General features: G+C 40.2%; 10 protein-coding genes, 2 long non-coding RNA genes, 3 other non-coding genes and 3 pseudogenes across 37 annotated transcripts; 11 read left to right on the top strand and 7 right to left on the bottom strand.

Annotated features, from left to right (window-relative positions):
- Positions 1-2,051: 2,051 nt before the first annotated feature.
- TMEM41B (transmembrane protein 41B) lies at positions 2,052-28,256 on the bottom strand. 3 transcript variants are annotated; one of them, XM_045894175.3, is made up of 8 exons: positions 28,141-28,256; positions 27,586-27,711; positions 15,232-15,349; positions 12,820-12,948; positions 7,950-8,043; positions 7,198-7,302; positions 5,885-6,023; positions 2,052-3,946 (listed from the first exon to the last, which is right to left on the bottom strand). In XM_045894175.3, exons 2-8 carry the CDS (start codon positions 27,704-27,706, stop codon positions 3,777-3,779), a joined length of 876 nt encoding a protein of 291 aa, XP_045750131.1. In that variant the 5' UTR covers positions 27,707-27,711; positions 28,141-28,256; the 3' UTR covers positions 2,052-3,776. The 3 variants fall into 3 exon arrangements, with proteins under 3 accessions (XP_045750131.1, XP_045750126.1, XP_045750129.1); XM_045894170.3 differs by lacking the exon at positions 28,141-28,256 and adding an exon at positions 27,830-27,962; XM_045894173.3 differs by lacking the exon at positions 28,141-28,256 and adding an exon at positions 27,830-27,946 and having other exon boundaries at positions 27,586-27,708.
- On the bottom strand, positions 26,030-26,111 carry LOC123858172 (U4 spliceosomal RNA; annotated as a pseudogene).
- Positions 28,257-82,093: 53,837 nt separating the features above from the next.
- Positions 82,094-139,594, top strand: IPO7 (importin 7). The gene is made up of 25 exons (XM_045894169.3): positions 82,094-82,350; positions 99,953-100,034; positions 103,681-103,834; positions 104,563-104,721; positions 108,865-109,021; positions 110,589-110,678; positions 114,503-114,597; positions 114,711-114,795; positions 117,808-117,942; positions 118,572-118,671; positions 119,620-119,696; positions 119,857-119,973; positions 123,618-123,707; positions 124,122-124,287; positions 124,469-124,629; positions 126,593-126,721; positions 128,656-128,722; positions 128,806-128,931; positions 129,371-129,468; positions 131,431-131,526; positions 132,231-132,451; positions 132,544-132,749; positions 134,124-134,330; positions 136,505-136,621; positions 137,474-139,594. The coding sequence occupies exons 1-25, from the start codon at positions 82,267-82,269 to the stop codon at positions 137,569-137,571; spliced, it is 3,117 nt and encodes a 1,038-aa protein (XP_045750125.1). The 5' UTR covers positions 82,094-82,266; the 3' UTR covers positions 137,572-139,594.
- On the top strand, positions 123,856-124,039 carry LOC123858114 (small nucleolar RNA SNORA23). Its single transcript, XR_006794071.1, has one exon. It is a non-coding gene; the product is annotated as a small nucleolar RNA SNORA23 (small nucleolar RNA).
- Positions 139,595-148,236: 8,642 nt separating the features above from the next.
- On the top strand, positions 148,237-214,097 carry ZNF143 (zinc finger protein 143). Of its 5 annotated transcripts, none has more exons than XM_045894167.3 (16): positions 148,237-148,555; positions 171,856-171,974; positions 172,189-172,281; positions 173,120-173,203; positions 173,724-173,807; positions 175,258-175,454; positions 176,242-176,316; positions 186,948-187,067; positions 189,086-189,161; positions 189,856-189,981; positions 193,799-193,978; positions 199,271-199,498; positions 203,650-203,798; positions 206,435-206,596; positions 212,288-212,434; positions 213,694-214,097. In XM_045894167.3, exons 2-16 carry the CDS (start codon positions 171,863-171,865, stop codon positions 213,775-213,777), a joined length of 1,917 nt encoding a protein of 638 aa, XP_045750123.1. In that variant the 5' UTR covers positions 148,237-148,555; positions 171,856-171,862; the 3' UTR covers positions 213,778-214,097. The 5 variants fall into 5 exon arrangements, 4 of the variants coding, with proteins under 4 accessions (XP_045750123.1, XP_045750124.1, XP_064433160.1 ...); XM_045894168.3 differs by having other exon boundaries at positions 173,727-173,807; XR_008507500.2 differs by lacking the exon at positions 213,694-214,097 and adding an exon at positions 208,605-208,809 and having other exon boundaries at positions 148,401-148,555; positions 212,288-212,424.
- A 581-nt stretch (positions 214,098-214,678) lies between these two features.
- LOC135362386 (uncharacterized) lies at positions 214,679-229,582 on the bottom strand. The gene is made up of 3 exons (XR_010407007.1): positions 228,326-229,582; positions 222,652-222,819; positions 214,679-216,142 (listed from the first exon to the last, which is right to left on the bottom strand). It is a non-coding gene; the product is annotated as an uncharacterized LOC135362386 (long non-coding RNA).
- On the top strand, positions 228,318-228,481 carry LOC123858090 (U1 spliceosomal RNA). The gene has a single exon (XR_006794048.1). It is a non-coding gene; the product is annotated as a U1 spliceosomal RNA (small nuclear RNA).
- A 7,269-nt stretch (positions 229,583-236,851) lies between the features above and the next one.
- On the top strand, positions 236,852-254,639 carry WEE1 (WEE1 G2 checkpoint kinase). The gene is made up of 11 exons (XM_045894165.3): positions 236,852-237,775; positions 239,214-239,419; positions 240,121-240,184; positions 240,386-240,558; positions 241,046-241,167; positions 245,424-245,570; positions 248,272-248,367; positions 248,455-248,540; positions 249,372-249,542; positions 249,638-249,783; positions 250,708-254,639. Exons 1-11 carry the CDS (start codon positions 237,200-237,202, stop codon positions 250,859-250,861), a joined length of 1,941 nt encoding a protein of 646 aa, XP_045750121.1. The 5' UTR covers positions 236,852-237,199; the 3' UTR covers positions 250,862-254,639.
- A 49,984-nt stretch (positions 254,640-304,623) lies between these two features.
- Positions 304,624-385,766, top strand: SWAP70 (switching B cell complex subunit SWAP70). 4 transcript variants are annotated; one of them, XM_045894164.3, is made up of 13 exons: positions 304,694-304,821; positions 331,902-331,949; positions 332,212-332,352; positions 346,641-346,814; positions 361,435-361,662; positions 364,166-364,312; positions 365,460-365,568; positions 367,898-368,079; positions 377,384-377,491; positions 379,034-379,200; positions 382,868-383,066; positions 384,046-384,142; positions 384,478-385,764. In XM_045894164.3, the coding sequence occupies exons 3-13, from the start codon at positions 332,320-332,322 to the stop codon at positions 384,582-384,584; spliced, it is 1,551 nt and encodes a 516-aa protein (XP_045750120.2). In that variant the 5' UTR covers positions 304,694-304,821; positions 331,902-331,949; positions 332,212-332,319; the 3' UTR covers positions 384,585-385,764. The 4 variants fall into 4 exon arrangements, with proteins under 4 accessions (XP_045750118.2, XP_064433162.1, XP_045750119.2 ...); XM_045894162.3 differs by lacking the exon at positions 331,902-331,949 and having other exon boundaries at positions 304,624-304,821; XM_064577092.1 differs by lacking the exons at positions 331,902-331,949; positions 346,641-346,814 and having other exon boundaries at positions 304,628-304,821; positions 384,478-385,766.
- On the top strand, positions 331,979-332,170 carry LOC123858146 (U2 spliceosomal RNA). Its single transcript, XR_006794102.1, has one exon. It is a non-coding gene; the product is annotated as a U2 spliceosomal RNA (small nuclear RNA).
- Positions 385,767-394,545: 8,779 nt separating the features above from the next.
- On the top strand, positions 394,546-399,292 carry LOC135362388 (uncharacterized). The gene is made up of 2 exons (XR_010407008.1): positions 394,546-394,905; positions 398,999-399,292. It is a non-coding gene; the product is annotated as an uncharacterized LOC135362388 (long non-coding RNA).
- Positions 399,293-405,162: 5,870 nt separating this feature from the next.
- SBF2 (SET binding factor 2) lies at positions 405,163-877,890 on the bottom strand. 3 transcript variants are annotated; one of them, XM_045894158.3, is made up of 41 exons: positions 877,698-877,890; positions 777,948-778,033; positions 670,216-670,353; positions 647,459-647,581; positions 645,939-646,049; positions 643,904-644,009; positions 620,266-620,398; positions 618,908-619,016; positions 616,257-616,370; positions 612,633-612,710; positions 611,216-611,329; positions 610,321-610,449; positions 606,658-606,756; positions 595,457-595,661; positions 582,338-582,447; positions 580,427-580,576; positions 518,405-518,473; positions 473,347-473,517; positions 468,738-469,000; positions 466,406-466,578; positions 465,293-465,366; positions 463,591-463,786; positions 460,353-460,471; positions 458,976-459,151; positions 456,698-456,843; positions 454,082-454,280; positions 451,218-451,414; positions 448,962-449,102; positions 447,980-448,075; positions 438,864-439,048; positions 435,423-435,599; positions 432,793-432,894; positions 431,902-432,087; positions 418,356-418,482; positions 415,105-415,232; positions 413,656-413,889; positions 412,483-412,587; positions 410,642-410,835; positions 409,907-409,994; positions 407,567-407,698; positions 405,163-406,550 (listed from the first exon to the last, which is right to left on the bottom strand). In XM_045894158.3, exons 1-41 carry the CDS (start codon positions 877,750-877,752, stop codon positions 406,452-406,454), a joined length of 5,637 nt encoding a protein of 1,878 aa, XP_045750114.1. In that variant the 5' UTR covers positions 877,753-877,890; the 3' UTR covers positions 405,163-406,451. The 3 variants fall into 3 exon arrangements, with proteins under 3 accessions (XP_045750114.1, XP_045750116.1, XP_045750115.1); XM_045894160.3 differs by lacking the exon at positions 473,347-473,517; XM_045894159.3 differs by lacking the exon at positions 447,980-448,075.
- On the bottom strand, positions 544,345-544,484 carry LOC123858155 (U2 spliceosomal RNA; annotated as a pseudogene).
- Positions 840,197-841,062, top strand: LOC135362313 (cell division cycle protein 16 homolog; annotated as a pseudogene).
- Positions 877,891-888,198: 10,308 nt separating the features above from the next.
- Positions 888,199-890,496, top strand: ADM (adrenomedullin). 2 transcript variants are annotated; one of them, XM_045894156.3, is made up of 4 exons: positions 888,199-888,359; positions 888,814-888,932; positions 889,061-889,210; positions 889,417-890,496. In XM_045894156.3, exons 2-4 carry the CDS (start codon positions 888,835-888,837, stop codon positions 889,733-889,735), a joined length of 567 nt encoding a protein of 188 aa, XP_045750112.1. In that variant the 5' UTR covers positions 888,199-888,359; positions 888,814-888,834; the 3' UTR covers positions 889,736-890,496. The 2 variants fall into 2 exon arrangements, with proteins under 2 accessions (XP_045750112.1, XP_045750113.1); XM_045894157.3 differs by having other exon boundaries at positions 889,420-890,496.
- Positions 890,497-1,011,865: 121,369 nt separating this feature from the next.
- AMPD3 (adenosine monophosphate deaminase 3) lies at positions 1,011,866-1,059,165 on the top strand. 8 transcript variants are annotated; one of them, XM_045894153.2, is made up of 16 exons: positions 1,011,866-1,012,050; positions 1,022,556-1,022,781; positions 1,033,084-1,033,288; positions 1,036,932-1,037,094; positions 1,039,446-1,039,665; positions 1,041,606-1,041,735; positions 1,045,913-1,046,107; positions 1,047,455-1,047,586; positions 1,048,091-1,048,254; positions 1,048,991-1,049,117; positions 1,050,280-1,050,387; positions 1,051,728-1,051,891; positions 1,053,008-1,053,128; positions 1,054,272-1,054,445; positions 1,056,033-1,056,143; positions 1,057,218-1,059,165. In XM_045894153.2, the coding sequence occupies exons 2-16, from the start codon at positions 1,022,561-1,022,563 to the stop codon at positions 1,057,392-1,057,394; spliced, it is 2,412 nt and encodes an 803-aa protein (XP_045750109.1). In that variant the 5' UTR covers positions 1,011,866-1,012,050; positions 1,022,556-1,022,560; the 3' UTR covers positions 1,057,395-1,059,165. The 8 variants fall into 8 exon arrangements, with proteins under 8 accessions (XP_045750109.1, XP_064433165.1, XP_045750108.1 ...); XM_064577095.1 differs by lacking the exon at positions 1,011,866-1,012,050 and adding an exon at positions 1,012,150-1,012,240; XM_045894152.3 differs by lacking the exon at positions 1,011,866-1,012,050 and adding an exon at positions 1,012,366-1,012,504.
- A 986-nt stretch (positions 1,059,166-1,060,151) lies between these two features.
- Positions 1,060,152-1,097,878, bottom strand: RNF141 (ring finger protein 141). Of its 4 annotated transcripts, none has more exons than XM_045894147.3 (6): positions 1,097,608-1,097,763; positions 1,085,924-1,086,116; positions 1,082,508-1,082,616; positions 1,074,850-1,075,031; positions 1,070,055-1,070,162; positions 1,060,152-1,060,352 (listed from the first exon to the last, which is right to left on the bottom strand). In XM_045894147.3, the coding sequence occupies exons 2-6, from the start codon at positions 1,086,064-1,086,066 to the stop codon at positions 1,060,316-1,060,318; spliced, it is 579 nt and encodes a 192-aa protein (XP_045750103.1). In that variant the 5' UTR covers positions 1,086,067-1,086,116; positions 1,097,608-1,097,763; the 3' UTR covers positions 1,060,152-1,060,315. The 4 variants fall into 4 exon arrangements, with proteins under 4 accessions (XP_045750103.1, XP_054368031.1, XP_045750102.1 ...); XM_054512056.2 differs by lacking the exons at positions 1,060,152-1,060,352; positions 1,097,608-1,097,763 and adding exons at positions 1,061,769-1,064,653; positions 1,097,775-1,097,878; XM_045894146.3 differs by lacking the exon at positions 1,060,152-1,060,352 and adding an exon at positions 1,061,769-1,064,653.
- A 22,579-nt stretch (positions 1,097,879-1,120,457) lies between these two features.
- Positions 1,120,458-1,133,994, bottom strand: LYVE1 (lymphatic vessel endothelial hyaluronan receptor 1). Its single transcript, XM_045894144.1, has 6 exons — positions 1,133,556-1,133,994; positions 1,129,799-1,129,970; positions 1,129,553-1,129,692; positions 1,123,130-1,123,447; positions 1,122,429-1,122,507; positions 1,120,458-1,121,859 (listed from the first exon to the last, which is right to left on the bottom strand). Exons 1-6 carry the CDS (start codon positions 1,133,635-1,133,637, stop codon positions 1,121,673-1,121,675), a joined length of 978 nt encoding a protein of 325 aa, XP_045750100.1. The 5' UTR covers positions 1,133,638-1,133,994; the 3' UTR covers positions 1,120,458-1,121,672.
- Positions 1,133,995-1,141,715: the final 7,721 nt, after the last annotated feature.

Raw genomic sequence — 1,141,715 nt, forward strand, 5'->3', positions numbered from 1 at the left:
AAATACATTTTATGAGTCACACATACCACTAGTGACATGAGCACTTGCACGTTTGACACATCGTAATTCTTGATAACAAATTCTGTTTTGTATCCATCACTATTCCTTCATCACTTCCAAAGCCTCTACTTCTATAACATTTTGGCATGTTCTAACCAGAAGTTCCAATTTTCCTCTACAATATCTATTGCTCTTTCGCGTCTCCAGTTAACAGTTGCCTATAACCTTAAATTAGTCCGGGTTCTCCAGAGAAACAGACCCAAGGTGTGTGTGTGTGTGTGTGTGTGTGTGTGTGTAAGAGATTTGTTGTTAGACAGTAGTGGTTCATGATCATGGAGGCTGGGAGGGCCCACCATCTGCCGTGTGCAAGCTGGAGATCCAGGAAAGCCAGTGGCATAGTTGGAAAGCCTGAGACAACAACGTCAATTCTAATCCAGATCTAATGGCCTGAGAAACAGAAGTGCCAGGGGCAGATGATCAGTGTCTCCGCTCACCAATCAGGCAGAGTGAATTCAACCATTTTGTTCTATTCTGGCAGTCAGTGGATTGGGGAAGGCTATCTGCTTTACTCGGACCACCAATTCAAGTGCTAATCTCTTCTAAAAACACCATCACAAACGCACCTAAAAATAATGTTAAGCCAGCTATTTGGGTATCCCATAGCCTAGTCGAGGTTGACACACAATTAGAAGGGCTTATTAATTGGGGCACCTGGGTGGCTCACTCGGTTAAGCGTCTGCCTTCAGCTCAGACCATGATCCCAGGGTCCTGGGATCAAGCCCCACAATGAGCCCCACAATGAGCCCTACGACGAGCCCCAGGAGGAGAACCAAGTCAGGCTCCCGGCTCAGTGAGGAGTCTGCTTTTCCCTCTCCCTCCTCCCAACTTGTGCATGTTCTCTCTCTCAAATAAATAAATCACAAAAAAAGAAGGGCTTATTAAATCTTTTTTATTAATTTCAGAGAATTCTATCATATCTGAGCTATAAGGAACCTAGACCTTAGAACTTACTTGTACCAGATGAGAAAAATGAAGCCTAGAGCTTAAACAATATCCTCCTAAAGCCATGCAGCCTAGAAAGTTTTCCTAGGTAAGGAAGAAAAAAGAAAGAAAATAATGAAAATGCACTACTACCCACTTTCTAAACATCTAAACTACAAGCCGTGAATGATCATTTACGCACCAGGAAAGCTTCAGCCCTTTTGATTTATTCTACCCATTTTCAAAAAGACCGAAGAGGGGCGCCTGGGTGGCTCAGTTGGTTAAGCATCTGCCTGCGGCTCAGGTCATGATCCCAGGGTCCTGGGATGGAGCCCCACATCAGGCTCCCTACTCCACTGGGAGCCTGCTTCTCCCTCTCCCTCTGCCACTCCCCCTGCTTCTGCCCACTTAGTCTCTCTCCATCAAATATATAAATAAAATCTCTTAAAAATTTTTTTCTTTGTTCTTAGAGGGGAAAATGTGCATCAGAATTTTAGGAGAATATATTTTTATTCAATGAATAAAATGGGTTTTTTTAAACATAAATACTTCCATGAAATAAATCCCAAGTACTACATTAAAGTTTTTTCAGTACAATTTATTCTTATTACACTTTAATTAGCATTTATTAAGTATCTTAGAAATATTATACTCAAAGTAATAGAACTCCAGAGAAAGGCCATTAACTAAGGCGAACAGTCTCAGTGTGTCAGCTTCTTAGTTAGCATGTTCGCCTCTCCACTACACATACTTGCTCTCTGGTGGTTTTTACTGTGTAATGGTCTTCAAGATGCGGCTGAAGCTTGAATCTACATCTGGTATCAGGCCAAGTCTGTAAATCCATGAATATAGGTCACTGACTGCGTTTAGGATACAGTTAATAATGATGAATCTGAAAAAGACTGGCTATTCTCTTGGGAGAAGAAAATACACCCCACCTAAGTGGCAGCTCAGTTTTCTAAGAAACTCAGAAAAGAATCATCAGCAAAGGGAAAGAATCAATGATAAGGAGAGGAATAATACTCTGAGAATAGAGTAAATACAATATATACACACTGGAGTAAATAGGCTTCTCCTGAGTCCAAGTTCTTACTTTTATTTTTAAAAGTCTGATAAAAATGTACTCAATTACATTTTATACAGTAATATTTAGTGAACTTTGTCCAAAAAGACTTATGTTTTAAGTTCATTTGTAAAAATAACAAAAGCTGTATCACTCAATCTCTGGTCAATAAGGAAGGAAGAAAAACCTTGCTAGAAATGACAATTTCACACAAAAGGCCAGGTGACATAAGAATAGTATATTAATATATTTTCTTTGTATTTACAATAAAGCCATTTGTTAATACTGTGATAGAAAAAATATTATGTAGTATGTAGTATTATGTAGTAGAGACAGGCTTTGAGAATGACCACTCCTCTCACAATAAAAACATACAAGGATTTCTCCCACAGCTAAGGTACTTCTCAACATGACAGTCTTGGGTGAAGGTAAAACTGACAAAGTACTTTACCTTATAGATCAGCTATATCCCAGAATCAAGAAATCAAGGGTATTACCATTAAGCAAGCAGCAAAAAGCTGTTTAGTTTTTCTAGGACCATCTAAATATAGTAGTTACCATGTGAGAATTTAATTTTACTTTGAATTATAAAAAGTAAAAACACTAAATTGGGTAACTGTATTAATCAAAAGCAGTCCCAAACAAAAAAGCCATCAATAAAAATGAAATAAGGCATTCTTATAAGTGTATCATGCATAAAAAGGATAATTACATAATACACACTTTAATGACCAGACTAATAAATAAATGAGGTAAATTTTTCAGTTATTGAAACAAATCAACTATATTTAACGACTTAAGTGTTGCGCTGCCACTGTTTCAGTTTCCAAATATAAAGTAATATAATTAATCATCTAAAAACTGCATACTCTGAATGTTCGCTTTTTTTTTTGATCCCCTTTTGAGATAGTAAAGGGAACTGTGTAACAAAATATTATCTGAATATAAATTATCAACACCAATATAATACAATTATCATATAATCGCCATTTTTATATGCACAGTGCAAATACTGTGAAAGCTAGAAAAAAAGATGACAATAGACTGGCCAGAATTTTAAATTTCAGACTAACCCATGATAATCTAGAACAGGAAAAACAAAAATAAAATTTAAAAATAGACAGAACTTGATCTCCTTTCCAAATTCGATAATCCACCAACATGCAGCTTCTAAACAAATTACCTCAAAGTTAAAAAAAGAAAATGTAAATCTCTTTTTGAGCTTTAGTCTTCAAGTTTACGCTCTTAAGGAAGACTAACATTAGCAAGAACTGTAATACTGTTTTTAAAAATCTAGAATCTTTGCTAATTTTGTAACTGCTTTCCCTATTTTAGTTATTATTAAGGGATAAGAGAGAAAAACATTAAATGATCAAGTAAAGGGTATGTATAGCCAGTTCATGAAATATATTAAGTTGAATCAGTTGGATCAAGAATTTCCTACTATGCTGCTACTAATTATCTATAGCTACCCTGGAGTAGTAATTTAGAAGGCGTCTATCATAACTACTGACAGTACTTTTCATAGTATATCAATTTCCATTTTTACTTTCTTCTCTCCCTTGCCAATTACATGCATTATTTTAACTGTGTGATAGGAAATTTTATTTTACAAACTCATTTCAAATTACTGAAGAGGTGATTTTAACACATAAACCTGCCAATCCTGAGATGACAATGATGATGATGATGATGATGATGATGATAGGAAAACTAAAACCCAGATGACTTCTCACTCAAATTTCTGCTTTAGTTTCTTTTGGAAGATGGCTGGCAGAATAGAAAGAAGAGCCAAAATCATTAGAACAAATACTGAGTTCCAGGAAACAGCTTCCCCTGCTGTTGTAAGCTGGTACAGTGTTGTTCCTGCTTTAATCGCTACAAAAGAGGGAGGTGCGACACCTAAAATAAAAAAATAAAAACATAAACAATCATTTTTAAAAATAAGATTTTGTAATATACTTTATCTTCACAAAATTATCCAGAACTCATAACAGCACTGATATTATTATATCATATCATATATATTATTATTATTATTATGTAATATTTTAAACTGATTCAAACAAATCCATATTTAAATTTTTTAAGACTTTATTTATTTATTTGACAGAGAGAGACACAGCAAGAGAGGGAACAGAAGCAGGGGAAGTGGGAGAGGGAGAAGCCACCTTCCCGCAGAGCAGGGAGCCCGATGCAGGGCTCGATCCCAGGACTCTGGGAGCATGACCTGAGCCGAAGGCAGACACTTAACGACTGAGCCACCCAGGTGCCCCCATATTTAAATTTTTAAAAATTAAAATGTTCTCTGTGTGTAAAAATGTCTTGTAAGAATATACTGATCTCCATTTTGGAAAAACGTAATTTAGTTTAAAGCCCCTTACATTTATTTCCATATAAAGAATTAAATCTTTCATAACTACCTCTGAAGGATAATGAATTTAAAAACTCAAGAAGAATTTCCAGAAAATAATTTACAACATTTATCAACAGCTTTGACCCAGCAATTTCAACTTTAGGAAATACTAATGCAGGGGTGCCTGGGTGGCTCAGTCGTTAAGCGTCTGCCTTCGGCTCAGGTCATGATCCCAGGGTCCTGGGATCGAGCCCCGCATCGGGCTCCCTGCTCCACGGGAAGCCTGCTTCTCCCTCTCCCACTCCCCCTGCTTGTGTTCCCTCTCTCGCTGTGTCTCTCTCTGTCAAATAAATAAATAAAATCTTTAAAAAAAAAAAGGAAATACTAATGCATATAAGCAAAGATCTAGTCTCAAGGATGTTCATTAATGCATTATAAATAACAAAACTCTGGAAATAATCTAAATGTTCAAAAATAAGATTGAGTAGATTGTCCTTCATCCTTGACAGAATATATTTAAAAATGAAGTGGTAGGAGATACTCAGAAATAGAAAGATACTCAAAATATAAGAGCAGTTTATACAACAGCATAAGTGGAACTACATTTTGTTAAAAACCAGAACAAACTGGAAAAATTACTTTAGACCAAGTTGAAGTTAACTAAATCTCTAGGTATTCCACCTGTAAAATAAGGGGATAGGGATAAAAATCCTCTCTTCTGATTCCATGAATGCAACACTATTATACAAAATCCAAAATTATCCCTGCTAAGATTTTTAAGTTTGTCAACGAATTTTTTTAAAGTAGCAACAAAATACTGATTTTGATTATTCTTTTCAAGATCTATAAATACTAACTTAAACTTTGACAGTACAAGAGAATCTGTTCATTTCATTGGTATCTAAACAATTCAAATTAAATTAGAAAAGCAGAATACTCTTACTAAAGAACCATCAGAATTCACAAAATGTATAAATGAATCTTTATGTCCACTAATTAATTTTAAAATTAAGTGCCAGCTACTTGAAAGCAAGAACATTTTATTAATCCTTGCTTCTCCCATACTTTGGTAATGCCCATAATAAATACTGATGTCAATAAAAGTAGGATCAACTTTCTACTGAACATTAAAGTTCAATATTTCAGTATGTGATTAAAAGACAAGGGAGTAAATTATTCAAAAAGGGCACCTTGATTTTCTTTTCTCCCCACCAAGGGAGAGAATGGAGTTAAATAAAGTCTTGCTCAAATCTGTATGATTACAAATATATCCAATAGAAAGTACACTTCTTTAACAGAAGTAACACAAAAATACTTAAGTCAACACAATCCAACAAACATTTCTGAGTATCTATTTACGTATGCCAGGCTCTGTGCCCAAGAGTTATATATGGTGCTGGCACGTGTGCAAAGAACACGAAACCCAGGCCAGCCGGACACTGTTAGGTATGTACACAACAAGTTCTAACACAGAGTAAACTTACCTAGAAAAGTGCCAATAAAAAAAACTTTCAATGGCACGTTTATCACAGGGGATGTAATATTAATAAACCAATTAGGCAGAAATGGTGTTATTCTCAAAAATATAATGTAGTTAATGAGATGTTCTCTATGACGCTCAACCTGTCATAAGAAAGAAACCAGTTAGGATCAAGATAAGGCCAATACTGAAAATAAGTTGCTTAATATAAAATATTTATTTCAAATTCTCATTCCCTGATAGTTCAGAATGTATCCAACAGAAATGATCAAAAAAGGAGCTTGAAAATGACAATGAACTACTTATCACATGCTCTTTACCAGAGCTAAATGAGATGAGTTTTTGTTTTAATTGTACTTACAGCTTAATGTTACACTACTGAAGATGGTTCTACATCTGCCTAGCTAATATGGCTCAACAATGACACTTTACACCGCAAAGAGCAAAATGAAACTTAAAACTATATACAAGATACACATCAGGTGACTAATATTTTAATGCCTTTAACTTCCTACAATGTAAAGGGCTAGTATAGCACATCACTAAACCTAGCCTCCAATTTAATCTTTATTTTTCTGTTGTTATGATACACACTACACGAGTGACTCATTCATTAGATAAATGAGATTGAACAAGTATATGGAGATATTTAGCCAGTTAAATAAAAGCACTGATTATAGGTTATACTTCTAGATTTTGCTTTACAAATAATGATGGTGATTTGCAGTGAAATGCTTAATTTCTCATTTCCTAGTCTGTAAAGCAAAAGGGTAAGTGTAAGGCAGAATGATTTCTACAATTCCTCTGGGATTTAACTAACAGGTTGTTTCTTCTAATTCTTTATAAAAATAAGATTTTCTTAGCAACACCGTATTAGACCTTTCTGTGTAGTGGTGCTTATATTTATCATCGCTTGTCTTTGTAGAGATCCTGACTGAAGGGAACAGTCATTTCTACTGATGAAATGCATTCAAGGAGTTGGCTGATGTAAGTTTTTCAGGGACCCACTAGACTGGGCTGCATCAGCACAAAACAGGGAGCGTGTCCACATATGTGAATGCTTTCACAGACACGTTGACTTCTCCGCTCTGAACTTACTAGGAATGAAGAACTAAAACTACTGTTACAGTACAGAAACTTAATATTTGAAATGATTAACATTCATTATTTGCCCACCACTTTAATTTACTTAGGTCGAAAGATCATTTTTATTAAAGCCCTGAGTCTGGGTTAACTCATATAGGGACTATACATTGACACACTGACCTCCCAATTAGCCAAAGAATTATGTTAAATAACTTAAAAATACATGTTTACCTGTTGTGACCATTTTACTGCTTTCTCTGTTAGGTATTTGTATACAACTGGCCTCCCAACTAAATAGGAGAGCATATAGCAGAATGAGGCCCCGAGTCCAGAACACTAGGAAACAACAAGAAGCCGTAAGCATTGTGTACTTTTCCATCTTAGTCACATGGATATATTCACTTAAGGAAAAGCTCAACTAGTATATTTCTTTTGGGGTTAAGGGACGATACTCTGCATGACCTCTCTTGTGCAGAGAACAAGAACCCATTTGATCTAGTCCTTTCTCAGACCAAATTAGGACTAAAATGAGACCGTCTGAAACTAATTGGCACTTGTGATTAAACTTAGTGACTATATCCAAATAGTTAAGGATACCATCTAGCCTAAGAATAAAACTTAAAGAGCCAATTCTTTTTTCAATTGCTATGCTTGAAAATACCACTTCCAGCCCTGGACTTAACTCATTGTGCCCACCAACACTCCTGGACTATTTGAATTACAAAACACAATAGGAAGGAAAGGCTAAAACAGAGCGTATAAATGCAATTAAGTCTGTGATGCCCCTGTTCTAGGAAAAAAAACAAACTATAACATCTGCTTATGGGAGGACTTAAAAGATACTACTTTAACATTAATCACCTCTTAAAACTAATGAGTTTGTGCTTACATAGACTGGTGGGACTAGATGCCATCCTTCTCCCTCATCATTCTATCAAAAGCTACTTTTTTTCTAGTCTCCCAAATTCATTTTATATACTTACCAAACAAACAAGAAATAAGGCTAGCGGAAAGGGATAAAGAAACCCTGAGAGTATACTGAGAAATATAGAGCCCGGGATAGCAAATGTTTGCAAGCTGTTAACTTCTAAGTTAAGGATTAAAACATAATAAAATGGAATTTTTAAAAGACAAATCAAACATTTCAGAGAAAAAAGCATCAATATAGAAGTTATATTAATAAGATTATATCCATATCTCAGTATTAATAAAGTAAAATTATATCTAATTTTTTAATTTAATTTTAGTTTAATTTAAGTTTAAAAAACCTACAACTCAGTTATAATGCCTTTAACTCTAAACTGACCATTTGCTAGCACTATCATATATACAATGCTAATAAGAGTGTGTTACTAAAAGAAAAACCAAAACAAATACCCGACATGTACCAGATAAAGAACTGGGCAGTTTGGCAAAAGAAAAGAACAAAAGAAAAAAAAAAAAAAAGAACAAAGAAGGTCTCCAGTAATCTTATAAATATGCTTCTCTAATGCATTCCATTTACTCCTAAATGTGTTCAGGAAACACGATTTCCATGGAAATCTAGGTACATATAGGGTTTAATAATTACTTGTTCTAATTTAACTTATAAACATCTACCTCAATTCACTACTGATTTAAAAAAGGACAGGGGTTACAAAATATAGTAAAAATCACAAATCTTATTTTTAAAACAGAATTATGTTGTTTACTACTTCCCTCTTGTTCCCAGTTTTGGTGTGGAGCCCCGCCCACCCCCAGCACCTTTTTAAAACCCCTAACACGATTAACTTACAAGTCAGTCAGACTAAGCGAATTCCCTCAACATCTACCCTTCTTTAAAATTTCTATCTTCACTCATTCTCCCACTCTTCTTTTCATCTAGTTCCCACTTTATTCATGTTTTCATCTCAATCTCCTCTGTCTTCTTCCTGGCTTCTTTTATCTTCAGCTTCTTGCTCTTCTACAGGATCCCTTCTGTAGGAAACTGCTCAGATGCCTATGATCTCAAGAAAACCTAGGCTCTCCTTGACCAAGGTATTATATCCAGCTACTGCATCTCATCTTCACTTCCTCACAGATTTTTTCCTTGTCCCCTTGCAACCTGACTTACCTATGCACCACTCTACGGACACTTCCTCCTAGCCAAAAATAATGATTTTTTTCCTGTTTCTTTCTTCATTCTGATTTAATTGGTTTCAAAATTATGTAGAATATTTACCTGGTTCTAAAGTCAAATCTACGCAATGAAGTACATCTAGAGAAATTTCACCTCCATCCCTGTATCACATTCTCTCCCCATAAGTAAACACTGTTATTGGCTTTTTTTTTTTTAATGCTATGAAGCTGTGTCTATTTTTTTTTTAAAGATTTTATTTATTCATTTGAGACACAGATAGGGAGAGAGAGAGAGCATGAGCAGGGAGAGAGGCAGAGGGAGAGGGAGAAGCAGGCTCCCCGTTGAGCAAGGAGCCCGATGTGGGGCTCTATTCCCGGACCCTGGGATCATGACCTGAGCCGAAGGCAGACGCTTAACCATCTGAGCCACCCAGGTGCCCCCTGTTATTGGCTTTTAAAGATACTCTTTCTCGGGGCGCCTGGGTGGCTCAGTCGGTTAAGCGTCTGCCTTCGGCTCAGGTCATGATCCCAGGGTCCTGGAATAGAGCCCCACATCGGGCTCCTTGCTCAACGGGGAGCCTGCTTCTCCCTCTCCCTCTGCCTGCAGGTCCCCCTGCTTGTACTCTCTTTCTCGCTATCTCTCTGTCAATAAATAAATAAAATCTTTTTAAAAAAAAAAAAACCCTTTCTTTAAAAAAAAAAAAATATCTGCATGTGTATGTGTGTACTCATATAGATAAAACACAGCATACAAACTTACTATTCTGCTCTTTGCTCTTTTCATTTAAGGATATAGCCTGGGGGTAATAATGCCTTAATGGCATAGAGAGACCTTTCTCATTCTTTTAATAGCTACAGAGTCCACTCTAGTGTTTAGATTTACCATGGTTTATTCAACCAGTCCCCTATGGACTACATTGGGTATGGATCCTTCTAACTGAATATTTAAAATTCTGCATGTCCTAAATAAAAGCAAATATTTTCTTCCTTTCCCAACCTAAATATGGTCCTCTACCTATTCTCTTTTTTTCAAAAGGCCAAAAATACAAAGCCAAAGAAAGGTAACCAACAAGAACAAAACTGGCATAATATTGATAACTGTTGAAGCTGGATGATGGGTACATAGGAGTTCATTATGATTTTCTCTACTTTTGTGTACATTTAAAATTTTCCATAATAAAAGAAACTTTTTAAATTACTTAAAGTCCTCAATGACTACCCAATACCAAATGAATATTCTAAATTCCTTAGTCTGGTACTCAAAGTCCTCTACAGAGTGCAGTGTCTAGCCTACCCTCCTAAACTTATTTCTCTATCCTCCCCTTCTCATACCCTAAACTCCAACTAAACTGGATACCCGATCACTTCTTAACCATGCCCTGTGCTTAAAAGCTCTGCTCTAGACTTACTCCAACTAGAATGAAACTGTGCCACGTCTCTACCCATAATTCCCCATTGCTCTAGTAGTTGTTCTCCTTTTGAACGCTCAAAAACACTAGATTTCTACTTAGCATATAATTAATAACCCAAAAGCTGAGAGGCAAAATAGGGCAAAACAAAATGACTTTCCAAAGTAAAGAGAAACTATATGCCTTGTTCCCAAAAACCTTATAAAAGTCAAATGAAAAAAATGAACAAAGTTTTTATCTTACCTGGGGAAAATATTTTAATTCATGGTTACAGTGTACAAAGGCAAAATAACTTTAAGTCTAACACTACGGTTTTCCCAGATAGGTTCTAAAATAGAATTAGTAGGAAAAGGCAGCAGTTATGGATTTCTTAAAAGTTTATATATTATTAAATTACTTTACAAATAGCTGCCAAGGGCGCCTGGGTGGCTCAGTCGTTGAGCGTCTGCCTTCGGCTCAGGTCATGATCCCAGGGTCCTGGGATCAAGTCCCACATCGGGCTCCCTCCTCGGGGGGAGGCCTGCTTCTCCCTCTCCCACTCCCGCTGCTTGTGTTCCTGCTCTCGCTATCTCTGTCTCTGTCAAATAAATAAATAAAATCTTTAAAAAAAAAAAAAATAGCTGCCAAATAACTTGTTGAAAGATAAGTGCATAATAATGATTCATTCTCTAAATTTTCCCTAATTGGATTTTTTCTCACAATAAATAAATGACAAAGTTCCTACATACAGCACACTACCTAAATAAAAATGTATTCTCATTAGATGGATAAAGGAGTAATGTTTATATTGTCAGCAAAAGATTTTGTAAATGTACCCGTAACAAATTGTTTATGCTGGGAATAACTGGTCCAGCATGTTTAAGTATATACTCAAAACATTTGTATAAGGAGGCAAATATAGAAACATATATATATGTTAAGTATATAGCATCTAATCTAATATAAATCCAAGAAAAGAAAATGCTACTGAATTTTAGGAGAAAAAGTTTTAATTGAGAAGTCCAATAACCAAAAGCAATTCAGGAAATAAAAGAGGAAGCCAAAATAGAAATAGTTTGAGAGAAAAAAGAAAAAAAAATAGTTTGAGAGAATTCACAAAGTAACTAATTTAACTTTTAAAAATAAATGCTGGTTGGGGGGATGCTTGGGTAGCTCAGTTAAGCCTTTGATTGGATTTCAGCTCAGGTCATGATCTCAGGGTCATGAGATCAAGCCCTGCGCCTGGCTCCGCACTCAGCAGGGAGTCTGCTTAAGAGATTCTCTACCTTTCTCCCTCTGCTCCCCCACCATGAGTGCTCTCTCAAATAAATAATCTTTAATAAAAATAAAAATGGTGGTTTAAAAGGGATAATGATTACCTTTACAAAATCAAGAGATAATTTTTTTTTTTAAAGATTTTATTTATTTGACCGGGGCGGGGGGGGGGGGGGGGGGGGAGGAAAGCACCAGCAGGGGGAGTGGCAGAGGGAGAGGAAGAAGCAGGCTCTCAGCTGAGCCAGGAACCCAACATGGGGCTCGATCCCAGAACCCTGGGATCATGACCTGAGCTGAAGGCAGACACTTTACCGACTGAGCCACCCAGTCACCCCGATAATGTCTTTCATTAACTGAGAAGATTTGAAAATAAGCTGGATTAAAATAAAAAATACAAAAAATCGGATTAAAGTTAAAGCCCATAAATTAGAAGATTAATCACCAGTAGCATAAGCCGTTTGAAAATATGCAGGAAGAATAAAGCTAAAGCTATTTTCCTGACTAGTTAATACAACATATATTTCTATAAAACGAATACATACCAATAATTATTTTAAAAATTCATATCCTTTTAATTGACTAATTATCCTCTTAAGATCTTTTTACAAAGAAATCATTAAATGGAAGAAAAAAATCATGAACAAGAAGATTCATAACATGACAAGTAGAAAAGTAAAAAATTAAATACAAATTATATCTTCAAACCTAAGGGAACATTTTTTTAAATTATGCTGTGGTGACTATTAATTCAAAATAACTAAACTAAATTAATCAACTAACTAATACAATAATAAATTAAAGAGATAAATAAAATAATTATCTTGAATAATACAGAGGAAAGGAAAATGTTTATAAGTGAAATAAGCAGAATACAGAAGAACTGGTAATAAATATTCAGAAATAATAACTGAGTTGAGATAGGTTTAAGGTGAGAATGTTTCCCATTTTAAGTTTTCTATATTTTACTAAATATTACACTGCATTAACAATTTTTAAAAGAAAAAAGTTATGCATAACTAAACAGTACTTTTAAAACTTCTTTCTTGAATAAAACTAGAAAACTTTTTTTTTTTTTTTTCAGTTAAAAGGATACAAAATATATGTAGCAAAATAAGCTACAAGTACTTGTACATAAAAGGTGTCCTTATATTTGGATAAAACTTTTCCTAGGGCCTTGGCATCATCCATATCTCTGGGAACCTTCATATTCACTCTTTCTTCTCTAAAGAAATAAAATTAAAGTGAAAAATTTTAAAGCAGAAATTTGCCAAGATAATTAATATCAAAATCAAAGTTCAAAACATGAAGTTTTATCCAAAATGATTTGATGCTTGAATATTAACCATAAATTTGTAAGTTTTAAGTTCAAAAGTCTATAAATTATTTGTTTTTAATGCTTTATTATGATTTCATGAGACCTGCAATCTATATATGAAAGTTCAGGATGACCCAAACTAAATTAGGTTAAAAGCATTTGCTCCAACACTGGTATAAATTTTGAATTAAGAAGTGAACTACTGATATTAGCATATTTAAAACATATTTAACATCATTTTGGGTAATCCTCATGATAACCTAAGGTCAATAATTAATTAAAACTAAAATTAAGTAAAATTTTTGGTGATTTACAGTTCACATCTTTTCTGGAATATCCCAGCTCAAAGTTAAGATAAAAACAGAAACATTTTTCCTTTTCTATTAATTTTACTTTATATTTGGAACTGAATGATTTCTTGCTTATAAAAGCCTGATAATTTACCTCTCTGTTTAATGTATATCGTGCCCATTTGTTTACATGATAAAATTCAACTGATCTTGCAGAACAATGACAGACTGCTGCCTATGTTCTATAAAGATAGCAAGTAAACTAAAATGTGTTTTCTCATTTTTAAATTTAAAAACTAAAAAACTCATTATAGGGGTGTGCACGTATGTATGCACCCACACACACACACAGAAATAAGCAGAACATAACAGGTTTATAATAGCATACTTATATACAAGTCATGTTATCATTCTTAGAGCAGACTGAGAGCAAAGGCCATCTCAATCTATACTCTATATTCTTGCCCTCTTTCAGTCAGCTCTTTACTTCCTCCTCCTTGATCAAAACCAGAAAGGATCTAAAATTCAATCATACTAATATTAACCTATCAATAGAACAGGTTAGCCTCCCAAAGGCATTTACACTGATGTAAGAAATCAAAGTACTAAAATAAAAATAAGTTTAACTATAAAATTTCAAGCATAAGGAATTGTTAATAAAAGGAAGTTAAGAGGAAAACAGGAACTTCCGAACACCTTGAAATCACATTTCACAGTTACCCATTACCACACCAGTCTGGTCCTGTGTTGAAAATCTAACTACATTTTAGTAGTCCTTCGGAAATCTATGATTACACAAGGGTGGTATTACTGTTTAAACAGCCCTGGGAAAAAAATAAAAATAATTTAAAAAAATAAACAGCCCTGGGATATTTTGCCTTCTTAAAGTATGTTTCAGGTCCATAATCTCTTCCCTAAAATTCAAAAACCTCTGAAAACCAAAAGTTCTTCATACTCTGTCAGCAAAAGTTGACCCACACTTACATAATTATTCATATAGTCTTTTATTATGCCCATTTCTATGCAAAAATATTAATGTATTTGATTACAGGATGCTGCCCCAGATCTTGCTGGAGGTACTACATAACATTTATTCCATGTAGTCTTTCCAAAATGGAAAAATTCTAAATTCTGAAACACATTTCACCCCAAGGTTTGGGCTAAGAAATTCTGGACATACAGTAGATAAGATATACAAGGTTTATACAAAGTCCATTTCACTGTGAAAACTACCTATTCAGACCATATCATTTTCATAACACGGGGAAAAGAAAAAGAGCTAGGAAAGACAGATGTGATGGGGATGGAAATGGATGAGTAGAAGCAGACAGAAACTGACCACAAGAAGGAAGGGAGAAAACATGGACGGAAAAGGGGAGGAAGGCAGAGAAGAGCATCAATGGTTTTCAAACCGCAGATCAGTATCTTTCATGAATTTTAAAAGAAGTTTGCTTCGTCACTACTGGCATTAAAAAATAAATTAAATAGAATAATTTAGAAAATATCAGAGAACAAGACCTGTTGCATGAAACTTTAACTTAATTTTATATGTATAGATGTATGCAAGTGAGCAGGGGAGAGGGGACAGGCACATGCATGCACGATCATGATATAAAAACGTATTTCTTAATGTGGTTCTATTTTTTTTTAAAAATTTGAAAGCCATTTGAAAAATGAGGCTTTAACTAGAGGAGCAGTGCTAGGAAACCCCTGCAGATAAAATCAGAGGCAAATTTGGAAAGGAGTGTTTAAATAGCAGTGTCAATATGGACTTGCTACAAACCATGAGAGCTGATATACAATCACCATGACAGTTCTGTTGCTTAAGATTAGTTTAACTTTTAACCCATTTTTATTGATAAATGTCTAGGCATTTTTCAGTTTCTTTCTGTATACTTACTCACTAAGCTGAGGAAAATTTTTATATACCAAAAACATAACAAAAGCTGCAGATAAGAAAATGGACACCAATATAAGAAGTGACATTCTTGCTGACCCAGCTTCTGCACAGGCTTTTTCTGAAAGGGGAAAAAAAAAAAGGCTATAATTAAGATAAATATTTTAAAAAGACAGTATTCCAAGTCAGCAAATAATTTCCTTAAAGGCTTTCCTCCCCCAAAAACTTTTCACACTTTTGTCCAAAACACTGTTTTAACAGAAAATTTTAACTACTATTGTATTTGACATTTATTAACCAGGCCTATTACTTTTGGGGGGATATATCCATTTCAGAAGCATGAAAAAACAGAACACCATAATTTGAAGCATTGATTTGTTGATATGCCAAAGGGGAATAAATATTATCACTGACTTTCAAAATTGTTTACCTATACTGGGAGCTGACAGCATAGACAGAATGGCCTCTTAGGAAAAATGAGGTAATATGGCAATTACTTCAACTGTCATAAGGACCCAGAGATTGACTAATACAACCGGTGAATGTTACGCTTTTTTTTTTTTTACACTGAGGGCTTCAGAATATAGTTGAGTCTCAAACGTTTTCGGTGGCTCTCTGAGACCCCAAGAATGGCAGAATTTGTTTACATTCCCTCACAAGATAATCTTAGTGTTATCTAAAAAATTACATGCAAGATAAAAGTATGGAATGAGATCCAGGAGACAGCAAGCAGAAGAATGAGCAAGGCTGTTTTTACCAGGAAGCGTTAAATAGTGGGGAGGCTAAGATACCTTAGTAGTGCTCACTGGGGAAAAGGCAGAAGTGGGTGGCTCAAGTTTTATTGCCTACATTTGCCATTATCCCGTTACTGATAACACTCAGGGGATTAAAAAAAATATATGAATGCTATAGTAAGAATTATTTTTAGTTCTCTGAAAACTAAATGGATGGATCTACCACTATGCCTGTCCCCTAACTACTGTCTATGTAACTTTTATACACACTTTTATGAAGTATCCTAATCAAATGCCTGTACTTATTCATTAATTTCACAAATCCTTCTTCACATTTATAAAGGTGTATTAGACAGGTGTCACTGACTGTTCTACTAACACCCTCTTTCTCTGGGAAACTTTCCCATGTTCCCCTTCCCCCCGAAGGAGCTAATCTCTTTGGCCCTATTACAGTATGATTCCAACCCTTTACCCTCCCAAACACAGAAGGCTAACTTGCCCAAGGTTGGAGACCTAAGTCAAGTAGAAACACTTCATTATTGGCTGACCAAATTTTCTCTTGAAAATTTGAACTAAAACAAAGAGATGCTGTTGTCAAGAGGTAGTAGGTCTTGAGGCTGAAAGGTCAAGCAGTGAAAGCCACAGATAACAACATGGAAAGCCAAAGACATGTACCAGAAAATATAAGAGGGGAGAGTGAAACATAAACCCAGGGAAACTGGTTCATTTCTAACTTTCTCACTTTCCTTGAAGCCTGGCTATATTTCATTTCTTGCTCATGAATGCCGGTGAGATTGTCTCTTATATTCTTTATTCTATATTCTCTTTTTTACTGGAGCTGGTTTAAACTTATTTCTGCTCCTTTCAACCAAAAAGTCTTAACTAATTAAAAAATAAACTTCATTTCATCCCTTGTCTTATTATGGTAGTTTTATATATTTTACAACTGAATTTGTAAGATTTTGCTCAATTCTATGTTGAACATGGAGCAAGAGAAACCAACTAGCTCCATGCTACTCAAGGTGTACTGTGTGAGTTACATCATTCAGCATCACCAGGGAGCTTGTAAGAAATGCAGATTCTCAGGCCAACATCCCAGAACTACTAAATCAGAATCTGCATTTTAATAAGATCCCCAGGTAATCTGCATGTACATTAAAGCTTAAGAGGAAACAATATGGCCCACTTTACCTATCTCATAGGTAAGTAAACAGAAGCCCTAAGGAGGCTGCACTATCTATTAAAAAAAATTAAATCCTAAGCAACCGAATAGCATAAAGTATATCTCTAAAGCCCTTTAATATCCATTTATAATCAACTCATAATTTCTAGGGAAATACAAGTTGCTTAGGTTAGTGCTTGATATACTAGATATAAATTATTCTTACCTGGTCATTAAAGCAGACTTTCTGAAAGACAATATTAGGTTTATTAAGTTCTAGTATTTTGTGAACACTAAATTTAAAAAATTTTATCTTTTCCAATTTTCTGTAATCTAAACATTACTTTACTTTGTTATCATCTGAATCTAAAAGAGGACTTTTCTTCAAAAACCAGGTCACAAATAGAAACTTACTTGCTCATTTCATACTTCTGAAATTTACTGCAGGAAGGAAGGAATAGGATCATAAAGTAATATAAAAGATACCTTCAATGGAGTAATAAACCAGGCATGCCTGCCACTGAATATTCCAGTTCATTAATCCACTAATATATTTATATATATGCTTTTTTGCAGCACAGAAAATTAAACAGAGACTTTAAACATCTGAGGTGGTTTTCAAATATGAAAAGGTCTCTGCAGAATCTTATGATAACAAATGCCTAATTGTTCATATCTTTGCCCTGGTTATGATACCTAATTCAATGCATGTCTTGAGAATTTAAGAAATCATATCTACTTACCCTAAAAAGAAAAGAGTAATCAGCTAAAAGTCACAAAAATATCAGTGTGCACTAAAACTAATTCAACCAAAAATGTAGTTTTAAATAGCAAAATCTATGGAAACACAAACTTCTCACAAGGCTAAAATGTTATGTTCCTACTTTATTAAATAAAGAAGTAATCTACCAGAAAAGGAGTAAGAGTAATATATAAACATTAAGGTTTTGGGCATAGTTTTTTTTTTTTTTAAGATGTTATTTATTTATTCGATAAGAGAACGGGAGAGAGAGTGAGAGAAAGCACAAGCAGGGGGAGCAGCAGAGGGAGAGGGAGAAGCGAAGCGGAACTGGATCCCAGGACTCTGGGATCATGACCTGAGCCAAAGGCAGACGCTTAACACTTAATGATTGAGCCACCCAGGCGCCCCTGGGCATAGTTTTCTATGGGCTGATATCAAAGCAAAGACATGTTAACACATATATAGCCTGTACAATTTTTCCAGCAGCCTGCTACTTCTTAAAGGCATGTTCATTTTTTTTTTTAAAGAATTTATTTACTTATCTGAGAGAGAGAATGGGAGAGAGAGAGCATGAGAGGGGGGAGGGTCAGAGGGAGAAGCAGACTCCCCGCCGAGCAGGGAGCCCGATGCGGAACTCGATCCCAGGACTCCAGAATCATGACCTGAGCCGAAGGCAGTTGCCCAACCAACCGAGCCACCCAGGAGCCCAAGGCATGTTCATTTTATTTTTTTTAAAGATTTTATTTATTTATTTGAGACAGAGAGAATGACAGAGACAGAGAGCACATGAGAGGGGGGAGGGTCAGAGGGAGAAGCAGGCTCCCTGCCGAGCAGGGAGCCCGATGCGGGACTCGATCCAGGGACTCCAGGATCATGACCTGAGCCGAAGGCAGTCGCTTAACCAACTGAGCCACCCAGGCGCCCAAGGCATGTTCATTTTAAATCTACCTGGAATTACTTGCTCAGCCTTCACTTTTCACTTACTTCCTTGCTTGAATCAAGTCCAGAGTACAAAACGGACTGATACAAATAATTTAATATTATGAGCATCTTTTAAACTCTTCAAAACCAGTGCTTTTTCGTTTTTCATCCGGAAGATATTTGTAGACACAAGAATTACTGCTAAGAATAAAGGGCTGATTCCCCACCACCACGACCCCACCCCTTCCTTGGTACTTTTCTTTAGGATTTCTCCTCTGCAAGGTATGCACTCAAATGTAGAGTTGCTTAGGACCACCTGCTGAGCATCTATTATGTACAAAATGTTCTGCTCAGCCTCTGCTTTTAAGAAGCTGATACCAACATTAGCTACATTCCCAAAGAATGGCACAAAGGGGTTTTGAGTATATAGAAAAGCAAGATTACTAGGCTGGAGTAATGGAGACAAGATTCACAGAGCAGGTAGAAATTTGGTTGAAGACTGAAAGATGAGAAGAGTTTACAGCCTTCTAACCCATACTGTAGCTAAATACATTTTTAAAGATTTCAATAGGTTATATCATTCTCTTAAATTAAAAATCAGGGGCGCCTGGCTGGCTCAGTTGGTAGAACGTGCAACTCTTGATCTCAGGGTTGTGAGTTTGAGCCCCACATTGAGCACAGAGATTACTTAAAAATAAAATCTTTTAAAAAATTAAATAAGACATTTAACGTGTTAGCTCTAAAATTAAACTATAATATTTTTCTTCCCATTATTAACTTACCAGTCCTAAGTAAAGGGTCACAGGGAAGAAAGGTATCAGGCAACATTTAACTGGACTACAGAAACCACCCTGAGTGTTCCCTGAGTACACATTTTTCTGACTGCTACTTGTTGTCTTACAGTTGGATGATGAAATATATAGACATTTGAATAAAATTAACTGCCAGGTTTAACCTGATACCTATTTCCTGCATGTTTTCAAATTAGGCAAACTTTTTCAAGCATTGTGTTCAATAGTAACATAGAAAACAACTGATAAGAATGCAAAAAACACAGTGACATTCAATACTGAAGCTCTCCTTTCTTTCACACTAACTGGTGACTGCTAACTAGGGGGTATTAGCTATTATGAGTCAACAATTTTCCTTGAGTATAATTCTATTAAGTCCAGAGACTAGCATGTAATTGATTTAGAGTTCTAAACAGATAAAAATTGAAAATATTGTTTGATGATAATTCTACATCTAATTGTATAGCATGCATATTTATAATGTGCCTCCTCCCGGTTGCATTAGATGTATGTCATTTAGCATTTAGAGCTACCCACAACAGTACTTTATATATTCATTAACCTTCAAATCTTCCATCATAGTAATTCCCAATTTGAATCATCCCATTATCTGCTTTCCAACCTCCTCCAGGCTAAAGGTACTGTTAGAGAAAGTCAACATAACGTTCTCTTCGCCAACAAGTTCACATGCTTTTCTATGTTCAATTACTGGTTACCACTGGCAAACAATAATCCTTTCACAGCACTCTCTAAAAAGGCTATTTCAAGTCTCTTCAAGCCTTTAATTCTATCTTCATCTATTCTCAAACAATGACACTGCTTCAACACTTTAGTGAGCTCCCCAATCTCTACCTCAAGATCTGTTCCCCAAATTATCTTCCCTTGTCCCTTATCTTTGCATTAAATGCTAACATATTTCCTTTCAGATTTTGCTCCAAGAACTGTCTCTTCTCCATTCACCCTGTATCTTCAATTCTTCCTCTTAAGAGCACCTTTTCTCTAACTCCTAATATGCATTATCCTTTCTGAAAAATCATAACCTTAATGGCCCTATAGTAGCTCCCTATTTCTCTTATTATTTTCATATCAAAACCTTTTGAGGGGCGCCTGGGTGGCTCAGCCGTTAAGCGTCTGCCTTCGGCTCAGATCATGATCTCAGGGTCCTGGGATCGAGCCCCGCATCGGGCTCCCTGCTCCGCGGGAAGCCTGTTTCTCCCTCTCCCACTCCCCTTGTGTTCCCTCTTTCTCTGTGTCTCTCTGTCAAATAAATAAAATCTTTTACAAAAAAAAACCCTTTTGAAAAGCAAAATCTGGTGGGCCTGGGTGGCTCAGTCGGTTAAGCGTCTGCCTTTGGTTCAGGTCATGATCCTGGGATCAAGTCCTGCATCAGGCTCCTCGCTAAGTGAGGAGACACCTTCTCCCTCTGCCCGCCACTCCCCCTGCTTGTGCTCGCTCTCTCTCTCTGACAAATAAAATCTTAAAAAAAAAAAAACCATGAAAAGCAAAATCTTCCTAAATCTGCAAGATCTTAGGATCTTACTGCTGATCAGGTCTACTAGTTCTCAACACTGTGTTTTCTCAACCTACTTGATCCTACCATGAAGAAGCAAAAGACCCATCTCATTACAGGGACTCTAATAAGTTTCCATGGTCACAAGAATCTACTACAATATTTTTGGAAGTAAATTTTATTTCAAAGGCTAAAGAATTTTTTTATTATTAAAAATAAAAAATGGTAGTATCATCAAGTATAAATTCAAATAACTAAGATAACTATAAAATACAAATAACTATTAAGACCACACAGAGAGAGAATGCATGTTTGTAGGTAGAAGAAACACCACTGCCAATTTTGTATAAAGGCTCATTCTCTAAGGCTTATGCCCTATAACTGTGCTGCCATTCAATCCACACACCCTCACTCTCACCTAACCACTTTCACATGCTTCCCCCCCTCCATTCACTAAAGGCTGAGATCAAGCTTATAGTAAACTTCTTCCTAATCCTAAAAGAGTCATCATCCATTTAGATGATCCACCCAGCCTCAAAATTCTTAGACCTTCATTTCTACTCAACTTTAGCCACCTACTTCCAATGATAAACTAAGTTCTCACATCCCCTGAGACTGCTCTACCTTGGACTTTTAAATCCCAATGTGCCATTCCTCGATCACCTTTATTCTCTTCCTGAGCTTACTCCCTCCATTTTCTCCCTTCTGTGGGCCCCTCACTTTTCTTCCTTCCACGCCCAGCCCGGATTCCACAGTGTATCATCTGAAGCAGCACCTTTGAGTGGAATCCTTACCCTTTTCTTAAATCTAATCAAACCCAAAATCAGTGCTACAAGTTCACCTTCTTCACTAAGATGGCTGAGCACAAAGAGAAAAACCATGAGTTATCCATCATAGAGATCTATGTCTTTGGGAAAACTAACTTAGCCTCATTCCTACTCCCATTTTTTTTAGGTGTCTAACATGAATCAGGTTGAGCCAATTTGATTACAGTGATAGGTTCAAGGACAAGCATTATCTGAGACAGTCTAATCAGAATGAATATCTAGACTTCTATTGGTAGTGCTAGGAAAAAGATTCTCAAAGTTATCAAGGAAGGATTTAATTTACCTGGACCTTCAAGAGAAATCAACCTTAAGGTAAAGCTGACATTAAAGATGTGAAAGAAATCAGATCCTGGTATCACTGGGCCACTGTTCCAGACTGAAGCCAGTGAATCCCACTTAATCTCTCAATTTTTTAGTTATATAAATCAATCAACTTCCTTTCAGCAAGGGTTTCAATTGTATTTTCTATTGATGATAAACACAAGAATCCTGATACATAATATTTGGGTTGAGACTGGCATCAATAAATTGCACTAATACCTTGGTTGATGTCTAGTTGTCAGTTTTAGTCTTAGTTCCCAGTTATCAGTTAAGAGCTTCCTCCTTCCTCTAAGTCAGTACCTTGCTCATACCAGATGCTCAGAGAATATGTATTGAACCAAATGAGCAAGGCAGGATCAAGAACAGACGTCTGAGAGGGGTTTACTATCCAAGTTTGAACAATATTGTCTTCTAAAAGCAGTAAAACCAACTTTGAGATAATGTTTCTCAAACATTTTTGGCTGCAACCACAATAAGCAACTTTATATCATGAACTGGTACACACAAAATCAATAGAACTAAAAAATAAAATTCAAAGAACACTTATGCCTTACTACATGCAAAGCACTCTATTTTCTCTTCCATTTTTAAAAATATCTCATCATTACCCATCAAATTGATTTCACACTGCTAACAAGGACGATGACCTCTATATATTGAAAAGCACAGGGGCGCCTGGGTGGCTCAGTCACTAAGCGTCCGCCTTCGGCTCAGGTCATGGTCCCAGGGTCCTGGGATGGAGCCCCGCATCGGGCTCCCTGCTCTGCGGGAAGCCTGCTTCTCCCTCTCCCACTCCCCCTGCTTGTGTTCCCTCTCTCGCTGTGTCTCTCTCTGTCAAATAAATAAAATCTTTTAAAAAAAAAAAAGAAAAGAAAAGCACAGCCCTACGAGTTCTCTCTTTTTTTTAAAGTTTTTCTTTTTTAGTAATCTCTATGCCCAATGTAGGGTTCAAACTCACGACCCCAAGATCATCAAGAGTCGCATGCTCTCCTGACTGAGCCAGCAAGGCATCCCAGAGTTCTCTTAAATCAAAATGGGAAACTTCTATGACTTGCTAATACATAGATCAGCCAGGACAAATAACAGAGAAGAAAATAAATACCCCGGTCCAGGCACCCTTGCAGATAGATTAGATCAAAAGCCTCTTAAGTGCTTCTACCTCTTGTCTTGTTTCTTGTCATTCCTCAACAATCAAGAATTAGACTTTCAGTGTTATTGCCTTGCTCAAGTCTTCACAGTGGTCCTCAGTCTATAAGGCTAAGATGTGAGACGAGAGACTACAGTCATAGCAAGGGACCCACTAAATGTACAAAACACTGCATGTAGCATGTAAAATACTTGAAACATACACACAATGACAACTATTTGTCAAAGTTAGGAAGGTGTGTCAGTTATAAAAATACAAATTCATTTAAAGTGTCATGGAATTGGGCGGCTGGGTGGCTCAGTCGTTAAGCGTCTGCCTTCGGCTCAGGTCGTGATCCCAGGGTCCCGGGATCGAGTCCCACATCGGGCTCCCTGCTCTGCGGAAAGCCCGCTTCTCCCTCTCCCACTCCCCATTTGTGTTCCCTCTCTCTCTGTATCTCTCTCTGTCAAATAAATAAATAAAATCTTAAAAAAAAAGTGTCATGGAATTTATAGGAACATTCTATTACTATGTATTTCTCAATCAAGAGTTACTAAATTTTTTTTTTAAGATTTTATTTATTTGTCAGAGAGAGAGAGAGCACACATGTGCATAAGCGGGGGGGTAGCAGGCAGAAGAAGCAGGCTCTCCGCTGAGCAAGGAGCCCGATGCAGGACTCGATCCCAGGACCCTGGGATCATGACCTGAGCAGAAGGCAGACGCTTAACCAATTGAGCCACCCAGGCATCCCATTACTAAATTTTTATCTCTTCTCCAAAACCTGTAATCTTTTTGAATGCCAAGCTAAATACCACCTGCAATTAACAAAAATTGTTTATTGTAATCCAGAATATTGGCTGCTAAGTAGTTACTAACGACATCACATCACCAGCTGATTAACACCAGTATCCAAACTCTTACCACATAAGGGATCTACAAAATCTTTTGCCCAGAAAATAAATTCCTAACACTAATTAAAGAGAGACAGAGGGGCGCCTGGGTGGCTCAGCCATTAAGCGTCTGCCTTCGGCTCAGGTCATGATCCCAGGGTTCTGGGATCAAGCCCCGCATCAGGCTCCCTGCTCAGCGGGAAGCCTGCTTCTCCCTCTCCCACTCCCCCTGCTTGTGTTCCCTCTCTCGCTGTGTCTCTCTCTGTCAAATAAATAAAATCTTAAAAAAAAAAAAAAAAGAGAGAGAGAGACAGAGACAAAACAGAGAGGCAGAGAAGAAAAAGAAAACACTGGGAATCACTAATTAACAAGATGGATCAAAAAAGTTCCTCTGCATTGCACTTAAATCCCTGTGTACCAACACCATTTTGACCATGGCCAACCTTATCTCCTACAAAAACAGAAATCCTCCACTCCCAACAAATTAATCTCTTTATTGACATTAAACTTCCAGCTTAATGTTTCCCCCCCGCCAGAATCCCCTTACCTTCTAACAATCCAAACCCTACTGCTCCATGAAGGCATGCCTTCACATCTCCTATCTTCCTATAGATTTGTAGTCTACAGAAGTCATTTGACAGGGGCAACTGGGTGGCTCAGTCGGTTGAGCATCCGACTCTTGGTTTCAGCTTGGGTCATGGTCTCAGGGTGCTGGGATTGAGCCTCATGTGGGGCTCCACACTCAGCAAGGAGTCTGTTTGGGATTCTCTCTCTCCCTCTGCCCTCCCACCTCCGCTCCCACATGCTCTATTTCTCTCTCTCATAAATAAATAATTTTCTTTTAAAAAAAAAAATGGCACAGTCGGTTAAGCATCAGACTCTTGGTTTCGGCTCAGGTCGTGATCTCAGGTCATGAGATCAAGCCCCATGTCAGGCTCTCCGTGGAGTTCACTTGAGACCATCTCTCCCTCTGCCCCTCTCTGCCACTCTCTTTCTCTCTCAAGTAAATAAATCTTTAAAAAAAAATTGGGGCACCTGGGTGGCTCAGTTGGTTAAGCGACTGCCTTCGGCTCAGGTCATGATCCTGGAGTCCCAGGATGGAGTCCCATATCGGGCTCCTTGCCTAGCAGGGGGTCTGCTTCTCCCTCTGATCCTCCCCCCTCTCATGTGCTCTCTCTCTCATTCTCTCTCTCAAATAAATAAATAAAATCTTAAAAAAAAAAAATTGTCCTGAATGTGTCATCCTAATGATAAAATAAACAATTATAAAAGCACTTTGGAAGTGTCAAGGTTTTATTTTCTAAATAGCTTTAGGTTATAAAACAACAACAAAAATCAGTAATAAACAATTGATGCTACCACAAACCAAATGACAATCTTTAGGGATGCCCTATCTGGAAAATACTTTTTTCCCCAAAAGATTTTACTTTTTTATTTATTTATTTATTTATTAAGTTTTTTTTTTTTAATTTATTTATTTGACAGAGACACACAGCAAGAGAGGGAACACAAGCAGGGGAAGTTGGGGAGGGAGAAGCACACTTCCCACTGAGCAGGGAGCCCGATGCGGGGCTCGGTCCCAGGACCCTGGGATCATGACTGAGCTGAAGGCAGACACTTAACAGCTGAGCCACCCAGGCTCCCCTGGAAAATACTTTTTCTGAAAACCCTTGGATTATTGTCACTCTCCATAGCAGCATCTTCAAAACAATGTTCCTTTAATTTAGAGTGGATTTATACTTAGACAATTCATTTCTGAGTTTTTGAGTTATTTGACCCTACTGGGAAAAGTTTTCAATTAGCAATAATCGCACCTCAGATAAACCTCATTGGCTAGGATACCGCCACTGCGCAAAGCTATTTGGCCCTACCGTCTATAAGATGGAGAAATACCCAAATACTATAAAGCTTAAAAAGCCAAATTAGACTGGAGACATTTTAAATTATTTGAAAATAAAATACCATTTTCTGCAGGACACTCTTTAAAAAATTTATTCTATTTTAAATTTCAGCTGAATTTTAAACATACGATCTTCATGTATATAAAGACATGCTTTTAAGTGTGTAATACTTTATTGTTGACTATACTTATAATGTTGCTAGACAATCTTAAAAGACCCTCTCCTTACCCATCACTAGTGGTGGAACACATCAGTGTAAGCTGAAGACAACTTAATGGACATTTGTTAAGATCTCTTCAAGTTTATGGGCTTTTTAAAAAGCATTTTAAAAGTTTAATCATTTCCACTGTTGAAAAGCAATGAAAAACTCTATGCTAAGATGTAATAAAAGTATTTAGTTTCCAGGTATACTTTCATTTATTTATTTATTTATTTATTTATTTATTTATTTTTAAAAAGATTTTATTTATTTATTTGACAGAGAGAGAAAGCACAAGTAGGCAGAGAGGCAGGCAGGGGGAGAAGGAGAAGCAGGCTCCCGGCTGAGCAAGGAGCCCGACGTGGGGCTCAATCCCAGGACCCTGGGATCATGACCTGAGCTGAAGGCAGACGCTTAACCGACTGAGCCACCCAGGTGCCCTCTTTTTTTTTTTTTTTTTTTACTTTCTTTTAAAATAATATTTAAAGTCCTGAAAAATGGCAGAATGGTGTAATGCAAAAAAGCTTGAGAAGGAGAGATCTCAGTTCAATAGTAATGGCTAATATTTATTTAGCCTCCACTTCATATAAGCCATTACAATAAATGCTTTACATTAATTATTTTGTATAATGCACATGTTAAGCTAAGCAGACACTATTATTACTAGCATCTTTGTCATCCCCACCATACAGTTCAGACGCTGAGTTTTGAAAGATAACAAGTCCAAAGTCATAAATGGTACAGCACGGACTCACACCCAAGTGTTCCTGCCACTTGGAAGTGGCACCGGTACATAGTTAAATCCTTGCTCTTAACTACTACTTGACTAATCTGGCTTTGTGACTTTATGCAAGTTCCATATCCACCCTGGGCCTCAGTTTCCTCAGCGGTAAAAATAAAGCAGGAGTGCTGAAGTTCCTTCCAGTTCTGTCTAGCTTCAATATTGTCAACCTTACATCCACTCTGAGCTTCAAACAAGCCAGTGTCATTAGTTCTTTTATTGAATTCAACTACAACAGCATTTACGATGCACCTCCTAGGTGTCCGGCCTTGTGATGGGCAGCAGCTCAAGCCCAGGTCCCCCACCCTCTCTGCTCCCGCGCCCCTGGGTGCCAGCAGGGCCCCTTCCCCTCGCAAATCCCCGGGGCCAACTGAGGTCTTTTCCACCCCGAAGCCCCTCCAGCACACTCCCGCCTCTGGGCCAGCCCCAGCTCTGGTTCCGGTTCTACTCACCCTTCAGGTGGTCTCCGCTGCTCTGCGCCGTGACACCCCGCGTCCCCGCTGCCCTGTCCCCCACAGGGGTCGTGTGGAGTGCCCCCGTCTGCGATCGTTCAGAGACTCTGCCTTTCGCCATGGCTGCTGCAGGGAAGGTGGAGGAAGAGGGGTGATGCCGCCCCCCTTAACAACAACTCTGCCGCAGGCTCCTTACAACACCCAGGAGCCACAGCCACAGCCACTTCCGGGGCGACCACCTCACCTGAGACGACCTCAGCCCCGCGAGCACAGTGACGCTCCGCAGAAACCTACAGCGCCCACTCAGACTAGGCTCCGCCCCGCACCGCCCCCAAGCCTCGCGCGCTCACGCTCGCCCAGTAACCGCGAGACAAGTCAGGGTCCCGGCCCTCCCCATTCACTGTCCCGCCCCTCCTCGCGACTGCAGGGAGCATGCGCAGTCGCGGCCCCGGAGTCCCTTGGTGTGGCGCAGGACGCAGGCGTCTAATGCGCAGCACGCAGGCGTCTAAAGCGCAGCTTTAATTATCCGGAAGTGCGGTCCCTGAGACTTCAAACCCTTTGTCCCGGCCGCCGGAAGTGCCCGCGAGTGATTAGTTGGAGTTTCGCGGCGAATGCTGATTCAACTTCAACAGTTACTCAAGCTGCTATCTTCGCTCTGGTGGGTCTAGGTGATGTCTGATCTGAAGATGTTGGAAAATATACAGCCTGAGTCGAACGTACCGAGTTTAAGGAAAGTTAAGGCTCAGAGAGGAGCTATAACCTGTGAAGGTCACAGGGTGGCAGAAATGGGTTTAGAAACTTTGCCTGTTCATTACCCTGCCGCCCCTCACTAGTAAACCCAGGTCAGCTCATTTAGCTTTTCCTTTTGCTCAGCCCAAATGTGCCGTTTTTGACTGTTAACTTTTTCCACTCTGAAATCTCGGAGCAGTATTTAACTTACTCATTGGTGAGTGTATTGGAATTCCCTCTTGAAAGCAACTTGGCAGTCTATAAAAATACTGTGTTCCTATCCAGTAATTACATTTCTAGGAAACTGTTCCATGGAAATGAGAATACAGAGGGAGTTATTCCTAACAGCATTATTTATTAGTGTAATGGTAAATTATAAAACCCAACACCTAAAGAATGGTTGAGTAAATTATGAGAGATTATTCAAGGGAACTGTTTTATGTACACAACCTCTGCCTACTTATATTAAGACCTTCAGGGATCACTCGAAGAGGTAGCTCCCCATTTTATTAACTTCATGGTCGTCATTAAAAGCAGTAATTATTTGGATTCTTTGTTTACTTGTTCATTGTCTGCCATCTCTACAATGTGAGCTCTACTAAGGTAGGATCTTTTTGTTCACCATTGTATCCCCCAGCAGCTGACAGAGTGCCAACACCTTAAGTAGGCATTCAGTAAATTCACTACTAAATTTTCAACCATAGGAAGTGATATTTATGAAAAGACTAATAATGTGGGCAATACTTATTCAAAAATAAAATCAAAGAAGTATAAAAAACAAATATTACATAAGCATGTAAATTTATATTTTTAGGATAAAGTCTTTTGTTTTTATTTTTTTAATGTAAACTCTGTGCCCAACTTGGGGCTCAAACTCAGGACCCCATGAAAAGTCACATGCTCCACCAACTGAGCCAGCCAGACACCCCACCAGGATAGAGAAAGTCTTCAGTAAAACAAAAGTACATTTAAACATTTGATATATTTTACTACATTAAAAAAAAAAAAGTAAGTATAACAACAACAACAACAAAAAAAAACCTTCCAAACCTAGGAATAGACAGTAAAGATATTGCCACATATATAAGAATTACTACAAACTGGGCTTCTGGCTGACTCAGTTGGTAGAGTATGTATATGACTCTTGATTTTGGGATCATGAGTTCCAGCCCCACGTTGGGTCCAGAGATTAATTAGTTTTAAAAAATTTTTTAAAGAATTACTACAAATCAATAAGAAAAGCACAACTCAACAGAAAAACAAATAAAGGATATGAATAGTCAGTTCACAGAAGAAAAAATTAAATAGCCAACAAATTAGGAAAAGATGAACAACCTCATTAATACAATATGATAACACTGACTGAGAGGTACATAGAATGCAATAGCAATAGAGAGGGGTATCTAAATTAGAGTGGGTTGCGTGAAGGTCTCCTAGGTAGAATGATTATTAAGCTGATTTAAAGGATGAGTAGGAATTAACAAAGGGGAAGGAAACCTTTGCAAAGCCTAGAAGCTACTGCTAATCTTTGAAAAATAAGTGGAGGGGGGCGCCTGGGTGGCTCAGTTGGTTAAGCGACTGCCTTCGGCTCAGGTCATGATCCTGGAGTCCCGGGATCAAGTCCCGCATCGGGCTACTCCCTGCTCAGCGGGGAGTCTGCTTCTCCCTCTGACCCTCCTCCCTCTCATGCTCTCTGTCTCTCATTCTCTCTCTCTCAAATAAATAAATAAAAAATCTTTAAAAAAAAAAGAAAAAGAAGTGGAGGGGCGCCTGGGTGGCTCAGTCGTTAAGCGTCTGTCTTCGGCTCAGGTCATGATCCCAGGGTCCTGGGATTGAGCCCTGCATCAGGCTCCCTGCTCCGCAGGAAGCCTGCTTCTGCCTCTCCCACTGCTTGTGTTCCCTCTCTCACTCTGTCTCTCTCTGTCAAATAAATAAATAAAATCTTAAAAAAAAAAAAATGGAAACAAAGAGTATGAGAATGGAAAGAAATGAGATGAGGGAGATAAGACAAAGGACTTGTCACAAAATGCTAGAAGTTTGAACTTAATCCTCAAAGATATCTGGTCATTGACTGGAGAGGGACATACTAGGATTTGTATTTACAAAATTTATTCTGACTTCTCAGTGATAGAATTGAGGAGTGCCCCTGTAGCAGAAGGAAGGTAAGAAATTATTATAAACCTGGCCTGACCCAGGGTAATGGACAGGAAACAAAGATCTGACATCAGATATAAGATGATGTATGAGAAAAACTACTTTTAAACTTTTATTATGATTACATTAGTAAATACATAGTCATTCCAGAAAAATCAAAAAGCAAGCTATCAGAAAAACAAAAATCATATACTGTCATCCATAGATAATCATGATATTTGGGATTTATCCTTCTGGAATATTAGAAATGTTAAGGAAGTAGAACCTAGGGTCATGCCCTAATTAGACAAGGATACTAAGTAAGAGGGAAGAGACTAGTGTTTAGAGAGTTTCTGATTTAGGAGGCTGAGGGGAATATTTGTGCCTAAGAGACTAGAGGAGGAGGAGTCAGATTGGAAGGAAAGGTGCTGAATTTTGTTTTGGATACCCTCTATCTAAATTTTCTCACTTCCTGACTTCTTCCACCTTTTCTCAGCTAAAACTGCTCTCATTAATGGTCACCAGTGGGTTTCTTTTCACTGGATTCAGTGGTTAGTTTTTAGTCATTTGCCACCTCTCTGCATTGCTTAATACATTAACTGTTTCCTCCTTCACGGTTTCCATGACAACTCTATTTAGTAGACTCTGGGAGGTAATTCTTTTTCCCACCTCTTAAATGCTGGTTATTTCCCCCAAGATAGTCACTCTCTTCTCAGTCTACAAACTTTTTCTAGGCAGTCTTGGCCATGACTTCAGCAACCACTAATGCATGCATAGAAGACAAATAAATGTTTATCTCTAACACCAGAATGATATATATAAAGCTTATTTATACCAGGGCGTAGCACACACAAACACTTCAAACTCAGAACATCCAAATCTGAAATCAATATCTCACCTCCCAAACTTTATCCACTCTCTATATTCACAATCTTGGGAGATGATACCATCAGCTCCCCTTTTGCTCAAGCCAGAAACCCAAGAATTCTCAGTTTACATTCATTAAATTCAACTTGTTTTTTGTTTTTGTTTTGTTTTGTTTTGTTTTTGAGAGAGGGAGGGAGGGGTGGGGGAGGGGCAGAGGGAGAAGAAGAAAGAATCTTCAACAGGCTCCAAATCCAGCCTGACATGGGGTGCAGTCTCACAACCCTGAGGTTGTGACCTGAGCCGAAATCAAGAGTCAGACACTTAACTGATTGAGCCACCCAGACACCCCTCCACTTGTTGAATGAATGAATGAATGAATGAATGAATGAATTCCTCCTTGTCTTTCACACTCACATCCAGTCAGACTCTTGGTCTAGTCAGATCTCCATCTCCTTACCCACTTCTTTGAGATCTCATGATACCTCTTCTCATTTGCCTCTAAGCTATTTTCCATATTACTGCTAGAGTAGTCTCTAAGAGGTAATCTTGAAGCCATTCATGATCTGAAACAAGCTCAAATGGTCTAGCTGACTCGGAATCCAACATGAATAAACACATCAGTGAATAAAAAACCATTCTGAACTACATGTATCCTGAACATACCATATTCATTTGTGCTACTGTGCCCTTGCATAAGTTATCCCTCTGCCTTAAATGTCTTCTCCCCAGTGTTTCCCTATGATCAATTACTGCTTATCTTTGAAGAGTTTCTCTAAGGATACCAGTCCTGATAGGTACTTCCTCTCCTGGACTTCCTCTATTTTAGCAATTATCTAATTATTTTCTTTTTTTTTTTTTTAGATTTTATTTATTTATTCGTGACAGAGAGAGAGAGAGAGGCAGAGGGAGAAGCAGACTCCCCGCAGAGCAGGGAGCCCGATGCGGGACTCGATCCCGGGACCCTGGGATCATGACCTGAGCCGAAGGCAGACGCTTAACCATCTGAGCCACCCAGGCGCCCCATATTTTCTAATTGTTTACTTATCTGCCACCGGACTATGACCACCCTTTGGTGATCCAGCACAGTGCCTTTTTCAATATGTTTTTACACAATGAATGCTTTTGAGATACATGAAAACTCTCCAATTATCACTAGATAATTAAATGTACAAGTCTGTTGCTCAGGAGAGATTAAACAAAGTCTGATGGTGAAAATATTGATACTTTTTTGAAAAAAGAAAGACTGAAGATGGTAGACCTGCACCAGCAGATATAAAAAATATTATAAAGCTATAGTAATTAAAACAAGGGTATACGGGGGCAGGAAAAAAGTAAATAAATGAGATCAAATAAACATAATTACAAGGATTAGTATATGCTAAAGGAAGCATTTTAAGTCAGAAAAAAAAAAAGATTACTCAGGGGCACATGGCTGGCTCACTCAGGGGACCCTGAGACTCTTGATCTTAGGGTTGTAAGTTTGACCCCTGCATTGGGTGTGGAGATTACTTAAAAAATCTTAAAAGAGAGAGAGATTATTCAACAAATGGTACTGGGATATTTAACCAATTTTTTAAAAGTCAGATACCTGTCATACTATATACAAAATTAATTATCAAATAATTTTATTTTTTTTAAGATTTATTTATTTACTTTAGAGAGAAAGAGTGTGTGCATAAGCAGGGTTGGGGAGCAGCAGAGGGAGAGAATCCCAAGCAGACTCCTCGGTGAGTGCAGAGTCCGACACAGAGCTAGAGCTCACAACCCTGAGCTCATGACCTGAGCCAAAACCAAGAGTTGGACACAACTGACTGAGCCACCCAGGTGCCCCTATCAAACGATTTTAAAGCTTTGAATTTAATGAACAAAACTATGAAAATACTGGAAGATAAAATAGAAAAAATGTTTTTGTTACCTTGAGCAAAAAGACCTTGCTTAGTATAACCAACAGGGAAGCCTCTGATTTTACCCTCGTGCAACCCTTAGAATATAGCACTTTGTCACACACCCAAAAGAAAATCTGTACAAAACAATAATAAACAACATAGAGTTTACTGAGTTGTTTGTTTTTGTTTTTTTAAGTAGGCTTCTTGCCCAAAGTGGGGCTTGAACTCATGACCCTGAGGTCAAGAGTCACATGCTCTGGGACACCTGGGTGGCTCAGTTGGTTTAGCATCTGCCTTTGATTCAGGTCATGATCCCAGGTCCTTGGATCAAGTCCCGCATCAGGCTCCTTGTTCGTCGGGGAGCCTGCTTCTCCCTCTGCCTGCCGCTCCCCTTGCTTGTGCTCGCTCTCTGTCTCTTTATGACAAACAAATAAATTATATTAAATTAATTTAAAAAGAAGATAGGAGCGCCTGGCTGGCTCAATCCTTTAAGCCACTGACTTTCAATTTCGTTTCAGGTCATGATTTCAGGGTCCTGGGATAGAACCCCGAGTCTGGCTCCACACTCAGCACAGAGTCTGCTTGAAGATTCTCTCTTTCTCCCTCTGCCCCTTCCTCCAATCTCTCTCTCCCTCTCTCTAAGATAAATAAATCTTGAAAAAATATATTTACTAAATAAATAAAATCAAATTCTATAGCATGGAATCCACCATGTTCAGCCTATAATCTAAAATTACTAAACATTCAGGTGCCTGGGTGGCTCAGTCTGTTAAGCTTCTAACTCTTGATTTCGGCTCAGGTCATGATCTCAGAGTTATGAGATGGAGCCCCACAGCAGGTCCCACACTTAATGGGGAGTCTGCTTGAGATTCTCTCTCCCTCTCCTCTGCCCCTTCCCCTGTTCATACTCTCTCTCAAATAAATAAATATATATACATATATATATTTTTAAAAGATTTTATTTATTTGACAGAGACACAGCGAGAGAGGGAACACAGGCAGGGGGAGTGGGAGAGGGAGAAGCAGGCTTCCCGCCCAGCAGGGAGCCCAATGCAGGGCTCGATCCCAGGACCCCGGGATCATGACGTGAGCTGAAGGCAGACGCTCAACGACTGAGCCACCCAGGTGCTGCCTAAATATATATTTTTAAAAAAATTTTTTAGATAGGGGCGCCTGGGTGGCTCAGTCGTTAAGCGTCTGCCTTCGGCTCAGGTCACAATCCCAGGGTCCTGGGATCGAGCCCCACATCAGGCTCTCTGCTCGGCGGGAAGACTGCTTCTCCCTCTCCCACTCCCCCTGCTTGTGTTCCCTCTCTCGCTGTGTCTCTCTCTGTCAAATGGATAAATAAAATCTTTTAAAAATAATAAAAAATAAAATAAAAATTTCAAATAAATAAATAAAATTACTAGATAGTCAAAACAGGAAAAGGTGACCCATAATCAGAAGAAAATTAATCAATAGAGACCCCCAAAAAAATACAGACCCAGAAATGACTCCTTTTAAAAGCTATCATTAAATGTTCAAGGACTTAAAGGAAACCATGAGCATAATAAGGGAACAAATGAGAAATATCAATTAAGAAATGTAACCCATAAAACAGAGCAAAATAAAAATTCTGGAACTAAAAAATGCAATATCTGATATGAAAAAAATCATTAGATTGATTTAACATCAGCTCAGACACCATACAAGAAAAAAACAGTGACCTTAAAGACAGGGCAAAAGAATCTCTTCAAACTATAGCACAGAAAGAAAAAGGCTGAGTCTAACATAAGCCTAATTAGAACTTTTGAAAGAAAGAAGAAAAAAATAAGATCTGAAGTACTTTAAGAAATAATGGCCAAAATTTGTATAGATTTGTTGAAAAAAATAACCCCAAAGATCAAAAAGTTCATTGAACTCCAATGGGATAAACACAAAGAAAAACACAGGTGTATCATATTGATACAGCCAAAGATAAACAAAAAATCTGCCAGAGGGGGGCTGGGGGAAAAGACACATTTCATTCAGGGGAACAGCATAAAAATTAACATGGGCTTCTTATAAAACATAAAACATAATGCAAGTAAGAAGAAAATGGAACAAATTTCTTTAAAGTGCTTAAAGAAGAGCGACTGGGTGGCTCAGTTGTTAAGCGTCTGCCTTCGGCTCGGGTCATGATCCCAGGCTCCTGAGATCAAGTCCCACATCAGGCTCCCTGCTAGGTGGGAAGCCGGCTTCTCCTTCTCCCACTCCTCCTGCTTGTGTTCCCTCTCTCGTTGTCTCTCTCTCTGTCAAATAAATAAAATCTTTAAAAAATAATAAAAAAATAAAATGCTTAAAGAAAATAAAAACAAAACTGTGGACTGAAATTTTAAATCCAGTGGAAATATCTTAAAATATAAAGGTAAAATGAGGATATTTCAGATAAACGAAAACTATTAAGATTTGTCATCAGCTGACTTGGAACATAAATGTTGAAGGAAAATGATGGCAGAAGGGAACGCAGATCTACAGAGGAGTGGAGAGTGCCCCTAATGGTAAACACAGGTAACTAGAAAAGAACTTTTTCCCCATTATATAATTTTTAGAAGGTAATTGGCAATCATACATTATTGGTGGGAGTGTTCAATGGTACAACCACTTTAGAAAAAGTTTAGGCAATTCTTATAAAACTAAATAAATACCTACCTTATGACCCCTCAATGACACTCTTAGGTATTCACCCATCAGAACTGAAAATAAATGTCCATAAAAATACTTTAACACAAATATTCACAGCAGCTATAATCACAATAGCTGAAATCACTAGAAACAAGTGGTATGAGGACAGTGTCCTTGAAGTGGGGTGGACTGGCAGAGGGTGTCAGAGCCCAGACAGAATGAGGAAGCTGGTTTGGCATAGAGGTTTAAAACCCAGGCAAGTGAAGAGAGTGTCTTTACAGAAAGGCAGCCCACTGTGGTGTTTCAGAGCCCAAGCCAGGTGTGTCAGAGGTCCCAAAGACCACCCCCATTTTCAATGATTAACTAGAAGGACTCAGCACAGTCATACTCATGGCTAGGATTTATTACAGCAAAATGATATGAACCAAAATCAGCAAAGGGACAGGCACATGGGGCCAAGCCCAAAGGAAACTAGGCACAAGCTTCTGAGAGTTCTCTCTCCCAGTGGAATCATAGAGAACATGCTTAATTCTTACAGCAACAAATTGTGACAACGTGTATGAAATGTCTACCAGGGAAGCTTATTAGAGACTCAGTGCCCAAAGTTTTTGCGGAAGTTGGTCACATAGGCACTCTATGCCTACCCAGGATTCCAGATAAGCACAAGGAAAGCAGTTGTTCAGTATAAACCATGCCATTTATACAAACGGTTTGTACATAGTGAACCACCCTTATCAGTATGGGAATGGTGAAACCCTCCTGAAATCCAGCTTACCAGACACTAGCCATGGGCCAACCTTGCAAGCAGGCTCTTTTAAGGATAGCAGTCTCAGGCCTGCTATATTAACTCTGCTCATCAGGTAACAAGTGTATCCCCCAGAAGGGGCAGCTCAAAGCAGGTTTTCAAAGCCAAAGGAGGATGAGGAGAGTTTCCCCACAGGAGGCAATGATGGCACTAGCCTGGTACCAGGCAGGAGTCAGAGGCAAAACTGAGTGAAAGTGCATCCATGCAGGATGACCTAGTACAAGGTGTTGGTTGGAGTTCAAGTGAGATAAGGAGGGCATCCACACAGGAGAGAGAGGGGTACAGAATAAGAGATTGGTTACAAACTAGTAGATGGGTAGAAAAAGAAAAAAAAGTGACAATATTAGGGATCATAGAAGCCTGGATTTTCTTTCTTTTTTAAAAGATTTTATTTATTTATTTGAAAGTGAGAGAGAGCAAGAGAAAGCATGAACAGGGTGAAGGGCAGAGGGAGAAGCAGACTCCCGCTGAGCAGGGAGCCCAACGTGGGACTTGATTCTGGGACTCTGGGATCATGACCTGAGCCAAAGGCAGATGCTTAACCGACTGAGCCACCCAGGCACCCGAAGCCTGGATTTTCTTACCACCAGTAGAGTTAGAAACATGGAAAGGAAGAAAAGTGGAATGAAACCCATAATGTTGGATTGAAATTGGAAGTATCAGTGTGAAATCATGGTTTTCAAAACAAAAATAGATTATAGATGGATAGATCAATAGATGATGGATCAATGTAGGAATGAATATAAATGTAAATGAGTATGACCACTAAAAAGGTCTGGTTGCAAGAGTGCCTGACTGGCTCAGTTGGTAGAGCATACGATTTTTGATCTTGGGGTCGTGAGTTTAAGCCCCATGCTGGAATAGAGTTTACTTTAAAAAAAGATAAAATAAAAAATAAAAGAGCCAGGGGGCAATGACACCCCAAAAACAAATTTACTTAGTGTCAAGATCTTGGTTCTAAGTAATATTCTTGGAGAAATGGCTGATTACAAGGTTGGGGCATGGAAAAATACAAGAGAAAACTGTAACATCTTGTGCAAGAAGCAAGGAAGTGCTCAAAGAATGACAGGGACATAGTAAAAGGATTTAAGAGCAAGCTTGAAGGAGCTCCAATGATGAATTCGGGTATAATGTGAGCTGCAAAATAAATAATGATATTAACAGACCATATTGCTCATTGGATAAAATATGAAATTATGAAATTATATCAATAAAAATGAATAAATTAAAATTTTGATGAAAATAGAATATATAGTCTCAAGATATAATAAAATATGATTAACTACAAAAGGAAAAAGTAACTTTACCTATCATATCAACAACTGCTGGTAACAATTCTGAAAGAAATAAATACAAATCACAATTATAGTTGAAGATTTCATCACTCATCTGTCAGTAATTAACAAAACAAGTAGATCCTGATTGTGACGTTGGTTATGTGAATCTGTATCTTTGTTAAAATTCATAGAACAACACTGCAAAAACTCAATTATACTGTAGGATAATTTTTTTTTTTTTTTTAGTTTTAAGTAGGCTCCATGCCCAATGTGGGGGCTCAAACTCACAACCCTGAGTGAGATAAAGAGTCGCACGCTCTACCAACTGAGCCAGCCAGGCGCCGCACTATAGGATAATTATTTTAATAAAGTAAAAATAATATATACATATATATATTAGAAAGAGTGGCAGAAAGGGGTGCCTGGCTGGCTCAGTCATTAAGTGTCTGCCTTTGGCTCAGGTCATAATCCCAGGGTCCTGGGATCGAGCCCTGCATCAGGCTCCCTGCTCAGCGGAAGCCTGCTTCTCCCTCTCCCACTCCCCCTGCTTATGTTCCCTCTCTCGCTGTGTCTCTCTCTGTCAAATAAATAAATAAAATCTTTAAAAAAAAAAGTGGCAGAGTAAATTAATAACCTAATTCTACACCTTAACTTAAGGAACTAGAAAAAGAAGAGCAAACTGAACCCACAGCTAGTAGTAGGAAGAGAATAATGGAGTGGGGACAGAAACAATAGATAACAGGAAAACAATATAAGGAAAATCAACAAAAACAAAAGCTGGTTCTTTTTTTGTTTTTTTAAGATTTTATTTATTTATTTGACAGAGCGAGAGCGCGAGAGCAGGAACACAAGCAGAGGGAGTGGGAGAGGGAGAAGCAGGCTTCCCGCCGAGCAGGGAGACTGATGTGGGGCTCGATCCCAGGATCCGGGGATCATGACCTGAGCCGAAGGCAGACGCTTAACCAACTGAGCCACCCAGGTGCCCCCAAAAGCTGGTTCTTTAAAAAGATCAACAAAATTGACCAACTTTACCTAGGTCGACTGAAGTATAGAGTGAGTATAAAATTTATATATATACTAAAAAATTTTTAGTATAAAATTACTAAAATAAGGGAAGAAAGTAGAACATTACTACAGATTTTACAGAAATAAAAGGATTATAAAAGAATATAATGGGGGCACCTGGGTGGCTCAGTTGTTAAGCGTCTGCCTTCGGATCAGGTCATGATTCCAGGTCCTGGGATCGAGCCCCGCATCGGGGCTCCCTGCTAGGCGGGAAGCCTGCTTCTCCCTCTTCTACTCCCCCTGCTTGTATTCCCTCTCTTGCTGTGTCTCTCTCCGTCAAATAAATAAATAAAATCTTTAAAAAAAAAAAAAAAAGAATATTATGAACAGTTCCCTTCAGGGAAAAGAACCGGATGGCAGGGAACAGTGAAATTTAATATTTCAGTTTTGTCCTGTGTGCATGAATAATATATTTAACTAATAACAACAAACTTCTGAGCATGAGAACAGATCAAAAAAAAAAATCTATTAAAGCATAAATTATTTGTCTGTATTTTTCCAAAGCTTTTGCAATAAGCTTGTTTTACTTTCACGCTGGAAATAAAAATGATTTTTAAATGTTTGTAATGTCAGTGTGCATACAATTTTGGCTGTGTTTCTTTAACTTACTATTATATCGGGGCGCCTGGGTGGCTCAGTGGTTAAGCATCTGGCCTTCGGCTCACGTCATGATCCCAGGCTCCTGGGATCGAGCCCCACTTTGGGCTCCCTGCTCAGTGGGAAGCTTGCTTCTCCCTCTCCCACTCCCCCTGCTTGTGTTCCATCTCTCTCTGTCAAATAAATAAATAAAATCTTTAAAAATTAATTAATTAATTTAATTTAATTTTAAAAAAACTTGCTATCATATCAAGTCTTACCTCTTCTTTGGCTAGAGGAATTTAGTGAAAACAGCATCTTCTCCTTGGCTGTGAGCAGGAACTCGAACCCCTCAAGCTTTGCATTACCAGGTGAGGAGACCTCAGTCTGAACTGGGAATGGAAGCAGTTTAGAAACAAAAAGAAGAGTGGTTTCTCAGGGAGCCCAAAGAAGGAGTCCTAAAAATAGATTGGAATGTGGTGACTAGACTCAGGCATTTAGAACTAATTTTTAAGTCCCAGTGTTCAGGCAGCTGTCAGATAGGGCAAGCCAGAAGCCAGTGGGATCAGCTCCCTGGAAACCAGCTGGTGAAGCTGGAAAGAAGAAGCAGACAATGAATGTGAGGTAGGCAGGGTCAGCACCTTCGAATACTGGCACAGCAGTGAGTTCTGTCCCCAAACTGGGTGGGGAAAGGCCTGGGCTCCCGTCAAGAGCAACCAGACAGGTCAAACTCTCTGAACTGACATCACTATTCTGCCCAAAGAATGCAGGCAGCTCAGACTGCCTTTTCATTTGTGCTGGGTGGAGAGAGTGCAGAATGAGTCCAAATGGTTCTAGGCTTCGAGGCTTGGCCCTCTGGCCCATTTCCCTCAGTGCCATTTGCCTAAGCCAGTAAAGAATCCAGGCCTCTAAAGAGTCAAGAGTATCTGAACATATCAGAATAAATTTTTATTTCTAAAAAGTATTTTTTTTCCATAAGACGTCATCAATCATCACTATATTGTGTGGCATGTTTGTGTGGATTTTGTTTTGTTTTGTTTTGTGTTGTGTTGCTTTCCCGGTTGGAATGAAGTTTCGCAAGGACAGGGGACTTATTCTGCTTCATTCATTGCTGTGTTCTCAGAGCTCAGAAGAGTGGCACAAATAGAGGCTCAGAAGATTTTTGTTGAGATACAGAAAAGTATCATGGCCAAAAGCTTGTCACAAAAAGTTCAAATGATACAGTTCAAAAGGAAAAATTAAGGGTCCTTGTCCATATCTCAATCTAATTCTAGTCCCTGAAGATAACCTTTATAACACTTCTGTGTGTATGATACTAATCCTAGAAAAATCTGTCTTGTTCATTTCTGCACCTCTTAGGCAGACCACAGTGCCTGGCACTGAAATACTTGATAAAAACTAGTTGAAAATCCACTGAATGAGTTATAAGCAGTCTTAGGGTTGGGGTGGGGTGACAAAAAAGGTTTGGCAGCTACAGGCTATTTCCCCAACCAAGTTAGGGTGAGTTTCTTGAATTAGGTATTCATCCATACATCACAAGCATCAAGGAGAGTGCTGAGCACTCTCTACCAATTATTTATTAAGCACTGACTCAATGAGTCAGTGCTTATACTGTGGGTGCATATGCCATTTGATTTAGTTTTGCATACAATGGGTGCATATACTGTGGAGAGAAATTTGATTCTCTAGCCTGCAACATTACTTTGGGCTTCCTTGCATAAGACTCTTTGCCCTATTAAACTGGTCTAGTGCCTTCATACCAGAGCATGTTGGCCCCAAGGCAGAACTCCCATCCCAAGGGGCTCTCTATGTCTTTTGACTGTTGGCGAGACAAAATGAGAAGCCCCTCCCATAGGCCAGCAGACACAGACACCCATGCTCATGCCCAGCCTGTCTGGATGGAACGCTGCCCAGTTAGATCCTCTGAGCGACAGAGATCTGTCAGCACCTCTTTGTGAGGATGTCTCAGGGGATTTGTCTGAGTGCCAGCTTCTCTGTGGAAAATGCAGTCAAAGCCAGAAAAAACCAGCAACTCAGCCACACTGAAAATACAATATTGAAGCATTATGCTGGAATGTGGCAATTTACAGCTGCCACACCAGACTCACTAAGTGAAATCACATTTTGTGCCAGATTTCCAAAGACATAATCACATGAAAACTATTTTTATTGCCTTGGTGCATGGTTAAAAGGAGTTTACCACAAATATAAGAAAGTCATATACTATAAGATCTCTGTTGAGCATAAATACAGAGAGCAAAGTGGCTGTTTTTTTTTTTTTAAGATTTTATTTATTTATTTATTTGAGAGAGAGAGAGAGAACACAAGCAGGTGGAGCAGCAGAGGGAGAGAGAGAAGCAGGATCCCTGCTGAGCAGAGAGCCCGACGACGTGGGGCTTGATCCCAGGACCCTTGGATCATGACCTGAGCTGAAGGCAGATGCTTAACCAAATGAGCCACTCAGGCGTCCCAAAGTGGCTGTTTTCTACTTCAAGAAACATTTAGTTATAAATAAAGGGATGCATTAAGCAAGGAAGAGTGACTTAGGGTGGATTCCTTGCTAGTTAATAATGTCACTGAATCAACAAAACTAAATCAAATCCTAGAATTCACCTTCGTTACAGAAAAGCTTCTCAGTAGGCATGGGCTACAATTTGGGCTTCAATTCACGTTTACTTTCTTCCTGACTCCTGCTTATTTCCTACCAATTCTTTTAACTTCCAGAAGTTAAACAAAATCTTCCCATCTTACACTGTACTTGCTGTTGGGTTCTCGTCAGTGAGGGTGGGGGGGATGGAGAGAAGACTCATATTCTCAGTATCTAAAACATTAAAATTGCCAAATAATTCCCAGGCCCTTGCACCTGCTAGTTCCTTGGTTTGAGGGGCTCTTTTCTCAAATCTTTGAGTGGCCACCTCCTCATCATTCAGGTTTCAATCAAATGTCGGTCCTCCATGACTGTCCTATTTAATAACAAATGCCCTCTTCCATTCACTCTGTTTCACGGCACTTAGTCTTATTGTCCTCATATCACATCATCTGAAATTATATTATTGATCTGATTATTGTCTGTTTCCCTAGGTAAGACCTAAGCATCATGAAAGAAAACACTTTGTCTGCCTTGGTGACCACAGTATTCTAGCACTGCTTGATACAGACGCTTTTTATACGTATTTATTTATAATTGAATACGTGGTGGCTGATAGATGGCAGGCAAGTGACCAAGTGCAAGAGCTTTGGAAAGGTGATTTATTTAAGGATTTAAAAAGAAAAAAAATTTTTTTAAAGATTTTATTTATTTATTTGAGAGAGAGAGAGAGAGCACATGAGGGGGGGGAGGGTCAGAGGGAGAAGCAGACCCCCTGCCGAGCAGGGAGCCTTATGCGGGACTCGATCCAGGGACTCCAGGATCATGACCTGAGCCGAAGGCAGTCGCTTAACCAACTGAGCCACCCAGGCGCCCTAAAGGGAAATTTTTAATTTTCAGTGAATTATCTTCTTGCCAAAAAGAAAAAGAAAGATGAATTGGGATTATTGTGTCCATTGCAAACTTCTAATTGTGCCCTTGGCCCCAGTTTCTATACATGAGATGAGTGTATAAAACACACAGTGCTAGTTTCACCACTTGGATCTGAGATCAAAGGAAATAAAAAAAACCATTAGCAAATCTTAGAGAAACCATTAACACATGCTTCCCTCAGTAGCTCTTGCAAGAGTTGCCCTAAAACTTACTGTTATTCAATGGAATATGCAAATCAGTAATGAAAAAGCTTGCTCAATTAACCTCAATTAATGCATGTGTATGGAGAAGACACATTTTAAAAGGATAGAAAAAGTGCCTACTGAACTTACTATCAATAAGATGATCCTTTTCTTTAGTTCTCTGTAGCGAAAAGACTATAAGGATAGATAAGAAACAACAAGTGTTGATGAGGATGTGGAGAAAAAGGAACCCTTGGGCACTGTTGGTGGGAATGCAAACTGGTGCAGCCACTCTGGAAAACAGTATGGAGGTTCCTCAAAAAATTAAAAATAGAATTACCCTATTTTCCAGTAATTCCACTACTGGGTATTTATCCAATAAATGTTATTTTGGATCGTCTCTCTCTTTATTATTATTATTTTTAAGATTTTATTTATTTATTTGACAGAGAGAGACACAGCGAGAGAGGGAACACAAGCAGGGGGAGTGGGAGAGTGAGAAGCAGGCTTCCCGCCGAGCAGGGAGCCCGATGTGGGGCTCGATCCCAGGACCCTGGGACCATGACCCGAGCCGAAGGCAGACGCTTAACAACTGAGCCACCCAGGCGCCCCTGGATTGTCTCTCTCTTTAAAGTACTTGAGATCCAGAAGCCCTTTGAGTAGCATCTGGCCTTCTGGTCTGTGATCTGCTTCAGCCACACTGAGCTCTATTACACATCCTCCCTGGAAGTTTGTTCAGCAGGCACTGTGGGGAAAAAGAGTGTTCTGATTATAAGCTGTCCTTGCTTCTCAGAACAATAACAACAACAACAAAACCAAGCATCATTTCCAGTCTCCCCTCCAGTATCAACTGTGCTGATGCTAAAGAGGTATCCGGGGTACAACTGAACAATGTGCATTAGGAGCCTATGCACCCTTCTGGACTTCATCAGAGGCCACACCAGGAGCAGAACAAAACTGAACCACAGCAGTGGATTTCAGGGATGCCTCCCTAATGAGTGGCAGCTAGCTATGTGAGGAGAGCTTTGACTGTCTCATCCCTCTTCCCAACCCCTTCCCAAGAACTGGCCCAAGCACACGACCCAGATCCACCTGCCCTCCAGGGCACCAGAGTGGGAACATGATTGAGAAAGACAACCAGTCTCCTCCTGGGTAAGTCTAGCTTATATTGGGCAAGGAAGAGAGTTTTGAACCAAACATGAGATTGATGTTTTAAGCCAGATTGAACGGCACTGTAGTAGTCAAGTCATAGAATCTGCCAGGGGTGTCATTAAGGTACAGGAGAGGGGAATTTGACATCCCAGGTAAAGTGGTGATTGAGGGGCACCTGGGTGGCTCAGTTGGTTAAGCGTCTGCCTTCAGCTCAGGTCATGATCCCAGAGTCCTGGGATCGAGCCCTGCATGGGGATCCCTATTCAGCGAAGAGTCTGCTTCTCCCTCTCCCGCTACCCTTCTCCCCCCTCATGCTCACTCTCTCTCTCTCTCTCTCTCTCTTTCTTAAATAAATAAATAAAATAAAATAAAAAAGTGGTGATTGAAAATAATAATAACACCTAATAATTACTGAATGCTTACCAAGGGCCTAGCCTGTTCAAGAACTTTATATATATTAACCTGTTTAATCTTCCTAATAACCTTGTGAGGTAGGTCCATGACAATCTCCACTGGACACAAGAGGGAATTGAGACACAGAGAAGTTAGTTTGCCTACTTCGGGCCCCAGCAGTGCTGCTCCAGAGCCAAGCTTCCACCTAATATGCTCTACTGCTTCTTATGCCCTGATAGATTTAGATTCCCTCATAAGCCAATTACTCATGTATGTGGGGTCCACCACGTAGCCAAACCATATAATGTGTGAGTTCAGAGTTCTCTCTTCTGCTTCCTTAAAGAATAAAATCTGTCAAGATATGAATTTCAAGAAATCTTGGCTTATTCAAAGCAGAGATTTTAAAGGTAAGGCCCACCTGGGTTGCAGGATCAAGGCCAAATGCAGTCACCTACCAAGAAGTGTTAAGAGAGCATCTGTCCTGTCTGCTATTGTCTCTCAATCCATTTTTTTTTAAGTTCTACACCAAATGTGGGGCTTGAACTCACCACCCAGAGATCAAGAGTTGCATGCTTTATCTACCGACTGAGCCAGCCAGGTGCCCCTCTCACTCCATTTTTTAACAGCAAAGGATTTATATAAGAGAACGTCCCCCCAAAGCCCCACCTCCAAATACCATCATCTTGGGGGATAAAGTCTTCAACATATGAAATTTGAGGAGACACAGAAGTTCAGTCCACAGCAGTCACAATTCTTTGGGTTGCAAATAAAAGAAATTCACTCCAAACTAGTGCAAAGAGAAAGTATTTCAGCAAAGCTCCCATGTAGCCAGGATACAAACACGAAAGAAACAGGATCTGGAAACCCATCAGGAACCATGATCCTGATAGTCCCCTCCATCTCTAGTTCTCTCTGCACGGCTGTTTAGGTATCCTCTGTCATCGAAGACTAGCTCTCAATGTTTTGATATGCTTATGGCCAAATTATTCCACAACTTCTGAAAATGCACGTCCTCTACTCAAGCATCATGCGGATACGGAAGTAGAATTTCTCGAATCTCATTATAATTCCTGATGTGGGTTTTATACCTGAAGCCAGCTCCTCCTTTGACAGACTTTAGAGGAATGAAACAAGAACCTTTTCTTGACCAAAGGTTTTTTGTTTGGTTGTTGTTTGTTTTAAAGATTTCATTTATTTATTTGAGAGAGAGAGAGAGCGCTTGCAGAGAGAGGGAGAAGCAGGCTTCCCGCAGAGCAGGGAGCCCAATGTGGGGCTCGATCCCAGGACCCTGGGATCATGACCCGAGCCGAAGGCAGACGCTTAACTGACTGAGCCACCCAGGCGCCCCTGTTTGTTTTTTAAGTGGGCTCCACTCTGGGCTTGAACTCACCACCCTGAGATCAAGACCTGAGCTGAGATCAAGAGTCAGAAGCTTAACCAAATGAGCCACCCAGGCGCCCCTCACTAAAAATTTTTTAAGTTGAGTTTCTGTTATATGCAACGGAAAGAGTTCAGAATTTCTGGTGGTAAAAGTTGTTAAACCCCAAGATGGTTTCCAAGAAAAGGTTTCTTTCTAAAGAAACTCTCCAAGTGGGGCACCTGGGTGGCTCAGTCATTAGGCGTCTGCCTTCAGCTCAGGTCATGATCCCAGGGTCCTGGGATTGAGCCCCACATTGGACTCCCTGCTCCGTGGGAAGCCTGCTCCTCCCTCTCCCACTCCCCCTGCTTGTGCTCCCTCTCTCACTATGTCTCTCTCTGTCAAATAAATAAATAAAATCTTTAAAAAAAAAAAAAAAGAGACTCTCCAAGAATTGCTAGAATGGACAATTCTTTTTTTTTTTTTTTTAAGACTTATTTGACACAGAGAGAGAGAAACAGCGAGAGAGGGAGTACAAGCAAGGGGAGTGGGAGGAGAAGCAGGCTTCCCGCTGAGCAGGGAGCCCCATGCAGGGCTTGATCCCAGGACCCTGGGATCACGACCTGAGCCAAAGGCAGACGCTTAACGACTGAGCCACCCAGGCGCCCCGGACAATTCTTTTCTTAAAAAGGCCTTAAGTCCAGATTTTTTCCTATCATTTCAAAAGCAAGTGACCAAGAAGAAATCACTCAATTGCTTCATCATCTCCCTGGGGAGGCAAGAGATATTAATATCACAACCTGAGACATACAAACGGGCACAAAGATAATGAATTATTTTCTGTTGTTATACACCCTGTCCATGGGCCTGCTAGGAATGGAAAACCCTTTTCAGCCTCAGGACTACATTTTTTTCTTTTCAAAGTAAACTGCAACATATCAACAGTTATCAAGAAGGAAGGTAAACTTCTAGAGCTCATTTATTCCACCTAAGTAAACCCTAGGCCCTCCCTTAGTCAAATACCGTAGGTAGCTTCAGGCAAATGAACCCTTGAGCAGAAGCTATGATTGGGAATTCGCTCCTTTAGCATTTAATCTTTTTCACCCAGTTATTTCTGTACAGCTTTCCTCCTCTGAATAATCTTTCATCATTTCCTCTTTAGGGAATCTGAGCATTGCATTGCCTTTTGAGATCTGGTTGTGAGGCATTTCAAGTCCTTTGGTAACAGCAGATTTCCCACTGTGAGAAAGGTATTTTACTAGCAACAGACGTTACCTTGAAGGCGGAGAGGGGGTTGTGCAGGACTTTTACATCCTGAATTAAATAGTTCTGAATTGTTTGAAATTTTTGCAATGAGTATGGATTGCTTTTGTAATCAGAAAATAGTGTGAACATATATTTCTTTAACATGTTCAATGCCAAATAAAAAGGCCACCCACAGAAAAGATCTTTTAGCTATGGAGCTTTCCAAAGGGAATAGTATTTTGTCTAGTATCTTGCATATGTTGTCCTTTTTCTCTTCTAATGATGATATCCTGTGCTTTTCTAGAAATGTTAATGGCTTAACAGAATTATCATAACCTCAGGTCTCTGCCTCCAGCCTTGCCCTTTTCAAATCATTCCCCACACTGTTACCAGAGTGATCTTTTTAAAACACAGATCTGAGCATGTCCCATCCCTGCTTCAAATTATCTGAGACTCTTCCCCTACAAGCCCCAGGGACTCCACGAGCCAGTCCTTACCCACCTGCTTCTCTAGCCACATTGCCCTTTACCTCTCACCTTGCTCTCTAAGTTTCCACAGTACCAGACTAAGATATAAGACATAGCATCTCAAGGTCCAAACTGAACAATCGCCTTCTCTGCACAGGTGAGGAAGTACAGAGACTTCTCCAAAAGCTTGACATTGCTGGGGCTGGACTCAGGTGTGCGCCTGTGAGTAGGACTGAAGTCATAGGGATGGACACAAAAGCGTTGGCACTGAAGTGTGCGGAGTGTCATCACGTCGATGACGAGCTACAAACATCTCCTCATTCCTACCTTAATTAACAACAGCAGAATCACCAGTGCATCTCTACATCCCCTTAATAATTGTGTTCTCTGTGATTTTAGGGGCTTGACATAACTCTCTGGGGGCTGTTGGCAATGTCTACCAAGGGGATCACCTGGTATTTCTTTCTTTCTTTCTTTCTTTCTTTCTTTCTTTTTTTTCCCACCTGGTATTTCTAACCCAGGAACAACCTCAAAGTGAATGTCATGTAAATCACAAGCTGCTGTGGCTTAGCTCTGCTGGGCCTCTTGAGTTCCTGTTGTTGCTAATGGATCAGGAAGTGGGGAGGGGGGAAGGGGACTTAAGGAGGAATAAAGGCCACACCAGAGTAGTCCTGTGCCCCAAAAGACTGTATTATCAAAGGCCAGCTTGTTCCTTGCCTGCTCTTACTGTGCAGTAATTGGAAGCACCCCAAGCTTTCCTCTCGGTCATGCACAATTTATTATTGAACTGGGTGTGCTATAAGAACACAAGAAGTAGGTGCTAGTGATTGCAGGGCAAATACACATATAAGTGGTCAAGATCTGGAAAGGAATATGCCAAAATATAATTAGTAATGTGTCCGGTTAGTGGTATAATGGGTGACTTTTTCTTTTAAAGTGTTTAAATTAGTTCATCTTTTTATTTATTTATTTTTTTAAGATTTTATTTGTTTATTTGACAGAGAGCGAGAGCGAGAGCGAGAGCGAGAGAGCACAAGCAGGGGGGAGCGGCAGGCAGAGGAAGAGGGAGAAGCAGGCTCCCCGCCGAGCAGGCAGCCCAAAGTGGGGCCTGATCCCAGGATTCTGGGATCATGACCTGAGCCAAAGGCAGGCGCTTAACCGACTGAGCCACCCAGGCACCCCCCGTTCATCTTTTAAATACTTGCTAAGAGAAGAGGGGGTGGGGAAGGGAATAACACTGCACCCTTGAGACCTGAATTTCTAGCATCTAGAGTAACGGAATGTATGTATAATATAATAACCCATTCTACTCCAGGAGTCACCATAGAGTTCAGCCAAATACACCCATGGAATTAAAAAGTCATAGAAGGTGCCTTAAAAACAGTCTAGTCCAATTCTTCCTTTTATAGAAAAGAAATCTGAGACACAGAAAGATCAAGTGGCTTCTTTCCACACCAGCCCAGCTACTATGTGGAAGAGCTGAAAAGAAAACTCAGGCTTCTCTTTTATCCAAAGGAAAGAACTATTTTATAATTTCTCACTACTGCCTTTCAAACTCAGTCTGTAACTCTCTCTTCCTATAGCCTTAACTTAACCGTCTTTGGTCCTCCAGCCTCTGACCTGCCCTCGGGTGGGATAAGACATCGGTCTCTACACCCCACAACTCTGGGGACTCAGGTCAGATTGTCCCAAGCACTCTCTCCCCATACTCCGCTCTAGTCCCCAGTTACCTCAGGGCATTTCTTCCATTCAGCACACATGGTCATGAGATGTCAGTCAGTCTCCCCTCATGGCAGATCCACACTCACTGGAGAGTGAGAAAAACACAGCACTCTGATGGTTCTCTTCAAAGAAATCCTCACTTTTTAAGCCTCTTCTCTTTGTCTTTTCTCAAGCCCAAAGTGGGTGACAGGTGACAGGTTTCAGAACCAATTAGGGGGCTACCTCCTGAGCAAGTCATGCATAAATGATCTGACACATCTCCTTATAATATGGGGGCACTTGTCACCTATTATTCTAAGCTCTGAAAGTAAGGAAATAGGGAAATCACATTTAACATCCTGTTACAGGGACATCTAGTTCTTTCCCAGGTCTGTTCTTAACACATTGCAGCTGAAATGTTTCAATTTAATTTTTTATTACATTATGCATTCCAATGAGAGAACACATGCCTCTTACATTTTGTAATTCGTTAGCCCCTGTGGTGGGACCAACCTCTGTCTCCCTTTTTCCCCTTAGCTGAGGCCTTCAATAGCACCTGCAGGCTCAGTCTCGATCAGTCACTGTATCCTACATGGAGGCAGGAGGAATTTATTGCACTCACTCTAGGGTTTCCTACCAAGGTTGTTGCTAGTCTGAACTTATGCCCAAGTTCTATCAGATAGCTGACCTTCAGTCTCAATCTTAAGACTCAGCCCTGCCTTGGACTCCAGACCCAGGCCATGGATTCCAGCCTCGTGCCTCACATCCTATCCTGATAGCCCTGCCAGTGGGTCATGCCTGCTCCTTTCAATCCCCCACTCCTTGGGATTGGAATGTCCCTGAGCTTTAGCTCAGTGATTGGGGTCCTACTACCTGCTGACCAGACTTACCTGTTTGTCTGAAATCCGGAGTATCATCTACTATCTCAGAATTCTCTGTCTCTCAGTAAGACAACATGTCATTTTCTGCTTGGCTTCAGATACCAAGTGCTTGCCTATGGCACTGCTTGCTATTTGTCAGGGTGCCCTCCCAAAGGCAGATTTGGCCTGCCCAGTGCTTTTGCAGCTGACACTGTGTCCCCTCTCCGCTGGCCCTAGGCCACCACAGAACTCAAGCCAGGCATGAACCATTTCCCTTGAGCAGGATGTTCTATTATAAACTGGTCTGAAGAGCAGTGCAACCCTTGGGACCAAACCAGGAAAAGCACAGCTCCGTGTTGTGAGCCCTTTGAGGACAGATCATGGAATCTCCCATCGTCTTTATTCAGGCATAGTCAACCTGGATCAGAGACTGTTGAGTCCTAGTTCAGTGAATGTGTGTGTGATGGACATCCATTTTGCCTGCCCATCACCCCTTCTGGGCTGATACCATGATTTCCCCTTTCCCATTGTCAATCCACGAAGTTCTGGTAGGGCTGACCCGAACTCCAGCATTAGCCCTCGTCAACCAGAGCAACGCAACGCACCTCGGACACCTCAGATTTTTTCAGGGGTGTGCGCACGACCCAAGCTGGACTGATGACAGTCTTACCTGAGGATGATAGAGATGCTTCCTGTGAGGGTTACTAAATTGGTAGAATGGAACCTGGAGCTGCTGGTGGCCATCACTGTTACCACGTAGGGAAAGCCTGCCTGAGAATGAAGTCAGCTCAAAGGAAAGCAAAACTGAAAGAGAGAAGCAAGTTTCTTACAGCATTGGTCCAATCCTAAATCCAGCAATCCACCAATGGACTCCTTAGTTTATCAACCAACATACTTACTTCTATTGTGTAAGTCAGTAGGAGTTGTATTTCTATTACTTTAAAATTAATACAGCTGGGGCCCCTGGCTGGCTCAGTCGGTTAGAGCATGCAACTCTTGATCTCAGGTCATGAGTTCAAGCCCCATGTTGGGTGTGGTGCCTACTTAAAAAAAAAAAAAATTGTAAAAAAAAGCAAAAAACTTGGTCACTACCACCAGAGATTCAAAATCTAAGTAAGAGGGAGGGGGGCACCTGAGTGGCTCAGTCCATGATCCCAGGGTCCTGGGATGAGCCCTCTCTCAGGCTCCCTGCTCAGTGGGAAGCCTGCTTCTCCCTCCCCCCTGCTCGTGGTCTCTCTCTTTTGCTCACTGTCTGTCTCTCGAGTAAATAAAATGTTTTTAAAAATAAAAATAAATAAATAAGAAAAAATCTAAGGGAAGAAACACAATGTTAAAGAGACGCAGTATAAGCTATCTTGTGACTGGCAGAAGCCTTGAAAACTCAAAGGAAGATAATTCCCTCTGGCGTGATCAAAAAAAGGCTTCATGGAAGAAGTCAAATCTGGGCCCTAGAATGAACAGAATTTTTTTAAAAGGTATTTTATTTATTTATAAGAGAGAGAGAAAGCATGAACAGGGGGAAGGGGCAGGGATTGGGCGTGGGGAGGGAGAGGAACAGGGTAATAAGCAGACTCCCCATTGAGCACAGAGCCCAACTGGGGGCTTGATCCCAGGGTGCCGGGATCATGACCTGAGCCAAAGTCAGACACTTAATTGACTGAGCTACCTAGGCGCCCCTAGAATGAACAGAATATTTGATAAGCAGAGATTGGGAGAAAGAGAATTCCAGTTAAATAAAATGCAGAAGTGAGAAAATGGCCCTTTCTGCAGGATTACAGGACATATCAACATGGTTGGATTGTAGAATCTGTATAGGAGAGGGAGCTGAAGCTGGAGAAATAAGCTACTGCCAATCCAGGGGTGGGGTGTGCTGAGGAATGCAGTTTCTGTCCTGTTCTCAGGGACTAGAATCTTTGAATAGAACCAGGTGATGGGAACCTTTAAACAATTTTGGACAGCGTTTGTACAGGGTGAAAGTTCTGACTGATCAGAAAATCACTTGGATCCTCTTTCAAACTGCACATTTCTACCAGTTGTCCCTAGAAACCCTGCCTCAGTGAACCACCGTAACTAAGGAGAGCATATTATAACCCTCAGCCACATGCAGGAACATGAAAAATGGCTGGAAACATCCACCCAGAGGCAGACACACTATTTCAGAGACTATTGTGTGGGCTCAAAAGGGATCAGTAGACCTGTATTCATCCCTTCCTTGGACTCCTGCAAGCATTTCCTCCTAGCTGCTCTTTCTGCCTCTGGTCCTTCTCTATTTCTAACTATTTTATATTTCACTATCAGATTAATCTTCCTGTTCTGATCGTGTCATCCCAATTCCAAATCCTTAATGATCTACAGAACAGACTGAAATTCTTTGGTTTCCCATAGAAGGGTCCTTTTGGATGAGGCAGACCACCCCTTTTTACGCCTCACTTCCTGCTATTTGTTTGTTTTAAAGATTTATTTATTTATCTGATGGAGAACGAGAGAGAGCACGAACAGGGGGAGGGGCAGAGGGAGAGAGAGAGAGAGAGAAACAGACTCCTTGCTGAGCACGGAGCCTGCCACCAAGGGGCTCCATGAGGGGCTCTATGCAGGGCTCCATCTCACGACCCTGAGACCAGGAGACTAAATCAAGAGCGGGCGTTTAACTGACTGAGCCATCCAGGCACCCCAACGTCCTGCTATTTGTTGTCAGGTATCTTCTGGTTCAGCCAACCTGACTACTCAAGAGTCTCTTGCTTTCCTGTCTCCATACCTCTTTCGTACCACCCTTCCTGCCTGGAATACCACTCCACAGTCCTCTTCTCATCTATCTTCATCTTCTCCATCCCTGAAGGCTCAATTCACATGCCTTTTCTGACTTCCTCTCTCTCCCACCCGGCCTTTTTAAATTCCCACAGAACTTTACCTGTCTCTCTGTTTATGTGTGAACCGTTTGCTTTAAAACCAAACCAAAACAAACAAACAAAAAACAAAACCCCAAAAACAAAAAAACTTGAAGTCATTTATTTATTTTTTAAATAGATTTTATTTAGTTATTTATTTATTTTTGTTTTGTTTTTTAAAGATTTTATTTATTTATTTGAGAGAGACAGAGATAGCGAGAGCAGGAACACAAGCAGTGGGAGTGGGAGAGGGAGAAGCAGGCTTCCGCAGAGCAGGGAGCCCGATGCGGGGCTCAATCCCAGGACCCTGGGATCATGACCTGAGCTGAAGGCAGCCGCCCAACGACCAAGCCACCCAGGTGCCCGATTTTATTTATTTATTTGACAGAGAGATACACAGTGAGAGAGGGAACACAAGCAGGGGGAGTGGGAGAGGGAGAAGCAGGCTTCCCGCCGAGCAGGGAGCCCAATGCGGGGCTCAATCCCAGGACCCTGGGACCATGACCTGAGCCGAAGACAGATGCTTAACGGACTGAGCCACCCAGGCACCCCAGTCATTTATTTTTAAAAAATCAAAATTTAAAATACAAAGCAGTGTAATAAAATAAAAATTGTACATACTCTCACCACCCAGAACCACCAATTTCTCAGTAGTTTCATATCTGCTTTCATATTTCTAAAAGAAGTGAAATATTATAGATAAAATTAGGTCTCCTTTAACCACATATTCTCCCACCCAGTCCCATTTCCCCTCTCAATGTCCAGTGGTAACTGCCCCATGAGTATGGTGTGAATCCTTCCATTCCATTCTCTGTAATTTTATCTGCATGCATAGATGTATCCATCACCAAGGGATTATGATGTTGTGTCCTCAAATTTACATTGATGGTATCATGATATATGTATCATTTTGCATCTTGCTTTTACCCCCCAAAGTTATTTTTGAGACTAATTCAGGTTGATATATGAATAAGATATGCGCTGGGCATGGAGCCTGTTCGAGATTTTCTTTCTCTCTCTCTGTCCTTCCTCTCTCTTTCTTTCTGCTAAAAAAAAAAAAAAAATTAATTGTGGCTAAATATTCATAACATAAAATTTACCATCTTAACCATTTTTAAGTATACAGTTCAGTAGTGTTACGTGCATTCACATTGCTGTGCAACTAATCTCCAGAACTCTTTTCATCCTGCAAAACTGAAACTCTAAGGGTATGTACATTTTTTTTAAGATTTTATTTATTTATTCAACACACAGAGAGAGAGAGAGAGAGAGCACAAGCAGGGGGAGTGGCAGGTAGAGGGAGAGGGAGAAGCAGGCTCCCTGCTGAGCAGGAAGGCCGATGCGGGGCTCCATCCCAGGACCCTGGGATCATGACCTGAGCTGAAGGCAGACGCTTAACGACTGAGCCACCCAGGCGTCCCGGGTATGTACATTTTTAACACATTAAGTGCATGACTTATGACTTATTTCATCTACTAAACTGCACACTTTTTAAGTGTGTGATCAACATCTTATTAATTTTACATCAAAGAGCCTAGTACAGTAGTTTAATAGGTAGACACATAACAAATATTTGTTGAGTGAGTGAAAGAACTAATATTATTTTCATGATTTTAGTGAGATAAGATTTCCTCATTACACAGATGAGATACTGGAACTCAGCACTCAGCTCTGGCAATCTTATGTACTTGGAGCATACCCTATAAGCCAGAAAGGGACAGCAATGACCTCTGACCAAAAAAAAAAAAAAAAAATCAAGGCTCTAAAAGCACATGTACTTTACCATAGGAAACCCCTCCTGAACATTTATTTGGAGTCTACTTACTTATTTAAAATTTGTATTATAACAATATGGCACATTTGGTGCCAAAATTAGGAGATCACAAAAAAATGTATAAAAATAGCTTTAAAAAAATCACACTTTGGGGGCGCCTGGGTGGCTCAGTCGTTAAGCGTCTGCCTTCGGCTCAGGTCATGATCTCAGAGTCCTGGGATCGAGCCCCGCATTGGGCTCCTCGCTCTGCGGGAGGCCTGCTTCTCCCTCTCCCACTCCCCCTGCTTGTGTTCCCTCTCTCGCTGTGTCTATCTCTGTCAAATGAATAAATAAAATCTTTAAAAAAAAATAAATCACACTTTGTTGCAGATAGAGAGATGCACTGGTCAGAGTTCCCCTCCAGAAAGGACTTACTGCCCAGCTCCAGGGAGTGACAGCATTCAGCTGTTAACCTCTTGGTCATCCTCAGCTGTCCAGCCAAGGTCAGTCTGTTCTCAGAGTGGCCCCAACCAATGACTGTGGAAGGTGGTGGTACAAAGGCCTGTTTATTTCTACCCATCAGAGGACACCTCCAATAGGCAATCTCTCCTCCAAAGTTCCCTGCTGTGCTGGGAAAGATTTTTGTATCACATTTGCCCAGTTCTACTTCCTCCCCTTTCTTTTTATTGGTTGAACTCCCGACAAACTTTTTCACTAATTCCAACTCAGCATTTGCTTCCTATAGAACCCAACTGACACGATCTTAATTCCATAATCCTAATTCCCAGAGATACACAGCGTAAGTATTCTAAAGGATTACCACCCAGTCTGTTTACTAAGAATATATGTACTTTTGCATTGCTTTTTTTCGCTCATTTTTAAATCAGCGATTTACTATGAAATTAATTCTCTCTTTTTTTTAAAGATTTTATTTATTTATTCATTAGAGACAGAGAGAGAGAGAGGCAGAGGGAGAAGCAGGCTCCCAAGGAGCAGGGAGCCCGATGGGGGACTTGATCCCAGGACCCTGAGATCATGACCTGAGCCGAAGGCAGACGCTTAACTATCTGAGCCACCCAGGCGCCCGAAATTAATTCTCAAGAAGTATTGTGATTTTTTTAGATTATTGCACTATGTTAGACATTTACATTGCTGCCTTTTTTTTTTTTTTTTTGCTTCTAACTAAATTATCCTACAATGGCTATTGTATATAAATCTTTGCCCTTATCGTAATTATCACCTTGGTATATATATACATAGAAATGAAAGTATGGGGGTAAGCCTGTGTGTTTCAGTGGGTTGAGTGACTGACTCTTGGTTTCAGCTTAAGTCATGATCTCCGGGTGGTGGTATCAAGCCCCTCCTCGGGCTCTATGCTCCCCACGGAGCCTGCTTGAGGATTCTCTCTCTCCCTCTCCCTCTGCCCTCCCCCTGCTCGTTCTCTCTCTCTCCAAAATAAATAAATATCTTTTAAAGAAATGAAATTATGGGAGGATGAGTTTGTATGCTTTTATTTTTACCCATATAAAAATAAATGAATTTTAAAACTTTTTCATTGAGGGCGCCTGGGTGGCTCAGTCGGTTAAGCGACTGCCTTCGGCTCAGGTCATGATCCCAGGATCCTGGGATCGAGTCCCACATCAGGCTCCCTGCTCTGCGGGGAGCCTGCTTCTCCCTCTCCCACTCCCCCTGCCTGTGTTCCCTCTCTCGCTGTGTCTCTCTCTGTCAAATAAATGAATAAAATCTTTAAAAAAAAAAAACTTTTTCATTGAAAATGTTCACTGAAATATTGAAAAATATTTCAACTTCAATACCACTAAAAAATGTATAGTGAGGGGTGCCTGGGTGGCTCAGTTGGTTAAGCATCTGTCTTCACTCAGGTCATGATCTGCGGTCCTGGGAGCCCCTCCTTGAGCTCTCTGCTCAGCTAGGAGTCTCCTCTCTCTGCCCCTCCCCCTGCTTGTGCACACCCTCTCTCTCTCTCAAATAATAAATAAAGTCTTTTTAAAAAATGTATAGTGAAAAACAGTTGTCTTCTGTCTGATCCTCTTCATAGCCCAAGGACAACCATATTCCACTTTCCCTGTTGCTTCAGGTATTTACCTCCATATTTAAAATAATGTGTTTAGGGCGCCTGGGTGGCTCAGTTGGTTAAGCGACTGCCTTCGGCTCAGGTCATGGTCCTGGAGTCCCAGGATCGAGTCCCGCATCGGGCTCCCTGCTCCGCGGGGAGTCTGCTTCTCCCTCTGACCCTCCTCCCTCTCATGCTCTCCGTATCTCATTCTCTCTGTCTCATATAAATAAATAAAATCTTTAAAAAAAATAAAATAATGTGTTTATGTTGTTATTTCCTGATATATCTGTGTTAAACATGATTTATGGACTTGCTGTTGTGGGAGATAAAGGTGTAGCACCCTCACAAATACACCAAATACACAACCCCACTCGTTCCCCATCCTCTCAAAGTACTTAAATCTTAATTTTGGACTTTTTTTTTTTTTTTAAGATTTATTTATTTATTTTAGAGAGACAGAAAGCGCGAGCGCACATGCCTTTCCAAACTTTCCCCTTTCCCTTCTATTCACTTGGTCGTTCCATGTCCTGCTCATACTTACATCAGAGCACTTATACACGGTTGTGTTGATGTGTTTATCTCCCCAAGCCCCAGCTCCTGCAGGGGTGCCACAATGCAGGTGGAAGAGTAAGCATAAAATATTTATGGGAGGGATGGGGGTGTGGAGCAGCCAGGCTTTAGTGCTTTAAATACTAGGAAAAGGACTTTCTACTCAAACCAAAAGACAACAGGGAAGTGTTACATTTTCTTGAAGAGGGCAATGTCTTAAAGAACATAGTGTGCCTTAAGAATGTACCAGGTTGGGGCGCCTGGGTGGCTCAGTCGTTAAGGCTCAGTCGTTAAGCGTCTGCCTTCAGCTCAGGTCATGATCCAGGCGTCCTGGGATCGAGCCCCGCATCCGGCTCCCTGCTCGGTGGGAAGCCTGCTTTTCCCTCTCCCACTCCCCCTGCTTGTGTTCCCTCTCTCGCTATGTCTCTATCTGTCAAACAAATAAATAAAATCTTTAAAAAAAAAAAAAAAAAAAGGACCAGGTCATTGGGTGAGAGCTGGATGGGAATGCGGCAAAACCAGTTAGGAAGTCACTGCAGTGACCCTGCCCTGAGATGTAAGAAGTGCGAGATGGTTGCGGAGGCATGGGGAGAGGAACTACATCTACGAGGACTTTCAAAGGAAATCATAACAAAAACTGAGATTTGCTGAGTTCCCACGATTTGCTAGGCTGTGTCAACACCACCAAGGTGGGTATGGCCTCACCCCCATTTTGCCCACGTGCAAAGTGAGATTTGGCTAGATTAAGTAACTCTCTGGGGGGTTCCACGCCTGCAAGTGGCGGAGCTGAGCTGCCGAGGTAGGTCGTCGGGCTCTAAAGCCCCAAGGCTGCCCCCGACCTCAATTGCCCAGATCAAGATTAGCCACTCTCTGCACTGCGGGCCGAGGGTGTTTTCCTGAGCTGAGACCTCAACATCTCTACCCAGAAGGGCCTTGCAGGGCCCAAGCTCTGCAGTTCACGGACGCCTGAACGAGCTGTCAGTCCCTCTCAGGACCTCCGAGGCCCGCGAAGAAGGCGCGTCGCGGCGGCGGCGGGTTAGCGCGCCCGGGGCGAAAGCGGCTGAGTCACGGCGGAGCAGGATCGACCCGCGCGAGGCGAGGGCCTGGTGCCCCGCGGCTCCCGCACCGGGGAGCCGTGACGCCCGGCGTCGGCACCCTCAGGGCAGCGGCCGCCACAGACGGCGGCCGGAAGAGCTGAGTCAGCGCAGGCACGCCCCGGGGCGCCGCGCGCCGAGGCTCCCGAGTGCCGGGGCTGCGCGCGGAGCCGGGCGGTCGGTCCGCACCGCCCCGCGTAGACGCGCTTAGGCGCGGGGCCTGGGCGGCCGTGCACTGAGGTGGAAACGGAGACCGAAGTCGGAAATCTTGAGGTAGCCCGAAGCAGCAGATCCTGTACGCAGGTTTCAGTGGAAGCTACCCCCCTGGGGAAAAGAGACAAGCTTTGTGTCAAAGGCAGGGTAGATTTTGAAGAAGGGACTTGCCCAGGACCAAAAATGATTTGTCTGACTCCGTTCCAAAATGCAGTAAATAATTAAAACAAAACACTCACACACAATTATTATTTTTTAAAGATTTTATTTATTTATTTGACAGAGAGACACAGCGAGAGAGGGAACACAAGCAGGGGGAGTGGGAGAGGGAGAAGCAGGCTTCCCGCTGAGCAGGGAGCCGGATGCGGGGCTCCATCCCAGGACCCCGGCATCATGACCCGAGCCGAAGGCAGACGCTTAACCGACTGAGCCACCCAGGCGCCCCCACAATTTTTTTTTAATGCAGAAGCAAAACTTCCAGAATTCCAAGAGAAAATAAACCTTGGAATAAAAGTTTACCTAAAATAAAGTTCTACTTGGATGAGAAACTTTCTAGAGGTCCCTGATAATCTTAATCCGTAGCTCTTTCTCTAGTTTTTCCCCACTACTATACTACTGAGGCCAGAAACCCATTTTTGTATATTTTATTGTTTTTATTCAAGTTTCTTTTTTTAGTCAAAATGGTACTATAGAAGTTTCTGGGGGGAAAAATCATACCTAATTACAGTCCCTAAAACTGGAAACCACAATTACTTTTGCTTCTCCCCTTACATTTTTGTTCACAATAAGAGGTTTTTCCAAAGCTGCATCAGAGCTATCATTTTCTATTTTACTGTCTTCAGGTAATGTTATATAAACATTTGCCCATGTCTCACAGATGTTCAAGATCATTATTTTAAATAACTGCATTATGCTCACCACATAAACTACTAAATTATCCTCTTGTAGTGTGCTTGTAGATTATTGACTGGAATTGCTCTTTTCTTGTTTCTGATTGTCCATGTTTGTCTTTCATGGGGAAACCTCACTGGGCAAAATGGTGGAAACTAATATGGAAAAGTGGCTGCCAACCATTGCACTATAGGAAAGGTTATTTTCTTTTTAAGAGCTGGCATAATTTCTCCAATTATTCTTTTGATATTTAATCCCACTTGGATATTCATAGCCTTTCCTTAATGCTATAAGGTATACATTTATTTATTTATTTTAAAGATTTTTATTTATTTGATAAAGAGACACACAGCGAGAGAGGGAACACAAGCAGGGGGAGTGGGAGAGGGAGAAGCAGGCTCTCTCCCAAGCAGGGAGCCCTACACAGGGCTCGATCCCAGGACCCTGGGATCATGACCTGAGCCGAAGGCAGATGCTTAACAACTGAGACACCCAGGCGCCCCTATTTATTTTTAAAGATTTTATTTATTTATTTATTTGGGAGAGCACAAGTGGCAGAGGGAGAGGGTCAGACTCCCCACTGAGCTCAGGGGTGTGGGGGTGTGTCACTAGATGCTCAATGAGGAGCTCCATCCCAGGACCCTGAAAATATGATCTGAGCTGAAGTGAGATGCTTAACAGACTGAGCCACCCAGGCACCCCTATGAGGTATACATCTAAAAAGACTAGACCTTTCCAGGAGTCTGACACGAATGGAATTCAGAGTTGTATCTGAGACATTTTCAGATTTTCATCAAGCAGTTTATGTTCAGTTGCCACTGTTTACAGTCTTCTGTGTAACTTGGAACAAATTATTTAACCTATGTCAGTCTCCATTTCCTCATCTGAAAAATTGAGTTAATAATAGTACATACCTCATAAACTGTTGCGAGAGCTAGAAGAGATCATATTTGTACAGCGCTTAGAATGATGCCTGCGCATAGTGCTCCATAGATGTTTTCTTATAAATATTGTCTTTTTGCTACTAAAGACAACAATAGCTATGTATTGAGCAGTGACAGGCACATCTACCATGGCTACCAAGGCTGAAATTGTAGTAGTTCCTTGAAAACTTTCCCACCGTTCGAAAATCCACTCAACATGTAAGCCTTCTGGATCAGATCAGTAATTTCATAGTTAGAGAAAATAGATAAAGCTGAAAAGAGGTATAATGTCACAAGATCTTTGGAACAAAGTTTATATATAGAAACTTGTACCTATTTGGAGGCAGTGGGACTGAAGGCGGGAGGAGAAGGAGATCAAGAAGCTGTTACTTTTTATCTCAAACTCTCCAGTACTACATTGTAACTATGCAAATATATTACTTACTTATTTCTTTTTTTTTTTTTTAAGATTATTTATCTGAGAGAGAGAGATTAAGAGAACTAGTGGGAGGAGGGGCAGAGGGAGAAGCAGATTCCCTGTAGAGCAGGGAGCCAGACTCGGGACTCAGTCCCAGGACCCTGGGATCATGACCTGAGCTGAAGGCAGATGCTTGACTGAGCCACCCAGGCACCCATTACTTACTTATTTCTTGTTGTTTTGTTTTGAGCTTGTGGCCTGATTGCTTGCTTTTGAGTCAGAAAGCTTAATAGTTCTTCAAACAAAACTAATCTGAGTCCTAGATCTGGTTCTGTTGTAACACACACTAGAATTTTCCCTTTTCATTTTTCTGTCTTAGGTATTTTTTTCAACTGCTGTTATTCATTCATCCATTCAACACATATTTGGTAAATAAGTGGCTATTATGGGCTAGGCACTATGCTATGTGCTGAAGATGTTTCTCTAAATAATCAACCAAAATTTGGAACATGTGTGCCAGATGGATTTTTGTTCAAGACTTCTGTTATTGTGGTTCCTTGGGTTAGTTGCTAGAAAATTTTGAGATGATCTAATAGAATGTAGCTTTTTCTTTTCTTTTACTTTCTTTTCTTTTTTTTTTTTTCCAAAAGCACTGGACCTAGAAATTCTGCTTCAGACTCCAGGGTACTGCACATGAGAAATGGAGATACGACTGACTTTGGATCCTGTGGTGAGAGAGTCGCTTCCGTTAATACTGCCTTTCTGGAGCTCTGCCCTAAGATAATGTTATACCAAAGGGCCCTGTGGGTACTTTGCTGGAGATATTATTTGATTCAAATCAATTCAATTCAAAATCATATATTGAGGGCCTACTACTTATAAGCACTGGGGTAGCAGTGGGAGATCAGCCAAAGATGAAAACAACCCAGACCTTGAAGCTCATCATCATTTAAGAGTCTTAAATCTTCCTGAAGTTTGTTCTGATCCAGACACTTGTCTTTTTAAAATCTTTAATGGGTATCTTTTGCTCTCAGATTTTTTTTTTTTCATCTCAAAAAATACTAAATTTAACTAGACACTATGCTGGGGGTTGATGATACCATTTCAAAAAGTTACATTGCTGATTGCAGTGTTGTTGATGGCATCTGAGTCACCGACACAACAAGCTTGTATCAGTCCAAGTTGCAACTGTCACATTTATAGTTTTGCTATGTATAGTCACTAGCATCTGACTACTGCTTTATGACTTCTGGTATAGCTATGCGTGAGCAATTACATACTGAAGTACATATTATTTTATTAAAAATAACTTTCCTTTGGGTTGGGGTTTTTTTTTGGTAATACAGTTAGAGCACTTTGTTGATTTTTTAAAAAAATATATGCGTGTGTAGTTAGATTATAGTATCTATGTACCCCATTTAAGAAGAGTAGAGAGTTTGAGGGGCACCTGGGTGGCTCAGTCGTTAAGCGTCTGCCTTCGGCTCAGGTCGTGATCCCAGGGTCCTGGGATCGAGCCCCACATCGGGCTCCCTGCTCCGTGGGAAGCCTGCTTCTCCCTCTCCCTCTGCCCCTGCTTGTGTTCCCTCTCTCATTCTGTCTCTCTCTATCAAATAAATAAATAAAATCTTAAAAAATATATCTAAAAAAAAAAAAGAAGAGTAGAGAGTTTGAAACAAAAACAAAAAAAGGAAAAAAAAAGAATAATAGAGAGAACATTACAAAAAGGGGTCTGATAGGGTGGAGAACTCTGGCCTAGTCAATTAAATCTAAATGACTTATCCTGGCACTTATGGTCATCATTATCTTGTCCCAGGTTTATTCCTCTTTGTTATACCTGAGATCAGGCCAAGTTACTCTACTTAGTATGCCTAGCATTGGAGCAGTGCCTTCACCTCCCGCAGCGGTGAGGTCACCTTATTGTATACCAGAGGACTCTGTCACCTTTGACACATCTAATTGACCACTCTATTCATAGGCTGTCCAATTGCCCAAGGGAGTTGCTCAATGAGAATGATAATAATTAACCAGATCAATCAAATTTTCTCTTGCAAAGATTGAATTTGAGACCCAGACAGTAAAATGGTTACTAGCAGGGTCACAAGATGAAAGACATACAGAGAAAAAGGTGTAACTGGAAGTTATGACACAGCAGAAGGCGGGAGTAGACAGAATCTTGAGTGTGCAGAAACAAAACAAGAAGTTAAGTGGTAGTAGATGCAGGGAGAGCATCCTTACGTAGTGATAGACCACAGAAAGGGATCCAGACAAAACACCTGATCCTTTGAGTTGCCTTGGATCCAGTATAACCTCCTAGTTCCCAGATGTAATTTAATCCCCAATGAGGCCTCAGTCCCGCGTGATTGAGATTCCTGTCTTCTTCTTTTTTTTTTTTTTAAGATTTTTATTTATTTATTTGACAGAGAGAGATAGCGAGAGCAGGAACACAGCAGGGGGAGTGGGAGAGGGAGAAGCAGGCTTCCTGCAGAGCAGGGAGCCCGATGTGGGACTCGATCCCAGGACCCTGGGATCATGACCTGAGCCGAAGGCAGACGCTTAACGACTGAGCCACCCAGGCGCCCAAGAGATTCCTGTCTTCTTTATTTTCCCACATAGCCTTGAAAGTAATCTTTATCACTTAAAGTAATGTGATCTTTGCAACCAAAAATCCTAACTAGCACATTCTCACAAACCATGCTCTCCCATTGCTGGGCCCTTTTTTTTTTTTTTTTTAAGATTTTATTTATTTATTTGACAGAGAGAGACACAGCGAGAGAGGGAACACAAGCAGGGGGAGTGGGAGAGGGAGAAGCAGGCTTCTGCAGAGCAGGGAGCCCGATGCGGGGCTGCATCCCAGGACCCTGGGATCATGACCTGAGCCGAAGGCAGACGCTTAATGACTGAGCCACCCAGGCGCCCCTCCCATTGCTGGGTCTTTGTCATCTCCTCTGCTTGCATTGTTCTGCCCTCAGTCTTGTTATTGTGCCTTTCAGTGCTACGCATCCAGAATCCAGCTCAGATGCCCCCTCCTTCATCTACCCATCCCTATTATCTCAGCTGCAAGTGATGACTCCCTCTCTCCTAGGAGCTCCCATTTCTACTGCTTTTAAGAATATTTTTCACTCACAACTCTGTATTATACAAAAACATCATCTCTATTAGATTTTATGAGTCCCTTGAAGTAAATACAAAGACTATTATATATGTTTCCTTCCTAGGAGAACTACACATGCACAGAATGGGTGCTTAATTATTTACTCTTCCTTCTCCTGATATGTTGCTTATCTTCTCCCCATTTCTCAGATCTTAATCCTTTCATGGTGTCAACTATCCTTAAGAACATGACATTGAGCCAAAACTTGTTGGCACATAGTAGATTTTCAATATGTGTTAGCTGAATGGAAGATCTGTCTTTTACTTGAGACTAGGTCAGCATCACATCTGTGAATTGGGCATTGAAAGGATATACCCAATATTTCAAATTAATGTTTTCAGGAACAAACATGTTCCTCTTACTGCATTGCATGTTTATTCTATTTTTAAAAAGGATTTTATTTATTTATTTACTTGACAGAGAGAGCACAAGCAGGGGGAGCAGCAGAGGGAGTGGGAGAAGCAGGCTCCCTGGGAGACCAACATGGGGCTCGATCCCAGGACCCCAGGATCATGACCTGAGCTGAAGTCAGGCACTTAACCAACTGAGCCACTGAGGCACCCCTGCACATTTATTCTAATGGTGTTACCACCCTCCAATCACTAAAGCTTAGAAACTTTACGTTGTCTTGCCGCCACATCTAAAGTTGCATCGCTATAGTCTGGGTTTCCCCCAAAGTAGAGCCCGGGCCATAATGCCAGTAGTTTATTTGGAAGTATAATTCCAGAGAGCAGGAGTGAGGAGTAAAACTAGGAAGGAGAAAGAGCCAACAAGGAAAGGTTTTAGTTGTCTCCTACTAAGGGAGACTGGCCTGTGGGACTATGAGATTTATGAAATGTATCTTGGGACCATCTGACCCAGAGAAAATAAGAGAGAAGAATCAGCTCTTATAGGATTTGCCTCCCAGACTGTTAACCTTCCTGCACTTCTAGGTTGTGCATGCAGAAGAGCCAAGCATGTTTCTGTGGGCATACCGTAAGATGGCATCACAGAAGCCCTGGGGTAGGAAGTGAGAGGCCTGTGGTGGTTCAGGCGTGAGGTGAGGCCCAGTCACACACACAGGTTGTATAGGTATATGTCAAAAACTGTATTTGTGGGCACCTGGGTGGCTCAGTGGTTAAGCATCTGCCTTCGGCTCAGGTCATGATCCCAGGGTCCTGGGATGAAGTTCCCATCGGGCACCCCGCTTGGCAGAGAGTCTGCTTCTCCTTCTGCCCCTCCCCCTGCTTGTGCACGCGCTCTCTCTCTCCCTCTCTCTCTCTCTCTCTCAAAAATAAATAAATAAAAAACCTTAAAAAAAAAAAAAAAAGAACTGTATTTGCAAGCCACAGTTATAGGGATGCTGACAGAAGATGAGACTCCTAGGTCAGAGACAAAGGACTTTATTACTCACCACCCAGCAGGCACAGCAGTTTTATGTCCATATCAGTGCTCTGTTTCTGCAGTCCTCGTCAATCTCAGTGAGAACCAATTGTTGTCCCTCCGGGGAGGAAGGGATCTGATGTAATCAATCTGCTACCAAGTGTCCGACTGGTTTCCTCAAGGAATGGAGTGATATTGAGGGCTCAGCATTCATCTCTTCTGCTGGCAGGTTGGGCATACATTAGGTAAAAATAGCCAGATCAACTTTGATTAGAAGGAACCCATAATGTTGGACCCATGCATAACCTCCATCCCTGCTATCATGGCCACTCCATTAGTAAGCCCATTGTTTAAGCACTGGAATGGCCAAGGAGAGAGTCTGACTGGCAACCACTGGACAAGTCATCCTGCCTGCCTGGTTTCTGAGAGCGTTTTTTTGTGATGTTTAGTCTCTGGTGGACATTATAATGAGGCACAAAGATCTACACACTTTTGCCTATTTCTTTAAGTCCACTTGTTTACCTTCCCCAGTTCTCTTTGTCCCCATCTTCCAATGTTTCTTTTTCCAGCACCCTGATTAACCAGATAAAACATTCACCCCTAGAGTCCATATATAACCTTATCTCAAGCCACTTATCCCGCCATATAAAGTGATGAGCAAATGTACTGTTACCAACTCCACCTGGTGGGAGAATTTTCCTTCACCACCAACGGGTTCTTTAAGGTCACCCTTGAGTAGAGGTATGGTTAAGCATAGTCCATTTTTTATTAGGACCAACATATTAGCTGATCTTTCTGTGAACCAGGCCTACCTTTCCTGCCCCCATCATTGAAGTGAATTGAAAGAGAGGCTTCAGTGCTACAGAGGTAAGACACGAGTTTGGGTCACTTGTTATCATAATTCACTTATGCCTTCTCATCCTGCTTAGACCCAATCCCAAATCTATCATTTCTATTGGACAATGGAATGCTTGACCTTTCTTTTTTTTTTAAGATTTTATTTTAAAGTAATCTCCATACCTAATTAGGGCTCAAACTCACAACCCTGAGATCAAGAGTCACACGTTCTACCGGCTGAGCCAGCCAGGCACCCCTGGAATGCTTGACCTTATGACATGGTAGATCTTGTAACACCCGTTCATTTCACTGGGACCTCTGATTGCATGGTCACTAGTGTCCCATGGAAAAGCACTTGGGCTCCACTGGGTCCCAGTTACACACTAGAAACTGTTTCTCAAGCAATTATTTAAAGGATCAGATAGTAAATATTTTATACTTTGTAGACAACATATAATTTCTGTTGCATATTCTTTTTTATAATATCCCTTTAAAAAATGTAAAACCACTGTTAGCTTGTGAGGTGTAAAAAACAAAACCCAAACAAACTGAAATCAAAACCAAACAACAAAACAAGTTGAAGTGACTGACCCCCAAGCCAGTTTTCCAACCTCTGGTCTAAAACCCTAGCAACATATGGCAACTCTCCTTTAGAGCTTGCAAGAGTGGTTTTACCTACCATGGATCCCTCTGACATATCACATCTACTGAGTCATATGACCCATAGGACAGCTTTCTCTGTTGCTTGGACATTCTCTGCAGCAGGGTCTCTCTTTTGCTCTTGGTCTGACTCAAAATTGGGAGCTGTCCTAGATATCTGATAAATGGATAAAGCAATATCCCCGAATGTGGGATAGGCTGCTTTCATAATGGAAATAAGTCCATCAAGCACAAAAGAATGTTGTCTTTCTTCATGAGAGGTGAAGTGCCTTGTCCTTTAACTTTTAAGGGATGCCACAGACCATTGGATCCCTAAACACTTCACCAATGTGGTAGTCCCTTAAGTCTTCATGAGTTTTATCTCTCACTCTCTGGTCTGCATATGTAATACTAGGGTATTTGGGGTTATTTATCACTTCTGCTCACCAAGTCCAATTAGTATGACCTATATTGGACCCGTGTGATGTTCTGTAGAATATTCTTTTTTTTTTTTTAAGATTTTATTCATTTATTTGACAGAGAGAGACACAAGCAGGGGGAGGGGAGAGGGAGAAGCAGGCTTCCCGCGGAGCAGGGAGCCCGATGTGGGGCTCGATCCCAGGACCCTGGGATCATGACCTGAGCTAAAGGCAGATGCTTAACGACTGAGCCACCCAGGCGCCCTTCTGTAGAATATTCTTAAGAGATCAAGTTCACTGCAGACTATATGAGGACAGAGCAGGAGACTTAAATAAAACAGTCATGGGGCAAAGCAATAAATGGGTATTAATGTCTTTTCCACTAAAGTCAAACTGGTTTTGGTCCTTACTTTCTACAGAGCCATAGCCACTTATTAATTACTAGAAGCTGTGTTCATGTGTTGATATACATTCCTTATGTTCAAGCTTCAAAAGAGCCATCCCTGGCAGGGTGTTAGGACCAGCTCCAGGTGTTGCTTTTGCCAGAACACTGAATCTGAATTTTGGGCGAGTGCCTCCATGCTAATAAATTCTTACCTATTTAGTTTTATATCTTAGTCAGCAGAGTAAGCTTTAACACACTCCAGATATACTCCTTTGGTTTCTGTTGGGACATATTAGCCATTTTCTATGATTCTTAGTGTATGATTGATTTTCTCTTGCAGCAGGAATGATATTTCCCTTTCAGGGCTGTACCGAGATCTAACCCTAATTACCAGTATTAGCCTGGAGCAATGAAGGGTGGCGGGGGTAGATCTTAAGAAGGACAAGAGTCATCTTATGAGACATTTGCCTCAGATTCGATCTTGCAGGATCCTCAAGTGAAGGGAAGAACCACGTCTAGCTTGGCTTCTTCCTTCTGGATTCTGCGAGCTTGGCGGATTTAGGAGAATCCAGGGGTTCAAAATTCTCATGCTTATCCATCTAATTATCTTTATCCTAGATCTCAGAGTTCTACTTTTTATCAGGTACTGACTTTGACATAAGAGATCTGTTGAGTCTTTGAAGCAATACTATCCTTATGATTAGGACCTAGGCCTGATTTTCAACACAGGCTACAATTTTTTACAGGCTTGGGGTTATATCGTAGAGGCCCTCTCTTTCATAGCTTAGAGTGGTTAATTAGCTTACAGGAATTTGTCCTTTTCCTTTTTAATTCCAGTCTACCAATGCTAACAAAAGTGAACTCCAACCACAATCTCATAGTTATCATTGCCCTATGCTGTTCAAGTGCCACAGTCACTGTATACATACCAATACTTCCCTTCACCTACACCTCATCCCAATCAAACACAGGTGAGATTCTTAGTAAATGGGATTCCAGGGCAGGTCAGAGGTCATCTCACCCATCTAACTAAACCTGTTACCAGTAACGATGAAGTCCTCATTAGGTGATACAATTCCTTCCCGAGGGTCTGCTTTCTAAGACCATTTTCTGTATCAATGCTCTTAGCCTGGGTTGCCCCAGTAGCAGACCCTGAGACAAAAGCTTACGTGTTCATTTTAGAGTGTGATTCCGGAGGGCAGAAGTGAGGGACAACTTGAGTTAGAACAAGGAAAGAGGCAGAAGTCAAGACAGAGACCGGCTATAGAGTTAGCCACTGTTCTGGACAACAGGTTGCTAGATCCTGGGAGGCCATCTGAGGAATTATTTGAAATGTATTTCAGGACTGTCCACCTAAGGGAAGAGAGGGGGAGCATTTGTCCATTCCTGTACTCATTGGTTAAGTGTTGCCCCACAATGCTGAAACCTGCCTGGGCACTTCAGGGTTACACATGTGCAAATACCCAAGCAGGTGCCCTCAGATCCCACGACGGGATTAGAGAAGTCCTAGGGCAGGAAGTGAGAGGTAAATTACAGGCTTGAAATGAAGGGCTGACAGGGAGCCTGGGTGGCGCAATTGGTTAAGGTTAAGTGTCCGACTGTTGGTTTCAGTTCAGGTCATGATCGCAGGGTCGTGGGATTGAGCCCCAAGCTGGGCTCCACGCTCAGCGGGGAGTCTGCTTAAGACTCTCTCTCTCTTCCCACCCCCACATTCTCTCTCTCTAAAGTAAATAAATAAATCTTAAAAAAAGTGAAGTGCTGCCCATTTGCACCTTGACATGAAGGTAGATGAAACCTGCACAGAATTGGTCACTACCGCTGTAGCTACGAGGATTTGAAGTGGTGCATAAGGGGTATATAAAAGACCCGTGAACTTTACTTCCTGAAATATTACTCTCTAGCAACACTTAGATCCTTATTATCCCTTACCTAGACTACGGCAGCTCACTTTTACGTGTTATCTGTTCTTACTCTCAGCCCTTCCTAATCAACCTTCATATTATTAACAGAGTAATCTTTCTAAAATACAGGTAATTCTCTGGTTCAAATAATAAGCATGATGAGGACAGTGATGATGATGATGACAAAGATAATAGTAATAATAATAATAATAATAATAATAATAATAGTAATACAAGTAATAGTAATAATTCAAGTCCTGAATATTTACTCTGTGCCAGGTTCATTTTTTTTTTTTTACGATTTTATTTATTTGTGGAGCACCTGGGTGGCTCAGTCAGTTAGGCGTCTGCCTTTGGCTCACGTCATGATCTCAGGGTCCTGGAATTGAGACCTACATCAGGCTCCCTGCTCAGCGGGGAGTCTGCTTCTCCCTCTCCCTCTGCCACTTCCCCTGTTTGTGCTCTCTAGCCCTCTCTCTGTCAAATAAATAAAAAAGAAATCAGCTTAGATTAAATATATTTTATTTATTTGTCAGAGAGAGAGAGCACACAAGCAGGGGGAGCAGCAGGCAGACGGAGAAGTAGGCTCCCCACTGAGCAAGGAGACCAATGTGGGACTCAATCCCAGGACCCTGGGATCATGACCTGAGCCAAAGGCAAATGTGTAACTGACTGAGCCACCCAAGCATCCCCATGTACAGTGTTTAGAGCTTTATGTGCATTTATTCATTTCTCACAACTCACCAAGACAAATATCATTATTACTTAAATGTTCATGAGAACTGAGTCTCACTGAGATTATATAACTTGCTCAAGGTCATATACCTGCCATGTGGGACAGTTCAAATTCAAATCCAAGTCTTTTTAATTTAAGTCTGAGCTTTTAAACCACTCCACACTACTGTCTTAAATATTTTTACCTATAGCACAAAGTTTAACATAACACTTGAACATTTCAGCGCTAACTGACCTTTCTGGACTCATCTCTCATTATTGTCCTCCCCTTTCCTCTCCAACAGACTTTGTGCTCTCATTACCCTACGTCTGTACACCTCTTGTGTCTTCTTTCCTAAATGCTCTTCATCTTAACTCCATGTGCAGAAGTGTCTCTTTCTCATCCTCTAAGTTCAAAATAGTCATCTGAAAATCCTCCTGGACACCTTAAAAATTAATAATTTTGAACTATAGTCTGTTCTTCCATCTTTCTAGCCTTACATTTTTCCTTCTATCCTTCCTACCTCACTGTCTTCCTCTCTTTCATACTTTACTTTCTGGGTGGCAGATGTGAAAAGTTGCGTTAATTATATATAATCTCAGTTCTTAGCACATTATCGTCATCAGCCTGTGTGAGACTCCTCTACTTTTCCTCCTTTCATCTGTGACTCTCATTAGCATCTCCTTCCCTTCCATGGGCAACCACTTTAATATATTTGATGTGTATCCCTGATTAATTATAATCTTTGTAGAATATATAATATTATTCTGTGTGAGGATGCATTTTAAATTTTTTTTTAAGATTTATTTATTTATTTATTTATTTATTTAAGAGAGAGCAAGAGTGAGCACGAGCTGGGTGAAAGGCAAAGGGAGGAGCAAAGTCCCTGCAGAGCAAGGAGCCTGATGCGAGGCTCAATCCCAGGATCCTGGGATCATGACCTGAGCCGAGGGCAGACATTTAACCGACTGAGCCACCCAGGTGCCCCCCATTTTTAAATGTTAAGTAAAATAGACTTTAATGAAAAAGATTATTGAGATAAACAGAAATATTTCATATGATAAAAGTTTCAGTTCACCAGGGGCACCTGGGTGGCTCAGTTGTTAAGCGTCTGCCTTCGGCTCAGGTCCTGATTCCAGGGTCCTGGGATCGAGCCCTGCATCGGGCTCCCTGTTCAGCGGGAAGCCTGCTTCTCCCTCTCCCACTCCCCCTGCTTGTGTTCCCTCTCTCGCTGTGTCTCTCTCTGTCAAATAAATAAATAAAATCTTTTAAAAAGAAAAAAAAAGTTTCAGTTCACCAGGAAATAACATAGCCCCAAATATGGAATGTAAAAAACGTATTGACAGAATTATAAGACTAAATTTAGAAATCCACAATCATAGTTGATTTTTATTTTTAAAAATTTTTCAAGAAACAAAGAGGACTTTGGGGCGCCTGGGTGGCTCAGTCAGTTAAGCGTCTGCCTTCGGCTTAGGTCATGATCCCAGGGTCCTGGGATCGAGCCCCACATCAGGGTCCTTGCTCAGCAGGGAGCCTGCTTCTCCCCTGCCTGCCGTTCCCCCTGCTTGTGCTTGCTCTCTGTCTCTCTCTTGCGCTCTCTCGTTGTCAAATAAATAAATAAAATCTTTAAAAAAAAAAAAAGAAACAAAGAGGACTTAGAAAAAGGAGAGGGATTAGGGATGTTATATTGTGTCCCCCCAATATTCCTATGTTGAAGCTCTATAGGTACCTCAGAATGTGACTATATTTGCAGATAGGGCCTTAAAAGAGGAAAAGTTAAAATGCAACCATTAGGGTGGGCCCTCATCCAGGCTGACTGGTGTCCTTATTAGAAGAGGAGATTAGGACTACAAAAAGAGACACAAGGGAAGCATATACACAGAGGAAACACTATATGGGGATAGTGTGAGAAGGCAGCCATCTGCAAGCCAAGGAGAGAATCCTTGGAACAAACTAACCCTGCTGACATCTTTTTTTTTTCTTTAAATAATCTCTACACTCAACCAGAGATCAAAAGTTGCATGCTCCTCCTGACTCAGCCAGCCAGGAGGAGCCCACCCTGCTGACATCTTGATCTTGGACTTCTAGACTCCAGAACTGTGAGAGAATACATTTCTATTATAAAAAAAAATAACAAGGAGGGGGGTGCCTGGGTGGCTCAGTCATTAAACGTCTACCTTCAGCTCAGGTCATGATCCCAGGGTCCTGGGATCTAGCCCTGCATCGGGCTCCCTGCTCGGCAGGAAGCCTGCTTCTCCTTTTCCCACTCCTCCTGCTTGTGTTCCCGCTCTCGCTGTCTCTCTGTCAAATAAATAAATAAAATCTTTAAAAAAATTTTTTTAATTAAAAAAAAGTGACAATGTGGTATATTTTTTCATTATTTTTTATTTTATATATATATATATATATATTTATTTTAAGTAGGCTCCACAGGTATGGAGCCCAATACAGAGCTTGAACCCAGGACCCTGAGATCAAGACCTGAGCTGAGATCAAGAGTCAGACACTCAACCAACTGAGCCACCCAGTCGCCCCTCATTAGTATTATTATTTTTAACTTTTTACTTTGAAAGAATTGCAAACTTTATGGGAAGGATCCAAGAATTCTCATATACCCTTTTACCTTGATTTTCCAAATGTTAAAATTTTACCACATTTGCTTTATCATTCTCTTTGCATATATTTTTCAAAAAGTTTGAGATTAAGTTGCAGACATGATACCCCTTTACTGCTAAATTCTTCCATGTATATTTCCTGAAAACACATTAGACATCTTTGAGGGTTTGTTTTTAAATTTTAAGATGAATCTAGCGTCAGTTTTTCTTTAAGACATGATTCTTGGGACACGTGGGTGGCTCAGTTGGTTAAGTGCATGCCTTCAGCTCAGGTCATGATTCCAGGGTCCTGGGAACAGGTTCGGCATCGGTCTCCTTGCTCAGGGGGAGCCTGCTTTTCCTTCTGCCTGCTTCTCTCTCGGCCTGCCTCCCCCCCCCGCTTGTGCTCTCTCTCTCTCTGTCTGACAAATAAATAAATAAAATCTTTTTAAAAAATGACACTCTTTGCACTGCTCATGAGAGTATAAACTGGTTTAACTATTTTGGAAAATAATGTTAGTACTTCACAAAGTTAAATAATGCTTACACACTATAAGGCTATACTCCTAGTACGAAGGTTTATATTTCAGAGTTTATTCTTCATGGCTTTTTGTTGTTGTAGGGGGAAGTAAGAGGTAACCCAGATATCTATCACTAGAGCACTGGAAAAGATAAAAGTAGTAAATTTACACCGTGGAACACCATGCTGCAGTTAAAAGCAACAATCTCTATGTACTTATCCATAGCGATAGGAACAGATCTTTGAAAACACACTGTTGTGTGAAAAAGGAAACAACTCAATGAAATTTATTGCATAATGACATTGATATAAATTACAAGCCCATACACATGCCACTTCTGATCATAATGGTGTAACTACAGGAATAGACCTCTCACTGTAAGCAACTATAAAATTGGACAGAATATATGAGGTATTGATTTTTGGGTAAAGGAAAAGAAAAAGACAGTGTAAGACTGTGATCCCTGAGAGAAAAGGAACTTACAAAGTGAGCCCCATGATTGTCCATTTACCTGTCTGAGAATAAAAATGGTATCTCATTGTTTCATGATTCACTAATTACTAGTGATCTTGATCATTTCTTTATGTCCCATTTTGTAACTCAAGCCTCCCCTTCTATGAATTGCTTTTTAATGACATTTTCCCATTTTTCTTTGGGTCTTATTTCTATGGATTTTTAGAAATTCCACACATATATTCAATAACAATCCTCTGTGGGTTTTAAATGTGGTAAATATCGTTACAGAGTCTGCCATCTGTCTATTGACCTTGTCTATGTTATCTTTTATTGGACAGAAATCCTTAGTTTCATTTCGACACATTTTTCGTTTTGAGTTTCAAAAACCTTTCCTTTTCTCTAAGTAAAAAAAAAATCTGTTACACTCTTTCTATTAGTTAGAATTGTGCTTTTCAAAATGATGTCTTTGATCTTTCTGGGATCCACTTATATATATGGTGTGAGGTAGGGAGCCAGTTTTATTTCTTTCCTTATAAAGGGCCAGTTTTCCCAAAACTACCCACTACCCAACCTGTACTCTCCCCATTACTTTGGAGTGTCCACTTTGTCATATATGAAATCCCCATTTATATAAGGATTCAATTTATAGCTTTTGGTTCTGTTCTGTTCCTATTTGCCTGGTTCTGAGCAAGTGACATTGTTGTATGTTTTTAATTACTATGATTTTATGGTATATCAATATGGTGTTATAGTGAATAATATCTTATTTCCTATTATCTTTTCTAGTTGGTTGTGGCTGACGTAGGCAAATGCTACTGATTGTTTCTCTTAAAAATTTTTATTGAGGTATAACATATATAATGGAGTACACAAATCTTAAGAGCTAGGTAATTTTTGCATGTGTGTGTATATAACAGTTGTAACCACTATCCAGACAAATAGAAAACATTTCCATTATCCCAGAAGTTTCCTTGTGTCCTATCTCTGTTAGTGTCTCCTCCAGGGATAGATGCTATTCTGACACCATTGATTAAATTTGCATGTTTTTGAATTTAATATAATTGGAGTCATATAATATATACTGTTTTGTGTGTGACTTCTTTCATTCAACATTGTCAGGGAGACTCATCCATGTTGTGTGCATATCAATGGTCTGTCCTTTTTCATTGCAGTGTAGCATTCCATTGTATGAATTTATTTATTCATTCTATTAATGGATATTTGGGTCATTTCCAGTTCTGAGCAATTACAAGGAAAACTGCCATAACCATTGTCATGACTGTCTTTTGATGGGCATAAACACTAATTTTTTATGGTATATATCTAGGGTCACATGTATGCTTAGTTTTAGTAGGCACTGCCAAACATTTTTCTGAAGTGATTGTACCAAATTACACTCCACCTACAAAGCATGAGAGTTCTAGTTGTTCCACATCTTAATCAACCCTTTGTATTGTCAATCATTTAATTTTAGATGTTCTTTGGTGAGTAATGCTACTAATGGTGGTTTTAATTTGCATTTCTTTGATGGTTAATGATGCTGAGCACCTTTTTATATGTTTATTGTCCATTTTGTTTTTCTCTTTAGTGAGATGTCTATTTAAGTTTTTTGTACATTTTTAAAGATGTTTTTTATTTTTATTTATTTTATTTTTTTAATTTATTTGAGAGAGAGAGAGCACATGAGAGAGGGGAGGGTCAGAGGGAGAAGCAGACTCCCTGCCGAGCAGGGAGCCCGATGCGGGACTCGATCCAGGGACTCCAGGATCATGACCTGAGCCGAAGGCAGTCGCTTAACCAACTGAGCCACCCAGGCGCCCAAGATGTTATTTTTTAAAGGCTTTATCCATCCATCTGAGAGGGAGAGAGATGGAAATAGCGAGATGGAGCATGAGTAGGGGGCAGGGAGAGGGAGAAGCAGGCTCCCCGCTGAGCAGGGAGCCCTATGTGAGGCTTGATCCCAGGACCCTGGGATCATGACCTGAGCCAAAGGCAGATGCTCAACTGACTGAGTCACCCAGGTGCCCCTAAGATTTTATTTTTAAGTAATCTCTACACCCAACATGGGGCTTGAACTTGCAACCCTAAGATCAAGAGTCAAAAGCTCCACTGACTAAGCCAGCCAGGCACCACAATCTTTTGTACATTTTTAAATTGAGTTTCCTGTCTTTAAAAAAAAAAAAACAAAAACTGATTTGTAGGAATTCTTTATATGTTCTGGATATAAGTCCTTACTTAGATTTATGTATCTTATTAGCTTGCCACTATTTATTTATTTATTTGTGTTTAAAAAAAATTTTTTTTAAGTAATCTCTACACCCAACATGGGGCTTGAACTCACAACCTGGAGATCAAGAGTCACATGCTCCACCAACTGAGCTAGCCAGGTGCCCCAATTTATTTGTTATTTGTTATTTTTATTTTTTAAAAAGATTTTATTTATTTATTTGTCAGAGATAGAGAGAGACAGAGAGACAGAGAGAGAGCACAAGCAGGGGAAGCGGCAGGCAGAGGGAGAAGCAGGCTCCCCACAGAGCAGGGAGCCCAGGGCGGGACTCGATCCCAGGACCCTGGGATCATGACCTGAGCTGAAGGCAGAGGCTTTAATCAACTGAGCCACCCAGGCACCCCTATGACATCTATTTTTTTAAACCTTTTTATTATTATTATTTTTTAAGCCTTTTTATTATTATGCAATATAGATTCACAGGAGATTGCAAAGATAGTACAGAGAAACTGTGGAAAACAGTATGGAGAGTCTTTAAAAAATTGAAAATAGAATTACCATATGATCTAGTGATTCTACTACCGGGTATTTACCCAAAGAATATGAGGCACTAATTTTAAAGATCTTTATTTATTTACTTGTCAGAGAGAGAGAGAGAGCACAAGCAGGGGGAGTGGCAGGCGGAGGGAGAAGCAGGCTCCCCATTGATCAGGGAGCCCGATGCGGGACTTGATTCCAGGACCCTGCGATCACGACCTGAGATGAAGGCAGACACTTAACGACTGAGCCACCCAGGCGCCCCCCGAGAACACTAATTTTAAAAGATATATGCACCCTTATGTTTTTTGTTTTTTGTTTTGTTTTTTAAATATTTACTTAGTTATTTGTCAGAGTGAGAGAGAGAGAGAGAGCACAAGCAGAAGGCACCCTTGGCAGTTTCTTATGAAGTTACATATACACTTAACAATACAAATCAACCATTCCATTCTTAGCTATTTACCAGAGAAATGAAAACATATGTCCAGGGGCGCCTGGGTGGCTCAGTTGTTAGGTGTCTGCCTTCAGCTCGGGTCATGGTCCCGGGGTCCTGGGATCGAGCCCTGCACAGGCTCCCTGCTCCGCGGGAAGCCTGCTTCTCCCTCTCCCACTCCTCCTGCTTGTGTTCCCTCTCTTGCTGTGTCTCTCTCTGTCAAATAAATTAATTAATTAAAAAAAAGAAAACATATATCCACACTCAGATTTGTACACGAATGTACATATCAGCTTAATACACAATAGTGAAAAACTATAAATGACCCGCATGTCCACCAACAGATGAATGGATAATTGTTGTATATCAGGTAACAGACTGCCATTTAGCAACAAGGAGGGAACTACTGATACCCTCAACATCATGGAATAAAAACCAGACACAAAACGTACTTACTGCATGATTCCATTTATATGAAACAGTAGGAAAGGCAAATCTAATTGATAGTGATAGAAAGTACATCAGTGGGCGTATGTGGCACAGAGCTGAACACATAAGGATTAACTGGGAAGGGCTGATGGAGATAATCTATATGTTGATTGTGTTAGTGTGACGTGAGTGTATAACTTTGTGAACCCTCATTGAACTTTACGTAAATTATACTTTGATGAAGCTGATCTTTAAAATTGTTTATATGGTTTAGGGCATGAACTCCAATTTTGTGTAAGTCAGTATATTTAAAAAAAATGCAATAAGGAATGGTCTTCATTTGACAGTTTCAGTATGAGATTGTCTTTTACCTTTTCTTACACATACTAAGCTTTACACACATACATACCAAGCTGCTGAACGTGCAGAATTATAGCTGCTACGAAGGATGCTCTGCAGAAAGTCCTCATTTCGTCACCTTCTATTAACTCTCCTTCCTTGCCCTCTTACTTTCCTTTCTCCTCAGCCTTTCCCTTAAAATACCAATAACAATTTACTTTTGTTCTGAGCTTTATAATTACAAAGCACTTCCCAACCTCATTTTTTTTTAAAGATTTTATCCAAGATTTGACAGAGAGAGAGAGATAGTGAGAGAAGGAACACCAGCAGGGGAGTGGGAGAGGGAGAAGCAGGCTTTCCGCTGAGCAAGGAGCCTGATGCTGGGATCATGACCGGAGCCTAAGGCAGACGCTTAACGACTGAGCCACCCAGGTGCCCCTCCCAACCTCATTTGATTCTCAGAATAATTTTGGGAGCCTGGGTAGGGTTATTTACTCATTTCACAGGTGGAAACAAAAAATGAGGGCCAGTGAGATAAAAGCTTTACTAGTGGCAGCACAGTTTGTACATGCCTCAGAACATAATCAATCCCTCTTTTTTTAGCTTCCTTGTCGTTTTTTTTTTAAGCCCCACTTTATTTTTTCCCCCCATTGTGGTCCCAGGAGTGAGCAGACACCTAGGAAAGGATATTGCACAGGAAAGCTTGTTTTATTTATTAATTTTAAAGTAAACTCTACCCCCAATGTCGGGCTTGAACTCACCACCCCAAGATCAAGAGTATCATGCTCTACTGACTGAGCCAGCCAGGCACCCTAACCCCTCCATTTTGAATTGTTTAGAGTAAAAATCTTACCAAGGTGTAAAAATGAATTTCACTTAGTTACAAGTATAATGATTACCATTATTGAAAAAAACTAAATTTCATGAGAAATTTTGTCTAAAATGTTGGGATATCTGAAATAGACCTAACATAGGCTATATAGGATGCGGGGCTTCAGTAATTATGGAATGTCTTGACAAAAATCCAATCACCTCAGACAGATCAGTCTAGGTTTTAAGATACCTTTGGGTGCTAAATATTTATCATCAAGGCCTTATCACTGATGTTCACCCACAAAAGCCTCCAGTGGAGGTTTGTAAAGGGAGAATTGATTCTTTTTGTTCCCTTATATTATAGCTGTATGGTCACTCCCTGAAACCTCCTTTCCTTTCATACCTGCAGAGGACATATTTTTTTTGTTGTTGTTTGTTTGAACAACAGAACCATCATTTATAAGATTAGGTAACTGAGTCACCCCTGCATTGTTCCTTATCTCTATTTTGTCCAATTCCATTCCAGCTCAAAATCAGCTCTGAAACTTGTATTTTATAGTTTTCTGAATTCCTTAGACTAATCTTGCCCAAGAAGGCATTATATCTATATTGGCTATAGGGGTACTAGGAATTGGGATTGAGTGAGGAGATACAAAGTTTATCTATTTATGTTTATACTGGCCTAATGTAGCACGTTTTTCTTTAATCTTCACACATTTATTTATTGACCATATGTTCATTTCTGTGTTTGCCACAAAGAGATAGACAATGGTCCCTGCCCTGGAGGAGCTCACATCTAAATTTCCAGTCATATAAGTCACATTCTCTGTGTCACTGGCTTGACAAAAAGTCAACCTACAAATAAGTCGGGTGTACTACTCACCCTGCAGCTAAGCTTCTGACAGGTCCTGGAGCCAAGTTCCGTGTGTGGATAAAGGAAGGAACTCTGGCTCCCCAGATGGTGTCTAGCATCCTATGAGCTCTATTCTCTCTAAAGCATGAGATGCAGGCCCCACTCCAGCTTTAGCTCTGCAAAACTTGCTGGTTCCCAGTTCCCAGTCCTGAAGGGTAAATACCGTATTTCCTGCCACCACTTCTCCCTTTCCGTTTCAGGGAAAGGGAATTAACATTTTTGGAGCACCTTTTATGTGTCAGGTCGTCTACATATATTGTACGATGCTGTAATTGTCACAATTTCATAGTGTACAAGTCAATTCTGGAATCTAAAATAGATATGTAGTAGTGCAAAGAGGACTGGCGTAGGAATCATGAAGATTGAGGTTTCAATTCTGACTCAGCCACCAAGTCATCACTAGTTCATTCATTCCTTTCTTCATTTATTCACTAAAATATTTATTGAACTCTTAGCAGACATTTAAGCTTCATGGTAGGAGATAAGGATACAAAAGTGAATAAAACATAATCCTTATTTTTAAGGCTCTCACAATTGAGGGGTGGAAGGAGAGAGGAAATTTTTTTTTAAGTTTATTTTTATTTTTATTTCTTTTAAAGGTTTTATTTATTTATTTGACAGAGAGAGACACAGTGAGAAAAGGAACACAAGGAGGGGGAGTGGGAGAGGGAGAAGCAGGCTTCCCACTGGGCAGGGAGCCTGATGTGAGACTTGATCCCAGGATCCTGGGATCATGACCCGAGCCAAAGGCAGACGCTTAATGACTGAGCCACCCAGGTGCCCCAAAAGTTTATTTTTAAGGAATCTCTAGGTGTAGACCCAATGTGGGGCTCAAACTCAGGACCCCAAGATCAATAGTTCATGACCCCAAGATCAAGAGTCGCATGCTCTTCCTACTGAGCCAGTTAGAAGCCCCAAGGAGAGGAAATTCTTAAACAGATTGTATCAGTACACTGATAGAGCTAACAACAGGTTATATTATGGAAATTTTATGATCTTTCACAATTTAAGTAGCTTATGTGAGCCTTGGGTTCTTTATTTGTAAATTGGGAATAATTATATAAACCTCACTTCCAGACACAGTGATTGGCATATAAAAGATATTAATATTGCAAAGTCCACTATTCCAGGGAAAGACGTTCATGCCTCCTTTCTCCTTTCTGCAAACTGAAAACAGTAAGTGATCTTTTAAGAAGTTGCATTTGAAGATTTGTGATTCATTTTAAGTAAATATGTTTACATAACTATTACAACGATGACAAATATAAAAGGAAATTACTCAAAATCTCACCATCCTAGAAAATCAATTGATTCCTTTTGCCAGCTTTGTTTCCCAGGTTTTGTCCATGTTACAAAGCCATAACCTCACATAACTGTTTTTGTGTTGTGTCAATGTATATAATATTTGTAATTTTTAATGGCTGTGAAATATTTAATTGATTGAATTCTTTCACTTTGCTTAAAAATCCTCATATTGACATTTCTCTTGAAAGGCAGAGTGATTCAGTGAAGAGAATGAAAACTTTCAAAACAGAAACCTCCTAGGATTTGAAATCGTAGGTCAGCTTCTCACTAAGTGAACTTGGGCAAGTTATTTAACCTTTCTGAAACTGTTTCTGTAGCTGTTTTAAAGAAGGTGGGATTCTAATAGGGATTATGTCTTATTCTGCATTTACGAGTGATTTATATAAAGTTCCTACCAAAATTTGGATACTCAATAAAAGCCCTATTTTTAGTATTTGGTCATCATAAATATGTAATGTTATAATACCTGTTACACATAAAGCTCATTTAATCTTTTGTGTCATTTCCTTAGGATAAAGTCTCATGAATGGGAATTCTTGGGGCAAAGATTATGAACATTTTTATGGCATTTAGAAACACATCTCAAACTGCTTTTCAAAAGATTACCCTCAATTACAAAGCTACTAGCAATGGATCGCATCACACATTGCATCAGATTCGCCTCTCGGTCACCATGGGTATATGGGTATATAATTACGGGAAATGTTTTGCGTTTGATTTAATTTTTTCCTGTGCAGTTTGAACATTTTTCCTTTCTTGAAAAGCAAGACTTGTCAGTAGGAGCGACAGTTCAGGGACACGTGGGCGGCGGAAAGCTCTCGCGGACTACATCTCCCAAGGTGCCCCGCGCGCGCGCCGACAGGAAGTGGCTGGAGCATCTCCCGCCTCCACGCCGAGGCGAAGAGGTTCTATCCGGGGCCTTGGCGCTTCTCTTTCCTTTCGCGCCGGTTGCCGCTGCGGAGCGCGGTGGGTCCATGTGCGCAGTGAGCGGCGCTATTCCTGGCCCAGTAGCACCCGAGCCCCGGGTTTGACCGAGTCCGCGCTACGATGGACCCCAACACCATTATCGAGGCCCTGCGGGGCACCATGGACCCAGCCCTGCGTGAGGCCGCGGAGCGCCAGCTCAATGAAGTAAGGACGCCGGGCGGGCGGCTGACTGTGGCAGGCCGAGCCCTCTGGGCCTGGCCAGAGGCGCGGACGGCGTCGCTGAGGGGCCCAACTGGAGGGGTGGGGCGGGGACCTGACTGCGAGTGCCACGCCAGGGTGCCTCAGGCTGCTGCGGTGGTGGTGCCGGCCAAGGCAGCCTTTGCGTCGGATCCTGAGCTGGGCCTCTGGCTGCGGTCAAGGCATGAGGAGCCGGCTGAGGCGAGGCGGGCGTGACGGGCTGGACACATGGCTGGCTCGGGTGGCCGGCCGCCCTCTGGCTCATTCCCAGCTCGTTCCTCGCGCCCAGGAGGGGGCGAAACTCACTGGGAGGTTTTTCAGACGTTTCCGGGAGCAGTCTCGCTGGCGCCGGGTTCGGAGGGGCTCCTGGGAATGCAGAGCTGGTCCTTTGGGGGCTGCGCCTGTCAGGTTGTCACTTCACTGGGCTGATCGGTGATCTGCACAACTTTATTCTCTGCGACTGAGCGGCTAGGGAAAGCTTTCAGAGGCAAGCCCCCGCCTCTTTGGCAGGGCGAGGGTAGATTCACTGTTCTACTCGCTGATGCCTCAGTCGGGGAGGCAGGGCGATGTGTAGTAGAAAGTGTCAGGTGAAGTGCACCCTTCTAGGTAGAGCTGAACCACTAATTTTCTTGACTGACCTTGGGCAAGTCGCTTAATCTTTTGATGCTGAGTTTCTCCCATTCATAAAATTAGGCCACAGGGTTGCTGTGACAGTCAAGTGAGACAGTGTAAGGCAGGGTGCCTTGAAACGTGCCAAGTTCCCTATCAGCTCGCGGAGGATTGGTTCCCTTTTCCCCCTTTATTTTCGGGGGACCACCCTTTGGAAAACAGCCTTAATATGTGGGTATATTATTGTACTATCTTCAGTTTCATTGTTTGTTTCTAAATTTCTGTAACTTTTTATATTTTAGTGAGTATTTTAAAGGCTTCTGAAAAGGACCCCTGTAATTTCCTATGCCAGTTAATAATTGTCTTTTGGTATCCCACTGAGTCTGCAAGCTTTAGGGAAGTTCAGTGTACATTTATTTTTAAGCGGAAAAAGAAGTCCCTCTTTAAAGTAGAAATTCAGTTATTTTATGCTCCTCTTAGCTGATAGGAAACTCATTTAGAAACATTATCTATATTGACTTTACAGAAGCCACAGGAGTATTCCTAATTGGACATCTTCAATGTACAATGCTCTTTTTAGAGATCTCTGCCCTCAAGGAACTTATATTTTAAGAAGACTACCCACAAAGTTTAAACAAATTAAGTGTAAAATTATTTTAAAATAAAAAAGTTAAATCTTACATATATAAATGCAACTGTTATTAGATCATACAAGAGTGATGTTCAAAAATTTTTTTTAAAGATTTTATGTTTAAGTAACCTCTGCACCCAAGGTGGGGCTCCAACCTACCACCCCAAGATCATAAGTCCCATGCTCCACCCACTGAGCCAGCCAGACCCCAACCCCTCACCACCCATGCTCAAATTTTTAGGCTCAAAGTCACCTTGGGAGGAGTTTAGATTTCTTTTAGATATAAAATAATGCGCTGAAACAAATTCCCATTTTGAACCATTATGAAACTATGGAGGGAGTTACGGATCACTTTTTATTTTGATTTGTTTTGTGATAGACAAAGGTTAAGATGAACATTATTTTGTTTATGAAGTATTAATACATGTGTAAGTTTAGGCACCCTAAAAGTTTAGTTACGGTGATTTCTACCATGATTTTATTTTTTATTTTTTTAAAGATTTTATTTATTTGACAGAGAGACACAGTGAGAGAGGGAACACAAGCAGGGGGAGTGGGAGAGGGAGAAGCAGGCTTCCTGCGGAGCAGGGAGTCCAATGAGGGGCTCAATCCCAGGACCCTGGGATCATGACCTGAGCCGAAGGCGGACACTTAACGACTGAGCCACCCAGGCGCCCCTCTACCATGATTTTATTATTCTGACTAAACGTGCTGTGTGTAATTATTAATTTTAAAAATTATTTGAAAAAAAGAGTTGCTTCCCTTGTAGAAAAATTTGAAATTCATTCATTCCTCAAGCGGGTATTGAATGTCTAGTTATATACACTGACATCTTGTAATTGAGGCCTGGGGTAAATATTTCACAAGCTGATTTTTAGAAGATGAATAATCAAAATATTCATAGCATTTTTTACTTAACTCTTAAGCTTCTGTTAGGGTTTTGGAATACTGTAGAATAGTGAACACTGCTTTTCTGTCAAAGAAAATTTGTGGTCTAGCCTGTATTTCTGTGATTGTTAGCTATTTACATTTTGCAAATTTCTTAAAATTTTTCCACCTTAATTTTTTTGTAATTTTCCTAATGTAACTTTTTTTAGAATATTTTCAGCTCTAGTCTTCATTCCATTTTAATGAAGTGCTTCTATTTGAATACTTAACTTGCTTTGACTTTTTTGTGGCAAAACCTTGATTTAGGAAATAGATCCTAGGTAAGTCTTGATGAAGAAGCTTGACTGTAGTAAGAATGAGGAAGTAACATTTTATTTCTGTCAGGCTCATCTTGCTTTGGGTAAGACAGGATGAAGCAGTCATTCCATACTGTTTTTATTCAGCTGAAATTATATTTTGGTTCATTTAGTTAAAAGAAAAAGATGATTGACATTTGAGTGAATCTCTTCAGTAAGTGAAGTGATCACTAACTGTAAAAATTGTAAATGTTACCAAAGTATTATAGTGCAGCTAGTTAAAAAACAAAGTGCTCTTGCCTCACAGTGATTGCACTTAACTGTCCATCTGCTTGGATCCGCTTTTACTCAGTGGTCTCCCAGACTTGATCTCTCACTTCTGTCATCGTTCAACCATCTCCGTATCACTGAGGAGTTCCCCTGACTGTAACACTCCAGACACTCTACATCTCCCTTCATTTATTTTTCTCTGTAGCACTGGTTTATCATACATATTTTATTTATTCTCAGTAGTATAATTTTTGAGTTTCACGAGGTGAGGAATTTTTGTCTTTTGTTACTGCAATTCTTTGTCAGTATTAAGCTTTACTTAATTGTAGCAGATAATAATACAGGCTTTAGCTCTGTTATACCACCCTCAAATCAAGGATTTTTAGAGTATTTATATATTTTTAATATTACATGTAGATAAAATTAAGAAAGTTCCATTAGACTGCTAGAGACCACAGTAAGGACTCTCTTTTTGGCAGATATTTTTGACAAATTAGGGCGCCTGGGTGGCTCAGTCAGTTAAGTGTCTGCCTTCAGTTCCAGTCATGGCCCCAGGGTTCTGGGATCAAGCCCTGCATTGGACTCCCTGCTCAGTGGGGAGTCTGCTTCTCCCTCTGCCTGCTGCTCCCCCTTCTTGTGCCCCCCTCAAGTAAATAAAATCTTTAAAAAAAAAAAAGATAAATTTTAGTATTCCCAATTGACTTACTCAGTAGCATAGCACGGATTTTGATCCTTTTTTTTTCCTAATTTCTGTTAACATTTTTTGATCATGTTGTCATTTCCCAATTTGGAATATCTTCATGTAACAAGCTTTGCCTCAAAGACTGGAGAAAACCAATAAAAAGTACAAGCTTTCTTGGAAACATAATTGAAAACCCCCATAGTTACTTGATTTTTTTTTTTTTTTTTTAAACCTTGAAGCGTTCTGTACTAGCTGGGGGATGTTATGAAAGTTACTTAACTTCTAAGCATCATTTTCCTTACGTACAAAATAAAAGTAGTAATAGTATGTATGTCATAGTGTCATGTGGGTTGAGCGAGATGATGCATGTAAAAAATTCAGGGAAGTATTTGGCATCTACTAAGTTCTCTCCAGGTTATTTGAATTACTGCATAAGTCCCAATTGATTAACCCATCTACCATGCCATACATTTTATTTTCTGTCTCAGTCTAACTATAGTGTTGTATATTTCAGTGGAAAATGATCAGCACTAATGGAGAAGGAACACAAGTGCCTATTTGAACACTGAGATCATTAGTAGATAGCTTATTGTAACATGAAAATTGGCACAATTATAAGCACAGTGCCTGGCACACTGTGGACTCTCAGTAAATATTTGTTGTATGCAAAGAGAAATAAGAACTTGTGTAATAAAAATGTCTTTCAGTCTTTAAAGTAGATTTGTGTACAGGAATCTCATTTGTCATTTAAATTATATGCTTTGAGATTAATTGACTTCTGTATATCTAGAAATAAGGTTTTAAAAAATTTGGTTTAGGGGCACCTGGGTGGCTCAGTCAGTTAAGCGACTGCCTTCCAGCTCAGGTCATGATCCCAGGGTCCTGGGATCAAACCCCATGTTGGGCTCTCTGCTCAGCAGGAGAATCTGCTTCTCCCTTTCCCTCTGCTCCTGACCCCAGTTGTGCTTTCTCGCTCTCACTCACTCTCAAATAAAGTCTTTAAAACAAAACAAAACAAAAATTTTTTTTTGGAACTGTAAAATATATGACATTTGGTATTCATTCATTCAACATTAATTATGTTTCCAGAGACTGTTTGCTACTTCCTACTCTCATTCACTCAGAAATACTTGTTTGTTCATTTATAAGATAAAGTTAAGACATCTCTGAAGGTTTTTGGCAGATTACAATAGACATTAGTCTTTCTGCATTCTTCTGCTTTCACTGTCAGTGTTCTTCAGTGGAAACCTTTCATGCTGCCCACCTCTCCTGCTAAGCTCTTATCACCTAAAACTAAAAGTTTTCCTATTCACAAATCTCATTAATCCCATCTTAAATGCCATCTTTTCCTACTCTGACCTTCTGTGATACTTTGTAAACTGAAAGCTCACCTTTTTAACACCTAGTTTTATGTATTCTTCCTTAAATTTTAACTATTTTTATTTGAACTAGATGATTGCTGTCTCTTCTACTCTAAAAGTTCATGGACTTTGAACTTACCTCCATTGGGAATAGAATCTGTAGATGAAGACTTTTTTAATCTTGGAGTATTAGCTGAGAATGGACACTCAAACAACTAATTGTTTCTAATTGTTTTCAAATATTTTAAGAATATTTGCCTATCATATGGCAAATTCTATCTTTATGCTGGGGATCCGATACTGTAGACAAGATAGAATCCTCTCTCTCATGAAGCTTACATTTGAACTGAAGTTTTAAATGTAATGTCAGGAGGGGCGCCTGGGTGGCTTAGTCAGTTAAGCATCTGCCTTAGGCTCGGGTCATGATCCCAGGGTCCTGGGATCGAGTCCCGCATCGCATCAGGCTCCCTGCTCAGCGGGGAGTCTGCTTCTCCCTCTTCCTCTCTTACCCCTCCACCCCCACTTGTGTGCTCTCTCTCACACTCTCAAATAAATAAATTAAAATGTAATGTCAGGAAAAATTTTTTTGAAATGTTTATTCCAAAGAACCGTTCCCAATCTGTTTCTTTTTCTTTTTTTTTTTAATTTGAGAGAGAGAGACAGAGCAGGGGAGGGGCAGAGGGAGAGAGAATCTTAAGCCGACTCGAGCCTGACGCCAGGTTCAATCTAATGACCCTGAGATCATGACTTGATCCGAAACCAAGAGTCAGGCACTTCAGCGACTGCACCACCCAGGCCCCCTTGGTTCATTTAATAGTAAATGTCTTTATGATAGGCACTGAGCTGAGTGGTTGGTAGAAGAAATTCATGATTTCCTGCTTTTCTGGAGTTTCATAGTCACACAGCCCTCACAAATGCATGTGGTTGGGACTTTTATTTTATTTTTTATTTTTTTTAAAGATAGTTTTTTTAATGATTTTTATTTATTTATTTGTCAGAGAGAGAGAGAGAGAGCACAAGCAGGGGGAGCAGCAGAGGGAGAGAGGGAAGGAGGCTCCTCACTGAGCAAGGAACCTGATGCGGGACTCAATCCCAGGACCCTGGGATCATGACCTGAGCCGAAGGCAAACGCTTAACGACTGAGCCACCCAGGCGTCCCTGGTTGGGACTTTTAATAGAGCTATGTGTAAGTTTTGGATAAGGAGACTATTAAATCTGACTTTGCTTAAGGCAGATAGGATCTTAGCATCAGTATTCTTTCCCCTGTTATACTTGCAGCAAGAAAAATGCTCTAAGTAGAATTAGAAGGCTTACCTAGGAGCCTTTTAAACCTTCAGTTCCTAAGCTTAATGTGCTTTAAAATGGTTATGTAGATAGAAAAGCTGCTCACATGCTTTATGTGAAAGCGTAAGTGGACTTAGCTTTGCTAAGTTTCTTGATACTTTGTGTTTACCTTTTAAATTGATAAACTACCTAACTCACTTCTAGGATTTTCACAGATGATTATGATTACTACTGTAAGTGATATATTTTATTTGTAAGTAGTGAATTTGATTTTGTTTTATTAAAGGACTTATGAAATGTTCAATTAATAAAAATGTTAGGTCTGGAAAGGTGCAAAATCATGGCATGTTTATAGTACAATTTGGCATGTCTAGAAATTCAGCAAAATATTTATGAGAATATAATGTATATTTTTGGAAGACAGACTAGTCTGTGGTCTGAGCAGGTAACATTCCTTAATTAGGAATATCTCTAAGTAGATACTGTTTTGAATTTGGGAGAGGGAAAATCACTGGATACTTTGGTTCTTACACAGGAAGTTATTCAGTGACATAGCATGTGAAAGATCTGAAAGAAAGATATCACCATATTAATATTTATAAGAAAATTTCTTTTTCAGATATAGTAGATGTATATATTATTTTACTTACTGTTCGCTTCTGTCAGTGGCACATTAATGATGAGTTTGATTTAAAGTGGGTTTTTTCTTTTGGTTACCTAAAGTAATTTGTAATTAAGAAGTTATTTTAAACTCCTTGGTTGAAAATCATTTAAGTATTAACCACTATTTAATGAAAAGCTGGAAGACATAATGAAGAGCCTCAAGCCTGGTCCTGATTCTATCACTATGATAATTTAACCTCACTATGCCTAATATTTCATGTAGATGAAACCGGGGTAGTATTTGTCAAATTCTTCTTCTTTTTTTTTTTTTAAGATTTATTTGTTTGAGAGAGAGAGCGCGCGGGAGGTGAGGAGGGGAGAAAGGGAGAAGGAGAGAGAATCTTAAGCAGACTGTCAGCTCTGTATCACACTGAGATCACCACCTGAGCTGAAACCAAGAGTCAGATGCTTAACCGACTGCCCTACCAAGGCACCTGTCTTTGTCAAATTCTTTAGTAAAACAGAAAAGTTAGAAATCCCTTTGCTCTTGAAATTATCCGGTTGTATTCATTAATGTACTTTGATGTCACAGTGCCCTTATGCCTGTCTTTTTCCTTATAAATAGTGTAAAGTACAGTAGCTAATTGAAGCTCTCTTTGGTTGCATTCCAATGGAGAGAAATAATAAAAAGTTACTTCTTAAAGAGTTAGCTGTGAAAGATACTGACATTAGGTAATTACATTGAAAATTGTGGGTCCGGAGGGGAAACATATTGGAGAAAACATGACCTAAGTTTTAAGTCGGGTTTGAGGAGCTGGTAAACATCAGATAGAAAATGTATAGCAGGCAATAGGGAATGTGGAATTGAAGGTTAGGAGAGAAAGCAACAATGGCAAAGTTATTTTTCTTGGTAAATTGAGAGGAAGGGAGTATGATCAAGAGATGTAATGATCCCAGGGTGCTGGGATCATGACCTGAGCTGATGGCAGACGCTTAGCGACTGAGCCACTTAGGTGCTGGAGTGCTTCACTGTTGGCCATGCCCATTTTTGGAACTTTGAGAAACAGGAAAAAGGAGACTGGAAAATTGTGCATAAAAGTAGGAGGGAGCCAAGAAAAGGAATTTTAAGTAAGAAGGTTGGTTGTGGGTAGTTTCCTTTTCACTTAAATGAATTTCATAGATTTTCTACTAGTGAACGTGAATTACTTCTATAATAAGTAAAAAGCTATTAGAAAAAGAAAGGGTGGTTGACATTTCTAAATGAGGGAGGTTAAAGCAGAATGAAGACTTTTTGGGGGGGAAAGCTTTTAAAATATTGGTAACCTTGGAGAAAGCAATTTTCTGAATACAGTGTTAGTGAGTAGAATGCTGGTAAGGGAATGGGAATAAGACTGGAGGTTAAAGGGTTGGTAGGGTCAAGGGAAATTTGTTTATGTGGGTATATATATTTTTCATTTTTTTCTTTTGTAAAGTTAGACTTATTTTGGGGAGTGGGGGAAGGCTGCCCATGGTGTAGAAGTTTTTCAGGCCTGTTACTACCTGTGATGCTTTATAGTCATCTATCTTAGAATTACATCCTTGATACTGCTTTAAAACCTTACCTTCCTTATCTGATTGTGTAAAAAAATTTTTTTAAAGATTATTTATTTGAGAAAGAGAGCAAGCGAGAGAGAGCAGAAGCAGTGGGGAGCAGCAGAGGGAGAGAGAAAGAGGCACGTTTCCCACCAAGCAGGGGGCTTAATGCGGGACTCGATCCCAGCACCCTGGGATCATGACGTGAGCTGAAGGCAGACGCTTAGTGACTGAGCCACTTAGGTGCTGTTGGGTAAAAATTTCGAAAAAAAAAGTTCCACTTACTAGATCTTGATGTGGTCACAATTTACCTATTCGTTTTTTGTCTTTCATTGTTGTCTTTCATTCTCTTAATAATCTCTTTAATATAACCCATACTTTGGGACGCCTGGGTGGCTCAGTCCGTTAAGCATCTGCCTTCCACTCAGGTCATGTTCTCAGGGTTCTGGCATCAAGTCCCACATGGGCTCCTTGCTCAGCAGGGAGCCTGCTTCTCCCTCTGCCTGCCACTCCTCCTTATGCTCTCTCTGACAAATCAAATCAAATAAACCTTAAAAATATATATAACCCATACTTCTTTTCCTTTTAAAAATCTTTTCTCCCCATCTCGATGTGTTTAAATCCTTTAGGATCTAATTGAAAATTTTACCTGTTAGTCCAGTTAGAATTAGTAATACTCCAACCTGTCTTTTTTTTTAAGATTTTATTTATTTGAGAGTGAGAGAGTACAAGGAGAGGAGGGGCAGAGGCAGAGGGAGAAGCAGACTCCCCGCTGAGCAGGGAGCTGGATGCAGGACTAGATCCCAGGACCCTTAGATCATGACCTGAGCCAAAGGCAGACGCTTAACCGACTGAGCCACCCAGGCACCCCTACTCCAACCTATCAGTGATCTTTTATCTCTGTAGTGTCTGACACATTTTAAGTACCAGTAGGTGGAGTGGAGGTAAAGGAAAGGGAGATGGAGTTGTGGCTGTTGAAGAATTTGATGAAATTGATTAAGGGTGAATGTTGAATTATCTGGGTTAATGACAAATAATGAGAATGTAAGAAGTTGTCTAGAAAGGTAGTTTTGTGTTATGGTTAGCAGCTTTTAAACTTGAGTCTTAGCAGTTTTAGCTCTACTTAATGATGTATAATGACCCATTTGTTGCTTCAGTTCTCCTGGTTCTCTGATTGCTGGAAACTAGGAGCTTGAAGAAGGGCCTATAATTAGTGCCAACATCTAATAGAGTTTACATTTATACTCTAACTCCTACTCTAAAGATTTATTATAGCATCTTGAGGTCTATGTCAGTGTTTCCCAAACTGTTGAGAATAATACCATAATTACTCAGATTTTTAGGAGTTTTTGTGATAAAGATTGATCCTAGAGATATTTTACTTACATTTATCTTTTAAATTACTATAAAATGTGAAGGTCTTTTCAACATATAATAAATTTAGTAGTTACTATGTGATAGAAATTCTTTTAAATGTGTTATAGTTTGCTATACCCAAGAATACCAGAAAGTTATTAGAGATAACCTAGTGCTTAAAACTGAGCCACCCAGGCACCCTAATCCCTCCTTCCAGTTTAATCTCATATTCCAGGCCTAGGTGATGGCTAATCTACTTTCCTTCAGAATTTTCTTGAGAATCTCATGTCTGATATTTAGTATTACTTTATGTCCATTTGTTACTTTGGGAGAATAGAAGGCATTAGGGATTTCAACTAGATGGAAATTTGTATGGGGCAAGTTGATAGATATCCCGGGTTGAATTTGCTTGTGTGATTTCTGCTGTCAGAAACATCTTTTCCTAGGATGCCTGGGTGGCTCAGTCGTTAAGCGTCTGCCTTCGGCTTAGGTCATGATCCCAGGGTCCTGGAATCAAGCCCTGCGTTGGGTTCCCTGTTCAGTGGGGAGCCTGCTTCTCCCTCTCCCACTCCCCCTGCTTGTGTTCCTGCTCTGGTGCACTCTCTCTCCCTCACTCTCTGTCTGTCAAATAAATAAGTAAAATCTTTGGGGAAAAAAAGAAACCTCCTTTCTTTCTTACCCCTTGGTCTAGCTCAGCTGGCTGAAAGTAACACTCTTTCCTCAGTTGCACTTTTTAGATTTGTACTTGTTTATTTTTAAGGCAAAGTGACTTAGAAGAGTAGTAAAATAAGTACTTATTTTCATAGTTTAGTTTTGTTGATTTTTTAATAACTTTATTGAATTCAGCCACTTAAAGTATCCAGTTCAGTGGTGGTGGTTGTTGTTTTAAGATTTTATTGGGGCGCCTGGGTGGCTCAGTCACTTAAGCGTCTGCCTTCGGCTCTGGTCATGATCCCAGCATCCTGCGATCAAGCCCTGGGTCCAGACCCGGGTCCTTGCTCAGCAGGGAGCCTGCTTCTCCCTCTCCCTCTGCCCGCCTCTCCCTGCTTATGCTCTCTCTCTCAAATAAATAAATAAAATCTTTTTTATTTTAAGAGCCTGGGCGCGTGAGCTGGGGTAGGGTGAGAGGGAGAAGCAGAGTCCCTGCTGAGCAGGGAGCCTGACGTGGTTCTCCATCCTAGGACCCTGAGTTTATGACCTTGAGCCAAAGGCAGACGTTTAACTGACTGAGCCACCCAGGTGCCCCCTCCAGTTCAGTGATTTTTAGTATATTCAGTTATGCAACCATCACCACAAACTTTAGAACATTTTCATCACCCCAAAAAGAAACTCCATACCTGTTAGCATTCCCCTCTCTGCCTTCTGCACACCCTCAGTCCTTGGGTACTGGCTGCTTTCACACAGTGTATTTTTAAGGTTCACACACACTGTAGCATATATCAGTACTTCATTCTTTTTACTACAAGATAATATTTCATCATGTGTATGGATATGCCACATTTTGCTTATCCGTTCATCATTTGGTGCACTTGGTGGGTTGTTTCCACTTTTAGGCTATTATGAATAATGCTGCTGTAAATATTCAGGTAAAAGTAGCCTTGTTGATTTTTTTTTTTTAATTGAGGGATAATTTACATATGATACCAAGCTCAAATACGTGTACAGCTCAGTCCATTTTTACCTAGGTACCATTATCCAGATCAAAAAAAATTGTTTTAATATTTTTATTTATTTGAGATAGAGAGATTGAGAGAACAAGTGGGAGGAGGGGCAGAGGGAGAAGCAGACCCCCCACCGAGCAGGGACACTCCCTTCCCCCTCACGACGTGGGACTTGATCCCAGCACCCCGGGACCATGACTCGAGCCGAAGGCAGACGCTTAACTACTGAGCCACCCAGGCACCCCAGATCAAAATTTATATAACATCTCTATTGGCTTAGAACTTTCCCTTGAGACTCTTCCCAATTAATACCTTTCCTCCTTCAGGTTACCATTATTCTGACTTCTGTTAACTATAGATTAGGTTTGCCTGTCTTTGAACTTCATATAAATAGGATCACATGGTATGTACCAAGTAGTCTAGCTTCTTAACATGTTTTTTGAGATCCATATTATTGCTTGATTCCGTAGTGAGGCTTTATTTTTTTAAGTTACTGTATAGTATTTCATTGTATGAATTGTACCACAGTTTGCTTATACATTCACTTGTCAGTGGACAGGTATTATTGTGGACACAAGCACTTTTCTTGGATATATAAAGGTGAAATTGCAAGGTTGTAAGGTAGGTGCATGTTTGAAAATGCGAGTTTTCCAATATGGTTGTACCATTTTATGCATCTACCAGCACTGTGTATGAATTCCATATTTTTCACATCCTCACTAGCACTTTGATGTATTGCATACATTGTTTTCAGGTAGGACTGTCGGCTTGTACTGATTCTTCTGTAATTTGCCTGCATATATTTGCTGATTTTTGTTTTGGAGTGATTTTAACTCTTCCTCAGATGTTGCAGTTATTTTCCTTTTTTTTAACATTGTTTATACTGATGTGGGGTGGAGTATATAAAATTTTTAGTTTTTTATCTATTTGAGCAAAAATTATTTTACGGCTTTCAGTCTTTGGTGTCATGCTTAGGTTTTTTCCCACCAAGATGATAAAAATATTTACAGTGGTTTCCTTCAAGTACTCTTGGGATTTTATTTTATTTATTTGTTTTTTTAAAGATTTTATTTATTATTATTTGGGGGGGGAGGGGGAGGGAGAAGCAGACTCCTATGGAGCAGGGTGCCTGATACGGGGCTCAACCCAAGGAGCCCGAGATCCTGACTTGGGCCGAAGGCAGACACTTAATTGACTGAGCCACCCAGGTGCCCCTGGGGTTTTATTTTTTATATTTAAACCTTCAGTTAGAAATTGATAAAGGTCGGGGCGCCTGGGTGGCTCAGTCGTTAAGCGTCTGCCTTCAGCTCAGGTCATGATCCCAGGGTCCTGGGATCGAGTCCCACATCAGGCTCTCTGCTCAGCGGGGAGCCTGCTTCTCCCTCTCCCACTCCCCCTGCTTGTGTTCCCTCTCTCGCTGTGTTTCTCTCTGTCAAATAAATAAATAAAATCTTTAAAAAAAAAAAAAAGAAATTGATAAAGGTCTTTTGTTAATGTAACATTCATGGAGTATTTGTTAGGCTTGATATAGTTAGTGGCACATGCTCATTTTTTTTTTTTAAGATTTTATTTATTTATTTGACAGAGAGAGACACAGCGGGAGAGGGAGAAGCAGGCTTCCCGTGGAGCAGGGAGCCCGATGTGGGGCTTGATCCCAGGACCCTGAGATCATGACCTGAGCCGAAGGCAGACACTTAATGACTGAGCCACCCAGGCGCCCGCACATGCTCATTTTTAACTCACATGTGGCTATATATGTGGCTAGCCAACAAAAACAGTGGTGGTTGTGGTGGTTTTCTTATTTTAATATGACCTCTAAACATAATCCAACAACTTCATTTGGGGTTCCAATCATAGAAAGCAGTTCTTTTCAATTCAGAAGGAAAAACTTCGGTATTGGGACTTTGAGAGAACCCTGTATATACAAAACCACAAATGTTGTATTTTATAGGTGATTTAAAGACCTAAAGAACCATTTGGCAATATTCAGTTTATGCCCTGCTGGCTTTAGAATATACTCTGAGACAGATGAGATTCTACTATGTATGGAGGTAAAAACAACATAACATTTGTTATGTCTTGACATTTACTATAATATTTTACATATTTCACTTACTTTTTTTTTTTTAATTTTGTTTGTTTATTTGAGAGAGAATGAGTGAGAGCTAGAGAGCACAAGCTAGGGGGAGGGGCAGAAAGAGAGGGAGAAGCAGACTCCCCGCTGAGCAGGGAGCCCAACATTGGGGTCCATCCGAGGACCTCCGGATCATGACCTGAGCCGAAAGCAGACACTCGACCGACTGTGCCACCCAGGCATTTCTTTCATCTACTCCTTGTAGCCATCCTGTGAAGCAGATTTAGTTACACTAATTTTGTAATTAAGTCTTAGATTTACTGAAGCAACTTGCTCAAGAGTTAAAAATGTCAGAAGTAGCATCACTTGTATTTATAATCAGACTGATTCTAGCTGTCCATTCCAGGGATTCATAATTTGATGCAGGAGATTAGATGTATACTATAATATAAATGGCCTAAAAAGTGCCATAGTAGTAGTGTGGATAGTACTGTCCTTTCTGGGCTCATCTGTCTATCCCTTTAATATAAATACTCTTTTATACTGCACTGCCCCTAGGTGATCACTGCTGCTTCCAAGGTATTTTTTTGTTGATTCATTTCAGTACTTCGTTTAATAAATTTGTTGAACATCTTAAATGCCAAACGTCATGAGGAACTGGGTATATAAATAGTATAGTTCCTATCAGTGAAGCTTAAAATCTAATTAACAGAAGAGAAGGCCATAAACCAGTCTATAAATATAATAATTACAAATATATAATAAATGTAATGGGGGAAAAAAAACCCTGGAGATTATGAGAGTAATAGGGAGTCCTTCTTTAGCTTGAATGATCAGTCAGGAAAGCCTTCTCTACATGTTTAAATGGAAACTCAAAGAATGTGAACTGTGAATCAGTTAACTATGGTGGAGCACTGGAGAGAAGAGTGTTACAGGTAGAAAGTCACAGCATGGACTGTGGAGTAATTATGTTTGTTGTCAAAAGAACCTAAAGGTGGCTGGTAAGGTGGGACAGTAGGAGGTGAGAAAGTTTCTTTAAATGAGACTGACGATGGAATATTTTGCAGCCATCAAAAAAGGGGGGGGAGAAATCTTGCCATTTGCAACGATGTGGATGGAACTAGAGGGTATTATGCTAAGCGAAATAAGTCAGTCAGAGAAAGACATGTATCATATGATCTCACTGATATGAGGAATTCTTAATCTCAGGAAACAAACTGAGGGTTGCTGGAGTGGTGGGGGGTGGGAGGGATGGGGTGGCTGGGTGATAGACATTGGGGAGGGTATGTGCTATGGTGAGCACTGTGAATTGTGTAAGACTGATGAATCACAGACCTGTACCTCTGAAACAAATAATACATTATATGTTAAAAAAAAAAAAAAAAAGGAAGATAGTAGGAAGGGAAAAATGAAGGGGGGAAAATCGGAAGGGGAGATGAACCATGAGAGACTGTGGACTCCGAGAAATAAACTGAGGGTTCTAGAGGGGAGGGGGTGGGGGGATGGGTTAGCCTGGTGATGGGTATTAAAGAGGGCATGTATTGAATAGAGCACTGGGTGTTATACACAAACAATGAATCATGGAACACGACATCAAAAACTAATGATGTATGATGATTAACATAACATAATAAAATAAAATAAAAAAAAAATGAGACTGACGAAATGGCAGAGGCAAGATAATACAGGCCCTTATATAGCCTTTGGGAAGTAGAGTAGAAATCTATTGGGACACCTGGGTGGCTTAGTCAGTTACCCATTTGCCTTCAGCTCAGGTCATGATCCCAGGGTCCTGGGCTCAGTGGGGAGCCTATTTCTCTCTCTGCCTATTGCCCCCCCTCTTTGTCGCTCCCCCTGCTTTGTGCTCTCTCTCTCTCTCTCTGTGACAAGTAAAATCTTAAAAAAAAGAGCTGTTAAAATTTTTTTTTTTTTAAGGGGATCGGTTTACAGTTTTAAAGACCTTTGGCTGCTAAATGGAGAATGGTGGGGGGTTTCTTACATTAAGTAAGATGATAGTCATTTGGACTAGGTTGATGTTAGTGGGAATGGAGAAAGTGGGTATATTAATTATATAAGTATTTTGGATATAGAATTGACAGGTCCTGACACAATGAAGTGGGATAAAAAAGGGAAGTATTAAAGATATCATTCAGGTATTAGACGTAAGTAACTGAGGATAGTGATGAAAAAGGTGGGGAGAATTGGTACAAGAAAGTAGCAACATAGCTTTTAGGGGAGAAGATGCTTTGAACATGATAAATTTGAGAAGCCTGTGAAGGTAGGCATGTTAAAAATAGGTCTCTGGAAATAATGTATTTGACAAATAGTATTTAAAGACCATGGTTGGATGAAATCAGCTGGGGAGTGTAAAAGATGGCCTATGACTGAGCAGTTATAGTTTAAATAGTTTAAGAAACCAGCAAAGGAATCTCAGAAGGAAAAGTGGTCTGTGAATTGCATAGTTGGAAGGATGTTTCAAGAAAGTTATGGTGGTTAATGGTGTTTAGAGTACCAGAAAGGGGAAATACCTGTCTTTCATCCACTTAACTACTCCCATTCAGGTCTTTTTTTTTTTTTAAAGATTTTACTTATTTATTTGACAGAGAGAGACAGTGAGAGAAGGAACACAAGCAGGGGGAGTGGGAGAGGGAGAAGCAGGCTTCCCGCAGAGCAGGACCCTGGGTTTCATGATCTGAGCCGAAGGCAGACGCTTAACGACTGAGCCACCCAGGCGCTCCTCCCATTCAGGTCTTAAATTTAAGCGTTACTTCTAGGTTAGAAGATTCTCCTTTTGATTCTCCCATAGTGTTTCTACGTTTTCTGCTGTACTTTATTGTAATTACTTGTTTGATTATCTTCGCTATCCTTCACATTAAACTCTTAAGTTTCCGTGAGGTCATGGAACCTTAATGTTTTGTTTCAACCTTGTATTCTCAACTCCTGGCATGGTGTCATGTACCAGGAACATTTATTTTATTTATTTATTTATTTATTTTTTAAAAGATTTTATTTATTTATTTATTTGAGACAGAGAGAATGAGAGACAGAGAGCATGAGAGGGAGGAGGGTCAGAGGGAGAAGCAGACTCCCCGCCGAGCAGGGAGCCCGACGCGGGACTCGATCCCAGGACTCCAGGATCATGACCTGAGCCGAAGGCAGTCGCCCAACCAACTGAGCCACCCAGGCACCCCCAGGAACATTTAAATAAACAATTTTTGGAGTGACAGAATTCCAGGTTCTAATGTAGAAACAATTTTTTATATCCAAAGGGAAATTTTTCTGTTTCTAAGAATATATGGAATATTTGGGGTGGGGGAGTGAAGAGGAAACTAAAATAAAAATTACTATTATTCATGTGAACATGTGCAGAAAAAATACTAAAACTTGGGCTGAAAGGAAGAGATGACATAGGTGGTAGTTACATTGGGGGAGAGGGAATGCAACTGTGAAAACATTAAAGAAGGAATATAACTTGAATGTAAGTTCTTTTTTTAAAACCAGAAGCAAATATGACAAATTAGGAATCATTAAGGAATCATTAACTTTTTTATACTGTTAATGAAAGTGTCCAGGGTTTGTAGTATAAACTGGAAAAAAAGAAAATGTGTGAAGAATAGCTCCTTTATAATGCCATCGCCCGAGAGATAACTGTATTAACATTTTGGGTATATTTCATTATTTTCTGTATATGCTGCATTGGAATTTCATATAAATATATTTATTAAATTATCATATGGTTTTTATCCAACTTTTATTGTATGTTCAAAGCTATTAATTTTCTATTTAAATGTAATGTGCATACAGAATAGTCATTGTAAGGGTACAGTTGATTAATTTTCACAAACTGAACACACTTTGGTAAAATAGCCATATTCAGAAATAAAACATTTATTAGCACCTTGGAAAACACTTCCCAGGCTATTAATTTTTACTGATTTAGTTTGTCTAGTCACTCAGTAGAACATCTCTATGGAGAAATTATTACTGAATTGGGGAAATAGGTATTAAAGAGGATATTGTTCTTGAGCTGTCGGTGTAGGTTAAGAAAGCCAGTTAGGATAAATGGGAAGTGGAGCAGTATGAAGGCAAATGCAAACATCCAGGATATTTTAGGAGTTAGGTTATTATATATATATATATTTTTTGTTCATTTTTGGTGAGTGATGGGCAATAAGGCTGGGACCAACTTGCGGGTGGGTAGCCTTTTGTGCCAGTCCAGTACTGGATTAAAGTACTGAGAATATTTGCAGAAATTTAAAACCTTTTTTTTGTTTGTTTGTAGGCACACAAGTCTCTGAATTTTGTTTCAACACTGCTTCAGATTACTATGTCGGAACAACTGGATTTACCTGTGAGACAGGCAGGCAAGTTACTGAATTATTTTCTTGGGTTTATGTAAATCAGTTATTTAAAAGGTTCATAGTTGAATAGCAGAGGTATGTTGGGGTGGCCCTTCAGTGATTTTCTTCCCTGAAAATCCGTTTGCCCTCATGTGTTTACTACAAACAGGTAGTGCCTTGGAATTGGTGGCAGAGTTAAAGGAATGTGGTATTTCATTGAGTTAAAAGAGAAGCTGAAAAAAGAAATTGATAGGGTTTATTAAAAGATTCTGTGTATTCCCTGTTTCCCTGCCCAGTGGATGGTTCTAAGATACAAACCCCTTTGTTTATGCAGTTGCTCCTTACAGCTTGTGCATTTACTGTTTTTAGCCATTAAAAAGTACTGCAGTAGCCCCCCCATCCATGACTGATACATTTTAAGACCCCAGACCCTCAGTGGATGCCTGAAACTGTGCATAGTACCAATGCTATATATACTACATTTTTTCCTATACATACATACTTATGATAAAATTTAATTTGTAAATTAGGCAAGTAAGAGTTTAGCCACAATAATTAATAATAAATTAGAGCAGTTATAACAATATACTGTAATAAGAGGTATGTGAGTGTGGTCTCTCTCTTAAAATATTTCACTGTACTCACCCTTGTGATGATATGTAAAGATCAAATGCCTGTGTAATGAGATGAGGTGAGGTAAATGATATAGGCATTTTGACATGGTGCTAGACTACTATTGACCTTCTGATAATATGTCAGAAAAAAATCGTCTGCTTCCTGACGGTGGGTGACCACACGGGTAACTGAAATCACAGAAAGTGAAACTGTGCATAAGGGGGGGACTACTGTATTTCTTAGTTCCAGTTTCAACAAGATATTGAGCAATTCTCAGTACCAAATGGTCTGTGAAAATGTGGTGGGTTACTTCTGATACTATCTGTTGGTCTGCAAAATAATGGAATTCACATCTTTAGTGTCCTGTAACTTAATTTATTTGCAGGTGTATTAATTTTGTTATAGGAAATACAGAGTACTAATAATTTCACCATTCTAGAAAAACCAGTTATGTTCTGGTATTATTTCTTGCTGTTCTTTTTCCCTACATCAATTTTGTTAAAATTTTTTTTGCTTCATTTAATGTATAGTAAGCTCATCCCTTTCTTTACATAGTGTTAGTCTTAAAATTTATTTCAGTGACTAAATAATTTACCATAATGTGCCATTCATATGAAGTGAACCATTTCTCAATTGTTAGCATTTAATCTTAGATTTGTTTCATTAACAGTTGTATTCACAGTACCTAAAATATTGCCTGACATACCAAACGTACTCAGTAAATAAATGAATGTGTGGAAGTTTATTATTTTTTAAAATATTGGTATATAAGTAGCACAATAGTGGAACATTTTTGGGCCCTATAAAATACAGTAATTTCACTGGACCCTGGTCAGCAGTAAATCTTTTTTTTTTATTTCTAATTAAATAGGAAAAAGTTGTTTTTATTATTTAACTGTCATTTCTCTTTTACTAATGAAGTTGGCATTTTCCCATTTGGTTATTTTGTAGATAAGAATCTTTGCCTCAGAGAGACAAATACCCCATATGATTCCATATGTGGAATTTAAAAAACAAGACAGATGAACATTGAGGAAGGGAAGGAAAAATGAGATGAAAATTGAGAGGGAGGCAAACCATAAGAGACACTGAACTCTAGGAACAAACTCAGGGTTGCTGGAGGGAGGAGCGTGGGGGGAAGGGATAATTGGGGGATGGGCATTAAGGAGAACACTTGATGTAATGAGCACTGGGTGTTACAACTGAGGAGCCACTAGATTCTACCTCTGAAGCTAATAAAAGAATCTTTGCCTTTAAATCTCAAATTTTTACTAAGATGTTGAAAGTGACATTTAGAAGAGACCTTAACATTTTGAGACTTGATTATGTGCATTAGCAAAATTAAATTGTACTAGAAAGTTTTATAGTTAGTATGTGCAAAACCAGAAGCAGCTAAACTGTGGAATTAGTCAAAAATTTTAAAATCTAATTATTACTTTAATAATTACATTCTTTTAATAATTGAATGATACTGTTTCGTGTAGGGCATATGGTGATTTCATCTGCTAGATTTGAGAGATGCATTCGGTCTTTGTAGCAGACTCCAATATCCTGGATGGAATAGGCTATGAATCATGATATACTTACAGTGCAGTTCTCACTTAGTGTTTTGTAGACCAAACAGCTTAAAATACCGAATCATAATGATACAAATAAATATATATGCCCATTCTTTTATGCATTACGATAGAAAGAAATACTCAGAGGCTCTATGCAGAATATAGGGCCATATCAAGTCTTAATTTTAATGTGTTCTGTTTTGGAGCTAAAGAATCAAAATTCTGGAAATGGTACTAATCTAAAATATGTTACATATACTGAGTCAGTGTTTTTTACTGTAGAGGTGGTTTGTCTTAAAACTTTTGTTCAAAGGTATTTTAATGTGTAGTCAATCTTTTTTGAAATACTATAAGGTGGAGTATTATTTTAATTCCCAAGATAGAGCAAAGTAGAATATAAAAATCATAGATATATCAGTTATCCTTATTCAAATAGGTGTAATACTCCAGGTAAGAGTTTTAATTACTAGTCAGAGAAGGGCTGGTGTTTTGTAGAATTTAGTAATTGATTAATTTTGAATAATTTCCATTTCCTATACATCATACACATTTTTGATTGAGGGTTCTCTTTCTCATTGGGAAGTAGAGGACTGGATAAAAAGCATTGTTAGCAATCTAGTTCATACTGTGTTAAATAGCAGTGTTTAAGATAGCAGTGTGATAGCTAACAGAAAATAGTAATCTGTAATTTTTTAACACAGCACATTCTCCCATAAAATAACATGAATTTGAAGTGGTGTGATTGTGGTATATTAATGAAATGCTTACATTTATAGACTAAAAATTTTTATGCTGTAATTTTTCTATGATAAAAATAACAGCTTTGTGTGTCTTAGTCAGTTGGGGCTCCTATAACAGAATATCATAGACTGAATGATAGAAATATATTCCTTACAATTCTGGAGGCTGAAAAGTCCAAAATCAAGGAGCAGCAGATTTGGTGTCTGATGAGGACCCACTTTCTGGTTCTTAGAACCCAACATGTTCGGAGGGGAGGAACCTCTCCAGGGTCTCTCCTATAAAGGCATTAATTACCTACGAAAGACCTCACCCCTAATACCATCAAACTGGGGGGTTTGGATTTCAATATGAATTTGAGGGGGCTACAAATACTCAGTCTATAGTAGTGTTATTAATTATGAGAGCAGTATGGTACGTGTATGTGGTTTTGTCTTTAGAGGCTTCATTTGGAAAATTGATATGGTAAAATTAATCCAGATAGCTTTCCAACAGAAAGCAGGATAAAAAGTATAAATGTGATGTAAAAAGTCTTAATAGTTTGTTGTATAGTGTGTTTATTTGTAGAGCTTCTTAGGCTATATGTTTAATAATAACTTCAGGGGTGATTATTGTCGCTAAGAATTAGACTGTGTTTTGATTATCAACTTTGAAAATACAAGAATGTGCAGTATTTTAAATGGAGGTGTGGACACTTATAAGGGGGATTCACAGTACTTTCACAGTAAATACTCTTGTCAAATTGATCTACATTTTAGGTGTTATCTATTTGAAAAATATGATAACACAGTATTGGCCTGATCGGGAAACAGCACCAGGGGACATATCCCCTTATACTATTCCAGAAGAAGATCGACATTGTATTCGAGAGAATATTGTAGAAGCTATTATCCACTCTCCTGAGCTCATCAGGTATATGTATATTTTAAAACTTACCCATTGTTTCAGGTACATAATTTGTGGAGTTTGGGAGGAGACAGCCCAGTGGGTCTTTTCAGAACATAAAAACCTGTCATTTTTTATTTTCTTACTGTAGTTTTTATATTTATAAAAACTAAAAACTTCTAAACTTCATGTAAAATTTATGAAACAGTGTGATCAGGTGAAAGGGGGTAAAGAAAACTGTAGAATGCTGTCATATACTTTATATTATATGGTTTTGATATTTAAAAGTTCTTATTTTTATATGGTTTTGTAGAATTTTTTTTTTTTTTAAGATTGTATTTATTTTAGATAGCAGAGAGGCAGAGGGGGAGAGAGGGACAAGCAGACTCTGCACTGAACGTGAGCCTGATGTAGGGCTTGAACTCACAACCCCGAGATTACGACCTGACCCAAAATCAATCAAGAGTCAGATGCGTAACCGACTGAGCCACCCAGGCGCCCCTGATTTTGCAGAATTTTTAATGAAAATAGCTGGGTTTTAAATGAAACTCATCAGTTGATGATAGGGATGAAAAATAAGGAAAAACAAAATCACCTACATTTGTAACATTTGTTGGGTTTCTTTTAAATCAGTAGGAATGGGTAGTTTTTTCTCAGTTAAATTTATTTTTGTCTAAGCAGCCATTTTCTTTGTATGAGCAGAATTTTATCTAGGTAGCATTTCTTCCTCCTTATTGTTTATTTTTGACTTTCAGGGTACAGCTTACTACATGCATTCACCATATCATCAAACATGATTATCCAAGCCGCTGGACTGCCATTGTGGACAAAATTGGCTTTTATCTTCAGTCTGATAACAGTGCTTGTTGGCTAGGAATTCTTCTTTGCCTTTATCAGCTTGTGAAAAATTATGAGTAAGTGTCTCTCAATTCCTACAGAGATTTGAGAAGTAGGAAAAGTTTGGAAATTATAAGGTATTTTGTTTGAACATCTAAAATTACATTTGGCATATAAAAATTACTGAATTATATGTTGATTTTAATTTAGTATTTTCTTTTTAAAAATAGCATTCTTATTTTAATTCTTCAATCACTTCTGTTGATTCAACTGAGAAACTCGTTGTGCCCTTTTTTCGTATTACCTGTTTCCCTATTCAAAAACTGGGTTATCTCTAATTCCTCTATATGGGCTCCTCAATATGTGCTGATAAAAGGCCTAAACATAAGCTTTTTTTAAATGTGAAGGGTATTAGAGTACTTTGAGCATTAGAGCTCTTTAACTTCTGGCTTTCTGTGAATTTTTTATCTTTTTTTTAAATGAGAATTTATTTATTTATTTGAGAGAGAGAGAGAGAAATAGCATGAGAGGGGAGAGGGTCAGAGGGAGAAGCAGGCTCCCCGCCAAGCCGGGAGCCCGATGTGGGACTCGATCCCAGGACTCCAGGATCATGACCTGAGCCAAAGGCAGTCGCTTAACCAACTGAGCCACCCAAGTGCCCCTGAATTTTTTATCTTAATTTGGTGTCTTGATAAGTTTCGAGAACCTACCTGTAATTCTTTAAGAAGGGTATGTTGGAATTTCATATGATCATTTTTAATCATTGTGTTTTGAGGGATTCACAGTTACCTGTTTCAGTGTTTGCATATTTGAGCAAATTATAGTTCATGTAAGTAATCAGTATCATTAAGAAAGATTTTAGGACAAGGAATCATTTTAGATCTGGGTTTAGGGATGAGAAAAAAGATCTAACCTTGGAAGTTGAGGTAAAGCATTTCAGGAGTGGTAAGCCATACATTGAAAGGATTATCTCAAGTGTGTAGTGAAAGTAATGAAATTTGTAGGCACTTGAAAGTTTGGTAACAGAAAATTTTGAGGAAGGCATGAGGAACACTTACACCATGATGGTGGCTTTATTTCCAGTCCTGACAGCTGCACAGATGCCATTGTGAGCCCTCTAATTCTGGGGCCTGTAGTTAGCCTCCGATACCCTTTTTGGGTCCCAACTCAAAGTAGCTGATGAACTGCTGCTTTTCTTCTGAGCAGGAGAGAAATATACCATTTACAGCATTGGTACTGGTGTTTTCTTGTGTTCCCACCAGCTACCCATCTTCCTGCTAAGGAATGTTCCAGCTGTTGCTCCAACTTCTATCAGAGTGCCAGTTGTTGTAGTTCTGGTAAGTGAGTGACTAAAATGAGAGAGAATAACAATAATAAGCTGTTATTGTCATTGAGGAGGTTAAGTCTCTCCTGTCCTATAATGTTAGCAGGAGAGAGTGTGACAGAGATTTTTTAAATGCAAGACATAGGAGGCTGCTACGGTATTGGAATTCCAGTTCATTTTCAGCCAGTGTTCGATTGTGGAGCACAAGGTGTTCACAAGGGATCTGTGTGGACTAAAGCAGTTCTAAGAATATTCATGGAGAAATTGGAAGTTGTGGTGGTCTTCAGGAGCATAGATCCTCAGGAAATGCTTGTCAGTTGAAGGAGCACAGAAGGAGCATTTGAAGAGGAAGGCATGTCACAGCATACGGAGTAGTATGAACAAAGAAAGGTACAGAGGTGGAAATGAGATCCTGTCTTTAGTGGGTAGTGAGGAGACCACTAAATGGTATGGATAATTTCTGTTTAGAGGTCGGGGATAAATTTGGACTGGTAAATTGGGACCATGTTAAAGAGGGTTTTGATGCCATGATGGAGAATTTGGATGTAACCTTTTAGATGCTAATATACCATTGAAGATTTGTTTTGTTTTGTTTTAACAGTAAAGTGATGGGCTAGTACTTAGGATTTCCTATGAGCATGGCTTACTAGATTGGCACATCGTAGCCTTGTGGTAGTCCGCTTTTTTTAGTGTCACATTTTCATGCTTTCAGGAACTTTCAGGTCTTACTGGTTAATAATTTGTTTCCTACCATAATTACTTTCATATACCAATTAGCATAGATTAGCAGCTAGTACCACCTTATTTCTAGTCCTCTCCTGAATGTAGAGAGGGAAGGAGGAAAGAAGAATGTATAATATGGAATGGGTACTCAAACCCTCTTAATGTGGGTGTTCATCTGGGTTGGGTAATTGGAGAGAAGCGCATAATATAGTTCTACCTTTATTATTTTTTTTTCTTGTTTTTTCTACCTTTATTATTAAAAGGAAATATTGTCTATAATCACTGTAGTTTGTATTATCAGATTGGACACTGCAAATGACTTCCTTTCATAAATTGTTAATTGTTTTTACTGAGTGAAAGAACTGTACATATGTTTTAAAATGTATGCTAGGTATAATTTCTCAGCACATTAAAACTGTTTAAAATAATCTATCAGTTAATTGTTTAATAGTCTCAGTCATTATTAGAACATCTGTCTTGGTGTTTTTTATTCTTGGTAATTTACTTCGGTTCTAATTTCATCTAGTAGGGAAAAAGAATCTAGGCTTTTTACCTTTACTTTTTTTTTTTAAGATTTTATTTATTTCTTTCAGAGAGTGTGTGTGTGAGCGGGGGGAGGGGTAGAGGAAGAGGGAGAGAATCTCAAGCGGACTCCTGCTGAGTGCAGAGCCCCACTTGGGGGCTTGAGGGCTTGATCTCGGGACTCTGAGACCATGACCCAAGCTGAAATCAAGAGTCAGACACTTAACTGACTGAGCCATCCAGGCGCCCCTTACCTTTACCTTTTAAAAAATGTGCTCAGATATTCAGTTCTTAAATATATTTTCTTCCTCCAAGGAGGCTACCAGTAGATAAAACTGGAATCTGGTAGGAAAAACCAATTAAAAAAGCAGTTTAATCTAAAAAGATAAATTATGTTTTTTAGAATAATGACTTAACCACTAGTCTGTATTTTGTAAAGCTATTCTGCCTATTGACTCCTTAATAATGGAAGGTAGGATGTCATTCCTGTAGTTCTTTTTATTTTTTTAAAGATTTTATTTATTTATTTGGGAGAGAGAATGATTATGCAGATGGGGGGAGAGTGAGAAGCAGAGCAAGAAGTGAGGCCCAGGCTCTATCCCAGGACCTGGAGATCCTGATCTGAGCCAAAGGCACACGCAACTGAGCCACCAAGGCGTCCCCCTATAGTTCTAATCTGCTAATTCAGTGTTTAAAGTTTTTTTTCATTGAAGCATAGATGACCTAGTGTTTTTTAAATTGAAGTACAGTTTAATTAAAGTAAATCAACAGACCTCTTTAAATAATATTGTTAAAATGCTAAGAAATCTGTATGCAGAATTCTCACTTCGGTCAGCAATTCTTTACCCACATCCTTGGAGCAAATGTGATTCAGAATTCAGGATTTTTTGTATTTTAGAAAGATAACGAGGTTCACATAATACATGTTAAACACTCCTGTTGAAATTGAACTAGCATCCAGTAATCAGACACGTATTATCATATCTACTATAAAATATGTGAATATCCACTCCAGATGGGATAAGTGAAGACCATAGGTAGCCCGTTGAAGTCAGGTTTTGTTGCCAAATAGGTTACAAAAAAACTTTGTTTATAAAGTGCCTATTTTCTGCTTTCTTGATGCCACTTCTGCCTTAATGCTTTTGGTATGTAAATAAGGGTGGTAATATATAATCAATTTTATATCAGTCAGCTGCTAATATTTAAAAGCCAAGTCATTGTAGCTCTTAAGTTGTATAAGTATTCACAATTAGAGACTGTTGTGAAGTGGTTAAGAGGGCAGACCTTGGATCTTGACTGATGAAGTTCGTACCTAGATGAGTATGCTGGGAAAGATTCTTCTCTGTGCCTCAATTTCCTCAAACTATTGAAGTGAAGATACTAATGGAGCCTTGGGGATTATTGACTTCGTAATGAATGCTCAGAAAATTTTAGATATTTTATTATTTTGGGGGGTTTTTCTTAAGTTGCTTTTGTTTGTGATTTGGTTCCATTGTTGGTTTTTCTTTTTTTTTTTCGAGGAATCTAAAGTTGCTTAGGAAGTATTTGCTTATATTTGTGTGAACAAACAAGCAGTTTAATTTTGTATCTCATACATATAATTAATTATGAAGTAAATTCTTACGGAATTAGTTTGTATTCCTACCCAAAGGTACAAGAAACCAGAGGAACGGAGTCCACTGGTAGCAGCAATGCAGCATTTCCTGCCAGTTCTAAAGGACCGTTTTATCCAGCTTCTTTCTGATCAATCTGATCAATCTGTCCTCATCCAGAAACAGATTTTCAAGATCTTCTATGCTCTTGTTCAGGTAATTTTATAAAGCAGTTTTATAAAGCAGTTTTTATATATAAAAGTCTATCATTTGCTACATTAAAAGATAACAGAATTTCTGTGTCTTGATAATAATTTCATTTGAAAATCTGGATTAAATGGATGATTTGCTAGTCAAATATTAATTGCCAAAATTATATGTGCATTAAAAGTCTGACCAAGCACACTTCCCTAAATACACAAACAATTCCAATAAATCTTAAATTATAACTGGTCAATCTTAAGTTCTCTTAACCCATCTGACACTATTTACAAAATTAGTAAAAATTTTTTACGCCTTTCACCTTAAGAATTCACAAGTCTGAAAATCAGTTACTGAAATTACAGTTTATATTTAGCATGAAGAGCATGAACCCGATGTTCCAAATACACCCAGATTGTCCCAGTAATAAACAAAACCTATTCCTAAGTTTAACACAAAAGTACTAATACTGTGGCTTGACTGGCACACATGGGCTTCATCCTTTTTACATATTCTGAATCTTCCTGGGATAAAAGATACCCACTAAGGAAATGATTGTATTTTCTTAGTGGGATGTAATTACTTATATGAAACAGTTTTTGATCAGGATTAAAATTCTAGTTCTTTTTGTGCCATGTAGCCATAGAAGGATTCATCTTGTGTACTGGAACCTTTGGTTCAATTCATACCCTTACTTAACTTTAAAATCTCATTTAAATAGACCTGTAACTTCCAGTGCAACTGACTCACCATGTTGTTTGGTTGGATTTTGCGTGTCTTTCCTAGATCAGTAAAGACAATCTGTTATCTCCCAGTCTTAACCAAAGGGCACTTCAATGCCATTCCATTGTCGTCTTCTTAAAGAATTTTTAAAAGTGATTTGGGTATACAATTTCTATACTGTTCTTGTTTTCTAATTGGTAAGATTATAACTTAGATTAAGAGTAAGTTATTTTTGTAAACTGTTCTAGGGCATAGGACAAAATATTTAATTTCCCAACTAATTTTTTGACGCTAGCATACCCTGATATCAAATATAACCCTGTCTCACTTGTGAAAATAGATATCCTAAAATCCTGAATAGGATATTGATTTTATGAGGCTATTGAGAGGATTTATCCAAGGAATGCAAGAGTTGGATCAATGGTAAGAGATCAGTTTCTGTGATTAACTCTTATATGAAAAAAAGGACCTGTAACCATCTCTAAGGATGCCAGATAAAGTATTTGATAAAATTTAATAACCATTCCCACTTTAAAAAACAAAAAACAAACTAAGAGTCCTGGGATAGAAATTTTCTTCACTTGATAAAAGATGTTCACTAGAAATCCACAGTATCACTCTTACGGTAAAAATAAGATATATTCCCAGTAATTTGGGAATAAGACAAGGATGTTCACTGTCAGTGCCACAATTCTCTGTTGTAGATAACTGACCAAATCAGCCAGATAAGAAATTTGCTTGTGTACTAAAAACTGGAAATCTGGGTTGAATGAAATACTTTTTGTAGGTTTTGTGAAGAGTTGAAGTGGGATTTTGTTTTGTAAGGATTTTAAAGTATTGATTCTTGATTTTTGTTTAGTATACACTACCACTGGAGCTGATAAACCAACAGAACCTGACAGAATGGATAGAAATTTTAAAGACTGTTGTGAACAGAGATGTACCTAATGTAAGTCTCTGTATGTTCTTGTATTACTAAAATATCTAATTATCTTTTGAGAATTTTAACTGATATTTCTGTAACATTTTTATGAGTTTATATAATTCATGATGCAAATTATTCTAGATAAAGAGACCATTTTGTTTGTTTACATAAGTGCAATATTAATAAAAAACTGCAGGGTTATTTCATAAACTATTGTTTAGGTACTTCTCTTTATCTAATGCTTCTGTTTCTTCTCAGTTTTTTATTAATCTATAAATATTTTTTTTTAAAGATTTTATTCATTTGTCACAAAGAGAGAGCACAAGCAGGGGGGAGTGACAGGTAGAGGGAGAAGCAGGTTCCCTGCTGAGCAATGAGCCTGATGCAGAACTCGATCCCATGACTACTGGGGTCATGACGAGCCAAAGGCAGATGCTTAACCGACTGAGCCACCCAGGTGTCCCTATAAAGATTTTTTTTATTTGAGAGAGAGAGCACATGAGCGGGGTAGTGGGAGAAGCAGACTCCCCAGTGAGCAAGGAGCCCTACGCAGGGCCTGAGATCATGACCTGAGCCAAAGGCAGACACTCAACCAACTGAGCCACCCAGGAGCCCCTTTATTTAAAAAAAATTTTTTTTAAGATTTTATTTATTTTTTGACAGAGAGACAGCGAGAGAGGGAACACAAGCAGGGGAGTGGGAGAGGGAGAAGCAGGCTTCCCATGGATCAGGGAGCCCGATGTGGGGCTCGATCCCAGGACCCTGAGATCATGACCTGAGCCAAAGACAGACACAACCCAGTGAGCCACCCAGGCTCCCCATGATGAAAATTTTTGAGATCTACTCTCTTAGCACCCTTCAAATATACAGTACAGTACTGTTAACTATAGTCACTATGCTGAACGTTATATCTCCAGAACTTACTTATCTTATAACTGAAAGTTTTGACCACCTTCCTAAATTCACTATGGTAATCATTTCACAATGTATACATATATCTCACCATTGTGTTATACACCTTAAACTAATACAATTTTATATATTATATATATTTTTAAAAAGCGCTTGCAGCTAGATTTTAGCCTAATAATTTGTCAGACACTCATGAACCAGAAGACTTTGTAGTTAGTTACATTACTTGTTCTTTTAATTTTATAGATATAACCCATATGCCATAAAATTCACCTTTTCAAAGTATACAATTCAGTGGGTTTTAGTACATACAGAATTGTACATACAGAATGTAGTACATACAGAATTTTTTTTAAGTCACTTCTTAAGATTTATTTTTGAGAGAGAGAGCACAAATGGGGGTGAGAGGCAGAGGGAGAAGCAGACCCCCCACTGAGCAGGGACCCTGTGATCATGACCCTAGCCGCATGCAGACGCCCAACTGAGCTGCCCAAGTGCCCAGTTTAGTCACAATTTTTATTTTATTTATTTATTTTTTATAATTATGGTTACTTTTTTTTTTTTTTTTAAGATTTTATTTATTTGACAGAGACACAGTGAAAGAGGGAATGCAAGCAGAGGGAGTGGGAGAGGGAGAAGCAGGCTTTCCACAGACAGGAAGCCCAATGCGGGGCTCGATCCCAGGACCTTGGGATTATGACCTGAGCCGAAGGCAGACACTTAATGACTGAGCCACCCAGGCGCCCCAGTCACAATTTTTAAAGTAACTGCAATTTTTCTTTATAATCTAGTTTTCTAAAGAGGTAGGGGGATTTATAAGTCCTGAATACATGATGTGTTTTAAGTGTTTTAACATTCCTTATTTAATCCTCAAATAAAATCCCTCTGAATTTATTTTTTATTTATTTCCCCATCCCCTCTGAATTTATTTTATTTTATTATTATTTTTTAAAGATTTTATTTTATTTGAGAGAGAATGCACAGGTGTGCATGCGCATGAGCGAGAGAGAGCAGGAGCAGGGGTAGGGGGAGGAGCAGAGGGAGAAGCAGACTCCCCGCGGAGCAGGGTGTCCGATGCTGGACTTGATCCTAGGACCCTGGGATCATGACCAGAACTGAAGGCAGGCGCTTAACCGACTGAGCCACCACCCAGGCACCCCACTCTGAATTTATTTTAAGTGGAGACATAGAAGGGTTATATAATTTATCCAAAACAATTTTATTAGTGGCATAACTGAGACCAACCTCCTGTTTTGTGGTTTATTGCTTACATTTCTATTTAAAAGGAAAAACAGTGTAGAGGTGCCTGGGTGGCTCAGTTGGTTGAGTGTCTGACCCTTGATCTTGGCTCAGTTCTTGATCTCACAGGGTTGTGAATTCGAGCCTAATGGTGGGCTCTGCACTGGGTGTGGAGCCTGCTGTAAAAAAAACAAAACAAAAACAGTGTAGAAGAAAGGAATAGAACATTTCTTCCACTCTGTAGGAAACTAGTTTGGTGTATGTTTTTCTGGACACATTTAATAGGTACAGAATAAAATTTTAAAAGTTTTCATTTATACACTCTGTACTTTTTGGGTATAATTTATAAACACTCACATATTATAAACAAACAGTCAGTGAGTTATCAGTTATATGTATCCATGTAATCATCACCTAGAATATTTGCTGGTGGCTAGTTTTAGTCATTCCTATCATCACCATTCTCATTTCTAGGACCATAGATTAGTTTTGCCTGTTCTAGAACTTAATATAAAATAATTTTTTGTATGTACCTTCTTTTGCATGATATATTTATGAGATATATTCATGTTGTGTTATAGTAGTCTGTTCCTTACGTATTCATGTTGTGTTGTAGTAGTTTGTTCCTTTTTATTACCAAGTAATATTTTATTGTGTGGATATACTACAGTTTATCCATTCACAAGTTGATGGACAGCTGGGTGGTTTCAGGATTTTAGTAGTACAAATAAAGCTGCTATGAATATTCCTACACAAATCTTTTTGGGATCATATATTTTCATTTTGAGTATACCAAAGAGTGGAATTGGATCATAGGGTAGGTATATCTTTAACTTTATTAGTAACTTCTAAAGTGATTTTCAAAGTGGTTGTACCATTGCTCTCACTTTTTGTTTTAATTTGGGGTTGCTCCAAAGTCTCACTTTCCCATTATAAATTAAAAATACGTTGGTATGTTATAGGTCAGTATGTAAGGATCCAATCCATTCTTTTAGTGGATTGTATAGTAGTCTTATAGATGTTCCATAATTAAGCATTCATTTATCAGTGAATGTTTAGGGTCTTGGTAGTTTTCCACTATTGTTTTTAAATGAAGGTCTTCATCTGTCTATCCTTTTGTGTTTATACTAATATTTCTGAAACTAGATTTCTGAAATGGTGTTTTTCATGCCCTTTTGATTTGAACTATACTGGTTTTGATTAAACTACTTTCCATGGCCTTGACTTTATATTATTTGGATTTTGACTAAAATGTTTGTGTTTGAGCTTGCTCTATAAGAATTTTAAAAAGTAGGGGCACCTGGGTGGCTCAGTCGTTAAGCGTCTGCCTTCAACTCAGGTCATGATCCCAGGGTCCTGGGAACGAGCCCCGCATCGGGCTCCCTGCTCCATGGGAAGCCTGCTTCTCCCTCTCCCACTCCCCCTGCTTGCGGTCCCTCTCTCGCTGTGTCTCTCTCTGTCAAATAAATAAATAAAATTTAAAAAAAAAAAAAAAAGGATTTTAAAAAGTATATCCTTTGTAGCTAAGTAGTGAAGCAGATGAAAGTGCCTCTTATATTTAATAAATAAGACTACTTTTCCAAATCTAGCCTTTTATTACAAAAGGCTAACATTCATTGTGAGTCTCTTCTCACCTCATGCTGTTCCTCTTAGAGTGTATCATGTCTTACTATCATTAAATAAATCTCTCTTTAAAGGAAACACTTCAAGTTGAAGAAGATGACAGACCAGAGTTACCATGGTGGAAATGTAAGAAGTGGGCTTTACATATCTTAGCAAGGCTTTTTGAAAGGTAAGCTCTCAATATATGATGATTTAGGTTTATTTTTTCATGCTCTTAGTTTTTATAAGTATCAGTATATAAAGCATTATAAAGAAACAGTGGGCATTTTAATGTTCTTTTAGATATGGAAGCCCTGGCAATGTTTCCAAGGAGTATAATGAATTTGCTGAAGTATTTCTGAAGGCATTTGCTGTTGGTGTCCAGCAAGTAAGTCTAAGAATTTTTCTAAATTGAAACATGACATTATTATTAGGTTAATTTCTGTCTTGCTTTTTTTCTGATTTATTGGTACCCAAAGATTGCATGTAGCAATCTTTAACATTTTTTTTTTAAGATTTTATTTATTTATTTGACAGAGAGAGATAGCGAGAGCAGGAACACAAGCAGGGGGAATGGGAGAGGGAGAAGCAGGCTTCCCGCTGAGCAGGGAGCTTGATGCGGGGCTCGATCCCAGGACCCTGGGATCATGACCTGAGCCAAAGGCGGTCGTTAACACTGAGCCACCCAGGCGCCCCAACCTTTACCATTTTGAACTCTGTAGCAGTTCTCATTTTTTGGTCTTAGGTCTTCCTTATTCCCTTAAATTGTTGAGAACCTCAGCAAGCTTCCATTTATGTGAGTTACACCTATGATATTTATCATATTAGAAATTAAAATTTAAGAGTATTAATTCATTTAAAAATAACAAACCTAATATATTAACACAGAATACATGTTTTTTTTTTTAATAACTGCTTCCCAAAATGAAACATTTTTAACAAAAGGAAATGGCATTGTTAAACATTTTTACTAAATTTTTAATGTATGGCTTAATAAAAGTTATATACTCATCTTCCTGTGTATTTAGTCTTTTTTAATTTTGCTGGACATAAATACAGACAGTGTGGCCTCAGATAAGTTGGAAAAGGAAAGACTTTTAATAGACTTTTCACAAAATTGTGGAAATTCTTTGATACCACATCAAAATATGATAATGATAGTTTTTTTTGTTTTTGTTTTTAGTAAACTCTATACTCAATGTGGGGCTCAAACTCATGACCCCAATATCAAGTCACATGCAGTACCAACTGAGTCACTCAGTACTGGTAGTTTCTTAAAGGTTAATTGCAGTGTAGAGTTTTTTAATAGCAAGCATCTTAGATTCTTTTACATTAACACCTGTTGATTTATATTATACTTTGAATGGATCATTTATCCATACATGATTTTGTAACGGCTGGTCATTTGGAAAATTGAGTTAATGAAGATTTTCCAAATGTTAATACATTTCATTATGCAATTTTATCTTTTTAGAGGTTTATTTATTTTAGAGAGAGAGCATGCATGAGCAGGGGGAGGAGCAGAGGAAGAGGGAGGAGAGAAGCAGACTACCTGCTGAGCGCTGAGCTTACCACGGGGCTCAGTCTCACGACCCTGAGATCATGACCTGAGTGGAAATCAAGATTTGGAGGGTTAGGGGCGCCTGGGTGGCTCAGTTGGTTAAGCAACTGCCTTCGGCTCAGGTCGTGATCCTGGGGTCCCGGGATTGAGTCCCGCATCGGGCTCCCTGCTCGGCGGGGAGTCTGCTTCTCCCTCTGACTCTCCTTCCTCTTATGCTCTCTGTCTCTCATTCTCTCTCTCTCAAATAAATGAATAAAATCTTAAAAAAAAAAAAAAAAAGATTTGGAGGGTTAACCGACTGAGCCACCCAGGTGCTCCTCATGCAATTTTTAAAAAAGAAATCACATTTGCTAATACTACCACTGATGTCATCAGAAATATCGTTAAATATTGGAAAGCTAATTAGGTGGATCAAAGTCTTTTGCATCTAAGAGTTTGAGAATTCTAATTTTTGTTTCGAAGCTCAGATTTTAACACCAGTAACATACTGTCGGTTATTTTCCTTGAAGTGACAGGCTCATTTTATTCATTTTTGAGGGGAAATATGCCATACACACAAGTCTAAATAACCATAATTTGTCAGTTCTTCTTTCAAGAATATGATAGCATTTGATGGGAAAAGCTACTATTTCAACTTTTCTTCCAACCATTGTACTTTGGTATTAGAAGAAGTGCTACATGTGTACTCCCCATTTAATAATAATTATATTTTGATTCATTAAGAGTGTTCTTAAGGAAATAATGCAATATATGTTAAGAAAAAGAAGATAGGAGGGGAAGAATGAAGGAGGGGAAATCGGAGGGGGAAACGAACCATGAGAGACGATGGACTCTGAAAAACAAACTGAGGGTTCTAGAGGGGAGGGGGGTGGGAGGATGGGTTAGCCTGGTGGTGGGTATTGAGGAGGGCACGTTCTGCATGGAGCACTGGGTGTTACGCACAAACAATGAATCATGGAACACTACATCAAAAACTAATGATGTAATGTATGGGGATTAACATAACAATAAAAATTAAAAAATTTTAAAAAAGTTCATAAGGAAAGGTGTTTTGAATTTAATGTGGCTGTAAAGAATATGATGACTGCTGGTACACTTGGGTGCCACTTTTTTTTTTTTTTTTTTTTTAAGATTTTTATTTATTTATTTGTCAGAGAGAGAGAGAGCACAAGCAGGGGGAGCAGCAGAGGGAGAGGGAGAAGCAGGCTCCTCACTGAGCAAGGAGCCCGATGCGGGACTCGATCCCAGGACCCTGGGATCATGACCTGAGCCAAAGGCAGACGCTTAACGACTGAGCCACCCAGGCGTCCCTGGGTGCCACTTTTTGATTCATGTTAGGCAACAGAAGTTTTGCCACCACTGCATTTGTACCATCGATACAGATGTTAACATAGTAAAAAAGTCAGATAACATCTTAGCCTTATTATGAAAATAGTTTTGACCTCACAGACCCTTCAGGAGGTCTGTGGGGCAAATCTTGACAATTGCTGTTCTGAAATACCATGTAGAATTAGAGCTCCTGGCAGACATTAAATTGGTGAGTGGTTTGGTAAGGTTTTTCTGGGAGGTAAGTAACCTGTGGTTTTCTTTTTATACTTAATCAGAAACTATTCCTTTGACATAGTAGTAATTCAGTTTATTTATTTGAAGTATCTTGAGAATAAATATGGTTCTCTAATACAAAATTTTAAAAAATTACTTTCTTTTTAAGAGAGTATGGTTGTTATTTGAGGATGATGATCTGGGTATTAAGATACATGTCAGATGTTTTTACTGACTTATAAAACGGTTAAAATTTCTATTTAACTTTTGGTTTTTGATCAAATATTTTTTTCCAAGGTTTTATTGAAGGTATTATATCAGTACAAGGAGAAACAATATATGGCTCCTCGAGTTTTGCAACAGACATTAAATTACATTAATCAAGGAGTTTCTCATGCCCTCACCTGGAAGAATCTGAAGCCTCATATACAAGTAATAATTTTCTATCTGAAATGTTTTTCCGGAAAATATAATGGAAATAACATTAATTGTCATAAAGGTTGAAAAGTGCATATTTTGTTGACTTGTGTTACTTAGTCTAGTTAATTGTTTTGATAATACAGTAGGAAAATGAGAAAATACCTTGACACAAACTTATAAAAGGTATTTTGTGATTACCTTTTAATCTAAAACTATTATCTTAAAATTTGCATTTAAATTCTTAGTACTGGCTTATGGTTGTAACATTTTAGTCACGTAATTTGGAATAAACCAAGGACTATTTCACCAGATTAGTTTTGAGGGTAATTAGCTTATGTACCATTTCTATGAGTAATTTATTTGCTTTATTTAGAACTACAGGATTTGATGGACTAAAATTTCATAATGTATTTTCTCAGAATACTTAATTGCTACCTATATACACATGTCTTATTTTATAATTGTTGCACAAACTCTAATAGTATATACCTTAATAATTGATCTGAGAATCATTACTAAAGTTTGATATTAAGCTTTGAAATACATATTATTGGGTTGCTTTTGTTTTAGCACTTAACCAAAATTGAAGGTTTAAATTTGAAGACTGACTTAAGGTTACTTTCTTAACTTTTAAATTGCAGGGCATTATCCAAGATGTTATTTTTCCATTGATGTGCTATACAGATGCTGATGAAGAACTTTGGCAAGAAGACCCTTATGAATATATACGCATGAAGTTTGGTAAATTTTCACTTTCTTAGAAACAAAATATGTCAGTAGCTAAGTTTGTATATAGTATATATAAGGGTGTCGTAAGGCCTCACCTTTGGTTCTGAAAAATCTTTGTTGTTTTAATGTAATTTATCCATTTTTTAGACTTTTTGGGGTCTATTCATTAGTTATGGCATTTGATAATGATCTTCATTTTTAGCAGACACAGATAGTAGTGTTACTAAGTTACAATTATTGGATGTGCTTTTTGGCACATGCTAAAACTAAGAAATTCAAGATTACACCTTAACACTGTCAAAACTATACTTTTGGACCCCACGTCAGTCATCATATGTGTGGGAAATGAGAAGACTATATTGGAAGCTGGAGTCACATTGAGTCTGCATGGAACTAAAGGATTGTAATTTGACTAATGTTGAGTATTAGTCCTTCTTCCTACCAAAATCTTTTGTATTTGTAGTAGATTGTACTTTTGTGACCATATTGTGAAAACTTTCACAGTAGTTGTGTTTTATATGAAAGAAAATGATCATTAAGATAAATTAATGGGGGCGCCTGGGTGGCTCAGTTGGTTAAGCAACTGCCTTCGGCTCAGGTCATGATCCTGGAGTCCCGCATCGGGCTCCCTGCTCAGCGAGGAGCCTGCTTCTCCCTCTGACCCTCCCCCCTCTCATGTACTCTCTCTCATTCTTGCTCTCTCAAATAAATAAATAAATAAAATCTTTAAAAAAAAAAAGATAAATTAATGGATTAAAATTTAATTTGTACTGAAAAGACATGAAATTAGAAGCTGTTGCAAAATTATATAGGAATCTGGGTTCCTTTTTATACCTTGCATGAACATTTAGCAAAATTTTAAGGTCTTTTTACAGAGCATCATTTGTAAATTACGTGAAAATGTTTCTTGAAGAAATTGAAATTGCTGATTTTTGTATTAATTTTAAATTTATTCTCTAGATGTGTTTGAAGATTTTATTTCTCCTACCACTGCTGCCCAGACACTTTTGTTTACAGCTTGTAGCAAGAGGAAAGAGGTAGGTTATTTAACGTAGAAAACTTTTGCTTTAATATTTAAAATTTGTTCAGATATACACTCAGCTTTTAATGTTAGCCATGTAAGTCATTTTGTCTTTGTTGTTGTTAAGGATTGTTAGGAAATCAAATAAAATGTTAACTTCCCTTTTTTAAATCTAGGTACTGCAAAAGACAATGGGATTTTGCTACCAGATTCTTACAGAACCAAATGCTGATCCTCGAAAAAAAGATGGAGCCCTGCATATGATTGGCTCTTTAGCTGAAATACTTCTGAAGGTATTTCTTCTTTTCTGTGCAAGTAGTTTCATAACAGTTTTATTTTTTTTATTTTATTTTTATTTATTTATTTATTTATTTTAAGATTTTATTTATTTATTTGAGACAGAGAGAATGAGAGACAGAGAGCATGAGAGGGAGGAGGGTCAGAGGGAGAAGCAGACTCCCTGTCGAGCAGGGGGAGCCCGATGCGGGACTCGATCCCGGGACTCCAGGATCATGACCTGAGCCGAAGGCAGTCGCCCAACCAACTGAGCCACCCAGGCGCCCATTCATAACAGTTTTATTGAGATAGAGTTCACGGGGGCACCTAGGGGCTCAGTCAGTTGGGCATCTGCCTTTAGCTCAAGTCCTGATTTCAGGGTCCTGGGATCAAGCTGAGTCGGGCTTCCTTCTCAGCAGGGAGTCTGCTTCTCCCTCTCACTCTCTGTGTGCTCTCTCTCTCAAATGAATGGATAAAATCTTAAAAAAAGAGAGAGAGATACAGTTCACATACCATACTGTTTGCTCATTAAAGTGAATAATTTACTGGTTTTTTATTATAGTCACAGAGTTGTACAGCCGTCAACCCCAAAAGAAACTATTAGTTTCTTTACATTTCTTCCAAAATTCTCAGCCCTAGGCTACCCCTAATCTCCTTTTTTGTCATTATAGATTTATCCATTTTGGACATTTCATGTAAAGGGAATGCTATATAACATGTGCTCCTTGAGGAGTGGCTTTTTCACTTAGCACAATATTTTCAAAGTTCATCCCTGGTGTGGCACTTGACAGTAACATTCCTTTTTGTTGCCAAATGTTCCACTGTATTGATATACCACATTTTATTTATGCATTCCTCAGTTGGTGTACACTTGCATTGTTTCCATTTTTTGGCTATTACGAATACTGAAGCTGTGAGCATTTATGTACACACCTTTGTGTGGACATAATTTTTTTTTTTTTTTAAGATTTTATGTATTTATTTGACAGAGACACAGCGAGAGAAGGAACACAAGCGGGGGGAGTGGGAGAGGGAGAAGCAGGCTCCCCACCGAGCAGGGAGCCCGATGTAGGGCTCGATCCCAGGGCCCTGGGATCATGACCTGAGCTGAAGGCAGATGCTCAATGACTGAGCCACCCAGGTGCCCCTGGACATAATATTTTCACTTCCCTTGGGTCACATACCTAGGAGTCAAATTGCTGTCCTATTTTGAGAAACTGCCAGATTGTTTTCCAAAGTGGCTGTATCATTTTATATTTTTACCAACAGTGTATGAGGGTTCCAGTTTCTATGTCCTCACCAACAATTATTACCTTTTTATTGTAGCCATCCTAGTTGGTGTCAAACAATACATCATTGTGGTTTTGATTTACATTTCCCTGATGACTAATGATACAGAGAATCTTTTTTAATGTGTATATTGGCTATTGTATATCTTCTTTGGAGAAATGTATATTCAAATCCTTTGTCTATTTTTTTAGCTGGGTTATTTGTCCTTTCATTGTTGAATTGTTAAGAGTTCTTTGCATATTCTAGGGGCACCTGGGTGGCTCAGTCGTTAAGCGGCTGCCTTCAGCTCAGGTCATGATCCCAGGGTGCTGGGATCGAGCCCCACATCGGGCTCCCTGCTCAGCGGGAAGCCTGCTTCTCCCTCTCCCACTCCCCCCTGCTTGTGTTCCCTCTCTCGCTATGTGTCTCTGTCAAATAAATAAATAAATCTTAAAAAAAAAAGTTCTTTGTATATTCTAACTATCAGACCTTTTTCATATATATGATTTGCAAGTATTTTGTGGGTTATCGTTTCACTTTCTTGATGTCCTATGAAATACAAGTTCTGATAAGATTCTGAAATTATGTCCAGTTTATATTTTCTTTTGCTGCTTGTGCTTAAGGTACTTCTTTTGCATGACTTATTTTATTTTCATGTTGCAAGATAATTGTAAAATAGTGTTTTTTCCTTTAAAAAATTTGTCTTTAAGGAAATTTATAAACATGAATGAATCCATTCATAGCCTAGGAACATCATGCTTTTGTGACATAAATTTCTAATAAAGAATGACCCTAGATTAGATTTATTTTTAGGAACCTCAGCTTAATTGTACACATTGTGTCTGACTTCATAAATAAGATCTGAAATTTATTTTGCTTAAAAGTTAATAATTAAATATTAAGTCAGAATCCTCTAACTCCCCAGGAACCTTCTTACATATCACCATTAATTTGTAGGGTTATTTTGTTTATATTTTAGTTTTTTATACCTGTCCACATAATCTTCTGTTTATAAAGACAGTGGTTATTTGTTATATGGCAGGCTGGGAATCTTTAGTGAGTTCTTTTGGCAAGTTCAGATTTTTCTTTTTTAACTTTTTATTTTTAAGTAATTTTAGACTTACAGAAAAATTGCAAAAATAGTTTCCATTCTTCATCCACCTTCTCCTAATGTTAGCATCTTAGATAGCCATACTGCAATTCTCAAAACCAGGAAATTAATATTGATAGCATACTAGTCACTAATCTTACAGACCCCTTTCACATTGTGCAAGATTTCCCATTAATGTCCTTTTTTATGGTCCATGATCCAGTCCAGGATCCCACATTGCATTTAGTTCCCATGTCTGTCTTCAGTTTTTCAAGCATTTATTTTTAATGTTGATGTAATATGCAATTCCAGGAACTCTTCTTAAAAGCTTGCTACCACTTAGAAAAGACCCTACTTTAAGATTCATGGGAATATCTTTTTTTTCCTTGACCATGGCATTTTTAAATTATTTTGTTTTATGTTTTTTTTAGATTTTATTTATTTGACAGTGAGAGACACAGCGAGAGAGGGAACACAAGCAGGGGGAGTGGGAGAGGGAGAAGCAGGTTTCCCGCTGAGCAGGGAGCCCCATGCGGGGCTCGATCCCGGGACCCTGGGATCATGACCTGAGCCGAAGGCAGCCGCTTAACGACTGAGCCACCCAGGCGCCCCAACCATGGCAGTTTTTTAATTAAAAAAATTTTTCTTTTTTTAAGATTTTATTTATTTATTTAAGAGAGAGCCAGAGCTCAAGAGCACAGGTTGGGGGCGAGGGACAGAGGGAGGGAGAGAGGGAGAAGCAAACTCCCCGCTGAGCAGGGATCCTAACACGGGCGGGGCACTATCCCCAGACCCTGAGATCATGGACCCTGAGATCATGACCTGAACCGAAGGCAGACGCTTAACCGACTAAGCCACCCAGGTGCCCCAAGAATATCTTTTTAGATAACCAGATTATTACCTTGTAAGCAGGGTCTTTTCTCAGTCTGTGTTGTATTCATTTAGAACCTTTCCAGTGAGGCTTTATTTCATTATAATAGTTTTTTTTCTCATTATAATAGTTTTATAAGGTAAGGAATAAAATTAACCACACTCCCATTACTCAAACATGATTGCTCTTAAGATTTGGTGTAAATGCTTTCTAAGCAAATGAAGTAAAAAGATTAAGGAAAAGAAGTTCAGTGTTTTTTGATGGTGAAGTTTGAGAATGAGAAAATTAGATATGGATCCTGAGGTACAAAGAATCAGAATAAATACGTGTTTTGACATAAATAGTCATTTTTAACATTCGTGTATTTATTTGGCATTTGAGATGATTATATTTGGAATTCTTTCAAAAATAATTTTTGTTTATATTTACAGAAAAAGATCTACAAAGATCAGATGGAATACATGTTGCAGAATCATGTATTTCCTCTCTTCAGCAGTGAACTAGGCTATATGAGAGCAAGGGTATGTTTTAAACCTGTATTCACTGATACATTTATGTTTTGTAATGAATGACTGCTTATGTAGACTTTTATGTGGAACCTTTTTCATGCTCATCTTAATAAAAGACTTACTTCATTTTAGACTTTTTCATGTAAATATTTAAATGGCTGTTGTAATGTGTGCATAGTTTTCATCTGTGTCTGATAGCAGTGTCTGTTTGTGTTTTGCATTCAGATCTCGCTATCCACACAAACGTCATGCAGCCAAAGAATATGTTGGGATCATAGTACTGGTCTAGTGTTGTCTCTTTGGACATACCTACCACTGGCCAGCCTCCAAATTCCCATACACAGAACTTTTGGAATAGATATACTGTAGCTTGGGGCAGTTTAATGTAGGATATCTGTAGTAACTCACTGCATTTTTTAATAAAAGGCTTGCTGGGTCCTTCACTATTTTTGTGAAGTAAAGTTCAAAAGTGACCAGAACCTGCAAACGGCCTTAGAGCTGACACGAAGATGTCTGATTGATGATAGGGAAATGCCTGTGAAAGTGGAAGCTGCCATTGCACTTCAAGTGTTGATCAGCAATCAAGAAAAAGGTAAAGGATTTATATCTCATAAATAGTGTAGTGTTTTTACAAATAATTGTACAAGGCATAATCCTAGAAACTTGATACATTGTCTTCCCCTTTATGGGAAAGTATTTTTTATTTTTTGATGTATGTTATATCAGGTTTTAGGAGGTTTGGGCCAAATTTTTTTTCTCTCTTTTTCTTGCAGCTAAAGAATATATTACACCATTCATCAGACCTGTAATGCAGGCTCTTCTTCATATAATAAGAGAAACAGAAAATGATGATCTTACCAATGTAATTCAGAAAATGATCTGCGAGTATAGTGAAGAAGTTACTCCTATTGCAGTAGAAATGACACAGCATTTGGTATGTTATTTGAACCAATCATTCATTCACTACTTTACCTTATAACAAGTATTTTCATAGAGCTTACTGTATATTGGGTACTGTTCTAAGCCCTATATATATATATATATATATATTTTCATATATATACACACACACACACACACAGACATATATATATATATATATTTAGCTCATTTAATTCTCACACAGTCCTATATGAAGAATATTCATACACTGAGAGAAAATGTGAGCTATAAAAAGGTTAAGTAACTTGCCCAAGCTAGAATGGATGGAGCTGGGATTCACACCTGAAGTATATGCCTCCACAACACACATTCTTAACTACTATCTATATTGATCATGACTGCTTTGTTTGTGTGGTTTTCTGGACTACTTTGGATGACCAACTTAAAGATGAAGTAGGGAAAAAAAGATGAAGTAGAATTAATAGTTATAAATAGGTATTTTCAAAAAAATTTGAAATTTCTTTTTTTTAAAGATATTTTTTTAAAGATTTTATTTATTTATTTGACACACAGCAAGGGAGCGAGAGGGCACAGGCAGGGGAGCAGCAGGCAGAGGGAGAGAGAGAAGCAGGCTCCCCACTGAGTGGAGAGCCTGATGCGGGGCTCAATCCCAGGACCCTGAGATCATGACCTGAGCCGAAGGCAGATACTTAACTGACTGAGCCACCCAGGCACCACAAAGATTTTATTTTTTTAAGTAATCTGTACACCCAATGTGGGACTCGAACTTACAACCCTGAGATCAAGAGTCACATGATTTGCTGACTGAGCCAGCCACGTGCCCTAAATAGTTTTTTTAAGAGAGAGAGTAGAGCACAAATGGGGCAGAGGGAGAGGAGAGAGAATCTTTTTTTTTTTTTTTTTTAAGATTGATTGATTTAAGAGAGAGAACACAAGTGGGGGGTGGGGGCAGAGGGAGCGGGAGCGGGAGAAGCAGACCCTCCCCATCCCCCGCTGAGCAGGGAGCTGGATGCGGGGCTCCGTCCCAGGACCCTGGGATCATGACCTGAGCCAAAGGCAGAGGCTTAACAACTGAGCCACCCAGGTGCCCAGGGAGAGATTATCTTAAGCAGGCTCCATACCCAGCGTGGAGCCCCGATGCCAGGCTCCAGCTCACAACCCTGAGATCATAACCTGAGCTGAAATCAAGAGTGATATGCTTAACCAACTGAGCCATTTAGGTGCCCCTAGATAGTTTGTTTTTTTTTTTTAATGAAATTTATAAACAGTAGTTATTCAGTAGTTGGCCTTTGTTTGCTGTACATAGCCCCAAACTTCTGAGAATTAATAATGTAAATTATTTAAGGGTAATAGAAAATATGAACATGTCCACAATTACCATTCATAATCCCTATACAGTGATTTATTTGATGCAGTTTATATTCCTCCTGAGTATTGAGGTTTCAGGAATCTAGCTCTTGGTATTTGCTTTGGATTTAAGCAAAAGCAAAGAGTTTTGTGAAAAACTGATTTTGAAATGGGGAAGGATATTTGAATAACTGTAACAGCATTCTTTAAATATGTATATTGCATTTATAATAAGCTGATTATTAGTTAGGACTCCATCCTTTACTTTTCACAAGTTTGAAAACAATTGAATTTTGTAACAAAAAACTGATTAATATACCTGTGTTTGGGCATTGTCAAATATTAGCCAGTAATATTAATAAGAATATTGATAATATTAAACACTTTGTATGCCTTTCCTCATTTAATCCTCAAAGTATCTCTATGATAAAATTCTCAAATGAAATGTCAGGAAACAGATCAAATAACTTAAGGTCACCTAGTAAGTGGCAGTACCATTTGATTATAGAGCCCAGAGACTCTTAATTATTATTAATCAGTGGTGACATTGATTGGTTTTGCTGTCCCTGTGGGAACATTTTTAAAAATTAAGTTAATGTGTTTATACTGCTATAACGGCAAGTTTAAATTTATTCTCTTGAATCTAGGCAATGACATTTAATCAGGTAATCCAGACTGGGCCAGATGAAGAAGGAAGTGATGACAAAGCAGTTACTGCTATGGGAATCCTGAATACCATCGACACACTTCTTAGTGTAGTTGAAGATCATAAAGAGGTAAAATGATTCAGTGTTAGAAGGTTTTGATCCAGGTAATGATCCAAGTTTTAGGGAATATAAAGCCATTTTTCAGCAACTGTTCTAATGCTTTTTTGGAAGGCTCTGGCTTATCTAATTCTCTGATTATCTTCGACATTCACCTTGATTATGCCAGCTTTTAACTAGTTCCCTTTTGTAAGGAAAGATTGGTATCTTATAAATATTTTAGGTTCTTTAGTACTAGAAGGAATGGAAGGAGGTAAGAAGGAATAGGAAGGAGGTATTTGTATTATACCCGTATCTTACCTCAAGGCTCTGGATTTTGGCTGCCTCTTAGGTTACCTTTCTCAGATCCAGATCCAATAGTGTGGTGGTTCCTAGGAAAACCTTCCTAGTTTTCCTTTTTTTAAATGGAAGGTCAGAGGGAGAGAGAGAATCTTATGCAGGCTCCATGCCCAGCGCAGAGCACGATGCAGGGCTTGATCTCACAACCCTGAGATCTTTTTTTTTTAAGATTTTATTTATTTATTTGAGAGAAAGCATGAATGGAGGGAAGGGGCAGAGGGAGAAGCACACGGGGTTTGGTCTTGGGACTCCAGGGTCATGACCTGAGCCAAAGGCAGACACTTAACTGACTGAGCCACCTAGGTGCCTTTCTAGTTTTTCTTTTTAATTAAAAAAAATGTTTCTTAATGATAGTAAACTACACATAACATAAAGTTTACCATCTTAACCATTTTCAAGTGTACAGTTCAGTGGTGTTAGGTATACATTGTTGTGCTATCATTACTATCATCTTTCTAGTTTTCTCACAGTTGTCTTTCAGAAAGAGAATTGTAATCATGAATTTTTAAAAATGAAGTAATTTAAGACATACAAAAAAGGGTAAAGAACAGAAAACTATAACCAATACCCTTTAACTACCACCTAAATTTATTGGGGTTTTAGCATTTTATAGTATATCCTTTAGACTTTATTTCCAGTAAGAAAACAATTTCAGATAGATGTAATTGAAGCCCTTGGAGGACCACTTCCTGATCTCATTTCCCTCCTTCTTTCCCTTAGAAGTGACCAGGGTCCTGAATTTGGTGTTTATAATTCCATGCAGATATTTATATCCATAAATCATATTTTCAGATTATCTGCAAATTGCCTTTGCCACAGGAGATTTTTGGTAAACTATTTGTATTCTGCATTATAATTGGAAATAGGTAGACACCATGAAGAATTCTGTAGCTATCTGTGGTTAACAAATCAGTTGTTACTATATTTGAAGAGTTGAAAATGTTTTAAGTATATATAATTGAAGTGGATGTCCTGGTTCTATATCCAGTTAGTAAACTTTATCTTGTCTCTCCTCCCCACTCTTTAAACATTCTGATGGCTTCCAGGGATTTGGGATCTGATTGAGGATCATACTGACAATTAAAGAGGAATTTGTATTTTTGGTCTTGGGGTGTGGTTCACTATATCTAGTAATTATATAAATAGAGGTGACTTAAGAATTAGTGGGAGTGGTAGGAATAATGCCTTCTTTCAAATAATTTTTCTGTAAGCCATTGACAGTGACTTTTCAATTACATCTGGGCTGAGTTGATCTATATTTAAACACAAAAAGGTCTGTAATCTGCAGAATGATGTGGCTCCTTTATTTTCATAATTATTTTCATTTTTCCAAGATACTATTTTTTCCTTTACTTTTTAGGTAAACTGTGCAAGTGATTTCTTGTGTGTGTTTCATTGTAATAGTATTTCATTAAATTATAATGGTATTTCATTAAATTTCAATTCCACATTGACCCACAATTTTATAATGAGTCACTTCAAAACAAAGACTTAAAATGATTTAAGATATTGACTTTATATTTCAATAAGCAGTGAATTGCATTATACATTATTAATTAATTCACTGGTGTACTATAGTAACATACAACGTTTTTCTTCTCTTTTAGATAACCCAGCAGCTTGAGGGAATCTGCTTACAGGTCATTGGAACTGTTTTACAACAGCATGTCTTAGGTATATACCTCTAATTGTGCTTAGAATTTCCTGCTATTTCATATCAGCAAGCATTGTCCTAATGACTCCATACTCTCCTTTAGAATTCTATGAGGAGATCTTCTCTTTAGCACATAGTTTGACGTGTCAACAAGTGTCTCCGCAAATGTGGCAGTTGCTACCTCTAGTATTTGAGGTTTTTCAGCAAGATGGCTTTGATTACTTTACAGGTAAGTCAAGTCAACATATAAATACTGAAGATTTCCCCCCGTTTTGATTTATTTTTAGTATACAGTTGAACATAATATTCTAAATGCTTCTTTATTTAGATGTTTTCACTTGTAGTTGATGCTCAAGGATGATACCATTGATTTCCATTATATATTTTGATTTAGTTACCCTTTTAGATTTGTTTCCTTTAACACATATTCTCACCCTCCTGCTCCTGTCAGTCTTTTTTGTACAATATATAATAATACCCTTTGCATTACACACACACACACTCTCTCTCTCTCTCTCTCTGTTACAGACCAAACAATCTCACATTTGCTTTCGTTTTCTAAGGAAATTTTTCAGAAACAGCATTTATATTAGTAAAGATATTTAACTTTTATTACTTTTTTATGTTTAATTCATTTTTTAATGTTTTTATGTTTTTTATTAATACAGATATGATGCCTCTGCTCCATAATTACGTAACAGTTGATACAGATACACTTCTGTCTGATACCAAGTATCTTGAAATGATATATAGTATGTGTAAGAAGGTAGGTCATTTTTAGTTAATACAAGGATATATGTCATGAGGCTGGTGCTGTGATAAGTATGAAATTGTGAAGAGTGAAGATACATGACACATTATAGTGAACGTATTATATGGCTCTGACAGAATAAGGGCTTTAAAAGCTATAAACTAAAAGACTGATTCCTATATGCCACAGTAATGCCTTTGACAAATATTTGTCTTCTGTCTGCCCTGACTTTTTTTTTTTTTAAGATTTTATTTATTTACTTCAGAGAGAGAGAGAGGGTGGGCATGAGAGGGGAGAGGGGCAGAGGGAGAAGCATACTTCCAGCTGAGCAGGGAGCCTGACATGGAATTTGATCCCAGGACCCTGAGATCATGACCTGAGCAGAAGGCAGACACTTAACCGACTGAGCCACCTAGGTGCCCCTGTCTGCCCTGACATTTTATTATAGTTATAAATGTTTTTGATGTTTAGAGTGCCTGGAGCTTACCTTAGCCTACTAGTTCTTTGCTAGCCTTTGAATCAAAACAAGGAAAGAACTTATTTGAGAGAGATTTGAAAGGCTCAAAAATAAAGATGTTTTATAAAGAAAATTTTTGTAGGTTACAGGTTTATGGAGGCTTTACAGAAATTATTTAGTAAATAGCAAGATTGTAAAAACCAAGGGTTTACTTAAAATGAAAGTCAAAAGTACTGTGCCATTTCTTGGAAAATCACAAGTAAATGTATGCTGAATTTTTTTTTTTAAATGATTTTCTTACACAAGAGATAGGGGATACAGTTGTTGAATTGGGGTCCTTCAATATCAAAGTCAGTATAATTGGGTAATATTTGCATTTCTAACAGTGCTGAGAGACAGCTAGCTGTTTAACACCAGGCATTTTAGGGGGCGCCTGGGTGGCTCAGTTGGTTAAGTGGCTGCCTTCAGCTCAGGTCATGATCCCAGGGTCCTGGGATCGAGCCCCACATTGGGCTCCCTGCTTTTCCTTCTCCTCCCCACTCATGTTCTCTTTCTTTCTCATGCGCACGCTTACTTGTGCTCTATCTCAAATAAAATCTTTAAAAAAAAACATGGAATTTTTAGAAAGGCTTGTCTTCATTAATATCTTTTCTTTCTGAACACTTAGTCACAAAATAATCATCTGGTATACTATTCATTATTTATTGTCAATTATATAGTTTATGTTAATACTCTGGGAACGGTGATATCTGTCTATAAGATCTACTTTCTTTTCCAGAAGTTACCTGTAACACTTAAGAGTACTCTAAGTAGCAGGGCGAGTCCATGTTTTTTATTTCTTGTTTGGGAATAGCATTTGCCATCAACAAGCTGCCTCTTCTTCCAGGGACACTATTTTTTATTTTATGAGACTTGTGTAGAGAAAGGGCTTTCCTAGCAATGTCAGCTTATTATTATTATTTATTTTTTCTTGTACTTCTTTACATAAGAGCCTTCCCTAAGAAAGGTAGGGTGCTTTAGCTATGATGGTCATATGAGAAGATAGTGATTTTCAACATGGCTGTAGTTCAGAATGGCACTGCAGGGGAGGTGATTTGCTTATACTGTAGACCAAGATGCGCGATTGAGGAGATACAGCTAACCAGCGACTCCAGATCCTCATAGTTGCTTTATAGTCTGTACAATGAATATTGTAATCATTTATATTAATTAACTATAATATTTTAAAAACTTCAAAGACTGGGAGGGGGGTGGGAGGATGGGTTGGCCTGGTGCTGGGTATTGAGGAGGGCACGTTCTGCATGGAGCACTGGGTGTTATGCACAAACAATGAATCATGGAACACTTCATCTAAAACTAATGATGTAATGTATGGGGATTAACATAAGAATAAAAAAAAATTATTTAAAGCAAAAAAAATAAAAATAAAAACTCCAGAGACTATAGACGGAGGACAGATATTCTCTCATTTAAAGGTTTCATGATGCCTCATTGCAGTTTTATATTTCCGTGTTGATCAGGTTCTTACAGGAGTTGCAGGAGAAGATGCAGAGTGTCATGCAGCAAAATTGTTAGAGGTCATCATTCTACAATGCAAAGGGCGTGGCATTGACCAGGTCAGTGAGGCTAACTATTAGTAATTCCCGTTTGAGGTTTCATAGAGAGAATCTTTCCCTCCACCTTTTTTTCTTTGGGGACAGCTGTGTATTTTGTATATTATTGTTTATTATGATACTACATAACATTTTTAAATTATTGGTTTAAAATTTAACCAATATATAATGATCATTTGTTTAATGTGTATGAAAATATGACTGGCAAGTTTTATGGCTGTTATCATGCAAGGTAAGATTTTTTTATAGTAGGCTGTGAGAGTATTGTTTGTCACATAATCACTTTGCAGTAAGATAGATTTAGTTGTTAAATTTCCGTGGTCAGTTTCCAGCTTTATTGATATAATTGAAATACAACATTATAAGCTTAAGGTGTATAATATGAATTGATACAGATGTATATATTGTGAAGTGATTACTACAGTAAGGTTAGTCAATAAGAATATTGTGAATCCAGCTGGCTATTGTGAGGCTCTAATAGCCCCGTGAAGAAGAAGACTTCCTCTGCCTCTGGCGGGGCAGAGGAAGGGGCAGAAAGAATGTCTTCTCTAAAGTTAGATTTCTCAGTGAATGCCTCAACAGTAAAAACTATTAGGTCATCTGATGGAGAGAAAAAGAGGTTAGTTGAGGCAACAAGTTAATATGGGTAGGATGGTTAGACTGCTGTTACTTAAGGTTTTGGAATACTTTGCTGTCTTTCTTTCTAGTGCATTCCCTTATTTGTGGAAGCCGCTTTAGAGAGACTGACAAGAGAGGTGAAGACAAGTGAACTTCGGACAATGTGCCTGCAAGTTGCCATTGCAGCTTTGTATTATAACCCACACCTACTTCTCAACACCTTAGAAAATCTTCGCTTCCCTAATAATGTTGAACCAGTTACAAATCATTTTATTACGCAGTGGCTTAATGATGTTGATTGTTTCTTGGGGTAAGTGACATATACTGGATCTTTGTTTATTTAACTTTGTGAGAAACTCTGCTTATTAAAAACAAGAAGAAAATCTTTATTTTATTTTTTAGGCTTCATGACAGAAAGATGTGTGTTCTGGGCCTTTGTGCTCTTATTGATATGGAACAAATACCACAAGTTTTAAATCAGGTTTCTGGACAGATTTTGCCAGCTTTTATCCTTTTATTTAATGGATTAAAAAGAGCATATGCCTGCCATGCAGAACACGAGAATGACAGTGATGATGATGATGAAGCTGAAGATGATGATGAAACAGGTAAGGGATTTGTGGTGGAGAAAGCCAAACTTACCTAGTTAGAAATCGGTGGACTTTTTTTTTTTTTTTTTAAGATTTTATTTATTTATTTGACAGACAGTGAGAGAGGGAACACAAGCAGGGGCAGTGGGAGAGGGAGAAGCAGGTTTCCCGCGGAGCAGGGAGTCCGATGCGGGGCTCGATCCTAGGACCGTGGGATCATGACCTGAGCCGAAGGCAGATGCTTAATGACTGAGCCACCCAGGTGCCCCTGGACTTGTTTTTTTAACCCTTCTGAAGAAATGTGGAATCATACCCAAATGCTTTTGTGTTAATTCATTCATAGAAAGATTGCCTTACTTCCTGCTAGAGTGTAAGGTCTGCGAAGGCAGGAACTTTGGCTAGATCTCCCAACATGTAAAGCAGTTCTAGGCATTTATGGTTTTTGCTGTTGGCAAACATCTATCATCTGTTAGTGCTAAAACCTAAGTATACCTGCACTATAAAAATAATTTGATCAGCTATTGGCTAATACATTTCACCTGTAGGACACTATAGATTACAAGAGTATAAATTGATAGAATGTTGGTTAAGAGAAATTATTGTAATGGTTTCAGAATAAGATAGGTATTGCCATTTTTTTTATGATTCACCAACTTAGCCTTAAAAAAAAAAACTCCCAGGGGCGCCTGGGTGGCTCAGTCAGTTAAGCGTCTGCCTTCAGCTCAGGTCATGATCTCAGGGTCCTGGGATCGAGCCCCGCATCGGGCTCCCTGCTCAGTGGGAAGCCTGCTTCTCCCTCTCCCACTCCCCCTGCTTGTGCTCTCTCTCTTTCAAATAAATAAATAAAATCTTTAAAAAAAAAAAAAAAAACTCCCAGAAAATGATATAACATAAACTATATTATTTTACTGTTGGTGTTTGGTTTGGTATATCCCGTAAGGCCCAGAGCACAAGTGCTGAATCTCATATTATGTTCAAACCTCTGGTATTAGGAATTGTGGTTGGGTTTCTTGGATTTCTATGAGAATTTTTTACTCTATTTATTGCTTAATATTGTATTTATTTATTTAAATATTTATTAGAGAGAGAGCAGGAGTGGGACGGGCAGAGTAAGGGCAGAAAGAATCTCAAGCAAACTCTGCGCTGAGCACAGAGCCCAGCTTAGATCTTGATCTCATGATCCCGAGATCACGACCTGAGCCAAAACCAAGAGTCAGACGCTTAGCTAACTGCACCAACCAAGTGGCCCTCTGAATATTGTATTTAAACACCAGTTCCTGGAACTTGAATTTATTCAGTTGTGATTTGTAATTTACTGACTGTGATCACTGTCAGTTTGTTGAGTAAGAGAATACTTCGGTGTTAACAAATGCACCTATTTATGGCTTGCAGAGGAACTGGGGAGTGATGAAGATGATATTGATGAAGATGGGCAAGAATATTTGGAGATTTTGGCTAAGCAAGCAGGTGAGGATGGAGATGATGAAGATTGGGAAGAGGATGATGCTGAGGAGACTGCTCTGGAAGGCTATTCCACAATCATTGATGATGAAGATAACCCTGTTGACGAGTATCAGATATTTAAAGCTATATTTCAAAGTAAGTCAACTTGTTATATATAATTCATATAGCTCTATATGATCCATTTCCCTGAACCTTTCTGTTCTTATTTGTGTCTATCACTTAAAGAAGGCTTTTTAGGGATATCAAACCCAAGCTCGACTGTGATTGAAGGGTTGGTAGCTAAAGTATCCAAAGTTACTACTGTTGCCATAGAGTCATAGAGTATTTCCTCATTTTATTATTTTATTTAGATTGTCATATTGAAATATGCACATTATAGGAAAATAGTATAGTTCAAAATTTATACAATGACAATTCCTCTTTCTCACTTCTTTTTTTTTTTTTTTAAAGATTTTATTTATTTATTTGAGAGAGAGAATGAGATAGAGAGCATGAGAGGGGGGAGGGTCAGAGAGAGAGGCAGACTCCCTGCTGAGCAGGGAGCCCAATGTGGGACTCGATCCCGGGACTCCAGGATCATGACCTGAGCCGAAGGCAGTCGCTTAACCAACTGAGCCACCCAGGCGCCCTCCTCTTTCCCACTTCTGATTTCTAACCTTTCAGCATTCTCCAGAAGTATCCACTCTTAAATCTGTTTGTTGCATGTTTATGTATTTGTGTATCTTTTTTTTCCCTCCGGCTAAAACCACAGTTAACTTCTGAGAATTTGACCATTTTGAACATTAATGGTCTTGGAATCCCTTTTGTTTTTTTCCTGTAACACATTGTATGTGGCTTTACCATCCTTTACTTGGACTTCAACAAAATAGAACATCTCTGTTCTATCCAACTTAAGAAATTAAAATTGGCACTATATTTGAAACACCCTTTTCTCCAGAGTTACAACTGTGCTGTCATTTCTATGTATTATGAGAACTTTGTTGTAGAATAAATTCTCTGATAACCAAGGCATTAGTCTTCCAAACCCATGACAAAGCAATTATGATGCAAGGTTACAGAAACACAAAGAAGTGGTTTCTGAGCTACATGGCAGGCAGCAAGAATTGATGGAGGTGCCAAGAATTACTGACTTGTTTTTGTCTGTGACTTTGTATTTTATAGACTTAAATACATGTTAATCCCAAAGGATGGTTTATAGTAGAGGGCCTGTGCATAGTAAATGCAATAAAATAGAAATAGAAAAGCATGTGATGGGTTGTCAGATCCCCGCCCCCCAATACCTCAAAATTACTGTGTTAAAAACTTCTTTTGTGGAAAGTCTTTATAGAGAACTTTTTTCTCTAACTCAGCACACACCTACCCCTTTGTATAGGTACTTAATTGAAATAGGGAAATACATGGTCGGACTCGATACCCTTATACGTCAATTTATCTAGTGCATGTTTTTATGAAACACTGAGATTTTTTTTTTATTATTTTTTAAGATTTTATTTATTTGTTTGACAGAGACATAGCGAGAGAGGGAACACAAGCAGGGGGAGTGGGAGAGGGAGAAGCAGGCTTTCCGCCGAGCAGGGAGCCTGATGCGGGGCTTGATCCCAGGACCCTGGGATCATGACCTGAGCCGAAGGCAGACACTTAATGACTGAGCCACCTAGGCGCCCCAACACTGATATTTTAATACCTGGTCTTGTCACATGCTGGGAAAATTTGTTATCCACTTATTACAGATGGGGTTTGACCATTATTTTAGGCTGTAATACAAAACATGAGCATTATAAGTACTGCAGAGCTACCATTGGAAAAAGACATGTTTTTAAGAAAGGTTTTTGACGGGGCAGTACAGAACAAAATAAGGCATTTATTTTGCACCATTCACTTCTTTCTTGGTCTACTTAATGTTTCTGATTTTTGTTTTTTAATTTCGGGATTTGAGAATTCTAACCAAAGTAGCCTTGATCAATTGCTTTTAACTGTGAATCTTTTATACAGGTTGGGTTACTTTTTAAAGTTTCCCTACTTTGTTACTTAATTATATAAGTACTGGTTTCAGCTCTTGATTTCTTGAAAGCTAGAGATATGAAGTATGAGAATGATTAGATTTTTTCAGCATAAAGCCAAACCAGAACTTTTTTCTCCCTATATCTTTTGTTTTCACAAATAACTTAAAGTAACTTAAATTATTTTTGGGAAAATATAAAGTTGATTAGAATTTCAGTACTGGAGGTGAAGTAGAAGGAACATATTAGAAAGGAACTACCAGGCCTCTCATATTATTGCCCTTTTCCCCCTTGTTTTCTTTTTGATAGCTATACAAAATCGTAATCCTGTGTGGTATCAGGCTTTGACTCATGGTCTTAATGAAGAACAAAGAAAACAGTTACAGGATATAGCAACTCTGGCTGATCAAAGAAGAGCAGCCCATGGTATGTCAGTTGACCACAACCCCTCTTTAATGCAATTGATGACTTGATACAGCTTTAACATTTTATATTAAATGATTCAAAATTATATAAAAGGTACAGTTGTTGCAGGTGACAGGAATTACGAAGGAATAAAGGAATGAAATGAAGAAATGAGTTCTGTTTTTGGCCATAGTTGACTGATTTTAAGTGTAGTCAAAGACTGCTTTCAGTGTGCAATAGCTTTGATAAAGTTGCTCAAGCTCATGGTGATGGCTTGTTAGTGGAAAATTCTATTAAAAGTATAAAAAAATTTTTAGGTTAGAAAAACTATGCTTTTTCTTAGAAATATTAAAGGAAATCCCAGACATCATCATATCTTACCATCTTTAAACATTTCAGTATGCATTTCAGGAAAGGACATTTTAGATAATACACAGCCTAACAATTTTCTATAGGTCTTAGTACCATTAGTCAGATTAGTTTAATATTCAAAAAAGTATCCTCCTTACAGAAGGCACAACTTTCTATTATATTTGGATTTCCCTGCACTAGATTCATTAGCTGTTACTCCCTTTGTTGAAGACTTGAGTTCTGATTCAGTATTTGACTCAGAAAGGTGTATTTAAAGACTTTTTTTGTAACATCAGAAAGTGAAAGTTGGCCAAGAAGTCTACAGCATACAACATGAGGGTTTATCGTCTCTCTATAATGTACCCCTTCCCCTCTCTTACTCCTGTACAAGAGAAGGAGGGAGAGGACAACTTTGGAACTAGTGGGTTTAAGCTTTTGTTAATGTCTGTCAATTCCTTCTCTTCTCCAAAGTAGTAAAATGATCAAATACTCTATTAAACTTTCACTTACTTGTTTTTTTAGAATCCAAAATGATTGAGAAGCATGGAGGATACAAATTCAGTGCTCCAGTTGTGCCAAGTTCTTTCAATTTTGGAGGCCCGGCACCAGGGATGAATTGAGTTATCACTTTCTTTCCTGCTGTGTGATTGTAGTGAAGAGCTTGTGTTCCTCCTAGTAGTGGTTCCAGAACTGGTTCATGTTATCTACTCTAAACTAATTGATCAATAGATGGACAAAAAAAACCCAGGAGGTTGGACCTGATCATGCAACTTGGCACTGAAAAAGAAACCAGAGGGATTTCGGGGGGGGAGGGTGGTAATTTGGGGGTGGTATTTTCTTTATTTTTTGAAGAAAGTAAGATTCTGACTGAAAGTTCAAGTGACACTGTGGAAATCTGAAACGAGGGGATGTCATGAAGGCAGCTTTTCTTTTTCTGAGGAAAAAATAGGCATGGGCTACAGGACTATTTAAAATGTCTCATTTACAGTATAAGCTCAAAGGTAGATGTAATTTTTACACCTATGAGTATTTGTCCGATTTCTGTCTCTTCCTCACCATTGGGTATCTATTCTTTATATGTAAATAAGATAAGGTAATCGATAGCCTTATTCAGTCTTCATCATTTTCATTCATCAAAGATTGTTCCTATGTAGATTATTGGACATTTATTGTAGCACTACATAACTAAAAAAAAATCTGTAAATGAATTAGCACTTTCATATTGAAACAAGCCTGCTAGCCTATGTATAAAATAGCAAAATGTTTGCTGTTTATAAAAAGAAGGGATGTAATGGGGTGGGGGGCAGGGTAATTTCAGGTTATTAATTTAAAAATGAACTAGCAATTTTGTACCTGGTGACTTTGTGGTGCACTCACCTCTGATAGTGACTTGAATTCGGTATGTTAAAAGGGGTTAGTGATATTTCATTGCTGCTAAAAAATGGCAACTCCCTCTGTGTCCTGTTTTTCTTAAAGCTCTCAGTGTACAAGTGGAGACTTGGATACAAGACCTTACTGTATCAAATAAGAAAGGTGATATTTGAAGCATGTAAATTGGATATAAAGTTCTACTCTTAAAGAGTTGATCAAAGAGTATGGCTAAACATCTATATATGCAATCTATTAAAAGAACTTAATTCGGCTATTATGTCTTGATTTGATTGCAGTTTTTTCCTAATTATAAAACTTTTCCCTCATTGGCCTGTTTTTATCCTGTACCTAGAAAGAGTGCAAAATGCACACTTTTAAAATTTAACACCTGCCCATATTCCCCTCCCCCCATATCCCCTACCCCTCTTGTTGGTGGTATCTGATCTTAAATAGCTAGGCTGAAGGCACACGGTTCCCTCCAAAACCACTATTGATACCACTGCAAAAAACAAGCCAGCAACAAAGACAATGTGGAGAGGTTGCCTTGCTTCTCTCCTAACTGCATGTTGAAAAATAAGCCTTTATTGATCTTAAACATCTGTCAGATGAGTCATACATTGGGTTATTTTTTTATATACATGTATACACACAATATTTCAAATTGAAAGCAACATCTCAATGGATTCAAAACTATTAAATGCTGTTGTCTATAACAGACTAGGAAATTTATAACTGTAAAAATGAAACATGCACATATTGATATTTAAAATGCATAATGAAGAAAACCCATTGGTGTTGTGTTTTTCTTGTATGCCAATAATTAAGCCACTACTGTTGGCACTGTTTGGTTTTCTATTTTAACACTGAAGGAGTGAAAGTATTTCCTATATTTATGAATTTACTATGAAAATCTTGGCAAAAAAAAAAAAAGTTGTCTGTCTAAAATGTGTGGGTGAAAACTGTTAATCAAGTGTGTTTCTACTTTTTTTTCCCCCAAGTTGGACACCATCTGTATACCCTAGGTTGCTTAAGGGGATTTCACTATTATATAAAATCAATAAAATTAAAATGGAGTAGTTGTATATATGCAACATTGTGTACAGAGGGGATATATTGAATAGTATTAAACATTTTCGTCTTCCTTTACCTTTTATCCCTTAATATCTAGTCTACTTTTTTAAATTTCAGACTTCAATGCTCTTTGAATTGATAATTCCAATTTTCACATTGTTATTGGAAAACCATATCTAATAAAGGTTTTAGTTATTCCCATGCACAGTATGAAAATTCTCATTTGCTTAGCTTTTATTCTAAGAAAATGTATTGGTATGTCTTTGAGAATAAGTTTTATTGTCTCCTCTGTCATACAATCCAAACTAATCTCCATTTATAGATTTTAATTGAAATTAAAGACCTTAAAATTAGTTTTCAAGTGTTAGTTTTTAATGTATCATATATATATATATATATCAGTGATTTACAGTATTCCCTTAAATTTAACATCAAATTATAGTTTCATACAGATTGTGCACCTTGATATTTGTCAGTGCTTCTGGATAAGGTTGTAGGACTTTGGATAAAAGTATTTACAGACTTGTAATTGGTTGCATGTAGATATTATTTAATATACAGCCTTTCCCACAGTTTCACTAACCTGTAACTTATTTAATTTATAGAAGTTAATTTTGATTTTGTTTGGGTTTCAGTTTTTGTTTTGTCAAAGTGTAGAATCTTAACTTTTTGTTAAACTTAAGCCATCTTTTTTTTTTTCCAAAACATACTCATTTATCACCATTAAAGGAAGTTAATCTGTTTCTCTCCAGGTAATAAAATGGTGATTGCTAAGCTAACACACCTTATCAAGATAGTGACTGCTGTCCTCTCCTCTGGAAGAGACCAGAGTGTAGAGCAGGGGTGGCCAAACCACAGCCCTACGTGTAGGCCCTGAAGCAAGAATGAAGAAAAAGTCATTAAGAACTGTATTAATATGACTAAACCATGTCTTTGGGAAGATCTAACACAATGCCTTAAGCATAGTAGTGTTTGTAAAATGAATGGCCTAAAATTACATTAAAACATCCATCACAAAAATGTCATTTCTGTTTTATATAATTTAAAATTTGGTGAAGATTGTGACTTTTTTTTTTTTAAGCATTCCTGAATTCTACGTTTTACCCTTGATGAGGTTGGCCACTCTTGCAGTAGCACTTTGGTGAATGTGGTTCTTAGAAAGGGAAACTAGGTGTCCAGCTAGAAATCCAGGATTTTACTAATATGTAGGGAGAAACTGTCTTTTAAGTAACTTTTTTAGAAGTAACACACACACACCTCCCTTCCAGGTTTTTTAAAGCATAGGTGACCACTTCTTTATATATGTCTAGATTCTGCTTTCATGTATAGATTGACATTTGTCAGTACTCATATTGTTATACTCAATATTTGGATCCTGTATTTAAATGCTTCCTATCTGAGTCTTAAGATTTCTTTTAAAATCCTTTAATAAACTCAAACTAGAAATACAGGGGAACTCCTCAAACTGAAAAAAAGCATTACCGAAAACCTAAAGCTAATTAATGGCCATGATGATGAGAAACTAAAAACTTAACCCCTGCAATCAAGAACCAGACAAGCAAGTTCCCTGTTGCCACTTCTATTCAGCATTGTACATATAAGGCTCTAGCCAGGGCATTTAGGCAATAAGAAATAAAAGGCTTCCTTCTAGATTAGAAAGGAAGAAGTGAAACTATTTGCAGATGATGTGATCTTGTAAGAAAGCTTACAGGAATCCCCACACAAAAAAGCTGCTGACTTCATCATGATTGCAAGACACAAGGTTAATATTCAGTTGTATTCTATACAACAGCAGTGAAATTAAGGAAATTCCATTTATAACCCATCAAAAAGTTTAGCAAAACTGAAAACCTACTGTGAAAATTATAAACACTATTGAGAGAAGACCTAAATAGATGGAAAGACATCCCATATTCATGAATTGGAAGACAGTATCATGAAGATGGCCATCCTCCCCAAATTGATCTATGGTTCTGTGCAATCCCTATAAAAACAGCTACTTTTTTTTTTTTTGCAGGAAATGACAAACATAATTTGTATGGATATGCAAGGGACTCAAACTAGTCAAAACAATCTTGAAAGCTGACATGATTTTGTAGTCATGACAGGGTCTTGGTGTAAGGATAGACATCTTACGCTGACTGATGGAATAAAATTGAGAGTCCAGAAATAAACCCTTAAGTTTATTTTTGACGAGGGTGCCAAGACCATTCAGTATAAGAAAGAATATTTTCAACAAGTGGTTCTGAGACAGATATCTGAGGTATCTACCTTTACACCATACACACAAATTAACTCAAAGTGGTTCAAAGATTTAAACATTCAAACTCCAAAATTCTCAAAAAATATTGGCATAAATCTTTGTGACTGAATTAGGCAACAGTTTCTTGGATCTAACACCAAAACAAGCAACAAAGGTTAAATGGGTAACGAACTTCATCAAAATTTTAAACTGCTTCAAAGACCAGAAAGTGAAAGTTTAAAAACCCAGAGAATGTGAGAAAATATTTGCAAATCCTGAATATATAGAGGACTCTTTTAACACTCAACAACAAACCCCAATTTAAAAAGGAATCAAGGGGTACCTGGCGGGCTCAGTCAGTGGGTTCTGGCCCCATGTTGGGCGTAGAGCCTACTGAAAAAAAGAATTTCTCCAAAGATAAATGGCCAGTATCCTACGAAAAGATGTTGAACATCACTAGTCACTAGGGAAATCACAAGGAGATATATCACACCTACTAACATGTCTGAAATAAAGGTGATCATTACAAGTTTGGTAAGGATGTGGAGAAATTGGAACCCTCATACGTTACTGATAAGATGAAAATGCTTATCTGTCGTAGAAAAGTTTGGCAGTTCCTCAGATTGAAAATAGTGTAACCCAGAAATTCTCCTAGATATACAAAATGAAGAGAAATGAAACACATGTCTGCACAAAAACATGGACACAATTGTTCATAGTTGCATTATAGTCAAAAGGTAGAAACAACCCAAATAACCATTAACTGATGGATGGATAAATAAAATGTATGGCCATACAATCAGTTGGATATTAGGCAATAAAAAGTAATGAAGTATTGTTTGTTACATGCTACAATGTGGATGAGCCTTGAAACAGTGGAAGAAGTCAGACAAAACATTCCATTTATATGAAATGTCTAGAATTGTCAAGTCCAGAGACAGAGTGGTGGCTGTGGGGGTGGAGAAGGAATGAAGAATTACTGCTAATGGGTGGCACAGGGTTTCTTCTGGGGATGATATTTTGGATTAGACAGTGGTGATGGTTTGTACAGCCTTGTGAATATACTAAAAACTACTAAAGCGAACACTTTAAAATGGTGAATTTTATAGACTCAATTTTCAGTTTTTTCTTAAAAGTCAAATTTGGTTAAAATTCTCTAAAAAGTAACCTGAAATGTTTCTAAATTAAAAAGTTTTACTCATGGTTATTCACTTGTAAATGGTCTATAGAGTTTGGGAGTAAATAATTACAGAGATTGTATCTCCCCATATTTTGTTTTGCTACTAGTTCCTGTTTTTTTATTTTTATTATTAAGTAACTCTGAGCCCATTGTGGGGCTCAAACCCATGACCCCAAGATCAAGAGTCGCAAGCTCCACCAACTGAGTCAGCCAGGTGCCCCATTCATATTTTAAATCCCATCACCCTGTCAAACAGCCCTCTTACTGTAATTGGTGCCAAAGTTTTGGAGGTGGATCCTTAAAATTTTTTTTTCCTGTAAATGTTGCATCACTGTTGTATCTTTTTTTTTAAGATTTTTATTTGTCAGAGAAAGAGCACAAGCAGGGGGAGTGGCAGGCAGAGGGAGAAGCAGGCTCCCCTCTGAGCAAGGAGCTGGCTTGGGACTCCATCCCAGGACTCTGGGATCATGACTTAAGCTGAAGGTAGACACTTAACCAACTGAGCCACCCAGGTGTCCCACTATCTTTTGATATAATACATAGTATTAGGAATTTAAGACTGAGCCAAACTTTTTTTCTCAAAAAAATTACAGCACTTAGTGTTTTTCTATAAAATAGTACCAATCTTACTGCTTATTTGGAGACATGAGCTTCACTTTAAAAAAAATTCTTGGGGCACCTGGATGGCTCAGTTAAGCATCTGACTCTTGATTTTGGCTCAGGTCCTGATCTCAGGGTCATGAGATTGAGCCCCCTGTCAGACTCCACACTTATTGGGGAGTCGGCTTGTGATTCTCTCCCTCTCCCTTTGCCCCTCCCCCAGGCCCATGTGTGCATGATCACTCACACTCTAAAAAGTAAAAAAAAAAAATTTAATTTATTTATTTGACAGAGAGAGACACAGTGAGAGAGGGAGCACAAGCAGGGGGAGAGGGAAAGGGAGAAGCAGGCTTCCCGCTGAGCAGGTAGCCCAATGCAGGGCTCGATTCCAGGACCCTGGGATCATGACCTGAGCCGAAGGCAGACGCTTAACAACTGAGCCACCCAGGCGCCCCTAAAGTGAAAATTTTTTAAAAATTTTATTTTTTAGGGGCGCCTGGGTGGCTCAGTCGTTAAGCATCTGCCTTCGGCTCAGATCATGATCCCAGGGTCCTGGGATTGAGTCCGCATCAGGTTCCCCGCCTTGCAGGAAGCCTGCTTCTCCCTCTCCCACTCCCCCTGCTTGTGTTCCCTCTCTCTCCGTGTCGCTGTCAAATAAATAAAATCTTAAAAAAAAAAAAATCGTCACTTTGTCCCAAGATTATGTTTTCCCAGGAGCGCCCGGGGGGCTCAGTCCGTTGAGCATCTGACTTGTTTTGGCTCAGGTCATGATCTCAGGGTCCTGAGATCAAGCCCCATATCAGGCTCTCTATGGAATTCTGCTTCTCTCTCTCCCTCCCCCTACTTGCGTACTCTCTCTAAAACAAAATCTTTTTTTTTTAAGATTATTTTCCCAGAAAAATAAAATCATGTTAAAACCAGTGGTTTCATTCCTGGACTAACTACTTATTCTGCTGAAATCCTGCAGATTTATTATGCGTATTAAACTGGTTTTCCTTCTGTCTATAATGCTCTACTTTAAATTTAAGTAAATGTTAATTAGAAGCCAAAATGATAGCTAGAACGTCATTGAGGTAGCCAGTTTCAAAGGAACACTTGAAATCTTAAGAAGCTTTAGAAGATTTATAATATTTTGTGAATGAAAAGTGTATTTTCTTTTTAGTTTGCCACTAAACAACACACACTAACCACAACTGGTAAGCCCTGAAGCTATTTGGGTGATTTTTTTTCAAATAGGGTTAATAAATTGGTCCAAGAATAGAGTTGGTAAAAAGAAAAAATTGCATTCATATTGGCATTATTATTGATCAGCTTGAAGTAAGGGAAATCATGCAATTAGTCATAACATTACCAGTTTTATGATACCTATGCTTACGTCAGCATATATACTGAGAACTGAGATTGGAATGTTTTTAAATAACCTAATCATACACTTCCTAAAATATGTTCTAATTAAACCTTGATTAATGTGGAAGCTGAATGAGGTTAATTCAATGAGTTTATTACAGACCAAGGATTCAGCTCTGGGTCCATGAGCCCTATGGAATTTCAAACCTTTTTTTTTTTTTAGAGATTTATTTATTTATTTTAGAGAGTGTGAGCACGAAGGGGGGAGGGGCAGAGGGAGAGAGAATCTTGAGTGGACTCCCCACCGAGCAGAGCCCAAGGCTGGACTAGATACCAGGACCCTGAGATCATGACCTGAGCCAAAACCAAGAGTCGGACGCTTAACCAACTAAGCCACCCAAGTGCTCCAGAACTTCATTTTTAAAAAATTTTTATTTTCTTTTTAAGATTTTCTTTGTCAGAGAGAACACAAGCAGGGGGAGCTGGAGGCAGATGGAGAAGCAGGCTCCCCTGCTGAGCAAGAAGCCCAATGCAAGACTCGGTCCCAGGACTCTGGGATCATGACCTGAGCCGAAGGCAGACACTTAACCGACTGAGCCACCCAGGCGTCTCAGAACTTCAAACTTTTTAGTACATCTTTCATAGCTTTCATCTGAATCTCATAGGCGTTATCAAGATGCTTAAGAACCGGGGTGCCTGGGTGGCTCAGTTGGTTAAGTGTCTGCCTTCAGCTCGGGTCATGATCCCAGGGTCGTGGGATCAAGCCCTGCACCGGGCTCCCTGCTCGGCAGGCCTGCTTCTCCCTCTCCTGCTCCCCCTGCTTGTGTTCCCTCTCTCGCTGTCTCTATTAGATAAATAAATAAAATCTTAAAAAAAAAAAAAAAGATGCTTAAGAACCACTGCTGTAGGGGTCCCTGGGTGGCTCAGTCATTAAGCGTCTGCCTTCGGCTCAGGTCATGGTCCCAGGGTCCTGGGATCCAGCCCCACATCAGGCTCCCTGCTCTGTGGGAGGCCTGCTTCTCCCTCTCCCACTCCCCCCGCTTGTGTTCCCTCTCTCGCTGTCTCTCTGTCGAATAAATAAATAAAATCTTAAAAAAAAAAAAAGAACCACTGCTGTATACCATTAAGGTGAGAATTAGAGACAGGCTAACATTAAGTATGTGAGAAGCATCTCTGATAAGCAGTGTGCTACATTTATCTACATTGTCATAAACCTCCCAATTACACTGTGAAATTAAGTGGTTTTACCTTACAGATGAGTTAACAGGTTCTGAGACAAGTGACTCATCCATAACTACAACTCCTAATGGAGAGCAAGCTACTAGTTTGGTTTTAAATTCTTTAGTATTGAAAAAAAAAAGATCTACAAATTCATGATGAAAAAATCAAATTTATTACAGAAATAATTTAATAAAGTGACCTATAACATCTTCTCCCAGACATACTTTTAAGAGTTTAAGGCATCCTTTCTCTGTATCTTTTTTCTGTTCATGTAATACTTTAATGGTCATGTCATTATACAAATATGCCAAAACCGACCATTCCCTAGAAAGTTTTGAGGTACTGAATGTTTTTAAAAACATGATGTAACAGTTTTTAAAGGGTGCTAGAAATGTTAGCCTATTTATAAAATTGAGGAAATGGTTCAGCCTTTATCTAAAAGCCTAGACCAGCACTGACTGGAAGTATTCAACAAGCCATTAATTTGACAAAATGTATTAAGATATGAGACAGGAAGTGATCTGGGGAAAATCTGAGGTTTATGAATGGCCCTGAATACTATGTACACTTCACTGTTCTATAGTCACTGGTAAATACTGTTTAACACAAAGTTCCATTACCTGTGACAAAATCAGAATTAAGGTTTCTCTGAATCATTAGAATTATAGCACCCTATCCACCACCTTTCAATTTTTACAACCACTCAGAAGGTTCTGGGGACACAAAGATGTTCTGTAATTGCAATCTATAACTACAGGATAATTTTAAATTCTTTTTGAGATTTTATATTTATAGTGTTTTAATAAGTAGACTAAAGGCATGGAACTCAGTAATAACTGGCTAAACTACATAAAAGTATTTTGATTAATGACATTTGTTTATAAAATGCAGATGGAAGGGACTGAAAGTAATAAATTAAAACACCTTGTTTTTCATCTGAACTTTACTTCTGACAGAAAACGTATCCATTGGGTACGTATCTGTTTTGTAAGCCAATTACTCCAGCTTCAAGTAACCCTAATCCAGTTTTGTGTCACATTTTTCATCTTTATAAGGCGTAAAAAATAGAAACTACTTTAAACTCCTAAAGAATATGTATTCAAAAGAAATTCAAAGTCCTATTTGCCTTCCAATGGAGTTTGGGCACCAATTATGCAACTATGTTTTGGTTAGGGTTAGTCGACCCCCACTCCCCACCAAAAAGAAGGTAACGTTAAAATCTCAAACCAGACTGTTAGTAGGCTGGCCATTTTTAACATCCTTTTGCTTTAATCTTTTGGCAGTTCCATAATCACCTAAAATGCAAGTCACTAAATCAAACGCCATCCAGCTCTCCGGTTTTTCTAAGCAGGTCACAAATGTGTTGAAGCGATCAACCTCATTCTCTTACTGGAATGGTCCTACTGAATCAATCTTGTCTCCACACTATCTCACCTTTACTCAGCCCGATGTCAAAGCAAATGAACAATGAATATTCCTGAAAAGACTAGTATTTCCAATAGTTTAGAAGAAGTCTGGGTGAGAGTTACAAGAAACTATTACCTAAACTTCACAACTAATTTGTAGCCATTCTTAATAGTTTTGGGGAGCCCAAGTCAATGCTTTTCCCGCCCTCTTCACTTTCCTTTAATTCGCAACACAAAGAATAGGGAAAGTAAAAAACGAAAGCAGCGACACCATTACAGCCCACTTCAAATTTAGAACCTAAGCAACATGAAAGCACAAAAATATCCGCAGTGTCTCCCAGCAGAGACTAAGACAGACGACCGCCCTGCTGCCAAGCTCCGTCGTTGTTTCGTTAGGGGCAGGAGGCCCACTCCCCCACCAAATGATGCCCCGGCGACTTGAAAAGCGCGGGCAGGCTTGGTAGCCAGTGACCGGCATACAGCAGCTCTTGGGAAAGCAGAGCCCTCTCCCCAAACCAAAGGCCTCGGCTGGCACCGAGAGCCCCCAAGGAGCGGTCAGACGTCTTTTTCTGTCCTAGCCCTCCCTACCACTTTCCTCCCAACGGGGCGACACTCGGCAATCCCTAGGCAAAGCCCAACCAATCTCCAGAACACGCTCCAGGAAGCCAACCGGGAGACCCAAGGCCACCTCCTAGCCCCTGTGGGGAAAATGGCGCCTGTCACTCCATCTCCCTCCCGGCTAGTCACAAGGACCAGCCTCCCTCCCTCACTACAAAATGGCGCCTCCCGCTGGGGCCCCAGAATCGGCATAAATCACTTGTCAGCGAGGCGGTATCTCTCTAGGGTGAGCGGTTCTGCCAACCAGTCAGACAGAGGAACTTTGATTCCGCCCTTTGCACAAACCATTCAGGCGCTGGCTGCAAGGCCAGACGAGGCTAACGTCACGGAAAGGGGGCGTGAATGAGGCGGTCTCCTTTCGCGTCGCCTAAATTTGAGCCAATCGCAAGCAGGAAGCGTCTCGTGAGTGACGTAATGACCGCCCAATGGAGGCTGGGGGCGGGCCTCAGACTCGCTATGCGGGTTGCGGGGCCTGGGGGCCGGGCGGCTGTTTCCTGTCCTGGTGCATGGTGGTCGGACGAAGGAATTGTTGGAAAATTTTCTCGGAGGTTCGTATATAAATGTGTTTTTACCCAGTGTGCATTATTCTCCGCCCGGCCGCCGCCCTCAGCGCGGCGGCGCGGGCCCGCTCGGGCCGGGGCTCTGACTCCGGCTCCTCAGCCTTCGCCGCAGGCCCTGCCGATCCTACGGCCGGCCTCGGTAGCGGCGCCTGGGCAGAAGCGGAGTTTATTAATAACCCGCGGCCGCCACTCTGGGGCGGCGGAGCTTTTCTCGCTGAGGACGCACCCTCCCCCCCTTGTCTCTGCGCGTTGCGCCCCGCCTGTTCCCCTCAGGGGACCGCCGAGGGGAGGGAGTGAAAGAGGGGAGGGTGGAGCCCTCGGGATCCTGGCGGCGCTTCTCGGCTTGACCTCCGCGCGGGGCGAGTCCCCAGACGCCGCCGAGGCAAAGCTCCTCCGGCCGGGACGCCGACGCCGGGCCACGGTCCGCACCAGGCCCCATCCCGACGTCGGCGGCAGGACTGGCCCAGGGCCCGCTCAGGATCCCGTCTGCAGATCGCACCCAGAATTTCCTCCCACCCATATCGTGCACAAATTTCTTGTTTCTCTCACGTTTTTTTTTTTTTTTTTTTTTTAATTTTTAGGTTACTGGGGCCTAACATCGAATATTAGAAGTTGTCAGTTTTATCATTGCCCCTTTTTCTCGGTTTTGGCCAGAGTTAACGAATCTTTCAGTTGCTTTGTACTATATTACTGTGGAACGTGAACCGATTTTTATTCCCTCCCCTGTTGCGTCTTTTAAAGCATTTTTTCCCCATTAACGAAGCTAAGCAAAAAATAGGAAGAATACCATTGCTAAACCCATTATTTGTTTAAAATACGCTTCAGCCTTTGAGGTGTTTAATCAGCTGGTATGATCAAGTAGGGGTGTGATGAAAAATTGTAGGTTCAAGGTTGTGGTCGTCTTTTTCCTGAGTGTTACTAGAAGATACACGTTTTGCTGAGTTAAAAATCTGTGCAGTATTTAATGTTTGCTCTTACTGGATGCCTCGTTTAAGTTCATTATTAAAGTGTTAAGTAAGAGAACAGGTGATGAGATCATTAAGATAAGATGCATAACTAATTTTATCCAGGCGTATCTTGACTACTTTGGAAATTATTGGCGGTTTACAAATACTTGAGTGGCTATTTTTTCTATGGCACCCTTTTATTTTTTAAAAATAATATCTTTATTGATATAATTTACATACCTTACAGTTCACCCATTTGAAGTATATAATTAGGTAGGTTTAATAAATTTTGCTGTGCCCCCATCACCACAGTCCGTTTTAAAACATGTTCATCACCCCTAAAAGAAACTACCAGTTAAATTACTCCCCATTTACCCTTAAATCTGCCCCCTTCCCCAACCACTAATCTACAGATTTGCCTATTCTGAACATTTCATGTAAATGGAATCACACAGCATGTGGGCTTTGTGACTGGCTTTTTTCATAGCATATTTGCAAAGTTCATTAATGTTATAGCTTGTGTTAGTACCTCATTTCTTTTTATTGCCAAATAATAGTTCATTGTATGGACCTAAGTTTTATTTAAACATTCATCTATTGATGGACATTTGAGTTTTCACTTTTTGTTTGTTACGCTGCTGTGAACATTTGTGTACAAGCTTTTGTGTGGACATACGTTTTCTTCTCTCTGAGATATTTTTATATACCTAGGAGTAGAATTTCTTGGTCATACAATAACACTATGCTCAACCTTTTGAGGAACTGTCAAATTTTTCCAAAGTGGCCGCACCATTTTGCATTCCTCTCAGCAATGTGAGTTCTCATTTCTCCATATCCTTGCCAACACTTGTTATTATCAGTCTTTCTGATGGTAGTCCTCCTAGTGGCTATGAAGAGGTATCTCTTGTGATTTTGACTTGCATTTCCCAATGTTGTTAAGCATGTTTTTCATGTGTTTGTTGGCCATTTGTATGTCCTTCTTTGGAGAAATGTCTATTTGGATCTTTTCCCCATTTTGAAATTGGATTGTTTGTCTATTATTGAGTTGTAAGCCTTCTTTGTGTAAAAGTCTTTATCAAATAGATGATTTGTAAAATGTCCATAGCCCTTTGCTGCAAGCTGGGATATTACAGTGGAATATGCATTCATCATGTTCTTCATGGAATGATGACCTAGCTAGATTGGGGAATTATGCCTCCACCATTACTTTAGCCATTATTACTTATGATGCATATGCAGTTTATGATCATGTTAGGAGAACTTTCTTTCTTGGTTGATTGATTGATTTTAAGGGGCACCTGGGTGGCTCAGATAGTTAAGCGTCTGCCTTCGGCTTGGGTCATGATCTCCAGGTCGTGGGATCGAGCCCTGTGTCGGGCTCGCAGCTCAGCAGGGAGTCTGCTTTTCCCTTTCCCTCTGACTCTCCCCATTTGTGCTCTCTCTGTATCTCTCTCTGTCTCTTAAATGAATAAATAAAACCTTTTAAAAAAATAAAGATTTATTTATTTGAGAGAGAGCATGAGAGAGCGCAAGCAAGGGGGAGAGGGAGAAACAGACTCCCCCCTGAGCAGGGAGCCCCATGCTGGGCTCAGTCCCAGGACCCTGAGATCATGACCAGAGCCAAAGGCAGATGCTTAACAGACTGAGCCGCCCAGGTGCCTCAGGAGAACTTTCTGAGTCCTGAGGTTTTTGTGATTACTTAATTTTGAAGTTTTTATCTAGTTCTTGTTTTTGTTTAAATCTGAGGTTTTACTTAGTTCTGAGTCTTTTTGCCCCTGGCTTGATTTCAGGACGTAATGATTTCTTAAAGAGTTGTGTTGTGTCGCTGCTCCTTTCTGTGCTTAGTTTGCATTCATTTTATTTTTATTTATTTATTCATTTATTTTTAAAGATTTTATTTATTTGACAGAGAGAGATACAGTGAGAGAGGGAACACAAGCAGCGGGAGTGGGAGAGGGAGAAGCAGGCTTCCCGCAGAGCAGGGAGCCCGATGCGGGGCTCGATCCCAGGACCCCGGGATCATGACCTGAGCCGAAGGCAGACGCTTAACGGCTGAGCCACCCAGGCGCCCTGTTTGCATTCATTTTAAAGGATGGCCTTTATAGGACAGTGTTTTAAACTTTATTGTACTGTCAATCAAAATGATTTTGTTTTTAAGATGGATTTAGACTGAGAAATCTCCCTCTCCCTCATAGAAAAAAAATTGAAAGCAGTGATACACTTTTGTCCACACTTTCCCATAAATTTAATCCCAGTTTAAAACTGTGCTGCAGGGGCACCTGCCTGGCTGTCAGTAGAGTATGCGACTCTTTTTTTTTTTAATAAAGATTTTATTTATTTATTTGAGAGAGAGAGCACAAGAGGGGGGAGCGGGAGAGGGAGAAGCAGACTCTCTGCCGAGCAGGGAGCCCGATGCGGGACTCGATCCCGGGACTCCAGGATCATGACCTGAGCCGAAGGCAGTCGCTTAACCAACTGAGCCACCCAGGCGCCCGAGTATGCGACTCTTGATCTCCAGGTCGTGAGTTCCAGCCCCACATTAGGGGTAGAGATTATAAATAAATAAACTTTAAAATCCCATTATCAACTATTTCATGAAATAAATTATATTAAAACTATGCAGCAGTGGGAACTCTACACTCTGGGGAAATAACTTGTCCATTAATGTGTAGACACAGGCATTTAATGCCACAAACTACTTTTTTTTTTTTGTACTTAAAATACCACTTTACTTAGCACTTAATTTCCACTGTTGAGTGGTTTACATATATACATAAAACTATTATCTTTGTTATGAACCTAAGTCAAGTACTAGCGTTATCCCTGTTTTACAGTAAGTCAACTGAAGTTTGGAGTAACTTGTCCATTTATTATACAGCAAAGGTATGACTTGAACCAATGATTGGCTCAAGCCTAGTCTCTTAGCTGAGTTATTCAGTAACATACCACATACCTAACTTCTTTAACTTCTTTACCTTTTAAAATATAAGAGTCTGTAGTTCCTAGAAAGATACAGTATTTTGAATCTGTACATAATATGGGATAGCAGGGAAGTTTTTGTGTTATTTATGCACATCTTTAAATAACAATGAATGCGTTTGGGCTTGTATTGCAAAATAGAGATTTTTTTTTATATAGTGCAGATGTAATGGTCACAAGAAGTTGGAATCATTTAAATGAATGGCAGTTTATATATGCTATATACGCACAGTACAATAGCATATTATAAAAGGTGAGGCATGATGAAAAGAGCTTTGGAATAAAAGAAGACCTAGTCTTAGACCTGTCTCAAGCAGTTAATTAGCCATGTCCTCTTTTTCTTTTTAAAGATTTTATTTATTTATTTGAGAGAGAGAGAGACAGCGAGAGAGGGAACACAAGCAGGGGGAGTGGGAGAGGGAGAAGCAGGCTTCCCGGGGAGCAGGGAGCCTGATGCGGGGCTTGATCCCAGGACCCTGGGATCATGACCTGAGCAAAAGGCAGACACTTAATGACTGAGCCACCCAGGCGCCCCAATTAGCCATGTCTTTATACGAATTGTATTCATTTGTTCAACAAATATTTAGTAAGTATATACCATGCGTCAGGCATTCTTGTAGGCACTGAGAATTCAGGGGTGAACAATAATAGATGGGGGCCCAGCCATGATGGAACTTAGAGTTCACTTAGAAATTCTGATAAGTACTATGAAGGAGATAGAGTTCTGTGGTAAAGAATAAGGGAATGGTGGTAGAATGGATATTTTAGATAAGTGACACAGAACAGTATGTGCTAAAGCAGGAAGGTCAGCATGACTGGATGTATACAATGGAGGACATTTGTAAAGCACTCTGCAACATGAGTTATGTTAAACTCATTAGATATTCATTGAGTATATAATCTTAGGTGTCAAAATTTTAAAGACCCATAGAACACAGTACCTACCTTAGAACGCTTATAGTCTAATTGGGCAGACTGGACGTGGGATTTTAAGGACTGCTAAGAGGAGAGAGGAGCAGTAGATATCAGGAATCAAGCCATTCAGCCACAAACGAAGTTTGTAAACCTCACTTTCCTCACCTGCAGAAAGAAAACTGGCAGGTTTTGAGTACATCTTGAGTGCTAAGGTCTTTATGTATTTATTTCCTTTCTTACGATAGCCCTATCAGGTGGATATTCTCCCATTTTTTCAAAAGAGAAAACGGAAGCTCAGCAGCAGGTTAATTGCCCGGGAACTGAGCAAGATTCAAATGTGGAGCATACCAGCAAATTATTAAGCCATATACAGATGAAACCTATGATAATAAAAATGTGATTCGTAATTCCCGGTGACCTGGGCTACAAGCCAAATAGCAGCAAATACTATAGGATTCAAATGATGACTGAGATCCAGCTAGTGAGGGCCAGAGGCACCATGGAAGAGCCAGTGAGAATTACAAGCTGTTCCCTGAGCCTAGACTGCCCTTTCTACTTCTCCTACCCCTAGGAATTGTTTACTTGTGTTTTTATGCCCAAATTTACATATCGTCATCTTTGCATCCCTGAGGCAAAGTTAGGTGCTCCTTACTCTGTTAATGCTTTTCTTTATAGTAACTTTTTAAAGTAGTTTTATTTTTTTTTATTTTTAGGATTTTATTTATTTGACAGAGACACAGCAAGAGAGGGAATACAAGCAGGGGGAGTGGGAGAGGGAGAAGCAGGGTTCCCGCTGAGCAGGGAGCCAGATGCGGGACTCGATTCCAGGACCCTGAGATCATAACCTGAGCCCAAGGCAGAAGCTTAACCGACTGAGCCACCCAGGCCTCCCACCACTTGAGTTTTTAAATGTAAATACTAGCATATACATATATTTATGTACATTTTTAAAAACAGTACAGTCATACCATAAATACTCTTCTGCAATTTGCTTTTCCCCCACTTGCAATATATCTTGTATGTATTTCCTACCATTTCATATTTATCCCATTCTTTTTCATGTCTGCATGTTTCATTTATGGATGTCCTATAATTCTTTTGGGTGCACTTTTATTTTTATTATTTTAAAGATTTTATTTATTTATTTGACAGAGAGAGACACAGCAAGAGAGGGAACACAAGCAGGGGAAGTGGGAGAGGGAGAAGCAGGCTTCTTGCTGAGCAGGGAGCCCGATGTGGGGCTCGATCCCAGGACCCTGGGATCATGACCTGAGCCAAAGGCAGACGCTTAACGACTGAGTCACCCAGGTGCCCCTGGGTGCACTTTTAGATTGTTGACTATTTTTTACTATTGTAAATAATACTACAATGAACTTTGCACACTTGAGAATGTCTAATAAGTCCCAAGAAGAATTACTTGGTTGAAGATTTGCATTTAAAATATTGATAGTTGTTCTAATTGTTGTGGGGTTCCCCCCACATTGTGTTTTAATGACCTTTTTTTTTTTAATTTTATTTTTATTATTTATTTGAGAGAGAGCGCGAGGGAGAGAGCATGAGCAAGGGGAGGGGCAGAGGGAGAAGCACACTCCCTGCTGAGCAAGGAGCCTGACATAGGGCTTGATCCCAGGACTCTGGGATCATGACCTGAGCCGAAGGCAGACTTAGCAAAGCTTAACTGTCAGCCACCGAGGCGCCTCTAATGACCTGTTTTCACTTGTGTCCCACCATGGAATGAGTTTCTTAAAGTTAAACACCCCTTCTTTTTTACCTCTCTGTATCTCTAAAAGCTTGTGTGTGCACGCACACATACTTAATACATATACATGTGTGTATACACATAGTCACATGTATGTATACCACATACACGTGTACATGTATACATATACTACTCAAAATATCAGTCCTAGATATTTATCTAACATATTTTTTTTTAGTACTTGATCATGGTAAATGTAAAGACCTAAGGGGAAATAATAGGAGATGAAATTCAAAAAGTACATGGGAGCCAGATTGGAAAGTAGCCTGAATGTCAGACCAAGGAACTGGACTTAGACCTATAAGTAGTACAACTATAAGCGATCATAGGGGAAAATGTTCAGATCTGGAAGATTCTGTCTCAGGATTCATTTGAAAGAATCTTAAGTTCTTGCTCTTCTTTAAAGTAACCCAGACTTGGGGCACCTGGATGGCTCAGTCGGTTAGGCGTCTGCCTTCGGCTCAGGTCCTGATCCCAGAGTCCTGGGATCGAGTCCCACAAAGGGCTCCTTGCTCCTCAGGGAGTCTCCTTCTCCCTCTCCCTCTGCCCCTCCTCTTGCTGCTTCTCTCTCTCTCTCAAATAAATAAAATCTAAAAATGAAACAAAACCCTTTAAAAAAAAAAAAAGTAACCCAAACTAGAATGCATCATGCTAGTGATTTTTGTAAAAAAGTTGATACTGAATAGATCTACACACCCAATTCTCAGAGAAAGGGCCTTGGCCTTCTATCAAAAATTGGTGAATGAATATGTTTATTTAAAATATTTAAAGTATACATCATTTTATGCTTCCCTTTAGTCTTTTTGACTAATTATCCATCTGTTCTTGGAGCATCCAGTGTAATAGCCAGGGCCAATAAGATGTGGTAAAATGAGCATAGTCTTTATGTTACTGGTGGCAGGGCAGTCAGTGCAACACTTATAAAAAGTAATGGCAGCAAATTTTAATAGTCATAAAAAGGCTCACAGTTTTTGATCCAGTAATCTTAAACCTAGAATTCAAGGATGTAATCTACTTCATACCCCTAGCCCAAAAAACTATATTTATTTATAAACACGTTAATTAAAAGAGTGCTTTTTAAAATATTATTTATTATCTTTTTTTTTTTTTTAAAGATTTTATTTATTTATTTGAGACAGAATGAGAGAGACAGAGAGCACATGAGAGGGGGGAGGGTCAGAGGGAGAAGCAGGAGCCCGATGCGGGACTCGATCCCAGGACGCCGGGATCATGACCTGAGCCGAAGGCAGTCGCTTAACCAACTGAACCACCCAGGCGCCCTATTTATTATCTTTTTAAAAGAGATTTTATTTATTTATTTGACAGAAACACAGCGAGAGAGGGAACACAAGCAGGGGGAGTGGGAGAGGGAGAAGCAGGCTTCCTGCTGAGCAGGGAGCCCGTCACAGGGCTTGATCCCAGGACCCTGGATCATGACCTCAGCCGAAGGCAGACGCCCTACGACTGAGCCACCCAGGCGCCCTAAGAATGCTTTTTATGACAAAATGATATGTGCCTAGCATGTAATGAGAAAAATGCTAAATGTCTTGAGAGGAAAATTAATTTGTTAAATGTGAATTAAAAGTAATCACTGTGAGGATTATTTGGCAACTTGGAATACTTTACAGAAATGAAAAGAACTGAATACAAAACGTTATCTATACTATAATTACAGTGCTATAAAAATTATGTATGCATATGGATAGCAAGAGTTAGAGTAGAAAACCAGTAAAAATGAAAAGATTTGATTTGTTAAGCTATTGGAAATAATTCTTTTTAACTTTTAAATTTATATTACAGTGTTGTATGCAATGAAAATTTTAATGGTACAAAAACAATATAAGACAGTTGGCAGTGTTATTAGACTGGAAGGATGAGATTGGAGCAAAGAGAGTGGTAAAGAGCTTATTGCAATAGTTAATGTGTGAGGAGATGGAAAAGAAAGGTTTGAAGTATAAAAGTCATGGAGTTAGCAATTGCCCTGTTGCGAATTTAAGAATGGGTTTAGGGGCACCTGGGTGGCTCAGTCAGTGAAGTGTCTGACTCTTGATTTCAGCTCAGGTCATGATCTTAGGGTCATGATCTTAGGGTCTTGAGATCGAGCCCAACATGGGCTTCATGCTCAGCGCAGAGCCTGTTGGTCCCTCTCCCTCTCCCTGCTTGTGTGCACACACACTGTCTCTCCTGGTCTCTCGGTCTCTCTCTCTCTCTCTGTAAAACAAATAAAATCTTAAAAAAAAGAGCAATCCCTTCTTACAAAATGAACTTAAATTTCTTTTTTTTTAACATAAGGTTGTGGTGGTGGTGGTGGTTGCTGTTTTGCTTTAAACTACTTTTAAACAAAAGAGATTGAAATAGGTACATAATTATTTTGTGAGAACAAATGTGTAGTTTCTTTAAGTTGGCATTTTTTTCTAGAGAAAGCACACACGCAGGGGGAGCTGCAGGCAGAGGGAGAAGCAGGCTTCCTGCTGAGCAGGGAGCCCGATGCGGGACTCGATCCCAGGACCCTGGGATCGTGACCTGAGCCAAAGGCAGACGCTTAACCGACTGAACCACCCAGGCGTCCATGGCATTTTATTTTTTACAGAAATTAATGAAAGAGTCCTAAAATACATTTCTAGTATATCTAATCACTCCAGTAGGCTACAACTGGTAGGCTGTTTTTCCTCAGCCCTAGTACCCTGAGGTTGTGTTCAGTTTTCCACTCTCAGGTTTGAATAGATAATATGAGACTAAGAAAATCTAAATGTATGTAGAAACGTCATGCCTTTTCTACTTATATGTTCAGTGAAAGTAGAGTTGTTTTCCACAAAAAGGATATACCTAAGGCCTCTATACTATATGTTCCCTCTATCTTTTACAACTAGTGATTCAACTTGAAACATTAACTGATACTGTTCTTTAATGCTGATAGATCAGTTAAATAACTGAAGCATAGTATGAGAATTTTAAAAACCTGGTTATCCTCTGAACTAATCTTGTGTGAATCATGATTGTCTTTCTGTTTCTTTTGGTTATTCAGTATGTTGGGTGCATAAACCTGCTATTGGCATCTATTACTTTGATTTGAAATTTTGAATTTAAGCAGTCTTATTCTCATTGAGTGAATAAAGTCAAAGGGTTGCACTTAAAAATGCATTTATAGGGACACCTGGGTGGCTCAGTCGGTTAAGCGTCTGCCTTTGGCTCAGGTCATGATCCCAGGACTGGGATAGAGTCCTGCATCGGGCTCCTTGCTCAACAGGGAGCCTGCTTCTCCCCCTGCTTGCCACTCCCTCTGCTTATACTCTCTCTTACTCTCTCTCTAGCAAACAAATAAAATCTTAAAAAACAAACAAACAAAACATTTATAGGGGCGCCTGGGTGGCTCAATCTGTTAAGAGTCTGCCTTTGGCTCTAGTCGTGATTGCGGGGTTCTTGGATCCAGCTCCCTGTCAGGCTCTCTGCTCAGTGGGAGTCAGCTTCTCCTCTGCCTCTCCCCGTGGCTCGTGCTCTCTCCCTTTCTGTCAAATAAATAAATAAATAAAATCTTTTAAAAAAATGCATCTATAATAAAATGCCACTTTTAGCTGTTTCTTATATTTGGGTTCAAGATAATATTTAGTTTGAAAAAAAGACACTAACTGCTAATAAAAATTTAAAAGCTTCCATAATATGCACTGAATTTGAAAATGGAGTCTGTTTCCAGACTGAAATGGTGGTTTGGAAAATGAAGTATACCAAGAGTAGAAGTATATCCCTCAAAACTAAAAATCTAAAGATTCTTCAAGGTGAGCATCTCTTATTTTATCTCTTGTTGAAAGTGCATTTCTCGAGGCTAAATAGGAGGACAACCCACAGGATGGGAGAAAATATTTGCAAATCCTCTATCTGATAAAGGATTAATATACAGAATATATAAAGAACTCTTACAATTCAACAATAAAAAGACAACCCATTTTAAAAAATAGAGGAGAGGCGCCTGGCTGGCTCAATTGGTAGAGCATGCACTCTTCATCTCGAGGTCTTGAGTTGAAGCTCCACATTGGGCATGGAGCCTACTTAAAATTTTTAAAAATTTTTTTAAATTTTAAAAAACAGGCAAAAATAGACAAAGATCTGAGTAGATATTTCTCCAAAGAAGATATACGAAATGTCAATAAGCACATGAAAATATGGTCAACATTATTAGCCATAAGGGAAATGCAAATCAAACCACAGTGAGATACCACTTCATACACACAAGAATGGTTATAATCAAAGACTGATAAACTGTTAGTTAAGACGAGAAATTGAGAAATTGGAACCTGATACGTTGCTAGTTGGGAATGTAATATAATGCAACTGCTTTGGAAAAGTTTGACAGTTCCTCACAATTTAAGCGTAGAGTTACCATATGACCCAGCAATTATATACATACATGCATACATATCCCCAAGAGAACTGAAACCTATGTCCACGCAAAAACTTCTACACCAGTATTTGTGGCATTATTCATGATGGCCAAAAATTGGAAAATGTCTCAAATATCTAGATACAAACAACTCAGATGATTGGATAAATAAAATGTGGTACATTCATACAATGAACCATTATTCAGCAATAAAAAGGAATGAAATACTGATCTATGCTACAACATGGATGAACCTTGAAAACATTTTAAGTGAAACAAGCCAGTCACAAGAGACCACATACTGTGTAATTCCATTTATATGAAATATCCTGAAGAAGATCTATGGAGATAGAAAGTAGCTTAGTGATTGCTTGCCTAGGGCTTTGGGGCGGGGGAGATGAGGTTTTCTTTTTGGAAGTGATAAAAATATCCTGAATGTATGTTGTGGCAATGTTTGTACAACTTTGAAATACTAAAGCCATTGAATTGTGTATACCTTAAATGGGTAAATATTGTGGTATGTGGATTATGTCTCAGTAAAGACATTTTTATTTTATTTTATTTTTTTTAAAGTTTTTATTTATTGATTGATTTGACAGAGAGAGTGAGAGAGGGAACACAAGCAGGGGGAGCTGGAGAGAGAAAAGCAGGGTCCCCACTGAGGAGAGAGCTGGATCCCAGGACGCTGGGATCATGACCTGAGCCGAAGGCAGACGCTTAACGACTGAGCCACCCAGGCGCCCCTCAGTAAAGACATTTTTAAAGATTTCTTTATTAGAGAGAGAGAGTGAGTGCAGGGGGGGGCGGTGGGTGCGGGGGCAGGGGCAGAGGGAGAGAGAAAGGGCTTGATTTCACAACACTGAGATCATGACCTTAGCCGAAACCAAGAGACAGATGCCCGACTGACTGCACCACCCAGGCACCCCTCAGTAAAGATATTTTTAAAGTGAAAAGAGTAAGTAAGAGGAAAGTTCCTCTTGCATACTGCATCTCCAAAGCCTGTTTTTGCTTGCTTGCTTCTGCAGTACCCTTTTACAGTAGTAGGAGAAAAGAGTGAATAGACAGAGACATAGAGCTGTGTGATCTCTTCTCATTTAGCCTAAAACTACTGATAAGTAGTAGTAATGCCGGGTGCTGTTCTAAGCAATTTATATTTATCCTTATAACAGCTCTGTTGAGTACCCTCCTTTTATAGATAGGAAAACTGTGGCACAGAGCTGTTAAGTACTTGCCCTTGGTCACATAGATAATATGTGGTACAATGAGATTTTGAAGCAGGTTGTCTGGCTCCAGAGTCCTCATTCTTAAGTATGTTATACTACCTCTCATAAGCATTCCTTCTCAAGTACAACCCACACTTTCTTATCTACCTGTAGGGGTATCCTCCTTAGACATTTTGTTCTAGTAGCTCGTTACTGTAGATACACTGCTTCTGCTCTAGAGAAGAACAGGTAATTAAAGTATACTGTAATAAGTGTTATGTATAGACAGAGTATCATGGGAAATACATCTAAAGCATTCTGACCCAATTTGGGAAGTTCAGATAAAATTTTCTGGTGGAATCAGACTGGAAGAATTTAGCAAGGTAAAGAGAGGAGGAAGAGTTCTAGATGGTGGGAATAGCAATATATAGAGACCTAGATGCAAGAGATATGTTAGGCTTTTCTGGGCGTGGCAAATAATCCACTAGCTCATGTAAGAGTTGTTGAGTCAAATGGTTAGAAGTTAGACTTTGCCACTTTGTGAAGTTAAGGATACCAGTTAACCTTTCTGAGCTTCATTTTCTTTATCTGCAAAATTGGGATAAAATGGTACTTTATTCATGGGACTACTAGAAGGATTAAATGAATTAGTAGTGATGCCTGGCATATAGTAAGTATTATGAAAGGGTTAGTTATTATCTTTATCATTTGCTGTTTAATATATATTTGTATTATTAATTTTTTTTTAAAGATTTTATTTATTTATTTGAGAGAGAGAGAATGAGAGACAGAGAGCATGAGAAGGAGGAAGGTCAGAGGGAGAAGCAGACTCCCTGCCGAGCAGGGAGCCCGATGCGGGACTCGATCCAGGGACTCCAGGATCATGACCTGAGCCGAAGGCAGTCGCTTAAACAACTGAGCCACCCAGGCGCCCTGTATTATTAATTTTTTTAAAGATTTTATTTATTTGAGAGAGAGAGGAAGAGCACAGGCAGGGGGGAAGGGGAGAGGGAGAAGCAGACTCCCCATTGAGCAGGGAGCCCGACTCGGGGTTCCATCCCAGGACCCTGGATCATGACTTGAGCCAAAGGCAGAAGCTTGATCGACTGAGCCACCCAGGTGCCTCTGTATTATTATTTTTATTAATATTATTAAATGATAGTATCATTAACTACTAGAATTTTATTTTATCTTTTTTTAAAGATTTTATTTATTTCTTGACAGAGACAGCGTAGAAGGAACACAAGCGGGGGGAGTGGGAGAGGGAGAGAAGCAGGCTTCCTGCTGAGCAGGGAGCCCCATGCGGGGCTCGATCCCAGGACCGTGGGATCATGACCTGAGCCAAAGGCAGATGCTTAACCGACTAAGCCACCCAGGCGCCCCTAACTACTAGAATTTTAATCAAGATTGGGTGGATATAGAATGTGAGGAGGTTGTGACTAGAACAAGACTAGAGGATAGAGTGACTGACTTGTCTTCATTTGCCCAGGACTATCCCAGTTTTAAAACCAAGTCCATACCCCCCACCTCCTGCCCCTTAAAACAAAATGGAAAGCCCCGTATTCCGGGAACCTCCTCAGTCTTGGGCAAATTGGAATGGTTGTCCAACCTATTAGAGAAGTTTACTAGAGTCCAGATCATAATATCTGGACTCTGGGGAAATGGGAGAGTACTAAAGGTTTTGAGACAGAGAACTGCTATGATTGGGTTTGAAATCACTTGGACTGCACTATGGAGATTACATTGGAGGAACGTAGGAGTAGACTTTAAGGAGGCTGATATAACAATCCAAGTGCATGATGGTAGCCTCAATTAAGACAGTCTAACAGAAGTGAATTAATTTGATAGGTATTAGGAGGTAGAGTGATAGTTATTAGTGATTGGCTGGAGAATAAGGGAGATTTCAGTTACTGGGTTGGTGATTGCATTTGTCACTGAGGTAGAAAATGCGGAAGGAGAATTTCATGGGAATCCGTTGAGATGGAGGTGACTGTGGACCATGGAGGTCATTGAGGCCGGTAAGCAACTAGATAGATCAGTAACTCTTACAGGACTAGATAGATTTTAGAGAGCTTATAAATTCCAGAGATCTTTGAAGCCATGGGAATGGATGTGATTGCTCAAGAGGAAAAGGGTATAAAATGAAAGAACAAACTAGGACAGAAACTTGAGGATCCTCAGTCTTTAGGAACCCACAGGAGAAACTGAAAAGGATTAGCTAGGAAGTTGGAGATAACCAGGAGCATGTGAATGCCGCAGAGCCAAGGCAAGAGAGTGTTCCAAATAGATAAAAGGTCAGTGGTATTAAATCAAGTATGATACAACTGAAAAATCTCCATTACATTTTTTTTTTAATGTTTAACTATTGCCACATTAGGTCCTTTTTTAAACTTCTTAAAAATCTAAGGTATAGTCTTCAATGTTCCATTTGATGAATTTTGGCAGTTGTATCCACCCAAAATGATCATCACTCAAAAGAAGATCCCCCAGCCTTGTAACCACAGTTTAATTTCTATCACTGTAGATTAATTTTGCCTGTTCTTGGAAGTTATATTGATGGAATAATACAATATGTATTATTTTGTATATGGCTTATTTCTCTCAACACGATATTTTTGAGATTCGTCACTGTTATTGTATGTATAGTAGTAACTTGTTCCTCTTTATTGTTAATACTGCATTATATAAATTTATCACAGCATCTTTATCCATTCTTTAATTGATGGATACTTAGGTTCTTTTCAGTTTGGAATATTATGAATGAAACTGCTATGGACAATTCTTGTACAAGTTTTTTGTGGACATATATTTTCATTGGGTAAATAAATACCTAGGAATGGCCGTTGAACTTTATGTTAAATTGGAGATTAGTGACCAGCCAGGGCAGTTTCCATAGAGTTAGGGGCAGAAACCAGATAGATGGCAGTGGGAAATCAGGAAGTATTGTTAGTAACAACTGTTAAGGAAATCTAGCTAAGGGGCGCCTGGGTGGTTCAGCCTTTAGCTCAGGTCATGATCCGTGGGTCCTGGGATCAAGCCCTGTCGAATTCTCTGTTCAGCGGGGAGTCTTCTCTCCCTCTCCCTCTGCTGCTCCCCTTGCTTGTGCTCTTGCTCATGCTCTCTCTCTCAAATAAATAAAATCTTTTAAAAAAAACAAAAGAAATCTAGCTAAAATTATCTAGTCTAGATAAGGAGGAAAGACAGAGACTAGTAGTTAAATCAGAGGTGAGATTTTGTTTATTTAATTTTATTTTTGTATTTTTAAAATTCTTGATGGGAGTGAACTAGTAGAGAAAGAGAGGGATTGTTTGCAGAAGAGGTCCCTGAGATCCCCAAGGAAGAAAGACAAATGAAATGCAGGTTGGAGGAATTAGTTTTACCTTGTAGGAAGGTAATCTGGTAGGAGAGAAGGAGGAAGTGTGTGTAAATGCAGTCAAGTGATAGGTTTATTGGCAAAGAATTCCCCTCTAATGACTTCTATACTTTCTTTGAAGTTCGGAGCTCATTAATTTGCTGAAAATGAGGTGGCAGGGACAAGGGGTAGGGAGAGCAGGAAAGGGAGTAGAGAGGTTTGAGGCAAATGGAAAATATTTTAGGGGGGCCTGGCTGGCTCAGTCAGTAGAGTGTGTGACTCTTGATCTTGGAATTGTGAGCTCGAGCCCCACATTGAGGTACAGAATACTTAAAAATAAAAAAATCTTAAAAAAAAATTTTTTTAAGTAGTTACCATGAAGAAACAAACGTAAGTGTGCTGGACAGCTTTGGGGGTTCAGAGGAGGTTGGAAGAGCTCAAAGAACTTTTATGGCCCTGAAGAACTGTTCCATTTATTTATTTATTAAGATTTTATTTATTTGACACGGAGAGAGAGAGACAGCTGAGAGAGGGAACACAAGCAGGGGGAGTGGGAGAGGGAGAAGCAGGCTACCCACTGAGCAGGGAGCCTGATGTGGGACTCGATCCCAGGACCCTGAGATCATGACCTGAGCCAAAGGCAGATAATTAACGACTGAGCCACCCAGGTGCCCCTGTTCCATTTATTTTTATTTTATTTTTTTAAGATTTTATTTTTTTTAAGTAATTTCTATACCCAACATGGGGCTCAAACCTACAACCCTGAGATCAAGAGTCACACACTGTACCAACTGAGCCAGCCAGGTGCCCCAGGACTGTTCCATTTAACTGTCAAATAAGTTATTAGATCTGAAAAGTGCTTTGTAAATATGAGGCGTACATAAATAGTTATTTCTACCTAGAGGTGTATGTTTAAACTATCCGCGTTTAGTGTCCTATTCAATGCCTTTTTGGACAGAGGATCTGTTTTGTTTAGGAGTTGTGTATCAGGAATGCCCTGATACAGGATATACAGTGCTTATCTTGGGAAGTAAAGTACAACTTAGCATACATAATAGTCTTGAAATGACTGTATGCTTTTTTCCTTTTTTTTTTTTTTTAGTTTTTTTTTTTATTCTTATGTTAATCCCCATACATTACAACATTAGTTTTAGATGAAGTGTTCCATGATTCATTGTTTGTGCACAACACCCAGTGCTCCATGCAGAATGTGCCCTCCTCAATACCCACCACCAGGCTAACCCATCCTCCCACCCCCCTCCCCTCTAGAACCCTATTTGTTTTTCAGAGTCCATCGTCTCTCATGGTTCGTCTACCCCTCCGATTTCCCCCGCTTCATTCTTCCCCTCCCGCTACCTTCTTCTTCTTCTTCTTCTTGCTTTTTTCTTTTTAAGTAGGCTCTACACCCAGCACGGAGCCCAGTGAAGGGCTTGAACTCACGATCCTGAGATCAAGATCTTAGCTGAAATCAGGAGTCGGATGCTTAACCGACTGAGGCAACCAGGCGCCCCCGACTTTGTGCCTTTTTAATAGAGCAATGTCAGAAATGGCTTTTGAATATGCCAGACGCTCTCTTTCTCCTGCTGCTTCTATTCCTGAAACTCCCTAGTCTCAGTGAAAGCAAACCAGGGCATGCTTCGCAACCTGCTGTGTGCAGGCATGCCCTTATCAAGCCATGTTGTTAGTGGCTAATCTGTTGAGGTTTGAGAGAAAGAGTTTTTGAAGTTCTTTTTTATATCAATGATTCAGTTAATATTAAGCCATCACCAAAACTGACATTCCTGATGACTAGACCTAGATGTTCATTTCTAAATTCTTGTCTCTGCACTCACCTCTTTTTCTCGTAAGTATTTTTAGCGTTAAGCCTGGTAGACCTTATTGCAACCACCTTCCAGTCAGTGTCAAATATTCAGTTACTGAATGGTCCTAGAATTTGGCAAAGCCTTCAAATACCACCATTTCACCCATCCAGTAGAATATTCTACTGCCCAGATAAAATCGGTAGTATAAATTCTATCCCTGTATTTTACCCTTTAGCATCCTAGGGAGCGTGCAAAAACTCTACCTCATTTGCCAGTACATTCCAGCTGCTCTGTATTTAATTGAATTACATTTCATCAGTGGAACATACTAAGTCCCTGAGTGTATTTAAATAAAACTGAAGAGACTTGAAAGACCATTTTCTACAAATGCTAACCAAGGCAGTGTAAACTGAAAGTGCAGGCATCCACTGTACAGGATAGCCCACTGTTTTCATGTTGCTCTATGTACCAAGGAACTTCCTCATTCCAGGTTAGGAGATGTCCTAAAATGTTGCATGAATGACCGTTAAATGGAAAAGCACCTTTTATAGTAGTGAATTTACAAGGCAAATTTGGAATTGAAAACAGGTAATAGGAAGACCTAGCTTCTCTGTTGCGTTTAGGTGAAACTGACCTGAGGTTAGGATGTGAGTTTGACAGTTTCTGAAGGCCTGCCTTATGTGGCTCCATGCAAAGAGACATCTAAAATGTGTTAATCTAGATCTCTTCTCTTTTCTTTTCCTTTCTTTCCTTCCTTTCTTCCTTCTTTCTTTCTTTCTTCCTTTCCTTCTTCCTTTCTTCCCTTCCTTCCTTCCTTCCTTCCAGTAGGCTCCAGGCCAGTGTGGAGCCCAACGTGCGGCTTGAACTCACGACCTGAGCTTGAGATCAGGAGTTGGGCACTTAACCAACCGAGCCACCCAAGCACTCCAGATTTCTTTTTATATCTTTTTTTTTTTTTTAAGATTTTATTTATCAGAGAGAGAGAGAGAGAGAGAGAGAGCGTGCACACAAGCAGGGGGGAGCGGCAGGCAGAGGGAGAAGCAGACTCCTTGCTGAGCAAGGAGCCCGATGTGGGACTCGATCCCAGGACCCTTGGATCATGACCTGAGCCGAAGGCAGATGCTTAACCAACTGAGCCACCCAGGCATCCCTTTTTATATCATTTCTTATCATGATAAAGTTTACTTGCTTTTGGAGTTCTTGCTTTTATACCTGGTCGGTTAGACTTATGTTTTCATAATAACTTGTGGTAATAATGGTCTCTAACAAATTTGGAATATCTGAGGTCTTTATATTTTATTTTATCATTTCTAAAGATTTTAAAGTAATCTCTCTACCCAACATGGGGCTCAAACTTACAACCCCAAGATCAAGAGTCACATGCTCCACCAACTGAGCCAGCAGGGTGCCCCAGGTCTTCACATTTTAAAATATTGGTATGATATAGATTCAAATCAGTGAGGAAATACTGATTTTTTTTTTAAGAGTTGAAACCTAGTATTCAGTTACTAATTTTAACCAATTTTCAGACATTCTTTTTCTTCTTGCCGATATAGATGTTTTTCACTTTTTTTAAAAGCTTATTATTATTTTTTTAGTAATCTCTACACCAATGTGGGGCTTGAACTCACGACCCCAAGATCAAGGGTCTCATGCTTTTCCAACTAAGATAGCCAGGTGCCCCGGATATTTTTCATTTCATTTCATTTCATTTCATTTCATTTATTTATTTAAATTATGAAATCTGTCAAACATAAGGAGGAGAATAAGTAATTGAATGAACACCCATGTACCCACCCAGCTTTTAACAGATCCTAACATTCTGCCATATGTGTTCAGCTCTTTTTTTTTTTAAAGATTTTATTTATTTGAGAAAGAGAGCACGTGTGAGCATGTGCAGGGGGAGGGGCAAAGAGAGGGAGACGCAGACTCCCCACTGAACAGGGAGCCTGACTCAGGGCTCCATCCCAGGACACTTAACTGACTGAGCCACCCAGTTCTTTTTTAAAAAATTATGGTAAAAAAGCACAACATAAAATTTACATTTTAATCATTTTTGAGTACAATACAGTAGTGTTAACTGTATACACAGGGTTGTGCTGCAGACCTCTAGAAAGTTTTCATCTTGCAAAAATGCGTCTCTAGGGAACAAGTCCCCTTTTCCACTGTCCCCTAGTCCCTGGCAACCACGATGCTACTTTCTAAGAGTTTGACTACTTTAGATACCTCCTATTAGTGGAATCATGCAGTATGTGTCCTTTTTCTTAAGATTTTATTTGAGAGAGAGAGCACAAGAGCACAAGCAGGGGGAAGGGCAGAGGGAGAGGGAGAAGCAGACTCCCTGTTGAGCAGGGAGCCTGATTCAGGTCTTGATCCCAGGACCCTGGGATCATGACCCAAGCTGAAGGCAGATGCTTAACCGACTGAGCCACCCAGGTGCCCCATGGTATGTTTTTCGTAGGCTGACATGCATCATCATCTTCCAGAAAGGCAGGGACTTTATTACACACTGTGTCTTCTTGGAGTTTCCTGGAGTGTTCTAGCATAGCCTCCTCTTTGTCTGATTTTGGCCCATGATTCATTATTAAAGCACATGAAATTGACTACCTTTCAGAAGGTGGCCCTTTCTAAAGATATCATATATATCTTACATGTTCATTTCCACACATCCCGAAAATGTCAGTGACAGAAATGATCAAGAAGACACGATGATGGATATGATGTGAGCAGCTGCAGAGTTTGGTCTGTGGCTCATTCATGCCTTTTCTTCACTGTCATATTTTCCCCCATGTGATCATTTTCTAACAAAGACCTTTGTATCCCACAGTCTTTTTTGAGAACTTTAAAAAGAAAATGTGCTGTATACCTGCCATCACTTACTATCTTTGGTAATTGTAGTACCATTTGAACTCCTCTAAGCCCTTTCTCCCATCACTGCTTCATGTATTTGCCAGCAGTTTATGTCCAAGAAACAGTTGTCTCTTCATCGTTCAGTTAATGTAGCTTCCCCCCCGCAATTAGGATCAAAACTATAGGTGCTGAAGCCTTCCTAAAGAAATTTAACAGTTGACCAGCTTTCATGCAAGGGAGAGCTTTTATTTATTGCAGATATGTCAGTTACCTGTTGATGCTATATACTGTAGTTATTTGGAGATTTTAAGTAATTAAATGAAAATGACAAAACTTGGGGCACCTGGATGGCTCAGCGGTTGAGCGTCTGCCTTCGGCTTGGGTCATGATCCCAGGGGTCTGGGGATCAGGCCCCGCGTCATGCTCCCTGCTCAGCGGAGAGTCTGCTTCTTCCTTTCTCTCTCCCTTTGCCTCTCCCCCTGCTCGTGCTCTCTCTCTCTCAAATAAATAAATAAATCTTAAAAAAAAAAAAAAATGACAAACCTTAGGGGCGCCTGGGTGGCTCAGGCGGTTAAGCATCTGCCTTCAACTCAGGTCATGTTCCCAGGGTTCTGGGATCGAGCCCCGCATAGGGCTCCTTGCTTAGCAGTGAGTCTGTTTCTCCCTCTCCCTCTCCCTCTCCCCCTCCGCCTGCTTGTTGTCTCTTTCTCTCTCTCAAATAAATAAAATCTTTTTTTAATAAGATTTTATTTATTTATTTGACAGAGACACAGCGAGAGAGGGAACACAAGCGGGGGGAGTGGGAGAGGGAGAAGCAGGCTTCCCTCTGAGCAGGGAGCCCGATGCAGGGCTCGATCCCAGGACCCCAGGATCATGACCTGAGCCAAAGCCAGACGCCTAACGACTGAGCCACCCAGGCGCCCCTATTTATTTATTTTTAAGATTTTATTTATTTTTTTTGGCAGAGAGAAACACAGTGAGAGAGGGAACACAAGCAGGGGGAGTGGGAGAGGGAGAACAGGCTTCCCACGGAGCAGGGAGCCTGATGCGGGGCTCGATCCCAGGACCCTGCCACCATGACCTGAGCTGAAGGCAGACACTTAACGACTGAGCCACCCAGGCGCCCCAATAAATAAAATCTAAAAAAAAAAAAAAAAAAAAAAGACAAACCTTAAGACATTTTTTTTAAGACATTTCTTAACACCATGACCCAAATTACCTTGTAATCTGCCTTTTAAAAAATTCATCTCCTAGAATACCGCAGAAATTACAATGCTTACTACATCTTTATAGGTGTTTCCCTTCCATTTCCTTATCTTAATTTGTTTCCGTTACAGAGTGATAGAACTTGTTCTGAAAATTAACCTCTCCCAATCCTATTCTCATCAGGCGTCTTAACAGCAGAATACTAGTGTTACTTTGAGGCTTCTCTGTTAACCCTTAGAGGTAGCAAGGAAGTGTTGAAGTTTCAGTGTGCTCTATGAACAGTTGTGGATGTGACTCTTTCAGGACTCCCTGAAAAGTCAGCCCTTGATTGACTTTTATCACCGTGGTGATACTTTCCTGGCTTTACCAAAGGGTACAGTTTAGTGTTTCTAAAATAAAAATCTTCAAGTAGTCATAAATACAATTGCAAATTATTACTATCTGCACATTGTTGTTTTAAATATTGACACTAAAATCAGATCTTTAGACCTGGAAAGTCCTCAAGAGATCCTCTGGTCCAATTCCTTGGCTCAAGGCAGCTAAGTTATCCCAACTCCTGTGTAAAGCAACTCAAGGCCTCCAGAGATAATGGGACCTGGAAGTAGGAAAAGAGAGGAAGGCGGTTGTGGTGGTGACTGGCAAAAGAGCCATTCATACATTTATTTAGCACCTGTTGTGTGTCTGTTATGTGTCTAGTACCTTTTAGACATGTGAGTCAGCAGTGAGCAAGCAGATAAAAATCCCAGTGCATTCTAGTGGAGGGAAAAATAGATAAGAAACAAACTAAATAGGGGCGCCTGGGTGTCTTAGTCAGTTAAGGATCGACTCTTGATTTTGGCTCAGGTCATGATCTCAGGGTCATGAGATTGAGCCCCGTATTGGCCTCTGCACTGGGTGTGGAGCCTGCTTAAGGTGCTCTCCTCCCTCTGCCCCTCGCCGCCCCTCCCCTTCTCCCTCTAAAACAAACAAACAGAAACAAACTAAGTAAATACACATAATATGTCAAATCATAAGTGCTATGTAGAAATATAATAAAGGAGGGAAAAGGGATAGGGTATATCATGGTTGGGAGGTGGGAGGTGCAGTTTGAAATGAAGTGAACAAAGAAGCTCTCATTGGGGTAACAACATTAAGACTTGAAGAAAATGAGGGAATAACAGTGAAGAGACTGCAAAGCATGTTTCAGGCAGAAGGAACATCAACTGTAAAGGTCCTGAGGCTACATCACCCAGTGTGTTTGAGCAAAGGAGGGACACCAATGTGGCTGAAACAAAATGAATGAGATAGCAGTAGGAAGTGAGGGGCAAGATCATCGGCCTCAGAGGCCAGGGTAAAGACTTTTGGCTTTACTCTGATAAGTTATCAGAAGGTTTTGAGCAGAAGAGGGACATGATCTAACTTTTCCCTTCTCAAGGGCACAGTGCCTGTTGTGTTGAGAGGAGACTGTGGGGCGGTCACAGGGGCAGCAGGGAGACCCGTTAGGATGCTATATGGCAGTCATGTGGGCAAGAGGTGGCAGTGGCTTGAATCAGGGCAGGGCTGGCAGAGTGAGAAGTGAGACTCAAGACGGCCCTCTGCAGATCGAGGCAACAGGATTGTGGAAGTAAGTGGGAATCCACCGTGTTAAACCCAAAGAACTCTAATGAAGTGGAAGCTTTAGGACATGGGACAAAACTGATAGGCAAGAGTTGTCAGTGTGCTCAATAGTTTACTGATGAATTATGGAAAGCGTGCTTTGGACTTTGGGTTAATACTCCTACCCCGCATATTGAGTGAAATTTCAGCTTATTTCAAACACTGTTTATTTTTGTAGCAAATTTCTGTGGTTCATGAATATTCTTTGTAGCTTTTATTTTATTTGCATTGTTCCTTGTTCTCAAGTGCCTATATTTTTCTTCAAGGTAGAAAATGTTGTTAGCCCAAATAAATCGAGATTCTCAGGGAATGACAGAGTTTCCTGGAGGAGGAATGGAGGCTCAACACGTTACCCTGTGCCTGACAGAGGCAGTAACAGTGGCAGGTGAGCAGTATTTATTTGAGGGGATCATGTGGGTTCCCTTGCTGTGGACACTGGGTGCAGGAGGACAGGGAGATATTTTTTGTAAATGCTAGAACTCCCATTTGAGTCTTAAGTTAAGCAGTCTGCCTTATGCCTAATTTTCATTTAAAAAACTTAATTTAGACAGCATGTGTGTGTGATAGTTATCTAAAGAAAATAACTTTTTTTATGATAGATGGTGACAATTTAGAAAATATGGAAGGTGTAAGCTTGCAAGCAGTAACACTTGCAGATGGTTCTACCGCTTATATACAACACAATTCTAAAGGTACGTGCCACTTACACAGCCCATGGGTTAATACCGGCAATTCATAACCTCAGAGTTGGAGCACCTAGCACCTCCAGCCCTTCCCAGCCCATTCTAAAGATGCTGTATTGCATATGGTAATTTTCAATAGTTTCAGGTTAATTTAAATTTGTTTTGATAATTTAGGGACACCCTTTGAGATATTTGGAATATACTCTGGGGTGTCAAAATTAGTGGGGAAATGGGGGGAGTGTTGCCAACCTCTTTCTAGTAAGACCCTTCTTGCTTTTTTAGTTCAAGTTATTATTTAATGTTTTTACAAAACATGCATGGAGGTATAGACATTTGGTTTTGCTTATATAACATTATCTGTAAATCAGTGTTTACTTTGCTCAGAGAAACAGCTCAGTTCTTGTTTTTATGGGAACCTACTGAGCACATGTATACATAGTCAGTGGACTTCTAGCACCTAGAAATGACAATGACATCTGGCCTCATATACACTGACGTATCTGTCAGTCTTCCCAGTTTCAGCTTCCCTGTAGTCAGGGTCACTGTACCTAAGTGGCTCTGAAAGGTAAATAGATTTAGCGCACATAGCTTGCTGTGATGAGCCACTCTTCCTCTTAAACTTATTTAATTGAAAATTAGAGGGGAGGAAGAATGGCTGAGGGAGGATTTTCTGCTTTCTGTAGGATCACTGGATGTGTTTTTGAATTGCCTCAGAACATTGAGGGAAGAATCAAGATGAACATGATCTTAAGTAGTGTATGTTTTTATAGTTGATACTATTTTGAAATTGTATAAAGTTTAAAATGTTTGCTTGTGCTTATTTATTGGCTTAAATCTTTTGTTCCAGATGGAAAACTCATAGATGGCCAGGTCATTCAATTGGAGGATGGTTCTGCTGCCTATGTTCAACATGTACCCATACCTAAAAGTAGTAAGTATTTGACACTTACTTACCCTCCCGATTCTCAGACTTCAGTATTTGCTGCCTCCAGCTTACCTCTTACTGTGTAAACTTGTTTGGGGTCTCTAGTCTTCCTTTTGAAAGGGGAGATCAGTAGGTGTCAAAGAGAGGATCTAAAGACCATTGGGACTTCACTGAGACTTCGTCTCAAAGATAATGAAAAAGAAGTTACTGGACTACACTCTAGAGATATCCTACGTGAATATTTCTATCACTTGAGCTAACTCCTACATGTCTCTCATTTTCTTCCTTTTTTATCCCCCTTCTTTCAACTCTCCTTATTCCCTAGTATATATTCCTAAAACAAGTATTCTACTATGTTTTTGCTAAGCACTTGCTTAAAGCAGCTTTACTGAAAATACTTTAATGTTCAAGGACTCATAAAACACGTGTAGGTTTTTATAGTGTGTTTAATGGTTTATTGACTCTTATTGCTAAGTTATCAGATTGTTCGAAAACATGGGATCTAAATGTAAGCATTGTTCTTGAGCAGGGGACAGTTTGCGTTTAGAGGATGGCCAAGCAGTGCAGCTAGAAGATGGAACTACAGCGTTTATTCACCATACCTCCAAAGGTAAACTAACTTTGGAAATAGGAATAAGGGAGAAGTGGGGGTGTGGGAAAAATAAGACCTGCCTATGTTTGCTGAAATGCTGTCACGTAAAAGAAGATTTGTACTTGTTCTCTGAAATACAAGATGGCAGATTTGGGCACAGTCTAAGAGAAAACATTCTAATCATTTGAGCTGTCCAGTAACAGGTTGGAATAGCAAACAGCTGGTCCCTGGAAGACTTCAAATAGAGGCTACTATTCGAATATGGAAATTAAACATTTGAAAGTTAAATTGTTGATTTTTTTCCTCTTAAATATAATTTTTAAAAAGATTTTATTTATCTATTTGAGTGAGAGAGATGGCGAGAGAGAGTACAAGCAGTGGGGAGAGGGAGAAGCAGGCTCTGAGCTGAGCAGGGAGCCTGACATGGGGCTCGATCCCAGGACCCTGGGATCATGACCCGAGCTGAAGGCAGATGCTCAACTGACTGAGCCACCCAGGCGCCCCCTGAATATCATTTTTAAGCAAGATCCTTTGCCTATTGTGTTGGTCTTTAAAACGAAATAAAAATTTTAAATTTATTTGAAGCAAATGTGGCAAAAATGTTAATGCTTATTAACTTCGTGTAGGGAGGCCCAGGGACTTGAGGTGGAATGCATAGGAGTAATGAGCATAGCTCTGCAGCCAGACTATCTGGATTCAAATCCAGGCCTGCTGTCTTTTAGCTATGTGACCTTGTTCAAATTATTTAACCTCCCTGTGCTTCAGTTTCATCCTATGTAAAGTGAGTATTACAATAAGTATCCACATCATAGGGTAGTTATGAGGACAGAATGTGCAAACATGTAAAGCACAATATTTGTCACATAGGAAAGGCTCAATAAATGTTTGCTATTATTACCTTATAGAATATTTTATGGAATGACATAACATGTTTTAGAAAGATTTTAGTTGTGAAACCAAAGGGAAATCTTTTAAAATTTAGAATACTTAAATTTGTAAGTAAATTTGTTTAATTAAAGTTGAGAAAAAGTAAACTCTGAATATTCTTCTTTAGCAGTGGGACTTAATCACAGGTTCATTGTGATTGGCTAGATTTATTATTTCACAATGCTGTCTATATCTTGGTATGCTTATTTAGAAGGAAAAAAAGCCCATGGACTTTGGAGTCACCCTGACGTGAGTTTAGATCCTGGTTCCTCCACATACTGATTTTGACTGTTAATTGTTAGTTTTCTCAATTTTCTGGTTCCTAAGGAAAGTGACTTTACTTCCCCCAAACCTCAGTTTCCCTTCTGTAGAGTGAGGGTGGTAAATATACCTACCTCACAGAATCGTTGTGAGGATTGAAAGAAATCATACCTGCAAGGCCCATGGACCCACTCAGCCGAAGTTCCTTCCCTTCTTCCTTTTAACGTGTAACTCTGTCAGACTGCCTTTAATTTCATACCCTTCTCTTCCCCTCCCCCAGACAGTTATGACCAGAGCGCATTGCAGGCGGTGCAGCTGGAAGACGGCACCACCGCGTACATCCATCATGCGGTGCAGGTCCCGCAGTCTGACACCATCTTGGCAATTCAGGCTGATGGGACGGTGGCAGGTCTGCACACTGGGGATGCCACGATTGACCCCGACACCATCAGTGCTTTGGAACAGTATGCAGCAAAGGTACAGCATTTTACCATGTCAAGAACGTCCCAGACGCAGCTTCTTTACTTTTCATGAAAATAAAACAACAAAAAAGTGTACTTTATCGAATAAGAAACTAGCAATTCAAAGTCAAAATCAGACAGCCTTAAGGAGAAGATCAGTATTTATCTCGAAAGAAGTGAAGTGTAGGAAGAAATAGTTGAATACAGATGGAATGGAATAAGAGCTTATAGAAAAGAAAATGGTGACAGATAAGTCACAGAAAGATATATTCAAGGATGAGTGCTGTAAAAGAAATTATAATAAAGTATAGATGGAACAGCTAATGAATTAAGAAGTAGAAATCAGAGATTGGAAAAAGTGAAGGAAAGTCTCAGTTAAGTTTTACATCAAAAGGGCTGGGTTTTCTCCTTGCACAGAACATATATCTTTCATAAAATTTAGTTATTTGTTTATTTATTTATTATTTATTTTAAAGATTTTATTTATTCATTAGAGATAGAGCATGAGCAGGGGGAGAGGCAGAAGGAGAGGGAGAAGCAGGCTCCCCGCTGAGCCAAGAGCCCGACGTGGGGCTTGATCCCAGGACCTTGGGATCATGACCTGAGCCAAAGACAGTTGCTTAAACATCTGAGCCACCCAGGCTCCCCTCTTTCATATAATTTAAAAGGTTTCTTTTTGCTGGTTTTTATAGCAGAAAATTTCAAACAAACACAAAAATGAATGATAATGAATCCCTATATACTTATCGCCTAAAGAAATGTCAAAAGGGAAAACTTTTTTAAGCTTTATTTTATTCCTCTAGGTGTCCATTGATGGAAGTGAAAGTGTAACAGGTACTGGAATGATTGGAGAAAATGAGCAAGAGAAAAAAATGCAGGTATGTAAAGCTACTTTTTTTATAGAAGAATCTCTTTATCTTAGCATTTCAAGGCCCTTCTGTGAATGAAAGCAAGAATAGCCAACTCACTACCTCTGTAGGAAAATCTTTTCAGAGAAAGAGTGTACGTATTAGGCAGTAGCTTTCTCGAACTACCTCCGGGCTCAGGATTCACTATGGATGCAGAGTGGCACTAAAGAAACAGAAGTATCCCAGAAATCCGAATAAAGTCTGTGTTCTGGAATCTGAGGCAGTTGTGGAGACCAGAGGATCTTCTGACTGCCTCCACCGAATGCAGTTTGTGGATCCTTCCTCTGGGGCCCCGCCGTTACTTTGACTAACTCACCCTCCCTACTTTGCTCTTTATGTCTCTATTTCTTCTGCTTCCACCTGATTCCCTACATACTTCCCTTTTCAACCTCGTAGAGAAGGTCCAGCCTTGCTGATCATCATGGTTCCTACTGGGCAAAGCTGTTTGTGCTTTTTATACCAGACTGCTTCCCAGCCTGCACATGAGTATCTGAATAGATACTCACCCTGGGTCCAGTCATTGGGCATCCATTACCCAAACAACAGCCCAAAGCAGTGGTGCCTCTAAAAGTTGTAGAGTAAATGCAAAATAATCACAGATGCTTTCTGGGAGATATATAAGTCAGAAATCCCAAACTCGCATAATTCAAGATTCTGTTTTGAATTACGTGTTTGTGTGGGGAGTGGGTGTTTGGGTGGGTGTTTGGGAGTTATATAATCATTATAGCATATTCTTGCTTTAATGCTGCTCCTTATTTTCTCAGCAGTTACCTCTAATAGTTTGTTGATTGTTCCCTCATGTCAGTTGTTTGCATTCTTTGAGAGTTTTATCGTACTTAACTCTGGTTCTAAAATTATTCCTTCAGGGCCACAATTTTAACTTGAGCATTATCATCACCACTTAATAACATGGAGTGATACTATTAGAAGTTATCGAGAAGATTTTACATTTATAATAGTAAATGATAAAATAACAGGAATCACTGAAATCACTGGTAGAAATGTGATACTTCTAAACATTGCTGAAGAGTCAGCATTTCTGTTTCCTCTCTGAAGTGGTATCATGAAGGGGCAGTAGTATAAACACAGTTTGCAATTCACCAAGCCATCAGCTTTGATGCTGTGTGATTCTTGGTGAAATTTTCAAGTCTTTGAAGTCATAAAATGCGAAATATTTTTTGTACTGCAGTATGTCAAATCCACCGAGTCAAGCTCTACTAAAATGCAAATGTGGTATAAATATATTCAAGAGATGTAGGTCAGTGCCTTGGAGTCTATCTCTTATTAGTGACTAACAATTAAGTTTTTAAATAATGGAATATTTTTAAAAAGAGACAGTTGTAGCTACACTTGCAATAAACTAATATAGAATGGGTCTTACAAAAATGAGTAAATTTATCACTGGGCTGTATAATGTTATACTGTTATCATAAAAGTCTATCTATTACTGGGGCACCTGGATGGATCAGTTGGTTAAGTGTCTGCCTTCTGCTCAGGTCATGATCCCAAGGTTCTGGGATGGAGCCCTGTGTTGGGCTCCCTGCTCAGCGGGAAGTCTGCTTTTCCCTCTACCCCTCACCCTGCTCGTGCTCTCTCTCACTCATTCTTTCTCTCTCTTGCTTCGCTCTCAAAAACATAAATAAAATCTTAAAAAAAAAGGTCTGTCTATTACCATCAATAATTATTTCTGAATCCAGAAATATAACTAGGAATTCAGTACTGCTGAAGGAAAATGTCATAAAAAGCCCTATTACTACAAACATATAACCATTTGGTGTTGGTGCCAATAGACAGAGAAACAGAAGGAAGTTGAATAGGATTTTTTTTGTAACTGTAGCTTTTTCTCCTTTGCCTTTTGTACCTCTCCTTTACAGGCTAGATCTACGCTATCCAATATGGTAGCCACATGTGGCTACTGAGCCCTTGAAGTGTGGCCACTCAGAATCAAGATGTGCTGTGAGTGTAAAATACATATAGGATTTTGAAGACTTATTATGAGAAAAAGAATGTAAAATATCTCAATAATTTCTCATATTCATTACATGTTGAAATGATAATATTTTAGACATATTGGGTTAAATAAAAGAATTACTAAAATTAGTTTTACCTGTTTCTTTTTACTTTTTAAATGTGGCTACTAGAACATATATATATATATATACATATATTATGTTCAGTTAGCCAACATATAGTACATCATTGTAGAACATATTTTTTTTTAAAGTAGGCTCCAGGCCCAATGTGGAGCGCAACACGGGGCTTGAACTCACAACCCTGAGATCAAGGCCTGAGCTGAGATCGAGAGTTGGATGCTTAACTGACTTAGCCATGCAGGTGCCCCAGAACTTTTTAAATTATGTACGTGGCTTGCACTTGTGACTTCTATTTCTCTTCATTAGTGTTGGACCGGAAGTTCATGAATCCTCCATCCTTTCATACAATTTCATACCATACTTGAGGTTGAGAGCCCAGTACATAGTATTAAAAGGTCAAAATATCCCAAAAGAACCACTGCAAGTAAGCAGCACCTTCTCTTGGTACTCCTATTTCTGCCAGAATGCTTAAGAAGTTAGAACTCTGTGCCTGGCTAAACTTTAAATAAAGAGATCTGTAGCTAATGCAGTAGATTTTTTGTAAATAGTCTTGTCTCAGAGCTCTAGATTTTTTTTCATCTGAGGCTTACAGTTTAGAACTCTTTCTTTCATCTGTAACATAAACATACTAATTGTGCTGCTGAGTTGATCTCTTAACATGAAACCAGGTTTCATAAGACAAGACAGACCTAGAGTATCTAAAGCAGCTGTCCTTATGGGGGGACAGTTTTGCCGCCCCCACCAGGAGACATTTAGCAATGTCTGGAGACAGTTTTGGTTGTCAAAATTGGGGGAATATTACAGGCATGTAGTGGGTAGATGTCCTGCAAGCATATGACAGCCCCCACAACAAAGAATTATCCTGTTCAGAATGTCAGTAGAGCAAATTTGAAAACCCTGATCTAAAGTACTCTATTTAAGGACGTCTGAGTGTTCATTTGTGAGAACCGTAAGGCTGATGGGGTGGGTATTTGGGGGAGGCTCTGACTGCTGTCGTGGCCCTCATGCTGTACCACCCTTAGTTAAGTAGAAAACAGCGTGGTATTAAAGTAGCACACATGTATAATCAAAAATCCACGTAGTTTCTACTCTGCCATGTAGTAGCTGTGTGAATGAGCAAATTACGTGACTTCTCTGGATCTGGGCTTTCTCATCTGCTAAATGAGAATAACAGTAATCTTGCCTTACCCATCTCATGAGGTTATGAAAACCAAGTGAGATTTTCATTTGATGAATATTTTAAGGAACACATGAGAACATAATTTGCAACTGTGTAAGTATTATACAACGTTGTTCCTGCTTTACATGTTCTCGCTTTTTTTCATGGTAGCCATTGGTTTATTTTAACTTCATTTGAAACTAATTGTATTTACATTGGAGATCAAAGTTCTTTGGCTTGGTACTTTTATTTATTTATTTTTATTTTTTATTTTTTTTTAAGATTTTATTTATTTGAGAGAGAATGAGAGAGAGCACATGAGAGGAGTTAGGGTCAGAGGGAGAAGCAGACTCCCTGCCGAGCAGGGAGCCCAATGCGGGACTCGATCCAGTGACTCCAGGATCATGACCTGAGCCGAAGGCAGTCGCTTAACCAACTGAGCCACCCAGGCGCCCCAGGCTTGGTACTTTTAATCAGTACTCTAATAGAAAGTACAGAAAGCCAGTCAAATCAGCTTAGGGAAAACGAGATATTGTAAGGATATAGCAGAGCTTATAAAAAGCCAAGAACAGGAACTGCTGGACAGCCAGGCTTCACAGGAACCAGAATTGCAAAGAAGTCAGGATTGGAGGTTGATCTCATTCCTTTTTTTTTTTTTAAGAGTTTTTTTTTTTTTTAAGGTTTTATTTATTTATTTGAGAGAGAGAATGAGATAGAGAGCATGAGAGGGGGGAGGGTCAGAGGGAGAAGCAGACTCCCTATTGAGCAGGGAGCCTGGTGCGGGACTCGATCCCGGGACTCCAGGATCATGACCTGAGCCGAAGGCAGTCGCTTAACCAAATGAGCCACCCAGGCGCCCCAGTCTCACTCCTTTTTCTTCCTCCTCCCCTCTTCCATGGCATCTCTGCTTTCTTCTCTGTAGACAGGTGTCCTCTTTGTCTTCATTGAATTTGCATATAGCTCATCACAGCCGTGCTTGCTCAGGTTTACCACCCACAACCAACTCAAGATTTTCCTTTATTTCTTAGGTCAAATTCCAGGGAAGGAAATTTTGTGGACTTAGCTTGATTTTTTTTTTTTTTAAGATTTTATTTATTTATTTGAGAGCGAGAGAGAGAGAGAGCATGAGAGGGGGAGGGTCAGAGGGAGAAGCAGACTCCCTGCCGAGCAGGGAGCCCGATGCGGGACTCGATCCTGGGACTCCAGGATCATGACCTGAGCCGAAGGCAGTCGCTTAACCAACTGAGCCATCCAGGCGCCCCTTAGCTTGATTTTTAAGTTGAGCCCAATGAGGTATAGGTTACTGGCCAGCCTATACACACCATCTGTTCTGGTTATCAGGCTCTGTGGCTGGCGTGGCAGATTCACCCAGAACATGGGTTAGGTGATTACCCCCAAACCTGCCTGTATATATAGGCAGTTTGAATGTGGATCATACTTCATGCATATTTTCTGTACTTTTATCTAGCTATGTGATCTCGGGCAAACGAACCTTGCTTTTCTAAGCCTCTTCATCTCTAAAAGGCAGGTATTTGATCAGTGATTATTAATCAGGGGCAAACATGAGATTGAGCTACAGAGCTTTTTTTATTTATTAATTTTTTTAAAGATTTTATTTATTTATTTGACAGAGAGAGACACAGCCAGAGAGGGAACACAAGTAGGGGGAGTGGGAGAGGGAGAAGCAGGCTTCCTGCAGAGCAGGGAGCCTGACGCGGGGCTCAATCCCAGGACCCTGGGACCATGACCTGAGCCAAAGGCAGACACTTAACCAACTGAACCACCCAGGTGCCCCTGAGCTACAGAACTTTTAAAAAATAGCCCATGACGGGGCGCCTGGGTGGCTCAGTCGTTAAGCGTCTGCCTTCAGCTCAGGTCATGATCCCAGCGTCCTGGGATCGAGCCCCGCGTCAGGCTCTCTGCTCGGCGGGAAGCCTGCTTCTCCCTCTCCCACTCCCCCTGCTTGTGTTCCCTCTTTCGCTGTGTTTCTGTCAAATAAATAAAATCTTTAAAAAAAAATAAAAATAAAAATAACCTATGACTGGGGCGCCTGGGTGGCTCAGTCCGTTAAGCCTCCAACCCTTGGTTTTGGCTCAGGTCAAGATCTGAGGGTCAGCAGAGAGCCTGCCTCTCGTCTCCTTCTTTGCCACTCCCCCTACTCACACTTTCTCTCTCTCTAAACTAAATAAATATTAAAAAACAAAAAAAACAGGGGCGCCTGGGTGGCTCAGTTGGTTAAGCATCTGCCTTCAGCTCAGGTCATGATCCTGGAGTCCTGGGATCGAGCCCCATGTCCAGTTCCCTGCTGGGCAGGGAGCCTGCTTCTCTCCCTCTCCTCCCAGTTCCTGCTGTCTCTTGCGATCTCTGTCTCTCTCTCTCTCTCAAATAAATAAAATCTTTAAAAAAACAAAAACAAAAACTTATGACTAAGATCAGTTTTCCGAGATTTGATCAGTAGGTCTGAGATGGAACCCAGGATTTTTTCAAAAAATATTTTTAGTAGGGTTTTTTTCTTTTAAATCATTTCAAAGAAATACATTGAAAAAACCCAAAATGACTAATTATCTTACTATATAGATCGCTACTGTATACTTTCTTTTTTAAGATAATCATGTTTACTTTTAGAAAATCCATGTGTTGTCTAATCATCAAATTCTTTCATTACTGTTTTATAGTTTTCAGAGTACAGGTCTTCACCTCCTTGGTTAAGTTTATTCCTAGGTATTTTATTCTTCCTGGTACAATGGTAACGTACCTGTTTTCTTAATTTCTCTTTCTGCTATTTCATTGTTAGTGTATAGGAATACAACCAATTTCTGTGTATTAATTTTCTGTCTTCCTACTTTACTGAATTCATTTATTCTAATAGTTTTTTGGTGGAATCTTTAGGGTTTTCTTTCTTTCTTTTTTTTTTTTTTTTTTTAAGATTTTTATTTATTTGACAGAGAGAGAAACAGCGAGAGCAGGAACACAAGCAGGGGGAGTGGGAGAGGGAGAAGCAGGCTTCCTGCCGAACAGGGAGCCTGATGCGGGGCTCGATCCCAGGACCCTGAGATCATGACCTGAGCCGAAGGCAGATGCTTAACGACTGAGCCACCCAGGCGCCCCTCTTTAGGGTTTTCTATGTATAGTATCATGTCATCTGCAAATAGTAACAGTTTAACTTCTTTTTTCCTGATATAGATGTCTTTTATTTCTTTGCTTCTCTGACTGCTGTGGCTGGACCACTTTCTTACACCATACACAAAAATAAACTCAAAATGGATTAAAGACCTAAATGTGAGACCTGAAACCATAAAACCCTTAGAGGAGAACAAAGGCAGTAATTTCTCTGACATTGGCTATAGCAACATTTTTTTGTAGACATGTCTACAAAACAGAAACAAAAAAAAATTGGGACTACGTTAACATAAAAAGCTTTTGCACAGCAAAGGAAACCATCAATAAAACAAAACAACCTACTGAATGGGAGAAGATATTTGCAAATGATATATCTAATAAGGGGTTAATATCCAAAATATATACATTAAAAAAACCCACAACACCAGAAAAACAAATAATTGGATTAAAATGGGTAGAGGACCTGAAAATACTAATTCAAAAAGATATATGCACTCCTATCTTTATTACAGCATTACATACAATAGTGAAGATATTGAAGCAGCCCAAGTGTCCGTTGATTGTGGAATAGATAAAGAAATTATGGTATATATAAAATGGAATATTTTGCAGCCATAAAAAAAAAATGAGATCTTGCCATTGGTGACAACTTGGATGGATCTAGAGGGTATGCCAAGTGAAACAAGTCAGAGAAAGACAAATACCATATGGTTTCATTTATATGTGGAATCTAAAAAATAAAACAAATAAATTAACAAACAAAAAGCAGAATCAGTCCTATAAATGCAGAGAACAAAACAGTGGTTACCAGAGAAGAAGGGGTGTGGGGGGATGGGCAAAATGGGCGAAGGGGAGGGGGAGATACAGGCTTCCAGTTAGGGAACGAATACATTGAGGGGATAAAAGGCACAGCCCAGGAATCTCGTCAGTGGTCTTGTAATAGTGTTGGATGGTGACAGGCGCTAGCCACACTGTGGTGAGGGTGGCATATCACACAGAGACGCTGAACCACTATGCTGTAGACCCAAAACTAATACAACATTGTGTGTCAACTATACTCAAGTAAAAAAAATTAGATTAAGGGGCGCCTGGGTGGCTCAGTCATTAAGCGTCTGCCTTCAGCTCAGGTCGTGGTCCCAGGGTCCTGGGATCAAGCCCGGCATCAGGCTCCCTGCTCAGCGGGGAGCCTGCTTCTCCCTCTCCCACTCCCCCTGCTTGTGTTCCTTCTCTCACTGTGTCTCTCTCTGTCAAATAAATAAATAAAAATCTTTAAAAAAAAAATTAGATTAAAAAAGAACTTACCTAATTGTACCCTTAAAAAAAATCCAAATGGTATAGAGAGGTAAAAATAAAAAGTGAAGGACCACTCGCTACCCAATGATAATCATTGTTAGAATATCTCTGGAGGATTTTTGTTTGTTTGTTTGTTTGTTTAAGTAGGCTCCACGCCCAGTGTGGGGTTCGAACTCATGACCCTGCGATCAAGAGTCACATGCTCTACCAACTGAATCAGCCAGGCGCCCCTTTGTTTTTTAAATCTCCCTGGCAATTCTGATGTGTCCCATGTTCCCTCAAGGTCCCTCTGTTGCCACACTTCTTTGATTAATTCCTTTCTTGAAAGAGAACATACTTTTAAAAATTCTTTTTTTTTTTTTTTAAAGATTTTATTTATTTATTTGAGAGAGAGAGAAAATGAGAGAGAGCACATGAGAGGGGGGAGGGTCAGAGGGAGAGGCAGACTCCCCGCCGAGCAGGGAGCCCGATGCGGGATTCGATCCCGGGACTCCAGGATCATGACCTGAGCCGAAGGCAGTCGCTTAACCAACTGAGCCACCCAGGTGCCCTACTTTTAAAAATTCTTCAGGTAGCTTGCATTTTATCCTTTCCCAAGAGTATAAATTACATCCTAATATACAGGTTTACGCACATCAGATAACAAAAGTTCTATATGCTGTGTGCATCAGACCTTTACAGTAAATGGAATTTCAAGTACTGAACTAGGCAGTAAAATCACCGGTTTTCCTCAACCCTGTCAGCTCTCACTCGGCAGCTACAGAAACTCTGCCGGGTAGTTACTGCTCTGCCGCACCCTAAAGCCTGGTGGGTGACTAGCGTGAGCTCTAGAGCTAATCTGCTTCAAGTCCTACTTCCCAGCCTTTGACCTTGGGCAAGTGACATTACTTAACTACCTTGAGCCTCATTTTTCCTATTTGTAAATCATAGGAAATATTTAATTCACTGGATAGTCATGGAGGACCAACAAGATAGCACAGGCAAAGCACCCACCACGATGCATCACGTAAACGCACCTCCTCAGTAAATGATAGTGAACCTCTTTATTATTGAAGTCACTTTGGAATTCAGTCCTAGGCTCAGCGCTTTATTTACCAGTGGGATTTGCACCTCCTCAGAACCCTAGAATGTTAAAGCTAGAGGGGACTTAGCATTATCTTCTTGTACGGTGGTTTTCAAACTCTGATTTTTCAGTCGGGGGAGATCCTAGGGTTTCTTTGCGGTCCCTCAGGGACTAGCAGAGCTCTGAGCCACCCACACCTGCCTGGGCCAGCAGAGGCAGGAATGCTTTTATCTGTTTTGCACAATAGAATGCTATGTAAGATTTCATCTGGCAAAGGAATTTAACTCCTTGAAAAAAGTTTAAAAAAGAAAAAAAATCACTGATTTAGTACAGTATGTTCTTTATACAGACAAACAAGCCCTACTGACTTGCACAAGGTCACACAGTGAATTTATGGCAGGGCTAAGGTTCTCTCTTAATTCCCAGAACATACATTAAGCAAAATAGTAATGAAGTCATTTTCTGTACATGGTTTTAGAAGATGATTAGTATTTCACTGGTATTAGCTTCTCTAACATTCCCTTATGATAATATATCAGGTTTTTCTTTTGACAAAGACTGAGTATGTCCTATACTGAAATAACCGATACAGCCCTGAAATACCTATTACAGCTTTAGGCTATTCATTTAGCTTTTGAAACTTGGACTCTGTCCACCTTCACCCTTAAAATATCTGCAGAATCATGTATTGCTTTCTATTCCGTGGTCATTGTCCTAGGCTAGTTTTCACCACTCCTTCCCTGCATATTCATGATTACACAGACTTTAGGTTCCTTGCCTCTTTTGTCTTTCACTGTTTCATACCATTACCAGAGTTGCCTTTCTAAAACACAGAGCTGATCTTGGTCAATCCCTTACTTTAAAAATGTTGGGGCATCTGGAAGAGCATGTGACTCTTGATCTCGGAGTTGTGAGTTCAAGCCCCACATTGGGTGTAGGGTTTACTCAAATAAATAAACTTAAAGAAGAATGTTAAGGCCTGTCTTTGCTTTCATTGTCTGGGTTAACTCTTCAGAATGGCTTCTAAAGCTCTTCCTGAATGTGGTCTTCAGCTTCCCTTTCTTTTTCATGTTACTCTGTCATATAGATAATAATCCTCTCGTACTAAGTTTCCAGTTCTTCCAGGCACACTTCCATACTTTTGGTCATACTCTTCCTTCTGTCTGGACTGCTCGCCTCATTCCTCATTTCCAGCCTTCAAATTTCACTTCGAAACAAGTCACCCTAACCTACAGCTCTGTCACCACAGGGCCCATAGAGTAGAAAGTCGTTCTTCCTTCCATTTTTATGGTATCTTAATTTCTAAAATAGGTGGTCATCTTTAAAAGCTTCTAAAATCAGGACAATTGTTTGAAGTCTTGTGGTGTTGAGTCCCAGAAAAATGATCTACTGAATATAAGAACAGACTAGGATCATATGCATTGTACTATCTCCCACAGGTGACCACAGGGACATAAACCCCTCTTTTTTGTTGCTTTGAAATGCTTTTGAAATTGAAAATGCTCTTTACATTGTTTAGGACAAATGTCCTATATATACATACATATATATATATATATCCCTTGAGCATGTCATGGAATACCTGCATACAATGGTGATGCTACCTGGGTTGATTTTTCTAGAATGGGAATAGATCTGTGAGCTCTAGCTATGCCCCCTCGTGGATCTCATCTTTTGACTTCTTCCACAGCTGCTGACTTCAGCTATGGAACAGAAATAACCTAACTGGTTCAACACGATAGAATCTTTGTAAAGTGATCATTTGAGTCTGGAAACCCACATTACAGTTTTATCTTTTTTATTCTGAAAACAGTAATTTCATCTACTTTATTTCTATATAAATAATTTAAATCCTACTTTTTGTTTCATCTAGATTGTCTTACAAGGACATGCGACAAGAGTAACTGCTAAATCCCAGCAGAGTGGAGAGAAGGCATTTCGATGTGAATATGATGGATGTGGAAAATTATATACGACAGCTCATCATCTTAAGGTATATTTAAAGGAAATGCTGTATCTAATTACGACAATACCTAGGACATTAAATGCCAACACAATATATTTATAGCATTCAAACACCATTATTTTCCCTCACTTACCAAGATAAAGACACACACTCACACTTACACACAGGCCATGTAAAACCCTGTGCAGATTTTAGAAGCTATCACCTCTTCGAGAGCTTGGACTGTTCTTCATCTCTGTCTCCCTAATATCTGGCATACTACCTGGCACATGATAGATACTCTATTTGAATATATTTTTGTCGGATGTGAAATTTATGTAAGTTTAGGAGAAATGTGTGTGCAATTATTCTGTTAAGAGTGATTTGCTGAAATCTAGCAGAAGTTTCTGTTAATGTGCCCTGTCTTCCAAGTATATGGACCAAATATTTTTATGGCAGCTACATACAACATACCATGACTCAGCAGCTAACAGTGAATAACTTACGGTGGGTCAGGAGGCAGGCATGTAACCTATTTAGAATAGCAGTCCCCATTACCCATCGGTGTGTGACCTTGACATGTTACATGGCATCTTAGGGCCTCATTTTCCTTGTTGTACAAGCACCCCCCTCATAGAGTGGTTGTGAGAAATAAACAAGCAGATACTGTATATGGAAAGTACCGAAAAGAATGGCCTGGTAGAGATTCAGTAAATGTTGGCCACTGTCGTGATAATGCGTTTGCCACGGCAGCCCTCTACGGTAGATGCGGTTACGTCTCGGCTTTACGGAGAGGATCTGAGGCTCAGAGAAGGCACATGCCATGGCCATCCCGCTAGTCCACGTTAAAGCCTTGCCTCGGGGCAGGGCCCCTCTCGCAGCAGCCTCCACACTCTTTTTTTTTTTTTTTTTTAATTTTTTAAAGATTTTATTTATTTGACCAGCCTCCAAACTCTTAACCTTACGTTGTGTAGCCTCTCCCTATGCTCTGCTCCTAGCTCTCACTGTGTCTATGTTCTGTACAGACACCTTTGACCACTGTAGAGGAATGCACACCTCCAGTACTCCTGTTCTGTATTTAAAATGAGTACTTCTTGGGGCGCCTGCATGGCTCAGTCGTTAAGTGTCTGCCTTCGGCTCAGGTCATGATCCCAGGGTCCTGGGATCGAGCCCCGCATCGGGCTCCCTGCTCCTCAGGAAGCCTGCTTCTCCCTCTCCCTCTCCCCCTGCTTGTGTGCACTCTCTCTCTCTGTCAAATAAATACATAAAATCTTTAAAAAAATAATAATATAGGGCGCCTGGGTGGCTCAGTTGGTTAAGCGACTGCCTTCGGCTCAGGTCATGATCCTGGAGTCCCTGGATCAAGTCCCGCATCGGGCTCCCTGCTCGGCAGGGAGTCTGCTTCTCCCTCTGACCCTCCCCCTCTCATGTACTCGCTCTCTCTCATTCTCTCTCTCTCAAATAAATAAATAAAATCTTAAAAAAATAATAATAATAATATAAATAAATAAATAAAATGAGTACTTCTTACCATACAGCATTTAGGTCTATATTGAGAATTGTTGGGCCATAGTTTTTGAGGAAAGTTGTCTTTTGTTTTTCAAAAAAAACCATACAAACAACAAAATACAGTTCACCCTTGAAAGCACAGGTTTGAGCTGCATGGTCTGCTTCTATGTGAATTTTTTCAATAAATACGTTATAATACTGTAATTGTATTTTCTCTTATCTTCTTAATAACATTTTCTTTTCTGTGGCTTACTGTATTGTAAGAATACAGTATGTAAAGCATATAACATGAAATAATGTGATAATCAGCTTTATGCTATTGGTAAGGCTACTGCTCAACAGTAGGCTGTTAGTAGTTTACATTTTTGGGGGGTTGAGAAGTTATACGCTGGTTTTCGACTGCACGAGAGGCGGGGGTCAGCACCCCTAACCCCTGCGTTGTTCAAAGGTCAACTGTAATTCAACAGAGGGGAAAAAAGAAAAATAGGTCTTTGTTGAGACCATCTACCTGAGAGATGCCTAAAGGAAATAGAATCATGCCTGCATTTTAATGACAGGTCCATGAGAGATCACACACGGGAGACCGGCCTTATCAGTGTGAGCATCTAGGCTGTGGGAAAGCATTTGCAACAGGTAAAAACATGAATTTTTTTTTGTTTCATTGTTCCACTTAGGGGGCAAGCAGAGACTGGCCAGGGGCAGGAACTGACCCCTTGCCTTTGTCTGAATTAGTGGATGCATGATGACCAGTGTTTCAGTCTCTCCCTTACCTTTCTCTTGTGCTGCTTGCTCTATTCTCTCTCTCTCTGTTTCCATTTTTCTCCTCAGGCCTATTTCTGCCTACTGTGTTTGGTGTTTCACTCCACACTCTGCTTTCTTTTAGCAGAAAAGTAAAAGCTGAGCATTAGAAGTGGACACAGAATTTAACGTTAGGACAGACCTGAGGGAACCATGGGCAACTGGGACTTAGCAGGGGTTGGGTCCTGCCTGGGGACACATCCAGCAGGGCAAGCACTGTTCCCTATTCCTCATTTAATGTCTCGATTCCACCTGAAGCTTTTGGGGTATGAGTTGTGAACATCTAATAAGATTGGGGCACTTTAAAAAAAGAAACACATACAACCTCTTCTAGACAGAGATGAAACTATGGAATTTCCAGCATGACAGCCCTTAGCTGTCTTACTCTTGTCCATTGTTAATAGCTGCTCTGTTGTGTTTGCCTAATATTATATCCTTGCTGTTTACTGTATTTTTCAATTGTTTAATCTCAGTGGGCATGCTTAGAGGGGTCTCATATAATTAAATTCCTTTTAAATTTTTTTTAAAGGTTATGGATTAAAAAGTCATGTCAGAACTCATACAGGAGAAAAGCCATATCGGTGTTCAGAAGATAATTGTACTAAGTCTTTCAAAACTTCAGGAGATCTACAGAAACATATCAGAACTCATACAGGTACTGGAATGAACAAATACCATATGTAGGCCAGGATCTGATTGATTGATTGATTGATTTAAGGCCAGGAATTTTTTTTTAATTTTATTCATTTATTTGAGAGAGACAGCATGTGTGCCCATGAGCTGGGGGGGAGGGGCAGAGGGAGAGGGCGAGGGACAAGCAGACTAAGCACAGAGCCCGACGTGGGGCTTGATCCCAGGACCCCAAGATCATGACCCGAACCAAAGTCAGAAGCTTAACTGATTGAGCCACCCAGGCGCCCTGAGGCCAGGAATTCTTAATTTGTAGGGAAGGGACTTAGGGAAGGAGTCTCTGGAAGTTTCAGAGTTAGCTTCAAGGGTTTCTCTTAAACTCCTGAAATTCCATGCACCTTGCCATTTACTTCTTTCCAGGATAAAGGCCCATAATTTTGTTAGATTCTCAAAGGGGTCCATGTCCCAAAAAAGATGAACAGTGGTCATAGATCACCAACCCTCTCAGTTTACAGGTATTATTTGAGCAACAGGCTTATTTACCTAGGATTGCACATCTATTTAGTAGCCCAGCTGAGACCAGAACCTAAGGCACCCAGTTCCTTCTCAGTTCAGCACTGCTTCTCCTGTGTTTAGCTGCTGCTAAAGAAAATGAACCCTAACAGCCCCACAGAAAGGAAGACTTGTCACTTCCTTGTGATCATCTCTCGCCCCCTTTAAATTTCCTCCTCTCCTTTTCCTAAAGGGTACTTTGTTTTTATCTCCCCTCCCCTCCCTTTCTTGTACTTAATTATTTGTAGAATTGGAATACCAATTATAAAAGTAATTATTTGCTTTGGATGAGAGCTGGAAGAATTTCAGAAACTGTTGATAAGAGATGCTGTTATAGCTATTGACTAAGCTTATTTATAGCTTAATAATTTAGTTTGAAATTTTACCACAGATGTTTTAAACATAGTGTGATAACTTTGTCCCCAGATACTTCTAAGTATTCTGAAATAGTTTAGCAAATTTCCATCGAGGACTTGTCTAGTCATTAAAGTTTAGCTTTTAATTCAAATATGATCCCAGATAGGCTTTGCTTTACAGTGTTCAGGAACAAAGCAGCAGATCTCTGCTTCTATTTTATTCAGGTACTTATTTTTATCCATTGTTATGAGACGAAAGTGTTTCCAAATTCCTGCAAATTCTATTAGGATTTGCTATATAATACCAACCTGTTATATAAAAGTTACATAAAAACATAATCTAGTTCCATTAATATTTGGTCAAAACATTGGAATTGTGATTCCTTTGTTAGTACTCATTTAGCAAACCACATATTCATGCATCAGATTTTAAATGGTGAGTATTTTAATTGGTAAAATGTTGGATTGAGTAAGGGGGCTTCGGGGATGTCTATTACAAACACAAGTTGTTTTAGTGAAAAAACAAAATAAGGTGCTACAGAGTCGGAGGAGTAATATATTAGCACCATGGGAATTGTTGGAACGCTGGATTCCTTATCACAGCATGTCAGAGCTGGGAAAATGTTAAGGTCATCTAGATCCAGAGAGAAGGGACTTACCCGAGACAACCTATTTTCCTTAGGTTAACATATTGAAAAAAACAAAACAAAACACCTTTCTCTGAAGAAAGGATCAGAGGTTCCTGCTCCTTTTAAAATGATTTCATACTTGAGGGCAGAAATCTTTTGGAATGGTTTTTAAGCAGGTAAATCGTAATTTCACTTGGCCAAAAGAAAAATAACAAACTGGGCGCCTGGGTGGCTCAGTCGTTAAGCGTCTGCCTTCGGCTCAGGGCATGATCCCAGGGTCCTGGGATCGAGTCCCACATCGGGCTCCCTGTTCAGCAGGAGGCCTGCTTCTCCCTCTCCCACTCACCCTGCTTGTGTTCCTGCTCTCGCTGTCTCTCTCTCTGTCAAATAAATAAATAAAATCTTAAAAAAAAAGAAAAAGAAAAGAAAAATAACAAACTTTTATATATATAGGTAAATATCTATTTATTTATCTACACATATAGAGATTTTTTTTTTTAACCACAGAAGTTGTTTGCCTAATTTGAACTCATTCTAAAGAAGGGCACACGGGAATCAAAACCAAAGACTACTTCCTGCCTAACAGTTTAAAGGCCCTTTGGGTTCTGAGGTTATATAAAGCAAGTATGAAGAAAAGGAATATAATTGGCAGAATAAACTTTTTCATAAGTTTAGATTATGAGCATAGTAATATATTCAGCAAGTATATGTAATGTGTATTATATACTAGACACCAGATTTTTTTTTTTTTTTAAAGATTTTATTTATTTATTTGACAGAGAGAGACACAGCGAGAGAGGGAACACAAGCAGGGGGAGTGGGAGAGGGAGAAGCAGGCTTCCCGCAGAGCAGGGAACCCGATGTGGGACTCGATCCCAGGACCCTGGGATCATGACCTGAGCTGAAGGCAGTCGCTTAACCAACTGAGCCACCCAGGTGCCCTAGACACCAGATTTTTTAAAAATTTTTTTCAAGGTATTATAGAATAAATAAAGTTAGGAGATAAGCTTTTGGGGGATTCTGGGGTTGTTCAGATATAATTAATTTTTTTCCCATTTATCAATTTTTGTTTTGTTTTGTTTTAAAGATTTATTTATTTGAGAGAGAAAGCACACAAGAGAGGGGGAGGGGCAGAGAGAGAGGGAGAAGCAGACTCCCCACCGAGCAGGGAGCCTGAAGAGGGGCTCAATCCCAGGGCCCTGGGACCATGACCTGAGCTGAAGGCAGACACTTAACAACTGAGCCACCCAGGCGCCCCAGCCATTTATCAATTTTTAATTTAATTTTTATTTTTTATTGTTCAAATATAATTCTTATTCTTTTAAAAAAATTTTTTAAAGATTTTATTTATTTGTCAGAGAAAGAGAGAGCGAGAGAGAGAACAAGTACGCATACATAAGCAGGGGGAGTGGCAGGCAGAGGGAGAAGCAGGCTCCCCACTGAGCAAGGAGCCCATGTGGGACTCCATCCCAGGACCCTGGGATCATGACCCGAGCCGAAGGCAGATGCTTAACCAACTGAGCCACCCAGGCATCCCTATAATTATTATTCTTGACTCATTTTTCTTTTGTATTTCTTTATATTTTTTTCTCTGCTTTTCTCAGCTCTTTTTTTTTTTTTTTTTAAGATTTTATTTATTTATTTGACAGAGACACAGCAGGAGAGGGAACACAAGCAGGGGGAGTGGGAAAGGGAGAAGCAAGCTTCCCGGCTGAGCAGGGAGCCCAAAGCAGGGCTCGATCCCAGGACCCTGGGATCACGACCTGAGCCGAAGGCAGAGGCTTAACAACTGAGCCACCCAGGCGTCCTTCTTAGCTCATTTTTTAATATGCCCATCTGGATAACTCCATCTTGGAAAGTCATGCAGTCAGTGATAAGTTTTGAACAATATTCAGATTTCCTATAGAAATTTAAATTTGGAGTAGAAGACGCTATTTACAGGGCAGAAAACCACAGAAAGCCAAAACCCTGAAAGGGAAGCCCCATACGGGAAGGCTAGAGTCTTGAGCATGATCCTAGACAGAATTGAAGGATAAGACATTTCAGTTTTCAGGGTGCCTGGGTGGCTCAGTTGGTTAAGCATCTGCCTTCAGCTCAGGTCATGATCCCAGGGTCCTGGGATCTAGTCTCGTATCGGGCTCCCTACTCAGTGGGGAGCCTGCTTCTCCTTCTCCCTCAACCCCTCCCCCTGCTCATGCTCTCTCTCTCTCTCTCTCTCTCTCAAATAAATAAAATCTTTAAAAAATTTTTTTCCATTTTCTAAGTATTTTTGCACCATTTAATTTATTCCTTTTTGTATTTTCAGGAGAAAGGCCTTTTAAATGTCCCTTTGAAGGCTGCGGTCGGTCTTTCACAACATCAAATATCAGAAAAGTACATATTAGGACACATACAGGAGAAAGACCGTATTACTGCACAGAACCAGGATGTGGGAGGGCATTTGCCAGTGCAACCAATTATAAAAATCACGTGAGGATACACACAGGTAACAGTCTCTGATTTCTTTGTCTTCTGTTTTTCTTCCATAAACCTTTTTCCAGTCATTCCCATCCTCCTTCTACCACTTAGCATGGTGGAGGGGGATTAAGCAACTTAAAAAACCCTTCACATTAGCATTTATACATTCATTTATTCAACAGTTACTGAACATCTGTTGTGTGTTCCCCTGCCAGGCATCAGACATACAGAGACAGATATGACATGGTCAAGGGCAGTTGAACTGAGGAGAGTTGACAGACCTCTAATTGCTACGGAGTGCAAAGTGTCTCCCATTCCTTGAACGAGATGCTGTGGGAGTAGAGAGGGGAGCAACCACCTCTGTGGAAAGGGAGAAGCATTCAGGGAAGGCTGTCCAGAGGAAGTTGACTTTTAGACTGAGTCCTAAAGTTTGCTAGCTAGAAGGCGGGGGGCAGGTTATTCCTGACTGGGGAAACGGCACGGTTAAAGGCACAAAGGTATGAAAAACACGATTTATTTGGAGAATATGGCAGGCATAGGGCACATGTGGAAGACTAGTACGAAGTGAAGTTGGAGGGGTAGGCAGGGGCCTTGTGTCTGCACTATCATGGTAAGGGTGTTTCTTAAACTGGGCTTTTGTGCTGTTTGTGGGGCAGAGGGGGAGGGGCGGTCTGTGGCTATATTCTTTTTTAAAAAACAGCTTTATTGAGATATAATTCACATACTGTATAATTCATCCATTTAAAATATATGATTCATTGTGTGCCAACTATACTTCAGTAAAAATGAATAAATTCATTAAAGTATATGATTCACTGTTATTTAATATATTCACACAGTTGTACGACCATGAGCATGATCCAATTTTAGAGCATTTTCATTCCACCTAAAAGAAACTCCATACTTATTAGCAGTCTCCTCCCACCCCCACCCCTCAGCCCTACGCAATCATCATTCTGTCCTTATGGATTTGCCCATTCTGGACATTTCATACACATGGAATCATGTAACATAGGGTGTTTTTCATCTGGCTTCTTTCACTTCGCGTAGTGTTTTGAGGCTCGAGTTCTTTCCTTTTAATTACTGAATAGTATTCCATTATATGCATATACCACATTTTATTTATCCATTCACCAGTGGCTTTCACTTTGGCTGTTATGAATCATGCTGCTCTGAGCATTCATGTGCAAGTTTTTGTGTGGAATTATGTTTTCATTTCTCTTGGGTGTATACTTAGGAGTGGAATTGCTGGTTCATATGGTAACTCTGTGTTTGACATTCTGAGGAACTGCCAAACTGTTTTTTTCACAGTGGCTGCACCATTTTACAGTCTCTCCAGCAATGTATGAGGGTTCCAGTTCTCCACAATGCAGCTAACAATTATTATCTTTTTGATGATAGCCATCCTAGCAGGTGTGAAATGGTATCTATCTCATTGTGCTTTTGATTTGCATTTTCCTGCATCCTAAAGATGTTGAGCATCTTTTTCTGTGCTTATTGACCATATGTAGGTCTTCTTTGGGGAAATGTCTACTCAGATCCTTTGCCCATTTTTCAGATTTGGTTCTTTTTATTGTTGAGTTGTAAAAATACTTTATTATATTCTGGATACAAGTCCCTTATCAGATATATGATCTACAGATATTTTCTCCCACTTTGTGGGCTGTCTTTTCACTTCCTTGGTGGTACCATTTGCAGTGCAAAGGTTTTTAATTTTGATGCCGCACTTTGTGAATGTATTTTTAGTCGTCGGGAGGGGAAAGGCAAATGGGAGGCAAAGGCAGAATGTGCATTCGTTTTTTAAGACGTTGTTTAATACATTGTCTTGATTACTGGTATTAAGAGTAACTTTGCAATAATTTAAAATTAAAAGACAATTTGGGGCGCCTGGGTGGCTCAGATGGTTAAGCGTCTGCCTTCGGCTCAGGTCATGATCCCAGGGTCCTGGGATCCAGTCCCACATCGGGCTCCCTGCTCGGCAGGAAGCCTGCTTCTCCCTCTGCCTCTGCCTCTCTCTCTCTCTCTGACTCTCATGAATAAATAAATAAAACATTTAAAAAAATAAATAAAATTAAATTAAAAGACATTTTTAGAGAATGGAACTTTCTGCAGTGTTTCTCTGGCTGCATTGTTTCTCTGGCTGCATTCCTCGGATCCCTGAGTATCTCTGGAAATCTTTTCAGGGATCCACAACAATCCCTTCCCTTTGAAGAGAGTACATTAACGAATCTGAATATCACTATGGGCAGAGAGGAAACCTTAAGAGGATTTAAAGAATGTTTGCTTTTTTTTTTTTTTTTTAAGATTTTATTTATTTGAGAGAGTGAGAGAGAGAGCACAAGCTGGGGTAGGGGATGGGAGGGAGAAGCAGGCTCCCTGCTGAGCAGGGATCCCTATGCAGGTTTCAATCCCAGGACCCCGGGATTATGACCTGAGCCGAAGGCAGACACTTAACTGACTGAGCCACCCAGACATCCAAACGTTTGCTTTTTTTTTTTTTAAGAAAAAAATCAGTCCATATTATAGAAAGATGTTAAAGGGAAATGAGACTAATGGTGAGGAAACTGAGAGGGCTGTTAGAATATTCAAAGTGAATGAGATAGAGGATACAAATGAAAAGACATTGAAGAGGTGAGGTATTGGCACAGGACTTGGTGACTGACTAAGTTAGTCACGAGGTGTAAAGAAAAACCTATCAGTCTAGTTTGTGTGATGGGTTAGATGATAATCGTTAAATGGGGGAGAGCAGGTTGGAAAGGGAAGATAACGCTGTCAGTTTGGAATCTTTAGGTCTCTGGGTATCCTTCCCCACTTGAACTCTTACCATCTGTATATTTGCTGTAATGATTTGCAAAATTTTTACCCAAAATTTATGATCCAAACTGAAAACCCACTATAATGAATCTACTTGTGATGCATTTTTTAAAAAAGATTTTATTTATTTATTTGACAGAAAGAGACACAGCGAGAGAGGGGACACAAGCAGGGGGAGTGGGAGAGGGAGAAGCAGGCTTCCCGCGGAGCAGGGAGCCCGATGCGGGGCTCGATCCCAGGACCCTGGGATCATGACCTGACCTGAAGGCAGACGCTTAACGCCTGAGCCACCCAGGCGCCCCATGTGATGCATTTTTCTATAAAAGAAAAAATTTTTAAGTTGCATGTGAGTCTGAGTGAGAGAACATAGGACACACTGAAGTCATATTTCTGATACAGTCGTATCTTATGCTTACATTGTGTAATATGCATTATTGCCATCATGTTCCCTACTATTAAAGTGTTCTCTAAGAAAATGGAAATGCCTGTGAAAACCTAGAAGGCCTAGAAAAGAAAACCATAGATTAGAAGAAAAATTATATTTTCCTAATATAATTTGCACTTCTTTTATATCTTTAAGATACTTGATTTTTAGATTGTAGTACGTTTGTGGTGTAGAAGGAAAACAGAATTCCTGTCTGATATTATACTGTATCATTGTGTATTACACACCAATGTATACCCACTACTGAATGTTAAATAATTAGATAATTGGTGTTTGAAGTGCTTCATATTATGTAGACAGTCTTGGTGGATTATAACACAGTGCTTAAGAGCCTTTGTGTGATATTTGGGGAAATTGGCTGGGTTTTTTATTTTTTTATTTTTAAAAGATTTTATTTATTTCAGAGAGAGAGAGAGTGCACAAGCGGGGGGCGACAGGCCTAGGGAGAGGGAGAGGCAGGCTCCCTGCCCACTGAGCAGGGACCCTGGGATCATGACCTGAGCCGAAGGCAGACGCTTAACCAACTGAGCCACCCAGGCACCCATTGGCTGGGATTTTTAGATGGGCTGGGAAAACATTATTTTTCCCATTTAAAGCAAGTGGAATATAGACTCATTACCTAAAAGTTTACTGTTCCACATGTTTAATGGGCAAATTAGATTCCAGTAAGAGGGATGCCTACATTAAATTTAGCCATACTGATCTTTGGAACATTTAAATAAAGCAGTGCTCTTAAATGTGATGCACATTGGATTCACTTTTTAAAAATAGGCTTATTCCCCATATTCTGTCTGCACAATTCTGACATAATTTTATGGAATGAGGCCCAGGCATCGGTTATCTTTAAAAAGCTCCGTGTGTGTGTGTAAAAATATATAAAGAAATAACCCACCCACCCCGGTCTTTTACATGATTGAGAATCATTGAAGTAGAGAGATGCAGTACATAGTTACAATTTTTGGTCTGACCCAAGAGGTAGGTCTGGACTGGAAGAAAAGATTGGCTAATGATCATCAAGTAGATGATACAGTAAATGCCCACATTATGCTATGAGTGGAGTGCAAATATTCAGCCATGTAAAATGCAATCCATTCTTGCAAGTTTGATTAGAGGACCCAGTTGAGGCTGTGCAGATATATCGCCGGTAGGGAGCTCCAAAGCTCAATTCAAATCCACTTCTGTCTTGACTGTGGTTTGGTGCCACCTAGTGGCTGTTTCTGCTTCAGCCTAAATATCAATGGGGCAGGTTTTCTGTTGGAATTGCCTGCCATTTCCCTGCCTGGCCTTGCCCTCCCCAGGTCTGTCCCACAATCATTTACCAAAATAAGAACATTAACCTGCCCTGCTTTGAGAACGTAGACTGGGCAGAGGAAGGAAGCAATTTCCAATTACTTTATGCTCAAGACTTATGTTACAGATTACATTAGGGTGAGATTTTACTATTTATGGGTGGTTTTACAGTGTTTAGAACCATGCAAGAAAATGTGATTACTCAAGGAAGGGTGCAAAATGAGAATAAAGTAAGACATGCACATGTATGCACACATGCATATGCACATTTTAGAAATTATATGGGTATGTCCTTTTAGATTTGTAAGTGTGCAGACCATGTCTAGTAGACTTTTTAGACAATCCTTTTTTATTGTCCTTATAAAACCCTTAGGGAAAGCTGTATTTGTTATAGTAATAATTGCATTTATTATTTTTAGTATACTGTTATTAATATCTAGCTTGTCTAGTTGTAGTTAACAATAAATGAGTTTTATCAAAGCTTAGAGTTAAACTGGGCAACATCTTCATCCTTTTCTCGTCCCTTGAAATTAAGGGAAAAGGGTATTCAGGCACAAGATAAGACTCAGAATGCAGACTACCTTCTGAGCCAAGACAAAACCATAGTTAGGGGAGTCTTTTCTTGTGTTCTGCCTCATGGCGATATAGAAGGAGATCTGACAACTATCTATTTTTGCTATTAGAGGCTTTTTTCCCCCATGGGAGGAATGGAATGATTATGCCTTCATATGTAAAAGCTGATTTGTGTGTGTGTGTGTGTTCTTTACTTAGGTGAAAAGCCATATGTTTGTACAGTCCCTGGGTGTGACAAAAGGTTTACAGAATATTCCAGTTTGTACAAACATCATGTTGTTCACACTCATTCCAAACCATATAACTGTAACCACTGTGGGAAGACCTACAAGCAGATCTCCACACTGGCCATGCACAAACGGACAGCCCACAATGACACTGAGCCCATTGAGGAGGAGCAGGAAGCCTTCTTTGAGCCTCCCCCAGGTGAGTGTTCTTTCTAGTAAACCTCTCTCTGTGTTGGGGAATCAACAGCTGTCATAATTTGTGATTCATAGCATTTTCTCAGATAACAAAGTTTCATTCACGTAATCACACAGATACAGAATTTACAACTGTAATAAGTGCTATCAAAGAAAGGGACTTGGTGCTCTGGGATGTCTAAGAAGGGAAGTTAGTCTAGTCTGGGAGGTGTTTTTTTGTTTTTTTCCCTGTTTAGTTCTCCACTTGTTAAACAGAAGGATGGCAATAAAGTGGATTTAGGACACGCAGCTCGAATTGCAGTTTTTCTTCTGTCAGACCTGGTTGCACTTACCTATATGCTGGAGGGTTTTCGCTCTTGACTGTGGCTTCTGTTCGGCAAGGAAAGCTGTAATTGTCACTAAAGAAGCCCTGGAACCTGCCAACTTTGAGATCAAGCTTATTTTAAGTGCCAGCGGTCCGAGTGGTAGGAGCAGAGGAGTCTGACATGCTGGGAAGCAGAGGAGGGACCCGTAGTCTCCGCCTTGCTTTGAGCTGAGTTTGAGTGATGTGAATTCTTGTGCTGCTTAATAAAGTGATCTCTAGGTATAATAGAATGCAAAGGCAAAGAGTTGCAGTAAATCTTTTGCACAAGCCATGTGAGCTTTCTGGTTTTATAAAGTTCATTACAGGTTAACGAGACACACTTCTTAAATAAGTTAAAGTAACAGCTACTAGGAGAGATGGTAGAGGGTGGATAGGGGTTAATTTGGTGGAGAGGCAGCGATTCGGCAGGAAGGGGAAATAAGGAGCAAAGTCAAGAGGACATTCAAGTGGAGGGAAGGGCACATACAGAAAGCCCTGAGGTTGGAGAGAGCAAAGTAAATTGGAGAGGCTAAAAGAAATCTGGCCAGTGGGGCACTTCTGCCTGGGATGGCGGTGTGAAATGGGGCCAGAGAGCAAGGGAGGAGCAGCTGGGCTATTTGGGTGCACTAAGGATGTTGACTGTAAGCATTAGAGCGGTTTGGCACTCCTAAATAACTCTTCGCTGATTCATGTGCTGTTCAGTAGTGTAGGAGACAAAAACATTCATTTCGATAAGAATAAACTCTTGGGAAAAAATGTTAGAGGATTACATTCTGTGATTTCAGTTAAATAACATAGGTAAGTCGGTAAAGTAGGTGAAGGTTTTCTAAAAAAACAAAACAAAACCCAGGTTGTCCTGCTGTTGCACCGAGGACCTCCTAAACGGAAGTAGATTTGAAAATGAAAAGAAATCCTATTTTCCCGTTCTTACGTTGAAGTGTTGAAAAACTTTTCGGTGAAAAAAGTTGGTTGGAAAATAAGGGAAAGAGTACATCATTCACTACCTGCTACAGTTCTCATTTGTCTTTTCAGTCGTCTGTCATGTGATAGAAGTAACAGCTCCTTCCGTCCTGGATGCTGTGTTTTTTGGCGAAGCACCCTGAGTGCGGACAGTCAGATATTCCTGCAACTGCTGGGTCCTTGCAGTTAGAAAGCAGGCTTTGTTTTGTTTTTGTTTTGTTTTGTTTTTTCTAAACCGGCTTTAATGATGACAAGCTCAGGTTTTAAAATTCTTTTTTTAAGCTTCTTCAGTCTCTTCCTTCAAAGTCGATCTTTCAGATTGTCTGAATTTCTTGTATTCTAGAAAATAGTCCGTAATATGATAATGCACATTTTGTTAAAAAAAAATAATAAACTATGATTGTTTTTCTAAGAATAGGGATGGGTTTGCGATCCTTTCCTCTCCTATGATTCTCGAGGTTCTGTAGCCCTTTGGGATAATAGTATCTAAATGGCTGTGACACAGAACAGACCGACGTGAAGTAATGGCCGCCGTGGAGATTACACCACCATGGCCAGAGCCGTATGCGTGCGTGCGTCAGCCACTAACTTGGAGAAGTACTCCTAAATTAGCATAAGTCCTTCCTTGAAGGAAAAAACCCCCCATATTTACCCTCTTTCTGGCTTTGTGGGAGGTGGAAAGCAATAGAAGAGAGGGAACAGCAGGCTTCCTGGTTGCCAAGTATAGCAGTAATGGACTGTTGAAAGTGCTGTTTACTTGCTGGTTCTTTATGAAATAAGTGGATGGTGGTTCCTGTTCTGTCCCTTATTAAATGATTAACCTTACCCCAGATAATATGCCATTACAATGTCTTTACACAATGTGGTCATTGTGTACTGATGACTTGCAATCAATCACTTGTGTTAAAGAGTAAGTAATTTAGTATTAGAAGTAGGTTCTGTTTACACACCATTCTGGTTTTGTGGTTAATGTTTATGAAGATTGTCTTATCATTTTTAACAGCTTCTTAAGTGACTGCAAGAACTTCATGCATACTTGCCATGTTGGAAGGGTTATTTGCCAGGCAGTCTTCCTGTCCAGTACCTCCCCACCATGCCCCAGCACACATGCACAGTATCACATAATGACTCCAATTAAGAATAAAAGGGGTCGCCTAAAATTAGAACTTTTTTTTTAAGATTTCATTTATTTATTTGAGAGGGAGAAAGAGAGAGCATGAGCAGGGGGAGGGATAGAGGGAGAGGGAGAAGCAGACTCCCCGCTGAGCAGGGAGCCCACCGCGGGGCGGATCCCAGGACCAATCATGACTCGAGCGGAAGTCTGACGTTTTACCCACTGAGCCACCCGGGAGCCCTCAAAATTAGAACATTTAAATTTGATGTGGAAAGGTTTAGTTTGGTTTGGCTTTATAAAAGTGGAGGTGGAAGAATCGGAAGGAGGTGTTGGAAGCCATTTTTATGATTTGGAATATAATACATATACACTTTAATCTATACAAGTATTTTGGTCATACTTAAAATATTCTCTTTTCGAAATGCAAATCAGAACTACACTGTGACATCACCTCACACCTGTCGGAATGGCTAAAATCACACAGGTGTTGGTGAGGACATGGAGAGAAAAGAACCCGTGTTCACTGTTGGTGGGAATGCAAACTGGTGTAGATACTGTGGAAAACAGTATGGAGGTTCCTCAAAAAAGTTAAAAATAGAACTACCCTATGATCCAGTAATCGAATTACTGGGTATTTACCTAAAGAATACAAAAACACAAGGGGCGCCTGGGCGGCTCTGTTGGTTGAGTGTCTGACTCTTGGTTTCAGCTCAGGTCATGATCTCAGGGTTGTAAGATTGAGCCCCGCATCGGGCTCCATGCTCAGTGCAGAGTCTGCTTGAGATTCTTTCTGTCTCCTTCCCTCTGCCCCTCCCGCTTATGCTCTCTCTCTCTCTCTCTCCCTCTCTTAAATAAATAAATAAAATCTTTTAAAAAAAGAATACAAAAATACTAATTCAAAAGGATACATTCACCCTTATGTTTATAGCAGCATTATTTACAATAACCAAGGTATGGAAGCAGCCCAAGTGTCCACTGATAGATGAATGGATAAAGAAAATGTACACACACACACACACACGATGGAATGTTATTCAGCTATAAAAAGGAATGAAATCTTGCCATTTGCAACGACATGGATGGAGGCAGAAAGTATTATGCTAAGTGAAATAAGTCAGAAAAAGACAAATACCATATGATTTCACTCATGTGGAATTTAAGAAACAAAACAAAGGAGCAAAGGGAAAAAAAGAGAGACAAACCAAAAAACAGACTCTTAACTATGCCTAGCAAACTGATGGTTACAAGAAGGGAGGTAGGCAGGAGGGGATGGGTGAAATAGGTGATCGGGGGCGCCTGGGTGGCTCGGTTGGGCGACTGCCTTCCGCTCAGGTCATGATCCTGGAGTCCCGGGATCGGGTCCCGCATTGGGCTCCCTGCTCGGCGGGGAGTCTGCTTCTCCCTCTGACCCTCCTCCCTCTCATGCTCTCTGTCTCTCATTCTCTCTCTCTCAAATAAATAAATAAAATCTTAAAAAAAAAAAAAAAGAAAAAGAAATAGGTGATCGGGATTAAAGAGTATTGTGATGAGCACCAGGTGATGTATGGAAGTGATGAATCTCTGTATTGTACACCTGAAATTAATATTACACTGTATGTTAACTATCCTGGAATTAAAATAAATATTGGGGAAAAAAATAAATAAATATTCAAAGTGATTAAAAAAAAGAAAATATATCCTCTGTTTTCTAAACAGCTTGATTGGTTGGTCAAATAAATGATTCATTTGTTTTAAATAGGTCAAAGTGAAGATGTTCTTAAAGGGTCCCAGATCACGTATGTTACAGGTGTGGAAGGGGACGATGTTGTGTCTACACAAGTAGCCACGGTGACCCAGGCTGGGCTGAGTCAGCAAGTTACACTCATATCCCAGGATGGGACTCAGCATGTGAGTATCCACCAAAAGCCAAACAAGTTAAATAATATTTCTCTGACTATGGACATGGAAGGCAGGTTGGGCCCCAGCTGAGGAAAGCCTTGAATACCAGCTCACAGGCAGTGCTAGAGCTGAAGGTCTTCCCGTAGGCTGCTGAAAGAGACTGCATACAGGGCCATTAGGAGAGAGGATGCTTGTGACTCCAGCATTTGCCTGGTGTTATTGGTGTAGTTCAAAGGTGAGGTGATAAAGGTCAGTACCACCGTGAAATTGAGGGCTTGAAAAGTAAAGGATCCATGAGAAAACATAGAGAAGCTAGGATTTAGTAGCTGATTAGATCCAGGAGGTGAGAGTGAGAAACCGGCAGAGCCTTGCCTGAGGGGATGAGGATATGATGACATCATTAAAGGATCGTGGGAGGGGCGCCTGGCTGGCTCAGTCAGTGGAGCGTAGCACTCTTGATCTTGGGGTTGTGAGTTCAAGCCCCACGTTGAGTGTAGAGAGGACTTAAAAATAAAATCTTTAAAAAAATAAAAAGATCCTGGGAAGTCAGCAATGGGCAAAACTGTAAAATGTCCAGAGTGCAGCTCTCTCCCTACCTGGAGTTAATGGGAGTTCACTTAACTTACCTCCCAGAATTAATAGACCAAGTCTCTTGATTTCCCCAGGAAAAGCAAGTAATGGTTATTCTCCAAACCATTGTTTTGTAGATGCCACTAGCCTAAAGTAATCCAGACTTGATTTCATTTTTAAGCTCCAAGTAAGGTTGTCTCTACCTGGTAGAAATAGGCATATGGGGCTCTTTATCCTCCTATAACTATCTCTTCCACGGAGAACTCTCTCCTTCCCTGTTTCTCTCAGAGCTTCCCTCTCATGATGAATCCGCCCTTTGTGTTGATAACTGTTACTGTGCTGGTGTTAATTAGGAGACACAACACATTTGGGATTGGCAATTTCAAGGTGCTTGTAGTATCCAGTTCATTCCCTTCCCCCTCACAGCACTACTTCCTCACAGTATTCTTTGTCCACTGATTGCCATGCAAGATTAAACATATTTACTAAGGCAGTTTTAATTTAGCATCAAGCCTAAGACGTTTTTTTGAATTAGATCAACACAGACACAGACCCTCTTGAAGTCATGCGATGTAACCTCCCTCCCTCCTGATACAGGAGGATTTCCCGCCACAGCAGCCCCCAGACAGATAAGGCAGTTTCTTTCGTAAGAGGCAGCCTGTTCCATTGTTGGATAATTCTGTTGTTTATCAGACTGGAACCTACTGCTATGTCAACCACTCCTGGCTCTTCTCTGACCAGATAAAATGAGCCTCATCCCCCTTCATGTGTTCCAGAACAGCTATTTCCCTTATCCTGATGTATTTTCTCCAGATGTAACATTCCTTTTTCCTTCAGGGATTAGATTTCTCTTCCATTCCTTTAGTCAATTAAATAGTAAAGAGTTACTGAATTCTACCCAATGCCAGATATTTTGGTAGACTTAGTGTGGGGAGTACAGAAAGTGGGGGTGGGTATCATAGTCTAGTAGGAGGGAGATATTCCTAAATGAACAATAACTTCTTATAATGATGGGTATATAATTGAGGGATGTGTAAAGTGCGGTGTCAGCCTGGAGGAAGGAGTAAATGATTCTTCCTGAAGGAATCTTAGAAACCCTTATAGAGAGTGGCCATTTATTTATTTGAGAGAGAGCATGAGTGGGGGAGGGGCAGAGGGAGAGGGTGAAGCAGACTCCCTGCGGAACAGGGAGCCCAATGTGGGGCTGATCCCAGGACCCAGAGATCATAACCTGAGCTGAAGTCAGACACTTAACCGACTGAGCCACGGAGAGTGGCCATTTAGTTGGATCTTGAAGAATTTTCATGAGTTTGGTAGGCAGAGTGAAGGGAAGGGAAAAGTCACGAAGATATAACAGAATATGACATTCTGGAACTGCGAACGATTAGTTGTGGCTGGGAGTGCCAGATGCTGGTTTAGAAGTGGTAGAAGATGAGTCTGGAGAAGCTGTTAAAGCCAGATTGCGAAAGGTCACAAATGCCATGTAAAAAGTCTGAACTCTAGTGATGGGGGGGTCACTGGTGATGTAAGCAGGGAGCATAATGAAATTTGTTTTCTTAAAAAGGTGTCAAGGTAGGGTGCTGGGTGGTTCAGTCAGTTAGGCATCTGCCGTCGGCTCAGGTCGTGGTCCTGGAGTCTTGGGATTAAGTCCGACATCAGGCTCCCTGCTCTGCGGGGAATCTGCTTCTCCCTCTGCCCTTCACCCTGCTTGTGCTCTCTCTCGCTCACTCTCTCTCTCTCAATAAATAAAGTCTTAAAAAAAAAAGTGTCAAGGTAGAGGATGGTTTAGGTAAGGGTTAGATTGGATACCTAGAAAGAAGTTGTATTGCAGGAAGTCAGACGAGAGGAAAATAAGGGTCTAAATTGGCAGTAGAGATGGAGAGGAAGAAATGCGTTTAAGAAACAGTCAGTTTTGGGGTGCCTGTTGGGCTCAGTCAGTGGAACATGTGACTCTTGATCTCGGGGTTGTGAGTTCAGCCACACGTTGAGTGTAGAGATTACTTAAAAAAAATTTTTTTTTAAATTGCCAAATACAACAAGAAACAGACTGATTGGTAAAATGCGTTGTATTGCAGGTCAACATATCTCAGGCTGACATGCAAGCCATTGGCAATACCATCACAATGGTAACGCAGGATGGCACGCCCATCACAGTCCCGGCTCATGATGCGGTCATCTCCTCAGGAGGGACCCACTCTGTTGCTATGGTTACGGCAGAGGGCACAGAAGGACAGCAGGTAATTGCTATTTTCTTTTTATATGAATCCGCACACATACCAGTATCATAACCGTTACATAGATACGCAGGGTGATATGGTGGTGGTAAGCACACAAACTTTGGACTGAATCCCAGCTTTATAGCATTAGCCACACAACCCTCTGAGTCTGTTTCTCCTCCTCTGTAAAATAGCAGTGATGGTTGCATCCACACCATAAGGTTGACAAAAGGATTGAATGAGATAATGCATATAAAGTACTTAATATAAAGCCCATTAATGGTAGCCCCTCCTATGATCATCATCAGATAGTTAGGAATAGTTCATTTGCGAAATTTTCTTTATTTAATATTTTGAATATGTAATATATTCACGTAGTTCAGAAATCAAAACGTATATACAGGTATGCAGTGAAAAGTCTTCCTCCTACCCCTGCCTCCATCAACCTAGGTCTTGCCCCCCGCAGAGAATCCACTGTTACTAGTTTCTTGCGTAATCTTCCAGCAATTCATGAAGCATATACAAACAAATACAAAGAGTCATCTTCCCCCCTTCCTTTTTTTCTTATGGTAGTAAACAATACTGTTCTTCACCTTGTTGTTTTTTTTTAACTTAATTATACATCTAAAAAATATTTCTGTTTCGTTATATAGAGAGCAACTATATGATATTTCACTGTATGAACACCGTAATTAAAGACTTTTGCTATTTCAAACAGCATGTAACCTTGTGGTCATGTGCTTTTGCACGGGTGAGCGTCAGTCTGCTAGGCAGATCCTAGAGTGCACTTGTAATTGTGATAGGTAGCACCAAGCTTCCCTTCTAGGGCCGTGCCCACCCACGTGACCATCAGCAGCATTCGAGACCTCCTCTTTCCCTTCTGTAGAGTCAACATAGTGGTATCAGACTTTTAAATTTTTGCCAATCCGATGTATCTCTTTGTAGTTTTAATTTTCCATTTCCCTTAAAATACATGATATTAATACATTTTAACAGTTGTTCTTGTGCTATGCTGAAAGCAATGTTAGATTCACTACAGCTACTTTACCATGTTCAATGAAAGAGTCTGTCAAAATTAGTAGCTCACATTCTTCATAAATTCATTTATAAATTCCATACCATCACAATCAAAATTCCAGCAGGTTCTTTTGAAGATATTACATAATCTCATTTTAAAATTTACATGAAAATGAAAGGACCTATGATAAATAAAACAACCTTGAAAAAAGAACAAAGTTGGAAGTCTTTACACCTTGAAATACAAAATTCAGAATCATAAAGCTTCTGGAAGAAAAGTGAATATTTTTGTAACCTTAGGGTAAAGATTTCTTAGGATAAAAAATGCACTACCAGTAAAAGAAAAAAAATGATAAATTGGACTTCATGAAAATTAATTCTGCTCACCAAAAGATACCATTAAGAAAAAGATTAGATAAGCCTCAGACTGGGAAAAATATATTCACACTATATATATCTGACACTGGATTTGTATTGAAAATATATAACAAACTTCTACAAATCAACAGTAAAAAGACAAATAGCCCATTAAAAATGAGTAAAATAAATACAATTTTTTTTAAATGTGCAAATCATTTGACTGCTCATTTGAACAGACCTCTCACAAAAGAAGATACAAGAATGGCCAATAACATAAAAAAGTGCTCAAATCTGTAGTTATTAAAGAAAGGCAAGTTAAAATCACAATGAGATACCACCATTTCAGACACAGGAAAATTACTAAAACAGAAAAGACTAACAACATTTGGTAAAGATATGAAGCAACTAGAACATTCGTACACACTAGTGGGAGTGTAAAATGATATAACCACTTTGAAGAACTGTTTGGTGGTTTCTTATATCCCATGACCAAGCAGTTCCACTAGAATACGTATTGTATGATTTCACTTACACGGAATCCAAGAACAGACAAAACAAGTCCATGGTGATAGAAATCAGAAAATGCTGCTTGACTGGGGGAAGGAAACTGATGGGATGGAACATGAAGGAACTGTTCTCTATTTTGTTTTAGGTGGTGGTTCCACAGATGTATCTAACTGTCAGAACTCAAGAGAACACCTGAAGATTTGTGCATTTTTATTGTTTGTTAATTATACTCTATGCAAAAACAGAAACAAAAGCAAAACCCAACCACTAGCTTTCAGGCTGTCTTACAGGGTGGTCCCGGTCATTTCCGTGGCTGTAGGATCCCTGGATGGGTGCATGGCACAGCTTGGGTAAATACACCTTATGCCAGTTACAGTTGCAGGTCTGGAAGGATAGTGACCCTAAGGCAAACATTCTTTTTTAGTTTAGTTTATCTGTAGCCTGAGGTATAGGAAAATTTTCAGGAGAGACAGTTTTGAGGGCTGGAATGAAGCCAGGCAGCTTCCAGCAACCAGGGATATTACAACAGGAGTGGGGGTTTCATTTGAGGACCAGATGCTGCCATTGCTCCTTCTTCTGCAACTGTAGGCCATCGGGCAAATGTTGGCTATCCACTTGGGGTATCCAGACACCACCTGTGAATTATCTGTAATGCTTAAATTGCCTAGTTCTTTACATGCACGAGAAGAAAGCAATTGGTCCTTCACTGGCCTTTTTTTTGTTGTTAAGGTAATTGGATTTCGTAGACTCGGTTTTCCAGGTGCCTCTGGAAGCCTAGTTAGCAGGTATATAAAGAAGAGTCTGTGCTCTCCATCTATTTTAATTTGAGATTACAAAAGTAATGTATATTCCCAGTGTAATAGAATAGAAAGTCTAGAAACAAACCCTCACATATATAGTCAGTTAAATTTCAACAATTAAAATTTGACCATTCAGTGGGAAAGGATGGTCCTTTAAACAAATGGTGCTGGGAAAACTATATCCACATGAGAAGGAATGAAGTTGGATCTTTACCTTATACCATATATAAAAATTAACTCAAAATGTATTAAAGACCTAAATTTAAGAGCTAAATCTATAAAATGCTTAGAAGAAAATATAGATGAAAATCTTCATGACCCAGATTAGGGAATTATTTCTTATGTATGATACCAAAAGCAGAGGCAATGAAAGAAAGAAAGAAATTAAACTTGTTCAAGATTAAAAACTTTGTTCACTAACTAGAATTTAAAAATTTGGAAAGAAAAAAAAAAAAACAAAATAAAATAAAAAATTAAATTAAAAACTTTGTGCCTCAAAGGCCAGGACCAGGAGAGTGAAAAGACAATCTACATAATGAGAGGAAATATTTGCAAATTATATATGTGATAAGGGATGAATGCTTAGAATAGATAAAAACTTCCTATAACTCAGCAACAAAAAAAAACAAGCAACCCAATTTGAGCAAGAACAAAGGAGTTGAATAGACATTTCTCCAACAAGATTTAGAGATGGCCAGATAGCACGTGAAAAGATGTTCAACATCATTAGTCATCAGGGAGATACAAATCAAAACCACACTGACATACCACTTCACCCCCATGAGGTTAGGCTATTATCCAAAGACAGACAGTAACAAGTGTTGCCGAGGATGCAGAAAAATTGGAACTCTGGTGCATTGCTCATTGGAATGGAAAATGGTGCAAGTACTGTGGAAAACAGTATAGCAGTTCCTCAAAAAGTTGAACATAGGGGCACCTGAATGGCTCAGTTGGTTAAGTGTCTGACTCTTGGTTTTGGTTCAGGTTGTGATCTCAGGGTTGTGAGATCGAGCCCCATGTCGGGCTCTGTGCTGGGCGTAGAGTCTGCTTGGAATTCTCCCTCTCCCTCTGCCCCTCCCCCTGCTCGCACTTTCTATCTCTCTCTAAAATAAATAAATAAAATCTTTAACAAAAATGTTGAACATAGCGGGGCGCCTGGCTGGCTCAGTTGGTAGAGTGTGTGACTCTTGATCTTGGGGTCATGAGTTCAAGCCCCATGTTGGGCATAGAGCCTACTTAAAAGAAGTTGAACATAGAATTACATATGATCCTATAATTCCGCTTGTAGCAATATATCCAAAAGAATTAAAAATAGAGACTCAAACTAAAAATCTGCTATAATCGGGGCACCTGACAGGTTCAGTCAGTGACTCTTAATCTCAAGGTTGTGATTTCGAGCCCCACATTGGGTTTAGAGATTACTTAAAAATAACATCTTTTTAAAAACCTGCTATACTCTTTTGATGTTAAAATAACTAGTCTCAACATTTAGGACTACTTACTTTGTGTGTGTGTATGTATGTGTGGTGTGTAGAGTTAGGATTATAATTTTGTGCTTATCATCTAACACTATATTCTGAGCACTTTCTCATACCAATTAAGTGTTCTTATAAAAGGATTTTTATCATCTGTAAAGTAATCCATCAAATGGAACTTACTCATTCCACATACATAAATTGTTGTACAAGCTTCTGATTATATTCATAGGAACAAATTCTAGACATGGAATTATCGAATTAACGGTATAAAGTATTTTTTTAAAGATTTTATTTATTTATTTGAGAGAGAGAGAGAAACAGCATGAGAGGGGATAGGGTCAGAGGGAGAAGCAGGCTTCCCGCTGAGCCGGGAGCCCGATGCGGGACTCGATCCCAGGACTCCGGGATCATGACCCGAGCCGAAGGCAGTCGCTTAACCAACTGAGCCACCCAGGCGCCCCGGTATAAAGTATTTTAAGCTGTTTGCTACATACTGCCAAATTGTTATCCAAAAAGTTTTAACAATTATGCCGTGGATCTAAAAGCTTCCTTGTTTTTCTGTACTCTTCTTGCTAGTATTGAGGATTTTTTTTATATTTGCATAATTGACAAGCAAAAGTTTAATTCTGTTTTTATTATCATTTGTCTGACCACTAACACAGTTTTTCATATCAGCTCACAATCTGTTTTTTCTTAATTGAGGTAAAATTTACATACAATGAAACGTACAGATCTTAAACTTACAATTCAGTGAGTTGTTAAATATGTACACCCATATAACCACCATCCCAAACAAGATATAGAACATTTCTGTCACCCTGGAAAGTTCCTTTGTGACCCCCTCCAGTCAATCCCCAGCCCTTTCAGTTTTCCTCCTGAAATGGAAATCTAATTTTAAATGCAACAGGTAAATAGGAGAAAATAGTATATTACCTACCATTTATCCCCACTGAGGAGTAAATAGGCCGTTGAGATATGAATTAGTCCACATGTGTAACCTTCCAAGCAGCCACTTAGAGTAATAGAACCTATAGGCACAGTCACGTCTCCCCTGGTTAGTGGAGCCTGGTGTAGCAGATCCCCTTGTCCGGTGTCCTCTAACCTGTTATGTCATTGGTTCACTAAGCTTGGATAAGTCCCTTCTTTCTGAGCCTCAGCTTCTTCAAGTAAAAAAGAAGAGTCCAGGGCCGCCTGCATGGCTCAGTCTGGTTGAACATCCGACTCTTGATTTCGGCTCATGTCATGATCCCAGGGTCGTGGGATCGAGCCTTGTGTGGGGCTCCATGCTCAGCGGGGAGTCTGCTGGAGATTCTCTGCCTCTCCCTCTGCTCCTACCCCTGCTCACACTCTCTATATAAAATAAATAAATAAATCTTAAGAAGAAGAAGAGTCTAGAATAGACAATATATAAGTTCTCCTCCAGCTCTAGACTTCTACAAGTCTGTGGTCAAAAGGGAGTTTCTCCTTTCAGATCCGAAGACAGTCCCTCGCATTAAATGGAGTTTGATGTACTTAATCATAGCTTTCCTTGTGTGTACTTTTGGTTGAAGGTTGCAATTGTGGCTCAGGACCTGGCAGCATTCCATGCTGCCTCATCAGAGATGGGGCACCAGCAGCACAGCCATCACTTAGTAACCACAGAAACCAGGCCTCTGACCCTAGTGGCCACATCCAACGGCACCCAGATCGCAGTTCAGGTGAGTGCGGTGATAGCCGGACTCCTTCACGGCTCTCGGCCTCGGGCGCTGTCCTTTATTCACAACCTTCACAGGAGGCCAGGCACAGAACAATCTATGGCACTTAGCTCCTTGAAGACAACTGCTGTTTGCGGGGGACTCAAAGAGACTGGCACTTTGTTCTGTATTAGCTTTGCTTGTTTTAGGGGTATTTATTTATTTATTTATTTATAGATTTTATTTATTCATTTGACAGAGACACGGGGTGGGGGACACAAGCAGGGGGAGTGGGAGAGGGAGAAGCAGGCTACCCGCCAAGCAGGGAGCCCGACGCAGGGCTCGATCCCAGGACCCCGGGATCATGACCTGAGCCGAAGGCAGACCCTTGAGGACCCGAGTCACCCACATCCCCCTAGGGGAATTTATAGCAAGAAAAAGAAAAGCTTCTGGTAAACATCCCAGCATGCCCCCAGCCAGCCATCTTTACTTTCAAAATAAGTCTCATTAGGTAGGATTCTAGAAAGCACTTAAGAGCTATTCCTTGCAAATGAACCTAGTGTAAACAGAGACCCTAAGTTAGTCCCCCTGAGAATCCCTGCACAGCTGTGTTTTATGTTGGGGGAACATCAGAAGACAGAAAAGACTATTCTCAGGGAAGTCACTGGATTGAAGCAGAGAGTCTAGAATGCTAGGTGCAGATTATTTTTCCTTGGGAAGAGTTGTTTTTCATGTATTTACTTGGAAAAGAGAACACATTTAGGAAAATGCCAACCATTGGTTTTAATTTAGTTTATGGGCATGGAAGCTGATGGCTCAGGATGCTCTCTCAGTGCCTCCATTGGAAAAGATGAGCATCTTTTGTCTGTTGCCCGAGTGAAGGTTTATCAAAATCCTAAAGAAAGAAAATATATTATACTCCTGCAAGGATTTTTTTTATGCATTTATGATTGGATCAGCGGTAGTATCTTAAGTCCAGCTGTCAGAATTACAGAGAGAAATTTTACTTCTGGGGGGCACCTGGGTGGCTCAGTCAGTTAAGCCTCTGCCTTCAGCTCAGGCCATGATTCCAGGGTCCTGGGATCGAGCCCCACATCCGGCTCTCTGCCCAGCGGGGAGCCTGCTTCTCCCTCTCTGTCTGCCTGCAGCTCCCCCTGCTTGTGCTCTCTCTCTCTCTCTCTCTCAAATAAATAAATAAAACTCTTAAAAAAAATTTTACTTCTGGCATATACTATTTCTTTGGTATTCTCTTTGGTATGCCTTTGTGTTTATTCCTGTTTCAGCTTGGAGAACAGCCATCTCTGGAAGAAGCCATCAGAATAGCATCTAGGATCCAACAAGGAGAAACGCCAGGGTTGGATGATTAATCCTCAAAACAGTGGGGCACTACATCAGAAGGAGCCTTTCAAATCTTCAGGCAGCAGACATCCATGAGCCCGGGCCCAGGAAAATTAGAATGTTTCCATTCCTGAAATACTGTACACATTTTTATGCAAGAGTGGAGAACAGTTTATTCTTGACACTTTTGTGTGTATAACCCTTGGAATAGATTCCCAAACGGATTCATTGTGTACAAGGATGTATGAAATTAGGGCAATACAGTTAATTTTCACGTTACTCTTTTATCAGTTTGCAAACTCCTAGCGTCTACATGCAAGATCAGTGGAGTCTTATGATGGATTTTTAACTTACTGTGAAAAGATAAAATAAAGGCTGTATCTAAAACGGCAAAGGTTCTATACTTCAAACAATCAATTCCAAAAGCCATCATGGATAATAAAGGATGTAAAGCCTTCGAATATTTCCCCAAGTTAATAGAGTGTCTGCAGTTTTTGTTCTACTGTATACTTGTATGTTTTTATTTGTACCTCACGGTTTGAAGACTATTCATTATAGTTTTCCATCCCTGTTAAAATACCACCTCTTCAAGCTGAGATGCTAATTATATTGAATTGGATCCATGACATTGGATTATGTATAAAATGACAAAGTTTGGTTATTTAAAATTAAAAAGTTAAATCCAGTGCTTTGGTTTTGTTAAAGATTTTACTTAGCGTTCAATTTTTTGTTACTGTTTTTTAAAAATAATGAACTATCAAAGTTTGACCACAGGCTGGAGCCCGGGATAACAGTGCTGTAATTGAAAATGGCTTTACTCTGAAAATTAGGTTAGTGGGTCGGTGTAAATTATTTATTTTTGCTTATGTACTTTTGTTTTAAAGCTTATTTACCCTAAAGTTTATTATTAATTTTGAATACAGCAATTTTTAAAATGTTACCTTTACCTTTGTTTTATTAAATTGGTATGGGGGGTGGGGAGTGTTGCAGAAAACACCACCAATGATTACAACCCAGCACACGTATATCGAGAGTATATTGTTTATCAAGCACAGAGTAAGTATTTTTTCATACATTTTTACGTACTTAAAACAGTTTTGTGAAATATAGGGGATTTATTATCCCCATTCATACAAGGGGAAACAGCTTCCTAAGAAGTTAAATGTCTCACCTGAGGCCTCTGGCTGTGCAGAGGCAGGGCAAACACAGGGCAAAACCCAGACTTTGTGAGCCCCACGTCCCGCGAGCTATTCCACCACACGGCGACTGTGCCTTCTCAGATGACAATTTGTGGCAGAGATGATCGAGATGAGCTCTGGTGTTTTCTGATTGCCTAATGACCTGAGCCCTTGAAAAACCATGCCTAATGTCAGAAATTCAGCTTAGGGTCCACCAAGTTTGTCTTGCAATAACCACTGCTTCGCTGTGGTTCACTATGCTTTGTTTGCCAGAGAGCTGAAATGAGGCGCTCGTGTTTCATTTCAAGCTTTACAGTCAAAAGGGGAAAACTGTTGTACTGTTTTATTCAATATAAATGTTATCTTTGATGAGGTTTCTTTGAAGTCTTGTTAAAAAGGGTCATGACTTAGTCATCTGAAAAGGGGGTTGGGCAGGGGACTGGTTGCTTTCCCTTCAAAGCTCCTCACAGATACTTAACATCAGAAAAGGTCTTAGTCACACACAGATCCAGTCTTCACTCTTGACTGAGACATTTAAACACACATAGAAGAACTCCCAGCTGAGGCCTGCTAAGGCTCAGAAAGGGCTGGCATGGGAAGAGAGAGGAAGAAGAGGATCTGCAAAATCACAGGGTGGTGCTCTGGCCTCCCAGTGAAGGTCGTGGCCACTGCCCGGGGGCTCCTCTGCGGGGCCCACCCAGGCCTGCTGTGCTTCCCAGGACCAAGCCCAGGCTGTCAGCCTCCCTGCTCCCCTGACAGCTGCCTTTGCTCAGATCACAGGCCTTCTCCCTCAGCCCAGCCCCTTTGCCAGGTAGACTGGATGGGGCTGAGCTGGACTCCGCTCGGAGGCCGGCCCGATTGTCCCTCGGCTCAAGAGAAAATGCCTTCTTACCAGCACCAGAGAAAAGGGCAGAGGGATGCTGCTGGTGTGTCCCCTGCCTGCCTGCCTTCCCGGGAACAGGACCTCCGGGGCCCAAGGGAAGACCAGCTGATGGGCAGAGAGTTGCTAGGAAAGCGGGTGCGCGGTTTCTTCCCAGTGTGGGATGCAGAGAGGGGCCCTCCAGAGTTGAAAATTCCCCAAAGACACTTGATGAAACAAGAGTACGCTTTACAAACGGAGCCGGAAGGAGCGTAACTGCAACGTGATCCAGACGAGGCTCAGGGCAACACTTAGTCCGAGAAAAGCCCCCACTCTCCCAGACACAACTTGAGGCCGCTACAAAGAGAAAGGATATTGCCCACAGTCTGCAGTCGCAAGAATTTAGGGAACAGAGTCAGAGGAGGGCTTGGCTTCCTCAACCCTCCAAAGGTGGCAGTTGCCCAGAGGGCCAGACAGCGGCCTGTGCCCCAGCCCCCACGCCCCCAGGCCAGCAGGGGCCAACCAGCTTTGGCTTTGGAGGGTCTCCCGTGCTGCCCGTCCTGCATGGCAGCCCTGGGCCTACGGAAGTAACTTGGGAAACCACGCACTCAGCACTGAAATGGATGGATTCTAGGAACTTCGGTCCAGTATTTCCTAGCTCGGTTAAGACTGTAGACCAGTCAACAGTTGGCAGATCCCAACAGTGAGCAGGGAGGGAGAGGGCGAAAAGGACAGGGCCCAGCTGAAGTCTGTTGGCAAGCGAGGAAAGGGAGCCCAGGGAAGTGGAGAAAGGCTGCCTCAGCCCCCTCTGCCGTAAGCACTTTCTAGATTTAGGCTTTCTTAAGGATGAGGCGATCTTACAAAGAAGACTCCAGCCAAATCCCGCCTTCTCTTTTGCTTGAGGAACATGGCTGGCTCATGGACATGTGACCAGTGCAGTTGAACAAGACCCTGCACTTGCGATTTAATGCATTGTGGTTGCATTAAATCTTGGTCTGGGAATTCTTAATAGTTTTGGGTTTGTGTCCTGTGAGGTCTCATGGAGCAATGGGACACAGTGCCAACCTCTGCGGCCTCCCTGGATGGGTTCTCTGTCACTCCCCTACCTGACCTCCCGTTCTCTCCCCAACCCCGCCCCTGCCACCATGCCCTCTGCTTTTGGCAGGTCGGTGTCGGGCGCGTGCACCCCGTGGAGTCCGGCGAGGCGGTGGCCATGCCCACCCCCGGCTGGCAGCACCACAGTGCTTGCGGTGGGCCGCTGACCGCAGCCAAGAAGCTCACCCCTGTACTGAGTGCTTCCCAGTTCTGAATTTGACGATACCTGGGAGCAGCCTGTTTGTTGTGGGCTGGAGGGGTAGGCCTGTGGGAAGGGGGACCCGGCAGCTGTCAGGCCCAAGATGTACCCTCCTCAGGCATCTGTGAAGTCCCAGGCCCTGGCGGACTCTTTCCACGGGCTCTGAGCCCGGGCCATCCTTGCTTCCTCCTTCCACCTTTCCTGAGCCTGGCTTGTCTTTGTCTCTTCTAGCCAGCGCGAGGTACATACACTCTGGGAGCCACAAAATTCGAATTGTGTAATTTCAGTGATTTCAAATACAAGTTAAATACTATGATATTTTAATTTAAAACTAGCATTGCACTTGGGGCACCTGTGTGGCTCGCAGTCGGTTGAGCATTCGCCTTCAGCTCAGGTCATGATCCCAGGGTCCTGGGATCGAGTTCCGCATCGGGCTCCCTGCTCTGCGGGGAGCCTGCTTCTCTCTCTCCTTCTGCCTGGCGCTCCCCCTGCTTGTGCTCTCTCCCTCCCGCCCCTCGCTCTCTCTGTCAAATACATAAATAAAATCCTAAAAAAAAACTAGCATTGCACAATATAAAGGGCAAAATTCATGCTAAAAATTTGAGATTAATTTTTCTTTGCTTAGAACAATATTAGATAGCAAATAAAATAACACCAAGACAAGTCGAGAGAGAGACCTCGAAAGAAGGAAAAAACTCATGTATTCCTGTCTGTGTATGTGGGGGGGGGGTTTGTAAAATATATATAACATAAAATTTACCATTTTAACCATTTTTGAGTGTAAAGTTCAGTGTCATTAAGTACCTTCAAATCCTTGTGCGAACATTCCCACTATCCATCTCCAGAATTTTTCCATCTTCCCAAACTGAAACTCTACCCATTAAATGATACCTCCCATCCCCCAACCTCCCAGCCCCTGGCAACCACCCTTCTACTTTCGCTTTCTATGATTTTGACTATTTTCAGGACCCCATTTAAGTGGAATCACTGTTTGTCCTTTTTTTTTTTTTTTAAGATTTTATTTATTTTTGCGAGCAAGAGAGAGCACGTGAGCCCGATGCGGGGCTCGATCCCAGGACCCGGAGATCATGACCTGAGCCGAAGGCAGACGCTTAACCGACTGAGCCACCCAGCTGCCTGCTATTTGTCCTTTTGTGTCTGGCTTTATATGTACCTTTAACAGAATTTTTTTCCTGTGTTTTGACCAAGGGGCTCGCACTTTCTTTTTGCCCTGAGTCCCACAGATTCTGTAGGCTGCCTGGCTGAGGGAAGCTCTTCTCTCAGCCCCTCTCTTTTCACTGTCACACAGAGGTATGACTTGTGTTTTGGAAATACATTATCTGCTTCTCCTTTTAGAGCACAGGCTCTCTTGGCATAACTGGGAACTTCAGCTGCCGCCTCCCTCTCTAAACTCACCTGGCTCCAGAGGTACAGAGAATCCTCCGGTCCCCATGCAGGGGTTTCATTTTGCTTCCTAAGCACGTCTAAAATTGAAGGGCAGAAGGTCACACTGAGAGCAAAGAATGCTCAAGATCCGGGAAAATTGTGTGAATAGTTAAAATGAAAATTATCCAGCAAAAGCTTTTTCTTGTTACTTTTCTGCATTGAAGTGAAGGACGGTGGGACTCCAGCTCTAATGTCAGTCGCAAATGTCTCCCTGGTTTGCCTCACCTCCACAGGGTTCCCGTGGGCCCACAGGAGGCAGCCACAAGCTCTCCACAACACCTTCGCTAATCTGTCCCAAAGCCCCACCTGCCTAAGAAAGGGCTGTGGAAAACAGCTCTAATCTCAGTTACTGACTCAGTCCCAGTGGCCTCCAGACAAATTCTGCAATTTCTATGGAAAAAGCAAAGGGGTAAAATCTCTGCTGCTGTGAGGGGGTTGTCTTATCTTTTTCAGTGGGAAACTTTCTCCAAGCCAGTGGCGGGCTTTTGAGGCGATGAGGGCCCTGGGAGCAACTCTTAACACTCACCAGATCTTTTACTCAGATAAAGTTGTGTTTGGTTTTTCTTTTAAGATTTTATTTATTTATTTTGACAGAGAGAGAGCACACAAGCAGGGGGAGTGGGAGAGGGAGAAGCAGGCTTCCTGCGGAGCAGGGAGCCCGATGCGGGGCTGCATCCCAGGACCCTGGGATCACGACCCCAGCCAAAGGCAGACGCTTAAGGACTGAGCCACCCAGGTGCCCCTACCCAGGATAAAGTTGATCAGGCAAGCCGCCTCTCCATGATCTTAGGGCTTTCCTAACATCCTGAAATTGCTTAATGTTCCTTTCAAAAGAAAATCAGGAAAAGTAGAAAACTGGACCATTTTTTTTCCTGCAAAAGTGATCTTCCCTATAGCGAAGCTCCTGAAACTTCGAAGTCAAAAAGAAAGGAACTAGTTAATGAATGAAAGCCTCCACGGTAAGCCTTGGGGTCAGTCACCAGCAGGAGGTGCTATGTGGGTTCAGGGAGCAATCCCCAACCATACGCTGCTTGCTTCACCACCTCCTTCTGGAACAAATCAACCAGCTGTGCCTGGGCCAGAGTGGGGTCAGGGGAGGTGGTCTCTTCTCTACCGGGAAGGAAGTTATTTCATGCTGGGAGAAAACAGTTTGAGTGATGGAAAGAGAAGGACCCTGAACGCCTCCTCAGGTTGCTGGGGTGATACTAAGGAGGACATGCCCACATCAGACCTGGGAGACTAGCTTTGTCTCCTTGCCCAATCTGACAGCCACTTTTGGCTTTATAATCATATTGACTAAGGAAATATTTCCGAGGGCATCTCAGATTCAGTCCTGAGATGCCCATGGCGATCTTTGTGACTTGGACGTGCTGAGGACTGAATATCACTCTCACACGCTCACTGACAGGGCAAATCTCTGCCAGAGCTGAGGAGTCCCAACCCCAGTCATTTCTTCCTAGCAACCTTCAACACTGCTAAGGCCAGTCCTAATGGATGGGCAGGTTGCTGGCAGTATTTGGCATTCCGTATTACCTTACAGTGTCAGGGGAAGGTCTATAGGGCAGCTGTCCTCCATCTCCAGAGTCACTTGCTCACCCAAAGACAGAGCTCAGCCCAGGGCCCCAGTGTCTACCATGACTGGAGGCAACAGGATGCCAACAGCTCCTATTCCATGTTCTTGGACAGCAACTATTGGGATAAATGCCCTTTGCTGCCCTGAGCTTGGATCCAAGTCTAATAAGTGGGCTCTGGCCTTGTTCCTGAGGATTAACTCTGTCTTGGTCACCTCTCCTGGTCCCTAGACTTGCTAAACTGTGACTATGGTTATCCAGCAGAATTGCAAGGGACCCTCTTGCTATTGAACGAAACCTGGTGTTAAAAATATGCCTAGGGCGCCTGGGTGGCTCAGTTGGTTAAGCGACTGCCTTCAGCTCAGGTCATGATCCTGGAGTCCCTGGATAGAGTCCCGCATCAGGCTCCCTGCTCAGCAGGGAGTCTGCTTCTCCCTCTGACCCTCCTCCCTCTCATGCTCTCTCTATCTCATTCTCTCTCTCAAATAAATAAAATCTTTAAAAAAAAAATGCCTAAATTATTTCAGGGGCACCTGGGGGCTCAGTTGTTAGGCATCTGCCTTCGGCTCAGGTCATGATCCCAGGGTCCTGGGATCGAGCCCCGCATCGGGCTCCCTGCTTGGCGGGAAGCCTGCTTCTCCCTCACCCACTCCCCCTGCTTGTGTTCCTTCTCTTGCTGTGTCTCTCTCTGTCAAATAAATAAAATCTTTTTTTAAAAATAAATTATTTTAGGGGCGCCTGGGTGGCTCAGTTGGTTGAGTGACTGCCTTCGGCTCAGGTCATGATCCTGGAGTCCCTGGATCGAGTCCCACATCAGGCTCCCTGCTCAGCGGGGAGTCTGCTTCTCCCTCTGACCCTCCCCCCCTCATGTGCTCTCTCTCATTCTCTCTCAAATAAATAAATAAAATCTTTAAAAAAAAAAAAAAAAATAAAAATAAATTATTTTAAAATAAAGAAAAAGCTATACTGAGACCCCACTTTTCACCTATCAAGTTGGTAAATATATATATTAAAAAGTTGATCTGGGCACCTGGGTGGCTCAGATGGTTAAGCGTCTGCCTTCGGCTCAGGTCATGATCCCAGGGTCCTGGGATCGAGTCCCGCGTCGGGCTCTCTGCTCCTTGGGAGCCTGCTTCTCCCTCTGCCTCTCTCTCTCTCTGTCTCTCATGAATAAATAAATAAAATCTTTAAAAAAAAAAAAGTTGATCTGTTGTCAGCAAGAACATAGGGAAATAGGTTAAAGTGCCCATATTCTTTGACCCAGCAATTCTACTCCTAATAATGTATCCTAAGGATATACTCACATATGGAGAAGTGATGTCAAGAATACTCAAAGCAACATTGCTCATAAAGGAAAAATTTGAAAACAGCTTAATGGAGAGCTACTTAGATAAATTATGGGAGAGTCTTGCTCTATTAGGCTCCTCCAAGCCTCAGCATTGAGTGGGATGCTTCTGAGCAGGAGGTCCTGGGGTGGACTGGTCACAGGTATTGGTAGGCTAACCAATGGCCCCAAATATATCCATGTCTTAATCCTCAGAATCTGTGTTATTTTTTTTATGGTGAAAGGGATTTTTCAGATGTGATTAAATTAAGGATCTTTTTTTTTTTAAGGTTTTATTTATTTGACAGAGAGAGACACAGTGAGAGAGGGAACACAAGCAGGGTGAGTGGGAAAGGGAGAAGCAGGCTTCCCGCAGAGCAGGGAGCCTGATGTGGGGCTCAATCCCAGGACCCTGGGATCCTGACCCGAGCCAAAGGCAGACGCTTAACGACTGAGTCACCCAGGTGCCCCATGCTCCTCTCTTTTAAAGAGTAGCAATTCTCCTTTTCATTCAAGGCCGCTGTGAATTTGGAGAGTGAGATGTAGGAGATCCTGAACGCTTTGCCAGTGAGCTGCTTGCTTTCACTCTTTCTTCACCAAAAATGAGTAATCTTTTTTTTTAAGTGTATTTATTTTTAAGTAATCTCTACACCCAACATGGGGCTCGAACTCACAACTGTGAGATCAAGAGTCATAAGCTCTTCCAACTGAGCCAGCCAAGTGCACCCAAAATGAGTAGTCTCAAGAACAATAGATGGGTTGGCGGTGCCTGGGTGCCTCAGTCGGTTAAGCATCTGCCTTCGGCTCCGGTCATGATCCCAGAGTCCTGGGGTTGAGTCCCGCGTCCGTCGGGCTCCCTGCTCAGCGGGGAGCCTGCTTCTCCCTCTGCCCCTCCCCCTGCTCGTGCTCTCTCTCTCTCTGATAAAATAAATAAATAAAGTCTTTAAAAAAAAAAAAGAACAATAGATGGGTTGGAGACAACGGGCAAGCATCACTCCCTCCAGAAGGTGGCCGGTCATGATAACCAGTAGCTAAGTTATAGTGGCTACAGACCGCCCTGAGAGAAGTGCACAGAGGTCAGGTGTTTACTAACACACTGTCTTGGGCGGGTCCCCTGCATCTAGCTGATTGTCACCAGGGCAGATCAGAGCATGTGTGTGTCTTGTTCCACTCATAGCCCACAGTCAGCATACATACATGCAATGGAAGATGGCGGCAGGAGGATACTTACCTGCAGGAGAACAGGCCGTAGCACTGTCATCACGTGGTCCAGAGTGTGAAAATATCACCAGATGGTCCGTGGCTGTGGTTCTGCATCTTTCCTCCATTCTACTTGGTACTCTCTTGCTTCAGATGTAAGGCTGTCCATAGCTCATGCCCCAGAATGGAAAATATCACACTAGAATATACAGCACAAACAAAACTTCTATTTCCTGGGGTGCCCTCTCCCACTCCCCCTGCTTGTATTCCCTCTCTCACTGTGTCTCTCTCTGTCAAATAAATAAAATCTAAAAAAATTAAAAATTAAAAAAAATAAAAGAGGAGCAATACTATATAAGGTTTGAAATGCTCTCCTAACACATCGTCACCATTCCAAATCCTCTCCAGTGTTGTAAAACAAAAGATCATGACCCCAGTAAATGTTAAAATGAATTACTGAGAAGGAAAAACGAAGTTTAATTAAATGATTAAAAGATAAATTATAGGCATAAGGAAACTTTTTGGGGTGATAGAAATGTTCTAAAACTGGATTGTGATGAGGGTCACATAACTATAAATTCACTAAAAATCATTGAATTGTATACTTTCTTTTTTTTTTTTTTGAATTGTATACTTTCAATAGATGAATGTTATGGTATGTAAATTTACTTCAATAAAGTTGTTAAAAGAAACTTTTTTAAAAAAAATTATGCTTCATCTAGACAATGGAATACTATGCAGGCTTTAAAAAGAATGTGGGGGCACCTGGCTAGCTCAGTGGAACGAATGACTCTTGATCTCAGAGTCATGAGTTCGAGCCCCATGTGGGGTGTAGAGATTACTAAAAAAATAATAATAAACTTAAAAAACAAAAAGAATGAGCGGACTAGTCCTATATGTATTAACATGAAACAACATCCAAGAAACAGTAAGTGAAAAAGCAAGGTGCAGAACAGTATGCATAATATGCTACAAGTTCTTATACAAATATTTAAAAGATTACGTATATTTGCATAGGCCACTTCTGAAAGGAGATACAAGAAAACAATAATGTTGGTTGCCCCTGAGGAACAGGCTAGAAGCTGGGGGTGAAAGGGAGGCTCACCTTTGACCATACCTTTCTGTGCCTTTTGAATTTTGTATTACGAGCTTTTTATTATCTAAAAATAAATAAAATTGTTCACTTTCAAGAAAGAATCTCAACGATAGGCCTTCCACCTATAGCACTTTGTTAAAAAGATTGTCTATGTTTGGTCACCAAATTTGAGCTATAGGCCTTCGTTAAATATAAGGTTGGTGGTGCAAGTTGATTATAGTAAAATAGTTTGAACTTAGCCTTCAACATTAGGTTTGAAATGTAAAAGTGTGACTGGCTTTTAGCAATACATTTTTATTTATTTATTTGAGAGAGAGAGAGAGCGGGAAGGGGGAGAGGCAGAGGAGGAATGAGAGAGTCTTAAGCAGACTCCCTGCTCAGTGCAGAGCCTGACCCAGGGCTCCATCTCACGACCCTGAGATCACGACCTGAGCTGAAACCAAGAGCTGGATGTTTAGCTGCCTGCGCCCCCCAAGTGCCCCTAGTGATACATCTTTTAAGGACCAGTGGACTACTTATCTGGTCTCATCCCTGAATATCCAGCCATTCTCAATGTCAGAACTGTAGCCAGTTGCCCCCATATACAGAAAGGGCCCAGTGGTCACTGCTCCAGGATAGCCTGAGGTAATGGCCATGCACACGGCCTTACTGTTTGGATCCGTGAGAGAAGCACGGTGCTTTCCCTGACCTGACAAAGAAGGACCAAATTTCTTTCCAGTTTCCTTGGCAACTCACAGGCTGACAACACGAGCTCAGTCCCTTTGTCTACAATCCGTTGTGCTACTACTCTGGCGAAATTAAAAAAAAAACACCTCTGCCTGGACAGGTTAAAAAAGCTGTTGCCTTGAACTTTGGTTAACTTCTTCTTTCTTCTTCATTGTGTATCAGAAGAACATGAGGAAGGAATAAAGCTCACTGTTTCTTATTCACACTATATGTTTTTTTAATTAATTAATTTTGAGAGAGCAAGAGTATGAGCAGGGAGAGGAATATAGGGAGAGGGAGAGAATCTCAAGCAGACTGAGCGTGAAGTCTGATAAGGGGCTCGATCCTAGGACCCTGAGATCATGACCTGAGCCGAAATCAAGAGTCGGATGTTTAACTGACTGAGCCACCCAGGTGCCCCTCTTACTCATACAGTATGTTCTGTGAGTCAGGACCCACTCATTTAGAAGAAAAAGAGCCTGAAACTAGGCAGTTGGTCCTTAGTCAGCCTGATGTACTCAAACTAGGAAAAGTTTTCAAGTTCTCCTAAACAATTCTTCAATCACTGATAGATCAAAACTGAGTTACAGACTCGTTTTAACCATATAGCAGTGAAAATGTATGGACTTCAACTACATGTGAAAATATGGATGATCCTCACAAAGATAATGCTGAGCAGTAGGAGCTGGACGCAGAAGAGTACAGGCAAAGCTATTCTTGCTGCCTGAAGTCAGGAGAGTGGACAGCCTTGGCAGGGAGGTGGGTCAGGGATGGGTAGAGAGCCCAGACGCATGCTGGCAGGGCCAGCTTCGTGAGTGTGAGCACAGGACCCTGCATTTAGAAAGATCCCAAGGTGAGGGACGCCTGGGTGGCTCAGTCAGTTAAGGTGCTGCCTTTGGCTCGGGTCATGATCGCAGGGTCCTGGGATCTAGTCCCGCATTGGGCTCCTTGCTCAGCGGGAAGCCTGCTTCTCCCTCTCCCAGTCCCCCTGCTTGTGCTCTCTCTCTCTCTGACGAATAAATAAAATCTTTAAAAAAAAAAAAAAAAAGAAAGAAAGAAAGATCCCACAGTGGCTTTAATGTTCTGCTGTCACACATCTTACAGTTCTTAATAAATGTGAACATTACATTCCCATTTCTCACAGGGCCCTGTAAATTATGTAGTGGTCCTGGGTACTGTTAATATTCTGTTTCTTAATCTGGGTGTTGAATTTGTGAATATTCACTAAACTTTACATATGTTGGTATGTTTGCCTTTCTGTAAGTATATGATACTTCAACACAAAATGTTAAAAACTGAATTATAGACTATTTTAAAAATAACTCAGTGAAACTATTTACTAAATGCCGCCAGAGTTGTATTCACAAGAAAATGGATGGCCGTAAACCTTAACCTTATCACCTTAAACACTTCTGTTACTAAATAAGAAAAAAGAAAAGTTCATTAAGAAAGCAGACAACACAGGAAATTAGAAGGGGAAAAAAAAAAGCCACAGCACAAAGCGAAATGCAAAGAAAGTGAAAGGAGTTAACAAAGACACAAGCAGAGTGAACGATTTCAAAATCAGAAAAATGACATAACTGATGAATAAATCTAAGATCTAGAGTTCTTTGGGTTGGGAGGAAGCAAACAACAAAACTGATAAGCCACCAGCTAACATAATAAAAAAGACAGACAAAACAGAAATGCACAAATTAGGAATGAGAACGGGTTTACAGATGGGTACAGAAGAAATGATGAGAAATAAAAGGGAGAGGAGGATTCAGTCAGCATTTGTCCGATCTTATGCTAATGTAATTTAAAATCTAAGTGAGGGGTGTCTGGGTGGCTCAGATGGTTGAGTGTCTGCCTATGGCTCAGGTCATGATCTCCAGGTCCTGGGATGAAGCCCCGGGCTCCCAGCTCAGTGGGGAGTCTGCTTCTCCCTCCCCCTCTCCCCCTGCTCATATGCACTCTCTCTCTTTGTATCTCTCTGTCTCAAATGAATAAATAAAATCTTTAAAGAATAAAAATAAAAAATAAAATATAAAATCTGAATGAAATGGGTAATAGTCAGGAAATATAAATTACCAATATGGACTCAAAGAAAGGAGAAAATCTAAACATAAATAATCACGGGCAAAAGCTGTCAAAAGCTATACACCTCCAAAAAAAAAAGAAGAAAAAAAAAGCAGAACCTAGATACGTTCATTAACAACTTCTTTCAAACTTTCAGGAAATCAATCGTTCTTACTATTAAAGCTATTCCAAAACATAGAGAAAGAAGTAAACAGCCCAGTGTTTCGTGAAGCCAAAATCTTATAAAGATTGTACAATAGAAAAACTAGGGACCAGTTCTATTTATAAATACAGATGTAAAATGCCTAAAGAAATAAATGAACATAACTTTGCAGGATATTTTGAAAATGACTAAACACATTTATTTATTTCAGGAAGGATAGAGTGGTATAAGGAAATCCATTAATCCAATTCACAATATAGATATATCAAAAGTGGAAAAAGCAGAATAATTAAGAGATGCTAAAAATTTGATATCATTTAATATTCATTCCTCACAAATATTCTGATAAAAGGAAAAGTATACTTCTTTAACATAACACAGGTAGAAATCCGTGCATGTGTACTCACACACATGTATACATTAATCAACCAGTATTACTTTTTTTGATATGTATGTATGTATTTATTTATTTATTTAAGGTAAGCTCTACACCCAGCATGGTACTTGAACTCACAGCTCTGGATCAAGGGTTGCATGCTCTACTGACTGAGACAGCCAGACGCCCCCAGCAGTATTACTCTTAATATTCCCATTAAAGTCAGGAGCAAGACAAGGCTACTCACCACCTCTCCGATTATTAGCACCGTGCTCTAACCAACTGAGCTAACTGTCCACTGAGCACTTCTCCTATGATTTAATGTTGTTCTGGAAGTGCTACTTAATACAATTAGACAATACAACAAAATAAGTCATAAATACTAGAAGCATTATTAATTATATGATTATTTACCTAGAAATCCAAAATAATCAACAGAAAAATTGTTAGAAACTGTGTAAGGCCATAGAACATTTTTTTGAGTATTTATTTTATCCTGGCCATTTTTCTGTGCTCTATTGTTTCTAACAATTGGTTGACAAGCATACGGAGGGCCCGGGGAAGTCAGCGGAGTTTGGTAGTGGTAGGTGGGAGTAAGGGTGGGCACCAAACACTTAAGGCTTAACTACTTCAGAAACCTTGATGGTGGGGCGCCTGGGTGGCTTAGTCGTTAAGTGTCTGCCTTCGGCTCAGGTCATGATCCTGGAGTCCCAGGATTGAGTCCCAGGATCGAGTCCCAGGATCGAATCCCACATCATCAGGCTCCCTGCTCAGCAGGAAGCCTGCTTCTCCCTCTCCCACTGCCCCTGCTTTTGTTTCCTCTCTTGCTGTCTGTCAAATAAATAAATAAAATAAACAAAACAAAACAACAACGACAGAAACCCTGATGGCCACGCAGGTGGTTTGGTCAACACTGGCAGGAGTGTGTGTGAGCAACCCCATCCCCCAAACTGAGCTCCTGGCTCAGTTAGATTCTGAAGCTGGTAACCATGGATGAAGCCTTTTTATTCTGCCCTTAGAAATGACGCTATACTAAATCAGAGGGATCCTGGAAGCCCTCTTCCTTATCGGCACCTCAGCACAGACTGCAGCCCGAGCACAAGGTTGCTTGTCTGAGAGGAGAAGGAAGACCAGTCCAGACGGAGTAACTGGGCTAAGAAAACAGAAGCACAGGCTCCATTCTCAAGAGCAAAATGAGAGGAGGGGGATAGGGATGTGGGGAAGCAAGGAGAGGGAAGAAGGGCTCAGACATCAGCGACCTGAGAGGAGAGTTCCCAGTACATCAGAAAAGGCAAAGGTGTACTTACCTGGCAGGGGAGGTACCATGATCACGAAGGTGGTTGTCCCAGGGCAAGGCTTATCTATTGCACTCCGGTTGTGCCGACCCCTGTGATTTCCCCAGATGTGGGAAACTCCACTGCATAATTTGTGGTAGCGGGGGACTGCAGTCACGCTCTCCCCGGATTAAAAAAAAAAAAAAAAGCAAAGGTATGGGTCTTCAGGACTTGTGTGCTCCATCCTGTTTTAGAGATAGTACTAAGACCTTCCTTAGTCTCTGGTTAGGCTCTCTTTAGTTGGCACCTCGGCACTTCGACCTGTTCTCTCATTCAATCCATACAACAACTCTTAACAGGTTTTGGGGATTTGGTTTTTTTTTTGACACTTTTGTGTATTTCCCTAGATGTCTTCCCTGTGATAAATATATTTGCTCAGGATACTTTTTTAAAGTGTTTGTAACATTTTTTTCATTTTATCTTATCTTTTCATTCTGTACATATAGCTCTCTCATTATTTTGCAGACTGTGGTTACTCAGTATTTGACAGACATTTGGGTGGCCTCCAATCTGTGGTATTATAAACAATGCCTAGAATATACGTCCTTCAGATGTCATTTGGCTGATTCCCTCACTTCATGCAGGTTCCTGCTCAAATACCGCCTCCTCAGAAAGCCTTTCCCAGATCACACGATATAAAATAGCATTTCCCTCCAACCCTCTACCACTTCTTAATCCCTTAATACTTTTTTTTTTTAAGACCTGAGTTGTTTTTTTTTAAAGATTTTATTTATCTGACAGAGAGAGACACAGCGAGAGAGGGAACACGAGCAGGGGGAGTGGGAGAGGGAGAAGCAGGCTTCCCGCGGAGCAGGGAGCCCGATGCGGGGCTCGATCCCAGTACCCCGGGATCATGACCTGAGCCGAAGGCAGACGCCCAACCGGCTGAGCCACCCAGGCGCCCCCCTTGATATTTTTTTGTATGTTTGTTTACTTATGCATTGTGTATCTCCACCAAAGGCCTCAAAAGTTTCATGAAAGTAAGGACTTTGTTTTGTTTCACTGCTGTGTGCCCAGAGATGTGCCAAGTTCATAGGAGAATCTCCCCAGGTATTCACTGAATGAACTAATACAGCGATAAACATTCTTTTACATATTTTTTGCAAATCTATGTGAACATTTCAGTAGAATTGCTAGGTCAAAGAGTACAAATACTTAAATTATAACAGAAATCATCCAAACAATCTTTTTTTAAAGATTGATTGATTGATTGATTATTTGAGAGAGAGGGTGGGGAGAGGCAGAGAGAGAGAGAAAACCTCAGACGGACTCTCCACTGAGTGTGGAGCCCGAGGCAGGGCTCCATCTCACGACCCTGAGCAGAAATCAAGAGTTGGATGCTTAGGGGCAGCTGCGTGGTTCAGTCATTAAGCGTCTGCCTTCAGCTCAGGTCATGATCCCAGGGTCCTGGGATGGAGCCCCACATCAGGCTTCCTGTTCAGCGGAGAGCCTGCTTCCTCCTCCCCAACCCCCTCCCCGTCCTCTTTCCCTTGCTCACCCCCTCCCCACCCCCTTCCCCATCCCCTCCTCTGTCCCCCACCTTGCTCATGCATGTGCTCTCTCATTCTCTCATAAATAAAATCTTAAAAAAAAAAAAAAGAGTTGGATGCTTAACTGAACCACCCAGGCACCCCCAATACAATCTTCCAAAAATGGTGCCAATTTGGGGCGCCTACGCGGCTGGCTCAGTCGTTAAGTATCTACCTTCGTCTCAAGTCATGATCCCCGGGGTCCTGGGATCAAGAGCCCCATGTTGGGCTCCCTGCTCAGCGGGAAGCCTGCTTCTCCCTCTCCCACTCCCCCTGCTTGTGTTCCTCCTCTCACTATCTCTCTGTGTCAAATGAATAAATAAAATCTTAAAAAATAAATAAATAAAAATGGTGCCAATTTACACCCACCCTCCATAGTAGACAAGAATGCATTTCCCTGCACCCTCCACAACATAAGATAATATTAATCTTTGTAATGTTTCCTCTTGATTTTAGAATTTAAAACACATGTGGGTTTTACGGTAAAACAAAAAATTAAAAGGTGCAAGTCAGATCCCACTTCCTTCATTCACACCAGACGAGGTGCATGCCCTGCTGTCCGGATTCTAGCATCACACTGCATAACTGTCTGGCACACCAGCTGGGTCCAGCGACCTTGCCTTCATCAAGTCTTCCAATTAGTTCTCACCCTCACCTTACCCCACACTTGCTGGGGTAGAAAGAGCTAGTCCTTAAGCCAGTAGTAATACAGTCTCAGGAATATAGTCTCAGTAGTCCTAGCCCTATGGCTGTATATGTAGGCATTGAACCTATCTGGCTTTCATTTTCTTCTGTAAAATGTGAATAAAATACCTCTTTCAAAGGTTTCCTTTAAAGATTAAATAAGATAAACATGTAAAGCATCTGGCTCAGTGCCTACCATGTAGCTGGCAACATACCTACCTTTCCCAGCTCCTTCAGGCATCCCAGATCTTTGTAGCACTTAACACACTTCTATATTCTAACATTTATAAAGGTAATGGGGTATGGGTAGGACATGGATGGTGCTTGAACACAGTAGGCACTCAACAGATGCCAAGGACAGTTGATTTCTGCATTCAGGAACTAGTTTCATCCTTGCTAATATGTTTTTTCCACGTACATATTTACACCACCCATCAGCTGATTGGATCACACACCACCCAGTCGTCACCCAATGAGCTACCAAATGAGCTCATCTTAATCCTGTCTGAGCTGAACAAGGCCTTTTACAGAACTTTAAAACTGACTCACTACTGAGTCATCAGAACAGCAATACCCAAACACACTCCTGTTGCTACACAAAAGAGCAGCATGGGATGTCTGCCTTATCTCCTTTCCCTCTCCTAATGGGACTGAACCCCTTGACTCCCTGAAGAAGAGTCATCACATCTTTTGTGCTGCAGTAATAAGAACAAAGCTGGCTTAAAATAATCACAGTGTGGTCAGCAAACAACAGCAGTCCTTGTGGTCATCCAGGTCATTTCCTGAGAATGTCACTAACCCAAGAGGAGAGGCAATTAATCAATTACTCAAATGTGTATTGAGTGCCAGCATTCTGTTGTGTACCCATGATTCCTCCTGTTTATAAAATTTCTGTGAAGTGACCTTTTCAGTTATTGAAACTCACTGAGAATGTAGGGGAAGAACAGCCCTTTGTACTTCTGTAAAGGGAAAAAAAGTATTATTGGAGAAAACGTGACTACTCGGTTCCATCACAGTAGAAAGGATTTTTAAAATATCAAAGAGGAAGCGTGATGTTTTGGCTAACTGCTTTACAGAACTATAGTTTTAAATATGTTAACAGAACTCCTTTCTCATCTAGGAATGATATAGTCAGTGGTCAGTATTTTCTCTTGGGAAAAGTCTTGAAGTTAGTATCATTGCCACAGGCCTGGCTGATTGCCGTGGACTATCAAGTCTTTCAAGATTCTGAGGCCTGGGTAAGGGCTAAGATAACTGGTAGCCCTTTAATAGGGCTGGTTACAGCCAAGATTTTGTACATGTGCAGATACAACTTTGAGTACCCCAGCATGGTCTCTCGTAGCTGAAGACCCTAAGCAAAAACTGAATGAGAATCTTAGGTCCTCAGACTTTTTGTATGCAGCCCATATAACTGATACAATCCGTACCTAAAGGATATAATGATATGTGCCCTTGATCTACCTGATATAAACGTTAAAAGGATAAACAGAAATAGTATGCTAGTAGTCTTTAAAGATTAATTAGGCATGACAAGAAATAATGTTTATTTAATTAAAATACAAGCTTTCAACTGGCCACTTTTCCTGAACTATACTTCTCAAGTTCTTATTATATCAATACAGTTGACCCTTGAACCACATGGGTTTGAATTGGGCAGGTCCACTAATACATGGATTTTTTCTATTAATACAGGACACTACTGGAAATGTATTTCCCCTTATAATTATTTTTCTCTTTTTTTAAAGGTTTTATTTATTTATTTGATAGAAAGAGCACAAGCAGCGGGGAGTGGCAGGCAGAGGGAGAGGGAGAAGCAGGTTCCCTGAAGAGCAGGGAGCCCGATGTGGGGCTCGATCCCCGGACTCCAGGATCATGACCTGAGCCGAAGGCAGTCGCTTAACCAACTGAGCCACCCAGGCTCCCCCTTACACTTTTCTTATAACATTTTCTTTACTCCAGCTTACTTTATTGTAAGAAGATGATATACAATACATATAGCATACAAAATATGAGTTAATTGTTTATGTTATCAGTAAGGCTTCTAGTCAACAGTAGGTTATTAGTATTAAGTTTTGGGGGAGTCAAAAGTTACCTGATTCTTAACTGCGAGGGTCAGCGCCTCTCACCCCCATGTTGTTCAAGGGTCAACTGTACTATTTCTGTCCTGATTTGATTATCCTCACCGGTTGTACACAATCTCAACTGTCTATCCATATTAAGCAAACTTATTTTGGGGACATCAGGAGTTACATGTTGCATTTACTGACTATAAAGCCATTGACAAGTATGGATTATTCTCAAAACAACATTGCTATAATTAAAAGCAACACATAACATTTATTGAGCACTATTTGTAAGGGACAACATTAGTCTCACATTTAAGATTTTATTTTTTATTTATTTGAGACAGAGAGAGTGAGAGAGAGAGAGCACAAGTTGGGGGCAGGGGGAGAGGGAGAAGCAGACTCCCCGCTGAGCAGGGAGCCCGACACAGGGCTCCATCTCAGGACCCTGAGATCATGACCTGAGCCGAAGGCAGACACCTAACCAACTGAGCCACCCGGTAGCCCCTGGCTTCTTTAAAAAAAAAAAAAAAAAATAGAAATCTAGGGATCCCTGGATGGCTCAGTTAGTTGAGTGTCTGATTCTTGGTTTTGGCTCAGGTCATGATCTCAGGGTTGTGAGATCGAGCCCCAGGTCGGGATCCACGCTCAGCACTCGGAGCCTACTTGAGATTCTCTCTCCCCCCATGTGCCCCTTCTCCCAGCTCCCACATACTCCCTCTTTCTCTCTAGAATAAATAAATACAATCTTAAAAAAAATTAGAAATCTATCAGAGCAGGCTCTTGTTTAGAGAGAGTTATTATTCCTCCAGAATCAAAAGCATAAACTAGAAAAAATTCAGCTTTGGGTAAAGCCTAGCTATTCTTATGAAATACTCCTCCAGACTGACAAATTAGTTACTAGTTCTGAAGTATCTTTCATTCAAAAGTACAGGCTTATGTTAATAAGAATATGCATATGTATTTATGTGCTTGTATGTATGAAAAGTATTTGAGAGGGTGATTTAGGAATCTCAATTATAAATCTTCAGTGCAGGAATCTTATTTTGCTGCTAAGGAAGGTGAATGAGCCAACAATAGTGGTATTAAAGCCTTATACTTGCTAAGTCATCGGTCTAAAGGGATAAACTGGTTAAGTTTGTTCTCCCAACACCTAGAGGCAAGATTTTTACTCAGTTATTACAACATTACCACAAACTGTGGATTCTGCAGAAGTTGCCTAGCAACATTACAGTTAGGAACAACACTGGGTAGAGAAAGAACAGGAAATTTGAATTAGATATGCCCTGGGGCAGGTGGGCGTAACCCCATCCCTCCAGTACCGTGAGTCCTGTACTTGGAGGAGCATAAAATTTAAAAAATCAGAACAATCATTTAGAATTTCAGTTAGGACACTGCTGCAGTTAAACCATAACACTGTGCCATGTTGTCAGCTGGAGGAGGTAGGGCCTGGGTTTCTTACTCATTTTGGTACCTTTTTTTTAAAGAACACGGAGATTTTTATTCCAGAAACATTTATTTAAGTACCTTCTCAGGGGCCAAGGCACACTGCTGGTTGCTGGAGCTCTAAAGACAAATAAAACTTGATCTCAGCCCTGGGTGGAAAGGAAGCCAGACAAGTAAAGAAAGAGTGTTTACATAGTCCATTACAGGTGTGGTGGAAAACCTGGTGCACAGAGTGTCTCTTTTACCTAGAAGTGGAGAAAGTTAAGGAAAGGCTTTACAGAAGAAATGGTTCTCCCACTAAGTCTTGTTTCCAACTTTCAAAGAAATTGCTTCTTTCCTCCAGTCATTCTATACATTCAGTGGAAATTTACCTCTCCCATTCTGGGGGTGGACCTGGGTGCCAAGAATTCGAAGTACTGGGGCTGTGTACTAAGAACTCTTCCCTTCCCGTTCAGAAGCCAAGCCCTTCTGCTCCAGCCTAGCCTACTTCAAGGACCTCCCAGTTCAGGGAAGCAGACAGGTGGCATAGTTAAGAGTTGAAAAAAAAAAACAACGTTAAAAGACTGTTTACCTCCAAGAACAGACTATACAGGGGTGGCTAGGAGGCTTCTGTACCACTTGAATTTATACTGAGAGAGAAAAATAAACCAACAAATATTTAAATAAGAGCTCTATTATCATTCAGAAGATATTGAGGGCCTAAGCCACGTTAGAACACTGCAATAAATGAAATAGAAAAGGTCCCTACACTCAGGGAACTCATTTTCTAGAAGGGGATAGTAGTGAACAAACAATCAACATACTTTGAGATAGATATAAGCCTGTTAGGGGAATAAAGCAGGGTATTATGAAAGAGTGAAGGGGGAGAGGATGTGAGCTTGCATGGATAGCAACAGAGGATACAGAATTCCTATATAGGAGGGGCTTAGGAACAACATTCTAGTTGGGGAGAGGTTATCTACAGGACTTTAAAGTTTACTTAGGAAACACTATTTTTACATACAACTCATGTTAAAGATCAATAATAAGTCCTTTTCTCAAGTTATTTTTATTTACACTCACATGAAATTGAGAAAATCAACTCAATGTGGCCAACTATGCATATCAAAGAATTATATTTGCCATCAGGAGCGGAGAGGTGGTGTTGGAGGAAGAGTGCTAAAAACCATTCCTTGGCTTTGGCCACCAGGAACTAGAGAATGCCTCTCCTTGAAACATACAAAAGGGTAGAATTCCTGTCTTGCAAGAGCTTAACACTGGATTTGGATTAACATGCAAGAAAGACACATATATCAGCAAATGTCTGGAGAAGACAGCTGTTTACCCTTCACTGCATCTTCAGTTATATGATCTCAGGGAATTTCCCATGTGGTAAGTGTTAAAATGTGGTTCCATTATTAAAAATCCAGCTTGAGTTTAGCCTTTGAAAAGTGTTAGAACAACATATATGGCAAAGTGTTAATATTCATAGAGCGCTACAATAAGAAAAATACAATAGAAAAATATAAGTGGCCACTGGCACATGAAAATTGTCCGACGATATGTATCAAAACAACAAAATTACATTAACAAACATTAAATATCCACTTACGTCCAGAATTCATGAGCGGTGTACTCTAACCCAATGCTAATGAGAATGTAAATTGTTTTTTTTCTGGAGGTCAGTTTGGCAGTTTATATTCTTTGACCCAGTAATTCTCACTTCTAGGAATCTCTTTAAAAAAAAAAAACACCCCAAACCCTCAAACAACACAGGGAAAAAACACGAGAAGTTAGAATATTCATCACGGGGTTATTTACAACTGAAAAATTACAAGAAACTTGTCTGTGCGACGATAAAGGGCAGATAAAATCGCTATTTGACGGAGCACTGGAGGAATTTTTTTCTCAATTTGCGTTTAAAGTTTGCAGTGAGCTATGCCAATCTCTTTTGCCAACGCTTGCCCACGTGCTGGCAAACAAATATAAACACCGCGGCTGCGTGGTGGGCACTTGGGTTTCGTGCTGGGGCCGATTGTGGTGCTGCTGCTGTTTACTCTGGACAAGTCGGGGGCGGGGGGAGGGGACTGCAAAGGGGCCACGGCCTAGGCGAAGCTCACCTCGCAGGGGGCACACCCGACCCTAACAGCCACCCTGGGGGGAAACTGAGGCTCCAGAGGCCTTCCCCAAGGCCGGTGTCCCCGCCGCGAGTTCTCGTGTGTTGGCCTTGCTGATTTCGGGGTCCACCCTAAGCAACCCGCTCACATCGCAAAGCTCCTGAGGCCCGAGTCACCATTTCCGGCTCAAACCTCTACGGGAGAACGTGACTGCCCACAGCCACGCCCACAACGCCCCAGTGGCCCGCACCAAAGGGACGCGGGACCGGAGGCCGCACTCCCGGGGCTGAGCCCGAGGGCCACGGTGGTTCCCCGCTCGCTCCGACCGGGAGAGGACCAGAAGTGTTCCCCAGCCCCCACCTCAGACCCCAGGGCGCCTGAGGGACCGCGAGCAAGTCGCTTCCAGGCTGGCGTTCGGCTGGGCGCAGCCGAGCCCGGCCCCCCTCGCCCCTCCCAGAAGGCCGCCTCGGCTCTCCCGCCCGGCCCCGACCGGGCGGCGCCCGGCTCGGCTCCCAGAAGTCCGGCTCCCTCATAGGCCCGCGGCGCCGCGCCCGCCCAAGCCTGGCTGCGGAGGGCGGGGGGGTGGGGGGCGGAGCCAGCGGGTTCGCGCCAAAATCGCGTAGTTGATCCCTCCCCCGCGGGCTACGTCGCGCCCTCCTTTTTTTTCAAACCCGGGGCTGGGCGGGGATTGGTGGGTCGGGCACTCACGTGGTTAACGGTCGCGGGAAGCCGCGGAGCCCGAACCTGCGGGTGGACCTGCGGAGACCCCAGCCTCGGTGCCTACGCCGCCCCGCCTCTGCTGGACAGTCCACGCCGCCGCCGCCGCCGCCACCGCCGCCCGCAGCCCCGAGCGCTCCAGAGCCGCAGCCCGCCACCGCGCAGGTCCGCCGCCGCGGCGACCAGGCGCGCCCAGTCGCACGTGGCGGACCCGCCCCCTGGGCCGTCCGCGTCCTGGACTCCGCGGGCTCCGGCTCTCCGGTCCTCGGCCTCGGCCCCGGCCCCGGCCCCGGCCCCGGCCCCAGGGGCGCGATGAGCTTCCTGAGCCGGCAGCAGCCGCCGCCGCCCCGCCGTCCTGGGGCTTCCTGCACTTTGAGGCAGAAGCTGATCTTCTCGCCCTGCAGCGACTGTGAGGAGGAGGAGGAGGAGGAAGAGGAGGAGGGCAGTGGCCACAGCACGGGAGAGGACTCGGCCTTTCAAGAGCCCGACTCGCCGCTGCCGCCTGCGCGTAGCCCCACAGAGCCCGGGCCCGAGCGCCGCCGCTCGCCCGGCCCGGCCCCCGGCAGCCCCGGGGAGCTGGAGGAGGACATGTTGCTGCGGGGCGCCTGTCCCAGCGCCGACGTGCAGGGCGGCGGGGCCGAGGGCGACTCGTGGGAGGAGGAGGGTTTCGGCTCCTCGTCGCCGGTGAAGTCGCCGGCAGCCGCCTACTTCCTGGGCAGCTCGTTCTCGCCGGTGCGCTGCGGCGGCGCGGGGGACGCGTCCCCGCGCCGCTGCGGGGCGCGCCGGGCTAGCGAGGGCCCCTGCTCGCCGCTGCCGGATCACCCCGGCACCCCGCCGCACAAGACCTTCCGCAAGCTGCGGCTCTTCGACACGCCGCACACGCCCAAGGTGAGAGGACGCGGGGCCCGGGCGCCCCGAGCCCGCGCCCGCCCAGCCTTTTAAAAAGGCCGCGGCGCCGGGAGCCGAGCGCGGCGCTGCCCGGGTTCGGTTACATAACCGCCCGGCCGCACCCCCACTCGTTCCCCGGAGCCGCAACAAAAAGTTGGCAGCCCCTCTTTTTGGCCCTGCCCAGAAGTTGTCCGTTAAGATTATGTAACTGAACAATGGGCCTCTTCTGGAACTTCTTCATCTTTCAAAGGGGCTGATCGGCGCCGTCCAGGTGGCTGGTGATTTCACGCCCGTCGAGTCGGGACCTTCCCGACCGTGTCAGCCCGGAGTGTGGCACTGATAACGTGGTTTGGAAGGATGCTTGGAGTGGGCTGGCCCGGCCACCTGACACTCCTGAGCCCTGCAGCCATATGGTGCCTTTTAAACGCAGTGATGGGCCCTGTAATTTGGGCGGCGCACGCAGGAGTTCGGTTAAAAAAAAAAACTTCATGTGCTTATCGTTTCGTGTCATATGGCCTTAAGGGGTTAAGTTTGAGGTATGGAGGGGGACTGCGCTTCGACTTGGGAGAAAAGGCTGGCCTTCCAAGCGTTTCCAGTCTTAAACACTCCTTAACTCAGCTACTGTCCGTACATGCTATTTATTGGGTAAGCGTTTGTTTACACCCTTGGGTTTGCAGTGCCCATGTGTGGTCAGCCTAAGTGTAACGATTAGGGACATCCAACGGTTAAAAGCCAGCATTGGTGGGGTTTCTTGGACCCTTGTGCTTTCATATTGCTGATAACAGATCACAGTGAAGGAGGTGTTCAGCACCTGTTTGTTGAGAAGCAAGTGAGTACGCAGATTACTACTTCTGGAACGTTAGATGTAGCCAGATTTTAAAAACAGACCCGTCACGAAATTGAGACAAGTATCGCGTTTATAAAACTAATACAGAAAATGCACCTTTTTGGGTCCCTTTCAGTGCCATTGGTCGTAAACCTCACGAAGAAGTGTTTTTTGAGCGTTACTGTTTATTAGGGACTTGCCCAAGGCATGATCCCTCTGGAAGTGAGGGGAGGAGTCCGCCGGAGGTGGTTTTCAAAGCCCTATTTGGATGGGGGGAAGGGAGCTTTTATGGGGCTCCCTGACTGCTTTCTATTTTTAGATGGAATGAAAGGTTTTTGTTAACTTCTGGACTCCAGAATAAACTTAATTTTAGTCTGCATTCCTACTCTTTTTAGGGTCAGAGACCTATTTTATGTGGCTTTTTCAGAAAAGGTGGTTGGTATCCACTTTTCAGACTGCTATAGTTAACCACTGTTTTTGCTGGAGATGTGACAGAGGCTTGTGTGTTGCTTTGATCTACACTATCAGACCTGTGAAAGGCTTGTTGAAGGTTGGGTTGATAAGGCTGTCTATAGGACCTGGATACTAAAAATTTTATTTTTCCTGTCCTAGAGTTTGCTCTCCAAAGCTCGAGGAATTGATTCCAGCTCTGTTAAACTCCGAGGTGGTTCTCTATTCATGGATACAGAAAAATCAGGAAAAAGGGAATTTGACATGCGACAGACTCCTCAAGTGAATATTAATCCTTTTACCCCAGATTCTGTGTTACTTCATTCCTCAGGACAATGTCGTAGAAGAAAGCGAACACATTGGAATGAGTAAGTTATTTAGTACTCCACAGTTTGGTCCCCAACCACTCAAGATTGGTTTGTGGTACTTATCAAAATTTAATTTCATCTGAATGACATAGAAGTTTATGCTCTGAAATTTTTCTGTTGCTAGCACCCACTTCCCAGGAGAGGTAGGTGGAAAGTAATCAGCTGTAGAAAAGTAGTGGTGTGAAAAAGGAAGGAATAAAAAGCCTAGATAGCTTGTAGGAAATCTGCTGGTGTCAAAAATGAGGCAGGCAGAGAGAGTTGATTTAGAAAGACTTTAATTTTGATATGTGTGGTGGTGTTGGCTTGTAGTTAATAAGCATATTTCAGCAGGGACAGCATTTTCATCAGCTGAGCTGTATCTCGTGATTATATAATTGCTTTCTTACCTGTTTTTTTTTAAGATTTTATTTATTTTTGTGTGGCACGAGAGAGATCACACAAGCACAAGCGGGGAGAGGGGCAGAAGGAGAATCAGACTCCCTCCCCACTGAGCAGGGAGCTGGACACGGGACTGAATCCCAGGACCTTGGGATCATGACTCAAGCTGAAGGCAGATGTTTAACTGAGCCACCCAGGCGCCCTTTCTTGTCTGTTTATTCATTAAAATGCAATTTCACTGTACACCTATCAGATAAAGTTTTGGATCTCTAGTTGATGTGTCTGTCAGATCTGTTGATGGAAAAATACATAATATTTTTCAGTTCTTGTGGTGAAGACATGGAAGCCAGTGATTATGAGTTCGAAGATGAAACAAGACCTGCTAAAGTAAATAGCTTTTCATTTTCTTTTTATTGTTTCTGAAATTTCATTTTCTACTTCTTAACAAGTTACCATATATACATGTTAAATATCCATTAAAACATAAGATAAAATGATTTTTAAATTTCACACATAGTGCTAGCATCATAGCAAAAAATCATTTTCATATCTTTGTATTATGTATATGGATACACTTTTTTATTACAGAGAATTACAATTACTGAAAGCAATATGAAGTCACGGTATACAACAGAATTTCATGAGCTAGAGAAAATTGGCTCTGGAGAATTTGGTTCTGTGTTTAAGTGTGTGAAGAGGCTGGATGGATGCATTTATGCCATTAAGCGATCAAAAAAGCCATTGGCTGGCTCTGTCGATGAGTATGTATTAAAAATTTTGTCTTTTGCTCTTTTATTCCCTATGGTGTTGCAAGCATTAAGGTTTTACATAATCAAGCACTGAAATTCTCTCACTTTTGAGAAGCTATAATAATTTAATCAGATCCTTTTCATTTTGTGCCATTAATTCTTACTGGATTTGGTAAAGTTATGAGTAGTCTGATTTTGGGACCTAACTTAAATTTCTTTTTTTGGTAGCATCCATGAATTCACAGTAAAATGGAGTTTCATTTTTCCCAAGTCCTAGGGCCAGCAAGGTTCCTTCTTTGTAACTAACATTCTTCTTTAATGGAAGCCTTTAGAAAAATCTGGTACAGAGTCTTAACTCCCTTTTTCTTAAGCAAGTTATCCTTCAGCATAATGATAGATAAAGAAGTCAAGTTTCTCTTATGAAGTTTCACATAAATTAGTTCAAGTTAGGCTTGGATAAAAATGATTTACCATTCTGTCAATGTCAAATCTCTCCTAGGCAGAACGCTTTGAGGGAAGTATATGCTCATGCAGTGCTTGGACAGCATTCTCATGTAGTTCGATATTTCTCTGCATGGGCAGAAGATGATCATATGCTTATACAGAATGAATATTGTAATGGTGAGTAATATGTTGGTTCTCTTACAAACTTTTGAGCTCAAAAAAATGAACACTGAGGAAATAGTTTTTATCTGAAATCCTGCTGTAATTCTATGTCTCTTTTATCTCTTACATAAATACAAAGAGAGTATATCTCTTATAAATTCAAGAAGCTTAACATGAGTTTTAAGTTCATTGCTTACCTGGATATTAAGTAAAGATTGAAAACCTTGTCCCTTTTACTTCAATAGTAGAATTGTGCATGGTAGTGTGCCTATTAGTCAAACTGATCATGCAAGGACAGTGGTCTTGCCATATATATATTTTGGTATCCCTAGCACGCAGCATAGTGTATGTGGGGTATGGTAGTTCATAATGTAGGTTCAATGCATCTAGCCTTCCCTTTCCATTTCATTTTTTATGCTGTTAAAACTGATACTGGTTACTCATAAAGTGACAGTGACTCTCCATTGTTCTAACTTCAGCTGTTTGTTCAAAGTATTCTATAATCTTGCCCCCATTCCCATTTTTCCAACCTAGTTTACCACTGGAATCCACTCACACTTTTCTATTAAGTTATGCTTTTAGTTCTCTAGCTGTGCCTCTCTCCCTCCTTTCTCCCCAAAACCAACAAAACAAGCATGTGTAGAGGTTCAACTTCGGACCTCTGGAGAGCTTTCAATTTCAAAAAGTCCCTCAAGGACCAACTTGGTTCCCCCCTTCTTCATTAAACCTTTATCAAAACCCTGGTCTCAATTCTGATTCTTATAAATACCTGTTATTAAATAGGTAAATCTTTATATATGCTGGGTTTCCATTTCTGTATATCTTCGGTGAATATTAGAGAATTTAGAATTTAGTGAGCAGTTGGGAGGTGATAGCAAGGATTTGTTTGTTACTTGTTTTTTTTGATTCTCATTTTTTCTTTCAACAAGACCAGCCTTCTCATAGCTTGTGAATAAATAAGTGGTGTAGGTAGTGGGTTCAGGTTTTCAGTATTTAAAAACTGAACAAAAAAGAAGTAAAAGATCCATTTCTCACACCTACTTTTTTTTGAGTTGTCATTATATTAATCTCTATACTTGAAAGAACTAAGTGCTCAGTATACAGCATTGCTGCTAATTTGTTTCACACGTCTCTTGAAATGTTTCTATTCATATCAGAATATTTATGTAGCTATCTCTCCTGACCTTGTGGACTAATCTGTTTCTTCTGTTTCTTAACCTTCATTTTTCAGTTACTGCACTTAATACAGGACAATATATATATATATTTTTTAGATTTTATTTATTTATTTGACACAGAGAGAGACAGCAAGAGAGGAAACACTAGCCGGGGGAGTGGGAGAGGGAGAAGCAGGCTTCCCACGGAGCAGGGAGCCTGATGCAGGGCTCGATCCCAGGACCCTGGGACCATGACCTGAGCCAAAGGCAGACGCCCAACGACTGAGGCACCCCAATATAGGACAGTTTGACCATGTCTTTTCCACTCAATGTTTGCTAAATGCCATCTTCCAGTTTCTTTCTCCCTTTCACCTTGTTGATGTGGTTGGTCCTCTTAACAGGTATTTCAGTAGCACTTCAGGGATCACACATTTGTAACGATCAACCAAATAAATATGTGGTTGTATAATTCAGATGATTTTGAGAAAACTTTGGGCCTGGGGGGATAGGGAGGAGTGAGTTGACTTGCTACCCTCTCATTATAAAGACCTTGTCCTAAAAAACAAAACAAAACCCTGTCTTGTAATACAGTTAGATTATAAAATAATATTTTGAAACAGTTTATTATCTTGGAACAGTATAAAACACTTAAAGAATATAGAGATTTTTTTTTTGTTTAAAGATTTTATTTATTTGATAGAGAGAGACACAGGGAGAGAGGGAACACAAGCAGGGGGAGTGGGAGAAGGAGAAGCAGGCTTCCCGCTGAGCAGGGAGCCCGATGCAGGGCTCAATCCCAGGACCCTGGGACTAATGACGTGAGCCGAAGGCAGACGCTTAACGACTGAGCCACCCAGGCGCCCCAAGAATATACAGATCTTTAAAGAATAAATAGACCTGTGTGAAACAGGGTTGCCTCTTAGAATAGTTGTCTGTTCTGTTAGATGAAATGAGGCTATCTAGATACATTCGTGAGCTCTTCTATTTCCTTTTCCACCATTCTTCTCTCCAGATGAAGCTTTGAATGTCCTAATAATAGGCCTGATCTTCACATCCTTTTCCACAGTTTCACAGGGAAATGATTCTGTTATTTCATTTATACATGGTGATTAACTGATGTCCTTTATCGTGACTAAGTTTCCTTATTATCTCAAACCAGTCATTTGCATTTTAAGCCTTTTGTCTTGGTTTGGTGATAGATTGAAATTTTTACTCCTGGTAAACAAGTGTGGGAAAATGTTGATGCATAGGGGAAGAGAACATGAAATATCAGATGAGTGTCTTGCTCTTCTCACTTCTGTTTGCCTTTCAGCAGTGAAATAGAAGGAACTGGCCTAGCTATAGTTGATAGATCCACTAAAATGCTTATTAAACTTGGACTAGGCCTTCAAGCCCATTTATTGACCTCCCTTCTAGAGCCCTCTTTTTCTTGCAGTTCAAGATTTGTACAAGTATGGAGAACATACTTAAGTCTAAAATATTGAGATGTGTGATTTATATTTATTTTTAAAACACATTGGACATTTTGCTACCTAGTCTTATTCAAATTGTAGGACTTCCTTTCCTGACTAATATATATCAATATACCTTCCTGATTTTATTACTCTGGCTCTGATTTCATTATTCCTAACTAAGCTTTAAACAGAAGTGGTTTGTTTTGGTTTTTGATTTTTGTTTTGTTTTACATAACTCCTCTTTTCCTGAGATAATAAGTTATAAACTTTTACAGTGTTTTAAATAAAACTTATGAAGTATAAACTTACAAAGTTTTTTAAAGTATAAACAAATGAGCTGGTTGCTTTGACTGCTCCTATAAAAGCAGGTTTTATTCTCATTCAGAACAAAAGTAGTATAAGTTAAAACTACTAAAACACTGGTTTTTACCTATAAAATTTATAGACTGCTGTCGAGGGTGTGGGAAAAGTTATTCTCAGACATTAATGATGGGAGTATAAATTGGTACAGCCTTCTCTATGGGGAACTCTGTGTGTGTGTGTGTGTGTGTGTGTATGTAAGTGTAAGTAAAATGGCCCCAGATTTGTCTTGTGTGTGTGTGTGTGTGTAAGTGTAAGTAAAATGGCCCCAGATTCACATAAGGCACATGCTAGCAGAGTTTAAGTACCAGCCATTTTGAAATCAGAAAGCAAATACACTGTTACTTCTTTTATGTGAATTTTCACAGGCAATGAAGGTTTGGCACTGATGGTGTGAATACCAACCCTAAGCTGTTTTGTAGAAGGATAAATAGAGAAATGTCCCTCTCAGCTATAAAAATATATTCTATATATAAGTTAGTATTTCACACACGTACTAGAGTCACATATTAGTACTGTTCTATGACTGAACATATTCTTTATTTTTTAAAAAACGATTTTATTTATTTGAGTGTGTGCATGAGCATGAGGGCAGGGTGCCGAGAGGAACAGAGTGAGAGGGACAAGCAGACCCCGCACTGAGTGCTAGCCCAAGGGAGGGCTCGATTCCGCGACCCCAAGATCATGAGCTGAGCCAAAACCAAGAGTCAGACTCTGAATCAAGTGTCACCCAGGCGCCCCTGTATAACCCTTTAAACCAGCAATTTGTTTCTATGAGATATGTTAAATGCATGTGAAATGACCAATGTACAAAGTTATCCTTAGACTATAGTATATAGTAGCAAAGGCTTGGAAATTAAAATGTTCATCAATTAGGAGATTGGTTAATGCATCACCATTCAATTATACAATGGAATTCTGTAGAGACACGAGAGAACAAGGTAGTCTTTGTATGTTAGTAAAGACTAATCTTCAAGATAATGAAAAATATGTTATCGTTTGTATGAAAAGGAGTTGAAAAAATATATAAGAAACCAGTAACATTGGTTTATTCTGGGGAAAAAGAACCAGGTGGGATGCTGGGGTATATGGATGAACCAGACTTTATATTTTGTACCCATGTGAGTATATTATTTATTGAAAGAGTAAATAAACTTTAGATTTCACAAGCAGGAAAAAGAGAATAGGTCGTACAAAATGCTACTTTCTTTGTTGAGTTTGTGGCCACAAACTCAAGATGGAGGGAAAAGAAATAAGATCTCACGAAGAGGAAATTGCTAATTTTTCCCATGCTTGTTAGGTGGAAGTTTAGCTGATGCCATAAGTGAAAACTATAGAAGCATGAGTTACTTCACAGAAGCAGAGTTGAAGGATCTCCTTTTGCAAGTTGGCCGGGGCTTGAGGTATATTCATTCAATGTCTTTGGTTCATATGGATATAAAGCCTAGTAAGTATTACAAATTCTCTGACCTGTGTTCTTTAGTGTTATAGAGAATAAATGATTTCATTAAAACATCTTACTCTGTTTTTTCATTGTTAATTTTAAAAGACCTTTGAGCCACATATTTATATTGTCTTATGATTTCCATTTACCTCTTGTTATTCCAAAATATTTGAGACAATTCATTTTTATTAAAAGTTGGAAAAATTTGCTGCATCTTATGGAAACCACATAGTCATGAAGTAGGACTCTGATGGGGAGACTAAGAACCTGTTGTTTAAAGCCCCTCTCTTCTACTAGGTTATAGAATCATAATTACAAAATAATGCTGGTCCTGCTAACAGGGTGGTTAGAATAAAATGAGATATGTGAACACGTTTTTGGAAACATAAGTGCCATGTAACATGTGGTATTTCTAGCCTATATACCATGAAGGTGTTACCGCATTATTCAGAAAACAAATGGCACATGCAGTATGACTACCTTTTTTTTTTTTTAATATATATTTTTAAGATTTTTATTTGTCAGAGAGAACACAAGCAGGGGGAGCAGCAGAGGGAGAAGCAGGCTCCCTGCTGAGCAAGGAGCCCGATGTGGGGCTCAATCCCAGGACTCTGGGGTCATGATCTGAGCTGAAGGCAGATGCTTAACCCACTGAGCCACCGAGGTGCCCCGCAGTATGATTATCTTGCATTAAAAAAGGGTGCCAGTGAATGCTGCAGTAACATCTTAGTGCACATCCCTCTCATTTTATTAAAATAACCTCATAATGTACACACTATTTTAAAACTTTTTGTAAGTCAACTCTACCTTTTTTTTTTTTTGGTAGATTTTATTTATTTATTTATTTATTTATTTGAGAGAGAGAAACAGCATGAGAGGGGAGAGGGTCAAAGGGAGAAGCGGGCTCCCCGTTGAGCTGGGAGCCCAATGTGGGATTCAATCCCAGCACTCTGGGATCATGACTTGAGCTGAAGGCAGTCGCATGACCAACTGAGCCACCCAGGAGCCCCCTACCTTTTTGTTTTAGTACATTTTCATCTATTCTAATAGCTAGATCATTTTAAAATTTTTCCCAGGTAACCAAGTTCTTTTGGTTTACTTGTCCAAACTAGTATCCATTTTCAGGACCATGCATCCCATTTACTTCTATTCTTTTTTTTTTTCCCTTCAGGTTTTACCCTTCCTCTACCTTAAAAAAAATAATACTAATATGGACTTTGTCTTGTCCTTTCTTCTGGATTTGACTGGTTGCTCCCTTGCATCATTTATCTTACTCCTTTTTCCCCTGTGTTTCCTATAAATTGGAAGTTAAAACTAACAGGTTGATGAATTCAAGTGTGAATTTTAGGCTAGGTGTTTCTAAGTTGAATTTAATGAAGGTTTGTTTTTTTGTCTATGGAAATGTGTGATTCATGAGAATTTAAATCATTTTACACAACTTACTTGAATCTTATAAGTTATGTGAAGAATTTATCTGTATGTTAATAACTCACTAAAATTTTTATTTTCCAAAAGGGGAAAAATAATATTTGGGCTGATGGCAGTAAATAGGAATTAGTAAGGTTTGCCTGTACTCATTCATATCTTGTTTTAAGTGTCAGACAAACATAGTAGACCCTTATAAGTACAAAAGTTGAAAATATTAAGGCATATGAAGTTTTAAAATTTCAATTTTTTTTTTAAAGATTTTTATTTATTTATTTGACAGAGACACAGCGAGAGAGGGAACACAGCAGGGGGAGTGGGAGAGGGAGAAGCAGGCCTCCCGTGGAGCAGGGAGCCCGATGCGGGGCTCGATCCCAGGACCCTGGGATCACGACCCGAGCCGAAGGCAGACGCTTAACGAGTGAGCCTCCCAGGGGCCCTAAAATTTCAAATTTATAAATAACATAGAAAAATAAATTATCCTGGGGCGCCTGGGTGGCTCAGTCGTTAAGCGTCTGCCTTCGGCTCGGGTCGTGATCCCAGGGTCCTGGGATCGAGCCCCGCATCGGGCTCCCTGCTCCACGGGAGGCCTGCTTCTCCCTCTCCCACTCCCCCTGCTGTGTTCCCTCTCTCGCTGTGTCTCTCTCTGTCGAATAAATAAAATCTTTTAAAAAAAAAAATTATCCTATAAATAAAGTGAAATTGGAAAGATGACTTAATTGAATGTAACATTTATAAACTCAGTATTACATTGGTAAAACTATTAAAATGAAATCTCTCACTGAAACTTAACATTAATCAGGAACTTACCTGAATTTGAAGAAGAAAAGTATGTGTACAGCAGAGATGAACCACAAAGCCACATTGGGATGTAGATACAGCCAAACTCAAAAGTTACATTACTTGTACTTTTCATACCAGCCCATAGTATTAGCTTAAAATTTATGATTTAGAAGCACCACAGATTACTACATTATTGCCTTTTTTGTATTGTTTCTATATAGTTAAAACCAGAGATCACTGTGTAGATGACAAGGGTCTAATGAAGTGGTTTCCAAGTGTTCAAAGATCAGTATTAGTCCAGAAAATACGTTCCTTAGAAAATACAACCCCATTTCCTGTCCCCTGAGATTCTTACTCTCATTTGGTTTGGGGGTAGAACATATGAAAATCTATACATTTGAAAGCTTTTGGGATGATTCTGATGTACGGCCTTGTTTATGAATTTTTGTTACACCATTAATTGTTAGTGCAGCTGACAAAAATAACTGTTTGACAGGTAATATTTTCATATCTCGAACCTCAATCCCAAATGCTGCCTCTGAAGAAGGAGATGAAGATGACTGGGCATCCAACAAAGTTATGTTTAAAATAGGTAAGAAAGAAAGATAACCAGCTTATTGCCTTAAAATAAAGTAGGAGGCTGTTTAACTCTTGACTCTATTTTTTTCAATACTTACAGGTGATCTTGGACATGTAACAAGAATCTCTAGTCCACAAGTTGAAGAGGGTGATAGCCGTTTTCTTGCAAATGAAGTTTTGCAGGAGGTAGTTTTTTTCCTTTAATAATGCAATTTGCTTTATAACAATGCAAACATATTAAAATTTTAAGCTAATAACTAGTAAAATAAAGAAAGCCTAAACCATCAGCTGGGGATATTTAATCTAGGAAAGTTGAGTAAAGGTAAAGATTTACAGTATTACAATGATGGAGCTATAAAAGAAATTCTCATAAACTACTGATGGAACTGTAAAATGGCATAGCCTTTTAGGAGATCAACGTTTGTATCTATCAACGTTTTAAAATCCTGTACCCTTTGACCCAGAATTTCCATTTCTAGGAAATTCTTGCCTACAGAAATGTTCATATACAAATAAATTGAGAATAATATAAATGTTTAGCAATAGAGGAACGATTAAATAAATTACAGCATATAGTTAATAGTACTGTTTGAAAAAATGTGTCCCAAAAAAAGTGTGACAAAATATTTTTTTGATAAGAGTTTAGAATGAAAGTAGAACAAATAAATTGCGCGATCCCATTGTTCTTTTTATATGTGTACATGTATTTGTAACTTGTCAATGTATGCATGTTTCCTGTATGCATATGAATGCCCCAGGATGGGAGTTATTCTGAGAGTTGAAATGGACTAGTGAAAAAGAGAAGGCATTTACTTTTAGAAATGTATTTACCACTCCCCTCCCAGAGTATATATGTATTTGTGATTTTAAAAAGCTCCTCAAATTTAACTTCGTCTCTGAATAGGTTTTAAAGGTTAAATGTAGCATTGGATATTTTAATCTAGTCTTATTTCTCACCTGTCATCACTTATTTTGGCCATTTTTATAGTCCCTTAAAATTTTTTTTAAATTTTACAGAACTATACCCATCTACCAAAAGCGGATATTTTTGCCCTTGCCCTCACGGTGGTATGTGCTGCTGGTGCTGAACCTCTTCCCAGAAATGGAGACCAATGGCATGAAATCAGACAGGGTAGATTACCCCGGATTCCCCAAGTGCTTTCCCAAGAGTTTACAGAGTTGCTAAAAGTGAGCATTTTTTGTATATAAGCACTTTTTATTGACATGGTTTTATATTTTATTAAATTGCATGTCTTTATCTTAATTTCATTTCTCCTTCTAAGGTTATGATTCATCCAGATCCAGAGAGAAGACCTTCAGCAATGGCACTGGTAAAGCATTCAGTATTGCTGTCTGCTTCTAGAAAAAGTGCAGAACAATTACGGATAGAATTGAATGCTGAAAAATTCAAAAATTCACTTTTGCAGAAGTAAGTGAGAGTTTTTTGGAATGTTTTGTTTTAACTTTCTTATTTTCATTCTTAAATTTTAATGAGCGATGATTTAGGTTTTTTGTCAGTGAAGGCTGTAGTGGTTTGGTATGTTATACAGTTAAAATTTGGGGATTTCTGCCTTTAATTAGTTATTTGTGACCTATTACTTGGTATTGTTCCCTAAACTTTTAAATTATGGACTTAAAAATGTTTAAGACCAGCATATATTTGCAAGTGGTGATAATCCCCAATCCCTAAATTGTAGCAAAAGCTAAGTGAGCCTGTACAGGCTTTTCTTTCCCCTTAAACTCTCACCATAAATTAACAGTTTCCTTCATTCTGTTTATTTTTTATGGAAGGATTAAATTAACATCAATTACGTTGGTAAATGTGTCTCCTATTTTGTCTGAATGACCTTTGACATTTCAGAAAATTGATTGGAATGATAATTCTAATTTATTTGCTTTATTGCTGATTTTAATCTAATAAAACTGACTTGAAATACAAAAGGTTTATTTGCCACTAGTTTGATAGCCATCGTAGTTCAGACAAGTAGGAAGTAGAAGTTTCCTTTTGTCTTTATTATGTAAAGATATTTTCACAATACGAATTAGAGTTCTGTTTGAAATTATTTTGTATTACAACTCAAAGTCATTACTAGCATCTTTATTATTTGGGTCCAAGTGTATATGATGTTTTAATTGTGAGAGCACAAAATAAAATCATTTCATAAATTGAAGTTGTTTGAGCACAAGCTAAAGTTTCATACTGTAATTTTTTTTCCTCAGTTGTATTTTAGAAAAATGATGGCATGCTAAGATCTCCCAGCTGATAACATAGTTTGTGTTTGGCCTCTTAGGATCCCTTCCTAGGATTAATACAATAGGTGAAAAGTCTTGTTTCCTATTTTTATGTTCTTAGAGAACTCAAGAAAGCTCAGATGGCAAAAGCTGCAGCTGAGGAAAGAGCACTCTTCACTGATCGGATGACCACTAGGTCCACCACCCAGAGTAATAGAACATCTCGACTTATTGGAAAGAAAATGAACCGCTCTGTCAGCCTTACCATATACTGAACTACTCATTTCCCACCTCCCCCAAAAAACTGTGACAAGAGGAAGCTAGGTTGAAATCACTGCTAGAATCCAGCTTGCAATTACTTTCTCAATCGGTGTCAGTAGTTTTACTGAAAGACCTTTTAGGACTTCTGTTTGTGAATTACAGTTGAAAGCTGTATTTTGACCAGTGCTATATCAGGCTTGCATCTAGTGTTACTAGTCTGTCTCCTGTAGGCCGTCAGTCACTGCTGAGGGTACACCGGACTTTCTAGGGTTAACCACTGTGGTGGTGTGCTGCTTATAGTTTGCTGTTGCATCGTAATAAAAGGTGTCTTTCCTTGTAGTGACCTGTAAAAGGGACTCAAGGGCTTTGTTGCAAACATATTCTCCCTTTGAAAAGGGAAATGCTAAGAGACTCAGTACTACTCAGCCTTCAATGTACCTGTGTGTCAATCTTACATTTCTTTTTTTTAAATTGTGAATTATACTTGTATATCCAACTGGGAGCACTTTGTAGGCATTGCATGAACCATGGAATGATAATTCTGTGGAAGTATTGCCTTGTGAATTTGCTGCTATTCTAGTTTTGTCTTTGCTGTAAAATTGTAGCATTAAACAATCATTGTTGTTAATAGGCTTTTTTGGAAAACAATTATGTGAAATATATAGCTGCTCTTGATGACAAGCAGCTATTTGCCTTTTTTCTTTGAACTTTGAAGCTAGTGCATTGGAGTAATGCACCTTTTTTTTCCCCCTTTTGGATTGCTGTATTAATGTAGTATAATTGTTACTGGTTTTGTAATTTTTCCTGGTAATGCCCTTCCCTGACTCTTTTTTAAAATGTTCCCTCCCTCTACCCAAGTTTTGTACTTGATTGTATTGTTAGTCTGTTTTTAAATGTTTTGCCCGGTTTCTCTTCAATATTTGTGTATATAAACTAATCTTGGTGATAGTGTACATAGCTGTTTGAAATGCCAGAATGACTTCTGACTATTCCAAGCTTTTCACAAAATATATTTTATCAATGATAAGCCATTTGACTAATAATACTGGCTAACCAGACATTGCAAAAAACAAAAACACAGAATTTGTCTATTGTTTGCTTTCCTATTAATTTTGGTTTACAGCATGTTTGCACTTGTCTGTTTGACTTGTGTTTTATTAACATTGATTGGCATATTAAAAGTCACTCTGAGCTTACCTTAATTGTCTAAATCTTTGTGATGCCTGTTTTCTACCATTTTATCTCTAGTATCACTACATTTTAACATTTAGAGTATAATGTATATAAAGTACTAAAAGGGCACATTTTTCAATAGAATATGAAACAGTATTTAATGATGAGCTTTAGGCTACAGCAGTTACATTTTGTAATTGGAGAAAAATTTGTCCATCAACCATAAATGTTTTTTGTCACTATAAGTATTTAATATTTGTACATCACATTGCATATTATGCATTTAATCTGCTAGAAATGTAAGATAATGTAGTTTAAAATGGCTTTAGATTATTAAGTGGATATAATGACTCAACTTTCTAACTTAAGCTGAGTCACACAAGAGCTTTAAAGTGAGGTTGTAACAACTAGGCTGGATTTCTTAAGAGTCGAGAGTGCAAATTTAAGTGATTAAACAATGCTAATTCTATGTGACATCTTTTTCTGATATAGATTAGAACCAGAGTAAGCAGCAAAGGCCTTAGAGCTTAAAAATGAACGTTCCCCACCCCCCAATCTCCCAAAAAACCAAAAAGGATTTTGCAAGATCCTTGTGCTTTTTGATCATGGGTACATAATTCCTGTTGATTAGGGTCTGTATCTTCCCACTATAAACATTTCTAATAAGCTTAATTACTTTAGCTTTTAAACCTATGGCATGTTAAAAAGCACATTCTAGAGGAGTGAGAGGAATTAGTGCAGACAGGTAAATTAGATAAAAAAGCTGATGCGGGGGGCTGAGAGAAAACAAGCTGCAGAGACTGGAGTAGGTAACATTTCAGTAGTCACTGGAGACAAAACTATAAAAAGTATAATTGGTGTACATTAGGGTCACTCAAAGTCATTGAGGTGCATTTTTCTAGTGCACTAGCTTCAAAGAAAAAAATCAGGCATTTTTCAAGTTGATAATTGCAGTAAATTTTTCACATATTGTTTAAGAATATTAGATTAAGTAGGAAAAAAATCTGGTTTTTTAGAAGGAATTCTTAAGCCCATCTAAAAGCTGACAGAGTTGGGCTCATATTCACCACAGGATAATTAGGTTGAATGCCTTCTATGTACTAACCGGTAGACCAAAGACCTGTAAGAAATAGTCTTTGCCCCTCAGTACTCAGGATAAAATAGAGGAGACCCATGTAAACATAAAATGACAATAAAATGTGATTAAGTGCTATGTTGGGGGGATTCTGCAGGTAGAGTGATAGCTCAAAGGACAATTACATAGCTTGCGAAGATGCTGGAGGTAGAGCAGTGAGTAGATCCAGGGAATTACATTTAGACTGATTTCAAAGCCATTGTACTGACTCAGGGTAAGAGTAAAGAGGGCCTGAACTAGGACCCCTGTGGATAGACACAGGAGAATAGGGATTTCATTGGGAGCACTGTACACGGAACAGTTTTTGTTTTTATATAATAGAATGAGAACTTGTTAGCATAACATCAGGAGGATGCTACAAGTGCTAATATGGAAGCATTGAAGGATTTTCCAGAAAAGTTAACTAAAATGCAAGGGCCTGTTACTGTTTGAGACAGAGACCTAAGATTGATAAAACTGCTTTGAAAAGCTGACTTTAGTAAGGAAGAAAAATTTTAAGTATTGACTATGCAGGCAGATAGGAGGAATCATACGTTGCAGTTGACTGCAAAATGAAATTGTTGCCTTACCTTTAACTTGCCATGAATCCAAGGCATCCCACTTTAACTAGGGAGCTAATGTCTTTTGAAGAGCCAGTTCTGAAGCTTTGGTTTTCACTCTGTTCCACAGGTCAAGAAATAATGGCATTTAAAATATTGCTAACAGCTGGATTTGGGTACTGCTTTCAGCTGTCTCCTAATTCTTAAAACAGCAGCATCCTGACATTAGCCTTCTTTCTCCCCAATTCATCTCCACAAAGCATCTCCCTGACTTTAGCCAACAGATCAAATAAGTGATTGCATCCCTAAGGTATTTTTATGTGTGAAATTTTTGAAGGCCAATTAAAGCAATCAACAAGGAGGATGGATCAAAAAAGAATTTTGGATGTGTTTTGGATATTGTGAAAATCGTAAATGAAGCCTGGAACTAGGAATTGGAGGAAACTGCCTCATTCAGTTTTTTGAGGCATTTGTATAACTATGAAAAGCATCACTGAAACTGATTTGACATTGCAGATTGAGTGGATCTAGAAGTGTCTCCTGCAAACCCGGTTGTATTGTTAGAAATTTCTCAGAAGCTCAGCAAGGTAGATTTTTATAAAAATGGAGGAGTAAGACATCATTGAAACTGCCCCTTTCCCAGCACTTAGCTTTTAAAAACTTTGAGAAGCATTCATCTGAACATCATTGAACTTTTTCTTTCTTTGTGGCAGATGACCCTAATTTTCAATGCAGTTCAAAGGTCTCTGGAATAAGGAAAACTATCTATGTATGCTCTAGGAAGATTTACCAGGAAAAGATGGCATGTTCTGTCCAAACTTCATTAAACTAAGAGTCTAAGAAACCTCGGCCAGTCCAGCCCGTGAAGAAAAATACCTCAAGGAACGTTTATATCATAGTTCATATTGTTTAGTTTTATATGGTTAATAAATATTTTGAAGATCATCTTACTTGTTTTGAGTTTTGACATTCTTATGGCATTTAAAATATTGCTAACAGGGGCGCCTGGGTGGCTCAGTTGGTTAAGCGACTGCCTTCGGCTCAGGTCATGATCCTGGAGTCCCGGGATCGAGTCCCGCAGCATCGGGCTCCCTGCTCAGCGGGGAGTCTGCTTCTCCCTCTGATGCTCCCCCCTCTCATGCTCTCTCTGTCTCTATCTCATTCTCTCTCTCAAATAAATAAATAAAATCTTAAAAAAAAAAAAAAAAGACATAGTAGTTTATCTTCTACTTCAGAAGGGACATCTCAACATATCCCAAAACATAATCTCAGAAACTTCATGAAGGTGTCAGATCCTAAGAATTTCTGTGTTTCGGGGCGCCTGGGTGGCTCAGTTGGTTAAGCGACTGCCTTCGGCTCGGGTCATGATCCTGGAGTCCCGGGGTCAAGTCCCACATCGGGCTCCCTGCTCGGCAGGGAGCCTGCTTCTCCCTCTGACCCTCCTCCCTCTCATGCTCTCTGTCTCTCATTCTCTCTCTCAAATAAATAAATAAAATCTTTAAAATAAAAATAAAAATAAAAATAAAATATTGCTAACAATACTTTATATGAAATATGAAATGGGTTTCCAGGCCTGGAATTCCAATTTATGCCTGCCAATGCGTAATGCCAATGGGAAGCACAGGTTTAGTGTACAATGGCTCCATTTTGGATGATTATCCAGAGAGAGGTCCCCTTTTCGCCGATGAGACTATAGAGGCTGAGGTAAGTTAAATAACTTAGGAGCTCAGTTTGGTGAGTAGGAAAGCCAGAATTCCAACTCAGATGTTATGGCAAAGAATCTTGCTTTTTCCAGACACGTTGAAGCTGAGGACAAATACTAGTTAATGGAAAGAGTGCAGGCAACCAAGGAGAGTTAAGAAGGGGCAGTCTGAATATTAGGAAAATTGGGAAGACTAGTGTCGCAGAAATCAAGAGAGAAGTCTGAAAGAGAAATTAAGTGTGACTATATACAGAAAAGTTGAAGAAGTGACTCAAAGCTCCATGAAGGCATCTAGAGTGGAGCTCTTTGGTGAGCAGTCTTAGTGGGGGGAACAAAGGCCAGATTACAGTGAGTTGGGGTAAAAATGGGAGATGAGTGAATAGAGACAGCATGTAAAAATCATTTTCAAGAAACATGGCTGAGGGGCGCCTGGGTGGCTCAGTCGGTTGAGTGTCTGCCTTCAGCTCAGGTCATGATCTCAGGGTCCTGGGATCGAGTCCCGTGTCGGGCTCTCTGCTTGGCTGGGAGTCTGCTTCTCCCTCTCCTGCACCCCTGCTGGTGAGCGCGCGCTCTCTCTCTCTCAAATAAATAAATAATCTTTAAAAAAAAAAAAAAAAGAAACATGGCTGGAAGAGAAGGGCAAGGGAGAAGAGGGCTATAGCTAGAGGGGAATCTGGGTTTTTCTGTTTTCACTACCACTTATTGATCACCTAGTATGTGCTAAGTGTTTTACATACAGAATATAATTTAATCTTCAGAAGGGCTCTGTGAAAAAAATCCCCATTTTACATATGGTATTTGGAGAAGTAAAAGGAATTTCCCACATCATATCACTACAAAGTATCGGGATTCAAACCTGAACTGTTTGCACCACTAGCCGAACTCATAGCAAATCCTCTGAGCCTGGAGCAGAGAAAGGATGAGCGAGGAGGAGAAAAGTTTGTAAGTGTTTAGAGGAATGCAGGAAGTGGGGGAGGGGAACTCCAGTATGATGGCCCCTTTCTGTAGCTGGAATTGAGTCCCGTGACCTGCTGTGCCTGAGGACTGAGCACATGTATGGGAAGAATGCTGACTCACTCCACTGCCTTCTTTCCTTCTGAACGAGGTTTTAGTTAAAAAGTTTTCAGAGTATACTATATAGCTATTTAAAGCAATGTTTTAAGGAGTTATATGACATGGGGAAATGCATGTTATATTAAAGAATCAGGAAGCAAAATTACATATGTGGGATTTTTTTTTTTAATATTTATTTGACACAGAGAGAGACCCAGTGAGAAAGGGAACACAGCAGGGGGTGTGGGAGAGGGAGAAGTAGGCTTCCCGCTGAGCAGGGAGCCTGATGCGGGCCTCAATCCCAGGACCCTGGGATCATGACCCGAGCCAAAAGCAGACATTTAACAATTGAGCCACCCAGATGCCCCTATGAGATTTTTTTTTTAAGCATTAAACAAAACAGAAGGCTAACAATGGCTGTCGTTTGAGTGGTGGAATTATGGGGTATTTCCCACTCCTTTTTCCTTTCCAAACTTTCTATATTTTATTTTATTTTATATTTTTTAAGATTTTGTTTATTTTTACGTAATCTCTACACCCAACGTGGGGCTTGAACTCACAACCCTGAGATCAAGAGTCACATGCTCTTCCTACTGAGCCAGCCTGGTATCCCTGAACTTTCTGTATTTTGAACAATGAGAGGCACCTGGCTGGCTCAGTCGGTTAAGCGACTGCCTTTGGCTCAGGTCATGATCTCGGGGTCCTGGGATGGAGCTGCATGTGGGGCTCTGGGCTCAGCTCAGGGTCTGTTTCCCTCTCCTTACGCTTCTGCTGCTCCCCTCCCCACCAGCACACCCACAAGCCCCCCGTGTTTGCGCGCGCTCTCTCTCCCAAATAAAATCTTTAAAAAAAGAAAAGATATCTGCCATTATTAACGTGCAGTCAACAAAACTGTCAAGTCACCTAACTGGCAAAGATTTATCCAGTGATCATGCTTGTACTCCCCCAAATTCCTGGTAATGGAGACCACTCCCTTGAATACAGGGGCACTCATATGATCTGGCCTGGGCCAAATGGAGTTTTTCCTGGAACCTTGTAGATGCTCCAATTGCTACGTTGGCCAAGCTTTCCACTGCTTGCCTATCTGTAGGAGAAGAGAGTGAACCAACACAGAAGCAGAACAGAGAAAGGAGGAAAGCACGATCTGACAGTGTATCAGTCCCGAAGCTAATCTTGGTTTGATTCCATAACTTTGTATATTCCTCTTTTTGGCCTAAGTTATTTTGAGGTGAGTTTGCAATTTTGCAAAATAGTAAGCTGTTTTGAGGTGAGTCTGAGGTGTTGCTTGCAATTAACAGCTTGACTGGTGCAACCTATTTCTCTAAACTGGCAGCCATAAATATTCTAGATGTTGTATGACTGAGAAATGTATGCCAAAGATCCTAAGTTTCCTCGATTAATCCCTTTGTTGAGGCTTCTGCTGTGTCAAGACTAGAGTGTGACAGGGGCGGACTCCCCAGCATCTCCTCCTGGCCTGCCTCATTTTCCTGGTAATATATGGTGAGAACACACATTTTCTTTTTCTTTTTTTAATGTATTTATTTGAGAGAGAGAGAGAGTGAGAGAGAGCACGAGAGTGGAGTGAGGGGCAGAAGGAGAAGCAGACCCCCCACTGAGCAGGGAGCCCGATGCAGGGCTCGATCCGGGACTCCAGGACCACGGAAGCCGAAGGCAGACGCCCAACCAGCTGAGCCACCCAGGCACCCCGAAAACATAAATTTTCTAATGACTACTTTGTGCAAAGCACCACCACTGCAGTTCCAGAAAGAGCTCTGCTGGTAGAACTTGACCTCTGCTGAACAGGATGAGACATCACACGGTTCCATTAACAGCTAAAGGGACTTACGCAGCCCCGTGATTTGGACAATGAGGATAACGTGGTTTGTTAGCCTGTCTACCACACACTCCTGCTCTGTCAAAGAGGCTGTTCTTAAAGAAAGAAGCTGGAGATAGAAGCCAATGAAGAGTCTTGAATTCGTATTTGTATTTGACATATGAAGTTGAAGAAAGGTGCTATTTTAAGCCTCTTCATTCTGAGGAGTGGTAGGAGTAGTGGAAAGGCAGAGGACTTAGTGCTTCCCAAACAGATTCCTGGCTCCAGCATTGAATGGATTGAAAAGTAGAGCGGAATCGCACCCATGTTCGCTGTGTTGATTTTATTCTTTGGTTCATTTTTTTCAATCAAATATGTTTTAAGGGGGCGCCTGGGTGGCTCAGTCGTTAAGCGTCTGCCTTCGGCTCAGGTCATGGTCTCAGGGTCCTGGGATCGAGCCCCACATCAGGCTCCCTGCTCCGCGCGAAGTGTGCTTCTCTCTCTCCCACTCCCCCTGCTTGTGTTCCTGCTCTCTCTCTCTCTCTCTCTGTGTCAAATAAATAAATAAAAATCTATAAAAAATATATATTAAAAAAAAAACCAAAACAAAAAGCCAAGTATGTTTTAAGAACCTACCCTGGACTGGGTATTAGCAGCTGGTGCTGGGCACTAAGATACAAATGCAAACAAGATAATCCCCCACCTTCTCCATTACATGGAGGTAGTAGACAGAAACAACTAACTACATAAAGTAAGTGCTTTTTTTTTTTTTTTAAGATTTTTATTTATTTATTTGAGACAGACAGAATGAGAGACAGAGAGCATGAGAGGGAGGAGGGTCAGAGGGAGAAGCAGACTCCCTATTGAGCAGGGAGCCCGACGCGGAACTCGATCCCAGGACTCCAGGATCATGACCTGAGCCGAAGGCAGTCGCTTAACCAACTGAGCCACCCAGGCGCCCCAAGTAAGTGCTTTTTGAGGCTTCGCCTAGGTCCCTTTGGGAACCAAATGATAAGCAATTAATCCAGTGGACAAAGGGGTGGATATTGCTGTTCCCAGGAGAGGCGACACTTCATCTAGTCTAGGTCTTAAAATGGTCTTAAAAGACTAGTAGGAGTTTGCAAAGTGGATAAAGTAAAAGGATTTCCTAGGTTGAGGGATTAGCATGAAAAAGGCACAAAGAGTGAAACTGCATGGGGTACAAGGATGCTGAGGGCACATTGTGTCTGTTAGAGGAGAGGTAAGCTGGTTTTGCACAGTGATACTAGGAACCCAACTTCATTTTGCCAGGTTCATGCTTCCATTTCTAGATGTCAGTTCTGTGATAAACTGCTGAGAAATATGGATTTCTGTCCATTCTTGTTCAGAGAAGAGTTGAAAATAATGATGATGATGAATGGAGCAAATGAAAGAAAAGTATGTAAGAGGTCCTAGGCCTTGCAACCAAGGAACATGAGTCCTAACAGTTCTAAGAGGAAAAGGAGAGAAGAGCTTCCATCACCATGGCAACTTTGGCCTCTTCCAAGCCCCATCCTCTCCTGCACTGGGCCCAGAATCTGGTCCTACCACAATATCGGCCCTGCTGTCTGCTCCTTCAGCAGGCCAACTCTGGGCACTGTCCCTCCTTTCCCCCGTGTTCCTGGTGCTGTCTGCCCTGTGTCTGGGCCCTTGTGCCTGAGCCTTGGGTGTTGCCACCCCCGTGCCCCTTCCTATCTGCTGGTCTCTGAATGCTGAGCAGCCCTAGCAGAGATAGGACTGGCGGCTGGTGGTGGCAGGCAGGGCTGTACTTCGGAGCTGAGCATCTCTTCCTGGTTGGCGGGGGCAGCTACCTCTCCTTTCTTCTTCCTCAGTGCCCAGAAAGAACCAAGAATCTAGCTGCCTCCCCCATCTAAAGACAGCATATCCGCTTATGCGCCTCCATGCTGTTGCTTCTGTGAGCTTGGCTGGAGTGCTTGCCAAGTCGGCTGGGTTGGGGGTTTCTGTGTAAAGGCTGAAATGAGAGACAGATCCTAACCAAAGTGGCCAGAGCGTGAAGGAGAGCTAAAATCTTCGGGGGCAACAAGAGCCAGTGCAGAAAACCAAATTCAGTGGCAAGCGCACCAGCACAAGGCTCGGGTCCTGGCAGCGATCAGAGTAAGTGAGGGGGGTTGGCACAATCCCCATCTGCTCTTTCTCAGGTTGTCAGCGTGTACAGCTAATGAAGCATCCTGGCTCACCCACTGGCTCGCACACATTGACTCACATCTGGGGGGCCAGGGAATACCTTGGTTTCGCCCAGCGAGAGACGCAGACCCATTTGGGGAGTCTTCAACACTAGTGCTCCTTCCTTTACTCTTTCTTCTGCACCCGGCCTTGGGAGGAAATCCTTCTGTTACAGAACCTAGGCTGGATCGCCCGATGGAAGAACCAAGCGCATCCGGAGATCTTGGATGATAAGCGGTTTATCGAAGGCCAGATGGTTGCGAAGAAAGTGGTCTCCGGAAGTCTGAGCCCTGAGCACGAAGGGGGCAATTTATACACTTCTACTTCCGCCTACTTGGCACTTACGGCGCGTGCGCGAAGCGGGGCAGGGAGAAGAACCCGGAAGAGCCCGGGGCGAGGACTGGGACTCTCTCGCTGGCTCGGTGGGCCATCTTAGGACACAGGGTTTCCTTATCACTTCCTCAACCACCAGGCTCCATATGTGAAATCGGAGCACGTGCAGATTTATATCTATATGCATTTTTCCTTCTCAGGAGGATGTCAAGGCTCTCCCTTTGGGCATAACAAAGAGAGCAACTCAGAGACAGCCGGTGAGAGGGAGGGAAACACAGAGGGCAGCCTGAGCGTGGCCGCTCAGGCAGCTTGGGAGAGAGGCCATGGGCTGAAGCCTTAAAAGTACAGCAGAGGGAGGGCGGGCCAAGGGGCCTACGAGGGAGGAGGACAGAGCAAGGAGACCTTAACCCTGTCCCCTTGTGCTTTGACAGGCAAACTTAGTATGGGCAACACCCGTCAGGCTGTTTGACTGTTTGCGGGGAGGATTAAGAAACACTTCTTTGGCAATGATGTAGTAATCCCTACTAGGGGTGGCTGCCTGCATTCCAATTCCAACATTCTAACACTTCTTTCTGCCCTGGAAAGTGTCTTCTTAGGGGCCTAACAGCCAGGTTTGTACTGTGTGACCCTATCCCCTTGGCATAGCTGATTGGTCTGGTGGCAGACCCTCGACTCTAGACCACTAATAAGATCTCTCCACAGCCCAACCACTGATGGTATGGGAGTCAACCCCCAACCCAAGCCAGGCCAGAATCCCTCCTCAGAGCAAAGGGAGCAAAGGCCAGTCCCTCTTTGCTGGGGGCAGGTGGGTTGTGAGAGAGGCCAGGGAGCTACTGGCACTCAGCCACACCAAGGAGTCCTGTCTGTCGCAAGGGAAACTGACCCAGAATATGAAGAGAACCAGACGTTAAATCTTCAGGTCCAGTTGGACCTGACTAAAGTCAAACTTGGGGTTTCCTCCCCATTCTCTAGTTTAGTTGATACTTGAAACACTCAATTATCCTTCCAATAAGCCCCACTCTCTGTTTTTCTTTCTTAAAGCAGTTGGTTCCCTCTTAGTTCTTGCATCACACACCAAGAGTTTTCACACAGATGACAAAATAGGTAGATTAAATTAATGCTAGGGGCGCCTGGGTGGCTCAGTTGGTTAAGCGACTGCCTTCGGCTCAGGTCATGATCCTGGAGTCCCGGGATCAAGTCCCGCATCGGGCTCCCTGCTCGGCGGGGAGTCTGCTTCGCCCTCTGACCCTCCCCCTCTCAAGCTCTCTCTCTCTCTCATTCTCTTTCTCAAATAAATAAATAAAATCTTTTTAAAAAAAATTAATGCTATCTAAAACTTGGCTCGGGGAGCCTGGGTGGCTCAGTCAGTTAAGTGCCTGCCTTTGGCTCAGGTCCTGATCTCAGAGTCCTGGGATCAAGCCCCACATCGGGGCTCCCTGCTCAGCAGAGAGTCTACTTCTCTCTCTCCCTCTGCTCCTCCCCCACCCCCAGCTCATTCTCTCTCTCTCTTCTCTCAAATAAATAAATAAAAATCTTAAAAAAAATAAAACTTAGCTCATCCTCAGACCTCAGATTACTCTGCATCTGTCAGAGGAACTGTGTCAATTGGGATTGTTTTGCCCCTAGCCATTTTTGGAATGCTCCGTTACCACAGCTAGCGTTTGCCTTTCTAGGAAACGTCACTTATGTAAGAGCTGGTTTACCTGCTCCCTGACTCTGAGAGCTCACAGTTCAGGAGAGGATATGAAACCCAGAAACCTAGGCACCTTCCTGGCGTGTCCATCTGTTTTTAGCGTTATGTGTGACCCAGTCTCTTCTCATAGAAAGCTTAATATCTGCTATAAAGCAAAACTCACTTCTGAACATGCAGACAAATGCACTGCACCTGCTTACCTAGACCCTGTTCTGTACTCCATGACTTGGGTCAACTTCTACGTTTGGAGAACGGGATTTTGTCAGAGAGTGTAGCCCTTCTAAATGATGACAAGGCTCGGCGTGTGGCCAAGGGAGCTAAGTGGCCCAAGTGGAAAGAAGGGCCATTGAAGATGAGGGAGTCCGAGACTTTAGAATTAAGATGTAGAATGTATCACCCACAGAAACACTAAGTCATCTAAGATGATGGCAGTATTTCCCCTGGGAACCCTGAGAACCAGGGGCCCAAGTCCTGGTGAATGTTGGGAGGTGGGTAAATGGTAGTGCCAGGGGTGAAGGTCCAAGGGAGGCAGTGAGGGACGGAAGGATGCCGACCACCCTCCTCCTCGTCCCATGGTAGGTGGGCTGTGGGAATGAGTTAGCATCTCTCAAGATGGCAGCGAGGGAAGCCGTGTCCTCAGCGAGATTTCAGTTAAGGCAGAAAATGGAAGAAGCTTCTTTCTATAGGTGAACAAAAGTTCCAGGTGATAGGCTCAGGAGTCTGGGTGTAGTGTCTGGCAGGGCGGAAAACAGCATCCGCCCAAGAGTGCAGAAGAAGTCAGGTTACTGGACTCACTTGCATTTGGGGAGTTAGCCTGGGATGACAGGGAGGGAGGGAGCCCAGTGGGACTGACTGACCAGGAGCCAAAAGAGACCATGATTGAAATGGCCTCCATGCTGTGCTGTTTAGGGAGCTGTGACAGATTCCCAACAGAAACTTGGTGACATTATTTGGAGGCCTCTGCCGGGCCTGGCCCTGGTGAAGGGATGGGTAATTAGACCTGAGTAAGAACAGGAATAGACAGAGGTCCTCCAGCATCTCCAGCCCTGGGCAGATATGCCTTTGTTGTGGATCCTGTGGCAGGTCCCTCATCCATGCTACCCTTTCCTCTCTATGGACGGGCCATGCTCTTTAGGTAGGATTGACTTCACCTCCAGCCCCAGTGGTGTGTCCTTAACCACTTAGCGAAACCCCACCCTCCTGGCCCAGTGACTGGTTCAGGGAGGGACCTAAGCCAGCTCTGCCCTCCTCGGCATGTTGGCTTTTCCCTGGCCATGGGGCTTGCTCTGGGGTGGTCACGTGACAGACATTGGCCCAAACAGATTGAAGCCCACTAGTCTGCACGGATGGTACAGCATAAGGATGTACAACCTGAAAAAAAACTACAGCCATTTCTGCACCAATAAGGAGAAACAGAGTAAGACCAAGGCCAATACACAGAGGAGGGCAGAGCTGAGGGAGTCCCGAGAGAGTCCAAGATCCTGAAGATGTTGGGAATTTCTGGATCGAACCGTTACTCAAGTTCTTATTGCTTCTGAGACAATAAAGGCCTTTTAGTATTTAAACTAATTTGAGTCGAGCTTTCTGTGTCATATCTTAGGCATCCTTTTCTCCCATCAGGTCTGCCACATCACATTTCAGGGCCAACGTGTGTCTGTGGGGCAGGGCATGGTGTGGATTCTAGTGTTCTTACCCCTCAGAGGACTGTGATTCTGAAGATGGAGCTGGATGTAAATAAACTATGAGCTAGGGAGGGAGCCAGTCTTTGTCAGAGAAGACCTGGCCTCCAGCCTCTATCTTGGTGACCCGGACGCTTATTTCTATTTTATAGAATCTTCTGCACTGTTAACCTGTATTCTTAGCAATCTCCCTAAGTTACTCTTCTGTTAATGTTTCTCCTTGTCTCTTATCTTTACCACATTGTTGTTATCTGCTTTCCCTTCCCCCTCTCATTCAATCAATGAATATTTATTAAGTGCCTATCACGTGGCAGGCACTGTTCGGGGCACTGGGGGTACGTCAGTAAACAAAACAGATATATACCTGTACACTTAGATTTAGATAAAGTGGAAAATCCAACGCAGGGATTTTTTTTTTTTAAGATTTTGTATATTTATTTATTTATTTGAGAGAGAGAGAGCAAGGGGGGAGGAGCAGAGGTGGAGGGAGAAAGGGAGAAGGAAAGAATCTCAAGCAGACTCTGCACACTGAACGCTGAGCCCAACTCAAGGCTTGATCTCACATCCCTGAGATCATGACCTGAGCCGAAACCAGGAGTCCAACACTTAAGTGACTGAGCCACCCAGGCGCCCCAAAGCAGGGAGTTTTTTGGATGCTTGCCTCACTGAAAAAGTTGCTTTGTTGCTTTGGCTTCTGAGTAAAGATCTGAAGGAAGGGAGGCATCCATCACATGAGATTCTGGAGGGAAAAAGCATTCCTGGTAGAGGGAACAAGTGCAAAGGCCTTGAGGTGGGCATGTGCCTAGTGTGTCTGAGGAGCAGCAAGGAGGCTGGTCTGACAGGAGTGATGGAAAGGCCAAAGGAGTAAGTGAAGAGGTCAGAAAGTTTGGGCCATTAGGGCATAGTGAGCTCTTCAGCTTTTACATCTGATAGGTGGTGAGACAAGAACAGGTTTAAATAGAAGACTGATACGGCTTCACTTAATTTTAAAGGAAAGAGAAGTCAAGGATGACTCCATGCTTTTGGTCTGGGCAAATGAAAGAATTGACTTGCTATTAGCTGAGATGAAGACTGTTAGAGTCTTCTTTGTGGTGTGTGTTGAGGGGGTATGCGTGATGGAGGGATGGAGAACAGGTGGTCACTTTTGGACATTTAACTCTGGCAGCCATTTGGAGAGGTCAAGTGGACAGATGGATGCTTGAGTCTGGATGGAGTTCAAGGCTGAGGATCAGGTTAGGGATCTGTTTGAGAATGGTTAGGCTAGTTGATCCACAAAACTGGATAAACCTACTAAAAAACAACCACTTGTTTTGCCTTTACTTTGAATACCCTTTCTCTAAACAGTGGCAATACTTTAACTCATACTTCTGGATACTTTCATTTAGAGAACGGCTGAGTTTACCGGAAACGAATAAGTAGCATTTTGTGGAAGACGATGGGGTGGAGCAATCTTTTTGTAATGTCACCTACCATAGGGACTAAGGTTTTTTAGTTTAGTGAAGATAAAATAACAGATATTTGACAATACTATATCATTTCAGCTTAATGAATTCATCATTGTTGTAATATGTATATAAAGTAAACCAATTTTTAAAATATTCCAAGTATTTTATTTTATTTTTTAGTTTCAGAGGTAGAGTTTAGAGTTTAGTGATTCATCAGTTGCATATAACACCCAGTGCTCATTACACCAAATGCCCTCCTTAATGCTCTTCACCCAGTTACCCCATCCCCCCACCCACCTTCTAAAATATTCCAAGTACTACTGCATGATTAAAAAGGAATCAAATGGTGCTCTACTAGTCACATGCTCTTGCCTCAGGGTCATTGTACTTTCTGTTCCTTATAACCTGGAGCACTCTTCCCACAAATATGAACAAGATTTGTTCCCTTGCTTTGTTCATGTCTCCATTCAGACGTTATCTTATCAGAGAAGCCTACCCTACCCAGATTCAAATAGCACATCCCATCACTAGCTGTTCTATTTTTCTCCTTTAAGTGATCACCACCTCCTACAGTGTTTATCTATTTCTTGTCTGTTCTCCTCCATGATGATGGACCCCTCAATAGCTATTTGCTGAATGAATGTAGATCAGCATATTGCTGTTCAAAAGAACTGTATGAAGCTATGGTGACTTTATTATTTTACCACTTTGCTAACATTATGCATTACAGTCTTACAACATTTTTGCTACCCTAGTAGATGTAAGGTACTGGGTCAAGTTTGTTTTAAGTTAAAAAAAATTTTTTTTAAAGATTTTATTTATTTATTTTGTCAGAGAGAGAGAGCACGAGCAGGGGGAGCACTAGAGGCAAAAAGAGAAGCAGGCTCCCTGAGGAACAGGGAGCCCAACATGAGACTCCATCCCAGGACCCTGAGATCATGACCTGGGCCAAAGGCAGACGCTTCACCGACTGCACCAGCCAGGCATCCCTTAAGTTTAAAATTTTTGATTGTCAAGGACAACAAACATTTCCCCATGCATTTGTGTCCTAATTTTATGTCTCTTTGTGAATTACATTATTTATTACCTTCTTTGTCTATTTGGTTATTGTTATCTGGATTATTTTTACATATTTAAATAAGCTTTTATACATTTTTGGCATTTTCTGATTATTATTTGGTGCAAACATGTTTTTTTCCTCAAGCTTTTATCTTTTTAAAATCCAGTTAAAAAAATATTTTTAAAGATTTTTATTTATTTATTTGACAGAGAGAGACACACACAGAGAGAGGGAACACAAGCAGGGGGAGTGGGAGAGGGAGAAGCAGGCTTCCTGCTGAGCAGGGGAACCTATGCGGGTTCGATCCCAGGACACTGGGATCATGACCTGATCCGAAGGCGGACGATTAACGACTGAGCCACCCAGGCGCCCCTAAAAAAATTTTTTTTGAGAGCGGGGTGGAGGAGGGGCAGAGGGATAGAGCATTTTAAGCAGGCTCCAAGCCCAGCACAGAGCCCCTGCTCCATTTCAGGACCCTGAGATCATGACCAGAGGTGAAATCAAGGGTCCCGCGCTTAACCAACTGAGTCACCCAGGCGTCCCTAAATCTTTAAATATTAATCTTCTATTCCAGTTTCTTCTAAGAACTGGAATATTAATCTTCTTTTCCAGTTTCTTCTAAGCTTTGTTTCAAAGCTTCCAGAATGTTGACATTTAGCCACAAACATAACTGTTTTATCCTACTTAATATAGTGTCTCTAATTATGAAGCATTTCAATCCTCTTGGAGTTTATTTTGCTGTATAATGTGGAACTTAGATATTTTTCCCTCCAAATTTTCATTCCTTACTAAGTAACCCTTCCTTATTGCCGTGTTTGGAAATACTACTTTACTATGTATACACACGTTATGTTTATTCACTCTCATTCCTTTGCATTGAGCTCAGGTTCTATTTTTAGCTCAGATCTCAGCCCCAGCGTAGAAGAACCAAAGGAACATTCCGCCCCCTGCAGGCCGCCGTGGTCCCCCAGGACCAGGGAAGCCTGAGACCCGGCAGCAAGGGCGCTCACCGCTCTGGAATCTGCCCTCCGAGCCCGGGAGGTGCCCCCTGCAGGAAGATTTGGGCGTCCTCTGTCCAGGACTCCTGGGGCCTTGAGCTTCCCTGCTCCCGTGTCTCTAGTACCCAGTGGAGCCGGATCTATACCCTGCCGTCGAGGGAGGACTGTCGCCCCTGGGCTCTGTCTCTGTATCTTTCCGCCCCGCCCCGGGGGCACGCGGCCTGCTGTTCCGACCGTGGGCGCGGATTCCGCGGCCCCGAGGCACAGCGCTCGGGCAGGTTCTGGACGCTGCCTTTCCTGCGCACTAAGAAGCTGCTCTCTGGGCGCGTACATTTCCCTCCACATCCCCAGCGGTTCCCCCACTCTTCTCACATTACTGACTGTACCCACTCTTAACGGGGGCTTGCTGTTGGAAGTGTTGAAGCAGACACAGTTCAAACAAGAAAGTTACTTGATTTATTCAACAGATGCACACATACCTACTGTGTACCAGATACTGTTGTCCGATGAGTCCCTGAGTACTGAGTACTGAGTACTGAGTACTGAGCCAGCCCCGGGAGCCTAGAGCCAATCCGGTTTGGGGGCCAGAGTTGAAATAGGGTCTTTGAGCATCTCCGGAAATGAGTGGAGAGCCGAGTGGGGCGATGGTCCTGGAGCTGGGAGCAGTGGGGCTTGGGCTCTGCACCCTTCTCCTCGCTCTCTTCCCATCAATCCGCCAGCCGCCGAGATGGGGGATGTCCAGGGACCGCATAGCCCCGGCCCGGTGCCGTCCAGCGGGAGGCCACCGCGTGTCGGGGGACCCCCGCAGCGTCCCCGCCTCCGCCGCCCTCCTCCAGCAGGAAGGCGGTGCGCCCCCTGGGTCAGGGCCGGGCGCCAGGGGAGGGAGCTCGCGGGCAGGACATGCCGCCCACGCCCGGGCCTCTCTCGGCTCCGCCCAGGGGCGCTCACCCGCCGCGACCTCAGCGGCTGCCCCTCGCGCTCGCGCTCGGGCTCCGCCCGTAACTCTGGACACGGGCTGACAGTCCGCGTCCGGAAAACCCGGTCATAATTGGAGAGTAAAACGTAAATACATGCGAACCGACCAACCGCTGCAGCATTTCCGTGAAAAAACCCCGAAAAGCCGGGGTCGGCTTCAGCAGATTCTCCAAGGTCGCGATCTGGAGCCTTGCATCCTCCGGTGCCTGGGTGCTGGGGCAGGGGAGCGACCAGCAGGAGACAGCCTTGCTGCAGGGATGAGGGACACCGGGGCTGGGAGGCCGCTTTCTTCCTGCTCCTGGACCTGCACAGGCACTTACTGTCTCTCTGGAGAGCATACACGAGTCTCTGAACCTAGTATTTCCTTTACATGAATTTGTATTTATTCATCACAGACCTATCAACAGGCTTGGAAAATAGCGTTCACGTTGTATACCTCTATGTAAGACTTTGTATTTATTCTGGCCCAGCGGGGGTTCTTAATCTGGGGGACAAGTAGGGTTGTCTAGGATTTTGCGGGGGGGGGACATCCATGAAAACCCTGCAATTGTTTCACATTTTTGGGCTCATGTGCATTTTTCTGGAAGGAGTTCTGTAGCTTTTATGATTACCAAAGAGTTCACAACCTTAGTTTGGTTAAGCAAGGCCCGTCTAAAGTTAAGGCTCAGTGGGTTTAGGGATTCAGAACCGTTTGCACTAACACTGAGGACCGGGGGGCCACGAATCTGGACCCCTGTGGAAGAGTTTGGTTCTCTGCTGAGGGTCGCTGGAGCCTGAACTTACAGAAGGCCCCCCCCCCAAAAAAAACTTCAGGGGCAAGTTTGGTTTCCTTTTAAAGTCAAGTTAGGTTCAAGTAGATTTACTTCTGCATTTCTCTGAGCTTAAATAGAAATAACCCTCTGGTGGGTTTTTTCCCTGGGTTAGTCATGCAAATTCCCTATGCTTCATTTATACTTGGTTTCAGCCTCTGGGGCAGCCCTCTGCACATGCCTAGCCCAGGACCCCTCCCTCCAGGCATGGGAGTCTCTGGGGGAACTTAGGTGCTGACTTAACTGGGCTGCGTTTTCCTCAGCCAATGTGACCAGGGAGTTAAAACTTGTTCCTTTTAAGGGCAAAAGAATGCAAGATTTGTGTGTGTGTGTGTGTGAAGAAAAAAAATTACAAAACCACCCATAAACCCACTAATAGGCCTAACAACAATAACTAATTTTGTTTTTCATATCAGCTCTCCTATGGGTCCACATAGGATTATGTGATTATAGCAGTATCATAATTATATATTAAGAACTGTGCTTGGGGCAGCTGGCTGGCTCAGTCACTGGTGTGGCTCTCGCTCTCTGGGTTGTGAGTTTTGAGCCCCACCTTGGGTATAGAAATCACTTAAAAATAAAATCTTTTTTTTTTTTTAATTTTATCTATTTATTTGAGACAGAGAGAGAGAGAGAGAACAAACAAGAGGGAGCGGCAGGCAGAGGGAGAGGGAGAAGCAGGCTCCCCGCCCAGCAGGGAACCCGATGAGGGGCTCGATCCCTAGGACCCTGAGATCATGACCTGAGCCGAAGGCAGATGCCCAACCGACTGAGCCACCCAGGTGCCCCTTAAAAATAAAATCTTAAAAAAAAAATAATAGCTCTTCTTACAATTTACTACTCTTCCTTAGCATACCATAAATATTTTACTGTCTTCATAATTAGTGTTTTTAATGGCTGCATCCGTTTCCACTCTTTGGGCACACTTCATTATCTCCCTTTTTTTTTTTTTTAAAGATTTTATTTATTTGAGAGAGAGAATGAGAGAGAGCATGAGAAGGGGGAGGGTCAGAGGGAGAAGCAGGCTCCCTGCCGAGCAGGGAGCCCGATGCGGGACTCGACCCCGGGACTCCAGGATCATGACCTGAGCCGAAGGCAGTCGCTTAACCAACTGAGCCACCCAGGTGCCCTCATTATCTCCCTTTGTTGTATGAGCTGCCAACATCTCAGAAGTGGGAAAGGTGAGAGAAGAGTGAAGGGAATTGATTGGTGCTCCTCTGGCCTATACAGCTCGCTATTTTGCTGCCCAGGAGGGCAGCCAATCTGGAATCAGAGATTCAAAGCTTCGCAAACAGCTCTGTAGGGCAGCTGTGTAGGCTGAGCGCCTTCCCTTCTCTCCCTCACCTCCTGCGAACGGTCTGAGGCCAGTCATGTCCTGGGGCAGGACGCGTTGGCCCGTGGAGGGGGTGCTGGGAAGACCTACCAATTAGACCAATTAGAGACTCAGCTGGGCTAACCAGCAGGGGTTTCAAACGTGCAGGTTTCTGAAAGGAGTGAGATGATTTGGAACTAGAGTTAGCAGTGCCCCAGGAAAGGAACCTGCCTGCAGGGTTACACACAGACAAAGTTCCCTGGGCCCCGGCGTCTAGAAGCCGCTGAACACACGAAGGGCGTAGCAGTTTTATCCTTAACCACCCCGAGTGTGTGCATGTGTGCATCACTTGGGCGGTGGTATCGTAAAAAGCATCCCATTTTGTAACTGTGGTTGCAGAAATAAGACGGCATGGGACAAGGCGAACCTTTCACTTCTTATACTTTGGTGTTACTTGAATTCTTAAAATGAGCAGGAGTTATTTTTGTTATCTAAAAATATTTTTTTTAATTTTTTTAAAGACTTTATTTATTTATTTGAGAGAGAGAGTGAGAGAGAGAGAGCACAAGAGGGGGGGAGCGGGAGAGGGAGAAGCAGACTCCCTGCTGAGCAGGGAGCCCGATGCGGGGACTCGATCCCGGGACTCCAGGATCATGACCTGAGCCGAAGGCAGTCGCTTAACCAACTGAGCCACCCAGGCACCCCTGTTATTTAAAAATATTGATGGTGGATGGGGCCCGTGTAACAACATCACTTGGTTTCAAGGAGACCCTGCACTCGAGTCCTCAGTAGTTTGACTAAACTTTCAGCAAGTTAGTCTGATTTTTTAAAAAGGAAAATGGGTGGCTCAGTTGGTTAGATGTCTGCCTTGGGCTCGGGTCATGATCCCGGAGTCCCGGGATCGAGCCCCGCATCAGACTCCCTGCTCAGCAGGAAGTCTGCTTCTCCCTCTGCCTCTCACCCCCACTCATGCTCTCTCTTGCTCTCTCTCTCTGTCTCTCAAATAAAGAAATAAATAAATCTTTAAAAAAAAGGAAAATAGGGATAAAAACACAGACACGCAGATAAGCCAGCGAGTGTCCGTATTGCTGACCTCTGTCCCCTCACCTCTAACCCTCGATGGTCCTGCCTTGATTTAGCCCTCATTCTCTTTCTCCAGGCCCATGAACTCCAGGAGGGCAAGGCCGTGGTTCCTATCTGGTCTCTGGAGCACAGTACAGCTCCCAGCAGAGTGGCCAGTCAGTCCATCAATAAATATTAACAGTGAATGGACTATGGCAATGGTCTCCTATTGGTCTCCCTGCCTCTCGTCTTACATGTGCTGCTAATTAAATTCAGCAGCGATACCCCTGATGCACCCACAGGCCACGTGTTCCCTGCTATTGTCCTCAGCCAGCAGTCTTTGAACTTTCCAGTGTCTGTGTTCTCTGAAATCAGTTTTAGAATTTGTATTATAAGTTTGTATAATTTCAAGGGACAATAATTTCTGGCTTATTGTATACATTGACATTTAAAACTGTTATAACACCTTTTAGAAAATGCATCTAATAGAATCTACATACCAGAGTAGAGGCGCCTGCCTGGCTTAGTTGGTAGAATATGGGAAGCTTGATTGATCTCAGGGTCATGAGTTGGAGCCCCATGCTGGGCGTGGAGCCTACTTAAAAACAGGAGAGAGTGAGGTCACCCGCGTGGCTCAGTCAGTTAAGCGTCTGCCTTGATCTCAGGTCATAATCCCAGGGTCCTGGGATCGAGCCCCACAACGGGCTCCCCACTCAGCAGGGAGTCTGCTTCTCCCTCTGCCCCTGCCCCTTGCTCATGCTCTCTCTCTCTCAAATAAATAAATAAAATCTTAAAAAAAAAAGAATCTAAATACCATGGCAGCTCAATCCCATCATTATCTTTTTTTTTTGAAAATAGACGTCTTCTTTAAAGTTGGAATTTTATCTTGTGCCATTTTCTTCTTGAACTTGTAAAATCCATTGCCCTTCTGCCCACAATATTTTATCCTGATGTAACATATTCTTATCCTTGGAAGTCTTTTATTGATTACCTCATTATTCTTTTCTGTAATAACAAAATATATAGGAATTGAAATAAAAAAAAATTTCCTGTGATCATTAGGTTTATAGGTACTACATTTCTTATGGACTGAATAGCATTACAATGATTATTAATACACATTTGGTCAAAACAATACAAATATAAGTTATAAATAATTATTAAACATCAAAACAAAATTTTAGTGAAAATGTCTCTCTTGGGCCTGTGTTTTTATTAGTCCATATATAGGTGGTTAAATATTACCTTGTTTACATAAATAAGTAAATGAAAATGGAAGGAGTTTTGTTATTGCGATCTTTCTTATTTGAGCCCCTTCTGAGTTATGTGCTAAAAATCACATAGTAATCTATTATCAAAAATTACTTTTGGGTCACCTGGGTCCTGGGTGGTTCAGTCGGTTAAGTGTCTGTCTGCCTTCGGCTCAGTTCATGATCCCAGGGTCCTGGGATCGAGCTCCATGTTGGGCTCTCTGCTCAGCGGGGAGCCTGCTTCTCCCTCTCCTGTCTGCCGCTCCCCCTGCTTATATTCTCTCTCTCTCAAACAAATAAAATATTTTTAAAAATTACTTTTAATAATCGATCGGCGTGGTAACTCAATTTTCAGTTTTGTTGAAAGCAAAGACATTGGAAACCACCTGACTTTCAAAAGGAATTGTTACCCAGTTAGACTCATTCACTTTTCAATTTCTGGGAAACCTACCAAGAAAGGCTTTACCAGGAGTTAACAAATTAATGTTACTTGTATCTTTTACTCTTTCATTTAGAGACACTTTCTTTAACCTCATATATTCAGAAAGAATTGGGAACATAAAAATATTAATTTTAATATGCCTTGCCAACATACTTTTAAAAATAAAATGCTTTTATCTTATGATAGGTTTTATGTATAATTTGTCAAAACCTTGGAGCTGCATATGGGACTCATTCGATTTAAGAGAAATGTCTAATGGGGCGCCTGGGTGGCTCAGTTGGTTAAGCGACTGCCTTCGGCTCAGGTCATGATCCTGGAGTCCCGGGATCGAGTCCCGCATCGGGCTCCCTGCTCGGCGGGGAGTCTGCTTCTCCCTCTGAGCCTCCTCCCCCTTATGCTCTCTGTCTCTCATTCTCTCTCTCGCAAATAAATAAAATCTTAAAAAAAAAAAAAAGAAAGAAAAGAAAAGAAAAATTGGCAAAACCAGTGTATTATCAAATCAATGAGCCAACCAGGCTTTATTTTTCGATTTCAATAAACATGTTGTGTTTCCGTCAGACACATCTCACCTGAATTCTAGTTCTAAATTGACTGGCTGGAGAAGGCAAGAGAGCCTGGCCCCGAGTTTGTGTCTGCATGATAAAAGGTGTTGCCACTCCCAGTATTTCCTACCCGACTTCCCCTTGCTTTGCTCTCACAGGACTCTGTCTCTGAAGCAACACCTTCTGTCACAGCAGTGTGAGGCCGAAGAAGTAATAAAGTTTGGGGACGCCTGGGTGGCTCAGTCGGTTAAGCGTCTGCCTTCGGCTCAGGTCATGATCCCAGGGTCCTGGGATGGAGCCCCGCATCCGACTCCCTGCTCCGTGGGAAGCCTGCTTCTCCCTCTCCCGCTCCCCCTGCTTGTGTTCCCTCTCTCGCTGTGTCTCTCTGTCAAATAAATAAATAAAATCTTTTTTTTAAAAGATTTTATTTATTTATTTGAGACAGAGAGAATGAGAGACAGAGAGCGTGAGAGGGAGGAGGGTCAGAGGGAGAAGCAGACTCCCTGCCGAGCAGGGAGCCCGATGCGGGACTTGATCCCGGGACTCCAGGATCATGACCTGAGCCGAAGGCAGTCGCTTAACCAACTGAGCCACCCAGGCGCCCAAATAAATAAAATCTTTAAAAAAAAAAAAATAAAGACCACTATGTTCAAGTGCTGTTCTGATTACCAGCTTGCCAGCTGGAAGATGGAGGGGGCAATGTGACAGGGATGCAGGCAGTTTGGAGAAGCTGATAAAGGCTCCTGGTTCACAACCAGCCAGGAAGTGGGCACCTGAGCCCTACAACTATAAGGAACTGAATTCTTTTTTTTTTTTTTTTAGATTTTATTTATTTATTTGACAGAGAGAGAGAGAGAGCAAGAGAGAGAGCACAAGCAGGGGGAGTGGCAGGCAGAGGGAGAGGGAGAAGCAGGCTCCCCGCTGAGCAGGGAGCCCGATGCGGGGCTTGGTGTACGACTCGATCCCAGGACCCCAAGATCTTGACCTGAGCTGAAGGCAAATGCCTAATCGACTGAGCCACCCAGGCACCCCAAGGAACTGAATTCTGTCAACAACCTGAGTGAACTTGGAAGAAATTTTATCCCCAGAATCTCCAGAGACTAACACAATCCCTCATTTTATTTCATCGCCTTTCTGAGACTGACCAGAGGACCCAGTTAAGCCATGCTGAATCTGGGCTTCTGACCTACAGAACAAGGAGATAATCCATGGGTGTTGTTCTCAACCACCTCATTTGTGGTAATTTGCTATGGCAGCAATAGACCTGAATCACCATACTATAATTATTTGACCTTATTATATTCTAAGACACTGACGCCACCCACCACACTATCATTACTGATCAGCCGCCTCATGCCTTTACTTCCTTTCTTTTCCAATTTAGACTCTCCAGCCTGCCATTATAATTATTCCTTTATAAGGATCCTTAGCTCTGGGGCACCTGGGTGGCTCAGTCGTTAAGCATCTGCCTTCGGCTCAGGTCATGATCCCAGAGTCCTGGGATTGAGTCCCACATCGGGCTCCCAGCTCAGCGGGGAGCCTGCTTCTCCCTCTGCCACTCCCCCTGCCTGTGTTCCCTCTCTTGCTGTGTCTCTCTCTGTCAAATAAATAAATAAAATCTTAATTTAAAAAAAAGGATCCTTAGCTCTCTCATTCTTCTTTCCTTTTATTGCAGTGCTCATCAACCTTGACTGGGCACAGCAACAGAATCATCTGAAGGGCTTGTTAAAGCACAGATTGCTGGGTCCTCTTGCAGAGTTTCTGATTCAAGAGGTCTGGGGTGAGGCCTGAGAATTTGCATTTTTCTTACCAGCTTTCGATGAGTCTGATGTTGCTGGTCTGGAGACCATGCACCGAGAATCACTGCTTTGCTACACACCCCCTGACTGAACTCAACTCTGTCTTCTCTGTACCTGCAGCCAATAGCTGGATGCTGCTCAAGAGAAATTACTGAATGGGGTGACTGCTTTTGTTGAAATTCATGATTATTGATCTCAAATGAGCCCTTGGTAACTGCCTGGCTGTCCCTTCACAGTTCCCTAGGATGGTCTCTGTCTCCACACTCTTCTGTCTCCTCTTCTCAAACCTCCAATCCCCTGCCCACCCCTTAAGTTCAGCAGGTAACCTCACCTCCCACACTTCAGTGAGGGACTAGAAGTCAGAAGGGAACCTCCTCATCTTGCCATCACGAGGCTTTAACTGCTGGAGGTTGCTCTTCCCTCCTGTTCAAGGGAAGGGTAGATCTCCCCCCATCACAGTCAACCTCTCCTCCTAGGCTCTGCACCCTGTTGTTTTCGCCTCTCCAAGAACTCTGCTTCTTCAATTTCTCCTTTTTCCTATGTTGTTAATGTATGTGTCGATCTGGATTATTCCTTGTATCCCCATTTGTAACCTTCCCTTGACCATGTAGCCTTTTCTGGCCACCATTCCATTTCTCTGCTCCCATTCGCAGCCCAATTCTTGAAAAAGTTGTCGACGGTGTTTCTACCTCCACACTTCCCATTCCCTCTTTTAAAAGACGTGTGGGATGTGGATTTATTTCTGGGATAAATATTACATTGGATATTTGATATTTGTTGAGCACGGCTCTACTCCCGCTTTCGTGGAGTTCACGGACAGACCACTAAATATGGCATTTGCAACTGGTGACGAGTGCTATGCAGAAAACAGAGGGATATGATGGTTTTCATGACCCAGAAGGACATGCAAGAAATACATATGGAGTGCCCAAAATGCACCAGGAGTTCTAGGCGCTGAGAATGCGTCAGTGAAGAAAGCAAAGAATCCGTTCCACACATTTACATTCTGGTGGGAGAATATAGAAGATAAGCAATGACAACAAAAAGTAAAAAATATATGTTAGTGACTTGAGATATAAAGAAAAATAAAGCAGAGAGAGTTAGAGATGCAGGGGGATAGTTATTTTCAATAAGGTGACGGTCAGATAAGCTCACTGAGAAGGTGCATTTGGGTAAAGACCTGAGGGAAAAGGACTCTGGAGGGCTAACTCTGGGAAGAACACTGCACCAGAGAAAACAGCAGGAGCAAAGACTTCAGGGCAAGGGCATGTGTGGCTGGTTGGAGTAACTGTAAGAAAATGCGAGGAACGAGCAGGCGGCCAGTCTACCTGGAGCTAGGCGAGCAGAGGGCGAGGTGAGCAAGGGGAGGAGATGAATGCAGGCACCAAGGGGCCAGCTGTGCAGAACAGAGATTGGCACATTTTTTTCTGTAAAATGCCAGATAGTAAGTATTTTAAGCTTTGCAGGCCATGTATGGTCTCTATCATGTATTCTTCCTCTCATTTTTTTTTTTTTTTTAACATCCTGTTTTAAAAAAAAAACAAACCAAAAGCCCTGGCAGTACAAAGATTTGGCAAACTGGTCATAGTTCGCCAGCTCTTGGGATCTTCTAGGTTGTTGTAAAGATACTGGTTTTACTCTGAGTGAGATGAGAAGCATTGGAGTATTCTGAGCAGACAAGTGATATGACCTCTTATATTTTAAAAGAATTGATCCAGCTGTTGTATGGAGAATAGACTGAAGGTGGGGGGGGGTGTGAAGGAGGAAGCAGGGACACTAGAGTTGAGGTTATATTTTGTGACAAAATAAACTCCCCTATAACTTAGAGGCTTAAACAAACAAACTCTTGTTATTCTCATAGTTCTGTGGGTTAGGAATTTGGACAAGGCACAGCCCGGCTAGCAATTTCTGCTGGGCCTGGAATGTCCACCGTGGCTTCTTCATTCATGTGTGTTCACAAATACTTGGGGGCTGGCTGCAACAGTAACATGGAGATCAAATGTCTGGCTGTTTTGCTGTTGATTGGACTCCTTGGTTCACCTCTAGGTGGTCTCATATGCTCTCCCTCTTCACATGGCCTCTCCAACAGGGTAGCCAGACTATTTACATGGCAACTCAGGGCTACGGGGCCTTCTTGGGTTTTTGTTTTGTTTTGTTTAAAGATTTTATTTATTTGAGAGAGAGCAAGTGAGAGAGCATGAGCAAGGGGGAGAGGCAGAGGGAGACACAGAGAGAATCTCAAGCAGACTGCGCTGAGCACGGGGCTCAGTGCGGGGCTCGATCTCACGACCCTGAGATCATGACCTGAGCTGAAACCAAGAGTAGGATGCTTACCTGACTGAGACACCCAGGCGCCCCCGGGCTATGGGGCCTTCTTAAGGCTTTGACTCATCACTGGCAAGCATCAATTCTGCCACATTTTCTTATTTAAAACAGGGTACAGGGCCAGGGTGGATTTGAGGGAATGGGCGCCTCAAGAACATGAATACAGGACCTACTTAAAAAAAAGAAAGAAAAAAGAAAAAAGGGCGTGCATGGCTTGCTCAGTCTTGTGACTCTTTTTTTTTTTAAAGATTTTATTTATTTATTTGAGAGAGAGAGAATGAGAGAGAGCACATGAGAGGGGGGAGGGTCAGAGGGAGAAGCAGACTCCCTGCCGAGCAGGGAGCCCGATGCGGGACTCCAGGATCATGACCTGAGCCGAAGGCAGTCGCTTAACCAACTGAGCCACCCAGGCGCCCCTCAGTCTTGTGACTCTTGATCTCAGGGTCATGAGTTCAAGTCCTACATTGGGCACGGAGCCTACTTTAAAAAAGGAAGAAAAAAAAGAAAAAAGACTATGAATACAGGAGCTGTAGTTTATTGGGGGCAGCCAATGACAAGGGGCAACAGTGACAGTTCAACAACATTGAGTTGAAGGCTAATAATTGAGGCCAAACTTGATGTGGTGTGGATCAAGTTGTTAGCAATGGAGATGGTGAGAATTCACTGGTTTCTGGGTATGTTTTGAAGGCAGGTTGAGGGGATTTCCTGATAGCATTGAATGTGGGTGTGGCATAGGGAAGAGTCAAGGGTAACTCTGCGGTTTTCAGATTGAGCACATGGAAGAATGCCATTACTGAGAAGTGGAAGACTGAGGGAGAGGCAGGTTTAGGGGGAATATCAGGAGTTTGGATTTGAAATTTTAAGTTTGAAATTTCTATTGGACATACATATGGAGTTATCAAGGAGCAGCTGACTATGCAGGTTTGGAGAGGTCTGGTGTGGATAAATAATTTGCTAGTTGTCATTATAGATGGTATTTAAAGCCATGAGATGGGACAATATCACCAAGGCAGCTTGGGAGTGAGAAAGGGAAATCCCCAGGTGCCAGAAATCAAAGAAGAGCTCAAAGCTAGTATGGTGAGCAGAATCCGAAGTTGGAACACTATAGGTCTGAGGCACTGAGGATGGGATTTTAATGTTGACATGGCAACAGATGAGGCCTTCATCCTAAAAAAAAAAAAACTTGGAGCTGAAATGAAGGCCTCATCATAAAGTATGAAAGAGTCCATTAAAAGTCTAGCAGAATGAATGAAAATTGGTACTCCATGGAGAAATTCCAGAACGTGTGGGCAAGGAGACATTCCTAAAACCTTTTGGAAAGGAAGAACAGTTTTCCACCAAGGCTCAAGGATCAGGATGCATCTGAATTCTCAGTTTTCTCATGGAAAACTAGGAGACAATGGGAAAATGCCTTCAAAATACTGAGGAAAAAATAATTTCCAACTTAGAATTCTAACCCTAACAAGCTATCAAGTGAAGGTAGGAAAAAAATATTTTCAGATGTGCAAAGTCTCAAAAAATGTTCCTTCCAGTGCACTGTTGGGACACAACAGGAGAATTTGCTTCACTCAAACAAGGGGGACAAACCAAGAGGAAAGAATAATGGGAACCAGGAGGCTAGGACTTCATCACAAGACAGAGGTGAAGAAAATCGCCAAAATGATGCTGAATAGAAAATCTAAGTTAGCGATGCCACAGGCTTTGAGAACAGCCAGTTCATTCTGGAGCAAGTCAGAAGGCTCCAGGGAGATCTCTTCAAGTAGATGGAACAGACTGCCTAATGGGAATAAATATTCTGGAGAGCAGATTTGCACAGCTGATGGAACGTTCGATGGCACATTAGGATAAGTACATAGAAAACTAAACAGAAGTCTAGACTTTTTTTTTTTAAAGATTTTATATATTTATTTGAGAGAGAGAGAACAAGAGAGAGCACATGAGAGGGGGGAGGGTCAGAGGGAGAAGCAGACTCCCCGCCAAGCAGGGAGCCCGATGCGGGACTCGATCCAGAGACTCCAGGATCATGACCTGAGCCGAAGGCAGTGGCTTAACCAACTGAGCCACTCAGGCGCCCTAGACTTTTTTTTTTTTTTTTAAAGATTTTATTTATTTATTTGAGAGAGAGAGAATGAGAGACAGAGAGCATGAGAGGGAGGAGGGTCAGAGGGAGAAGCAGACTCCCTGCCAAGCAGGGAGCCCGATGCGGGACTTGATCCCGGGACTCCAGGATCATGACCTGAGCCGAAGGCAGTCGCTTAACCAACTGAGCCACCCAGGCGCCCTAGACTTTTTTTTTTTAAAGAGAAAACAAAACTAAGAATAAAAGTTGCTGATTGACTGTAATACACATTGTGATTTTGGAGATGTGAACATATGAACAGATGTATGTATTAGAATCAAAATCTGGTAGTACGTTCAGTAAGGGCCTGCGAGTAGCAAACATTTCCTAGTTTTTATATGCTGAGATTCCCCCTCTCCCAACATTCATGAATAATAATTTGGCTGAGTGTAAATTTCTTTCATTCCTAGGAATTTTTCTTCAATTCTGGGAAAAAACTCAGTAATTTTCTCTTCAAATATTGCTTTTTCTATCATTCCTCTCAATTATCTTTTTCCGGAACTCCTATTATATATATTTAAACCTCCTCATGTATTCTTCATATTTTTAATGGCTGTTTCTTTTTTTAATCTCATGCTGTGTTCTGAGTGAATTCCTCTATTCCCTCTTCCAATTTTCTAATATACTCTTTGAGAGTAATTTACTCTAGAACTTCTCCCATTTATGGCCCCTGAGATTTCAACTAGGGTATTTTTCTTTTCTTTTTTTAAATAATCTCCACCCCCAACGTGGGGCTTGAACTCAAGACCCTGAGATCAAGAATTGCACGCTCTACTGACTGAGCCAGCCAGGTGCCCCTAGGGTATTTTTCATTTCAAGGATTTCTAACTGGTTATGGTTCATGTTGTTTCATTTCAGCTTATTTTTGCTTCACACTTTCCTTTTGAAATGGAAGGTGTACATTCATCTCTGAACATGTTCAACATACTATTTTAAAGTCTTTTTATACTCTTTTACAAATTTCCGGAGGAAATTTGAGAAAATTTCTGATCTGATCGTTAATTTTAAAGGCTATCTTTCCCACCAGGAGGTCCTTTCATATGTTTTGGAATTATGGTTCATAGGCTTTTGAGTGAGGAAGTATTTGTTTTTGTTTGATTTCTCTCTCTCTCTCTCTCTCTCTCTCTAACTTTCCCCTCATCCCTTCCCAGGATGCCTCCGTGGGGCCCTCTGGGTGTCAACCTAGAGCCAGGGCCTATGCCCATGGTTCTCCACCCACAGATATTAGGGATATGGCGGATCTAGTCATGGGACCAGCAGATGACTTGACAATTTCTCTTCGTTCCTCACCTCCCTGGGCTCTAATAAAGACAGAGCCCACAGATTGACAGCTATTTTCTTCAGCCTTTTTTTTTTTTTTTTTTTTTTCAAATAAGCTGTGGAGCCTGCATTAGCCTCTGGTATGGAGCTGTGAGCATCAGTCTCCCACACTGAGGGGAGCCCTTTATTCCCACAGGAGTTGAACTCGACCAGCTGCCGCTATCCAACTTCTAGACTTAGAGCCCCTAAACCTGAGACTTCACTCCACTCATAGTACTGTGTTTCTATTCCATTTTTGGGTCATGGGGATAGGTATGTCTTTTTAAAAAATCATTTTTATTTTTAATTTTTTTTTTCATTTTTACATTTTAAATGCCATGGCCATGGGTTTGAAGCAAAGGGGTTTTTGGAGGTATAAATTTACTTCCTTGTGTTGACTTCAGCCTCCTCACACCAGCTTTCTGTCCTCCACCCCCCTACTGAAACCATGAAGTCAGATTCACTTGTGATTTCTAAGTTATCAAATCCAATGGGCATTTCTCTGTCCTAATCGTTCTTGTTTATTTGGCAGCTTTTGACATAACTAACCCCGTGTTTAGGTTTTTTTAATTGTGATTTAATTGACATATAACATCTTACTTTTTAGGTGTACAACATAATAATTTGATATATGTATATATTGCAAAATGATTACCACAATAGGTCTAGTTAAGATCCATTACCATACATATTTACAATATTTTTCTTGTGATGAGAATTTTTTTTTTAAAGATTTTATTTATTTATTTGTCAGAGAGAGCAAGCACAAGCAGGGAGAGCAGCAGGCAGGGGGAAAAGCAGGCTCTCCACTGAGCAGGGAGCCCGATACGGGACTCGCTCCCAGGACCCTGGGATCATGACCCGAGCCAAAGGCAGACGTTTAACCGACTGAGCCACCCAAGCATCCCATGTGGTGAGAACTTTTAAAATCTATTCTCTTAGCAACTTTCAAATATACGATGCAGTATTGATAACTAGTCACAGTGTGGTATGTTATATCCCCATGACTTATTTATCTTATAACTGAAAGGTTGTGCATTGACTACCTTCACCCACTTTGCCCACTCTTCCAACCCCCAGCTCTGGTAGCCACCAATCTGTTCTCTGTATCTGTGAGTTTCAGTAATTTTTTTTTTAGACACCATATATAAATAAGTGAGATCACACAGTATTTGTCTTTCTCTGACTTATCTCACTTAGCATAATATCCTTAAGACCCATCCATGTTGTCACAAAAGGCAGGATTTCCTTTTTATGGCTGAATAATATTCCACTGTATGTATGTGTGTGTGTGTGTGTGTGTATCACATTTCCTTATCTATTTATTCATTGATAGACACTTAGGTTGTTTCCATGTTTTGGCTATTGTAAATCATACCCGCATTGTTGCCTGGTTCTTAAAACATCACTCTCTGCATGATTACTTGGCACTCTCCTGATTCTCATTTTTGTTTTCCTTTGCAGCTCAATAGATTAGCAGTTTTAAGATATCTCTTTGTCTTCTGGCATTTATTGTTGCTGATGAGTAGCTCGCTACAGTTTGTTAGTCTTTTGTAGGTACTCTGTCTTTTTTCATAGATTGCTTTTAAGATTTTTGTTCCTTGTAATTGATGTTCTCCAAGTTTATTATGCTATCTAGGTATGAATTTGCTTGTATTTTGCTCAATATCTTGTGACCTACACCTGATGGATAAAGCACAGGACCTGATGTACCTGTGAGTTCAGGTCCCATGCTGGTGCAAAAACAGGCTTGCGGTTCCAGTTTATCACAGATGATTGTTTTTCTCCCTGTGATCCAGGCTAATGGCAAGCTCTCTTGCTCCTTCCCCTGGGTGGTTAACAGGGTTTTTCTATCCTCCTATGTGGAGCAGGTAGGACCTTTTGTAAGTCCAGGTCTCATCAGGGCACAAGGCTTCATTTTCTGTCTCCACATCAATGTCAAAATCTCATCCTTAATCTCTAAGGCCATCCTGTCCCAGCTTCAGATTCTGCTCACTATGCTAGCTTTGGCTTTGATTTCTGGCTCCTGAGAACTTCCCTTTCTTGCTTTCAATCTCAAAGAGGTGAGTCCTGCTTCAGTTCCATCATCTTGTCCTGGTTTCAAGATACTTTTTTGGAACTCAAAGCCAAGAATTTGACTCTTTCTCCTCACTGGGTTCTTTTGAATCTTCTTTCCTGGACCTCATCCCCAAGATGCTGTACAACCAAGCTAGCCAAAATTGAGTTCCGGTCACCTGAAGCCAATTCTTTCATACAGTGGGGTTTGGAAATTTCTGACCTTCAGGATAAATTTCAAGTTCCCCAAACATTCGGATCATAAATAAGCTTTCTGTTATCTTCTTTTATATACCCAGTGCTTTGGACAAACTGAAGTACTTGCTATTGTCCAGCTGCCCCTGAGTTTCTCATAACCGTGACCTTGTATATGACGCTTCCTTTACCCATAGTACTTTTGCCGTCATCTTAGGCGGAATCCAACCTGTTTTTCACAGTCCAGCTCAACTGGTGCTCCTATGAAGCCTGGCTAATCTTTCCAGCCTAGTTATCTGGGCTTCCTCAGGATTTCTGTGACTGAGGGAAGCAGCTGTGGTGTGAAGGACTGAACCGACAAACTCGTATCAGGCTTTGTGGGTTCGGGAGGGGGCTCTGCCACGTCTTAGCTGTTTTTGGTTTTGTTTTGTTTTTTTACCTATGTGACCTTCAATGTTTCTTTTATAACAGATGGAAATATTTATCTCATAGAGTTAGAGCCTTTTTCATGACTCTTTTTGTTTCAAGTGACAGAAACCCAAATCGGCCTCTGACAAAAGGGTACTTACTGGTTTACCTTGGTGAAAAGTCTAGGGGCAGAGATGGCTTCAGGCATCGGTGAATTCAGAGCCCAAGTGGTACCATCAGCACTCTCAGCTCTGCGTTTTACTGCCGCCTTCAGGCTCAGGTTTAAAGAGTGACAAGATGGCTGGCAGCAGGCCCAGAACCCTAGTCCTTCTGCTTCACCTCCAGCAGACAAGCCTGAGAACTTTTGCAGAAGTCCCAACTAAATTCTCGTTGCTCTAACTGGGTCATGTTCCCATCCCTGAGGTGGTCCCTATGGCCAGGAGAATTGGCTGCTTGGATTGCCTGGGGCCCAGGAGATTTGTCCTACCTCAGACAGTTGGGCGTAGTCTTGGCAATAGCACATGGGACGAAAATGGGTGGGTGGAGGTTCTCCAGTGAGAAGCTGGGGTACATTGATCAGAATGGTGAGAGGATGCTGGACAAGAATCACTGCAGATGTCCACCACAGGTGTGCTGAGGAGCAAATGAGATAGTATAAGGAAACTGACTTTAGAAAGTCCCATTCAAATATAAATGATGAGTATTATGTGGTTTTCTCTCTCTTGTGGCACTTAGCATTTTCTTCCTTCTATCTGCAGTCACCTAATTCGTGCTTTGTTTCCCCGCTACCCCTGGAGCAGCTGGAGAGCGGGATCTGTGCTCTGGTCATTTCCGGAGCACTCCCCCGCTCCTAACTCAGCACCTAGAAAATCGGTGGAACCCAATAAATGATTGTGGGATAAATGAATGAGCCTAAAATCCAAAGCATTCTCCAGAATTCTGTTAATCCCTAGGCCAAACTCTCAGAAGGCTTTGGAAAGCTTTAACCTTCCACTGGAGTCATAGATAAGTCAGCTCTGTTTTTTTTCACAGTGAGTGGTGGGTGGGGTGAGATAAATAATTTCAGGCGGATGTATCCTTGCATTTATTTATTGACCTGGCCAAGCTATGACCAGTCAGAAAAAAGAAAAGACCTGACTTCTTTTTTAAATTTCTGCTTTAGTTTTCTCTCTCCGCCCTTATTATAAGAGGAATGTGCGTCAGGAAAGCACAGACTGAATGAAAAAACTTCCCAAAGGCACTGACCAACAGGACAGATTTGGGTGTGCCTTCTGATCCTCGAAACCTGAGCTTCCAGAAAGTTTTGAGTTTAACGGAAAGAACTGTGTGTCAGTTCTAGTTGGACAGCTGGGAACTGAACCTAGTGAGTCTGTTCTCCTGTGTCTCTGTGGTTGCACTCATTTCTTTAGATTTCCTATTTGAGCACAGAGTCTGGAGCTCCTAAGGCCAACTGGAGTTTGGGAAAACAAGCTCTTAAGAGGTACGAACTTCCAGTTATAAAATAAATAAGTCACGGAGATGAAAGGTACAGCATAGGGAAATACGGTCAGTCAGATGGTAATAACATTTGGTGACAGATGGTGACTGTGCATGTGGTGAGCCCTGAGTAATGTATAGAACTGTCAAATCTTTTTTTTTTTTTAAGATTTTATTTATTTATTTGAGACAGAGAGAATGAGAGAGAGCACATGAGAGGGGTTAGGGTCAGAGGGAGAAGCAGACTCCCTGCCGAGCAGGGAGCCCGATGCGGGACTCGATCCAGGGACTCCAGGATCATGACCTGAGCCGAAGGCAGTCGCTTAACCAACTGAGCCACCCAGGTGCCCAGAACTGTCAAATCTTTATACTGTGCACCTGAAACTACGATAACACTGTATGTTAATTATACTCCAATAAAACAAAAGAGGCACCCAGATTACCTCTTGAAATAATGTAGAGGTGCCCCCCACCTTCCTCCAGAGTTGTCTTGGAGCTACTCTTTTGTTATGTCACAATACAGACACTAACTCTTTTTGGCCACAAGTGTTAAGTAGGAAAGTCAGTGCAGCTTAACATATCATATATTGGTGCTGTAGGCACCCACTAGTTTTCAACCTGCCCTCTCTTAGGTTGTAGCAATGATGCTATTCCAGGAGCCCGGGCCCTTGCGGGGCAGAAACAACAGGGACAATATTTTAGAGAAGGGAAGTTACACTGTTATAGGTATTCTGAACAGCTGACTACATTGCAGAATCATTGTTGGACAGTGTTTCAGCTCCTGTTCATCAAAGACAATTGCTTGGTGGGTGGGACAGTGGGAACGGGAATTGTCCAAGGGCACTGTTAGCAAGTCAGGAGTCACCAAAGGAAAAGCTGAGCTGGGCGGGTCAGCAGCATCCAGCCTGGTGCTTGACAGGCTCGGCAGCACAAGGGGAGTGTTGCTTAAAAGGAACTTCCTGGTCACTATCTTCACTTCCTGGACTGTCCAAGTCAGTGCAGACTCATTTCTAGAAGGATATTCCTTGACTTCCAGGTTCTGACCTTGCCTCCCCTTTGTGTCTCTGTCTCCGCCCCGGTTGGCATCTTATCTCTCTTCCTGACACTGGTTTCCTTTTTGGGTCTCAGCCTTGCTCTCACAACTGTTTTGGATAATATTTTCCTTGCCTGAACCTGCCCTTCGGTCTCTCCTCCCCCAGGTAGCCATGGGTGTTCTGCCACGGGACCTGCAGCAACATGGCCTTATAGAAAGGGCCTAGACTTGGAAGCCGCACAGAGGTAGGTTCTAATTCTAGCCCTGCCAGGGTGAACTTCAGCGAGTTATTTCATCTCTCTGAGGTTCAGCTTCCTCATCTGTAAAATGGGGATAATTTGTCTTACTGGGTTTCCAGGAGGACTTGATAAGGACCTACAACAGTGAGCATGTTATAAATGGCAGCTCTTACTAAGATTGAAGAGCAGGCTGGAAGAGACATCTCACACAAACCCCACTGACTCCAGCGATAGCATCTGACCGACAGAATCAGGCGTTTACCCTAGCGGAAAAGTCCTGCAGAGACGGAGCTCTACTTCCTCATTTGTAACCTGCTCTAATGTTTCACAATCTGTTAGTCAGGAAATTGTTCTTAATATCTAACCTAAGTTCCTCCTGTTACAATGTGTCAGATCACATATATTTTAAAATAACACACAAATAGGGCACCTGGGTGGCTCAGTCGTTAAGCGTCTGCCTTCAGCTCAGGTCATGACCCCAGGGTCCTGGGATCGAGTCCCGCATCAGGCTCCCTGCTCAGCGGGAAGCCTGCTTCTCCCTCTCCCACTCCCCCTGCTTGTGTTCCTGCTCTCACTGTCTCTCTCTCTGTCAAATAAATAAATAAAATCTTTAAAAAAAAATGAAATAAAATAAAATAAAATAAAATAACACACAAATAGACCCATGAAAATGAGCAGATTTTTCTATGAGTCAGAGGCATTCACAGGCCTTGGGTTTACTCTTATCTTCAAGAAACCAGGGAATTTTTGTCATGTGACCCCTGCAGACTGCGGATTGTGCTGGGCTAAACTGGGAAGCTCCAGAGATGTATGATGAGACTCCAGTGACTAGCAGTCTCAGTCTCTCTCTCTCTCTCTGTGTGTCTCTAGTTTTTTCTTTTTTCTTTTTTTTAAAGATTTTGTTTATTTATTTGACACAGAGAGAGAGCACGAGCAGGGGGAGCAGCAGGCAGAGGGAGAAGCAGGCCTCCAGAGAAGCAGGGAGCCCGATGCAGGGCTCGATCCCAGGACCCTGGGATCATGACCTGAGCTGAAGGCAGACGCTTAACGACTGAGCCACCCAGGTGCCACCTCTAGTTTTTTCATCTGAGTGAATGGTTGATTCTAATTTAGAAAGCCTAGCAACACAGCAAAGGAGTTCAGCAGGACTGATCACATTTGTGGCTAATCAATGTTACGCAACTTGGGTCTGGCAAGGATTGAAATGCAAATTATGTGTCAGTCTTCAGCATTGAAGCAGAGGACAACTTTTTTTTTAAGATTTTATTTATTTATTTGAGAGAGAGAGTGAAAGAGAGAGAGCAAAAGAGAGAGAGAGCACGAGCCAGGGGAGAGGCAGAGGGAGAGGGAGAAAGAGAGGGAGAGGGAGAAGCAGGGAGCCCACTGCGGGGCTTGGTGTAGGACTCTATCCCAGGACCCCGGGATCATGACCTGAGCCAAAGGCAGACGCTTAACCGACTGAGCCACCCAGGCGCCCCAGAGGACAACACTTAAACAACCCCATGTGACAAATCATTCATTCAACTCATTCAAATCATTTTGCAGCCAATCCTTCTGGCTGGGCTATTGGTATGAATCACCTCTTTTCGGCTAGGGGACCCTGAATCGAAGTGTCTCAGAAGCTCCTGTGGGAGGGAAATGGTGGCCCGGGCTGGCAGCACGAGGCAGGTGTCTCAGCTTTCACACATGTCTACTGTACGGGCATGCTGCAAAACTATGGGGTGAGCTTGCAAACTGGCAGCCTGTGGACAGCCTCTAGATGTGTTTTGTTTGGCCACACAATGCTTTGTTTTTATTTTTGAAGTTGAATCGGTTGGCTTGATCTAAAAATTCATATGATCCAGGTTTCTGGCTTTTCTTGAAAAGGGGAAGATCTGGCAACACTGAAGCTGTAGCTTTTCCTCGTAGTAACATCATCTGGGTGTGGGTGGGGGCACTCCCTCTAGGGGGACCACCATTTCCTAGGGCCTCACTTCCGCTCAATTTCAGTCACAGAAATTGCCTGAACCCTAAAGGCATTTGAGCTGGGGACCCTTGGCCTATGAAGTCCCCTTTGGTCATTGACCGAGAGCATGACTACTTGCGTTTTATTCCTTTGGGTTCTCTCACTTCTCTTTCTCCACCAGAAATGAGAGCAGGAGGAGTCAGTATTTGTGATTCCTGCAGATAAGTCTTGCCTGAGTCTATATGAGTCTGCCACAGTTGAAGACGTGTGTCATGTTACCAGTAGGTTTTCATATGAGGATCAAGGGAATGAATCCCTCTTTGAAATGTGTCTGTTGGCACTGCTTCTAGGTTCTTCAAAGTCCCAGGGGCTTCTGTGTGGGCAGAGGAATACTCCCTGCAACTCCCAGTATCAAGACAACTGATGCTCAATTTATCAAATTTACATGCCTAATAAAACTTAGAAAATAGAAGTTTCTTTTTTTCTTAAAGATTTTATTTATTTATTTGAGAGAGAGAATGAGATAGAGAGAGAGAGCATGAGACAGGGGAGGGTCAGAGGGAGAAGCAGACTCCCCGCCGAGCAGGGAGCCCGATGCGGGACTCGATCCCGGGACTCCAGGATCATGACCTGAGCCGAAGGCAGTCGCTCAACCAACTGAGCCACCCAGGCGCCCCCTCTTTTTTTTTTTTTTTAAAGATTTTATTTATTTATGAGAGAGAGAGAAAGAGAGCATGAGTGCCGAGCAGGGAGCCCGATGCGGGACTCGATCCCGGGACTCCAGGATCATGACCTGAGCCGAAGGCAGTCGCTTAACCAACTGAGCCACCCAGGCGCCCAGAAAATAAAAGTTTCTTAAACTACGTTTTTACATTTAAATCCTGATTACAACGTCTATTTATTTGGGGTGACAATAACAGAAAACCCTAACTCATAGTGGTTTAAATAATAAGGAAATGTCTGATCTCACATAAGGTGAAGCCCCGAGGTGGGGTGGGCTGTGGACGCAGTACATCTGGGCTCCAGCTCCACTTTGTTGGGATTCTCTTGGTTCTGCCCTTCTCCGTGTATTGGCAACGCCCTCAGGCTTGTCACGACGGGGTTGCTGCAATGACATTATTTTACTCAGACACAACATTTCAGAGAAGGAAGCGGGACTTTTATTTCCTTTCTTGCGGGGTTGGGGGGGGGGCGACCATGGAAACCTTTCCCAGAAGCCCTGTGGTAGACTTTTACTTACATCCCATTGGTCAGAGTTGTGTCACGTGCCTATTCCTAGACCAATCACTGGCAAGGACGGTGGGACTGCCAGTTGGCTTTGACTAATTATCCGAGAGTGAACGAGTGTAGGGGAATCCGTCTTAATGATCACTGCATACACTTAATTAAATTCCCTTAAACAATCCAAATTATATGCACAAACCCAATGAGATCAATTCTTTGAACATTTCAAACATCCTAACACACCAAATGGCAGACAGAAACACGAAAGTAAAATAATCACAGAGCTTAGAACTACGTTTAAATCTAATTTTAAAATATTAAAACCATAGATTTAATTTTTTCGTTATCTCTATATTTATAAGTAATATTTATTTTGATACTTTTCTAGGGTTACAGTAATTTTAGTAGATCCCAAATTAAAATAATACCACTTCATACTGGCCAAGGTTGTAGGTTACTTATGTTTGGTTATTTATGTCGGTTGGAGTTATTTATAATTGATTCCTGGCTGGAGCAGGGGGGTGGTGGCACCTTCTAAGCCTGAGCTGCCAGATATCAGGCTACCTTCACTTTCATAACAGCTTTATTGAGATAAAATTGATATACCATGCAACTGACCATGTAAAGTATACAATTCAGTGGTTTTTAGTATCTTCAGAGTTGTGCCACCATTACCACAATCAATGTTAGAACATTTTCATCAAGGGGTGCCTGGTTGGCTCAGTCAGTAGAGCATGTGACTCTTGATCTCAGGATCATGAGTTCAAGCTCCACATTGGGCATGGAGCCTACTTAAAAAAAAAGAAAGAGGGGCGCCTGGGTGGCTCAGTTGGTTAAGCGACTGCCTTCGGCTCGGGTCATGATCCTGGAGTCCTGGGATCGAGTCCCGCGTCGGGCTCCCTGCTCGGCGGGGAGTCTGCTTCTCCCTCTGCTTCTCCCCCTCTCATGCTCTCTCTCTCTATCTCATTCTCTCTCTCAAATAAATAAATAAAATCTTTAAAAAAAATAAAAAATAAATAAAAAAAAAAGAAAGAAAGAAAAAGAATATTTTCACTGCTCCAATAAGAAACTGGTTAGCATTCACCCTCCATTTCCTCCCTCCTCCAAGCCCTGGGCAACCACCAAACTACTTTCTGTCTGTATGGCTTTGTTTACTCTCGACATTTCATACAAATGGAATCATACACTATATAGAAGCTTGACTCCTTTAAATCATTAAACTTTACTCACTCCATAAGTGTTATTTGTCATGCCTAAACCTTTCATAGAGGGTTTCCTGAAATTATGCATTTTTAAAGTTTTACTTAGTATTGTGTAATTGGTTGTATTGCCTTTTGTTATGTATTGACCCAGTTGTTTGGAATAACTGGAAATATAAACATGCCATATATATTAGTCACTCACTCCCTTCTTTTCTTTCTCCATGCTTTCCTTCCTTCTCTCCTACCATCTAACCTTGACATACCATCTTTCTGTGTAATTATCATCATTTATATAAACTTTTCCAGGGGCGCCTGGGTGGCTCATTTGGGTCTGCCTTCAGCTTAGGTCATGATCCCAGGGTCCTGGGATCCAGTCCCACATTGGCTCCCTGCTCAGCGGGGAGCCTACTTCTCCCTCTGCTTGTGTGCTCTCTCTCTCTCTCTGTCAAATAAATAAATAAATAAAATCTTAAAAAAAATATATATAAACTTTTCCATACATGCCAAATTATCTTATTACAATAACAGATCATGAAATATATATGAGTTGCTTTGTTATCAAGTTTGACTTGATTACAACACTAAACTATTCATTTATTTTATATTTATACCAAGGTTCTTACAAAAAAAGGATTAAAATTGAAGCAGAACACAGGTCATTTATAAATAACCATGGTATAGATAATAACAGTTAACTGGAAAATCTTTCTTACAGTTGAGTACTAAATTTATTTTGGACCAAAAAAGAATGCAAACAAATTTGCATCAATCAAGAGAGTTCTGAATGGTGATAGGTGGTTCAAATAAAGATTATAAAAGAGAAGAGGTTATAATTATAGATTTGGTGAGAGGTTAAAAAAGGAAGTATATGGTATATTAAGGAAGTATATTTTTATGTTAGAACAAAACGAATTTCCAGTTGGATAAAAATGGAAAGTTTTTTTTTCTTTTAAAGATTTATTTATTTGAGAGAGAGAGAGAGCGCGCGAGAGCAAGTGCCCGCAAGAGAGCGCACGTGTGAGTGGGGAGGAGGGGCAGAGGGAATGGGAGAGAATCCCCAAGCAGACTCCCCACTGAGCGTGGAGCCCGCCATGGGCCTCCACTTAGGGCTCAATCCCATGACCCTGAGATCATGAGATCATGACCTGAGATGAAATCAGGAGTTGGACTCTTAACCAACTGAGCCACCCAGGTGCCCCCAAAATGGAAAGTTTTAATGCAAACTGATAGATTTTTAAAAAAGATTGTATTTATTTATTTGAGAGAGAGAGCACATCCCCGGTGGCATGGGGGGTGGGTGGGGGGCGCCGTGGGGAGGAAGGAGCAGAGGGAAAGGGAGAAGCAGACTCCCTGCTGAGCAGGCTGGCTCCATCCCAGGACCCCAGGATCATGACCTGAGCAGAAGGCAGCAGTTTAAGCGATTGAGCCACCCAGGCACCCCCAAACCGATGGATTTAAAAAGAATAATCTTCAGGTCTGTCACCTGGAAATAACTTTACTCACTACCAAATTGATTTGCACGCCCAACATCCGCATTTTGGATTCTGTTATGTTCCTTAAACAGAAACCAAAGCTTTTTTGAAGCATAGCCAATTCCCTGTCTTGGAGCAGGGGGAAATCAGGAGGGGGTTGTAATGTCCAGGAAAAGGATGCTTCCAAAAATATTTGAAATCATGCTAATTGGGCAGTGAAGCCAATATAAGAGGATTCCTACTGGCCACGTTGTGATTCTTTTGAGCATCAAAAAGAACAATAATTATAGCAAGTGATTGTATTTGTAAAAGTCCATGAGTCAAAGTGAAAAGTTTAAAACAAGTATTTAAAAAGTAACTAGGGGAGCCTGGGTGGGTCAGTCAATTAAGCATCTGCCTTCAGCTCAGATCATGATCCCAGAGTCCCGGGAATGAGTCCCAGGATCGAGTCCTGGGATTGAGCCCCGCATCAGCCTCCCTGCTGAGTGGGGAGTCTGCTTCTCCCTCTGCCCCTCACCTTGCTCATGCTCTCTCTCTTGTACTCTCTCTCTCAAATAAATAAAATTAAAAAAATAAATCTTTAAAAAAAGTAACTCTAATATGAAAGGATACATATAATAAAATGTATTAACATTTTTATTTTTAAAGTAGATGTCAATATTTTTAGCTGTTTTGTTTCTTCCATTATGTATATTCTGTGTAAAATATAAATATGTATTTCTCTCTGTGTAACGAGGGAAGAGTGTATGCAGTAAACTGTGGGCAAGCCACAAATTAGCAGGAATTGTACTAAGAACAGGAAAAAAAATGATCAACCTCATGGTCACATAATTACCAGGTTAAAAAAAAAGGGTCCAATAATGTGTTACAAGATGGTGCTTTAATCAAATGTTGTAAAGAAAGAAAGCTGACTCTGCAAACAATCCTTTGCTTCCCAGGAGGTAAAACCTTTGGATGACTCTACTAATATATTGAAAGTTAGATCATGGAGAGATGGGAAAGATTGGAAATGTGGGAAGGAGCAGGAGGGTCTCCTGAGCAGTTCTGGAATGGTAACTAAGTAGCATCCACATGGGGCCCTTTAAGTGACCAGCAGAAGGGACAGAGCTTCCTCGCAACAGTGAGTCTATGAGAGGAATGGCTACCTGCATGCTCACTGGTGGATTCCCAGCGCCTGGTATCATCCCTGGTACAGAGAAGATGTTCAATGCTTATTCGTGGAAGGAAGAAAATAAGAAGGAAAGGAAGGAAGGCATGGAGGAAGAAAGAAAAGGAGTGAAGAGTGGACAAAAAGATGTGGTTTGTTTGTTTTCTTTTTTGGGATATTGCTGGTTTTCTCCCTATCTTTACTGAGGTATAATTGACAAATAAAAATTGTATATATTTAAGGTATATGACTTGATATTCTGATATACAAATAACTTAAAAAATAATTCAGGGGCACCTGGCTGACTCAGTTGGAAGAGCATCCAATTGTTGATCTTGGGGTCATGGGTTCGAGCCCCATGTTGGGTATAGAGATTACTTAAATAAATTAATTTAAAAAATACACTTAAAAATAATTGCCACAATCAAGCTAATTAACATACATCATTTCACCATGCTACCTATTTTTTTTTTTTTTTGGTGTTGAGAATATTTAAGATCTACCCTTTCATCAAATTTCAAGTGTACAATACTATATTATAAACTATATTCACATTGCTATACATTTGATCTTCAGAACTTATTCATCTTGTAAAACTTTGTACCCTTGATCAATGTCTCCCTATTTCCCCCTTCCCCAATCCCTGGTAACCACCATTCTACTCTCTGCTTCTATGAGTTTGACTATATTAGATTCACACATAAGTGAGATCATGCAGTATTTGTCCTTTTTGTCCGACTTAATTCAGTTAGTATAATGTCTTCCAGTTTCACCCATGTTGTCACAAATGTCAAGATTTCCTTCTTTGCAAAGTCTGAATAATAGTCCATTATATATATATATATACACACACATATATATTTATTTATTATATATCACATTTTCTTTTTTTTTTTAATATTTATTTATTTGACAGTGAGAGACATAATGAGAGCAGGAACACAAGCAGGGGGAGTGGGAGAGGGAGAAGCAGGCTTCCCGCCAAGCAGGGAACCCAATGTGGGGTTCAATCCCAGGACCCTGGGATCATGACCTTAGCCGAAGGCAGACGCTTAACGATTGAGCCACCCAGGCACTCCTATATCACATTTTCTTTATCCATTCACCTGTCAATGGACTTATGGACTTTTGGGTTGTTTCCATATCGTGGTTTCTGTCAACAATGCTGCCATGAACGTGGAACTGCAGATATCTCTCCAAGATACTGATTTCATTTTCTTTGGATGTATACTCAGAGTGAGATTGCTGGATTATAAGATCATTCTATTTTTAATTTTTTAAGGAAACTCCAAACTGTTTTTCATAATGGTTATGCCATTTGATGCCTCTCCCAGAAGGAGAATGGATGGACATAGATGCCCTCTTCTCTACTACTCTCTCCATCAGTTTCCTGTGTGGAGTCTGAGGGCCTTAATTGTTCTGTCCTTGCTGAGAGTCAATAAAGGGGAAGAAGAAAGAAGGATATTCAGCCTGACACTGAACTACACCCAGGACACCACTGTTTGGCTTATCCTAGTTCCCAGAATTTCTAGGTATATATGACTGTCAGTTAGACGTTTCCAGCAGATTCAAACCATGAATGCCCCCCATTAAAAATGGAGGGTAGGGGCTTGTGGGTGGCTCAGTCAGTTAAGCGTCTGACTCTTGATCTCAGCTCAGGTCTTGATCTCAGGGTCGTGAGTTCAAGCCCTGCGTTGGGCTCCACATCCAGCGTGGATACTACTTAAAAAATAAATTATATGAAATGAAATGAAAAATGAAAAATAAAAATGGGGGATGGGAAGGAGGGAAACACATGAGTGTCACTAAATTAGGACTTCAGAGCGACTTTATAGATGCTTTCAACTCTCTCCTCTGCTTCTCTCCCCCAAGCTGAAGTAAATAGCCAGGTGGCCACAACTGAAGTTTTTTTCACCATTCCCAAGTAGGCTGAAAGTTTATCCACTGGATATTAATTTACACTTAGAGATTAACACTCAAGGATGAAAGTAGAGAAGCATTGGTCATTCAAACCTAAATGTGGATCGCTTTAACTCAGATTGCTTTCTCACTCTCAGAAGAGGAGTTTTGATGGAGAGAGTGGAGGGGAAGGATCAAGAATTAACTCAAGAATGAGGGGCACTGTGAAGGGAGAGTGGAGCTGAGAAAGTACTAGAGGCTAGGGAGACGGTGGACCTCTCTGGCTGCATTTTCTTTTTTTTCCTTTTTTTTTTTTTAAAGATTTTATTTATTTATTTGAGAGAGAGAGAATGAGAGAGAGCACATGAGAGGGGGGAGGGTCAGAGGGAGAAGCAGACTCCCTGCCGAGCAGGGAGCCCGATGTGGGACTCGATCCAGGGACTCCAGGATCATGACCTGAGCCGAAGGCAGACGCTTAACGACTGAGCCACCCAGGCGCCCATCTGGCTGCATTTTCTTAGCCGTTTTCAAGGACTCCTCTTCAAAGCACCCCTTAAATTTTGGTGTCCCCTGGGCCCTAGACCCTTGTTTCATCTTCTACTTTTTCTTTTTAAAAAAAATTTTTTTTTTTTTTAAGATTTTATTTATTTGCGAGAGAGAATGAGAGAGAGCATGAGAGGGAGGAGGGTCAGAGGGAGAAGCAGACTCCCTGCTCAGCAGGGAGCCCGATGTGGGACTCGATCCCGGGACTCCAGGATCATGACCTGAGCCGAAGGCAGTCGCTTAACCAACTGAGCCACCCAGGCGCCCCATCTTCTACTTTTTCTAACTGGTCTCCTCCACTCATCTACTTGTATGTCACATCTGGGCTGGATATTAACCCGTAAGCCCTCAAGTCACCTTCTTGCCTTTGACCACAGGAACCATGTACAAATCAAGCACTTCTTCAGGCTCTGCCTCCTGCCCTTGGGTTTGGAGCTTTGGTTTGGTTGCTCTCCCTGATTTCTGCACCACTGCTTTTCTATTCCCCTCCTTTCTGTCTAGTCCTTTTCCCAAAAGTGAAATCTAGTAAATTTTACTACTCATTTGGAGGCTCTGTCTGGCTTTTGTATTCAGTTTCACCTAAAAAAAACCAGAACTCTCTCGGGTCATCTTTCTGACTGCAAAGACCAAGGTGTCTTAGCCTATGATTCTGAAACCAACTCTGATGTGTGGGTTTCTTCCCTACACCAAACAATTCTCCAACACCAGCTAGTGTCAATTCTGACATGATCTACCTAGAGATAGCATCGGATGCCACAGGTTAAGGGCTCAGTCCCATAAGTCAGATGCTAACCACCAGTCCAAGCATGGGTTATTACCAGTGCTTCTGACAGACTAGCTGGAAATCAGAGGTTCCTATACCTCTCTTCCTTGGGTCCAATTGATTTGCCAGAGTGGCTCACAGAACTCAGGAAACCAGTTCACTTACTAGATTACTGGCATATTACAAAAGATTTTAAAGAATGTGAATGAACAGCCATATGAAGAGATACATAGAGTGAGGTCCTGCACACAGAAGCTTCTGTTTCTGCAGAGTTTGAGGCCTCGCACATGGGTGTGTTCTGGTTCACCAACCCAGAAACTCTTCAAACCTTGTCTTTTTGGGCTTCAATGGAGGCTTCATTACATAGACATGAATGATTAAATCACTGGCCATTGGTGACTGATTAAACCTCTAGCCCCTCTCCCCTCCCTTGGAGGTCAGAGTGGGACTGAAAGTTCCAACCTTCTAATGATATGGTTGGCTCCACTGGCAAACAGCCCTCATCCTTAGGTGCTTTCCAAAAGTTCATGAACATAACAAAAGACAACTTAATCATTTTCATCACTTAGGAAATTCATGGGTTTCAGGAGTTCTGTGCCAGGGATTGGAAGAAGGCCAAATACAGTTGACCCTTGAACAACACAGGTTTGAACTGCATGGGTCCACTTATATGTGGATTTTTTCGGAACAGTAGGTACTATAAATGTGTTTTCTCTTCCTTATGATTTTCTTAATAACATTTTCTTTTCTCTAGCTTACTTTATTGTAAGAATTCAGTAAATAATACATATGCAAACTGTATGTTGACTGTTTATGTTATCCGTAAGGCTTCCAGTCAACAGTAGGCCATCAGCAGTTAAGTTTTGAGGAAGTCAAAAATTATACTTGGATTTCCAGCTGTGAGGTGGTCGGTGCCCCTAATCCCCACATTGTTCAAGGGTCAACTATATATATATTTCTTATTATAAATCACAATATCATGTAGCGAAAAATACAATTTTTAAAAAAATTTTATTTGTTTATTTGAGAGAGAACATGAGCAGGGGGAGGAGGAAGGGCAGAGGGAGAGGGAGAAGCAGGCTCCCCACTGAGCAGGGAACCCTACTCAGCTTGATCCTGGGACTCCGGGATCATGACCTGAGCCTAAGGCAGATGCTTAACTGACTGAACCACCCAGGTGCCCCTAGCCAAAATACCATTCTACATTCTTCTTTCTCCTTCATCTCCCACAAGCTTTTTTTTTTTTTGGCTTTCATACTTCTGCACATTCAGCTACCTCTTTCTGGAATGCCCTTCCTTCTCCTCTCCAGCTGTCTGTAACATTTTATTAATTTTCAAGACTCAGTCTCCACCTTTGAGATGCCTACCCTTATCCTTATCCTCAGTGGGTAATTGGGTAATGTTGACATTGATATTCTTTTTTTTTTTTTTTTTGGTGCAAAATGGTGATTTATTAAAGCATGGGGACAGGACCTGTGGGCAGAAAGAGCTGCTGCACAGGGGTTTTGAGGGGTGGTTGATTATATACTATGGGGTTGGGGGAGGTAAGGAACAAGGGAGGTTTTCAAAAGAACTTTCACATGAAGAGGACTTACAAGATACCGGAAGCCTTGTCATTGTCAACTCAAGATTTTCATGCATTCATTGGGTCAGTAGATCTGGCTTTGGTCTCAGTAGAAGATCATTAAATCAGGATATTCCACAGAACACTGGGCTCAGCCTAAACTCCAGCTACTTTTGTCTGAGAAGGCTTTAAGAATTAGCCCTGTCACACGGTTCTTATCATTAAAAGATCAAATTTTGCTGCTTTTGCACCTTGAGCAAACCACCTCAGAGGATTTTGTCCTTGTTGGCATCAGAACTCTATTATTATTCTCCTTCTTGTTCGTCACTATTGCCCCTCCCATTTGGATGGGCTTTAGTGATTATGGGTGCTTTCACAGATGGTATCTTACTTGTTCCTCACAATAACCCACCCCTGTGAGGCAGAGAGGGCTACTGTTTTTCCCAGCTGGGGGAACTGCAATTTCACCTGGCTCTGAGGATGTGGAGCGGGCCTGACTCCCTGGAGTGCTACTTAAATTCTGGGACCGATTTATGAAATTTCCCATGGAACCAGAAGCCTCCCCTTATCCCCAGGAAAGCTGTGGTATGGCAGTAATGGAGATGCTATCGGCTGCTGAGAGGCCAGGGGCTGGACACCACTCCCACATCTGCACCTTCAGGCACAGTTGTTCAGCATTTTCGCTTCTTGTGGCCAGATTGTGCCACTGATTATGGGGTATTTCAGACCATGGGGAAGATAAGAGCTCTACAGACCTCACCGACAGGCCTGGCGCTCCTCGCTTATTTGGCCTCAGATGCCAACCTCTCTAATTTCTTCCTTCCCTTTTTTTTTTTTTAAAGAGTTTATTTATTTATTTGAGAGAGAGAGAGAGAGACAGTGAGAGAGGGAACAGAAGCAGGGGGAGTGGGAGAGGGAGAAGCAGGCTTCCCGCTGAGCAGGGAGCCTGATGCAGGGCTCCATCCCAGGGCCCCGGGATCCTCACCTGAGCCAAAAGCAGACGCTTAACGACTGAGCCACCCAGGCGCCCCAACCTCTCTAATTTCTTCTCACATCTCTGCTCTTGCCGTTCTTCATACTCCACACTGGCCTTCGCTTGAGTTTCTTGACTAAACCATACTTTGTCTAGGCTGTTTTTTGTCTGGAAGTTTCTTCTCTCACTTTTGCCCAGTTAGCTACAACTCATCCTTCAGAACTGAGCCTCACTGTCACTCCTCATTTGCAGCTTTCCCTGTTCCTGAGAGAGCAGCATATTCACCTGTACACACTCATATCAACCCATACTTTTCCTTTGTAGCACTTAGCAGAAAAACACAGGGTGGTCTGGAATGCCATCCAAGGGGACAGAATACCATTTGTTTGTAACACTTAGAAGCCACAAGTATTAGCCATAATTAAGCTAGTCCTGAATAAACGAGCAAAGTCTATCCAGCCAAAACTACTTGAAAAGTTTTCAAATCTTTTATCTATACCTTTCAAACCCTATGGAGCTCTGTAGTCAGTTTTCCATGACACCTGTTAGAATCCCCCTTTTCCCACCCAATGCCTTCACATACTAAAGCTGCTTTTCCTTTCTTCTCAACAACTATCCCCCCCACCCCCACCTCAACTTTTGCACTGTGGTCTTCTTTTCCTCTTCCTTTCTTCCTAATTCTCCATGACAAAAAACAGCTTAAGAACTAGTCTGGGAAGGTAGGACTCTTCTGGAAGGTAGGGGAGAGGAAGAATGAGTAGGCCAGACCAGAATCTTCTTTGGTGGGCAGGGGAAGGAAACATTATCTTGGGAACATTATCTTTTCACTGTTGTTCAGTTACCTAATGCTACATAACAAACCACTCAAAACTTAGTGGCATGAAACAACTACCATTTCATTATGCTCATGATTCAGTGGGTCAGAAGTTTGGCAAGGACACAGAAGGGATGGTTCTTCTTTGCTTCCCAATGTCTGGGGCCTCAGCTGAGTTGGCTCAAAAATGGCTGGAGAGGGCGCCTGGGTGGCTCAGTTGGCTAAGCAACTGCCTTCGGCTCAGGTCATGATCCTGGAGTCCCTGGATCAAGTCCCGCATCGGGCTCCCTGCTGAGCAGGGAGTCTGCTTCGCCCTCTGACCCTCCCCCCTCTCATGTGCTCTCTCTCTCTCTCAAATAAATAAATAAAATCTTTAAAAAAAAAAAGGCTGAGTGAATTTTAAGTCATAGAGACAAGAAGTAGAATGGTAGTTGCCAGGGGCTAGGGAGGGGGAAATGGGGAGTTAGCATTTAATGGGTATAGAGTTTTAGTTATGCAAGATGAAAGAGTTCTAGAGACAATGGTGGTGATGATTGCTCAAGATTCACTGAACTATATACTTAAAAATGGCTATGGTGGTAAATTTTATGTTACATGTATTTTAATAATCTTTATTTATTTATGGGAGAGAGAGAGAGAGAGAAAGCAAGCACAAGCCGGGGGTGGGGCATAGGGAGAAGCAGGCTCCCCACTGAGTAGGGATCCCGATGCAAGGCTACATCCCAGGACCATGGGATCATGACCTGAGCCGAAGTCAGACACCTAACTGACTGAGCCACCCAGGCACCCCTGTTATGTATATTTTATTACAATAAAAAAAACTGGGGGGGGGGTGAGCCAGTGAATAGGAAGCTTGAATTTGATTGCATTTTTTTCTTTCTTTCTTTTTTTTTGACAGAGAGAGACACAGAGAGAGAGGGAACACAAGCAGGGGGAGTGGGAGAGGGAGAAGCAGGCTTCCCGTGGAGCAGGGAGCCCGATGCGGGGCTCGATCCCAGGACCCTGGGATCATGACCTGAGCTGAAGGCAGGCGCTTGACGACTGAGCCACCCAGGCACCCCTGTTTTGTTTTGTTTCTAAAGATTTATTTATTTATTTTAGAGAGAGAGAGAAGAGCAAGGAGGGGGAGAGGGAGAGAGAGAAAGCGAGAGAATCTCCAGCAGACTCCCTGCTGAGTGCAGAGCCCATGACCCTGAGATCATGACCTGTGCCAAAATCAAGAGTCAGACACTTAACCAACTGAGCCACCCAGGCGCCCTAATTTCATTTCTGTCCACCTTCTTTCTACTCAGAGCAATTATTATTTCCGTGTTATAGATCAGGGGACTAAGGTCTAGAAGGACTGAAGTGACTTAAGTCACATAACTATCAAATGTCAGAGTTGGAATTCAATCCAATGGAAATGATTTTACAACTAGAGGCCAAGCACAGGAAGTCAAAATAAAAACCAAGGGCTCATCTAACCACTCAGGGTTGGGCAATCTTGAGTTAATCATTTTACCTGTCTGGGCAGCAGTTTACTCAGTTGTAAAATAAAAGTACTTACATAGATCAGAAAAAAAAAAAAAAAGGCTGGAGATGGTAGGGACAGCTTGACTGGGGTCATATGTCTGGGATTTGAGTTCTTTTCCATGCAGTGTCTGCTGGGACTAGAATGTCTAAGATGGTTCCTTCATTTGTATATCTAATGTCTAGGCTGTAGGTTTGAAACTGGGATGTGGCCAGCATTGTTTTCTCTCTTCATGTGGCTTTTCCCTGTGACCTCAGCTTCTCACAGCATGGCATTAAGTTTCCAAGAGGGAGCATTCCAAGAGTAAGAATTCCAAGAAATCCAGGTGAAAGCTGAAAGGCTTTTTGTGATCTGGTTCAGAAGTCCCAAGCTGTTACTTCTGCCACATTCTGTTGGTCAAACAAGCCACTCAGTTCAGCTCATATCCTAGGGGAGGGGAATTAGATTTACCTCTTAATATTTAGATCAGTATGGATCCACAGAGAGGAACAGAGTTAATTTCTGCCATCTTGGAGACCATCCACCATAGTCCTTACCTCATCCCAGCCACTACAGTTCATGTCCCCTTTCATGGAATTGCCTTGAAGTCCAGGATTTCATCAAAGTCAGGTCCAGGTATATGAGGCTCCCTGATTGGAGCTCCTCTTCATCTGAGGAACTGTGAATTAAAGAGACAAGTTATGTGTCCCATCCCTGCCACTGAAAAATATGAGATGACATCATTCTGCTTTAAAATTTGTTTGGATTATGAGAATTGGTATTGTGGGAGAAATGGGAATTTGGAAGTTCAGAATGTCCTAGTCATGTGATTATATATATATATATAAAAGCTTTGAAATACCTGTTTGGTGCTAACAGAGACTGAGAGAACCATCTAGTGGTTAAGCTGAACCCTGAGAATTAGGAGGGTTTCTTTTTTGTCACTGCCCAGGGAAAGCTGAGTTGGCATTCAGAAATTAAAGGCTGAATCATATGTTTTTCCTGACTGGCCGATTTGGACTGGAGTTGGGGAAGGTAAATGAGAGAAATGATACTGGCATGTCAAGATAAGTCCTGACAAATGGTGATAAAGTAGGGTAGGGCCTCAAGGGCCCTCACAGTGAGGGACGAGCAGTCCCTCTGCTTCTGCCCCTTCCCTTCGCCTAGGCTATTCTTTCCTCTGGCCCACCAAGTTCCCTTTGGTCTACAGCTCATTGAGCAGTTCCTTCCTTTTCTGCTTTTTCCCAATCCCCCTTCCTTATGATGATCTTTTCCTTTTTTTTTTTTTTAAAGATTTTATTTATTTATTCATGAGAGACAGAGAGAGAGAGAGAGAGAGAGAGAGGCAGAGGGAGAAGCAGGCTCCCAAGGAGCAGGGAGCCTGGTGTGGGACTCGGATCCCAGGACCCTGGGATCATGACCTGAGCTGAAGGCAGACGCTTAACCATCTGAGCCACCCAGGCGCCCAATCTTTTCCTTTTTTATAAGGTACATATGTGTGTATTTAGGAACGTAAAAGAAGAAAGCAAAACCAAACTTGATCTGAGAATGATCTCCTTTTCAAAACTCTTGGTATTTGTTCTTCTCTCCATATCGTCCAGATTTAGTCTTGGATTGGAGAGGCAGGGCACTAACTGTGCCTGGTGACTTCATCAGATTGGAGTCAGCCAGCAGTCCTTATTATCCTATGATGTGAACACTAGAAGAACCCCTCCAGAACATCTGGTGCAACATGTTCATTTGTATGTGGAGAATTTGAAGCCCAAAGAGCTCAGGTGACCACTGTTAACAGATATTAATTAAACATCTACGATGAAGAGGACGCTCTTATAGGCTTGGATGTGTTCTTTTAAATGGTCCACCCATTCTGACTAGTAAAATAGGTGGAGTGATTTGCTGTGCTTCTCTCAGAACTCCTATTGTGTAAGCACAGAAATACCAGGAACGGCACAATAACCGGAGTCAAACCGTTCCTAAGTTGTGAGCTGACCCTCAACAGCTGAAGGTTGGGAAGAAAACGTTGCCTGACTCTGTGGCTTCTAAACCAACCTTAAACCTCGTCTCTGTGCGCCCACACCCACGACATAGTAGGCATCAAGAAACGTTTGAAAAATTAATATAAACCTTCCCTCAGAAGCCCTTCCCTGCCTCCCCTCCCCCTCCACATCCTCTCCGGCTAGAACTGCGCTAGCATTGGGGGCCCGGCTCGGGGACTTGTCGGGCTCGTTAGTTCTCCTCCAGACAGTGGTGCGTCCTCGGGACAGATGCGGGGCTCCTTTTTTTTCACTGCGGGGCGCGGGCTGGAGGCTGCTCACCCCGACTCTCATATTTTTCCCCGGAATTGGGGTCTTGTTTGGTGAGCACGTAAGCACTAAAGGTGGCCCCACGCGGTCTGGGGAACACGAGGGACCTGCGGGGCAGTTCTCAGCGTCCAAGCCGAGAGGGAAGGCCCGTGGGGGTGGCTAAGCCCGTCCACTCCCGAGTCCACCCCGCGCTCCCACGCCAGCGCGCCCGGCTCGGGGCCGGCGCCCCGGGGGCGGGGCCTGGGGGGGGCGGGGCCTGCCACGGTCAGGTGACTGAAGGGCGGGCGGCTGTGGCGGCGGTGGCGGAGGGGAGTCAGACTCGCCTTAGGGTCGGCGAGGCGGGCTGGCAGTGTGGGTGGCCACGCCGCGGCCATGGGGGGCTTGAAGGACGAGCTGCTCAAGGCCATCTGGCACGCCTTCACCGCGCTCGACCTGGACCACAGCGGCAAGGTCTCTAAATCCCAGCTCAAGGTGGGCGCCCCCGCCCCGTCCCCAACCCAGGCCCTCCCGGGCGCGCGCACCACCACCCCCGGGTGGTGGAAGCCGGCCCCGGCGGGCGGTGACCCCAGGGAGGGGTGAATAGGAATGCGGCGGGACGGCCTGCTCTGCGCAGAGGGGCCAGTGACCGGGATTTGGCGGTTCTGCCTCCTCCTTGCCTTCGGGCCGTGCCCTCGGGCGGGTAGTTAGCCGCCTCAGGGCTCCCTGAGCGGTGGGGGGGTTAGGTGGGGATGGGGTCTGAGGGGCGAGGCGGGCTCCTGTCGGCGAGGTGGGGGGGGCGCCCAGAAAGTCTCAGACTCGGAGAGAGCGATGGGAAGCTCCCTTAGGCAGAATGCCCAGATTACCGCTCTACTCTGGAAGAGGAAGGGACTTACCCAAGATCACTGGGCAGAACCTTCTGTAGAGGGCACGCTCCACATCCAGGCAGCCCTCAAAACGGCCAGCTGCACCCGAGGCAGTCTGGCTGTTCAGAGGAGCGAGAAGTGCCCAGAGCCCGGTCTCCAGCGGCTTCCTCCTTTGGGGGCTTTGGTGGTGGGGGACGCTTTCTGACTTGTGAGAAAGACCTCCCCGCCTAGGGGCTTTAGGTCAGTCATGGGTGTGCTGCGTCCCGCAGGGACCTTAGTTCCGGGTTAGGAGCCCTGATCTTTCTGGCAGAGTCTTTATTGTGACTGCCAAAGACCCCATCTTTGAGAGTATAGGGTATAAATAAAGGAATGCTTGTAAATTGAGTAACCCCAAGCAGGGAAAGTGGCATTTAGCCAGTAGAAATTGGCAGCTTCTTCAAAGTGTAAAATATAGAAATAGACAAGAAGAGCCATTCATAGGCCTTTCTAATATCCACATTTTGGATCTGAATGTCTGGTTTTCTCAGCCTCTTTCTGGGAATGAATTTCTGAAGATTGGATTTGCTTTGTTTATTTTGTGCAGTAATCAGGAGGTTTTTATGAGTAGTGGTTTTTATGCCAGTAGGATTTAGCATTTGTTCTCCTTTCATCTTACTTTCACACTCCTCTCTTCTCATTCATAAAATCATAGTCTGGAAGGGTTCACAGAGATCATTCTCTTAATCTTTATTTTACTTTTAAATTACAGAAAAATTGACTTTTTTGGTGTACAGTTCCATGAGTTTTAACAAATATACAAATTTATATAACTACCAAAATCAGGTTTCCATCCGTTCTGTCATCCCAGGAAGCTTCATATTGCCCTTGCACCTCCAGCTGGGGTCAACCAGTGGTCTGCTCTGTTCTTAATTGCTATAGTTTTGTCTTTTCCACAGTGTCATGTAAATGAAGTCATTTGGTATGTAACCTTTTGACACTGGCTTCTTTTACTCAGGGTAATGCCCTACAGACCCATCCATGTTATTGTGAGTATGTATTAATAATTCTTTTTTATTAAGTAATCCATTGTATGGTTTGTATGTATCCCATGTAATGGGATAACTGAAGTTAATCTATTCACCCTTGAACATTTGTGTTATTTCCCCTTTTTGGTGATTATGAATAGAGCTGTGTTTTACTTTTTTTTTTTTTAAAGATTTTATTTGAGAGTGAGAGAGAGTGTGCGCAAGCAGGGCGGAGCGGCAGGTAGAGGGAGAAGCAGGCTCCCTGCTGAGCAAGGAGCCCAATGTGAGACTTGATCCCAGGACCCCAGGATCATGACCTGAGCTGAAGGCAGATGCTTAACCGACAGGGCCACCCAGGCACCCGCACTATTTTTACTTTTAATTTACCTACACCACTATATTTAAAGTGGATTTCTTGTAAATAGCATGTCGTTGGGTCTTGTTCTTTAATCCATTCTGACAATCTCTATTTTTAATTGTGTTTAGGTCATTTACATTTAATGTAATTATTGACATGGTTAGATTTAAGGTTACTAATTTTACTGTCTGGTTTCTGTTTTCCAATTTTTTGTTCCACGGTTTCTCCTTTCCTTCCTTCTTTTAGATTATTTGAATATACTTTAGTATTTCATTTTAATACTGAGTTCTTTTTTTTTTTAAGATTTTATTCGTTTATTTGACACAGAGAGGGAGAGAGAGATTGAGCACAAGCAGGGGGAGCTGCAGGGAGAGGGAGAAGCAGGCTCCCCCCTGAGCAGGGATCCTGATGTGGGGCTTGATCCTAGGACCCCGGGACCATGACCTGAGTAGAAGGCAGGTGCTTAACCGACTGAGCCACCCAGGCACCTCAATAATGAGTTTTTTGACTATATTTCTTTGTATAGTTTTCTTAATGGCTGCTCTAGAGATTATAATACATACCTGACTTTTCAGTTTACTTAGAATTAATATTTTACCACTTTAAGAGGAATGTGGAAACCTTATCACCATTTAAGTCCTTTTGACCTCCCTGCTTTATAATTGTCATATTTATTAATTTACACACATTGAAAACCTTATCAGACAGTGTTAAAATTTTTTTGCTTTCAACCACCATTTTTATTTTAAAGATCTCTTAATAGTTTTTTCTCCCCAGATAACTCTTTAACTTTTTTAAAAAAGATTTTATTTATTTATTTGAGAGAGAGAGAGAGTGCGCACAAGTGGGCGGAGCTGCAGGCAGAGGGAAAAGGAAAAGCAGACTCCCCACTGAGCAGGGAGCCCAAAGTGGGGCTCAGTCCCAGGACCTTGGGATCATGACCTGAGCCTGAGCCACCCAGGTGCCCCGATAACTCTTTAATTTTATAGATAAGGTGGATTAAGCTTATGAGGTGTTTGGTGGCTTGCCCAGACTCCCAGCTGTAAGTAGTAGCTAAATCTAGTACCAGGATTTTCCAACTTTTGAGCCAGTGTTTCTTAATTTTTTCTCATTTAGCTGATGACATAAATGAGATGTTTCTTTTTTTTCTTAAAGATTTTATTTATTTATTTATTTATTTATTTATTTGAGAGAGAGAGAGAGAGCATGATAGGGGAGAGGGTCAGAGGGAGAAGCAGGCTTCCTGCTGAGCAGGGAGCTGGATGTGGGGCTCCATCCCAGGACTCCAGGATCATGACCTGAGCCAAAGGCAGTTGCTTAACCAACTGAGCCACCCAGGCGCCCGACATAAATGAGATGTTTCTGTTACTTTTGTTGCACTCCATTCAAAATTGTCCTTGTGGCTGCTTATAGAAAAAGAGGATTCTTGACTGAAAGGCTTGGCAAGAAATATTAAATCCCAGTACATACCTTCACCCACAAGATGTTGATAATGCAACTATGCAATTGTATTTTGTCTGTCCCTTGTCTGCTTAACCGAGAGACTTTGGGATTGATTTCGTTCTGTTCATTTTACCAGTCTTCCTGGAATGGAAAATATTAAGAAAAAATTTCTGTTTAGATCTTTCCTTTTTGTTTTGACTCTGAAGTTTGATGTCCACTGATTTATTGTCTAGGAGTAGAGTTTTTGCCTTAATTTGTTCATTCATTCATTTGTTCGTACAATAACCTTTTGTGTGTCTATCCTGTGTAAGGTACCATGTTAATTTCATAACAAGATTAGTATTTTTAGGCTCTTTTTTCTTCTCTTTTGAAAATTTATTTTTTTATTAACATATAATATGTTATTTGTTTCAGGGGTACAGGTCTGTGATTCATCAGTCTTACACAATTCACAGTGCTCACCATAGCATACCCTCCCCAGTGTCCATCACCCTCCCACCCCCCTCTACTCCAGCAAACCTCAGTTTGTTGCCTAAGATTAAGAATCTCTTATGGTTTGTCTCCCTCTCTGGTTTTGTCTTGTTTCATTTTTTCCTTTCTTCCCCTATGATCCTCTGCCTTGTTTGTCAAATTCCACATATCAGTGAGATCATATGATGATTTTCTTTCTCTGATTGACGTATTTTGCTTAGCATAATACCCTCTAGTTCCATCCATGTTGGTGCAAATGGCAAGATTTGATTTTTTGATGGCTGCATAATATTCCATATATATATATATATATATATATATATATATATATATATATATATATATACCACATCTTCTTTATCCATTCATCTGGACATTTAGTCTCTTTCCATAGTTTGGCTATTGTGGACATTGCCGCTATAAACATTGGGGTGCACGTGCCTCTTCGGATTACTACATTTGTATCTTTGGGGTAAATACCCAGTAGTGCAATTGCTGGGTCGTAGGGTAGCTCTATTTTCAACTTTTTGAGGAACCTCCATACTGTTTCCCAGAGTGGCTGCACCAGCTTGTATTCCCAACAGTGTAGGAGGGTTCCCCTTTCTCCGCATCCCTGCCAACATCTGTCATTTCCTGATTAATTTTAGCCATTCTGACTGGTGTGAGATGGTGTCTCATTGTGGTTTAGATTTGGATTTCCCTGATGCCAAGTAATGTTGAGCACTGTTTCATGTGTCTGTTGGCCATTTGTACGTCTTCTTTGGAGAAATGTCTGTTCATGTCTTCTGCCCATTTCTTGATTGGATCATTTGTTCTTTGGGTGTTGAGTTTGATAAGTTCTTTATGGATTTCGGATACTAGCTCTTTATCTGATATGTCATTTGTAAATATCTTCTCCCATTCTGTGGTTGTCTTTTGGTTTTGTTGATATTTCCTTTGGTGTTGTCCCAATAGCTTGATGAAGCCTCAGTAGTTCATTTTTGCTATTTTTAGATTCTTAAGAGTTAATACCATAATTGGTTTATTAAATACCAGACTAAATATCCAAAACAAGTGTTAAAGTTTATCACTTTGTAAAAACTATATGGGCATTCTAAAATATTTTTGAATTTGCCTTTTTGAATTACCTTCACAATATTTGACAACGAATGGATAATCACTAACTATGTAATGACACATCATGTGTTAGATACTGTGCCCAATGCTAGGGGTGGTAGTAGAGATGGGGGGAAAAGGAAACAAATACAAATTTTTGCCTTCAAAGAGTTTAAATTTTGGTAGGCAAGTTAAGAAAATAATTAACCATTAGAGATGGTTGGTTCTCTCTCTCTCTCAATTATATTACTCAGTTACCTTATCCTTAAGAAATGTAGTCTGCTTCTCCCTCTGCCCCTCCCCCACCACTCGTGCGCTCACTCTCTCTCTTTCTCTCTCAATCTCTCTCTCCCTCTCTCAGTTGCTCTCTATCTCAAATAAATAAATAAGATCTTTAAGAAGAAAAAGAAAAGTAAGATCTGGTGGTTGAGATAAGAAATAAATATTGGATAGAGGATGTTGAGTGGGTTAGAAGATTAGGGGCCGGGCGCCTGGGTGGCTCAGTTGGTTAAGCGACTGCCTTCGGCTCAGGTCATGATCCCAGGGTCCTGGGATCAAGTCCCACATCAGGCTCCCGGGTCAGCGGGGAGTCTGCTTCTCCCTCTGACCCTCTCCTCTCTCATGCTGTTTCTCTCTCACTCGCTCTCCAATAAATAAATAAATAAAATCTTAAAAAAAAGAAAAAAGAAGATTAGGGGCTATGAGATTTTAGAGGAAGAGGTGATTACTTTTTTTTTTTTTAAAGATTTTATTTATTTATTTGACAGAGACACAGCAAGAGAGGGAACACAAGCAGGGGGAGTGGGAGAGGGAGAAGCAGGCTTCCCACAGAGCAGGGAGCCCAATGTGGGGCTCGATCCCAGCACCCTGGGATCATGACCTGAGCCAAAGGCAGTCGCTTAACAACTGAGCCACCCAGGTGCCCCGAGGTGATTACTTTTTACTGGTGAGATTATTTCATGAAAAAAGCTTTGAAATGAACTCTGAAGACAGGATGTGATTATATAGAAATGCGGGAGAGAGAGGTAAGCCCGTTCTATTCATTCATTCATTGGATATTCGTTGGATGTTTGTTGACTGCTGTTAGCTCCAAGGCATCCCTGTGAACTCTTTGTGACAGACAGGAATTATCAGGCATTTATGGGGACTTCTCTGTAATTTATTTTGATTGCAGTATAGAATATAAGTGTGTGTGTGTGTGTGTGTGTGAATGTATATTTAAGAGAGAGTTATTGCTGGTGATAAAGCAATAGAAATAGATTGTGGTTAATGCATGGAAGACTTTGAGAACCAGGTTAATGAGGTAGGTGCCACAGAGCCTCCAAGTTTTCTGAGAAGTGATGGGCCATGATAAGAAGTGCACTTTAGGAAGTCACTTGGGCTGTAGCATGTGACCTGGGTTAGAGTGGATTTGGCATATTGGAATTAGGGAACAATTGTAGTAGCCCTAATGAGAGGTAATAGGGGCTGGAGGTGGTGAGGATGGGCAAGTGGGGGATGGTGGGTGAAGGAATTTTGCTGTCTAGTAGCCTCGGCTCATGACTGGGTGTGAGGAGAAATGAAAAGGACAGAGTCAGAATTTCAACTGTGGATGACCAATGGATAGTAGTGGTTTTTAATAGAAACAGGAAAGTTACGAAAAGGAACTGTTAGAGAAGAAAGTAAAGTTAGCTTTGAACATGTATAGGGTTTTGTTTACTTTATTTTGTTTTTGACGTCCTTGCTGGAGATGATGTCCTTGGCAAGGGTGGGGCTGTCAGTACAGGATCTGATTAGTTGAAACGTGGAAAAAAGAGAGGAATTAATTGATGGCCTTGGGGAATGACTAGAGTATGTGGTGAGAGGAAGAATAGAAGCTGAGGGACTGGAAACAAGAGTAAGAACCACTTTGGAGCAACACTGGAACTGAGGAAGAAGAGATTTCAAGGAAGACATAGTCCCTTATCTTTGAGAGTTATTATTATTATTGTTCTATACATATATTTTGGAGATTGTAAAGTAATGAGAGTGACTCTTCCCAGCTATAGCTTATAAACTACATATTTCTTCTCTAAAGAGAAGTTGTGAAAAGTTTGGAGTATTGGCATATCTTGGGAATAAATTCATTTTTTTACTTTTAGGAGATTACTTTGTAGTACAGTACTCATTTAGATAGATGTGTTTGAGTCACTGCTATAAGTAGTAAATACTGGGGCACCCGGGTGGCTTAGTCGGTTAAATGTCTGCCTTTGGCTCAGGTCATGATCTCAGGGTCCTGGGATCCAGCCTTGCATTGGACTCCCTGCTCAGCGGGGAGTCTACTTCTCCCTTTCTCTCTGCCCCCCCAACCCCCACTCTCTCTCAAATAAATAAATAAAATCTTTAAAAAAATTAGTAAATATTTTCTTCCAGGGTCTCCAATTTAGTACAAAAAAAGCTTATGTTTTATACCTAATTTTTATTAACTAATAAGCGTATTTTTGAGTAAAACAAAAATTACTACCTCAGTAAATTCTGTAACTTGAAATCCAAAGAATAAATTAACAACATAAGTTAAGATATTATTTTGTTGTTGCAAACATAGACTTTCATTAAATTTATCAATAAGATAAAAATATAGAACACAGAATTGGAAAACCACTTGTGACTTGCATAAGCTACTATAGAGGCAAAATGTTGAGGTTGTTTAGTCACAGTGATGCTTCCTTGTTAAGACAACTGGGCATGAGGTCAGCGTAGGTCAATATCTTCCTGACCCTCATTAATGTACCCTTCTCCTCCCCCCCAAGCCCCTGCTCCCGGTACCCCCCAAAAAAGGGGAACCATCTCTGCCTCACTTTTCTTAACCTTGATTCTTTCTCCCTCTTCCTTCCGCATTCCCTGTGATCTCCCAGGCTTCTTCCTTGCATTTTGTGCACCCTCTGCAGGAGACCTTTCTTTGGCTCCACTTGTGTTTCTGGCTCCCCACCTGAGCTGCGGTTGTACAAGTCTTTACCCGCCACCACACTCAGCCTTTGTACAGCCCTATGAGTCATCAGCTGTATTAGTTTAACAAGGGGATTGTTAGAAGGCAACTCTATTGATTTGGTGTTACTCTGTTTTTCAGGCTGGATACAGAGGAACATTAAACTGAATTATTATTTTATTTTATTTTTAAATTTTGTTTATTTATTTATTTATTTTTAAAGATCTTATTTATTTGACAGAGAGAGACACAATGAGAGAGGGAACACAAGCAGGGGGAGTGGGAGAGGGAGAAGCACGCTTCCCCCAGAGCAGGAAGCCTGATGCGGGGCTTGATCCTAGGACCCTGGGATCATGACCTGAGCTGAGGGCAGACGCTTAATGACTAAGCCACCGAGGCGCCACAAATTTTATTTATTTTTTTAGAGATTTTTATTTGAGAAAGAGAGAGAGCACAGAGTGAGCAAGAGAGAGCACAAGTGGTGGGGGAGGTGAAGAGCTAATGGGAGAAACAGGCTCCCCGCTGAGCAGGGAGCCAGATGCGGGCTCGATCCCAGGACCCTGGGATCATGACCTGAGCTGAAGGCAGACATTTAAATGACTGAGCCACCCAGGTGCCCCTGAATTATTATTTTAAATTAAGCTTTTCCTAATTATGTAGTGATTACTTGTCAGCTGCTGAAGTAGATATGGTGGGGAAGGAAATCTTCAGAAACACATTCTCTACTTGCTTTTAGACTTGTGTTTATGAATAGTCTTTCCTTAGAACAAACTATAAGACTATTTGTTTTGAATGCAATTTTACTTTTTTTAAAGGTTTTTTTTTTTAAGATTTTATTTATTTATTTGACAGAGAGAGACACAGCGAGAGAGGGAACACGAGCAGAGGGAGTGGGAGAGGGAGAAGCAGGCTTCTCACGGAGCAGGGAGCCTGATGTGGGACTCCATCCCAGGACCCTGGGATCATGATCTGAGCCAAAGGCAGACGCTTAACGACTGATCCACCCAGGCATCCCTTGAATGCAATTTCAATATACACTCTAACTGATGTGAGATTAAAAACTACTGAGTGATTGATGGAAACATACGTATAGGAAGATGCTAGGTACATATATATAGCTTGATAAGTATCATTGAGTTGAATGTTACAATTTTTTTCCACCCATTTTTTTTTTCGTTTGGTTTTAGTTTTTATGCCCTTCTTTTGTCTGTGTGTGTATTTTTTTTTTAATTTTATTTTTAATTAATCTTTACACCCAATGTGGGCTTGAACTCACAATCCCAAGATCAAGAGTCATACACTCCCCTGACTGAGCCAACCAGGTGCCCCTGGATATATATATTTTTTTAATGAGGAACATTTGTGTGTGGATTCTATATGTTATGAAACCTTATTAATATGCCATCTAAAGCAGACTTTGTTATTTTTAGGTTTTGATTTAAATTTGCAGAAGTCAATGGAAATAGGTATAGGGGATATTATTTGAAGTAGAGGCAATAGTTATTTTCTTCTCTACTTACGTTTTATTTTATTTTTTTATTTTTAAAGATTTTTATTTATTTATTTGACACAGAGAGAGCGAGAGAGGAATACAAGCAGGGGGAGTGAGAGAGGGAGAAGCAGGCTTCCCGCAGAGCAGGGAGCCCGATGTGGGGCTTGATCCCAGGACCCTGGGATCATGACCTGAGCCGAAGGCAGACGCTTAATGACTGAGCCACCCAGGCGCCCCTCTACTTATGTTTTAAAATGATCTTCAGATGATTTAGAATTTCAGTGGTCTTGCTGAAAGGTAATAAATCTCCATTGTTACTTAGAAGTACATGCAATTCCAGCCTGAAATCATAAAAGTCATAGAAGAGAGCATAGGCAATAATTTCTCTGACATTGGCCTTAGCATTTTTCTAAATATGTCTCTTAAGGCAAGGGGAATAAAAGCAAAAATAAACAGTTGGGACTGCATCAAAATAAAAAGCTTCTGCACAGCAAAGGAAACAATCAACAAAACTAAAACACAGCCTACTGAATGGGAGAAGATAGTTGCAAATGCTGCATTTGATAGTGTTAGTATCCAAAATATGTAAAGAACTTATACAGCTCAACACCAAAAACCCCAAATAATTCAGTTAAAAAATGGGCAGAAGATATGAACAGACTTTGTTTTTAATAAAGATTTTATTTATTGAGATGCCTGGGTGGCTCAGTCATTAAGCGTCTGCCTTTGGCTCACGTCATGATTCCAGGGATCAAGTCCCACATGGGGCTTCTTCCTCAGCAGAGAACTTGCTTCTCCCTCTGCCTGCTGTTCCCCCTGCTTGTGCTCTATCTCTCCCTCTGACAAATAAATAAATAAAATCTTTAAGAAAATAAATAAAAAATATTTTATTTATGTATTTGAGAGAGAAAGTGAGAGAGAGATCATGAACAGGTTGGTGGGGTAGAGGGAGAAGCCGACTCCCCGCTGAGCAGGGAGCCCAAAGTGGGGCTTGATCCCAGGACTCTGGGATCCTGACCTGAGCCGAAGGCAGATGCTTAACCGACTGAGCCACCCAGGCACCTGTGAACAGACATTTCCCCTAAGAAGACATCCAGGTGGCCAACAGACACATGAAAAGATGCTCAACGTTGCTTACCATTAGGGAAGTGCAAATTAAAACCACAAGGAGATAACACCTCATAGCTGTCAGAATGACTAACATAAAAAACACAAGAAACACCGAGTGTTGGTGAGGATGTGGAAAAAAAGGAACCCTCATGCACTGTTGGTGGAAATGCAAACTGGTGCAGCCACTCTGGAAAATGGTATGGAGGTTTCTCAAAAAATTCAATATAGAATTACCATATGATCCAGTAACTCCATGACTGGGTATTTATGAAATATGAAAACACTAATTTGAAAGATATGTTCACCCCTCTGTTTATTACAACATTATTTATAACAACGAGATATGGAGGCAAGGAGGCAACTCAAGTGTCCATTGATAGATGAACGGATAAAGATGTGTTGTATACATACAATGGCATATTTTTTTTAAGATTTTTTATTTATTCATTTGAGGGAGAGAGCAAGCAAGAGCATGAGCATGGGGGAAGGGCAGAGGGAGAAGCAGGTCTCTGCTGAACAGGGAGCCCCATGCGGGACTCGATCCCAGGACCCTGGGATCATGACCCAAGCTGAAGGCAGACACTCAACCACCTGAGCCACCCAGGTGCCCGTACATACAATGGAATATTACTCAGCCATGAAAAAGAGTGAAATCTTGTCATTTGCAACAGCATGGATAGATCTAGAGGGCGTGATGCTAGGTGAAATAAGTCAGAGAAGGACAAATACCATATGATTTCACTCATGTGGAATTTAAGAAACAAAACAAATGAACAAAGAAAAAAAGAAAAAAAAAAGACTTACATATAGAGAACAAACTGGTAGTCACCAGAAGGGAAGTTAGTGGTGGTGGGGGATGGGTGAAATAGGTAAAGGGGATTAAGAGTACATATATTGTGATGAGCACTGAGTAATGTATTCTTTTTTTAAATTTTTATTATTATTATTTTTTAAAGATATTATTTATTTGAGAGAGAGAATGAGATAGAGAGAGAACCTGAGAGGGGGGAGGGTCAGAGAGAGAAGCAGACTCCCTGTTGAGCAGGGAGCCCGATGTGGGACTCGATCCAGGGACTCCAGGATCATGACCTGAGCCGAAGGCAGTTGCCCAACCAACTGAGTCACCCAGGCGCCCCTAATATTTTATTTATTTGATAGAGAACACAAGCAGGGGGAGCTGCAGAGAGAGAGAGGGAGAAGCAGGCTCCCCACTAGGCAGGGAGCCCGATGTGGGGCTCGATCCCAGGACCCTGGGATCATGACCTGAGCCAAAGGCAGATGCCCAACTGACTGAGCCACCCAGGCACCCTTCTTTTTTCTTTTTTTAAAAAGAATTTATTTGAGAGAGAGAATGAACGGGGGGGAGGGGTGGGAGGGACAGAGGGAGAGACAGAAGCAGACTCCCCAGTGAGCAGAGAGCCCAACACAAGGCTCGATCTCAAGACTCTGGGATCATGACCTAACTGAGCCACCCAGGCGCCCCAGAGTAATGTATTCTTTTTTTTTTTTTTTATATTTTTATTTTTATTTTTTTTTTTTAAGATTTTATTTATTTATTTGAGAGAGAGAATGAGATAGAGAGATCACGAGGGTCAGAGGGAGAAGCAGACTCCCTGCCGAGCAGGGAGCCCGATGCGGGACTCGATCCCGGGACTCCAGGACCATGACCTGAGCCGAAGGCAGTCGCTTAACCAACTGAGCCACCCAGGCGCCCCCAGAGTAATGTATTCTTGAATCACTGTATGGTACACCTGAAACTAATATAACACTTTCTATTAATTATAGTGGAATTAAAATAACATAAAAATTTAAAAAAAGAAAAAAATACATGTAATTCCAAGAAGATAAGGTGATGAAGGCTATTATTTAAACACTTGTACATCAAAGAGAAATTTTGGAATAGTTCATATAAACGCATGGTATAGAATTCGTAAAGTTCGGTGTGCTTGGATGGCTCAGTTGGTTGGGCGTCTGCCTTCGGCTCAGGTCATGATCCCAGGGTCCTGGGCTCAAGCCCCGTGTCAGGCTCCCTGTTCAGTGGGGAGTCTGCTCTCTCTCTCCCTCTGCCCCTCACCCCCGCCTCATGTTCTCTTGCTCTCTCTTGCTCAAATAAATTAAAAAAAAAATTCGTAAAGTTCAAAAGGGCATTTACAGAAGTGAAAAGTTTTCTTCAAGCCCTGTGCCATACTATTTTCCTGCCCTGGAGGTAACCATTATTACTAGTTTGTTATGTTCCCTTCCAGAGATCAAAATGTGCCTTAAAATTAATACTCTTATTGTTTTAGTAAGTGTTGTCCTTTTAAATATAGCAAAATCTAGTGATATTTTTTGCAATCTTTATTATAACTTTGCAATTATGGTTGCAGTGCGAATTACATGTCACTCCTGGAAATGTCTTGAAATAAGCTTTTTGGCTGTGCACTTTTATCCTGTTGTTTTTAGAAACACAGGGTTTTGTTTTGTTTTAAATTGGGCCCTTCTGAAGTAAAAGAGAATCTAAGTGGAAAAAAATTTTGGGGAACAACATGGGTAGTTTGAATCTTTTTTCATTCTTCAATGATAGATTTTCAGCTAAATATCTTTTATTCTTTGCTTTGCAGTTTGGTTTGTGTATCTTATGAATATTATATGTTCTATTCCCATATATACAGTTAGCCTCAAAAATTTTTAACCTTACTGGTTACAAAAGTAATTGAGCCTGGCCAGTGTGTCAGTTAAAAATACAGTAGTCCCCATTTATCTGCGTTTTTGAATTTCACAGTTTCAGTTACCTGCAGTCATCTGTGGTCTGGAAGCAGATGATCCTCCTTCTGACATATCGTCAGAAGTTCACTAATAGGGGCGCCTGGGTGGCTCAGTCGTTAAGTGTCTGCCTTCGGCTCAGGTCAATGATCCCAGGGTCCTGGGATCGAGCCCCGCATCGGGCTCCCTGCTCCGCGGGAGGCCTGCTTCTCCCTCTCCCACTCCCCTTGCTTGTGTTTCCTCTCTTGCTGTGTGTGTCTCTCTCAAATAAATAAATAAAATCTTTAAAAAAAAAAAAAGTAGTAGCTTAACAATATGTCACAGTGCCTACATCATTCACTTCACTTCATCTCATCACGTAGACCTTTTATTGTCTCTTATAATTACAGGAGGGGTGAATATAGTACAGTATTTTGAGAGAGAGATACTATATTCACATAACTTTTCTTACAGTGTGTTATAATTATTCTATTTTAGTACTAGTTAATCTTTTTACTGTGCCTAATTTATAAATTAAACTTGATCATAGATATGTATGTATCGGAAAAAAAAAACTATCTAGGGTTCAGTACTATCCAGTAGGGTTTCAGGCATCCACTTGGAATATGTCCCTTGCATAAGCAGGACAACTGTATAAAGGAAGCAAGTTGCAGTAAAGGGCTTTTATCGTGTTAAACACAGCGTAAAAATATGATTAATTTTTGTGAACTTGGCATGTATAGTATTTTTCCCTAGTCTTTTTTTTTAAGGTTTTGAACTTCATTTTTTTTAAAGATTTTATTTATTTGACAGACAGAGAGAGAGCACAAGTAGGCAGAGTGGCAGGCAGAGGGAGAGGGAGAAGCAGGCTCTCCACCAAGCAGGGAGCCCTATGCACGGCTCGATCCCAGGACCCTGGGATCATGACTTGAGCCGAAGGCAGATGCTTAACCAACTGAGCCACCCAGGTGCCCCTTTTCCCCTAATCTTTAGTGTTGTTTCTATTAACTCTGTGGTAAAAGTTGTTTCTTTTGAGGAACTAAAAAATCTAATTAAAAAATGGGATTAGGGGATTGGAATCACGAATGAGCCTGTAAATGTCTTTGTAAATATTTTTTATATTTCGCCAAAACAAAATAGTAAAGACAGCTCTCCAAATAAAGAATTTGTAGGAGACATTTAAAAATCTTAAAATGGTAATAATGGATTCTGGGTTATTTCCTTTCTTCATTCCTTATTTGCTAACAGCTTTTCAGTGAAATGAGTTGGAAGTTTTGGCGTTTTTTTGAAATAACACATAAACTTCTGCGTTATTGAAGGTAATATACAAACTGTGAGGCACTGTATGTGTGTGTGTCCCTCCATCTTAAGAGCCAGTGTGCATTTCTAATCTTATGACTCAGAGTTCTTAACCTTCTTGGTCTCCATTTTGTATTTCCTTTTGGGTCTCACTGTAGTCCTGAGGTATGTAGTACCTGGAAGCTAGAGACAGAAGAGGCTTTGTGTGACCTTTTCTCACTTACTCCATTTGCCATCACAGACAGGACCAGTTCTGAATTACTGGCTATGTTCTCATTCCCTCCCAACACGAGGGTTATTATGTAGTTCCCTCAGTGGATAATTAGTACATTGGAACTCAAGGTATTCCAACTTGCCTCTGTAGTCTTTCTTATGTGTGTCCCTGGTCCTGTCCTACAGCATAAGTCTCAGGTAGCCCTTTGTCTCAGCTTCCTTTATCTTCCCCAGGGATTCATTTCATGAATCTATTTTTCTGCTTTGCTTTCTGCTTTATTTCCTTCTTCTCATGATACCTTCAGGTTCCTTTTTTTTTTTTTAATTCAAAATCTGTGTTTACTTGAAACTGCAATTCTCAGCAATTAATTAACTGTGGAAAGGTATTTAGGAGTAAATCTGCATATAGTTGAATTTCATAAATGAAGAAATACTGTGATTAGGGAGAGATTTCTGTAGTATTGGAAAAACTAATTTTTTCATCTTAGGATTCTTCTGTGCCTTCTATACCTTTTGCTTCCTTAGGAATACCTTTGTTTGGTAATCACGTATATTTGCTCTGGACCAGGAGGGTGGTATATGTGAGCATGGTGTACCAGCCATGCTCCAACACGTGCTGAACAGTGTTGGAGGTACGATATTTCATTGCATAAGCAGCTCTGGGAGGATGGAGCATTATCTGCCTTGCCAGGCGGCACATCCCCATCAATTCTTTCAGCTCCTAGGGTGATGGATGTGGGGTTACATTTTCTTTTCTTTTTTTTTAAAAGATTAAAAAAATTTTTTTTTTTATTTGAGACAGAGAGAGAGAGAGAACACAAGAGGGGGTAGGGTGAGAGGGAGAAGCAGACTCCCTGCTGAGCAGGGAGCCCGATGCGGGACTCGATCCCAGGACTCCAGGATCATGAACTGAGCCGAAGGCAGTCGCTTAACCAACTGAGCCACCCAGGCGCCCGGGGGTTACATTTTTGATGCTTCTGTTCCTGTACAGAATAGATGGTTAACATATATTTGTTGATTGACTACATTAGAGCCAGTAATTCAGAACTGGTCCTATAAAGAGCGGACGTTACTAAAACTTTTTGGGAATTTATGACAAAGGTAGAGTTTTGAGATTATTCTGAGGATGTGGGTGTGGTAATTAGAGGTGAGAGGCTGGAGATGGGGAGACCAATTGGGGAGCATCTGTGAAAGTTGATGAGTCAGTTGATCGGTGCTGGACTGGGATGGTGGCAGTGGGAATCAAACAGTTATGTTCCCTACCCTTATAGAGCTTTAGTCTTCTTTTTTTTTTTTTTTAAAGATTTCACTTATTTATTTGACAGACACAGCGAGAGGGAACACAAGCAGGGGGAGTGGGAGAGGGAGAAGCGGGCCTCCTGCCGAGCAGGGAGCCTGATGCGGTGCTCAATCCGGGACACTGGGATCATGACCTGAGCCGAAGGCAGACACTCAACGACTGAGCCACCCAGGCACCCTGAGCTTTAGTCTTGTGAATGAGACAGACCCAGCAAGCTATCAATTCAAATATAGGGAGATAAAGAAAGTATACATTTCACCTAAGGCTTGTGGGATCTATTCATAATACTTGCCTGTAATGAATTATTTTATTGTTGGCTGCAATATAGTGATTTTTAAGATAATTTCTATCATTTTTGTCCATTTATTAATTGTCATTCTTGTGTAAAGACGAGTGTTCATTTTCTAACTCTTTAAACTTTCACCAAAAAAAAAAAAAGTGCTGGGCACACAGAGGAGGGGAACCTGTCTAGCCTATGGGGAGGATTGGAGGAGTTAGGTCAGAGAATACTTCTAGAGGAAGAGACATTTGTCACTGACCTTAAGGGATGTGTCAAACTCGTCTATAAGAACGTCTATGATGAAAGATACAGAAAATAAATCCCTTGGGAAAACAGGAAAAAGTGTCACTAGTTGGGGAGTCAGGAGACCTGTCTGTGCTCTGATACTTATGTAGCCATGGGAAGTCATTTCTTGCTGGGCTTCAGTTTCCTCATTTGTAAAATGTGGAGTACCAGATGAGGTCTTTGAGGGTTAGCCTTCTAATTTAACTATATTGGCTTGCTGTGTTTACCACAGTCATATCCTGTTGAGTGTTTGCTCTGCAGCAGCTCTTTGTTGGAGTCTCAGAAGGGAGAATGGGACCTGCTACTGAGGACAGGGAGCCCCTGTTTCCCCAGCATTACATTCTCTGGTTAGCCATAAGCTGAAAGAGCAGCTCGTTCAGTGGAAAGAGGAGTTGACATTGGGGGTGCTGAATTAGACTTAGCTATAGGACAAACTATAAGTAAAAGAGGTACAAGAAGAGGAGAGTTCACGATTTTGTTGTTAAAGGAATGATGGTACCAAAGTTAGCATCAGGGTGGGAAGCCTGTTTTGAGGAAAAAGGTAATGAATTCTTCTTTGGGTTTTTTGGGATGTGAGGCAAATTGAGTGTAGAAATCTCTAGAATTAGGGATATAAATCAGAGTTCAGTTGAGAGGAAAAGACCAGAGGAGGATCTGAAAGTTATTAGAATAGAGGTAACTTAACATTGTCAGAATAAAAGCACTTTTGAAGAAGAGAATAAGGAGAAAGAAGAACTCAGGGCTGAAAATTGAGCTTTGGTAGAAGTGCCTTTGTGGGATCACCTTCCTCACCCCTCATTCTCCTAAGGAGAAGAACAAAAATAAGTCTAAGAGGAGGGGGATGATCCAGACTGCCAAATGCCAGCAACTTGGGAGAATGACTTGTTCAGAAGGTATCTGTCCCACATTGGGTTCTCTGGGAAGCAGATGGTGAGACAGAGTTGGGAGTGCAAAAGGGCTATTGAGAAGAAACACCTATTAAAAAAAAAAAAATTGGAAGCAGGATTGGGAAAAGGAGCTGTTAGATTGTGATACCGACTTGACAAAACTAGGAGCAAATGATACCACCATCTTGCTCAGTCATTGGCTGAGGACCCTGAATCAGCTAACTACAGTCCTTGTAGCTGGGCAACATTTCCTTTCTTGAGGGATCTGAGTGGTACATCTCTGTGTCTGCTACAGAATCCTTTTGAAAAAGCAATTTCATGAGATTGATAGGGATGGGAGCCATATTATGGAGACCATAAGGAGACAGAGTGGTCAGAAGAGGGGGCAGCAAAGATAAACCTCAGATTTGTGATCTTTATCATCACTTTGGGTGTATACTGTGGCTTCAGATTTTCTTTTGGAGTAGAGTGTACTAAATTGAACTACCTAATTTTTCTCTCTTCTGTTACAGAGTTCTTTCTCACACTTGTTAATTCTTACTGAGTCCCTTCCTCAAAAATCTCTACTCGAATTTTGAGGAACTGGATTGCTTTTCTAGACCTCAGTTCAGATGAGTTACGTCTGCTAGTTCTGGTGGTGTGAATAACTAATGGAGGCATTGGTTTTTACTCTAAAAGTGATCTGAATTAGAGATTCCAGTTAAACAAAAAATCTCTCCAGTGGAATATAGTGGTAATACAGTGAAGTAAATTCAAGACCTAGATCTAGATAAAGATGATGGAGAAGCAAACTAAATTAAAGAGAGAGATAAGAAAATTCTTAAATAGGGCTCATTTAGCAAACATTTGTTGAACATCAGGCACTTTATTAGGTTTTGGTATGACACAGTTGGATAAAATGTAGACCTTCCCTTTATGGAACTTACAAAGTAGTGGGAGAGATAGGTGCAGACACTTATTAGAGTTAAATCTTTTTTTTTTTTTTTTTTAAAGATTTTATTTATTTGACAGAGAGAGACACAGTGAGAGAGGGAACACAAGCAGGGGGAGTGGGAGAGGGAGAAGCAGTCTTCCCACCAAGCAGGGAGCCCGATGCGGGGCTCGATCCCAGGACCCTGGGATCATGACCTGAGCCGAAGGCAGACGCTTAACGACTGAGCCACCCAGGCGCCCCTAGAGTTAAATCTTTTTATACATGATTTATCTTCTTAAAGACATTTGTTTATGCTATAGTCCAGTGGGAGACTGGAACATAAGGAAGTTGTCCCAGATTGGGAGACTTTGTTGCCCATTGTGTGGCTTCTTCAGGAGGCATGGCAAAGCACAGTTCTTTGTGGATGACTGAACTGAGTTAGTTTCATCCACTCTATATTCTTACAGTGATCTCTTCATATTTTGTAATTTCATTGGTGTTCTCCAGCTGGAACCCCCAGACATATTTAATTTTAAAATTTTCCATAAATATAAACCTTCACTTTTTCTGATTATAAAGATAATACATAGAATATTTAAACAACGCATTGAAGTATAGAGGCAAAGGTAAAAGTACCCAAAATTCCACCACCAAGGGCGGATGCAGTTAACTTTTCAGTGAATGTCTTTCTAACATCTTTTCTCTCTTCCACCCCTTTTCCTCCCTCTCCTTGCTCTGTACACATACACATATGCATGCACACAGTTAGTTGCTTATACACAAACATATATATCCTTTTATATAAATGGGACTGTATTTCATATGCTTTTATAATCTTTTTTTTTTTTAAGATTTTATTTACTTGACAGAAAGAGAGAGAGATAAGAAGCAGGGGAGGCAGGAGAGGGAGAAGCAGACTCCCAACTGAGCAGGGAGCCTGATGTGGGGCTCGATCCCAGGACTGTGGGATCATGACCTGAGTCCTGATCCCAGGACTGTGGGATCATGACCTGAGTCAAAGGCAGACGCTTAACCGACTGAGCCACCCAGGTGCCTCTGTAACCTATTTTCTTAAAGAGGTATTAGGGTCATCTTTCCATATCACTGCTCATAGATACAGACAACATTCTTAATAATGGCTATGAACTATTTCACTGTGTTGATGCACCATGTTTTATTTAACCATTTTCCTATTCTTAGATATTTGAGACGTTTAGATGTTTTCAGCCAGGGATGCTGCTAAACATCCTGTAATGCATAGGACGCACCTCCCCCTGCTTGCTAAACAAAGAATTATCTGGTCTAGGGGCACCTGGGCTGCTCAGTCGGTTAAGTGTCTGACTCTTGGTCTCAGTTCAGGTCTTGATCTCAGGGTCATGAGTTCAAGCCTGTGTTGGGCTCTATGCTGGGCATGGAGTCTATTTAAAAAAAAAAAAGAATTATCTGGTCCAAAATGTCAGTAGTGATGGAGAAAACCTTCTCTATTCCTTCTCCAGTGTTGGGTGGTGGCTATGTTCACTCCCCTATATCTGTTCAAACATCAGGTATTGTTACTCAAGGAAAAAGAAACCGCTCTTTTAGTTTGCATTATTTTGATTACTGGTGAGGTTAAGCATCTTTTTCTATATTTATTAGCCATCAGTTTCTTTTACAAATTTCCCATTTATGTCCATTGTCCATTTTTTAAATTAGGTTCTCATCTTTAATTTAGAAGAGTAATTTGAATATTGGAGCTATCAGCCTTTTTTTGTTTCTTTGTGGTATCTCTTTTTAAAGGGAAATTTAAAAAAATTTTGTCGTCAAATTTATTGATATTTTCTGTTTGATTTCTGAAGAGGGCTAAGTTGATTAATTGCCTGAAATAACTTATTAAAGGTGGTTCATTTAGAATGAAATCCAGTGGCATTTACTGTAGGTAGTTTAATGGCATATAGTCTGTAGACAACATCACAACAGGTGGTTTTGAGTTAGATATCCTGCCTTAATCTGTCTGTAAGTGTTACACTCCTACTAGAGTCTCTGTGAAACATATGGAATACAACTATTAGGCAGGGTTCCCTCCCTTGCTGAGCTGCAGCTAGGTATTTGAGATACTGGCATATGAAACAATTCATTTAAATGCTGAGTAGGAGTTCAGTGGACAGGAGGGCCAGTAAAGGTTTCCTAGAGTTTATGGAGAATGACCCAGTCTTGAAGGATATAACTAGGCAGAAGGGAATGTTTCTGGCACCCCATTGTTGTGGGACAGGCAAATAGGAGACTTGGGTTCTCATCCCTGTTTTGTTACTAATCAGTGTGTGACTTAGGCCAAGTCTCAGGCCCCAGTCTTTTTATCTGTGAAATAGGAGACAGGAGTAGGATATTTCCTAAGATTGTTGTCGTTAAAATATTATAGTTTTACTGTTAAAAGAGAATTTTTAGAAAGAATTCATTCAGCATTTATTGAAAGCCTTCTGCCTTCTGGATAGCATGTGAGGTACTGTGGGAATGCAAGGATAGATAAGACAATGGGCCTTTCAGAAATTTACGATCTTGGGAGAGAAAAATCATTTGTGGTAGTGCAAAATAAAAAGTACAGAGTGCTTGGGAAATGCAGAGTGAGGAAAGGCCATCTTGATTTTGGGTGGTGGAGGCTTCTGAAAGGGATAGCATTTATGTTAGGTAGAAATGGAGGTGTAGGGGTGGTTGGAGCAAAGGCCTGGAGGGAAGGGGTGTGGTACGGGGTTTGTGTGTGGTGCAGTGAGTAAACTTGTTTGGTGGGATTTGTATGGTTGGTACAGAGGGGTAGGAAGAAATGCTAGAAAGCTAAAGAGGGCCTGACCTGTTGAGTGATTTAAATACAGGGCTGAGATACTTACTCGGTTTTTACTTCTGTAGGCTTTTGATGAATTTTAGATGAGGGAATAATGTGTTATAAGCGGCACTTTAAGATTAATTTGGTAAGGGGTGCCTGGGTGGCTCAGTTGGTTAAATATCTGCCTTTGGCTTGGGTCATGACCTCAGGGTCCTGGGATCAAGCCCCACATTGGGCTCTCTGGCTCAGCCGGGAGCCTGCTTCTCCCTCTCCCTCTGCCTGCTGCTCTGCCTACTTGTGTTCTCTCTCTGTCAAATGAATAAATAAATAAAATCTTAAAAAAAAAAGATTAATTTAGTAAAAGTTTCTAGGATGGTGATTGCATTTAGGGACTAAGTCAACATTGACTTGGAGATTTCTGAGGCTGAATACAATGAAGATAATTTAAGAGAAAGCAAGTGAGACTTAAACAGTGATAAGCAGGATGAAAGGATATTGCCAGGAAAGGGAAAATGACTCTATGTGGTAAGGGGCAGGACTTCTATTAAGACAATGCTCTTAAGGCAGGGCATAATACTGGTAGGAAATTGGTCATTCTGGTTCATTGTTAGGAAGAGTTTTCTGGTAATTCGCCATTAGCTTGAAATTTTATAAATCAGGCAGGAATTTTCATGTTTTTTTTTTTTTTTTAAAGATTGCTTATTATGAATTATAATTCTATAATTGTGTTGGTTCAGATAAACTTGTTGGAATAGAGATCCCCACCCCCCTTTTCTTCAGTGTTGAAGTTGCCCATTACGCACATCCTGTAAAGGGAAACTGTGTGACTTGTTGGTGGGGGGGGTGGGGCACATTTCAGAGAACCTTTATAATCGCTAAATCTTTGGGAGGGAGGAGGGTAAACATTATGCACTCGTGTGTTAAAACACTGATTAGTCGTTTATCATCCTTGATTTTGTTTTCATGATAGTTGGAGTAAAGTGCTTAAAAAGGGTAAATGGCAAACCACTGAACAGGAACAGACCAACGAACAGGGCTCATGCAGCTAATTAGTCATCTCTTGTCAGCAAAGACCCTGCAGAGGCAATAGTAGATAGTTATGAAAGAACTGGAGACATGGGTTGTTGGCATGGGTATGGATCTTTTATTGTAGTAACAATAGTTTATTCTTCAAATCAGGGGAATGAGAGCAAAGTTGCTTAGGCAATCATGTGGGCGCTAAAAGAATGGCCTTTGGAGGAGCAGACATTTGAAGTGGGATAAATTCAACTTTTTTGAGAAACTTGCAAACATTCTGATTAGAGTGATTCAGGGGCAGTCCTTATACAAATCAAGCACTTGCAGGCCTCTTTCCTCCTGATTGCTTTTGTCCTGATCTGCTTTCCAGCTTCCTCATCTGGAGAGGCTAGCGCCTCTTGGAACTGGTTCCCCCAAAGGTGGGTGCTAGGAGATGGGGGCTCCCTGAGAGAGAGAATGGTCCCAGAGTTCTAGGCATATGTAGTTCTTTGCCCCTGGATTTAACTTGGCTCCACAAAATAGTGCCAGCTATCTTACTGGGTCCTGGAGTACTGTCTAGGTAGGGCTAGGGAAGCACCAAGCCATCACTGCACCTTATCTACAACATGCATGCATCGCCATAGGGTCATAGGGCTCTCTGTTCTTCCAGAAAGAGAGGGAAAGTGGCAAATGTGGAAAGGGCATCAGAGCAGGAGGCTTGGGTTCTAGTCCCAGTTTCACTACACATAAAATTCTGTGATTTGGGGCACATCTCCTAATCTCTGACTCAGCCTCTTCATCTGTAAAATAGCAATAATACCTACTTTTCCCAGGGGTGAGACTAAAACCAACTAATGGATGATGCAAGTCTATTCTAAAAAGCATAAACTACTGTACAAGCATATAGAGTGTTTACTTCTTGTTAATAGTTTATATTCTGTCCCTCAAGATTTTGGTTTCTTTATACATTTTATTTTTTATTAAAAAAATTGAGATAATGTTTAGGCTTTTAAAAATTGCTGATAAATTTTTTTTTTTAAGATTTTATTTATTTCTTTGAGAGAGAAAGAGGGAGCACAAGAGCAGGGGCAGGAGAAGCAGACTCCACTGAGCAGGGAGCCCAATGCAGGGCTCGATCCCAGGTACCCTGAGATCATGACCTGAGCCGAAGGCAGATGCTTAACAGACTGAGCCACCCAGGTGCACCCCCCCACCTTTTAAAAAGATTTTATTTATTTATGCTGATAAAAATTTTTGAGAAGTTTTAAAGATAGCACACTTTTTTTTTTTTAAAGATTTTATTTATTTATTTGAGAGAGAGAATGAGAGACAGAGAGCACGAGAGGGAAGAGGGTCAGAGGGAGAAGCAGACCCCCTGCTGAGCAGGGAGCCCGATGTGGGACTCGATCCCGGGACTCCAGGATCATGACCTGAGCTGAAGGCAGTCGCTTAATCAACTGAGCCACCCAGGCGCCCCAATAGCACACTTTTTTAAAATTTCTTTTAGTAACAAAATCTTTTCAGTTATCTATTATTCAGTTTTTTTGTTTGATGAAGACTTTCCTATTCTAGGCCATATTAACAATGAAAAAAGCTGAATTTATGATCGAATTAGAGCTCTTGCTGAATTCATAAAATGAGTTTGGGTTGACAGTTAAGGATTGGGCTTTAAAAAAATTTTTTTTAGAAGGAGTTTTTAACACCTTATTCTGCAGTGAGGATGCTGAGACTGAGCAAATAGGTAGCAAAACATTAAACCATTATAAAATGGTAAGTGGCAAACCACTGAACAGGAACAGACTGCATGAGCAGGGCTGGCACTCAGATCTCCTCTAGGGTCCTTATTATTATTAAGTGTTGTCTCCCTCACAGTTTGTTTAAATAAATAAAGATAAAGGAGGTTAAGAAAATTGTCATTGAGTTCAGCTATTCCTCTCTTTAACACAAATGCTGTTTAATTGTCCAACTCTAGAGTTCAAATCTAAATCTTCTTGGATCAATGAATTGAACTAAGCACCTACACATACAAAGAGCATTGTTGACTTTAGAGAACTAAAACCATGATGTTCCTTATTACTAGAGAGTGTTGGACCAGGGATTACAAAACCTGAATTCTAGTCTCAGTTCTGCTAAGTAAATTAGTTAAAAAAATGAAACAAATTTTATCTCTTTGAGCCAGTACTCACCATCTATGAGTATGACAATATGGCATCCAAAGCCCCTTCCAGGACTTTAGTTGGCAGATCTATGAAACCTGAAGGTAGAGAAAGAGGGGTGTGGGAGAGATTGGTGTCTCCTTTTTGTACCCTGAGGAGTTTGCATTAATCAGCTACATTTCTCATGTTATTCCCCTATCTGAAAGCCTGCCAATTGCCCTTTCCTGTCCCAAAAGCCCTCCTTATTTTAAGGCCTAGGTTACATTTCACTTCCTCTATGAAGTCACTTTAACACACATTGTTTCTCTTTTCTGAACTCATTGATTGTCCTTACATCTCACTCATCTGTTAATCATGGTACATTCCTTTGGAATATGCCTTCCTCTTATACCTATCTCTAGAGAGTAGATTAATGTAAAACAAAAAATAGAGACTTTGAAGATAAATTGATTTAGCTGTGTGATCTTAGGTTAGCCCCTTTTTAAAAATACATGTTTAATTTTTTAAATAGGTAGAACATTTTTGAATAGGTAAAATTTTTTTCAAACTTAAGAAAAAGGGGAGGTGCAGCGAAAAGTGTACCTCAGGTCTACCACCAAGGTAATCTTTCCCCTACTGTTATTAGTTTCTTATATAATCTGCTAGAGTTTTTAAGAAATAAAACCTTTATTTATTTATTTATTTTTAAGATTTATTTATTTGTCAGAGAGAGAGAGAGCATGCACAAGCAGGGGGAGTGGCAGGCGGAGGGAGAAGCAGACTCCCTGCTGATCAAGGAGCCCAGTGTGGGGTTTGATCCCAGGACCCTGGGATCATGATCTGAGCTGAAGGCAGAGGCTTAACGACTGAGCCACCCAGATGCGCCTCTGCTAGAGTTTCTTATTTTTTCTTTCTTTCTTTCTTTTTTTTTTTTTTTAAAGATTTTATTTATTTGACAGAGAGAGACATAGCGAGAGAGGGAACACAAGCAGGGGGAGTGGGAGAGGGAGAAGCACGCTTCCTGCGGAGAAGGGAGCCTGATGTGGTGCTCAATCCCAGGACCCTGGGATTATTACCTGAGCCGAAGGCAGACGCATAATGACTGAGCCACCCAGGTGTCCTCTTTCTTTTTCTTTTATATAAAAGATGGCACACTAAACAATCTTAAGCGTATTGCTTTTTTCACTTAACTTATCTTGGAGATCTTTTCATACCACCACACAGTGAGCTTCCTTATTGTTCTTAATGTTTTATGAATGCATCATAATTTAACCAGTGGTTAGGAATTTTTAGTTGATTAAAGTCCTAAATGATTTCAGATTTGAGTGACCTTTGAGCCTTAGCTGAGAAAATTGCTCCTTATTTCTCCAAACTCATATTTCTATAGTACATTACAGGTTTTAAGCACTTTACGTTCTTGCAGTTGATCCTCACAAAACCTCTTTGGAAGAAGATAATTACTCCATAAGTTGTACTAGGTAAATAGAGAAAGGAAATATCTATTTAGGTTTTTGCCGACTGTGGTGCAGGATTCTTCAGCAAGAGCTCTACCGCACTCTTTTCATGTGCTCTGCTATTGGCAAATAGAGATTTTGCTTGAGAAACACAGCCTGCTTTGTAGGGGTTGATAAAAGTCTTCATTACTTCATTTATAACCATTTGTGAATTTACTTCCTTTACTTTACTTACTTCCTTAAAACCAGTAGAGCATGTAGAAAAGGATCTCCACATAAATGAAGCTTTGAGAAACAAAACAAATATAAAGAGAAGATATGCAAATATTCTTTTTATAGGTTACTTTTTTTAATCTTAAAAAATCCTAACTGAAGTATGTATATGCAGGAAAAAGTGGCATTGAAAGTTTCATTGAGATGAATGTGGTTCTAAAAGTGATTAAATGTGTAGGGCTGAGAAAAGTAGGGAGTATTTTAACCTGGGATTTAACGTCTGGTAAGATTCTCTTAAAGCAAGTACAGCCTGAGCTATGTAATTGACCTGTTTAGAATGCACAAATGAAATGGGAGGGGTTTAAGTTTTACTCTAAAATTTTCATTTAATATAAAATGAGATTAGTACTCACAGATCCCCCAGACTGCTAATTGAACTGCCTGAGTGTTAAAGTATGCACTCAGGTTATGCCAAAACCAGTAATGCTTTATATACGGAATGCAAATCTGAGATATTTTTGCAATTAATTTTTCTCCTATTTCTAAACCAGGCCCTTGATTTCTTTTCTGCTTTTATGTTTATGTTCTTTTAGATTCATGCTGAAAACTTAGCCCAGTATCCTAGAATTTTAGAGATATTTGGACACTTAGAGATTGCTAATTAATATTTAGTACCTTTGTATATTAACTTGGCCCTTTGTATTGAACCAAGTGAGAACACCGGAGCCCAGAGAGGTGTGATTGGCCCTGGTCAGTCACTTTGTCCAGAACCTTCGGCTGCAGCTGCCCAGTTCCATGTTCTTTCCCTTACAGCTCTAACTGACTGACACTGCCCTACTTGGGGAGAAGTTTAATTTTGAAAACATCCTCTTGGTCCTTCCCCACTTTTTTCTTTCTAACGTGGGCCAAGTAATAAAAAATTGTAAGGAATATTATAGTCACAGATACTTAAGCATTTTTTTTAAGTATAGTTGACACACGGTGTACATTAGTTTCAGGTGGACAACATAGTGATTCAACTTCTCTATACGTTATGCTGTGCTCACCACAAGGATAGCTACCGTCTGTCACCATAGAGTGTTATTACAGTCTCATGGACTGAGTTCCCTATGTCGTTCCCTTTATTCCTGTGTAGAGTCACAGATCTTGCATGGAGCCAGCTCATTGTAGGCATGTAAAAGAGACTTGTTTGAAGTGAACCAGAACTGGGGAGGGACTGAGGTAACAACCAAGTGAAGAGCAGGCAGCCAAGCAGTACTCACCCCATATTTGTTAGCTTATTCTCCATCTTTCTCTCCCTAGGGCAGGGAGCAGCCAGTTGTGTTCAGACAGTGAAGCTGCCATGTGTTGGTGAGCGGATGCCTTTAAACTACTTTCTTATTGCTTCTCGGCCTTTTGGCTAAGATCAAGTGTAGTATCTGTTCTTATCAGTTTAATATCTGATACGTCCTCTATCTGAGGACAATATAGTAAATGGATTTTTGGAGCTGGGAGATGGAATAGGAGCTTGCTCTGTCCACTCCGCACATCGACCTGGTTATTGCAGTACTTCCAGGAATGGTGCACCCCCAATTTAAAAAAGCTAAAATAAACTACTTTCTTTCCCCCTTAGGTCCTTTCCCATAACCTGTGCACGGTGCTGAAGGTTCCACATGACCCTGTTGCCCTTGAAGAGCACTTCAGGGATGATGATGAGGGGCCCGTCTCCAATCAGGGCTACATGCCATATTTAAACAAGTTCATTTTGGAAAAGGTATGCTTCTAATGTCTTCTTGCTTACAGCGTTGTTTGATTTGCACATTTCAAGTGGGCCCCAGAGCCCCTTGCTGGTGAGTTCACTAAGGAGTTCAGGTGTGAGGCATCAGGAGGATAAATCAGAAAGGAAAGAAAGAAATGGGAGACTGACATTTCCTATTTCTTCCTCTTCTCCACGGTCTTCTAAAACTTGGTTTGATATTTTACAACTTGGCTCATTTTTTGAAATTAAGAGCTGTATTTTGTATTAGTCTATAATGTCTTCTCAGAGTGCTTTTTTTTTTCTTTTTAAATTCTGTTCCACATGTACTGGCAATGATTGTTAAAGCATGGGTATGTTAGGGTAAGATGTGAATACCAAAGGTGATGTTAATTATCTTTACTAAATAGCTGTTGTACAGCAAAGTTTTCATCATGGACTTTTAGGGTACCACTCAGATGCTTCCTCTGGGGTATATTATGAGTAAAGATGCTGCAAAAACCTATTTTGTGTTTGGAAGCCAAATATAACCTATTGGCATTGCTGCCATGTTCAGTTTCTCTTTTGGTTTGGATAACTAAAAATTGACACAAGAAGGTGTTGAATTTAATGTACTTCTATTTCTTTTTAGAAGAAAATAATCTAAACTGATGGCGCCTTCAAATAATTTAAAAAATTGGTCATTAAAAATTATGAAAGTGGGGCGCCTGGGTGGCTCAGTTGGTTAAGCGACTGCCTTCAGCTCAGGTCATGATCCTGGAGTCCTGGGATCGAGTCCCACATCAGGCTCCCTGCTCAGCAGGGAGTCTGCTTCTCCCTCTGACCCTCCTCCCTCTCATGCTCTCTGTCTCTCTCTCATTGTCTCTCTCGCAAATAAATAAAATCTTAAAAAAAAAAAAGTTATGAAAGTTTGCATATGCTTATTAAATAGGCAATTAATACAAAAATAGATGAAATAGAAAGTGAATGTCTCTTTACTCTTCTAGTCTCACTCTCTAGGAGTAACCGCTCTTGACAGTTTGGTGAATATCTTTGCAGATCTTTTTAAATGTGTACATGCAGACACACCTCTACATAATACATAGTGTTTTGTTTCCATATTAAGATCATGCTATATATAAAGTTCTTCAAATTGTTTTTTTAACCGAATGATATATTGGTGTCATTTTTCCATTTTGTGTACACTTAGTTTAGATATGAAAGTAATCATATATTCACATGAATGGCTGAGAAATTCCTGCTTTTGCCTATTTCTAACACCAAGCATGAAACTTTTGGATATATTTTAAAAATGCCTTTCAAAAGTGACAATGATAATACTTTAAAATTAAAAGTAAAATACATTTAGGGGCACCTGGCTGGCTAAGTCAGAGAAGCATGTGACTCTTGATCTTGGGGTTGTGGGTTTGAGCCCCACGTTGGGTGTAGAGATGACTTATATAAATAAGCTTAAAAAAACATTTAAAAACTATATTATTCCATCACCTAAATACCACCACAACTATTTACATACTTTTTTCTATGGATTCTTTGGATTTTTATTGCTGTATATGTATACATTTTTTTTATAGTTTAGTGTCTTTGTAATAGGTATGGTAATTAAAATTTATGATAATAAGTTAGTGGTTTGGAAAATGTCAAAGTGTTGATGAGGATTCTTTAAAAAAATCTCATGTTTTAGGGGTGCCTGGGTGGCTCAGTCATTAAGCGTCTGCCTTCGGTTCAGGTCATGGTCCCAGGGGCCTGGGATCGAGCCCTGCAGAGGGCTCCCTGTTCAGTGGGGAGCCCGCTTCTCCCTCTCCCTCTGACTGCCGCTCCCCCTGTTTGTGCTCTCTCTCTGTCAAATAAATAAATAAAATCTTAAAAAAAAAATCGCATGTTTTTCAGAAATTTTATTGCAAAGGTTGTCAAGATTACAGTGTGTTCATTTTTGTAGTATTCTTTGTACCTATTGTCTATTATTCCACATTAGCCTCACAATACAATTTTCTGCTCTTTGTGTTTGTTTTCTGTGTATATGTGTTATATGTTTAAGTATTCCCTGCAGAGATGATAACATTGCTTTGATCATGCCTAATAATTAGGAAAAAAAGAGAAATCATACCATAATGAAATGCAAGACTTAGTAAGACTCACAGAAACCACAAATTGTGTGATTCCATTTATATGAAATGCCCCCAATAGGCAAACACATAGAGATAAAAAGTAGATTAGTGGTTGACAGAGGTTGAGGGGAGGTGGGAATGGTGAGTAACTACCAATGGGCTTGTGGTTTCTTTTTGGGATGATGAAAATATTCTAGAATTAGATAGTGACGGTGGTTGCAAAACTTTGTGAATATATTAAAAACTATTGAGTTGTACACTTTAAAGTGCAAATTTTATGGTATGTGAATTATATTTCAATAAAAAATGTTTAGGGGTGCCTGGGTGGCTCAGTTGGTTAAGCGTCTGCCTTCGGCTTGGGTCATGATCTCAGGATTGAGCCCCGTATCAGGCTCCCTGCTCAGCAGGGAGTCTGCTTCTCCCTCTCCCTCGGCTCCTCCCCCTGTTTGTGCTGTCTCTCTCTTTCTCTCTCTCGCTCGCTCATTGTCTCTTCTCATATAAATAAAATCATTAAAAAATGTTTTAATCAAATTATACAGAAACTGATTTGTGAGGTCTCAAAACTTCATAGTATGATGCTGTACTATTTTCTGGAGTTTTTCCTGGGTGCTGTTCTGTTCATTGATGAGGTAGCTCATTTGTGTTCTGTGGTTGTATTATAAGTAAATATATCTTAAATTCCACAAATATTTGATGACCTGCTGTGTGAGTGTGTTTAATCTTAAAAATTAAAGACAATCAGGGGTGCCTGTTGCTCAGTTAAGCGTCCCAACTCTTGATTTTGGCTCAGGTCATGATCTCAGGGTTCTGAGATGGAGCCCTGCCTTGGGGTCTGCACTGGGTGTGGAGCCTGCCTAAGATTCTCTCCCTCCCCTTCTGCCCTCCACCCCCCACCCCTAAATTAAAAGACAATGAGCAGAATTATGTCTGTTATTAAAATATAGAACATACTGGGAGATATTCAGAAATCTGAAAATTGCCTTTTCAGTGCTAAAATTTGTGTGGGGTGGGCCAGTGGATAGGGAAACATGGTTTCATATCTCAAAGTGCTGTACTCTAATACTGTATTTTGTTCTCCTTGGTGTAACTTTTGTTAAATATCTTGAACTTTAAGTTTTAAAATGGTTTTTTTTGGCTTTAGTATTTAGGCATTTTAAAGTTTTATAATTGGGGGAGAAAATATAGCAGTATTTAAAAAGTTCAAAATAAGCCACTAAGTTTGGAGAAAAACTTATTCACAAAATGAGTGAGGATATGATGAAACAGTAAGTTCTTGTTTACATTATTGCTTAGCCACCTGGAGTGGAATTTTGCCAGTCCTTCAATCCAAATAAAGCAGCCAAGGTTTCCATGGTGTGGGTTTAAACTGAGCAAAGATTAGTGCCTTGTTTTGAAACGTGTTTGAAAAAGTGCCAATAGTGACTGGAGAATGTTAACATAAAGTTTAGAGATTGTAATCGGTTATGCAAAAGAAATAGAAAATAATGACTAAATTTGCAAGATGTGATATACATATCTGTGTGTCATATACATATGTATATCTATATATCACACACACACTCTCATTTGATCCTTATGTTAATCCTGCAATGCATAACTGGAATTCTTCCCATTTAACTCAGGAGGAAACAGAGCATAAGGTTGCCTAACAAATAAGGGTTAGATTTTAAACCTAAGCCGTTTAATTTCTAGATCAGTGTTCTTTTAACTGTACTGTTGAGGGATTAATTACTTCCTTTTAGAATTATTTTTTTTCTAGCTATTGGGTATATAGGGGAAGGGGAAAGTGGCTTAAAAGCTATTCTGACAAATCTCAAACTCTGTCAGCCTCTAGTTCTCTTAGGTTTTTTCTCAAAAGTTTTAAGATGAGTCTTTTCTTGGGGGCGCCTGGGTGGCTCAGTCGTTAAGCGTCTGCCTTCGGCTCAGGTCGTGATCTCAGCGTCCTGGGATCGAGCCCTGCATCGGGCTCCCTGCTCGGCGGGAAGCCTGCTTCTCCCTCTCCCACTCCCCCTGCTTGTGTTCCCTCTCTCACTGGGTCTCTCTCTGTCAAATAAATAAATAAAATCTTTAAAAAAAAAAAGATGAGTCTTTTCTCTTAATTGGTATCTGGTGTTTTTTTTTTTTTTTAAGATTTTATTTATTTATTGAGAGAGAGAGAATGAGAGACAGAGAGCACGAGAGGGAAGAGGGTCAGAGGGAGAAGCAGACCCCCCGCTGAGCAGGGAGCCCAATGTGGGACTCGATCCCGGGACTCCAGGATCATGTTGTCATGAAGGCAGTCGCTTAACCAACTGAGCCACCCAGGTGCCCCTGGTGTGTTTTTTTTTAATAAAGATTTTTATTTATTTATTTGACAGAGAGAGACACAGCAATAAAGGGAACACAAGCAGGGGGAGTGGGAGAGGGAGAAGCAGGCTTCCCACTGAGTAGGGAGCCTGATGCGGGGATGGATCCCAGGACCCCGAGATCATGACCTGAGCTGAAGGCAGACGCTTAATGACTGAGCCACCCAGGTGCCCCAGTATCTGGTGTTCTTTAGTGTTCATTCTTATCACTTTTTCCCCAGGTGGTTTTAGAGGTTTTTTGGCTTTGCCTAGGAGAATTATTCTGAAGGGGTTTTGGGACTAAGAGATAAATCATGTTGAAATTCACTTTCTAAAAAGTAATTTTTCCATTTGATTTCTGTATTTGCTTCTTCAGAGATAGTCATATTCCTGTTGTTCTTCACATTGATAGAATTTATTTTCAGCTTTCCTGAGACATCAAATGATTAATATGCCTGTGTTCTTGTATCAAATATTTTGCCTTCCCCGAGTGTTAACTTTTTTTATTTTTTTGCTTGTTTGTTAAAGTCCTTCTTTGGTAAAGAATGGAATTCTGTAAACATTTAGGAAGAATGTTTTTGTGAGCCTCCCCTCTCTTGTTTTGCAAAGAGACCTTATACCTGGATTATCTGACAGTGAATACTTGAAGAAAGCAGTATATTGTTACCTTTTTACTACTGAGCCCCAATACACTACATCAAAAGCTAGTTCTGCTTTAGAATATTTATGTGGCAATCTAATTCTTTCATTGAGATTTAATAGCCTGTTAGGCTTTTGGGTCTGAATCATTGTCAGTTCTTTTTTCCTGATTCCACATGTTAAGGGTTAGTCTGTGCTATTATGACTAAAACCAATAATCCATTGGCAAGATGCCAAGTCCTCATTGGGACATCTGCCACTTTTCTAGCACAATCCTTTTCTTTTTGGCTTTTTGGAAACATACATACACATGGAAGAAGAACAAAAAGAAACCTTTCAGTTCAATATAATGTCCTTTCTCTAGAGGTTAGTAGCCTCTGCATTCTGTTTTCCTAGGCTGACATACCAAATGCTTGCTGGTCACATCAGTTCTAGTTCTTCCATAATGAGGTTTCAAATTCTGTTATTCGAATCCTTATACCATCAGCAATCAAAATGTCTTCAAATGGGTGCCTAACAACTGTCATTTATAGGAAGTCATAATGCTCTTAACTACCCAAAACCATGTTTTTGTACAGTTCTTTTTATTGTCCTTTAGCCTATGTTATTTTTTCTTTCATTGTTGCTTAAGAGTTATATAGTATTATTTTGGCACAATGGCTCAGTTGGGCTCTACATTTTCATCATCTTTGTGAAGTTATGCAGCACTAAAAACTTTTTTTTTTAATTTTAATTTTTTGAGAGAGGGAGAGCATGCGTTTGAGGTGGGGGGTGGTTGGAGAGGGACAGAGAGAGAGAGGGAGAGAATCTTAAACAGGTGCCATGCCCAGTGCAGAGCCCGACATGAGGCTCTATCTCACGACACTGAGATCATGACCTGAGCGGAAATCAGGAGTTGGACATTTAATCGACTGAGCCACCCAGGTGCCCAGCACTAAAAACTTCTGGTGAAAAAAGAGGTTAAATGCTGAAAACTGGTTGCCTTCATGCCCATTGAGTACTGTGGCCAGCAATATAAATCTAAGAGTGATGTAGTTTAAAGAAATACTGTTTTTTAAAATAAAAGCCTTATTGAGATTTTCACATGTCATGCAATTTAATTATTTGAAGTGTATAATTCAGCAGTTCTTGCTATAACCACTTTTTTTTTTAAAGATTTTATTTATTTATTTGTCAGAGAGAGGTGTGCACAAACGGGGAGCGGCAGGCAGAGGGAGAAGCAGACTCGCCGCTGAGCAGGGAGCCTGATGTGGGACTCGATCCCAGGACCTTGGGATCATGACCTGAACGTTTAAATGACTGAGCCACCCAGGCATCCTAGTCACTTAAAAAAAAAAAAAAGGGGGGCGTCTGGGTGGCTCAGTCGTTAAGCGTCTGCCTTCAGCTCAGGTCATGATCCCAGGGTCCTGGGATCGAGCCCCGCATCGGGCTCCCTGCTCGGCGGGAAGCCTGCTTCTCCCTCTCCCACTCCCCCTGCTTGTGCTCTCTCTCTCGCTGTCTCTCTTTGTCAAATAAATAAATAAAATCTTTAAAAAAAAAAAAGATTTATTTGTGTATTTTAGAGAGAGAGTGAGCGTGAGTGGGGGGAGGGGCAGAGAGAGAGGGAGACAGGTAGACTCCCTGCTGAGTGGGGAGCCTGACACAGGGCTCAGTCCCAGGATCCTGAGATCATGGCCTGAGCTGAAACCAAGAGTCCAGCGCTTAACCCACTGAGCCACCCAATGTAGCGTAGTGTAGTCACTTTTTTGTGCAGCCATCACCATAGTCAATTTTAGAATATTTTCCTCACCTTCCTTCAAAAAAAACTGTATCTGTTAGCACTCACAGTCTCCTCCACACTCCTAAGAAACCACTAATCTACTTTCTGTCTGGATTTGCCTATTCTGGACTCATAGATATGAGTGAGGCCTTTTGTGTCTGCCTTCTTTCATTTAGCATGTCTCCGGGGCGCCTGGGTGGCTCAGTTGGTTGAGCGACTGCCTTCGGCTCAGGTCATGATCCTGGAGTCCCGGGATCGAGTCCCGCATGGGGCTCCCTGCTCGGCGGGGAGTCTGCTTCTCCCTCTGACCCTCCTCCCTCTCATGCTCTCTATCTCTCATTCTCTCTCTCTCTCAATAAATAAATAAAATCTTAAAAAAAAAAAAAGATACATTTAGCATGTCTTCAAAATTCATCTACATTGTTGCATGTAATGGTACCTCATTCCTTTTGATCGCTGAATATTTCATTAATTTTTTAAAAAGATTTATTTATTTTAGAGACCATGCACGAGGGGCAGGGAGGGGCAGGAGAAGTATGAGAGAGTCTCAAGGTGACTCCCTGTAGGTGGAGCTCGATCTTACAACCCTGATACCATGACCTGAGCTGAAATCAAGAGTCAGATGCTTGAGCCACCCAGGTGCCCCTCTGCTAAATATTTTAAACACATGTTCTAATTAATTCTTTATATCAACTCCATGGGTTAAGTACCATCATCACTACCATTTTAAAGACAAAGAGACTGGGCCTTGGGTTACATTACTTGCCTAAGGTCACCCAGCTGCTAAGTGGTATTCAGTGATTGTACGGTAATTTTGTCCTGTGGCTTTATAGCTATTCCCTTTTTGGTCGGCTTATATTTTATTTTTATTTTTTTCCCCACTCTTATAAATAATAGTGACTATCCTAGGTAAATCTTTATCTGACTCTAGTTCTCTTTTTAGGATAGATTATTTGAAGTAGAATTATTGATGGAAGAGTATGAATACTGTCTGAGAAAACAAATTCTACAATCAATTTCCAAAGCATCAAATTGGCCAATTTCCATGTCTTCTGAGAACTGTCTCTGTTTCACAGGAACTTTAGTCTTGAGCTGGTTTGGATGAAAATTCTAGTTTAGAAAACATGTGAGTTTGGTTTTGTAAATACTTTTACTACTTTGAATTGGAATTGAGGTCTATAAATAGCATTGCTATCTTGTATGGATTTTAGTGAAAAGGAAATATATGTTGAAAATGAGAACAACTCTACACATTTCTTTTTAGGATATTGTCTTCCATTTGGATACCTTGAAACCACTGGCAGCCATTAGTAGTTTTCCAAAAGATGTGAGACTTTTGATTTATTATGTGTGATATAAACTGGGATTTTGAGCAGTGTATAATCTTAGATAAGATGGAGTATGGAATCATAGATTTCTAGACCTTTTATCGTTACAACAGACCTTGAGATCTTCTCGATATATAGATTTATTTTAATTAAGCAAGAATTAAATATTGAGCCCATACCCTTCAATGGCTTGCTGTTGTTTTAGGTGAAGCCGAACATCCTTATCATGGCATACAGGGCCATGTTCAATTTGGCCTCTGCCACCCTCTCCAGCCTCCTTTTCTTTCTCTCCCCTTCTTGTTCACTTCAGTGCAGTTATGTTGGCCTTCTCTCTGTTCCTCATATTATCAAGACCCTTCCTGCCACAGAGCCTTCAGACATGTCACTTCCTCTGTGGTAAGTCTTCCTCCACCCGTAACATGCATCTAATTCCTACTCATCCTGTAGGTCTCAGCTTGATTGTCACTTCCTCAGGAAGATTTCTCCAGGTAGCACCCCACCCTTACCAGAGCTAACCTGCTGTCCTATAAAGTGTTCTTACACTATCCTCTGTTTTCCCTTTGTAGCATTTACCACAGTTTTCATCATGTAGATGGTTATGTTATTGTTGTATTGTTTGGTACCTGAAAACCCTCCTGGAGTGTAACTTCTGTGACAGGCAAGGACTGGTTCACCATTGTCCAACTCTATTGATTGCTTTCATTTTGTGCAGAAGTTTTAAAGTTTGAAATAGTCTGAGTTGTCCATTTTTGCTTTTGTTGCCTGTGCTGTAAGTATCATATCCAAGAAATCATTGCCTATTCCAATGTCATGAAGCTCTTCCCCTGTGTTTTCTTGTAGGATTTTTATAGTTTCAGGCCTTACATTTAAATTTTTACTCCATTTTGCATTAATTTTTGTATATGGTATAAGATAAGAGCCCATTTTATTCTGCTGCATATGGATATTCAGTCTTCCTAGCACCAGTTGTTGAAGAGACTATCTTTTCCTCATTGTATAGTCTTGGCATCCTTGTTAAAGATCATTTGGCTGCATACATGAGGGTTTATTTCTAGGCTCTGTTTTACTGGTCTGTATGTCTCTCCTTATGCTAGCTAGTACCATACTGTTTTGATTACTGTAGCTTTGTGATATATTTTGAAATTAGGAAGTATAAGGCCTCAACTTTTGTTCTTCTTAAGATTATTTTGGCTATTCATGGTCCTTTGAGATTCTGTGTGAATTTCAGCATGATGTTTTCTGTTGCTGGAAAAAAAATGCCATTGGGATTTTCTTGGGATTGCATTGAATCTGTAAATTCCTTTGGTAGTGGGGACATTTTAGCAATAGTAAGTCTTCCAATCCATGAACATGGGAGGTCTTTCCATTTATTCATATCATCTTTAATTTCTTTCAGTAACATTTTGTAGTTTTCAACGTACAAGTCTTTTGCCTCCTTGGCTAAGTTTATTCCTAAGTATTTTATTCTTTTTGATGCTATGCTAAATGGGATTTTTAAAATTTCTTTTTTAGAGTGTTTGTTGTTAGTGTTTGGAAACATGACTGATTTTTAAGTGTTAATTTGTATCCTGCATCTTTGCCAAATTTTTTTATTAGTTCTAACAGGTTTTCTTTGCGGAATCTTTAGAGTTTTCTACATATAAGAAAGAACATGTTGGGGCGCCTGGGTGGCTCAGATGGTTAAGCGTCTGCTTTTGGCTCAGGTCGTGATCCCAGGGTCCTGGGATCGAGCCCTGCACTGGGCTCCCTGCTCCGCGGGAAGCCTGCTTCTCCCTCTCCCGCTCCCCCTGCTTGTGTTCCCTCTCTCGCTGTGTCTCTCTCTGTCAAATAAATAAATAAAATCTTAAAACAAAACAAACAAAAAAAGAAAGAGCATGTTATCTGCAAACAGGTAATTTTACTTCTTCCTTTCTTTTTTTTTTTTTTAAAGATTTTATTTACTTATTTGACAGAGAGAGACACAGCGAGAGAAGGAACACAAGCAGGGGGAGCGGGAGAGGGAGAAGCAGGCCTTCCGCCGAACAGGGAGCCCGATGCGTGGCTGGATCCCAGGACCCTGGAATCATGACCTGAGCCGAAGGCAGACGCTTAACGACTGAGCCACCCAGGCGCCCCTACTTCTTCCTTTCTAATTTGGATCCCCTTCCTTCCTCCTTTCCTCCCTCCCTCCTTCCTTCTTTTCTTTTCTTTTCTCTTTTCTTTTCCTTTCCTTTTCCTCTTTCTTTTCCTTTTCCTTTTGCTTCTTGCCTGCTTGCCTGCCTGCCTAATTGCTCTGGCTAGGACTTTCAGTATTGTGTTGAATACAAGTAGTGAGAGTGGGCATTCTTACCTTGTTCCTGATCCTAGAGGAACAACTCAGTTTTCCACTGTTGTGTACGATGCTAGCTGTGGGCTTTTCATATCATTTTGTACTTTTAAAAAAATATGTAAATGCCTTCATTTAGTATGTTTTTTTTTTTTTAAGATTTTATTTATTTATTTGAGAGAGAATGAGAGAGAGCACATGAGAGGGGGGAGGGTCAGAGGGAGAAGCAGACTCCCCGCCGAGCAGGGAGGCCGATGCGGAACTCGATCCCAGGACTCCAGAATCATGACCTGAGCCGAAGGCAGTTGCCCAACCAACTGAGCCACCCAGGAGCCCAAGGCATGTTCATTTTATTTTATTTTATTTTTTTTAAAGATTTTATTTATTTATTTGAGACAGAGAGAATGACAGAGACAGAGAGCACATGAGAGGGGGGAGGGTCAGAGGGAGAAGCAGGCTCCCCGCCGAGCAGGGAGCCCGATGCGGGACTCGATCCCAGGACCCTGGGATCATGACCTGAGCTGAAGACAGTCGCTCAACCAACTGAGCCACCCAGGCGCCCCATTTAGTATGTTTTTATCCTTGAGCATGATTAAACTAAAGAACAGTGCATTAAATTTTAGAGAAAGGAATGAGCCAAACAGACAATTTCTTAAAATTAAGTTATACAGTGGACATGGATCAAAAAGCCACTATTTATTTCCTGGGCAAATTTATGGAGAATTTGCCTGGTTTCTGATGCCATTGCAATCTGATTTTTACCCAAATTTCTTGCCTATCTTGAAGGTAACTAGTAAGCACTCAATTGCAAAACCAGTGGTCTTTTCTTTTCTTTTTTTTTTTTTTTAAGATTTTATTTATTCATTTGACAGAAAGAGACACAGTGAGAGAGGGAACACAAGCAGGGGGAGTGGGAGAGGGAGAAGCAGGCTTCCTGCTGAGCAGGGAGCCTGATGCGGGGCTCAATCCCAGGACCCTGGGATCATGACCTGAGCTGAAGGCAGTCGCTTAACCAACTGAGCCACCCAGGCGCCCATACAGTGGTCTTTTCTTAAACAACTCCTTTTTAATCTCTGTAGCATTTGACACTATTGATCAAACTTAACGGTTTCCTCACTCAATTTTCATATCTTTGTGGTTCTCCTACCACTTTGACTGTTCCTTCGGTCATCATAATTCCTCTTCCCCCCGTATGGCAGGGTTGTTTTGTAAATGTCTATCTCCCCTGAGGTTCTGTTTTTTGATCCCATCTCTTTTCTCGATTTATGTTTCCTGTCAGTGATCTCATTGACCACCATGGCTTCATTCGTCATCAGCATACAGTTGATTCACAGATCTGCCTCTCCTCTTAGGCTACAGTTGCACTTTGTTTGTCTTTGGACACCTCCATCTAAATATCTTACCAGACCTTCAGGTTGAAGATGTTCATAACTGAAAACTTTATCTTTCCTTCTCCCTTGTTTTTGTCTCCATCCTGTGACTATTCCCTAAACCTGGCTGGTGTGATGTTTCTGCCATACCTTTGCTCATGCCATTTCCTTTCCTGTCTTTTGTAATACTTTTCCTTGCATTCTTCATATACTTCAAGGTCTGCCTCAAATACCATCTTTCTGCAAAGTACTAATCTGGGCAACCGATGACCTGTTCTCCTTCTCTGCTCTAAAACCCTTCAGTTGGGGGTTTCTTATAGTCTATTTCTTAAAATTACGAAGCTCTTTGTGATTTGGTCTATGTTTGCTTTTCTAGCTATAAGTCTAGCCACTCCCCCTCAGGAACCCTATAATTCATCACATAATCCACACAGAATCACTTCTTGTTCTTCAGGGTAAGGCTACATGCTTTTGTGTACATGTCATTTCCCCAAAGTGTTTTTTAGGGGTGCAGGTGGATAGAGTTGATGGTGGTGGCCTATGAAACTAGTCCTGTAGAGATGTCTTCCATCACATAGATGTCCTCCATCTACTGAGTTCTGTAAGCATTTTAGCAGAGTGGAAAGAGACAGCATTTGAGCTTTGATTTAAACTCTAGTTTTGATATTTACCAGCCGTGTGAGCTTGGTATTCAGTTTTTCTGAACTTCTGTTTCCTGATATTTACAAGCCGTGTAAACTTGGTAAAAGTACACAGTTTTTCTCTATTTCCTGATCTGTAAAATAGGGGAAATATCTGGCCTTACAAGGCTAATATGAGGTTTAAGTGAGAAACTGCATATAAAATGCCAAGCATACATTAAAAGTCTTCATAAATGGTGTTAAAGGAAAAAAAAAAAGAAAAGAAAAAAGAAGCTGCTGTGGCAGCTACTGCTTTCCCTTTGTGGGATCAATTGTGTATGATTGGGGTGTGGGAAATGGTGCCAGACTGAGACAGGATGCTGAAGGCAGAGCACAAAGGATATCTTCGTATTCCGGGGGAACTGGTGTACCAACCACAAATTCTAGGGAGAGGTCAAGAGAAATTTCTCCCTGCCGTCAGCTGGTGACTTCTTCCTTACTGTACACATAACACTTTGTTTCTCTCTTTCCAAAATGAAATGCTTTGTTCATATGGTCCTGCCACCTACTCTGCCTTCTCCTGTACATCTTCCTTATTGTCCTAGAATATGGCTTTTAACATGGAGGTTGTAAGGGGCGCCTGCATGGCTCAGTCGGTTAAGTGTCTGACTCTTGATTTCGGTTCAGGTCCTGATCGGGTCCTGGGATTGAGATATAGCACAACTTCTTTATCCGTTCATCTATCAATGGACACTTACGTTGTTTTCATATCTTAGCTATGGTAAATAATGCTGCTAGGAACATGGGGGTGCAGATATTTTTTTTGAGTTAACATTTTTGTTACCTTTGGATATATTCCCAGAAGTGGAATTGCTGGATCATATGGCATTTTTTAAAACAAATTTTTGAGGATCCTCCATACAGTTTTCCATAGTGACTATAAACTCTTTGATATTTAATGATCCTTTAGGACTCTACTCTGTTGTCATGTCACTTTTTCTGCAAATCCCCCAATTCTTAAGATTGGATTAGTTCCTCAGTGTTCCCACGGAACCCTCTGCTTACCTCTTTTATAGTACTTACCACACTATATTGTAATTGTCTTGGCTTTCCTTGGAGACATGGGCTAGTATTATATTCAGTATCTTTGCATTATCCCTGACATAATAATTACTATCTAAATTTTATCTGTTGAATGAGTGAAAAACTATTGAATTATATATGGTATTATATTAGAATTTGTCTATTGCATTTCTGTTTTCCCTAATAAACTGAATATTCTATGAGCAGAGACCAAGTTCTTCATCTTTATATCCTTAATTTGTAGCATAGTACTTGGCTCATAATAGATGCTGAGGGAATATTGAATGCATGATTGAATGACCGTATGGCAGGGCTGTCTTTTTAGAATTTCAGTTAAAGTTTGTTTTTTGTTTTTTGTTTTTATTTTTTCAAAAGAAAATGTCTTCTTTGACTATATAGGTAAAGATGAGATATCTGCATGTGGCTCATACTGAGTAATTGATATTCTCCACTCCTCTGTACCAGGGTTGGTAGTTATATTTAGAAGAGAACGTGTACATGTGAAAAAATAACTATTCGACAAGCTAGTATTTTATGTGCCAAGTGAGTGATTTGGACAGATAGATGTTGCTTTAGTGTCGGGCTAAATATAACATCTTAGGGCTTTTGAAAGTGTGGTACACAAGCAAGTACTTAGAAAATGGTTATTAGTTAATTGGATTGGTGAAAATGGAAACTTGTATCTGTTTTACTTGGCTTATCCTGCTTATTTTGGAATATTTCCTCATTCGTTAGAATTTTTTCACTGAAATTTTAACTCAATTCTTTTTTAGGTCCAAGACAACTTTGACAAGATTGAATTCAATAGGATGTGTTGGACCCTCTGTGTCAAAAAAAACCTCACCAAGAGTCCCCTGCTAATTACAGAAGAAGATGCCTTTAAAGTATGGGTTATTTTCAACTTTTTATCTGAGGACAAGTATCCATTAATTATTGTGCCAGAAGAGGTAAGGTGTGGCTCTGGGAAGTTCTTACATGGTCATCATAGCATTTAATAGATCTAGCTTGGTAGTACTGTGTTAATTCAGTGTAGATAATAGGAGATCTGGGACTAGTGTTTTTGGATCAGAGGCAAAACAGCCTGAATCCAAAATAGCCCAAAACTCAGTGATTTGGGGTCATGTAATACCCCTGGAGATTTGCAGACAGGGTGGGACTTTTCATCTCTAAATTGCTATAATTATAGATGAATCTGTCCTCATATCCAGAGTCTTTATTCAGTACAAGTCACAACATAATTTTCTGTCTACTTACATATTGGCAAAACCAGTATGGCGTTTTAGGAAAGCAGGGCAAAATTGGCTGAGTGATGCTATATGGGAAACATAGAATCCACAGTGCTATTTCTCAAGACTGTTTCATGTGAGGAAATACTATCCTTGTTTCAAAGTCCAGAATGGTGACTTTTTATTGTACTTTACAAAGTAAATGAAAAAGGGCATTTGCTTATTCTGTTCTGACTTCTTTTCCCTGAGCTTCCAAAGGAAAAAAAAAGACAGGTGTAGGGTTTCTGTGCTTACTGCCTTAAAAAATTATATATGTAATACATGCTTATTATAGTAGTAAATATAGAAAAGACTAATTTGCAGAATTACAATCAGGTATAGTGCTCCTCTTAAAAGAAATCTGTCATTCCTTAACTTTTGACAAATTATTTCACCTCTTGAGTTTTAATTTCCTCACCTACAAAATAGGGCTCATCACAGTGTTAAAGGGTAGGAGGTTCTGCATTTAAAGGACTTAGTTTAGTACCTGGCATGTAAGATGTACTCAGTAAATAGTGTCAGCTCTTGTGACTACTGTTACCGCATTTTTGCACACTAGTCTGCTTATTTCCTTAGGACAGATTTCCAGCAGTGGAGTTCTGAGTCCTAAAAAACACACTTTCGAGGTATTTGATGAACAAGGCAGAATTGCCTGTCAGAAAGGCCATACCAATTTATATACCTGATTGAGGGGGCCTGTTATTACTTATCCTGCCAATACAGAGCCTCGTCTGTGATTTCTGTGATTCATATTCATGTTAGGAAAATCTCTTTAAAAGTTCAAACTGCAATATTTTATTTAAAGTCAGCAAGCATTTATTGACTGCCAACAATAAGCAAGGCGCCAAGAGGAATGCAGAGGGAAAGAGATTGCTTCCTGCCTTCAAGGAATTTGTAGTCTGCTCACGGAAAAAAAATAAGTCAAGTGTAATTCGAAGCAAAATAGAGTACCTGTTATAAGAGAGGTGCAAAGGCCATGCAAATACAGAGAAGGGAAAGATTTATTCCAGCTTGGGGGAAATAAGTAAGGAAGGCTTTGTAAGAGGCAATGTAATATAATGGGCAAAAGAAGGGTCTTAAACTTTTTCGTAAAGGGCCAGACAATAAATATTTGAGGCTTTGTGGCCCTCTTGGGCCATACTGTCTCTGTTGTAGCTACTACTTACATCTGCCGTTATGGCAAGAAAGCAGCCATAGACAGTATGTTGCTGTGCTTTAATAACATGGACTTTGAAATGTGAATTTGTGAATTTTATATAATATTCATGGATCGTGAAATATTCTTTTTTTTTTTTCCCCCCCTCCCAACCACTTAAAACTGCAGAAACTGTTCTTAGGTCATGGGTGTATACAGACATGCCATGAGCCAGATTTGGCTGAGGGGACTGGAGTGGATTCGTGGTCTGTCATTTGCTGTTCCCTGGTTAAGGGCAGGGTCTGCAGTCAGATTTCCTGGATTTGAATTCTAGCCCTATCACTGTTCACTAGCCGTGTGACTTTGGGCGATATACATCGTTTGTTTTTGCTGCAGTTTCTTCAACTATAAAATAGGGTTAACGCTAATATCTACCTCCTCCTGTTCTTGTGAAGACTGGACAAGGAGAATGCCTGACGCTTGGAAAGTGCTCATTAAATGTTTACTTTTATCTTTATGGGGAAATTAGCACTTGTGCTGGGCCTTAAAAGATGGAAGAATTTTGACTAATGGAGAAGAATTCTGGATGGAAGACACAGTGGGCAAGGTTATATGAGTCAGGAAAGCAAAGGGCATGTTTTGAGGTGAGTGAGGTATTCCGCTTGTCTGAATAGCTACTTAGGACACTTACTTAGAAACAGCTGGACGGACTGATCGAAGCCAAAAAGATATTTGGTAGCTCACAGAATTGTCGTGATGGCTGAGAAACCAGGTTTGAATGGTATCCGTCTGGAACTATACTTGTCACCCCAGTGAGGAACCACAAGGAAAATGCTGCTCCCACCAGAGGGGAGGGATTGTACTTGTGCTGTGGAACACCTCTGGCCGTGCACATAGTGTAGCCCGGGGCTCCAGTCTTCCTGCAGCTGTTCTTTCTGCCAGAGAGAGTTCTCTGTGCCCACTTTCCAGTTCAGTCAGGGGATAACACATCTAATTGGTATGGCCTATGTCAGGTACCATGAAGTAGCTGCAAAGGAGGCCTGTAAAGGATCCATTTGCATTTTTAGCTTCTATATTGGGAGGTAGGGAATTGTCTAGACATAAGAAGGGGATTAGATGCTAGGCAGTCAAAAAGAATGACACATGCCCTTTCTACCTGGAACATGATGGCTCTGAAGAGGAGTGGTAGTAGATGAGGCTAGAAAGAGTTGTTTTTTTTTTTTTTAGAGAGACAGTGAGAGGGAACACAAGCAGGGGGAGTGGGAGAGGGAGAAGCAGGCTTCCTGCCGAGCAGGGAGCCCGATGTGGGACTCGATCCCAGGACCCTGGGATCATGAACCGAGCCGAAGGCAGACGCCTAACGACTGAGCCACACAGGCGCCCTGAGGCTAGAAAGAGTTTTGACTTTATCCTGTAGGCAGTGGGGAACTATGAGCCACTGATGATTTTTAAGCAAGAGAGTGACAAGTAAATAGATGAAATATGAAGAGATGGGAGATGGGAAGTTGAGAGAAGATAAGTGGTATTTGAGGACTGAAGTATAGTAATTTCAGTGAGAATGGAAAAGAAGTTCAGATGGGAGAGATCCAGAGGTGACAGGACTAAGTTCATAATGCCTGACTATGGACAAGTTTCAGGCCTTCGGCTGATCAGGAGGTAATATAGCGTGGTTGTTTAAAGCATGATCTTTGATGGGGCACCTGGGTGTCTCAGTTGTTAAGCATCTGTCTTCGGCTCAGGTCTTGATCCCAGGGTCCTGGGATTGAGCCCCGTGTCGGGCTCCCCACTTAGCAGGGAGTCTGCTTCTCCCTCTCCCACTCCCTCGTTTGTGTTCCCTCTCTCGCTCTTTCTCTGTCAAATAAATAAATAAAATCTTAAAAAAAAAAAAAATAAAGCATGATCTTTGAAATCAGACTGCCTGGCTTAAATCCCGACTCTACCACTTTTTAACTATGTGATCTTCCTCATCTGTAAAGTGGGGATAACTATTTCATTTATTGGACTCTTGTGAGGACTAAAATAGTTGATGATGTGAAACATTTAATATAGTGTCTCGCCCCATAAGTGCTCACTGACAGTGTGTATATGTGTGTGTGTGTGTGTGTGCATGCATGTATGAATGAATGATTAGATGATGAATAAGATGCGGATATGGTGCCTGATGAAGGGCTGGGTATATTGGTATTTTAGGTGGAACATATTTGTGGAGCTGTCCTGTATTCAACTGGAAGTGCACATCTAGGGCTTGTGAGAGGCCGGGACTGGAGACAGAGGTGGGGAAGCCATGGAAGTAGATTAGATCAGGGAGGAAGAAACTGTTGTGGGAGAAGTGAGGGCTGAGGACAGAACTTTGGGGACTGTTCCTGTAGCAGGAAGAGGAAGTAGATTTGGTACAGGAAGCTGAATTGAATAGTCTATAAGGTAGGAAGAGAACTGGGAGAGTGTTGAGTCATGGGTGCCAAAGAAAGAAAAAGTTCTAAGAAGCAGGAAAGTAGTTACTGGCATTAGATGTTGCAGAAAAATTAGAGGGTGATTAAGTGAGAAGTTGCCCTTGGATTTACCAATTAGGTGGTCGTTGGTAATCAAGTAGAACACAGTTTAACTGTAGTGGTGGGAACAGTTTCTTAGTGCTTAGTAACAATAATGATGTAATAGTGCATGTATGTTAAAGGAGACATAAAGAATAAAATGTGCTATAGAGTCTTGCACACCAAAGTTGTCTAGCTTAATACAGAGAAATATAGAAGGGAATGGAATATTGATAGGTGTTGAAAAAGATGTACTGATGGCATTTTAAAAACCTAGCTGTTGCTTGGAAGAATTATGCTAATAAAACTTCCAGTATTGTCTTTTAAGACATTTTGTAGTTACTCTGTGTTCTAAATTTATTTGTGTTTTCTTTGGAACTGGAGGTGGGGTGGGTCTCTTAACTGTGAACTTGTGATGTTTGGGTTGTTTCCATCACTAAAATATTCCTGGTGGACTTGAAAGTGATCTTGTCCTGATTTCAGTATTAGAAATTAGTAAGTAGGGGTGCCTGGGTGGCTCAGTCGTTAGGCGTCTGCCTTTGGCTCAGGTCATGATCCCAGGGTCCTGGGATTGAGCCCCACATCGGGCTCCCTGCTCGGCGGGAAGCCTGCTTCTCTCTCTCCCACTTACCCTGCTTGTGTTCTCTCTCTTGCTGCGTCTCTCTGTCAAATAAATAAAATCTTAAAAAAAAAAAAGAAATTAGTAAGGAAACTTACCTTATTCCTCAAGGCAGCACTTGCGTGATGTGGAGGATTTGTCATTGGTTTTAAATCATTGTTGAGCCACAGGCTGTGAAGGGAGCCGGCCAGCACCAACTTCCTGACTGCTTTGCCTAAGAAACTCAAAAGATTTATGCCCCAGGTGGCCCGAAGAACTGGGACCCATGTGAGCCTTGTGGTGTGCCATGATCCCAACCTTTCCTGTACCCTAGGGCCCCACCAAGACTCCACAGTATGCCTACCTTCATCTTTGTGGGCTGATCGGAACGTCTTTGGTCCCCTGTTCTTTTCTTTTATTTATTTTTACCAGATGCTATCTAGTATTTATTTATATAAAATATAATTCTTTATTTGTCTAAATTAAATTTATATATTATTTTATTCATTTAGGGAAAAAAACAAGCTGTTAGAATGTTTAATTTTTTTTTTTTTTGGTCCTCTTTCTAAACAAATTAATCTCATTTGAGAAGGGAATAGCCTCTTTGACTTGTTTAGAATAGGCAGGCAGCATACCTTGTCATGTTCTTGTTTGGACCTACTCTGTTTTGACATCCCTAAATCCTTCAGCATTTCTTCTGCTTACATGTAGAATTTCTCTGTGGCCTGGAGTACTTGTGTGGGGAAAGAAGGAATCACTGGGACAGATTTATGTGGAATTGCTTTGTCCGGTTGCTGAATCAGCCTCCTGAGGTTTAAAATATACGGCTTTGAAAAAAAATAAATAAATAAAATAAAATATACAGCTTTGTATTTATTAAGCTCTTAGCACATCTTCTGTCCTTGGGCCAACCACTGTAAACTCAAGGTCACACTATTTTATGGAAAATACTAGAGTCATAATATTTCTTAAGGTGGCCATTGTTTGTTACATTTTGCTTCCTTCCTAAATACTTTAATAACATTAAAAAAACCCCCATATTTTGAAGTAGTTTTAAACTTAGAGATTTTAATAAAGTTTAATGTAAAGGCAGGTACATTTTAAAAATAAAATTTGAAATGTAATGTCTCAATTTGTCACGAGTGTATCTATGAATTTAATTTGTAATCTTACCAACAGTTTTTAGGCTTTATACATTTAAGGTGATTCTTATGTTTCTAATCATTCATCTACCATAGTGATTATTTGTATTTTAAGTCCAGAATGTTTTTAACTAAGATTTTATTCTCTAGCTTCAATTAATACTATAAAAGATACAAGAAACAGTGGGAGTTAAATGAATGATGTAAGTTGTATAAATGTTTGCTTTTTTTTTTTTTTTTTAAGATTTTATTTATTGAGAGAGAGAATGAGAGAGAGAGAGCATGAGCGGGGGAGGGTCAGAGGGAGAAGCAGACTCCCTGCCGAGCAGGGAGCCCGATGCGGGACTCGATCCCGGGACTCCAGGATCATGACCTGAGCCGAAGGCAGCTGCCCAACCAACTGAGCCACCCAGGCGCCCTATAAATGTTTGCTTTTGACTCAGTTTCCCATCACCTAGAAAATAGTGTCAAAATATTAAATATTTAAGTGAGTTAACACGCAGAAGTCAAGGTACAGTATGTTCCCGTTTAAGATGGTTCTATAATTTTTGTCAAATGATATTCCTGGAAATGTGTGTCAGTATAGTTTTTTCATTAGCATTCATTTTCCACAGAGCCAAGAACAAAACAGGATGTGTCTGTTGTGGGCTTATTTGGAGGAATGGCTTTGATGCAATTAAATATCAAACCTGAAATAGTTTTAAGAGACCCTTAGTGAAATAAAACCTGAATTGTTGTTAAGCCAATAAAGGCCCTTTTTAATGATGACAGGGAAAGAACTTTTAACAAAATAATTTTTGGAGCCAAAGGCCTCGAAAATCACATGCAGCCTGAAAGTTTATTCTTTGTTATTTTTGGTGAAACTTGCTTGGAAGGAGGAAGTAAGCTGCTTCCTGAAACTGAATGAGCTCTTAGAATTGATGCAGGCCACTTGAGACTAACACGGCAGCACGTGATTTATTATTTAGTATGATTGAATAGTTGAGAATGGGAATGTTTGTCTCTCCCTCGCCCAGTATAATGAATTAAGAGGCCCTTCAGTTATTTGCTAATGATAAGTGTATGATTGTGTTGAAAGTCAGCAGGAAATGAATCTAGGTAATTTGTCTGGGACAGTCCCTGGGAATGCTGAGCGGATGCTCGGTGCTGATGACAAACTCAGAAGGCTTTGGGAGTACACCTTCAGAAAGGTTCAGGATGAGCCTGGGAAGCTGCCTCTAGGGCTGAGTTTGGTGCTAAGAGGCTCTCTGGGTTACTAACATTATAAAAGACCATTCCAGATACCAGAGGAACTGAAGCTTGGAGTGGGAGGGACTTGGGTGTATTCACAGGGGTAGGTGAGGAAAAGCTGAGGCTGTTTCCTGACTAGTCGTATGAATGGTCATTCAGTCGCACCATTGTTTGTCTCGCTTGTGCACGTGACCATATGCATATACGTGTCTTCTGCTGGCCTTACTACTAAAACTTCTAGTTGTGCTTGCACTACCTTTATCCCGAGCTGTGATCAGATGGCATGGGCCCTTCTTTTTGCTGCATTAGGGAGACTGAACTTCTGTACATGTTAATGCCTCTAAGATATTTTACTTTGGGCATTTATTTATCTTAATGTCCTTTTTGACTTTCTTTTTCTCTCTTGTCTCTCTTTAATCTCTTCTTGTATTTAGTCTTTCTTCCTTTTCTTTTCTGCCCCATTCTTTCCTCTTCTCGACCATTTTCTTTCTTTCTCCCCCACTGACTATCCCTGTTACTTCTTCTTCTTTTTTAAAAGATTTTATTTTTAGGAAATCACTACACCCAACATGGGGCTTGAACTCAAAACCCCAAGATCAAGAGTTGCATGCTCCACCAACTGCGCCAGCGAGGCGCAATGAAATTGTTCTTCTTTTTTTTTTTTTTTTTTAAAGTAAGCTCTACCCAACGTGGGGCTTGAACTCATGACCTGAGATCAGGAGTCACATGCTCTACAGACTGAGCCAGCCAGCACTCTCCACCCCAATCCCTGCTACTTCTGTTTAAAAGCCAAGAAGATAATATCTGTTAAGCTTAACAGTACATGATCTGTCTCCAACAAGAGAAAGGAAAGTCCTAAGTGTGTTTTTCTCCAGCAAGTAAATATTTGTTGACTACCGACCATATGCTAGATTTAGGAGAGAAGATCATTTCCATACTAGAGGACTTTATAGTATTACATCAAATTAAATCCGTAGAACTCTTGACATTTTTGACTTTATGATATTTTGTGGATGTACATTTCTTTGCAAGCATATTTTTGCTATTGCTGGCATTCTTTCTCTGCTAAAATATGTTATTTCACAGACATCATTATAACCAAATTATTGGAAGTGCAAAGGAGAGAAAGAAAAATTAACTCACAGTCTTATCTGTAACAAATTAGACTTACTGTTTCTGTGTTTTCCTCTAGTATTTGTCAAAATATTTGTGTAATCTTTATGCAGTGGAAATTACAGGTAAATTTAATTTTGCATTCTTCTTTGTTATTTCATAAATGCTTTCTAAAATGTAATTTTAGGGCGCCTGGGTGGCTCAGTTGGTTAAGCGACTGCCTTCGGCTCAGGTCATGATCCCAGGGTCCTGGGATCGAGTCCCGCATCGGGCTCCCTGCTCTGCAGGGAGCCTGCTTCTCCCTCTCCCACTCCCCCTGCTTGTGTTCCCTCTCTCGCTGTGTCTCTCTCTGTCAAATAAATAAATAAAAATCTTTAAAAAAAAAAAAATGTAATTTTATTTTTATTTTTTTTAGAAAGGTATTTATTATTTTTTTAAGTTTTATTTTATTATGTTATGTTAATCACCATACATTACATCATTAGTTTTTGATGTAGTGTTCCATGATTCATTGTTTGTGTATAACACCCAGTGCTCCATTCAATATGTGCCCTCTTTAATACCCATCACCAGGCTAACCCATCCCCCCACGCCCCTCCTCTCTAGAACCCTCAGTTTGTTTCTCAGAGTCCATAGTCTTTCATGGTTCGTCTCCCCCTCCGATTTCCCCCCCTTCATTTTTCCCTTCTTACTATCTTCTTTTTTTAACATATAATGTATTATTTGTTTCAGAGGTACAGGTCTGTGATTCCATTAGTCTCACACAATTCACAGCGATCACCATAGCACATACCCTCCCCAGTGTCCATCACCCAGCCACCCCATCCCTCCCACCCCCACTACTCCAGCAACCCTCAGTTTGTTTCCTGAGATGAAGAATTCCTCATATCAGTGAGATCATGTGATACATATCTTTCTCTGATTGACTTATTTAGCTCAGCATAATACCCTCTAGTTCCATCCACGTCATTGCAAATGGCAAGATTTCATTTTTTTGATGGCTGCATAATATTCTATAAACTATTTTAGTGTCGAAGATGAGTTGACCATAGAGTTGAGGGTCCATTTCTGGGCCCTATATATACACACTTTGGTGTGTATATATAAATATATATATATTTGGTCTTTATCTTTGAGGTGATAGAGAGCCAGGACAGGATTTAAATTGGATACCAGTTCCTCTGGTATCTGGAATGGTGTATATATATTTATATATACACACCACATCTTTATCCATTCATCTGTTGTTGGACATCTTGGCTCTTTCCATAGTTTGGCTATTGTGGACATTGCTGCTATAAACATTGGGGTGCATGTACCCCTTTGGATCACTGCATTTCTTTGGGGTAAATACCCAGTAGTGCAATTGCTGGATCATAGGGTAGCTCTATTTTCAATTTTTTGAGGAACCTCCATACTGTTTTCCAGAGTGGCTGCACCAGCTTGCATTCCCACCAACAGTGTAGCAGGGTTCCCCTTTCTCCACATCCTCACCAACATCTGCCGTTTCCTGACTTGTTAATTTTAGCCATTCTGACTGGTGTGAGGTGTGAGGTGGTATCTCATTGAGGTTTTGATTTGGATTTCCCTGATGCCGAGCAATGTTGAGCGCTTTTTCATGTGTCTGTTGGCCATCTGGATGTCTTCTTTGGAAAAATGTCTGTTCATGTCTTCTGCCCATTTCTTGATTGGATTATTTGTTTTTTGGGTGTTGAGTTTTATAAGTTCTTTATAGATTTTGGATACCAGCCCTTTATCTGATATGTCATTTGCAAATATCTTCTCCCATTCTGTCTGTTGTCTTTTGGTTTTGTTGACTGTTTCCTTTGCTGTGCAAAAGCTTTTTATCTTGATGAAGTCCCAATAGTTCATTTTTGCCCTTGCTTCCCTTGCCTTTGGCGATGTTTCTAGGAAGTAGTTGCTGCGGCTGGGGTCGAAGAGGTTGCTGTCTGTGTTCTCCTCTAGGATTTTGATGGACTCCTGTCTCACATTGAGGTCTTTCAACCATTTTGAGTCTATTTTTGTGTGTGGTGTAAGGAAATGGTCCAGTTTCATTCTTCTGCATGTGGCTGTCCAATTTTCCCAGCACCATTTGTTGAAGAGACCGTCTTTTTTCCATTGGACATCCTTTCCTGCTTTGTCGAAGATGAGTTGACCATAGAGTTGAGGGTCCATTTCTGGGCTCTCTGTTCTGTTCCATTATCTATGTGTCTGTTTTTGTGCCAGTACCATACTGTCTTGATGATGACAGCTTTGTAATAGAGCTGGAAGTCCGGAATTGTGATGCCACCGGCTTTGCTTTTCTTTTTCAACATTCCTCTGACTATGCGGGGTCTTTTCTGGTTCCATACAAATTTTAGGATTATTTGTTCCATTTCTTTGAAAAAAGTGGATGGTATTTTGATAGGGATTGCATCGAATGTGTAGATTGCTCTAGGTAGCATTGACATCTTCACAATATTTGTTCTTCCAATCCATGAGCATGGAATGTTTTTCCATTTCTTTGTGTCTTCCTCAATTTCTTTCATGAGTATTTTATAGTTTTCGGAGTACAGATCCTTTGCCTCTTTGGTTAGATTTAGTCCTAGGTATCTTATGGTTTTGGGTGCAGTTGTAAATGGGATCAACTCCTTAATTTCTCTTTCTTCTGTCTTGGTGGTGGTGTATATAAATGCAACTGATTTCTGTGCATTGATTTTATGTCCTGCCACTTTACTGAATTCCTGTATGAGTTCTAGCAGTTTTGGGGTGGAGTCTTTTGGGTTTTCCACATAAAGTGTCATATCATCTGCAGAGAGTGAGAGTTTGACTTCTTCTTTGCTGATTCAGATGCCTTTTATTTCTTTCTGTTGTCTGATTGCTGTGGCTAGGACTTCTAGTACTATGTTGAATAGCAGTGGTGATAGTGGACATCCCTGCTGTGTTCCTGACCTTAGGGGGAAAGCTCTCATTTTTTCCCCATTGAGACTGATATTCGCTGTGGGTTTTTCATAGATGGCTTTTATGATATTGAGGTATGTACCCTCTATCCCTACATTCTGAAGAGTTTTAATCAAGAAAGGATGCTGTTCTTTGTCAAATGCTTTTACTGCATCTACTGAGAGGATCATATGGTTCTTGTTCTTTCTTTTATTAATGTATTGTATCACATTGATTGATTTGCGGATGTTGAACCAACCTTGCAGCCCAGGAATAAATCCCACTTGGTCGTGGTGAATAATCCTTTTAATGTACTGTTGGATCCTATTGGCTAGTATTTTGGTGAGAATTTTTGCATCCATGTTCATCAGGGATATTGGTCTGTAATTCTCCTTTTTTTTTTTTTTTTTTAAAGATTTTATTCATTTATTTGACAGAGAGAGAGAACAAGTAGGCAGAGAGGCAGGCAGAGGGAGAGGGAGAAGCAGGCTTCCCGCTGAGCGGGGAGCCTGATGCGGGGCTCGATCCCAGGACCCCGGGATCATGACCTGAGCCGAAGGCAGCGGCTTAACCGACTGAGCCACCCAGGCGCTCCTGTAATTCTCCTTTTTGATGGGGTCTTTGTCTGATATTGGGATCAAGGTAATGGTGGCCTCATAAAATGAGTTTGGAAGTTTTCCTTCCATTTCTATTTTTTGGAACAGTTTCAGAAGAGTAGGTATTAATTGTTCTTGAAATGTTTGGTAGAATTCCCCTGGGAAGCCATCTGGCCCCGGGCTCTTGTTTGTTGGGAGATTTTTGATGACTGCTTCAATTTCCTTAGTGGTTATGGGTCTGTTCATAAAATGTAATTTTATTATTTATTTATTTATTTATTTATTTATTTTTTAAAGATTTTATTTATTTATTTGAGACAGAGAGAATGAGAGACAGAGAGCATGAGAGGGAGGAGGGTCAGAGGGAGAAGCAGACTCCCTGCCAAACAGGGAGCCCGATGCGGGACTCGATCCTGGGACTCCAGGATCATGACCCGAGCCGAAGGCAGTCGCCCAACTGACTGAGCCACCCAGGCGCCCCATAAAATGTAATTTTAAATGTTTGTATAATACCCCACTCACTCAGTACAAAAGGAAGTAACGTTGATGGAGTACATACTGTGTCAGACACTATGCAAAATAATCAACTTGTCTCGTTTTATCCCCGTAGTAGTTCTATATGATAAGTGTTACTATGTCCATTTCATAGATGAAAAAATTGAGGCTTAGCTTAGTTTATTTCAGTTTGGTAAATGTTAATGGAGCTCTACCACATTCTAGGTATGGTGCTGATTTCTGGAGATTCAAAGATGGGTGGGACATGGTCCCTTGTATAAAGAATTCAGAAAATGGTAGGGAAGAAAATGAGTAAAGAGGTGATTTCAGTACTGTATGCTAAGTTCAGTGACAGAGAAGACCACCTGACCTGAATTAGGTTTGGTCAGAGCAGTTTTCCTAGAGCAGTGCTTCTCAGACTTTCATGTGCATGTGGAAGTACCTAGGGTTCTTACTGTAATGCAGATTTTGATTTTGGGGTCTTTGGTAGGGTCCAAGATTCTTCATTTCTAACAGGCTTCTAAGTGATGCCACTGCTGCTGGTTCCACACACCTCACCTGAAGTAGGAATAGCCTAGACAATACAGATTTTGAACGAATACCAGTTAGCCAGGTAGAGAAATGAGGAGAGGTATTCAAAACAGAGAGGACAGCGTGGGGAAAGGCACAGAAGCATAAAAAAGTGTGTTAAATTGGTATACTCTTTATAATCTGTGGCGGGTGTTGGCAAACTATGGCTCATTGCTGAATCTAGCCCATAGCCTATTTTTGTATAGCCCATGTGCTAAGAAGAGTTCTTACATTTTTTTAAAAGATTTTATTTATTTGACACAGAGAGACACAGCGAGAGAGGGAACACAAGCAGGGGGAGTGGGAGAGGGAGAGGGAGAAACAGGCTTCCCTTGGAGCAGGGAGCCCAACGAGGGGCTCGATCCTAGGAGTCTGGGATAATGACCTGAGCTAACGCTTAAGAACTGAGCCACCCAGCTGCCCTAGTTTTTACATTTTTAAAGCATAAAACAAACAAACAAACAAACAAAAACCCAATCCAAACAAAGAGTAACTTTAATAGAGATGCACAAAGCCTACAACATTTACTACCTAATCCTTTGCAGAATAAGCTTAAGACCTCTAATCTGGTATGGTGAAGTGTAAAATCTGCAGTGGGCATAAGTGGAAAACGTTGTTAGAGATAGATAGTAAGCTGGGGTGGGGCTGGGAGGGTGGTGCTCACCAAGGGCCACAGAAGAGCTTGGTCTTTATCTTTGAGGTGATAGAGAGCCAGGACAGGATTTAAAGAGGGAGGTGACAGGCTCAGCTTGTCTTTTAGAAAAATCTCTCTAGCAGAATATAGATGCAAGGGAGCAATGCTGGAGTCAAGGATACCAATTGGGAGGCCTGAACAAAGGAAGATGGAGTAGGAGGGGATGGATTTGAGAACTGCTGGGACAAAGTTTTTCATTCTCTTTTGACTGTAATCCATAGGAAGATAAGTGTTTTATTTCATGACCCAGCACACATAGACACACCCACAATGCCAAACTTATCACAAAACATTTGTTTTTATTGTAGGTGAACTCAAATATTTTCATTCCATTAAGGAAAATGGTGTTTACTACCTAATACATTGGTTTTATATTGGGTCATAACCTACAGTTTGAAAAACACTGATCTAGGGAAGTGAAAACAGTAGGTTTTTATCACTGACTTTGTATAAAGGAGTGGGGAACAAGGGTTGGCATGGGTGAATGGTGGTGTTCGCAGCTGAAATCTATAATAGAAGGGGGAGCCATTTGGAAGGGTGAGGTGATTCATTCATTTTTGGACATGGTGAATTCAAGAGTGCTGTAGGAAATCTAGGTTTTCCAGAAGGTAAGATACCGATTTTTCATTCAGTGAGTATTACTGCCTCACTGTTTTGTTCACCTGCTGCTATTTCAATAGCAACATTTTCTACTGTTTTTCTACACAAAGGTGTGTGTTTCAGGATTTAATAAACTTTTCTAGCCCGGACTAGGAATTCAGCCATTGTTGCCAACATTGTCAATGTTATAATGGGAGGAAGCATCATAACTTTCAAATAATTGGCTTATGTGGAAAATTTGTAAATTGAGGACTAACTTGTACATACTACTTTGAGATGCTTATTTCACTTAGTACTTGCATATTAGTTCAGTATGATCAGTGTTCTGGTATATTGAAATATTTACCCAACAGAGAGTAATCAAATCACATCAGTTAGTTTGTGTATGATACTGTATGTGTGCAGTTTGCTTTAGTTCTGCATACAGATATACTATACTATTAGTGGGTTATCAGTTTTTGATTCCTTTACTTGTTCTATAAAGTTAATATAGGACCAATGGCATTTTATCCATACCTTTCTCTCTGATAATATCATGATTATTTAAAGATATGCTTTTGTAACTAGAAAAGAAAATTTCCTAAGTTGACCATATCAGTGCAAATAACATAGATACATACCTAAGTTTAAAAGTTATTTTTTTTGACTAGGAATTAATACTTTTACATTTTTCTTTTTACAGATTGAATACTTGCTTAAGAAACTTACAGAAGTTATGGGAGGAGGTTGGCAGCAAGAACAGTTTGAACATTATAAAATCAACTTTGATGACAGTAAAGATGGCCTTTCTGTGTGGGAACTGATTGAGCTTATTGGAAATGGACAGTTCAGCAAAGGCATGGATCGGCAGACAGTGTCCATGGCGATTAATGAAGTCTTTAATGAGCTTATATTAGATGTGTTGAAACAGGTAAGAGTGCTGTCTCCTCACCTTCAGAATTTGACATGTTTGAAATAAGATATTTTCATCGGGTCTAAGTCATTTATACTTTTACACTGATTTAGAACAGGAATGAAGTTTCTTATTTTCCCAGTCTTGTATTAGGCTTTAATTTAAAAAAAAAACACTGGTACAATTTTGAAGTACACTTAAGCATTGGGAAATTACTATTTTGAAAGAACTGTTTAAATGACCACATTTTTAACTATTTTTAAAGTACTTTCATGTTGTATACAGCCATATTTATTGATCTGAAAGATCCTCATGGCATATCGTTCAGAGAAAAAAAACAGGTTGTTGAAGAGGAAGTATCTTGCAACCCCTTTCATGAAATGTGATACACATTTGTAGGGCTATCTGGAAGGATGGTCACCAAAGTGTTAAAAGTGATTGCCTCTGGATTGTGGGATTTCTGTAAATTTTATTTTCTTCTTTATTCCTTTCTTGTTATTGGACTTACTACTTTATAGGATTCTATACATGAATGTATGCATATGATTATATATTTTTATAAAATCAGAAAAATACCCTTACTTTTGGGAGAAAATACCTTTATTTAGCAAAATTGCATTTATTAGATTATGACCTCCGTAGCATATGATATACATATGGGAAGCTTAATGCTTGTTAAATAGAATTTATTTATTTTTTAGTGGATCTTTCAGATTTCTTAATTATTATACTGAATAATAACTCCAAGTTGGGGTTTCCTTACCTTGGTCCTTTATTACTAAGCAGGTGATGTTGTTGTCTTTGCTCTTTTTCCCTAATTGAGCCCATCAATAAACATTAATTGAGGTTCATTTGTGTAGGTTTTTAGTGCTAAAAAGAAGTGTGAGACATGGTCTCTGTCTAAAGACTTCTAGGCCCACCAGGATGGCAGGATAATTGGACTACAGATGAATTTCAGTATGAGATAGCTTTTATTTAAATGTCCAAGGATTAGGAAACTGAACAAGTATATGATTAGAACCTGACATAATAATCAAATGATACAGCAAGGTAATAAATATTTAATGATAATATGTAGTCTACTCTAGGCTATCAGCACTTATACATTTAATATTTAAAATGTTAGCTCTTCTTGGGGCTCCTGGGTGGCTCAGTCGGTTAAGCGTCTGGCTCTTGGTTTCAGCTCAGGTCATGATCTTGGGGTGGTGAGATTGGGGTGGTGAGATTGAGCCCCACGTTGGGCTCTGTGCTCCGTTGGGATTCTCTCTCCCTCTTCCCACCCTCTGCCCACCCCCTCGCACGTGTGAGCAGTCTCTCTCTCAAATAAATAAATCTTAAAAGAAAATGTCAGCTATTCTCAAACAACCCTGAAAGGCTTGGCCTATAATAATGTGTCATTTTGCTTAAGTAAAGATATGAATTATACACTTTGTGACTGATGTGTGGGAAGGAAGTATAGGCCTAGAAGTGTGAGTGTAGAAGCTACATTTAGAAGCCAGAATCCTAGCTGCTAGTTCCTTTTCTGTTCATCTGGAGTAGAATTCTTCCTCCAGAATAGTGAGTGAGAGGTCAGGTAGAAGGGTAGGTTGGTGCCAGAAGGTGATTGGTTAAAAGATATATTTGACCAAGTTTAGCATTTTCATTGATTGAGGTTTTAAATTACTGAGAATCACTATCAGGGTTTTGTGTGTGTATGTGTTTTAATCAGAATAGACAGGATAGTATAGTGAACTCTCATATACCATTCATCCAGCCCCAGTAACCACCAACACATGGTTGATCCTACCCTTCCTACTTTTTCCTCTCCTGTATCTTGAAACAATCCCAGACATTTCTTTCTTTCTTTTTTTTTTTTAAGATTTTATTTATTTGTCAGAGAGGGAGAGTGAGAGAGAGCAACCACAAGAGGGGGAGCAGCAGGCAGAGGGAGAAACAGGCTCCCTGCTGAGCAGGGAGCCCGATGCGGGACTTGACTGAGCCACCTTGGCATCCTCCAGACATTTCATTTTATCTATAAATATTTCCATAGGTATCCCTAAAAGATAAGGAATTTTAGGGGCACCTGGATGGCTCTCTCTGTTAAGTGTCCAACTCTTGATTTTGGCTCAGGTCATGATCTCAGGGTCATGAGATTGAGCCCCATGTCAGGCTCCGTGCTGGGTGTGGAGCCTGCTTAAGACTCTCTCTCCCTCTCTTTAAGAAAAAAAAAAAAAAAAAAAAAAGGAATTAAAAAAGATCACAATGATTTTAGCACCAGGAGTTCTAAGACTACGTATATAGCATTGGGGGATGGAGGGTGGGGTGGACTGTTGTCTCTGCAGGTCCAGAATTATGTGTAAACTTTTGTATGCATGTATTTGCATGTATTTGACTGGGTTTAGTACCCCTGGCCTTCATAGGTCCTCAGTGGGTTCATGATCCACAAAGGTCAAGAACCACTTATACTCATGTATTCAAGGAAGAGATATTAGCTCTAATAAGTAAAAGGCCAGGCATTTATATCAGATTTAATCTTTCATAGGGTTACATGATGAAAAAAGGCCATAGACGGAAAAACTGGACTGAACGCTGGTTTGTACTAAAACCCAACATAATTTCTTATTATGTGAGTGAGGATCTGAAGGATAAGAAAGGAGACATTCTCTTGGATGAAAACTGCTGTGTGGAGGTAAGCCTCTTGTTACGTCTTTCTGATGCTGCCCCCTGCTGCTCAAGTTTTTTTATCTTGCTTCTAGGCTTTAGAACCTTAAAATAATCTTAAAATTAACATTTCTAAAATAGTATAGGCATACAGTTACCAGACTTTCTGAACCAAAAACTGAAGATACCTGACAAAAGTTTTTTGTAATGTGAATTTATTTTCTGTCTCATGAACAAAATATAGGGATTAAGTCAGATTTATTTGAACATTTAAGGAAACATTTATTGAATAAAATGGAGTTATAAAAAAGAAAGCCAAAAAATATTCAGGAAGACAGTGTTTTAAATCATGAATATATGGGGAAATCTGGGCCATTTTGAGTACAGTAAATAAAACTAAAGAAAATACGAGCATTATCTTTGAATATTTTAGGTGACTTTCAGGACACCTTATTCATTGCTATTAATTCTGTAAAGAAGTGAAGTCTTCAAGAAACATAAATTTTGAGTTTTTAATTTATGTCGGAACTATCATCACATCTGTATTTGATGAAGAACATGTAAAATACCTAAAATCTTGCTCATAAATGACAGTGTATTTTGATGGCTGAAATAGTGTACGTATATTGATGTCTCAGGGTGTGCACTGCCTACTAAGGGGTCTTCTTAGATTCAGCTAAACATGGAGACTCACGAGATTACCATAGACCATACCAGTCTACTTAAGGATATAGGACAGGAGCCACAGCTTGCTAGCAATACCAGCCCAAGTGCAAAGAGAGTGGATTTGCATCAGGTGAATGTGGGAATCACCCTGGCTTAGTAGCCTCATAGCGCACTGGAGTCAATACCTGTTGTAACAACGTGGATATACCTTCCAGGGTTCCTGTAAGGGGTGTGCTCACATTCAAGAGTCACTGTGCTCAGGAAGCCAAAGCATGGTGTCCCCATCAGGTGTTGGTGGTTCTCACAGTCCAGATGAAATATACTAATCAGGGGTCATTGTTACCATAGGTAATGTTGCCTAGAGAATAGCATTTTGTAAATCAGAAATATGCTCTTATAGATATTTTTCATTGACATTGAATTTCAGCCAGGTTTGTATAAATAATTCAGATTAAATTTAAATGCTTAAAAATAAAAATTTTAAAAACCAATTTTGCTTTCTGTGTTAGTCCTTGCCTGACAAAGATGGGAAGAAATGCCTTTTTCTCATAAAATGTTTTGATAAGACCTTTGAAATCAGTGCCTCAGATAAGAAGAAGAAACAGGAGTGGATTCAGGGTAAGGCAGTTTTTATTATTTGTCATGATATAACTTGAGAGCTCTGACTTTGTATTTTTAATCTCATTAAAGATACTAAAGCATTGTTCCCTCATTGTAGTTATTTCTGCATGCAGCATAATAACTAAAAGAAAAACAAATTGAGAGGAGTTCCCAAATTTTTCATCAGTTTCATTTGCATAATGAACTTGTGGGAAAATTATAAACTGGACATTTTAAGTTTTATTTACTTTTACTATTTAAAGAGAATGGAATTTCCCCTTTTAAGGACTATGAAGAATTTTGAAGTGACCATCTGGAATTTTTAGTAATACAGAAAACAAAAGAGGAATAATGCAATCACTTTTGAATATTTCCAGTAATTTTTAAGATCTGTTATTTTCACAAGAAATCACTAGTTTCAAATAATTATTTCAAGAACATAAACTTTTGATTTAATAACTTTTAAACTGATTATTCTAAAATTAGTAAAGAATGAAACACTACGTATGAGATTTTTTTTTTAAATCATGAAAGTTCAGGGCTTCTGAATATGATATTCTTAGATATAAGTAAAATTATGTTATACTGAAAATTGTGGTCATTTTGATGTGGCTTAAGATTTTGAAGCAAGTGCACTTAGGTTTGAATCCTCTTTCCTGGGTCACTTGAATTGAATTATGAATTTTGTAGCTGTTTTTCCTCTTCTGTAGAATGGGGATAATAATAGTACCTACCTCTCAGGGCACCTGGGTGGCTCATTTGGTTAAGCATCTGTCTTCGGCTCAGGTCATGATCTCAGGGTCCTGGAATCAAGCCCCGCATCGGGCTCCTTGCTCAGCGGGGAGCCTGCTTCTCCCTCTCCTCCCTGCTCATGCTCTGTCTCACTACCTCTCTCTCGAATAAATAAAAAAAAATTTTTTTTAAAGACTTTATTTATTTATTTGACAGAGACACAGCAAGAGAGGGAACACAAGCAGGGGGAGTGGGAGAGGGAGAAGCAGACTTCCCGCTGAGCAGGGAGCCCGACGCGGGGCTCGATCCCAGGACCCTGGGATCATGACCTGAACCGAAGGCAGATGCTTAACAACTGAGCCACCCAGCCACCCCTCAAATAAATAAAATCTTAAAAAAAGATAGTACCTACCTCTCAAGGTTTTTGTGATTAGATAATGAAGATATACTTGCACATTTTAAAAATGGCACATCATTGCAAAAATATGATAGATTGTAGACAACCTCAATGTCCATTAATTGCAAAATGGTTGAATAAATGATAGAAGAAACACAATGGGGTTCTGTACAGTACTTATGTATAATGCTTTATTTATTCATTTATTTATTTTAAAAGATTTTATTTATTTATTTGAGAGAGAGAGTGTGTGAGCCAGAGCATGAGCAGGGGGGAGGGAGAAGCAGATTCCCCGCTGAACAGGGAGCCCAGTTAGGGCTCGATCCCAGGACCGTGGGATCATGACCTGAGCTGAAGGCAAATGCTTAACTGACTGAGCCATCCAGGTGCCCTGTATTATGCTTTATATACTGACATGGAAAGCTCTCCAAGATATAGTAAGTGAAAAAAACGAAGGCTCAGAAGAGTGTATTATGTCAAAAGAAGGTGGAGGATGTATATACATACTTATTTGTATATGCTTAAAATATCTCTGGAAAAGACAAGAAACTGTTAGCATTAGTTGGTAGTGGAGAGGGGAAGCCAGTACTTGGGCATAGGAGCAGGAGGGAGACTTTTCCCGTATGTCTTTTCATGCTTTTGAATTTGAACAATGTGAAAGTAATAGCTGTCAAAAAATTAAAATTAATTCAAATAATCAGGAAGATACATAAAAATTAGATAATGCATGTAAAGGTATACATATAGCAAGTATTCAATAAATGGTAGCTACTCTTACCATCTCAGGAAGGAAGTGTATAAGGATATGGTTTCAGAAGGCATAGATAAAGGCAGACTAAACCCAGCATGTAGCAAATCAGATATTAAGAAGTTTGAATCTCAACTCTTACTATGTCTTATTCTTATTTGGCCTTTTGAGAAATATAGAGAAGGGAATTGGAAGTGTTGTAAGTTCTTCAAATGTGTGTGATATTCCCGAATCAAGTATCTATTTAAGCACAGATATGCAGTTATGGAATTTTGGAGCTGGAAGGGACTCCAGAGATCACATTTAGAGATGAGGAGACTGATGCTGCAGGTTATGACTTATGCAAGGTCACACCACTACTTAATGGCAGAATCAGAATCTACACTGGGTCTCTGGTTTTCTTCCCAGTATGCCATCTGCATACGAAGAATAAACAGTCTGTCCCTTTTTCTGTCCTGTGCCTTTTATAGCCATTCATTCTACTATCCATCTGTTGAAGTTGGGCAGCCCCCCACCACATAAAGAAGCCCGCCAGCGTCGGAAAGAACTCCGGAAGAAGCTGCTGGCTGAACAAGAGGAGCTGGAGCGACAGATGAAGGAGCTCCAGGCTGCCAATGAAAACAAGCAGCAGGAGCTGGAGACCGTGAGGAAGGTGAGAATGGACACTGGGCTGGGGGAGGGCTCTCTCTTTCACTGTAGGAGCCCAGCTACCTTACTTAAAAGCTCTGGGCCTACCAAGACCAGCTGCATGCAGTTTTAGAGAGATGTTGGTAAATTGTTTTCTCAGGAAGTGGATCTAGATTACTGAGTGAGACATCCTGGTTTTCCCAGCCTTGGAAGTATGAGGGTCTCAGGTCAGCAAGGCATTTCACTGACCGGAAAAGAACATTTATAAGAATGGTGAGCACAGTTGAATTTTGTCAGATAAAGATGAGAAATTTTATTCCCCTAAGGATGTCAAGGTCATTTTTGGTGACCTGGGCAGGGTGTGTTGCTTTTTTAGTTTTTCCCTTCTTAGCTCCCATCTTTACTCCTGAATACCCTTAGTATAGAGCTGGGGGTCTCACTGTTCAGAGTGTAAGATACAGTCTGGGTCAGTTTCTCCTTCCATCTCTGGGCTAGGAGGTCAAGTACCGTAGATTGTACAGGATAATTGACATTCATTGGGAAACCTTGTTGCTCAGTTGTATCATGGTTCTGGGGGTGGTAGTCGGTCTTCGGTGTCTGGGCACCATCCTTATTTGGGATTGATTGAGCCTGTCTGCCTTGAGTCAGTGAGCACCTGCTAACTACAAGATCTAAGACCCTTTTGTGTCTGCTCTGTAGCACCTTTGCCCTGGAGTATGGGAGATGCTCACAGTATCAGCCCCCACATTCCTGGTGGGGTTCTCTCTTTGCAGTCCATGGAAATGGCACACTTTGTGCTGACATCCTCTGAGTAGACTCAAAGAATTTTCTAATACTTTTATAACCTTAGGAATTATGTGGGCATACGATATTAGAAACAGTTTTTCCTATCCAGCATACCTACTTTCTTTTCTTTTTTTAAAAATTTTTTATTTAAATTCAATTTAGTTAACAGTGTATATTATTAGTTTCAGTATATTATTAGTTAACATACAGTATATTATTAGTTTCTATATGTTATTAACATACAGTATATTATTAGTTTCAGTATATTATTAGTTTCAGTTATTATTAGTATATTATTAGTGATTCCTCAGTTGCATATAATACCCAGTGCTCATTATATCATATGCCCTCCTTAATGCCCATCACCCAATAACCACATCCCCCCACTCACCTCCTTTCCAGCAACCCTGTTTGTTTCCTGTGGTTAAGAGTCTCATGATTTGCCTCCCTCTCTGTTTTCATCTTATTTTATTTTTCCTTCCCTTCCTCTATGTTTATCTGTTTTCTTTCTTAAATTCCACCTATGAGTGAAATCATATGGTGTTTGTCTTTCTCTGACTTATTTTGCTTAGCATATAATACCCTCCAGTTCCATCCATGTTGTTGCAGATGTCAAGATTTCATTCTTTTTAATGGCTGAGTATATATATATATATACCACATCTTTATCCATTCATCTGTCAGTGGGCTCTTTCCATATTTTGGCTATTGTGGACATTGCTGCTATAAACATTGGGGTGCGTGTGCCCCTTCAAATCACTGTTTGTATCCTTTGGATAAATACCTAGGAGTGCAATTGCCGGAGGGTAGTTCTACTTTTAACTTTTTGAGGAACCTCCATACTGTTTTCCAGAGTGTATACCTACTTTCCAAAAGCAGCTCCTCAGGTCTTGTTGCTCTTCCTCCTGAATCACTCTTGCATCTTGCCTTTCTGCTGTAATACATTTTCTTTAAAAACTCCCTTAATAGGCTAGGATGAGCACCTGTGGTATGTGCTCACTGCTTCCTTCATCCACTGTACACATGGCAGTAGTAGGTGTTTTAAGAATGGGGTGGGGGGTGCCTGGGTGGCTCAGTTGGTTAGGCGACTGCCTTCGACTCAGGTCATGATCCTGGAGTCCCGGGATCGAGTCCCACATCGGGCTCCCTGCTCGGCGGGGAGCCTGCTTCTCCCTCTGACCCTCCCCCCCTCATGTGCTCTCTCTCTCTCATTCTCTCTCTCTCTCTCAAAAAAAAAAAATCTTAAAAAAAAAGAATGGGGTGGGAATCTGGGCTTGTTGTTCTTCTTTCATAATTTTTAAAAATTATGCAAGAGTCCTACAGAAGAGAGTATGAAAGAATGTATACAAAGCATCATAAAGTGAATACTCCTGAAACTACTACCCAAGTTAGGATAGAGTATTGCCAATACTTGAAAGTTCTGGTGTCCTTTTTTCTTTTGTTTTAATTTTTTAGTAGTTTACAAACAGTAAGATGCATGGTTTATGTATGGTTGTATGAGTTTTAACATGTGTCTAGATTCTTGTAATTAGCACAGACAGAATGCAGAACAATTCTAATGCTCCAAAGAATTTCCTCACACTGCCCTCTGTACTCAGATTGTCCACGAATCCCTAACTTACCCCAGCAACCACTGATCTGTTCTCTGTTCCTATATTTTTGCCTTTTCCAAATTGTCATATAAATGGAATTGCACAGTATATAAGTTTTCAAGACTGGGTTCTTTGACTTAGCATCATGCATTTGCGATTCATCTATCTGGCATCATTTTGAACCTTCAGACTCTTTTAAACTCTGCCTCCCATGAGCATGTAGATGGCCTGTTCTGCTTTGTGTGAATGTATGCCCAGAGCCGACAAGGCCTAGGCCAAACTAGACAGCTTTCCTCCTACCTAGTTTTACAGAATTATTTAAGCAACTGATTTGGGATTTGACAAGTGTTGAGAAATTATTATAGATCCCTTAAAAATCTTTATTTTTCTTTTTCTTGTTAAGAAATAAAATTCATCCCAATTTTTCATTAAAGCATATTTAGAAAAAACCTGCTTAGATGAAGCTTTTAATCACCTGGAATTCTATAACATTTGTGGGTTTTGTAAGACTTGATTGGCCTCATTTAATTTGGAAGAAGGAACAAGAAATCATGTGGTTTTTGTAAATTAATACATATCTTTAAAGGGATTACCCACATATTATTTTTTGAAAAAAGACTTTATTTTTGTAGAGCACTTTTAGGTTCACAATAAAATTGAAAGGAAGATACGGAGATTTCCCATATAACTCAGTGTCAACACACGCAGTCTCTCTTGGTATCAGCATCCCCTTCCAGAGTGGTACACTTGTTAAAATTGAAGAATCTATACTGACACTCATAGCACCCAAAGTCCATAGTTTACCTTAAGGTTCATGCTTGGTGTTTTGCATTCTATGGGTTTGGACAAATGTATAATGACATGTATTTACCATTATAGTATCATTCAAGCTTATTTTCACTTCCTTAAAAATCCTCTGTACTCTACCTATTCATCCCCCTCCTCTCCCAAATAACTTTTATTTCTACTTTGGTTTCTTTAAAAAAAAATCTAATCTTTTGTATAGGTAATATAATCATATGGTTCAAAAATTTAAATTATATAAAAATAAATCCCACTTGATCATGGTGTATGATCCTTTTAATGTATTGTTGAATTTGGTTTGCTAATATTTTATTGAGGATTTTTGCATCTGTGTTCATCAGGGATCCTAGCCCCTAATTTTTCTTTTCTTGTGTCTGGTTTTGGTGTAAGGGTAACACTGGCCTCATGAGTTTGGAGGAATTCCCTCCTCTTCTGTTTTTGTTTTTGTTTTTTTGGAAAAGTTTGAGAAGAACAGATATTCTTCTTTGAATGTGTGGTAGAATTCACTAGTGAAGCTGTCTGGTCCTGGACTTTTGTTTGTTGGGAGGTTTTTGATTACTGATTGAATCTCCTAGTAATCAAATTGGTTTTATGTTTTTAGGAATCTATAAATTTCTTCTAGGTTGTCTGATTTGTTGGTGTGTAATTGTTCATAATAGTCTCTTATGATCCTTTGTATTTTTGTGGTATCCTTTGTAACATCTCTTTCATTTATTATTTGAGTCCTCTTTTTTCTTTGGTGAGTCTAACTAAAGGCTTGTCAATTTATCTTTTCTAAGAATGAGTTTAGTTTCATTGATCTTCTCTTGTCTTTTGGTCTCTTTTATTTACTTCTCTATTCTTTGTTACTTCCTTCCTTCTACTAACTTTGGGCTTCATTTTTTTTCTTTTTCTGGTTCCTTGAGTGTAAAGTTAGGTCATTTGAGACTTTTGTTTCTTTCTTAATTTCTTTCTTTCCTTTTTTTTTTTTTTTTTTTTAAAGATTTACTTATTTATTTGAGAGAGAGTGAGTCTGAGCGGGGGGGAGGGAGAGCGGAACGAGAATCCCAAGCAGACTCTGTGCTGAGCACAGAGCCTGATGCAGGGCTTGATGCCATGACCCTGAGATCGTGACCTGAGCCAAAAACAAGAGTTGGATGCTTAACCGACTGTGCCACCCAGGTGCCCCTGAGACTTTTGTTTCTTGAGGTAGGCATTTATAGCTAAGAACTTCAGTCTTAGAACTGCTTTTGCTGCATCCTGCAAATTTTGGTACGTTATATTTCCACTTTTGTTTGTCTCAAAGTATTTTCTATTTCTCTTTTGACCCATTGGTTGTTCAGCAGTATGTTGTTTAATCTCCACAAATTGTGAATTTTCTGGTTTTCTTTGTGGAGTTGCTAGTTTCATATGATTGTGGTTGAAAAGATGCTTGATACGATTTCAGTCCTCAAATTTATTAAGACTTGTTTTGTGGCCCAACATGTGATCTTCCTGGAAAATGTTCCATGTGTACTTGAGAAGAATATGTATTCTGTTGCTTTTGTATGGAACGTTTTATATATATCATTAAGCCCATCTGGTCTAATGGGTTGTTTAAGGACCATGTTTCCTTATTGATTTTCTGTCTGGATGATATATCCATTGATGTAAGTGGGCTATTAAAGTCCCCTACTATTATTGTATTGCTGAATATTTCTCCTTGTAGGTCTGTTAATTGCTTTATATATTTAGATGCTCCTGTGCTGGATGTTTAAATGTTATAAATGCTATATCTTCTTGTTGGATTGACCCCTTTATCATTATAAAACACCCATCTTTGCCTCTTATTACAGGCTTTGTTTTAAAGTCTGTTTGATATAAGTATAGGATTCTAGCTTTCTTTGATTTCCATTTGCATTGAATATCTTTTTCTATTCCTTCACTTTCAGTCTGTGTGTGTCCTTACATTTAACTGAGTCTCTTGTAGGCAGCATATAGATAGGTCTTTTTTTTTTTTTTTAATAATGAGAAACTTTAAGTAAAATTTTATTGAGATGTAATTCATATAGCATAAAATTACCATTTTAAAGTATACAATTCAGTGGATTGGGGCCTTTTTTTAAAAAAAAAATGTATTCAGCTACTCTGTCTTTTGATTGGAGAGTTTAGTCCATTTACATTTAAAGTTAATATTGGTATGTACTTGTTATCATTTTGTTAATTGTTTTCTGGTTGTTGTTGTATTTCTTCTGTTCCTTTCTTCTTCTCTTTCCTCCTTTATGGTTTGATGACTTTCTTTAGTGCTATGCTTATATTTCTTTCTCTTTCTCTTTTGCATATTTAAAATAGGTTTTTGCTTTGTGATTACCATGAAGCTTACACAACTTATACATGTAACACAATTTTAAGTTGATAACTTAAGTTTGATCCCATTTTAAAGCTCAACATTTGTATTTTCCCCTCCCCAACATTTTATGCTTTTGATATCATATTTCACATTTTTAAATTGTGTTTATCTACAAATCAGTATGATACAACCACATTATAAAAATGAAGGATAAGAATTAAATGATCATCTCAATAGTTGCAGAAAAACGTTTGACAAAATTTGACTTTGATTTAAAAACTCTCAACAAAGCAGGTATGGAGAGACTGGATCTCACCATAATAAGTACCATGCAAAGCCCCTAGCTAACATACTCAGTGGTGGAAAATTGAAAGCTTTTTCTCTAAGATCAGGAATAAGACAAAGATGCCTAGTCTCACCACTTTTATTCAACATAGTGTTTGAAGTCCTAGCCAGAGCAATTAGACAAGAAAAAGGAAGAAAAGACATCCAAATTAGAAGGTAAGAAGTAAAATTGTCACTATTTGCAGATGACATGATATTATAGTGAGGGAAAACTCTTAGAACTAATAAATTCAGTAAAATTACAGGATAAAAGAACAATACACAAAAATCTGTTGTTTCTATACACTAATAATGGACTATCAGAAAGAGAAATTAAGAGAACAATTCCAGGGGCACCTGGGAGGCTTACTCAGTTAAGCGTCTGCCTTCAGCTCAGGTCATGATCCCAGGGTCCTGGGATTGAGACCTGCATCAGGCTCCCTGTTCAGTGGGGAGCCTGCTTCTCCCTCTGCCCCTGCTTGTGTTGTCTCTCTGGCTGGCTCTCTCTCTCTCTCTCTCAAATAAATAAATAAATAAATAAATAAATAAATAAATAAATATCTTAAAAAAAAAAAAGAAAAAGAAACAATGCCAATCCCCTCTTGATGAACATTTGGTTTGTTTTAAATCTTTTGATTAAATAGGCAATACTGCAGGGAACTATTTTGGACCTGTGTCATTTTATACACATTCTAATTTAGCTATAGAATTAATTCTCAGAAGTGGGATTGCTGGAGCAGAGTATATACACCTGTAATTATGAAATCCAGGCTGATGCAACAGCTGCTATTTCAAATCTTGCTATTCACTGTACCAGAGGACTAAGTGTTCAGTGATTTGGCAATTAAGTATTCCAGCTTGAAGTGTCACACTTCCCTTCTATTTTCAATACTTTGCCCAGAACTAGTCATGTTTCTGTCGAGAACTCAGCTGTCAGTCTTACTGGTGTTTTCTTGTGTGTGATCAATCATTTTTCTTCTGTTGCTTTCAGGATTTTCGTTTTGTCTTTGTCTTTCTACAGTTTTATTATGATGTGTGTGGGTGTGTATCTCTTTGTGTCTATCCTAGAGTTTGTTGAATTCTTGGATGTATAGATTAATGTTTTCCATCAGATTGGGAAAGTTTTCGGCCATTATTTCTTTAAACACTTTTTCTATTCCTTTCTCTCTTTCCTCTTCTGAAATTCTGAGATCAAGCTGAGATTGAGTCGGACACTTAACCGACTGAGCCACCCAGGCATCCCCTTCTGCCCATTTTTTAATTGATTATTATTTTTTTTAGTGTTGAGTTGTATCAGTTCTTTATATATTTTAGATACTAACCCCTTATCAGATTTATCATTTGCAAATATTTTATCCCATTCAGTAGTCTGCCTTTTGGTTTTGTGGATTGTTTCCTTTGCTGTGCAGAAGCTTTTTATTTTGATGTAGTCCAATAGTTTATTTTTGCTTTTGTCTTCCTTGCTTCAGGAGACATATCTAGAAAAATGCTGCTACAGCCGATGTCAGAGAAATTACTATCTGTGCTCTCTTCTAGGATTTTTATGGTTTCGGGTCTCACATTTAGGTCTTTCATCCATTTTGAATTTATTTTTGTGTATGGTGTAAGAAAGTGGTCTAGTTTCATTCTTTTGCATGTAGCTGTCCAGTTTTCCCAACACCATTTGTTGAAGAGATTCTCTTTTTCCCATTACATATTCCTGCCTCCTTTGTCGTAGACTACTTGACCATATAATTGTGGGTTTGTGTGTTTATTTCTGGGTTTTCTATTCTGTTCCATTGATCTATGTGTCTGTTTTTGTGCCAGTACCATACTGATTTGATTACTACAGCTTTGGATGGTATATCTTGAAATCTGGAATTGTAATACCTCCAGTTTTGTTCTTCCTTTTCAAAATTGCTTTGGCTATTTGGGGTCTTTTGTGGTTCCATACAAATGTTAGGATTATTTGTTCTAGCTCTGTGAAAAATGCTGTTGATATTTTGATAGAGATTACATTAAATCTGTAGATTGCTTTGGGTGGTATGGACATTTTAACAATGTTTGTTCTTCCAACCCATGGGCATGAAATATCTTTCCATTTGGAAAACTGGACATTTTAGACAATATATTGTAGTAACTCTGGATATGGATTTCTTCCCTCCCCTGAGGGCTTGTTGTTGTTTGCTTGTTCATTTGTTCAGTGACTTGGCTGGGCTATTTCAGTGAAGTCTGTTTTCTTCACACTGTAAAGCTCTGACTGTCTTCTCCAGAGGCACAGCCTTGGACATGCACACAGTACCCTGGGGTGACCATGATGTTAGCAGGGTTCTCTTTGTGTGTCTCTGTTTCTGATCTCTCTGTTAAGCTGTCTACTTCTGTTGGTATCCTACCCAGCTGTTAGAGTTCTATGGTTTTCAACAATGGCATGGGGCCTAAATTGCTCCTCAGTCTGATATTATTTAAATTCAAGCCCACATGTAGTCTTTGAGACTTGTTCCTAGTACATGAGGGCTTTGCTGTCTGTGTTTCTCTCTGTCAAATTTCTAACTGGTCTGTGGTTTAGTTTGTTGGTCTCATGGAACAATGAGCTTAATTCCTTAAAATCTCCATTGTTTTCAAGAGCATCCTTAAGTTTGAACTTCCTCACCCTGTGTTTTAAATGACATCATTTCTTTTGGGGAGAACTTCAGATCTTGCCTGTCTGCCTGGGCAAACCTCTGTGCCAGGGCTCTGGAGCTGGTGGCAGAAACAAGTGGTCTACTTCCCTTGGTGGGATGCTCCTGCTCTGTGGGCCTATCACGAGGTGGAGGTGGTAGCCTCTGGTCTTATAGTCTTGCCTCTCTGTGGGCCTATCATGAGGTGGAGGTGGTAGCCTCTGGTCTTACGGTCTTGCCTCTCCTGGTGTGGAACCTCTGCTGTACAGGTAATGGGGGCAAGGGTGGTCGTGTCTACTAATTGCAGCCTGTCATCCCTGAGGCAGAACTTCCACTCTGAGTGGGTGCAGGGTGGAGGAAAGAGTCTCAGACCCCTCAGTCACTCTTGCTTGGAATAGAGCTTCTGCAGCAAGGAGCTGGGAAGAATGAGAATGCTAGCGGCTGTCCTTCCTGGGGGCGTACCGTGGCTAGACTATGAGCTGAGGAAAGAGGGAGCCCTGTGTTCTTGGTTTCATTACCAGGAGTAGAACTTTGTTCTTACTGACATTGGGGGGCGGGGGGCAGGAGGGCACACTATGGCTCAGATGCCATAGACTCACTGTTCTTACGAAGATTGGGTAGATTTTTCTTGGATAAATGTTCTCCATTTGCTGTATGCTCTTAGGATGATTTCCAGAGACTTTAAATGGTTGTTTTGGGGGTTTTTTGGAAATTATTTTCACCAGTTGTGGGTGTTTTGCTGGGGGAATGGGTCCATGGAGTTCCTCATTGCCACCTGTGATAAGTCAAGCTCTGGTAAAAGTTTTAAGGAATAATGTGTGAGATGATATCCACTCTAATATTTACTGCTTTTCTATGGGTGGGGTTTTGATTGGGTAGAAACTGGAAGAAGCAGCGTCTCGTGCAGCAGAAGAAGAAAAGAAACGTCTTCAGACTCAAGTGGAACTACAGGCCAGGTTCAGCACAGAGTTGGAGCGAGAGAAGCTTGTGAGTGCTACACAGTTGGGAACCTGGGAGCGCTGCTGCATTCGCTCACAGAGCCAGGCTGGCTGAAGGGGAAGGGGCCAAGGCCTGGGAGGCTGGAGTGAGGCCATCTTGTCAGCTGGGCTCTGCTTCTGACTTGCAGTGGGCTCAGGGAAGTTCTGTGTTTCTTCATTCAGTATGGGTTTATTGAGTACCTTCTCTGTGCGAGGTACTATGCCAAGGATATAAAGGTAAAAGACATAAACCTTGCTTTCAGGACCCCAGAATAGAAATTCATGGAATGGGGTGATAAGTACTGTGGTTAGGGTGACTGTATGTCTTGGTTTGCTGGGATAGTCCTTGCCATTCTGTTATAATTATTAACAGCACTCCTTTTCCTTCTCAAAGAGTCCTGGCTTGGAAAATAAATAGCTATGGAAAAAGTAAGCATGGGTTCCATGACATTTCTCTTCTGTAATGAGCAAAGTGGGAGGTTCTGAAGTCATGAGAACAGATGAATTCTGGTCTGCTCCTCTTAGCAGCTCTAATTCATCTTAGAGGTTCCCATCCCCCAAGACCCCCAAGAGCCAGATTGCTGTAGGTGGTTAGCTAGTTCATTGGAACACAGGTCTTACGTGGAGTTGTAATGTGAGGCAGACTACTGAGCCCAGTGCCTATTAAATAGATGCTCGTGACATTTTTTAGTAACTTTTGGTTGCTGGGGTCAAAACAGACAAGTTCATGTTAGGAGAGAAAAGAACACAGGCAGGCAGATGTGGGGGGAAGGAGTGCTGCACTCACAGCCAGGAGATCCTGGGTTCTTTCCTCTCTGGTCCTGCTTTTGAGCATGAGTTTTCTCTTTACATTGGAGGCGTTGTCATGTGATCTCTCATGACTCTTATGAGGATGAAGTGAGCAGTGAGAATATTTTGTAAACCGCAGACACATATGCTAATGTGTGTGCTATTACATTTAGATGTCCTTGTCTTTCAGTTTTTAAGGCAGAGATTCAAAACTGTTTAATACAGAAAGGAGAACCCATATACTTGTTAGGGTGCTAACTTGGGTGCTTGAGGCCCCCCAGGGCTGGATATGCCCCAGGAAGGGAGAAGAGGGGCGAGGAGGCAGCCAGGTAAGAGGAGTCGTCGCTGGCTGCCGGTCCGTCATCCCTTTCCCCTTTGTTTTAGCCCCCTGGCTGTTCTGACTGGACAGAGGTTCATTCCTTTTAGAGAAGACTGTGGGTAAAGAGGTTGTGGCTTTATAATAGAAAGGAATTTAAAGAGAAATGATTCAGGGAAACAGTATTTTCTTGACTTGAATCTTAAAGTGTGGAGTGGAAGGGATGGAGCACTCCCAGGGCAGGAATACAGCATGAGGGTTGTAGTCTGTGTCCGTGGACTCTGGGTGTGGTGCTCTCCTTCCTCCAACCTCAGTTCTGGGAGCGCGGGATGGGGCCCTGCCCACCCTGCTGGGCTGCGGTCATCGTTCAGGATGGAGGAGCAGTGGGAGACTTTCCCTGAGGGTGAACGTCAGCCGGAGTTTAACGTGACCCTTTTACACCATCAGATCAGACAGCAGATGGAAGAACAGGTTGCCCAGAAGTCCTCTGAACTGGAGCAGTATTTGCAGCGAGTCCGGGAGCTGGAAGACATGTACCTAAAACTGCAGGAGGCCCTTGAGGATGAGAGACAGGCCCGGCAAGATGAGGAGACCGTGCGGAAGCTTCAGGCCAGGTGCCAAATGCGTTTGTGTCCCTTGCCTTTATGTGCTTAGCTTGGGCAAATGTCGTTTCTAGGAATGACTAACGTTCTGGTGAAGAGGGACGAGTGTCTGCCAGATTGGAGAGACCCTGGAGGCTTGGCTGGCCAACTTGTTTATTCTCAATCTAGGGCCCTGGAGGACCCTGGCTTCTGGGGCTCTAGACAGGCCTTCCATCTCTGTTAGAGCAGGCAGGTGGCCAGGTGTGAACACAGGCGTGAACCAAGGCTGAGTGGCCCAGCCACAGCACAGACCAGGCCGTGGGGCGAGTCCCCTGAGGATGCCGCGAAGGTCAGCATTGGCACCATGTGTTGGTAGTCACCATGGCTTCTGCTGTCACTCAGCACTGGATGTTGCCACCCCCAGCAAGATAAATTCTCCACTGTTTCTGCTCCTTTGTGTTGGTTGCCTCAGAGTCAGAGTTTCAGAGCTAGTTGCTTCCTTGTGCATCTGCTTAGCCAAGCCCAGTTCAGGCTTGCTCTGTGCCCTGGCCGCCAAAGGGCAGGAGGGCAGGGGTCCGGCCTGTGGCTTATGTAGTGGGAGATGGGCCCTGCTTTCCATCCAGACACCTCCTGTGGCAGATTCCTTGGACACATGAAGGGGGTTCAGACCGGGCAGCCTGGACGCCGCAAATGTCCATTCCCTTCCATACTCTTACCACTAGGATGAGGAAACAGACCTTTCCAGTCTCGTTCAGTGTTGTATCACCAGTGCCTAGAAAAGCACACGGAGAGTGCATCACATATACTCATGGAGCGAGTGGATAAACACTGGTCACAGCACATTTGCAGTGTTGTGTTCAGCTGTGGTTCTCATACTCCAGGAGACATCTAAGGAGGGAGTGGATGGTCCTGTGTAGAACGAGGGGTAGTGGGTGGCAGAGCTCTTCCTAGTTGAGGAAGAACTTTCTACAGATGAGGCTGCCCATAAATAAACTCACCTGATTTGTGAAGCAGTGGGCGGCCCATCCCCCAGAGGGTTTGAGAACAGTCGGATAACCACCCTGCAGGGTGTCGTAGAGGGAGTTCTTGTAGTGGGGGTGGCTGCGGGTGGTGACATGAGGCCGTCTGGTCCGTTGCTTGCTTTGGTCCTTCTGTCGTTGGCTTTGGAAGAGCGTGCTGGTGGTCGGGCCTGGGGGTGTGTCGGGCCCCGGGCCGGCATCTAACTGCATTGCCTGTATTTTGGATACAGGTTTGGGCTGTACGTGAGTTTATTTAAATGCCTCCGTACCTGGATATTCTTAGATAGGTAGCCTGTTACTCAAAGATGACTTTTTGGAGTCACACAAACCTTGGTGAAAATCCACTACTGCCTGTGCAACATACTTATAAACACCCTGGTTTTTATTGCTTCATCTGGAGGGATAATACCTTGCAGAATTGATGGGGGCTTAGCAGTCATGAAATCAAGGATCTAACATGTAGTAATTGTTCAGTAAGTGGTATCTGGTTTATTCTGCCTTCTGTTGGCTCCTTCTTCCCTCACCTTTATTTATTTATTTATTTATTTTTAATTTTATTATGTTATGTTAGTCACCATACAGTACATCATTGGTTTTTGATGTGGTGATCCACGATGCATTGTTTTTGTATAACACCCAGTGCTCCATGCAGTACGTGCCCTCCTTAATACCCATCACCGGGCTAACCAATCCCCCCTCCCCCTTCCCCTCTAGAACCCTGTTTGTTTCTCAGAGTCCATAGTCTCTCATGGTTCATCTCTCCCTCCTATTTCCCGCTCTTCATTTTTCCCTTCCTTCTCCTCATGTCCTCCACGCTATTCCTTATGTTCCACAAATAAGTGAAACCATATGATAATTGACTTTCTCTGCTTGATTTATTTCACTTAGCACAATCTCCTCCAGTCCCATCCATGTTGATGTAAAAGTTGGGTATTCATCCTTCCTGATGGCTGAGTAATATTCCATTGTATATATGGACCACATCTTCTTTATCCATTCATCTGTTGAAGGGCATCTCGGCTCTTTCCACAGTTTGGCTATTGTGGACATTGCTGCTAGGAACATTGGGGTGCATCTGGCCCTTCTTTTCACTACCTCTGTGTCTTTGGGGTAAATACCCAGGAGTGCAATTGCTGGGTCATAGGATAACTCTATTTTTAAATTTTTGAGGAACCTCCACAGTGTTTTCCAAAGTGGCTGTACCAACTTGCATTCCCACCAACAGTGTAAGAGGGTTCCCCTTTCTCCACAACCTCTCCAACATTTGTTATTTCTTTCCCTGTCCATTTTTGACATTCTAACTGGTGTAAGGTGGTATCTCAATGTGGTTTTGATTTGGATTTCCCTGATGGCTAATGATGATGAACATTTTTTCAGGTGTCTGTTAGCCATTTGTATGTCTTCTTCAGAGAAATGTCTTTTCATATCTTCTGCCCGCTTTTTGACTTGATTATTTGTTTTTTGGGTGTTGAGTTCGAGAAGTTCTTTATAGATCTTGGATACCAGCCCTTTATCTGTAGTGTCATTTGCAAATATCTTCTCCCATTCTGTGGGTTGCCTCTTTGTTTTGTTGACTGTTTCCTTTGCTGTGCAGAAGCCTTTTATCTTGATGAAGTCCCAAAAGTTCATTTTTGCTTTTGTTTCACTAGCTTTTGGAGATGTATCTTGAAAGAAGTTGCTGTGGCCGATGTCAAAGAGGTTACTGCCTATGTTCTCCTCTAGGATTTTGATGGATTCCTGTCTCACACTGAGGTCTTTCATCCACTTTGAGTTTATCTTTGTGAGTGGTGTTAGAGAATGGTCGAGTTTCATTCTTCTGCATGTGGCTGTCCAATTTTCCCAGCACCATTTATTGAAGAGACTGTCTTTTTTCCATTGCATGTTTTTTCCTGCTTTGTCAAAGATTCTTTGACCATAGAGTTAAGGGGCCATATCTGGGTTCCATTGGTCGTATGTCTGTTTTTGTGCCAGTGCCATGCTGTCTTCCCTCACCTTCATTAGTTTGTTAGCTTTGTCCTTGGTAATAGGTTTGTACTAGATGAAAAATGTTTTAATGTCCTAGCAACCAGGCAAATTTCCAAACTTGGCCCTCTCACCTGCCAGGTGAATGACCTGGTACTTAGCTTTTGTGCATCACTTTCTTCATTGTTGAACTATGAATGTTGATGGCACTTAAGTTTATTGTGAGGATTGACTGGGGAAATACAATTAGCTCTTGGCTAAATACAGTTTGTGTGCATGTTAAACCTCTCATAAATGTTTTATTTTATTTTATTTTATTTTATTTTATTTTATTGAGAGAGACAGAGAGAGCACATGAGAGGGGGGAGGGTCAGAGGGAGAAGCGGACCCCCCGCCGAGCAGGGAGCCCGATGCGGGACTCGATCCCGGGACTCCGGGATCATGACCTGAGCCGGAGGCAGTCGCTCAACCAACTGAGCCACCCAGGCGCCCCTGTAAATGTTGTTTTTATTTTAATTTGTTTTCAACAAAGGGTGCAACAGAGAGGAGCAGGGCCGGACACGTGGGTCGCCTTACCAGCTTTGTGAATATGGGCCTCTGTGGCTCCTCGTTTCTTCCTTGCGAAATGAGGGGGGGGGTGAGATGAGCTCAGGGGCCCCCGCCTCTGCCGCGGTGGGGAGCCTGTGTCGCAGGTTGATCCTGGGCTGCCTGTGTCGCAGGTTGCTAGAGGAAGAGTCTTCCAAGAGGGCCGACCTGGAGAAGTGGCACCTGGAGCAGCAGCAGGCCATTCAGGCGACGGAGGCGGAGAAGCAGGGGCTGGAGAGCGAGCGCAGCGCGAAGGAACGGGCACTTCAGGAGGCCATGGCGCAGCTGGAGCAGCTGGGGCGCGAGCGGGAACAGGCGCTGGAGCAGTACGAGGTGACCCCACGGCGCCTGCACGCGCGGCGGGCCAGCTGCGGGGACAGGCCCCTCATATAACACCCTCTGTTAACTGACTGGACTTGAAGTAAAAACTTAAACAGGTAGAACTAACGGTATTTGCTTAGCTGTAAGAAGCGCTGGTAAGAAGGTGGCGTCGCTGTAAGAAGTAGTAGTTTGTACAGGTGCTGAGGTGTAACCAGGTCGAGTCCAGTCCAGAGGCACAGCAACTGGAACCGGGCCAGTTTGATATATAGGCAGTTATGAGCCATAACGAGGGGATTGCCTGCTACGCGGTTAAGAAGACTCTTAGGCTGCAGCAACGGCCGGGGCAGGAAGCAGCCCGTGCCTCGGAGACTGAGGCAGGGCTCGCAGAGAGGGAACACAGCTGGGAGAGGGCCCCCCTTGCCCCTTGCCCCTTCTGCCCATGGCTGTGATCCCGACCTCCTTGGAGAGGGCACGGCCTTGGCCCCCTGGACGGCAGAAGAGCTGTGACTGGGAGGCTGTCCTCTGGGCACTGGGGTGAGCACCTGCGCCCCCCGCCGCAGGAGCTGCTGAGAAGAGCGGCAGGTTCTCAGCCACTGAGCAGGGTCCAGTGGGACCTGGAAGCAAAGCCCCTTCCTCCAGTGTCCCTTCAGTGCCCTTTACTGACGAGGCTTAAGTGGTGCCAGCTGGCGAGGAGAGTTACCCGCAGTCACACGCCGGGTGGGTGGGGGGGGCGCACTTGGAGCCAAGGGATGATGCGCCGTGGTGCGCACAAGGATCTCACACATTCGTGCGGAGCAGTGCGAGTCAGTCCTCTGGCTGACCTCGGGCAGGTTACTCAAGCTCTCTGCATCTGGTTTCCACATCTGTAAAACGGGGGTGGCTGGGAGGATTTCTTGGGATAACCCACAAGCATAGAGTAAGCGCCCAATCATTTCTGTTTGGCTCTTAAACTCCCATTGTGTTTGCATAGTATAATCTGCTTTTGTTCCAGGGAGTTAAGAAGAAGCTGGAGATGGCAACTAGTAAGACCAAGAGCTGGAAGGACAAAGTGGCCCAGCATGAAGGATTAATTCGATTGATAGAGCCAGGTAACACGCTCCTTGAAGTAATCAGATATTTTTCCAACTTATTTTTCTGTTTTATTTGTGTGTTTGAATTGTGCTAAAAATCTTCGTTAGCCCAAATATATAGAAACCAAGCTGTTTAGGGTCAGTTTCTCTTGAATAACGCGCTCTGTCATAGGTAAGAAGGCGCCCTTAATTCCCTTTGCATAAGCCTTCCGGTTGTTTTGGCTGGTGTGACATTGACGGATATTCCTCAGAGGAGAAATAAAGGAGAAAGTTACTGTTTTATCTGTGGGGAAAAGCTTATGTTAACCGAAGGATATGGTACTTCTTGTATTTAATGTGTGTTTGTCCCTTAGGTTCCAAAAACCCTCACCTGATCACGAACTGGGGCCCCGCGGCTTTCACCCAAGCAGAACTGGAAGAGAGAGAGAAGAGCTGGAAGGGGAAGAAGAGCACTGAGTGAGGGAGTGAAGGGAGTGACGGGTGGCAGGGGCCTGTTGGTGCGCGGCGGCGGCGTGCGTCTGGAAAGCTCGATGCTAAAGACACAGGAACTGGCTTTGCTACTTCTAACCTTCCTCCTTCCGTGCCTCCTAGCAGGTCAACGTACTGAGGAAGCCTTCTTTCTCTGCCTGAAAATAAGGGCTTACCTGAAAAGAAAAAAAAGTCGACACTATCAAGCTCTTTATTTACTCTTTCTTTGAAAACTTCAGCTTCTGAAAATTCCCTTTAGCTCCCTCAGGGCCTTGTGGGAAGCAGGCCGCGCACACGCCGTGCGGGCGGTGTCGTCAGCTGCCGCGTGTGGGGGGCGCGGGAGGGACGGGTCAGTGGCCCGGGGACAGCGCTCCTTCCTTGCCTGACGCAGGCAGTATGTGCCCTTCTCTGAGCGCAAGCTTCTGAACTAGACCGCCGGTCTGCTGGCCTGGGCGTGCCGGTGGCCAGGGAGGGACGCTTGCGACGCCTTCCCCCGCACAGCTGTCCCTGGCGGCGTGTGGCCCTTGCCCCCGCTCGTGGCTTGCGGGCGGCGGTCCGTGGGTGCGATCGTGCAGAGCTTTCTGCCCATTGTGCTACCGCTGACCCAAGTCCTGGCTCCGGGGCCACCTGCGCAAGGAAGCAAACACCTTCGCCCACGGTGCTCTGGCTAAGATGGATCCTTAGGAATCAAACACAGCACAGAGATGAACTAAGTAAATCCCGTTTGGAATGATAATTTGATACTAACGGAATTCTTTCTAATATTTAAAATGGTTGCGACGGTCAACGTGCTGCCCAACCCCCTTGCTTTTACTTTTGTAGTTACTGTACAGAAAATTTCAGGAGTGTGTGAATGCTTGTCATAATCAGGCCTTTTCCTAAATATTAATAGGGATATGATCATTTATAGGAATTATACATGAAGAAAGTTTTAAAAATGTATTTTTATGATGTCCTGTGTTGAGAAGGAACAAATATTTATAATTTTCAAACATTCTTACCTAAATATTGTACAATGTAATATCCTGAACTTTCTTAATTTTTTGCTAATTTTCTAAGATATATTAAAAATGTTTTGTATGTTTGGTTTTTTTGTTTTTGTTTTTGTTTGGTTTTTAGTGAAATGGACTCAGTAAGAAAATAAAAATACCAGAATGGCATGCATTTTAAACTGTCTGATTTAATAGAACAGTAGGGTAAGGTTTTGTGTATGTGTGTGTGTATTTTCATATAATGAGATGGACTTGAGTTTAGGGATACTTCCTGAAAACACTGAATTTGGAGGTTGGACCCCCAAACGAGTGCTGTCACGAGGTTAGCTACGGCTTCATGTTTGGTGTTTGAGTCACTCATGTGGGAAACCACGGCAGATGTGTGTGCTCACAGACGGGAACTTACAAAGATGATTTCTCCCTCATTGGTTGCTCTTACCTCCCAATCCTCTTAACCTCTGCTTTCCCGAATTTTCTTTTTATGCTTTTTAGTTTTTCTTTCAGTTTTACCAGAGTAAACAGTGTGGTTTTTTGTTTTGGTCTCACATGGTTGCCAAGATTAAAATGTCTACTGTGGACTAAGCCAGCCCACTCACTCAGGCCAGCTTGAGTGTGTCTTGGAAAGCTGATCTTTCCCTTCTAGAGGAAGGTGTTTTCTTAAACCTACTTCTCTACTGTAGTGGTTCTCAGCAGGGGACAGTTTTGCTGCTCCCCGCACCCCCCGGGACGTTTGGCAACGTGTGGAGACATTTTTGGTTGTCACAACTGGGAGCGGTTACTCCCATCTAGTGGGTAGAGGCCGGAGATGCTGCCGAATGTCCTGCAATTCATGGGACAGTCCCATGTAACCAAGAGTCATCTGGCCCGAGGTGTCGGCAGTGCGAAGGTCGAGACAACTCTGCAGAAAGGCAAGTTCTAGTACCCAGAACACAGGGAGTCAGGGTTTTCCTTCAGGAGTCCCGGGAGTTGGGCGGAAGGGGGAGGGAGAGAGGCCGCCTGCCCCGAGCGCCGCCACAGCCCATGTGGGCCGCGGGCTTCGGAAACTGCCGGTTCGTTCGCCTTTTTCACACAGATCCGGACGGAATTGCTTTGGGTATGTTCTAGAGTCTTTCTGTGATGCAGGTTGCTGAGGTGTGAGATACGAAAGTTGCCATGAGCTTGATTTTCTTTCCCCGAGCGGGAGGGTCTGTCGGGAGCCCCCAGCAGCTGGGAAGGAATGAGCGTTCGGAGGCGCCGCGCAGCCGTGCTGTGCCTCGTACCAAAGCCTCTCGGAGCCTCCGCCGAGCGCCAGCCGGGCGCCGCGGCCCCGCGGAGCCAGGATCGGCCTCACCCGAGGCCGCGAGCCGTGGGGAAGAGGCGCTGCCCAGCCTTCCCCGGTTCACGGTAGGTGCTCAAAATTTATTGAAAGGATCAGTCTTGGGAATCGTTTAAGGAATGTGTTTCTCTTCCCCTCTGTTTCCTTGTTTATACTCATTTTGAGACCCATAAAAGTCACGTTCCAGCGTGGGGGAGCTCTTTGGTCATATCCACTAGAGCTAAAAACAACGTGTACCCAGCGGTTCTACCCCCAGGAGAACTGAGGCACGTGTCACCAAGACCCTACAGGGAGGGTCGTTCACAGCAGCTTTGCTTAGGACGGCCCAAACCAAAACCACCCAATGCCCACCAGCAGGGAGGAGATCAATGAATTGGTGTATTCAAAGGACACTACATTGTAATTAGAAATAACACATCACTGAGAGATGCAACAGCATGAATGAATCTCACAGACATCATGTTGAGCAAAGAAACCAGAGAACATTCTGTGCGATTATAGTAATTTCTGGAACCAGCAAAGCTAATCTGTGGATTTCCAAGTCAGAAGTAGAGTGACTTTGGGGTAGGAGGGGTGGTTGTTGATTGCAAAAGAGCGTAAGTGAGCCTTCTGGGATGCTGGAAATGCGTAGTTGTTCTATAAGTAAAATGTATCAACCTGACACAAGATTTGTACTGTTCACAGTGGGTCCAAACTCCTCACTTTGCAGAGAAGGACCTGGAAGTGGATGAGCCAAGTCCATACTGGAATGCCTCTTCCAGGATGTGGTTCATTACACCCCCTGCCTCCCCTTTACATTTGGACATCAAACATGCTCATCCCGATGTGTTTCTGTCCCCCACTCAGCCAGTTGCATGTCCGTGCTTCACCTTGCTGTGGAGGGAGGGCCGTGACCGCTCCAGTCCTGCGCTCCGCTGCTGCTGGCCTGTGGTTGCTGAGTGTTCGGCCCCGTGCCGTGGCTAAGCTGCGGCACACACTAAATTCCCGCGGGAGCGAGCCTCGTTCCCCTGCCGTCCCCACCACGTAGACGCAGCACACTGTTTCTTAGGGTTGTGCACCCACAGGAATGCAGGCCCTCCCGCCTGCTTGTGTCCACCTCCTCAACAGTGGCCCACAGGGCCTGGCCGAGCGCCAGCAAGGCGTGAGGAGTGGGGAGGGGCAGGCAGCCCCCATTCCATTCAGCCCCTGAGGCTAGCAGCTGACTCTTCCTCCCCATCCGAACCCCTCATTTCCTGTCCCGTGCTACCCTGCCTCTTCCCCTCAGCCAAAACTCCGCTCTGACCTGCAGCGCGCACTAGATTTCTGGAGCAGGCCTCCCTGGGCCCCACTTGGTATGTCCTGATCTCAGGCGCTCTGCCCTCCTGATGGGCCATCCTGGGCCAGCTCCCCTGGGAAGACGCACTGTGAGCTCACAGGCTGGGTTCAGGGGGGCCGGGATCCCTGCCACCTCCACACTCAGGTGTCCCTCTGCTCCCCTCAGAAGCCCAGGCCCAGCTGCCGCCTCCCACGTGAGAAGAGGAATCAGGCCACGGTCCAATGCTGCCAAACTGGGCTCTCTGTTCCCATTTGGAGGCCATTTGCATCAGAACACACAGGGAATACAAAAAGGTGTGTAGAAGATTTCACCCCTGAGTCCCAAGGCCCTGTACTTCCCACAGCTCAGTTGGCTGAAGGGACAGGGTGAATGGCTTCTTTCTAGTGTGGCTGCCCTCACAGCCTGAGATTGCAAGTAGCCAGTGCTTGGCCTTCAAAATTACTGAGTTGGAAAGGAGGCTGGACTTCAGAGTGACACAGACCTGGGTTCTAATGGTTCTAACTTACTGTGTCACCCTGAGTTAGATTCTGTATTCGCAGAGGGGGTCCTGCACAGGTCATGTGTCCTTCTGAGGATGTCACACCTGGAGGCACATGATGTTCATCTGTCCATCACTGGTGAGGGAATATCAACCTGTTCAGGTTTCTCCACAGGGCAGAGACGAACTTTCCCCCCAACCCCCGCCCGCCATGTCTCATCCTGGTGTATTTTCTTCGGAAAGTCCGGTGGTGAAGGGGTTTTCCATCTTGGCTGGGCCAGGACACATAATAGAGATGCTGCTGGTGAACTGGCAAGTTCTGAGAAAATTCTGCAGGTGACTGAGGTAGGTGGTGATGCAAAGCTACTGGAGAGTGCTCTCTTTGCATTTCCATAGGCAGGTGTCCCGCAAAGGCAGGTACTTGGCAAATGTTTGCATGGCGGTGGTCCTACGGTGGATGGCTTCTGTCCAGCGAGACTCCCACTTCCCAGTCACAGCGGCCCTTTGGAGGGCTGCGACCAGGCTCTGAAGTGGATCTCAAGGGCCTGGGACTGCCACCTCCCAGGAGCCCCAGGACCCCTGCCCTCTGCTTTCCCCTCTGGGATCCCGTGGAAGCCAGAGCTGTTCTCCACTCTCCTCCCAGGGCCTCCCCCAGCTGCTGCTCCCGCTGCCACTTCTGTGGGGTGAGGCTCCCCACTGCACTCCAGCCCTGGTGAACTTTCTCAGAGGTGAGCCCAAGCCTCCTTTTTTTTTTTTTTTTTTAAGATTTTATTTATTTATTAGAGAGAGGGAGATCTAGAGAGATCACACAGGGAGAGGGAGAAGCAGACTCCCTGTGGAGCAGGGAGCCCGATGCGGGGCTCCGTCCCAGGACCCTGGCATCATGACCTGAGCCGAAGGCAGACACTTAACTGACTGAGCCCCCAGGCGCCGGAGCCCAAGGCTCCTTAAGGGCAGGGGAGCCTCCTCATGGCTATATTGACACCTAGTAAGTCCTTAGTAGAGGCTGACTTTTTAATGCCCCAAAGTTGTCCTCAAATATGTCCTGGTTATAGTCCCCTGGGCCCAATCAGAGCTCACAGGAGACAACGTGACTGAACTGCAAGCAACTCTCTTCTACAGAATTTCTGGTCCGTTTAGAGCGTTTATCCCACCCTGTCCTGAGGCTGGGCTACTTTTTCTTGCCTTTCTTCTAAAGAGAGTTAATACCAGTTTACGTGAAGGATGGACCATCAATCCTAGTCTCAAATCCTAGTCTCCATTTCTCCCAATAGAGATACTAGAAAGCCTTCCCAAATTCCCTGATGGACAAGCTAATTGGGCCCCCTCTTTCCCTGATTTTTGGGGGCGCTTGGGTGGCTCAGTCAGTTAAGCAACTGACTCTTGATTTCGGCTCAGATCATGATCTCAGGGTGGTGGGTCAGAGCCCTGCATCCGGCTCCAAGCTGGGTGCAGCAACCTCTTGGGATTCTCTCTCTCCCTTTCCCTCTGCAGCCCCCCACCCCCCCTCAAATACATAAAATCTTTTAAAAATAACGTTTGTAGTTTTTTTTTCATCGCAAAGTAATACACACCCAGTGTGGAAAATGGAGACAAAGGAGGTATGCCGAGAGAATACAATACCGCTATAATCCCACCCTCCAGGGACAATGGACCGGGGTTCTCAGGCCTACTTTCGGCTGAAGGAGGGACATGCCCGCCCCCGTCAGGGACGATCCCCCTTATCCAGACCTCCCCGGCAGGTCCTGAAGCGGCGCAGACCCAGGGGCAGTGAGCTGTTGACGCCTTTGGGGCAATGAGCCTGTGGCCTGGCGCACGGCGAGGCGGAGCCGGGGACGCGGGCCGCTGGCCTGGGCGACGCCGCTGGGGGCCGCCAGGTGGCAGGCGTGCGCCGCGGCCACGCTCCCGGCCGCCCGGGCCGCCCCGCCAGCCCTCGTCCCGCCCGCAGCAGGGTCGGTCCTGTCGGGGCGGGTGGGAGCGCCCGCGGGTCGCGGCCGTGTCCGCCAAGGGCTGAGGAAACCCACGGACGCCGAGCCTACCGGAGCCGCCCCACTGTGTCTTCAACAGCCCAAAAAGGTGGCGCCCCCCCCCCCCCAACTTTACAGATGAAGAAGACGGGGTTGAGACAGGGAACTGCCCAAGGGCAGGCAGTGACGGATGGGGGACAAAACCCAGGTGTCCCGACTCCGAGGCTCCCCCAGCCCCACGGCATGTACCACACGCCTGCAGTGCAGGCCTGCCTGGAAGCCCATGAGGGGAGAAGGTGGCGGAGCCCCCTTCCTTCTCGGGCCCTGAGGTTTCCTTTTGGGGGCCTGGGGAGTGCCCTGCTGGGTAGCTTGAGGCATTCTGGTCATGACTCACCCCTCCCCGCCGCCCCCAGCACGCACAGAGCCCGGGCCCTGTTCCTGTAAGAGCCTAGGAAGGGGTGGCCCTCTCCCCTCCGTGTCCTCTGTGGACAGGCTTGGCTGGGGGCCGGCGGCGGGAATGAGAGTGGGTGACGAGGGAGGGGGAGCAGCCAACAAGCAGGGGCCTGTTTCCTGCCTGGTCTGACCCTGGCTGTCCCTGCGGAGGCCCCGGCAAACGGAGCGAGGTCATCCGGGGCGAAATTCCAGCCCGAGCCCTGAGCAGTAACTTCAGTTTTCCTGATAAGGCTCAAGAAGGGACACCGAGTGGTCTCCCCACACCCCCCACCCTGTCAGCACCTCCACTCCCGTGAAGCCTCCGCTGCAGACAGTCGGCCTCGGAAAGAGACAAAGATAGACCCTTGGGCAGATAAGGAGAGAGACAGCGGGGGATAGACAGGGCAAGGAACACAGAGGAAGGGACGGGGAAGGACCCCGCAGTGCCGAGGCCGTGGGTCCGGAGCCCCAGAGATCGGAAACGCTCCCGGGGTTGTGCTTGCTACGGTTGCGCCTGGGAGATGGAGAGAGATGCGATCATGGCTGAAAACAGAAGGGGCTTGGGGTGTGGGGTGTGGGAGGAAAACGGGTTGGGCTGGCAGCTTGGTGCCTCTCCGCCTGGCTCCTAACGCGCGCAGACCTGGGACTGGCAGGTGAGGGGGACGGAGGAGTCCGCATGAGGCACAGTCTCCTAGACTCCAGGAGGCCAGGGGGGAGAGGTTGAGATGCGGGCCCTATGCCAGGGGAGGGGCAGACGCAGCTGGGCCCCGATCGCTTACTGGAGGCCGCTGACTTGGGACTTTGTCCCCTGCACACTCTGTGCAGAATATTCGCACCCAGCACTGGCTGTTTGGCTTGGCAAGTGAGCAAGGTGTAAAGTCGCAGCTGGCCTGTGGGCACCCAGTCACCGAATGCAGCCGAGTTAGTCACCACCGCTTCCCCCCCCACCCTGGGGACAAGGGCTCGTGCTGGCACACACAGTCCTCTCCCCGCAGGTACGGTACAGACGCCGTGTGCGGGTGAGTCATAGCTGCCTCCTCGGGGAGCGCCTGCCTGCACGCACATGCTCGCAGGTGCCCGCAGACGCCGCTGACACCTGATCCTGAGTCACGGACACCGTGGAACCCTGGGGAGGGCACGGAGAGTATGTTCTGCCATCCCTCTTTCAACACAGATTGCCATAGATATTCGCACGCATACACGTGCCCACCATACATCCTGCCTGCCCCGTCCTACGAGGGGGTCAGCAACTACATGGGGAATGAATAAATGAGGGACCGAATGAATGAATAAGTACGTGAAAATGTGAGTGACACTCACACCGCTTGGATAGGTAAAATTGTTGGGGCAGCGCTGCAGGGTGGGTCCCTAGTCTATGTCTGTAGGGAGTTGTCTTGCTCCAAATATAGCCTCCATGGGTGGCAGGGAGCCAGGGCTGTCTCCCAAACTGTGACTTCACTGGGCCTGAGGCCCAGCCTCCGAGGAGTTGGAGAAAACAGAGAAGAGGCCCCAGCTTTCTGCAGCCCGGGCTGAGCTGTGACACTGGAGTTGGTGTACCACTTGCTCAGGGCCTCGAGCTATAGGGCAGAGGGCTCTGTAGATGGGCCCAGAAAGGACTGGTTCTGGGTTGGGCCCCTGGGAACTGGCTGTCCTGAACTTCTGGGGCCAGATGTGCAGGAGGCCCAGCCGCACCTGAGAGCTGGCCCACCTGGGGGTTGCCAAGCCAAGGCCCATTAGATGGTCCCCCATCTGGGCAAGCCTGCTCCCAGGGCTGCTCCCCTGTCTTCTCAAAGCTTCCTTTCCCTAGCCACTCTCCTTCTGCCCTATTTCATCATCTGGAATATTGGATTATTACCCCAACCGGTCTTCCTGCTTTAGATTTCCTCCTCTAATCCATCTTCTTCACAACTGCCAGTGTTCCATTTCTAAAATACAGATCTGATTATATAACTTTGCTGCTCAAAATTCTTCCATAGCTCCCCACTGTTTAGCTGGTGTTCAAGACCCTTCATGATCTGGCCCCACTCTACCATGTGTGTTTTGAGGGGCTGACGTGTAGAGGGACAGTTGTTGGTTCTGACAGGTGGGTGGGTGGACCCCGGGCAGGCAGGCGCTCTTGCGGATGAAGGGCCTGGTGGGCTGTTTGACTTGCAGACAGATGACTAGATGTCTAGATGGTTGGGAGGCTTGATGGAGGGTGGAGATGTGGAGGGTGGGTGGAAGGATAGTGCTTGAGTCAAGACTATTTTGGTTGCAAGGAACAGACACCTGTATCATCAGGGAAGAGGCGGGAGACAGTTGAGGATAAAACCGGCTGCAGACCTCACCAACATACAAGCCTCCTGCAGGTTGGACCTGGCAGGTCAGGAAGGGCACCCTTCTCTCCATCCTTTGTGGATCTCTCAGTCTGTCCTTCCCATCCTCCCTCAGCTGGTTGGGCGCCCTCCCCTGTGCCCAGCGGCCATCCTCTCAGCTACTCTTGCTCCGCCCACAAGTTTTTATTAGTGCTTATTTATGTGCATGTTTGTGCCTCGACGACGCTTCCATGTGCTGAGAGGCAGACTGCGAACAGGAAGTTACAGCCCTCACAAAGCCTGCTTTCTGAGGCGGGGACAGGCCGGCAGCTGAGCGTGAGACGCGATGCTGTGGACACCGCAGAGCGGGCGATGAGCGCGGGGGGCCAAGCCAGGGCTGGGGGCTGTCACGCACATGCGCACATGCCGCGGAGCGTCTCTGGGCAGAGAGCGGAGGGAAGTGAGGGGTGAGCTCAGCCAAGTCTGCGGGAGGAGTGTCCTAGGAAGAGGGCAGCACAGGTGTGGTGGTGGCGGCTGGTGCAGATGAGCAAGGGGCCCATGGCTGGAGAAGAGGCCGGACGGGCGCAGAGGGAGGGGTTGCCACAGGTTTTGTAAGCTGTTGTAAGGTCCAGTCCAAGGAAGAGGGAATGGCACCGGGGGCGGGGGGGCTGGACAGAGGATGCCCTGAGCTTTCATTTCTAGGGGCCCCCTAGCCACTGTTGGGTGGAGGAGACCGCTGAGGACGCTCCTGCACAAGCCCAGGTGAGAGGTGGGCCAGGCTGGCGGTGGCGAAGGTGACAAGTGGACAGCTTGAGGGTGTACTTTGAAGTTGGGTCAGCTGTGAGTGTGAGAGCAGGGAACATTCCGTCGAGGACGACTCAGCCTGGGGCCAGGGCAAGTGTAAGGAGTTCCCGTTTCCGAGGAAGAGAAGCAAGGCTGCTGCTGCGGCGGGCAGGGAGTGCTGGGAGAGGAGGTGCACCTGTCACACGGTCAGGGCGCCTCTGCGTGCTCGGGTGGGGGCGTCCGGAGGCAGCCGGGGCTCGCGAAGCGCCTTCGGCCTGAGTTGCGACGACGATGAGGCGGCACTCCGCGCCAGCCGTCCAGCGAAGGGGCAGAGAAAAGACGGGGTCCGGGGCGGTTGGGGGCAACAGGCAGCACGGGCGCCCTGGGCGGAGTGGCCGAGAGGCTGGAGGGAAACCACGAGACACTGGGTGAGAGCGTGTCTGAAGCCAGGGCGGGTGCTGGCAGGAGCCGCGGAGAGCTCGGGAACGGCGAGGCTCCCGCTCACCACCGGTGTCTCCGTGCCCGCCCGGGTGACGTGCCCCGCTCAGCTCCGCTGCGCACAGGGAGGGCCGGGGTGCGACGTGGCCATCCAGCTCCGCCCTTCGGCACCGGCGCCTGCCCGTGTCTCCGGGAGCGGGGGCTTAGCGCGGGGACGCGGGGACGAGGGCGCTGCTCGCGGCGGCGCTGGCTCCCGGCTCTTTCCAGGCAGAGGCGAACGGCGGGCTTCGTACAAACCCGTGAGTGGAAAGCTCAGTGCGACAGTAGCTTGCCGTCGTTCGGGATGGAACCTGGCGCTGCACGCGACCCGACTTCTCAGGGAAACCCACACCCCGACGAGAAGCGTGTGTGTGACTGTCTACGTCCGTCATCCCCAGTACAGACGACCCGTTCGGAGCCGAGTTTTATGCCGGGCTCCCCGAGCTTTAAGACGCGCGTGCGTGCGTGTGCGTGTGCGTGTGCGTGCGTGCGCGGGGCGGGGGCGGCGGGGGGCCCGGGCAGCGTGGCCGGGGGCTGGCGGCGGGGAGAGGACAGCGCCCCGCGGCGGCCGCGCTCGCCCGTCCCTCTAGCTCGGCCCCTTGGGCGCGGAGTCGCCTTCGCAAGGCCCCGGCGGGCTCCAGGCCACCTTTCTGGGGGTCGTCCCTGCTTTCGCGGTCTAATCAACGCCTCGGGGGCAGGGCCCTCGGCGGCTACGTGTAAACACGCTCGCGTCTCGCTCGCCCTAAACGCGAACAAGCCAGGTCCTGTCTGACTCCACAGCCCCCCTGCCGCTGCACAGGGCAGTTCTCCCCACGCCGCTCTGCTGCGCACCTCTCACGGCCTCCCAGCCCACTGCAGCCTGCCTAATCGGCCCCTCACTCCCCTAGAGCGCGCGCCCTGAAGTCGTCAGTGACCCAGGACCCTCCTCTTCCTAGTCGTCCAGCAGCTTCCAGCACTGGCCCCTTGAACCGCCCTTCTCCGTTCCTTGCGGGCGCAGCATTCTTGGGTGGTTCTCGGCCGCTCCTCACCGCTCCCTCCGGGTCCACCCCGCACAGGCCACTCAGCATTAGTGTCCTTGGGCGCAGGCTGGCTCTCTTCTCTGAACTCCCGCCTGTGGCACCCCTGTCCGCCTCTCAGCTTGGGTTACCATCTACTTTCCTGCCTCCCTAGTGTGCATTTCCAGCTCATTCCTCTCTCTATCCAAATGCTCACTAGGACATCTGAAAGGCACCTTAGCCTGTATGATCCAAGGCAAACTTGGGGCCCTTTCTCCTCCGCGACAGGGCTGCTCAGCCCCTGGTGCTCCCTGTCTCCCCAAGAGGCTTTGCAACTCAAGAAACTAAGGGGCCTCGGACACCTCTCCCTGCAGCCTCCATGGCCAGGCTAACACTGCCCGCCCCTCCTTCTTCCTGTTGCCTCCATAGCTCTGGGCTCTGCCCAGTTCTTCACATCTTCACTGCCCCTTCCTAATCCTAACCACGGCCACTCATCTGCTGGACCACAACAGCCCCTAACGTGGTCTCTCCACATCCCTTCCCACTTGCTTCCCTCTAAGCCATTTTCCATGTTGTAGGCCCTCTGCACATGGGCTCTGCCTGAAGCCTCAGACATGGGGACACCAGTCTCCTAGACAGAGTAGGGCCTGCTGAGGGTCACGGCAGGGCTGGAGTTCCCAGGGCAGGAAGGCTAACCCTCATGCAGGCTGGAGGTTAGACACAGAGCTCACCCAGGCCTCCTTGGGAATGGAGAGGAGGCTCTGAAATTTGCAGTATCGGGTTTCAGAAAACACGGGGTCAGGGTCAGCAGAGCAGCTGGTAGTGGGGAAGGCCAGGCCCAGCTAATTTCCTGTCAGAATGGCCCAGAGGCCCCAGACCCTCTCTGGGCTGGCCACAGGGGAGGAGATGCCGGGAATGGCTCACATTCCTCTGGCTGGGGCTGCACTGAACCTCGAACCTCGGGGGACCTGCGGGGAGTGAGGAGGTGGATCTCCGAGGGCAGAGTCGGGGGCTCTCTGCAGGGACCAGGCATCTGGTGTCCAACCCTTCAGCTGGGATGGGGCCAGAGACTGTAGAGCAGACACAGAAAGAGCGTCACAGCTGCTGAAGCTTTGGGGTAAATGAGCCCAGCCTCATATTTCGGATGAGGAAACAGGCTCAGACAGGACCAGCTCTCACCAGGATCACATGAACGTCCCTGTTCTAAGCCCTGAACTCTTATTTCTTCGGGCCAGGCGTGCGTTTCCTGGAAGGCCCAGCTTTGCTGAGCTGTATGACAGTGGGGGACGAGCTGGGCTAGGCCTGTGCTCTTCTTGGCAGGGAGGCAGGAACCCTCGCTTCCAGACAGGGATATATGCTTCTCAGGTGGTCTGTGGGGTGTGTGGCCCGTGTGGAGAGAATGTAAGGGTGCTGAGTCAGCTATGGGCCCCTCTGTCCTCTCCTGGAGGCCCTAGCTCATTCCACCCGCAGAGGAAACTTGATGTCCTGGTCAAGTCCCCAGGAGGGTGACGTCATGGCAGTGTGCTCCTGGCCTTGGATGGCCCTCTAAGTGGCCTGGCCTGGCTGGGTGAGAGGTGGCAGTCACGGGTCCCCGCTAATCTCCTTTCTCTGGTGCCAAGACTGGCCTGGTTGAAGGATGATGGCTGGGGAGGGTGAGAGCGGGACATAGTCGCTCAGGCCTGGGTTCAAGCCCGTCTCCATCAGACACTACCATCCGACCTGGGCATCTGACCTCTCTCTCCAAAGCGGGGAGCCCTCAGCTGCAGAGCAGAGTGGCTACTCGATTTCTCTCCATCAAGTCGCACCGTGTGTCTGTGACTTGGGCAGGGGGCCGCGTGCCTGACGCTGTGGGACACTAGCTCTCCCAGAGCCTGGCAGTGCTGCGCCCCCACCCCCCCAGCAGGGCCCCTGTGGAAGTGTGCGGCCTGCCCGTGGGGCCAGGGCCCGGGCTTCTGCTGTCTGCCTGGCCGTCTTTCCTCCACTGGACTCGGAGGCTGTGGCCGTTTTCAGGTCTCTCGGGCACTAACCTGACAGTCCTGTCCCTCTCCCCTCTCTGCCCACTGTCCCCAGCAGGTTGGCCCCTCTACACATGCCACCTCGGGTATGTCTCTCCAGCCCCGCTGCCTGCCTTCTCAGATCTGAACAACCACAACAGCCGCTGGCTGCACCCGCCTTCCCAGTCCCCCTGCGCATCTTCACCAGGCAGAGCTTTCTAAACACATGTCCCGTCCTGGCTTAACTGCCTTTCCTTGCCCTCCTCCCTTCCCCTTTGCCCAGCTAGCTCCTTCTTGTCCTAAGACTTAGCCTCCACGTCATGTATTCAGGTGTTAACCTGAAAATGAAGAGCCACAACAAGAGGCAAACGAGTGTGTATTTGGGACCCAAGAATTGCAGTGTGGGGGGCACAGACTCTGGCTGTAACCAGAGAAGTGTCCTGCCTTCGGACGAGAGCAAGGGGCTTCACCAGAGAGAGGAAGGGGGGGATTCTGTGATTCAGTGCTGCCAGGCCGCACTGCTGTGGGGTGCACACCGATTGACTATTGGGTTAACAAACGGAACTATTCCTGGTATGCTTTAGTGACCTGCTCCATCTTCCCAAAGCCCACAGCCAACAGCTTTATGGCCAGGAGGCCTGCTGTCCTGTTGACTCTGTGGACGATTGCAAACAACAGGCGCGTTGCCCGGGTCAAACACGGGCAGGTGAGGCGGATTCTCGCGACCCTGTTTTCAAACGACTCCAGTCACGTCAGTTTTTCACACTGGAAGGTCTTCTCTGATGCCCCGGGGCTGGGCTAGGGTCTCCTCCCATTTTTCTGCCAGCCCCTAGCTGTCCCCACCTGCACAGCTGACCTTGCAGGTGTGCGTAATGGCTTCTTTGACTTGGGGTCCAAAGTAGTCTCGGAACAGGCACTCACACAGCAAGTACCAATAAATGTACTGACTGAATGAATAATGGGACCCTCTGTGGTTTTGGGTGACTGCCCCGTTCATGGTAGGCTCCATCCCACAGAGGGAGGTTTTGGGGAAACGCGAGCCCGGTCAGGCTTGCCCTGGAACCTCGCCTACTGAAGCCCCCACAGTGAAATGACCTCCAGCTGCCTCCCACTGGTGAGGCCTCTAGTGATGGGGTCACAGCAGGGACCCCCAACCCCACCTGCCAAACTCAGCTGCTCCTAGGAAATGTGGATGTTGAGAGAGGTCGCCAGAAACAGGTGGACTGTAGGTGACAGGTGGGCCTGTGTCACTAGGGTGGGCACGTGTGTGAGCAGGCATGCCCTCGTCTGTTGTCTGTGGTGACATGGCTAAGCGCACCAAGAAGGGCAGGATTGCTGCTAAATGTGGGATCTGTTTCCCTCAGGAAAATGGTGAGGAAAACTGAAATAAGCCAGCATGCCAAGTACACCTGTTCCTCCTGTGGCAAAACCAAGACAAAGAGACGAGCTGCGGGGATCTGGCGTCGGTTCGTGCCTGAAAACCTAAGACAGGTGGTGCCTGGACCCACAGAACCATTCCTGCCATCACAGTAAAGTCCGCCATCTGAAGACCGAGGAGTTGAAAGACCAGTAGAAGCTCCACCATTTGAAACATCGCTAGCCTGTAATAAATGTGTTAACTTATGTAACAAAATAAAAAACCCAGATTTATTATCTTACGGTTCTGAAGGTCTGAAGTCCAAATGGGTCTCACTGGGCAAACCTCCAGGTGTTTGCAGGGCTGCATTCCTTCTGGAGGCTTTGAGGGAGGATGTTTTCTTGCCTTTTCCAGCTTCCAGAGGCTGCCCACATTCCTTGGCCCCTTCCATCTTCAAAGCCTGCAGTGACTGGCCATGTCTCTTGTGTTGCGTCTCTCTGCCACTCACTTCCGCCTCCTTCCTCCACTTATAAGGACATTTGTGATGACGCTGGGTGCGTCAGGAAGATCTCTTGAGGTCAGCTGATTCCCGCAGACTTAATTTCATCTGCAACCTTAATTCTCCTTTGCCGCATCAGGTAGCATGTTCACAAATTCTGGGGATGTGGCCGTGATGTGTTCGGGGGTGGTGGGCATTATTCTGCACACCACAGACGGTCTGTCTCTTTCTGACTCTTTGGGCATGTCTGTCTCTTACTCATCCAGAGACTCCTCGGGACCCAGCCTGTACTAGGTGTTTGTTACGTATTTGAATAAATCTGATTCAATCAAATGATAATATTGAGAATTCATTTGTGCTGGGTACTTTCATACATATCATCACAACTTCTATTCCCATTTTATAGGTGAGGAATATAAGGCTAGAGAAGTTAGGCCAAAAAAGCTAGTACGTGACAGAGCTGGGAGCTTCTGTATATACTGCTGTCAGGTGGGAAATGCAGACACCTTTGTTCCTTTGGGTCTAGAGCTCCAATGGAGAGAAACCCCTAGAACCTGGGTGCTGGCTGTGAAAATGCACCTCTCAGATTTCAGACTGGCCCCTGTGGCTGCGCTCTGATATCCTCAGGGTTTGCGCTGAGGCCCACAGGCTGCTCTCGGCCAATGACTAAGGTGGGTTCCTTCTTGGGAGATACAAGGTTTCTCTGACAGACGGTCTTGGCACAAGGGCTCCCCGTTCGCCTTGCTCCTTTTAGATCCGAACCGCAGCCTCAGACTCTTCCATTCCACCTTCCATCCTTCTGTCTCTTGCTCACAGGGGTCAAACCTACATCCCAACCTGCCGCCAAACTGTGCCCTGCTCATCTTCCCTCATGCGTGTTCCCCCCCGTAAGTCTTTTGAACATAGCGAGTCCTATCTTTGTAGAAGGACCAGGACCACCATAAGTGGTCCGAGGAAACAGTGGCAAGATGGGGATTTGGGACTGTCTCAGAGGGGATGGGGAAGAGGATGCCATCCTGGTTGATGGGGCCCCAGATAGTCCCTAGAGCAAGGTAGTGGCTCAAATGCTGAAGAGTTCACTGGTGAGGACCCCGGGAAACTTCCTAGGGGAGGGGAATGTTATGGTAGGTGTGATCATCCAGGCATTTAAAAAATAAGGCGGGGTGGGGGGGAGGTGGAACCATGCCCCCCAAATTGGCTGGTTACCGTGAGCGCAGGCTGATGGTCTGCAGAGGGACCACTGGCCACGGACAAGCAGTTGCTGGGCAAGTGTGCCAGCCTGCAAGCCTCCATGGAAGCTGACAAAGAAGCGCTTATCTCTGGCAGTGGAGGACAGACATAGCTGAGTGGCAGGCTGAAGATAAGAGTTGCACAGATAAGTATGAATGCTCAGCCAAGGTAGTTATGTGAAGGTCAGGCCCTGGTGGGGAAAGTCTGGAACCCTGCAATGCGAGATAAAGACATCAGGATGGAGGCCCCGGAGGATGCGGGTGCTGCAGCCTTCCTGACCCTCTAGGCTTACAGAGTTGGCCCCCCCTCCTCCTAAGAGCCAGCACCTCTGCTATGCTCATGGATGCCACAGAGGTCTCACCCCTGCCGGGCAACAGGTACCTTCTCGGGAGTGGCCCCCACTTTCTCCCCTGCTAGCCAAGGACCGTAATTAGGGGGTTGAATTCCAGAATAATCCAGCTGGAGACATACTGGGCCTGCTAGTGAAGGAAAGAGAGTATACATGAAAGAATAGTAACTACCACAGACAGACACTGGCAGGAGCTAGAGGAATGCTCCTGGAATTGGATTTTGGGAACGCTTGATTAAGGGGGCTGGAATGTAAGACTGGATAAGCAAGAATTCATGGATTTGGGGGCACTTTCTTGAGACACAGATTTAATACCCTGGATGGAACACGAGGCGATAGGGCAGATTCTGCTGGGGGTGGCTCTTAGAAGTCTGGAAAAAGCAGTGGCCAGCACTCAGTGAAATGGAAATACCCGAGTTTTCCTGGCAGATGGTAAAGAAGAAATAAGAGAAGCTGGCAGAAGTGGGTGGGCTGGAATGGATATATTATGTAAGGCCAGTAATGGCGGAGGGGTAGGCAAAGGGGTTCAACGCACAGAAAGTTGTGGAGAAGGCACATGGAGCATGGTGTCCCTACGGGCAAACCGGCAGCCAGTAAGGCTCTGCTTAATAACTACAATGAAAAAAGCAGACAGGAATGGAGGTGCAGGGGGCAGGCACAATGGAAAGCCTTGGTCCCCTGCTCAGTTCCCAGGCCTGAGCCAATTTGCAGATCTGGAACCCATAGTCTAAAGAGGGACCAGGGGTCTAGGAGGAAGGACCTTGCAAAAGTGCAGCAAGTATGTACGGTGATTCCTGAAGTTTTCTCCCAGAGAAAACTGTTTATTTGGGTGACTATTCACTAGAGAAAAGGGACTAGTAGACACCGGAGTTTTAGCTGACATGAACACCTGAGACTCAAAGCATCGTCATGGGCCCTTTTCCAGAATGGGGCCCCTGGAGGTCAGGGAAGAGGGGAGTCACGGCTAAAGTCTGGCTGGGTCCGAAGCTGCCACCAGTCCTTTGTACCTGAGTGCTTAGTCAGAACTCACGTGCTCTGACAGGGGCAGTGACCCCCACATCAGGTCACTGGCTTACGTCGTGGGAGCAATCATAGTAGAGAAAGCCAAGTGCAAGCTTCTGAAACTGCTTTCTCCCGGCTCCCTTGCCTTGCCCCAAATAGTAAATAAGAAAATCTCATACCAGGGGATATGGCAGAAAGTAATGCCACCATTAACAACTTCAAGGATGAAGGGGTGGTGGTCCCTACTGTTTCTCCATTGAAGTCACCCACCTGACCTCTGCGTGAATCCGACGCATCCTGGACGAGGACTAGCTGGACTGCTCTGGCTGCGCCAAGGAGGAGCCGCGCTCGCTGATGCTGTGCCAGACACGGGATCACTGCTAGAGCTGATTAGTAAGGCCCTCGGTATGTGGTCTGCAGTCATTTGGTCGATGTGCTCTTTTCCATTCCAATTAGAAAAGGGGATCAGAAACAGTTCATAATCACATGGGATAGACAATAATACTCATTTACAGTTTTGCCTCAGGGTTGTGTAAACTGCCTTGCCCTCTGTCTTAATGGCATCTCAAGAGATCAGGGCCATGTGGATATCCCACAGAACATCACACTGATCCATTACATCAATGAGCCCGTGCTGATCAGGCAGGATGAGTAAGAGGTGTCCTATCCTGGAGGCCATGGCACAGTCACACACACTGCAGAGTGTAGCATAGAAAACCGATGAAGATTTAAGGACCTGCCCCTTTAGTGAAGTTTTTAAGGGGTTCAGTGGCCAGGGAAAGAAAGTGAAAGTAAAGAGTAAGAGAAATTGCTGTATCTTGTATCTCTTGCCGCCGTGAGGAAAGCACAGTGTCTTTGGGCTCAGGGACAACACAGTATTCTGGGTGAGGTGTAGAGCTGCCGGCTGCAGGTAGGTCCCACAGCAGAGGCTCTGCAACAGGGCCAGGCTACCGTGCCTGGAAGCTGGAGGTGTTGGGAGTGTTGGCAATGGGGACGGGGAAAGATGTAGTATAGAGCTCATGGCAAGTCCCAGTGGGAGAATCCCGAAGCAGGCCCCTGGGAGGCCATGGCAGGGCCGCGCTATCAGCAACAGCGAATTACACACCTTCTGAGAAACAGTTTCTAGCATGTTACCAGGCTCTGGTAGAGACAGAACACTTGACCACCGTACACCAAAAGGGACATCTGAAACTGTCCATTATGATTTGGGTTCTGTTGGATGCTTCACATACTAAAAACGGATGGGCCTGGCAGCAGTCCATAAGATGGAAATACTACCTCTGGGATTGAGCCTGAGTGGGGCTAAGGGAGATGAGTAAACTGCATGAGGATATAGCATTAATAATTTTTTAGATTGATTACATGTTGAAATAATATTTTTGATATACTGGGTTAAGTAAAATATATAAAAAATAAGATGAAATGTTATTAAAATCAATTCCATCTATTTCTTTTTACTTTAAAAAAGATACATTATATGGCTTGCATTTGTATCTATTTGACAGTGCTGCTGGAAGCCCTCTCTCTTCATCAATACTGACTTATTCTTTGCTTAATTCATAGCTCCAGTTGCTGTTGCTTGTTACCAGCTTGACATTGTTCAGAAATTCTTTATGGGATGATGGGGTTACTTAATAACTCTTAAGAGAACCCCCAATGAAATATCTAGAAATGTCAATTTCTGTTGAGAAGCAAACGTGCCGGGCCATTAACAGTTTAAGCTCTAGCTCTGGAATGGAGGCCACTGGGTGGAGGGCTTTGGGAAGTGAGACTAAAGAACTTGGGCTCAGGGTTTAGGGAGCAGGACCTGCACAATGCGCTCCTTTCAAGATCTGCCTCTTTCAAGAGCCCAGCTGTAGAAAGGCTTTGTCACAGGCGCCACAGGTGAGGGGTGGCGGATAGGCTTCTTATAAGGGGCCAGGCCGTAGTCTTTTTTCCTTGGAATCCAGTGCTCTTCTCCCCCTCACAGCTAAGACCTGAGGAATGAATGGCATCTGGATATTCTTGTGCTGAACCCCCAATCTCAGTGGTTTCCCTTGTGATTGAATTACAGGGACACAGCTATTTGAGGGGCGGGGGCAGAATCCTGGGACCAGTGAAGCCTGAGGGCCCCCGCCTGGATCACCTGAGCCTCTAGACTGAGGGAATCTGAAGGCTCCGGGGGCCGTTCTGCCTGGCTCACAGAGGGCTCCTGGATATGAAAAGACTTAGCGGTTCAGCCCTGAGGTGAGAAGCTGCATTCTACTGGCTCCATGTGGAGATGTAGCTACAGTCCCCAAGGTGAACTCAAGGGTTTAACTAGAAGAAGCGTTGTCCAGAACTGAAATCGCCGAGCCTTCATTTGTGCTAACGATTTCCTGGAACGGAAAAGCCAGCCACCCGACTAGAGTTCAGATTATCCTGCCTAAAGTTCTCACAAATGGCCATATACCCAGAAGACATAAAGGACCCCACCAATTGCACACCGCTCATGAAAGGCACAGGGCGGGAAGAGCGGCTTCAGGTCTCTTACCTAAACTCGGCGGCGGTGTGTCCAGAGCCCCGAAGCTCAGGCCAGCGAGTCCAGTGTGTCTACTGACCTCGTAAGCAAGGCCCGCAATGGGCCGTTTCACCCTTGAACTTTTAGTCTCATACATAAATCCTGAATGTTGCCTTCTGAGCACTGTGCACTACATAGTGAGTTTTATTTCACAGCAAATGAGGATGCTTTTTCTTAAGAAATAAATTTAATTCAAGATGGTTAGTGAATGTAAGGCATGTAACACCTTTACGAAAGTTAAAAGAATCCAGTTATAAAAGAAGCACTGTGTACAGTCTCAAATAGCTGAAGGTACAATGGGCTCCATATTTTACAAAGTACAAAAATTATTTCATATACAAAGAAAAAATACAAATAATGTGCAAAAATCATTTTCACAGGTGGCAATTTATAAAATGAAAATGATAGAAAAATCCTTCACTCTTATTATTCCCCAATTTCTTATATATTAACACAGTTCTATTTCCTAGTGTGTAGATAATTTTAAATTTGAAAATCTGATTTATTTGTAATCTACAAAGACAAAGTGATTTTTTATTTTTTAAAAAGGGAACTATTTTCATTACTGAAATCTTACGCACGAATCAGTTAATTTTATATTAAATTATAAGTAGGCTATCTGAAAAACAAGGATATAGAAATCATATATACATATTTTTGAAATATTAGTTTGGTATGTAACATATTAACATTCCACAACAACCACCTAGCTACCTCTGACTCCGGCTGGTGGCAGCACCTATGGGCAGAGAGCTCGCTGCCTCGCTTGCTGTGAACCAACAGCATTCCTCAGATCTTAAGCTGAACAAAGACAACATTATCCAAAGTAAAGAAAATCTACAAACAGTTCTTACTGTGCATGTGCAGAAATGCCGTCTGGGCATCGGATTGTGCCGCCGTGCGGCCGCTGTCTACACAGCCCGTCACAGGTGTGATGCGCTCATGAACAGCCAGCTTCTGTCTTTCCAATATCTTCGCTTCTTTAAGAGTTCAGTGCAAGTGTTTAGTTGTGAGTTAGTGCATTCGGCTTTTTGCATGTTATTTTGTGTAAGAAGCTGTCAGGGAGCAGAAGAATACATAGGAACACAAAGTCCTGGATCCTCAGGGCACCTTTGGCCTAGAAAATTCAGTGTTTTGGAAGCAATATTTTACTGCATTGGCCTGGTCATTGTTGCATCTTTCCCTGGGCCATTTTTTTCCTTCAGGAGAATCCTGTGTGCACCCCCGCCCGCCCGCCCCTTGCCTGCCACTGAGCACTGAGGTTCTTGTTGTGATCCCCAGTGGCCCAGCAGGGGTTATGGAAGCACCTTTTGGGAGCACCAGAGAACTGAGCATCTCTAAGGTCAGGCAGTTAAGAGTAGGAGCTATTCTGCTGGGAAACCTGTTCCAGACACAATGTAAGATCATCTTGGAGAGTTTTGATTTTTGCTTGTCAGAAAGCTCTCCAAGGAAATTGTGACCTTGGGAACAAAAAGGATCTAGTTTCATCAAGAAGGAGTCAAGTAAGTGGTAGCCATTTTGCCTAGGGGACAGATGACAGTTGGCTCAGGAAGCATTCTTCTGATCCCTAACCACTAAGACCCTGTTAGAACAACCTAGTGCAAGACATAGGGAGTGCCTGGGGCTCTCGGCCAGCCCTCTGTGACACATTCACTCAGGCTAAGCAGACATAGCAACTGCTCAAAGAGGGCACTGGGTAAGACTGGGCAGGAGAACCTTAGGCCTGGGATGACTCTTTAGAACCAAACAGGAAGCTGTCAACTCCTCAAGGATTCATGCACTTTGTTCTATCTGACAGCATGAGTCCTTCCTCCCTCTTCTGCTTGGGTTGACCATGGGCATCAGGCATCAGAGATACAGCTCTGGATCCTGTCCATCCACTGTTGGGCACTCTGTCCATCCTGGGCACAGAAGTTATACACACGTTTGCTGGTCTTGAGCTACAAAACCAAATGAAGAGAAGCACAGATGAAGGGCAGGCCTGTTCTATGGCTTTGGCTAAGTGTGCGAATCAATCCCAGTGAACCTCCCTTCCCATACCGCCCCAGAACCTCTATGTTCTCATTCCCCTCCTGGACCATACTGTCACTGCCTTCACAGTCACACTGTGTTCTTGGTCCCCAGAGTCACTGCAGGTATTATAAGAAGGCCATTGGCAGAAAAAGGAGACATGCTAGGAGAGCCTAACTTTGCACTTTCCTGGGGCCTTCCTTGACTAAGGAAGAGGGTCAGGAATGGCTCTGGCCTCTCCCATGCACTGCACCAATGCAGCAAATGTGCCATGGAAGCTCCCAGTGCTCCTCAGGCAAGCCTGAGTGAGATTCAGCCATACCATGAGGAAGTTGGCTTCCCTGTCCCCTTTCCATCCCCTTCTCTAAAGGCTTCAGTTGGGGCCACCCTGGAAGCCCAGACTCAGGGAAGTGGCCTCATGGCTAGAACAGAGCCCTAGAGTATGACTGTGCTCTTTAAAGCCCTGCTTGGCTATGGGAACTCGATAAGAATCCTATCATGTGGCCCATAAAATGCCCCAAGGCTCACCTAAGGGCAAATAGTCATCATGTATAACTAAGGACAATGTTTATGGACGGTCAAGCATGAAGACCACTGGATCCAAAGGGAAGTAGCATCTATTCTTGACAGAAGGTAGTGAGTAAAATAACAAACAATACTTAATAGGGAATTCATCTGCCTCCATATGTGGCTGGACACCCACTGAAGAAGTCCTTTGCGCAAAGCAATATGCAGCCTTTCTGAGACATTCGAACAGAGGGAAGGAAGAGGTCAGCTTTGGGCATCGAGTGCTGAGTTCAAGTTCTGTAGCAATTCCCATAGCCAGGGGGTCTGCAACCTACCTGCTGTCACCATCAATTGCTCTGAGGCCCCATAATTCTTGGAGGTGGATGGACTATAAGGAATCATGTACAGAGCCAGGAAAAGACAAGCAAGATCAACTTACATCAAAGAAAGCCTTGTCACTCGTGTGCTTTGGGGCTCCCATGCTGGGGCCAGCAGGGATGACCATTTCTACTTCAGCCAGATCAATGTGGCCTTTACAGCTTGTGTCCTCACCTGAGTCATAGTATCGCAGCTGGAACCAAAAGGATACAGAGGGCATATAAGAGACACAGAAAGGGAAAATGGCATGGCTTTTCAAAATGTATTTGAATACTTTCCTCTGCATCTTGCTAACCTATGCCTGAAAGAATAAACAAGAAAATAAAAACACCGCTTGCTTCTTGGTGGCTGACAGAAAGGAGGAAAAAGACGTATGTTTTTGAAATTTGAATGAATAAAAAGATTACATATTAAAAAATAAAATTAAATGTCAACTAACAATTGTAAGAAACATAGGTAACATATAAAAAACAGGTTTAGAATATATACAGAATTCCTAGAAATCGGTAAGAAAAAAAATAAACAATCTAGTAGAAAAATGATAAAAAAATCTCAACAGGCAAGTCACAGGAGAAATGCAAAAACCTATAAACATCTGAAAAGATGAGCAACCTCGCTGATGAAAGAAAAGTGATGAAATCAGTAATACTTCACTTTTCACTTAGATTAAGAAATATTAAAAATGGCTGATAATATTCAGGTTGAATGAAAGGCACTAGGTATTCCCAAACATTGTTAGTGGGGATATAATTTGTTAGAAACCTTTTGGACTATAATTTGGCAACAGCAACTAAAATTTAAAATGTTTATGCCTGGGGCGTCTGGGTGGCTCAGTTGGTTGAGCGTCTGCCTTCGGCTCAGGTCATGATCCCAGGGTCCTGGGATCGAGCCCCGCATCGGGCTCCCTGCTCAGTGGGGAGCCTGTTTCTCTCCCTCCCTCTGCTGCTCCCCTTGCTTCTGCTCTCTCTCTCAAATAAATAAATAAAAATAAATAAATAAAATGTTTACGCCTATTGATACATCCTTCTCACCTCTACAGAAACACTCCCACGAGCATGCAGAGACACACAGAAAGAGGTTTCCTTCAGCACTGTTTTTATTAGCTAAAAATGGAAAAGATGTATCTGTCTTTTAATGCAGTGTTTGTTAATTAAATGATGGTTGGTTAATTATATCAATCATATGGAATACTATAACTTTTCAAAAATGATAAGGAAGATCTTTATGAACTGGTAGGAAAATATGTTCAAGATATATTATATAAAAATATAAGTTACCAGATAGCATGTTGATATAAAATGATTTTTGAAAAACACAAGAAATAGCTCAACATTTGACTGAGTGGTTACTATGTGCCAGGACTGAATTTCACTCTCTAACTTACACAGGAGGAAAGTGTCTGATGCCTCTGTCACTGCGGTTCTGGCCTCAGACTTTTCTCTGTCTGTGCAGTCAGGCATGGGTAGAAGTAGGTCTAAAATGGATCTAACATAAACTTTTCATGTTAAAGAAATCCAAAAGATTGGTAAGAATGTGAGTATAATTTGGTGTAATTGTAAATTACAGAAAAATTATGACATTGTCCTATGTTATATTTAGTGGTTTAACGGAACTTGTCTCTACAGCTTATTCTTTATGATTTCAGAGCCGTTATTTTAAAGTACAATCCCCTCCCCAAAAGGGCTTCCATTGCATATTTGTAAGTAAATTCTCTATGTTCTTCCACAAAGACTCTAACTTTTATGAAATGCCCTGAGCAGAGGGAAATGTGATCCCCATCTAAGATCTTTATCTGGAAATGGTCTTCTAGGTGCAGGTCCTACCAGAACACTGTATAGGGGTACCAGTTTGTATCTTTCTTAACGGACTCCATTTTTTATTTTATATTTTATTTTATATTTTATATAACTTATTTTATTATTATTATTTTTAAAGATTTATTTATTTATTTGAGAGAGAATGAGATAGAGAGAGAGAGCATGAGAGGGGGGAGGGTCAGAGGGAGAAGCAGACTCCCCGCTGAGCAAGTAGTCCAACGCAGGACTCGATCCTGGGACTCCAGGATCATGACCCGAGCCGAAGGCAGTCGCTTAACCAACTGAGCCACCCAGGCGCCCCTGACTTATCTTATTTTAAAGTAGGCCCCATGTCCAGCGTGGAGCCCAATGCGGGGCTTGAACTCACAACCCTGTGATCAAGACCTGAGCTGAGATCAAGAGTTGGATATTTAACTGACTAAGCCACCCAAGTGCCCCTCAACAGACTCTATTTTAGAAATGAATGTGTTGAGAATCAAAATGTGTACTCAACCTCCAGGCTGACTGGTCAGTTATGAGGTAGAGTGAGGCTGCAGTCTAGCCTAGAGAGAGGTGATTTCTGTAGGCTTTCATAGTATTATTACCTGATGTTTTGTTACATCCAACACAAACCAACGGGGCTTCCAACCTTTCAGCAGAGCCCCTCTTTTATAAAGCGTTCCCTCGAAGGACCTAGAAGAAACGATGACAGGCCAGTTAATTTTGGTTTTTCATTTAAAAAGTGCTGTGAAGGGGATGTCTGTTGTTTCTGTCAAGCCTCTCTCTCCCTCGGATGGTCCAAAAAAAAGCCAGTCAGAATCGTCTCCAGAATCTTTTTTACTAGACCTTTGGGGGAAAGACTGCCTCTTTCTGCTGGAATTACCAAACCTGTGAGGTTTGGAGCTCTCAGTAGCCATCTTTTGTGCCATGTTGGGAATGATGCAACCCCTAGAGGAAAACAGAGCCAGCAAATGAACAGAAGCCCGAAGACAACTGTGTGAGAAACTGGCACATCCGTGGCCTTCCCAGTCTATGTGAGTAAACTCCTTTTTGCTTAAGCTCGCACGAGCTGAACTTCTGACATCCCAAACTGCTGACTAACACATATCCCTCTAACGATCGAACAGGCATGAGATAATAATAACCAGGACTTAACCACACATCGCTATAACCTCTTGACGTTTAATTTTAGTTGTAATTTTGATTTCTTCTCTTCAAAGAGCCATCTAACACATTTACAACAGAAACAAAGCAGGAATGAAGGCAAATCCATTCAAGGTTACAGAAGGCTGTCCTGGCCAGGCCCCGCTTCGTGCAGGGCGGTGGCTCGGCGCGCCCACCTGTTCTCGTCGTTCTTGGACGCGTACTGGCTGTACAGCGTGGCTGCCCTGCGGTCCACGCCATTGGACGGGCACGCGCGGGCGCTGTGCTCCCGGCCCGCGCCGCTGTCTGCGAGGGGCAGCAGAGACCGCTTCTGACAGGAGGGCACGTTGGGAGACACAATTGCTGGGGAGCCTGAAGGGTGTCTCTGCGGCTGAAAAAGAGCCACACTTGGATTAAAAAAAAACCCCTCCCCCTAAACTGTAAGATGATACATTTGCATTTTACGTTAAAAAAAAAAGAGCTAGGAAAGCTTTATGAAGATTTTATTGAGCAACTCATGCAATAATTTCATTTCTAAAAATTTACCTCAAGGAGAAAACTGGAGTACTAAATAGAACATACGTACAAAGATGTTATCCTGGAGTTGTTTATAATAGTAAAAAATCCGAAACAACGTAAATGTCTATCATTAGGGGACTGGTTAAAAAAAAGGTATTTCCATAGAATGGAATTTTATGACAGGCATTAAAACTGCTGTGCTGACTTATATATAGTGACAAAGGAAGGTCACGTATGCCTCATTTTTTTAAAAAAATATTTTATTTATTTATTTGAGAGAGAGAGAGAGAGTGAGACAGAGAAAGCACGAGAGAGGGAGGGTCAGAGGGAGAAGCAGATTCCCCGCTCCCCCAGGACCCCAGGATCATGACCTGAGCTGAAGGCAGACGCTTAACTGACTGAGTCACCCAGGCGCCCCACAAAGCTGGTTTTAAAATAGTATATATAGCAAATCCCTTTTTTTTGTGTTTAGAATGATACAAGTTTAACAGCTTGTGGTTTATTTCTAGGCTATAAATTGTAGGTGATTTTTATCCTCTGCTTATTGTGTATTGTCTTATTTAAAATAATAAATATATCTCACTCTCATAATCAGAAAAAAATATCAAGAAACGGTTTTATTTTTCTGAGAAGTAAAGCAGTCAGACATCACCCGCCGGTGGTCTGTCTGACAACAGTTCCCTGAGCTGCCATCTGAAGGCCAGAGCTAGTGCCTGGAGGGTCCCTTCTCGGCAGCCTGGTGGCTTTCTTCTGTCCCCCACTCTCCTTGTCCCTCTGTGACATCTGAAGTCCTCTTCACAACACTCACAGCTGTCCTGACTTCCCTTCTGTTGCATCTGGAGCCAGTCTGATGTGGATCTGATGGTGGCTGCCTCAAGTACGAGGTGTGTGATCTCTGTGCCTGTCTCCTTGCCTGTGAGCAGGGACGCCCCCCCTCACCGTGGGCGGTGGGGGATGCTAAAGGGGGGGGGAGCTCAGCATGGCCTCTTGCACATATTAAGGCCTGATAAAAGTTTAAGTCAAAAACGGAAGAGGGGGTGTGAAAAATAGAAAACAGAGTGTGTGTTTTTAAAATATTGTTATGATAAATGTTTCTTAATTCAGAAACAGAAAAGGGGGTGTGAGCAACAGAAAGTAGCATAGTTTGTCTTTTAAAAATATTTTCTTTTCTCTGGCTGTTTCTCTGAAGGGAAGATGGTCCTGGTGTTCCCTTCCCTACTCGTGTGGTAGAAAATCAGCTGAAACCACAGAGGAGCAGATAGAAAAGAACCCGGGAATTTTCCCTGGATGCGGGGCCCTGAAACACAAGTCTTATGTCACTGTGGTAAAGTGAGACACTCAGGAAGTATTCAGTCATTTGGGACCTTCTGCCCTGGACCTCCAGGGCATGACCCCTCCCCTTTCCATCCCTCCCTCTGGCCATACACCCACCTGGGTTACCTGTGGCAGTGGGCCCCACCTGACCTAGCACCCTCAAAAAAACTCCGAAGTAGCTCCTCACAGGATTTTATCAACTCACACGGTCTGCTCTGGGTTCTTCCTTAAGGTCCGCTGTTACTCTTTCCCACAGTTGCTGCCACTTCTCAGGGGTTTGGTTCAATTTGTGCTCCAATCTTTCAATTTCCTGCAAAGCAATTAAAATGAGTTTTCTGACATTAAGTATTTCATAGAAATCAGAATGTGCCCCAGAGCCAAATCTCCTCTGTATTGGGCCCCATGAACATCATGGCCAGAAGGTAGCTAAAGTCGGTGGCCTCAGAGGTCTCCCAAGCCAGGGACAGTGGTGGGCGCTCTAGCTGGTATGACGTACTATGGCAAAGGTGATTTATTAGGATCTGTAATCAGGCCTTTTTGTACAGAATAGCTTAAATAAAGAGAAAATATGTATCCCAAACACCTTGACCTTTGGCCACCCCACAGGAAATCTGATGGTCACAGCAAAAAGGCTGGTGTCCAAATCCTAATGGCTGAGGTAGAGGTCTGTCTTTGACAGAGGAACTCCCAACTCTGATGATTTAAAACCAGATGTGGGAAAAATGAATCAAGAAATGCCCAAGGAATGGACTTTGCTTCGGAGAGGGAAGCTGGAGAGCAGAGTAGCTGGCCCTGTGACAGCGCCTTCACTGCAGCGTGCATGTCCCCCCTCCTGCCCCCCCCCGCCCCCCCCCCCCCGTCAGAAGAATGGATGAAGACTCTTCAGGAACTGTGGGGCCCAGATCAGGGCTCAAACCCTTTCCTGGGGCTGCTGCTCTCATCAGGGTGGGCACTGCTGGGACGGCTTCACTCCAGAATATTCCCTGGAGAAGACGATTGGCAGTACTCCCATCAGGCCATCAACCACCCACACTTCTGACCAGAGGAAGTAAAGCACCCACAAAAGCCATAACCCAGGCCTGACTCAGGCTGCTGGGCAGCTAAAACAGCTGGGAAGCTGCAAATTGCTCCATTTGCTTGACTGCTTCCTCATAATGCCGGAAAACTTACTTTTTTGGACTCTTTTCCAGTGGTTGGGCCTGGTCCCCTGCTGCTGCTGGGGAGCAAATTTGGTTTCCTCACCCTCCTGTGGTGCCACATATAACACTGGCCCAGAGTGAGGAGAGCCACGTCTAGGAGTTTGCGAGCCAGTCCTAATTTAGCCTGGTTCCCGAGGCCTCGGGTGCTCTACGTGCATGTCTCCATAGGCCTGACTTACGCTGAAAAGCCTGGTGAGTGCATCGGGCTGAGCACAGCTGACGTCATCGTAGCATGGCCACACCGTTCTCCTTTGGCTCTGGAGCCCAGCTCCTCCGGCCACTTCAGAGTCCTCGGAGGGGAACTGCTTGGGGGTCAGCATCATCCAGTCATATGAAGGCCCTGTGGAAAGGGTCTCCTCTATGTAATAATCCCACTTCTTGAGGCTGGAGACATTTACATTGGGCTTCAGGGCCTGTTCAAAGAGAATTCTGAAATATAGTTTCATCTTGACCTCAAAGCACCCCAAGTTTATAGGCAAGCCGGCCCCTAACATTTGCAGGGTCCAGGGCAAGAGCATGAATGGATGTTCTAATACCATATGTCTAAATATTTAAATGTTATACATCAAGATAAACTATTAAATAAAATATGTCTCTCCTCCTACCTTGATAAACAGAACTTCCTAATGACCTGGAAGGCCAAGCTCAAAATGAGATATCATGGACTCCTTGGAATTCTACACCAGAAAGTGGTGGCACTGGGGAAGCTAGTCCCAGCTCTCGGTCCTCGGCCTAAGTCCCTGCTCCTCTCACTTTGGCTCTGTCCTATATTCTGAGGGTCTTTTATGAATGTGTATATATACCCCAGCCCACAAAGCTAAACTCTGTCTACTCCCTGCCAAACAGTTTTTCCTTAGGCATCCTTGGGGCTGAGGGGCACATGCACTGGCTTGGGAGACAGACTGGAAGTAGTCTCGTGAGTAACTTGGATTTGGGTTAAGAAATTTTGGGGTACCAGAGCATGGTTTAGATAAAGAGGGGTATCTAAGCACAAACACTTGGTTTCTTGGGCTCTGCACCTTCTGAGGAGGGGTTGCTGGAGAAAGGCCAGAGTGGGGTCCTAATGTATGGAGCCAAGGATAGGGCCTTTTTGCCCCTGAGGAAGGTGGTACTGCTCATCACACCAGTCTGTCCCATCCCAGAGCTTACTTCATATAGATGTGCATCACAGAGCATGGTTGCCCCTGAAATGTCATGCTTCTTGGGCTGCGCTCCAAACATCCCTGCTTCCCAAACGGTTCTTCCATGGCTTTGGTATAAATGGACTTAAAGAAATCTGTCCCAAAGTATTTTAGATTTTTTTTTCAGCTTAGATAACCAGTTGAGGTTTCAAGTTTTGTTTGGTCTTCCATCCCGTGGAAAGTTGCCTCGCTTTGACTTTAAGTTACCCCTTCTAGATTTGAGGGTCCAGCTCCTAATTTTTGTGGTCAAGAATATGATGAACAGTCTCCATTCCATCATAACCCAAACCCATGGTGTATCAAACTTTTAAATAGCCTCTGGTATTTTAAATAGCTTCCTAGTCCAATGTTTATAAAAAGCTTGAACGGCTTATATATACTTAAAAGTAAGGAAAACTTTAACACTAAATATTCAGAAAATGAAACATAAATACTTTCTTACTGTACCTCTATTTCCACTGGTGAATATAAATAATTAAAGAAAATGGGACTCCTCTTGTGCATTCTATCAATACACTCCCAAATACAAATTCCTTTTTTGGCATGCTTGTCTCCTTTATCCTCAAACAAAGTTCCTGTAAGTCAAAAAAAAAAAAAAAAAAAAAAAAATCAATAAAACAAAAGTCAAATAAATCAACAGTCTGTCTAAAACTATGATGCGGGTGCCTGGGTGACTCAGTTGGTTAAGCGACTGCCTTTGGCTCAGGTCATGATCCTGGAGTCCAGGGATCAAGTCCCACATCGGGCTCCCTGCTCAGCAGGGAGTTTGCTTCTCCCTCTGACCCTCTTCCCTCTTGTGCTCTCTATCTCTCATTCTCTCTCTCTCAAATAAATAAAATCTTTAAAAATAAATAAATAAAACTATGATGCATGTAGCAGATGAAAAGTAAAATCTATTTTACAGCTCTCAAAACAGCAATGTACGTGCAGAAACCTTAGAGGTAACTGCAAAGCTAAGGAGAGGAATGAACTTCTCAGCTATAGGGAAACAAAGCCCAAATGGAAGGAAAACATCTGATAAGGTTTTCCCAAGTATTTAGCAGTTCATCATGACCTTCTTCTAATCCACATCCTACATCTAGATCTAGATTCACAGAGCTCCACGCCAGGAGTCATTCTACACATTTTTCAGGAGAAAAGGGAAGGACTTCGAGTTGATGTGATGAAGCCTAGTTAAAAACATAATTTTAGGTTTCTTTTTCCAGTCTTCAGCTGTTCATTATGAAGCCGTTTAAAGTTTCTTCTCATTCAGTAGTTTATATATACTGCAAATCATGGTCATGGAGACTTTGGAGGATAGAAGGGTGTGGTCTGTATCTTTGGGTGACTTGACCAAAGCCAAATGTAGAGGGGGGTGCTTCAGGCCTTTTCTGATCCTATCCTTATACCTATCAAACCGTCAATTTGCCACTCACATGGGCTCACTTTTTTTTTTTTAAAGATTTTATTTATTTATTTGAGACAGAGAGAATGAGAGACAGAGAGCATGAGAGGGAGGAGGGTCAGAGGGAGAAGCAGACTCCCCGCCGAGCAGGGAGCCCGATGCGGGACTCGATCCCGGGACTCCAGGATCATGACCTGAGCCGAAGGCAGTCGCTTAACCAACTGAGCCACCCAGGCGCTCTCACTTTGGTTTTAATAGAGAAGATGTGTAAGGGTGAGGAAGGAGAGTATTTCTTCAAAGGGCCAGGAAGGGTGCCTCTCTTAGCAGTGCTGTCTTGCTTTGAATGAAATGACTCAGTCAAAAGTCAACAAGCATTTTACCAGTTGATCAGAAAAGAATGTTTCAAGCCCAAGGCTGCACAAAATCTTACAAAGAGGCCCCAAGTCTAAGTACTGTTTCTTGTCTACCTTTTAACTGCAGAGTCCAGTGTGGTAGTTCTCAACCCTGGCCACAGATCAGAAAAATCAAGGGCTTTAAAAAATCCCAATGCTTAGGTCTTGCCTAAGACCAATTAAATCAGAATCTCTGAGGATGGGTCCCAGATACTAGTTATTTTAAAAGTTCTCCAAGTGGGGGGCACCTGGGTGGCTCAGTGGTTGGGCATCTGCCTTTGGCTCAGGTCATGATCCCAGGGTCCTGGGTTTGAGCCCCACATCGGGCTCCCTGCTCAGTGGGAAGCCTGTTTCTCCCTCTCCCACTCCCCCTGCTTGTGTTCCCTCTCTCGCTGTGTCTCTCTGTCAAATAAATAAAATCTTAAAAAAAAGATTTAAAAGTTCTCCAAGTGACTCCAATGTCCAATGTAATCAGTTCTCCTTAATGTCTTCCCAACACACAGTGCTTAAGAAATTAAAGTTTCTGATTATGACATGTGGAATGACAATTCTATGAGTCAACAAAGGTCTGGAATATAAATAAGAACCAGTGCTGTCTCCTTTACCAAAAGTATGAAATATCATACTAGACCATTTAATAGCAAACACTGGAAAGCAACATTTTTTGATTTCATATTTTAAACTGAGAACATCAGTAAATATTTTCAGCCACTAGAAGAGTTCTCTTTATGAATATCCAGGTACATATATTGAAAATAGATGATTTTTTTTCTTTACCATCTTCTTAACAAGATCTTGTGTATCATTCCTTCCCTTCTTTTTTTTTTTTTTTAAGATTTTATTTATTTATTTGAGAGAGAGAGAATGAGAGACAGAGAGCATGAGAGGGAGGAAGGTCAGAGGGAGAAGCAAACTCCCTGCCGAGCAGGGAGCCCGATGCGGGACTCGATCACGGGACTCCAGGATCATGACCTGAGCCGAAGGCAGTCACTTAACCAACTGAGCCACCCAGGTGCCCTCATTCCTTCCCTTCTTAAAAAAAACAACAAAAGTAAGAATGTAAAATCCCTGTGGGGAATGTTTTCACAGGGGCTTTCAAAATCTACTCTTTAAAAAAAAAAAAAAATTAATAAATAAAATTCAATGAGTGATTATTATAAGCTAGAAACTGCTAAGAAATTTATAAATATTTCCTCACGTGATCATCATGGCCAAAGGGGTGGGTGCTAATAATGTCCTCATTTTAGAGATGAGGATGCTGAGGAAACTCAGAGAGGCACTGAACTTGTCCAAAGTGCTCAGCTGGTACTAGGAATGCTGGAATTGAACCCTGGTCTATTTGCTCTGGAGCCCATGGCCTTTCCTGCTATTCAAACTGCCTCCAAGGTCCAGCACTTTTCCTACCAGAGTGAGTGTACCAGGGCGGTAAAACTAAGTCAAACGTTTCTCTTCAGTGATACCACTTTGGGATGTTAAAATAGTAAGCAAATTTCACCTTTCTACAGTGCTACTGGGACAACCACCTGTAGTCCCTAAGAGCACAGCACATAATCGGAGAAGGTGGGCACTCATTCATATCTATTTTACTTTTATTTATTTATTTTTAAAGACTTTATTTATTTGACAGAGAGAGAGACAGCCAGAGACGGAACACAATCAGGGGGAATGGGAGAGGAAGAAGCAGGCTTCCTGCAAAGCAGGGAGCCCGATGTGGGGCTCCATCCTAGGACCCTGAGACCATGACCTGAGCCAAAGGCAGACACTTAACGACTGAGCCACCCAGGCGCCCCATCTATTCTACTTTTATAGTTCAGGGTAATACCCTAAAATGGCCTTGCCATACTTGGGGGTAGATTAGAGTTTTTAATTAAAAACACACAAAACTAACAAAAAAGATGGAACAAGGGAGTGCAAACACATACCATGCTCTAATCTTTCATAGTCTGAATCCAGGAGAAATGTTTTAAAGCGATTAGACACATAGTGGAAAGCCAAAAACTTTAAGTAATAGAGATTGAATTCAAATTCCGTTGGATATTGGTTGTGAACCTGAAACACACAAGACAGAAGAGTAAGAATCAAACTTAACAGAAACTGGATGCCATGCCACTGACTGGTGACCTGAAATTGACCATGCGGTCAATCAACTGAACCCCTACCATGAGTGGAGTTGGAAGGGAACCAGCCTTTTTGAGCGCCTACTACATGTCAGACACCATGCTAGGAGTTTTTATAAACATAATTTCATTTAATCTCCATAACAACATTGCAAGATAGGCATCATTCTTTTCTGGCTTTACTGAGATATGACTGACATATAACATGGTCAATTTAAGGTATACAACATGATGATTTGATACACATTATCTATTATGAAATGATTACCACCATAGGATTAGTTAACACTTCTACCACCTCACATAATTAGTTTCTTTCTTAGTGAGAACATTTAAGATCCAGTATCTTAGCAACTTTCAAGCATATAATACAGTATTTTTAACTACAGTCATCATGCTGTACATTGGGTTCCCAGAACTTAATCCTCTTATAACTGGAAGTTTGTATCCCTTGACCAGTATCTCCACATTTCCTCCAACCCCCAGCCTCTGGCAACCACCATTCTACTGTCTTTATGAGTTTGGCTTTTTTAGATTCCACATATAAATGAGATCATACTGAATTTATTCTTCTCTGAATTATTTCACTTAGCATAATGCCCTCAAGGTCCAGCCACGTTGTTGCAAATGGCAAGATTTCCTTTTTTTTTTTCCTCATGGCTGCATAATATTCCATTGTTACATATATAACATTTTCTTTGTCCATTCATCTGTAAGTGGACACTTAGGTTGTTTCCATATGTTAGCTACTGTGAATAATGCTGCAGTGAATACAGGAGTACAGCTATGTCTTTGAGATACCAAATTTGCTCCCTTGGATAAATACCCAGAAGTGGGATTGCTGGATTATAAGGTCATTCTGTTTTTAGTTTTTTGAGGAACTACTTTTCTACAGTGGCTACACCAATCTACATTCCACCAACTATGCACAAGGGCTCCCTTTTCTCTATATCTTGCCAACACTTGTTACCTCTTGTCTTCATGATACTAGCCATCCTTATAGGCGTGTGGTGATATCTCACCGTGGTTTTGATTATGCGTTTCCCTGGTATTAGTGATGTTGAGCACCTTCTCATAGTACTTATTGGCTTCTGTATGTCTTCTTTGGAAAAATCCCTATTCAGATTCTCTGAAGATAAGCATTATTATTCCCACGCCCCCCTCCTTTAGAAATGAAGAAGCTGAGGATGAGTAAGATTAAGTAATTTCCCAAGGTCATTTGACAGTAGCCACTGAAACCAAATTTGAACCCAAGGTCTATGCCTCATTCAGCGCTTTATACTGTGCTAGGGACTTGACAGACATAAGTCATAACTTGCTTTTCAGGCACTTGTGGTGTAATGGTGTGTAATAAAACAAGAAAAATTGTACAGAGAAGTTTGTCAGTGAAAGGAATGAGAAGAGGAGGTGGTGGTTTAGAGGACAGCAAGAGATCTTTTCAGGGGGTGCCTGGGTGGCTCAGTCATTAAGCGTCTGCCTTTGGCTCAGGTCATGATCCCAGGGTCCTGGGATCGAGCCCCATATCGGGCTCCCTGCTCCGCAGGAAGTCAGCTTCTCCCTCTCCCCCTGCTTGTGTTCTCTCTCTTGCTGCGTCTCTCTGTCAAATAAATAAATAAAATCTTAAAAAAAAAAAAGATTTTTTTGGGACAAAAGAAATATATGGCTGTCTGAAGACAATGCAGGAGAAGCCAGTAGAGAGAGAACAAATTGTGGCAAAAGAGCTGATAACTAAGAGAGCAAGGCCCCGGGGAAAGCAAGAATGAATGAGGCTAAGGGCTCAGATACAGGGAACAGCTTTGGAAATGAGGGATAGAAGAGTAGATTAGAAGAAAGAGATGTTCAAGTGCCAAGGGAAGGGGGAAGGACTTATGCCTTTTAACTTAGTTCCTCATCATTAAATCAGGCAGTGAGGTCACTGGATGTAGGAATAAGGCTGAAGGCATGATGTGGGAGAGGGAGAAGGCAGAGCTTGGAACGGTACTGAGCTATAGCGTACTTTAGACAAGCTGTATGCAGACTCTACGGAGCCATCTTATGTTGGCAGAAGGTAGGCTGATGACCTTGTGACTCCAGTCCACCTAGCAATCTCACCTCTATATTGCTCAACCTCTCATGACCATTAGAGAATTTTGTTCGGTTGAGATAAGTTCCAATCAAAATTATATTTGCTTAAAAGCTGTTTCAAATGAACATGTTAGGCAGGCTGTCTAGAAGCCAGCTTTTCCCTCCATGTTTAATTTGGCAATGTAGGCCCACATGTGGTCAGCCAAAGTGAGCAGGCATGTGTGTAATATGTTGATGTTACAGCCTAATAGATCAGTGAGAATTTCAAGTCATGATCTGGGTATCATTGATTTATCAAAGTTTATCATCTAGTTAGAAACCTAGTTTTGTGTGATTAAAGATTTTTTCCCCCTATAACATTTTCTTATTGGCTTTTTAAATGAACTAAAATTTTAGCTCAGAAGTAATATAAAATAAAGTGGATTTTAGGAAAATATATTAAAAGAGAGTGTGACTCTCATTCAATAGGCTTGTATATTGCAGAGCTGCTTCCCTGCTCTCAGCCACTTCCTGTTGCATCGGATCTCCAGAAGACTGGAGAGCTTTCCATGGGACAACTGTGACATGGCCCTGAATAGCCAGGTAGTGTGCCCTATTCCAGTGTTTCAGAACCGCAGGCTCCCTAGTCCGAGCTCCTGGTTCGGAATCAATGGCGACACCCAACACCCAGTGTCACATGATAGAGAGGGGGTGACTCAGATTGTGGGTGGTAGGACAGAAGGAGACAGGCCCAGGATGGAACTTGGTTCCCTTCCATCTGAGAGTCTCAGGAAGGAGGAATCTGCAATGTGCTCAAGGAGACTGAGCTCCAAGAACAACTTTGCCCCAACAGACGTTGGAATAAACCTTGTTAGTCACAGGGAAGAAGAAGAGTTCAGGGCTATTTCTACAGACCCAGTCCATAACAGGTTCTAAAAAAATTTTTTTAAACTTTTATTTTTTAATTTTTATTTTTTTTAAAGATTTTATTTATTTATTTGACAGAGAGAGACATAGCGAGAGCAGGAACACAAGCAGGGGGAGTGGGAGAGGGAGAAGCAGGCTCTCCGTGGAGCAGGGAGCCCGATGCGGGGCTCGATCCCAGGACCCTGGGATCATGACCTGAGCCGAAGGCAGACGCTTAACGACTGAGCCACCCAGGCGCCCCTTAAAAACTTTTATTAAACAAAGCTCCAAATAACAAAACCATTCTCTCAATGACTATTCTCCCTAGAAACCACTGCGTCATACATATCTGTATCTTTCCTTGATTATTCTGATACTTAATATGCTTAAGTATATAATTTTGAAGACCCACTTATGAGGTAAAGTAGAATGGAAATAATGAATACGACCTTAAGTTGAACTTACAGGCATTTCAGGGAGATCATATGCTAGGACTAGAAGCAAAACTCCTCTACAAGTGGAAAAATACTTTCATAGCCCTCTGTACTGAGTGACTGGCCTCACCACAAATCCCGGACCCTACAATTATGTTAGCAAGGTTAGACACTTCTCAAGGCCCCTGGCACTCACCCTGCTTGAACTGGAATTGGTGCTTAGATAGCATCACGGTGTCAGTGCTCAGGGGCACTGTTCGTGTGTCTGAGTGTCTGAGTACCACAAGGGCACCTGCTGGAGCTAACTGTTTGAGGCCAAAAGACAATCTGCTCCCAAACTGGGGTTAATTATTAGGTCTATTGGAAATAGAAAAGAAGATACAGAGCAATTTTTTTTTTTAATTCTTTAGCCACAGTTTAAGAAACAAGCATGTGAGGATTTCTTCCATGGGGGGGAAAATCAGATTGACTTGAATGCTGGGTTGATTAATACGTAGATAGCCACATTTGGAATCTGACATTAAGAAACATGGGAAAAATGTCTATTTAGATCCTCTGCCCATTAAAAAAAATTTTTTTTTAATCACTGAGTTGTAGGAGCTCTCTATCTATTGTGGATATGAACCCCTTATCAGATAGAAGATTCCCAAATATCATCTCCCATTCAGTAGATTGCCCTCTCATTTTGATGTTTCCTTCATTGTGCAGAAGAAGCTTTTTGGTTTGATGTAGTCCCATTTATTTATTTTTGCTTTTGCTTCCCTTGCCTTTGGAATCTTCTAGGAATTTTATAGTTTTAGGTCTTAAATTCAAGTCTTTAATCCATTTTGAGTTAATTTTTGTATATGGTGTAAGATAGTGGTCTAGTTTCATTCTTTTTCATGTAGTTGTCCAGTTTTTCCATTTGCTGAAGACTGTCCTTTCTCCATTTTATGTTCTTGGCTCCTTTGTTGTAAATTAATTGTCCATATATGTGTGGGTTTATTTCTGGGCTCTCGATTCTGTTTTCTGAAATGTCTTTTTACCATAATGAGAAACAAAGACCTGATTGTATTTGCATGACAAAATATGGTGCTTGATTTCCAGTAAAAAAGAAAAATTAAACTTTCTCCACTTAGTCCTATCTCCCCAGGGACTCAGTTTGTCTAGTTCACTGGCTTTTTTTCCTCCTTGTCAATGAGACACCTAGGTTCTTCTGCTGTAAAATACCACAGTGGTCTCCAAAAAGCACAATCCACATGCTTCCTTCCCCTTCTGTTAAGTATTGCTTTATCCTACTATTTTTATTTTTTTAATTTTTAATTTTGTAAAGATTTTGTTTTTGTGCACGCAAAAGAGAGAGAGAGAGAGAACGAGTGAGCACGCACAGGAGCAGGAATGGTGGGAGTTGTGGGGGAGGGGCAGGGGGAGAGGGAGAGGGAGAAGCAGATTCCCCGATGAGCAGGGAGCCCGACATTGGGCTCAATCCCTGGACCCTGAGATCATGACCTGAGCCAAAGGCAGATGCTTAACTGACAGCCACCCAGGGGCCCCCAAAATTCTTGAATTATTCTGGATACAAGCCCTTTAAGCAGATACATGATTTGTCTTTTCATTTTATTAACAGGGATTTTTAGAGAACAAAAGTTTTAAATTTTAACAAGGTCTAATTTATGAATATGTTCTTTTAATAAATCATGCTTTTGGAGTTGAATGTAAGATACCCTTGCCTAACCCAAGGTCACAAAAATTTCTTCCTATGTTTTGTTCCAGAAGTTGTATAATGTTAGGTCTTACATTTAGGTCTATGATCCCTTTTGAATTAACTTTTACATTGGTGCAAAGTTTCTTGTTTGTTTTTGCATCTGGAAATCCAATTGTCTCGCACTATTTGTTGAAGACTATCCCTTCTCTACCAATTGCTTTTGCACCTTCATTGAATATCAGTTTTCCACATATCACATATAGTGTGGGACTATTTCTGGACTTTATTCTGTTTCACTGACCTATCTTTATACCAATTATCACACAATCTTGATTACTGTAGCTTTATAATAAAATCAGATAGTGCTAGTCTTCCAATTTTGTTCTTTTTCAAAGTTGTTTTGGCTATTCTAGATTCTTTGCATTTCCATATGGATTTTAGAATGAGCTTGCCGGGGCGCCTGGGTGGCTCAGTTGATTAAGCGACTGCCTTCGGCTCAGGTCATGATCCTGGAGTCCCGGGATCGAGTCCCGCATCGGGCTCCCTGCTCAGCAGGGAGTCTGCTTCTCCCTCTGACCCTCACCCTTCTCCTTCTCTCTCTCTCTGTCATTCTCTCTCTCTCAAAAATTTAAAAAAAAAAAAAAAAAAAAAAAAGAATGAGCTTGCCAATTTCTACAAAACAGCCTCCTGGGAGTTTGATTGTGATCTGGGGAGACTTACATTTCAACAATACTGAATCCTCTGACCCATAAACAAGAGGTATTTCTTGATTTATTTAGGCCTTTAATTTCTCTCAGTAATGTTTTGTAGTTTTCAGTGTCTAGGCTTTTAACATATTGTTAGATTTCTTTCATGTTTTTTTGATACTATTGTAAAGATAATAATTTTTACATTTTATTTATTTATTTATTAAAGATTTTTATTTCTTTATTTGACAGAGAGAGACACAGCAAGAGAGGGAGCACAAGCAGGGGGAGTGGGAGAGGGAGAAGCAGACTTCCCGCCAAGCAGGAGCCTGATGCGGGGCTCGATCCCAGGACCCTGGGATCATGACCTGAGCCGAAGGCAGACGCTTAACGACTGAGCCACCCAGGCACCCTTAATTTTTACATTTTAATTTTCCAATAATTCATTGCTAGTATGTGGAAATACTAGTGATTTTTGTATATTGATCAGGTATTCTGTAGCCTTGCTAAATTCACTTATTCTAGTAGTTTTTTGTAGATTCCATAGACAACCATGTTGTGTGTGAACAAAGATAATTTCACTTCTTTTCTAATGTGTTTGTCTTTATTTTAATTATTTTCTTGCCTTATTGCATGGCTAGGACCTTTATTTAGTACAATGTTGAACAGAAGTGGTGAAGTAGACATCCACATCTTGTTCCTGATCTTAAGGGAAAAGCATTTAATCTTTCACTATTAAGTATGATGTTAGCTGTAGGTTCTTAAAAAATAGATACTATCTAGAGTTTGAGGAAGTTCCCTTCTATTTCTAGTTTCCTGAACATTTTTACAAGGAATGGATGTTGTATTTTCTCAAATGGTTTTTTGCATCTATTGGGATGACCATATGTTTTTTTTTTTTAAAGTTTCTTAATATGGTGAATTATTTTGACTGATTTTTTTTTTTTTTTAAGATTTTATTTATTTGACAGAGACACAGCGAAAGAGGGAACACAAGCAGAGGGAGTGGGAGAGGGAGAAGCAGACCTCCCGTGGAGCAGGGAGCCAGATGCAGGGCTCGATCCCAGGACCCTGGGATCATGACCTGAGCCGAAGCCAGATGTTTAATGACTGAGCCACCCAGGTGCCCCTATTTTGACTGATTTTGACTGTGTAACCAACTGTGCATTCCTGGGATAAATGCCACTTGACCATGGCATATTATCTTTTAAATATATTGTTGGATTTGATTTGCTAAAATTTTGTTTAGAAAATTTGAATGTGTGATCATCACAGATACTGGTCTATAGTTTTCTTTTGTTGTCTTTGTCAGGCCAGGGTAATGCTGGTCTCATAGACTGAGGTGAGTATTCCCTTTGCTTCAATTTTCTGGAAGAGTTTTTATAGAGTTGCTATTATTTCTTCCTAAATACTTGGCAGAATTAACCAGTGAAGCTACACAGGTCTGAAGTTTTCAGTGTGGAAAGACTTTAACTACAATTTCCTTAATAGACACAGGCTTATTCAAATTATATATTTCTTCCTGAGTGAGTGTGGTAGGTTGTGTCTTTCAAGGAATTTGTCCATTTCATCTAAATTGTTGATTTTATTGGTGCAAAATTGTTCATAGTAGTCCCTTATGGTCCTTTTAATATCTGTAGACTCTGTAGTGATGTCATCTTTCTCATTTCTATTATTGGTATTTTGTGTCTTTCTTTGATCAGTCTGGCTAGAAGTTTACCAATTCTATCGATCTTTTTAGAGAACAGCATTTGGTTTCATTATTTTTCTTTATTGTTGGCCACAAGATTTTTGAGGCCTAAAGGCAAATCTGCTTCAAATAAATTTAGCCTTATTTTATTATGTAGAATTGGAAATAATAGGCCTCTCAGCCTATAAATTAATTCTATATGAGCATTTCCCCAAATATGTTGATGAGTAGAGTTTTAGGCCTTTCTCAGGCATCATCTGGATTCTGTTGTCCAAAATAATTTTATATTTATCTTGATGGAAGATAAAAATATACAGACTTAAAAGACGAAGCTATGTGCGGTATTTTAGTTTTGTTTTCCATCATGGAGTGAAACCTGCCAATTTCACTTATTTATAAGAAGAGAATCTGAAATGGAATTTGGAGAAACATGAATTTATAGGGTCTTATTTTTTGCCCATGTGTCACTAAGTACTTTATAAAATTTAAAGGCCCATAAAACAAGCTATGACTCAAATCCCAGGAAAAATCAATGTTTTGGGAATAAAATATAATAAGTTAACATTGGATTTTGCTTTCAAGAATTAGAAATGTTAAGCTACAGGAGACCTTATATAGAATGGTATCAACATTGGAAAAATTGTGGGTATGATAGATACACCCTAGAAAAATAGGTAATTAATGTAGGTTCTTATTTCAAGATAAAGATTTAACAAACATTAACTGTGCAGTTTCTACTGTGCCAATCACTTTACATAAGATTTGTAATCCTTCTGATAGCTACCTATCTATCCATGTATCTGTCTAGAAACCAAAGCACAGAGAGGTTAAATAATTTGTTAAAGATCAAAAATTAGTAAGTAAGACTGATATGTAAATGCAGATTTATTTTATGGGCTCAAAATATTAAAAACTTTAATGTAAAATAGCTTTGATATAAAACAGCTTGGATTATATCAATTTCTGCCAGTTTTCAAATGAATGGGAAGCGGGCAGACACCAGAAACTTTGAATATACCATTACTCCATTAACTGCGGTTATTTTGCCAATATTAATGGATAAATTTTAGAGTAACCAAACTGTGTGAGGGCAGCTTGGCTCCTCATACATGTGCTCACAAGAAAAGTTCATAGCTTCAAGAGGCAAATATTTTTTCTTTTTGGAATAGGACCTAGCATAGTGCTGGCATATGGTAACTGTGAGAAGAACCGTATCACACAGCCAGACCAGAGTGAGTCAATTTACAACTTGAATAAACTTCAAAAGCAAAGTTATAACTGTTGTTTTTCTCAAAGTAGGAAATAATGAAAAAGTTCTAAGAAACGCTCAAAGATTTACTCTAATGTTGAAAGAGAGGAGATGCTTTCCTATACTTCATGTTTTCGTTTATATTATACATATCTGTTCCCTTGGTATTATATTTTAAAAATAAATTTTAGGTAAAAATTTCATTTTTGTATTTTGGATGTATTTCTTTTTGAATTTGGTTCAACTATTTTAAGAAAAGGAAGCATCCTGTAATGGTATCATTTGAACTAAGCCAATTTCTTCTAGAAGCAACAAAAAAATTGCCAGATGTTGCTATTATGAAACAGTGATCTAGCATTTATAATTCATCTGACACCTGGATATACTGGCGTAAACAATGGCTTTTTATATGATGAGGCAGTTCTAATTTAAGATAGTGCTTCATCTGTTTTCTTTGTAATTCTACTAGTACTAATGGACAAGTCTAGGCAAATTTCCATAGACTGTCTTTTGGCATTCAGCATGTTAGAAATGGTTAATAAGCAGTGAACACATTCCACCTGGGAGTTTCGCTTGCTGCTGCATAATTTTGCACTTTTTTTTTTTTTAAATGTTGTTGGGCCTGGCTCTGTTTTGTGCCCCTGAGAGACTGAGGACAGCAGTAATTCGAATTGTCTGGCAAACGTTGGAGTCATGTAAAGCACTGTTCATTTGAAAGGTATTCAAAGAAGGCGTTTTCTAATGCCTAAAACTAGTAATGTAGGAGATGATGAAACACTACCTTATAATTAAGTCAGCAAGAGTCAGAAGCACTATTTGTTAACTACAGTCCTCTACAGTCTTCTGTTTTTGAATGAATAAACAATCCCTTTTCAGCACAAAGTAATTTGCTTCACCAAAGCTGATACCTATCATAGCCAAGCATCCTTTAAATACTGCAATTAAGGTCATATGCTTGCTTTGCCATGACTTGCCTCTGCTCAGGTTATTATGTGTGAGGGTACTAAGGCAAAAGAGGGTTCAGGCAAATTTTTAAAAATTCATATTTTAATTTAAAAAATTTTAACGTTGGGGCGCCTGAGTGACTCAGTCAGCTAGGTGTCCAACTGTTGATTTTGGCTCAGGTCATGATCTCAGAGTTGTGAGATCGAGCCCTGCGTCAGGCTCCATGCTCAGTGGGGAGTCTGCTTCTCTCTCTCTCTCTCTCTCTTTCTCTCTCCCTCTGGTCCTCCCCCCCACTCGCACTCTCTCTCCCTAAAATAAATAAATCTTTAAAAAAAAATATTTTATTCATTTATATGTGAGAGAGAGAGAGTACAAGCAGGGGGAGCGGCAGGCAGAGGGAGAAGCAGACTCTGTGCTGAGAAGGGGGCCCAATGCGGGGCTCGATCCCAGGACCCTGGGATCATGACCTGAGCCGAAGGCAGATGCTTAACTGACTGAGCCACCCCGGTGTCCCAATAAATAAATCTTTAAAAAAAATCTATAAAAAATTTTAATGTGGTACAATCACATTTAAATTAATACTAAAGGAGTCTTTAGGCCCTGAACAATATTATCTTCTACAGTTTGTGAAGCATTCATCTACAAATAACTGAGCTATCACTAAAGCTCAATTTATACAGACCATTTGAATTTTAACTCATCATTTAAAATAAAAAGCTCCTAGAAATCAAACATACATCCTAAGATGTTTTAGATAACATATCATTTTAGCATCTATTGTAATGTATTCTAAAGACAACAGGAATATAATTTATACTTCACTTTTGTTTATATTAAGTTACTTTGTTTACACCACTTAAGGGGTACTCACACAATACAGGTTACTTTCCAATTCTAGATCACACTCCTACCTACCCCCAACAATAAAATATAAGTATTCCATATCAAGTAATTATTATTATACTTGGGGTAGAATGATGTTCTCATTTTCGAGGACAATATGTCTTCTATGAGAACCTCCCATCTCTTACTGACTGTTAGTGCCGCCTTTTGCTGATTCTCATGTTTAGGGATACAGAATTCTGCAAGTTGAACATGGATATTTAACATATTTAATAGTGCATTTAACTTAAGCCACATTAGGCCATACATACTCAGCACCCTGCAACTCTCCCTTAATTAAAGGAAAGTAATTTTTATAAGGCAAAAAACCTAAAAGGAGGTGGGGAGAATGGGAAGAGAGACAGTAGCAGGTCAAGAAAATTCAGCACATTTATGAACGATGGAAAATAGAAGGAAGAATAGCAATAAATGATAGAAGATGAGAAGCTACATTGGGATGCTTATAGGATGAAAATGATTTGAGAAGGTAACAGCTTGCCCTTTAAACCCAGAAAGGCTCAGGACTCAGAGGCCCAAGAGCTGAGTAACATATATGGGGGTGAAATGGGAGCCAAAAATGAGGACTAGGTGTAAGTCTATAGAGGAAGTGGTGAGATCTCCAGCGTCCTTTCCGACCCCATGTAGTCATGTGATTGCCTCCTTGAAAGCAAGGGATTAGAAGTTTGTCCTCTGGAAAAAACAAACTTGATGAGCTCTGGACTTGGGAACGGCAGGAACAACTGGGTTAGTGATGAGGCTTGAAACTGAAAATAGCATAGAAAAAGAAAAAATCTGCACACTTAAGAGGGATCTCCCTGGACCTATTTCCTGCCCTATTTCTAAAGAGCAGGCAGCCAGGCTTTTAAGTATTTTCTGGGCACCAGACTGACAAATTTTTCTCTGGAGAAACTAGATAGCTGCTCTTTTCTTTTTCTGGAACTCCAGTTAACTGAGCTGTTCGACTTACTAATTAAAATTCTGTTTTTCCAGTCATTGATATATAATTTACATATAATAAAATTTCTCTATTTACAGCATACAGGCTGACTGATTAGCTTTGGTCATTTGTGTAATCACCACCACAATTATGACAGAAAGTTCCCTCATCCTAAAAAGTTTGGTCATGCCCCTTCAGTGTCCCTGACCACTGGTACCAAGCAACCGCTGATCTGTTTTCTGTCACTACAGTTTTGCCTTTTGTAGAATTTTCTATAAATGAAATCATATAGTTTGTAGTTGCTTTTACCTGCCTCCCCAGATCTCTGCCAGTTATACTGAGAAATAATTGACATACATCACTGTGTAAGTTTAAGGTAGACAGCCTAGTGCATTTGGTAAGCAATCTAAGGTAATGAGCAAGGTAATAAGAAGTGCTTTCATGAAGAACTCATATGCTTTCACCTATCTAGATGTGAGAAAAAGATGCTTGCTCCTCTCCCTGGTCCCAGCTAAGCTTTCTGTTTCAGAGACAATGGGCTCCAAATGGCTCTCTCATCTATCTGCCAAAAGGAGTATGAAATGAAAAGGCTCATATTCAAATAGTAAACAAATACACCATTTGCTGCAAAGATTTAAAATGTAAGCTCAACCTTGTAACCATCTTCTCCAGATGCTGCTCGGACAGAATTCATTGAAATTATTCAATAGATCTTTTCTTTAAGAAGCTCATTAGAGCAATCAAAAATAACCACCAGAGTGTGTGTATGTGGGGAATGGGGTAGGGGTGGGGGGATGAAAAGTCACTGCTAATGGGTATAGAGTTTCCTTTAGGAGTGGAACATGTTCTAAAATTGATTGTGGCAATTACACAACTGTGAATATACTAACAACTATTGAAATGTATAAATTTTAAATAAATGAAAAATTATGTAGTGAATTAATAAAGCTGATCAAATGATTAACAGGATAAAAAACCAAACCAAAACAAAACCCATACACCAACTAGGCCTCTTTAGAAGACCTAGTTTCAGTTCTGGTTCCTGAAAACATTTCCACCTCTCCTTCCAATAGATACCTGAGGCCAATCTATTTCAAAGAGGCTCACTGTTCTGACAAATACGTTTGACATGCCAGAACCCATTCACCGTTGTGGTGCAGATGAAACAAAGCTGGAAATGTCAACCTTGCTTTTCTTAGGCCAATTTAGCAAACCCAGTGCCCTGCAATTCTGAAGCCCAATTCTGATTCAGACCCCATTAGGAAGTTTATATCTGATGTGCCTGAGATGAGGGTAGGAGGGAGCCTAGAGCATTCAAATCTCCCTATCCCCCTGCTCCCCCTGGGTTTGACTGGATTATATACCTGGGTTTCTGTCTGGTCTCTTGATTAGCCCTGATTAGGTCACTAAGTAGAACCAAGCCAGTGTTCTCAATCTCCAGGCTTGCTTGATTGGACCCCGATTCTTTCTCAGGGGTTAGGCTCTACCTTTTATAGTCCTAGGCACAAGCTAAGATCCTTCCAAATTGGGAAGACCACCTGCTGGATTTCAGGCCCTGCCATCATCTAGAGATTTTTGCTGTTCTACCATAGACCAAACCTTCCTGGACAACAAACCCAAGTGTGCCCCTCTTCTTGGGAGATGACAATTTAGAATGCTGGCCACTTCACACGGGGGCCAGCCCAATTGCCAACTCAGCTCTCCTAGTTTTAGAAACCAACTAGTTCTTTTTCTTCTCTATTCCCAGGAATCCACTGCTAAGATTTCAGCAAGTCTTATGGCTGAGTCCATCAGAGTCATGACATGAAGATACCAGGCACAGAACTGCAATGCGCGATAAATGCTAGTTCTTTTCTTTCCTTCATATCAAGTCAATTTAAGTTTGCTCTACTTACCTGGTGTACACAGTCTAAGAACTGCAGGAAGACTGGAGTAAAACCACTACCCTGACAGTTGAGGGTCAAGCTGCTCCGCTGACTGAATTTATGACCAAAAGAGAGCCATTCTTTTTCGACCAACATCCGGAAGCCTTCAAGTGTCCTATAAAAGGGATCACTGAGTAACTGAACCAGGGATGTCACCTAGGGCACAAGCAGGATGGATACTTCATTACTTTCAGTCCTGAAAAAATTTTGTTACTAAGGCAGGCAAAGTCACCTGAAGAGCAAATTTGTTCACTAACTGCCCCAGGACAGCCAATCAGATTAATTCTGCAAACTTTCCACAGTAAAAACAAAACCTCAAATTCATTTTGGCTACATATTTTCTTTCAGGGACTTATGATTTTAATCTTTATCTGAACAGTGTGCTGTCTGCAGCCCTCTCCTACAAGTTAATTAATACGGCTAGCGGGTCAGTTCAAACCTATTATCTACTTTTTGGCAGGTATAGATTAACATCTTACCTACTTTATATTTACACTTTCCTTTTTTCACTCTGGAGTTGGTAAAGGAGGGGCTTATTGAAAGCCAAGGAAAAGACTGACAAAACCCAAGAAGGATGGTCCATGTCCTACCCTCTGATCAAGGGCTCCATTTGGATGCTTGCATGGTGTATCTGTCATGTGGGAGCCTGATGCCCTGGGCCAGAGCTCCAGCTTATGTAGTGCCTGGAAGCTCAGGGCACAGAGCTCTCTGATGGATACTAAGTGGTTTTTAACATAGGACTTTCTCTATCTATAAACACATTAGTCATTATACAAAAGATTCATCTGCAGAGTTTAAAAACAACGGGATTTAAATACAAATCTAAAACTAAGTATATAAAACTATGTTTTAATAGTTTACTTGTGCAGTGATGTCCCAGCCTTCCTCCAAACAGACCAAAGCTGAGGAACCATTCTCAAGTACTTCTGATACGACCACAGCCAGCTGCATTATCCTGTGAAGCTAAGAGACAGGAAAGCAGGCCACAATTAGACCAGGCACTTCCTGAGCATCACGAACAGACAGACTCATTATCAACCTTAGATAATGAAACAAGTTAGGGATAAAGTATTTGGACAAAAGAACATAAGTTTTAAATGCTTAAAGTTCTTTGTCAAAATCAAGATGAAATAATGACATGATTTAAAAGTAGACATATTTTATTTTATTCTATTTTATTTTTTTTAAAGATTTTATTTATTCACTTGACAGAGAGAGAGACAGAGAGAGAGAGGGAACACAAGCAGGGGGAGTGGGAGAGGGAGAAGTAGGCCTCCCGTGGAGCAGGGAGCCCGATGCGGGGCTCGATCCCAGGACCCTGGGATCATGACCTGAGCCGAAGGCAGACGCTTAATGACTGAGCCGCCCAGGCACCCCAAAAGTAGACATAGTTTAAAACAATGTGTTTGAATAATGGACAATGAAATAAACTGGCCGTACATGATCCCCCCCAAGTAGAAGAGCTATGGAATTCCATAGAGTGGAAGAGACAGAGGGTCTAAGTGGCCCTACGAACACAGTTACCGGACTTAAAATGTGTTTTTCTATGATGTAGTCAATTCTGCTTCAGATACTCTTAATTTTTCTGTAATTAGATAGGAGGATGGTTACACAACTCTGTAAATATACTAAAAAGCACTGAATTGTACACTTTAAAGGGATGAATTTTATGACAAATGAATTTTATCTTTTAAAAGACACTCTTACTTGTCTGCACTGTGTATTCAATGGGAAGAAAACTCATATTTGTGCTCAGCCTTTTAAGCCAAATTAGCAGACTCAAGTCCCTAATGAACAACTAGGTTGTGAGCAGAGCATACAGATTCAAAACCAATTGTGTATTATAGATTAAAACTATATTTTAAGCATCACTTGATATAATTTGTAGAATGAATCCAACTGTCAACTAACATAAAACAAAATAACACCCGCCCCCATATTTTAAACAGAGCTGGGCTATTTTAAACCCAGGAACAAGGCACATATCCTCTCCAGCAATGGGAAGCTTCTCACTCACTGTTCTATAACACAGCCATTACCAGGCTTGAATTCTCTTGGGCTTAGCATTTACTCTGAGTTAACTTTGAAAATGCCAATATCCCAAGTGGGACAATATTTTCCACTGTTTTTAGTCACCAACTTCTGGTACAGACCCACTTTGGAGTAAGAAGCAGAACACACAATGTACAGAAACAGACAGATATGTTGGGTGGTGGGAACAGTTTGGGGCTGAGGCTCATAGCTTAGGGACAGAATGGAGTTTTGATCAGCTCCTTCCACAGGTATTCAAAAGTATCCTGAACTGCCATAATAGGCATTAACATATCCTGATCTAGATTTATAGCTAATTGTATATGTGGCTGGGTTTTTTTTTTTTTTTTTTAATAGTTTAAGTATCTTGAGAATAGTCACTGCCCTGGGCACTCCCATTATTTCCTGGCTTAGAGAAAACAAGAGAGAGGCAGGAAGCTTGGAGGCAGATAGGAACAGGGGATGAGAGGGGCTGGGAACTCCTACAGGGGGCAAAGGAATAATGGGCATAGCATCAGTGGCCTAAAGACAAGGCTGAAGGGTATACTGCAGAGATGCTCTTGGCCAAATGTCTGCATCAGTGTCTAAAACATGCATGTCATAAATACCTTTCTTCTGTGGTTTGGAAGAAATGAGGGTTTATGTGTGCTGGCGTATCTATTTCTCCTTAATTTCTCAATAAGAGTTTAATTAAAAACAGCCCAAGCTTGACTGAGCTGAAGAAAGGATATGCAGTTTTTCCTAAACCTTAGGTAGGCTTAGGGCATCCAATGACCTTGGTGGCTAGTCTGAGGGTGAATCTAAAATCTAGACACACATAAAAGGCAGAGACACATGGGAGGTGAGAAAATAAGAGGGAAAGGCTCTTGGAGTGATCTAGAAATCACGTTCTGTCCTGGATCCTCACTCTGCTGACAACAGAGCAGCAGTCCTATAAATATTTCTTGATTAAATTTATTGCATGTCAAAAAGTTCCCATCTAGGGGCGCCTGGGTGGCTCAGTTGGTTAAGCGACTGCCTTCGGCTCAGGTCATGATCCTGGAGTCCCTGGATTGAGTCCCGCATCGGGCTCCCTGCTCGGCGGGGAGCCTGCTTCTCCCTCTGGCCCTCCCCCCTCTCATGTGCTCTCTGTCTCTCTCATTCTCTCTGTCTCAGATAAATAAATAAAATCTTTAAAAAAAAAAAAGTTCCCATCTAACAATAAAGACCTCCTCTTTAGCATCCTATGAAGACCAAGTTTCAATGATAGAGAGATGAAAGCCCAGGGATGAAGAATTCTAGACCCATCATCTAGATCACATGGTTTCCTGGAACTGGAAAGCCTTTATGGAGGGCATACAAGAAGGGGAGAGGGTCAGGTAGTGGGGGAACACAATATTTTTCCCCTCAAATATCAATTCTGTATATCCAATTGGACTTCTCTTTCCTTGAGTTATAAGATGAGCTGCTCCAGACATTACCTGTGGGAACCACTCAGAGTCTCCCAGGGCTTTCAGGAAGGTCACGTCTGAGTCAGTAGGGATGGTGCTTGGGACACAAGCCCTCATCAGTTTTTTAAAACTGGCTTTAACTTGTCGGATGTCATGAAATTCAACAGGAACAAACTCACAATTTAAAGCAAATTCTAGCTTGAAGTTCTGTGGGTGAAGATGAAGAGAATTAGGCAGATGAAGTGCTATAGGTAAAAGAGCACTGTTTTTAACAGGGCAATACTTAATGATGTACAGTTAGTTGAGGCCAAGTAGCTACAGAGGTTGCAGAGGTCAAGAAAGTCAAGAAAGTCAATCTTATGTGGCTAATTTGTCAGTATTACTGGAAAGAGCCATTTGTAAGGTCTTGTGGTTTGACTTGGCTTGCTGTCATTCTGAGAATCTGGAGAGACTACTGGTAGGCTGGAACCTGATGGAATTTATAACACCATATATAAGCCAATTGTAAGGCCATGAGCCTGGAAGTCTAAAGAGGAACCCGTGACATGTGGACAGCATGATTAATCCAAAACTGTAAACTAAGTCTCCCCAAGATATACACTGTAATGAAAAGGTAATATACTGTTGAGGTTCCAGAACTCTACAAATTAAAGTTTGTAGACATACACATATTTGTTTCTTATTATGCAAATAAAAATTAGTCATTGAAAAAAAAAAGTAGAGATAAACATTGAGAAGGAAATAAAAATCACTACCTCACTACCCTAAGACTGCCCTAACATTGTAGTTACTCTTTTAAAGGTAATAATACAAAATTTTATATATAGTAAAATCTGAAAGGTTTTGTGATTTCTAGCTTTGGGACAGTATTTTTTCCACTCAATATGACACATGTATCAATCTCTATTTATTTGAATACTTTTATCATTTACATCTTTAATCCATATGAAATTTATTCCACACGAGGTTGTATTTGTAATTTAAAAATGCTAAACTGATGGTCCTTTGGTCTATTTTGTTTTGATAATCTAGTTGCCTAGTTCTGAAGATTTAAAAGTTCTCAACCTTTTCGTATCAAAGAATGAATTAGTTTTCTCACATTTCTCTGTGCTTTCTTCACATTCTGCCAAAATTACTCTATTGGATTATTTGCTTTTCTGAGAGTAAAACTGCTTCCTGGAGATTGGGCGTATAACAATGTGAATGTTAACACTACTGAACTGTACACATTAATATGGTAAATTTATGTTATTTGTATTTTATCACAATTAAAAAAAAACTGTTGCCAAGACTTATGCATAGGGTCTGTTTAATGTTTTATATTGGTTATTTTAGAGTATTTTTTAAAAGATATATTAAAGTTTTAAACTAAAAAGCAAAAACTCCTAATTCTTTTTTTAAAATAACATTTCTAATATGTATTAAGGAAAAAAAAGTTTCAAAAAAAAAGAAGAAAAGCTTCTTTGTCTTAATAATTCCTCTTTTAAAAAGGAAGCTACCCTAAAGAAATAATCTAAAATGTAGAAACAAAACGCCACTGAATTGTATCTCAATAAAAAAATAAAAAACTATATGCTTGTAAATGTGACTGCAATTTTACATATAGAAGATAGATGTAAAAATCCAACAATATGGGATGCCATGTAGTGATTAAAGTAATTATGAAGACTATTATACAACATGGAAACATGTTCTTGAGATAAGTTCTTATCTGTTAGTTTTTTTTTAAAACTTGTAACAGATAAAAGATAGTTTGCTTTCCAGGAAAACCAGGTTCCTTTCCACTTCTCAACTGTACATGAGCTAGGTATGCTTATCTTATGAACCAGGAACTATCAACCACAGTGTTGACACACCCTAGGTCATAAGGAATTTGTTTCTAAGTATAAGGTATTAAAGTATGTAAATTGAAAAAGGCAAATAAGGGCAATTCAAGATTATTTAGAATAGGTCATTCTCTACGTACTTACTTTCCTCTATGTCTCCTTTGTGGGGAGAAGAAAGTGTTGGGCTGCAGCTAGACAGCACTGTGCTGGCCAGAATGTGGCGCACATCAGACAGATAAGGACCTACACTCTGCAGATACAATTGAATAAATAAAAAGGAAAGCTTGAATGGAATATACAGAAATCCTAATAATTACTGTGCCGGGATGGTAGAATTATGTTTTTAAAATATAATACCTTATGGATAAAAGAAAGAAAAAGAAAGAAGGAAGGAGAGAGATGGGGGAAAGGGAGGGAGGGAAGGAGAAAAAGGAAGAGGAGTCGCAAGAAGTCAGTTCTTACTCATATATGCATGATCACACAGCTCATCTGAGGACTGACGTGCAAAGGCAATGGTAGAGGTGAGAATTTAGGAGACAAATCTTGGAGAGTGATTCAGGTCATGAATAAGTGGTGTGCTGAAGTGTGGAAAGTCTGTGCTCTGGGAAAGATACTGGTGCCAAAGAGGCTGGACAGGCAGCCCTGGGTTACTGCTGAATATTTTCTGGATATAAAGTTTTCTGCTGTATCAGAAGACACATGTGCATACTTAAAAACTGAGCATTACCCAGCAGTTTCATGCCCTCTACCCTAAAGGTTGTGACTAAGTGATTGCAGCAGGCCTGGCAGTGGGAGAAGAGCGAGCAAAGCCAGCTTGCCAGAGAAGAGATGACTCAGTCACTGGCATCTTGAGAAGCAAGCGTGTGGGATCCTGCTCACAGCCCCAGCTCCACAGTTCAACTGAAGGTCTGTCTAGATTGCCCAGTGCTGACTGGAGCACTGGGCTAAACTTTAAGGGGATTTCTGAATTAACAAATACTTTTATTTCCCACAAACCTATCAGTGGTAATGAATTTATTTTGTAATGTACGAATTGCTAAAAGAAACCCGAGGAATAGTTGCTTTTGGAGGTAGAGACTATCTTTACAATTTATAGGACCTGAGCATAGTCTTTAGCTCTTCAGATAATCATTTAAAAGTAAGAATAAAGTTGATTAGCATCTAATAGTTTGAAATTTCTGACTTGCCTTAGGACATGTGTCTCTGTATACACAGCCCTGCAAAGTTTTTAAAAAGTTAAGCTTAGAAAACAGTCTTGGCCTTCCCTTGTCTCCATATGCAGTGCCATAGTCTTCTTCTCACTCTCCTACCTTCCTGTAGCTTTCTTTATCAATAGGGATCTATTTTGCCAAGGGCACAGATTCCTATGGAAGCTGAACTAAGACAATGGAAAAACACAGCCTGAATGAGCCTTATTTCTTTTTTGTAGGTACAGTTCCTAATATTCCTGATGTTTGATTTTTTTAAGTATATTTAGAAATACATACATACATATCTATGAGCTAAAAAAAATTTTGAGATTATTAACTCCAGGTTAAGAATCTATGCTGTAAAACGACATTTCTAGAAAAGCTGGTTTGAGATAAGTTTTATAAACTGCCTTCATCTATCCATAAAGCTTCCAAGTGAGAAAAAGAAATCTTACCCTTAGTTGCGACTTTTCACCAAATATATAAAGGGCCGCTTGGCGTTTCGAGAGCTGGTTTTGCAGGTAGGTGCTGTTACTAAAGGAGGTCGAGTGGTCCCTGCCTGCCAGCCGGGCACCAACATCAATGAAAGATGTTGGAGAGCTGATCAGGCGAGTGCTAGAGCGAAGACTTGCCCATACACCTTCACAAAAGCCAAAATAATTGAGTGAGATAATCTGATGTGGGAATGCCACAGAATAGGGAAAAAGATGCATGCTCTGTAGGTACAGTTTTAGAGGTAATAGCAAATTAATTCATCTAAGTAATCATGGATCATATTGGTCATTTGTAGTTTACTTTTGCAACATATAAGCATTATTCAATACAGCATTTCCATATCACACAATCTTAGGGTTGGAGGGATCTAAGAAGTCACCCAAGTCAATCATATTTTTGCATTTTGATGTAAAGTCAGTACTTATAAATGAATGCTGAGATCATAAATAGAAAGAGTGCATGACACAGGGAAACAAAAAAATGTGGGCAGAAGGCAACAATGAGATAACACGGAGTGACTCAGTTTCTCAGGGTTTCATGAAAGAAGTAAGGAACACTTCCCTGCTTTAGCCTGTCAACACAACAATAAATGTACATTAAGTAATAAATTAGAACTTTACTATACCTACTAAAATCGGAGGCTGGATTTAGAATTAATATTTGTGTGTCATGCCAAAATGACATAATTTTAAACCAGCAAACATTATATTCTCATCTTTTTGTCCCAGTATCCATGAAAAATAGTAAGAAGTTATAAATTTAGTAATGTGCATTTCACTGATACTTAGGAGGTTTTATTTAAAATTTCAGTCAAAAGCAGATGTCTTCTAAGGGAAAGGCCAAAGCTAAGCTGCTAGAAGAATCTCATGTTATAAACTGACCTTACTTATATTAGAGAAATCAAGAATTTCCACATGCAAGTGAAAGTAAATATTCAATATCTAAACACAAAGGCAAATATTAAGCCTCAAACTTTGACTAACACTGTAGTAACTTCAAAACAACAGAGCCCCTTAGAAAGGTCCATATGGTGTTCATGCTGGTGATGGGGTCATTGGGGTATAGGACACTGCCACTGCTTCCCTAAAGTGAGGTTTCTTCTCTAGATTTAGAAAGGCTCTTTGAGAAGCTTCATTTAATATTTGCCAAATGTTAAATTAATCCATGTTTCTAGGTGACCGGGAGTCACCATAATGTTTGTCTCATCTGCTTTGCTCTTTATAAGCATTTATAGGGTTAGGAGACTGGTTCCCAAGAAACTTTTGTAGGTGATTTCTGCTTAACATGGATGAATCTTTCTACGTAACCTATGAGTTCATCTTAGATATTATGGGAAGTGTTTATAAATGGAATCAGAGCAAATTCAGAATGTGGATGAAAATAAAGGACATAATTTGACAAACAAATGTGAAAAAAGTCACTTGTAACAAATATGCTTTCATATGAAGATGGTTAAAAAGAGTGACACATCAGGACAGATAATACAGTACCTTGATTATGGACTCTTCCCTTAGTTGAAGATTTGGGATTTGACTGAGTAAAACATTTATCTCTGTACCCAAGCACTGGTAAGTGAGATTAAAGACAGAAGGAGGAATGAAATGTAGATAGCAGCAAACATCAGAGCAAATTGAGTAAGAGAAGAATAGGTTATTTAATTTTTGAAATTAAGTTAACATAGGGGGAAAATGTAAATATAATAAAAGTAGAAAATATGATTAACAAAAAGCTGCACAGTCACACAAAAAAGATGAACTGAGCGCCTGTTAAATGAAATGTCAGCACCTGATTATAAATATTATAAGCACAATGAAATGGACAGCACAGCAGAGTGCCACGAACAAATTATACCAAATGGAATAAGCTTTTGAAGATTGTCATTTGGTGAGAAACAAATTTATATAATAAAATTAAGGAATTGGGGGTGGGGTGTAAACGTTAGGAATGCATTGGCCCTAGTATTTAAGGAGGTTGATGGATTGGCAAATGCTACGTGTTGTACAACACGTTTGTTCTTTGAGCAAGGTCATCACATCAGGAATGAAGCTCTCGTAACCATTTGGAATAACTAAGGGCATGTTTTTGCAGTACAGCATCAAGCATTGCCACACTATCTTTTTTTCCTTTTCATTTTGAAATTATGTTTATTTTTAATAGATGGTATGAGCAGCAAAAATTCATGATCCTGTGACAATCCCCAATGCCACTAAAAAATACAGCTTGTGATGACTGAAGTAATGACTTCTCCTAAAATCCCTACTTGCACCAAAACGATAGGCAGTATTAGAGATAATACTTTTGTAATTTGAGTAATACTGTTTTTTCCCCCGACAGAAAAACAGTGCTCCGTGACTGTGGCAAACTTCAGCTGGGAGTGACAACAGCAGTGAGCGGTAGGTCACAGTTCTATTATTGCCTGAGCAAAGGAACTGCTCAAGTCAATTAGGGAAAATGATTTTGCATTTATTCAGGATTGAAAATGTTAACAGCAGTATTATTAAGCTATATATTGCAAAACTGTATAGGACATAGTTTGATAAAAGAAAAATCATTAGCGGTGTTTTTTCATTTCTGCCTCACTCTTTTAGAAAAAATGAAGGGCATTAATGGCTTTAGTGGCCAAAGGAATTCAGAAAGCTAAGGGTTGTGGAGGCACTGGCTGATTGCACACAAGGAATTCTACTGCAAGACAGAACAAAGACCATGGGACAACATGGTAAAGGCACAAGGCCTCCTGTGTGCTGGCCAGCTCCTCTCCTTTCTGCTAAGGTTTTGAGATTTCCTAAAGGAATATGGGCCCCTAAATGCTTATAGTGAAGTTTGACTGTTGGTTCCTGATTCTGAGATGCTATTCCCTGAACATCTACCACTTTTGTATGTTAGTCTCTTTGCCCGGAACTAATTCTCACATTTCTTTACCTGACAAACTCCTTATCCCTCAAGATCCAGGAACAATGTGAACTCCTCTGAAAAGCATTTCACTGTCCCCAGGGTTGTAGACAGCTCTATTTGAACTGTGATCACATTGCACTGTGATTATTTTGCACATTTTATTCTACTAGATTTTGTGCTCCAAAGGGTAAGAACCTTAATATTTATTGTTGTATTCATGCTTTAGCCTAACATGTAGGTACTAAAAACAGTTGTTGATTATTTTTTGAAAATTGATACATTTGGAGTTGTCATGGTCCTTCTACTGTATCTTCAACTCTGATTATTTGCCCCGAGAGAATGAAAAGAGGGGTATTAACTAATAAAAAAATTAAGCACTTCCCCAAATAGAGGCTCATTAATGAAAAACTGCCAAGTGTTCATCACATAGCTGAAAGTCAACAATGAGCACATGGCCTGTACTGATATGGGGCCAGCAGAGGGCTTTGAGGACTGTAATACCATCTGGCAGTCATGTTAACCAAAGGCATTACACCCCCCTTAGTGGTTTCTGTAATCACTTTAGTAGGTCAAGCTGGTATTTTTAAAAAAGTGAAATAGATTAGAATTTGAAAATACTATGTACACTGCATGTGGTACAGATAAATATTATTTCATGAAACTTCTGTTTTAGTATATATACATTTTGCATTGTGACTTAGTGTTACCTGATATAATACTTCTATAATGTAATATAATATAAAAATATATATTTTTTTCTTGTTTTTTTTTAATTCTTATGTTAATCCCCATACATTACATCATTAGTTTTAGTAAAATATATTTTTAACTATGAATCACGATAAAAAAAGTTTGTAAGTTGTTGGCCTAGACCTAGAGCAGATGTCTTCTATCTTCTTGCCTTAGGCCTGTGAGAAGCAACCTGGTTTAAGGTAATTTAAATGCAAATGTAGACTTTTCTCCTAGTTCAGTGGAGTATTAGGCAACTATAACTAATAACCACCACAACAATCATGGAACTAACATTGACTGAGTTCCTGTTATGAACCAGTTAATAAGTTAAGTGCTTTACATTTATTATTTCATTTATTCCTCATAACTACTTTAAAGTTAGATACTATTTATTATCTGTGCTTTATAGATGAGGACACCGAGCATTAAGAGGTTTCCTAAATTGCTTAATGATCACACATTAAGTGGTAGCACTGTGGTCTGAATCAAACTCTTAGTGTCTTGTCATGTAAGCAACCATGTGGCCCTGGAACCGTCCAGCAGGGTTTGGCTAAGCGGATTGCTTCAGGGAAGAAGTGGTGCAGCCCATCCCACCAATGGGGATGCACTGCTGTTTAAAACATGAGTGTTTCCTAAGTACGGGTATTGTTCCCTCCATTCTGTTCAGGCCAAAGGAGAAGAGGAAAGAGACGCTTGGGTTGGATGTGGGGATGGGACTGAATTTATCAAGGTGGCCTTATGCTTAGCACAGTGCATGAGGTACACGCTATATTCAGTTACTGCCGCACTAAAATGGACTGAACCAATCCCACTACCAGTTATCCTAGTTGCTAAGTGATCTTGGCCAAGTCACTTCATTTCTCAGAGCCTCTTAAAATATGTATCCTAGAGAGATTATTATAAGGATAAACTATCACATGTAGAGAAACTTAAAGGGCCATGGAAATATAAAGGATGAAAAATTAAAAGGCTGCCTCCATGTGGCTAATTCTCAAATACACTGAACTATTATATTTTTGTATTTAAGAGGCAGAATCGATTTTCTTTTTTAAAATTAATTAATCAATTTAAAGTGGGCTCCACACCAGGCAGGGCTTGAACTGACAACCCTGAGACCGAGACCTGAGCTGAAATCAAGAGTTGGACACTTAACTGACTGAGCCACCCAGATGTCCCTTTCATGACATTTTTCTAGTCAACAAAATAATTTATCCAACTTATAAAGTATATGTGCTTTCTGTATAGGGCTCAAAAGTGATTTTAATTTTAAATGAAAAGCAATGTGCTTTATTCACATCTTCACTTTTTCTTAACTAGTTCTTGTGTAAAAGAGGTTGCTTCCCCTGCCTTAGGAACTCATCAACAGGCACACAGAATGCAAAGTGATTGCTCTGACTGAAAAAAGGGTGATGGAGAAGGTGGGGGTTAATCTAAACTCTGGCTCATCGTGAGTGAGAAAGGCACATAGTGAAAATAACCTAAGAAGAAAACCAGGACCCAAGATTATGACAATGAAAGGAATGAAAAGACCGCAAAAATACAGAGAAGAGGAAAAAAGGAGAAGGTTAAGAGGAAGATTTAGAGATAGGAGGCTCTTCCCACACAGGATAGATGAGGAACTTCTGGAGAAGTGTGCCTAGCTATCTGGAAAAATGAAGAGACTCTCATTGAGGGGAGGTACAAGGAAATGAACTATTTACAGGGTGTGCACGTGTCTATACCTCGTCTTGCCCTGGCCCGTCTGAGTGTGTGTCTGCCTGTCATGGTCATGTTAATAAGGAATCTTCTAAGACTTCCCAAACTTGCTTGCCCCAGTCCATTCTTGCTACTCTATGTGAAGAGGAATGATACTGTTGGAAGAGACAAAGGAAGCAGCTCTAGGGATCAGAGAAGAAGTTGAAGGAGCCAGGAAACAGCAGTATCTCATCTTCCAGTTAACCACTGGGACGCTGGAAGATTTGGGAGGCTTTGGGAGAAAAGAATTAAGAGATGGAATAAAAAGATAAGATTTATGTTTCTGGATCCTAGTTTAAGATACCAGGATGATGGGCAAAAAACTGTCATAAGGAAACACACCAAGTTCACAGTAATTTTCAGAAGAAAATATTTGGGAAGGGTGTAGGAAATAATAATTATGGCCTCATTATGCATAGAATGGGTCAGAAACAAATTAAATAGGAGATTTTGACCCTAAGAGGTAAACATAGCCTTTTAGATACCTTTGAGAATAGCAAAGAATGAAGTCATGACTAGAATGTAACCACAAATGGGGATCCCTTTGCATAAAAAAGGCTGAGTCTGAGGCCAATATTAAAAAAGAGAAGAAAATGTAGGTGAAACATTTTGGTGAATATCCATGAGCCTTAGGTACTAAGATAGAAGAGATAATTTTGTACCTGAAATTTATCTTACAAGTCATCTGGCCAAATGGAGGAATAAATAATGTGTTCTTGATGAAGTTTACAAAGGCAAAACTCAAGAGCAGAGCGTGGAAAAACTGTTGACATGCCTTGCTGACAATATAAACTTTCAGGTGGTAAACAAAACAATAAGGGGAACTGCAACTTTGAGCCAAATTCTGATCGGAGCTCTTGACAACGGGAATAGTGGGCAGGAAACTTAGGAGACAGTCACTGCAGTATTTTTTTGGTTCAAATTCACCAAGAAATGATAAGAATGAGGTATGTATCTTAAACTTTAAAACAATGGTATTTTAAAAATTCAGAGGAAAGCTTTTTATGACTGTTATGGGTTAAACTATATGCCTCTGCTCCAACTCATATGTTGAAGTCCTAACCCCCAGTACCTCAGAATGTTATCTTATTTGGAAATAGGGTTATTGCAGATGTAATTAGTTAAGATGAGGTCATACTGGAGGGGGATGGACCCCTAATTTTATATGACTGGTGTCCTTATAAAAAGGGAAAATTTGGAGACGGACACCTAGGGAGAACATCATATAATGATGAAGGCAGGTATCTGGGTGATACTTCTACAAGCTGAAGGAATGCCAAAGATGGCTAGCAAGCCACCAGAAGCTAGGGGAGAGGCATGAAACAGATTCTGCCTCATGGCCCTCAGAAGGAACCAATCCTGATAACATCTTGATTTTGAACTTCTAGTCTCCAGAGAATTATGAGACAATCATTGTTTAAGACAACCAGTTTGTGGCACTTTGTTATAGTAGCCCTAGCAAACTAAGACAATGACCTTCAGGCCTGAAATCTTAATTCAGAAGATGAGTGAAGAAGGTTGAAAGCTATTAGGAAATCCTGCAATTGCAGAACATTCTGATGGGTAGAAAAAAAGTATCTAAAGAACCAATATGACTGCCAGGAGATGTGCGTAGTAATCTTGGTCTTCAAAGGGGAAAAAGTGAATTTTGTGAAATAGAGCCTTCCTTTATGTTGATTCTGAACCAAATTCTAGGATGGATTACTAATGGATAATTTATGATTACTTAGGAAAAGGCACTAATTCCTATAATGAGTCATGGTAAACTAACGATATAATCTTTTGTGATATAGTTAACAGTTGGAAAGAGTGGAAAATATCAAATTAAAAAGATTGGCAGAGGGCGCCTGGGTGGCTCAGTTGGTTAAGCGACTGCCTTCGGCTCAGGTCATGATCCTGGAGTCCCAGGATCGAGTCCCGCATCGGGCTCCCTGCTCGGCAGGGAGTCTGCTTCTCCCTCTGACCCTCCTCCCTCTCATGCTCTCTGTCTCTCATTCTCTCTCTCTCAAAAAAAAAAAAAAAAATCTAAAAAGATTGGCAGAGATTTAGAAATATGGGCCAGGTGGGTTTTAGTAGGACTTTTAACTAGTATATATTAACAGACAATCTCTTTCTTCAGGGAGGCTTCTAAATTTTTTTTTTTTAAAAGATTTTATTTGACAGAGAGAGACACAGAGAGAAAGGGAACACAAGCAGGGGGAGTGGGGGAGGGAGAAGCAGGCCTCCCGCTGAGCAGGGAGCATGATGCGGGGCTCGATCCCAGGACACTGGGATCATGACCTGAGCCGAAGGCAGACGCTTAGTGACTGAGCCACCCAGGTGCCCCAGGCTTCTAAATTATTTTGATGAAGACTTCTGCCCTTAGGTCTGGCTTGTTCAATATTTTTTAAACAACAAGTTACATTACAGCAGAGGTCAGACTGATGCATGACAAGAGGCTAATACATAGGTAGACAGAATCAGGATCCAAAGTCTAAAACAAGAGTCCATATAAAAAAAGATGGAATTTTGTAGGTACAGTACATAGTATATTTAGGTTCAAAAATCAACCCTCAAGGCTAGTACTATATATTGTTAAGAACAATAGCACATGGGAAGAGATTTCAAGTGATATTAATGTCAGTATGGGTCAACCTAGTGATGGGGCCATCCTCATATCTAATGTAATCTGAGGCTGCATGAGTTCAAATCTATGGAGAGTTCACTGAGTGACAAAGATGGTAAATAGAAGGCAACCATTCAAATTGGGGAATTTGGAGTTAATTAAAGTTCTCAGAGCGAAAAGATGATACCAGCTTTTAAATCCTAAGGGCTGTAGTATGGAGATTAAGATTTAGAATTTTCTAACTCTAGAGGGCAGAGCTAGGGCCAATATGTAAAAGTCACATAGTGGCAGATTTTTAGATCAATATGAGAAAGAATTTCCTAACAAATATAGAGTTGCTTACAAATGCAAGGGACTACTTTTAGGAAGAAATGAGTTTCCCATTACTGATGATGTTCAAGTAACTTGGATCATTCACTTGGTATGTTTTCAAGAGGATTCAGCATTGCATGTGAGTGAGAGGAAAAGCCCAAGATTCTATGAATCCAGTGTGAAGTAGGAGATTTTACAATCATGATAGTTGCTTTGGAATTTCCTCTGAAAAGTAAAAGAATCTCACATAATCTCCAGAGACCAAAGTGGACCACCTCTGGAGCTAAAAGAGCAAATACAAGCCTTTCTCTACTTCCTTATGCCAGCAGTGAAAGCCCAGAGGAAAAAAAGAGTAACCTGAGTATCTATCATTCTCTTTTGTTCCCTAACCTAGTATTTCAGAGAATAGGAGTAAAAATTACAGGCACTGGGGAGGCACAATTCTTTGGGTCTCAGATTATTCTTCTCTAGCTGCTTATGTTCTGTGATCAGCTTTGTTACCCTGCAAACCTGAAGCATTGTAGGCTATTCGCAGGGCTGACCATTTAGACATGTTCCCCTTACCTCCCACGGCTTCCAAACTCATCAATATCTAAGATTTCAGCAATTATTATGCCTCTTGTTCCAGAAGGCTAAACTCATCTGTCATGACACCAGTAACAAATTAGATAATTTATTTAGAAAGGGTAATTAAGAACAATTTGAACCATAATTAGTTGATTTAAAACATCACTATCTAGAGTAAAGTTTTCTGATTTTAAGGTCATATCAGTGCTCAGTTATAAAATCAATCTTACTAACCTCCTCGAGCAAAGCTATTGGATGGGTTTACATCCAAATGTCCTGGCACTACCTGCTTAAGCACAGTGGACATTCTTGAAGTCCTCCTTTCAGTCCCTGAAAGTCAGCCAAAAAGAAGAACAAAAACCACGTCGTTCAGGTTAACATTACTCAAATGACAAAAAGTTATCTTCATGTGTAGCATGTCTAATTGCTGCCAAACATTGTACTTTTTAAGTACCCACAGCTTTAATAGAGATAACAAGGCACTGTTACTATTTCCTCAGAGATACACACATTTGCAAGATTATAGAGAGTTAGGTTTGGCAAGTGCAATCAGAGAATTTAATGATAAATGAAGCAAGGCATGCATGGTGTTACTTTACAAGAAAAGCCACTTTCTGCTTATGTTGAGCTAATTCAAATAGCTGATTAAGCCAAGGAGACCAACTTTTCAAGTCACATGCTCCTGTGTCTAACACATTAGGGTTACCTCTACATGAACCCTTTGGGGTTCCATCACATGATAACTGAAACAGAATATTAGTACAAGTCTTAATGGCTTCATCCAAATCTAGTGAAAACAAACTGTACTACAAATCATAAAAGGCTGCAGAAATTTCAGGAATTTCAAACTTACACACAATGATTTACTACATATGCATTTAAATAATCAGGGGTTCACCTTATACATTCAACTTTGTAATAATATGTTAAAGTCTATGTAAAAACAATTCTAGGAAAAAAGATGACTTGATGTTCCCCACTCCTATTATTCTTTTAAAAAGGAAATAATTGAATCCCCACATTTGGTTACTGTTACTAGACATTAGCAGTGGTATGCTGATTTTTAAGTAAAAGGAGCTAAAGTTATAGCCCCACAGGGTAAAGCTTTAAGGGGTCACACAGAAGGAACAGTATAAATAACTAAAGAGACTAACGCTGGGTTAGAATGAATCTGACCTTTCATAGTTGTCAAGAAGGAAGTATTATCAGATCTTACCTGGAGACAGGGCAAGTGCTGGCCTGACCGTAAGGGCGTTATTGCCACTGAGTTTCTGATGGACAGAAACTGCATTCAGTAAGGCTTGCAGGTATTTTTCTTGTTCTATGCTACTGGAAGATTCTAAAGAGGAGGTAGGAGCTATAAAAGAAAAAGTGAATAAAACAAACTGTCTCTATGTTAATAAAAGAGCTATCTACCTAAGTATCTTATTCTTTCTGTATATAATCTTTAAGTTACCACACCCAAATATAGAAACCAGAGCCACTTTGAGCTGTAAACTATTAGATGGCTATCCTCCTTTAATACTGGTTTCACCACACCTACTTCTTGGTTGCCTCATCATCCTCCCAGAAAGAGCCCAGGTCTGGAAAACCAGCACAGGGCTGTCCTTCCAAGCATAGGAGTAGCTTCTCATTATACAAGCAACTCAAAATGAAGAGTCACAAAAGGCAACATCTCCTTGATGATTTCCCCCAATTATCCTGTCCATGCTACCGTCTGGAAGTAGAGGATGGAGTGGGTTCCCTTGGCATCCCAGAGTGGGCAGAGGTGAGAATTCCCCATACTAGTAGCTTTCTTCTAATTCTGCCACACAGGTCTAACAGGGCACATGAACTTGTAGGGGTTTGTTGCAGGAAGAGGGGAGGAAGATGGGGAGAAGGTAGCAACAGCTACTGCCAGATTCCCTGGTCCTTCTAAGAGAGGGGCAGATGGTATGCACAGAGGGAAACAAATGTGAATGCAGTTCTAGGTTGGAGGTAGTCTGAGTCTGGTTTGTGTGGAGCAAAGAATCACTGAAACTGGCCCAGGCACCTTAAAGAGGCATCATTCTGGACTCATTACAAGGACAACAGGTATTAACAAATTTTCTTACATCTTGAATAAAAAAATAATTAGCAAAATTATATTTTACAAACTTTAAGAGGCCATTATTGTATTTTATAAACTCTAAGATGTCATTAATTATAAGATGTACCATTATCTTATGTACTAAGAATTAAAAATTCTTCCATTTAAACTATGACAATTCTTTCTGATCACATAAATGTTAAGATGTATCCCAATTTCAAAGATATTAAAATGTAAGCATATGTGCGAGCTCAAAAATATGAAATATTTTTGTATTAAAAATATCAGAAACCAGTGGAATAAAATAATTTCAATTTTTCCAATGAAAAGCTCAGTGATATATTTATCAGGGCTCTGAAATGATTCCCTCACTTTACGTAACTTATATGCTGTGTTCTATTGTATCTACTGTGTGGCTTGGGAGGATTTCCCAGTGTCCAAATAGTTCAAAGCCAATTGTGTTTAATTATACCAATGTTGAGACTCCAAGACAGGTGGGATAATGCTGCTGCTGCTGATGATATGTTGTGTGTGTGCGGCCCTCAGTCAAGTGAACGGTCAAGGACATACTGGCCAACTTTTAACTTTCAGGAGGAAAATGAATGAGAACAAAAAGGAGATATCAAAAGCACATGGTTTTACCTGCTGACCCACAGAACTTGACTTACCTCATTTCCAAAGAGTTAAGAACACAGCCAAACCTAAACTGGATCTGATATCTTGGTGGTCTATTGTTTAATTTTATTGAGCATCTACTATAAACTAGAAGTTATGGGAAAGGTCAGCAAAATATAGCTCCTGACTAACGTCAAGACCCCAAACATAGTGCTTAAAAATATCCTCAGAAAAAAGGACAGCAGTACTATCTGCTTTCTTAAGTTGGCTTCCCTCTAGCTTCCTAAAATATCCTTTGCTTGAGAGCTTCTTTAAAAAAGGCAGCATTTTGGTCATTAGTTTGCTGACTTGTTTGTGTGTGTGCATATGACTTGCAAGAATGAGATAAAATATCTCATATTACATGGGACAGAGAATCCCTACTTGCCTCTGAAGCTGTTAAATACATTTGGATGCTTCCCAGAAGGAAAGAGAAAGATTAGCATAATCTAGTTTCCATCTGTGGATACTTTGGTTTGCTGAAATGAAAATAGCCTAGAACCGAAGACTTTATTATACCATTTCTATTAAAATCCAAATATAGACAGACATATTAAGCAAGATGTCAAATTCAAGGTGTAACCCCCACATTGTCAAGTAGTACATGTTTTATATTGCACAGTGGAAAGCCTGTGTGTGAGAGAAGGCTCAATATAAGGGCACAATTGGCATTCCCAGATATTACTTCCTTTATTTTTAGGAATTCTCTGAAGTGAAATGATCATAACTGTGCTGCAGAGAGATGCTTACCTGCCTGAGGGGAGTTCTGAGATTTGAAAAGACCAACTACTCCCTTCCCATGGAATCCTCCAGATCGGAGAAGCAGGGTACTGCTTCTTGAGTTCTTCCAACATACAACAGGCAGGCGATTGTGTCGATAGCAGCGGGCTACTCGTGGTAAACCACTGTCTTGTACAGCTTGAGGTACAACTAAAAGGCCAGGATAGCTTCAGGGACATGGAAAGGAGAGAGAATGATTGGGATTGCAGGGGGTGGGGGGGGGAGAACAGGAAAGAAATGGGGGGAGAGGGAGGGAGAGAGAGAGAATATGAGAACATGAATATCATCATATCCCATAATTTTCTAAGGCTCAGAAACATACTGGAAGGTTAAGATACTTTTTTTAAACATGGAACTTAGTTTCAACTCAGTTCTCCAGGGGTTGAGAAGAAACAGCCGAGATGTGAAAACAGCTAAATAAATCCATTAATCTGTAGTCTTTTTTGAAATAAGCCCCCTTTAGTGATACTGCAGACTTCTGCGGAATAACCTAAACTTAGAAAATAAAAATGCGATATAGAATTACTAAAAAGGCCTCTGTTAAACTGATGATTCCCTTTGCATTACACACTACTTTTTGTCAACTTGAAATAAAGATTGTAAGATTACTGGATTAAAACAACTTTATGAGGATGACAAGCCAAATTATCAACTCAATAGTCTGCTGAAATGACAAGTGAGCATAGAGTACACTAGTATTAGCCTGCATGAGATGGTGAAAGAACTAAAAATCAAAACCAAATGATTTTTGGTATGAGAACAGTATGTTCAAATGTCAAAATAAGTTTAAATATTAACACTACATGTTGATAATTTTTTAAAAAAAGATTAGCTCATGAAGTTACAGGATATGACGCTGGGAAAATACAAAACAGACAGGAGTACTTTGTTTTTATAGATTAGGAAACACAGGAAGATAGGCAGGTTTCAGAGTCATTTCCTTTAGTTTATTTAGAAATACTATTCCAAAGAGATTTCATATTAGAAAACCTCCCAACCTCTAATCCCATATATTTGCATGCGAGTATGTTTGCTCTTCTTCCTCTTTTTTTTTTTTTTAAATATAGGCTCCACACCCGGCTTGGAGACCAATGTGGAGCTTGAACTCACAACCTTGAGATCAAGACCTGAGCTGAGATCAAGAGTTGGATGCTCTACCAACTGAGCCACCCAGGCACCCCAAGATAACTGTACTCTTAATCCCTAGCACCTATTTCATCCATCCCTCCATCTACCTCCCTCTGGTAACAATCTGTCTGTTCTTTATAGTTAAGAGTCTGTTTTTTGGTTTGTCTCTCTCTTTTTTTCTTTGTTCATTTGTTTTGTTTCTTAAATTCCACATATGAGTGAAATCATATGGTATTGGTCTTTCTCTGACTGACTTATTTTGCTTAGCATTATACTCTCTAGATCCATCCATGTTATATTCTAGATCTATCTATGCTGTTGCAAGTGGCAAGATTTTATTCCTTTTTATGGCTGAGTAATATTCCATTACACACACACACACCACATCTCCTTTATCCATTCATCAATTGGGCTGCTTTCATAATTTTGTTATTATAAATAATGCTGCTATAAACATAGGGATGCATATATTCTTTTGAATTAGTATTTTTGTATTCTTTGGGTAAATACCCAGTAGTATGATTAGATCATAGGGTAGCTCTACTTTTAATGTTTTGAGGAACCTCCATTCTGTTTTCCAGAGTGGCTGCACCAGTTTGCATTCCCACCAACAGTGCACAAGGGTTCCTTTTTCTCCACATCCTCGCCAATATCGGTTTCTTGTGTTTTTGACTTTAGTCATGCTGACAGGTATGAGGTGATATCTCCCTGTGGTTTTGATTTGCATTTCCCTGATGATGAATGATGTTGAGCACCTTTTCATGTGTAGGGTGGGCAGGTATTTGTAAATTTAAACTGTCATTTAAAATAAGATATCTATAGCTCTTCAGGATCAGAGGGGTTGAAACTAACAGTAACATTAAGACAACTTTCTAAAATATGTACAAGGCTTACAAAATACAAAGTAGTTTCATAGCATTATTCTATTCAGTCAAACTGGGAATTTATGAATGCAAAGGCAACAACTTACCTGGAGATGAAAGTGCTTAAACTTGTGGATGGCGGAAATGTAGTTTTAATAAATATAAATATAGAGCATGGAATAGAACTTAACTGATAGAGGAAACAGTGAGAGATGACAAGAATAGAAGAAAACATGTTCATTTCCATTCTCTAATATCCCTTGAAAATATTCTAATTAGACAGCATAAGAAAACCCTGTCTACACTTGGGTCAACAAATACAGTGTGGGCCCAAACAGGCTCCGCCCATTCATTTATTTACCATCTACGGCTGCTTTTGTGGCAGAGCAGCTGCAATGAGACCGTATGGTCTGCAAAAGTGAAAATGCGTACTATTGGGTCCTTTAAAGAGAAAGTTTGTAGACCCCTGGCCTACAGCAGACCATTTCTCCTATCTACCTGGGAAAATCCTGTGTTTATTTCAAGTTATCTTCAGTCATGGTAGGAAAGATGCAAATGGGAAGAGAAAGACAAGTAAAAAAAATCCTAAAGAAGACAAAAACTTACCTTTCACCTTTTGCTCTAATCTAGGCACTATTCATTGATATAATTATACTTCTGAGAATGCCAAGGAGATGCTTGCTCATGCTGCTAAAAAACGTCCCTTAAACACACATATCCCTGGAGATCTTGCTCTTAATTTTCTGATATTTTTCTCCCTTTGGGTTATGATGACAAATAGCCCATTCAAGACAAAATAGAAGAAAGGAAAGGTGTCTTTCTGGAGCCCACTAACGGACTTACCTCCGGCACAGTGAATACATCCTGTTGGAGGCAGTGATTCGAAAATACTCTGGTTTTGAGCGAGAAGAGCTGCCACTTATGGTTCCCAGACCTAAACGCTGATAGTCTCTGAAACAAGCTTTTTCCACTAACTGTTCCATTGTAGACTTCTCTGAGGCCTTCAGAGTGGTACTTGTGGGGAGTTCACTATCATCTGAAACTGTGAAGGCAGAAACAGATTTTGAAAAAACGATATGGCTCAAAGTAGAGGATTAGAAGCTTCCTTTTGAAGAGGATTCTTAAACCAAGAGTGGTTTATATTAGGGCTACAGGCACGATGTATATATTAAATCCTGTTAATTCCTTGAAGAATCATTATGTTCAAACATAAATTAAAACCATAATGGATAGTCAGGAAATAAAACATCAGGGGCTCAAAATGCCAGGGAAGGGGTGTGCCTGGCTGGCTCAGCTGGAAAAGGATGCGACTCTTGATCTTGGGGTTGTGAGTTTGAGTCCCACATTGGGTGTAGAGATTACTTAAATAAATAAATAAATAAACTTTGAAAATGCCAGGGAAACTAACTAAAATTTTCTAAAAATAATAGAATTTTGGATTCATTAGCCATATTTTTCTGTTTCAATCAGGCTTGCTTATTAATGCCAAAGTATAGTGATTTCTATTTAGGACTATAAAATAAACATTCAAATTTCGTCAGAGGCTAACTCATCAGTAAAATTTATCTTTAATACGATCACTATACAAACTTCATCATCCAGGTTTCAGTTAACTTTTCAGAACATAAACTTTTTTTAGAAATTTCTAGGTTAGGCAGAAGTTCACTCGTGGGAAAAGACTTTTCTTAGAGAGGTATCAAGAGGTTATACTTTTTTTGTGGAAAATATTTTTGTCAGAGGATGTGGTATACATGGGAAACTCCCTCATAATTTTGCAATCACAGGTTACAGAATCACTTAAGATTTTAGATGTGGAAGGATTTATCCAATAATCAAGCATTTAGGGAGGATTTAAGAAAAACCCCTAACATTCCTAATTGTACTGCATGTTCTAACTAAAAAAAAAAAAAAAAAAAAAAAATCCATGTTAAAAACTGTCCTAATTTACTTTATTTATTTCTACAGTGAAAGAAATCAAATTAAGGTTTCAGAATTTTTGGATATGTACTCAAAGTTCTAATGTCAAAGGGAATGATATGGCTCTTTTCCATTTAAAGAAAAAAAATTACATAACATAATAAAATAAAATAAAATTTAAAAAAAGAAAAAGAAAAAAAAAGGGAGCGCCTGGGTGGCTCAGTTGTTAAGCATCTGCTTTCGGCTCAGGTCATGATCCCAGGGTCCTGGGGGCTCCCTGCTCAGTGGGAGGCCTGCTTCTCCCTCTCCCACTCCCCCTGCTTGTGTTCCTTCCCTCGCTTTGTCCCTCTCTGTCAGATAAATAAATAAAAAAATCTTAAAAAGAAAAAAACCCGTAACAGCTTATCCCTACAAATACAAGACTTTGTGTTTTAGTTTGTGAACTTCACAATGCAAATATACCATCAAGTACCAGTTTTCTGCTGGCTTTTTATTTTCAGAGGAGCAAAGAGCATTATATAATTTGGTCTTTTGGTAGAATAAATATAATAAAATAACAGTTTTTCTTCTGTGTAATCATAAGAACTTCAAATTAGAAGAGTCAAATACCAATGGGTAATGTCTTTATGGCTTTCCATGTGACTCTAAGGAGGCCAGGGTTTCCACAAATGGTCATTCCAGTAATGCAATGGTGGGTCTTTTCATTGCTCTCAGAGTATGTAGGTATACCTACTGAAATGGAGACCTTTAGCCAGTGATGTCTCTAAATATGAGGTTTCTTTCTTCAAAACGTCCTTATTAGTAGTAGTAGTAGAAGTAGTAGTGGTATAGTCACTAGTGATTGACTAAGATCCTGAAAAGAAAAAGGGTGCAAAGGTATCCTGCCTCCTATTAGATCAGATTCGCCCTAGTGTTAATTCCATAAACATACTCCATAGTGGGTTAAGGAACAGAAAACAGTCGATAAGCCATTTTGTGACTGGTTTCCTGCCTCTATTTTCCCAACCGAGAGGTATCTCAGCTTCTCAGATTCTGTCCTTTTGAATATTTACTAGGCACTTTTTTTCTTACCATCTAAGAACCCTTTCATCTTTGGTCCCTCATTTTGATTCAGAGTACCCACAATGTTCTTACCCCAAACCCAAATCTTTAATTTTGAATACCCAATGTCCTTGTTTCCTTATATTTATTGCATAACAATAAGGTACAGGGGATTACTTTGTACCTAAATTTCCCATGCACTGGGGTTTCTTTCTTTCTCCCTTTGATGAGACCCATGTGACAATGGCCAACCAACTCTGTGGATTTAGTAAAAGAGAAGTATAATTTAGCAAAATCTTATCTGAACAATGGAATATTGGGAAAATAAATATTCTTTTTTTTCCAATTCTGAGATGCTGGTAAGTGCCTCCAATCTTCTCATGAGGTTTAGGTTCTTGTGAGTCTAAGTTTAAGGGCAACTACATCTGAGTGTCTTATTCTTATTCATATAAGAAGAAAGAATAAAACCAATTCATGAAGGAAAAAGGAGTTCTCACATACCTGATATATCATCTTCTTCATTCCATCCGGGACGATTCATTCGCTCTTCCACAATTGTCCCTGTCCTCCTCTTCAATAAATACTGCCGCCCAATTGTCATTTTCCCTGCCCTTTTGGCACCTTTCACAATTGTTTTTGAGAAGGTGCTACAAGTCATAAAACCAAAGAGACCATCAATTTAATATGAGGACAACATTTACATTTTTTGATACCTACACAGCTCAACTTGTTTCCTTTCCACATCCACAGCTACTAGGATTGTCCAGACCCCAGTAAGCCTCCCCTTCTTTAGATCATTTTGTATATGGCAGTAGACTAATTTTCTAGAAAACACTGTTGTCATCAGGACAGTTGTAGACAAAAAGTGCAAGAACCTAGAGTGGCACATAAGCTACTTACTCCAAATTTAAACTCAGTTTGGCTTTTTGGTCAAACATGCCCCTTAAGGCACTCTGGTTATCCACGCCACTGCCTCTACCAGCTCCCACAAGCCACGCTGGTAGAAGTCCTCCTGCATGGGAGCCTGTTTGCTCCCCTCTCTACTAATTCAAACTCTTTCTACTAATTTGTAGGCTTTTCTTTGAGATCATATGACAATTATAGTTAGTACCAGGTTTAAGTGTGTATGTGTGGTGTCCTGCCTTCTGACACCATAAACCTTTACATACTCGACAATTCTAAGGTGTTTTAAATCTTAAAACTGCTATATCTCCCTGGGCGCCTGGGTGGCTCAGTCGTTAAGCGTCTGCCTTCGGCTCAGGTCATGATCCCAGGGTACTGGGATCGAGCCCCGCATCGGGCTCCCTGCTCTGCGGGAAACCTGTTTCTCCCTCTCCCTCTCCCTCTGCTTGTGATCCTGCTCTCACTGTGTCTCTCTCTGTCAAATAAATAAATAAAATCTTTAAAAAAAAAAACCCTGCTATATCTCCCTTGCAACTGGATAGATTAAGCTTGACACAAAGAGGTTGATTTTATATGTGTGTGTATGTATGTATTTCCTTCCATAGTCCACAGATTCTAAACATAAAACACCATACAAAGCTTTGTATCTTCCATAGAGGGTCGGAATAATAGATGTCACAGGTTCCTCTGTGACTCCACAGTGCTAAGACAAGATGCTTCACTCACTACTGTAAATACCTAGGAAGCTGCTCATGTTTCAGTGTATCATTTCTGGATCTGCATGGTCCCCTTCACTTACCCGGTAACAGTGGTACGGGGGTCAGCTATGCAATTTAGTAATGACACACTGTCTGGAACCTCAACTCTTCTATAATCTCCAGCCTACCCCACTTTTAGGCAAAGAAAAGAGCTTTTCTCCAAAGTCTGCAGAGTACTCCCTAATATGTAATTTGTACTGGCAGATGACCAAATTCTAAGCAATGAATGAACTGAACTTTTGGCCCCTATATTTTATCACCAATTGAAGATAAATTTTAAGCAATTGTTATTTTGTAATAACTGAAATGTAAAAGTTTCAACATAAATTACTAAAAATTTTCATCAGAAAATAAGGGGTCCCACAAAGAAATATGACAACTAAATGCAATGCCTGATCCTGGAATGGATCCTGTAGTAGGCAGAAAAAAAAAAGTAGCTATAAAGGATCATCAGCAATTTGAATAAGGACTCTGGGTTAGATAGAAGTTTTATACCAATTCAATTTCCTGGTTATATACCATGGTTTGTTCTTAGAAAACACATATTGATATATTTAAGGATAAAGGGGTGTTATGTGTATAACTCAAACAGTTTAGGAAAAAATATATATGAGAGAGAACGATAAAGAAATGGAGCAAAACATAAACAATTGGTGAATCTGGGTAAATGGTATACAGGAATTCTTTGTGTTATGTGGTAACTTTTCTGTATATTTGAAACTGTACCAAAACAAAAAGTTATAAAAAAGAAAAAAATAAAGGCTACCATCTGTAGATCAAAGCAAAACTGTCTGGATATCAAAGAAAACTGAAGGGCCTGCTCAAGGGCAGTTAGAAAGGAATCAATATGGGTAAAAGGGGGAACAGAATTTCACATTCTAAAAATATATCATGAGCAATGGACATATTGGTCAAAACCTCTTGTAGCATTTAGTTTTGGGAACTTGTTCCATACATCAGTGCTACCGTTCCATAACTTTCTGAGCTAGGTTCAATGGGCTTGACAGAATGGCAGACAAAAAGAGCTGTCACGTACACACTGACACAAAGGATAGGTCATTTCCCCTGCCGGGGAGCTATGAAAAGGCTGAAATGAAGAAACTTGACTGTCTTCTTACCGGAAGGAGGTGTTCTTTTCCTTCTGTTTCGGTAAAATTATTTGTGGGGTAGTTTGTCCAGCAGCAAAAGCAAAGGTGGTGAAAATGGACTGAGGATAACGGAACTTCATTAGCTGTTTCTTAAAGATCTCTACTACTTCTGGACTCACTTCTTCATCAAACGCTACTTTAATCAACTAGAAATAAAAAGAGAGAAAATACATCAGAAGGATTAATTAAGGATTTCCAGATAACTTCCCCCAAGTTACTGAAATAACAGAAAATAATACTAAATGGCAGAAGTCCAGAGGTTGAGGGGACCTTGGATATCACGTAATATAATTTTTTATTTAAAGAAAAAGGAGTCAGAAAGGTTTACTTGTCATAGATGGTTCACCGGCAAGGAAAATCATCTATCTTGAAGTTGGGTTTCTTTAAGACTATCTTTTCTATGATGGGATAGAGATATTAACTTATAGTGGCTAAAGTAGGAAACATGTCCTTTTTTCTCAACTGTTGGTTATAGATGGGGAATTTGGCCTAAGGAAGCCTCTTCTTAGATATCATAAATCTAGTATATAGAATCCTAACCAATATAGCCAGGCAATATTCCAGTTTAGAGTCCTTTGGCAGGTGGAACAGTGAAGAAATCCCTAGGAGGCCCCTGCCCCCAGGTGATGGGAGAAGGTCTGGAGCCTAGAGATCAGCAGCCTCACATTTCACACAATGAGCACATGAAGGTCCTAGGGTGGCTTCCTGGATAGAAGGAATGAGGCAAGAACCAGTGCCCTCAAAAATCTGAGAAGTCAGAGACAAGGCATAAAAATAGGAAGAGCAAAATATCACAGACTGAGAACTGTAAAAAGGAAAAACTAAGAGAAGATCACTCTTCCAGTGTCTGCTTTGTATCAGTAATTCCACAAGTTCTGATACATTCAAAGCCCCCTAGAAAAACCTCTGCTTAATTAAAGGTTATTTAGTTAGTACCAATAGTACTTTAGCCTTGACTATAATTCTTAGAGTTTTATCTCTTCCACAGGAGGGCCATAGGGCATTTCCTTCTGAAACAGGTACCAAGAGAACTGCTTTCTATCTACAGCCTTTATCAAACACAAAGGTATGACTTGGCAAAGAACAAGAGTCAATAGTGTGTGTCCGAATTTCTAAGATCACTAAATATTGACAGATAATCTGTTGGTACTCAGTTGGCCAAGGGGTTCAGGAAGTGGGGGATTAAATACAGAATGATTCAGGGGTTTACTCAGTTCAAGATTACCCTCTCAGACCCTCTGATCCTCCTCATCCTCTAACTTCTGACCCCATTACCACAGAAAGTGGCCACATCATTTGTACAAAACTTTTAAATAGTAGTAGAGGAATGGCTCCCTTTCTTAATACCTGAAAAGATGCTGATGTAATCTGTAGTCCCTCTTGCTGCAACTGGTTCTGCATCGTAATCTTCTTCTCCTTGGTGATGGAGGCAATAGGAAAACTCCGCACAACTGTCTGCTCACCAACTACAGGAAAGCAGGACACACACTCAGCAACAGCACTTTACTGCTTATTTATAGAGTTTCTGCTTCCCATTTTATCAGCCTCTGCTAAAGAAATGTATTAGGAGAGGACAATGCCCAGGAATGCAGTGAGAGAAAATGCCATGATTCTAGAATCACATTCATTGATTTTATTGCATGACAATTCACTCCTGAGACATGATCCTTTCCTGGAGCGAATGAACCATCACAATCTGCCTACCTTCATTTTTTCTATTTCCCCAACCTGCTGTGTGCCACACCAGATCACCTGGCTTAAGGCAATCTTAAAGATTCTTAATCTTAACGGCATCCATGATATTTAATGTAAGTATAAAGCAAAAGAGAAAAGATTTTTTTTTAAGATTTTATTTATTTATTTCAGAGAGAGAGACACAATGAGAGAGGGAACACAAGCAGGGGGAGTGGGAGAGGGAGAAGCAGGCTTCCTGCTGAGCAGGGAGCCCGATTTGGGGCTCAAACCCAGGACCCTGGGATCATGACCTGAGCCGAAGGCAGATGCTTAACGACTGAGCCACCCAGGCGCCCTGAGAAAAGATTTTTAAAATGTGTTTCCATACGTGGTAAAAGGTGCTGTACCTTGTATTTGTGCCTTCATAGAAGATACAGGACTAAGCTTAGGCTGAAGAGTTTTAGGAATTTAAATACTAAAGCAAATAAGGGAAAATATAATTATTTATCAACTACTAGAGGTTGCGAAGATGCAAGTCTAGAAAATAAGTAGCACATGCAAAGCCTCTCTTGGAGAGCTCAAAGGTCCCCCTGGGAGAGAAGAGTCACATGCCGAATATAACATGTCATTAGGTCCTTGGTTTGAGGGACAGGGCTTTAAATATTTCAGAAAGGGAGAAGATTTCTGCATGCTAGATGACTTGAGAATGATTCCTGGAGGAAAGGAGAGGGAAGGTGAGCGTTGAAGAGAACATAGGTTTGGATTTGCAGAGGAAAAGAGGAGGGAATTTCAGGCAGTGGTACAAGTGAAAGAACAGGAGCAGCAATGGGCAAGGCCCCTTGGCTAGTAAGCCGGAGGGGTGAGAACTGAACTAGGTTTATGAGTTCATACGTACATCCACTTATCATCATCAGAATTTCTCATTCCTTGGATCTGTCAACTCCTAACCTGGAAAATTCTGATTATCCTCTTATGTTGAGCTCATATCCAGAGGCTAAACAAAATTAGGATGTATATGGAATTTAAGTCCTAGGATGTATTAAGCAACCTATGCTTATATAACACATATAAAATTATCAGATTCCTGTGTGTCATGAAAGGAGATATTTTGAATTAGAAATTTAAAAAGAGAAATAAAATAAAAGAGGCAGTAAGAAGGCTTTCTCTGATAAAAATAAATTCCCTAAAATACAAAATTGACCCAAAAATTGACAGGAAAAAACAAGAGAACAATATAAGCTGTCACACTAAGTATGGTTTTGATTTTTTAAAAAGAAATAAATTGGAACAACTTAAGTGACCAAGTATCTCATATATTTATATCCCCAGAATGTATGTTTGTGGCCACTGAGCTCCCAAGTCACAGTACAAAAGAAATTGTAAATACTGGATATTTAGTTTCTTTCAAAATTACATTTGCTTTCAAATACAAATATAATTTACGTATGGTGATATGACAGGAGAGGGCTGAAAAATTCTGCTCCATTTTCACTCTTTTTCAATGAATACAACTATTACTATAGATTCATTTTGTTTATTGAATTTTATGAGCTTTTTGTTATTATATGGTAAGCACTCTTTTATGAGTAAGACAATAAACCATCTTGATCCTATCCAAGCATCTAAAGTCCACTGTCTAACAAAATGTGCAGCACATATAGCACATCTCATCAAATGTTACTGAATGAATAACTGCAGATGAGGAAGGAACTTTAGTGACCATTTATCCTAATGGTTCTCAATCCTTACTATGCATCATAATCACTTCTGGGGCTTAAAAATGCACAGATGCCTGGGTCCTAGAATCCTATTCCAGGTATTAATTCAACTGTGTGAGGGTTGGGCCCAGATTGGTAGGTTTTTTTTTTTTTTTTTTTAATTTATTTATTGAGAGAGATAGTGATAGAGAGCATGAGAGGGGGAGAGTCAGAGGGAGAAGCAGACTCCCTGCTGAGCAGGGAGCCCGATGTGGGACTCGATCCCGGGACTCCAGGATCATGACCTGAGCTGAAGGCAGTCGCTTAACCAACTGAGCCACCCAGGCTCCCTGGTAGGTTTTTTTTTTAAAGCTTCCCAGATAATTCAAATATGCAGTCAAGGTTGAGAACCACTGAATTATCACCAAACAAGCCCAATTCCCTAATTTTATAAAAGGGGAAACTGAAACTCAGAGAGAGGTCAGGGGCCTTAAGATATCAAGATTGGTCAACAGCAATCTAAATCTGAGCTTCTTATTTGGAGAGCAACAGTTCTAGCCCAAATCTTATATGCTTTTCCGATCAACCAGAAGAGTTTAGAAAGAGATTACAGTGATTTAAAAAAGATAATTCAGACTTGATAGGGCATGCTATTCCTTCTAATATGGAAGACTGCATAGAGTAGTAGAAAATAGAAATAGAAGTTGAGGGAGTTTAGTGAATGGAAGTTGCCTGCCAAGAGGGAAAGGGGGTTAGTTGAAATGTGACGAGAGGAAGTGGGGTTAGTGAGTGTTGTACAACCTTGTGATGTTTAGCATATCCTTCCACAAAAGGAATCATGTATCTGGAAGACATGAGCCTTACAGTTAACTACAGGACTCAGAAAGGTGGGACAAATCAGCAGGAGACATTGTTAGCAGCTATATACTATGAACATCCCTAAGTCACAATATACTGCCTCATGAAATTATGACTGTTTCAGTGAATGAACCCTTGATTTACTGTTTAGAAGATACCCTTGGTTCTTTAAATAAGACTCTAAAATCCAAATTATCATTAGCTTTGACAGACAAAGGATTCTAAAAAATAGTTCGTGACAAAAGGCTTACTTTGAGTCAGAAATGATCTGTAAATTACTGCACACAAATGGAATCAAAACCTCAAGTAGCAAGCCCATGGATATCCATATTCTGATGGCGTAATAGGAGTCATACCTAGCTGATCATGGGGAGTCCCCCTGAAAAGAATTCTATATGTGGTGAGGAACAAGGCTCCTTCTGCTGGCAGGAGCTGAGGGCCTCCAAGAAGGCCTCCAGTAGCTTCTTCTCTTCCATCAGGGTCTAGCAGGACTCGAAGACCTTCACAGACAATTTCTTCTCCTGGCAGTAGGGCAGGTCTAAGAATCTTGGGCTGACAACAGAGAAAGCATTTTAAACACGAATCTTGTGGGGTTTCCAACACTTAGACCAAAGTTATCTTTTCAGTGGCAGATCTAAAAAACCCGAGTCAGACTGCTTAAGTAGCCAAAATGAGAAAACAGATTTGGGAAGGGGCAGAAAGATGTTTTTGCATCCAAATGTGGAAAGATTCTTTGCTTATTAACAGTAAAAATCATTGGAAATTACAAAGACGTTTAAAATATCTATTCAGTGGAACATTTTGCAACCATTAAAAATAATGACCTAGATCTGTATGTGTTAACATAGAAAGATATCAAGGATACATTGTTAAGTAAAAACAGCAAGCTGTAAACCAGTATGTATATTATAATTCCCTCTTTTTGGAAAAAGAAAAAAATTGTGAGAATATGGACCAAACTGTTAAAGGTGGTACTATCATGGTTAAGGGCAGAGGTGAGGTGGGGTTGGAAAGACCATGGAGGACTTTCACTTTGTATAATGTGTATTTCTTTAATAGTCTGATTTTATACAAAGAGCATTGTTACTTCTGTAAACTTAAAAAACAAATAATTAGAAAAACAGATGCATCTTTAAAAGGATCTGCCCTTCTTGGCCTTTATTGAAGATTAACACAATAAATGGCCATATGATGAACAATTACACATCTTGGGAAATACACAACCACATGATACACTCCTCTGAAGATACCAGTGCTAAAAGGAAAAAAAAAAATCACCTCTCCTGAAGATCTAATATGCTTATTTTTTACTAAGCAATAAAAACTATATAAATCAGTACTATTCTTTTTGTCGGCTCTAGGAAGCTCAGAGCTAAATGTAAAGCCAAAATTGTAATGATCATGTCTCAGATTTCTCATAGAAATATCTTGCCTATCCATCTGGCTTCTGATTTTTCCTTTGAATTTATTTTTAATAGTTCTGTTATATAGGTAAGAGGGTCCTGACCCTAGTCCACAGATAGGTGCCAGACTAGGGGCAAAATAATCATCGGGGAGGCTTGTACTTGAAAGTTTAGATTCCCAGGCCAAAGTCTCAGGAAACTCCAATTCAGGAGGCTGGGGTGGGGTTCAGGACTCTCAATTTTTAATAGACTGCCCAGATTCCCAGATGCTTGTGATGTATGCTTATAATGTAAACAGATTCAGGAACCTGGTATTTTTATGGTAATTGCCTTAAGTCCTTTCTTTCTGGAAGTAGGCAGGGCATAAAATCTTGGCTTGGGCTTGGAAGTTAGAATGTTCATAATTTATGCCCTGCCTATAAAAACAGACTCAACAAGAGGCTATTATTGCTCCTTTGTTGAATCTACTATTCTACTTCAGTATCTGTTTTAGGAGGATCTACATGATAAACTCCTCTGAAAGTTTAATGTATCATTAAAACTGGAGTCTCTGTAAAAGGTTAGGAGTAGGTACTTTCTGGGGCACAAAAGTCTATTGTTGCTGTTTTTAAGAAGAGATGTTATACCCTGAAAGCATGTAGTCTGGAATAATTACCTTCTGTATAGGTGGGAGTCTTCTACTCTCTCGATGTACTGCTTCTAGGGTCTCAATGTGCATAGCTACAATTCCTAGGATAAGTCAGAATATTCAAAATAAAAGAGTACAAAATAAGCAGAATTAATACAAATTCTGAATATTTTAGAATTAAAAACTAATCACAGTTTGGTGGTTCCTCAAAAAGTTAAACAAAAATTACCGTATGACTAGCAATTCCACTCCCAGGTATATACCCAAAAGATCAAAAATAAGGACTCAAACAAATAATTGTATGTGAATATTCATAGTAGCCAGAAGGCAGAGACAACCCAGATGTCCATCAACAGTTGAATGGATAAACAAAATGTAGTATATCCATACAATGGAATAGTTTCGGCCATAAAAATGAATGGCATTCTGATACCTGCTACAACATGGAAGAACCTTGAAAACATAATGCTAACTGAAAGAAGCCCGACACAAAAGAACAAATACTGTATGAGCAAACTTATAGGCAATATCTAGAACAGGCAAATTCATAGAGATACAGAGCTTACCAGGGACTACGGAAATGGAGAATGGGGAGTTATTGCTTAACGGTACAGAGTGTGTGTTTTGGTGATGAAAAAGTTTTTGGTAAAGGATAGTGGTGATGACTGCACAACACTGTGAATATGATTAACATCAGCGAATTTTACACTTAAAATAGTTTAAAGTGGCCAATTTTATGTTACATATATTTTACCATAGCTTAGAAATATTAAAAAAATTAATCAGAACATAAATAAACAGCATGACTAAACTACATGGAAGACAAGTATTAAAGGTGTAGGGGCGCCTGGGTGGCTCAGTCGTTAAGCGTCTGCCTTCGGCTCAGGTCATGATCTCAGGGTCCTGGGATCGAGCCCCACATCAGGCTCCCTGCTCCTCGGGAAGCCTGCTTCTCCCTCTCCCATTCCCCCTGCTTGTGTTCCCTCTCTCGCTGTGCCTCTCTCTGTCAAATAAACAAATAAAATCTTTAAAAAAAAAAAAGTATTAAAGGTGTTATGTTGAAAAAAATAGACCCCTAAAAACAATTCTTACTCAATTATCTCCAATATTCTGGTTCTCTAATATCTGTAAATTGATTACCTGGTATCATGCAATGAAGGCTCTTGATGTGATCCTGAGTAACTCCACTCTCTGTGCAAACCTTGTCAATAAATCGGGTAATGAATCGCACAACAGAATTGGCGATGTCATTATTCTCTGAATCTTCAAACCCACTTTCTGTATCATAGCTTTCAGCTACACTTCCTGCAATACTGAGAAAATCAAGGAAAGAAATAAATCATGGTTAGTACTCAAATATAACAAATGACTATTCTATCATAGTCAATTTTGATAGAAATTTAAATTTGTCCACATTATGATATCCTACTTGCCTACATCTGAAAGCTACTGTCGGGCATTGTCCTTTGGACACAAATTTGTTTTTGTAAGAAATACTTCTGTCATTCTGCTAAATAGGAACTCAGGAACCACAGAAACTAAAGCAAAAATAGACTCTTTCATTTATTATCTGATACTTGAACCTTCTAAAAAAAAAAACAAAACTATTCTCTCAAGTTAATTACCACATAGAGTCAGACAAAGTAATATTGCTATCTTTGGCCTTTGACAACTGGGAGACATGTTCCCTGGTAGGCAAAGTAAAAGAACTTTTCCCAGAAAATTGCATATTCTTCCAAATGGAAGAACCAAACTGTCCTGTGAACCTTTCTGTTGCCAACATTTGTCTCTTTGAGTGAACCACAACACTCTGTCACTTTGAAGCCATCAATCTTCTGCAGGTGATAAAATCATGCAACAGAAGGGAATGAATTTGAAACAGTGGATGTGAAAGCTCAATCCTGTCCTTGCTGCTTATTCAGTTCCCACTGTTCAACAAATACTCCTGCCTCCTATGCCTTCTTTTAGACTGCTAATCATGGAAAAGACTCATATGTCTGTTCTAACCCACTTAGTTCTCTTTCCTCCAAATCCAACCACATTCACTGAATCAGTTTTAAGGTAAAGCTAAACAGTGAATATGGCCTCACATCATCCAAAGCATTAAAGAACTTGAGTGCCTTAGCCACTCAATAGGTATACTTTCAAGGAGCATGGTCATGTATAGTTTGAAGCGATGAAGGCCTAGGCTATATTGTTCACATAAAATAACTCTCTGAAGGAAGAAATAAGAGACCCATGCAGTTGACTGCATGGTGTAAAAGGCTGACTTCAAAACAACAAAAAGTTGTCTAGCCTGGAAGACTAGAAGCTCTTGGGTGTTCTTGACAAAAATGAAGTATCTGAGATAGGGAGATTGAAAGGTTGGGGTCAGAGATGTGGGCTTGTGGATGAGTTTCTAAGAGAGTATGAAGAGCATGGAAGAGGGATTGAGAATGGGAGAGAAGAGAAGCTGCCTGAAAGAGCCTGAGAAGGATTTACAAGAGTTAAAAGAACTACCAGCATGCTAGAGCATCACTGAAGACCTAAAAGGTTAGAATGTCACTACTGTTGGGTAAGCAGTTCATTCATTCATTCATTCATTTAATCATATGTGCAACCAAATATTTATTGGGCACATACTATATGCAAAGATCTGGGGGTACAGCAATGAATGAGGCATATGATAAACAAATATATGAAAATAAATCAGGTTGTAGAAAGTGTCATGAAAGAAAAAAAATGCAAGATAGGAGAAAGAGTGATGCCTGTGCCACTTAAGATACGGAAGTCAGGAAGGCCGCTCTAGGTAGATGGCATTTGAGCAGAGAATTAAATGAAGTGAGGGAGTGATTCTTGTAACTATTTCAGGGAGAGTATTCCAGATTGTGGGAACAAATACAAAGACGCTGAGGCAGTATTATGCTTAGAGTTTTTGAGGATTAGCATTAGAAGAGAGACCAGTGTTCTTGACAGAAGAATGACAGGAAATAAAGTCAGAGCAGCCGTCAGGAGCCAAATCCTCTCAGGTTTTGTAGTCCATGGGTTTATTCTCAGTGGTACTGGAACTCAATGTTGGGTTGGGAGCAAGGCATGGTTGAGGACATGATTATAGACAAATTCAGTGCATACACTGAAAAAAGGAGGGCCGAGAAACAAATAATAACTTTGGCAAGAAGTTCATTAGTAATTTTCCAGAGTGCTTTCTGTAAATTGCTATGGCAGAAAGTAACTGAAGGGTTTGGTCAGTAGTGGGTGAGAAAGTTGAAAAATTGGGTCATGAAAAAAAAGAGACTGTGGGAGGTGGTTACGGATAGTCAGATGAAGTGAAGGTCTTTTAATACAGAAGAGTTGAAAAAAAGAGTTGAGCAAGTCTGAAGGTAAGGAAAATGCTTAAAATTTTGAAATATGTACAGCAATATTTGCCCAAAATACTTTATTTTGTCTGCTAAGCCAAGAATAGGAGGGTCTCTGGATGTGCACATTTTGGTACCTGTTTGTGACAATGCTGTTGCTTCCACTCTCCCAGTCGCCTGGTGCTGATGTTCTCAGGAGCTTGTTTTTACTTGTATCCAGTGGGACCAGCAGGTTGACCATGAGGTTTGCAAAATGAATGGCCTGACTGAAGACAGTGCTTTCCTCACGTTGCACCAGCTCCTGCTGAGTTGATTTGCTCAGAGAAGGCCAAAGGCGTAGCTGCTCAGCTGCCAGGTCCATTGCTGTCTTCTCCTGATATTGGTCATCCGGAAGCTTATCCTAAAAAAATAAAGCAAAACAATGCAAATCCATGACACAAGCTTCAAAAACATTGAACACGTTTCAATTATCCATCTATTAAATACCTATGTCACCAAAAAAAGGAAATATATAAATGAAACGTAACAACAACAACAATAAAACAAAATCAACTCTTTTCTGCCAGCTTCAGCCAGCCTTAGTGGAACAATGTCATAAATCCAAGGAAGCGGCAGCAAAGCACAGATGGCTACACTTTCACTGCTAACATTTCACTGTGTTTATTTATCTCTATGGTCCCATCTCTTTCCAACTGCCAGTTAAACAAATTGTTGACGTGAAATATGTAAAAATGCATGAATGTCCAGTAGCATTTACTCATATTCTGATATGTTTCTTCTCTTCTTCTCTTTGGGAGGAGGAGACAGAATGACGAAAGTCATAAAAAATAGAGCTAGATTTCCTAGTAAATGTGGGAATCAAATATTATCAGGACACAGGTATAACAATGGGATTTTAATTTTTTTATCAAGTTTTTTTTTTAAAAGATTTTATTTATTTGACAGAGAGAGAGATAGTGAGAGCAGGATCACAAGCAGGGGGGAGTGGGAGAGGGAGAAGCAGGCCTCCCGCCGAGCAGGGAGCCCGATGTGGGACTCGATCCCAGGACCCTGGGATCATGACCTGAGCCGAAGGCAGACGCTTAATGACTGAGCCACCCAGGCACCCCTTTTTATCAAGTTTTTAATTTTATATTTATTTATTTACCTACCTATGTATTTATTATTTATTTATTGGGGCCAAGAATTTTTATTTTTTTGCATATTTAAGAAAATTTATCTATTTTTATTTAAATTCAATTAACATATAATGTATTATTGGTTTCAGAGGTAGTGATTCATCAGTCTTATATAATACCCAGTGCTCATTACATCACATGCCCTCCTTAATGTTCATCACCCAGTTACCCCATCCCCCCCACCCCAGCAACCCTCAGTTTGTTTCCTATGCTTAAGAGTCACTTATGGTTTGTCTCCCTCTCTGATTTCCTCGTTTTATTTTTTCCTCTCTTCCCCTATGATCCTCTGTTTTGTTTCTTAAATTCCATATATAAATGAGATCATACTGAATTTATTCATCTCTGAATTATTTCGCTTAGCATAATACCCTCTAGTTCCACCCACGTTGTTGTAAATGGCAAGATTTCAATTTTTTTGATGGCTTAGTAATATTCCATTGTGTTTATATACCACATCTTCTTTATCCATTCATCTGTTGATGGACATCTGGGTTCTTTCCATAGTTTGGCTATTCAAGTCCACTGACCTTTAAAACTCCAGGTTTTAAGCCCCGCTGGTTGCAAGAACTCATGAAATTTGGGCCCTCTTACTTCCTAAGCCAATTGCTATGGGAATTTGTTTTCTCCATGCACTTCCCTGTGCACTCTCTGGTGCAGCTATGGCTCCCTCCCTCCTGCAGTGGCTATGAATTCTCTCTCTCCCAAGCTGCATCTCCGCACTTCCTACCTTCTTTGATGTGGCCTCTTCTCTATCTTCAGTTGTGGAGTTTGTTTTGCCAGTCTTCAGATTGATTTCTGGAGTATTTAGGATGACTGGATAGTTACCTAGCTGTATTTGTGGGACGAGGCAAGCCTACGCTTACTCTGCTGCCATTTTCTCAAAATCTTTTTTTTTTTTTTTTGAGTCTGACAATAGGATTTAAAAGAGGAATTTCCTAGTAGGCTGAAAAGTTAAGAAAAGCTAGTATATCTAGTCTCACTTGTACCTAATCTAGGTATCATAGACTTCTTTAGAAGAAATGACAGAGAAGCAGTGACATGTGTTTGCTCTACAAATGCTTTTGAGATATACCAGTGTTAGCTTTATATCTATTTAAAAAAAAAAAACTATCCAAAGCACCACACCAGCCCAAATATTTCTGGAACATGACCTTAAACTAATTTGCATCTGTTATAGTTACCCCTTACCCAAGTATATTTGGTGTTTTGAAAGAAAAATCCGAGTTTTACATTAAATTAAGTAAACAATTCACACTAACAGTGTATAATAATAATTTGGAATATGAGATAAATGTCAGATAGTGGTATTTTTTATTAAAGTTTCCATTTTTATCATACTCAAGAATAGACAATGTTTAAAATTACATGAGACATAGAAATACTTGAATAGTACTATGTAGTTCCTATTAGAAATCTAAATTCATTTATCTCACATAAGAATATAAAGTCAATTTAAAATGGAGGCTGATGCAAGATGCTTAACTGACTGAGCCAGCCAGGCGCCTGCAATTTTCTTATCTTAAAATATTTTCTTGATATTTTTCTTTCTTTTTTTTTTTTTAAAGATTTTATTTATTTATTTAATTGACAGAGAGCGAGAGAGACAGCGTGAGAGGGAACACAAGCAGGGGGAGTGGGAGAGGGAGAAGCAGGCTTCCAGCCGAGTAGGGAGCCCGATGCAGGGCTCGATCCCAGGACCCTGAGATCATGACCTGAGCCGAAGGCAGTCGCTTAACCAACTGAACCACCCAGGTGCCCCTTGATATTTTTCTTAAGTATAATTTATGCTGATAAAATATATGGAAACATATAGAATATTCCTAAAAGGAGAACTAGATTTATTGCTGACATACTTTCAAGAACTACTGAATTTTATATTTATTTCAGAGTCATTTTTGTTTGTTTTGCTTTTATTTTGTTTAAATTCAATTAATTTTTAAAAAAATATTTTATTTGACAGAGAGCGAGACAGTGAGAGAGGGAACACAAGTGGAGGGAGTGGGAGAGGGAGAAGCAGGCTTCCCAAGGAGCAGGGAGCCAGATGCGGGGCTCCATCCCAGGACCCTGGGATCATGACCTAAGTCAAAGGCAAATGCTTAACGACTGAGCCACCCAGGTGCTCCAATTTTTTTTAAATTCAATTAATTAACATATGGTATATTATTAGTTTCAGAGGTAAGGTTTAGTGATTCATCAGTTGCATATAACACCCAGAGCTCATTACATCAAGTGCCCTTCTTAATGCCCATCATCCAATTATTCCATCCCTCCACCCACTTCCCCTCCAGCAACCCCCAGTTTGTTTCCTATACTTAAGAGTCTCTTATAGTTTGTCTCCCTCTCTGATTTCGTCTTATTTTATTTTTCCCTCCCTTCCCCTATGATCCTTTGTTTTGTTTCTTAAATTCCACATATGAGTGAAATCATATGATAATTGTCTTTCTCTGATTGACTTATTTTGCTTAGCATAATACCATCTAGTTCTATCCAGGTCGTTGCAAATGGTAAAGATTTCATTCTTTTTGATGGCTGAGTAGTATTCCATTGTGTGTGTGTGTGTGTGTGTGTGTGTGTGTGTATACACACCACATCTTTATCCATTCATCTGTCGATGGACATCTGGGCTCTTTCCATCTTTGTGGACACTACTGCTATAAATATTGGGGTGCAGGTGCCCCTTTGGATCACTATGTTTGTATTCTTTGGGTAAATACCTAGTACTGCAATGCTGGGTCATAGGGTAACTCTATTTTTAACTTTTTGAGGAACCTCCATACTGTTTTCCAGAGTGGCTGCATCACCTTGCATTCCCACCAACAGTATAGGAGGGTTCCCCTTTCTCCGCATCCTCACCAACATCTGTTGTTTCCTGACTTGTTAGGAAACTTCCTAATTGTAGCCATTCTGACTGGTGTGAGGTTCATTGCGGTTTTGATTTGTATTTCCATGATGCCGAGTGATGTTGAGAATTTTTTCATGTGTCTGTTGGCCATCTATAATGTATTCTTTGGAGAAATGTCTGTTTGTGTCTTCTGCCCATTTCTTGATTGGATTATTTGTTTTTTGGTGTTAAGTTTGGTAAGTTCTTTATAGATTTTGGATACTAGTCCTTTATCTGATTAGACATTTGCAAATATCTTCTCCCATTCCATAGGCTGTCTTTTGGTTTTGTCAACTGTTTCCTTTGCTGTGCAAAAGCTTTTTATTAGAGTCATTTAGCTTTAATTTGACATTTCTTCAGAGAGTTAATTGTACAAGACATCTGGTCAGGTATTTTCATTTTCTTTTTTCTGTTCAACTTCCTATAATTGTTTCCACAGAATTCCTATTTATTAACATGTAATAAAACAATTCCACTGCTAAAGAACTATATTAAGAAGTTATTATGGAAAAATATAATATCAGAAATCAACAGAAGAAAGATGATCACCACAGGACTCCCACTTGAGGATGAACCTCAAATACACTGGTAGAAAGTGGCTAGATTTCCTTTTGCCCTGGGAATATATGAATAAGCTTTCCTTGAAGCCAGGATGACAGTCCCACACTAGTATCTTTCTCCTCTTACCTTTTGCTTCAGATATGGGGCATGATTATCTTCCTTGGCTGAGAGGTACAGGGAGCGCACCTGTTCCTGCACTGCATTGTAGAAGGTTGTCTCCCAAAATTGCTGATTCGCCCAGATGGGGTGGTCCTGAACACAGGTGTAAGCAAACTGGCTGACTCCAGGGGCCAGTTTCTGTGAGAACACATAATACACATCACCACAGGGCTGACAGCGTCATGACAATTCAGAAAATTACAGGGGTCATGGTTAACCACAAATATCATTAAAGGGCTTATCTAAACAATATCTTAGGGCAGTACAAACTTAGCAATCAAAAACTTAATTCATTTTTAACTGGCAACTTTGGACTTGCTATCAAATCCTTTAGGGTCTCAGTCACTTTATGGACATTTTAGCAACAGCTAAAATCAAAGTTATCATATGAATTAGAGAATGTATGGAAGGTACCTGGCACTGTGGTGTGCACACTGTGGAGTTGGTAGCTCTTATTACAATTGGAATATGTAAATGAAATCCATCACAACCCAAACATAAAGCTTCAGATAATTTAAAATTTTTTCTATGGTACATTTCTGGGGGGCACTAACTGAAATGTGAGTGAGCCTGCAGCTTGGCCTTATACACAGAATGAGGGTATATCATGCATTTGAGACTCAAGAAGAATCACACCCTCCCTACTCTAGCCCTTTACCTCTCCACCAAGGCTGCTGCCTGCCTCACATACTACCTAGCAGAGTGTCCTGGGCTTCGAGGGCATTTTCTGGTAACCAAGTCTGGTCATGGGAAGGTAATTTCAAACCAAACCTTCCTTTCCAGGACTTCCTGCTGGGCTTCAAAGTAAGAGTAAACCTTACTCTGTGATTTACAATAAAGAGGAGGAAAACTAACTCTGCAGGCATTTGGGGTACTTCATAAATATTTACATATCTCATTTAATACTAAATACGAGATGCACATTATTATTGCCAATTTAAAGAAGAGGAAACAGAAGTTCAGGGATGTTTAAGTGATAGCCTAAAGTCAGATGACAAGTTACATAAGTAGTGAAACTGGTTTTTAAGCCCAAAGTTTGTTTGGTTCCAAAGCCCCTGCTCTTTTTTCTATATCAAACTGTCTTGTAAAAGAACATCATAAAATAAATACTAATTAGCAGTGCTGTCTGTTTTTTTCTGCAACCTGTTTTTTTTTTGTTTCCCAAAGTAATTTTTTTTTTGTTTCCCAAAGTAATACACAGTCTTGAAGATCTGATATGATTTTAATTAACACTGTACTTTTACTTGTACATATGATTCATATCGTAAGTTTCAGTTAATGATTTAAACATTCTTTCCACAGCTCTTGCTTTCATCTCTAATGGTTAAAGATGTTTCAAAAACTTTTTTAATCCATCATTTCTCAGCAAACAGCAGGTAACATTCTCAACAGACAATTTTTTTGTCCATTTTATTTTTTTTTTTTTTTTTTTTTTTTTTTTTTTTTTTTTTTAATTTTTTTATTCTTATGTTAATCCCCTTACATTACAACATTAGTTTTAGATGAAGTGTTCCATGATTCATTGTTTGTGCATAACACCCAGTGCTCCATGCAGAATGTGCCCTCCTAAATACCCACCACCAGGCTAACCCATCCTCCCACCCCCCTCCCCTCTAGAACCCTGTTTGTTTTTCAGAGTCCATCGTCTCTCATGGTTCGTCTACCCCTCCGACTTCCCCCGCTTCATTCCTCCCCTCCCGCTACCTTCTTCTTCTTCTTCTTTTTTTTTTTTCTTAACATATATTGCATTATTTGTTTCAGAGGCACAGATCTGAGATTCAACAGTCCTGCACAATTCACAGCGCTTACCAGAGCACATACACTCCCCAGTGTCTATCACCCAGTCCCCCCATCCCTCCCACCCCACCCCCCACTCCAACAACACTCAGTTTGCTTCCTGCGATTAAGAATTCCTCATATCAGTGAGATCATATGATACATGTCTTTCTCTGTTTGACTTATTTCACTCAACATAATACCCTCCAGTTCCATCCACGTCGTTGCAAATGGCAAGATCTCATTCCTTTTGATGGCTGCATAATATTCCATTGAATATATATACCACATCTTCTTTATCCATTCATCTGTCGATGGACATCTTGGCTCTTTCCACAGTTTGGCTATTGTGGACATTGCTGCTATAAACATCGGGGTGCACGTAGCCCTTCGGATCCCTACTTTTGTATCTTTGGGGTAAATACCCAGTAGTGCAATTGCTGGATCATATGGTAGCTCTATTTTCAACTTTTTGAGGAACCTCCATACAGTTTTCCAGAGTGGCTGCACCAGCTTGCATTCCCACCAACAGTGGAGGAGGGTTCCCCTTTCTCCGCATCCCCGCCAACATCTGTCGTTTCCTGACTTGTTAATTTTAGCCATTCTGACTGGTGTGAGGTGATATCTCATTGAGGTTTTGATTTGGATTTCCCTGATGCCGAGCGATATTGAGCACTTTTTCATGTGTCTGTTGGCCATTTGGATGTCTTCTTTGGAAAAATGTCTGTTCATGTCTTCTGCCCATTTCTTAATTGGATTCTTTGTTCTTTGGGTGTTGAGTTTGATGAGTTCTTTATAGATTTTGGATACTAGCCCTTTATCTGATATGTCATTTGCAAATATCTTCTCCCATTCTGTCGGTTGTCTTTTGGTTTTCTTAACTGTTTCCTTTGCTTTGCAAAAGCTTCTTATCTTGATGAAGTCCCAATAGTTCATTTTTGCCCTTGCTTCCCTTGCCTTTGGCGATGTTTCTAGGAAGAAGTTGCTTCGGCTGAGGTCAAAGAGGTTGTTGCCTGTGTTCTCCTTTAGGATTTTGATGGACTCCTGTCTCACATTGAGGTCTTTCAACCATTTGGAGTCTATTTTTGTGTGTGGTGTAAGGAAGTGGTCCAGTTTCATTCTTCTGCATGTGTCTATCCAATTTTCCCAACACCATTTGTTGAAGAGACTGTCTTTGTTCCATTGGACATTCTTTCCTGCTTTGTCGAAGATTAGTTGACCATAGAGTTGAGGGTCCATTTCTGGGCTCTCTATTCTGTTCCATTGATCGATGTGTCTGTTTTTGTGCCAGTACCATGCTGTCTTGATGATGACAGCTTTGTAATAGAGCTTGAAGTCCGGAATTGTGATGCCACCGGCTTTGCTTTTCTTTTTCAATATTCCTCTGGCTATGCGGGGTCTTTTCTGGTTCCATACAAATTTTAGGATTATTTGTTCCATTTCTTTGAAAAAAGTGGGTGGTATTTTGATGGGGATTGCATTGAATGTGTAGATTGCTCTAGGTAGCATTGACATCTTCACAATATTTGTTCTTCCAATCCATGAGCATGGAACGTTTTTCCATTTCTTTGTGTCTTCCTCAATTTCTTTCATGAGTATTTTATAGTTTTCTGAGTACAGATCCTTTGTCTCTTTGGTTAGATTTATTCCTAGGTATCTTATGGTTTTGGGTGCAATTGTAAATGGGATCGACTCCTTAATTTCTCTTTCTTCTGTCTTGTTGTTGGTGTATAGGAATGCCACTGACTTCTGTGCATTGATTTTATATCCTGCCACTTTACTGAATTCCTGTATGAGTTCTAGCAGTTTTGGGGTGGAGTCTTTTGGGTTTTCCACATAAAGTATCATATCATCTGCAAAGAGTGAGAGTTTGACTTCTTCTTTGCCAATTTGGATGCCTTTGATTTCTTTTTGTTGTCTGATTGCTGTGGCTAGGACTTCCAATACTATGTTGAATAGCAGTGGTGATAGTGGACATCCCTGCCGCGTTCCTGACCTTAGGGGGAAAGCTCTCAGTTTTTCCCCATTGAGAATAATATTTGCTGTAGGTTTTTCATAGATGGCTTTTATGATATTGAGGTATGTACCCTCTATCCCTATACTCTGAAGAGTTTTGATCAAGAAAGGATGCTGTACTTTGTCAAAAGCTTTTTCGGCATCTATCGAGAGGATCATATGATTCTTGTTCTTTCCTTTGTTAATGTACTGTATCACATTGATTGATTTGCGGATGTTGAACCAACCTTGCAGCCCAGGGATAAATCCCACTTGGTCATGGTGAATAATCCTTTTAATGTACTGTTGGATCCTATTGGCTAGTATTTTGGTGAGAATTTTTGCATCCATGTTCATCAGGGATATTGGTCTGTAATTCTCCTTTTTGATGGGGTCTTTGTCTGGTTTGGGGATCAAGGTAATGCTGGCCTCATAAAATGAGTTTGGAAGTTTTCCTTCCGTTTCAATTTTTTGGAACAGTTTCAGAAGAATAGGTATTAATTCTTCTTGAAATGTTTGGTAGAATTCCCCTGGGAAGCCATCTGGCCCTGGGCTTTTGTTTTTTGGGAGATTTTTGATGACTGCTTCAATTTCCTTAGTGGTTATAGGTCTGTTCAGGTTTTCTATTTCATCCTGGTTCAGTTTTGGTAGTTGATACATCTCTAGGAATGCATCCATCTCTTCCAGGTTATCTAATTTGCTGGCATAGAGTTGCTCATAATATGTTCTTATAATTGTTTGTATTTCTTTGGTGTTGGTTGTGATCTCTCCTCTTTCATTCATGATTTTGTTGATTTGGGTCATTTCTCTTCTCTTTTTGATAAGTCTGGCCAGGGGTTTATCAATCTTGTTAATTCTTTCAAAGAACCAGCTCCTAGTTTCGTTGATCTGTTCTACTGTTCTTTTAGTTTCTATTTCATTGATTTCTGCTCTGATCTTTATGATTTCTCTTCTCCTGCTGGGTTTAGGCTTTATTTGCTGTTCTTTCTCCAGCTCCTTTAGGTGTAGGGTTAGGTTGTGTACTTGAGACCTTTCTTGTTTCTTGAGAAAGGCTTGTATTGCTATATACTTTCCTCTTAGGACTGCCTTTGCTGCATCCCAAAGATTTTGAACAGTTGTGTTTTCATTTTCATTAGTTTCCATGTATTTTTTTAATTCTTCTTTAATTTCCTGGTTGACCCATTCATTCTTCAGTAGGATGCTCTTTAGCCTCCATGTATTTGAGTTCTTTCCGACTTTCCTCTTGGGATTGAGTTCTAGTTTCAAAGCATTGTGGTCTGAAAATAGGCAGGGAATGATCCCAATCTTTTGGTACCGGTTGAGACCTGATTTATGACCTAGGATGTGGTCGATTCTGGAGAATGTTCCATGGGCAGTAGAGAAGAATGTGTATTCCGTTGCTTTGGGGTGGAATGTTCTGAATATGTCTGTGAAGTCCATTTGGTCCAGTGTGTCATTTAAAGTCTTTATTTCCTTGTTGATCTTTTGCTTAGATGATCTGTCCATTTCAGTGAGGGGGATGTTAAAGTCCCCCACTATTATTGTATTGTTGTTGATGTGTTTCTTTGCTTTTGTTATTAATTGCCTTATATAATTGGCTGCTCCCATGTTAGGGGCATAGATATTTACAATTGTTAGATCTTCTTGTTGGATAGATCCTTTAAGTATGATATAGTGTCCTTCCTCATCTCTTATTACAGTCTTTGGTTTAAAATCTAATTTGTCTGATATAAGGATTGCCACCCCAGCTTTCTTTTGGTGTCCATTAGCATGGTAAATGGTTTTCCACCCCCTCACTTTCAATCTGGGGGTGTCTTTGGGTCTAAAATGAGTCTCTTGCAGACAGCATATCGATGGATCTTGTTTTTTAATCCAGTCTGTTAGCCTGTGTCTTTTGATTGGGGCATTTAGCCCATTTACATTCAAGGTAACTATTGAAAGATAGGAATTTAGTGCCATTATATTGCCTGTAAGGTGACTGTTACCATATATTGTCTGTGTTCCTTTCTGGTCTATGTTGCTTTTAGGGTCTCTCTTTGCTTAGAGGACCCCTTTCAAGATTTCCTGTAGGGCTGGTTTTGTGTTTGCAAATTCCTTTAGTTTTTTTTTGTCCTGGAAACTTTTTATCTCTCCTTCAATTTTCAATGACAGCCTAGCTGGATAGAGTATTCTTGGCTGCATATTTTTCTCATTTAGTGCTCTGAATATATCCTGCCAGTCCTTTCTGGCCTGCCAGGTCTCTGTGGATAGGTCTGTTGCCAATCTAATGTTTCTACCATTGTAGGTTACATATCTCTTCTCCCGAGCTGCTTTCAGGATTTTCTCTTTGTCTGTGAGACTTGTAAGTTTTACTATTAGATGTCGGGGAGTTGACCTATTTTTATTGATTTTGAGAGGGGTTCTCTGTGCTTCCTGGATTTTCATGCCTGTTTCTTTCCCCAAATTAGGGAAGTTCTCTGCTATAATTTGCTCCATTATACCTTCTGCCCCCCTCTCTCTTTCTTCTTCTTCTGGGATCCCAATTATTCTAATGTTGTTTCGTCTTATGGTATCACTTATCTCTCGAATTCTGCCCTCATGATCCAGTAGTTGTTTATCTCTCTTTTTCTCAGCTTCTTTATTTTCCAGCATTTCATCTTCTATATTACTGATTCTCTCTTCTGCCTCATTTATTCTAGCAGTTAGTGCCCCCATTTTTGATTGCACCTCATTAATAGCCTTTTTGATTTCTACTTGGTTGGATTTTAGCTCTTTTACTTCTCCAGAAAGAGTTTCTCTAATAACTTCCATATTTTTTTCAAGCCCAGCTAGTATCTTTAAAGTGATGATTCTGAACTCTAGATCTGACATCGTACTAATGTCCGTATTGAGTAGGTCCCTGGCAGTCGGTACTGCCTCTTGTTCTTTTTGTTGAGGTGATTTTTTCCGTCTCGTCATTTTGTGCAGAGGAGAATAGATTAATGAGAGAACAAAATGCTAGCAGAGTAACCACGTCCCCAGAAAATATACTCTAAACAAATCAGAAAAGACCTGAAGCAGTGGGATAAGAAGGGGAAAGAGAGAAAAAAAAAAAAAAGAAAAAAAAAGAAAAAGATAAAGATAAAAACAACAACAAACAAAACAAAAGAACAACAACAAAAGAAAAACCAGAATGTGATCAAATATGATCTATATGGTATATAGATCAGTGCCACACACTAGATTTGGGGTGTGTTTTGGTCTTTTAGAAGAAAGTGTCTCCCAAAATTTTAAAGAAAGAAAAACTTATATATGTACAAAAATAAGGGTTGATATGATGAAGGGATGGAAAATGACTGTAAAAATGGAAATTATAAAAAATTTTATAAAAGGAATTGATAAGAAGTTGTTTGAAAAAAGAAAGAGGATTTAAAAAAAGAAAAAAGAAAAAGAAAAAAAAAAAAAAGGGAGAGGATGTGATCAGGCAGGGGAATAGAGAACACCATATACTAGAGATTTAGGGTATATTTTAATCTGTTAGAAGAAACTATCTCAAAATTTTAAAGAGAGAACAACTTATATATATAAGCCAAAAATATGGGTAACTACTATGAAGGGATAGAATATGACTCTAAAAATGAAAAATAAAAATGTTTTTTTTTAAAAAAGGGATTGATAAGATGTTGTTTGAAAAAGGGAAAAAGAAAAATTCAAAAAGAAATAAAAAGACAAAAAGACAGTTAAAAAAAAAAAATTAACTTTAAAAGACTAAGGAATCATGGTAAAAAAGCCGTGAATTCTATGTGCAGCATTCCCCTAGCGCTGGAGTTCTGCCGTTCTCATTGATCGGTAAACTTGGTCTTGGCTGCCTGTTCTCGCTGATCTTCTGGGGAGGGGCCTGTTGCCGTGGTTTCCAAATGTCTCTGCCGGAGGCGGAATAGCCCCGCCCTTGCCCCCTCCCGGCTAAGTAATCTGCTCGGGTTTGCTCTCCGGGGCTTTTGTTCCCTGCGAGCTTTCCGTACAGCTTTGGAGGCGGAGAGTGAAAATGGCGGCCTCCCAATCTCCGCCCCAGAGGAGCCGAGAACTCGGGCCTGCTCCTCAGTGAGCCCCCAGAGAAAAGCCGTCAGTCACTCCCGTCTCCCTGGTCTCCGGCCGCACTCCGTGCTCACCCGGCCTGCGACCGCGCGCCTCTATCTCTGGCACCCGACCCCGGGTGGAGTCTCCAAACCCAGCAGATCCCTGCGGTGCACTCCCGCGCGGCTCCTCCCGGGGGAGGAAGGTGAGTCTCCCCGGATCTGCCGCTTGTTGGGTCCCTGCTGGAGGAGCAGGGGCCCGACTGGGCCGCGGATCGAGGTTAATGGCAACCCCAGCTGAGAGCCCGCGCCTGGGCTCCGCCTCTGCAGCCGGCTTCCCTGCTGCGTTACCTGGGAGCTCTGCTGCCCTCAGGCACCCCCGGTCTTTCTGTGACCCCGAGGGTCCTGAGACCACACTGTCCCGGAGGGTTCCACCCCCCGCTGAGCCACCAGAGTGACGTCCCTCGGCGGAGCAGACTTTTAAAAGTTCCGATTTTGTGCTCCGCGGCTCTATCACTTGCCAGAAGCGGCCGACGGAGGCCCCTCCCCCGCCGTCTATCCTCCCGAATATCGCCTCGGATTCACTTCTCCGCACGTCCTACCTTCCAGAAAGTGGTCGCTTTTCTGCTGAGACAGTTGTTGCTCTTCTTTTCTTCGATCTCCTGTTGAGTTTGTAGGTGTTCAGAATGGTTTGTTCCCTATCCAGCTGAATTCCTGAGAGGAGACGAAATCCAGGTCTCCTACTCCTCCGCCATCTTGCTCCGCCCCCCCGTCCATTTTATTTTTTTGGAATTGAGTAGAACTAAAGTTTCTGATATGTTTTCTTTTAAAGCAATTTAATAAACTGACTTCTCTCTTGGAATATCGGACACTGAAGATTACTATTAAGGTTACATATGTAACAGTTATGTAGCAAAAGTTGGTTCATTTCTTAGGGATGCATAACAGATGAATAAGATACTTGGTAAAAATGATAGCCTCAATACGTGCTAATTTCCTTTTTGGTCTAGAGCAGACTAAACCTAGAACTAAAAATAGGCACCACACATACCATGAAATGTAGTACTTATGTAGTACTTATATGTACTACTATGGAAGTGGGATGGCTGTGATTTTACCTATGAGGGTCTACATATTTCTGCATCCCCTGTGTAAGTCCCTTTCAAGACAGGACTATGTACTGCTGCTGAGGTGACTGACTGTAACTCCTATCAGGTGGCTATAAGTTGGGATTGACTGTGAAACAAAAATCAAGAGTTCCCCAAGGGTAAGCTGCATAAGGATCACTGTTGATCTTCATAATGCCTATATACTCGTTTAAAATACAGTTCCTATCTACCAATGGGAAATCATGGGCAAAATGTGGTTCTGTGAGTACGTAAGCAGGAGCCACAAAGTGAATCACATGTTCCTCCTATACTCTGCTAGTAGATACTTGGGATGTAGGTTGCACGTTTTTTTTTTTTTGGTTTTTTTTTTTGCCCCACAGCAATCAAAGGACTAATAATGATCTCAGTAGCAGTGCATAGACCTATTTTGAAAGGGATTTTAAAGGCATGAAATTTAAACAAGACAAAGCATAATTCTCAGTTGCCTTTCCTGTAAGCATAATCAGAGGCACTACTATTTCTTACAAATGAGATGTAATAAATAGCAGCTCTTAAAATCTTGGAGTTCTGAAATTAATATAGATGGGCTCAGGAAACCAGAGCTTTTAACAAATTATCAGTTTCTCACATAAAGTACTTTTAGGATCATCGACACACCAAAAAAGCTATTATTAACTAGAGATCTCTTATTACAAATTGACAGAGCTCCCCAGGGATCTGAGAGTATAATGAAGCCCTGTCTTTCTTTTTCAGCATTTTTCTTGCTGATGTTGCATATTCACTTTCCTTGGCACTTACCAATTATTATCTTCCTATTTATTGACAAACTAAAAATGAATATGCAAAAACTCCCCTAAATCTTCCCAAAAAAGTGGACTATATATGTTCCAAGGCAGAAAGTGTAAAACAATGACAGCAGCTCAAAGGGTCAGAACCCACAACGTGTTTACCAAGTGAGAAACTAGCTTGGGGAAAAGTGACTATAGGATAAATACGTCTTGGGGACAAGGCAGTCACGCATGGCTATGGCATCTGATATATGCATAAGAAGTCATTAATTTCCAAATACCTCAAATATAATTATTTTTCTAAACATGAAATTCACCTCCTTTTTTTGTGGTTTCCTGCTATGTCTTCCCAACCACAAGCAAGGGGCACTGTGTCCCTTACTGTTGGGATAGGCAGGGCCACTGCACTGATGGGCAGGTGTGTTCTTAGGACCAGCAGAGGGCAGTAGCACCTTATTCTGCCTACAGCCTATCAAGGATTTAGATGGGAATCACAAAAATGGAGCATTGTGGTCTGGCTGGTCTTGAAAGTAGGTGGTAAGGTGAATACTGCATGTCTTCACTGTATATTTGAACGACCCTACAAAGAAAATGGATTTACCCAAGGTCATACAGCAAGATGGGCAGAAGAGAAAGGAATAGAAATAAGGTTTTCTATTATTCAACATCATTTCTGTAAGATACAAAATTTAAGATATTCCACAAAAGAAAACTGTATTATAATTATCTAGAGAAAGATGTGATGAGACTGTTTAGGGTTTCCAATTTGCTATATCCTAAAATAGTAGTATTAATTGTAAACAAAGAAAATAAGCACTTGTCTATAAAACTATCTCCTGATTTTAATCACTTCTTTGGTTTGAAGAAAAAACTTTCCTAAAATGGTTTCTCAAACTGGCCCATATAGCCAACTTCATGACCTTTTATTTTGAACAAAGATGAGACTCAATCCCCACTGAAGGCCTAAGGGTGGTGGTGGTAGGGAATGCTGTTGTCAAATGACATCTCTTTCTTTCCCTCCAATTTCGGCAACACTATTCATTTTACACTTCCTAATAATTCTTATGATTTTTCCCTAAAGAAACAAGTGATATTTTGGCATGCAATTTTATGAGATGTTAAAAAATATGTTGACTGCCTTCCTGATCTAGAAAAAAATAGCCCTGATGGTACTAGATTAAGCAATGCTATTCATTTTCCACAAAGCATTCAAAGGCAACCTCAGCATGAGACAGGATATGGAGAATAACCTCATGAGGCTTACCAATCGGCAGGCCAGATTCAAAACCAAATAAATGGACACAAATCATCTCAGAGATGAGTTGGTCAAGGGAAAGGTTAAGATATCAGTATGAGGGGCCTATCTAAGGTCTCTCTGGCTAGACATGTTTGTTCTCCAGGCCCAAGGCCATTAGGGAGCTCAGAGGGAAACCAGATTTCAGGAAATAAAGTTAGCTGGTAGGACCATAAATATGTAATTGTCTTAAAGAATAATGCAGAATACAAAGATTCACTGTTTAAGTTGCTGGGTATTTCCTATCTAGCTCTGGATACTAGAATACAATTATACCTCTTTGCACAGTTTGGGGACAGTGCCAGCCAGTCCTTTCATGATTCTACACTGGCCTGACCAAGTCCAGATATTAAGTCACTTGAAGAATTTGAATATTTTTTATATCAAGTTTTTATTTAAATTCCAGTTAGTTAACATATAGTGTCATATTAGTTTCAGAAATAGAATTTAGTGATTTATCACTTACATATAACACCCAGTGCTCGCCACAAATGCCCTCCTTAATACCCATCACCCATTTAACCCACCCAGCCCCGCCCTTCCTCCAGCAACCCTGTTTGTTCTCTATAGTTAAGAGTCTGTCTTATGGTTTGCCTCTCTCTTCCCAACCCCCCCCCCCCAATGCTTAGTCTTGAGAGACAAACAAAAAGAAGATAGGAATAGGAAAAATGTGAATCAAAAACCTGTATTTATCAAATCTTAATCAAACCTTAAACATATTTGCTTCATGCATTTTTTTAAACAAAGGACATTCAACATTATAGATTTGATTGAAGCCCACTGTGTACTTCTCTTGATCCCATTTGCCTCCGAATCCAGAGGTAACAATGATCCTGAATTAGGTATTTTTCATTCCCATTTATATGGCTTTTATATCTGTATATGTCCACAAAGAATATACAGGATTATATTGCAGGTTTGATTTTATCCCTTATTGGTGATGCTTCTCAAAGTATACAACTTATATTTCACTGAATTATATAATATTTAATCAAACTATGTAATTAATGAAACAAAACACAACGAACTCTTCATAAACATACAACTCAAAAGGAGCAGAGAGTGGCTTATAAGCAAGGAGTATATAGGAGACTGTGTGCATTAGTCAGTGGAATTTACAGAATGGCAAATAATCCAAATAGTTAAAAAAAAAAAAAGGTGACTGCGAGAATCTACTATAGTTTTTTCTGTTCTACTGATAGTAAGATTGAACAATGAAAGTAACCTCAAATTCGTAATGGTCTAAACCTCTCCTGGGTTACTTAGAAAATCCAGGCACACAATTCCTGCACAAGAAGTATATCATTGACCAGCACAGCCCAGTATTCATTTGATGTGCCAATTTCAGTAGCTGGAATGACAGGGTTGAAGTTCTTAAACCACTTATCCTTTGTATTATGGATACATACATACAATTATGTATGATTCTTTGTATTAAGTTGTTTAGTAAATATTAAGAGATCAGATGACAAATCGATTTTTTTCCTTTGTGGTCCAAAAATTAGCAGGAATTAAATACAAGCTTGTTGTCAAGTCCTTTGCCTGTTTTCCTTTTTTTTTTTTTTTTAAAGATTTTATTTATTTATTTATTAGAGAGCGAGCGAGAGAGAAACAGCATGAGAGAGGAGAGGGTCAGAGAGAGAAGCAGGCTCCCCGCTGAGCCGGGAGCCCGATGTGGGACTCGATCCCAGGACCCTGGGATCATGACCTGAGCCGAAGGCAGTCGCTTAACCAACTGAGCCATCCAGGCGCCCTGTTTTCCTTTTTTTAAAGATTTTATTTACTTATTTATTTTAAAAAATTTTATTTATTTTAGAAAGAGAGAATGAGAGAGTGAGTGAGTGGGGGAGAGGGAGAGGGAAAGCAGATTCCCCACTGAGTGCGGAGCCCAGAACCCCGACACGGTCCCTGAGACCATGACCTGAGCCACCCCCCGGGTTTGGCATTCTTAAAAATACAAGATAGGACCCAAATTTCCTTTCTCCCCTCCTTTCTGCAGGTTTTTAAACTTTATATAAATGATACCACATTGTGTTTTCTTCTGGAACATGGTTTTTCACATATTACGATGCTAGACTTATTCAGGTAATAATAATAAATAATAATAATTATTAAAACTAACCTAACTGAGCTTTCACTATGTGTATTTATCAACGTACTTAGTCCTTATGCAACCTTGTGATCCACTGAGGTAAGTACTATTATTTACTCCTGTTTTAAAGGTAAAGGAACTGAGGCACAGAGAAGTTAAGTACCTTGTCCTAGAGAAAACTGCCAGGAAGTGATGGAACTAGAGTTGGAGTCAAACTCAGGTAGTTTAGCTACAGAATCTAGTTTCTTAATTACTGCATAACTTAACTACTGTATGGAATTCCATTACATGAATATATAGCATTTCCTTGTTCCTGCTCATGGACATTTGTATTGTTTTCAACTTCTTGCTATTATAAACAATGGTGTATGAACATTATCAACACATGTCAACTGTCAGCTCTGATTACTGGTTTCAGCACCATTTAATAGTGCCTGGAAATGCTTGAGAGGGGCCTAAGAAAAAGATAATTCCCACTATTTCCTGTACCAATAAACATTTTTGGGTTATTGATACACTGGCTATATTGCCAATAAGAAATTATTTCATGCAGATTTTTTGCAAATTTACTATTTAAAAAATTAATAATTCTGTAATATCAAATATCTAGTCAGTGTTTGAGTTTTTAATTATCTTACGAATGTTAAATGTTTTCCTTTGTTTTTTGTTTTTGTTTTGTTACACAGTTTGTTTGATTCAGGAAGGACCCAAATATGATCTGTATATTTATTACCAGCAGTTTATATATCTCTGAGGTCAGTTTTAATCAATAGGTTCCTCTACCATCTGTCTGTCTGTCTGTCTCTCTCTTATTTTCCCTCCCACCTGTGATCTATTTGTTGAAGAAACTGGATCATTTATCCAATAGTTTCCATTAGTCTGGTGGTTGCTGACTGCATCCCAGTGGTACCACGTGACATAGTCTTTTGTCCTTTGTATTTCCTGCAAATTGACAGTTGGATCTAGAAGCTTGATCATTTTCAGGCTTGACTGTTTGGCAAGAATACTTTATAGATGGTACTACTATATACGGTTGTCGCTCTTTTTGTGATGTTAAAGGTTATTGACCATTAATTCTTAGATTCATTATTAGGAATAATAAAATAGTGATATTCTCATTCTAGCATTATTTCCTTACTTACTAGTTAGAATATTTCTATAAAGAGAAACTTCCCCTCATCAACTGTTTGGTAACCCAAACATGTAACCTATACTGGATAAATACAGGAGATTATCCCTTCACTGATCAGTTTTAAAAACAATGCATTGCTTTCTAGCATTCATCAGAGATGACCAATTTTTCTTTTTTTATTCATATTTTTATGAGCTCATGGATTTTAAAACATATTTAACTATTCTTAAACCTGTTTAGGATGAAACAAAAAAAAAAATCTATCCATAAATGTTTACTGGAAACTTGCACTTTTCATTAACTCAATACCAAGTACTATGGGACCTCTGTCTACAAAGTACTTATAATCTATATGGAGAGACAAGAACTCCACATGTGATAACTGATGAGCCTAATAATGTCATATATAACAGCACTGTAAACTGGTAAGACTGAGGGCCTGATGGGGAGAACATCATCAGCAAAGTAGTAGTAGATACTAGTAGATACATAACAAGGTGTTTTCTCTGAGATGTAACTACAAAAGGAACCAAAGGAGAAAAGACATCAGTGGGTCCCGGCACAGGAAATGGAGGAATTTGGTGAGTCATAGCTCTCACTATGTGTACCTACAAATGGCCCAAAACTCTACAAAAATGTTTATTATTGCATTATCTTTAATAGCTATACCCCCTCCAAAGTTAGCAATTTTAATGTCTAACCATAGAGAGAAAGGTTAGGCAAATGACGGAACCTTATTAACACAAAAGAATATTATGCTGCCATTAGAAGTGGTTAATATGATGATGTGTTATGAATGAAGTAATTATGCTACATTTCAGAAACTTGGCCACGGGCGCCTGGTTGGCTCAGTCGTTGAGTGTCTGCCTTTGGCTCGGGTCATGATCCCAGGGTCCTGGGATGGAGCCCCGCATCGGGTGCCCTGCTCCTCGGGAAGCCTGCTTCTCCCTCTCCCACTCCCCTTGCTTGTGTTCCCTCTCTTGCTGTGTCTCTCTCTGTCAAATAAATAAATAAAATCTTAAAAAAAGAAAAGAAAAAGAAAATCGGCCAAATATGCTATGATTATGCCCATAAGTACACAAAGACTCGGAGAAAAAGGCAAAATGAAAATGAAATAAAAGTAACAGAATTTTGACAATTTGTTTTCCTTCTTCCAAAATAATTTTAAGGGATCTTTTTATTAAATGTGGCAGAATGAAAGTTCTTTTGCCCCCAAACCCCATTGAAATGACAGGAAAAGAGAAAAATGGTAAAACATACAAGAGTAAAGAGGATGAGAAAAAAGACAACATCAGTGATGTTAATACAATTTTAGAAGTCATAAAGTGGACTTATAAGCAGTAGCAAATTTTGAAGATCAGATAAAGAGGAAACTCCATACTACTTAGAGAAGGAAAAGCCCTTTACACACTTTAAAAAAGTGAATTTTATGGTACATGAATGGTATCTCAGTAAAAAAATGGAAACAACTCAAATGTTCATCAGCTGATGAATAAAATGTGGCACATACATGCAATATAATATTATGTGGCAATAAAAAGATATGAAGTACTGATACAGGCTAACCATGGATGAACACTGAAAACATTACTTATGCTAAGTGGAAGAAGTTGGTCGTGAAAGTTCACATGTTGTAAAATTTCATTCATGTGAATGAAATGTCCAGAACAGGCAAATCCATAGAGGCAGAAAGTACCCTGCTTGACTTTAATTTTAATAGCATAACAGCAAAATATCCATGCTTTTCTATTACATACAAAACATTTACCAAGAAAACCTGAATTGTGGGTGATAAAATAAGTCTTAACATTTTTTTTTAAGATTTTATTTTTATTTATTTGAGAGAGAGAGAGCGCAAGAGCGCACAAGTGGGGGGGAGGGGCAGAGAAAGAGGGAGAAGCAGACTCCCCGCTGAGCAGGGATCCTGACATGGGGCTCAATCCCATGACACTGGGATCATGATCTGTGCCAAAGGCAGACGCTTAACCAACTGAGCCACCCAGGCGCCCCAGTCTTAATATATTTTAAAGGGACTCAAACCATACAAAAGTATTACCTGACTAGAATGGAATTAAATTAGAAATCAGTAACAAAGTTATCTGGAAAATCTCCAAATTTAGAAGCTAATTAACTCATGGATCAAAGAAGAAATAAAAGGGGAAATTAGAAAGTACTTTGCACTAAACAAAAGTGAAAACATATTAGAATTTGTGGGATGCCACTAACCCATTTCTTTGGGGGAGATTTACAGCACTAAATGCCTGTGTTAGGAAAGAACAATGGTTTCAAATCAATGACCTCAGCTTACACATAGAAAAATCAGGGGGTAACACCCAGTGCTCCATGTAGTACGTGTCCTCCTTAATACCCATCACTGCACTGGGCTAACCCATCTCCCCTCTAAAACCCTCAGTTTGTTTCTCAGAGTCCATAGTCTCTCATGGTTCATCTCTCCCTCCTATTTCCCGCTCTTCATTTTTCCCTTCCTTCTCTTAATGTCCTCCATGCTATTCCTTATGTTCCACAAATAAGTGAAACCATATGATAACTGACTTTCTCTGCTTGACTTATTTCACTTAGCATAATCTCCTCCAGTCCCATCCATGTTGATGTAAAAGTTGGGTATTCATCCTTTCTGATGCCTGAGTAATATTCCATTGTGTATATGGACCACATCTTCTTTATCCATTCATCTGTTGAAGGGCATCTCGGCTCTTTCCACAGTTTGGCTATTGCGGACATTGCTGCTATGAACATTGGGGTGCATCTGGCCCTTCTTTTCACTACATCTGTGTCTTTGGGGTAAATACCCAGGAGTGCAATTGCTGGGCCATAGGGTAGCTCTATTTTTAATTTTTTGAGGAACCTCCACACTGTTTTCCAAAGTGGCTGTACCAACTTGCATTCCCACCAACAGTGTAAGAGGGTTGTGTTATATGAAAACAATGAATTATGGATCACCACATCAAAAACTAATGATGTATGGTGACTAATATAACATAAAAAAAAAAAAAAGATAGAGCTACCTTGGGGCGCCTGGGTGGCTCAGTCGGTTGAGCGTCTGCCTTTGGCTCAGGTCATGATCCCAGGGTCCTGGGATCGGGTCCCGCCTCGGGCTCCTTTCTCGGTGGGGAGTCTGCTTCTCCCTCTGCCTGCCGCTCCCCCTGCTTATGTTCTCTCCATCTCTGACAAATAAATAAAATCTTAAAAAAAAAAAAAGATAGAGCTACCCTACGACCCAGCAACTGCACTACTAGGTATTTACCCCAAAGATACAAATGTAGTGATCTGAAGGGGCATGTGTACTCCAATGTTCACAGCAGCAATGTCCACAATAGCCAAACTGTGGAAAGAGTTGAGATGTCCATTGACAGATAAATGGATAAAGAAGATGTGGTATATATACATACAATGGAATATTACCCAGCCAACAGACAAGATGAATACTTACCATTTACATCCACATGGATGGAACTGGAGGGTATTATGCTGAGCGAAATAAGTCAATCAGAGAAAGTCAATTATCAAATGGTTTCACTCATATGTGGAATATAAGAAACAGGGCAGAGGACTGTAGGGGAAGGGGGAGAAAACAGAATGGGAAGTCATCAGAGATGGAGAAAAATCATAAGAGACTCTTAACTCTAGCAAACAAACTGAGGGTTGCTGGACGGGTAGTGGGTGGGGGGATGGAGTAATTCAGTGATGGGCACTAAGGAGGGCATGTGATGTGATGAACACTGGGTGTTATATGAAACTGACAAACTACTGAACACTACATCTGAATCTAATGATGTACTGTAAAAAAAAAAAAAAAAGAAAGAAAAATCAGGGGAAAAAAAAGCAAATTAAAGTCAAAGCAAGCAAAAGAAGGGAATTAGGATTAAAGCAATCATCAATGAGGGGCACCTGGGCGGCTCAGATGGTTAAGCGTCTGCCTTCAGCTTAGGTATCCTGGAAGTCATGGGTATCCTGGAAAAATATGAGTGCCTGCCTGGGCAGACAATAAGCAGTTTTAGGGGTCTGCAGAGGCAGCAAGGCAAGCCAGGCACCTAGAAAGCTGCTTATGGCCATTCACCTCTAAATAACTTGCATGTAATTGGTCACTACTATATTAGGATAAAAAGACAAAGGTGTATCACCTGGAAGCGCACATTTCACTCCTTGTGTGATTAAACTTTACAGTTAAATCTTCTGATTCAATTTGGGTATTATCACTACTCGAGAGACTATTCTGATGACAAAGAGAATCCAGAGGAAAAAAACAATTAGCAAGCTCTGATTTTTAACTTGAATTTTATTACCAATAATCTAAGAAAAATGAACTTCTTCCTTATACTATTTTCTGCTTTTTATTGGATGAAAGCAGAAACCACAGTGCTATTGAATTACAATTTTGTAGTACATCTTTTCCTTTCATAGTTTCCATCTACTCAACTTTTCCAGGGATAAAAAAAAACCAAAAACCCCAAAACATTAAATTATTTTGTTAGAACTATGAAAAGCTAAGTAAGTCTTGAAAGCATTTCCTATAAACAACAGAATCAACATCTTGAGGCCTACATTTCTGAATGTCACTGAAGTTTTGACTCAAAAATTTAAGGCCTTTGTCAATGACCAAATAAAGACTCAAATTGTAGGTTGCGTCCATGGTACAGTCAACCGTGGGTGAAGTAACTACAACTGTTACTTCAATGCCTGCATTTTCTAAGGGTTTTATTTTGAAACTGTGGTCTTCAGAGAATGAGTGACGAATAGCCAGTGTGATTCACTAAGGTGGTGCCTACGCAAAGTGGAGGCCACAGAGCAGTAAATACTGGGGTTGGACCTTGAACAGTTTCTGACTGATAGAATATTCTCAGATGAGTCACCTAAGCTGTAGCTTAAGTTCATTATGAAGATAACACCTTCTTGACCTAGATGTGTATCTGAAAGAGGAAGGTTAACCTATTTTTGAGAAGAAAAATTTAGTATTATAAGCTGACTATATATAGTGGGGAAAGAAAGTAAATTTCTTAAAAAGAAATACGCCCCTGTTTTTGAGGAAAACAATTCTTCAACTTTAGTTCTACTGCTTCTTATTTAAGTTGGAAAGATTCATTAAAACTAAGCCTCTACAGCAAGGAACAAGCTGTTAACCCAGTAGCCATTTTGTAGGAAGAAGAATACCTACTGAATCGTATAGATTGGGTCAAAGTTACCCAAGTGTTTGCATAGGTAAGCCCACAACTATATCTAGAATTCTAGAAAATAAGTAAATAGGAGTAATTATTTTGCTAAAAATAACTAAGCTCCAAGGTTAAGGATAAATAGTTGTAAAGTATATTAGACTGTTCTAGGACTGAAGATGGTCTTCAAGCTCCAGGGGATCATTTTCCACTTCTAAGGCTTTTAGGAACACCACAAAATTCACCTCCTCACCCCTATCCCCAGGCTCTATGTCCATTTATTGTCTAGAATTTTACTGTTTATATTTCATTCCTGTAGCTTAAGGCCTAGTTCCTACTAAAAAGGAAATATCCCTTCCAGTCTATGGATTCCTTATCCAGGTGCCTACAACTGACTATGAAAGAAGGCTTTGAGATTAAGTTTCCTTAACAGGGCAGAAAAAGCAGTCATGAAAGAATCAGAAGTCTAAAGCAGGAGAAAATAAAAGAGCCAATGAAGTTGGAAAAGGGCATGGAACAAGGTTGGGGAAACAATATATTTCCCCTCCACCACCAATGTGCCTGGTCAACTCTCCCTGGCAAGTCCAGTTTGAGTCCCTGGAATATGCAGAAAAAGGTTCCTAATTCATGCAGAGGTGGGAGGAGTACAATTCAACGTTGGTAAGTGGCAGCAGATTTTTCTACCTATCATCAAACACTTGCAGAAGTGTGCACATCCACTGGTATGAGAACACAAATGTGAAAGTATATGGGCACACACAAACACATAATACTTGTGGACTTAAATCACTTACTTGTTTTGAAGTACAGACTCATTAAATGAAACCCCAGAGACAATTTTTTCATTGACCACTGACACATGGGATGCTGAGACACGTAGAAGTAGAGGGGCATAAACAAGGTCACAGAGCTAGTTATAGCAGTGCTGAAACCAGAAAATGATGTTTTATAAGGTACAAAATAATTTGGCCACATCCTTTCCACATCCTCTTGACTTCCTGAGTATAGATGTCATCCAGCAGGTGAAAGAGCTGACTCCCTGTGTGCTAAATAGACTCTTTGCTTTCTCACTGCCATGACACTGGTTAAGCTACTTCTTCCACTTGGAATCTCTCCTTCCAATCTCTAATGGTTAAAATCCTACCCATTCCCCAAGAGCCTATTCAAATGCTACCTTTTCCAAAATGCCTTCCCTGATTGATTCCTCTGTTTCCAATCTGTTATAAACTGACTGTTTCTGTCCCCCTAAAATCCATATGTTGAAGCCCTAGTCCCCAGTATAGTGTATTTGAAAGAATTAAGATTAGTGTCCTTTTAAGAAGAGATACCAGAGAGTGCTCTCTATCTCTCCCCCTTTCCCTTCCTCCCCCCCCTTTCTCACTGCATATATGCACTGAGGAAAGGTCATGTAAAGATATAGCAAGAAGGCAGCTACAAGTCAGAGAGAGAGTCCTTGGGATGCCTGGGTGGTTCAGTCAGCTAAGCGTCTGCCTTCAGCCCAGGTCATGATCCCGGGGTCCTGGGATCGAGTCCTGCATTAGGCCCCTTGCTCAGTGAGGAGCCTGCTTCTCCCTCTGCCTGCTGCTCCCCCTGCCTGTCCTCTCTCTCTCTTTGACAAATAAATAAAATCTTAAAAAAAAAAGAAAAAAAGAAAAAAAGAGTGTCCTTAATAACCAGAAACTGAACTGGCTGGAACCTTGATCTTGATACCTAGCTTCCAGGAGCGCGAGAAAATAAATGTCTGTTGGTTTAAGCCATAGTCCATGCTGTTTTGTTATGGCACCCCAAGCAGACTAAGACACTGTCTTAAACAGAACTTTGTTTATACTTCTTTAATAATTATTTCATTATATTTTTTCATTTAGGACATTTTTGCTCAAGCATGTGCTGAAATGACATGTTAGAACCTCAGATTTACATAAGACGGAAGAGCTTTTGACAGATTTTAATTGCCATTATGCTTTATTTAGTAGCAAGAAGGAGCATTAGTATTTTTATTATAAAAATCAAGATACAGAGGGTTTTTAAAAATAATTCTTTACTGTTTTCTAAGAAGATGTATTATATAAAATCAGTTCCTACATTGTTCTGTTTTTGCATGCTCATTAAGAGATGATAATAAATATTTATTAAAAGACCAACAATTTACTAGGTTTTATAAACAAAGTACTAAACTATTAATCAATTAAACATAAATAATTTTAAAATTTTGTGTACATTTAGTCTCTCTCCTAATAGCCTTTGAAGGCAGAAACCATCTCTGGCACATCTTGGCATCAACTCAAATGTCTGGTTAAAGTATCTTAAATATGAGTATTAGAGATACATAGAATGCTTGCTGAATTCTAAAGAAGTTAATTACATATTTTCCAGGGTTTGCTTCTAACGTTACAATTTTTAATCTAATTTTATTAGTTGGAAATGTCACCTAAGAGCATGATAAAACTATCTAGTTTCTCATAGCCATTCCGGATGGTTCTCTGATTTTTTCCTGGTAATCCCCTGCCATCAGTATGAAAGCACTCCAGTGACTGAGGGTTCCCCCACTGCTTTCATTTCCCCAATACTTAAATCTCCATCTGAACGTGGTCTCTCTTTATCTTTATGTCTCTCACATCATGTAAAAATCTATCAGTGACAAACAGTGACAACTGCAAAGCTGAAGAAATTAAAAACAGTCCTCATAAGTTAGGTACAAGATGTTTCCCTTTGGACATAAAGGGAATTTGCTGAGTCACTGAGTCAAGTATTTATAGCACCACATAATTTATTTTCTGCTGTAATAACTTCTGTAATTCAGCAGCTCCTCCACAAGTCTCCGTCAAATCTATGATTTCTCAAAAATGCTAACAATGCTGACTAATAAGAAGGAAACAATGCTACCTAAGCAAAATTAAGCTAAATGGGCAATCTATTTATAAAATGCTCTTTAGGGACAAGTTGTTAATAAAATCTTGGCTTTTGCTACCCATAAAGAGAGTCATGAGTTTTGCATTTTCCATTCTTTTCTCAATTATGTTATCAGGCTGTACTTTACCAGAAATTTTCTAATTCCTGTCCTTAGGTCTTTTCCCTACTATACTACACAATAAGAAATCACAGCCAGAGAAGCTAAAAGCTACAGGTTGTAAAAGCTGGCATCCTACTAGCTGCAGATGTGGACTTTTTTTTTTTTTTAAGCTGTCTAGAGGTGTTTTTTTTTAATTAAGCCAACATTTACAAATGAAGAGATTTTATTTAAAGGCTAAGTTTTCGGCTTCTCTTGAAAATTTGAAAAATGTGGTAACAATTGTTTCTGCATTCCTACATGGTGACAACTGATGGAGCTGAGTGGTGGCTGCCCTCATTAGACTTGTTCTTCCTTTGACTTGTTTAACTCATTTGCATTATTTGTTGGCCTCTTTGGTTTGTAACCCCTGCTAAAAGCAAACCATGCTATAGGTAACTTTCCATGTGGATCTCTCCCTAAGTACTATAATCAACATTTGTCTGTCATACTAGCCTGCTACGTGGCTAAATCCTCCTGAACCTCTTCCACACCGCTGTAAGTTTCTGAAACACAATCTTGTCACTGCCTTGTTCAAGAGTATGCTATTGGATACTTCTTGGTGACTAGAGAATGATATTAGTCTAAACTCCTTAATATGACATTCTGAAACTGCTATAGAAGAGTAAAGATGGATGGAAATTAAAATGGACACACAAATGCTTTGGCAAGACTTGACTTTAAACTGAACAAAACTTTCTCTTCCTCATTCTCGAAGCCTCCCTCCCTCCCCTTCACTTGTTTTTCTGTAGAATCTTTTGTTTCAGGAACTTATTTCAATACTGACATCTCGCTGACCTCAATGCATACTTAGTAACGAGATTCGAAATTCAGATGGTCAGAGCCAGCGCTAGTCATGTGACCACCTTGAAGACATAATGAATGCGTCTGGCAGCATGTACCAGATTCCTGTGGAAAATGCCCAGAACCTGTAGTTTCCTATAATACCCCTCAGTCTTTTACACTGGGAGGGTCTGCTGTTTTGAAGGCATTAGCCTGCTGCAACCTCCTTTGCCTGGCAAAATAATAAAACTACCATTCCTCTTTATCCCAAAACTCTGTCTTCATGTTGTATTTCGGCTCCAGAGCAGAGTTTGGTTTTTGACAATTCTAGGCATTCTGTAATTTCATTCCAAATTATTTTACCCGTCACATTTGCCATATCTAATGACTAAGTAGAGTGACACTATCCTAAAAGGAAGTGTCAAGTAGCCTGCTATGAAGTTCTGCCCTTTCCGACACTTTTATCAATGACTGAGGTAACAAGAAGTATGATTTTCAAATTTAAGTAGGAGAAGGAATAGGAAACATTTGTAATTATTTACATCAATCCTATGAGATGCATGCCTTAATCCTTCTGCTGCCTTTGGCAAGTGCTCATCATGGAAAATAAAAAGATCTGGAGTCAGTGGTATTTTAAGATTACATACATGTCAATCATAAATGTAAAGATACTAATACTTCTTTGCCTTTTAGAGCACAGTAAGCATTCCTAAAGCATTTTTGGATTAGAATCTCATTTTTTCAAGACCCAAAAGAGAAACATGATGACAGACAAAAGAATTAAGCAATGATTAAAAAAATAAGATTTGTATTTGGAAAGAAGGCTCTCTACACAGCCATAGGTACCTAAGGATAAATTATACTATAACTATGAACATTTTTCAGAGCACCAAAGATGTGGTTAGCACTCTGCTGGGGGCTATGATGGTAATTCTAAAATGTACTGTCATGTACAAGGTTTAAAACACACACACATACACACATAATAGTTACGTGAAGAACAAGTAACTGACAATTGTGACACAGCATCCCACTAACAGAGAGAATTGTTCTGTAAAAATGTAACATTTATTAATTCCAAAAAAGGTGATATAGTCCAGATAATTTTTTTTTACTCAATCCTTTGAGAGGATTCAAATTCCATTCCTGGTGGACCAATCTCTCATGATAACACTTTGGTATGGGGCACACCCAGATGTCAGCTACAATGCACTTCCCAGAAGTCATGTCAACTTCAGTTAATTTTCTTGGATGGAGAAGACAACAGATTTTAGTGTTGGCCAAGTATAGTCTCCGCAATCCCCTCAACCCCCAATTAAATAAATGAATTTATTTTGTAAGAAAAACAGTAAAGCAAAATGTGCTGTTTTTCCACAGCTTTCCTTGTGATAACATAGATCTTTATAACATAATGAGTCAAGCCATCAAACACGCAATTGGGAAATCAATTATTTAGTAAATAGATAAAAATTCTGGTCTAATACAAATGCCCTAACTTGAGACATAGTAAAAATGCAAACGGCAGCCAGAGAACCTTTCAGAAACAGCATTCTAAGGCTTGCTTGAACAAAAACAAATCTCCTCATTATTTGTTAAACTCTGAGAATTATGAATTAGTACTTTCATTGTTATTCTATAGAAAATCTGCTATCAAATTTCACAGGTATTGGGATGAAGCCAGTAAAATTTTGACTTAACCACAAGGAAGACCAAGAATTATTATTATTTTTGTAAAGATTTTATTTATTTTGAGAGACAGAGTGAACGAGAGAGACAGCACAAGCCAGGGGGAGAGGCAGAGGGAGAAGCAGACTCCCAGTTGAGGAGGGAGCTCGATGTGGGACTTGATCCCAGGACTCTGGGATCATGACCTGAGCCGAAGGCAGACACTTAATTGACTGAGCCACTCAGGCACCCAAGACCAAGAATTATTAATGGTGACATAATTTCCTGAATCACAGAAAGTATACAATTGCTTACTTCAGCAGATATTTGTAATATGAAGTGGTTTAGCATGATGAGACCACAGATTAGCACTCCAATAGATTAATCCAATAGATTAATCTAACAGATTAATTCTTTGGAAGAAACTTCCAAAACAGTCCTTAAAGATATCTTCTCTTGGGGCACCGAGTGGCTCAGTTGGTTAAGCGTCTAACTCTTGGTTTCGGCTCACCTAGTAATCTCAGGGTTGTAAGACTGAGCCCTGAGTCCAGCTCCATGATCAGCACAGAGTCTGCTTAAGATTCTCCTCTCCCTGTGCCCCTCCTGCTTGTGCTCTCTCTCTCAAATAAATCTTAAAAAAAAACTTCTCTTGCACTAATCAATATTCTTTTTAAGCCACAATCCACTATAAAGTTAATAAAATATTGTTTAATTAATGTTGTTCCCCTCACCCAGCCCCTCATTGATCATATCTGGATGTCAGAACTTGGCATCAAAGATCTACATAATAATAATATCGATATTAGCTAACAGTTACATAGCACTTGCTATGGACCAGTATCTCTGTTATCTATTGCTGTGTAAAAATAACAGTCCAAAATTTAGTGGCTTAAAAACAACCATTTCATTATCTCTCAGTACTTAATAGGTTGACTGATGATTAAGGAGAATGGGTTCTGAACTCAGACTACCTGCGTTTCAATAACTTTGGGTAAGTTAATTTTTCTGCATTTATTTTCCTCATCTGTTAAATAAAGATAAAACCGGGGTTTTTAATCTCACACTTCTCAAGGTTATGATGGTGAGGATTAAATAGCATGGTACATGTAAGGTGCTTCATACAGTGTCTGGTAGCAAGGCAATGTCCAATCAATGCTAGGTATTATTATTATTATTATTGCATTTATAAGTTCTTTTTCTCCAACTCAATTATAATAAATCACGAGTTCCTCAAAGAGAGAGGCTAGATCTTCTATATTAAGGTTCCTCATTTAGCTTACCAAAGCTCTGAACATACAGAGCTGAATACATACTTTTTGATTTAAATCAACAGGTGCAATGAATTAAAACAGGAATCTTCCATTTTTCATTAACCTGTCTCTCAGAATTTTAAACTTATAGATATGAAAACTGGCATGGAGTTATTTTTTGGGCCCTAAAAGCACCATTCCCTCTCCCTACCAACTCTAGAGAGTACTATCTTTACAACAATGTCTATTGGTAAAGTATGTTATTAAGCTATATGAGATAGCATCAGCATTTTCACAAAAGGTAATGACAGACTCTCTGGGTTTTAGGACCCTTAAGGACTTCTGAGTCCAATTGAGCAACTTTTAAGACACTGATATCCAGACCTTAGCCCCTAAGATTTTGGTTTCAACTGGCTTTTGATGGGAGTTTTGCACCTGCTGTCCTTAAAATCACTCAGATGACTATTGTGCAGCATGGATGAGAGTCATGGATTGAGGCCAAAGAATTAAAGCTCATATAGAGCAAAGAGTTGATCTGGAATCAGGGGACTTGGGCTCTTGTACTGAACATTGGATAACCAATTCAACAAAATTTTTGGTGACACGCTCTGGAGCATTTAAAGATGGGAGTGGGTTTCAGATCTTTTTTGAAAGGGGAGTTTAAGCTTCAAATGAAATCTTATTTGTAAGTTCAATGGGTGTAAAAGACACACAAGATACGTGAGTTGGGGTTAGGAATCTCTGCTATACTGCACTAGCCTTCCATTGCTCTTCTATGTAGGAAGCTGACTCTAACCCTGCATTTTCCTCTTATAGTTTTGGTAGCACACTTGCTCCTTATGTCAAGGTTGTAGATTTTACTTTTCCTGGGGCACAACTGAAATGAGGATTAGCAACTGTCACAGAGCCGTGGGTGGACAAAATACTTGTGCTCACAAGAATCCTGGCCCAGGAGGGTCCCTATCTGCTCAAGCCCTGTAGGAGGCACTGCACTAGGTGTCCAGCTTCTGACTTCTCACTTAAGATGTATCTTCCGAACTAAATTAAGAATTAGCTACTTTTCTCCAGCTATTCTCTGTAATATTACTAGGTTTCTTTCTTTTTTTTTTTTTAAGATTTTATTTATTTGTGAGAGAGAGAACGAGAGACAGAGAGCATTAGAGGGAGGAGGGTCAGAGGGAGAAGCAGGCTCCCTGCCGAGCAGGGAGCCCGATGCGGGACTCGATCCCGGGACTCCAGGATCATGACCTGAGCCAAAGGCAGTCGCTTAACCAACTGAGCCACCCAGGCGCCCTATTCTCTGTAATATTAAAAGAAAACCTAACAAAATAAGTTATGTATTCAATCATATAAAGACATTCCCAACATTTCATGGAAACACCCTGAGGCAGTAAATATAAAAATCAAAGCTTTTTGGTACCTAGATATTCAAATAGTATAACATTTTTCCATTACTACACATCATGTCAACACTCCCAAGTGGCTCATGTACTTTTAATTTCATTATTTAAAAAACTTGAAATATTCTCTAAATAATTTAAAATCTATAGTCTAATATTTCTTCCAACCCTCATGTTGTCCATGAATAAAATCCTGTCTAGTCTAGGCCTGTATAATTCATAATCATCTCCCCTACCACAGCCCCGCCTCTCCGTCCAGTTTTGCAATATGTGGGACAGTGCGTAGAAATAGCAGAGATCTTACTGGTTCTAAGAAAAAACAGAGTGGAAATTAAAGCTGGCTAGCTCCTCTCTCAATTTGGGGGACCTAAACATTTTATTTTTTTAAATTAATTTATTTTTATTTAAATACAATTAATTAACATATAATGTATTATTGGTTTCAGAGGCAGAGGTCAGTGATTCATCAGTCTTATGTAACACCCAGTGCTCGTTATATCACATGCCCTCCTTAATGTCCATCACCCAGTTACCCCATCCCCTCACCCCTCTCCCCTCCAGCAACTCTCAATTTGTTTCCTATGATTAAGAGTCTCTTATGGTTTGTCTCCCTCTCTGATTTTGTCCTGTCTTATTTTTTCCTCTCTTCTCCTATGATCCTCTATTTTGTTTCTTAAATTCCACATATGAGTGAGATCATATGATAACTGTCTTTCTCTGATTGACTTATTTTGCTTAGCATGGACATAAACATTTTATACTGTATTCTATACATGATGATAGCAAAGTAAGAAGAGATACACTTTTGAGAGAAGTCCATTTTCTCTAGAAGATGGAAACAGTCAAACAAATTTTCATGTTCTGATTAAGTTATTCTGCTATAAAATTTTATTTTTTTTAAAGATTTTATTTATTTGAGAGAGAGTGAGAGAGCAAGCACAAGCACAAGCAGAGTGGCAGGCAGAAGGAGAAGCAGGCTCCCTGCTGAGCAGGGAGCCCCATGTGGGACTCGGTCCCAGGACCCTGGGATCATGACCTGAGCCAAAGGCAGATGCTTAACTAAGCCACCCAGGTGCCCCTAAACTTTTATTTTTAAATCAATACATCAGGAATTATTTGACTGCCCTGGAATCCTGCAACAGGATCCAGGATGATAGGTATACTAAGTCTGAGGCAGAATCAGAAACATACTTACAGAGGACCCACCTCTGCAGCCCTGCCCCCATCTTCCTGTGTGACTTTTCAGCAGATGGGATGCTGCCTCCCTTCAGTGCATTTTCAGTATATTTTCTCTAAAAAGAAAATATACTTGGAGGGGCCAACAGAATACATCAAATTCCATGCTCCTGTGGAATAAATTAGAGCCTAGCTTCAGCTCATAATTATATGTCCTTTCTCATTGTTTTCTTGTGAAATAAATGATTAGTTGATTTTAACGGCACTACATAACCTATTAAAAGACTGCTCAAATTAGCAACTTTCTTTTAACTTCTATTCCAAAGTAGGAATTTAACAATTTCTTTTGATCTCCTATATGTAAGCCTCTTGTGCTGTCTCATTCTTTGGCTTTTCTTCCCTTTCTCATTCCACACATTTTTTTCCAAGTTTCTGACCTCTATTATTTTCTCTTCTCTCTCCTCCCAACTGGGCTTGGTAGTCCTCTCTCTGTACAAGACTCTCAAATTCATATTTTTAGCCAGAACTGTCTTTCAAGTTAAAATTCTGCAGTTCTCATTGTTTCCTACACAGCTCCACACAGAAGTTCTATAGCAGAGGCTACAGACTGGCAGGTTGTACTTCTTTTGCTTTGAATTTTATTATTAATAATTAGGAAAAACTGTAGAAGTGGATGTCTTCTTTGAAAAGTGTGGGACCTGGTAACACTGTTTTTGCCTGACAAGAAATGACTGGAACTAAATAGATGTTCCTTTAACATGAAACAAGCATTCTCAGGTTCTGTACAATTTCCCCTTCAATCATTTACATCACTTGTCTGGTTTCTGCAAGCGTTTGAGTTTGTAATCTTGTAAGAGAGGATAGGAAGAACAGATAGCAGGCTTGAATAACTTTTAGATTCTTTCTACACCAAAGCGTCAAATGTTTGGTGACAGACTGCTTCTAAACAGATATATATGACATGATATCATTGGGAAGTTAGATATCTTGTTTGTTTTCAGTTTAAGTAATCAGCATATGACCTTTTAGTAGGGAGTGTTTAGGCTGATAAGTAGAGTGGGGTATGTGTGTATGGGAGGAGGGTTGTTATGGAGCTCTGGGAGGTTTATCCCAAAGTTCTCTTGATCCAAGAGCAACATACAAACCATTCTTCCATTCTTCAACTCCACCCTTTCCCTACGTTATTGATCTGTTCTTGTCATCAAAACTCAGCATAGAGCCAGTAAGAATTAATTGCACAGTTGGTTTGAGTGTTGATTCTATAGGATTTTTCATTGGCTTTTACCACATTCATAAGACCCCCTGGGAGAACTGAGTTAACTCGACAAGAGGAAGGGGAAGAGGAGAAAGAGGAGCAAAGGTATAATCACAACAAAAAAATCAGTGGCAGTTATTAACATTCATTAAAGGCTTATCATTTGCTGGGCAGGAAGCACTTTACAGGTGCTACTGCATCTAATGCTCATAATAATCCTACAAGGTAGATACTATTATCATGCTTATTTGTAGTTAATGACACTGTGGCACAGAAAAGTAAAATAACATGTCCAAGGTCACAGAGCCATTGAGGACTTGTCAGTGTGACTCTGATATCCAAGTATGGGATAATAAATTTTGTGAAGGTGGCAGGAAGCTGTATTTTGGAAGCTGTGTACTGTGTAGTGGTTAAAGGGATGGATTCTGGAGTTAGACAAAATGGAGTCTGAAGTCTAGTTTTATTCTTCAAAAAAAAAAAACTTTGGGCTTTGTTGATCTTCTTTACTATATTTTTTTCACATTTCATTAATTTCCTTCAGTCATTATGAAGGACCAATTATGTACCAGATACAATCCAGGAGATGAGGATATACCAGTGAACAAATGAAACTTCCTGCTTTCCTGGAGCCTACATTCACATGGCAAGACACAAAAAATAAATATAATAAAGCAATGTGATGCACACACACACATAAGAGCAGGGAAGGGAGAATAAGAGTGTTGGAGAGGGATGGGTAGAATTTTAAATAGGGTTATCAGGATAGACCTCACTGAGAAAATAACATGTAGGCAAAGGTATGAGGAAACTGAGGGACAAAATCATAGAGTTAATTTAGGAAAAGTGCTTCTGAATAAGATGAGAAGCCACTACAGGTTTTGAGTAGAAGAATGACATGATTTGACTTATGTTTTATTTATTTATTTGTTTTTAAAGATTTTATTTATTTATTTGACAGAGAGAGACACAGTAAGAGAAGGAACACAAGCAGGGGAAGTGGGAGAGGGAGAAGCAGGCTTCCCGCTGAGCAGGGAGCCTGATGCAGGGCTCAATCCCAGGACCCTGCAGGATTCAATCCCAGGACCCTGGGATCATGACCTGAGCTGAAGGCAGACACCTAACGACTGAGCCACCCAGGCGCCCGGATTTGACTTATGTTTTAAAAGGGTAACTCTGGCAGCCATGTTGAAAATGGAATATAAGGGGCAAAGGTGAAAGCATGGAAACCAATAAGGATAATAATTCAGGTGAGAGATTACCATGATTAGAAATTGGTTCCTTAAATTATAAACATGTTTACAAATTTCAGTCTCCCCACCCAAAACTGAAGGCTTGCTAGATGTCTTCAGGTCAGCTGTAGCTTAAGCTGTGGCAGCAGATCACATCAGACTCCTGCCTCCTTTTCATCTTTCACTCTTGAAGATTTCCCTTACTTTCTTGTGCATAGTTTTATACTTAATAAGATACCTGTATTTTATCCTACATTTTTAGTGTCTTTTTCCTGGTGGTGGTGGTGTTGTGTGGGGAAGGGGTATTTCAGAATATTTAGCATGCCATATGGCTAGACCAGAAGTCCCTAGGTTTGAATTCCACTGTTTCCTATTTACTTGTTGTATGACCATGGCAAGGTTTTTACATTTATCTAGACCCAGTTTCCTCGAAGATGAAATTGACACAGTAATCTTGGACCATGGGGTTGTTGTAAAGATTATGATCTAATTAGTGCACAGTACTTAGCCACAATGCATGGCACATAAGGAAATGCTTAATACCTTTAACTAACCTATCACCATCATCACCATCCTTGCAGCACCTCATACATAGTAGGTACTCAATAAACAATTACTGAAGTGATCTACTGAAAATGAATTACAAATGGTAATGTGCTTGGTGGGAAAGAGGTTTGTCTTTCCCATTGGATCATCTCTAAGTGTATATCATAACCAGAGCCAACTGCATAAAAATGTTACAAGAACTCTTGCCACCCACTCCCTTTAAGAAAATGGATAGGGGCTGTACTCATACAGCTGTGATTCATTAAATGTCCTCAGTTAAACACCCATGCTATGTTTATTGCCACCTCCCACTACTTTAGGACCAGAAGTGAAGGGGGAGGTAACCAGCCAAATATCAGATCTAACAATCTCATGCCTCCAAGAATAGTCAGTTATGCAAACATAAACTGTAACTTGTGGGTCCCACTGAGATGCTCGTTCTTTTTTTCTTCCAGGCAGTGTTTCCTCAGGAGGTCTGCAGTTGACTGGTGGCAGTGGGTAAACTGTTCCTCAGGTTCCCTGGAGGAGGCTCAGGGCTTCCTCTTCCCATGAGACTATTACACTCATTAGCTATTTAAATAAGATATTATCAGACAAAAGTTTAATTGATCTCTACCTTAAAGTGAGTATAATTAATTTTTTTCCATAAAATATATGTTTCATAAGTATAAATCAATGTTACTTGAATTGTAAATCATGTACAACCTGGGCTGGTCAATGCAAGTAATTCTAGAGAAGTGGGTGAAAATTTGATCTCACTAAGAGCACTTGGCTTTCCACTAAAAGGAACATTTTATTTAATAACCTGAACTAATCACGAAGGGAATCTAGCATAAAACAACAGATGGCTCAGAGCTAACTCAATTCCTCTCCTGAAATCAGCTCTTAGTCCTTGGTATTTATGGTGGCTGAGTATTATCCATTGACCTGCCATTCCCTACAAACGACTAGCCCAGCACGTGTTAATAATATAACAGATGATTAAATATTATATCATATATATTACACATAATATATAATATTAATATATTGTTAAAATAATAAAAATATTTTTCTGAGGTTTAAGATGTTAAAATGGCTTTGATTATGGCTTATTTTTGACTCCTATAATATTTTTGTGGGTAAATATTTTTTATTTCATAGTGAATTCTGTATATAAATCAGAACTACCAAGTATTAGAAAATCCATGAGGGAAAAAAATTATTTCATGAGCTTATACCCTGTTTTCTTAAACCTAGATATCTGAGGTTTACATAAGCCCAGACTATAGATGAGAGGAAGCCAGACCATGTCTTAAGGAAGAATTTAAAAGTAGCACATTTGGGGCACCTGGCTGGCTCAGTTGGTTAAATGTCTGACTCTTGATTTCAGCTCAGGTCTTGATTTCAGGGTCGTGAGTACAAGCCCTGCGTTGGGCTCCATGCTGGGTGTGGAGCCTACTTAAAAAAAAGTAACACAATTATACCTAAAACATGGAATACTGGGGGCTTGGGGAGTTTCTGAGTTGGTGATTTGGGGAGGGAGGCACACCTAGAGAGGGCATGGAAGCTATACACCCTTTCCCCACACCTGGTCCTTTGCATCTTTTCCATCTGGCTGTTCCTGAGTTATATCCTTTCATAATAAGCTGTGATCCAGCAAGTAACGTGTTTCTCTGAGTTCTTTCAGTTGCTCAAATAGACTAATGGAACCCAAGGAGGTGGTCAGAAGTGCAGTAATTCCTTGCAGATTCTTGGGGGAAGATGCTGGCTGAGTATGAGGACTCTAGGCTCACCTTGTCCTATGCATACAACTAGATAATTATCAAATCATCCTAAATACTGCAGAAATTGCCTGAAGACTGGCAGAACAAACTCCACAACTAAAGGTAGAGAAGAGGCCACATCTAAGAAGGTAGAAAGTGCAGAGACATGGTTTAGGGGAGAAACAGGTCCTGGGAGGGATGGAGCTGTGGTCATGGAGAAGGGCGAGAGAGAGGGGCACACAGGGGAATACAGAAGGAGAACATTTCCCCATGGCCATTGGCTTGGAAAGCAAGAAGGGCTGAATTTTGTGAATTCTTGCAACCAGAGAGACTTAACACCTAAAGTTTTAAGCTGTCAGTGGGCTGGACTCTGGGAGAGTCCAGAGGCATCAGGGCTGCTCCTGGAGAGAAGAAAGGCAAACAACCTGGGGGCAGACAGTGTGAAAATAGTGAGCTGAAGAGCGCCTGGGACACAATGGGGAGATTATTTACTCTTCATGGAGCATATCCCTGAGAGGCAGCATTCACTGAGACTGCTCCAGGGACAAAGGACCTGGCCAGCACCATTTCTCATCCCGGCCCCTCAGCATAATCATGTTCCACCTGTAGGAACCAGCACAGTGCACACATTGGCTGCCTAACTTGCTTTTACACTAAGCTGCTGGTTGGGACTGCCTGCACTCTGGTGGGACTGACCTTCTCAGTCACACTTACCTCAGTCCCAGTGTGGGATGCCCCTCACCCAGAAGACCAGCACAAACCCTGCCCAAACCATTCTCTGACCAGAGTTCTGTAGGGACTCATGTCTCATGGAAGTGGTGTCAGGTCTTATTTTACAAGGAGACCAAAGCACACCTATTAAAACTTGCCACATTCAGGCCAGGGGCCAAACACTGCCCACAACAGGCAAGGAGAGCCTCTGCAGCTGACTGGCCTGAAGGACAGAGCATCCAAACACAACAGCAGAGTGTACACAGCACACTCTGGGGATACTCCCTGAAGCTCCAGGCTCTGGGAACTACATGACCTTTTCTTCATAAGGCCATTATTTTTTAAAAAAATATTTTACTTAGTTATTTAAGAGAGAGTGAGCACGAAAGAAGGCAAGAGAGAGAGAGAGCACAAGCGGGGGGGAGAGCAGAGGGAGAGGGACAAGCAGACTCCCTGCTGAGTGGGAGGGCAACACGGGGCCCCATTGCAGGACCCTGGAATCATGACCTGAGCTGAAGGCAGATGCTTAACCAACTGAGCCACTCAGGCACCCCACAAGGCCTTATTTTCAGGAGCAGGAGACATAACTGGCTTTTCTAACACAGAAAAGCCGGCAGAGACTTAGACAAAATGAGAAGACAGGAATTTATCCCAAATGAAAGAACAAGATAAGGCCACAGCCATAGATCTAAGCAAAACATGCCTGATTTAAATCAATGATCATAAGGATACTCACTGGACTTGAGAAAAGAGTGGACATTAGTGAGACCTTTAACATAGAGATAGGGACTAACATAGCAGAGATGAAGGGCTCAATAAACACTTGATGGAATAAACAGCAGGATGGAAGAAGCAGAGGAACGAATTAGTGACCTAGAAGACAAAGTAATAGAAAGCAACGAAGCTCAACAAAAGAGAAAGAAGAACCATGCAAACAAGAATAGACTTAGAGAACTCAGTGACTCCATCAAACATAATTACGTTCATATTATAGGAGTTCCCAAAGAGAGAGAAAACTTGAAGAAACAATAGCTGGAAACTGCCCTAATCTGGGGAAGGAAACAGATATCCAGGTTCAGGAGGCAAGGGGACCCCCCCAAAATTAAGAAAAGCGGGCGCCTGGGTGGCTCAGAAGATCATGACTGCCTTCAGCTCAGGTCATGATCCTGGAGTCCCGGGATCGAGTCCTGCATCGGGCTCCCTGCTCAGCAGGGAGTCTGCTTCTCCCTCTGACGCTCCCCCCTCTCATGCTCTCTCTATTTTATTCTCTCTCTCAAATAAATAAATAAAATCTTTAAAAAAAAATTAAGAAAAGCAGATCCACACCAAGACATCTTGTCATTAAAACGGCAAAATATAGAGATAAAGAAAAAAATATTAAAAGATGCAAGACAAAAGAGGACAATTACATACAAAGGAAACTCCGTAAGGCCATCAGCAGATTTTTCAGCAGAAACTTTCCAAGCCAGAAAGGAGTGGCAAGATATATTCAAAGTGCTGAGTGGGAAAAATCTGTAGCCAAGAAATACTCTATCCAGTAAGGCTAACATTCAAAATAGAAGGAAGAAATAAAGAGATTTGCAGACAAACAGTAATTAAATGAGTTCATGACCACTAAACCAGCCCTGCAAGAAATACTAAAGGACTCATGTCTCATCGAAGTGGTGTCAGGTCATGTAAAATATGACACCATATACTTACAACATGGGGAGGACAGGAGTAAAGAATGGGTTCAAACTTGAATGACCCATCAACTTAATATAGACTGCTATTTGCAGAAGAGGTTATATACAAACCTAATGGTAACCACAAGTCAAAAACCACTAATAAATATGCAAAGAATAAAGAGAAGGAAATCTAAATATATCATTAAAGAAAACTAGCAAACCATGAAAGAAAGATAAGAAAGGATCAGACCCATCTATATGCCACCTACAGAGACTTACTTTATTTATTTATTTAAAAAGATTTATTTATTTGAGAGAGAGAGAGAGAATGAGTGCAAGCAGGGGAGGGGCAAAGGGAGAGGGGGAAAGAATCTCAAGCAGACTCTCCGCAGAGTGCGGAGCCCGACATGGGGCTAGATCTCACAACCCTGAGACCATGATCTGAGCTGAATTCAAGAGTCGACACATAACCAAGCCACCCAGGCATCCCTACAGAGATTCATTTTAGATCTAAAGACACCTACAGATTGAAAGTGAAGGGGTGGAGAAACATTTATCATGCAAATGGGTGTCAAAAGAAAACCAGAGTAGCAATACTTATATCAGACAAACTAGACTTTAAAACAAAGACTGTAACAAGAGACAAAGAAGGGTACTATATAATAATAAAGGGGATAATCCAAGAAGAAGATACAACAACTGTTGAGGTTGAAGGCTTATTATTGGTAACAAATTATCCTTTGTGAATAAACTTCTCTATAACATTAATAAAAGTGTCTTGATTAGTGTGGCTTTCATATATATATATGCATGCATATATATTTTTTATGATTTTATTTATTTGAGAGAGAGAGAGAGAGAGGAGAGAACACATAAGCTGGGGGGAGGAGCAGAAGGAGTGAGAGGGGCAGAAGGAGAGGGAGAAGCAGATTCCCCACTGAACAGGAAGCCTGACTCGGGGCTCGATCCCAGGACCCTGGGATCATGACCTGAGCTGAAGCAGATGCTTAACTGACTGAGCCACCCAGGTGCCCCAGCTTTCATGTATATTAATGTGGAAGGATGCTCTAAGACTGGCTGCAACAGGAGCAATAACAGAAAGAGGGTTCTGAAAAGGAAAAGAGGAGAGAATGAGGAATAAGCCCAGGAAAGTATGGAGAGTTGATTAGAAAGCCTGACAGAGAAGGTCCTCATGTGAGGGAGGGGATAAAACTCACACATATCAAGGCCTGAACCCAGAGCGAAAGGGAAGAAGGGGAAACAGTTACCATAAATCACAGTGTCATTATGTAAGGGAGACTAAGAGGGTATGAGGGATTTAAATAAAAAAGGTTAGTCTCCTTCATCGTTGGCACATTCTTCAGTACATTTACTTTGTTTCCTCCTATTTTGCTTACGACTAGTGATTTTCATGCCTGTCTACCCTACAAGATAACCAAGTACTGGAGAGCAGAAACCATGTTTTATGCATCACTGCAACTCATTCAATGCCTAGTACAGAGTTTTACACAAAGGAGACACTCAGCAACTTTGTTGAAATACAATTTTCTACCCGGTGGTTAATGTAACTTTACATTTATAAGTAACCATGTTCCTTCAAATCTTCAAACTCCATAGTTGCCTTATATTACTAGTTTAAACAGTGAAGATAAACAAGTATTAATAAAGAATGGTAATTCTAAAGTATTATAATAATTCAGTATCTCAGAAGCAGAGGTTTTCCAGGACTAGGAGAAAAGGAGCAGCCACCCAAAACTGGAAAGAAACACGGGAAGAAGCAAGAAGAGGTTGTGCTGAGAGGGGAGGAGGAAGGAATGCTAAGTTGTCTGAATGAACAAGAAAATGAAGGGAGGAAATAAAAGCAAGACATTATCTCTGGCCATTCTAAAATTCTGCTGTGCTGGAGGCATCTGCTGTAATAAGCACATTCATATCTTTCCCAGGCCAAATTTGGATTCAGCCCACTGTTGATGCCTGTCTTCACTCTCAAATGTTTTTCTGCTAATTTATTTTTAAGCTTAATATTTTATTTTACAGCAAAAAAAAAAAAAAAAAAAGATGGAAAAAGACCCTTCATCACCACCCTCCGCCATTTCTGCCAAAAATGTAATCCTTTGAGACCTGTTGTAGGAATGCAATGTATCCAGATCATGAAGTTTAAGAAAAACAAAATTATTTTCCTATTTTGTAGATTTTTAAGAACCTCTCTTGTCATTTACCAATAGGGGGGAAAAAGGACTGATGAAATATCTATTTTTTATATTATTATAAGATTTTTCTTCCAACAACAATCTTAATAACATGAATGTGGGATCATCTGGATTCCATTGGTTAGAATTATCTATAAGCTGTCATATCTACAGTAAGACAAGTAGGGTCCATATTAATGACTAAAGGGCAAAACCATTTAGTTATTCAAATAACTTCTAAATCAACAGAGAAGTACAAAATGCATCTGGTGTGATTCTGAGTACTTGGTATGTTTTCTATTAGAAATATGTGGAAGTTAGAGATTTGTATATAATGATATGGGACAATTATTTATTAACTGTAACATCCAATTAATCAGCATTTTCTGACTTTGTCCACTCTAAGCCAAAGCTTAATGAAGTATCCTTACTGGATATATGGATAACACTGGTTGGAGAAATGAGGGGACGGGAGTGATGTCAATTCAGTACCTCTAAGCAAAAAGATGAAAAGCCCCCAGAATTATGCTGTATAAATTGGGACTCACTTGGGGAATCTTACTATAGTTAAATAATATGAACTTTAGAGTCAGAACTGAGTTTGAGTTCTGGCTCTGCTACTTACTAAGTGGTAGAGATTCCTTCATCTTAAAATGGAAATATTAATTGATTTGGATTAGGTGCTGCAAGTCAAATATAGCATCTTGTACTAGGTGGTAAGAATTAGCTGTCTTTATTACTGTTATCACTTTCCTCTGGACTTCTGTTCTTTATCATGTTCTATTTGATACATAGGCTTATAAAAGAAATACCAGGTTTGACATGAAAGACGCAGTTAACAGGTTTTAGTTTGCTCATTTTGGGGGTCTGGGATTGGGAGGAGAAATACTTCTAGTATGGTGGCAGGAAGGTCATCACTCAGGAGGTGGCTCAGGAAATTCTGTGATTCTCTGTGCTGTAATGCTCACTTCTGTTTCTCTGATTAGGTAAAAGCTAGGTTTACACAAATGACTTTTTTCAGGTAGTAATCAACAGATTTTCCTATCACACCATGCTGAATACATCTACCTGCCTTTGGCTTTTATATTTTGAAGTGGAAAAATACCTAGATCTCAAATTTATTTATAATCAGATAAGTGTATGTTCATTTACACAGTATAAGTAAAAGTTACAATTTAGCAATAGAAAAATTAAAGAACCATAAAGTTAGGTTCTACATCTCACATTTTTTCCTGATATATTTATTTAAAAAGAATTAGTTTAATTATACATTACATCTTGAATTAGATACAATTTGAAACAATGCAAAAGGTGATTTAAGCACTCTGGGTATGGAGAAATCTTAATTAATAATTAACAGTCCTAAAGAAATCTTCTAACAAAATGGGCAAACTTCAAATATATTTTACTCAGTGTGAGAAGCCAGGCATAAAGGAACATATATTTTATGATTCCATTTATATGAAATGTCCAGAAAAGGCAAATTTACAGGGACAGAAAGTATATTTGTGGTTGCCTCGGAATGAGAAGTGACTGCAAATGGCCATGAGTTTTCTTTTTGGAGTGATGGAAATGTTCTAAGATTAGATAGTGTGATAGTTGTGCAAATCTGTAAATATACTAAAAATTGCTAAAATGTACACTTGAAATGAGTGAATTTTATGGGATATAAATTATACCTCAACAAACCTGTTAATAAGAATGGATCCTCTGTGTGTCTGGATACTAGAGAAGATTTTTTTTACATGTTTAATGAAATGAGAATTTTAAAGAGGAAATAAATCCACTTCTATTGAGAATGAGAGGCCGAATGATGTCTTATGAAGTAAGACCTATCCTGAACAATAAATCATCCACAAAGTGCCACCTGGGTATGGGGGATCTTTGGAATCTGGGAAGGGAATGCATCACTTCAGGGTGCTTGAATTTAAGATAAATAGGGTATTTCTATTTCTTCCCAGGGTAAACATGAACTACAATGAGTACCAGGGGAGAAAGCTTCAGTTCTTCAGGGCATCATTTTGAGCATCAGTAACCAGTGCGCCTCAAAGAAGTAAAAGAAGGGACCTGTCATATTTTGATAGATTCTAGGATACTCTCTAGATTACCTGGGTGATTAAGAACTACAACAAGGTGACTCTAAGAGATATGGATCATGGAGGAAAGGGCATTACACAATGGCTCATGATGAAGGGACCCATGGCCTTCACTGTTACCCAAGGGTATCCTATTTTGGTTCTATTTCTGCTCTATTGGGTTTTAGCTTACTCTTTAATTCTTTTTATTCCAAAAAAGTGACATTTACACAAGAACCCCTGCTTTAAACTTTGAGCATATATTTCAGTTCTTAATTTAACAAACATGATTTTTGAATACCTAAGTAAACAAAGGGTGACCCAATGTTATTCAGTAACTGTGAAATGTTCCTCTATCAATAGCTGATTAATGAATATGAAAGGCCATTAGACAGTATGTTTCTTCAGGGTAAGGACCATGTGCTATTAACCTGCAACTCTGCAACAAACGTAAGCACAGGGCTTGCCCTTCCTAATAACTGTTTGCTCAACTAAGAATTAAAGCATCATATAAATAATAAGCACAGTATAAATGTAAATGATTACATCATTTTCCACCATTAAACTAATCCTTAACAATTTTTAAAAAACATTTTATTTGAGGGCGCCTGGGTGGCTCAGTTGGTTAAGTGACTGCTTTCGGCTCAGGTCATGATCCCAGAGTCCCGGGATCGAGTTCCACATCGGGCTCCCTGCTCGGCGGGGAGCCTGCTTCTCCCTCTGACCCTCCCCCCTCTCATGTGCTCTCTCTCTCTGTCTCAAATAAATAAATAAAATCTTTAAAAAAACAAAAAAAAACCAAAAAAAACCCAAAACATTTTATTTGAGAGAGAGAGCGTGAGTGGGGGGTAGGGGCAGAGGGAAAAGCACAAACAGACTCCCTGCTGAGCAGGAAGCCTGATTAGGGGCTTGATCCCAGGACGCTGGAATCAGGACTGGAGCCAAAGGCAGATGTTTAACCAACTGAGCCACCCAGGTACCCCAGTAATCCTTAACAATTTAAACCTGGCTGTTAAAACACCACCTTCAAGAAAGGCTTCATAAGTTAAAGCATGAGTTACATATAACTCATTAAAAGTAGAGAAAAGTGAGAGAACTGTAAGGGAAAAAAATCCCTCAAATTTGTGGTGGTTGTGGCATAAAAAATTCCCAAGAATCTAAGATATATAATGATACAAATGAAACATCTTGGGATATTTTTACACAAAGGAAAATGGTAAAAGATGAACAGCACATTTCATCTGGGTCAATGAAATATTCTGCGCTTATGCTTATGGTAAATCCAGACACACACACACACAGGTATATCTTTTTATTAAGAAAATATATATGCAGTCATTAAAAATAATTAGGCATTAGTGTTATATACCTAATTGGGTATATGGAAAGATCTCCAAGACATACAACTAAGTGAACAAAACAAGGTGAGAAACTGTGAATGGTTTGATTAGTTTAAAAAAGTAATTTTATCTGTATTTTATCTGCTGGCAATAACGAGTGACTTTTTTCCCCCCAAGAAGTCAACTGTCAGAGGATATGGGTAGAGGTGGGAAAGAAAACTTTTGTTCTGCATTTTATATGTTTCTGTAGTATTTGAATTTTCTAACCACACACATATATTTTATTTAAGGAAATGTCCATCCAGTTGATACAACTGTGGAACAGTTTGATTTCTTGTTTATTATTTATGGTATCAGAAAGACTAATATAAGCTCCTAGTGGCCATGTCAGTGTTTCACTCACGTGGCTGTCCATGATGTTGCCTGGCATAGTAACTCTGTATATTGAGATGTTCAATGAACTTTTGATCCATTGAAAAAAAAGACAAATAATATTAAAAATATTTTCAAATAAGTTAAAATAAGACAAACAGCTGAGTCCACTCCCTGAAGCATGCTGAGCAAGGCCCAGGAGTTTATACTGGCTGAACACTATGAGCATGGCTCATTTGCAATCTGTGGCCAGGATAATACAATTTACATCTACAGAATTTTCCTGAATTATACACCAGAAATAATTTCCCATAAGTTAGAAATTTAGGAAGTATCTAAGAATTGGTATGATCCACCCTTACCTCTCACTCTCCCTAACCCCACTGTGTCAGTTACCAATGCAATGTCTCTTTCCTCCAAACTGACCTTTCTTTGCCCTGTTTTGTGTTACTGGAGCTGGATATGTAAACGCTTCTCCTTTCGCAGCTGGCACAATACTGTTTTGTCAGTATAAAGGCTGAAGGGACACAGCAGTAGAAAGTGGTTTCTTTTCCTGGTTCTGGTGTGCTCCTATGGCATGCACCTGCTAGAGGTGGACACCCCAAAGTGCTTGCCATTTATGGAGTTTCAGTGGTACTCCAGACAGTGGCTTCCTATCAAGTTTCACTGGCTCTCGACTGAGGGGGATTCCCAGCAAGTTTTGCCAGAACTCCAGGAGGTAGTTTCCTGCTTGCCAGCTCTGGTCTGTGGCACCTCAGTGAATTTCTATGCCATCCAGTGGCCAAATCAACACTGCTCCAGCAAGGTCTGAATCACAAGTCTTGTTGGGGAGGAGCCCTCTTCCAAGTTTGTTCCTTTCTTGGGGACTCTGCCTAAGCCCAAAGGTAGTAGCTGCTCTCTGTTTCTGATATTCCTCTATTCTTCAGAATTATCTTTACTTCTTAGCAGTTAATCCCCTGTTACTACTTAATAACTTATTAAATTTTTCCTGTTCATATTACTGCCGTGGTTTCTGGCTCCTAATTCATGCCCGAACCAAATCAAATCAAACCAAGCGAACAAGAATAAATTAAATTCATAAACCCACACCTAAAACATAAGTTTGAATTATTGTTTGATAACACAGAGAAACAGTATGGCATTTAGCCCAACTTATTAACTTCATAAAAACTCCCACAAAACTAAAACCAGTATGATGGTTTTGCACTGTGTAAACTAAGCTAAGCTAGGACAACATTTCCCAGAATTTTCTTTCCTCTCTGATTTGAGGGTTCGGGTTGGCCAGAAGAGAAATTTCTCTGAGATTTGGGCAAAAATGAAGCAGCAGTCATTACACTCTGAAGGCAATATAGGATGCACTGATACAGCTCATACGCTTTGTCACTGCCCTGCTGGCTCATGTCGATACGGGGAATGGACTGAGCTCACAGTTCCTCCAGTTCCTGCCACATCTCCTTCAGCTTCTCCTAGCCCAGGGCCAGGTGCAAGTATGGCTTGCAGTGCTATGGCTAACAGTGCTGCTTCTTTTGCGGGTCATTTGCATTACTGAGGTTAGAATAAGTAAGAGCTATACAGAGATTCCAGTTTGTCCTTGTTCTTCATGGTGTCATGACCTACAGAGACTTCAGGCCCACAAGTAGAGCCTTCCATAAACTTTCCCCCCAGTTTCTATAACAATATAAGGGTTGGTCCCTTATAGTAAGTTATTTAATTATATCATTCATGGTGTTTCTGCTATCATGATCAAACCCTCACTAATATACACTGTAAAATGGTTAAATGATTCTCCTTAAAAAAAAAAAAAATCATAAGCAATGGGTCACTTAAGCAATTGAGTTTCTATTGTCAATTCTTATTTTCCCTGTGTTTCTTATTTATTTCTACATAATATTTAAGTTTAAAAAATATTTTAGATGTTGAAAGTGGGAAAGATTTAAAATGCCATTTTCTTTAACAAATGCCAGGTGAGGGCTTATATGAAGGCTAGTTAGACAGTGGACTAAGTTTTCTAGCTGCTCTGAGATATAGAGACAAATTTCTTAGGTGCCTTAGGATCCAGGACAGCCTGGCCAATTTTTGTAAGTGTTCTCCATGCTAGCAGGGGAATGAGATGAAGGGATCAGGGAGTTCAGAGAAGGTTAGTATGTATGCACTGAAGGAAAAATGGAGTAGGCCTGGAGCTAGGGTGAAGCTGGGGAGGGAAGACCAAAAGATGATGCTCAAGCTTCAGTTAGTTGTCATTAGTTTCTAAACCTAAAATTCATTTGTTTGACATTTCTGAAATTTGTCCTGTTTCCTGAGCATGGTCAGTATGACTTGCCAGTTCTTAGAAGTGTGAATGTCATAAATTCCACTTTCTGTTTTAAAAGAGGGAGGGAGGATAAATAGGAAGAAAGAGGGATATGCAGTGACTTAGCAGAGAAAGAGCTTCTGATTATGGAGAACCTTTGGGTTAAGACCTTTAACTGTGGACAGACTGAAGTAAAGTTAAAAAAAAAACAAACTGGCCTTATCAATAAATATTTATGAGACAATATCCTAGCCTCATGGAATTTATTTTCTGTGGTAGGGGAAGATATGCAAATGTAAACAAATGAATATGTAATTTCGGGTGTTACAAAATGCTGTAAAGAAAAATAAAAGAAAAAAAGAAAAAGAAGGGATGGGATGGGTGGGGTTCTATCTTAGGAGATGATTTAATATTATATATTAAATTTTCTACACACAGTACAATTGGCTCTTGAAAATGCGGGGGTTAGGGGCACTGACCCCCTGTGCAGTCAATAATCTGTATATAACTGTTACTCCCCCACAACTTAGCTATTCATACCTTAGAGTTGATTGGAATCCTTACTGATAACATGAACAGTTGATTAACATATATTTTGTATGTTATATGTATCATATACTATATTTTTACAATAAACCAGAGAAAAATGCTATTGAGAAAATCATAAGAGAAAATACATTTGCAGTACAGTACTGGAAAAAAGCCACAAATAAGTGGACCTGTACAGTTCAAATCTGTGTTGTTCAAGGGTCAACTGTATGCAACAAATATTATAATAAACATAACCACAGATATATCTTATATATACAAGGGGAAAAGATTCATGTGTTTCCATGATAGATCAAACTGCATATATTTATATAAATCATAATAAGCTTATGTATAGACCAATGAAACTTACCCTGTAGAAAGCACTGGTCAAAGGGAGCAATGCTGCAGCAATATTATATTCTTCTAAACTTGAACAATCCTTAAACAAAACAAAGAGAAATGAGCGTAATTAGGACATTTACCAGAAATCACAAAAATATGGGAGCAAAAATCCAGGATACACTGTTTACTGTCTTATGGGGTTTTTACTCTTATTCCAAACTGTCGCTAATTCTTAAGTAAATTTGAAAAAATAACTGTCCTTGAAGCACATTCATTTTAGAAATGAGATAAAAATACATTTCAGAAAGACTTTTTTTAAAGTTTTTTATTTAAATTCCAGTTAGTTAATATACAGTGCAATATTAGTTTCAGGTGTACAATGTAGTGATTCACCACTTCTATACAATGCCAGGTGCTCATTACAGCAAGTGCACTCCTTAATCCCCATCACCTATTTCACCCATCTCACCACCTACCTCCCCTCTGGTAACCATTCATTTGTTCTCTAAAGTTAAGTAAGAGTCTGTTTCTTGGTTTCTCTCCCTCTCTCTTTTCCTTTGTTTGTTTGCTTATTTTGTTTCTTCAATTCCACATGAATGAACTCATATGGTATTTGTTTTTCTCTGACTGACTTATTTCACTTAGCATAATACTGTCTAGCTCCATCCATGTTATTGCAAATGGCAAGATTTCATTCTTTTTTATGGCTGAGTAATGTTCCAATGCATGTGTGCATGCATGTGTATGTATGTACACACACATACACACACCCCACTTCTTCTTTATCCATTCATCAGTCAATGGACACGGGTTCCTTCCATAATTTGGTTATTAAAAATAATGCTGCTATAAACATCGGGTGCATGTATCCCTTTGAATTAGTATTTTTGTATTCTTTGGATAAATACCTAAGTAGTGCAATTGCTGGATCACAGGGTAGTTCTATTTTTAACTTTCTGAGGAACCTCCATACTGTTTTCCAGAGTGGTTGCACCAGTTTGCATTCCCACCAACAGTGCAAGAGGGTTCCCCTTTCTCCACATCCTTGCCAGCACCTGTTATTTTTGGGTTTTATATTTTAGCCCTTCTGACTGGTGTGAAGTGATTCTCATTGTAGTTTTAATTTGTATTTCCCTGATGATAAGTGATGTTGAGCATCTTTTCATGTGGCTGTTGGCCAGCTGTATGTATTCTCTGGAAAAATGTCTGTTCATGTCTTTTGACCATTTTTTAATTGGTTTATTCATTTTCTAGGGGTCAAGTTTCACAAGTTCTTTATATACTGTGGATACTTACCTTTTATCAGATATTCATTTGCAACTATCTTCTCCCATTCTGAAGGTTGCCTTTTAGTTTTATTGTTTCCTTTGCTGTGCAGAAGTGTTTTATTTTGATGAAGTCCCTCCCAATAGTTTATTTTTGCTTTTGTTTCCCTTGCCTCCAGAGACATAACTAGGAAGAAGTTGCTACAGCCAACGTCAAAAAGGTTACTGCCTCTGCTGTCCTCTATGACTTTTATGGTTTCAAGTCTCATATTTAGGTCTTTAATCCATTTTGAATTTATTTTTGTGTATGGTGTAAGAGAGTAGTCCAGTTTCATTCTTCTGCATGTCACTGTCCAGTTTTCCCAACACCATTTGTTGAAGAGACTCTTTTTCCCATTGGATATTCTTTCCTGCTTTGTGGAAGATTAACTTACCACATATAGTTGTGGGTTCATTTATGGGTTTTCTATTCTGTTCTATTCATCTAGGTGGCTATTTTTGTGCCAGTACCATACTGTCCTGATGACTATAGCTTTGTAATATAGCTTGAAGTTCAAAATTGTGATGCCTCCAGCTTTGCTTTTTTTCTTTTCTTTTCTTCTTTAAGGCTGCTTTGGCTACTCGGGGTCTTCTGTGGTTCCATACAAATTTTAGGATTGTTTATTCTAGCTCTGCGAAAAATGCTGATGGTATTTTACAGGGATTGCAATTAAATGTGTAGATTGCTTTGGGTAGCATAGACACTTTAACAATATTTGTTCTTCCAGGGGCGCCTGGGTGGCTCAGTCGGTTAAGCCGCTGCCTTCGGCTCAGGTCATGATCCCAGCGTCCTGGGATCGAGCCCCACGTCTGGCTCCCTGCTCAGGGGAGAGCCTGCTTCTCCCTCTCTCTCTGCCTGCCGCTCTGCCTACTTGTGCTCTCGCTCTGTCAAATAAATAAAATCTTTAAAAAAAAAAAAAACAGTATTTGTTCTTCCAATCCATGAGCATGGACTGTCTTTCCATTTCTTTGTGTTCTCTTCAATTTGTTTCATCAGTGCTCTATAGTCTTCAGAGTACTGATCTTTCACCTCTTTGGTTAGGTTTATTCCTATGTATCTTATTGTTTTTGGTGCAATTGTAAATGGGATTGATTCCTTAATTTCTTTTTCTGCTGCTTCATTATTGGTGTATAGAAATGCAACAGATTTCTGTACAATTGATTTTGTATCCTGTGACTTTACTGAATTTGTGTATCAGTTCTAGCAGTTTTTTTGGTGGAGTCTTTTGGGTTTTCTATATAGAGTATCATGTCATCTGCAAATAGTGAAAGTTTTACTTCTTCCTTATCAGTGTGGATGCCTTTTATTTCTTTTTGTTGTCTGATTTCTGTGGCTAGGACTTCCAGTACTATGTTAAATAACAGTGGTGAGAGTGGACATCCCTCTCTTGGTCCTGACCATACAGGAAAAGTGATCAGTTTTTCCCACTGAGGATGATATAAACTGTGGGTTTTTCATATATGTCCTTCATTACATCGAGGTATTTTCCCTCTAAACCTACTTTGTTGAGGGTTTTTATCATGAATGGATGATGGATGTTGTACTTTGTTAAATGCTTTTTCTCCATCTATTGAAATGATCATATGGTTCTTATCCCTTCTTTTATTAATGTGGTGTATCACATTGATTTGCGAATATTGAACTGCCCTCGCAACCCAGGAATAAATCCCACTTGATCATGGTGAATGATTTCTTTAATGTATTGCTGGATTCGGTTTGCTAATATTTTACTGAGAATTTTTGCATCCAAGTTCATCAGGGATTGGCTTGTAGTTCTCTCTTTTTAGTGGAGTATATATCTGGTTTTGGTATCAGGGTAATGCTGGCTTCATAGAATGAATTTGGAAGTTTTCCTTCCTTTTCTATGTTTTGGAATAGTTTGAGCAGAATAGGCATTAACTATTCTTTAAATATTTGGTAGAATTCACCACTGAAGACTCTGGCCCTGGACTTTAGTTTGTTGGGAGTTTTTTGACTACTGATCAAATTTCGTTGCTGGTTATTGGTCTGCTCATGTTTTCTATTTCTTCATGTTTCAGTTTTGGTAGTTTATATGTTTGTAGGAATTATTTTCATACACTACTGGTGAGCAGCTACCTTTACTTTCCTGTTTTATAAAGATTGTGTTAAAAGCTGTGTAATTTATAAAAAAAAAAACTTTTGGAGGGGGTTTTAGTGCATTTACTATATTTCACTGACTCTAAGATACACACTTTTTTTTTCACACTTTAACTTCTCCAAAACTGGAATCCATCTTATAACTGACTGGAAATGTTTTTTCTGTCTTAGTGTTGAATACAAAGGGTAATTTGTTAGTGATCAGGCAAGAAATGTTACCAATGCCAAAACTCATTGGGTTTTGAAATGTTGGGGAATGGGATATCAGAAAATCTCAGTGGGAATGTAAAATGGTGGAGCTGCTAGGAAAACAGTATGGCATTTCCTCAAAAATTGAAAAACAGAATTACCATATGATCCAACTATATATCCAAAACAACAATGACTTGAACAGATATTTACACATTCATGTTCACAGAGGCATTATTCACAATAGCCAAAAGGTGAAAGCAACCCAATCCTTAGTTCTGCAAGGAAGACTCCTTGGTTCTGCAAGGAAACATACCTAAAAGATTTCCACAGGAATGGTAAGGGGAGTGTACTCAAACTTCCACAAACACTAGTTTTACAGAGTATTGATAGCTGTTATTTGTGGGGAGTTGGAAATTGGGAAAATGCTGGGTAAACAAAATTAAATGAGATGCCCTTGTTTTTTTATTTTTTATTTTTAAAGATTTTATTTATTTATTTGAGAAAGAGAGAGAAAAAGAGAAGGCATTGGGGGGGGCAAAGGGAGAAGCAGACTCCCCACTGAGCAAGGATCCCAGGAACCTGGGATCATGACCTGAGTGAAAGGCCGACGCTTAACCGACTGAGCCACCCAGGTGCCCTTCTTGTTTGTTTTTTAAAAAACTGTAGGACTTCTCAGGGTTTTTAAACTGTGACTGTATGGAGAAAATTTGGTTGGCAGCATTTCCAAACCAAATTTGACTAAGAACATTTTTTAAGAAAGCAGTTGAAAATATATTTTGGAAAAATGATGATTCAATATCATCAAAAATCTGAGAGAATTCCAACCAAAAGATCACTTTAAAACTTGTTATGGACTTTTATTTATTTTTATTTATTTTAAAGATTTATTTGTTAGAGAGAGAGCAGGGCGAGGGGTGTTATGGACTTTTACTTCTTTTTTTTTTTTAATTTAAATATAACTAACATAAAATATCCTATCACTTTCAGGGGTATCATAGTGATTCAATATTTTTCTACATTACCAAATGATTCCTATGATGAGGCTAGTTAGTGTCACCAAAGAAGTTATTATAATATTGGCTAAATTCCTCATGATGTACATTATATCCCCATGACTTATTTTATAACTGGATGTTGATATATCTCTTAATCCCCCCTTCACCTATTTTGCCTACAAGCCAACCAATCTCCCCTCTAGTAACCAACAATTTGTTTCCTGTATCTGAGTCTGTTTCTGTTTTGTTTGTTCATTGGTACTGTTTTTTAGATTCTACATATAAGTGAAATCATACAGTATTTGTCTTTCTCTGCCTGATTTATTTCACTTAGCATAATATGCTCTAGGTCCAATCCTTGTCACAAATGGCAAAATTTCATCATTTTCTCTTTCTCACACACACCACATCTTCTTTATCCGTTAATCTATTGAGGGACACTTAGGCTGCTTCCATATCCTACCTATTGTAAATAATGCTGCTATGAACAGAGGAGTGCATATATCTCTTCAGATTGGTGTTTTCGCTTTCTTTGGATAAATATCCAGCAGCAGAACTGTTGGCTCATATGTAGGTTCTATTTTTAATTTTTTCAGGAACCTCCATACTGTTTTCCATAAGGTTCCATTTCCCACTAACAGTATAAGAGGGTTTCCTCTCTTCCACATCCCTACCAACACTTTTATTCTTGGACTTTTTCTTAACTTTGGTTAATTTCATATTTGACACTTCTGTTGAATAATTAAAAAATGCTAGATAAAATATTTTAAAAATTTTAATGCAAAGCAATGAACTGGCAAGAAACTAATGAACACTCAGACCAAAATGTAAGTTAAGTGGAACCTGGAGTGGTAAACAGAGCACTGAAGTAAAATTTTACCTCAGAAGCAGCTTTTGAGCAAAGTGAATTTGAATATTAGTTTTGAACAACTAAAGGACTCAAGGGATAGGAAACAAAGCCCAGTGCTTGCTGGGCTTGTAGGAAGTCCATTAGGAGAGCTACCATAAAGCTGGAACCCCTAGAGCCACCTAGGACACCAGATAAAAAGTCTGAGATATAAAAAAGATAATTCCGCAAGGAAACTGATAAATATGTGGGTAAACCTAAACATACAGTGACCTAAAACAATGACAATTATGTCTTTTGGTATTAAAGAAAATTAAGATACAAGTAACAAAATCAACCACAGTAGCACAGAAATTGTGAGGTGGTAGTCTGGAATTGGATTTTGATAAAGTGAGCATTTAAAATTTTCTATATTATTGCCAAAGGAATATAGAATGGGTTACAACTTCTAATCTAATGGAGAAAAAAATGGAGAGGAAAACAAACATGAAAACTTATAACCCGAAGGAAAGCCAGAAAGAGGAAAAGAAACCCCCAAGGAGAAACAGTCAGAAAAGAACAAAATAAGATGATAGAAATAAAAAAAATTGTAATAGCCAAAATAAACTGAATATTCTGGCTAAAAGGCAAAGATTGTCATTGAATAAAAAGCTAGGGTCCAAATATTTGTTGTTTAAAAGGATATTACCTTAACTTAAGAATACTCATAATGGGGGGGTGGGGGGGCGGAGCAAGATGGCGGAGGAATAGGAGACCTGGATTTCGTCTGGTCTCAGGAATTCAGCTGGATAGGGATCAAACCATTCTGAACACCTACAAACTCAACAGGAGATCGAAGAAAAGAATAGCAACTCTCTGAACAGAAAAGCGACCACTTTCTGGAAGGTAGGACGTGCTGAGAAGTGAATCCAAGGCAATATTTAGGAGGATAGACGGCGGGGGAGGGGCCTCTGTCGGGCGCTTCCCGCAAGTGATAGAGCCGCAGAGCACAAAATTGGAACTTTTAGAAGTCAGCTTCACTGAGGGACCTCACTCTGGTGGCTAAGCGGGGGGTGGAACCCTCGTGGGACAGTGTGGTCTCAGGACCCTCGGGGTCACAGAAAGACCGGGGGTGCCTGAGTGCAGCAGAGCTCCCAGGTATCGGAGCCGGGAAGCCGGCTGCAGAGACGGAGCTGAGGCGCAGCCTCTCAGCTCGGGGTTGCCATAAACTGTGATCCGTGGCACAGTCGGGCCACTGCTCCTCCAGCAGGGACCCAACAAGCGGCAGATCCGGGGAGACCCCCCTTCCTCCCCTGGGAGGAGCGGCGCGGGAGCGCACTGCAGGGATCTGCTGGGTTTGGAGACTCCACACGGGGTTGGGTGCCAGAGACAGAAATGCTCGGTCACAGGCCAGGTGAGCGCGGAGTGTGGCTGGAGACCAGGGAGACGGGAGTAACTAACAGCTTTTCTCTGGGGGCTCACTGAGGAGTGGGGCCCTGAGTTCTCGGCTCCTCCGGGGCGGAGATTGGGAGGCCACCATTTTCACTGTCGGCCTCCAAAGCTGTACGGAAAACTTGCAGGGAACAAAAGCTCCTGAGAGCAAACCCGAGCAGGTTACTTAGCCCGGACGGACAAGGGTGGGGCAGTTCCGCCTCCGGCAAAGACATTTGGGAACCTTGGCAACAGGCCTCTCCCCCAGAAGATCAGCGAGAACAGCCAGCCAAGACCAAGTTTACCGATCAATGAGAAGGGCAGAACTCCAGCGCTAGGGGAATACTGCACATAGAATCCATGGCTTTTTTACCATGATTCTTTAGTCTTTCAAAGTTAATTTTTTTTAAACTGTCTTTTTTTTTTTTAATTTTTCTTTTTCCCTTTTTCAACCAACATCTTATCAATCCCTTTTTTAAAAAACATTTTTATTTTTCATTTTTAGAGTCATATTCTATCCCTTCATAATAGTTACCCATATATTTGGCATATATAATATAAGTTGTTCTCTCTTTAAAATTTTGAGATGGTTTCTTCTAACACATGAAAATATACCCTAAATGTCTAGTGTATGGTTTTTTTCTACTCTCCTGCCTGACCACATTCTCTCCCTTTTTTTTAATCCTCTTTTTTCTTTTTTCAAACAACTTCTTATCAAATCCTTTTATAAATTTTTTTATAATTTTCATCTTTACAGTTATATTCCATCCCTTCATCATATCAACTCTTATTTTTGTAGATACATAAGTTTTTCTTTCTTTAAAATTTGGGAGGCAGTTTCTTCTAACAGACCAAAACCACCCAAAATCTAGTGTGGGGCACTGATCTATGTACCAGCCTGATCATATTTATCATATTCTGTTTTTTTGTTCTGTTCTGTTTTTGTTTGTTTTTATCTTTATCTTTATCTTTTTTTTTCCTTTTTCTTTTTTCTCTCTTTACCTTTCTTTTCCCCCTGCTTCAGGTCTTTTCTGATTTGTTTAGAGTATATTTTCTGGGGATATTGTTACCCTGTTAGCATTTTGTTCTCTCATTAATCTATTCTCCTCTGGACAAAATGACAAGATGGAAAAAATCACCTCAACAAAAAGAACAAGAGGTAGTACCGACTGCCAGGGACCTACTCAATACGGACATTAGTACGATGTCAGATCTAGAGTTCAGAATCATCACTTTAAAGATACTAGCTGGGCTTGAAAAAAGCATGGAAGTTATTAGAGAAACCCTTTCTGGAGAAATAAAAGAATTAAAATCTAACCAAGTCAAAATCAAAAAGGCTATTAATGAGGTGCAATCAAATATGGGGGTGCTAACTGCTAGGATAAATGAGGCAGAAGAGAGAATCAGTGATATAGAAGACCAAATGACAGAAAATACAGAGGCTGAGAAAAAGAGAGATAAACAACTACTGGATCACGAGGGTAGAATTCGAGAGATAAGTGATACCATAAGACGAAACAACATTAGAATAATTGGGATCCCAGAAGAAGAAGAAAGAGAGAGAGGGGAAGAAGGTATATTGGATCAAATTATAGCAGAGAACTTCCCTAATTTGGGGAAGGAAACAGGCATCAAACACCAGGAAGCACAGAGAATCCCCTCTTAAAATCAATAAAAATAGGTCAACACCCCGACATCTAATAGTAAAACTTATGAGTCTCAGAAACAAAGAGAAAATCCTGAAAGCAGCTCGGGAGAAGAGAGATGTAACCTACAATGGTAGAAACATTAGATTGGCAACAGACCTATCCACAGAGACCTGGTGGGCCAGAAAGGACTGGCAGGATATATTCAGAGCATTAAATGAGAAAAATATGCAGCCAAGAATACTATATCCAGCTAGGCTGTCATTGAAAATTGAAGGAGAGATAAAAAGCTTCCAGGACAAACAAAAACTAAAGGAATTTGCAAACATGAAACCAGCCCTACAAGAAATCTTGAAAGGGGTCCTTGAAGCAAAGAGAGAGCCTAAAAGCAACATAGACAAGAAAGGAACACAGACAATATACAGTAACAGTCACCTTACAGGCAATACAGTGGCACTAAATTCCTATCTTTCAATAGTTACCCTGAATGTAAATGGGCTAAATGCCCCAATCAAAAGACACAGGCTATCAGATTGGATAAAAAAACAAGATCCATCAATATGCTGCCTGCAAGAGATTCATTTTAGACCCAAAGACTCCCCCAGATTGAAAGTGAGGGGGTGGAAAACCATTTACCATGCTAATGGACACCAAAAGAAAGCTGGGGTGGCAATCCTTATATCAGACAAATTAGATTTTAAACCAAAGACTGTAATAAGAGATGAGGAAGGACACTATATCCTACTTAAAGGGTCTATCCAACAAGAAGATCTAACAATTGTAAATATCTATGCCCCTAACATGGGAGCAGCCAATTATATAAGGCAATTAGTAACAAAAGCAAAGAAACACATCGACAACAATACAAGAATAGTGGGGGACTTTAACACCCCCCTCACTGAAATGGACAGATCATCTAAGCAAAAGATCAACAAGGAAATAGACTTTAAATGACACACTGGACCCAAATGGACTTCACAGACATATTCAGAACATTCCATCCCAAAGCAACGGAATACACATTCTTCTCTAGTCCCCATGCAACATTCTCCAGAATCGATCACATCCTAGGTCATAAACCAGGTCTCAACCGGTACCAAAAGATTGGGATCATTCCCTGCCTATTTTCAGACCACAATGCTTTGAAACTAGAACTCAATCACAAGAGGAAAGTCGGAAAGAACTCAAATACATGGAGGCTAAAGAGCATCCTACTGAAGAATAAATGGGTCAACCAGGAAATTAAAGAAGAATTTAAAAAATTCATGGAAACCAATGAAAATGAAAACATAACTATTCAAAATCTTTGGGATGCAGCAAAGGCAGTCCTAAGAGGAAAGTATATAGCAATACAAGCCTTTCTCAAGAAACAAGAAAGGTCTCAAGTACACAACCTAACCCTACACCTAAAGGAGCTGGAGAAAGAACAACAAATAAAGCCTAAACCCAGCAGGAGAAGAGAAATAATAAAGATCAGAGCAGAAATCAATGAAATAGTAACTAAAAGAACAGTAGAATAGATCAACAAAACTAGGAGCTGGTTCTTTGAAAGAATTAACAAGATGGATAAAGCCCTGGCCAGACTTATCAAAAAGAAAAGAGAAATGACCCAAATCAACAAAATCATGAATGAAAGAGGAGAGATCACAACCAACACCAAAGAAATACAAACAATTATAAAAACATATTATGAGCAACTCTACGCCAGCAAATTAGATAACCTGGAAGAAATGGATGCATTCCTAGAGATGTATCAACTACCAAAACTGAACCAGGAAGAAATAGAAAACCTGAACAGACCTATAACCACTAAGGAAAGGAAATTGAAGCAGTCATCAAAAATCTCCCAAAAAACAAAAGCCCAGGGCCAGATGGCTTCCCAGGGGAATTCTACCAAACATTTAAAGAAGAATTAATACCTATTCTTCTGAAACTGTTCCAAAAAATAGATACAGAAGGAAAACTTCTGAACTCACTTTATGAGGCCAGCATTACCTTGATCCCAAAACCAGACAAAGAGCCCATCAAAAAGGAGAACTACAGACCAATATCCCTGATGAACATGGATGCAAAAATTCTCACCAAAATACTAGCCAATAGGATCCAACAGTACATTAAAAGGATTATTCACCACGACCAAGTGGGATTTATCCCTGGGCTGCAAGTTTGGTTCAACATCTGCAAATCAATCAACGTGATACAATACATTAACAAAAGAAAGAACAAGAATCATATGATCCTCTCAATAGATGCAGAAAAGCTTTTGACAAAGTACAGCATCCTTTCTTGATCAAAACTGTTCAGAGTATAGGCATAGAGGGTACATACCTCAATGTCATAAAAGCCATCTATGAAAAACCTACAGTGAATATCATTCTCAATGGGGAAAAATGGAGAGCTTTCCCCCTAAGGTCAGGAACGCGGCAGGGATGTCCACTATCACCACTGCTACTCAACACAGTATTAGAAGTCCTAGCCACAGCAATCAGACAACAGAAAGAAATAAAAGGCATCCAAATCGGCAAAGAAGAAGTCAAACTCTCACTCTTTGCAGATGATATGATATTTTATGTGGAAAACCCAAAAGACTCCACCCCAAAACTGCTAGAACTCATACAGGAATTCAGTAAAGTGGCAGGATGTAAAATCAATGCACAGAAATCAGTGGCATTCCTATACACCAACAACAAGAGAGAAGAAAGAGAAATTAAGGAGTCGATCCCATTTACAATTGCACCCAAAACCATAAGAATATAGGAATAAATCTAACCAAAGAGGCAAAGGATCTGTACTCAGAAAACTATAAAATACTCATGAAAGATATTGAGGAAGACACAAAGAAATGGAAAAACGTTCCATGCTCATGGAATGGAAGAACAAATATTGTGAAGATGTCAATGCTACCTAGAGCAATCTACACATTCAATGCAATCCCCATCAAAATACCATCCACTTTTTTCAAAGAAATGGAACAAATAATCCTAAAATTTGTATGGAACCAGAAAAGACCCTGCATAGCCAGAGGAATGTTGAAAAAGAAAAGCAAAGCTGGCGGCATCACAATTCCGGACTTCCAGCTCTATTACAAAGCTGTCATCATCAAGACAGTATGGTACTGGCACAAAAACAAACACACAGATCAATGGAACAGAACAGAGAGCCCAGAAATGGACCCTCAACTCTATGGTCAACTCATCTTCAACAAAGCAGGAAAGAATGTCCAATGGAAAAAAGACAGTCTCTTCAACAAATGGTGTTGGGAAAATTGGACAGCCTCATGCAGAAGAATGAAACTGGACCATTTCCTTACACCACACACAAATATAGACTCAAAATGGTTGAAAGACCTCAATGTGAGACAGGAGTCCATCAAAATCCTAAAGAAGAACATAGGCAGCAACCTCTTCGACCTCAGCTGCAGCAACTTCTTCCTAGACACATCGCCAAAGGCAAGGGAAGCAAGGGCAAAAATGAACTATTGGAACTTCATCAAGATAAAAAGCTTTTGCATAGCAAAAGAAAAGACAAGCGACAGAATGGGAGAAGATATTTGCAAATGGCATATCAGATAAAGGGCTAGTATCCAAAATCTATAAAGAACTTATCAAACTCAACACCCAAAGAACAAAGAATCCAATCAAGAAATGGGCAGAAGACATGAACAGACATTTTTCCAGAGAAGACATCCAAATGGCCAACAGACACATGAAAAAGTGCTCAATATCGCTCGGCATCAGGGAAATCCAAATCAAAACCTCAATGAGATACCACCTCACACTAGTCAGAATGACTAAAATTAACAAGTCAGGAAACGACAGATGTTGGCGGGGATGCGGAGAAAGGGGAACCCTCCTACACTGTTGGTGGGAATGCAAGCTGGTGCAGCCACTCTGGAAGGTTCCTCAAAAAAGTTGAAAATAGAGCTACCATACAATCCAGCAATTGCACTACTGGGTATTGACCTCAAAGATTCAAAAGTAGGGATCCGAAGGGGTACGTGCACCCCGATGTTTATAGCAGCAATGTCCACAATAGCCAAACTGTGGAAAGAGCCAAGATGTCCATCGACAGATGAATGGATAAAGAAGATGTGGTATATATATACAATGGAATATTATGCAGCCATCAAAAGGAATGAGATCTTGCCATTTGCAATGATGTGGATGGAACTGGAGGGTATTACGCTGAGCGAAATAAGTCAAACAGAGAAAGACATGTATCATATGACCTCACTGATATGAGGAATTCTTGATCTCAGGAAACAAACTGAGGGTTGCTGGAGTGGGGGGTGGGGTGGGAGGGATGGGGTGGCTGGGTGATAGACACTGGGGAGGGTATGTGCTCTGGTAAGTGCTGTGAATTGTGCAAGACTGTTGAATCTCAGATCTGTACCTCTGAAACAAATAATGCAATATATGTTAAGGAAAAAAAAAAAGAAGATAGCTGGAGGGGAAGAATGAAGGGGGGGATTCGGAGGGGGAGACGAACGATGAGAGACGATGGACTCTGAAAAACAAACTGCGGGTTCTAGAGGTGAGGGGGGTGGGAGGATGGGTTAGCCTGGTGATGAGTATTAAAGAGGGCACGTTCTGCATGGAGCACTGGGTGTTATGCACAAACAATGAATCATGGAACACTACATCAAAAACTAATGATGTAATGTATGGTGATTAACATAACAATAAAAAATAGAAGAATACTCATAACATAGTAAAAAATTATTTAAAAAAAGAATACACAAAAGTTAAAAGGTTGGAAAAAGATGTACCAAGCAAATACCAAAAGAAGTTGAGACAGCTATATTAACAATCATACAAAATAATATCAAGGAAAAAGGTATTACAAGAAATAAAAAGAAGCATTATATAAAATAGCTCAACTTATCAGAAAGATATAACAATTTTAAATGTGTATACACTTAACTTATCCTTCATCTAAAAATACATTAAGCAAAAATTGACAGACATTTAAAAAATATAAATTCACAATCGCATTGAGAGATTTTAATATACCACTGTCAATATTTAATACCTCAAGCAGGTAGCAAAAATCAGTATATACAAAAACCTACTTGGATCTATTTATACTCTAACCCTGTACCTGTAAGTGTTCAGATGGATTTGGAAAACCTGACTTCATACTAGGCCATCAAATAAGTCTCAGTAGATTTCAGAAGATTAATAACACATAGATATGGTTATCAGACCATAATACAATTAAGTTAAAAATCAGTAATAAAGTAAAATACTTAAAATTATACCTGGCACATAGCAAATATTCAATATATGTTTTTTTTATTATCACTGAGGTTAGGAAATACTTAGCATAGCATACTACATGGTAATTACCTATTTACTTTTCTATCTCCTTACTAAACCATTAGCTCTTTGACAGTATTTTTAAGGCAGTGAATAAGAAGCAGTATCAATGTTTATGGAAAGCTGATGAATGATTTATACCGTTTCCAGACTTTCACAAAGCAGAAAGATCAGTAGAAACAAATTATCTTGCTAAGCCTTAGATTTCCAGAATGAGTGTTGAGAGTAGTTAGCAGGATATTCCTTTGAATAACAATTTTCATTCATTTAACAAGTATTATCTAAATGAACTCAGGAAACTATGCCAAAACGGAAAACACATGACAAATAAAAACACATTTTATACGGCTGAGATAAATCCATGGCTGAATGGAACACATCCTTAAAATATGAGGGACAACCATATTCATCCATGATGCATCTTTGGAAATGACTGCTGGAGTCAGGTTATGGGTTGGATAGATCTTAACTTAGATAAAGTGATCTTTAGTTTTAAATTCAGGAACATGAATTTTAGATACAAAAAGAGTGACTAATAGAACTATCAGAGTAATGTCTCTCAGTCACACCAGTAGAAAAGAGTGCGTGTTGGAAAGAGAGGAAGAAAAGGAGTGGAGGACAGAGGCAAAGAGGAAAGGGGAAGGGGGTAGAAAGAGAGAGAGACAGAAAAAGGAGGAAGGGAGGGAGGGAAGAGGGGAAGGAGGAAGAATATGAATCAATCAGAACTCATTTCAAAGAAAATGAGATAATCAACTGAGAGATGATTTTGAACGCAGTAATTACCTTGGAGTCACATTTAGGTTTTTATTTTAAGATATAGTCAGGCTGGGAAAACTAGATATCTTCATGCAGAAGAATGACACTGGACCCCTTTCTTACACTATACACAAAAATCAACTCAAAATGGATTAAAGACTTGAATGTAAGACCTGAAACTGTAAAACTCCTAGGAGAAAACATAAGTGATAAACTTCTTGATATTTATCTAGGCAATAATTTTTTGGATTTGTTACCAAAAGCAAAGGCAAAAAAAGCAAAAACAAACAAGTAGACTACATAAAAAGCTCTGCACAGCAAAGGAAGCGATTGATAAAATGAAAAGGCAACCTATGCAACGGGAGAAAATATATGCAAATCACATATCCAGTAAGGGGTTATTTTCCAAGATATTCAAGGAACCCATACAATGCAATAGCAAAACAAATAAACAAAAAACAATAAAAAAAAACCCCAAATAACCCAATTGAAAAATGTGTAAAGGAACAGAACAGACATTTTTCTAAAGAAGATATACAAATGGCCAACGGTTACATGAAAAGGTACTCAACATTATTAATCATCAGGGAGATGCATATCAAAGCCACAATGAAATATCACTTCATACCTATTAGAATGGCTATTATCAAAAAGACAAGTAATTACAGGTGCAGGTGAGTATGTAGAATATACTGCTGGTGGGAATGTAAACTGGTATAGCTATTATGGAAAACAATAGGGAGGTTCCTCAAGAAATTAAAAATATAAGTACCATATGATCCAGAATCCCACTTCTGGGTATATATCCAAAGGGAAGGAAATCCTTATTTTGAAGAGATATCTGTATTTCCATGTTCACTGCAGGATTATTCACAATAACCAAGGTATGGAAACAACCTAAGTGCCCATCAGTGGATGACTAGATAAAGAAAATGTGGTATAGGGTGCCTGGGTGGCTCAGTTGGTTAAGCAACTGCCTTCGGCTCAGGTCATGATCCTGGAGTCCCGGGATCGAGTCCCGCATCAGGCTCCCTGCTCGGCAGGGAGTCTGCTTCTCCCTCTGACCCTCTTCCCTCTCATGCTCTCTGTCTCTCATTCTCTCTCTCTCAAATAAATAAATAAAATCTTTAAAATAAAAAAAAAAGAAAATGTGGTATAACTTACAATGGAATACTGTTTAGCCTTAAAAAGAAGGAAATCTTGTTATGTATAACATGGTGACTATAGTTGATAATATTGTATTGTATAAATGAAATCTGCTAAGAAAATAGAACTTAAGCGTTCTTACCCCACAATAATATATGAATATGTGAAGTGATAGATATGTTAATTAACTCAACTGTGGCAATCCTTTCACAATATATAAATTGTCATGTGGTACCTTTTAAATATATTACAATTTTGTCAATTATACCTCCATAAAGCTGGAAAAAAATATAGTCAGGCCATGTAGGAAAACATCACACCTTTTTCCTATATGGTTTCACTCACTGTATGTTTTCTATCATTTCCATGGATTTTATAAAATAATCCCAGAACACAGCAAAAAGTGTGAATCATCTTTTTCTTCCTTTTTCCTCGCTCCCTTGCTTAGGACACCGCTATGCACAAAAATGTCATCCCCTGTGTCCTAGCACATCTGAGTTTCTTTAACAGAAATGCCTTGCGTGTTTCTGAAGACTGTCATGAGGCCCAAGGCAATAAAATTCAACAGACTTGAGCTGTAATCTTCTCCTAAGGAAATGGTTGGGATGCCAAGATGCCTTTTGACTTTGATTTCACAGCAGGGCTTCATTTGTAAGGATGCTGTCCAAACTTTAAATGACAACAGCTGTGATATGAAGCCCCACACACTCATTTATAAAAATTTCCCACAAATTAAAAAAAATTAAACAATGGGGATTTTCAATCCATGACCAATTAGCAGGGACCAGGCAATCATAAAACATTTAGGAGCTATTTATTATCGTACAAAATGTTTACACATTGTAGTGCATGTCTCAAACCTGAGCGCCAGTCAAATGCTGATTGCAAAATATAAATATAAAATTCTTTGCAAATCACATTAGAGACATTCTAAGTTAATTAGGTTGAAAAATGGAAAAATTTTAAAACAATAAGCCTAAAACTATTGACATAGCAATAGCATTCCGGAATAGTGCAGTTATCTGTTGGGCAATCAGTCCATAAATACACATCCTGAAGTCCCCTGTGCTTTGGCCACATAATAGCAATGTAGTTGCAGACATAACAGGCAATTTATAAACTTGCAAGGACTTGAATACTTATACATGTTTTATTCTGAACTTTGTTATGTAGTTTACCTTTAATTTTCCTGCTACAATTGAAGAGTGAGCCCTGCAATCTTAATTTCCCATTACCCTCAATTATTTCATACTTTTAATCTGCATACCTTTGAACTGTCATGGCCCAGCATTCCTATTTCACAAAACTTTGGAATCTCTCAAAAATAGAGTATTTAAATATTAAAGAAAAATGAGGCTGAGAGGCATAATTTCTTATAGAACTATAGAACTAACTTTTCTTTAGAGTTTAGATTAGACACAACTCAGAAAAAAGTTTTTTTGAATTGTCCAAAATACTGAGAAATTTATTTATATTTTCTACATAGGGACAAAAATCAAAACTACCACAGCCAAAAATACCTCTTTATATCATATTCCTCTCCTGCTCAAAAATCCCTGACCATTACAGAATAATGACCAAACTCTTGTGCCAGGCTTGTCAGTCCTCCATGGTGTGGACCTATCTCCAAAACCAACCGACCAAATTGGCCCTCTTACTACAAGCCAGCTCTAGCCAGTCTACTTTATCTATCACCTATTCCACATCATAGTAATTCCTACCCCATCTAATATCCCTAGGAATACCTTCCATGTCTTCCATGCCTTGCTTTGTCATTTACACTCTTGTCCCTTGGCACCTCCATATGATGTCCCCATATGTTCCCACCCTTTCCAAATACAGTTCTAAGTACAAAATAAGCAAAAGGACTTTTACTATAGTTTCAGCCTCAGGTTATATTTTAATACCAAATTAATTTATACAACCATAGAGAATGTATCATAATTTTGAACACTATGGTTATTTAATATGTATCATGACTCCCCCTGGGATAAAAAGTGAATGCTAGGCTAGACAAATAATACCAATTTTTGTTACAAGTTTTTGAGTGAATGTCCCAAGTTTATATGCCAGGAAACCACAACACTGCACCTGGCTATGGTAGTAATAGCTAAGATTTATTGAGTGCTTATGAAGTTTCAGACATGTTTTAAATAGGAATTTACATAAATTATTTCATTTAATTTTCATATCTCTACAAGGCAGATACTATAATTATGTCCATTTTGTTGGTGAAGGAACTGAGGCTCTCGGAAGTTAGAAGGCTACAAATGGCAGAGCCAGAATTCAAACCCAGTAGTCTTACTCCAGGATTTGTGCTTTAAACCTCTGTCCTCTTGTCTCTCAAATGCAATAAGGCACGACATGGAATCTAAAACTGGCATCTGTGGAAATATATAATTCAGACTAAAGTAGAAATCTTCCAGTAATTATAAATAATATCCTCAAGAGCATTTGAAACTATATCACATCTATGAAAAAGCAATTGAAAATTTAAAATGTGCTTGCTAAAGTTAAAATACAAAGGAAACACTGGAAGATAATTTTTTTCTCATGGTATCTTTTTATTCCATCTCTATCTTCAGGAATTTGAAACAATTAAGAAACACAGGGGATCAAGTCAAAGTTTCAAAAATAAACCTAACAGGAGTGCTACAAATAGAAAACAGAGAAAGTAGGTAGGAGAAAGTACAATAAATAATGAAAAGAAAATAATGACACTGGTGAGTGTCAAATATGATGAAAAAAGGTATTTGGCAAAATGAGTAAAATGTTAGGTATAACAATACAAAGGAATACTAGATGAAAGTGAAAATGAATGAACTATAGGTATATTCAACATCACGGATGAATCAACCAAACACAGTTTTGATCCAAAGAATCAAGACAAAAAGAATACCTCACCACTATCATCATTACCACCATCAAATTAGTCAATTCTGAAACATACCTTCTTTTTTTTTTAACTTATCATTTTATTTTATTTTTTTTGAGTTATAACCTGATATTTTAATGAAATATGTTCCATTTATTTATGTTATTCCTTTTTTTAAAGGAATTTGTTATGTTAATCACCATACATTACATCATTAGTTTTTGATGTAGTGTTCCATGATTCATTGTTTGTGTATAACACCCAGTGCTCCATTCAATATGTGCCCTCTTTAATACCCACCACCGGGCTAACCCATCCCCCCACCTCCCTCCCCTCTAGAACCCTCAGTTTGTTTCTCAGAGTCCACAGTCTCTCCTGGTTCGTCTCCCCCTCCAATTCCCCCCCCTTCATTTTTCCCTTCCTACTATCTTCTTCTGTTTTTTTTAACATATAATGTATTATTTGTTTCAGAGGTACAGGTCTGTGTGAATTGTGTAAGACTGTTGAAATATACCTTCTTGATTAACATTGGCCTCTATCTCTACTTATCCCATCAAATCGCATTAAGGTAAACATGTGCCAATACAATATAGGATGTCATGAAATCTATCACAGTGATGTCAAAGAATTGCTTAAATCAAATCATACTGACAAAGGAGAATCTAACAAAGTCAGATCAAGTAAAAAAAAGATAATGAGTTAGGTTAATTTTATATGTACATTAAAAGAAAACAATTTGATGTCAAAGTGATTAAGGGAGTCCCTTGGGAAAAATAATGAAGGCTTTAAATATTTTTGCAGAAATGATCTTTAGGAAAGTGCTTTATAGCCAAACACAAAGTAAGCCGTGATATGATTTTGTTAGAAAAAATATTTTAAATACCTTTTCCTCACCCAAAACAAAAGTCAGATTCATACTTTAGTTCTAAAATAATCAGCATATGGTGAAAATTGTAACCTAAATATTTTTAAAATAAAATTTTATAATTAAAAAAAAAACAAACCCTTTTCCCCACTATTTGGTATGAAATTTTAGTCCCTATTTTAAATGGATTTACTGGTGGTGATAATGAAAATTAGTTCCACTCTTATGGATCTAAAGGATTCAGGAGTAATGGTCTGTGTCTTATCTCTGTTTAATTCTCCAGTCTGGTGTCTGCAGAAACCAGATGCAGTTATTTAACAAAGATGTGTTGTCTTTGCTAAAGCAGATTACCATGGCCTCGGGTATGTTGCATGCAACCATTGATTTGGCAAACATGTTCTTTTCTATCCCTATCAGAGAGGACAATCTGAAACAGTCTGCATTTATATGAAATGGACAATGGGAAACAGGATTATGCTAACTAAACCCCCTTCCATTCAAATTCCATGTGAAGAAATCTGGACCATTTGAACATCACATAGAATATTATATTTTTGGTACCACACTGATGACATCATGCTAATCAGGCTGGATGAAAAAGAAGTGGCTACCATATTTGGAACTTTGGTAAGGCATATGAACCCAGAAGATGGGAGATAAGCCTTATGAAGGTTCTGGCATTCTGGGACATCTCATTCAAAGTAAAGGATAATTTGCTGTATCTTATATCTCCCACTATAAGGAAGGAAGCACAACTTCTGATAGGCCTCTTCAGGTTATGGAGGCAGCATATTCTACATCTGGGACTACTGCTCTAGCTCATACCTATACATGATGCAAAAAGCTGCAGCTCTGAGTGGGGTTCAGAGCAATAAAGGGCTCGTAGGAGATCCGGGAATTGTAAGCCCTGACTGCTTCTCATCATACATAGTGACCCACTTGGAGAATCTGCACTTTCCATTGATATAACTCTGAGCTCTGCAAGGTTAGAAGTTCCAGTCCTCAAAGGAGGAACATTTCTACCAGGGGACAAAACAAGAATCTCATTAATCTATAAACTATACCTGTCACCAAGGCACTTTTGACTCCTAATGCCCAGGAACCAGCAAATAAGAAAAGAGTCATCATTTTGGCAGAGAGAAGTGGATTGAGTTAAAAGATTTTTATGAAGTAAAAATCAACATAACTTGATGTTGGGGTTGAGGCAGGTGTCAAGGATGACATAGGTTTTGGTTTGTGTAACTGGATCAGTGGTGGTACATTTACCAAGACTGGGAATAATTAAAAGGATCAGGTTTTTAGGGCTGAGGGGTAGAGAAAACAGATATCATAAGTTCAGTTTGTAACTGAAATTGAAGCGTCTTTGAGACATGAAAATGAGATATCAGGTAGCAAGCTGGATATTTGGGTGTAGAGCTCAGAGGCAATGTTTGGGGGAGAGAAACAAATTTTCAAGTTAAGTTGTGGGTATGGAAGAGATCATCCTTTAAGAAGATATAGAATGAAACAAAAAAGGAATGTAAGGCTTTACAAATTAAAAGCCAAGTGGAGAAGGATAAGCTTTCCAAGATGGAAAAGGACTGGCCAGAGAAGTAGGAGGATATGTAGGAAACATTTCATCATGGAAGCCAAGGAAACAGAATGCTTCAAAAAGAAATTCTAAGTGATAAACAGCTTCCTATATCTTCAAAGCAAAGAAAAGCTGGTGGACTTAACCATGAAGAGATAACATTAATAATTAATATAGTTTACACAGTTTCAAGGTAGCTTTTATACTTTTGTTTGCTTTCCTTTGCCCCTCTCCCCCCTAAAAGAGCATATTTTAAGTAAGTTCCTGTGAGGAAAAAAGAAAGTAAATTATAAATCTGCCATACTTAGAGTGGCTAATCTGTCATATTTAGAATGGCTAATAAAGAAATAAAATCTATTGAAAAAAGCCTTTTACATTAGAAAAGCCTTCATGTATGTAAGTGTGATTATAAAGAAAAACCAACAGTTCTTTTTAGTATTTTAAATCCATAAGTTACCATTATGCCACCTTTATAATATTAACAAAAGATAAAATAAAATACTCATATAACCAATTATCATAAATAACTAGAGATAATTTTCTACATGGTCTACATTGTGAAAATAATAAGATCAGAAAAACCTTACTTAGCTCTTAGTTTCAAGAAGAATATTCTGAAATGTGTAAGACTATAATTGCTCAGCAGCAGTATTTATGAAAATCTTTTTGAAAGTAAAAAGCAGATTCCATACAATGAATGAAATACATGGAAGTTAGACTTAATTAACCACATCTAACCATCCTTAAAGATAAATAGGTAAGGAATTGTCAACTCTGTGGTTAAATTTTTTTTTTTCTAAAGCACTGATAAGACAGACAGTAAAATGTGAAGTGTTACATACGGTTAGGATAGTAACATGAAAGCAGCCCTGGGAATCCTAAGAAAACAATGTACGAGTTCTGCACTTATTTCTTAATGACAACATAAAACTAGACTCTGGCCAGAGGATCAACCCCCTCCAGATTGGCTTTGGCTTTCTGAACCCCCACCCCTACTTTCACTGGCAAAGGTCAACAACAATAACCTCTTACTTGCTAACCAAATGGATTATGTTTAGACATTTAATTTAACCTCTATACCATTTGTTAAGATTAAACACATGCTTTTTTTTTTTAAACTACTTCCCTAAAAAAAAAAAAAAAAGCCAAAAAACACCAAAATGCACAACCTTCCATTTCATTACAAAGACATATGAAATATAGGTAAGTAAAAAGAAAGAAAAACATCTTTGTGATAAATTCCACAAACCTTAAACAACCAATGTTAACATTTGGTGTCTATACTTCATATTTTTCCTAATCAGAAATTATATGTTTACTCATACAATTTAACTTTTTTTAAAGTAGTCATTTTATTCTTTTTTTTTAAGATTTTATTTATTTATTTCACAGAGCGAGACACAGCGAGAGAGGGAACACAAGCAGGGGGAGCGGGAGAGGGAGAAGCAGACTTCCCGCGGAGCAGGGAGCCCGATGCGGGGCTTGATCCCAGGACCCTGGGATCATGACCTGAGCTGAAGGCAGACGCCTAACGACTGAGCCACCCAGGCGCCCAGTAGTCATTTTATTCTTAAACTAATTTCCTTCCTTGGCCTCCATGACTCTACTTTTTCCTTTTACATCTTTTCTCCTCTTACATCTATGATCCTTTCATCTCAATATCCTTTATAGGTTTTTATTATTCTGCCAACCCTCTAAATGTATTTCTCAGCTCTTTTTTCATCCTTAGATCTCCTCTCTTACAGTACCTACTTTTCATTGGCTGGCTCAACCATTTCTATGGCACAAGGTACCACTGAAATTTGTATTTCCAGCCTAGACAACCCTCCTCAGCTCCAGCTGACAAGACACCTCCAGTATGACATCATGCAAATACCTCAAATTCAATATATCTTAAACAGAACCATCTCCTACCCTTCACCCTCACCTTCAAGCCTGATATCCTTCTATACTGTCTTGGTAAAAAGGACCAGCATCTATTCAGCACCCAGCCAGAAATCGATCACATCATACTCTCACATTCATGCAGATACCAAGTTGATGCTTCCAACAGAAACTTCCTTCCATCTATCCATCCAACATAACTTTAGTTAAACTAGGTGCATTGTGTTAGGGGTTGTGAATTAAACTGCGCTCTTGAAGCTGAATCAAATGCTGTTAATTCTGTCTTCACCACATTTGTCATGTGTTCCCTCATCTTCATAGTCACTACCTTTATTGGACTTTCACCATGGCCATAACTTCTTTACTCCTACCGATTTCTGAGTTTTGGGGGGCGTTCTGCTATAGAAATCAGAATACTTTTCTGCTTTCTTCTCATGCTCCTAATTTAACTTTCTTATGTCTGTTAAATCACTTAACCACTTGTCCATTTGTTTTCTGTCTTCCAGAATTTTTTTGTTAACATTTCTTTACCTGTTTTATTTGTCCTTGTGGATTTATGTTTATCTTTAAAAAAATCTGTCTACTTATGACTTTTAGTTGTGTTTTAGGAGGGGAGTGGAAGTAAATGTGTGGAGGTAAATGACCAGGAGTCCATAATCAGGACATTCTAGAATTCACAATTTCTAGAAGTTTCTCTAGGCCATCACTGTTTGAATATTTTAATACCTTTTCCTTCACATTTCCTAGCTACGTGGTTTTCCAGCAAGATTTGAAACAGCTTCTTCTTCATTCCTTTTAGAAAATGAATTAGTGTCTTATATAGTCCTGTAGTCACTGAGGAAATAGGAAATAAAATTCAGTAAGGAGGCAGGTGTATTAGGGGAATGTAGCAATCATGGATAACTCTTTAGGCTCAAAATTGTATAAATATTAGTGACATACACCTTGGGCCTTAAATCTCAGGTGGAAACTATTTAATTTTTTATTTTGGAACACTAAAGTTTGTCTGTCAAATGACTGGCATGACAGCCTATGAAATTCTCTTTCTGATTTTAATTAAACATTTTGGAGAACTATGTATGTTTCTTCCACAAAACTTCTGGAATGAACACACACACACACACACACACGAATCATGGTATTTTCAAAAGGTTATAAGAGTTTGAAACTAACAATCATCCAGATACTTAATTCTTACTGCTATCTTAGGTAAAAACAAATTACACCATTGGCTGGAATTCTTTTAAAAAACCAGACTCTTTCTGGGTGTAATTTTCCTAAATAACACAGAAACACAAAATAGACAGTATTTGGCTAGCTTACAACTACTCCAGAAAAAAGGACTGTAGGGACTGCAAAAGTTTTGGACATGAGAAAAGGAGTCACAGGGCGCCTGGGTGGCTCAGTTGGTTAAGTGACTGCCTTCGGCTCAGGTCATGATCCTGGAGTCCCGGGATCGAGTCCCGCATCGGGCTTCCTGCTCGGCAGGGAGTCTGCTTCTCCCTCTGACCCTCCTCCCTCTCATGCTCTCTGTCTCTCATTCTCTCTCTCGCAAATAAATAAAATCTTAAAAAAAAAAAAAAAAAGAAAAGGAGTCATAAAGTTACTAGAAAAAAGAGAGGACTCCTTGTTAGAGACGGGAGATCAGGACTTTTTTTTTTTTTTTTTTTTTGTGAAAAGACAGGCAGACTTGGGAAGGAAAAAGAATTTATTCTAAGTTAGGTGACCAAGCTTTGGACAGGAGTAGGGGGCTGAGGGTATAGAAGGGAAAGGCAAGAGCCAGGCCAAGTTCCTGTACAGAGTGGAGCTATCAGTTTTGAGTGTAGTTTATAAGACCTAATATGGACACTCTAAGAACCAGCATAAGAAAACATATGATTAATTAGCACATATATGCCTTAGTATGTATCTGTATAAAACCTAGTCTGCTATTTTAACCCTAGAAACATACAACTTACCAAGACTGAGTCATGAAAAATAGAAAATCTGAACAGACTAGTAGGAGATTGAATGAGTAATCAAAAATCTCGCAACAAACAAAAGTCCAGGACCAGATGGCTTCGCTGGTGAATTCTACCAAACATTTAAAGAAGAATCAGTACTAATCCTTCTCAAAATCTTCCAAAAAATAGAAGGGACTGGAACCCTTCCAAACTCATTTTACAAGGCCAGCATTACACTGATACCAAAACTGGATAAGGACAGCATAAGAAAAGAAAATTACAGGCCAATATCCCTGATGAACACAGATGAAAAATCTTCAACAAACTATTAGCAAACTGTATTTATTTTTTTTAAAGATTTTATTTATTTATTTGAGAAAGAGAGAGAGCACAAGCAGGCAGAGCAGCAGGCAGAGAGAGAGGGAGAAGCAGGTACCCCACTGAGCAGGGAGCCCAATGTGGGGCTCAATCCCAGGACCCTAGGATTAGGACCTGAGCTGAAGGCAGACACTTAACTGACTGAGCCACCCAGGCACCCTAGCAAACTGTATTTAATAATACATTAAAACAATCATACACCATGATTAAGTTGGGTTTATTCCAGGGATGCAAGAATGGTTCAACATTTGCAAATCAGGGTGTTACTCCACATTAATAAAATGAAGGATAAAAATCATATTATCATCTCAATAGATGCAGAAAAAGCATTTGACAAAATTTAACATCTGTTCATGATAAAAACTTTTAACAAAGTGGTTATATAGAGAACATACCTCAACGTAATAAAGGCCATTTAGGACAAGCCCACAGCTAACACCATACTCTAAGACAACTCTAAACATCTACTCATACTAAGAGCAGGAACAAAACAAGGATGCCCATTTTTGCCATGATTATTTAACATAGTATTGGAAGTCTTAGCCAGAGCAATTAGGCAAGAAAAGTAAGTAAAAGGCATCAGATTCAGAAAGGAAGGAGTAAAACTATCACTGTTCACAGACAACATAATATTATACACAGAAAATCCTCTACCACAAACTGTTAGAATTAATCAACAAATTCAGTAAAGTTGCAGGATACAAAATCAATATAGAAAAAATCTGTTGTTTCTATATACTAAAAACAAACTACCAGGAAAAAAAAATAAGAAAACAATGCCATTTACAGGTGCATGAAAAAGAATAAGCTGATAAGAACAGATACTACACTTGATCCTAGCCAAAAGGCTGAGAAGCGATTGAAAAATAAAATACCTAAAAATGAATTAATGAAGGAGGTGAAAGACCTGTACACTGAAAACTATAAGATAATGACGAAAAAAACTGAAGAAGACAGAAATAAATGGAAAGAAATTCTGTGCTCACTGAATGGAAGAATTAGTATTGTTAATATACCCATAAAACCCAAATAATCTAGATTCAATGTAATTCTTATCACAATTCCAATGATATTTTTAATAGAAACAGAACAATCTTAAAATTTGTATGGAATCACAAAAGACCCCAAATAGACAAAGTAATCTTGAGAAAGAAGAATAAAGTTGGATTCATTACTCTGATTTCAAAGTATATTACATAATTACAGTAATAAAAACAGTATGGTATTGGCATAAAAACAGAAACACAGATCAGTGGAACAGATTAGAAAGCCCAGAAATAATCCTACACATACAGGGTCAATTAATTTATGACAAAGGAGCCAAGAATATACAATGGGGAAAGGGCAGTGTCTTCAATAAATGATGCTGGGAAAACTGGACAGCCATCTGCAAAAGAATGAAACTGGACCACTACATTATATCATACGCAAAAAATCAACTCAAAATGGATTAAAGACCTGAATGTAAGACCCGAAACCATAAAACTCCTAAGAGAAAACATAGATGGTATGTTCTATGACATTTAGTACCTGACTCCAAAGGCAAAGGCAACAGTGTTTGTTGACTGATGAATAGATAAAGAAGATGTGGTGGGTACACATACACACACACACACACACACACAAATATTACTCAGCTATAAAAAAGAATGAAATCTTGCCATTTGCAATGACACGGATGGAACTCCAGAGTATTATACTACGCAAAATAAGTTAGAGAAAGACAAATACCATATGATTTCATTCATATGTGGAATTTAAGAAACAAAACAAATGAACAAAGGGGAAAAAAAAGAGAGGGGGAGGCAAACCAAGAAACAGACTTTTAACTATAGAGAACAAACTGATGGTTACTGGAAGGGTAGTGGGTGGGGGGATGGGTTAAACAGATGATGGAGAGTAAGCAGTGCACTTGCTGTGATGAGTACCAGGTGTTGTACAGAAGTCTTGAATTGTTTTATTATATACCTGAAACTAATATTACACTGTATGTTAACTAACTGGAATTTAAATAAAAACATAAAAAAATAAACAAAACAAAACAGCTCAAAGGCAAAGGCAAACAAAAGCAAAATAAATCAGACTACATCAAATTAAAAAGCATCTATACAGGGAAGAAAACCATCAACAAAATGAAAAAGCTACCTACTGAATGGAAGAAGGTATTAAAGATCATATATCCAATCAGGGCTCACTACTCAAAATATAAAAAGAACTCATACAGTTCAACAGCAAAAAAAAAAAAAAAAGTCTCATTAAAAAATGGGCAGAGGATTGGAATAGACAGTTTTCCAAAGAAGATACACAGATAGCCAACAGCCACTTGAAAACATGCTCAACATCACTAATCATCAGGGAAATGCAAATTCAAACCACAATGAGATACCATCTCACACCACAACAAGATATCATCTCACAATGAGATATCAGAATGTCTATTACCAAAAAGACAAGAAATAACAGGTGCTGGCAAGGATGTGGAGAAAAGGGAACCCTTAGGTAGGAATGTGAATTGGTGCAGCCACTATGGAAAACAGTACAGAGTTTCCTCAAAAAATTAAAAACAGCGGTATCATATGATCCAGCAATTCACTTCTGGGTATTTATCCAAAGGAAATGAAAACACTAACTTGAAAAGATATATGCACCCCCATGTTCACTGCAGCATTATTTACAATAGCTAAAGTAGGAAAGCAACCTAAGTATCCATCAGTTGATGAATGGATAAAGAAAATGTGTATATATACATAATGGAATATTATTTAGCCACAAAATAGGAGAAAGTCTTGCCATCTGTAACAACATGGATGGAACCAAAAGGTATTATGCTAAGTGAAATAAGTCAGACAGAGAAAGATATTCTATGATCTCACTTACATGCAGAATTTTAAAAATTCAAAACACCAAACTCATAGACAAAGAGAACAGATTGGTGGTTCCCAGAGTTAAGTATGGGAGAGTGGGTGAAATAGGTAAGGAGGTCAAAGGTATAAACTTCTAGTTATAAAATAAATAAGTCATGGGATATAATAGTGTATTGTATAATTGAAAGTTGCTAAGAGAATAGATGTTAGAAGTTCTTATCACAGATACAAAATTTGTAACAATGTGTGGTGATGGATGTTAACTAGACTTACTAGGGTGATCATTTTGCAATATATACAACTATTAAATTGTTATATTGTACATCTGAAACTAATATAATATTGTATGTCAATTATATCCAATAAAAAGTAAAAACAAACAAAAAAAGCCCTGCCTGGTCTTTCACAGCATAAACCTAAAGGAATTTTGTAAACAAAGATGATTATATTCTCCTCTCCTTGAGTAATGAAGTTTTTATTTCTTTTCCAAGAAAGAAAAGAGACATTATCTAAGAGCTCTTTATGATACTATTTTTTTCTCCTTAAGATTTTAGTGCTGGGTACTAAGTAGTCCCTCAAAGTATTGGTTTTTAAAAGACTAGCTGCAGAAAGAGGCCAATTTGATGAAACAAAACTGATTGGTGGGTAAAAAGTACTTTTGAGAATGTCCAGTTGTCAGGACAAGGGCATCCTAATCAGGGAAGTAGGAAGTGGAGAGAGGACATGTCTTAATGCTTTGGTGCTGGGTCAGGGCTCCACAACTGCTCCTACCCTTAATCATCTGACTCAGTGTGTACATTGCTCCCACTTCCCTCTTTCTCTGCTTCAGTTTGCCTCTATTCTTTTCTGAGTCTGTCTATAATACTAGTTCATGAAGTGTTGGCCATGGACCAGCAGTACAGGTGTGATCTTAGAACTTGTTATATATGAAAATTTTCAGGCTCCATTCCAGATTTACTGAGTCAGAAATCTAGGTGCGGAGACCAGCAATCTGTGTTTTAACAAGTTCTCCAGTTATTCTAATGCATGCTAAACTTTGAAAATCAGTGGCCTATAGTGTACCAATATTGTCCTTTCTGATATGACCTTGCACCATTCTAGAAAAATAGGGCTGTATCTGACTTGATTTTTAGATTCACGTGAAAGTGTGAAATATAGTTACTCAAATTACTCTACATTTGCTTCAAGTAACGCACACCAAATTCTTTAAAAAAAATTTTTTTTATTGTTATGTTAATCCCCATACATTCCATCATTAGTTTTAGATGAAGTGTTCCATGATTCATTGTTTGTGCATAACACCCAGTGCTCCATGCAGAACGTGCCCTCCTCAATACCCATTACTAGGCTAACCCATCCTCCCACCCCCCTCCCCTCCAGAACCCTCAGTTTGTTTTTCAGAGTCCATTGTCTCTCATGGTTCGTCTACCCCTCCGATTTCCCCCCCTTCATTCTTCCCCTCCTGCTACATTCTTCTTCTTTTTTTTTTTTTCTTTCTTAACATATATTGCATTATTTGTTTCAGAGGTACAGATCTGAGATTCAACAGTCTTGCACAATTCACAGCGCTTACCAGAGCACATACCCTCCCCAGTGTCCATCATCCAGTCACCCCATCCCTCCCCCCCTTCCCCCCACTCCAGCAACCCTCAGTTTGTTTCCTGAGATCAAGAATTCCTCATATCAGTGAGGTCATATGATACATGTCTTTCTCTGTTTGACTTATTTCGCTCAGCATAATACCCTCCAGTTCCATCCACGTCATTGCAAATGGCAAGATCTCATTCCTTTTGATGGCTGCATAATATTCCATTGTATATATATATACCACATCTTCTTTATCCATTCATCTGTCGATGGACATCTTGGCTCTTTCCACAGTTTGGCTATTGTGGACATTGCTGCTATAAACATCGGGGTGCATGTACCCTTTCGGATCCCTACTTTTGTATCTTTGGGGTAAATACCAAGTAGATGTACACCAAATTCTTTACACTAAAATCTAAGTGTTTAGGGTCACCTTGATGGCTCAGTTGGTTAAGCGGCCAACTCTTGATTTCAGCTCAGGTCATGATCTCAGAGTCCTAGGATGGAGCCCTGCATCGGGATCCATGCTCAGCACAGAGTCTGCTTAAGATTCTCTCTCTCTCCCCCTCTGCCCCTCCCCCCTAAAATAAATTCATTAAAAAAATAAAATCTAAGTGTTTTTTAAAAAAAAGTTTATCTTAGTTTATACTTACATCTTCATTTTTCAACCAATAAATATGGGCCTACAAAGTGAAAACTTACATATGGTACCAATCATTAGAGTTAGTCTGTCTTCAAGGGGCTTACAAACTAATGGAACTAATAGACAAGTAGGCCTAACATGACCTAATGCAAATCAATGTGTTTAACATGCCACACTAGAAGTAGAAAAAGGTGTTATGGGAGCATAGAATAGGAAGTGATTCTGCCACAGCAATCAGAGAAGGCTTTATGAATGAAGGGCATTTAAGCTGAACGAGAAGATGAATAGTTTCTTTGGATTTGTTTCTCTCCTTTCACATCTCTAATTGTTTCCTCCTATATGCCATTAGTTAATGATTGTTAGTTTGCATATGGTTTTAGTTGTAGTGTTTTAAATATAAAGCTGAACACAGCAACCAATATATATTTTGCATTGGAAACGAGGCCCACTGATTTTGATTTTATGAAAAGCATTATGTTTTGCCTCAAGAGAAGTTTCCAACATTGAACTAGTTTATGTTTATTTAAATGAATTAAAAAATTTTCTTAAATAAATCTGAAGAAACGTTACTATGGTTATAGACCAAACACCACTTTATTATTTAAAGACCATGTGTAGTATACTGGAAAAAGAACAGGGATGAACATCATTAGACCATATTCTTTTTTTCCCCCATAATACCAGTATATTATTTACACAGAGACATGATTAAAGATATTATTAGACCATATTCTTATCCACTATCTTTGCTGTGGTCTTAGGCAAATCATGTTACCTCTCTGGACCTTAGTTTCTTCACCTAGAAAAGAGTTTGGACTCAGTGATTTCTAATGACTTTTATTTTTATTTTTTTGTCTAAACCCTGTTAAGTGCCATTTATGATTTCAACTGGTTCAATTATTAAAATATTCATCAAGAAAAGGAATGCCTCTTTTTGCAGCTATCTAGACAAATATCCTCTGCAAATACTTTGGCTACAAGGGTAGATTCCAGAAGCTAGTCGCACGAAGTTTACAGAACACAATGTTAGGCTCAAAACGTGCTCATGACAGGCCACATTAGGAAAGAGTGTCCTTAAAATTACATTACTTCATCTCTAACGAGAAATGCCTCATGAGGCCACGGCAGTGGTCAAAACCTTGGCTGAACAATTTTATGATGCATTACTGATAGAAAAGTCATTCCTCAAACTGCAAAACTTGCTCTGAAACACACCCTAATTGAAAACAACAACAACAACAACAACAACAACAACAACACAGATAAGGCCAGAGTTGCATTCCACAATGGAGAGCCTGAGAAATTTAAATCAAGTGGAAGAAGTTTTGCAAGTGTGAGACAGACTTTAGGGGGAGAGGAGACTCTCCAAAAATATGGCTATGATATTTTAGTCCAAATATAATTCTTTTTTCTTAAAGATTTTATTTATTTTTCAGAGAGAGAGAGAGAGAGAAAGAGCACAAGCAGGGGGAACTGCAGGCAGAGGGAGAAGCAGGCTCCCCGCTAAGCAGGGAGCCCGATGCGAGACTTGATCCCAGGACCCTGGGATCATGATCTGAGCCAAAGGCAGACAATTAACTGAATGAGCCACCCAGGCGTCCCAACAAATATAATTCTTTTTTTAAAAATTTTATTTATTTTTTATTATTAACATATAATGTATTATTTGTTTCAGGGGTACAGGCCTATGATTCATCAGTTTTACACAACACCAAGTGCTCACCAGAACACATACCCTCCCCAGTGTCCATCAACCCCCTCCCCTCCAGCAATCCTCAGTTTGTTTCCTGAGATTAACAGTCTCTTATGGTTTGTCTCCCTCTCTGGTTTCATTTTTTTCCTCTCTTCCCCTATGATCATCTGCCTTGTTTCTTAAATTCCACGTATCAGTGAGATCATATCATATGATAATTGTCTTTCTCTGATTGACTTATTTCGCTTAGCATAATACCCCCTAGTTCCACCCACATCATTGCAAATGGCGAGATTTCATTTTTTGATGGCTGCATAATATTCCATCATATATATATACCACATCTTCTTTATCCATTCATCTGTTGGTGGACATCTTGGCTCTTTCCATAGTTTGGCTATTGCGGACACTGCTGCTATAAACATTGGGGTGCAGGTGTCCCTTCGGGTCACTACATTTGTATCTTTGGGGTAAATACCCAGTAGTGCAATTGCTGGGTTGTAGAGTATCTCTATTTTCAACTTTTTGAGGAACCTCCATACTGTTTTCCAGAGTGGCTGCATCAGCTTGCATTCCCACCAACAGTGTAGGAGGGTTCCCCTTTCTCTCCATCCCTGCCAACATCTGTTGTTTCCTGACTTGTTAATTTTAGCCATTCTGACTGGTTTGAGGTGGTATCTTACTACGGTTTTGATTTGTATTCTTAATGCACAGGAATATAATGGCAACTGTATACTATGGTTGTGAAATTTGAACCTGTCAAAGGCTCAGTAACCTTGAAGAATGAAACGGGGCACATCTTCCTGACTATAAAACATGTAAATCATTACCATTTTTTATTCTGGCTCCTTGCACATGGAGGTCATGCTGTGAGCTGCAGGAGGAGGGATGTAGCAGTGACCTTTTCGAATATTCCAACTTACTGGCCAAGTGTCTGTACTAATTGATTTTCATCACCCTTTTAAGAGTGCATCTCTAACTCCTGGTCCCAAATGCCTGCCTAAAGTTTAGCTAAACATTGCAGTAAGATCCAAGCTATGTGGATTTCACTAAAGTGTGAAGTGTGAGGCAACACAGAGTTATGCACCAGAAAGTTTAGTAGCTTGGGATGAGTTTTGTGCTAATTTCATTATTAAAAAGTATCACTGGGGCACCTGGGTGGCCCAGTTGTTAAGTGTCTGCCTTCAGCTCAGGTCATGATCCCAGGGTCCTGGGATTGTGCCCTGCATTGGGCTCCCTGTTCAGCAGGAAGTCTGCTTCTCCCTCTCCCATTCCCCCTGCTTGTGTTCCCTCTCTCACTGTCTCTCCCTCTGTCAAACAAATAAATAAAATCTTTAAAAAAATAAAAATAAAAAGCATCACTGAGAAATCTCTGGAAGATTTTTTTGTTCTCAATTATTCTTTTTAAAAACCAGTCTTTAAAATGAATATAGGTAGAGTGAAGCAGGACTAATGTCTTGGGCTGAGGTTTGAGTATGGGATTCTACAGCAATGTCTGACAGAAATTTAATGTGAACCATACAAATAATTTAAAATTGCCCAGTAGTCTGATTCTTAAAAAGTAAAAAGAAATAGGTAAAATTAAATGTAATATTTTATCTAACCCAATATATCTAAAGTACAATCATTTCAACTTGTAATCGATATAAAAACCATTGAGGCATTTTATGCTTTTTCAAATGAAGTCTTCAAAATCCAGTGTGTATTTCACACTCACAGCCCATATCAATTTTTTAAAAGATTTTATTTATTTATTTATTTATTTATTTATTTATTTATTTATTTATTTATTTATTTATTTATTTGAGAGACAGCAGCAGAGGGAGAGGGAGAAGCAGTGGGGCCCAATCCCAGGACCCAGGATCATGACCTGAGCCAAACGCAGATGCTTAACTGGCTGAGACACCCAGGTGCCCCTGCCCATCTCAATTTTTTTTTTTTTCCCTAGCTACATTTCGTGTACTTGGTATCTAGTTTTATGCACCATCTTAAGTAATGCTGCATTAGACGGTAATACCTTTAATACCTGGGTTTTGTAGACCCAAAGTTATGGAAACTGATTTTTCCTCCTCCTCCTACTCCATCCCTGAGTTTTCATTGCAATTTTTGAAATATAATTTAGAAAATTTATGGCAGGGGATATTAAGCCAGTGCATTAAACTCCTTCTAGGACAACCAAAAATGTCAATCTCTGCAGGCTAAAAAACAGAAGATTTTGAACTAGGTAATAGTGTTTTTTAAAAAATGAGTCATAGATAAAAGACAAGAGATCAGTCTGAAACTCAAAGAGGGTTCCTTTTCCTCTACATCCTCACCAATACTTGTTGTTTCTTGTGTCTTTGATTTTAGCCACTCTGACAGGTGTCAGGTGATATAATAGTTTTGATTTGCATTTTCCTAATGAGTGATATTGAGCACCTTTTCATGTGTCTGTTGGCCATCTGTATGTCTTCTGTGTAGAAATGTCTGTTCATGTCTTCTGCCTATTTTTTAATTGGATTATTTGGTTTTTGGTGTTGAGTTGTGTTCTTTATATATTTTAGATACTAACCTTTTATCAGATATGTCATTTGCAAATATCTTCTCCCATTCAGTAGGTTGTCTTTTAGTTTTGTGGATTGTTTCCTTTGCTGTGCAGAAGGTTTTTGTTTTGATATAGTCCCAATAATTTATTTTTGCTTCTGTTTCCTTTGTGGCAGGAGACATATCTAGAAAAATGTTGTCACAGCCAATGGCAGAGAAATCAATGCCTATATTCTCTTCTAGGATTTTTATGTTTTCAGGTTTCACACTTAGGTCCTTAATCCATTTTTTAAAAAGATCTTATTTATTTATTTATTTGAGAGAGAGAGAGCAAGTGAGCATGAGCGGGGCAGGGGCAGAGGGAGAGGGCGAAGCAGACTCCCTGCTGAGCAGGGAGCCTGACGCAGGGCTGGATCCCAGGACCCTGGGATCATGACCTGGGCTGACAGCAGACACTTAACTGACTAAGCCACTCAGTGGCCCCTAGGTCCTTAATCCATTTTTAATTTTGTGTTTGGTGCAAGACAGTGGTCCAGTTTCACTCTTTTGCATGTAGCGATCCAGTTTTCCCAACACCATTTGTTGTAGAGACTGTTTTTTTCCCTATGGCATATTCTTGCCTCCTTTGTTGTATTTGTTGTAGATTAATTGACCATATAATTGCGGATTTCCAGGCTCTATATTCTTCTGTTCCATTGATCTATGTGTCTGCTTTTGTGCCAGTACCATACTGTTTTGATGACTACACCTCTGTAATATAACTTAAAGTCTGGGATTATGATGCCTCCATCTTTGTTTTTCTTTTCCAAGATTGCTTTGGCTATTTGAGGTCTTTTGTGGTTCCATACAAATTTTAAGATTGTTTTTTATAGTTGTGAAAAACGCTGTTGGCATTTTGATAGGGCCTGCAGTAAATGTGTAGATTGCTTTGGGTAGTATAGACATTTTAACAATATTTGTTCTTCCAATCTATGAACATGAAATATCTTTCTATTTCTTTGTGTCACCTTCAAATTTTTTCATCAATGTTTTATAGTTTTCAGAATACAGGTCTTTCACCTCTTTGGTTAGGTGTATTTCTAGGCATTTTATTATCTTATTATATTATCTCAATTGTAAATGGGGTTATTCTCTTAATTTCTCTTTTTGCTTCCTTATTAGTGTATAGAAATGCAATGGATTTATGTACATTGATTTTGTATCCTGTGACTTTACTAAATTCGTTTGTAAGTTTCTAATACTTTTTTTTTTTTTGGTGGAATCTTTCAGGTTTTCTATATAGAGTATCATGTCATTTCCAAATAGTAAAAGATTTACTTCTTCTTTACCAATCTGGATGTCTTTTATTCCTTTTCCTTGTTTGACTGCTGTGGCTAAAACTTCCAGTATTATATTAAATAAAAGTGGTAAGAGAGGACATCCTTGTCTTGTTCCTAACCATAGAGGAAAAGTTCTGTTTTTCACCATTGACTATGATGTTAGCTGTGGGTTTTTCATATATGGCCTTTATTATGTTGAGGTATGTTCCCTCTAAGCCTACTTTGCTAAGGGTTTTTATCATGAGTAGATGTTGTACTTTGTCAAATGCTTTTTCTCCATCTACTGAAATGAGCATATGGTTCTTATCCTTTCCCTTATCAATCACCATTGACTGATTTGTGAATATTGAACTGCCCCTGCAACCCAAGAATAAATCTCACTTGATTGTGGTGAACGATTTTTTAATGTATTGTTGGACTGATTTGCTAATATTTTGTTGAGGATTTTTGCATCTATGTTCATCAGGGATATTGGCCTGTAGTTCTCTTCTTTTGTGGTGTTTTTATCTGGTTTTAGTATCAGGGTAACGCTGGCCTCACAGAATGAATTTGGAAGTTTTCCTTCCTTTTCAATTTTTTGGAATAATTTGAGAAGAATAGGTATTAACTCTTCTTTAAAAGTTTGGTAGAATTTGCCTGTGAAGCCATCTGGTCATGGACTTTGTGGGAGGGTTTTTTTTAAATTTTAATTATTATTATTGCTGATTCAATTTCATTGCTGGTAATTAGTCTGTTCAAATTTTCTATTCCTGATTCAGTTTTAAAAGGTTGTATTTTTTTAGGAATTTATCCATTTCTTTTAGGTTGCCTAATTTGTTGGCATATAATTTTTAAAAATATTCTCTTAGAATCTTTTGTATTTCTCTGGTGTTGGTTGTTATTTTTCCTCTGTCATTTCTGAGTCCTCTCTCTTCTTCTTCATCTTTTTTTTTTTGGTGAATCTTGCTAAGGTTTATCAATTTTCTTGATCTTTTCAAAGAACCAGCCCTGATCTGTTCTATTGTTTTTTTTTATAGTCTTTATTTCATTTATTTCTGCTCTAACCTTTATTTCCTTCCTTCTACCTGCTTTCAATTTTGCTTATTATCTTTTTCTAGCTTCTTTGGTGTAAGGTTAGATTGTTTATTTAAGATTTTTCTTGCTTCATGTCCACAATAGCCAAACTATGGAAAGAGCCTAGATGTCCACCAACAGATGAATGGATAAAGAAGATGTGGTATATATATACAATGGAATATTATGCAGCCATCAAAAAACCGAAATCTTGCCATTTGCAATGACATGGATGGAACTAGAGAGTACTATGCTAAGCGAAATAAGTCAATCAGAGAAAGACAATTATCACATGATATCACTGATATGTGGAATTTGACAAACAAGGCAGAGGATCATAGGGGAAGAGAGGAAAAAATAAAACAAGACAAAACTAGAGAGGGAGACAAACCATAAGAGACTCAATCTCAGGAAACAAACTGAGGGTTGCTGGAGTGGATGGGGGTGGGAGGGATGGGGTGGCTGAGTGATGGACATTGGGGAGGGTATGTGTTATGGTGAGCGCTGTGAATTGTGTAAGACTGATGAATCACAGACCTGTACCCATGAAACAAATAATACATTATATGTTAAGAAAGGAAGGAAGGAAGAAAGAAAGAAAGAAAAAAACAAACCAAAACAAAACAAAAACCAACAACAAAAGAGATTTTTCTTGCTTCATGAGATAGGCCTGTATTGCTATAAAATTCCCTCTTAGAATAGCTTTTTCTGCATCCCCAAAACTGGTTCTTTGAGAAATTCAATAAAATAGATAAATCTCTAGCCAGACTAAACATGAAAGACAGAAAAGACAACATATTATTGCTATGAGAAATAACATTACTACAGATTCTACAGATATTAGGATATGAAAATGTGATTAGCAACTTTGTGCTTATAAATACAACTCAGATGAAACAGACAAATTCCTTGTAAGGCAAAAGCTGCCAAAGTTCTTAAAAAAAAAAAAAAAGACAACCTGAATAGTACTACATCTATGAAATAATTAAACTTGTAGTTATAAACCTCCCCATAAAGAAAAATTCAGGGCTGGATGGATGAATAAATTATACCAGATATTTAAGGAAGAAACAATACCAATTCTAGACAACCTCTACTAGAAAATTGAATATAAGGATACACTTTCCCAGTCACTTTATAAGACAGGCAACACCCTGTTTCCAAAATGAACAAAGACATAAAAAGAAAACTGTGAATTAATATCCCTCATAAACATAAACAGAAAACTTCTAAACACAATTTTAGCAAATCAAATCCAACAATATATTTTAAAAGTTAATATGTCATGACCAAGTAGAATGGAGAATTGGTTTCCACATTAGAAAACCAATATAATTCATCATGTTAAAAAATTTAGAAAAAAACATATGACCACTTAATAAATATAGAAAAAGGCATATGACAATGCAACATCCATTCTTGATAAAACTCACTCACCATTGTAGGAATCAAAGGATTCTTTCTAAAACAGAGTATTAATAAAAAGCCCCACTCATGCTCACTTGCTCCCTCTCAAATAAATAAATCTTTTTTTTTAAAGATTTATTTATTTATTTATTTATTTGACAGAGAGAGGGAACACAAGCAGAGGGAGTGGGAGAGGGAGAAGTAGGCTTCCTGTGGAGTAGGGAGCCCAATGTGGGGCTCAATCCCAGGACCCTGGGATCATGACCTGAGCCAAAGGCAGATGCTTAATGACTGAGCCACCCAGGCACCCCAATAAATAAATAAAATCTTTTTTAAAAAATGGATTAAGGACCTAAATGTGAGACCTTAAAACATAAAAATCCTAGAAGAGAATATAGGCATTAATTTCCCTAAGTTGATATAAAGATTTAATAAATCTCAAATCAGAATTAGAGTAGGCTTTCTTTGTACAAATTGAAAAGCTCATTTTAAAAGTCATAGGAAAATGCAAAAGACAGTATAACCAAACAACTCTGTAAAAGACAAAGTTGGAGGACTAACTATACCTTATTTCAAGATGCATTATAAAGCTACAAGGATTAAAAACAGCGTTATATTGACATAAAGTAGAAAATACACCAGTGCAACAGAATAGGGAGTTCAGAGATAGACTCACACAAATATGAATAACTGGTTTTTCCCAAAAGTGCAAAGCCAATTCAATAAAAAAGGATAATGTTTTCAACAAATAATCCTACAATTTGATATCTCTTTGTTAAAAACTGAACTTGGATTCCACATCTTGTACCATTTAAGACAATAAACTCAAAACAAATCACAGACCTAAATATAAAACCTGTATCTATTTTTAGGAAAAAAAAAAAAAAGGAAAAAACTTGTCACCTGGGGTTTAGAAAAGACTTCTTAGGAATACTGAAAGCATATATATCTATAAAGAACAAAGTGATAAAATGGACTTCATGAAAAACAAAAACCCAAAACTAAAATTCTGATTTTCAAAAGACACTGCTCAGAGAATAAAAAGTATCTGAAAGAAAATATTTAAAATCATATATCTGATAAAGGACTTGTATCCAGAATGGAGAAAAATCTTTCCAAACTCAGCAATAAGAAAACTAACAACTCAATTAAAAATGGACAAAAAATTTGAATAGACACTTGACAAAGAAGATATAACAGATAACAAGTAAAGATGGTCAGTATTATTAGTCATTAGGGAAATACAAATTAAAACCACGTGAGATACCACTACACACCTATTAGGATGACTACAACTAAAAAGATTGACCATTTTAAGAGTTAGAAAGGATATGGAGACAATGGACCTCTCCTACACTTGTGGTGGAAATGAAAAATGATGTAGACACTTGAAAAACAGCTTGGCCATTTCTTAAAAAGTTAAACATACACCAACTACAAAATCCAGCCATTCTACTACTGTGATTTTACCCAATATAAATGAATGTATATGTCCATTAAAGACTTGTACATGAATGTTCAGAGTACCTTTATTTGTAAAAGCCTCCAAGTGGAAACAAACTAAGTACTCATCAATAGGTGGATGGATTAAAAAATGTGGTATATCTATGTAATGGAGTACTACTCACTAATAAAAAAGGAATGAATTACTGATACATGATACAAAGCAGATGAATCTCAAAATGATTATTTGAGTAAAAAAAAAGCAGACAAGAAAAGACTGCATAATTCCATACCATGATCCCATTTATATAAAATTTAGAAAATGCTTACTAATCCATAGTGACAAAAAGATTAGTGGTTGCCTGAGGATGGGTGGGAGGTAGGGTTTAGAAAAGAGAAGACAGAAGAGTTACAAAGAGGTACCAACAAACTTGGGGGTGAAGTTCATTATCTTTAGTGTAGTAATGGTTTCATAGGTGTACACACATGTTAAAAATGTTATCAAGTTGGACACTTGAAACATGTTCCATTTATTATGTACCAAGAGTTCAGTGTATTATATGTTTAAAATGTTACAAAAGAGTATTATCAGTGCTATGTTAAGAGTATAAAGGAGACGAGGATAGCAGCCATTTCTATCTGAGCATGGCATGAAAGATACAAGTTGAGCTGAGGCTTATTTTTTATTTTTATTTATTTTTTATTGTTATGTTAATGAGGCTTAAATGATATGTTCACCAGATTTGGGGGAAATCAGAGGGTAATGGGCATTCCAGAACAAGAATCCTGGGTGAACAAAGGAATAAAGTCAAAACATGGTCTGGTTGGGAGCAAGATGGCAGAGGAGTAGGAGACCTAAATTTCGTCTGGTCCCAGGAATTCAGCTAGATAGGGATCAAACCATTCTGAACACCTACGAACTCAACAGGAGATTGAAGAAAAGAATAGCAGCAACTCTCTGAAAAGTGACCACTTTCTGGAAGGTAGGACATGCGGAGAAGAGAATCCAAGGCGATATTCAGGAAGATAGACAGCAGGGAGGGGGCCTCCATCTGCCGCTACTGGCAAGTGATAGAGCAGCAGATCACAAAAATCAGAACTTTTAGAAGTTGGCTCTGCTGAGGGATGTCACTCCAGTGGCTAAACAGGGTGGAACCCTCACTGGGACAGTGTGGTCTCAGGACCCTCGGGGTCACAGAAAGAGTGGCATGATATATTCAAAGTGCTGAGTGGGAAAAATCTGCAGCCAAGAATACTCTATCCAGAAAGGCTATCATTCAGAATAGAAGAAACGAGAAGAGTTTCCCAGACTAACAAAAACTAAAGGAATTCATGACCATTAAACCAACCCTGCAAGAAATATTAAAGGGGACACTTTGAGTGCAAAAGAGAGAAAAAAAATGACAAAGGCAAGACAGGATCAGAGAAAATCTCCAGAAACAACAAAACAAGTAATAAAATGACAATACATACATATATAACAATAATTTCTTTTACTGTAAATGGACTAAACGCTCCAATCAAAAGACACAGGGTGTCAGAATGGATTAAAAAACAAGACCCATCTATTCTGCCTATAAGAGACTCATATTAGACCTTAAGATACCTGCAGATTGAAACTGAGGGGGTGGAGAAACATTTATCATGCAAATGGATGTCAAATGAAGGCCAGAATAGCATACTTCTATCAGACAAACTAAACTTTTTTGTTCTTGTTTTTATCTTGCTGTGGTATCGGGGTAGTACTGGCCTGATGGAATAATTTTGAGTGTCTTCCCTCTATTCCATTATTTGTAAGATTCCAATAAAGATTGTCATTATTTCTTTGAAATGTTTGGTAGAATTTACCAGTGAAACCATGTGGTCTTGGGCTTTTCTGTGCTATGAGATTTTTGATTCCTAATCTGCTTTTCATTCTAGTTATTGGTCTAAGAAGATTTCCTAGAAGATTCAAGATTTATGATTCAATCTTGGTAACTTGTGCATTTTTAGGAACTGTTTTTTTTTTTCCTAAGTTATCTGATTTGTTGGTATATAATTATTTATAGTAATCTTTTTTTTTTTAAAGATTTTGTTTATTTATTTGACAGAGAGAGACAGCGAGAGAGGGAACACAAGCAGGGGGAGTGGGAGAGGGAGAAGCAGGCTTCCCGCTGAGCAGGGAGCACAATGTGGGACTCGATCCCAAGACCCTGGGATCATGACCTGAGCCGAAGGCAGTCGCTTAACCGACTGAGCCACCCAGGTGCCCTATTTATAGTAATCTTTTATCACACTATGTATTTCTGTGGTTATCTGTTGTATTATTTACTCTTCCATTTCTCACTTTGGTTTTTGAGTCCTCTTCCTCTTTTTTCTTAGTTAATGTAGTTAAAGCATTACCAATTTTGTTTAGTTTCTTGGAAAAATTGTCATTACTTTCAATGTTAGGTTATTGTTCATTCTGGTCTCTATTTTATTTATTTCTGATTTTTGTTATTTCCTTCCTCTACTAAATTTCACCTTTCTTTTTTCTAGTTCCTTGTGGTGTAGTGTTAAGCTGTTTATTTTTACTTTTATTCTTTTTTTTTTTTTAAAGATTTTGTTTATTTATTCATGAGAGAGAGAGAGAGAGGCAGAGGGAGAAGGAGACTTCCCGCAGAGCGGGGAGCCCGATGCGGGACTCGATCCCAGGACTCCGGGACCATGACCTGAGCTGAAGGCAGACGCTTAACCATCTGAGCCACCCAGGTGCCCTACTTTTATTCTTAATACAAGAATTTATAGCATGAATTTCAGTCTAACATCTGCTTTTGCTGCATCCCAGGTTTTAGAATATTGTGTTTTCTTCTTCATTTGAGATTATTTTGATTTGCTGCTTGATTTCTTATTTGGCCCATTGCTTATGCAGTAGTATGTTCTTTAATATTTACATATTAAATATTTAGTATTTATGTTGTAGATTTTCCAGCTTTGTTTTATCATTGATCTTTAGTTTTGTACGCTTGTGGTTGGAAAACAAAAGATTTCAATCTTTTTAAATTTGTAATATTTGTTATGTCTCTTTTTATGTGATTTAACCAAGGGATTCTTTTGTGTGTACTAGAAGAAAATGTGTATTCTATTTTCTTGGCTGGAATGTTTTTTATATATCTTTTAGAACCATGTATTCTGAACATACTTCAAGTAAAAAATGTTCTTGTTGAAAAAAAATAATAACTTTAACTGAGGGTACTTGTTTAAAATAAAGCATATCAGAGGGGAGGTGAGTGGGGGGATGGGTGAAATAGGTGATGGAGATTAAGAGTACATTTATCATGATGAGCACTGAGTAATGTATAGAATTGATGAATCACTATATTGTACACCTGAAACTAATATAACTATATGTTAACTATATTGGAATTAAAATTTTTTTTAAAAAGCAAAGGGTTCCTAGAGTAATAAAATTGGCAAAACCAATTTTAAAAAGGAAGAAATCCACAACAGACGAATTCCTAGGAAAAAATTACCAAATAAACTCAAGGAAAAATTACTAATCTGAATAGTCTATAATTGGAAATTTAAAGTATTCCTACAAAGAGAACACTAGGTTTAGATGGCTTTACTGCTGAGTTCTAACAAACTTTTAAGGAACATACTATTTCAATCTAACCTTCACCCTTTCAGATAGGAGACACAGAGGAACAATCTCTACCTCATTTTCTTTTTTTAAAAAAGATTTTATTTATTTATTTGAGAGAGAGCGAGAGAGTGGGTGCAAGAGGGAGGGTAGGGGCAGAGGAAGAGAGAGAAGCAGACCCCCTACTAAGTGGGGAGCTGAGGCAGAGCTCGATCCCAGGACCCTGAGATCATAAACTGAGCCAAAGTCAGATACTTAACAGACTGAGCCACCTAGGTGCCCCTCTACTTCATTTTCTGACACTAAGTATAAGCTTGCTCCAATACCAGTCAAAAACATTATGAGAAATAATAGGCTAATCTCAAATGATGGAAACAATCATGGGAAAAATTCCTAACATATCAAATTCAATATTTCATGAAAACAATTGATATTTGCAGAGAAAGTATTTCATGAAACTCAACATGTATTAATGAGAAAAACTCTTAACAAACCAAGAAAGGAAGAGGACTTTTTTCCATGCTGTATGATCTTTAATTAGGTATTTTTGTTTGTTTTGGAAGAGGACTTTTTAACCTGATATATGACATCTAACAAAACTTGATGAGCACCAGGTGTTGTATGTAAGTGTTGAATCACTGTATTGTACACCTGAAACTAATATAACACTGTATGTTAAAAATAATAGCGATAAATTAAAAATACAATAAAATATTAAATGCTGTTAAAAAAAACCTTTAGCAAAGATAAAGTTCAATGATTAAACTTTAAAAGAAAGGTTCTATCACTTCTATTTAATGTTACACTACAAATGCTTGCTACACAATAAGAAAAAGAAAGAACCGAATAAAGTTTGGAAAACAAGGTAAAAAGAACTACTAGATGACATGGATGATACTGGATGATATAATTATCAGTATAAAGAACTACAAAGAATATGCAGACAAATTATTATATACAATGAAGTCTGCAACATTAATAAACTTACTATATTTCTATACATCAGACAAAAGCAATTAGGATATGTAATTTTTAAAGATACCATTTACAATAGCAACAACAGTAAAAACAAAATGATAGTGTAACCAGGAATAGATCTAACAAAAGATGTATAAAGACTGTCATGGAGAAAATAATAAAATGTTATTAAAACAGATCAATCAAAATTGAAAGGCCAACTACAGAGTAGGAGAAGATATTTGCAAATGATATATCTGATAAAGGGTTACCATCCAAAATATATAAATAACTCACAAAACTCAACACCCCGCCCAAATAATTCAATTAAAAAATGGGCACAAGACATGAACAGACATTTCTCCAAAGACATATAGATGACCAACAGACATGAAAAAGATGTTCACCATCACTTTCCATCAGGGAAATGTAAACCAAAACCACAACGAGGTATCACCTCACACCTGTAAGAATGGCTAAAATCAAATACACAAGAAACAAGAGGTGTTGACCAGGATGTGGAGAAAAAGGAACCCTTGTGCACTGTTGGTGAGAATGCAAACTGGTGCAGCCACGCTGGAAAACATTATGGAATTTCCTCAAAAATTTAAAAATAGAATTACTCTATGATTTAACAATTGCACTCCTGGGTATTTACCCAAAGGATGCAAAAACACTAATTCAAAGGGATACATGCACCTCTATGCTTATATCAGCATTATTTACAATGGAAGCAGCCTGTGTCCATTCATAGATGAATGGATAAAGAAAATATGGTATATTTATACAATGGAATATTATTCAGCTATTAAAAAAGAATGACATCTTGCCATTTGCAACAACATGGATGGAGCTAGAGAGTATAATGCTAAGTGAAGTAAGTCCGAGAAAGACAAGCACCATATGATTTCACTCTTATGTGGAATTTAAGAACCAAAACAAATGAGCACAGGGGAAAGAGAGACAGAGACAGAGACAGAGAGAGAGCAATGAAGAAACTGACTCTTAATTATGGAGAACAAACTGATGGTCACCAGAAGGGAAGTGGGTGGGGAGATGGGTTTAATAGGTGACAGGGATTAAGGAGTGAACTTGTGATGAACACTGGGTGATGTTGGAATTGCTGAATCACTATATTGTACAAGTGAAACTAATATTACACTGTACGTTAACTAACTGGAATTAAAATTAAAACTTTTAAAAGAAGCATTTAACAATAAAATAAAATGCAAAAAAGTTACTAAAACAGTAAAGGCCTATATACATTAAGAAATATACTATATTTATGGAGAGAAAGACTTGTGAATATGTTAGTTCCTCCCTAAATTAGCCTACAAATTCAACATAATTTTAATCAAAGTCCCACTAGAGTTTCTCATGGAATTCAGTAAGGTGATTCTTAAAATTATATAGAAAAGCAAAGGGCAAAGAATAGGCAAGATATTCCTTAGGAAGATAAAGCATGGGGACTTGTCTCACAGATTTTAAATTCATTTTCACTATAAAACTTTAAGGCTATATGATGCTTTTGGGCACGTGGGTGGCTCAGTCTGTTAAATGTCTGCCTTTGGCTCAGGTCATGATCCGGGGGTCCTGGGAATGAGTCCCAATAGGGCTCCCTGCTCAGTGGGGAGTCTGTTTCTCCCTTTGCCCCTCCCCCTGCTCATGCTCTCTCTCTCATGTGTTCTCTCTCTCAAAATAAATAAAATATTTTTTTAAAAAAGACTTTAAAATGCTTTTGTGAAAACAGGCAAACAGATTTACAAATCAGAAATTCTGAACAGACCCAATATTTATAGAAATGTGATGTATGAAAAGGGGGTCACACCAAATCATTGGAAAAAGGATATACTATTATATAAATAGTTCTGCAGGTAATTGATTATACATTTGGAAAAAAATAAACTGGATCTCTACTTCATACAGGTTCACACAAAAAAATCAATTTTAGATAGATTAAGGACTTAAATATGAAAGGTAAAATTATTAAATTTTTTATGAGGATATAAGAATATCTTTATGACCTCACAGTAGGAAAGGTTTTCTTGCACAAGACATAAAAAAGTACAAACCATAAAGGAAACAATTAATGAAACTGATTATATTAAAATAAAAAACTTACATTCACCAAAAATTATCAGAAAGAAAACCAAAAGAAAACCACAAACTAGGAAGCAATACCTGCAACATGAAAAGCTTGGCATTCAGATTCATAAATTCAGATTCATAAATCAATGAGAAAAAGATAATGCAAAAGAAGAAAAGGGCAAAAGAAGCAAATAGGCATTTCCTTACATAGAAAATATACAAAGCTAATAAACATGAAAAACTGTTCCATTTTATTAGTTATTAAGGAAATGCAAATTATAACTACAGTGATATACCCTTTCACAATCACCAGACCGGTAGAATTTAAAATTAATAAAGTCACAGTAACTCTCATACACTGTTGTAAGGGTGTAAGTTTGTAAAGATATTTTAGAAAACAATTTGTCATAATCTAGTAAAGTTGAAGTTGTACACATTCTTGACTCAGCAATTCCATTTCTATGTGTTTATTCAAGAGAAATTCCTGTACAAGTGCATCAGTGGATAAGAATGGTCAACAACAGTGTTTTCAGTTACAACACTGCTTTCATTACCAGAATTAAATAGCCTTCAACAGTAGCATGGACTCATACAGCAATGAATGTAAACAAACCGTAGTTTTATATGTCAAGATGGATGAGCTTTATGAGCAGCTGCTCAACAAATACTGATTGTATCGATGAAAAAAACAGGATGATTGCAATTATACGAAGGTCAAAACAGGCAAAACTCAACTGAATTATATTTTAAAAGTACACATGTTGGGTAAAACCATGAAGAAAAGCAAAGGGATGAATAATATCACATTTAGGAGAATGGTGCTAAGAGCGGGAAAAGTTGAGGTGGAGCTCCCAAGGACTTCAGTGTTAATCTTATATATTGAACTGGGTGTTGGGTACATGTGTATTTATTTTATTACTATTCTTTAAACAATATATATATCATAAATATTATATATTTCACAAACAGAATTTCATGAGTCACACAATGACTACTTGAAAACAAGGTCAAGTTCAGATGCAGAATGAATCATGATTAGCAAGGTTTACATACTAGCTACTGTTTGACTAACACGTAATAGCATTACATGCACAGCTCAAATTTCTGCCTCACCAAAAATACAAATTACTATTTATCATAAATTGTTCTCAAATGGTCAACACAAAGAACATCAAATCCATGACTGTCAGCAGTCTGTTAAATCTCCATTAAATATCCCTTAGACATTACAGTAAACAATGCAATCTGATATAACTAGCTAAGACAGTATTTTAAATTCCTTTTGTAAAAGCAATTATTTTACTGCCCAGAATATTTGGAAATTATTGTTGGTCTTTTCTACACATTTAGACAGATGTAACTGAGAGAAGTATAATACAACAAACTTGCAGAAAATGAAGAGTGCTACTTAAGGATTTTCCTGATCTGTACCAATAATTGTTTCAGAAGTAACGCAACTTAAGGATGGAAATCTGGAATTGGTTTTTAGATCCGATGAAATTCAAAAGCATTAATAATTGGAAGGGGGGATGAATAAGCAGAGCACAGAGGATTTTTAGTGTAGTAAAAATACTCCATATAATACCACAGTAATGGATATATCTCATCATACGGTTGTCTAAACACCAAGAGTGAAACAATGTAAACTATGGACTTCAGATGATTATGATGTGTCAATATAGGTTCATTAATTGTAACAAATGTACCACTCAGGTGGGGAATGCTGATAATGGGGGAAGCTATGTATATGTGGGGTAAAGGGTATATGAGAAATCTCTATACTTTCCCCTCAATTTTGCTGTGAAACTAAAACTCTTCTAAAAGTATTAATAAAAATAGTTATTAAAGACAAAAAGCATTATTAGTCTTTTGTCAGTAATTAATGAGAAACTGGTAGTCCATGACACTCAATGGCAAAACAATTAAATTATCACCAATAGACAACTATAATCAAGTGCCTATAGATAACCAAGTAATTGTTGCCATAAATATTTTAATTCATATAAGGGGAACAATGAGGCTAGTCCGTTGTTTCAAAATGTACTAGAGAATTTGGAGAAAGGTTGTAATAAGCTCAGGTTGTTAAATTTCTATCATAAGGTCAGGTAAGGAACCAGTTTCTCTGATTGTTCTTAAAAATAAGTAAGATCCTGTAGCTGCAGGGTTGAGATGTCTAAATATCATAACAAAGTGTAATCCTGTAGGTGAATTACAATACAACTGGAGTTCATAGCCTCAAAGGATCTCATGTTAAATTAGGGTACTGACTGGGAAGAACAGTCAATTTAACTACACTGGAATCATGTGTTCTAGAATCCCTTTCTCTAGATGGTTCTGAGTTAGCGTTGCCAGAGACTTGAAAAGTGGGAGTGGAACAGCACCCATGTTTGTGTTTAGAGGTCAGCATAGTGTCACCAATCTTCTGGCTTATCTTGTCAGTCAAGTCTGCCGCTCCTCCAAGCTCTTGCTGGATTTCCTTTCAGCTTCTCTGCATTCTGAGCTAGTGTATGTGCAGCTCTGTAAATGGAACTTAGCTTTTTCTGCAAGTCAACTGCATCATCAAAGTTGAAGGTTTAAAGGCAGTGACAGATTAGCAGGGCCTCCAAATTTGTCCTTACTCTTCCTCTCTTCAAAAATAAGTAAATATATGGACTAAAGAATCTACAAGCATCAATTAATTACAGATATATAATAAATCCTTATTTTAATTCACATATTAGACAAGGGCAAATCTAAACATTGTACTTTATCACAAAGGATTACTAATAATTCTTTTAATATCCCTCTCCTCCCCCCTCTCCCTCAATCATCTATCCAGGACTTTGCTGTGTTAGAGGGTATGTACATAGTCTCCTTTTGACTAAGTACCACCTGATTGCTCTCCAAAATAACTACACCTATCTCTGTTCTTCACCAGCAATGCATGAGGAATGAGGATTCCTATATTGCCACATCCTTACCAACACTTTGCATTATTCTACTTTCTAATTTTTGCCAGTCTTAAGAAGATAAAGCTATTATTTTAATTTATATATCCTTATAGCTTTTCGAGTTCTCTCTTTTATAAAGAGCCTATTCATATCTTTTTTCATTTTTTTTTTTAAGATTTTATTTATTTGAGAGAGAGAGACAGACAGACAGAAAGTGCACATGAGAGAAAGCATGAGGGGCAGGGAAAGGCAGAGGGAGAGGGAGAAGTTCAGCGGGGAGCCCAATGTGGGGCTCAATCCCAGGACCTGGGATCATGACCTGAGATGAAGGCAGGCACCCAACCAACTGAGCCACCCAGGTGACCCACATTTTTCAATTTTCACTGGAGTTGCTGTTTAACTCTTGGTGATTTAGAGAAATTTTTTGTGTATTCCAGATATTATTTCCTTGTTAATTTTAGATAGTAAAACAAGTAAGAATTCTGGTCTATTATCTGTATATTAACTTCATTCATGCTGTCCTTCATTGATTAAAAGGTTTTAGGGGCACCTGGATGGCTCAGTTGGTTAAGCATCTAACTTGTGATTTTGGCTCAGGTCATGATCTCATGGGTTGTGGACTGAGCTCCACACTCAGCATGGAGTCTGCTTGAGATTCTCTCCCTCTGTCTCTCCCCCAACTCATGCATGAGTGCTGTCTCTAAAATAAATAAACCTTCGACACAGGGCTAAATCCCAGGACCCTGGGATCATGACCTGAGCCGAAGGCAGATGCTTAATGACTGAGCCACCCAGGCGCCCCTAAAAAATGTTTTAATAACTTAAGAAATCCATCTGGTTTTCTATTGCCTGTATTTACATTTACATTTACTTTGTATTACTGCATCGATGTTTTAAATTTTAAATTTTAAGAATTTCTTCCCTGCCCTTAGGTCACAAAGATATTCATCTTCATTTCTATTAACTTTGGAGTTCTATCATTACTTATAGATGTTTAAGCTATCTGAAGAATATCTTTATAAGTGTCACTATCTAGGAATGCTTTCTCTTCACATAGTGATCCACTTCTCCCAATACTGTTTATTAAATAAGTTCTCCTTTCTCCACTGATTTGTGATACCCATTAAGTTCCCATAAACACCAATTAAGTCTCTATGTACTCTATTTAACGGTTTATTAGTCTACTTGTGTTCTAGTACAACACTACTTTTATTATTTAATCATTTGACAGAGAGATAGAGAGCACAAGTAGGTAGAGAGGCAGGCAGAGGGAGAGGGAGAAGCAGGCTCCCCGCCGAGCAGGGAGCCCGACGTGGGACTCGATCCCCAGACCCTGGGATCATGACCCGAGCCGAAGGCAGCTGCTTAACCAACTGAGCCACCCAGGCGCCCAGGTTGAGTTTGTCTATAGCAACTGTTATTTTAAAAAATGGAAGGAAAAAAAAAAAAGATCCACAAGTTTCCAGAATACAGGCTTCTGATCTAAATTTAAATTTAGCTGTAGAGCACCTAATTGCCACCTATTGTGTTTTGAAGAACACAGCATCGGTGAGTTAAAGGCATAGAGTGAATAAAAACAAAAAACAAAAACTAGATTCAGAACTCACCTCTTTGATTTATGAGCTCTGTGATTTGGAAAAACTAATTTCTTTGGGCCTATTTCTAGAGGGTAGTAGTGACTGTGGCTAACCCAGTTTCAGAGCCAGAAGAAAGCTGAGGTTGTCGGAGGCCATCAGAGTGATACATGTACCCAAGAAGAAGGACAGGACAATTATGGATGATGACTAGATGGTTCTCTCACAAGGGAGAGTGGGGAATGAAAGCAGAGTTGGGGAACAATGGTAGGTACTGACTTTGTTTTAGGGGTCCTTCTGCTTAGGTCATACTCAACACAAAGTAAAGCAAAGAATGACAAAATAAAAAGAATGTGTACATGGTGAAGTCTGCTGACTGTAAGCTCCATTTTAGCATGATCTGGTTGAGCTATTTGGATGAGAAACTCCTAATCTCAGTATCTTTAGTAAAATCTTTTTCTCTGGCTGTTCACATTTCTCAAAGAACTGCTTTCCAATTTCCTGACTTGAGAACAAGTTACCAGAGTTCTGGGAGCTGAAGGCAGAAAGTCTACTGGTATTCTCAATATTTGGCATTCACTTAACTCTCTTGTTTGCAGAAAACCAGAATTTCCCTCAGCCAGACCTAGTGTCTCCCAGGGTAGTGATGTCCTCTCTCTTAAAAATAAATACACAAACAAACAAACAAACCTCTAATCTTCTACGAGGGTAAAGGAGGAGCAGCTGGTTGTTTACACAGAATTGAAAAATTATCTAGGCGGGCAATCCAACTGCATCTTTTTTTTTTTTTTTAAGATTTTATTTATTTATTTGACAGAGAGAGACACAGCGAGGGAGGGAGCACAAACAGGGGCAGTGGGTGAGGGAGAAGCAGACTCCCTGCCAAACAGGGAGCCTGATGCAGGGCTCGATCCCAGGATCCCGGGATCATGACCTGAGCCAAAGGCAGACGCTTAACGACTGAGCCAGCCAGGCGCCCCAATCCACCTGCATCTTAAGGGGACTTTCAACCAATCCTCTTTTTAATGTTTTAGCCCCACCTAAACCTCCTGTTTTCAGAGGTTACTTGATGTCCCCAATCCCTAAGCCTTTGCAGTTCTGCAAATTGGGCTGCTTCAACGCTTTTACAACCATCAGGTAGGAAAGGCGGTCTGGAGTCTGCTAAATAAAGTCATTCAACAGCAGCGTTCCAGTATCCAAAATGTCATTGCTCTTGTCTCCTCTCCTGCTTTGCCTGCGGGTTTCTACATTTAAAAAAATCCTTTACTTTTGTTTTACTGGAGTTTTGGGTAGTGGCTGAGGTTAAATGTCCATATTCAATCTGTTCACTTTAACCAGAAATTACTCTACCTACTTCTCTCATCTCCCACCATCTTTCTACCCTACATTTGGCAACACAGAAATATTTTTCAGTTTTCAAAAACACAGGCAGGCCCTTTCTATATTTGTTTTCCTACTAACAACTTCCTCTATCTGGAATACTTTCCCTTTCAATTCTTGTCTGACAAACGCCTTCTGTGACCATGTCCTTCCCACTCAAAATCCAGTAATCCTTTAATAGCATTCAGAGTTTTACACAAATCTCTATCAGTGCATATCCCACTATACTATATATATTTACCTGAGAGATTTTCCTTCTGGATTGTGAACTCCTTAAGAACGAGGATATCTTAATCACTTCAGTATGAAGTGTATCTCCATATCTAGTATAGAGACTAGTATAGAGTAGAAATCAGTAAATGAAGGAAGAGAAGAGAGGAAGGAAGTAAAAAACTTACCTTGGTAAGTAAAATGTATTCTACTGATTAATATACTCTTAATGTATTAGTCTGTTTTGGGTTGCTCTAACAAAATACCACAGACTGAGTGGTTTATACAATGGAAATTTAGTTCTCATGTTCAGGAGGTTGGAAGTTCAAGATCAGGATGCCGGCATGGTCAGCTGAGGGCCCTCTTCCAGGTTGTAGACTTTTTATATCCTTTCATGGTGGAAGGGACAAAGGGAGCTCTGTTGACTCTCTTTTATAAGGGTATTAATCTCATTCATGAGGGCTCCATCTTAATGATCTTATCACCTCCCCAAATCCCCATCTCCTAATATCATCACCTTAGGGGTTAAGTCTCCAACATACGAATCTGGGAGAACATATTCAGACTACAGCACTTAACAAAATCCCCAAATTTGCTACTTCATACATACAAACAGTGCATGAGTGTCCTTAAAAATATGTAGATTGCTCTTTCTACCTCCAGCCATGCTAGTGAGTGGAGCTGCACCGTGTCCGCCCACCCAACCAGAATGTATGGTTGTGGGGAACTGCTCCAGCTTCTGGATCAAGAGGAACAAGCAGACATACAGCACCGAGCCCAATAACCTGAAGGCTCACAACTCCTTCCGCTACAACAGGCTGATTCACCACAAGACTGTGGGCCCGTGGCCAAGGGCAAAGGCGTAGTGGTGGTCATGTGGTAGAGATACCGGCGAAAACCCGCCACCTCCTGTGTGCAAGCCACCATTAACAAGAATGCCTGGGTCACCCTCAGCAGCATCATGCACGTGATCTTCAAGAACAAGTACTGCCCAGATCTGTGCATGGATGCCATTCACAGAGCCAGCACCATCCTGCACAGCCAGAAGCCTACAATGGTGAAGAACCGGAACCACCCCAAGAGCTCCTGAGCACCTGCCCTCCACCTCCAAAGCAATAAAGATACCAACCACCTCAGAAAAAAAATTTAGATTAAGTCAATCTGATGTGGAAGTTTGGGGTTGCAGAATAGAAGCCTTTTTTCTCATACTTTTAAACTCCTCTGTGGTTTCCTATATTCTGAGTGCTCAGCCTAAGAGCCCGATATAAGAATCTACCCAGCAACCAATGAATTTTTATGAAAACATTTTCTTGGTGTCTGAAATTCTCAGCCTTGACAAAATCTGAGGCTTAGACTTTGAAGCCTCTCCTCTTTAATAAGGCAGGATCTTTGGTTACTTTCTGAGATACTGACCACCGTGAGCTGAAGTCACACTAAGCCCAATGTTTAGTAGCTTACTTTATTTTTTTTCATAGTAAGACTTTCTCAATGAAAACAAAGTCACTGATTTGCATCCCAGCACAAGTTCCTTATCTTGTCACAGACTAGCACTTTGAACAGTATTTGTATTAGACCACTTCACTCTCCCCTCCTTGTATCTTCTCTTCCACATATTCTATCTTCCTGTTTCTCTCTGCTCCACTATGTGTAATTGCTTCACGTGTATATTCCAGTTCACTAGAATTCTTTCACTGTGTCTAGACTGATGTTTAACCTATCCACTGAGTTTTTTGTAATTACGTATTTCTTTGTTTACTTACTTAATACCAATAAATTTCAAACATATATCAAAGTTGAAAGAATTTTACACTGAACACCTGTACATTTCCCCTTACAGTGTATCATGAACAGTTTACTAGGCTTGCTTTATTATTTATCTATCCATCTGTCTATCCATTAATCCATATTATTTTAGTACATTTCAAAGTAAATAGCAGACATCAATTATTATGAAATTGTTGGATCATAGGATAGGTATATGCTTAGTTTTTTTTTTAATTTTATTTTATTATGTATACGCTTAGTTTTAAAAGACTCTCTCAGACTCTCATTCTGAAGTGACTGTACCAGTTTACATTCTCAACAATAAAGTATAAGACTTCCAGTTACTTTACAACATTGCCAATATTTGGCATTGTCAGTCTAATCTTAGCATATGGGTGGGTTATATAGTAGTCTCTCACAGTGATTTTAATTTGCATTTCTCTGATGACTAATGATATTGAGACCTTTTTCATATGGCTATTGACCAGTCACATATTATTTTGTGAAGTATCTGTTTAAATTTTCCATTTTTTAAAATTGATTTGTTCAGCTTCTTAAGTTGTAGTTCTTTATATAAACATGATACCAGTTCTTTGCTATATATATGTATTTGGGGAATATTTTTTCCCAGTTTTGCCTATTCATTTTCATAATGGGGTCTTTTGATGAGCATAAGTTTTAATTTTGATAAAGTATAATGATATTTTTTTTTCCTTTTTTGGTGATCACTTTCTGTGATCTAAGAAACTGTTGCCTATTCCTAAGTCATGAAACTATTCAGTGTTTTCTCCTAAAATTTTATGTTTAGATCTATACTCTACAACTCAAAGTTATCCTTGTGTTTGACGTGACATAAAGGTTGAGATTCATTTTTTTCCATATGGATATTCAGTTATTCCACTACTATTTGTGCAAAAATTTTCCCTTTCCCTATTGGGTTACTTTGGTGCTTTTGTCAAAAATCCCATAAATGTGGGTCTATTTCTGGGTGCTCTTTCCACTGATTTATTTGTTGGTGCTTATGTCAGTACCACAGTGTATTGATTATTGTGGGTTGATAACAAGTCTTGAAATCAGGTAGTGTAAGTCATCCAATTTTGTTCTTTTTCAAGATTTTTTGGCCATTCTAAGTCCTCTGCATTTCCACATAAATTGCAGAGTCCACCTGTCAATCTCTATAGAAAAGTCTGCTGCAATTTTGATTGGGATTGCATTCAACTTATAGATCAATTTGCTGAGAACAGACATCTTAACAATATTGAGTTTTCCACATCCTCTGAATTTTTATTTTAAGTGATTATATAAACTCAGCTGTCCATTTTTGTTAGTTTCTGGTTATTGGCTTATTTTGTACTCCATCTTTTATTTAAATATTTTAATTATATATTCAAGTTGGATAATCCCAAAATATAGTCTTGGAGAGTACAAATCTGTTGTTGATTGTATCTGTTGACATTAATTCATACTGGCTCACTTCCTTGGTATTCAATCATTTTTAAATAATGAGTTCATATTTTATTGAATTTAATCTGTGGGAATCCTGACTACCTAATTTGGGGCTGCATTCTTCCAGAAAGGATTTACAATTGATTCTTTTAGAGGCAAGGGTGAGGGGCATGTTACTATTGAATAGGGATTATTTTATTTCTCTTCTAATGTCCCAGACTAATGCAAAACTTTCAGGTTTAAACAGCTCTCCTATGGAGGCCAATGCTTAATTGTGCTCACAAATTTGGTTTTCCCAACTGCTAACTGCTCAGAATTTGGTTTTCCCTATTTGTCCTTTTCTTGAGAATAAAGAAGGGCTTGTTAGAAATTTCCTTTTCTTCTTAGAAGAAACAATGTATCAAAATCACATGGGTATTTTTCTTTTTAAAATTTTTTTCTTTTTACAAATTTTCTAAGATCTATTTCTACTACATTAGTGAGAGGGTTCCTCTAGCACGCGGTTGTTTATGATGCTAAAAATGGAGGACTTCACTGAGTTGGGTTTTTTTTTTTAATTTTTTTATTGTTATGTTAATCCCCATACATTACATCATTAGTTTTAGATGTAGTGTTCCATGATTCATTGTGTGTGCATAACACCCTTCATTGGGTTTTTAAATCATAATTTATTGTTAAAAAATTTTAGCAATGGGACGGCTCATGGGTGAGCCACTGGGTGGCTCAGTGGGTTAAGTGTCTGCCTTTGGCTCAGGTCATGATCCCAGGGTCCTGGAATTGAGTCCTGCACTGGGCTCCATGCTCATTGGGGAGCCTGCTTCTCCCTCTGCCTGCTGTCCCCCCTTCTTGTGCTCTCTCTCTCTCTTTCTGACAAATAAATAAATAAAAATCTTTTAAAAATTTTAGCTACAATCTTGCCATCATGTATCTGCTGAAGTTTTAATCATGTCTCTGCTAAAAATGAAAAGTTAAGGCCATAATATTTTTGGAGAGATTTATAATAATCTCAGTTATAAAAACACCCAAAATATGATGTTATTTGAAATGAAATGATACATAGGAATAATCTATAACCTCTATAAACCAGTCCTTTAAAAAATTTCCTTGGCATTGAAAGAACCTAATAAATAAAATAGTCCCCTATAGTACTCATGTTCCACTTTATTTTCCCTTGAGGACAGGGAAGGACAGAATAACTTCAAAATCACGAAAAGCAAAAATTACTAAAGTTTTTGAATCACTAGCTAAAAATTAGTTCACTTAGTTGAGGTTTCTTTCTTAAAATACCAACACAGATGTTTGGCCTCTCTGCCTTGAAACTCTACGCTTTTGTAAAAAATGTTCAGAATGTCACGTTAAATCCCCACAAGTAACATTGTTGCAACAAGAATATAAATACTAACAAATCCCAAGTTAGTAATAAATAACCCATTAAAATAAAAATATCACATGTGAGCCCATTTATAACTGAGAAGAGCCTCTATATAATGTTAAACAACAGCATGTGCTGGAATAAAGACAGGATCCATTTTTATGTACTTATGAAATACTGAATTAAAAAATATTAAGCACCCTAGCCCAGGTGTATTTGAAAGCAGAAAAAAACATCCATGCCTTTTTCTCCCCAGAAATATGATTATTCAAATGAAAAAGGAAAATATTCATAGCCTGAGGGTACCTGGCTCTTCTGTAAGTGATTAATTGGTGTATGTTAAAATTAAATTTCAAAAAACCTTAAAACTTAATTCCTAAGTTAATAAACAGCACAGAAAGTACTAATGAAAAAAAAAACTTCCTAAAATAGTTTTTGTAGTTTTATCAGCAGTCATAGGGTACCAAGAAATTACCTAACTTTAGGGTTTCTAGAGACCTTCATCTGTTAATTAAATTCGTTTGTTCTCTATAAATATAGCAGCAAAGTAAGGGCAGCAAAGTAACAAAAGACGTGGCTTTATTTAGGTCAAATTTATTATGTTTTATTCTTCTCATAAAGGTGCTCAATGATGTCCTTCCTACAAAAAGAATCTTTTTTTAATTTATAAAATATATGCTTATGTTTTATATAATTTAACAATGCGTGTGTGTGTGTGTGTGCCTAATCCATACACCAGAAGTAACTATTATTTAGGATTTACTGCAAATATGCTTCTAAATTTTTAGTATGTTATAATACAGATGTGTAATTTTAGGTCAAAAATAGAATCATATTAGATCTACTTTATGTAACTTCCATTTTGCCTACCTAGCAATATATAATAGAAGTTTTCCATATGGGCACTTATTACAGATCTACTGTTTTTATGTTGTAGCTGAGCAGTAGTCCAAATAGTTATACATAATTAAATTAATCAATATCCAAATGGTAAACATTTAGGTTGCTTTTAATTATTGCTATTATTATAAACTATTATAGCTAGTATAAAATACCTTTTATTTTATTTATTTTTTTTTAAAGATTTATTTATTTATTTATTTGAGACAGAGAGAATGAGAGACAGAGAGCATGAGAGGGAGGAGGGTCAGAGGGAGAAGCAGACTCCCTGCCAAGCAGGGAGCCCGATGCGGGACTCGATCCTGGGACTCCAGGATCATGACTTGAGCCGAAGGCAGTCGCTTAACCAACTGAGCCACCCAGGCGCCCTATAAAATACCTTTTAAAATAAGAATGTCTTCCAGTAAAGGTGAATCATCTCCTATCTTGTCAATTTGCTTAAACAAACTACAGAGTACTTGTTACAAGATTGCATTTTTGATGCTAGATTTTAAGTTAGAATTTCAGAGAAAAATATCCTTTGAAATGAGTTTGAAGAGAAAAATAAGCCCTGCAAAAAAAAAAAAAAAAAAAAATCTAATAGCAGTACCCTAAGACCTGAAGGTCAATGACACAATGAATACTCATGTATCTAGTTTAAGAAATCGAGTATTACCATTACCATTGAAGATCTCTATGTTCACCTGCCCTTCCTCTCTGTTCCTCTGAGGTAATTTTCTTTATTATTTCCTTGATTTCCTTTTTTCCTAGTTTTATTGAGGTGTAATTGAGAAATAAAATTGTAGTGTACAATGTGATGATTTAATATATGTATACATTGCCTTGCTTTTCTTTATAGTTTTACCATATATGTTGTATTCCTAAATTACATATAATTAGAAATTATATTTCTAAATAATATATTACATGCTTTAAATTTTATACTAATGGAACCATATTGTAATTGGATTGTCCTTTTATTTTTGTGCAAAAGTATCTTCTTTAAGATTCATCTACATTGGGCACCTGGGTGGCTCAGATGGTTAAGCATCTGCCTTCGGCTCAGGTCATGATCCTAGGGTCCTGGGATCGAGTCCCGCATCGGGCTCTCTGCTCCTTGGGAGCCTGCTTCTCCCTCTGCCTCTCTCTCTCTCTCTCTGTCTCTCATGAATAAATAAATAAAATCTTTAAAAAAAAAAATTAAAAAAAAATTCATCTACATTGTTCCTTGTAGCTACAATTCATTTTCTCTACTAAAAAATATTCTAATATAGAAAGATACCACAATTTATTTATCCATTCTAATGCTGGTTGGCATATTAGCTGTTTTGTTTTCTGCTATTTCAAACAATGTTCCTATGAACATTTTTGTGCATGTCTCTTGGTATATGGGTAAGAGCTCATCTAAGAGTGGAATCACTGGGTCACAGACTATATTCTTAATTTTAATGTAGTCAAATTTATCAATCTTTTCTTTTAAGATCAGCACTATTTGTGACTTGTTTAACAAATCTATCCCTACCCCAAAGTCAAGGATATCTCCTTTAAAAATTGTTTGAAAAACTGTAAAGGTTGGCTTTTCAATATTTAAGTCTTTAGTCCACATGAAACTGCTTTTAATGTATAGTGTGGTATACGTACACCAGTGAGATATCTGTACATTTTTTGTGTACATGGTCACCTAATTGTCCCAGCACTATTTACTGAGTTTTTTATCCTCTTGTCACTGATCTGAAATGACAATTTTGTCATAAGTCACATTCCCATATATGTGTACCTCTGTGTATTATCTGTCATCATCCGTTTATGAACTCTGTTCTATGTTCTGTTCTTATGGTCAATCTCTTTATGATTGTGCCAATACCACACTGTCTTAATTACTACAGTTTTAAACTAATTAAAAATTAAGTTTTGTTGAGGTATAATTTAGAAATAAAATGCTAAAATATTTCAAGTGTACCTGGTGATGATTTGATAAAGCATACATCGTGAAAGGATTTCCATATTTATCTGTTTTGTTGTTGTTGTTGTTGTTGATGGTTGGTACAAACATTTAAGTTCTACTCTCTTGGCAAATTTCAAGTACATAATACAGTTTTATCAACTACAGTCACCACATTTTAAATTAGATCCTCAGGCCTTAGCCATCAAATAGCTAAAAGTATGCACCTCTTCTTACCAACTTCTCCCTATTTCCCCCACCCCTCAGGCCCTGGCAACCACTTTTTCACTCTGTTTCTAAGAGTTTGACTTTTTTTTTTTTTTAAGATTCTACATATCTGTGATACCATGTAGTATTTATTTTTCTGTCTGGCTTATTTCACTTATCATGATGCCTTCAATATCTATCCATGTTATTGCAAATGGCAGGACTTCCTTCTTTCTCATGGTTGAATACTTTTATTGCTTATATATACCACATCTCCTTTTCCTATTCATCTGCTGACAGACACTTAGGTTGTTTTCATATCTTGGCTATTGTTAAAAATGCAGTGAACATGGGGGTGCAGATACCTTTTTAATATCCTGTTTTCCTTTGGATATAGTCAGAAGTGGGATTGTTGTATCATATACTTGTTCTGGTTTTAATTTTGTGTTTTTCATAGACGTTGTATCAATTTACATTCCTACCAACAGTGCACAAGGGTTCCCTTTTTTCCACATCCTTCACAACACTTATCTTTTATCTTTTTGGTTAATAGCCATTCTAACAAATGTGAGGTGGTACCTCATGGTGATTTTGATTTGTATTTCCCTGATGATTAGAGATGCTGAACACATTTTCAGGTACCTTTTGGCCATTTGTATGTATTCTTTTTCTTTCTTTTCTTTTCTTTTCTTTTTTTCTTTCTTTCTTTACTTACTTATATGTCTTCTTTTAAACTAATTTTTGATATCTGACAGGACCAATTCCCAAGTTTGTTGTTGTTTTAGGAATATGTTGGTAATTCTTAGGCTTTTGCTCTTCTAGTTGGGATTCTGATGGAAATTGCATTGCCTCTATTGATTATTTTGGGGAGAACTGATATCTTCACAATACTGAGTTTTCCAACTCATGGACATGGTGTATCTTTCCATTTAATTAGGCCTTCTTTCACCCACAAATTTTATTATTAATTATACCTAGTAATTCTCATTTTCCAATCTAACAGAATTTAACATGCATTTTGTTTACTTTCTCTAGAGTCTCACAGATAGTCTTTGAATTCTTAATATTTAATTACATTCTTCTCCTTGTGCAAAAAGTTTGGAGAAACAGTATTTGTATCACCTGTAAAGAATATGATGCCAATGTCATAAAATATCTCACATGTGAGACAGGATGGAGAAATCAGATTATTTGCTTCTCCTAAATTGTCTTCACTATTTTATGGGAAGTTTATTTCTGTAAGATAATATATATATTTTGATGCCAAGTAGAAGTATTTTTTGACCTTTACGCATGATGCTTAGCAAATACTTAATCAAGTAATTCATTTATAACTTGAATTATCCATCACTCATTACTCTCTACCTTAATAGTACAACTAAAAACTGACTGAAATGAATAATTAAAATTATTATTAAAATCTAACATTAAGTAACATAAGACTGAATGTCATAAAGATGACTTTTCATTTTTCATTTTCAGAAAGTTTGCTTAAAAAACAAAATAACCTAGTATTTTTTTTTTTTTTTTAAGATTTTATTTTATTTGAGAGAGAGAGAGACAGAGCACAGAGGGAGAGTGAGAGGGAAAAGCAGACTCCCCGCTAAGCAGAGAGCCCGATGCGGGGCTCAATCCCAGGACCCCGAGATCATGACCTGAGCCAAAGCAGACGCTTAACTGACTGAGTCACCCAGGCTCCTCTACCCTAGTATTTTTCAAGAGAAAACAACAGTAGTATGAAAAACTCAGTATTTATGCCAAGTAATAAGTGTTTCTGACAGAAATGGTATGGATATTGGTTCTTCATCCTATTCACTGTGGAAGGCACAAGAACTTGACATATTAATAATTACAGAATCTCCTGGAAAAATAAAAAGTATTCTCAAATATTAGGAATAATCTGAAAGAAATAAAAATTACCTGTAGAGTACAGTTCATCATCCTTATTATATAGTCAAACTGTTGATGGTCTAATATAGCCCGATTTTGCTGGACATGTAAACCCAGCTCATCAGTGAGACACTGTCTTGCTGCCTTTCCTTTAAGGGCTCTCAATGCAGCTGGAAGGGTCTAAGGCAAGAGAGGCAGAAATGAACAAAAGGTATCAATGGAAAAAAATAACATTCAATCACAGAAAATTCAAGTGCACCCTATAAACCATTTAACAAAGATATTAGAATTAAACTTCCAGAAAAGAGTGGATTTGCTATTAAGAACAATTATAAAATAGATGGGTTTATCGTTATTTTTATTTGTAAGCCAGCATGAAAAATAAGTAGAACTGATTTATGTAATAAGTTAAAAAACATTAACTTCACTTAATAAAAAAACTCAACAAAACTTTGGTTACCAAAACACTCATGACACTTAGATACCTTCTTCGAATAACTGGCCACATCTCTGTGGCAAAAATAGGAGGAAAAACTAAAATGACAAGAAACACAGGTGATTTTATTCTTTTAAATTGGTAAGTTATTTAATCACTAGTCAGTTTTAATTTATGACTAGAAAATTCTACATCTCCTCTCCTCATTTCAGTATCATAATAAAGAAGGGAAAAGGACTCAGATCAACAAACAGAAATGTCTAGATTTATGCATTAAAATTCTTTCACTTTATCACCCAGAAGAATGTCTCTCCCAGTTCACCATTTAGAGCCTAGTTAATGTACTTTATATAAAATAATAATAGGCTTATTTAACTTTGAAAACCTAAAAAATATAGAATAAAGGAGCAAATAAGAAGAAAGGGAAAAAGTCTGAGAGTATAACAATATTATAGGCAGGTACAAGAAACAGGATGTAAAACCTGAAAGCAAGAAAAGCAAAAGGAAGTCTATTATAACACTTCAAGCAAAAGAGAAAATGGAAACCAAAAAAAAGTCAAAACCTAAAAAGGCTTGGGGTCATTTACTATAAGGGTAAAAATGTTACTCTTTTCATGCTTTAGCCTCTTGTAATAGATGTTCAGAGCTATGATGAGTCACTAAGATTACATTATGTTTAACATGTTTTCTTAAAGAAGGCAAGAGAATGTGCTTTAATGAGGCACATTTAAGTTGAATACCACTGTTTTTACAATTCATTTCTTATTCTGACTAGATTCTTTACAATAAATAAAATTTTATTTAAAATGTTAAATTTTGGGGTGCCTGGGTGGCTCAGTCGTTAAGCGTCTGCCTTTGGCTTGGGTCATGATCCCAGGGTCCTGGGATTGAGTCCTGCATCGGGCTCCCTGCTCTGTGGGGAGCCTGCTTCTCCCTCTCCCACTCATCCTGCTTGTGTTCCCTCTCTCACTGTGTCTCTCTCTGTCAAATAAATAAATAAAATCTTTAAAAAAAGGTTAAATTTCTAAGTAATATGTCAAAATAGGATTTAAAGAACAATGTTTAAAAGTTTAAGGAAAAAAATCACTTATCAATATTTCTCTGGTAGCCATGTAACTAGGAATGGCAAAGATTTTAAATCTTAGAGACAATTCTTTTAAAATGATCAAAACAGGGGCGCCTGGGTGGCTCAGTTGGTTAAGTGGCTGCCTTCAGCTCAGGTCATGATCCTGGAGTCCTGGGATCAAGCCCCATGTCGGGGTCCCTGCTCAGCGGGGAGCCTGCTTCTCCCTCTGCCTGCTGCTCTGCCTGCTTGTGCTCTCTCTCTGTCAAATAAATAAATAAAATCTTTAAAAAAATAAAAAAAATAAAATGATCTAAACAATGAAAGGACACTTGATAAGGAAAAGAGATGGAATTAGAGGAGAGGTCATTTGGCAAGCTAAACATGTAAATCTGAAAGGGAAATGATGAATGCTTACTTGGGAAAGAAGGCATTTTATTACCTTTTCAGTCTCCAATGTTTTATTTTCAAATATGAATGAGATGCAGTTTCTAACAACTTCCAATCTCTGTGCACTGTTGAAAACTGTTGTCACCTTATCCATTATCGAAACTAGCAGAGGAATGTAAAGACAACATAAATAAGTTAAACCCCTTTGGCAATTACAAAAGCAAAAGGAATATTACTGTTTACAGTTTATATGGCTGTAACTATTTACATGACCAACATTTAGGATTTATCCTTTTCCCTGGTTACATGGCATTGAAGGTATTCCATTTCATTACCTTGATTACATATTTAGGTTTTGAAATGTCAGGCTAGTCAATGACTTACTGAGGATAATTTCACAAGAGAGATTCCAATGATAAAATGAACTCACGCAAATTAATTCATACTGCCCAGTAAAACTTTATTAATCAAAAGTAAACATCCTCTTTTAACTTCAATTGTAAACAAACTGATAAATGTTTGGGGTACAGTATCATGACAAAAGTAGGTAATACTTATATGTGAGAGGACTACTAACAAAAAAGCTGGTATTTCTAAAATATTACCAAAGAAAAACCACATACCACAAAAAATCAGATTCTACAAATTTGAGTAGAGACAAATTGAGAAAGCACTACACAAAAAGAGAAATGATTATGGCTCAAGAATTGCTATATGAACTTGGGAGTGGTTTTTTAGTCCTATGAATTACGTACCAGTCACCTTTACCATAAGATTGAATAATTCTAGTCTAATACACAGGCTAAAATTACTTAAAATAAATTTACCTTACTAAAAGAATATTAGAAGGATATAAATAAAAGTAGTATTAGTTAAATGAAAGTATAATTTCACTAACACCTTTACTGTATCATTGGTACAAAAGATGTAGTATCAATAATTCTTAAGCCAAAAAGAAAGACCCCTTATATATATTTTTTCTTTTTATTTGAGTGTAGTTGACACACAATGTTACATTAGTTTCAGGTGTACAACTTGGTGATTTGACAAGTTTATACATTATGCTTTGTTCACCACAAGTGTAGCTACCATCTGTCCCGTTATACAGCGATTACAATATCATTGCCTCTATTCCTTATGCTGTCTTTTCTTTAAGATTTTATTTATTTCTTTGAGAGAATGAGAGAGAGCAAGAGGGAGAGAGCACAAGCAGGGAGAGGGGTATAGGGAGAAGGAGAAGCAGGCTCCCTACTGAGCAGGGAGCCTGACCTGGGGCTTGACTGCAGGACCGGATCATGACCTGAACCAAAGGCAGATGCTTACCCAACTGAGCCACCTAGGCGCCCCCATGCTGTGTCTTTTATTTCTGTTACTTATTCATTCCATAACTAGAAGCATGTATCTCCCACTCCCCTGGACCCATTTTGCCCAAACCCCTCCTCCCTGGCAACCATCAGTTTGTTCTCTATATTTATAGGTCTGATTCTGCTTTTTAAGACCCCTTATATTTTATGGCTGCTCTTGGAATCTAAAAGCATAATCCCTTCATTTCCCCTCATACCTAAGAAGAAAGACTATCATATCTTACTTATTAATATCCCTTTCATTTCATCAATACAAAATCTTATATCCTTCAAATCATTTTTAAAACTTTCTTATTTTGAATAATTTTAAGCTCACGAAAAGTTACAAAATAGTACAGAGAAGACTCATGCATTCATCACTTTAGCTTCCCCCAATGGTGACATCTTACCTAACTATAGCGCTTTATCAGAATCAGGAAATCAACTGGCACCATATAATTAACTAGACAATAGAACTCAAATTTTACCAGTTTTCTTCAAATCATTTTTTTTTTAAGATTTATTTATTTGGCAGAAAAAGACACACCGAGAGAGGGAACACAAGCAGAGGGAGTGGGAGAGGGAGAAGCAGGCTTCCCATGGAGCAGGGAGCCCGATGTGGTGCTCGATCCCAGGACCCTGGGATCATGACCTGAGCCGAAGGCAGACGCTTAACGACAGAGCCACCCAGGCACCCCCAAATCATTTTTAACGATTTAATCATGCAACACTGATATTCTGCATGACCATGATGGTTAAATAGATTATTTCACATGACTTCTGTACGAAATGCTCATTCTTAATTTGCGTGCTCTGGGGCTTCCCCCACATGAAGGTCAGTGGAATAGACTGAAATAGAAATTGATCTATATTTAGAGTAGGAAACTTCTTAGAGTCTCCAAATAATCCCACATATTTTATTGAGCAACATCTTTAACCTGTGTTTATAAACTTTTTTTTTTTTAAAGATTTTATTTATTTATTTGAGACAGAGAGAATGAGAGAGAGAGAGCACATGAGAGGGGGGAGGGTCAGAGGGAGAAGCAGGCTCCCCGCCGAGCAGGGAGCCCGATGCGGGACTCGATCCCGGGACTCCAGGATCATGACCTGAGCCGAAGGCAGTCGCTTAACCAACTGAGCCACTCAGGCGCCCTGTGTTTATAAACTTTTAATTCTAAAATCTCTTCAGCAGTATTTTAAATTTTCTTTAGGGCAAGCAGTTAAAAAAAAACAACCCACATTTTCTGGTAGTTAAGTCTGTTTACTTATTTGAGAATTATTTGAGACTACGACTTAGTTCACTCCCAGAAGAAAATTCTTCACTTAGAGTTACTGATACTTCAGATTGGCCAAATGCCCAGCTGTGGCATTCTAATACTTTCTAACATCTGATGACAACTCTGGCTTATGAGTACTTGACTTCCCAGGGCCTCCTTTCTAAGGCTTTAGCTTTCCAATGCTAGTTCCAGTCAATCACCATTACTCTGGCTCCTCTGAGGAATGGGTGGGAACTAATTAACCTCTCAAAATGTGAATGCCTCATAAGGTGACAGAGCAATTTTACACTCATATTAAATGAGTATCATGTAAAATGAAACATTCATACCTTTTAATTTTAGTACAAAGAAAATCCTGATTCTGATCAACCCAAATGAACCAGAAAGTTGGACAGAGCCTCCTGTATTCATTCATTCACTCATTCATTCATTCATTCATTCAGGTTTTACACACAGGGCTAAATACTGAGTCATGTGTATCTCTCTCACTGATTATAGTGAGATACTCTACACATATCTAAAGAAAGAATTCAATGTGGATTGAAAATAAGGAAAGTAAAGAGATTATACAAAGATAATACTGAGACAATTAAGGTGACAATTCAAGCAAATTAAATTTTAAACAAACTTCTCATCTGTTCATGTGGGTATTTAAAGAAAGTACTCAACTAGCTTATGAATATTAAAATTACCTAACTCTGTCAAAAGATAACTATTTACCCTAACATGTCTACCTTCTTCATCCTCTTTTCTATGTGAAAGTCCAATCAACATTTAAGAAAAAGCTATTAATTCTTTGGAAAATAATGGCAAATTAACATTACTATGTAAATATACAATGACTATACTGTTATCCATTGATAATAAAATCACACTTACTTCTAGGTATGATGGAGCAGTTTGTAGCAAACTAAAATTCCTACCAGGAATAATTACAAAAGTTAGATAAAATGCAAATTGATCTACTTAAATATATCAGATTGCTATAGAAGCACAAGGACTGGAGGACCTAAAATTCCAGAGAAGAGAAAAGAAGCTAGAGAGGTGAGTTAACACACACATCTACTTTACCTAGGAGATTTTCCAATATTGGGTATAGACAGGAGGCTGAGAATCCAGGCTTGATTCTGGCAGATGGCTAGGCTGACCTGCAAAGTTTCTGGTGAAAGCTAAACTGGCAAAAGTAGATGTGTGCTATGGCCCCTAGGTAAACCACTAAAAGAACAACAAACAAATGTATAAACAAGTTAACAGAGATAAATTATGGAATAAGAAAAATAGTTTATTAATCTAAAAGAAAGCAAGAAAGCAGGGGGAACATAAAACAGGAAGATTAAATAGAAGAAACAACCCAGTAAATAACATTAAAGCCATTAATATACCAGTAATTATATTTATGTAAATATTAATAATATTATTAAATAACATAATAAGTATAGTAAGAGACTGGTTAAAAAAAACCCCACCACATGCTGTTTACAAGAGGCATTCATAAAGTATAAGGCCCTAGAAAGTTTGAAAATAAAAGGATAAAAAAAAGATAAACCATACCAACACTAAGCAAAGGAAATCTGGCATAGCTATATAAACATCTAAGTATATTTTAAGGCAAGAAGCATTACTAGAGACAAAGATGAATATTTCATAATGATAAAAAGATCAATCACTGGGATGCTACAACATTTATAAACATATTTGCATCCAATAAATCATCTTCAAAATATATGAAGAAAAATAGGCAATTCTATTATTATCACAGGAGACTTGAACACATCTCCCTCAATAGCTGAAGAAGGAAGAAGAGATAAAAATCAGTAAAGACAACCCATAAAACGGGAAAAAATATTTGCAAATTATGTTCTCTGATAAGGGAAGATAAGCTGTGGCGGGGGAGGGAGCCTCTATAAGCTGGCACCAGAAAGTGATACAGAAGTGGGACGTAATCCTTGGTGGGACAGTGTGGTCTCAGCATCCCCAGGATCACAGGAAGACTGGGAGTGCCTGAGTGTGTCAGAGTTCCCAGGCATCGGAGCGCGGAAACCGGCAGCAATCAGCGAGCCCAGGAGTGGGCTCTCAGCTCAGGGTTGCCATATATGACGAACCATGGCATGGTTGGGCAACAGCTCTCTGAGCAGGGGCCCAGAGAGCGGCAGAACCACACTAAGACCCCGTTTCTTCCTCTGGGAGGAGCAACACAGGTGCACACTGCAGGAGTCTACAGGGTTTGGAGACACAAAACGGGGTCATGTGCCTGAGACAGAAACACAAGGTTACAGACTGGGTGAGCATGAGTGCAGATGGAGACCAGGGAGACAGGAGTGATTGCCTGCTTTTCCCTGAGGGCACTGAGGAGTGGGGCCCTGAGCTTTCAGCTCCAGGGCTGGAGATTAGGAGGTCACCATTTTCATTCTCATCTTCTAAAGTGGCACAGAATGCCTTCAGGGAACAAAAGTCACACAGAGCAATCAGATCCCCTTACTTAGCCTGGCCCCCTAGCAAGGGCAGTGCAATTCCACCAGGGGCAAAGATGCTTGAGAATCAACACAACATGCCCCTCCGCAAGAAGATCCACAAGAACATCCAGCTAAGACAAAGTTTACCAATCATAAAGAACTGTAAAACTCTAGAACTAGGGGAAAATAGTATAAGAATTCATGGTTTTTTCCCCACGATTCTTTAGTCTTTCATTTTTTAAAAAAGATTTTATTTATTTATTTGACAGAGACACAGTGAGAGAGGAAACACAAGCAGAGGGAGTGGGAGAGGGAGAAGCAGGCTTCCCGCAGAGCAGGGAGCCCAATGTGGGGCTCGATCCCAGGACCTGGGACCATGACCCAAGCCAAAGGCATACGCCTAATGACTAGTCAACCAGGCGACCCTCTTTAGTCTTTCAATTTTAATTTTTTTTTTTTAAAGATTTTATTTATTTATTCATTAGAGACAGAGAGAGGCAGAGGGAGAAGCAGGCTCCCAAGGAGCAGGGAGCCCGATGCGGGACTCGATCCCAGGACCCTGAGATCATGACCTGAGCCGAAGGCAGACGCCCAACCATCTGAGCCACCCAGGCACCCTCAATTTTAATTTTTTTCTCTCCTTTTTCAACCAATGTCTTATTTTATCAACTTTTAAAAAAATATTTTAAAATTTTCAATTTTACAGTTACATTCTATCCTTTCATTGTATTTACTTTCATATATATGTTCATATATATTATATATCATGTCTCATATATATTATATATAATATATACTATCTCATATATATAATTAATTTCATATATATACATATATGTATTTTTTTTTTCTTTGCCATTTTGGAATGCAGTTTCTTCTCACAGACCAAAATACACCCAGAATCTGTCTGATCACCTGTCTGATCATGTTCTCTCTTTTTTTTTCTTTCCTTTTCTTTTTTTTGTGAAAGTCTTTTTTAATTTGTCTTTACAGTTATATTTTATCCTTTCAATGTACTTAATTTTATTTTTGTATATATATAAGTTTTTCTTTTTTTACAATTTTGAGATGTAGTTTCTTCTAACAAACTGACCAAAATATACTCAGGATATCCTGTATTGCTCTGTTCTGTTCACCTGTTTATATTACTTCTTTTTTGTTTTTTGTCTTTTAATTTTCATTTTTACAGTTACATTCTACCCATTAATTGTATTTAATTTTATTTTTGTACATATGTAAGTTTTTCTTTCTTTACAATTTGGGGATTTAGTTTTCTAACAAACAGACCAAAATACACACAGGATCCAGTGTATTGCTCTGTTCTGTTCAACTGTCTGATTGTATTCCTTTTTTTTTAAATTCTTTTTTATTTTTTGGTTTCAGTTCTCTTCTGATTTGTATAGTGTACATTTCTCTGGGGTTATTGTTACCATTTTAGTATTTTGTTCTCTTGTTCATCTATTCTTCTCTGGACAGAATCACAAGACAGAAAAACTCACCTCAAAAAAGAGAACAAGAGGGCGCCTGGGTGGCTCAGTTGGTTAAGCGACTGCCTTCGGCTCAGGTCATGATCCTGGAGTCCCTGGATCGAGTCCCGCATCGGCCTCCCTGCTCGGCAGGGAGTCTGCTTCTCCCTCTGACCCTCCCCTCTCTCATGTGCTCTCTCTCATTCTCTCTCTCTCAAATAAATAAATAAAATCTTAAAAAAAAAAAAAGAGAACAAGAGGCAGTACTGACTGCCAGAGACCTAATCAGTATGGACATAAGTAAGATGTCAGACTAGAGTTCAGAATAACGATTATAAAGATACTACCTGGGCTTGAAATAGCATAGAAGACACAAGAGAATTCCTTTCTGGAGTAATAAAAGAACTAAAATCTAATCAAGTCAAAATCAAAAAAGCTATTAATAAAAAATGGAGTCTCTAACTGCTAGGATAAATGAGGCAAAAGAGAATTAGTGATATAAAAGACAAAATGATGGAAAATAAAGAAGCTGAGAAAAAGAGGGATAAACAACTACTGGATCACGAGGGGAGAATTCGAGAGATAAGTGATACCATGAAGTGAAACACCATTAGAATAACTGGGATCCCAGAAGAAGAGGAAAGAGAGAGGGGTGGGGGCAGGCAGAAGGTATACTGGAGCAAATTATAGCAGAGAACTTCCCTAATCTGGGGAAGGAAACAGGCATTCAAGTCCAAGAGGCACAGAGAACCCCTTCAAAATAATAAAAATAGGTCAACACCCTGACATATTATAGTGAAACTTGCAAATCTCAGAGACAAAGAAAAAATCCTGAAAGCAGCTGGGGACAAGAGGTCCATAACTTACAAGAGTAGAAACATTAGACTGGCAGCAGAGCTATTCACAGAGACCTGGTAGGCAAGAAAGGACTGGCATGATATATTCAGGGTGCTACATGGGAAGAATATGCAGCCAAGAATACTTTATCCAGCTAGGATGTCATTCAAAATAGTAGAGATAAAAAGCTTCCAGAACATGGGGCACCTGGGTGGCTCAGTTGGTTAAGCGACTGCCTTCGGCTCAGGTCATGATCCTGGAGTCCCGGGATCGAGTCCCACATCAGGCTCCCTGCTCAGCAGGGAGTCTGCTTCTCCCTCTGACCCTCCTCCCTCTCATGCTCTCTGTCTCTCATTCTCTCTCTCACAAATAAATAAAATCTTAAAAAAAAAAAAAAAAATTTTTTTTAAAAAGCTTCGAGAACAAACAGCAACTAAAAGAATTTGTGATTACTAAACCAGCCCTGCAAGAAATATTTAAAAGGGAGCTTTAAGCAGAGAGAGAGCCCCAAAGTAACATAGACCAGAAAGGAACACAGACAATATACAGAAACAGTGACTTTACAGGTAATACAATGGCACTAAATTCTTATCTTTCAAATAGTTACCCCGAATGTAAATGGGCTAAATGCCCCAATCAAAAGACACAGGCTATCAGACTGGATAAAAAAGCAAAACCCATTGATATGCTGTCTGCAAGGGACACATTTTAGACTCAAAGACACCTCCAGATGGAAAGTATGGGGGTGGAAAATCATTTATCATGCTAATGGACATCAAAAGAAAGCTAGGGTGGCAATCCTTATATCAGACAAATTAGATTTTAAACCAAAGACTAATAAGAGATAAGGAAGGACACTATATCATAATTAAAGTGTCTATCCAACAAGATCTAAAAATTGTAGTATTTATGCTCCTAACATGGGAGCAGCCAATTATATAAGCCAATTAATAACAAAATCAAAGAAATACACTGATAATAATACAATAATAGTAGGGGACTTTAACATCCCACTCACTGCAATTGACAGATCATCAAAGTAGAAGATCACCATGGAAACAAGGGCTTTGAATGACATACTGGACCAGATGGACTTCAGAGATATATTCAGAGCATTTTATCCTAAAGCAACAGAATACACATTCTTCTCAAGTGCACATGGAACATTCTTCAGAACAGATCACATACTGGGTCACAAATCAGGTCTCAACTGGTACCAAAAGATTGGGATCATTCCCTGTGTATTTTCAGACCACAATGTTTTTTTTTTTTTTAATTTTTTTTTTTTTAAAGATTTTATTTATTTATTTGAGAGAGAGAATGAGATAGAGCATGAGAGTGGGGAGGGTCAGGGGGAGAAGCAGATTCCCTGTTGAGCAGGGAGCCTGACGCGGGACTCGATCCCAGGACTCCAGGATCATGACCTGAGCCGAAGGCAGTCACTTAACCAACTGAGCCACCCAGGCGCCCTGGACCACAATGTTTTGAAACTGGAACTCAATCACAAGAGGAAATTTGGAAAGAACTCAAATACATGGAGGCTAAAGAGCATTCTACTAAAGAATGAATGGGTCAACCAGGAAATTAAAGAGGAATTTTAAAAATTCATGGAAACAAATGAAAATGAAAACACAAGTGTTCAAAATCTTTGGGATGCAGCAAAGGCAGTCCTAAGAGGGAAGTATATAGCAATACACACCTTTCTCAAGAAACAAGAAAGGTCTCAAATACACAACCCAACCTTACACCTAAAGGAGATGGAGAAAGACTGCAAATAAAGCCTACACCCAGCAGGAGAAGAGAGTTAATAAAGATTAAAGCAGAAATCAATGAAATAGAAACCAAAAGAACAGGAGAAGAGATCAACGAAACTAGGAGCTGGTTCTTTGAAAGAATAAGATTGATAAACCTATGGCCAGACTTATCAAAAAGAATAGAGGAAGGACCCAAATAAATAAAATCATGAATGAAAGAGGAGAGATAACAACCAACACTGAAGAAATACCAACAATTATAAGAACACATTATGAGCAACTAAATCTGGAAGAAATGGATACATTCCTAGAGGCGTATAACTACCAAAACTGAAACACGAAGAAATAGAAAATCTGAACAGACCTATAACCAGCAAGGAAATTGAAGCAGTAATCAAAAATCTCCCAACAAACAAGAGTCCAGGGCCAGATGGCTTCCCAGGGGAATTCTACCAAACATTTAAAGAAGAATTAATACCTATTCTTTTGAAGCTGTTTCAAAAAATAAAAATGGAAGGAATGAGGCCAGCATTATCTTGATCCCAGAGCCAGAGAAAGACCCCACCAAAAAGGAGAATTACAGACCAATAACCCCGATGAGTATGGATGCAAAAATTCTCATCAAGATACTAACCAATAGGATCCAACAGTACATTAAAAGGATTATTCACCACAACCAAGTGGGATTTATTCCTGGGTTGCAAAGGTGGTTCAACATCTGCAAATCAATGTGATACACTACATTAATAAAAGAAAGGACAAGAACCATATGATCCTCTCAACAGATGCAGAAAAAGCATCTTGATTAAAATTCTTCACAGTGTAGGGGTAGAGGGAACATATCTCAATATCATAAAAGCCATATAGGAAAGGCCCACAGTGAATATCATCCTCAATGGGGAAAAACTGAGAGTTTTTCCCCTAAGGTCAGGAACACAGCAGGGATGTCCACTTTGACCACTGCTAGAAGTCCTAGCCTCAGCAATCAGACAACAAAAAGAAATAAAAGGAATCCAAACTGGCAAAAAAGAAGTCAAACTCGCATTCTCTACAGATGACATGATGCTCTATGTGGAAAACCCAAAAGACACCACCCCAAAACTGCTAGAACTCACATAGGAATTCAGCTAAGTGGCAGGATATAAAATCAATGCCCAGAAGTCAGTTGCATTTCTGTACACTAACAATGAGACAGAAGAAAGAGAAATTAAGGAGTTGATCCCATTTATAATTGCACCCAAAACCTAAGATACCTAGGAATAAACCTAACCAAAGAGGCAAAGGATTTGTATTCAGAAAACTATAGAACACTCATGAAAGAAATTGAGGAAGACACAAAGAAATGGAAATACGTTCCATTCTCATGGATTGGAAGAACAAATGTTGTTAAAATGTCTATGCTACCGGGATGCCTGGGTGGTTCAGTCAGTTAAGTGGCTGCCTTCGTCTCAGGTCATGATCCTGCGGTCCTGGGATTGAGTCCCACATCAGGCTCCCTGCTCAGTGGGGAGTCTGTTTCTCCCTCTGCCTCTGCCTGTCACTCCCCTTGCTTGTGCATTCTCTCTCTCTGTCAAATAAATAAATAAAATCTTAAAAAAAAATCAAAACTTAAAAAAAAGTCTATGCTACCTAGAGCAATCTACACATTTAATGCAATCCCTATCAAAATACCATCAACTTTTTTCAAAGAAATGAAACAAATAATCTTAAAATTTGTATGGAACCAGAGAAGACCCCAAATAGCCAAAGAAATTTGAGAAAGAAAACCAAAGCTGGAGGCATCACAATTCCAGACTTCAAGCTCTATTACAAAGCTATAATCATCAAGACAGTATGGTATTAGCATAAAAACAGACACAGAGATCAATGGAACAGAATAGAGACCCCAGAAATGGACCCTCAACTCTATGGTCAACTAATTTTCGACAAAGCAGGAAAGAATATCCAATGGACAAAAGTCTCTTCAACAAATGGGTGTTGGGAAAACTGTACAGCCACATGCAGAAGGATGAAACTGGACCATTTCCTTATACCATACATCAAAATAGACTCAAAAGGGATGAAAGACCTAAAAGTGAGACAGGAATCTATCAAAAGCCTAGAGGAGAACACAGGCAGCAACCTCTGTGACCTCAGCCGCAATGACTTCTTGCTAGACACATCTCCAAAGGCAAGGGAAACAAAGACAAAAATGAACTATTGGGACTTCATCAAGATAAAAAGCTTTTGCAGGGCGCCTGGGTGGCTCAGATGGTTAAGCGTCTGCCTTCGGCTCAGGTCATGATCCCAGGGTCCTGGGAACCAGTCCCGCATCGGGCTCCCTGCTCCTTGGGAGCCTGCTTCTCCCTCTGCCTCTCTCTCTCTGTCTCTCATGAATAAATAAATAAAATCTTTTAAAAAAATAAAATAAAAAATAAAAAGCTTTTGCACAGCAAAGGAAACAGTCAACAAAACCAAAAGACAACTCACAGAATGGGAGAAAATATTTGCAAATGACATATCAGATAAGGGGCCAGTATCCAAAATCTATAGAGAATTTATCAAACTCAACAGCCAAAGAATAAATAATCCAATCAAGAAATGGGCAGGAGACATGAACAGACATTTCTCTAAAGAAGACATCTAAATGGCCAACAGACACATGAAAAAAATGCTCAATATCACTCATCATCAGGGAAATACAAATCAAAATGACAATGAGGTACCACCTAACACCAGTCAGAATGGTTAAAATTAACAAGTCAGGAAATGACAGATGTTGGCAAGGATGTGGACAAAGGGGAACCGTCTTACACTGTTGGTGGGAATGCAAGCTGGTGCAGCCACTCTGGAAAACAGTATGGAGGTTCCTCATAGCTACCCTATGACCCAGCAATTGCACTTACTGGGTATTTACTGCAAAGATACAAATGTAGTGATTTGAGGGGGCACCTGCATCTCAATGTTTATAGCAGCAATATCCACAACAGACAAACTATGGAAAGAGCCCAGATGTCCACTGACAGATGAATGGATAAAGAGTATGTGGTATATACATATACAACGGAATACTACTTAGCCATGAAAAAAATGAAATCTTCCCATCTGCAATGATTTGGATGGAACTAGAGGGTATTATGCTAAGGGAAATAAGTTAATCAGAGAAAGACAATTATCATACGATCTCACTCATATGTAGAATTTAAGAAACAAAACAGAGGATCATAGGGGAAGAGAGGAAAAAATAAAACAAGATGAAATCAGAGAGGGAGACAAACCATAGGAGACTCTTAAGCATAAGAAACAAAATGAGGGTTGCTGGAGGAAAGGGGAGGTGGGGGATGGGGTAACTGGATGATAGACATTAAGGAGGGCACGTGATGTAATGAGCACTGGGTATTATATAAGACTAATGAATCGCTGACCTCTATGTCTGAAACTAATAATACATTTATATGTGAATTAATTGAATTTAAATAAAAATAAATAATAAAAATTTTAAGCAAAAAAAAAAAAGGAAAGAAAATATTATGCTAAATGAAAGAAGCCAGTTACAAAAGATCATACTGTACAACTCCATGTATATAAAATGTTAAGATAGGTAAAAATCTATAAAGATAGAAAGTAGATTATTGCCTCATGCTAGGGAAGGAGTAGTTTTGGGGGAAAATGGGAGTACTGCTACTAGGTATGGGTATTTCTACTTGGCATAATGAAAATATTCTGAAATTAGATAGTGAAAATGGGTGCACAACTCTGGGATATACTAAAAACGATTGAATTGTGCACTTTAAAGAGTGAGCTTTATTGTGTGTGACTTCTATCTCAATATAGCTGTTTTTTAAAAAGAAAAGATACTGTAGTGGTAGCAGATAGGTTAATGGTTACCATTTGTGAGAGACAGTGAATGGAACAGTGTTTTGAGTGCTAACAATGCTCCAATTCTGGTTATGCAAGTTTGTTTACTTTGTAAAAATTTGTCAAGTGGTACACTTTCATTTTTGTGTCTTATATCTTGATGAGAGGTTTACTTTTAAAACAAAAGAACAGACAAATACATACCAACAGGTGGACCTGCTGGCACAACACATTTCTTTTCCACCCGTGAAGCAGGAGGTGCGTTCTGGTTCTTAGCAAGATTTTCCTGTATTAATTCCTGTACCCGAGTTTCATTAATCTTTGGGAAAGGAAGAATATGAACTCGCAAGTGGGATCCTTCTGTCGGGCGTGGAACTTTCTGGAATGCCATATGAGGGTTGGGATTCTCCTGCAACATCAAACAGGTAAAATGAGTCAAAAGTTAAAATAACAATGGCAGATTGCCAGGCAGAGAGTGGGAGCTCAGAGGACCACAAACTGAAATCAGACAGATGAGTGATTACACATGCCATAAAACAGAGTACCAGAATCTTACTTCTTACGTGATCTATCAGCAGCATCTAATATAGCTTATCACTCTTACTCCTTCTCCATGAAGGCTTTCTTCACTTGGTTTCTAGGTCTTCTTGCTACATCTTTGTCTACTTTTCATCTTCCTTATCTCTTAATTATGTGAAAACCCCAGGACTCAGAGTTTGGGCCTCTTTTCTATTTATACTTATTTCCTTGGTGACGGCTTCCATTCTCAATATTTAAACCATAGAAACACCAAGAATTCATAAATTTTTATCCCCCACTGAGCTTTCTCCTGAATGCCATACCCATATATTCAACTGTCCACACATAGTATTTCCATTTGGATTTAAAATAACATCTTAAATATATGTCCAAAATGGAGCACTTACTCTTCATCTCTTCCAAATCTGTTTTCTATACCTTCCTCACTTCAGTAAATGCCATATTTATTTTTCTACTCAGGTGAAAAGCTTAGTCATCTTAATGCCTTCCTCTAAAACCCAATTATCCATTCCTCTGCAAACCTTTTGGATTTTGCCTTTCAAATATGTCCATAATCTGACCACTTTACATCAACACTGTGGTTCAAGCCAACATCTCTAAATTACCACAGAAGAATAGTCTCCTGACTGGTCTCTTTGCTTCCACCCTCGCTCCTTCCCTTACTCTATTCTTAACACTGCAGACAGAGTGATCTAGTTAAAAGTATGTCAAACCATCACCTAACTATATTCATTCAAATGGCTCTTCATCTCACTGAGAGTAAAATCCAAAGTTCCTAATATAATTTACAAGACCCTACAAAATCTGGCTTTCCTACAGGACTGTGTCCTGCTACTGTTTTCCTTCATTCTGCTCTAGCCACATAGGCCTTCTTGTTCCCACCTCAAGGCCTTTGCACTTAACTGTTCCTTCTGCCTATCCCCCTACAATTTGAATAGCATCCTCTATCCCTCTCTGCATTTCTTAGCTCAAATGCCACCTTTCTTGGCCACCCTATCTAAAATTATACCCCCTAACACACTCCCTATTCCTCTTACTATATTTTTCTCCTTAGAACTTATCACCTTCTCACATATTATAAATTCTATTTAACTCGTTTATTGTCTACCCTTCTCTTACTAAAATGAAGCTCCATGAGGGCCAACATTTCAGTCAATCAAAAAAATATTTTTTGTCCTCTGCTATATATCTGTTGCACCCAGAAGCTGCCTGGCACATAGCAGGCACCCTAAACTATTTCCTAATGAGTGGGACACAATGTTGAACACATGTTAGGCTGGCAGTAATTGAATTAAATGTGTCAGTTAATATTTTCATAGACCCTTAAGGCTGGCATAAATTTTTATCTAGTCACCTAGTTAAGTAGGATTATATTTCAAATACTACAGGCAGAATGGAATCCATCCTTCAATAACATTCTACAGGGAAGGCTGCTTTACCACCATTATCCTTTGCAACCAGAAAATTCCCCTTTCCCCCTGAACCTATTATTCATGTTGTAGATTAAGCTCAGTACTACTGTATATGTTCTTCAGACAGTTAAAATGGACATCGTCATCATCTATGAGAGCTGTTCCCCACAATTCTTTATGGTTATTTGGCCAGACCCAGATAAACAGCTGGGTCATGGAAGATGATATAGGCAGCATATCTCAGCAACACAATGGAATTAATACTCTTTTAAGTGTAAAAAAGCCTGGGTTCTAGTTTTTGTTCTACTCATTACGTGATACTGGGTAAATAACTTTGCCTAAGAGATATACTTATGCTTCTCTTAACAAGATTCCTGAGAGGGTGAAGTCAGATATAAAACTTGTTCTTGCCAAAGTAACCCTTATTACTTTGTATTTTTCCTTTGCATCTTTAGCAAAGGCAGGGGACAATAAATAAATAAATTTCTCTCCAAGTCTTCATGATCACCACTTTCTAAACTATATGCTGAAAAAACTCCTCTAAAATTATGCCTGGATTAACACCAGTATCACTTCTCTATAGTTTCTGAAACTGTCCTTTTCAAAAGTAGTATGTTTGTTTTTCTCTGTTCTTTAGGCACAATGTCTAAGATACCTTCTCAAAGTTACAAATATCAATTTTCTAAAACCCATTGGCAGATTTTTTTTTCAGGCTGGAAAGGTAATTCATGTGGATTTTGAGGTCTGGATCAGAATCATTTAAAGTACATTCTTCATTACTCCTGCTTCTATTTACATTTATTTTCTTTGTAATAAGAATTAAAATTTTCAACTTATTTTCCATGATGTAAATAATATTTATTGTAACAAATTTTAAAACATGGAAAAATAAAAGTAGAAAATGGATCCTAGTGATGCTAGTATCCTTTCTAACTATATCTTATCTAACTCTCTTACTGTATATTCTTTTATACTGTTCCAAGAATGACTTAAGGTCATTTAGAAAAATAAGGATACACATATTATTTCTAGTCAAAATCCTGCAATGTGCTAAGTTCACCTAAACTTTATAAGGAAGAATAAAGATCCCAAAATAGTCAAGATAATTCTCAAGAAGAGTAAGTGGAAAAGTCACACTTCCCAGATATCAAAACTTATATAAGCCTATAATAATTAATATAGTATGGCAATTGGTACCAGTGAAAGATTAAAAAGGCTAATGGAGTGAAGAGCCCCCAAACAGGACTCTGTGTAAGAAAGTGAGACAGGTGGCACTACACTTCAGAGGGAGAGGTTAGACAATTCAATGAGAGAGTAGTACAACAAAGTATTTTAGTGCCTGGTCTCTGATGTCAGACCTCTGGGTCCAATTCCAGCTCAGCCACTTACTAGTCATGTGACCTGGTACTGTGTCCATTCACTCACCACTTGTGTTTTAGTTTCCTCATCTGTAATCTAGATAATACGACAGTACCTACTTCATAAGGTTCTTGTGAGGCCAAAATGAGTTGTTATAGGAAGGCTTTTAGAACACTCACATACACACATATTTATTCCCCAGAATAAATATGAAAGCTGTTTTCCAAAAATTTAGAGTACATTCATTTGAAAAAAATATTTATTCACTGCATATATTATGGTATGACACCATGCCTCTAAAACTTAAACTATATTGTTCTCCCAGGAATCCCATCATATCACCAGCTACTTACATTTTAACAACAATAATAATTGTAGTCAGTAAGGCTTAAAACAGAAATCACTTATTAAAGAAAAGATATTGCTATTAGTCATTAATAGTGTTTTTCTTCTCATAAGCCATTTGAAATATTATAAACCAAATCTATACACAATTAAGACTAAAAAGCATTTTTTAATCACTTTAAAACAAAGTTCAAAATGAGGCTATCCTGTAGCTGTATAGATATTCCTCATAAAAATTCAGATTATGGGATAGTTACTAAATTATATTCAGTTGTGTTTAGAAGATGCAAAAAGGGCTCATGCCCCTGAAACACAAGTATTTGGTTTTCTGGCCACTGTGTCTGTACATTGCTGCCCTCTAACGGGCAGTGTGGTAAATATAAAGAAACACATTTGCTACCTTACACCCAACTTGGTCACATAATGACTTTTTTTTTTTTTATTATGTTATGTTAATCACTCACATAATGACTTTTGAGAAGACAAGAAATGAGAAGTTTAAGGCTCAGTGAACTCTGCATATTCTTAGAAACATCTGCTCTTACTTGGAACTTCAACTGCATTTGGGCAAGTCCCTTGAAGATTACTGAGCTCATTAAAAACTGCAGCCCAATTTTGTTGTTGAACATCCTTGTAGAAACAAGGAAATTCATTATTTTCAATAGAATAAAGAAGCTGCCAAATTTTCATCTTTGATTGTAGAGAAATGCAATTATAAATTACTAACAAAGAATTCAGGCAACTAAACACTTATAGAGAACACGGTAACAATTTTGTCCAAGGCAACCAAGATAAACTGCCCAAAAAAGCCAGCAAAATGCACTATTGTTTAGAGGGAATTTTACAATTAGATAATGATTTTCAAGAAATGGGCTCTGTAATCCTGCTTTGAGAATATATGATAGTACTGGGAAGTACAGTGAATTTCTCAGACTTGAAAAAATGACACACATACCATCTGGTCTGGAAACATGGATTTTTCTTTTCTTTCTTTCTTTCTTTTTTTTTGGCAAGCCAAATGAGAATATGCCTAGGGCTTACGGAAAATAAGGCTGAGAATGCACTTCAAATAAAAGCAAAGCAAACAAAATAAAACAAAAGCCCCAAACCCTACTGGAAATCCAAAGTAGGCAACATTGGGGAAAAAAATTTCTTCCTACATGTTGGTCTCAGCAGTGAATGACAAATCGATGTGACCTTGTTAGCAGCTGCAAAATTTCCCATATTAATTTAGGTTATTTAATAATTATTTAATGTGCACCAATTATTCATAGGGCTGTATGGGATAGCAAGTTATACAAATCCTTACAAATATAGCTGAAATCAATACTATCACTGGACTAAGTCATTAAACACTGACAAAATGTAACTGGACTTTTTAGGGTTGCTTAGCTATGAATACAATATTGATGGAAGGAAACATTCTCAATTTTCCATCCTCACAGGACTTTCAATGATCACCCAACTGAATTAAAGTTGCATCCTTAATACAAATAAATTTGATGTATGACTTTAATATCTAATGTGCTGGCTGCCCTAATTCAGGGTTTCTGTGCCATGGTACTATTAACATTTTGACCTAGATAATTCTTTGTTTGGGTGGGGGGGGGGTAGTGTGTATCTTGTATATTGTAAGATGTTTAGAAGCTACCGTGGCTTCCACGTACCAGATGCCAGTAGCACACCCTCTCCAGCTGTGACAAACAGAAATGTCTCCAGACACAGCCAAATTTCTGGAGGGGAGGGTTTCTCCTGTAGAGAACCACTGCTCTAATTTATGATTCAAGATGAAGGCTTTATATTCTAAGACAAGTACTCTTTTCACAAGTGCCAAGGGAGCATGTAGTGACTAGGAAAGAGACCTATACTTTCACTGACCTGCTGACATGCAAATTAAAACCATAAGATACCACCACACACCTATGAGGATGCCTAAGAACAAAACAAAACAAAACAAAAAGACAACTGAGGATACCAAACTTTGTTAAAGATGTGGAACAAATGGAACTCATATATGGCTGGTAGTAATACAAAATGGTATAGACATTTGGGAAAACAGTCTGGCAGTTTCTTATAAAGTTAATATTTTGATACCATATATCCCAGCATCCTACTTCTAAATATTTATCCAAGAAAAAGGAAAATTTATGTTCACACAAAAACCAGCGCAAATGTTTACAGTGGTTTTGTTCATAATTGCCAAAATTGCCCTTCAGTTCATTAACAGAGAAATACAAGTTTGATACATCCACACAATGGAATACTACTCACCAATGAAAAGGAGTAAACAACTGATACAGGCAGCAACATAGAGGAATCTGAAATGCATTATGCTAAGTGAAAGAAACCAAACTCAAAAGCTACATACTGACACTACAGAAAAGGCAAAAACTTCAGAGACAGAAAACAGATCAGTTACTAAGTTTGAGATGGTAGGAGGAAGTGATTATAACAAATTAAAGAACTTCGGAGGGGTGACAAAAATGTTCTATGTCCTTATTGTAGTGATGGTTGTATAGCTTCATTCGTCAAAATCTAGAGAACATTTAAAAAAGGTAAATCTTACTATATGTAAATTGTATCATACTAAACCTGACTTAAAAATGAACAAATAAATCAGATAAGATAAGGGAAGAAGTGTGATTTTTATGCTTGGGTTAGGGGCTTCATTTCACCACAATAATCTAAGTAAGTTGTTTATGGTTTGATTTTTTAAGGCTAAAGATGATCACAGTATTTTACTTCCTTCCTATAACAACAACAAAATCCTTTAATTCACAGTTGGCAAAGAGTACAAATATCAACAGTGTAGATTAAATTTGCCTGGTAGTGAAATTAACTTTATGCAGAAATGTAAACGCTATAGACCTTATACGATTTACAAAGGCTATTCCTGTATGTGGGCTTTGTTCTCCCATTAGGATTTTAAAATCTATTCACTGCAATCCTGGGCAATGAAATACTCTTAAAGCACAAATAGAAATCTCATATTATTCTCTAAGAAAGTCCAAGTCTTCTCATTTTTCTTTTAAGAAAGCTGTCAGACAAATTACACAGTCTAGCAAATATTTATGTACTATTGCAGATGCAAAACAAATTAGAAAAATGGTACTATGTAAAACAGTAAAACACATGTCCAACTGATTTCTTGATGCCTTCGAATGGAGGTTTTATAAAGCTCTTATCTGGGCCTATCTTAACATTCCCATTTTGTGTGTAGTTAGTGGTCCTTTGTAAGTGTGTATGGAGAATCATAGAGATAGAGCCATTAAGTACATAAATGTGCTGTCTGTCATACAGACATGAAGATTCTGAAAGCGAAAGTGAGCAGATCCAGATCCAGCATTATCCAGTGAGAATGGAAAGAAAAGCTGTATAATGAATGATTGATAATCTTCATGGTATAAACCTTATCAACGCTTACACAATTTGTCTCAAATGGAGTTATTCCCTTCCTTCTCCTTCATGTTCCCTTATGATTCCCCTCCTCTACTTAAGTCACCAAATTCTTTCCTTAGTTATTTAGGAAGCTCCAGAAAGTTAGAAGAGCACCTAAACCCGGTTAACAACATCCTACTCATGTCTCCTCACATTCTGACTCATTAAAAAGCAATATAAAGGAGTGGTGAGAAGAAACTGAGAAATTAAGGTTCATTTATGAGTACTTCAAAGATAAGTGAAGCAGAAAGACTAGGTACACATACCAGACTTTACTGCAACAAAGTATTTACAAACATCTAAGTGGAATCACCAGGTCTCAATTCTAACCCAATAATAAGGAAACAGTCAAATTATATGGTTGGTTCCTGCTTACCAAAAGGGAATTTTAGAATGTGATTAAAAAAAAAACAAAAACTGGCTAGTTAAAAATAGAACCATCTAGATTATTTTCTTTGCATTGAGACCATCCTCCCTCCCCTAGACTTCCTGCATAACCCAAGAAAATAACTTTACCATCATGCTCTCCTTTTTAACTTTGTAATGTATTCACTTCAGAAATGTTGGGAACCATGTGGAATTTAGAATCTTACAACTAGAAGGAATCTCAGAAAGTCTGATGACAATCCATGGGGATATTCTGAAATTCTTACTCATCGTGTACATGTATCCTCTTTTGAAGGATATTAGGGGAATCATGTACCTAGAAAATGCCTGGCACTAGCATATGCTTAATAAATACATACTGAAAGAATGGAATTGATTAAACTAAATGGAATAGAATTAGACTGGGGGGAAAAAGCCCAATAAGGGTTAAAAAATATAGAGTACATTTGAAGGGCGATTTACGTCTCCTACCTAGTAATACAGTTCCTCATGGTGATCACTTTAAAAGTGTTGTTTTTAAAGGATAGGTGTGGTGCATGTTATGTATGTTTTATATTTACCTTTAAGAAGCTATAATTTTTAGCTGCTCATGCCCTTCCTGTGCCGGCCTCTTGCCCACCGAGAGTGCTAATGCCCAGGACCCTCCATCCCTTCCCTCCAAATCCAGGCAGGCTGCTGAAGCCCGTGGGGAGGTGACTGTCTGGAGGTGCCTGGGCCATCGGCGCCCTCCACCTGTGCCACAGCCAAGTGGCCGCCCTTGCTTCCTCCAGGACAGAACTAAGCCCTTCTGCTGGGAGCCTGCAGCTGGAGTACAGGAGAGATCTGGAGCACAAAAGGAGAGATTTCACCGCTTGTGGGAACAAGAAGCTCTACTTTGACACCCATGCCTTAGTGTGTTTACTCGAAGAAAATGGGTTCCCAACCCAGCAAGCAGGAATCACTGCCTCTGCACTGGTCAAGATCATGGACACCAACATGGATATTGTCTACAAGGATATGGTCACCAAGATGCAGCAGGAGATCGCTGTTCAGCAAATAATGCCGCAGATTGCTAATGTGAAAAAAGGTATTATTTTGGAGAAGAGTGAATTTTCAGCCCTCAGAGCAGAAAATGAGAAAATAAACCCTAAACTACATCAGTTAAAACAAGTAATGGATGAAGTAATCAAAGTCCAAACAGGTATCAAATTAGACTTCAATCTAGAAAAGAGCACAGTGCAAGAATTGTATTCATTGGGGGCGCCTGGGTGGCTCAGTTGGTTAAGCGACTGCCTTCGGCTCAGGTCATGATCCTGGAGTCCTGGGATCGAGTCCCGCATCGGGCTCCCTGCTCGGCGGGGAGCCTGCTTCTTGCTCTGACCCTCCTCCTTCTCATGCTCTCTGTCTCTCATTCTCTCTCTCTCAAATAAATAAATAAAATCTTTAAAAAAAAAAAAAAAAGAATTGTATTCATTGAATGAAAGGAAGCTGCTGGAAATGAGGACAGAAATGGTGTCATTGCATGCCCAGCAAGATCAGGCTGTCACCCAAACAAACAGGAAGATAGACACTGAGGTCACTGGCCTCAAAACCATGCTGGAGTCGCACAAGCTCGATAACATTAAATATTTAGCAGGGTCTGTATTTATGTGCCTAACAGTAGCTCTGGGATTTTATCACCTGTAGATATAATAAAGTGTCTATTTAAAGAGAAAAAAAAAGAATGTATAATTATTATTTATTTTACTGCAGTTTTCAGTTTTGTGTCAGCTTAGTGTAAACTATGTAATATAGTAGAGTGCGTAGTATGTAGTGTAAGCTAACATAAAACTTAAGTTCTAGGATGGCAAAAAAGGAAATTACTTTGTTTTTGCATCAAAGTGGCTTGGCACACTCCCTTACATACACTATGTACTCAGTCATGTAACAGAGACAAACCTGTGTCAGAACCCCAGCTCTGGTCACTTACAGGCTATAAAATTTTACAGTTTTGGAATAGTCCTGTAAAGATCTAAGAAATAAACATTCAGTTATTCAAGGGATCAGTCCCAAAATCTCAAACACTGATTCCCATTTGATGTTTCGCTATTTTTTCTGAAATCCATCAGTAAATCACTCCTAGTGGGCAAGAAAAAAAACCTCTATCTTCAGTTTCCTCACATATCAACATCTGCCCTATTTATGTCCCATGGTCATTTACAAGATCAAATGAGAAAGTATGTTAAAGTGCTTTATAAAGAACAAAGTATAAAAGTCAGTCATTGGAAATATCACTATTTTTCCAGCTAGAGATGAGCCAGCCTAATGCGGGGAAAGAAAATAGGCTTAGGAACTGGACAGATGAAAGTTTCTGAATTTAAAATCTGGATTCAATCACTTCATAGCCATATGATCCTGAGCCAATTATCCCCAGTAAAATAGGGATAATGACACCTATCTTAACACTGTGGTTGTGAAGATTACAGATGATGCTTAATCCCATGCCTGGTACATTGTGCTAAACACTCAATATTTGTTATTATTATTACAATACGTCAACAGAAATTTCTCATGTGGTCATGCTCTACAGTAGTTCTACACAGCCATCATAAATGCCGAAGACCACCACAGAACACACATTTTCCTTCTGACAGAACTCTTTTTTTTAAAACTGTCAGCACACTAATCAAGAAATAGATTTATTATATTGGACACAGTTGTATGTGGAGTGTAGGGTATTAGTCAAAGGGATAAATTTTAAAATAACTTCAGAAATAAAATTCATAAATAACTGAATAACATGAAACAAACACAACTTAGCATTCCTGTTTTTATCCAATTGGGTCTCAGATTTCAAATGGATGTGACAAAGCACTGACTTATGACCCAATGTCCAAAAAGTTCCACCTATTCGAATAATTAAGTTAAACGATACTGCAATACTGACCCCAAATCCTTCTTAAATATATTTCCTGAAATGCACCTTCCTTCAACTTTCCCCTGGGAAACCATACTTGCCATTTACTTTCCTTTTCTTTGTACAAGTTTCAACTCTGAAAAGCTTTACAGGTAGGAAGTATGACTAGCAATCATTAGCCAAAATCCATTTTTCTGCATGCATGTAATCTCCCTGTCACCTTAGGTTCTCTTCTGTCTTGGCATCCAAATGATTATTTCATACTTTATCACATCCCAATCTTTATAACTTAATTGCATTCCTTCTATAAAAGGAATATTTCTACCCTTGAGTTTCTGTGGTCACTTGGCAACCTGCTCTCTTTCTTTCAGCTTTTTACTCCCTGTCTGCTCAAAACAATACAACTCAAACAATTTTCCTGATCCAGCTGACAGTCACTACACCACACTAAAGCGGACACATTGGTCAGGTCTAGTTCTGGTCTCCAATGAGTCTAATCTTTATGTCTTAAAAATGAACAGTTTGCTCTCAAGAACACAGGGTCCTAAATGAAAATCACAATGAGGGCACAAAACAAACGGGAAAACTGTGACTAAGATGTTTTCATAACATAGTTGACTGACAGGAAAATCACTTTGAAAAATGAGGTCTGTTTTGATGCACAGTACCAACTGTAGTATCTTGTAATTTATAATCCCAAAGGTTTTAAGTCAGAGCAAAAAGACAACTAGAAAGATGACACTTCTTAGTTTTTTAAACAAAATAATTACATAGTTTCAAAATTAATGACTGTCTGAGGTGCCTGAGTAACTCAGTTGGTTAAGCATTTGACTCTTGATTTTGGCTCAGGTCATGATCTCATGGGTTCTGGGATGGGGGCCCCAGTGGGGCTCCTCCATGCTTAGCGGGAATCTGCCAGAAAGAATCTCTCCCTCTGCCCCTCCCCCAACTTGCGCACACACCCACTCTCTTTCTCTCTCAAATAAATAAATCTTTTTAAAAAATAAAATAAAATAAAATTAATGACTGTCTAAAACATATTTACTTACATTTTTGAATAGTTGCTCGGCAAGTTCTCTGACATGCTTTATTATCTTCAATGGGTTATTTTCTTCAACTTTAATTCGCTCTACTTCAAAAGCTACCAACTTGGAAAAAGAATCAAATGGCAAAACATCAACTCCAAAATATGCTAAATTAGAAAACTGTGTGATAATTTCTTACAATTTGCAAACCAAAAAGCATCTAAAATATATGTTACTATTAAGACAAAATATTTTACATTTTTACTGGGTTTCACCTTTATTCTAGAGTTACAGAGTCAATCGAGTCCTTGGATAGTCTGGTGGTCTATCCCTGATAATTTAGGGCCCTATTTCTTCTTGGAAAAAGTCATTTCTGGAACTGAGAGAGACCCTCTCATTCTTCAGGCCTCATTCGGAGAATTCTCTCACTCAGAGAATTTCAGATGGTCAGAAAGTCTCCAAACATTTCCCTCACTTACAAAACATGAACCAAATGTTCAAGTCAGGTGACTCAGACTTTAGTCTTGGCTCTGCTGACACTATGATTTGGAACAAGTCACTAAAACTCCTGAGCTTCAGTCTCTTCATCTCTACAATCAGATGGAAAAACAAAATGACCTTTGACCTCCTTCCAGTTCTTAAATTATTTAACTCTAATTCATTTCCCTACAAAACTAATTTACTGGGAGAACAGTATATCCATTTGAAGCAGAGAGAAGAATACTAACAAGAAAAAAAGTGAGTATGGGAAAGAAGGGTAAAAAGATGATTTTTTTAAAAAAGGGTATAATATAGGGTTTTTCCTTCTAGAAACTAACAGATTCACTGGAGCAGACAAACATATAAAACTCTGACTCCACCTATTCTAGGCCAGAAATCAGAAAGACTGTCAAACAAAGGCAAATATATCTTTCCTTCTAACAGGCCTACGTGCTAGGAGTGTGGGGACAAGGCAACACACAAAGCAGGCTGCTTCTCAAAGCCTCTAAAATCTTCAGTGTGGTAGGCTGCCCTAGGTTAGATGAAAACAAGGATCCCTTTTCCAGGAGCAAGTGCTATTTTTCTTTAAAAGCGCATTCAAGCAAATTAAATGACCCAAGAGAAATTACTTAGGTCTGGCATCTCATTCCTTTTAGGCCTTTGACTGAAATATGCATATGAACAACTAGCTTTCAAGTAACAACATCAATTAGACAGGAAAAATCGTAACTGTAGGGAGAACACAGAACTGGATGAACGCTAAGGGGAGACTCAATAGGACTTAGTCCTTGCTTTATCATCATTTCCAATCAAGAGGCTATATGTATATCCTATGTACATAAATGTAGATAATAAATGGTAAGTTGCCACATAAAGCTAGAGACCTAACATGAAGCTTAATACAGACCAAGTGGCTCTCAGAGTCATTTACTCTGGGAAAGTTTGGAGGAAGTGGTGAGATAAGAGCAGAGCATGAAAAATAGGAAGCCATGGTTAGACTGAAAGGTAGAGGGTCGACACTCCAGGCAAGGGAAGGATTTACAAAAACAGTCAGAGGCTATGGCAAGAAAGTTTTCTGCAAGCAATCACTCTGACTTACTAGTTGTGATGAAGCTGCCAGAAGGAGTTACTAAGAGAATTTAGATAGGAAAAATGAGGGGTATATAAACCAATGTTACTATTCAGAATGCTTCAGAAACTAATAGAATGTGAGAGCTAGAAAGGACCTTGGTGAGCATCTAATGTAACTCCATTAAACATTATGTGTCAATTACTGATACATATTAGCCCAGTGATGGGTATTAAGGAGGGCATGTATTGCATGGAGCACTGGGTGTTATACGCAAACAATGAATCATGGAACACTACATCAAAAACTAATGATGTACTGTACGGTGACTAACATAAAAAAATTATTAAAAAAAATCAGATAGTTAGTGATCAATCATATTAAATGTTGGTATTAGGGAATCAGTGATTAGTAATTCATCAGAAGGAACTGCTTATACCACAAGGCAATCTCTCCTAAATTTTCATATGCTTTGTGTTATTAATTAAAGTTTTTGGTACAGCTCTCCATACTCAGAACTACAGCATGTGCCCCTTCTTTCATTCTTATCTGTGATTACTTAATAATCTTTGCGGAAAATAAAAGATCCTTCTCTGAACCGAGATCTTTAAGAACTTGATTCCTATTTTCTCTATACAAAACAAAACTACATAGGGGCACTTGGGTGGCTCAGTTGGTTAAGCATCTGCCTTTGGCTCAGGTCATGATCCCAGAGTCCTGGGATTGAGCCCAGCATCGGGTTCCCTCCTCAGCGGGAAGCCTGCTTCTCCCTCTCCCACTCCCCCTGCTTGTGTTCCCTCTCTCACTCTCTCTCTCTCTCTGTCAAATAAATAAATAAAAACAAACAAACAAAAAAAACAAAATAAAACCACCTGCAGCAAAACATAATCACTATTACTATTCTCCACTATCCTGGGTGCTAAGTGTTTTCCTTTTATACACTCTACAGAACTTTTAAATTTATTGGTTCCAATACAGTGCTCTTTCAGAAACTGAAATGGGAACAGTATTCATTGTTCTATCCACCAGAATGAGCTGCTGTAAACGCAGTTAAATGATAAATGGGAAGATGTGTTAAAATAAATCACAACTAAGACGAAACAGTATCCTTATTTGGAGTCACATTTGTCCTAATTTTCCCTTTATATGGCCAGTTCCTTGAAGATAGAAATGAAATCTGCCTTCCATATATTTAAGATCTCCTACGGGATATAGACAAATGTTGATTATTGATTAGTATGAATGCCACTGAGCAAGGATCATAGGGGACGGGAGGGAAAAATAAAATAAGACAAAATCAGAAAGGGAGACAAACCATAAAAGACTCTTAACTATAGGAAACAAACTGAGGGTTGCTGGAGAGGAGGTGGGTGGTGGAAAGGGGTAACTGGGTGATAGACATTAAGGAGGGCACATGACGTAATGAGCATGGGTGTTACATGCAACTGATGAATAACTGAACTCTACCTCTGAAACTGATAATACACTATATGTTAATTAATTGAATTTAAATAAAATAAAATTTTTAAAAAAGAATGCCACTGAGCCCAACTATGGCTCTATGACACTAACAGACTAAATGTAACTGTAGTTTGAAATCACATATCTATATATTAAACCTAGACCTTTCTCTTTCTCTGAAACTGATAAAGGAATTACTGTATTAATGCCTTCAAAAATAAAAGTTTTATTTATATAATCACTGTCACTTTTTCAAAAAGATTTTAATGAACTACTTAAATTCAGTTGTTCAAGATGTTTATGTACTTCTGTGACATCCTATATTTTTCTAATTTTTCAAATCCACATTATAAATACCAAGATCTAATAAGCATAATAATAAGTAACATTTGGATTATTTGATATTCAATTTATAATACATTTAGGATTTTGAGCACTGGGTGTTACACGTAACTGATGGATTCTTGAACACTACATCTGAAATTAATGATCTACTATATGTTGGCTAATTAAATTTACATTAAAAAAATACTACTTCTCGGATTAACATAAGAATAAAAAAATTAAAAAAAATAAATAAATAAAGCAACAAGAGAAAAAAAAAATACTACTTCTCTACTTTTAACCACAAGTCCAATTTTGTCTGTAAATATGCATTCATTTGATAAGAACTATACCTCATCAAAGAGATCACAGGATCTATAGGGAGGACCTCTTTCTGAAACAAAACCTGCAAATGCCATTCCATTGAGAACTTTAGTGAGGAAATCATTCTCAACCAAACCACGCTGCCCCAAGAAAGCTGTCTGTAAAGAAAGAAAAAGTGAAATGAATAATTTATCACTTAGTAATGGATGAATGGTCAAAACAAAAATAGAAAGATCAAAGCCTGAATAAATATCTTCATGCATAAATGTGTTGTTATAAAATACAGTCTCTCAAAAAGGTCTTTTGATGTCTGAAATATTACATGTGTTAGAAAGAATAACAATAAGTCTGTCCATAAAGCAGGAGAAGAAATTAAAAATTAACACTCAATTTTAAAAGAAAAAACAATTTATGCACGCCTGGGTGGCCCAGTTGGTTAAGCAGCTGACTTGATTTCAGCTCAGGTCATTTTCTCAGGGTGGTGAGATGGAGCCCCACATAGCTGGGCTCCGCACTTAGTGGGGACTGTTTGAGATTCCCTCTCCCTCTCTCCCTCCCCTCTGGGCACTTTCTTTCTCTTGAAAATAACTAAATAAATTTTTTAAAAAAAGAAAAAGAAAAACCAATTTAGAATTAAATTTTAATTTTTGTACTTTTAATTACTCTCATTTTCTCCAAAATAACTAAATAAATCATAAAAAAAGAAAAAAAAATTTAAAATTAAATTAACAAACTCTAAAGAAAACATGTCAGTTCCACAGTATCATTAAAAATTATTACCAATCACAAAGCAGAGACTTAAAAAATAACCACATTTGATAAACTAAGGTCAAAATACACAGCTAAAAAAAAGACAACCAAGTTGTTTTATTAAATTAGAGGCCATGTTTTGGACACATACAACATGGTAATGTATCATCTTACCTTGTGAAAATGTATTACTGGTTCTGCATGAATTCTTATAAGTTGTAGGCATGATCTATATCCTTGGAAAAGTTGTGCAAATAATCTAAGAAAAATCGCACGTATTTCTTTATCCTGAAAATATAAAAAGAAACAAGTTAGGTAACTGAATTTCTTTAAAAAAAAAAATCACAAAGACAAAAAGTTGAAAAGAACCTGAGAGTTTATTGAATCAATCTGTCTGCACTTCCTACACGTAAGTCTTACTTGTGGCAGTCCTAAGTGGTGGGCATCTAGCCTGTCCCATTATTGAACGGGGTAGGCTGTTAAATAGTTCTTTTTTCAAGTGAACCAAACAAAACTTGCCTATAGTATATCCAATTTTCCTCTCAGAAAAAGAGTCTCCCCCTTCACCAAGTTAGAGAAGGACATCTTTCCCAAGTCATTTGATTTTTACTTCCATCAAAAGAACTACAGTCACAAATATAAAAGAAAAAAATCTCAAAAGACTATATTTTAAAAGCTTATGAAATTCTTCCAAAGTTTATCCAACTTATAAAAATCTATTCCTATATTAATAAGGTATGACTTAAAAATTGGTTTTGATAATTCAGGTTTTAATAAAAATCATAGTTTTGGAACTGAAAGGAAACTTACAAGTTTATTTGGTCAACCCTGGATAAGGAAATGCTCAAGAATGCTTAAATAACTTATCAAAGGTATCCAGTTCTGTAAGGCTCCTGATTGGCCACAAAGATCAACTCTAAGAAATGCATTGGAAAAAAATTTTTTTCAGGTGAAATTTAGATTTTTATTTTAATTATTTTTCTTTTGAATTTATAATTATTTTCATTCAACTTGTTTTTTTAATTTTACTTTATTATGTTATGTTAGTCACCATACATTACATCATTAGTTTTTGATGTAGTGTTCCATGATTGATTGCGTATAACACCCAGTGCTCCATTCGATACGTGCCCTCCTTGCACTGGGAAAACTTTAAAGGGGCCTTTATTATATATTAACTCTTACTTACATGGCTTCTAACTGGAACTATTTTCATCTACCTGTCAAACTTGACTCTCATTGTCAACAATATCCGTTTCCATTTTTTGTAAGCTTCCCCCTTTTATCCTTGCCTGGCCCTTTCGATTTGATACTTGTTATAGTTTTCCAGGCTACAACGCACACTTACTCTTGCCTCCTCAGGGCAACAGTCTTACCTCTACCCCCTCCCAGTCTGCGTGCTGCCCTGTGGCTCCTCTGAGAGCAGGTCATAAGATCAGTCAGTGACTGTTCAATTAGAACATCTAATCTGGTACACTTATTAAACTAGGCTGTACATCTGACTCTCACTACACTCAGCTTCTTCAACAACCCTACAAATAAAAGTACAGCTCTATTTAAAAACATCAAATTTAAATATTAAACTTCTTACCAGCATTTTTGAGTGGGATAAAGCTGTTCGTGGAGGGGGAAAAGCATGATCTGCTACTTCCAAATCTGGGTGTAGAATCTAAAGCAAAGAAGTTTGGTTATGTACAAAATCTTAATATCAATAAAACCTATTATTTAACCTAGTTGGAATACTAAGATGAAAAAGTGTCAGTACATGAATAACAATATATTTCCTCCAGGAAACAATGCAATTAACTGAGGCAGCTCTGTATGTACTATTGTGGAAAGATCTCCAAGACAAAATATTTAAGGAAGAAACATGTGCTAGAAAAACACACATAAGTATGGTCTCATTTATTTGAAAGTAAAACAAACCTTAAATCTCTCTCTTGGTCTGTTGATCTATCTACCTACACACACTAAACACACAAATGAAAATGTAAAGTTCTGAAAGAATATACACTAAACTATAAAATACTAGTTACCGCTGGGAAGGGAACAGTCTAGGGCAGAATGATTTGTCTATATAGTTGAAAATGTTAAACAAGCATTTGTTTTTATGTTTATTAGTGTAATTAAAAATTAATTAATTAATTAACTGAAATACTGAGGACCAAGTGAATAAGCTTATGAGCCTCACAGTCTAGAGGGATAAAACTACAAAACAATGTGCAAGTAATATAAATATATAAAGAATAATAAACGAAGCATCAAGTATAATTAATTCAACCTAGGGAAAGCTAAAAAAAAAGGTAAGAACTGAGTTAGGTTTTGAAGAAGAGCAGGCTAGGGAGCAGGTAGGTAAAGAAGATCTATGCAAGACTTAACACAGAGAAAAATATGAAATTTCATCAGTAAGTAGCAAATTTTTCTCTTGGCAGAATTATTTTCAAATACTCAGGTTTGGGTAGTATACTTATAATAGACAAAAATACTTTGGCTAACCCCTGGATGAGGAAATGCTCACGAATGCTTAAATAACTTATCAAAGGTTTCCAGTCCTATAAGGCTCCTGAATGGCCACAAAGCTCCACTCTAAGAAATGCATCGCACAAAATTTTAAAGGGGCCTTTATTATATATTAACCCTTACTTACATGGCTTCATAACAATACTTAAAATTGACACTAAAATATTGACAATATTTATAACCCAATCACCCAATCATTATTACAAGATAATAATGCAGTATAATTCATGTCTAAGAAATCGTCCATGGTTATTACACAGTTCAAGTACTGTGTTGCCATTTGATCACAATTATTTACTAACCAAATGAAGCTGCTATAATTGTGTATCAAAGCTCCCACCCAGTTCATCAAATATGATTTCTTTTTGGTTCTAGTTTGATAATACACTATGTTCTCATGTCTTATTTACAGCACTATACTATACCCCACAATTGGCCATTGTGCTTGACAACTACAAAAACAGGTATACTCAGTTTTACCAAATTCATTGATCAAATTTGGTGGCACAGGTGTTGCAGGTTAAGATATACCAGTGTGCAGCAGAATCTCTACCAGGAGACATTGACTTAAGGACTAAAATCTTAATATTTGTTCATTCTCATACTTAATCCCTGAATAACTATAAATATCATTATCAAGTAATCATATATAAGATTTAGAAACTTATGATTTTTCTAGAAACATTAAACATTTTTTTAATCACTCAAATACTATCTTCTCAGCTTCTGCTATATCCATATACTACCAATGTAGTTATTTAGTTAATATTTTCCTTTAAATTATCTTTAAATCAACTCACCTATTTAAATCTGGTAGATGATATCATCTATGAAATCCTAGGTTTTTATGTTATTTTTATTATGATAAATACATAATTATTAAAATAAAAAGGTTTCACATGTGACCCAAAATCATCTCCATACTTCACTTTGGTAAACAGTCCTTTAGTCATCCTATGCATTCAACATTCATCCTATAGATAATGTCCAGGAAACAGAGGCCTAGAGATAGAATGTGAGTTGCTCAATAATATCAAGTGGCAAGATGCAGACTGGAATTTAGGTCTCCTGAGTCCTGCACTAGTATTCTTTCCACTCTATCACATCTTGTATTCTAGATTATGTTAGGTAAAGTCAGTCTTCTCTAAATATTCACATCCCATAGATACCACTATTAACAATATAAGGACTAATACAAATTTGAAAATATTCTAAGAATAAAATCCTTCCTGGTAATCCTAGACTTCTGAGTTCCTATTTAAGTTACTATTTAAGGGGGAAATATTTTTTAATTAATTTTTTTAGGTTTATTTATTAATCTCTACACCCAATGTGAGGCTTGAACATATAGCCCTGAGATCAAGATCAAGATCAGTGCTCTTCCAACTGAGCCAGCCAGGCACCCCATAAAGGGAAAATTCTTTTAAACAGCTCAGACTGGGATATTGTTCAAGAATATGAAGGCTGGGGTGTCTGGGTAGCTCAGTCAGTTAGGCGTCCAACTCTTGATTTTGGTTTATGTCATGATCTCAAGGTTGTGAGACTCATCCCCATGTCAGGCTCCACGCTGGAGGCTGCTTAAGATTCTCTCTCTCGGGTGCCTGGGTGGCTCAGATGGTTAAGTGTCTGCCTTTGGCTCAGGTCATGATCTCAGGGTCCTGGGATCGAGTCCCACATCGGGTTCCCTGCTCAGTGCAGAGCCTGCTTCTCCCTCTGCCACTCCCTCTGCTTGTGCTCTTCTGTCTATCTCTCTGTCAAATAAATAAATAAAATCTTTAAAAAAAAAAAAAAGATTCTCTCTCTCCCCTTCCCTTTGCCCCTCCCATCCCCTAAAAAAAAAAAAAAAGAATATGAAGGCTTTAGTTCTAGGACAGCTTGAAAAGGAATGCATAATTTCTAAGTTTCAATTTTCTGATGATGAATAAATTGGCACCTAAAATTTTGTCAGTAAAATACAATGCTCTAATTTTAAAAATCAACTAAGGTAAGGAGTGTCTGGCTGGCTCAGTTGGTAGAGCATGTGACTCTTGAGCTCAAGATTATGAGTTCAAGCCCCATACTGGGCACTGAGCCTACTTTAAAAAAAATTATAAAAAAGAAAAAACCAACTAAGATAAAATAACTATAAAAACATTAAATGTGTCAGTGAGAAACACCCAAACTACAAGAGTCATTAAAACTTTACTCCAAAAAATGTTAGATATTTAATCTCTCAATAAGTTACAGTTTTCTGTAGTAACTTAAAAACATTGGCAAGACAGTATCACACTATTTGCAAGTAGCATCTACCAAAAAGGAATGAGATGCCAACAAGGAGGCTGAAGGAAAAGGAGCAGGTACTATCTTCCAGCAAGGGATGTTAGGGAAATCAGGGATTTTGAGGGAGAGTCCGATCTTATTTTCACAGGTATGTTGGTATGTTTCCAATACTTAACACAGTATTTGGTATATATTAACTACTAAATAAATATGCTGAGTGAAAGAGTGAATGTAGAAAAAATAAAGTCAGAATTTAAAGTATATTCTTCAGATAATATGTAGTAAAGAATCCTATTCTAAATATTCTGTGAGAATATATTCATGTTTTAAGAACATACAACTCTTTTTAAAGTAATTATACTGCCAATGATATCTAATTCCAATTACCTGAGTTTATAGTTAAATCAAAAGAAAATCACTATTAAAAATGTCATACCAAAGAAAGAGCTGCTTGAGTCTGATGTAGAAGTGGTTCCGGGAGGGAAGAGAGGTGAATACATTCAGGAATTTTAATAGTGCCTCCATCCAAATCTGCTATGATTACATCTAGCTAAAGGAGAGAAAAATTAATCAATAATTAATAAAATGCATTTATTGCTAAGCAAAGTAATCTGATCTTAATTCAAAATGAGAGAAAGCAGGTGTGGAAAAGACTCTTGGCTGTCCATAGCAACTACCATGTATTTCCTAGCTTTCTTTGAAATTAGTTGTGGCATGTGACTAAGTTTCTGCCAATGGAATGTGAGAAGTGATGTGTACACTTTCAGGTATTCAAAATAGAGAGGATGTAAGGCTTTCCTATGTTCTCTTCTTCCTAAGGCTGAAACTATGAACTAACAACAACCCAACCTTGAACATTCAGATGATGCCAATGCTTGAGGCAGTTCTGGTGGAGAAACAAGAAGGAAAGAAGCTTGGACCATGAATGAGTTCATGGAGTAAGCCATTCTAATATAATGGAACACCACTATGGACTGCTGCATGAGTGTTAAATAAAATTCCATTTTGTTTGAACCACTGTAGTTTGGATGCTTTGGTATAGTAGTTTAGCCATATCCTAAATAATATAGTACTCATTACAAGAGTTAACAAACAAAGCAACTGGTATATATTAAAATGGTACTGTTTGGGTGCTTAAGAAAGAAATTGATTTTTAACATTTTACAACAGCCTACTTAAAAATAACTTACATAGGGGCGCCTGGGTGGCTCAGTTGGTTAAGCGACTGCCTTCGGCTCAGGTCATGATCCTGGAGTCCCAGGATCGAGTCCCGCATCGGGCTCCCTGCTCAGCAGGGAGTCTGCTTCTCCCTCTGACCCTCCCCCCTCTCTTGTGCTCTCTCTCTCTCTATCTCATTCTCTCTCAAATAAATAAATAAAATCTTTAAAAAATAATAATAACTTACATAAAAATGAAATAGAGAAACTAGCCAGGACTGCTGAAGTTGTAATGTTGATACTAGGTTTAAAATTCATTCTAATTTATTCATTAAAAATTAAGAAACTTGGGCGCCTGGGTGGCTCAGTCGGTTAAGTGACTGCCTTCGGCTCAGGTCATGATCCCAGGGTCCTGGGATCGAGTCCCACATCGGGCTCCCTGCTCTGCGGGGAGCCTGCTTCTCCCTCTTCCACTCCCCCCTGCTTGTGTTCCCTCTCTCGCTGTGTCTCTCTCTGTCAAATAAATAAATAAAATCTTTAAAAAAAAAAAAAGAAGAAACTTATTTTTGGAAACATTTGGCTTGTCCTATCCTCCAGAAACTTTATGCTTAGTGGTAAAAAATTACCTGTCAACCAGATGGGTATGCTTCTAATTAGTACTAACTAGGTTTTACTAAGTATGTTTATTGATTTATGTATATTTTATGTGGTGATATCAAAGTTAAATAGGAACTAGATATCAACATATAAAGGTAGGAAAATAATTAATATATGAATGAGGGTCTTGCTTCTAATTTACAATGTTGAATTGTCTTTTGTCAGTTTTAATGACACCTATGATTTGATTATAATTATAATTATATATAAGTAACAACAGAGTTACCTCTGTTGACATTTAAAACTAAAACAAGAGTAGAATTACAAAATCTGAAGAATCTGTGGATTGAAGAAGTCATATAGCCCAACCTTTCAGTAAAGAATTTTTCTTAAACTCCCTGAAAAGTGTCATGGAATTTGTTCCTTGTACTCCACTTACAGTTCTTGAGGGTACATTCCTTATCTAAGGCAACCCATTTTTCATCATTGGGCAGCTCTAATAGTTGAAAGCTCTTCTACTGAGGAGAAATTTGTCTCTATATCCACTATAGCCACTGATTCTATTTCAGCTTTTCAGAGCTACAAAAAATGAACCTTCCTACAACAGTCACTTCAGTATTTATCTTTAGCTATCAAACAGTATCAGGTTATTACCCGAGAAAATTTCCTTAAGGGCCTCACAGGATATAGTTTCTAAAGTTTTGACAATCCTGCATGTCCTTCTCTGAAACTCATTTTTTTGTGACAGTACCTCTTAAATAAGTTCGGTACAGAGAAGTAAACACATTATTCCAGAACTGGCTTAAATATAGAACATTCCTTTTCTTCTTTGGTATTTCTATTCATATGGCATTAAGAAAAGAATAATTTGGTGGCATTCATACTGAAGGGTTCATATTCTACTAAAACCCTTCACTCTTTTGCAAATGCTTTTTGCTTTTTAGCTACCAGCCATTCAGGATTAACACAGCCTCATTTCAAAATATGAATATATTGCAGCACTCATAACAAAAGTATAAATAGAATACTAATTAATGGATTATTTCATCTTCCTTTCTCATATATAGGATGGAGAATACAGAAAGATAAAATTAATATGCCAAAAGACGGGCATTTAAAACTATTAATAAATTCATTCTGAAGATCTTCCATACTTGCTATAAGAAGAAACTAGTATATTTATATTTTTCAATGATGCTTTTCTTCCAGCCAATCTTTCCTATTGGGAATGCAACAGATCTGAAAGTAGTAATTAGTTGAAATGTTATAGGACTCAAAGAAATATGATAAGGTTTTGGCCTCAATAACTGGCAATTTAAAGATAAATACTTACAAGTTCATGGATATCAGTTTTAAAGATAGAATGTACTCCAATAATGAAAGGCGTTGGGGAACTCAGAACTTCCAGAAGCTGAGCCGGGAGAATGGGAATATAAGGATAACTGGAAATAATAAAAGCATATGTGAGCTATATTTGTTTTCCCATAATATGAACATATTTTCTTTCACCTTTATGTGGTATGAATTTCAGAATACCTACATTTAGAAATTATTAAAATTTTTAAAAGAAAGATAAAAAAATCTTCATGTTTTGAAAGAGATGATCAGATATAACAAGATATAAAGTAAATGGAACCCAGGGCAGCTTCCTTATCCCATATTCCTCGGAGGCAAGCAGTCTCTTTAGGTTTGTCAATCTTGCTTGAAAGCATTTTTCATTACATAAAAATCTGATATCAGGAGGTAACAATGACTACCTGATGGGCCCTCTCCCTTAATACTAATGATGATTTGTCTAAATAAAACAATCATTCAAATTCCATTTTCTATACTTGATGTTTGAATTCACTCAGAATGGCAAAGTACAAAAATTAAGGCCTAGAATGCTCTTATCTAGGGGTTAAGAAAGGCACATAGATAAAAAAAAGAAAAAAGTTTTTAAATAAAATCTGAAACAGTCCAAATTCTTTTTCTAGTTTGTATGAACTTAATTTTACAAAAATGTTATGATTATCAAATTGATAAAACAGTATATAAGAAAATATTTTATTCAGAACACTATCAGGGCATCATTGTTAAGATGTTTTGTTTTTTACTTTTTACTATGGAAAATTTTAACATTCCCCCACACCCCCAAAAAATAGGGAGGAAAAAAGGAAAATGAAGCCTCATGTATCCAATGCAGATTTGACAATTACCAATGCAAGGTCTCATATATGTTTGTACCCATTTTAAAACTGTTCTCTTCCCTACTGTATTATTTGAAGCATATCCCAGACATCTTATCATTTATACATAAATACTTTAGTAGGTATCTAAAAAAAAGTAAGGGATCTTCTTTAATATAACCATAATACCATTATAACCCCTAAAAATTAATAACTCCTTAATATCAAATAATCAGACAAAACTAACTTAAGACTTTCATCACTAACTATATTCAAAGAGAATTAAATGTTGCTGATAATATGATTCAAATTATTTTTGCACTAAATTAATCAACACTCAGTAATGAACAACTTGGAAAATTTCCAAATTCTAGGTTAGATTTCCATCAGAATCATGTGTACAGCATAACTTTGTAAAATATGCCCTTGTGGTTCAAAACTATTGTGCTATGACATTTCAACTAATCATCAATAAGTAATGCAGAATTGGGAACAAATTAAAGTACCAAGTTAAAAACCTCACCTATATTTAAGAGGAAACATTAAAGATTCCAGGGCTCTGCAAGCATCACTAAGTCTCTGGAAACTTGCAGAATGGAAGAGAACCTTATTTTCTGTGAGAACTGCACAAAAGAGGCTGAGGACATTTTGAATTCCTGAAAACACAAGAGCAAATGCTTACCAAATGCATTTCATTTTATATGTGTTGCCAACAAACAAAGAATGACATGGAATGAAAAAGCCAGTATTTTTGAAATCTCTAAAGAAAACTATTTGGTTAAACTATAAATTCCATGTAACCTATGAGTATTTGTTTTCCCAAACCTTTATTTTGTCTTTATTCTTCAAATCAATGTAACACTCATTGAACATATTAGTTGTTTGGAAATACATTATTACCTTCTTTTCAACTTCATCTCCATGGACTGTACTGAAATTCCTGTTTTAGATGCTGGCACTGTTCAAGTAACTTTTTCCCCCCTTAAAGTCCATTTGTCTGATGTTAATATAACCATGCCAACTTTGTTGTTGAAATTTTCCTGGTATGTCTTTTTCCATCTTTTCATTTCAACCTTTCTCTACTTCTTGGAAATACAGTTGACATTTTAACAAATCTAGTCTGACAACCTTTGTCTCTTAAGTAGATCATTTAATTGACTTATGGTGATTATTTCTATATATACATACATATAATATCTTATTCAATACCTTTTATTTGTTCTACCTTTTTCCCCCCTTTCTAAATGATTAATAATTATCCCAGACCTTCTTTTATCCCCTCTGCTAGAACAGAATTTATAAGTCCTGTTTCTATTTTTCTAGTAGAAATGCTAGAAAATACAGCATTCATACTTAATAAATTGAAGTTAAATAAATACATTGTTTCTTATCTTCTCCTTTTTACTACTGGGCCTTTTTTTTTTTTTTTTTTAAATATTAGTTGAACCTTAATGACATGGACCCACCAAATCAAAGTCTTCTAAGGTAAAATACTTCCTATAACTCCCTTTACCATGGCTTGTCCCTTCACGTGAGGCATGCAAATTTCTTCTTGGTCCATTATTAACTGCTATCCTCTTTTATGATTCCTAACTTATCTCACATGATACACCTGAACTTACAATTCAGGTTTTTAATTTTACCTCATTTGGATAATGTAAGAGTTTTATAACTGGTTTCTCTAATCCAGTCCTTATTCAGTTCAGATCTATTCTCCACAGTCTAGCATGATGGACATAAAATACAAATCTGATTATGCCACTTTCATGCTTCAAACACTTCAGTATCTTCCCATTCTTTTGGGTAGTTATTTTCAAATGTATTCTGTTCCAAAGAAGCAATTTATTAAGAGAAGCTTTGCTTCAACCTGTTTATATATTAAACGCTGTGAGCCTCAGTTGGTAAAATGAGAATAATTTTAAAACCTACCTTAGAGGGTTCCTATAAAGAAGAAATGAGATAATGCATGGAATTCTCAGTATGGTACCATGTTAAATAATCAAGATACATTAGCTGGTATTATGATTATTATTGTAATTATTGAAGTTGCTAACATTAATTTGCTTTTAAGTCAGGGTTCTGATGCTAAAAATGTTTGAAGACACCTGACTACTAGATTAAGACTGAGCGCCATGCCAAAATATCTTTATGGTTTTACATCCGTATTTCCAACCCAGCTGCTACCTCCCACACTTGTATGATCAATAGTAAACTAACTGAGTTCTTAGAACACTTCTTTCAGTTTGATAACTCTGCTTCTTTTGTTCACCTTCACTGTACCTGATGTCCCCTTCATTAAAATATGAATCCCTCAAAGATAACACTGGGCCTTATACATTGCTGTATCCTCCCCTGCCAAGCACTGACTATATAGTAGGCACTCAAAAATGTTTCAGTGAACTGACAAGCTGTCTGAATGCTGACATGAGTCACTATAAACAAATATTAAAACTTTCATTAAAAGATGTCAGAGAATATCTTTAAAAATTCAGATAGGAAAAGTGTTTAAAATACACAGATCATAAATTAAAAGATTAATAAATTCAATTATTTTAAATTGAAAATTCCTGTCAAAAAATAACATAAAAAATGAGGACAAGTCTCAGACTGAGTGAAATTGCATAGAAAGTATATAAATGTAAAAGGATAATCATCTAAAATATGTTGCCCTCGGCTAAGGAAATGAATCCAAAACAATACAGCTAAGACCAAGTGAAAGAGCTTCCTGCCTAATTTTTCTTCTAGGAGTTCTATGGTTTCCAGTTTTACATTTAAGTCTTTAATCCACCTGAGTTTATTTTTCTGTGTTGTATAAGAAAGTGGTCCAGTTTCATTCCTTTGCATGAAGTTGTCCACTTTTCCCAACATTATTTATTGAAAAGACTGTCTTCTCCCCATTGTATATTCTTGTCTCCATTTTTATAGATTAATTCACCAAATAAGGATGGGTTTATTTCTGGACTCTAGTCTATTCCGTTGATCTATATGTTCCTGTGCCAGTACCATACTATTTTGATTACTTTGTAGTATAGTTTGAAATCAGAAAGCATGATACCTCCATCTTTGTTCTTTCTCAAGATTGCTTTGGCCACAATATTGTTCTTTAGAAATTTTTTCCTACAGTCAAGATTTGTTCTAGGATCAGATTCTCCATTTAGTTGTTGCGTTTCTTTAGTCTCATTCAATATGAAACATTATTGCAACTTTATTTTTTTATTTTTTATTTTCTTACTGAGGTAAAATTCACCTACCATAAATTAACCATGTTAAAGAGAACAACTTATTGATTTGCTTATGTTGAACCATCACTGCATCCCAGGAATAAATCTCACTTAACTATGGTGTAAGAACCTTTTAACATGTTGATGAATTTTTTTTTTAGATTCTACTTATTTAATTATTTGAGAGAGAGAGAGCATGCACAAGCAAGCACATGAAAGAGCAGGGGGAGGGACAGAGAGGGAGAGAGGGAGGGAGAGGGACAAGCAGACTTGTGCAGAGCCCAAGGCTAGGCTCAATCCTACGACCCTGAGATCATGACCTGAGCTGAAGGCCCCAGTAAAAAGGAGAATTACAGGTCAATATGCCTGATGAACATGGCCACAAAAATTTTCAACAAGATACTAGCAAATCGAATCCAACAGTACATTAAAACAATTCTTCACCACAATCAAGTGGGAATTATTCCTGGGCTGTGAGGGTGGTTTAATATTTACAAATCAATCAATGTGATACACCACATTAATAAAAGAAAGGATAAGAACCATATGATTCAATAAATACAGAAAAAGCATTTGACAAAATACAGCATCTATTTTTGATAAAAACCCTCAACAAAGTAGGGATAGAGGGGACATACCTCAACATCATAAAGGACATATACCAAAGACCCACAGCTAATATCATCCTCAATGATGAAAAACTGAGAGCTCTTCCTCTACAGTCAGGAACAAGACAGGGATGTCCACTCTCACCATGTTATTTAACATAGTACTGGAAGTCCTAGCCACATTAATTGACAACAAAAAGAAATAAAACGCATTCAAATTGGCAGGGAAAAAGTCAAACTTTCACTATTTGCAGATCACATGATACTCTAAGTAGAAAACGTGAAAGACTCCACCAAAAAAATTGCTAGAACTGATACACGAATTCAGCAAAGTCACAGAATATAAAATCAATGTACAGAAATCTGTTGCATTTCTATACACCAATAATGAAGCAGCAGAAAGAGAAATTAAGGAATCAATCCCATTTACAATTACACCAAAAACAATAAAATACCTAGGAATAAACTTAACCAAAGAGGTAAAAGATCTGTACTCTGAAAACTACAGAACACTGATGAAATAAATTGAAGAGGACACAAAGAAATGGAAAGACATTTCCATTGGAAGAACAAATGCTGTTAAAAATGCCTATGCTACCGAAAGCAATCTACACATTTAATGCAACCCCTATCAAAATATCAACATTTTTCGCAGAGCTAGAATAAACAATCCTAAAATGTGTATGGAACCACAGAGGACCCTAAATAGCCAAATCAAGCTTGAAGAAGAAAAGCAAAGCTGGAGACATCACAATTTTGGACTTCAAGCTATATTAAAAAGCAAAAATGAACTTCATCAAGATAAAAAGTTTCTGCACAGGTGAGGAAACAATCAACAAAACTAAAAGGCAACCTACAGTATAGGAGAAGATATTTGCAAATGACATATCTGATAAAGGGTTAGTATCCAAAATCTACAAAGAACTTATCAAATTCAACACCCAGAAAATGGATAACCCAGTCCGAAATGGGCAGAAGACATGAACAGACATTTTTCAAAAAAAGACATCCAGATGGCTAACAGACACATGAAAAGATGCTCAACATCAGTCATCATCAGGGAAATACAAATCAAACCTACAATGAGATATCATCTCACACCAGTCGGAATTGCTAAAATTAACACAGGAAATAACAGGTGTTGGTGAGGGTACAGAGAAAGGGGAAACATCTTGCAATGTTGGTGGAAATGCAGACTGGTGCAGTCACTCTGGAAAAGAGTATGGAGGTTCCTCAAAAAGTTAAAAATAGAACTACCCTATGATCCAGCAATTGCACTACTAGGTATTTACACAAAGGATACAAAATTACTGATTTGAAGGGATACATGCACTCTGATGTTTATAGCATCATTATCAACAATAGCCAAATTATGGAAAGAGCCCAACTGTCCATCGACTGATGAACGGATAAAGAAGAGGTAGTGTATACACACACACACACACACACACACACACACACAATGGAATATTACTCAGCCATCAAAAAGAATGAAATCTTGCCACTTGTAATGACATAGATAAAGCTAGAGAGTATTATGTTAAGCAAAACAAGTCAGTCAGAGAAAGACAAATACTATATGATTTCACTATATGTGGAATTTAAGAACAAAACAAATGAACAAAGGGGGGAAAAAGAGAGAGAGGGAGGCAAACCAAAAAAACACTCTTAACTACAGAGAACAAACTAATGGTTACCAAGGGGTAGATGGGTGAAATTGGTGGTAGGGATTAAGGAGTGCATTGCTGTGATGAGCACCAGGTGTCCTATGGAAGTGCTGAGTCACTATATTGTACACCTGAAATTAGTATTACACTGTATGTTCACTGACTGGAATTTAAATAAAAACTTAAAAAAAAAGGACCAAGATTCTGAGTATTAGGGTAATGTTTGATCATTTTTACTGGGAGTCTGTTCCTGGGTCACTTCTGTAGACAGACATGAGAAATATATGCATGTACACACACACCGACACACACACACATATATCCAAATATATGAACACATATATATGCATATTAACAGACACATATAGAAGTATACATACACATATATATGAGAAATCCTGGGTTCACACCATTACTTTCCCAATTTTTTGTTTTGGTTTGGTTTAGAGAGAGAAAGAGTGCGTGCAAGTGGGGTGGGGAGGTGGTTGAAGTGAGGAGCAGATGGAGAGAGATTGAGAGAGAGAGAATTTTAAGCAGGCTCCATGCGCAGCACAGAGCCTGATGCAGGGCTTGATCTCACAACCCTGAGATCATGACCTGAGCTGAAATCAAGAATCAGCTACTTAACTGACTGAGCCACCCAGGTGCATCTTTACACCATTACTTTTTATTCCTATAGGGTCTCTCCCCAATGACTCTAATACATATGTGTGCGTCCCTTCTTCCAGTGAGAACCCTGGATACTAGTAATATACACATATTCATTCATCTGCTAAATCTTATGCTACATATAAAATAGTTATAAAATTTCTTCGGCCATTCTAACTTAACACCACACCAACTAAAAAGGAGCTCACAATTTGTTTGAAATTCTCTCCTCAAACCTGTTCAAAACTGAGGTTAGTCAAATACTGTGTACATAAGTTATTTTGGGTAGTTTTTCCTCTTCAGTGTGGTTAGGTTTTTCATCTAAAAGACAGTGGAGGGGCGCCTGGATGGCTCAGTCGTTAAGCGTCTGCTCAGGTCATGATCCCGGGGTCTTGGGATGGAGCCCTGCATTGGGCTCCCTGCTCAGCGGGAAGCCTGCTTCTCCCTCTCCCACTCTCCCTGCTTGTGTTCCCTCTCTCACTGTGTCTCTCTCTGTTAAATAAATAAAATCTTTAAAAAAAATAAATAAAAGATTGAGTTTGCTTCTGTATGCTTCAGTTTTAGTATTTTTGTTTCTTCCCATCATGACTCATCTAGTATATTTTCTGAGTATGTAAGACCTACACATACTTCCAGAAGTTAAATCTATATAAAAAGGTCCACTCAGAGAAGTGGTACTTCTTTCCTGAATTAATAGTATTGTGCCCTGGTTCAACCAGGTTGAATCAATTTTATGGTTGTTATAATGTACTATAATTATATAAAATATTATTGTTGGGGGGATGTGAATGATGTATACTTGAGGATTTTCTGCACCAATTCAGCTACTTCTTCTGAGTCAAAGTATTTAAAAACAAACATTTATGTAAAAAAATCTCTGTGGTTGTATTAGTTTCCAATGGTTGCTATAACAAATTACCACAAATTTGATGGCTTAAAACAACACAAATATATTATCTTTTATATTCTATTTTTTAAAATGTATAATAAGTCATTGTCATTAAGTGGTTGTCACTTTGACATGGAGGAAGTCATATTACATGCTGTCCTTTTCTAGTAGCAAGATATTCCTTCCTAGCTTTGTCTAGTTTATGGCACCTTAACTTTAACTATTCAGAGTTTATCTGGTGAAGGGAAACATTCCCATTTTATCCAGGAGACACTTCTGAAATCTTACTTAAGCTACATTGTAAGTTTTACTGCAAAGATGTTTCATATTTTAGCCAAATATTTTTACAGTAAGAATTACAGACCTGAACCTCTGAAACAAATAATAAATTACATATTAATTTAAAAAAGGAATTCAGAATTATTTTACACATTAAAATGGTTGTTATAATATGGCATATGTTTCCTACTTAGCAGATGTTTATTGTATAGCAAATAGAATTTCATGACAGTTTATGAAGTTCTCATTGTCAAAACCTTTAATAAAAGTGAAAAGTTTTTGATATGCTCTTTTTTTTTGATACTATTGCATCTACCTATCTCTGTCTACATTTTGTGATCAAATGAATGCTTTGTAAAAATATTAGTATCTGTGTTGTAATTATAACAGGGGGTGAGGATGGGGCAGGGGGAGGTTGTTTCTTAAAATAATCACTTTAGGTTAAGCCAGTGCTTAAGAGGGAGAATGTCAAGTACTTAGTCATCCCTATTATGATATTAGGCAATATAGCTTTTCTGCAAGCTTAGACCTGAATTTGTTGTGAATAAAAATAGTAATAGATACTTTATATTTATGGGAAGAATTTCAACCAGCTCCTGATCACTTTCTAATAAAAACTCTTCAAAACATGTTAACCACTAAAAAATGTACAATACTTATTAGCTCAGTTTTTCTTGGTTTATGGAAACATCTATGTAAATGTAAAAATAAGTAATTTAGAATTATGATTAAAGTATTTGCTTAAAAAACCACAAATGTATTATCTTAAAGCTCAGCAGGACAGAAGTCCTATTTTGGGGTTTTCTAGCTTCTAGCAACTGCCCACATTCCTCGGCTCGTGGCCTCCTTCCATCTTCAAAGCTGACAAAAGCCATTTGAGTGTTTCTCATTTATGTGATGTCAGAATGCATCATTCTGACACTGACTCTTCTGTCTCCCTCTCTCATCTTTTAAAGGCCCCTGTGATTTACACTGGGCCCGCCAAAGGAACAGACCCTTGAGTTAGATTTTGAAGAATAAGAAGTTAGTGAGGGAGACAAGAGCAGAAAGGCTTTCAAAGCTGACAGAAAACCATGTGCAAAGAAACAGAGGACTAAGGAGGAAAAGGCACTGAGAAACCTGTAAGTAGTTCTATCAGGGGCACGTTCAAGAAGAATTTGAATACCATGAAAAGGAATCTAGGCTTTCTTTCCTGAAGACTCCGGGGAAGAACTTTTTCCTCTCCACTCCTATCTGAACCCTGTGCAATCCCCTACAAAAAAATAATCCATTTGATAATCCATCAGAAGATAAAATTCATAGTCAGCATCATTTAGTATTAGATAAATTGTGAAGAAGGCAGGCATGTAGTTTTAAGGGACTCTATCCACTTACATCAGTCAAAACAATTAGTTTATGATACCAAGGGGGAAATATTATACTATACTTACTAAAACAGGATTTAAGTTAGGATTTATATTTGAAATGAGTTAGGGACAATATTCTAGTGCTCAAAGGGGAAGTTTTCCATTATCCAGAAAATAATATAGTATATACATACAAATAATTTACCCATGTCTAACTGAAGATTACTTAAATTTTGTATTCTTAAATATCACATGCTTTCTTGAGTTTCAGATAATTAACAATCTCAAATATTTTAAGAAATTAATGCTTTTATTCCTAAATAGCAATGTTTCTTGCTGTGTTTATACCTATGCAGTTATTGAGAAATTCAATTTCTTTGAACTACAAGTCATAATCAGTTTTCTACATAATCTTGAATTGTTTCCTAGTCTTTGGTAGTCAATGTCCATCTAAAGCTGCACAATAACGGTAGAGAAGACAAACAAACATTCCAGTGATAATTACTACTGATTTCACTACAATGGTTCACACACATCCTGTTGATTATTCAAATAGTAAAACATTCTGAAAAATTACTTCCGATCTTAACTTTTCTTTAGGGGTTAAAGTTCTAGAATTCATAACATCACACATTAACAAATGTATTTACTTCCTGTTTTGAAAAAACAACACCAAAAACTTTTCTCCAGAATTGTCTCCTTTGCTTGAATAATAATGATATGTTGCACAGATACAACACTATGTCTCAGTGTTCAAACGGGCAAATTGAGGAACTGAAGGCCATGGTTTCAAGACAGGATATATGTTAGGAAAGCTTAAACAATTTATTATAGTTCTTTTACATAAATCCACAACAGAGAAAATGATATAATAATGGTCATGACTTAACACAAGTCAAGGAAAAGGAGATTTCTCATTTATTTGATCAGTATCTCTCAAGTAACTACCATGTTTCAGGCACTGGGAATATAGAAATAAAGAAAAACAAGATCTTTACCTTCACAAATTAACTAAAGCTTTATATAGGTTTATATAGTTTAGTTTTATAACTATCACTGAGAGGCAATGTTTAATACGTTACAAATTCAGTGTATCATTTCCAAATATATTAGAAATGGAAATCTAAGTAAAAAATAGTTTAAAAGGTAACTGAATTGGGCAACCATGTATATTTTAGCGGTTATGAACATAGGCTTATTCCCTTGAGTGTGACATGAATTAAACATACTTTATGGACCTATAAATAGGAAGTCAATTAACAAATACATATGGCCACAAATAATTCAAATTTAATTGTGTTTATCCCAAGTAATCCATAAATGGCCCAACTGAACCAAAACCGTGTAAAAAGGTACAACGCATTTCTTTTCTTGTTTAACCCTACAATTGATTCTGAGTCTGGGGTAATTAAAACAGATTACTCCAATCCCAAATGGCCCAGATTCTAGTCTGTGCCAGTTCTGACCGACCAGGTTTTAAAATCTCCTTAACATCTACATTTAAGCAGGAAGCAAAAGAGGTCTTGGGAATAGAATAGCAAACAAAGGGGAAGGATAATATATTGAGTAACTGAAGAGTTAAAGCAAGGATCAAACAAGAGGGAATTACCTTGGCAGAAACAACTCTTAATTAAAACTTCTTCCTTTCTTCTCCTCTTTCCTTTTTTCCTCCACTGTTAAGCCTTTACCGAGCTGCTGAGATATGTAAGAAATTGCTAAACTCTAAGGATAGATATAAAGAAATGGGAGGCAGGCTCATAAGAGCTCACAGTTCACTGAAGATGGAAGGTTGGTAAGTAAATAATTAAACACAACAGAATAGGAACATGTACAAACTGCTACAGAGCACAGAAAAAGAAGGTAATTTATCCTGCCATCATTTGTAAGTTGCATACTTCAATAATGGAGTACCCATATTTGGTAAGAATATTAATCCCTAAGTGCTGAAAGCAAAATGAAATTTTGGACAAGAGAATTTTGTGAGAAAGGACAACTCTTCTTTTTTTTTTTTTTAAGACTTTATTTATTCATTTGAGAGGAGAGAGAGAGAGGAGAGCCCCAGCGGTGGGGAAGGGAAGAAGGAGAGGGAGAAGCAGACCCCCTGCTGAGCAGGGAGCCTGAAGCCAGCTAGATTCCAGGACCCTGAGATCATGACCTAAGCCAAAGGCAGACACTTAACCCCAACTAAGCCACCCACTTTTTTTTTTATTATTATGAAGGACAACTCTTAATGGCTATCTTGCCTCAAATCATTTGCATTCATTAAAAGATAACTCAATACAAAGATAGAGATAACTATTTAATAATAGCATTTAAGCACCAGGAAAGGAAAAGGGAGAAGATAGTTTTGAACCAGGATTCTTCTGAACTGTCCTCAAATTATATCATGTAGCAACCACATGCTTTATTAATGCGTAATTCCAGCAAGGGTAGTAAACTAGTCAATAAGCACTCAACTGGTCACTGTCAGTCAGTCTTTGGCATTTTAAAAATGGCTAGCTTTACAAAACTAGCATAAATACTTAGTCTTTAATTGTCAAAAGAAAAGCAATGAATTTCCTGATCACAGTCTATTTCCTACAACTTAAGTCTCATCAAACCTCTTACTATTTTATGAAGACCTTTTTTATGCTCTATACCATTGCTTATGTTCTTCCTTCGATCTGTAATGCCCTTTGTCCTCTTTTCTAGCTAGTAAGGTATCTCTTGGTATCTCTCTTGGCTCTTGGTATCTATTTATTTTTTAAATTCTTGTAAAACTTGTCACTTCAGGAATAATTATATAGTGTTATAGACAGAAGCTTTCCCAGGGAAAGACAAAAGAGAATACCAAAATTTTTCCATTAAAATATTCAAAAGTAAAAGTAACTTTCTGAATTGAAAATTACAGCTATATTCAACATTTTAAGTATGTTTATGTAAAAGGTAAAAATAATGTTTATAAGATAAACTGAAGAAAAATTCTGGCTATTTTAATAATTTTTAAAGCATCTATATTTAGTATTAGAGACAATCAACACAGAAATATTGAGCTAATAATAGTTAATGAAAAACTGGCTAAAGTTAATCTAAGTAAGCAAAAAGAAAGTATGCATGTAAAAAAAAGTTCATACCAAGACTGAATCATGAGGAAATATAAATTTTGAGCAGACCAATAATGAGTAAGGAGATTGAAACAGTAATCAAAACTTCCCAACAAAGAAAAGTTGAGGGCTAGATGGTTTCACTGGTAAATTCTATCAAACACTTAAAGAAGAATTAATACTAATGCTTCTCATATTTTCAAAAAAATTGAAGAGGAGGGAACACTCCCAAACTAATTTTACAAGGCCAGCATTACCCTGATAACAAAGCCAGATAAGGACACTATAAGAAAAGAGACTCTTAATCACAGGCTAATATCCCTGATGAATAGATGCAAAAATTCTCAATAAAATACCTGCAAACTGAATTCAGCATCACATTAAAAGGATCAAACACAATCATCAAGCAGGATTTATATCTGGGATGTAAGGGTAGTTCAACATACACAAATCAGTCAACGTGATATACCACATTAATAGAATGAAAGATTTAAAAATCACATGGTCATCTCAATAGAAGCAGAAAAAGCATTTGACAAAATTCAACATCTTTTCATGATAAAAATTCTCAACAAACTGGGCATAGAAGGAATGTACCTCAACATAATAAATACTATACATGGCAAGTCCACAGCTAACATCTTACTCAATTGTAAAAGGTTGCAAGCTTTCCTGGTAAGATAAGAAATAAGACAAGGGTGTCCACTCTTACCATTCAATTCAACATAGTACTAGAAATCCTAGTCAGAGCAATTAGGGAAGAAGAAAAAATAAAAAGCATCCACATAAGAAAGAAACAAGTAAAACTGTCTCTATAGATGATATGATCTTATACAGAGAAAATCCTAAAGACTCTACCAAAGAACTATTACAGCTAATAAACTAATTCAGTAAGTTGCAGGGTACAAAGTCAACATACAAAAATAAGTTGCATTTCTATACCCTAACAAAAAACTATCTGAAAAGGAAATAAAACAATCCCATTTATAACAGCATCAAAAATAATTAAAAACTCAGGGACAAATGTCTAACAGACACATGAAAAAATGTTCAACATCACTTGGCATCAGGGAAATACAAATCAAAACCACAATGTGATACTACCTCACACCAGTCAGAATGGCTAAAATTAGCAAATCCGGAAACAACAGATGTTGGCAAGGATGTGGAAAAAGGGCAGCCCTCTTACACTGCTGGTGGGAATGTGAACTGGTGCAGCTACTCTGAAAAACAGTGTGGATATTCCTCAAAAAAAGTTAAAAATAAAACAACCCTAAGACCCAGCAATTGCACTACCAGATATTTACCGAAAGGATACAAAAATAGTGATTCAAAGGGCACATGCACCCCAATGTTTATAGCATCAATGTCCACAATAGCCAAAATATGGAAAAGAGCCCAGATGTCCATCAACACATGAATGAATAAAGAAGATGTGGTATGTGTATACACACACACAAGGGAATATTACTCAGCCATCAAAAAGAATGAATTCTTGCCATTTGCAATGACGTGGAGAGAACTACGGTATCATGCTAAGTGAAGTAAGTCAGTCAGAGAAAGACAAATACCATATGATTTCACTCATGTGGAATTTAAGAAACAAAACAGATGAACATAGGGGAAGTGAAGGAAAAATAAAAGATGAAAACAGAGAGGGAGGCAAATCATGAGACTCTTAATCACAGGAAACAAACTGAAGGTCGCTGGAGGGGAGGTGGGTGGGGGCATGGGGTAACTGGCTGATGGGCATTAAGGAGGGCACTTGATGTAATGAGCATTAGGTGTTATATGCAACTGCTGAATCACTAAATTCTACTCCTGAAACTAATAATAACTATATGTTAACTAAATTGAATTTAAATAAAAAAATTTTTAAAAACTTAGGGATAAGGAGATGAAAGATCTGTATGTTAAAACCCACAAGACTTTGATGAAAGAAACTAAAGAAGACACAAATAAGTGGAATGATATCCTGTGTTTATGAATCAGAAGAATTAATATTGTTAAAATGTTCACACTACCCAAAACCATCTATGGATTCAATACAAACTCTATCAAAATTCTAATGACATTTTTCACAGAAACAGAAAAAAAAATCCTAAAATTTATATGGAACCATTAAAGACCCCAAATAGCCAAAGCAATTCTGAGAAACAACAAAGCTGGAAGCATCACAATTCTTGATTTAAAACTGCATTACAAAGCTAAAGTAATAAAAATAGTATGGCACTGTCATAAAAACAAACACACAAATCAATGGAAAAGAAATGAGATCATAGAAATAAACTCACACATATAAGGTCAATGAATATTTGAGTCAGGAATATTCAATGGGGAAAAGATAATCTCTTCAATAAATGGTGCTGCGAAAACTTGATACTCACGTGCAAAAGAATGAAACTGGTCCCCTATCTCACATCACTCACAAAAAATAACTCAAAATGGATTAAATACATAAACATAAGAACCCAAACTATAAAACTACTAGAGGAAAACATAGAGGAAAGGCTCCTTTACATTGGTTTTGGCAATGATTTTTTCAATGGGATACCAAAAGAAAAAATAAACAAGTGGGACAACATTAAACTAAAAAGTTTCTCCACAGGTAAAGAAATAAATCAGCAAAATGAAAAGGCAACCTACAGAATAGGAGAAAATATATGCAAACCATCTACCTGATAAGGGAATAATATCTAAAAAATATAAGGAACACATACAACTTGATAGCAAAACAAACAAAAACCACCTATCTGATTAAAAACTGGGCAAAGGACTTGAATGGATATTTTTCCAAAGACATATAAATGCCATGAAAAGATGCTTAGCATCACTAATCATCAGGGAAATGCAAATCAAAACCACAGTGAGTTATCATCTTACATTTGTCAGAATGATTACTAAAAAGACAAGAGGTAACAAGTGTTGGCAAGGCGGTGGAGAAAAGGTATCCTGTGAGTAGGATGCAGCCATTATGGAAAACAGTATGGAAGTACCTGAGGAAATTAGAAATAGAACTGAAATAAGTCAATCAGAGAAAGACAAGTATCATATGATCTCACTGATATGAAGAATTTGAGAAACAAGACAGAGGATCAAAGGGGAAGGGAGGGAAAAATAAAACAAGACAAAACCAGAGAGGGAGATAAACCATAAGAGACTCTTAATCTCAGGAAACAAACTGAGGGTTGCTGGAGTGGAGGCGAGTGGGTGGGTGGGGTGATTGGGTGATTGGGTGATGGACACTGGGGAGGGTATGTGCTATGGTGAGCACTGTGAATTGTGTAAGACTGACGAATGACAGACCTGTACCCCTGAAACAAATAATACATTATATGTATATAAAAAAAAAAAGAACTACCATATGATCCAGCAATCCCACTTCTGATTATATATCCTAAAGAAATGAAATCCCTATCTCAAAGAGATATCTACATTCCCATGTTCATTATAGCATTATTCATAACAGCCAAGACATGGAAATAATCTATGTGTCTATCAATAGATAAATGAATAAAGAAAATACATGTAATACAATGGAATGTTATTTAGCCATAAAAAGGAAGGAAATCCTTTTTTGTGACAACACGGATAGACCTTATAGGCATTATGTTAAGTGAAACAAGTCAGACAGAGAAAGATAAATACTCTATGTTTTCACTTATATGTGGAATTAAAAAAAACAAAAAAAAGCTGAATTCAGACAGGAATAGAGAGTAGAATGGTGGTTACCAGAGACTCGGGGGTGTGAGAAATGGGAGATGCTAGTCAAAGGGTACAAATTCTAGGTATAAGATGAATAAATTCTGGGGCTCTAATGTACAGCACGGTGATTATAATTAACAATACTGTATTATATACTTAAAAGTTGTTAAGAGATCTTAAAGATTATCAGCATACACATAAAAATGATAATTATGTGAGGGGACAAAGGTGTTAACTAACCTTACTGTAGTAAACATTTCACAATATATACTTGCATCAAGTCATCACATGTAAACCTTAAACTTACATAACCTATGTGTCAATAATACCTCAATAAAGCTGGGAAAAAAAGTGTAAGTACAGATGATACAAGACTACTGTTGTTTAACTATCAAAACAGTGATAATAGCTGAAGGTCCAAAATCATTTTAGTCTGTGACTTTAAAAATGTGAAATAAAGGGCGCCTGGGTGGCTCAGTCAGTTAAGCGTCTGCCTTCAGCTCAAGTCATGATCCCAGGGTCCTGGGATCGAGCCCTGCATCACACACCCCGCTCAGCGGGGAGCCTGTTTCTCGCTCTCCTACTTCCCCTGCCTGTCTCTCACTCTGTCAGATAAAATAAATAAAATCTTTAAAATAAAAAAGTCTAATAAATAATATACTGTAAAAACCTGGGGAATAAGTATTCTAAAACTAGTGTATTTGCTGTTAAAATCCAAATTATAGCTAAACAGATATAGCAAAACATATCATGAGAATTTCACAAAATTATTTGGGTTAAGGAGGGACATCTGAGTTAAACAGCTATGGATTAGATGAAAAAATGAGATGGGCTATAAAACCCAGTCCTGTGAATACAATCTTACTAACATTAAAAAAAACAAAAACAAAAACCCTGCAGTTTTCCACACTTAAGATACAAATCTTCAGGTAAACAAAAATAGTTCACATAGGCTACTAGGAACAAAGAAACAAATAAGATGGCAAGTAAGAGATGAAGGGTGATTGACAGGAAATTATGGGGTGATGGTAGAAGTCCACATAATTATTTCAGGCAAACACAGAGACATCTCAAACTATGAAAAACAAATTCATTATCCTAACAATCCTTGGAGAGAAGAACCAAGGAAATGCTATCATTAGATTTAGACCTTCCACAGGAAAATGGTCAAGGCTACAAAAGAATCTTAGTCTTATCTGCTTCCTCTCTGTGCTTTATAAAATCCACCACCACCATCTCACCCCCAACCCAGGTAGTGAACTCTGATAATGGTCTAATATTGGCCTTCAACAACAGTCCAACCAAAATGACCGGTGATAAGAACATGCCTTTAGTCAGAATTATCAGTACCACATGTTCTGGAAACTACAACTCTGCACATGGCGCTGTTTTAGAGGCATCCTTCTTTCTCCTTCCCTTTCTTATCTTTTCCTTATTTTTTCCCTGAAAAATTAAATTTTGAATATGTAAGCAAAAGATAATTCAGCTCAAACATACTAGAGAGTAAAATAATGAAATCTGATCTTCAAATGACTAATAATCATACATCCTGGCACACTTCATCCATACCTAGAACATCTAATGAAATACGATTGCCATTTTCTTCATGACTAATAGATTCACTCATTTATTCAAAAAATATTAATGTCTTCTGAGTCCAAGGTACTATGCCAAATATAGAGGACACACAGAATAATAAGAAAGTTCTTAAAGCTCACAGTCTTATTAACTCCTTATTAATAGGGGAAAAGCATGGAGGAGAATTTCCATACCATCCCTGAAGACATCTGGGAATCAACACAACAGCCCTGTACTGCCTACTTCTAGACTTCCTATTATCTGAGGATAAAATGTCTAATTTGTTCAAGCACTGTACTTTTTAAAAAAATAAAAGTTAGGTATATATATAAAAAGTTAAAATAGTTTTATAAGTTTAAGATTTTATTTATTTATTTGAGAGAGAGAGAAAGAAAGAGCACAATTGGGGAGGAGAAGCAGAGAGAGAGGGAAAATGAGTGCAGAGCCCAAGGCAGGGCTCAATCCCAAGACCCCTGAGATCATGACCTGAGCCGAAATCAAGAGTCAGGCGCTTAACTGACTGAGCCATCCAGGCGCCCCTAGTTTTATAAGTTGTTTAAAAAATATTTTTATTGAAAGATTAAACACAAAAATAGAAAACCATACAAATACAATGGATGGCTTAAGGAATTATCTTACAAACACTACTTAAGTCAACAAAGAGAACTTTGCCAGCAACCCGAAAGGCCCCTTCTATGTGCCCCCAATCAGAACTACCTCTCTACTGCCATAAGTAACCCTTATCTTGACTTTATTCTATTAACCATTTTCCTGATTTTTTCTATAGTTTTATCACCCAAATGTGCATTCCTAGACACTATAGTTCAATCTCTCTATTAAAAAGGAGATTTTTAAACAGATTTTATTTACTTATTTGAGAGTGAGAGAGATCATAGAGAGAGGAAGAGGGAGAAGCAGACTCGCTGCTGAGCAGAGAGCCTGACACAGCACTTGAACCCAGGAACCTGAGATCACAACCTGAGCCGAAGGCAGACATCCAACTGACTGAGCCACCCAGGAGCCTCCAAAATGGAATGTTTTAAATCTCTTTTAATCTAGAGGTTACTCCTCCATTCCTTTCCTTTCCTTATAATTTATTTGTTAAAGAACCTGGGACATTTGACCAATAGACTTTTTGCAAACACAGATTTTTTAAGTTTTTAATTTTAATTCCAGTATAGTTAACATACAGTGTTATATTAGTTTCAGGTGTACAATGCAGTGATTCAACAAGTCTATACATTACTCAATGCTCATCATGATAAGTGTACTCTTAATCCCCTTACCTATTTCCCCCATCCTCCCACCCACCTCCCCTCTAGTAAACATCAGTTTGTTCTCTATAGTTAAGAGTATGTTCCTTGGTTTCTCTTTCTTTTTTTCTTTGCTTGTTTCTTAAATTCCACATATAAGTGAAATCATATGGTATTTGTCTTTCTCTGACTTATTTTGCTTAACATTACACTCTCTAGCTTCATCCATGTTGTTGCAAATGCAAGGTTTCATTCTTTTTTATGGCTGAATATTTCATTGTATATATATATATACCACATTTTCTAAGAACCTAGATTTTGACAATTGCAATCTTGTGTAGTACACTATGTTCTCCTATCTTCTGTATTTTCTGCAATCGGATTTAATCCCTCCGGCAAAACTACAGGTAGTGTTTGGCAAGGCTAGATATATTTGTTTGTTTTCCTTCCTATGATAATACTTGTTGATGCTCAGATCTTCATTTACTAAACTGTAAAATGATGTTCTAGTACTATAATTCTTTTCATTTATTGATAGAACACTTTTAAAAAGAGACAATTCCCCTAATCTACTATTACATTACCCTGTACTGCAATCCATATAGACAAAACAGAATAAATGCTGCATTCTTTTCCTTTATTGATAAGTTTTCAAGATAACAAATCATTTCCCTGTCATATTCTAAGGTAATAATTTTTCATTTAATGTTATTATGAATTCATAGATTTAAAAATATTTGCTGGGGGCAGCTGGGCGGCTCAGTCAGTTAGGTGTCAACTCTTGGTTTTGGCTCATGTCAAGATCTCGGGGTTGTGAGATTGAGCCCCGTGTTGGACTCTGCGCTCAGCATGTAGTCTGCTTCAGATTCTCTTCCTCTCCCCTTCCCAACATGCTCTTTCTCTCTCTCTCTCAAATACATAATCTTTAAAAAAAATTTTAATTAAAAAATTTTAACAAGATAAAAATATTTGCTGGGTTTCAACCAACTGCAATTGTCACCATTTATGAAGCTCAAATTATACCATCCTGGATCCATCACAAGTCTCTTCAGGATGGCTCCTGAATTCCTTTGACAAGGCCCTAATAATTTTTTCTCTATTGAGCTATAATTCTTAGACCATAAAACTCACCCTTATATAGTGTATACAGTTCAGCGGTGGTTAGCACAGCCACAGGTTGTAAAATCATCACCAGTCTCTAACTCTTAAAAAAATTTCATGTCTGAAGAGAAACCCCATTTTCATTATCAGTCACTTCATTGTCCCCTCCCCACCAGCTCCTGGCAACCACTAATCTCCTTCCTGTCTCGATGGATTTGCCTATTGTAGACAGTTCATATAAATGGAATCATAAAATATATGGCCTTTTGAGTCTTGCCTCTTTCACTTTTACATACTGTTTTCAAGATTTGTCCATTTGTAGCATGTATCAACAATCCATTCCTTTTTATGGCTGAATATTATTCCATTATGTGGATATACCACCATTTGTTTATCCATTTATGAATTGATGGACATTTGGGTTGTTTCCATTTTTTGGCTATCATGAATAATGCTGCTTTGAACATTCATGTACAAGTTTTTATATGAATATATGTTTTCAATTCACTTGTAGAATTTGATATATTTTTACATATATATATATATACATATACATACTGTAAACCATCACCACAATCAAGATAATGAACACAAACATCCCAAATTTTCCTCATATCTCTTTGTAATCCCTCTCTTCCCACCCCCAAGGCAACCAGTGACCTGTTTCTTTTTTTTTTTATTTTTATTTATTTTATTTTATTTATTTATTTTTTTAAAAGATTTTATTTATTTATTTGACAGAGTGAGAGACAGCGAGAGAGGGAACACAAGCAGTGGGGGAGTGGGAGAGGGAGAAGCAGGCTTCCTGCCGAGCAGGGAGCCTGATGCGGGGCTCAATCCCAGGACCTTGGGATCATGACCTGAGCCGAAGGCAGACGCTTAACGACTGAGCCACCCAGGCGCCTCAATCCCTGTTTCTTTTTTTTTTTTTTTAAAGATTTTATTTATTTATTTGACAGAGAGAGACACAGTGAGAGAGGGAACACAAGCAGTGGGGGAGTGGAGGGGGGAGAGGCAGGCTTCCCGCCGAGCGGGGAGCCCGATGCGGGGCTCGATCCCAGGACCCTGGGACCATGACCTGAGCCGAAGGCAGACGCTTAATGACTGAGCCACCCAGGCGCCCCCAGTGACCTGTTTCTATTACTACAGATGAGACTGCATTTTCTTGAACTTTATAGAAACCAAATCATATAGTATGCATTCTTTTTTGTATGGCTTTTTAAATTCAGCATAATTATTTTCAGATTAACCTATGCTGTATCAATAATTCATTACTTTGTATTGTTTAGTAGCATTCCACTGTATGGATATATCAGAGAATATTTATCCATTACCATCACCATTATCCACTGCCATTGATGGACACTGATCTTGTTCCCAGTTTTTTACTATTATAAAAATGTGGATATGAACATTCATGTACAAGTATTTTATGGACAATGTTAAAGCATTTTCTTTAGGTAAATGGAGTAAAAGGCTTAGGAGTGGAATGGCTGGATTATTTGGTTTATTTAACTTTTTTAGAAAGTTAAAACTGTGCTCCAATTCACATTCTCATCAGAAGTGATTTAAATATACAATTCCTCTACAACTCTGCCAATATTCAGGCAGCTCTCTGAAAAGCTGGAATGCTGTTTTTCCTCTCGATATGCCCCAAGTTGTGCACCTTCTCCCAACTGCGACAAACAGTGATGGTACAGCAAGTTACCCTTCACTCTTCTTTGTTCTCAGTGGTATCCAAACCGTGCTGATCCAGTCAGGGCTCCAAATGAGGTGAGACAGTCTCACCCTCAGGCAGCCCTCCACAAAGCTAGAAAAAGGCATGCATACTCCATTGTTCTCCTTCTCCCTCCCAAGGAGAAGCTGCAAGTCGGGGGGTCCTCTCCCAGCACTGAGCTCTGCTGGCTTAGGGGAGAGGCTGACAGGGTAAAGTGAAATTGCTCTTCTTACCCATTTTAAAACGTGTCTGTTCTCAGCTTTGTGATCATCTGGGGTATTGCACATTCATAGCTAGATTCTGGAATTCTCATTTGGGTATTTTGGTCAGTATATCATCATTAAAGCAATGTTTCTGTGGAAGGAAAAGGACTAGGACTTCTTATGCTGCCATCTTGCTGATGTCACTCCCCAAATTCTCATTCTTGACTGTTTGTCTCCTTCACTATTTTAAGCACAATTATTTTTTTTTTTAAGATTTTATTTATTTATTTGACAGAGAGAGACAGCAAAAGCAGGAACACAAGCAGGGGGAGTGGGAGGGGGAGAAGCAGGCTTCCTGCTGAGCAGGGAGCCCGATGTGGGGCTCGATCCCAGGACCTTGGGATCATGACCTGAGCCGAAGGCAGACGCTTAACAACTGAGCCACCCAGGCGCCCCAAGCACAATTATTTTAATATGTGAATTTGATAACTATTTTCCGGTGCCCCTATGGGTTTTTATATTGTCTATGGTTTCTTCTATATTTCTTTCATATAGGATTAGTCCTCATATTTCTGGTTATTTTTGATTGAGTGCTGGGCATATATATATGAAATTCTGTAGACATACTGAAGACCTAGAATACAGTTATCTTGTTCCAGAGAGGAATTTACTTTTACTTGTACTATAGGGCTAGAGACAGTAGCACCAAGGATCACGATAATCCATTTCAGGGAACTGAAATGATTTCAAGTTCCACTTCAGTTCCTCAAGGGACCTTGTGTGGTTTACTTGTGATTTCTCATTCCTAGGTTGTGGTCCCTTGCAGTCCCAACTCAAAGCAGGAGAGCTTTATAAAGAAATCTCCCTTGGTAAAACCTGAACTCAGTTTTCCCGTTCCGTATGGGATAGCAATACTGCTGTGATCAGCTTTTCAGTTACTTCTTCCAAAATCAACAGATGCTCTGGGAAAAACTGGTCCCAAATGTCTGGCTCACTTCTCTAAGTTTCCTTTAGTATCTTTACTGCCTCTGATGCTTTCAAATAGATGATGTTTATATTTACATAGTTTTTCAAGTAGTCTTTGTTAAGAGGGTTAGTCTAAATTATATAGACCACTGTTACTTGAAGAAAGGTCCAGGTTTTATATATTTATACTTTATCTACAGTAGTTTTTCTCAGTGGGCGTGCTACCGGTGTTTCTGAGGTAAAAACTCTCTGGTACACATACATCATGCATGACAGATGTTTAATAGCCCTAGTCCTGGGCACTAAATGCCAGTAACATCCCTTCCCTCCCCCTTGTCAAATCATTATAAAAACTCAAAAAAATAACAGGCTTATAAAGCACTCATTAAGATAAAAGGTAGATTACTTTGTGTCATTATTTTTGTTCCTCTTAATGGTAAATCTTTGTTTTGACTGACCCTTGTATGGGGTATATAGCCTCTTCTAAAAGTAAAAAAGTCACGTGAATAGTGCTTGGCTAAAATCAACTAAGTCAATGGTTAGTAGGGACCATGGACAGGCTGCAGATAACCCATGAACTCCCTAAAATTATTTCTAAAAGTTTATGGAAAGTATTTAATCAACAAGATAGTCTTTAGAGAACCACCACCAGGGAGAGTTTATCTGTTTCACATATTAAGAAAAAAATAGCTTTAATTAAATTAGGACTTAGTTGAAATGACTCAGTGAGTAGTAGAATATTTCGGAGGGGAAAGAAGAAAGGATAGGTAATTTTTTAGTGTTTGAACTCCTGATATAATGGGGGGGAAACTACTACTTTGGGATTGGTATCACCATCAATCTTTATTAGGATACTATAAAACTGTATATTTACATTAATTTCTTCTGAGGCTTTCTAAATTTGACAACTGAAGTCACAGCAGAAGAATAAGGATGGGGCCATTAATGAAAAAGGAGTGACAAATTAGAGTGCTGAGCTAGAAGCAAAATTCAACATGAGACAGAAGGGAAACAAGAGGGTAGAAGTTTTGTGTAAGGAACTAGTAATTCCATGGAGAATATGAGCCCTAGGGAAGAGAAGGTTTCAATGTAACTTAAAAAAGACAAAGACAGGGTGGGAGGATGGGTTAGCCTGGTGGTGGGTATTGAGGAGGGCACATTCTGCATGGAGCACTGGGTGTTATGCACAAACAATGAATCATGGAACACTTCATCTAGAACTAATGATGTAATGTATGGGGATTAACATAAGAATAAATAAATAAATAAATAAATAAGATATTTAAAAAAAAAAAGACAAAGACAGATGGAGAACACTGACAAAGATTGGATCAAAGAGAATGGGACACTCATATGCAGGCACATATAAAGCACAAGTAAGAGGTAAAGTAAATGGGAATCTCTGGCAGCCCTGATCAGAAACATCTTCACTCTAAAGTTATATACTATTCCTTAAACGAAGGACAAGCTGTCCGATGGACAGAATGCACTTTCCGGTGTCCCCCTGCAATTCTTCAGCCTTTCCATTGCTAGAAAATTGGAGATAAAGTTCTGATCCAGATCATGGATTAGAAGGACAGGACTTTTTGTTCCATTTGACAAGGTTTCTACAAAACTAATTCATCTTAGGAAAAGCAAAATATACTATCTATTCATCTTTTAAAGCATAAAGAAAATCTGCCTATTTTCTATATGTCTAATTGACTCCAGAGCAAAAGAGGTCAGAGTTAAAAATTTTTTAAAAAGAATAAGTACCATTTAAGACTAGAACCCACATAATTACGTATTTTATATATCAGATATTTAATCATTAGTTTTTTTTTCTTGATTCATGTCAGGTGATATGAGCTTAAAATAAATCCACAAGAGGACACTGACAATGGGAGAATAAACATACCCAACTGCTGAAACAGGAGAGCCACACTAGTGCCTGTGACAGGAAGACTATCATGCAAAGGAGTCTGGATCAGCTGTCTATCTCCTGCACCCAAGGAAAACAGCTTCTGCAGAATAGAGGAAAAACACACACAGAAACATAAATGATTTCTTTTCAGACATTTTCTTAAGACAAAAAAAAATCCCTTTAAGTTCAATTTTTTAAAATTTCTTTGAAGTTCAAATTTAGAGTTGGTGATAACCCTATAAGATCCAATTAGCAGATGCCAAGAGTAATAATGTAACCGAAAACATTCAAGTTACACTGCGCCCAAATGAACACGGTATAAGAAAATTCAGTAATTAGAAAGTTGAAATTCAATAAATGATGAGATACAAAAATCACTGATAATCATACTTATCTAAAAAATAATAAAATGTTAAAGTCAACATTTTTATGCCAATTATATGTAATAAAACTTGGAGAAACAAAAACTATATAATATGAACCACAGATGTAATATTTGTAAGAAGTTCTTATTTTTTTCTTTTTTTTTTCTTTCACTTATTTGTCAGAGAGAGAGAGAGAGAGAGAGAGCACATGCAGGGGTCGCGGCAGGCAGAGGGAGAAGCAGGCTCCTCCCTGAGCAAGACACCTGATGCAGGCTCCCCCCTGAGCAAGACTTGATCTCAGGACCCTGGGATTATGACCTGAGCCAAAGGCAGATGCTTAACTGACTGAGCCACCCAGGAGTCCCAATAAAAAGTTTTTTTAATTAAAAAATAAATCAACAAAATAAAGTCAGCATAAATCCCATCATGATAAAGGTCAATGAAACAATTCCACTGCTTTCAGGTTTAGGACCATTTGTGACCAAACTCACATTTTATATTCTACCCTTGGAGTAGAGGGAGAAGATTGAGGAGGCAGGAGGAAAAAAAAGGGATTAAAAACTAAAGAATAACAGAAGATACCAGGTAAGACAAAAGATAGTTAAAAGGCAAAGGGCAAAGAAAATGGATGTCAGTTTCACTGGAAGTACCATCTCTGTCAGACTGAGGAGGATAAACAATGCAATTTTTAGGAGGCTGTCCTCTTCTACAGTATTACACAAGAATAAGCAAAATAAATGATCAACTAATCAGTTTTAGGGCTTAAGGAGAAGAGTCTTTTTTATTTTTTATTTTTAAGTATGGTCCCCTAGAAACATTGAGACACAGAAGTTGAGGTTCTTATTTTTCTACTTCAAAGACGAAAATGAAAATCTTTAGACAAACAGGATGAAAAACCCATGACCACTTTGAAAAAGTTTTATTTCAGTAAAAGAATTTAATGTCCTCCTTTAAGGCTAAATATATGACAAAATCCTTGGGAAATTTAAGGGATAGATTATACTTTTTGGAAAAAATCTGTGATTCTGGATGATCATCAACATTATTATTGCTAAAGGCAGCAGACTGAAATTAGAAAAATAAGCACCCTTCTTTCAAAGCTTACATGCAAGTTACTCTATTAAAGATTACAAAGACAGAAAATGGTTTTAGGGTCATGTATAATTGCTGTTATCCAGGGAAATTAATAAATAAATAAACCTATTCAGAAGTAGTCATAAGTGTTACAAAGAATTATTTTGAGAGTTTTTCTTAATGTTATCTCCTAATTTTTATCACTCAAAAATTTTTTTATATAAGTTAATAAAATGAGCCATAACTACATAGAGGAATAAGAAAGGCAGAAAGAATGCATTTAAATGTTCAGCTTAAAAAAGTGTATTTCCAAGAAAATGTAAACTAGAGTTCAAGTTACACAAAATATGACTTCTAATTATGCTATGTGAAAGGTGAACCCTGAGTTAAAATTAACCTCATGACCTAAGAAAAGAATGGAATCTTGGGTCTCTAGAAGGCAGACCATAGGGACAATGCTTAACTAAGATCCTCTTTAAAATGAAAATATTTAAGGAATTCTTTTTTTTTCTTTTCTTCATAAATTAAATTAACTGGAGGAGAAGAAAAGAGGAACAGGCCCTCTTCATCTCCCTTTTCATTCTATTTACCTGAGACCCTCCAGCCGCTGGGACAAGGCATGCACACAGGTTTGCAATGAGACTTTCCAAGGAGACATTCAGACTGTCCACATACACAGTGTAGATCAAACCTAGGCAAGCCTGCAAAGAGAAGATGCATGTAGTTTTTTCATGGAGAAAGTAAACATTGAAAATAAATTGCTGTGACATCTCCTCCTAGGAAACTTCCCTTTGAAGCCAGTAAAGTATATTCTACAATGACCACAGAATAAATTTTAAGCAGCAAATGTTATTAAGTTTATTAAATTTTCTTCCTTAACCAGAAGCTCTAAATGAGCTTTTGAGATGAGTTTATAAAAAGCAGAAATCTATAATTTGTAAAACAGGTGCTTGTGCTCAGATAACCACTTTAGCAAATTTGTAGGGCTTTAAAACTATTTTGTCTCTTACTTTGCAAAACTTCAAATTTCAAGATAAAAATTTAAAAATTTTATATTTTTGTGGTTCTTAGAACATTTGTTATACAGAAAAATTTTGTGACTTATTACAGAGGTTAGCAAAATAGAGACAAGATATGTAAAAACTTTATGCTCAGAAGAAGGTAGGCAGTAAAGTGAAAGACAAAATACAATCTTTATGAATGTTTCAGTTTATTAAAATTTGTGACTCTAAAAAATTAGTATTTGTTAGAAGTTACCCATTGTTATTGAAATCTTGACATGAAGTTAATTTTTCTAGAATATACATAATCTCAACAATATGGAAAAGTTTTCCAGAAATTTCCAAGTCCTTGTGAAATGTTAAGGTATATTTTATACTTTCCAAAGAGATCTGTGATTTTGGACAATAATCAACATTACTATTATTAAAGGTAGCAACTGAAATAAGAAAAATAAGCCCTCTTCTTTCAAAACTTAAATGTATTTATAACTAAATAAAATTTTTTTCTTGCATTTGAAAATTCTGAGTGTCTCAAAAAGGAAAATATCAGGAAGTAAGCAATATTCTAAAGCTATCTTGGCAATCAGAACTATTTCAAATTACAAATATCCATTCTATTTACTTGAGCCTGGTATTCCTCAAAAGAACGGCACGTACTGCATGGAGCACTGGGTGTTATACGCAAACAATGAATCGTGGAACACTACATCAAAAACTAATGATGTAATGTATGGTGATTAACATAACATAATAAAAAAAGAAAAAAAAGAACGTAAATAAAAATAGACAAAGTTGTTATATTACTAACGCATTTTAAATTTGCTATAGGTAATCAAATAATTTTTAGATTCATAAATTTTGGAGTCAGTAGTCATGGGATCTATTTTAAAGCAAACACTGTATATCCTTATAAGTTTAAAAATACATTAACTTAGGTATTTATTTCATCCAACATGAACACATTTTTTCAGTTCACACTATATTTATTTTATTGATGAATCCATAATCAATTTAAAGACATCTTAAATACAAAACCTTGTTACCATGGTTCACTCAAAACAGATTCACACAATAATACAAATCAATAATGACAACTATGAGTTCTTTACCCTAAAAATTTCTGGATAATCTAATCTGGATACCAACACCAGGCTTTTGGGAGCAAACACTTCTGCGGGCTGAATTAAACCAGACACTTCCACTTCACCTTCAATCTCTTCCTTCTTTGTTCCCTAGAAAAAGATGTACTGTAATCAACAGACAGAATTTCCTAGGTTTATAACTCACAAAAAAAAGACATATCACACATTTTCATATAATTTACAAAATCCAAAATTAATTATAAAATATAATTTATAATATAATTTACAAAACTCAAACTAAAAATAAAGACACATACTTTGACAGGAATCTAAGAAGCAAGTAAGTAGGCAAAAAAATTATAAAGGAAGGTATGCTAATTTCACTTTTGAAAAGCTCCTTATGCTGCAGATACAAACCAAAACTTTATGGGAGCATTTGGTTTCTGAGGGAAATACTGATAATCAAAGGTAAAGAAGATACATTCAGGGCGCCTGGGTGGCTCAGTCGTTAAGCGTCTGCCTTCGGCTCAGGTCATGATCCCAGGGTCCTGGAATCAAGTCCCACATCGGGCTCCCTGCTCAGCGGGAAGCCTGCTTCTCCCTCTCCCACTCCCCCTGCTTGTGTTCCTGTTCTCGCTGTCTCTCTCTGTCATATAAATAAATAAAATCTTAAAAAAAAAAAGGAAAGAAGATACATTCAAATACCCAAACAACTAAAAATGACACTCACTTAAATGGGAAGTCGGTTTTTAAGGAAAGAAAAGATCTGTTTTAGAAGTAAGGCACTAATTTTTTTTTTCCTACTTGTCCCAGTCTTTCATATCACAAAAATGATGATCATTTAGAATTCCAAGGCTTACAGAATAATCAATGCTCTTAGAAGTAAAGCCCAACTGGCTCTAAATTCCTTTTGCTCATAAGCAACAATGTTGATATTTTGAGAAGAGAAAATATCTTTATACACAAAACTAAGTCTCAGAACATACTTACTACCACTAAACAGTACACTTAATAATGGTTAAAATGGCAAATCTTATGTCATGTATTTTTTAGCACAATAAAAACATCTATAATAAAAAATACCTGACATTTCAATGACTAAAAATACTGATTAATGAAATAAGCTTTGAAAACTATTATTATCATTTATGTGTCAACAAATGTTTCCTGTGTACTTACTGTTCCATAATACTTTATGATACACTATAAAACTTTTAAGGTAAAAAAAAAAAAAGACAAGGTAGTAAAGCATTCAGATTTATCTCTAGATGATATTCTAAGATGCCAGGACATTTTCCCTAACTAGAATCCTCTTCTCTTTCTTTTCCATTAATCAAAGTTCCAGCTCAAAAGTCTATCTTCCCTCCTGAAGCCTTTCCTTTATTCATTTTTCTCCTAGTCTTACTTCTCAGCACAGTTCACCAACGTATCATTTATCTTCAAACTCATTTCTCCCACCAAACCTCTCCTCAAAATGCCACAAAACGCCATATCCAACTGCCTGCTTGACAGCTCCACTTAGATGACTAACAGGTATCTTAAACATATCCAAAACATAGCTCCAGTCTTTCTCCCTGAACTCCATTCCTCCCACAATATTTTCAATCTCAGTTCATGGAAATGCTCTTTTCCATTTGGCTGATCAAAAACCCTGATTCCTCGCTCATATTCCATATCCAAACTGTCAGCAAATCCTGACTGCTTACCATGTCCACTCCTACCACAATACTATGAGCCACCATCATTGCTTGCTTGGCTGGATTATTTTAACAGTCTCCTTCAGTCTCTCCTATTCCTCTTTAGCCCCATTTTACTTCCTTGTTGCTCTCAAACATGCTGGACATGCTCCCAGCTAACCACTGTTTGTTATTCCTTTCCCTAGAATACTCTTTTCACAGATATTCTAATGATGAATTCCCTCACTTCCATTAGGTCTTCATTCAAGTGACTTCTGCTGTTAAGCCTTTGCTGGCACCCTATTTAAAATTACAATTCCGGGGCACCTGGGTGGCTCAGTCGGTTAAGTGTCTGCCTTTGGCTCAGGTCATGATCCCGGGGTCCTGGGATCAAGCCCAACATCCCCGCTCCCTGCTCCGTGGGAATCTGCTTCTCCCTCTGCCCCTAACCCCTGCTTGTGCTTGCACACACTCTCTCTCTCTAGCTTGCTCTCAAATAAATAAATATCTTTTTTAAAAAAATAAATAATAAAATAAAATTGCAATTTCCTAACATTCCCTATCCTCTTTCCTTGCTTTGTATTTCTCCATGGCACTTGTTACCACCCAACATACTACCCATTTCACTTGTTTTTTGTTTGTCTGTCTCTTCCATTAGAATATGCTCTGGAAAGACCAGGATTTCTGTCTTGCTCACTGGTAATTTCCCAGTTCCTAAAACAAGAGCTGGGCACATAGTTGATACTTTCTGAATATTTGTTCACTGCATACATGCAGGAATGAATTTTCTTGGAATAGTTTTCTGGGTATTTTACTAAGGGAAGTCTTTTTTCCCCTACTCATAGAGGCCAAGAACTATATTTTCTATCTCCTTTGGAGCCTGTATATTTTCTAGTACAGTGACCTATAACCAAGTATTAGATGTCTATGGAATGCACATATCCGAAGGGAACTATCTATTTACTTTTTATATGTGTCATAAGGTCCCTATGCTCTTGAAAGATTTTCATTTGTTACAAAGCAAAAGCTAAAAGGTTGGTTTTTGAAATCCTTAGAAATAATAAAAATGTGATGAATATAAATTTGCCAAAGATGTCCACACATAATGATTCTTCACGGATTACTAACAAATCTGAAATGACAAAAGAATGACTAAAATTCCTCAAAGAGATAAAGCTATCCATTTTATGAGACTGTGATAAATGCCCTAGAGTACCATTAGAAGCCAGCTTGACTAAGGAGATAACCATTTCAAATAAATGACTATTCACCTACTTGGACCAAAACACAAAATAGAATGCATTGGTCATTTCCTTTTTTTTTTTTTTTTTTAAGATTTTATTTATTTATTTGAGAGAGAGCGAGCACAAGTGGGGGGAGAAAGGCAGAGGGAGAAGCAGATTCCCCACTGAGCAGGGAGCCCAACGTGGGGCTCAATCCCAGGACCCTGGGATCATAATCTGACTGAAGGCAGATGCTTAACCGACTGAGCCACCTAGGCGCCCTGCATTGGTCATTTCTTTTTTTTTTTTTTTTAAAGATTTTATTTATTTGACAGAGAGAGACAGCGAGAGCAGGAACACAAGCAGGCGGGAGTGGGAGAGGGAGAAGCAGGCTTCCTGCCGAACAGGGAGCCCGATGTGGGACTCGATCCCAGGACCCTGGGATCATGACCTGAGCTGAAGGCAGACGCTTAACGACTGAGTCACCCAGGCACCCGCATTGGTCATTTCTTAAAGCTATTCTTTAACTAAGTATTCACTAAATGAAAGAGTTATTAACAAAAAAGAAAAAAGGTCAAATATAATGTAAATCAGTATTAAGTAAAAGCAATTCCATTTTTATTTACATCACTTTTTATTACAGAGGCTTTTACTTTGTAAATGTACTATAAATCATAAGATGTTGTTATTCTTAATTCCAACAGCTCTCCTACAAGAATACAATGTCACAAGTTTAGAGAAAATTCATACTCCTCTTTTCAAAGCAAAATGTAGTACTATGATAAAAAAAATTTTTTTAATCCAAAAACTGTTGGTTAAAATAAGGTTTCTTCCAGGAGACAGTAATGTGGTATTTTTGATAAAAAAATTTTTCTATAAAAAAATTTTACTATAAATAATTTATCATCTAAGAGAATACTGCCTCTTCTCTCTACCTGCTAGAACAGTTTTTCTGTAACAATTATGTAATGATACTGGCTTTATTTGGTTTGTGTTTTACAATGATAGATTTTCACATATTGAAAAGATATGAGAAACTTGGGGCGCCTGGGTGGCTCAGTTGGTTAAGCGACTGCTTTCAGCTCAGGTCATGATTCCAGGGTCCTAGGATCGAGCCCTGCATCAGGGTCCCTGCTCAGCAGGAAGCCTGCTTCTCCCTCTTCCACTGCCCCCTGCTTGTGTTCCCTCTTTCTCTGTCTCTCTCTGTCAATTAAATAAATAAATAAAATCTTTACAAAAAAAAAAATAGGAGAAAATTAAAAATAAGCAGGAAATTTATTTTATTTTTTTAAAGATCTTATTTATTTATTTGACAGAGAGAGAGATAGTGAGAGCAGGAACACAAGCAGGGGGAGTGGGAGAGGGAGAAGCAGGCTTCCCGCTGAGCAGGGAGCCCGGTGGGACTCGATCCCAGGACCCTGGGATCATGACCTGAGCCGAAGGCAGACGCTTAACGACTGAGCCACCCAGGTGCCCAAAAATAAGCAGGAAATTTAAAACATAGGCTATGAATGTAATAGATGTTATAATAATGCTTTGAAATTTAATATTTTTTTAAAGATTTTATTTATTCATTTGAGAGAGAGACAGCGAGTGAGCAAGTGAGAGAACACAAGCAGCAGAGGGAGAGGGAGAAGCAGGCTCCCGCTGAGCAGGGAGCCTGATGTGGAGCTGGATCCCAGGATCCGGGGATCATGACCTGATCTGAAGGCAGACACTTAATGGACTGAGCCACCCAGAAGCCCGGAAATTTAGTATTTTATAGCAGAAAACATTTTCACATATTTTATCTCACCGAACAACATCTGCAACTCTTTTTCTAACCTAAGATTATTCCTAATTCTAGTAGGTCCCATTAAGGATACAAATTTATCTTTTTTTTAAAGATATAAGTTTATCTTAAACACTCCACTGAATTGTCTCACAAAGTTACCTTATCCCTTGTACCTATCACAAGCACATGCCACAATTTGCCCATTTATAGATTTTTTTTTCTGCCCATTATTACTGTGGACTACATGTGCTAGTGGAATTCTCAGCTTCTATGTAGTTTACATTCTATGTAGGTCACAGTCTCTGCGCTTCAATAATATGGGATAGATTAGTACTCACCATATTAGTACTGCCCCAAAAATACTATTGCCCTTTAAACATATCCTGAGACAAAAATGCTAAGAATTATTATATTACTGATTTTATGAGCTGACTCCTTAGGCATAATATTCAGGAAGTTTGTCCTGTCACTCAGGCTGAATCTGTCAACCTCATCTTTATTGCATTCTTGATGCTTGATTCCTGTCTTTTCTACCTTGAAAAGACTTGTTGAATCCAATATCATCTCTGTGCCAAGCTCATTTTCAACAATGTTATTTCATGCTAAAACTCTTCTTACAATATTTCTTTAAACATTCTGGTTAAAAAGGAGGATAAAAGGAGAGCACCTGGGTGGCTCAGTCGGTTAAGCCTCTGCTTTCAGCTCAGGTCATGATCCCAGGGTCCTGGAATAGAGCCTGTATCTCCCTCTCCCTCTGTCCCTCCCCCCAGCTCGTGCTCTCTCTCGCTCTCTCTCAAATAATGTCTTAAAAAAAAAAAAAGAGGATAAAAGGAATTACAAGTAAAAAATTACCAGTTCTACATTTCGCTTTTGAAGTACAAGCAATTTATTACAGCGCACCACTATATAAAATTGCCTATTACGCAATTTAAGGACTTTCAAATTTTCCAATATTGCAAATAAAAGAGTCTAAGTAGTTGCAAAATTCTGTAAGGTCTATAATTCTCCCTGAAAAGCTACTTTGTTTCTTGTTAATCATGTTGACATGTCCACATGATAAAACCTGGTTTTTCCTTGCATCGGTCTAGAAAATAATGACTACATGAGAAATATACATACTAGGATAACAAGCCTTCAGACAAATCAGGCCACCAGTCTTCAGTTCAGAACTGAATTTACCTTTAGCAAAGACAATATCCAGATATTTTCCCCCTTCAACAGCTCCTGGGTTCTACAGTATTCTGAAGGTAGAACAAATTCATTTGTAGAGCTACTATATTTTCACCCAGAAAGCTTCCTATTTTTAAGTGGCACATAGTCCATAAATTATTATTCTTTTAAGATATACTAAGGCAGCATTTCCCAAAGTGTTTTCTGCTGAAAGCTAATAAATACTACTTAGCAAAAAGGTCTTCTAATCAAAGAATTTTGGAAACAGTAAGTTAAAGCCAAGTTAAACAGGTTTCTTAACTGCAGGGTTTCTCAGGCTTTGATATGCAAATATTGTTTGTGCAATGCTAAGCAAAGGAGATATAAAATATTTCTCAAACTTACTGGACCAGTGAAACCTCTTTATTACAGAACATTTAGAGGATCTAGTGCCCTATGGAATATACATTGGAAAAGGCTATCATAAGCTATTTTAAAATACAAAATGTGTGAAACTGAAGTATGTTTATGTTCATAGGTTCTATATCCTTACAAGGCTAGGTAAACAGAATACTTCATAAATAGATTATTCTAGTTGATATCTGGTTCATTAATTCTCATATTTCATAAAGTAAGGTAATATCTGAAAAGATGAGAAAACAGACAAGGCTGCTGGGAGCTAGGGTACTGCACAGCTACCCCAGGAAAATATTTAGCGTATTTGTGGTCCCTTCTCACTAAATGAGTTAGGAATTTCTACTCTTGATCAACAGTTCTCAAACTTTAGTGTGCATCAAACCATGCAGGGCTTGTTAAAACAGATTTCTATGTCCCATCCCTAGTATTTCTGATTAGTAGGTCTGAGATGGGGATTTACATTCTAACAAGTTACCCAGTGATGCTGATACTGCTGGTTCAGGGACCACACTTTGAGAATCACTGCTCAAGACTAATTAATATGAAAACAGAAAAGAAAATAACAACTAACATATACTCTATGCTATACTAAGCATCATATCAGTGTTAATTAATTCATTCATACAATAAAATTTTATTAAATACTATCTTCCAGTACAGGAAACCAGAACTCCTTGGAGAAATGACATTCTATATCTGGGTCAGAAAAATGTACAAAATGAACCTATTCATCTTATTGTGTCAAGGAATAACAGAAACATTCAGTTTATTCAAAATGAATAAAAATTGCAGTTGACTGAAACTCCTCAAACACACAAAAATGCATGAGTCCATAATGACAATTTTTTTAAGTGGTCACTAGTGATGATTGCTAGGGTACTAATCTACTATTTTGAATATTTTTTTAAAAAAAGGAGTAAGTAATTAAATTTACTATATTTTATATTGAAGTGTAGTTGATAAAAGTTCTATTTTATAGATGAATTTCACTGTTAATAAATGCAGAAGGAATAACAGAATGAGGAAGTTACCTTTTTGCAATTCCTATTGAAATAATGTATTTAGGCAAGGATCATCAATAGATAATAAAACCATTAAGTGAAGGATGGCACTACTTCATACCCACAAATCAATCTTGATATTACTAAAAATAGAGCAACCAGAAATTAAGTTCCTCTTGATAGGAAGTATAGCACAATCTTTGAAATAGTCTTGCTTTAAAATTTGAATGTGAATCTGATTAATCAAGCCTCTAAATCTAATTATCACTTTATGGAAAATATGTCAAATAGAGGTACAAGTTAAATAATAATATGGGGAATTAATCAGCCAAATCTAGCATGTAGGGCATCCCATAGGACAAATGACCCAGTTTCTCCACCACAGTCCCAAGAGTGGGACTGTTACAGAAGAAATTTAAGGAATACCAACATTACAATGTAATATACCTTATCTGGATTCTGATTTAAATAAACCAAGACATTTTTGAGACAATAAGTTGGATATCAGATGATATTAAGGAACTATTCAAAGTCATAATTAATTTTGTTAAATATTATAATGGTAGAATGATATGTAAAAAAGCCCTTATCAGTTAGAGACACATACTAAAATATCTATAGGGGAAATATGGTGTCTGGGGTTTACATTAAAATGCCTACCCCTAAAAAAAAAAAATCAAGGATTTAGATTTTAAAAGATTGACAAATGCTGGTAATTTTTATTTTTTTTAATTTTTAAAGGTGGATACAGTGTAATGGAGTTCATTAAATTAGTCACTTAATTTTCTATATGTTTAAGAATTTCCATAATAAAAATTGAAGCAAATAAAACCTTTATTGAACACCTACTATATGTTGACATGGTTGCAAGTGATGGGGATTTAGAAGTCAACCAAAGAGACAAAGATCTATATTCTTCCTATAGGTCTATATTTTTGTAGATGTAAGTGCATTATCTTATTAAACCCTTCCAACAACCCTCTCAAGTAGGTGCTATTTTCATGACTTACCCATGGTGGAAAAATTTACATAGCAAGAGGTAAAGTAATTTACCCAAAGTTACACTTCTAGTAAACTTCTAGAACTAAGGTCTGAATCCAGAGACTGGTCTGTGAAAAGCTTTTTAAAAGGGACCTTAGAAAAACATCTAATTCAAACTTCTCAAAGGACAAGCAAATAGAGATTGAGAGGTTACAATGTTGGCATATAAACTATAAAAAATTATTAGTGATATGTAAACTTGTTTGCGCATTTAACGTATCTTACTGGGTGTCCACCAAGTGCCAAGCACTAAGGCTACAGTAGTGACAGAGCCCCTGCTCTTACGAAGCACACATTCTGGTAGGGGAGACCAAATGAAAAGATGAATAAACAAATGAGCAAAATAAGTCCTTTGTGTTAAGTCCTATGGAGATTAAAAAAAAAAAGAACAATGGAGAGTGACTGGGGAGACAAATAGAGCAAGGGAGGTCAAAGAAAGCCTCTCTGAGAAGGTGAAGTTGGAGCTGACATCTGCAAGACTAGCAACTAGTCTCTTGAAATCTCAGGACAGCACAATTGAGACAGAAACACAGGCAAATGCAAAGGACCTAAGATAAGAAGGAGTTTGGTATATTTTAAGAAACACAAAAGCAGCCAGAATATATAAAACCTAAGTAGTTATGAAGAAAACTATTGCTCACCACAAATGTAGCTACCATCTGTCACCATACAACACTATTACAATATCATTGACTATATTCCCTGTGCTGTGACTTTTATTCCTGTGATTTATTTATTCCATAACTTGAAGTCCCCTTCACCCATTTTGCCCATCCTCCCACCCCCTTTCCTCTGGCAACCATCATTTTGTTTTCTGTATTTACAGGTCTGATTCTGCTTTTTGTTTGCTTATTAATGTTTTGTTTTTTAGATCCACAACAGTGAAATCATATGATATTTGTCTTTCTCAGTCTGACTTATTTCACTTAGCATAATACCCTCTAGGTCCATCCAGGTTGTTGCAAATGGCATGATCTCGTCCTTTATTATGACTGTGATATTCCACTATATATTTGGAATATCTTCCTTATCCATTTGTTTCTTGATGTACACTTAGGTTGCTTCCATATCTTGGCTATTGTAAATGATGCTGCAGTAAAAATAAAGGTGCATATCTCTTTTCAAATTAGTGTTTTCATTTTCTTTGGGTAAATACCCAGTAGTGGAATTACTGGATCATACGGTATTCCTCTTTTTAATTTTAATTTCTCTTTTTAACTTTTTGAGAGACCTCCATACTATTTTCCACAGTGGCTATACCAGTTTACATTCCTACTAATAGTGCACAAAGATTCCTTTTTTCCCATATCCTTGCCAACACATTTCTTGTCTTTTTGATTTTAGCCATTCTGAGAGATGTAAGGTGATATCTCATTGTGGTTTTGATTTGCATTTCCCTGATGATGAGCGATGTTGAGCATCTTTTCATGTGTCTGTTGGCCATCTGTATGTCTTCTTTGGGAAAAAGACTATTTAGTTCCTCTGTGCATTTTTTTTTTAAAGATTTATTTATTTGAGAGAGAGTGTGTGCAAGCAAGGGAGGGGGTGCAGAGGGAAAGAGAGAATCCTGAAGCAGACTCCCTGCTGAGTGCAGAGCCCAATGCAGAAATCGATCCTAGGACCCTGAGATCATGACCTGAGCCGTAATCAAGAGTAAGCCCCTTAACCAAACTGAGCCACCCTGGCACACGCCCTGTGCATTTTTTATTAAATTGTTTGTTGAAGAGTTTTAAGCAAGGAGGCTAATCTCACTTCTGTTTTGAAAAAAATCACTCTAATGTTGAATGGAGAATAGATTGCAAAAGTAGAAAGAGGAAGGCATTGTTAGAAGCCTTGTAGTTCAGGCAAGATGTACAGTAGAGTAGTAACAGGAGAGAGAAGAAAAGTAGATGATTAAGGATTCAATCTGGAAGTAGGATTGACAGGATTTGCTGATGGCTAGAATGTGCAGGATGAAAGAAAGGGAGGATAAGTGGTAACTCTAAGTTTTTTGTTTGAACACATGGATGGACAGTAATGACATTTATTGAGTTTAGAAAACTAAAGAGGACACAGATTGGGGCTGGAGATGGAAGAAAGGAATGGGTAGTAATCAGGAGGCAATATGCCTTGCGTATTTTAAAGGCTCAATAAATGTGAGTTCCATTCCTCTTTCAGTAAGTGTTTTTTCCATTATTATAAGAACAGGACAAGAAGTTAAAGCTCTGTTTAGAAATAATGGCTATAATAAAGTCAATTATATATCAATTTTAAAAAAAGCAACAAATGGCTATAAAAACAATTTAAAGGTAACCATAAACATGACATAGGAATATACTAAATTCGACAAGTTTAAAAAGTAGTAAACAGTATATAGTGTTAAATATGTTTACATTTTTAATATGGAGGAGAAAAGGCCTGGAAGGTTATACTCCAAAAAAATAAGCATTTTTCTTAGCACTTGTCTTTGGGTCATGGGATTATGGTTGACATATACCACATAAAAATATACACATATTTGTGAAAAATAATTTGCTAAAATGTTTACTCTTGTACTATCTTTATAACAAAAAGTTTAAAGTTTTAAAAAGTAAATAGTAACGTATCAGTATGTTTATTTATTAAACACTTACTAAATGGTTGGCCACATAGCAGGTGTCACAGAAGGATAAGGTGCAGTTCTTTGTGTCAGGAAATTTATATTCTAGCTTAAGTGCTAAAACCAACACAGGTGAAATAACAGCAATAAGTGCACAACAATACTGTAACACTTTGAAGTTCATATTTAAAGTGCTTGAGAAACTCTGAGAAGGGAAATCAGTGAGGCCCACAGCAGTGAGCTGGAACTTAAAGGACAAATAGAACAGAGGGAAAGGGAAAGGGAAAAGAAGAAATCCAACAATGAGACAAGTCAAAGCATCCAAAGAGGTCAAGCTTAGAAAAAGGCAGTATGCTATGTACATGACCAACTTGAATTTTAGTATATATTCATCCTGCCTATTTCATTTTCCTAATTTTAGCCCTTATATACCTTTTAAAAATATGAACTAAATACTATTTATGCCTATGTTCACATTATTAGTGGATAAAATAGATTATATTTTTAATATAAGAAACATGATAATGATAATTTGTTGAAGCTTTGATTTTTGGCATCTTTTATTTCAGTAATTCTGACTGCATATCTTTTTTTAAACACCTTTTACCTTCCAGTTAATATGCAGTGAATAAATCAGAGTTAATAAATTAATCATCATAAATTGAAGAATATGGTCACTGGCACTATGTTCCTCATCCTCTATCCCCAAGACATAATTAATTCAAATCAATTATTAGACAGTACTCAAGAATTCTCTGGTATATCTTGCAAGATTATTAAGAGCATCTAGGACGGACTTCAAATGTCAACATTATGAGAAATACTATTAAGCTAATCCTTATCTCTGAAGAAAAAGAGATAATGAGTACAAACTTTTGTATGAGGAAACTGCAGATAAACTTCTTGTTTCTTTTTTTTTTTTTTTTAAGATTGTATTTATTTATTTGACAGAGAGAGACACAGCGAGAGAGGGAACACAAGTAGGGGAAGTGGGAGAGGGAGACGGAGGCTTCCCGCGGAGCAGGGAGCCCGATGTGGGGCTCAATCCCAGGACCCTGGGATCATGACCTGAGCCGAAGGCAGACGCTTAACCAAGTGAGCCACCCAGGTGCCCCTTGTTTGTTTCTTTCTAACAAGGTTAACGAACTCGAAATTAGGTTCTCATAAATTCAAGAATATTATTTTGTGAATCACAAAAGTCAATGGGTTCTTTTGAAAGTTCTTTTCCACTATGTGTTTAAAATTGGTTAAAAAGATTAGAAATGATAAAACATTAAATTTGTTTTTAGGTGAAAAAATTATGTTAATATTATTTGGTGAGTTATAAGATCATAGAACTGAAGTTTACAAATTCATAATTTCAGCTTAACGTAAATAAAAGGGACTTCCCTAGAATCCCTAATTTAGAAGTTTATAATGCTGGACACTAAGATCCAAGATTTCAATCTATTTTTTTAAAGAATACATGTTGAGGGGTGCCTGGGTGGCTCAGGCGTTAAGCATCTGCCTTTAGCTCAGGTCATGATCCTAGGGTCCTGGGATCGAGCCCCACATCGGGCTCCCTGCTCCAAGGGAAGCCTGCTTCTCCCTCTCCCACTCCCCCTGCTTGTGTTCCCTCTCTCACTCGCTGTCTCTCTCTGTCAAATAAATAAATAAAATCTTAAAAAATAAATAAAGAATACATGTTGAAACCTTAATGATCATGTAACATGGCATACTGAAACATTCCATAAAGACATAGGCCATTTGATCATATTAGACATATTGGTCTGAAAGGTAGGCCTTATTCAGATGACAAAGAATAGTATTCTGTGGATCATAATTTGGGTAAAAACTTTGTATCTACTATGAGCAAAATTAAAATATATCTCTAAAATCAGATGTAGTTAGGGGTGCCTGACTGGCTCAGTCAGAAGAACATCTGACTCTTATTCTCAGGGTAGTGGGTTTGAGCCCCACAGTGGGTACAGAAATTATACTTTTAAAAAAACTATAGGGGTGCTTGGGTGGCTCAGTCGGTTAAGTGTCCCACTCTTGATTTCAGCTCAGGTCAAGATTTTAGAGTCGTGAGACTGAGCCCAGCATTGGGCTCCCTGCTTGGCGGTGATTCTGCCTGAGATTCTTTCCCTCTGCCCCTCACCCCACTTGTGCTCAAGTGCTGTCTCTCTCTAAGGTGAATAAATAAATGTTTTTTTTAAAAAGTATAAAATCAGATGTAGTTAACATGATAGAATAATAAAAACAATATAGTACTAGAAGGTATCTACTTCATTTTACAAACAAGGAATCTCATGACTGGAGACATGAAATCACTTGCCATGATCATACAAGCTCATTCAATGTAGAATGAAGACTGGGGCGCCTGGGTGGTTCAGTTGTTAAGCATCTGCCTTTGGCTCAGGTCATGATCCCAGGGTCCTGGGGTCAAGCCCCACATCGGCCTCCTGGATCAGCAGGAAATCTGCTTCTCCCTCTCTACTCCCCCCTGCTTGTGGTCCTATTCCCACTGTGTCTCTCTCTCTCAAATAAATAAATAAAATCTTTAAAAAAAATGTAGAATGAGGATTAGTAAGTCAAGTCTTCTAACTCTTGGGCTAGTTCTCTTTCCATTGTTTTGTATTCATATATAACCTTTAAAAGAAATAGGTATTAGTTCAAAGAAACTGTTTAGAAGAGAGGACATATGAAAAGTCAAACTATAAATCTGGAAAGATGTCCACACTTTTTTCCATTAAGTATAGTTGCATGTAGTAATAACAATACACAGTTCTTGCTGTGCACTCCTTCCTAGTGTAATACTGTCGAAATTTAAGAAAAGGCATTTAATATTAAAGGACTTTGGGAGCCTGTTCTCAAAAGTTTCTCCTGTTGTTTTAATGTCTCATATCATTTTAAGCATATAATACTAATCAGTCATAGTTAGTTCAATGAAATGTTTTCTCTACAGAATGCATCTGTGATGGATGTCAAGGGGAGTGTTAATATACAGCATTCTGTCCATTAAGCAATTCTCAGTTTGAAAAGGGGAGAGGATGGAGAAAGGACCCTTTCACAAAAAGCATAATCTTCACCATTCCTACTATAAAGAGAATCCTATGTGGATATTTGTATATGCTGCAAATTATCAAACAAACTTTAGAATAAATTCAGGATATATGTCCCCCCAATTTTTATCTCTGTCTGAATTATGTTACTTATGTTAGTTTTCACTAGATTCTCTTGGTTGAGTGAGGTCTGAGGATTAGTCTCTAGGATACCATCAAGTATAATGTTGACTGTGGGGCACCTGGCTGTCTCAGTAGGTGGAGTGCGTGACTCTTGATCTTGAGGTTGTGAGTTCGAGCCCCATGTTGGGTGTAGAGATTACTTAAAAAATAAAATCTTAAAAAAAAAGTATAATGTTGATTGCAGTGAGAATTGCAAGCCCAGTTCTCATTCTTCTCTATTTGTAATTTCTAATTCAGTGAGATAATCACTGCCAAAACCCTCCTTGATGGAATCAGGATTATTTCAAAGAGAGATATTCATCACCCAGTTGTTCATAATATTGACAAGAGGGGAATTAAATGCCCATTAGGAGATGGTTTAAGTATATTATACCCACGGTTAATTAATGTGTAGACATTAATTATATCTATAAAGAGATTTAGTTTTAAAAAAAACCCCTTATTATTAAAACAAAATACACCTATTATTTTTTCCTTTGTTCTCTTACTTTTTTCCCCAATACATTCTAAATTTTCTACAATGAGCACAATTTAAGTGTTTGATAACCAGGGGAGGGAAAAGAGAAACAAAGAAAAAATGACTAGGCTATTCTTCAGATAAATCTATCAAATGTTTTATGTGATTTCCTACACTGTTCCAAGTTTTCTCAACAAGAGATCAGTTCAGAAATCCATTTTTATTACTTCATTTTTCCATATAAATTACTCAATCATTTGAAATTGTTGTATTTTACCATGAGCATTTAAATTTATTTTTTCTCACAAAGTTCAGTAACCTTTTAAATAACACTTGTTAAAATGTACAGATTCCACTAATTTGTAATGTTTCCATTGTCAGATATTGATAATAAGTAATAAGACCAATTATGGTCTTATTCTTGATGATTTTTCTTTTTTTTTTTTTTTAAGATTTTATTTATTTATTTGAGACAGACAGAATGAGAGAGAGAGAGCACATGAGAGGGGGGAGGGTCAGAGGGAGAAGCAGACTCCCTGCCGAGCAGGGAGCCCGATGCGGGACTCGATCCAGGGACTCCAGGATCATGACCTGAGCCGAAGGCAGTCGCTTAACCAACTGAGCCACCCAGGTGCCCTCTTGATGATTTTTCTTGAACCAATAACACACTGATATAATTTTTGCACTTGTAATATATGTTTTAGTATTTCATATTGGTATTTGGTCTTTGGAGACAGACAGATTCAAGCTTTTTGACTTAGTACCTGAAGGTCCTGGGTAAGTCTTTTAGCCTCACCCATAAAATGGGAATGTTAAAACTTACCAAGTGCTAGTCTTTTGGGGTGTTTTTTTAAGATTTTATTTATTTATTTGAGAGAGAGAGAGAGAAGAAAGCTGGGGGGAGGGGCAGAGGGAGAGGGAGAAGCGACTCCCCACTGAGCAGGGAGCCTGATGCTGGACTCAATCCCAGGACCCTGGGATTATGACTTGAGCCAAAGGCAGACCCTTAACCAACTAAGCCACCTACCCAGGCGCTCCACAAGTGTTGTTCTTGAGAGAATAAAATAAAATAAATTACCTGTGAATTAAATAAAATGGAATAAAAGTGCTGTAAAACTTTTAGCACAGTGCCTGGAACATGATAAGCCTTCAATGTATCATAAACATGATAATCTTTTTTTTTTCTATCCATAAGCTTTTTGCCTGGACTGCCCTTTCTATTTCCTTTACTCTAAGCTTTCATTAGCTCTTGTTTTTATTTATTTATTTATTTATTTATTTATTTATTTAAAGATTTTATTTATTCATTTGAGAAAGAGACCGAGAGAGCACAGAAGCAGGGGGAGAGGCAGAGGAAGAAGCAGGCTCCCCGCTGAGCCAGCCAGGCAGCCTAATCTGGGGCTCCATCCCAGGACCTGGAGATCATGACCTGAGCAGAACAAAGACAGACGCCCAACCATCTGAGCCACCCAGGCGCCCCCTAGCTCTTGTTTTTTAAGCAAGACTGAATCCTTTAAAATCTGTAAGACTTATTTCAGCTGCCCTGTCTTTAATTATTAGCTCGATCACTGAACTGGTACTTAACATAGATACTTAGGAGTATCTTTTTTTTTAAAGATTTTATTTATTCATTTATTTGAGAGAGAGAGCACATGAGAGGGGGGAGGGTCAGAGGGCGAAACAGACTCCCTGCTGAGCAGGGAGCCCGATGCGGGACTCGATCCCAGGACTCCAGGATCATGACCTGAGCCGAAGGCAGTTGCTTAACCAACTGAGCCACCCAGGCGCCCAGGAGTATCTTTATACTTAAATTTTGGTTTTGCCTCACACACAGATTTTAAGCCAACCAAGATTAAGAGACATGTCTTATTCCTTCTATGTACCTCTTTCTTTATTCCTCATCTTACTTCTCCAATATACCTTCAATCATTTCCCCCTCCCATGCTTTAACAATTTATTTGCTGACATACCAAATGTCTTTACTGTGAATTGCATCATTATTTTTGGTTCATAAACACATTTATAACCACATTAAAAAGACTTTAAAAAGATACAACCAAATAAAAAATTTACACAGGTTTATCATTTTTTAGATAAGCCATAAAAAGCAACCTTACATTTATCTTGTTTTACTGATTACATAAAAAAAATTTACAGTCCTATTGTCTAGTTGAATAATTTTGGGAACATGCTTTCAAAAGTTTAATGCAAAGGTTTTACTTGTGATTACTGACAGTGTTACTGTATCCTGGAAAGGTAAGAGCCAACATTTTTTAAGTTGCACAATTATACTTTGGATGGTGTGTGTCCCTAAGTTCCTCCTCTTCAGGCTTCCAAATAATGTGTCATAGTATATTTGGTGTGAAGTAATTCACACCAAATGAGAATTAAAAAGATCTATTTTTGAACTGATGATATGATCCAGAAATAAAAGAAAAACACATTTTTAAAAAAAGAACATAGTTAACTTCACACCAAAATTGGGAAAAACATTAATGATGACCTAGAAAGGAACATCATTTGAGTTTTAATATTATTTTCTCAAATTCTACCTCATTGTTTGTGCCATTTTTGGGGACCAATTCCAAACATTAACTTTCTGTTATAAGCACAGAAAAGCTATCATACAATTCTGGTGAGTACCTAACCACCTACGTGCAATCCTATAGGAGCCGAACTCTTACAGCTTATTTTCATTTTCAGAATTTTGGAAAAACTCTTAAGAAGCAGAATCTACCCTTCTGTAAGTTGATTATAAAAACTAAGTATATTATAATTTTTGGTCCACTTAAAATGGAAAATGGGCAAATATCTGACCTTAAAAAGAAACAAAAGTTTTTAAACATTGATTCCAAATACACAAGAACCTACATCTTGGTTTCTAATATTATTCTCCACTCAAATGAGCCAAGGCTCCTTGGAAAAATGGCTGATTTCAAGGCCGAGGGCAAGGAAGGAATCAGATGATCCTGGATCAGCTTATTATGACACGAAGTTTAAAAAATGCTTTAAAAAAATGATGGGGTCAGGTGGCCTGGGTGGCTCAGTTGGTTAAGCGTCTGCCTTTGGCTCAGGTCATGATCCCAGGGTCCTGGGATCGAACACCGCATCGGGCTCCCTGCTCAGCAAGGAGCCTGCTTCTCCTTCTCCCTCTGCCTGCCGCTCCCCCTGCTTGTGCTTGCTCTTGCTCTCTGTCAAATAAGTAAAATCTTTAAAAATAAATACATAAATAAATAAAAAATGATAGGGCCTTATCAAAAGAATACAGGAACCAACCTGAAGGGTACAAATCTAGGATAATTTCTGCATGAAAACTATCAATTAAATGGCATTGAAGAAAAAAAAAAAGTGGAATAAATGAGTCTATAGCTCAGATAGACAAGACAGGAAAACTCTTTCTTGCTTATAGTAAAATGTCAACTCCTGACTGGTAAAGGTAGAGGATGTTTGGAGGTAGGAAATAATCATTTTACAACCATCATAATAAAAACTGGCACAGGCGGGGCGCCTGGGTGGCTGAGATGGTTGAGTGTCTGCCTTTGGCTCAGGGCGTGATCTCCGTGTCCTGAGATCGAGCCCCGTGTCCGGCTCCCGGCTCAGTGGGGAGCCTGCTTCTCCCTCTCCCTCTGCCTGCTGCTCTGCCTTCTTGCACTATCTCTCTGTCAAATAAATAAATAAAATCTAAAAAAAAAAAAAGAAACACTTAGTATTTCCAATGTTGGTAGTATTCCAACTGCTGGTGTATAATCTGAATCTAAAGATAAGAGACAACAGAAAAAACACAATAATGAATATTCTATTAAAAGGGGACATGGGACCTGCATTATTCAAAAATGTCAGTGTCATAAGACAAAGGGTGAGCAACTATTCCAGATAAACAGACACAAAGAGAAATGATAATTAAAAGCCATATGTGATTTTAAACTGCATCCTGTACTAGAGAAGAAAAAAAGGGAGAGCGGGGCGCCTGGGTGGTTCAGTCGTGAAGCGTCTGCCTTCGGCTCAGGTCATGATCCCAGGGTCCTGGGATTGAGCCCTGCATCAGGCTCCCTGTTCAGCGGGAAGCCTGCTTCTCCCTCTCCCACTCCCTCTGCTTGTGTTCCCTCTTTTGCTGTCTCTCTGTCAAATAAATAAATAAATAAAATCTAAAGAAAAATAGGGAGAGCTATAAAGAACATAAGCAAATATTATACTTACTTAGGTGCTCTGATGTTGGGTACATATTTACAATTGTTATATCCTCTTGATGAGCTGACTACTTTATCATTATATAATGATCTTCTTTGTCAATTATTACAGTTTTTAGGTTAAAGTCTATTTTGGGGGTGCCTAGGTGGCTCATTTCGTTAAGCGTCCCACTCTTGGTTTTGGCTCAGGTCATGATCTCAGGGTTGTGAGTGAGATTGAGCCCACATCGGGTTCTGCATTCAGTGGGGAGTCTGCTTAAGATTCTCTCTCTCTGCCCCTCCCCTCATTTGCAAGCAGCTCTCTAATAAATACGTAAGTCTTAGAAAAAAATAAAGTCTATTTTGTCTGACAAGTATAGCTACTATAGCTTTCTTTTGGTTTCCATTTGCATGGCATATTTTCTTCTATCCCTTCACTTTCAGTCTGTGTCTATCTTTAAAGCTAAAATGAGTCTCTGGTAGGTAGCATTTAGTTGGGTCTTATTCTTTTTAATCCATTCAGCCATTCTAAATCTTTGGATTAGAGAACTTAATCTGTCTACTTTAAAGTAATTATTGATCAGTTTGTACTTCTAATGCCGTTTTGTTCCTTGTTTTCTGGATATTCTGTAATTCTGTTGTTCGTTCCTTCCTCTCTTGCTCTCTTCCTTTGTGACTTGATGTTTTTCTTTAGTGGCATGCTTGGATTCCATTCTCTTTATCTTTTCTGTATCTACTACAGGTTTTGCTTGTGGTTACCATGAGGTTTGCATAAAACAATTTATAATAGTCTATTTCAAGTTGATAACAACTTACATTAGAACATATTCTAAGCTCTACATTTTTAATCCCCCCTCATCTAATTTATGTTAGGTGGTCATAATTTACATCTTTTTTTTATCTTATGTATCCATTAACAAGTTTTTGTAGGTATGGTTATTTTTACTACTTTTGTCTTTTTAAAAAAAGATTTTATTTATTTATTTACTTGAGAGAGAGAGAGAAAGAGGAGGAGCAGAGGGAGAGCTGAGCATGGAGCCTGATGTGGGGCTTGATCTCATGACCCTGAGTTCATGACCTGAACCAAAATCAAGAGTCACCCAACCAAGGCCACCAAGGTGGCCCACTACTTTTGTCTTTTAATCTCTTCATACTAGGCTTTATAAGTGATTAACTCATCATCTTTACATCAGATATTTTTTACAAGTAAGATTTATACTTTAATATATTTCCCTGTTACTAATTTGTACCCTTTCATTTCAGCTTAAAGAACTCCCTTTAACATTCCTTATAAGGCCAGTCTAGAGTTGATGAACTTCTTTAACTTTTGCTTGTCTGGAAAACTGTTTATGTCTCCTTCAATTCTGAAGGACAACTTTGCCAGGTAGAATATTCTTAGTTGAATGTATCTTGCCACTCCTTACTGACCCACAAAGTTACTGCTGAGAAATCTGTGCATAGGCATGGGGGATCCCTTGAATGAACAAGTTGTTCTTCTCTTCTACTTTTAAGATTCTCTCCTTGTCCTTAACTCTTGACACTTCAATTATAATGTGTCTTGGTGGTGATTTTTTTGGCTTCATCTTTATTGGAACTCCATGAGCTTTGTGGACCTTGATGTCTGTTTCCTTCCCCATGTTTGGAAAGGTTTCAACCATTACTTCTTCAAATAAGTTCTCTGTCCCTTTCTTTCTTCTCCTTCTGGAATACCTAAATTGTGAATGTTGGTCTACTTGATGTTGTCATATAAGTTCTTAAAACTATCTTCACTGTTTTTCATTCTTTTTTCTTTTTGCTCTTTTGATTGGGTGATTTCCACTACTCTGTCCTCAAGTTCACTGATCATTTCTTCTCCTTCACCTAGTCTGCTGTTAAATCCCTTTTGGTATTTTTCAGTGCAGTTATTCTATGCTTCAGCTCTGTGACTTTTATTTGGTACTTTCTTATATTTTCTTTGTTAAAATTCTGACTTTGTTCATTCATTCTTCTCCATCTTTATGATCATCATTTTGAACCTTTTATCAGGTAAATCTCTTATCTCCATTTCTCCTTTTTATGAGGTTTTATTTTATTCTTTCATTTGGAACATATTCCTATTTCTTCATTTTACTTGACTTTCTTTGTTAGTTTCTATGCATTCAATAAAACAGCCACCCCTCCTAATCTTGAAGAAGTGGCCTCTTGTAGGAGGATGAATCTTATCATTCAATCTTATAGATCTCAGCTGTCTCTCAAACCTCTGTGATTGTCAAGCAGACTACCTTATTCTTAGTGCTTCCTATAGTTGAGGGTGTATCAAGACCTGTCAGTGTGCTAAAGAGAAGGATCTCAGCAACTAGATTCAGATGGACTAAAAGCCAGGCCCTCAAGAAGCAGCTTTTAATGTATGCAAATATACGTCTTTCAGCAAAAGACTTGGAGATGGGTATTTCTGTCTGCTCCTTCTGCACTGAGTCCTGGGTGGGGATGGCCAGTTAAGAACTTTCTTTCTTGGGGCAACTGGGTGGCTCAGTTGTTAAGCATGTGCCTTCGGCTCAGGTCATGATCCCAGGGTCCTGGGATCAAGCCCCGCATCGGGCTCTCTGCTCAGCGGAAAGCCTGCTTCTCCCTCTCCCACTCCCCTTGCTTGTGTTCCCTCTCTCGCCGTGTCTCTCTCTGCCAAATAAATAAATAAAATCTTTAAAAAAAACAACAAAAAAGAACTTTCTTTCTGTGCTGAAGCCCTGTAGGAGCCGACAGCTTAAACGTTCCTGGCTACCAGAGCCAGGGGATTAAAAGGGTGCACTCCTTGGGCACCAACTGCAAATTCTGAAGTGCCAGACATGTGCACATGTTAATAAACTAGCATGCTGGTTTTAATACATCAGTCTAATGAATGTGGATAATATAAGTCTGTGTCATGAAAGGTGACATCTCCTCTTGTACTGCAAATTCAGACTTCTGCATCTAAAAAATTCAGATATTGGGAGTTTTAATTAAAGTAACTCAAACAACAAATGCTTCTTTGTGAGGCCATTTTAGAAAGTAAGCCAATCCTTTACTCTGGCAGTGATACTCATTCATCCGCATGTAGCAGAAAGTACTGCAGATAATGCAGATTGGCGTACTCAACATCCTCCAAACTCTTATAGTTGACTTCTTGTACTATAGAGCTTTAAAAGCAAAACAAACAAACAAACAAACAAATGCATAACAACAACAAAAAAGTTTTTCTGATTCCTTTCGGGGGGGGGGGTGGGAGAGGAGGGATCTGCATGCAATCTGACTTCCACAAGGAAACAATCCATATGAAATTTAAAGCAGAAGTCACCCGTGTAAGACAGGCTGCACATGAGAGGTCAGATTTTTAGGGCAACATGTAAAGGTTATATTGTCTAGTACCCAACATCCTAAGTGCCAAGTGGTCAAAGGTAGAAAAAGTATGGTTTCTACTAAAACAGACCCAAGCTAGGCAATTCCTAGTATCCAAAATTGGTTCCCTGCTCACCCCTAACCCATGAAATTACATAAGCTGCCCAATACACTGTCATGAATCCTTTTATGCATAAATTAGAGAAAGTAGATTCAGTTGTCTGAAACTAAGAACCCCAACAAATATTCCGAGAAACCTAGTATTTTTCATTTCTATGGTTCTAGCTTATGAATTTCAGTCCTGTTATATTGATACTCCCACCACTAATAATAATGACTTGACATTTAGTTGGGTACTTAAAAAATAATATTAAGCACTGTGACAGGTGATTTATAAACATTCTGATTATATGCTCTATATTCTGTAAAAGACCTCTCAGGAAAAGGACTGACAGGGAAATCACAGTTTCTCCATGAGAGGATATAAATCTTCCTAATAAACCAATTCATGAATAGGCCATTCTTGTGAATATTCAGATAATGATCAATATTTTAAAAGAAAACAAAGTTTACCTTCTTCCTCTCTTCTCCAACAGTATAGTACACCTCAGTCTTTCTTCTAAAGTAGCCCAAAGAACTTAAACTTACAGTTCTAACAAAAACAAATATGGCATTAAAAAAAGATTCCTAAATGTTGTTCTTTTGGCTAGAAAAGTTGTTGTACCTGAAGATTGATTTCTGCCTCATAGAAGGTTAGGCATGAGCAGTAATGTCGATCTGAGTCAATATCTGTCAGGACCACCACAAAAAATGTTGGCTGCTTCCTCTCTCTGGACAGCTGCCACCCGCCAGGCTGACAAAACTAAATGGGATAGAAAAAAAATTGTCACATTTTAAAGGTATAATGAAAATTTATTATTTATAGATTTTTGTGAAATGTTAAATATCCCTCCATTGTAAAAAAAAAAATCCAGCTAATGTGATGTTACCTAAGCCAATATATATATTTAAGTACATATTTATAATGTAGAACACTTTCTCTAATGTACATATACATTCTATGAGGACAGCTTAGATTTTCCACAAATGCTACTCCTTCTGAGACACAGATTGGCATATGTAGAAACAAATCCCCATAAATGAAAAACATCCCCCCCTTTAGAACAAATCATGAAATGAATTGAAGGTAAAGTACTAAGTATCTATCAATGATGGAAAACAGAATTATTTTAAAATTCCTTCATTAATCTAAGTCTCCAATTCAATACAATGAAAAAGATATCTTATTCATCAAGATAGATAATGTACATTAATGTATTTTAAAGAATAGAAAACATACAATGTATGCTCTTAGACCACAACAGAACTGAACTAGTAACAGAAAAATAGCTGAAAAAGTCCCAAAATACTTGGAGGTTAAACAACACACTGCTAAATAAACATGGGTCAAAGACAAAATCTCGAAAGAAATTTGAAAAATATTTTTAACTAAATGAAAATGAAAATACAACTTAATTAACATTTTTGGAATTCAGCAAAAGCAGTGCTTAAAGGAAAATTTATAGCATTGAATGCATATATTAGAAAAGAAGAAAGATCTAAAATCAATAATCTAAGCTTCTATCTTAGGAAGTTAGAAAAAGAAGAGAAAATTAGATCCAAAATAAGCAGATGAAAAGAAATAATAAAAATTAGAGGAGAAATCAATGAAATTGAAAACAAAAAATCAATAGAGAAAATCAACAAAACATAGCTGGTTCTTTGAAAAGATCATTAAAATCAACAAGCCTCTGACCAGTTAACTAAGAAAAAAAGAAGAAGAAAAGATACAAATTACTAATATCAGAAATGAAAGAGGAGACATTACTACAGATCCCATGGATATTAAAAAGATAATAAAGAAATACTCTGAACAACTCTATGCCTACAAATTTGACAGACTAGATGAAATGGATCAATTCCTTAGAAGACACAATCTGATAAAACTCATACAAGAAGAAATAGACCATCTGAATAGGTCTCTACCTATTAAATAAATTGAATCAATAATTAATAACCTTCCAAAATAGAAAGCATCAAGCCCAAATGAGTTCACTGGTGAATTTACTAAATATTTAATGAAGAAACTATACAATTCTCTACAATCTCTTCCAGAAGATAGAAGCCAAGGAAATACTTCCTGATTCATTCTATGAAGTCAGCATTACCCTAATAGCAAAAGCAGGAAAAAAAAATCATAAGAAAACTACAGATCAATTTCTCTCATGAACATAGATGCATAAACCCTCAACAAAAGATTTACAAGTTGAATCCAACAATGTATGAAAAGAATTATAAACTACAACCAAGTAGGATTTATTCCAGGTACACAAGGCTGGTTCAACATCTGAAAGTAAGTTAAACACATCAAGAAGACAGATAAGAAAAAAATCACATGCATATCAATACATGCAGAAAAAGCATTTGAGAAAATCCAACACCCATTCATGATAAAAACTCCCAGCAAACTAAGAATAGAGTGGAAGTTCCTTAACTTGATAGAGAACATTTACTAAAATCCTATAGCTAATGTCATACTTAATGATAAAAAGCTAGAAGCTTTCTCAAGGAAAGGATGTCCCCTATCACAACTCTATAAAATTGTACTGTAAGTCCTAACTAATGCAATTAGACAAAAAAGGAAATAAAAAAGTGTACAGATTGGGAAGAAAGAAATATAACTGTCTGTTCACAAATGACATGATTGTCTATGTAGAAAATCTGAAGGGATCAACAAAAAGACACCTGGAAGTAATCAATTATAGCAAGGTTCCAGGATACAAGGTTCATATACAAAAGTCAACTGCCCTCTTATATACCAACAAATGAACAAGTGTTGTTTGAAATTAAAAATACATTACCACTTACATTAGAACCTCCCCCAATTAAATACTTAGGTTAAATTTAACAAGATATATGCAAGAGCTACATGAGGAAAATTATAAAACTTTAATGAAAGTAATCAAAGAAGAACCATATAAAGAGAGAGAGAGATTCCATGTTTGTGGATAGGAAGACTCAATACTGTCAAGTATCAGTTCTTCCAAACTTGATCTATAGTTCAATGCAATCCCAATCAACATCCCAGAAAGTTATTTTGTGGATAATGACAAACTGATTTTAAAGTTTAGACAAAGGGGTGCCTGGGTGGCTCAGTCGTTAAGCATCTGCCTTCAGCTCAAGTCATGATCCCAGGGTCCTGGGATCGAGCCCTGTGTCTGGCTCCCTGCTCGGCAGGAGGCCTGCTTCTCCCTCTCCCACTCCTCCTGCTTGTGTTCCCTCTCTTGCTGTGTCTCTCTCTGTCAAATAAATAAATAAAATCTTAAAAATAAATAAATAAATAAAGTTTAGACACAGAGGCAAAAGATCCAGAAGAGCCAACCTAATACTGAAGGAGAAGAATAAAGTCAAAGAACAAAGTCATTTTCTGACTTAAAGACTTAATATAAAGCTAGAGTAATCAAGACAGTGTAGTATTGGTGAGAGAAGAGACATACAGATCCATCAAATGGAATGGAGACCAGAAATAGTATACCCAAACACAGTCAACTTTGACAAAGAAGCAAAGGTAATGCAGTGGAAAAAAAGATAGTCTTTTCAACAAATGATGCTGAAATAACCAGATATTCATATAGAAGAAAATGAATCTAGATATAGACAGACCTTACACTCTTCATAAAAATTAGCTCAAAGTGGATCATACACCTAAATGTTAAAGCACAAAACTATAAAACTCCCAGAAGATAATATAGGAAAAAATTTACATGACCTTTGGTTTTAGCAATAACTTTTTAGATAAAACACCAAAAAAATAAACCATGGAAGAAATCATTGATAAACTAGACTTCATTATAATTAAAAACTTTTGCTGTGTGAAAGATACTATCAACAAAATGAGAAGACAATTGGGGCACCTAGGTGGCTCAGTTGGTTAAGCGCCTGCCTTCAGCTCAGGTCATGATCTCAGGATCCTGGGATGGAGCCCCATGTCGGGCTCTCTGCTCAGCAGGGAGTCTGCTTCTCCCACTTACTCCACCTCTGTGCTCTTCCCCTCTCTCTCAAATGAATAAATAAAATCTAAAAAAAAAAAGCAATCTTGGCTGAACAGCAGCCTGGACATTAAAAAGAAAAAAAGAAAAGAAAAGAAGACAAGCCTAGAAAGGACTGGGGGAAAAGTTTGCAAAAGACATACTAAATAATGTATAGTCATCCAAAATACACAAAGAATTCTTAAAAGTCAACAATAAGAAAATGAACGGCTCAATTAAAACATAGGCAAAAGATCTGAACAGATACCTTGCCCCCAAGTTGGGGGTGTTGCCAGGGGCAAGGCCCGTATGGGGGTCTGGATCATACCTCTCTAAAGAAGATACACAGGAAAAAAAGCATATGATAAGACTTTCAACATCCTATGTCATTACAGAATTACAAATTAAAATAACAATGAGACATCATTACATATTTATTAGAATGTCCAAAATCCAAAATACTGGCAACGCTAAATACTGACAAGGATGTAGAACAACAGGAACTCTCATTCATTGCTGGTAGGAATGCAAAATGGACAACCAGTCTGGAAGACAGTATGATAGTTTCTTATAAAACTAAGCATATTCTTAGTAAACAATCCAGCAATTGTGCTCCTTGATATTTACCCGAAAACATATGTTCACAAAAAACTTGCACATGGATGTTTATAACAGCTTTTTCATAATTGCCAAAACTTGGAAGCAACCAAGATACCCTTCAGTAGGTGAATGGATAAATAAATTGTGGCATATTCAAGACAATGGAATATTATTTAGTGCTAAAAAGAAGCCATGAAAACGCATGGAGGAACCTTATATGCATATTACTAAATGAAAGACCTCAATCCAAAAGGGCTACATATGGTATGATTCCAACTACATGACATTCTGAAAAATGCAAAACTATGGAGACAGCAAAGAGAGTGAATGCTAATGTACAATATGGACTTTGGGTGATAATGATATGTCGATCAATATAGGTTCATCAATTTTAACAATGGTACCGCTGTGGTTGGGGATATTGATAGTGTGGGATGCTGTATGCTTTGAGAACAGGGAGTATACGGAACTCTTAGTTCTTTCTGCTCCATTTTGCTATGAATCTAAAACTGCTTTTCCTAGACTCAAGAAGTGTGAGGGAAAAAAAAAGTAAAGTCCATTTTCAAAAATCTGAAGAAAACAAAATATCTTGATTAGCAGTATTATTTTTCAAGAGATGGAACAAAAACAGAAATGAGCTTACCAATACAACAGCTCTCTGTGCCAGACCACCTACTGTTATTCTGCTCAATGACTATGTAATCTTGAGCATTTTATTTAACCTCTCAGTGCCTCAATTTCCTCATCTGTAAAAGGTAGACAATGAGTACCTATCTGCTAGTACTCTTGGGAAGTCTACATGAGTTAACACATGCAAAATGCTGAGAAGAGCTCCTGGCATATAATCCAGTGAAGTAAACATTACCCCCTTAGATGCAACTTTAGTTTCTGTCATCATATCTATAACACTTTCTTTCTCCTTCTGTATCAATTTCTTCCAAAACCTGCCCCTCCTTTCATTGCCTCATTGCCTCCTTGACTGAGTCTAACGAGACATCAAAAAGGGAGATCTGGATAATTTCCTACATTTGGAGAGAGTCATTAATCATGTTCAGAGCTTCTCTACCAGTAGAAAAATTCTACCACACCAATTTCCATAAACAAATGTCACAGGAATAAATAAATAGCATGAACAGCTTAAAAATATACTAATTAGCAAAAATGAAAACATTTTTCTTTCCTACATTTTTATTTTGAACTAGCTATTCAACAAATATTTACTGAGTACTTGAGTATCATTTTTTCTGAGAACACTTCTCTGTAATTCCCAGTTATCTCCAGTACCTTCCAGACCCAACAATCAAGAAGTGCCTCTCCTGTGTTCCAAAACCATTTTTATACATTTTTATTATAATAAGGAATTATAATAACAACAACCTTTTCTTCTTATATATCTCCCTAGAACTTATTATCTATTCTACTAATTTGGCATGGAAAAGTTGACTCGTCATTTTCTTTATGTGTATATTTCTCTTCAACAACCCATCTATCCAAGTTCTTGTCGCTCATAAAGATTTTATATTCTAGAATAGAAGCCTTCAAAGTGTGGTACACAGAATCAGAGGAGTACCAGTGGTAAAAACTACTTTCATAATAATACTAAGAATTAGTGGTTTCTTTAACTTTGTTGACATTTACATTGATGGTGCTAAAGTAATGGCAGGTAAAACTGCTGGCACCTCAACAGAAATGAAGGCAGCAAGCCACAAATTATACTTGTAGTTATTATATTCTTCATAGCTACACATCTGTAGTTTAAAAAAAAAAAGTCAGTTTCAGTTTAAAATGTCCTTGATGAAGCAATAAATCATTTAATTTCATTATAACTCGACCCTTGAGTATACAACATTTTAAATATTCTATGTTTCAAATAGTAAGTAGATATAAAGCACTGTTGTGGGCGCCTGGGTGGCTCAGTTGGTTAAGCGACTGCCTTCGGCTCAGGTCATGATCCTGGAGTCCCAGGATCGAGTCCCGCATCGGGCTCCCTGCTCGGCAGGGAGTCTGCTTCTCCCTCTGACCCTTCCCCTCTCATGTGCTCTCTCTCTCTCTCTCTCACTCTCTCAAATAAATGAATAAACAAAATCTTTAAAGCACTTTTGTTGCATACAGAAGTATGATAGTTGTTCAGGGAACTACTTGTGTGATTAAGTTGTGAGCTGAACTAGCTGCCCTTCTTTTTTTTTCTACCATTTTTTACTGGAAAGAATACTTGACAGACAAATATGCTTATACAGATTTATGTATATGGCAGACATTTTCTCAAAATAAATTAAGTGGGCCTATCATTTTAAGATAAGGATCTGATATATGTGTTACCAACGATAAGCGAGCTTTCAAGCACAATCATGAGTCTCATAGCTTTTTCATTTCTGATGAATGTGACAGTCACATTAACTAATGTAATATTTAAAATTCTATTAATATGTGTCAATATTTGGAAGATCTGCATAACTCATTGATTCCATATTTGCAAAATGACCAATGTATGATGTTATAAAATCATGCATGGATAAAAGACCCATTCAAAGTGCTAAGTACACCAAGAGATTTTAATGTAACAGTGCGAAAAGTTCATTGATGTGTTTACGGATTTCACATTGCATCTAATTTTTAAGAAGTTACTACTTGTTGAGTTTTTTAAAGATTTTATTTATTTATTTGAGAGAGAGAGAGAGAGATCACAAGTAGGCAGATAGGCAGGCAGAGGGAGAGGGAGAAGCAGACTCCCTGCTAAGCAGGGAGCCTGATTCGATCCCAGGACCCTGAGACTATGATCTGAGCCAAAGGCAGACACTTAACCAACTGAGCCACCCAGGCACCCCTACAAAAGTTTTTTCAAAGGATTTTAAATTTCAAGAATTTTAAAGGATTTTCAAGATTTCAATTTTCAAAGGATTTTAAATTCAAAAGAAATGTAACCTCCAGTTAAAATGTCTACTTTCCAAATTCACTGTATCATAAGATTAAGTAATAATGGAATTTGGGGTATCAAGAGATGATCCCACTGTTTAATAAGAAGTACTCCTCATAGGATTTGGATTAAAATATAATAATGCTAGCTGGTTCACCCACTTCAAATCTTAACTAAAAGTGTGCTGGGGAAGTAATAAACAATGAGGGAGTGGACACTATAATTCTTGAACCTGAGCTCGAGTCACATTTCTGACAGGAATGTGAGAAAATGTTTAGACAGCTGGAAACAGAATAGTCACTAAAAGATAGTAACCAAATGATAAGCATTAAACAAACAGGATAAAATCAGATTTTGCTCTCCCCAGTGTCTTTACTGGCAAACAGAGAAAAAAAAAAATGCTATCACAGGTGCAAAACCTAAACTGGCCATCACTTTGCCCTCCTTTTTTAAGTCACTGAGGAAACACATCTATTTAGAGTGATATCATCAATGAATATACTATATAAGTTGACAATTAATACTGTTTTCACACATAAATGAGCGTATTTGCAACAGCTTATGTTTTTGACTACTCCCTTCCACCTGACCCTCATCATTTCACACAGATCATGATAATACAAATTTTACAACATATCTGGGAATAGTCTATATGGGGATTCCTTTTCAGGATGTTAGCTGTCTTTGTTCAGCTCCAGTTTTCTTTAAGACCTTAGCATAACCTAGAAACAAATGATACTTCAAGGTTGCAAGGTCAGACAGACATTGCTGGATTCCACACATTAATGCAAACTTTGCTTACTTGCTTGTCTCTCTCATTGCCCCAATGTATGAAGTAGATCATTTGGAAATAGGCCACCTATCTGCAAACAAAAGGTAAGTGCCAATAATTCCTATTTGTTAAACACTATATATAATTGTATCCCATAAGACTCATCTTATGAATGATGAAACCAAGGCTATGAAATGTTAAGGTCATATATAGCTAGAATGCAACAAAGGCAGGACTAGAATTCAAGTCTCAGTACCTTTAGGAACTGTGTCTTTTCACTACTGAATTATCTTTATAAACCACCTTATGGATATTATTTTACGTTAATATAAATTCACAGTAGAAAAATGAGGAAAACAATGAAAATGAACTAAGTTTTTTAACATGCAAACTTTTCCTGCAACCACTTATCTCTGGATGTATTTTATTATGAATTATGAGTCCTGTTTTTCTCTATCTTCTGGAACATATACACACCATCATATAGATATATATAAAAGTATCATAACTTAGGTAATCCTCTATTGTTGGTTGCTTAAATTGTTGACAATTTTTTTTAATAACTAATGTTAGGATATGCATGGTATTATATAAATTTTTCCAGGCATGTTTCATTATTTTTTTAGGGAAGGAGAATTGGTTTTGTAAAGCATAACCAAAATGAGCACAAAAATGTTTCATTATCCTTGAATTCCTTTTTAAAGGTTAAGCAACCCCAGAATTATTTTGTTGTGCTGATTTCTTTCATAAAGAGAGTAGAAAAGAAGTGATAACAAAGAAATGTTATTATGAACTATATCCTGACCAAAGAAGAACTGTTTGTGAAATAAAGTTAACAGAAACTTTGGGAAACTGACCTCTGCTGCCAAGCTAAGCCACAGCAGCATCAGGTGTGTATTCTATACTTTGGATGGATTATTTTTTGAAAGTTCAGAGAAAACACAGTAGTCATAAGACTTTAGATGAGAAACCACTTTAAGAGCTGGGAAACTCTCTAACGTTTTGTTATCATAAAATAATGGATATCACATATATGTGCCTAGTTTTACCGGGCAACTTTTGATGAAGTATATTTTTAAAAAGATGATCCAAAGCAATTAGCTTTAAATGAAGCTTAATTTAAAATAGGTCACTGGGGCGCCTGGGTGGCTCAGTTGGTTAAGCGACTGCCTTCGGCTCAGGTCATGATCCTGGAGTGCCTGGATCGAGTCCCGCATCGGGCTCCCTGCTCAGCAAGGAGCCTGCTTCTCCCTCTGACCCTCCCTCCTCTCATGTGCTCTCTCTCTCTCATTCTCTCTGTCTCAAATAAATAAATAAATAAATAAGTAAAAAATAATAATAATAATAAAAATAAAATAGGTCACTTACTCTGCTTTTTGTAAAAATTTACATTCAGGTATTTTATTACTACTACACAACATTATATTGTCCTCATCAGTATAATAAAACTTTCACTATGTATAAAATAATATGATTGTCTGCTTGAACAATCCAAGCAAACTGCTTTAACATTGCTGGAATTAACAAGAGTTTAGTTATATAGGCAGAGATAAGAACACATAAAAATCAATAGTTTTCTTTGATACCAGCTATAAGTAATTAGAAAAAAAGAGCCTATTCATAATTAAGATTATGAATTAATGTGTTGTCAAAGCCACAGGTTGAGCTAACCTAACCTCTCAAGTTTTAAATATTTTGGCAAATCATTCTCATAAAGAGCCCTACACATAAGGCTTTAAATATAAAAATTTCAATAAGCAAACTCCAAAGAGAAAAATGAACATTTGGAATAGCTTCTTTCAAGTTTTGAAAAAATACAACTGCATGATTTACCAATTTAAAACAATTTCAAGATAAAAAGCACAAAAGAAATGCTGTTAATGACTTCTGGTTAAGCACAGTAGATGAAACAAATGTGTTTACTTCTATGACCTCCTGAAAACCCTCTAAAATTGTAATAAAAAAATACAAACAGCAAAGTAATGTGAAAGGAGATAACAGGTTTAAAATGTTAACAAGAATGTGGAAGCTGGAAAACTGGTTTACACTACAAATTCCTGGAAAAGATAATGAATGGGAGGTACCAGGTATGTATGAATGTCACCAAATACAGAGGCAAGACCAAAACAAACAAAAAGGAACTCAGTGGCCATGAAGACAATGTAAGGAGATGCAGAAAATTTCAAACACTGGAGAATGAAGAAGGGATCAAAACATTAAGAAGAGGCATTTATATATCAGAGAACATTTACAAAGCAAGAGAAATACAATAAAATTTTAAAATAAAGAAACTAGAACACTGTCCCAGTCGGTATCCAAAAGGGACAAACAAATGGAAAATGAAAGGGAAGGAAATTAGATCACTGCAGGAGTTCTAATTCTTCAGTAATAGGAAATTCAAAAAGAGTACATCCAAAGGAAAAATTTACCAAAACCCCCCCAAAACAAAAAACAATACAACCCTCTCCCCCACAAAAAGGCCCAGAATCTTAGGACAGGACTACATTTCCATATGTCTAGCATAACTAAGTAATGTTTTTTAAAACCCATTAATTTTAGCACATCATCACAAAGTTTCAATAAATGAAAGATAAAGAAAAGATCCTAAAGGGAAAGCAATAAGTAGAAAGAGAAAAAAACAGGTTTATGTATTTTACAATAGATTGAAGATCAAAATAGTAACAGAAACCTATTAATATAATTAATCAAATTAATAGAAATAACCAGAAAAGGAATAAAATCAACTCCATAATTTAAAAAATAGGACATAATTCAACATAACACCCATTCTTAAATTATATAATGAGTTTCATTATCATTGATATCATTTACTAGACACATTAGCTGAAGCAGTCACACAGTAGAAAGAAATTAAAGATAAAAACAATGGAAGGTAAAATTATTATTATTTCCCAATGACATGATGTATAACCTGGAAAACTGAAGAGAGCCAACTAAAAAACTATTATGACAATAACAGAATACAATAAGGTAATTGAATATAAAATTAATAGAGAGGACTCTCACTTTGGGCCAAGATTTAGCCTGCAGACTGAAATACCTTAAAAAGCTGGACAAAATAAATGAAATAATGGTTTGTAAGACACTGAAGTTAGGGCAATGAAGGACAAAGATCCCTGAAAGGAGGAAACAATGTAAGCCCTACTACTGGCCCTGCTTTCTGTCTTGAGAGAGTTTATAGGCCATGGTGTAGGGAGGAGGAAACGAAAGCAGAGCTGAGAGGAGTCCCTAGATGAGGAGACAGAGCAGACTCTTTGGAGATGGAACACCAGAGAGGAGGGAATTGCACAGAGAAAAAAGGTAGGTGATCTCAGAGTTACTCTTGAGAAGTCAGCAGGGCAATGATCACTGCATGTGTGTAAAGAAATCACCTGAGGCTGGCAGGAGAGCCATCTGCAAAGTTTAGAAAAAACAGTGGCCACCGCTTAAGCATGGCTGGAAGAAGTGCCCATTCCCATTATCCAGACTGGAAAAATTCATAATTCTCAAGAGCTTGGATAGAGTACACAGAAAAGTCTTGCCCAAGTAGTGGAAATAATTAGTCCTAAACTGGATCTGCTCAGAACTCACATAACAAATCATAAAAGCAAGACCTAAAAAGATCAAATTGTTTATAAGTAACTTAACTGCATCTCAGGAGCTCAAGAGGATTTAAAGGAATAGAAAATATCCACCACCCAACAAGATAAAATTCATGATGCCACGCATCCTATTAAATATTAACAGGTATGCAAAGAGATAGCAAAACAAAACCCATAATGAGGAGAATAATCAAACAAAACTGACCTGGAACTGACAGAGATATCAGAATGAGCAGAAAAGACACAGAGTTATTATAACTGATTCTCATATGTTGAAAAAGTTAAATGGAGACATGGAAAATCTGAAAGACTCAAACTCCTAAAGAGGAAAACTACAATGTAGGAGATAAAAAATACACTGAATAGGATTCACAGCATATTAAATGTCACAGAAGGAAAGATTCGTAAACTCGATTTGACATGAATAAAAATAATCTAAAGTGAAATAGAGAGGGACCCCTGGCTGGCTCAGTTGGAAGAGCATGCAACTCTTGATCTCAAGGTCGTGAGTTTGAGCCCCATGTTGGGTATAGAGATTACTAAAGAAATAAAAAAGAAACGGGGCGCCTGGGTGGCTCAGTTGGTTAAGCGACTGCCTTCGGCTCAGGTCGTGATCCTGGAGTCCCGGGATCGAGTCCCACATCGGGCTCCCTGCTTGGCAGGGAGTCTGCTTCTCCCTCTGACCCTCCTCCCTCTCATGCTCTCTGTCTCTCATTCTCTCTCTCTCAAATAAATAAATAGAATCTTTAAAAAAAAAATTAAAAAAAAAGAAATAAAAAAGAAAGAAAGGAAGAAATACAGAGAGAAAAAAGAACCCTTCAAAATTAAATGAACATCAGTGAGCTCTGGGACAACTTCAAGCAGCCTAACATATGAGAAATAAGAATGAAGGCAGTGAAGAGGAGGAACAGAAAAAATTCATTTGAAAAAATAATACTAGATAAAACTATGGATCTATACAAAACAATGAAGAGCACCAGCAGTGATAACTACATGGGTAAATAAATACAAAAGATTTTTTTGTATCATTTAAATCTCTTATTAACAAAATAACACTGCATCATGGGGTTTAAAGAATACATAAAATTAAAATGGGGGCACCTAGCTGGCTCAGTTGGTAGAGCATGTGACTCTTTTTTTTTTTTTTTTTTTTAAGATTTATTTATTTATTTGAGAGAGCGAGAAAGTACATGAGAGGGGGGAGGGTTAGAGGGAGAAGCAGGCTCCTCGCCGAGCAGGGAGCCCGATGCGGGACTCGATCCAGGGACTCCAGGATCATGACCTGAGCCGAAGGCAGTCGCTCAACCAACTGAGCCACCCAGGCGCCCGAGCATGTGACTCTTGATCTTGGGATTGTGAGTTTGAGCCCCACTTAGATGTAGAGATTACTTAAAAATAAAATCTTAAAAAAAAAAGTAAAATGATGTCAACAACTACACAAGTCAGGAAGGGAAAATGGAAGAGTACAGTGGTACTATATGGTTCATATATCACAGGAAAAGTGATATCGTATCACTTGAAGGTAGAGTGTGTTAAGTTAAATACACCATAAGTTAAAGATGTATAAGCCCCAAAAATGACAAAATAAAGAGTTAAAAATAATAATCCAACAAAATAAATAAAATGGAATAACCAAGAAAAATAATCTAAAAGAAAGAAGAAAATAAAGGGGAAGAAAAGACCAATGCAATGAATATAACAAATAGAAAAATAATATACTCAAGACTAAATATACTAATAATTACATTAAATGGCAGAGATATTGTGCTTGGATAAAAAAGCAAGACTCAGGGCACCAGGGTGGCTCAGTGAGCGTCCAACTCTTGATTTTGGCTTGGGTCATGAGATCAAGCCTTGTATTAGGCTCCATGCTCAGGGTAGAGCCTGCTGGAGAGTCTCTCCCTCTTCCTCTCCCTGCTCCTCTGCTCCTCCTCCCTACTCTCTCTCCTCCTCTCTCATGAATGAATGAATGAATGAATGAATGAAAGAAAGAAAGACTCAACTATATGTTACCTACAAAAAACACTTTAATTACAAAGTTCCAAAGAACTTAAAAGAAAAAGGACTGAGAAAACATATCTTATGCTAAGATTCATCAAATAAGGCTGGCATAGCTACATTAATATCAATGTAGATTACAGAGCAAAGAATATTAACACAAACAAAAATGGCATTTTATGATATGTGGGTCAACAAAGGGACATAAAATCTTAAATATTTGTGTCCCTAATAAATACCTTCAAAATTCATAAAACAAATCTAACAGAACTGCAATCAATCAATCAATCAATAAAACAGATGTTTTCCACTTTAGTCAAAGATTTCAAAATACCTCTCCTGATAATTGTTAGAACAAGTGGATCAAAACAAACAAACAAACAAACAAAAAAGGACGTAGAAGATTTGAATAATACTATCAACCAACTCGACCTAATTGATGTTTATAGAACAGTCCATACAACAACAATGGAATACACATTCTTTTCAAGCATACTTGTAACATTTACCAAGATAGAGCATATCCTGGGCCATAAAACAAGTTGCAATAAATTTAAAAGGATTCAAATAATAAAAAATATGTTCTTATACCACAAGGGAATTAAACTGGAAATCAAAAACAGATCACTGGAAAGTCTACAATACTTGGAAACTAAATAACATTTCTAAACAACTCATGGGTCGAAGAAGAAATCAAAAGGGAAATTATAAGGTATGTGGAACTAAATGAGAATGAAAAGACCACCTTTCAGAATTTGTAGGATGCTACTAATGTAGGACTTAAGCAGAAAGTTATAGCACCAAACACTTAAACAGAAAATAAGAAAGGTCTCAATGATCTTAGCATCTATTTAAGAATTAGATAAAAAAAGAGAAAGTTGAATTCAAAGTAAACAGAAAAAAGGAAATAACAGGGATCAAAACAAAAATCAATGAAACAGAGAACAGAAACAACAGAAAAGGATAATGATCAAAAAGCTTGATAAACAAAATGAAACAAGACGAAACCAGAGAGGGAGACAAACCATAAGAGACTCTGAATCTTAGGAAACAAACTGAGGGTTGCTGGAGGGGAGGAGGATGGGGCTTGGGGTGGCTGGGTGATGGACACTGAGGAGGGTATGTGTTGTGGTGAGCACTGGGGATTTTGTAAGACTGATGAATCACAGACTTGTACCCCTGAAACAAATAATACATTATACGTTAATTAAAAAATAAAAGTTAAGGGGCACCTGGGTGGCTCAGTCGTTAAGCGTCTGCCTTCGGCTCAGGTCATGATCCCAGGGTCCTGGGATTGAGCCCCGCATCGGGCTCCCTGCTCCGCGGGAAGCCTGTTTCTCCCTCTCCCTCTCCCCCTGCTTGTGATCCTGCTCTCACTGTGTCTCTCTCTGTCAAATAAATAAATAAAATCTTTTAAAAAAATAAAATAAAATAAAAGTTAAAAAAAATTTGATAAACTTCTAGCCAGATTTATCATAAAAAAGAGAAGACACAAATTGCCAATATCAGGAATGAGATATGACATCATTAGAGATTACAGATATTAAAAGGATTATAAGAGAATATTATGAATAACTTTTTGCAAATAAACTTGATAATGAGATGAAATAGACAAATTCTTTTTTTTTTTAAACATTTTATTTATTTATTTGAGAGAGAGAATGAGAGAGAGAGAGCACATGAGAGGGGTGAGGGTCAGAGGGAGAAGCAGACCCCCCGCTGAGCAGGGAGCCCGATGCGGGACTCGATCCCGGGACTCCAGGATCATGACCTGAGCCGAAGGCAGTCGCTTAACCAACTGAGCCACCCAGGCGCCCCGAAATAGACAAATTCTTGAATAACACAAACTACCTGAGCTTACTCATGAAGAAACAGAACACCTAAATAACTCTGTATTTATCGGGCGCCTGGGTGGCTCAGTTGGTTAAGCGACTGCCTTCGGCTCAGGTCATGATCCTGGAGTCCCGGGATCGAGTCCCGCATCGGGCTCCCTGCTCAGCGGGGGGTCTGCTTCTCCCTCTGACCCTCACCCCTCTCATGTGCTCTCTCTCTCTCATTCTCTCTCTCAAATAAATAAATCTTAAAAAAAAAAAATAACTCTGTATTTATCAAAGAAATTGCAATTGTAGTTAAAAACCTTCCATGAAGAAAACTACAGTCCCAGATGACTTTACTGGTGAATTCTACTAAACATTTAAGGAATCAATAATAGTAACAATTCTACACAAAATCTTCCCAAAATTGAAAAGGACAAAATACTTCCCAACTTCATCCTATGAGGCTAGTGATACCAAAACCTGGCAAAGATATTGAACACATGAACATAGTTGCAAAAATTCTTTTATAAAATGTTTTTTAGCAAACTGAATCCAACAGTATAGTAAAAGGCTAATAATATATCATGACCAAGATGGATTTATCCCAGGAATACAGGGTTTGTTTACATTTGAAAAGCAACTGATGTAATTCATCATTTAAAAACCTTTACATAAAGGGCGCCTGGGTGGCTCAGTTGGTTAAGCAACTGCCTTCGACTCAGGTCATGATCCTGGAGTCCCTGGATCGTGTCCCGCATCGGGCTCCCTGCTCGGCGGGGAGCCTGCTTCTCCCTCTGACCCTCCCCCCTCATGTGCTCTCTCTCTCTCATTCTCTCTGTCTCAAATGAATAAATAAAATCTTTAAAAAAAAAAAACAAAAACCTTTACATAAAGAAAGTACAACAAACTAAAAAAGAAAACTGGTATCATTTTAATAGAAGCAGAAAAAGCATTTGACAAAATTCAGCATCATTTGTGTTAAAAACTGTGAGTATGCTAAAAGTAAAAGTGAATTTCCTTAACATGATAAAGCATCTGTGCAAAACCTGTATCATACTTAATGCTGAAAAACTGAATGCTTTACTGCTAAGACCAAGAAAAAGATAGATATGTCTACTATCACGACTTCTATTCTACTTTGTACTATAGGTTCTAGCCTGAGCAATCAGATGAAGGGAGAGAGGAAGGAATGGTAGGTGTATCAACCGGAAAAAAGATAAAACTGTCCCTATCCACTAATACGACTGTCGATGTTAAAAATGTAATGGAATCTATAAAAAATGTCTAGAAGTAATATGTGAGTTTAGTAAAGTTGTAGGATATGTGGTCAACATACAAAAATCAATTGTATTTCTAGTAGTGAACAATTAAAAATAAAAATATCATTTACAACAGCATCAAGAATAAGAAATAGGGATAGATGTCAAAAGATATGAAAGACCTGCATACTTAACTAAAAATACTGCTGAAAAACTAAGGAAGACCTAAATTAATAGAAAGATATACCTTATTCAAGTTTTGGCCCACTCAATATTATTAAGATGTCAGTTCTCCAAGTTAATCTACATGTGAATAAATCTATAGAGTCAATGCAATTGCAACCCAAATGCCAGCAGTTTGTTTTCGGAGTTTTTGTTTTGTTTTGTTTTGGTAGAAATTCTAAAACTGAATTTAAAATTCCAATGGAATCTCTATTCTGTTCCACTGATCTGTCTGTTGTTGTGCCAGTACCATACTATCCTGATGATTACAGCTTTGTAATAAAGCTTCAAGTCCGGAATTGTGATGCCACCAGCTATGGGTTTTCTTTTTCAACATTCCTTTGGTTATTCGGGGTCTTTTCTGGTCCCATACAAATTTTAGGATTACTTGTTCCAGCTCTGTGAAAAAAGTTGATGGTATTTTGATAGGGATTGCACTGAATGTATAGATTGCTCTAGGTAGCATAGATATTTTAACAATATTTGTTCTTCCAATCCACGAGCATGGAATGTTTTTCCATTTCTTTGTGTCTTCCTCAATTTCTTTCATGAGTATTCTATAGTTTTCTGAGTATAGATCCTTTGCCTCTTTGGTTAGGCTTTTTCCTAGGTATCTTATGGCCCAAAACAGACACATAGATCAATGGAATAGAATAGAGAACCCACAAATGGACCCTCAACTCTATGGTCAACTAATCTTCGACAAGGCAAGAAAGACTATCCAATGGAAAAAAGTCTCTCTAACAAACGGTGTTGGGAAAATTGGACAGCCACATGCAGAAGGATGAAACTGGACCATTTCCTTTCACCATATAAAAAATAGACTCAAAGTGGATCCTGAAAGACCTCAATGTGAGACGGGAATCCATCAAAATCCTAGAGGAGAACACAGGCAGCAACCTCTGTGAACTCGGCTACAGCAACTTCTTCCTAGACACATCTCCAGAGGCAAGGGAAACAAAGGCAAAAATGAACTATTGGGACTTCATCAAGATAAAAAGGTTTTGCACAGCAAAGAAAACAGTCAACAAAACCAAAAGACAACTGACAGAATGGGAAAAGATATTTGCAAATGACAGATAAAGGGCTAGTACCCAAAATCTATAAAGAACTTATCAAACTCAACACCCAAGGAACAAATAATCCAATCAAGAAATGGGCAGAAGACATGAACAGACATTTCTGCAAAGAAGACATCCAAATGGCCAATAGACACGTGAAAATGTGCTCAACATCGCTCGGCATCAGGGAAATACAAATCAAAACCTCAATGAGATACCACCTCACATCAGTCAGAATGGCTAAAATTAACAAGTCAGGAAACGACAGATGTTGGGGGGGATGCGGAGAAAGGGGAACCCTCCTACACTGTTGGTGGGAATGCAAGCTGGTGCAGCCACTCTGGAAAACAGTATGGAGATTTCTCAAAAAGTTGAAAATAGAGCTACCCTATGACCCAGCAATTGCACTACTGGGTATTTATCCCAAAGATACAAATGTAGTGATCTGAAGGAGCACCTGCACCCCAATGTTTATAGCAGCAATGTCCACAGTAGCCAAACTATGGAAAGAGCCCAGATCCATTGACAGATGAATGGATAAGGAAGATGTGGCATATATACACAATGGAATACTACTCAGCCAATTAAAAAAATGAAATCTTGCCATTTGCAACAACGTGGATGGAACTAGAGGGTATTATGCTAAGGGAAATAAGTCAATCAGAGAAAGACAATAACCATATGATCTCATTCATATGTGGAATTTAAGAAACAAAACAGAGGATCATGAGGGAAGAGAGGGGGAAAAATAAGGCAAGACGAAATCAGAGAGGGAGACAAACCATAAGAGACTTTTCATCATAGGAAATAAACAAGGTTGCTGGAGGGGAGGTGGGTGGAGGGATGTAATGAGCACTGGGTATTATATAGTGATGAATCACTGACCTCTACCTCTGAAACTAATAATATACTATATGTTAATTAATTGAATTTAAATTAAAAAAAATAAATAAATAAAATGAGACACCTAGGAAAAAAATTCCAATGGAAATGTAAAGGATCTAGAATAGCCAAAACAACTTATAAAAAGACAGAATTGGAGAACTAACATTACCTGATCTCAAGAACTGTGATAAAGCCCCCCCAAAAAGTGTGATATTAAAGATAGGCAAATAAATCAATGCAACAAAACAGTCCAGAAATAAACCCACACATATAAGGACAACTATCTCCTCCCATTAATGGGACATTTTAACACTTGCTCAAAGAAAGTGTAACTGTTGTTATGTGTTCTAAAAGCAAAGGGTAATAAAATGAAGCAAAATGTTAATGAAGAAGGTCCCTAAGCAGAAGTTTCCTTGCATATTGGGTTCCCTGATCTATTGCTGCTTGCAAGTCATCTCCAACTGCCACCTCAGCAACACCCACATTAGTAAAATTTACTTTGCATAGATTCATATAGGATTAAGTGCTTCTTTAAGTGATTTAAAGGATAAATCATAGGCAACTGAGTTATCTGCTTACAATTCACCCTCTCTAATCCTGAGATACCCGTCCTGGGGAATGAATCACTGCAGTTGTAGAACTTCTGGATAGCTCATCTTATTTGGACCCTTCCATTCAATGGAGAAAAGGGTCTTTTTTGTCTGAATCCAAGGTCCAGCCATCTGACCAGTGGTCCTACACACTACTGATCTGACCATTTCAGCCAATTCCAGAGCTATGTCTTTAGAAATACCATTTTCTTGGGCGCCTGGGTGGCTCAGATGGTTAAGCGTCTGCCTTCGGCTCAGGTCATGGTCCCAGGGTCCTGGGATCGAGTCCCACATTGGGCTCCCTGCTCCTTGGGAGCCTGCTTCTCCCTCTGCCTCTCTCTCTCTGTCTCTCATGAATAAATAAATAAAATCTTTAAAAAAAAAATACCATTTTCTTATTTCCTCTCCATTTTTTATTATTATGGCTCTAGCACTGTGACTTAAGATTCTAGAATAAAATAGACCTGTATTCAAATCTCAGCACTGCCATTTATTTAGCTGTGTGAGTTCCCAAAAACCATTTTCAAATCTTTAAAAAGGAAATACATTGATCTACTTATGTGGCCTTTGTAAAAACTATTTCACGCACCTAAAATGTTTAAAACAACCCAGCAAAGAGTAAACATCCAATAAATAGTTGTTACTATTATCATTATCACTACTATTATTACCTACTTACCATCAGTTTCTCCCTTCAAAATATTTTCAACTTGATTCTTCTCTGCCTCTAGGTTCTAAGAAATTCATAGCATTGTTCCTTCACGATGCCACTGGACAAAAATTCATACTACTTTTAAATTTTTTAAGTAAATACTTAATGAATTTGTTTTTGTTGATAAAAATCCAAACAATAAAGGGGCACCTCGGTGGCTCATTCGCTTAAGCATCTGACTTTGGCTCAGTTTGTGATCCTGGGATAGAGCCCCGTGTCAGGCTCTGTGCTCCACACTCAGCCAGGAGTCTGCTTGTCCCTCTGCCCTTCCCCCCACCCCTTGTGCTTGCTGTCTCTCTCCCTGCTAAATAAAATATTGGAAAAAAAAAATCCAAATAAAAATGTTTGCAGAGAAAAAGTTCAAATTCTTGCTGCCCAACCCAGTGATATGGACAGTCTACCCTTCACCTCCAGCCATATTACTCATTATTAATACAGAAGTCCCCCCTTATCCACAGGGCACATGTTGCAAGACACCTAGTCGATGCCCAAAACCACAGAGTACCAAACCCTAGGTATACTGTTTTTTCCTGTAGAATATGCCTATGATAAAGTGTAATTTATAAATTAGACACAGTAAGAGATTAAAACAATGACTAATAATAAAACAATTCTAACAATATACTGTAATAAAAGTTGGGTGAATGTAGTTTCTCTCAAAACATCTTATTATACTGTAGTTACTCTTCTTCTTGTGATGATGTGAGATGATAAAATGCGTATGTGATAAAATGAAGAATGACACAGGCACTGTGATCTAGCCTTAGGCTACTACTGACCTGATTATCCATCAGGAGGATCATCTGCTTCCAGAACACAATGGATCCCAGGTAACGAAATTGTGAACACAATCCCACAGTAAAAGCAGGGACATACTACTATGGTTCTATCTGCTTCCTTCCCAATATTGTTGAACCACTTATATACACATTTATGTGTATATACAAATATTCAGGCTTAATTCAAATAGTGCAATCAAACCCATCCATCCCTATCTAGATTCACTGTTAAATATTACACCATATATAAATATTTACTTTTGCTTTTTAACACAGGCATTTATCTTAGCCTCTAAGGTAGAACTTATTAAGACTATAGTTACTGAAGTTGAAATTTTATCAACAGTTTCTAAGAAAAGATGAATCATATCATCAAGACTTTGTATATATTTTATGGGAAATAAGATTCTAGTCAGTACTGAAAGTTGACATTTCAAAACCCTTTAGGCCCAACAAATCTGATCACTTATAGAAACTCATTGCCCTTTAAGAGTCAGAAATACTTGGGTATAATGGCCCAGGGAAATAGTAATAGATATACTTTTCATTGAAAAAGAAAAGTAACAATTCCTTGGTTTTTTAGAATAAATTCAAATGCAGTGCTTAAATTGAGGAAATAAGGTGAGTTCTGTTTCAATTCTTCTTCCTTTCTGGTTTATAAACATTGTTTATAAACATTGGAATTTTACTAATTTCCTGGATAACAAATGGAAGGAATGCTCTCATTTGGGGCTTTTCCACTTATAATTCCATTATCATGATCTCAAAAAATATATATACCCAGTGGAATCTTGATTTCAACTGACTCCTTCAAAAGACTTATACATAATGTGGCTGATATTACATGAAATTTAAACTTAAGAAATTACACCATGTGTGAAACATTCATTTGCATTCTTATCGTTTCAAGTGCTTCATAACAGCCCAAGGAAGCTAAAACTTGAGAATTACTGGTTTTCTTCTTAAAGAAAACAATTCAAGGGCCTGCTATCCCCTAACACAGCCTCATCTAAAGAACAAAAAGAAATGCAAGGTGCCAGGCACATTATTTTTAAGGGGAAGTTTAACAAAACAAAGGGAAAAAAAGACACTACCTACCCAAGGAAAAATGATTTACTTATTAGCAGGTCTGAACAGGGAAAAACTGCCCAAAATGAAACCTTTTATAAAATAAAATTACATACTGTATATTAAGCTCAGTATACTAAAAGCTGGCTTCAAAATAAAGTACATGCAAAAAAGTCTCAACAAAACATTAGTAAATGGATTCCTGCAGTATATTAGAATACTAACCCAGAACAGTGGAGTTTATCCAGGCAGCTTAAGGCTAGTTCAATATTCAAAAACAAATTAACATTGTCTATCATGTAAGAAAAATCACAACATACCATCAACGGAACAGAAAAAGCATTTACCAAAATTTCCATACCCATCAGGATAAAAATTTTCAGCAACCTAGTAATAGAAGGGTACTTCTTCAACCAGAAAAAGGATATGTGTAATAAACCTATAGCAATCATCGTAAATGGTGAAAGATGGGATATTTTCCACTTATGAACAGGAACAACACAAGGATATCTACATTCACCATTCTGACAAGAAAAGATATATATACATATATATATATATATGTATATAGAAAGAAGGAGTAAAACTGTCCCAATTTGCATACGACAAGAATGTCTATATAAAAAATTCCAGGGAATCTACAAAAAACACTTTTAGAACTAATATGAATAAAATTGCAGGTTACAAGTTCAACACACAAAAATCACTTAAATTTTTATATATTAGCAATAAACAATATGAAACAAAAGATTTTTAAGTACCATTTATAACAGCTCCAATAAAATGGAAATACTTAGGCATAAATCTAACAAATCATGGCATAGATGAAAGAAATCATGGAATACCTCAACATATTAAAGGTGTCAATTTTCACGAAAATGATCTATAGATTTAATGCAATATCAATCAAAATCCAAACAGGGCTTTTTTTTTTTTTTTTGAGACATAGGTAAATTCATTCTTAAATATTATGCAGTAGGACAAAATACCAAAATAGCTAAAAGAATTTTTGCAAAAGAAAATTAAGTTAGAGGAATCATACTACTGGATTTTATTACTTACTACAAAGCTACAGGAATAAAGACAGTATCATACCAGCTAAGAAATATAAATAAAAATACTAGGGAGAGCAATGGAACAGAATAGAGTCCAAAAATAGACTCATACAAATATGGCCATCTGATCTTTGACAAAGGTACAAAAACAGTTCAACTAAGAAAGAGTGGTCTTTTTTCAACAAGTGATGTTGGGACAACAGGTCATCTATGTGCATGCAAAAAGAAAAATTAACCTCAAACTAAACCTCTTATCTTATACAAAGATTAACTCCAAATGGATCACAGATCTAAATATAAAACACAAAACAATAAACCTTTTAGAAGAAAACATAAGAGAAAATCTTTATGACCTGGGGTTAGCGAAAAAGTTAACACCAAAAGCAAGATCCATTAAAAAAATTCATCAGACTACATCAAACTTTAAAACTTTGTGTTGGGGAGCCTGGGTGGCTCAGTTGGTTTGAGCAACTGCCTTTGGCTCAGGTCATGGTCCCAGAGTCCCAGGATCGATTCCCGCATCAGGCTCCCTGCTCAGCGGGGAGTCTGCTTCTCCCTCTGACCCTCTCCCCTCTCATGCTCTCTCTCACTCTCTCTCTCTCTCACACATAAATAAAATCTTAAAAATAAATAAATAAAACTTTGTGTCTAAGAAAAATACTGTTAAAATGAAAAGTCAAGTCTCAAGATTATATAAAGAACTCTGAAAACTCAACAGTAAAAATAACCCCATTAGAAAATGGGCAAAGATTTTAGTAGCTATTTCTCCAAAGAAGAATGGCCAGAACACATGAGAAGATGCTCAACATCATTAGTCATTAGGGAAATGCAAATGAAATACATGAGATAGCACTTCACACACATTAGGTTGGGTATAGTCAAAAAGACTGATAAAGTATTGATGTGGAGAAATTGGAACCCTCATACACTTGCTGGTGGGAATGTAAAATAAAGCAGTCTCTTTTGTAAAACAGTCTGGCAGTTTAGCACAAGGTTAAACATAGAGCTACCATATGACGCAGTAATTCTACTACTAGGTATATACTCAAGAGAAATGGAAACGTGTGTCCACACAAAAACCTGTACATGAATGTTCACAGCACATTATTCATAATAGCCCCAACCTGGAAACAACTCAAATGCCCTTCAGTAGGTGAATGGATAAATAAACTATGGTATATCCACATAATGGAATACTAAGTAAAAAAAGGAACTAACTACTGATAATGGCAACAACTTGGATGAATCTCAAATATATTATGCTAATTGAAAGAACCCAGGACCTAAAGGTTATATACTGTGTGATTCCACTTCTAAGGCATTCTTGAAAAGATAAATCCACAATAATGAAAAACATATCAGTGGTTGTCAAGGGTTACAAGTGGTAGGAATGTGACAATAAAGGGACAGCATGAGGAAATTTGCTGAGTGATAGAACTGTCCTGTATCCTGATGGTAGTGGTAGTTACTCAACTCTAAACATGTGTTAAAATATACAGGGCTCTATACTAAACAAATAAAAAGGTCAATTTAACCATATAATAACTTAAAAAATAAAAAATTTTCAAATAATAATAGACAAAATTCTATTAATCCCAGCAATTTCATATGAGAAGTAAAAAAATAAAAATAAACTTGGCCAAATTGGAGTGTTTAGAGCCAAATAAACAGGATTGTTTTTCCTGGGGTCTCTGATTACTTAGAAAAAAAAAAAAGGCAGGTGTTGTGTGTGCCACAATTTATATTATGGTTTCCCTAAAAGCAGACCTTGAAATAAGAATTTCAGTGCAAGTAGTTTATTTGGGAGACAATCCCAGAAAACTGTGGGAGAGGAGTAGGGAAGAGAAGGCAGCCGTGGTATACGTTAATGAGCAGGCTACAGCTGGGGGTAACGAGGTCAACCATGCTGCGGAATTCTGAGAGACAGTATAGGACATGCATTAGAGTTATCTCACTCAAAGGGCATGGGGGCTAGAGGCTTTTCTCTCAATTTCTGTAAGTCATCAATTGAAGGCTACTCCTGAGGTGGCAGGCATTAATATCCTAGAACTTCTGGCCTGCCCATGTGCAGAGGCAGAGCAGGCCCCAGGGGATAAAGAATGCTCTCAAAAATCATAGATGCTGGCAATCAGACGTTGAGACAATGTACACAGAAATGGAAGGTGCTGAAGAAAAATGTGCAGGATGCTGATATTTGCTCCAGATGGGTAAACATATGTAGATGGATATTAATAGAATTAACTCTGAAACAAAACCCAAGAAACTGCCTCTGGAGGGTCAGAATAGAAAAGATATTTCACTTTTTATTCTTTTTGAATTTTTCACCATGAACCTAAATATTACCTGTTCAAGGCTACTGTGATCATTCAGGAGAAAGATGATGACAGCTACAATTGTGCTCATAATATTGGGGATGGTGAAAAATTAATGAATTATTTTAAAAGTGCAGTTAATGCGATGAATGATATATGTTAGGGAAAGATGAGAACCTAGAATAAGATTTAGGTTTGGGGTCTGCACAACTGCAGTATTTAAAATGGGGTGAACACGTTGAATCACAGATCTGAACCTCTGAAACAAATAATACATTATATGTTAAAAAAAAAAGAAGAAGAAGATAGCAGGAGGGGAAGAATGAAGCAGGGGAAATCGGAGGGGGAGATAAACCATGAGAGACGATGGATTCTGAAAAACAAACTGAGGGTTCTAGAGGGGAGGGAGGTGGGAGGATGGGTTAGCCTGGTGATGGGTAATAAAGAGGGTATATATTGAATGGAGCACTGGGTGTTATACGCAAACAATGAATCATGGAACACCACATCAAAAACTAATGATGTAATGTATGGTGATTAACATAATAATAAAAAAATAAAATGGGGTCAACAATAGTACCTTCATCAAAGGGTTGTTGTGAATATGACAGTGGGTTAGAACAGTGTAGTAAGTACCCAATAAAAGTTACATTAAAAAAAAAATAAAGTAGGCTCTTACATATACTGAGTTATATTTCTATTTCCTATATTCCTTATGAAACAAATAAGATTACAGTTATTTTAATTATAAATTATTAAAATTACTTTAATTTTTAAATTCCTTATTAAATTGAAATTAAGAGACAGCAATTTCTTTAACAAATGACTTGCAATGAAAATCAGGGAAGAAGAAACCAACAACTAAAAGCAGTATGTGGATCTTGTCTGGATGTTGGTTCAAGTAATCGCAAAAAGGCAGTGAAAGAGCAATACACACATAAACAAGTGAAGAACTATGAAGACTGCTGGATTTTTGGTGATATTAAGGAATTACTGTTAAATTTTTTAGGTATGATAATGACATTAGGATTGTGTTCATAAACAAAATGAGGTCTCTTTTAGAAAGGCAGACTGAAATATTAATGAATGAAAGGATACTAAGTTGAACCATATGCAATTATTTTGTAGGCCCAAAATGGATGGATATATACAATTTTATATGGTCCAATTAATATAATATCTGTAGGTTGTGTTTTGTTTTGTTTTGTTTTCAAAATAATCCAACTGGAAAAAGCATGAGGCTGGTGAGTATATAGGGCTTCCAAGTGAAAAAAGAATGACCACTGTTAATGATTGTTATAGCTGAGTGACAAGTATATGGGAGTTCACTGTTCTCTAATTTGATGTGTTAATTTTTCTATATTTTGAATGATAAAAAACTTAGGACAATTCCCCACCTTATATAACTGTGCCTTGCCCAATGCTTATTAGCACCCTATATGACACAGAGTAAATATAAAAAATGTAGATGTTGAAATGATGTCTAAATATCCTTCCTAGAAGGGTGCATCTGTAAGAAATGATGGGTTAACAAAAACACTGTGTAATTGACAACCTAGAGGGGGACTAAAAACAAATAAACTAGTGAGATTACCCAAGGAAGATAAAACAGAAAAACAAAAATTAGAAAGAAAATGTTCTTTAAATGTTATCAAACTCTCGGGCGCCTGGGTGGCTCAGTTGGTTAAGCGACTGCCTTCGGCTCAGGTCATGATCCCAGGGTCCTGGGATCGAGTCCCACATCGGGCTCCCGGCTCAGCGGGAAGCCTGCTTCTCCCTCTCCCACTCCCCCTGCTTGTGTTCCTGCTCTCTCTGTCTCTGTCAAATAAATAAATAAATAAAAAGCTTTTTAAAAAAATAAATAAATAAATAAAATAAATGTTATCAAACTCTCACATGTGACTTACTATGATAGACTCTTCATTCTGCAAATTATACTACCTCTTAAAGTTTATGACAGTTATATATTCCTCACATTACAACCCCTTTTACCTACTTTTAATTAGTATTTTATATGATTTCATTTAGGCTAGTTAAAAACCATTTGCTCTGAATTCTATTACTTATCTCTGTTTATTAGATATGGATGTAGTTATAAACCAGATAAAGGTTATAGAAAAATTTAAATACTTTCATTAAGTTCTCTAGAGTCTTTTTTTATATCTCAAACACAATTATAAACCCATCTGAAAGAGATTTCCTGCTTACATATATTTATACATATATTTTTTTAAGTTTTTATTTAAGTAATCTATACACCCAACGTGGGGCTCAAACTCATACCCCGAGTTCAAGAGTCATATGCTCCACCAACCGAGCCAGCCAGGTGCCCCTATACATATATTTTAAATACAATTTGCTAAATATAGCCAGTGTAAGAACAGACTCATTCCACCTTAGATATCTCTGGAAAAGTTTAATGACATAATAAGTTTAAAAGTTACAAAAACACTGTCAGGCATAACAGTCACATGATAGGGATCCCAGAAGGAGAAGAGCAAGAAAAGGGGGCAGAAGATTTGTCTGAATAAATAATAGCTGAAAACTCCCTGAATCTGGGGAGGGAAAGAGAAATCCAGATCCAGGAGGCACAGAGAGCCCCCAACACACCCAACCCAAAGAGGTCTGCACCAAGACACAAAGTAAATAAGATGACCAAAAGAGAATTTTAAAAGCAGCAAGAGAGAGGAAAGCAGGTACATATACAAGGGAAACCCCATACGGCTATTAGTGGGTTTTTCAGCAGAAACTCTGCAGGCCAGAAGAAAGGGGCATGATAAATTCCATCTGCTAAAAGGAAAAAATCTACAGCCAAGAATACTCTATCCAGCAGGGCTTTCATTTAGAATAGAGGGAAAGATCGAGTTTCCCAGAAAAACAAAAATTAAAAGCAAAACCAGCCACATCCCTGTCACACACAATGTCATCGGCCTGTGGGTCCCAAATTCACAGTCCAGCCACCCTCCTGCCCAGGTCAGCATGCACGGCCTGCCACCTGCTAAATACCAAGTCAACACGCCTTCACCTCAGATTGCCAAGGGCTCAAATTGACACTCCTCTCCTCAAATTCCAGCCCCTGGAATTTGTGCACAAAAGTGCACAAACCTCAAGTTTGTGCACAAAAGTGGACATAATTATAACAGCAGAATGAAGCAACCCAAACAACTATTTCTGTGGAATATAGAATGGATAAAAGGAGTGTGCTAGGCTGAGAACATCTCCAACAAGCACATCAAAGAACAATACATACAGCATGATTCTGGTTAGTAAAAAACAAACAAACAAACAAACCTGGGAAGAATAAAACAAGATGAAACCAGAGAGGGAGACAAACCATAAGAGACTTCTTAAGCATAGGAAAGAAAGTGAGGCTTGCTGGGGGGAGGGGGAGGAGCGGGGCGGATGGGGTAACTGGGTGGTGGGCATGGAGAGCACATGATGGACTGAGCACTGGGTGTTGTATGCAACTGATGAATCGCTGAACTCTACCTCTGAAACTAATAATACACTATATTGTTAATTGAACTTAAAATAAAAAGGAAACCCCCAAAAAAGTTACAAAAACATATATTAATGTTTCTTTAATATTATGAAAAATCTTTTAATAATTCAGCTGTCAAACAATGAAATTATCTCCTAGAGAACAAGAGCCCCTTACTAGACATATTGAACCAGAAGCTAGATGGCAATTTATCAGATATACTGAAAAACAGATTCATAGAGAAGGCTGAACTTGATAATCTCATATCCTTTGGCACCAGCTAGAAAGGAAGTGAATCCTGAGTCTGACCCTAATTTAGGGTATGATTTTGGCAAATTTCTCTGAACCTGTTTTTCTTGAACATAAAATACCTCACATTTTGCTGATAAGATTAAGTGATATACTGCATTGTGAATTATTTAACATGGTATCTGGGACACAGCAAATGATGAATAAACCCTATTATAGAATCTGTGGCCTGTCACAAGCTGATACTCAGATATACTAGTAATCGATATCATTTTCATTATTACTGCTATTGCTATTATTATAGAAGGGAATAGTAGGTGACTGATGACTGGAACAGAGTAAACCTTTCACCTAAAGGGTAGGATAAAAGAGGAAAGAGAAGGCCAGTGTTGGGGAATAGGATCCAGATCCTATATGTCAGTAATTTCTATAAGCGATAAGAGCAGTGATGGTAACTCTGAGGCTGATGGTAATTAATTCGTTTACTGAACAACTACTTTGTGCCAAGCACTGAAACTATAATAAAAAAGATAAAATCTATGTGGGAGTTCACTTTCTAGTGTTTCTGGTGGTTCTGATGATGCGCTATTACTTAAACATAAAGTAACTTAAGAAACAAATAATGCAATGTATGTTAAGAAAAAAAAGAAGAAGAAGGTAGCAGGAGGGGAAGAATGAAGCGGGGGAAATCGGAGGGGTAGACGAACCATGAGAGACGATGGACTCTGAAAAACAAACTGAGGGTTCTAGAGGGGAGGGGGGTGGGAGGATGGGCTAGCCTGGTGATGGGTATTGAAGAGGGCACATTCTGCATGGAGCACTGGGTATTATGCACAAACAATGAATCATGGAACACTACATCAAAAACTAATGATGTAATGTATGGGGATTAACATAAGAATAAAAAAAAAAGAAAACATCTGAACCTACTATATATGTATATAGTAGCTGTTTCCTTTGTGGACCCAGTCAAGAGGGCTAAAAACAGTTACATCCCTTAAAGACTGGTACTGGTAGTGTGCAAAGGAATGATACTTCAAATTATAGCAGTATCTGATACAGAAGCCACCAAATATTAGGCACATAAACCTCAAAAAACACCTGTAATGAAATCCTTTGGCAGCCAAGGATCAAATAAAAGTATTTTCCCAAGTATCAATTCAATCCATGGCTGAGACTTCCATGACAAAAACAAACCAAATTTTACTGTAAATGGTGACTGGAACACTGCACAAAAGCTATCATTCTTCAAAACACAGGATACAGTATAACTTGTGATTTGGAAATAAACCAAAACATACATCTAAAGAAACTGATGAAATAGGATTCAAGCAATTTAAAATTTGTTAGTTTTAGTTCTCATGAGCTTTATAAAAATATGTTTGGTATGAAATGCTAACACTGTTTTTGATAAGACCTGTATAAACAAGATGAGTATTATTTACCAAAACAGAAAAACAATGTTTTAGCCTGATATGGGCAGTTGGCTAGCTTTAAATCCTATCATCTATCAGTCACCAACAATATTTACTGCTTGTTTACTTAATGCAGCCTTTCTGAGAAAGGCCTTGCAGAATATTCACTGGCTGCTAAATATTATTGTTAGAAGCAGCAACCGGAGATGGTTATCTGTTTAAGCTGTTTATCTTTGTCCTTTAAAAAAAATTACAGCAAATAGAACAAAATGTTCTACTGCAAAAGCTCAGTCTAAATGTATCTGGATAATAGCAAATAGTGTTTCTTCAGAACTTCAGAGGTAACAATCTCTGAAAAGCAGCCTGGAGGGAATAATCTTTTCAATTATTACATTATCAAAAAAATAAAACACATAAAGAGAACATTTTTCTCTTGAAAAAGCAATATCTAAATCAGTATTCACAGAAAAGAGAAAGACTGACCACAACACCATAAGAGTATGCCTAGTCGCAACCATCATGACCAATAAGAATGAAGATTTAATAGCAAGGGCATCTGATCTACACAACAAACAAAAAAGGTAATGAAGAAATGGCTAGGGGCACCTGGGTGCCTCAATCAGTTAAGCAACTGCCTTAGGCTCAGGTCATGATCTCGGAGTCCTGGGATCGAGCCCTCCATAGGGCTCCCTGCTCAGCGGGAAGCCTGCTCCTCCCTCTCCCTCTCCCCCTGCTCATGCTCTCCCTCAAATAAATAAATAAATAAAATCTTTTAAAAATAAATAAATAATAAAAAGAAGAAGAAGAAATGTCTTAGTGGTCTCCAATCAGATTAGCTCATGGGAAAATATTTGGCATATAAAATAATAGCACATCATATATTTACATAGCACCTTGGCATTTTTAAAGCCCTAGGGTTTTAAGGGATCAGCTCCTCCGTGAAGTTTCTGCTCATTCCTTCAGCCTAAACTGCTTCAGCCTAAAGTGCTTCTTTTTTAGGTCCTCTTAATTTGTTGTTTAATATCTATATTCAAGCATTCATCACAGACTACTCTGTATTATAACTGATTATAAAACAGGCTATATAGGGGAGCCTGGATGGCTCAGTCAGTTAAGGGTCTGACTCTTGATTTCGGCTCAGGTCATGATCTTGGAGTCATGGGATCAAGCCCCACATTGGCTCCCCACTCAGCAGGAAGTCTGCTTGAGATTTTCTCTCTCCTTCTCCCTCCCCCCCAAATAAATAAATAAATCTTAAAAACAAAAACAAGCTGTTTGTCCCACTGTATTATAAATAACCATAGAACTGTGTTTTATTAAATTTCCCTAGAACCTAGCAATATGTCTTTCTCCAAACAGGTGCTTAAGTAAAACTTTGTTGAGTTGAACTCTATTATCTTCTATGACGTTCACAACTATCCCATGAGATAGTGAAAGCAGATATTATACCTGTTTTATAAAGGAGGAAACAAATACAAAAGGTTAAATAATATTCCCAGAATAATCCAGATGAGCTCTAAGACCTCAGACTTCTAGGCTAACAATGTCTCTTTGTATGACAGCGTTCAGAAGACTTGGTAGCAGAAATTCATGAAGAAATAACTCAGAGAATTTAGAATTAAACTAAGTAATCACAAGTGAGCAATACTCAGTAAAGAAGCCACTTATGTATATTATCTATTGCAGAGGACCAATAAAAGAATAACATTTGATTTATAATCCTAAGCTTTCCTTGCCTTTTTTTAACCACTGAGAATCAGGAGGAGTGAAGCCAGGTATATATATTCTGAACTCTACTAACCTGGGAATGTGACTTCAAATCAGGATAACATAATGGTAAAACTTTGATCACTAACTGCACACCAAAAACATGGCCAGGACATATAAAATATATGAAAAGGTAACACAAAAGACATAGCCTGGTTCAAAAACAAGATAAAAATTTCTAGCAGCCAGTAATAAAACAGAAATGATTACTAAAAAAGTAAAGTTGGCCAAAAGCTCAGAACTATTGATTATAAGACCTTAAAAAGGAGTGAGAGTTCAGTACCATACCAGCCCTTGCCCCCCAAAAATGAGCTAGTTCAAGAAAGAAGGCTAGAAAACACACACATACACACATCAATCTTCACCTAGAGCTTTTAGAAAAATGCCTGCCTAAGGGAGAGGGTGTTGGCATAACCTATTAACCAAGTATCAGAAACTGAAGCCAAGTACCAAATGTTTCTATAGTATCTCCAATATATAACTTATGACAGAATCACTGAAATTCTGGAATAAGACTTAGTTCTGGATTGGGGACAAGGAGGGTTAAGGTGAAAGTTAACTAAATACCTAGAGACAGATAGGTATGAGCAGACAGGAAGGAAGGAGAGAGAAAAACAACAGCAAAAAAATAACTCCTTCTCAAAATGAGCCAGCAAACCAATATTCAGAAATCATATGGCGAAATCTAATGCTAAAAATTACAGCCAGAAAAATCAATAATCAGAACGTGACTTTATTCAATATGAAAATAATTTTAAGGGAATAAATTTTTAAAACCTTAAAAATAAGTTCATACAGAATGTTCACAGACATACATGAGGGCAAAACTTCAACTGAAAATGAATAAGAAATAATGAAAACAAAAGGATGGGGGAAAATGTAGGTATGAAAAGAACCCAATTAGAAAATTTGAAAATAGGGGCACCTGGGTGGCTTAGTCAGTTAAGCGTCTGTCTTCAGCTTGGGTCATGATCCCAGGGAGGGAGCCCACTTCTCCCTCTCTTCCCCACTATCTCTCTCTCAAATAAATAAATAAAATCTTTAAAAAAATTGAAAACAAAAATATAGTCATTGATATAAAAAAATCAATAGATGAAATAGACTTTTCTCTAGACAGACTGAAGGTGGAATTCTTGAATTAGAAGAGAGTCCTGATGCATTCACTGAGAATTCAGCATGGAGTCAGGAAAAAAAATTTAATTGAAACCACAGCTAAAAGACGTATAAGGTAGACTGAGAGGCTCCAATATTCATGTAATGAGTTTAAGAAAAAGGGACTGAAAGAATTGCTGAAGAAACAATAACTGCTGAAAATTCTTGAGAACAAAAGAAAAATCAATCTTCAGATTAATAATGAAACTGGACATTTGGAGTCAATATCCAGAAAAGACTTGAGATTATTTCTTAACCTATGATTTTCCCATAGATTCTCCCCCTCCCAACATCCTACCAGTCTATCAAATTACACATTTTTATGGAAACTAAGGCTAAGTGGACCAGTTGGGTCAGATGACGAGTGGTGGGGTTTTGGGGGTAGTTCCAGTAACCCAGCTATAAGGGCTAGGGTTGTCAGATGGGAGTGGAATATAGAAATTCTGTTATCAGGGCTCCAAAGAGAGTTCCTTTGACAAACAGGGGAAATGCAGTCAGATGGTGGCTTTACTCTTCTGCTTTTTATCTCCCTCTTCCATCCAGCTCAAGTAAACTCAAGTAATAAGTCAAATTTGCAATAAGCACTTACTGAGTACAAGACCCTGTACTACATACTATGAAGAGTACAAAAGCTGTCTTCAAGAGTTTGCCATTTAGATAAGATAAAAAATTGTAAAGCAAAAGCTGGGCCAAGATGGAATAACAGGGAACTAGATTTAATCTCCTGAGGAAATGAGTTTTTTAAAAACACTGGACAAAATATATATGAATAACAGTTTTCAAAACACTGAACATCAGTTAATAGAAGGCAGTGAACTATGAGAGATGAGAGGACTTCTATGATTGCCTCAGTTTCCCACACTGAGCTTCCAGATTACAACACAGAGAGGCATAGAATCCAAGAGACTCCCTAAATTGAGAAGACATAGCAGATATCCAGAAAGACCAAGGACCTAGAGTTTGCAGAGCACCACGGAAGAGAGAAATACTCAGAGAGGAAAACTCCAGATATTTGCAGAGAATTCCCCTCAAATATCCAAGAGTATGGATCAGAAGCAGAAGAAGGTAAATAATAAAGATCAGAGGGATTTTTTGCTATAAAAGGAAATAGAAAAACAATAGAGAAAAATCAACAAAACCAAAAGCTGGTTCTTTGAGAAGTTCAAAAAAAATGTATAAAACTCTAGCCAGACCGACCAAAGAAAAAAGAGAAGACACGAATTATATAAGGTTTAAAAAAAAAATTACCACAGATCCAACAAACATTAATATTATAATAAAGAAGTCTTTCAAATAACTTCATGCTCATAAACTGAACAAGTCACATGAAATTGGTGAATTTTTAAAAAGACACAAAAGAAATAGATGTCCGGAACACTCCTATGTCTCTGAAATTCTAGTTTAAACCTTCCAACAAAAAAAAAGTCCTAGGCCTTACAGGTTCATGTGCAAATTCAATTAAACATTGCAGTAAGGTATAATATTAATTCTCATAATAACTTACTGAAAATAGAAAAGGAAGAAACATTTCCAAACCTATTTTTTGAGGTAAGCATTATACTGAGACCAAAATCAGACAAGAACATAACAAGAAAACTACAGACCAATATCCCTTGTGAATACAAATGAAAAATCCCCAACAAATTATTAGCAAATTGTAACCAGTGATGTATAAAGAGAATACATCTGACTACGTGAAGTTGATCCTGGGAATTCAAAGCTAATTCAGTATTTGCAAACTGTTTGATATAATGCACCATACCAAGAGACCGAAGAAAATTTCCATATGATCAACCTAATAGAGAAGCACTTGACAAAAATATGACATCCATTTATGATTTAAAGCTAGCAAATAAGGAATAGAAGAAACTTATCCAACCTGAAAAAGGTTATCAACCTGAAACTTAAAGCTAGTATCATATATAATGGCGCAACACTGCATGTTTTTGCCTGCAAATACGGAACAGGTAAGGATACCTGTCATCACCACTCCTACTTAACACTGTGGTGGATGTACAATAAGTGCAACAAGACAAGAAAAGGAAAAGAGGCATACAGATTAGAAGGGGAAAAAAAAAGTGTCTCCTCGATTTGTAAGTGACATAACTATCTACATAAAAAATTCAAAGAATCTGGGGCGCCAGGGTGGCTCAGTCGTTAAGTGTCTGCCTTCGGCTCAGGTCATGATCCCAGGGTCCTGGGATCGAGCCCCGCATCAGGCTCCCTGCTCCGCAGGAAGCCTGCTTCTTCCTCTCCCATTCCCCCTGCTTGTGTTCCCTCTCTAGCTGTGTCTCTGTCAAATAAATAAATAAAATCTTTAAAAAATTTTTTTCAAAGAATCTACAAAAGCTCCTAGAACTAGTAAGTGAGATTAGCAAGGAACAAAACACAAGGACAATATTTTTAAAGTACATTTTACAAGTGCATCAGAAAACATGAATTATTTAGAAATAAATTTAACAAAATATGTATAGGATCCATATGTATAAAACTACAAAACAATAATGAAGGAAATAATCTCTCAACAAACACTAATTCAAAGGGATATATGTACGCCTATTTTACTGAAACATTATTTACAATAGCCAAATTATGGAAGCAGCCCAAGTGTCTGTCAATAGATGAATGGATAAAGAAGTTGTGGTATATATATACAATGGAATATTATTCAGCCATAAAAAAGAATGAAATCTTGCCATTTGCAACATGGATGGATCTAGAGAGTAAAATGCTAAGCAAAATAAGCTAGTAAGGGAAAGACAAACACCTTATGATTTCACTCATCTGTGGCATTCAAGAAACAAAAAGATTGAACAAAGGGAGGAAAACCAAACCAAACAACACTAAACTACAGAAAACAGATGGTTACCAGAGGGGAGGTGGGTAGGGGAATGAGTGAAATAGTTTAAGGGGATTAAAAATACATTATCTTTTTTTTTAAAGATTTTTTTATTATTTATATGAGTGAGAGAGAGAGAGACAGAGCACAAGCAGGGGGAGGGGTAAAGGGAGAGGGAGAAGCAAACTCCCTGCTGAGCAGGGAGCCCAAAGAGGGGCTCGATTCCAGGACTCTGGGATCATGACCTGAGCTGAAGGCAGATGCTTCACCCTGACTGAGCCACCCAGGCACCCCTAAAAGTACATTATCTTGATAAGTACTGAATAATACACTGAATTGTTGAATCACTACATTGTACACCTGAAATTAACACTGTATGTTAACTGCACTGGAATTAAAATAAGACAAAATAAAGAGATACCATGTGAATGGATTAGAAGATTTAATTTAGTCCAGTCAATATCACAGTAGAACTTTTTGTACAAATCTACAAGCTGATTCTAAAGTTTATTGGAAATGCAAAGGACCTAGTATGGCCAAAATAATTTTGAAAAGAAAAAAGCAAAACCTCATAGTACTAGATTCATGTCCTAATATAAAGCTACAGTAATTAGGGGCACCTGGGTGCCTCAGTTGGTCAAGCATCTACCTTCAGCTCAGGTCATGATCTCAGGGTCCTGGGATCAAGCCCCGCATCAGGCTTCTCCTCAGAGGGCAGTCTGCTTCTCCCTCTCCCTCTGCCACTCCTCACCCCCCACTTGTGCTCTCTTTCTCTCTCTCTCTCTCTCTCTCAAATAAATAAAATCTTAAATAAAAAAAGCTACCGTAATTAACAGAGGATGATATTAGCCAAGATGGACAAATATCCAATGGAACAGAACAGACAATGTCCAGAAATATGTGCATACATATATGAACACATGATTTTTACAAAGGCAGTTCTATAGAAAAAGAATATTCTCTCCAAAAATGGCACTGGAACAACTGGACATCCTGTCCACAAAAATAACTCTTGAGCCACAATTTGTACAGTATCACAAAAACTAACTTAAAATGGGTCATAGAAGGCGCCTGGGTGGTTCAGTCAGTTAAGTATCTGCCTTTGGCTCAAGTCATGATCCCAGGGTCCTGGGACTGAGCACCACATAGAGCTCCCTGCCAAGCAGGGAGTCTGCTTCTCCCTCTCCCTGTGCCTCTCTCCCCTGTTCATGCTCTCTCACTCTCTCTCTCAAATAAATAAGTAAATAAATAATCTTTTTAAAAAAATGGATCACAGAACTAAATGGAAAGGATACTATAAAACTCTTAGAAGAAAACATAAAAGAAAATCTTTGTTGACCTCAGGTTAGGCAAAGTTTAGATATGACGCCAAAAAACACAAAAGAAAAAATTTATAAAGTAGACTTCACCAAAACAAAAAACTTCCGCACTTCAAAAGACACTGTCCTGAAAATGAAAACATAAACTACAGAATGGGAAAAGCATAAACACTAAACAGGGTGTCTAGGTGGCTCAGTCAGTTAATTAAGTGTCCGCCTTTGGCACAGGTCATGATCCCAGGGTCCTGGGATCGAGCCCCACATCAGGCTCCCTGCTCAGCGGGTAGTCTGCTTGTCCCTCTCCCTCTGCCCCTACCCCTGCTTGTGCTCTCTCTCTCGCTCTTTCTCAAATAAATAAAATCTTTAAAAATATATATACATAAAACATATTCACAAAACATATACATGTGTAGAGAATATATGAAAATTTTTTCTTATAATTCAATAATAAGGAAATAACTCAATTAAAAAAATGAGTAAACATTTTAATAGACATTTTACCAAAGAACATATTTCAGATGACAACCACAATAAGAAACCAATACACACTTACAGAATGGCTAAAATTAAAAAGACTGAATCTACCAAGTGTTGTCTAAGATGAAGAAGAGCTAGAAGTCTTATGTACTGCTTGTAAGAATGTAAATTGGTAAAATGTGTTTGGAAAACAGTCTAGTGGTTTTCTTAAAAAGTTAAACATACACCTAACATATGATCCACTCATTTAACTTTTAGGAATTTACCCAAGAGAAATGAAATTATATATAAACAGAGAGAGTTTACATGAATGTTCTTAGCAGCTTTATTTATAATACCCAACAACTCGAAATAACCAAATGCCCATTAACAGGTGAATGGATAAAACTGTGGTACATACATACAATGAAATACTACGACTCAGCAATAAAAAGACACAATTTATTGATACACGCAACAACAAATATCTCAAAATAATAATATTGAGTGAAAGGAGCTAAATCAAAAAATGCTGCATGATTCTATTTATATGAAATATTCTAGAAAATACAAACTAATCTATAGTGACAAAGTCAGAATGTAAGATGGGAAAAAAACAAACTTGGTAAATGATACATATACATTCATTTTCTTGTATTAAAGATTTTATGGAAGTACACATATGTCATCCAAATTATATATTTTCAATATATAGAGTTTATTATACCTCAATGAAAAACACATGTAAATAAATAATTCCAGAACTCTGAGAACTTAAAATATTTGATCTTCTTAAACAATGAAATTAAATAGCCAAATGATTTTGTATATATTAAATACCTAACCAATTTTTAATAGCTTCCCTAATTAAATTTTAATCCAAACGCTATCAAAATCATTATAATAGCTTCTTTTGAAAAATAATGAACTAGATGATCTATTTTCTGTTCATCTGAAAACTTTATCCATAACTCCTTTAAGAAATCAAGCTACAAAAAATTTATAGGAAAAAAATCTACTTACAAGATTAAGGCCCTTAAAAGCAAAAATGTAATTTATTCACCTATTAATAATCAGAGTCTAGAACACTACCTGGAACAGAGTAAATTGTTTATTCAATTAATGAATTAATATGCTCAAATCATTTCTGCCCCTGCTCCTTCTCAGTAACTTGCTGGCAAGGTCTAATGTTGTTTTTTTGTTTTTTTTTTTTAAGATTTTTTATTTATTTATCTGAGAGAGAGAATGGGAGACAGAGAGCATGAGAGGGGGAGGATCAGAGGGAGAAGCAGACTCCCCGCTGAGCAGGGAGTCCGATGCGGGACTCGATCCCGGGACTCCAGGATCATGACCTGAGCTGAAGGCAGTTGCTTAACCAACTGAGCCACCCCGGTACCCCAAGGTCTAATGTTAAGGCTCATTATAAACAGAAAGAAATGAATCTTACTATACACTGGATAGATAACACAGCCATGCTAATATTAACTCAAATAATTTTTAAATACTGAGATTATACATTTTTTTTAAAAGATTTTATTTATTTATTTATTTGACAGAGAGAGACACAGCGAGAGAGGGAACACAAGCAGGGGGAGCGGGAGAGGGAGAAACAGGCTTCCCGTGGAGCAGGGAGCCTGATGCAGGGCTTGATCCCGGGACCCTGGGACTATGACCTGAGCCGAAGGCAGACGCTTAGCGACTGAGCCACCCAGGTGCCCCTAAGATTATACATTCTTAATAGAATGTATCTTAAGATTAAAAGAAGTAGAAAGATATTTTGAACTTGACTTACTAGGTTTACTGTTGGCAGTGTTATTGGTTACTGTGTTTCTGAAACTATTTTGTGTTTACTGTATGTTAGTATAAACAATAAACTGATGTTGAGAACCAAAAAAAAAAAAAAAAAAAAGACTCATTATAATATGTAATTATTTCACTGCTAAACCCTCAAACTTGGGCCTTTTCCTTTTCCCAGTCCCCACATTCTCATCTTCTCACAATCTATTACATTCCCCAAAACTATAAAAGCCACTTCATAATACTTCTTTGTCTCACAGACCTAATACTCATCCTAGATCCCAAAGTAACAAGGTCATTGAATAGAAGAAACCAAATTCTGTTGCTTAATACTCTGACTTCCTTATTCCTTGCTTGCACCTTATTCCTTCCTATTCCTAAACAACCCATGTGCTAATAAACTTCCACTGTTTTCAAACATACCTGGGACTTCCTTGATTCTGTATCTTCCAAAATGCTCCTTCTTTGAATGCCTGTCTCATCCTCCAACTGTTCATCAAAGTACTACAAATCTTTCAAACCTTAGCTTACACTCCCTTCCTCTTAAACACATCCCTGATTTACTTAAATTAACTCTATTGTCTCCATGGATGACCAGAGTAATTTATCTATATGTCTTATAAGCAAATATTATATATACAGAGGGCAGTCAGGTACCCAAAAAGCCTGTAAGTAAGAGAAAAAAGGTTGCTTTCTAAGTTAAATTTTAAAGAATCAATACATTTGAATAGAATAAAGACACCTTTTAAAGAGATTCTAGTCCATAGGTCAGGCCAAGATCCAACTAACGGCATTTTGAGTTATTTAAAAACAATCTCAAAAGAATTGTATTGACTAGAAAGGAGGCAGGGAGAAATGTGAAACACACAAACACTTAAATAAAAACTTAGTGAGTATACCAGTGTTCATTTAAGCCAAAAAATAGAAACAATAGCCAAAAAAATTGAAACAAACAAAATGTCTATCAACAGACGAATGGATAAACAAAATGTAGTATACACATATAATGGAATATTGTTCAGCTTTCAAAAAGGGCAAAAATCTGATACATGCTATAACATGGATGAACTTTGAGGACATTATGTTAAGTGAAACAAGCCAAACACAAAAGGACAAATATTGCATGATTCCACTTACACAAGATATCTAGAAAAATAAAATTCATAGAGACAAAGTAGAAAAGTGGTTACCAGGGGCTGGGGGAAGGGGAGAATGAAGAGTTATTATTTAATGGGTACAGAGTTTCTATAAGGGATGATGACAAAGTTGTAGAAATGGATGGTAGCAATGGTTGCACAGCAATGTGAATATATTTAAGGGCCACTGAACTGTATACTTACAAATGGATAGAATGGTAAATTTTATGTTATACATATTTTGCCACAATTACATATATATAAACTGGGTGAAAGAAGAACTGACAGGTCTCATTCAAATACTGACTCAAGTAGAAGAGACCATGTTCACCTAATAGATACAAATTTACTATGAAAAATAAACACACAATCAGAACCTGATATAAAGAAATAATGCAAAGATAATTTCCTAATTCCTAAGTCCCAAGTGTTAGGCAGACATGCTAAGTCATTCACTTCCTTTTTCTCCCCGCTTCTTGAATTTCCAGCTCTGGAAGCTATGAAAAAGGAGCTTCTATAAAGAAACCTAACTTTTATGGTATTTCAGGTCTCCTGCAGGAAAATGCAAGAAAATGGTATCTGAGAAATAATTACTGGAAATTCATCAACATACCTTCTAGAGATGATGTAACTATGAAACAGCACCGAGTACCTACTATATGCAAGATATTATAAGTATAATGAAGCATAGCACTATCTTCACTTTTCAGAAATATAATATAACTAGTTTGGGAGTAGATCAGTAAGTGTTAAAAGGCAAACACAGTAAAAAAGTAACATATGCTCAGTGATCCTGAAGGAGCTAAGAGAAGGAAGAAATCTCCAGATCAAACATAACACTTTCCTATAAACTTGTCCATGGTTTTCAAGAAGTCCCAGTTCTCTACTTGTCTAGATGAAGTCTTCCCTAATTATTGAGGCTCTCTATATAATTTACTATGCTATAGCCATATTCTGTATTTAATTTCTTATAAGCAGTTTTGCCACCCCAACAGTTATGTGTCAACACAAAGTATCCATATTGCTTAGCATAATTCTATACATAAAGAAAATGTTCCATAAAGACTTTAACTAAAATGAAGTTTAAGCAGTTAGGAATACTGACCAGTATACAAAATAAATGCAAAAAATTATTTATTATTTAATGTTTGCAACAAGGCAACTTTGGGGATGGGTAGGGGAGAGGGCCTATATCTTATCCTTTCTCCCTTCAAAAAGTATTAGTACTATGGATATGGAAAAAGTTCAACAGTTGCTTTTATTTCAGGATAAATTTATACTTCATAGGTGACCCAGTGCATATTTTTGTGGTTTGTTGCAGGAGATATATTAAATGAAGCATGAAATGACCTAAAACCGAGAAAACTGTCAATTATGATGGAGTTTCAGTTACAGATTTCTAGGGAGTTTTTGGGTTTTGCTTCCATGTTTCTCTTGGAAGAGGTCCAGAGGGTATTAGCTCAATTTGAAATACTAAGGTAAAAAATTTAATTCAATTTATTTGTACTATAAAACTTAATCACCCTAAACTAATTTAAAAGAAATTTAAAAGTTCAAGACTACTCAACTATACTGAAAAATTACATCAAATGTGATCTGAAGAAAATATGTAAAGAATGTAACTTTCCAAATGACATAGAAGAATACAGCAAAAGCAAAGCTACTAATTTTAAAGAAAAAAAATTAAAATAATAAATTCTGGGGCGCCTGGTTGGCTCAGTTGGTTAAACGCCGAACTCTTGACTTCAGCTTGGGTCACGATCTCAGGATTGTGTGATTGAGCCCCACATAGGGCTCCACGCTGGGGGCGTGAAGCCTGCTTAAGATTCTCCCTCTGTCCCTCGCCCCTTTCTCCCTCTCTAAATAAATAAGTAAATAAAATAAATCCCAAGAGAACAGTAAGGGCTTAGGGCCCTAGAATCATCCATAATTTTTTATACCAAAATTATAGCTAATACCCTACCTTTTTTCTCAGATAATGTATTCTCAGTGATTTTATTTCTTCCAACAAAATGGATAATTTTTATTGCAATGTTTAGTTTTAAAACATCTTACTCCAAAAAGTAGAAATCCAGGAGGACAGGGCCTAGGTTGCCATTTTTGCAACCTATGTACAGTTGTGATTAGCTGAAGTATAAAGCTATAAGTGAAAAAGTTTGGCCTGCCCTAAAATAGGACCTTTCTCATACAAACATGAGAAAGAGGTATGTCATAAGTCATCAGCAGTACTACCATGTAATCATATAACTCTATTATATTATTTATCACAGACTGTTTTCCCTAATGTTCTAGAACTGGCAATTTAAGTCAACTTTCTGTCCATACTGAAGTTATAATTTCTGTGATCAGAATGAAAGTGGGTATGAATTAGAAGCAAAGAACAACAATTTAAGATCAGAATAAGCAGGGCACCTGGGTGGCTCAGTTGGTTAAGTAACTGCCTTCGGCTCAGGTCATGATTCTGGAGTCCCAGGATCGAGTCCCAAATCGGGCTCCCCGCTCAGTGGGCAGTCTGCTTCTCCCTCTGACCCTACCCCCCATTCTCTCAGATAAATAAATAAAATCTTTAAAAAAGATCAGAATAGGGGCGCCTGGGTGGCTCAGTTGGTTAAGCGACTGCCTTCGGCTCAGGTCATGATCCTGGAGTCCCGGGATCGAGTCCCGCATCGGGCTTCCTGCTCGGCAGGGAGTCTGCTTCTCCCTCTGACCCTCCTCCCTCTCATGCTCTCTGTCTCTCATTCTCTCTGTCTCAAATAAATAAATAAAAATCTTTAAAAAATATAAATAAATAAATAAATAAATAAATAAATAAATAAATAAAAATTTTAAAAAAAGATCAGAATAAGCAGATGGCACATACACATGCATTTAAAATCAGGAACTAAATGAGCTTAGCCAACACCAAAGTGTGTGTCTATGTGTGTGTGAACAGTACAGATTTATCAAATCTCATAAGATCACTTTGGCAATACAAGATATTTGTCTTATTCTAACTTTAGAATATAATTCTCACGTATGTGGTAGTACTACATATAATTAACATACCCCTCTAGTGTTATTTTTTTTTAAGATTTTATTTATTTATTTGTCAGAGAGTGCAAGCAGGGGGAGCGGCAGGCAGAGGGAGAAGCAGGCTCCCTGATGAGCAGGGAGCCTGATGTGGAACTCGATCCCAGGACCCTGGGATCATGACCTGAGCCAAAGGCAGACACTTAACCGACTGAGCCACCCAGGTGTCCCTCTAATGTTATTTTTATAGCCAATAAATAATGAATGCATAACTTCTATTACCATAATAAATTATAATTGCTAAACCACTTGGAAAATAATTTTTGAGTATTTTCTTTTTGTCTAAACAAAAAATTACCCCAAATAAATAGAGCCAGGTAGAGTCTGACAGAGGGGGAAAACAGTAAGTGCTAGGATGAGAAACACATATCTGAACAAATAATTGTTATCCTCTGTCAACCTGCCATTCCCTAAATTACTTTAAATAGTTCAATATATTTTTAAAATTCTCTTGAGATTTCTTCTTTAACTCATGTGTTATTTAGAAATGTGCTTTTAATCTCCAAGCATATAGGGATTTTCCAACTATCTATTATTGATTTCTAGTTTAATTCCACTGTGGTCTGAGAACAGATATTGTATGATTTCCATTCTTCTAAGTTTGTCAGGGTGTACTTTATGGCCTAGAATGTGGTCTATCTTGGTGAGTATCCCATATGAGCTTGAGAAGAACATGTATTCTGCTGTTGCTGGATGGAGTAGTGTATAGATGTCCATTATATTCAATTGACTGACAGTGATAAATTCAACTATGTCCTTACTGGTTTTCTGCCTACTGGATCTGAACACTTCTGATACAGGGATGTTGAAGTCTCCCAACTATAATAGTGGATTCATCTATTTCTCCTTGTAGTTCTATACGTTTTTGCCTCACATATTTTGACACCGTATTTTTAGATGCATACACATTAGGGATCATTATGCCTTCTTGGAGAATTGACTCCTTTATCATTATGTAATACTCTTTTTTATCCTGGATAACTTTCCCTACTCTGAGGCCTTATCTGCCTGAAATTAATAAAGTTACTCCCACTTTCTCTTGACTAGTGTTAGCATAGTATATCTTTCTCCATCAATTTGCTTTTAATCTGTAATTGTTTTTATATTAAAAGTGAGTTTCAGGCGCCTGGGTGGCTCAGTTGATTAAGCGACTGCCTTCGGCTCAGGTCATGATCCTGGAGTCCCCGGATAGAGTCCCACATCGGGCTCCCTGCTCAGCGGGGGGTCTGCTTCTCCCTCTGACCCTCCCCTCTCTCATGCTCTCTGTCTCTCATTCTCTCTCTCGCAAATAAATAAAATCTTAAAAAAAAAGAGTTTCTTGTACCCAACATATCATTGGGTATTGCTTTTTGACCCACTCTGACAATTTGTGCGTTCTAATTGGTGCATTTAGACCATTGCTGTTTAAAGTAACTATTGGTATAGTTGGTATAATATCTACAGGGTGCATGTATCCCTTCATATTAGTACTTCTGTATCCTTTGGGTAAATAGCTAGTACTGCAATTGCTGGACTGTAGGGTTGTTCTATTTTTAACTTTTGAGGAACCTTCATACCGTTTTCCACAATGGCTGCACCAGTTTGCATTCCCACCAACAGTGTAAGAGGGTTCCCCTTTCCCTGCATCCTTGCCAACATCTGTTGTTTCCTCAGTTGTTAATTTTAGCCATTCTGAGTGGTGTGAGGTGGTATTTCATAGTGGTTTTGATTTGTATTTCCCTGATGATGAGTGATGTTGAGAACCTTTTCATTCTGTTGGTCATATGTATGTCTTCTTAGTAAAAATGTCTATTCATGTCTTCTGCTCATTTTTTAACTGGATTATTTGTTTTTGGGGTGTTGAGTTTTATAAGTTCTTTATATAGTTTGGATACTAACCCTTTACTGGATATGTCATTTGCAAATATCTTCTCCCATTATGTAGGTTGCCTTTGAGTTTTGTTGATTGTTTCCTTCACTGTGCAGAGACTTTTTATTTTTATGTAGTCCCAACAGTATATTTTTGTTTCTATTTCCTTTGCCTCAGGAGACTTATCTAGTAAGAAGTTATCAGTTACACTTTAAAAAAAAAATTGTAGTGGTTGCCCTAGAGTTTGCAATATGCATTTACAACTAATCCAGCCTACTTTCAAATAACACTATATTGCATTACAGATAATGAGAATACCTTATGACAGACAACAAAATGATCCTAACTCTTCCCTTCCATCACTTGTATTATTGCTGGCATTCATTCTGATTATGCATAAGCACACATAAGCATACACACACATACATATATACAGACACCCAGCATATATACAGTTAAATACAGTGTTGTTATTATTTTGAACAAACTGTTATTGGTTAGATCAATTAAGAATAAGAAAAATAAAGGTTTTTATTTTGCTTTCAATTATTCCTACTCCAATGCTCTTCCCTTTTTTATGTAGATCTGAGTTTCTGACCTATATAATTTTCCTTCTCTCTAAAGAACTTCTTTTAATGTTTCTTGCAAGGCAGGTCTACTAGAAACAAAGTCCCTCAATTTTTCTTTGTCTAAGAAAGTCTACTTCTACTTCACTTTTGAAGGATAATGTCACAGCATTCTAAGCCTGGGGGGCTTTTTTTCTCTCAACACTTTAAACATTTCATTGAGCTCTCTTCTTGCTTGGATGGCTTCTGAGACGTCAGATACAATTCTTTTCTTTGCTCCTCTATAGGTATGGTTTTTTCCCCCTCTGGCTTCTTTCAGGAATTTTTAAGTATTTGTAGTTTGAAAATGATATGCCCAGGTACAGTTTTTTTACATTTATTCCACTTCATGTTCTCTGTGCTTCCCAGATCTGTGTGGTTTGGTGTCTGACATTAATTTCGGGAAATTCTCTGTCGTTGTTTCAAATATTTCTTCTGTTCCTTCCTTTCTTTTCTTTCTGGTATTCCTGTCACATGTACGTTATACCTTTTGTAATTGTCTCACTATCCTCAGGTATTCTGTTCTGTTTTTATTTTCCAGTCTTTTCTCTTTGCTTTTCAGTTTTAGAGTTTTCTACTGAGACATTCTTAAGCTCAGAGATTTCCTCAGCCATGTCTAGTCTACTAATAAGCTCATCAAAGGCATTCTTCCTTTCTGTTACTGTTTTTTATCTGTAGCACTTTTTTATTCTTTCTTAAAATTTCTTTCTCTGTTTACACTGCCCACCTGTTCTTGCATGCTCTACTTTACCTATTAGAGCCCTTGGAATATTGTTTTAAATTCCAGGTCTGATAATTCCAATATCCCTGCAATAGCGGAGTCAGATTTTGTTGCCCGCTTTCTCTCTTCTGTGTTCTTTGCCTTTTAGTATGTCTTATAATTTTTTGTTGCTAAGCAGGCACACAGTACTAGATAAAAAGAACTGCTGTAATAGGCTTTAGTAATGTGTTGGTGGGCTGGGTGGGGAGGGGAGAAGAAGCATTTTATAGCCCTAGGATTAGGTCTCAGTCTACTGATGAAGCTATGCCCCTGGACTATGAATTTCACAAGTGTTTCTCAACTCTCCACCCCCTCCTAAGTGGCACAGGATGGCTAGACTCTGCTGTAGTTGGGTATTTCCCTGATTGGAGTTGGGTATTTTCCTTCCCTCAGGTCAGTTAGGCTATGATAAAATCCAAGTCATTTAGGTTCTGTTTAGTTTCTCCTGAGAGGAGACCTTGTTAAGAACAGAATGCTCTGGCATATTCTAAAATGGTTCCTTTTTCCTTTCCCCTGTGAGATGTACATAGGATTTTTCTCTAATATTCATTGTGAGACTCTAATAGAGATGCAAGCAAGTTAAACGCATAAAATTCTGAGGGGATTCCAACTAGACTTTATCTCTCAGATTTACCTACACTGAGCCTCCAGCAATTCACCAATAAACAGTATACATTTCCCTATCCCAGCACTATTCCTGCGAAGTTGCTGCTCTGCTAAGTTGTGATTTTCTGTATTGGACCTTTCAGCCTCTGCAGTTTTGGGGGCAGCAGTTTGCCCTGTGAAGAATTATATATCAAAAAAGAGCTGTTGCTTTTTCAGTTTGTTCAGCTTTTTACTTGTTAGGATGGAGTGGTGGCTTCCACGTTCTTTACATGCCAGACCAAAAACTGAAAGTCCAAACTACATTAATAGGGAACTATTTCAAAGTCAACTCAAACGATGGACTCTGAGAAACAAACTGAGGGTTCCAGAGGGGAGGGGGGTGGGAGGATGGGTTAGGCAGGTGATGGGTATTAAAGAGGGCACTTTCTGCATGGAGCACACTGGGTGTTATACACAAACAATGAATCATGGAACACTAAAAAAAATTTTTTTTAATTAAAAAATAAAAAAGTCAACTCATCCAGAAGCCATAGAATGTCCTAACATCTAATAATTACAAATAAACCATATTTAGTTTGAATAGCCTTATAAGTCAAGGTTAAGAGAGCAATGGAATTAGCAAAATGTCTTAGTTATATCCTTTACTTTATCAAGAGGGTAATCTTGGAAATGTATCAGAAATCAGTTATTCCTAACTAAATTACTTGCCCTCTTCTCCACGAGGCATTTCAAAATAATAATAAAGTAGTATTTCTCGTAAGCTTTATGATACATAGAGGAAACTCATTATCCAAGTACAAATAATGGAACTGCTGATGGCCTGGGACATAAGTCCTTTAAAAGTAGTGCTTTTTTGCTAGAGTCAAAACACAGCTCAGCTGTACATTCCTGTCAGTCACACTGAACTACTTCATCACCTGTCAGTGTGGGTCAATGCTCTCAAGAAAAGACAAAATTGTTTTAGAAAGTATAAAACAACTTGCTTTCCAAAATGTAGAATTTATGATTATTATTTTCTGGACTATTACAGGCAGCAGCAATAGAAACTGGGACAAAACTGGACATCTAAATAAAAGCCTATAGAACAAAGGAAGAAGAAATAAACCAATACACTTAGAGCATTCAGTCACCATGGCTCCCTCTAGAAGCCACTATTCTAATCCAATTTCATTTTAAATTAAATAATTAAACACCAGGTTGTGAAATGGTATTCGTTTCCAAGAAAGTACCTGTTCATTGAGGCAGAGACCACAAAAGAAAATTAACATACATAAAAATCTCCTAAACCCATGGAAGAAAAAAATTAGTGAAAAAGAAATCCTCACAGGGGTGCTGTCCAGCTCAGTCGGAAGAGCATGCAACTCTTGATTTAGGGTCGTGAGTTCTAGTCCCACATGGGATGTAGAGATTACTTAAATAAATAAAAAAAACTTAAAAAAAAATTTTTGGTGAAGAAATTAAGAAGTACAGAAAGTAACCTGCCCAAACACAAACAGCATGCAAAGTCCAACATATCTGACTCTCTCATTTTTAATTTTTCTCTCAGCAACATTTAATAGGATTTCCTTCCTGAACAGGATTTATCACTTCTCCAGTTCTGCTTGACACTACACTACCTGGGCTTCTGCATATCTCACTGCAGTTCTTTCTTGGTTTCTACCAAAACTCTAAATATTGGAGTTCACTAGAACTGGATGAGTTCAAAACCCTCCACTTGGGACGCCTGGGTGGCTCAGTCGGTTAAGCGTCTGCCTTCAGCTCAGGTCATGATCCCAGGGTCCTGGGATCGAGTCCCGCATCGGGCTCCCTGCTCCGCGGGGAGCCTGCTTCTCCCTCTGCCTCTGCCTCTCTCTCTATCTCTCATGAATAAATAAATAAAATCTTTAAAAAAAAAAAAAACCCTCCACTCTTCTCTAGAATTACTCACTCCCTAGAGGAAATCATCCAGCTCCAAAGCCTGAAGATTATATTTATGTATGTAGTGAAGAATCTGAAAGACTTATACAAACAACTATCTATTTAACATCTACACTTGGAGGCCTACTAGGCATTTTCAATTCAATTTCAGTGTGGCCCAAAGAAAATGATTTCTTCCCTTCAACCATGTACCCAGATCTAAAAACCTAGGAGTCACCAAAGAGTCCTATTTCTCTCAAATGTGATGTCACCACTAGTCAAGTGTTATTGGTTCCATTTTCATAAAATAAAAGTCTGCGCTCATCTCAGCACCTATAACTGCTGGTAATAATATTTTTATAGTATATGACCTTTGATGTAAAGTGCCGCATTTCTACTGGGTATAAATGAAGCAGTGTTGGATCATGGAGCATGCACACATTTACCATTAGTATTTATTGGTAGTTTTTTTTTTTTTTTAAGATTTTATTTATTTATTTGAGAGAGAGAGAATGAGAGAGAGCACATGAGAGGGGGGAGGGTCAGAGGGAGAAGCAGACTCCCTGCCGAGCAGGAAGCCCGATGCAGGACTCGATCCAGGCACTCCAGGATCATGACCTGAGCCAAAGGCAGTCGCTTAACCAACTGAGCCATCCAGGCGCCCCAGTAGTTACTGGTAGTTTTTAAAGTGGTTTATGGATTGTTCCCATTAGCAGGGTACAACTATTCCATTTGCTTCATTTATGCCAAATGTATTATTTGTGTAACTTCTTACCCCAAAGTGCCTCTTCAAACACTTATTAAAGCACAGATTCTTTGGGTCAGAAATCCAAGGGCTTAGTAGCTGGGGAGCTCTGGCTCAGGTTCTCTCCTGACCCTGCATTTAATCTGTCAGCCAGGTTGATCTGCTTCCAAGTTCACTCACATGGCTTATTGCAGGCCTGTTTCTTCCCACAAGGGCCTCCCCTTAAGCTGACTGATGGTCCTCATGATATAGTAGCTGGCTTCCCCCAGATCCAGTTATTTAAGAGAGGGAAGATAAAAGAGCACAGCCAAGATGAAAGGTACAGTCTTTTTAAAACCTAAACTCAGAAGTGACATTCTTTTTATAATAAAGTTGAAGACCATCGTTTTGACATCTTAGGTACATATCCTTGGCCAGATATATGTTTTGTAATATTTTGGCTTAACCTGTCATTTGCCTTTTCATTTTCTTAACAGTGGTTGCTGTTGAGGAAAATCTTTTAACTTTAAATAAGTCTAATTTATCAATTTGCTCTTTTATGATTATTACTTGCCCATTCTTACCTATCTGCCTACTCCAAGGTGGTAAAGATATTGTTCTAAACATCTTACAAAAGCCTTTATAATTCTAACTTTTCAAATTTAAATCTATAATCCATCTAAAATTGATTATTGTTTCTGGCATTCCAGCCTCATTTGTTAAAAAGATATTCCTTTCCCTCTCTGCATTGCTTGTCACCTCAAAAATCAACTGATCTTTCAACCGTAGGTCTTTTTCTGATTCTCTGCTCGGTTCCATTGACCTACAGTATTTGTATATTGTACGCTAATACAATGCTGTCTTGAGTACTACAACTTTATAGTAAATCTTGAAATTGCAGAATATAAGTAATTCATCTTTTTTCTCCTTCAAGATTTTTTGGTTGTTCTAAGTCCTTTGAATTTCTATATAAATTTTAGAATAATCTTGATAACTTTTGCCAAAAAATTCTATAGGGATCATTATGTTTAGGATCATATTCAAACAATAGATTAATACAGGAAAAATGGTGACAAGTCTATGAAATCCAAACCATGAATATGACTTACCTATTCCTTTATTTTATCTTCTTTATCTCAACAATGTTTTAGAGTTTCCAATTAGAGGTCTTGTGTGTTATTTTCTTAAATTAATCCAAAGTATTTCACATGTTTCAAACTATTAAAATTGGGATTTACCTAATACCATCTCTTCTTACAGCCACCAGAGTAGAGAAAGAAAATTTATAATACTAGTCGTGTATCCTGAGACCTTGCTAATTCACCTAGTTACTACTAGTAACTGTTTTGCAGATTACTTAAAATTTTCTAAATAGACACATCATTTGCAAATAATGATGGATTTACTTCTCCCTTCTAATCATTGTATCTTTTCTTTGTGTCACCTTATTAAACAACAGAGCAATGCTGAATATAAGTGGTGAGAGTGGGTATCTTTGTTATGTTCCCAGTCAGAGGGGGAATTATTTCAATATTATTCCTCTAAGTGGGATGTTAGTGCTAGGTTTTTTGAAGATGATCTTTATCAGATTGGGGAAGTTTACTTACAGTCCTACTGTAAGGGGAAAATTTTTTTATTATAAACAGGTGTTCAATTATTTCTCTTTTTTAAAGATCTTATTTATTTATTTGAGAGAGAGAGAGAGAGAGAAAGCCCGAGCAGGGGGAGAGGCAGAGGGAAAGGAGAGTCCCTGCTGAGACGGCCTGATTCCAGGACCTCAAGATCACGACCTGAGCTAAAGGCAGACGCTTAACTGACTGAGCCACCCAGGTGCCCCAAGTGTTCAATTATTTCAGTGTTTTCCTGTTTTTATTGAAACACCCATATATGTGGTTGCTTTATCTTTTATTGTGTTTATATAAATTACACTGACTGGTTTTCAAAATATTAAATAAACCTTCCATTCATGGGTAAATCTCCACTTGATTATGATGAATCATAATATATTATACTTTTTATATATTGCTGGAGATTTCATGTGCAAAATTTTGGGTAAGGATTTGTATATCTGTATACATAACAGATCATAGTACACAGTTGTCTTTTATCCTCCTCATCTAGTTTAGGTGTGGGAGTTATGCTAACCTAAAAGAGTAAGTTGGGAATTGTTCCCTCCTCCTCCTCCTGTATTTTCTGAAATAGTTTGTGTAAAATAAGTATTACTTCTTATATGTATGAAAGAATTCATCACTGATGTCATCTGGGCCTGAAGATTTCCCTGTGGAAAGGGTTCTGACAAGGAATTCAATTTCTTTTTTTTTTTTTTAATTTTATTATGTTATGTTAATCCCCATACATTACATCATTAGTTTTTGATGTAGTGTTCCATAATCCATTGTCTGCGTACAACACCCAGTGCTCCATTCACCAGGCTAACCCATCCGCCCACCCCCTCCCCTCTAGAACCCTCAGTTTGTTTCTCAGAGTCCATAGTCTCTCATGGTTCATCTCCCCATCCAATTTCCCCACCTTCATTTTACCCTTCCTACTATCTTCTTTTTTTAAACATATAATGTGTTATTTGTTTCAGAGGTACAGATCTGTGATTCAACAGTCTTAACACAATTCACAGCACATAACACATACCCTCCCCAATGTCTATCACCCAGCCTCCCCATCCCTCCCACCCCCCACCATTCCAGCAACCCTCAGTTTGTTTCCTGAGATTAAGAATTCCTCATATCAAAAAAAAAAAAAAAAAGAATTCCTCATATCAGTGAGATCATATGATACATGTCTTTCTCTGATTGACTTATTTCGCTCAGCATAATACCCTCCAGTTCTATCCACGTCATTGTAAATAGCAAGAACTCATTCCTTTTGATGGCTGCATAATATTCCATTGTGTATATATACCACATATTCTTTATCCATTCATCTGTCGATAGACATCCTGGCTCTTTCCATAGTTTGGCTATTGTGGACATTGCTGCTATAAACATCAGGGTGCACGTACCCCATCGGGTCACTACATTTGTATCTTTGGGGTAAATACAGTAGTGAAATTGCTGGGTTATAGGGTAGTTCTATTTTCAACTTTTTGAGAAACCTCCATACTGTTTTCCAGAGTGGCTGCACCAGCTTGCATTCGCACCAACAGTGTAGGAGGATTCCCCTTTCTCCGCATCCCCGCCAACATCTGTTGTTTCCTGACTTGTTAATTTTAGCCATTCTGACTGGTGTGAGGTGGTATCTCATTGAGGTTTTGATTTGGATTTCCCTGATCCCGAGCAATGTTGAGCACTTTTTCATGTGTCTGTTGGCCATTTGGATGTCTTAATGCTACCTAGGGCAATCTACACATTTAATGCAATCCCTATCAAAATACCATCAACTTTTTTCAAAGAAATGGAACAAATAATCCTAAAATTTGTATGGAACCAGAAAAGACCCCAAATAGCCAGAGGAATGTTGAAAAAGAAAAGCAAAGCTGGTGGCATCACAATTCCAGACTTCAAGCTCTATTACAAAGCTGTCATCATCAAGACAGTATGGTACTGGCACAAAAACTGACACATAGATCAATGGAACAGAATAGAGAGCCCAGAAATGGACCCTCAACTCTATGGTCAACTAATCTTTGACAAAGCAGGAAAGAATGTCCAGTGGAAAAAAGACAATCTCTTCAACAAATGGTGTTGGGAAAATTGGACAGCCTCATGTAGAAGAATGAAACTGGACCATTTCCTTACACCACACACAAAAATAGACTCAAAATGGTTGAAAGACCTCAATGTGAGACAGGAGTCCATCAAAATCCTAAAGGAGAACACAGGCAGCAACCTCTTTGACCTCAGCCACAGCAACTTCTTCCTAGACACATCGCCAAAGGCAAGGGAAGCAAGGGCAAAAATGAACTATTGGAACTTCATCAAGATAAAAAGCTTTTGCACAGCAAAAGAAACAGTCAACAAAACCAAAAGACAACCGACAGAATGGGAGAAGATATTTGCAAATGACATATCAGATAAAGGGCTAGTATCCAAAATCTATAAAGAACTTATCAAACTCAACACCCAAAGAACAAATAATCCAATCAAGAAATTCAATTTCTGTAATAGATACTGGACTAGCAACCCTCAGTTTGTTTCCTGAGATTAAGAATTCCTCGTATCAGTGAGGTCATATGATACATGTCTTTCTCTGATTGACTTATTTTGCTCAGCATAACACTTTCCAGTTCCATCCACGTCGTTGCTGGAGTGGTGGGGGGTGGGAGGGATGGGGTGGCTGGGTGATAGACATTGGGAGGGTATGTGCTATGGTGTGTGCTGTGAATTGTGTAAGACTGTTGAATCAAAGATCTGTACCTCTGAAACAAATAATACATTATATGTTAAAAAAAAGAAGAAGAAGAAGAAGATAGCAGAAGGGGAAGAATGAAGCAGGGGAAATCGGAGGGAAGATGAACCATGAGAGACGATGTACTCTGAAAAACAAACTGAGGGTTCTAGAGGGGAGGGGGGTGGGAGGATGGGTTAGCCTGGTGATAGGTATTAAAGAGGGCACGTTCTGCATGGAGCACTGGGTGTTATATGCAAACAATGAATCATGGAACACTATATCAAAAACTAATGATGTAATGTATGGTGATTAACATAACATAATAATAAAAAAATAGATACTGGAGTAATAAGATTTCTGTTTTAGTGTATGTTTTTGTAAGTTTCATTTTTTTTAAAGAAATTTGTTCATTACCTCTAACTTGTCAAATTTATGGGCATAAAGTTGTTCATAACATTCCTTTGTTTTATTCTGACTATGAGAAGAATGTATGGTGATAAAAGCTCTTTCATTCCTAATATCAACAATTGGGGCGGGGGGGAGAGAAAGAGAAAGGGAGGGAGGGTGGAAGAAGAGAGAGCATTGTAAGCAGGCTCCATGCCCAGTGTGGAGCCTGATGTGGGGCTTGATCTCACAATGCTGAGATCATGATCCAAGCTAAAATCAAGAGTTAGATGCTTAACCGACTAAGCTACCCAGGTGCCCCAAAAATGTGTGTGTGTGTGTGTGTGTTATTAGGCTTGGCAAAAACTTCAATTATAGAAATTTTTTCAAGAAAAAAATTTTGTATGGTTATTTCTTCTTACCTTTGTCAATTTTCTATTTTATTGATTTCTACTCTTACCTTTATTAATTACTTCCTTCTATATACCTTGAATTTAATTTGATTATCATTTTAGGTTTTAAGGTAAAAACTTGAATCACTAATTTTAAGTCTTTCATCTTATTATATAATCATTTAGAGGTAAAAATTTTCCTCTAAGCACAGCTTTCACTGCATCCCAAGTTTTTTAAAAGTCAGCTCTAATGAAATATAATTCCATAAGGGAGCCTGGGTGGCTCACACAGTTAAGCATCTGCCTTCAGCTCAGGTCATGATCTTGGGGTCCTGGGATCAACTGTGTCCAGCTCCTTGCTCAGTGGGGAGTCTGCTTCTCCCTCTGCCCCTGCTCATGCTCTCTCTCTCAAATAAAATCTTAAAAAAAAAAGAAATATAATTCCATAATCAAAATGTACCCATTTGAAGTATACATATTGATGAGTTTTAAAATTTTTATATACCCATGAAGCCATCTCCACAATTAAAATCAGACATGCCAATCACTTCAAAAAATTCAATTCCTTCTACCTATTCCTGGCCCCTGACAACCACTGATCTTAGTGTCACTATAGTTTCTGCTTTATTGAGAATTTCATATAAAATCATACAGAATGTAGTCCTTTACATCTCACTATTATCATTCTCAATAATGACCTTGATATTCATTCATGTTGTTTTGAGTATCAATTATACTTCCCTTTTAAAAATAGTTTTGGGGTGCCTGGGTGACTCAGTTGGTTAAGCATCAGACTCTTGATTTCAGCTGAGATCATGATCTCAGGGCCATGAGATCGAGCCCTGGGACAGGCTCTGTGCTGGTGTGGAGCCTGCTTGGAACTCTCTCTCTCCCTATCTCTGCCCCTCCACCTCTCCCATGAGCACACACTTTCTCTCTTAAAAAAGAAAAGAGTAAACCTATATTAATGAGCACTCAGTAATGTACAGAATTGTTGAATCATTATATTGTACACCTGAAACTAATAGAACATTGTATGTTAATTATACCTCAATTAAAAAATTAAAAAAATAAATCCAGCAGGCTTTTATTTTTAAAAACTGAAAAGCAGATTATAAAATTTATATGGAAATGCAAAGGACTTAGAATAGCCAAAACAACTCTGGTAAAGGGGGGGGGAGGGGCAAAGTCCAGATTTCAAGACCCATTATAAAGACATAATATTCAAAGACATAATATTCATGACTACTGACATCAAGACAAATAGATCTGGAACAGATTAGAGAGTGTAGACACAGATTCACTCATATACAGACAACTGATTTCTAACAAAAGTGCAAAGGCAAATTCAATGGAGCAAAAATAGTCTTTTCAACAGCCTGGAATAACTGGATTTCCATAGACAAAAATTGAATTTTGATCTATAGCTTGTACTATATGCAAAAAAACAACTAAATATGGGTCATAGACCTCATTTAAAATCTAAAAATAAAAAAGTCTTGGAAGAAAACATATGAGAAAAATGTTGGTCACCACTTTGGATTAGGCAATGATTCTTAGATGTAACAAAAAAACATAATCCATAAAAGAAAAAAGTTTCATGAAATGGACATTATTAAAACTTGAAAATTCTACTCATCAAAAACAAAACCTATTGTTAGGAAAATGAAAATACAAGCCATACCCTTAAAATTTATTTTGCAAAGCATATGATAAAGGATCCATTATATAAAAGACCACTCAAAACTCAACAAGAGGAAAACAACTCAATTAGAAAACTGCAAAATATGTGAATAGACACTTCATCAAAGAAAATACCTAGATGGCAAACAGCATGAAAATATGTCCAACATCATTAGTCATTAAAGAAATGCATACTAAAATCATTTGATACTACTATATATCTGTTAGGATAGCTAAAATTAAAAAGACTGACCATGCTAAGTGTTGATGAGAATGTGAAGGAAATAGAGTTCACATACACTGATGGTGAAAATGTAAAATGATATAACACTCCGCAAAAACGGTTTAAACATTTCTTCAGTAAGTTAAACATACACCTACTATCTTATCCAGCCATTCCATTACTGAATTTTTATCCAAGAGTAAAGATAACATATGTCCAGGGAATATATAACATTAATGTCCACAGCAGCTTTATTTGTAATAGCCAAAAACTGAAAATAATCCAAAGATCCACCAACAGGTAAATAGCTAAGCAAACTGTAGTATATCTATACAATGGAATATTACTCAGAAGAAAAAAGGGGGGAAATGGACTACTGATACGTGATAAAACATGGATGAATGTCAAAATATTATGCTGACTGAAATAAGCCAGTGAGAAAACAGCACATAATAGGATTCCAATTTATATAAAACTCTAGAAATTGAAATCTAATCCACGGTGACAGAAAGCAAAGTGAATGCCTGACAGAGGGAGGTGGATGGGGAAAAATTCAAGGGAGAAATTACAAAGAGGCAACAGGAAGTTATTACAGATGATGAATACATTCAGTATCTTCACTGTGGTGGTTTCATGGGTGTTCATACGTGTCAAAATTTTCAAGTACGTTTGTTTTTATTTTTATTTTTTTTATTTTTTTTTAAGTGCTTGCTTCTTTTTTTTTTTTTTTTAAGATTTTTTTATTTATTTATTTATTTGAGACAGAGAGAATGAGAAAGAGAGAGCACATGAGAGGGGGGAGGGTCAGAGGCAGAAGCAGGCTCCCTGAAAGGCAGGGAGCCCGATGCGGGACTCAATTCCGGGACTCCAGGATCACGACCTGAGCCGAAGGCAGTTGCTTAACCAACTGAGCCACCCAGGCGCCCAGTACGTTTGTTTTTAATATGTGTAGTTTATTCTATGTAAACAACACTTCAGTAAATCTACTGAAATAAAAAAAAATTTAAGAAAACAAAACATTGTACATTGGTTAGACAACAATCTCTGAGATGTAACATGCAAAAAAAAAACAGATTAAAAAATTGATAAAATCAGATGTCATTTAAGAATCTCTGCTCTTTCAGGCACCTGGGTGGCACAGTGTGTTGAACATCTGACTTCTTGGTTTCCGCTCCTGTCATGATCTCGGGGTTGTGAGATCAAGCCCCATGCCAGGCTCTGTATTCAGCATGGTGTCTGCTTGGGACACTCTCCACCCCTCCCACCACCACCCCACACATGTGCACTCATGTTCTCTCTCTCTCTCTCAGATAAATAAATAAATTTTTTTTAAAAATTTCTGTTCTTTGAAAGATACTTAGAAAGGAATTAAAAGACATGACACAGAAGGAGAAAAATATTTATAAATCATATACCTGGTGAAGGACTTGTATCCAGAGAGAATTTTTTAATCTCTAAATTCAATAAGAAAAAAATCCTTTTTAATGGGATGAGGATTTGAACACATACTCCACAAATAAGATATGCAGATGGCAAATGAGTACATGAAAAATTGTTCAATATTATAGTTCATTAGGGAAATGTAAATTACAACTATAATGAGATGCCACTGTATACCAGTCCTAGAGCTAAAATTAAAAAGACTGACTACAGAAAGAGTTGGCCAACATACGGGGGAACTGAAACCCTCATATGCTACTCGAAGGAATGTAAAATGGTACAATGTTTTCAAAAAACCATTTGGCAGTTTCTTGAAAAAGTTAAATAAATATACTCAGTCATTCAACTTCTAGGAATTTATCCAAGAAAAATGAAATCATATGTCCACACAACAACTTGACAAAAATGTTCATAACAACTTTATTTATAATAGCAAAAAACTAGAAATAACCAAAGGTTCATCAACAAGTGAATGTATAAACAAACTGTGATACACACACACACACCATGGAATATTACTCAGCAATATAAAGTAAATTTTCTTTACATGCAATAACAAAGATGGATCTCAAAATAAATATGCTGAGTAGAAGAATCCAGATAAGAAAGACTACAAGCTGTTGTAACTGTATTTATATAAAAATCTAGAAAATAAAAATTATCATAAACTTGGTGGCTTAAGACAACAGAAATTTATTCTGTCACAGTTCTAAAGGCCAGAAATCCAAAATCAAGGTGTTGGTAGGGTTAGTTCTTTCAGGAATTTCTGAGGAAGTATGTATTCTACGCCTCTTCCCTAGCTTCAGGTGGCTGCCAGCAACACTTGGCAGCCCTTGGCCTGTAGATGCATCACTGCAATTTCTACCTCCATCACATCACCTTCTCCTGTTTCCATCTTCTTCCTCTTATAAGGACACTTGTCATTGGATTTAGGGCCCACCCTAATCCAGGATGAGGTCATCTCCAGATCCTTAATTACACCTTCCAAATAAGGTCACAGTCACAGGTTCCAAGTACACATATCTTTTGGGAAGTCACAATTCAACCCACTACAAATGTACAGTGACAGAAAGCAAATTAGTGGTTGTCTGGAGATGAGAAGGAAGGATTACTAGGGGGCACGAAAAAGCTTTTAAGGTGATGGATATGTTCATTATCTTGATTGTGGTAGTGGCTTTATGGATATATGCATATGTTAAAAGTTATTAAAGTGTAGGGGCACCTGGGTGGCTCAGTCGTTAAACGTAGGCCTTCGGCTCAGGTCATGATCCCAGGGTCCTGGGATCGGGCCCCACATCAGGCTCCCTGCTCCGCTGGGGGGGCCTGCTTCTCCCTCTCCCACTCCCCCCTGCTTCTTTTCCCTCTCTGTCTCTCTGTCAGATAAATAGAATCTTCAAAAAAAAAAAAAAGTTATTAAAGTACCCTATACAATAACACCATTATTTCTCATTTCTGAGCCTAAACATACAACCATCAATGGTTCAAAATAAAACCATCAAATTCAAAGAAAGATAAAGAGAAGATGATTAGGAAAGGATATGGAATTGAGAAAGAATAGTAGAATAAACTGAGCTACAAATTAAGAATGACAGAGGCCAAGGAAGGAGTTCCACTTCCTGAAAGGGAAGAAAGGCAAACCCGACAGCTTAAAATTAGTACTCTAAACACTGCCTACTATATATACCCTCAAGAAATACTTTTAAAAATTATACACACAAACACACACACAGAAAGAATCAATGTATCAATGAAGCATTCATTCAGAGTGCTCTGGGGTAATATTCATAGAACCACAAAGCAAAAAGTAGGGAGCACAGAACTTCAAAGAAGGTTGCAAAAGGAAATAATAGATAACTTTTTAAGGTGGTTGTATGTACCAATACAGCAAATCAGATTTTCTAAGAGTAACAACAGTATAAATATGATCAAAAAATTAATGTTCCATCTTAATTCTCATTTGCCAAGAACAAAATTTTATGTGCCAAGACTAACATGGGAGGAAGGGCTAAAAGTAAGAGTTAAAGAGGAAAGAAGTAGAAGCCCTTAAGGACTGGCTCCTTACTGAGACTCTTATAATACCTACAATTTGATGATGCACTGGAAAATCTGCTGAAACACAAAAATTCTTACCATATTGTTTAGAAACCACTAAATTAGACACATATGCAAAATGCATTTTTCTATTCCACAGAAAGTTCAAAGTTTAAAAACATATAGAAAAGCAAATAGCTATAGATTTATATACAAATAAACTTTATTACGTTATTATATGGAAAATGTATCACATGTTAAAGGGTGAAAAAAGAATCCTTGAAAATATTCAAACATCCTCTTTAATGAACAACATCCATTTGTTCTAGTGTTATCAAGTTTAATTCACATGACTAGCAGCCTGGTTTGGCAGCCTCAATGCGTAAGACAAATAATTCATAAATGTTTGACAATATTATTTTTAGTTCACATGCTTCTTGGATTGAGCCCACAAATGCTTCTACTTTATGCTACTCCAGGGACTCCATTCAGACACAAATACATTCATTAGCCATTGTGAGATTGAGGGAAGAACTGAGTACATACACCATTATATTCTAAACTTTCAGATTGCATTTAGGCAGACATTTAGAATAGTTAAAAAATGATTCTGTTGCTTCTATTTTAAATAGAGTCAATGAAGTGTGACAGCATAGTTGAGGCTACACTATACTATGTACAAGAAGTACATTTCCACTAATGGTTAGGGTCACCAATGATCATGACCTGGTAAGTTTAACAATTTAATTGATCTCTCTTTCATAAAACAATGTTTGAGAATGGTCCCACAAAACACCTCGTTAAATGTATAGTGTTTACAAGTACCTTGATATTATGAAGCATAAAACATTTTTATTTTTAATAAGGGAGAAATACATCTAAAATTAGAACTTAACACAAACATCTGAATCAATTGTTTCCCCAACTACTTCCAAACAAAATATTTCAAATTCCACACAAGATTCTGCAAACCCATGAGTACAAACTCTAATCTTGACACTGAATTTGGATCATCTCCATGGAGGAAATCCATGAACCAGATGTGAATTTATTCTTCCAGATGTATTTTATATGTTTGAGGAAAAATAAAACATTTCTTCACTGCCTTTTCTGAGGCCACAAAAATACAACAAGGTAGAGACAGCAAAAAAGAAAATCCTACAACTCCCGAGTCTTCCCCTACTCTAAAGCAGTCATTGACTGAATTATCACAAAATTACCAAACTACAAGTACAGTTACTATATCATCAATGAACATTAACTAGTGACACAGATCAATTTAACATTTACAGACCTTCTTATACACCTGACACTGTGTGTCCATTATACTCAAAAAAATTAAAAATAAAACAGAAAAAGAAATACTTAATCACAGACAATTTTCAGAATAAACCACTTTCTAGTGAATTTTGGAGAATATAAAGAGAAAATAAAGATTTTAAATCTATTTAATATCAACAAAAAGAATATATGCTATCGACGTCAGTAAAACTGTGCAGTAACTCAACTTGAGAAACAGCATTTCTTTTCCAAAACTATAAAGTACCAGAAATGATCCTTTTACACCCACACATATTTATTTAACACAAAATTTTGGTATTGTGCCAATAACTCTTAGCTTCACTAAGATTTCCTCTTTGGAAGTAAGTAACTGTGGTTGGATTTTAAATACAAATATATTAAGCACAAAAATCTAACTTAAGTGCTCTGTTACAGATGTCTTCTTCTCACTATTAAGAAAAATCTATCAAACACAAAAACTCCTATTCATTTAAGAAGAAAATGGTTACAAGTTTTAATTTTCACATTTGAATTTGAATGATATCAAAAGTTACTCTGAATCACTAGAAAGATGAAAAATCTCTGATTTCAAAGAACAAAATAAGAACAACACTAACCATGAACTAAAATGTCACATTCCATACATAAGAATGAACCCTTGATTTCTAGAATATATATGGCTTTTCCTTTATTTAAATTCATGAAAGAAAAAAACAAAAACCTGAGAGTAAATATGGCATTTATCATCAGATATTAATCTTTAATAAAGTCAGTTAGTTAACACATCTTTGGAGAAAACAAAATCTGTAGGGTGCAAGAAACAGAATACTCAAGCAAAATGAATAAAGAGAAGAGGTAAGAGGAGGGAAAGCAAAATCATTTAAAACTGACATACCTCTTCAAATAATAATGTGAATGAAAGAAAAGAATATAAGAAAATGTTCCTGTTAAGACAAAAACTTACTAAGTATGTTGAAAACAGGATGAAGAATAAACAGGGAAAAATGCATTAAACTTGTGTACTTATGATAGAGAACAGGAAAGAGGATTTTTTTTATTTCCTCCACTAAATTATTTTTTAAAGTATCAAAAAATTGTTACATCTTGGGTGGCTGGGTGGCTCAGTTGTTAAGCGGCTGTCTTTGGTTCAGGTTATGTTCCCAGGGCCCTGGGATCAAGCCCCTCATCAGGCTCCCTGCTCAATGGTAAGCCTGCTTCTCCCTCTCCCTCTCCCTCTCCCTCTCCCACTCCCCCTGCTTGTGTTCCCTCTCTCTCTGTGTCTCTCTCTGTCAAATAAATAAATAAAATCTTTTAAAAAATTGTTATATCTCACATACATCATTTTCTAATAAACATGTTTAAAATGATATCCTTTTTTTTTTAGTGGTATTTCCCCCCCAGCTTTATTGAGATATAATTGACAAATAAAACTGTAAGGTACTTAAGTGTACAACATGATGATTTGATATACGCATACATCATGAAAGGATTTCCCCCTTATTTAATGAATCTAAAATGATATACTTTAAAACTCTTATGTATTCTTATTAAAACCTCATAAAATACATTTTGTAAAGAATAAATCCTAAAATATCAAAACATAAACAAAATTGTCTCACAAACTATTTCTCTATAGGAATTATGATAGTTCAAATAAGGAAAACATAAAGATTTCTAAATATTTTTAAAATAATAATTATTATATTACTATACTTTTCAGTCAAGTATTTACTGAGAACCTATCAAATGACAGGTAGTTTACTAAATGCTAAAGATGCAGTAGGCAAATTAACAAGGCATGATCCCTGCCCTTAAAGCTTAATCTCTTGTAGGGCAGTAAGACATAACTTAGAGATGTGGTTAAGTGCTAGTCAGGAAAATTATCAAATTTTTCATTTCTGGAACATTTAATTGTAAGACAGAGGATACCTACTAATACAAATTTTGGTAAAAGTCACAAGTGAAATAACTGAGACTGGTATTTCTCATACATGCAGTTTTTTAAAACTAAATCAATTTCTTTAATGGTTAGAGTTCTTTTTAGGTTTTCTATTTCCTTTAGTCAACTTTGGTAATTTACATTTTTCTCAAAAACTAGAAATTCTATATTTTATTCAAAATTTTCATATTTTTAGTTATAAACCTGCTTAAAGTTGCTACTTTAATTTTTTAAATCTCAACACATACGCTTTATATTATTAACGCTATTAGTGTCTATTTCTATCATTTCTTAGTCATTGTTGTCAAGGGGACTCAACCTGTTCAAATACGACTCCATCATTTATAAGTTATGTGACTTTTAACTTCCTTGGGCTCAGTTTCCTCAAATTTTATTTTATTTTATCTTATTTGAGAGAAACACTGAGTACAAGTGTGCACAAGTGGGGAGAGGAGAGGGAGAGTGAGAGAATTAAGAATCTTAAGTATGCACCACACTCAGCACCGAGCCCTAAACAGGGCTCAATCTCATAACCTGAGATCATGGCCTGAGCTGAAATCAAGAGTCGGACACTTAACCAACTCAGCCACCCAGGCGCTCCAGTTTTCTCAAATTTTAAATAGTAATAAAAATAGTAATTTTCCCAAAGGATTATTGAAGAAACTAAGTGAAATAATACATGTAAAGTAATTAGAACATGGTTGGCAAATATTAAGTGTTCAATAAATACTAAGTGTGGATTTATTTTTTTTAAAGATCTTATTTATTTATTTGCCAGAGAGAGAGAGCACAAGAAGGGGGAGTAGGAGAGGGAGAAGCAGACTCCCCCCTGAGCAGGGAGCCTGATGTGGGACTCAATCCCAGGACTCTGGGATCATGACCTGAGCCGAAGGCAGACACTTAACCGACTGAGCCACCCAGGTGTCCCTAAGTGTGGATTTATTTTTTATGCATCGTGTTCAGAATATAGTATGCTCCTTCAATCTAAAATCTCATTATTTTCTTTAATTTTGGAAAACTTATAGCCTTTATCTTTCTTTCAGACATTATCTCTTACTCATTCTCTCTATTCTCTGGTTCTGAAATTTCTGTTAGACATAAGTTGGACACAATCTGTCTTCAGTGTTCTTAACATTTCTAATATATATTTTTCTCTTTATATGTCTATGCCATTTTCTGGGTGATATCCTCAAAGCCCTCTTCAAATTAACAAATTCTTTTTTTAAATTTAATTTTATTTATTTATTTGACAGAGAGAGCAAGAGCACAAGTAGGGGAAGCAGCAGAGGGAGAGGGAGAAGCAGGCTCTCCGCTGAGCAGGGAGCCCAATGTGGGGCTTGATCCCAGGACCCTGGGATCATGACCTGAGCCGAAGGCAGCTGCTTAATGACTGAGCCATCCAGGCACCCCGAATATAACTAATTCTTTTAAACTTATTATTTTATACTATAGTAAGAAATACATTATGGCACATAGAACATAAAAGTTTGTTGGCTGAAAATCACTGACATTTTAATTTCAAGTACTGTTTTTTTCATTTCTAAGTATTATTTGGTCTCTTTCAAATCTTCCTGTTCCTCTTTCATATTGCTCAAGTTTAATATTATAGTTTCTATTCCTTCTTTTAATCTCTAATTATTTAAAACAAACTTGCTACAAGGTTTTTCTACTATCTCCAGTCCTTGTATTTATTCTCTTGTTTGTTGTATCTACTTACTCTCTGCCCAGTAGTTTGTTTCATCCTATGGAAACAATGTCTACAACCTTCAGCAGAGGTTACACTGTTGTGTGGGACCCTGGTTTGCCCTGAGCTATGAAAACACACCTAAAGGACAAGTACATTTGTTCATTTGTTTTTGACAGGCCCCAAGGAATTTCACTGGTCCCTGACCAGGGAGATGGGAAAGAAGTTCATCTGCACACTTGAGTTTGTATGAATTATTTATATATGCATACCTTTTTGTGTGTTTTATATTATTCTTTTAATTATGATATGGATGACTTCATCATTGTTACAGAAATTCCTGGCTTCAATGAGCAAATAAATATAACATTCTTTTAGATTCTTTTTTTCTGAAATAATAATACATTCAAATCATACCAGAAATGTATATTCCTATCCCAAGTACTAGAAGTTCTAACCTTTTCTATAAATCATCTTTTTAATAAAGAACTGTAATATACAGCTGTGTATTTTTAGAAGTAACAGTGATAATAATGATAATAAATACATTTGGGCAGTATGTTAAGAGTTTACATAATCCTTTAAGCAAATTTAAAACACAGTGTCTTTCATTTGTTCCTACAACCAACCCGGCAAGATAGGGCAGGATTTACTACCCTCCTTTTTTTTTTTTTTTTTTTTAAAGATTTTATTTATTTATTTGACAGAGAGAGACACAGCGAGAGAGGGAACACAAGCAGGGGGAGTGGGAGAGGGAGAAGCCGGCTTCCAGCAGAGCAGGGAGCCCAATGAAGGCCTCAATCCCAGGACACTGGGATCATGACCTGAGCTGAAGGCAGACGCTTAACGACTGAACCACCCAGGCGCCCCTTACTACCCTCCATTTTAGAAATTAAAATCTGAAGTCCAAAGTTGTTGGTTCATGTGTACACACAGAAATATACTATACTCTCACTTACTGTTCATTCACAGTACACATATCTGATTTTCTATTATTGGTAACTATTCTTTTTCTTTCCTAATTATGGATATTAAATCCTACAATATTCCCCACCTATTTTATTGCTTCAATTATTAGTACATAATACTAATTGAGACTCCAAATCTACTAGAGACATAAATCTGCTATGAGCACTATGAAAACCCCATATAATCACAATTCTAAGTAAGACATATCTTTCACACGTAAATATTTCTACAGTCAGGATGGAACTTCCAATTAATGTCAAAAGAAACCTGCTAGTGATTATGCAGAAAAGCAAGTTATGACACCATTACAAACATAACTGTGCACATAAAATATCTATCTGCTCATCTCAACATCACATTGGTTGAGGTATTTGTATTTGTAGCACCAAATGTGATTGAATTTTAATTCAAATTTGAATCCCTAGGTGTCTGTTAAGTTTTTTTAATCTCTATACCCAACGTGGGGCTTGAACTCACAACCCCAAGATCAAGAGTCTCATGCTCTACCGAGTGATCCAGCCAGGTGCTCCTCTGTTTTTTTGTTTTTTGTTTTTTTTTTCCCCAAGATTATACTGAGATGCTTCTCTGAAACAGCAAGTAAAAATACATAGAAAGTTGATTTTCATATACCAGGTAAGATAATTCAGTACAGTAGAAAACTGTTAGCTGTTTAAGAATTAATTGCCAGGGGCACCTGGGTGGCTCAGTTGATTGGATGTCTGCCTTTGGCTTGGATCATGATCCTAGGGTCCTGGGATCAATCCCCACATTGGGCTCCCTGCTCAGCAGGGAGCCTGCTTCTCCCTCTCCTCCCCACTCGTGCTTTCTCTCTCGCTATCTCTGTCTCTTTCTCTCAAACAAATAAATAAAATCTTTTTTAAAAAAGAATTAATTGCCAAATTCCAATGCCAGGACAGAATACTTACATCAGGGAAAACTGAGGTATTCTCTTCCAAACATTCCAATGAAACACTGCTGATAGAGTAATTTTATCATGCTACTTCCTTGTTCAAGAATCTGCAATGGCTTCTTATTGCCTCTTTTAATTCAAATACACATTTCTACACAGCTTTCCTCCATTATCTGGCTTCGCAAATTTATGCCATTTTAATTTCCATTTTTTTCCCCACTTCTACCTCCCTGAGTCTCTGCTTAAGTCGGGTCAGTCTGTTATAAGAAATCTCCACCTTTCTTAAAACTCTGCCTTGATCTGTTCACTACCTCTTCCCCCCCACCCACCATCCTCTTCTTCCTAGTGACTAAAACCGTACTCACCCTTTCATCACATTTCAAGTTTTAATCTTTCTAATTTTGAGCTCCTGTTGTAGCTAGAGACACTATTATATAAGTTACCAATGGCACTTATCTATTTATTTGTTTTTTAACTATTCCTTTTTCCTAACTTAGATCTTAAGAGGTTTGGGAATATGGAAAACATCATCTATCCCTTCTCTTCTCCATTAGAGGAGAGAAATTGTATCAGAAAGAAAAGGAAGGCTCATAACGCACGGATTTGTCAAATTAAGAAAGAAAAGGAAGGAAGGGAGGGAGGGAGGAAAGAAAAGAAAGAAAGAAAATTAAGAGACAGGAAACTAAATCTCAGAGAAATTATATCAAAAGCCCATAACAAAGAGCTAAATAGTTCAACCATGTCAAAAAGCCAGTTTAGTGATCTTTCCCTGCAACACAGGATTGAAATACATGAAGTAAGGAGCAAAACAAAAGATACGTATTAAATCTAGGTCCTGTGGCACCTGGGTGGCTCAGCTGGTTAAGCATCCGACTCTTGATTTTGGCTCAGATCAAGATCTGAGCCTCATATCGAGCTCCACGCTGGGCGTAGAGCCTGCTTAAGATTCTCTCTCCACCTCCCTCTTTACCCCTCCCCCAATACATACACACATACATACATAAATATCAACCCAGATCCTATTTTGCTTTTCAGCTTTATATAAAAAAATAAAATCACAAACCAGGCCCATTATATACTTTGGTTTCTTCCATATTAACCCACTGACATTCCTCTTTCCCAATTAGACTGAAAGTTTATGAACTTTCATTAAAGTTCCAATACAAATTAAATGTGATTACTCAGAGGGGAGGAGAGAGAGAAATGATTATAGACTTGCTCAGAGACACAAAGTTGTATTTAAACTTGGTAAAGCAGCCTTAAGAGTCTCTCTTGGGAGCTATTTACAAAATTTTTTTTTCTGATTACAATCATGCAATATGATTCCATTTGGGATTTCGAGTAAAGCTGGAATGCTTTATTCCCTAAAGAACAAAAAGTGTTTAGTTAAAAAAAAAAAAAAAGGAATGTGATACTTCTGGTCAAAAGTTCTGTTTCTGGAATTCATGATAAATGAAAAGAATTTTGGCAGTTCCTATGTCATTCTATATCTCACAAGCAACGTGCAATTCCTCATGTCACTACAACTTGGTTATTCACTGAAACAACTGATCTTATTACAAAACAAGTTAAAGAAACAAACAAAGCCTCCTTCAGTTCCTGCCTTGATTCATTATTAGAATTCACCTTTCCTTTCACCTCACCCACAATCCCAGATATTGAATGCCAAATGTTGGTCTCACTGAAAGACAGGACATTAGACACTTTAAACATCAGTGAAATTGAATTCAGCTATCCTTAGTCACTGACTAATGACTCTATTCCTATTTGTACATTTTTTAAGTAATACTATGTCCTTCCCGGAAGTTCTTTTTGCATTCCAGATTACGGCAGGGACTGAAGTACAACAAAGGAAAAATGCAAAAAGTCAAGTGTCAGGACCAGAGTTAGAAGCATATACACATATGTAGGTAAGTCTGGGTCAAATTCCTGTTCAGTAGGATATTAATCTTTATAAAATTTTTAAAGAAATATTACCTAATTGAGCCTAAAGAAAATTCTTCCTTAGTATCAAATTTAAAATGTGACCAGAGAGTGTGTATTCTAATATAGCTAAGGGGAAAGTATTTACAAAGCATTTTTAAAATTTTGTAATAAATAATATTTGATTGCACCATGCATCCTGTTTTTCTAATGTCATGTGATAATCGAATATAAGAATTGTTACCACCAATTTTTCATCTCCCACTTTAGAACAGAAACTAAATATATCTGCTCTTCCCCCACATCCAAACTTACAGATCATAGTATTAAAGCAGTTAAAATTTATTTCTAAAATTTACTTAGAGGAGTTTCAAAAAAACAATTTTATAAGAATACTAGAAATCACCAACATTTAAACAGCTGAATACACAATATACCTAAACTGACCAAAGTTCATTTAGCAAATGACTACTGTCTTTACTTCTACTGCTGATTACCTGCTGGAGCACCAAAAAAAAAAAAAAAAAAAAAAAAGAACAAGAAACAAACAAAAACAACACATCTTCCTCTGTTAAAGTCACATCTGCAGGAAAAAGGCTACTAAAAAAAGAACAGTCTGCTGTTCCAAGTTAATATCCTGCCAGTAGATATTTTGCAATGCTCAAGGCTGGAAAATGTTTTCAAAGAAATAATTTCATATTCTCATATACTTAAGGTAGGAATTCTAGACTTAGAAAATTAAAATGGTAGTTGTATTATTCATTATTATATTTTACTAAATAAGTCTGCCACCTTTGTCTGAGTCTTCAATTTTCTAAAACCCTAGAGAATAAAAATTGTCTCAGTATTCCCTGTTCCCCTTTGCCTTTTGCATCAAATATATTTACCACTTATGACTCATGTGTAAATACTAGTATCAGCAATAAACTGGAGACAAATTTCCTTTTTAAAAAACCAGAAAGAGGGGTGCCTGGGTGGCTCAATTGGTTGAGCCTCCGACTCTTGACTTTGGCTCAGGTTGTGATCTCAGGGTCATGAGATGAGGCCTTGAATTGGGCTCTGGGCTGGGCATGGAACCTGCTTGAGATTCTCTCTCTCCCTCTCCCTCATCTCTCCCTACCCCTCAAAAAAATAAAATAAAATAAAAGCCTAGAAAGTGAGAATTTGGATATATGTACAGAAAAAAATGTTAAAGGTATAAACAACAAGCACAATTCTAGCTGAACCGCACTTAATCTTTCAAATAAAGCAAAAGTTTCAGTTAAATGTTATTTAACTGTATGTATGCCACTGCAAAGTTTAAAGTAGATTTAGGGGCGCCTGGGTGGCTCAGTCCCTCGGCTCAGGTCATGAACCCAGGGTCCTAGGATCGAGCCCTGTGTCAGGTTCCCTACTCAGCAGGAAGCCTGCTTCTCCCTCTCCCACTCCCCCTGCTTGTGTTGCCTCTCCCACTGTCTATCAAATAAATAAATAAAATCTTTAAAAAAAAAGTAGATTTAAAAATTCTTAACCAAGTGATATGCTATTATATTATAGGCATTGGTGAAAATCATTCATAAGAGAACTTGATTCACTTGTTTTTACAAATCTCTTCAATTTACTATTAAAAGGGTTCTCCGATTTCAACTCCAATGGCTGAATTAATAAATAATTGCTTAGTAAATCAAAATTTAACAGTATGTGAACCAAAGAATATTTAATTTCCTGGAATGAAATTATTTATAACACATGATATCATTTACCTAGTAGCGTGTCTTACAATTCCTTATGGGTTTGGCGGTTTGATTTATTTTAAAGATTTTATTTATTTGAGAGAGAGAGAGAGAGAGCATGCACAAGCAGGGGGAGGTATAGAGAGAGAGGGAGAAGCAAACTTCCCACTGAGCAGGGAACCCGATGTGGGGCTCAATCCCAGGACCCTGAGATCATGACTTGAGCCAAAGGCAGGCACTTAACCGACTAAGCCACCCAGGTACCCCTAATTCCTTATGTTTTTATGCTTATTTCAGTGATTCTCAAACTGAGTATGCTGTGGAATCACCTAGAAGGCTTATATAATTTTTCAGTGCCAAGACCCCACCCCAAACCATCTAAATTGGAATATCTTGGCAGTTAGGCTTCAGTATCAATATTTTTTTAAAAAAAATTTTTTTCAAGATTTTATTTATTTATTTGAGACAGAGAGAATGAGAGACAGAGAGCATGAGAGGGAGGAGAGTCAGAAGGAGAAGCAGACTCCCCGCCGAGCAGGGAGCCCGATGTGGGACTCGATCCCGGGACTCCAGGATCATGACCTGAGTCGAAGGCAGTCGCTTAACCAACTGAGCCACCCAGGCGCCCAATATTTTTTAAAATTTTTGATCATGGTAAAAACACATAACATTTACCATCATAACCATTTTTAAGTGTGCAATTCAATAGTGTTAATTATATTCACATTGATGTGCAATAGATCTCTAGAACTTTATCATCCTGCAGGGCCAAAACTCTATACCCACTGAATAACATCTCACTATTTACCCTACCCTACAGTTCCTGGCAAACGCCATTCCACTTTTTGTTTCTAAGAGTTTGACTACTTTAAAGACTTCATATAAGTGAACCTCAAGGTTCATCCAAGTTGTATCCTGGGACAGTCTTTCCTTCTCTTTTAAGGCCAATATTCCATTGTATACATATGCCACATTTTCTTTATCCATTCATCAGTCAATGAACACTTGGGTTGCTTCCACATTTGAGCTATTACAAATATTGCTGCTTTGAACATGGATGTACAAATACCTCTTTGAGATTCTGCTTTCAATTCTTCTGAATACATATCCAGAAGTGGATCTGCTGGATCATATGATAATTCTATTTTTAATTTTTTGAAGAACCACTATACAGCAGCTGCACCATTTTACATTCCCATCAACAGTGCACAAGGGTTCCAAATTCTCCACATCCTTGCTAACACTTGTTATTTTCTGGTTTTTTTCAACAGTACTCATCCTAGTCGGTGTGAGGTGGTATCTCACTGTGGTTTCAATTTGCTTTCCCTATTAGTGATGATTGTCAACATTCAGTAAGTGGAGGTTATTCTCCAGTCAAAGAAATGGAATTAACATTCAGAAGAGAAAATAATCATGCACAGAGAGATAATGGTTGAAATACACTTAGATAACAGACAAAACTTTCAGGTAAGACTGGTTTACTTCTTCCATCCCACTCAGCCTGCTTCCTTCCTTGAACCTCTCCCATCTCTCCTTTTCCTGTAGAATATTCTCTCTTTCAATCCAATCCTGTTTCTAAGAAAGAACTTAATATGAATTTGGGAATGTTTTTAATTTCTCCAGAGAATATTTATATAAGCCTTAATATTGTTTAGGCTTATTTTTTTTCACATGGTAAAAAGAGGAAGCTTTAAGCCACAACTTCAAAACAGAGGTACTCAGAGCTGGTACTCTCACAAGCCAGTTTCAAAGATGACTCTCCAGTAGTTGGTCACCTATTTCTCCTCAGGCTGAGTGTTTTTTGTTTTGTTTTGTTTTTTCATGTAAACTCTATGTTCTCATGACCCCGAGATCAAGAGTCACATGCTCCACTGGCTGAGGTAGCCAGGTGCCCCAATAGTACTTTTTTTTTAAGGAATCTCTATGTCCAACATGGGCCTTGAATTCACAACCCCAAGATCAAGAGTCATGCTCTACCGACTGAGCCTGCCAGGCATCCCTGATGATTTTTAGAAACAAAAACAACCAACATCAATATAAGAATATATACTGGTACACACCAAGCATTTACTTGAACACTGTGGAATAAACTGTGTATTTGTTATGTTTCTGAGAGTGTGGAACAAGAACTCAAAGCAGGTACTGAAAATCTGCTTAAAATTTCAATTATAAGAATTTTCCAACATCTCATTTGTTCAACACCCTCAATCATGCAGAATATGACCAAGATCCTAAAAATAGGCCAAGCAACCAAACAGTTAAAGAGTAAAATTAGACATCAAAAATCCTTGTTAAAAGGCACTTGGTTTTCCTCATAAGAAGAATCCTTTGACTCTCACTGAGTTATTGGATACTAACAGTTTACACGTAATTTTAGTAAATTTAATTATATTATTTTCCAATCAGTAATGAATGCATTTACATTGGGATGAAGATGGAGACAAGGAAATCTGAACAAACACACTCATCTAGGTGGCCCTTCTATTTACATATGGCATTCTACTTGCAAGCATCACTTATTACAGCATGTTACGAGAACTGGCATTCATATTGAGTAACCTTATGCATCACAGATTAAATTAGATTACAAGATCTTAGGTGCACAGTGGGTAAGGTATATACCTCTGTAGCTGTGGTGCACACGTGCAGTCGCACACGCATACACACACACACTCATACCCCTTGTCTACACCTTCCTTCTCCTTTGGCCAGCAGCTACTCAAACCTTGATTCTTTCTTGAGTCACCACTTTGGTTTATCCCTCCCCACCTAGTCTCACCATTCCAACCACTTGACTCAACTGGAGGAAACCCTCCCTCCAGTTTCACTAATGAAAGCAAAGAATTCACTAGGATTAGAGTGTCTCAAAATATTACAATACTGAACCAAAGAATGTTCACCTTTGAAAGAGAAAGGCAGGGATGAAGAGGACTGAGGAAAAGAAATAGAAATAACAAGACATGAGGCCCAGCTCACAAATATTTGTAATTTATTTGCATAAAAATATTCATCCCTCCACTCTTAGTTTATTTATAACAGACACTTTGGGGTATTACATACTATTAATACTTGTTCTGCTTTCTCCCTCTTTAATATCAGTAGGAAAAACCGAAGGCTTTCCCTAGTAACTGCATAATTTTATAAAATCCCACAAGAGGAAATATCCCAAAGAATGTGATTATTTCAGTTTTCATACTTATATGAAGAAAATTATTTTAAAAATACAGTTAAAATCACCTACCTCTACTTGAAAAAAAAATATTTTCTTATGCCACTAACGTAAACAAATATTCCTCCATTTCTTCAGACCTACCTATAAACATATACACGTAATAGTTTTTTGGGCACCTGGGTGGCTCAGTCGCTTAGGCGTCTGCCTTCAGCTCAGGTCATGACCCCAGGGTCCTGGGATCGAGTCCCACATCAGGCTCCCTGCTCAGCGGGGTCAGCTTCTCCCTCTCCCTCCACCCCTCTTCCCCACTCATGCTCTCTCGCTCTCTCTCAGATAAATAAAATCTTTTAAAAAAAAGTTTTTCAAGTAAAAATTTGTTATCTGTCCACATCTTCTTTTTCTGCCTTAATGGTATCATGAAGAGCTTTCCAGACAAATCTATCTAGTTCTTTTCCATAAATCTGAAACCTGGTCTATTTACCTAACCACAAACCTACTGAGAAGGTTTTCTATATTGTGCTATTACAAGAAATACCAAAGAACATGCTCGTTGTAACAAATTAAAACTTCATCATCAGTGTGTGAATATGCCTACATAGTTACCAACATTTACTTACAGACCTTTATAATTTGGCTAATCTGAATGCCAAACTATTCATTCACTGTTATTTTAATTTGCCTTTTAAAATTATGACTGAGATTAGAGGTAGCTTCTCATGGTTACTGGCATAGTGAATTTCTTCTTCATTGAAAAGACAGTTTATATTCTTTCTATTTTTTCTATTGGGTTTTATTATTCATTTCTAGGTGCTCACTGATTAAGGTTATCAACCTTTTTGTCTTTTATCTAGGTTTACAATATCTACCACAGTACCCAGTGCTAAGAAATTTATCCAAAACCTGGAAATGAAAAGAGAATATATAGTACATCCTTTCATTGTCATAATAAGCCCACCAAAGGATTATTTAATTTTTGAGAATATACACGTAATGGACTTTCTAATTTATTACTTGATTGAAGCATCTATGACAATATGGAAGAAGGATACTGTACACCAATTTGGCAAATAAGTGCTGATTAATAAAATGGCTAATATTTTATAAAGTTCAAAGAGTTTACACAAATACTTGTATCATTAATAACAACCTCTCTTCTATTCAAAAAAATTGATTCTTCCTGAAAACTAAAAGCAAGCAAAGGTTATATTTGGGAAAGGATCACCACAGAAGTATCAACCTATCTGAGTCCCAACCTATGTTCTAATACTAAGAACAGATGGCCAGATAAAGAATCTATAGTAGTACATTGGTTAAAGACAGATGACTATAGAATTAGATGAAAGTATAGTTATTGAGCTTCAAATTCTTAAAAAAAAAAAAACAAAAAACTATTGTTGTTTGGACTGAAAATGAGAAATAAGTGTATTTTGTCAGTTTTATTAATTTATAAACTCAATTTATAGGAAAAAATGTTCAACAAAATAAAAGGTAGTGAATTTACAGAGTTGTAAATCTTTCATCAGTTTAAAACAGGTAGGGGAAATGGCTGTGTTTTCTTTCAAACTATATTTCCTAATTATTTTATATGAATAAGTGTTTCTCTGTTTTCTTATCTAGTTTAATTCAGCTATCAACACAGGAATTTCTCTCCACCTGGACCAATGTAGATAATATCCAAACAAGCTGACCACAAGCTCAGAGTCATGTTTCCCATGGAATACTATTTCTTGCTACTTTGCTATTATTTCCTTGGTGGTAATAAGCCTTGAGAAAAGTGGTTTTATGTTACCTGCATGCAATTTCTCTCTTCTCCTCAAAACAATCAATAGCTATTTATTAAACACAACAGCCATGCACTGTGCTTAAGCACTGAGAAAACTAAGAAATTAAATTACAGTTGACCCTTGAACAGGTGTTTGTACTGCACAAGTCTGCTTATATGTGGATTTTTTTTCAGTAAATACAGTACAGCACGTGTTATTTTCTCTTCCTTCTGATTTTCTTAGTAACATTTTTTTCTCTATTTTATTGTAAGAATATAGTACATAATACACATAACATACAAAATATGTGCTAATTGGCTGTTTATGTTATTGGTAAGGCTTCAGGTCAACAGTAGGCTATTAGTGGTTAAGTTTTGGGGGAACCAAGTCATACACAGATTTTTGACTGCATGGGAAAGGGGAAATGTGGATGTCCCTAAACCGCATGTTATTAAAGGGTCAACTATATATGAATTTTTGCCTATAAAAAGAGATCAAAGAAAGGCGTAACAGGTAGAAATTTGCTGACTCCCATGACAGAATCCTATGTGAAACAATATGCAATGAAAGATATTGGAAAATCTTTTGGAACCCAAACTGGTAGAAAATAATAAGTAATAAATTAAAGATGTATAAAAACAAAGACTTAGAAACGAAACATGTCTCAGTTTGTGCATAAAATATTATGATAAAAATTTTTTAAAGGCCATATTGACTGAGATAACACAGTCGCAAACGTGTTATCATGATGTGAAAGTTCAAGATTATTTTCTAAATAAAAATAATCAAAAATAAAAGCACTAAAAATATTGAACATAAACTCATAGAATAAATGATCTTATTACCAAGGTTGCAAGATAACTACAAATCCCTGAAGAAGGAAATTACAGAAGACCTAAATAAACGGAGAGCAATTCTGGGTTCATGAATTAGTAGATTGATATTGTTAAGATGTCAATTCTCCCTGAAACTGAACTATAGATTCAATGCAATCCCCATCAAATTCCCAGCAGGCTTTTTCAGAAATATCAATAAGTGAGAGTTAACACATTCACAGAAATGTATATACCCACTAAATATTTTCTGAACTTGATTTAACCTTCAAGTCTTTTCCACTATAGTCATGCTCTACATTATCATTATAACTACTTAATATATACACATAGCCAGGATAATTTTTAGTGCCCTACTTAGAGACATAAAAAAAATCATGGCTAGCTTTCTTACTAGATCCTTATTCTGACTGTATATAATTTCATAAAAATAAGTAAATAAGCCTTTGTATTAAAAAAATCAAAACTATGCCCCTGGCCAAAAGTATAAGCATGACAAATGTTTGCTGAGTAAACACATATAAGGATAAGTGAACTTGAGGCCCATTCCAAGATGTTGGAATGATGTAAGAGTTCCATTGTCTTTTTCCATGATCTTCTACCCTCAGAAAATCTTTATGTTCCCACTGCACACAGAAAAAAGTTTAAACCCACTAATGAAGTGTTAAAAGCCACAATTGACACCTACTACCTTTGCAGCTTTCTCTTCTGTTATGAACTAACATCCCTCCAAATCCAAAATAAATACTAAGCTTTAGGCAATTTAATATCCTATCCCAGGACTTTTGCTAAAGCAGAAAAGAGCCTTTTCTCTTTAGCATATTTAAATTCCACTTATCTTTCAATTACTCCTGCTGCATAATAAACTATCCCAAAACACAGTAGCTTAAATTAAGCACCATTTTATTATGCTTATGGAATCTATAGATCAGGAATTCAGACGGTGCAGGGGCAGAACACTATTCTCATTCTCTAAACAAATATCAGCATAGAGAATTAAAATCAACGATTATGATTAGTTATTTCTGGAGAAGAGCATTAGTGATGGAAGAAGGGGTATTTAAATGTAAATTTAATAATTTAGCCTTTAAATTGATTTTAAGTTGACTGAAATGGCTTAAAATGTTTCAAAAAATAAATTTAAATTTCAGTTACATTGATCTGTTTTGTTAATAATTAAATATATTTTACTGAATAAAACTAACCAGACTACAAAAGCTATTTTTTAAGCAGTGTAACTGGAAATGCTTCAATTGAAAATAATTGATCATGTTTTAATTCTACTTTAAAACAAATGTCCCACATTTTGCACCTGGATAAAACAGATCAGACTTAACACTTCAAAGAAAAACATTTCTAAATATGGCAGGTATGAAATGGAGGCATTTAGTTCTTGCTGGGTTCCTTCCCCAAGTCTGTGTAAAAAGGTCAACTGCTAAGTAAAAACAAGAACAGGCATGAATGGGAGGATAAATAACCAAATAAGGATAAAGGCAGAACTGGAGCAATTACCTAATGTATTAAATTCATAATCACACATGACTTACACCTTCTGGAACTGGGATGAAATCATTACAGAAACACTAGTCAGCATTTCTTGTAAGACTCCTAGATAACTAAAGGGTTCCTCCCAATTTTCTATGCTAAAGGTTGCCATGCATCTTCTTTGGAGGAGAATGCATTTATATATTATCACCAAATCTTAGATTCTTATATTCATGATCTCACCTTCAAAAGGTTCAATAACATTTGAAAATGTCTGTATTCAACTATGCACACGCACACCATACTTAATAACGCTAAAAATGTCTATGATATAGTCCAAGTAATCCAGTTCTAAAGAGATTCTGTAACGGTGACAAGAAAAACCTTAGCACAATCTTTGCTCACCTAGCTCCCTTTCCTCTGCATCTTTCCACTGACTACAAAGAAAAACCACAGATTCTGGGGTGCCTGGGTGGCTCAGACAGTTAAGTGTCTGCCTTCAGCTCAGGTCATGATCCCAGGGGTCCTGGGATTGAGTCCCACATGGGGCTCCCTGCTCAGTGGGGAGCCTGCTTCTCCCTCTGCTTGCCGCTCACTCTGCTTGTGCTCTCTCTCTCTCCCAAATAAATAAATACATAAAATCTTTAAAAAAAAAAAAAAAGAAAAACCACAGATTCCACACACCCATTGATACCTTGCACTAGGATTCCTTTCCTCACAAGAAACAGCACACCTGAAAGTGCTTTGAAAACAGTAAAGAGCTACTCAAATGTTATTATTGCACAGAGCTTATTTTCTTGGCTATAAGAACAACTCCCATTCACACAATTTTTTATAGATCACAAAGTATACAGCAGGTAATTAGCTGATCAAACAAATTAATGAAAAAAGGGAATCATAAAAAATGAAAAACACCTCTGAATTTTTATTTTAAGTCGAAACATAAATGTACATCATTTTATTATGAGAAATTTTTAGGTTGTTTAGAAGAAATATTATTCTTTCTATTGCTTTGTCATAACTAAAACTAAATTTTGAATGTAATATGAAATTATAGATTGAATAGCTTTGGCTACCAAAGAAGGAATTTCTAGCTTTGGAAGTCATTTCAACTCCTCCGCCAGTTCATATTTTGATCCACCTATCTGTGTTGCAATGTATATGATATCAACATCATTCATAATTTTATTTTCCAACTAATCATCAACATTAATTACTACGTATCACCTTCACTAAACCTTAGGAACATATAATTTTATAGATGGCAGTTGATAAAGTATTTTCAGTTTCTTTTTGCAATTCATTAATTTCTGTAGCATTGTCAAACTCGCTCATTAGTCATGTCTAACATTTAATGAAAACTGAGCTGGGATTTTGTTCCATTTGTAAACACTATCTTTAATGCTGACTTATAAATGATGCAGAAAGCCTATAATCGTGTATTCTATTCCAAAACAGAACTTAAAATTTTTCACTTTTACTGAATCTCTTGATCCATGTACAGAATTAAGGATATTAATTTTATTAATTTTGAAAAACCCCTTATTGTCTTAATTTCCTTACTACTGAGATCTGAAGAAACACTGAGTGCCTACATAAATATGGCATCCCACGTCAAAGCATACTGTACGATATGTATAAAAAAATGAACCAAAAACATAGTAGATTCTGGCTGAAGAAAGCAAATTCCAGAGGTGAGCAGAATTGGCATGAATGTTAAATAAAAAGTAAGAAGGGAAGAGAAAGGTAATTCCAGGAGAAAAGAATAGCTTAATCAAAGGTACAGATGTAAGAAATGCACTTCGTAAAGCATTTTTGGAAAAGAAAATCAGTTTAACATAGTTGGAATACAGAATGTATGAAAAGAGGCAGAAAAGGATGGTAATACTAGATGAGGCTTTCTTAAAATAACTTTTGGCCAGATAATGAAAGACCCTGTCTCCCCCAATAAAGAGAATGAATTTCATTCTGTAGATAATGGGATATCAGCAGAGCTTTTGGAAAAAGGAAGGAGTGTCAGAATCAGATTAGTATTTAGGAATGATAACTCTAGAAACAGTGAAATGTAAGCAGTGATAATGAAATAAAACAGGATGGGAAATTGTGACAAATACCAAGAAGAAAGATTTAAGAACCTCAAACATAAGTAGTAGAAGCCAAGATAGACCATATTCTGGGCCATGAAAATGTCATTCACTAAACTGGAAATTATTTGAATCACACAAACCACATTCTCTGACCACAATGGAATTAAAGTAAAAACTAATAAAAGAGATTATCTATAAAATCCCCAAATAGTAAGAGACAAAATTCTAAATAACTTATGGGCCAAAGAATAATTTAAAAGGGAAGTTAAAAAATAGTTTGAACTAAATGAAAATGAAAACATAATTTATTAAAGTTTTTGAGATGCAGTTAAGGCAATACTTGGGGATTATTTTTTTTTTTTTAAAGATTTTATTTATTTATTTGAGACAGAGAGAGCACATGAGAGGGGGGAGGGTCAGAGGGAGAAGCAGGCTCCCTGCTGAGCAGGGAGCCCGATGCGGGACTCGATCCAGGGACTCCAGGATCATGACCTGAGCCGAAAGCAGTCGCTTAACCAACTGAGCCACCCAGGTGACCCTGGGGATTAATTTATAGTATTAAGCACCTTTTATTAGAAGAGAATTAAAGTCTCAAATCAATGACTTCAGCTTCCACCATAAGAAATTAAAACAGAAGTCTGGAAAATGGGAAAAAAATCAAAACAGAAGAGCAAATTAAACCCAAAGTAATCAGAAGAAGGAAAATAGTAAGGATGAGAAAGGAATCAATGAAATTAATAACAGAAAAGCAAAGAAGAAAATCAAGGAAACCAGAAGCTGGCTCACTGAAAAGATCAATAAAATTAATAAATTTAATAGACTAATCATAGAAAAAAGGTTTTAGCTTTAGATTTTACATTTACATTGATGACCTATTTGGAGTTCTGTGGGGTTTTTTTAAGATTTTATTTATTTGACAGAGAGAGACACAGCAAGAGAGGGAACACAAGCAGGGGGAGTGAGAGAGGGAGAAGCAGGCTTCCCACGGAGCAGGGATCCCGATGCGGGGCTCGATAACAGGACGCTAGGATCATGACCTGAGCCGAAGGCAGACGCTTTAACTACTGAGCCACCCAGGCGCCCCTATTTGGAGTTCTTAAGATGTGAATGGAAGTTTGGGGTGCCTGGGTGGCTCAGTAGTTAAAGCGTCTGCCTTCGGCTCAGGTCATGATCCCGGGGTCCTGGGATCGAGCCCCGCATCGGGCTCCCTGCTTGGCAGAGAGCCTGCTTTTCCCTCTCCCACTCCCCCTGCTTGTGTTCCCTCTCCCACTCCCCTGCTTGTGTTCCCTCTCTCAGTCTCTCTCTCTCTGTCAAATAAATAAATAAAATCTTTAAAAAAAAAAAAAAATGTGAATGGAAGTTCATTTGTTAACAGAGTTATGCAATTGTTTTGGCATCATTTATTGAAAAGGTTATCCTTTTTTCCACTGAACCATCTTTCTAACTTTGCTAAAAAATCAGTTGTGTGTGTGTGTGTGCATGTGTGTGTGTATCTATGTTTAGATTCTCTCTTCTGTTCTATTGATGAATTAATACTGTTCCATTACCTATCTTGACTCCAGTATTAAACAATTTTGATCAGTGTAGCTTAATGATATGCCTTCAAGTCAATTAGTTTAAGTCTTCCAACTTTGCTCTTACTTATCAAAGTTGTTTTCCTATTCTAGTTCTTTCACATTTCCATATGAATTTGAATTCCAATAGTTCATTGATAATAAACATTCAAAAACAATTTTTGTATGTTGATCTTATATTTTACAACTTCCCTGAATTCATTTATTAGTTCTACTATTGTTTGGAGATTCCTTAGACTATTTTACACATTGGTTCATTTTATCTACTCATTTCTGTACTTTTTATCCTTCTTTTTCCTTTACCATTGAAAGACAGTTTCTGACCTATCTTCCAGTTTACTAATTCTCTCTTCAGCAATGCCTAATATGCTATTAAGTCAATCTTCTGGTTACTTACTCCACTTACTGTATTTTTTCAGTTCCTGAATTTAATTTAGCTTTTTCATTCATTACCAATACTCTGACAAAATACTAATCTTCTATTTTTTTAAACATAGCAAGCACAGTTTTGTCTGAGTGCCACTATCTGAATCCCTCCTAAGTTTGTCTGTTTATTGTATCTTAGCTTTTTGTCAAATTGCCTTGTCTCTTTGAATGTCCTATTACCTTCAACTGGATGCTGAATAGTGTATGTTAAAAAAAAAAAAAAAGGTTGAAATAATTTGAGATTCTGCATGGTGTTATCTTCCTCCAAAGTGAATTTATGTTTTCTTTTAGCAGGCAGCTAGCCTAAAGGCTCTAGAAATAGCAGATAACCTTAATCCAATCAAGAGTTAAAGTAATTTGGGGCGCCTGGGTGGCTCAGTCGTTAAGCATTTGCCTTCGGTTCAGGTCATGATCCTGGGGTCCTGGGATCGAGCCCCACATCGGGCTCCCTGTTCAGCGGGAGGCCTGCTTCTCCCTCTCCCTCACTTGTGTTACCTCTCTCACTGTGTCTCTCTCTGTCAAATAAATTAACTTAAAAAAAAAAAAAGGAGTTAAAGTAATTCAAAGCTTGGTTGCAGCCCTTATGGGGGCTGATCTATTTCTAGTTCACCCATACACCTACAATGTAGCCTATTATAACACTTAGTAATAAACCCAGAAACTGATTTAAGTTAAAAAGAATGGAAGTTACCCACCTTTTGACTCCAACAAAATTGCAAAATCCTGACTACCTATTTTATTATTGAAAGCTCTCTGAATAAAATTAAAAAAAAAAAAAAAAGCTCTCTGAATAACTGAATACTCTTTCTCTCTATAGCCAGATTTGGTGTTAAACTTTTACCAGACTTACTTTTTAATTGTAATAAACAGATAGCTCTTTCCATGTTCACATGGAAAATAAATGCTAGTCAACTTTATTTTTGCTAATAGTTATAATTCAGTAAATGTTTCACTATCACTCAGAAGAAAATTGTTTTATACCTTGGTCACACTTAATCCACAATTTATTCTCCCTCAAAATAGAATATTCAACTATTAGTAAATATAAAAGTCATTTCTAGAGACATTAAACTTTGTAACACCATTGCATGTTCTGCTGACAGATAACATTAAAAAAAGGTGAAATAAACTTAGAGAGTCTGAAAGTGTGTAAAGTGTTCTTGGTTCAAGAAAAGCTGCAATATCATGCTAAAAGATATACCATCCCCATATATTTGGATTTTTCAAAGGGAGATATAAAATGAGGCTCTGGGGCAATGACAAAAATATATATATATATCTTTATAGTCTAAATAAATATATATATATCTTTATAGTCTATTTATGTTTTTTTGTTAAAATTTCATTTTATTTCTACTTCAGAAGAATGGTGATATATATTTTAAAAGCTCATATGTGTGTATATATATATGTATATATATACACATACATACATATACAGAGTTAAATAGCTAAATATCTTTCATATTTCTGACAATTTTCAACTCTATCTTACCTTATAGTAACTTTTTAAATGTCTTCTTAATTTTATTTTTCTAGTCCTGCCAGTGTTTTCACATTACAGGAACAGTTAGAAATAGGGGAAATTGCCAAGTACTTTAAACTATTTATATCTTTAAAAAGATCCAGCTTGTCATGCTATCAGATCATTTACGGAAAATAACTGAATATCACAGGTGGTTAGATATAACCCATTTCTATATAGAGTTGACCTTTCAATTCACTAAAGCTTAAAAAAAAAAGCGCCAAACCTAAATGATTGAAAAGTAGGCTCTTTTAATGTTAAAAAATTGCTGTCCACAAAACAAACAAAAAACAGTATTTCCTTATATTCATCTAAATACTTTTGGATATAGCATGTCTAAATTTTATCACATAAAATGCAGGGTTTTTTTTTTTTTAAGAGTTTTTATTTATTTGATAGAGAGAGACACAGCGAGAGAGGGAACACAAGCAGGGGGAGTGGGAGAGGGAAAGCAGGCTTCCCACTGAGCAGGGAGCCCAATGCAGGGCTCGATCCCAGGACCCTGGGATCATGACCTGAGCCGAAGTCAGATGCTTAACGACTGAGCCACCCAGGCGCCCCAAAATGTAGGTTCTTGAGGTGTAAATGCAAACCACCAACCATCCACAACCACACCCCTATACTCCTATTCTAAAGATAAACAATTTTTTTAAAAGCAAAAAAAAAATATATATATATATATATTCTTTTATCTGATCTGATCAACTGTTACTTATAGGCAAAACTGATTTAAATGACCTCACATCCACTGTTTTGACTTTCCCTTTTTCATACGTGGAATTCTTAGAGGTATATAAGTTAATTCTGTGATACACATCCAATGTCCAAGAACATTCAGAAGTAGGAACACTAGGGAAAGGTTATATATATTTTAGCTTTTTCTGGAAATTTCCTTTGCTCTTTGACTCCTTCCCTAATGACAAGGAAAAGTAAAATGTCTGGGTAGAATAGAATTACAAACTTCAAATAAATTATAGGTACCATATAAGGTTCTCATTTTGGTTTAAAAAAAAATCAATTGTCTGAGTATATTATGGGGAAGATTATCTTGGTAAGCTTCTGTGTAAACAAAACCTAAGGGTAGTAGCAGGTGTTGGATTGCGAGCACAAGGTCAATATGTGTGTTCGGGCAATGTAGTATAGTTATTATAAGGAAAGGGCGGGGGAAGCAATAATACAACCAAAGCACTAACAGAAGTAACATGTATCCTAGAGGGGGAAAATGCAGTCATTTTCTCTGCATTACAACTTCTACATCCAGTTATGTAAGGCACAGTTTTAAAAGGAATAGTGCCAAAGTAGAGATTCCGAGCGAAAAGCAACCAGAAAACAAGGCACACTCATTATCATCACAGAATATATGACTGAAGGTACTAGAAACATTAATATTGATGACTTCCAAATTACATCCCCAGGCCTGACCTGTCCCCTGGGTTTCAAATGCATAACCACATGCCTGCTGAATATATTTACTTGACTGTTTCACTCACATTTCGACCTCAACCTGAGAGCATAGTGTAAAGAGCATGAATGCTGGAGCCAGACTGCCATGAGTTAAAATCCAGAACCTGGATTCCAGGGTCTGTCACGGTTACAGCTAATGTAGACCTTGAACAAACTGTGTGACCTCTTTATGCTTCAACTTCCTAATCTATAAAATGGAAACAGTTAATAGTTTGTAAATCTCAGTCCCTGAGATTTAAATACATAATTTTTGAAAGCTCTTAAAATACAACTGGATACGTACTAAGTGCTATAGATGTTTACAAAAAATTTTTAAAACATACCTAATAACCAAATTCAAACTCTCCATCCCCCCCCAAATAATGCCTCTTTTATAATATTTATTTCAGAAAATGACTCTAAGACAAAACTGCCTCTTTCTATACCTTAACCTCCTTTTTCAGTGAGTCCTTCACTTAGTTGTCGTATGGGCCAACAAGATCTGGCCAGAGAAGGGTAAAAGAACAAAGGAGGGCAGGGAGAAGAAGAAGGGAAGAGCAGAGAAGACAGAAGGGAGAGAAACTGAGGAATTATGGCAGTGTATGTACAAAATATTAGGAATGGTAAGCTCTAGTTGAAGAGAATACCAGTGATCATATTCTTTATACACTTTTCTGTCTTTTTGAAATCTTCTAAAAGATAAAAACGTGCTTCCCTTTTCATCAGAGAGAAAAAAGCTGTTTTGAAAATGTCTTTAATGATACTCTGGATAAAATCTAAGTTCTCCATCAGCTGGTTCCTACACCTTCTGCCACTCCTTGTACTCCTTGTATCTGTACTCCTGCACAGGCAGCTACTCTCTGTCCAGAACATGATCCCCATTCACCTCATCCGGCTAATTATCACCCACATCGCTACGACCATCTTCTCTGCAAAGTCTTCTTGAACCACATCCTGCTCTCTTCAAACCCACTGTTCCAACCTAGGTTAACCCAGTAGGATCCACCTTTAGAACCTAGTGTATACATACACCACATATCACAGTAAGTTTAATAAGTACTATTTATAAGCTTGTCTCCCTCCTTTCTAGAGATAAAGGAACACACTTACTTCTGTTCCTACTCCAGCATCTAAAGCAGTACCTGACACACAGTAGTGGACCAAAACACTTTGCACTAATGACTCCAAAGTCATATTATTTTTATCCTATTATGTTGTCTCTCTAGAGCTGTATAAAAGTTGAAAAGGTGAATTTCTAAAATAACAGATTCCCAGTGTGGGAGTATTCAAAGTGAAACAGAATGCTACCATTCTTGTTCTTTCAGTCAATTATTGATTCACCAAATATTTATTTACTACCTCATATATACCTGACATTGGGGACATAAGGATAAGCAAAAAACGATAGGCTTTTCTTAAAATACTTAGAGGTGGGGAGAGGAGAGGGCAAATAATAGCTAAGTACTCAAAGCTACTAAATAAACACTAGTGAACTGTCCCTGAAATTAAGAAGTACATTTCTAATAGAATATATAATGAAAGACATCACCATACTTGGAAAGATCAAAGATTCTGAATTAGAAATGAGATTTGGTTACTTGAAGACAACAATTTTCAATCTTTTTTTTTTTTTTTTGGCTGCCACATACATGGATACATCCAGAGTTATGCATTCTTTCTACAACATACTAAGTAACTCTACTCCTAACAAACAAGGCATGAAGCCTCATAGTGCTTACCAGTTATACCACCCCTTCTTTAAAAAACAAACCAAAACAGGGGTGCCTGGCTGGCTCAGTTGGTAGAGCATGCAACTTGTGATCTTAAGATTGTGAGTTTGAGCCCCATGTTGGGGGCAGAGTTTACTTTAAAAACAAAACAACAACAACAACAACAAAAAGCAGTTCTTTATGACTTGCAAAGCCAAGAACTTCAAGAGAAACCAATCTTAATTTCCTGGCCACAAATAATTAGTCCAGGGGTGTCTGGCGAAGTATGCCTTATAAGGACTCTATTTTGGAGGATATGACAGAGACAACTAGCTGCCCACCCAATTACCGATTTTTCCCTTTTTCCCCCACTAAGAGATTTTGTTGGGGGTGGCAATATGCTCAGCTTTAAGACAAGCAAACAAAAAAACCACTAAATCTTTCTGCCTTTCTTGTAGTGGATAGAGTTACATACTAGTTCTGGCAAAGAAGATGTAAGTAGAAGTCACTGGGTGCACTTCTGAGAAAGCTCTTCTAAGAAGGAGGAAGACTCAGCCACATTTTTAATCCTCTCCCCCCTTTCCCTTCTTTCTGCCTAGAATAAGAACATGAAGATAAGGGTAACATCCCATAAAGGGAGGAAAAGAAAGTTAGAGCTGAGCCTTTAATGAAATCACAGAATTGCTATACCAGCACCAAACCATCTACCTCCAGACTTCCATATTTTACAGGGAAGAAAAATACATCCCCAATTCACTGAAGCCACTCTTGTGGGTTTTCTATTATTTGCAGTTGAATCTAAGCCTAATGAATGCTGATGATAACTAATGGAACTAAATTAAACCTCTGTCCTTGGGAGCAATGGGAGCATATAATTCCCAAAGACATACACAGCCAAGAGTGAAAAGACACACCCTCATGCTGAACACTCAGAGCAGAGTTGTCTGTAGTAAGAACTCAGGGTACAAAGCTATCTGAGCAGGTTTCTTCCCTGCAGCTAGACAGGGCATTAGCAATAATGGCATTGCTTTCTCTTCTGGTCAAGGATATTAGAATGCAGCTGAGAACATTATTTTTTAAATGACCTTAATTATACTCTTTAAAAAATTAGTAAATAAAAGTCACAAGTTTTGATAGATGAATTATCAGAATCAAACTGCTAAGTACATTCCATATTCAAACACATTATCTGGCATGCAGTTAGACAGGCTCATTAAACATAAGAAATGGACAGAAAAGGGTATGCATAGCATAGCTTATTTAAATGTGATGGGTAGAGGGAAATCAGAGAGAAGGAAATCAAACTGTATGAATTCCACAGACCTAAGAATAACTAGGGACAGTCCTGTTTACTTGCGGGGCTTCCTCCAGTCTGATAGCGTTCCTTAGACTGTCCCTTTCATCTGTAATTTCTGAAAAACAGCTTTTCCAGATAAGTCTTTAGGTTAGTTTAAGGTCCTCTGAGAAAGCAAATTGCTTCCTGTAGGTTCCATGAGAACACCAGGAAGTATATGAAGTAGAGGTGAGCAAAAAACTGTGCAGGATAGTGCAAAATACCAGATAAATTCACTGAAGGACAAAGCTAATGCCACGCAGTGAGGTCTGGCAGGAAAAAATGAAATCTGACATCCAAGCTTTGGATTTAATTGAGCTAAGACTGTCCAGACGAGGGTGACAAAAGTAGGAAATAAACATCTTCAATATGGCATTTTAAAAGAATCAAAAAGAATTATAATTAGTTATAAAACATTTTCAAACACCTTTTCCATCTCCTACTTCCTTAAAATACACAGTTAAACTAACATCATTTAATAATTAAAACTGCACAATTAATTTTCTATACCTGGTTCTATAAATTTGAGAGGGTATAGAGAGCAGGAAAGGAAAGAGAATTAAGTCTTTTGGGACTGCTCCAAGTGAAAAAAATCCTTTTTATATCACTAAGTTTTATCCCAAAATCACAGTATTATTTTGGAAAACATAACCTAATAATGACAACAGTAACAACAGCTAATACATAATGATTACTGTGTACCACACACTGTCTAAGCACTTTATGTGTATTAATTCATTTGATCCTCATAATGAACCTATAAGGTTAACAGAATTAAGAAAAAAGGCACAGTCTTTAAATAATTTGCCTAAGGTCACAGAGTTACTACGTGAAGCCAGAATTAAAACTCAAGCAGTCAAGTTCTAGAGTCCATGCTATTAATCATTCTACCAAATTGTCTTATTAGGTGTTACAACACCTAAATTCATTTATAGTCAAATTGGACAGATCTGAAATTCTTTCTTTTCTTTTAAAGATTTTATTTATTTATTTGACGGAGACTGAGAGAGAGAGAGCACAAGCAGGGGGAATGGCAGAGGGAGAGGGAGAAGCAGGCTCCCCGCTGAGCAAGGAGCCCGAACAGAGCTCGATCCCAGAACCCTGGGACCATGACCTGAGCCGAAGGCAGATGCTTAACCGACTGAGACACCCAGGCGTCCCTGAAATTATTTCTCCTTTTGCACTATCTTGTCAAGGTACTGCTATTCTCCCAGTCAACCAAATTTGAATCTGTGTGATAACTTTTGGTCTCCTAGTGATTCCATATTCAATCAGTCATGCAACTAAACCCTGTCAATTAAATACCACTCCATTTCTACTCCTACTGCCATCATCCTGGTGATTCCATAGCCAAAAACTCCATCAGCTTTTCAAGAAGCCAATAGCTCATGCCAACCTTACTGATAAACATCTTTTTCACGTGAACTATAGTCTCTTATAGCAGTTTTATGGGATATAATGATAATAAAATATTTTATATTTCCTCATAAAAGTTCTCTTTATTAACATCAGTCCATCATTCTAGCCTATATATTAACTTTCCCTTCCAGATACATACCAAACCCTGGAAAAGCAAAACTTTAAAATAAAAATGTATCAATCTTATTTCCTATTCTATTAAAACACAGAGACTTTAAGACTCTAGCACTAGAAATAAGATCTACAGGAAAGGACAGTACTGACAGTAGGACAGTGACTTTTTAACTTCTGGTGTTCTCACTTCAATTACCATAATCATAACTGATACGACCTTAAAGAAAGCATAGCACTTCCTTTAAACTTTTTTGATTCCAATGGGTATCAATGAGACAGTTTGGAGATGTTAAAAGACATTACCAAATAGAAACAAACAAGAAATAGAGGCTTACAAGCTTAAAAACAGTCCACAGCATATGATAAATCACAATGTTTCCAACCTTTTTCACTTCCTTTAATCACAAGACTGCTCAGAGTCCCTGATCTCAGTATCTCAACACTAAGATGGCCCAGCCAAGTGGTGCAGGGCATCACTTGGCAATTTCCACACCCAGCTACCACAGCTTGTTTGCTCTTAACATTCATAAATTCTAATCTATTCCAAACCATAGGGTCATCCAAAGCCCCAGAACAACTTTGAAGGTCCCTCATATGGATTCCTTGCTTCCCAGCTCCCTTTGGGCCAGTATGTAGGAAGTGCTATCTTCTGCTTTTCCTCTTGAGAGGCAGAAAGAAATAATAGATAATGCTGACCTATACCTTGGACCCTCCTATTTCATTTCTGTTTTAAATCTGGAAGAAATGCCTGAACTAGCTGCTTGGTAACTGACACACTGGATGACTTTAGTCAAATGGTAATCTTTTACCTTCATATACAAAGAATAGCTGATTTGAACCAAAAAGCTAAGGTGATCTAAGATCATAAAATACATCACTATTGGCATTTGAAACTTGCCACAGATATTAATCCAGTGTGATATGGGTAATATTAACTTCACATTCTCCGTGGCCTTTTAAGTTCTTCATATCCTTATAGGACTACAGCTAACACCTCTAAAATGACACCCGAGCAGTAGCAAGAGCTCACAATTCCACTAGCAATAGCTGGTACTAGTCTGTAGTCTCAGTATGATCTACTGCAAAGCTAGCTAAAAATAATGTCCAAAAATATGCCAGAGTTGGAATTTCTTTTTGAAAAGCAGAAGGCAACTTAAGATCCTAAGCATTCACTGACACAGTATAACATCCAGCATTACGGGCGCCTGGGTGACTCAGATGGTTAAGCATCTGCCTTCGGCTCAGGTCATGATCCCAGGATGATTCCCGCTCCTTGGGAGCCTGTTTCTCCCTCTGTTTCTCTCTGTCTCTCATGAATAAATAAATAAAATCTTTAAAAAAAAAAAAAAAAGAAAAAATTAAAACATCCAGCATTATATGGAACAAGATCCCCATTTTCGTCATTTCAACTAGATTATGTGTCTGAAATCCCATTCTCAGTATAATGTAATTAAATAGGATGATAAGATTCAACATTCTGCCCTGTATATGTACTAGAAAATCCAATTTTATTACATTAAGAGTCCTTTACCATTTGTTCTTTTTTTGGTTTTTTGTTTGTTTTAAAATAATCTCTACCACCCGATGCGGGGCTTGAACCTCTAACTCCAAGCTTAAGAGTTGCACACTCCACCAACTGAGCCAGCCAGGCTGCCCTGACTCCTATAGTATTTGTAATTTAATGATACATCCAAACATTTTAGAACCTCCAACTTTCAAAAAAGGAATTTGAATATGTAAATATTTTAATACAAATTTAGTAAACAGGCTTTTTGATAAGGAAAAAAACACAGTATTTCCAAGTACAGGAACAAAAACTAGAATATTAACCCTAATAGGTCAGGTTAATGCTATAAATTTATGGAAAAGAGCAAGACCCTTGAAGATGATACGTATAAAACTATGAAGGTAAATATATATACAAGAGAAAGTTCACTATCACTATAAAAATGCTACAAGACTGAATATGAAGGCATAGGCCATGTCTGTCTTATTTACCAGGGCACTCCCAGCACCAAACAAACTGCACAAAACAGGCACTAAGAAAATACTTAAAGATAAATCACTGGAAGTGATCACGGGGCAAGAGAAATAAACTGATTTAGCCATCAAAACAGAGGCTGGAATTTGACCAGGAAAACTTTAAGGATTCCATAACATTTTCATCATCATCCCAGATTTTAAATGAGGGCCACACTCTAATAGGAAGAACTTTTAGAGAAATGTCTGCCAATAACTAGAGGCTACATCATAACCTACCAGTCACTCTCTTTATACAAATCTTTGTCAAGCAGGAGAAAAAAGAAAGAAGGGAAAGGGAATCACTAAACATTAGTGGTCTCAAAGGATGAATTAACTATATATATGTGTGTGTATATATATATATTTTTCTATATTTAGAAACTAAATAATCTATTAATCTAAAAAAATGACCAAGCTTATGAATTGTATTAAAATAATTAATCCTTGAGGCACCTGGGTGGTGCAGGTTAAGCGTCTGACTCTTGGTTTCAGATCAGGTCGTGATCTCAAGGTCCTGAGATGAAGCCTTTGTCAGGCTCTGCGCTCAGTGCAGGGTCTGCCCAAGACTCTCTCTCCCTCTGCACCTCCCCCACCTCTCTCTCTCAAATAAATGAATAAATGGTTTTTTTTAAAAAGAATAAATCCTTAAGTACTATATCCTGTATATTAACAAATAATTAATGGAGGATATGTCCCTGGTATCAAAAATACGTAGAATCATTTTTCTTCCCTACATGCCCCAAATTGAAAATGTGTAACCTATTTGATCACAGAAAATTATAATCATGATCATGTACACTCATGTGTCTGAAAAATTCTTGGCTACTTTAAGCAAACAAACTAACATCCATCACAATTTCATATTAAAGATACTTCATTTAATAATCTGGTATGGTTAGGGGCACTTGGTTCAGTCAATTAAGCATTTGACTATTGATTTCGGCTTGGGTCATGATCTCAGGGTTGTGCGATTGAGTCCCATGTCAGGCACCACACTCGGCACAGAGTCTGCTTGTTCCTCACCCTCTGCTCCTCCCCTAACTTGCTCTCTGTATCTCTTTCTCTCTAAAATAAATAAAATCTTTAAAAATAAAAACAACAATTTGGTAACGTTAAAAGCATATAGTTACAATTTGCTTGGTAATATCTGAAATATTCAAAATTCTAAAAACTATTTAACCTAGCTCATTTGCTTTCCTTAGACTATTTGGCAAGCAGCAACAGGTTGCCTTGGTTATTTACACACTAAGGGACCACCATTGTTCCTGTCACTTCATATTTTTTTTTCCTGCTTTATTATTTTTTAATAGTGCTTATAACTTTTCACATACTTTATAATTTACTTATTCATTATGGTTAGTGCCAGTCTCTCTCCACTAGATACTTAAATTCTAAGAAGACAAGGATTTTATCTGGTTCACTGCTCTATCTTCAACACTATGCTTGACGCACAGTTAAGTGCTCAATAAATAACTGTTAAATGAATGAAATGGCATTAAATCATAACTAAATTTCAAAATGGCTATAAATTTTAAAGCAAAATTCTGGACAAATGAGCAAAGTATACCCAAAAAAAATTGTGTTTTTCCTAAGTACTCACAAGCCTATTCTTTACTGATCTTTTTTTTTTTAAATCACCAGTGTTACTAGAAGTGATACACAAATTCAGTAAAGTCACAGGATACAAAATAAATATACAGAAATCTGTTGCATTTCTATACACCAGTAATGAAGCATCAGAAAGAGAAATCGAGGAAACCACCATTTAGAACTGCACCAAAAACCATAAGATACCTAGGAATAAACCTAACCAAAGAGGTAAAAGATCTATACTCTGAAAACGATAATACACTTATGAAAGAAACTGAAGATGACACAAAGAAATGGATAAACATTCCATGCTCATGGATTAGAAGAATAAATATTGTTAAAATGTCTATACTACCCAAAGCAATCTACACATTTAATGCAATCCCTATCAAAATACCAACAGCATTTTTCACAGATCTAGAATAAACAATCCTAAAATTTGTATGGAACTGCAAAAGACCCTGAATAGCCAAAGCAATTTTGAAAAGCAGAACTAGAGACATCACAATTCCGGACTTCAAATTATATGACAAAGCTGTAGTGATCACGATGTACGGTACAAGCACAAAAAACCCACATAGATCAATGGAACAGAATGGAGAACCCAGAAATGAACCCACAACTGTATGGTCAACTACTTGTCGACAAAGCAGGAAAGACTATCCAATGGAAAAAAAGAGAGTCTCTTCAACAAATGGTGTTGGGAAAACTGGACAGCCACATGCAGAAGAATGAAACTGGACCACTTTCTTACACCATACACAAAAATAAATTTAAAATGAACAAAAAACCTAAATGGGAGACAGGAAACCATCAAAAATCCTAGAGGAGAACACAGGCAGTAACCTCTTTGACATTGGCCAGAGCAACTTCTTACTAGATATGACTCCTGAGGCAAAGGAAGCAAAAGCAAAAATAAACTACTAGGACTTTGTCAAGATAAAAAGCTTCTGCACAGTGAAGGAAATAATCAACAAAACTAAAAGGCAACCTACAGAATGGGAGAAGATACTTGCAAATGACATATCTGATAAAGGGTTAGTATCTAAAATCTATAAAAACTTATAAAATTCAACACCCAAAAAACAAAGAATCCAGTTAAGAAATGGACCAAAAAACACAGACATTTTTCCAAAGAAGACATACAGATGGCCAATAGACACATGTAAAGATGCTCAACATCACTCAGCATCAGGGAAATACAAATCAAAACTACAATGAGATGTCATCTCACACCAGTCAGAATGGCTAAAATTGAAAATATAGGTTGGGGTGCCTGGCTGGCTCAATTGGTGGAGTGTGCAACTCTTGATCTCAGGGTTTTAAGTTCGAGCCCCACATTGGGTGTGGAGATTACTTAAAAATAAAGTATTTTTTTAAAAAAAACAACAACAAAGGAAACATCAGCTGTTGGCAAGGATGTGGAAAAAGGGGAACCTTCTTACACTGTTGGTGGGAAGGACAGTATGGAGGTTCTTCAAAAAGTTAAAAATAGAACTACCCTATGATCCAGCAATTGCACCACTAGGTATTTACCCAAAAGATACAAAAATACTGATTCAAAGAGATACATGCACCCTGATGTTTATAGCAGCATTATCAACAATAGCCAAATTATAGAAAGACCCCAAATGTCCATTGACTGATGAATGAATAATGACGATGTAGTATGTATATATATATACACACACACACCAGAGCTTCATATATATATATATGTATATATATATAAAATGTAATATTAGCCATAAAACAGAATGAAATACTGCTATTTGTAATGATGTGCATGGAACTAGAGTGCATTATGCTAAGCAAAATATGTCAGAGAAAGATAAATACCGTATGATTTTACTCATATGTGGAACTTAAGAAACAAAACAGATGAACATAGGGGGCTAAAAAAAGAGAAAGGCAAAGCAGAAAACAGACTCTTAATTATGGAGAACAAACTGAGGGTTACCAGAGGGAAAGTGGGGGGGAGGAGGGAAGGGGTTAAATGGGTGATGGGGATTAAGGAGGGCATTGTGATCAGCACTGGGTGTTGTACGTAACTGATAAATCACTAGATTCTCCACCAGAAACTAATGTTACACTGTATGCTAACTGGAATTTAAATAAAAACTTAAGAAAAAAAATCATCTATCACCTATATTTAAGTTATTAGTTCCTGGACTCTACCCTTAATCTTTTTTTCATGTTTAGAAAGTGATTTTTCACTTTTAGTACTAGCAGCATCAAATCATTCTACTTAAAGTTGTCACCATCACCGACAGGCAACAAACAGGCTGCTCTGTGAAATAAAATTACACGTTACATAGATAGAACAATATTAATATAATTGAAATGCATCTTCCAAAAATTTTAAAGAGGCCACTTTTAGTTTAAAAGAATCTCTGCCTGATGGAATGAGTGGAAAGTATCACTTATGAGCAGGGACCTTCCTATGCCTCTTTTTAACTCAGAGCATGTCTCTTCCTCTACTTCTCTGGCCTGTCAGAAAGTAAAACATTTAAAACAAGAATCCAGGACTCTAGTTCATCTTATTTATCAGTACTCAGAAGTTTCAGGAAAAGCTGTTTCTGCCTGGGGAGAGCCCAGTGTGCCTCGAACAATGGAAATTACCATTTATTAACAAATTGATGGCACATCTCTTACAAATTTTATATCAGTTCATTTCTCTCCAAAGTACATACTACTGAATTTGAAAAAAATACTTAAGATCTTACTATACTCTTAATGAAATCTTTCAGCCAGTTATGAACCCAATAGTGGAATCTAACTTTTTCATTAGAATACTATGGCTGTCATAATCAAAGTTATTCCCAAATTCACATGTACAATAGGCATTTCTTATAAAAACAGTCTATCTTCGGAGGAAATAAAAAGTACCAACTCCTTAGTCACCACAGATTTGTATCATTAGACTCTTCTGATTTTAATGCTGAAACACTTTTCATGTCTTTCTAATGCCAGTTAAGCCTAATTAGAATAAGGCTTATCCTGTTAACTTAATCATTTTTAAAGTAGCAGGAAAAAAAACTTCTTAAAGAATGAGTCTATCCCAACTAACACAAAGAATATTTTATTTTAACTTCTAAAAAGCTTTAGTAGAGAGTCAAAGGACCAGGGTTTTATTATCATCTCAGCCAACAGTCAGGAGCTTTATGATCTTGGGCAAGTTATTAAATCTCTAGATTTCAATATCTTATTTTTAGTATGAATGCAGATTAATTTCAGCACTTAAAAAATTTTAACTTACCTAAAGCTGTCAGTTTTCTCTTTAGCTTTCCAAATCTTGAACTTAGATAAATTTTCCCAACTTCTGAAGTGACCTTTCTAAATTTCTACATACATTTCAGATTCTGGATAATTCTTGGCTGAACCTGAGGTATCTTTAAGTTAGCCAAAATTCGCTGTTTAAAGAAATAAACTTTAAGGACTTATTATCTTTATTATTAATTTATGAAATACTGATACCTATTTTTATCTGTTATTATATTTAAGGAGATGTCAGAAATCATCCTTACCATCCCCCTGCATGGACACATCTCAGAACAATGCAATAGTACACTATTGCTGACCTAAGTACAAGCTACATAGAAATATTTCCAATTAAGATACATGCATATCATTTCAAAGCATTTCTTTTTTTTTTAAGATATTATTTATTTATTTGACGGAGAGAGAGTACAAGTACGGGGAGCGGCAGAGGGAGAAGCAGGCTCCCTGCTCAGTGGGAGTTGATCCCAGGGGTTTGATCCCAGGACCTTGGGATCATGGTCTGAGCCAAAGGCAGACGCTGAACCGATTGAGCCACTAAGCACCCCTCAAGGCATTTCTGAAAAGTAAAGGAAATCTAGTGATGATAAAATTTGCTATAAATTAATAGACAGCCATATCACTGACAGATTTATAATTAATAAAATTTTAGTTATCAAAGATCTAAAACTTTTCCTTGATAAATCTATATTTATCAAGGTTTTGTCACCTTAGTAACTCTTTCCCCCCTAAAATTTTGTATATTGGTGATATTAGTGACTTTTTATAGACACATGAGTACCACTAGAGGCCACCAAATACTTCACTTTCTAAAACTGGCTCATTTGTAACATAAGGAGATGACCGTGCACAGGAATATTCACAACTGGGAAAGTACCCCATGAATACTCAAAGCACAGTACAAACTCAGGCAAAAATATCTGAACATATTCCATATAATAAATAAGATGTCTAGATCATGGAGGAACTTGATTAGACCAAAAACTGAGGGCTGGGGAGATAGATAATATCAAAATATCATTCCTTATATACCTTTGAAAATAGATTATATGGCCTAGGAAATGGATGCTCTCTCTAAATAGTTGTTGTCATTTATAATTAAATTATCTATACAGAGGTATATATAAATATTGATATAGATATAGACAGATAAAATCCAAATTTCACTATTATTTCTTCCATACCACAAAGTCTTTCACATATAATAATGTTTTCATATCTAAAGTTGGCTACCATCTACAGCAATTAAAACTTTAAGTTCTATTGTCAAAGTCACCCCACATACTTGAATATATCCAAAATTCTGACTTGAAGAATAAAACCTGGCTCAGAAACACAGATAACACCTGAGAAAACTTTGCCCTGAGTTTCTAGGTGAGCTGCTACATGTCCCCTCATTTCTTCCAATGTCTTCCTCCTCACTAAAAGAAAATAGAAAAAAATAGAAGGCTCAAGCAGCATCCAAATTCTATTGGTCCAAGTGAAATCCATGAAACAAAGTGGGAATTCTTGCTATCTGAATATCCACCTTTTTTGCATAATGATATATTCTTCTTCAAAGGTTTTCAGGTACTCCAGAAAAACTTTACTCAGTCATGCTTTTGGTGTTCTATCTAAAGTCTTTCCTTAACTAAAGGTTGCAAAAACGTTCTCTTAAGTTTTCTTTTAAAACCTTTTAGTTTCAGCTTTTACAGTTAGTCCATAATCCATTTCAGGTTAATTTTTCTGTGTGGTGTGAGGTATGACTAGGATTCAAGTACAGAAGACTGACAGAACAGTGATACCACCACTTTCCAGAGAAAATAATACACACAGACGAAGAAAGAAAATTGAAACAGTTATCAAAACAGTATGGTACTAGCAAGAAAAAAACATATAGATCGACACATAGATCAATGGGACAGAATGGAGAGCCCAGAAATAAACCCATGCTTACAAGGTCAATTAATCTATAACAAAGGAGGCAAAAATACCCAGTGGGGAAAAGATACTTTCTTCAACAAATGGAGCTGGGAAAACTAGACAGCCACATGCACAAGAATGAAACTGGACCATTTTCTTACACCATGTACAAAAATAAATTCAAAATGAATTAGACTTGTATGTAGGACCTGAAACCATAAAAGTCCTAGAAGAAAACATAGGCAATAAGCTCTGTGACACCGGTCTTAGCAATATTTTGGGGGACCAGTCTCCTCAGGCAAGGACAACAAAAGCTGAAACAAACAAATGGGATTACACCAAACTAAAAAGCTTTTGCACAGCGAAAGAAACCATCAACAAAACTCAGAGGCAACCTACTGAATGGGAGAAGATATTTGCAAATCATACATCTGATAAGAAGTTAATATCCAAAATACATAAAGAACTTAGACAACTTAATACCAAAAAACAAACAACCTGATTTTTAAAATGGCAGAGCACTTGGAAAGACATTTTTTCAAAGAAGACATACAGATTTCCAACAGGCATATGAAAGGATGGTCAACATCACTGATCATCAGGGAAATGCAAAACCACAAGGAAATATCACCTCACACTTGTCAGATTAGCTACTATGAAAAAAAAAAATAACAAGAGTTGGTGAGGCTGTACAGAAATGGGAACACTTGGGCACTCTTAGTGGGAATGCAAACAGGTGCAGCCACTGTGGAAAACAGTATGGAGGTTCCTCAAAATATTAAAACTAGAACTACCATATGATCCAATAATTCCACTTCTAAGGTTTTATCCAAAGAAAACAAAACACCAACTCAAAGAGTTATATGTACCCCTGTGTTCACTGCAGCATTATTTACAATAGCCAAAATATGGAAGCAACCTAAGTATCCAACAATGGGTGAATAAATAAAGAAAAGGTGCCATAAATATGTGTGCGTGTGTGTGTGTGTGTGTGTGTGTGTGTGTATATATATATATAAAACAAACCTATAAGGTTTGTTCATCAAATTAGCATGATGAAGACTGTCTTGTATCTTGTCTGACACCAAATGCATGGGTGTTTTTTTTTTTTTTTTTTCAAATACCACCTAGGTGTCCAACAATTCAATTCAATTCTGACATTAACTATCCAGCGTTAGCACAGACTCACAGGTCAAGGGCTTATAGCTCAGTTCCACAAGAATGCCCTCACTTTAGATACTAGCTGCAAACTGGGTGCCTAAGCTTATCCACTCTGCATGCAGAATACAAATTCAGGGGCCTACCCAACCACCCCCCCTCAGGTTCAATAATTTGTTAGAAAAACAGAATTCAGGAAAAATATTTGTATTTACCAATTTATTATAAAGAATACAACTCAGGAACAACCAAATAGAAGTATTAGGCAAAGTATGGAGAAGGGAGACCTTCAGAGCTTCCATACCTTCTTGAAAGATACTACCTTCCCACCACATCAATGTGTTCACCAATACAGAAGATCTCTGAACCCTTTCATTTAGGTGTTTTATTTTATTTTATTTTATGTTAAAGATTTTATTTATTTGACAGAGAGCGTGCACAAGCAGAGGGAGCAGCAGCCTCTCCGCAGAGCAGGGAGCCCCGATGCGGGGCTCGATCCCAGGACCCTGGGATCATGACCTGAACCGAAGGCAGAAGCTTAACCGAATGAGCCACCCAGGCATCCCTCATTTAGGTGTTTTTTTTTTTAAAGATTTTATTTATTTATTCATTAGAGACAGAGAGAGAGAGAGGCAGAGGGAGAAGCAGGCTTCCAAGGAGCAGGGAGCCCGATGCGGGACTCGATCCCAGGACCCTGAGATCATGACCTGAGCTGAAGGCAGATGCTTAACCATCTGAGCCACCCAGGCGCCCTCATTTAGGTGTTTTTATGGTAAGTTTTATTAGTAGTCATAATTGATTAAATCATTGGCTGCTGGTGATTGAACTCAATCTCCAGCCTCTTGCCCCTCCCTAGTGGGGCTGAAATTTCCAAGCCTCTAATCACAGGGTTGGTTCCTGAAGCAATCTAGGGTCCACTAAACCAATCAGCTATTCATTAGCATACAGAAGACAGTAAATTCCAAGGGTTTCAGGAGTTCTGTGCCAGGAACTGAGACAAAGACCAAATATTAGTGATGTCTAAAAATAAAATGGTCAAGGAGAATTACAATAAGGAAAAAGATGTTCAAATTCAGCAAGGACACTGTGGTAGAGAAAAGCTAGTTGTTCACTAAATCTCTTTCGCTTTTCTCCTAGGCACATATCCAGGCTTTATTTGCCAAACTCCCATTATAGTTAACAGGGGTTACATAACTGACTTCTGATAAATTGAATGAAGTGACATATACAGCCTCACAGGCCTATCCCATAAAACTCAACCCTACCCTCCATGCTTTCTCTTACCACTCTGTCAGTGGTGATACTCAAGATGACCTTGAGAACAACACTCTGAAGACAGCAAACCCCACTCTCATCTATCCCACTTCCACTAATTAGACTTCATGGAAGTAAGAAGAGAAAAACTATCATGCTAGCCACAAAAATCTCAAGGTTTATCTATTATAACAGCTATTATTACCTTCATGAAGAAAATATTAAAAACTTCAACTCTGTAATTTCAGAATGGGAAAGATATAAACTGTATTTCAGAATAAATCCTTGAGATGTAAGATGGGTGTATGAGTTGAGAGTGGATGGCAAGAAAGCATAACACGATAGCTTATTAAAATATTAATAGAAAATCATCTGATAAAAGCCCTATAGGAGAAGTAGTATTATCAGAAAGGGTAAATGAACTTTGCTCAAGGTTTTAATTCTTGATACCATATTCTTTCCACTGTACCATACTTGCCTCTTAGAAAAATGGAGACAGCAAACAAAGGAGAATCATTTGAAACATTTTATAATGAAGAAATAGGATAATAGCTAAAAAAGATAAAGTCAAGAAAAGATTTTTTTTAGCTAGTCTTAACGATACTTGAGATCAATGGAAACAGAAAACTCGAAAAAGGAACCGGAAGTTAAGAAGAGTAGAATAATCCATAGTGGTGATACAACAATTATACAACAGATGAGCAGCAGTACTCCCTGTGGTAATGAGAGCCAGGCTATGTGCAAACAATGTGAATTTGTAGTAGGTTAGGCCTGTGTAGATCTCTGTCTTCCTCAGGAAGCTTTCTATGGCTTCAAAGCATCAAATATCGGAGAACCTTAGCACGGGAGAAAACCTTGTCTTAGGTGGTTCTGAAAGCAGTACTGAAGTAGCAGACCACAGAGATTGGGTAGGTGAAAGATTCTTTAGCATAACTGAGATTATCAATGCATCGGTAAAATAAAGAAAGTAACTGAAAGTCTAGTATAAGATAACAAGCCACTTCAGTGAGCATAGAGGAATGTGAGAATAACATTAAGACTAAGTATCCTCTACTTCAGAGATGTTTAGAGAATCTACTATTTCAGATGCATGCTCTAGACTACATCAGGTTCCAACCTGCCATGTGGTTTTATTACTTCAAAGACACAACTGTCTGGGAGTAGAAAACAAAAATGTGAGTTCAAACCACCACTTACCAGCTTAACCTCCATTTATACCTACTTGCTTTGTCATGAACATAACTTTAAAAGTCCTTCTTGTAGTCCTTAGCATGTTTTAAAAGCCATGTCTTCATACTTCAGAGCAGTAGTCTTAGTTTCAGCCTTAACTCTATGCAAAATTGAAAGTCCTTTCACATATTCTTTATACCATCTTTAAAACTGAATTCATTACGGGCACCTGAGTGGCTCAGTCAGTTAAGCTTGGTTTCAGCTCAGGTCATGATCTCATGGGTCTGAGGAACAAGCCCCCTGACGGGGCTCCCCGCTCAGTTGGAAGTCTGCTTGAAGATTCTCTCCCTCTGCCCTTCCCCCTGACTCATAGCACACATGCTCTCTAAGATAAATAAGTTAATCTTTAAAATAAAAAAAGAAAGAAAGAAAGAAAAGAAACTGAGGGCGCCTGGGTGGCTTAGTCGATTAAGCGACTGCCTTCACCTGAGGTTATGATCCTGGAGTCCCAGGATCAAGTCCCACATGGGGCTCCCCACTCAGTGGGGTGTCTGCTCTGACCCTCACCCATCTCAAGCTCTTTCTCAAGATCTAATAAATAACATCTTTTTTAAAAAATAAAATAAAATAAAAAACTGAATTCATCACCAAGTGCCCCATGTCAGCACAGAGGCTTTGGACACTACCTATAATATCTTTCATAGGTATCTTTTATAATTATGTATTTTTTATTTTTAGCTGTCTTCATTATTTCTCAAATCTCTCTGGCTGGCAAATTATCCTGCCTATCTTCATTCTAAATAATTACTTGTACAGTTAGCTTTTTATACTCATATGCAGAAACCTACATTTTTACCTATTGCCCTATATTTCATCTCTTTAGCTAATAGCCTATAACTACAGCCTTTCAAAATCTTTGTGAACCCTGATTCTATCGTCCAATACGTTCACTACCTTTCTCATTCTCCTTTCATGCATACTCTTGTACAAAAGAGGGAGAAGATTATCTTCCATCCTTTCTACACTCAGTTCCCTGACGACACAGTATTTATATCTAGGTCAAATGGACAACTGCTATTCCATTTGTTATGTTCGATGCATTCTAAACAGCTTAAAGAATTAAAGTACTACTTATACTAACTTCTCTGCACAAATAACATCCCATACTAAGACTACTTCTATGTTAAACCTGCAGAATGCTGCAAACACTGTTTTTTTCCCTCTTTTCTCCAATCTATACTTAAAATTACAGAAAACTGGATTCATATTGAAGGTGGTCAAATCACTAGTCTACAAATAACTGAACCAATTTTTTACAAACATGAAACTTAGAAATTCTAAGTAAACATTTATTACTCTTTTACTCAAGCCACATTATTTTTATCATATTACTTTAGTCTTCTAAAAAAAATTAGATAGCTCTACAAATGCCTCAGTGCAGGCATTCCAGTGAAGAATATGGCACAAAATTTTCTGAATAATAATACAAAAGGACTCACTTCTGAGACAGGGCGTCTTTAAAAAGAGCTAGTGCCAGAACAATACTATTTTGCTGATGTCCAAACACTAGCCAATAAAAATACTTGTTCCCATAATCAGAAATAGATTGTTAGCCATAGAATGCCTCTGCAAAACAATTCTTAAATTTTCTTTGAAATATTGTTACTAAAATTAACTGTAACTTTATTTATATGACTGTCTGTGGTTTCCATGTGTGCCTAAAAAGCACAAGAAAAAGATAAAAATATCCCAGAATTGGAAAAGTAGTCATTATGTTTGGTTTAGCTTATTTTCATATTTTTATTTTTAAAATCCATCCAAATTAAAGTTCAGCATTTCTCAATAGATGAAAAGAAAAAGGGGGCAATTAAAATATATATATTTTATTTATTTATTTGAGAGAAAGAGTGAGCAAGAATGGGGAAAGGGAGAGAGAGAGAGCACATGAGCCAGGGGAGGGGCAGAGAAGCAGACTCCCTGCTGAGTAGGGAGCCCAATGTGGGACTCAGGACTCTGGGATCATGACCTCAGCCAAAGGCAGACACTTAACCAACTCAGCCATCCAGGCGCCCAAAGGGCAAATTCTTTACATAAAAACAGAAGGAATAAATTCAGCATCCTCTAAATTAAATTTGGGTTTTGACTTATTAGTGAATGGATACCTAAAATCCTTTCTCACAAGTCATAAAGTTCAGTCTTCAGGCTAAACAAAATAATTTGTGTTAGAACTTATATACAACAAATATATGCTGACTGAGGAAGAGAGGTGACAACAGAAAATAATTTCAGTATTATAGTCTGAACCTAGATTTGACCTCAGGCAAAATAAACATGTGAAGTTGATTTCTATACAACACAGCATTCTTTTAACATTTCTGAACCTCAGTTCTTCAAAATTATAGAACCCTGTTTTCAGATCCTTATTTACACTAAAATATAATGTCAACCACAGTTTAAAGTATCACTGTCAGAATATTCTCAGATTGTGGCTGAGACTGAGAGTCAGTATTTCATGTGGTAATGGATTTAAAACCTAGCTCTGCTGCATCTTAGCTGTTAGAGCTTAGTGAAATTGTTTAAACTTCCCTAATCCTCAGTTTACTTATCATAAATTAGGTATACTACCATCAATCAACCAATTAATGTGAGTTCATCATAATCTATCAATCCTATGCAACTGTTAAGATATTAACATTAATGTTATATGCTAAAAGTTATTCCACTATTTTGGAAGGGTTAAGATTTTTTTTCCCCCTGTAAATCACAGGAATAGTGTCATGATCACCCTGGACTCAACAAACCACTTAGAGGGGCGCCTGGGTGGCTCAGTCGGTTAAGCGTCTGCCTTCGGCTCAGGTCATGATCCCAGAGTCCTGGGATCCAGCCCCGCATCAGGCTCCCTGCTCTGTGGGGAGCCTGCTTCTCCCTCCCCCTCTCTGCTCCCCCTACTTGGGCTCTCTCTCTCTCTGTCAAAATAAAATAAATACATAAAATTTAAAAAAACAAACCACTTAGGGACTGAGCCAGATCACCTTCAATTAGACTAAAATTTTATTAGGCCTATATCTGGTCTTGATACTACTTTGGATTACACAGTATTTCACAGTTATTCAAGTTATTGCTATTCAAATGCAGAATGATTGCATGCCTCTAATACATCAAGCATAGCACAAAGCAATAAATAATAAGAAGACAAAAAATTTAAGTTAATGATTCTATTATGTTTTAAAAATGGGCTTTAATAGATGTTAGATCAACAAATTTATTTTGTACTTGACAAAGCACAAGAGACATTAAGAGTATCAAAATTGCATTCAATGATGGAAAAATTAAAAAATAAAAAATTTCCAATGTAATCTAGCAGACCAAATACTTTTTAAATATTCTCCAGCACAAAAAAATCTTGAAATGCTTTGCTAAGAATCAGCCAAGAGGTCATCTAGGGAAATCTTAGGTGAGAAAAAGTTCTGTCTACCTCTTAGCACCTCCACTTCACCCATCAGCAGCATAGGACTCTACTTGTTATTGAAGATACACTGATAGCACCTGAACATGGGAGTGTCTGTCACACAAAGGAAAAATACCATTTACTAGGTAGTGAAATCAATATGGGTCTCTCCCTCACTACTGGAAAAACATTGGAGACATCACAGTGTCCATGCCCCTGGCTTTCAAAACACAAAAATAATCCCTTCCCAGTCATAGCTAAATAGCCCCAATAATGTCTGCTGTTCTTGAAACTTGTAACAGTGGTTTACTGTTCACACTGTCAAAATGATGTAGTTTATTTCCCTCCACACTTTGCTATGAGGGTCAGTAAGAACTCACAAAAGAGTTCTCAATGGTCCACAGCACCAAAATCTACCCCTTTCAAACATCACTTTCGGATGCTGAAGCAGGGCTTAAAAGCTTTGTTAGTGCAAATACCCAGTAATTCACACCACAAGGCTAATTACAAGTATATGTATGCATATACATATATGTATATGCAGAAGAGAAGGATATGTATATGCAAAAGGAGAAGAGAAAGGACTACAAGGGGCTCTCCAAAAAGTTACTTTTGCTTAGATCCTCACATTCTTTCCCCATTTTTAATATCAAAATTCAAGATTTGCCTTCTCTGTGTGTCTACAGAACCCACAGCCTTCTTTATACAGTTGGGTTGTAACAATCAAAATTAAGCATTCAGCAATGTATCTTTTATCGAAATGGACAGTCATTAGCTAGAATGAGAAAATTCACAATTTTCAACATCAGTTTTATTCCTAATGGGTATCTCTGACCCATGATAACAAGAGAACGAACAATTCTGCTGCAGAGGTTGGGGAGGAAGGGGAGAGGCTGCAACATGTAGAAGGAACGACAATAACAAAACAATTATCATCATCATTATCAACAAGCTACCTCATTTGCTGAGCACTTACTTTATGGAAGCCATTGTTCTCAGCATTTTGTATATTTTTTCCCATTTTATCTTTACAACACCCTATGAGATTGGTATTGTTGTTATCTTCATTTTATAGATGAAGACACTGCTGCTCAAAGAAGTTAAGTAACTCGTCTAAAGTCATACCATTCAGCTGGGATTTCAACCCAGGCAGTCTCCTCCAGAGCCTGCACTCTTCACTATCAAACCATACCAAATGTTCTCTCAACAAGAACTACTTTAAAGAACAGTTCTCGTGTGTGTGTGTGTGTGTGCACACACAATATAAATACATATAGACACATACATACACACATATCCATACTCCACCATGTTTGAGAACAAAACTTCATAGTCATATTGCAAAATACCTTAGTACTCATCTTTCCAGCCCCTCATTTTACCACCATGGATCTGTCATCACTTAGATTGTCCTGGCCATCAAAATTATGCTCAATCGTTAAACTCCTTTAAAATGACTGACAAAAATAAAGCAGTTGAATTTCACTATTATAAAGCAATCTGCAGATCATGTGCTAAAAAGAATTCAGATTTGTGACTTCAAGACCAAACTGAACATGACTGGTGATCATTAAACCAACCTCTGGGAGGGGAGAGGAGGGTGTCTGTTTTTCGTTTAGTTTTCACCAAAACAATAACGTGAAAATGTTCAGACAAAAATATAGTAAGTATTTGTTTAGTGACACACTATTACTGAGGCTAACAGGCTAAGATTTTGACTAATGAATCAGAGGAATTTTTCAGCTTCCATGTACATAAAGATCACTAATTCCTTCTTGAATATTATAAAGAAGCTTAAATGAGAAAAGAATAGCAAAACAGGCATTCCAGAATCAATATATTCAAAGGTTACTATACTTGGAGACAGGGGGATTATTTCTAGTAACATGTTACAGTAAATCACCAGATTATATAACAGTAACTATACAACAAATATAACCATAAATGTAGAATAAAAAGAAAAGTATCATTATAAAAGTACAATAAAGCAACACCAACTTACCAATTCAATTCCCTGTGGAAAAGGTGTATCATCCCAGTCCTTCTGTGGAAATCTCTGGATTATTTTCCCCAGACCTGCTCCTGACCCTATTAAAATCAAAGTGAATTAGTTATATAGCACAAAAATGTCTTAATACTCGTTATATGAATACTTATTTATAAATGAGTATTTGCTGAATAAATAAATATATTAATTAAATATTCTCAAGTTTCAAAGGGCATAAAAGTATTTACCTTCTAAACATAATATTGGAATAACAAGCAATCCCTATCCTATAGACTCTCAAAAGAGGGACACATATGAAAAGCTAGGAAAAATAAACAGAGGCATTAAAATCTAGAGCCCTTACCATACCATGAGAGAACTGCTCCTGGTCCCAATAAGGAAAGCAATCTTCTCAGTACCTTTAGTTGAAACTTAAAAAAAAAACTTCTAGGGAGGGCGCCTGGGTGGCTCAGTTGGTTAAGCGACTGCCTTCGGCTCAGGTCATGATCCTGGAGTCCCTGGATCGAGTCCCGCGTCGGGCTCCCTGCTCGGCAGGGAGTCTGCTTCTCCCTCTGACCCTCCCCCCTCTCATGTGCTCTCTCTCAAATAAATAAATAAAATCTTTAAAAAAAAACAAAAACAAAAAAAACTTCTAGGGAGACAAAATAATCCTAAGTGACAAATGAAATGGGACTATTAGCACTATGCTTCAGTTATGGGCTACATAAGCACTATTACAGGTAAAATAAGGATTTTTAGAGTGGCCTGAGAACTGGACAATTGTCTAAGCAGGGTTTCTTAACATCAGCACTATTGACATTTTGGGCCGGGTGATCCTCCATTGTGTGTTGGGAGGCAGGGGAGGGCTCATCCTGTCTAGGATATTTAGTTTAACAGCATCTTTAGCCTCAACCCACTATCACTGCCAAGTCATTACAACCAAAAACATCTCCAGACATTGCCAAGTGTCCTGGGAAAAGGGGGCAAATTGCCCCTGGTTGAAAACCACCAGCCTATATCACTGTTGTAAAATTATCCTGTGATTCTAAAGAATAGATCAACTTATAATCGAACACTGGAGAGATAATCTATGAGTAACTTAGGGATGGAAAGTACATGTTAGATCTAAATTACTTTTTGCTAAGATACTTTTTTTTTTTTTAATTTTATTTATTTATTTGACAGAGAGAGACACAGGGAGGGAGGGAACATGAGCAGAGGGAGTGGGAGAGGGAGAAGCGGGCTTCCACGGGGCAGGGAGCCCGATGTGGGGCTCGATCCCAGGACCCTGGGATCATGACCTGAGCCGAAGGCAGACGCTTAACGACTGAGCCACCCAGGCGCCCCTGCTAAGATACCTTTTAGAGTGTCAGGTGCTTGCATATTTTACATGCTGTCCCAGTTGACTTTGTAGCGAAAGCAACAACACCTACCTTAAGGGAGCCTTTAACACCTGATTCAATTTGCTAATTTAAAAAATTATCCACCATCATCTATCACCCTCTCCCTGTGAATTCAACTTCCCCCGTGGCCTTCATCTAGAGTTCAATCACTTTATGGCCAAATTTTTATCTTTAAGAGATAAAAAGTTTAATTCATTTAACTGAACAACTCAGTACTGTGTTGTAAAAATGAGGTCACATTTGAAAAAGGCAAAATAAAAACATTCTCAATTAAATGAACAACTGCTGCAGTATAATAACTCCTCATATATTCATCATTATAGGGGAATGAAAGATTTCATTCAAGGTAAACCTAAATTAAAAGTGGTTTATCACAGGCACTTTTTCAAAATCCACCTCAAATATAACCACTTCTGACATGGCAAGCAGAGCTAATTCAACAAATCGCTAAATACTAGGGATAAACAAATAAAAAAGACAAGGCCCCTATCCTCAAGAAACTCATAATTATTAGGAGGTACAGACAAATAAACTGATAATTTCAGTATATTATGGTAAGTGCAAGGATAGAAGGGAACCTAACCCAGCACAGCAGAGAACACTATGGAAAACTTTCTAGAAGAAATGACAACAAGCTTTTTCTTTCTTTCAGTACCATCTTTGTATCCCCAAGCACAGAGCATCCTGAATACCTGGCATTTAGTTCATACTGAGTTAAATGCTAATTTTAATAAATTTGTTAATATTGACAGAAATTGTTTTCAACTCACATCTCCCTGTATTTTCAGAGATAAATGCATCTTATTTATCTTATATTTAACAAGGTATCCATATACTGTTTATTCAGTTCTGAGAGTGACATGTAATCTATTTTAGGCTCAATAAATACTTTATATTAATTTTTACTAATTATAAAAATTATAAATGTGGGGCACCTGGGTGGCTCAGTCATTAAGCATCTGACTTCAGCTCAGGTCATGATCCCAGGGTCCTGGGATCGAGCCCTGTATCGGGCTCCCTGCTCAGCAGGAAGCCTGCTTCTCCTTCTCTCACTCCCCCTGCTTGTGTTTCCTCTTTTGCTATCTCTCTCTGTCAAATAAATAAAATCTTCTAAAAAAATTTTTTTAATTATAAATGTTAATTATAGAAAAATTTTTAAATACATGAAAATATAAAGAAATCACCCATAATTCCACAGCTAGAGAAAATTACTGTTAATATTTCAGACTATTTTATCCCAAGTTTTTTTGTGTACACATGTATTTTTTTTCTACAGAATTGAGATCACACTAAACTCTAGCTTTATCTATTCATTTATTACTCAGTATTTCACAATAAGCCTCTGCTGTTAAACATACATTTTCTAGCTTCTTACTATTATAAATAATGCTACAAAAAGCATCTTTCTATATGAATCTTTATCCTCACCTTCCTTTTCCCCAGAAAAAATTCTTAGATATACCACTACTGGGTCATTCTGTAAATTCTTTAAGTATGAGACTAGTGGGGTGCCTGGGTGGCTCAGTCGCTAAGTGTCCGCCTTCAGTTCAGGTCATGATCCCCGGGTCCTGGGATCAAGACCCGCATCAGGCTCCCTGCTCAGCGGGGAGTCTGCTTCTCCCTCTCTCCCACTCCCCCTGTTTGTGTTCCCTCTCTTGCTGTGTCTCTCTCTGTCAAATAAATAAATAAAACCTTTAAAAAAAAAAAAAGACTAGCATTTTCACCACATTCTTACCAACTATTGTTATTCTAAACATTTGTTTGCTTTAATTACTATCAATTTGAGAGATTAAAAGTTCTTCTTTGGCAGCAGTATAACTTTCAAAAGTTCTTCTGAAGTAACATATTTACTGATTTTAAAATAATATGCAGTGTCTCAATTAACATGAAAGCTCAGTGTGAAATACTGATATAACATTTCTAAATGCACATAGAAATATGATTCATGAATGATATGATTTTCAGTTATATGATAATGTTATCTGAAAATGGAAATTAGGTTAGAAAATGACAAATAAAAATGGTAAAATAATATCTCACTACAAATAAAATGTGGAAAGAGCTACAATAACTTGGTTTTCAAATATATAAATTGCTGCAGCTACCAACTTTTGAGGAACTTATGAAAGTATCTTACAAAAAGTAAACGAACATTGTTTGATTCTTGTTTCTTGATTTTTAAGCATTTAGTCTGAATATTTAAACTCATTTTCCTAGTTTATGCTTTATCTGACACTTATAGGCAATACTGGTTGTATGTAAGAATGCTAAGAAAATGGCATTTTACATTGAGAAGCAAGCCACAGTGAGGGAAGAGTGTTCTAGAGTCAGATGTCCACTGTGGACTGATCCCTATGTCCAGAAGTAAAGTATGCCATGTCCACCAGAGTGGCTGTGGAAGCAGTTCTTATTTGCACCGCATATTAAGTGGAGCTGAGTTATTGGGTTGGGGAGGAAGAAATTCCTTAGAAGAAAGGGGACCACTTCCTACAAAGGAGAGGTGCTAGGCAGACAAAATTGTGATTGTCCACTGCACTGTATGTAGCTAAACTGGAAAAGGAAGGGGTAGTTATTAATCAGTGCCTTCATGTTTTCTTTCCAGTCCCTAGTCTCCTACCCCATCATAAAACTAAGAAATATGATGACTAATGTAGTTAATATATTAAAAGGGGATGTTCAGCAGGACACCAGCACACTTGGAAATGCTTTTCTTTGAAAAAAGTATATATGCTAGACAAACTGTCCAAAACAAATTTAGGAAGGGTGAGGAAATACTGGTGTGGTCAGGCACACTTTTCCCTCCTTTATGTTTGGTAACCCACTTTCCCCTGGGTCCTGCTAGGGCTGCAGGCTACCCAGCTCAGCCACAAAGATTAGTAAGTGACCCAGGATGATCCAACCACCCATCAACCCCCTGACAAAGTGACTGTTCTAGCTTTGGCCAATGACCCCAGAAGAGCCCAACGTATTCTCTGGGGTTGCTAACTAATATACTATAGGTGTGGCACTGCCAGAAGCTATAAGGAAGAAGTATATCTGGGGCACCTGGGTGGCTCAGTCGTTAAGCGTCTGCCTCGGCTCAGGTCATGACCCCAGTGTCCTGGGATTGAGCCTCACATCGGGCTCCCTGCTCGGCAGAAAGCCTACTTCTCCCTCTCCCACTCCCCGTGCTTGTGTTCCTGCTCTTGCTGTCTCTCTCTCTCTGTGTCAAATAAATAAATAAATAAATAAATAAATAAATAAATAAATAAATAAATAAATAAAAATTTTTTAAAAAAGGAAGAAGTATATCTGCAGAAGAGCTATTGACTGAGTAAAGATCGATAAGGCAGAGAAATGTAATACTCTGCTCTACACAAAACAGGATACTTGTTATTTGTTGTTTGTACCAACTGACAAAAATTAGTTATTTGAGTGCCTTCTACGTGTGCTTAGAGTATAGATGTACAAAATATATACTGCTCGGTTTAATATAGACTCTGAACTTTGAGAGATGCTATTCTAATATACAATTCACTAAGTCTTTTTCTGTGATACATTTATCTAAACAACCAGATAAGAGGTTACCTACACTAGACCTGTTATATGATGTCCATCTGCTCACATCCTTTTCTATCAAAGATGGCATGACTCACAGTTCAAGGAAGGGCAGCAGTCACACTCAAGAACATACAATCCTATCATTCCTCTCACCAGCCAGAAAGAAACTACTAAATCCTTTATTTGGTTATTACATTTACTGTTACTTGTCTATCTCATCTCACTAGAATGAAAACAATGATTTTTGTCCTACTTTGTTTACTGATGTATCTAGGCACTTAGACTAATTCCTGGTATTTACTACATACTTAATAAAATACTTGTTGAATAAATAAATGGGACTATTGGGTAGGCAAGGGCATCTATAAACTGGCAAGCAACTTTTGACCAGAATGACCTGACTGTAAAAGGTATGCTACACAAATCAAATCCTACTGTGAAAGAATTTTGATTAGGAAAAATGAGACTAAAGCAGTAAAAAAAAAAAAAGGTATCAAGACTTGCTATGATGGGGGCACCCGGGTAGCTCAGTCAGTTAAGCATCTGCCTTCAGCTCAAGTCATGATCCCAGGGTCCTGGGATGGAGCCCCACAGGGGCCTTTCTGCTCGGTGGGGAGCCTGCTTCTCCCTCTCCCTCTGCCGCTCCCCCCTGCTTGTTCTTGCTCACTCTCTCTCTCTCTCTCCATCAAATAAATGACTAAAATCTTAAAACAAAACAAAACAACAACAACAAAAAACAAAGAAAAAGACTTGCTACGATGTAGAAAAATGTCAGGCACCACAGGGGGTCATGTGTAAAATCCAAGTTATAGAACAAAAGAAACTCTAGGCAGACTTGCCAGCAGAAACAAGTAAAGAATATACATATGTAGAAGGAAGCAGAGATGCCACAAGAAAAGGCTGTACAGCTAAGTTCTACCACCAGTAAACTCTGGCAGCACCATAATGTCTGTCACCAAACTTTGGAAGTATTTTTATGATATCCTTCCCTCAAGCTAGAATGAATAGGTCTGTATTACTTGTCACTAAAGAATCCAAACCAGAATACACACGTAACAAGCTCCTTGATAGATCAGCTCTTTCAAATTGGTTAAAGTCTGGAAACAATTAATTAAGAAATTTAGTCAGAAAACTTGAAAAGGGGCGCCTGGGTGGCTCAGTCGTTAAGCGTCTGCCTTCGGCTCAGGTCATGATCCCAGGGTCCTGGGATCGAGTCCCGCGTCGGGCTCCCTGCTCGGCGGGAGGCCTGCTTCTCCCTCTCCCACTCCCCCTGCTTGTGTTCCTGCTCTCGCTATCTCTCTCTCTGTCAAATAAATAAATAAAATCTTTAAAAAAAAAAAAAAAAAGAAAAAACTTGAAAAGTAGGAAGGGCATAAGAGAATATTGTGTTCCAAATACCTGAAGAGCTATTACATGAAAGAAGATGGAGTGAAGCAGACTAGAGCCAAAGATATAATTTTGGGTTATTTTTTAGTTATTTTTGAGTCAACATAAAGAACCTTCTAAGAATGACAATTATCAAAAAAAAAACAGAATGATCTGCCACAGAAAGCAATGATCATACCTGAAGTTTTAGAACAAGCTACCAATTTTTCTGGTCTAGGAAACCACGCAGAATGGTAAGAGAACAAATCCATAAAAGCTGGCAAGCAAACTATCACATAAATTCATTTCTTCAACAATAACACTATGTCAGGTTTTGTGTTAGGTGCTAAGGAGAGAAGGATAAAACTTGCTGTGAGAATATTTAGAACTTGAATTGAGGTTTTTGAAATGCAAATAAAAGGGCAGATGTAGGCACAGTATAACGACAGGAAAGATTAGGAAAGAAAACTGTATTGTTTAGAAATCAGGTCATGAGTCTAATGAAATCAGAGACAGACTACAAAATTCCAAACTAAAAAATTCCACATTTTGGAAAAGAGCTATTTCTTACTTCTATTTTGACGTACTAGCAGCATCATTTAAGCCCAAAGATGAGAAATGTAAACTTTCAAGAATCCAAAAAAAAAAAAAAATAATAAGTAAGTAAGGGAGTATCCAAAAGAAAAAGCTTAAAAGCTGACATCCTTTCATGGCTTAAAAAGCAATTCAAAATTTTCTACAAGTGCAGGATGCACACACAAAGACTTCTTCTCACGATGACTTTGTTTTTTGTTTGTTTTTTTTAAAGATTTTATTTATTTATTTGACAGAGAGAGAGACACAGCGAGAGAGGGAACACAAGCAGGGGGAGCAGGAGAGGGAGAAGCAGGCTTCCCGCGGAGCTGGGAGCCCACTGCGGGGCTCGATCCCAGGACCCCGGGATCCTGACCTGAGCCGAAGGCAGACGCTTAATGACTGAGCCACCCAGGCGCCCTAATGACTTTGTTTTTTAAATGATTTATACACCTAACAAACTTTATACTCAGTCCAGTATTAAAGTTTAATACTGCTAAGATATTCATGAAAAACTGTGGGAATTTAAGTATGGACTTTCTGACTGGCTAACACATTTCAAACTAAATTTATTATTATTTACATGCAAAAACAAAAGTTTCTTTAGCTCTATTAATAATGAAGCATATCTGTCTTTTTCTGTGTAGCTTTGTCACTAAGCATTATACTGGGAGGTAGGGGAAAATAGAGAGAGATTGGTAAAAGGGTACAAACGTTCAAGTATAAGTTGAGTAAGGTCTTTTCAACATCTATTTATGATAAAAATTCTCAACAGGTGGGTGTAGAGGGAATGTACCTCAATATAATAAAGGCCATATATGACAGTCCCACAACTAACATCATACTCAACAGTAAAAAGCTGAAAGCTTTTCCTCCAAGATCACAAACAAGATGAAGATGTCTGCTCTTGCCACTTTTAAAACATAGTATTGGAAGTTCTAGCCAGAGCAATTAGGCAAGAAAAAAAGAAATAAAAGGCATCTAAATTGGTAAAGGAAGTAAAATTGTCACTATTTGCAAAGGACATGATATTATATATAGAAAACCTTAAAGACTCCACCAAAAAAAGTTAGAACTAATCAACAAATTCAGAAAAGTTGCAGGATACAAAATCAATACATAAAAATTGATGGTATTTCTATACACTAATAATAAAAAAAAACTATTGGGAAGAGAAACTAGGAAAATAATCCCATTTACAATTACAGCAAAAAGAATAAAATACCTACAAATGAATTTAATCAGGGGGATAAAAGACCTGTATACTGCAACTGCAAGACATTGATGAAAGAAATTAAAGAAGACACAAATAAATAGAAAGGTTTTCCATACTCATTAATGGGAGAGTTCTTCCATATTGTTAAAATGTCCATACTACCCAAAGAATCCATAGATTCAATGTAATCCCTATCAAAATTCCAATGGCTTTACAGAAATAGAACAAACAATCCTAAAATTTGTATGAAACCAAAAAAAGACCTCGAATAGCCAAAGCAATCATTAGAAAGAACAAAGCTGGAGGCATCACACTCCCTGATTTCAAACTATATTACAAAGCTATAGTAATCAAGATAGTATGGTATTGGCATTGATTATGATCTCAGAGTCATGAGATGGAGTCCTGCATTGGGCTCTGCTCTCAGCAGGGAGTTGGCTCAAAATTCTCTCTCTCCCTCTCCCTTTGTTCTCCCTTGCTTGTGCTCTCTGTCTCTCTAAAATAAATAAATAAATCTTTTTTTTTTTAAAGAACTCCTACAACTTAACAACAACAAAAGTCAAGTAATCCAATAAAAAAAATAGGCAAGGACCTGAATAGACATTTCTGCAAAGAAGAGATACAAACGGCTAACACCATATAAAAAGATGCTCAACATCACTAATCACTGGAAAATCAAAACCATGAGATATCACCTCACACAGATTTAGGATGGCCACTATCAAAAATCCAAAAAATAAAAAATGTTAGTGAGAATGCAGAGAAACTGGAACCCTTGTGCACTGTTGTCTAGAATGTAAAATGATTACAGCCATTGTGGAAAATAGTATGGAAGTTCCTCAAAAAATAACAAACAGAATCATCATATGATCCAGCTATCCTATATCTGAGTATACAACCAAATGAACTGAATATAGGATCTCAAAGAAATATTTGCACATCTGTGTTCACTGGAGCATTATTCATAATAGCCACCAGGTAGAAGTAATGAAAACATCCATTAACAGATGAATGGAGAGGGGTGCCTGGTTGGCTCAGCCTGTCAAGCCTCAGACTCTTGATTTCGGCTGAGGTGATGATCTCAGGGTTGTGAGATCCAGTCCCCCATCGACTCCACGCTGGGTGTAGAGCCCGCTTAAGATTCTCTCTCTCCCAGGCGCCTGGGTGGCTCAGTTTGTTAAGCGACTGCCTTCGGCTCAGGTCATGATCCTGGAGTCCCGGGATCGAGTCCCGCATCGGACTCCCTGCTTGGCAGGGAGTCTGCTTCTCCCTCTGACCCTCCTCCCTCTCATGCTCTCTGTCTCTTATTCTCTCTCTCTCTCAAATAAATAAATAAAATCTTTAAAAAAAAAAATTCTCTCTCTCCCTCTACCCCTCCCCTTTTTCTCCCTCTCTCTTAAAAAACAAAAACAAAAACAGATGAATGGATAAAGAAAATGTGGCATATACATACAATGGAATATTATTCAGCCTTTAAAAAGAAGGAAATCTTGTCATATGCTACCAAGGGAATGAGCTTTGAGGACATTAGGCTAAATGACATAAATCCATTACAAAAAAACAAATACTGCATGATTCCATTTACATGCAGTATGTAAAGTAGTCAAGCTCTTAGAAACAAAGTAAAATGATAGTTGGCAGGGGCGAGGGCAGAGTGGAAAGGGGAGTTGTTCAGTTAGTAAAAAGATTCAGTTTTGCAAGATGAAAAAGCTCTGGGTATATGTTGCAAAACAATGCAGTATAGTACACATATAGTAGTTAACATTACTGTACTATATACTTAAAAATGTTTAAGATGGTATACTTTATATGTTATGTGTTTTTTACCACAATTAAAAAAAAAAGATGGCACAACCAAAAACTCATGGACAACATTTACAACAAAACTAGGTGAAAAGGTATCCCCAAAAATACTGCAATTGGAGGAAAACTACTAACAATCACAAAGCCTGCAAGTATCAGCATCTTTTGTGCAAGAGTAAGAGGGAAGCAACAATAATGGCTTGAGAAGAGCAGACAAGAAAACAAGAGTACCCCAAGATAGCCAGCAAGTATTCACTGGAAAGCTGAATGGCCAATTTAAAAACAGCAACTAAAAATGGAAGAGGAAGGACAACACTTCCACAACAAGAACTAAAATTGCTGGAGCAATCTAGCCCCTCATACTGGAGAAACTACAGGGAGTGGAATCAAAATCGAGCAGGAAAGGACTTACACTCCCTGACTTAAAGACTTACAATAAAGCTACAGAAATCAAGAAAATGTGGTACTGCCATTAAAATCAATAAATAAATCATATTAAAAGACAATAAAAGGAAAACCTTAGAACTGTCTCAATAAATACAGAAAAAACATTTGATAAAATACAATACCCATTCATGATTAAAAACAAACAAACAAAAAAATAAAAACAAAACAAAACAAAAACCTCAGCAAAGCACAAATACAACTTCCTCAATAGATAAAGAGGATTTATAAAAAGCCTATGGCTAACATCATACTTAATGGTTAAAGACTGAATGTTTACCCACAAAGATTCAGAAAAAGGATGTCCGCTATCATGACTTCTATTCAACACTGTACTGTAAGTCCTAACTAGTGCAATAAAAGTAGAATACTGTCTTTATTTGCAAACAACTTGCAAAAAAAATCCTAAGAAATAAAAAAAAGGCACTAGAATAAACGAGTTTAGCAAGACCTCAAAGAGTCAGTATAAAAATATTGACTGTATTTCTATATACTAGGAATAAAAATTAAAATAAAAAATATCAAATGCCATAGCATCAAAAACTATGAATATTTAGGGTCATTAACAGGTAAATGAATAAGCAAATTGTAGTATATCCACACAATGGAATATTATTCAGCACTAAATGGGAAAGAAAACCGCTGATATATGCAACAACATGGATAAATCTCAATTATGTTGAGCAAAAGAAACCAACACAAATAATGATATACTACAGGATTCCATTCCTCTGAAATTGCAGAAAAGACTAATCTATAATAATAATAATAATAATCTATAATCTATAGTGATAGAAAGGAAATCAGTGCTTGCCCAGGGCTAGGAATGGGTATCAAAGGTTAATGTGAATAAAAAGGGTGCAAGAGACCTTTTTAGAGTGATGAAAATCTTATTTTCATTGCAATGATGCTTATATACTTCTGTTACCAGAATTATATGTCTTCTTTAAATTCTGCCTACAGTCAGAATAGAATTTACCATAATCTATGGAAGGATGAAAAGAGTCCTGACACAACTCATCTGTAATATATACATTCCTCCTATATTTCACCATACTCTTCTAGTCTGTGTTTGGACAGGTATTGTGACACAAATGTGCAGTATCCCAAGGCAGCCTATCTTATCTTTGGACGATTATCATAGAAGACCTTTCTGAGAAACTAACATGAAATATTTAATTATGCATGTATATTATCATAATCAATTTATCAAATTCTTTTATTTTAAAAATGACAATGTAATATGTGAATTAAAACTGAGAAGACAAGTGTGTCTGTTAAAATTTAAGATTAGTTATTTTTCTCTCTTTTCTCTCTCTCTATATACCTATTGGTTTTTCATCACAAAATAGATAGGTATCTTTAGATGAATTTGAATAATTTAAAACTCCAGAGGATAGGAAATGTGTTGTTTTTAGATACACCAGGTTGAATAGTGTACCTCAAAGATTCATGTCTAGTAGCTAAAACCTCAGAATGAAACATTATTTGGAAATACAGTCTTAGAAGATACAATCAGTTAAGATGAGCTCATAGTGGATTAGGGTATGCCCTAATCCAATGACAGGTGCCCTGGTAATAAAAAACAGAGACACAGAGCACCTGGGTGGCTCAGTTGGTTAAGCATCTGCCTTTGGCTCAGGTCATGATCCCAGGGTCCTGGGATTGAGCCCTGCATCAGGCTCCCTGCTCCCTCTCCCTCTACCCCTCCCTCCTGCTCAAGCTCCCCCCACCTCAAATAAATAAATAAAATCTTTAAAATAAAATAAAATAAACAGAGACACAGATAAACACACAGGGAAAATTACACATGAAGACAAAAGCAGAGACTGTAGAGTTGTAGCTATAAGTCAAAGAATGCTGAGGATTGCAGGCAACCACCAAAAGCTAGGAGAGAGGCATAGTATAGACTTTCCCTCAGAGCCCTCCAGAAAAAAACAACCTTGCCTAACACTCTCATTTCAATCTTCTAGTCTCTAGAACTGTGAGAGTAAATTTATGTTGTCTTAAGCTACTCCCAACTTGTAGTACTTTGTTATAGCACTCCTAGAAAACTGAAATATTTGGTAATAAATACTTCATTACATTAAAAGGTATTTGATTTTGTTTACATGAAAGAAAAACTTGAGAAAAAAAATCTGTTTTGCGTGTAATATCTACCTGTTGGTCACAGTCTACCTACTTGGGATACAGGATAAATTTAGTCCCATTTCTACTTGACAGTCCTTCAAATATTTGAATACAGCTAACAAAAATCTTGTCCCCCTGCCTCCTCCTCTATGCCTCTCTCCGATGCCCCAATCTTCGCTAAATATTTTCAATTTATCCCATGGATCCCAATATATATATTTTTTACATGATTAAGAACATGGACTCAAAAAAAAAAAAAAGAACATGGACTCAGGATCTATACTACCTGTATCCTAATCTAGTTCCATATCTATTTGCTATGTGACCCTCGGAAAATAACATTACCTCTCTGTGCTTCATCTTTTCACATCATTAAAAAGGGATACTATTACCTACCTCTTAGAGTTCTTACGAAAAAATGTAAGTTAATATACATGTAAAATATTTCAACAAGTGTTTGGCATATGGTAAATACTATATAAATGTTGTTGATGATAACGGTGATGACAACCATGATGATCATAACAAAATGAGTATGTGTCGGTTTGTGTAAGTAGTACTCAGAGCTGAATATAAACTGGAGATTACCGAGCTGATCTAATTATATAATGTGGAGAACTGCTGCTCTCGATAACTGGACCACTAACAGTGAAGTTTGGTGTCGTATTAGGTCTTTTGGTGACCACAGAACTCTTGATTCACTGAAGTTACTTTTGAATGAAACATGTAAATCTTTTTTTTTAAACATGTTTTGATACTATCATGTATCTATACAAAGGTGTTTCAGACTCAAGTTATATCTCTGTGAAATTTCTTTAGTCAGCCCAGCACACTCACTTTTTACATCCTATGTCTGTTACCCACTGTATTTATATCACTCTGTTTTTTTGGGGGGGGCGCTGGTTTTTAGTTAGGACATATATGTATCATAAAATGTGACCACTTTAACAGTTCAATGGGTATTGACAAACTCTCAATAAAAACAATTTCAGTAAGAAAAACAAAAATTAAAAAAATGGATATTATTTTTGTTATACTAAAAAGCTGCTCAAGAAGTTCCTCCAGAGAATATTTTCCAAAAAAACTTCATTAATATTGATATAGGTCTGATTAAACTTTTAATTTATTTTACCAACTGGAGTCAAAATTTCTACTTAGAAAAAGTCTCAGTCAAAACATGCTATAAACACACTACTGATTTTGGTACCAATCCCACTGCATTCTGTATCAGAACAATCTGCTTGGAACTTCAGCAATGTGCCTAGCACCTGTTCTCTACTTCCTTGAGAATGTCATCTCAGGGGAAATGATTAAAGCAAAAGCACAAGGCTAGAAAACCAGAAATTCTGACTTTTCAGGTACATATAATTGACTTACTCATCTTTAACAGGGTAGAAGCTGACCAACAGAAACTTAATTTACCTATTCATAGGTAAAATTAAGATGAGGATCATATTCAACTTGCAGGTCCCAAGCTTCCCATCCTCAATTTACAAAATCTGCTTTTTAGCAAAAGATAATTGTTTAAATGTTGTTTACTTGTTCACCAGAAGACTTACGTCATAATGCCAAAATAATCAACTAGAAAATCGAAGCTCATCAAAGTAAGTAGATCTGATTGTGTCAGTATAGACCAATTTTCAAAGGATAAGGAAAATAAAAACTGCTCATTCACTGAAATGAAAGCATGCAGGAAATTATTCCATAAAAGGCTTTCATATTTGATCCATTTAGTATTTAATCAAAGAAGTCTGTTTATTTCAACTGAAACAAGGCTTTTGTGGTTATTCAAAAATTTAGGTAGGAATGTAACGTGATTTTCTGATTTTCCAGTATAATCTCCTATTATTCAATAGGTTTATTTAGAACACACAAACTATTTTTTTCCGGAGTTAAACTTAGAAAAGAGCCCACGGGCTTTTACAGCAGTTAAAAAGAATGCATTTAAAATTGAACAGAATAGAGAACAAACTATACCATTAAAAATAATAAGTCAACAATAGCAACACAACTTTTGTCTCTATTAAACTAAAAATTCATTGATAATGCATAAATTCAATGATTTAGAGAATAAATGCCAGGATTAAGAAAAACAGAAAAGAACACAAACTGAAATTAAAACTAAATGTATAATTTTGCATTTTGTGAAGCTCTTTAGACTGCCTCTTCCTACTTAATAAAATGTCTTCTTTAATAGCAGTAAAGAAAGAACTATAGGGAATCTGAAATGCTGTAAAAACTATATAGTTGCATATCAATATTTTTAAAAAGAAAGCCTTCTCAAGTCTGTATCTCCAAATACCTACCAAATGTGCCCTCACCCCAAGCACCATTGACAATCACCCCAGGAATTCACTCTCATCATCTTTCACCTGGATGACAGCAGCAGCCTCACCACCTCACTTCCTGATTCCTGTTTCTCTTCACTCCAACATGTTCAAGCCTCTGGCAGTATGGAAATAAGCTCTGCAAAGTTAAAGTTCATCATGCTAACTTTCTTGATCAAAATCATTAAATGATTCTCTCAGTGGCTACATAAAAAAATTGTCTAAAAGTCATTACTTTAGGAACTTCCACATCACCCAAGGTGGAAATAACAAGGACTGAATTTACCCACCAACTTGTAACAACTAAAAGCCAGAAAAAAATACACGAAACAATGGTTTTCAGACACTGACATCAGGCAATAGAGGACAGTGAACCCTGAGAGAAAGTATACAAATAAGTGCGCCCTACAATTGCCCCAGCTTACTCCCTGGTGAGCATTTCCAGACTGCAGGAAGGGGTAAAGGGAAATCCAAGCAGACTCCAGCAGTGTCCCTGAGCTGAAGCAATAGAGTTGGGAGTCCGGGAAAGCCAAGAAGGTTGGAGTTCACAGGGCAAAGTACCAAAGAGAAGAGAGAGTCATAGGAAGAGAGAAGACCAGAGATCCACAGTTGGTCTCTTGAGTCTTCAGCTAAATACGATATGAGAAAACCACCTGAGGCCAGGGAATAAACCACATGAAAGGAACAGAGAAAATGATTTCCAGAGCTCACAAAAGGCAGGAATAGTTTGTGTTCCCAACAGATGGGGAGCGGGGGGGAACAACACCTCTTTTAATTCCTTACGCTTCAGGCAGAAATTTCAGAAGGGTATTGCCTCACTAATGTGGAAAAATTAGCCCTAGACTAATTGCTGCTGTGGGCCCACCTAACAAAAATGAAAAACAAGACTCAAAAATATCAAGCCATTTCCAAGTGATTTAATTACATTTGAGGACAAAGTTCAAGAATATATACAAGAACATAAAAATATTCAGCACTCAACAGAGTAAAATACTCAATGTCTAATATCTAGCCAAAGACTACCAGGCATGAAAAGAAGCAGAAAAATATGAGCCATAATGAAAAGAAAAACCAACCAACTGAAACAAACTTCAAATCAACACAGATTATGAAATTAAGAGATAAAGACATTCAAAATTATTATGAGTATGATGCATATTTTCAGGAATAGTGACATGAGTGAGCCTGGGTGGCTCAGTCAGTTAAGCATCTGCCTTCAGCTCAGGTCATGATCCCAGGGTCCTGGGATTGAGCCCTATGCTTTTCTCTCTCCCTCTGCCACTCCCCCTGCTTGTGTGTGTGCGCTCTCTCTCTCTGTCAAATGAATAAATAAAATCTTAAAAAAAAAAAAAGGAATAGTGATAGGAAAAATATACTGGATAGAATGAACGAATTAGACACTACAGAAAAAACGATTAATGAACTTTAAGTTATAGCAATAGAAACTCAACAAAATGAAACACAGAAACAGACTGAAAAAAACATGAACAAAGCAGCAATGAGCTGTGGAATAACTTCCAATGGCCTAATATGCATGATTAAAGCAGTGTAACAAACTCCAAATACAATAATAATAATAAAGAAAACTACATCAAGGCATATCATAGTTAAATTGCTTTAAAAAGATATAAAGCAAAAATGTTAAAAACCATAGGAAAAAAGACACCTTCTATATAGAGTAAAAAAAATAAGAATGACAGCAGAGTTCTCAAAAACAATGCAAGCTGGAACACTGTAGAACCACATCTTTAAAATACTGAAAGAAAAAAAAAATCAATTCAACATTTTGGGCCCAAGGGGCATGAGATTAATCTCCCCAACCAAGAATCATCAGACATCCCAGCCTGGGGAACACTTTTGCCACATCAGGCAGCACCAGCATGAACTAGTAGGAGAACCACATAAACCAAAAAGACCAAAATAACACTGCAAAAGCTCTGAAAATTAAACCACCACTAGAACAACAACTCACAAAATTAGACCATATTCCATGTGTTAAATCTAAACAGAATGACTAATTGCCAAAATGTCCAGGATATAATAAAAAAAATCACCCATCCTACCAGGAACCAAACCTGAATGAGAAAAGACAGTCAACTGATGTCAACACAGACAGGAATCAGATACTGGAATATCTGACAAGGATTTTAAAGCAGCTGTCAGGGGTGCCTGTGTGGCTCATTCAGTTAGGCATCTGACTCTTGATTTCAGCTCAGGTCATGATCTCAGGGTGGTGGGATTGAGCCCCACATCAGGCTTTGTGCTCAGCGTGGAGTCTGCTTGCCCCTCTCCCTCTGCTCCTCCCCCTGCTCATGCGCTCAAACTCTCTAGCTCTAAAATAAATAAATAAAATCTTTAAAAAGATAAAGCAGCTGTCATAAAAATTCATCAATAATCAATCACAAATTATCTTGAAACATGAAAAAATAGAAAAAATAGAAAATATCAGGAAATAGAAGTCATAAATCAAAAGGAAATTCTAAAACCAAAAAATACAAAATAACCCCCATAATAAATAAATAAATAAATAAATAAATAAATAAATAAATAAATATTTTTAAAAATTAAATAACCAAAATAAAAATCTCAATGGATGGGTTCAACAGCAGACTAGTTATGGTATAGGTTAGAATTAGTGAACTTTAGGACAAATCAATAGAATTTGCCCAATCTGAACTAAGAGAAAATAATGAACTAAGAAAAATATGAAGAACAGAGCCGTGGGGAACTCACAGGACCATAACAAAATATCTAGTGTTCATAACACTGGAGTATTAGAGGAAGAGAGGGTGGGACTGAAAGAGTATTCAGAGATAATAATGGCTGAAATACTCCCAAAATTGGCAAAGCAACAAAAAATTTCAAGAAGTTGAGTGAACCTCCAACAGAATAAACTCAAAAGCAATTTATACCAAGACACCTCATTATTAAACTTCTGGAAACTAAAAAGGAAAAACTCTTGAAAGAAGCGAGAGAGGGGTGCCTGGGTGGCTCAGTCGTTAAGCGTCTGCCTTCGGCTCAGGTCATGATCCCAGGGTCCTGGGATCGAGCCCTGCATCAGGCTCCCTGCTAGGTGGGAAGCCTGCTTCTCCCTCTCCTACTCCCCCTGCTTGTGTTCCTGCTCTCGTTATCTCTCTCTGTCAAATAAATAAAATCTTTAAAAAAAAAAAAAGAAGCGAGAGAGAGAAAGAACACATTGCCAATAGAATAACACCAACTCAAATGACAGCAAACTTCTCATCAGAAGTCATGGAGATCAGAAGTGGCACAACATTTTTCAAGTGTTAAAAGAAAAAACTGTCAACTATGAATTCTATCTCCAGCAAAACTATTCTTCAGAAATGAAGGGAAAATCAATGTTTTCGGATCAAAAAAACAAAGAATTTGTCACTAGCAAACCTACCCTTAAAGATCAGCTAAATTGTTCAAACAGAAAGGAAATGCTACAAGAAGCAATATTGAAGCATCAAGCTGAAAGAACAATGGAAAAAGTAAAAATATTAAGTACACAGAGTAAATTGTCATTCTCCTTATGAGTTTCATAAATCATATTTGATGATTAAAAATTATGACAATTTAATTCAATGTCTGAATACCTTCTATAACATTCCCAAATACTTGTTCATCCTCTGCCTTAACATCTGAAGTGAAAATGAAATCACTACTTCCCAAATTATTAAATAGTTCTTTCTTATGTTGAAATAGTTGTTCAAAATCCAAGTCTCCCTAGGACTGGGGTTTTATTTTTGCTCAGGTCAGTCATCCTCAGACCTAGATCCAACATTTGTAAGTGCAGGTACTATACGTGAAGCATATAATCCTAACAACCTATGAAATAAAAATATTAATCTCCATTTTACACATAAAGAAATAAATATCAGATAATGTTCCCAAAGTCACACTGTATAAATAAGTGGCAGACCACAAATGTGAATCCAAGTCATCCTAAGTCTACTACTCAAATGCTTCTCAACCAATGGCTAGTGTCCTGAGGTCAACTGAATCCAAACTTCTTCCCAGTGCAATATCATCCACTCTCATCCTTATTCCAATAGGCTTCGGGATCACTTAAAATTCCTCTGTCCTTGAAGCTTATTGCTTGCCTGACTTGCAACCTTTATTTAGATGCTGTACTGACAGGGCGGATGGAATGGGAACTGCCAGAATCAACTCTGCTTTCAACATAGAACTTAATCTGTATATGACCCTAGTAAATATGTCTAGTTCTAGGGCACTGGCTCTTTCGATTCCTTCTATTCTACTGAAAGAAACTAGACCATTTCAGGGCAAGTCCAGAGATATAATAATTAACATTCTTTGTACTCAATGTAAACAAGCTAAAAATAAGCTCAACCATCTCCCACAAGTAATCAACCACTCAAAGCCAACACTGTGTCTTCTCAATTTGCTTTCCATTTCCCTTCTCATGTCAGTCACTCTTCTAAGTCCAAACACTTCCTTTTCTCAAAACACTACAATCTTTTTTCTTTACAGCCTTAAAGACATCAACAGTAATTATGAATAGAAAAAACCCAAAATATAAATATCTTCCCACAGTAAATACCTTCAAACTAATCTAAGAAAGTCCTCACAGATACACACATACACCATTAAGTCTTGTTAAAAAACAAACCAAAAAAAACCAACCACTACATCAAGAGATCTCAGGCTTGTCTTAGCTCTCTCTCTAACTAGTAACCTTAAGCAAATTCTCTAAATTCTCTGAACCACGGTCTCTCACAGAATAATGATCTCAGGTTCCTTCTGGCTCTAAAACTCTACACATGATAATACCAGAAAACGTGAAATATATACATTTTACCACTAGAGGGCATAAAACTATGATTGTTGACAAAAACCTCTCCCAGATAGATTACCTTGCTAGGAAAACTATACTATTTAAACTATATGAATTTAAACTGAGCCTCAATAATTTGTCTGCTGGCAAAGAACTCCCGGCTACTGCCTAAACATTGTTATTTTGTATTATGTAGAATAAAAGACTTCTTTCTGCACTGGTTAAATTTATCTTAAACCAAACTGAAGATCAAAAAGACATGCTTATTTTGTAATACTGAGACAAGAGCAAACTTGCAAATGAAATAGAAGTAGAAGAAGAAGAGAAGAAAGAACAGAGGTGTAAAGAAAAGAGAAAAGAGGAGGAGGTGGGTGGGGGTATGGGGTAAATGGGTGATGGGCGTTAAGGAGGGCACTTGTAATGAGCACTGGGTGTTATATGCAAGTGATGAATCACTGAATTCAACCCCTGAATCGAATAATACATTGTATGTTAAGTAACTTGAATTTAAATACCCCCCCACAAAAAAAAAGGAAAAAGAAGCAGCTTTAAAAAAAAAATTCTGCAGCATAATAGATCTGTGCCTTTCAAACCATTTTAGAAATATATTACCATTATATAACAGAATATTTAGTCTCTGTTCATAATATAGCAGAAAAAAATACTCCCACATGAACATTTCAGACAAATTTCTTAGAAACAGCTTAAAAACACTAAAAGTTAGCAGTATCAATAATAAATCCATCTTTTTAGAATGAAAAGAGAATAGTAAATTTAAAATAATTCCTCTCTACTGTGACTTGCTGTATCACTTTATGCTTTTTAAGTTTCCCTCCTATTGAAGACAAGTTACTATGTGACAGGTACTTAGTTTTAGCATAAGAATTTTAAAATAGAACATTTTTAAACTAAGGAGAAAAGTTATTGATTGAACAACAGCAAAGGTTAGCATGTTCATCTTTCTCAAACAAGAGATTCCTTTTTGTTGCACAATGCAACCAGGCATTATACACATAAATTTTTTATTAAAACTCATTCAACATGTCCCTATCAGTGGGTTCCCTAACCGTAAGTCAGTAAAGAAGGCAGAAAAATCTCCATGTTTTAAAGACTCTCCAGCAATCTGTGCCTTACAAATCAATCAGGCTTTTAAAGAAACATAGATGCCAAATTTCTTCTCAAATATTTTAAACATGTCCTCCACCTACAATGTTCTCCCCTTCACAAATCCATGTTCTTCTGCATCTCTTAATTTCCAACTCAAAGTTCACCTTTGAGCAGAACTATAGCACAGATAATCTTAGCCATATATTTTCTGCCCAACCCTTCTCAAAAATCAAACCTCCTATCCTGCAAAACAAAAACCAAATTCTAGACTGGTTATAATATACTTTACAACAGGCTGTTTCCCTTGAAGCTCACCTAAAAACATACATTGCCTTCTCCTACCAGATAAAACATCATCTTTCTCAAGCTCCTCGTGTCATCCATCTATACTCCTTATTGAGCACATCTGCAGACACAGCAAATAAAGAGCAAAATGGGATTTTCCATCTTTTCTGTAAAACCTGTATCTTCTCCTCCATTCCCTGTCTCAGAGAGTGTGGCACCTTATCCATCCAGGCATTCATTGTCTCTGTTAGGATTAGGTTTAGCAGCCTATGATAGAAAACATAAAATATTAGCAGTTTAAACAAAATAGAGGCTTATTTCATTTCATATAAAAGAACCCATAAATAGGAGTCCAGGACTGACAGATCTATGGTCTCAGGAATCCAGCTTCTTTGGATTCACCACTCCACTACCTACAGGGTTTGGCCCTTACTGTCTTGGTTTAATATGTCTGTTAGAGCTCCAAATAACACATCCATGTTTCAAGTAGAAACTGAGAACAAAGAAGGGCACAAATTATTTAAGGAGAATTCCTAGAAGTACAATATCACTTAAATATCACTGGCTAAACCCTAGTCACATAGCCATACACAACCAAATGAGAGCCTTACTTAAGTGGTAATTGTACTGCCGAAAAGAAAAAAAGAGAAAGAAAAAACAAAACAAAACACAGTTTTGTTTCTAAAGAAAGAGAAGAAAAAATTGGTGTTAGGAAGAAACTGGTAGCTTCTACTAGAGTCTGCCCATTAGTCTGACAAAGTGCCAACACATTGTTTAGAACCATCTGTTAACCAGGCACATGGGGAACTCCCTGGGAATGAAACCATGAGTGTGGGGTTATGAGAGGTAGCTGTACAGAAAGAACCTTTTCCTTGTGCAACGTACATGTGCTTTCAGTACCTTCATCTTGCCCCAATCCTAGATATACCACTTCTTTTGATGATGGAATTCTTTTCTCCTTTTTTTAGAAGATTTTTTATTTATTTATTTGACAGAGACACAGTGAGAGAGGGAACACAAGCAGGGGGAGTGGGAGAGGGAAAAGCAGGCCTCCCACAGAGCAGGGAGCCCGATGAGGAGCTTGATCCCAGGACCCCGGCATCATGACCCGAGCCAAAGGCAGACGCCCAAAGACTGCGCACCACCCAGGCGCCCCTTAATGATGGAATTCTACTTACAAGGCATGCCCTGCATAGGCAGCTCATATCACTGGTATCCAGTACTTGGATATTTGTTCTCTGTCAGATACAACAGCAAGCCTGAAGCCTTTTTCCAAAGTAGAATATTTGCTTGCCAAAGAGGATATAGCTTAGCTCCAAAATCAAAGGGCCCTCACAATGATTCTTCTTTCAGAGCCTGCAACAAGCTCCATACAGCAACCTAAGGACAGCTTTACAGATTACTCAATAAAGGGGTTGTAACAGTACACTTACATGTAGTATATTCTGACTCTAAATCCAAAGAGACCCACCAGTTATTGTATGTTCTTTTTTTTTTTTTTTCCCAGGCACCCCTATTGTATGTTCTTTTGATAGCAGGGGATATAAGACATAGTAGTTTAGGGCGCCTGAGTGGCTCAGTTGGTTAAGGGACTGCCTTCAGCTCAGGTCATGATCCTGGAGTCCCGGGATCGAGTCCCGCATTGGGCTCCCCGCTCAGCGGGGAGTCTGCTTCTCCCTCTGACGCTCCCCCCTCTCATGCTCTCTCTGTCTCTATCTCATTCTCTCTCTCAAATAAATAAATAAAATCTTTAAGAAAAAAAAAAAGACATAGTAGTTTATCTTCTACTTCAGAAGGGACATCTCAACATATCCCAAAACATAATCTCAGAAACTTCATGAAGGTGTCAGATCCTAAGAATTTCTGTGTTTCGGGGCACCTGGGTGGCTCAGTTGGTTAAGCGACTGCCTTCGGCTCAGGTCATGATCCTGGAGTCCTGGGGTCAAGTCCCACATCGGGCTCCCTGCTCAGCAGGGAGTCTGCTTCTCCCTCTGACCCTCCTCCCTCTCATGCTCTCTGTCTCTCATTCTCTCTCTCTCAAATAAATAAATAAAATCTTTAAAAAAAAAAAAATAATTTCTGTGTTTCACATACCCATCATCTAGGTCTTTACAAAGGATCTAGGGTGCCTACTGGTTTTCTCTCACAGTGTGGAATGTACTTTGAGATTGTGAGATGAACAAAATCCCTATAGACTAAACTATGGCAGAGAGCTAAAAAGCTGATGTAACTATGGAGGGAATATGGTGACACTATACTACATTGTTGGCTACTTCTAATGTTTTCTGTTAAGAGAGAGAGAATGTGTGTGTGTGTATATAATGAAAGACATTTGATAGATCAATAGTTAATCACCAGGTGTCAGGGTCTATTTCTAGTAAACAGACCACATATGGAGCATCAAATACAATTAGAGTGGTGGAAGCAGCTTACGATCATACACCATCATTCTCCAGGATCTACCTTCCACACAGGCAAGAGTTAAAAGCAGCCTGAAACTTTCCACCCCTGAACGTTTCAAGTCTTTAATGGTGGCACTAATCTCTGTAATTCAGGATATGAGACTGGTTTTGGCTTATCTTGGTAGAAAGAGAAAGCTCCAGGGGGTTACTGGCTCTTCCTACCATAATGGCTCTCAATCCGTGGATACAGAAACCAATTGGGGGATTCTCCCAGCTGTCAAACACATTTATCCCAGGGGCGCCTGGGTGGCTCAGTTGGTTAAGCATCTGCCTTCAGCTGAAGTCATGATCCCAGAGTCCCAGGATCAAGCCCCGCATCGGGCTCCCTGCTCAGTCGGGAGTCAGCTTCTCCCTCTGCCTCTCACCCCACTCGTACTCGCTCTCTCTCTTTCTCTCTCTCTCTCCCTCAAATAAATAAATAAAATCTTTAAAAAAACACATTTATTCCAAATATGCACTAAGAAACAAGATATAACCACAGGATGAATTCACAGGCTCACCAGGTCCACTATAAAATAGTTTCAGGCCAAAGCTTCATTCCATACCTGATTTCCATTAAGCTCCCATTCTGCTTGGTGAGACAAGGTGGTATCCTGAGTCACTAGGAACTAGCTTTAGCTCAGGTCCCAATAACCCCTGAAAGGTTTGAGTATTTTCCCTTCCCTGATGAAGTTATATTCATAAATGGCCAAAGATCCCTTTCTTTAGGGAAGGCTATAAAGAAAATTAACTATACCTACCTGTGATATCACCAAAAAAGGAAGAAAAAAGTTCTGCCTCAAAGGAAGGTACTTTAGTGAGCTGCTCCTACATAACAGTCTTAGGGACACCTTAATCAATTTGCCTGCCATGCTAACCATGCCCACCTTGCCTCTGATGCTTAAGTTGTTACTTCCCTCTGCCATTCCAGGATCCCACTGAATTCAGGGATACCATCTTATAATAGCATCTCTCATAGTCATACCAAGGCTAGACAAGACAGCCACTACAGCACTTTTTAAGGATGCTGCATTCCCCTCATCACTGTATTTTCTTAAAGACAGTAGAGAACATCCATCTTGGGGACATAATTAGAGATCAAGAAAGCCAGCCAAACATAATATATTCACCCCAACAGTCCTAACTCCCCAACTCTGGCATCTCAACTTTATTCAGTGTAGATCACTACTGAACCAAGGTTGTAGTCAACTAAATAAGCAATTAGAACCAGTCCTTGCTGCTTGAGCAATTACCAAATCTGAAATCTCTCATTAAGTGAACTACATTAATAAATTCAGCCCAAACTAAAATTAGATTCCTCCTTTCCTGGTCTAGCAACCTCAAAATCCAATTTCATGTCTACTTCCTAGGTTTTTGCTAAAATAATTGAGTAAAATATTGGCAATTATTTTGATCCATAAAACCTGTCTTTCATTTTTAAACTGGCCCGTTGGACTTGCTGAGATCTGACCTTAGCTATAGGTCTGAAGACCATGAGTTCGTAGGGATGGGAATGAGAACAGCCCTCGCTCTATAAGGTAAGGTCAAGGAAAGTGGGGTTGCTTCTGCTGATAAGGGAAACTCAGTAAAAGTTACAGAGTAAGAATACCTGGAGTCAATCCAAATACTCCAAGTGTCACCATTCCAATTCTTGGAATCTCACTCTTTCCCAGTCAATGCCCCAACATACACCTAAGAAACCTGATTAAGCTGTGAATTCAACCTACATTGTAGGTTCAACAACTTGTTGGATCAGACTCTGCACCTGATTTTGGTTCTGACAGCCCTGGAGTCATAAGATGTAAAAGATTCTTTTAAGCCAATCACAAAACTCTTTAGTTCTCTAACCATAACTTCAGCCAAGATTTTAAAACTCTGATGCCCCTGCCATTTGCTTTAAATCAGAGTTTCTCAAGCTCAGTGCTACTGACATTGTGGGCCAGATAACTCTTTGTTGCTGTGGTGGAGAGGAGGCGGTCCTGTATAGCGGCATCCCTGTTCTCCACCCACTAAATACCAGTAGCACCCTCCTCCCCCAATTATGACAACCAAAAATGTCTCCACACATTGCCAAATAGCCCCTAGAGTGCAAAATCACCTCAGGTTGAGAACCACTGCTTTAAACTCTGCAGTGGAGTTAAAAATAGTCAATCCTCCCATAATCTTCATATTCCTTTGTCTCCTAAAATACATCACCACTCAGTCCACCTAAGCATTGCCTTCAACAGGTATGCCAATCCAGGTGACTGCTTTGAAAACAAGTGACTTTTACCACTAGGCACCTTGGACTGATTACAAATGACCCTTCCATATTTCTTGAGGATCTGCTGCCTGTAACACTTTTGGTATCAATTACTGTATAAGTCCAAGATCAGAATCCATTCTAGGTAGTTTAAGCAAAAAGGGATTTAATACAAGAATCAGGTGCTCACAAAATCACTGTAAAAATGGAGAGGCAGGCTCTTATCTATAGAGTGAATGAGCTCCCAGAAACAACTCCTAGCCCATAGAACCATCCTACCTCAGCCACAATCAGGAAAGCTGTCACCATCACTGCAGGGAGCTGGCAAACAAGAAAGCTGCTGCAGAAATAGAAAGCCACCCACTTAATTAGGAAGCTACTGCACAAACGGCTAGCTCAGAACCGTTCTCTCTCTCTCACAGTCCATGCCAACAAAATTCAAATCCACCCCCACCTCTATCTCCGTGTGATTCAGTTGCAAATCAGAGTATATCTGAAAGGTGGAACCTAAATCATGTTCAAAAACAAGGTAGCTGGTAGGAAAGAATGTACTGGTCAGGAAGACTAGTAAGTACTCTCACTCTGAAAGTTACGTTTCTCATTGTCATTTTAAAAATGTTTTTTCCAAGAGGCATACTGAGTTTTGACCTATAAATAATGCAATTTCCTGAGTCTGCATTACTGAAAACTAGATTTCACTGTAAAATAAACACCATCTTATAGGAACCTCTTTGTGTGATCATCTGGCCTTCCATAAAAAAGAGTTCCCTGCATCAATAACAACCATGTACCTGTTATGATTTTGAAATTCAATATTCTCCCATACCTACTACAACGGTTTTGTTTTAGGTCCTCCTCATTTCTCACATGGACTACTGCAATAACTTCTTAACTGTTCTCTCTGACTTCACTCCAAATCATTTTCCTCAGTGCTGCCAGAATTTGTTCAGTTAACTGACTTCTCATCACATTCAGGATAATGATTAAATTCCTAATAATCTGAATCTTACCTCTCATCCATACCCTTATGCACACTCTAGTTTCAACCACCTTTGTACAGCACCCCAAATAGGTCCATTCAAATTAATCTATCTACCTTTGAATATGTTGTCCCTTCTGCCAGAAACTCACCTCATCAATCTCATCTCCTTTTCTCCCATCATCAGGTTAACTCTTACACATTTTACATGATTAAGTTCAAGTGTCATCTCTTTTTAGAAATGTTTCCTGACACCTGTGTCCCAAGACTAACTTCCATAATATCTTATTCCAAATCTTTAAGGGGGAAAAGTCCAACAGTTATGTAATCTCCAGAAGGACTTAGCTGCTTTAAAACATAAGAGAAATAAATGAATTGTTAGGCTCATTCAATGCTGGGAGTATTAGATTGAAACAATCGGGAGAACAAAGAAGCTGAGGGTAGATCAGAACAAAGTTAAAGTAAATAGCTACGGAATTCTAACTAGGAAGGGGAAAAAGTTATGCTAACAGGGAGCTGAGAGATTATTTCACTCTATTGTTGAAAATATCCAATTATCTTAAAACTTTCTTTTTCTTTACACTGAGTCAAAATCTTCTCCAAATATTCTCACCACTTGATATCCCCTATAATTACAAAGAATGTCTATTCATTCCTTAACATATACAAAGCTGTATGAAGACAATAATCATGATTCTACCATCCTGCCCTATTTCTTCTAATGGAACTGAAAAATCTTCTCATTACAGATTGCTCTAATCCTTATTACATGTGTCTAATTAGAGTTACACAACTTAAGGAATGTGAAAAAAAAGTCTCAAAATAAGAACTTTTAAAAGAATTAAAAAGCTAAGAGATAAGAAAATTCATCTTAGGAAAAAACAAATATTTTATTTGTAAACAAATTAATGTCTAAATGAGCAGTCTAAAAACTCACAACAGATAATTTAGGAATTAAAGATAGGTATGAGGTACTCTAATTTCTTTACTTTCCATAGTAAGTAATCAGCAAACACTCTACATTTAATAATTCAAGAAACTGAAGTTTAATAACATAATTTAAATTATCTTCTAGACTAACAATATTAACACAGCAAACAAATTATCAGGAAGTAGAGGGACAAGTTAATTATTAGGTTTACTAAATTGCCCATATTCCGTATTGGAGAACCAACTAATGCTGTCTAAAGTTATTCAATATAGTCATTCCTCTATTATGTGTCCACCAACAAAACAAAAACAAACAGAAAAAAAGAGGTCTTACTTTAAGACAATAGGAATGAGGATGGGCAAAGTAAGGGAGACTTTTCACTTTATACTCTTCTAGTTACTAAGTCTTTTGTTTAAAAACTAAACAAAAACAACCAACTAAAAATAAAAGTTATTATTACATATAATATGGAAAAAAGTTAAATTTGTCATTATGTACTGAAGAAAATAAAAAGCAAATGGAACAATCACTGACAAGTTTAGATAGTTTCTTCTATTTATTACTCTGAAAGTATCATCACTGTAAAACCACAAAATGCACACTGCTACAAGTCAGAGACAGTGATGCCTCTACCAGAAGCCAACATGTGCTGCTACTTCCTGATAATATTTATGAAGGGAAAAAAACTCTGAGCCCTAGAGATGTTACCATATTTTATAATAATCTCTGGGAGGAAAGATAACTACCAATTACTGGATTTCTTGTCCTTTAACACAATACATACAACAAAGCTATTACCAAGACCCACGGCTTCTTCTCCTAAGTTCTCACTTGAATTCATTCCCTCCTCTCTACCACCACTCTTTTAGGCTTTCACAATTTCTTGCCTTAATTTGTATCCCTACCTCCCATTTCTCCCCCTTCTGTGCACAGATACCAAAACAATCATTATAAAACATGTAAATTTGATTATGTCACATCCACATTTAAAACATGTCAGTGGTTTCCCACTACCTGTAAAGTCCAAAGTCCTTGGAATGACATTTGAGTCCCTTCATGATCTGGCTCCAGCCCAATCTTTCTGGTTTTGTATTTTCACACATCTCCATATATATTCCATAATTCAGGCCACACCAAAACTAACTGCAATTCTTCTAAAAGGTTATCCATTCTTAGGATCCCAAATATTTATTTATGCTCTCTCTTCTTCCTACAAAGCCCCCTAAACCATTTTTTAACTTCAATACCCTTATTTCTTCTTATAGATACAATATAGAAATCACACTGCCTTGAAAGTCTTCTTGTGTCTCCTCTCCTCGCACAGATCTCTGTGCTCTTCCTAGTGTCCTGTTTATGCCTCTATCATGTCTCCTTTCACTTATTAGTTTCTGTTTGCTTGACTGTCTTCTCCATTAGAATATTATCTTTTAAGATCAGGAAGTGTGACAGTTCTCTTTGAGTCAGGCAATTTACAAAAGCAATATTCAAAATGACAATGTCTTAACTAATTAAATTAGCACATGATATGTCTAAAAGCTGGTATCTACAGTAGGGAACTTAATATTGAAAGGATTTTCCCCACACAAAAAGGAACAGCGGAGAGTTGTGCTTCTGGTACAGCTAAGTAAGCATCTACCAGATCAATCCTCACAGAGATAACTATAAATTGTAAACAAAATACAAAAATCAAGTACCTAAAGACACCGAAGAGTGACCAAAAGAAGGCAAATATTAGAGGGGAGTCAATACTTGGAAAAGAGTGGTACTGGGTGAATTTCTCGTTTACAGCTTTTTCCTGAGGGTAGGTCCAGTTAGCACCACAGGGATACCTAAAACTCCATGTAAACCTCACAACCTTACCATCTTGAAGAACCAGAGGACAGAGTTCAGAGAGACCACAGATGCTGAAAAGAGGAGTCTCAGAAAGAGGAGAGCCAAAGAAACAAACAAAATCTAGGTACAAACTCCAATTTTCTGGCTGACCTCTAAACCGCATATGCAAGGAGTAAACTGTAAGAAGCCTAACTAAGGATAAAAGAACTAAATTAGGACCACCACCCAAGAGGCAAAGCTTAGAATTTGAGTCCAATCAGGTTAATTACTTGCCTGCTAAACATATATATCAACACTCTTTGAAGGAATATAACAGAATTCAGAGACTCCACAACTTCATATTCACAATGTCCAGGATACAATTTAAAATTCTTTGACAGGGGCACTTGGGTGGCTCAGACCCTCAGATCCCAGGATCCCAGAGTCCTGGGATCGAGCCCCATGTCGGGTTCCTTGCTCAGCGGAGAGCCTGCTCCTCCCTCTGCCTGCTACTCCCCCTGCTTGTGCACTCTCTCTCTCTGACAAATAAATAAAATCTTAAAAAAAAAAAAAATCCTTTGACAGACCAAAAAAAAAAAACCAGAAAAGGTGAGAGAAAACATAACTAATAGAGACTAAGTACAGATTGATCAGATGTTAAAATTAGTAGAAAAAGATTTTCAAGCAAGTATTAGGTCTACGCTCAATGATACAGAAAAAAATATGATCATAACAGGGGCACCTTGGTTGCACAGTTGGTTAAGCATCCAACTCTTGGTTTCAGCTCAGGTCATGATATCAGGGTCATGGGATCAAGCCCCATGGGCTCTGCGCTCAGCGCAGAGTCTTTGTTGGTTTCTTTCTCCCTCTCCCTCTGCCCCTTGCACTTGTGCTCTCTCTCTCTCAATCTCTCAAAAATAAATAAATAAATCTTTAAAATAAAGAAAAGAAAAATATGATCATACCAAATAAAAAGAAACCTTAACAGAGCAATAGAAACTTTAAAAATAACCAAACAGAAATCCTAGACTGGGGGAACTTGGGTGACTCAGATGGTTAAGCCTCCTCCTCTTGGCTCAGGTTGTGATCTCATGAATTGTGGGATTGAGCCCCATGATGGGCTCCTCACTCAGCGGGGAGTCTGGCTGAAAGATTCTCTCCTTTTGCCCCTCCTACCACGTATGCACACATTCTCTCTCTCTCTAAAAATGAATAAATCTTAAAAAAAAAAAAAGAGAAATCCTAGACTGAAAAATACAATATTAAAATTTAAAATTCACTGGATGTGCTTAACAGCAAATGAAGATGAATGAGTAAAACCTCAGTACAGTTGAAAACAGATCAATAAAATTGAATCTGGACAAAGGAAAAAAAGATTTAGGGGAAAAAAGGGAACAAAAACAAAAGGAACAAAACCTTAGGGCCAGCAAAACTACTCACAAAATTAAGAGGGGCTCCTGGATGGTTCAGTCGATTAAGCATCTGCCTTCAGCTCAGGTCATGATCCCAGGGTCCTGGGATCGAGCCCCACATCAGGCTCCCTGCTTAGCAAGGCTCTCTGCTTCTCCCTCTCCCTCTGCTGCTCCCCCTGCTTGTGCGCCCTCTCTCTCTCTGTCAAATAAATAAATAAAATCTTTTTTAAAAAATGCTAAAAGAGGGCGCCTGGGTGGCTCAGTTGGTTAAGCGACTGCCTTCGGCTCAGGTCATGATCCTGGAGTCCCGGGATCGAGTCCCGCATCGGGCTCCCTGCTTGACAGGGAGTCTGCTTCTCCCTCTGACCCTCCTCCCTCTCATTCTCTCTGTCTCAAATAAATAAATGAAATATTTAAATAAAAAATAAATAAAAAATAAAAAATAAAAAATGCTAAAAGAATTTCTTTGGACTGAAGGAAAATGATACTAAAGAGAAACTTAGATCTTCAAAAAGAATAAAAAGCACTGGAAATGTCTGGAAATACATTCATTAATTGAACAAATACTTAATAAGTACCTAAAATAAACAATGTCTTTTAGGCAATAAATGTGTTTCATTAACCCTGTATGTAAATCATTTTTATTAATTTATGCTATATTTTCAGGGATGTTTTATCAGTTCTTATACGTTCCAGCTATAAGTCTCTTTACTTCCTCCTATAGACTGAATGTTCATGTTTCACAAAATTCACAGGTTCAAATCCTAACCCCCTATGTGATAGTATTAGGAGGTGGGCCTTTGAGTGGTGATTAGTTCATATGGATGGAGCCCTTATGAATAGGATTATTGCCCTTATAAAAGAGACCACAGAGACCTCCCTTGCCCCTTCTGCCATGTGAACTCACAGCAAGATGCCTGCCTATAAGCAAGGAAACATCCTCATCAGACATTGAGTCTACCAGCACCTTGATCTTGGCCTTGATCTTGAAGTTTCCAGCCTCCAGAAATATAAGAAATAAATGAATGTTGTTTATAGGCCCCCCAGCCTATGGTATTTTTGTTATAGCAGACCCAATGGACTAAAACACCTCTACTAAATTGTACAATTTAAAGTTTTATTCATTTTATGAAACCAAGAATATAAGTAAAAAGTAACACAGTAGGTACACACTGCTGAATAAATACTTTTACTTACTGACTGACTGTAAAACCTAACAAGCTAGAAATATGGACAAAATTGTGTTTCCTCTCTGTCCCATGTTCAATTCCTCAATATGTCCTGTCATCTGTCTCCTAAATATATCTTGAATGCATCCACTTCTTTCAATCTTTATTGTCTCTACTCAAGCCATCATCATTTCTTACCTAGATTACTCAAACTATCATCATTTACCTATTTTACTAGTTCCCCCCATCTATTATTATTCTCACAACAGACAAAAATTGGATTCTGTCACTGTCCTTCATTACCTCCCCATTGCACTTTGAATAAAAATCCCTTGCACTTTGAATAAAAAATGAATTCCTTACTAAGCTTACAAGATGTGTGTGATCAGGTCCCTACTTCCACAACCTCATTCAACCCAGTCTAATCTTAACTTCACCCATTATATTTCAGCTATAGAGCCCCTCCTTTCAATTCTTTGAACAACCCAAGATCTTTTATACCTAAAGTTCTTTTTATAGACTGTTCCTTCAAACTGCCTTAATCCCTCTACCCTGTCCATCCCCCTGTGCACATTCCACCACAAATTCGTATGTTCAAATCCTAATCTGCAATGTGATAGTACTGAAGGTAAGGACAGATAGGAAGTAGGGCTTTTTGGAAGGTAATTAGGTCATGAGGGTAGAGTCCCCACTAAAGGGATTAATGCCCTTATAAAGAAGTTGCCAGAAAGCTCTCTTGCCCCATTTCCACTATATAAGGATACAAAAAGAAGATGGCAGTCTATAACCTAGAAGGCCCTCACATCAGAACCCAATAATGCTGGCTTCCTAATCTCAGATTTACTGCCCCCAGAACTGTGAGACATAAATTTCTGTTGTTTATAAGCCATCCGATCTATGGAACTTTACTAAAGTGGCCAGAACTCAGACACCCAGTTATTTACACAGCTGGCTCCCTCTAATCCTTTACATGTTTGTTTGTATGTCACCACTTCAGAGTGCTTATCCTGACCACCTTGTCAAAAATAGGAATCCCCATTATTCTCTACTGTTGCACTATTTTTCCCTTTATAACACTTGTCACAAATTCTAATTACGGTGTTTTTTTTCTTTTGTTTTCCTTTCCTTTGCTTTTTATTGTCTGAGACCCCTATAAGACTATTTAGCTCTATGAAAATAGAGACCACACCTGCATGGTTTGCCAGGATGCCCAACAGCTAATACAAGAATACTGAAAGTGCTTAATAATTTTTTTTTTATTTTATTAACTGAAAGCCAAAAATAGGCTCAAATAGTCACACATCTCAAATATTGTTCCATTTTAATGGTTTATTTAACATCCCAGTTTACCATTCTGGGGAAAGAAGGTCTCAGGAGACTGACTTAAACAGATAAATGTTCATGCAAAATTTTAATTAAAAATAAAGAGAACAGGGTGCCTGGGTGGCTCAGTTGGTTAAGCAACTGCCTTCGGCTCAGGTCATGATCCTGGAGTCCCTGGATCGAGTCCCGCATCGGGCTCCCTGCTCAGCAGGGAGTCTGCTTTGTCCTCTGACCCTATCCCCAGGCGCCTGGGTGGCTCAGTTGGTTAAGCGACTGCCTTCGGCTCAGGTCATGATCCTGGAGTCCTGGGATCGAGTCCCGCATCGGGCTCCCTGCTCAGCAGGGAGTCTGCTTCTCCCTCTGACCTTCCTCCTTCTCATTCTCTCTCTCTCAAATAATAAAATCTTAAAAAAAATAAGAATAAAAATAAAGAGAACAGGGGTGCCTGGGTGGCTCAGTCAGTTAAGCATCTGACTTCAGCTCAGGTCATGATCTCAGGGTCTGGGGATAGAGCCCCACATTGGACACCCGGCTCACCAGGGCGTGGCATCTGCTTGCCCCTCTTCCTGTGTCCCCCTCCTTGTGTCCCTCACCCTGCTCATTCTCTCTCTCACATGCTCTCTTTCTCTCTCAAATAAATAAATAAAATCTTTTTTTTTTAAGATTTTATTTATTTATTTGAGAGAGAGAGAGACAGCGAGAGAGCGAACACAAGCAGGAGGAATGGGAGAGGGAGAAGCAGGCTTCCTGCTGAGCAGGGAGCCCAATGCAGGGCTCGATCTCAGGACCCTGGGATCGTGACCTGAGCCAAAGGCAGACGCTTAACGACTGAGCCACCCAGGCGCCCCAATAAATAAAATCTTAAAATTAAAATAAAATTAAAAAGAGAACAGGGACAAATGAATGGCTCAGCCGATTAAGCATCCAGCTCTTGATTTCAGCTCAGGTCATGATTTCAGGGTTGTGGGATCAAGCCTGGTGTTTGACTCCACACTCAGCAGGGCATCTGCTTGAAATTCTCTCTCCCCCTTCCCCAACCCCTTCCCCCTCTCTCCCTCTTCCCCCACTCCCTTCCCCTCCCCATGCTTGCTTGCTCTTTCTCTGTCAAATAAATAAATCTTTAAAAAATAAGAATAAAGAGAACATCAAATATTTCCTTTACTGTCTCTGAGAATCTGTGTTACTCAGAATTAGGATAAAAAAAATCCTTAAACTTGGGCACCTGGGTGGCTCAGTCCTTAAGCGTCTGCCTTCGGCTCAGGTCATGATCCCAGGGTCCTGGGATCGAGTCCCACATCGGGCTCCCCGCTCTGCGGGAAGCCTGCTTCTCCCTCTCCCACTCCCCCTGCTTGTGTTCCTGCTCTCGCTATGTCTCTCTCTGTCAAATAAATAAATAAAATCTTAAAAAAAAAAAATCCTTAAACTTATATAAATCAAAAAAACAAAAACAAATCACTGAAAATCTTTCAAACTAATTCACATCAGGAACATATCTTAAAATACAACTTGAGAATATCACCGATAATATTTAACAATTCAATTAACAGGGGCACCTGGGTGGCTCAGTTAGTTAAGCATCTGCCTTTGGCTCAGGTCATGATCCCAGGGTGCTGGGATCCAACCCCACATGGGGCTCCCTGCTCAAGGAGCAGCCTGCTTCTCCCTCTCCCTCTGCCCCTCACCCCCACTCATGCTCTCTTGCAGCATTCTGAAAACTCAATTTCCTATCAAGAAAGCAGTTGTCTAAGTGGCATAAGAATGTTCTTAAAAAAATAGTAAACATCTAAATCCTAGACAAGGAGTACTCTCTGTCCCTAAAAACTAGTTGTAGAGGGTGTATTTGTGCTATTATAAATAGAAATTTATTTCCTAATAATTGTTCTATCTTTATTGCCTTTATTATCCCTACAGGAGAACCAGATGACAATGACTACACCACCTTTAAAAAAAAAGAGAGAGCTATTATTTTGCTTTCATTTTTTTAACTCTATTAAAAGCAATCTTCAATTCATCCAACCTGCAATGGAAGTTCTTAAAATAACATTCTGTGCAGTTTACTTCTAACTATCCCAAGGGAAACTATTTTTACTAGGACCCATGAACATTTCATCATTCTAGACTCAAAACATTTGTAGCATTTGTAGTAAATTAAAATATGATACCATTTTCTATCTATCAGATTGGCAAAAGTTAAACTGACAAGACCCAGAGCTGATAGGGGGATTTAAACAAAAACAAAAACAAAGAACAACATTCATATACCTTGCTGGTAGAAGTGTAAATTGGCCAAATTTAGAGATCAATTAGTAATGTGTTTCAGAAGTTTTAAAAATGTGCAGGCTTGGGGCGCCTGGGTGGCTCAGTCGTTAAGCGTCTGCCTTTGGCTCAGGTCATGATCCCAGTGTCCTGGGATCGAGACCCGCGTCAGGCTCCCAGCTCAGCGGGAAGCCTGCTTCTCCCTCTCCCACTCCCCCTGCTTCTGTTCCCTCTCTCGCTGTCTCTCTCTCTGTCAAATAAATAAAATCTTAAAAAAAAAATTTTAAAAAAAATGTGCAGGCTTTTGGGATGCTTGGCTGGCTCAGTCGGTTGAGCATGTGACTCTTGACCTTGGGGTTTTAAGTTCAAGCCCCGTGATTACTTAAAAAAAAAAAAAATCTGGGCGCCTGGGTGGATCAGTTGGTTAAGCAACTGCCTTCGGCTCAGGTCATGATCCTGGAGTCACGGGATCGAGTCCCACATCGGGCTCCCTGCTCAGCACGGAGTCTGCTTCTCCCTCTGACCCTCCTCCCTCTCATGCTCTCTGTCTCTCATTCTCTCTCTCGCAAATAAATAAAATCTTAAAAAAAAAAAATTTAAAAAAAAATCTTTAACAAAATTTTTTTTTTTTTAAGATTTTATTTATTTATTTGACAGAGAGAGACAGGGAGAGAGGGAACATAAGCAGGGGGAGTGGGAGAGGGAGAAGCAGGCTTCCGGGCGAGCAGGGAGCCCGATGCGGGGCTCGATCCCAGGACCCTGGGATCATGACCTGAGCCGAAGGCAGACGCTTAACGACTGAGCCACCCAGGCGCCCCAACAAAATAATAATTTAAAATTAAAATGTGTGGGCTTGTAAAACAAGATTTTCATTCCTAAAATTTTATTCAACAGAAATAAGTAGTCAGGAAAGCTATAGAAGCCTGTTTACTGTAACACTATTGGGTAATATTGAAAAAATTTAAATGACTCACATATCATTTGGTTATTTGACACTGGTAATGAGTTAAATGAATTATACTGTAGTCACATATCAGTCAGAGTCTAGTCATAATAGGCACAATTCATTTTTTCAAATGACAGTATACAGCTATTCAAGATAATGTGGATCTTTATTTATTAGTATGGAAAAATAACCAAAACATAGTAATGGGGGGTGGGAGTCACAAAACAGCATGATAGTATGAGCCAATATTTAAAAAACAAAACATTTTGTGTGTGTGTGTAGTACTCATGTATTTTTAAGTAGTACATATACCAAAATATCCACAAAATTACATCTCAATGGTAGGACTTACTTATATTTTTATTTTGTCTGAATTTTTAAAATTAATTTAAATGAGCATCTACTACTTTTATTACAGATGCTTTCATTTGGAAAAAATTTATTTCCCAAATACCAAGGCTACTTTTAAATTTCCCCAAAATAAATCCTGCTACTTCTGTAACAATAAATATGTTCTTCAGAAAAGACATCTCTTTTGTACTTAGAAGTAAAAGCTGTTTTCTCTGGTAGGCAGTGACACATTTGTGCTGTTTTATTCATACTCTCTCTCTAGCCCTAGGGTAACCAAGAATACACACTGGCCTTCTGGGTGGCTCCAGTTGCCTGGGGTCAGGAGTGCAGTCTATGATACACAATACTAAAAACATAAATGGTCCTACACCGTCCCTTCAAGCCAATATTTTTATTGAAATATAATTGGCGTAAGTATTGTGTAAGTTTAAGGTATACAACATACTGAGTTCATACATTTATACTGCAATATGATTTCCATTGTTCATAAGCTAACACCTCTGTCACATCACATAATTATCACTTCTTGTGGTAGGAACAATTAAGATATACTCTCATAACAAGTTTAATGTTTAGAATACAGTTTTGTTGTCTACCATTGCATTGTGTATTAGATCTTCAGGACTTACCTACTAGTTACAAGTATATACCCTTAAACAACATCTCTCTTATTCCCCCAAACCCTGGCCCCTGTTAAACACAATTTCACTCTTTTTTTGAGTTCAGGCTTTTGTATTCCACCTATAAGAGACAGCATAGAGTGTCCGTCTTTCTCTGACCTATCTCACTTAGCATAATATCCTCAAGGTCTATCCACGTTGTCACAAATAGCAGGATTTCCCTTTTTCTCATGGCTGAATAATATTCCTCTGTGTGTGTGTGTGTGTGTGTGTGTGTGTACCGTATCTTCTTTATCCACACATGCACTGACACTTAGGTTATTTCCATACCTTGGCTATCGTACATACTCCTTTTTTAAAAAAAGATTTTTATTTATTTGAGAGAGACAGAGATAGAGATAACAAGAGCGAGCACACGAGCCGGGAGGAGAGGGGGAAGCAGGCTTGCTGCTGAGCAGGGAGCCTTACGTGGGGTTCGATCCCAGGACCCTGGGATCATGACCTGAGCCGAAGGCAGACTTTAACCTACTGAGCTACCCAGGCGCCCCTGCCCATTTTTTAATTGGATTGTTTGGTTTTTTTGGTGTTAAGCTCTTTATATGTTTCTGATATTAACACCTTATTGGATATATCATTTGCAAATATCTCCTCCCATTCACTAAGCTGCCTTTTTGTTTTGTTGATAGTTTCCTTTGCTGTACAAAAACTTTTTATTTAGATGTAGTCCAATAGTTTGTCACTTTTGTTTCCCTTGCCTGAGGAGCCATATCCATAAATATGTTACTAAGGTCAATGTCCAAGAGAATACTGCTTATGTTTCCTTTTAGGAGTTTTATGGTTTCAGGTCTCACATTTAGGTCTTTAATCCATTTTGAGTTTATTTTTATATAAGGTCTAAGAAAGTGGACCAGTTTGATTCTTTTGCATGTAGCTGTCCAGTTTTCCTAATGCCATTTATTGAGAGACTGTCTTTTCCCCACTGTATATTCTTGCTTCATTTGTTACAAGTTAATTGACCAAATAGGTGTGGGTTTACTTCTGAGCTCTCTATCCTGTTCCAATGATCCCTTGTCTATTTTTGTGCCAGTACCATACTGCTTTGATTACTACAGCTTTGTAGTATAGCTTGAAACCTGTGATGATACCTCTAGCTTTGTTGTTCTTTCTCAAGATTGTTTTGGCTATCTGATATCTTTGGTGGTTCCATGAAAATTTTAGTATTATTTGTTCTCATTCTGTGAAAAATGCTGTTGGTATTTTGACAGAAATTGCACTGAATCTGTAGATTGCTTTAAGCAGTATAAACATTTTAAGGATATTAATTCTCCCAATCCATGAGAATGCTATATCTCTCCATTAGTTTGTGTTATCTTCAGTTTCTTTTATCAGTGTCTCATAGGTTTCAGAGTATACGTCTTTCCCCTCTTTAATTAAATTTATTCCTATGTTTTTACTATTTTTGTTGAAACTGTAAATGGGGTTGTTTCTTAATTTCTCTTTAATTATTTCATTAGTGTATAGAAATGCAACAAATCTCCTGTATCATTTTTGTATCCACAACTTTACTGAATTCACTGATCAGTTCTAACAGTTTTTTCATGAAGTCTTCAGGGTTTTCTACATAGAGTATCATGTCATCTGCAAATAGTGGCAGTTTTACTTCTTCCTTACCAATTTGGATGCCTCTTCTCACTTTTTAATATCTAATTGCTGCAGCTAGGAGTTCCAAAACTATGTTGAATAAAAGTGGTGAGAGAGGACAACCTGTCTTGTTACTGATCTTAGAGTAGAAGCTTTCAGTTTTTCACCCTTGAGGTATATTCCCTCTAAAATCCACTTTGTTGGGTGCCTGGGTGGCTCAGTTGGTTAAGCGACGGCCTTCGGCTCAGGTCATGATCCTGGAGTCCCTGGATTGAGTCCCGCATCGGGCTCCCTGCTCGGCAGGGAGTCTGCTTCTCCCTCTGACCCTCCCCACTCTCATGTGCTCTCTCTCATTCTCTCTTTCAAATAAAATCTTTAAAAAAAAATAAAATAAAATCCACTTTGTTGTGAGTTTTTATCATGAACAAATGTTTACTTTGTCAAATGCTTTTTCTGCATCTATTGAGATAATCATATGTTTTTTGTTTTTTTTTTAAGATTCTATTTATTTGTGAGAGAGAGAGAGTGCACAAGCGGTGGGGGGGGGAGGAGTGGCAGGGAGAGGGAGAAGCAGGTTCCCCACTGAGCAGGGAGCCTGATGTGGAACTCGATCCCAGGACCCTAGGATCATGACCTGAGCCGAAGGCAGACGCTTAACTGACTGAGCCACCCAGGTGTCCCATCATATGGGTTTTTAAAAAAATATTTATTTTAGAGAGAAAGAGAGAGCTAACAAGAAAGCAGGGGGGAGGGGGAGAGGGAGAGAGACAATCTCAAGCAAACACCTGCCGACCATGGAGCCCATCACAGCGCTCAATTTCATGACCTGAGCCGAAACCAAGAGTCAGATGTCAACAGACTCAGCCACCCAAGCAGCCCCATATGGTTTTTATCCTTCCTATTGTTAACATGATGTATCGAATTGATTGATTTATGAATACTGAACCACCCCTTGCACCTCTGGAATAAATCCCACTTCATCGTGGTAAATGATTTTTCTTAATGTACTCGTGAATTTAGTTTCTAATAATTTTTTGAGGATTTCTGCATCTATGTTCATCAGAAATGTTGGCCTGTAGTTCTCTTTCCTTGTAGTGTCTCTATCTGGTTTTGAAATCAGGGTAATGTTGGCCTCATAAAATGAATTTGGAAGTTTTCCTTCCTCTTCTATTTTTTGGACCAGTTTGAGGAGAATAGGTATTAAGTCTTCTTTTGGGGCACCCGGCTAGCTCAGTTGGTGGAGCATGCAACTCTCAATCTCCGAGTTGTGGGTTTGATCCCCACACTGGCTATAGAGACTTTTTTAAAAAATAAAATCTTTTAAAAAAAAGCCTTTAAATGGTTGGTAGAGTTCACCTGTAAAGCCTTCTGATCCTGGACTTTCCTTTTTTGGAAGTTCTTTTATTACTGATTCAATTTCATTACTAGTAATCAATCTGTTCAGATTTTCTATTTCTTCCTGATTCAGTTTTGGGATATTGTATGCTAGGAATTTATCCATTTCTTCTAGGTTGTCCAATTTGTTGGCACATAATTTTTCATAATATTCTCTTATAATTCTATGTACTTCTGTGGTGTCAGTTGTTATTTCTCCTCTTTCATTTCTGACTTTGATCTTTTTTCTTCATGAATCTAACTAAATTTTATCAACTTTATCAAGATAAGTTTCACTGATCTTTTCTAAAGGTTTTTAGTCTCTATTTCATTTATTTCCACTCTAGTCTTTATTATTTCCTTCCCTCTACTAATTTTGGGCTTTTTTGGTTCTTTTTTCTAGTTTCTTTAGATAGAAGGTTACATTGTTTCAGATTTTTTTTCTCATTTCTTGAGGTAGGCCTGTACCACTATAAACTTTCCTTTTAGAACTGCTTTTGCTGGAACCCAAAGATTTTGGACCATTTGTTTACATTTTCATTTGTCTCCATGTATTTAATTTACTCTTTGACTTTTTTTTTTTTAGATTATTTATTTGAGAGAGAGAGATAAGAGCTGGGGGGGGGGGGAGTGCCGCAGAGGGAAAGGGAGAGAATCTGAGTGCAGAGCCTGATGTGGGGCTCAAACCCAGGACCCTGAAATCATGACCAGAGCTGAAATCAAAAGTTGGATGCTTAACTGACTGAGCCACCAGGTGCCGCTCCTCTTTGACTTCTTTGTTGACCCATTCACTGTTTAATAGTATATCATTTGGCCTCCACGTGTTTGTGTGTTTACAGTTTTTTTCCTTGTAATTGATTTCTAGTTTCATACTACTGTGGTCAAAAAGATGCTTGACATGATTTTGATCTTCCTAAATTTTTTAAGACTTGTTTTGTAGCCTAACATGAGGTCTATCCTGGGGAATGCTACATGTGCACTTGAAAAGAATGTGTATTCTACTGTTTTGGAATAGAATGTTCGTATATATCTGTTAGGTCCATCTGGTCTAATGTGTCATTTAAAGCCACGTTTCCTTAATTTTCTGTCTGAATGATCTATCCATTGATGTAAGTGGGGTGTTAAAGTCCCCTCCTATCATTGTATTATTGTCAATTTCTTCCTTTATGTCTGTTAATATTGCTTTATGAATCCAGATGCTCCTATGTTGGGTGTGTAGATACTTACAATTGCTACCTCTTGTTCAGCTGATCCCTTTATCACTATGTAGTGTCTTTGTCTCTTGCTACAGTATTTGTTTTAAAGTCTATTTTGTCTGATATAAGCATTGCTGCCCCAGTTTTTTTCACTTCCATTTGCATATGTTTTTCCATCCCTTCACTTTCTGTCTGTGTCTTTCACTCTGAAATTAGTCTCTTGTAGGCAGCACATAGATAGATCTTGTTTTTTTATCCATTCAGACACCCTATGTCATTTTACTATAGCATTAATCCAATTACATTTAAAGTAATTATTTATAGACATGAACTTACTGCCATTTTGTTAATTGTTCTCTGACTGTTTTTGTAGTTCTTCTCTGTTCCTTCTTCTTGCTCTCTCACCTTGTGGTTTGATGGCTTTTTTTAGTGTTATGCTTGGATTCCATTCTCTTTATTTTTTTAAAGTAAACTCTATCCCCAACATGGGGCTCAAACTCATGACCCCAAGATCAAGAGTCACATGCTCTACCGACTGACCCAGTCCCTCTATTCTCTTTATTTTTTGTGTATCTATTACAAGTTTTTGATTTGTGGTTACCATTTGGTTCATATATAACCTTATATGTGCACAGCAGTCTATATTAAGTTGATGGTCACATACGTTTGAACACATTTAAAGCACTAAATCATTACTCTCTCCACCATGTTCTATGTAAATGATGTCATATTTTACATCTTTTTATTTTGTGTATCCCTTGGTTAATTTTTGTAGACACAATTTATTTTATTACTTTTGTGTTTTAACCACCATACTGGCTTTAAATGATTAATCTGCTACCTTTAATATATGTTTGCTTTCACCTGTAAAATTTTTTCTTTTCATTATTTTATTACTTCTAGTTATGGCCCTTTTCACTTATAGAATTCCCTTTAACATTTCATGTAAGGCTAGTTTAGTGGTGATAAACTTAACTTTTGTTTGCTTGGGAAACTCTTTATCTCTCCTTCGATCTACCTTGCTGGGTAGGTTTTTTTCCTTTCAGCACTTTGACTCTATCATGCTACTCCCTTCTGTCCTGAAAAGTTTCTGCTGAAAAATCAACTGATAGACTTATGGAGTTTCCCTTATATGTAACTATTTTCTCTTACTGCTTTAAAAAAAAATTTTTTAACTCTCTTCATCATTTCCTTTTCACATTTTAATTATTATGTGTCTTGGTGTGGGTCTCCTTGAGTTTATCTTGATAGGGGCTATGCTTCCTGGACCTGAATGTCTGTTTCCTGCCCCAGAGTAGAGAAGGCTTCAGCTACTACTTCTTCAAATAAGTCTTCTGCCCTCTTCCCTTTCTCTCCTTCTGGGATCCCTATAATGTGAATGTTGTTATACTATGAAGTCACAGAGTTCCCTTAACCTATTCTCATTTTTAATTTTTTTTTGTTTGCTGTTCACCTTGATTGCTTTCCAGATTTCTGGTCCATTTTTCTACATCCTCTAATTGCTACTGATTCCCTCCAGTGTATTTTTTATTTCAGTTAATGAGTTCTTTAGCTCTGACAGGTTCTTTTTTCTATTTTCTCTCTTTATTGAAGTTCTCACTGAGTTCATCCACTCTTTCCTCAAGTCCAGTGAGTATAACTATTACTTTAAATTCTTTATCATGTATGCTGCTTATCTCCATGTCATTCAGCTCTTTTACTGTAATTTTGTTTTGTTTTTTTCATTTAGTACATATTCCTCTTTCTCCTCATTTTGTCTAACTCTGTTTGTTTCTACATATTAGAAGGCCAGCTACCTCTCCTTATCTTGAAAGTAGCGGCCTTGTGTAGAAGAGGTCCGATGATGCCCTATAGCACCTGAACCAGAACCACGCACTCTAGAAGTGTCCCCTCTGTGGGCTGCATGCACCTTCCTATTGTGGCTGAACCACAATTACCTTCAGCCCAGCTGCAATGATGCTCTTTGCCTACTGTGGATGCACTGGGCAGTGCTTGCTCCCTGCATTTTTAAGAGGCATGTGTGTGGCCACCATGGGCTCACTGGTAGACAGGGCTAGTATTCAGCCTGTCAGCAATTAACCTCTATACCACAGCTGCAGGTACACTGAAGGAAAGGGCTTGCTTTGTGTCAAGCCAGCTAAACCTAGCTTCAGGAACTACGGACATGCTGCAGTATGGGGTTTTCAACCCACCCTTGCCAGGAGTCACTCTGAATTGGCTACAGTCCCAGCCACGGCTGCCTGCCAGGTGTGGCAGAGCAGGAGCCACTCTGGAGGGATGCCTGCCAAGGAGGGTGGGTTGGATCCTATGCCCACTTTTTAATTGGAGTGTTTGGTTTTTTGTTATTGAGTTGTATGACTTCTTTCTAAATTCTGGATATTAACTACTTATCCAATACCTGCTTTGCAAATATTTTCTCCCACTTCATAGGTTGCCTTTTCATTTTATTGTTTCTTTTGATGTGCAGAAACTTTTAAGTTGAATATAGTCCCAATTGTTGGGGTTTTTTTGTTGTTTGTGCTTTTGGTATCATATCCAAAAAAAATCATTGTCAATACCAATGTTGAGGAGCTTCTTCTCTAGGTTTTCCTTCTATGAGTTTTATGGTATCAGGTCTTATATTTAAGTCTTTATCCATTTTGAGTTAACTTTTGTAAGTGATGTAAGATAGAGGTCCAATTTCTTCTTTTTTTTTTTTTTTCGTTTTTGTTTGCACGTGGTTATCCAGTTTTCCCAACACTGTTTGTTGAAGAGACTATCCTTTTGCAACTGAATGTTCTTGGCTCCCTTATCAAATATTAGTTCACTGTATTTGCAGAGACTTAATTCTGGGCTCTCTATTCTGTTCCATTAGTCTATGTGTCTATTTTTATGTTGGTACCCTAAAGTTTCATTACAATAGCTTTGTAGTATAGTTTGAGGTAAGGAAGTGTGACACCTACACTTTTGTTTTTCTGTCTCATGATTATTTGACTATGTGGGGTCTTTGTGGTTCCATATAATTTTCAGGATTGTTTTTTGTTTTTTCTATTTCTTTGAAAAATGTCATTAGAATTTTGATAGGAATTGTGTTGAACTTGTAGATAGCTTTGAGTAGCATGAACATTTTAACAATATTAATTCTTCCAATCCATGAATACAAGATGTTCTTCAATTTCTTTGTGTCTTCTTTGGTTTCTTTCAACAAAGTCTTGTAGTTTTCATTGTATAGATCTTTCAATTCCTTGGTTAAATTTATTTCTAGGTATTTTATTATTTTTTTAGGATGTTGTGAATGGAATAGTTTATTTTTCAGATGGTTCATTGTTAGTGTATAGAAATGCAACAAATTTGTTTTTGTATCCTACAGCTTTATTGAATTCATTGATTACATCTAACAGTTTTTTAGTTGAGTCTTTGGTATTTTCAACGTATACGATCATATCATCTGCAAATAATGATATTTTACATCTTCCTTTCCAATTTGGATGACTTTCATTTCTTTGTTTTGCCTGCCTACTCTAGCTAGGACTTCCAGTATTATGTTGAATGCCAGTGGTTAATAGAGGGCACCCTTGTCTTGTTCCTGATTTTAGAGGAAGCACTTTTAATTTTTCTCCATTGAATATAATTTCAGCTAGGGGTTTGTTATAAATGGCTTTTATTATGTTGAGGTATGCTACTTCTATACCCAACCTGTCCAGAGGTGGGTGGCGGGGTGGATTGTTTCTTTAAGTAAGCTCTATGCCCAGCATGTGGCTTTAACTCACAATCCCGAGATCAAGAGTGGCATATTCTACTGAATGAACTAACCAGGTGCCCTGTTGAGGGTTTTTTATCATGAAAGGATGTTATATATTCTCAAATACCTTTTCTACATCTATCAAGATGATCATAGGATTTTTAGCTTTCATTTTTAATGTGATGTATCACATTTATTGATTTGCATATGTTGAATCTAAGACAATATTTTTAAGTCAATATTTTCAATCAAAGGAGATAAATGGGTTTATAGGACTTATTTTTAATACTGATTTTCATATCTGTTTACAGTGTCCTCTCTTTAAAAGCTTCATCTTAATGTACATTGAGGCCTTTAGTTATCATCCCTTTTAGAATAGTTACTTTATTATTCTCTCCATTTTTAACATATTTTGACAGGACTTCTTCACATATGTGATAAGCAATATATTCTAATCTTTATCACGATGGTACAAAAAGAGCTATTTTACTTTTATATTAAAGCATAAGAATTATGCAGCCAAGCCCCCCTTAAAGAAAAAAATCTTTCTACTGTCAAATCATTGTTCAGATGTTCTTATTCTGAGTAAACTTTTTTTTAAAAGATTTTATTTATTTATTTGACAGAGAGAGACACAGTGAGAGAGGGAACACAAGCAGGGGGAATGGGAGAGGGAGAAGCAGGCTCCCCACTGAGCAGGGAGTCCAACACAGGGCTCAATCCCAGGACCCTGGGATCATGACCTAAGCTGAAGGCAGAAGCTTAACCGACTGAGCCACCAAGGTGCCCTTATTCTGGGTAATCTTTACCTCATAATCTTATCTATACCAATGATATTTAAGATTCTCTACACTAAAAAGTACCCATTTATTTTTCTTTAACCTGTTGGTATAAGCCCTCACCAAAAAAAAAAAAAAAAAAAAAAATTTTTTTTCTCAAAATTGCTGTATTATTTTAAACAACTTATTATACTTCTCTAAGAAAGAAAGAAAGAAAACAAAAGAAAAGAAAAACTATAATTAGTATTGCAGTCAAGGAGATGAACCAGATCTCCTTTTAAGAAAGAACTTAGGATTATGCTGCAGAGATGGTACTTACTTGTTAAGAGCCTTTAGGTTCTGCCTCAGCTTTCCAGCCAAATCCACAATCTTCCCAGGCATATCCCAACCAATGACTGCATGGTTAAGGTATTAGGACCTGGTTATTTCTGCATAACATGGGACTCCTCTAAAAAGCAATCTTTGCTCTAGAGCTCCCCACTGTGTTAGCTAAGACTTGTCAGATCTGCATCATGGTGAGGAGACTCTCCTGGCCCTATCCTGCCTCCTTTAATTTTTCACAGGCGGGCACCTGGGTGGCTCAGTTGGTTAAGCAACTGCCTTCGGCTCAGGTCATGATCCTGGAGTCCCTGGATCGAGTCCCGCATCGGGCTCTCTGCTCAGCAGAGAGCCTGCTTCTCCCTCTGACCCTCCCCCCTCTCATGTGCTCTCTCTCTCTCTCGCATTCTCTCTGTCTCAAATAAATAAATAAAAATCTTTAAAAAAAAAAATTTAATTTTTCACAGGCACTGTTCTCCAATATATGTATATATCTCTTGTACTAACTCCAACTCAGCATCTTCTTCCCAAAGGACCCAACAGACACAATTATTTAATACCGATATAGCAATATTATTCATCAAAGATCCAGAAATAAAACTATAATTTTAGCATCTCAATACAAACATCTATTTCTCTCATTTATATACTCCCTTGTTCTTCCATGGATATTCACAGCATGAGATTTAGAAAATATTGCTTTAGAACAATATGAAAACAACTGACACTCTTTATAGGTTAAAAGGTTTATTTTTTGTATCAAAATAAAGTATGAACCTTCAGGGGGAAAAAGATTGATATTAAGATATTAAAAATAGATATGCAGAAGAGTTTTATTTTTTTTTAAGATTTATTTATTTATTTGAGAGAGCGAGAATGAGAGAGAGAGAGTACATGAGAGGGGGGAGGGTTAGAGGGAGAAGCAGGCTCCTCGCTGAGCAGGGAGCCCGATGTGGGACTTGATCCAGGGACTCCAGGATCATGACCTGAGCCGAATGCAGTCGCTTAACCAACTGAGCCACCCAGACACCCTGCAGAAGAATTTTAATGTTTCATTTGGAAAGCTGGTTGATGATTTACCCCTCATTTTGATTTGGCAAATGTTTTACTCTGACACCAAGGATGTATTTTCTTTTCGAAGCCAATTCCACTAAGCCAATATCCTAGCTTGGTTAATTTTCTGTATATAAATTTTTTTTAAAAATTTTAAAGTAGGCTCCACGCCCAGTGTGGAGCCCAATGCGGGGCTTGAACTCACGACCCTGAGATCAAGACCTGAGCTGAGAACAAGAGTCAAGAGTCAAACATTAACACTAAATCAACTGAGCCACCCAGGTACCCCAAATCATTTTTTTTTTTTAAGATTTTATTTATTTATTTGACAGAGAGAGACACAAGAGAGGGAACACAAGCAGGGGGAGTGGGAGAGGGAGAAGCAGGCTTCCCATGGAGCAGGGAGCCCAATGTGGAGCTCGATCCCAGGGCCCTGGGATCATGACCTGAGCCGAAGGCAGCCACTTAACAACTGAGCCACCCAGGTGCCCCCAAATCATTTCTTTAAAAAAAAAAAATGTTTATTTGCTGACTTGCTAGAGCAATTCCTCAACATGTACATTCTATAGTAACAATTTTTGTTTAATATTCATATCAAATTTTTTTAAATATTAGCATCTATCATTGTGAATTTTGGGGGGCTCAATTTCTGCCATAATGAGTTTCCTTTTCCTAACCAATTCTGTTTTTCCCAGGTCATAAAGATCTAAATTTAGTCAAGAGCAAGAGGATTTTGTTACTACCAGATTAATCAATAACAACATCTTGCAGTTATAGCTGGTAGATTTTATTTGTGTTACTTCTACCCTGTCAAATGATGGAAACAAAATTATTTGTAATCAAAAAGCCCGTATTTCAAAATTATTTTTCTTCATATTGAGGTCATTAAGTCAAATGTCATCTTTTCAAATGAATTATCCTTTATCCCTGTGATGAAAAGGATGTAAGTATTCAAATCAGAAAAAACACTGGGGACAAGCTTGGTGGGTTGGTTGGACAAAAAGAAAATCCGTGTGGCTATAGAAGTGTGGTAAAGAAGAACAGCAAGTGGTACAGTATCTCTTAAATGTCTCAGTTCAGACGTGACACACCAATCTGCTCATATTTCATTGATTAAAGTTAGTCATATGGCCCTCCTTGTATATAAGGAAGGCTACAAAGGTAACATTTCTGCATGCCAAGGAAGGAAAAACATATATTGGTGAACACTTGTGTCTTCTACTACAAATACCTATCTTAAAGTACCTATAAAGATTACAAGGAGATAGTATCAAGTTCTTAGCTCACTGCCAACATTTGTGAGTATCCAATAAATACAACTAATTTATGTTTTGTTGTTTTTATGAATATATGCTAATTATATGTCCTTTTTCAGGTAATCATGAAACATTTTTTTAAAAGCCATTTGAGAACCTTGACCGTCACTAACACCAAGTGTATAGTTACACAAACTTCTTGCCTTTTGTGAAAACTGAGGAAATACTTCCATAGCAACTATCTTGCTAACACTTCTCTAGTTCTTCACAATGCTTTGGTGACCATCACTGACCACACTTTAGGACCATCACTGACAATACCCTAGAGAATTTTATTAATCCATGACAGGAAACCTGAATCATAACTACATCTAGATATTCACCACCCAACATGAGTATCAATAATCTTTTTAAGAATTATGATCCTCATATGACCAGAAAAGGTACAAAAGAAGAAATAAAAATAACCATGAACATTTGAAAAAAATGTTCAAATTAAGCAGTGTGACTTTCACTTCTAGTCATGTGAATTCAGTAATTTAGATCAACTATTCTAATGCAAACATGAAAACATGAAAATCACCTGATTATAGGCATTAATTAAAGAGTCACCAAGACAGAAAAAAGAATTATGGGAAACAGATCCAGAAGAAGAAGGAACCCAAGAGATAAGAGCTGTATTTTGGGCCACTTTTCTCCAGTGCAACTCTGCAAATCTAGCTAACGATTTAGAAAATAAGCAGGGCTTTGACAGGCACATAATACAAAGAACAAAAACTGGAGTCCAAAGCCCACCAAGAAAAGGCAGATAGTTAAATACCATGTGTTTAGAATCCATACCCTGAAGGGCTACTCCCAAGAAAGCCTAAAATAAACTGTCTTTGGGATTATAGCCTAGCCTCAAATCATCTCAGTACTTAAACTGGATTAAGGTGATACAGAATCACTAGTGCCCCCAGTCATCTGCCAGAAGCAAGCATAAATCTTTATACTTAAACCTTAAGCTATTTCTGTAACTTTTCTATTTACAATATCCAATACTCAATCAAACATGAGTAAGCATAAAAGGCAATATTTTTTTTTTTTAAAGCAACAATAGATTCCCCCACAGGGATCCAGAAAATAGTTACCAAAAACAGACTGCAAGGGGCGCCTGGATGGCTCAGTCAGTTAAGTGTCTTGACTCTTGATCTCAGCTTAGATCTTGATCTCAAGATTCTAAGTTCAAGCCCTACACTGGACTCCATGCTGGACGCAGAGAAGGAAGGGGGGGGGGAGGGAGGGAGAGAAAGAGGGAGGCAGGGAGGAAGGGAGGGAAAAATACCCATGACTTATGCCCATGGATATACTTATACAAGAATGGTCCTAGCAGCTTTACTTATAATAGCCAAAAACTGTAAACAACCTAAATGTCCTTCAATAGATAAATGGATCAACAAACAGATATATCCATGCAACAGAACACAACTCAGCAATAAAAAGAAACTATTTAATACACACAGTAACATGGATGAATCTCAAAATAATTATGCTAACTGAAAGAAGCCCCCCAAAAAGTACATGCTTTACATTTACATAAATTTCCAAAAATACAAGTAATCTGCAGTGACAGAAAGCAGATCAGTGGTTACTCAGGGATAGGGAGTAATAGCAGGGGAAAGAATAGGAGGCAAGGACTATAATAACACACGAAGAAACTTAAAGGAGTAGTGAATATGTTCATTATGTTGATTGTGGTGATGATTTTACCAGAATAAACATATCAAAACTCATCACACTGTACATTTTAAAGATGTGCAGGTTATTTACATCAATTATGTCTCAATAAGCCCCCCAAAATAGTAAATATGTTCAAGGAAATAAAAGGCGAAAGCGACAAAATCATCAAAGAACTTGAACTATTTTTTTTTAAGATTTTATTTATTTGTCAGAGAGAGCACAAGCAGAGGGAGCAACAGACAAAGGGAGAGGGAGAAGCAGGCTCCCCTCTGAGCAAGGAGCCCGATATGGTACTCAGTCCCAGGACCCTGGGATCATGACCTGAGCCAAAGGCAGATACTTAATTGACTGAGCCACCCAGGCATCCCAAACTTGAACTATTTTTTACAAAAGAATCAAATAAATAATCTAAAACTCGAGTATACAATTAACCAAAATTAAGAATTCCATGGGTGGGATTAACAGCAGCTCAGAATACAGGTCAGAGTGCTCACTTCGGCAGCACATATACTAAAATTGGAAAGAAGAATACAGGTCAGAAGAAAATACGCAGAATAAAATACAAAGAGACAAAAGGATAAAATATAACAAAAACAAAAGGAAGGAAGGAAGAGACAGAGGGGGATATAGTGGGAAAGTGAAAAGTTCCAAAAGGAGAAAGAAAATGGGACAGAAGCCCATGATTATCATTATCAAAGTGATAACGGCTTAAAATTTTTGAAAACTGATTTAAAACATGATAGAGATTCAAGAAGCCCTATGAAACTCAAGTAAATAAGTACAAAGAAAATCATACTGTGTTCAAAGACAAAGACAAAGGAAAAAAAAACAAAATGCTTAAAGCAGCCAAAGGAAGGAAATCAGATTAACTTCATGGAAAAAAAAAAAAAAAAAAAAAGACTGTCAGCTACCTCCAATTAAAAAAATAGAAGCCAAAACACAATGGAAACACATCATCAAACTGCTGAATGATAATAACTGCCAACATAAATTCTATTCCCTAAAAAATACCTTTCAAGCATGAATGTGAAATAAACACACTTTCAAACAAAAACAGAATTTTCAGAGGCACCTGGGTGGCTCAGTTGGTTGGGCGACTGCCTTCGGCTCAGGTCATGATCCTGGAGTCCTGGGATCGAGTCCCGCATCAGGCTCCCGACTCGGCGGGGAGCCTGCTTCTCCCTCTGACCCTATCCCCTCTCATGCTGTTTCTCTCTCTCTCTCTCTCTCTCAAATAAATAAATAAATAAAATCTTAAAAAAAAACACAGAATTTTCAGAATTCCCACCCAGAAAACTCAGCATAATTATTCTGAGACTCTTTTATGTGGTTGTGCATACCAATAATTTGTTCCTTTTTATTGCTGAGTAGTATTCAACTATATGGATACACCTCAATTTGTTTATACATTCATCTGTTGATGGGCATTTGGGCTGGTCCTCTTTTGGGCTATTATAAGTAAAGTGTACTTTAGACAGAAGAAAAATTATGCCAGATGGAATCCTTGGAAAAGCAGGAAAGAAAAAAAAAAAAGAGTAACAGAGAGAATAAATATGTCATTAAATCTAAATGAATACTGACTATTCTACAGGGTTTATTTTTTTTTTTTTTAAGATTTTATTTATTTATTTGACAGAGAGAAAACCCAAGCAGGAAGAGTGACAGGCAGAGGGAGAGGGAGAAGCAGGCTCCCTGCTGAGCAGAAAGCCTGACTCAGGGCTCGATCCCAGGACCCTGGGATCATGACCTGAGCCGAAGGCTGAGGCTTAACTGACTGAGCCACCCAGGTGCCCCAAGGTTTAAATTTTAAACATAAATAAACTACAGTAGCAGCGCACAAGTCAAGAGGGATAAGGTCTTCGCACCAGCAGGAAGAACATAAAGGTATCTATATTATTTTTTTTTTTTAAGATTTTATTTATTTGACAGAGAGAGCACAAGCAGAGGGAGAGGGAGGGAGAAGCAGGTTCCCTGCTGAGCAAGGAGCCCGATGTAGGACTCGATCCCAGGACCCTGGGATCATGACCTGGGCCGAAGGCAGCCGCTTAACCGACTGAGCCACCCAGGCGTCCCAAGGTATCTATATTATTAACTTCTTATAATTCAGAGAAAGTTCAGTAGTAATTATAAAGAAATGTGAGACATTTCATTCTTAAATTCAACAAATATTTATTGAATGTGTGCTATGTATCAGGCACAAAACTATGTGCACTATGTAGGTACAGTGGTAAACAGAATAAACTCCAAACAACTCAAAGCCTATCAATAGTAGAATGGATAAATGCATTTTGGTTTATTCATAAAATATAATACTATAGAACAATAAAAACAGACCACAACTGCATATACAACATAGATGAATCTCAAAACACAATGTTGAGTGACAGAAAAAAGACACAAAGACCACTTACTATACTCTTCCATAGTACAAACACAGGCAAGAATAATCCATGAAAATCAGAACAGTGTATCTTTGGAGAGAAGGAAGGGTTCAGGATTGGAATTGAGCATAAAGAGGGCTTCCAGGACACTGGTAATGGTCTATTTCTTAAATTAAGTGGTGGTTACATGAATGTGTTCATTTTGAAGATTATTTACTGAGCTCTGTAGCTTGCACACTTTTCTGTATGCATGCTATAATTTAATAAAAATTTCTCAAAAGATAGTATAGTCCACATTTTACTGACATGGAAAACTTTAGAATATATTTCTGAGGAAATTAACTTCTGAGAAAAAGAAGAAACTACTGAACAGCAATTTTACCTCCTTTTTATAAAAATATATTGCATATATACATTATGCTCAAGAGGATTCTGAGAGGGTACACAACAAAATATCAATAATTATTTTATCTGGCTGGCATAAATATAGGTGGCATTTTTCTCCCCATACAGGTCTATTTTTTAAATTTACAACAAACAGGGCGCCTGGGTGGCTCAGTCGTTAAGCGTCTGCCTTCGGCTCAGGTCATGATCCCAGGGTCCTGGGATCGAGTCCCACATTGGGCTCCCTGCTCGGCGGGAAGCCTGCTTCTCCCTCTCCTGCTCCCCCTGCTTGTGTTCCTGCTCTCGCTATCTCTGTCTCTGTCAAATAAATAAAATCTTTTAAAAAAATAAATAAATAAATAAATTTACAACATGGAAATATTACATAATAAATATATTTGATAAGTAATTATAAAAGAACAATAGGCCTTTTATCTTCTTTATTCTAAAAATAATTCTCCTTCAAACTGATGGTTGCCAGAGGAAAGGGGGGTAGGGCTGGACAAAATGAGTGAAGAGGAGAGGGAGGTAGAGGCCTCTAGTTATGGAATTAATAAGTTTTATGAAATAAAAGGTACAGCTTAGGGAATATACTTAATTGTAAAAGTATTACATGGTGACAGATGGTAGCTACACTTGTGGTGAGCATAGTATAACCTATAAACTTGTTGAATCACTATGCTGTACATCTGAAACTAATGTAACATTCTATGTCAACTATACTCAAATAAAAATAAAAAATAGAGATAATTATCCTTGAAATAAAAGATCAAAGCCAAATGGGAATAGAAAAGTTCTGCTTTCACTCTGACAATTTACAAATATAATACCACAGTCCAAACAGCAGGACTATTCTTTCTTTCTTTGCTGTTATTGCTACTAAAACCATTTTAAAAGCTTTTTATGTACTTAAACATTTCTCACAAGCTTCATTCCAAGCTTTGGCCTTCTCCACACTATTTTTACACTCTGGTGTCTCACTTTTATTGTCATCTCTGTTTATATGACTGTCCTTCCCCCTTTTTTTTTTTTAAGATTTTATTTATTTATTAGAGAGAGAGAGAGCACAGGCTGGGCGTGGGAGGGGAGAGTCAGAGGGAAAAGCAGACTCCCGGCTGAGCAGGGAGCCTGATACAGGGCTTGATCCCAGGACCCTGGGATCATGAGCTGAGCTGAAGGCAGACGCTAAACTGACTGAGCCACCCAGGCGCCCCTGTCCTTCCCTTTTCTACGTCCTTTCAATATCTGCACTCATCAGCATTCCCATCTTATTTTACCTTCTCTTCTTCTCACAGGCAATACCTCATGATTTTTTTTAAAATGTTGTCTTTTCTTCAAAGAGCCAGACACTAGAAGATTAAAATTTCACCAATTCAGGGTGCCTGGGTGACTCAGTTGTTGAGCATCTGCCTTCGGCTCAGGTCATGATCCCAGGGTCCTGGGATCGAGCCCCACATCGGGCTCCCTACTCCGCGGAGGGCCTGCTTCTCCCTCTCCCATTCCCCCTGCTTATGTTCCCTCTCACTGTCTCTCTCTGTCAAAAAATAAATAAAAACCTTTATAAAAAAAAATAAAGGGCGCCTGGGTGGCTCAGTTGGTTGAGCGACTGCCTTCGGCTCAGGTCATGATCCTGGAGTCCCTGGATCGAGTCCCGCATCGGGCTCCCTGCTCGGCGAGGAGCCTGCTTCTCCCTCTAACCCTCCCCCCTCTCATGTACTCTCTCTCTCTCTCATTCTCGCTCTCTCAAATAAATAAATGAATCTTTAAAAATAAATAAATAAATAAATAAATAAAATTTCACCAATTCTACCATATCAAAACATCACATTCAGATGTCGCTCAGCTCTCCTTGTCACTAAGAGTACATAACTCTTTTATAGCTAACCATAAAACACTGCAAACCCCTTCAAGCAGTTACCCAATATTCAACACTTTATGTGCTTCATTTTGGGGTTTTCCCAACACTGCTTTGACCCAACCTTTAAACAGTAAAATAAAATGCACAAATATTTACCATAACAATTTGTAATTATTCAATTTTACATGTATTACATAAAATTTATAAAATGAGAGGGAAAAAACACGTGATTCTACCACACTAACAACTTATTTTGGTATACTTCCTCATTTCATTTATTTTCATTTGTATTTTGTTTCAGAACTGTAATTACATTGTATGTATGATTTTGGTATTTGGCTTTTTTTCCCAACTATACCATAATCATCTTTCCATGTGTCTATATGTCCCAACGTCACTTTTCATTATAATGATTTCACTGTTCCTAGAGATTATGGTTGTCTCCAATATTTAGCTACTATAAATAATGCTGCAATAAACATCATCATATAGTAAGTTTTGCATATTTTATATTATATTCTCAGGTTAGATTCATAGTCTTCCCTAAGGTATCATGAAAAAGATGGTACTTGACTCAAAAGATAGAATATTTTTTTTGTTTTGCTTTAAAGATTTTATTTATTTATTTGACAGAGACACAGCGAGAGAGGGAACACAAGCAGGGGGAGTGGGAGAGAGAGAAGCACACTTCCCGCCGAGCAGGGAGCCAGATGCGGGGCTCGATCCCAGTACCCTGGGATTATAACCTGAGCCGAAGGTAGACACTTAATGACTGAGCCACCCAGGCGCCCCCCCCCCTTTTTTAAACAGATATTTATTCTCTCATGATTCTGGACACTAGAAGTCTGGAATCAAGGTGTTGATTTCACCTTGCGTATTCCTAGCTTCTGGTGGGAAGCATTAAACATCATCAATCCTTGGTTCTTTTTTTTTTTTTTTTAAGGTTTTATTTATTTGAGAGAGAAAGCGCATGCAAGCAGGGGGAGCTGCAGAGGGAGAAGGAGAAGCAGGCTCCCTGCTGATAAGGGAGCCCAATGCAGGGCTCAATCCCAGGATCACAACCGGAGCCAAAGGCAGACACTTAACCGACTGAGTTACCCAGGTGCCCCAGGATAGAAGATTCTGAATAGAGAGGAGAAAGACAGAACACACAAGACCCTGAATCTGAGCTCTGTGGAAAATAAAGAATGGCTCAGTTTGGCTGGTGCTTTGTATATCTCTATAAATGAAAACAATAAGAATAAAAATTGGAAATGGGTTGAAACAAGATAATGAAGGAAGTTTATTAAGTAGACAATGAAGCAGAGGACACCCGGCTGGCTTAGTTGGTAGAGCAGGCAACTCTTGATCTCAGGGTTGGGAGTTCAAGCCCCACACTGAGCACAGAGTTTACTTAAAAATAAAATCCTTGGGGCGCCTGGGTGGCTCAGTTGATTAAGCAACGGCCTTCAGCTCAGGTCATGATCCCAGGGTCCTGGGATCGAGCCCCGCATCGGGTTCCCTGCTCCTTGGGGAGCCTGCTTCTCCCTCCCCCTCTGCCTGCCGTTCCCTCTGTTTGTGCTCTCTCTGTGTCAAATAAATAAAATCTTTTAAAAAAAAATAAAAATAAAAAAAATAAAATAAAATCCTTGAGGGGTGCCTGGGTGGCACAGTCAGTTAAGCATCTGCCTTCGGCTCAGGTCATGGTCCCAGGGTCCTGGGATCAAGCCCCACATCAGGCTCTGCATTCGGATCTCTGCTCAGCCAGGAGTCTGCTTCTCCCTCTCCCTCTGTGATCTCTCTCGCTTTCACTCTCTCTCAAATAAATAAATAAAATCTTTAAAATAAATAAATAAGGGGTGCCTGTGTGGCTCAGTCATTAAGCGTCTGCCTTCGGCTCAGGTCATGACCCCAGGGTCCTGGGATCAAGCCCCTCATCGGGCTCTCTGCTTGGCGGGAAGCCTGCTTCTCCCTCTCCCACTCCCCCTGCTTGTGTTCCCTCTCTCGGTGTCTCTCTCTGTCAAATAAATAAATAAAATCTTTAAAAATAAATACATAAAATAAAATAAATCAAATCAAATCCTTGAGGGGCACCTGGGTGGCTCAGTCAGTTAAGCATCCAACTCTTGATCTCAGCTCAGGTCTTGATCTCAGGGTCATGAGTTCAGCCCCCAAAGGGGGCTCCACTAATTTAAATAAACAAGTAAGTAAGTAAATAAATAAATAAATAAATAAAATCCTTTGGAGAAAAAAGGAGACAATGAAGGGTAACTAAAGTGTTTTTCTATTCTGAATAATGCATGGGTTAATGTAATCTATAGGTATTTCACAAAATTAATAAAAATCTTAAGTGACTCTGAATGTGTAAATAGTACTTGTAACATTTTTTATCTGGAGACCTATCTTAAATCATAAAATTATAAAATATTCTCTATAACAGAACTTTTGTTAACCTTCAATCTTTTTCAGAATTCCCCTTCCTATTCTGGTTTAATATCTACCAATCTTAGCCAACAGGTAGAGCTGAGAGCTTATAGAGAAAAGATGCATAGCATCATCATTTTGTTATGACTACAATGGAAAAGGAAGAAAAACAGTATCAGTCCTAGCCAATAAAGCAAAGTAGACACATGTACACATTTTTCAGTTGTTTTCTTATTGTAAGAAATGTTATCTTAATTTTAAAAACACCTTTTTAAGGGGCACTTGGGTGGCTCGGTCGGTTGGGCATCTATTGATTTCAGCTCAAGTTATGATCTCAGGTCTTGAGATGGAGCCCCAACTCGGGCTGTGCACTGGCCATGGGGCCTGCTTGGGATTTTCTCTCTCCTTCTCCCTCTGCCCTACCCCCAACCTGGCTCACGCTCTAAAAAGAAAAGAAAAAGGGGTGCCTGGGTGGCTCAGTTGGTTGAGCGACTGCCTTCGGCTCAGGTCATGATCCTGGAGTCCTGGGATCGAGTCCCGCATTGGGCTCCCTGCTCGGCGGGGAGTCTGCTTCTCCCTCTGACCCTCTTCCCTCTCATGCTCTCTGTCTCTCATTCTCTCTCTCTCAAATAAATAAATAAAATCTTTAAAAAAGAAAAAAAGAAAAAAGAAAAAGAAAACACCTTTTTAAGAGTTGATGTCTCATTTTATTTATTTTTAAAGATCTTATTTATTTATTTATTTGACAAAGAGAGAGAGCACAAGCAGGGGGAGCAGCAGGGAGAAGGAGAGGGAGAAGCAGGCTCCCCGCCGAGCAGAGAGCCCCACACGGGACTCAATCCCAGGACCCTGGGATCATGACCTGAGCAGAAGGCAGATGCTTAACTGACTGAGCCACCCAGGCGCCCCTGACATCTCATTTTAACGAAGTAAAAAACCTTGCAAAATAATTAACATCCAGCGAAGTATGAAATTTTAAAATGATTTTGCAGAAACTTGATTGAGTATTATAGTCAACAAGCAAATAAAATTACTAGAAGTTCTTTCTTTCTGTTTCAAAAGTTTTAAAATAAAGGAGAGGTGCTAGCAAAGAAACAATGATTTGCAATGCAAGCACAAAGCTGAAAGGCAGCCAGATAGACTTACCTGAATCAGCTCACCTCAGAACACTAAATCCTAAGCTATCACGAGGGATGACAAGAAGCTACCTGATTTACACTTCAGAACTCTCAACTAGCTCTGCAGTTGTCAGTACCAGATACTTCTAGAAATGAAATGTGAGTAGAACTGTTTAAATGCCTAGTTAAGCAGCAGTTAGATCCCCAGATACTCTCCGTTCTCTATGTACCTGGGTGACTGTACTTGCTCCATCCCAGCAGAAGAATTGAGATTTACTATCAGGTAAAAATTTAAAAGAGAATAATTGGCCTATGGGAATACTTAGCATTTGAGAGCAGGAACATCAAACTGAAAAGAGAGGGAACTGTGTAAAAGTTTGCACAGTGAATTCTGCAACCTCAAATCTTCCTCTACCCACTCCCCAAATTCTGGCAACCAAATCTATACCTCCCAGCAGGTAATGGAAAGATCCTTCTCTGTGAAATCTGACAAACCAAAGGTAAAAATATATAAAAAAAAAAAAAGGGAAGTTATCAAACCCAATCCCAGCAAGATCACCCATTTTTAACCAATGGTGAAGCCAACAGTCCAAAACCTCACAATGACTACAAGATTAGGAAAAAGCTAAAGAAAGCCTCTAACATGGAAGATTAAAACTAAAACAAAGGTGGGGAGGGGAAGCTAGAAGAAAAAGACTTATTCAAGGAAACAAAAGCATTTGTTAAAATCAGTAATATCTTTAGAGACGTAAAAGAAAATATTGCAACCATAAAAAACAAGAACCAAATGTTATGAAAAGGAATATTAAGAGACAAAAAGAGCTGTTGAAATATTTTTAATGGCAGAAATGAAAAGGAGATGGAAGAAAAAGGGAAGAAACTAACAGAACAGTAAAAAGAATAACAACAACAACAAAAGCCAGGGACACCTGGGTGGCTCAGTTGGTTAAGCATCTGCCTTTGGCTCAAGTCATGATACCAGGGTCCTGGGATCAAGCCCCGCATGTGGCTTCCTGCTCAATGGGAAATCTGCTTCTCCCTCTCCCTCTGCCCCTCCTCGCTGCTCATATTCTCTATCTTACTTGCAGGCTCGCTCTCTCTCTTTCTCTCTCCCTCTAAATAAATAAATAAAATGTTAAAAAAACAAACAAAGAGATGAAAACAGGGCTTCCAAAGAGAGAAGAGAAACAGTGGAGAATGGAAGGACTTAAGTTCACAAGCTACCAGTTTAGAAGAGCCTACTGAAGGTCTAGAATAATGAATACAAAAAGACCCACTAAAAGGCATGAAGTTTCAAAATACAGGAACACATGTAAGATCCCAAAAGCTCTGTGTGAGGGAAAAAAACACCACACAAAAGACTGGGAATCAGAGTAGCACTAGACCCTCCGCAATCTTGAAATCTAAAAAACAAGGGATCAGTAACTTCAAACTTCTGAGGGAAAATTATTTCTGGTTAATCCAAATCATCAATCAAGAATAAAACATTTCAGACATGCAAGGCCTCAATAACATTACTTCCTTTGTACCCTCCCTTACTCAAGATGCCCCTGGAAGATATGCTTCAACAAAATTAAGGAAAAAAATAAGAGGTGAGATCCAAGAATAAAGAGATCTAACACAAGGAAGAGAAAAAAAGGGAATCCTCAGAATGATGGGGGAAGATAAATTCCAGGATATCAGTGGTGCATCACAGAAAACAATCAATATAGATTAAAGCATCTCAAAAGGCCCAAGGAGAGAGATCTTCAAGAAGATAAGGCTGGTGGAGAGATTTTAGGGAAGTGGCAGAATTAGATGAGTTTGAATTAATGATAAGCAATAGGAAACTAAGCAAAGAAACAACAACAAACGATTATTAAGTTCATTTACACAGTCAAAATGAAAGCACTGAATACTGACTTCACCAAAACTACAGTGTAACAAGATAATGGGAAGATGCCAGGTGAATGGGAAGTGTGTCTGAGCAGGCAAATGTAATAGGTTAGGTGAAAGTCAATCCCCATTTTCATGACAAGAAATCAAGAAATACAGTCAAATATTTTTAACCAAAAAAATAGTAATAAGATTTATTTACAGACATGGAGGTATATTAGTTAGGGTTAGGTTGGGCTGCAAGAGACCAAAACCTCAAGAGCTTAAAATGGAAATTTTTTTTCTCTTTCACATAAATGAAGTAATTCTAGGACTGGTATGGAGAATCCGTGATTATCCTTTCATTATACAATCTTTAATATATAGCTTTTACTTCCCAGTCCAAGATGGTGGCTCAAGTTCCAACTATAACATCCACCTTCTTTTTTTTTTTTTTTTAAGATTTTATTCATTTAGGGGCGCCTGGGTGGCTCAGTTGGTTAAGCGACTGCCTTTGGCTCAGGTCATGATCCTGGAGTCCCGGGATCGAGTCCCGCATCGGGCTCCCTGCTCGGCAGAGAGTCTGCTTCTCCCTCTGACCCCCCCCCCCCCTCATGTGCTCTCTCTCTATCTCATTCTCTCTCAAATAAATAAATAAAATCTTAAAAAAAAAAAAAGATTTTATTCATTTATTTGTCAGAGAGACAGAGACAGTGCATATGCACAAGCAGGGAGTGTGGCAGGCAGAGGGAGAAGCAGACTCCCCACTGAGCAAGGAGCCCGCTGTGGGACTCCATCCCAGGACCCTGGGATCATGACCTGAGCCAAAGGCAGATTCTTTAACCAGCTGAACCATCCAGGTGTCCCTAACATCCACCTTCTAACCAGCAGGAAAGGTTAATGAAGGCTCTGCTCCTTACTCTTAAAAACACCTCCCAGAAGTCACATATGACTTACTGTTCAATACTTAGTCATATCACCACAACTAGTTACAAGAAAACTGCAGCATGTCTATATTCCAGGTAGCAATGTACCCAGTTAAAAACCAGAGGTTCCACTTCTGAGGAAGGGGGGACAACTAGCAGCCTCTGCCACAAGCAGTAAATATCCAAAGAATCAGCTTTAAAAGTTTCCAGAGTTGCCTCTGGGGATGAGAAAAACAAAAGGCGGTGACAGAGTACTGGAGAACAATACTGGGTTTTTTGTGGGTTTTTTTTAAAGATTTTATTTATTCATCAGAGACAGAGAGAGAGGCAGAGGGAGAAGCAGGCTCCCCACTGAGCAGGGAGCCTGATGCGGGACTCGATCCCAGGACCCTGGGATCATGACCTGAGCCGAAGGCAGATGCTTAACCATCTGAGCCACCCAGGCGCCCCAATACTGGGTTTTTAAATATGCTTCATAGAACTATTTGATTTTAAGCTATATGAATATATAACTTGATTTTTAAAAATTTTTAAAGAATGATGGGGAAAAGTAAGTAGAAACAGAGCCACAACTTCTGTTTCTGAAAACTTGTCTTTTTTTTTCTTTTCAGGGGGTGCGATAGAGGTAAGAACTGTATAAAATCAAAAGTAAGCCCTGTCAGTACAGTAGTGCCCAATCTTTAAGGCAGTGATTTTAGCTGCTTAGAATATTTTTTTTTTTAGGCAACACAGGCTCAGGGCAGGCCTGGTGGGCAGTGGAACGGAGGGCAAGTCGGAATGTGCTCAGCTGGATGCCACGGCTGCACAGCCATGAACCTGTAGTGGCTGCAGAAGCGCACTCAGCAGTAGCTGGACCAGCAACACTATCAAGGTGCTCTATTCTGTGCAGAAAAGTAGCTTCACTCTCTCATGAGAACCCCAGGACATTTATTGGTTGTCTCAGCGTCTACCTGACAGCACAGTATAACAAAGCAGCTCATACACTTCGGTCACAAAAACTGGACAAAGCGTATGCAGCATGTCTCTACCTTGTAGCTACCTGCCATTATGCTGCAAGAAGGCATCAGCAGGCTCTTGATGTTCTCGATATGGAGGAGCCAATCAACAAAAGGTTATTTGAGAAATACCTGATGAAAGTGGCTTTAAAGACCCCTCCAATGATTGGGAAATGTCACGGTCCTCGAAAAAGAGTTCCATTTATCTCTTAGAGGGAAAATCTCAGATGCCCTGGATAACCGCGCCCTAGCAACCTATACTTACAAAGACATTTTGAAACTCCACGCCTACTGTTTTGAAGCATTTGATCTTTTAATGTCACACTACATGTTGACAGCTCAAGAAGAAAATGAACTTCCTGAGTCACTACCTCTTAGCATGCTCTGTACTGAAGAACAGGAATTGCTGTGCTTTCTGTTTGAGAACAAATTTAAAAGTATAATAATCCTAGTGAAACTGTCTTCCCTGATTATGTAGATGGTTTGCAAGAGAATCTGGATGTGACAGTGTCTTTAACTGAGAGACATTATTATAACTGTGATTTTAAAATGTGCTACAAACCAGAGGGCTGGATGGCTCAGTTAGTTAAACATCCGACTCGAATTCCATTCAGGTTATTATCTCAGTGTTGTGAGATGGAGCCCCAGGCAGGGTTCCCCCATGGCATGGAGCCTGCTTAATTAAGATTGTATCTCTCCCTTTCCCCTCCGTGAGTATGCTCTCTGAATGAAAGAATGAAAGAAAGAAAGAATGAATGAATGAATGAATGAATGAATGGCGCTACAAGCTTACTTTTATAGTAAGGTAAAAGATCCTTTCCATGCAAACTGTTTACCTGTACATACAGGGACACTTGTGGAACTGAATAAAGCAAATGGACTTTTCTCTTTCTCATTAATTTGTGTGCAATCCAATTGCACTCTAATCAGTTTGCAGCGGGATGCTATTATCTCATGCTTGGTCATATAAATGAACATGCCAGAGGTATCTCAGCAAAGTAACAACACTTGAGAAGACATACAGGCCCCCATGGGTAGCATATAGGCACTTGTTTGCAGTTGAGAGTGAGCATGACCAGGCTGTGGCTGCTTCATAGGAATGCAGGTGATGAAAGGCTCACTACTGGAAACCTCAAGGAAAACTCCAGATTCCAGACCTTCCTTGGAAGAAACCTTTGAAACTGAAATGAATGAAAGTGACATGATGTTAGAGACATCTATGTCAGACCACAGTAGATGATTCCAAACAGGTCTCAATTTCATTTTGTCTTGGGGTAAGTCAGTGTTTCCTCACATCCTTGTCATGTCCTAGAATTTCCCATTTCTTATTTTTTTTAAAGATTTTATTTATTTATTTGACACAGAGAGAGAGAGAGAGAGAGAGTGCACAAGCAGGGGGGAGTGGCTGGCAGAAAGAGAGGGAGAAGCAGGCTCCTCGCTGAACGGGGAGCCCCACGTGGGGCTCAATCCCAGCACGCTGGGATCATGACCTGAGCCGAAGGCAGATGCTTAACTGACTGAGCCACCCAAGCACCCTGAATTTCTCATTTCTTAACAGGAATCCAGACTACACCTTTACATTTAAGAATGGAGACCTGCCCTAAGAGACTGGATTATACACACCTTTGCAACAGATATTTTCTGATCCTACAAAGTAATTATACATAGAAGAATAAAGAATGTAAACAGCCAAAAAAAATTTTTTTTTCTTTTTTTAAAGCTTCTTTTTGTTCCGGTTGTGTTCCTGATTCTATGGAGGACCAGAAAGTTACAACAAAGAATCTCTAAATCACAGAATCTATCAATACTTAAATATTAATCTATCAATATTAAGAGCACAGTGATTACTTTGGGGGCAGTCTGAAATTGTTTTTGCTAAAGGGAACTTTTTCCCACAAAAGGTAAGAATTACTATTGACCTAAGATACTACTAATAGTGAATCATAGTATAATTTAATTTATTGATACTTTTAAGATAATTCATAGATCAAGGTTCTCCAACAACGACAAAAAAGCATTTGGTCTTTTGCCCTCTTATCAGGCTGAGTCTGGATGAAAAGCCTAGGAAAGCCCTGCATTAAAAAAAAAAAAAAAACCTACCCGTTGTCAAATTCTTTAGAGGAAATGGTTATAAATATTTGAAATATAAATAAAAGAGAGAAAAAACAAATACACTGTAGCAAAAGTAGACAAGTTAATGTCACATCTATGAAGATATATTATCCCCACAACATTCCTTTTCATAAACAAAAAAGAAGAAGAATGCTGAATATTAGACTTTCCTAGTTAAGCTGCATCAATATTTTAATGTTTACTTAGATTGATATTATTTCCTCTCATTTTTCAGATTTATTGCTATCTCTAACCATTTCTAAATGCTGTGAACAATGACCAATTTTGTTAAAAAGCTGCTTTTCTGGGGGGAAAAAAAGTTTGACTAATCCAAATTACAGAAAGAAAACTATGACCCATGAAATTGAGAGAATTATCTAAGATCATACATAACTAATGGGTAGCAGAGCCATAAACCTGGTTCTCTTCACTCTAATACTGGGGCAACTATGTCAAAAAAGGGAAGCACAACCTCTGTTACATTCCCTGGTCAGTAATACCATATGCAAATCCCTGTTCCTCCCACCCAGCTAATCGATTAATCCCATTTACATCAACGAAGTGAATTATTATGCTTTACTTAAAGGATGTAGGTGGTAGTATTAAGCCATTTGGGCTCTTTCCAATTGCCAGAACTATATGCAGATTCACTTAAATTACTTCACAACCAGAGTTTAGTGCAAGAATATGTGGGGTAGTGTAGAAGCACAAAAAGACTCCACAATTAGGTCTCCCTGAAAACTGGAACACTGATCAGAAAATAAAACTGGTATCCAGGGGTGCCTGGGTGGCTCAGTCAGTTAAGCATCTGCCTTTGGCTTGGGTCATAATCTCAGGGTCCTGGGTTAGGCTCCCTGCTTCAGCTCCTATGAACCAAGCCCTTGGATTTCTAGATCTTTTCTGTACCCTTTATAATAACCTCCCTCTTTTCCTTGGAACCAATCTCATTTAAATTCAAACAAGGAAAATTTAATTCATTTCACTAAAATGAAGCTAGACAGCTCAGGTGTTAAAAGAATACAGATTGTAGAGAGAATGCTTGGGATTGAATCCCAGGCCCTTTACTCTAAAATGCAAAACTCCAGACAAGTTACCTAAAGCCTCTAATTTCCATCTGTAAAATGGAAATAATTAGAGTATCTCCATATCAGTAAAATCTTATGATTAAATGAGATATTTGTCATGTGCTTTGTGTATCTAGCAAGCACTGAATAAATGTTAGCTATTACTATTAATTTGCATGTACTTCTTTCCTCTCACTCAATATAAAAAATCCTGTCCTTAAGGGCACCTGGCTGGCTCAGTGAGAAGACAATGCAACTCTTGATCTCAGGGTTGTGAGTTCAAGCCCCACACTGGGTGGAGAGATTACTTAAATTAAAAAAAAAAAAAAGAAAAAAAAAACTTATCCTTATACCATAACTGAGAAAGAAGAAAAAAAAATCTTATTTCTGGATGTAAAAATCTGGCAAATATTTTTTTAAAAGTTACTGGTACAAAAAAATAAAAATATAAAACTAAAATAAATAAAAAATAAAAAATTTATGAATACACTGTAACCACAATGTCTTAACTGCAGGGAATCTCTCACCCTTTGTACAATCTGCAGAACTAATAATATCAAATACTCAAAAAATATCTTTGATCCTAATGAAATGATTTTTCCACAACAGAGTTAAAATGTTGTGTCAAGGGCGCCTGGGTGGCTCAGTTGGTTAAGCGACTGCCTTCGGCTCAGGTCATGATCCTGGAGTCCCGGGATCGAGTCCCGCATCAGGCTCCCTGCTCGGCAGGGAGCCTGCTTCTCCCTCCGACCCTCCCCCCTCTCATGTGCTCTCTCTCTCTCATTCTCTCTATTTCAAATAAATAAATAAAATCTTTATAAAAAAAAAATAATAATAAAATAAAATAAAATAAAATAAAATAAAATGTTGTGTCAATACCAAATATACCTTATCTAAACCACCAACATTTTAAGAGTCCAAAACATAACAACTTTTAAAGGACAACAAAATAAACCCATTTTATAAAATAATAAGTTATTTCTTTTATTCTAAGATTATTATAACTGGAATCAATTTGTAGACCTACTAAAATGACAAGAAATACAAAGAGAACAAATACATAGTAGCTTCTATTGAGTCCTTTTAGTAACAACCAATGTCAAATCCAAAAACAAGTGATCTCATTACCATTTACTGTGTTTTTAATCCGATTAATGCCTGGATCATACTAGATAAACTTCATTTATTCAAATAGTTATTTACTTCCTAAGAATAAGTCATAGTTTTTTGTGTTTTTTTTAAGATTTATTTATTTATTCATTTGAAAGAGAAAGTTTTGTGGGGTTTTTTTTAAGATTTTATTTATTTATTTGAGACAGAGAGAATGAGAGAGAGAGAGCACATGAGAGGGGGGAGGGTCAGAGGGAGAAGCAGGCTCCCTGCCGAGCAGGGAGCCCGATGCGGGACTTGATCCAGGGACTCCAGGATCATGACCTGAGCCGAAAGCAGTCGCTTAACCAACTGAGCCACCCAGGCGCCCGAGAGAGAAAGTCTTAAGCAGACTCTGCGCTGAGCGCCGGGGCCCGACGTGAGGCTCAATCCCACAACCCTGAGATCAAGACCTGAGCAGAAACCAAGAGGCAGACGCTTAAGACTGTGCCACCCAGGCACCCCAATTCATAGTTATTTTAAGAATTATTTATCTGGGGTGCCTGGGGGCTCAGTCGGTTAAGCGTCTGTCTTCAGCTCAGATCATGATTCCAGGGTCCTGGGATCAAGCCCCACATTGGGCTCCCTGCTCAGCCGGGAGTCTGCTTCTCCTTCTCCCTCTCACCCTCCCTGCTCTTTCTCTCTCTGTCTCTCTTTCTCTCTGTCAAATAAATAAATGAAATCTTTAAAAAAAAAAAAAAAGAATTTACTTGTTTAAAAAAAAATAATTATTTATCTGTATCATTCTCCTCTGATTTGGATAGTTTGGGTTCTCCTGTTCAATACCAAAGAAATTAGATCAACTTTAAAAATCACATCAAAATTTTGAAAGTCCACAATTTTTTTTCGTAATTTGCCCTCACTACCCACAATATGTTAATAAAATTAAAAGTCTACATTACTTTTATTTCAATAACACTAATTATCTTTTACAGGTAATTGAACCTGTGTCCACTAAAGGCACATCTGGTATAGGAAGAAAGAGCTAATATTAAGAGTACCACCACAGGGGCGCCTGGGTGGCTCAGTTGGTTAAGCGACTGCCTTCGGCTCAGGTTGTGATCCTGGAGTCCCAGGATCGAGTCCCGCATCGGGCTCCCTGCTCGGCAGGGAGTCTGCTTCTCCTTCTGACCCTCCCCCTCTCGTGCTCTCTCTCTCAAATAAATAAATTTTAAAAAAAATCCTTAAAAAAAAAAAAAAGAGTACCACCACAAAGTAACAACTTGATAATGAAATGACAATCCAATGTTGACACGGACAAATGATTTGAACAAACACTTCACCAATAAGCACAAGAAAAAAACGACCAATGTTATTATCCTTATCATTGGAGAAATCTAGAAATTAAAACCACAGTGAGATATTACAACACATAACACAGGGACGCCTGGGTGGCTCAGTCAGTTAAGCGTCTGCCTTCAACTCAGGTCATGATCCCAGGGTCCTGGGATCAAGTCCTGTGTCGGGCTTCTTGCTCGGCGGGGAGCCTGCTTCTCCCTTGGCCTGCCGCTCTCCCTGCTTGTGCTCTCTCTCTGACAAATAAGTAAATAAAAATCTTAAAAAAAAAAAAAATACATATCACAGAATGGCTAAAATTAAAAAGATTGACAACACAAATATTGATGAGACTGCAGAATCACTGCAATTCTCATACTGTGTTGGTAGGGAAATAAAATGGTACAATCCTTCTGGGAAAAGATGTAGCAGTTTCTTATAAAATTAAGCATATACCCACCTATGACCCAGAAATTCAACTGTTAAATATTTACTCAGGAGAAATGAAAATATATTTTCACGAAAGACTCAAGAATATTGATAGCAGTTTTATTCATTATAGCCAAGAACTGGAAATAGTCCAGGTATCCATCAATAGAAGGGTTAAACTGTTGTATATTATGGCAAAAAAAAAGAGAAGAAACTTATGACAGATATAACAATTTGGATACATCTCAAAAACTTACTGAGTGAAAGAAGACTTACATAAAAGAGTACATGCTGTATGATTCCACATACATGAAATTCTGGAATGGGCAAAACTAATCTATGGTGAAAAAAAATAAAAACAGTGACAGTGATTGCCCCTAGGAGGGCAGGGACAAGAATGGACTGGAAACAGGCAAAAGGGAACATTTTAGGAAAATGGTACTATACTGTATCTTGAGATAAGGAATTGAGTTATACAGTGTATAAAATTTCCAAAAATGTAAACTTAAGATGTGTATCTCATTTTACATAAATTTTACATCAAAAGAAAAAAGGTCAAAAGAACGTTTCATTCTAGAATGTTCATGATATGCAAGCTAAACTAGTCAGGCATTCTGTTATCAACAATTTACTTTGAAATGCATCCAAAAAAGGATGAATAGAGGAATTAAATAAATGGGTTAGTATGTAATAAAATATAGTAAAATGTTAAGTATACAATGTAGATGTAGGCATGCGGTGTTCACTGTAAACTTTCAGCCTCGCTGCAGCTTTGCAGTTTTTCATAATCATATGTAGAGAAAAAATTTATCCAATCCCTCAAGGCTCATTTTTTTTTTTTTAAGAATTTATTTTTGGAGTGCCAGGGTGGCTCAGTCGGTTAAGTGTCTGCCTTGGGCTCAGGTCATGATCCTGGAGTCCTGGGATCAAGCCCCACATCAGGCTCCCCGCTCAGTGGAGAGTTGGCTTCTCCCTCTGCCCCTCCCCCTGCTCATGCTCTCATTTCTCTCACACTCTCTCTCTCAAATAAATAAAATCTTAAAAAAACACAAACACACACACATTTAAGGCTCCGATTATGCTCCTTTAAAAATATCAGCATGCATAAGAAATCAGCATTTAGGGGCACCTGGGTGGCTCAGTCAGTTAAGCATCTGCTTTTGGCTGGAGTCGTCATGGTCCTGGGGTCCTGGGATCAAGCCCTGCATCAGGTTCCATGTTCAGGAGGGGAGTCTGCTTCTCCCTCTCCCTTTGCCCCTCCCCCCACTCTCTCTCATTCAATCTCTCAAATAAGTAAATAAAAGATTTTTTTTAAAAAATCAACATTAAGGGTGCCTGGGTGGCTCAGTCGTTAAGCGTCTGCCTTCGGCTCAGGTCATGATCCCAGAGTCCTGGGATCGAGCCCCACATCGGGCTCCCTGCTCCGCAGGAAGCCTCCTTCTCCCTCTCCCACTCCCCCTGCTTGTGTTCCCTCTCTGGCTGTCTTTCTCTCTGTCAAATAAATAAAACCTTTAAAAAAAAATAAAAATAAAAAATAAATTAAAAAATCAACATTTAGGTATGGATAAAAGGAAATAAGCATATATATCGTTCATATTTTATAGTAATTTTAATGAGAGAGAGAAAGGAGGGGAGGTAGGGGAGGAGAGGGGCAGAGGGAGAAGGAGAGAAAGAATCGTTTTTTGTAATATTGAACAGTAACATTTTATTTTTTTAATTAACATATAATGTATTATTTGTTTCAGGGGTACAGGTCTATGCTTCATCAGTCTTACAAAATACCTAGCACTCACCACAACACATACCCTTCCCCATGTCCATCACCCAACCACCCCATCCCCTCACCCCCCTCCCCTCCAGCAACCCTCAGTTTGTTTCCCAAGATTAAGAGTCTCTTATGGTTTGTCTCCCTCTCTGGTTTTGTCTTGCTTCATTTTTTCCTCTCTTCCCCTATGATCCTCTGCCTTATTCCCTAAATTCCACATATCAGTGAGATCATATGATAATTGTCTTTCTCTGATTGACTTATTTTGCTTAGCATAAAACCCTCTAGCTCCATCCACATCATTGCAAATGGCAAGATTTCATTTTTGATGGCTGCGTAATACTCCACTGTATATATACACCACATCTTCTTTATCCACTCATCTGTCAATGGACATCTGGGCTCTTTCCATAGTTTGGCTATTGTGGACATTGCTGCTATAAACACTGGGGTGCAGGTGCCCCTTCGGATCACCACATTTCTATCTTTGGGGTAAATACCCAGTAGTGCAATTGCTGGGTCACAGGGTAGCTCTATTTTCAACTTTTTTTTTTTTTTTTTTTTTACAGCTTTTTGAGGAACCTCCATACTGTTTTCCAGAGTGGCTGCACCAGCTTGCATTCCCACCAACAGTGTAAGAGGGTTCCCCTTGGGAGAGAAAGAATCTTAAGCAGGCTCCATGCCCAGCACGGAGCCCTACATGGGGCTCAATCTCACAACCTTGAGATCATGACCTGAGCCAAAATCAAGAGTCAGATGCTTAACTAAGCCACCAAGGTGCCCCTCCACATTTTTATCCCCAAAAGACATGAAGCTAGAAGTATCAGATAAAGCAAATAAATACTCAAGTTTTTTTTTTTTTAATTTATCTGAACTATCATCTCATAACTCTGGAAGAAACTATTATTTGCTTCTATTTAGAGGGGCTGCCCTCACTGCCATGTATGAATGAATAAAAGAATGATTCTTATACTCTTAAAACATTAATGGTAACTATGATTAATTCAAACTACTAAAATGTCAACTAAAAGAAATGCAATAACTTTTACTATTACTAAAAGAAATGCAGTAACTTCTAATGGAGTAAACTATGAACTTTATTTTTTTATGTATATCTCACAGATTCATACTTTAATAAGGTACATATACACACATGCAGGCATGTGTGAAAATTTTAGCATACATATCTGTCTCTTTATCAAGTTGCATGTTCTGTATAAATAACAATTTTCATTTTATTCATTTAATTTCTACAGAATTCAGGTTTTCTCAAATATGCAATTTAAAAATTAGCTTATCTCTAGAAATTAGCTAGGCCAAAGACATTGCATGTTCTCATAAAAGTTTTTCTTTTTTTTTCTTTTTCTTTTAATTGAAGTAACACTAGTATAGAACATTATATAGGTTTCAGGTGTACAAAATAACAAAAAAAAATTTTTTTGAGAGGGAGGGGAGGGATGCCTGGGTGGCTCAGTTGATTAAGCATCTGCCTTCAGCTCAGTTCATGATCCTGGAGTCCTGGGATCAAGTCCCACATCAGGCTCCTTGCTCAGTGCAGAGCCTGCTTCTCCCTCTGCCTGCCACTCCCCCTGCTTGTGCTCTCTCTCTCTGAGGAAAGAAGGAAGGAAGGAAGGAGAGGGAGGGAGGGAAGGAGGGATGGAGGGAGGAAAGAAAGGAAAGGGAAGAGAAGAGAAAAGAAGAGAAAGAAAGGGAGAGGAAGGGAGGAAGAGAGAGAGAGGGAGGGAGGGGAGGGGTAGAAGGAGAGGGAGAAAGAGGGAATCCCAAGCAGGCTCCATGCCCAACACAGGGCTCAATCTCATGACCCTGAGTTTACGACCCAAGCCGAAATCAAGAGTTGGATGCCTAACGAACTGAGCCATCCAGGTACCCTAAGTTTACTACAATTTTACATGTATATATACTACAAAGTGATCACCACCAAAAATCTAATTACCAACCACGACCATATGATTGACCCCTTCACCTATTTTGCCCACCTCCCAATTCCCTTCCCCGCTAGTAACCATCAATCTGTTCTCTGTCTATGAGTTTCTGTATTGCTTTGTTTATTCTGTTTTCTAAGATTCTACATATTAATGAAATCATATGGTATTTGTCTTTCTCTAACTTATTTCACTTAGGTCCATCCATGTTGTCATGATGGCAAGATTTCTTTTATGGCTGAATAATATTCCATTCTATATACACCACATTTTCTTTATCCATTCATCCACTGATAGACACTTAGGTTGTTTCCACATCTTGGCTGTTGTAGATAATGCTGCAATGAACACACAGTGCCTTTATCTTTCTGAGTTAGTGTTTTCATATTCCTTAGTTAAATATCCAGAAGTGTAATAGCTGTATCATATGGTAGAACTATTCTTAATTTTTTGAAGAATTTCCATACTGTTTCCCACCAAGAGTGTACAAAGGTTCCCTTTTTTCCACATCCTCTCAAACACTTATTTCTTATCTTTTCAATGATAGTCATTCTAACAGGTATGAGGTGATAGCTCACTGTGGTTTTGATTTGCATTTTCCTAATAATAGGCATCTTTTCATGTGCCTATTGGCCATCTATATGTCTTCTTTGGAAATAGATCTATTCGGATCCTCTGCCCATTTTTTGTTTTTATTTTTTTATTGTTGAGCTGTACGAGTCGTTTTTCTTGTTTTGTTTTTTAAATAATCTCTACACCCAACATGGGGCTTGAATTCATGACTCTGAGATCAAGAGTCACATGCTCCACTGACTGAGCCAGCCAGGTGCCCCAAGTTGTATGAGTTCTTTATATACTTTGGATACTAAATTCTTCTCAGATATATGATTTGCAAGTATCTTCTCCCATTCATTGGGATGTCGTCTCATTCTGATGGTTTCCTTCACTATGCAGAAGCTTTTTGGTTTGAGGTAGTTCCATTTGATTATTTTTGTTTTTGTTGCCCTTGCCTTTGGCATCTGATCCACAAACACATTGCTAAAACTTATGTCAAGGAGTTTGCCACCTATGTTTTCTTCTAGGAATTTTATGATTTCAGGTCTTACATTCAAGTTGTGAATCCATTCTGAGTTAATTTTTGTGTATGGTGTTACATAGTGGTCTAGCTTCATTCTTTTGCATTTGGCTAATTAGTTTTCCAACACAATATATTGAAGAGACTGTCCTTCCTCCATTTTAAGTTCTTAGCTCCCTTATCATAAATTAATTGTCCATATATGTGTGGGCTCTCAGTTCTGTTCCATTGATCTGTGTGTCTACTTATAATGCCAATATGATGCTGTTTGATTATTATAGCTTTGTAGTAGAGTTTCAAATCAAGGAGTGATACCTCTGGTTTTGTTCTTCTTTCTCAAGACCATGTTGGCTATTTGGGATCTTTTAGGGTTCTGTACAAATGTTACAATTATTTGTTCTAGTTCTGTGAAAAATGCCACTGAAATATTGATAAAAATTGCATTGAGGGGCACCAGAGTGGCTCAGTCAGTTAAGCATCTGCCTTCGGCTCAGGTAATCATCCCGGGGTCCTGGGATGGAGCCCTGCATCAGGCTCCCCACTCCATGGGGGGCCTGCTTCTCCCTCTCCATCTGCTGCTCCCCCTGCTTATGCTCATTCTCTGTGTCAAATAAATAAAATCTTTCAAAAAATTGCCATTGAATCTATAGATTGCTTTGGGTAGTATGGACAGTTTTAACAATACTAACTCTTTCAATCCATGAGTACAAAATATCTTTCCATTTATTTGTGTCTTCTTTGTTTTCTTTCATCAGTGTCTTACAGTTTTCAGTGTACAGGTGTTTTACCTCCTTGGTTAAATTTATTCCTAGGTATTTTATTCTTTTTGATGCAATTGTAAATGGGATTGCTTTCTTATTTTTTCTTTCTGATATTTCATTATTAATGTATAGAAATGCAATAAACTTCTGTATATTGATTTTGTATCTTGCAACTTTACTAAACTCATTTATTAGTTCTAATAGATTTTTGGTGGAGACATTAGGATTTTTTTTTTTAAGATTTTATTTAATTATTTGACAGAGAGAGGGAACGCAAGCAGGGGGAGTGGGAGAGGAAGAAGCAAGCTTCCCGCTGAGCAGGGAGCCCAATGCAGGGCTCGATCCCAGGACTCTGGGATCATGACCTGAGCCGAAGGCAGATGCTTAATGACCGAGCCACCCAGGCACCTGAGACTTTAGGATTTTCGATGAATAGTATCATGTCATCTACAAATATCGAAAGTTTTACTCCTTACTTTCCAATTTCAATACCTTTTATTTCTTTTTCTTGCCTTATTGCTATGGCTAGGGCTTCCAATACTATGCTGAATAAAAGTGGCATCCTTGTCTTGTTCCTGATCTTAGAGGAAAAGCTTTCAGCTTTGTTTTTGTTTTTTAATGTAAGCTCTACTCCCAACATGGGGCTTGAACTCACAGCCCCAAGATCAAGAGTTGCATGCTCTATGAACTGAACCAGACAAGCGCCCAAAGCTTTCAGTTTTTCACCACTGAGCATGATCTTAGCTCTGGGTCTGTCATATATGGCATTTAGTATACTGAAGTACATTTTCTCTATACCCACTTTGTTGAGAGTTTTTATCATACATAGATATTGAGGTTTGTCAAATGCTTTTTTTTTTGCACCTATTGAGATATTATGTTTAGCTTTCATTTTGTTAAACTACATTGACCATATTAAAAAGAAGAATATGATATATCAAATGGAAAATTTATCCTGGCTGAAATTAAAAACTCTGAAACACATTCAACATATTCAGAAGTCCTGATGGGAAAAGTGAGGTAATACCTGAACAGTCCATTATCCCTAAAAAATAAAAAAGTATTTAACATTCAAAAATAATATAACTCAAGCACTACTTGAGAAAAGTTACCTTTTCTTTTTCTTTTTTTTTTTTTAAGATTTTATTTATTTTTTAGAGAGCAAGCGAAAGAGAGAAACAGCATGAGAGGGGAGAGGGTCAGAGGGAGAAGCAGGCTCCCTGCTGAGCCGGGAGCCCGATGTGGGACTCGATCCCAGGACCCTGGGATCATGACCTGAGCCAAAGGCAGACGCTTAACCATCTGAGCCACCCAGGCGCCCAAAAGTTACCTTTTCTTAAACACAACTTTAAGACTTAAGTCTTAAAACAACAACGATCTGATAACTACCAAAAAATTCATGATTCTTGAAGTTAATATTAAAAAAATAACAACTATAAAATAATTCAAGATGCTTATATGACTGTGCTTCCATCTTAGATAAAGCCTACTAAGGGACATTTGGAAATAGCAGACAGCTTGGCGATCTTAACACTTAACATAGTTAGATTCCAATATGGTTCTACTGCCACACTCTCCTCTTCATGGCTCCAGAGTACTCAAAATGAGGAAGGAAGGCCAGCAGCCATTATCTTCCCCGCTACACCCATCAATAACTTATACAGTGACTCAGTCTCCCTCATCTCTAATCCTAATAATCAAAGTACTTCAGGAAAATTAAACTTAGCTTATCAGGAAAAAAGCTGAGAATAAATGATTTAGTGGTTATAATAAAGACCTGATCTATTTATACTAAAAGTTCTCTTTTTAGGGAAAGTGCCTGTTAAGGGGGGGGAGGGGGCAGGAAAAGGATGGCATCCTGGCTGCCATCTGACCTAAGTAAAGTTCATTCAAAATTGATTCCACAAATATTTACTAGGGTTGTTTTATGTGCCAGGTATTTTACTAGGGACCAGGAATTTAGAAAAAAAATAAAAATAAAAATGAGTAGGATACAGGTCCTATCTTAAAAGAACATATAGTCAAATACAGAAGTCAGCAAAATAATCAGCACAAAAAGTATTTTTTAAATACATTAAAATATCCGTATCTCTTAGCCAATTAATATGAAAACATCCAGGGAACTCAATAAAAACCATATCCATCTGAAATTTTGTGAAATATGCCTAAATATTATGTACATGTATAAAGAACACATCTATGTAAAAATAACAAATGCCATTTTTGAGTATTTTTTCTGTGAGGCAGAAGACCCTACTTATGAGTTCATTTAATCCTCAACAATCTTAGGAAGTGGGGACTACTGTTACTATTACTGTTACTATTACCTCGCATCTAGTTGCTCAAATTGTGTCCTCCCCTGTTTTGTACTTTTGCAGTGAGGATATGCATGAAGTAATATAACTGGCTGATCACAACTGAGCATAAATTCTTGAGTCAGACAACCTGAGTTTGAATTTCTTAACCACCTACTGGAGTGTGACTGTGGACAAATCAATTTATCTTCCCTAAACCTGGGATAATAGTAACTAGAAACATCTCAGTCAAGGACAGAGAACTGAGGCCTTAAAGGACTGGGAGACGCCAATCATTATTGGTAGGGAAGGATATCCTTGTCATGCAGGACACCATGACTGCAGGATACAAGTAATGCAGATTTCAGATTTCCTCGGCCAATGACACTCTTCAAATATCGTGAGGCATCCTGGGTATGAATTTGAAGCCAAACTACTGAAAGATTAAACAGAGTGACGTGACCACTTTATTGAAGGAAAAAAAATTACTCTCGGTATAACTCCAGGATCTGTAAGTCTTCTTTAACATATGAAAATCCCTTTAGAGGGGCACCTGGGTGGCTCAGTCATTAAGCATCTGTCTTCAGCTCAGGTCATGATCCCAGTGTCCTGGGATCGAGCCCCGCATCGGGCTCCCTGCTCTGCGGGAAGCCTGCTTCTCCCTCTCCCACTCCCCCTGCTTGTGTTCCTGCTCTCGCTGTGTCTGTCTCTGTCAAATAAATAAATAAAATCTTAAAAAAAAAAAAAATAGAACACTTTCAAGTGAAAATGAGGGAAAAAAGGAAAAGTGTGGCAAGTTTCTGATCTGCATGAATGACCAAGGTGAAAAGGTTTGGGATGTTTACTAGACAATGCTGAATTTCCAATTCCTGTAAGACATTTAGGTAGATTTTTTTTTTCCTGTAGGCAGTTCCACCTCCTAGTCCCCACCTACATACCCTTGCTAGTATCCTCTTGATGCCTTGAGGCTGTCCAAAACAGCCTGATGATTACAAATTTAGTAGGTTTCATACTGATAAGGATGTGAGCCTTTTATTTATTTTTTTGAAGATTTATTTATTTGAGAGAGTGAACGAGTCGAGGGAGAGAGAGAGAGGAGCAGGGGGAGGGGCAGAGGAAGAAGCACACTCCCCGCTGAGCAGGGAACCCAACGTGGGGCTTGATCCCAGGACCCTCGGATCATCAGCTGAGCCAAAGGCAGACACTTAACTGACTGAGCCACCCAGGTACTGCGGATATGAGCCTTTTATTTATTCTTTTTTAAAGATTTTATTTATTTATTTGATAGAGAGAGAATGAGAGAGAGAGAGCACAAGAGGGGGGAGGGTCAGAGGGAGAAGCAGACTCCCCGCCGTGCAGGGAGCCCGATGTGGGACTAGATCCCGGAACTCCAGGATCATGACCTGAGCCGAAGGCAGTCGCTTAACCAACTGAGCCACCCAGGCGCCCAGATGTGAGCCTTTTAGATGAATTTTCCATTTCTCTGCTAGTGAGACTGATCAAGCATAACAAAATTATAAATTCCTGAAGAACAAAGCCAATAACCACCCCCAACCTGACCAATCCCTCAATAGACACTTGACAGAATGGCTTAAAGGAAGCCATTTGGCACTTCACTTATGAAAGGCTGCTAATCTTTCTCTGAAGGAGAAGAGTCTAGTTTTTTTCTAAATGCTCTACTCCTATTAATAGAACCTGTAAAAGAGGGGCGCCTGGGTGGCTCAGTGGGTTAAGCATCTGCCTTCGGCTCAGGTCATGATCCCAGAGTCCTGCAATTGAGTCCTCCAATCGAGTCCTGTGATTGAGTCCTGCATAGGGCTCCCTGCTCAGTGGGGAGTCTGCTTCTCCCTCCCCCTCTCCCTCTATGCTCTATTGCTCTCTGTGTCTCTCTCTCTGTCTCAAATAAATAATCTTTAAAAAAAAAAAAAAGAAGAAGAAGAACCTGTAAAAGAAAACCTCCAGTATCTGGCTTGTTTTTTGTTGTAGCATGATGCCTGGCACATAATAGCCAATAAACATTTCTCGAATAAACAAATAACTAAACAATATATTTACCTGAGGATTCCCCAGTTTCAACAGAGGATTGTGCAGTGTAAGAACATGAGCCTTGGACTTAAAAAAAAAAAGGATTCAGAGACTGATGCCACCAGTTCCAGCTGTATAACCCTAAGCAAATTACTTAATGTCTCCAAGTCTCAGTAACTTTTCCTACCTTATGTATTTGTTGAGAGAAATTAATGTTTGGCATATGGTATTTGATACCATATTAATGGCAACCATATTAATGGAAACTACGCATCCCATCTTTCAAATAATTAAAAAAGACCAGAGAATGTTATCATATAATCTCCTGAAATATATTGTGGTAACTTTATCAAATACTATAGTATTTTCAAATATCCTTCATGCTTCTACAACCATATTTCTCAAACATACAATCTGAACGACAGCAGTGAAAGAAAATTTTGGGAACACAGAAATGTAATACAGTTAACTTGTGTTTTTAAAAGCCTTCAGTTTTTCACCAATCTAAATCAATCTTTATTGTTGTTCCCTCTCAATTCTTTTCTCCTTTAAAAAAATGAGTTTTATTAATCTAATCCTGTGTGGATCTTGATTTACTCAGGCTAAAATTATTTCGTAAAACATCTGTCTCAAAAGAAAAACAAGTAACATTCTTTTCAAATTCCATACAACCGCGTGGGACAATTATATAAAGCATTTGTAAAATTCACTCTAGTCCCAACTGCTACTTTCCATTGCAAATTAATTTTCATACTATTATTTTCCAAGCTTGCTCTGACACTTGATTTCTTTCTCTAAATGTAACTAGACTTAGCTTAAGCTGGAAAAAACAAAGCACGTATTTTTACCTAAAAGCAGATGTCATTAAGTATAAACAGACTTTTTTCACTTAAAAACTTGCCCCCAAACTAGTTATTTTCTTTAAACAAGAATCTTCAATTTCAAGTTTTTAAGTCTATATTTTAAATAAAGTATAATGATAGGATATTGGCTTGAAGGAGAAAATAAAGCATGTCAAGTTCCCAAACAAGTTAATTGTTTTCTTCAAATCATGGTGCTGATTTTGTAAATTAATAAAATATACAAAGAGCTACAAACAATGGATCAAGGGAAAAGTAGTAATCTACAGAATGGTTTCATTGATGGAAAATGAGAAGATACAAATTCTTTCTCCTAACTCAGTCTATTAGGGAAATCACTGAAAAGAAAGTTCTACAAATCTGTCTACTTGATAAATACTAACTAAATAATTATTCACCTCCCATTAGGTAAAGTAGTCTGCTAAAATAATATAAGTATCTCTGCTGAAAGGATTTTTTTCCAGTTTCAAAGATTTGTCTGTTCACAGAATACTGGGATTTATTTGGACCATGCCATCAGGGAACTCTCAGTCTAGATAAATCAGACAAATACAAAAAGGAAGAGCTTGTAATTTTCAGAACTCAAATCACCAGTTTTAAATATGTTTAGGGGCGCCTGGGTGGCTCAGTTGGTTAAGCGACTGCCTTCAGCTCAGGTCATGATCCTAGAGTCCTGGGATCGAGTCCCGCATCGGGCTCCCTGCTCAGCAGGGAGTCTGCTTCTCCCTCTGACCCTCCCCCTTCTCATGCTCTATTTCATTCTCTCTCTCAAATAAATAAAATCTTTAAAAAATAAATAAATAAATAAATAAATAAATATGTTTAGGACAACATAAAGGCCAAAGACAAGTAGCAGTCTGTAACGTTTCAGAAACATAATTTGAATTAGGTATAACATCTGAGATCCCTGCTCCAGTTCCTTAGCATTCTCACCTTCAGTTTACGCTGTTGCTACTTAAGCCATAAATCTTATTGATTTTTTTCTAATTAAAATCCCCCTGAGGGAAATGAGAGTATGAATTAACACAATCTTTCTGGAAGAGAATTGAGCAATACACCTCAAAACCTTTTTTTTTTTTTTTTTTTTAATGTTCTTTTGGCTTTCCAGAATGACTGGAACCAGAAGTTTAAATAACGTTTCCAAAGCTCTGTCTCTCTTTCATGTTTTGGCTATCTTTGACTCTGTTCAATGTTCAGCCAGACTTTCTAAACACAGTAGGGAATGGGGCGCCTGGGTGGCTCAGTCGTTAAGCATCTGCCTTCGGCTCAGGTCATGATCCCAGGGTCCTGGGATCGAGCCCCGCATCGGGCTCCCTGCTCCGCAGGAAGCCTGCTTCTCCCTCTCCCACTCCCCCTGCTTGTGTTCCCTCTCTCGCTGTGTCTCTCTCTGTCAAAATAAATAAATAAAATCTTTAAAAATAAAAAAAATAAAAAATAAATAAAATAAACACAGTAGGGAAAATACACATTGGCAGCCCCAACTAAGTCACAGTCTCCTACCTTAGTCTTCCTTGTAGAGTGTCTTGTTCCTTCCAAAAGAAAACATCCAGAGATGGCTCTAATTGCCCAGTTTAAGATAGGGGGTGGGAGTAACTAGGACTAGCATTTTCCCTGGGACTACAAGAAAGAGAAGACATGCTTCCCAAAGGAAAGGATGTTGGACAAAAAATTAACATATGTCCATATAAATAAACATATCCTTTGATCCAGTAATTCTACTTCTAGAAATTAAAACTTACACTATTATTGTGTTCCACACAATTTTTATTATTTTTTATTTTATTTAAAATCAATTAATTAACATGATGTATTATTAGTTTCAGAGGTAGAGTTTAATGATTCATCAGTTGCATATACCACCCAGTGCTCATTACATCAAGTGCCCTCCTTAATACCAGTCACTCAGTTAGCACTTCCCCCTACCCCTCTCCCTCTAGCAACCCTCAGTTTATTTCCTATAGTTAAGAGTCCCTTATGGTTTGTCTTCCTCTCTGATTTCATTTTATTTTATTTTTCCCTCCCTTCCCCTATTTCATCTGTTCTGTTTCTCCAAAACCATAAGATACCTAGGAATAAACCTAACCAAAGAGGCAAAGGATCTGTACTCAGAAAACTACAGAACACTCATGAAAGAAACTGAGGAAGACACAAAGAAATGGAAAAACGTTCCATGCTCATGGATTGGAAGAACAAATATTGTTAAAATGTCTATGCTACCGGGCGCCTGGGTGGCTCAGTTGGTTAAGTGACTGCATTCGGCTCAGGTCATGATCCTGGAGTCCCTGGATCGAGTCCCGCATCGGACTCCCTGCTCGGCAGGGAGTATGCTTCTCCCTCTGACCCTCTTCCCTCTCATGCTCTCTCTCAAATAAATAAATAAAATCTTTAAAAAAAAAAAAAAGTCTATGCTACCTAGAGCAACCTACACATTCAATGCAATCCCTATCAAAATACCATCAACTTTTTTCACAGCTGGAACAAATAACCCTAAAATTTGTATGGAACCAGAAAAGACTCCAAATAGCCAAAAGAATGCTGAAAAAGAAAACCAAAACTGGTGCATCACACTTCCAGTGCATCCACAATTTTTCATGTGTCTGTGGGCCATCTGTATGTCTTCTTTGGAGAAGTGTCTGCTCATGTCTTCTGCCCATTTCTTAATTGGATTATTTGTTCTTTGGGTGTTGAGTTTGATGAGTTCTTTATAGATTTTGGATACCAGCCCTTTATCTGATATGTCTTTTGCAAATATCTTCTCCCATTCTGTTGGCTGTCTTTCGGTTTTGTTGACTGTTTCCTTTGCTGTGCAAAAGCTTTTTATCTTGATGAAGTCCCAATAGTTCATTTTTGCCCTTGCTTCCCTTGCCTTTGGCGATGTTTCTAGCAAGAAGTTGCTGCGGGTGAGGTCGAATAGGTTGCTGCCTGTGTTCTCCTTTAGGATGTTGATGGACTCCTGTCTCACATTGAGGTCTTTCAGCCATTTTGAGTCTATTTTTGTGTGTGGTGTAAGGAAATGGTCCAGTTTCATTCTTCTGCATGTGGCTGTCCAATTTTCCCAACACCATTTGTTGAAGAGACTGCCTTTTTTCCATTGGACATTCTTTCCTGCTTTGTCGAAGATGAGTTGACCATAGAGTTGAGGGTCCATTTCTGGGCTCTCTGTTCTGTTCCATTGATCTATGTGTCTGTTGTTGTGCCAGTACCATACTATGTTGATGATTACAGCTTTGGGGTTTTTTTAAGATTTTAGTTATTTATTTATTTGAGAGAAAGAGGGCACAAGCAGGGGGAGCTCGGGAAAGGGAAAGAAGGCAGGCTCCTCGCTGAGCAGGGAGCCCAATGTGGGGCTTGATCCCAGGATTCCGGGATCATGACCTGAGCCGAAAGCAGACACTTAACTGACTGAGCCACTTAGGCGCCCCTCAATCCCATGCTTTTAACTACTAAACTTTACTGGCCTCTTTTCTACTTATCCCAAGAAATTAAAGATGAATGCAAAGATTAGGTAGGAGGATTCATCACAGCACTATTTTTAACAGCAAAAATTTAGAAATAACCAAAATGTCTTATCATAAGAGATTAATTGGTAAAATGATTATATGTACATCAAACTATGTTTAAAATAATGAAAACACTTTCTAGCTAATAAAAGTTAATGCTATCATATAATATATATTTAGAATATGGAAAGCTGCCAGTAATATGCAGTTAAGTTTAAAAAACACAGAGGCACTGGGGTGGCTCAGCTGGTTAAGCGTCAGACTATATCTCAGCTCAGGTCTTGATCTCAGGGTCGTGGGTTCAAGCCCAGCATCAGGCTCCACGGTGGGCGTGGAGCCTACTTACAAAAAAAAACAAAAAACAAAAACAGAGGCTGCATAAATGAATAGATGATATGAACCTGTTTCATAAGAAGTAAAATAAAAATGATAATATATAGCATAGGGAATACTGTAATAATATTTAATACTATAGTAATATTTATATGGTGACAGATGGTAACAGACTTACAGTGGGAATTATTTCATAATGTATGAAAACATCAAATCATTATGAAGTATATGAAACTAATAGGATATTGTATGTCAATTACACTTCAATTTAAAAAAGAAAAAAGAAATCACACTGGAAAAAAATGATACTTAGAACTCACAAAAATCTCAGGAAAACCATCTGTTGAAATGTCAGTACTATACCACTTCACACCCAGTAGAATGGCTAAAATCAGAAAGATAACAAAAGAGTAGCAATTGCAAAGTCAAGGAAACAATCTTGATTCCTTAAGAGAATGGCTAGTAGTTCACTATGGTTGAGAGTTACTTATTTGCCAATTATTAGCTACTCACATAATTTCCTTAAGTCTTTCAATGATTTCTTCAATAGCTTCAAACAAATACAAATAACTCTTGGCACAATGGTGATTTTATCACACCATTTCTCTAAAATTGTCCATTAAAAAAAATAAACAATCCCCAGTGAGCCTCTACATAATATGTGCATAGGAAAAAAGACCAGTTATGCTGTTTTGATTTGATTTTTTTAATCAGATGCTTTGGTAACTAATCACTGTTTAATCATTAGTAGAAAAAACAGACTCATTACACAAGAGAGTAAAAAGAAAGTGATAGGAGGTCCCGTGACACTCCCTCAATGCTCTCCTAACCACCTGTGGAGCCCAGCACCCAGCCATGGCTTGACCCTGGATCAAGCCACTGGCCTCCCTGTGGCCATCTTCCACAAGTACTCAGGCAGGGAAGGGACAAGAACACCCTGACCAAGAAGGAGCTGAAGGAGCTGATCCAGGAAGAGCTCACCACCGGCCCGAAGATGCAGGATGCAGACACTGCAAAGGTGATGGAGGACCTGGACCAGAACAAGGACCAAATGGTGAACTTCCAGGAATATGTCACCTTCCTGGGGCCACTGCACTAAGATACAATGATAACCTCAAGGGCTGAAAATAAATCAGGAAGGCAGAGACACACTCTGTCGGGCCTAAGTCAAATCCAGTTGTGGGTAATTGTACAAAAAAATTTTTTTTGTCAAAAAAAAAAAAAAGTGATGGGAGAGCTTTTCGAAAACATTATTTCAGTTTAACTGTACAAATTAAGTCAGTCCGGGATTTAGATGTTTGGGGACTTGAACTATTGTTTTTTAAAAACTGCTTCAACTAATATTCATGCTTACTGAGTAATAAAAATGGTATCATTATTTGTTCAGATTAAAATTAAACAGGAAAGATTACAAAGCATTAATTAAAAACAAATATGAACACACAGTTCTACAGAACTTATTTTTCTTTTCAAAGTAACAGAAAATGTGAGGCTTGTTTAGCTGCACTTTGAGTTATATGTGAATATTATGACCATGTTTCTAGGTAACATCAAAGTTTTGTCAATGCTGAGAACATGGGTGGAAAACAGGTACAAATACAAAGATGCCCTCTTCCCAAACTTCTGTATGTGGTATATTCTCCGTTAAGGAAACGTCTCCTGAAGCACAGTCTTGACATAATCATCCAGAAGAGAAAGATCCTTGGATAAGTAACTAGAACCAGGAAAGTGTACCTTAAACAGATCTGAGAGGAATGGACTTGTTTGACCCCCATCTAAGACCTAGACTTAAGGAAACATGTTAAAAGGAAAAACCACCTCTATCATCTGATGGCAGGCCAGAAACTAGCTAGGACAGTATCTCTTTTGGAGAACACAGACCAAACAGATCTAAACTATACCTTGCAAACCAGATGACTGACTTGAAAGTTACTCCCTGGCTTCATTACCCTTGTTTTGTTTTCAGCTTTTAGAAAACTCATTTTAGGGGTGCCTGACTGTGCAAATAAAAAAGAAATGACTCGGTGGAGAGGGCCAGAATGTTAAGAAAAAAGTGACAGTCCATAAGAACACTAGAAAAACAACCATGTGGTGGCTTTCTTTCCATTGCCAACCTTGGAAGACTGGGGTTTTATTTTATTACAAGAAATATATATGCATATATAATGGACTATTACTCAGCCATAAAAAAAAAGGATGAGATCCTGCCATTTGCAACAACACGGATGGACCTAGAGGGTATAATGCTAAGGGAAATAAGTCAGTAAGAGAAAGACGAATACCATATGATTTCACTGATGCAGAATTTAAGAAACAAATGAACAAACAAAGAAAAAAAGAGACAAACAAAAAAACAGACTTTTAAATGTAGAGAACAAAGTGGTGGTTGCCACTTGGTGGGGGCAGGGATTGCTGACCAGGAAGATTAAAAGCAGACTTATCGTGGGGCACCTGCGTGGCTCAGTCATTAAGCGTCTGCCTTCAGCTGGGGTCATGATCCTGGGGTCCTGGGATCATGGAGCCTGCTTCTTCCTCTCCCACTCCCCCTGCTTATATTCCCTCTCTCGCTATGTCTCTCTCTGTCAAATGAACAAATAAAATCTTAAAAAAAAAAAAAAAAGAGTACACTTATCATGATAAGCACTAATGTAGAGAATTGTTGAATCATTATACTGTACACTTGAAACTAATATGACACTGTATGTTAATTATACTTCAATAAAAAATAGTAAATAAAAAAGAACTAGAAATTTCTGTACAAGTACCTAGAATAAAATTAACTGTGAGAAGTCTGAAGAGATAAGCACTACAGTCAAGATTCAGCACCCTCTGTAATGTTTAAAATGTCTATAACAAGTATGTATTACTGCAGTAAATCAAATATAAAACAATTTAGCAACAGACAGGTGAGTAAAAGCATGAAGGTGCTGATGTATTAGAACCATGAGAGTATGAATCAAAAACTGAGTAGGAAAATAGATGAGCAGAGTTTCTAATTATCTGGACAAAAGAATTCAAGAGCCAAGCAGAAAAAGATCAGTCAGAAACTAGGTCTCTAAGTAGGAAAAGTCAAGATGAGTAAAACAAGATGCATAGATTATAAAGGAGACCTGACCACGAGTCTAAAATCAAAGGCAATTAACCTGCTTCCTATGAAAACAAGCACTTTTCCCAAGTTCTCCTATAGAAATACTTCAAAACATTCTATGTAACAGGTTTTTAAATTTTGTTTTCTGAAGTATCAACTATTTCAGCTCCAGAGATAAAGTGCAAAAGGACAAGAAAAAAATGCAATGAAAAGTGATTGGTCTATGAAAACAGCTGAGGAAAAAAAAAGTCTTAGTTGCTCTAATATAATTTTCATTTAATACTTAACAGTTCTCCTGTTTAGGTCCCAATATCATTACTTTTCAGTTCTCCTCTTCCAGTCCCAATATTTCAGCCAAACTGACAATCTACTCATTGTTTATCACTTCAGTGAATTTGCCACTACTACTGTTCCCAACCTGAAAATCCCTCCCTACTCCTCTCCCTCACTCTTCTTCACTCCCCAGTACCTACAATAATATATTTATAAAGAAAAATTTTTATTTAAAGTCAGAAAATCAGGGCGCCTCGGTGGCTCAGTCATTAAGCATCTGCCTTCTGCTCAGGTCATGATCCCAGGGTCCTGGGATCGAGCCCTGCATCGGGCTCCCTGCTCAGCAGGAAGCCTGCTTCTCCCTCTCCCACTCCCCCTGCTTATGTTCCCTCTCTCGCTGTCTCTCTCTCTGTCAAATAAATAAATAAAATCTTTAAAAATAAATAGTCAGAAAATCAATTTCAAGTCCCACTTAATTCCATTTAATTCAATTTAAAATCATTACGAAAGTGAGCAAATTATTTAAGTTTGATGGACCCCAGGGTAACTCACTGTGTTACTGTGAAGAGTTCATGAGATAATGTATGTGAAAATGCTCAATATTTTTTAATAAATGAACCAAAGATCCAACTTGATAGCCTGCTTATAAAGGAAATGCCTAAAGTAACAAATATAAGCTGTGTGATACACCTAAAGAAAATATTGATTGACTTTACCAACACAATAATATGGACAGAACAAGCAGTAAAATTTATTTATTTTAAAGTAGGCTCCATGCCCAACATGGGGACTGAACTAACCCTGAGATCAAGGGTCACATGTTCTACTAAGCCAGCCAGGCAACCCAGCACAAGCACAGTTTAGAACAAAGAACATACATATATCTAAACCTTTCTAAAAACTATGTGCAATATATATATAGAATATGCGGGCGCCTGAATGGCTGAGACGGTTGGGCGTCTGCCTTGGGCTCAGGTCATGATCCCAGGGTCCTGGGATCGAGCCCCACATTGGGCTCCGTGCTAAGTGGGAAGCCTGCTTCTCCCTCTTACTCTGCCTACTGCTTCCCCTGCTTGTACACTCAATCTCTGTCAAAAATAAATAAAAAATCTTAAAAATATATATAGATATATATAGAATATGTATATAATATATATATTCATATTCCAAAGAATTCTGACTTTTCTTTAGCATATTATTCATCCAAATATTTAGACTGAATGTTGTTTTAATTTGTAATGTTGTGAGAATGTTGTTTTAAATATATTTCTAAAATATATTTCTAAAAGCATAATATATTACAAAATTACTTTTTAATTATCTTATATTTAGCACTGCTCTATCCAGATACATTTCCTAATATTTACAAACAGCAAGCATTATAAAAACTTCATGAACCATCATGTATACAGTAGGTTGAATAGTGTCCCCCCTAAAATTCCCCTGGAGCCCCGGAATGTGACCTTATTTGGAAATAGGGTCTTTGTTGATGTAATTAGTAAGGATCTCAAGATGAAATCATGCTGGATTTAGGGTGTACCCTAAATCCAATGATTACTGTCTTACGATTTTATTTATTTATTTATTTATTTGAGAGCGAGCGAGCGAGAGAGAGAGAGAGAGAAGAGCGCGCATGCGCGCACAAGCAGGGGGAGGGGCAGAGGGAGAAAGAATCTCAAGCAGACTCCGTGCGGAGGGGGGAGCCCGACAAAAGTCTTGATCCCACAACCCTGAAATCATGACCTGAGCAGAAACTAAGAGCTGGACATTCAATCAACTGAGCTACCCAAGTGCCACTAATTACTGTCTTAATAAGAGAAAGGAAAAGGAGATTTGGACACAGAGACAAAAAAGAAGGCCATGTAAAGATGAGACAGAGAGCAGAGTGATGCTGTCACAAATCAAGGAAGCCTAGAGCCACCAGAAACTGGAAGAAGCAATGAAGGATCCTTCCCTAGAGTCTTCAGAGGGAGCACTGCCCTCCCAGCACCATGATTTCAGATTTACAGTCTCCAAAACTGTGAAAGAATAAGTGTTGTTTTAAGCCTCCAAATTTGCAAGATGTGTTATGGCAGCCTTAGGAAACTCATAGTGCTGGAGAGCTTAACTGCAGCTATTAAACATTTTAAAAAATGAAGTTTATTTCTCTGGTATTTCTTATAATAGTGTTAAGGCTCCCTTAAAATACAAGTTTTTCTTTTCTTAATCTTTTTGTTCCTATATTCCAGAATAATCGATTATCTGTAAAACCATACCTTTTTTTTTTTTTAATCTAGCCTGTCTGAAATTCATCTAAACTTAGGCAGTAGTTGTATGAAATATTGCCATAGGGAAAATCACTTTTTCATTCATTTTTTTCAGTAAATAATGAAACAGATATAACTTAAAAAAACTTCTAGGAGGGGGTGCCTGGGTGGCTCAGTCGTAAATTGTCTGACCTTCGGCTCAGGTCATGATCCCAGGGTCCTGGGATCAAGCCCCACATCGGGCTCCCTCTCCCTCTCCCCCTGCTTGTGTTCCCTCTCTCACTTTGTCTCTGTCAAATAAATGAATAAAATCTTTAAAAAAAAAAAAAATTCTAGGGGCACCTGGGTGGCTCAGATGGTTAAGCATCTGCCTTCAGCTCAGGTCATGATCTCGAGGTCCTGGGATCAAGCCCTATGTCGGGCTCCCAGCTCAGCAGGGAGTCTGCTTTTCCCTCTCCCTCTGACTCTCCCCCTGCTTGTGCTCTCTCTGTCTCTCTCTCTCTCTCTCTCTCAAATGAATAAAATCTTTAAAAAAAAAAAAAAAATCCTCTATTTTATGAAAAATTCTAAAATGAAGACATTGATCAGAAAAAGTTAAATAATTATGAAACTGTAAGTTATCTTTTCCTTCACAATGTAGATTATAGAAATGAGAATTTTATTTTTATTTATTTATTTATTTATTTTATTTATTCATTTGAGACACAGAGATACAGAGAGAGAGAGAGAGCATGAGCAGTGGGAGAGGCAGAGGGAGAGGGAGAAGCAGACTCCCGGCCAAGCCAGGAGCCCGATGTGGGGCTCGATCCCAGGACCCCGGGATCACGACCTGAGCCGAAGGCAGACGCTTAACCATCTGAGCCACCCAGGCGCCCCTAGAAATGAGAATTTTAAATGAATAGCCTTTACTTTATAAATAATTTCATAACCCAAGCCATTACTCAAGTTCAGCAATAATTAAGTAGCAGGGCATTAAACCCTGTAATACTTAATGATCTCAGTTTTGACAATAGCAACGTTTTAAATTTAAGAAATGCTAGTCCAGGGCACCTGGGTGGCTCAGTTGGTTAAGCGTCTGTCTGCCTTCAGCTCAGGTCATGATCCCAGGGTCCTGGGATAGAGCTCCATGTCAGGCTCCTTACTCACTGGGGAGCCTGCTTCTCCCTCTCCCTCTGCCGCTCCCCCTGCTTGTGCTCTCTCTCTAATGAATGAATAAAATCTTTAAAAAAGATTCAGAGAGCAGTTATGACAACTTATGACAATATAAGTCATTAGGACCCAGGTTCTTTCTAGGGTGTGGGCCCTCATCTACATGGCCAAGATGCCTACTGGAGCTCCAGTCTTTATATCAGGAGGCCAGTCTCAAGAAAGAGAAAAACTAGGAAGGTATACCCTTTAAGAATATTGGGGGGGTGGGGGGGCACCTGGGTGGCTCAGTCATGTAGCGTCTGCCTTTGGCTCAGGCCATGATCCCCGGGTCCTCAGATTGAGCCCTACATCGGGCTTCCTGATCCACAGGAAGCCTGCTTCTCCTTCTCCCACTCCCCCTGCTTGTGTTCCCTCTCTCGCTATGTCTCTCTCTGTCAAATAAATAAATAAAATCTTTAAAAAAATAATAATATCTTTGGGATACTGAGCTCATTTCCACTTACATCAAACTGGCCAGAACTTATTCACATTTATATCTCTTAGAAACTTGAAAATGAGAGGGGGGGGAAAAAAAAAAAAGGAAAGAAAAGAAAAGAAAAGAAACAAAACTTGAAAACTGTCCCTCTTCTGCATGTCCACATGACCAACCAAAAATCAGGGGTTCTATCACCCTGTAGAATGGCTACTGAGGAAGACTAAATGTCTCTCCCAAACTTTCCAACCCTTCTTCTATGGCTCCTTCTATTTTCGATCCTCCTAGCAATAGAGTCCCCAAAACTCAGTCCTTGGTCCTTTATTCTTCCACTCTATACCAACTTTCTGAGGGCATTCACAGTGTCATAGCTCTACCATAATGACTCTCAAGTCTTTGTGTCCAGCCCCTACCTGTCCCTTTTTCTGAAGTCTCCATTTGAATGGCTAAAAGTAAAACCCTATCATCTTCCAAGCCCACAAAGACAAGAAATGTCAAGAGAAAAATATTTTCAACCTATTTAAGTCATGGTATCACAACCCAGACTTTCATGTTTGGAATTTTGACATCACCTCTGACTCCTCTCTCCACTTCCCACAAGCCATGGGAGGCAGGTCATAGTGAGCTTCTAAAAAGAAAATAAATTGGACTCTGTGAAGCTTATACAACATATGATTTAGGAAACACACTTATCAAACTGGCTTTGGTCCCCCCATAACTCTACTGGAATGTTCTAAAGTCACTATCCTTATTTTCAAGTCCATGAGCCTATTTGCCATAGACTGTTTGTGTCCCCCCAAAATTCATATGTTGAGACCTAACCCCCAGTGTGCTCACATGTGGAGGTAGAGCCAAAGTGATGGTATTTGGAAGTGACTACATCAGTCACTTGAGATTAGTGCCCTTCTAAAACAGGCCCGAGAGACTTTCCTCATGCCTTCCACCATGTGAGGATATGATGGGAAGACCGCTATCTATGAGCCAGGAAGTCAGCCCTCATAAGACCCTGAATCAGCCTGGGCCTTGATCTTGGACTTCACAGCCTCCAGAACCGTGAGAAATAAACATTTGTTGTCTAAGCCACTCAGTTTATGGTAATTTGTTATAGCAACCCAAATGGACTAAGACACTATTGTTAGTCCTCATTATACATGACATCTTCAGACCTTTGACATTCATTATTTCCTCCTCCTCAAAATTCTCTACACCCAAGGTTTCCATGATACCACATTATCTTGGTTCTCTTGCAATACCTCTGACCACTCCTGGCTATTACTGCTCTACCTACCCTTAAATATTGAATTTTCTCTGGGTTCAATTCTTAGGCCACTCCTCTTTTCATTCTACACACATTTCTTCAACAATCTTATTTTTTTCTTTATATCTGACAATCACTTGGATATTGGTAATTGCCAAATTAAATCTCTAATTTTCACTTCTCTTATCTCCTGACCCATATATCTAAACACCTAAATGATATCTCTCCCTTGATTTAGGCAAGCACCTTTAATTCCACATATCCGAAACTAAGCTTAGCATTTCTTTCCTGCATCCAAATTTATTCTCCTGAGTTCCCTATTTACATTCACAGCACCCACACAATTAACTAGGCTAGAAACTTTGTTACCCTCAACTACTCTTTCTCCTTTATCCCTCACATCCATTTCATTACTAAATTTTGCTAATTTGAGCTTTTAAATTTCTTTAGACTCGATACCTTCCTTTCCATTCCCGCAGTAAAAGCTGCTGAGTTTTCTCACGTTGGTCTTTCTCCCTCTAGTCCACTGCCATTTGGGTCACATTTCTATGTTGTTTCTTGCTTTTCAAGACCCCCATTTCTCAATAGACCTCACTGTCTACAGAGTCAAGGCCAAATTCCATAGCCTAATATGCAGAACTTTTCACAATCTTTCTCTAGCAAAGTTCACTTCAGTTCCCATCTACACTATATTTCTCTCCAGTCCTGGAACAAGACATTCACACATTTACACGTTTTTCTCTCTGCCTTTAATCTCCTTTACCCTCTTTTCCACAGGGCAGTGCTTATTCACCCTACATAACCTGGCTTAAACATCACCTCTCATAAGAAGTTTTCTCTTTCTCTCAGTAAAGTGGATCCATCTTCTTCGTTTATCATTATTTCAAGACTGCCCCCATTAATGACTAAGGGAGGGAATAGCATCTTACACTTACTCATTTATTTTTGTTTTAGCACGTAGCACAATGCCTGGAAAAGCAATAAATACTTGTCAAGTCAATGAATCCCAGTGGTGCTTGACAGCTGGCAACAAACAGCAACCAAAAAATCCCAACTACTGTACTTTAATATAGAATGGGGAAGGGGAAGGAACCCAGGCTGACTATGAATTACAATGGTTCAATAATAACCAATTATCAATCTTTAAAATGTCTCAAACTATATTTCAGGTATTGTGCATGTAAGTTTACCCCTTGGCTTATCTCACTCATACTAGCCCAAATGAAACTAATGAAATACCTAAGAAGTATTTCAAATCTTTCTCTAAATACTTAAGCAGGTTGATATGAAAGAATACAAGAATTTCAAATGATTAAGATACTTGACTCCAGGTATTTATATAGATAAATGGATTAAATTCTAAATATATTAATGTACAGAAAAAATAAACAAAAAGAGGGGTGCCTGGCTGGTTCAGTCAGTAGAGCACAAAACTCTTGATCTCAGGGTCATGAATTCAATCAATCTCCACGTTGGCTACAGAACCTACTTTTTAAAAAAAATTAAAAAAGATATTTAAGTAAAAAAAAGTAAAGAAAAGAAAAAAGTAAAGTCATATAAGGGATTTAACCCTGTGGTCATTATCAATTCTTCTTGGACAAATCTCAGTAAACACAGAAGAAAGTAAAAACAAAAAGAAGAATAAAGAGGGACGCCTGGGTGGCTCAGTCGGTTAAGCATCTGCCTTTGGCTCAGGTCATGATCCCAGGGTCCTGGGATTGAGTCCCACATCCGGCTCCCTGCTCAGGGGAGAGCCTGTTTCTCCCTTTGCCTGCCACTCCCCCTGCTTGTGCTCTCTCTCTCTCTGACAAATAAGTAAAAAACAAAACAAAACAAAAAAACCTTAAAAAATAAAAAGAAGAAAAGTAAAGATAGTTGGGGGGGGGCACCTGGGTGGCTCAGTCGGTTAAGTGCCTACCTTCAGCTCAGGTCATGGGATCGAGCCCTGAATCAGGCTCTCTGCTGCTCAGTGGGGAGCCTGCTTCTCCCTCTCCCTCCTCCCCCCTTCCACTCATGCTCTCTCACTCTACTCTCTCTCAAATAAATAAAATCTTAAAAAAAGAGAGAGAGAGAAAGTTGGCTAAATAACTTCACCTCTTAGAAACAAATGATATTTCCTAACTTCCTAAATACTGTGCATAGTCAAAGGCAAAGTCAGGAAAATAAAGCCTTAATTTCAAATTATCAAAATCAAACTGTCATAAAAATCAGTGGTTTTTAAGGTATGTTCTCCTCAGCATGACAGTATATTATAAGAACACAAAACTGGAAACACATTAAATATCCAGTAATAAATGATAAAGTTAAATTGATATATCCATAAGATGTAATAATTCAGCCACTGAAGATGATGTTTTCCTGGAATTTTACAGAATAACTTTTCCTTGTGTTATCAACATTAAGGAAAAAGTTAGAATACTACTAGTATCTTTTTATCTTATAGCTTTATCTTATGGCTATTTTATTTTATTTTATTTTTTTAAGTAGGCTCCACATCCAATGTGGGGCTTGAACTCTTGACTCTGATATTAAGAGTCATGTGCTCTACCCACTGAGCCAGCCAGGCGCCCCTATCTTATAGCTTTTTTAAATTAAATTTTTTTTATTTTGAGATTGTTGTAAAAAATAACACAGAAATCCCATTTCTCTTTACCCAGTTTCTCCCAATGGTAACATCTTGTAAAATCATAGTACAATATCAACACCAAGATATTGACATTAATACAATCTACTTTCTTATTCAGAGTCCCCCAGTTTTACTGTATTTATTCACATTTGTGTGTGTGTGTATTTACTTCCATGCAATTTTTCACAAATGTAGGTTCATGTATCCGCCACCTAGTCAAGATACAAAATAGTTCTATCACCATAAAAATTCCTCTTGTTATCCTTTTATAACTACACTCCTTCCTTATAGCTTTTTATATTTTCAGCAATTGTGTGTTCATTCAATACATCTGTATTAAACATCTACTATGTGCCAAGCACTCTTCTTTGTATACAATTCAAATAGCATGGATTATTTTTCCCAGTTTGTAAAAGCAATTTTTAAAAAGACAAGGTTTTTTTGTCTTTCAATCCAATTTTAATATAGATATATGAAAAAAATTCAACTGAAAACTATTACTAATTGAAAAGACACATTAGGAACAAATATAGAGTGCATTGATTAATTCCAGGAATACTGTGGTATTAAACACACAACATTTCAGTATCATATTATCATAATCTGATTAGCTTTAAAGAGATTTAGGTAATAAAATCATACTAACTTCCAAAGAAAGCTTTATAATAAAGATTTACAGAATCAACTAGGTTTATTCTTCACTTACAATTCAAAGTACACAAATTTAATGGATTTTCTTCCAATAAGTTTTTACGGAGGGCTTTACATAAAAAGGACTACTCAAAGGATACAATTCAAGATATAAAAGTATTCAAATGTCTAAAAAGTTATCCCAAATTAAAACATCTGCTCTTCAAAAGACACTGTTAAGAAAACGAAAAGGCAAACCACAGACTGAAAGAAGTTATTTGCAAAATACCTGATAAAGACTTGCATCTGAAATCAATCAATCTACCTATCTATCTTTAAAGTAGGCTCCACACCCAGCGTGGAGTCCAATACAGGGCTTGAACTCACACCTGAGCTGAGATCAAGAGTCTCATGCTTGGGGCGCCTGGGTCAACTCTTAATTTCCACTCAGGGCATGATCTCAGGGTCATGGGATCAAGCCCACTCAGCAGGGAGTCTGCTTCTCCCTCTCCCTCTGCCCCTCTGCACTCTCTCTCTTTCTCTCAAATCAATCAATCTTAAAAAAAGAGTCGGATGCTTAACTAATAGAGCCACCCAGGCACCCCTGTATTTGAAATTAAAAAAAAAAACAAACACCTTAATAATCAGAAGCTAAACAATCAAATAGAAAAAAACAAAAATTTGATCTGAGACTTTACAAAAAATATTCAAATGCAGTAAGTACATGAAAAGGTGACTAACATCATTAGCAACCAGGAAAATGCAAATTGAAACCACAATGAGATACCACTACATATCCACTAGAATGGCTAAAAGTGGTTTTTTTTATTTTAAGTAATAAAAATAAATAAAATAAGATTAACTGGAACCTTTATACATTGCCAGTAAGTATGCAAAATGGCACAGCCAGTTTGGAAAATAGTTCGGCAGTTTCACAGCAAGTTTAAACAGACACTTATCATATGACCCAGCAATTTTTCTCCCATGTATTTACCCAACAGAAATGAAACATATGAACACTCAAAGATCTGTATGCAAATGCCCAGAATAACTTTGTTCATAATAGCTGAAAACTGAACCTCAAATTTCCACCAACTGGTGAATTGATAAATAAATTGTACTATATTCAGCAACAAAAAGGAATAACTGACAATACATACAAGATGGATAAATCTCAAACATATTTTTCAAAGTAGAAAAAAAGCCAGCCACAAAAAACTATATAATTCCACTTAGATGACATTCTAAAAAAGACAAAAACAAAAGGACAGAAAACAGATCATGATTGCTAGAGGCTAGGGAGGGAACTGACTTCACAGGGGCAGAGAGAACTTTTTTTTTTTTTTTTAAGAGATTTTATTTATTTGAGAGAGACAGAGAAAGCACAATTGGCAGGGGAGGGGTGGGGGAGGGGACGGGCAGAGGGAGAAGAAGGGGGACAAGCAGGAGTCTGCTGAGTGCAGAGCCTGAAGCCAGCTCTATCCCAAGATCCTAAGATCATGACCTGAGCCCAAGTCAGACACCTAACGGCTTAACCGACTGAGCCACCCAGGTGTCCCAAGAGAGCATTCTGTAGGAACAGAAATGTTCTATATCTATACCTTGATTGTGGTAGTGGCTACATTTATGTATACACCTGTCAAAACTCTTTGAACTATTCAGTTAAAAAGGTGAATTTATTACACGTAAATTATACTTCAATAAACGTGACTAAAGAAAAATGATCCCAAGTAAAAAAATTATAATAAAATCATACATTTTATTATCCAGATTGTACAATTTATAAAAGCTTCCGGATTTTGTTACTTAAAAAAAAAAATCTTCCCTGGGGTGCCTAGCAGGCTCAGTCAGTAGAGCAACTCTTGGATCTCAGGGTTGTGAGTTGGAGCTTCGTGTGTGGCACAGAGTTCACTAAAAAAATAAAAAATAGGTCACCTTGTGGCTCAGTCAGTTAGATGTCCAACTCTTGATTTCAGCTCTGGTCATGATCTCAGCATTGTGAGATCAAGCCCTGCATCCAGCCCAAGCGCTGGGCATGAGCCTGCTTAGGATTCTCTCTCTCCCTCTCCCTCTGCCCCCACCAAAAAATAATAATAATAAAAATAATAAAATAATCTTACCTTTCCCTCCTGTGGGATGGTGAGTAGTCATATTAGCCCTGGGTGGGGTGGGGATTGTCAGAGCCCAAGTGAACTAAGGAAGGAGTCCATGTGGGAAGAATACATGTGCTCAGCCCAAGCACTGGAAGGAGGGTGTCAACACAGAGGGGCAACCTTGCATGGGGCACTAGGTGTGAACAGAGTGAAGAGGATGTCTTCACATGAAAGTAGCCCAATGTGGGGTATCAGGGCCTAAGTGGGGTGAGAAATACATCCACAAACAGTGGGGATGCTAACATGAGGAGTCAGAGTCAGAGCAGGATGAAGGTTTCCCTGAATTGGGACATCCTGGTATGGGCTGTTAGCTCCTGAGAGTAGTGGAGTGGGAGGGATAGAATGAAGAATCAGCAGAGAAAAAAGGCATCCAGGAGAGGAGGGGGTGGCAGCAAATATGAAAGTCTGGTTAAATACAGTTAAGATTTGAACAAATAAGTATTCCCCAGCTTCATCCATTAAGAGGGTCTGGGAGCATTAACAACCCAACAGCAACAAACATACTAGCACTGAGACTGTAGCTTCAAAATGTCATTCTCCACTAAAAGGATCCAGGGCTCCCCAGAGAAATACCAACTGCAGGACTAACAGGATAAATCTGTGCCAAAAAGTAAAAGAATGATGGGGACATGTCATAAGGATACAAAAGCCAGCCTGAATGGGCTCTCATTGCCCAAATGAGGAACAGTCTAAACATCAAAATAAATAGTAACAGAATATAATCCACTAAAAAACATTCATACAGATAGGAATACAGGAATACATTAAAAGTTAGATGAGGAACAAGATATTTACATAGTTTCAAAGTACTCCACACAAAACTATGTATTAACAATTACATATTAACTTTATAGTAAGGAAACCTGGCAGGCATTGCTTATATCAAGTAAGTAATCAAAGTGAAAATCACCAATGAGATAAATTGAAATTGTGTACCACCTGATAGACTGCAATGAGCATCACCTTTGTGATATTTCTACCCAAGTACATAACCTGTATGTATGTAATCATAAGAGAACAGATAATCCCAAATCGAGGGGCATTCTACAAAATAATTGCCCTGTAGTCTTCATTAAGTGTCAAGGTTATGAAAGTCAAGAGAAGATGGAGGAACTGTTCCAGAATGAAGAAGACTAAAGAGACATGACAAGTAAAAGCAACATATAATTCTTAATGGTATCCTTTTGCCAGCAGAAAGATTAACGGCAAAATCAACAAAGCTTGAAACAGTCTGATAACTAAATGGACAACTTTCCTGATTTTGCTAATTGTATTGTGATTATGTAGGAGAATATCCTTGTTTCTAAAAAATGCACACTAAAGCATTCTGGTGTGATAGGGCATCAGGTCAGCAGCTTCCTCTCAAACGGTTCAGAGAAAAAAAGTTCTTTGTACCTTACTTGCAAGTTTTCTGCAAGTATGTGATTGTTTCAGTTTAAAGTGAGGGAAAAAAAAAGATGTTGGTAAAAATGAACTATTTTTTTAAAAACTGTGATTCTTCATATTGGTAAGCAACACCAGACTATGCAAAATTACTAGGAAATAAAATGTTGGAGCCAGAAGACACTTTCTTAAATACAGCCCAACCCCTTCTCTTAACAATTGACCTCAATCAGGTTGTGAATAGCGAAAGATTTAAAAATATAAAACGTTCTCACTAAAGGAAGTTATTAGAAGAGTAATACTGAAAGGGGCAGTTGACCAGGAGTGGGTAGAACAATGACATTCTGACGCTACAAATGGCTCTAACCATTTGTAGCGTCAGCAAAGCACAATCTCAGCGTCTCCTCAAAGATGAAGGGACTGTCTGCCGCTATCTAAAATTCCTTGCAAATGTGCAACTGGAATTACCCTGAAATACTTGTGTTCCCCAGTTCAATTTATTACACTACGCTTAGCTATACAGTAATACAAAGAAGTGCAAATACAAAACAAACGTGCATGAACCCCGAATTTTCTTAAGCTGCAGAAATCCATGATGAAAACTGAAATACAATGCATTTGCCAAATAGTTCCTTATGAAGAGTTTTGTGATGAATTCTAAGAATAAGTAAAACACACATGTCAACTATACTCAAAAAAAACCTTTTTAATCCAAAAAAAATTTTAATTAACGTGAAACAAGACTTAAAGCGGTCGGCTGACTGTCCTTAAAAGATAGTGTTCAGACTCTCTGAAATGACTGTCATATCCGTCCTGAAAGTACAGGGAGCATTTACTAGCAATGTTTAAAAGTGCAAGGATCCTCTCCCCCTCCCCGGTACCACGCGTTCACTGGGGCGGTGACTAGACAGGCCCCCAACAGCGCAGGGGTGAGGTAGCAGTGGACTCTCTCAGCATTTCCTTTTGGAGAGGACAGCCCCCTGCGTCACTCGTTACTCACTCAGGATGCAGGGCAGAAGTTTATCCCCGAGGAACTTAACACAGTTGGTTCCCGCCCTCCCAGCCCTGCAGTCCTGGCCCAATCCCTCCGGCACCAGGGCGCTGCCCCTGGTACCCGGCCTCCTCCAGGGCGAGGGTCGCGGCACCCAGACTTGCCCCCAGCTGGCCCAGCTGCCCAGCTGGGCCTCCCTGGGCCCCTGCGGACGCGGCCTCCTCCCTTTCTTCTCCCCTCCCCCTCCCCTCGTGCCGGTCCCTCACGCCCCCCGCGAGGCTCAGCCCCGCCAAGAAGGCCGGACACCGACCGCCAGCTCCGCCGCCGCCGCCGGGCCCGGCCCTCCCCGCCTCCCGGCTGCGACGCCCAGCCCCGCAGAGCCCACTGGACAGCAGCCGGGGGAGGGTTTTGGGGGGACGGGGGCGGGGAGGCCTGGGGGCGGCGCCCGCCCCACACCCTTACCTGGCTTCTCGTGGTCGTAGCCTACCACGATGAAGTAGTCAGCCAGCCGGGCCATGGCCGCCGCCGCCGCGCCCGGTAAGCAGGTGCCCGTAGCCGCCCTCGCCGCCGCCGCCCACCCGGCCCGGGAGGGCTCAGCATTTTCCCTGCAGCAGCAGTAGCGGCAGCGGCGGCACTTCAGCCATGTTTGACAACCGAGGCGCACTCTGCGCCTGCGCCTCGCGGAGTGCCCGCTCCTCCCCCGCCCCCACCCGCGCTGACTCGGGAACCCCAAGCGGGCGGTGAGCCCACCCCGCGGCAACTGGGGCAGCTCTGACCGCTGGATTTGCGGAGTAGGCGGCCAGGGGTATTCCCGCCACCGCGGCCGCTCCAGGCGGTTCACTTTGAAGCCTGGCTGCTCCTTCGTGGCCCACCTCCCCCTCCCCCTCCCCTATTTTTTCGAAAGCGGGGAGTCCTTCCTTCCGCCTTCTCTATTCTTTCTTTCTGGATCTGGGAAGAAGAGACAGGGATGATTGAGGGGTCTCCTGGGAAGTTTGCTTCTTCCCCTCCCCCCCTCCACTCCCCTGCCAAAGACGAGATTCTCCCGCCCTCGACTGGAGCGTGGAATTTGCACTGCCAGGGCTTTTGCTGCACGTTTCCTGTTTATGTTGTGCAGATGAGAATTTTAGGAACATGCCACCGAGCAGGCGGGGGGAGGGAGAGGCTTTTGCGCAATCTTGAGGCGCTTCGTGCTTCAGTGCTGGGTGGGCTGGGGACGGTTGGCCTGGGCTTCCCCGGAGTGCTCGAAGTAGGGGTGGCTGGATTCCACCGAAGAACGCGGCATCCACGGGATCCTCCTAAACTGGTCGGATCCGACGGAGTAGGAGGGAGGAGGCTTTGTCTCTCTCCCAAGGGAGACCTTCCCTTCTCTCCTCTCCTTTCTCTCCTTGCAGCGGTCCCAGGGTTCTTGTAGCCAGAGCATGTGGTGACTTCCAACTTCCTACTCCAGCACACAATAAAATGAATTAGTGGGTCTCATCCAATCTAGGAATTATCTAGGTCACTTTCTTGTTTGCTGCTCGTATTGATCATTTCGAATTTGGCTGGTGAGACACCCAGATGACTTTGTTTTGTCAATTGTTAGTATCTGAGGAAGTTTTAGTAGTAGGATAAGTTACAGGTGGTAGACTGAAGTTTTGGGAATGTCCGTGGTTTGCAAATCTGATCATCCTCGTAGTTGCTTGTCGCTACTCATTAATTGAGGACTTGACCCTTACCATTTATATCTAAGAGCTCTGACCAGTGTCTGGTGTACAGTAGGTGCTTAAATATTTTTAATGGGTGATTGTACAATTTCCCCCCAGCTACCAACAGGAAGTTGCAATAGCTTGAACTCTGAACTGGGAGTCCAGAGGGTTGGAGTTTCGACTTCTGAAAGTTTAATTGATTATTTCCTCTTTCTGTGCCATGCTATCTTCATCTACAAAATGAGAGGGCTGGGCTACACTAGAAGAACTGAAATTCCCAGGAAGAAATACCTTAACTCCAAGAATTTGTTTGCAAATTGCCTGTTGTCAAACTGAATCAGCCTAGTTACAGCGGCAGAGGGAAGATAACAAGATTAATCTTGAAAATAATTAAACCAAAAAAAGCCTCAGTCACGCCTCATGTAAGAATCCTCTCTATAACTTCCCTGAAGATCTCATCATCCAACTTGATCACTTTCAGTAAGGAGTAACCTTTCTTCCTTGGGAGGCAGCCCATTCCACTGTTTAAAAGCCCTATTGTTTAGAAAGGTCTTCCTCATTTATGTTAGAGTTGTCCTGTAACTTCCCTTAATTTTGCTCTCTGGAACTACCCAGAAAAAAAACAAAAAAAACAGTCTTTCAGTTAGACTTTGACATTTTTAAGGCAGCTGTCATGTTCCTTGCCCATTTTACTTTTCTTTAAATTAAGGCAAAAGGGTACCTGGCTGGCTCAGTTGGAAGAGCATGTGACTCTTGATCTCAAGGTCTTGAGTTCCAGCCCCATGTTGGGTATAGAGATTACTTAAATAAATAAAACTTAAAAAAAAAAATAATGTGAAATTTACATATCATAAAATTAACCCCATTGAAGTGTACAATTGGGGGCGCCTGGGTGGCTCGGTTAAGTGTCTGCCTTCAGCTCTGGTCATGATCCTGGGGTCCTGGGGTGGAGCCCCACATCGGGCTCCCTGCTCTGCAGGGAGTCTGCTTCTCCCTTTCTCTCTCCCTCTGCCCCTGCTCATGCTCTAAGTAAATAAATAAAATCTTAAAAAAAAATAAAAATAGGGGCGCCTGGGTGGCTCAGTCGGTTGGGCGTTCTGCCTTCGGCTCAGGTCGTGATCCCGGGGTCCTGGGATCAAGCCCCCGCATCAGGCTCCCTGCTCGGCGGGGAGCCTGCTTCTCCCTCTGCCTCTGCCTGCAGCTCTCTCTGCTTGTGCTCTCTCTCTGACAAATAAATAAAACATTTTGGAAAAAAAAATAATAATAAATAAAAATAAAGTGTACAATTGGGTGGTATTTAGTAGATTCACAATGTTGTATAACTACCACTTCTATTTCCAAAACAATTTTGATCAAACCCCGTAAGCAGCCACTCCCATTTCCCCTCCCCCAGCCCCTCTTAACCACCAATTTGCTTTTTCTCTATGGATTTACCTATTATGGATATTGATATAAATGGAATCATACAATATGTGACCTTTTGTGGGTTCTTTATTTAGTATAATGTTTTCAAGTTTCATCTATGTTGTAGCATGTATCAGTAGTTCATTCTTTTTATAGCTGAATAATATTCCATTTTATGTATATACCATATGAAATACAATGTATCTGTTTTTTCTTTTGTTTTCTGTGCTTTTGGTGTCATATCTAATTCCATTGCCAGATCCAAGGTCAGAAAAATTTGCTCCTGTCTTCTTCTAAGAGTTTCATAGTTTTAGCTCTTGTGTTTAGGCCATTTTGAGTTTTTGTACATGACATAGGAGCCCCATTTTGCTTTTTAAATGTGTTGAGTTTTATTTTATTAACAAGTGTTGGTTCAAATTATTTAAACTTTTTTTTAATCGAAGCTTAGTTGTTTTCAAAGCCTAGAATTAAATGCTGTGTGCTCTAAGGCATATTCCATCTGCTGGGTCATAGGTGGGCTGCCATTCCATTTCAAATGTGTGTTCTGTAGCATAGGGATTTTGACATGTCCCAGCTATATGTATAAAGGCACCATATGTTTATATACACATGTGAACATATTTAGCATACACTGGAGCTGTGCTTTGCTTCTCAGCCAACAGTTGCCAGTCTGCTGAAACTGATAAGCCCTGACAAGGCAGCTGATTACTGAAGTTGGCAGAAGGCCAGACCATCCCCTTGAGATAACCACCATGACCTTTCACCAAAGAGTGAGGGCGTAAAGCAATCCCAGATTTGTTTTACTGATGTCTGGCAGGAGCAGGAAGGGAAGAAGAATATGCAACACGATGATGTGTACACAGCAGATGCCTTTCATTCATGCTTTAGAAGAAAAAAGGGCCAATTACTTGTGAGCAAGAATTATCAGTCCTCTGCTCCTACAGTCGGCTGTTGTGGAGTGAGTGGTTTGATCTCTACAGTCATTTCAAGTGCTTCCTGTGGTTAGCCACCACAGTTCAGAGAGGCAGTCTGAGAGTTAGACTTAACCAAATGTCCACGGGTGGGGTTGGGGCCTCTTCAAAAAGTCTCTACAACCAATAACAAAGGAGGCCATTTAGAAAATTGCCTGATTCATTGCCATATCTCCATCCATTCAGTTGTCTAAGTAATAAACTTAATGATCCTTACCCTTGACACATGCCTCTCTCTCAGCCCTACATTCATCACTCAGCCTCATTGATCCTACTTGCCAAATATGTATACTTCTCTCCACCCCCATTGCCACCCCACTATCTGAGCCACTATCACTTTCCACCTTAACTATTGCAGTAACTTCCTAACTGATGTCCCTGCTTCATGGGTGGTTCCAGACTTTCCATGTAGGTAAAACTTAAGGACAGTAAGTGAGCTATGAACCTTCCCTTCAAATTAAATTTGTATAGCAAACACACTGTTTCTACCTGGGGTGTATGTTTGGGGTACAGGAAGGAGGCTTCAGAGATGATTGATGGAAGTCTTCCTGCAGTTGCTTTCACACATGATTATATGAATAGTTGAATCCTGACACACATATTAAGTACCCCTGACATTAGCAGTTATAGTATAAGTATATAAGTGCTGTGAGAGTTTGCAGGCTGCTTTTACTTAGCTTGCATGTTTATTTGGTGAGCAGGACTGGCTACATAATTTGTAGAGCCCAGTGCAAAATGAAAACGTAGGACCCTCTATTCAAAAATTATTAAGAATTTCAAAACAGGGCACCTGGGTGGCTCAGTTGGTTAAGCATCTGCCTTAGGCTCAGGTCATGGTCTCCGGGGTCCTGGGATGGAGCTCCACGTTGGGCTCCCTGCTCAGCAGGGAGTCTGCTTCTCCCTCTCCCTCTACCCCTTCCCCCTGCTCATGCCTTGTGTGTGTGTGTGTGTGTGTGTGTTGCTCTCGCTCTCTTGCTCTCTCTCAAATAAATAAAATCTTAAAAAAAAAAAAAAAAGAGGGCGCCTGGGTGGCTCAGTTGGTTGAGCGACTGCCTTCGGCTCGGGTCGTGATCCTGGAGTCCCGGGATCAAGTCCCGCAACGGGCTCCCTGCTCAGAGGGGAGCCTGCTTCTCCCTCTAACCCTTCCCCCTCTTGTGCTCTCTCTCTCTCATTCTCTCTCTCTCAAATAAATAAATAAAATCTTTAAAAAAAAAAAAAAAGAATTTCAAAACAGCAGGGCGCTTGGGTGGCTCAGTCGGTTAAGTGCCAGCCTTCGGCTTAGGTCGTGATCCTAGGGTCCTGGGATCCAGCCCTACATCAGGCTCTCTGCTCAGTGGGGAGCCTGCTTCTCCCTCTCCCTCTGCCAGCTCCTTCCCCTGCTTGTGCTCTCTCCCTCTCCTTGTCAAATAAATAAATAAAATCTTAAAAAAAAAGAATTTCAAAACAGTGACAAACAGGGCATTAAACCAAGTATAGGACCCTGTGTGACAGAACATGGTGCATGTTCATGAAGCTGACTCTGTTGGTGAAGCTTAGGGTGGAATGCGTGTGTGTATGTGTATGTAGGGGTACATTAATAGAGATTTTGTGGGGACTAGGCCCTCACCTGTCTCTCCAGGGTGCCACCACTGCAACTGTTTCCCTTCTTGCTCTTCTTTAATCCATTCACCACATTAAATAGCCAAAATAGGGGCACCTGGGTGACTCAGGGGATAGAGCGAGTGACTCTTGATCTCACAGTCATGAGTTCAAGCCCCACCTTGGCAATAGAGATTACTTAAAAAAAAAAAAAAAAGTAAATAGCCAAAATGATCCTTTAAATAAATGTATGTCAGATCATTTCTCTCCCAACTTTAAACCTGTCAATAGATTCCCATGTCATCATGAATAAAGTGCAAAATCTTCATCATGTCCCAAAGGGTCCTATTTACTCTAATCCTGATGACCTCTTTAATCTCATTTCATGCCCCTCTTCTTTCTCACTCAATACATTTCAACCATACTGATCTCTCCCTAATGTACCAAGTGCTTTCTCACCCCTAAGGCTTTGTACATGCCATTTCCTCCATTTGGAACATTAGATCCCCCTAGTTTTGCTTTTCCTTTAGAACACTTACCATAGTTTATAATCATGTATTTATTCTTTTGAAGATTTATTTATGTCTGCCTACCCCACCATGCTGTGTAGCTCGTTGAAGGCAAAAATGATGTTTGCATTGATGATTTCTGTATGCCCAACATTTAGCACAGCGCTAGGCATGTAATACATGCTCAGTAAATATTTGTTAAAGGAATAAATGCACTTTCAAATCATGCAGGCCCATATATAAGAATTGCCTCATTACTGCTGTTCTAATCTGATAGTATAGGGTCCCCACCTGGGGGCAGGTAGCATAACGGTTGCTCTTGTTAATATCTTTGGCTACAGATGAAACCCAAATGGTCTAATCATCTCTTTTATAATCCATTTATTATGCCACTCGTGTCATCAGTAGTAAATTTCTTGAAGTCATTTTGTCTTGTTCTTTTTTTTTTTTTTTTAAAGATTTTATTTATTTGAGAGAGAGAGAATGAGAGACAGAGAGCATGAGAGGGAGGAGGGTCAGAGGGAGAAGCAGACTCCCTGCCGAGCAGGGAGCCCGATGCGGGACTCGATCCAGGGACTCCAGGATCATGACCTGAGCCGAAGGCAGTCGCTTAACCAACTGAGCCACCCAGGCGCCCTGTCTTGTTCTTTTATAGCTGTTAGTATAACAAGCTTCCATATGTTTATCCTCTTCTCCATATTCTCTTTGACCAATAGCAACTTACATTCTTCAAGCTTCAGGTAGGTTTGTCTTCTGGCTTTATCACATACAAGGACTGATATTTTCTTTTTTTTATTAAATATATATATAATATTTTTAGTAAACTCTACATCCAATGTGGGGCTCAAATTGACCACCCCAAGATCAAGAGTCACATGCTCTACGGACTAAGCCAGCCAGGGGCTCCAGAACTGATTGTTTCTTCCATCTATTTTGTGTAAAAGCGCAAAAATGAGGCAGCAAATTGTATGCCTATTTTATCCTTAATCTGGTTTATGTACATGTGAATTTTTCTAGAAAGGATCTATATTTTATTAGCTCCTTGGAGAAGTCAGAGATCCCAAAAAAGTGTCAAGTTTTGAATCCTGTTTTACTTCTTCCTGTGAGTGACCAAATCTGCAAAGCTGATTGTGCCCTTTCCCTAAACTATTTTGTGTTATGACTCCAGGAAGTTTCTTAAACCTTGTTTTCAAATGAACTTTGTAAACAAGCCCTTAGCTCAGCAACGTCATTTTGAAAAATATGAATAATAAATGCATTATAAAATCTCCTGTTTGAAAAAAAAGAGGCATCTAACTATGCAATGCACTTAGCTACTCACTTTTATTCTTATTAATATCATTAATATCATATATTGCTTCTCATTATTTTTCTTCATGACCTGAGTGTGGTCACACTGGCTTTGGCTGAAAACCACCACCACAAATTTTTTTAAACTCCAAACATTACTAAGAATAAGGCTTGGATTGAGGGCCTAAAAATAATTCAGTTGGAATGTGAGGAAGAAATTGAGACACCAATACAACAAATATTTAACATATTTGTGTCTTTATATGTGATTTCAGGATACATACATTTATTACCCTGCTCTGGGGTTTATTTACGATCTGACCCTTAAAGAATTCTTGGGCACAAAAAAAAAAAGTGGATCTTCATTAACCAGAATTTTTTTCTTTTTTTGTCTTTCTCTTGACAGTGAGATTTTAAAGATGTTTCTTCCTTCCCTTCCTTCCTTCTACTCAACAGTGAATCTACAATCACTGCAACTTCGATGAAACTCCACCTTAACAAATCACCAGAAGCAGAACTCCCGCTGTGGTGTTTCCTTCTACATCCGACCGTTTAACTGAAAACTCAGTCGTGTGTGTGTGTGTGTGTGTGTGCGCGCGCGCGCGAGTGTGTGTGTGGTGTGTGTCTTTAGGGATGATTAAGTAAGCGAACCCGAGGTTACACAATAGATGCCAATACTTAGCAAATTTTATATACTTTTTCGATTTATACCCCACCCGACCCCCAAGGGGGACACTCTGGTTCCTGTCCGCCACCTACGCAAACTCAGGCACACGGGTACGCGCGCGTAAGCACGCGCGCGCACACGCGCAAACACTTTCGAAGAGACGCATGTACTAGCAAAATCCTGAGCTGCCACTCCAATACTTCGCTTAAAAAAAAAAAAAATAATTGTTGGGGTTCTCAAGCGTCTCTAAACGCTAGAAAGTCAAGGCGCACCTGAGCTGATAAGAAGTGTGCCAAGGCTGTCAGGTGGGAATTCCTGGCGTCGTTGCTATGTCGCTGGACTAGGCACTGGAGCCAGGAGAAGCGGAGCCCAGTCCCCACTCCTGGGTTTGCTGTGCTTGTTGAAGCAGCCCCAAGCTCAAAGCGAAGTTTGCATCTAGATCACGCTTCGCGATCCTGCAGAGGAGCTAGAGCGAATTCCCCCCACTCCCCACCCGCTCCCACGGAATCATGGGTTTTCCAAAAACACAGAAAGGAGGCAACGGGGTACAGCCACAGAGACCTGGGCAGACCGAACCCCCCCGCCCAGGGCTGGTGGGAACTGGAAGGAACGAGTCCAGACCACGGGACCTTCCCTGGCTGTGGGCCGGCGCTCCACTGTCCTTGACCTCTACAGCAGTTGAGACGCGCGCGCCAGGGAAATGAAAGTAAAACCTGTCTTGGAGCGGACCCAACTGGAAGCTGGCGACAAGTCGCATCCGCAGAGAATGTCTTGGACAGGGTTGGTGCGAAGAGCCTGACACTCACGGAACAAACTGAAACGAAGAGATGGGAAGCGGGAGAAAAGCAGACTAGTTTCGCTGGGGGTGGCTCCTGGAAACAGAGCAGGCGCACAGTAATACCTACCGTCTGAGGTGCCGACGGGCTAGCCGCCTGACCTGGTCCGCTGCAATGACAGTCTTCGGCCCGCCAGGCGGCCGGAACCCAGCCACTACGCTGCTTTGCACCCCTCTGACCCTGAGCTCTTACCAGATCAGACCCAGCCCCGGAGCCAGGAATCTGTCCCCCACCCTCAGCTGGAACTCAGATCCATTCAGCTGACTCCCTTGGGGAAGAGTCCCCAGAATGAATAACTTCAGTCGCGGTCCTTCCTTCCCCGGGTGCAGTGTCCACGGTTCAGTCCTGAGAATGAAAAGGCCGGTGAACGAGCAGTGTGTGGCCCGGACCAGGCAAGGTTCCCCCCCACCCCCACCCCCGCCACCCAGCGCCCAGCCTCCTTTGCACTGGGTCTTAGAACCAGTTTGGCAGAGCAGGTAAGAAGCGTAGAGGTCTGCAGGGGGCACGTCATAGATGGGGAAACAAACTAGAGGGGAAACGTGATGTACCCACCTTCACACAGCCACAGGGTGGGTACTAGAAGCCGGTCCGCAGAGTCCAGTGGCCCCGCGGCCACCGCCTCTTAGTCTAGGCGCGGGGCTTCAGGACTTGAGAATAGGGTAGGGGGTGATAGGATACCAGAGGCCCGAATGCAAGAACTAAAGCTTCGCGGGGCCGAGTTCCCTCCCAGTTTGGCCCTCAGAAGGGAAGTAAGAAGAAAGTAAAGTCAAGAAGGGGTGATGGAGGGCCGCCTGGGTAGCTCAGTCGGTTAAGCATCTGCCTTCAGCTCAGGTCATGAGGGATCGAGTTCCACGTCAGGCTTCCTTGCTCAGCGGGGAACCTGGCATAAATCCTTGGGCGAGGGCTAGGACTCTCCTTTCCCCCTTGACTGCAAGATGACCCCAGCCTAGAAATATCCACGCCGCGCCCGAGTCTGCGGTGCTTGCTTGCCATGCCGAGTTAGGACTTTACTGCTTCCTGCGTTTGGTGTGACTTTGGTCAAATTCTTCCCGTCTCTGAACTTCATTTTCTACTTGGTGAAATAAGAACAGTAATGTTAACCTTCCTCGCCTATCTCAAGGGTAGGTGTCAGGATCAAAGATCAGGATGTGGCTGTGTTTTGTAAACTCTAAAGCGATTAACATACGTGAAACATTAGTGTGCGCCCTGGCAATAAATCCTCAAGTTTATAAATGGGTGAATGAAGTCTCCGAAGGCAGCAAGGCAAACTCTCAGGTTGTAACCTTGTAAGGAATAACTGGATTACTGGGGGGTGGGGGTGCGGGGAAAACGAAATGGTATCGTCCGTTCTAATTTTGGTTATTCCCATATTTCCAAATAGGCAATTAAATTCTGAAACTTCAGATAATTCTCCCCTCCAAATCCCAATTCTCAAATCAGCCTTTCCGATCCGTGCCCCTATTGCGAAATCTTACTAGCCAGTCCCAGAACTCTGGAGTCTCAGCCTCTCGGGGGGTGTTGGCGAGCCCCACTCCTCTAGTCTCTGCTGGGTGTCCTGCCCCTGCGACTCCGCGGGAGTCTGGGGTCGAGCTCAGGTCAGGCGCCGAGCCGGCAGGGGGCGCGGTCCATTCGAGGCCACCGCTCCCGAGGTCCGGGGCTCCGGCCATGCGCGTGGTACCTCCCGCTGGCTCTTGCAGTTCCGTGCCAGTAGGCCTCGCACTCTGGGTTGCATAGGTCCTGAATAACGACCCCAAGAGGTTGTACCGGCCCCACTTCGCCCTGGTTTATATTCTGAAGCCTGTGCCCAGAGAGTCAGGATTGTGGCAGTTGCTACACCAATCTTTGGAGCTCATCTCTGAGTCCTCTGGGCACGAGGGACCCTTACCCCCCCCCACCCCCACACCTTCGGACAAGCAATGCGCGCGCTGGAGTGCAGAAGCCCGCGCGCGCCCGAGGGAAGAATGGGAGGGTGCGAGGGCAGCTCAGGCCCCGCCCCCTGTGCGCCTATAAAGCCGAGGAACCAGAGCCGGCCACTCAGTGGTTTCTTGGTGACACTAGGCGGAACAACTTGAGCCTTGCCACCTCTGGTTTCTCACCGCAGCTTGGACGTTGGGGTTTTGCCAGTGCCAGAGCGACGTCTCAGACTTTCTTCTTCCAGATCTTGGCAGATCACCCCCTCAGCAGGTAGGCGCCACAGGCGAGGCGGATAAGCGGTGGGGGAGGCGGGGGGGGGGGGAACTTTAGAGTCCTGGAAACTGGGAGCGTGCGGAGTGAGGGGTACAACCCATTTTGGAAGGTCCTCTGCGGGTTGCGTCCCATACACTGGGCCCAGCCGTGCACACAACTGGAAGTGCAGAGACCCAGTCCCCTCTACTCCGCCACCCAAATTCCGAGAAGTCGAGCAGGAAACCTCTGGGAAGCCTGGCGCTGGGCAGAGGCCTCCCCTGCGGGGCCTGTCACCCGCCCGGCGGGTGCAAATGCCGCTGGCGCCTCTCTGCGCCTGGGCGAGATAAGCGTCTGAGCCAGGCGGAGCGCGGGCTGAGTCTGCCCGCGCGGGGGCCCCCACACGCCCTCCGTGCCCCGCCTGGGCCGTGCTGCAGGCTGGGTGCTCACGCTCGGCCCCTCTCTCTCCTTCCAGGGTCCGCGCATCACCGCCAGCATGAAGCTGGTTCCCGTCGCCCTCATGTACCTGGGCTCCCTCGCCTTCTTGGGCGCCGACACTGCGCGGCTCGACGTGGCGTCAGAGTTCCGAAAGAAGTGAGTCGCCGGCAGTTCCTTCTCCAGTCCTTGTACCTGGGAGACGAGGGGTTAGAAGTGGATGGGAGCCGGTTGGGACCGGGACCTCTCCTGGATGCATGCGAAACGAGTCTATGTGTGTTTTCTAGGTGGAATAAGTGGGCTCTAAGTCGCGGGAAGAGGGAACTTCGAGTGTCCAGCAACTATGCCACCGGGCTCACTGACGCGAAGGCCGGGCCTGCCCAGACTCTCATTCGGCCCCAGGACGTGAAGGGTGCCTCTCGCAACCCCCAGGCCAGGTAACTATGCCCTGCGCTGAAGAGGGGTGGGCTGGGGGAGCTTTCCTCCACCACCCTGGCCCTGGGGATCGTCCGGACTGTCTGGCAGTTCAGACGGCGTAGCAGTTTCCAGTCTCCTCCGGTCCTTGAATGGCTCGGATTCCTGGTGGCTGGGGCCAAAGCCCTGCTTGATGAGGGTCTCATGTTACCTTCCTTCCCTTCCCCAGCAGTCCGGACGCCGCCCGCATCCGAGTCAAACGCTACCGCCAGAGTATGAACAATTTCCAGGGCCTGCGGAGCTTCGGCTGCCGCTTCGGAACGTGCACGGTGCAGAAACTGGCGCACCAGATCTACCAGTTCACAGACAAGGACAAGGACGGCGTCGCCCCCAGGAGCAAGATTAGCCCCCAGGGGTATGGCCGCCGGCGCCGGCGCTCCCTGCCCATGACCGGCCTGAGCCGGACTCTCTTGTTCCCAGAGTCACAGGCACGCGGGGCTCCGGCCTCCCGGGTGCATCAGGTGCTCGCCAATCTCTTTAAGATTTAGGCGCCTGTGGCAGCAGCGAACTGGCGCGCGTATGCATCCCGCTGGCTTCCCCCGGGGCGGAGGGCTTCCCAGGGCCAAGCCCCTCAGCGGATGGAAACCGGGCTGAGAGAGCCCTACAGAGACCAGGAGCCCGGGAGGCACGGTCCAGCGGCGAGCCCTGGCTTTGCAGGAGCCCCTTCTCCTTGGAGGCACCGTTCCCTACGTCCCAATCCAGCCCAGGTGCCCCGTGGGGGCAGAGGAATGCGAGGGAGTGTCTGCCAGGCTCACGGAAGGGAGAAACTGAGAATTAAATGCTTGAGACCCCCAGGGACAGGGGTCTGAGTCACTGCCGTGCCTTCCCACAAACTGATTTCTCACGGGGTGTCACCCCACAGGGGCGCAAGCCTCACTATTACTTGAACTTTCCAAAACCTAGAGAGGAAAAGTGCAATGCGTGTTATATATACAGAGGTAACTATCAATATTTAAGTTCGTTGCTGTCAAGATTTTTTTTTTTTGTAACTTCAAATATAGAGATATTTTTGTACGTTATATATTGTATTAAGGGCATTTTAAAGCAATTACATTGTCCCCCCTCCCCACTTATTTTAATACGTGAATGTCTCAGCGAGGTGTAACGTTTGCTGCGTGGAATGTGTGAGGGTGTGCGTGAGAGACTGATTACCTCTTGTGGAAGAAGGAAACACAGTGTCTCTGTATATTTACGTAAAATGGGTGATATGCGAAATAGCAAATCAATAAACGGTCTCGATGTTGATTAATTCTGGGCTCACGAGTCTTGGGAGGGAGGGTACCCCTGGTCCCAGTGCGTCCGGGAGCCTCGGGCTCCCGCCGCCTCGCGTGGGAGGGTGGCACGGCTGCGCGCGCGCGTCCTGGCGGATCCCCCCGCGGGCGGAGCTGTGCCGAGCGCCGCTCTCCCTGCGGGGCGCGCGGAGCGCCTGTCCTGCTAGCGAGTCCGGGCTTCGCGGAGGCGCCTAAGGTCGCAGCCTCGCGTGGCGGCCGGGCCGGGCGGGGTAGGGTGAGCCCTAGCGGGGAGGCGAGCCTGGACTCTCCGGGTTGCGCAACAGAGTACCAGATTTTATGGAGTTGCTCGCGGAACCCCGCGCAAAAGCGCGCCTCGGAGAGTTGGGGTGGTCTCCGAAGCCGCCTAAGTGAGGAGCTGTTCCAGGCTGCCGCGGTGTTAAAGTTAGAAGCTACTCCAGCAAAATGTTCGCACTGCTCCGGGAATCCGGCAGCCGCGCCAGTAAACTTTCCCAGTCCTCTGCCGGCCTGGTGCCCCAGTGAGCCGGCGGGCTCATCAGCGAGGCTGTGGCGCCCCCAGCCGGCCGCCTGGAGCGGCCCGAGAGCCGTCAGGCAGTACGTGCGGTTTAATAAGTCCTCCTACGTGGGAGTCAGCACACAGCCTTAATGAGAGACGAAAGAAAAAAACAGTTTGCAGATGCCAACCAGGGCCGGCCCCCCCAGACCTGCACGGCGGCTCCCAGTTCTGGGACCGTGACTCAGCGCCCACACGCTGCGCAGCGTGCAGCTGCTGGCCGGAGGCGGGGACGGACGGACGTGCCGCCGGAATCGTGCGCCTCTGACGGCCTGAGACCTTCATTGTTCCGCCTCCCCTTGCCGCTCTTCTCTTCCTTCCTCCTCCCCAAGCCTTTTCATTTTTTCTTCACTTCTCCCCAGGCTGCCTTTTGCTCCCTCCTTCCTTCCCCTCCTTGCTTTCTTTATGCCTTATCATCTTAGAAGGTTGACCCCAGTTCCAGGCATAGAAGCTGGACACTAAGCCTCAGTGAGTGACTGGAAGGTCAGGGGACACGGGAACAGTTAGGACAGAAGGGGAGGCTAAGGGGAAGCCCCCCTGATTTTGATTTCCCTGCTCCATTTGTGTCATCCAATATCCTGAAGACCCAGGATGGTGACCAACTGCTTGCCCTTTTCAGAAAGTTTCCCTGGCCTTTCCACGTCAAAGCATGGCTGAAATGTTGGTGCTTATAGGTGATCTCAGAAAACTTTCTGAGAAAATCTGAGTTTGGGGAATGGAAATGTTTCCAGGGCAGCCTACCTTCTTCTGGCCCTTTTGCACCAATTGCCTTTCTTCTAAGGGCCAGAAATGGTTCCTTTCAGAAAAAGCCTGCATATGCAGTAAAAGAGATAGGTCCTAGGTCTAGGGTCCAGGGACAACCTGCTTCTGAAGCAGTTTTAATTCAGAAGAAAGTAGATCCTAGCACCTGGAATTTCCTTAAGACCACACACAAAGCCTCAGTTTTGCGCACCTGGCCCTTGATGGTGTCCATCTTCATACAGTTCATTGTCCTGTTTGATCTCAACAGTTTTGTGAGATTCATCAGAATTGAGGAGGTTACCAATGCAGCAACCGACCATCCTCATCCTCAAGGGCCTTTTAATAAATATTCAGAGAGAACTCTGAGCCAGGCATTGTAAAAAGTACAGGGCATGTATGGATGAAAGAGTGACTAAAAACTCCAGTCATGGAATTTCTATGACAGTGAGTGGTTCTGGGTGGTCTAAAGGGGTGACAGAAGCTGCAGAGAGCAGCAAACACTTCAGCTTCACAGACAGTGGCTCAGGATTAAATACCCTTTTCCTTGCACCAAGGTTTGTCCTACAGCCACAGAGCCCTCCAGCCAAACCTCACCCTGGCAGAACTTCAGGCAGCAGACAAAGCTGCCAAAGGCACGTCGGGCACTAGCTTAGGGCTGTTCTGAGCAGGGAACGGGCATCTAGCCTTTAGCCCAGGGAGTCTTATGACTCCCTTCAGGGAATCCAAGGCAAGTGAAGGAGATGGTTCGGCTCTGAAAGAGGCAGCTGCTCAGCTGGAGTCCTTCCCAACTGAAAATTTTGTGATCGGAGACCTGTCTGAACAGACAAGAGACCCTCCTAAATGGAGTTTACAAGTTCTGAATTGACTGAAGGTCACCATCAAGCCCTGGGACCCTCTCTGTGAGCCATTCAACCTACCTTCTGGATTTTTTTTTCATAAGGTGTTGAAGCCTGTCGGGATAAGGCCTCCTGATGCCAAGAACACATCGTTTATCAACAGTGATGAGTCATTTGTGAGCTGATTCGACATGTCCTCAGCTGAGGAGTAGTCACAGCTTTTATCTTTAGCTACTGTTGCTGGCTGTGGGAATGGTACCATCCACTTGTAATCAGACAAAGAGTACTGGGCAATTTCTTGAGAAGCCAACACCTTGGCTGAACAGCTAAGGGTGGAAGAGAGTGATGGGGAAGATGGAACTTGGTTCTTTTTTTAGCACCTGCTTTGTGTCAGACATTCTCCTAGCCACTTTGTACACGTTATCTCATTTAATTCTTATGGCAGCTTTCTAAAGTAGGTGTTATTATCTCTATTTGTAGATAAGAGAATTGAACCTCAGAGACATAAAGTAACTTAGCCAAGGTCACACAGTGAGTAGTAAGTGCTGGAGTCTGGATTTGCACCCAGGCACTCCAGGCTATTTTAATGCTATAAAGCCGTGGAGAGTAAGTGGTGTAATTTTAACATTTGGACTCTCAGGCCAGATGTCCCCAAATGTCCTCTAATATGAGGATGGCTTGGGTAGGTGATTTACACCTGTGGTTCTGGAAGATTTACAGGAGGCTGGTAGGACTGGAAAGGAAAATTACTTTGGTGGTATGCTCAGTGAGTGCAACATAAATAAATGAAGTGAGTTTTAAAATTCTTGGTCCTGGTTTGAAACAGGGGTTAAAAATCAGGAATAGCTTTTTCCCCCTGAGCGAAGCCACTGACCTCTTTGGTTTCCATTGCCAAATATAGTTAGAACATACACTGAAGGCCTCAAGAGCTGGTTTCTGAGGAGAAGGCCTTCTGAGCTATTCCTGGCCAAACACGGTCCCACTCTGTATGTCTTGAGTCACCTGTAAGAACACCTGTGTCTACGAAGCTACAAATAGAGTTTCCACCTTTGAGGTGGAACCTTTTGTCTTTGACAATTGTTGCCCAAAGCAGCTTTTCAGAGGCTGTTGTAAGTTGACTGCTTCCTTCTCTTTTCCCCAGGCAAGAAGGAGAGGGCTTTGTTATCCTGGGTCTCACTGAGTTTTCTGCCAAAGCCAGATTGGAGGCTTGGTCTCCATTTGTATGGGAAGAAGGGTGAGGCTAGATAGCTATCTGGTGGTCCCACTGGTCTTGTTCCAGAGCTATTTTGGAACATTCTGGAAAAACAATAAAATGACTGTGACCACACAGGCAGATGAATTTAGTAGGTTATTGTACATTTATCCAACAGCAGGAAAGTACTTCTGCGTATTAAGATGAATTTTTTAAAACACAAAAAATGCATTTTACTTATTACATGATACTTAGTGCAGAAAAAAAGATTCACCTTTCATTCACCTTTCACCACTCCTAGAGATAGTCACTATTAATATCTTAGTATATACCCTTTTAGACATGTATATATATAATACATATCCATGTATACACATACTTTTGAAAAGTGAACTCAAGTGCACAGAGCTCAATTAAACATACTCCTCAGTTTAAGGCAAACTGTCATTACCAGTCTATGCAGGGCTTCTCTCTGGTTTTATTTTAATTATTTATTTTTTTCTCCTTTAATTTCCATACCCTTTTCCATCTCCTTCAGAGGAACCCTCTTTAACATATCTTTATGATAATTATGATCTCTCTCTCTCTGTTCTTGATCCTTTTATTCCATTGGAGTGTTTGTTTTTTTCTATTGAGTTGAAACACTACCTAATGATTAAGAATATTAAAGTCTGTCATGTACACACATTCCTTTTTTTCCTTTCTGTGGAGTGTGTTTTATTTTTTGCCATATAAAACTTACAGATATTTATATCATCAAAGTTATCAATTTCTGCCTTTGTTGGCTTCCTTGGGAAGTCTTTCTCTATCTCACTATTTTAGCATATTCACCTATTTTTCTTCTAACACTCTTATAATTTCACTTTGTATTTTAAACATTTTAATGCAACTGGAATTTATTTTGGTATATGATGTGAGGTAGGGATTTAATTCGATTTCTTTTCTCCCAAATTGTTAGCCAGTTGCCTAAAACATATACTAAGTAGTACACATTTTCTGCAGGATTTGAGAGTTTTCCTCCATCATATACCACAGAGGTTTTCAAGCTGTGTTCTACAGAGCCACAGGATTTTCCTGAGTTATTTCTGCAGATTCCTGGGGAGACAAAGAGGAAGCAAAAGAGCCAGACTCTTAGTGCTACTTCCAGATGGAACAGTTCTACGCTTTTTTTTTGTTTTATATGCTGGGGCTCCATTTCAGATTTTATTTTTTATTTTTATTTATTTATTTAAAATCTCTTGCTTTTATTTTTTTAAAAGATTTTATTTATTTGACAGACTGTGAGAGAGCACAGGCGGGGGGAGCGGCAGACAGAGGGGAGAGAGAGGCAAGCTCCCTGCTGAGCAGGCAGCCCCACGTGGGGCTCGATCCCAGGACCCTGGGATCACGACCTGAGCTGAAGGCAGATGCCCAACTGACTGAGCCACCCAGATGTCCCTCCATTTCAGATTTTATTTGGAGAAAGAGTTCATCTGCTTGCAAATCAGTAATATAACAAAATTTTTTTTTAAGTTTCTATTTTGATTGTAGTTAGTTAACATACAGTGTTATATTGGTTTCAAATGTAGGATTTAGTGATTCAGCACTTCCATACAACACCTGGTGCTCATCACAGCAAGTGCCCTCCTTAATCCTCATCACCTATTTAACCCATTCCCCCCCAAATTCTTTTTTTTTTTTTAAGATTTTATTTATTTGACAGAGAGAGACACAGCGAGAGAGGGAACACAAGCAGGGGAAGTGGGAGAGGGAGAAGCAGGCTCTCCGCTGAGCAGAAAGTCCGATGCAGGGCTCAATCTCAGGACCCTGAGATCATGACCTGAGCCGAAGGCAGACGCTTAATGACTGAGCCACCTAGGTGCCCTTAAAGATTTTATTTATTTATTTGACAGAGAGAGACAGTGAGAGCAGGAACACAAGCAGGGGGGCAGTGGGAGAGGAAGAAGCAGGCTCCCCGCTGAGCAGGGAGCCCGATGCGGGGCTGGATCCCAGGACCCTGGAGTCATGACCTGAGCCGAAGGCAGACGCTTAACAACTGAGCCACCCAGGTGCCCCCCGCCCCCCAAATTCTTAAACAGTAAATATTTGAATCTGTTTCTGGTCCTTTTATTCTCTTCCATTGTTCAGTCCATCTTTTACTGTACCAGTTTAACAATTAAAAGAATTATTATTCAACTTTTCAAACTTAACACAAAAAATAGAGATAATAACATGAGCTCCCATATATCTATCATTAAAATCTAGGGGCACCTGAGAGGCTCAGTCTGTTAAACATCCGTCTCTTGATTTTGGCTCAGGTCATGATCTCAGGGTCATGAGATTGAGCCTCCTGTTGGGCTCCGCACTGGGCATATATAGCCTGCTTGGGATCCTCTCTCTCCCTCTGCCCCACCCCTGCTTCTCCCCCTCTTAAAAACAAAAAACAAGAAACCTAACACTTATCAGGGTCACCTGGCTGGCTTGGTTGGTGGCTCTTGATCTCGGGGTTGTGAATTCTAGCCCCACATTGGGTATTGAGTTTACTTAAAAATAAAATTAAAAATTAAAAAAAAAATCTAACACCAAGATTTTGCTGTGCTTAATTCATCTATCCCTTTTTCTTTTGTTTTGTATCTTGCCAAAGAATCTGGTTTTCTTTTCCTTCCTTCCTTCCATCCTTCCTTCTCTTCTCTTTTCCCCAGACATTGTATCATTTCACCCTCACACACACTTCTGTATACATCTGGTTTTTAAAAAACATTTTTTTACATAACCAAATGCTATTGTCACACTTAATGTTAACAGTCATTTTGTGGTATCATCTCATACCCAGTCCATAATCAAATTTGCCTTATTGCCTCAAAAATGTCTTTTGACAGTGGTTTGTTCAAAACAGGCTCCAGACAAGATTGTTCCATCTCTAAAGTTTCTTTTAATCTAGAGCGACCGTCCTCCCATTTTGTTTTCATGCCGTTGACTTATTGAAGAAAACAATGTTTTAATAGTTTCATTTAGAGCTTTTATTATCAAGATAAATCCTGATTCTCCACTTCACTCTGCTTGGGTGAACTCAGCCAGAACATCCTGGCCTGCTCCCTTGTCAGGGTCGGGTGGGGCCCTGGAGTGGTCAATGTTGCAGTATTTCTTAGGGAAAGTGAGTATCTTGAAATGTTAATCTTTGTGCTTTTCTTTGCTACACTCTTTCCACTTGACCTTTCTCCTAGTAAATTGGAGGCATTGCCTGGAGGAGAATTAGGATTGGTACACCGGGAATGCAAAGAGAAAGAAACAGAATGAAAAAGTCAATGTTCAGTTTCCTGACTTTTAAAATCGCCTCTTGAAGCCTACATCAAAAACAATAGTTTTGAAAGCCAAAGCCTTTTATTTGCAGAGAACCAGGTTTTGTTGAGAGAAGAAAAAGCCCTTGAGAATCAAAACGGAAGGCCCGGAAGCATGAGAGATTGGGCTTTGCCCTCAGGACATATTGGAAAGAGTCTAGAAAGGGAGCCAGACTTCACGGAGGCCTTCCCTAGGCCGGGGGGAGGGCAGGGACCTAGGAGGTGGGAGGGAGGCCTGGGGAAGAGCCCCCAAAGAAGAGCACAGCACCTTGCAAAGACTGCCCATCAGCCCCAGGAAGCCTGTGGAGGCTGATCAATGCCTGGAACTCATCTGCGTTTTGAGTGAGTCCCACTTTGCTGAGCCAAAGAGCCATGTTAGCTGGTGGGTTGTTTTGTTTTGTTTTGTTTTTTACCACTGCAGGGCTGGTGGTGGGGGTGTCTTTCATCGTCATCAGCCATACTTAGGTGGCCCAGCAGAAGTGACATTTACCTCTGTCCAGTCATTGTTGAGCCCCATCTTGATTGCTCAGTGTGGTAGAAGACGTTAATAAGTCACCCCCAGATTCTCAGATCAAAGGATGGGTACTTTACACCAAAGGGGGCAGTAAGAGCTGAAGAGAGAGCCCCCCACCTCTGTATTTGGGTGGGCCTGGACACTGGAAGACAAGGCGTTATATTCACAAGTCACATGTGGGACGGGATCTCCCAGCCTACTTCCTGGTGTTCTAGTTTTTGTCTCAATTTGATGGGTTTCTTTCTCCAGTTAAAGCAGTGATCCTTAGCCTCTTCCTGTTAAAATCACTGGGAGGAAGGGCGCCTGGCTGGCTCAGTTGATGGAGCAAGTGACTCGTGGTCTCTGGGCTGTGAGTTTGAGCTCCACGTGGGGTGTAGGGATTACTTAAAAATAAGATCTGTTTTTTAAAAAATAAAATAAAATCACTGGGAGTGCTTTTAAAAAAATACTGACACCAGGCCCCATCCCAAAGCAACTGAACTAGATTCTCTGTGGGGCAAAATGCCATTGTGTGATTGTAGGTAAAATTTTATCTGTGTGAGACCACTTAACTTTATTCGGCCCAGACATTATCACTCTTTTTTTTTTTTTTTAAGATTTTATTTATTTATTTGACAGAGAGAGACACAGCGAAAGAGGGAACACAAGCAGGGGGGAGTGGGAGATGGAGAAGCAGGCTTCCCGCAGAGCAGGGAGCCCGATGCGGGGCTCCATCCCAGGACCCTGGGATCATGACCTGAGCCGAAGACAGACGCTTAATGACTGAGCCACCCAGGTGCCCCTGACATTATCACTCTTGAGCCATTTCAAAAATGTACCCCAGTGATCATAACAGACTGAGACCAAGAGTTAGTTTATTTATTTAGTTAGTTATTTAGTTGTTAGTTTTAGATTTAGGGTTGTATCCAGTAACACAGCCAGAAATAGAAGGGTTAACTGCAGCCAGCAGGGACAGGTGTTTGGAGAGAAGACCAGCTGCAGGTGATGGGAAGAAGGCCAGCCCAGGGTGAGGTAACAGACAACAGATGGTTTTGCTGTAAGGAATTGGCATCAAGAAGGAACAGCAGGAAGTAACAGGGCATCAAGAATGGCAGAGAACATGGCAGTGGGCCTTCTAGGAGCAAATGATAGGCAGGCCCCAGGGAAGTTCACCTGTAGAAGGCAGAGAGAGGACCCTGCTCGTGACAGCTTGTCATGGGCTGAATTGTGTCTCCCCTCCCTGAAGTCTTATCCTTAGAATCTCACAATGTGACTGTCTTTGGAGGTAAGGTCTTTAAAGAGGTGATTAAGGTGAAACGAGTTCTTCTTTGTGGGTCTTTAATCCAACATGATTGGTGTCCTTATGGGAAAAGCAGATTAGGACATAGATAACAGACAGACTGAAGGATGATCATGTGAGGGCACAGTGAGAAGGCAGCCATTTGCAAGCCAAGAGGAAGGCCTCAGAAGACACCAAACCAGTTGGCACCCTGATCTTGGACTTTTAGCCTCCAGAACTGTGAGGGAAAAAAACAAATCCATTGTTTAAGTCACCCAATTTATGGCATTTCATTATGGCAGCCCTAGTAGACTAATAATAACTGCTGTTAAACAGATTGGCAAGAACAGGGCAGGGCAGTGTCCTAGAGATAGGGTGTTGTGTCCTGGGTCCCCGCCCCAGACGAGTCAGGGAACCAGCACTGGCTCACTGATTATAAATGCTAGCAGGATGTCATTCATTCAGTCATTTAATCAATCGATCAATCCACCCACAATCTTTTATTAAGCTCCTACTCTGGCATGGGCCCTGTTCCAGGCACTGGATATACTGCTATTGCGGTGGTCCAGATGAGAGATGATGTTGGCTTGGATTAGGAGGGTAGCAGTAGATGAGGTAATTTGACACGGAAACAACCCAACATGGAGATGATGCTCCTTTAAGCCTCCCTGACCTGGCATGGACCTATCTACAGAGGGGTTTGAATGACTTCATTTTCAGAGAGAAGGAATTGTGCAAGTGGGGAGCAGGTGGCTTACTTATAACTGATCCAGGTAAATGAGTTGTCTCTTTGGGAGAAAGTAAAGTTTCAGTTTACACAAAGTTTTCACTGGCACCGGGTTAACAAACGTGGGCGCTTCCCCTGAATGTCTCCATCGCATGTTCTTTAATTTAACACATGACATTCCAACTTTATCTTAACTTTATTAGTTTTTCGAAAACGTCAAAGTTTCTTTCCCAGCCCATGTTTCAGTGGAAAACTCAAGTGTTTCCAGGCAATAACTCCATCATCTGTGCCACTGTAGACAACCATCAGATAAACTTCCCTAATTCATACCACATCTGCTCTCCCAGCTCGCTATGACCTGGAGCATAAAAAACAACCCTCCAGATTATTTTTTCCCCAAATAAGCATTCATCCTGAATTTCCCCCACCAATTTTCTATTAAATGGGAGAAAAATTGTCAACACTGAATCATCCAACTTTTATTAAAAGCTGGGAAGTCTGGGGCGCCTGGGTGGCTCAGTCGTTAAGCGTCTGCCTTTGGCTCGGGTCATGATCCCGGGGTCCTGGGATTGAGCCCCGCATCGGGCTCCCTGCTCGGCCAGGGGCCTGCTTCTCCCTCTCCCACTCCCCCTGCTTGTGTTCCTTCTCTAGCTGTCTCTCTCTCTCTCTGTCAAATAAATAAAATAAAATCTTTAAAAAAAAAAAAAAGCTGGGAAGTCTTTCAAAAGCTTTCAGAATAAACTGTCCTGTTAAACATGACAAGTAGAGAATGGGAAATAGCGACATCTATGTGGCCCCTGTTGATACCTTTGCAGACTCTGGTAACTGGGGACTACCTGGATATTGGCATCCTTTTCTACTTTATCACTGTGGAGGACTCATTACTCACCCCATTATTTGAAAAATTAAAGTGATGGGAGAGCCCACACTGATTTGCACTCTGGCCTTGTTTCATTCAGCAGATGGCATGGGGGAAAAATAAAGGACATAGACTTTGAAGTCAGGCAACCCGGAGTTTGCAAATGGATTCTTCTTTCTCCTCACCCTGTAATTTTGGGCAAATCCTTTAACCCGAGTCTCAGTTTCATTAGCTATAAAGTGAGGATAATAATATTTACCTTACAGGCTTGTTGTGAGGACAACATGTATTGAAAGCATCAGCCCTGTGCCTGGCAGTGTAGTAGATGCTCATTAAATGCGAACTGTTTTTAATAGTAACAAGGATGCGCTGGTGGGAAAAAAAAAAAAAAAAAAAGCACCTGCTTTTCCCCCTGCCAGAACCCAGTGCTGAAACAGTGGGTGTTACCACTTCACTTTGGATGAATCATCTTTAAAATGAGGAGATGAAATCAATGACCTCTAAGTATCCTCCCCTATCGCTCCAAGATTCTAAGATCTTCTATTCAGGGAGAAACGAGCAGTGAAGAGCAGAAGGCATTAAAACATCTTTTCTGACTAGTTGCTCTGGAGGGTCAAGCTGTGCTTCCCTAGTACATCCGGTTCCAAAACTTATAGGATTATGTCTTTTCAAGAGAGTTTGGAGGAGGAGGAGGCCCGGGTGGAGAGTACCAGTTAACTTCAGGGCTGCAAAAACAATTCTTCCTTCAGGGTAATAGAATGAGAGCAAAGGGATGGTTGACCTTTTCAAGATGATTTTTAATGCAGAATACAAGGTATGCACATAATCTTGTTTTCTGACCAATCCTTTAAAAAAATCTGGCATATTAATGACTCTACTTAAAAGCACTGAAAATGGGAGCCAGAAGGAAACTTTTTCTTTCTGAACAATGACTGAAAAGGGAATTCTAATGAATATTTTGGCATACATATCTCATTTTCTGGCTGCTTCAGGACCCAAGAGCCAGTAGGTCATAATTAAACCCAATAATGGTAACTCCAGACAGTTATCCAAATATTTTCCTGGTGCTGTCAATTCTCTGCATTAAATGATTTAACATCATATTTGGGGAGTGTAGAACATACATGCAGAGAGGGAATTAAATGTTGATATGAATTCTGGAACATTTGCTGCAAGTTGCCCCCAAAGATATTGTTTATTACATTCAAAGGAATTATAGAATGTTTTCCTTAGTAGATAATTTTAAAGGGCCCTTTCCGTGCAGAGAGCTGTGAAGTTTGTCCTTAAGTCCTCAGAACCAGATCACATTTTCTGCAGGAAAGAAAAAATCATGTGCTTGGGGCTGAAGCACCAAATAAATGAATAAATAAATGAACTTCTCCTACCTCCATTGCACCTTTCAGGAATGTTCTCTTTGATCACCAGGAGCTGCTAATGCTGCAGATGTAATTATGTAACTTACACAAGGCCAAAACTTCTCACTTCTCTGTCAGTTCCAGAAAGAAAACCCATAAATACATTTGTTTGTAACATCTGTTTAGGATCTTGGAATGAGGTCTTCATTTTTGTCTTTTTTTCTGTAACAAGTTTTGTAACTTTAAAAATAATGACTACACAAAATCCTCCAGCCCCATCTACACCCTCCTCCACCTCTCTTTTAAACAATAAGAGAGTTTCCTCCGGGATGAAAATTAAGCAGCTCACTCTAAAGTAGGTCTGAGAGAGGGGTGCCTGGGTGTTAAGCGTCTGCCTTCAGCTCAGGTCATGATCCCAGGGTCCTGGGATCAAGCCCTGCCTCGTCTGTCAGGCTCCCTGCTGGGACGGGAGTCTGCTTCTCCCTCTCTCTCTGCTGCTGCGCACCCCACCCACCCCGTGCTCTCTCTCAAATAAAATCTTAAAATAAATAAATAAATAAATAAAGGAGGTCTGAGAGAGCACAAAGCACCATTTTGGGGATGAAATAAACCGGCCAGTCACTTCTTAAAGACAAAACTGGATTTACTCTGCAAAAACAGTTCAGCAAAAATTTGGGTTCCAGACACCAGTTCCAATGGAAACTTTCCAGCCACAGCTTGAAGCTGGGAGCCAAGCAAAGCACTAAGGCAAGGAAGACATTTGAGGCCAAACCAGACAGTGATTTTGGCACTGCCTGCTCCTGAGCCCAGAGCTACAGAGGCTGTGAGGTGGTGAGGTCCCTAAATCTCTAGGTGCACCAGAGACGGGATTTGAAAACCCCTTGTCTCCCCTACCTTTCTCCACCCACACATTTCACCCCCTGGGTTACATCATAAGAGATGGCGAAAATGCTGTGAGGTGTATACACGATTCTCAGGCATATTTCCACGTACTCATACTTGGGTTTCTCTGAAGCCTTCCCCATTGAGTGTTAGCAGCTCCTTGACATTGGGCAAGAGAACCGGAGACTCAGGGCCGGAGCCTCTGCCTCTGTGATCCAGCCATTCGGTGGCAATCATTGTGCTGCCTGACCTACAGACCCAGGCAGGTATCTGGCTTGAGGTTGGGAGGAGACTTTTTTGGGATTCTTTTGTCAAAACGCACAGAGTCCACTCAAGAAGACTCTATATTCTCCACTTTACAAGACGGCAGCGTGCCAGTTTCTGGGCCAGCTGGCAGACTCATAGATGAGGAGATAATTCCATGACAACTTTGTTTTCATTCCAGCCCAAAGGGTAAAAAAATGTGAAACTTTGCTGCCACCTGCTGTTTTTTTAGGAATAAATTCTTGAAATGATTCTAGGATGGTTATGCATTGGTTTATTTTAGCAAAATACCTTGAAGAATTTGGGGGATTTCAGAATATATGTTTGTGTAGTTGGATACCATCTGGCTAGTCATTTCCTAGGATGGATTGTTGGGCCACACAGGTGGCTTCCTTCTTTTTGACCATTAAGTCCTGCCTGTCCTATCCCGTGGTATAAGCTAGGCAGGGGACAGGAGGGAAGGGCAGAGTCCCTGACTGACCATAAACAACCTTCCAAGGGAGTCCACATGGGGCTCTGGACAATGGGATTTAGGTTTGGAAGTCCTTTCCTTGTGGGGCCATGACGTCATGTCATGGAAGTCTTTTTTTTTTTTTTTTTTTTTAAGATTTTATTTATTTATTTGTCAGGGAGAAACAGAGCACAAGCAGGGAGAGAGGCCGGCAGAGGGAGAAGCAGGCTCCCAGCTGAGCAAGAAGCCCGATGTGGGACTCGATCCCAGGACCCTGGGATCATGACCCGAGCCGAAGGCAGATGCTCAACCAACTGAGCCACCCAGGAGTCCCATGTCATGGAAGTCTTAACTGAAGGCACATTCCCCAAGCACAGACTGTTCTCCCAGGGGAGTGACAGCGGGTGATATTCCTTGGGAAGCACTTTCCTCAGCAGAGGTGGCTGTAAACCTTGGGATGAGATTCCTTTGTGATGTCTCCAAATGTTTTCTTTGTCTTCCTTGAAGAAACAGAAACTGATTAAGAAAGTGGGTGCCCCAGGAAAATGAAGGTAGCCCAATTTGAATCACTCTCGGGAGAATTCTTGAGCTCAAGTTAGATGAACAGAGGGAGAAGAACAGGTGAAGAGCATAGGAAGAGTTAGTAGTCATAAGCTTATATGGACCTGGGAAGGGCCCTTAGTTATCTTAGTAGAGACACCCGGAGCACAGAGATGTCCTCATCTTGACTATATTAGTAGTTGTTGCTGTTCCAAATCAGAAAGTGGGATTTTCCTCTCGCATTCTCCAGAAAGATCCATTTGTATGTAAATGAGTTCCTTTCCATTGTCTTCTAAGAATTCTTTCAACCAGTCTCTTTTTATTGGCAGAGGTTAATGAATCTATTAAGTGTGTTTTCATGTAATTTTAAGTGCATATTCTTCCTCTTTAAAAAAAAAAAGGTAAGCTCTGGGGTGCCTGGGTGGCTCAGTTGGTTAAGCAACGGACTCTTTGTCTCAGCTCAGGTCTTGATCTCAGGGTTGTGAGTTCAAGCCCTGCGTTGGGCTCCATGCTGGGCATGGAGGCTACTTAAAAAAAAAAAAAAAAAAAGTAAGATCTGAGACTTCCTAGATGGAGGGAAATGATGCTTGATCTTTCTCCTATCAAAGAGAAAAGATGTATGAGTGTTCCTAATAGGCATTGAAGCTCTGTGATACCTATTACTCAGTGTTTGACAAGACAGTTGGCATGTGGTAGCACGTTTGTTGAATGAATGATCAAACTTATCACCCATTGTTCTTGCTGGTAGGTCTGTGAGACCTACTGGGGAGGAATGGGGGTAGCAAGGAGCAGAAGGAAGACTCTCAGAGTTAACAAGGCACAAAGTCAGTGGGTGGAGTAAATCATAGCAACTAGAATGCTATGGTAGGACCAAAACTAATACCGTTTAAGCTTCAAAATGTATATGTATTACTTACAAATTAAATATAATTCTTGGGAAGAAAACCAAACAAGAAGGCTATAACGTACAAAATTCCTCCTTCCGTGTCTCATTTCCCAAATGTTACCACTGTTCCTGTTTTGCATAAGCCTGTTTATGTTCCACATATTTTCTTGTTTATGTCCCCATTGGTCTTTCTTAGAATCTCGTAAAGGCTTTGGAAAAATTCTGGCCTGTCTCAGCTGTGTAAAGCAAAGTTCAGGGAAGGGGCTTGTGTACTACTAAAGAAATATCAGAATCTCCCAGAGGGGGCTAATGTAGTGATGGTCATGGAAAGTGAAGTCGAGACCCAAAGCAGAAAGGAAAACTCTAGAGGACGGAATTGAAGTAGTGATTTCAAATTCCCCTCCCCTCCTGGAGATTCTCTATTTTTTAGGTTTTCTTTTTTCTTGTCCCCTTCCCCAAGCTTTATTGAGGTGTAACTGACAAATCAAATTACATATGCTTAAAGTATACAATGTGATGATGGAACCTATGTGTATATTGTGACATGAGTACCACAATTAAGCTAATGAACACACCCATCACCTCACACATAATTAGTTACGGTTGGGATCTGTGTATGTGGTGAGAGTGCTTCAGGTTTACCGTTTGGGCAAATTTCCAGTATATGACACAGTATTGGTAACTACAGTCCTCATGGCTGTACATTCAATCCCCAGAGTTATTCATCTTATAACTGGAAGTTTATACCCTTTGACCAAGATCTACCATTTTCTCAGCCTCCCCACAGTCCCTGGCCATGACCATTCTGCTCTCTATTCCCATGAGTTTAGTTTTTTCTTTTTCTTTTTTAGGGTTCACATATGAGTGAGATCATACAGTATGACACAGTATTTGTCTTCTGGAGATGATCTTTTTTTTTTTTTTAAAGATTTTATTTATTTGAGAGAGAGAGAATGAGAGAGAGCACACGAGAAGGGGGAGGGTCAGAGGGAGAAGCAGACTCCCTGCCGAGCAGGGAGCCCGATGCGGGACTCGATCCAGGGACTCCAGGATCATGACCTGAGCCGAAGGCAGTCGCTTAACCAACTGAGCCACCCAGGTGCCCCTGGAGATGATCTTGATAGTGTTCAGGCCACAAATATTTTTTCAGGAAAGAAATAGTCTTCTCAGGAGAATAATGAGTTTGGTGCTTACCTGTGTGCTTGATTTTAGTACAATGGGAGCCCCTTGTCCTTTGCATCTGTTGATCCCTTGTTCCCTCTAGAAACTCTGCCCCAACCCAAATGTCAGCTAGAAACCTAGTCTGGTTCTACTCTCTGGAGTGGGGAAAAGAGTGTAGTAATTGCCAGGAGAACTGAAGACAACCATAAGGTAGAACAGGTGCCTGGTAAATTCTTTCCTTCATGAGGCTACCAGAGCTTTATTCTGACAAATGTTTCTTTTTTTTTTCTTTTTTAAAGATTTTATTTATTTATTTGAGAGAGAGAGAGTACATGAGCATGAGTGGGGGGAGAGGCAGGGGGAGAGGGGAGAAGCAGACTCCCCACTGAGCAGGGAGCCCAACTAAAGCCTCAATCCCAGGACCCTGGGATCATGACCTGAGCTGAAGGCAGATGCTTAACCGACTGAGCCACCCAGACACCCCCTGACAAATGTTATTTTGCAAAAGAATTTATGTGGCTCCTTGGTGACCAGATGAACAAGACCATTGCTATTTCTGCAAACCTGTTCTCCGATGAACATACACTCCTGCTGGATGGTGTCAGGACATGGTTGTTTGAGTGTTTTAGATATCAGTTTTGCCCCTCCTGTTGTGCTTGGTAACTAGGATGCTGTTAAAAAAATACAGCAGGGCTTCTATGAACTTAAAAAGAGCATTTCAAAATATTACATTAGCCTTTTGTCCCTTCAGTCTGTTTTTCCTAGAACAAATATAATCTCAGTCTCTACAAATTTTGTTTAAAATAGCTTTTCTGGTGAGTCACCTAAAGTTAAGCTGCAGATACGGTATTGTTTTAGCCATGTCAGGCTTGAAATGTTAGTCAAGTTCTAGTAACTACTCATGGGAGGAGCTAGTTGTATGCTTTCATATGTGTTTTCGGGAAGATCCTAAAATAGCCAGAGAGAAAGACGTGCCTGAGATGAGCCGGTCAATATTTTGCATCTCAGAATGGGCTGCAAGAGCTTCCAAAGTATAAGGAATGGTTTTAGCTGGCTCAGAAACTCCTCACAGCCCAAGACATGTGAAGATTCTGCCCAGCGTACAGCTGTCCCCACCCCAACAAGTGGACAGAAACTTGGGGAAATCACCAAGCGGCAGAGGGGTCAGAGGACTTTGCAGATGCTCTGAGGAAGAAATTAAAGCTTTAAGCAGAACAACATGCTATGACTTTAAAGGTCATTATCTAGTTCACACTTACATCAGACTCTAAATATTGTCAGAAAGTGGATAAGTTTGCCAGGACCAGGACCAGGAAAATCACTCAGAATAGACCACAGAGCTCCTTAAGGCCAGCACGGCCACTGTGGGCCACAGTGCTCGAACATGACGCTGCCACGTGAGAAACCTCCACGGGGGAAGGAGAAATGGCAGCTGCTTAAAGGAGAATTTATACTTGCTGACCTTCAAAACTTGCAAAAGCCTTTCGGGCCACACAAGTGCTTGTAACCTTGTCTTTGCTTCTTCCACCAAATGGAAGCGGGGTGGGAAGGGGAGGCTCGCACTCCTTAAATAGAGTCTCTTGTCAGAGACCAGCTGCACCATGGCCTCTGAATGCTCTGCCCTTCTCCCTTCCCAGGGTACAGCTTGGTGCCCAGTTAGAACTGAGCGGTAGCTATCAGCTTTACCCTCCTGCTGGCTCCACCCTGTGTTGGCCAAAGCCAGGTCACCTCCTGCCAGGCAACTGCTGGGTGAAAGTCCAGAACAGCTTTCCTGAATAAACAGGTCAAAGAAAGGCAGTTCCCAGCATGGATGGGGCTGTGCTCCAGAGGTCTATTTGCAAATCTGTCCTTTGGAACTTGGAAGACATTCCCAGGAGGAGCAATGTTATGCATTGTGGTGAGGTTTCCAGGCTAGACCACAGCATTGATTTAACCCAGAATGGACTTGGAAAGCAGCGCTCTAGAACTCTCCATCAAGAGTAATAGATTTGTAGTCTCTTTTCAGTTTACAGACATTTGATGAGCTAGGCATGGTACCAGTTGATGTCCCCACATTGAGAGCTGCCTCAGATTTGTGGGATGGGTTGATTCAGTGACTCCTGGGTGCCCATACAGTGGCCGAGATCTTTCCAGTCTCATGAAGCCCCTGCTCCCCTTTTCCACCTACACGCTTCAGGCTGGTTACTACTCTAGTTTTTCTTTAGTTTCATTCCTCAAGGTATCCCGGTGTTGGACCAGACAGGCCTGGGTGAGAATCCTGGCTCCCCCACTTATACAGATGCATGGGCTCTTTGAGCTTCAGTTTCTCCTCAGCAAAATTGGGGTACTGTATACCTAAGAGAGACTTGGGGTTGCCTCTCTAACACCTGTTCTTCTCTTGGTAACTACCACGACTTTTGTCAGGGTATTCACATCTCTGACCAACAGACTACTCCATTCTTGAAGGCTCAGGCCTAGTACACTTCCATGTCTAGGCCATTTTGTAGATATAATGGTTGGTGTGGCCTAATTCAGGCCAATGAGCTTGCCGAAGTTTCCTGGTTACTTCCAGGAAAAAAAAAATGTTCCCTGTCTCCTGCTAGAGAAGAATGAGGGATATATGTGGTCCCAGTAGCAACACAGAGCCACTCTGAGACTGCAACAGGGGCCAGCCCTAGATGGGAGCTCTTACTGTAGCTGGTAGGGTGGAGAGATGGAAAGCAGGACTACTTGAAGACATTGCTGAACTCCTAAATCAACCCACCCTGAAGCCCGTTCTACTTCTGTTGTTTCCAGTGTGTAAACCAGTAATCCCCATCACCTTATGCCATTTTGAGTTGAGCTTTCTGTTCTTGTGATGGAAGACATGTTAATCAATATGTCACAGCACAGGATTTACCATGGATATTAAATGAGATAAAGCATTCACAGTATTGAGCACAGAGCCTGACTTAGAGATATGACCTCCACCCCTCCAGCCCAAGGGCATTAGTTGGACAGATCACAGTCTCTCAGGCCTTTGTTGAGAATAAGGAAGAAGTTCTGGCTCAGCAGATCCTTGGGCATCTTGCCTGGATGGGGAGGTGGTCCTGCTGGATGGGTTCTAGCTTTAGGATCAACTCTTTTGGAGAGAGTAGGCCCTGTAAGCCTGAGGTTCCCCAAGCCGCTGGGCAGGTATGTGCCCTGAAGAGGGTTTGGGACAAAGAGAGAAGGAGAGAACCATGATTTGCTGGAGCAATAGCAAAAGGATCTATCTTTGGGATCAGAGTAAATCTCTTTCCTTCTTTCTCTCCTCCTTTTCCTTTTTACTTCCTTACACATTGCACACTCCCAATTCTCAGGCCTGGAGAACGAGGGAAGCCAGAGTTGAGAGGGATTGCTGGTAAGGCAGGGAAGGCATTTATAGGAGGGGGAAAGGAGATCGTCTGCTACCAATCTCTGATGACTTCTTGGCATTTGAGAGTAGCAGAGATCTCCGTTTTCAGATGAAATGGTGGATTTAGACTCCCGTAGGAGTTTGGCAAGGCTGGTGTCTTAGAGTCTTTGCATGAAGAATAAGAATCTAGGCAGGGCAGCTGTTTCAAGGACAAAGGTTGTGTTGTGACTATAGTAGGAGGCAGGAGTCATCTGGAGTGCAAGTAGTGGTTCTAAGTCAGATTTCTGGTCATTTCATCATCCAGATTTAGACCTGAGTCCCTAGGGAGAGGAGGCTGCAATAAAAGCATAAGTCAACACAAAGCACGGCTGACATCTGTGTAAGAAACCTGGCTCACGTGACCTCGCTGCTTTATAACCTTGCCACGTAAGAAGAGTAGACCTCATTGTCCCATTTTAGCACACTGTTTTTGGGGTACATGAGGACACAGGATGAAGCAGGAGTGTAAGAAAAGACTTCTTCGCAAAAATGGGTTAAGGGCGCCACGTTCCAACAGTGAAATGAGTGCCTAGGAGTGAAAATAGAGCTCCAGTGTGATCCAACTAGAACAGGATTGAACTGCCAGCCTCTTATCTGGACGCTAGATTTATGACCATGGTCAGGGATTGCCCTGGCCTTTGTTTTTATCAGCCACATTCCATTAATGCCTCATAATGAATCTGTGGTCAATAAGAAACCCAGTTGGTTTTTACATGAGCTACTGCCAAGGCAAGAATCCCCACGAATTCGTAATTAAATACCAAACTTAACAATGAGTCTCGTTGGATTTCATGCTGTTCAGGTTATTTTGTATCTTGCTTCTTTCGTCTATTAGCTATTACTCTAGACTTTGTGCTTATCTTCTTTAGTGAAGTCATCTAGTCAACACAGGGCAGGGTATAAGAGTGACAGTGACTCTGCATGGGAAACTTGCTGCTGATGGAAGTTACTTATCAACTGTGTATATGGCTATTCAGACAGCTGCAAAACCATGCAAAACCACAGCATGTTGTACCACTCGCCTCCTGACCTCATCCATCACTGGATCGTGAGACACTTTGTCCAATGCTTTACTGAAATCAAGTTACACTGACCCCTAGCAGTCTGGCCCTTCCCAATACCTTGTTCCTCATAAGCTCTCCATAAATGTTTGTTGAATTAAATGGAATTCCCTGAATTATCAGCTTCATAACCATATATTTAAACACAGGGAAAAGAGGCGTGATTAATTGATGAGACACTTGGCTTCCTAGTATTCTACGTAATCCTTTTCGCTGTTTTAAATCAGAAGAGAAAAATGTCACACATGATAGAAAAATAAAATGTAGACTATACTTGACAACAATCATTATGCCAATTATTATCATTATTAATACCCATTATTATATATTTTTTTCTTTAAAAAACATAATCACAGGAAACTTCATCTTTCATTTAACCTATTCTGGCCATCTTTCTATGACTGAGTAGAATTCTAATGTATGGATCTCACTTTTTTCCTAAGTACTTTAGGTTCTGATTTCACAGTCATTTGTCTTTAAATTAGGGAGCTAATCCATTCTTCCTAAAGTATACTGAGCACCTACCATATGCTGGACCTTGGGTCAGAGCAGTGAAGACTTAAAAAGAAAAATGAGCAAGGTCCTGGCCCTTCAGAGGAACAGGCCCTCTGTATTAAGGGCTGCTTCAGAGGAGCGACCCCTGTGCTCTGGGGCCTTGGTTAAATGCAGAGGACTGTAATTCTCTCTCTCTGTGGGGGCTCCTTGGAGCTTGGAGTAGCAACCAGGAGATGTTCAGGTAGCAGAGGTTCTCATGACAGCCTGAATTATTCTGCCACTCTTAGACCTGGGGCAGCTGAAACAGATGGGCTCTCTGCTTTCGGACAGCTCCTGTGCGGGAAATGGGCACTAAAAGAGGCACTTGCTCTGAGTGAGGGCACCATGCCCCTTCCCTGTATCTGTGGTTATCAGATAGGCACAGGGTCCTGATTACAGAGACCCTAACAGAGAGAAGGAGAAAAAGCCAAGAAAGCAGAAGCCAACTGTGGCAGGCCGACTTTTAAGGTGACCTCTGTGAACTGTGAGTGTGGGTGTGGCCTGTGACTTCTTTCTAATCAAGAGAAGACAGCAAAAGTGATGGAATGTACAATGATCATTGATTATGTTGCATAGGATCTTAATGCTGTCTTGCTGAACTGCCCTCTTGGCTTTGAGGAAGCAAATGGCCGTGACGGGAACTCCGTGTGCCAAGAACCCATGAGCAGCCTTTAAGAGCTGAGGGTGGCCACTGGCTGACAGGCAGCATGGACCTGAAGCCTGGAGTCCTACAGCCACCGGGAACTGAATTCTGCCGGCTGAATTCTGAGTGAGCTGGGAGTAGCTTGTTCTTTAGGCTAGCCTCAGATGAGGACAGAGCCCGGACTGACACTTAATTGTAGCCTTCTGAACGCCTAAGCAGGGGATCCGGTCAAGTCATGTCTGGTCTTTTGAACCATAGAAGGTGTGAGATAATAAGCATGGGTTGTATTAAGCAGTTAACTATGTGGTTATTTTTTTTTTTTTAAAGATTTTATTTATTTATTTATTTGAGAGAGAGAGCAGGAGAGGGGGGAGGGTCTTGAGGGAGAAGCAGACTCCCCGCCGAGCAGGGAGCCCGATGCGGGACTCGATCCCGGGACTCCAGGATCATGACCTGAGCCGAAGGCAGTCGCTTAACCAACTGAGCCACCCAGGCGCCCCTGTGGTTATATTGTTTTTTTGTATGTGTGCTGCCAAAGCGGGTACTGTGGTAGTATTGTTAAACAGCAATGGGCAGCTAATAAGGCAGGTCTCTTCTGCCTTCCATAAGAACTGCAGAATAAAAAATGGCGGGAGGGTAGAGAGGTTGGAAAGGAGACTTAGCAACATTTATAAAGAAAAGAAAATGACTAAACAGTGAACTTTTGCAGTAAAGCCCGGCCGTGTTTATTCGTTCATTCGTTTGTTAAAGGATGTTAAATTGGAAGCATGGGCAGACACATCAAAATATATGTATCAGTCAGGTTTCAGGGAAGGATAGTGCTATAGACTCAATTGGAGCTCCCCCAAATTCAAATACTGAAGCTCTAAACCCCACTATCTCAGAATATGACTACATTTGGAGAGATAATCAAGTTAAAATGAGGGTGTTAGGGTGGGCCCCAATCAAATCTGACTGGTGTCCTTATAAGAAGAGGAAATTAGGGCACACAGAGAGACACCAGGGGCGGGGGGGTGAGCATGTGAAGGGGCAGCAAGATATCAGTCACCGGCAAGCCAAGGAGAGAGGTGTCAGGAGACCTCTGCTGACTTCCAGCATCCAGAATTATGAGAAAATAAATTTCTGTTGATTAAGTCACCCAGTCTGTGGTATTTGGTTATGGTAGCCCGAACAGACTAATACAGGTATAGAAACCACTCTAGGTATTTTCAGCACAGAAGGATTTAATATAGGGAGCTAGGTGCTTTCAAAATTGTTGGAAGAGCTGGAGTAGCTAGAGTTAGGGACTACAGCCAGAATTGATGGGTTCAAGAATGCACTGCTGTGGCTTTGTTCTGGGGATCACAAAGCTGATACCTCTTCTGTCAACTTTGCCGTGAGCATCTGCTTCTTAACATCCAGGAAGGTGGTGAGCAGTCACCGAAAAGCTGAGATCAGCTGCCCCTCTAGCTTTCTATATTCACATGTTCATGACCTTGATTGCCAAGGGAAAATGGCAGCAGGGTGATGCTCTCCATCCTACTTATGCCCTCCTAGTTTCATATGAGGACACTTAATTGAATTTAGTATCCTGGCTGCAGGGGAGTTGTTTTAACTTTTTAGCCTCTGTAGCACTGGAAGGCACAGAGAAGGATGTGGGAAGGAATGCTCAAGCCTGTAGACATATCCAGCACCACATGCTAAGCACCCCAGCATGATATATTTATTACAATTAACTAACCTATACTGATACATTATTATTAACTAAAGTTCATAGTTTATTCAGATTTCTTTAGTTTTTACTTAATGCCCTTTATCTGTGCCAGGATCTCATGTTACATTTAACTGATGTTTCCTTAGGCTTCTCCTGACTGTTACAGTTTCTCAGACTTTCCTCTTTCTGATAACCTTGACAGTTTTGAAGAGTACAGTCAAGAATATTGTAGGATGCCCCTTTATTGGAATTTGTCTGATATCTTTCTCATGATTAGACTAGGATTATGGGTACAATAGGTCTTCAATATAATTTGATATATGTTTTATAAAAGTGATTTGAGGCCAGCATAAAGGGTGAATGACATGGGGTGTATTGAGTTGGTACACTTTCATTAGCAAGCCCTGCAATGGCTACTATCACAATTATATATATTGACATGTCTTACTCTTGAATATGACTTAGACAGCCTTACAGGATCTGGACCCAGCTTGCCTTTCTGACCTCATCTCCTGATATTCTCCTTGCTCTTTATGCTTTGATCCCACTGGCTTCTGTTTCCATTTCTTGAAGACACAGTATTTGCTACCCTCAGGACATTGGAATGATTTGAATGATGTTTGCTTTATAATCCAGGTAGAAGATGAGTTGGGCATGAATTAGAGGAGAAGAGGCAGATTGGAAAGCATGTATATGGTAGAATTGACGAATTTGACTGATTGGAAATATGAGATAAAGAATGGAGAAGATGTGAGCACAATTCTGAGATCTGTAGTTTGAACAACTTGATCACTTGACTAATCACTGAGATGGGGAATGCAGGAGGTTGGGGGTGGGGGGACATCATGAGATCATGATGACACACCAAGTTTGGTTTGCTTGTGGGATGTTGAGATGTTCTTATTCAGCAGGCAGTTGGAAATCATGAGTTTCAAATTCAGGAGGGAGGTTGGAACAAGAAAAACTGCCAAACAAGAGATTGTGGTGGGGGATCTGATTATTAATTCAACTGGGATAAACCCAAGGGACATATTTGCAGTAATTCAAACCCTTGGCAGCAAATAGTTTAATGTGAACATCAGGTCACTAGAGAAATTAACTTGATTTTGGAGACTATCAGGCAAAAGGAGGCCAGGACTTTTGGGAGGATTTTGTGGTCATTCCACTCACCAGGCTTAGGCTAATGATTGCTTCTTTTCTACTGGAATAAAACTTTGGGTTTGAAAAGGCTGCTGTATTAGCTAATTAATATAGCCTCAGGAAAAAAAAAAAAACAGCAGAGGATTTCGGGGTTTGATTGGACTTATATGAGTGTAAAATAGTGTGATGGACAGGCCGGGTCATGACGAAATTTCTCCCAGGTATATTTCCTTACAGTCTTTATGCTACTGTATTTACATTAAAAAATTTAAAAAAATACAAAAGTAGTACATTCATGTTTTGCAGACACTGTAGGTTGGCTCACTCAATAATCATTTTAATCACCTTCTCCCTTGTCTTCTACCATACAGTCTGGGAAGCAACACACACAAATTCCAAGACCTCATTACAAACTGAGATGGCCATGAAATATAGTTTGGGTTAATGAGAAGTTCCCAGAAGTCCCTGAGGTAGGCTTTCATTTCTGAATGGAAAGGCAAAGATTTGTGAGGTGAAGAACTTTTTGCCCTTCTGCGTTCTTCCGGCATGGAACTTAGATACAATGCCTGGGAGGAGCAACCATCTTATTACCAAGACAATGAGTGGTAAGCTAAGAAGTTTGGAGCAGAGATAGAAGGAGCCTTAATGACATCCTTTAGCAACTATGCTGGTTCTGGTTCACCCAGCTCTAGATTTTGTGTTCCGTGGAAGAAAAGCCTTTATATCTTTAAACCAGTACCCTGGCTCTCAAACTCAGCTGCCCATTAGAATCACCTGTGGAGGCTTTAAGTTTATGTTTTCCCCATTGTATATTCAGTCCTCCTCTGTTGAAGATTGACCACATAATTGTGGGTTTATTTCTGGGTTTTATGTTTTATACCATTGATCTATGTGTCTATTTTTAGTTTAATTTAATTTAATTTTTATTTTTTTAAGATTTTATTTATTTATTTGCCAGAGAGAGAGAGAGGGAGAGCAAGTGCACAAGCAGGGGGAATGGCAGGCAGAGAGAGAAGCAGCAGGCTCCCTGCTGAGCAAGGAGCCCTATGCAGAGCTCCATCCCAGGACGCCAGGATCATGACCTGAGCCAAAGGCAGATGCTTAACCAACTGAGCCACCCAGGCTATATGTCTATTTAAAAAAAAAAAAAAAAAAGATTTATTTATTTATTTGAGAGAGCGAGAGAGCCGGGGGAGGGATAGAGGGAGAGGGAGACAAGCAGACTCCCCACGGATCCGGGAACGCTGCCATGGGGCTCGATCCCCTAAGATTGTGATCTGAGCCAACATCAAGAGTCGGATGTTTAACCGACTGAGCCACCCAGGTGCCCCTATGTGTTTATTTTTATGTCAGTACCATACTGTTTTAATCACTACCATTTTGTAATATAACTAGCAGTCTGAACTGTGATACTTTTAGTTTTTTCTTTTTCAAGATTGCTTGGCTATTGAAGGTGGAAACCACTGCGTTTTGTTTTTGTTTTGTCGTCGTCGTTGTTGTTATTTCCAGGTGGACACTATTGCATATGTACACACAGGCCGAGACACAGAGTAAATAGGGTTCGAAGCGAAAGAGGGGTGAGCACGCATCACCGGTGGGCGGAGCAGTCAGGTTGCTGCTATGGTGCACCTGCACCTGGCGGGATGCGCGCTGTTTGCTGATTGCGCCCTGCGGTTCCCGTGGGCACGTCCCAGTTCACTTCCGCCCCGCGGCGTCAGAGCGAAAACTCGCAGCGAGTGGGGGTCCCACTGAAGTCTTTCTCAGTCCAGTTTTTATGTCCATTAGGAGGAAGGAGGTCAACTCATACCCAGCCCTCCAGGCCTGCATCCGACCTTAGCGGGATCAGGTGGAACACCTGCTATTTCCAGGTGTTCCCAAGTCCTTTGGGGTGTGGCATGGAAAACTGTCCCTTGACAGTTGGTCTCATGATACAGCTGTTCGAAAACCTCTTTTTTCTTTTGGCATGGTGACAAAGCTGATTCAGGTCTAAGCCTAAGTGACTCCATTTTGTGGAGAGCCATTTTAAGGTGAGTGATAGGAATTAATACAAGTTACAACACGACTGTAACCCTCGAGTTCTGTGTAGTAAAATCCTCTTTAGAGTTGCTGCCTCAAGTTTCAGGTTTTGAGGGCTGGTTCTTTTGAAGAAACATCATCTTCTTTGGTTCATTTTTGTTTTATTTGAAGTTGAAGGTCATTCTAAGAGTCAGGAGAGGTTGCAAGTGGCATTTGATAATATTTTTAGCAGCTGTACTACACTTGATAGCATTTCTAAAAATGTATATAAAAATATTTCTCTGTTGAAAAGACCTAGTTCCAGAGGAAGGATGCCTGTGCAACAAGTATTAATTTTGTGACTTTACAAAGTATGTAATATATATGCTAATTTGTTTCTGAGAGGCAGCCTGTGTGGCAAATTCTAGGCATGAGCTCAAGTGCCAACGCTGCAGATAAGAAATAGCAAGTGTTGGTGAGGATGTGGAGGAAAGGGAACTCTTGTGCACTGTTGGTGGGGATGCAAACTGGTGGAGTCATTATGAAAAACACTGTGGACAGGGCGCCTGGGTGGCTTATATGTGGAATAATAATAATAATAATAGTAATAAAGAGTAAAAAAGAACTTGTTGATACAGAGAACAGATTGGTGTTTGCCAGAGGTGGAAGTGGGGATGGTGGGGTGAGTGAAATGGGTGAAGGGGGTTAAAAAGTATAAACTTCCAGCTGTAAAATAAATAAGTCATGGGGATGTAATATGCAACATGGTGACTATAGTTACTAATAGTGTTATTGTATATTAAAGTTGCTAGGAGAGTAAAAAAATTTTCATAAGTATGTATGGTGATGCATATTAACTAGATTTTTGTGGAGATCATTTTGCAATATATACAAACATCAAATCATTAGGTTGTATACCTGAAACTAATATAATGTTATACGTCATTATATTTCAATAATAAAAAAAAGGGGGGTGCCTGGGTGGCTCAGTTGGTTGACCATCTGCTTTCAGCTCAGGTCATGATCCCAGGATCCTGGGATTGAGCCCAGCATTGGGCTCTGTGTTCAGCGGAGAGTCTGCTTCTCCCTCTCCTTCTGCCCCTCCTCCTGCTCATGTTCTCTCTCTCTCTTTCACAAATAAATAAATAACATCTTTTTTTTTTTTAAGATTTTTTTTATTTATTTGAGAGAGAGAGAATGAGAGACAGAGAACACGAGAGGGAGGAGGATCAGAGAAGCAGACTCCCCGCTGAGCAGAGAGCCTGATGCGGGACTCGATCCCGGGACTCCAGGATCATGACCTGAGCCGAAGGCAGTCGCTTAACCAACTGAGCCACCCAGGCGCCCAACATCTTTTTTTTTTAAAGATTTTATTGATTTATTTGACAGAGAGAGACTCAGTGAGAGAGGGAACACAAGCAGGGGGAGTGGGAGAGGGAGCAGCAGGCTTCCTGCTGAGTAGGGAGCCCAATGTGGGGCTCGATCCCAGGACCCTGGGACCATGACCTGAGGTGAAGGCAGACGCTTAACGACTGAGCCACCCAGGTGCCCCTAAATAAAATCTTTAAAAAATATTTTAAAAGTCCTGTGCCCTTATGTAACTTGGGGTGTTTTACTAAATCTCTATGCTTCACTTTCCTCATCCATAAAGTAAGGCTATTCTTGTGAGGATTAAAGGGGATAATACATGTAAACATTTAGAAATGTGCCTAGTACATATTAAATGTCCAATAGATATTAACCATTATGATTAGTTGTATTAATTTGAAAACTTAATCCTGAATATTTATGCTCAAAAGTGAATTCCTTTTTGTGGGATTTTTTTTCCCCCAGACCTTCAGTGGACATGGATTTCTCCTCCCCATAACCCCCTCAATTTCTGTTGAATTCCTTGTTGGGATTTCACATTAATATCCTGTTTTCCTCTTCTCACTCTACACATTCTTCCTGAGTTCTAGTTATCACCATACGCTGCATGGCTCCTGCATCTGAAGCTCAGTCTAAATTTTTTTACATACACTCCAGACTTCTGTGGCTTTCACATCTGTCAAACAGCCTGTCAATGGCATCTCTGGTCTATCCACTTCTCTCACCCCCTTTGTCACAACCCCAGCTGGGGCCCTTGTCTACTCTCTCCACTACTATAGTAGCTTCCCAGTCTAGCCTTCACTCTGTAGCTTTAGTAATATCTCTGAAGTGTAAAACTGTCATGCTATCTCCTGCTTAAATCTCTTCAGTAATGTGCTATTGTCTTCAGGGTAAAATACAAACTCCTTAACAAAGTTTGTAAGTTCATTCATGATCTGGCCCATGCTTAGCCTTCCAGCCTCATCTCTTGTCCTTCCCTTCTTCACACTCTGAGGTCCAGACTTACTGAATGAGTCCATTGTGCTGTCTGCCATTTCGGGCTTTGGCACTTGCTGTTCCCTCTACTAGTTTCTCTACTCCTTGCCCCCCACCCCCCTAGGCTCCCATCTTTGCCCTGCCCCACTTTGCCTAACTCCTACTGATTCTTCACATGTCAGTTCAAGTATCATTTCCTCTGAGAAAAATTTCCTTGACTCCCACATTTGGGCTAAAGTACCTCCTATGTGTTCTTATAAGACACATTCTCATCATTACACTTATTCACACTATATTGTAATTACCTGTTTCTTTATCTACATCACCTACTACAGGGTGAAACAGATAAAGCTTGGTAGAGACAAGGTTTGTATAATCAGGATCTATCAGGCACTTCCTCTATATCTTCTGGGAACAGCATATCTTTTCTGATAACTCATTCTCTTTTAGTTTCTTGAAGGTTTGGTAGGTTTTTACATGACTTAGATCAAAAGTCCAAATGGGAACAATCATGGTATAAAGGCTGTGGTAGGATAATGGTAAAGCATAATGGATGCTGGATTCAAATTCAGACTTTTCCCCTTAAGAGTGTGTGAACATTTTTGTGGTTTGCCTTTTCTTTCTTTCTTTCTTTCTTTCTTTCTTTCTTTCTTTCTTTCTTTCTTTCTTTCTTTCTTTCTTTCTTTCTTTCTTTCTTTCTTTCTTCTGCCTGCCTTTCTTTCTTCTTTACTTATTTGACAGAGAGTGCGCACAAGCAGGGGGAGTGGCAGACAGAGGGAGAAGCAGATTACCTGCTGATCAGGGAGCCCGAAGTGGGACTTGATCCCAGGACCCCGGAATCATGACCTGAGCCAAAGGCAGACACTTAACTGACTGAGCCACTGAGGCACCCTGTGGTTTGCCCTTTCATCTGTAAATGTGTGAAATAATGCCTACCTTGTGATAGATTCATCTTGAAGCATGACATGAATTATTGTAAATCTAATCAGGTGGTGGTTACAGATGTAGTTTTATCATTGGAACAGTTCAACACACCTGGCATGTAGCTGTTGATCTGAATGCTTCCCCCCCCCCCCGTATTTGTTAGTAAAGATTGTCAGGAGCCAAATGCTTTCAGTTGGTAGGGCCAACAATATACCTTCACTATCCTACCTCAGGGGCGTATCAGCTCTGCAGCCCTATGTCATAATCTTGTTCCAAGGGACCTTAATTGCCCTTCCATTCTGAATCACCCTGGTTTATTAGATTGATGATATCATGCTGATGCTATCATCCTTCCTGGTAAGCAGGAAGCAGCAGCTATGCTAGATACATTAGAAAAATAGATGCAGGTGCGCCTGGGTGGCTCAGTCGTTAAGCGTCTGCCTTCAGCTCAGGTCACGATCCCAGGGTCCTGGGATCGAGCCCCGCATCAGGTTCCCTGCTCCGCAGGAAGCCTGCTTCTCCCTCTCCCACTCCCCTTGCTTGTGTTCCCTCTCTCGCTCTCTCACTCTCTCTGTCAAATAAATAAAAATAAAATCTTTAAAAAAAAAAAAAAGAAAAATAGATGCATGCAGAGCATGGGAAATCAATTCCACAAAAATTCAGGGACTTGTCATCGTGGTAAAATTTCTAGAGGCCCAGTGATCTGGGGCATGGTGAGATATCGCTTCCAAAGTGAAGAAAAAGTTGTTGCATCTGGCCTCTCCTACCACTAAGAAAGAGATACAATTGCTGATTGGGCTTCTTTGGGTTTTTGAGGCAACATAAAACTCATCTGGGCATGCAACCCTCATTCATTTACTGAGAACCCTGAGAAGCTGCCAGTTTTGAGTGAGACCCCCAACAACAGAAGGTTCTGCATCAGGTTCAGGATGCCATACAAACTGCTCTACCACTTGGTCTGTATAAGGCACAGTGATACTTGGAGTGCCTGTGGCAGATAGGAACACTGTGGGGCAACTTCAGCAGGCTCCTATAGGTGAATCACAGCCCAGACCTTGAGGATTCGAGGGCAAAGATTTACTATCCTCTGAAGACAAGTATTCTTTGAAGAATCAGTTTCTAGGTTGTAACTGGGCCTTTGCAGAGACTGAATCACTGACCACGAGTCACCAAGTTACTGTGTAATATAAGTTTTCCATCATGAACTGGATGTTGTGTAACCCTCCAAGCCATAAAATCGGGCATTCACAGCAGCATTCAATCATTAGATGGAAGTGGTATATATGAGATCAAGGTCAAATAAGTCCTGAAGGCACAAATAAGTGGTAGAAGTAAATGGCACATATTCCTACAGTACATGCTCCTACCACATTGCCTCTTCCCTCTCAACCAGAATCTCTGTGGCCTCTTGGGGAGTTCCCTATGACAAGTTGGCTAAGGAGGAAAAATTCTGGTTTAAAGATGAGTTTGTATAATATGTGGGTGCTACCCCGAAGTGGATGGTGGTAGCACCACAGGCCTGCCAACAGGGATAGCTTCAAAGGGTGAGAGAGAAGGAAAGTCCTCCCAGTCCGCAGCAGTGTGGATCTGGGTTGACACATGAGTAGCGGGTAATAGTTCTGTTGGGTAGTCAAGACTTAGAAGGATCACGACTGAAAAACTGATGATAAGGCCTGTGTGTAGAAATCTCTGAATATGATCAGAGTGTTATGATATTTTGTCCCGTGTGAAAGCTCACCAAACAAATTTTATCGGAAGAGGATATTAAGCCGATGAATGAGGTGATCTGTTTATGGATATCTGTTAATCTCTTTCCTCAGCCAGCCCCTGTCTTAGTCCAGTGGAAACCAAATGAAATGGTCCATGGGAGTTATTTATTAATAGGCTCAGCAACATGGACTTCCAATCATCACTGCTGAATGTCTAGCCTGCCAGTAGCAGAGACCAACACGGAGCATTCAGTATGGCACCATTCTCTGGGAGCACCAGAAAGCCACCTTTTTGAAGGCTGATTACAGGGGCTGTAATCAGGGCTACCTGGGTGGGTAGGTCGGTTAAGCAGCTGCCTTCAGCCCAGGTCATGATCCCAGGGTCCTGGGATCAGAGTCCTGCATCGGGCTCCTTGCTCAACGGGAGCCTGCTTCTCCCTCTCCCTCTGCTTGCCACTCCCCCTGCTCGTTCTCTCTCTCTCTGTGTCAAATAAATAAATAAAATCTTAAAAAAAAAAAAGGTTGATTACAAAAGATCATCTTCCATCATGGAAGGGACAGAACTTTGTTGTCAATGAAATAGACACTCTGAATACACCACCATCCTGGGATTTACAGAATGTTTTATTCACGTGGTATTTCATAGAACACTGCTTCTGATCATGGAATTCACTGAAAATGAAGTGTGGTAATGACTCATACTCATGGAATTCACTGGTCTTGTAATGTTTCCCATTACCTTAAAGCAACTGGCCTGATAAAGTGGTGTGGTATAACCTTTTAGTAATAGTAACAATATTTTCAACTTAGTTATTTTACTAGTTGGTTGGAAACACTTTGCAGAGCTGGGGCAAAGTCTTCCAGGGTATAATATGTGCTCTAAATCAGTGACCAATTCCTCTTTTGCTAATAGCCAGTTTTGAATGGGTCCAGGAATCAAGGGGTGGAAATGGGAATGGTTCCTCTTATTTCCTGTTACTTTTAGTGGTCCACTAGCAAAATTTTCACTTCCTATCTCCACTATTTTAGGCTCTGCTGGTCTAGAAGTCTTATTTCACAAGGGAGGAGTGTTTCCACCAGGGAACACCTCAATGGTACTATTAAACTGGAAGTAAAGACTACTAGTTGGCCACTTTGAGCTCCTCATGCCAATAAATCAACAGGAAAGGAATGGGGTTATTAAACTGACTGGGAATATTTAATCCTGACTATTAAGGGAAAATTGGGTTTTTCCTCAGAGAGGAGCCCTTAGAGGCCTGTGTGCCCCATGTATTAAGGCCAAGTCTGCTGAATTAGACCTGTTTTTAGTGAGGACTCTTACTAATTGCAAAGAATAGAATCCCAAATCAAAGCAGCTTGGGAAAAACTGCTCATAAAATTGTGTCCTGGAATTCAAGGATGGGACTGCAGCTGGCTCTGAGGAATGAAGTAGAACCAGGCTCTCAAATGGTGGCATAGCTTTCCATATCCCATTTCTGCTTCTCTCTGCACATCGATTTCATTCTTTGTTCTTACCGTAGCCTGCTCCTCCCTGCTCCTCAGTTCATGTGGCTGAAATCATGGCCACCAATAGCAGCAGCTTTAGCTACCTGGAGATTGAGAGCTCTTTCCTGTTCCAGGTGCAAACTTCCTAAAAGAAGAATTCTGCTTAGTCCAGCTTGGTTCAATGTTTGGGACGGGGGAGCATATTGTACTAACATGGTGGCTTTCATGAAAACCTCATGGATAGAGTTGGTTGGTTAGGAGGTTGATAATGGGTGGGGAGGTGATTGTGAGAAAGTCTGTTCCCAGAAGAAAAAGAAAGATGCTGTGTTGACAAATTATGAGTGTCTACTACGAAGCAGTCCAATTTTTCTGTCTACTAATAGTAACAAAAGTAAATGAAGAAATAAATAATAATTGATATTATTGTTATGAGCTTACTATGTGCTAGACACCAAATACATATATGGTATCTAGCACGACATAGGGTTGTTGTGAGGATTTCATGAGTGTGTATATCTTTATCTATATACCTATATATTTATATTTATATCATAGTCTATAAGGTAAGTTTAATTTTTATCCCCTTTTTACAAATGAGAAAAAGGAGACTCTTGCAGAGTTAAGTAACTAGTCCAAGTAAATAGCTGAGCTGATACTTGAACCCAGACTTACTTGTTTCCAAGGGCTGTTCTTGTGGGATGACACCCATACCTAGTTCTCACCGCAAACCCCAGAGATGCTGGCTGGGCCTTTGAAACCCTGTGTAGGTCTTGCAAGTTACTTTTTCTGGCCAAGATTTTGTCCTTAGACTTCATGTGTCTGATTCTGTGGGATCAATTGACCCTGAAGCTTGGTTTTCTTATATGTAAAAAAGGGTCATGATAGGATCACGGAAGCTACATGAGGGCAAATATTTTTGTCTACTATGTTCGCCACTCATGCCTTGCACCCAAAACAGTGCTGGGCACTTGATAACTATTTGTTAAATGAATGAATGAGACAAAGTGAGACCCACAAGGGTCCTGTTTGAGGAATATTAGGACATTTCTTGTCTTTTGGCTATTAGGCTTTTGTGTATGAGTGAGAGTGACAGGGAGAGATGTGGAGGGGATTTTTAAGAAGCCGTGTCTATGGGGAGGGAGAGAGAGGCAGAGAGAGGTGGGAGGAACTCTGCCCCAAGGGAGTCAGAGAGATGGGGGGAGGAGAGGTGGGAGAAGACAACAAAGTGTTGGACTCAGATTAATTTAATTTAATTCTTAAAAGATTTTATTTGTTTATTTGAGAGAGAGTGAGCACAAGCTGGGTGAGCAGCAGAGGGAGAGGGAGAAGTAGGCTCCCCGCTGAGCAAGAAGCCCCATGTGGGGCTGGATCCTAGGACCCTGAGATCATGACCTGAGCTAAAGGCAGACGCTTACCAACTGAGCCACCCAGGAGCTCCTTGGACTCAGATTTATTAGTGGTCTGCAATGTAAATGTCTCCTCTCTGTCCCCATGGTATCTGGGGTAACATCTGTATTGCTCCCTGTGGCTGTAGTGGTGGATTTGTCAAGTGATGACCTCGAGGTGGCAACTGACATGGGGCTGAGCACACACCGGTTACCATTCAATGAGATAAGGTAAGTGCAATCTCAGGCCCAGCACCTGGCCCGCGGAAGTCACTCAGTGGATGTTTCTTTCCCTGGGAGTCCATGACCTTGGCTGACCTCCTGCATCTCCCTGAACACACAGCACAGGCCTTGGCATGCAGAGACTTCTCAGAAAGTCTGCCTCCCTGCCAAGCAGGTTTTCCGAGGGCTCTGCTGGACAATGTGACAAAGCGCTGAGCTACGGAGACTTTTGTGCCATTTCCCTCTGTGCGGAGTTCCTGCATGCCCACGGGGCAAGATCACAGCTGACACACGCACACTCAAAGGAAAACACTCCGTTAGCCCGATTGGGAGACTCCTGGGTAAGCACTGATGTAATTTGTTTTCACAAAAACTCCAACAGGCTTCTGAGTTAAGCATTTGCTCAGTTGGCCTTTGCCAAAAACGACAGTTGCTTTGTGTCATTGCCTGTTGACAATGGTCGTAGTCACACATTGTACCTCAAAGACCAAAACATTCCAGGGTAACAGGATTGCGAGGGAGATGAGCCACTCCAGGGGTCTGGAAGGATCGTGTTGGGGGTCCAGCCCGGGATTCTACTCCAGGTAGAGAAAGGAAATGACAAGTTCGGGCCCCTGCTGTCCTGGGGCGCAAATGCTCCCAGGGTTGCCATAGATATTTTAATCAGTATGAAGCTTTCATTTGAATCCGAGGAATGCGAGCTTAGTATTTACTCGTTTGCCTCTTCTGCCAGACTGTGATGCCTGAGAGGGCAGGAACTAGGGCTGGTTCCCTGTTCTATGCCTGTTGCTTAGCATCAAGCCAGGCACGAAGGACGCGTTTGACGAAAATTTGTGGGATGAAACATGGATGTAGTGTCCTCCTTTGAGCCCTCTATTTTCAGGCTCTTCTTTATGTCCTTTCTTTGGCGTGGGTCCCCGCTCACTGCAGGTGTCTCCTAAGAGCTTGTGTCCCTACGTTTCCTTTTCATCCTGGAAACGGAAGTTCATTTTGAAGGCTGCTCTATTGTTCGTACTGCTTGTAATCCCAAACTGAATGGGACCAATTTGTTGCACGCTTGGCTGGTCTTCACACAGCATGTTTTTGTGATACGTAACATTTCCTTTGGGACCAAGTGTGGCCTGGTATCGTGGCAAGAACCAGAGTGCTCAGGGCAGTTAGTGTTCTAAATTTCAGCCTTCCCACTTTCTAATTGTGTAATTCTGACAAATTAGTGGATTTCATGGAACCTCAGTTTCCTCTGTCCATAAAGTGGGTACAAGAAGGTGAGCTTGGCTGAGATTGAACCCAAAGATTTTTTGATTTCTTGATAAATAGAGTGTGCAAAAGAACTGTCATTTAAAATTCACAAGAAGGGTCATGCCTCCTAAAAAGAGGAAATATCTAGGAAAATGCTTCCTATGGGTCTTATGCAAATATGGGTCAAGGATCTTACTGTGAAATGGGGTGGGTTCGATACTGTGTGGCTCCAGGAAACGAGAATGGTTGGCAAAATTGTGTAAAATGTTGTCCTTATATGAGGCGGACTTGTTCTCTCTGAATGGTTTCTTTTGGAGCGATGTTTGTTCCCTAAGTATGCATTTAGACTGCCATCTGTCTCTTTATTATTGCCTCTAGAAAATGGATGAGCCATTTTTCAACTAGTCAATTACATTGCTGAGACACTGAAGACGCCGGGAAGACTATATCAGCCGGTCATAAACTCCTGTCAGAAGAGAGAATGTGAGGGCGCCTGGGTGGCTCAGTTGGTTAAGCGACTGCCTTCGGCTCAGGTCATGATCCTGGAGTCCCGGGATCGAGTCCCGCATCGGGCTCCCTGCTCAGCACGGAGTCTGCTTCTCCCTCTGACCCTCCTCCCTCTCATGCTCTCTCTATCTCATTCTCTCTCAAATGAATAAATAAAATCTTTAAAAAAAAAAAAAAAAAAAAAGAAGAGAGAATGTGAAAAAGAACTTGACCGGGCTCGACGGCGCTCAGGACGGGCCGGGCTGCAGTCTCATACGCATGCCATTCGATGGCCAGAATGCCTGTTTCTGAAAGCGTTGCCAAGTTGGAGTCTTCCCTGGAATGGACACTTCAATTGTCTGGCCTCTTGGAATGAGATCAATCCGAAAGCAGGAAATAAGGACAAAGGAGATGGGCCTTAGATTGAAGTGTGGGGAAATAACAACCTCCTTTATCTGGACCTATTTGGGGAATCCAGAGTATTCCCACTGTGGGAGGCAGGCTGGCCCTTGCCCCACGGCAGCAGCAGAGAGGAGTATAAATGTCAAACCTGGGGCCTGGGAAATTGGAGCAGTCATACTGGGTTTTAAGTTTCTCTCTGTTGTAATTCTTTTCTCTCCTCTCCAAGTCTGGGTTATCACAGTGAGAAATGGGGAAAGGGTCTGTACAGCTCTTGCTGGGGCCGAGCAGTGGGCTTAGAAAGTAGTACCCAATGGGAAGCAGATGTTCAGACCCAGGGGATCTGCCTGTGGAGCCAGGCAGCTGGCTGCGGTGGAAAGCACAGGAGAGATGGGTGGGCCATGCAGACAGGCCCCCCGGGGAACTTGATAAAAGCCTGGATTTTTGGAGATCTCAAGCTCTAATGATTGGGGCATCAATCTGAGTTTACAACCTGGTAGTGGGACATATTTGAGTCACAACAGGATGCTGATGTTGACTTCATTCAGCTATAAAGGACTTGCTGTCCTAGTCAGATTTTACTCAGTGTAGCCACTGTCATTACTAGTGTAAGTGGAATTGGTTGATCTCTGAGATGTCTTCTTGCTCAGAAATTCTGCAATCTCAGCATTCTGGAAGCATTAGTGGAGTCCAGCCTGGCTTGAGTGTCCATCGGTTCTCCCCACCACATCCTCCTCACTCACCATCCTGTTTCTGTTCAACCTGCATGATGTGTGGGGCAATGCTGGACTGTTCCAGAACATGCAGCCAGGGCAATGTTGTAATTCACGAGGAGTCATTCTTAAGTGGAGAGAATCTTGTGCTTCAGATCGTCAGTCACATTCTTGGAAATGATGGTTCTGAAATCTCCCTGGTTGCAGGGGGGCCAATTCCCATTTATCTTGTGGCATGCTGAGATATGGTTTGAGCATTTCTTAAAAGCAGAAGAGATATCTCAGGAGGAGCATAAACAAAACCTCAATCTTGAAATAGCAAAACGATATAAATCTTTTTTAAAATTTACACATGAGCAGATCAGGCCATGCTGTGGGACAAGGCCAAAGAGCCATGTAGCATATTGAATTTTCCAAAGATGGCCATGCCACCCTCTCTCCTCACATGTTGTTCCTATGATGATACTTTGACATTCCTCCTTTTGAGAGATGGGATCTATGTTCCACCTCCTTGAATCTGGGCAGGCTTGTGACTTTGGGGGAAGTAATGCTATATGACTGAGCCTGGGTCATAAAAAATAATACAATTTCTGCCTGGTTCTTGTGGAATGCACACTCTTGGAACCAATGTTAGATACCTATTGCTGTGTAACAAATCACCCCAAAGCTTAGCAATATACAACAACACACTCATGCTATCACAGTTTCTCTGAGTTAGGAATTCAACTGTGGCTTGGTTTGTTCCTCCTCTGCTGCAGGATCTCTCATAAGGCTACAATCAAGTTCTTCTTCTTTAAGATATTATTTATTTATTTACTTGACAGAGAGAGTGAGAGAGAGCACAAGCAGGGGGAGCAGCAGAGGGAGAGGGAGAAGCAGGACTCCTGCTGAGCAGGGAGCCCAACACAGGGCTCGATTCCAGGACCCTGGGATCATGACCTGAGCCGATGGCAGACACTTAACGACTGAGCCACCCAGGCGCCCCTACAATCAAGGTTTTGACCAGAGCTGGGAGTCTCTTCCTCCCTGGCTGTTGACCAGAGTAACCTTCAATTCCTTGTTGTGGGGGTCTCTCCAATATGGCAGCTTACTTCGTCAAAGTGAGCAAAAGAGAGAGAGTCTGATCATAAGGCAGAAGTCACAATTTTCATAACCTAATCATGGAAGATATATCCACTCAATGTTACCATATTTTATTGGTTAGAAGTAAGTTACTCAAGGGGATGGGATTACACAAGGTTGGGAATACCAAGAGGTAGGGAACATTGGGAGACATCCTAGAGGCCTCTTACTACAGAACCTAACCACCATACTATGAGAAAGCCCAGGTGGGGAGGGGACATGTTACAGCATTAAATACATGAGTGAAAGAGCCTTTGGATAATTCCAGCACTCAGCCACTGAGTAACCTCCAGCCCTCCAGACTTCCCAACTGAGGCTCCAGATGTGGGGAATAGATAGAAACTGTCCTTGCTATGCTGTCTCTGAATTCCTGACCCATATAATCCTTGAGAATAATAAACTGGTTGTTGTCTTATACCACTAGGTAGTGACTAGAACAAGTCACATATCTTGAAGCTTCATTGATCACCTGGTCACCTGGTTTGACCCACCCATTACACAATTTTTGCAACTAAATTGGTATCATATTTCAGCCTGAAGTCTGTAACCTGAAAATACTCTGAGAGTCCACACAGGTTTGAAAAACCTTGAAACTTTCTGGTTGCTATAGGCACGACTTACTTTTTGGCTCATCTAAAAAAAAGTGGCACCCACTTGGGGTGTCTTTCCTATAGCAGCTGTTTATAAAATATCTTCAAGGGGCATAAGACAAACCGAGTTTTCCCAGGATTTCTGGGATTCAGCTGAGCTTTCATGGCCAAAGACATACTTCTGAATCAGACAGGTTGTTCTAAACTTTATTTTCAGTCAATTTTGAATAGGACAATTATAGTGCTTGGTCTGGCATGAACTATGCATCAGAATAATTCTGCATACTTTTGTTTACACATGTGTATTCGGGTGGAAAAAATTTTGAATTACTTTACTATCTGGCACTAGAATTCCTCTATAGGAGGGAAGTAACTTGTTTGAAAAGGGAGTTTGGTAAAGAAGCAGTAGGGGTGTAAGAATGTGCCCCGACCTCACCTCCTGCCCCAGCCTCTCTGCATTGAGATAAGGAAAGGAATTTGTTTCTGACTTTAGAGAGATGGTAGGGGAGAGGAAAGAACAGAAGATAGAGAAGGGAGAAGGAAAAGAGAGGAACCAGAAGATTGTGTGAGGTGAAATGTATTGTTGGGGCCAATAGAGGAAACCATCATAAGGGGGTGGCTAACAAGGACTGAGGATAGCAGGAGTGTGCACTGAGGATTTCTAGGTTGTCTGTTGTATAGTGAGTGATGAGACTCCCTCCCTGTGACACCCCCAACATTTTCAGCAAAGTCTAGCAATCTCATTCATGGTGTGTTTAAAATTTTTTTTCCATGAGGGGCACTTGGGTGGCTTAGTCGGTTGAGCGTCTGACTCTTGATTTCGGCTCAGGTCATGATCTCAGGGTCGTGGGAGTGAGCCCCGCATCAGGCTCTGAGCTCAGTGGGGAGTCTGCTTGTTCCTCTCCCTCTGCTCCTCCCCGGCTTGTTCTCTCTCTCTCACTCTCTCAAATAAATAAAATCTTAAGAAAAAATTTTTTTTTCCATGAAAGGGCTAAATTTTGTGCCTGGATTGATTTGGACCTGAACAAAGATTGTACTCAAAGAACATTACCCCTGAGAGATCAGGATGTGAGAATATATGTGTCATGTGCATTTTCAAAAATCCTAGGGAAAGCTTGGGATTTCCATAGGCCGTGGTGATATGTATTTGGAACAGATGTTGCCGAACCCTCATGATGCAGAGAGGTCCCAGCTGACATGGGAGCTACCTGAGCATCTACATGTGTCAGGCCCAACCTGGTTTCTGGCTCCTATGTCCTTCCTCAGTTTTCTACCCTTTCCTTTTCCTTGGCCTATATATGTGACCCTCTGACCTGCACATATAGGCCCAGCCCTGTTCCAGGTCCCTGGGACATTCTAGAGATGCAAGAGGCATTTAATAGATCCAACCTGATGGTCTAGGGCTCCACATAAAGTCAACTTTGCTGCTCATACTTCCTGACTTTATGCCCCTGTCCTGAAAACTAGAACCTATCTTATTCTCAAATCCTGGGGCCTTCTCTCCTTCCCCACCCCAGGGACCTCAGGACTTATAATTGGACTTCTGCTTTGGAATCTATTCCTAAATTTCTTCTCTGGTATTCCACCCACTTGTTTCCTGTTAGGAATGAGAAACCTTGAGCTCTAGGCCTAGATCTGACACAAACTTGCTGTTTCACTTTTGCAAAGTCACTTTTACTCTCTGGCACTTGATTCCTTACCTGTAAAACATGGTGGTTGGGAAGATGATTATTAACTCAGCAGGCTTGAACACGAGTTATGCAGGCTCCTCAGCAACGTGGACTAGATGGGATGGGCCCCAGGAGTTAACTGGTCCTGGCAGGGGCTCTAAAGCTCTGGTGAATTGTAGCCAGGTTGGGGCAAGGCTTGTGACTGCAGGGATCCATCCAGTGTTAGAGTGCAGCTGTGGAGCATGAGGTAGAGACAAGCACAGAATCTTGGTTTTCAACACTCAGGCCATGGAACACACAAACACAGCCAGGGGCTGGGAGTTGTAGAGCAGGGTTTGGCCCCACTGTGGGAGGGTGTCGGCCAGAGCAGACAGGGACTTGTAACCACAACCAGAACCCAAGACGAGAGGACTTGGGCTCAGGGCAACACTCAGTTTCAGGGGGCAATGGAAAGTCGCCCCCTTCGGGGGGACTGAGGCTGAAAAAGGCAAGTGTATGGACTGAATCAACATAGCTGGCAGGTTGAGGCTAGGAGGCCATGGGCGTTATTTCCAGCTTCCTAGTTTCTGTTTGTTTGTTTTTGTTTTTTGATAAAAACAACAAGATTCTTTCTGGGCAACTATACCAGCTAGTGCATTGAAATTGCTTAGGTCTTCCTCTTTCTGTTCAAATCTGCCCTAGAATAGGGTTAATCTTGCCTGGGAGGAAGATGGATTGCTGATACCAGATCTCTCCAGGCCAGATATTCCAGGGTTCTTTGAACAGTCTCAGATATGTCAGGAGGGGTCAAATGAAGACAGTCCATAGCACCCTTCATGCTCACAGTGAATCTAGGCCAGTGCATACCTGGATTGGGCCCCTTTGTATCATGTGTGTTGGATCAGTCCTTGAACAGAACACTACGCATACTTGTGGGATTCACACTAGTGTGGGGGAGAGAAATCACAGTGTCTGACACATGGTAGGCCATCAACATATGTTGCTTAAATGAATGAAAAATCAAAGTTGAGTAAAATGAACAGGAAAGACTGATGACTGGGAGAAAGGATAGCATAACAGCGATCCTGGGAAATAGTCCTACTGCCCTCATGTGATCCTTACTATCAACAACTGAGTCTTAACCTTTCCCCTATAATAAGAAAAATAATTCTCAAAACACATTTTCAGATTATACATTGTCAGACCCAGGGAGATATTCCTACCCTTGACCCAGTAATCCTACTCTTGGGATTCCATCATAAGGAAATAATTCAACCAAAACAAAAATCTAAGTGCACAAAGGTATTTATGACAACATTATCTGAGACAGCAGAAAAATGGAAACAGCTCACATGGCCAACAATAAGGGACAGGCTGAGTAAATTTTGGTACTTCTACTCAATGGAATATTCTGAAACAACTAAAAAGATCACTGTGAAGATTATGTACCAGGGCGCCTGGGTGGCTCAGTTGGTTAAGCGACTGCCTTCGGCTCAGGTCATGATCCCAGGGTCCTGGGATCGAGTCCCACATCGGGCTCCTGGCTCAGCGGGAGGCCTGCTTCTCCCTCTCCCACTCCCCCTGCTTGTGTTCCTGCTCTTGCTGTCTCTGTCTCTGTCAAATAAAAAAAAAAAAAAAAAAAAAGATTATGTACCAAACACATAATAAATAACTTTATAAAAAAGAAGCATGCAAAATGCTACATACATTATTAGTGCGAATGTGTTGCGTGCTGTTCCTCATGTCAATCAATTTATTTTGTACAATTTCCTATTGCTGTGGTTAAATTCCAAAAAGAATGTAAAAGGTACTTCAGAATATCTAAGGTTCCCTACCTTTCCTCTGGTTTAAAAATGATACATGTTAGAATCCTGGGAAGATGGCAGGATTGGGGCAGCCTAGACTTGAATCTTCTTGAATCATCATATGAAAACAGAGCAACTGGTTAACCAAATTAAAAACCTAGCAACGACATTTACAACAAAACTAAGTGACAAATTACAAGCACCGACAACCATGATGTATTATGGGCATCTGTGCAAGAGAGAGCAGAGGGAAGCCACAGGGCACCTGATGGACCTGAACAATTATTTTTTTTTCTTTTTTATTTGAGAGAGAGAGAATGAGAGACAGAGAGCGTGAGAGGGAGGAGGGTCAGAGGGAGAAGCAGACTCCCTGCCGAGCAGGGAGCCCGATGCGGGACTCGATCCCGGGACTCCAGGATCATGACCTGAGCCGAAGGCAGTCGCCTAACCAACTGAGCCACCCAGGCGCCCGGACCTGAACAATTATGAGACAGTATCAGACATGATGCAAGGTACATAAGGTCAATTTGAGAGCAGCTGCTAAAACTGGAAGGACTTTGCCCACTGCAATCAAGGATGAGAACAAAGGGCTTTAGGGTAAGGCCTAAAGGTACAACGCACTCTAGCCTCTTCGAACATGAACTCTTGAAACTGAGTAACCTGGGTGCCACTTAAAGACAGGGCCCCACACTTTGGAAAATTTCTATCAGAGGAATAAAAACTGATAAGATAGGGTAAAAAAAACCCAAACTAAGCCATTGTTTTAAACAACATCTTTAAAGTACTAACAGGAACATCTGTCAATCTAAAATTCTCTATCCATGAAAAATGTCCTTTAAAATGGCTTAGGGGTGCCTCAGTGGCTCAGTCGGTTAAGCCTCTGCCTTCGGTCATGATCCTGGAGTCCCAGGATAGAGCCCGGCGTCTCTCTCTCAAATAACTAATAAGGTCTTTAGAAAAATAAATAAATAGGGGCCCCTGGGTGGCTCAGAGGGTTAAGCGTCTGCCTTTGGCTCAGGTCATGATCCCAGGGTCCTGGGTTTTAGAAAATAATTTTCCCTCATTTTAACATTTTATTAAAAGATAATTCACTGTTTAAAAATAATAACACTGTATCATGGTGCTTATAACTTTTATAGAAATAAAATGTCTGACCACAATAACACAAGGGATGGGATGGGGAAATAGAAGCATACGGTTGTAAGATCAATGTTATACATGAAGTAGTATATTATTTGAAGGTAGACTGTGATAGGATAAATATGTATATATTTATCTTAAGCAACCACTTAAAACCAGACAACTCAAAAGGCAAAAACCAAAAATAAAACAAAACAAAAGGCAAAAACCAAACAAATCTCCAAATAAGTGTAGCTTAAAAACTCCAAGTAAGTGAAGATAAAATGGAATACTGAAAAAGCTATCAAGTATTCAAAAAGACGTGAGGAAAATAAACAAAAAAAGAGACAACAAAGAACAAATGGGACAAGTAGAAAACAACAAGATGATAAATTTAAGCCCATGCATTTAGAAGTACTCATAAATGGTTCAGACACTCCAGTCAAAAACAGAAAAAGATATATACTATAGAAAATAGTAAATACAAAAAGATATTTATATACATATATATATATACTATATATACTTATATATACTTATAAGAAAACTGGAGTAACTGTATTAATATCAAAGAAGGTAGACTTCATGACCAACTATTACTATGGTTAGTAAGGGACACTTCCTAATGATGAAATGGTCAGTTCATCATGAAGACATAATTCTAAATATGTATATACCCAATAAGAGAGCTTCAAAATATATGTAGAAACTGACAAAAATGAAAGGATAAGCACGCCATTCTTGGTTGTTTATGTGACAAATCAGTAAGAATACAGAAAATTTGGGGTGCCTGGGTGGCTCAGTTGGTTAAGCGACTGCCTTCGGCTCAGGTCATGATCCTGGAGCCCCGGGATCGAGTCCCACATCAGGCTCCCTGCTCGGCGGGGAGTCTGCTTCTCCCTCTGACCCTCCTCCCTCTCATGCTCTCTCTCGCTCATTGTCTCTCTCGCAAATAAATAAAAATCTTAAAAAAAAAAAAAAGAATACAGAAAATTTGAATACCATCCACCTATTGGACTTATCTGACATTTATAAAACATTAACACCCCACAACAACAGACACATATTCTTTGAAAGTACAGGTGGAACATTAACCAAGACAGAACACATTATAAGTCATAAAATAAGTCTCAATAAATTTAGAAGAACTGAAATTGCAGAGAGTACATTCTCTAAAAATGAATTAAATTAGAAGTCAATAACAAAAAGATAACTGGAAAATCCAAATATTTGGAAATTAAATGACACTCTTCTAAATAATCCACAGGTCAAAGAAGGGAAATTATAAGATATTTTGAATTGAATGATGATGAAAACACGACAATCAAAATTGGTGGTATGTAGCTAAAGTAGTGCTTTTAAATATATTTTAGCTTTAAATGTTGATATTAGAGAATAAAGATCTAAAAATCAGTGATCTAAGCTTCCATCATAAAAAAAAACCCAGAAAATGAAGAGCAAATTGATCATAAAATAAGTAGAAGGAAATAATTGAGACAATTGGTGGAAGCCAACGAAATAGAACACAGAAAAATGATAGAGAGTAAATGAATTAAAAGCTTGTTTTTTGAAAAGATCAGTAAAATTGATAAACCTCTAACAAGACCAGTGAGGGAGATACAAATTACCAGCATTAAGAATGAAAGAGGAGATATCATTATGGATCCTACAGATTTATTTGTTTATTTTTAAATTTTATTTATTTTTTAATAAGTGAAAACAGGTATTTTATTTTATTTTATTTTTAGGTAGGCTCCACACCCAGCATGGAGCCCAATGTGGGACTTGAACTCACACCCCTGAGATCAAGACCTGAGTTGAGATCAAGCGTCAGACACTCAACTGACTGAGCCACCCAGGTGCCCCAGATCCTATAGATTAAAAAAAAATTAATAAGAGAATCTTATAAACAACTTTATGCTAATGGATGAATGCTATCAGATATTTAGAATGAAGTAATACTAATTGTATATAAGCTCATTTAAAAAAATGGAGGAGGAAAACTACCCAACTTGGGGCACCTGGGTGGCTCAGTAAGTTAAGCATCTGCCTTCGGCTCAGGTCATGGTCCTGGGGTCCTGGGATTGAGTCCTGCATCAGGCTCCTGCTCAGCTGTGAGCCAGCTTCTCACCCTCCCATTCCCCCTGCTTGTGCTCTCTCTCTCTCTGTCAAATAAATAAATAAATAATCTTAAAAACAAACAAACAAACAAACAAACAAAAAAACTACCCAACTCCTTTTAGGAAGTCAGTGTTATCTTTATACCAAAACCAGACAGAGATAAAAAAAAAAAACAACCCAAAAAACCCTTAAGAACAATGTCTCTCTTGAACAGAGATAAAAAGTATTCTTAGCATCCCAGCAAACTGAAACCAACAGAATATGAAAATGATAGCATGTCATGACCAAGTGGGGTTTATCCCAGGAAATGGGAGGTTGACTTAACAGAAAATCCATCAGTATCTGAAGATCAGTTAACCATTCACATATTTCACCCAGTTTTGTATAGTTTTATTTTTCATATTAAAAATTTAAATAATCTGGAATTTATTTGGGTGTATGGTGGCAGGTGAGAATATGACTTTTTTGCCAGTTATTTTTCCTATTTGTTGAATAAGTTGACATTTTCCATTAATTTCTTTTCTCTTCTTTCCTTCCTTCCCCCCCTCTTTCTTTCTTCCTCTTTCTCTCTTTCTTTCTTTCTTTCTTTCTGCTTCCAACTGTATTAGACTCTTTTTATTCTTTTGGTAATCTCTTCCAGAGTTAACTACTTCCCATTTGTAGGTGATGAACTGTGTGAGGAATCCACTTTAAATGTTGGCACAGCTATGAGCATGGCCCTTCCCTTTACTTGAACTCAGAATTAAGATTTTTGGTTCTTGTTTTTTATATTCCAGTCCCAGAAGTAGTTTTAACTGCAGGAGTTATCTGCAGGTCTTATGCTTTCTAGCAGCAGTCTCCAACCAGGCTCTAGCTTCTCCAGGACACTACACAGGGTGGATGTAAAAATGTATGAAACTAAGAGGCATTCTCTCAAATGAGTTTAAATGCATTTTATTTTTAGACAACCTATGTGACATGTTTTTTTCTTAACAAAAATGCCTTTGCTCCAAATAAATCAAGGTCAAAATAAATGAAGAGCTGAAGATGACATCAGTCCCATTTGTCTAAGTCCTGGTGTTGTGTGGATGAAGAGTAGCAGTCAGTTATGACAACAGGTGATACATCCAAAGTAATGGCCAAATTGTTAACATTTTTTCCATTTCTAAACCATCCTTAAAGAAAATCATGTATGGGGCTGCGTGGGTGGCTGAGTCCCTTAAGTGATGGTGGGACTCGGTTTTAGCTCAGGTGATGGTGTCAGGACTGTGGGATCGGACCCCCCCTCAGGCCCCACGCTCAGTGGGGAGTCCGCTTGAGATTCTCTCTCTCCTCTTCCCTCTGCCCCTCTACCCTGCTCTCTCAAATCAATAATACATCTTAAAAAAAAAAAGAAAGAAAATCATATATGGGGTCACTCCATCCTCAAGGTAGTCCAGCAGAGCAACTATGCCATCTAGATTCATATTCTCTCCAATAAAGAACTGGTAGTTTTCGAAATTAGCGAGGCTGTGTTTGTTGTGTTCTGCAGTTCCTGTCATAGAAGCCTCTGTTCTTCAAGTTTGCCTTTGATTGATTACATCTTTGATGTAGTGCCTGTAGGCTTCTTTTGTGGAGCTGGTTTCCTGAAAGGGATGGTTCAGGACAATATCAACAGCAGTGATGACTGCGCTTTCGGTACTTTCAACCTCGGAGCCTTCAGCAGAGGCATTTCCACCAACTAACAAGTTATCAGTGTTACCCTCTGTCCTACTGACCAACTTTCCCCTCCACCTCCAGGCACCGCCGAACACGATCTCCCAGATCTTATAGTTGTCTGAGGACATCCCCTCCTGGCTGATGAGGTCACGCTAGAGGATCTCGAGAGCGGCTGGAGAGAGGAGAGCGGCGCTAGCTTAGCAGGAGCCAGGAGCTCCGAGCCAGTGCGGTGCAGCCAGAGACACACTGGACGGGGGGGGGGCGGGGGGGGGGCGGCGGGGGCGGGGGGAGGGGCGGGAAAGCTCCCCATTATTTTCTGATGTGTCCTTTATCATATCCAAAATTAGTAATTTGCATGTTTGTCAGTACTTTCGCCATTACGAAGTTTTGTAATGTTTAATAATAGTTTAAATATATTTTCTATCTGGCAAAACAAAGAATCTTCAATACTCTTCTTGTAAACATTTCCCCCAGCTCTTCTTTCTTTATATTAAATGTATTTATGAATAGGTAATATACTTACTTGGCTTAAAACTCAAATCATAGAAAAGGGTATACAGATACAATAAATGTTGCTAGTTTTTTTTTTTAAAGATTTTATTTATTTATTTGACAGAGAGAGAGATAGCAAGAGCAGGAACACAAGCAGGGGGAGTAGCAGAGGGAGAGGGAGAAGCAGGCTTCCCGCTGAGCAGGGAGCCCGAGGCAGGGCTGGATCCCAGGACCCTGGGACCATGACCTGAGCTGAAGGCAGACGCTTAACGACTGAGCCACCCAGGCGCCCTGTTTTTTGTTTGTTTGTTTGTTTTTAAAGGTTTATTTATTTATTTGAGAGAGAGAGAGCAGGGGGAGGGACAAAGAGAGGGGGAGAGAGAAACCCAAGCAGACTCTGTGCTGAGCTCGGAGCCCTACCCCTGGCTGGATCTCATGACTCTGAGATCATGACCTCAGCAGAAAACAAGAGGCCATCGCTCAATTGACTGTGACATCCAGGTGCACCAATTGCTAGGTTTTTGTTGTTGTTGTTTTTGTGCATTTATTCATAGATATTTTACGCATAGATTAGTAAATATGTAAATATAATTTTTCGTGCTTAAAAAATATAAATATATACACACAATTGGTTGCAAACTATGCACAGTCTTATGTACTTTGCATTTTCACTTATTGCATCTTGGGGGGACGCCTGGGTGGCTCAGTCAGTTAAGCGTTCTGCCTTTGGCTCAGGTCATGATTCAAGAGTCCCAGGATTGAGCCCAGTATCAGGTTCCCTGCTCAGCGGGGAGTCTGCTTTCCCCTCTCCTTTTAACCCTCCCTCCCCTACTCGTGCTCTCTCTCAAATAAATTATTTAAATCTTTAAAAACAAACAAACAAAAACACATTGTATCTTGGAATTCATTCTATTTCAGGACGTAAACCTTCCTTATCATTTTTTACAGCTGCATAATATACCATTGAGTGGATACCATAATTTACTGAACAATTTCCTATTGATAGATTTCTTTCCATTTTCTTATGTGATAACAATAAATAAGAGTAACATTGCAACACATTTTTTTACATATATACAAGGATATCTGCAGGATAAATTCCTAGAAAAGGAATTTCTGGATTAAAAGGCATGTGCACTTACAATTTTTAAGTATTATCACAGAGTATTGCTCTCCATTAGAGACTGTAGCAATATATAATACCATTAACAGTGTATGAGGGTAACGGTCTACCCACACTCTTATCAGTGACATGTTTTCAAATTTTTTGAATGTTAATATTCTAGAGGTTAAAAAAGTTTACATTTTACATAGTGTATTATTTTAACTCACATTTCTTTTATTATGAGTGCTTTTTAAAAAGCTCTCCTTAGAGATGCCTGGGTGGCTCAGTTGGTCGAGTGTCTGCCTTTGGCTCAGGTCATGATCCCTGGGTCCTGAGATTGAGCCCCACATTGGGCTTCCCACTCAGTGGGGAGTCTGCTTCTCCCTCTCCCTCTGCCCCTCCCCTCGCCTCTTCCCCTCCTGCCTTGTTTGTGCTGTCTCCCTCTCTCAAAGAAATAAATAAAATCTTAAAAAAAAAAAAAAAGCTCTTTTTAACTATTGTTTCATTTCTGGAAGTTATCTTGGAATTTTAGTATATAGCATTGATAACTAAGGTATAGCCTTGATAGATAATGACAGTTTCGCCTTAGCACATTTTGTTTTTGTTTTATGCCTTCCTTTATTGCATTAGCCTTAATTCCTAGAATAATATTAAATAATAATGGTGAGACTGAGCATCCTTTTTTGGTTACTGATTTTAATGGAGCAGTCTCTAGTATTTCAATTTTATTGCTGCTCTTCATTATGTTAAGAGATTATCCTACTCTTCCTACAAGTAAAGGTTAAAAAAAAAAACAAAAAACAGAAATGGATGTAGAATTCTAGCAAATGCTTTTCAGAATCTAGATTTGGGTGATTTACTTTTCTTATTGATGAACTGTATAATTGTAATACATTTCTGAATGCCAAATGATTTCTACATTGCTAAAATAAACCTGTTTGGCTACCATGGATGATTTTTTAATGTCCTTTAATCCAGTTTGTTCAGGTTTTCTAAAAAATTTTCTGTCCACATTTAAAAGTTAGGCACTGTTGTTTGTTTTTGTGTATATGCTGTTCTTGACAGGTTTTGTTATTAGGATTATGATGACCTCATAAAATGAACCAGGCAGCCTTTCTTCTTTGCTTTTTTGCCTAAATTCCTCTCTGTTCTCCTGGCTGGCGAGAACAGGGCTGGCCTGTATTCAGAGCTACTCCAGGACGCTGGCGACCTCTAGCATGTTCTGGGCCCTCTTCTTGACTCTCAGTGCTGTTGTCTCTGGCATCTTTCTGCTTCCCCTTTTCCTTCAGGCTGACTTCCCAGTGAGCTCCCCTAGCATCTGAGCTTCGACCTGAGCTGCCCTCTGTGTGAACCCAGAGGAGGGGATTTCCTTGGCAGATGGTGGTTCTCCATGGGCTCCTCCCACTTCCTCCTGGAGCTCTCTCCCAGCTGCACTCAGAGCTCTCTCCTGAGCTTCGGCTGCCAGCTCTCTGCTGCCCTCACCTGCCCTCTGGCCACGATGTCTGTCCTTGTCATGGCTTCCTGCAGCCAGAGGTGTGGAGAATGGGACTCACTTTCACAAGTTCAGTGTTCACGGATGTCTTGAAGTCCTTGGGAATTCTCCAGAGCAACTGGTTTGAAGGGGGTGTTGTAGTGAGGCAATGAGTTGTTCTGGCTGCCTCTGAAGAAAATGCTAGAATAGACCCAAATGGCTCTGCCCTTATGGGGGAAACACAAATCACCTTTATACCAAAGGGCACCTCTGAGGAGATCTGGTGTGCTGTGGCAGGACGTGAATCCCAGAATGAGGAAGTGGGCACATTTAGTCTGGACCTTTGTCCAACATGAATATGGTGTCCCCAGAGACAGATGTGGCCCAAGAGGTGTCTATGACTTACACCTCTACGCTCGCACCCCCCCCCCCCCGCCGCTGCTTCCCTGTCCTTTCCTGCCACCTGAGACAATTTGTATGTCCAGGCTTTCTGTTCAGCTGTCAGCTGTGAATGACACCAGGTGGTGAGGCCTGAGCTAGGCAGTTAATTGTCTGGCTCAGGCTGACACTTTTCTTGCCATTCGCCCCTGATGCCATCTAAGGCCAAGGCCATGGGGAGGCACTTTTGTAAGTATGTTGTTTGTCACTCTTTAATCTCATTTAGTGGTTAAGAGTATTGCATCTTGAGTCAGGCAGATTTGGGTTTGTATCCTGGGTATGTCACTTACTAGCTGTGTGATCCTGGACAAGTAATGTGACTTTCCTGAGCCATTTTTCCTCCTCTTTTTTTTTTTTTTTTAAGATTTTATTTATTTATTTGACAGAGAGAGACAGCAGAAGAGGGAACACAAGCAGGGGGAGTGGGAGAGGGAGAAGCAGGCCTCCCACTGAGCAGGGAGCCCGATGTGGGGCTTGATCCCAGGACCCTGGGATCATGACCTGAGCCGAAGGCAGATGCTTAATGACTGAGCCACTCAGGCACCCCTCCTCATCTTTTAAAATAGGAAAATAACAGATATACTTGTTAGATTGCTGTGAGATAATAATTCATATAAAGCATTTGGCCTAATGCCTAACCTAGTAAATATTCTGTGTATGTTACTTATGCTACTTCTTTATTCTTAAAAAAATTTTTTTTGATTTATTGATTTATAATCTCTATACGAAATGTGGGGCTTGAACTCATGAACCCGAGGTCAAGAGTCACATGCTCTTCTGACTGAGCCAGTCAGGCGCCCCTTTTCTGATTATTACCGTATCTCTCCTATGCATCAAGGTAACTTCTTAGCTGACAATCAAGACTCTCTATGATCAGTTTTCAGGCTGTCTTTCCAGCCTTACCTCCACTGCTCTATTGCACTTATTCTGTCAGTCAGCCGAAGTTTCACCTCCTTGCTTTTGTTCATGCTGTTCCCTTAAACTAACCTCTTCCCTTCTCGTCATCATGTGTTGAGAATCTTCCCGAATATCAAGACCCAAGTTAAATACCACCTAACCCAAGAAGAGTTCCTGGCTGCCCCATTCAGAGGTTCTCTCTGCCTCCTCCTGGGTCATTACCATTGTAACTGTTTTCAGTCAAGAACCAGGAGATGAGATTGGCACCTGAGCATAAAACCTAATGACAAAGTTCATGTGACAAATGTCCTGAGTTTCTGTGGATGTGCCCGTTCTGGAAAGTTGATCTCTGAATGCCTTGGGCCTTAGAGGCACTGTTGGCCCCAGAATTTCTCCCCTGGAGGGGCTAGGACACAGTCTGGTAGAAGGGGAAGCTAGAAATCTTGTTTTGTCTGGCAAGGACTCTGATTTCACTTGTGTTGTATGCTCATCAGGGATTGCTTAGGGGAGAGGATAAGAAGTTGGGGTTGAGTGCCATGGATGTTTCTTAATATGTGAGTGAGGGAATGGAGTCTGTAAGCTTCGCCGATAACCAAACCAGCTCTAACCTGAGATGTTTTTGGAAGTGAGAATGTAAAGACAAACGAACAAAACATGAGGAGGTCATGTGGAGTCTGTGGGAAACAAGCCCAAGTATTACAATGTCTTGTCTGACAGCCCCTTCCAGGTCCCTTTGTGAAAGGCCTGCTGGAGACATGGTACATTTGCCTGGGGTGGGTTGACTGGGCTGGCTAGTGTGGGTGAGAACTTGAGCTTCTAATCAAAAGGCAGAGAAGTGGGGCCTAGACAGGAAAGGACCTCACTTCTCCCAGGACCTCTCAGGTCTGATGGGAGCTTGTTCGAGATCTATCTTCCTGGGAACCATGGTTAGGTGGTTAGGCTAGGGCTAGAGGTATACTCATCTCTAGGAAGTGTGTTGAGGCAGTCCCCAGGGATCCCAGGGGTGTGGCCATGTTTTGGAGCATGAAGTTTGGTGGGTATGTGACCTGGTGTCTAGGCATCTTCCTCTGGGATCAAAGGGCTGGGGGAGGGAGGGGTGCAGTGTAAGGGGAAAGCCAGGGAATGACCCAGGCCTGACACGGAGGACTCAAGAGATGCTTGCTCCTTTGGACTATGTGAGGCAGTAAAGGATGAGTTGAGCCCAGAGGTGATGGAGTAACTGCAGAGAGTCTTTCAGAACACAGCCCTGGAAAAGCCTCATTTTGCCATACTCCAGGCTAGGTCCCAGGATCCAGCCCTCAGCCCTTCCCTGACTTACTCTCTGGAAAGTTTGTTCCTCTCTTAGAGTTTGAGGAATCATGAGTGTCATTTGCCAAATATTTCAGTTCTCCATTCCAAGCATGTGGTAAGATTGCACTTCTGGGCACCCTTGTGGCTGGCTGGAGCCCAAGTGACCATTTATGGCCAATGGGCTGTGGACGAAAGGCGTATACATCACTTCTGGTCCAGAGCATCTTGTTGCCAATACAAGACCCTTCAGAGCTCTCTTTCTGGCAATGGTTTAGGCAGTGTTCAAGAAGATGGCTGATCTATTGGCTTAAGTTCCCAAGTGAGGAGATATGGAGCAGAACCTCTAGTCATGAACCAGTAGCATAGGGGGAAATAAACCTTTGTTGTTTTAAACCACTTCTTTCTATCAATCTTACCTCACTGAAGATCCAGTTGTCCTATGGAATCCCAGGTTTCACTGTTCCACAATATTGCAAGACCTGCTTTCTTTCTATTTTTTTTTTCAAGACTCTGCACCACTTGATTTACTTCTGTCCTCCTCTGTCCTGCTCTCTCTTTTCCTGGTTCCTATTCTTTGCAAACATATTCCTGGATCCCAGTGCTACCTTGTCACAGCTTAGTTCCATCCTCAGGGTGCCTGAAGTCTCCTCTTTGACCATGAAGAGAAGTGGGTTCTCCTCAGGCAAGATTGTAGAGCTGGAGTGGGAGCACGCAGAGGGTGTGTGGTAGCCAGCTTCCAAGATGGCTCTGGTGATGCCCACCTCCTGGCATTCACACCCTTGTGCCATTTTCTTCCACCTGGTACCAGGGTAGGTCTGTGTGATCAATAGAATCGGGCAGAAGTGGTGGTATGTCACTTCCAAGATTAGCGTATAAACAACTGCAATTTCTGTCTTGGTTACTCTCTCTCTCTTTTGATAATTCACTCTGGGGAAGTCATGTCATGATACTATGGAGAGGTCCATGCGACAAGGAGCTAAAGTCTCCTGCCCAATGAGTAAGCTTGATGCTCCAGACCCAATCAAGCCTCAAAGACTGCAGCCCTAGCTGATGCCTTGACTGCAACTTTACGAAAGACCCTGATCTAGAACCACCTTGCTAAGCCTCTTCTGAATTCCTGATTCCATAATAAATGCTTATTGTTTTAAGCTAGTAAGTTTGGAATAACTCATTATGCAGCAATAAATAACTAATCCAGGCCAGGTGCTAGGGAGGTTGTGTTTTTGGATATCAAAGCACAGTATGATAATGACGCTAGATCTCTGCTTGGCCTGGTTGTGTCCCTTGCTCTGGGACAGATCTGTCCCATGCCTTTGTGCATGGTTGCTGAGGAACCTCTCAGAACAGCACTCAATCCAGGGGAGGAGAGGGCAGGAAATATGAACACAGCTTGGTGTCTATCACCTAGAAATGTCTCTTAAACCAGTCCCAAGAGACTGCTCAAGCCTGTCTTGCGATGAACGAGGAGTTCTAAGCAAACGCTGAAGCCATTTTACAAAGAATGTAAAACATTGGTGTACCAGCCACAATGCTTTGGGACACCTTTGTTCACCATGAGAGAGAGAGAGAGAGAGAGCGCTGGTGTGACACCATGAGAAACCCAGCACACCTGTGGTGGTGCTGGGTGTGAAGAGCTGCCTCAGAAGCCAGAGCCTTGTAGAGTAATGGATGTCAGAGATAGGTGAACAGAGATACCCCCCGGGGGACACATTCCATAGGATTGAGGGCCTAAGTTATCAAGGGGGAGCAATAAGCTGGTGAAATCAGAACTATTGCTGTTAAAGCATCTTCACTCAGGCCTGTAGCCTTGCAGGGCTTGGGGGAATTTTGGGGTTCAATAATATTAACAACAAATACTGTTCTTCCTCTTATTAAGCACTTGCTATGTCTGACTTCAGAGTAAATAGTTTATGTACATCATAATTTTCTTTTTTCTTTTTTTTTTAAGATTTTATTTATTTATTCATGAGAGACAGAGAGAGAGAGAGAGAGAGGCAGAGGGAGAAGCAGGCTCCCAAGGAGCAGGGAGCCTGATGCGGGACTCGATCCCAGGACGCTGGGACCATGACCTGAGCCGAAGGCAGACGCTTAACCATCTGAGCCACCCAGGCGCCCATGTACATCATAATTTTCAAGCTCTGAAATAATCTATAAGGTGGATGTAACTTCCATTTTATAGATTAAGAAACTCACATTATATAACTTGTTTCCTCCAAGCACTTTTCCCAAAAGTCAAAGCAGGGACCACATGGGCAGACACTTTTCATTCTTTTTTTTTTTTAAGATTTTATTTATTAAACTGATGACAGAAAAAGAGAGAGAGAGAGAGAGAGCACAAGAGGGGGAGGGGCAGAGGGAGAGGGAGAAGGAGAAGCAGACTCCTTGCTGAGCAGGGAGTCTGACGTAGGACTTGATCCCAGGATCCTGGGATCATGACTTGAGCCAAAGGCAGACGTTTCACCAACTGAGCCACCCAGGCGCCCTGACACCTTCTATTTTTTTTTTTTAAAGATTTTATTTATTTATTTGACACAGAGAGAGACAGCGAGAGAGGGAACACAAGCAGGGAGAGTGGGAGAGGGAGAAGCAGGCTTCCCCCTGAGCAGGGAGCCCAATGCGGGGCTCGATCCCAGGACCCCTGGATCATGACCTGAGCCCAAGGCAGACGCTTAATGACTGAGCCACCCAGGCACCCTGACACCTTCCATTCTTAAAGGCAGAGTCCCCTGGTCCTCCCATCTGACTGGAGGACCCAATTCCAGTTGTGTTATCAGTACATGTAGGTTTGATCCCTTTGTGAGACCAGGTCCCCTGGAAGAGAGCCCATGCCACAGCCTGGCCTAAGGCTCCTGGCTGCAAAAACTGACCTGCTTTTATCCATGGAGTCAGCAAAATGTACAGATAATTTATAAGAGCTATTGGCCAAATGCATTTGAGGTGAAGTACGAACCTCCTGCACTTGAGCTCCCCACATGCAGCAGTCTCTACAGATAGGAGTCAAATCCCTGGAAGTGATCTAGTTACAATGAATGAGGCCTCTGGCCCTTCAAGACTGAGTTCCAGGTAATGACAAAAGGAGAGGTGGGGAACAACAATGTGGATATGCTTACCACTCCTGAAAGTACCCTGAAAAATGGTTAAGATGGTAAATTTTATGTTATGTGCCTTTTTTTTTTACCACGATTAAAAATAAAAATTAAAAAAAGGGGATATGGGGAATTGTCATCAGTTAGTAAATGGAATCTGCTAGAAGGAAGTGACTTGCCTCGGGAGGTTTAGTGTGAGTCTGTGTGGGGTGTGGATCAACAGGTAGAGAGGTGAGTGAGCAGGTGATACACTGTCAGGTCATGGCAAGAAGACCAGGTAAGACTAGCAAAGAAACTCCACCTGGATCCGGTACTTGTGAGGAGGGATTGGTAGTTAATCTTAAACTCCCAGTTTAAGAGGCTAGGACTGCTGTGCATGAGTACACACACACTATATAATGTAATGTGTATCACATCATAATGTAAGTTGTATAATACATATGTGTAATATGTATACATGTATGTGTATATATATGTATACACATATAATTAATACACTAATATATGGTTGATAACATAGGATGGGTGCAGGTCTTTCAAATGATCCTTTTGTCACCTTTACAAAGTCCTGAGTCACAGAGGCCTTTCAGATTTGCTCCAGAAGGAGGCCTGCATAGGTGGACCCACAGCACGTAGTCAACATTCCAGGGCTGAGGGGGCAAGTCCCAGATGAGCTGCCCCTGTTCCTATCTGGCCAGCCAACATGATAAACCCACAGAAGAGCACAGAAAGCCAGTAAGACAGGAACAGCCTTGTTCTTGATAATCTAGTGGGAATATCTGGCTTCTTTCCTACCCTGACCCGGCTCTCAGAGAGAAGCCCAGTGGGTAATGAGGTAAGTGATGAGTCTGGGAATAGGTTTGTGAATCTTGGCTTCTTCTGAAAGTTTATGAGGCCTTTGGGCTGGAGTTGGGCAGTCGGGAGGGGAGCTGTGACCATCCTTTAGAGAAACAGGGCTTGACTGTGGTGTGAAACTGGAGTGACATCTGATTCCTAGAGCTTCTGAGCTTGGTCCTTTCTGCAAAGGCTCTGGGATGGTATCCTAGAGTATCCCTCCTACCTAGCTAGCTTTCCAACCCCCAAACCAGGGAGGATCTTCACTTTTGACCATGCGACACCCAGCACAGGATTTGAGAACAGCTTCACACCCCCTTCCTTCCTCAACTCTGTCCACAACTATCTCTTATCCTAGATTATAATTCCTATGAGGGCAGCCACCATGTCTTATTCATCTTGGGAGCTCCTGGAGCTTCTCTTTCCCTCTGTCTCTCCTGTGCCTTGCATAATATATAAAATAGAGGATCCCAGTGACCACTGGTTAAAAACCCCTGTCCCCAGATGCTCCTCTGGGCTGTGTTGTCTTTTCCTCTTTGCCCTACAAAACCAAGGGCTGTGGCTTTATAAATTTACACTGTCAGCCAGAGTTCTTCAACTGCACTTTTAATTTTATTTTATTTATTTATTTGCCAGAGAGAGAGAGAGAGAGGGAGAGCACAAGCAGAGAGGGCTGCAGGCAGAGGGAGAAGCAGGCTCCCCACTGAGCAAGGAGCCCAAAACGGGACTTGATCCCAGGACCCAGGGATCATGACCTGAGCTGAAGGTGGACACCTAATTGACTGACCCACTCAGGCGTCCCTTCAACTGCACTTTATCTTAGTCTGCGGTCTCTAGATTCTTGCTTGATTCCTCTCTGTCTGGCCATCTCCCAGATAAATCACAGCCAGTCATATCTGTGCTGCACCTCTCCCCAGAAAATCCAGCATGAGGGCAGAGTTAGAAGGGCTTCGGGAAAATATCCAGGAAGCCCTGTATTAAAGATGGGGAAAAAAAAAAAACAAACCCTGAGGGGAAAAGGGACTTGCCCAAGGTCATTGTTTTGAGTCTGGGCCAGAAGTCAGCTCTCCTGCCTCCTAGGAGTTCCAGGGCTCAGAATGCTGGCCTGGTGGCCTCCTTCTTCATGCCGCCTGATGTTCTGAAATGGCCTTTCTCTGATCCTCACCTTTTCGGCATCGCACCTGGAAAGGCAGGTTGAGAGCTCAGCCAGGCCAAGAGTGTCTGCTCCAGGGCCTGAGAGAAAAGAGCTGGCCCGAGGGAGTGGGGTTAAGAGCCAGTGGCCCTCTTGACATTCTCTCCATGCAAGTTTGCCAATGAACCCAATGAACACATGGTGTCTGGCTCCAATTCACCCTGCACATGAACCAGCAAAGCGTTCACAGCCGTTGGAACTCCCCGCCTATCCCATCTAACTGTCCTCTGGCAAGAGGACTGTTTTGTTTTTGTGGCCTTGTGGTGATGTTTTTCTCATCAGCAGAGGTTGGTTCCTGCCCGAGTCCTGCCCAAGGCCGCCGGCTGCAAGCCGGACTGAGCCCAGGAGGAGAAGAAGGTGGTATTGCTGCTTAATAAAGCTCTTTGCCAGGCACTGCTCACTTGGTCCCCAGTGAATCCCTGGGTAACAGGCAGGGAAATCCTTATTAGTCCCTAGTTTGTAGAAGACATTATGGCCCAGAGAGGATGAATGATTAACCCAAGGCCACACAACCAGTGAATTACTGATTGGGGAAATTTGTAATGCTCAAATTCTAGCTCTGCTATTTACTAGGAAGACCATTTGAATCTAGGCTCCCTGCTCGCTAGTTGTGGGATCTTGAGCATTATTTAACCACTCTGCCTCAGTTTCCTCACTTTTACTTATTTATTTCCTTTTTTTTTTTAAAGACTTTATTTATTTGAGAGAGAGAGAGAGATAGTGAGCCAGGAGGAGAGAGAGAAGCAGGCTCTGACGCATGGCTTGATCCCAGGACCCTGGGATCATGACCTGAGCCAAAGGCAGACACTTAACTGACTGAGCCACCCAGAGACCCCTGTTTCCTCACTTTTAAAATAAAGGACATAGCATGTCCCTCATTGGAATGTTGGGGGACTAAACGAGCCAATATATTGTAAAGTAATTACCCCTGCCTGGCAGTCAGTAAGTGCTGAATAAGCCAGAAATTGTTGTTATTGTCAAGTCTGGCTCTGTTGTGGCTCAGATGGGCAAAAGTCATAGTGCTGCAAAAAAGCATTAGAGATAATCCAGTTTTTTCACTCATTTAATTTTATTATTATTTTTAAAGCCTGACATTTGAAGATAATCATATAAAATTATTCTTGTGATGTATAGTAATTAAGCACACAAGGTCAGAGGTTCATGTAAATGGTTGAAATTATTATGTTTATGTAGCCAAAAAATTTTGAAATTTTTCTCTTTTTTTGTTATTCTTTAGAGTCTATAATAGACATCCATCTTAACACATTTCTCCATTACATGCACGATTTAATCCTGATTATATGCACTGACAATGACTCATATTAAGAGACAAAAATAGAGGGGCACCTGGGTGGCTCAGTCATTGGGTGTCTGCCTTCGGCTCAGGTCATGGTCCCAGGGTCCTGGGATTGAGCCCCGCATAGGGCTCCCTGCTCTGCGGGAAGCCTGCTTCTCCCTCTCCTACTCCCCCTGCTTGTGTTCCCTCTCTCGCTATGTTTCTCTCTGTCAAATAAATAAAATCTTAAAAAAAAAAAAAAAGAGACAAAAATAGAAAAAAACAGTATTACTCACAATATTCGGGAAGCGGGGGAGGCGAAATGGGAGGAAGTGTAAGGGTGTTAATTTCCTTATCTTTCATAGCAGCCAAACAATTGCTAGATACTGTCTAAAATTGAAGCATGTTTAAGATTTTTTTTTATTCTTATGTTAATCCCCATACATTACATCATTAGTTTTAGATGAAGTGTTCCATGATTCATTGTTCGTGCATAACACCCAGTGCTCCATGCAGAACGTGCCCTCTTCAATACCCACCACCAGGCTAACCCATCCTCCCACCCCCCTCCCCTCTAGAACCCTCAGTTTGTTTTTCAGAGTCCATCGTCTCTCATGGTTCGTCTACCCCTCCGATTTCCCCCGCTTCATTCTTCCCCTCCCGCTACCTTCTTCTTTTTTTTTTTCTTAACATATATTGCATTATTTGTTTCAGAGGTACAGATTTGAGATTTAACAGTCTTGCACAATTCACAGCGCTTACCAGAGCACATACCCTCCCCAGTGTCTATCACCCAGTCACCCCATTGAAGCATGTTTAAAAAAAACATAGTGATTCCAGCCTCTTAGTATTTTTTATGATATATTTTCTTAACCTTAGAGGTATCTTTGAAAGATAATATCTCTTGTGGGAATAAAGGAAGTCAAACAATTCTATTAGCTTTTCTTTAGTGTCATTGTCTTTTTTTACATTCAAGGAAAATTAACTTTTATACCTTTTTAAATTTTTATTTTTTAAGTGATCACTACACCCAACATGGAGTTTGAACTCATGACCCTGTGACATGCTCTACTGGCTGAGTCAGTCAGATTCCTCTCCCCCTTTTTTTTTTTTTTAAGATTTTATTTATTTATTTGAGAGAGAGAACAAGCAGGGGGAGCAGCAGAGGTATAGGAGATGCAGACTCCCTGCTGAGCAGGGAACCTAATGCTGGGCTTGATCCCAGGACCCTGGGATCATGACCTGAGCTGAAGGCAGACACTTAACCTACTGAGCCACCCAGGCACCCCACCAGTGAGGTGCCTCTCCTTTTATTGAATAGTATATAAAGTATGATCCCTTTTTAATCAACTATTTCTTTATATTCATTCATCAATCCACCCATCCATCCATCAATCCATCCATCCATCCATCCATCCATCCATCCATCCATCCAACTATCCATCCACTCTCCCTTATTGGTTATCTGACTATCTATCTATCTTTCTCTCTGTATATAGAAAGACAGAGCTATCTGCAGTGAAGTTCACTTGTGCTGGCTATTGAAGTAGTGGGATCTTGAAGATTTTTAAATATCTTTTTTGTGCTCTTCAACATTGTGTGAATTCTTTATAATAAGCATATCATTTTTTCTCTAAAAAATAAAGTTTATTAATAAAAAGTCCTTCATATTATAAGAACAATATATTGTCAATGTAGAAAAGTTAGAGAATATAACTAAATAAGAAAAATAAAAATTACCCACAATATTATCATTCTTTCTTACCTTTTTTCATACATGATGGTACACATTTTGTGTATACACATTGTTTTGTTACAAAGATGGGATCAAGGTATATGTAAGTAGTTTTTGTTTTCAGTTAGTGATATGTCTTTAAAGGCATGTATCATTTTTATAAAAATAAAGGCTAATCCTTAAAAAAGAGAGGCAGACAATGCTTTAAGATTTCCCCAACATTTGGAGTTTCCTTGCCCTTGCCACTCACCACCCCCCCATTATACTCCAGAACAGTGGTCACACTCCAGGCACCCATTCCCAGAGTTTACATCAGGGGTCCTTAGTGTTGGAGAACTTGAGTGGCAGAAATCTTTTGCAAAAAGGCTGTGAATAGGGGCACCTGGGTGGCTCAGTCATTAAGCGTCTGCCTTCGGCTCAGGTCATGATCCCAGAGTCCTGGGATCGAGCCCTGCATCAGGCTCCCTGCTCAGCTGGAAGTCTGCTTCTCCGTCTCACACTCCCCCCTGCTTGTGTTCCCTCTCTCCCTGTGTCTCTCTCTGTCAAATAAATAAATAAAAAATCTTAAAAAAAAAAAAGTCTGTGAATAGCCTGGTAGGGAGGCATATAACTGAGGGAAGATGACCAAGGACAGGGAGACAGGAAAAGGGCTCTGATTTCCAGGCATTTCTTCATTTTACATATGATGAGACCAAGCCTAGAGAAGAGTGACTTGTTCAGAGCCAGCCAGCCTGTCACATACATCCAAGGCAATCAGTTGCCCCTTCAATTGCAATCAATTATTTTCTCCAAGGCCTACAAGTATGGAGAGATGGTAGGGCCTCAAGTCCTTACTCTTGGAGTGGAAAATGGAGAAATAAGGGGAATTTCAGGGTGTTTTAGAGGGAGGGTGTGAGTAGATCTCCTTCTAGCAGCTAGTCCTGTTTTCCTATTAGGTCTGCCATAATTAGCATCTGTAGGGAATGCAAGACCCCCTGGAGGCATCTATAGCTACTACTGCACTGAATGTTTAGAATCAGAGGAAAGGTGTCTTGGGCAGATACATCTGGATTTGAGTGGAGAAGGTTCAGAAGACTTTGGCAACTGATTATTGTCTTCCCTATTCCAACAAGGATATATTGGTCTATGTTTACCTACGTTCTCATAGTACTTTATATTTCTTTGGGGATGGAGTGGTGGTAGGGGTGTGGAGGGGGTTCTTTCACAACTCTTGAGGAGGGCAGCCCCTATCCAACTCTAGGGTATTGTCAGCACCTCCTTGGTGGACAGCTCCACAGCAGCCACCAGAATCTATCAATGGGGCCACTGAACCATTGGTGTTCTCTGAACGTCGGCTTTTCTTTCTCTTGTTATTTCTCCTTTCTTTTTTAAGAAAATTCACTTTGTTGTAAGGGGACTCCAATTCAAGTGATTTTATTCTTTAAAACACACAAGACAATGTATAAAAAGGAATATCAAGTTGTTCTGAATAAAGGATTCCTTTGGCAAAATATAACAGTCTGAATGATTGAACTAGAAACAGCTCAGGCATGTGTGTGTGTGTCATAACTCAGGAATCTTTTGTAATAGGACTTTCAGATCCAAACCAAAATCAAGGACACATCATCTTACAAAAATTGTTTTGGGCTACTTCCCAGTGTTAATGCAATATGGGAGAGGTTAGTTAGACACTGAAATCTTAGAATTTCAAGGATTTTTAAATATTTTAAGGCTAGCACTTATAATATTTGAAATCTGGGCTGTCTCAGAAAACCCAGAATTATGATTATCATGCCCATAACCAGCAGTCTAGAATGGCTCAGGTAGAAGAGAGAAGTCTAACTGGAAAGGGAGGTCTTGGAATTATGAACACTCTGTTGGGGGGGTGGGGCAGAACTTGATAATCTACAGAGATTTCTCTGCTAAGAGTGAACAGAAAGCTTTGAAAAAGTGTGATTCCAGGGGTGTCTTGGTGGCTCAGTCATTAAGCGGCTGCCTTCGGCTCAGGTCATGGTCCCAGGGTCCTGGGATTGAGCCCCACATCAGGCTCCCTGCTTGACGGGAAGCCTGCTTCTCCCTCTCCCACTCCCCCTGCTTGTGTTCCCTCTCTCGCTGTGTCTCTCTCTGTCAAATAAATAAATAAAATCTTTTTTAAAAAGTGTGATTCCATCTATTGCTTCGCTTAATAGAGGTAGAACATGGCCACTGAAGCCTGTAGGAAGGTTTGTGTATGTGGTCAGGTCGGGTGCTGGCAGGGGAGGCTAGTTGGCTTCCTTCCATTAGACTCCTTATAAAGCCACCGCTACCTGGGTAAGTCACCTTGGCCCAGCCTGGTGGGCTTAGAAATGCAATTTTTGTCAACACAGAGAGGGACTCTATTTCACTCACACCGAAGTTTCAATGTCCAAGCTTGCAACAGCTTGTTTTGCAAACTATTTGCCTGCTGTCTATTGGCAATGAGAAAACAGAACTCCTCGGGGACTGGACATTTGCTTCTAGTCAATATCCCCTCTTTTTCTCTAGAAAAACCATCAGGGAATCCGGGTTATAATCAGAAGGTTGCTTGGTGAGCTTGGAATCAGAATAAGGGGAGGCTGATTTATGATGGTGGGGTTTGACGGCAACAGGTCTGATCGGCCATTCCTCTCACATGCAAGATGGAGGAAGACCTGCCACTGAAGCTGGATACGTTTAGGCCTTGGGTCAAGGAACTGACTTTCTTTTGGGTACCTCCAAAAGCAAACCCTGAAATGAGGATTTGAGTGCAAGTAGTTTATTTGGGAGGTGGTTCCAGGAAACGACGGTGGCCGACTAAGGAGGTGGAACAGAGGAGGGAAGGAAGCCAATACAGGTGTGTTATAATGAGTTCCCATTACAGGCAACTGGAACTTAACCTCACAGGGTACAATATGCATCTCAAGGTTAGCCTAGCCTAGGGTAAGAGATCTGGGCTCTTTATCCAACAGCCCTCATAAGCCATTGGTTGAGTGATGATCCTGACCACAGGATTGGGTTGATTAGTTAATTTGCCAACATATCCATCCCACTGCATATGCAGACAGAATGAGCTCTAGCAGTCAGAAAAAGTCCTGGGGTCAAGAGACACAGGTGTGCCAGTTAGAAGACAGTCTGGTAGGCACCAAAATGAATAGGGCTGAGGGGATAGAATTGGGGGCCCAGGGAACATATGCTACACCCTCTGTCCATCCTCATATTGTGGATACTATCTCTGTTTCCTTTCATGTTCATCCTTTTTGACTGCACTTGTATCACTACCAATACCCTTTATGATTGCTTCATCTTTTTATTTTTAAAATAAGTCTGTTAAATCTAATAAATTAGATTTTGCTTCTCCTACTTCTGACCCCAGAATTAGTCTAGGAGTATTTCTTTTTACGTGTTTCTATTTTTATTTAGAGTGTAGGAGTTTTAATAGTTTAGTTAGAATTTGGGGAGTGCCTTGCTGATGACCATATGTACTGCTTCCAGGAGGTGGGGGTGGGGCTGAGGAGAAACACATCAGTAATCAGAAAAAGAGGAACATTTAGAAACAGATTATTTGATGTGTTCTGAACTTTTTATGGAACTTGACCGCTGATTCTTGAGTTCATCTGGAAGAGAAAGAACACAAGCCTAGCCAAGAACATTTTGAAAAAAACAATGGTGAAAAATTTGCCCTATCAAATATCAAAATATACTATAAAGCTACAGTGATTAAAACCCTGTGGTTTGGGCACAAGAATAGACAATTCAGTGGAACGGAATACAGTCCAGAAACAGTCATCTCTGTGTGGGAGTTTAGTATATGATGACAATGGTATTTCAAATGAGAGGATAAAGGGAAGGGAATAGTGTGAATTATAAAATGGTGTTATTAGATATTCCAAAGATAATTCTTTGGAAAAGAATTAAGTTAGATTCTTATCCCACACATATACGAAAATAAAATTCAAATGGATGTAATACTGAAGAACGAACTAAAACAGTTTAGAACAAAATATATGAAAGTATTTTTTTAGTCTTGTGGGGGGAAGTCCATTTTAAATAAGACACAAAAATTTAGGAGTCTGGAAGAGGCCTGGAGATTTGACTAATAGTTTAGTGCAAGCAAAACCGCATCAATGAGTTACAAACGCAAAAGAAATTCTCTGGAATTCTGTCCCCCTCTCTCGAGTTCTTGTCTTTCAACTCTTCTCAGTCCCTGACCACCTTCTCGAGTCCCTGGCTCTACCTCTTCAAGTCTCTCATTCTTCCTCCTTGGGTTTCTCCCCTTCTCCCCACTTCTCGTCTCTGAGTTTGTCTCTTAGTCCGTTTCCTCAAGAAAAACCAACAAGACCCAGACAGACAAACAGGAAAGCATAGACTGAAGAAGCAATAAGAAAAAAAAGTTGGGGGCGCCTGGGTGGCTCAGTTGGTTAAGCGACTGCTTTTGGCTCAGGTCATGATCCTGGAGTCCCTGGATCGAGTCCCGCATCGGGCTCCCTGCTCGGCAGGGAGCCTGCTTCTCCCTCTGACCCTCCCCCCTCTCATGTGCTCTCTCTCATTCTCTCTCTCTCAAATAAATAAATAAAATCTTAAAAAAAAAAAGTTGGGTGGGGGAAAGATGTGTAGTAAATACATAACAAAATATTACGATTTGCAAAGTATATATGGCAACAATAAGTCTATAAGAAAGGCTAAGGTGTTGTTAGAAAATTAGGATATAAAATAAAGCATCTCCAATTCAAAGATCTAAAAATGTAAGTAGCTTGGGGGGTGCAGTGGTGCAGGGCACCCCTCTCCCAGTTCTGGGACTCTTGGCGCCTCGTGGCTCTCAGCTGAGTGTCCCTACAGGTATTGTCATTCACTTGGAACAAAAAGACATTCTGTGGTTCCTAGGACAGCAGTCACACAGAAGTCTGACATACACTAAAAATGGTGTCATTGCCTGTCATTTTTAAATAAGCCGCCACCACAGTTGTCGATTTCCTAAATGTAACTTCAGTCTTTTTAATTGAAACACTTAATTCTCTTCCCATATAAAAATGTGAATGACCTAATTCGCATTTATGTGGATTACATTTTATTGTCTAAATCAAGCCCCGTTTTGGTATCTGCTTGCTTTTATGTCAGCCTATGAGATGATTGGGAAATTTGCCCTGCCTTCCCTATTCTCTCGGCAGGAGGTCTGACCCCTGTCTGGGCTACCCTGCTGCCGTACCCGAGGGCTAGGGCAGTTCAGCAGCCCAATGTTTCTCTGGGGTCCGACTGGCCTCAGAACACAGAGGCACAATGTGGACTGGAGCAGAACTGCCGAGTTGGTCTAAGGGAAACGTCCCTGACAACAACAACAACAACAGCTGGGGTTGTAATTGTGATTCCTTTGGCAGCTCTTCGAGCCCATGTACTCATCCTCCCACATTGCCTCCCCCCATTCACAATGTGTTAGGATGTTTACTGCCCACCTTAAGCAGCTGAGGTCCAGAAAGGCCAAGGATCTCAGCAAGGAGGACAACAGCAGGGCTTGAACTTAAATGTCAGACTACACATATTCCTGAAGGAGGGCATGGCCCCCCCTAAAAAACCCTTCCTTCCTCTATGCTCCTAAAGGCCCTTGTACATTCCCAGTAATTTCAGATTGGAAGTGTCTCTGTAACTCTTGGACTATTCCTGTGACGCATGGGTGGGTGCGAGGTGGTTACACTACCATCAGACATACCTCTTGCTGTCAGGGGCTCATGTACACCCGTAGAGTCTAGAGCATGCAGCAAAAGATTTGTTAATTTTCTCATCAAATAATTCATGGGTCCAGACAGAAGTAGCCTGAGATATGAAAATGGGAGTTCCCTTTGCTCTCTTCACTTCCCTTATGGTCCTAATTCTTTTTTCCACTTCTTGGCCTCCCCCAGGGTCTGAACTCCATTCTAGAACTGTTGGCATCCTACCCTGAGATCTTCCGGTTTTAATGTCTTTCAAAATCATCAGATAGAAGCATCCATAAAACAAGTCATCCTCTTTCTTGTATTGATTGTCTTCCATAACCTGGGGTTTTTATGCTAACAGAGCTTCAGTCCCTCTACTGTGACTATCACAAGCTTTCCCCACAAGAGATGGTGGGGTTATGTGTAGGTAAGAAGTGGAGGAGGGGAAAGAAAGCCTCCTGCTGCTACTGTATCCCCTGGGGTGGTCTCCTTGCCAGATGGTGGGCTCCTTGAGGGTAGGGATGTGCCACTATCCCTCCTAGCCTACACTAAGCACAGAGTCTGCTGCAAAGTAAAAAGTCCAACGAACTCTGGATGACTGAAAACACTCAGGCTAGAGAGAAGCAGATCCCAACAGCACTCTGGAAACCCACACCTCCTCCACACGTGGCTGGGGTAGCTCCTTTTTCTTCATCCATTCAGCGACATTAACAATATCTTCACCAGCTCCGGGTCAGAGAGAACAAGGCTCTATCCTTCACCTCAAGGAGCTTCCAAACTGCTCTGGAGGTACCAGGCTCCAAAGCCAAACAATCACAGCACTATCTTATTATTACCAGACCTGGGGTCGACACAGGACATGGTGGGAGCTCAGAGGAAGGGCCTCCATCCAGATTGGTGGGGGGATTTGGGGAAGGCGTGAAGTTCTTTCTAGAAGCTAAGATCCTGGCCAGAGACAGGGAGGGCAAGGGGAGCCAGCAGAGAAGGAGCTGGCCTGCACTGGGGCCAACAAAAAACTTGGCTAGGTCAGGAAGGGGAGTGAGAAGCCTCAAATGTAGCTTTGACACTGTTTTTCTTTCTTCTGGAGCGCTGCCACGTGCCGCCACAGAGAGAGCATTACACGGGTAGATGCATATTATTGCAATGTGTTTATCTAGGAAACCAGAGCCCAGCTCGAGCATCTGGTTTTCAGCACAATCCTGAATGAAGTCCAACTTTCCAGTTGGGTTAATGAAAAGAAAACTTGGGAAGTTGTGGGCTGGCTGCAGCAGGGGCTGAGTCCTGGGCTCATGCAGGGTCACGGGTTGCAGGGCCGGAAGGGCTTGAGCAGGTCATGGATTTGTTGTGGGCTGGCCATGAGGCCGGCACCGAAGACAACCTTGCACAGGGAGGGAGAGCTGCCTGGACTGGCCCCGAGGAACATGCCTCATGCAGGAATGGATGTTTGTGGACTCTATCTGTCTCAACCTGACAAAAGTGGACCAAGCGCCTACTGTGGCCAAAGGACTGGGCTGGGTGGTGCGGTGGGGGTGAGATGCCGATGTGAACTTGAGCCTGACTCTAGCCTGCTGAAGCACAGACCAGTGAGAGGCCTGAACAGATGAGCTGACCAAGGAGCAGGATCTGATGACAGCCCCCGTCAGCACTCACCACTTTGAAGCTATCAGGAGGCTTGGGATCAAAGAGGGACTCGTTTTTAATTTTTTTTTTTTTTTTAAGATTTTATTTACTTGTGAGAGAGAGAATGAGAGACAGAGAGCATGAGAGGGAGGAGGGTCAGAGGGAGAAGCAGGCTTCCTGCCGAGCAGGGAGCCCGATGCAGGACTCGATCCCGGGACTCCAGGATCATGACCTGAGCCGAAGGCAGTCGCTTAACCAACTGAGCCACCCAGGCGCCCCAAGGGGGACTCGTTTTTAAAAGCCAGGCTTCAGAAAGACCTGGAACCCACCACAGAATATCCACGGGCTCTCCCTGCCCCTCATGTCTGCAGGCTTGCATATTTGCTTCGTTCTCCTGTCTCGCTGCAGAGTGGGTTTCTCTGCTCTCCAGACTGTGTGGCAAGAAAACACGATTTCCCCATAGCTTCTGAGTTCCCATGAGCCTCTTTCTCTCTTGCTCTCTCTTCCTTCCCCAATTTCAAATTCCTTGGGAAAAGGCTGTAATTGGCCCTGCTGGTGAGAGGCTCATTCTTGGTAAAAATCAGCTATGGCTAGGGATCGGAGTCACATCTGTAAATGCTGTTAAGGGGAGCCCAACCTGAGATCCCACGCCCAAGACTCTTTTTCATGTCAAAGTCCTTACAGTAGGACACAAATCACAAATAACTTCTCCTCTGATCCCAACTCTACCTTCGTGAGGGAGACAGGGCAGGGAAATGGAAGCTCGCCTGTTAGTGTCAGAAACAGGGCTGGACCCGGAGCTCCTAACTCCCAGCCCAGTGCTCTTTCCACTACACACTGTTCCTTTGGTCCTGATGTGAAGCCAGCAATTGTGAAATAGATTTTGCCTATGCAGTTTCCCCTCGGGAACAACTGCAGAATGAGCAGTGTTGATTAGAGAGAATTTTGTTGGCAGGCCTTGGAGTGAGCTGGGAGCCAAATACCAGTGGTGTGGCTAGTTAGGACCCAGAAGGTGTGTGTCATAGGTTCCTGATAGGGTGACCTCATACAAGGGTGTGAGGATCCTGGGGGAAGGACGGCCCCTAACTCTTATCTTCTTTACCTTTACCTGGAGGCTGCTTCTTAAGACAGAATGTAGGAAAGGCCAGGGCAAGACAAGGAGGAGGTGCTTCTTTCTCCTTTCTGGCTCAAACTAGGGAATCAGAGAGTCATAAAATGGCCTTTGGTGGAGAAGCCTTTTCCTGAGGCTACAGAGGAGAGTGCTCAAGCCAGGCCAGAGAGCTAGTTCCTGAAGGACCCCAAGGGGGAGGAAATTTGGTGTCTCCTGGTCATCCTTCAAACCTCCTGGCAATGACATTTTTCTTTAATTTCCCCTCTTGGTGTGGGAAGTAATGCTAAAGTTCTCGAGGATGCTGTCAGTTTCATGGACGCCTTGCTGCTCCTGCTTCGATCTGTCCAGAACTTCATGATTGCGGTCATTGATGTTACCATTTCCAGGCCTGAGCCCATCCCAGGACCTAAGCCAATACTGATGGGAGCTTCATTCCATGGGGCTTGAAATCATTTTCCTATCAGAAGACTTGGTGTGGGGAGCACCAGGTTGGGCTGCTGGTTGGGCTCTTCCAGCCTTACTGTGTTGGTATATCTCCATAGACTGGGCTGCTACCTTGGTCCCTTCTTCCTCGTTCACTTGGTTATACTTTCCTGAGCCCAAATTGCCTGGGGCTATATGTCCACTTACAAACTAGGAACCTGCTGTCTATTCCTCCGACCACTGATGAATGGAATCCTGCACACCACAATGCAGCTCTGCCTGGTTCCATGTTCCTCTCATCTCTGTCATTTCTGCCTACTGGACAGGCTGTCTTTAATACTAAGGCCAACCAGCAACACCCTCTGAACTGTGCACCCCCCCATTTTGTAGCTGGGCTGGAACCCCTAGCTCAGCGTTAATGAGGAGGCTCTCTCCCTTTTCTCTTGTTCCTCCCCGTGGCCCTGCTTCCTTCTGGGTGTCCATTCTAGGGACACTTGGCTTGGGCTGTGCTTCCTGTCCCACTGGCTCCTACACTGGTCTTCTCTCCTTTCCATTTGTGTCTCTTCCGTTGGTTGCAAGGGTTGTTGGGAGTCAGGGGGCAGCAGACCTTCCCTGGGAGACAGATCTGAGCGTACCAAGAATCAAGACTGTCATGTAAATATGTCCAGAGTATTAGGGATCATCCTGCATCAGCTCATCAACCAACAGGATTAACCTGAATATGAGCAGCTCTGCCCAAGGTGAAGAAGGAAAAAAGCAGACTATATTCTTCATTCTTTTGATTTTAATTCTCCTTCCCGTGATGCAGGCAGGTATTACCCGAGCACACTCATGGTTGACCTTTCCTAGCCTCTTTCTCAATGCAGGTACTAAAATGACATTGTTTACATCTTTGAACTTGGGTCTATTGAAGTTTCCTGCAGGTGCAGGGTCTGTTCTGGGTCACCACCTCCTCTTTCTTAGATATGGTTTCTATAGCTTTTGCCCAAGGCTGAAATTCCCTCATTCACCTACCCACCCACCCTCCCACCAACCCATCCATCCTGTCATTCAGTAAGTGCTTCTGCCAAATTCTGTACTAGCCAATGGGAACACATCAATAAACAAGCCATGCTTTCTTCCCTCAAGGAGCTTGGTGCCCTGCCTCTGTCTCCCTAGCACCTCTCAGCCGGAGTCACTGATGTGTCTACCTCTAGGCCTGGGCTCATTCTTGTGGGGACGACAGACAAAAGTGGGGTAGATGGATGATAAACACGTAAACATAGAATTAACTGCTAATCGGGGGAAACATTGTATGGGAAATAAATGGGACGGCCAAAGAGAATAACAAGGAACTAGGGGGAGTACATATTTAGAAAGGATGTGGGGAGTAGGCTTTCTGAGGAAGTGACCTTTAAGCTGAGAGCTGAAGGATATTGTAGAGGGATAAAAATGTACAGACAGCAGGATATTTAAAAAATGCCAGGGCCCTGAGGTGGGAAAGAAAACATGTTCCAGGAATGGAAAGGCAGTGTGGCCTAAGAACGTACAGCAAATGAGAAAGTGGCATGAAATGAGACCAGGGAGGCAGGCAGGAGATATATTAATCCCTACCTTTTTGGCTATGGTGAGGAAGCTGGAGAGGGACACGGCTTAAATGAGGGTTGATGTCATCTGGTTTATATTTTTTAAATGTATATTATGAAAAAAAAAAGAACACAAAATATAAACTAAAATATACATTTTTAAATATAAATTATTCTAACTGCGATGTGGAAAATAGATTGGAGAGGGGCCACGTGGAAGCAAGAGACTAAGTAGGAACAACCACAGTCTTTCAGTTGAGAGGTGATGGTGGCTTGATCCGATGTCATGGCATTGAAGATGCATTTTGGATACAGAACAAGAAGATCAAGTGTTGTAGGTGAGGGAGACTTCACATATGGCTCCCATGTTTCTGGCTTCAGAAACTGGGTGAATAACGGTGCCATTAACTGGGAGATATGGAGACAGCAAGGAGAGAAGCTTCAGAGATTAGGGGAGGAAATCCAGAGTTCAGACTTGGACATGTTAAGATTTATTTATTTATTATTTGATGGGGGAGGGGCAGAGAAAGGGAGAGAAGGAGAGAGCATCTCAAGCAGACTCTCTCCTGAGTGCAGAGCTCGATTTGGACCTCGATGTGGGGCTCGATCTCACGACTCTGAGATCATGACCTGAGCCAAAATCAAGTGTTGGATGCTTAACTGACTGAGCCACCCAGGTGCCCCAGACTTGGGCATGTTAAGTTAAGCTCTCTATTAGACATCCAAGTGGGTCAAGTAGGCAATTGGATAAATGAGACTGTAACTCACCGAAGAGTTAAATAAATCGGACTTGTCAGCATACAGAGAATAGATAAGACAGGAGGGACACCTTCTTATCTGCTTTCCTTGGAGCTTTGCACAGGGCAAATATCTTTCATGCTGTCTTGAGGAAAGAGGTCAGGGGTGGAGATCCCAGAAGACCCTTCTAATAGAAGTGAGAGCTCTTGGGTCCCTTCAGGGCCAGGACTATGCAAGAATAATGATTCAATTGGGGCAGGTGAATTTTCTCTTCTCCATTGGGACCAGGCTTCCCTAGGATTGTTCTAAATTCCATTGATTATTTTTTTGCTTTGCCCTGGAAACAACTACTTTTTATGTAAGCCCTTTCAGAAAGTGACAAATCATGGAAAAATTCTCTTGAATTTGGATTCAGCAAAGGCAGAGATGGCATGTCTTGCTCTGTGGTGTGGAGGTCATGCCGAGGATGCACCACAGGCAAAAGAGCTGGGAAGTGGATGCAGGTGGCCAGGCTGAGTCATCGCAATTCTTCACCCCTGAGAAACCCGTGCATAGCTTCACGCAATGTGGAGGGATGGTGGGGTGGGGTGGGGGGGAATACTTGGACGTGTCTGATATTCAAGGCACAAAGGAAAGAATTGGAAAAGGAGGAGAAAATGTCATTTCTGTGGGACAGAAGGACATGGTGTGGTTCTCTAGCCTCCAGGAGGAGTGTTTCCTGCCTGGGGCTCTGGTCTCTCCCTATGGCTGAGCCCTCTGGGACAGAAGACTATGCCTGGACCTCAGGGACCCTCTAGTAGAGGTTCCTGCTGCCATCATTTTTTTTTAAAGATTTTATTTATTTATTTGACAGAGAGAGAGAGAGCACAAGCAGGGTGAGTGGGAGAGGGAGACGCAGACTCCCTTCTGAGCAGGGAGCCCGAAGTGGGACTCCATCCCAGGAGCCTGGGATCGTGACCTGAACCAAAGGCAAATGCTTAACCGACTGAGCCACCCAGGCGCCCCCTGCTGCCATCATTCTTAACTTTAGAGGTCACATTTGGGAAAGCTGAGTCCTTTCCCTGACGCCCACATGCAGAGTTTCCTGAGAGACCTCTTCAGGGGTGAAGCCTTTAACTCCTTCCCCTGCTCTTGCTCCTAATTTCTTTGATTTATTTCTCCCTTTCTCTCTGTTTCTTATCCCTTCTCATATCTTTGTTTCCTGACTCTTCACCTCACAAAGGAAGTCGTGTGTAAGGGGTGATAGAATGGCCATGGTTGTAGAATCCTGACAATGGGAACAGAAAGGGAGGAAGGACTAGAGAAGCTTCTGTGTGCCCTGACCTGAGAAAGAACTTCTTCAAGCCTCAAGGCTGCGATACTCAGTAATCAAGGAGGAGATGCAGGGTGAAGATGAACACTCTGGTGGGCAGAGAGAAGGGGAACAGCTGTCTCCATGGGCACATATGCTATAAGACAGTTTTTTGTTTTTAAAGATTTTATTTATTTATTTGAGAGAGACAGAGAGAGAATGAGCACCAGCATGGGCGGGGAGAGAGAGTAGACTCCCCACTGAGCAGGGAGCCCGATGTGGGACTCGATCCCAGGACCCCAGGATCATGACCCAAGCAGAAGGCAGACACTTAACCGACTGAGCCACCCAGGCGTCCCCAGAAGACAGTTTTCAAGGTGGTATGTTGAGACGACAAGATTATAATGCAGAAAGGTTAGTGGAAGCCGTGTTGAAAGCACAAGTGTAAATTTGTAGAGATGATAGTCAAAGTGTGGCCCCCTGGTGGTCCTTCTCCCTCACTACCCTTCTCTAATTGCCAAGTGGTTCTCCCTAAAGTTGAACCCTGTCCCGTTCCTGAGGATAAGACAATGCAACTGGAGGCCAAGCAATGGCTGTGGAGAATTCAGTCACAGAGGTGCCCAGGAAGTGGTGGCACAGAGCTCTAGACAGTAACACCACACCTCCCCTTTCCTTTATTGTTCACCTCCTCTGAGGTTTATGGAGTTAATACATCAACCCTGGACAAACACTCCATTGGCTTCTTCATCTTTCTCAGAGTAAAATCCAAAGTTTTTATCACAGACTTATGATCCTATGTGACTTGGTCTCCCACAACTTCCACTATACTCTCTCTTGTTGACTTTACTGAGCCATACTGGCCTTCTTGTTACTCATGCATGTCAGCACGTCTTCACATTTGCTGTTCCCCTTGCTTGAAAAGCTCTTCTTTCGAAGACCTGCCTGGCTCACTCCCTCACTACCTTCAGGCCTCTGTTCAAATGCTACCTTCACAAAAAGACTTTCTGCAGGCATTCTACGTAAATTAGACACCTCCCTCATGTGCTTCTCCACTATCCATCCTCATACCATGCTTAATTTTTCTTCCTAGCTCTTGATCATCCTGTAAAATATTATACCTATCTGTTTCTTGTCTGTTTTTCTGTCCTTGAGTGTAATTTTTGTTGTTGTTCACTGCTGCATTCCCAAAGCCTAAAATAGTGTCTGGAATGTGTAGAAATTCAATAAATACTTGTGGAGTGAGTGCATGAGTGACTAAATCTGATGAGAACAGAGGTTTTGGTGACTCTTCGGCATTGATATGTAATCTACAGAGTGACTGTTACACTTATCAACATTTTCTTTAAATTAGATCCATTGTCTCATAATATTGTCTCATCAGTACAAGGGACCTCCTCAGTGTTGGGTCACGAGCCAATCTATTCCTGAAAGGATTGCAAGGAGCAGGACGGGCCAGCAGGGTGATGCTCAAGTTGGATCCTTGGTGCCAGAGAAGAAGGCCACAGCACTGCCAGGACCTCCACAATGATCTCACACTTATTTAAATTTCCCCGGGAAAGAAGCCTGGTCCATGTCCTTCTCTGGATGAACTGGAGAGAAGGGCTGCATTAGTCAGGGTTTTCTAGAGAAAATAGAATCAAGAGGATACACACACACACACACACACATCCATATGAGTCAGTCTATCTATCATCTATCTATCTATCTATCTATCTATCTATCATCTATCATCTATCTATCTATCATCTATCTATATCAGAAAGCTGGGTGAAACATGCAGAGGATTTGGGTAAGACTGGACAGGGGGAGTCAGCTGGGAGGAAAGAATGGGAGATGAGAGAGGTACAGATTTGAAGGAAGAGAAATTGATGGAATGTCCGTGGATTGACCACTGCCTCAGTAGAGTAGATGGAGAGGATATTCTGAAAATACTGAGGTTGGCAAAGGATGCTTTGAGGGCTTGAGGGGAGAAGAGAAGGGCAGCTTGTTGGCTAGAAAAGTGGGGAGACCTTGGGGCTGAATGAGGGTCTTCAGGAAGTCTCCCTGGTAAATGGAGATCATGACTCTGCAGTGGGACCAAACTTCTGTAAGTGACCCTCTTGCAGTCCTCACTGGCAAAGGTCTGGGGACCAGGGAAGAGGGGACTGGAAGTCAAGGAAGCCAGAAGATGCATGACTGACCTGCACTGGGAGAACTGGGAGAGGTCCAGAGCCTGGAGGTCATCTGGAGGCTCAGGGGCAGGCTGGGTAGAAATAAGAGGTAAGGCTGGAGGCTGTGCTCTGGAAGGGGCGCTCCAGCGCTGGTGGAGATGACAGGTTTCCTCATGGTGATTGTGTCCTCTGCCCCTGTATGTGCTCTTTCCTGAGCTAAAACACCCCTGCCTCTGACATATCTTGGCAGGGGCAACTCCATGCTCCCCTTCTTCCCTGAACTCTCAAGAGGAGACAATCACCTCCTTCTCTGTGCTCCCAGCCGCCTGGACTTGCCTCCTCATGGCACTTTTCAGGCTGGATCGAAGATGACCTTGTCTGTTCCCCCCCAACATTCCTCATGCCCCCCAGCCACAAGATTTGTGACTGTAAGGGGGGACAGGCTTGAGTCTTGCTCATCTGTGGGGCTTCTCAGCCTGCACAGCTGGTTCCCCGCAGCCCCTTGTGGGTGTTAAATAACTGTGTCCCAAAGTCCCTTGACCGTGGGTTTATGAAGGGAACCAGTTGAGGCCTGAGGCTACAGGGGACCGGACCAACTGACGGGGACGGGAGAGGCCGTGCAGGGGCTGGGTGTCTCTTCTCCGTCGCCTTCTGCTTCCCCTTTTCTTTCCTTCCTGCCTTCCTGGTCCGGCTCTTCCACTCTCTGTTCTAGGGAAGGCTGATAGAAAGAGCTAGACCAGACTGTGGCCTAAGACGTGCCCAAGCAGTCCCGATGCCCAGCGCCACCGCACGTTCAAGCCAGACCCGTCTGCAGCGAGGAGGCGGGAGGCTCCCCCAGGCGGCGGCGGCGAGCGGCCCGAGGGCCGGCAGGGGGCGCCTCCACCCCAGGAGGTCCTGGTCTGTGTTCGGAGACCTCAGGGTCACAGATGGGAGCGGACCCCAGAGGGCAAAGAAGCCGCCTAGGGTCAGCTCACAGGATGAGAAGAACCCCCCGCGGGCTTGCGCTGCCACTCCGCGGCTGCGTGATCTAGTGCCACTCACAATCTTACTTGTCACATTCATAAAATGGGAATAATAATCGGATGATTAAATGTGAAAATGTTCTGAAAGTGGTTTTTCATATCTGTCCCTGATAGAGCCTGAGCTGTCCCTAGGACTTCAATTTCTTGATTTCCAGCCTAGTACCTTTTGCACCCATCCAACGTGTTTGGCTGAGCTAGGGAGACAGCTTCTACTTGGGGTGGGCTACCGCTTTGAGGACCATTAAGTTCTCAATTAACCACTGTACATGCTGTTGACTTGACTCCTGCCAGAACTCTGTATTACATGGTGGGGGCGGGGGCGCAGTAGAGAGGGGATTGTAGGCAGCAGAAAGAGTGAAAAGTTACTTTCCCAAACCTTATTGAGTCCATTATTTATTCAACAAATATTTATTGAGCATCTATTATATGTCAGGCTCTGTTCCAGGCACTCGGGAATACTGGTGAGACAGATGCCAAGTTCTGGCTCTTATGGAAATTCTGGATCTCTTTTCACCTTTGAAGTTTTGGGTTATCCTGCCTTAGATTAGTTTCAGGCTCCTCTAAACCAGGGGCCAGCAGGCTCTTCCCCTCTACCTGAAATCCCAGTCCCTGGCCTCTTTAATGACAGCCTGGGAGGAGCTCTGTGCCTAGTGCAAAAGACCAGGCTCAGCAGGAGAAATACTTGCCCCCCATCTCTCCTGAAGCTTCCTCAGAAATTGCACCCCTATAAGGGTGGTGTGGTCTGGGCTTTGTCAGGCATGGGCTGTCCTCAGAGCCTGGCTGGACTCACTCAGAACAAAATGTAGCTGAGCTTTGGGCTGGTTCTCCGCCCGTCCTCTACTTCACACCCAGAGAATTCGCCCACTCAGATTCCCTAGCCTCAGCATTAGGTGCCAGCTTGTGCCTTCCTGAAGTTTCCCAGTTGCTGGTTCTCGCTGACTGTCCAAGTTTCTAATCCCTAGGCTCCTGCTTTCTCTCCAAGCTCAGGAGCACAGGTCTAGAGCCCCTGAGAAATGAAGCTGATGGCTGATAATCTTCAGGCTTCCCAAACCGCCTTGCGGGGATGGAGGCTGCCTGGGCCCCAGGAAGGCACAAGGAGGCCTGGAGTTTGGTTCTGCTCCTCCTACTTGTTTGCTGTGTGATGTAGGGTAAGTCACTTTCCATCTCTTGGCTCAGGTTACTTGTTTGTTCATCTATCCACTTATCCATTCAACAAGCCTTTTGACTATTGTCTATCCGCTGGGATGGTTGGCTAAAGTCTCAGCTGCTTCAGGATGGCATTTAAGACCCTCCACAGTGTGAGCCACCTGGAAGGCAGCTGGATGCTTCCTGCACTGCTCTTATTCTGCCCTGACTTCCCAGTCCTTCACCTACCACACCTGGAGCTGTAGCTGGTCTCTTGGGTCAAGGGGCACACTCAGGGCACCTGAGTATGGAGCTCTGTCTTTCCCAGAATTTCCTGGAAATTCTGGCTGTCTGCTGCTAAAAGACCCAAATGTTTTGGAAGAAGCTCTCCCAGTCCCTGAGTGGAGGCCTAAACTTTGGGGTGGTGAAGCAGGTACAGAGAAGTAGATTATGAAAACCAGGGAGGGCCAGCTGACCTGGAAAGGCTCCGTGGCGTAGGCCTCTGGGTAGATAGCCCAGGGAAGAGGAGGAAAGATAGAAGGACAAAGAATTCTGTAGACATGGGGACCTGACCCCTGGAAGTGGTTATGGGCAGGTTGTCTTGGCCCAGAAATGGGGACTTGAGTTTGTTGCTGCCTTAGGAGCCAGACTTTAGGGGGGGAACACAGCCTGGACATACTGAGCACGTGTTTGGTTCCATCACTTGACGACAGCGTTCAGCCCAGCCTGGCTCAACAGCTGTCTGGCTGGCTGGATTCCAGGACTGGAGCAGGAGATTTGGGGAAGAGACTTGTTCTTTTCCATCAGCCTTTGATCTGGGAAGATGAAGGCCTGAAGTTGCTAGTAGTCATTCTCCCTTAGATGTGAAATCTGAGATTGAAGTCAGCAAGGAGGAGAGCAGAGCAGAGGTGGAGGAGACTGGATAATGCCATCATTTGAGCCCCATGAGATGCTTTCTTGAAGTTAGCCATCCCTGGGACTTTTCAGTTTCATGGGCCCTTTTTTGTGCTTGAGTCAGTTAGAAATGTGTGTGTGTGTTTAATTATTTACAACAGAAGAGTCTTATCCTATATAGAACCTGTGATAAAGTTTGTCTTCAGAAAGAATGATGTGATTAGGGAAGGTTCCTCAAGAGATCATGAGAACTCCATTCCACGGTGACTCAGTGGCACCCATCTGCTGAGGACTGCTGTCTTGGGCAGGGTCTAGTGGAGCCCTGCTAATCTAGAGACTGGCAGCCGGGGAGGGGTGCTCAGGAGAGCTGCTTCTTGGCTTCAAGTGAGGCATGCCCAGAGCCAGCCCACTTGGACATCATTGTACCTGCCTTGAGCCATATGTATCCGTGACCAGGAAGAGGTGGGGCTGATCACCGTCCACCTCTGCAGTCCAAGGCAAGTCTGCTCACAAAGTCTAGGGCAAAGGAAATTTGTAAACACCAAGACTGGGACTTAATCTCCTGGCAAGAGCACCCGGGAAGGGGGTGTGTGCTTCTGAAGGTCCCACTAAGAAGCAAAGACTGGAAAGAAAGCCTGTGGCCTTCTGATGCCCTTCATCACAGCAGTCATGAAATTAACACTCCCTCTTCTGACAACCCTTCTCAAAATGGACTTCCGGGTCTCAGCCTGGAAAGGTGGGGACTGGACAAGGAGCCAGGGCCTCTGGCCTTCAGAGGTCTCCAAATGGATGGCAGTCTAGAATGGGCTAGAACTGATTACCAGTATGTGTTATATGGAATTTGTACTTTGCTGGATTTGCGCACACAGCGTAACTGAAATTACCGCAGTAGTCTACCGGTAGTTCTCATTTCAGATGAGCTCTGTTGTCCTCAACAAAGTTTTTGCTGCTTGCATAAATTATCTTCAACTTTTATATGTTCCAGTATTCATAGAACTTTTATGTAACTATACCTTGATATCTTAAAACAGGTACTTTATGTATCAGTTGATGGATGATGATTCTGTGCTTTCTCTTGGTGGCTATTTGCTACCTGTCGCTGCTAGGGGATAAAAGGCCAGGTGATGGGGTGGACGTACAGGAAGTGTTCACGGTGGAGCTGGCCCCTTTTTCCTCAGTGTGCCAAGGCGACCGGCAAATCCTCTGGATACCTCAGGCCTGGAGCTTGCTTGATGATTTCAGACTGCTGGACAGAGTGGGTGCTTTCATCTTCCCTCTCTTTTCCTGTGGTCTTTGCATCTGCGGGGTGGGGAAGGGGTTCCGAGGCTGGTGGTTCTAGGGGATGGTAAGAGGGGGTCTTCTGGCCAGGGATGGTAGAGAGTTACCCTATGCTGTAGTAGTGGAGAAGCTGAAGGCAGAGGGGAGTGGCAGAATCACGGAATAAGGGACCTCTCCAGGCCCCATGGAGCACCAGGGGAATGCCATGAAGTTCTTCACCTCCAGGACCCAAGGCAGGCATGATGTCTGCACAATAGGGATGATATCTTTGCAAATACAAAACCATATATTTAATAACCCCTTTCGTCACTGTTATTCTGTGGAGACCCAGCCACAAAGATCATCACTAGAGGGCAGGAGAGACTTCTTTAGCAAAACAAAAGGCTTCCAACCCAGGCCACCATTCTCCCATAGTCTGGGGCTGTGCTGCTTTATCTTTCCGTGTCACAGCACACATGGAAGATGAGAGTATGTGTACGGCACCCTGGGGTAAACTGAAGGGGACACGTATACGGGGCTTAGTGAATGCATAACATTTCTTCGTGTTATGTAATTATAGTTAGATACAAAGTAAAGGAAAATATTAACATTGAATTCGTATTAAATCCTAAACAAAATAATTTCAAATATTTTATTGTTAAACATGAACTTCCTTGCATTAACATAGCTTTTTTTTAAAAAAAGATTTTATTTATTTACCAGAGAGAGAGAGAGAGAGCACAAGCAGGGGGAGCGGCAGGCAGAGGGAGAAGCAGACTCCCCACTGAGCAGGGTGCCCGATGCGGAGGCTTGATCCCAGGACCCTGGGATCATGACCAGAGCCAAAGGCAGACGCTTAACCAACTGAGCCACCCAGGCATCCCTAACATAGCTTTTTATATCTAATTTCAGACTGAAATGGCACCATGAAATTTCTGATGAAGATTTATAATGATTTCTTCAAATTCTTGGTAATCATCACTGAGAAAATTTCATTAGTACAAGTTGGTGATAAAAAAATAAAAAAAAAACCTCTATAACCACCCAAAAATGTATAGTAATTGAAGATAATATATTTAAAGAATATAAGCTTTTTTTTTTTCCATTGGCACATGCGGTGTTGAAGTCTCTTGTGATAAGGCACTGGATTTAGCATTCACCAACCCTTTTTTTTTTTTTTAAGGATTTTACTTATTTGAGAGAGAGAGAGAATGAGTGAGGTGGGGGGGGAGGAGCAGAGGGAGAGGGAGAAGCAGACTCCCCATTGAGCATGGAGCCTGATGTGGGGCTCAACCTCAGGACCCAGAGATCATGACCTGAGCCAAAATCAAGAGTCCGCTGCTTAACCGACTGCACCACCCAGGCGTCCCTCCATCAGACCTTTTTGATTTGAGTATACTGAAATAATGATGAAGCATACACATGGATTTTTAAAACAGTCACCCTGCAGCCAGTTTAGATTTTTTTTTTTTTTTTTTTTCAGAGAGAGAGAAGAGGGAGGTGGGGAAAGGGGCAGAGGGAGAGGGAAAGAATCCCAATCAGGCTCCATGCTCAGTGTGGAACCAGACAAGGGGCTCGATCTCACGACCCCAAGATCATGACCTGAGCCACCCAAGCACCCCACTGGACAAGGGGTTAGTTTTGACTAAAAAAGCCCAGGTGCTACAAAAGATAGAAACTGCACACATACATAGAGTGACCATTGTCCTGATTTGTCCGGAAGTTTCTGACTTATGCCTTATGACCTGACATGACTATTCAAGCACCTCTCACTAAAAAAAAAAAAGCGCATCAGTTTGGTGTTGACACATAACATGGATAAATCTCAGAAACATTATCCTGAGTGAAAGAAGCCAGACACAAAAAGTACATGCCGTATGATTGATTCATTTATTTGAAATTCTAGAACAGACACAACTAATTTGTAGTGATGGAAAGCAGATGAGTAGTTGTCTGGGGCAGTGGTGGGGGCTTGAGGGATGACTACAAAGGGGTACACAGGAACTTTTGGGGGGTCATGGCAAGGCTTTGTATCTTGGTTGTAGCAGTGGTTACACTGGTAGATAACTCACTCATAGTACAATTTGTTTAAAATAGGTACATTTTACTCTATGTAAATTATACCTCATTCAAGTTGATTTGAAGAGAAAAAACTGTACCGATTTGGACAATCAATTACATGGTTCTGTACCTAAGTGTGAAGAGAGAGCTTCAGGCTGCCATCGGACGCTGTGCCCCCCAGGAGCTCCTCTCCTTGCCCTGCTTTACCCCTCTTGGCCCGTGCTCTGCACTCCCTGGGCAGTGCAGCCGGCTGCTGAAGGACATGTCCAGGTGGTGGAGGCCTCCCTCACCGCTTGGGGGAAGATCATTGCCCTTGCTGCCAGAGGGGTCTCCCTCCAAGGAGCTGTAGGTGAGGGTCTCCCCAGGAGTAACCAGCCCATGTGCTCCAGCTGCCCACTTACCAGAGAGCAGAGGGCCTCACCCCACCGCCTTGCTGCAAACCCAAGACCCACTGGAGGCACACCCCCTGGCCTTGGGAGGGTTCTCACGCCTGTCCCTCCAGCTTACTCATGAGGTTGGAGTCAGAAAGGGGCAAGATCTTATGTAAAGGAAATGAATAAACACCCACTCCTTGGTCCCAGCCAACTGTAGGAGGAATAAGGAGAGGGAGAGGGGAAATGAGGTGGGGAGGAAGGGGGAGGGGGAAAGAAGGGTGAGCAGTCAGATCCAGGGTCGTAAATTTCTTTCTTTCTTTCTTTTTTTTTTTAAAGATTTTATTTATTTATTTGCGAGAGAGAGAGCATGAGAGAGACAAAGAGAGTACATGAGAAGGGGGAGGGTCAGAGGGAGAAGGAGACTCCATGCTGAGCAGGGAGCCCGATGTGGGACTCAATCCAGGGACTCCAGGATCATGACCTGAGCCGAGGCAGTCGCTTAACCAACTGAGCCACCCAGGCGCCCCGGGGGTTGTAAATTTCTTTTCAGGACTTTGGTCTACAGCAGGTGTTGGCACACCTTTCTGCAAAGGGCCAGAGAGGAACTATTTTAGGCTTTGGGGTCGTCCCTCTCTGTTGCAGCTACCGAACTCTGCACGGTAGCCTGAAAGCAGCCACCCACTATACAGGTGAATGAAGGGGCTTGTATTTCAATACAGTGTTATTTATGGATGCTGGAACTTGAATTCATGTAATTCTCATGTGTCACGAAATATAATTCTTCTTTTGGCTTTTTTCCCTAACCACTTAAAAACGTACAAACCGTTCTTAGCTCCCAGGCCTTGCAAAACAGGAGGTGGGCTGGGCTTGGCTGGCTGGGTAGGGCTTTGCCGGCTGGTCCAGAGACCCTAGCTATTGGGGCGGGACTTGGGGAAAGGGATGACCCTTGGATTTCTGAGTTTCAACATAATTAAAGAAGCCAGGCCCTTTGGCTTTACTGAGATGTTCTTAGTTTCTTTTCTTTTCTTTTCTTTTCTTTTCTTTTTTTTTTTTAAGATTTTATCTATTTATTTGACAGAGAGAAACACAGCGAGAGAGGGAGCACAAGCAGGGGGAGTGGGAGAGGGAAAAGCAGGCTTCCCGCTGAGCAGGGAGCCCGATGCGGGACTCGATCCCAGGACCCTGGGATCATGACCTGAGCCGAAGGCAGACGCCTAACGACTGAGCCACCCAGGCGCCCCATATTCTTAGTTTCTATTTGTTTTTTGCACGGAACCCAGACGTTCTCCCAGTCCCTGAAGGGGCTAATGTATTTTAACTTTCTGAGTGCAACCCCCATCCATAATATACAAATGTATTATTTGACTTTCAGTCATCTGAATTTGACTTTTAAAAAAGGTTTTAGAAACCCCGCAGCATGACATCAGTTAAAATAATGAATGAAGGCCATACATTGATATAAAAATGTGGTAAGAACCAAAGGTTATGAGTAATCAAATTTTATGTTTTGAGGTCTATAAAAAGGTGCATATGAAGTGACTATCTGAATAAAATCCAGGGTGGGAGCCCCTTCAGATCCCATTGTAGAGTGCTCACTTGACCCTGGGTGGAGTCCATTGCCGGCACTCCCGTGGCACCCAGGGTAGGCAGGCTGGGTGAGCAGCATCGCCCATGGGAAGGGCTGAGGAAGCCTCTTTCGGGGCACGTGTGAGGCTTAGCTCCTGCAAACCTGTGGCTTGCACTGCATTCACAGTTATCCACACTCAACTCTGCCTCTTGCCTCCTGTCTCCTCCCTCCTGGGCCCATGTCTCACCCTCCTCTGCACCCCTGCATCCTCTCCTGATTCCCTCTTCTTCCTCCTTGTCACCGTGTGCAGTCTTGTTGGTTTTATTCCTGGGGTTTTTTGCTGAAATCAGGAATCGGTACCTCAGGATGGGGTTGTTGCAGAGCTTTTGGCCCTCCCACCCTGGACACTTGGAGGACTCTCCTGGGCCCACTGTTTGTGAAATGAATGGGGGGAAACAGCCATTTAGCTCCGGGAATAGTGAAGCTGGATAGTCTCCCTGTTCCCTTCACTTGCTCCCCTGTTGGAAGGCAGCCTTCAGCGTCCTGCTTCTGGGATGGGGTGGCTACCCTGATTTCTTCTCTGCTCCCTTCCCTTGCTCCCTCTGCCTTTCCCACTCATTAGGTGTCTTCTTTGTGTGGTCAACAGATTGTAACTGTGGGTTCTTAGGCTTGCCTCCCATTAGGGGCTGGGCTGGGCTGTCTGTGTCCCTCCAGGACTTAGAACAGGGCCAGGCCCAGAGTGGGCCTTGATAATGTCTGTTGGCGGGAATGGAAGCTGCATCTCACTAGTAGGACATGCTGTCTGGCTGGAAACTGGGAGCTCTAGCCCGCCCCCACTGCCATGTCCTCAAAGGCCCTTGGCCACTGAGGATGCCTGCAGGTCACTGTATTCCAAAACACTCTTTGGTGTTTACCAACAAGACATTCAGGGGTGGGGAGGCCTGGGGACCAAGGAGGGAGCCCTGTCACAGCGCAGGGCAGAGAGGAATGGAGACAGGGACAGGAACAAGGTTAGAATTACAGAAAGGGACTTTGGCAGGAACGCTGACATGGGATAGGGACAGAGAAAGCCGGAAGCAGAGTGAAGGGGGAGTGTGATCTGTGCCCCAGCCTGGGCCCTGGGTTTCCTGCTGGGGACCTGCCCTGCGGGGAAGAGAAGCTAGCTGCCTCTTCTGGGAGAACATGCTTATCAGTGGGGGTGTGGGAGCTCCTTCAGCATCCCTGGGGCCTAGTTATGGAGGCCCAGAGACCCGGGCTTTCACCTCCTCTGGGGCCTGAGCAGAGAGAGAGTTCAACCCCCAGGTTTCTTCTGCTGGGGGCTCCAGAGGATAACTGCGGTGGGAAAGGGCAATTTTGGGTGGCAGGAAGGGGACTTCTCTAAGGCCCAGTATTTTGTGGATTGAGTGAGGCACCTGTGAGGCCTTGGGAAGTTGATGGTGGAGCCACACAGCGTGGCCCTCCGTGGCACTGGCCCGAGTTGTTGCTGCTACTTTCCTCTTTAACATGTTTGTTCCTTCCTTCACAAGGGACATGAAAAAGAGATCTTCTAGCGTCAGCTCTGTGTCAGGTGCGGATAGAAAGCTCAAAGCCTAGAAAGTGGAGGGGGATGGGTGAGAAAGCAGCTGACTCGTCAGGTGATATACACTTTAAAACGGAACTGTACAAAATGATGGGGAGGGGGTGTCCGATTCTGCCTGGAGGTGGGGCTCTTGAGGACACTTTCCTACAGCAACTGGCGCTTTGGTAGATGCACGGTGGGGGGGCAGGAAGATGGTAATTTCAAGTAGAGGAAACAACATTTGCAAAGGCGTGGAGATGACAGAGGGTTCTGGTCCCTTCCTACGGGCAGGAAGTTTTGACTCCAGGGCTTGGGAGGGTAACCCAACCTGGACTCCCTCCCAACACACACACACACACACACACACACACACACACACGCACACGCACCTCTGCTTAAGAGCTCCCTAGGGGCCCACCATGTGAAGTATGGTCAGCATTGTTGGGGGCCTGAATGTGTTAAATACCACGGCTTTCCACTAGATCCTCCGGGAAAGGAGACTGTTGGCTGTCATGCCCTGGACATGCACTCCACTATTCCAGTCTAGGGGGACTCTGCACTCCCCCCTCTGCCACGACTCCTCCACCCCAAGTGCAGCCCTTAGAGCAAGCCTTGGAGTATGAGAGAGAAGCTCAAAACAAGGCTCTCAGGTATGCCATCATGGTAATGGCTGTCACCAGTATTTGGTTGTGGCTGTCTCTTGGGTACAGATCAGTCTGAAGGAATGTGGAGCCGGCTCCCACTTCATACCTGTGTCTGCTCTGGACTCGCAGCTTCTAGAATGGCAGCATATTCACCAGCATCACCCCTGCACATTCTGGTCACAGCTCCAGTGTTGGAGGAGCTTAATAGCATCCAGAGTTGACTTCTGTTCTAGGAACGGAGGGTTTGGGGGGATGTTGGCTCCCATATTGGCAGAATGGAGATTGTACTTGTTGAAGTTTGCACTGTTTTGAAGAATTTTGAGAGCTGACAATTCTCCTAGCATTCTTGTCCTGGGCTTCTCAAAATGGGATATGTAAGGCTGTGCCAGGGATGAGCAATGTTAAAATAAATATGGACTATCTTCCTAAAGCATCACTTTGATGTGAATTACTTGTGGGGAATACCACAGCCACCCATGTTTATGTTAAAACAAATATACATATAGGAATAGAACCCAAATTTGTGTCAATGTTTATTTTTTTTATTTTTTTTTAAGAGTTTATTTATTTATTTATTTGAGAGAGAGAAACAGCATGAGAGGGGAGAGGGTCAGAGGGAGAAGCAGGCTCCCCGCTGAGCAGGGAGCCCAATGCGGGACTCGATCCCAGGACTCTGGAATCATGACCTGAGCCGAAGGCAGTCGCTTAACCAACTGAGCCACCCAGGCGCCCTCAATGTTTAAATGAATAGGGAGACCTGCCAGAAATCTCCAGTCAGAGGCTTAGGCATCCTCTCCTCCCAGACCATTGGAATCTGCATTTCTTCCTCTGCTCCTAGTACTGTCACTCTCTCCACATTTTACACGTGAAGAAATAGGTCAAGTGACCTGCTTAAGTGACACCACAGAATAAGAGGAGGGGGTCGGACTAGAATCCATGTCGCTGGACTCCACATGCCGTGTGTTGTCTTCTACACAGTTGTGAATCTAAAGTTTCATGTTTTAGTGGTTTGGTTTCAGTCGGGCCACAGAAATAACCAAATCCCACTTGTCAAAGTCATCTTTGAGCACCATGGGAGGCCAAGTGGGGCAGTACGAAGAATCAGGGACTGAAAGTTGGGAGACTATAGGTTTTATCCTCAAGCATTTCCTTCAATAATTAAGCTCTGGGACTTTAGGCAAATTGTTTAACTCTCCTGTGCTTTACCTTTGCTGTCCGTAAAACGTGGTTGTTACACAAATATTTTCCAATAAGCTGGCCTTTTTATGAAGTGGGGTCACTGCTGGCCTTCCCAGAACCTCTAGAGCTGTGCTGGGCTGTTCCTGGCCACGAATCCCCGAGGAAGGGGCAGCTGGAGCTCAGCTGGCCACCTCTGCATGGCAATGACCAAGGAAGACGACAAATGGGGCTTGGACAGGGTCTGGAAAAGCAGCCTTTTACAAGTTGCCCCTCGTCTTGTTTGAGGAGTATCTGGCTACGAGGTGGAGGTCAGGGCCACTCAAGCTGTTCCCGTAAGGGTGTTTGTGGGGAGGATACACCGGGCGGTCTCACAGCCCGGGATGGGATGAACGGTCTGCTCCTGGCCTGAGGCTGAAACCCAAAACTGTCCCCATTTCCTGGGGGCCGTGGCATCTTTCATCTCTGCTGCTTCATTCTCCTCTCATCTTGACCGCCTTCTGCTTGCACATGGCCAACCCGGCTGCCCGCCTGGCATGGGTGTAGTCCATGGCTGCTCAGCTGGCCAGAGAGAGAGCATGAGAGAGAGAGCGCGAGAGAGCGAGAGAGAGCAAGAGAGCACGAGAGAGCGCTATGAGTTTGGCTGGCTGCTGAGCCGGGGAGGTTGAGAGGCGTCTCACCACTTAGTACGTATATTTTACTTACCTCCCTGGCTTTCAGGACAGTGCCTCACTTTTACTTCCCCTGTGCCCCTCTATCTCTTATTCTTAAGTCTCTCTGGATTAGTTTCTGCAGAGACTAAGCCATTTATTTCCCACCAGGTTAGTTTCCTGGCAATCCAGGATTAGGGAGGGGCTCTGGAAGAGTCAAGGCTTCCTTACAAAGACTTTCTCCCTATCCCCCTGTTTTCAGCCTCATTTCTCACGTTTGCTCCAAGTCATGAGCCTTTTTGGGCTTCGGTGATGGGAACTAGTCTGCCTCTTGTTGGCAGCCGCCTCCTTTTGTGGGTTCTTTGGTTCTGGCTTTTTCTGCTTTGCTAAGTTAGTTACCATGATCCAGCTTCTTACCTCTTCCAGGGATTTATGAACTTCTCTTGAATCTCTGTCACCCTCACGTCACTCGCATTATTCTTGTGGCCTCATTCTTTTGTATTTCATCATGTTGACTTTAGTGAGTGTTGGGAGGGGATGAAGATACACCTGTGTTTATTTTTAAATTTTTTATTAATTTATTTTTAAAAGATTTTATTATTTTTTTTTAAAGTAATCTCTACCTCAACGTGGGGCTCGAACTCACAAACCTGAGATCAAGAGTTGCATGCTTTACCGACTGAGCCCGCCAGGTGCCCCAGATACACCTGTGTTTAAACTTCCATGCTTAACTGGAAGTCCCAGTCACCATTCAACTCATCCTTTCATCTCCATCAGTTCTTTGAGACTCTTCTTGTCAAGATAAATTATTTTCATGTCACCAAATCCAATGATCACTTCATGTCCTCACAATACTGTCTCTCAGCAGGATTCCTCATCCTTGATCACAGCCTTCGCCAGTAACTTGCTTCTTTCTCCTTTATGGTAACCCATTCTTCTGATTTGTCCACTTCGTCTGTTGGCTACTTTCATTCTCTTTTGCTAGTTCTTGGAATTCCTGTGGGCTCCTTTCTTAGACCTCTTCTCTTCTTTCTCTATACACCCCAGTTGATCTGAACTAGTCCTGTGGCCTTATCTACCTCCTAAATGCCTATGACCCCCATATATCCAGGCCTGATATTTTCCCTGGATTCCAACTTACTGGATATCTCCATTTGGATACCTAACAGGCATCTCGAACTTAACACCGGTAAACCAGAACTCTTGATTTTCCCTTGAACCTCTTCCTTCCTAGTTTTCTCCATCAAAGTAAATGACACGCTCATACATCCAGTTGTTCCAGACCAAACCCAAGATCATGTTTCTTTCTGCTCTTCCCTTCTCTGCTCCCATTTAGTGTATTAGCAAAGCCCTGTCAGAGTCTCCATAGTGTACTATCGTGTCCACTTTCCAACTCCACTGCTGACTACCCCAGTCAAGGCAACCATCATGTCTTGCTTAGACTATGTCAATTACCTCCTGATTGATTTCCCTGCTTCCACCATTGCTCCCCACATCCCATGATCCACCTTCCACATGGTAGCCAAAGTGATCCCATTAGAAATGTGTATCAGGGGGCACCTGGGTGGCTCAGATGGTTAAGCGTCTGCCTTCGGCTCAGGTCATGATCCCGGGGTCCTGGGATCGAGCCCCGCATTGGGCTCCCTGCTTGGCGGGGAACCTGCTTCTCCCTCTCCCTCAACTGTTCCCCCTGCTTGTGCTCTCTCACTCTCTCTGTCAAATAAATAAATAAAATCTTTAAAAAAAAAAAAAAAAGAAATGTGTATCAGGCATTTACCAATTTACCAGTTCATCTAAAACAGCAGTCAGGAAACTAAAGCCCCCTGACTAAATCTGGCCTGCTACCTGATTTTATGTTAACTATAAGCCAAGAATGGTGTTTACATCTTGAAAAAAAAAAAAAGGAGAAGAATATTTCTTGTCACTTGAAAATCATATTAAATTCAAATTTCCGTGTTTATAAATAAAGCGGTATTGGGACACAGCTGTAAGTGGTTGTGTACAGCCTGTAGCTGCTTTTGCGTGCAATGGCAGATTTAAGAGTTTGTGACAGAGAACATATGGCCTCAAAGCCTAAACTATTTACTACTTGGATCTTTACAGAAAAAGTTTATTTACCCCTGACTTAATCACAAATATTGTTCACTACTTAGATTACTTAAAATGTGGTGACAGGAATATATGGTCAGCCTGTATTTTCCTTGTGATAATTAAAAAATTCTCCAAAGTGTTTATCTCATTGGAAGAAACTCTAGAGTTGGGCTAAATTCCAATTAGCCCACAATTCCATGTAAAAAAAAACCAGATTCTTATATCTCATTTGAAATCTCAGAGCCAAGATGCACTACTTACCAAAGGTAACTTAAAAGTTCAAACCCAATCTTATTAATGGATTAGAGTGAATAACCCTAACCTTTCTTGTGAGCATCTTTTTTAAAAAAGATTTATTTATTTATTTATTTATTTATTTATTTATTTATTTAGAGAAAGCACGAGCAGGGGGGAGGGACAGAGGGAGAGGGAGAGAGGGAATCCTCAGGCAGACTTCCCGTGAAGCGTGGAGCTTGATGTGGAGCTCTATCCCAGGCCAAGGTCATGACCTGAGCCAAAATGAAGAGTCAGACGCTTAACCAACTGAGCCACCCAGGTGCCCCATCTTCTTAATTTAGAAATTTGTGTCCATTTGCAAATAAAATATGAAAGTTTGTATTAGAAAAATGTCTATCAGGGTATGCCATTCCCTTGTTTAGGATTCTCCAGTGATTTCCTGTTGCCTTTATTATTTTTATTTTTATTTTATTATGTTATGTTAGTCACCATACAGTACATCATTAGTTTTTGATGTAGTGTTCCATGATTCATTGTTTGCATATAACACCAAGTACTCCTGTTGCCTTTAAAATAAAACTCAAGCTTCTTACCAAGGCCTCTGTTCTGCAAACTGCCTTTTCCACCCTCCCTTGTTATACAGGCTTCAGCCATACTGGCATTTCTATTGTTCTCCTTTTCTACCCGGGAACCTATCTCCCTGTTCTTCCTCCTGCCCACAATGTTTATTGTAGCCACAAGTCTTCCTTATTCACACGCAAGCTTATATTTAACTCTTCAGAGAGGTTTTCCTAGTCTATTTTAGCTAGAGTAGGCAGCCCTTCTCCCAAATCACTCTCTAGGACATTGCTTTGTTTTGTTTGTGTTTTAAAAACCCATAGCAAGCGTTATTACCCAAAATTATCTTCTTTCTTTCTTTACTTACAAAGTCATCTAACTCTCTGCACTAAAAAATTAACTCTGTAAGGAAGGGCCCTTGAATTTTTTGTATCTGCACTTGCCACACTCTTGGAATATAGTAAGTGCTCAATAAATAATCTGTGCAATCAGTGAGTGACCAGCTAAACTAAAGGGACTAGGAGCAGGGACAGTTCCCAGAGACAGGCACCTCTAAGCGTGTCTCTTGAACGTGTACTTCCCTTCCTCAATCTAGGCCCACATATGACATGATGCCAGGCAGTTACAAAGGGTGGGTGAGCAGAGGTGGAAAGGTAAAGGTGAAGATGAGGAGTGGGGGGCCAGTTTGGTGGCTTGATCCTACAAAGATTGTGCTCTGTTCCTCTGCCCTGCTAAGCAGCAGTTTTCTGTTGTGACATTCTGTAACTTTCCGTGCAACTTTCTTGCACAGATTTTTGCGGGTAATTTTCCATGTGTTCAGTCAGCTCCATCAAGGGCAACAGTGAGGAGGGGGACTGAGAATGGCCGGGAGGCCCTCAGACTGTCAGAGGCGCCTGGTGTTGTTGGTGCCTAGTACCAATTCCCGGCTCCCCTCGTGGAGAAGAGTCCAGGAAGATGACACGCAGGATATCCCTTTGTGACTCTTTTTCAACAGAATGGTTAAAAGAAGCCCATTCTGCCTCCAACGTAAAACTGAGATCTGTGGTCTGCAGCTCAGGGCCAGATGTTAAGACACAAACTCTTCCCAGGAGTTTGGGCTGTAGTCTGGGAAGTGATTATTCATCATGATTTCCTTCCTTTGTGTTTCTAGTGGTCCTTGAAATTTTTGGTTTGAGGAAAAACAAAAATAAAAATAGCAACAAACATATTTATAAAAAAAAAAGAGAGAGAGAGGGAGAGATAAAACTTTAACCATTTGAAGGACCCAAGCGCACTGCCTTTATGAGTGATTGAGGCTCGAGAGGGGTGAGAGAGCGCCTACAGAATTTTTACAGAAGCAGAGAAGGGGTGGGCTAAGCTTTTGAAGCCTTGGCACCCACCCCCCACTGCTCTCAACCTGGGGCAGGCTCTCCCCACAGGCAAACTGAGGGAGCTGCAGGGGCCTTGGAGAGCACAGCCCATGACGGCCCTCCAGCCCCTGCCCCGTGTGGGCTTCCGCAGAGGACACCCCTCCCTCCCGCCATGCCTGCTGTCCTGGGGCCATGACGGTCCCTCCTTCAGCAGCCAAGGAAGAGGCAGTGCAAGAAAAAGGCTCAGTCATCTTGCAGAGACAGGGCATCTCCCAGCAACGCGTTCTTATTGACTGAACAGCGCTGCTGCCTGGCAGGTTCTCGTGTCATGTTCTCAGTTACCTGAGTACTTGTTGTTTCTTGGACCCCTTCATGTTTGACCCAGTTCTTAGTCCTGAACCTGCTTCTTAATTAATCCACGCACTTATGTAATATGTGGCACACCCACACAGTAATGAGGCCTGTTCAGGCCTTGCTCTTGAATACTCTGGCCTGTTCTACAGTTTCTAAGGAGGTGAGGGGGAGCCTTCTCCATCTGGGCACCAGGATCGAAGCAGCGACTGCCTGTTGGAACCTACTTTTCCAAGGTGTCTTTCTATAGTAACCGGTGTCTCTTGTTACCATATCCAGGGAAGGGCTTGCCCTTGGAGCTTTCTAAGGACAATGAAAACACAAAGGCTAGTTGAGCTGACACGAGGGGAGGAAACCCACCCAAGCAGATTGAAGCAAATGCACACACACAAGAAACCACAAAGGAGATGAAATGTTGTTTGGTTCTTGATGCTAATCCCTCTTTGCTAGGGGACTGTGACAACTACAGCCAGATGGGGCATAGGACATCGTCTGTGTCCTGATTCTGCTGGCCTCCTCTTCATGTGTTCTCTTACCTTCACCTGGTTTTATTTCTTAGTCTTCTTCTTGTCTCAAGCTGTCTGCATACCACATTGAAACAATTTACTTCCTTTTTTTTTTTTTAAAGATTTTATTTATTTATTTGACAGAGAGAGACACAGCGAGAGAGGGAACACAAGCAGGGGGAGTGGGAGAGGGAGAAGCAGGCTCCCCGCAGAGCAGGGAGCCCAATGTGGGACTCGATCCCAGGACCCCGGGATCATGACCTGAGCCGAAGGCAGTCGCTCAACAGACTGAGCCACCCAGGCACCCGAAACAATTTACTTCCTTAAAGTGGGGTCTAATATCACAAGTGGAGAATTTCCAGTCTTTCCAACAACAGTTGCTCAAAGTTCACAGTAAGGGAGTAAATCTTCAGTGACTATATTTTTGAGAGGGCTTAGTTTCATCCATGAAAGGAGTTCACGGATGTGAACCAGCGACTGCTTTTGGGCCATGGAGTCAGCAGCACATTGAAACAGGCCCCTGAAACATGCCTTCCAGTTCATGGCTTTGGACACAATCCTCTTCTGACAGCTCCACGCACAGTGTTCTGACTTGCTCCCGATCCCTCTCATTTCTGACCTGGCATTTTTTTCTTTGAGCTCATTTTACCTTTTTGCACCTGATATTTGGTCCATGCTCTTGGCTCCACCCTGCCTATGGCCACCTGGGTAAAAACTCTCTTTCCAGCCTTGCTCCCAAAGCTCCTCACTGGCTCCTTAGAAGCCTCTTGGCGGCTTCTGCCAGGCTTCTCCAGTTGAAGAGCAGGACCTAGACACATCGGAGTGTATGTCAGCTTTCTGCTGTGCCCAAGGTTGCTTCTCCTTAGCAGTGCCCTGTGCTGGGCCATGCCATGAGCACAGGGCCCAGTGACAGGGGTGTAGGCCAACTTGCAAAAGGCTCCTTACTGCCAAAGGTCATTGACTCCCCATCCTCTGGTCTCCTACCATCAAGCATCTCCTATTTGTAGCCATTTGGGGTTTTGGTGTTTAACCATTTCATGACCATTCACTTGAGCCATACATTTACATTACCCTCCTGAGAGCGCTCTTTTGTATTAATAGTCCTTACATGTGTTCAGTCTTATGGTCAACAGAGTACCTAGTATATTCATATTTATTATCTCATTTCCATACTTATTTTCTTTTGCAAACATGACTCATGGTCATCTTACTCATTTGGCTCATTAGGGCCAAATGTTTTGGTTTCCTTTTTTTAAAAAAAAGATTTATTTATTCATTTATTTGACAGAGAGAGAGCGCACAAGCAGGGGGAGCAGCAGGCAGAGGGAGAGGGGGAGGGAGAAGCAGGCTCCCCACAGAACAGGGACCCCAATGTGGGACTCGATCCCAGGACCCCAGGATCATGACCTGAGCTGAAGGCAGATGCTAAACTGACTGAGCCAGCCAGGCGCCCCTGTTTTGGTTTCTTTTCTTTTCTTTTTTTAAAGATTTTATTTATTTATTTGACAGAGAGAGACACAGTGAGAGAGGGAACACAAGTAGGCCCGTGGAGCAGGGAGCCCAATGCGGGGCTCGATCCCAGGACCCTGGGATCACTACCTGAGTTGAAGGCAGATGCTTAACTGACTGAGCCACCCAGGTGCCGCTTGGTTTCTTTTAAAACAGAGCAAGAAAGGGGTGTCTGGCTCGCTCAGTCGGTAGAGCATGTGACTCTTGATCTCAGAGTTATAAGTTTGAGCTCCACACTGGGTGTAGAGATTACTTAAAAATAAAATCTTAAAAAAAAAGAACAAAAAAAAGAATATAAAAATAATATATAACAATGAAGCCAGTCTGGATTATGTTTATCTTTATACCAATGCATTCATAAAATGCAATTTTAAATATCATCTTATGGAAGAAGTTGCTCATGAAGGCAAAAGTGCCTGCAACTCATGAAAGGCATAATGTGTCCCTGATGGGACTGGTGTTCTACACTTGGCACCAACATTGACTTGCTATGTAAATTTGAAAAAGTTTCTTAACATATTAGCTTTTTTCTACCAGAAAAATGAAAAGAAAAATTTCTGTAGCTAATCATTTCCCAGGGCTTTTATTAAGACAAAGGAAATAACTCTGAAAGTATCTAAACTTTTTAGAAGAAAGGCTTATATAATGATAGGACTATCTCAGCTGCAAATAACAGGTATCCATCTCAAATCATCATAGGCAAAAAGAAAGCATATTGGCTTTCATAAATGAAAACTCCAGGTTTCAGCTTCAGGCGTAGCTGAATCAAGAAACTCTCAAATTCACCAGGACTCTATTGCTCTATTTTCCTCTATCTGTTGGGCTGGCTTTCTTCTATGTCGCATTTCTTTTCTAGCACATTTTCCCCACATGCTGAAAGAATCTCAGAGACTTCAGGCTTTAATTACCCCTAAGTTCATGACCTTAAAAGAAGAGAGATGATTCCTTGTAACCCAACTAATTCTGCATAAAAACTCTAATTGGTCTTTGTTTAGGTGTCTCAAATTTCCTTGTGACCAGGGGATGGAGTGCTCTCTTTGACCCACTTAATCAGTTGCCTCTCTGGGACTTGATCGACAGACTCACAAGACTCCTTTGGGAGAGAGAGCGAGCAGTTTCCAAATGAGGAAACTCAAACAGACCAAATATCATGTCCACTGCTGGACTGTATCAGTCTATGTCATTGTTGTTATTGTTGTTGTTTTTAATTTTATTTATTTATTTATTTATTTATTTATTTATTTATTTATTTATTTATTTATTTATAAGTAGCCTCCATGCCCGGCGTGGAGCCCAGCATAGAGTTTGAACTCATGCCCCCAAGATCAAGACCTGAACTGAATCAAGAGTCGGATGCTTAACCAACTGAGCCACCCAGGCGCCCCAGTCTGTGGCATTGTTAATATTATCTCTCTTGCAGGACATTAGAACCAGTTGAGATTTGCCCAGATTAACTTTCCAGACCTGATCCTATGGGAGCCCATCAGAGTTTTGTAGAGACCACATGGATTCATTTGATTTTCACAAAATCTGTGAGGCAATTATTCATTCCACTTTTTTTCCACTTTAAAAAAATTAGTAAGCTTCATTTTTTAGAGAAGTTTTAGGCTCATAGCAAAGTGAGGGGAAAGTACAGAGAATTCCCATATACCCCCTGTCCCCACCCATCTCTCCCACTATCAACAGCCCCCATCAAGAGTGGTTAATTTGTTACAACTGATGAACCTACACTGACTCATCATAATCACCAAAGTCCATAGTTTAGGGTTCACTCTTGGTGTTGTTCATTCTATGGGTTTTGACAAATGTGTAAGGACATGTATCCACCATTATAGTATCATGCAGAGTAGTTTCATTGCCCTAAAATTCCTCTATGTTCTGACTACTCATACCTCCCTCTGCCCAAGCCCTGGCAACCTCTAATCTTTTTATTGTCTCCATAGTTTTGCCTTTTCCAGAATGTCATGTAGTTGGAATAATATAGTATATACAGTTTTTCAGATTGGCTTTTTTTTTAAGATTTTATTTATTTATTTGACAGAGAGAGATATAGTGAGAGCAGGAACACAAGCAGGGGGAGTGGAAGAGGGAGAAGCAGGCTTCCTGCCGAGCAGGGAGCCCGATGTGGGACTCGATCCCAGGACCCTGGGATCATGACCTGAGCTGAAGGCAGACGCTTAACGACTGAGCCACCCAGGCACCCTCAGATTGGCTTCTTTATTTAATAAAATACATTTGAAAAAAATATGCATTTTCCCCCTATGTCTTTTTATGGCTTAATTGCTCATTTCTTTTTAGAGCTGAATAATATTCCATTGTCTGGATGTAGGACAGTTTACTTATACTTCCACCTACTGAAGGACACCTTGGTTGGCTTCTAGTTTTGGCAGTTATGAACAAAGCTGCTACAAATGTTTGTGTGCAGGTTTTTGCTTGGATGAAAGTTTTTCAACTCGTGGGAAAATACCCACAACTACTGGATTGTATAACACGAGCATGTTTAATTTTGTAAAAAACTGCAAACTGTCTTCCAAAGTGGCTGTTCCATTTGGCATTCTCACTAGCAATGAATGAGAGTTCCGGTTGCTCCACATCCTTATCAGTGTTTAGTGTTGTCAGTGTTTGGATTTGACCATTCTAATAGATGTGTAGTGGTATCTCATTGTTGTTGTTGTTGTTTTTAAAATATTTTATTTATTTATTTGGGAGGGTGAGAAGCACAGAGGGAGAGTGAGAAGCAGACTCCCAGCCAAGCAGGGAGCCCGATGTGGAACTCGATCCCAGGACCCTGAGGTCATGACCTGAGCTGAAGGAAGATGCTTAACCAAATGAGCCACCCAGGTGCTCCTCATTGTTGTTTTAATTTACAATTCCCTAATGAAATGTGACGTTGAACACCTTCTTATAGGCTCATTTGCCATCTGTATTTGGTGACGTATTTGTTAACGTCTTTTACCCATTTTTAAATTGTTTTCATTTTCTTGTTGTTTGGATAACAGTTCTTTATCAGATGTGTCTTTTGTAAATATTTTCTCCCAGTCTGTGACTTGTCTTCCCATTCTTTTATTAGTTCCACTTTTATAGATAATAAATGCTACAAATTACTGGAAGCTTACCATACACCAATCACTGTGCTAGCCACCCTACATATATTACCTCATAAAAATTCTATGAGGTGCTGTGTTTATTGAGGTTCTTTGGAATGTAAGCAGCAGAAACCAACTCTGGCTAGTTAAAGAAGAAGAAATGTATTGAAAGGATGGATAATGGGGTATCTCATGGGATAGGAGGAAGAGTTGAACAATCAAAACTTAGAAGGATAGGTTCCCACTCTTGCCTGCTTTTGTAGGCTCTTGAGAAGGTGGATTTGGGGATAAACCTGGTACAGTCCTGCTGGTTTCTAGTCGCTGCTATCTCTGTTTCAAAAGCCACATTTTTTTTGGAGGGAGAATTAATTGGCTTACCTTGAGTCAGGTATCTAGCCTTGAACCAATCAAGTTGAAGAGACACGTAGTACAGGATGGCCACCTTTGTTATAAGGGTTGTTCTCAGAGAAAGGGAGTCACTGCGAACCAGTTAGCCACCCAAAGGTGTATCTACTGTAAGCATGTAGTTGTACCAGTCAAGGTCCAGGCACTCAAAAGTGGGTAATTGAAGAATGCTTAACAGGGTAATTAAATAGGAAGAGTTTAGAGAATGCAACAAAGGACGTTAGAGTATCCTGGAGCTAGTGATAGTGGGCAACTCTTACCATGCCAGGCCTGAAGAGGAAAGAGGAGGTGGTGGTTTTTGGAACCTGTGGAAAAAGCTATAAGGAAAAGGCTGCCTGATAAGTAGCTGTGGTCTTTGGGAGAGGGTCACAACCAACCTGCTAGCAACCCAGCAGTGTGGGATCTAGGGAAATAAATACCAAGATTTCACTCTCCTCCCACCTGCCAATTTCTTGGACACAACCAGAAGCCAGAGAGCAATGGAGTCCCTTGATTCAGTTCTTCTAGGCCAGCCTCCTAGGACATAAGTCAAGGTGTGCAGGGAAGGAGGGAGAGTTGATATGGAGGGGTAAATAGAAGACAACCAACAAAATAATATAAATCCCAGCTTATGGATAAAAACTTGTAGGTTTGGAAGAGTTAGTGACTAGTTTAAGTTCACACAGCTAATTCAGGGCAGAGTTGGGGTTTGAACTCGGTCAGTTTGACTCCAGAACCTGTGCTTTTAACCACTGGGCTCTATCACCTCTTAGATGAAGACCCTGAATTGAAATACTGGATTGACCACACTCAGCTCAGGTGAGTACTTTACTTCTCTGGGCTCCTTGCAAATTCACCTCTTAGCTGCAACAGCAACAAGAGCCCATTCCAGCCCCCTCAGAGGGAAGCTGATAGATTCACACTCACTGGGCTCCCTCTGGTCCCTCATCCTGAGCTTGGCAGAGCCATGTGGTCTGGAATATCAGAGGCAGTCAAAGGGGAGTCCAAGGTTCTTGGCACTGTGTTGGCAGCTCTGTTCTTCCAGTAGGGTTGTGATGAGATTTAAATTGCACTCCAATTAAGCCTTTGCACTCTAAGTCCTCAGGGAGCCTTCTCAGGCTTGGACCATGCGCTTGTAAGAGCTAATACCATTCTCAGATGCCTGCTCATCTCATTTAAATAAGCCCATTAGTGCCTCGTCTGTCTGGCCACGTACTTTCCTGCTGCTGCTCAGAGCCTCCAGACAAACACACTTCCAATCATGCAAGCAGAGGAAAATATTAGCAGCAATTACTATTCCCTGTATGGTTTTATTTCCTGTCTCATTATTTTCCAGCTTTTTAACTAATAATCGGCAACATCTATTATATACTTACTATGTGCAAGGTACTGTGCTGCTTTTACATAGATTGTCTCATTTCACCTTGACAATAGAGCTAAAAGGTAGGTACCACTTAATTCTCACTTTACAGATGAGCAAACTGAAGCTTATAGAGGTTAATTTGGTGTCTTCGGTGACATAATTATTAAGTAGTAGATTTAAGATTTGAACCCAGATAGCCTGACTCCAGAGCCCACACCACTTAACCATCATACCTCCTTCAGTTCTGGATGGACTTATTTATAAAATAGTGGGTTCTGACCATGCTTCTCCCCTTTCAAAGGTGAAATTCTGATATGTTTAGGGAACAGGGATATGGTGGAGACTACTAGTCATCATCAAATACCAATGTGTTCCTATAAAGTTCCCATCTCTGTTGCAGTTGAGTGGGGGCCATGTGACTGTGTCTGGCCCATTAGGTGTGAGCTGAAGTGATATGTGTTACTTTCAAGCCTGGCAATACTGCCCCCCCCACCCCGCCCCGCCCTGTCAGCCACTCCCTGTCTCTCTTGTCTATGGCTTCAGAAAGTGAAGAACTCAGAGATGGCAAAATTGCCACCTGTAAGTTGCTTGTTGCTTCTTGGAGAGAGCCATGCCAGACAGTTACCTGACCTGCATTGGATGGTGACATGAGTGAGAAATAAACTTTCGTTAGGTTAGCCCACTTAGATTTTGGGGTTTATTTATTATCATACTGTATCTTACCATACTCTGACTAATACGCATATTGTACAGAAGGTTCCTGTCTTATGATGGTTCAACTTACAATTTTTTGACTTTATGATGGTGTAAAAATGATACCATACTTTGAATTTTGAATTTTGATCTTTTCCCAGGCTAGCAATATGTAGTACAATAGTCTCTCATGATGCTAGGCAGTGGTAATGAACCATAGCTCCCAGTCAGCCATGCAATCAGAAGGGTAAACAACTGATATACTTACAACCATTCTATTTTTCACTTTCAGTACAGTATTCAATAAATTATATGAGATATGCAACACTTTATTATAAAATAGGCTTTGCATTAGATGATTTTGCCCAATAGTAGGTTAATGTAAGTGTTCTGAGCACATTTAAGGTAGGCTAGGCTAAGCTGTGATGTTTGGTAGGTTAGATATAGGACATGCATTTCGACTGATGATATTTTCAACCTACAATGGGTTTATTGGGACATAGCCCCATTGTAAGTTGAGGAAGATCTGTACAAATACACAAATTGGTATCTCAAAGTAGGGCACTTCTATACAGTTTATTGGTCTGAGAGGAAAACTAACGTTGGAGACTGGAAATGTCTCAATGCATGTTCTGTGGTGCTGAAACATTATCATCTGATCTGACTTGGGAGGCAGAATGCATGTTTATTTATACGACATCTCTAGGAGAAGAAATGGAAAAACAGAACAATAGTAGTGCATGTTGGCTATTATTGGTTGCACCTGACAAGGTATTACAAGAAAAAGATGAGGGCGCCTAGGTGGCTTGGTCGTTAAGCGTCTGCCTTCGGCTCAGGTCATGATCCCAAGGTCCTGGGATTGAGCCTTGCATTGGACTCCCTGCTAGGTGGGAAGCCTGCTTCTCCCTCTCCCACTCCTCCTGCTTGTGTTCCCTCTCTCGCTGTGTCTCTCTCTGTCAAATAAATAAGTAAAATCTTAAAAAAAAAGAAAAAGAAAAAGATGAGTTCAAAATAAAATTGGCAAGAGATTGACAGAATGGATAAAAAGAAAGCAAACAAACGAACACTCATGAACCCAATATATATTATGTACAGAAGACACATATTAATTTCAAAGACAGAAATAGGTTTAAAGTAAAAGGATGGAAAAATGTATACCATGCAAATAGTAGCCAAAAGAAAGCTGGAATGGCTACACTAATATCAGGGGGAAAAAAAAAAAAACCATTTAAGACAGAAACTATTACTAGAGACAAAGAACAGATTTAGTCTTTTTAAAATTGCAAACGAATCAATCCATCAAGAAGATATAAAAATTATAAACACATGTGCATTTGACAAGACAGCCCCAAAATACACAAAGCAAAAACTAACACAACTGAGAGAGAAATAGATAATTCTACAATAAGGGTTGAAGACTTCAATAGCCACTTTCAATAATGGATAGACTATCTAGGGGGATTTAAGAAGGATATAGAGACTTGAACAACAATATAAACAAACTAAGCCTAATATAATAGACAGCAAAGAAATCTTCCACTCAACAACATCAGAATATACATTCCTCTCAAGTGCACATGGAACATTCTCTATAATGGACCATATGTCAAGCCATAAAACAAGTATCAATAAATTTAAAAGGTTTAGAATAATGTATGTTCCCTGACCACAATAGAATGAGATTAGAAATCAGTAAGAGAAGGAAATTCACAAATGTGGAAATGAAACATATTTCTTCTGAATAATCAATGGTCAAAGAAGAAATCAAAGGGGAATTAGAAAATGCTTTGAGATGAATAAAAATGAAAACATAGCATACTAAAGCTTATGGGATATAATGAAAGCAGTGCAAGGGAAATTTATAGCTGTAAACACCTATATTGAAAGAGAAAAAAGATGTCAAATCAAGAACCTAAACTTTCACCTTTAGGAATTAGAAAAAGGAGAGCAAGCTAATCAAAGCAAGCAGAAGGAAGGAAATAATAAAAATTGGGTCATAAATAAATAAAATATAAATAAAAACAGAGAAAATCCACAGAAACAAAAGCTTGTTTTTGTTTTTGTTTTTTTTAAAGATCAACAAAATCAACAAATTGATGAACCTCTACCTGGAATGACCAAGAAAAAAAAGAGAGAGAAAACTCAAATTATTAAAGTCAGGAATGCAAGAGGGGACATTACTACCCACCTTACAAAAATAAAAAGGAATATAAAGGAACACTATGAACACTTATATGCCAACAAATTAAATAACCTAGATGAAATGAACAAATTTCTAGAAAGGCATAAGCTACAGAGACTGACTCAAGGAGAAATAGAAAAAAACTTTTTAAGATTTACTTATTTATTTGAGAGAGAGAGCATGCACGTTAGTGGTGGGGAGGGGCAGAGGAGAGGGAGAGAATCACAGGCAGACTCCCCGCTGAGCGCAGAGCCCCACAACAGCAGATGCTTAACCAACTGAGCCACACAGGCACCCCAAATATCCAACTCTTGATTTCAGCTCAGGTCATGATCTCAGGGTCCTGGGATCGAGCCCTGCCTCAGGCTCTGCACTGGGCAAGGAGCCTGCTTAGGATTCCCTCTCTCCCTCTCTCTGAGCCCCTCCCCCCACTCAAAAAAAAATTCCATTTGCAGTAGCATCAAAAAGAATAAAATATTCAGGGATAATTTAACAAAAGAAGTGCAATACTTGTACACTGAAAACTGCAGAACATTGTTGAAAGAAATTAAACACCTAAATAAATGGAAAGACATTCCATAATCATGAATTTGAAGACTTAATATTGTTAAGATGACAGCATTCCCCAAATTGATCTACAGATTCAATGTAATTGCTATCAAAATCCCAGCTGGATTTTTGCAGAAATTGGTAAACTGATCCTACAATTCATATGGAAATGCACAGGATTCAGATTAGCCAAAGCAATCTTGAGAAAGAAGAAAAAATATGGAGGATTCACATTTCTTGATTTCAAAACTTACTACAAAACTACAATAATTAAGACAGTGTAGTACTGGCATAATGATAGACATATAGATCAATGGAATAGAATTGAGGGTCTGGGGGCGCCTGGGTGGCTCAGTTGGTTAAGCGACTGCCTTCGGCTCAGGTCATGATCCTGGAGTCCCTGGATCGAGTCCCGCATCGGGCTTCCTGCCCAGCAGGGAACCTGCTTCTCCCTCTGACCCTCCCCACTCTCATGTGCTCTCTCTCTCTCGTTCTGTCTCAAATAAATAAATAAAATCTTAAAAAAAAAAAAAAAGAATTGAGGGTCTGGAAGTAAATCCATACATTTGTGGTCAATTGATTTTGACAAGGATGCCAAAACCTTTCAATGAGGAATGAATAGTCTCTTCAACAAATGGTCCTGGGAAAACTGAATGCAAAAGAATGAAGTTGGGCCCCAACCTCACAATATACAAAAATTAACTCAAAATTTATCAAAGACCTAAATTGATAAAATTATAGAAGTTTTAGAATAAGACAGGTATAATTTTCATGACCTTGGATTAGGCAATGGTTTCTAACATTAATACTAAAAGCACAAGCAACAAAAGAAAAAATAGACTTCATCAAAATTAAACACTATAAAAGGGTACTCTAAAGAAAGTGAAAAAACCCATAGAATAGGAGAGAATATTTGCAAATCATATATATCTGATAAAAGTCTATTGTCGAAATGTAGTGATCTGAAGGGGCACCTGCACTCCAATGTTTATTGCAACAGTGTCCACAATAGCCAAACTATGTAAAGAGCCCAGATGTCCATCGACAGATGAATGGATAAAGAAGATATATATATATACACACACACACACACACACACACACACAATGGAATATTACACAGCCATCAAAAAATGAAACCTTGCCATTTGCAACAACATGGATGAAACTAGAGGGTATTATATGCTAAGGGAAATAAGTCAATCAGAGAAAGACAATTATCATATGATCTTACTCATATGTGGAATTTAGGAAACAAGGCAGAGGATCATAGGGAAAGAGAAGAAAAAAGGAAACAAGATGAAACCAGAGAGGGAGACAAACCATAAGAGACTCTTAATCCTAGGAAACAAACTGAGGGTTGCTGGAGGGCAGTGGGGTCGGGGGATGGGGTAACTGGGGGATGGACATTGGGGAGGGTATGTGTTGTAATGAGCACTGGGTGTTATATAAGACTGATGAATCACATACCTCTACCCCTGAAACAAATAATACATTATATGTTAATTGATTGAATTTAAATTAAGAAAATAAAAATAAAAAATATATCTATAAAAAAGTCTATTGTCGAGACTATATAAAAAGGATTGTAACTCAACAATAAAAAGGGAAATAACCTAATTTAAAAATGGACAAAGGATCTGATAGACATTTCTCCAAATAAGATATACGAATGGCCAATAAGCACATGAAAATGTGTTCAACATCGTTAGTCCTTAGGGAAATGCAAATGAAAACTATGAGATACAACTTCTCACCCACTAATCTGGCTATAATCAAGTAGAAACAATGACAAATGCTGGTGTGAATATGGAGATGTTGGAAACTTTATATATTGCTGGTGAGAATGTCAAATGGTATGGGGCTACTTTGGAAAATGGTTTGCCAGCTCTTCAAAATGTTAAACATAGAGTTCCTATATGACCCACCAATTCCACTCCTAGGTATTTATCCAAGAAAAATGAAAACATATGTCTAAACAAAAACTTGTACACAAATGTTCATGGTAGAAATTTCATAATAGCCCCAAAGTGGAAACAACCCACATGTCCATGAACAGATGAGTTGATAAACAAAATATGTTATATCTATATAATAGAATATTATTCAGCTATAAAAGTAATAAAGTACTGATTTAAATTTTGAAAACAAAAATACTAATTCAAAAAGATATACACACCCCTATATTGCAGCATTATTTATAATAGCCAAGATGTGGAAGCGACCCAAATGTCCATCTGTAGATGAATGGATAAAGAAAAAGTGGTATATATATATGTAAACAGAATATTACTCAGCCATAAGAAATGTAATCTTGCCATTTGCAACAACATGGATGGACCTAGAAGGTGTAATACTAAGTGAAATAAGTCAGTCAGAGAAAGACAAACACCATATGATTTTACTCATATGTGGAATTTAAGGACCAAAACAAATGAACAAAGAAAGAAAGAAAAAAAAAAAGAGACAAAACCCCCCAGACTTTTAAATACAGAGAACAAACTGGTGGTTGCCAGAAGGGAAGTGGGTGGGGAAATGGGTGAAATAGATAAAGGGGATTAAGAGCACACTTACCTTGATGAGCACTGAGTAATGTAGAGAATTGTTGAATCATATATTGTACAGTTGAAACTAATACAACACTGTGTGTTAATTATACTTGAATAAACACACACACACACAAGTGATGAAGTATGGATTCACATTTCAATGTGGATGAACTTTGAAACATGATGATAAGTGAAATAAACCAAACACAAAAGACCACATATTATATGATTCCATTTATCTGAAATGTCTAGAATCAGCAAATCTATAGAGACAGAAAGGAGGTTAATGGTTTCTGGGGGATGGAGGGGATGGGAAAAATGAGAGTGACTACTAATGGTTATGTTTCTTTTTTCCTTTTTTAAAAAAGATTTTATTTATGTATTTGAGAGAGAGAGAGCGAGAGAGAGAGAGAGAGAGAGAGAGCATGAGTGGGGGGAAGGGGCACAGGGAGGGGTAGAAGCAGGCTCCCCACTGAGCAGGAAGCCTGATGTGGGGCTTGAGCCCAGGACCGTGAGATCATGACCTGAGCTGAAGGCAGACGCTTAACTGACTGGGCCATCCAGGCGCCCTAGTTATATTTCTTTCTGGGGTGATGAAAATTCTCTGAAATTAGGTAGTGGTGATGGTTGCACAACTCTGTGAATACACTAAAAACCAGTGAATTATACATTCTAAAAAGGGGAAACATTACGGTATGTATAAGATTTGAGAAGTGCATCTCAATTTAAAATTAAAAAGGAATATATTTGGCTGTTCTGCCAGCAGAAATTAAATGCTATAGACAAAGTCCAGGGTACTGGTGTTAGTCAACTTAGAAAAGCCGACTGCCTCTAGTTCCCAAATAGTGAGAGATGGAAATTTAAAAGGCTTTGCGTGACAAAGGCCCAGGAAGATGTTTCAGCTGATTAGAGTGAACCATGGAAAATATCTGATTAGAAGTGTGTTCTTTGTTTCAGCTAGCTTCAGGGAAATCACTATCACATTGAAAGAGAGAGTCTGGGGGCAAGAAGGCAAAAGAGTAAAGCAAATTTGAAGACTATGTGTTACAAAAGAACGTGGAGTATGGATATTGGCAAATGGAAGGGTCTGGATGCCAGTAGACTAGAAGTTTACCAAGTTTTGGAGAAAACTGTATTGTCAAAGAAACCACAAACTTGTGTAAAAAGCCTAAATTTGTTAGTTAAGCCTTAAAACAACCTCTGGCAGGAAGTTGCACAGTCCCTAGGGAGAGCATTCTCCCCATCTCTCTCTTTAGATGTGGCCAAGGAGAATCAGGGTCCAGGAAGAAGCCCTTTAGAAGATGATGCCAAGGATCACAAAGGATAGTGGATGAGACAGTCCCTGCCCCAGGCTAGGCAACTTTGATATCTGCCTATTGGTATTTTAGAATTGCAATACCAGTGTGTCTGTGGAACAGTGACTACTGTGGGTCTCTCAGGCTCCCCCTGCCCTTTTTTTTTTTAAAGATTTATTTATGGAGGGGGTTGTGAGAGCACACGGGCATGGGGTGGGGAGGGGTGGGGAGGGGCAGAAGGAGAGGGACAAAGAGAATCTGAAGCAGGGTCCATGCCCAGCAGGGAGCCTTGTTGCCGTGGCGCTCAATCTCATGACCCTTAGATCATGACCTGAGCTGAAATCAAGAGTCGGACACTTAACCAACTGAGCCACCCAGACGCCCCTCAGTCTTGCCCTTCCTGAATGGGAGTGCTTATTGAAGTTATCCTATTCCTGATCCATTATTGTACATTTGTAGGTTGGCATGGGTATGAGGCAGACAACTTGCAGTCTAAGAGAAGTTGCATTTGTTTTTATTTACTTACTTACTTATTTATTTATTTATTTATTTTTATTCTTATGTTAATCCCCATACATTACATCATTAGTTTTAGATGAAGTGTTCCATGATTCATTGTTTGTGCATAACACCCAGTGCTCCATGAAGTTGCATTTGTTTTTGATGGAGAGGACTATGAAATGCAATGGCAGTTTGGACTTTGCATTGTCTTCCACAAGGACCAGTTGAAGGTGTTTTACTTGTGGGAAGAAGAGAACAAACAAGTGTTTAAGGACCAGGAGAGTATACTTTGGTGGAGACTGTTAGTGCTCACCAAATGGGCTCACCATGGACTCCTCTACATTTCCCAGCCTGCAATATTGGCCAATAATTTTCTTTTCTTGTAATGTCTTTCTGATACCAAGGAATCAAGTTTTGCAAGCCTTGGAAAAATGAGTTTGGATATTTCTTTTCCTCTATTCTCTGGATGCATTTGTTTAGATCAGCATTATTTGGACTATAAATTTTTGTAAAACCATTCGGGTCTGCAGTGTTCTTTGTGGGAAGAGTTTTAATTTCAGATTCAATTTCTTTGATAGATATAAGACTAGCATTTTAAAATTTCTTCTTGTGGTAATTTTGGTAAATTGTATTCTAGGGAATTTGTATATTTCACCTAATATTCCAATTTATTGGCATAAATATGGGCACACAGAGTGTCAATTTATTAACATAAAGTTGTTTATGATATCCTCTCATTATCCTTTCAATGTATATAAGATTCATAGTGATATCCCATTTTTAATATTTGATTTTGGTATCTGTGTTGTCTCTCTCCCCTTTTTTCCCCTCTAGATTTGTCTTGCTAGGGTTTAAAAAAAAAAGATTTTATTTGTTTATTTAATATAGAGGGAGAGAGAGAGCGAGCATGCGTGGGGGGGGTAGAAGGGGAGTGCGGAGTTTGATATGGGGCTCCATCTCACAACCCTGAGATCATGACCTGAGCTGAAACCAAGAGTTGGGGGCTTAACCAACTGCACCACATAGGCGCTCCTTGCTAGAGGTTTATTAATTATATTAATCTACTTAAAGATTAAGATTCTGGCTTTGTTGATTTACTCTATCATGTCTTTTTTAAAAATTGATTTCTGCTCTTACCTTTTTGCTTCCCTTCTCCTTGTTTTGGGTTTAGTTTGCTGTTCTTTTTCTAGCTTTTGAGTTGGAATCTTAGATCATTGGTTTTCAACCTTTTTTATTTTTTATTTTTATTTTTTTTAAGATTTTATTTATTTGCAAGAGAGACAATGAGAGACAGAGAGCATGAGAGGGAGGAGGGTCAGAGGGAGAAGCAGACTCCCTGCTGAGCAGGGAGCCCGATGTGGGACTCGATCCCGTGACTCCAGGATCATGACCTGAGCCAAAGGCAGTTGCTTAACCAACTGAGCCACCCAGGCGCCCCAACCTTTCTTATTTTTTAATACATAAATTTTAAAGGGGCGCCTGGGTGGCTCAATTGTTAAGCGTCTGCCTTCGGCTCAGGTCATGATCTTAGGGTCCTGGGATTGAGCCCCGCATCGGGCTCCCTGCTCCGCGGGAGGCCTGCTTCTCCCTCTCCCACTCCCCCTGCTTGTGTTCCCTCTCTCACTGTCTCTCTCTCTCTGACAAATAAATAAATAAAATCTTTAAAAAAAAATATATATATAAATTTTAAAGATTTATGCTTTCTTCTAGGCACTGCCTTAGTAGTGTCATTGGCCACACCATCTCCCTTCTCCTACACATCAAGTAGTCAGACTCCTAATGGTGGAAATGTAGGATGGGACCTGCCTGAATCTCTTGAGTCATTGTTTGGAGGAAAGCCACGCAGAAGAGCTACCTGACCTGCCCTGGCTTGTGATATAAGTAAGAAACAACTGTGATGTGTCTGGCTACTGAATTTTCTATCTGGTTTATTTGTTTGTTTTGTATTTGTTTGCTATATCCTAGCCTATCTTGGCTGATACGAGACGACTTGTCCTTTATCAGCTCCTGTGTTGGTCTACATGAGAGTTTCCCATGACCTCTTCTCTTTTACACGCCCAAATATCACTATTTGGAGACTCTTGTTATAAGACATTTTCACTGAAGACGTGGGGGGTAGTGAAGGGGTGTTAGTACAATACAGAAGACAATAGGAAACAACGATAAATTTAATATGCCTTCCCCTCCCTGTCATAGGGAGTTTTTCATTGTCTTTTCAGTCTGGCCCTGCCCTGTTATCAAGTTTTGGGGTTCCTTTCTCTGTTTAGACTCTTCCCTCCCAGTTCATATTCTTTCTTCTTCCCATCCCTCCTATTCCAGAGCACCCCCAAACTCTCCAGCTTTTACATATGGCTCTTCCTTACCTTGGATCAAATAAAATTCTTAGTCATGGTGTCTTTCCTACAGATCAAAGCACACCCAGAGGTCTGGGGCCAAAATATGGCTGTGGGCCGCCTGATGGAGAATCAGAGCAGGCACCCCAAGTTGAGAGGACTTTCCCCCAGAACCTAGAGTTGTATTTAAAAAGGTCCTCTTATCACTTTCTTTATATGCTCAAGTTTTTACTTATTTTATTTCATTTATTTTATTTTTCACATAGTTGAAATCCTGCCCTGCATCCTACTTTTATGACTTAATGTTCTATCATGAGTATTTACTATATTACTATATGGTTTTGATAAACATTATTTTACATTCACATTTTTTCCCTATTTAAAAACCCAACAATCAGTCCTAAGGGGTATAGAAAGGACATGCAACTTCCTGAAATCCCAACCACTGGACAGAGATGAATTGGGCTGCATGACTTCAGCACTGACAGCTGAACAGAAAGAATATTCAGAAAGTCTGTGGAATGGGGTGCCTGGGTGGCTCAGTCGGTTAAGCATCCGACTCCTGGTTTCAGCTCAGGTCATGATCTCACGGTTGTGAGATTGAGCCCCCCATCGGGCTCCAGCCTAGGGCAGAGTCGGTTTCAGATTCTGTCTCTCCCTCTTCCTCTGCCCCATCCCCCAGTTGCTTGCATGTGCGCTCTCTTGAAAAAGAAAGAAAGAAAGAAGAAAGAAAGAAAGAAAGAAAGAAAGAAAGAAAGAAAGAAAGAAAGAAAGAAAGAAAGAAAGAAAGAAAGAAAGAAAGAAAGAAAGAAAGAAAGAAAGAAAGAAAGAAAGAAAGAAAGTCTGTGAGGTGACTGCTTGGACAAAGCTGTCGTCCCTTACCAAACTGTAACACAGCCATGGTCCTGAGAACCAGGACTGCCGGACTCAGATGCATCCGGATATGTCTGGAGCAGTTGTGGGGAGGGGGCCAGGCAGTAGTCCCTTGTCAGAAGGGTTTCCCTAGGAACCCTTGGGAGAGGGTCCAGCCTGTGAATGTGGCTCACATCGCCCTGGCCCCGCCTCAGAGGGAGGGGCTATAATGGCGAGTGAGTAAAAGCAGGCAACTTCACTGAAATTCCTGTGGGAGTATCAAAACGTATTCCTTTGTGTTCTTGGCAATAGTGACCCACAGAGGAGGGAAGGGATGGTGGAAGGATCCTCCACCCCTACCGCTTGATGGATAACCCTGGGAAACAGATTGGACACAGCTGCCTGAGCTGTCAGCCGAACCAAATTATGAAAAAGGAGGGTCTGAAGAGTTGCCGTAAGAACTGGCCGTGATAGGGGCGCCTGGATGGCTCAGTCGGTGAAGCATCTGTCTTCGGCTCAGGTCATGATCTCAGGGTCCTGGGATCGAGCCCCGCATAGGGCTCCCCACTCAGTGGGGGAGTCTGCTTCTCCTTCTCCCTCTGCCCCTCCCCACCAAGCTCATGCTCTCTCTTTCTCATTCTCTCTCTCTCAAATAAATAAAATCTTAAAAAAAAAAAAGAACTGGCCATGACTTTAATGTTCAGTCTAATTGAGAATCAATCACCAGCTAACCAAAAGGCAAGGGAGGTCAGAGGACCAAAGTGGTCACTCAGCACCATTCCCAGATCCTCAAATGAGGAGGAGAGAGAATAGACATCACGTTCATAGGAAGGCCTGTAGGCCAGGTTAGAGGTAGGAAACCCTATGCAGAAGAGTAGCCCCTACATAGGGGTTCAGTGAGGGGTCTGCATACATAGACAAGGCTGTGAGGAAGGGGATCTGGCTTGGAGTCTGGCTTTATTGGAAGCCTGCCATGTAATTAGCACCGCTGCTCTTCAGACCTGCCCTTTCAGGCCCAAGAAGGTAACACCCTGATGTTACTAGCCCTTGAATGTTGTATAGATGTTCATGGTTTTCTACACCCTGCCCACATCTTTGTCAATAGTCCCTTGATTAAGTTATCTGTTAAATCAATGATCCCAACATGAATGTACCATCCATTTGCTACTAGGACACTACTGATACAGGGCTAGTCTGTTGATGGCGCTGGGAAGGCCCCCTGGGACTCTGGCTCTCAGCAACCAGCTCTGGAGGCAGGACAAGGCCAAGGTTTACATGGTGGACCCCGGCAGGGGAGTTGTGTGGGGAAGACACAACAGGTAAGGATAGAGACTGTGATTTCATTGCCATACTTCAGAGGTCACTGGTAGGAATGGAATTTGGCAATGCATTTAGGCCTGACACATCGGGATAGGGAGAGATTGGATAGATCCAATTTGAAGCATGGTGGGGTGGTGCTGTTATGAGGCAGAAAAGCTAATGAAATAAGACCATAGCCCAGGACCATGGATCATTCAGATCTTATTCTACTTGCTCTCTGGAGAAGAGCTGAGCAGAAGGCCAGACTCAGGTTGGATGAGTGATTACAATTAGAGCCCGTGAGGAAGAAGTAGCCTCAGGCCGCTACCTGACGCTGGAGTTCCTGCATGGGGTCTGGCACTCATGGGTCCCTCTACAAATTTGGCAGGAGAAATGAAGATGCTTAGGGGTGCCTGGGTGGCTCATTTGGTTAAGCGTCTGCCTTCAGTTCAGGTCATGATCCCAGGGTCCTGGGATGGAGTCTCGCGTCGGGCTCCCTGCTCAGTGGGGAGCCTGCTTCTCCCTCTGCCTGCAGCTCCACCTGCTGTGCTATCTTAAAAAAAAAAGAAAAGAAAAGAAATGAAGATGCTTACAAAACAGCATAGGGAAGACATTCTTCTCCACTGACTTTCAGAATATACTCTCATGGAAGGAATGTTTGAGAGAGACAGTACTGGAAATACTCAGAAAACCCAAGGGGTTGGGGAGGGTGGCCATGAGGAATTTTAAAACAGCTTTGTTATAAATTTAATAAATGCTGGAAAAGTGACAGGGTTTAGAAAAGTTAATTAAAAAAAAACACCACCCTGGAGCACTAAATCTGGTTTTATTTACCCAGGCCATGTGGTACTTTCCTTAGTAAACCAAAGAATTTATAGACATTGGAAATTGAGATTTTATTGTGTAAACTTAGAATGTGCAATCATGAATACATGACAGAAATAATGTGGAGGGAAACGGCTGCGGTATTGTTCCCCTAAATTCTCCCAGGGCCTTTGCACATGCTGTTCCCAATGTCTGGAACCTTCTTCTCCTTCCTCATACCTGGAAGAAGGTCAGGTATTCTTGTTATGCCCTGATATAACTCTTGCACTGTTCCTTTACAGAACTATCACTATTGGAAGTCATGCTTTCATGGGGTCATTTGATCAATGTCATGTCTTATTCCTAGTTGATAACCTCCATGAAGGCAAGGGCTGTGTTCTGATCACCATTGTTGCTCTAAAACCCAGGGCCTGACATCTGCCAGATGTTCAATAGGTATTTCACAGGTGACTGCCTGAAGAACTTTTAAAGCATACCAAGTTAGGACTGGCTTCCCAAGTAAGAGAAGGTAAAGCATAACATAATTCTGATAACCTGGGCCCATATTGCCTGCATTTCTCCATGTAAAGACATTCTTCTGACACCACACTAGTGAAGTGGGAGCATGCCACACCGACATGGTAACTGCTGACATTGGGACTTGATGAGGTGGGGTAGTGAAGCCTTTACTTGGGTAGAGTCCTGCCCTTGTAGCATGAGAGACAAATAACTCCTTTGACTCCCCCCAAATTGCCTAAAGGCTTTCATTTAACTCAGAGGTCTTGGATGTTGGAGTGACCGCTACAACTATGTAAATATCATGGTGGCGCGTTGACTGACCCGGAGAAGTTCTGAGGTGGTGAGGAGGTCTAGACCGCACTGTGTTGATACTTTTCTCTGCTTTCTTTGATGTGAGATTTTAGACCTCTTATCATCAAGTTAATCATGAAAATCTACGGCAGTTATATTTGGAAAGGAAGGCTATGCAGAGTTATATGTGAGACAAGAAACACCAGTGTCCTTGATCAGTGATGCTACAGAGCTGCTTGGTGTGGCCCATGGTTAAGTGGAAGTGTGATATGGTGGCTTCATTAAAAGACATTTGGCACATGCCCTCTGACTTTTATTCTCCCTTCCTTCCCCCCTCCCTCCCTCCCTCTCTCTCTTCCCTTCTTTCAAGAACACTTAACATGAGATTTACTGTCTTGACAGATTTTTAAGTGTACAGTACTGTTATCTATAGGCACAGTGTTGAACAGGAGATCTCTAGAATTCTTCTATCTTGCAAAACTGAAATTTCATATATGTTGATTAGCAATTTCCCATTTCCCCCTTCCCCCAGCCCCTGGCAACCACCATTCTATTCTTTGCTTCTACGAGTTTGACTATTTTAGATAACTCATATAGGTGGAATTATGCAGTATTTGTCCTTCTGTGACTGGCTTATGTCACTCAGCACAATGTCCTTAAGGTTCATCTATGTTGTTATATATGTCAGAATTTCCTTCTTTTAAAGGCTGAATAATATTCCAGTGTATGTGTATATCATATGTTCTTCATCCATTCATCCATTGATGGACATTTAGATTTCATCCACATCTTGGCTATTGTGAATATTGCTGCAATGAACACGGGAGTGCTAATATCTCTTGAGATCCTGATTTCAATTATTTTGGATAAATATGTAGAAGTGGGATTGTTGGATCATATGGTAATACAACTCGACAGCAAAAAACTCCCCTAATAACCTGATTTTAAAAAGGGCTAAAGACTTGAGTAGACATTTCTCCAAAGAAGACCTACAAAAGGCCAACTGGTATATGAAAAGATGCTCAACATCACTAATCATCAAGGAAATGCAAATCAAAACTACAATGAGATGTCACCTCATGCATGTCAGGATGGCTAGTCTCAAGAAAACAAAATTCAGTGTTGGTGAGGATGTGGAGAAATTAAAACCCTTGGGCACTATTGGTAGGAATGCAAATTGGTGCACGGCTATGGACAACAGTATGGAGGTTTTTCAAAAAACTAAAAATAGAACTACCATATGATCCTTCCTCCTGCTTGTTCTATGATACCTGTATGTAATGGCTGAAGATCTAGCTATAGGCTCTTTGCAAAGGAAAGGGGACTGTCAATTCCCACAGTGATGAGGGCCACACCCAGGGGATGGTAGAGTGGTGGCTGGAAGAAGTCTGAGGATTTGTGAAGTGTCCATGATTCCCAACTCTGAACTATTTATTTATTTATTTATTTAAGATTTTATTTATTTATTTGACAGAGAGAGACACAGCGAGAGAGGGAACACAAGCAGGGGGAGTAGGAGAGGGAGAAGCAGGCTTCCTGTGGAGCAGGGAGCCCGATGCGGGGCTCGATCCCAGGACCCTGGGATCATGACCTGAGCCAAAGGCAGATGCTTAACGACTGAGCCACCCAGGTGCCCCCCAACTCTGAACTATTTAGTGAAAGAAAGAGAAAGAAACTTTTATCTATCTCATTGTTATTTTAGGTCTTTGTTACCTTCAGCTGAACCTAATTCCAATGAACACTTTTTTGGGAATACTAGATTATTGATAAGCCACAGCTTTGCCTATGTTTATTTAGAAAGGATCTGAGTGTGTGCACGCAGGAAGGAGGGGCAGAGGGAAAAGAAGAGAGAGGGAGTGACTCTCAGGCAGACTCCTCACTGGGCATGGAGCCCCACTCGGGGCTTGATCTCATGACACTGAGATCATGACCTGAGCTGAAATCAAAAGTCAGACGCTCAACCAACTGAGCCACCCAGGCGCCCCTCAAATCAAATTCTTATACAGAGTCCTCGTCCCTCACCCAAGGCGTTATTATCCTTAGTGAAATCATAGTTAGGCTCATTCAAATAACAGGAATTCAGGAACTGGAAAAATCCCTATGCTTCCCTCTGATACAATTTCAGCTACTCCCATTCCTCCAGATGTTCCTGGTAGAACCCACTAAGCTGAGGATGGATTGGGTGTTGAGTACTGTCTGGAGTCTGACACTCAACTGGAAAGCAAACACTGAGGGATAGGATAGCTACATACCCTTGCTCCTGGCTCAGCCTTTGACCCTATCACTCACTGACTGGTTGGGTGGGCAGTTTCGAACCAGGGATTGGGAAGAGGACAGCCTGAGATGGGGGAATGCTAGAAGCTGCAGCTAGGAGGGCTCTTGGGAATGAGTATGGCCTAAGGGGAATGTGTGTGTTTGTGTGTGTGTGTGCGTGTGTGCGTGTGCAGGGGGCAATGGGGAAGACTGCATCTCTGGGAGACAGAGGTTACAGCCTCATCTGAGGCCTTATTCTGCCCACCACCCTCTTCCCCCTCCCAAATAATTCTAGAGGGCCACAGTCATGCTAGAACTTGACATCTGAATTTCAAATTATAAGGTAAAAGATAAAGGGAGTTGGGGGCAGATGATTTGGGGAGTTTAGACAATGGGTTAAATGTGCAAGGCTGTCCGAGGCTGTGACTTCCATTGTAGAAGTCCAACAGCAGAGTCTCACCAGAATGGTGTCATGGCTGATGGGGGAGTTTTGGAGAGTATGAAAGACACACAGACATGGGAATGAGCTGGTGGTGAGCTGGAGCGATAGCCTAGGATTATCTTGTACAGAGTGCTGGAGAGAAGGCAGAGACAACAGGCCATTCTTAGATAGGATAAGGGGATTGCTAATTGCCAGACTTCAATTTAAACACAGAGATCATGAGCCTAGGAACACACAGGAGTGTCCTGGGGAGTGTCAGTCCCCTGAGTACTGAGAGAGAGAGAGTGTTTTGTGGCCAGATGCTGTGGGCCCAAGCCTCAAGCACCTACTCACTGACCCTCCTTCACTGCAGTGCTGACAGGAATGACTCTAAGCCCCAGGTCTCCAGCCACCCCCAGACTCAACACCAGTCCTACCCCTGAGCTCTCCCCTCTCCCTCTGCTTCCTGTCACAACAGCTCCATTTCCAAGGCTGAGTGCATGCGTTCTGGGGCCAGGGCCCAGCTCTCATTCACACTAATTTTTGAAGTACTCAGGTTTGACTCTCTCCTTTCTAGAAACCCATTTCAGAAAGAGGGAACCCGGCTTTTAACTGTAAGGGGACTGTTCTGCCCACTGTCCATCTCTAGCTTGCTCAGGGCTGATTGATGTCCAGGGACTTACATTCCTAGGGGAAGGATCTGGACCTCAAATTGGAGTGAGAGGCAAGTGGGGGGAAGGCTGTCTTCCCATTATGCCCCAGCACTGGCAGGGGCCACAATCCCCTTCTGTGCCCAGAGCCGGGAGCACTGCCCTGGACACTCTCCTTCCAGCCACCATGTACTCCTGATGTACCTATTTCTGCCCGTTGTCAGACCATATGCCATGATTTCTGTCCACTCAATGAATAAAAGGCCCCAGGACACTTTGGTTTGAAAACTGGATGTATTTGATGAGGCTCTGCTAAAGCACTCAGAAGCAGAGCCCCTTTCTTATTGTCTCCTTGGGGGAGATTTTGGCTTCTGTAACCCAGGAGACTCTAAAAGGAGACAGAGAAATTGGGTATTTGGAGGTTGCCATGCTCATCTTGGATGTGGGTGTACATCATGTAACAATCACCCAGAGAAGAGCATTAGTGGGGGTGGGGGGTGGAGCACAGATCCCAAACATCTCTGGGTTGCCAAAAATGCTCAAATAATGCCCACCCCCAGTGGTGTTAGGACTCAGAGCACTGTTGGGGGTAACCCACAGCTCTGATCGCAGTGCTCTCCAGGGTGTTCAAGTCTGAGTGACTGGAGCATGGGGCAGACGGGCAGAGAGGAGGAGAGGACTCAGGATGTCTGCCACTGGTGACAGAAGCATGGAGAAGAGACGGTGGTGGTGGTGCTAGGGATGGGAGAGGTGCTTGTACGGGCAGAGACTATTTAGGTGGTATTCACATGGAACCGAGGCAACAGCCGGGATGGATTAAATCAGTGGTCTTCAAAGTGGGCGTGTAGGATGATCCACTGGCATGTAAAAGAAAAATTAAAGCTTCTGTTTATATTTATGTTTTAGGCTCAAAATAAAGAAATTAAGGGCGCCTGGGTGGCTCAGTTCGTTAGGTGACTGCCTTCAGCTCAGGTCATGATCCTGGAGTCCTGGGATCGAGTCCCGCATCGGGCTCCCTGCTCGGCAGGGAGTCTGCTTCTCCCTCTGACCCTCCTCCCTCTCCTGCTCTCTGTCTCTCATTCTCTCTCTCTCAAATAAATAAATAAAATCTTAAAAAAAAAAAGAAAGAAATTAAGATTCACCTATGTTTACTATATGGATTGACACAGGCGCCCTAACTCATCCCTTGCTTCAGGTGTCTATGTCATGTATCATAGTTAAGGTGTCCTCAGAGAAGAGGGGGGGTTCTACTCCCCAGGGGAGGGGGTGACTATGGCACCTTCACTGGCTCAGTTGCTTTCGAGTAGGTATTATGAATTATTTGTATCCCAGGTGGTAGAAAGATAGATTATATCATCAAATCATCATTTATTTTTATTTTTATTTTTTAATTTTTTTTTAAAGATTTTATTTATTTATTTGACAGAGAGAGACACAGCGAGAGAGGGAACACAAGCAGGGGGAGTGGAAGAGGGAGAAGCAGGCTTCCCGCCGAGCAGGGAGCCTGATGCGGGGCTCGATCCCAGGACCCTGAGATCATGACCTGAGCCGAAGGCAGATGCTTAACGACTGAGCCACCCAGGCGCTCCCAAATCATCATTTAACTAAGCTAATTCTCATAAAAGGGACAAGTGGCTTGAGAAGATTATTGCAAAGAAATCCACAGACTGAAAATAACATGAATAGTGCAAGCAAAATCAAACTCAGAAAAATGGCAGAGCTAACAATTTCCTACTACTCATATGAGATCCATTATGAGGATCTCGCTGGGAAGGGAGTAGACCAGAAAGAAGTTCCAAGCTATGAAAGAGACTACTTAGAATATGGATCTACATCCCTGTAGTTAACAACTAACCTAAGGGTATACTGGGCCTTGAGATATCGGCTAATAATAACATAAATGTGCCATTCATAATCAGCAAGAAGTGTGAATTCTACACAACCAAAGCATGAAGACAAATCTCTACAATTTTTGAGGGGGAATATTCCAAGTCCTGCAGTACTTAGTTGTGTACTTTTGTGAGCTATTATTAAATGCAATAAACATGTCTAAAAATCTCTTTTGAGCAAAAATCCCTTTTGCTTAAGAGTAAAAGGCAAAATGTCAGTCAGTGTCATTGGAAAAAACCTCTGTTTTATTTGCCATTGTTAAGGTGATGGCATTAGTACAGAGAGAAGGTGATACCAAAAAAATGCATTCTGTTGAAAGACACACAGAAAACACTGTTGAAGATTCGAAGAAAAGGTTTAGAGCACATGATGCGTGTGCACATTGCTGACATGTTGCCCCTTACCCCTTTGCCATACTTTTCAATGATGGCATTCATAAAGAAATACTTTTTGTAATCTACTAAAGGAAAGACGTTTACAGTATGAATGGCTTGTAACATGCTGTGGGGTTTTTTTTTCTTTAAAGATTATTTATTCATTTGAGAGAGAGAGAGAGAGAGAGAGAGAGCGCGCACGAGCAGGGGGAGGGGCAGAGGGAGAGAATCCTCAAGCAGACTCCCCACTGAGCCCAGAGCCAGACGCGGGGCTCGATCCCAGGACCCTGAGATCATGACCGGAGCCAAAATCAAGAGTCGGATGCTAAACTGACTGCGCCACCCAGGCGCCCCGACATGCTATGGTTTTTTTTTTTTTTAAAGATTTTATTTATTTATTTGAGAGAGAGAGAGAATGAGAGACAGAAAGCACGAGAGGGAAGAGGGCAGAGGGCAGAGGGGGAAGCAGACCCCCCGCTGAGCAGGGAGTCCGATGCGGGACTCGATCCAGGGACTCCAGGATCATGACCTGAGCCGAAGGCAGTCGCTTAACCAACTGAGCCACCCAGGCGCCCCATGCTATGGTTTTTATGTGTAAAAGGAACCACTGATGGAGTGGCTTCCCTAACTGGAATACAAAACTGGGAACTGGGAACAGGGAGGGGCTACACATGAAACTCATCTACTGCCTCATTCATTCACAAATTACAATTTCTTTATTGTAATTGAAGCTGGAAGAGCACAAAATACTATAGGATGTCAATAATATGGCTAATTTGAACAAAATCTTAAAATACAGTAGAATCTTTACAGTACTTTGTAATGAAATGTGGAATGAGACTATGAAATCCTTCATATTACTCAAAGGTTTACTGATTATCTGAAGGCAAAGAACTTAAACACTGTGGAATTTAAAGATGAGTTTAACAAAAAGACCAAGGATTCCAAATTTGCTGACCTCTGATGGGCTGGCTTGTGACTGTCACAGATGCATGAATACACACACATAAATACACAGTGTATCCTTTATATGAAGGTGCTATTTTTGCAATGAATATAATTGTGTTTTAAAAGAATTATGTTATAGGGAAAGACTTTTGAAGACTGATGTTTGGAACTGTTTCCACTGTCATGTGATTTTAATGCCAAAATAAGTGTGTCATTGTCACCTATATAGACTGTGCTACTGGGGGTTGTATGTAAGTGATGAATCACTGAATTCTACTCCTGAAACCACTGTTGTACTCTATGTTAACTAACTGGAATTTAAGTAAAGAAAAAAAGTAAAATAGAATATATATGTAGTCACATTAATTGATGGGGCTCCTGGGTAGCACAGTGGGCTAAGCTTCGGACTCTTGGTTTCGGCTGGGGGTTGTGATTTCAGGGTTGTGAAACCTGCTTGGGTTTCTTTCTCCCTCTCCCTCTGCCCACCCCCTCAAATAAATAAATAAATAAATAGTCTTAAAAAATAGACTGTGCTAACTATAGACTTCATAATTAAGAAATACACTTTTAAATCCACTTTACACTCTCCCAAATGAAGAGTTTCAAGAGTTTAAGAAATCCCATTGTTACGAATATTCACAAAAATAACTGATGAAAACATCATGAGAACGTGGGTTTCACGGACAAAGAAGAGCTTTCTGGTGGAATTTCACATTTGCAAAATTGGTAGATGGCATTTAAACGAGAATTATGATTTACTAAGTGTAGTCAAAGAGAGAATTCTCCCATTTGGGTCTACTTATCTTTGCGAGATATCTTTTTTTTTTTTGCGGGGGGGCGGGGTGGGGAAACAGCCATTAGGACTAAGTATTGACATTAACCGAACTTAAAAGCATACTTTGTAGTTTCATAAAATATTAAACTAAGATTTATTAAAGCCATTTTTAATCATGTTGCTCTCCCTAAACAGACTTTTGCAAACAACTTTAAAGTGAAAGGAAAAAGGGATATTGTACCATTCATTAAAAATGAAGTATTATCAGGGCGCCTGGGTGGCTCAGTCATTAGGTAACTGCCTTCAGCTCAGGTCGTGATCCCAGGGCCCTGGGATGGAGCCCCGCATCAGGCCCCCTGCTCAGTGGGAAGCCTGGTTCTCCCTCTCCCATTCCCCCTGCTTGTGTTCCCTCTCTCACTGTGTCTCTCTCTGTCAAATAAATAAAATCTTAAAAAAAAAAAAAAAAGAAGTATTATCTTAACCACATCCTTTGACATCCATTTTAGGTATGCTTTGTAATATATAATATATTAATACAATTGCATGTGCATATCATTTATAAATAAGTACATTGTAAATACCAGGCTGTGAGGTAGAAGGAATAAAACTTGGTGCTTAAAGGAGGCCACTATGTGACAGCAGTTGGCACAGGGAAGACACAGTGGGTGCTCACTAATGACTGGTTCCACTTCCTCCTTTAGTGACGAATTTGATGTGAGAAGTGAAAAGGAGAGAGTCAAGGAGGGCTCCCCAGTATGGCCTGGAGTGGAAGGTGGTGCTATCCTTCCCTAAGACTGGAAACACAGGAGCAGGAGCAGGTTCTGGCGGGATCCTGGGAGGAAAGGCTCAGGAGTTTGAGTTTGGGACTGCAAACCTCCAGTGGAGATGGCCCCCAGGAAGCTGGATATACCACCTGCAGCTCTAGAGGACATCCTGGGTTGGAGGTGAGGTCCAAAAGTCGTTAGCAGGCAGGAGGTTGTTGAAACCACAAGACTGGGTGGCCCGCGGAATGACAGAGGAGACAGGCTGCGGTGCGACCTGGCGGAACACCACAATGTAAAGCCCGGCCTTGGAGGCTGAGAAGGTGTAGTCACCAAGGTATGCAGGAAATTAGAAGAGAAAGCGGCGGGCGCCAACTCTGGAAACTTCTGTACTCCACGCGATCCAGGAAGGAAGGGCGTGGTCAGCAGGTTCAAACGCGGGGGAGAAGCGAGTAAGGGGCTACAAGGCGCAAGGCTGGATTTAGCACCTAGGAGGTCAGTCGGGACTTGGAGGCGCGGGTGTATAAACTGCAGAGCAGGGGGTTGGAGGAGTGAGTGTGTGAGTGTGAGCGCGTGTGTGTTGTGTGCGTGCGTGTGTGTACGCGTGCTGGGAGGGGCAGGAAGGTGATCCAAGGGACCAGGCTGACGCCTAGCTGATGCCTGCCGGTCCGTTCAGCTACAGGGAGTAAGTCACCCATTTGGGGGCCGTGACCCCAGACTCTCACCTTGGGAAACGTCCTGGCGAGGGAGGAAACTCGAGCAAGTCGGAACACGGCTGCAAGCGCTCTCGGGCCTGGCGGGTGGCAGCGGAGGCGAATTCCGAGGAGCCCGGCTGGAGGCTGACCCCGGGCTGCGGCGGGCGCGCTTCCGGCCGGCCGGGGGACAGGGCGGCCGCCGCGCCCCTGGCGCTCTCAAGTTTCCTGTTGGCAGCGCCGCCCGGGCGCCTCAGGTAGCGGCGGGCAGGCCTGGTTGGCGGGTGGCGGGCAGGCAGACCCGCGCGGCTGCGACGGCCCGGCCCGCGCCCCCCTGCTGCCCGCTCGTCGCTTCTCTGCTCCGCGCCCAGGTAGGGCACCGACCGGGGCGGCGCGCGGCTGGCGGGCTTCTTCCGTGACGAGGCGGCTCTCCTCCTCCCGCCAGGACGGCCGGGGGGCTCGGGGGCTCGGGGGTGCGGAGGTGCGGGCGCCGCGGCGCTGCGCTCGCAGAACGCTCGGTCCCCGCCCCGCCGCCGGCTCCAGCTGAGCCGGCCCGGGGGCGCGGCCTGGCCCGGGCCGGGCCCCGGCTGGCTGCGGTGCCGGACAGCCCCTCCGCGGCGCTTGCCGTGCGCCCTGCCCCGCGCCGCCAACTGCCCTCCAGCCCCGAGGGCCGCCCCCTTCGGGCCCACGACAGGGCCCTGGCCCCGGAACCCGATGAGTGCGCGCGATGCTGCGAGGCTGACCTTGGGCCCGCGCCCCGCGGCCCCTGCTGCCCAGGACCGGAGCTGGAGCCCCCGGAGGTCGGAACCTCGGCTCTGGGTTTCGCAGGCCACCCTGGCGGCGGCGCCAACCCCGAACTCAGCCCTGCCCGGGCCCTTGCCAGTGCTCCGGCCGCTGTCTCTGCGGTGGCCTGGGCTGCAGCCAGTCCGGGGTGGCAGCATATCCCGGGTCCCTCAATTTCTCTAAACCTCTCGAATCCAATGTAGGCCGCCAGGGAGCTGAGATGAGGCTGGCTCACTTAAGCTCCCGGGCAATTTTCTAGGTGTTTGACGACCAGCCGGATGCCCACGGCTGCGGGGATGGACAGGATGACAGGGTGTGGGTTCATTCGAGGCCTTCATCCTTACCTCTTTGGCTCTCTCCCAGCATGGGAGGTGTACTGGCCTCTGGAAGTCTGCTTTCTGCCCTTGAACTTCCCAGTAGCTGCTTTGCCAATGGAGCTCCTAATGGCTCGTCTCGGCTGGCGGAGGCCTCTGGGGGAAGTTTTGAGAGACCCTGGAGTAGGAGAGGCTTGCTAACTACAGTGTCATTTCCCCAAACTGTTAGATCCTTGTATGTGTCTGGAAGCTTAGGTGTGACAAATTAGCAAAGGAGCCAGGTGAAAGCTGGAAGGGAAGGAATTTTAGCATGGTCTTGAGCCCATGTTGGCTATCCCCCTTGACGTGGTGACCAACAATTGGTCAGCTTCAGGGAAAAGTTGATGGTGGCTGGAGCCCTCATGGGAGAAATTCCTCCCCTGGCTGTGAAGCATCTTTGCTGAGTGATAGTTGAGCTACTGAGCCAGGAAGACAGAGCTCCTATCAGCTCTCACATCTCCAAGTGTTGGCAGCAGGTTTGGAGTAATAAGCCTGGGCTGGCTACTCCTCTGGGTGAAACTCTGAGGGGCTGACTTGCTGTGAAGATAATGGAACTGGGCTGCCCTGTCTAAGAATCATGGAGTTTGCATGGATGGGTTCTGGAGAGACTCTTGGACCTCTGGGCCCCACCCTCAGCACACCCTTAGTCCTTCTGCGATCCTAGATGAGGGATGAGTAGCTTTCAGCTAGGTCAAAAATTTCTTTGAGAGATGAGGCCTGTTTTTCTTGTCCTGACACTAGGTGAATAGCTTTTCAAATGGCCTCAAAATCATACCCAGATCTTTTTTTTTTTTTTTAAATCATACCCAGATCTTGAAAATATCATGGGCAGATAAAATATAGCCTTGGGATTAAGCAGGGAGATACCTTTTCTCCCCTAAAACTCATTGGTCTTCCTGGTTCTTCCCCCAAATATATTAATCTCTTAGATCTTCTGAGTGCTGGCTGCATATCGAGGAGAGGAGACCTTGTCTTTGGGCTTTGATATATAAGGGGCCTAGGGCATAGAAAGATGGGCTCATGGCTAGAACACTGGCCATGCAAAGTCAGCAAGAAGTATCAATCATAGAGGAGAAAGAAGTCTGTTTCTCCTGATCTGGTTTCACATTTATACATGGTTTCCTTCTCTTTGCTCCCAAATAGGAGCTTGAGAGAGTGCCTGGCATATAACTGCACTCCATAAGTAATATTGAATAAAAGGATTCAGTGTCTAGATGAAACTTCATGTTTGGATTCCCAGTTGGACTGCCTCTTGTACCTGATATCATGATGACAATGACGTTGATAAATAATACTTTAAAGCCTATACTATGTGCCAGGTACTATTCTAAGCCTATTCTAGCATATTTACACATGCTAACTAATTTAATTGCCATGACAACCGATGAGGTTGGTACTGTTATTATCCCCATTTTATAGGGAATAAAACCGAGCCAGAAAAATTGAATAACTTGCTCAAGGTCATGCAACTAAGTTGTAAAACAGGAATCAAACCTAGGTAGTCTGGCTTGAGCCTATCTATTTAACCATATACTCTACTGACTCTTGAGATTGCCATAGATAGATTAATCACTTAAATCGTTCACTCATTCATTATTTCATACATTCATTCATTCAATGAATATTTATTGATACCTACTGTATTGTAGGCAGGGGGATACAAGAGTGAATGATGTGGGCAAGGCGTGTCATGGAGCTGATATTTAGCGGGTGAAGCCCCTTTGTCCAACTCCCATGAGAGTCATGCATGCCTCAGAAAGATGAGAAGGAAAAAATGAACCTTAGAGGCAATCCCAAAGCATCCTTTCAGAGAAGGGGGAGTAGTATCTTTCTTGGTGAGACATAATTTGATTCTAGCCTTTCCTGTCCTGGTGTTTGTAAGGGGTACATAAGTGGTAAAAGTGAATGCAGTCTGGTCTCCTGGGCAGGAGGTGCAGGCCCTGGGCCTGGTTATCACAGATTGTCTTAATTTTTGTTCAAAGAGGAAATAAGGCTTTGAGCTTGGGACCAGTGCTCCTTAGTCCAAGGAGACTTCTAGGCCACGAGGGGCAGTGACATGTTAAGCTCAAGATGGACTTGTGAGGTCATGAGTGAAGTTTGCCCTCCCAAGACAGAGTCACAGTCTCCTCCTAAACTGCCACTGTTCTGGAGGCTCTTCTATCTCTTTGGCTCTAGCAGGACCCTTGGCTATTGTCCCAATCTATATTATCTTAGCTGAGCTGCTACCCATCTCTGTCCGGACCTGATGGAGTGGATCTCACATCCATACCTGGGCCTCAGCAACGCAGCTTTCTCTATGTTGGAAAATGAAGGCTCAAGTGGAAGGCATTTTCCAAAGCCTGTGCCACGGATATTAATAGGTCTTTTTTCCTATGGTGGCAGTGGTGAGAGGGTCAAATAAGTGTGTTGGGCTAAACAAAGCCAAACAGCTTTCTTTACTAAAGGACTCTCTGGTGTTTAGAATCTGCTAGTAGAAATTGTGCATGAATCCCCATAAGGGATTATGGTATGTAGTATTTTCCAAGCCTTCTGACCTTGTATGTTCTATACACTACCCTTTGAAAGTGGTTGTTTAGACTGAGGCTATCCATGGTCTGGTGACAGGTGCAGAATAGAATTCCCTGAACTGGATCTGGGTAGATTCTCAGATGCATGGGCTAGGATGCTCCCACTGCAGCCCCCGTTGTACCTCCCCCTCCCCAAAACATATCAGCAGAAGGAATCATTTGCCCCTCCTCCCTTCTGGCAGAACGGTACTAAGGACCTGGACCTTTTCCCCCTATGCTTTAAGTTCGTTTAATTATTATTATTATTTTTAAAGATTTTATTTATTTATTTGAGAGAGAGAATGAGATAGAGAGCATGAGAGGGGGGAGGGTCAGAGAGAGAGGCAGACTCCCTGCTGAGCAGGGAGCCCGATGTGGGACTCGATCCCGGGACTCCAGGATCATGACCTGAGCCGAACGCAGTCGCTTAACCAACTGAGCCACCCAGGCGCCCCGTTTAATTATTTAATGAATACATATTACCCTCCCTCTAGGTTGCTTGTAGCTTGCTGATCGCGCTGTGTATGAAACAGCTGTGAAGACAGGTGGGTTGTAATCTCTGGGTAGCTCAAGCCCAGCAGCAGCCCGAGGATTATGTGTCAACCCTGTAATCCTGCTCTGCACACACAGGAATCATTATGAGGGCTCAGGAAGGCACAATCTCACGATTGGACATGAGGAGGTGACTCAGGCCCAAGTCGGGGCTAGCGCTGGCCTCCTGGTAAACAACTGACCCATCCTTTCTGGGCTCTTGTCCCCAGGATTTCAACAGCATCACAGAAATAGCCATTTTGCTCACGGTTATTTCCCAGACCCACACCATTTGTCTAAGTCACTGTATCGGTCCTGAGCCTTGCTTTCAGAGGACTGCTTCTGTGGCTCACTTGAGGCAGGGCCACCGTCCCCAGGGAGGGCAGCAGCTGTGGTGGCAGGGGCTCAAGCGCAACCAGTGCTCAGGAGGCTCCGCAGAGCTGGAGGCCCACGTGGGAGTCAAGAGCGGCAGTAAGAGGAAGAGGACGGGGTGGGTGGGCTCGGGTGGGTCAGAAGGGACAGCCTTCTTTTCTGGGGGTGTGTGTGTGCGTGTGGGGGGGTGTGTGTGCGCGCGCGCGTGTGCGGGTGTGTGCCCACGCACGTGCGGGAGGGTGTGCGTGTGCGGGTGTGCACGCGCACATGCGGGTGTGTGTGTGTGTGTGTGTGCCCACGCACGTGCGGGAGGGTGTGCGTGTGCGGGTGTGTGCGCGCGCGTGCGGGCGTGTGTGTGTGCGTGCGCGCGTGCGGGTGTGTGTGTGCCCACGCACGTGCGGGAGGGTGTGCGTGTGCGGGTGTGTGCGCGCGCGTGCGGGCGTGTGTGTGCACGCGCACGCGTGCACTGATGCACTCGTGCTCTGGTAGAGCCTGTCAGGCTGCCCAGCACTTGTGATGTCAGCTTCCTTCAGGGAAGAAAGGAAGGAGAGGGACGAGACATGCCGGCTTTTCATCCTAAGCCTGCTCCTCTACCGAGGAGTCTCCTCTCCCTGAGTCTCTGTCCTTGGCTCTTTTAGAGGAGGAGGGGAAGAAGGAACTCTATTGGCAACTGGGCTCAGCACCTCCCCTGTCAGTCCTGGGGTGCCTTCAGGGAGGTTGCTTTGGGGGGCCTTCTGAGGGAAGGCAAGGCAGGTTGTGCCGTAGACAATCCCCTTGGTGAATTGAACCCGGCTGCCAGGCCAGGCCTGAGGTGGGGTTCAAATGGAAGCACCCAAGGTGATGGTATGGCCCGTTATGCTCGGCTGTCAGGGGTCTGGTCATTAGAGGGAAGCTGTGGCTCATCTTCTGTGTGCGGTCAGGACGGCTGAAGAGCACTGTCGCGTTGGGGCCAGCAGCGGCTTTAGCTTCTTGCTTTGGGGAGGGCTGTGAACAGGGCCAGGACACTGCATTCAGCACGCAGCAGCTGTGGATAGTTGGCATTACCTGGGCCCTATAGCACCTTTGGAAATTTTCCACTTACATTTCATATTCATGGAAGAATTTCTAGCCCAGATGTTTCCTGCTCTTGCTCAAGGCTGCTTACAGATATGCAAAGCAGAGACCTCCCACCCCAGCTGCGGCAGGCAGGACCCAGCTAGCTGCACTCACACTGACTCAGCTCAGCCTCCCGGGCGCACACGGCCCATGGCCTGAGTGCGTCACCTGTGTGGCATCCTCAGGATCAGCCATGGAGACTCCAGCACCAGGCTCAGGTCTGTGTCATGGGTTCTGACAGTGGGAGTGTGGCAAGGGCAAGAAACAGCTTTGTTTGCGTCGGGAGGGGATTTAAGTAGTCCCGTGCTTCCTTTCTGGAGGGGTTATGGTGCCTTGAAAAGCTACTGTTTGTTGAACTGGTGGCATTTTATAGCTTTCTGACTTTGAGACACTTTTTCAAGCCCATCAGAGGATGTCGTTTGTAGCAATGAGATAAGCTATACCTTAGCCGACTGAATTTACAGTTAAGCCTCCCAAGCTGCTGGCTTCAGCTGACAAACGGTTGACAAACGGTTGACAAACGGTTGAAAGCCAGGCTTGAAGAAGCAGCTGGAGCTGAGGCTTGGCATTGACAGGGCTGACTTTCCTGGGCATGCCTGCCCTGCCAGATGTCTCCAGGTCTGAGAAGAGAGACGAGCTGTGGAGGGAGGGGTTGGCCGGTGGGAGCTGTCTGCCAAGGATGTCCAGAAGACAGGGGTATAACAGGCTCCTAAGGCCCACTGACTTAGCCCAGCACCCCACCTGGGTTACTTGGTCCATACTAAGGTATGGAATGAAGTGTCCCCCACTTATTTAAGACACTGGTAGTAATTCTGCAGGAGATTGATACGGGTTCCACAACAGAAGCGATCTAGATGGGGAAATGCTAGTCTATGATCCTGTCCTCGGGTCTTTGATGTGTCTTGGGAATCTGGGGTGAGGAACTATGGGATGGGGCATCTCCCTGATAATTGACCACAAGACCTGTTTCACCAGCAACAAGCATCAACTTTTCATGGGACCCACTTGGAAAAGGCTGATTTAAACTACTTAAAGAAAAAGGAAGATCTTTTGTAGAAAGATGCATCCAGGAAAGTATGTTTAGTTGACTTCAGCAAGGTAAAAATGCTTCATGGAAAGACATGGCAGGATCTGGCATAAGAGCCCTCAGACACGAAGAACCCCCCACCCCATGCCCATTTCTGAGGAGGCCTGGTGGGCTGTGGCCTGGGTTTGGGCCTGCGTGTGTTTGTAGGGGTAAGGGCTAGTGGGTAGGAAGGTGGTGGTGGGCAGTTTCTGCCCAGGGCAAGAGCGAACACAGAGATGGATCTCAATGGTGTAATTCTCTTGGCTGGCCTGTCTCTGATGTGGGTTAGGTGGGAGAGGACCCTAATTACCAAAACCTGGGATGTAGAAGTTCGATTTTTTTCCTATTTTCCTTTCTTTTTAAAAAACTCTTTAGTCTGTTTTCTTTCTATCTTCTTTGTGTTTGTTAAAGTGACATTTATAACAGCATTAGGGGCACGTAGGTGGCTTAGTTGGTTAAGCCTCTGACTCTTGGTTTTGGTTCAGGTCATGATCTCAGGGTCCTGAGATCGAGTCCCCTCATTAGGCTCCCTGCTCAGCGGGGAGTCTGCTTCTCCCTTTCCCTCTGCCCCTCCCCCATCTTGTGCGTGCTCTCTCTCTCTCTCTCTAAAATACATAAATAAATCTTTTAAACAATGACATTCTAACAGCATTAATGATCAAAATCAGGTATTGTTGCCTTGCACATAGGCAATCCTGCCATCTGGTCATTTGAGTGTCTCTTGTGCAGCCCTTATCCTTAAGGGGCTGCATTTTCATATCACTGTAATCAAAGCATGGGTACAGTTTTATGTATTAATTTTTTCATTTACTGTCATTTCACAGTATTTTTTATGTGATTGCACTGTCCTCTGCACTGTCCTCATAATTGTAATTTTGGTTGCTTAACTTTTTTTTTTTCCAAGTGAGCGTGCTCTCGTTTGGACATTTTAAAGCTATGTATTAAATAGTGCAGGTAAACATCTTTGCGCTTTTCCTTCCTTCAGATTCTTTTCTTTCTTTTTTTTTTTTTTTTATAAATTTGGTTGTTTCATTTTATTTATTTATTTTTTTAAAGATTTTTTATTTATTTATCTGAGAGAGAGAATGGGAGACAGAGAGCATGAGAGGGGGAGGATCAGAGGGAGAAGCAGACTCCCTGCCGAGCAGGGAGCCCGATGCGGGACTCGATCCTGGGACTCCAGGATCATGACCTGAGCCGAAGGCAGTTGCTTAACCAACTGAGCCACCCAGGCGCCCCCTTTCAGATTCTTTTCTTAGAAGCCATTTCTGGAAGTGGGTTTACGCTGTCAAATGGTATGGATGCTTTCTGGCACTGGCTGCCCCTTGCCTGGGGCCTGTTTGATGTCTACTTCGGGCATCAACCCTGTGAGATTTTGGACTGCTATACTTGACCCGCAGCCTTTGGGTTGGGGGGACAGGGGTCCAGCTTTGTTCTCACCTAACAGCTCCTCCTGGCTCTAGTTCTTTGTCTTCCTCTTCATTTATCTCCCTGTCACTTCCTCTCCAAGCCCCGTTGTGATGGTTTCCAGCTTCCCCTCTGTCCGCTATCAGGATGTGGACATCTTCACAGTTAGCTCTGGTCCTCTTCCTCTGTGCAGGTCAGGCCTGTGCTGTCTTGCTCTCTGCTGCCACAGACCAGCACAGTTGTGGGCCAACTTCCGTCCTCCTCAGCAGTGCCCTCCCACTGAACCCCCTGGAGCGGAGAGAGGCCCAGGAAAGGCATGGCCCTGGGGGGGAAGGAGGAAATCGGTTTCACAATCAAGGGGTCCACAGATGTACTTTGACAAGTGTTATTGGCCTCCTTTCTTCCTTTCTGTCTATGTCATGAATTAGGCCCATGGGCCACAGAGAAGACAGAGCAGCAAGCCTCCCTGGGCACTGGAAACCTCTCTGGTACCTAGAAATTATAGCACTTAGAACTGAGAGGGCCTTGGAGACTGCTTAGTCTCCTCCCTTTATCTCACAGAGGAGAAAACTCTGACGCCCAGAGAGTGACTGTCCTAAGGTTGCTCAGTGAGCCCCTCCTCCCCTGTAATTGCTTCCTCTGCTGGCCACACAGCAACTGGGCCCTGCCTTACCTTCATCTTCATCTCTCAGCTGACTAAACCACCTCTCTCTTTAAACCTTCCTCAAAGAAACTTTGGTAATAGGTAGACAGGACACTCCGCGTCAGGGCTGCTCCTAGAGAAGGGGGCTCGTTGACAGGCTGCAGTATTCACCCATTCCATAAATGTGATGCTGGGGACAGCGAGGAGACCTGCCCTGACACCCAAATGGACAAAGAGGAGCACCACGGTGCAGTGGTTAAGAAGACAGACATGGGAACCAGGTCTGTGGGTTCAAATTCTTGAGCAGAGGCTCATAGAGGAAAGGGGCGGGGTGGGGGGCAAAGGCTGAGAACAGCACAAGTCTCTGCCCACTTAATAAAAGTGTGACCCGGGCACGTTAGCTCTCTGTGCCTTTACTTTCTCATCTGTAAAATGTGAATATTCACATAAGTAGAAAGGGCTTGGCAGAGTGTACTTAATAAATCTTATATAAATGTTGAAAGAAAGACAGACTGACAGAAAGAAAAGAAAGGAACCAACCAGGTAATTTAGGCCAGCTACTGATAGTAAGGAAGCAGTTTGAGGAGAGGTGATAGGGCAAGCTTCTTTGAGGAAGTAAGTTTTCAGCTGGGCTGTGAAAGTTAAGGAGTATCTCTGCCTCTAAACCTTTCTTTTATTTGCTGTGTCTTGTTAAAAGTTCCAGAAAGTCTGCGAGATGGTAGAACCATGATGGTAGACTCCTTCTTTTCAGAAAAAGGCCTTGTTTTATGTGAGGAAGAATGAAGCTTTGGATTCCCCAGCTCTCATCTTGTGGGACCTTAGGCTAGTCACTAGACTTTTGGGCTTTAGTCCTCCCCTCTGTGCAGTGGGGAGTGAGGTTTGGTCATTGCTATACCCAGATGGCCTCTGGGTAGTCTGCAGGAAGGGGGCTTAAACTCTCCTCTTCCTTCCTCGTCATGGAAACAAAGCCAGGAAAGGTGGAACTGCCCATGTGCTGCGGGTTCCCTGAGTTCTGGAAAAAAGAAGCACACATAGTTAGACAATTCATTCTTGGACTTCTGAACGTTTGCTTTCTCGTGAAATGTGAGTGGCGCTATGCTCTTCACATCCAATGACGTATGAAGCTAGTTTTTTTTTTTTTTAGATTTATTTATTTATTTGATAGAGAGAGCTAGAGAGCAGGGGGCAGGGGGGAGGGGCAGAGGGAGAGGGAGAGAATCTTAAGCAGACTCCATGCTAAGCGCAGAGCCCAACGCGGGGCTCCATCTCAAGACCCCGAAATCATGACCTGAGCTGAAACCAAGACTCGGAAGCTCAACTGACCGCGCCACCCAGGTGCCCCTTGGAGCTAGTTTTTAAAATTGGCCTGCTGGGTTTGTTCTGGGGAATTCCTGAGCAAGACAGCTGACCCCAAGGGCCAGGCCCTTATTTTAGTAACTTCTCCTCCCCCAGCCCGCTGACTCAGGCCATCCAGGAAATCAGGAAGGTTAACACTTGCTCTTTTTCTCCTAGCCGAGATGCCACGCCAGTTTCCCAAGTTGAACATCTCTGAGGTGGATGAGCAAGTCCGGCTCCTGGCGGAGAAGGTGTTTGCTAAAGTGCTCCGGGAAGAGGACAGCAAAGATGCCCTGTCCCTTTTCACAGTCCCTGAGGACTGCCCCATCGGGCAGAAGGAGGCCAAGGAGAGGGAGCTGCAAAAGGAGCTGGAGGAGCAGAAGTCTGTGGAGACGGCGAAAAGGTTTGTCCCCAGCACCCAGGTCATGTGTGCACACTTGTGCAGGCCCAGGCGGGCTGTGGGTATGTGTCCTGAGATAAGCTGGCCTGTCCCTAGGACCTGAGTTTGTTTCTTAACCAAGACCACTTAATTGACCGCTTACTTCTTGAAGGATTTCTCGGTGCCTGTGTTTGGTTGAAAAGATCAAAACCCACTTTTTCTCCGCTGCCGTTTGAATAACAAATCGTGTGCATAAACACACACCATTTGCAAATGATATTTCCATGTTCTTATTGGAAATTTGAGGATTTCTTGGGAAACACCAATTTTACTTCTTTTCATCACTTGACAAGTACTTGGCATTATTAAATAAATCCATTCACTATATGCCAGGTGCTGTACCATGCACTGAGGATCACTAATGAACAAAATAGATATAGTCCCTGCCCTGTAGAGCTTACAGTTAGTTGGTCTAGACCATAGTTAAGTAACAGGACAAATTAGATAAAACAAGACAAGTTCTGATAAGACCTGTATCAGTGAGGGTTGAACCAGAAAAAAACAGGAGCCACGTAAGTACTGCAAATAGGATTTTAATGCAGGGAATGGTTACCGAGGTGGTAGAGAACCGAGAAGACAAGCAGAGGACAGAGACTAGAGGCAGTAGGAATCAGCTACCACTCTAGGCTGGAGGGATGATGGGAAGAGGTGGTGTTGCTGACGCACGGTGCCCGGGGTGGGGAAGTTGGAACCATGGTGGCCTTTTCAGTGGAAGACGAGCCAAGGAGGAGAGGCCACGGCTGCAGAGATGCTTCTAAGGCAGAGATGGAAGCAGGAGATACCTGGCTTTAATCCTTCTGGCACCTTCCAGTTTCTCCCAGTGGTTGCCATTGGCCAAACCTAGCCAGAAACCAGCTGACACAAAGCTGGAAACACAGGGGAAGATGAGGAGTGGATCTGAGGACGCACAGGACCAGCATGGGTGCTATGTCGTGGATGAATAAGGAGTTGAAGGAGGGAGAGAGAGAGAGAGGGAGGGAGGAACCACAGGCTGGAGGGAGGGTCAGGACTCAGGTCAGGACTCAGGTCAGACTGGCCTTGGGCTCCCTGATAAGAAGTTTGGATCTTAGTACAAGGGCAATGTGAAGTCCTCATCATTTCAGTTTATCTCACCCAGGAGAGTGGAATTAAAGAAGAAAAGAGCTCTGAGAAAGTGTCTAGTGGGGCTTTAGCTCGGTGCCTGCCCAGCCAGCACACTGCAGACCTCAGAGCTAACTAACATAGTGGAGCTTGAGCCCTATCTGTGACCTCATCAGCAATCAGGTCCTTCCTAAGATACCGCCTTATTTTTAAAGGGAAGCCCTTTGCTTTCTGGTAGTCTAGAATTTCAGTATTTCCTTAATGTTTTGGGAAAGAAGTAAAAAGTCAAGTACTGGTATAAAGGCAAGAACAGAACTTCACCATCCAAAAGAAATGCTTTCCTTCCTCTGAGGGGCTCTGAGCCCCCTAAGTGAAGGGTTAGAGTGTGCCGTCTGTCAGCTGTGAGTGCCAGCCAGTGTTAGGTGAGGGGGAGTGGCTGTCGGCCCTGCGGTATGCTCATCCCTGGAGGGTCAAGAAGAGCAGGACTGTGGAGACCCTCCTCCACCCTGCACTGGCCCAACAGAGGGCTGGCTTTATGAACTGAATGGTGTGCAGGGCCCTCTGTGTCCTATGAATCGTGCATTTTAGACCCTTGATAATGAGAAGAGAAGAAGTCCTGGCATTTTTTGTTATTAGGAATAGTGCGTTTCTGAGGCCACTTTCCATTACAGGGTGATGCTGGGCCTGACGTCTGCAAAAAGAGGTTGTTCTCTTCTTATCAATGCCCAGCCTAACAGCAAAATGGAAACCTTCTTACTCTTAGTCCACATGGTGCTCCATGGTTTCCAGAAACTCTTCTGTAGGCTCCTCTCCAGAAATCATGTTCTGTCCCTCCTTGCTAGGATTGGTGGTCTCAGTTTGCATCTCTCTGGAAGCTCCTTGAGATCTGCCTCTGGTTCCCACCTTATCCCCAGGATCCAGCCCAGGACTTAGCCCGTGGTGATGAGCAGTGGATGTGTGGCAGAGAAAAGATGTCCTGTTCCTTCATAGATGCAGATACTACATCAGAGTGGCTACAGCTCTCCGGACCGCTGTGTTCTGCCACCACTAGAATGTTCTATGACCTTGGAAAATTAGGAAAACTCCTCTGTGCCCCAGTCTCTTCTTCGCCTAAAAAGCAGGGATGGTAACAGTAGCTACTTTTGTGGGGTGTTGTGAGGAATGAGGGAATTGACATGGGAAGGGCTTAGGACAGTGCCTGGGTCACAGGAAGCCCCATGTCCCTGTTCCCGGTTTGCCCGACTCCCTGCCGAGGAGACAGGTGCAGCAGATGCTCGCCACCCGCTCAGTGCTGGGCTGCTTGCCTTCTTTACTCCCCACATTAAGCTGATTAGTTGGATATTCTTATTGACTTCCATTTTGCAGATTAGGAATCTAGGGCTCAGAGAGGTTAAATTAGCCTGCACGAGGATGCATAGTGAGGAAGTGACAGAGCAGGGACTAGAACCCATGTCTTTTGAATCTAGAACCCCAACTTTGATCACCAGGCTATTCCATCTCCGGCCAGGGGTGGAGTCTTTGGTGCTACCCGCAGATGCTGGAATGACACCGGGTGCTGCTTGCCAGGGTATAATTGCTGGCTTTTGAATGAAAGGAAAAGCAGCTGGGCCAAAGCTCCTTACTGCCCACTGGTTTTCTGCCAAAGGACAGACTGGTCCCTGGACTTACCTGCGGGAAGTCCCAGTGTTGTCCAGAGCTGCACGTCCCTAATCTGTCTTTCCGCTTCGCTGCTCAGTAGAGGCACCATTATGCAAATATTCAGATGTGAGCAGTCCCTGGAGGAACCCTCTCCCCAGCTTCCTCTTTATTTCTCGCTCCTCCCTGACATTCTGGAATATAAACAGTGATGTGGAGCTGTCCTGCAAGGAGCCCACAGGCCCGGAGCCAGCAGCACATCTCCAGATGCCCGGAGTCTGCGGGTCTGTGTTTCAAACTGTGACATGAGAAAGGGCATCCAGTTTGGACAAAGCCCTTCCTCATCCTGGCTCCTCTGACAAGCCTGAATATTCCTGGCGCTTGGAGAGGGCCTTTCTTTACAACCATTGCCTTTTTCTCCCTTATTAAAAAAAAAAAAAAAAGAAAGGCACAGACTATTGTTAAGTCTCATGTAAAGGCATAAACTAAAACCAGGAAGTAAACCAGCTTCTTATAAAAAGAAGAAAAACTGGATGGTGAATAGGAAAGATGAGCAGCTGCAGCATGGAGGCTGGGTGTCCAGGTTGCCAGCAACTCTAAGAGCTGAGCTGGGCTCGGACATCACCCTTCTAGGATGGGGACCGACGCCAGGGAGCCAATGTTCCAGGCTGCTCAGAGAAGCTCTCGTTTTGCAGGCTAGACTGGATGAGGAGACCAGCAGGGACAGCTTGCCACAGGGCCCTGCTTCCTTAGGAAGATGACACTGGGATTCTGTTGGGAGTCCCAGGTCTCGGATGGGACTTGGGGGCAGGTCAAGGTGTGATGGTGGGGCGGACAATCTATGGAATCAAAGTTAGGGGGCAGAGAAAGGAAGACAGGAGAAGCTGAGAGGTACCCAGAAGCTATCCCTTTGTCCGCATTGAATCCTATCATCCTCGCTAGCCAGAGCTCACCCACTCTACTAAAGTACAAAGTTGCAACTTAGGGCCACATTGATGGCAACATGAAGAATGTGCAACCAAAATGTACCTTAGTGCTCCCCAGCTCTCCTGTTTCTTCCTTTTAAACAGCTTTATTGAGATATAATTCAGATACCGTACAATCTACCCATTTAACGTGTACAATTCAATTGTTTTATTATATTTGCAGACTTAGGCAACCATCACCACAATCAACTTTAGAGCATTTTTATCACCCCCAAAAGAAACCCTGTAATTTTTAGCTGTCTTCTCCCCAATACTCCCATCCCATCTCCTACTTATTCTTTACACAGAGTTCAAATAACCTTGGTGGTCTTACCCTGTGACAGATTTAAGGAAGGAGATTAGAAGTGGAGAGAGGGATTTCCGTGGGCAGGGACGCAGAAGTGGCGCGTGGCGACTGTGAGCTCAGGCGTGGTGGTCAGGCCACTGGGTTCAGATGACAGCCCATCTCTTACTACTGAGGGGCCTCAGGCGAGGCTCTTAACTGCAGGAACCTATTTCCTGATCTGCACAATGAGGATAATAAAAGCACCTACCTTGCAAGAATTAAGTGAGCTAATACGCATCACTACTTAGGACAGTGCTTGGAACATCATTAGTGTTCTTGTTTTTATCATCATTATTATTTGACAGTCAACAGTGAAGGAGAAAGTCATGAAAAGCAGACACAAGAATTCGAAGCACAGCAGTCTTGGGACAAAATGCCTCTAAGCTCATGACTGGGTAACACAATGATGACTATAAGTCATCGAGAGAATTTTAAATTGTGTTCAGCATTCTCTGATTAAAATATAGGAATTATGGATTTCATTTTAAAAAAGCCACATCATAGCTGTTTTTTTTTTTTTTTTTTAATTAGGGTATAAGGGGGCCAGATTTTGTCTGAAAAATGTAGCTTTCTAGAACAGCTACTTTCCCAAGTAAAACAGATAAACAGGTATTTGTTAGGAATTGAGCATAGCACAGCTACGGTGTTATTAAATCATTCTGTTTAATGAAATTTCTTAAATCAGGGGTAGGTAACTTTTTAAATTCAGGGCCATTAATAAAGGAGCTACATTTGTTTTCTTTAAAAGATTTTTAAAAATTTATTTATTTGAGAGAGAGAGAGAGAGAGAGAATCTCAAGCAGGCTGCATGCCCAGCATGGATCCCAACACAGGGCTCCATCTCAGGACCCTGAGATCATGATCTGAGCTGAAATCAAGAGTCAGACACCCAACCGATGAGCACCCAGGTGTCCCAAGGAGCTTCATTTAAACAGTTTGATTCATCTGCTTTTAAAGTTAAGAGTAGAGAGTATTAGGCCTATTTTAAAAGATAGTCAAGATTGTACTTTATTTTGACCTCCGGAGTCTTTTAGGAGGAAGGGCAGCTGGGAAGGACTGGGGAGAGGGAGGAAGGGCAGCTGGGAAGGACTGGGGAGAGGGAGGAAGGGAGCTGGCAGGCAGTGGAGACCCACATTTGGTCAGGAGGGAGCCAAGGGAGACAGTGACGTGTGAGGGCAGGTTATCAGAGGGAGGTGAAGGGAGAGACAGGGGTTGAGGTTGTGAGTCTTTACGCCTGATAGGCTTCAAGTGTGCAAACCAAAGCTATGCCCACCTGGGCAGGCCGCTGGTCACTTGGTGTGCACACAGAGTAGGTGCTGTCTGTGGGGCCCAAGGGCCTGGCATCCTTTCTCACAGCGGCCACCCATCATGGGCACACACCATAGTCAGCTGTATCTGCTGCAACTTAGTGAGGGGACTGGGGTGTGTAATGTTTAGCCAGCCAAGACACCCCATGGTCCTCTACTACACACCATAGTCAGCTGTATCTGCTTTCTCCTTTCTGGATGGGCTGTGACCTCGGGTATCAATCACTGCTCCCCTTCTTAAACCGTGGGTCCCCACTTCCCCAGGAATCAGTGCAATGATGGTGGAAGCAATGGGGACAGATGAACCTCCGGAAGTGGGGGATGCCTGCCCTACCTAATGGCATTCAGATTCAAACTATTAATAAATCTCCATGCTGGTTTGGGACTCTTGCCCCAAACCTTTAAAATGGTAATTCTCATCTGGAGGGGTAGAGGCTGCCAGAATGATCTGAGTGTGTGTGTGGGGGGAGGGTTCAAACAAGCCTGCCCATTCTGGAGTGTTCCCCATTCCCTTTGGGAATGACGTAGGTAGACTTCTCTGACCCTGCTGCTTCACTGCTCTCACCCCCAGTCTGATTAGGTGTCTCCTCTGGGATCCCCAAACATCCAGAGCATCTCACACACCAACCCCATTGTGTGATGACAGTCTGTTGAATCGTCTGGCCAGCTATGCCAGCATCAGTCAGCCCCTGGAGTTCGGGGTATAGTTTCTCTGGGGCCTGACACTTGGTACTTTATTGAGTAAAGTGAGATCTGCATGTGGCCTCCTGATTCACTGTACACAACTGAGAGCCTTTGGTGAATGGTTTGCTTTGGTGATTTCCCCTGCCTGGAAGTTCTCTGGACAGACTACACAGGGCAGCGGGCTTCAGAAGGTCCCTGGGAAGATGCTGGTTGTTCTCTAGAAGATTGAGGAGGGCCTTGAGGTCTTAACTTGGGTTTGGCGTATGAATCAAATGTTATTACGGGAAGGCTTTGGGGTGCCCAGGAGCTGAGGAGGGCTGGAGAGTGGGGCAGGCTAAGGATGGGGACACAGTGAATGGCAGGGGCAGCCAAGGGCCATAGACCTGGGGCAGGAAAGGTATCAGACAGGTGCTGAAAGGTACTGTAATAACAGCCCATGTGACCAGTTCATGTCCTTGTGTTGAGGGCCTGTTTGGGCAAGAAAGTCTCTGTGGCCCAGGAGGCCCGTCCATTTCAGAGAGGATGAAGCTGCTCCTGGCCCCTTGGACCTTCAGGCCTGGCCTGGAGCTGGTATGCCCACAGCCCCACACTCTGGCCAGCTTTTTGGCAGGACTGAGTTTCTGCCAGGTGGATATGTGGGTGGGGGAAGGAGGGGGCCTTCCAGCTGTGGCAGAGAGAGCTGGCTCACTCTGGTGCCCCAAGGGCTAGCACGAGGTACAACAGGTGGGACTGTGGACAGACAGATCTTGGCCCATCATAAGGAAGTGCTTTCTAACAGTGACAACAGATCATGTTTTGTTCACCTTGTTTCCGTGCTTAGCACTGGCCTGGCCCAGAGTAAGTGCTTGGTAAATATTTCTTGAATAAATGATTGATGACTGATGTCTTGTTCAGAAATGTAGTGAGCTGTTTGTCAGTGGAGGTGTTTAAGCAGAGGCTGTCTTAGTGAGGGGACTGGGGTGTGTAATGTTTAAAATCCTTTTCAGCCAAGACACCCCATGGTTCTCTACTTCAGATAAAGCTTATGGCTCCTTCTTTTATTACTGTTACGCATGTGGGGCTTCAGATGGTCTTGAGAGGGAAAGAAAGACAGGTGTGTGGACACACAGAGACACACACACACACAGACACACACACACACATTCAGTCACTCAGTTGCTGCTCTGCACCTTCGTTGGCTGAGCCTTGACTGGATGGAATGGATGCTATGTATGGGCCTACGGTAGAATTTCTAAAATGCTCCCCCACCAAAGATGGCCCTCTCTAACTCCAGACCCTCTGAATATGATGAGACATCACTCCTGCAATTAGACTATAGTGTATGGCACAGGAGTCTTACAGCCGCATGGAACTGGATTCTGCCAACACCCTGCATAAGCATGGAAGGGGATTCTTTCCTAGAGTCTCCAGATAAGAGCTCAGTGAAGCCAGAATCTTGACTTTGGCCTTTCGATACCCCAAGCATAGAGCCCAGCCAAGCCCACCCAGACTTCTCACCTACAGAACTGTGAGCCAATAAATGGGTATACTTTTAAGCCACCAAGCTTGTGGTAATTTGTTATGCAGCGATAGAAAATAAATACAGGGCCCTCTCCTTGGGCTCCATTTAGCTTTTCCAATTTGCTGAGATACAAGCTTAATGGTTAGCTCTGGTTACTCTAAGCCCTTGCCCAGGGTGAGTGAGCCCTGAGGAGATGCCCCTCTGTTGTTAAACCTGTCCCTTGTGCCTGTAGAATCAGGGCTCTCAGCCCAGGGATGTCCACATGTGACAATCTGGGGCTCACTTGAAGACCAAGATGGAGCCATAATGGATGTCTTCAAGAAGAGTTCTTTGGGCACAGCTCGGGGGTACTGGCTTCCTCATTGTGGCAGAAGAATATGGATATTCCTAGGACAAGCCTGGTGGGCTCCTGGCTTAGGCAGCCTTCCAGCTTCCTGAACGTGGTGGGCTTTATGACCTTTCTTACCTGTTGCTTACCTTAGATGTCATCTTGCTTCTCCTTGGTGAGACCAGCCCTCAGGCGGCATTGGCTGAGGCATGGAGGGGGGTGAAGTTGGCGTGAAGTTGGCAAAGATAAAAACCATGAGCTGGCAGGCATCTGAGTGACACAAACGCCAGAGTCTCATGCGATCCAGCTGAACCAGTCAGAATGTTAGAGGGAGGCCAAAGTAATAGCTCTTCCTGTAGGTGTGAATGTCCAAAAGATGCCGAAGTGAGAGCTTTATTGCTCAAGGTGAATCTGCCTCTGAGGAATGATTGACTGGCATGAATGGGCATCTTCCTCGGGGCAGGATGCTTAGTTCCACTCTGTGGAATGGATGGGTGGCAGGCTGGAGAGAGCCTGGGCTGGAGGCTCCTGGAGTTCAGGCTGCGTTTCTGGAACAACTCAGTGCCTCTGTTATGCAGGGTCATGGGCTGGGCAAAGGCAAACTCCTGAAAAGGGGCTGCCTCTACTTTCCAGGTGCAAACAGCCTGGCCCCAAACAAGGGATAACACAGGTGGGCAGATAAGGATCAGAGAGTCATGGCAAGTGGTAGGTGTATAGACAGAGGAGGTCAATGTGGTTCCTGAAAAATTGGCAGTGGGCCTGTGAGGAGACCTGGCCAAGGGTCAGGAGGAAGATAACTGCTTCCAGGTGACTCATAACGCCTGTTTGGAGATCAGGCAATTTCCCCACCCCTTCTGGGTATCATGGTACCCGGAGAAGAGAGGGGTTCTATGGGCTCTGGTGGGTCATTGGGTCTTTTGCTGGTGGCTGTAGGCCCTGGCTATCCTGCTGGGCCCTCAGCTAGTTTCTGGCATTGGATACTCCAATGCTGGGGGACTGGGGTCTTTAAAGGCAGAGAAAAAGACGTGGGAGAGAGGAGTGCTCATGGCTTCACCTCATTGCTTCACCTTCAACTCCCTTCCTGGGGATCCTAGGACTTGGGGGTGATGTCACTGAAATGTTACTCTTTAGTTAATGAGGAAGGTGAGTATTTACGAATCACTGCAAATAAGCATGAGCTTGCAGCCTTTTAAACCACCTTGTGCCCACTTCCCCAAGAGTTTGTGAAATCACTTTTGGTGCTGAAGTGACAGGTCCAAAGGGCCCTGAACTTGATGCTGACCACTCTCTTTCCCATAATAGAGATACAGGTCTGTGCTGGTCCAGGAGTAGCAGCGGCCCGGATGGTGCATGTCGGGCTTGAGGAAGGAGCAGCGGGGGTGACAAGGTGGAGCAGGGTCCCCAGGAGGCTAAGGGCTAGCTGCCACCTTGCCATGTGACCTTGAGCATGCTCTCTTCTATTTCTGGGCCCCTGACTCCTTCATGAAGAAAAGAGGTGGGACTAGTGGGTGGTCACGCTCTCTCCTGGTTCCAGTGCCCCAGATTTCGAACTCTGTGAAATACAAGGTGGGTGTCATCTGTGACCCTGTTCACTGTCCTTCCTGAGGCTGTTCACGTGCTGGAACTTAGAGTTTGGGTGACTTGACCCGGTCCTCACTCCTCCTGCCTTCGGTGTGAGACTCTGGCAGTGTGGTCCGCCCTCTGTCTCCCAAGACAGTTGCTTTCCCCAAGGTTCTTTTTAAAAAAAATTTTTTTTTTAATTTTATTTATTTGAGAGAGAGAGAGTGAGAGAGAGAGCACAAGAGGGGGTAGGGTCAGAGGGAGAAGCAAACTCCCTGCCGAGCAGGGAGCCCGATGCGGGACTCGATCCCGGGACTCCAGGATCATGACCTGAGCCGAAGGCAGTCGCTTAACCAACTGAGCCACCCAGGCGCCCGCCCCAAGGTTCTGTGTGCCGTGTAAACACAGGCCACGGCCATTCTTTGTGACCCCAGGGAGGGCTGTCTGCAGGGCTGTTGGGTACCTCAGGCAAAGATGTGAGTGAGAGGAAGGCATAATGAGCAATTTCTTTTTTTTTTTTTTTTTTTAAAGATTTTATTTATTCATTCGACAGAGAGACACAGAGAGAGAGGGAACACAAGCGGGGAAGTGGGAGAGGGAGAAGGAGGCTTCCCACAGAGCAGGGAGCCCAATGCGGGGCTCGATCCCAGGACCCTGAGATCATGACCTGAGCCGAAGGCAGACGCCCAAGCGACTGAGCCACTCAGGCGCCCCCATAATGAGCAATTTCTTAATGGTAGGGCCAGTACCAGTGATGAATCAGAGGGCAATTCTCCTGCCATGTGCATAACAAAGACTCTTTATTACTTGCCCCAATTCGTGGCTGATGTTTCCCACTTTTCCTTGTCCTTGACTTTTAGAAAGAAAAGTTTCAAGATGATTCGGTCCCAGTCCCTGTCTCTGCAAATGCCGACGCAGCAAGATTGGAAGGGCCCCCCGACGGCCAGTCCGGTCATGTCTCCCACGACCCCTGTGCTCCCTGGCACCACTTCCCAGCCCACGCCAGTGCCCTATGCCATGCCCGAGTTCCAGCGGGTCACCATCAGTGGAGATTACTGTGCCGGGGTAAGGCATCTCCCACTCCCCACTCTCTACCTGTGCCCCTGGGGCCTGCGTGAGGGCCCATGTGCTTTGTGCAGAGGCCGGGGTCCTTGGCCACCAGGGACATGCCTAGCGCTGAAGCTTGGTCTGGTCCACGGGTGTCTGGGAGGTGGTGGGCAGGAGGCACAGGAGTCTGAAGAGAAGGAGGGTCTTAGTGGAGGTTGTGGGGTGTGGGTGTGGCTAGGGCACTGCTCCTTCCTGTGGGGGCGGGGCGAGGGCTGCGGGCTGGCACACTGGGCCTGTGGCCTGCAAGGTCCTTGTGTTCTGTGGGTCCAGAATGCAGCCCACTGAGGAAGATGCCAGCTCAGACCCTTGAGTGTTTCCAAATGTTGAGTGGACTCGAAGTCCACGTGTTGACTGGTTTGTGTGGAATCCGTCATTGCTGGTTCAGCTCCTCCTATGGGATTCGGTTCAGTATCCTTAAATACAGGCTAGACCCTCCCAACCAGGAAGAGTTTTTTTTTTTTTTTTTTTTAAAGATTTTATTTATTTATTTGACAGAGAGAGACACAGCGAGAGAAGGAATACAAACAGGGGGAGTGGGAGAGGGAGAAGCAGGCTTCCCACTGAGCAGGGAACCCGATGCGGGGCTTGATCCCAGGAACCTGAGATCATGACAGGAGCCGAAGGCAGACGCTTAACGACTGAGCCACCCAGGCGCCCCGGAAGAGGGGGTCTTGATGAGAAAATGAACAAGCTCAGTCACTGAAAATGTGCTAATTTTCTTGGTTGGATGATGCATTTTTATTGCTTCCTTCTTGAAGAGAAGTATCACTTAGTACAGGGTTAAGTTTGGTTCTCTCTCCCTGGCCCTCAACCTGCTACCCACACCTCAGTTGTCCTTGTCCTTGTTAACTCTCTCTTCTTCTTCTTCGTTTTTTTTTTTTTTTTTTTTTTGAGAGAGAGGGCACACACATGTGCAAGGTGGAGGGGGGGCAGAGGGAGAGGGAGAGAGAGTCCCAGGCAGACTCTCTGCTGAGCCATGAAGCCCGACGTGATGCAAGACTCTATCTCACATCCCTGAGATCATGACCTGAACTGAAATCAAGAGTCGGATGCTTAACCGACTGTGCCACCCAGATGCCCCCCAAATATTTTATTATTTGAGGCAATCCTTGGCTTTGGTTTCTTATGTGTATCTAAAATTAATTGGCACATATAATTTGTTTATTTTTACATAAATGGTTGTTTACTATACACATTATACTGACTCTAGCTTTTCTCACTTAACGGCACATCTAGGAGATAATGCCGTATTAATATATAAAGAACATCCTTGTTCTTTTTTTTTTTAACAAGTGCATAATATTCCACTGTGTGGGTGTACCACACTTTAAGTTCCTATGGATGGGAATTTTGTTGGATTGGACACAATGCAGGCCTTCTTTGAAGATGCAGCATCCTGACCAGGAGTCCCTAATATCTACCTGGCCTCTGACATGTGGGCAGAACAGGAGAAGGGGGAGTAGAGGTGGACCGGCAGCCAGCTGAATGGGAGGATGTTGGCTTGGTGTAGTAGCTAGCTTCTTCCATCGGTCTCCTGGCATGGAGCCCCTGAATTGGGCAGTTGGTCCCTAGAGAGCTATGAGTCCATGAAAGGCAGGCTGACCTTACAGATCACCTTGGCTCTCAGTGGGCCTGCTGCCGGGCATAGGGCCCACAGTGTCTATAAGCTGGCTGGTGACTGCTGGTCAACTGGGCTCCTGAGCACCCTTTCTGATACTTTAGCCATGGCCTGAGCCCCTTGCCCTGCTGAGTCCTTTGGCTTTGCCAAGTGTTTGGCTTTGTCATTGGCAGGGACATGTTTTTGTCTAAGGTTCTAAGATGTTTGTGTCTATTCACCTATTCCTGCTGCTCTCAGAATCCGTCCACTGGAAGGTGTAAAATGGAATTAATGTGGGGACCCGTGGAATCAGGAAGGGAGAAGCTACTTTCTTAACAAAAGCGAGGAGCAACATTGAGTAAAAGTATAAAAACATGCATGGGAAAGCTATATACCAGCTTCCTTCCTCTGAGCCTGGAGTGGGGTGGAGGAGCAGGGAGGGTGGAGTTTTAGCTGTGTCTGTGATGATTTATTTATTCAAATATATGGGAGATCTGGAACAGTAATGAAAAACATTAGAAGTTTTAGCTCTGGAAGGTAGACACATTGGTGTCTGTCATATTATCTTCACTGCTTGTCTGTGTGTTTAAAATGTTTTAAAACTGGGCGCCTGGGTGGCTCAGTTGGTTAAGCGTCTGCCTTCGGCTCAGGTCATGATCCCAGGGTCCTGGGATCGAGTCCCACATTGGGCTCCCGGCTCAGCGGGGAGCCTGCTTCTCCCTCTGACCCTCTCCCCTCTCATGCTGTTTCTCTCTCTCTCTCAAATAAATAAATAAATAAAATCTTTAAAAAAAATGTTTTAAAACTAAAAGTGGTTTTTAATTAAAGCAGAGAGGAAACTTCCAGGAACACGCCCCACACCCCCATGCTCCACCGGCATCTTGTACCTCCCTCTGCTCTGTGTCACTTACATCCTGTTATGACTGTCAGTTTAGCTGCTTGTCTCCCCAGACACGTTTGGATTTCTGCCACACACCTCCTTCCCAGACAGACAGAGATAAATGAGCCCACTGGAAGGTGGGAATTTCTCTCTTCCATCTTTGAGAAACAGGCAGCTCTGGGAAGGCAGAACATGCTTAGGTGCAGGGAGCCAATCAGATCAGAATCTGAAGTCCGACTTTGTAACTTCTGGCGAGTGATTTATCCTCTCTGGGTCACGGTTTCCCCCTTGGTAAAATGGGTTGCTGTGAGGACCAAAATGAAATCTAACACTTGCCAATAAGTGCCTGTTGACTGGGTGACGAAACAGAAGCCAGGGGGTGGCAAAGCAGCAGACTGAGCATGCCGAGTTTTTATGTTTACCTCTGGGGGACCCCTGTGTTTTCTCCAGTGAAAGTGATGATCCTCACCCTTGTCAGGGCTATGGTCCAGGCCCTGGCTCTTCATGTTCAGGGTGCAGCAGGAGGGCTGTGGTTTCACTAGCAGCACCAGAGGCTGGTCTTGGGGGTGCAGGCTGGAGGACCTGCCTTCCTCTGAGTCTCCAGCAGCCCTCATTCTCCGCCTGGGCCAGGGGTCCCTGGGCTCAGTCATTGACTAGGAGGACACGTAGGACCCAGCACAGAGTTGTACTCAGGACTAGGATTTATTACAGTGAACGGATGCAGAGCGAAGTCAGCACAGGGAAAAGGGACAGGCAGTAGAATCTCCCAGAACCCAGACTCCTCTCCCCGTGGCGTCAGCAGAACACACTTCATTCCTTCAGCATCGACTCATGACATATTTGAAGTGTCGTCTACCATGGAAGCTCATCAGAGACTCAGCACCCAAGGTTAATAAAAACCTTGTCTTCCAGACTCCCAGAGAAAACCAGGTGTTCGGCATAAACCGTAGTGTTTTTGCAAACCGTTTAGGCTGGATGAGCTGCTCATATTAGCGAGTGGGGGAAGGCACCTGAAACCCAAGTTCTCAGCTGCCAGCTGAAAGCCAACTTTGCAGGAGATCTTGCTATGGACCTTGGTCCCAGTCCTGCTCTGTGGACTCTTCTCTGCCCACCCCCTTCTGCAGATCACTGTGGAGGACTATGAGCAGGCTGCCAAGAGCCTGGCCAAGGCCTTGATGATACGGGAGAAGTATTCCAGGCTTGCCTACCACCGCTTTCCACGGACCACTGCCCAGTACCTGGGCCATCGGCGGGTAGACACCATGCCTCCAGAAGAAGGCCTCCCAGGTAGGGCACTGTGGGTGCATGGGGGGTCCTAAGTGGGGCATGGCCCAAGAGTTGGTCAGGACTTTTTCCTGACTGGATATATTTGTCCCAGATGGTGTTTTAAGGACAGGGCCCTGGTATGGGCTTCCTACACCCAAGGATTCCTTCTGTGTGCGCTCTATGCTCTGCCCTAGGTAGAACTGAGCTATAGCAGTTCAGAGAGATAGGCAATCTCATCCTGGATATTTAAAACAACACCACGACTGGGTGCCTGGGTGGCTCAGTTGGTTAAGCGACTGCCTTGAGCTCAGGTCATGATCCTGGAGTCCCGGGATCGAGTCCCGCATCAGGCTCCCTGCTCAGCAGGGAGTCTGCTTCTCCCTCTGACCCTCCCCCCTCTCATGCTCTCTCTCGGTCTCAGTCTTTCTCTCTCAAATAAATAAATAAAATCTTCAAAAAAACCCCCAAAAAACCCACAACACCACGACTGTAAATGCTGAATTTGCTAGTGGGGTGGGGTAGAATGGGGGTAGATGCAGAGTGCATGTTCTGGGGGCAGGGAAAGTAGGCTCTGGAATCAAACACACCTACCTTCTGGTCTCAGCTCCACCACTCTCTTGGGCAAACCTCAGTTTCTCAATCTGTAAAATGGGACTAATATCTATACCCTGGGTCCGTTCTGAGGATTGAATGAGAGAATGCACATGAAGTACTTAGTGCAGTTCTGGCACCTGGTGAGTGAGTGTTCAGTCAATGGTAGCTGCATTTAAACTGCAGAATTTGGGGAAGAAGAGATCAGAGATGGCAGGATGGTTTCTGGGGGAGTCTGGTCTGAGAAGGACCTAGGAGCAGTAGAGGCCGTAAGTAAGTTAGGTAAGATGAATGAAGACAACAAGAAACCACCATCTGTAAAGGTGGTACTGGGGGATCAGGCAAGGGCCTGCTGGTCTGTGCCAGTGCCCAGGACCCTGGCTGCCCTCTGGGTGTAATGGGTGCCAAGGGGTCTCCTGTCCAGGTTTTCCTTGAAGCTCTGAGATGTGGATGTTGAGCATCTGTGACCACCTGGGACCCTGGTTAAATCTCAGCCCTTCCGGGCCCATTTCCCTAACTGTCTGAGGCAAGTTGAAGCTACCTGCCCCAGTTTTGGCAAGGGCAGACAGGACCAGCTGTCAGATGTGTACTTTATACAAAACAGAGGGGGCCTGGGAATGAGCCTGGTGAGGCAGACGCTGTGGGTTCTTGCAGGCCCCTGGCACACTTCAGGGACTCCTGAGCTAGCCAGGGGCTGTGCCTGATGGGGGAACGTGCTTCAGCCCCTGTGATGCCTCATGTGTTCTCTGGGGCGGTCTGTTCCGAGCACTGACTGGGGGACACCCAGGCAGGTCACCAGGCCTTGGCTGCTTTCTTCAATGAAGATGCCAGGGCTTCCGCCTGCCTAGGCTGGCAGCTGAGCAGCTGTGCCCTATGTGGGGTTGGCTGGTGTGCAGAGTCAGAGCCCCCAGATCTACTGCTATTGAGCATAACCTCTGTTCCTTGGCCAGAGACGGAGCTTCTCTAGAGTCAGGAGAACTCATGGTAAGAGTGACGTGAATAATGTCGTCTAATTGATGGGTTATAGGCATCACTGTTACAAAGCATTGCTTATACCCACGTTTGCAGCCTTTACAACATCCCATTAAGGCAGGGTGTGTTATTCTCAGATGAGCAGGCAGGATCAGAGAGGTGAAGTGGTTTGTTCAGTCTCATAGCTGGGAAATGGCCAAGCGGCATTTTCTGCCTCCTGTGGGCTAACAGCCCTGGGGACAGAGAACTCTGTCTTTGCCATTCCCTGCTCTGTGGGGGATGAGCTGCCTATTCTGTGCTTATTTGGGGAGGAGAGGAGCCCTCCTTCCATCTAGTCCCTTGCCTGCCCCGGGCTCAGGAAGATGTGGGAGGACAGGGACAATTATTCCCACTGGGCAGTCCCAGGTGCTGCCTGTTATTTTATTAGGAGAGGACACAACAGCCCTTTCTAATGTGCCTGGAGTCCCTGTCATGCCCAGGAGGCTGAAGCTCATTTCAGTTAAATTAAAAACATTTACTGAAGTGCCAGCCATGTGCCAGGGGCTGTTCTAGGAAATGCGGATACAGCAGTAAACAAACCAAACATAAAAGACCCAAGCCCCAAGTGGAATTATTTTCCATAGTGGCAGATGCCAAGGAGATGATATAAAGGAGGGAAGGAGATATGTGATGTCAGGGCAGGTGAGAGTGGTGGGGGTGGTTGGGTTTTAGATGAGATGATGAGGATAGCCCTCACTGAGGTGACTTCTGAGCTCACGTGAGCTCATGAGGTCAAGGGCACTTTGCAATCACTCAATCCTGTTTTGCAGACTTCCACCCTCCCCCTCTGCCCCAGGAAGACCCTTACTGTCTGGACAATGCTCCCCCCAACCTGGGCTACCTGGTCCGCATGCAGGGGGGCATCCTCTTCGTGTACGATAACAAGAAGATGCTGGAGCGCCAGGAGCCCCACAGCCTGCCCTACCCCGACCTGGAGACCTACACCGTGGACATGAGCCACATCCTGGCTCTCATCACAGATGGCCCCACGTAAGCCGGCTTCCCCCAAGTCTGCCTCTCTTTGCATGGTGGCTGTTCTGTAGGAAGGGGCTGGGAAAGGCCAACCAGGTCCCCCTTTTACTCTGGGCTTTCCTGCACTTAAATCATCCCAGAAAGAGAGTACTTTCCCTTTCCCCCCGTGCTTTGTGGGTTCCTGCGACAATTTTCCATCATAGGCTGGCATGTTCTTAGAGTCAGTACTACCTGTCTCTTCTGCATCCTAAAGCTGGAACTTCTGTTTCTTAAAGTGGCAGTTTTCCCTTTCCCCACTCAGGGTGGCAGCCTTGCAGAGGTCCAGCCCAGGGCATCAATAGACGGTGGAGGAGAGAAGAAGACTGTTGCTTTGGTTGTTGGGTTTTCCGTGTTTCTGGAGGGGAGAGTGCAGGGAGCCTGGGAGCTTTGTGCCATGACCCCCAGGATGCTTGCTCCCTCGTGGGCTTGGCTTGAGCTAAACTGGAAGGCAGTTGTCTCCCTGCATTTGGTCCCTCCCTTCTTGGTGAGCACTTGAGCTAATCAGCAGGCCTGGCCCCTGAGCCGGGGAATGGCTGTGCTGAGTGCTTGGCCAGGACTCGGCAGTGGGGGCAGGAAAAGGGTGCGGTCACTGCCCAGGACTCTCTTGCCCTGCCTTCAGGGTTTTGCAGGGAATGGTGTGATGCCAGTTTCCAAGGGAGGAGGGTGGGTCCCAGGGGGGTGGGGAGAGTGGGTCTCAGGCCTCCCTGGGGAGAGTGGGTCTCAGGCCTCCCTGATCTGAGGGTAGAGCTAAGGTCCGGTAGGGGGAAAAGGCAGTTTCCAGGAGGCTTGCCTCTGCCATGTGAGGAAGAGCTATGAGGGGAAGCCTTGGGAGGGAGAGGAGGGGGAGGGCCCTGGCTGTTCCAGGAGGTATGTGAGCAGGGGTTGTCCTGTCCCAGAGGCTGTCCAGGCCAGTCCTGCTGGTAAAGGGACTAGGTGAGATGGCCTTTGAAATCCCTCCTGACTCAGACTCTTCATGCTTCCTCTGAGCTCTTCTCTGGGGATTGTCTCGGTCGACATGATGGTGCTGTTCCAGGGTCAGCAGCTGCTCCTGATGGAAGTCCGAGTGATTTCTTGCCAAGGGAGCTGCTGTTTGTTTGGGGGTCACAGGAAGCAGGGTGGCATGACTTGTGGTTGGAAGTTCCGTGTGGCTGTGGGCACAGGCACATGGCCAAGCCCTGGGCTGGGTGTGGGCTGGAAGTTGGCTGGGAGCAGTGAGCATTCCCACCCTTGGTGGCCTTTGCTGACTGGCGGGAGCATCAGTCCCTGCAGAGATTTCTGTCCTAGTAACAAACATCTCTGCATTCCTCATCTGCTCGTGATACAAAACCTCCTCTGCTTGTCCTGAAATCTCAGAGTCGAAGGGTCTTCAGGTCTCGGGGGTTGTGGAATGTCATTAGGTCACCGGATGCTTTCTCCCCATGCCAATGTGGGCAGGTCTTGCCTTATAGTTTGGCTGTATTACTGAGGTTCTGGGCAGAAGTGAAACTCCTTTTAAGGAGTTAAAGGTGGCCGAGGATCGATGGGAACACAGAAGGAAGGAAGGGATGAGGAGGGAGACCTTTACTGAGCATCCACTCTGCTCAGTCTTGGGCACTGCCATCTCCATACTTGTTCGTGGGGAACAGAGGTTTGGGATGAATTGCCTAAGCACATACAGCTAGAAGTCCAAGAACCTGCACGAGGTCGCAAAGTCAGCTTTGCACCGCCCTGAATGGACCCTCCACTCATGTCACAGAACACATGGAGGTGGTTACACAGTCCAGCTGGATCTGCAGAAAGCTGGAACCGCCACATCCCTCTCTGTTACATCCTGACCTTCCACCTGAGGGCCGGTCCCCACAGCTGCTGGAGGTCTCCAAACTGGAGAGCTCCGTGTGACTTCTCTTCAACTGGGGTTTCTCCCCCTTCCCCACCTGCAGGAAAACATACTGTCACCGGCGACTGAACTTCCTGGAATCCAAGTTCAGCCTTCATGAGATGTTAAATGAAATGTCTGAGTTCAAAGAGTTGAAGAGTAACCCCCACCGAGACTTCTATAACGTGAGAAAGGTGCGTCATTGGGCCACTATTGAGAGCAACCCCTCCCAGTCCCCCTCCCAACCCACTGGGATGCCCTGAGCCAGTCTGCGGCTGGTCCCCTGTGTGGCCTTCCTTGGCCAGAGGAGTGTGATGTGTACGTGTGGAAGAAAGACTGGCGAGTTGCCTTCCCTCTGCCGGGCCATGTCTCAAACGGTACTTGGTATGACTCTAGGTGGAAACCTTTGTCCGTGTTGTGTGTCTGTTGCAATGTGCCCTCTAACTTGGAAAATAAGGTATGGTCTGTTAATTGGTCATAAGACTTGAGGCCAGGCTACTTGTAAGGTGGAGGATGTATTGAATTCATCATGGAGAGAAAAGGCTGTTAAGACCTCTTTGGACTTGGGAGTTGGTGGTTTTGCTTCCTTCTGGACCAGAAGTAGGTAAGGAAAAGCATCCAATGCACTCCCGTCTTGCCCCTCCCCTAGGGTGCATGAGCAGCCTTAGCCTGGGTTCGGGGACTGCGGCTGCGGCTGGGGCAGGTGTGTGTGTTAAATGGTCATGGCCTCCAGCTGTTCCATTTTCTTCCATTTAACTAATATCAGTGCTAAGCCTGGGGTGTTTGATATTGAACAGGAGTCACTGACCGTCCCCGAGAAGTTCCTAGCCCTGTCCTCTCAGTGTGAAGTGTTGTGGCTTCCAGGAAGAGCCCAGAACTGAGCTGACTTAAAAGAGTGCATAGGAGTCAGCCTGGGCGGCGGGGAGGGGGTGCGGGGGCAAGGGAATGGAAGGGATGGCATTCCAGGCAGAGGGCACAGCATATGCCGAAGACTAAGAGGGAGAGAGTGCTGTGCCATGAGAGAGGAGAAACTATGTCCAGTGTGTGGTGTGACAGGAGCTCCGGTGTGGGGGACAGCATGGTGCTGGGCTGTGGGGAGAGTGAGGTGGTGGAGGTATGTGAGGTTCTGGACCATGTGGGGGGGGGGCTGGGTTTCTCAGAGGAAGCAGGGAGCGGGGAGGGGGCATGGTAGTATTCTGGGAGAGAAGCTCAGGGGGAAAGGGTGGGGATTAGGCTTTGCCTCATGGCCAAACCCAAGCTGACTCACTGTGGCGTCCTCATCTCCAGAGGGGATTCTGTCCCAGATGTGACCCCTTGAGGACTCCTCCTCCCTGGGGTCAGCTTTGATAAGGGAGCGTTAGTCAGGGGAGGATGCGGCTCCTCTGTGGAGGCCAGGCCTCCCTGACCTGATTGGGAACACTGAGCAGTGATGGACAGACGGCCTCCTCCAGGGAGGCCCCAGGGTCACCCCTGTTAAGCATCATGGGGTCTGGCATGGACTCCCACTTGGATGGGACCTTAAGAGTGAGAGGTGGCTTCAGCTCGTGGGCTGTGAGGCTTATGGAAGTTTCTCAGGGGGCTCCAGGTAGGGGTGAGAGGATGTGTTAGAAATCACCCACCTGGCATTCTCACCCTTGAACACTGCTTGCTCCTTCTCTGTGAGGCTCAGGGGCTCAGACAGGTAGGTGCTTCAGGCACCATGCCAGTTCCTCTCAGTCCTGCCTGAATGCACCCCCCATGCCCAGATGGGTGCCTGAGGAAGCTCCTTGCCTGGCCCCGTGCAGCCCCGCCCTCTGCATGAACGTTCCGGGCCTGACTGCTTCCTGCTCCCTGCGGCTGAGGTGTTCCTGCTAGCTGCATGGCTGGGACACTGTTTGCTCCTGAGGTGGGGCCCCAGTGGGTGTTCCAGCTGCTCCCTGGCTGTCATACGGGACAGAGTCCTGGTGGGGGGCGGGGGGCCTGTGGTCACCTACCCCTAGGCGTTCCCTGTCGGTCTGGGGGTTAATGTGTTCTCTGGATAGGGATGACCTTGACCCCTGTGCTGTGACTCAGTGGCCTGTTCTCTGGCATCACAGCAGTCCATAAACATGGGCCCGGATGTACTCCAAGTCAGGCCTCTCCTGCCCCTCCCTGTCTCCCGGGTGCTGGCTGCTTTATCTTGCCCTGGAAGCTTCTTCTGTGGGAAGAGAGCTGGCTTTCTGAAACCCCGGGTGGGCTGGGAGGGTGGCCTCTGTATTTCCAAGGTGGCTGTCAGTGTTGGGAGGGCAGGCCAGGGCCGTGTGCTAAGGCAGGAGCTGTGAGTGGCCAGGGGTCTGTGTGGGTGGTGTTTGTGAAAGCGCCTGCAACTTCACAGCAGGGCATGACTTATGACACCATGCGGCCCAGCCAGCAGGACTGTGTAACTGAGATGTTTGTTTTTTGTTCAGAGCTAAGAACCAGGGCTGAGTGTGTTTACTGCCTAGGAGTTGGGTAAGATTGGGCCTTCTCCATTTTGGTTTAAGTGTCATATATCAAGCAGAGCAAATTGGCTTCATCTTCTGCGCCAAACTTGACCAGTTGGCAGTGGTTACTCCCAATGCTTAGTGAAAGTGCTGCAATCGATTATTGATGTCTGACATGCATGTGGAAATGGCCAGTTTGTAAACTGTACTGTTTGCTTAGACCTGGGCCCGAGGTGAAAGCAAGATACGCGCTGGTATCTTCTGGTGAATTGAAAACACTGACATCCAATGATGGGCTCTTTTAGTTGTTCCTAAAATAATCACCTTGGACCTTCTGAAATTTGGATTGGATGCTTCCTGGATTGTCCAGTTATTTTTCTCCCTCATCTTGTGACTTGTGGGGGTAAGGACAGCCTGCACCCCCTGCAGTGTGTCACTGGTGTGCTAGAGGACAGAACCAGAAAACCCAAAATGTGCTATGTCATGCTGAGGTCGTTGAGTCCAGCTGTGTCTGGCTGAGCTAAGCCAGGCTGACCACTTGGGCGTCCCACATGAGCCCTGCCTGCCCCTGAGGTGACTGCACCTTTGCACAGTGCTTTGGGTGATGTTTTAGCTTTTGGCGCTTTGAATGGCTTTATTTCTCTGATGTCTAGTAGTCTGTCTTTCTGGTTGGAGGTGGCAGGATGAATGGCAGGAAGGGCCCCGATGAGTCAGTGATGTGGCCAATGACAAGGGCTGGCTTGTATAACGTTCACAGAGATTCAGTAGATCAAATGTCTGGTTTGACATGACTCAGAGATGCCTGGCCAGCTGTGGACAGCATTCCCTGGCCACAGGTCAGCCGCCTCCTCATCCCAGCCCTGGCAGAGTACCCAGTTGGCTGCGGTAGGAACTGCAGAGCACAGTTTGGTGGTTGGCAGCATCCTGGCCTGTGAGGCTGCTGCCATTTCCCTGGGGCCCTCTCTGAGGCCCCCTGGGCTCAGGCAAGGGGAGTCAGGATGCCCACTGTGACCTCAGGCCATCCCTCAGCTTGGCTAGGGCTCCATTGCGTTAGGGCCGCTGGCTGAAGGGAATGCTCCAAGAGAGGTCAGTGGGAAGAATGGTATTTGGTGGGGCATCTGGCGGGTCCTTGGGGTTATATGAGGATGTGGATATCACCATTTGTTCATTCATCCATCCACTGATTCAACAGATAGGTCATACTAGGCTGTGGGGTAGGCGTTGGAGACTGAGATGCATCAGCTGAAGTCCCTGTCCCTTGAGGACTGCGCTCTCAGTCTAGTGGCAGAGTGGAGGGGAAATCTGTAGAGTGAATTGGGAGGACGTGGACAGTCACGGGAGGGTGTGCGCTAGCTTTCCCGGCCGGCCAAGGGAACAACTGGTCAGTGTGCCGGGGGGGTCAGGATTGGCTTCCAAGTGGAGGAGGTTGTAAGGAATCGCGCGTAGGTGGATGAGATTGGTGAGGAGCAAGGAAGGCATGCCAAGCAGAGGAGACGCATGGGCAAAGTGACGCAGTGCAGAATAGCACAGTGCCTTGGGCACCTGTTAGTGGTAGGTCATGGCTGGAGCGCAGAGTGGGCAGTGGCAATGTGGGAACTGGAAGCAAGCCTTGAATCCCAGTTGAAGGAGCCTGGGCTTTCTCTTGAAGACTTGGGGGCCACTGATGATTTGTTAGCAGGCGAGTGGCCAGACCCAATCTACATTTTAAAAAGATCTCTGGCTGCTGTAATGAGGTCAGTAGGGCAGCAAAGCTAGAAGGAGGACCAGTTTTGAAGTCTAGAGGAGACACTGAGGGGAGGGGCGTAGGTCCAGGCATTGGTGGGACCGCGGGTGCTGAGGTTTCACGCGCCACTTTGAGGGTTGGACACCCTGTCTCCTTGCCAGTGGGGAGAGGGCGCCTGGTTCATGGCTGGTGGGCACTGCGCTGCAGGTGGACACACACATCCACGCAGCTGCGTGCATGAACCAGAAGCACTTGCTGCGCTTCATCAAGCACACGTACCAGACAGAGTCCGACAGGACCGTGGCCGAAAAGCGGGGCCGCAAGATCACCCTGCGGCAGGTGTTCGACAGCCTGCACATGGACCCGTACGACCTCACTGTGGATTCCCTGGACGTCCATGCGGTGAGTGAGCTTCTGCCCCAGTGCCTCCCACCATCCTGGGCGAGCACTCCGCCCCCGGGGGAAGAAGACCACGGCTGTGCCCAGGGAGAGGCTGCGGCCCTGTCCCTTCCAGCCATAGAGATGTGAAAGGGAATCTGGCCTCAGGGAATAACAGGGCCATGGGACAGGGGAAAAGTGCATGTGGCTTGGAGTCAGACAGGTCCCAGTTCTAATTCTCCTTCTGCTGGTTGGGAGTCGTGGGCCCTTAAGCGATTCGCTTACACTTTTATTTCCTTGCTTATAAAATGGGGACTGCCATGTGCCTTATTGACAGGACAGTTATTAAAAACTAAATGATGGTGCCGCTGCTCTAGAAGACAGTATGGAGTTTCCTGAAAAAGTTAGATATAGAATTACCATATGTTCCAGCAATTCCATTCCTAGGACTATACCCCGAAGAACTGAAGGCAGGGACGAAAATAGATACTTGCACATCCACGCTGGTAGCAGCATTATTCACAATGGTTGAAAAGTGGAAACAACCCAAGTGTCCACAGTAGGTGAATGGGTAAACAAGATGTGTAAAAACATACACTGGAATATGATTCAGCCCTAAAAAGGCATGAAGTATGATACCTGCTATGATATGGATGAACCTTGAACACATGATGCTAAGTCAAAAAAGCCAGACACAAAAGGACAGTTAATGTACAATTCACTTGCATGAGGTACATAGAGTAGGCAAATTCATGGAGACAGAAAGGAGAGTGGTGGTTACCAGGGACAGGAGGAAGGAGTTGTGGGGAATCATCGTTTAATGGGTACCAGGTTTCAGTTTTATAAGATAGAGAGTTCTGGAGATGCATGGTGGTGATGGTTGCACAACATAATGAATGCATTTCATACCATTGAACTGAACACTTAAAAATGGTTAAGAAGGTAAGTTTTGTGTTATGTATATTTTACCACAATAAAAAAATCTTCGTAAAACCAATCAAACACAAAATGAGTAATGTGCAGAAGGTGTCTTAGGAAGTCCAAGCAGTAACAGACACATTGTATTACTGACTGTTACAGTTTGGTGTTTTCTGCTCACTCAGTCAGCTGGGCTCCTAGCCATGGCGCCTTGGAGCACGAGGCCCCTTGATCTTCACAGAGGGCCTCACTAAAGGACCCCCAGGCTGGCTGAGTGAGGATACACGTCCTGGCTCCAGGACTTTCCAAGAGTTCATGCAAGAATGGACATAGAAGATATCGGTTAGCATGGCCACACATAGGGCCACCTCGTAAAGGCCTGGAGAGGGAAACATGCGTGTATGGTAGCTGCAGAACAATATGGCCATCTGCCTGGTGGTCTCCTCTCTCCAGGGTCGGCAGACATTCCATCGCTTTGACAAGTTCAACTCCAAATACAACCCTGTGGGGGCCAGTGAGCTGCGCGACCTCTATTTGAAAACTGAAAACTACCTGGGAGGAGAGTACTTTGCTCGGATGGTCAAGGCGAGTGAGCCCTTGGGAGTCAAGCCCTCCCCAGATCCCTGACAGCATCTGCCTGCAGAGGGTGGGGGCGCTGCATGGCCTCCTGTTTCCCCCTCCCCAAATCCCTGTGGGCCCACCATCCAGCTCAGGCAAGGCTAAGGTGCCCAGGGGGCCCATGTGGTGGCCCTGGCTGCCAGCTCCTGAGCACGGGCGGGCTGGTGCTGCAGGTGCTGACTGCAGGCCAGAGGAGGAGAGGGTATCCTGGCGCTCACGGCATCCAGGCTCACCGCCCTGTCTGTCTGCAGCCTGAATTTGGCTGGGGGCAGGTTAGCTCCATTTGGAGATGCTTCTGCTGCCTGGCCTGGTTATGCATGAAAGGAGCCTCGACTGGGGTGGAGGAGTAGTTACATGGCAGCTAGGGGACAGAGATCAGGTCTTCCCAGCCTGGGAGCAGGTGGCTGAGGAAGCTGCAGGATCCAGCAGCTGGGGTGCTCTTGGGCTGACCCGAGCTCTTCTTGGTGTTAGGAGGTGGCCAGGGAGATGGAGGAGAGCAAGTACCAGTACTCAGAGCCACGGCTCTCCATCTACGGCCGCAGTCCCGAGGAGTGGCCCAACCTGGCCCACTGGTTCATCCAGCACAAGGTCTACTCCCCCAACATGCGCTGGATCATCCAGGTGCCCCGGATCTAGTAAGTGAGGTGGCTTGCTGTCTGCCATGCCCTCATGGGCCGCTGGGTCTGCGCTATTCTGGTGGGGCTGGTGCTAGTGCCAGCTTGGGCCTCTCCTCCCTAGAGATTGTCCCCTAGCGAGGGGTGGTCAGCAAACATCCTTGTGACACTTCAACCCTTGTTCTTTGACAAACGAGCCTGCGCAAAGCCTAGTAGGAACTACTACCCGTTGGGGTTTGAGGGTGGATGATCCTTTTGTGTGAGCCCAAGGGTATGAGTAACCTAGTGGTTACATGCCACATGCTGGCCCTCTCCTTGGCTATGATTCAGACGACCACTGGCCTCTCCCATCTGGCCAGTGTGGGGCTCATTGTCCCTCAGTGGGCTGGGATATGCAGTTTAGGGGAACTGAGCTGAGTGGCAGCGAGTTTGGATCACTGAGAAATTTGAGAACTCATCTCTTAGAACTTGGGTCAGCCTGAGTCCCAACACTCCACTCCCAGCATGGCCTGTAGCTTGGGAAAGCTCTCTGATGGGCAGGGGTGGGTGTTGAGTTTGCAAACCAATGCCTAGTATTGCAGACCTTGCTGGGAGTTGGAGAAGAGAGGAAGGACCTGTGTTTAAGCCACATCTCTGGCTCTGCTCTGGGTGTTTAGATGGGAACACAAGCTGCTTGAGAAAAGGATGGGACTGCCCTCCCACAGGCCAACGGGGACGTTGGGTTCACTTCAATCAGCAAGTCTCTGTTTTCCCCCAGTGACATATTTAGGGCAAAGAAGCTGCTGCCAAGCTTTGGGAAGATGCTGGAGAACATCTTCCTGCCCCTTTTTGAGGCCACAGTCAACCCCCAAGATCACCAAGAGCTTCATCTTTTCCTCAAATACGTGAGTGTGGGTGGTGCTCCAGGCGATGTGCATAGTGGTGGAGGGAAGAGAGGATTCCAAGAGGGTTGGGCCAGGCTTCCCTTCTCAGATCCTCTCACTCGTGTGCTCAGGCTTGGGCAAGAAACTGAATTTCTAAAATAATGAGTTTGCTCCAGGTAGGGGAAGTCCCCTTCTCCTCAAGGGCAGCCCTGGTGTGTGGGTGGGGTGTCAGGAAGACAGCAGTGGGGAAAGACTTGAGGAGCAGTCAGTTCCTGGCTGGATAGGGCTGGAAAGACTAGTTCCTGTCCCCAGCAGCTCCCAGCAGCAGCCGCAGGTCTTTAGAAATGCAAACATGTCAACACTCCTGCTTTTACCTTGAAATAATGGTTCTCACGTCTTGTTTGGTTGAGTACACGAGCCCAACAACATATATTTATGGGAGTTATGGGAGAGGGAAAGGAGGGATGGAGGGCAGGCTAACCAGAAAAGGTATGAGTGGTGCAGGAGCTGATCCCTCCCTCTGGGGTCCCAGAGTAGAGATGGCTGTAGACAGTGAGAAGCAAGCTCAGTATGCCATGAAGGTTCTGGGGGTCTGACAGGGAGGGAGGCAGAGAAGATTCCAGAGAGCTGGGTGGGTGGGGGAGAGGTGATTGAGTCTGCGTGTGTGTTGAGTCTGCCAGGAAATGTTTAAACAGGCTGAGGGACATCACTGAACTTATGTTTTAGATAAACACCATTCTGCCTGTTGTGTGGAGAAAGGCCTGGAACAGAAGGTAGCTGGAGGTGGGCGGGAAGGGGCAAGATGGCAAGTCAGGGGCCTGGCTCCAGCACAGGAGAGAGATGCTGGAGGCTTGCACCAGCGGTCACAGCTCACGGTTTTTGAATGTTTGCTGCCTGCCCCCGTGATCCATGCCATGACATGATCTCACTTCAGGCTCATGACTACCTTACTTCACGTCATTTTGTTGGTGTTAATGCTAAGCGGAATCATCATGTGCTTGCTGTGTGTTAAGCACTGTTAAGCGCTCTCCATGGATTCTCATTTAATTCTCACAACAGCCCTGTGTAGCTACTAGCTCCAGTTCACACAGGAGGAAATTACGCGAAGCTAGGAGGTGGCTGAGCTGGAATTCGCAGACAGGTGCCCGATTACCGAGCAGGTGTTATTATCCTCACGCTGTAGGGCCTCCCAAGTAGGACAAGTGAGGCATATGCGGACGGCAGGCCAGGGCCTCTGGGCACGGAGGTGGGCATCGCTGTTGCATCGACAGGGCCCGGGCAAAGCCTGAAGGTGAGCCAGAGGGAAGAGTCTCGGGTGCCTTCAGAGGTCACTACCACAAGTGGGGGAAGAGCAGGCTTGGGGAGCAGGAGGAGTTGGGGGTTGGACATATTTTGTGCTTGAGGCCCTGCATCTGTGGGATACAGAGCTCAGGAGAGGGGCTGATGTTGCCTCCATGCCAGGCCCTGGAGAGTTCAGTCAAGGCATGGGGCTAGTGAGTACAGTACCTCTCTGGGCCCCGGCCCCATCCAGGCTGTGCTGGGAGCTGTGGTGGCAGCCCTGTTATTGCCTTTGACACATGTTTCTGTGACAAGGAAGATTCTGCACAGACTGTCATGGTCCCTTGCTCCTCTGGGCACCTACTGCCCATGTAGGAATGGGCGAGGCTCGCAGACCTGGCCGGGGCTCCCCATTTTGGGCCAGATGTGGAACAAGGTGGGCAGTCTTTCAGAAGCCCCTTCCAAAGCACTGCTGTGGCTGAGTAAAAGGGGGGAGACATGTTAGAAGAACTGCCCCCATGCACTGGCTGAGAAGCTGTATCTTCTGTGGGTACACTTTCGTCAAGGTCTGGGACCAGGTAACCAGGAAGCCAGTGACTAGGGGCAAGGTTTGGGTCCCAGCTGAGGGGTAGCTGCTGTGGAAGGACCGGAGGCTGGGAACCACAGCTCAGCCTTCCAAGGGGTCCTCTTGAATGGGGCCTGCCTTGACTTGTTTGTGAGGCATCTAGGCTGGTTTCCCATGGCCCCAAAGGTACATCCCAGGGGAATCCTCCACGAACAGCCCCAGAGTCCAGACCCAGAGCCCGTGTAGGCTCAGAGCCTGGTTGTCTTGCATGGGCAAGCTCCCTAAGCATCTTGGGCCTGGGTTGTTCACAGCCAAGCCCTCCCTCACAGGATGGCTCTGAGGGTTATATTAGCTGATGTGTGGTAAGTGCTTAGGGCCTGACACATAGTAGGAGGATGGGAAACACCTGTCCCATTCCGCCTCCCAGCTGTTGCCACTGCTGCTGGCCGGTTCTGCCAGCTACCCCGCAGCGCTGGCCTCCTCCTTGGCACAGCCGAGAGATGGGCAGTGGGTATGGCTGTTTCACTGGTCACCTGGTCCAGCCCAAGTTTTCCCTTACCGTCACCACGATCACCCCAGGGCTTGGCACTCTCCTGGCTGGCCTCTTGGATACATTCAGAAGCCACGGAGGGACAGATTGTGGCCTTGTGCCCACTCCCCCTCCCTGGGAGGAAAGTGGCTGCAGGCTCTGTGGTCCCCAGCTGGGGTATGAACCAGGAAGCCTGGACTCCAAGGCCTTTGGCAGCTCATCGGCCTTGGCTTGATGCAGGACCCCTCCTCCTGCCCAGGTGACAGGGTTCGACAGCGTGGATGATGAGTCCAAGCACAGCGACCACATGTTCTCAGACAAGAGCCCCAACCCAGACATCTGGACCAGTGAGCAGAACCCGCCCTACAGCTACTACCTCTACTACATGTACGCCAACATCATGGTGCTCAACAACCTCCGCAGGTGGGCGAGCCCGGTCCTGCACACGCCCGCGTGCCCTCACGCCTCACACCCAGCACGCCACACCGGGCCCGTGCAGGCAGGCCACCGGACCCCAGACGCAGTCGTACACACAGTGCGGCCCAACCCGTGCCTGTACACACATGTGCATACCCGCGGCCCCCAGCACGGACATGTGTCCCTGTCCATCTCCAGGATGACACAGACATGGGATGTGCCAACACACGTGCATGTTCTTTCCACTATGCCAACGGTGTTCACACATGCACTGATGCATGTAACAAATTACCATACCAGCTATGTGACAGGCACTGTCCCAGGCACGGGACATATAGTAGGGAACAACACAGACTAAATCCATGCCCACGTGGCGCTCCCGGCCAATGGTCTTACCTGCACGGATTCCCACCAATGCACACACACGGGGCGCCTATGGCGGGAGTCGGGTGCCCCGGGGGCAGCCGGGTGCCCCTGGGGGCAGCTGACACTGAGCTGTTCGCTCCCCCCCTTGCAAGTCTAGCCTCCCTCCTGCCCCCTACTGGGCCACGGGGCCCCGCTCGCTCAGCCTAAGCCAGTGTAGTCTGTGGGTACGAAGGTTTTGGATGGACTGTGATTGAAAGGAGACTGCCACTGCCTGGTGTTGGGGAGGGGCAGTCCAGGCTGAGCTTCTGCAGGTGGGGGCTTGAGTTCTAGCTCTGCTGCTGACCCGCCCGGGGGTTTCTAACGCCTGACTCCATGCTCTGGGTTTGCCCATTTTTATGACCAAGTGGTTGAACTTGATGGTTTCTCATAGTCTTTGCTGCTCTGAAGGTCTGTGAACTTGGGCTCCAAGGCCTGGTGAAGCGTGAATGGGGACAAAGCAGGGTCTCTTTCTACCACTCGGTCCCCTTTCTGTTCCCCGGGGGTGGTATCTCTTGGTTCTGAAGATCTCTGGACCTGGCGCTCTGTATTTTGGGAGAGGTAGTTTCCAGAGTGCCCTCTGGCAGCTGTGTTGACTCTGCCAAGGGCAACTGTCTCCCCTGGAGTAGGCCCTGAGCTGGGGGTGCAGGCCCCAAGCCTGTGGGGCCCCAAGTAGGTTGGACCAGGGGTCCTTGCTGACCAAGAGCCTCACTTCTTCAGGGAACGGGGCCTGAGCACTTTCCTGTTCCGGCCTCACTGTGGGGAGGCTGGCTCCATCACCCACCTGGTGTCTGCTTTCCTGACCGCTGACAACATTTCCCACGGGCTGCTCCTTAAGAAGGTAACCAGGCCCCTCACGGAAGCCTACCCTGCAAGCATGGTCCCGCTCTGGGCTCCCTGGGGGAGGAGTGGGATCACCTGGGCTCCTGTCTGCCCCCGAGAGGCTCTCGCCTGTGACGTTAAAAGGCCGGGGCCTTTTTCTGGGTCAGGCTGTCTGTCGTCATCTTGGTTTCATATTTAATTATGAAAGGAATATAATCAAACACATCACAATTTGGATTTTCCAAAAGATGGAGAAATGGAAAAAAAAACCCAAAAACCCTTATTGCTATTACTTTAAAAGAAGTAGCCATTATTAGCATTTTGGTATTTAGAATTCTCTTCTTTTTTTACCAAAGCATTATTTCTAACGTGCTTATAAGCACAGATTTTTTGTTTCTGCTCTCTTTGAATAAGCATTTTTTCTGTGCTGCAACATAGTATTTATGGTCCTCATTCTAAAGGCTGTTGGAAGGATGGCCCACCACTTGGAAGGTCTATAACTGATTCAACTAGTCTCCGATTGTTAGACAGAGTCCATCCAACTTTTCGCTTGTGTAAATAATGCAACCACGAACTCTGCCCATTTGGTTTTCTCCAGATTTTGGATCACTTCCATAAGAAGGATGTTTGCTCAGACTCCTCTTGAGCCCTGATCCTGGGGAGGTCTAACGGTGTGTCACAATTCCGTGGGGGGCGGGTATTACATCAGAAAACCACTCTAGCCTTGTCAGGCCCGCCCCTTCCCATCTCTGAGGAGCCGGAGTGTTTATGGACTCAACCTGAATGTTTGTGGTCAAAGCAGCACAACAACAAAAGTGGGCATCTCCCGGGCTGACCCACTGGGGGCAGTGCCTGGGGGAGGGGAGCAGAGTATGTGGGCTGGGGGCAGCCTGGGGCCTTGCAGCTGCCTTCCTGCCCTGAGCTGGGTCTTGTCTGGAGCCAAGACGGGGCGGAGGGCAGCCCAGGAGGAGAGGGGCATGTGGTGGATGAGATGAAGGTAGAGGTGGGGGAGGGGAGGGGGAGGTCTGGGTGCCCTGGCTTTGGGGAACTCGGGCTTGGTGAGGGAATTGCACAGACACTACCCAGTCTCCCGGGGTTCTGCCCTCCCTTCCTCCCTCCCCTCTCTGGCACTCGTCACCTGAGTCTGGTGGTTCTTTTGCAGAGTCCGGTGTTGCAGTATCTCTACTACCTTGCTCAGATCCCCATTGCCATGTCTCCTCTTAGCAACAACAGTCTGTTCCTTGAATATTCCAAAAACCCTCTGAGGGAATTCCTGCACAAGGGACTGCATGTTTCTCTCTCCACCGATGACCCCATGCAGTTCCACTACACAAAGGTGAGGATGTTAGGCGCCCCAGCAGGCCCCAGTCCTGGCCTGCCCCCCCACACTGCAGGCACCAGAGCGAACGCTCAGTTCTGCCTTTGGGATGGGGGCTGGCGCCCAGTGAAGGCAAGAGGTGAGCTCCTGGTGAGTGAAAAGCATTCCTTCCAGGAGCCCTGTCTTTGGAGTTCTTGAACCCTCGAAGGAACAGCTCAATTTTTTTGCCCTATTTTCCCTTTCTTTAGCATTTACTATCTCTGTGATGTTGGTTAAGTTACTGGATCTCTTATCTTTTGCCTCTTCATCTGTAGAACAGGGATGCAATTGTCTCTATGTCTACGTCTACTTTATAGTGAGGATTCATTAAGATAATGAACCCAAGTCTAATAGAGTGTCTGAATACAGCATGTACTCAAAATGTTAGCTAACATTTTGTTAATACTATTATTATTATTATAATACTTTGGATCTGTGGGGCAAGGGAAGAGGAAGGGAAGAGGTGAAGAGGGGACCAGCCATTGACTAGTAAAAACAGAAGTGCCTGAGTCTTCTAGGACAGGTTCTCCAAGCTTCTGGTCTCAGGACCCCTTTATACTCTTAAGAATTAAAGACCCTCAGAAAGCTGTTGACTACATAAGTTATCTCTAGTGATATTTAAGTGTATTTTAGAAACTAATGCAAAACTGAAAAATATTAACTCATTTAAAAATTACATTAACAAACCTATTACATGGTAACATAAATAGCAATTTTTATGAAAAACAGTCCTATTTCCCCAAAATGGCATTGGGAATGGCATTGTTTTACATTTTTGCAAACCTCCTTAATGCCTGGCTTAATAGAAGACAGCAGGATTCTCATATCTGCATCTGCATTCAATCTGTTGTGATGCCTTGTTTTTATCAAAGTATATGAAGAAAATCTTGCCTCACAAAGATACATAGTTGGAAGAGGGATGACCTTTCAAAAGGCCTCAGGGACCCTGGATCGCACTTTGAGAACTGCTGCTCTCTGTTACAGAGGCAGTGGGGCGTCCAAGAGGTAACAGAAGAGCTTGTGATCAACCGCAGACATCTCATATCCTAGGAGATAAAGTGAAAGCACAACTCAAACCTAAATCCTTTTGCGATTACTGTCTCACTACCTGATCATTTCTCATTCTTATTTTATGTTCCATCTCTGCTCTTCATACTTTACTTGGATTAACTTTGATTTTGGACAATCTTAAGAAAATGATGTCCAATAAAAAGCAAAGCTATAGGGCATGTACTTAACATGTGCATGACCAGGGAGACTGTCGCAGACCGAGGCAGGCATCCGCATGACTGACACAGGGCTTCAAACATGTGCTGGTCAACAAATCGATGTGGAGGTGTTCTTTGATATAGCTCTCTTGGGAAACCCGAGAATTTGCCCAAAATGCTCTTAGGAGTTCATCATTTAAGGGGCGTGGGGTGGGAATGTTGTTCGGTTATCCGGGTGCCAGACATTAAGGAAAAATTAAATCTGCAATGTCTGTCTGAGGTTTCTAGCTTTGGAGATATGTGAAGGATTGAAAGGGATATCCTACCATCTAATACATTTACTTTCGGGGGGATCTAGGAAGCCCTTATGGAAGAATATGCAATTGCAGCTCAAGTGTGGAAGCTGAGCACGTGTGACCTGTGTGAAATCGCCAGGAACAGCGTGCTGCAGAGCGGACTCTCGCATCAGGTACGGGCTGTGACGGTGCTGCCCTCCGTCCCCCCTGTCCCTGCAACACACGTACAGTGGGCGCCCGCTGCAGGCCAGGCACTTTCTAGGCACTGAGATCAGTGAAGACAACAAGCAGGGTGTCTGTCACACTGAAACTCAGGTCCTAGAGAAACCTGGGGAGACCCCTGAATTTTCAAGGCTGCTCTTTGACCCTTTCAGACCTCTCTTCAAACGTGACCTCCTCTGAGAGGCCCTCCCTGATCACCGTTCTACAGTAGCCCCCCACTTGCCATCAGTCTCTATCCTTTTTATCTGTTTTCCTTCATAACATTTATTACTACTGACATTGTAATATGTAGTTATGTTTTCCTGTCTTTCCTTCTGGAATGTGAGTTCCATTACAGTAGTTCCATTAGACTGTTTTTTTCAGCATTATATCCCTAGAGCCTGGAATAGTCCCTGGCACATAAAGGCACTTAGTATTTCTTGGATAGTGAGTAGTACCTAGATTGAATGAAAAATCGTAGGGATGGAACCGGTGCATCAGTAAGTACAACTTCCCAGGTGATCTGATATGGAGCCAGGGTTGAGAACGCGGTGTCTTAGGCTGCCGGGGCCCTCCCCTGGGTGACGTCACTGGTACAGGAAGAGGCTGCACTGGTGCTGCTCTTATTGGATGCTCAGGCAGACAAGAGCTAAGGTTCAAGATTCAGTTGTGCAGACCTGCTTCCTAAGACTGGGCCTCCCCAGAAACACCTGTTTGCCCCTGTCGGCTCTCAGGAGGGACTCAGTCTTCACGCCTTCATCATGCCTTCTTTATTGCCAGCAGCACTGGGGGTCTTATTTTTGTCTCCTGATCAAGGAAAGCATAGTCAGAAATGAAGGGAATGAATGTGGGTGTCAGGGTGACATCCTTGAGGACACAGAAGCCAGGAGGAATTTTTAAGAACCCCATGGGGAGCCATGTCATGGTAGAGGATCAGCTTCAGGGGCACTGGTTTGATTTGGTGTGGCCAATGTCAAAGCTGTCGTGTGAATACAGAAAGTGAACCTAAGGTTTATGGTTTCATTTGTACTTCTCTGGTTCTACAGGAGAAGCAAAAGTTTCTGGGACAAAATTATTATAAAGAAGGACCTGAAGGAAATGATATTCGAAAGACAAATGTTGCTCAGATCCGGATGGCGTTCCGATATGAGACCCTATGCAATGAGCTCAGCTTCCTGTCTGATGCCATGAAATCAGAAGAGATCACAGCTCTGACCCAATAGGTCCAGCAGTGGACATGCATTTTAACTTTTTGGTTTAATTTCAAGTCTGCTGTGATTAACAGCGGTCAAGATACCAAACTAGGACGGTCCTCCTTGGAGAGGATGCCTCTAAAGAACTTTCAAACTAGTGATTTTGGTTGCACCGTTCACTTTTAAGATCTAGCATGCCCACTTCTGTCAGTATTTCTGAGTAATAGATGGTGACTCCTCCTTGGGGATTTGGGAGCTGGACACTTGTCTGTACTCATTCCAAATTTTCCACATATTTCTCTTGAAACTCCTAGTGCTTGCACTGTTGGGGCCAGGATCTTCCAAGGTCCAGTGCCTACTGACATGAGGTCTGTGTGGTTTTCTGCCAAAATCCTCTATAGACCCTGCAGGCTAGTTGGTAGTTGTTCATTTCAGCCTCTGGCTGGCTGGCTGCCTTAAGCAAAACCAATTTCAAAGCTCCCTTTCATAAAGGAACTACTTTGAGAGAGTTAAAATAGAAAACTTCCTTCTTGACAATTTGCATTTTTTATGAATTTCTTACACTGTTTTATTTAGCCCTCCACCCTCCTTTCTATTTTGGAAGCCAAATGTGCACACTGAACCAATTGCTCCTATTCTGTGTCTTGGTTTTCTCATCTGAAAAGTGAGGGTTTGGACTAGATGAGTGGTTTTCAAATGTTGTTCTGTGAATCCCCCTCCAGGGCTGGGGGAGGTTCTGGGTGCTGCCTTCTTCAAAGCAACTCTGCTGTCATCACTGTTACACTGGGCCTTCTTTGTATTTTCATTTGAACTATAAGGACTGTGGAAAACATAGGGTTAGATGATCTCTGTTCCTTTTGGTTCCAATATTCTGATTGTAGCCCAATTACCATTTTACTTATGAAGAGTTAGGGCCAGAGAGGTGAAATTTGCTTGAGGTTACAAAGATAATAAGTAATAGGACCAGAACTAGTTTCCCCACTCCTAATCCAGTCCTTTCCCCACTATTCCATTAGGCCTCACAACGGTTAGATTTTTTTTTATCACTATAACCTCTGCTTTTTTTTTTTTGAAGGTGTAATTTCTCCCTTATCTAACATGCAGACTTCTTCAGAAGATATAAGTGGTCCCAGGGGCCAGGTAGAAAACATTTTTTTTTTTTAATTTAAAATCAATTAATTAACATATATTATTAGTTTCAGAGGTAGAATTTAGTGATTCATCAGAAAGCATTTTTTAAGACCAATCTGAATTTAAGCTTTACCAATATACTCTTCATCTGTGTTACTAGTGCCTGGTACATAGTAGGTGCTCAATAAATGTACATTGAATAACTGAATGAATTTCTCTTTTGGCAACTTTTTAAGGACACGTGCTCCAAGTAGTCAACAAGTTGCTCTAAGACCCTTCTGTCTATTTCTGTGGGCAAATGCAGATTATGAGAAGCCCTTCTGAATTATTATAGACTTAGAAGAACTCTATTTTTGCTTGTGAAGACGCTTATTTGATTTTAGATTGTCTTGTCCTGTGACTTTATAATGCTCATCCCCTCCACTGGTTAACTTAGCATACAGAACAGTAAATGTAGTCTTTTTATTAGGCAGACATGTGTGCTCTTCCAGCCAATGATGAAATTGACTGAAAACCCTGCATATCTTATGCATTATTTTTGAAAAACCCCCATTTGTACACATTTGTCCTAACACAGCAATTATTGTACAGTTTTTCATTGTCATTTTATCTGTACCAAGTATTTATTTTTAGTTATTAAATAAAGTCTGTTAGGACTGTGGCTCAATAATTTAAAATGATTTCAAGTTAATACCATTTAAAGAAAAACAAAACAAATGAATAGACAAACAAAAAGCAGAATCAGACCAATAAATACAGAGAACAAACTGACGGTTGCCAGAGGGAAGGGGTGGGAGGATGGGTAACATAGGAAGGGGAGTGGGAGATACAGGCTTCCAGTTATGGAGTAAGTCACAGGAATAAAAGGCACAGCATAAGGAATATGGTCAATAATATTGTAATAGCACCGTATGGTGACAGATGGTGGCTGGCTATACTTGTGGTGACAAAGCATAATGTATAGAGAAATTGAATCACTACGTTGTACACCTGAACTAATGTAACATTGTGTGTCAACTATATTGAAATAAAAACATTAAAAAAAAGATGGGGCATCATGAAAAGTTATCAATAATAACTACTAATTTATCTTTTACTAAGACTCAGACATGGATGACATTCACAATAAATACTCAAAATTTTTAAAGTGAAGCTCATTAGACCCAGAAGGTAAACCTTTGCTATCTTTCTCCTCTAACTTCTGCTCTGGACAGTTCCTGAGCAAAGCCACCTGTGTTCCTTTTCCCTGGATATTACTTTAGTCTATTCAGCTAACACTTGTTTGATTTTACCAGTCCTGCAAACTTTTCAGACACCTTTTTCAATAGCGCTTTGCACTTTTATCACATCTTTGTACCTAATTGGCCTTTTGGGGGAGGGGGGCGGTAAATCCCTACTTTCTTTTGTGTTCACACTTGGAATCAAAGGCAAATGTACACTAGCTCATGTTTCTTTCTTTTTTTTTTTTTTTTAAAGATTTTGTTTATTTATTTATTTGAGAGAAAGAGAGAGAGAGAGAACAAGCAGAGGGAGGAGGAGAGGGAGAAGCAGGCTTCCTGCTGAGCAGGGAGCCCGATGTGGGACTTGATCCCAGGACCCCGGGATCATGACCTGAGCCAAAGGCAGACGCGTAATGACTGAGCCACTCAGACGCCCTACCATAAATAACTTTTTAATGAAAAATAAGTATAGGTCACAAAACAAAAAAATTAGTGAGAGGAGTGGCAGAGTTTTCTAATTTTGCAAATCTTTTAAGTATCTGGCTTAATAGAAGAGAGCTTAATTCTCATATCTGCTTCGTTATTCAATCTGTGGCAATATCACACATCAGGTAGCCTCTGGAAAACTCCATGTCCACTTGTGAGAGAATGAAAATAAAAAGGTAAATAATTTTTTAGCATTATTATGAAAAGAGTTTTGACCTCCTAGACCTCCTGAAAAAGTTTCAGGGACACCCCTTTAGAGGTCCTCAGAACACATATTGACTAGCTCATGTTTCTGAAAGAACAAATTTTGAGGCATGTATCCCTTACTCTAAAAGGCTCAAGTTCATGTGTGTGTTACTTCAAACTGCATTGTTGAAATGATTAATGACATTGCTCTTTGCCACATGAAAACAAATCACAGCTCCTGGGTTGGTATGTACCAAGGCCTGTCCCGGGCCTTTACTTCCTCTTATCTTGGATTAAAGCACAGTTGCAAGCACATCCTTCTGGCTTCCTCTTTACTTGTTTCCGAGTGAAACAATATTCATCTTTTTTGGGGTTTGTAGACACGACTGAAGGTGATATGTTGGTAATATACCTAAGCACTCGATACCTGACTATGACTGTTATAAAGAACAAGTGTAACTAACTGCAATGAAAGGAACACTAATCAGAAAAACATAGTTTCTTGGAAATTTTAAGTATTTTATCAGATACTAAATACTTTCTGATAAAATACTAAATAAGTATTTTATCAGAAAGATCGAGGATGCCAGAGAGTAAGGCTATAAACAGCTGCAAGATTATCAAAATATATCTCTGAGGAGGCTTTTATGTTTCTTGATACCAAAATGTGTACTTCTTCAAGATGATGTACATCAGCAAATTCAATTATAAACTACCATTCCTTTTTATAAGTGGCTTTCCTCTTCTCAGCACTAAGATTCTACCTTGCTTCTCTAATTATATTCTTTAATTTTGGAAATGATTTTACAAGTAAACATTAAAACTAATATAGGGTGGAGTATTTTATCTGTTATTTTTTACTGTCCAACAGGGTAAAAAGACATGAGAACAAATGAAAGTCTGTTGTCAACTATTTATATTATATTGTATATATATATATATAGACTTATATTGTATATATATTATATATATTATATCATATTGTCATTTTGTTGCCCATCATAATGTGGGTGATCAGCTGATTTCCCTAATCTCCAAATAGTTTTCTTATTCCTGGATAGACAAAGTAAGCTTGTCTTACTTTTTCTAATGAAGAAAAAAAACAGTTAAAAATGCAAATTCTTCAGACTGCCTTTTAATGAATCCAACTTTCCAATGTTAAAAATCACGGAACCAAAAGATATTTTCAAGCAGCCTTATAACCCAGATATATATCAGGTATAAGGAAATTGAATCCAATTTGAAATGAATTTTAAAACATAGCACACAAACATCACAACTCCCCAGAGCACAATACAAAATAGTTCTCTAAGGAATATAAACATTTAGTATATAACAATGTGAAACTATGTAAGAAAAAAGTCTCTCCAGTGAGCTAAAATTTACTTGCTAAAGATTATTTATTGCACAATATATCAGTTTGTCCTAAGAATAAAGCAGATACTATTATTTTCAGCTTCTAAATTCAGTACCCAGTCAAGTACATTTTCTCAAACTAAAGTTCTATAGCATTACAGTATGAGTAAACTTCTTGTTACTGAGTTAGGATAGGGAAAACTTCATAACTTATAAAACAAATTCTTTAGACTTCATGAAAACATTTCACAGATCCTACAAGGCACACATCATATTTCCTATCTTAGTAAGTACATTTAAGTACTTCATATTTGGAAAAGACAAAGCTGTACAGAATACAAAAAGTGTACATTTCATCCATTAAACAAATTTACAACTTTTATGATTAGTTATAATAGTAGAACCTATGTAACATTCACATCTAAAGAATTATCACCCAGTTTAATGGAGTGGGCAAAAAACTGTGCTCATTTATTTAATAAGACTAATAAAAACACTTTCTATTTCACAGTAGACCAGATAGTATCCTGGAGCTCATATTGGAAAGTAAAAAGGTTTGGGCAACATCGAGTCTCTCTGGGTTTACTGTTAAATAATTCCTTGAAAGATGAAGGATTCCGGGGGATAAGATCATAGGCTATGCCTGGAAAGATCCAAAAACATGTACAGCAACTTTGTTCATTTTCAGAAACATTCTTCAATTAGGCAATGAGTTAGACTCAGCAAGTCTAATCCAAAAGGACAATTTAGAATCTTAGAGGTGGAAAAAGATCTCAGAGATCATCTATCCTAAAGTTTTCAAAATATGTCCCATGGAATACTAAGACTTCATGGAGGAGAGTCAAGGTTCTGCAAATCTGACTTGAATTAAAAAAATTTTTTTTGAAAAAAAATTAATTTAAAAAACAACTCCCATCATACAACTATATTACTCACTAAATTCCAATATCCTGGATATCGCCAATGCATTTATACATGTTTTTATTGGCTGACTTTATAATATTTATTATGGTATATAAAGTTTACATAAGGAAATTTATATTAATAAAACATGACTCACATAGAGGGGTAGTGTGTGTGTGGGGGGGGGGAGGGGTATAGCATGTGTGTGCAGGGCTTCTGAGTAAGATTTTACCTGAAAAAAAAAAAAGTTCTATTGCTGAAATAAAATATGAAAACACCACAGATGAAATCTCAGTTTCTAAAAGAACCTACAAAGCAGCAGAAGGGACTTTTTTAAGGTCACACAAACCATCAAGTGCATTGCCAGGTTGATATGATAGAGCCCCTGGTACCCTGCCTGTATAAACATCCATAGTGAGTGTTTAGCTATTTGGTACTGAGCTGTCCCCATCAGAAATGTCAACCAATTAGTTATCAATATTTTTTGGGTAAAATCAAGCTACCTTTGGTCAGACATTTTTTATAGAAATCAATTATTTAATTTGCATGCCTATTAAAATCCTAGTATCCAAAAATTCTGTCATCAATAAGCAGCAACTTAAACTGTATACTTTGGTATTTTGGAAAATAGTAATATCTGCAACCTACCAATAAAAAGTCAGAAAAGTTACATGGAATGTTAACATACCTTTTAAAGGAGACATCAGGTTCTAGTTTTATTATATGCTAAAATGTTAATGCTTAACATAAAACAAAAATTTTATCTTATAAGCAAAATTAAAAAAAATGAAATATCACTGAAAATCATAATTCCATTATGACTATACTCTCTCAGTATTTCAAAGGAAGTACAGTGAAACAGCAGAAAGCCAAATTATCTCCTAATTTTCAGAGGTGTTTATTGTACATATGTTTAAAAGGCTATACCCTATTTTCTCTCTTAATAATATTAGAAATTTGAAGACTTGGAGACCTCAGAAAGATGCCTTCAAGTTAAGAAAATAAAAGCACCATGAACCAATATTGAATGATTTATCATAATTTGAAAATGTAAAATTCAGGATCTGTGATGAAGAAAAATTTCCTTCTGAAACTCCAAGATGCATGAGCATTATCAAAAGCTACTTAGAACAGTTTCCTAGCTGTGGGAAAGCATTTCCAGAACAGCCAAGATTCCCCAGCAGAAATCCATTTACAAGGCAAAATCATGCCCAGCTTTATAGTCCTCACCCAAATTATACAGCATAAAAAAAAAAAAAAAGACTTGAGTAAAAAACATGTAGTTCCAAAACACACTGCTAAAGTTATGAAATAACTGTGGATCATTTCAAGTAAAAATTATTAAAGGAGCAATAATTAACCACAAGGGGGCATACACACTCCTTAGATTCCAGCAGAAAGACTAATTTAAGTAGTAACATGCACTTTGATGTATTCTACATTTTCAGTCACTTCAAATTTTCTCTCAGATGGCTACAATTTTTTGACATTCAAGGTTTATTTTAAACCTAACTACATAGATTCCAGAATACTCCTGCCCTGAAAAACAGTGTTTCAGAAGCCTCTGGAAGTATTGCTGTTACCTCAGCAAAGAATTCAAGAGCAATTAGTTCTAATATATATTAGAACAGATAAATAATAGAAAAATATGGTCTAAAACAGTAGCAAATTTTAGTTTACTATAAATGGAAGACATGGAAAGTCTATCAAAAGAAATGGAACAATTGTCAGAATAGCGAAAATAAGAGGGTAGGGAAAATTGATGTCTGTGTCTGTGCAACAATATCCCTGCATTCTTCTCCCGTGACCAAAATGTTTGTAGCTCATAATAGCAACAGAAGACCTTCACTCCAAGGTCATGGCCTATGGGGCTGGCCTGCCTCATCAGCCATGTTAAGAATATAGTTAGCCATATCATCTTCAGTGGGTGCATCTGACACCACCCAAGATTCATTTGCTCCAGTCATCTGTAGGCGACAAATAGGGCAATTCCTGTGTCGATCACTCCTATCAGAGAAGTCAAATAAAGAACAATTTGTTTTCTTTTTCTTCTTTTAAAAAAACAGGTGTGTTTGAAAAGTAATACATGTACATGGTTTAAAAAAAGTAAATAGCAATAAAAGTATACAGTGAAAAATAAATCTCTTCTTTCCACCCCAATCTTTAATTCTTACCCCAGGGGCAACTACTGTTAGTAGTTTCTTACATATTCTTTTAGAAATAGACTAAGCATGATTAGACTTGTGTGTATATATATAGTACTGCTTTTTTTTACTTGCCAATATATCTTATAGGCCATTTGTAGCAGTACATGTTAGAGCTATCGGTTCTTTTTAAACATAACACTGTATGGATAGGCCATAATTCATTTAATTAGTCTCCTGCAGAGGACATTTAAGTTTTCCCCTATCTTTTGCAGCTACAAACAAGGGACTGGAAGCTTTCAAGGTTTAAAATAGAAGATGAACCTTACAGCAGAATAATTTTTCTGATAGGGAAAGAACTTACATATGATCACTTGAATGAGATTATGTTTTCCGAAGGGATTTTTTTTTTTTGTCTCGACAAATATTATTTTGGAAATTTCAAAAATACCATATTTGATCCAGAAACACGTCATGCAGGGAAAATGTTTTTCTCTTCATTTCTCAGTGAAATATGAGACTAAAGTAATTAAATTGTATCAATTACTCTTTGGCTTTTGTACAAAAATTTAGAAATCTGTTCCAAAAACTGAATGTGAAAGCTAGAGCTGGCATATATTATTCAGATTCATTTCTGGTTCCTCAGAGATATTTTATTAAGATAATTATATGTTCTCTTCTGTGCACAAAAGTCACAATTTTAAGAGTCAACTTCTGGCCAGTAGGGACCAGATTTATCTTCCCACTTAATTAAAACACTGGAAATATACATGAAACAAGGCTTTCAACACTGGACATCATCGACAACACAGGACAATCATCCCTGAGGATGAGAAGCAAAGAAGGTGAGCCCTATAATATCGCCAGCTTATTGCCTTGAGAGATTTTAGGCTGCGGAGCAAGCAGGAGAAGCCCACTTGGGGCCTGGCAGACTCTCTGAGTTGAAGAGACACAGCTGAGACTCTCAGGAGGCTAAGACAGCTAGAGTTCACAGGGCAGAGTACTGAAGTACTTAAGTGCAGAAAGCTGCACAAAGGGAGAATTCTGGAGTCTACTGAAGGTCCCCCTAGAGTATGTTCGCATGTGAGGAAACTACTTGAGGCTCAGGAATCACCCAAAAGGATTTGAAGGTACAGTACCCAAAACTCACACAGGGTTTGGGATATTGCCTGCTCTCACCAGACAGACTGGAAAGCCTCATAACTCCTGGAGCGTTGAGCAGAGTACTCTGAAGCATCCTGCCTCATTAGTGTGGCATAATTAGCTCTCAACTAAACACTGCTCTGGTCCTAACAAATCATAAAAGCAAGACCCAAAAGGATCAAACTGTTTCCAAGTAACTATATTCCAGAACAAAGCTCAAGGATATTTATAGGAATACAAAAATATCTAGTACCCAAAAAGGTAAAATTCACAATGTCTGGCACCCAGTCAAGAACTACCAGGCATAAAAAGAAACAGAAAAATACAACCCCAAATGAAGAGGAAAAAAAATCAAAACCAATCCAGAGCGGACACAGATGTTAGAACTAGCAGGCAAGAAAGTTAATGGTTATTATAACTGTATTCTATGTATTAAAAACTAGAGGAAAGACCAAACAGATGAAGTAGAGACTCGGACGATGTTTTAAAAACTCAAATCAGGGGCGCCTGGGTGGCTCGGTCTGTTGGGCATCTGCCTTCGGCTCAGGTCATCATCCCAGGGTCCCGGGATTGAGCCCTGCATCGGGCTCCCTGCTCCGCGGGAGGCCTGCTTCTCCCTCTCCCACTCCTCCTGCTTGTGTTCCCTCTCTCGCTGTGTCTCTCTCTGTCAAATGAATAAATAAAATCTTAAAAAAAACCCAAAAAACAAAAAACAAAAAACTCAAATCAAACTTCTTGACATGAAAACTATAATGTCTGAAGTAAAAAATAAATTGGATGGGATGAATAACAAGTTAGACATTGCAGAAAAAAAGACTGGTGAATTTGAAAAGACATAGCAATTTTAACTATCCAAAATGAAATACAGAGAAAATGATTTCCCAGAAGAAGGGAGAGGACAGAAAAAAATATTTAAGAAAATAATGGCTGAAAATTTTTAAAAATTGATGGTACAATAAACCTACAAATCCAAGGAGCTCAATGAAGCCTACACACAAGGAACATGAAGAAAACTACTAGAAGGCATATCATAATTAAACTGCTCAAAATCAATGATAAAGAAAAACCCCTTAAAAGCAGCCAGAGGAAAAAAGGCAACATTACTGGGGGTGCCTGGGTGGCTCAATTGGTTAAGCCTCCGACTCTTGGTTTCAGCTCAGGTCATGATCTCAAGGTCCTGGGACTGAGCCCTAAGTTGGGCTCTGTGCTCAGCAGGGAGTCTGCTTGTCCCTCTCCCTCCCCCCTCAGCCCCATGATTTCTCTCTCTCTCTCTCAAACAAATAAAATCTTAAAAAGAAAAAAAAAAGGACAACATTACCTACAGAGGAAAAAAGATAAACGTGATAGCATATTTCTCATGGGAAACAAGGCAAGAAAAATGAGGGTGGAGCAACATCATTAAAGCACTGAAAGAAAAACTAGTATCAGTCTAGAATTCTATATCCAGAAAAAATATCTTTGAAAAAGGATGTTCAGACATTCAAGAAAGTCCTATGGAATCTACAAAAAAGCTGTCAGAACTAGTTAATGGGTTTAGTAAAAGTTTGTAGAATACAAGATTTGATACACAAAAGTCTAATGTATTTCTATATACTAGCAACAAATGATCAGAAATTGAAATAAATATATTTAAAATAGTATAAAATTCAAAATAATTAGGGATAAATCTGTCAAAGATACGCAATACTGAAAACTGCGAACAGTGATGAGAGAAATGCAAGAAGACCTAAATAAACGGAGATGTATACTGTGTTTGTGAACTGGAAGACCCAATTATTGTTAAGAAGTCAACACTCTCCAAATCGATCTATTTACTTAATCCAATTCCAACCAAAATCCTTACAGCTTTTTTTGTGGAAACTGACAAACTGATTCTAAAACTCACTTTGAAATGCAAAAGAATTAGAATAGCCAAAAACAACTTTGACAAAAATAAAGTTTGAGAACTAACACTCCCTGATTTTAAGACTCAGACTCAGAAAGCTACATTAATCAAGGTAGTGTGGTATTGGTATGAAATAAACAGATCAATGGAACAGAGTCCAGAAACAGACCTACGTGTATTTCAACAACTGATTTCCAATAAAGGTGAAGGGGAAATTTAGTGAAGAAAAGATAGTCTTTCCAATAAAATGTGCTGGAGCAACCAGGTAGCCATAGACAAAAAAAGAATTTTAATTGGTACCTCATGTTATATACAAAAAATTAACTCAAAATGGATCATAGACCTAAATGTAAAACCTAAAACTATCAAACTTCCCAAAGAATAGAAGAAAATCCTTGTGACCTTGGGTTAGACAGATTTCTTAGATAAATCACTATGCATAAATCACAAACTGATAAACTGGACCTCATCAAAATTAAAAACTTCTACTCTTTCAAAGACATTCTTAAGAGAATGAAAAGACACATCAGAAAGTGGGAGAATATATCTGCCAGTCAAGTATCTGATAAAGGACATGTAGTCATAACACAGAAAGAATTCTAAAACTTAATATGAAAACAACCCAATAAAGAAATGGGCAAAAGATGTGAATGGACACTTCACCAAAGAAGACATACAGATTTAGCATATAAGAAGATGCTTAACATCATCAGTCAGTAGGGAAATACAAACTATAAATACAATGAGATACCACAACACATCTATTAGAATGGCTAAAATTAAAAGGACTGACCATACTTAACAGAGAAGAGGTGGGTGGGGGGATGGGTGAAACAGGTGAAGGGGATTAAGAGTAACTTATCTTGATGAGCACCGAATAGTATATGAAACTGTTGAATTGCTATATTTTGCATCCGAAACTAACACTCCTGCTAACTACACCGGAATTGGAATTAAAATGAAAAAAAAAAAAAAAAAAAAAAAGAGACTGACACTACTAAGTATTGGCAAGATTGTGGAGCAATTAGAACTCATACACTGCTGGTGGGAGTGCAAAATGGTAAACCACTTTGGAAAACAGTTGGCAGTTTCTTAAAAAGTTAAACATATACCCACCATATGATTTAGATATTCTACTTCTAGGTATTTAAGAAAAAAACAAAATATATGTCCATAAAAAGACCAGTCCACAAATGTATATAGCAGCTTCATTTGTAATAGCCAAAAATTGGAAACAACCCAATGTCCATAACAGGTGACTAGATAAATAAACTGTGGTATATCATACAATGAATACTACTCAGCAACAAAAAAGGGAACTACTGTGGGGCACCTGGGTGGCTTAGTTGGCTGAGCATCCAACTTTTGATTTCGGCTTGGGTCATGATCTCAGGGTCGTGGGATCAGGATTCTCTCCCTCTCCCTCTTCCTCTGCCTCTGCCCCTCCTCCCGCTCACGCTCTCTATCTCTCTCTAAAAATAAATAAATAAAATATTTTAAAAAAGGGGAACTACTGATAACATGCTACAATATGGATAAATCTCAAAATAATTATACTGAATGAAAAAAAGAGCACATGCTGTATGATTTCATTTATAAAAATTCTAGAAAATCCAAATTATTTTATAGTGACTGAAAGCAGATTAGTCGTTATCTGGGGACTGGAAGGGTTGGAAAGGAGACTTTACAGTGGGGCACAAAGTAACTTTTGGGGTGATGTTCATTATCTGGATTGTAATTTTTTTATGGGTATGTACATGTGTTAAAACATATCAAATTGTACTTTAAATATATGTAGTTTATTGTATGTTAATTATAAATTCACCTAAATGCTTCATTCTTATTTTGTAAAATAATGAACTTGACTAGCTGATCTCTAAAGTTCCCTCCAGGTCCAATAATCAATATTCAAGGATTCATATTATTCCTTTTAGTCATATAGAAGAAAAATATAGAAATAAGGAGAAAAATGAAGAAAAAGGGAAGCTTGTGATTCTGGACTCAAGTCAGGCACAAAAAAGTAAACTGCCAGAACTAAGACACATTGCCACATTTTATAAACTTTAAATATAAAAATATTTTTAACCAGAGGAGTAAGCATGTCGTACAATTCAGAGTACTAAAGAACAAAATTTCTTATACTTAACTACAATATTTTTGTATTTTTTGGGAGTTTATTCATATACACTTTCCCATTTGACCTTTGCCTGTCCCATGAGGGTAGCAGATAACTTACCATTTATCAATGCATTTCTGACAAAAGCTGTGAGCACAAGGCAGGATGAGGTCAGCTCGACCATCCATACAGATACAACACTCCTCCTCATCAGTCAGCTGCTTCACCCTGCAATGTGAAAACTGAGCTGGAACATAAATATTCTCTGTTGTCATTATGCTTTAAACTTTGTCTCCATTGCCTTAGAAAGCATTATCAAACATCTATATACCCTCAGTATAAAGCAAAACAGGACTTGCATGCAAAATCAGACTAAATCTTAGGGATAACAAATGTATTTAAGGAAGAAGTACACAGAGGGACAAATTCCATAAAGAAAAACTGGATAGTAGATAAATACTGTGAAGATTAAAAAGAATATACAAACAAAAACTGGAAATATTCAGATCTTTCTGAAAATAATAGCCGATTTTAATCATATCACATTTATATAAATGAATTCAACTGTTAGAAGATTTACTTGCCATGCAGGATACAAAACTCTCTAGAATATGGACCTTGCCCTTGGACTGTACCATGCTGATGCTGATAATGGGCATACAAATGAAAGAATAACTTAGTCTTAATAATCAGGTGCTACAGGAAATACAAAAGGTAGGAAGTTTGCTTCCTGTCTTTCTCTGTCCTTAAGGAGCTCTTTCATCTTGGGAAGAGATGTTGAACCTTCTACTCCATCCTCAGTGTAGAGTGCCCCTGAGTGAATCAAGTGCCTTTGCATATGGTACTTGCCTTTCCTGGAATATCCTTATGAGTCTGGTAAACCCTAACCTCAGTAACTCAGCTCAAAATATCTTCTCTCTACTCTCAAAACCAACATTTGCCTCAATTAAAGGACTTAAATATTGCATTTTAATTGGCTGCTAATTGGTTGGTCTACCTACAAACTCTAAGTTCTTTGAATACAGGCAGTTTGTCTTAGGTTCTCAATAAATGTTTCTTAAAGTGATTTTAATTTGCTTTTATCCTTCATGCTATTCTACAATTTTTAGGTTTTCTTCATTAAGCATGTATTACTTTCATAATTATGCAAACACAAAATGTTTCAAAGTATAGCCACTAGACCATAAACTTCTTAAAGGCAGGAGGTATATCTCTGGCATGGCTTTATTCCCTGCTGTGCTTATACTACTATATACAAGACATTGAAATACCACTTTAAAATTTGTCAATTTGGGGGCGCCTGGGTGGCTTAGTTGGTTAAGCGACTGCCTTCGGCTCAGGTCATGATCCTCGAGTCCCGGGATCGAGTCCCGCATCGGGCTCCCTGCTCGGCGGGGAGTCTGCTTCTCTCTCTGACCTTCCCCCTCTCATGCTCTCTCTCTCTATCTCATTCTCTCTCTCAAATAAATAAATAAAATCTTTAAAAAAAAATAAAATAAAATTTGTCAATTTGAATATAAAAAAGAATATAAACAAATGTCAAATATGCAAGTAGTAAGTGCTAAGAAGGAACAAATGAGTATTTCAAATTTGTTGGAAAGATGAGGTTGAAAAGTGACATAACTTTGACAGACAGAGGACATTCTAGGTGAATAAACGAAGTTGTGGAGGTAGGAAAAAAAATACCTCTGGAGTGTGTGTGTAACAAGAAGGTCGCATGATGCTCTGGGGAGAAAACTGAGAGAAAAGACTGCTTAAATATAGCAGAGATAATCTGATCCTTGAATGTCAAAATATGATGTTTAAACTTATTCTGATAGGCAAACTAGAATCAGAGTTTGATCAAAAGAAAAGTGAACCCCCACTGAAATAATATTTTAGGAAGACTAATTGGGAGTGCAGTATGGGACATTCTAGAGGGAGGAAAACCAATCAGATCCTTACTTCAGCAATTCACCTGGGAGATAATCAGGGCCCGGTAAAGGGACATTACAAAAGACAAATTGTCAGGATGTGGTAACAGGTTAAACCTATGGGCAAAAGAAGGCAGCCACTGAATCGAAGTGGGGAAACTGAATGAAAACCTAGATGGACACGCATCTCATTTTCTAGATATATTCAGTTCAATGTTTAAGGGTCTCTTAGGTGCTACATTTGCACCAGACCCAGATGAACTGGGGTCTCTGCTTTTGAGCAGCTTACGGTTTATGTCTAAGGATTTGGACTTATGTGTCAGTAGCAGAGACTATAGCTGAATCCATAAAGAGGGACATGTTCTGAAGGTTAGAGGGCTATGAAGAAGAGCACTGCTCTGGAAAGAAGTAAAAGAACAGGAAACACAGAAGCAGCCAGTGGAAACTATACAATGTTCACTTGATTTTTTGCTACCTTCCTAGCAGTACAGTAACCAGAAGAAGGAAGGAGAAAGGGTTCTGCTCTAGTTGTCCTTGTTAGACCACTTGTAGAATGGAGTATTCAGTTCTATGCCCTCTACCCTGAAAGGTATATTGACAGATAAAGCATTTTCCAGGAAAGCCTCGGGGATATAAAAGAGACCCATGTTAACAAAGGCCAAAGGAACTGGGGATGCTCATCCTGCAGAACAGAGGACCAGTGAGAATTTGATTAATGTTTTCAAATATTTGAAGGGCTGAAGAGAGAACAGATTTGTTTGGTAGGATCCAGAGCGCACTGCCACTGAAATAAGTAGAATACAGTAGTAACTTAAAAATAATGATGGTGAACTCTTACATATTATTACATGCCAGGCACTGTTGTAAGCATTTTACATACATCAACTCACTTAACTCTCTCAAGAATCCTATGAAGCAGATACTATTGTTATCATCCTCTCTTAAAAAAATGAAGAAACAGAGGAAAAAGAGTTTAATAACTTGTCCAAAGTCACACAGTTAGCAGTCGAGACAGGATTTGAACACAGGCAATTTGGTTCTAGAGTCTGTGCTATGTTGACTTAAGAGAATCAGATTTTGGCTATTCTGAGGAATATAATGCAAAAGGGAAAATTTCACAGTAATTAGAGCCATCTGTGTATGAAAAGGCTTGTGTCTCTGAGGCAGTGAGTCCCACATAAGTTCAGGTGTTCAAGTACAAGCTGGAAATGTGGCAAGAGTCTTACTACTCAAAGTGTTATTGGTGGATTAGCAGCAGTGACACCATGTGGGAACTTGATGGACTCTCAAGCTCCTCCTCAAAACCACTGAATACAAAGTTTAAGAAGCATTCTAGTCCACAGATCTTTACACATACGAGAGGAATAATGCAGAAGTTAGGGGCATGGTTGTATTGCCAGCCTGCTCTGAATGTGAATCTCAGATAGGCTAATTTCTAGCAATGTCATTTATTTGTCTAAACCTCGGTGTATCTGAAATGGACCAGTAATTGTATCCCCATGGGGTTGTTGTGAGGATTTAATGAGTTTATACATGTAAAGCACTTATCAAAATGCCTAATACACTATAAGTACTCAATAAATGTAAACCACTCATGAAAATATACATCAGATATAAGACTAATCCAAATAAATATCTCTTAAAATCCCCTTCAACTTGAAAAGCCTGTTTTTCTATGAACTAGAGTATCCAAACCAAAAAACCAAAAAACATACGAAGGCAAGAAGCAGCCCTAACCTACCAATCAGGCATTGAGTTTCCAAGGATAACACCCTTACCTCTTTCATTGAGATGACTGAAACAAGAAGAAAGTATTCCTTTCATTTCATCTGCTACCACAGAGTTTAAATATCCTGGTAAATCCTATTCTCAGCTTTCAAGATACTTAAACAAGACAAAACAACAACAACAAAAAAACTACCATCCGAAGAGGGAGAGGAAGAGAAGCAGAAAATCAGACAACTGTTTATGCAAGATTAACTTTACAAAATACACAAAAGAAATGCCTAAACACTGCCTATCATGCTCTAAAACTCACTTGGCATTTCAGTACCACTTGTACGGCCCAAACCTAGAAAACCAAACAATCCTATAAAGATAAACAGAAAATGATAAATGGAGATACAAATGTATTACAGTATAGTACTGGAAACCTGTTGGTTAAGAATGGACCAGAAAATGCAACTATAAATCAAGCAATAAAAGAGAAATTCTTGCTATGCATATTCTTAATTTTAAGGTAAAAAATGCGGTCTACAGATTTTTGCTGTCCATTCAGTATGACAATAAGACAGGATGTCAACATGTCTGGACCCACGTAAGACTTTTTCCAATGAGGCATTTACAAATTTAAATTATGGTCATGGTTGTCAAATGGCAACAGGTGGAAGCTTCCACATGCCAAGAGCATTACAGAGAAGGAAAAGTTTAGATAGAACAATAATATATTAGGCTTGAGTAAACAAGTGCCATCAAAGAAAACTGTGGCTGACTTCATTTCCTTCCGGTAACTCGGCATATGCAGTATGTGCACCAACGACTTGTTCATTCCTGAATAGACTGCCAAGTCCTAGAGCCAATATTTACAATTTTTAATGCTCCAATTAGTCAGATATTTTAAAGGAAAACTGGAATGATTTTGCCAGATTTTTAGACCTAATACCCTGAAGGGCTTTGATTGTCTAATAACATAAATACCTGTTATAAGAGAGATATTAATATCCTTTGTTATTGAATGCAAGCATGTAGAGCGGACAGTGCATTCATGGAAACTGGGTTGAGAGAAACATTAGCTGGTGTGAGCCACTTTAATTTTTCTTTAATTTAGCAATTTAACAACGTCCTGAAGAATAATCCAAAAGCTGATCTGGGATACAATATCAACTGAGATAAAAGGTAATGTGATTTAAGACATCACAAGGGCACCAGCAAAAGTATTACTGAGATTTCAGTAGCTTGTATATTAGAAAACAAGAGAAACACGGTACTTATGCATTATATACCTTCCCATCCAAAGACTAGCCTGACAAGATGTTACAGATGATGAGTTTTCATCAGGGTCTTCAGAGGTGGAGCTTTGGGCCAATACTCCTGATGCTTGACTTGTGATGTCTTTATAAAGCTGAATAAACTGGTACAAGTTCATGATCCGTGATGCTTCTACAATGCCAGTACTTTTGTTAATCTAAAAATACAAAAAAAAAAAATTTCATAATTTCTCTGGCCATTTTTTTTAAAGTTTTTATTTAAATTCCAATCAGTTAAGATACAGTGAAATATGTTTCAGGCGTAGAATTTAGTACATACAACACCCATCACAAGTGTCCTCCTTAATCTCCATCACCTATTTCACCCATCCCCATTCTCTGATCAATTTTTCCCAAAAAGGGGGAACAAATAAAAGTTTTCAAGGTTTGCAAATTACCTAACAAGAGAGGAAGAGTCTGAACAAATGAAGTGGAGTTCAAAGTACTTGCACACATTTATCTCATTTGATACTCAAAATAACCCTGTAGGGTTGATTAGGCATCACCCTGTTTAGAGTTGATGAGGTTAGACAACTTTCCCAGACCTAAAAAATGAACTTTAGAGATCAGTATTGACAATTCTTTTTAATTTCTTAAAGAATTTAACTAAAAGATTTATTTGAATCCAATACCCACATGCCATTCTACTATAACTGAAACAACTGATTGTTTTCTTGAATATCTTAAGTTCTATTTTATACCAAAATTTCCAAACTAAAGCAAGAAAATTACATTAAAGTAAATCCTAGCAAAAAGTGGTTGAATTCTTCCCAGGAGGCTATTTTGCTTTTTGGCAAGCCCTCCCCTCCTTTTTAGGCAAAAAATTCATTTACTATGAAGTGGAACCAGTGGCCTACAGATTGTACCTGTCCTCACTTGAGCTTACATTCTTTTTTTTTTTTTTTTTTAAGATTCTATTTATTTGACAGAGATAGAGAGAGCCAGACAGCTACAAGCCGGGGGAATGGCAGAGGGAGAGGGAGAAGCAGGCACCCCGCTGAGCAAGGAGCCCAATGCAGGACTTGATCCCAGGCCCCTAGGATCATGACCTGAACTGAAGGCAGATGCTTAACCAACTGAGCCACCCAGGCATCCCTGGAGCTTACATTCTTAATGTGAAGAGATATTTGGGGCAAGCATGAGGTAAGAGGTAAGGAGAGATGATATTGCTTTCATAAAACTTAGGGAGTCCTAGATTGGGGCATATATTTTCTTTTGAAGTGACCAAAGTGAGTAGGGTTGAGAGGGTACTGTTCTTGAAAGAACCTGAAGTAATCAGTGACAGACTAGCGATGTGAAAGACTTTTTTTTAGCACAGGGGATGGTATGGAAGACTGTGGGAACAGAAGCAATGAAATCTACTAAATACATATCAAAGTTAACAGAACAAACAAAATCAGAAAACATTTACAAAGAAATGAATGAGGAAGAGGGAGAGAAGGCCTTAAAATTGTGCACAAAGTAGGTTTTGAAATGTGTTGATGGAACTGGGCACATGGGAAGGTGAAGTAGATAGGTTACGCATTAAAAAAATTATATCAACATTTCGATTTGGAATGAAAATAATAATAGTTGTAACTAATGTTTATTAACTGTTTATTATTTGAGAAGGCAATGAGAAAAAACTAAGAATCAAGTATGAATCAGATTCCATACTGTGAAGATGGCGGAACAATCCCTAAAACTGATTACATTTTGGGAAGGTAAAATCTATATGGAGATGCATATACGTAAGATTCTTTGTAATAAAAGATTATATGTGAGAAAGAAGACAAATATATAGAATTAAAGGTGATCGGAATTTATAGAGGTTTATACAACAGACTTTCAGAGCTGAGGAAACTAGACCAATCTTCCTTTGAAGCTGCACAGTTTGGAAGAAATATGGGAATAATTCCTATGAACTTGGTATTTAATAGCAAGGTTTATCAAACTAAGCTACTATAATCATAGGATTCATGCAACAAATATTTACTGAGTACCCAGTATATGGGTATTATGCACGTAACTATGTACTGCGTGCACCGCTCTAGGCACTGGTGACCTACTGTGTATAAAATGAAAATCTCTGCCCTCACGGAGGTTACACTATGGGTAGGAGAGACAAAACATAGATTAGGTGAAATGGAAGTAAGTGTTATGGAGAAGATTAACCAGAGAAGAGGATATACTGAAGGGTTGTAGGGAAGGCGTCACAGAGAAGGTGATATTTAAGAACTGGAAAAGGAGCAGGAATGGGTCATTTAGGTATCTGGGGGAGAGATCATTCCGGGTTGGAAGAATAGGAAATGTGAAGGCTTGTTAGGCAGAAGCGCACCTGGTGAGGAGCACAAGGAGTCCAGCAAGGAGCGCAGGGGGGTTGGACTAAATGAGAGAGGGAATGAGAGTAGTAGAAGATAAGGTTAGGGGGATGAGGTGGAAACAGAATGTATAGGACTTTGCTAATCATAGTAATAACTTTAGCTTTTATTACAAGTGCATGGGAAGTCACTGGAAAGTTTTGAGCCAAGGACTAATATGATTTGATTTCATTTCAGATTATAAGTGGAACAGACTGGTTGTTGTGCTGAGACTAGACAGAATAATGGGGGCAAGAGCGTAAGCAGGGAGATCAGTTAAGGGATTATTAGCATAAGCCTTGTGAGAGATGATGGTCACTAAGAATTGGGTGGTAGTAGTGAGATGGTGAAAACTGGCCAGGTTCTGAATATATTTTGAGGAGAAACCTGTCACGATTCACTTATGGATTGACTGTGGGATAGGAGAGAAAAAGAGAAGATGAGGATGGCTGGCGCCAAGGTTTTGGTCTAAGTAACAAGATGGATGAAAATGATACAATTTATGAAGTTTCTTAATAGCCATCTTAGTCCATAATTTTAATTAACTCATTAATTTTTCTAATATTATTCCCACAAAATATTTCATTTAAACATCATTTAGATTATTTTTTATAATGAATTAAATATTGTTTGAGGATAATCATGATAGCAGATGACAGTCAAGATAAGGTCTTTTTGTAAATACAGAAGGTTATAGTACAATTGTTTAGGTGCTTAGGATTAAGAAATATGAAATTTCCTCTCAATCAGTTTTTCACATAGGATTTCAATTTTTTTTTTCCTAATGTTAACACTGACTTCTCATAGATTCTTTCAATAAGAACCTATGGAATGCAAATAAAACATTTCTTTAGATCTAAAATAAAGAAAAGTTACACAAATGAGAACTCTTGATTACCTACTGAGGGAGAGAGAGAATCTCAAGCAGACTCTGTCAACGCAGAGCCCAACGCAGGTCTTGATCCCATGACCCCTGAGATCATAACTTGAACTGAAATCAAAAGTCAGCTGCTTAACTGACAGAGCCACCCAGGCGTCCCTGTCTTTAATACTTGTGCCTTTCTATTTAGAATCTTAGGGAAGATATTTAGTCACATACAGATGTAATGGTTGGAGATACTGAGGTGAAAAGAATTTGACTAATAGTAAATTAATATCTTAAACATTAATTCTATATTTGCCAAAGAGGAGCAACAGAATGCCAAGGGATCAGAAACCTGTTATTCATATTCCCACAGCTCTCTACAATTTATAATAGCCTCTTTGATATGAGCTGAGTACTTCATGAGGTAAAGAGGGAGAGAGAATATAATTTAGCTATTATACTGTATCAATCAACAAGGAAAACTTCAACCTATCCCAGTCATTTAAAATGAGAGTATTTCAGGGCTCCTGGGTGGCTCAGTCATTAAGCGTCTGCCTCCGGCTCAGGTCATGATCCCAAGGTCCTGGGATTGAGCCCCACATCGGGCTCCCTGCTCAGCGGGGAGCTTGCTTCTCCCTCTCCCACTCCCCCTGCTTGTGTTCCCTCTCTTGCTGTGTCTCTGTCAAATAAATAAATAAAATCTTAAAAAAAAAAATGAGAGTATTTCTTCTACAGATTTTTGTTCACTCAACATATATCGAGTTCCTACCAGGTGCAAAGCAGTATAGGCCATAAGAGATACAAGGATGAATCTAGATAGAGTTTCTGCCCTCAGGAGCTTACTATCCACTAAGGGAGCTTAGAAACTAAATAATTTTATTCTTTTTTTTTTTTTTTTTTAAAGATTTTATTTATTTGACAGAGAGAAACACAGCGAGAGAGGGAACACAAGCAGGGGGAGTGGGAGAGGGAGAAGCAGGCCTCCCGTGGAGCAGGGAGCCCGATGCGGGGCTCGATCCCAGGACCCTGGGACCATGACCTGAGCCGAAGGCAGACACTTAACGGCTGAGCCACCCAGGCGCCCCTAAATAATTTTATCCTTAATGTAGAATTTAGTTATGAAGTATAAATAAAATGCTACTGGAGTTTAGAAGAGGCAAGATAATTTCTATTAAGGAAGACTTTATGGATGAGATGGTATTTGAGTTGGATCTTTAAAGAGACATCAAGTTTAACCATGCAGAAATAAAAAGATGTGGCAGAATTTGCAACGATGTGGATGGAACTAGAGGGTATTATGCTATTATCATTAGACAATTATCATAGGATCTCACTGATATGAGAAATTTGAGAAACAAGACAGAGGCTTATAGGGGAAGGGAGGGAAAAATGAAACAAGATGAAACCAGAGAGGGAGACAAACCATAAGAGACTCTTAATCTCAGGCAACAAACTGAGGGTTGCTGGAGTGGCAGGGTGGTGGGAGGGATAGGGTGGCTGGGTGATGGGACACTGGGGAAGGTATGCACTATGGTGAGCGCTGTGAATTGTGTAAGACTGATGAATCACAGATCTGTACTCCTGAAACAAATAATACATTATATGTTAATTAAAAAAAAAAAAAAGATGTGGCAGAAACTATTAGCCGATTACCCACACGCCATTCCCACCTTTCATTACCAGCAGAGCCCTGATTTTGTTTTGGTGTCTACCACTCCCTGAAATGACTCGAGTCATTCCTGGTTAGTCTAACCTAAACCAATCATGGTAATTGCATGCAGGCCCATGATCAGTGTATAAGAAGAGGACAAGAGCTAATAGTGATCCAATGAATTGAGAAGAGGGGTCTGCTAGGTTTTTGAATGAACCAATCTAGGAGATGCTTTGTATCAGGGTTTCTTAATAAGTGAGAAAATACATAGGGTTTTTCTTTAAAGTAGTGTAACAGGAGTTTTCTGACTTGTAACTGATGGCAATTTAAATGACAGAGGAATGGACATTCTAGCTGAAGGAATTCAATGAGCAGAGGCACCGAGGTGGGAAAGTAACAGCTCTACAGTCTTCAATTAGTTAAGCCTGGCAAGACTGGAGTGCAAAAGGTGATAGTGGTAAATGAAACAGAAAAGATAGTCTAAGATTGGTAGATTGTAGAGGACCTTGAATGCCAGGTTAATGAGCTGGGACTATTTTGTAGCCAATGAAGAACTGCTGAGTTTTTAGCAGGAAAGTGATCTGAGGAGAGCTGTGCTTTAGAAAGGTTATCTTAGAATTAAGAGAAGAGTCTGGAGGTATGATGAATAATCACAGAATCTAAGGTAATATGGATGAGAAGAGCCTGAACTATAGTTACAGTCTCCTAGAGGGCATGGAATTTGTCTTATGGATAAACTGGAAGTGAAACCCGGTAGAGGTAAAAGTGACAAGATCAGAGAGCTAATTACTGTGGAGAAGGCAAGAAAAGGAATCAGAATGCATGTTTTTCAGAAACCTTTGTGACTAGAGTTCTTATAAATTCACCCTTGTGTCCTTTGAAGTTGACTTTCAAATAGTCCTGAACATTATGTGCAGTGTAAATTCGCAGCTGATGGGGTTATGGGAGATACTGAGCCTATTTGAATGGATTTTATAAGTTTTTAGCTCAGTTCTTCATTTCTTCTTTACTTTATTCCTTTGCAAAGTCAAAAGTTGCAGATTCCCAGAGTTCTTTTGAGAATATGTGTATTTATAACACTGTAAAAACCCTAGTGAATTTAACATAAATACAATATAAACCCAATAACAAAACAAGCAAAAAACCAGAAAATAGAAAAAATATGTGATTGGTATACAAGTTTTGAGTCTAGGAATCAAAGTATAAATAATAAACAGGATGTTGGATCAAGTTGTCAGTATTTCAATGTGTGTTCTGTTACTATGATTTGTAACACATTATACAGCATAAAGTTACATTGCTGCCCACACTAGTTCCACATTAGCTACCTCTGTGACACATAATACAAAATTTTTTAATGATGTTTCTTTGACAGCTATTATATTGCTCTTTAACATTTGGACTTTTAAAAATAATCAACTAAGTAAATGTTTAGTGTGGATAGACTCAGCTGAATGGTATTAAACTATGCTGTGTATTCTCTCTAAATCAACTGTAAACTTCAACAAGTGCCATTCACCTTCAGGCACTTAGCAAAGTCTGGAATTACTATCTGTCTTTGCTTCTCTCAACTCTTTAAAGTTCTTTTACTACTTAAATTGATTAGAACGTCTAATTTGATCAATCCATGATCAATCCTTCTACACTTAAAGCATAGTACTGGCAATCAACCCACTGGGAAAACATGGCATATTATTTGGGTAACCCCCGGGGTCCATGACACAAAAGAAAAAATATCCTTACCCAGTAGTTCTTTATGGGTTGATCAGGAATGGAATTCAGGGCATTCATGAATGCTTAATTTATTGGTTACATGCATATGGGTGGTTTTATTGTTTGTTGGAGGGCAGGAGTTGGGGTAGGAGAAGGCCTAGTAAAATTCATTCCTTCATTTTCAACAAAAGGTCTGTGGCCTCAAAAAGGTTAATAACCACCTATCTAATCTACCCATTGGTGGATGAGTCTTACTCATACTCTATGACAGCTGCCATTATATTTTTTGGCATAGTTGATATATTCAATTATCTAAAATTTAAAAACCAAATAAAAGGCAATGCACTAATGATGAAAAATCCATTCTATGACTAAAAATTTCTTTCTTTTTTTTTTTTTAAGATTTTATTTATTTATTTGACAGAGACACAACAAGAGAGGGAACACAAGCAGGGGGAGTGGGAGAGGGAGAAGCAGGCTTCCCGCCGAGCAGGGAGCCCGATGTGGGGCTCGATCCCATGACCCTAGGACCATGACCTGAGCTGAAGGCAGATGCTTAACGACTGGGCCATCCAGGCGCCCCTAACAAAAAATTTCTAAAAACAAAAACAAACCAAAACCACACAAAACACAAAACCTAAAAATACCCAAATCTTTCTAATGGATTTTTAAATTATTAAGTGAATGAAACTATTCTTCTTAAAAGAAATGATCTCCTAAGATAACTCTACTTTTTAAGCAGTCAGCTTAGAGCTAAGTAGGGTGTCACCTTAGGATTCCATAGCCAGCTAAAATACGAAAAGAGAGGTAGAAGGATAAGAGGTCACTACCACCTCCTTTTATTATAAAAATCTCTGCTATATGAAACTATATAACCAATGAGATTCAAACAGTTAACCTGGAGGGCAATAACACTAACAAAACTGTGTCTTCCTCAGCTTTACAAATGTTTTAGCAAATAATTTGCTAATTATTAACATTAATTTCTACTATACCACACTATTAAATGGGGCTCTAATCACCAAAAGAATTTAAGTTCGGAGTTGGAAGTCTCTATCATTCTCACCTTGGTACAGACCACACGTACAACTACTTTCCAAAAGGCAGAGGAATCAGACCCAGGCTGTACCTCAAAGAGAAGATGTTTTTCCTGGCCAGAAGCCACTTTAGCAGTTCTGAAAAGAGAAAACACATTTGTTAATTTTATGAAAAGTCTTATAAAATAATGGAGCTATGTATGAAACCAGATTCAAGAAACACTTTAAAACAGAGAAGAAAATTTGAAGAAAATACAGAGACAAAAAAAAATAATGATCATAATAGATTCTTAAAACACAGGGATAGAAAATGTTTTGATTATAAACATACAACTAAGTTTTTAACATCAACGGCATAGCTCACAGAATATTTATAAATCTTTTTATGTCCTCTCTCAATGGTTTTTAAATGCTTAACAAAGACATCTAGAAAAAAATATGTCCAAGGAATCAGACTTAAAGAAAAAGTTTAGCTGGTTTCACTTATCCACATTTTGACTATTGCCTCGGATGTATAAAATGTGAAAAAATCTTACTCTTGGTTGAGTTCTAATCTAAGCAACAACACACACCTCTTCGAAAAAAATTTTTTTTTATAATTTGGGACTGGATCAAAGCAAATGATTTTGAGACACCTTAAATACAGCTTTGCTGTCTTCCTCCAGCAGAGTAATTTTGAGAGCCATAGGATTCTAGCATAAAAATAAAACTTTTAGAAGATAATTCAGTATCTTCCCATTAATGCCAATTTAAATTAGATCAAAGATATACTTAAATATTGTGGCTCCCTTTTTTTTTTTTTTAAAGATGTTATTTATTTGGCAGAGAGAGACACAGCGAGAGAAGGAACACAAGCAGGGGGAGTGGGAAAGGGAGAAGCAGGCTTCCCGCCGAGCAGGGAGCCCGATGTGGGGCTCAATCCCAGGACCCTGAGATCATGACCTGAGCCGAAGGCAGACGCTTAACGACTGAGCCACCCAGGCGCCCCAATTGTGGCTCCTTTTTATCATTAGTCAAATTTCTCTCTGAGCACCAAGGGAGGTATCACCTTGGAACTAAATGACATACAGCTAAATAGAGCCCACTGAAAATGAAGCAACTAGCCCTAGGTAGCAAAGTCTGCCAGTGAAAGTAATTCATCTGTGCCAGTTCCCAGTTGTTTTCTAGCTATCAAGCCACACTTCTTCTGTATAGGTTTAACTTTATAATTCTCAGACAGCATTGCCCTTGTGAAATGCCCAACTCTGACCCATTGAAATCAGTTTTAAGAACCAAATGGTATTTACCCCAAAGATATAAATGTAGTGATCCGAAGGGGTACGTGCACCCCAATGTTTATAGGAGCAATGTCCACAATAGCCAAACTATGGAAAGAGCCAAGATGTCCATCAACAGATGAATGGATAAAGATGTGGAATGGAATATTATGCAGCCATCAAAAAACCGAAACCTTGCCATTTGCAACGACGTGGATGGAACTAGAGGGTATTATGCTGAGCGAAATACGTCAATCAGAGAAAGACATGTATCATATGATCTCACTGATATGAGGAATTCTTAATCTCAGGAAACAAACTGAGGGTTGCTGGAGTGGTAGGGAGTGGGAGGGATGGGGTAGCTGGGTGATAGACATTGGGGAGGGTATGTGCCTTGGTGAGCACTGTGAATTGTGTAAGACTGATGAATCACAGACCTGTACCTCTGAAACAAATAACACATTTTATGTTAAAAAAAAAGAAGATAGTAGGAAGGGAAGAATGAAGAGTGGGAAATCGGAGGGGGAGATGAACCATGAGAGACTATGGACTCTGAGAAACAAACTGAGGGTTCTAGAGGGGAGGGAGCTGGGGGGATGGGTTAGCCTGGTGATGGGTATTAAAGAGGGTATATATTGAATGGAGCACTGGGTGTTATACGCAAACAATGAATCATGGAACAGTGCATCAAAAACTAATGATGTAATGTATGGTGATTAACATGACATAAAAAAAAAAAAAAAAAAAGAACCAAATCCAGTCAACGTTCTACCCTAGATAAATAAAAGGAAGATGTTCTTTACCATCATTTCTGTATTACACAGTAAGCTTAGCTTGTGCATCCTTTCATATGACATATTTATCTGGTATTTTTAGGCCAAAAGGCAAAAATTTATTAAACAGATGGTTTATGTATATAAGTTCCAAGACTCTAAAGGGATGGCAAATGTCATTGATTACTCTTCATAAGAGTCAAAACAATAAACTTAAAAAGCATTCCATTCATGATACTATTAAATTCTTAATCCATTTTTACGCTTTAAGAATATGGTCCCAGAAGTAATGCCTTAAATACTACCATTTGGATAATCTAAAAAAAGAAAAAAGTACAATGCTAGAGTTTTATGACTATATTTTTATTATAAAAGATCAGACAATATATAAACATACATAGTAAGATGTACAGTCTCCCTTCACTGCCCCCTTTTCCAACAATTTCCCAGAAACATAATGTGTATACTTACAGTTCATTTTCTATGAATGCATATATATATTCATATAGGATCCAACCATATATCCATATAGGATCTATCTTTCTTTCCTTCTTTCTTTCTTTTTCTTTCATTCAATGAATGAAATCCAATGTTTCTTTTTATTTATTTAATTCTTTTTTAAAAATTTAAATTCAATTAATTAACATAATGTATTATTAGTTTCAGAGGAAAGCCAATGTTTCTAAAAGAAACTATCTTCTAAGATAACTAACTTTTAAGACATTCTTTATTCTTCATGACTGGATAATAAGAATAGATTCTATTTTATTAGCTTCTACACAGATCAGTATAAAAATTGATACAATAAAGAATAAATTCACAAAGAAAAGGCATAGTTCTATTAGATATGCACTTTAAAGAAGGCAGAGAAATTTAAATTCCATCTTAGAAATCTATTCAAGTGTTAAAGAGCTTTAAAGGTGGTAGCTAATTAGAAAATATTAATAAACAAAATACCTTATTCTTCAGTGGTGACAATAGTGAATTATTACTATTTATGTTTTTTTCTGGCAAAAATAATGCTCAGTGAACATAGAAGATTTATTTATTAACCAGATGAATTGTTTGATATATAGAAACCTGAGTGCCCTTTGACTATCCTAGGAACCTTTTTCTAGAGTGGCTAATTGGCTTATTCTCTTCTATTATGCATCCCTTTAGTTCTTTCAAACAAGAATCAATTTATAAGCCTATGTCTAAAATTCAATTTTAAGTTCCTTTGGTTTCTTTGTTCCTATTATATGTTTTAAAATAGCCACATAGCAAGTCTTGTAGTAGGTACTCAATATATATTTGCTAACTGCTGCTGAAACATTCAGTCTTACCAATCAATATTTCTGGTTACCTCTTAGACAGTCATGCCGTGTGGGGCATATGTCAGGGAGAAAAAATAAAATGAAAAAGAGCAAGGCTTACATATCATTAAGTTCAGCTACTCTCCCAAGAAATTCTTCGTAAGTTAAGGAGCCACTTTCTCGAACCAATGTGACATGTTTTGCTACTTTTTCTGGTAACTTGTTAAGAACCAACTGTGTCTGATCTGAAATTTGCTGTCCCATGATGAAAGGATGTCTTGAAATCCAGAAACAGTGTTGCTTCACATAGTTACCTGTCAAATATATACAAAAGTTACTTTTATATACACTATAAAAACAGCAATATACTCATCCCTTCAAGAAAATAAGAAAAACTGGGAATACCGTTAAGTGAGAGTTCAGTAGACTTAAATGAGTCTAAGGTGGAGTTTATTTAAATGACTATATTTTTATTTATTTAATGATTTTTTAGAAGATTTTATTTATTTATTTGACAGAGAGAGAGAGCAAGCACAACCAGGGGGAGCGGCAGAGGCAGAAGGAGAAGCAGGCTTCACTGAGCAGGGAGCCTGATGTGGGGCTTGATCCCAGGACCCTGGGATCATGACCTGAGCTGAAGGCAGACACTTAACCGACTGAGCCACCCAGGCATCCCTAAAGGACTGTATTTTTATTTATTTAAAAGATTTTATTTATTTATTTGACAGAGAGAGACACAGCGGGAGAGGGAACACAAGCAGGGGGAGTAGGAAAGGGAGAAGCAGGCTTCCCCCGGAGCAGGGAGCCCGATGTGGGGCTCGATCCCAGGACACTGGGATCATGACCTGAGCCGAAGTCAGACACTTAACAAGTGAGCCACCCGGGCGCCCCCTAAATGACTGTATTTTTATTTTTTTATTTTTTTAAAGATTTTATTTATTTATTTGAGACAGAGAGAATGAGAGACAGAGAGCATGAGAGGGAGGAGGGTCAGAGGGAGAAGCAGACTCCCTGCCGAGCAGGGAGCCCGATGCAGGACTCGATCCCGGGACTCCAGGATCATGACCTGAGCCGAAGGCAGTCGCTTAACCAACTGAGCCACCCAGGCGCCCCAAATGACTGTATTTTTAAAGATTTATATTTCTATTTTTTTAAAGATTTTATGTATTTATTTGACAGACACAGCGAGAGAGGGAACACAAGCAGGGGGAGTGGGAGAGGGAGAAGCAGGCTCTCCGCTGAGCAGGGAGCTTGATGCAGGGCTCAATCCCAGGATCCTGGGATCATTACCTGAGCCGAAGGTGGATGTTTAACCAACTGAGCCACCCAGGCGCCCCTATATTTCCATTTTTTAAGATCAGATAGCAAATGAAAAAACAGGATTCACTTATCGGTAAGGTGGTAAACGTCTAATTCCTCTAATTTTGCCAACTCAAAACCATTACACACACACACACACACACACACACAGGCCACAGGCATTTAAGTGCTTGTATTTAATAGGAAGCTTGTTTACATAATTTCCCCAACATTTCCTGAATACTTACCATGTGTCAGACTACTAACTAAGGGCTTCCCATATATTACCACATTTATTTCCTACAATAACCCTAAGAGGTAGGCATTATTATATTCCTATTTTTACAGATAAGGAAATAGAGCTAAGTAACTTACCTAAAATGGTAAGTGGTTGAAGTGAACTTTGAACTTATGTTTTAGGACTCTTTTTTTTCTTTTATTTATTTCTTTGACAGAGAGAGACACAGAGAGAGACACAGTGAGAGAGGGAACACAAGCAGGGGGAGTGGGAGAGGGAGAAGCAGGCTTCCCGCTGAGCAGGGAGCCCGACGTGGGGCTTGATCCCAGGACCCTGGGATCATGACCTGAGCCGAAGGCAGACACTTAATGATTGAGCCACCCAGGCACCGCACGTTTTCAGATTCTATTGTTCATATTCTTGAGCACTATGATACACCAAGATATATAATCATGATATAATTACATTAGCCAAGTAACATTTGTTGTTGAATTACTTTATTTGTAAATGTGCAACTTACTTTTAATTGTAAAATATATGCAAATTAAACAGGTTTTTGGTTTGAACACCTAAGAAAATTAAAATATTGGACAATTTAACCACATCCCATTTTCTGCTTAGAAAAAAAAAAAAGATAGCACTTTCACTTTCTAACTTCTCCAGGCGTTTTAAACTTAAGAGTTTATATAATTTGTTTTCTAAGTATGAAGGTGATATTTTAGTTAAAAGGTCAGATCACTACTTTAATAATCTATAAATAAGTATAGTATAGATCAGTAAGTTACTGAATTGACTTAAAAATGTAATCACAAAACATTTATTTAACAACTAAAGTCTTGAAAGATATAAGTCTATGATTATGGCTAGAGAAGAATTGAATTTGTTTATTCTACAAAGCTTTTTCCTTTGGTAAATAATGATTTATCAGAATATCAAGTATTGAGAATGTGATTAAAATAGAAAATAGGGGTGCCTGGGTGGCTCAGTCGATAAGCGTCTGCCTTCAGCACAGGTCATGATCCTAGGGTCCTGGGATGGAGCCCTGCATCAGGCTCTCTGCTCAGCAGAGAGCTTGCTTCTCCCTCTCCCATTCCCCCTGCTTGTGTCCCCTCTCTCCCTGTGTCTCTCTCTATCAAATAAATAAATAAAATCTTTAAAAAAAAAAAAGAAAATAAAGTTTTAGTATTTTTGTCTATGCTGTCCTATTCCGTAACTTAATATGAAAATCTCTATTCAGGGGCGCCTGGGTGGCTCAGTTGGTTAAGCGACTGCCTTCGGCTCAGGTCATGATCCTGGAGTTCCGGGATCGAGTCCCGCATCGGGCTCCCTGCTCAGTGGGGAGTCTGTTTCTCCCTCTGACCTACCCCCCTCTCGTGCTCTCTCTTTCTCATTCTCTCTCTCAAATAAATAAAATCTTAAAAAAAAAAATCCCTATTCAGCACAAATACTACTACTAATAGTAAAAGCAGCTAATACTTGTGATCACTCCCATTGTGATCTTCTAAGTACACAATCTTCTAAGCACTTTACATGTATTTACGAACTCAGTCATTCATAACCCCATAATAACCATTTCATAGATGAAGAAACAAGCACAGAGAGGTTAAAGTAACAAAGTCACATAGCTAATAGGGTTTTTTTGTAATACAAAGTTAGAAGAAGTAAAAGCAGAGGTCCCTTGGGTGGCTCAGTTGATTGAGCTGCCAACTCTTGATTTTGGCTGGGGTCATTTTCTCAGGGTGGTGAGATCAGCCCTGCCTCAGGCTCCCCAGCAGGGACTCTGCTTGAGATGCTCTCTCCTTCTGCCTGCCCCCACCAGCCCCTGCATGCGAGGGCATGCGCTTGCGCACACACACTCTCTCTCTAAAATAAATAAATAAATCTTAAAAAAAAGAAGAAAAAAGAATTTCAGTTAAAAAAAAATCTGATCCCCCTCCCCAAGAAATTCCATTTTATCTACTCACCAAAAACTATCATTTTTATTGTACACAAATTAACAGTCATATAAAGCAGGTTAAATAGTAACAATTTTGTAGAAAAAGTTTGCCAGGAAGTCTGCTTTATTATTTATTAAAAAATAATAAAACTCTAACTCTAAAATATAAAATATGTATAACTACAATATAAAACCATTCACAATAAGAGTTTTCAGTAACCATAAATATGTAAATTTGCTTTTGATATTAAAATTTAAGTTACTGTATTTGAGATTTATTCTTTTAGTCACATTAAATAAAGGAAAAGTACAATTATACTAAAAAAGAAAACCCAACAATTACTGTTTTGAATCTGAGCCTACTTGGCAACAATAAATATTACATTACAGAGATAAATGAAAGGAAGTTGTTGAGGAAGACCCAGGTCACCAAAAAAATCTCCCAAGGTGAAATTATGTATTTTAAATATAGCCAAGTGGATTTATAGTAACTGTATCCAAAGAAAAAGATCTTAGTTTAGAGATGGTCTCTGGGGTATTCAACATTAGTGATTTCTGGTTTCACAGCCTAGTAAAATATCAAAGTACCATGGTTTGCACATTTATTTTTATTCTGAGTAAAGATCGTTTCCAAAAATAGGCAAAAATATCCCCAAAACTTAACAAAAAATTTAAAATGAACCATTTATAATTTGAAAAGTAGAAGAATAATAAGTCTTTCCCAAGAAGGCAGTAACTTCACACTGACATATACTACACATATACATGTACATTTTGTCCTTGTTTTTCTTGTTCCAGTTCAAACGTATAAAAACATCATCAGGAGTTGGGGATGTGAACTGGTGGTGGGGAGCCACCACTGTACAGGGCCTTTTTAAGGCCATGGGGATACAATAGTGAGCAAAAGAAACATGGTTCTTGCCATCATGGAGCATATGATACAGTGGGGAAGAGATAACAATCACACCAATAAATACATAATTATAAGATGAGAAAAGCTAAGCCAAACAAGTACAGGGTACTACAAAAGCCTATAAAAGGGAGGCTTGACCTAGTGTTGTGTCAGGGAAATCCTTGGGCAAACAACATTTTATTTGAAATCAGTTAGAGTTAACCAAATAGGGGCAGAGGCATGGAAAGGAAAGGACATTGCAGGCAGAGGTTATAGAGTGTCTAATGTAGGAAGGAGCATGGTGCCTTTGAGGTAATAAAAAAAAGGCTAGAGTAACTAAAGCAGAGGGAGAGGGAGACCAGTACCAAGAGATGGTCTGTTTACCGTTTTACTGATGACCTGAAACAAGCCTGCAAGCCTGCCCATCGAAGTGGATGGTTAAAATTAGTATGAATGAATAGTGTCCACTGAGTACTAGGATCAAGACTGAAATTGATAATGATTTTCTGAAATGGAGTAAGTTATGTCAAATATGACTAAAAGTTAAACCCTGAATGTCTTGAAAAGTCAACTGCACAAAAACATAGATGCTTTAACTGCTTAAAAGCAGTTAAAATATAAAGTCTGAGGGTTTCAGTCAACATAAGTCAGCAGTAAAAGAAGGACAAGATGTTAAAATAGTCCTAAACACTTGCTAGAAGCAGATGTCCGAGCAAGACCCTAGTTCTGTTGTGTTCTGTAATGGGCCTACCACACTGAAGTACTGTAATCAGCCCTAGGCAGTTAAAGCTTTTTTTCTTTCTTTCTTTCTTTCTTTTTTTCTTTTAAGGGAGGGTTGGGGAGGGAGGGACAGGAGGGGAGGGAAAATCTTAAGCAGGCTCCCTGCCCAGCCCAGAGCCTGATGCGGGGCTTGATCTCACAACCCTGAGATCATGACCTGAGCTGAAATCAAGGGTTGGCCGACTGGGCCACCCAGGTACCCCTAAGCAGTCACACTTTTAAAGGGCATTAATCATTTTAACATAACCGGAAGAGTATACAAGATGTTACTGATCTAGAAAAGGAAACAAAGTGATTTATTCTAGACAATAATTCAGTAACAACCAATAGGTTTGTTCAAACATTTGAAGAGATTTCATGTAGAAAAGGAAGTAAGATTTATTTTATATAGTTACAGTGAAAAAAATGGCCAGTAAGTGTGAATTAGGCAAATTCAGGTCAAATAAGAAGTTCCTATCACCCACAATTATCCAAAGGTATTAAGGGCTGTCTTGTATGTCAGCTTGTTTTCATCGGAAGTGTGGAGGTGTTTAAATAAAGATTAGAAATTCATCTAATGAGTAAGTTTTAGAGATTTTTGCTTGGGTGAGAAATAGAGTAGATGACTTCTAACCTAGTATTTCATTCCAAAATACCGCCCCTACCAAACAGATATTTAAAAAGAAGCCGAGGTCACTTATTTATTGAGTTGAAAATGGTCCCTTTTGTTTCTGCATTGTTTTGATCTGATGCCCTAACTTTGAATAAGGTTTATAATTTGAGGCAGCATATTAACCTTTTATCTGGTAATCGCACTTGGTATCTGGGAAACCTAATCACTAACTCCTCTGATTAAAAGGCGACACTAGGGACGCCTGGGTGGCTCAGTCAGTTAAGCGTCTGCCTTCGGCTCAGGTCATGATCCCGGAGTCCTGGGATCGAGTCCCGACATCGGGCTCCTTGCTCAGCAGGGGAGTCTGCTTCTCCCTCTGCCTGCTGCTCCCCCCTGCTTGTGCTCTCTCTCTCTCTCCCTGGCAAATAAATAAATAAATAAATAAAATCTTAAAAAAATAAATAAATAAAGGCGACACTATTTAGACACTAAGAGAGCCTGGGCAGTGGTTCTCAACCTGGTTCAGTGGATAGGGTCTGAAATTTACAGTTCACTCTGAATACCATAAAATAATGATAATGATAAATATTAATACCCATCACTAGCATAAAAATATGGCTCTGTGATCTATATGCATTATAAAACCAAACCAAGGGTGCATGTTCACAAAAACAGTCTATTGTGGCCACCCTCTAGTCACCTGCCACTGGTTTTTCAGTGTCCCTCTTCGGTGACTCTGCACATTCTTTTATAAAATAGCACATATCATCAGTTAGGTCACTTGATCATCCCCCTCTGTGAGCTTCCTGAGGATAGTAGCTGTGTTCTCTCTTCTGGTAGATACATAAGCATACTATAAATGTTTATGAACAGATACAGTAAATATTGTTGACAGGGTTTATTATTGTTCACTTAGTATTCTTTTGACTCTTGCTAATTTGTTCATTCATCTAGTAATCACTTGGAGAGAAACTGAAATTTTAAAAATACATGAAAGAAAAAATATAAAATTGTAAAAATGTGTCACTAAATTAACTTGTACATAAATTGAGAAATATTCATTATTTGATATTATCAAAATAATTACCTCTAGATAATGGAATAGTAGTATAGCATAGGAATATAATTTGCAAACTACTGGCATAGATTCAGCAAAAGATAAATCTCCCGTAAAAAGATTTCAAAGAACTAGCAGCTCTCATACTACTATGCCACCTATAATTTAGTCCTTTCTGGCAGGATATAAAGGCACACCTTGTTTTATTGCACGTGGCTTTACTGTGCTTCACAAATATTGCCTTTCCACCCCCAACCCCAAATTGAAGGTTTGTGGCAACCTGCATGGAGCAAGTCTATTGGTGCCATTTTCCCAAAAGCATTTGCTCACTTCATTTGTTGTAACATTTTAGTAATTCTTGCAATATTTAAAACTTTTTCATTATTATTATATTTGTTATGGTAATCTGTGATCAGTGATCTTTGAGGTTACTATTGCAATTGTTTTGGGGTGCCATGAACTGCACCCATATAAGATAGCAAACTTAACTGATAAATGTTGTGTATATTCTGACTGCTCCATGGACTAGCTGTTCCCCTGATCTCTCTTCTTCTCCATTAGCCTCCCCATTCCCTGAGACACAACAGTATTGAAATTAGGCAAATTAATAACCCTACAACAGCCTCTAAGTGTTTAAGTGAAAGGAAGAGTCACTCATCTCTCACTTTAAGTCAAAAGCTAGAACTGATTAAGCTTAATAAAGAAGACATGCCGAAAGCTGAAACAGGCCAAAAGCTAGGCCTCTTGCACCAGTTAACCAAGTTGTGAATGCAAAAGGAAACGTTCTTGAAAGAAATTAAAAGTGCTACTCCAGGGAAAACACAAATGATAAGAAAGTGAAACAGCTTCATTGCTGATATGGAGAAAGTTTTAGTGGTTTAGATAGAGGATCGAACCAGCCACACCATTCCCTTACGCCAGAGCTTAATCCAGAGCACGGTCCTAACCACCTTCCCATTCTATGAAGGCTGAGTGTGGTGAGGAAGCTGCAGAAGAAAAGTCTGAAGCAAGCAGAGGTTGGTTCGTGAAGTTTAAAGAAAGAAGTCATCTCTGTAACATTTAAGTGCAAGGTAAAGCAGCAAGTGCTGATATAGAAGCTGCAGCAAGTTATCCAGAAGATCTAGCTCAGATAAGTCATGAAGGTGGCTACACTAAACAACAGACTTTCAGTGTAGATCAAACAGTCTTCTGTTGGAAGAAGATGTCCTCTAGGACTTTCATAGCTAGAAAGGAGAAGTCAATGCCCAGCTTCAAAGCTTCAAAGGACAGGCTGGCTCTCTTATTAGGGGCTAATGCAATTGGTGACTTTTTTTTTTTTTTTAAGATTTTATTTATTTATTTGAGAGAGAGAGAGTGCAAGCAGGGGCAGTTGGGGGAGGGACAGGGAGAAGCTCAATCCCAGGACCCTGGTATCATGATCTGAGCTGAATGCTTAACTGACTGAGCCACCCAGGTGCCCCTGCAGTTGGTGACTTTATTTACTTTATTTTTTAAAGATTTTATTTATTGATTTGATAGAGACAGTGAGAGAGGGAACACAAGCAAGAGGAGTGGGAAAGGGAGAAGCAGGCTTCCCACCGAGGAGGGAGCCGAATTCCGGGCTCAATCCCAGGACCCTGGGATCATGACCTGAGCCGAAGGCAGACGCTTAACAACTGAGCCACCCAGGCGCCCCTGCAGTTGGTGACTTTAAATTGAAGCCAATGCTCATTTACCATTCCAATCATCTGAGGGCCCTTAAGAATTATGCTCACTCTGCCTATGCTCTAAAAATGGAACAATAAAGTCTGGATGATAGCACAACTGTTTACAATATGGCTTACTAAATTTTTTAAGCCCACTGTAGAGACATACTGCTCAGAAAAAAGGATTCCTTTCAAATTATTACTGCTCATTGACAATGCACCTGGTCACCCAAGAGCTCTGATGGAGATGTACAGTGAGATTAATATTGTTTTCATGCCTGCTGACACAACATCCATTCTGTAGCCCATGGATTAAGGAGTAATTTCAAGTCTTATTCGTTAACATTTTGTGAGGCCATAGCTACCACAGATAGCAATTCCTCTGATGGATCCGGGGCAAAGTCAAATGAAAACCTTCTGGACATGATTCACCATTCCAGATCCGTTAAGAACATTCATGATTCATGGGAAGAAGTGAAAATATCAATGTGAACAGAAGTTTGCAAGAAGTTGATTCTAACCCTTATGGATGACTTTGAGGGGTATAAGACTTTAGTGGAGGAGATAACTGCAGATGTGGTGGAAAGAGCAAGAGAACGAGAATTAGAAGTAGAGTCTGAAGATGTGAATGAATTGCTGCAATCTCATGACAAAACATCAATGGATGAGGAGTTGCTTCTTATGGATGAGCAAAGAAAGTGGTTTCTTGAGATAGAATCTATTTCTAGTGAAGATGTGGTGAAGACTGTTTAAATGAAAACAAAGGATTTAGAATATTATGTAAACTTAGTTGGTAAAGCAGTGGCAGGATTTGAGAAGTCAATTTGAAAATTGACTCCAATTTTGATAACATTACATGCTAGAGAGAAATCATTCATGAAAGCAAGAGTCAATTGATGAGGCAAACTTAATTACTGTCTTAGTTGAAGAAATTGCCATAGCCACCCCAACCTTCAACCACCACCCTGATCAATCAACAGCCATCAACACTGAGGCAAGACCTTCCACCAGCAAAAAAATTACGACTTGCTGGAAGCTCAGATGATGGTCAGCATTTTTTAGCAATAAAGTATTTTTTAAATTAAGGTATATACGTTTTTTTTTAAAGACATAATGCTGTTGCACACTTTAAATAGACTACAGTATAGTGTAAACATAACTTTTACATGCACTGGGAAACCAAAATATTCATTTGACTCGCTTTACTGCAATATTCACTTTACTATGGTGGTCTGTTACTGAACCTGCAATATCTCCAAGGTATGCCTGTAATGTGCTTTCAAAAAACCAGGATTGAAGGATTTTCTAAATAAAGAACAAATGTTATTTTGAAACTCATAAGGATGTCAAGGATTCCAAAAATGCCACATTCTCTAGTGGGTGGTAACATACACTTGATCACTTCTTTTTCTAACAAATGAATTGCTGTAGTTCAAATATTCATTACAAAGATATAAAAATCACATCATGGGTAACTGGCAAAACAAAAAACAAAACAAAGCAAAAACTTCCATGAATGTTTAAACCATATCCATTCATAAAAGGATTTAAAGCAATGTTAAGAAGCCTGAAAGTACAGTAAAATGACTAGGTGACAAGTACTGTAGTATTTAGAAAACCTCTCTGAAACCTGTTCTCCATGAACTTTTGTATCGACTTCTTTACTTACAAAAATGATATTTATAATTGAAATAATCATCAACTACTTTCATTGTTAAGTCAGCTTTAAGATGAGTAGTAAAAACTAAGTTCTAAAAACTAGATCCTTAAGGGTATTATTTATTTTATTACTCACTGCTTAATCAAACTCTAGATCTGTAAGCAGATATCAGCTGTTCGGCAAGACAAGAAATTAATAGCAACTATTAACAGATTCTAAGGCAACAATTAGACCAGTTACTATAGGAGCTGGAATACTTGTTCTGGGCTCAAAGATCTTAATTAGAAAAAAAAATTATAGAAAGAAAAATTACAAAAAGAGAGTACTTAAGATTAAGACTATGGATTTCTGATAGCACTGCTGTGTTTACTAAATACATTTCATATTTAGAAAAACACACCAACTATACTTGTAAGAACTCTCTCTGGACCTTCCCTGACTTTTTGGGAGAAGGGGAAGGGAAGTGTATTAAGTGTTTAGACATGAAGTAAGAAGGATCAGGCTACACAGTTCACTTACACCAAATGACAAAGAACACATTTTGGAAACCTACGATCATATTCTGGAGGAAACTACTTAGAAACTGCAGTCAGGCAGAATCAAAGGAAAGGAGAAAAACCCATACTACTTTTGAGTTCTTAATTCAGAAAGCATCACTTCTTTTTTTTTTTTCCAGTATAGAGGTTACTGATTTAGGATCGTTAATCCACGGCACCTCATAGCCCAGATGAAATTCTGAATGGATGGAACTTATTTTATAGCAAGAATGGGCAGAGGAGAGCTGGAAAAGAATAACTTTATGCAGAAGATCTAAGACTTACAAACCATAGTAAGTGTTAAGGCAGCTTTATAAATACACCAGAGCGAAGAACATAGACTGAAATTTAATAAAAGGGCTGGGGATAAATTTGAATAACAGCAGTAAATCCACATTTTGTAATACAATACACATAAAAGAATAAATCACTTCAAAAGCTAACACAGAAGGCTTCCTTTCCAGGAATAGTTACTACAGGTATTAGCAAGGTAACTTTTTGTCTCCGACGGGGCCAAGGTAGCTGGTTCGACCAGGTAAGCCCTTTGGGAAGATGGGCAGTGTAAGATAATTTAGCAATGGAGGGCCAGCTAAGCAGACCGACCTGGCCATTTCTGAGCTATCGCCTGAGGCAAGGGTTTCTAATCTGGGGTGTCCAATGCGGCAGGGGCACACAGGTTTCTGCAGCACCGGTGTGTTTGCTATGCACACCCGCCACCCTCCGGCCATCCTAGCCGCCTCTGCCCCTCCTCAAGCGCACCTGCACTTTTAACCAACAGCTATGTCCGCTGGCCCACTGACTGCGCCGGCGGCAATATTCAAAAGCGGTTCCCGGCTCAAGGAGGACAAACTCTCTCCTGGTTCCACAGAATCACCCCTCCTCCGGGACAGGCCATCTGCAGCCCTGGTCACTGGAAACTGTCGGGTTGGGGACATAGCGTCCACGGAAAGGCCTCCCAAGCCAGCGCTGAGCCCTAAGCCGAGGCCTAGGAAGGGTGGCGGGGCCAGGCCTGTTTCCCCAATGAAGCGCCTCTCAGCAGCTGAGGACTGGCCGGTGTTTCTCCTCCCAGCCCTAGGGTCTTGGAGTAACAAGGAAAGGAAACGGCGAAAGGACAGCCCCGCGCAGCTCACCCCAGGTTCAAGGCATCGCGCTTCCGGCGGTAGCAGCTCCGCCTCAGCCCGCAGCTCAGACCCGCAGGCGGCGGCGACGCGAGCTCGGCCTGCGACTGGGTCGCACCTCAGTGACGCAGAAGCCCTGCCCCCAGCGTGTTGCCTGGAAACGGTGCCCAACCTCTCACCGCAGTTCTGCGCTCCCGCGCTCCCGCGCTCCCGCGCTCTCGCGCCGCTTTGTCTGAGGACCTTCGACGCCCGAGCCCCGGAAGCCGTCTGAGAAGGGAGGGTGGAGGCCCAGGAGTGGGCCGTGCCCGAGAGGCGGCGGGAGAAGCCACGCCTGGCAGGCTCTTTGAGGCGCGGCTCTGTGAGGTGGCCTTGGCTCCGGCCTGGCCGGCTGCCGCCTCTCCTGGCGCCGTCTCCCGAGCCGCTGTCGAGGGCCCAGCTGGTGACAAAGGCCGCACTGTATATCCCGGGTTTGGGCAAGGGTTGGAGTCCAAGCCACTCCTTATTAGGCCTCCAACCTCCCCCTGGTCATAGCTGCACAAAGGTAATCTTGTTACTTTACCATGAGGTGGGGCCGATTATAGTCACCTGGCTAGGTTAAGAAGCATAAAAGACTGTATGGAAAGTAATTAGCACAGGGTCCCAAAAGGTAAGCCCTCATAAATGGCAGCAATTACTATGAACAAATGCTGGTGATACTATTGCTGTCCCTTAAGCATCTGTTGTGTGCCACGTACTATATACTAGGTCACCTTCCAGGCACTGCTCTTGTTTAAGTAGTTTGCCCAAAGTTACACAGGCAGTAAACAGCAGAGCAAGGATTTAAACTCAGGTTTAAACTACTTATAGTAGCTTAAACTAAATTAAGCTACTTAGCAGCTAAATTAAACTATTTATGATTCTTAATGTTTGGACACTTGTCCTTCAATCATTTGTAGATTTATACTGTGAAGAATTAATCCTGCCCTCTAATAATGGATCATATTTATTGACCATTAGAAAAGCCCTGTTCTAAGTACTTTAAAGGTATTAATTTAATCCTCATAGCAATCCTATGAGGTAGGTATTATTAACACCTTCATTTTATAGTTGAAGAAACAGGAAAATCAATTAAATTTTCTAAATTATAAAACTCATAGACTAGAATATAAGGAAAAAACTCAGTTACTTTGGATTTGGCAAAGATTTCTTAAACATGGCACAAAAAGCATAAATCTTAAAAGAGAAAAAATAAGTTTTACTTTATCAAAATTAAAACTTCTTTTCAAAACATACTTAATAAAGTAAAAAGGCAAGCCATAGACTGGGAGAAAGTATTTGCAAAGCATATATTTGATAAAGGACTTCTAATTAGGATATATAAAGAACCTTACAAGTCAGTAAGGAGGGAACCCAATTTTTAAAAATTGGGCATCAAATTTAAACAGACACTTCACGGAAGAAGATGTATTGATGACAAAATAGACACATGAGAAGATGCTTAACATCATTAGTCATCAGGGAAATGCAAAGTAGAAGTACAATGAGATATCACTGCACACCCTAGTCACAGAATGGCTAAAATTAAAAAGGCTGATCATACAAATTGTTGGCAAGGATGTGGAACAATTGGAATTTGTATATACTGCATTTTGGGAGTATAAAATGATGTAACTATTTTGGAAGTTTGGACCATTTCTTAAAGTGTAAATTTGACCATTTCTTTAAAAGCTAAACATACACCTACCATATGATCCAGCCATTCCACTCCTAGGTATTCACCCACAAAGACTACGAATATTCATTGCAGCATTACTTGTGATAGACCCAAACTAGAAACAGCCCAAATGCCCATCAACAGGTGAATGGAAACACATTGTGGTATATCCACACAATGGAATACTACTTGACAATAAGAAGGAATGAACAATAGATAGACTCAGGAACATGGATGAATCTCAGAATAGTTATTCTGAGTGAAAGAAGCCAGACAAAAAAGAATACATACTGTGTGATTCCATTGATAAAAAATTCTAGAAAATCCAATTTATAGTGATAAAAGCAGATCAGTGGTTGTAGATCAGTGGGATGGGAGGGATGAAAAATGGGGCATGGAAATGGGTGGGAGGGCAGTATCACAAAGGGGGAAACATTTTGTAGTGATAGACATGTTAATTTTCTTGATTGTAGTGATGGTTTCACAGATGTATACATAAGTCAGATCTCAAATTGTATACTTTTATCATATGTAGTTTATTATATGCAAATTATACCTCAATAAAGTTGGGAGGGAAAAACATACCTATTTAAATTTTAAAAGGCTTGGGGCGCCTGGGTGGCTCAGTTGGTTAAGCGACTGCCTTCGGCTCAGATCATGATCCTGGAGTCCCTGGATCGAGTCCCGCATCGGGCTCCCTGCTCGGCAGGGGGTCTGCTTCTCCCTCTGACCCTACCCCCTCTCATGTGCTTTCTCTCTCTCTCTCTCTCAAATAAATAAATAAAATCTTAAAAAAAAATAAATAAATTTTAAAAGGCTTAATATTACAGCCTAATCTGAGCCTGGGAGTCAGAAAATCACTGCAAATTGCTTTCAATTTATAAAATTCAAGTAGTCCTTTTTATACTTCATGGAGAGTGTAGTGAAGATTGCACTATAGGAGAGACTACAAGAATAAAATATTTTAAAATTAGTATTATTATCAACATCTCTAGATAATTTCTTCTCATCATTACAGTTTTTTTGAACTTGCCAAAGCATAATGATTTAACTAAAATAATAAAACCATAAGACAGAAATAAGGATTATCTTAAAAACTGTAATAGAAGAGATTAGAAATTCTGAAATAGGAATTATGAAGTTATTTTGTAGCAGGCCAAGGAAACCTTTATTTTTCTTACATATAAAAAAGGTGTAGGGAAATGTTTGTAGGAATCCGTAAGTATAAATAGTAAGAGTTATGGAAGAAGAAACCACTAAGTTAATCCTTTTAGAAGAAGAATGGATCCTTTTGTAATGAATCTTACAATTTGTGATGCATATTCAGATTTTCATATTTTACATAGGTATTTGCCATTAAAATACAGAGGCTTCAATAAAATTGTAGTAAACACAGCCCTGTAGTGAAGACCAGGAAAATTTGAGAGACTTTTGAAACTCTTTTTCTAGGAAAGTATGTCCAATGCCTCCTGCTTTTTGTAAGGTCACTAAACATCTGTGACAGGAATGTGGGAATATATGAGGAAGGCTCTGAGTGGTTTGGGATTGTAAACATTTTTAACTTCCTGTATTTATTCATAAAATCATGAAGTTAAAAGAACTAATAAATGATTTGGTCCAACATTCTTCATTTATAGAGGAGGAAACTGAGATCCAAAGATGAGAAGTGATTCACCTATGGACCACAGAGCAAATTAACTAAACTAGGTTAGAATCTGGATTTCCTGGCCATTAGTGAGTGTAGTGCTTTTCCTCAATACATTACTGCTTTTAATTTTATTAGTGTAGAATACAGAGGAACAACTGGCTACCTGTAATTAAGATTAAAGCTTCATCATCTTCTAGGATGATACACTTTGAGGTTTTTTTTTCCCTTCTGGCTATTTCTTCTCAAGCTCTGTCCTCAGTTTTCTGCTTTTATTTTTGAAAATTTGGGGAACTCAGGCACTCATAGCTTCAATTATCATCTATGTTCAGATGATTTCCTAATCAACATTACCAATTGTTATCCTTCATTAGTGTTCTAATCCTGTATTTCCATATTTATATAGAGTATCTCCCAGAGGAATGAATACACTATAGTAATGGGCACCTGAATTCAACAATCTCTGTATCAAAGGAGCTTCAGTATTCCTTCTTTTTTCCCAGGCTAAATCATATGAAGAGATTTCTTTCTGTCTCCTAAAGCATTCTGTCATGGTATCCTGTACTTTCTTTATAATTTCTTCTAGTTTTTTTTTATCCTTTTTTTTTTTTGAGTTCTTAGTGTGTGCCAGGTACCAAAAGTATTCTATATGTATTATCTCATGTAAGCCTCACAATAGCCCTAAAAGTTAGATACCAGTATCATCTCAATTTTATAGAAAACGGTCCTAGAGAGGTTAAATAAATTGCCTAAGGTCACATAGTTCATAAATGGTAGATCAGGGATTCAAATCCACTATCTGATTTCAGAACCTCAGGTTTTAGCTACTGCATTATATTTCTACTATTAGGCTTAACCCATTCCATACTATCATCTCAATATAAATTCCTTGGTATCTGACAGATAGATTAGTATAATAACATCTTAGCCAATCAACTTATTCTGAAACATATTTATTCGGTCCATCTTGTATCTTGCTGCCAAACCAAGCAACCTGAAACATTATTAAGTCTATACCATAAAGGTGCTGGTGTTCAGTATTAGGCCAGAACATACCAACAAAATGGACCCCAGTGTTAGGGAACTCATTTTAAATGGATGATTTTACCATCCCATTGCCTCAAAGATCTACCTGGATCTTGAGGACCGTCATTCTATATACTGCCTACCCCCATTATTACCATGTCATTCCAAACCACCTCCTAACACTCCCCCCTGTAATCCTTTATTGCTATGTCCTATGATCACTGATCTCTGCAACTCTTTATAGTTCACTTTCCTTTAGCATACCTCATCTTCACTCACCTCAAGCTAGCTTTCTCTCTGCCTTAGCTATCTCAGTTTGACCTCAGGAATTCCCATTCTCTTGCCAACAACTCTGCCATTATCTGCTTTTCCTTTGAACACTTTCTACCTTACTGAAATCAAAGGAGTCTACTTCCCTAACAACCTCTTTTGGCTAGGAGACAAGTTATCATTCTCTTCCCTAGCTGTCACATCCTGTCACATCAGTGTTTTAATACTATCAATCAGCTGTCTCTCTCCTTTAAACTCTTCCAGGTGGAAGTCTGGTTTTTTTTTTTTTTTCCTAAGCCAGGTAGGCCTAATAACTGCAGAGCAAAGAAGTCACGTTTCTCCTTATGCAAGTGCAAAACTCAAACCTTACCATTATCATGTATAATGCAAGGAAAGATCAAGCCAATGTATACTGACAGGGCCAGGGGAAATGAAGACAGAAAGTTCAAGAACAACATAGAGAGTACTTGCTCCAATCCTGGGAGCTATCCACCTTGGTCTTTTGGGTCCTTGTTGCCACGGACAGACCAATGGGAAATGACAAAGTTTACTCCCAGAGAGAAAAACCCGGGTCAGTTTATCACTCTGCTACATGGAAAACAAGGACTAGAAGCAGCCAGTTCATAATTATATTCCCCAGATTATCTAAAATATGTCCTTTACAGGTAGTAAATTTGTATTCTCATTACATTTTGGTGGTTATATTTGAAATTTCTTTTAATTGAGAACAGTCCTCCTCCCCTCCTTTTTTCATACTATTACCTTTTCGCAGAAACTGGGTGTATTGGGGTTCAACCAGAGAAACAGAACAAGTAGGAGATATATACTAAGAGATTTATTGCAAAGAATTGGCTTATTCAGTTGGGAGAGCTGGTAAGACAAGATAGAAACGGAACTCGTGGGTATGAACTGAAACCACTATGCACAGATAGAATTTTTCTTTTTTTTCATGTTATTTTATTGTTATGTTAGTCACCATACAATACATCATTAGTTTTTGATATAGTGATCCACGATTCATTGTTTTTATATAACACCCAGTGCTCCATGCAGTACGTGCCCTCCTTAATACCTTAATTTCAGGTAAATAATAAAGAATTTTTAGTATAAGTATGCCTCAAATATTACTTCACACATGTATATGGGACATACTTACAATAAAATATTTTTTGTTATTGACTGAAATTCAGATTTAATTGGATTTTTCTGGTATTTGTTTTACTAAATCCCACAGGTCTATCTAGACACATTTCTTAACTTTGGGAATTCAAGGATTCCAGTGCATCAGCACTAATGTCAGGCAATAGTAACTGCAGTAATACCTGGCACAGATGGCAGTGTCTGAAGATTTTTGTGGTAACTGGAGGAAAAGGCAGCAGTCTCTAGTAGACAAGTCATCATCTAGTGAAGTAGCATTGTTACCTGGTAGATGTGACCTAGAATATAACCAGGGACGCAACAGAAGAATTTAGCATAGTCAGTGGTACCTTGTGGGTGTGGCGGTTCCCAGAGGATATAGAAGCAGGGCTTAGTAGAGGCAGTGGTACCTGGTAGCTGTGGTGATACCTAGAGGAGACAGTCATGATGCTTGGTGGGAGAGAAAGAAACAAGTAGAAGTGGTCAGTGCATCTAGTAGAAGATATGATAGTTCTCGCTGGAGTGTAATTAGGCCAAGAGCGCTGGGAAAACACTTAATGCCATATGAAAGGTAACCATACTTGCTTGTGAGCACATTTGAATGTCCTGCTTCTGGATAAACCTAGAGAGTTACTTTTTTTCAAGGATTCTGCTTTAACAGATCTAGAGAAATGCAAGTTACATTGGTGCTTCCCAAGTCATCATTCTGGTAAAAGAGAATAAAGGAAATATAGACAGGGTAATAAGGATAATTATGTCTGACCCTACCTAGACTTGGTTGATATCAGCCAATAAACTCTAGTGCAGGGCTCTCTGCAGAACTTTTGAGCATAGAGCTTTAAACCTGGAGGCCTAAGTAGGATCCAGAAAGAGAAGGACACAACAAGAACCACAAGTCCACTTATCTAACCACATATATAGTGTGGAAATTATAGATGATAATGGCTACCTGACCTCTAGGGACCAGACCCTGCCAGAGTCCAAGACATAAAGCAGACCATTGAGTACTAGGAATAGGTACTGAGCTTTAAAGCAGAATAACTCTACCTACCAGTGAAATATGACCCAGAAGTGATCTTGACTGTTACCAATTGGGTTAGTATCTCCCTTTCCCATGGGGGAGCGATATTCGGAAGGGGACATATAGAAGTGGGAGCAAGGATGGGAATATTCTCCTGCTTATATTAAAGTTTGAATTGTTCCCCAGCTCTGGTTGCCACCACATGACTTTTTCCGCTGTGCGGATGCAGGGCACCCAGCTTACTCTAAGTGTTATTAAAGTGTTATTTGACTGAGCATCTTAATACTTTGATCTACCTGTATTGGGATGTCAGAAACAGGGCAAGATCCCCCACAGGCAAAGCCATGTTTTAGTCCAAATTGGGATCAGGTTTGCTTCTTCAGATACCAGTCAATAACCCTGGTAAGTTCACATCGTCTCTGTTGTCCACTAATGGCGTACACCTAGTGCCATTCTCCTTTCTAGATTTACAACCCAGACATATTTTCCATGCTTGATCCAGTTGGATTTAGACATCTCCTCCCCATACCTCTACTACATAGAAATTTCTGTTATGTTTTTCCACTTGATAGTATATCTTTAATAGATTATTTTCTTTGTTTTTGTTTTTTCATTAAATTTAAAATTTTAATTCTAGTATAGTTAACATACAGTGTTATATTAGTTTCAGGTGTAAAATATAGTGATGCATAATTCTATACATTGCTCAGTGCTCATCATGGTAAGTGTACTTTTTCATCTCCATCATCTATTCCACCCATCCCCCTGCCCACCTCTCCTCTGGTGACCATCAGTTTGTTCTCTATAGTTAAGAGTCTGTTTCTTGGTTTGTCTCTCTCTCTCTCTCTCTCTTTTTTTTTTTTTTTGCTTTGCTCATTTGTTGTTTCTTAAATTCTACATATGAGTGAAATACTATGGTATTTGTCTTTCTGACTGGCATATTTCACTTAGCATTATACCGTCTAGATCCAACCATGTTGTTGTAAATGGCAAGATTTCATTCTTTTTTATGGCTGAATAATATTCTATTGTATATATGTACACCATATCTTCTTTATCCATTCATCTATTGATGGACACTTGGGCTCCTTCCATAATTTGGCTATTGTAAATAATGCTATAAGAAACAGGGATAGTGCATGTATCCCTTGAGTTAGTCTTTTTGTATTTTTGAGTAAATACCCAGTTATGTGATTACTGGGTACTTTTAACTTTTTGAGGAACCTCCATACTGTTTTCCACAGTGGCTGCACCAGTTTACATTCCCAACAGTGCCCAAGGGGTCCTTTTTATCCACATCCTTGCCAACACTCGTATTTCTTGTGTTTTTGATTTTAGCCATTCTGACAGGTGTGAGGTGATACCTCATTGTAGTTTTGATATGCATTTCCCTGATGATGAGTGATGTTGAGCATCTTTTCATGTGTCTGTTGGCCATCTGTATGTCTGTTTCAGAGAAATGTCTGTTTGTGTCTCCTGCCCATTTTTAAATTGGATTATTTGTTTTTTTGGTGTTGAGTTGTGTAAGTTCTTTATATATTTTGGATACTGACTGTTTATTGGATATGTCATTTGCAAATATCTTCTCCCATTCAGTAGGTTGCCTTTTAGTTTTAGTTTTTTTTTTTTTGCCTTTTAGTTTTGTTGATTGTTTCCTTCACTGTGCAGAGACTTTTTATTTTTATATAATCCCAATAATTTATTTTTGCTTTTTTCCCCCCTTGCCTCAGGAGACATATCTAGAAAAATGTTGCTATGGCCAATGTGAGAGAAATTGCTGCCTGTATTCTCTTCTAGGATTTTATGGTTTCAAGTCTTACATTTAGGTCTTTTTAAAGATTTTATTTGTCAGAGAGAGATTGAGAGCACAAGCAGAGGGAGAAGCAGGCAGAGGGAGAAGCAGTCTTCCTGTAGAGCAAGGAGCCTGATGAGGGACTCCATCCCAGGACCCTGGGATCATGACCTGAGCCAAAGGCACTTAACTGACTGAGCCACCCAGGTATACCTCACATTTAGGTCTTTAATCCATTTTGCATTTATTTTTGTGTATGGTGTGAGAAAGTGGTCCAGTTTCATTCTTTTGCATGCAGCTGTCCAGTTTTCCCAATACCATTTGTTGAAGAGACTTTTTCCCATTGTATATTCTTTCCTCCTTTGTTGAAGATTAATTTACCATACAATCATGGGTTTATTTCTGAGTTTTCTATTCTGCTCTATTGATCTATGTGTCTATTTTTATGCCAGTACCATACTGTTTTGATTACTACAGCTTTGTTATATAATTTGAAATGTGGAATTATGATACCTCTGGTTTTGTTTTTCTTTTTCAAGATTCCTTTGGTTATTCAGGGTCTTTTGTGGTTCCATACAAATTTTAGGATTGTTTGTTCTAATTCTGTGAAAAATGCTATTGGTATTTTGATAGGGATTACATTAAATATGTAGATTCCTTTGGGTAATATAGACATTTTAACAATATTTGTTCTTCCAACCCATGAGTATGGAATATCTCCATTTCTTTTTGTCATCTCGAATTTCATCAGTGTTTTATAGTTTTCAGAGTACAGATCTTTCACCTCCTTAGTTAAGTTTATCCCTAGATATTTTATTGGTTTTGGTGAAATTGTAAGTGAGATTGTTTTCTTAATTTCACTTCTTGCTGCTTCATTTTTAGTGTATAGGAATGCAACAGATTTCTGTACATTGATTTTGTATCCTGTGACTTTACTGAATTCACTTAAGTTTTTTGGTGGAGTCTTTAGGATTTTCTATATATAGTGTGTCATCTGCAAATAGTGAAAGTTTTACTTCTTCCTTACCAATTTGGATGCCTCTTATTTCTTTTTCTTGTCTGATTGCTGTGGCTAGAACTTCCAGTACTATGTTGAATAGAGTGGTGAGAGAGGACATCCTTGTCTTGTTCCTGACCTTATGGGAAAAGCTCTCAGTTTTTCCCCATTGAATATGATGTTAGCTATGGGTTTATATATAAGGCCTTTATTATGTTGAGGTATATTCCCTCTAAACCTACTTTGTTAAGGGCTTTTATCATTAATGTATGTTGTACTTTGTTAAATGCTTTTTTTTACATCTACTGTAATGATCATATGGTTTGTATTCTTTTTCTTATTGGTGTGATGTATCATGTTGGTTGATTTGCAAATATATATATATTTTAGAGAGGGAGTGGGGAGGGGCAAGGGAGAGGGAGAGAGAGAATCTTAAGCAGACTCCATGCCCAGTGTAGAGCCCTACATGGGGCTTGATCTCACAACCCTGAGACCATGACCTGAGCCAAAATCAAGAGTCAGACGTTGGGTGCCTGGGTGGCTCAGTTGGTTAAGCAACTGCCTTTGGCTCAGGTCATGATCCTGGAGTCCCGGGATCGAGTCCCGCATTGGGCTCCCTGCTCAGCGAGGAGCCTGCTTCTCCCTCTGACCCTCCCCCCTCTCATGTACTCTCTCTCATTCTCGCTCTCTCAAATGAATAAATAAATCTTAAAAAAAAAAAAAGAGTCAGACGCTTTACCAACTGAGCCACCCAGGTGCCCCTGATTTTTGAGTATTGAACCACCCTTACATCACAGGAATAAATCCCACTTGATTGTGGTGAATGATTTTGTCAATGTATTAATTGGATTCGGTTTGCTAAAATTTGTTAAGGATTTTTGCATCTATATTCGTCAGAGATATTGGCCTATAGTTCTCTTTTTTGGTGATGTCTTTATCTGGTTTTGGTATCAGGATAATGCTGGCCTCATAGAATGAATTTGGAAGTTTTCCTTTCTCTTTCTATTTTTGGAATAGTTTGAGAAGAATTATTTTTTTATTAATTTTTTATTGTTATGTTAATCACCATACATTACATCATTAGTTTTTGATGTAGTGTTCCATGATTCATTGTTTGTGCATAACACCCAGTGCTCCATGTAGAACGTGCCCTCTTTAATACCCATCACCAGGCTAACCCATTCTCCCACCCCCCTCCCCTCTAGAACCCTCAGTTTGTTTTTCAGAGTCCATCGTCTCTCATGGTTCATCTCCCCCTCCGATTTCCCCGCCTTCATTCTTCCCCTCCTGCTATCTTCTTCTTTTTTTTTTTTTTCTTAACATATAATGTATTATTTGTTTCAGAGGTACAGATCTGTGATTCAACAGTCTTGCACAATTCACAGCACTCACCATAGCACATACCCTCCCCCGTGTCTATCACCCAGCCATCCCATCCCTCCCACCCCAACCCCCACTCCAGCAACCCTCAGTTTGTTTCCTGAGATTAAGAATTCCTCATGGGCGCCTGGGTGGCTCAGTTGGTTAAGCGACTGCCTTCAGCTCAGGTCATGATCCTGGAGTCCCTGGATCGAGTCCTGCATCGGGCTCCCTGCTCGGCAGGGAGTCTGCTTCTCCCTCTGACCCTCCTCCCTCTCATGCTCTCTGTCTCTCATTCTCTCTGTCTCAAATAAATAAATAAAATCTTTAAAAAAAAAAAAAAAGAATTCCTCATATCAGTGAGGTCATATGATACGTGTCTTTTTGAGAAGAATTATTAACTCTTCTTTGAATGTGTTGTAGAATTTGCCTGTGAAGGCGGCTAGTCCTGGATGTTTGTTTGTTTGTTAGGAGTTTTATGATTAATGATTCAATTTCATTGCTGGTATGTGATCTGTTCAAATTTCCTATTTCTTCCTGCTTCAGTTTTGGTAGGTTATATGTTTCTAGGAATTTATCCATTTCTTCTAGTCTCTCCAATTTGTTGGCATTTAATTTTTCATAATATTCCCTTATAATTCTTTATGTTTCTGTGGTGTTGGTTATTTCTCCTCTTTCATGTCTGATTTTGTTCATTTGGGTCTTCTCTCCCTCTCTCTCTTTTATGAGTCTGGCTAGAGGTTTATCAGTTTTGTTGATCTTTTCAAAGAACCAGTTTCTGGTTTCATTGATCTTTTATTTATTTTTTTTTAGCTTCTGTATCATTTATTTCTGCTCTAGTCTTTGTTATTTCCTTCCTTCTGTTGGTTTTGGGTTTTGTTTATTTTTCTTATTCTAGCTGTTTTAGGTATAGAGTTAGGTTGTTTATTTGAGATTTTTCTTCTTGAAGTAGGCCTGTATTGATATAAACTTCCCCCTTAGAACTGCTTTTGCTGTATCCCAAACATTTTGGACTGTTGTGTTTTCATTTTCATTTGTCTGAATTTAATTTTTTAATTTCTTTTTTGATATTTTGGTTAACCAATCTGTTGTTTAGTAATTTGCATGTTATTTAACCTCCATGTACTTGTGCTTCTTCCAGATTTTTTTCTTGCGGTTGATATCTAGTTTCATAGTGTTGTGGTCAGAAAAGATGCATGGTATGACTTCAGTCTTTTTTAATTTGTTGAGACTTATTTTGTGGCCTAATAGGTGATCTGTTCTGGAGAATGTTCCATATAGACTTGGTAATAATGTGTATTCTGCTGTTTTAGGATGGCATGTTCTAAATATATCTGTTAAATCCATCTGGCCCAGAGTGTCATTCAAAACCACTGTTTCCTTGTTGATTTTCTGTTTGGATGATCTGTCCATTGATGTAAATGGGGTGTTAAAGTCCCCTACTATTATTGTATTGCTGTTAATTAGTTCCTTTGTGTTTGTTATTAACTGTTTTTTGTTTGAGTGCTCCCACACTCATGTACCCAAACATTGGGTACATGAATATTTACAATAATTATATTTTCTTGTTGGATTATGCCCTTTATTAGTATATAGTTTCCTTCTTTGTTTCTTGTTACAGTCTTTGTTTTATATATTTATTTATTTATTTGAGGGGGTGAGAAGCAGCGGGAGAGGGAGAGAGAGAACCTTAAGCAGGTTCCACGCCCAGTGCAGAACCCAATACGAAGCCCCATCTTACAACCCTGAGATCATGACCTGAGCCAAAATCAAGAGTCGGATGCTCAACTTACTGAGCCATTCAGGCACCCAACCAGTCTTTGTTTTAAAGTCTGTTTTGTCCAATGTAAGTATTGCTACTCTGGCTTTCTTTCTTTTTTTTTTTATTATGTTATGTTAATCACCATACATTACATCATTAGTTTTTGATGTATTGTTTGTGTATAATACCCAGTGCTCCATTCAGTATGTGCCCTCTTTAATACCCATCGCCAGGCTAACCCATCCCCCCACCCCCTCCCCTCTAGAACCCTCCGTTTGTTTCTCAGAGTCCATCATCTCTCATGGTTTGTCTCCCCCTCTGATTTCTCCCCCTTCATTTTGACATCCATTTGCATGATAGATGTTTCTCCATCCCCTCACTTTCAATCTGCAGGTGTCTTTAGGTCTAAAATGAATCTCTTGTAGACAACATATGATGGGTCTTGTTTTTTTTATCCACTCTGTCATGCTGTGTCTTTTGATTGGAGCATTTAGTCCATTTACATTCAAAGTAATTATTGATAGATATGTATTTATTGCCATTTTGTTACTTGTTTTGTGGTTGTTTTTTTAGATTTTGTGTGTGTGTGTGTGATATCCTTTCTTGCTCTCTTTCATGGTTTGTTGGCTTTCTTTAGTGATATACTTGGATTCCTTTCTCTTTATTGTTTGCATATCTATCACTGGTTTTTGATTTGTGGTTACCATTTGGTTTGTATAAAACATCTGCATATAGCAGTCTGTATTAAGTTGTTGGTTGCTTAAGTTTGAACCCATTCTTCCCTCCTCTCCTCCCCATGTTTTAGGTATATGGTGTCATATTTTACATTATTTTATTTTATGAATCCCTTGGCTGATTTTTACAGAAATACTTATTTTTACTGCTTTTGTGTTTTTTATTTTTCATACTCTCACTTATGGTCTTTCTTTTCTACTCAAAGTCCCTGTTAATATTTCTTTTAGGGCTGGTTTAGTGGTCATGAACTCCTTTAGCTCTTCCATATCTGGGAAATTCATTATTTCTCCTTCCATTCTGACTGATAACCTTGCTGGCTAGAGTATTCTTTCCTGAAGATTTTTCCCCTTTGAGCACTTTGAATATATCTTGCTACTCCCTCTGTCCTTCAAAGTTTCTGCTGAAAAATTTGCAGATAGCCCTATAGGGATTTCCCCTTGTATGTAACTGTCTTCTTTTCTCTTGCTGCTTTTTAATAGATTATTTTCAAAAACCTACTAATGGAGATTAACATAATATGATTTTAAGATATTTAGTTATGATACAGCAGTTTTATGCAGTTTGTAACATCTAAGTCTTTGCTATTACTATTATCAGTTATGATGTTGACTTTTGCTAAAATGATAATCCTTATAGACAAAAGAATATGTACATGGAGTGTTCTATTAGGTCTTTTCATATTCATAGAGATTTTACTTTTAACAAATTTTTTCTTTTTTTGATCACAAAGAATGTCTTCAACTTAGCTAAATCCAAAGAAAATAAGAACACAATTGGAGTAGTAAAAAATAAAAGTCTGGAAATATTCCAAAAGGCATCTAACTTCTAGAAGATGATAGTATTTAGTATGTAGAATTCCAGATTGCGAGTAAACCATCCTAGACTTCAAAGACTAAAATAAAAATCTAGAGACAAAGAAACCAAATTTTTGTCAGTATTTATTGGCTTTGTGGTTGCTGAGGCACCTCAACTTTCTTTGACTTGACCACAGTTCAAAACACACTGCAGTGTCCTGTTAAAATAAATATTAATATGAGATTGCTCATAGCAGTGAGTCAGTAGCCAACACAGAGAGTAAAGTTCAAATACAATCACCTTTATGTATTCTTCTGGTTTGTTCACAACTGCATCCTATACCAAAAGTAAGACATCAAGATGAACAATATTTAGGTAGACAGGAACAGTTGGCCCTATAGTGAATGATCTTAACACTTACTATAGATAGCTGGATAAAGGTAAGACTTAGAACTCATGAAATCCCGAAGAATATATGCATTCATTCATTCAACAAGTTTTAGTGAGAGCCAACTAAGTATGTGCTAGCTAAGCATGTACTACACAAGTGCTAGAGATAAAAGGAAAAATAAAATATATACAACTCACAATAATACAATGTAGCATTATATAAACAAATTGCAAAGAGAAGAAATGAGAAGGATTCATTAATGTGGTGGGAGGCAGCTTTCTAAAATGACTCCCAGTGATCCCTGCCTCTGTTATTTATGCTCTTGAATAATCCCCTCCCCTTAAGTGTGGTCTGGATGTAGTGCTGCTTATAATGAATAGAATAATAGTTAAAGTAATGGGATGTCACATCCAAGATTAGGTCTAAAATATTATGATTTCCATCTTGCTCACCCTCTGTCTTTGGCTCTTTCTCTTGCTGGCTCTGATGAAGCAAATTGCCATTTTCTGAGCTGCCCCAATGGAGAGTTCCACATGGGAAAGTACTGAGGGCAAACTTTGGACAATAGCAAACAACTAAATCTTGCCAATAATAATATGAATGAAATTGGAATTGATTCCTTTCTAATAGAGCCTTGAGATGAATACAGCTCTGGCCAGCATTTTTTTTTTTTAAAGATTTTATTTATTTATTTGAGACAGAGAGAATGAGAGAGAGAGAGCACATGAGAGGGGGGAGGGTCAGAGGCAGAAGCAGGCTCCCTGCCAAGCAGGGAGCCCGATGCGGGACTCGATCCAGGGACTCCAGGATCATGACCTGAGCCGAAGGCAGTCGCTTAACCAACTGAGCCACCCAGGCGCCCCTTGGCCAGCATTTTGATTGCAACTCTGTGAGTGTTCTGGAGTGGAGGACCCTGTTCCTGACCCACAACAACACAAGATAATAAATGTTGTTATAAGCGATTAAGTTTTGGGGTAATTTGTTATGCAGCAATAGATAACTAATACAATTAGGAAGAAAAGCAAGGGCAATGAAAACAGAAGGAACAGCACTTGCAGAGATGAGAGGGGAAAGTATAGATTAAATTCCGGAATGACAAATGATCTTGTGTGGTTATAGCATGAAGTATCCTTGTAAGAATGACTCAAGGTAAGGTTTGAGATGAGGATTGGAGGCCAAATTGTAAAATGTGTTTAATGTCATTTGTATCAATTAGTCAGGGTTCCCTCAAGGGAAACAGAAACCTTTCCAAATATTTTAAACAGAAAAAGTTTAATATAGGGAATTAGGTACTTATGAAATCATTAGAAGTGCTTAGAACTAAGCACTATAGTTATGACTCTAATTGCCTCTCAATACCCATGAAGCTAGGCTAGATTCTGGAACTTTATTGCAGAAAAGCCCAGTATCTCCATGATCATGCTTGCCTGTAGCAGTAGCTGAAGTAGCATAAAGTTGGTCTTTTCTTCTTTATGCCTTCTTACTCATGTGGTTGTGCATTAATTGGTAGAACTTACTTGATTCCAGAAGTCCAGCTGTAGATAGTCTGGAGGGAGTAGTTTCATTTTTTCATCCTCTACAGTTTAGGAAGGCATACATTTAAAATGGATGCTAAATGCCAACTTACCATATCCACTTAATATAGTAATGTGTTTGGATTTGCTTCTGGAGAAAAATGGGGAGCCCTCAAAGGTCCGAGGAATGGCATAATAAGCTCTGCATCTGAGAAAATTCATTTATGTAGTATAAGAGGGTGGACTGTAGGTGTGACAGAGAGGTTGCTGAGACTGGAAACAGAGCAATAATATAGAAGAAAAGTGATAAGAGCTTGAACTCAGGTCTGGGAAATAGCAAGGAGAGGTCAGAGAACGTGTAAGACAAAATAAATTGAGTTCATTCCAATTCAGTTAATATCTAATGCCACCATTCAAACTCTGTCCCTTAATTCATGTACCCTGAGTGATACTACTCTAGGGATTGTATTTTTTTAATGTAATGATGGTACTCCAGGAACTATACTTTCTTCCTGTATTATCAAGTCTAATAATTCTTTATCCTTTATTAAGTTTAGGTCTCTATGATTCAGGCTTCAGTGGTGCTGAAGTGAAAGAAATATGGCACACAACCAAAATTAACTTCAAAATAATCCTTTTTTTTCCCCATTTCTCAAAAACTATGATCATACATATGCCACAGCAAAGTTTGTAAGAATTTCCTTCTGATCCTATCTACTTGCATCACAGCCCCCAACTACTCTGGGGCATCTCCTTCCATAAAGCCCCCAAATCTCTCTTGACACCTAGCCCTCTGTGATTCCTTTCATCCTCTCATTTCTCTTTCATCCCTGCCTCCTTCTCATTCCTAAGGTTGACTTAGACTCTCTCCAACAAAGTAAACCTTTCCTTTTTTGAGAGGGAGATACAGGGAAAATTAGACTGGCAATTGGAGAAGTAAAGTTTGCATGTTAATGTTTGTCCTGCCACAGTTTTCACTGTCAACTATTAGATATTTATCTCATTTTTTACCTCCAAACTAATTTCTCCTTATTCCCTACCAAAACACTTGCATGTTAATGGCTTAAATATCTTTATCTTTAGTTCTGCCTTTCCCCAAATCTAAAAATTTACCTGTCTTCTAGATACTTCCACCCAGATATTCTGTTTCTGTAGCAGAAACAACACATTCTCAAGCCAAGCTCATTATCTTCTATCTCAAATATGCTTCCTTTTTCCTCATACCCTAACTTGGCTAGTGAAATAACCATTCGTGTAGTTGCCCAAGTTGAAAACTCCAGTGTCATTTTTGAGTTACTTTAATATCTCATTAATTAGCCGGTATTTCTGATGTTAGTCTCAGAAATACCTCTGGAATCCATTTTCTGTCCTATCTGCATTGCCATAGTCCAAGCTCTTATCCTTTCACGCTGGCATGCTTTGTCTTACTGTTTCTAATCCCTCTTTTCTGTAGTTCAGTGATTCCCATTCACTGATCCTGGGACCAGCTAGATCAGATTCTCTGGGAGTTTTTTGCTTTTGTTTATTTGTTTGCTTCAGTACAGCTCTCTAGGTTCTAAACATGAAAAAACATTCTGATTCTTTTGGGCTGGGTTGGGGGCCCATGATCTTGAGCTTTTACAAATCTCCATAGATGGGTTTGATGATCAGCTAGGTTTGGCTTAACAATTTCTTTAGTCCGTATTTTACACCACTACCACTAGAATAATTTCAGAATCCTAAAAATCTTTTTTTTTTTTTAAAGATTTCATTTATTTATTTGACAGAGAGAGACAGCGACAGCAGGAACACAAGCAGGGGGAGTGGGAGAGGGAGAAGCAGGCTTCCCGCCAAACAGGGAGCCCGATGTGGGGCTCGATCCCAGGACCCTGGGATCATAACCTGAGCCGAAAGCAGATGCTTAACAACTGAGCCACCCAGGCGCCCCCAGAATCCCAAAAATCTTATTACGTCTCTGTGATGATCATAATGCTGTGATGCTTTCCTTTGCCAATCAGGAGCCTAGGAATGAAAACGCCACAGTACTGGTCACTTGCATACCTTCCCAGCTTCATTTTTTCCCATCTTTTCCCTATTACCATGATACCTTAGACTGCAGCCGCAATATACAACTGGTTATCCAGGCCTAAATTATAGCATTTAGTATAGTTAGGTTCACAGTACTTCGAGTTATAAATTATCTCTCTCTCCTTCCAGATACTGAGCTCTCTCTCTTTGCGTAATGGTAATGGTATGTGTATGTAGTGGGCAAGGCTGGGGTAGGGGGACGGAATGTGGAAGGAGAGACAATTGGGAGGGTAGAAGGAGTTAGATCCCAATCATCGGACTTGCTCTCAGCATGTCCACTTTATCCTAAAAGGTTATCTTAAGTACAGCTCAGAGAATTATTTTCTCTAGTTGATTGGTAAAGGACACTCCTTTGATTGGTACTTATCAATGAGTAACTAGTCACTGGTAAAATGAGGAAAATAAGGTCCATGTAGTCAGTTTTTTGTAAAACTAGACTTATTTAATGACTTCTTTATTCTGATTTTATATCCTTGCTCTTTGTTATCTTTTGTAAAATGATAGCAATAGAAGTATAATTTTCAGATGTCTTTATCTGAAAACATTAAAAAGTTAAGCCTATTTCAGCCCCTAAATTTAAAAAAAGAATCATGAGTCTATGAAATTAGAAACTACTGGGCTGCTATCGCCTGGGTGATTGGGAGAGGGCCCAGTAGCCATGAGCACTTTATTTCTAGTATCATTCTCAAAAAAACCCAACCAATGAAACAAAAAAACTAGAAGAGACAAGGGCTCCCTGGAGAAGTGGCTGATTTTAGGACTGGGGTGGAAAATATATAGGATGAGCCTGGATTATTGTATAGTGTCAGAAAGTAAGGAGGTACCCAATAAAAACACAATGATGGGTGTAGGTCAGAGGGACACAGGAGCAAACTGAAAGGATTCCCAGGGATCAAAACAGGAACAATTTGAGCAAAAAATAAATAGCACTGGATTATAACATAAAGTAGAAAATAAATATTCATCCACACTAATGTAAATAAAAAATTAAGTAAATTAATGAGGGAGAATAGATAACTCTCCTGTGCAGAATTCCAAATAATTTTTTTAGATATTCTGCTTTTGAGGAGGCAGAGCATAACCACCCTCTATTTTTGTATGGGCTGTGCATAGTGACTTTTTTCCCGAAAGAGTACAGTATGGAAAGAGGGAAAAAGAGTAATTTTACATAGGAGAAAACTGATGAGCACTACCTCAGCCAGGTGCTCAAGGTTAACATCCTCAGTGATAGGTCATGTTGATAGTATGTATGTTTGATATGCTGTGATGAAAATAGCACTTTACCTCTGTGGTCTTTCTCCCCTTTTCCAGTGTAATCATAAGAAAACATCAGAGAAACCCCATGCGCAATACATCACCAGTACTCCTCAAAAAAAGTTATCAAGAACAAGGAAAGTTTGAGAAATTTTCATAACCAAGAGGAGCCTACGGAGATATTACAATTAACTGTAATATAGTATTTTGCTTGGGATCCTGGAACAGTAAAACAGATATAAGGTAAGAACTAAGGATATGAGAATAAAGTATAAATTTTAGTTAATAACATATCAATATTGGTTCATTAATCATGACAAATGTACCATACTAATAGAGAGTGTTAGTAGAAGAAACTGGGTATAGGGTATATGAGAACTCTTTGTTACTATCTTCACTTTTTTTTTTTGTAAACTTAAAACGATTCTAAAAAAGTTTATTTTTTTAAAAGTAAATGGCCTAGATACTAAAGGGGGACATCCTAAATCACATCAGCACTGTCTGGAAATTTGGGCTTTTCCTGGGGAACATACACAGAAGCGAATGCTCTCAGGTGGTTTTAGTATTATTAAAATGTTCTTAGGTCAAACCTAATCTTATGTATAGACTATTGTAAGGTAAACAACTAAACTTTATTTACATTTAACTAGGACATTGAATTGACAAATAATTGCTTTTGTTCCTGTTAGGAAACTTAAACCTTTTCTTTTTTGGTGTGTGTGAATGACTCTCTGATTTCTTAGTAAGAATTTATTTACTTGCATGTTGTTATTATTGTGCATAGAAACCTGCTTTTTCCTAGAGCAATTGATTTTGCTTTGGGCACTAGCCAAAGGTCTAGAGAAGGGCAATAACATGTAGGATTCTTTGCTCTAGAAATCAACATGATTCAATCCTATTCAAGCCAAAGGGCATTTATAAACTCCCACTATGTGCAAACATGTGCTGGGCCTCAAGTCACCTGCTTTTCTTGAGCTTTCTACCCTTAGAAACCAGTTTGTTTTTATTGGAACTACATCAGCATGTTTATATTTGATAGTTGGCCTGGTTTTTATAAAAAGCAGATAGTTTCACAAGGGAGTGGATGTATACTGTTTGAGCCAGGGAGGCAGGCATGAGGAGGAGGCATTTCTGGGTATGGAGATCCTGTGCACCAACTAGAAACGTAATTAGATGGCTGTCTACCTGCCTTGTTTGAAGACTGGCTTTGGTAGGTTGAACTGTAGGTCTGACCTGAGTCATCCCTCATATTCTTCCAATTTCTCTTTGTTCAATGGAGAATAAAGAGAATTTGACTAGGAAGAAGGAGACTTTTAGACCAGGCTGTACTTCTAGATATCTATGACATTTAACTTCATTTTTTTTAACTTTGTGAAGAATTTTGAGAAGCTAATCTTTGATCCTTGTGCAACTTACATTTTCTGACCATATGAGCTGGACCAGTTAAGTCTTTGCTGAGGTTGGTGACTGTATCAATGAGGGAGCAGTTCTCAAAGGTTTTTTAGTGGTTCTTTTTTTTTCCTTGTTATTGCAAATGGATTTAAAAATTCCCTGAAGTTGGGACGGGAGTCCTGAGTTAGTTTTCTTATTTGTTTTTGGTAAGTGACTGATTTCAAGCTTACATACTAGAATCGTTATATTGTCATTTGCAAAAAGAAGTGTAGTGGTGTAGGGAAAGGAGTATGGGCTCTGCAGTCATTCTGACTTGGGATTGAATCCTACCTTTGGCACTTAAATAGACCTGTGACCATAGAAAGTGATTTAACTCCTCTAAATCCAATTTTCTAATTAATAAAAAAATGACAGTAATAATTCTTCTCAGGGGAAATATAATGATTAAATAGCACATGTGAAAATGACTATCACTTAGGTACTAAATAAGTGTTTTTCCCTTCTTTCCTTCCTCCTTCCCTTCCTTCCTCTCCTTCTTTTCTCCTTTCCTTTCTTCCATAATGATGAAAGTTACATATTTCATCAGTATGTTTGCAATTGGCATCTGGGATATTTATTGAATATATGTGGATGGGTGAGGTTTTTCTCCTTCCCTCTTCCTCCTCCTGAGTAGGGCATATGCCTGTCTAAATTAACAGTAGATGATAGAGGCACTGGGTGGCTCAGTCATTAAGCGTCTGCCTTCAGCTCAGGTCATGATCCCAGGGTCCTGGGATCGAGCCCAACATCAGGCTCCCTGCTCAGTGGGAAGTCTGCTTTTCTGTCTCCCACTCCCCCTGCTTGTGTTCCCTCTCTCACTGTCTCTCTATATCTCTCTGTGTCAAATAAATAAATAAACAAATAAATAAAATCTTTAAAAACAAATAGTAGATGATAGTATCCTAACATACAGTATATGCTCACAAGATGGGAGATCTAAGGTGGAAGATCTGATTATTTTTCAGCTAACATATATAGAAGGAAGGCCATTACTTGGCTCTTTCTGCTTTTTCTTCTTCACTCCCTAAGAACTAGATGAGGCTGATAAAACTTAAGGACTGACAAACCAGAATTTCAAACTCACAGACCTCAGTGCCAGGAAGATTGTAAATGAGTGAAATGGGCTGGGTGTGAAGAAAAAGGCAATAGTAATGAGATCCATAGGACATGGCACCTTTATTTTGGCATGAAGATGCAATAGAACATGAAGACTGTGATAAAGTGAAGCAAGTGGAGCCCTTTTAAAGGGGACAGCCACTACTTATTTTGAGATAATTATTGCTGTGGGGGAATATGGGCTCTCTATCTCCAGATCTTCCCATTTTTTTCAAGAGAACCCAGGTATATAAATATGTGAAAACTCTTGATTTTTTTAAAAGATTTTATTTTTAAGTAATCTCTACACCCAACATGGGGCTTGAACTCACAACCCCGAGATCAAGAATCACATGCCCTACTGATTGAGCCAGGCAGGCACTGCTTGATTTCTCACTCTTGGCAATTAAACCACAATTTAAGATAATACTCTGTGGGCCAACCACAAAAGACTGTGCCAGCAGTTTATGGTCTGTGAGCTGAAAGGATCATGGAGCTAGCTAGCTGTGGGGTCACTGGTGAGGGGAAGAAGATATTAGCAGTCCAAAAGGGAAGACCAGAGAGAGGGAGAGAGAAAGCTAGAGAAACAGGACAAATGAACAATCCTGAATCCTCAGCTCCCTGTGAACTCCGAAATGGATTATAATGTAGGACCCAAATCCTAAGTAAAGGACTGTTTTATGTGTGAGTACTTGACATACTTAAAATAAGACCACCTGAAGCAAGAATAGCCCCATATGGTGATACATGTACTACCTGGTTTACAAATATTTGTTTTTCAACAACCAAAATTGTCCCTCTTACTTTTGCAAAAAACAGATTACTTCAGTTTTGCACGAAAGGTATAATGCATCTATGTAAATAAGAGAGCAAAGAAATTTTCTCAATACTTTTATTTTTTTGACACAAATATCTCTGCACCTTTTGGGCTCTTCTTGCTGAAAAAAGGAGAACTGGTGATACATTTGTTAATGACATTTTAAAAATGTGCTTCAGTGCATAGAGGTAATAACGTACTTTTTAAGTATGTTAATAATAAATTAAGGTTATAATGGCTGCCATGTTAGAGAAAATAATGAATAGATTAGTCTTAGTAAAAAATTAGTTTTGCAAGTAAATAAGCTAGGGATATCAAAACAGAAAAAATTAGCTTCATACATTTTACTGTATACAAGTTTTTGATAAATAACTTTCAATGATAGAATGTAATACCTTATCCAGCACCTGATATATTCAATAAATGTTTGTTAAATTTTACTGCATTTTAACACAGTAATTTTCCTCAGTAATAATTTCTCAGATAAAACTCAGATAAAAATAAAAATTTGTAAGAGATTTGTTTTGGTTCCTTGTAAAAGTGTATACTTCTAGAGAAAATAGCAGCAAGAGAAAGAAAAGAAAGTGTGTGTGTATTCAAAAAAGTGATTCCGACTCAGATTATTCAGAGGTGACTACTTTGACCCTATCTGTATTTGGAGTCCCTGCTGACAATATGCTGACAACATCCTTGGCCTCATTCTTTTTCTCTACTTATTTTGGCTTTACAGAGATCAGGTCTCAAGTCATGGGAATCTCCATGGCCTTCAGATGCTGAACTTTTCTTTCCTTCTTTTGTTCTTGCCTGGCTCAGAAGGGCGTGCCAGATGATGTATGTTACCTTTTCAGAGTGAAGAAAGGATCTGACCTGTGGAGTCAATAGAGAAAGCCTTAGTCTCGGTGGTTTCTTGGTTCTCAACTCACCTGTTCTCAGCCAACTAAGAAGCCTCTTTATAAATGTGTTCTGATTAGCTGTTTTAGGTCCCTGTGCTTTGCGAAGCTCCTTTCTCCCACAGAGATATTATTAGGACATAGCCAGGCTAGAAAGGCTGTGGGAAGCTTTGGAGGTAGGAGGATAGGATCCAGAAAGGATTGCAGTAAGAAGAAGGGAATTCCATTTGGTGAACTCCATAGTCCAAAGGTAGCCCTGAGTTGATTCCATTTAGGAACCAAGGGTGGACTTTCTTGTTTGGTTCTTCGGCCCTTTAACTTTCCCCATCTGGGGCCAGGATATGTATCAGGAAATGTGTCCTCTCATTTCTTTTTCTTCTAAACTTCTAAACTTCAGCTTCCAGGCATTGCACTGTAGTTTTGGGTGGACTCTTGGGTTCTTCTGGCTTTTTATCAGTTTTCTTTGATTCCTCATTAGGGTTGCTATCATCGGCCTTCTCCTCCTTTACTACTTTGGTTTCAATCATTTCCTTCTGCTGATTCTTGTTTGTAAAAGGAAATGTCTTCACATACCTATAGGCATAATTATAAAATTAAAGTGAGAGATTTATTTGTAACACATACACCAATAGATAACGCTTTTTCTGTGATAGCCCGTATTAGCACAGTACATTGGATACCTTTATTTCAGAGAAATGCTAACACATGCACACTCAAATACATTAATGCATCCCCACTTCAGTGGATTCATTTAGATGAGTCTTCCTGCCTCTAGTCTTACTCCCCTCCAGTCCAGTTTGCAGGCCAGACTTGAGGCTGACCTCATAACCCTCCCACCAACAACAAAGAATTGAGAATCAAAATAAAATATATATTTTCTCCCTAGATGTCAGTCTGTTCTTTTTATCTCTTGATTCTCAAAGGGACAGCATTGACCTGTTTCTAAAGGCTGGCTGACATGCAGATGCTGAAATAGTAGAAAGATTGGGTGTGGGAGGAAAGGTGAGATGAGGGAGAAAATTTACAACATAAGAAGACTATCATTTCTGTTTTGACGAGGAAAATGCTAACAACAACCCTGGAAAAACACAAGATAGGAATGTGACATAGATTATAAGACCAACAGTGTGCCACAAACCTACCTTTTGACGTAGCAAACTGCCAGACCAGCTGCAGCAGCAAAGAAGAGGAGCGCAAGCACTAGCAGAGCCGTGGGGACACCTGGAGGAAACAGAGACATGGCCTATTGGTTCTTTGTTTATGCATTGTTGTGTGTTGCTCTTCTAACGATTCTTTACACCAAGCTAGACAACAGATAATGCAGGAGAAAAGCCTTCTCTCTGACCATAAAGAGGCTACTTAGAATGTTGGGCCCACATCTGCTTCTTTGCTTCTTACCTATAGAAATCCTTGGCCTTGCCTCACATGCTCTCTCTATTTTATAAATTGTAATATGACAGAGTCCATTTCCTCTCTGTGGCCTTGAGATGATATGTTTGGAGCTAATTAAGTGTAAACCCTTCCTTTTAAATAGGAAGACAAACTTTTTAATCATTTTTAATCATTTAAGGTATATATTTTTAAAAGAACTTCGATGTATTAATAGTGATTTATTTTTAAAAGTGAAGCTATTTTATATTCATGATTTTTAGTTTAATCATTAAGTTTCTTTAGAGTCCTCAAGTTCTATGGTTTTATGAAAATTGAGTTTGCATTAAGGCTTTACTTGTATTTGGCAGGTCCTGAGTGCCTAATCTGGAGACAACATGGTTTTTATGTATTGTCTGTCATACATAAACACACAAACACACACACATACAATGCAAACACAGAAAGCTTTTACCTCCAAACCCAATGGCCTCATTCTTGAATGCTGCTTTATATTCAGTATATGACTCAGTTTCTGTTTCTGTAGATATGGTGCTAGTTTCCACAAAGCCTTCTGTTACGCAAATCAATTTTCTTTTCCTTCGAGTAGAAGTGGAAGCCAGAGCAGAAGTAGGAGCAAGAGTAGGTGTAGCAGAATAAGGTGCATCAGTAGTTGAAGCTGAGTATGCACTGTCACTGACAATCATTTCTGTTGTGTACGTTGCCTCTTCAGTGTTGAATATGGGGTCGTTGGTGGAGATAATTTCTGGAAGGCATGAGTTAATCCAAGTATCTGTTGGGGGAGGGAAAAATAAAGTAACAAGTAAGTACTAAAATAGTCTCCTAATTGTTCTTCCTGCCTCTAGTCTTACTCCTTTCCAGTCCCCTTACAGTGCAGCCAGAATGATCTTACAAAAATGCAAATCTAATCATATCACTTCCTTCCTTAGAATCCTTCAGTGACTGCCTCAACTGCATGGCCTATAAGGCCCCCTGTGATCTGTCCCCTGCTGACATGGCTAGCCTTATCTGATCAGTGTGTCTCTTATTCCTCCTGCCTTCTCAGATTTCTTCTGTTCTTTGATATGCTTTCTCTCATATCCAAGGCTTTGACCATGATGCTTTCTTTACCTGTAAGACTCTTTGCCCCTTCTTTACTTAGCTCTTACTTATCCTTCAAGTTGCAGATTGAATATCTCTTTATTAGGCAGACTTGATGACTAGATTGGGTCCCTAGGCATATGTTTTTGTACCTCCCTATACTTCCCTTGTCAAGGTTCTCATTGCACTGGTCTACACTGGACTGAGCTCCCTGGAAGCAGGAACCCTGTCTGTCTTGGTCATCATGGTATGTTCTCTGTGTCTAGCACATCGTTCATGCTCAATAAATATTTAATGAATAAAGAAAGGATGCAGAAGTGACAGGATGGAAGGAGTAGATGGGGAGACTGAATATACACACATGACAATATACAGTTCAGGACAAAGATCAAAAACCAGATTTCTCTGTGCTCTTCAACATAAAATTTTTTTAAGGAGGGGAGCAGAGGAGGGATATAGATTTGCTTTCCAATCTGTTGAATGTGATAGAGAGGAAACAACATTTTTTGAGCATCTTATCTGAGTCAATCATGACACTTCATTTAACAATTTTATTAAACTCTCATTTTATAGGAGGAAACTGAAGTTTAGTGAAATCGAATAACTTGCCCAAATTCACATAGCTGGTAAATGACAGATCCATGTAATATATTATAATAAGAATTTGCGTCTATTTTAAATTTCTACTTATTTCTGGCAGTAGGTAGCATCAGTTGGAATGTTAGTTAAGAAGAAAAAGTTATTCCATTCATTTTTGAAAAATACAATAAATTACCAATCAAGGCCATAGATACTACTGATAAAACATTTTGACTATACACACATTCAGTCAGAATTTTATAATATTTATTTTACTTTGAAAACATCTCTATTCAAACACACATCATCCTTGGCTTTTGCCTTGAACTTCTAGTTACATTTCTTATTCTTGAGCACATGCTAAGTTTTTCCTTCAAAAATTGAAAATTTTTTAATATCAGGAAAGAAATACTGAGCACAACATTCTATGTTGGGAACTGAAAATACAGAGACATACAGCATAGTTTCAGTTTCCAGGACAGACGTATTTTGATAAAGGTAGGAGGAGATCACTGGGGATTCACAGAGGAGATGATATGGAGAATTAACATGTTTGTTCAAATATTTATTGAGCCCCAGCTCTGTGCTAAACACTGTTCCAAATGCTAAGGTCATGGTACAAAGAAGACAGAGTCCTTACATTTAAGGGGCCTACATGCTAATGGAAGGATAGATTTAAGGGGAAAAAAAAAAGGCCAGGGGAGCCTGAGTGGCTCAGTTGGTTAAGCATCTAACTCTTGATTTCAGCTCAGGTCGTGATCTCAGAGTTGTGCAATCGAGCCCCATGTAGGGATCCATGCTGGGCATGGAGTCTGCTTAGGATTCACTCTCTCCCTCTCCCTCTGCACGACCCACTGCCCCTTTCCATCTCTCTTAAAAAAAAAAAAGCCCGAAATTTTAAAGGATGATAAGTGTTAAGAAGAAAATTAAACAGGATAAAGAGTAAACCAGTAGGGGTGGGGAATGGGAAATGGATACTTTGAATAGGATGATAAGAGAAAGTGGGGAGGTGATACTTAAGCTGAGACCTAAGTGATAAAAAGTAGCCAGTCACTGAAGATCTAGGGCAAAAGCACTCCAAGTAAAGAGAACAGGAAGTTCAAGAGCCCAAAGTTGAATGAACTCAGTGTGTTTGATGTTTTAATAAAAGACCAGTGTGGCTGGAACACAGCAGTAGTTCACCTAGTATGGAAGAGGGAATAGAATATTCCAGTCAATAGGAATAGCATGACCCGAGAATCCAGAAGTTTGAAAAAGTAGTTATATCGAAAAATGACAGGGAGTACAGTGTGGCTGGAGAATGGGGTGTGTATATGATTGGGAGCATGAAAGACTGCAAGCAGGAGATGACTGGGAAGATAGCCTGGAGCCAGAGTATTGATACTCATAATTGCCATGTTAAAGCATTTGGAATTTATTTTGTAGGAGTTGAAATTTTCAACTGGGTCCACAAACCTCCCAACTGATATATAGGAGTTCTCATACATGCTCATTTTTATGTGTGAAAGGCTTCCTAGTTTACATCATATTCTCAAATAGGAAGTCACCCAAGGGCTGTGGAGCAGAGGAGTAATATAATTATCAGTGGATGCATGTGGAGGATGAAATGCAGTGTGGAGAGAGGACAATCCAGGAACAAGGAAGGAGATTACTGCAATTGCAAAGAAATAGGGGAATCTAGAAGTACCTGGAATCCTAAAACTTAGATCTTAGCGATCTCTTAGGAAAGAGTGATTTTGAACCCTGGCTACACATTGGAATCATATGGGGAGCTTTTAAAAAACACTGAGGCTCAGAACCTGACCAGGGCCTGGTATGTTATTGATGTATATTCATTACCATGGATGGTGCTACGTGGAAGTAGTATGGCTCAAGACTTAAATCCTGGCTCTTTCCCATATTGACTATGACCATAGCAAAATACACACTAAGCATCAGTTATTTCTCCTGGAAAATAGAAATGATACATTTGTGTCATTTTACTGAGGATTAATGAGATAATAAATGTGTAGGGCCTAGCATAATGTATGGGCATGATAGATAGGATCTATCTAAGAATTAGTTTCCTTTGCCTCTCTGTTCATTAAATGTAGCCAAGAGGGCCACAGTGTGAGGGAGCAACAGCATTCTGATCCTGTGATCCCTGCCGGGTTGAAGGCACACCTAGGAGTGTTAGGACCTAGCTCTCCTTCCCCTCCAAACTATGAATATAATTTCTTTAGAATGTGCCAAGTACTCTGATATTAAACACAGAGTGTGGTTGGACTCCAAGAGGAAAGATGCAAGGGTATGGGAAGGCTTCTTGAAGAGGCTGGCACTTGAGAATTGAATAAAGAGTAGCAGTTAGCTAAGTGGGGAGGATGGGCATTGTGGCAGAGGGGACAACATGAAACAGATGGTGCATGCAGAGCATTCAAAGCACTTTGGTCTGGTCTCCCAAAACCCACAAAGATAGCAATAAAAAAAGACAATTAGGATAAGGTATAGGGTCAGGTTTAGGGTTATTCTAATCCCCAGACCTCACAAGATAGCCATAAAAAAGAAAGTTACAAAAACAAAGAAACATAGGATAAGTTTAGGAGTAGTGTTCGGATAAGGGTTAGGTTAACTCTGATCCTCACAAAAACGGCAAACAGAAGCACATGAGCCTAATTTATTTCAAAATGATAATATAACCACACAGAGTTGTGAATTTTTCAAGTCACCTTTGCACATAGTTTTTTGACAGTACAACCTTAGAGGGCTATCTTCTGGGGACTGAAAGAAATGCAAAGAAATCTCAAATTTCACTCAATAGGTTCATTATTCCTAATAATGTTTGTTTTATAATTTTGAAACTATTATAGGATAAGAAAGTATATTACTATTATCTATTGGGAACTGAGATCTTCTGTGTAAGAGAAAAAAGATGCAGGTATAAAACAAACTAAGAAAAAATTTGAATTGTTAAATTTGAGTTGGAAATATCAATACAAATTCATAATTTTTAGATATATGTATGTATGTGTAAATATACACATAGCTATCCACTAAAAATACTGAGAAGCAAAGAAAATTCCAGTGGTAATGAAAATTACTTGAATCCAGATCTTGGTTTCTAATCAACATTTTCCATTACAAAGAACCTGGGCTTCTTGGAGAAATAAATGGCTGATTCCACGTCAGGGGCAGAGAGGGGACAAAGTCAGTCTGGGAAATGCTATTATTATGTTAGAAAGAAAGGAATTGCTCCAATACTAATGGAATAAAGGGCACAAAAGTCAACAAGAAGGGGCTCCTATTCACCAAATTTGGGACAATTTGAGCATCAAAAAGAATAAAAGAATAATAATTGTAAAATTGATTATAACATGTTGAACACACAGAATAAGTAAAATGTCATGTGTTCATAGTAGTGTAAGAAGGAGGGAAGAGGTGTGTGTGTGTGTGTGTGTGAGAGAGAGAGAGAGAGAGAGAGAGAAATTCTTATCAAAGAATCCCAGCTAACAAATGTAGAAGGAAGATTTAGAAAGTCACCATCTTGTAGCCCTACATATAATAACTGGTCCCAGCAAATATTACCAATGGCTGCTTAAACTACTAGGTACAAGATAGTTCAAGCCAGAATATTTGCATGGTGCCACAATATCAGTGTAGATTACCTACTCATTGCAAGGGGAAAAACATATATTTATGAGTTCATTTAGAGAGGTCTGGCATCTTATTCAAATGATCAAAATTAGCATATTAATAATGGGACATACTGACATTAAGTGCCTTTTGTTGAGAAGCGATCTAAAGTACATGGTATCATCTATGAAGTCTTTTTTTTTTATTATTATCGGTTAGCCACTGTATAGTACATCATTAGTTTTTGATGTAGTCTTTTTGCAAAAAATATTGAACAAGAGTTGAATCAAGCCTCTAGATCTAACTTTGATTATACAGGAAATATAGGGGATGGAAGTACAAGTTAAATGAAACCACAAGGAAACACACAAATCCAAGTCCTCTTCCTTTGATCCCATTTTATGAAGTCCAGAGGGCTGGGTGTCATATCACCACACTGACAGCTGGGAGGAAGGCCAGAAAGTTACAATACCTGGTCATTTGACAGGCATGGGCTAGCTATGAGATATATAGGCATGTGAACCACCAATTCCCCAGCCAAAAGTGGTGGGCAGAAGAGGCAGAGGAGAGGAGGATGATGGTAAAACAAATGTTGGAAGAAGCTTTATGTTCCAGTATTGACTCTGCGACCAACTGAACAAGCCAAACCTCCAATCTGAACTATCATTTCATCCATGAAATGAGGAAAGAGGACAAAGTGTCTTTCGGGTCTCTTTTTAGGTCAAAGCCTCCTGATTCATAGAATTGCTTGGACCCTATGTTGCTTTTGGGCAACACAGTGTTGCTAGTGCACATTTATTTCTTGGATCTTAGAGTATGACTTTGGAATCTATCCTTGTATGTGACCACTTAGCTGTCTGACCTTTGGAAGGTCAGATTTATGAGTATGTGTGAAGAATAATAAATCAGCAGAGGTTCTTATGATAAACTGAGAGCAAGTATTTAGTGAAAGAAAAACTTCCTGAGATATTCCTTAGGTAAAGCACTTGGGATAAAATGGTTGTGGTCTCCAAGCAAGGTTAAAAGAACAACTGTGTGACCATGAGCAAACCAATTCTATTTTCTAGCTTTAACTCCTTCTTTCATAAAATGATCTTATCCTTGAAGATGTCAAGTGTAGCATCTGAATTTCTTCTCCTCAAAAAAAAAATGAAGGTTAAGGGAAAGAGCATGGTTTGAGAGTTAGACCTCTGTTAAAATCTTTGTAGTAGTGAGAACTTAGACAAATGTACTTATATCCTCTGAGCTAAATTTTCCCCTCTACAAAATGAGGGTGACAAAATGTATCTCAGAAAAAGACTGTCAGGGTTCAGTGTGATAACTCAGTACATTGCTTTGTCTATAGTGGATATTTCCTTACTTTATAAGATGGAGGGGCATGGGTAATGGAGCCTCCTGGGATGCCCTCTCCCTATATTGCCATTTAGTCATATTTTCCCTAAGTTTTTTCTCTGAGGGGCACATGGCCACCTCTAGCCCGGTCACAGAGGTATTCTTGGGAGTACAAAATGACCATCACCATGATTTCTTCTACTGCTGCCCAGGGTTACTCTTCTTAGATGGATCATAGAACCAGAGAAAACATGGAGAGGCTGTAGATCTGACTTACCAGATGAGTTGTAACAGTAGGCCAAGAACCTTTTGCTGACTGAATTTCTCCAAACCAGGACACCTGTCCCATTCTTCCCACACTTGGGGTTTGGGAGAATCCGAGGGATGACCAAGAACTTATCTGCAACCCATCCATAGCTATAACAGAATATACATTATTTGAATGGATACATTTATTTCTATTGCTGAACAAGAACACAACGCTGAAAGAACTCCAGCAGTATTTATTCTAGTTGTTTCTCACCTGCAAGTCTCAAAGCCAAACCTCCATGCTGCTTCAACCTGGTCTTTGCTGGCCAAAGTTAGTCCCATCAGCCTACAGGCCTCCTGGGCTTCTGCAAAATTCAGCTGCTGGGCTGTCTTTTTGTTCACAAGGGTGACCCCCACAATTCTGCATGGCCCTGAGGTGGAAAGTTCTGGAAAGGAATCACAGAAGTCCTCAATTTGCTGCTGTCCTTGTTCCCAGCCTGTAGGCTGTTCTTCCTAGTAGAACATTATTGTCTTGATATAGCAGTGTGGTCCTTGTGACTGGGATTGAAGTTTAGAAATAACAGAACACAGGCCAGGCATTTCCCACGAGGACATTCCTCTGGGTTAGCTGGGTCCTTGCTCCTGTCCAAGCTGTAACTCTCATCAGATCTGAGTCTATTATGCCCCGCTGCATTAAAGTGCCTCATTGCTTATGTGGAGGCTTTGGCTACCAGTTCCTGGGGTTGGGTCTAAGTGATGCAGTTGCTGCAAACCTTTTTGAAGTCTATAAAATGAAAGGTCTGAGACTTTGAGAAAGATAAAATTCAGGGCTGTGGTTAATAGAATAGTTAACAATACTCCAAACCAATGTGGCTTGGGAACACCACTATTTCTGAGATGGGCTGAAAAATGTTGCACTTGGTATAACGGAGTGTGAGCTTTCTCAGTCCCAGGTCTTCTCTGACCATTGGGGGGCAGGCTTACTCAGAAGTTCCTGGAGGAACTGGGCAGTGAACCTTGCATGGCAAAGAAACTAAATGAAGTTGAGTTTTAGAGTCAGACCTATATTTAAATCTGGCCTATGTCACTTGCTAGCTCTGTGATCTTAGGCTAGTTACTTCATCTCTTTGAGACTCAGTTTCCTTATTTATAAAATTGAGAAAGTAACAGTATCTATTGTATAGGGTAGTGAGAGTTGAAAGAGTGAATTCAAATAAAAATGCTTAGGATAGTGCCTGCCGCATAATAGATGCTCAGTAAATCATAAATAACATCATATGTTATCTTCAAAGCTTTTTGGCTTTAGTCAGCTAATGGCTGATCTCCCTAGGGAAGCTGAGGCAGTTGAACAGATATGTTGTGAATATATTTTACTCAAAAGTTAATGAATCCAAGAATTCTTTTGATCCCCTGTCTTGGTTCTGGGATTTATAGACCTGTATGAAATTGCAAAGTTGTATTGCATTCAGGTACATTATTCCTATTGGGCTTTATCCACAAAAGTCCTTAAGAGGACATTACAATCTTCCAAGAAGTTGCTTGTACACAGATCTGTGCATTGGATGCCCAGTCAAATGCTTTGACCACTTTCTATGTTGGTATTTAAAGTTTCTCCTTGCAGGGGCACCTGGTGGCTCAGTTGTTAAGCATCTGCCTTTGGCTCAGGTCATGATCCCAGGGTCCTGGGATCCTAGCCCCGTGTCGGGCTCTCTGCTCAGTGGGAAGCCTGCTTCTCCCTCTCCCTATCCCACTCCCCCTGCTTGTGTCCCCTCTCTTGCTGTCTCTCTCTCTCTGACAAATAAATAAATAGAATCTTAAAAAAATAATAAAGTTTCTCCTACAAACATGAAAGGAACATTTCCAAGTCTTCCATTGACCTTGCTATGCTCTGGAGCAGGGGGTGGGAAGAGGGGATATGTATATGATATACAATATTTTTTTTAATGTTAGTCATCATACAGTATACGATGTACAATATTTGTAGATGGCCTTATTTGCTTCCAGACCTTGCTTTCACCAAAAGAGAAACTAGAGAGCCAACACCCCAATATGAGTGTTTGTGACAAAACAGCCTTTTATGACTATATGCACTTATACTAATACCTATACCAATGCTGATACTAATACTAATGCTAGTATTAATTCTAACATCTGTCATCTGTTTATACTACTCTGTACCAAACCCTGTCTCCTTTAATAGAAAGTGGAGGCTCAGGAAGATTAAGTAACTTTCCCAAGTCCAAGGATATAGAGCAAGGATATAGGGCAGATTGGGGGCACAAACCCAATTATGACTGACTCTGAAACCCAGGTTCTTAACTAGGACGCTATTCTGCTTCCCACTGTATTATGGGGGAGATGAACACACACACACACACACACACACACTATACTACTAGAACTGGACTCTCCAAACACACATCTGTCCTGGAATTTGGCTGATTTAGTCCATGAGCTTGCTATTGCTCAAATTTCATGGCTGCTTCTTTGGGAATACCTGCAAAAAAGTTTATTAATTACACTATAAAGTAGTCTTGCTACTTTTTCATCAAAACTCATTTATACCTTAAAAGTTATTATTTAGAATAATGATAGACCTATTCTGGGTAATAGACCTAGCCTTGATTATTTCATCTGTTATTAATTGACTCTGGGATCTTGGGCAAGTTAGTGTTAAATGGAGATGGTTATATGTTCTTCACAGAATTTTTGTCAGAATAGATAATTTGTACCTAGCAGGGGCTGGGTCCATCATAGGTAGTCAACAAGTAGTAGTCATTTTTATGCTTTCCTATTTCATTTAAAGACAAAAAGAGGGAGCTGGAATCTAAGAGCTACTCCACTAATCTCTTCCTTAAGATTTTTTTAGGAAAATACCGTATGCTTAGGATCAGACAGAGCCGAATTCAAACCAATATTTACCATTTATATGGCATTAGGCAAGTCACTTGGCTTTACTTGAGCCTTACTTGAGCCTATTTCTTCATCTATAAAATGTCTTCTTGAGAAGATTAAATGAAATTTATATATTACATATATTACATACATAAAAATTATATGTAATATACAGTTTAATTTCCTTAGGAAATTTTTGCCATCATCAGAGATGGTCTAAAGAACAGTTTTCAAAAGTTTGAGTAATGGCAGCATTGTGGGAAAAAGTGAATAGTATCCCCAGGGGAATTTCAAAGAGGACAAAACTTATTTGAGAGTAACAGTTCTGGTATTTGAAAAAAAATCAATTATATAACTGTAGCTTCTCATAAAATTAAATGCAACAATAAATGAATCAAATCAGGATATCTGATTCCAAAATATTTTATATTACAGAACATCTTCCAGCATAGGAACACAAAATTTTCCTTTTAAAGTGCTCAAATTTTCATTTGCCTGGAGCTGTAATTGAGTGATTTGTGGTTACAGTTTTTTTTTGCCTACATTGCAGAATGAGGTTACTCCTTAGGCATCTCAAAAGCCCAGAAATCACTTAAAGTCATTCCATTGGTAGGGAGCTAATGACTAATTTTCAAGCCTACATTTTCACAGTTTTTTCTTCTCAGTTAATTGGCTGTTTACTTCATATTAAAAACATATATGGTAGTATAGTAAAATTGAAATTAAAATAATTATGCTGACACTTCCAAAAATATAAAACAGGTCAATATTTAGTGAAAGTTGGCTGTTTCCCCCAAGCTTAAAATTCATTACAGTCATGGTTTGTTTCTGCAATGAAACACTTTTAAAAACAAATGATCTCTCCTCAATGTTTTGATTCAAGATATTCCCATTAAAAAAAAATTCCATAACCAAAAATGAAAGTTAAGATAACATAAAGATAAATGTGTATCACTTTGGTGAAGTCGACAATATGGTGAAAACATTTCTGGCAGAGCAATCCTACCAACTAGATCTTCTGTTGACATTGAGGATAACCCCTACTCCCAACAATCCACAGTTAAGAATTAGGTAGGTTTAGGACAGTTTGCAAGATCTTGCCTTGCCGCAGGTTGGAAATCTGGTAAGAAACCTACCTTCTACACGGAGAGATGTGACCAGGAGCCTTGTGGTCCAGATGGAGGCAAGAAGCAACACCAGGCTGAAGCATTTGGCCATTATGCCAACCCCTTCTCAGCCAGAGAAACACCCTGGATGGTCACTGGCAGTAACAGAGGCAGATAATCACCAGTCTGGAGGAGACTTCTGGAAATATATTGGAGCCCCACTGCTCCACTTCATAACTGAGACATCCGGATTTCCCTGCTTTCAAGCTTCTGACTTGTCAAGGTCACTGGGGGAAATGAGTGACGTCCCTTAAATGCCCAGGCTGTACTTTGTGGATTGCTTTCTGGAAAATTTAGCTAATGCTGACTCAGAAAACACATGAATGAGGAAGGCAGATAGCACAGCATGAACTGCTGGAGGTTTCCCCAATTCCCATATTCCCTGCCACCTTCCGCTTCCCTCACTAGCTCATTCTCACACAGTTCATTGTTATTACGTGTGGAGCCTATTCATTTATTTACTCGTAGGAATGTCCATCTCTAAAGGAGACTGAGCATGGGTTTTCCTCCCACAGTCAGTGATTTTTTTTTTTTCTCCAGCTGCTTATCTTATGATCTGGGGAGGAATGATGCTAAAGCTCATGAAAGCAAGTGCCCATTTAAGTACTGAGTACAGGGTGTTTATGCCTCCCTTTTCTTTTATACACTTGAAATTTCTACACCACTGCAAGTGATTCTTTCTTCAAAGAAACAAGACCTACAATTCATATTTAGAAAACACAACTGGGGGACAATTCATGAAATTTTAGTCATTTTTCACTTTACAAAAGGATTTTTGACTTTATAATAGGGATCACCACAGGCGTCCTTTATATAATAACTCTCTAATAACTTCTCTTGTATTCTGGTAGACCAAAATTCAATTTAGATTTCCTCTTTCTTCTTTGATGAATGTGAGGTTTATCTGTACTATATATGAGCAGACCGCACTCTGGTATCCCAGCTAGATATTCAGTGGTTTGTCTTCCATGGCAATTTTGGAATTCTGGCTTGTGAAATAATGCCTTGAGCAATGGTTTATGAGTTTTCTCCAAAATGAATGTCATTTATAGGAATGGTGTATGGATAACAATTTCTTTTCTGTACAAGTGGTATCAGTCATAAAATTAGATATCTGTACAGAAAATACCAGTAATGAAAGAAGAATTTGCTCTGCACCTAGGTAACTTGTAAGAGACCAGGGGATAACTCTTAAGTAACTCTAATATTTAAATATCTGTAGACCTCATTACTTGGGTGAGCACAAGCCCCAGGCTACAGGTACCTCAGAAACATATGTGATTCTATCACCATGGAACCAGGTAGACAAGAAGGCAGGAATCAGGGGCGCCTGGGTGGCTCAGTCGTTACGCGTCTGCCTTTGGCTCAGGTCATGATCCCGGGATCCTGGGATCGAGCCCCGCATCGGGCTCTCTGCTAGGCAGGAAGCCTGCTTCTCCCTTTCCGACTCCCCCTGCTTGTGTTCCCTCTCTCGCTGTCTCTCTCTCTGTCAAATAAATAAATAAAATCTTTAAAAAAAAAAGAAGGCAGGAATCATGTCTTTTTCATCATTATCCTTAAAGCCTAGCACCATGGCCAAAAGAAAGTTAGCCTTCAAGTATTTGCTAAAGTATTTCAAAAAGAAAGAAGGAAGGAAGACAGGAAGGGAAAAATGAATCATGGAAGGCAAGGACCTAAATTCTGGAAACAAATTTCTAGAAGGGGAATTATTAGATAAAGGGAGTCTGCACCACGGTGCTGGTGCTTAATAATGAGTTCCTGGAAGAGGAAACAATCTTATTTGATCTGTTCAAAGTTTCTACTTCTTCTTGCTTGTTTTGGTAGGTTATTTTTTGGATATCCATATTGAGAGAAGTTAAGCCACCATTGGAATGTGAGAATGCTTGACGGGAACTTGTTGCCTCTTTTGTTAAATGTGAATATTCTCAGTCTTCAGTTGTAGCCCTCTCACGCCAGGCAAGTTTCTGAAGAGTTAGTTGCCAGAAGCTAAAAGCTAAACTGGAGAGCTATAAAGAAAGTATTGCCAGTTAATTTTTCTTCACTGTTTTGAGAAACAGTGTTTAGGATATGGAAAAAAAACCCCAAAACCCACCAGCACTATCCACTTCTGAAATAACAGCTCATGTTTAATGTCCATCAAGGAGGGCACGGGATGTAATGGGCACTGGGTATTATATAAGACTGATGAATCACTGAACTCTACCTCTGAAACTAATAATATGCTATATGTTAATTAATTGAATTTAAATTTAAAAAAAGAAAAAATAAAGTAGCAATCTGCCCTAGTAAATAAATAAATAAAATAAAATAATAGCTCATGGTATAATCAAGGAGAATCAACAATTAAAGAAAAAAATTTGTAGAATTAGAAGGGAAATTTGAAAAGTTACATGAAATGAACAGCAATGAAGTTGCAAAGGAAAGTAGGAAACAGAATATCCAGACCCATTTTCTTTTTTTAATTTGTTTTTTAAATTCTACTATAATATACAATGTTATATTAGTTTTGGATATACAATATAGTGATTCAACACTTCCATGCATTACTTAGTGCTCATCACAATAAGTGTACCTCTTAATCTCCATCACCTATTTCACTCATTCCCTACTCACCTCCTCTGTGGTTACCGTCAGTTTGTTCTCTATATTTAAGAGTCTGTTTTTTTTTTAAATCTTTTTTTCTTTGTTCATTTGTTTTGCTTCTTAAATTAGACATGAGTCAAACCAAATGGTGTCTTTCTCTGACTGACTTGTTTCATTTGGCATTATACCCTTTAGATCCATCCATGTTGTTGCAAATGGCAAGATTTTGTTCTTTTTTATGGCCGAGTGATACACCATATCTTCTTTATCCATTCATCTATTGATGGGCACTTGGGCTGCTTCTATAATTTGGCTGTTGTAAATAATGCTGTAAACATAGGTGTGCTTATATCCTTTTGAATTAGGGTTTTTGTATTCTTTGGGTAAATCCAGTAGTGCAATTACTGGATTGTAGGGTAGTTCTGTTTTTAATTTTTTGAGGAATCTCCATACTGTTTTCCAGGGTGGCTACACCAGTTTGTATTCCCACCAACAGTGTAGGGGGGTTCCTTTTCCCCCCATCCTCACCAATACTTGTGTTTCTTGTGTTTTTGATTTTAGGCATTCTGGCAGGCGTGAGGTGATATCTCATTGTCATTTGATTTGCATCTCCCTGATGATGAGTGATGTTGAGCATCTTTTCATGTGTCTGTTGAACATCTTTGTATGTCTTTTTCAGAGAAATGTCTGTTCATGTCTTCTGTCCATTATTTAATTGGATTATTTGTTTGGGGTGTTTGTTTGTTTGTTTGTTTTGGTTTTGAGTTGTATAACTTCTTTATATATTTTGGATACTAACCATTTAGTGGATATATCATTTGCAGATATCTTCTCCCATTCCATAGGAGTAGGTTGTCTTTAGTTTTGTTATTTCCTTTGCTGTGCAGAAGCTTTATATTTTGATGAAGTCCCAATAGCTTATTTTTGCTTTTATTTCCCTTATCTCAGGAGACATATCTAGAAAAATATCGCTACCACCAATGTCAAAAAAATTATTGCCTGTGTTCTCTTCAAGGATTTTTATGGTTTCAGGTCTCACATTTAGGTCTTTAATCCATTTTGAGTTTATTTTTGTGTATGGTGTAAGAAGGTGGTCTAATTTCATTCTTTTGCATATAGCTGTCCTGTTTTCCCAACACAATTTACTGAAGACTGTCTTTTTCCTGTTGTATATTCTTGTCTCCTTTGTTGTAGATTAATTGACCATATAATTGTGGGTTTATTTCTGGGCTGTCTATTCTGTTCTATTGATCTATTCTGTTCTATTGTGTCTGTTTTTGTGCCAGTATCATACTGCTTTGATTACTACAGCTTTGTAGTATACCTTGAAATCTGGGATTATGATACCTCCAATTTTTTTCTTTTTCAAGATTGCTCTGGCTATTTGGGGTCTTTGGGGGTTCCATACAAATTTTAGGATTATTTGTTCTAGTTCTGTGAAAAATGCTGTTGGTTTATTATTATTATTATTATGTTAGTCACCATACTGTTGGTTTTTTTTTTTTTTTTGAAGATTTTATTTATTTATTTGGCAGAGAGAGACACCGAGAGAGAGGGAACACAAGCAGGGGGAGGGGTAGAGGGAGCAGCAGACTCACTGTTGAGCAGGGAGCCCTATTGGGGCTCAATCCCAGGACCCTGGGATCATGACCTGAGCTGAAGGCAGATGCTTAACGACTGAGCACCCAGGAGCCCCAACCATACTGTTGGTGTTTTGATAGGGATTGCATTAAATCTGTAGATTGCTCTAGGTGGTTTGGTCATTTAACAATATTTGTTCTCCCAATCCGTGAGCATAGAATGTCTTTTCATTTCTTGTGTTGTCTTCAATTTCTTTCATCAGTGTGTTATGGTTTTCAAACAGGTCTTTAACCTCCTTGATAATGCTTATTCCTAGGTATTTTATTATTTTTGGTGCAATTGTAAATGGTACTTTTCTCTCTCTGCTGCTTATTAGTGTATAAAAATGCAACAGATTTCTGTGTATTGATTTTGTACCCTGTGACTTTACTGAATTCACTTATCTGTTCTAGTGGTTTTTTGGTGGAGTCTTAGGGTTTTCTGTATATAGTATGTCATCTGCAAATAGTGGAAGTTTTACTTCTTCCTTACTGATTTGAATTACTTTTGTGTCTTTTTCTTGGTTGATTGCTATGACTAGGACTTCCAGTACTATGTTGAATAAAAGAGGTGAGAGATGACATCCTTGTCTTGTTCTTGATCCTAGGGGAAAAGCTTTCAGTTTTTCACCATTGAGTATGGTGTTAGCTGTGAGTTTTTCATATATGGCCTTTATTATGTTGAAGTATATTCCCTCTAAACCTACTTTGTTGAGGGTTTTTATCATGAATGGATGTTTACTTTGTCAATTGCTTTTTCTGCATCTATTGAAATGATCATATGGTTTATATCCTTTCTTTTCTTGATGTGATGGTATCACATTGATTCATTTGCAAATATTGAACCACCCTTGCATCCTGGGAATAAATCCTACTTGTTTGTGGTGAGTGATTTTGTTAATATATTGTTGGATTTGATTTATTAATACTTTGTTGAGGATTTTTGCATCTATGTTCATCAGAGATATTGGCCTGTAGTTCTCTTTTTTTGTGGTGTCCTTAAAATTTTTTTTATTTTTAAAAATTTTAAGAAGATTTTATTTATTTATTTGACAGAGAGAGACACAGTGAGAGAGGGAACACAAGCAGGGGGAGTGGGAGAGGGAGAAGCAGGCTTCCCGCCGAGCAGGGAGCCCAATGCGGGGCTTGAACCCAGGACCCTGGGATCATGACCCGAGCCAAAGGCAGACGCTTAACAACTGAGCCACCCAGGCACCCCATTTTGTGGTGTCTTTATCTGGTTTTGGTATCAGAGTAATGTTGGCCTCATAGAATGAATTTGGAAATTCTCCTTCTTCTTCTATTTTTTGGAATAGTTTGAGAAAAATAAGTATTAATTTTTCTTTAAATGTTCTGTAGAATTTTCCCGTGGAAATTTGGGAAAATCTGGCCCTGGACTTTTTGTTGTTGTTGTTGGGAGTATTTTGATTACTGATTCAGTATCTTTGCTGGTATTTGATCTGTTCAAATTTTCTACATCTTCCTGATTTAGTTTTGGTAGGTTATATATTTTCTAGGAATTTATCCATTTCTTCTAGTTTGTCCAATTTATTGGCATATAATTTTTCATAATATTCTCTTATAATCTTTTGTATGTCTGAGGAGTTGGTTGTTTTTTCTCCTCTTTTTTTTTTCAAATTTTGATTTAAATTCTAGTTAGTTAACATATAGTGTAATATTGGTTTCAGGAGTAGAATTTAGCAGTTCATCACTTACATATAACACCAGTGCTCATCATAACAAGTGCCCTCCTTAATTACCCATCACTCATTTAGCCCATCTCCCACCCACCTCTCTCCACCAACCCTCAGTTTGTTCTCTATCATTAAGAGTCTCTTATGGTTTGTTTCCCTCTCTCTTATTTTTTTTCCTTCTCCAATGTTCATCTGTTTTGTTTCTTAAATTCCACATATGAGTGAAATCATATTATTTCTCCTCTTTCATTTCTGATTTTGAGTCCTCTCTCTCTCTGAGCCTGGCTACTAATCTATTAATTTTGTTGATCTTCTCAAAGAACAACACCCTTTTACTATCTCAGAATTCTGTAGGTCAGAAGTCTGGCTGGGCTCAACTGGGTTCTCTGCTATGGGTCTCACAAAATTAAAATCAATGTGTAGGCAGTGGTGTGCTCTTACCTGGAGGCCCTTCGGAACAATCCACTTTCTTGCTCATTCAGGATGGTGGCAGAATTCATTTCCTTGAGGCTGTAGGAATGAGGTCCTTGTTTTCTTGCTGGCTGTCAACTGGGGTCTATTCTCTGCTCCAAAAGGCTGCCTGCTTCTCTTTTCACGTAGCTCACTCTATTTTCAAAGCAGCAATGACATTTTGGGTCCTTCTCACACCTCTAATCTCTCTGACTTCTACTTCTACCATTAGCTAGAGAAAGCTCTCTGCTTTTTTTAAATTGTTATGTTAATCACCATATGTTACATCATTAGTTTTTGATGAAAGCTCTCTGCTTTTAAGGGCTGCTGTGATTACATTGGGCCCACTGAGATGATTTCCCTATTTTAAGGTCAGCTTTACCATATAACATAACAGTAGTAATATTTCATATTCAAAGGTTTCAGGGATTGGGGTGGGACATCTTGGGGGGTGTATTTTAGAAATTCTTCCTACTACAATTACTTACCTTTGATTAGATCTTGATTCTGCTTTCTGGGAGAAACTCCCGTGTCCCATGTGTCCACTGATTCTGTAGCCCTTCATTGTATACAATCTTCCTTGGCCACATTTGAAGTAGGATTTAAGGAGTATGCCCTCCTGGGGGGTAACACAGCTTTTGCAGTCTGCCTTCTCTTGGTATAAAGCTGAAGATCCCAAAAGTTGTTTTCTAATTTGAACAGTTGAACTTTTTCATCTTGGCTCATGTTTCTTTGTAAATACAATTCCCTCAGAAACCCAGATTTCTGACCTATTTGCTTCCATTTGATTCCATTGCCAATAACCATACCCCAAATCCTTTCCCAGTCATAATTAGCAAGATGCATTTCTTTGTTTTCTCACTCCATTCCTCTCTCTCTTTCTCTAATGGTGCCTACACTGAGTTCATGTGAAACCACAGATGGAAGGGCCATATCCTTAATCTGGTCTTTGCCATATGCTGAGTTGATCTGAGTTCAACTGAAAAATTTTATTGGTTCTTTCCCACTGAAAGCTCTTTTTATTCTTACTGTTTGGAGTTTAGAAACAGTCAGGCTTTCTAAGCCTTCAGTCTGAACCCTCTGTATATTTTTCTTTCTACTTCCAAATAGCCAATTCTTTCCCAAGTGCTTCTTTTTCTTACAATATCTTGCCAAAGGCAGCCAATAAAGCCTCACATGGATTTATTCCAGCCACTTCTCCTAGGGCTATAGGCTGCCCATGGGCTGCCTTTCAAATTATCATGGGTAACCCTTTGCCAAATATTTTTGTTTTACTCACTACGTGAGTCACCATATTTCTAGCTCCTGAAATTAGTTTTCTTGTTTTCTGCTGCTTGACTGCTAAGCCAGTGTCTTATATTTTGAAATTGAAGCACCACCTTTGTGGTTCAAATCTATGCATTAATCAAAGTAGGCTAACTGCTATAACAAATATTCCTGAATTTCAGTGGTCTGATACACTGAAATTTTATTTCTTGCTCATGTCACAGCTGAATTCTGTGAGTGCCCATTCAAAGATCCAGCTTCCATCTTCTCAGGCCTCAGGTCCTCAACTAAATCCTCTGATTTTGGTAAGAAGAGGGGAAATAAAGACAGTGTGAAATATTGGGCAGGAGAGTCGTTTTTAGGACATTACTTTCTGAAAGGTCTACATTCCCCTACATCTAGCTGCAAGAAAGATTGAAAAATATATGTATTGCATGGAGCACTGGGTGTTATACACAAACAATGAATCATGGAACACCAAATCAAAAACTAATGATGTACTGTATGGTGACTAACAT

Source organism: Mirounga angustirostris, unplaced genomic scaffold (genome assembly GCF_029215605.1).
Source record: "Mirounga angustirostris isolate CCGP_5_RB_7025 unplaced genomic scaffold, mMirAng1.0.hap1 SCAF_13, whole genome shotgun sequence".
NCBI lineage: Eukaryota > Metazoa > Chordata > Mammalia > Carnivora > Phocidae > Mirounga > Mirounga angustirostris.

Bases quoted from the DNA above. Each gene is read 5' to 3' on its own strand.
- ZNF143 (XM_045894167.3), top strand. From the start codon at position 171,863: ATGTTGTTAGCCCAAATAAATCGAGATTCTCAGGGAATGACAGAGTTT. The intron at 171,975-172,188 runs GTGAGCAGTATT...TTTTTATGATAG, and splicing joins AGAGGCAGTAACAGTGGCAG to ATGGTGACAATTTAGAAAAT. The intron at 199,499-203,649 runs GTGAGTGTTCTT...TGTTTTAAATAG, and splicing joins CTTCTTTGAGCCTCCCCCAG to GTCAAAGTGAAGATGTTCTT.
- SBF2 (XM_045894158.3), bottom strand. From the start codon at position 877,752: ATGGCCCGGCTGGCTGACTACTTCATCGTGGTAGGCTACGACCACGAG. The intron at 612,711-616,256 runs GTATGACATTTT...TCTTTGCTTTAG, and splicing joins CTCAAGCAGCTCTTTCTTTG to ATTCTACACCCAGATTTGGA. The intron at 606,757-610,320 runs GTATAGTTCTTA...TCTTTTTCCAAG, and splicing joins CCTGTGATCTCTTTGATGAG to TTGGTAGCTTTTGAAGTAGA.
- RNF141 (XM_054512056.2), bottom strand. From the start codon at position 1,086,066: ATGGGACAGCAAATTTCAGATCAGACACAGTTGGTTCTTAACAAGTTA. The intron at 1,082,617-1,085,923 runs GTAAGCCTTGCT...TTCTCTTTTCAG, and splicing joins GTAGCTGAACTTAATGATAT to AACTGCTAAAGTGGCTTCTG. The intron at 1,075,032-1,082,507 runs GTGAGAATGATA...TTGTATTTTTAG, and splicing joins TACGTGTGGTCTGTACCAAG to ATTAACAAAAGTACTGGCAT.
- SWAP70 (XM_045894162.3), top strand. From the start codon at position 304,723: ATGGGGGGCTTGAAGGACGAGCTGCTCAAGGCCATCTGGCACGCCTTC. The intron at 361,663-364,165 runs GTAAGAGTGCTG...AATCTTTCATAG, and splicing joins TATTAGATGTGTTGAAACAG to GGTTACATGATGAAAAAAGG. The intron at 377,492-379,033 runs GTGAGTGCTACA...TTACACCATCAG, and splicing joins AGTTGGAGCGAGAGAAGCTT to ATCAGACAGCAGATGGAAGA.
- ADM (XM_045894156.3), top strand. From the start codon at position 888,835: ATGAAGCTGGTTCCCGTCGCCCTCATGTACCTGGGCTCCCTCGCCTTC. The intron at 888,933-889,060 runs GTGAGTCGCCGG...TGTGTTTTCTAG, and splicing joins GCGTCAGAGTTCCGAAAGAA to GTGGAATAAGTGGGCTCTAA. The intron at 889,211-889,416 runs GTAACTATGCCC...TCCCTTCCCCAG, and splicing joins TCTCGCAACCCCCAGGCCAG to CAGTCCGGACGCCGCCCGCA.
- WEE1 (XM_045894165.3), top strand. From the start codon at position 237,200: ATGAGCTTCCTGAGCCGGCAGCAGCCGCCGCCGCCCCGCCGTCCTGGG. The intron at 240,185-240,385 runs GTAAATAGCTTT...TTTTTATTACAG, and splicing joins ATGAAACAAGACCTGCTAAA to AGAATTACAATTACTGAAAG. The intron at 248,368-248,454 runs GTAAGAAAGAAA...CAATACTTACAG, and splicing joins CAAAGTTATGTTTAAAATAG to GTGATCTTGGACATGTAACA.
- TMEM41B (XM_045894175.3), bottom strand. From the start codon at position 27,706: ATGGCGAAAGGCAGAGTCTCTGAACGATCGCAGACGGGGGCACTCCAC. The intron at 8,044-12,819 runs GTATCCTTTTAA...AGAAGTTAACAG, and splicing joins TATTTTGCTACATATATTTT to CTTGCAAACATTTGCTATCC. The intron at 7,303-7,949 runs GTAAGTATATAA...GTTGTTTCCTAG, and splicing joins CCTTATTTCTTGTTTGTTTG to TGTTCTGGACTCGGGGCCTC.
- LYVE1 (XM_045894144.1), bottom strand. From the start codon at position 1,133,637: ATGGCCAAATGCTTCAGCCTGGTGTTGCTTCTTGCCTCCATCTGGACC. The intron at 1,129,971-1,133,555 runs GTAGGTTTCTTA...ATTCCTTTCCAG, and splicing joins CACATCTCTCCGTGTAGAAG to AACTTTCCACCTCAGGGCCA. The intron at 1,121,860-1,122,428 runs GTAGGTTTGTGG...TTATGCCTATAG, and splicing joins GCAGTTTGCTACGTCAAAAG to GTATGTGAAGACATTTCCTT.
- AMPD3 (XM_045894148.3), top strand. From the start codon at position 1,018,121: ATGGAGACTCCAGCACCAGGCTCAG. The intron at 1,041,736-1,045,912 runs GTGCGTCATTGG...ACTGCGCTGCAG, and splicing joins ACTTCTATAACGTGAGAAAG to GTGGACACACACATCCACGC. The intron at 1,048,255-1,048,990 runs GTAAGTGAGGTG...GTTTTCCCCCAG, and splicing joins ATCCAGGTGCCCCGGATCTA to TGACATATTTAGGGCAAAGA.
- IPO7 (XM_045894169.3), top strand. From the start codon at position 82,267: ATGGACCCCAACACCATTATCGAGGCCCTGCGGGGCACCATGGACCCA. The intron at 82,351-99,952 runs GTAAGGACGCCG...GTTTGTTTGTAG, and splicing joins CGGAGCGCCAGCTCAATGAA to GCACACAAGTCTCTGAATTT. The intron at 114,598-114,710 runs GTAAGCTCTCAA...ATGTTCTTTTAG, and splicing joins TTAGCAAGGCTTTTTGAAAG to ATATGGAAGCCCTGGCAATG.